The sequence below is a fragment of the Giraffa tippelskirchi genome, chromosome 4 (assembly GCF_054371585.1).
Source record: "Giraffa tippelskirchi isolate mGirTip1 chromosome 4, T2T-mGirTip1v1.2.pri, whole genome shotgun sequence".
Taxonomy (NCBI): Eukaryota; Metazoa; Chordata; class Mammalia; order Artiodactyla; family Giraffidae; genus Giraffa; species Giraffa tippelskirchi.
Window position 1 is genome coordinate 29,277,949 of NC_137278.1, and position 954,460 is coordinate 30,232,408.

Sequence of the window (954,460 nt, forward strand, 5' to 3'; positions counted from 1 at the left end):
TTTCCCCCCCTTACATTATAATTATTGCTGCACACACAGGCTTTTTCCAGGAATTCACAATGGCTTGTACCTCGGTACATAGGATCTCAACATCATGTTTTTCAAAATTGGGAGCAACAAGCCCAAGTACAACATATACCATGAAAAATCAGAGCACTTCATGATACGCCTTCTTTCCTTTGGAAAAAAACTGTTCTTTGAACCTAACATATGGAATTTACTTATAGTTTGATTTCCTGCGTATAGATATAATGCATATAAAACATCCTGGTTTATGTGAAGTTTAACAATTTCCAAATTGAATTTGGATGATTTTATTATTTATGGAATGAAGTCATTACTGGAATTTATCCTGTAAGATATTTGATAATTTACCCTCTCTCGGACACAGCAACATTTTATCACATTCCATAATTAAATGTTACGTGAAGCCTATTCATAGCTTTCTCCCTCCTACACCCTTTCTCTGGCTCTGTCCCCTTTTGCCCACAAGAAACCTTTCTTACAAGCCTCTGTGTCATCTTTCTACAAATCAGACTACTGGAAATTTGTGTCTGCGGTGCTATCTGTAAACAAATCACTGTATTTTCAAATCCATGTAATTCCCAAAGCATTTTCACAAACATTATTTTATTTGGTATTCAAATAGCACTTGAGATAGGAGTAGGAAAAGTTATCATTTCTTCTTTGCAAACAAAGAAATGGAAAGAGGGGGTTAAATCAGTGACCTAGATATCAATATCAGGGTTGAATCCAGGTCGTCTGACTCCCGGGTGAGGGCTTTTTCTACAGGACCATGTTAGTCGAGGCAGAAGGTCAGGTCATCTTCATCAGTATTGCCCTTCTCCCATTATTCCTTCAGTGGTAGTCTCTGGCCATGTGGCTGATTAGATTGGCCTTGTTATTGATAATGTGTCATCTATCTATTTCCTCCAATATCAGGCATCTATTTTAAGATACAACAGGGAAGTTAAAGATTTCTAGAAGTCAGTTACCACAGAGCCAAAGACAAGCACATGTCTGTAAAGGTCGGACTGTGTTTCAGATGCAAATCTCTAAGATGCTGATGCCAGAATCATCAACTTCCATTTGGTGAACTCTGAAATAGGATGTGGGATCAGAAAAAAATGGTTGAGTTTGATAAGCTGCTTTTTATTATGGTACTTTAGTTGTTCTGAAACATGCAATCATTTTATAACACATTGTCCTGTTGGAAGTATGACTAAAAAAATTTCACCAACACCAGGTAAGCGAGGAGACCACAAAAATCTGGTCCTCCCATGGACTAGAAGTCATGAACAGAAGACATGCATTTTTCTCTTCTCCCCGGGCTGTCTGTCAACACTAAATTCTGTTCTGCAATAGAACATTGAGTCTCTGCCAAATTGAAAGAGTCCTCACAGCCTCATCTGATTGAATTCATTTCTATCACTTCTAAAGAAAGCTTATTCAAAAATATAACTGATCTCCAGGCACATATGTTATTTTATTTTTTTCCTTCAACTCTTCCAGCTTTGTCCTTTAATACCCCCACAATTCATATTTGGGATAGGGATTTTGCAAATTAAGAAGCTGGAAAATATTTCATGTCTGCAAAGTTTCAAGGCATATGCTTCGCTCCTTGTTACTGGAAACACTGTCCTCGAGAAAGTGTATACAACTGGCAGATAATCCCTCAATGTCATTGACAGCTTGTCACTAGTGTATGCTGATGGCTATATGACATCAGGTTCATCCGACCACAGTGCCATAACACAGAGCAAGCACCAAAGTAAAGATTCTGAAAAAGCTACCAAATCTACGGTATTGGCTGTTTTGAGGTGGCTCACTTGCAGGTCTGTAGCATGGTTTGGACATATCATTTGCAAGATAACCATCCAGACAGGGGACTGAATGAAAGGAATACAGCTTTGGATGTTTTATCTGATGGAGAGTGAGAAAGAGAATATGTTTTATGGTATTGTTCAATGAAAGCTAGTCACCAATTACCTGCATCCAGCCTCGTACAATTCTAAGTGGAATTCCAGACCCAGAGGAAAAGATTTAAGGGAAACAATGTGGGGAAGACAGTGTAAGAAGAAGCCAGACTGTATGATAAAAGAAATGAGATGGTAGTAACTAGAATTAATTAAAATTAAATAAAATTAAAGGTTTAATTCTTCAGTCATATAAGCCACATTTCAAGTACTCAAGAGCTATACTAGTCTAGTGGTTACTATGTAGGTGAGCACAGTTGTAGAGTTCCTTCATCACAGAAAGGTCTATGGGACAGCCTTATTACAATGAGTTAAACATTTCTATGTGATCCTTCCAACCATCTGAAGACTCCCTTCATTGAATGGATGATTTTCAAGAGAAGCATAAAACAGGTAAGAGAGCTTTGGTGTACAAACTCTAGATCTGACTCCCCCAACTCCCACTCCCAAGGCTTACTCACAGTTTTTTGTCTAGTAAATCAGAGACCACAGGGACAGAGACAGTATGGAGCTGTTTCTGGAAGAAACAAGCCTAAGGTGTTATCCAGCCTTCAAGTGCTCAGTAAGTGGTTTAATTATACTAATCATCATGCTCAGTAGATTGTGTCTATAAATTTCATTCTGCAAAGCAATTGTCAAATCATCTTTTCTCTCATTATGTTAGGGAAGTGTATCTACTTTTATATTTGAGGTTTCAAACAGCAATCACGATCACAAAAATGAACGCTGACTGATTTTTTAATCTGAGCCAGGAACATACATGTCCAGATTCAGGTTCTGTTATTACTATCTACTTCCCAGTGAGCTGTGTACCCTTGGATACCTTTCCTCACTAGCCTTAATTTTCCTAATAAGTAAACTGAAGAAGATAGTGGTCTTTGTGAGAACTAAATCAATGCTGTATATAAAGCTCTTAGGTCAGTGGCTAACACAGGGTAAGTGTGAAAGTGTTAGTCACTCAGTCATGTCCTACTCTTTGCAACCCCATGGACTATAGCCTGCCAGGCTCCTCTGTGATGGAATTCTCCAGGCAAGAATACTGGAGTGGGTAGCCATTCCCTTTTCCAGGGGATCTTCCTGATCCAGGGATCAAAATCGAGTCTTTTGCATTGCAGGCAGATTTTTTACCCTCTGAGCCACCAGGGAAGCCCTAACACAGGGTAAGTACTTATTAAATGTTAGCCATTTTAATTACCATTTTCTAGACATTTTAATAAATACTATGCATCTATTATCTTATGCTGATTCTTATGATAGCCCTAATATATACATTGTGTGTATGTATATATATATATAAAACCATTAGCAATATTTAACAGATGGAAAACTGAGAGGTTAAGGGATTTTACCAATTTCACTCATGAGACAAGAGGTGGAGCCAGGATTTGAATCAGGCACCCTACCCTCAGAGCCTGAGCAACCAGCCTTGACAATGGCATCAATCTTGTAGGCTTATGATGGGGATTTTAAGAGGTAAGGAAGATAAAGAATTTAGTGCATATTTTTCAAAAATTATTTTTATGCTAAAGCTCATTAAGTAATGCTTTGCAGTGCGACAGTAACTTTAGTGTTTTGTCATGAGAAGGTTGTTATCATGTTATCAGAATGGAAGCACTATCCAGCGTTCAATTTACACAAGTTTTGAGCCATCTAATAATGCATCTTTTATGGTGATATACCATTCGTTCTCTTAAATTTCATTCTGCTTTGATAATAACAAATACAACAATAGGAAGAGGAGGAGGAGGGAGAAACAGAAGAAGCAGCAGGAAGACAGGAGGAGTAGGGGGAGGAGGAGGAGGTGGAGAAGGAAAGAGGAAAGAGGGGAAGAAGAGAAAGAGGAAGAAGGAATTGGACTCAAGCAAACCACTAAGCAAGTGCTACCTAAAACAAGGGCAAGGACAATACATTTCCTTGGAAACCATAATCTGTTCTTCATGGAAGAGTCTTAAATGAAATGGAAGGTAATACCTATGTACAGGGAGCTGTCCCCAGACATAGATGCAAAGAGTTCTGAACTTGGCTAACTACACCCATCCAAGGTTGTGCATACTCCCTGCCAATTCGCCATGGAGTAACATCAAAGGAAATGCACTGCAGACCACAATTTTCCAGCATGTTGTTCCAGCCTGAAGCAGCCTGTTAATATTAGCATAAAGCAACATAAGTCACTTTGGAAGGCACAGTGGGGGAGACAGTATTTTTTTATTCCTCCTTTTCAGAAATGTGTTAAACTATAATTCTGGATGCTTAAGCTGACTATGTCTGTACCAAATAACACCTGACCTATGATTAAGGCAAAGTCTTTGCATATCCTGTACTTTTCTTTCATTCATTAATGAATATATATTTCTGTGGTTTCCAAGGCTATGCTACTTTGCATAGTGGAGGAAGGACCATTTGAATGCTTGTCTTTCCAAAAGATGGTTATAGTGAAGAAGGATAAATGGCCTTTCTGAAATATGTAACATATTTCCTATACCAAAAAGAGTGGGTGAACCTAAATTCTCAATCTTCCCGTGCAGTATAGCATGATATTAGAAAACAACAACAACACATGAATATTCTGAAGAATTTAGATAGTGGTTACCTAAAGCCTGAGACAATGGCAACCCACTCCAGTACTCTTGCCTGGAAAATCCCATGGACAGAGGAGCCTGGTAGGCTGCAGTCCATGGGTCGCTAAGAGTTGGACACGACTGAGTGACTTCCCTTTCACTTTTCCCTTTCATGCATTGGAGAAGGAAATGGCAACCCACTCCAGTGTTCTTGCCTGGAGAATCCCAGGAATGGCGGAGCCTGGGGGGCTGCTGTCTATGGGGTCGCACAGAGTCGGACACGACTGAAGCGACATAGCAGTAGCAGTAGCAAAGCCTGAGAAGAGTCACTAATACATGTGATGATATTATTAAGATCTAAGAAAAACGTGCTTGGTTAAAATAATAGGTAAAAACAAACTGGCTGATTTTTTAAAAATGAAGCTGATCCCACAGAGGGATTTCAAATTTCAATTCCCCAAATTCCTTTGGGAGATGTGACTTAATAAGAACTGATACAGAAAAGGAAACAGAGACTTAGATGCCCATAATAGTGCACTGCTACATGACAAAATTTACTGTAATGTTGGGTTGCATTACAAGAGGTAGACTATCCAGGTGATGGGAGGTGATAGTTAGAACAATATGTTCTGTGTTGGAGAGAGATGATCCAGAGTTTAGACAGCTTATACAGCGATGGTAGAAAATATTAGGATGATGGGAAGGTGCATGCCTCTAAAAGATGTGTGAGCAAGATGCTGAAACTCGGAAAACATGAACTGTGCAAGAGATGCGTGAGAGCAAAGGAAAAGACATTATATCAATTTGATAACAAACATCATATGTATGGATACTTTTTATTATATTATTGCCTTTTCAAGCATGCCCTGCCTCACTGTCTGATACATCTTCTGCCTCTGAAATTGTGCAATCTAGCTGAGCTTGACTCCTTTCGGGGCTGTATATTTTTTCACCTCGTATTTTTTATAATCAGTCTCCTCAAGTCTCCTGTGAACTTCCCCAGGCCAGGGGTTCTGTCTTGTTTAGCTCTCTGTTTCCCACAGCAAGGCAAACAGGACTGACTACAGGAGGCCCTCGGGTGACTATTTGTTGATTTCCTCCAACACACCCTTTTTTGCTTGCTATTAGGTTAAATACTGTTCACAATCTGAACGAGACATCTACTTCAACTTAGCTGTTTCTCCTGATCTTCCATATGGACCATCATGATGTGTTATCATTAGCAGCCTCTTAAATGCCTTAATTGGAGAAGTTAGGCATTTGGTATCAAGAGGGCACAGAATTCAACTGAGCATAGATACTCCAGTATCTACCTTTCAAAATCTGAGAGAGGAAATAAAAAGGCTTTGGGGTAGCAAGAGCTATAACATAATTGGTAACACCTGCAGAGAGCAGGTGATAAATGTATGAGGAGGATAAGGGATTATCTTCAATTTTTTTCCTGTTGTCATTCCCCATACACACATCCCTGTTGAGTAGTATACCTCTAACGGAGTCAAACCTGTTCAGGAAAAGAAAAAAAATATCAAATAGTAAAAGATATTCTAATATGAACAGCACTTTCAGAAATGCAGTGGAAATTCTTAATAAAAACTATTTCATCTCTTTTCTTTCTTCCCATCACAATCTGAGTTATTGAGGGTAAAAATTCAAATGAACATATCTTACCAAAATATTTATTCAAATAGGAATGTTAGTGATTTTCAGATGCTTGCCGGCAGAGTGGAAACAGAAAGATAAACGACTTTCTCACCCTATTCGGGAGTTATTGTTATCATCCAGCCTGTGATGTTCCCTCATTATCGAGGGGTACACAAATCCAGGCAGTGCATAATTTGGGAACCAAAAGTAAAATAGTAAAACATTTCTCAAGATGCCTTCACCATTTCACCATTTTTTAAAAGAATTTAAATGCAGGAAAAGAAGTATAACTCACAGTGGCTCTTCCCCCGGCATTAAAATTCTAAGCACAAAGCTCTGTGCATCGCTTCTCTACAGGATGCGACGAACATTTTGCAAAAAGTGGGCTGAAACCCCAGTCCATGTAAGTCCTGGGCCTTCTGGAGCAACACCAGTGTTGACAAAATTCAAGTCATCACATTTTACAGATTGTCAGACTGAGGTCTAAGGGAGGGAGGCAGCCCTGACTTTTCTCATACTCATCCAGCAACACTTAGGAAATGAATGTCTTCCAGTCTTCTTACCAATAGACAAAATAATCACTTGCGCTGTTTACTTCCATTTTAATCAGTCAGCCAATCAAGTCTGAAATGAGAGCTTGCTTAATTATGCTTTCAACCCTGTGCTTAGCTCTGCTGTAAAGAACTGAGAAAGCAAATGCAGATTTGCCCTCTAGGAAACCTGACTTAGACACACCTGAAACAATTAGAGAACAATACAGGAGGAGATGCAATTAAGTGAGAAATGTTAAGCAGAGTGATTATAAGTGCTTTGAAGGGCTCCAAGGTGTGGCTCCAGCAAGGGGAGAATGTCGATAAAGACAGGGTCCTTTCTCTTTCAGCTTCTTTGTCACCCTTCCCACCTCTTCCTGGTTGCACCATTTAAGATGAACAGAAGAAGCTGCTTCCAACATGGTGCCCTCTGCACAGCTGCCAGTCTCCTCCCCTGTTCTCCCTCTCACTTTCTGGCTCTGTTTAGGCTGATGCTCTTGTTACTTCCTGAAATCCTCTTCCATCAGTTCAGTTCAGTTCAGTTGCTTAGTTGTGTCCGATTCTTTGCGACCCCATGGACTGCAGCACACCAGGACTCCCTGTCAATTGTCCATCACCAACTCCGGGAGTTTACTCAGACTCATGTCAATTGAGTCGGTGATGCCACCCAACCATCTTATCCCCTTCTCCTCCTGCTTTCAATCTTTCCCAGCATCAGGGTCTTTTCAAATGAGTCAGTTCTTCATATCAGTCCTCTTCCATCAGCCTATTTCAAACTGCCCTCTCAACTGTGTAAACATCTCCCCCAGGTAACTCTCTCTCATCACTCTTCCCTTGTCAATCAATGGTTTCCTTCTCTGGCATTTCTCAGAGTCCATCTTATTCCAAAATAGTGACAGACAGGTCTTTGCTCTTTTCTTAACCAGTCTGTGGGGGTCCCCAGAGGAACACACAGACCCATAGCAACAGCAGATGTTTAAAAATGAAAGAATATTTTAGTGGTCCCAAGGTTGGTCTCAGGGGTATGCTATGACAAACTTCTCTGATAGTACTAAATAAAGCACTGGGAGATGAGGTCAGTAGCCTCAGAGGATAATGGCTTATTTTGGTATATATAGAAAATTTGAACTTTTAGTTCCAAACTGACTCTTGTTTGGGCCATGTATCAGCCAATGGCCTTCACACCATCCTCACTGTTACAGAGCCCGGAATGCAAAGTTCTTTCAAAAAAGAGCTTTTACAAAGAGGAAATAAAGATAATAGTTATTTAAACCTGACACCTTTTTATACCTTTATTTTTTCCAAACTAATATGTCAAACTAATTCAACTTATCATGTCCATTTTTCTCCAAAAGATGACAGGGATCTGAAGTAAATGAATATGCTCCAGATAATATGGAAGGCAATGCAAATACATAGTCAAACTTAGAGCATCTCAGGACTATAATATAACCAGAGATAGAAAATTTTAATTTGAAAGTTAATGATTCATATATCACTTGTTATCTTCACCTGTCAACACTGCTGACAGCCTGTGTTAATATTTGGTATTTTCTATACTTTATCTTGTAAAAAGAATTTTATCCTTTCTTACTGTATTCCTCAACACGGATAAAAAAAGAGGTCAGACTAGCGTTTTAAATTTTATGCATGGAGGATGATAACAATGGTGTCTAGTGACAAAAAAAGACCCCTATCTTCATAGGAAAAGGACTAATTTCTCTTCAGCCATAGCAGCAGGTAATTGCTAGAACCAAGTCTATATCCATCCTAATTGATCAATGACAGCCTCACATCAGGAATCATGCTTTTGAAGGCCAGCCAGTTGGTGACAACTCAACATTTCTGAAAGTCAGCCAATGAATAACAAAGATTTTTGAGGAACCATGCTTACACAGCTAAAGATCCACCAATATCTAAACACTCTTGTTTTTAGAATTCTACCAATCCCTGAACTCCATAATTCCTGATTCCCTACACAAGGCCACTTCTCTGCTTTTTCAGGGAGGGCTCAAAACCAAGTCCTCCCTCAATTAGCAAGGAAAAAGTTCATGTCTCTGTATATAGAATGATGGCTGCTTTCATGTAATCTAATTTGCTATCTCACCAGTATATTATATTTGAAGATCTATTCTCTTGCTTATTTATTTATACCTCCATTTATTTCAAATAGAATATAAGGTACTTAAACACTATAAAAGCCAGTTAACAGCCCAAGCTGTAATATGCAAAAGGTTGGTCTAGGATGAAATGAGCCGATAAAATTGTTTATACTTGTTGATTTATTCAAATGTGACATCTCCATCAGTTATTCACATTTCTGTATCCTTATCCAGTGGCTACTAAGATCCAAGCTTCAAGCATATTATCAACAGTGAGGAAGAGGTTATAGAATATTCCACTATTGTAACATAGTGGACAAAGTCAGGCCCTTCGGTGTTCGCCTTCATCTTAGATTGAAAGAGGTTCCCAATATTTATCCAATTTTTTCAATATAAAAAGTATGAGGACAAGAGTGAGTAATTGCCCTCCTGTATATTTGAGGTATTTGAAATAATAAAATCTCTTTTAAATAGCAATTATTTTCTAAGAAACAAAAGACATCAATGGGACTGTGCATAAGCAATTATGTATCATTTTAAAGTAGAATTATATATTTGTCAGAGGATCTCCAATAAGAAAGCTTCCCTGGTGGCTCAGAGGGTAAAGCGTCTACCTGCAATTTGGGAGACCTGGGTTCGATTCCCTGGGTCGGAAAGATCCCCTGGAGGAGAAAATGGCAACCCACTCCAGTACTCTTGCCTGGAGAATCCCATGGATGGAGAATCCTGGTGCAGGCACAGTCCATGGGTGGCAAAGAGTCGGACACAACTGAGCGACTTCACTTGCACTTTCTCCAATAAGAACGCCATATACATAATTGTAAACACCACTGTCCTCTTTCTTAAAGTTATTTTAAACATCATTTATAGACTGTTCTACCCAAGTTTATCACCGTTTAATGCACAAAAACTTGTTGAAGACCCCATATAATGGAGAGTGACTTGCATATGATATACTATGATAGCATGTCCTCTGTAAGAATTATTATATCCAAAAAGAATTCATTGGCTATTTAATAAATGAAAATCAAGTACCCTAGAATCCTGTGTTTAGCTAGGGGTGATATGATAAATATCACAACTCTCCAAGATCCTTTATATCCTCTGAGCAAGCTTGCCTGCCATCTGCCGCAAACCTGCCTGCCTGGCCTCCATGGTCTCTCTGGTTCCTATCTCAATGCTTCTGCCCAGGCTCTTTTCCCAAATACATACTGTTATTTTCTCCCTTCAGCTCCACCCACCCAAACTCATTCTTCCTCTCCAGTTCCATATCCAACAGGAAGGTATATATTATCACTTCATGAGATACTCATCTCCCTCCGCAGAGCTCACATACACTCTTCTAGTCAATGCCTTCATTTATTCATTTACTCAAAAATGTTACATTTTACCTCTTTGGGAAATATGTGGATGTTTGGTAATTACCAACTGTTGCCTTGTATTATAGTTTTCTGCATCCCCTCTTATCTTCCCTTATTAGCTCTTACACCTTGCTGCTGCTGCTAAATCACTTCAGTCATGTCCGACTCTGTGCGACCCCATAGACGGAAACCCACCAGGCTCCACCGTCTGTGAGATTCTCCAGGCAAGAGAATAGGTGGGTTGCCATTGCCTTCTTCAATGCATGAAAGTGAAAAGTGAAAGTGAAGTCGCTCACTCGTGTCTGACTCTTCGCGACCCCATGGACTGCAGCCTACCAGGCCCCTCCGTCCATGGGATTTTCTTACACTTTACTTGAGTGCAAAGGATGTGCATTTTTGGTCACATGGCATAACACATGCTAGGTGGATGAACAAGTTTGCCTTTGGCATGGCAGGAGGGCTCACAGCAGGTGAAGCATGTAAGCAACATGTGATTCAGTTATCAAACAAGTGTCTAATCTAGTCAGGTGTATTTTGTTCACCAGATTTCCCTTGAACAATTTTTTTTTAAATGTGCTTTCTGCAGAGGATGAATCATGGGCCCTCTAAGAAATAGCACTTGAAGCAGTATATTCACAGAGTGCATAAAATAAGTTTTCAAACCTCCAGCTATTGGTAATTGTCAATCATTTTTAAAAGTCTATCAATTTAGCTCACATGCTGCTAGAACTCTGTGTGCTTGAATATCCCTAAGGACACCATATATTCCTGAGATTATTGTGTTTATGGATCTCTCAAAGCATGGAAGAGACCTCACAGAGGCTTGTTAAGATAACTAACAGTAACCAATATCAGACGAGGAAGGGTAATGGCACTAGACCATTTGTCTTTCAGTTTGGAGGGCAAAGAGATTGATGGTGCTTTCCCATGATCACGACAGGCTGCAACGCCTATCTTAAGAACTGGGATGTTTTATCCATCCACCACCTGTGGTTGTTTAAGAAGCAGAACCTTGTGCCAGAGAATGAGAAAACAGATGCGGGCATGACAGAACCTGTGTCCTCAAGGTGCTCATGGTGTTTGGGGTGGGCTTCCTCCTGGTATCGGTCCCTCTCCTGACACAGGTCTGTGCAGAACAGGGCTCCCTGAGGCTTGTCCTCACTCAGCCCCAGCTGGCAGGTGGTTGCCAACCTCCCTCCGTCTGTGGAGGTGTCTCCCAAGACTGTGGATCCTCTTCCTTCCCCTCTCCACCTGTCTTCTCTGAGAGCTCATCTGTTTGCAGTGCTTCTTCTCTCACCAGGATGTAAATGACTCCCAAATCTATTTCTCTACTTTGCATGTCTATCTCTCTACATCACAGGGTACTTACTGCATGCTGTTGGCAGGCAATCATTACTCAGTAAATACTTGCTGCCTGATTGTAGAGTAAGATGGAAGTAATCTTCTTTCGGGTAAATGAATAAAGGGTTTTCTGGGTCAAGATGGCCTTGCCCTTCCAAAATTCAAAACTAGAGAGAAAAGGAGGAAATTACTATAGGTAAACTCCTTAGAGGAAAGGACTGTATAATTTTTGTTCAATATCTGCTGTTTTATCAGCTGAGCATTGCCTTCTTGTTCTGGAATTGCTCCCTCTCCCTCCATTTAACATTCAGAAGAGCCATGTTACCCTGTGACCCTGTACCATACCTGCTAACTGGGCATTTGACCCAAACTAGGTTAAGGGCCCCCTAACCTGGGGTTTTTTAACTTGGAACTAAGAGGCATTCTCTCTGTTTGATGTCTAAAACTGGTAAATATGAAACTCCAGGGATGTTTTCCTTCATCAAGTCAGTAACTTAGGAAATGTTTGCTAAGCATTTACTATGTGCTAAACACCTTGTAGTGAAGAACCAGAACAGAAGTCTGACTGTTAGTAAAGAAACACAGAAGATAAACAAGCATGCAGTAAGTAGTCATATGGGCTTCCCTGGTGGCTCAGTGGTAAAGAATTTGCCTGCAGTGCAGGAGACGTGGGTTCAATCCCTGGGTCGGGAAGATCCCCTGGAGAAGGAAATGGCAACCCACTTCAGTATTCCTGCCTGGGAAATACCATGAACAGAGGAGCCTGGTGAGCTACAGTCTGTGGGGTCACAAAGAGTCGGACACGACTTAGCAACTGAGCACATACAAGTAGGCATATGATTTCAGATGTGATAAGCCAGAAATCCACTGTCTAAAGAAATCACTGCATGATTACCTACATAATTTTCACTCAGATTAGGCAGGAAAGAAAACAAAGCAAGAATAGAATGCTCATTGTGATACATGCCTATTTCTCCTTATCTTTGCTGTGGTTTTTTAACATGAAAATAACAGTAGTAAAAGTAACTATAGTAATGACTCCAACACAGTGAAGTGGTTCAAGGTGTCCAGCAAGTCATTCAATACAGTCAGTATCTCACTTAATCTGTACACCTGCCCTTTGTGATCAACACTGAAAATTAGCCTGATTTTATAGATGAAGAAATCGATTCATAGAGAAGTTCAGTATGCAGTCAGGGAACAGAGTGAACAGTAGAATCCCACACTAGAACCCAGGCTGCCTCCCACCAGCATCCTGGCTTTTACCCAGGGTCTGGGGAGCCTGGTGGGCTGCCGTCTATGCGGTCGCACAGAGTCGGACACAACTGAGGCGTCTTAGCAGCAGCAGCAGCAGCAGTCCCATACTGATCCTGAGCAGCCTCCACGTCCAGAAACCATGGTGAATAAAGGACATCTTGCCTCAAGGAGCTCACAACCCAACCAGGGAGCAAAGCCATCAGGGGACAAGTGTGATACAGTAGCTGTTATCACACAGACATAATTTTGTGGGACTATAGAAAAAAAACTGCATGGGGGCTTCCCTGGTGGCTCAGTGGAAAACAATTTGCCTGCTGTTCAGGAGACGCAAGTTCAATCCCTGATCAGGGAAGATCCCACATGCAGCAGAACAATGAAGCCTATGCACCACAGCTGTTGAGCCTGTGCTCTCGAGCTCAAGGACCTGCAACTACTTTAGACCGTATGCCCTAGAGGCTGTGTGCCACAAAAGAAGCCACCACAATGCAAAGCACCACAACTAGAGAGTAGCCCCTATTCACAGCAACTAGAGAAAACCTGTGTGCGGCAACAAAGACCCAGCACAGCAAAAAATAGATCGTTGGGTTTTTTTGTTTTTTTTGTTTTTTTTTTTTAAGAAAACTGTGTGTGGACTGTTGGTCTCAGCTCCACTGAACCCTCTGGAGTCATCCGAAGGCCAAGCTCACCTACCTGCACGCAGATCAGCTCTGACCTAGTCGTGTCTGCTGCTTCTTCAAAAGGCAGGATGTTGGTGAAGGCCCTTCTGGGTGAAGTGTGGATGTGGCGGTTCATTTCTGTCCTTATGTCTGGAACAAGTTGTCCTTGGTGTCTGCTGAAAGTGCAAGGGATAAAGAAGCATGACTTCTGTCCACGTGTCTGCTGCTTTTTCAAAAGACAGGATGTTGGTGAAGGCCCTTCTGGGTGAAGTGTGGATATGACGGTTCATTTCTGCCCTTATGTCTGGAACAAGTTGTCCTTGGTGTCTGCTGAAAGTGCAAGGGATAAAGAAGCATGACTTCTGTCCACCTTCCAATCTAACTCATCTTTACAACTTACTTAAAAGAGGGCACTTGGGAATGTTCTCAGGACTTCCTCCAGGCAAATGTGCTGGTATAGCCAGTGCTGAAAAATGCATCAATCCAAATATGAATTCAGTATCAAATGGAAAAGTGCTTCTTAACTCTCCAGTCCATGCAAAATTATATTCCAAACTCCATGAACCTTCCTGGGATTTTTCATTTCTTTTTTCTTTCTTTCACTTGAACACATTTCCACTAAATTGACTGCCAGTGAATTAAAGAGAGGATGGCCAGAAAGGATAGTCTCTCCTTCGGTCATTCATCTCATTCTCACATTTCTCAACCCTCCATTTTGGCCTTCCTACTAGAAAAAACCCAGGTCAGGGTCCGGAGCGGAATGAACTGCTTCTTGAAGAATCCACGGCCTGTGGCCTGAGCAGCAGCCTGCAGGGCAAAGGGTGGGGGCAGGAAGAGGGGCTGGGAAATGTAGCAGGAAAGTGGGTTAGGAAGGCGTCTTTAGAGTTCTCTTAGAAGCTAAAGTGCTGGAAATTGAATGTCAGAGCCCAGCCAGATTTTCCTTCCCCAAGGGCACCTTTTCTCATCTGGAGAAATATTAAGTTCATTTCGACAGTGCTCTCCTGGAATTCACAATTGATATCAGTTCAGGGAACAGTACAAACCCAGCATAGACCCCTCCTCTTCAGGGTCTTCCCAGGCCCCTCTCCAGGCAGGGTGCATCCTGCTCTGTCCCCCTAGCACACACTCTCACACATTCCTGAGCCCTCAAGGTGCCTCTACATTCCACCCTACCTTTCCATGCTCGGCTGTGCCTCTGGCTGAATTACAGAAGTCTGCTCACAAGAATATATATAGTCAGTAATGCGGTGATACCTTTGTATGGGGACAGATGGTAACTAGACTTATCGTGGTGATCATTTCGTAGTGTATAGAGGTATCAAATCACTATATTGTGCACCAAGATCTAACATAGTGTTATAGGTCAATTACACTGTAAAAGAAACAGCCAAACAAACTCACAGAAAAAGAGATCATGTTTTATGGTTATCAGAGGCAGGGGTTGGGGGCACAGGGAATTAGATAAAGGTCTTCAAAAGGTACAAACTTCCGCATTATGAGACAAACAAATACTAGGGATGTCATGTACAATATGATTAATATAATTAACACTGCTGGATGTTATACATGAAAATTGTTAAGAGAGTAAAGGCTAAGAGTTCTTATAACAGGGAAATGTTTTTGTTTTTCTTTTTTTGTCTATATGAGATGATAGATGTTCATCAAACTTACTGTGGTCATCATTTCATTATTCATGTGAGTCAAATCATTATGCTGTGTGTGCCTTAAACTTACACAGTGTTATATGCTAATTATCTCTCAGTAAAACTGAGGCACAGGGGAGAGAAAGAACCCTGTCTCATTCCTCTAGAATCCTCTGGAATTTGAAGAGCATGAAGACCATAGATTTGAGGTTAAGTACATGTAATTTAAACTCTGGCACTTATATCCAATAGGTGAGGACTGACTTGGGCTTTTTAATCCCCTCAGGGACTCCATTTCCTGATGGCAACCCACTCCAGTATTCTTGCCTGGGGAATCCCATGGACAGAGGAGCCTGGCAGGCTACAGTCCACAGGATCACAAGAGACAGATATGACTTAGTGACTAAACCACCACCACCACCACAAGGAGAGAGAGTGATACATGCCTAACCAAGGTGCTCTGATCATTAACAGAAAAATTAAAGTAACTCACATATTTTGAAAGGTTGCTATGGGATGAGCACTGTTCTAAGACACGAGCAAGCATTATTTTCTTTAATCTTTGTAACACACTGTAATCACAGTCTGAGCTCTATTATATAGATACAGAAATTGATGTTTAAAGAAGTTAAATAACTTGCCTAAGGTGCTTAACCTGGAAGACACATGACAGTCATAATAACAACAATAGCTATACTTTGGAAAACTCAGCAGTGGCCACAGGACTGGAAAAAGTCAGTTTTCATTCCAATCCCTAAGAAAGGCAATGTCAAAGAATGCTCAAACTACCACAATTGCACTCATCTCACACGCTAGTAAAGTAATGCTCAAAATTCTCCAAGTCAGGCTTCAACAATACATGAACTGTGAACTTTCAGATCTTCAAGCTGATTTTAGAAAAGGCAGAGGAACCAGAGATCAAATTGCCAACATCTGTGGGATCATCAAAAAAGCAAGAGAGTTCCAGAAAAACATCTATTTCTGCTTTATTGACTATGCCAAAGCTTTTGACTGTGTGGACCACACAACTGTGGAAAATTCTGAAAGAGATGAGAATACCAGACTACCTGACCTGTCTCTTGAGAAACCTGTATGCAGGTCAGGAAGCAACAGTTAGAACTGGACATGGAACAACAGACTGGTTCCAAATAGGGAAAGGAGTGTATCAAGTGTGTATATTGTCACCATGCTTTTTTAACTTAATACAGAGAACATCATGAGAAATGCTGGGCTGGATGAAGCACAAGCTGGAATCAAGATTCCCGGGAGAAATATCAATAACCTCAGATCTGCAGACAACACTACCCCTATGAGAAAGTGAAGAAGAACTAAAGAGTCGCTTGATGAAAGTGAAAGAGGAGAGTGAAAAAGTTGGCTTAAAGCTCAAAAATTCAGAAAACTAAGATCATGGCATCCGGTCCCATCAGTTCATGGCAAATAGATGGGGAAACAGTGGAAACAGCAGCAGCTTTATTTTGGGGGACTCCAAAATCACTGCAGATGGTGATTGCAGCCATGAAATTAAAAGACGCTTGCTCCTTGGAAGGAAAGTTATGACCAACTTAGACAGCGTATTAAAAAGCAGAGACATTACTTTGCCAACAATGGTCTGTCTAGTCAAGGCTACGTTTTTTCCAGTAGTCATGTATGGATGTGAGAGTTGGACTGTAAGGAAGGCTGAACACAGAAGAATTGATGCTTCTGAACTGTGGTGTTGGAGAAGACTCCTGAGAGTCCTTTGGACTGCAAGGAGATCCAGCCAGTCAATCCTAAAGGAGATCAGTCTTGAGTGTTCATTGGAAGGACTGATGTTGAAGCTGAAACTCAATACTTTGGCCACCTGATGTGAAGAACTGACTCACTGGAAAAGACCCCTGATGCTGGGAAAGATTGAAGGCAGGAGAAGGGGATGACAGAGGATGAGATGGTTGAATGGCTTCACCAACTCAATGGACATGAGTTTGGGTAAACTCTGGGACTTAATGATGAACATGGAGGCCTGGCATGCTGTAGTACATGGGGTCACAAAGAGTCGGACAGGACTGAATTGAACTGAACTGATGGTTGACTCTATGCCAGAGGAGTGCTGACAATTTTACCTCTGTTGTCTCATGTGTTCCATATAGGAAACTGTATCTTATGAAGTAACTTTCTGTGGCTATTTAATCATTATGTAACAGAGAAGAGATGTGACTCCATATCTCTGAGTCAAATCCTCTGAGCTTAACCATTATCAACTGCCTAGATATCAACTGTCTATAACCATTCTCTATAGAGTAGCCAGAGAAGGCAATGGCACCCCACTCCAGTACTCTTGCCTAGAAAATCCCACGGACGGAGGAGCCTGGTAGGCTCCAGTCCATGGAGTTGTTAAGAGTCGAACGACTGAGCGACTTCACTTTCACTTTTCCCTTTTATGCATTGGAGAAGGAAATGGCTACCCACTCCATTATTCTTGCCTGGAGAATCCCAGGGATGGCGGAGCCTGGTGGGCTGCCGTCTATGGGGTCACACAGAGTCAGACACGACTGGAGCGACTTAGCAGCAGCATAGAGTAGCCCCATTCAACCACAATAGAGTTATTAGGGAGAGAATATAGGTTTCAAATCTTGTTAATACTAGGTCTGATTTTCTTTTTAGTTTCTTAATGGAGAGGGGCATAAAAGAGAGAACAGTGAGGAAGATTTGGGTGTGTGTAGAAGTTGGTCTCAATTGTACAGATCTTGAAATAAAGGCTAGTTCATAACCTCCTTAATTTGGGAACCAATATCCACAATATTCATTGCAGGCTCCCAAGGTGTTAGAATCCAGAGTAACATCTAAAAAAAAAAAAAAAAATGGATTCAAAGAAATTTTTTCCACCAGCTTCATTGCCAAAACAATGGTAAGGATACAAACAACTAGTAAGGGAGAGTTAAGTTGTCATTGTTGTTGTTCAGTTGCTGTGTCATGTCTGACTCTTTATGACCCCATGGACTGCAGCACAACAGGCTTCCCTGTCCTTTACTGTCTCCCGGAGTTTGCTCAAACTCATGTCCATAGAGTCGGTGATGCCATCCAATCATCTCATCCTCTGCCATCCCCTTGTCCTCCTGCCCTTGATCTTTCCCATCATCAAAGTCTTTTCCAATGAGTCGGCTCTTCACACCAGGTGGCCAAATGTGATCTATTAACTTGATACAGCATCATACAACCATGAAAACAGTAATTACAAAGACTAGGAAAAGGCACAGGAGAATGCTTGGAATTTTACCATATAATGTTATCTGATAAAATACAATGTCATGCACCTTATAATGACATCTGCTTAAAATACAAATATGTATGAAAGTGAAAAGCAGAAGTTAATGTAAAATGAGTTAAATATTTGTGCTCTGTGTGATGGTAGGATTCTGGGTGATATTCCATAGATTTAAAAAAAGTCCTATTATTTTGACTGTCAAATGTCAGAATTAAATGTCCAAATACATTCTGGACACTGTCCCGGGGGAGTTCCACGGAAGAAAAGGCAATGACTAAGCACATGTATTTTTCCTCACCATTATTTCCCTGCTCCATAGACACAAGGAAGACTAACAAAGAAAATTAGCACATGTAGCATTCAGAATAGGTTGCTCTGTTGCCCACATGACATATCTATATATTACGTTTATCAGATGCTTTCATAAGGCAGGTACGTGCTACATGTATCCTCACAATACTACTTTTCAAGACAAATGTAGAAGACACAGGAGATGTGGGTTCAATTCCTGGGTTTGGAAGATCCCCTGGAGTAGGAAATGGCAATCTATTCCATGGACAGAGGAGCCTGGCAGGCTACAGTCCATAGGGTCACAAAGAGTTGGACACGACTAAGCACACCCACACACAGAATAGGAATCTCTTGTTCACTGGGACAGGAAGGTAAAATGATGGGTCCCTGACTTGAACCAGACTCTTCACAGCTAGCCCAGAGTTCTTCTCACTGTACCAGGCACTCTCTATACCCTGATGATAGCAAATACCAGCTTGTGCAATTGAAGCTATGACAAACCTAGACAACGTATGAAAAAGCAGAGACATTGCTTTGACTACAAAGGTCTGTATAGTCAAAGCTAGGGTTTTTCCAGTACTCTTGTATAAATGTGAGAGTTGGACTATAAAGAAAGCTGAGCACTGAAAAACTGATGTTTTGGAGCCGTGGTGTTGGAGAAAACTTTTGAGAGTCCCTTGGACTGCAAGGATATCAAGCCAGTCAATCCTAAAGAAATCAATCCTGAATATTCATTGGAAGGACTGATGCTGAAGCTGAAACTCCAATACTTTGGCCATCTGATGTGAAGAGTCAACTCATTGGAAAAGCCCCTGATGGTGGGAAAGATCGAAGGCAGGAAGAGAAGGGGGTGACAGAGGATAAGATGGTTGGATGACATTGTTGACTTGGTGGACATGAGCTTGAGCAAGCTCCGGGAAGTAGTGAAGGACAGGGAAATCTGGAGTGCCGCTGTTCATGGGATCGCAAAGAGTCAGACACGATTTAGCGACTGAATAACAACAGTCTGAAAAAAAAGATGCCATTGGGGGACTTCTCTAGTAGTCCAGTGGCTAAGACCCTGTGCTCCCAATGCAGGGGGCCCAGGTTCAATCCCTGGTCAGGGAACTAGATCCCACATGCTGCAAGTGACGATCCCATATGCCACAGAATATTGAAGATCCTGTGAGTAACAACTAAGGTCCAGTGAAGCGAAATAAATAATTTAAAAAAAAAAAAAAGATGCTATCAGAAATGAGGAGGCATTTAGGGCCGAAATTATTTCCTTATTTACTGAGAACTTTTTTTACCAAAACCACTTCTCAGCTGGCCCCAGCAAAGCCAAAGAGGATGCCCAGTTGTCACTTCCCTTCCTTTCTGCTGCGCCTGCATCTACAGCCACCCTCTGTTCCTTTAAGCCCTTTCCCTTTTTCCAGTGTCTCTCCTATTCCTCCGTCAGCCTCCTCTTTCTGAGCTAGGGAGATTGGTCCTGATGCTCTCTCCCAGGCTGACTCAGATCTTTAGCCCTGATCTCTCTACAAAATTAAAGGCTTAAACTTCTGCATCAGAAAGTAGGACTGGGAAAAAAACATTTGGGAAATCATAAATTTACACACTTCTGTTCAACAGCCAAGACATCACTGCTCTCACCCTTACTATCTGTGTACTTCTGGTCCTCAGAAGCAAAGGACCACAAGAGGGTGAGTGGGACACCTGATTTGGCACAGCCCTGGGACAGACAGCCCTGAGAGGGAGGCTCTCTGCTTGATGTCTTCATAGCTTCACTGAGAGTACAATAGATGTCCTATGTGATGTGGCCAACAGTGCATGCTACATGCTTCTTCCTGCCAGTACTGTATGCAAGATGGGGTGTGTGTGTGTGTGTGTGTGTGTGTGTGTGAGTGAGAGAGAGAATAATTCTGGGAAGTCCAGTTTGGGCCTTTTGAAATGTATCAAACATCTATGTCTACAGTAACCTGGGATTTAATTTCCTGCCCCAGCCTCTCTGTTTAACAAAGGAAGAGGCTGCCTATCTCGCAGCACTTTTCCTTTTATTCAAGTTAAGCCTTCCCTCCTGCCATGGTTGTAGGTCATGACCTTGGTTGCTCCCTGCAGATTGAAAAGGTTGACTCCTAGATCTATACGTGACCAGCTTAATTCTAGAGAGACTGTCTGAAGTACTTCACTGTGGTTGAGTTTCCACGTCATTTATCACTGACATCGTCTCATGCATGAAAGTGCAAGGAGATTTAAGGAGCTGGCATTTGCTCATAAGGTCTTCTTTACAGGAATGGTCCCTAACATGCTACTTTACTCACTTTGTCACTGAAACATAACTCCTCTCCCCAGCATTTCTGTCTTCCCACTGAATAGCAAAACCCTGAGTAAGTGGGGAGCTTTACTGAGAACTCGTAAGTCTTATTGTACTAAAATGTGCATGACCCCAAGGGGCAAGGTCACCACCTGTCTTTGCACTCTAAATCCCATGCCTCAAAAACAGCCAGAAAGAGCTTGGTGTTGTAAGAGTATGTTGCCTGAATAACCAAGAAGCCCTCTGACACCACCTAGAAGATTAATCAAGAAAACATTACTTTTCTGAGTTTGAGGAGAACTGGGTTTTGTTTTGATCTCATCTGGAGTTTTGTTTCTTTGATTTATTTTCATTTTTCAAACCCACACCTTATTTTACTCTATTAAAACTGAAAAAAAATTAAAATCAAGATAAAATCTTGATGAGTCTATAACTAATTTTATGGGATTCTTCATTTTAGTACTTTGGCCACTTGATGTGAAGAGCAGACTCATTGGAGAAGACCTCAATGATGGGAAGGATTGAGGGCAGGAGGCGAAGGGGGTGACAGAGTTTGAGATGGTTGAATGGCATCATTGACTCAATAGACATGAGTTTGAGTAAACTCCAGGAGATAGAGAGGGACAGGGAAGCCTGGTGTGTTGCAGTCTTGTGGTCACAAAGAGTCAGACATGACTTAGTGACTAAACAACAACATTTTAGAAATAGAATTTCTAGTTTCACTAAAACAAGGGACTATAATAGAAGAAGCATTCTCTTGTAAAGGAGTCAATATTTAGGATTGTACAAGTGCAAGGAGTCAAACTGAGCTTCCAAAATCAGAAGTCACTCAGAATCGACATTTTTCTCCAGAAAAACAGACACTACATTCTGAAATATTAATACTCTATACAGTTAACAGAATATCCTCTCACAGGTTCTGTACTCAGAGTTTGAAAGATCTGATATAGATCTACCCTGTTATATAGGCACTCCAAGGACTAGTCCCAACACACACACATCCACACACACCCACACACACACAGAGGCACACACACACACAGAGATGTTTTCTGACATATGGTCCTACATTGCCTCAGTTGAAGACATTTATTTATTTGAAAATTAGTATACTGTGAAGTTTCAATTAGTCCTTGAGAATGAGCCCCTCTCTGGAAGGACATGTATTAAACTAGTAAGAGGACTTATACCCTAGAGATAAAGCTTCTGTGACATTTATGTATTAGACTTACTGGATTATTTTAAAACTTCTTGATGATTATAAGTGAAGATACATCCCATTTAATCTATTTGTATCTTAGCTACAGAGAACTAATGAGTCATTATTCAATTTTGCCATACACTTAGATTTGTATTGCTGTCTGTTTCACTGTGGATCTGCTCATTTTGGTCAATGTATAGTAGTAATATTGGTGAATGTATAATGAGTGCTTACTAAGTTCTAGGTTCTTCACAAGAACTACATCATTTAATAGCAATGCTTTATTTTCCTCATTCACAGATGAGGAAGTAAAACAAAGAGAGCCTAGGTTACCTGCCCAGGTGATATAGAGTCCGGGAGGCCTGGCTCTGGATTCTCCAGACTTCACTAGTCTACCTTGCTGCCTTGCTGTTGGTATGGGAGCTAGCTAACCGAGCCTTGCCCTCAATGTCTGACCTTAAAGCAAATCCTCCTGCAAATGTACAGAAGGTGAGCCACAGGGAGGGACATCCTGTGCAGTTCCCTCCTCTTGAGTGCAGGCAGAACCTGAGATGGCTTCTAGATGATAGAATATAGCAAAGGTGATGGGCTAGTCCTCCTTGGTGATACTATGTTATATGTGATTCTGTTATATAGTGAGCTGCCACGTTAAGAGAGGGCCCGTGAGAAGGCCATGAGGTAAGGACTGTAGGCAGCCTCTTAAACTGAAAACTATCCCCAGGAGACAGCCAGTAAGACAACGGGGACCTTGGTCTGAATTCTGATCTGAATCCTGCCAATAACCACATTGGACAAGAACTCTGAGCTTTGGATGAGAACACAGCCTGGCCAATACCTTGATTTCAGCTTATGAGTTGCAGAGCAAGGGGCCCAGCTAAAGCCTTGCCCAGGCTCCTGACTCATGTTTTAAGTCACTGAATAAGGTAACTTGTTGACATTCCTGTTGTCTTGGCCAGTGATCTGTTTCTCACTTACTGCAAAAAAAACTCCTTAGGGCTCATTGTGTCTCTAGTTCTGGTTTCCTCCAAATTTGCCTGCTTTTTGGATAGCTTTTGACAATGTGTAACTTGATATGTAATTCTTCACTATCAGCTGTAGTATTAGCATCTAAAAATCTACAGAATGAAGTCATGGGATACTGTAAAAAGCCTTCCCTGGTTTGGTTCCAAATTACATATGTTCTAATCTCTTGCCACCCACTTCATGCACTATTCATTAATCTGTTTTTTCAATCAATCCACAGTTACATGCTGCCTACCTCTTATCAGAAAGTGTTCTATACACTGCGAATATGAAACCTAAATAACATTTCTTCCAAAATAGGCCTCTAATATAGTTGAAGAAACAGACAACTTAATCAACTATCCATTCGACACAAAAAGGCCATATCTTGAATAAATCAAATGGTATAACTCCAACTCTATCTCTTAGTATTGATAAGAATTTGGAGAAGTCAATGTTTGTCTCTGAACTTCAGTGTTTTCACTTGCAAATATTGGAAATAACACCTAACATCCCACAGCAAAATGGAGAAGAATAAAACTTGATGATACCAATAAAGCTATTAGCATAAAACTGAATACAGAGAGAAGATCTAATAGGTATTTATTAAATTTTGATATTCAGTTTTGTTGTATTTGTTGTCACTTATCTTTCACACGAAGTGGAGTAGGCCAAGGATCAGGGCCAGGAGGTGGGAGAGGCAGGATGCTCAAAGGAAGCAAGCCTTGGGGTGAGTCTAGAAGGATGGAAGACTTACCCCAAACAAGGAAACTTTGCAAGTTGGGAGTACAACATGTGTGTGAAGACACAGACGCCTTAAACAGCAAGATGTGTTCCAGGCGCAGTAGTTGGGCTTGTCTGAGAAAAAGATGCATGTAGGAGAATTAATTTATAACCTCTCTCATTTATTTTTCCCAGTACCCATCTTTACTCCCTCACAAAACAAAAAGAAGAAAAATATATCTGGCACTCATGACACACCAGACGTTGCTCTAAGGACTTTATACTTAAGAAGCCCTTTTCTCTTCTGCACAATATGTTGTGTAACTAGTAAATCATAGATCTGGGATCTGAACCCAAGGATAGGTGGTTCTGCACTCCAGTATGTATATATCTCCAAAGTCCACCAAAACTAACAGAAGCAAGGAAGCAAAATAAGGAAAACAACTGGGTAAATCAAATCATTAAAGCTTACCCAGTTTACTGTCTTTAGCACAAATGAGAAAAAAGAAACTCAGGAGGCTAAGTGACTCTTCCTTCAATATTGAATGCAGTAAATGTAAGTTATAATGTTAGAATCTATATACCTTCAGCAACATAAAATTCCTACCATGTCTGTGAATGCATATCATGCATATATACATATGTTTGTTACATAGATTTATATGTATGTATGTATGCATGTATGTTGGGAGTATCTGTTTAGTAGAGTGAGTAATTTAATGGCCTTTGCTCCATGAACTGTGTACTTTGTGTTTAAAATCAATCAAATATTGACTGATTGACCTTCCAGTTGAAAACAGCAGTGAGAAAGCAGCCTTTCATACCACTTTAGAACATGCACAAGTAATATCAGATACAGAATTTCTTACAAATATCTTGAAGTCTTTCTGGGGAAGGGGATATTTCAGATGAATAAAATAGAAACTCCTAATTTATAAAAAAAAAACTACTCTTTTTAGAATGTGCTGTGATCAGTCGCTTTAATCGCATCCAGCTCTTTGCAACAGTATGGCCTGTAGCCGACCAGGCTTCTCAGTCCATGGGATTCTCCAGGCAAGAAAACTGGAATGGATTGCCATGCCCCCTCCAGGGGATCTTCCCCACCCTGGTATCGAACCCATACCTCTTATGTCTCCTGCATTGGCAGGCGGGTTCTTTACCACTAGCACCACCTGGGAAGCCCTTTTAGAATATAGGTAATTCATTCAAAAGACCCAAGGTCACCAAACAATTTGTTCCTAAAACACACTTCTAAATGTATCTATAGTTTTTGCACATAATTTCATCAATTCATTTAACAAATTTTCTTGAATGCTTACTTAAGTGATATACTATTCCTGGGCACCTGGGATACAAAACAGACATGATCCCAGCCCCGGTGAAACTCTGCTACAGCAGAGGAAAACAAACAATACAGAAGATATTTAACAAAATCTATATAATATGTGATATAGCGGTAAATTCCAGGGGAAAAGAGAATACAGATTCAGGTAAAGGAGAGCTAGAGGTAAGGGCTACAGTATTAAATACAGGAGGCAGGTTAACCCTTTTAAAAAGATGACAATGGAAAAAACTTAAAGATGGTGAGAGAAGGCAGTTAGATATCTGGAGAAGAGCTTTCCAGGCTGAGGAAACAACAAGAGCAAAGGCCCTGAGGCAGGAGTGTGTCTGGCTTAAGAAATACCAGGGAGTCCTGCTGCTGCTGCTGCTGCTGCTAAGTTGCTTCAGACATGTCCGACTCTGTGCGACCTTCTAGACAGCAGCCTACCAGGCTCCTCCGTCCATGGGATTTTCCAGGCAAGAGTACTGGAGTGGGGTGCTATTTCCTTCTTCAACCAGGGAGTCCAGTGGGATTCAAACAGCATGACTAGGGGGTAGGACATAACAGAAGAGGTAACGGAGCCAGACCGTGAGGAGAGTCCACTCTGCAATGGAAACCCACAAGGGATTTGGGCTGACACTCTCACTGTCTGACAAACGTTTAAAATGTTTCTTAGGGAGACTGTATAAAAATGCCTTAGTTATCCAAATGAGAATGCTGGTGACAGACTGTACAATGTTTCTGTCTCAGGGAACTTCCAACACAGCACCATCAAGCAATATGTTTCCTATAGATTGTTTGAAACCTAGTGACCTAACAATAGAGTCTATTATTTTTCATTTTAACTGTAAATTTCATTCCTAATCCCCTAAGTTATTGTCAAAATCATGTGTAAAGTTTATAATATGCCACTTTTGACTCAGGATTAATTGTCTTTAGTTTATATAAATATAATGAATTACACTAACTGGTTTTCAAATGTTAAAATAATTTTGCATGCCTATGGGAAATCCTCATGAAGTTTTCTTTCTCTGATGCTTGGTTACTTCTGATAGGTGCTGAGTTTTTTCATTAAAAAAATTATTTGTGGTAATTATTTCAGTCCTATAACAAACCTTTTTTCAAAGAAATTCTATGTTTGCTTGCCAACATTTGATATTGCCAAATTTCTGATTTTTTTGACATTAATATAGTTTCTAATAATGAGGTGGCCTCATGTTATTGACATAAAATCTATTTTGTCATAGTTTGTTATTAATTAGGATACAACTGAGGTCTATTTCTTGGCATTTATTTCAGATTTTTGGATCTATAATGAGAAGTGAAATTAGTCTATTTTTTTTTTTTGTACTAGCCTTTCCTTGTTTTGATATAAAGGTTACAAAATTCTCATAGTTATGTGAATTTTTCTTTTTTAATTTTCTTAAATAAATTACATATTTATCATAGGAAACTTTTAAATTGAGTCATCATTTCTCTGTTTTATTTTTCCTGATTTCTATCGGACTAATAAAGATTTACATAATCCATTTTTTCTACTGATACGAAGCCATAAATTGTATTATTAATCTTCAAATACTTTACTCAAATTTACCAACACATTTTTCTACTAAAGCTAAAGTTATTCAATGCTTTTTCCTGCCTTGCAAAACTTATCAAAAATCTTAGCATGCCTTAAAAATTCATAGCATTCCCATTCTGTTATTGCTGTCTGTATTTTTAGATTTACCTTTATAAATACAAAAAATTATTTTTACTTACAGACATAATTTTATTTTTTCTGTGTTCACTTGTTTCTCCTTTCCATGCTCTGAATTCATATCTCCTCTACCTGAAAAGCATGCTGTAATAAATCTTTTGATATTATTCTGTAAATGGTTTAACAGTTTTTATGTAACTGAAAAATGTCTGTACTTTACCCTCACTCAGGAATGGAGATTTAGCTGAGTGTAAAAGTCTAGGTTAACAGTGAGTTTCCCTCAGGATTTTGAATATATGATTCGATTGTCTTCTGGAAATGCTTTTGGGTGATATCTGTTCTCAGTCAAATTACAATTTATGTGTGTGTAGGTAATCTATATTTTCTCTCTGCTAGCTTTTTAAGATTTTTCACCTTCTCTTTAATGTTTTTCAATTTCACTCTTGCATGTCACAGTGTGAATTTGTTTTTGTTCTCCCAATATGGCATTTGTTGCATATTTTCTGAATGAGGAATCAGAATTTTTTGAAATCTGAAAAATCTCATTGCTTCTCTACCATCCCACCTATCTTTTCTTCCAGACTTTGTGCTGGATGTATGGTGGGTCTTATCCATCTACCATTCACTTAATGATTTTCCAGTTCTCACTTTTCCTTGTCACTGCTTAATTCTGGGTTAATTCTGCAATACAATCTTCTAATGGCTCTTGTTTCTTTGGGTCCATTCCACACATCCTCTAATCTATTATTGCACTGGAGAAGGAAATGGCAACCCACTCCAGTATTCTTGCCTGGAGAATCCTAGGGACGGCGGAGCCTGGTGGGCTGCCATCTGTAGGGTCGCACAGAGTCGGACACCACTGAAGCGACTTAGCAGCAGCAGCTATCTATTATACTCTTTAAGTTCAACTTTCATAAATTCCAAGATTTCAATTGGACTTTATTTTTTTTTCAGTTTACTTTTTCATAATCTCTTCAATGTAATGGGTATTATCAAGTTATTTACCATTTGAAATCCTAAACATATTTGTATTAATTATTTAAAATAATATTAAATCACTTCACAAGAGTGAATTGACATTGGAACAAATAGTCACGTTAGCCTTATTTCTTAACACATGATTCTTCATGTCCTTGAGAATGGTATTTGCAGTCTCATTTGAAGTACAGGGACCCTCTCCCCTGTACTCAGTTTTCTCAATGTAGAAAGTCCGACTTTGTCTCTTTCCAGGCCCCAGATCTAGGTTTTGAGTGGTATGCCTGGGCTTTGCCTCAATGATTCTTGAGAGTATTACAGATTGAGCTGGTTTTCTTGTCATGAAGTTCTTTCTGTTTTCCCCTCTTACCTCTAGCTCATAGCGTCCTCTAAAACCATGGATCAAGCAGATTTTCTGCAGAATATTTTTATCCTCCCTTCACTGGCTGTGAAGGAGATACTGAGCCTGCCTTCTGTCTCTAATCTAACATGGAACACTTTTCTCCATGGTTAGTCCTCTGAACTGAACTTCCATCTATCACACCTTGCTTTCTCATCAGCTTGGAGGACTAAGGCCTCAAGCTATGAAAGGCTCATATTCTGATCAAGAACAATTAGGAATAGCTAGATAAAAATTTTAAAACTTTGTTTGAGGCTTTGGAGGTATAAGGGGGCTGCTTGGACTTGAGGAACCTGATCCTACAGGAAAGGAAGCACATAGAAGTGGTCACAATGTTCTAGAAGCCTTGTTTACCCCTGGGGATTTGCCTATTCTTGGGATAGGAGGTGAAGCTGAGATGCTTGGCAGAGACTAACTACTACAAGACAGAAAACTAGCAAAGCTATTTAATACCTCCTGAGGCTGAGGATTAAAAACAAACAAACAAAAAAAATAGGAAGTTTTGCAGCTGCCAAGGCAATCACGTCTGGAGGAAATATGATCTATGAGAGATGAGAGAGAGGGAAGTAAACTGGACACTCAGTGCTTTAGATCAGGGTTTCTCAACACACTATTGATGTGTTGGGTGAGATAATTCTTTATGGTGGAAGGCTGTCCTGTGCATTACAGAATGTTTAGCATCATTCCTAGCCCCTACCCTCAAGACGTTAGTAGGAACCCACCCCCTACCCCCACCTCTAGAGTTGTGAACCTAAAATTTCTTCAAATATGGTCCAATATCTGCTGAGGAGAAAAATCATCCTGATTGACAATTAAGAGTTTAGACTCTTCAAATATTTGCCAAATCCTTAAATTGCATAGAGTAAGAGGTTAAGAAACCAAGCAGAAAAAAATCTGAATAACAGAGCAAAATGTTCACATCACAACGTACAGAGATTAAAAATTAGAATTTATTTAGGGGGAGGGATCCTATCAAATGGTCCTACATTGCAGCTTGGATGGTACATACTAGTCTGAACTTGACAACAATGGTGACTCAGCCCTTAATAAGCTCAGTTCCTGATTAGAGATGATCTGTTCTATGATAGGTGTCTGACAGACAACAAGGGAATCATCACTGGAAGAAGATAATATCAATGAGAAACCCTATAATTTTTTAACACACAATGCCTTGTGCTCAATCAAAACTTTCCATGCATAACAAGAAGTAGGGTCAGCCAATAGAAAATGAAACAGGTAATAAAGTGGATCCATAAGTGAGCAAGGTATTTGGGTTAGCAAGTGTGGATTTTGAATATTATTCAATAATCTAATATTATAAGGTCAAAAAGTAGATGAAAAGATCAAACACATAAAGTTTAAATCTTCAAATAAATTTCTAAATGTAACTTTTAGAACTAAAATATATAATTATTAAAGAGAAATTAAAACAGGGCTTAATAACAGATACAATATATCTTGGCATGTGACATTTCATCACTTTTACTACTGCTTTCCTTGTTGCATCTTCTTTGTCTCTCATACTTATAAATACCCTACTGAGAACACCAGGCCCATGAAGGATACACTTCTATCTCAAGCTTTTTAATCTAATCATATCTGCAAAATTCAACAAGATTTTTTTAATTAAAGAAAAAAAAGTGCAAAACTATACATTGAAAACTACAAAATGTCACTGAGAGAAATTAAAGGCTTCCAAAAATGGAGAGATATACCATGTTCATGGATCAGATGACTCAATATCTTTAAGACGTCAATTCTCCCTAAATTGGTCTAGAGCTTTTTGGCTTTTGCTTGACTGTTTTACTTTTGTGTGTGTGGAAATTGACATGTGGATTCTAACGCTTCCATAGAAATGCAAAGAACCTAGAATGGCCAAAACAATTTTGAAAAATGACAAGTTTGGAGGACCTAATTGGATTTAAAAATTTTACATATAGCTAATATAATCAAGAGAGTATTATACTGGTGTGATTATATGCATATAATCTCTGGAAGAGAATAGAGTCCAGAAATGAAGTGATACATATACGGTTGATTAGTTTTTAACAAAGGTACTAAGTTAACTATATGTGGGAAATAATTCTGACACTATGAAATATGCAAAAAAAATGAACCTTGATTCTTATTTCACTTAATATATAAATATTAGGCTGAATGTGGACTATAGAACTATAAGAACTAAAAATATAACATTCTAGAGAACACATAAGAGAAAATCTTTGTAACCTTGTTAGGCAAAGTTTCCTTAGATAGCAAACAAAAGGAAAAACACACACACATGAATGATAAATTGGACGTTATCAAGATGAAAAACTTTCGCTGTTCAAAAGATATTTTTAAGAAAATAAAAAGACAAGTCAAAGATTAGAAGAAAATATTTCAAAACATAGGCCTCACTTAGTATTGTATACAGAATATATCAAAAATTATTTCAACTCAATAATAAAAATCCAAATAATTCAATTTTTAAGTAAGCAAAATATTTGAACAGAAACTTTACCAAAGATATATGAGTGATAAATAAGCACTTATATAGATATATAATGTCATTAGTCACCAAGAAGACACAAATTCAAAACCACAATGAGCTACTACTACACATATATTAATATAGATAAAATTGTAAAGACTAACAATAGTAAATATCTGGGGAAACTATACTCTCATGTACTGCTGATGGGGATGCAAAGAAAACAATCACATTGGAAAGTAGTTCAGCAATTCTTAACTATTTAAGCATACTTTAACCATTTGACTCAGCACATTTACCAGTCGGTACTTAAACAAGTATATATGCCCACACAAAGATTTTTACTAGAATGCTTATAGCAGGTTGTTTCTGAATAACCAAAAATTGGAAACAACCTATACATGTGCATCTACTGGTGAAATAAGAAATTGTGTCAGGTGCTTACAATTGAATGCATATGTGATTAAAAGGAACAAATTATTAATACATGTGACAATTGGGATGAATCAACCACAAAATAACATACTAAGTAAAAGGCATCAGATACTAATAATCACTTACTGTCAATATTAATGACATTCTAGAAAAGCTAAAAGTATAGAAGCAGGAACCATGCTTGCCTGGGGTCCTGTGGGTAGTTTTGACTAGACAGGGTCACAAGGGTGATATCAGGTCACAAGGGTGACTTCCCAGTGGCTCAGTGATAAAGAATCTGCCTGAAATGCAGGAGACACAGGAAAAATGGGTTCCATCCCTGGGTCGAGAAGATCCCCTCGAGGAGGAAATGGCAACCCACTTCAGTATGCTTGACTGGGAAATCCCATGGACAGAGAAGTCTGATAGGCTACAGTCTGTGGGGTCACAAAGAGACAGACATGACTGACCAACTGAGCACATGTATGCATGTATATATACTGATTGCGACTATTACATGGTTACATACCATTATAAAATTAACCAAATTGTATGTTTTAATATAGTAAGTTTTATTATATAAAAATTGTTCAGTTGAGTTCGGTTCAGTCTCTTGGTCGTGTCCGACTCTTTGTGACCCCATGGACTGCAGCACGCCAGGCCTCCCTGCCCATCACCAACTCCCAGAGCTTCCACAAACTCATGTCCATCGAGTCAGTGATGCCATCCAACCGTCTCATCCTCTGTTGTCCCCTTCTCCTCCTGCCTTCATTCTGGCCCAGCATCAGGGTCTTGTCTAATGAGTCAGTTCTTCGAATCAGGTGGCCAAAGTATTGGAGTTTCAGCTTCAGCATCAGTACTTCCAATGAATACTCAGGACTGATTCCCTCCAGGATGGACTTGTTGGATCTCCTTGCAGTCCAAGGGACTCTCAAGAGTCTTCTCCAACACCACAGTTCAAAAGCATCAATTCTTTGGCACTCAGCTTTATTTACAGGCCAACACTCACATGCATATGTGACTACTGGAAAAACCATAGCTTTGACTAGATGGACTTTTGTTGGCAAAATAATGTCTCTGCTCTTTAATATGCTGTCTAGGTTGGTCATAGCTTTTCTTCCAAGGAGCAAGCGTCTTTGAATTTCATGGCTGCAGTCACCATCTGCAGTGATTTTGGAGCCCAAAAAAATAAGTGTGTTAGTCACTTAGTCGTGCCTGACTCTTGGCGACCCCATGGACTCCAGCCTACCAGGCTCCTCTGTCCATGAGATTTTCCAGGCAAGGATACTGGAATGGGTTGGCATTTCCTTTTCCAGGGGATCTTCCCAACCTAGGGATTGCACCCCGGTCTCCTGCACTGCAGGCAGATTCGTTACCGACTGAGCTACAAGGGAAGTCCACAAAAAAAAAAATAAAGTCTGTCACTATTTGCACTGTTTCCCCATCTATTTGCCATGAATTGATGGGACCAGATGCCATGATCTTAGTTTTCTGAATGTTGAGCTTTAAGCCAACTTCTTCACTCTCCTCTTTCACTTTCATCAAGAGGCTCTTTAGTTCTTGTTCACTTTCTGCCATAAGGGTGGTGTCATCTGCATATCTGAGGTTATTGATATTTCTCCCGGCAATCTTGATTCCAGCTTGTGCTTTATCCAGCCCAGTGTTTCTCATGATGTACTCTGCATATAAGTTAAATAAGCAGGGTGACAATATACAGCCTCGACGTGCTCCTTTTCCTATTTGGAACCAGTCTGTTGTTCCATGTCCAGTTCTAACTGTTGCTTTCTGACCTGCATACAGATTTCTCAAGAGGCAGGTCAGGTAGTCTGGTATTCCCAGCTCTTTAAGAATCTTCCACTGTTTGTTGTGATCCACACAGTTAAAGGCTTTGGCCTAGTCAATAAAGCAGAAGTAGATGTTTTTCTGGAACTCTCTTGTTTTTTCGATGATCCAACAGATGTTGACAATTTGATCTCTGGTTCCTCTGCCTTTTCTGAAACCAGCTTGAATATCTGGAAATTCACGGTTCATGTACTGTTGGAGCCTGGCCTGGAGAATTTTTAGCATTACTTTGCTAGCGTGTGAGGTGAATGTAATTGTGTGGTAGTTTGAGCATTCTTTGGCATCACCTTTCTTTGGGATTGGAAAGAAAACTAACCTTTTCCAGTCCTGTGGCCGCTGCTGAGTTTTCCAAATTTGCTGATGTTTTATTATATATAAATTGTACCTAATTTTTTTTAATGGAGAGGAAGTAGGTAGGTATTCATATGGTAGTGCCCAGTGCTATTCTTAAAATGCAGACAGATGAGCTTGAACTTAGTGCTATGAATAATAACCATGCAAGATTAATACATTTCTGTGTCATAAATAGATGATTTTTCTGAAATTTACAAAGAATTTGGATAGCTTTCTATACAAATCCTTTTTTTCTCTTCTATTTGTAAGAAGTCCTAGGTAATTCCTTAGCAAAGGGAGCTATAAAAAGATACTTATTCTACTTATATAGTAAAACTCTGGTTGGTAGCACCAAGGGATGGAAGCAGGTGGAGGTAATTTTCCAAGGCTCATCGTGAGTTAATAGATTCCCTTAAAGGTGAAGTAAACTGTCTAAATTTTTTCATCTGACACTCAACAGGAGTAAAAGGAAAATAAACCAGCAAATATAATAGATATTCTCTGATCTAGTAGTCTGAAACAAATATTAGGTGAAAAATTTCAGCCTTGTACATTACCCTTAAGAGAATCTACTTATAGTAGAATAATGAGGGTTCTGATCATGCCAGATCAGATGCAAGCACAATTTGCAGGTGTGCAGCTTCTCTTCTGAAAGAAGTTGTTAAACCATGAAGGGCATGTCAGAATCACTATCCTGCTTTTCAGAACACCATGGAGTTCACCAGGAGGAAAGCAGCACATGCATATCGTATTAGCCCAACCCAGAACACAATTTCATCAAATATTCAGCTTCATGAGGAACTCCTTGTTTTACATATAGGATTTGATTCCCTTTGGGATACTGAGGTGGTGTGAAATCTTTGTTACATAGCACAGTTGGGGATTGGAAGGCCCTGGCTAATTCTTGTTGACACAGAAGTACCTTGCAAGGGACACATGAATTGGCAATTATAAAGAACTTAGATTACCCAGTGGATCTTTATAAGAATTTTATCCAAAATCCTACTAAGTGATTGGGAGAAATTATTTACTGCATATACAATAGATGCAGGGTTAAAAATCTTTAATATAGCATGAAACAACTATGAATAAATAATCAGCACAAAGAAATTCCAAGAAATAATATGTATAAAATTATATTCTAGCTCACTGGTTATCTTATAAATAAAAATAAAAAAGTTTTTAATCCATAAAAGTGACCCAGAAGAAAAATTGAGATTGAAAATGTCCTATGTTGCCAATGGTAAGGGAAATGTCTATGATTATGGAAGGCATTCTGGCAGGATCTATCAAAAGTTTAAAGCACATTTGCTTGGATCCATCGATTCTTCTTCTAAGAATTAGTTCTACATAAATATTGACTCGTGTGCAAAGATATTTTTGAGCTAGTCTTTTAAAAGGAAAATATTGGAAACCATTTTAATATCAATTGACAGAAAGGTGAAAATTTAATTTATGCTCCACCCACACTACAGAATGCTTTGCTGCTTTGGAAAAATAAATAGATCTATTGCATGACACCTCACATATATTTTAAAGTAGAAAGACCAGAATATAATCCCATTTTTCTAAATTTTAATCCTGTATAATTCTGTTGATTATTTTATAATAATCATTCTTTTTGCTTTTATATTGTTTTAAATCCAAAGAAAAAAAAAGCCAGGAAAAATTACTCACCATGATTTGACCAAAAGATGATTTTCTCGCTTTTTCTCTTTTCTTCTGTTTCTTAGTCCTTTTACCTCTATTACTCTCCCTCTCTTCTTTCAGATTTTATTGGGTGGCTTTTCTAAACAAGTCGTTGTTCCAGGCAGTGAAGACATATATGTTTAGCTCATATTAGAAATACACAAAAACAAATAAACAATAACAGTAGGTTATTATAGTGCCATAGTAGAGATATGCTCCAAACCAAGTAGAGACTGGTTCCAAATCAAGAAAGGAGTACATCAAGCCTGTATATTGTCACCCTGTTTATTTAACTTATATGCAGAGTTCAGTTCAGTTCAGTTCAGTCGCTCAGTCATGTCAAACTCTTTGCGACCCCATGAACAGCAGCATGCCAGGCCCCCCTGTCCATCACGAACTCCCGGAGATTACCCAAACTCATGTCCATTGAGCCAGTGATGCCATCCAACCATGTCATCTTCTGTCGTCCTCTTCTCCTTCTGCCTTCATTCTTTCCCAGCATCACAGTCTTTTCAAATGAGTCAGCTCTTCACATCAGGTGACCAAAGTATTGGAGTTTCAGCTTCAACATCAGTAATTTCAATGAATATTCAGGACTGATCTCCTTTAGGATGGGCTGGTTGGATCTCCTTGCAGTCCAAGGGACTCTCGAGAGTCTTCTCCAATACCACAGTTCAAAAGCATCAGTTCTTCAGTGCTCAGCTTTCTTTATAGTCCAACTCTCACATCCATACATGACCACTGGAAAAACCATAGCTTTGACTAGATGGACCTTTTCAGCAAAGTAATGTCTTTGCTTTTTAATATGCTATCTAGGCTGGTCATAGCTTTCCTTCCAAGGAGTAAGCGTCTTTGAATTTCATGGCTGCAATCATCATCTGCAGTAATTTTAGAGCCCCCCAAAATAAAGTCTGACACTGTTTCCACTGTTTCCCCAACCATTTGCCATGAAATGATGGGATCGGATGCCATGATCTTTGTTTTCTGAACATTGAGCTTTAAGTCAACTTTTTCACTCTCCTCTTTCACTTTCATCAAGAGGCTCTTTAGTTCTTCTTCACTTTCTGCCATAAGGGTGGTATCATCTGCATATCTGAGGTTATTGCTATTTCTCCCAGCAATCTTAATTCCATCTTGTGCTTCATCCAGCCCAGCGTTTCTCATGATGTATTCTGCATATAAGTTAAATAAGCAGGGTGACAATATACAGCCTTGACGTACTCCTTTTCCTATTTGGAACCAGTCTGTTGTTCCATGTCCAGTTCCAACTGTTGCTTTCTGACCTGCATACAGGTTTCTCAAGAGGTAGGTCAGGTGGTCTGGTATTCCCATCTCTTTCAGAATTTTCCACAGTTTATTGTGATCCACACAGTCAAAGGCTTTGGCATAGTCAATAAAGCAGAAATAGATGTTTTTGTGGAACCCTCTAGCTTTTTTGATGATCCATCAGATGTTGGCAATTTGATCTCTGGTTCCTCTGCCTTTTCTAAACCAGCTTGAACATATGGAAGTTCACGATTCACGTATTGCTGAAGCCTGGCTTGGAGAATTTTGAGCATTACTTTACTAGCATGTGATGTAGAGCACATCATGGAAAATGCTGGGCTGGATGAAGCACAAGCTGGAATTAAGTTGGCCAGGAGAAATATCAATAACCACAGATATGCAGATGACACCACCTTTAGGGCAGAAAGCAAAGAGGAACTAAAGAGCATCTTGATGACAGTGAAAGAGAAGAGTGAAAAAGTTGGCTTAAAGCTCAACATTCAGAAAACTAAGATCATGGCATCTGGTCCCATCACTTCATGGCAAATAGATGGGGAAACAATGGAAACAATGACAGACTATTTTTGGGGACTCCAAAATCACTGCAGATGGTGACTGCAGCCATGAAATTAAAAGACACTTGCTCCTTGGAAGGAAAGCTATGACCAACCTAGAGAGCATATTAAAAAGCAGAGACATTACTTTGCCAACGAAGGTCTGTCTAGTCAAACTATGGTTTTTCCAGTAGTCATGTATGGATGTGACAGCTGGACCATAAAGAAAGCTGAGCACTGAAGAATTAATGGTTTTGAACTGTGGTGTTGGAGAAGACTCTTGAAAGTCCCTTGTTCTGCAAGGAGATCCAACAAGTCCATCCTGGAGGAAATCAGTCCTGAGCATTCATTGGAAGGACTAATGCTGAAGCTGAAACTCCAATACTTTGGCCACCTGATGCGAAAAACTGACTCACTAGAAAAGATCTTGATCCTGGGCCAGATTGAAGGCAGGAGGAGAAGGGGACAACAGAAGATGAGATGGTTGGATGGCATCATCAACTCGATAGACATGAGTCTGAGGAAGCTCTGGGTGTTGATGATGGACAGGGAGGCCTGGCGTGCTGCAGTCCATGGGGTCATAAAGAGTCAGACATGATTGAGCAACTGAACTGAACTGAGTAGAGACATACAAAAAGTCTGATATGAGCCAGAAATAAATACTTCAGTTTGACTGAGCAGGAAAGGAAAGGAAATGGATCAGAGAGAAGGCAATGAGATGAAAAGGGAAATAGAAGTTTTACCAATAAATAATTAGAAAAACAGTGCTTTGTGCAGAGAAAACTAGTACCAAACAATCAAGTCTTCTTGATACTATTTGAGAAGAGGTTAAAGAGGAAGAAAATAATTCTCTATAAATTCAGATGAATGCCATCAGAACTCAATACGTAAAGTTCTACAAATCTGACCCCACAACTGGCAAGCATGCGAATCTTTAAATCATCAGTTTCCTACTGTGACTATCCTAAACATTCAAAGTGTTTTCTTTTCCCCCAAAGTAACACAGGTGCCTCAAGATGTGCTTTTATCTATATCCGTTTGTGAAATTTTTCACAGAACTTTTACAATTTATAGGCCATCATGAGTCCCACGGCTTAATAAGGTGGCCATCAAATATTCAGTTCAGTTCAGTCTCTCAGTCGTGTCCGACTTTTTTTGACCCCATGAACAGCAGCATGCCAGGCCTCCCTGTCCATCACCAACTTCCAGAGTCCACCCAAACTCATGTCCATTGAGTCAGTGATGCCATCCAACCATTTCATCCTCTGTCGTCCCCTTCTCCTCCTGCCCTCAATCTTTCCCAGCATCACGGTCTTTTCAAATGAGTCAGCTCTTCGCATCAGGTGGCCAAAGTATTGCAGTTTCAGCTTCAACATCAGTCCTTCCAATGAACACCCAGGACTGATCTCCTTTAGGATGGACTGGTTGGATCTCCTTGCAGTCCAAGGGATTCTCAAGAGTCTTCTCCAACACACAGTTCAAAACTAATTCATAATACAGGCTGGTCACAGCCACAGCATGATCTCAAAAGAGCAGAAGTCTGTGAAGAAGATGCTACTTTCCCCACTTACAGATGAGAAAAAGGAGACATCATAAGTGGTTCGTCCAACATGAAACCATTCATGGTCTGAACTGAACTATTACATGTGTGCCCGTGTGCTTTTTTGCCATCCCTGCATGACCAGGAGTTCTTTAAAGATCAAGGTGGTGTCTTTTTCTGTTGTGAGGACAGGATCCATGTCCAAGACGTTTAACAGCACAAAGGAGAAAAATAATTCTTTACTGAATAAATTGACAAGATATCATAGTGGCAATGACCAGTTGTCACCAGTTAAGCTTACAATTATATTGGAATGGTTTTAAAATCATTTCTCTGCTCAAATGTTGATGCAGTCTTTATGTTTAAAATGATTTTAATAGGCAAGCATAAATAAGAGAAATGAAAACATTTCCCTTTACCTTAAGAAAGAATGAAATATTAATTACCCTCCTCCATAATATATTTTAAGTATCACCCTTTTGGCATTTGACATAATCAACTTTATTCTTACTTTTGTACTGTTTCTTGTTATATAGTCCGATAACTACTTATATCACTAACTTCATATTACTTAGAATCATGCCTTATTGTATCTACAATAATAACTTATAGAGTGAATTAGTGGAGGGTTACATATCAAGGAATTTAACAAGCTAGACTTTCATACTAGATGTAAGGCAGGCTTTGAGGAACTCAGACGTGCTTATTGACTTCTGAAGAAAATTATGTTTTTATGTAATTAAATAAACACAATATTCATCTGTAATATCAAACTAAGTCTACATCAAAGGGACATGGAAAAACCTGGGGCAGTACAAGAACACAGACACACAATTATCTCAAGAAAAGAGAAAAGGATGGAAAAGTATTTGATACCCAGGGGGGGAAAAAATGAGGAGCTACTCTGAGCAAAATATTTTAACATATGTTAAGTATTTATTTTGTAGTTAAAAACATGAAAAATCATAGTTCAAAATATTTTAAGACAATTGGCATCCCTCTCTGAAATCTTGTACAGTTACTGAACTTGCAGGGAAATCTCTTGCACGGAGAATAAAAAGCTGACGCAGAAGGACAAAGAGGTAATGAATGGATGTGGATCCAGCTTAACCTTGCTAGATACTGAGACAGACAACCTGGAGGAAGGAGCTCTAGAAAAAGAGTGAGGAAGCAGAATCAGAATTCTGGATCCATTTTCACTTATCCCTCGCCAGATGGGGCTCCTGCCTGTAGAACCAAGGTAGGGGATGAACCAGGAGTGGTGCTGGCATTTCGAATGTTATGTCTGTAGGTCACTGGATCACAATCTGCCCAAGAATAGGTTGCCAGGAAGATGACACTGCCATTTGACATCCCAATAATTTCCTTGGTAACATATGCAATCAGTTCACAAACCCAGCCCAGCACAGTTGGCCAGGGTTGGGGAAATGGGTGGAGACTTATTGGCACTCCCAGGAAGACAGGTGGAAAAACTGAGGATTAAGCTGTTCGCTCAGCCAACAAAGAGAGACAAGTGTCAGAAGCTTCCGCAGCCCTTCTTACACTGACCTAGATATATTACTTATTAAAGAGCCCGATCCAACTACAGAATAATGATCATTGTTTCACCTCTGTCTTTATTCTACCAAAGAGGAAACTTCTTGAAGGGAGAAAATCAATTTATTTTTATCTCCCTCCAATGAAGCTTTCTGAGCTCTAGATGTGTGAATAATAGAATGTGGCAACTATACTCCAATAAAAAATTTTTTAAATGAAAATAGAATTTAAATAACTATATATTACAAATAATAGAATGCTATTTAAATGTTTTTGTTTGATTAGAAAGAAATTAAACTAAGGGAGAAAAAATACAAGTTTTAAATTTAAAAAATTTAAAAAGGGAATTTCAGAATATCAATGTCATGTCCCAGAAGTAAAGTTTTATACTCCATGATCATTCTTAATACCCTCATGTTTTTCTGAGTACTCTCTTTTGCCATTTTTTTAAATAAAAATTAAGTACGCATTAGTATTCTTGAGTCCTCTTGGGAACATATCTAGAATACAAGAGCCATCATCAGGAGATCATGAAAATCTGAAATGGAAGAAAACGAATAGTTCATTGTAATTATCATGAATGAATCCCAACATGTGGGAAGGCTCACAGCATACTTCATAAGCACAGGGTTAAAAGGATCCCACTCAGCTTTACGGAACTGCAAATCCATCAGAGTGATTTAGGTTCCCGCAGAACAGAAGTGTGGAACAAAGCCAGCGGACCCAGGCTGGGTGAAGCACTTACATCTGCTTCTGTTAGAAAGTAAAGAAGGAGCTAGACTTATCAGGACATACCCAGGATTTAGTATACCTTCTAACTGGTCCAAGAAAACACCTACAGGCAAAGAATTATTGGATGTTCTCCTTCTCCCAGACAGAGGGCTAGAATTGAGAAAGGGAATTGCACCCAGAACTGGACAGGGGGGAAGAAATAGATACTATAAGATTAATTTAGCAAGCAGGGCCTGGCAGGCCAGGAGCTGGCAAGGCTCTGGCAGCCTCTCTGGACAGATTATTTGCTAAAAAGAAAAGACAGAAGCAGAGAAGATGGGAGGTGGGAAAGAACAAAGGATGAGAAAGAAATACTAGGAAAACTGTAAATAGATACTAAGATCTGATACTAAGATCTAACAAGTATTCCTCGGAGTTGAGCTTTATTGGCCTGGGTTCGTAATCTAGGAAATAAGCATGAAGAGGCTTCTAAACTGACCTAGGAACCTGCGATCAAAACAAAAGCTCCTCACAAATATGTGAGAGAGAAAGAGAGAGAGAAAGAACCACTTGCAAGGTACCTGCCAGGAGGAAGAACAGGGAAGCTGGAATCCATTGATGCTGTAGGAAAAGAACTTGGGATGTGAATACGGCAGAAATAGACTGTTTCAGAAGCTGAGAAAGCAGGCTTCAGAGAAGAAGAGTTAGAAGATGCTAAGCCTTCACTGAGGACTCAGCGGAGTGTACACACAACAATAGGAATAAGAATATTTTTAATAATAACAGCTAGTGAATTTTGCTTATATACCAGTCACTGCACTAAGTGCTTTTCATAATGTGTTTAATCTTCACCACAAAGCTAGGAGACGGATGCTACTCTCATTTCCATTTTATCAACAAAGATACCGAGGCTAAGGGAAGTTTAGTCACTTATATCTTGAACCAGGACTCAGCTTGGGACTGTCTATCATCAAATTCACTTCCTTTTTCTTTATAGTACAATGTAGCTTTGGGCCTGAGAAGAGAAGAGGACATCTGGAAGTCATGAGACTATCTCGCTGTGTGTAAGATTTTGAGGAGCTAGAGAAGTTTAAAACATTTGCAATAACTGATTTTGGCTTTCCTAAGAGAATCATCATAACATACATCCAAATTCAACTGACTTTTCCACCTCCATTATTTCTGCCTGATGTAAGCTGTGATCATCTGGCTCCTAGGTTATTGCAATAGTCTCCCAGCTTCCTGCCTTACCCTTATTTGGTCTATTCTTATCTCAGTAGCTACAGTGATTCTTTTAAAATGAAACTCAGATTATGTCACCCTTTGTCTTAAAACCCATCCAGGGGCTTCATACATCACTTGCTGTAAAAGCTCAAGCCCTCATAATGGTGCACAAGATCCTACATGATCTAGCTTCCTACCTGGCCTCACCTCCAACCTTGCTCTCCCTTGTTCATACGCTGCAGCCACGCTAACCTCCTACCTGTTCTCAGGCCCCTTGTATTTGCTGTTCCTTCTGCCAGGGACACTCTTCCCCCAGACCCCTCTCACCTCCTTCAAGTTCCTGCTCAAGTGTCATAAGTGAACTCATTCTAGATCATTCAAAATAAAATGTCACCTCCTCCCAGAACCTCCTTCCCTCTGTCCCTATATTATTCTTTCCTAGAGCACTTATCACAGTCTGACCCTCTAATTGTTTATATTTGTTACCTGAACCCACCCCAGGAATATGAGCTTCACAAAAGCTTTTTCCATCACTGATTTATTCCCATTGCCTGTAACAGTGCCTAGTGTGGGTTCAATAAACATTTGTTTAATGAATCAATGCAAAACGGGTTCCGCTTTAGTGCTGGCATATCCTTGATAGTTTATTATGAATAATGAAAAGCCTAACTAATGACTGTGAGAGAAGGAAGCAGGACCTCTGGTGGGAAAAGCAGAGAAGAGGATTCTAAGTTAGGAAACTAAAGGACAGCAGCAGACGGAGCGGGTTGATAAGCAACAAAGGAGATGCTAAAATCATTTTGTTTCATCATGAGAAGCTGAAAGCATAACTCTCAGGAAAAAGAGAGAAGCTGAAAGTATAACTCTTAGGCCTCTTAGGGGTCTCTTCCATCGGCTACTGACGTATGGAAGCCTAGAGACATACTTGCTGAGAAAAATCATATAACTCATCACTGTTCAATCAACTGGACCTTTGAGTAGAGGGAGGTGATAAAGAATCTGAACAATCCTGGGTTAGAAGTTATCCAATGATATTGCCAGGCACTGGGAAAAGGCATGATGGCCGGGCACAGGCACTTATGTTAATGAATCTCATCATTTCTAGGTGTGTACTGGGAACATACACTTTTAGAAAATTGCTGCGTTACTTCTGAGAATTTAACCATTTTGTCAAATCTCCTTCAGTGAACCATATCAGCACGTGCTATCTGACATAAGTTTTCACAAAGGTACTTCTCACAACTTCGAGGTGATTTTCAGGTTAAATATAACACGGTTAAATATTGAAGTCCAATTTAAATCCATCAAAAAAGCATCTTTTTTTCAAGAATATCAGGTGTGCTTTTTATGGTATTCATTGTACTAGAAGCCCCTGCTATTTTGGGGGAATTTCATTTTAGAGGTGTTGATTGTTTGCAGATGCTCAAAGTGAGACAACAGAGAAAAGTTTTTAGAAGTATTTTCAAAAAAAGAAGCACTAGTTTAAAAAAGTTTTTAAAGTATGAATAAAGAATTCAGGGACTTTCCTGGTGGCTCAGTGGTAGAGAACCCGCCTGTCAATGCAGCAGACACAGGTTCAATCCCTGGGCCAGGAAGATCCCACATGTTGCATAGCAATTGAGCCCATGCACCACAACTACTGAGCCTGTGCTCTAGAGTCTGGGAATTGTAACTACTGAGCCTACATGCCACAGCTATTGGAGCCTGTCTGCCTCAGAGCCTGTACTGTGCAAAAGAGAAGCCACCACAATGAGAAGCCTACACACCACAAACAGAGAGTAGCCCCTGCTTGCAGCAACTAGTGAAAACGCTGTGCAGCAACAAAGACCCAGCACAGCCAAAAATAAATAAAATTATTCTAAAAAAGAATCCAAAGCTACATAAGGACACAAAGTCTTATAAAGTCTGGATGTGTTTAAGAAAATGGGATTCTGGATTCAAAATTCAAAAGCTTATTCAGTTCACTTCAGTCCAGTGGCTCAGTCGTGTCTGACTCTTTGTGACCCCATGGACTGCAGCATGCCAGGCCTCCCTGTCCATCACCAACTCTCAGAGTTTACTCAAACTCATGTCCATTGAGTCTGTGATGCCATCCAACCATCTCATGCTCTGTCGTCCCCTTCTCCTCCTGCCTTCTATCTTTCCCCTTCTCTTTTCAGTCTTTTCAAATGAGTCAGTTCTTCAAATCGGGTGGCCAAAATATTGGAGTTTCAGCTTCAGCATTAGTCCTTCCAATGAATATTCAGGACTGATTTCCTTTAGGATTGACTTGTTGGAACTCCTTGCAGTCCAAGGGACTTTCAAGAGTCTTCTCCAATACCACAGCTCAAAAGCTTATTGTGCAACATCATCTGGGGCAAATGATCCATCTCTTCAAGCTTCCACTTCTTCATCTTTGAAGATGAGAAGTGACTCCCCAACGTAGAGACAATTTATAAGCAGAGAATAAGATGGCTCATGAAAGGCAAGGCCATACATTGGCAAACACTCCATAGATGTTAATACCCATCACCTGTTCCTTCTGCCACTGCATATTTCCCCTAGTCATCTCTCTGGCTTCTTCAGCTTTGCCAAAACTTAGAAGGAAATGGCAACCCACTCCAGTATTCTTACCTGGGAAATCCCATGGACAAAGGTGGCTGGCAGGCTACAGTCCCTGGGATGGCAAACGAGTTGGACACAATTTAGTGACTAAAAAACAATAGTAACAGGACTCATGCATCACTCATTTGCTATCAACCACCCTGTACTCCTGGCCAATGCAGTGGGCTGAACTTTTGGGCTTCCCAGGTGGCCCTGCTGGTAAAGAACCCATCTGCCAACACAAGAAACATAAGAGACGTGAGTTCGATCCCTGGGTGGGGAAGATCTCCTGGAGAAGGGCATGACAACCCACTCCAGTATACTTGCCTGGAGAATCCCATGGACAGAGGAGCCTGGCGGGGTATAGTCCATAGGGCCACAAACAATCGGACAGGACTGAAGCGACTTTGAGCACACACACCCAATAAAAGGAATCTTTAGACCTTGGTTATCCAGTTTGGTTCTTTACTTATAAAAGGCATCAATTCCTTTAAAAATTGAGTGAATTATTTTAATATTTTAAAGTTCTTTCTTCACAGTCTTCATGATCCCAAGGACCTGGCATCTCTATGCCAAGTTCCCCCTACAATGACTGTCTACATAAGCAAGCAACTGTAGGCTCCCTCCAAAACAATTCCAATTTTTTGTTTTTAATTTGTTCCTGGTGTCTAATACGGCTTCTGAATACACACTACCTTCTCCAGTTTAAATAAAACAAGTGGTGAAACCATGTAGCCTGGAAGGAAAAAGAAAAAAAATTCTAGAACCATTTAATAGCATTTTTAATTTGATAAAACTTAACATATTAATGATATGTAATTTAACTTATGCAAACTGGGCCACTAGATAATCATATCTTGAATAATCCTTCTCCTTTATTAAAAAAAATTAATAAAGTGAGAGTGTTATGAAGCCTAAAGCCTTCTTTTTCCCCTCCCAAATTATAACTGTGCTGCAAGTGAAACATGTTTGGAAATAAAATCAATCCAACTCAGCTTTATCAAGGACAAATTGTACCTCTCAGAGGACTGATGTCGGCACACTGGCAGAGGGTAGACAGCCCAAGCCTGACCCACAGAGAGCTTGTCTTTAGCAATCCTGACTGCAGAGGTCAGAGGCTCAGAGAAATGGAACAGTTGGCTTCTCATTGCCTCCCCAGTGTTTTCTCATCTTAGCTTATTTCATTTTCTTGGCAAATGTTAGTAGCATATCACTAAGTCTTTTTAACACTTCTTCATTCCTTATTATTTCAGTTTCAAGATCATTAATAAAACAGCAGCTTGAGAAGGCAGCACCCCAGGCAATCCACAGTGAGAGCAGGTAGGGTGGCTGCCTGATTTTCACAGCCATTAGCATAGATGAAGTTGAATTTCATAAATAGGGTATAAACTTCATGGAAGGATAACTAAGGATAAACACTATCCTTTGCCCATGTTCAATGCCAAACCAAAAATGAATTTATAAAAATTCCAGTTTCTTCTATTTTCATTAGTTTACTTTCCTGTTATCAAAGCAATTCTACTCATGTCAGAAAAAATGGGAAAATATGGAAATTGTAGAGAAGAGATTATAACATTACCTAGCTCACTGTTTCCTTTACTGACATTTTTATATATGGACTTTTTAAACTTTTCTTTTCTTGCTTAATGTCTTATATTTAAAATAATTTTGGATTCTGTTTTTCTCAATGCTTCTGTATTTTCCCCTTTTGCTTTTTGCCCAACCTGACTATTTGGCTAGTGATATTTTTGTGACACAGAGTAAGTCCTCCAATGGTCAAATTAATCACTGAATTTCTTCCCAAAACAGATAACTCAGTGACAATCAGAATTTGTTTTCATTAGTCATCCTTAAGTTTTCTTGAGCTGACGGGAATCCTCTCCTGTGAACTGCCTCCAGAAACAGCCCCCATTGGAGGTACCTAATGTTATCAGAATTCACAGTCCATCTGGGACACCAGCCCCAGATGGTGGGTATGAGACAACTCTTTTCATCTCTGCTGAAACTGAAGCATGTTTGGGAATTCAGTCAATCAATCCAAACTTTGTCAAGGATCAGGCATACCTTCCTGGAGTAAGTGAAAGTCGCTCAGTCATGTCTGACTCATTGTGACCCCATGGACTATGCAGTCCATGGAGTTCTCCAGGCCAGAATATGGAGTAGGTAGCCGTTCCTTCTCCAGGGGATCTTCCCAACCCAGGGATCGAACCCAGGTCTCCCACATTACAGGCAGATTCTTTACCAGCTGAGCCACAAGGGAAGCCCCTTTGGAAATGAAGCTAAATGCTCAGACTTTTCAGCCATTCTCATGTCATTTCCAGATACAAATATCTGGTTTCATTTTAGCCAGCACAAATGCTTCCAAGGCACTGATGTTATTTTCAAATGCTGGAAATCATTGCTTAATAATATATAGAAAATTCCAAAGCCTTTTAGTTGTAGTGATAAGGGATATCAGATATTAGTCTATTTGATATTAACTTTTAACCTTGCTTTTAACTTATTTTGTATTAATTAGGTTAGGTATTAATTGGTATTGATCAGTCTTTGAACCTCTCCTCTTCCGTCTCCACTTTTTTTTGGGACTCATTTAGTCTCAAGACTCTAAATGCTTCCCTTAGGCTGACCATTCTGAAATATCCTAATCTAGTCCTGAACTCCAGATTACTAATAGTTAGCTGCTGAACTGAAAATTCAACTTTTTTTTTTTTAGGGTCCAACCTTATTCTCAATGTCTTTATTTGAATATCTAACTAATTTTTTAATTCACCTGCTCCAACTTCTGACTAAAAGTCCAAGAGGCTTGTTCTCACTTTCTCCATGTTGTTAATACAGTTGTTAATTTACCAGAAAGGTCTTCCCACTAAGGAGTAACTATTTCCTTAACCCACAAATCCTCTGCCCTTACCCTGGTCTGTTGTTCTATGTAGGTCTTTTCATTATTTGATGTATTGTATAGTCACTTGTTTATTTGATATTGTTCTCCTGGAACACAACTCTAGGAACAGGCACCATGTCAGGTCTGTTTATTGCTGCATCCTGGTCCCTTGAGCAGCACCTGGTCCATGTAGGCATGAATTAATGAATGAATGTGAGACAGTCCTATAGCGGCTATTTACACACATATTCCAACTCTGTCCCAGTTAGGCCAGCATGACTTAAGCTGCTTTTCTTTCTGTCACACTCTGGATCATTCTTCATGAAATTGTTTAAAGTCAAGCAGAGACAGACCATGGTCTCCCCTGGCAGCTCAGTGGTAGAGAATCTGCCTGTCAATGTAGGAGACACCTGGGTTGGGAAGCTCCCCTGGAGAAGGAAGTGGCAACCCACTCCAGTATTCTTGCCTAGGAAGTCCCATGGACAGAGGAGCCTGGCGGGCTACAGTCTGTAGGGTCACAAAAGAGTCAGACATGACTTAGTACCTAAAACAACAACAACAAAACAACAAACATAGACCAACTTGAACCCCATAGACAAAGAACCCCATAGACTTGAACCCCATAGACAAAGCTTGAACCCCAATCACCAGCACTTTAGTCCACTAACATCATGGTTTTATACTCTAAGGAGAAGGCACCATGGAAAATGAATCCAGGCATCTATGTGGTGGTATGGGTTTTACTTCTTAGTTCAAATGGGAAACTTTAAAAAGAAATCTAAGAAAAGTTCTAAAAAGTCTTAATGTATTTCTTTTATTCATTCATTCTTTCTTAGGAATGTCACAAGCACCTTCTACCTTCAAAGCTCCATAGCTGTGATCTTACTGAAGCAGGTTAAACATTAAACAAACTTGTCCAAACTCAAAAATACTGATTTCAGGACAAGAACCCAGATTGTCTATCTCCTGTGTCCTTTATCTCTGGTTTCTTTCCAACAGTACTAATATTTTCTTCATAGCTTCAGTCTTGACAGTTGTCTACCTATGCCAGGCACCATGCTCACCCCTGGGTCCTGTGTGAATCTAAGACATGGTTCCTATTCTCAAAGAATCACAGTTTTACTAGAGAAGTAAAAATAACAGGAGTGAAAGAAATTGAGTTTTCCCCCTTTGAAGGTATAGGAGGTTTTAGAAATTGGAGGGCTGGGACAGGAAGAGGATTCCTGGGAACAAGTGAGGTGCTTCTTACCTATTCTTGTCTCACAGTCCCATCCTATATTTTCAGTATTTGATTTCCTTGCTAGAAATCACTCTGCGAGTGTATACTGCTCTTTTGCAATCATCAGCTGCAAGATAATGAAGACACCAGGAAAGGTTGAACCAGCTGGAGAAAGGGTTGCCCACAGGTCAAGTCTTGGACACTTCTGAGTACAGTATGAACTATTTTGCAAACCTGGACCCTTGTTTCCTAAATAGGGTTCCCTCTGGGTTCTTTTTGGGAGAAGGAAATGGCAACCCACTCCAGTACTCTTGCCTGGAGAGTCCCGTGGGCAGAGGAACCTGGTGGGCTGCTGTCCATGGGGTCGCACAGAATCAGACACGACTGAAGCGACTTAGCATGCATGCATGCACTGGAGAAGGAAATGGCAACCCACTCCAGTCCTCTTGCCTGGAGAATATCAGGGACAGAGGCGTATGGTGGGCTGCCATCTATGGGGTCACACAGAGTCGGACACGACTGACATGACTTAGCAGCAGCACCTGGGTTCTTTTCGGGCTTCCCCTGTGGCTCAGCTGGTAAAGAATCAGCCTGCAATTCAATAGACCTGGGTTCAATCCTTGGGTTGGGAAGATCCCCTGGAGAAGGGAAAGGCTACCCACTCCTGTATTCTAGCCTAGAGAATTCCATGGACTGTATAGTCCATGGGGTCGCAAAGAGTCAGACACAACTGAGAGACTTTCACTTTCACTTTCACTGGGTTCTTTTCAAGCCTAGAGTTATATTCATTGTCTAAGAATCAATATGTATGAAAGAAAGGCTTAAGAGACACCTTTCTGAAATTTGTAAGGTCACTGTTTCTTTAATGTACTGGCAAATATAAAAGCAATCCTTTCCCATAGCCTGATAACCACCCAGTTCATGAAATTACATTTGCCATATTGTCAGTTTTAATATTGCCAGTTTCTGAATACCCTAAAGCAAGATGAGTCATTGAACTAAGAGAAGGAATAATAATAATAGACAATTTTATTAAGCACTTACTATGTATGAGGTACATTTGCAGATACTTCATATGTTTTAAATCATCTAATCTTCCAATATATTAGAGCAGACTTGTCTGGAGCTTGCAAGTTTGAGTCTATATGAAAAACTCTTTTAACCCTCCCTAAAGTCTCATTCATTGTAGGCTGTCTTCCAAACACACTGACATCTAAGAATTTTAGGGAAAATTTCTAACATTCTAATTGTCAAGAATATTTTGGACCACACTTAACAGAAGAATGCCTCCAGTCAGCCATTAATTATTTCAAATGCACTAATTTTTAAACCAGCTGTGATCCCAAAGTACAACATGTAAACTGAAATTTCTGTATCTCTTTTCAACAACTAGGGTGTGCTCCTGGGAGAAAACATTTACTGTTGAGTGCATTTAGATGAAAACTGACATTTCTTATGGGAGTACGTTAGCCTGGGCTAGTATGGTGTGAAGCAAGACCACAAATTCATAATTTAACAGTTCTGTTTTCAGGAGAGGTGGCGACATAAACACTGGATGTTCATACTCAAAATCATTTCCAGCTCCATAAAGAGTTGCCTGAGATGGAGAATAGATTATTTCAGAAGGAATAATGACAAGGGAATATAGCTTTGAAGAGGAGAAAAGAAAAATTAGAACTGAATAAAAGAAAAAAAAAAAAACAGCCATGTCTGTTCTTTAGAATAAGCATCTCTTTAATAGACAATGTTTCAAGCACATAACAACTCTAATTTTATGCAGATTATGTATTTACATGCTAATAAAATGGAAACTAGCTTGGTAAGGACATCTAGTGCCTATGACAGAATTATTAATCAATATGTCTGTCTAAAGCTGTCACATCAATTACTTAAAGTCATGTAGGAAGTCAGATTTGCCCATTGTCATCCAAATTCTCTTCAGGACTATATTTTACAATCAAAAAATGAATGCAGTAGAGCCAAACCCAGTAGTCAAGAAGGAAGGGAAGAAGGAAGAAGGAAAAAGAGAGAAGAAAGAATTCTCTGCATTTCTTCACAGAGTAGATACAAAAACACATGTCCCTGGAACTCTTATCTGTCCACAGTATTGAGAGGGCAGCCTGCCTCAGAGTTGAACCGTTTTCGAGGGCTGGTTTGACTTGTCATCAAAGACAGTGCCCCCAGCAGGCAAATTTGGAGCGGCATTTTCTTACACCCTGATTGATTTTGATCAATCAAAGCCCAGTTCTGACCTTTCTTTTTTCTGTTAGCATAAGACAGATCACCAAAAAGAAGCAGGATGTCTACTCTGTGTGTGTGCTCAGTTATTCAGTTGTGCCCTACACTTTGTGACCCCATGGACTACAGGCCACCAGGCTCCCCTGTTTATGGGATTTTCTAGACAAGAATACTGAAGCAGGTTGCCATTTCCTACTCCAGGGGATCTTCCTGACCCAAGGATTGAACCCAAGCCTCTGGCATCTCCTGCACTGGCAGGTGGATTCTTTGCACTGTGCCACCTGGGAAGCCCTCAGGATGTCTATTACACCTTAACAAATTTTAAAACTAATTTGGCTTTGAAGATTTGTCTATGACACCACTGTCAGGACGTATAAGTTGCTACCAAGCCCCTCCTCCCACTTCACACCTTTCTTGGGCTTTTCTTTTTTTTTTCTTAAGACTTTATCTATACATTTAGGTAAAAGGAGGAAAGAATTGACCTCTAAATATTCTTGAAACTCTCAGACTTGGAATCAAGTTCTCTTTAGTTCATCTTCACAGAAGCTAGAATTTCCCTGTCTTGCACAGGAACTTGACCCTTTTTACACATGAGATGTGGTACCTTCATTACCAATTTCTCTCAGATATACCTTTTCTCCATGCCCCAACCCTAATAAGAAAAGACAAATCTCAAAGGAAGCTTAAAATATTTAATGACTTTGACTTTTAAACATAACCCAGATTAGATAATAATGTCAAGTGATAATTCAATACACCATAATATATGATGGAACAAAAACTTACTCTTTTAGAAAGTTTAACTCTAGTAAACTCACAGATTTAGGACATTCACTGTGAGAATGGAAAACAGACTGTACAATTTGAGATTATGTTCAAACAAATACAATGCATAACGGCAATTCCACCAAGTGAAATTTAATAAAAATGAATTCGTTTAAAACTATATTAAATATTTAAGAATGCTTATCATGTAAATGGATAAAAACAACGTGTGTGGAAGAATTGACCTAAATTATATAAATTGACCAAAATGGTCAGGAGATCATTTTTTAAAACAATCTTTTAAAAATTTTTCTGAGCTAAATTAAGAGAGTAGATAGGGCAAAAGTCAAGCCATAGGAAAAGTATGGTTAGTATCCCACTGACTGACACCAGTACCCTTCTCTTGCTGATACTGGATGTCACCACCACACAAATGAATTCTAAACAGCCATTGTATCTCTGTGTCTTTGGGGCAAGGGCAGCCAACTGGTAAAAGTGTTAGTCTTGTCTGACTCTGTGACCTCATGGTCTGTAGCCCACCAGTCTCTATCTATGGAATTCTCCAGGTAAGAATACTGGAGTGGTTAGCCATTCCCTTCCCCAGGGGATCTTCCTGACCCAGGGATCGAACCTGGGTCTCTGACATTGCAGGCAGATTCTTTACCATCTGAGCCACCAGGGAAGTTCCAGCCAACTGGCAAAGCCTAGGACTTAGGATTGCACATTTTCAGCAGAGGGAAGGGGGAAATGGAGCCTCTAGTTGCCTTTAAATTCCAGCCTTCTATTAAGATTCACAAAAGTGAAATACTCTCCAAAAAGGAAGGGTTTGAGATATTTAGGCAGACTAAATCTAACAAATGCTCCTACTTGAAATGAGCTTAAGCACTCAGTGTGAAATTTTAGATTATTTAGAAGAGAAATTTCAATATATTCAAGTGGAGACAACTCATGAAAAGAGTCGCCTAGCAGAAATTTACTTGAAGTTGCTTTAAGGAATACGAAAGATACACCTACTTGGCATACGCAGATAATTTAGTCTAAGTCCTTGAAATTCATCTTGCCTTAGTCTGTTTCGGGTTCACACTAATCTAATTGTGATACTAGATTTGTAAGACAAACTTTCAAGACTTGTACAAAGGAAAATACAAACAAGTTAAGATGAAATTACTTACTGTAGATTTTAGGGATCTATGTTGTGTGTGTATACATGTATATGAGAGAGAGATGCAGGGAAGAATAGCTTTCATTTGAGAATGAATGGGGGTGGTTAACTAGTCATGCCTACATCAATGAATGTACTTGTAAGGCAACTAACTTTACATGCTTTTGTTAGAATGTTTTAAGAATTATCCCCAATACCAGACACTTTATTTTCTGCTTTCTTTTTGATGGCTATAACTTCTGAATCTTGATTCAACCCAATACCTTACTTGATTTGATCTAAATGTTAATGACAATCCTTAAATCAAGGATAGGTACTATATACAATATCTGAATAGAGTCAGAATCTCCATCTTCAAGGGTACTAGGGTTGGGGGGGTAAAGAAATAAGAGAGAATTAGGATCATTTTATTTTTTATATTTATAATATTTTCAATAAAAAATTTATTTTTACTTTTTCCCAAAGTAATTTTAAAATTATAACTGACATTAGAGGCACATGGATTGATGTGTGTTGCAGGAATCATGTATGTTTTAATATAGAGATGCTATCAGAAGCCAACTGGTCTTTACCACAGGTGGGACTCAAAGTAGAAATTTGAGCAAAGATTCACACCTGGACAGCAATCAACAGGACAGAAATAATTTGAAAGCAACAAGTTGTTTCTTCTTTTCTCAAGGGAAACTTTTCCCCTGAAAATTCCAGTAGCTCCCAATACCAAATAGCTTCCCTGCCTTATCACAAAGGCTCCAGGAGGCCCTTCTCCCTCATATTTAATCCACATACCTGCTTGCAAAGGAGCAGGTCCATCCCTAACCCCCTGGCCCTTCAGATAGCAAGCTATGCCTTTGCATTTGTACTTGAGTCTCACTTGTCTTTCCTGTAAGTAGACCTCAAATCCTATTCTCAAAACAATCCTGGGCACCAAACTGAGCTCATCTTTTGGAAATTAATTGTGACAATTATGTAAAGCATCTTGATGCTGCCTCACATAAAGAAAGGAAACCGTCAAAGGTCCCACTCATTGGTGGAAGATGTAGAATTTCTGGTCACTGTACTTTAACAACAGGTTACTTAGCCATAGTCTCATCAGCAAATAAGCTGATGCTCATTGATACAACACTCATGTCCATTAATTGGAGAAACTTACTCCACCAAAAGAAACTGAGAATTACTAAAATCTAGGTGCTGATCGATTTGTATTTATTTATTATTTTTTTTCATGTGGAAGCAAAACTCCTTATGTATTCTTGGCCTAACTGCTGAGTTCTAGTTGGTAAATACTGGGGATGTATGTGTAGAATCAATATGCCTATAAAGGCATGAAATACGATTTAAGGAAGGTCAGTAGACAGAATGATTCTAAGGGAAAAATCCTTCCTTCATAGGTGTAACAACATTTAGTCATATATTCTCTTGAAATAACAGATTCCATAGCTGTCCCTCTAGGAAATGAGTTTATGTAAACTAGAGCATTCTGCTTTGTGCTGTTGAAGTCACAGAGTATACCAGATGTTCACCATCGCAAAGCTCAGCTGCATAATGTTGGTGAGTATTTCATAAACCCTGATACTGGAAGGACTCAGCACCTACTGTTTTCTTTTCTTCCTCTGGGAAAAAAATTTATATATTTCATTGTACCAATTCCACTTAAAAAATGTAGCTGCCTTTATTTAAATGCCACAATTCATCTTATAATGGTATTTAAGGGGCTTTTGTGGCACTGTGCCAGATTTATATTATTAGAACCTAGGTGTTTGCAAATGAACCTCTTTCAATTAGTGTTTCAGGAAGCAATTAAACTGTCTAAAGTGTATTAATGAATACACTGGAATTGGGAAGCCGATCCTCCTAATACCCCCATTATTAATGCACCATCTGCTTTGCTGCCTTAGGAGCATCCAGGATCTCTAACCTCAGGTCCACAAAAACCAATCATTTATTCAGAAAGGTCACAGAAGCATAAGTTTGTATTCAGGCTCAATATTCTATACAATATATAATATTATGTTAAGTACTTATATTTTTCTTGGATTTTTTTATGGATGTATATGTGTTCTTTTTTTTTTTCTTTTTATTCTGCGTTATGTGTCAGAACACAAATAGCTCTGTGAATAAAATCCTGGATCTGCTATTCCTGCTCAAAGCATGATTGTGTATGTACCCTCTATGATTTTTAAGTATATCATTAGGATTTCTGATGAGGTAGTCTTTTTTTCATTAATGAAGGATGTTGAGACTTGCTACCTGCTACTGTGTTGCAGCCTTTTTCACAGGAGGTGGTCCAGATGTGGAGACATTTGTTGGTGCCTCTTTCCAAGGCTCTCCTCAGAGTCCCTGCTGCAGGACAAGGTTCTGGAGGAGCTCTGCTTTCTGAGATACTTCCTGTTGGCTTTATGACCACAAGAAACCCAGGGCTACAGGAGATAGACTAGTGAGAGGACAGAAGTGCGGGCAGGGAAGGCTGGTGTTTGGCACCACTCTGCTCCATGCTGGAAAGGCACCAAGTCACCAATTCCAAAAAGCATGCTGGCTTTGATGATTAATTGCTGTGGAGGCAGTCAAAAGTGAAGGAGAAGACACATTCTCAGCTTTTTCATAATTTAGAATTGAGTAGAGGAAAGAGAACACAGGCCCAAGGAAGGCTCGAGGGCTGAAGCAGGAAGGTTGCGGTGGAATGGAGGAGTCTGGAAGGAGTCTGGGGAGGAGAAGGACCCTAAGGAATATGTAGGATTTAGGAAAGGAGAGAGAAAAGAGAACCTTCCCACAGCACCTTGGACTTCTCCTACCTTGATTTTCATTTAGCACTGTTATGGGCAAAAGTGTGTCCCCTCAAATTGATATGTTGAAGTCCTAAGCCCCAGTACTTCAGAATGTGCCATTTGGAAAAAGGGTTGTGCAGATATAGTCGAATTAAAATGAGGTCATACTGGAGTAAGTGGGCCCCTGATCCAATATGACTGATGTCCTTATAAAATGGGGGAAATTTAGAGGTGCATACACACAGGGAGAATCTTGTATGAGGATGAAGGCAGAGATGGGGTGATGCAGCAGAAGTCAAGGGACAGCAAAGACTGCAGCAGCCACCAGAAGCTAGGTGAGAGCCATGGAACAGATCCTTCCTTAACACTATCAGAGGAACATGGCCCTTGACAACACCTGGACCCCACCCTTACAGCCTGCAGAATTGTGAGTCACATTTCTGTTGCTTACACCACTCCATTTGTGGTATTTTGTTCCAGCTGCCCTAGAAATTAATGTAAGTGCTTTCACATATGTGTGTGTGTGTGTGCACGTGTGTGCACGCTCAGTCATGTCTGTGCTCTTTGCGACCCCATAGACTGTAGTCCACTAGGCTCCTCTGTCCCTGGAATTTTCCAGGCAAGAATACTGGAGTGAGGTGCCATTTCCTACTCCAGGGGAATCTTCCTGACCCAGGGATTGAACTCGCTTCTGTTGTGTCTCCTGCATTTACAGGCGGGTTCTTTACCAGCTGAGCCACCAGGGAAGCCCCAAGTGCTATCACGATAAGTTATAAAATGTCTGAAGCGCCTCTTGGATGGAGGAGCTCCTCATAAGCTCCTCTTATAGGCTCCTCTTATGAGCTCTTTGAAAATAAGAACAATGTTGGTTTTGTTTATATTTTTATTGCAAGTACCTTATATAATACATCACTGGGTTTATAATGGGTTCAATAATTCTAGTTGAATGACTGAATTAGGATGAGCAAGTCATGGGCAAATTTGGAAAGTTTGTGGCAGAGAGAAACAGCCAGAGACAGAAGGGCAATCCTAACAACTCCCTGGATGGGAGTGAAGGGCCTTTAGAAGTGTCTGTGGAATCTTGAAACTCTGTATTGGCTTCTTCAGTAGGGAAGAGGGAGGAAATAGGAAGGAAATGATCTGGTCACAGATTGCCATCTACGTCCTCTGATGACCCTGTGGTCATGCTACTCCTCCCCCAAGGCAGGCTCTACAAGACCTCATTCATGGGACATAGCAAGCACAATCTCTCTCTCACACACACACACACATTCAGGTCCAGCTCTGCTAACCCGTAAATATAATCATGTGCCTCTGACATTTCTTCGCCCACCGATGGCTCTTCCACGCAAGGTCAAGGGAGTTCCCTTAATACAAGAGATCTGCTTCCTTATTCACTTGTTCTTTCAGAACTGCACATTTCCAAGATAGAAATGTGCAGTTCCACTTCCAAGAGGGGGCGAGAATGATGAAGTGAGAAAGCAGGTAAGAAGAAAAGCTCATTTACTAAGCTGAAATCCTATTACGTGTTGGGCTCTGTGCTGGGAACTGCAACTCCATAAACTCACCTGAGTGGATATCATAAACCCCAGTTTATAAAGGAGAGAGGGAGGCTCAGAGAGGTACAATTATCTGCTCCAAGCCGTGCATCTAATAAGTAAGATGGCAGAGGTTTCACCCAGGTCTATTTGATTCCAAAGCCTCTGTTCCCTTTCTACTTCATTAAATTGCCTCTTTTTTCTGGAAGAGGTATAAAATCAACACTCCTTTCTGTGCTCATGCATGTTCTTCTTTTATTCTTGTCTGTGCCAGACTGGCCCTTTATTTTATTTTATTTTTAATAAATTTATTTATTTTAGTTGTGGGCTAATTACTTTACAATATTGTAGTGGTTTTTGCCATACATTGACATGAATCAGCCATGGGTTTACATGTGTTCCCCATCCTGAGACTGGCCCTTTAAATGAGCTGGCCCATTCTTCCTCTGCCGAGCAGCCAGCACACACACACAAAAATGCTGGCTTCAGCCAATAGTGGCTTGCCAAGCAATTTCCCAGGTTATTTCTGTCTTGTGTATTATCTATTAATCTGATTACTGTTCCCTGGTCCCTCAGATTTTTGGCTGCGGTCCCTCAGCTCAACCCTATTCGAACTGGTTTACTGACCATGGGCTCCCCACATCCCCTTGCCCTCCACTTGCTCTTCTAGATTTTGTGTTCCCTGCAGTCACAGAATGGAGGTCCCCTTCTTCAACTCCATTCCTAGTTTCAGTGAATAATCCATCTCCATCCTCAACAACTAAACCTATTGTCTTCCCTTGAATGGATGAAGGGCATTCAAAGGGTACCCATCAATACTATGGCGTGTGAGAGGAGAAGGGTCCTAGAACATGACCCAGGTGAACTCACAGTTAATACTGGCCTTATCACCAACCAGATATGTAGTGTGGAGGAAAGCACCAGTTTTCTGCTATAAAATGAGGGTATTACACAAAGGACTTATGAGGTTCCTTCTGGAGTTAACAATCTAAAAGTCTGTTAAAATAAAGATAAAAACAAGGATCTTTTTAACACCGTAACAGTTGTGTTTGCACTTGGTCATCATTTTTTTAAAAGACATTGGTGACTTACAAAAGAAAAGCATCTCTTTTATATACTTGTTTGAACATTTAAAAATCAACTTTAGGGAAATAAATCATACTGCTCTGATAATTACAAGCCTGTACATTAGGAAATACCGTCTATCTTGGAAGCATTAAAGAGAAGAACAGGTAGTATAGTACTGATGCAATTCCTTGGAGAAGGAAACGGGAACCTACTCCAGTATTCTTACCTGGAAGATCCCATGGACAGAGGAGCCTGGTGGGCTGTAGTCCATGGGGTCGCAAAAAGTCAGACACTACTGAGGACACACACATATTTGTTCATGTGCAAATAAATATCTCATTTCTTAAAAGTCAGATAGCTAATTAGTTATATAATATTTGTCTTATAGGTTTATAGTATTTTTGCAGAAAATGTTTATTCTTTTTTAATAGTACTGGTCTGGAGAAAAGGTAGATAAAGAGTAAGTAAAATATATTACACTTCTTCAACTTTGGTAAAACCAATTCTCCAGTCATCAGTTTAGAAATTCCCCAAACAGCCTGATATAACAATTCAGTCATTGTCTGTGGAAGGCCTTGGGAAAAGTACACACAACCGCTTTGGGGTTATATCCTAATAGTTTCTCATCAATAGACTTGAACGGATTAATGTCCCTGGTAATCTGCCTGGCAACTTGTATCACATCGTTTTCCCAATTCAATGTTGTTCTCAATTATTTCTTATCTCTTAAAAAATCATTGAAATTCTACTTCTTCCATGAGACTTTTCCTGAATAATGGGAAAAAAAGTGACTTCCCTTCCATGTGAGGTGAACAACCATCTTGCTTTGCCAGGACCTTCCCAATGTTATCACTAAAAGCCCATGTTCTGGGAAACTTTTCGGTCTTGGGAACTGTTCATCACTGATAGGGACTGAATTGTGTCCCCACCAAATCCTTATGTTGAAGCTGAACTCCCAACGTGATGATATTTGGAGATGGGGACTTAGGAGGTAATTAGGGTTAGAAGAGGTCGTGAGGGTAGGGCTCTCCCAATGGGATTAATGTTCCTTATGCAGAGAGACACCAGAGAGTGCTCGTGCCCTCGTGGATGGACGCATGCTCTCTCTCTCTCTTTGCTAAGTGAGGACACAGCAGGGTGTCTGAAAACCAAGAAAAGATCCTTCATCAGAATCTGACCTTGCTTGCACACTGATCTTAGATTTCCAGCTTTGAGAACTGGAAGACATACATTTCAGGGGTTCAAGCTGCCCAGTCCATGGTACTGTGTTATGGCCTCTGAGCTGACTAATGTAGTTACCCTACCTCCATGTCCTCCCTATGAACATAAAACTTCTAAGAAATATTCTTTTTACATGAATTTTTATTACCACAAATACACTTGGCATCATATGTATAGGAGTGTATCCTGAAGGCTGGAAAGGGGATTAGTTTTTTGCCTGCTCCTCTAAACAGTTTTAGATCCCAGGGTCACTTGTCCTTTGGTTATGTTGGCCAGAGCACTTCTGACACACTCTGTACATTTTGCTAATCCAGAGACAGGTTCTTATATTGGGTGGACCCAAGTGGAAGTGAAAGTCACTCAGTCCTGTTCCACTATTTGGACCCCTTGTACAGTCCATAGAATTCTCCAGGCCAGAATGCTGGAGTGGGTAGCTGTTCCCTGCTCCAGGGAATCTTCCCAGCTCAGGGATTGAACCCAGTCTCCTGCACTGCAGGTGGATTATTTACCAACTGAGCTATCAGAGAAGCCCTGATGAACCCAAGAATGAGGCTTATTTCACAGCTAGAGATTAGAAAAATGTAAAATCATCAACATTTACTAATTCTCAGACATTTAATTTATCTGGCATCAATGAACAAACAAGTATTTACTGCGATCTCCTTTGGTTGGCTTTTATAGGCAGGAGCTCAGAATGAATATTTTTTTAAAGAATGGTTTCTAATCCAGCTTTGGCACTTCCTAGGTGTCTGAACTGAATATTTGCTTAATCCCTCTGAGTTTCAGTTTCTTTATCTCTAAAATGGATATAATCATATCTTCATTACAGGAAAGCTATAAAAATTAAACATAGACTGGTGATTAGTGCATAGTGTCTTGTAAATATTAACTAAAGTATTACAAAATAATAAACATTGTAGAAGTAGCTATAGACAAGCATAGTATCTTGAAAATACTCATTAAACTTGATGAATGAAAGGCTTGTGCTCAGTATAATGAAGGACACAGAAGGAGAATAGAAACCTCAAGGTCTAGTTAGACCTATAAACATTTCACCCTCCTTCCTAGGCATTGTTACCCACATCTGGATTCAGTTACCTTCTGCACATCTAAGCTTCCAACATAGATAACTCTGGTCTAGATCACGCCTTGAAAAGTCCTGACCCATATGTTGAACTCCACTTGCATGAGTGAAAAATCTCAGCTGGTAAAGAATCCGCCTGCAATCCAGGAGACCTGGGTTCAATTCCTGAATTGAGAAGATCCCCTGGAGAAGGGAAAGGCTACCCACTCCAGTATTATGGCCTAGAGAATTCCATGGACTCTGTAGTCCACGGGGTCGCAAAGAGTTAGAAATGACTGAGCTACTTTCACTTTCACTTGCAACAGTATCAAGACCAAATACATTACCCTTCCTCTCCAATATGGTTCTCTTTCAGTCTCTTCAGTGAATAACATCTCCTTCCAACTTGCTGCTGCTGCTGCTGTCACTTCAGTCGTGTCTGACTCTGTGTGACCCCATAGACAGCAGCCCACCAGGCTCCTCTGTCCCTGGGATTCTCCAGGGAAGAACACTGAAGTGGGTTGCCATTTCCTTCTCCAATGCATGGATGCATGCTAAGTCGCTTCAGTCGTGTCCAACTCTGTGCGACCCTATGGATCGCAGCTCACCACGCTCCTCTGTCCAGGGGATTCTCCAGGCAAGAATACTGGAATGGGTTGCCATTTCTTTCTCCAACCTTCCAACTTGTGTGTATGCAAAACACCTTGGAGCCACCCTCACCTTACTCTCCTTAACCCCCATAGCCATGCTATGACAGTCTTACTTATCTCACCTCCTACATCATTCCACCCCCTCCAACTCCACTAGCTGTCAACATTTCTTCCCTGGACTACCACAATAACTTTCTAAATGGTTTTTATCCTTCAATTTGTTAATGTGGTGTATCACATTGATTGATTTGCGAATATTGAAGAATCCTTGCATCCCTGGGATAAAGCCCACTTGGTCATGATGTATGATCTTTTTAATATGTTGTTAGATTCTATTTGTTAGAATTTTGTGGAGGATTTTTGCACCTATGTTCATCAGTGATATTGGCCTGTAGTTTTCTCTTTTTGTGGCACCTTTGTCTTGTTTTGCAGAGAAAGCCTTTGACAAAATTCAACACCCGTTTATGATAAAAACTTTCCAGAAAGCAGGCATAGAAGGAACACACCTCAACATAATAAGAGCCATATATGATAAACCCACAGCAAACATCCTCAGTGGTGAAAATTTGAAAGCATTTCCCCTAAAGTCAGGAAAAAGACAAGGGTGCCCACTCTCACCACCACTATTCAACATAGTTTTGGAAATTTTAGCCATAGCAATCAGAGAAGAAAAAGAAATAAAAGGAATCCAGATTGGAAAAGAAGAAGTAAAACTCTCACTGTTTGCAGATGACATGATCCTCCATAGAAAACCCTAAATACACCACCAGAAAATAACTAGAGCTAATCAATGAATATAGTAAAGTGGCAGGATATAAAATTAACACACAGAAATCCCTTGCATTCCTATACACTAACAATGAGAAAACAGAAAGAGAAATTAAGGAAACAATCCCATTCACCATTATGATGAAAAGAATAAAATACTTAGGAATAAATCTACCTAAAGAAACAAAAGACCTGTATATAGGAAACTATAAAACACTGATAAAAGAAATCAAAGATGACACAAATAGATGGAGAAAAATGCCATGTTCATGGATAGAAAGACTCAATATAGCGAAAATGAGTATACTACCCAAAGCAATCTATAGATTCAATGCAACCCCTATCAAGCTACCAACAGTATTTTTCACAGAACTAGGACAAATAATTTCACAATTTGTATGGAAATACAAAAAAACCCTCAAATAGCCAAAGCAATCTTGAGGAAGAAGAATGGAACTGGAGGAATCAAGCTGCTTGACTTCAGACTATACTACAAAGCTACAGTCATCAAGAGTATGGTACTGACACAAAGACAGAAATATAGATCAATGGAACAAGATAGAAAGCCCAGAGATAAATCCACGCACCTATGGGCACCTTATCTTTGACAAAGCAGGCAAAAATATACAATGGAGAAAAGACAATCTCTTTAACAATTGGTGCTGGGAAAACTGGTCAATCACCTGTAAAAGAATTAAACTAGAATCCTTTCTAACACCATACACAAAAATAAACTCAAAATAGATTAAAGATGTAAATGTAAGAGCAGAAACTATAAAACTCCTAGAGGAAAACATAGACAAAACACTCTCTGACATAAATCACAGCAAGATCCTCTATGACCCACCTCCCAGAGTAGTGGAAATAAAAGCAAAAATAAACAAATGGAATCTAATTAAACTTAAAAGCTTTTGCACAATGAAGGAAACTATAAGCAAGGTGAAAACACAGCCTTTAGAGTGGAAGAAAATAATAGCAAAAGAAGCAACTGATGAAGAATTAATTTCAAAAATATACAAACAGCTCATGCAACTCAATACCAGAAAAAGAAATAGCCCAATCAAAAATTGGGCCAAAGAACTAAACAGACATTTCTCCAAAGAATTCATACAGATGGCTAACAAACACATGAAAAAATGCTCAAAATCACTCATTATCACAGAAATGCAAATCAAAACCACAATGAGGTACCATCTCACACTGGTCAGAATGGCTGCTATCAAAAAGTCTACAAACAATTAATGCTGGAGAAGGTGTGGAGAAAAGGGAAAACTTTTACATTGTTGGTGTAAATGCAAACTAGTACAGCCACTATGGAGAACAGTGTGGAGATTCCTTTAAAGATTGAAAATAGAAGAAGAGCCATATGACCCAGCAATCCCACTGCTGGCCATACACACTGAGGAAACCAGAGTTGAAAGAGACATGTGTACCCCAATGTTTATCACAGCACTGTTTACAATAGCTAGGACATGGAAGCAACCTAGATGTCCATCAGCAGACGAATGGATAAGAAAGTTGTGGTACATACACACAATGAAATATTACTCAGCTATTAAAAAGAACACATTTGAATCAGTTCTAATGAGGTGGATGAAACTGGAGCCTATTATACAGAGTGAAGTAAGTCAAAAAGAAAAACACCAATACAGTATATTAACTCATATATATGGAACTTAGAAAGATGGTAACAACAACCCTATATGCAAGATAGCAAAAGAGACACAGATATAAAGAACAGACTTTTGGACTCTGTGGGAGAAGGCGAGGGTGGGATGATTTGAGAGAACAGCATTGAAACATGTATATTACCACATGTGAAATAGATCACCAGCCCAAGTTCAATGCATGGAACAGGGCACTCAAAGCTGGTGCACTGGGACAACCCAGAGGGATGGGATGGGGAAGGAGGTGGGAGGGGGGTTTGGAATGGGAGACATATGCACACTCATGGCTGATTCATGTCAACATATGGCAACACCCACCACAATATACTAAAGTTATTAGCCTCCAATTAAAATAAATAAATTATTTTTTTCTAATTTAAAAAAGAAAATAAAAATAGCTTTCTAAACGACCTTCCTAAACTCTTCTAAAAAGTCCTGCTCTCATCTGATCTTTTCTCAGATAGCCCCTGAGTGACATTTGCAAAATAAAACTAAGACCAAGGGCTTGCCTGCTACAAAGCCTTCAATGGTTTCCTGTTGCTCATAGACTAAAGACCAAAATTGCTCACTCAGTCAACAAAACATGACCTGCTTGAGCCCTGCCATCTTTGCAGGCTTGTCTCACAGCTGCTCACACCCTATTCTCCAAATCACATCGATCTTCTGGTTTCCATCATGAAACTTCATGTGTTTGCTGCTCCCCATGGTAAGAATATTCTACCTCTCCTCTACCCTTTCCTAAATAATTCTTGATCATCCTTTCAATTTCAACTCAAAAATTACTTTGTCAGGAAAAATAATCCTATAAGTGCTTGAAATAGTCATCATTTATCCTTGGAAAAGCATTTAAAATAGTTTTCGATTTTATACCACTTTCAATCACATATATCAGTGTCCTTCGCTGGACCATAAGTTCTATGAGGGCAAGTGAACATTTGTTTTTGCTTCACTTTGTGACATGGACCCTATTCCAATCTATGACACATAGTAGGTGTTCAATAATGATCTTTTGATGAGAGAGTGAACAGATGAGTGAGTGAACAAACAAAATAAAGATTACAGCCAGATCATCACTAAGTGTCCAAGTACCTGGCAAAGAAGAATAAGAAGAAGAAAGCTATGGAGAGTGAAAGTATTTTCCAGAAAGTCAATGATTAGAGGAGGAAATGATGGGGAGGGTGGGATCAGAAACAGAATTGAGATAATTAAAGAAGTGTGGATGGGGAGAATGTTTTCAAAGGTCAAAAGTCTGGGAGGCTGGAATAACCATTTCATATACAGAGAAGAGTGAAGAGATCCATAGCCAACCACAGGAGATGGAGTGTGTGTAGTTAAAGGGACCAGAGAACAGGCAGGGTGCCCATTTCAAAGTCTGAGGAATGCACATCATTTGTCTTTATTTCCAGCTATGATTGGTATTTCAAATGGATGGTTTAAATTAAAGCAAAAATTGAAAGTTTTCTGGATAGACAGGAATGAGCAAAAGTTTTTTTGCAGGGAAAAACTGTCATCTGTTTGTTTGGGTTGATATGGGCTTTTGTCTCACTCTATGGAGACAAATGACTCCATGTCTTTCCGCCAGTTACATTATTAACTGTACTGGCATTTTATTTCTAAGTCAAGGGATAATCTGAGACCAAACAAAGAGGAAGCACTGAGAAGAGGCCTTGCCACGGTTGCTGACTACCTGACATTTCGGAATGAAGAATCATTGCCTTGGAAATATTCCGAGCGCTTCTTCTATAACCCAATCAGGGAACTGTTATAGTGAGACTCAAGGGTAAGTTTGTTCAATCTCTTATCTCACCACAGGCTTAAGGAATTATATCCAACATCTAAAATAATTAAAACCTACCCCTCTCGTGATCACTGACAAAGATGCTCTGGTACATGGATGGACATCAAAATAGTATCTTGCGCTGCTTTCCAAATGAATGGCAGGGGCTACATTTTAAGCTATGAAGAGCACTATGAACTGAGGAGGAGGAAAGGTTATGGGGGAAACAGTCATGGCTAGAAATCATAAGACATCAAAGACAAGATGCAGAAGTTTTAACACCAACATGGTCCACAGCACAAATTGCCAATAAAGAAAAAGGCCCAATTAATTGAGGAGGATGAGAATGATGGATCATAGGCTATGGTGAGACTGATGGGGAGCACGTGACACGTTCAAAAGGGGGAAATTAGGAGGTTGCTTTACACCAGTTTTAGTGACATTTGAAGTTCTCAGTGTAAGTAAAATTCCCATGCGCTGGAGGCCTGAATCTGAGAAGAAAGTATGAATTCAGTCAACAGGATTGCTTGGGTCATAAATGTTACTGTAAACACACATGCCTTTGTCCCAGAGTATGACAGGACTCAATATCTTTATTCTCTGTTCAATATCTACACTGATGATTGAGATGAAGGAATCGGCAATGTGCTCATCAAATTTGCAGACTATACTAAGTTGGGCATATCTGCTAATACTTCCAAAGACAGGAATAAAATTCAAACTGATCTTAGCAAAATGGAGCGACTCTACAGAGGATCACTGTGGGGCAAGGAAAAACAAACAAGGGTTCCAAGATGCCCACAAGCTAAATACAAACATCCCAGGCTCAGAAGTCACATTCCTCTCACCCTTTCTCTTTTCCAGAACTTCTTGAAAGCTCTAGATTACACTTTGAACGCAAAATCTTAAAAGGGATGTGAGTAAACCAGAAATGTTTAGAAAAGCACATTATCCATTTAATCAAAGAGAAATGACAAGTTACAGCCAAGCATACAGAAGGTGCTTAGTAATTGTGTTCAATGAATGGAGAAGAAGGAAGAAGGAAGTGAAGGGAGGAGGGGGAAGGAAAGAAAGAAGAAATAGTAGCACGGAAGAGAACAGTTGAGATTGCTACAGGTAAAAATCTCTGTAACCTTGAAAAGAAGAATCATTACTGGGCATTGGAAAGAGTAGATATTCATCAGATGAAAGGAGGAACCGCACCAACTGTTGTCTCTGAGTCCTTCTCAGCCTAGAAATGTTTATGATGCCTGACTTTAGAGCTGGCTTTGGTGCCACTGGGTATATATAGAATTGCACTCAGGATAGGCAGCCCCAGTTAAGGAAAATCATGAAGATCAGGTTTCTCCTCCTCTCCCTGTGCTCCCCACATATGCCTCTCCACTCCTACACTGCATTTCTCAACCTTTCTTCCCACAATTTCACAAGCTGCCCACACCTTCCCCACATTCTGAACATTACTTCAGAGTTAAGAAAAACACAAATAAGAAGTCAAAAGGCTCACCTATGATCTGACTCAGAACTGAGGGCAGCCAATGTTCCATTGACGGCATTGGTTTCCAACCTTGGCTGCATAATATACTCATCTGCAAAGGCTGGAAACTTCCCTAAGACCAGACCAGAAATAAGACCATGGATTACCAGGCAGTGGGTCCTCTGTGGTGGCTCTGTGCCTTCCAAATTCTGGTTTTCCTGGCTAAAACCAGGCTTTTCCATTGATGATGTCCAACTCCCTCAAAAGATACCAAAACAAGACTGAGAATGTCATAGTAAAATTATATAACCCAACTCTCAAAGAGGAAACTGTCATACATACTATTAGGGGATTATTTAATTATAATTACACAGTTATACTCAATAAATAGCAGTTACTGCAATTTTTTCCCATTGTTGTTGTTGCTGTGAGTTAGATGTTTTGGCCTCCAGGTTAAAATGTTTGTGGTGAGGATGTGAGTGCTGACAGATGAACCACACAGAGTGGCTTATGGTCTTGGCAACCCCTCAGCATTCCCCTTGGTCATGAGAAGGCTTCTTGATGACACCTGGCTGAAGCCAATCGGAATGAAGACTCATAATACTGTCAGCAGTGTTTATTTGTCATTCATCACAGCATAAGTCATCAGAGAATCAGGATCCAAGAATTGGTCAGAAGGGGCTCATGCAGAAGAAATCATTGTCCCAGGCTGCCAATGAGACTAGCTGGCCTCAGCGGCTTTATTTCTCAGGCGCCAGAGAGGAACACACCGTTTGTGATGTCTCGATTATTAATCACACAGCATGGGGAGCCTGTGCAACATGTAATGAGTTTAGTAACTGAGATTTGTGGTGACGACCCTAAACTAAAGCAGAAAATATCAAAGGCGGGTCAATAGTATAGATTTCTCCCTTTTTAACATTGTCTTAATGATCACAAAGAGGGCTGTTCTATTTTGATTTTTTTTGTTGTTACATTCCAGTTGGTATTTCATGTTGACCTCAAAACAATTTATTTAATAGGAACATCCCTAGAAGTACAGATAATAAGTACAAGGGCTGATGTTCTCACAGGCTATTTCCAAAGGAGATGGAGGGGGTGTGTAAAGAAGTGACGGCCTCTCATCTTTTTCAGAAAAACAAACCATTGATTCTTGTCCTGAGTCAAATCAACATAATTCTGTCGCAAAATGCTCTTGAAAATGTTTCATAGCCACTCAGAAAAGAGAACAAATGCTTCTTTGTTCCAACTTTGGAATGCAAGCTGTGTACTTAGGCACCACTGCACCCTGGGGTGTATAAACACAAGAGGCTTCAGCTGGCTTTTCCACTTTAAGTATTTGGTCTAAACTGAATGAAGTATGGTGGGTTCCTGGGAAGGAACTTAGAATGGGGAGGTCAAAGGTCATGCCAAAGTCATCTTGTGTCCTTTTCGAGAAATGTAACCAGGAAGTTGTAAAGAATTCCCAATCTATCTCATCTTCCCCCAAGCCACTGCCCCCACCCCTTGCAGCAAAATGCAGTTAGGAGAGGACTGGGGATCCAAGGGCCATCGCCTCACTGTTTACCACATGCTTAATTATGAGGCTCTTATTTTGTTGTGCAATCAGGGAAAGCAAAACATCATTGACAAGAGACGCTACCCCAAAAGGTCATCCCCGAGAAGTGATTGATGCTTTCCCATGAGAAGAAGACTCTCATTCCAAGCCTGTGGTTGATAAACACACTTATCTCACTCCAGAAATCTGGTGGAAACACACAGATTTATGGAGTCAGAGAAGTAGCACAAACCAGGAGTGGGCTCCCCTGAGGCCGGGGCAAGGCCAGTGGCACTGAGCAGAAGCCAAGCCTCCAGGTAGGACTGCAGCCATTGCATCACAGGCCCATTAGGAAACTCGTCACTTCTGTCACAGGGTGAGTGTCCCCAGAGGGACTGACACTCTCAGTCACAGCCCCACACACAGACACACACCCAGGGACACCAGGCCAGAGGTGACAGAGCAGTGGAAGCACCAGGAAACTTCAGACCACCTTCTAGATTCAAGGAGTCATCTGTGCACTGAGGAGCTGATGGGAAAAACAGGGCTTCTGGCCCCTTCAGTTCTGTTTACAGAGTTTGAAATGCTCTCATCTCTGCAAAATTCCTTGGCAAGATCAGAACCCAGCAGAATTATAATAAGGATAAACCACCTCAGGCGGCTCTCTCTCCTCTGTGCCTGGGTCCCTGGTACTTGCAATTCCAAACTACAGGCTATGCAGCAGGAGGACTGAGCAGTCTGCTCAGTCAGTCTCCTTCTTTGCTGCGAACCCTTTAATGACTCCATGTAAGGGAAGTTTCTCAGGCTTGAGATTTTTAGTGTAACTGAACACAGCAACCCCAAAAACATTAAAAAGGCAACCACCTAACTCACAATAAGCTGAGTATCTACCCTGAGAGCCTATATTTGCTTATCTATGTGTTAGTAGCTCATTCATGTCTGACTCTGTGCGACTCCATGGACTGTAGCCAGTCAGGCTCCTCTATCCATGGGATTCTCCAGGCAAGAATACTGGAGTCGGTTGCCATTCCCTTCTCCAGGGGATCTTCCTGACCCAGAGATTGAACCCACAACTCTTGTGTCTCCTGAATTGAAAGCAGATCCTTTACCATCTGAACCATCTCCTATATTGAGAGATAAAAAGAGGGTAGGAGAAAGACTATTCCAAAGTGTGGTCCAGCATCTCACACTCTAAAATGCAACATGACAGTTTAGTCAATGAAATAATTTGCCCACTGATTCCCCACTGGCTCCCACAGACATCATATCCTGTATGACCTCAATAATTCAATAAACATTTGTTAGGCACCAAGTAGTCAAATCAGAATAAAACAAACATTCTTCATCTACTAGTCAGGGCTCTTGGTTAATGATAACAGAAGTGATGGCTTATTAGAATACTAGGCAATCTGAATATGTAGATGAAGAGCCACCCAAGATGGACAGGTCATGGTGGAGAGGTCTGACAGAATGTGGTCGACTGAGGAAGGGAATGGCAAACCATTTCAGTATTCTTGCCTTGAGAACCCCATGAACAGTATGAAAAGGCAAAAAGATAGGACACTGAAAGAAGAACTCCCCAGGTCGGTAGGTGCCCAATGTGCTACTGGGGATCAGTGGAGAAATAACTCCAGAAAGAATGAAAGGATGGAGCCAAAGCAAAAACACCACCAAGTTGTGGATGGGACTGGTGATAGAAGCAAAGTCCGATGCTGTAAAGAGCAATATTGCATAGGAACCTGGAATGTTAGGTCCATGAATCAAGGCAAATTGGAAGTGGTCAAACAGGAGATGGCAAGAGTGAATGTCGACATTCTAGGAATCAGCGAACTAAGATGGACTGGAACAGGTTCTAAATAGGAAAAGGAGTACGTCAAGGCTGTATATTGTCATCCTGATTATTTAACTTACATGCAGAGTACATCATGAGAAACGCTGGGTTGGATGAAGCACAAGATGGAATCAAGATTGCTGGGAGAAATATCAATAACCTCAGATATGCAGATGACACTATCCTTATGGCAGAAAGTGAAGAAGATCTAAAGAACCTCTTGATAAAAGTGAAAGAGGAGAGCGAAAAATTTGGCTTAAAGCTCAACATTCAGAAAACTACGATCATGGCATCCAGTCCCATCACTTCATGGCCAATAAATGGGGAAACAGTGGAAACAGTGGCTGACTTTATTTTGGGGGGCTCCAAAATCACTGCAGATGGTGATTGCAGCCATGAAATTAAAAGACACTTACTCCTTGGAAGGAAAGTTATGACCAACCTAGACAGCATATTGAAGAGCAGAGACATTACTTTGCCAACAAAGGTCCATCTAGTCAAGGCTATGGTTTTTCCAGTGGTCATGTATGGATGTGAGAGTTGGACTATAAAGAAAGCTGAGTGCCGAAGAATTGATGCTTTTAAACTGTGGTGTTGGAGAAGACTCTTGAGAGTCCCTTGGACTGCAAGGAGATCCAACCAGTCAATCCTAAAGGAAATCAGTCCTGAATATTCATTGCAAGGACTAATGCTGAACTTTAAACTCCAATACTTTGGCCACCTGATGGGAAGAGCTGACTCATTTGAAAAGACCCTGATGCTGGGAAAGATTGATGCAGGAAGAGAAGGAGATGACAGAGGATGAGATGGTTAGATGGCATCACCGACTCAATGGACATGGGTTTGGGTGGACTGTGGGAGTTGGTGATGGACAGGGAGGCCTGGTGTGCTGTGGTTCATGGGGTTGCAAAGAGTCAGACATGACTGAATGACTGAACTGAACTGAAATGAAGTATTAGAATATAAAATAAAACTTTGTTGGGGAGAAGTGAGGATGAGTAGACAGATACTTTGTCTATAGGATGAGAGCTTCTGCCATCTTAACTTTTCAGTAAATCAATAGTCTTTCCAAAACAGAACAGATTTACTTGATACTCAGGAAAAGTGATATTCATCACCAGGGCAAAAATAGAACAGGAAAAGTTATGCCTCATCAGGTTCATCTTAACTCCATTCATATCACAAACAGGACGTTAATAGAGGGGGTATACCTAGCCTCTTTGCTTTGCAACACACTAGGCACTTGTTTTGTCACCAGGAATAAACACAGATTGAACCAAACGCAAAAATGTTGACTCATGACTGAGTTTGGTTTCTAGGATCTTGAACGGGTTGAGAAACTGCATACAATCAATTAAGTTGGAGTAATTAATCAATTTCACTAGGGCTGAAGGAAGATCTATTATAGAACTTTTCTGTGAGGGAAAGAAACTCTTTCCATAATGTGCCAAAATGCATAACATGGCCATCAGCACTGGCATCTAATTGATTTGTTTTCCTCACATTTCTGTCTATAACTACTGTTAGAATTTTACTTACGAGAAGGGAACTGAAAATTCAAATTCAAGGCCAGGAATTTTTTTACATAGAAATGTAAGAATTCCCCTGTCCTTGTCTAAAAGAGGGTGACCTAATGGCAAAAAGTCTAAAACAGTAGGCACAACAAATATGTGAGGAACAGTATATGAAGAGTGATATTACAAGGGCTAGAAGCTATGACTCAAGGGGAACATGGAATTTTTTTCAAATAGCTGATGGATTATAAGATAAAACTGGCAAAAATTAAAGTAATCCAGTAATGGATTCAGCTATAAATAAGAAGAATTGGGACCATTCAAGCAGAATTTGGATAATGATCTGTTGTTATGGTGATGACTACTGAAGGTCTTCAAATTTCAAAGCTGAAATGACCAGAGGGGATGGCTACATGTCGATTTGTCTAAATCTAAAGGTCATCACAAGAACATTGAAGAAAATAACTACTAGTTTACTAAATGAATGGATGACTCCTGTATAAAGAGCAGCTGAAAAGAGAGCAAAATCTGAGCTTCTTCTGATTAAACCATAGTTGCAAAAGTGTTTGTTGTCCTTGTTTAGTTGCTAAGTCATGTCCCACTCTGCAACCCCATGGACTGTAGCCCACCAAGTTCATCTGTCCATGGGATTTCCCAGGCAAGAATACTGGAGTGAGTTGCCATTTCCTTCTCCATGAGATCTTCCTGACCCAGGGATTGAACCTGTGTCTCATGCATTGGCAGGCATATTCTTTACCACTGAGCCACCAGGGTCAAGGACCTAAAAGATCCTATGCTTTTGAAGTCATCTAATTATTCCTAGAGATCAAAATAAAGTCATTTCTGTAAACATTTTCTGAAGAATAAAGTGTTCTTTGGGTAAACAATTCTTCCATGAAGATCAGATACATATGTATCAAGATCTTTGTTCCCCTGACTGTTATCTAAGTTGCAGTAACTGTCCTCACTCCTCTCCTCTCTCATCTGCTCTTCTGCCTGCCCAGCCCTCAGTCACTCTTTCATAGTCACCTCAGCCTCTGAAGATAAGTCGGGTACCATATTGCCTCAGTACTTTTGTACTGGATGTTCCCTTTGACAAGAATTTCTCCCCCAGAGAAGAATCCCTTTTCTTCTAATCTCACCTTCTTGGGATGGCTTTCTCTGATCACTCTATTTAAAACTCCCCACCACAATACTCAACACATACACACACCTCCCACACCTCCCACACACCTCCCGAATATAATACACAGCAGAAACCGATCTCCTTAGCCTGCTTCTTAATTTACATATACTTCCCACCTTTTACTTTTACAAATTACAAATTACATTGACTACTTCTCTCCCCAGTCTAGAATATAAGCTAATATAATTGAATATATTAAGAGTTTCTCTGGTTTATACATTAATGAAACCCTCACCTCCAAAAGAGTACCTTGGACACAGTAAACCTCAATAAATAATCATTGAATAAATTGACACATACAGATTTGATGATAATTTGCTGAAGTGAGGATTTGATATCAGCATGATACCTGTAAAACACACTTGGGGTAGCATGCATTAAAAGAATTATAATGAAAAGTAGACATGAGAAGTCAAAAATTGAAAGAAAGAAACTACTTGTTAAACATAAAAGGAAAAGCTAGCCCAGTGTTTAGAGGGAAGTGTATATCCTTAGATTAGACAAGAGGAAAGGCTGAAAATGAATAGTCTAAATATTCATCTCAAGAAAGAAGATTAACATATTACAATAAGCTCAAATAACTTAGAAAGGAAATAATAGAAATAGAATTAGTCAAAACGGAAGATGAATATAGAAAGTTTTAGCAACGTTAAAATTGGTTCAATGAAAACACTAAATGTAATTTTTAAAGAAAAAAGAGAAGTCTTTATTAAAAGTGATCAAGAAACCAAGGGAGAAGATACTAAAAATCAATATTCAATGAGGAGTACAGAATTCAGTATGAAAGATGAAAAAGAGGAATACTAAATAAGCCCAGTCTAAAATCAAAGTTAGAAAAAATAACTATTTCCTTGAAAATATTATAAGAAATAGGGGCTAAAAATATGAACAACATAGACCAAAATTAAAAGATAAAATATAAGTGAAGGTGAAGAAAGGAAATAAAATAAATTCAAAATAGAAAAGCAGAATTGAAATCCACCCAGAAGGCAGTAAAGAGCAGGACTGATTTTGTAAAAAATCAAATCAGACATTTAGAACCTGAGAATTTCCCTGACAATGAAGAGAAAAATAGAAAGGAGATGGAAAATAATGAAGGAATTGGTAGAAATACAGATTCACTATGACAAAATACGCATCCTAACTTAAAAAAGAATGTATTATAATGAATTCATAATTAAGGGAATTTTTTTTTTAAGTCTTGAGTTGAAACTGATGATGTGTATTGATTAACAGGGCTCAGACTAAATTCTTGGTAAAAATCAATGAAAGGAAAGAGCCACATCTAGTAACCTGCTGGTAATTATCTTAAACTGTCAGTAAAAAAAAATTTTTTAAACAAATATGTAGGAAAATGTATGTTACAAAGGGAGGTAAATCTGTTGATCTCTAACATCTTTTTTATGCTATGTCAAAAATATAAAATACCTCAAGTTTTCAGGAAAAAATATTGAAACATAATGATTACATGCTAAGTTGTCTTTCATGTCTTAAAGCAATAGAGAGGCAAATATTTGAGAGATTCAAATATACAGCACTGATGGGCCTAATCCCTTGGAAACAATTATTTAAAGACATACCACGTGACTCAAGGAAAAATCTAAATGAGTAAATCTCAATTGAGTGTGTACCTGTGTGCTCAGTCGTGTCCGACTCTTTGTGACCCCCTTGGACTGTAGCCAACCAGGCTCCTCAGTCCATGTGATTTCCCAGGCAAGAATACTGGAGTGGGTTGCCATATCCTTCTCCAAGGGATCTTCTTGACTCAGGGATCAAACCGGCGTCTCTTGCAGTCAGGTTCTTTACCAGCTGAGCCACCAGGGAAGCTCCAAAACTAGGAAGGTTATAATATTTTTCAAAATGGCCACTTTTTGTTGCTTAGTTGGATCTCCATTTCAGAATCAGTTTATTTATGTGTCTAAATTTAGATTTTGTATCCCATGTACAAAGCTGAACTTGCTTTGCTTCATGGAGCTACTCCTCAGCAGATTTCGTTCTTTTCCAAGAACCAGGTAATTTTCTGGAGACATACCCTTTCTAATGGTGAAAAAGACCACTAACAACGGTTATGGTACTTATGTTTTTCATCTACTACCAAGATAATTACAAGTTTTTCTCTTCCATCCGCAAAATCTTCCAACTACAAACTCAGAGAAGCACTTTTAATATCAAGATAATTAAATAACTGATTTTTATAATTTAAACTCCAGTTTAATAGCTAAAGTAATTTTTTTTAATATTATGACAGAGCAATAAAAACTAACCAGCAGTAAATATTATACCAAGGTTCTCTTCATTTCCCCTTTGTTCTATAAATTATAACTGATCTGTATTCACTATGCTTTAAAATCACCACATAGTGTAAAGTACAAGCTATATCAAACTCCAAAGAAAGAAAGATTTTTAAGAAAACACAAAAAAAATTTCCAAGCTTGTCTTTAAGTAATAGAACTTTTGATTTTGTTGTCCTTTGCATTTTCTACATTCCAAATTTCTTTCTTTTTATATAAGAAATATTAATGTTTTAAAATATCACAAGGAGACTAAAATTATTCAAATGAAAGAGTGGATATATGTATAAATGATTTACTTTACTATACACCAGAAACTAACACAACACTGTAAATCAACTATAATCCAATAAAAGTACCTTAAAAAAATTCTTTTACAACTCATCAAAATGTTCCAGCAACTATTTAGTAGCACTATGATTAAGGATGAACATTTTTCTTCCTTCAAGACTTTGTAATTCCTAAATTTCTGTGAATAATGTGTTCCATAAATTTATTTTCATAATGTGCAATTAATTTAATATTTATTTTAATAACAAAAGAATAATTATATTTATGTGAGGAAGAGTCCCTGAAGGAAATAAAGGACACTCTCAAAATGATTTACCTGAAAAACCTATCTTTTTACGAAGAAAAGTGAAAAGTGAAAGTCACTTAGGCGCATCTGACTCTTTTCGATCTGTATGTAGTCCATGGACTGCTCCAGACCAGAATACTGGAGTGGATAGCCTTTCCCTTCTCCAGGGGATCTTCCCAACCCAGGGACCAAACCCAGGTCTCCCACATTGCAGGCGGATTCTTTACCAGCTGAGCCACAAGGGCAGCCCAAGAATATGGAGTGGGTAGCCTATCCCTTCTCTAGTGAATCTTTCCCCCCAGGAATAGAACCAGATCTCCTGCATTGCAGGCAGACTCTTTACCAACTGAGCTATTATAGGTTTATCTAAAAAGGGCTTTTTTTATAGGGATTATTTAAAGAGGTTTGGGCAGGTTTAGGAGCTAACATGGTAAAAATAGATGAAGGAACCACATCTAGTAACCTGCTGGAAATTACATTAAATTATCAGTAAAAAAAAAAAAAAAAACCCAAATTTTAGCAAATATGCAGGAAAATATGCGTTACTCATCAAGGGACAAGAATCTGCTGATCTCTAACATCTTTTTTATGCTATGTCTAAAATATAAGATACCTAAAGTTTTGAAGAAAAAAGAATATTGAAACCTAATGATTACAATGAATGCTGAGATACCCAGAGGTGGGGAACACAAGAAAGCTGTTCAAGCTCATAATTCTGAGGGAGCAAGGAGAAGAAACAGTGTTTCTTAAGCCCAGGGAGAGCTGAAACCAGGTAGTAAAGACAATTTGACATGTGCCATGGATGGAGCAAAGTCACCACTAGATGTGTAGTGGGGACAGGGAGTGAAAAGACTCTGCCTTTCCTCTCTTCACTTTGAGATCCTGCCCATGTTTCCCATTGCTTGAACCCAAACAAAACAATGGGCAAGAGAGCCTACAAGATGCAAAGCATAGAAGTCAGGCTTCTGGAGTGCAAAGCAGGACACAGAGAGTGGAGAATGAACCTGGATGGGCAGGTGAGCAGAGGGATCAAAATAACTAGTACTATCTTCTGTGTCTACAACACACCCACTGAGAGCATCTTGAACTTTTCACCTCATCCTCAGACCCCTAACTCAAAAACTAAATTAACTTTTGGACTCTAATCTCTTTTATCTCTGTTGCACACAGACCTAGCTATTCTCTGCTGTTCAAAGAATAAACTGCACTACAGTTATCCAGATTCAAGCTAATGGCTTGACCAGAACGGCAGCAGTGGCATGGGTGAGAAGTAAACCAGTCCTGCATCTATTTCAGAAGTAGAGCCCAAAGGGTTTACTAATGGATAGATGAAGACTACGAAACAGGAATGAGTCAAGGATGACAGCAAGCTCTGATGACCTAAGCCATAGGAAAAACAGCCCCAGCACTAATGGAGAGGAAGAAAAGATCACAAGCTTAGTCTTGAACATACTGAGATTTCTATTAGACATCCAAGTGGAAATATTGAGTAGTCAGATGGCTATTTACATATACAAGTGTGGAACTCAGGGAGAAGGTCTGTGCTTGGAGTATAAATTTGGAAGTCACATTTTGTACTTGGTGTGTGAAAAAATGGAGTTGAATAAGATCATGAAGAAATTAAGCGAAAGACTGCCAAACCCTGCAACATTCTAACGTTAAGAAGTCAGGGAGAGGGACTTCCCTGGTGGTCTAGTGGTTAAGAATTCACTTTCCAATGCAAGGATGCAGGTTTGATCCCTGGTCAGAGAACTAAGATCCCGCATGTCTCCACACAACCAAGACCATGCGCCACAACTACTGAGTCACTTGCTCTGGAGCCCGCATGCCACAGTGAAGATCCTGCATGCCACAGCTAAGATCTGATACAGCCAATAAATAAACATTAGAAGAAAAAAAAGAAGAAGAAGGCAGAGAGATAAGAACCAACAGTAAAGACTGAAAAGGAGCAGCTTGTGAGACTGGAGGAAAACTGGGAGGATGTGTTTTACGTGGAAGCCATTTTAAGAAAGGAATTATCCAGATCCAGGAGGAAGAGGTAAATAACTGTAGATGTTGTTTTAAGTTCAGCAGGCTGAAGACTAGGAAGTAATTGTTGGATATATTAAACAGGAGTTCTTCCTGAGCTTGTCAAGATCATTTTCATTGGATTGATGAATGTGGGCTCAAAGGAGAACAAGAGAAAAATTTGGGGTAGTGTATATTACAGACAGTTCTTTTGAGATTTGCTTTAAAAGGCAGTTGATATGGAAAGTGGGGGTCAAGGTTTACATGTTTATTTGTTTTAAAGATGGAAAAAATAATGAGATGTTGGTCTATGGTTGGAAAATACCCCATTCTCTAGAGTGGGATATTCCCCAGGGTATCTGATATCTGACAGCATTTTCTGTGGAAAAATATGTATACATACACATATTTATTCATAAATTCCCTTAAGATTTTGAGAGCTGGTCTCTAAGGAGCTGATTTTAATCTTTGCCATCTACAAATTAGACCTTAGAGAGTAGAGAGATAAATAATGTCTCTGATGTCTTGCAGCATCAATTGATGTTGGCCAGCACTGACAGTTCCTAGTAATTGAAGAACCCATGATTGACTTACTTCTGCCTCCTCTAACACTCTGTTTCTGAAACATGAGGGACTCCTGGAGCGAAGGAGGCTGAGGAGAGAGAGATGGGAGCGGAGGCCAAACATGACTTCCAGATAATTCCTACTTCAATGTCAAGTTGACTGCATTTTTATGCTTTTGATGTGATCACTTTCCTACTTCCCAGTGAACATCTCCACTTTGTCTTCGTGCAATGAGAATAAGAGGAAATGCAGTAAATCACGGTGGCTTTGTTTTCTCTCTATTTTTCTGAATTGTTTCATCACTGTCTGGGGATCAGGGGAAAAAAAAATCTTCCATGCTTTCTGTCAGAGCTCCAGCTCCCTGTTCTGGACTGTGCTGCCCCTTTTTGACACTCCTCTCTCTGAACAGATCCCCTCCATTTGTCTACACAGCTACATTTCCTGGCAAAACACTAACTGAATCAGAAGTGAAATTGCAAGGAAGACATGGAGCTCAGTTTGGACAATGATTAAACTCAGATGTAATAACCAAGGAACCATGTAAGCCACGGGCAGGGAAACGAGGAGTTGATTAGTGTGGTCCCAGGGTTAACAACGAGGGAAAATGAGAAAAATGATTAACAACAAGAAATCCTTGAGCAGTGCCATTCCCTGCTGGGTCCTGCCGGTCAACTAGCCCAGGAGTCTTCCCAGACTCCACTTTTCTCTGCTTCCTGCTTTCAGCCTGCCTCCAAGTGCTGAAGCCGACAACCTCTGACTTTCCTTGAAACAGGTTTCTTTGGTATTTCTGCTGTCTTAGGTAAGCTGAGGACCTTTGAGGACCTTAAAGCCTGTCTTTGCCTGGTGTCTGACTCTCACTCTCCAGATGACCCCCATCAAAGAAGTCTCTGCACTGCAGCAAGAATGAGCATTTGTCATTTACTCTATTTCCAATGCTTCCAAAATCAAATTCAGAGTTCTGGTCTTACAGCTTTTGGGTTTTCTATCATTCCTTGTCATTGTCATCAAGTTCCCTTTTAGAACCCTCTCTCCTAACCCATGCCTTGATCCCTACACTTCCTCTCTTTTGGGGCTCCCACCTCAATGCTGACTATCTATACTGTGTTCTTAGAGATCAAGTTCTTTTTCAACTTCAGTTTATATGATTCTGTGATCATTTGATAATAACTCCATAAATGCTGAACACACTAAGAAGACAGCAACCACTTCAGGAAAAAACATAATCCATAAGGTTTATCATTACAGCAAATTAATGGGTGGAACACATTAGACATGACTCACCCACACAGGAGTGTGTCTTTATAAACCTTAGCACATCAGCATGCTGGGTTAAAGAGCTCAGTCTTAAGGAAAGAAATCTTAATCCCCTCTGCATAATAAGAGAACAGCACTTGCCTTGGCTCAGTGAGAAAATTCATAGAATGTCTGGGGGAGAATGAGTTGATGTGTTTTATAAGATGTGCTTAATCAAACACTCATTCTCTTGGCTGCATTTGCAGCAACTTTACAACATGGTGGAGGATTCCCTCCCCAGCCTGTCTCCTGATTATCTCTCCAGCCTCCCCCCAGTCAGAGCTCCCCCACACTCAAACCAGCTCCCCAGGTTCTATGATCCTTCTAAATTGGTCATATAGTTCTCTGTGCCTTGTTTTCCTTTAGACTCCTTTTCACTTGGTAAACATCTATACCACTTTCAAGTTTAAACTCAAATGTCCCTTCTGACTGCACATCTCTTAGCAAAGTAGCAAGTACCCACAATAGGCATTGAGTAGAGACTTACTAATTGACTGATTATATTTTAGACTTTGTTCCACTTATTTTTTTCCTAGGCCTCCAAGCTATAAAGGATTTTTTTTTTTTCAGAATTTATTTGAAACCAACTCCAAAATCAAAGTCCCAATCTAAATATATAGCAACAACTTTGACAATGTTTTGTGCAGGTATAAGAACAACTCAAACCCATCACTGTGCACATAGACCTGGGTATTAGAACAAAAATCCAACTGCTAACTTGTGTTCTAATATTATTATGTAGGCATATTTCAAATTGTGCAATAGCTGTATTTCTGAAACTGGAGCCCATTATACAGAGTGAAGTAAGCCAGAAAGAAAAACAACAATACAGTATACTAATGCATATATATGGAATTTGAAAGATGGTAATGATAACCCTTTATGCGAGACAGAATAAGAGACACAGATGCATGGAACAATTTTATGGACTCTGAGGGAGAAGGTGAGGGTGGGACGTTCTGGGAGAATAGCACTGAAACATGTATATTATCATATGTGAAACAGAACACCATTCCATGTTCGATGCATGAGACAAGGGCTCAGGGCCAGGGCAATGGGATGACCCAGAGGGATGGGATGGGGAGGGAGGTGGATGGGGGTCCAGGAAGGGGAACTCATGTAAACCCATGGCTGATTCATGTCAATGTATGGCAAAAACTATTACAATATTGTAAAGTAATTAGCCCCCAACTAAAAAAATAAATAAATAATAAAATAAAATAAATAAAAAAAATAAAATAAAAAAAATAAAACATCAAATCATGCTTTAAATTCACTGCTGTTTGCCCCTACCAGTTTAAGAAAGTCAAATAAAAAAAAAACAGTTTTATAAAATAAAACACTTCTTAATATGAACAATTATTCTCAAATATATCTAGTTAGCAAATTTAAAGTTTGACAAATCCACCTTCTCCATGTTAGGATCAACCATCATTATTCCTTATCATTCAAAACAGAAATCTAAGTGTGCAAATTTACAAAAGATTAGAAAATAGGATAATCTGTAAGAAGATGTAGAACTTGGCAAAATATCCCTAGTCATTCTCATTTTTTTCCCTTAAAAACAAGAAAGCAAGAAAACATACATACAATTAAAGTATTAAAGCCCTCTCATATCATGTACTACATAAATACTACAAATAAGCAAGGAAATTTTTACAATTACAACTATTTCATAAATGCAAAAGGTAGAGTCCAGAGAGAGGCAAAACAAAAATATCCCAGGTTATATTGTGTCTAAGCTAAAATTAAGTCAGGCCTGGGTACTTCCAGTCCTGTGCTCTTTGGAACTCTTCTATAGAGAAAAAAAGCCAAGTCCTATAGTATAGCTAAAACATTTACAATTTGAGTTGGTTTCTGAAGTCTTCATCACAATGAGTTTCAGCATGTAGAAGTTTAATCTGTTAGTGGGAGAGAACTGTTTACCTGGGGAACCTCGATAAGAACATTATTGTGAAAAGTGAAAGTAAAGTTGCTTGGTCGTGTCCGCCTCTCTGTGACCACATGGACTATACAGTTCATGGAATTCTCCAGGCCAGAATACTGGAGTAGGTAGCCTTTCTCTTCTCCAGGGGATCTTCCCAACCCAGGGATCAAACCCAGGTCTCCTGCATTGCGGGAGGATTATTTACCAGCTGAATCACAAGGGAAGCCCAATTTTATTGTAAGTCATTGTAAATATGTAGACTTCACTAAAAAAAAAAACAAAACTCATGGAACATGCAAAATAGGATATTTTTTCACATAATTATAATTCTAGATTTTTAAAAAAAATTGATATATGCCAGAAACTGTGTCCTTATTTCAACCTTCATCACAACTTACACAGAGAGTAGTATCATTCATATTTTAAAGACGAGAAATTGAGGCTGAGAGAAGTTACTAAATTATCCAGATTGCCATAGAAAATTCACCAGTGTTGTCTCCCTCATACTTGGCATTATGCCTGGGACAGGGAATGCTTTAGATAAATATTTTTGAATGAATGAATGGCTGAAAAAATGAACAAATGAAGCGATAAAGCCATGGTGTAATTCAGATGTGTCTTCATCTGAAGGTCAAACTTTCTTCCCTGCGGCACATTCTTCACTTTATAAATAAATGTATTGCTGGGTCCTTTAAAAGAGAGAATGTCACATAAAAATTTTCAGATGATCTGCTATGTGGAGTCAGGGAGACCTGGATGATAAGACGCACTCTATACCGGCAGCATTGAGACCTGCCAGGTCTGAGTTCCACTCCTGCCTTTAATCACTTGGTTGGCTCATCTAGTTATGGATAAAACTTGGTTGGTAAGTTGGTAAGGCTGGTTGGTAAGTGATTCACTCTAGCCCCTTCTTTCCTTCAGCTCCCCAGACTCCATCACACTCTCCAGAGCTCTACTTAACATTCAAATTAATGCACATGAGGACACCCTGTCTATAGGCATCTCTGAAAGGAACACAGGCAGCTTCAACCAGATGGCTATTTCCACAAGGAGTGGTGGCCAGTGACAGATGAATGCAACTTCTTCTATCACATGAAGGACTAAAGATGTTTACTTGTCATGAATGGAACAAAGAAGGAAATGAAAAGTCTTTTCCAAATCCTGAATTCCCAAAAGCAGATCGAGAGGTAAGGTTAAAGAGCAGCCTGCCTTTTTTGTACACAAAAAAGATAAACAACCAGGACCTACTGTGTAGCACAGGGATCTATATTCAGTATCTTGCAATAACTATAATGGAAAAGAATCTGAAAAAGAATATACACATATATATATATTAATACATATACAACTGAATCTTGTTGCGATACATCTGAAACTAACATAACAATTTGAATTAACTATATTTCAATTTTTAAAAAATATCCAGCTATAGATTTTTCAAAGTTTTTCTTGAGTCACAATATACACATGCTGTCAGGGTACAGCTCAATGAGTTTTCACAAACTAAAAGCACTTATGCAATCAGCACCCAGGTCAAGAAAGAGAACCCGACTTGCATTCTAGCTCTCCGGAGTGTGCCTTCCAGTCACTATTTATCACCCCAGTCCCTCAATCATTATCCTTATTTCTAACAATAAAGGTTAGATTGTCTTGTTTCTATACTTTATAAAAATGGAATCGTGCAGTAAAATAAATATGTGATAAAGTCAGGAAATTTTCTTCCACATCCCTGGTCCCTTTGTTACAAATTCTCAGTAAGAAATCAAAGACAAGTCCACAAACCAAGAGAAAATGGTGAGGGTGGCTGGAGACCACTGAAACATGTCAACATGGACCCTCATAGGGACAGTTTGCCCTCCTGCCAGCCTGTCCAGCAGGTAACCCTGCCTCCTCCCCATTTTCAGCAAGACTTTTCAAGTCTATTATTGTAAAGTGCTCTCTGACTCTGCCTCCGAATCACACCTGCTGTCAGAAGACAAAGAACCCCATGTGTTGGAAAGGCTCAGTTGAGGGAGCACAGTTAAAAAAGACCAAGACAGGCACGTGGGGACACAGGGCAAGGCTAAAGAGGTAAAGAGAAGAGACATTCTGGCGGAACAGCAGCTCAGTTGAAGACACACCAGAGACGACAGGTCATGAGTAGATAAAGTCACAGCATACAACTGCATCCCCTAAGCCTTTTGGCTTCATATTCTTGCTGCAAAGCTTTTGCACCATAGACCATCTCTGACAGCCTGAAAGCACAGCCTATCCCATCACCATCATGACTTGAGTTTTCTCCAGAAAGAAGGCTGTAGCCATGCAATCTGGTGTTTGTACAGAAAATACAACAGCAGAGGAAATGGGAGTCACACCACAGAACATCTGCTCAGAGACACTGCAGGGGAAACAGTGGAGTGCTCGCAGGATGGAAACATCTGTACACAGCTCCACATTCCACGAGCCTTGAGTTGCAGGAGAGTGTGATCTAGAGAGAGGATCTGGGAGAACAGAGACTCCAACAAAAAGGAAGTCAGAAATTATTAATAAATGATTCAGATAACACGGAGGCATAGGTTGAGAATAAAGACACAGAGGGTGGGGACGGAGAAGTGTCTCTGGACACAGGATTGGTAGTCTTCCAGGAAAAAAGATGAATACGTCTTCTAAAGAGAAAGAGACATGACCCAGTGCCCTACAGAGCAACCATAAGGAGTACCGAGACCCACAGTTTTCTTGCTAAATGGTTAGATAACTTTCCCAAAGTCATAGGTTGTAAGTAGTGTGTGAATGCTAAGTTGCTTCAGTCATGTCCAACTCTTCACAAAGTAGAAACTAGGGTACATCCAGGTATCTCGGACCTAGAAACCAACACTTGAGCTCTTTGTAGCATTTACGGTAATTTTCTAATCCCTGAAAAGTTCTTCTCCATTGACCTCCAGGGCTCCTCTCTCTCTGGGTTCTCTTAGTACACCTCTAACCAATTCTCCTCAGCATCCTTCTCCATCTCTTCTTTATCCCTTAGGTATTCCCTGGTGGCACCTGCCTGTAACGCAGGAGACCCAGGTTCGATCCCTGGGTTGGGAAGATCTCCTGGAGAAGGAAATGGCAACCCACTCCAATATTCTTGCCTGGAGAATTCCATGGACAGAGGAGCCTGGTGGGCTGCAGTCCGTGGGGTTGCAAGAGTTGGATATGGCTTAGAGACTAAATCACCACCACCACCACATACTCCCTAGTTCTCTATACTTCCAATTTTTCCCTCATGTATATGAGTCAGAGAGTTAATATTCTCACTTGATGATATATCTCATCCACTTCTGCTTATACCTCCATGCCAATAGCTCCTAAACTCCTCTATGAGATCAAACCTTTTCTTAGCCCTCGATCTATATAACCAACATCATTTCCAACTTCCTCACAGGAATTACAATCAGTATTTCCCAAACTAAGACTGGTTGGTCTACATCTCCAGAGGCACCACTTCCCATTTTACTCAAGCTGCATGAAATGCACCATTGTGTTCCCATAATTTCCAAAGCATCACATTGTTAGAGTTCTCATCACAGAACATTTTAGCTGTGTATTTACCACTCTTCCCAAAAGACTTGAGCTGTTCAAGACTTGGAACTGTCTCATTCATATGGATCTAAATATCAAGTAGGCGGTTAATGCCTCTTGAATGAATAAACACAGAGTCCAGAGACACCGCTAGAGCAAGTTGCACAAGAAGTCATTCTAAGTGCCTCCTTCTCTCTTACTCTGATATTCAGGTGACCATGGTGTCCATTTACTTGCCTTCTGTTAATACATAACTTGTGAACAATTTTTTCATTTCCATTTCTAACCAGTCTCTCCTCAACCCTACCCATCCTTTCAGTAATCCTCGCCCTCTTCCAACTCTGCAAGATCTAGAGGCAGTTAGTGAGTGGAAAAAGTGAATTAAAAATAATAATTGTAAAATATATAAAACCTCTCTTTCTATACAAGCCAACAGCCCAGAAAAGTCCCAATGATGACAAGTCATTCAGTTGTGTCTGACTGTTTGTGACTCCATGGACTGTAACATACCAGGCTCCTCTGTCCATGTAATTTTCCAGGCAAGAGTACTGGGTGGGTTGCCATTTCCTTCTCCAATACAAGCCAACAGCCCAGAAAAGTCCCAAAGCAAGGGAGAAAAGAACTATTAACTTTAAGTGTTGACCTTTTTATGGTGACAAACTTTTTAAATTGAAGTATAGTTGATGTACAGTATTATATAAGCTGTTGTTGTTGTTCAGTCACTAAGTCATATCCGACTCTTTGAGACCCCATGAACTGTAGCCCACCAGGCTCCTCTGTCCATGTGATTTCCCAGGCAAGAATACTGGGATGGGTTGCCATTTCTTTCTCTAGGGGGTCTTCCCAATCCAGGAATTGAACCCACATCTCCTGCATTTGTAAGCAAATTCTTTACTGCTGAGTCACCAGGGAAACCCACAGGTGTACAATATAGTGATTCACATTTTTTTAAGGTTTTACCCTATTTATAGTTATTATAAAATATTATCTATATTCCTTGTGTTGTACAATATATTCTTGAAGCTTATTTTATATCTAACAGCTTGTACCTCTTAACCTCCTACCCCTATATTACTCCTTCTCACTTTCCTCTCCCCACTGGTAACCAGTCATTTTCTTCTCTATATGAATTTGCTTCTTTTCTGTTATATTCACTAGTTTGTTGTATTTTTTAGATTATACATATAAGTGATATCAAATTATATTTGCCTTTCCCTAGTTGATTTATTTCACTTGCATAATGCCCTGCAGGCCCATCCAGGTGGCTAAAAATGACAAACTTTCTTTTTATGGCTGAGTAGTATTTCATTGTGTGCGTACACACACACATAATATATATGTTTATGTGTGTGTGTGTATGTACACACAGCACACACATATACACATACCATCTTCTTTATCTATTCATCTATTGATGGACACATATGCTGGTTCCATATCTTGGCAACTGCAAATAATGCTGCTAAGAATTTGGGGGGCATATTTTTTTCAAATTAGTATTTTTGTGTAAATATACACTCAGGTGTGGAACTGTGGGGTCATATGGTAGTTCTGTTCTTACTTTGAGGGGAACTTCAATACTGTTTTCCACAGGGGCTGCACCAATTTACATTCCCACCAACAGTGTTCAAGGGTTTTCTTTTCTCTACATCCTCACCAACATTTGTGTGTTCTTTTCAATGACAACCATCTGGCAGGTGTGAGGTGACATCTCATCCTTGTTTTGAGTTGCATTTCCCTGATAATTAGCAATGTTGAGCATCTTTTCTTGTACCTGTTGGCCAGCTGCAATTCCTCTTTGGGTAAAATCTCTATTCAGTTCTTTCACCAATTTTTTATTGTGTTGTTTGTATTTTGATGTTGAGTTGTGTGAGCTGTACATATATGTTGGATATTATCAGTTATATCAACTGCATATAGTTTCTCCTATTTCATAGGTTTCCTTTTCATTTTGTCAATAGTTTCTTTCACTGTGCAAAACCTTTTAAGTTTAATTAGGTCCCATTTGTTTAACTTTTCTTTTATTTCCTCTGTTTTAAAAGACAGATCAAAAAAATGCTACAATTTATGTCAAAAAGTGATTCTTCCATGTTTCCTTCTAGGAGTTTTATGATGTATGAGCCTTACCAAGGCAGTCTAGAGATTCAAAGCAATTACTATCACAATACCAGCGGCATTTTTCATAGAACTAGAGCAAATAATTTTAAAATTTATATGAAAAAATTAAAGACCCTGAATAGCAAAAACATTCTTGAGAAAAAACAGAGATGAAGGAATCAGGTGCCCTGACTTCAGACTACATCACAATGCTACAATAATCCTGACAGTATTGTACTGGCACAAAAACAGACACACAGATCAGCGGAACAGAATGGAGAGCCCAGAAATACACTCACACACTTATGGTCAATTATTCTATGACAAAGGAGGGAAGAATATACAGTAGAGAAAAGACAATCTCTTCATTAAGTGGTGCTGGGAAAATGGGAAGCTACATGGAACAGAATATAATTAGAACATTCTCTAACACCATACATGAAAATACAGAATTAGTAATAGAACTGGGCATTCTAGTTATTGAACAAAGACTGTTAGGGGGACTAGACCAACCATAAGAACTTTAGTTCCTAAACAATGACTAGAGAAGTCATAGGATTTTCCTCATATTGATACTTTTTTATATAAAGAGAAAGAGAAAGAACTAGCCCACAGAACAGATTTGAAGGGAGAGGGGGAGCCTAAAGGCACCTTATTGTTGTGTTCTACAAGTTCTGCTTATTTGACACAACATTTCTCCAATTTGTATGAAATTATTTTAGAGTTTATTTGAGCTGCAGTTAACATAATTCCATGGTTTATAGGCATTTAATTAAAATAATTTTTATTTTGACTTGGCCATTTTCCAACTGTTAAGCCAAGGTGTCTCCTCTCCCATGTCTCACCCAATTTGAGGACCTTTGTGTAGCTCATGAGCCCTACCTATCATGCCTGCAGAGTCTGAACAATAAAGCTGCACTGACTCACTATACTCACTCAAGTGAAAGTGCACTTTTAAAACTGTAAATTGGATCATGTATTTCCTCTATCTACAATCCTTCCATTAATCCTAATCATCTACAGGACAAAGTCAAAATTCCGCAGTGGGCCAGTATGACCTCCACAGCCTGACCTCAGTTTCCTGTCCAGCCTCATCTATTGCCACTGCCTGCCACCATGTTTCACCATTGTGGAAATTTATGAAAATGCACGCATGAGGCTACTTTGTACATGATTTACACTGTCTGAAATATTCTTTTCTGTATCATGCATCAAGTTCAAGTCTTTACCATTTTTTAAGACTTTAAGAATACCAGAAACTCTCTGAAACCTCCCTGAATCTCCTTCCTCAGACCTTTTCATAGCTTATCAGCCAACCTTAGTCATAGCTTATCAACTATTCTCCTATTATGGTTTTTATCACATGTACCTGGCTAAATACCTGTTACATGTCTGCCTTAACATCTGGACTGGGGAGCAGAGGCTAAATTTTATCCAAGCTTGTTTCTCAAGGTTTAAACCTAAAATTTGACACATTAGTTACGTAAAAACTTTTCTTGAACTAGTACATCAAACAATGTAGTAACATTGTAAATTATAATTATTTGGAATCTATAAAGAAAAAACACATTAAAAGAAGGAAGCTTAGCCCAAATTAGGTAAAGAGACTAAGAAAAAAGGGACTTCAAAAATGTGATTATGTTATATATTTGTTAACATAAGGAGAACATGAAGGAGACACAGAAAAATCATAGAAAGCAAATATTACTTCAGGTTAAAGAGGAGTAAGACTGATCCTGGAATCTAGAGATGGCTTGTCTTGACATCAACTCAAGATTCCATAAACTATTATTGAATTGATTATATGCAATTCAATTAAATCTACAGAGGAAACATTACTATAAGCCAGTACTCCTCTTCTAGAAAAAGAATCATGTCTAAAATCATTATTTTTGCTTTCTCAAAGTTATTAGTCTGATAATTCAGGACAATGATGTAGTTATAAATTTAAAAAATTGTCTAAAAATTTATTTGAATCATTACAGTATTTTCTTAAATAAGAAAAGTACAAAAATATGAGTTAATGCAAGTGCTTTCACATAAGACCCATTCAATATCACAAATCTAACTTCAAGCAATAAGCATTCTACCACCTGGGCAAGATAAGGAGAGAGATACCCCTGTGTAATGTGCTCATATTAAGACCACTGAAAGCTGAAGGCTGAACAGGAACACTGAGAGAAAAAAAATCTTTCAACACTGTTTTCTACCCAAAATACACAAAAAAGCAACTCATCACCAGATGATTTAAAAGGTTCCATTATACCAGAGGTAACTATAGTAAGAATAACTGCCAAAAACAAAACTTCAGTTGAAATATTACCAGACTGATTCAGTCTTTTACACTAATGGCCTAACAGAAGATGTGCCCATTTCCTTCAGTAAATAATATTTACTTTAGTTACTTCTGTTCTTCCATATACCATCTCTGATACTTAATCAAAAATGATGAGGCAATGACCCAGCAATCCCACTCCTAGACATATACCCTGAGGAAACCAAAATTGAAAAAGACACATGTATCCCATTGTTCATTGCAGCACTATTTACAATAGCTAGAACATGGAAGCAACCTAGATGTCCATCAACAGATGAATGGATAAAGAAGTTGTGGTATATATATACAATGGAATATTACTCAGCCATAAAAGGAACACATTTGAGTCAGTTCTGATGAGATGGATGAACCTAGAACCTATTATACTGAGTGAAGTGAGTCAGAAACAGAAAGATAAATATCATATTCTAATGCACATATATGGAATCTAGAAAAATGGTACTGAAAAATCTATGTACAGGGCAGCAATAGAGAAACAGGCATACAGAATAGACTTATGGACATGGGGAGAGGGAAGGAGAGGGTGAGAGGTATGGAAAGAGAAACGTGGAAACTTACATTACCGTATGCAAAATAGATAGCCAATGGAAATTCGCTGTATGGCTCAGAAAACTCAAACAGGGGCTCTGTATCAACCTAGAGGGGTGGGATGGGGAGGGAGGTGGGAGGGAGGTTCAAAAGGGAGGGGATATATGTATACCTATGGCTGATTCATGTTGAGGTTTGACAGAAAACAACAAAATTCTGTAAAACAATTGTCCTTAAATAAAAAAATAAATTAAAAATAAAAAAAATGATGAAACAAACAAAAAAAGCAAGGTAAAGAACTCATTGTCAATTGATAAAGCAGTCAATATAAGCAGATTTAGGGATGACCAGAACTATCAGATAGGTATATTAAAATAACTATAATTAATACTTCAAATAATCTAGAGCAGGGGTCAGCAAAGCCTGGCCTTCAGGAAAAATTCAGCTTCTTCTTACCTTTGTAAAAAAAATTCTAATGAACACAACTACATTCATTTACAATTATTGAGGGATAATTTTACACTAAAATGGCAGAGCTGAATAGTTGTGAGAGAGATTGTAGACCCCACAAAGCTTAAAATATTTACTTTCTGCCCTTTGACAAAAATAAATAAATCAAATTTGCTGATCTTGAGCCTAACAGAAAAAAGTTGATGATAAGCATAAACAAATACAGAATATCAACAGAGAGATGAAAACTATAAAAGTCAAATAGAAATTCTGCCAATAGAAACTACATCAGAGATGAAGAATTTCTCTAATAGGCTCATCAGTAGGGTGAAAACAGCATAGCAATAAATTAGCTACTTGACAATATGTCAGTGCCAACAGGAATTATCCCAGTTGAGACACAGAAAGATGAAAAAGGGAAGAAAAAAAATGAACAGAAAATATAAGAGGAGTGGGACATATCAAATATTCAGTGGAAATGTAGTTGAAGTCACAGAAAGAGATAGAACAGAATAGAGGAAATATCTGAAGTGATAATCAAGAAGAATTTACCAAGCACTGTCACCTAAACCTGTGGTTGGTTAAATGACCAGTAATCTGGAGAATTAAATTATGTTCTGACATAACTTGGACTTCCTGGTGACTCAGATAGTAAAGAACCCACCTGCAGTGCAGGAGACTTGGGTTCAATTCCTCAGTCAGGAAGACCTCCTAGAGAAGAGAACGGCTACCCACTCCAATATTCTTGCCTGGAAAATTCCATGGACAGAGGAGCCTGGTGGGCTATAGTCCATGGGTCTTAAAGAGTCAGGCATGACTGAGCAACATGGACAGAAGAAATTTATAATATAAAACATAGTTCTAACCTTCATCCTGTACTTTATATATTTCTAGTGATGATTATGTGAAAATACATGTTTAGTACTCAAATTTTGGATGACATTGATTTAAGACACAAAACAAATAAAAGTGGAAGAAGAGGAATTAATACCATCCAGATTAGCTTACTTATACAAGGGCTAAACTATAAATATAACTACAAACTTCAAATACATAATATTACAAACCAGTAAAACAGAAGATGAAAGAGGCTTGGCTTAATTGCATATCCAAGGTATAAATGGATATACTTGAAAGTGAGTCCTGTACAAACCAGTATCTGTGTTTGATGGGACTCCTCAACAAATGGACATACTCTTCCAAATGGTATTAGCAGAGATACAGATTTTAATGTGACCAAAGAAAGAACCAGACATGGAACAACAGACTGGTTCCAAATTGGGAAAGGAGTATTTTGTCACCTTGCTTATTTATACATACATAATGTATTTATATCATTATTTATACAAAATATATCAAGGCTGTATTTTCTCACCTTGCTTATTTAACTTATATGCAGAGTACATCATGCGAAATGCTGAGCTGGATGAAGCACAAGCTGGAATCAAGAGTGTCTGGAGAAATATCAATAATCTCAGCTACACAGATGATACAACCCTTATGGCAGAAAGCAAAGAAGAACTAAAGAGCCTCTTGATGAAAGTGAAATAGGAAAATGAAAAAGCTGTCTTAAAACTCAACATTCAAAAAACTAAGATCATGGCATCTGGTCGCATCACTTCATGGAAAATAGATGGTGGAAGAATGGAAACAGTGACAGACTTCATTTTGGGGGGCTCCAAAATCACTGCAGATGGTGACTGCAGCCATGAAATTAAAAGACACTTGCTCCTTGGAAGAAAAACTGTGACAAACCTAGACAGCACATTAAAAAGCACAGACATTACTTTGCCTACCAAGGGCCATCTAGTCAAAGCTATAGTTTTTCTAGTAGTCACATATACAAGTGAGAGTTGGACTACAAAGAAAGCTGAGCAGGAGAGAATTGATGCTTTTGAACTTTGGTGTTTCAGAAGACTCTTGAGAGTCCCTTGGACTGCAAGGTGATCCAACCAGTCCATCCTAAAGGAAATCAGTCCTGAATATTCATTGGAAGGACTGATGCTGAAGCTGAAACTCCAATACTCTGGCCACCTGATGCAAAGTACTGACTCATTGGAAAAGACCTTGATGCTGGAAAAGATTGAAGGCAGGAGGAGACAGGGATGACAGAGGATGAGATGGTTGGATGGCATCATCGACTCAATGGACATGAGTTTGAGTAGGCTCCAGGAGTTGGTGATAGACAGAGAAGCCTGGCATGCTGCAGTCCATGGGTTTGCAAAGAGTTGGACATGACTGAGCAACTGAACTGAACTAAACTAAAAGAAAGAACCCCTTTCCAGAAGTCTTCAGCTAGCCTATTGAAATCAGTGGACCATTTGACAACTACATTATTAATAAGTAGAAAAACTATACTGTATTCAAATGTAAGTGGCAAGAATGATTGAGAAGACTTGAAACCACAGCCCCTGAACAAGAAATGTTTAACTTGAGAAAAGTCAATGCAGTCAAGACATGAAACAGTTCTCACAAGTAGAAAGGGAATTAAACTTGTTTTGTATGGCTTCAGGAGACAGAAATAAAACATGATTAGAAATTCTGAGAAATCCAATTGTAGTGTGATATATTGGGAAACTTTCTAACAGAGCTGTCTACAATGAAATACGCTGCCTTATAAGGAAATGAGCTTCCCCTCACTGCAGATGCCCACATAGAAATTTTATAATGCAGAGAAGACTTAACCATAGGATTGGTGGTGATGTGTAATACCTGGTCTTCCCACCTGGACATTCTACATGTCTATAACGCTAGAAGAAGAAAGTCATATGGAGAAAAGAAAAGGGAAGTGTCACTAAAACAGGATTGGATTTAGGAGGAAAAATAAATCTCACCTTTCATGTTGCTTTTGAAGCACTTGTCAGATAACCTTGGGAAATGTTAAGTTAGAAATTAGTTAGATGGTCTGGAGTTTAAAGAAATCTGAGCTGGAGATAAGTTTGGGTATGTTCATTGCACACCAGTGGACAGAAATATAAAATGAAACTTTTTAAATAGTATATTTTGCTTAATACAATGTATTCAAATATTACCATTTTAGCAAGGATCAATATAAAAAATTATTAATGAGATGAAAATATTGTTTCGTTGTTTGTAATAAGTCTCTGAAATCTGTTGTGTGTTTTACACTTTTATTGCATCTTAATTCAGATACCCACATTCCAAATGCTCAGTAGCCACACCTGGTTAGTGGTCATTTACCATACTGGACGATATAGACAGGGATTATCATTAAATTCTTTAAAATCGATAAATACAGGGAAAAATGGCTGCAGTCACCAGCCATGAAATTAAGTGACTGCAGCCATGAAATTAAAAGACGCTTGCTTCTTGGAAGAAAAGCTATGACAAACCTAGACAGCATATTAAAAAGAAGAGACATTATTTTACCAACAAAGGTCCATCTAGTCAAAGCTATGGTTTTTCCAATAGTCATGTGTGGATGTAAGAGCTGGACTATAAAGAAAACTGAGCGCTGAAGAATTGATGCTTTTGAACTTTGGTGTTGGAGAAGACCTTTGAGAGTCCCTTGGACTGCAGGGAGATCCAACCAGTCAATTCTAAAGCAAAACAGTCCTGAATATTCATTGGAAGGACAGATGCTGAAGCTGAAACTCCAATACTTTGGCCACATGATGAGAAGAACTGACTCATTGGAAAAGACCCTGATGCTGGGAAGGATTGAAGGCAGGAGGAGAAGGGGACGACAGAGGATGAGATGGTTGGATGGCATCACCGACTCAATGAACATGAGTTTGAGTAGGCTCTGGGAGTTGGTGATGGACAGGAAGACTGGTGTGCTTCAGTCCATGGAGTCACAAAGAGTTGGACACAACTGAGTGACTGAACTGAGGGAAAAATGCTTTAGAATTAAGCATTGAGAAAACCCAACAAAAGAAAGTAAGATATAGCCAACAGAGAGGAAAAATATGAGAAAGTTTATTGATACGAGAGCCGTGAGAAGAAGGTGAAGGTGTGTGGGATCAGTTATACTAAATTCTGCTGCAAATTCAGAAATTAAAAAAAAAATGTTAGATTTAGATTATGTAGCAGAACTGGGTGTCATTAGTGTCTTACAGACAGGGCTTAGAGCAGCTATATGGCAGTGGATTGAATAAGGACAATTTGAACCCAGCTATTCTCAGAATAACTAGTAATGTGCTCAGACATTGTGGTTCTCTGCCCAGTCAGCCAAGGGTTTTAGCTCTCTGTTGGTTGATCCATTAAAGGAAAAGAACAATGGGCATGCTTCAGGGTACCATCTCAGGAGACTCCTGTGCAAGGCACAAAAATGAAACAGCTGCAATACCTCCCTTCTGTGCATATCACCTCCTTTTGTAGTGGATTCTTTTAGAAGATGCAAGCTTTCTTCCTATTCTTCAGTCACAGTCTGGGATAACAATTGCTCAAAGCAAAAAATAAGGCATTTCCTACTTTAAAGGAAGGATTCCCTGGATATCTTCGGGTGAGGAAGGGATGGGGAACATCTTTACGCACGGAGCTGAGATATTGATGGTAACTTCAGAACTGACAGGTAGGCACCAGGTGAGTGAGGCCCTTGTGGTGGCCACCAGGGAACAAAGCCATGTGTTTATATGACATGGTCTCAGCTCCATTCAGGCAGATCTGCTCTAAGCCCTGTCTATAAGGTGCTATTAAATAAACTGTACCTGCATGCTCTGCCAACTACAGCAAGGACAAACCTAGGTCCCACAATACCCTCACTTAGAGGGCAAATCCAACATTCTTTATCATTGCTATCTACAGAGCTGCCTCCATTGGCCAGAGACCCCCAAACTACCACTATTACAAGTGAGCATATTCCCTGGAAAAGAAATGGGACAGTTAATCAGTTACACTCCAATACAAAATAAAAAGATTTTTCTTAAAAAAAAAAAGAAAGAAAGAAAGAAAAGGGATGGAAAAGAATGATATTTTCAGAGACAACATGTCTTAGACCCAGATGCAGTCTCAATCCTGAAGCATTAGACTCTATGAACAAAACTTCATGTTCAGGGCGATGGGTTCAAACAAAGAACACATAAAGGTTCTATTATATGGCCTGTTTGCCTTCAGTTGACACATGGCAAGTCTATGCTCATTCATTTACTTGTACATCATGGTACAGGAATAAAAGAGGGCTGAGTTTTAGCTCTGTGTGATGTTGAGCAAAGCCAGTCCCTTTTCTGAGCCTCAGTCATTTTATCCTTTTTGGTTCCGACATGATATGATCCTACCTCCATCCGTTCAATGCTCTCAGGTTTCTCTGCTACCCCAGGTCCCCCTAGAATCTCTGTTCTCTTGAAAGCTGTTTTCTCCTGCCTGCTCACTCAGAGGATTCATGATGACTGTGGTTGCCATAGGAATGATTCATCTATCATAAAGGTGGCTGCATGAGATCACAAATACTCAAAAGAGAGATAGAAGGAGGGAAAGTGATATTCAGAACCAGGAAATAGATCCACACTGAATGTGGATGACAGCTTAATGAGAGGGGGAGATACAGTTCGTGCATCTTCTATAACTCTCTTGTGTGTTTGAACTTCTCTGAGAGCATAAGTGCAGATCCACTGTCTCCCATGACCCCTCCCACGCCCACTTGAGACACTTCCTCCACAAAAATAGAATAAAGTATGTAAGCTGCAAAGAGGCAGCCCCCACCTCTCACCAGCCACCTGATGAAAAGGGAAGCTCAGGATAGCCTGGGGTGATGCTGGACACCATGCCCTGGGCATCCACTGCTGGCTGCTTGTTTATGATCATTCACTTGTTATTTACAAGGAAGGGCTGAAGATAATTTTGAAAAGATTTAGTTTTCTACATAGACTGTGTAATATTTGAACTCATTATTCTTGAGGTGGACCATTTGTATTACAATATAATCCAACTGCCAGGGCTTCAGTGGTCATTTCCTTCTTAACTCTCCTTAATAAGACTTCGCAACAGCCTACACTCTAATTCCCACCCCAAAATGAGTATTGAAACTCAGTTGTGAATTGAACATCCCCTTAGTCCTTGTCATCGACTGAGCCCCCTATTCCAGCCACAGAAAGCTATCCTTCCAAGCCTAGCCATGGACAGACCCCTCATTCAGGCCACAGACAATCCTATGGGGGGCCAGGGAGTGGACACATTTAACTCGAGCCAGTTATCTCATCATGACCCTGGAAGGGAGCAGAGGAGAGGAGAGGGGAGTGGTCAGTGCTGGCCAGTTCCACACGGGGCCACACCTGATTGTGCATGTCTCACCAAGGATGGGTTACAGGCATCTTTATTATGAAGTACGACACATTCATTTTATAGTTTCCTAGCAACAGGATACCAATCAGGCGACTGTAATTCAAGGGTTCAAGGTCCTTGGTAGGAAGGAGCTGGGAGAAGCAGGGTAGGGTGGGAGGACTTTCCAGCAGGAGAAACAACTGACAGTGCAGTTTCGGGATGAGGAAACCAAGCCTGCAGAAGAAGGAACCTCAGAGAGATTGCCTTTCTTCCTTCAGACTCTTTGAAGCAGGAATTTGTCCTACTGCTTCTGTTGCTGGCTTCTCACTTCTGCATTAATCACTAATATTGATGCATCCAATTCCAAATCATGAGGCATGTTCTTGAATTACACACAGAGCTTGCTCCACACACAAAACACTGGCAGTAGACAAATCAGAAGAGGAACAATAAACTTTCTCAGGCTACGTCCCCTAGCAAGTTGGCTAAGCTTTGGAAATGCTGCAGTCACCGAGTCAGGTGGTTAGGTCCTCAAACATTATCCTGTGGTTCATACCCACTCTTTTTAGCACCTGCAAATTTATTACATAAGATATTATTTTGTACTCAATTTAATTAGTTATAACTATTTGTAGTCATTTGAAATACACTCCATGTTGATTAAAATAATTAGTGTAGGGCTACTAAATATTTACCTAAGATATGAATCCAAGGGGAATTTGATAAATTTAATTAGCAAGAACTAATTATTGTTATGATAGGAGTTAGGGTTTAATAAATATAATTACAGAGTACAAATGATGGTTTCTTAATTAATAGATACTAGTTGCAAACACAAGAGCCATTATCATATTTTCATGCAGGACATGCTATTCAGCACACCTTCCAGATGTCAACTCTAGCAGCCATGGTGACTTACAATAAAAGGAGCTAACACTTGTAAAGTGCTTCTATTGTCAGGCACAGTTCTAAGAGCTGTTAGCCCATGAGTTCATTTCATCCTTAAAACAACCCTACTGTTGTCCATACTTTACAAGAATAGAAACTGAGGCACAGAAAATTTAAGCAACTTGCCTAAGATTGCATAGCTAGGAGGTGGCAGGGCTGGCACTGTATCCCATGCAGTTTAGCTCTAGGGTTCATGCTGATTTCTAGTGACAGTACCTAAGCCAACCAAACAACAAAAATAAAAATAGAAAGTGTGAACGTTCAAAAGACCAAGAACCAAAATCCTCAAGTCCGCTTCGCTAGTCAAATATGACAGATGTGTGCTCTTTGCTGATATCATTTACACAATAGTGGAGACTCTAAAGAGACCCTGAAGGCACCTGGCCTTGGGTCGTTTATGATTTTGCTGAGGCTCAGATGTGGAATGGCTGAGGTGCTAAAATTGATGAAAATAAGTGAGCCGAGCTGCATGTTCAGAGCTGCATTCCAAGAATACTCTGTGGTGCTTCTTTGGCTCACTTAGCACATGCATTCTATTGGGAAACTTTCTACCATCATGGCATTTGCAAGTTTGGAGAATTCAGATGGTATCAGGGATCTGCTGTTGTTCATTCTTGTTCAGTCTTTAATTGTGTCCAACTCTTTGCAACCCCATGTGCAGCAACACACCAGGTTTCCCTGTCTTTCATTATCTCCCAGAGTTTGCTCAAATTCATGTCCATGGAGTTGGTTATGCTATCTAACCATCTCATCCTCTGCCGCCTTCTTCTTTTGCCTTCAATCTTTCCCATCATCAGTCAGCCAGTCAGTTCAGTCAGGCAGTCAGTCAGTCAGTTCAGTTGCTCAGTCCTGTCCAACTCTTTGCGACCCCATGAATCGCAGCACGCCAGGCCTCTCTGTCCAACACCAACTCCCGGAGTTTACCCAAACTCATGTCCATTGAGTTTGTGATGCCATCCAGCCATCTCATCCTCTGTCATCTCCTTCTCCTCCTGCCTCCAATCCTTCCCAGCATCAGGGTCTTTTCCAACAAGTCAACTCTTCACATGAGGTGGCCAAAGTATTGGAGTTTCAGCTTTAGCATCAGTCCTTCCAATGAACACCCAGGACTGATCTCCTTTAGGATGGACTGGTTGGATCTCCTTGCAGTCCAAGGGACTCTCAAGAGTCTTCTCCAACACCACAGGTCAAAAGCATCAATTCTATGGCACTCAGCTTTCTTTATAGTCCAACTCTCACATCCATACATGACTACTGGAAAAACCATAGCCTTGACTAGATGGACCTTTGTTGGCAAAGTAATGTCTCTTCTTTTTAATATGCTGTCTAGTTTGGTCATAACTTTCCTTCCAAGGAGCAAACGTCTTTTAATTTCATGGCTGCAGTCACTGTCTAGAGTGATTTTGGAGCGCCAAAAAATAAAGTCTGACACTGTTTCCACTGTTTCCCCATCCATTTCCCATGAAGTGATAGGACCAGATGCCATGATCTTAGTTTTCTGAACATTGAGCTTTAAGCCAACTTTTTCACTCTCCTCTCTCACTTTCATCACGAGGCTCTTTAGTTCTCCTTCACTTTCTGCCATAAGTGTGGTGTCATCTGCATATCTGAGGTTATTGATATTTCTCCCGGCAATCTTGACTCGAGCTTGTGCTTCTTCCAGCCCAGCATTTCTCATGATGTACTCTGCATATACGTTAAATAAGCAGGGTGACAATATACAGCCTTGGCGTACTCCTTTTCCTATTTGGAACCAGTCTGTTGTTCCATATCCAGTTCTAACTGTTGCTTCCTGACCTGCATACAGGTTTCTCAAAAGGCAGGTCAGGTGGTCTGATATTCCCATCTTTTTCAGAATTTTCCACAGTTTATTGTGATCCACACAGTCAAAGGCTTTGTCATAGTCAACAAAGCAGAATTAGATGTTTTTCTGGAACTCTCTTGCTTTTTCAATGATCCATTAGATGTTGGCAATTTGATCTCTGATTCCTCTGCCTTTTCTAAAACCAGCTTGAACATCTGGAAGTTCATAGTTCACATATTGCTGAAGCCTGGCTTGGAGAATTTTGAGTATTACTTTACTAGCGTGTGAGATGAGTACAATTGTGTAGTAGTTTGAGCATTCTTTGGCATTGCCTTTCTTTGGGCTTGGGATGAAAACTGACCTTTTCCAGTCCTGTGGCCACTGCTGAGTTTTCCAAATTTGCTGGTATATTGAGTGCAGCACTTTCACAGCATCATCTTTGAGGATTTGAAATAGCTCAACTGGAATACTATCACCTCCACTAGCTTTGTTCATAGCGATGCTTTCTAAGGCCCACTTGACTTCACATTCCAGGATGTCTGGCTCTAAGTGAGTGATCACACCATCGTGATTATCTGGGTTGTGAAGATCTTTTTTGTACAGTTCTTCTGTGTATTCTTGCCACCTCTTCTTAATATCTTCTGCTTCTGTTAGGTCCCTACCATTTCTGTCTTTTACTGAGCCCATCTTTGCATGAAATGTTCCCTTGGTATCTCTAATTTTCTTGAAGAGATCTCTAGTCTTTCCCATTCTGTTGTTTTCCTCTATTTCTTTGCATTGATCACTGAGGAAGGCTTTTTTTATCTTCCCAGCATTAGTCTTTTCCAATGAGTCGACTCTTCACATGAGGTGGCCAAAGTATTGAAGCTTCAGCTTCAGCATCAGTCCTTCCAATGAATATTCAGGGTTGATTTCCTTTAGGATTGACTGATTTGATCTCCCTGTAGTCCAAGGAATTCTCACGAGTGTTTTCCAGGACCATAGTTCGAAAGCATCAATTCTTTGGCACTCAGCCTTCTTTATGGTCCAACTCTCACATCTGTACATGATTACTGGAAAAACCATAGCTTTGACTTTAGGGACCTTTGTTGGCAAAGTCTCTGCTTTTTAATACTATGTAATAACTTTGTACTCCAACAACTCATGAATGTGCACCTCATTCAGTTGAGGATATTTAAAGTCAAGAGTCATTTAGTTAAGGGCTTGGTTTATTAATTTTTGTTGGAGTACAGTTGCTTCTTTACACTGTTGTGTTAGTTTTTGCTGTGCAACAAAGTGAATCATCCATATGCATACATAGACTTCATCAGATAAAGGGGAATGTGTGATAGACAGCTAAAGAAGTATAATGAGTCAAAAAAGAGATTCTACCAAATGCTCTTTTGCATGATAGCTAAATCATGTGATACCTGGTGGGACATAAAAATAAAAGTTCTTTTTGCTGCTAGATGATAAAAACTTTTAAAAATTTTAAATAAAGTCAAGAGCCCTTTCACAGTTATCAAAATGGTCCTGAGTTTCTGCTGCCTATATAACCACAGAGATGGCAGGTTCCACAGGATCAGGCCCTGAGCATTTATACTCCCTATCAGGAAATGCCTTTCTTCAAGAGGGTCTGGCCTATCAGTAATATGATATCAGCATAGGACTCTGGTAACGTCCCTGTTGATGAATTCACAGAGAAAGTACAGACCCATTATACTCCCCTTGGTGCCAAGGATATTCTGTAAGGACAATGACTTTTACCTGGGGACAATTACATAAGGTAATCCATGTCAATGAGCTCATTATAGCCCTTGAGCTGTATCCAGTATTGGTTGTATATTTTCCTTTATTTGTAAGAGATGAAAAAGTGAAGACTTTCAGAGTTAGTATCCAGGATCCCATTATAATAGATGAGTGTTTCAGGAAACCCAGAGGAACAGGCTAGCATGTGCTTATCCTTACCTATGGTTGGATGAGCTCCAAGTGAGCTAGATATGAAAATTATTGATCGTCGATCCCAGATGAAAGCCGTGGCAGGAGGAAATACAGAGCAGGGATTCCTCCCCGGCACATGCTCTGTGTGAGGAGCTGAAACTCATTGCTATGTCCACCTGTCTCTCCGTATTTCAGAGTGCTGCCGAGGACCCCTTGACTTGGCCTGTAAGGAAAGTCCTTGCTTTGCTCTTGAGACCAGGGACCTGACACAGTGTACATATCACTTGGGCCTCCGAGGATAGCCTGGCTTGCAGAGATCAGTTTCCTAAGTAGATTTGTTGACAGCAAAGTATATGGAGAGGAAGGCAAACAAGCAATGTTTGCCAGGTAGAGACATCGCCTGCAAGTTTCATGCACTGTACCTGTGTCCCCTGCTCTGTCCAGATCAGAAATCTGCCCTTCTGCCCCCTGATTTGGTAGCAGCCTTCTGAGTCAATAGCTCCCTCAGAAGGCAGACCACATTTAGGGATAGGTTGCACCCCAAATGAATCCCTCAGAAATATCCAGGCTACATCTGTAGCTCACCTTACTTGCAGTTGAGAGACATGGCTATAAACTCCCCCTTGGTTCTGTGCTGAGTCATACAGCAGTGACGTTTTCCCTTGGTCACATGCTTCTGGGGCTTCTCTGGTGGTGATGGCTCAGTGGTAAAAAATTTGCTTGCCAATGCAGGTGATGCAGAAGGTGTGGGCTTGATCCCTGGAGCAGGAAGGTCCCCTGGAGAAGGAAATAGCACACATCCCAGTATTCTAGCCTGGGAAATCCCATGGACAGAGGAGCCTGGTGGGCTACAGTCCATGGGGTCGTAGAGTCGGACGTGACTTAGTGACTAAACAACAGCAACATGCTTCTGGATTCTGTCCACTGTTCAGTGAGAGCTCTACTTATGGAATGAGATCCTAGTGTGTCCCAGAATCAAGCTCATCACATTTTAATGGATAACTCTTCCTGCCCTTCATACTTGTTTACATAACAGGTGACAAGCCAGTGCCTTCTTCTGTGCCCCACTACACAGATATTTTAGCCATCAAATATGACCCAAGAGTTTATCAAAATTAGTCATTTTGTTGTAATCAGAGAAATCACTGGGTATCAATAAAGTGAAGACCAAGTGAGATCTGCGTTGGGAAGTAAATTGTAAACTTGACACTAACAGAGGCAGGCCTAGAGCTCAAGTCTTCTGATCTTGGTTCAGTGCCCTTTGCACTGTGTGCAAAATGATGCAGAATGTCACTCTAAGAACTCCTGTCCTATAGGCCTCACTAACTGCCATGTTGAAATCTGGACAGTGTTTGAAATGCAAGGTCTAACTTCTTCCCAAATGATTGAGTTAGTCACATTAGCAACATGAAGCAAGACCATTAGACTCAACAAGTGCTTCTGAGAGCTTTTCTCTAGGAAGAAGACTTACTGGCTACTATCATAGGCACCAATCCCCAGATCCCAGCTCATATTCTCGCCCAGCATCCATCCCATCAAGAATTCTTTCACCTATGCCTTTGGGACACTGGAGAGTGTCAGGGCTTCATTCACGGGGTAAATGGGTAATTGTTATCAATAATGCAAAAGGATGGCATTAAGAGGGGGTTGTAAAAAACCCAGATTGTCTAAGGCCCAGGGCTTTCTATTCACAATGGAGCTCTGGAAGGTTTGGGTTGGTGCCAAAGAGCAAAACCAGCCTGGATATCACCTCTCTTGGGCTCAGCTTTGTTTTGAAGAAATGGCACTTCTCCCTCTGGTCAATCCTGAAACACAGTTTAATCTAAGGGGAGCAACACGGGAGAGGGGAAAACAAGAAGATGAGAAAAACCAATAAATAGTAATAACAGGAAGCAGGAAAAGACAGGCCTGGATGTGCAATTCTTTTTGTGCCTGTTAAATGAACTCTGGTGGGGATGAGGAGAGAGAATTATCCTATTTATATATTGAAAAGAATTTTAAATATGCATAGGCAGGGAGAGAGGATCCACAGAGATTGAAATGCAAAACACGGTGTGATCGGTGCATCTCTCCTTCTATCTCCTGGTACCACTAGCAAGTTCCTTACACCAATTTCTGGAAAGCTCCTTCTAAAACTCAGAGCCATCCTTCTGCTTATTCAGCATTTCTGTCTTAGAAAAGCAATTCTATTTTTATAAAGAAATGGGCCTTCACTTGCAAAAGACCCTGCAAAGGAATTCAGACAGGAAAGGAGCTCAAAATTACACACTGATGCACACAGGTCCAAGCAACCCATTCACACACAGAGACACAAGTACGCAAACATATATAATGCACATACACATCTCCTTCTGCACCACAATCTCCTGGCTACTTGGCACTAGGGTTTTAGACATTGTGGGTTCGTAACATGCACATGAAAAAAAACTTTTTTGCCATCATGCAAGGAAACACAGTGGAGCATGGATTAAAGGGCAGGCAAATGTCACTATTCAACTGAACACAGTCATTTGGGGAACATGTAAGACAGAAAACTGGCCATAGTTCCTCATTAATATACTTTATCCACATTGAAAATGCAATCCTTTGACCCACACAAATCTCTCCTACCTTACGAAATCTCCCCACTCACCATCCCCACCAAGCACAAGCTACCTCTCCTAAAATAGCAGGAGCTACTGTCCTCAGAGGTAAATAAATCCTAGAGTAGCTGCTTCTGGCTTCACTTCCATGGACCGACACACCCTAAGTCCCAAACCAAAGCCCTTAAAGAAAGAGGAATGGCTAAATGAAAACCAGACCTTTGTCAACCATCTTACTGTTTCCCCACCCACAATCTCTCCCTTCCTCTCTGTATCTCACAAGTTCATACAACATCTCTGGCTGGCCCTCTTCAGGTTTGTAGACTTACAGAATTTATTCACTGACCTGGGTATTACTTTGGGAAAGTTACCACTCTCTGGTTGCTTAGGACAGAATATTTTAAAACTAGGAAGTTTGCTGACAGAAAGTCAAGACCTTCAAGTTTTTGTAATAGGCTTCCAATCAATAATTAAAATACAGAGAAGAAAGGGAAGAGAAAGAGGATGAATTGTGACAGCACATTCAACACCCCAGTGTTGGTGCTCTGTTGGTTCTGCATGGATTCTTCCAGTAGGAGGACATCGAACAATTAGCCATGTAGCTTGACCATCCACCCGAGACCCAGGAAGGAGCCCTTTACCAAATGCCTGACCTACTTGCAGACCCAATCACATTCTGCAGAGTTTGCCTGGCTAATATCTCTACCCTTTACATTTAGCATCACTTTCTGTAGAAATCTGTCTCAGAATGCTTCCCCTTTGACGTCTGAATCATTGCAGTTTGGAGAGAGAGTGCTGTGAGGATAGGAAAGATGACTAATCCATACTCAGGTACTGAGACCTCAGGATTTTGTGATTTCTATGGAGAGGCTGAGTGGTGAGAGGCAGTGAACAGCTGGCTTACTGGGCCTGGATATCAGAGCAGAAGATTGGTTCCAGAAGCAACCGGGAAGCACCCAGCATATGAATTGTCCTGAAGGCCTTGGTGTGAGGGGAGTCCCCAAGGGTAGCCAAGGCTTGAGGCCTCCCCAGGCAGCCACCATGCAGAATGGAGATGTCAAACTCAGAGGAAAGAGATGAAGTCAGAGCTCTATGTGAAGAGTTTTCTGTAGGCCTAGATTCGTGATACCTGGGCCATATGAATCATCATTGCTGTAATTACATTAATGTAACATTTCTCACTGAAAATCCAGGAAAGTGCTTACATCTATATTAAGCTTTCAGGCAATCAAAAACCAGATTTTTTTTTTTTAAAGCCTGAAAATGGTATTAACGTGTGAAAAACACTTAAAAAAAAAAAATAACCCACCAATATCTTAAGAACAACTGGGAAGAATGTTTCACCAGGCTGTCTACAATTCACAGCTCCAGCCTGAGCCCAGGCTTGTAAAGACAGATAACAAAGGTGCCTCCCTGAGGAATTAGCACCTGAGCATCCACTGCCTTCAAGCATGGCACCTACATAGAAGCAGCTCACCCTTTGATTGCCATTAAAGGCCAGCATTTCTTAGTGTTGATTTGCAAGTGAGAGGCTAAGGGAACCCAGAACCAGGTCTCCCATTAGGCCTCATTATCACTAAGGGTGGATGAATGAAAACTACAACAGCCATCCCTCTGGGTGCCTTGATGCCTGTATCTTCCACCTTCCCTGTAGCCTTCCCTAAAGTGATCCAGGCTGAGGTCGTGGTGCTAGGGGATCTCTTCTCCAATGGAAACAGAACTAGTATTTGGCCAAACATAAAACCATAGATGGCCCAGTTAGAGGGAGGGAAACTATGTAGGCCTTAAGCCTCTTCCCCCTAATTCCCACCATAATGACATTTGTAGAGCCTTGCAGGCATCTGCTTCTGAGTTTTTGTGTCTGATGGTACTACCATAACCTTCTTGTACCTTTTATATGCTGTCGGCCTACCTGGGGCTTTCCATCCTGCTCATTTTCCATGGTACAGATTAAGGACTACCTCTCCTGTGATAGCTGACAATGTCAGTGAACTAGCACCACCTGGACATGAATGGGACTCTGCCTAGACTCTTCCCATGGCCTCACATCCAGGTACCATGTATGTCCTAGAGGATACCACCCTGGACACATCACTATAACCCACCCCACCCTAGCTCAGAGCACTATCCTTTCTTATCAGAATATGAAATTTCTTTGCCTTAGTTAATTCTCCCTTCAGTCCTTCTCACATACAGAAAACAGAAGGAGCTTTCTATAATAAGCATCAGACTTCTCCATTCCTCTGTTAAAAACTCTTTCACCCCATCACTGGCTTCCCATGCATACAGGATCAAGTCCAAACTCCTGCCCATGGCCGGCAAGGCCCCCGCTATCTAGCCCCTCCCTTTCTTGCCAGATGTAACCCTGTGCAGGACGAAGTGTGCCAGACGACGAAGGAGGTGATTTTATTCAGGCGTCACAATAGGAAGAATGAATGAGAAACATATCAAAGAATAGGAAGGGACCTTGAATCTGATAATAGACACAGATAAACCAGGGAGTCATGGGTAAGGCCGACAGAAGTCATGAAGAAGAACTGAGACGGCCCTATCTAGGCATACGAGAGATCAGGGTAGTGGTTTTTGTAGTTAAATTTTATTGGAACACAGAAGGGTGGGAAGATCTCTTAACAGTTACTACCTCCAGGAGCAGAGTGCTCAGGTAAATTGCATGTCTTCCCATTTCACTCCACCATGATGACCTCCAGCATAGACACACTCACCTGAGCTATGGTCACACACCTGGGACAGAGTTCAATTTGCCCTCTGTGGATGGAAAGTCTTTCTCTATCTTCTATGCCTGACCAGTTTTCAAGGTTCAGTTCAAGATTCAGTTACCTTCTACATAAAATTTTAATCAGAACCCACTTTACTGTGGTAAGGATTAAATAGCGTGTTGTAAGTGAAGTCCTCTGCACGGGGGACCCAGTGAGCCCTGAAATACAGACTTCTTAACATCTTTCCTGGCTGGGCCCTTCAGGTGGGGTTGCTTCCGCTGTACCCCACTCAACTCATCTGTCTTCACACCTGAGACTCCAGGACCCAGTGGCTGCCATGAGCTCCTTCTCACGCTTTCAACAAACATTTATTAATCCTCACTGGGTGAGCAAGACAGCCCTGCCACCAGATCACAGCCCCTGCGGCTACAATGAGTAAGTGAACAACTGCAGTGCAAAGGAGTGTGCAGGCACTAAAAAACTACTAGGTACTCACGCTCTGGGGGATAAAAGTAGATAGTTGACCCAGATCGGGGTTGGATGCAGGTGGGTTTCTGGGAGGAAGTGATCGGTAAGCTTAGATGAGGGAAGGACTTCAAAACATAATTTGTAAAATATCTAGACTCAGGAAGGGGAGAAGGAGCAAAGAGGGGGAAAATGCTTCACTTAGGACAAGAGAACATGTCACAGCTTTCTTTACCGTCCTAATCTACATACACACACAAATAGACACACACTTTCATACACAGGTACACGCGGACACTTTTTAAACATCAGGGTGTGAAGAATGAACCTTTTATCTGACATTTTGGATGGATTGTCTGTGTCTGAATTTTTCTGTTTCAGTGCTGATAGTAATCTAAGTCATTAACCCCGATAAGCACCCTTTAATTTTTTTTCCCTTAGAAGGTAAATGGGACCAGAACTTTACTCAGAGGAAGAGCAGGGGAAGAGAGGAAGAAGGTCACATAATAAGCACTCCATAAACATCTCCTTTCCTCGTTCCTGAGCCAAACCTTTCCAGCAGCAAGTATGATGAAGCCTGTGCACTGTGTGTATCGTGGCACTAGATATTGCCTCAAAGAAACCAATGTTTTAGAAAGCTTCTTCCAGGCAGCACACATGAGGATCCACTCCTGGGACTCTCAAGTGCTGGGAGAAGGGCTACTGGTAGGTAAGTGGGGGTGGAGACCAGAGCCAAAGAAGCGGGTGGGGCAGTCAGTACCGGCCCAAATTGCCTCTCTTGGAGAACTGAATTCATTAACTTCAACTTCGAGTCCTCATTTGTTTCCTGCATGGAGGGATTGCTGTAGATGGACCCCTTAGTGACAGCACCTACAGCACCTGAGGCAGGCTGGGGACACGGCTGTTGCCAAGAGCCAGTTGCACTTTGCCTGAGACACCGCCCTGAGCCACTGCAAGCTCTCCGTGAGCTCTGCCTCACTAGCCATCCACCATCAGCCCCTGCAGACACACCATGGACCCTCATCACCAGCCAGAAACTCCCCTCTCTATGAGCTCAGTTCAATCCATTGCTCCATCACCCCTGCAGAAGGCAGTTCCAAGGCCAAGAACGCCCAGAGAATTGTCAAGGATCTATAAAGGAGCTGAGAAAAAAATGCAGTGTCACAACAAGAAGAGCCCTTGGGAGACAAGATCAGCTTTATTTTGCAGAGTGAAAAATGAAAACATGTGGCTCCTTGTTCAAAAATTATTAGCAATTTCAAGGTGGCAACAGCAGAACATGAAACCAAACCTCAGACACTTCTGATCCCAGGGCCCTGTTTGACTGCACAGGTTGGACAAACAAAGTCAGCCCTGCTGAGAGGTCACATCATTCAAACCCCTTATTATATGGGTGAGAAAATTAAAGCCTAGAAGCAGAAACCCTTCTCTTGTTCCAGTCCCATGTCATTTTCATGCGGTAGAAGGCCTCCACACTGGCGTTCCTTAGTCATGAATTGTTCATTTACAAATTGTGCAAGCCCAGGCAAGTTATGTAATCTCTTTCTCTCTCAGGATTCTCATCGGTAAAATGGGGGTAATAATAGTATCAACCTCAAAGATTATTCCATAGAATTAAACACAATAAGACGCAGAGAATTTAGAAGAGTATATGACCTATGTGTGTGCTCAGTTGCCTCAGTCGTGTCCAGCTCTTTGCAACACTGTGGACTGTAGCCCACCAGGCTTCTCTGTCCACGGGATTCTCCAGGCAAGAATACTGGAGTGGGTTGCCGTGCCCTCCTCCAGGGTATCGACCTGACCCAGAGATTGAACTCACGTCTGTTATATCTCCTGCATTGGCAGGCGGGTTCTTTACTGCTAGCACTACCTGGGAAACCCCTATACATTAAATGTCTACAACCTTTTATGTATCAATCTTACCTCAATAAAGTGGCTTTAAAAAGTAAAGTTCTTAGTAGATTAAAAGAAAAAAATATAAGGCTGAGCTGCATAAAGGCAGGGTTTCTCAAGCTGGCTGCATCTACATACCAGCAGAATGTCCGGGTGTGCTTGCCAAAAGATCACATTTCTAGATTCCAACTTGGACCCCATAAACCAAAATCTCCCAGGCTGGGATCCCGGAACCCAATCTAACAAGAACCTGTAGAAATTCTTATTTCACACCCAAGAGTGAGAACCACTGGCCAAGGCCAGCTACAGGTGCACAGTCACCCACAGAACCTCCAGGGTGCAGTGCCTACATCAGGCGTGGCGTCCCCCTGGCTGCTTTGGGCTGTCTGTCCCCGTGGTGATATTGCACAGGCAGGGCACCCAGCAGGCACCAATTAGAGCATGTGGGTTGGCTGTCAGATGGTTCACTGAACACATCTCACATCTAACACACAAGAAAGGTGACCGCTGTGCCAGCTGGTCAGGCTGTTCCATCTGGGCCTGGTCCAGGGGGAGTCTGGCTGGGGTCCTGAGAGTGACCCAGAGAGGCCGAGCATGTCGCTGCACACAGTGTCTTGCTCTTTGCAGCCTCCAACTGTGGGACATCTCACCCAATTCCGGAATATCCTCAAGCCTCACAGCTTGCTGCTAAAGCTCTTAAGCTATATAAAAAAAGAACAAGGGCCATTTTAAGCCTCCCTTGAAACAGACTTCAAAAGGATAAGGAGGTCAAAAGTTACAAACTTCCAATTACAAGATAAATAAGTTCAGGGGATGGAATTACAGCATGGTAACTGTAGTTAACAATAATATTTTGTATATTTGAATGTTGCTGAAATAGTAGACCTTAAAAGTTCTCAACACACACGCAAAAGTGTAATTAGCTGATATGTTAACTAGATTTATTGTGGTGTTTATTTATTGCTACATGAATATATAGGGCTTCCTTGGTGACTCAGCCAGTAAAGAATCTGTCTGCAACCAGGTTCGATCTCTGGGTTGGGAAGATCCCCTGGAAAAGAGAATGGCTATCTGGCTATCCACTCCAGTATTCTTGCCTGGAGAATTCCATGAACAGAGAAACCTGGCGGGCTACTGTCTATGGGATTGCAAAGCGTCAGACATGACTGAACATGTCTGACAAACACACACACACGCACATATCAAGTCATAATGCTATGCATGCACGTTAACTCATACAATGTTATATGTCAATTATAGCCCAATAAAATTGAAAAAAAAAGTCTGCCACCTGACGCAAAAGGTCTTAAATAGCTTTAATATGGTAAGTTATCTATCATACCAACTATACCAAGCAAATGGTAAACATGCCTCACTGCTCAAGATACCCTGCCTGGCCCTCTCTGTAGTCACTCAGGAAAAGAGAGAGAAATCCATTTGAAACCAGGCTCTGGTCATCATGGGGATACCAGGGGATTGCTTTATCATCCTGCATTCAGTTTTCCTTCTCCAGCACCCAAATTTACCTTCTTTCAAAGCACATAATTTGCACTTTTAGTTTATACCTCTTTGTCAGAAATTAAAGCCGACTTGCTCACTGTTTTGACTAGAAACTTTATGACCCCAAACACTGCTCATGGGGTGCTGCCTTTACCAGGAAAGCACAGGAGAAGCTCAAGGATGTCCCAGTACACCCAGGAGGAGCCCACCCTGCAGGAAAGGGAGAAGGGCTCTGAGCCAGTGAGATGTGTGCCCCCGGGGGACCCTCACAGGGCCCTAGATGCCTAGGCGCCTGCATCAGGGCACACTTGAGAGTTGATATCTATTCAGCAAGCCTCTCTAAGAGCAGATCCTAGCTTGTGCCCATCACCCATCACCAAGACAGCCCCCCACTGTGGTTCAGAGCCACTTCTATAAGCCCATGTACTAACCTACCAGCACCATATCTCCCCTACAGACCCTGGAGGCAGCCAACAAACACACTGATGAAAACAAGCACAGTACAAGAAAAGAAAAACCATAGGCCCACCTTCCCCAAAGCTGTATTTTTAATTATTTTGGTTCATAGCGCTTCTTAACAGATGTTGTTTTATATTTCTGTTTCTTTTATATTTTTAACTATTGGCTTATACTGTCACTAAGCTCCATGAAGAAAGGACTGTGTTTTTTTTGTTGTTCACAATTTAAGAACTATAAAACATATAGGTACTTAAAATGTGGTTATTAAGCAAAAGAATGAAGGAATGAGCTCACTTAACCTAACAGTCATGATGGACATCCCTCCCCTAGAGTGATATCATACGCTATCTAGTTGATATATATACTTAACAAAGAGTTGGGGAATATGGAAGTTTGTTGAAATTATTTTTTTAAAAAAAGTCAAAATATCCATAAGCCCATTCTTCAATTGTTTGTTCCATCTAAGAGACAGGCAAGAGTCTAAAATAAAGTAAACATAACAACAAAAATAAATAAGCATAACAACAACAAAATATACTAGAAGAAACATACACACACAAGAATACAACGCAGTCATGAAAAAGAAGGAAATCATATTATTTGCAACAACACATGTGGACCTTGAGGACATTATGCTAAGTGAAATAAGTCTACAGAGAAAGACAAATACCACACAATCTCATGTGTAAAATCTAAAACAAACATGGGACTTCCCTGGTGGTCCAGTGGTTAAGACTTCAGTTTCCAGTGCCGGGCATGTGGGTTCAATCCCTGGTCGGGGAGTTAAGATCTCACGTGTCTTGCAGCCAAAACTGCAAAGAATGTAAAACAGAAATCATATTGTAACAAATTCAGTAAAGATTTTAAAAATGGTCCACATCAAAAAGATCTTCATTTTTTTTTTTAATTTTAAAAATAAATAAAAAACCACACATGAGGGACAAGTGGCAATGCTCAGAGGAAGAAGACACAGGGTCAAGGGAAAAGTGCTGAATGTGGATGGACTTGGAAGGAGGACAGCTCCTAAGTCATTCATTGAGAAGAAGCTATCCTCTCTCCTAAGACTTCCTGACCTCATAGGTTGGGTGTCCACATAGCCTCAAAGACCATGTCGATCATGGCACTTGCCACCAGATATTATAATACCTGTGTACTTGTCCATGCACTTTTGAAAGACTACATTTTATTTGTCTCCAAATCCTTGGGCTCTAGCACCAGTAGGTTTTCATTAAATGTTGGCTGAACAAATGAATTGGCAGACTTTTCTAGGTGGAAAGAATGGATTGAACAAAATCTTGTGGAAAGGGATGGTTTGAAAGTGTTAGATGCTCAGTCATGTCTGATTTCTTGCGATTCCATGGACTGTAGACCGTCAGGCCCCTCTGTCCATGGAATTCTCCAGGCAAGAATATTGGAGTGGGTTGCCATTCCCTTCTCCAGGGGATCTTCCTGACCCTGGGATTGAACCTGGGTCTCCTGCATAGCAGGCAGATCCTTTACTGTCTGAGCCACCAGGGAAGCCCATAAGTAGAACAGGAGTACATGTTTGTTGCTAAAATACTGGAGCTCTGGACAATTCAAAGTTACAGGAACAAATACACTGAAATCAGTGGTCTAAGCAAAAAGCTGCATTTAGAAACCATGCCTTCCAGCCTGAAGGTATCTTTGTTTCTGCACCCAGATCTTTAAGTCATACAGGCATTACTGTTTCCTCAGTGGTTTTGTAGGAAAAAAAAATGAGTACCCAATGTCTCCATCTCCCTCCCTGGGGCTTTCTCTACAGGTTGGAAAAAAAGAGGGTTTCAGCTACGGGGGGTGGGGGAGAAGGATCCCACTTCAGATAATGAGATTCTTAGATGCATGTACACACCATGTGTGTGTGTGTGTGTGTGTTAGTTGTTCAGTCCTGCCCAACTCTTTGTGACCCCATGGGATGTAGCCCACCAGGCTCCTCTGCCCATGGGATTTTCCAGGCAAGAATACTGGAGTGGGTTGCCATTTCCTTCTCCAGGGGATCTTCCCAACCCAGGGATTGAACCCAGGTCTCCTGCATTGCAGGCAGACTCTTTACCGTCTGAGCTACCAGGGAAGAGAATTACTACCAGCATGTCAGGTCAGGGATCAGGTGCTCATGGCACCTGCCCTTCCTCCTGCTCGCTCTTCCTCATAGGATTTCCAGAAGCATCGGACTCTTGTGCTTTCTAACAATAATCTAAACCAGAAGCATCTGCTTTCATCTTTCTCAGCTGAAAGGCCTTTTAAGCTCCCCACTGTTTGTTTTGGTTTATTACTGAAAGGCTAAAATCATAAAAAAAAATTATTGTTGTGGGTATTTTCCAGTTGAGATGAAATATTTAACAAGGGCGAGGTGGGGAGGAGGAAGTTTGCTGAAAATACCATTTTTTAAAGGTCAAAAAATGCATAAACCCATTACTTTAATATTGTTTTTTCCCACGAGAGACAAAGTGTTTGCAGCCCTCCCCGCTTCCTCCCCCCAGACTTCTGTGCAGAAATGCACACACATTTCAGGTCCGTCCTCCAAAAGCACAGCTATGATCCTCTTACAGCTCTGCTTAGAATCTTCCTTGGCTCCACCCAGCCAAGCAAATGAGATGTAGTCTCCTAGTCCAGCACAATAATCCTACCACCATCTAGCTTGACCTAGTTGTGGATGCTCACGGCACACAGGGTCCTCGCAGCCTCTCCCCATTACAGCCTGTCAAAAAGATACATCTTTGCACATACTTTCAATGTATGGTTTTACCTCTCTGTGTCATCGAATCATGCCAGTCTCCAAAATAATATCCACGCCTCTCCGTTCTCATCCATGGTGACACATCAAAACCCGACCCACGCTTTCCATACTTAGCCCAACTTCGTCTCCTCCAAGATGTCTCCCCATCGCCCCAGTTAGAGCCCTCGTGGAGGTACGTGGCCATGCTGAGCATCTTCCCAGGCTCATCTCCCCTTTCGAGTTGTGAGTTTCCCGAGAACAGGAGCCAGGGTCCGTGCAACTTTGCGTCCCCCACCACACACAATTCCGCCACATATCCAGTGCTCTGTATGTCTTTTTTGAGTGACTGAATACATGAAGAAAGGAGCCAGCCCCTTCCTCTCTGCAGCATTTGCTCCACTATTTGTGCAAAAATTAAATTCTTAGAACATGCCAAAGCACTCTACATAATGGATGCATCTTCTGATTGGATTATAATTAAAGTAAGATTTTTTTTTTTTTTTGGTAATAACATAGTTACCTCGATTGGCAGAAGGGAGATGGCAGATGTAATGGATAATTGATGAACAGTTTGAATGTTGCCATAATGTATATCCTATTATGTTTCCTGTTTCAAAAGAGAGCTTTAGAGGAGCATCCTGAGAACCTGCTGTTGAATTAACATCCTCAAGTATAACCGGATTATATAGCATGAGAAAGCTGGAGGATTGAAAAGAGCTGACGGAGGAGGAGGGCACAGAACAGGAAGACCCCAGGACCAAAAGGATGCGCAGTTCACTAGGAGGCTGCAAAGTGGCATGAAGGTTGTTCCTAAGCATCCTGAGAGGCAGGAGCTAAATTCTAGACCAGCCTCGTCCAACACAGCAGCCATCAAGCACCTGAAACGTGGGTGGACTGAACTAAGATGTAAGTGCAATAAAACCCATGCCTGTGTGCATGCTAAGTCGCTTCAGTTGTGTCCGACTCTTTGCGACCCATGGACTGTAGCCCACCAGGCTCCTCTGTCCATGGGATTCTCCAGGCAAGAATACTGGAGTGGGTTGCCAGGGAATAAAACCCATACTGAATCTTAAAAGATTTAATATGAAAAAAAGTGGAAACTATTTCATTAATGAATTTTATATTGATTGCATATTGAAGTGATAAGACAGCAGATATATTGGGCTACATAAAATATATTATTAATATTAAATTCAGCAGTTTCTTTTTACTTTTCAATGTGGCTACTAGAATATTTAAAATTACATATGGGGTAAGGAAATCAGTCCTGAATATTCATTGGAAGGACTGATGCAGAAGCTGAAACTCCAATACTTTGGCCACCTGATGCAAAGAAATGACTCATTTGAAAAGACCCTGATGCTGGCAAAGGTTGAAGGTGGGAGGAGAAGGGTATGACAGAGGGTGAGATGGTTGGATGGCATCACCGACTCAATGGACATGAGTTTGAGTAAACTCCAGGAGCTGGTGATGGACAGGGAGGCCTGGCGTGATGCAGTCCATGGGGTCCCAAAGAGTTGGACACAACTGAGTGGCTGAACTGAACTGAACTGATGGTGTGAGGGTTTGTGGCTTGGATATTTTTAATGGACAGCACAATTCTAGACTGTTTTCTAGACTAAGTAGGATGTCAGTCTCCTCACCTCCAAGACAGAGAAAGAGCATCATTGATACTTAGGAAAAAAAGAAACAAAAAAAGAAAAAGCAGGCACCAGGATCAGCTAGCTTTGTGAGAGCAGGAGAGTCATTTTCTGTCCAGATGTCCCTACAAATTTTTCCAGAGCTCCAAGGCCTGGGAATGCCATCTGAGTTTAAAGAGTAATAAATTAACAGTATGATTATTACCACAGCCTCAGGATAGCTAACCATTCTAAGCCCTAAGCAGGAAAACTGCCAAGAAGTATTTATTATATTTGGATGTGGGAACAAAAAGAAGAGGTTCTTTAAAAAGGAGCTGTTATGCTTTCACTTGTATTTATTTCTTTAGTTGGAGGGCTCATTCATATTAGTGGCTTATTTAACTTGATGTTCCTAAATGGGATGGTAAGTGTGGCTTAGCTGATTCTTTATCAGCTTTGGGTACCATTCACAGTAATGAAGTATAAAGTGCAAGTCGTTCAGTCGTGTCTGACTCTTTCCAACTCCATGGACTGTAGCCTGCCAGGCTCCTCTGATTATGGGATTTTCTAAGCAAGAATACTGAAGTAGGTAGCCATTCCTTTCTCCAGGTGATCTTCCTGACCCAGGGATCAAACCCAGGTCTCCTGAACTGCAGCCAGATTCTTTACCATCTGAGCCACAAGGGGAGCCCATTCACTGTAATAATTAGGCCTAATTTCTTACCAAAAAAACAGGTTTAAAATTAATGTATAACCAAAGGAGTCTTTGAAATCAATAACTTTAACCATTACTTTATCTCTTCAACCTCAGTAAACTAAGATGTGGCATAACAAACTGTCAGGGGCCATGTACAACCCTGGACAGGTGAGGATGGAATGGGAAAAGAGGACAATAGTTTGAATGTGAATATTTCTAGTGTCAACAGAAATCTCTTTGCTGTCATTGGCTTAGTCCCCAGCTGAAGTTATGCTTATCCAAAATCTTAGATGATATGTTAGTTACCTACTGATGTGCAACAGGTCTTCCCTGGTAGTTCTGCTGGTAAATAATCTGCCTGCAATGCAGGAGACCCTGGTTCAATTCCTGGGTCAGGAAGATCCCCTGGAGAAGAGATAGTCTATCCACTCCAGTATTCTTGGGCTTCCCTGGTGGCTCAGATGGTAAAAAATCCATCTGCAATGCAGGAGATCAGGGTTCAATCCCTGGGTTGGGAAGACCCCCTGGAGGAGAGCATGGCAACCCACTCCACTACAGTCCATAGGGTCACAAAGAGTCAGACACAGCTAAAGCAAGTTAGTGCACACGCACACATTCATAGACAAATGACTTACCCTGCATTCATACCTGCCCAACACTCCTCTACCTTCACTCCCTGCTCCCACCCCCACCCCACATAGGACTTTAATCAAGGACAAATTTATTTCACAAAAGGCTGTTAGCAGCTTATCTAGAACCAATCTCCCAGGATCATATATAAGTTTTACCAAAAATGGCTACAATGCAATTCTTTGTGAGTTTTCACTTGCAATTGTAATAACAGATTAAAGACTAAAGAGGGAAAAGTCCCTTGCACAGCAGAATGCCAATGGCTTCTCAAAACTAAGCCATCCGTCTCTCAACAAACAGGTGTCCACCTTTTTGCCAACCAATTCATCTCGCCCGAGAGACCACCTGAAGAGTAACTGGCCTGAACGCGACGTTGCAGCTTTTCAAATAACAAGGAAAGGCAAAGCCTCTTGGACAGGATGTGTTTTATCTTCCCCATGTTTTCTGTTTGTTGAGACTCATCCATCCCCCACCTACACCAGCCAATGGACTGTGGGGATGCGGCAGGGAAACCGTGGTGAGGAAAACAAACAATGGCGGCAGCGCCATTCAGGGCATACCTTCTGCAGCTCGGCCCCTCACCTGGCAGGATCCACAAGAGGCAGCAGGGCTGCTCACAGAGGTCTGGGACCCCAGCATATGTGGTAGTCTTCCTCCTGTCCCCCCGCCTCCATTCTGGCCCCTTCGTCCAATCATGAGGGGACTCTAGTCAACATTTTCACTCCGCTGACAATGGCATCACAACGGAGTTTTACTGCAAACTTCTTTTATATCCTGATGATTTCCAAAACCGACCTATTAGGTCTCCACTTAATTAAACAGCAGACCTGACCACCACATGTAACTTTTTAACTGATGACTCAGATAGCAGGGCTTCCCTGATAGCTCAGCTGGTAAAGAATCCGCCTGCAATGCAGGAGAGCCCGCTTCCATTCCTGGGTCGGGAAGATCCGCTGGAGAAGGGATAGGCTACCCACTCCAGTCTTCTTGGGTTTCCCTTATGGCTCAGCTGGTAAATAATCCACCTGCAATAAGGGACACCTGGGTTGGGAAGATCCCCTGGAGAAAGGAAAGGCTACCCACTCCAGTATTCTGGCCTAGAGAATTCCATGGACTATATAGTGCATGGGGTCGCAAAGAGTTGGACACGATTAAGTGACTTTCACTCTCACGGATATCACATGCCAAGGACATCAGACCGCTGAGTGCATCTGCTTTTTCTCGGTCAAAATGACCCCAAATCTTTGTGCCTTTAAGTTCATATTTCCTATAGATTCACTCTCTCTCTTCCCTCAGAACTTGGCTTTGATAGTCATTTTTACGTATGGTTAACCTGCCTGGCTGGAACTCTCCCCTGTGCATAAGTCAGAGCTCACCCTTATATACTCCTATTCCCCTCTAATGCAGGGTTTCTCATCCTGCGTGGGCCGGGTGAGAAAAACACAAGACAAAAAAATAGGATCTATTTGTTTTCTGTAGGAAGAGAATGAGAAAGGAGGAAAATGTAAAGAGGGATGCATAACATTTTTTTTTATACGTTGTTGGATTGGGTCACTTGTTACAATGGGCACGTGTTCATCTCAAAATTTTAAAAAATGATTAAAAATGTTTAAATGACAAAAAAAAATTACACCTATGCAAAATGAGTTAACTGGGTTCTGAGATCAGTGCATCATTTTTACCTTTATTATTAGTTTGCATAGATCCAGTTTAACAGCTTTGTTCCTAATAGCTGCAAAGAACTGTGAACTCTGGGTAGATGATTACAGTTCAATTTATCCCTTAACTTTTATATATATGTAATAGAAGTTGGTGTGTGTGTGTATGCATTATGTTTCCCCTGCATGTCACCCACTCCATCATCTGGTGTAGGAATAATGACGATATTATTGATGCATCATTCTTCTTTACTCCTCACATCTGATCAGTGACCAAGGCCTTATAATTCCACTTAAAATACTTCACAAATCCATCTGCTCTCATGCATTCCATTGGCTATTGCTATGTGTAACAGTTTGCTAGGGTTGCTGTGATGACTGATTCTACATGTCAACATGACTGTGCCATGAGATGCCCACATATTTTGGGCAAACATTATTCTGAGGGTATCTGTGAGAGTGTTTCTGGATGAGACTAACCTGAATCAGTAGACAGAGTAAAATGAATTTCCCTCCTTAAGGTGGGATACCCACACCCAATCAGTGGAAGGCCCAAATAGAACAGAAAGCCTGGCCCTTTATCAAGTAAGAAGAAACTCATACCTGACAGCTTGAGCTGGGACATCAGTCTTTTTCTGCCTTTGATTTTGAACAAAAACACTGGTTCTTCTTGGGTCTCAAGCATGCCAGTTTTAGGACTGGAACTTATACCTGATCCTCTGGCCTCCGGACACAGAGTGGGACTATATCGAGGTCCCTCCTGGGTCTCCAGCTTGACAACTATAAGGACTTCTTAGTTTCCATAATTATCTGAGCCAATTCCTTACAATAAATTGATAGATAAACAGGCAGATAGACATACCTGTTGGTTCTGTTTCTTGGGAAACTCTAATACAGTTGCCATAGTCCACAGATTGGGTAGCTTAACCAGCAGAAATTTATTCTCTCATAGCTCTGGAGGCTGGAAGCCCAAGATCAAGGTGTCAGCAAGTATGGTTTCTCCTGGGGCCTCTTTCTTTGATTCACAGATGGCTACCTTCTCTCTGTGTCCTCACATGTCCTTTTCTCTGTGCAGGAACATCCCTGGTGTTTATCTTGTGTCCCGATCTCCTCTTTTTCTAAAGACACAAGTCAGACTGGATTGAACCCCACCCTAACAGCCTTGTTTTAACTTAATTACCTATTTAGAGGTTGTATCTCTAAATTCAGTCACATTCTGAGGTGCTAGGAGATAGGGCTTTAGGATAAGAACTTTTAGGAGACACAGTTAAGTCCCTAACACTACGGCCATTGCCTTAGCTTATGGAAATATTCTTCTATCATTTTTCTCCTTCCTACACTATTGCCACTTTCCATTCCATTGATGACTGTTAAAGGAATTTTTCTAAAATCCAAATATGATCAGGCATTATCTATTTCATTTGGCCTCTTAAGTTCTCAATGCTTCATTGCTTATAGGGCACAACTGATATTCTAGCCAGAAAATATCCAGATATTCTGGGTGTCACCCTTACCTATCCGTCTCTAGCTTCCTCTCTCATCATTCTTTCTCATTTGCCCAACACCCTATTTGTAGCCGTTCCAGACAACTCTCTGCAGAGATCATCCATATTTTTGTTCAATTCAGAGGCTTTCTCAACTATATCCTTCGAGCTGTGCAGCCTCTTCTGAACACATACCTTCTGGCCATGGCTGCATAATTATGAGTGAGTGGATCTGCATCTTCCTTTCCAGACAGACTAAAACTTCAGAATTGCTTTGTATCCAAATAAAAAGTTAATTAGTTAACCCATTAAATATTTTCTGGGTACCTGCTTTAGATCCAGTCCTTTCTTAGGGATCAAACTTCCCAGTCTGTGTTGGGAGGCGAGAAATGTACATGACGTAAAAGAACTAACAATCTAATCCATATTCTCTTGGCCTTCTCCCAAAGATGGCCAACAGAGATAATTCATCTGCATCTATTGCTGAGGATTTGGTAGAATGAATGGTTTAAAATAAATTGAAACACATTGTCTAACAGAATAGCAACTCTTCTTCTGGCATAACATATACAACAAACCAGTAATAGCCTGCTCCTGCACTCCAAGATTTGCCACCTAGAAATAGTCATATCCAGAAATAACATAAATGTGACAGTCTAGACTCAGACCATCTATCAGGACAGTGATTTCAAAAGCTTAGTGTAGGTGGATTTATAAGACCAATAAGCCATGACTGCCATAATCTGTAATAAAGTAATATAGACCCCAAGGAAGCCTGGGTAGCTGAGGACATTGCATGCATGTGGTTGTGTAGGTAGGGTTGATGTGGTTGGGGCTACCCATTAGCTGAAGTCTACACACTGAAACTTACAGTACAACTTCAATACCTTAAGTTAAACTAGGCAGTTAAATGCCATCAGTCAATTTCTCCTTCCCTGTCAAAACAACAAGCCCCAGTACCACTGTTGTTAGTTGTCCGAACAAGCTGCTTACATGAAGAAATCACACCATCAAAAAAGTGATCCACGATGCCTTCCTTAGATTCCCAATTTTAATTTTTTTAAGATGTTAAGGTCAGGTGAGTAACATGTCATCAAAAAGAAACAGTCTTTTCTGGGTGTTAACTAACCTAAATAGAGCAAGCAAGCACAGGAAAGGGGAATCTATAGGGAGAAAATATGCAAGAAGATTTGAAGAGGTGCTATTGGTTGGTTAAACACTGAATCGGCCTGCAAATGAGGGAGACCTGGATTCAATCCCTGCGTTGGGAAGATCCCCTGGAGAAGGGAACAGAGCTACCCACTCCATTTTTCTGGCCTGGAGAATTCCATGGACAGAGGAGCCTGGCAGGCTATACTCAATGGGGTCGCAAAGAGTCAGACACAACTGAGCGACTTTCACTTATAAGGTGCAGAGAAGTGATGAAGTAATGAGAGGAAAAAAATCATAATAATAATTCCCAAGCTGTCAGCACAGAGCCCATAACTACCATATACAGAGAAAGTATGCAGACATGATGTATTAATTTCTAGGCGAATGACCAGATCACATAGCTCTGTGTCCTAAAATGTGAAGGCAGTTGTTGTCACAGCATTCTTGAAGTGGTAAGTCATGTAATGTTGCTCTGCTCAGGTGACGTTAGTGGTGGCTAAAATGGGAATAATATCTCCAGAAAGTCCCCCATGGTCCGAATGATGGCAGCACCTGTGACTTTTTCTGGTCTCTGGCTCAGTTATGGGGTCATTGTATTGAACCTTCTGTTTTGAATGCATCCAGCCTTGAATATGAAATGATGGATCTCCTTAGATTCTAAGCCCCTAACACTCTATTCTATTAATAAATATTCATTTTCCTTTCCTCCCTCCAGTAGCATTTTCTCATCAATCATGACTGAAGTTGTAGCTCTGAAAGCCCTTTATCCATTACTGCACGTCTCTACATGATGCCGTGCATCCTTACAAAATTATGAAATTATTGAAGATTGAGCCTGAACCTTTTGTTTGGTGTTGTTTTTAATCGTTGCCGCATCTGTGTTTATTCCCCGAATGAAACCACTTTGTTATTTTTTTTTCTTCATTTTCTTCTAGTACATGTATAAATCACTCCATTGGCTTCTACTGTCTTGTAAAAATAAAAACGATCCCCAGATGTTCAAGAATTACTCAGGGACTATTCAGTGTTCAATATGTCAAAGCAGCCAAGACAGACAGTCAGGAAGAAGATTAGAATCAATGAAGAAAAATCCATCCTGGGCACAAGTTGTCCTGCTGCCAGCACTGTCGGGGAAGGCCTGCTCACTCTGCACTCTCATTACTGGGAGAAAAAGTCTTCAAACATGAGACCAGGGAGGAGGCTGCAATCTTTGCTGCCTGAGTTCTCAGGACAAATCTACAGTTTGCCAAAATGGATACTCCTATGGAGTGGCTGTCTGCTTTAAAGATCTCCTGTACCCCCTTTGCTGCCTCCAGACAGAGAACAGTTAGCAGGGTCACAGCAAGGGGCTCAGGATAACCCCAAAAGCTGGGGTGCTGTGATCTCCACTTATTTCCTGCTGATCCACCAACATTAGAAGCTTTCTGCCTGGGGAAGGCTTTCTGCTTAGTTCAGCCACGCTTCTCATCCTTCCATCCAGAGCTGAATATCATCCTGTCTCCTCCAAACTCATTCCCAATTGGGGGACTTTAAAAGGTTTGACATCTGCCTGGATTTCAAATATGAAAAGTGCCCCAGGTGTTGATAGAGTTAATAATAATAGATGATGATGGCAAAAAGGGGATCGATGAGCACCTCACAAACTAATAGTCTGGGAGCACCTTCTGTGGGCCTGGCTCCACACTGGGCTGAACATTTGCAAAAGCATCTCTGAAAACCACTGGGTGCCTACAAACATTGAAGGCAAGAAAGAAGAGAGGCAAAGAAACTGAGGCAAATGACCCAACTTCATTCCTTTTTATGGAAAGATTGAAGGTAAAAGGAGAAAGGGGGAGCAGATGATGAGATGGTTGAACAGCATCACCAACTCAATGGACATGAATTTGAACAAACTCCAGGAGATAATGGAAGACAGAGGAGCCTGGGGTGCTGCTGCCCATGGGATCACAAAGAGTCAGACATGACTTAGCGACTGAACAACAACCAAGTATTCCATTATATAAGTGCAGCACAACTTCTTTACTCATTCTTCTGTCCGAGGACATCTAGGCTGCTTCCATGTCCTGGCTATTGTAAACAGTGCTGCAGTGAACATTAGGGTGCTTGTGTCTTTTTGAATTATGGTTTTCTCACGGTATATACCAAGTAGTGGGATTGCTGGGTCATATGGTAGCTCTATTTTTAGGCTTTTAAGGAACCTCTATACTGTTCTCTTAGTGATTGTATCAATTTACATTCCCATTAACAATGCAAGAGGGTTCTGTGGATAGATCTAGAGTTTGACACACAGAGTGAAACCAGTCAGAAAAAGAAAAAATTTTTCATATATTAAAGCACATGTATAGAACCTAAAACAATGATACAGATAAACCTATTTGCAGGTCAGGGATGGAAATGCAGACACAGAGAATGGACGTGTGGACACGGTGAGGGGAACGGGGGGTGGGATGAATTGGGAGATTAGGATTGACATATACACACTGCTACGTGTAAAATAGCTAGCTAGTAGGAAGCTTCAGTATAGCATAGGGAGCTCAGCTTGGTGTTCTGCGATGACCTAGAGGGATGGGGTGGGGGTGTTGGGGGGGGAACCATGAGGGAGGGTATATATATATATATATATATATATATATATATATATACATGTACATATAGCTAATTCACTTCGTTGCATAGCAGAAACTAACACAACATTGTAAAGTAACTATCACCCAATAAATAAAAAAGAGAAGTTGGGCAGACTGACTCTGACAACAGTGAACACCTGGAGCAAACAGGCTTTGTCCTTCTCTTCCATGGAAGATCTAGGAATATGCTGGAAGAGATGTCTACTAATGCATGGCTAGACTCACACAGTTGTAAAAGGAATCCCAGCCTTGGCATCTGTCTACATTTTCTCTAGATGCCCTTCCAAACCACTGATGCTGAGACCTTCTGGTCTGGAAGGGAAGTAAATTCAGTTCTTCAGGATGGAATATGCAGTCTGCTTGAACTCCCAACCCCAATCACAAACAGCAAACTCTTTAGAGCTGAGTGAAAAGGGAAATGTATCAAGTCAACCTCCTCGTTCATATTAGGAAACCTGTGGCCCAGACATGAGAAACTGGCCCAAAATCATGCATTCAGGTGGACATGTGACCAGGGCTGGAAGCCATGCCTAAGGGTTTCCATGTCTAGACTCTTCCTTCACACACCTTAAGTGGGGGTGATATGGGTAGTGGGTTCTTCCTTTCTACTGAAAGCTGAATGTTGAGTATAGCTTCCATCACCTTGAGAAATAGAGTCAAGATGGTCTTAGGACCCAATTAGAAGACCCTGGGGCATACAGTCACTGAAGCACAAGGCTTTCAACAAAGATCTCTACAGCAGTGTCTCAGGAAGTATCATCAATATCTACTATAGTTTTGACTATCTGACTGGCAATCTTACCCTGGTTTCTTCATTTGTAAAATAATACAGAGACCCTCTGCTCTTGCAAAGATGTTGGAAGATCAAATTAATGATTAATTATGAGCACGTAGAATTTCACAGAAATTACTTTTCAATTTCACATTATGATTTTCAACAAAACTGTTGTTATAATCACATGTCCAATGAATAAGACTAAATATTGGGAGAGTTTTTTTTAAAGATGACAAATGCAATATGAATAAAACAATTTAATACAGTAAAAGTTCATAAAGCATTCCACAATTATGTTTGACATGCACAAATCTCCAATACCAGATGCCCTCTGTGACAAATTTCTGACATGCTTCCAGTCCACTATATCATGGCCAACAAATACAGGGAGTTGGCACCCTCCCCAACCAATTATGAAGATGCCAGAAGAAGAAAAAAAAGGAAGCTTGCATATTTATGAGAGGTGCTCAAAAGCTAAGCAAAATGTGTGTGAAATTTCTGGAGAGAGAAAAACAGTGATGGCTAAGTTTGGGCTGTGGCCTAAAGTGGGGAGACCAGGGTTCATTTGAGAGGTAGCTGGTATAACACTCTGAGTTCCAATACGTCCCCAACATATTATTTTCTGGCTTGCTTTAACCAAGGGCAGGAATGCAACTGTTTACATCTCCCCAACCACCCTATTTCCATTATCATAGAGGGGAATACACGGGAAGGGAGTATTGGGAAAATCGCTGGAAAAGGTATAAAAAATGCTTGAGCATTAATATCAACACCAGCATTTCCATATCACCAAGAGGAAAAATCCAGGATCTAAGCTTTGCTTCTCTATTCTGATGGAACTAATTAGCCAAGACAGCTGGTTGTCTGTAGGGTATAAAAGGGAATCTCACAGGGAAAAGTGAAGCACCTAAAGTCAATGTGGGCTATTTAACAAAAAAAAAAAAAGAGAGAGAGAAATGAAATATAGACAGAGGACAGACTATATACCAAAAGGAAGACAGTTAGGTCTTCAATCTGTTTAGAGTTTATTTTCTTAAAATATAAAAATGAGCCAATTTGTCTCAAAACTTGATTAATGGTCTATTCCTTCTACCCCTGATTTGTGATCTTGTGTCTGTCATATACAAAATTCAGATATATTAAAAAGAAACAGATTGTGAAAGGCAATACTATTAACAGAGGAAATATGGACACATATCTACCTTATAGTGAGAAAGACTTTATTAAACAAAATTCAAAATATATAAATCATGAGAGAAAAAAATGAAACCACAAAAGATTCCTATGCCTCAAATGCCACTCACTGTGAAGGCAATAATAATAACAGCCTGGAAAATATTAATAAGGAATTGCTACCTGGCTGTATGAAGCATTTCTGTAAATCATCTAGAAAAGATGAGAAACCCAATACAATATAGATAAAGGATAAGAAAGGCTAACTCAGAGGGGATCCAAAAGGCTAATAATAGATGCTCAGAGTTAGTAATCATTATTGTCATCATCTGGTAAGCAAAATTAGAAAGTAGGCAAAACTAATGTTGGAAATAGAAGTAGTCATAACTGCAGGGACCTTTCTGGGAAGAATCTGGTAAAACTTAGTGAAATTAAACATACACATAGACCATGATTCCCAATCATCCCATTCATTAGAAAAGCCCCTCTCCTGGGTCCATAAGGAGACATTTGTGAGGGTTTCTACATCCACATTATTGTGACAGCACGAAGCTGGACCCAACCTAGTTGCCCACACCTACAAAATAGAAACACAAAATGTGCTATAAGCCTAACACGAAACATCCTGCAGCAATTAGAAATCATCAACCAGTTTTGCATAGAATAACATGAGACTGTAAAGAGAGAAAGATTTAATCACCCGCTGAATTGAAAGGACATCCTTTATAGACACTGGTGAGAGTACCTAGGCAAGAAAGGAAATAGGGATTGCAGTTCAAAAGGGAAATAACTAAAATTAAATGAAACAAAAGAGGCACCTTGCATGAATAATGATATTACATATTCATTTCTGCATGCATTCACTTATTCATCTGGTAAATATATGTTGAGTGCCTGGTAAGCACACTAGGATTACCAAGGTAAATTCCTGCCCTCAGACAACTTCATAAGAGTGAACTGAGAACAGAACTGATGGTTGTGAGTAAATCAAATCTGGATTTCTATGATTCTAACAGAAATTGGAAATCTCCTTGGAAGAAAAGCTATGACAAACCTAGATAGCATATTAAAAAGCAGAGATATTATGTTGCCAGCAAAGTTCCATCTAATCAAAGCGATGGCTTTTCCAGTAGTCATGTATGGATGTGAGAGTTGGACCACAAAGAAGGCTGAGCGCCGAAATTGATGCTTTTGAACTGTGGTGTTGGAGAAGACTTTTGAGAGTCCCTTGGACTACAAGGAGATCCAACCAGTCAATCCTAAAGGAAATCAGTCCTGAATATTCATTGGAAGGACTGATGCTGAAGCTGAAATGCCAATACTTTGGCCACCTGATGCGAAGAACTGACTCATTGGAAAAACCCTGATGCTGGGAAAGACTGAAGGCCAGAGGAGAAAGGGATGACAGAGGATGAGATGGTTGGATGGCATCACTGACTTGATGGACATGAGTTTGAGCAAGCTCCAGGAGCTGGTGATGGACAGGGAAGCCTGGCGTGCTGCAGTCCATGGGGTCGCAAAGAGTCGAACACAACTGAGCAACTGAACTGAACTGAACAGAAATTGAAATGGCAGTGAAAATTATGACTTGATGGTACCGACATTATATTTGAAGAGGCATAGCCTAAGTTTAATAATTCCCAAACTTCACTAGCATATACATTTAAAGGAAGTGAATTTAGGCAAACTGTATTTTGGTGCTTGGTATTTCTTCTGGAAGGCATTTGAAACTGCCTGGGCTTCCCAGGTGGCTCAGAGGTAAAGAATCTGCCTGCCAATACAGGAGACACAAAAGATGCAGATTTGATCCTAGGTCGGGAAGATCCCCTGGAGGAGAAAATGGCAACCCACACCAGTACTCTTGCCTGGAGAATCCCATGGACAGAGGAGCCTGGTGGGCTGCAATCTGGGGTCACAGAGTCAGACATGACTGAGCAACTGAGCACACACATGTGCATCATAACAAACAAATTCCCCGTGGGAGGACCTCAAGTTATCTGGTGCCCAGCAGCATTTCTCATGCCCTGCTCTGTCCCCTAGATGCACAAAGCACTCATATGGCAGATATAGAAAAGAAACAAAACACCATCTGATTAGTCCTATTTTCTTAGTTTACCACTCATTGGGTTTTTCTCCTGGAGCCTAAATACAGCCCCGCCTCCAGTGCTGTACTGGATTCTGTTTCCTGTGAGGGGATCTGCCTCTAATCCAGGCGGCCAAAGGCAAAAAGCTGATTCCTTCTGAAAAGCGAGAGTGCTGGTGGGTGCAAAATGGGTGCTTCGCCCAAGTTCTTTCTACCCTGGGTCCTTCCTTCAAAGTTAATCAGAAGAAATGAGTTTTGATGAAATCTTATCATGCAATCTGCATTTTCAGGACAAAGCAATAGCTTTGCAACCTCAGAAAGTAGCACAGAACTGTGGTGTGTGTGCTTAACAGGCAGTGGAGGTGGTGGGGTTGAGGGATAAAGAGGAAATTGTGATATCCCCCAGAGACAGCACCTAACCTCAAGTTCAGGGCTCAGATATTTCAGCCTTAAAGATCCTTCTCAGAAATTCAATTTTTCATGAAAGGTACTTATTTCCTTTAAGACTGTGCCGCTTGCCATTTCTTAAACACTAAACATTCTAGATCCCTCATTCATCTCAGGCTCTTTCACTTTCTTCTCCCAGCACATCTTTCTGCTTCATCTGGATAGGAGACACAATCAAATTCACTCAAATTATGGATGACAGCTGAGGCTGAAGGGAGGGAGAAATTTCCAGAACAAGACATGGACACTTTCTCAGGGTCAGTGCACAGGCACTTAAAAACCTTCAGACACAAGGTTTTTGCAACATCATAGTACTCTCCAGTGTTGGCAAAGGTATAAGGAAGTGAGCCCTGTCACAGTGCTTGGCAATGCATTTCAAGGACTTTCTATATGTCCATAAACTCTGACCAGTAATTGTTCTTCTGGGAATTTATACATAGGGAATTATCAGAAATATGGGCAAAGACTGACATTTAGGAATACTTAATGCAACATTTTGCTTCTGACCCACATTGTAGGCCTTTCTGTCTTCTGAAAATTAAATAAAATTATCCTAAAACTCTGTCTCATATGCTATGGAAATTCCAATGTCTTCCTCAAGATTTCTGAGAATTTTCAGGGCTTAAGTTTTAAGCTCCTATGATGAGTGAACCCTAAATCTTCCCAATATTAATCTAAATTCAGAGTTTTATGCCAACTAAGTTTGGGGATTCAGGTTTTTTTTTTTTTTTTTTTTTTTTACTTTCAAAAACAAACGTGGAATTTGTACATGTTTCAGTGTTTAGACAGAAATCAGGAAAATTGAGAGAATACAGACACAGGAATACAAAGACTTTAAGTCTGAAAATTTTAAAAATTTAAATTCTCAAAAAGTTCCTTCAGCCTTCCAGACTTTTGATTCAATGCCACCCCTTGCAATGTTGCTCACCTCACTATCTTTTCTTGTTTTAATCATTGTATCTCTCTTATTTCTCTACTTGCCCCAAGCCCAAATTTTATCTAATACCATAAACAGAGCAATGTAGTCTCTCTATTTTGCCATCTTCAGATAGATTGTGTTCTCATGACCACACCAAAAGGGTTATTGAGATATTTCCTAAAGAGAGCCAGTTACGAAGAATTTGTTTCTTAATAAGGACATGCAGAGAGTAAGCTCCCCTCTTTGTCAGCTGATAACATCATGTTTTCATGTGATGTCTGGAACCATGGCAGTCATTTTGTAGCCATGAGGAGAAAATACAAGGGCCACAGTGGAAGAGTGGGAAGGGTCTGGGGCTCTAATAATATTACTGAGCTGCAAAATTAGCCCTCAAAGGAATTACCACCAAAATCTTCTTGCAAGAAATAGTAAACATTCATTTCTTATCATTGAAAAGATTTTTACACAAGTGTGTCAACTCAATTTTGACACTATTCACCCAAAGATAGTTTCAGATCCCACAATCTAAGGACTCAGCCCCACAAGACTGCTCCCACTACGCCAGCACGGCCACTTCAGACACCAGTTTCAATCCCTGGTTATCACCCGTGCTTTTGACCAACTGGCTACAGATAGAAGGTTCCAACCACCTCATCCTTCAGTTCGATTAATTTGCTAGAACAGCTCCAAGAACTTAGAGGAACACTTCAACTTAGGAGCTCTCCAAAACCCCTACTATGTCACAGAAAGCAAAGAGGAACTAAAGAGCCTCTCGATGAAACTGTAAGAGGAGAGTGAAAAAGCTGGTTTAAAACTCAGCATTCAAAAAACTAAGATCATGGCATCCAGTCCCATCAATTTATGGCAAATAGATGGGGAAACAATGGAAACAGTGACAGACTTTATTTTCTTGGGCTCCAAAATCACTGTAGCCGTGAAATTAAAAGGTTCTTGCTCCTTGAAAGAAAAGCTGTGACAAACCTAGACAGCATATTAAAAAGCAGAGAAATTACTTTGCCAACAAAGGTCCATCTAGTCAAAGCTATGGTTTTTCCAGTAGTCATGTATGGATGTGAGATTTGGAGTATAAAGAAAGCTGAGCACCAAAGAATTAATGCTTTTGAACTGTGGTGTTGAAGACTCTTGAGAGTCCCTTGGACTGAAAGGTGATCAAACCAGTCCATCCTAAAGGAAATCAGTCCTGAATATCCCTTAGAAGGACTGACACTGAAGTTGAAGCTCCAATATTTTGGCCACCTGCTGCAAAGAACTGGCTCATTAGAAAAGACCCTGATGCTGAGAAAGATTGAAGGCAGGAGGAGAGGGGGACAACAGAGGATGAGATGGTTGGATGGCATCACCGACTTGATGGACATGCAAGCTCCAGCAGTTGGTGATGGACAGGGAAGCCTGGCGTGCTGCAGTCCATGGGGTTGCAAAGAGTCAGACATGACTGAGTAACTGAACTGAACTGATAGGCTTACTCATATAGGCATGATCAATTTTAACTCCACCTGCAGCCCCTCCACTCTCTCTGGATAAGCTGGGAGTGAGGCTACAGCTAAAACCCTGGGGCAGATACATATATATATTACATATTTCCTATTATCTCTCAACAAGTATGTTTTCACTTGCAGCCAAAGTCATCTTTAACACATAGTACATCAAACTCTTAGCATCTCTGTACCTCAGTTTTCCCATCTTTACTACTGATATATAACAATAGCAATTTATTATATTGGATTCTTGTAGAGATATAATAATCTAGTGCATACATATAGCAAATAATTATACATGTTATATATAACTATATATATACATATATATGTATATTCATTCTTCCCTGAAAAATGATTAGGTGTCTAGTAAAAGAAATTCTGAAATGGAAAATATAGGTTTAAGTTTCTCTTTGTCTAGCAGTCTTTAAAAATCTGGCCTTATCATCCATAGTTTGTGTCAAATCCCACCTACAGCCTTTGCTCTGGATCCACTGTATTTACATTGTATTCATATGTTATTTGCCTAGGAGGCTATTCTCCTTCCAGACTGTATTTGCTGTTTCTTCTGCCCTACCGCTTCCTCCCATGCTCAGGACCTAGAGAACTCATCTTTTCCTGATTTACCTACTTGCAGAATATATTGATCATTTTGTTTTCCTCTGTGACCCATAAAATGTGTGTGTGTGCTTCCATTGGCATGTTTTTTGAATACTGATGGAAATTTGATGATATCAAGGCAAGAATCCAAAAAAGAAAAAATTGAATCCTACTAATCAATGCTTCTCCCTGATGAGATTCTGATGAATCTAGTCTCAAGGAACAGTAGCCAAATGGGATACACATTACTATTCTGCTTTTAGTTCCAAGACTGTACCAATGCTGAACCCTCCTAAAAATTGGGTGAGAGAAGTAGATATGGCTCAGGGTCTAAATAGGGCCTCCTAATTCCTCCCTCCCACTGTTCATGAAGTCTAAAATTGGCCTTTCACCACCATCTTAGTGGCCACATAAAAAAAGGCAGACCAGAGAAAGGAGAAAAAGGGATAGTCAGGAACAAAAGGAGTCCTCTTGGAGTGCCGATTCTATCAAACACCGCAGAATATTTACCGAGGTGTGTGTGCTTAGTCGATTCTGACTCTTTGAAACCCTATGGACTGTAGCTTGTCAGGCTCCTCTGTCCATGGAATTCTCCAGACAAGAATACTAGAGGGGTTTCCATCTCCTCCTCCAGGGGATTTTCCCAACCCAGGGATTGAACCGGAATCTCCTGTGTCTCCCATATTGGCAGGCAGACTCCCTCACCACTGAGCCACCTGAGAAGTCCATATACAGAGGGGCATGAACTAACTCTTTCCTAAGGGCAAGCACTATCCAGGTCTGTCTACCTCAGGGCAGCAGGAAGTGCCAAAGAGCACAATTAGTGCCTTAAACAACAATTAGTCATATTAGCAAGCTTTTCTTGGGACATTTCTAATGAAGGGAGCTGAGACTAAAATGTCCTTTCCCAGTGGTATGTGTACGATAAACTTCACATATTATGTGATAAACTACACTACTACCCAACACACCCCCAACTACTACACCCTGCCCCTATACCTTCCCACTTTCCTGTTTGTGACCCGGTGACTCTCTGGCCAATGAAGTACACATTTCTACCCAGGTGACAACACTTGTCATCAGAAGCTTTAGGAGAAAACCCCTTCTTCACCATCTCTATTAACTCACTGCCCAGGTAGCCACCAAATTTCCAGGAAGTAGCTGCTCTATCATCCTGGGTCCCGGGATGAGAAAGGGGTGACTCAGAGGAGAGCCCCCTGCCAACCATCAGCAGGTGAGTGGGGCATGTGAGTAATAAAACGTGTGCTTTTGAAGTGACTGAGATGTTCCAGGTGTTTGTTACAGCAGCAGAGCCTGGTCTAATCCTGATGATCCTGGGAGTTCCTCTAGGAATGGATCCTTCCCTATATCATCAGTCTTATACAGAGTCCAGCACAAACGCATGCTCAACAGATCTGCAAAAGAAACTGATGAATGTTTGTAATCAAAGCTATCACTTTCTTCACTGAGAGGCAATGTGGTTTAGCAAAATAAATTAGACTTTGGAGTCACAGAGACCCATTTAAGGGGTTTCCCTGGTAGCTCAGCTGGTAAAGAGTCCACCTGCCATGCAGGAGACCCCAGTTTGATTTCTGGGTCAGGAAGATCTGCTGGAGAAGGGATAGCCTACCCACTCCAGTATTCTTGGGCTTCCCTACTGGCTCAGCTAGTAAAGAATCTGCCTGGGTTTGATCCCTGGGTTGGGAAAATCCCCTGGAGAATGGGATGACTACCTACTCTAGAATTCTGTCCTGGAAAATCCCATGAACAGAGGAACCTGGGGGTCACAGTTCATGGTGTCGCAAAGAATCAGACACGGCTGAGTGACTTTAACTTTCAGACCCATCTAAATACCATTTTGCCACTTACTGATTGTGAATTTTAGGAAGTTCCAGTTTCTAAGACTCAGTCACCTGATTTAAGACAAATTTTGCTTGAAATGCCGTCCTTAGGAGGGTTCTTGTTAGTGTTAAACGAGAAAACATCTACAAAGAACTTCTATGTTGTCAGAATTTGTAGACACTTAATCCGTTGAGTTTATTGTTAACAACATTGGCCACTTTTTTGTTTTATCCAAAAAAACTGCACTCATACACTAGAGGTAAAGAAAAGGAGCAATATATTACAGATATTTATGCAGTATAATCAATAGTACTGAATAATTGATTGGTTGAGCAGGATGGAGGGAAAAGAGGGAAACAGTAAAGTGAAAGTGTTACTCAGTCGTGTCTGACTCTTTGCAACCCCATGGACTGTAGCCCACCAGGCTCCTGTGTTCATGGAATTTCCCAGGCAAGAATACTGGAGTGGGCTGCCATTTCCTTCTCCAGGGAATTTTCCTGACTCTGGGATTAGAACCTGGGTCTCCTGCGTGGCAGGCAGATTCTTCACCATCTGAGCCACTAGGGAAGCCCCAGGAAGTAGAGGAAAAAGTAAAGTAGAGGATAATTACCAAGACTTATGAAGGAGATGGTGTGAGCACTGATATTTGGTCCACACTGAGCAGACGGAACAGGTGTTGCTTAACATGGTTGGACAGGGTTATGGGACAGTTTTAGGTATCTTGAGTCCCAGGGGATTATGGGTCATCCACATGGGATTTTTGAGTTGATAATGAATGTATATGTCTGAAAATTAGGAAAGATCTATGTCTGTACATAAAAATGTGTATTGACTAAATGAATAGTTAAATTCAAGTCAAGAGAGGTAAGTTAACACTTGAGGTTTTGGTAAGCATATTTCATGTGTACATTTTTGCATAACCACCGATTGCCTACAGATAAAGGAATTAGCCTACTTTGACCCTTATTTGTATATATCCTATTCTGATGCAAAAATTTTGTAACTATTTTGAAATTTTAAATTTACATTAAGGAGAACCAGGTTTATTTATGGGCTTCCCTAGTGGCTCATCTGGTAAAGAATCTGCCTGCAATGTGGGAGATCTGGGTTTCATCCCTGGGTCTGGAAGATCCTCTGGAGAAGGGAATGGCAACTCACTTCAATATTCTTGCCAGGAGAACCCCATGGACAGACGAGCCTGGCAGGCTACAGTCCATGGGATCTCAAAGAGTCAGACACGACTGAGAGACTAACACTTTCACGTTTCATGTTTATTTAACCAAATATAAAGATAGTCACCAAAGATTAAAACATTTGGAAAGTATAAAAATAACTAACCTCATTAAGCAAAATCTTCAGAAAGCTTGCCATTTAGCACCAATTTTTGTGTCTCAAAAGTTTAGTCATTATTCTCTTAATTAGTACTAGTTTTTAGGCTGAGACGGTAAAGCGTCTGCCTACAATGTGGGAGACCTGGTTTCAATCCCTGGGTTGGGAAGATCCCCTGGAGAAGGAAATGGCAACCCACTGCAGTACCCTTGTCTGGAAAATCCCATCGAGGAGGAGCCTGGTAGGCTACAGTCCATGGGGTCGCAAAGAGTCAGACGTGACTGAGAGACTTCGCTTTCACTTTCATTAACCACAGGTAGAGATGGTAGTTTGAAGAAGATGGAGTGACTTTCCCCAAATCACTATTTTAAAAACTTGTTTTCTTTTTTTAAAAGCACAAACTCTGAGAAAGGTACTGCTCTGGGCATATTGTGAGACGATAAATTAAAATCACAAGAGACCACAGCTTTAGACAAGGCAATGGTGAAAGGATTTGGCAGGGGGATGCCCAGGTTAGGTGCCATGGATGGTGGACGGGGGAGTGATTACTTCCATCTGAGGAGGTCAGGTGAGTTTGTGGGGAGTCTGTGATTTTTGAGATACATCTTAAAAATTAAGCAGACTATATAGATGTGGGGTAAACGGTTTGAGGACAGCACTGTAAAGAGGAGAATCATGCGAGTAAAGGTATCGAGGTAGGAAAGTGTTGGGTACATCTGAGTAAAACTTCAGTTTGATTATAACTGAATATTTATAAAGTGGTGAGCAACAGGACTGAAAATGTAGATTAGGGCCAGGCCATGAGGGATACTGAATATGGGGCTAAGGAATGGGATCTTTATTCTGTAATCGATCCTAGGACTCCATTGAAAGAACTTAAGCAGAAGAGAGATTGACTCTTATAGGGAATTTCAAAAGAATGATATTTGGAGGCTTTCCTGGGGATAAATTTTCTCATTATAAAGGCAGGGAAATAATATTTACTGCACAAGGATGGTTTTAAATGAGATAACCTCTATAATGCCTTGGCTGGTAATAGGTTCCCTTCCCAGCCTCTTCCTGAAAGTGACCTGATAATATCCACCTGCTCCTCATTAAGACCCCAAGGGCAGCAACTGCAACAATGAGGAGATATTAACATGGGCAGGTGCTATAAAGGCAGCTGGAGACCCACAAGCAGGGATTTAGCAGATAAAGTAAAGGCAAGCAATAAAAAGAGAAAGGGGGAAGAAATGTTTGCCAAGGGCTGTTGAAAAGAAATAAATTGGAAACCTGTTATGCATGTATCTGGGACACCGCTGTTAACTCAGGAAGGGAGGGAGGGCTCACAGAGGGTGCTCCAGTGGGTCCTAGAGCGCCAAGGAAACCAGACCCTCGGGCTGTGTGTGTGTGTGTGTGTGTGTGTGTGTGTGTATGTCTGTGTGTGTGTAGATACCACAGCCCATCCCAGCTGTACTGGCTGGCAGAAGGGAGCTGGAGCTAATCACCAGAATTGTTTCAGTTAGGAAAATTGCTCTCATCAAGTCACAATTGTGACACCACAGTAGTGTCTGCAGGCAAACTGACACATGCAAAGTTCCAGCAGGAAAATCTACAGGGTAGGGAGTGACAGTCCTCAGGGCACCACTAGGAACTAAACATACAGAGTGGAAAGAGCTGAAGATGGGCCTCACTGCTGCTGGGGTTAAGTTCTTACCTGTACTGCAAGCCCTAAAGGGAAACTCAGGGTGTGATCCAACCACGGATGTCTGGCCAGCCATTTAAGTATCAAGAAGTCGTCAGCGCCCTTGAAACAATGTGTTCACTGTTGAAGAATAGGAAGGGAGAGACTGCACTTGATGCTCTCCGAGGAGGAGTCGAGGCAGAAACAATATGCCTTCTATGAACTACAAAGCCCTCCAGGCCGCCGTGAAATGTGCAGACAAGATACTAAGGGACAGAGATGCTCAGAGAGGCCATATATAGTCTGCTATAATCAAGGAGTATTCTGGAAGAGGGGCACGTGAGGTGAAGCTTGAAGAATGAGTAACAGGGAAACACAAGGGAAGTTAGCCAGGGTTGACCACACAGGGTAAACAACAAGGGGTGGGTAGTTGGTAATGGCAAAACTAACTCAAAGACACAATGCCTGTCCCTTCTGCTCAGTGCTTTCACACGTATTTGGCTGCGACCTACAAAACGTCTATAGACAAGATTTAAAATGTCATGAATTACTGCCCTTCCTCCTAACACACCTCCTCCAGAGCAAACACTGACAGCCGCCCTTCTGGAAGATCCTGGGGGGCAAACCTCCACCTGCCTCTGCGAAGAGTTTACAGCTTAGGTTGTGTCCTAAGCAGCCACAAATCACCGCAGCTCCATACCTGCGACCCCAGGCAAAGACTCGTTAGTTCTTCTCTCCTACAGGGTCCTGTGTAAGAATGCAGGCTCCATAGGGCAGGAATATTATTGAATCAATAAATGAGTGAACAAACAGGATAGGTAAATCATCCAAAAGAACTTCAAGGGAGGGCTTCATACATATCCTAGAAAGAAGGGTTGGCAGACTGTTTACACATATAAATATCTGTTGAATTACTGAATTAAATAATGCAAGAATCAGTGAATAAATGGATATGCTACTTTAGAAGTGATCCAGAGTTTTGATCCCTGAGAGAAGTCTTCCCCAAAGGTGTGCTCTGGGCAAGCTTTATGACATGTACACAGCATCCTTCACCACAGCAGCAGAAATGAAGTTTCTAGTTCCCCCCACTCCAGGACCCTACAGGACACCAACCCCCAAGCATACCCCACCCCAACTGCCCATGTACACGGAGCCCACCTTGTACAATGTCAGAAGTTCCTGTGACCACAAAACCTAGTGTGTTAGCTAGTGAGCCCTTAGAGATGACAAACCAGCGCACATTTTAGGTGAGAAAAACAATATACTGATCCAGACAGCCTGAGCTGCAATAATTTTGGGGTCCTGTGATTTGGCAGGGGTGTGTGTCCTTCCCTGGTTAGATGACTCGTGCCAAGACAGGGAGCAGTTTCAGTGTTACCATTCCCACCATCACTGGCAAAGCCCACAAACAATTCCCAGAAAACCAGAATAGAATCTGGGTAATAAAATAAAGTCAAACCTTTTTTTTTTCTTCTTCCATTGTGCTAGTCTTGTTTTACTGGCTCACAGCATGCCGCGTGCAGAGGACTTGTATCCTGCAGTCTTGGGATCAGAGTTTCCAGGGGCCAAATGGCTGCTCCTGACACTTAGGCTCACCACCCAACCACGTGCAGAACCACTTCTCTTTATGCCACGATTCTGCTGTGTGCCGGCTGTGCTGGGATACCCTGCACTGCCCAGTCGCCTTGCCTTCAACTCACCAGAGCTGCACCAGCCCCAAGAACTCTGCCCCTCCCCAGACAGAACCCTGTAAAGCAGTCCCGCCCTTGGAGAGCACTGGTATTTGAATCTAGGCTCACACCACTCTAGTCTTTGGTCAAAAGGGTAACACTTTCGCTTCTGAACCAAATTCTATTTCATTCTATCGGCCTGAGTAGCACCAGGCAGAAGGATCCTTGTTGAGAACTTGGAAGGGTCAGTAATACTACTACCTCTTGGCTTAGATCACTTGTGATCTCCTTTCTAGATAGACCTAAGATGCTTTATTCTTACCCTCATAGGTCACCAAGTCCTCCGTGTTTATACTTGGCATCAAAGTGCCATGGCTTCCAGTCTATGCATGCTCTGTGCACTTCATGTTGTTGTTGTTTAGTTGCTAAGTCGTGTCTGACTCCTTGCAATCCCATGGACTGTAGCCTGCCAGGCTCCTCTGTCCATGGGATTCTCCAGGCAAGAATACTGGAGTGGGTTGCCATTTTCTTCTCCAGGGGATCTTCCCAAATCCTCGTCTCCTGCATTGGCAGGCAGATTCTTTACCACTGAACCATCACAGTATACTTGACAGACTTCAGCCATGTGCTCGGAAGCAGAGTTCTCAGAGGGTGGCGATCATTTATTAAATTTTCTTTATAAACCTTCGTATCCTAAGAACACACAAGTGGCTCCCAAAAGACACAATTTGTAGACAGAGGCTCCTATGAGAGCTTCAGTTATGAGACCCTCGGCAGATGGCAACTCTGTGCCCATCACCAAAATGTTAATGGATTTCTCCACAGTGACCCTGCCCAAATTCCCAGGGAATGACTTTTAGCTCAAACAACCAGCTCACCAGCAACATGGACAAGCTCAAGCTCTTTGTGGCATTTTGTTTATTTAAGCTACATAAATTACTCGCTTTGATTTGGCTCCCAGCTGGTAGCTAGCTATCCTCCTTCACTCATAAACCAGTATTTAAAATGCTGAGGACTCACACTGCCTTCAGTGTCCTTAAGTTCCTGGCTGAATTGAGAGTTTTGTTTCGCGCAAAAATCTCGAGCCTTTTAGTCTTTGTCTTTTGAATATGGGTAGACTCTTTACCAGTGGAAACCTGTAGCTCTCTGAGAAATAAGCACAGATCCATGCTAGGGAGTCATAAAAAAAAATCTCATCCCAGCAGAGAAAGACATTCCCGTGAAATGTTCTCCTCAGGCTTGGTGGCAGGCAGAGCTGGCAGCAAGCAGGATACCAACTGCTATTGAAGGGAATGATGAGACAGGATGGTCGTGACCAGAAGGTAATTTGGGTGAGGCAGTGGGTACCAGTAGGGCTGGGAGGTGGGCTGGCTGCCTGGAGCACTCAAGCATAATTCCCTCTACCTTCATGCTGTCATTCTCAGCCCTTTATGCAGCACCAGTGTCATGCCACATCAGCTGCACCTATGCCCGTGTGATGACTTTCAGACTCAGATAAATACCATCAACGGATGTCGGGATGATGGGCACCACGGAACATGTCGGTGATTGATCTGTTTGTTTCCATCCCAGGGCTGTGGGTCTATTAAATAAACACTGGTATTTTGAAGGAAAAGCAGGAGAAATGACGCTGAAGAGTGGCCTTTAAATTTCTTGTTTGTTTTGGATGTTGTTGTTTGCTCTTCAGATATTTTTTTTTGGTGGGAAGAATTTTTTATTTTTTTTTGGATAAATAGATCTGGACACAAGCAGCAGGACTTCATTTGCCAGTCTCAGTTCCTCACTGAATACACTCCACAGCTAGCAAGTTATCAGTGATGAGCTGATTTCCCTGCTCTCTTGCAAACTTCTGTCCTATGGCCAGATTAGACACAAGAAATAGAGGGGCTTTGTGATATTTCCCGGAGGCCTCATCCCCTGAATACTCCCAAGCCCAGTCCTCTTACTTCAGGCTGGGAGACAGAATCTATGTGACACAACAGACTCTTTTTCTCATTTTTCACAAAGCAAGTTCGGTTGTAAGGGCAATATTCCACCTGTCTGGGGGCATAATCCACTGCATTTCTGGACCCTCTGTCCCTGGAATCCTCGAGGCAAGAATACTGGAGTAAGTTGTTATTCCCATCTCCAGGGGATCTTCCTGATCCAGGGATCGAACCCCAGTCTCCTGCACTGCAATAGATTCTTTACCACCTGAGCCACCTGGGAAGCCCATATTTAATTTTAAGGAGAAATTATTTATAAGAAAAATATTTACAATTGGAATTGTTAAGAAATTCTAGGTCATGAAAAGTGACCCTCCTCCAAACTTTGAAACTTATTTTGTTTTCCAGTTTTTTAAATCCTGGGAAAAAATATTCAAAATTTATATTTCCTTTCTTATCTGTTTACCCAAGAGACTCCTTTACTTAGTATGCTACCATTTCTTTACCTGTAAAATTCAGATGATATCACTGAGAATTTCATAAGTAGAATGATGTAAAGCTATTTTGAGTCACTTTGTTCCTTATACCCTCCTGGGCGGATAATCAATCTTAAAGAATCAGGATATCAGTATTAGGCACCTAAGAACTTGGAATACTGCAAGTTAACTCTGTCTGCATTTAGGGTCCTGAACTGGATGATCCTGGAACAATGTGAAAGGAGCCTGCATGTCCTTGTGGAAGCAGGTAGATGCAAAGAGGTAAGGTGATGTCTCCCAGTCTTCACTCCTTAGCGCTCCCATATCAACCTGGAATGAAAAAATAAGAAGATGGGAGGGTGGGATGAATTGAGAGGGCAGCATTGATATATATATATATATATATACTACCATGTATAAAGTAGACGGCTAGTGGGAAGTGGCTGTTTTAGCACAGGGAGCTCAGCTTGGTGCTCTGTGATGACATAGATGGGTCAGATGGGGCTGGAAAGGTGTGAGAGGGAAGCTCAAGATGGAGGGGATACATGTATACATATAGCTGATTTACTTCATTGTACAGCGGAAACTAACACAACACTGGAAAGCAATTATACTCCAATTAAAAAGAAATTTAAAAAAATTAGAAGATAGAACATAAGACAGTCATTTTGTGAAAAGATTCCTTCCTAATTTCTATTTTTTTTGAGAAATATGTGAAGAAGAGCAACTGACAACATGATATCCTCTTATACTACTTCTCTATAGTTGTGTTACTCAAAGTGTTGTCTGTGGTCCAGGGCTAGATGGTGCACTATTTGTCAGTAATCGGCAGTGAGATGAACAGAGACATTAAAAGCAAATATGTCAGGACTTCCCTGGTGGTCCAGTGGTTAAGACTCTGTTTTCCCAATGCAGGTGGCCAGGGTTTGATCCTGCGTCAGGAAACTAGATCCCACATGCCACAACTAAGACCCAATGCAACCAAATAAATATTTTTTTTAAGAAAAGCAAACATGTCAATGCTTGGATAGCAATTTGACATTCCACAACTTCCATCCAGTAACCTGTGGACTCAGCTTTTTTGAACAGCATACAAACTAGTCTGGGTATTATCAGACTTGCTGATAAATCACAATGGCTCAAACTGTACTTAGTCATATGAATAGGATATATCTGACAGATGAGAAATCAAAAATGCTAGATAGGTGACTCATAGATGGGAAGAACAAACAGGTCCTTTGCCACAGACAGTGAGAAGCACAGTATTATTTTAATCACCAAACTCATAAACTACCTACTCATTGTCCATCCTACTAGGTTGAACGTAAGTTCCATGAGGGCAGGAACTGTGTCTACCTTCTTCAGTGCTCTGTTACCAAAACCTAATACTACAATCCCTGGTTTGTTGAATGAATGAATGAGGGGTGTTTAGGGTCCCACCTTCCTCTCAGGTTTGGCAGCCATAAGATATCACAGCAGCTACATTTCTATGTCAAGTCTAGAAAGGATTACTCAAACCTCTCACTCTCCTTACCTATCCACTACTTAATGTCAAGGCAATGAGACAGAAGATTCCGGAATACATCTCCAAATGCATAAGTCAGGTCTCTAGATAAATAGGATTTCCTCCGTAGAATTCATTTTAACACCACCTTTTCAGGGTCACTGCTATTCCAAAAACACAGTGCAACTGATATTTCTTATTATAAGTACTTACTGTTTGGAAGTCATTAGTGTCTCATAAACATGCCATGGTTCCTAATAAAATTTAGAGAGTAAACAAGGCTAAAGTTTCAGGGGTCCTGACATTACCAAAAAAACCCACAGAAGTCATGGCCTTGTTCCCATAGAGGATGTAGGAAAGACAGACAACACTCACCATCATCAAAAATATCATAATATTTTGACTTAAAATATATTTTGCTGAAGAAATACATTTTTGTAGTAGAAAGTGAAAAGCATTAGGCCAGAGTCCACAGCAGCTCCCACTTGAGGGTGCTACAGCCCCTCAGCCGGACCTGGAAAGGTATGGATGTTCCCATTATCACTGTATATAGTCTCACCAAGTGGAAATGGCATAAAACCACCACCATTTTATTATGCTCAAAGATTGTGCAGGTCAAAAATTCAGAAGGAGTACAGTTTTTGTCTGTATTCCACAACATCGAGGATCTCCACTAGGAAGATTCAAATAGCTGAGTTCTCAAATATCCATGGGCTGGAATCATGTGGCAACTTCTTCATTCATGTGTTTGGTATCTGGGCCAAAAGTACTCAAAGGTTGGGCTTAGCTGGGACTGTTGACCAACCCAACTATATCTATATCTATATCTATATCTATATCTAAATCTATATATACCGCTTCTCTATAAATTGATTGGGTCTCACCTCACAGCACCCTTGGGGAAGTTACATGTTGTCTCAAGCCTCCAAGATGAAGATTTCCTGCAAACAAGGGGGAAGCTACATGGCCTTTTAGGACCACACCTCAGAAGTCACACAGTATCACTTTTCCTGTACTATATTTGTCAAATTGGGCACAGGTACACCCAGATTCAAGGGGAGGTAACATATGCCTCACCTCTTGTTAGGAGAGGTGTGAAAAAATGAACAGCCATATCTTAAAACCTCTCCAGTGCAGAAAACTTCTGGGGCCAGGGATGCTAAGGATCATACAAAGCATCTGAGAACTTTTCACCTCTACAAACTGTCCTTCTGAAGATGCCAGCAGTACCCCTGTCTATAAACACCAGATCCTTGGATTCAGAGAAGCCAGAAAGAAGTCATTTAGCCCAAGAACAAGATCATCTATTTAAAAAAAGGAGGGGGGGTGTGAATATCAAGGTGTGGATTTGAAGGGCTGAAATTAGACTCCAGATCTCTTTCTTCCAAGGTAGATAGTCCTAAGCACCTTCTTATGACAACATGCTTTCTTCAAGTAAATCTGTGCTAAAATTCCTAGTATGTAAAAATTTAACAACAGATGTTAAAAGTGGTAACAAAAAGTATGATGAGTAACAGAATACTGACATGGTCCCTTAGTCTCTGCCCACACATTTACTAATTAATAGAGAAAAAGTATAACCTTATATTGGAAAACCTTGATGGATAACACCTTTATCCAATGATCCAAGTGACAAATGGGTATCACTAGACTCCTGATATAAGGCACTGAGAAGGCACAGCAACACTTTTATGACATTCCTGCTCAAATATATTACATAACCTGAATCAAATCACAGTTTAGGAACATCCTGTAAATAACTGGGCTATGTTTTTCCCAAAAGTGCAAAATCATAAAAGATAGTATCCTTACTCTCAAATAATTCAGATAAAAAGATGATATTCATAGACACACAAATATTAGAGGAGAATGAGAAAATAAATGGACACAGCAGTCAGTAAATCTGAAAAGGGGGGTTGCAGAAGTTCCTGTACTACTCTTGTGACTTCTTTATAAGTTTTGTATAATTTTTAAATTATATCAAAATCAAAAGTTACACAATCAGCCACAATAACGAAACATTTAAGGGTGAATTTGTTGATGGTGTGTTCTCCCAGCTACTGCAATGAAGTCCATTTCTTAACTTTCCAAGGAGTCATAGTTTAAACAGACCACAAGGTCTTGAGCTCTGCTCTCATGCAGCTCTGTCTAGTCTTCAGGGAGTAGATCGAGGCTTTGTGGGGAGATGTCCACCAGAACATTTCAGGGCACAAATTGGTCTTTTAGTTAGTTTATAGAAAAGCTGGTATAACAAAGAGACCCAAAATCCAGAAGTTTCAGTAAAAGAGAATTTCATTTCTCTCCCATCCAACAGTCCAGGGAGTTAAAGTAACTCTGCCATCCTCAATCAGAAGCTTCCATTTCTGGGTTCAAAGGAGCAGCTTTGATGGCCACTTCCTAATCAGATGGGAGGGGGAAAGAAGGGGAGAAAAGGACAGTTTCATTATAAAACTCAGTTTGGAAGTTTGCCTACATCACTTCTATCATCATCACTGTCTTCATCAAAATTTAATCACAGGCCACAGCTAGACCATAGGAAGGCTGAGTAATCAAGCTGTCTCTGTAGATGTGGACATACTCCCAGCTAAAACTCAGAGTAGGGTAATGTTCTATTACTAAGAAGCAGAGAGTGAGAAGGGATCATGGTAGGTAATTTGATCCCCTGCCCAGGGAACAGAGACTGGGGGCTTCTACAGGACCAGGAGAATATCTCAGTCATGTTTCCAACAGGGGTATGAGTTTCAGGAGTAGGTAGGAAACTCATAGACGAAATTGGTCTCCTAAAATAGAGATTGTCCAGCTTGGTGTCCATTTGAGAAAAGTATTTGAGTAGCTGTTATATTTCCAGACTCAGGATGCTTTATTCTAGAGACAAAGACCAACATTTTTCTAGCCATAGAGAGAATTGTCTTGTCAAATTTATTTTCAGTTCAGTTCAGTCACTCAGTCGTGTCCGACTCTTTGCGACCTCATGAATTGCAGCACGCCAGGCCTCTCTGTCCATCACCAACTCCCGAAGTCTACCCAAACTCATGTCCATCGAGTTGGTGATGCCATCAAACCATCTCATCCTCTGTCGTCCCCTTCTCCTCCCACCCCCAATCCTACCCAGCATTAGGGTCTTTTCCAATGAGTCAACCCTTCGCATGAGGTGGCCAAAGTATTGGAGTTTCAGCTTCAACATCAGACCTTCCAATGAACACTCAGGATTGATCTCTTTTAGGATGGGTTGATTGGATCTCCTTGCAGTCCAAGGGACTCTCAAGAGTCTTCTCCAACACCACAGGTCAAAAGCATCAATTCTGCGGTGCTCAGCTTTCTTCACCGTCCAACTCTCACATCCATACATGACCACTGGAAAAACCATAGCCTTGACTAGACGGACCTTTGTTGGCAAAGTAATGTCTCTGCTTTTAAATAGGCTATCTAGGTTGGCCATAATCTTCCTTCCAAGGAGTAAGCGTCTTTTAATTTCATGGCTGCAATCACCATCTACAGTGATTTTGGAGCCCAAAAAAATAAAGTCTGACACTGTTTCCACTGTTTCCCCATCTATTTGCCATGAAGTGATGGGACCAGATGCCATGATCTTAGTTTTCTGAACGTTGAGCTTTAAGCCAACTTTTTCACTCTCCTCTTTCACCTTCATCAAGAGGCTCTTTAGTTCTTCTTCACTTTCTGCCATAAGGGTGGTGTCATCTGCATATCTGAGGTTATTGATATTTCTCCCGGCAATCTTGATACCAGCTTGTGTTTCTTCCAGCCCAGCATTTCTCATGATGTACTCTGCATATAAGTTAAATAAGCAGGGTGACAATATACAGCCTTGACGTACTCCTTTTCCTATTTGGAACCAGTCTGTTGTTCCATGTCCAGTTCTAACTGTTGCTTCCTGACCTGCATACAGGTTTCTCAAGAGACAGGTCAGATGGTCTGGCATTCCCATCTCTTTCAGAATTTTCCACAGTTTATTGTGATCCACACAGTCAAAGGCTTTGGCATAGTCAATAAAGTAGAAATAGATGTTTTTCTGGAACTCTCTTGCTTTTTCGATGATCCAGCGGATATTGGCAATTTGATCTCTGGTTCCTCTGCCTTTTCTAAAACCAGCTTGAACATCTGGAAGTTCACGGTTCACGTATTGCTGAAGCCTGGCTTGGAGAATTTTGAGCATTACTTTACTAGCATGTGAGATGAGTGCAATTGTGCAGTAGTTTGAGCATTCTTTGGCATTGCCTTTCTTTGGGACTGGAATGAAAACTGACCTCTTCCAGTCCTGTGGCCACTGCTGAGTTTTCCAAATTTGCTGGCATATTGAGTGCAGCACTTTCACAGCATCACCTTTGAGGATTTGAAATAGCTCAACTGGAATTCCATCACCTCCACTAGCTTTGTTCGTAGTGATGCTTTCTAAGGCCCACTTGACTTCACATTCCAGGATGTCTGGCTCTAGGTGAGTGATCACACCATCGTGATTATCTGTGTCATGAAGATCTTTTTTGTACAGTTCTTCTGTGTATTCTTGCCACCTCTTCTTAATATCTTCTGCTTCTGTTAGGTCCATTCCATTTCTGTCCTTTATCGAGCCCATCTTTGCATGAAATGTTCCTTTGGTATCTCTAATTTTCTTGAAGAGATCTCTAGTCTTTCCCATTCTGTTGTTTTCCTCTATTTCTTTGCATTGATTGCTGAGGAAGGCTTTCTTATCTCTCCTTGCTATTCTTTGGAACTCTGCATTCAGATGGGAATATCTTTCCTTTTCTCCTTTGCTTTTCACTTCTCTTCTCTTCCAAGCTATCTGTAAGGCCTCCTCAGACAGCCATTTTGCTTTTTTGCATTTCTTTTCCATGGGGATTTTCTTGATCCCTGTCTCCTGTACAATGTCACGAACCTCTGTCCATAGTTCATCAGGCACTCTGTCTATCAGGTCTAGACCCTTAAATCTATTTGTCACTTCCACAGTATACTCATAAGGGATTTGATCTAGGTCATACCTGAATGGTCTAGTGGTTTTCCCTACTTTCTTCAATTTAAGTCTGAATTTGGCAATAAACAGTTCATGATCCGAGCCACAGTCTGCTCCCGGTCTTGTTTTTGCTGACGGTATAGAGCTTCTCCATCTTTGGCTGCAAAGAATATAATCAATCTGATTTCGGTGTTGACCATCTGGTGATGTCCACGTGTAGAGTCTTCTCTTGTGTTGTTGGAATAGTGTTATTTTCATTCTGTGGACAAAATAAAATATTTTTATACAAAGTGGACTTCATCCATGCCCACATTCATATCCCCATGCACACGCGCACACACACACACACACACACACACACACACACACAGATACACTTGCAGACATGGTATATGAAGTTATTCTGGAGTGCTCCCTGAGTCCTCTCTTAGTGACTCCATTGATTAGGAATGTGAGGTATATTTACACTGTCGACTCTTACTTACATTTTATGGTCACTAAATGGCTGTTATAAAATAACAGGCAAATTATCCAACATTGCTTTTGAAGGGACCATGTCTTGGCTTGTCAAATTTATCAGTGGCTGAACTGCTTTAGGGGTGTCTGAAAAAATAACTTATCTCAGAACAGGCAAGCTAACACATCTGTATTCTAGTTGATTAAAGCTCTATTTAATTTTGGAGGGTTTTCCCTCAAAATAGCATTCAAAATGTCACTTCCTCTTCCCTCCTTTCCTCTCACATCTCTGTCGGATACAGATATGTACATGGGCAGACTGCAGTGTGCTCTGCTTTTTCTGTTCGGCTTCACTGTACCCCTAGGGAGGCAGAGAGGAAGTTAACAAAGGTGTAGGAGGATACCATCTGATTTATTAGAACAGCCAGTTTGCCATGTTAACCCCAAGTTCTGAAGATATGAGGACCACCAAGGAACATTAGGCATTTATCATCATCACAAAGCCTGAAGACAGGAACACGCATGCACCAGGAAACCACAGATCCTAAAACTCCCAAAGTGCCACAAAGAGGTCTTGAAATTCACCCTGGTTTCCCAAGAACCTCCCTCCTGGCCCTGCCTGTGCCCCAGATCTGGAGGAACTGACCCCTCCTCCCTGCTGGTGACTCATCCAGATGCCCAGCTAGGATCTCCTTGGCTCCCATTACAGCCTCTTCAGCCATCCCTTCCACACTTTCTTGGTCACAGCTCCAGACCAAAGACTCTCAGAAAGGCTGCCAACCTTGGCTCATTGGCAAACCTCTCAATACCAAGAGCAGGGGCATTCTCAGACTTTATTGCAACTCCACTGATTTAATAACCCACAGTCACTCTGCTTTTCAATCCCCCATCCCCAACCAGGGACTGTCACTGAAAGCAATATCCAGGGACTTGCCTGATGGTCCATTGGTTAAGACCTCGCCTTCCAACGCAGGGATGTGGGTTCGATTCCTGATCGGGGAGCTAAGATCCCACATTCCTCCTGGCCAAAGCAACAAGACATAAAAAAAGAAACAATATTGTGACAAGTACAATAAAGACTTTAAAAAATGGTCCCACATCAAAAATAAATAGATAAATAAAAATAAATATAAAAAGAAAATAGTATCCACATTGAGAGGGTCTCATCTAAATGTCATAGATAGCTCAACTTGATGACTACAGTGTACATTTGAGTATGAGTTCCTAGGTTTGCGTCTTATCTCTGTTGCTTATAAACTTTGACCCAGGCAAGGGACACCTCTCTCTGCTGCAGTTTCCATACAGTTTCCATCAGTGTCGACCTGATCGATACTACTACCTACATCACAGGATAAAGTGAGTTAATACATGTAAATCACTTAGAAACATGCCTGACATAATGAAGGCTCAATAAACATTAGATATTCCCATCACTATTATTGTTACTATTATAGAATCTGACAATTACAAGATCATTACTGGCCTTGTCCAAAGTAATTTCAGTAAACCAACGAAGATACATAAACCAGTGTGATGGGGAAAGATGAGTGAATGGGGTGGAGAGAAAGTGGAAACATAGGATTTTTGTCAAGAGAAGGAGAAGAGATATGAGGATATGAGGTGGCAACTAAGAAAGATCGTAAGGTCAATAAAAAATCAATTCATCCTTTAACTATAAAATACCTTGGCAGAAAAATTGTTATAAAGCTTTGGTAATTCTGATAAATTGGTACAAATTACAGTCAATCTATTAACAATAGTGAAACAAGCAAAGTACTTAAAGGTTTACCAAGTATTCTATGTTTATCTCACTTGGTTCTTGAGTCTGAGAATACAGAGGCCACCCATGACCCCATTTTATACAAGAAGATTCAAGTCTCAGGTGAAATACCTTGTCCCAAGCCACACATCCATTCTGGCCACCCTTGTCTCTCATCTCTAAATTCTTAATATTTTAGAAATGCTATTTATTATCCCTATTCTCATGAAGCCCAGAGAATCTCTATTAATGAGACCAAGTATATTTTCTTAGCTCAAAATTAGAGAACTGCTATAAACTGCTGAGAGCCTGCTTGCTCAAGCTTCTCACTCAGGATAAGCCTTATAACAGAATCTTCTGCATTATTCCTTTTGGTCAACCAGGGGTCACTTGAGCAAGTGTACGTGCTGACACTCGGACACCTGTCCAGAACCCCAAACATCTTCCTCTTCTACTGATCTCCTTCCTTAACACAGGGCCACCAACATACACATGCACACACATACTCACACACACACACACACACGCCTGAGCCGAGGGTGAAAGTCCCTCCTTTAACTCCAAAACACTAACCACCAGGGCCCTCACTCAGGACTAAATTGCCACCACTGGTAAGTTGTTACTCTGCACACATATCTCATCACTCGTATATTTTGAGTTGAGGATAGTCCCACCTCTTTACAGTCCTCAACAGGCCTTGCACCTGCCGTGGGATGTTTTGCTCCCTCCTGCTGGTTCCTCTGCTGGTTTGCATAAAGCCCCAGTGACTTAATAGTGCATGTTCTCTTTATGTGTGTATGCTCAGTCATGTCTGACTCCTTGTGACCCCATGAGCTGTAGCCTACCAGGTTCCTCTGTCCATGGGATTTCCCAGGCAAAAATTCTGGATGGGTTGCTATTTCCTACTCCAGAGGATCTCCCAGACCCAGGATCAAACTCAGATCTCCTGTATTGGCAGGCAGATTCTTTACCATTAGGTCCACCTGGGAAACCTGTGTTCTTTTGGGTGTTGCTTTTCCTTGAAACTCCCTGGGGTCTCACTGTCTAAATGGAAGAGGTTCTGTGCTGATAGACAACACTGACCAAGATAAACTTGGCAGTGACCGGTGTTTGCAAGGTCACTCTGGGGACCAATCTGGCTGAGCACAGCAGGGGATGCCAGCTGCCCTAGACGCCCTCCCATTTCCAAACGGGGCCTGACACTTGCTCACCCAGGACTCCGGCTCATCAATCGTGGCACATCACAGAGCACTTCATGCCCCATACTCTTTCTCCATCCATGACAGAGCTGCTGTTTCAAAGTTCTCCTTGGATAGTTAAAGCATTTCAAACATTTTGTTGCAAAGAGGTTTGGCCCTTTATTTTACATTCCTCTAGTCACAAGCAGCAGCTTTCAGACTGCTTTTAAACACAGTGGGGAGTGGGAAGGTTTGTAAAATATGGAGCTTACATTAAACAAATCCTGTAAATGTAATTTCCTTTATTAGGAAAGGGGAAGATGTCACAGGGGTAAGAAGGCAGATGTAGCAGTCACCTATGCTTCTGTAACAAAGAATGACAAATGTAGCAAATTAAAAAAAATGCAAACCAGGGACTTCCCTGGTGATCCAGTGGTTACAAGTTCACCTTCCAATGCAGGGAGTGTGGGTTCAATCCCTGGTCAGGGAGCTAAGATCACACATGCCTCACGGCCAAGGAACCAAAATATAAAACAGAGGCAATACTGTAATAAATTCAATAAAGACTTTAAAAAGGATCCACATCAAAAAAAAAAAAAAAAAACTTTAAAAGAACCACACAAATTTATTATCTTACAGTTTGGAGGTCAGAAGTCTGAAGCATGTCTCTCAAGGCTAAAATCAAGGTGGAGGCAGGACTGCATTCCTTTATGGGGAGAATTCCTTTTTCTTGCCTTTCCCAGCTTCTAGAGGGTACTCACAGTTCTTCACTTATGGTCCTTTCCATCCTCAGAGCTGACAATGGCAGGTTGAATCCTTCTGATTGGATTATTCTGAGCTTCTCTAGGTTCACAACTCCTTTCAACTCACTCTCTCCCATTTTTAAGGACTCTTCTGGTTGCATCAGGCCCACCAGGATAATCTTCCTATTTTTAAGATACAGTGATGAGCAACATTAATTTCATCTGCAACCTTAATTTCCCTTTGTAACCTAATATATTCACAAGTTCTAAGGATTAGGATACGGACATTTATAGGGGAGGGGAGGCATTAGTAAACCCGCCACAACAGATATCACTGGAGCTATGCTCAGCTTACAGTTTAGTGATGCTGGTATTGAACTCTGAAATTTGGAAGACAATTTCAGGGTAATCTGAACCATCCCCACAACCTGCCAGCCTCCCATATCCAAAATGAATCTGCCAAGGTGCTAGCCACATACAGGCTAATTAAGACTCAGGTCCCTGGGATGTGAGCAGTGTCCTCTGTGATGCAGAGTTCTGATGACTCATCTTTGTAGAATTCATGGAAGTGCAAGCTCTCTGAGCTGCTCTCCCTTAACCAACTGTTTAATAAATCCCCTCCATGTCTTTGGTGAATCATACTGACTGATGACACAGCCTACTGAAGCTCTCTGCTAGTTGGCTAATTTCTGATATATGTTAACACTGTCACTTCCAACAATTGAGTGGGATGTGCAGCCATGTCAGCTGTGATTGTGCCCCAACCATTCATGCCTGTATGTATGCTCTTGTAATGATGTAGTTTAATTAAGTGTCACATAAACCAATGGAAGACAAACATGGAAAGAGAGTTTTTTTTTTTTTATGTACACCAAGTAGAATGCCTTATAAAGACTGGATAAAGAGGAGCCATTTCAAAAAAAGAATAGACAGGCAATTAGATGGTAAAACAACTGTAAGAGAGAGGAAATATAATCACAAAAATCAAGGATTTTGCCAAAAAGCAGAAGTGGAGTCAAAAGTGAGAATTAGCTACAGTCTTATAAGAAGAAGGCAGACGTGGAACATGGTGGAAACAAGGCGGGGGAAATCCTTGCTGATTAAAAAAGCACTGTTAAGTGAAGCAGACCTCACTGGTACCGGCTGAAGTGTGGGTGAGTTAGGGGAAGCACACTGACTGAAACCGCCCACCCTGGCCAGGCATCATAGTAACCACGTGCATGAGTTCTTTTACAACAGGAGGTCCTGGTAAGGAACATGGAACTAATAAGCCACCACCAACCAGAAGAGTTTGGGAAAGGTAAAAAGGAGACTCCACACGTCCAACCACCTCTCAGAATCCTTCTTGCTGGCATCCGTCTTGGCTGAGCAATGTGTGCGCCACCAGGAAGGACTCTGTGTCAGAGTGATTGGCCAAAGACAACCCAGAAACTAATCCCATCATCATAAAATACCCGAGACTGCAAGTCACGTGGCAGAGTAGCTCTCCTGGGTTCCCTTACCCTACTGGTCTCTGCTCAGGCACCCTTTGCAATTAAATCTCTTGTTTGGTCAGCCTCTGTGTCTCCTCGGACAATTCATTTCCGAGTGTTAGACAGTAACCTAATCTCGGTTCCTGGAAGAGGTCCCCCTTCCTGCAATAGGTGGGTTAGGTCTGACTAATGTGAACGTCCTGTGTCATCCACCTGAGGAAGGATTTGAGGATGGTTTGAGAAGTGTTGTACAGATATGAGGATTACTTATATAAGGGTGAGGAGGACAGCAGCTTCTTCATTACAACAGTTGCTGTTTCCCCAAATCCTCCCTGCCTTTCTGCCCAGAACTAGTAGGAGTATAGGAAAACCATTCTGTCTGAAAAAAATCTGTCAACCTGTGTGTGATCCCAGGCTGACAGATCAAGCCATTGAAACAATGCTTCTCTGATAAACTACTTCCAGCAAGTCCCAGCCCTTTGCTTGGTGACCTTACCCTTTGGAAGACAGTTATTAATTGGGGGAATATTGAAGTGCATCTGATGACAGATCTTCTGACCTCATCCTCTGTCTTGCTCTTGAGCACATCTAAAGAAGAGGATAAACAATTTCTTTAGTCACCATCTTAAAGCCTCCATGGGCCTTGTTCTTATACATGCAAATCTGGGTCTTAAATGGATTCAAGACAGTGGAAGGAGACAATCCAGGAGCCCTGGCTACACATTTCTTCTGCCTTTCCTTTTCTGTGGGTTTTCTACCAGTTAGAATGCAGAGTCTGCTTTCGGTGACACTAGGGTCCATGGCTGCTCTAAAAGGAAGAGTTGAGTCATGGAATGAGCAAGAAACCTGATACATGTATGCACATGCCACACAAAACATATGGAATCTAGGTTCCTAACCCTTGGTCACACTTAGCCCTCAAGGAGCAAGACAATGTAATTGTATGTAGATGGGTCAAGTAGCAGATATTTATGGTAACGACGACCCTATACGCGAGACAGCAAAAGAGACACAGATAAAAAGAACAGACTTTTGGACTCTGTGGGAGAAGGCAAGGGTGGGATGATTTGAGAGAATAGCTTTGAAACATGCATATTACCATATGTGAAATAGACGGCCAGTCCAAGTTCAATGCATGAAACAGGGCACTCAAAGCCGGTGTACTGGGACAACCCAGACGAATGGGATGGGGAGGGTGGTGGGAGGGGGATTCGGGATGGGGGACACATGCATACCCATGGCTGATTCATGTCAATGTATGGCAAAAACCATCACAATATTATAACGTAATTAGCCACCAAATAAAATAAATAAAATTTTTTAAAAAGAAACAGATATTTAATATAGTTTCAAAACAAGAAAATAAACCAAGAGGCAAAACTAAAATAAGGTAATTGGAGATTGAAGGGAAAAGGAAGTTGTGTGACAAAAATATACCATATACTAAGCAAATCAACAAATAGTATTTTAAGATGATAAATAATACTTGAATTATTAATACTATTAGAAGTATTAAAAAATGAAACAGTTAAAAGAAGGTGTGGGACAGGGAAAGAATTGTTTCTTTCCATTGGATACTACGTTGGATACCTTGCAGAAAGTGAAGAAGAACTAAAGAGCCTCTTGATGAAAGTGAAAGAGAAGAGTGAAAAAGTTGGCTTTAAACTCAACATTCAGAAAACTAAGATCATGGCATCCAGTCCCATCACTTCATGACAAATAGATGAGGAAACAATGGAAACAGTGACAGACTATTTTGGGGGGCTCCAAAATCACTGCAGATGGTGACTGCAGCCATGAAATTCAAAGATGCTTGCTCCTTGGAAGAAAAGCTATGACCAACCTAGACAGCATATTAAAAAGCAGACACATTACTTTGCCAACAAAGGTCCATCTAGTCAAAGCTATGGTTTTTCCAGTAGTCATGTATGGATGTGAGAGTTGGACTATAAAGAAAGCTGAATGCTGAAGAATTGATGTTTTTGAACTGTGGTGTTGGAGAAGACTCTTGAGAGTCCCTTGGACTGCAAGGAGATCCAACCAGTCAATCCTATAGTACATGAGCCCTGAATAGTCATTGGAAGGACTGATGCTGAACCTGAAACTTCAATACTTTGGCCATTTGATGCAAAGAACTGACTCATTGGAAAAGACCCTGATGCTGGGAAAGATTGAAGGCGGGAGGAGAAGGGGATGAGATGGTTGGATAGCATCACCAACTCAATGGACATAAGTTTGAGTAGGCTCTGGGAGTTGGTGATGGACAGGAAAGCCTGGTGTGCTTCAGTCCATGGGGTCACAAAGAGATGGACACAACTAAGCAACTGAACTGAACTGAATTGATTGGATACTCTCTCGTACTGTTTGAATATGTATGTAAATAGTAAAAGATCTAGAAAAATGTACCATTAAACTTTTTAAAATGTGTTCATTTAGAGAAGTAGAAAGTGAGAAGAGAATCCATTTACTTTTCAACCTCTGCTGCTGCTGCTAAGTCATGTCCGACTCTGTGCGACCCCATAGACGGCAGCTCACCAGGCTCCCCCGTCCCTAGGATTCCCCAGGCAAGAACAATGGAGTGGGTTGCCATTTCCTTCTCCAATGCACGGAAGTGGAAAGTGAAAGTGAAGTCTCTCAGTCATGTCCGACTCTTAGCAACCCCATCGACTGCAGCCCACCAGTCTCCTCTGTCCATGAGATTTTCCAGGCAAGAGTACTGGAGTGGGGTGCCATTGCCTTCTCTGACTTTTCAACCTTGTGTTTGTATTATTCCCAATGAATATGCATTCCCATTGAAATCTGAAACTTGACAGTGAGTGATTATATATTTGTAAACTGGGATATTATGAAACTATTTAAAATATCATTGTTGTGGAAGACACATGGCAAGGAAAATTGTTCATAATATATGACCAATCTGTTAAGAGTCTTAAATGCTATTCCCATGTGACCAAAATGATCTGACCACATTCAGAGCTTGTTTGATTTAGAGCTTAAAATATGTTTTAGATTGCTTGTTCTGTCAGCTATAAAAATTTCAACAACTTGCTAGCAATAATTAAGATAATAAAAGTACAAAAATTACAGCAAAATATTCATGGTGTCTATTCCCTAGAGATAACATTCTAGTGTAGAGTCTTTTGGATTTTTTTCTATGAATTTAGATATTTCTACTCTGTAGATATATACCTATAGACACATACACACATATGATTTCATTAAACAAAATGGGATAACTCCTACTGTTCTACTAAAGTAATACAGAAGGTTAAAAAAATAAGTGTATCATTAATGAATAGCCCCATGTTAAATTAGTAATATGTTTGTTCTTTCACAAATAAATTTTCTCTGGAACAAAAAAAACATGTGTATCATTCTTACACAAGGGCCTCATTAGTTTTTTTCTGTATCCTTCTACATTTATAGTATGAACTGCTACAATGAGGATAGTGTTTAAAATATTATCAAAATTATAAAGACTTCTGAATTTAAAATGAGTTCAAAGACAATTAGCTTAAAAAGCCCAAAAGGCTTTATTGAGTTAACAGTACATTTAAAAAATGAAATTAATTTTAAAGCATTGATTTTTTTCTAAAAGAGGGAGACATTTAAATTGTTTTTTAATTCAGTGTTTCAACTCAAGAAATTGAAATTAACTCAATTTAGCTTTTCTATAGCGTTTGCAAATAGGTCTTAGTATTCATATGGTCTAAATATCACTGCATGCCAACTTCTGGTAATTTGCTGTTTCCCAGAAAGCTGGATTCAGCAGTCAGCAGGCTTGCCTTGAACAGCACTGCTTGGAAAATGGAGCTGGGGGAAGCACCATTTAGTTCTAGAGGCTGTCAGAGTATCATTAAATGCGATGGTTCTATGCATGCAGTCTATAAAACAACGGCATTGAAGTTTTAGGCTAACCCTTGTGCTAGGGAAATCTAGTTTGGGAAAAGCTTCATTCACCAACTGTTGTCATTCTCTGGAAAGCTGCCCCCCTGACCTTCATATCTGCTACCTTTTTCTTATTGCTTCCTCTTCAAACCGTACTACATGTCTGTAATCCCTGTGAGGAAGGCAAAAGGAAAGACTGCCTTCATTGAAAACTGGAGTAAGAAGGCACTCCTTGAATCCAGTGCCCTCTCTGGCACACCAACACATCATGGTCTTATATGACAAGAGGAAGGGCCACACGCCTAAATGAGGCCACAGAGTGGGGAACTCAGGCTTCAGACTGGGTAGTGTGATTCATGGAAGAATTTATTAAACCTCCCTTATGTGTAAGGTAATGCACTGGGAGCACATCCATCAGCAAATCAGATTTTTGTGTCCTAAACCTAGGGGCCCTCTAGGAAATAATTAGATGAACTTGGGTAAATGATCTAACCTTAATGTGACCCAGTTTCCTAAATGTAAAATGGGGACAATAAATAATATGTCTGTAAATTAGCTTTTAAGCACTTTCTTGCCCCAATTTTGAGGACCTGACTAGAGGCCAGTCAGTTCCCCTTCTTGAGTAGCCAAATAAGTCCACACTCCCAACCACCTCCCTTATCAAACTCTCATACTTCAGGCCTCTATAAACCCATCTCAATCCTAGGGCCAAGTAACAGAATTCTTGACAGCCCTTATGGGACAGAGTCTACTAAGATTCTCCAAGTTAGCCAGTTCTGAGTCCGTTGGCCCTGCCTTGCTCTTTCCTTCCCGCAGAAATCCCAGTGAAGGTGCTTACCCACAGTGTTCTTCCCTTTGCTTCATTATCAACCCTGATGCTTCCCCTAGTGGCCCTGCATGGCATGTTGCATTTTCTCCAGGGAACTGTGAGAATAACAAAACTGTATCTTTCTGTTTTCTTGCTCTTGATCTGTGTTTGGCCTCACAATATCTATCAAGTTAAAATGACCTGCCCTGTACCACACACAGATTGATTTGGAGACATATTAAGATATGGATATGAAAGCCCTTCGAACAGTTTGGAGGGATTACAGACATGCGATATGGTCAGAAGCATCCTGTTCAGTATCGGAGAGAAGCGAAATACCAGGTGACAGACCCACACTGTGCTAGACATCACTGCATGCGTGCTCAGTCACTCAGTCACATCCAGCTCTTTGTGACCCCATGGACTGTAGCCTGTCAGGATGATAGTCTACAATAATATATTTGCAATACATACATCTGAAAAATGACTTCTATCTAGAATGTACACTGTAACTCCTATAACTCAACAATGTGCAGACACAACCCTGGAGGGGGTCAAGGAAACCCACTCCAGTATTCTTGCCTGGAGAATCCCTTGGACAGAGGAGCCTGGTGGGCTACAGTCCATGAGGACTCAAACAGTAGGACATGACTGCAGCAACTTAGCACACATGAAAAGTGAAAGTGAAAGCTAGTCACTCAGTCGTGTCTGACTCTGTATGAAGCTATGGACTACAGCCCACCAGGCTCCTCTATTCATGGAATTCTCCAGGCAAAAATACTGGAGTGGATTGCCATTCCCTTCTCCAGGGGATCTTCCTGACCCAGAGGTCAAACTTGGGTCTCCTGCATTGCAGGCACATTTTTTACCATCTGAGCCACCAGGGAAGCCTTAGCACACATGCTAAGACACAGTCCAGTTTTCCAAGTGGATAGAATATTTAAAATGAAATATCAAAAAAGTTATATAAGCTCCTGAAAATATGCTTCAATAAATATCATCAGGAAATGCAAATAAAAATGACTGCACACACTGGGATGGCCAATATTTAAAAAAACTGGCAATACTAAAAGTTGGTCAGATTAGAGAGAAACTGGAGCTCCACACAGGAGTGTATGAGAGTTGCTGGTAAGAATATGCCACTTTGCCAAATAGTTGATTAGTTTCCTATAAGTTAGACATACCTTTATCATATTAACCAGCAATCCTACTTTGAAATATTTACTCAAGAGAAATCAAAGCACCTATAACAAAAATATATATTGAAAATATTTGCAATAGGTTTATTCATAATAGCCCCAGGAAAAAACCCACCTCAATATCCACCAACAGGAGAATAGATAAATTGTGTTCATGTATATACAATATATACCACCCTCCTATACAAAGAACCATGTATGATGGACACATGCATCAAAAAAGGTGTGTCTTGATGAATGGATAAAGAAGATGTTTTATATATATATATATGATAGATAGCTAGGAATGTTACTCAGCCATAAAAAGAATAGAATGCTGCCAATTGTAGCAACATAGAAGGACCTAGAGAATATTCTGCTTAATGAAATAAATCAGACAGGGAAAGACAAATACTGTATGCTATCACTTATATGTGGAATCTAAAAAAAAAATACAAATACAAATGAATGTATGCAAAACAGAAGCAGACACAGATATAGATTACAAACCTGTGATTACCAAAGGGGCGAGAGAAAGGGGGAGGGACAAATTAGGATTATGGAATTAAAAGATATAATGCAAACTACCATGTATATAATAGATAAGCAAAAAGAGTTCATTGTATAGCATGGGGAATTACAGCCATTATCTTGTAGTAACTTATAATGGAGTATAAAATGCAAAAATATTGAATCACTATGCTGCACACTTGAAACTAATATAATATTAAAAATCAACTATACTTCACTTTTTAATAGGTAGAGTCTCAAAAATATTATTCTGAGAAGAAAAAAAGGAGCACAAAGAGTATTGTATGATTTCATTATATGAAGTTCTTAACACGCAAATCTACTCTACAGTCACATAAAGAAGATGACTTGTCATGAGCTAAATATGTAGTTATAGGGATGGACTATATACAGATTGGAAGGAACTTTCTGGAATGATGGAAATTGCTATCTTTGTTCCAGATTGGGAAAGGAGTATGTCAAAGTTGTACATTGTTACCCTGCTTATTAACTTATATGCAGAGTACATCATGCAAAATGCTAGGTTGGATGAAGCACAAGCTGGAATCAAGATTGCCAGGAGAAATATCAATAACCTCAAATATGCAAATAATACCACCCTTATGGCTGAAAGCCAAAAAGAACTAAACAGCCTCTTGATGAAAGTGAAAGAAGAGAATGAAAAAGCTGGCGTAAAACTCAACATTCAAAAACAAAGATCATGGCATCTGGTCCCAATGCTTCATGGCAAATAGATGGGAAACAATGGAAACAGTGACAGACTTTATTTTCGGGGGCTCCAAAATCACTGCAGATGGTGATTGCAGCCATAAAATGAAAAGACACTTGCTCCTTAAAAGAACAGCTATGACAAACCTAGACAGCACGTTAAAAAGCAGAGACCTTACTTTGCTGACAAAGGTCTGTATAGTCCAAGCTATGGTTTTTCCATTAGTCATGTATGGATGTGAGAGTTGGACCATAAAGAAGGCTGAGTGCCAAAGAACTGATGCTTTTGAACTGTGGTGTTGGAGAAAACTCTTGAGAGTCCCTTGGACTGCAAGGAGATCCAACCAGTCAATCTTAAATGAAATCAGTCCTGAATATTCACTGGAAGGACTGATGCAGAAGCTGAAACTCCAATACTTTGGCCACTTGATGCGAAGAACTGACTCATTTGAAAAGACCCTGATGCTGGGAAAGATTGAAGGCAGGAGGAGAAGGGGATGACAGAGGATGAGATGGTTGGATGGCATCACCGACTCGAGGGACATGAGTTTGAGCAAGCTCCAGGAGCTGGTGATGGACAGGGAAGCCTGGCGTGCTGCAGTCCATGGGGTTGCAAAGAGTTAGACACAACAGAGCAACTAAACAACAACAACTGTTTTTGTGGTTACAGGGTGTGCATATTAACCCAAACTCAATAAATTGTACAGTTATAATGGGTTCATTTAAGCGTATGTCAATTACATCTCAATAAAGTTTGTTTAATTTTTTAAGAAGGTAAATCAGTGAAAGGTCAAGAAGATTTGGCAGTACGAAAACAAGCAGGACCCGAAACGCGTTTTAAATTTCTATTTCATGGTAGAAATACAGAGATAAAAGGATTCTAATCATGTTCAGATGCCTGTATCCATCTCTGAGTACTATGTGTATAGAACGAAGTTAGTGTGTATGCCCTAGCCATCGCTTTAAAAGAATCATCTGAAATAGGAATTTCAAAGACATCTATGAAACAAAAGCTTGAGCATCTTCTTTTACCTAATCAACACAGACTTTCTGGAAGCAACAAAGAACTTGAAGAAGTTCTTTCACTGGCACCACCCAACTCCTTCAATAAAAAACAAACAGAAGAAATCAAAAGATGAGAATAGAGAGGTTTGTGTTTGAGACCCAGCTTTTCTACTTACCAGCCTTGTGATTTTGGCAAGGTACTTAATGCAGACTTGCTTTTCTTATCTGTTAAATGAGGACAGAAAATATAACTCACAAATTCTTCGTAAATATTAATAGAATACTATATGGAAATGCTTAGCAAGGCTTGAAATATAATACACTTTCAGTAAATAATGGCTAGGGAAAAAAAAAAGGTAGCTCTTGTTACACGAAGTTTTTGTCATATATTCCTTTTTATTTTTTATCAGCATATGTTCCCCAGAATTCTTGGGGCTTCAATAGCCTTTAAAGCACCAAAAATTCCACAGTTAGAATATATTCAAATTCCTTAGGAATAAGATAATATGTAAATGTTTTATATATTGTGTTATCATTTTTCTGTTTATTGTTTGTTTCTTCTATAGGAAAATTTATGGAAATGCAAAAGGAATGTACAGATGACTAATTTCAGAAACTTAGGGAAATCAGAGGGGACAAATATGGCAGTTAAAATGTAGTCTGAATTTATTCTGCAAAGCATGGAAGGAAATGATGTCATCACTTGGAGTGTGGGAAAGTAGGAAATTCTTATCTGACATGTGAATGAGGAGACATCTCAAAGTCATAAATGTCATGGCTGACTATCCTCAATGCTTAAATCTTACCCATCTTTCAGGCTTATTCAACTATTTATTTACAATTTCTAAATTATTGAAATCTGTTCAACTGTTTTCAGGCAACAAACAGATGGAGTTTAGGATTGGTGAATTCAAATCATCAGGCTCACAGAGAGAATGGACTCAGTCTAAGAACAGACTGCATTGTTGAAGATAAAATGAAAAGGTAACCTTTACACACCAGCATTTAACTGCTGGGAAGTTCCAAACACTGATGAAAACAGTTGGCTGTCCATCTGGAAGAGATACTTAAAATTAAGTTAAACACAGAGTGCTGTTTTAAGGTAACAATTGCTTCCTATAGATTCCCATTCTATTAAAGCCTCAAAGTCATAAAATATAACCTTGGAATCTGTTAAAGTATAAACCAAGGTATATTAAAATGTTTTCGAGCAAGTAATGCCAAACCAGAAGTTATTCACCTAAAGCACAGATTTTTATGGAGTAAAGGCAGAAGCAAAGTAAAGAAATCATTGATTGGCTTGAGTTTAAATTCTAGTTGGATGTTTGCAATTGGTTGCCCTTAGGGTTCAATTTTGCAACCTTGAGTCATGCTGACCTAAGGTTAGATTTGGGTTGGCTTACATAGGTCACCATGACTTTACAGCAATATTGGTCTAATGATCTCCTTGTTTAATTAACTTAAATGTTAGAGGGCATCACCAACTCAATGGACATGAGTCTGTGCACACTCCAGGAGATAGTAAGAGACAGGGGAGCCTGACGTGCTACAGTTCTTGGGATTGAGAAGAGTTAGACACAACTTAGCAACTGAACAACAACAACAAAAATCTCAACGCTGGGATATCATCAGGAACTCTAAAAGTTACCATTGAATTACTTTAGTTTTCTATGTTTATTTATTTGGCTGTGCCACGTCTTTTCATCTTCATTGCGGTAGGTAGGATTGGTAGAGGAATCTTTAGTTGCAGCAATACGGGATCCAGTTCTCTAATGAGGGAACCAACCCGGGCCCCTTGCACTGGAAGCACAGAGTCCAAGCCACTGGATCACCAGGGAGGTGTCTGAATCACTTTAAAATTGGGAAAGGTTGAAGGTAGTAACTAATGTCAGTAATTTACAATGAATTCAAACTCTGAAAATGCCAGATGTTAGGTTATAAGATATATATGATTGTATTTAAAAAATTTTTCTATTCACACAGTGATTCAAGGATTTTAATAAAGTGCTATTTTAATCAATAGCAAGATGCCTGACCAAAGCTATTAGCCTCAGCATTAGAAGGCTAAAAGGTAATGCTGTCCCAACTGTATCATAGCTACCGAGATAGTATGGCAGCAATTAGCCTGGAAATACGGTTAAATTACTTAAGTGTTACCCAGAATAAATCAGAGAGCAGATACACCACTTTTCAGAATTAAAATCACAGTGGACCCACACAGCAGGTCTACAGATAGTTGGTAAGTTCCTTGGGGAATCTCGTTCTGACCCCAGCTATGCAAGTTCATAATCCTGGCCACAGGCTTACATGTCATTGGAGCAGCATCACAGTAGTCTACTCTCTTGCCCGACTATAAGGCTCCCCTGTGTATTCATTAGTTGCTACTAACTTTATGAAAGGTGAGACAGACACAGACTCACCAAGACATCTATGGACTCCTCCACAGGTCACAGCCTCCCTTGCCATTGGGTAGAAGCCATGAAACGGGTTCTGAATAATGGAAAAGAGTGGCAGTGATAAACCTTTTGGTGGTCTCACTATTAAAAACATTTCATCATGGGATCCAGTCCTTTCTTCCCCTTCTATGGCAATGCAAGAAGTCACAGAAGCAGCCCAGGACTCAGAACTCACTGTGTGGTATACAGACACAGGAGAAAAGCCCAAGACACAATAGGCCTTACCTCAGGACGATATGAACATCCTCTTTTCTGCTACTGTTATTAAGCCAGTGGGATTCCTGGGTTTCTTTGTTATTGCATCATAGCCAACCCTATGCTGACTAATATAAAGCGACAAAAAGAATCTTTCTGTTTTGACTATAACACGGAAGAAAATACCTTTGATTCCTCTTATGCCTCATAGGTTCCTGAGAGATTTCTGTTACAAAAGATAGCTTTGTTTGATAATGAACCAATAAGAAGGCTTAGATGTATAAAACAGTAATTTCAGCCACTTTCCAAAATTAAGAATCATATAACCTTCCATTTGTACAGCAACAGAAACTTTTTTCATAATGCTTTCATGCACACATCTTCACAACAGCCCTAGAACTTTTTTAAGTGTATAAAATCTCAACTTTACAATTGAACAAAGTGAGTAATAGCAGGATTTTAAGTGAGATGTCCAGGAACTCAGTTAGTGAGAGCACAGATGAGATAGGCTGCCACCTTTGGTCCTTCTGTAATCAAGAAAGGCTCCAAGCTTTCAGCCTTGTCGCAGATTTTTACAAGCTCTTCTTTTAATAACCTTTCTCCATTGTGTTCCTGACTTATTACCTCCCTGGCTCCCAGCACTCTTATTTATATGCAGACTCGTTCCAGCTGAACATCCCAGTGTTTATGCTGTGTTTACTGTGCTGTTTCCTAACTAGAGTCCATTATCTGCTGAAACAAGAAGGATGTTCACAAATAAAACACAGCTTGCCTATGGCTGCCAGACCAGCCAAGTCCATCACAGGGGGCAAGGATGTATCTTTGCTGATGGGGAGAAACCTGCTGTTTTCATATGAGCTTCCCCTTGGGTGGTTCCAACAAGAGGAGAAGGACTAGAGAGCTGAGAGCATGTGACTTACTTCAGGGAATCAAGCCAAGTGCCATTTCAAAGTCTCACTTCCAGGCAAGCTTTGCCCTCTGACTGGGAACCAGGTTGCAGGGTAGACGGGCCACAGTCAGAGCTGCTAATGGACTCGAGGTCAGATAGGTGGCATCTGCAGTCAAATGGACTTAGAAGAAAGAAAGGCTATAGGAAGGTGGCTGGGAAATACTTGACCTAAATTGACTACTTGCAGTAGTGAACATAAACTCAAAGCCAGCTTCAAGAGCTGTTTCTATGCCTTTTGTCTGGATCACCCATTTGGCCTGTATAGAGAACTAATAATTAGAGGTGCCTAGCTTAGGTGGCGTGGGGAGGCCTGGGGGCAGTGGCTGAGCACTCTTACCAAGTGCCACAGGCCCCTGACTCCTCCCTTCTGCCTGGTACTAATGGCCATTGTGGCAGGTGGTAAAATGTAGACTAATGCAGGTGCAATGTACAGCCTGCTGGCTTTGAAGTCAGACCATTATATTTTCAAAATCTGGCTCAGCCCTTAAGAGCTGGGTGACTTTGGTCAAGTGATTTAACCTGTCTGTGCCTTGGTTTTCTCATACATAAAATAGGAAGAAAGAATAGCTACCTTTGTTGAGTTGTAAAGATTGGGAATTATATATATACAAACATTCATATACACATATAATGTTTGGTGCGGCCATAAGCTTTGGCATATGATCAGCCCTCAGTAAATGGTAGCTTTTGTGTTGCTTTCATAATTGTGATTATTAAATGCAAAACTGCTTATTTGTGCTCTTGCTCTGATCTACCTCTCACCACCTCTACGAAAACCATCTGTGTCATATCAACCCCTAAAAGCAAACAAGCCCCTTTTGTATGGAAGAGAAACCTGGCACAATGCCCAACACTTAGTAGATACTCAATATACACTTCTTGAATTGAACTGAATTGTGCCCCAAATTTTATATCCATAGGCAGTTTCCTTGGTTTGCTTTATTGGCTTCAATATTCCTCTAAAAATGAAGCTTGGCTTATTCCTGCCTGGAGCCTCTGAGTGTTTTGGCTGAAGTCAAGAAATATGTATGACTTTTTGTGTATGAAGAGCTTTATAGCTGATCATGTGCTTTCACATAGTTACATTAATACTCTGGTGCAATTAAAAAAAAAAAGAACAAAACTGATGGATCACATTTCTATCTGTATATCACCTATTTTGAACTGGTCTTCTAAAAAATGTAGAAGAGACCTATAAAAAGACTTTAGAATTATGGCTAGGGATGAGAGTTTAATATTGCAGAATATTAGTGTCATGGCTTCTAAGGCTGTGGCAGGGTCTTAAGATTAGAAGGGAATTTAGAGGTCATCTAGTCCTACCCCCACACCAGGCAACGTCTGCCAGCTCATATCTTGGAAACTGTGAACAGCACTGGCTCCACAGGCCCTGGCACCAACCCCAATTCACACTGCCAGGCCCTGGGGCACCAGATGCCCACAGCTAAGAAGGGGCTAATAGGCCTATGAGGATTGTGTTGACCATTGTATATCAAGGATTCTTGACTAGTGGTCTCCATCTTATGAAATTAAACAGGAATATGCAAGGTTTATTGAATCAAATATCCTTTGAAGGCATAGAGCTTTAGAGTGTCAGTGTGTTCATATGGGCACATATGCACATATGCACATTTCAAGATCTAGATGTAGTTAATACTCAAGATGAGGACATATAGTGGACACACAGGACAATGTGGTTCACACACAACCTTTTACTCCTGGAGGTCACATATTACTTCGTAAAGAACTTCTGATTTGCTTATTAACCGAGATTTCATTTAGTGCACACTTCCTTCATAAAAATGTATCTTAGGGTTTTCATTTGTAGTGCTTCCTTTATATCCCTGGGAGACAGGGGTGGAGGTAGAGTCTCAACCTGCAAATTTAGGTAAAGACCAGCCCATCAGTAACATTTTTCCATTTTTCTAGATTCCATATATATGCATTAATATACATCATTTTTCTCTTTGACTTTCTTTACTCTGTATAACAGGCAGGAGTAGAGACACAGATATAGGGAATGGACTTGTGGACACAGCAGGGGAAAGAAAGGATGGGAAGAAATGAGACAGTAGCATTGACATATATATACTATCATGTGCAAAACAGATAGCTAGTGGAAAGCTGCTGTATAGCAAAGGGAGCTCAGCCTGGAGGGGTGGAATGTGGGAAGGAGGCTCAAAAGATCAGGGATGTGTGTGTGTGTGTGTGTGTGTGTGTGTGTGTACACACACACGCACTCACACTTATGGCTGATTCACATTGTTGTATGGCAGAAACCAACACAACATTGTAAAGCAATTATTATCCAATTAAAAAAAGATGAAAGTGAAAGTGGCTCATTCTTGTCAAACTCTTTGTGACTCCATGGACTATGCAGTCCATGGAATTCTCTGGGCCAGAATACTGGAGTGGGTAGCCTTTCCCTTTTCCAGAGGATCTTCCCAACCCAGGGATCGAACCCAAGTCTCCCACATTGCAGGTGGATTTTTTACTAGCAGAGCCACAGACAATACCAAAAAGATTCAGTCCAGGCAGTACCCAGATGAGCTCATGAACCCCCCTCCTGTCCCTGCAAGGGCTAAGGTTCTACTGAGCTAGGCTTGGGTGGAGTAGGCTGGTCCCTTATCTGCATGCCCAAAGATCTATTTACATTTTAAATCACTGCTGTGTCCTTGGGTTACATTTTGATGGCTGCCAAGTAGTTAAGTTCAGAATTTTCCCTCAGAACAGTAAACAGTTTACTTTTCAAATAGCATCATGTTTGAAGTTTTTATTCCTCACCATCACTATGTTAAGAAAGCTGTCAAGTTTTGGAATTTCATGGAGAAATGTGAAGTGGCCTTTGTAAGTGCCAGATGAACCCTCTGAGGCCTGACATTCTCAATGTGATGGCTCTATTTACATATATATTGTCCTTCCTAGGAAATGCTAGAGGTTTGGATTTGGGATTACTATATCTAGACCGTTCTGCCTGCCATAGGGGCCTCATCTTTCTTATTTCATGTATGCATTCATTCATTCATTCATTCACTCACTCATTTATTTATTCATTCAAAAAGAATTTATCATTTCATCTTGAATATCTGGGGAAGTCTAGGCTCTTGCTCTGCCATTAAGAAGGATGACAGGAGTCAGTAATCATGCCCCTAGGGTAGAGAACCAAACACTCAGATCAATCCTTAGCATTGTTTATCTTGCCCAAGTAATTTTCAGTCAAATAAAGAAACTGTATTGCTGTTCATCTATGGTTCATTTGACTTCAACTATGAGTATCTGAGATCCTTCTAGAGGCCTTCTTAAGGAAATCAACTTGTATTTATCCTTTCATTAGACTGGTTTTCCCTTTGCTTCCCCTCTCTTTGACTTGAGGTTTCTGGAATTGGCTCATTAAGTCTTGCTGAGAAAGCAAATAAAGCTCCAGGCAGATTGCTCTTGCCCTTCAAAAATGGTTAAGGAAGGAGCAGAATTTCAGGGAGTACCACTCCTGTGAAGAAAAATTTATACCAGCTCCAGTACCTACCACGGTTGCTAATAACTCTTGCAAGACCAGCAGCCATGGTATTAAATGCAATGAATGAACTGAGCTGAGCTGTAATGACACTGCAGGCCCTAGGCTAAGAGCACACACATCCCAGTCCTCCAGTGGGATGCTCACAACCACCCTGAGAAGCAGACTCAGTGTCTCCTATTTGCACATGGTAAAACCAAGAGATCGCAAAGGTCACACAGGCTACTGAAGTCCCTCCTCTGTTATCAGGGGGCTGGGCTGGGATTCAAAGCAATCAATGTGCTAACACTGCCTCCCTCAGCCAGGTACCATACTAAGGAGGCAAAGAACAGAATGGCAGACATGGCTGGGCTTCCCTGGTGGCTCAGATGGTAAAGAATCCGCCTGCAGTTCACGAGACCTGGGTTCAATCCCCCTGGGTTAGGAAGATCCCCTGGAGGAGGGAATGACAACCCACTCCAGTAATCTTGCCTGGAGAATCCCCATGGACAGAGGAGCTTGGCGGGCTATCGTCCATGGGGTCGTAAAGAATCGGACATGAGTGAGCGACTAAGCACAGCATGGCACATAATATCTCCATGTTTATTATCTGTTTCCTCATTTCTCCTGTAGTGATAATCAGTAAGAGTCAAATGGTGTGGGAGAGATCATGATTCTCACATTGAAGAACTGAAGAATTCCCGGAGATATCGGGGGAGGGAGGGGGTTGATAAAAATGATTTATTCAGAGGAATAAAAGCTAAACACATGTGTGTCAGGCATGGGGGACACAGGCAGTGGCTGAAATCTCTTTAAGGCCATATATTATCCTGGGTGACCAAAGAGTAAGCACCCATCTTTGGCTTGGCAATGTAGTTCTCACACAAAGGAGTGGAGAAGGCCAGAATACCTCCACATTCTGGGAGGAAGAGCTAGGGAGAGATGCTCAGAGCTGGCACCTCTCCCTGACAATGAGAAAGCAACATGGAAGGCCAGCTCCAGACGAGCCACAGGTCCACAGATGTGGAAAGATGGAAATTCACACAACAGTAAGGTTATACATGTACTGGGCAATTGTGCTAACCTTTACATTTATGTTCTCATTTTAAACAGCATAGAGTGACAATGGACAGGTGAGGTCTGGCAAAGGGTCAATAGGGTGGTGATTGTTATTGTTGTTTCATCTCTAAGTCATGTCCAACTCTTTGCAACCCCATGGACTGCAGCCTGCCAGGGTCCTCTGTCCATGGGATTTCCCAGGCAAGAATACTGGAGTGGGTTGCCATTTTCTTCTCCAGGGAATCTTCCTGACCCAGGGATTGAACCCATGTTTCCTGCATTGGCAGGTGGATTCTTCACTCCTGAGCCACCAGAGCTTCCCAGGGTGATAATACTTAATATTAATATTAAAGGCTGGAAAAGAGTACATCAAGGGAAAAGGAAAAGCAGGGAATTCCAAATGGATGAAACAGTGTTTGCAAAGGTGAGGGAGAGCAAGGTGATTTGTCCTCCTGACAACGAGGGATGGGCCTTCCTTCCACTTAGGGTCACTACAGAGAAAGAAAGATTCCAGCAGGAGTTGGTAACTTAAGGTATGTCCCCCACAGTAATAGAGACAATAAAAGGCACATTATTTTTCTTTTGCATAGGATTTTACCCCAACCATCTAGTCCCCAAAGGTGGAATTTAGACCAGTTATTCTTTAAATATTTATGGATCACATAAATGAGCCCTATGTCCATAAATATTGATGTAAGAGGGTAAAAATCTGGATGGGGCTGACAAAACTAATGTTATACTTTATAAGGCATCAAGTTAATGGTCCAGTAATATAGGCAGAAGGCACTCATATTTCTGAAAACACGGCAGCAGCTAACAGATGTGAAGAGGTTAAAACAAGCCAGGTCCTTGAAGAGAGCAGACCTTGAAGGAGGAGGATGCAGTCATTCTTTGCCAAATGAACTGAATGGCTGGCAGGCAAGGAAGAGGTTATTGGGCATCCCAGGAACAGAGCATTATTATGTAGCAAAGCAAAGAGCCACAAGTGTGGTGTAAATTGGGGAATGATAAAAATTAAGTATATGTTAGGGACTCCCAGAAAAGAAAAAATTAGAGTCAGATTCTAGAGAGCCTTAAAAGCCAGACTAACCTGAACTTTTAGTGGACAATGGGGGACCCTTGAATTTTCCGAATCAAGACAATGACTTAAGAAGATAAATCTCTTGTGGAGCATGGGATAACTGGTGTCCAAGGAGCAGAGAGTGGAGAAGGAAATGGCAATATACTCCAGTATTCTTGCCTGGGAAATCCCATGGACAGAGAAGCCTGGTGGGCTATAGTCCATGGGGTCACAAAGAGTCAGACACGACTTAGCGACTAAACAACAACAAGGAGAAGAGAGACAGAATGTCCAGTTGAATCCCCATCATCTGAGTGTGAACTGATAAGAACTGGAACAGAGATCTGCTGGTTGACATGGAGACAAGGGAAACAAATGGAGAGATGATTAGAGATGGTGATTTACACTGTGCTTGAAACATTGAATCAAATAAAATGTGTGAAGAAAGGCATAATGTTATGGAGAAGGTGCTGAGGTGTAACAAGGAAAACGATACTCCTGACAATGGCTCACAATACTAAACATGCTTTAAAAGAGTTATGGAGAATGCGATTTTAGAAGCACTGGGAAAACCACTCAGAAGTACACACACAGCAACCCCAATACAACCACCACAAGGTGGCCACTGCTTTTCTACCAGGACACTTGCCACTTCCTCTTTCCTGAGCCTGTCCATTCATCTTCTTTCCTACATACCTCCCAAGCCAGAAGGCAAAAAATAAAAAGCTAAACATGGGCATTCCCTGGTGGCAATGTGGTTAAGAATCCATCTGCCAATGCAGGCAGACATGGGTTAGATCCCTGGTCTGGGAAGATTCCACATGCCCGCGGGGTAACTAAGCCTGTGTGCCACAACTATTAAGCCTGCTTGCTTAGAGCCAGTGATCTGCAACAACAGAACCCACCCACCACAATGAGAAGCCTGCACACCACAACAAAGAGTAGCCCCTGCTCGCTGCAACTAGAGAAAGCCCACACAGCAACAAAGACCCAGCACAGCCATGCAAAAATAAATAGAAGAGCTAAGCAATCAGTAGGATGTTTTCCATGAATAGCTTATTTGGGGTGGCCAGGAGAGTATGAGATGATATACTAGCTCATCCCAAACCTGCCCCTGAACTGGAAGAAAGGAAAAAACTCTCAAGCTATCCAGGGTTCTGTGTGAAAGCAGGTAGGAAATACTTTGAGAAGTGAGGAATGGAGGGTAGGGGGTTGAAGTGTTAACCTCACACCTGCTTCCTGGTGATTCATCTTCCTTATCATGGCTCTTTGGAGCCCTACTGAGGACCACAGGGTTGGCCAAGGAGCCAGTGCTGCAGACAGAGTGCTCTGGGGAACCAGAGCAGATTTATGTGGTTCTGTTCTTTCTAAGAAAAGTAGGTACCATCATTCATCACCCTTCCCCTGCCTCCTTTCCAAAGGCTAACCCCCCAAAAAAATAATAGCCCACAGGAAGACTACAGGAGAACTTGCCCCTTTGAAGTGAGTTCATCTCCTTGTGCTGAGCCAGCCACATGCTTGGAGTTAAACTCTGGTAACTATTTTCAGCGGGAGCAGCATGCATCTGCCTTGCAGAGACCTAGTCCACTGCAATCCACCGCAGGAAGCTCTCAGCAGCCTCCTCACTCCTTGTCAGGGAGACTTATTGACTTGAGGAGGATTCCTTCAAGATATTCTGAAGTCAATGAACCTGAGGACTTAAATAGTCAAATAATAGAGAAGGTTTTGTAAGTGGTTCTTTCCTGGGTCTCTCAAGTGATAATAAGACATCAGTCTTCAAATTGTTTCTCCATTACCTGGTGTGGTATATCTGCAGAGTCTTCATTGTAAATAGGTGGTTGCCTCTCTGAAGACCAGACTAGGAAGCAAAGGTTAAGAAGATCACATCAGGAGCCACACATTCTTGGAGGCTGATGCTTCTCTATGGACTATTGATATTTAAATCCCACAAAGTCTGTGCCCTATTTTACCTGAACCACCCCAGTTAATGAGTGCAATTGTTCATTTATTTAGGAGGTGGTTTTCTTTAAACAATGACATTCAATTTCCCCTGAGGTGCACTATTCCAAAATCAATGAAGACCTGTGACATATTTATATGCAATTCAGTAGGAGAGAGATTTTTGAATCTTTGTGGTCATGGATGTAATACTAGGTACCTTTAAGTCATTAATTAGTTGTTTGCATTAAATCAATGTTTATTATCTGCAGTAATCTAATTGAAATGCCATGGAATTAAAATACATATTACTACTAGTTGATAAGTATTAATAATTTATTAACATTAATAATATTATTTATACATTATATATATATATATATATACACACACACACACACACAACCAATCTTTAAGAGGAGTAGATAAGCCTGCAATCTTGCAGGAGATAAGGATTAGGCAAGGAAAGAAGAACTGACTCAACAACAATAGGAGAGGAGAATTTGAAGTCATGCTAATAATAGCAATAATAACAATAAAATGTAGAAACAGCATACAGCATAAGTCAAGCACTCTTCTAAGCATTTTGGATATCATAATTCAACTAATCATCATTGAAATTGAATGTCATTGTTTAAAGAAAACCACCTCCTAAATAAATGAACAGTTGCACTCATTAACTGGGGTGGTTCAGGTAAAATAGGGCACAGACTTTGTGGGATTTAAATATCAATAGTCCATAGAGAAGCATCAGCCTCCAAAAATGTGTGGCTCCTGATGTGATCTTCTTAACCTTTGCTTCCTAGTCTGGTCTTCAGAGAGGCAACCACTAACAGTACAACAGTACTGTAAGGTAGGTGCAATATTTATCTCCATTTTACAGATAAGAAAACTTAGCTTATGGAAGTTAAGTAACTAACTTAAGGTGATAAAGCTAGTAAGTGTCAGGGCTGGGTTTGGAACCAGGTTTATACAGTTTAATCCCAAATGCCATGCTCTGAGACACTGAGTTATTGGAGTATGCTGCAGAATATCCAGGAAGGCTTACTGTGGGAACCAGGTTGTAAGTTAGTCTTGAAAGATGAGCTAGGATTTAGAAATGTGAAGAAGAGGAAAAACAACATTCCAGAGAGTACAAACCATCTGGGGCTAGTTTTGGGTGCAGGGGTAACAGCACAGTGATTAAGTATGTGGTCCCTGGAACCAGACTTTGCAACTTCAAATCCTGGTGCCACCACTTACTAGCTCTGTGTGACTTTGGACAAGTTCCCTAACCTCTCTGTTGTCCTACATTTCTTATTGTAAAATACTTATAAAAAAACAGAGCGTGTGCTCAGTCAGCTGGTCATATCCAACTTTTTGCAACCCCATGGACTGTAGCCCGCCAGGCTCCTCTATCCATGGAATTTCCCAGGCAAGAATACTGGAGTGGGTTGTCATTTCCTTCTCCGGGGGATCTTCTCGACCCAGGGATCGAACCTGCCTCTTCTGCATCTCCTGCAGGTGGATTCTTTACCACTGAGCCACTGGGGAAGCCTAGTACAGAATGGTAAATTAGTACAGAATGCTAAGTTGGTAAACATTTAGAAACCACTCAGAAACATCCTTCATGCATAGTAAGTCTCGTATCAGGCTTTTTTGAGTGGGTAAATGTAAATCTGGGGCACTGAGAGACAGACCTGGCTAAAAAGTTAAATGATATTCAACTGCCTGTTGCTATGTGTCTTTCTTCATTTCCCTCATTTTCAAGGACCATTTCCTTGGCATCCCAGCATAATTTTTTGCTTGGGGATAGGATTAGAGAAAGCTCTTGGCCAAAACCTGTGATAAAGGACACCAGTGCACATGACATCAAAATAACCACAAACGTTTACCCAGAGCCTACGTGTGTAAAGCACTTTTAGGTGCAGTTGGTAATTTAAAAAAAGAAAGAAAGAAGAAATTGCAGTTTGCATGTCTCCAGGTGGAACCAGTTGCATGGAAAGCCATGGCTGTATCAGTCCCATGGCTGACTGCAGTACAGAGCTGATGTGGCGAGTTCCAATGCTCAGAGCAGCCCCAGGAGTGAGAGGCTGAGTCAAGGGGGTCAGCAGCCCTTACTAGCTCATTAGTGCTATCTGGATTTAAAAGAGAGATCCCCAAATCCCAGGAGGTGGCTCACTGCTTGGAACAAAACCCAGTGCATTAACATCGTCGTATTCCAAAATGATCCCCGAAGCCCTGCAGTTATGCTGATAGAATATGATTTATACCAAAGCAAGTGATGCCAAGGCCCAGACTAGGGAGGCAGCTGAGCAAAGGAATAATTGAGAATCTATAAATTTCTCTATTTGTGAATGTTCCAGTTAAATAGAAGAGGTACATTTCAGGAGTCCTGGGCCCCCAGCCCTAGACCCTGCTGGCCTCTCTGCCACCACGTGCCTGTGGGCTGCAGACCTAGTCAGTCACCACGGATTTCTGCATCTCAGCTGAGCTCTGGGCAGCCCAGAAGGGTTTGCGAAGTGCCACAGAGGCCATCTCTAAAAGCCTACTCTCTTTGAGTTTGCTGCCTTCAGTCCAATGGTTACCCAGGAGATGATCCGAGATCCAGCCCCAAGGCTGTTTCCATTTCTTTAGGGAAGATAGAGGATGAGATGGGAACATGCTGGTGAAATAAGGAGGGACACAATTTACACAATGCAACGAAAATGCCTGTATGCACGTTTGATAAGTTTTCTCAAGCTTAGGAATAGCACAAGTTAGGTTTTCTCTTACACTCTTGCATAGCACCTGATGGTTAACACTGCAGCCCAGCCAGAGAATGTTCAAGAAGAAACAGATTGGGAGCATACTCTCTGGAGTCAGACAGGCCACGGTTTGCATGCATAACTCTACTGTATTAGAAAATTTTCCACATATGTTCACGAGCTCCTATCTGAGGCCATGTTCAATTAGAGATCAAATGACTATTATTTTCAACTTTGAGAGTCAGTGTATTAGTCTAGAAAGGTAATTGTTGTAACAAACAACTTCCAGTTCTCAGTGACTTCACCACAATACAAGTTTATTTCTTACTCTTCTCACTGTTTAATGCAGTAGGGGGCGGAGGGGGCTCTGCTCCACGTACTCACTAAGGGATCCAGGCTTTTCAGATAGAGCAGATTCCACTATCTCCCAGGACCTTGGCATCTTACACTGCTTTCTCCCTCTCCCACTGACAGGCAAAAAGTGAAGGCGTTAGAAACCAAGTTTGGAAGTGAAATACATCACTCCCACCCACATTCTATTGTCACATGGACCACATTGCCACAAAGGGGAGGTAGGAAAATATAGTCTATCTCTATATGCAGGAGGAAAGGGAATTAATAGGGCTTAGTGAACACTTCCATTGTCTGAAATCAGGGAGGCTTCCTGGAGGGAGCAAGACCTAAGAGTTCTGAGGAGGAACATCCTTCCACCCTGTCTCTCAGGTTGGAAGTGACCACAGAGGTCATTGCAGTCGCTATCTCACCGTTCAGCAAAGTGTGGAGCTGAGTGCAAAGTAATTGCTTGGACAACATTCAGTGTTTGATCTTAAATGGGATCTAAAGGAAAAGGCAGCAGACAGAGGGGCTGAGGGTGGAAGCTGGACCCAGGATTCAGAGCTTGGCTGTTGATACGGCCTGAGTGGTAGTCAGAAAAATGTTAGGAGGATCCCTGGAAATTAACTCTGCAAATGGTGGGCAGGAGGGTGGACGAGGGAACCTGTGTGATGCTTTGCAGCTGTTGTACATATTAGAACTCTCTCCTCTGCAGTGAAAATATCTTGACAATTTCTGCTGAACATCGTGTATATTTGACAGTCACCTGATTTGGTTTCACTGAACAGTATTTGGAATATATAATCCGAGACAGGTAAATGCTCATTTATAATTAGCCCATTTTTGCTCCTCTCTCTGGAAGTAAAAGATTTCTAATCTTGTAGTTTAAAAATCCCACTAAAACACATTCAATGACAAATCACTCTGTGCGTTCTCCCTATAGGTAGAGTCCTATGGCTACAAAGGTCATCAGTGGTCCTTTTACCACCTTCCTGGAAAGACCCCAACTAATGATAGGAATATGTCTTATCTTCAGGACCTCGGAACAGGATAAAGCACAGACTATCAGTGTGTGAAGAGCCCAGGGCTGTGCCATTTTGCTGAGACTCACAGATAGAGGCTACATGCCCCTCTGGAGTTGGCAACAAGAATATAAGCCCCCTTTGCTTGGGCAATGCCCAAACTCTTTCTGCTCTTCCCTGGTTTGAGACTTCTAGCTCTGTATTCCTCTTCTCAGACTGTCATAACAAAATATCACAGACTGGGTGCCCTGAATGACAGAAATTTATTTTCTTACAGTTCTGGAGGCTAAAAACCCAACACCAAGTGCCAGCAGCTTTCGCATGATGCTAAACTTCTTGGCTTTCTTACGATGTCTTGTGTCCACACAGGGCCTCTTCTCTGGGTGCATGTGCGGAGAGAGAACTCTGGTGTCACTTTCCTTACTCATAAAGACACTAGCCCAATCAGATTAGAGCCCCATCCTTATGACTTCATTTAACCTTAATTACCTCTTTAAAGGACTTATCTCCAAATACAGGTTCAAGCTTCAGCGTATGACATTCAGAGAGGTGCAGTCCAGCCCATGACAGCCACACACTCGTGAGCATCACCTCAAATCCTGATGCCGGCGTGCAGAGTCAGGTGGAGCTAAGCATCACAGGTGGGAGGAATCACATCCAGGCCCTGCCTGAGATCCTCAGGTTGTTTCTCAGTGGTCATCATCCCCTCAGTTAGTCCTGGATCCCTTCCTCTCTCCTCCGGAACTAATTGTAATCCCCTGAATGTCCAAAGGCGGTCTTACATGAGGAATCGATACATTTCTGTTCTAGACATTCTCAATGGCAGCCTGCTTCCTTGCCTTCTCCCCGACTACAGGCTCTGGCCCAGGAAAACAGGGCTGCAGCTCCCAGCTTCAGGCCACTTCAGGATTCTCACTGATGCTCAGTGCTCCCTGGAGCAAACATCATCCATGGTCAGGTGGAATGCCATGAATTAGAGACTGCTGAGTCCTGATCTTCTTCACCACCTGGCAGAGGTTGTTTATTCCTCAACAGATTTTGGCTGTTACTGATGGAACCCCCAGCTTGCGTCAGTGGCATGGCTCCTGCTTTTGCTGTGGGCAGAGACGGGAGGGGAAGACAAGGCTCTGATCTTCCAGAGGAGTGTAAAGCCACTTCATAGGAGATGAAGGAATTGAAGATGCTTAGAGATCAACCCAGGACTGTGGAATGAGGAACAAAGGAAAAAGGAGCTTGGATCAGGAGGCCAGGCTTCTGTTACCTGCTCCATCAGTTATTCTGTGTGACTAGGTAACCAGCAGCCCCTGTCTGAGCCTCAGTCCCCTGAATGGTTGACCAGGAGCCTGAAGGTGCTAGTAGTAAAGAGTCCACCTGCCAATGCAGCAGATAGATGCAAGAGGCCAGGGTTCGATCCCTGGGTTGGAAAGATCCCCTGGAGAAGGAAATGACAACCCACTCCAATATCCTTGCCTAGAAAAATCCCACGGGCAGTGGAGCCTGGTGGGCTACAGTCCATGGGGTTGCAGAGAGTTGGACATGACTGACCACTAGTCAGCAGCAGCCGGTCCCCTCAGATGCGGCATGCCCTGCTGTTGCAACCTGCTCTCAGGTCCTCTGTCCTTTGCTTCCTGGCCTGAGACACCCAGGAGGATCTATCCTGGAGGGTTTCGTGGACTCCATGCAGATTCCTTGGGCCTCTCCTAATCAGACTCAGGGGCCTAGATTTCCCTGGATGGAACTGCAGCCCACCTGCTTCATGTCAAGGGCCTGTCTCATTTTCCAGGTCCAAGAAGATGAATGCTCAGTGTTTTCACCAAGACAATGGAGTATTTCTTCCAAGAAGTTAATAAGATTGTATATTTTAGCCTTGGGGCACCAGAGAAGGGAAAAGAAAAATTCCCTGAAACAACATGTCTCTTGTTTAATAAAGTTTTATTTTTATTATTATATATGAGTGTGTGAGAACGAGAAATCTATATCTGTTCTTCGCCACCACAGCTTTATTGGTTCTGAGCTTAAAAAAATCAGTTTGGTGAATAACAAAATAAAGAACTGACTGACCAGCGATTTTTAATATTTGGCTCTTCCAAGAAGCAATCTAATAGAGCAAGAGCTTATTGGAAAGTGTAGATGATGTGGGAATGAGCTGCGCAGAAGGGTGGACTGTCCTGGCTTACACCTGGGGAAGGCCAGGTGGACATGACAGCTGACAGGGCCTCTTTGGTTGCTGGCTCTGCTAGCTCAGGGCAACACCTCTGTTTGGGGGAGTAAAATCAAGCTGAGAGTTTAGTTTTTCTCTGACTCTTATTGCCCTTGGTTGTTATTGTTTTGTTTTGTTTTAGTAAAATAAGTAAAATATTTATCAGGCTTCCCAAGTGGCGCTAGTGGTAAAGAACCTGCCTGCCAACGCAGGAGATGTAATGAGACTCAGGTTTGATCCCTGGGTTGGGAAGATCCAGCTCCATCCAGGAGGGCATGGCAATCCACTCCAGTATTCTTGTCTGGAGAATTCCATGGACAGAGAAGCTTGGCAGGCTATAGTCCACAGGGTCGCAAAGAGTTGGACACAACTGAGTGACTGAGCATGTGCACAGAAAGTATTTATTAAGAGGAAAAAGAGTATAGGATTTTTGGATAGACACATGGGCAGGCTCAGAGAAAGAGAGCGGCTGAGTCACACCCTCGTGGCAGTTTGAATTACTTTTAGGGGGCATTTCTTCCAGGTTTCCTTGGGCCAATTATTTTGATTTTCCTAATCCTGAGGCTGTGTTTGGTATATCTCAGGAACTGAGCACGTACATGCTCATCCCTTAGCCAAGACAGATTCTAGTGAAGAGGCCTCTGGGTAGTTGCATCACATATTATGAGGTGACACCTCCTCCCTTTTTGACTTCCAAGGAGTCTTTCTGCACATGTTTAGTCAGGGAGGTCTCCTTAACTTCAAGAATGAACTGTATGTGGTCTTTTATCTCTTATCTGGGCAGCACCCAGCTGCCTCCATCATTCTGCTTTTATGAACCCTCCTTCCATGGAGAGAATTTTTCTCCCCTGGGAAGCCCTTTCGTTCAGACAGGTTTCAATCTTCCACCATTGTGTGTGTGTGTGTATGTGTGTGTGTACCTGCATTGAGCCTCTGTGCCCATCCACTAGGCCTTACCATCTCAGTCTGGACTTTCCCTGGGGGATAGTATACCTTGCTTCCTATTGGGTCAACTAAACCTGGGCCATCCTCAGAACTCGAGAGTTCCTTATATTATATCCCAGGTCTAGACTGAGGTTCTTCCCTGGCCTAAGAATGGGGGTAAATGACTCTTTAAGAAACATCAAAAGCTGTTTGTTTTCCATAGTGGCTGCACCAGTTTACATTCCCACCAACAGTGTACTAGGCCTCCCTTTTCTCCACATCCTCACCAACATTTATTATTGGTAGTTTGTTTTTTTTTTTCCCCATATGATCCAGCAGTTCCTCTGCTGAGTATATTCAAAAAAAAAAAAAAGGAAACATTAATTCAAAACTATATATACGCCCCAGTGTTCATAGCTACATTGTTTATAATAACCAAAATATGGAAGCAAGCTAAGTGCCCATCAACAGATAAATGTATAAAGAAGATGTATATATACACAATAGAATATTACCCAGCCATAAAAAAGAATGAAATTCTGTCATTTGCAACAACATGGATGGACAGAGAGAGTATGCTTAGTGAAATATGTCAGAGAAATACAAATACTGCATTTTATCACTTTCATGTGGAATCTAAATATAAAACAAAAGAATGAATATAATAAAACAGGAATAGATTTACAGATACAGAGAACAAACTAGTGGTTACCAGTGGAGAGAGGAAAGGAGGAGGGACATGATAGGAGTAGGAGATTACACCATACATACTACTATGTACGCAATGCAGGGGACACAGGTTCAATCCCTGGTCAGGGAACTAAGATCCCACCTGCTGTTGAGCAACTAAGCCCCGGTTCCACAGCTACTGAGCCCCTACACCACAGCTAGAGAATCTATGCACCACAACAAAAGATCCTACATGACGAAATGAAGATCCTGCATGACGAAGATCTGGCATGCCACAACTAAGATCTGATGCAGCCAAATAATTAAATAAATATTTTACATAAATAAATAAGCTACAAGTACATATTGTTCAGCACTGGGAAATACACCTATTATTTTATAATAACTTTAAATGAAGTATAAGTTATAAAAATATTGAATCACTATGTGCTACGCCTGAAGCTAATATGATACTGTAAATCAAGTATAGTTCCATGAAAAAAAAAGCAAAATGTAAAAAAAAAAAAAAAAAAAACCTGTTTCTGGAGCCTCCACTCTGGGGTCAGCCACTCTTCCCTTAACTTCTTGAGAGTCCTTGTTACTAGTCACAGCAATTGACTTTTAAATGCCTGAACTAGATAAAACCTAATATATTTTAAGTTTGGCTTTTCTGAGTAGAACAGCAGATATGATTTTTTTTAGATGTTAAAGTAGTAAGTACTCTGAGGTCAGGTGGCATATGGTAAACCAAACTCAGTGAACTTACTCCCCCCCGGAGACCATGATACCATTTGCCTGGGTTGCTGGGGGACGTGGACTGGGCAGAAGTGAGATTCTGCATAGCATATTAGTCTGCTAGTGCCGTGATAACAAAGTACCCCAGACTGGTGGTTTAAGCAACAAAAGTGTGTTTTCTATCGGCTCTGGAGACTAGAAGTCTGAGATCAAGGTGTAGGCAGGGTGGACTCTTTTAAAGCCTCTCTCCTCAGCTTGCAGATGGCCATCTTCTCCCTGTGTCTTCTCATGGTCTTCCTTCAGTACACATTCATGTCCTAATCGCCTCTTCTCCTGAGGACTCTACTCAGATGGAAGTAAGGTTCATCCTAATGACCTAATTTTAACTTCAGTACTGCTCCAAAGATGATCTCCAAGAACAATCAGATTCCGCATCACTGGGGCGTAGGACTTCACCCCGTGAATTTGGAGGGACACAATTCAGTTCATAACACACGGGGTAAAGGCATGGAACCTGAGTGAGACACGCACAAGAAACCGAGAAGTAAACTGTGTCTGCTGTCGTCAGCATTCCTCTTGCACTGCGGGCTGCCTTCCCAGTTCTTAGTACCAAGGGTTCCCATCACCCCTAGAACCCCTCCCTCTGTACATCTTTTCCCAGCACATGAACAGTGCCATGATTGTTGAGTCATATAGAGGTGAGCCCAGCCAGGCTCCAGGAGAATAAGCCTCTAGCTCATATGTACTGTGTGCTGTGCTTAGTCACTCAGTCGTGTCCGACTCTTTGAACATGAGGAAATTATAAATACTAACCACAGAAAATAAACATGTTTTTTATAAAGATGTTACCTGAGATCATGCACCAGAAGCAGAAGTAGCCACTCTCCCCACCTCAGCCTAAGATCCAGATGATAAGACATATTTGGTTCCTGAATATCTGAACCAGTTACTGATGACCTCATAGTCTTTTTCTCTCCAGCAGAAGAGAGTGAGAAACTAGCACTCCAAAAGCACAGAGGTGCTAAGTGGAGTCAACGTAGGGCTGTTTAGACTCAGTGGCTCTCTTTCCTGCCTGGATATCAGAGACCAAAGTTTCACCTCCCAGAGAAAGTGAGTGTCCAGCTAGTGACATTCTGGGAGGGGCACCAAAAGCTATCAAGGAAATGCAAACCTGGATTTCTTTGGGGAAGGACATGCAAGAATGCATCACAGTGACTGTCTCCAGTCTCAGAGCTATTCTGCTCAGTAGAGGGTTTAGGTAACAGGGTGAACTGACCCTCTCAAGGGGAAGGGGCCCTCCTTCCATCAAGAGCCTTTATCCCTCCAGAAGCTCTTCTACCTTCCAGGGTGAGTTTCCTGCAGGGACACCCATTAAGTAGGACAACAAAGCAGCAGAGGGGGCCTCATCCATCTTTTCTCCCTCTGTTTTAGAATTGGCATGTCCTGAGGATAACTGTGAAAAGCTCCAACTCTTCTAATTTTTTCCACTGAGTTTTCATTACACTTTAAACATTGCCATGGATGGAATTAATGAGCAGAAACCTACTGGATATGCAGCCAGAATTCTCAGAACCCCAGCAGTCTTGACTCTGAGAGCTCAGGACCACTTGGCACTTAAATGATTGCTAATTTTGTTTCTGATTAGTACCAAGTAGTACCTCAGTTACTCTGTGGACTCTTTCACCTTCTGCTCAGCCAGGAGCATGTTTGACTCACTCTGCTCTTTGTCCCCTGGACATGGTTCAGGCCCAGAGGGTCCCTCAGAGGTGGGAGTCGATGATTCCCAAGGACATGAGCTGCTGAGAAGATCACTCTTTTTACAGGGCTACCTTCACACAAAGAAAAGCCCAGATGGTCTCTGCATGGATAACCAGAAACCTCCTCTGGCCCCTAAAATTTTCCTCCTGTGTTCTCAGTGTCTAGAATTGTATTACCAGAACTCGACTCCCTTAGGATTACAAGGCATTTTGGTCCTTTAAAGTCCTTTATAAAAATGCAAAGACATCTAGGAAGGATGAAAACTTGTAATATCAACAAGAATTTGAAGACATTGAGGACAAAAAAGATGACTTAAGTGCCTTTCTTTATCTATTAGAGTCTTAGCTGCCCAGGACTCTCAGAAGGTTAAGTCATTCCATATAAACAAGGTGCTCGGCTTACTGAAGATTTACCTCTTATATGTATAATTTAAGGAATACGAAGTGTCTAGGATAGAGATCTGATCGAAAATGTTCCATGCTACCCTAACTTCTTAAATGCAGCCTACCAAATGCAAGGAAACATTTTCCTGATAATTCAAGGTCATCATTATGAACTCCCATTACTGCCCTCTGCATGGATTATCTACAGCAGGCTGGCTTGTTTGTACTTGCATGGCAGTTCTTACATTTCTTTTTAAGCTTTCTGCCTTTTCCCTCTCATGTAAGCTACTTTCACTGCTTGCTCATGCCGAAGTGTTTGCCTTAGGCATTCTTTCTCTTTCTAACCTATCCTTTTAATCACCTGTGGGTAGGAAATAAGATACCCAAGCTTTTGGGGGTCTGTGAGTAAAAGAAGAGAAGACAGGCTTTGAATAAGAATGTTTCCCATAGACAAAGGCAAGAATTTTATTATAGGACCCACTAATTTTTACTACACACATTTTTTTTTTTTTTTTGCTTTTTCTCTGAGCCTCAGCTATTACTTGCATAAGTGAGGTGACCAAGATATCCTGTTGCATGATAGGACAGGTGAGTTTCTTTATAAAGTTAGGGACAGAGGCGCCTGTTCTGTAGTGTAAGGGAAAGGGCAGGAGTTGGTCATCTCATTGCTCAAATTTGCCTCAGTCTCATCAACAATCCCTGTCTAGTCTGACAGATTTCCCCAAAGTTAATTATTTTCCAAAGTGGGACACTTTTGAGAATGAAAGGATGCAATATCAATAGTTACCTCAAGACAATGGGCATACAGCAGGACTGTCCTGGGCAAATCAAGACCGAGGGTGTCCCTATTTCTAGGAAACTCTGCAGCCACAACAGCTGGTGCAAAGGACTGAAGATGCTGTGGACTACAAGGACAACAAAGGACTGCTGCAAAGTTGGATGTTCATCATGGAAGCGAGCATAGACTCTTCTTGGGCAAGCTCTCCATTTGGGTTTATGCTTACAAGTCTTGGGCTCTGACAAAGAGCTAAGACTCACATCTTAGCAAGGCTAAAGCCAAGATTTTATTATCACTCTCATATTTTATGGGCTTCCCTGGTGGCTCAGTGGTAAAGAATCTGCCTGCAATACAGGAGATGTGGGTTTGATCCCTGGGTCAGGAAGATCCCCTGGAGAAGGAAATGGCAACCCGCACCCATATTCTTGCCTGGGAAACTCCATAGACAGAGGAGCCTGGTGGGCTACAGGCCATAGGGTCGAAGAGTCAGACATGACTTAGTAACTGAGCACAGACGCATAGTTTCTGTGATTGCCTTCTGCTTCCACTAAGGTTCTTGGGTTGGCAAATAAAATCTGGTTCTGGATTAGTTTTCTTAAAGTATCTGCTCTAATGAGTATATGACTTCAGCTGAATCTGAAGCATTACAATCACTGAATCACGTAATGTATCTAAAGGACTTAATCTAATACCTGGAATATAGTAAAGGCTCAATTAATACTAGTCAAAGCACATGTGCATGTGTGAGTGTATACACACACACATATAACTCTGCTTTTCAACTAAAGCACAATCTGGCAACAGGTATCAATATTTAAAATATTCCTTCACCTAGATATCCAACTTCTAAGAATTTGTCCTAAAGGAGAAGTGCATTTATCACAATGTTGTTTATAATATTGAAAAATTAGAATAATCCAAATCTATCAGTAGGACATTGGCTAAAATAATAATAGAGCATCTATACAACAGAATATGACATACAGTGCTCAAAAATAATGAAGTAGAATTTTATTTATGATATGAAAAATTCAATAACATACTATCAAATGAAAATGCAAACCAAAGTATACATTTAAAAAAAATTAGTCATTTTCTCTGAATTATGGGATAATTGTTAATTTAGTTTTTTCCAAGGGGAGAGAGAAAGCCATCATTTTTATTTCTGTCGGCCTATTTGCTTATAATTAGAAAGGTAGGAGGAAGCCTAACATTTTTCTAGTTACCACTGAATGAATACCTGTGATGCATTAGATCAAAATTCCCCAAACACCCACCTCCAGGCATCATATATTACTGTGTCCTGTATGCTAAGTCACTACAGTTGTGTCCCACTCTTTGCAACCCTATGGACTTTAGCCCACCAGGCTCCTCTGTCCATGGGATTCTCCAGGCAAGGATACTAGAGTGGATTACCATGCCCTCCTCCAGGGATCTTCCTGACACAGGGATGGAATCCATGTCTCATGTTTCCTGCCTTGGCAGGAGGGTTCTTTACCACTAGCGCCACCTGAGAAGCTCCATGTTACTACAGCTTTGCTAATTTACACAGGGTAAATCAAGGAAAAAAAGAATAGGCTTTGTGTTTAGTGGCTTAGTCATGTCCGACTCTTGGTAACCCCATGGACTGTAGCCCGCTGGCCTCCTCTGTCCATGGGAATTCTCCAGGCAAGAATACTGGAATGGGTTATCATGTCCTCCTCCAGAGGAATCTTCCCAACCCAAGAATCGAATCCAGGTCTCCCACATTGTAGGCAGATTCTTTACCACCTGAGCCACCAGGGAAGCCAAGATTTACACAGGGTAAATGAAGGAAAAAAAAAATAGTGATGAGAAATTCCTCAATTTATGGGACAACTGTTAACCTTTACTTTCTATTTTGACCATTCTGAATTTTGTTTCATACAAATGTATTTTGCAATTACATATAAATAATATATCCCATACATACATATATATGTATACAACTTTCATAACCAGAATAAAGTAATACAATTATTTAAAAATAACTCTCAGCTCAGATCCCAGGCCCTCTGAGAGGTGTTCATTAGCTCGCTGGTCAGTGTTCAAAGATGCTGCTCCTTTGTGCTCTTAATTCCCAGCACATGTAAGTTATTTGCATTTATTTCTCTGGACTATAGTTTTCCTATAATATATCAGTCTCATCGACAAAACCATGTGAATCTGAGGGCAATCCCTTGACCTGATTCAACTTTGATTTTCTGTTAGATGCCACCTGGCTTATAGTTTATGCTCAGTCAATGTTTGTTGGATGAATAAATGCATAAATCAATAGGTCTCCTGGCTTCTAGAACTAAGGCAGTCTTCAAAGTTGAGTGAGAAAGCCAACACAGAAGAGATACCCAACCTGCCCTTTGTCATCTGGCTGCAGCACACAAGACCCACAGTCTTGGATCCCCTGAAGTTGTTCCCTTGCATACACAGCATGTGCTTGATATTTTGGTTGAAAGGAAGAATAAAGAATTGAATGGACAACGAACAGAAGAGATTATAACAGAACCAGGTCTGGCCGAAGCAGAAGATCTAATAAGGACTGGCACCAAGATCTGAAAATCACTCTGAAATTCAAAGTCAGAGAACTAAAAGAATCTTAGGGACCAAATAGGGACCAAATAATCCATCTTCCTCATTTCACAGGTGAAGACAATGGCCCAGAGGAGAGATGATGTCCCAGAGACACAGGTTCCCACAGAACCTAGGCGGGACCCAGGGCTCTCACCCCTCCCTGCAAAGCTGCCTCTATCTTCAACCAGCGCCTGAGATTTCTGTATATTTCAGCAGGCTCTGCTTTTCCAGCTGGACAAACAGAAGGCAAAATCAGGATGTTCCCTATTCATCTCTGTTTGTCTCTTTTTCCTTCTTCCATCCACTCTGTATGCTGTTTGAACCAAACCCCTTCGCAGAGCAACTAGCCCTCTGTAGGCAATCTGCATACATCCGGAGACCTAGCTGCCCTACGGGGTGAATCTCACCTACCAGGGTTTTGTTCTGTTGAATAAAAGCAAATCCTGCATCAGGCAACAAATACTTTCCGATTCTTGAATAATTGAAAGGCTGGGCCCCAAGCCACAGCAGGCGAGGAACTGATTAGAAATGGAGAACAGGAGAACCAGCAGCCAGCATCACCTGGGTGAGTTTGGGCACTCCACAGGGACACTGCCTCCCTCAGGGCCTGCTGCTGGGGCTCAGGCCTGTTTGTGGGACAGCAGGAAGAACTTTGCAAACATTAGTATCTTCATAATTCCATACCAACCCTCTGTTTCTGCTACCAAATTAATCTATATGGTGAGAGCAAGAAAGCAGGGATCACTTAATGTACCGCATCGCCATGCCTATGAAAACTGATCAAAGGAATTGAAAGTATGACTCAAACCCATTTCTCAGCTCACATATGAGTACTGAGACAATGCAGGCCTTCTCCTCATTTCGAGGCTCTCCTTTCCCAGGTCAGATGAAGAATATAAAACACACTTCACATTAACAGCATTTTGCAGCTGCCCTATAACCACGGCACCAGGCTTCACTGGTGGCTCAGTGGTAAAGAATCCACCTGTGATGCAGGAGATGCAGGTTCAGTCCCTGGGTTGAGAAGACCCCCTTGGGTTGGGAGAAGGAAATGGTAACCCACTCCATTATTCTTGCCTGGGAAATCCCATGGACCGAGAAGCCTGGCGGTCTACAGTTCAAGGGGTCACAAAGAGTCAGACCCAGCTTGCAGCTAAACACAAACACAAAAGCATGGCACCTCTTAAATACACTTAATGAGGCAGACAGAATGGGGATTGGACCCAGGTGCTGCAGCCTATGTTTGTGTTACCCTCTGGGACCAGCTGTCTCCAGTCTTATATGCTTCCTGCCTACACTACATGGAACCACAGCCCTTCCACAAACCTCAACTATGACCAGATTATTTTTCTATTTACTTCTAACTTTTTCAATAATTTCCCATCACCCTCAAGAGACCCAAGTGGTATCTTGACCCAGGCTGTCTTCTTCCAGGTTCTCAGCATGCACTGTGCTCTACTGCAATGGGCATGCCCCCAACCACAGCCACTTTGTCCCTCCTTCTATCCTCAGAAGTGCCAGAGTCTTGGCTCTGGTCCTTCATGTGTGTGTCTGCCAGGCCTGGAACATTCCTCACCCCCAAAGACTTTGACTCCTGAGGATAGCTAATCCCTAATCAGGGGAAAGTAGAAAGTGGTAAAGTCGCTTAGTCATGTCTGACTCTTAACAACCCCATGAACTGTAGCCCACCAGGCTCCTCCGTCCGTGGAATTTTCCAGGCAAGAATACTGGATTGGGATGCCATTTCCTTCTCCAGGGGATCTTCCCGACCCAGGGATCAAACCTAGGTCTCCTGCACTGCAAGCAGATGCTTTACTATCTGAGCCACCAGGGAAGCAGGGGAAGTCCCTGTGTAATACATCTGTACAGCTCCCTCTCCTCCCCTTTCATTCCCTTCATGATTCCCACTCCAGGGCCCTCTTTCGCATCAGACTGCGCACCCCATATGATACTACAGGATCATGACTGTCTGGGCCACATCTACAGAACAGCACCTATTGCAACGCTTGGTTCAAAGCAGGGTTTAGTCAACATTTGCTTAATAGACAATATTTTTAAGGCTAAATAAAAAGCAAAAACCAAAACAGAATCAAAATTAGGCTACTAAAAAGTCCTTACTGAGTATCTTTTCATTCTTTTTTGGTAATTGTTTAATGAATATTTATTTAGTATCTGCCATGTGGCAGGAACTGTTCTAGGCACAGAGAAGGCAAAACTGAAGAACACAGGCAAAAATCCTTGCACTCATGGGGTGGCTTTTGTTAAAGGAGGCAAATAATGAAGAAAATAAACAAAAGGTATAGTTTCCTAAATGGTGCTTATAACCATTGGAGAGGTGATACCAGAGGAAAAAGGGGATGTATAAACACAGGTGCTGACCACAGGTAGCTAAAGCTAATTCTCAAGCTACCTAAGAGATCCCCCAAGTCTGTATTCCACTAAATTTCTTTTCCTTTTTATCCAATTCCCCTAATGGTGTACATTTAATTAGCTTTCTATTTTAATGCTATTTTAGCTCATTCTGGGATGATATATGGGTCAGGCATCATTTTTTCTCCCATAAAATTATTTCCTTTGGATAAATTCCTAAATGGAGAATTATTTAATCAAATGTACATTTTTCAGATCTCGCAATGTACTTCCATTTTGTTACCACAAATAATTTCAGAAATGTCTAAGGCCATGTGAGCAAAAATTGATGTACCACTTTCTTCTTAGCATCAGCCAGACTGAGAACTACTATTGTCTGTTTACTGTTGTTGCTTTAGTAGATGTGGAAATGCTGTTTAAAGGTTCTTTTCATTTTTCTTCTTTGATTCTCTTATTTTTCCTTTTAAAATCTGATTGCCCAAACATTGCGTTGGCCAAAAAATTCTTTTGGGTTTTTCCACAAGATGTTACAGAAAAACCTGAACAGACCTTCTCATCAGCACAATACAAAGCAGGGTTTCTCTACCTTTGCACAAACATGACTTTGTTTTCTAAACTCAAGATCTTTTCATTTTCAACGAGAGAACAGAGACATCGTGAAAGGCCAAGACAGAAAAAGAGATTCCATAGAAAGACCAGGCTTTTCCACTAGATCATGAAAACTACTAGAAATGAAATATGACAAAGGTTGATAGGGCTCTGAGAGAAAACCTACCATGTTTTCACTGTGTCAACTATTTATGTATCAAATACTTTAGGCAAATAAGCTATAACCATATACAATATCAAGAACTGAAGTAGTGATGGGTCCCCAGGTTCACAGAGCATCTACTCCTTTTGACCAGTTAAAGAATAGCTTTCAAAGGTAATGTTTTTTGGTCTCTACTTGCCTTTTGTTGAGGAAAGATTATCCAGTTTTCATCCTGGAGGCTTGTTTATTCAGATCATTTCTGTATAGCCAAATAAATAAGTAAGTTAAGGCTTTTACGACTAATGATTTCATTTGAAAGTAAATAGCTATGTAGATCACTCATTGCTCTATTTCTTTCTTAGGTTAGCATTAATATGTAGTTTTCAAAATTGTACACAGACTCTAACCAATCAGATGTTTGGTTCATTTTCACTTTCAAAGGTAGTAACTGGACATTTCAACTGCTAATTTAAGTTTACTGTCAAATAGAAGATTCTGAGGACAATTTGAGTTTTTCTTATTGTCTGGCATATTTTATTTTTGACATCAACTAGTTTCATGTCTTTTGACTTCAACCAGTTTTTATGTATTTATATTCCTTTTTAACGTGGCATACCTTACATATAACATTGGCCATTTATGATGTGCAATTCTAAGAGTTTGACACATAGATTACAACATAACAGCTACCAGGGTCAAGATGTACATCTGTTCCATCTCCTTTGAAAAATGTCCTTATGCCCCTTGGCAACCAAGCTCTCCCTCTACTTTTAGCCCCTGGCAGTGACTGATCTGTTTTTGCATTTTTCAGATTATTATATAAATAGAATCATAAAGTATGCAGCCTTTTGAACTGGCTTCTTTCATTTGGCAGAATGCATTCAAGATTCATCCAGGGTATTACATGCATCAGTGCTTTTCACTGCAGAATACCATTCCTTTACATGGATGTACCACAGTTTGTTTATCCAGTTACTAAAGTGCATTTTGAGTTGTTTTCAGTTTAGAGAAACTGTGAATAAAGCTGCTACTGACATCCAGGCAAAGGCTTTTATGTGATTATATTTTCATTTCTGTTGGGTACATATACAGGAGTAGCATTTCTGGACTCGACAGTGATTTGTTAATTTATTACTTTTGCATTCCCACCAGCAGTAAATGAGAATTCCAGTAATTTCACATGCTTATCATCTGTTGATATTGTCTGATATTTTTATTTAGCATTTGTATTAGGTATGTGGGCTTCCAAGTTGACTCAGAGGTAAAGAATCTACCTGCAGTACAGGAGATACAAGATATACAAGTTTGATCCCTGGGTCCAGAAGATCCCCCATAGAATGGCATGGCAACCCACTCCAGTATGCTTGCCTGGAGAATCCCATGGACAGAGGAATTTGGCAGGCTATAGTCCATAGGGTCTCAAAGAGTTGGACACAACTGAAGTGACTAAGCATTAGGTGTGTAGTGGTATCTCATTGTAGTTTTAATTTGCGTTTTTCTGATGACTAATGAAGATGAGCAACTTCACCTGAACTTATTTGTTATCCATATTTTTTGGTTAAGTGTCTTCAAATATTTTTCCATTGGTTGGATGTTAACCTATTAATGAATTTGGAGAGCATCTGGATACAAGTCGTTTCTATTTCACTATTATTTACTCTTAGTCCATGGCTTGCCATTTCATTTTCTTGCAAGTGTCTTTTGCCAGACAGAAGTTTTAAATTGTGAAGAATTCCAATTTACATTTCTTTTAAACAATGTGTGTGTGATTTTATCCTACCCCTTTTTCTCCTTGTACCACCATCAGTGATCATTGTACAATAGCTCTGTTTTGGTCTATCTCACAAAGCAGATGCAGTTGCCACTTTCTGTGCTTAGCATAAAGGGAACAAGTATGAGGACATGGGATGACAAGTGAACTGAGTGTCAGGATGTCTAGATTCCTGTTTTGTCATTGGTTTGCTATCAACTGTGAGTTTATTATTTAAATTCCTTTAGATTTCCATTTTTTCATCTCATATTAGAAATAAAACTCTACTCACTTAATTTCAGGAATGATGAGAATAAAATGAGATGAAAGGTACAGAAGTACCTATAAAGTGCTGGAAGGATGCTACATGCATTATATTTTCCTCTTCTAAGAACCTCCCATCAACTTTGACAGTCATGCTGGACTTCACATTACAAAGGTACTTCTGTAACTATAAATACAAAGCTCTAATAGATTTTGTGTATCTAGTACTTCTCTCTTTCCCTCTAGAATATCCTTCGGCAACTTCAAATTTTCTTTTCATGTGCTTATATCAATTTTTAAAATTCTATATATTTAATACTGAATAATCTTCAGATTTCATTTCAGAAACTTGTAATTTTTAATTTTTTCAAAAAGAAATGCTCAGAAATAGGATTGAGTAAGATTCCTTCCCTTGGACATTTGGCTGAAACATCTTCTTTCATGAAATAGTGGTGTTATTCAACAATGGAGCATGATTTTTTTCCTTCTCCCTTTCAAGGGAGGAAATTGAAACATAGCAGAAGATTAAACATTCTCTAGGACATATATAGTCCCTTTTCCAGTAAAACTAGATAAAGGAAAGGATATTTCTATGGACAGGAATATTTGTGGTTAGGAATTATAGCTCTAAGCTTCTTTTTAGAAGTATCTAGGAAAAGAATAAATTTGTTTAAAAGGTTTAGTCTATATAACCATAGAGAATTGAAAGTTTGTAATATATTTATTTAACATTTTGAATTTAAAAAATTAAAAAAGTTTCTTTATTAATTATGTAGCTACTCTTGGTAAAATTGTTACTAGTCGATTTTTTGGAAACAGGTAAATCTTACACTGAACTTGTAATAACCAAAAAGGGCAGATCCAGGAAAAGCGCTTTAAAATGAAGGTCAAATTATGTCACCACTCTGGTCAATGGCTTTGCTATCTTACTCAGTTGTTGTTCTTCAGTCATTAAGCCACATCCAACTCTCTGCAACCCCTTAGACTGCAGCACGCCAGGCTTCCCTGCCCTTCACTATCTCCTGTATTTTGCTCAAACTCATGTCCACTGAGTTGGTATTGCCGTCTAACCAGCCTATCCTCTGCTGCCACCTTCTCCTTTTGCCTTTAATCTTTCCCAGCATCAGGTTTTTTTCCAGTGAGTCAGCTCTTTGCATCAGGTGGCCAAAGTATTGGAGCTTCAGCATCAGCCCTTCCAATGAATATTCAGGGTTGATTTCCTTTAGGATTATTCAGAGTGACAGCCAAGTCCTTCCAAGGGTCCACCCTTCCCCACCTCCCTGATGTCAGCTTCTGTCACTCTCCCCTCTTGCCTGCCCCACCCCAGTTGACTGGCCTTCTGTTCCTTGTTCGTTTCAGTTGCTGTGTTCTCACTGGGTCCTCTGCCTGAAGTGCTCTTCTCCCAACTATCACATGGCTCATTCCTAGTCCAGAACCAGCTACATAATTTGTCGGGCCCAGTATAAAATGAAAATCTATTATGTTAAAAATTATTAAGAATCTCAAGACGGCAACAGCAGAACATTAAATTAAGTGTGGCTATATAGGTAAGTACATCCATCAAGCTGATCCTGCCTGGCTCCTTGATTCCTTCATATCTCTGTTTCAAAGTTGTCTTGTATTAGAGAAGTTGCCCCTCTGTCCATTCCTTCCTTGGCCCTTTGACTTTGATTTTATTTATTGATTAATTGACTAACTACCTTTTCCTAGTGGGCTACAAAGTACTTACATGCTATATCACCCACAGCATAAAACATGCCCAGCAACCACTCAAATATTTGTCAATTGAATAAAGGAGTAAATGAAAAATAAGAATAATCCAAAGCCATATGAATAAAAAATCAAGAGATACATCAGATTTTAAAATATTAAATACAGAAACTATGTTTGCATGAGTGAGGAGAGGCTCAGATTTGGAAATTCAAATTTAGGAATAAGGAGAATGGATTCTGCCTCAGCTCTTACACTGACTGGCTCTGTGAGTTTGGAAAGGTCTCTTGATTCCTCTGAATTCTAGGTTGTCACATGGGCAGTAAGGGTCTTTCAACACTTCATTCTGTGACCTTATGGAATAGTCTCAGATGTGACACTGTGATATAGTAATCTAATTAGTTGATATTTTCTATACATTTGGGTTTATAGAAACAAAACTGGGGTGCTCTTTGGATTACTGGTCTGGAATGTATCTAGTCCGCTCCTTCAATGTGACAGTCTACTTACAGATATATATGGTATACAATATACACATATAGTCTATGATATATCATGGCCTCACAGAACCATTATTTCGAGGAAAAAATAGCTCTGCTTTGAGAAGTAGCTAGAATTCTTATAAGTAGCTTATTATGCATCAGTGTTTGACTGCCTTGACCATTTAAACTCTACAGTTGGTCATACTCATGTGCTATTTGAACCCACAGACTGTCATATGTTAGTTCTTTTTTAAAAAAGATGGAAATCTAAGTGTGGAGACCCCTGAATCCCCACAATTTTCCTCGCTGCTCTTTTGGGATATCCTAGGGTATCTTGCTGAATCCATTGTGGGAAATAGAATCTTTATTTAATATGCCAAGCTCCTTTTTGATATTATTAATTTCAAAAATCATGAAGAAATGTTGTGATCATAAATTCTCTTGGCATAGATGATAAAAAAAAAAACTCGCAAAACATTAAAATGCCTTCTGGCTCTGTATGTGTCTGTGCTGAAAAATATTTGTTTTCCAAATCTCAGCCTCTTTCCTTTTTGGTCAATAATTGTGCACAGTACTTGCTTTGCAGTTTGTTTTTCATGTCCATTTTGCTTGAGATAATGTCCTGTGTCTTTTTTATTCTTCTGATTCATTTTTCCTCTACTTACTGTGCTTTCTGAGTAAAGAAACAAACTGATTTCTTCCCCCAGAATCCACATTAATCCTTCCCACTGAAAGATTTCTGATGTGCTTTTATCACTGTTTTTAAATAATCCCCATATTCTATCTGATAGAATGAGAGCAAGATGGACCCCCATCACATAAGAATAGACAGAAGCAAAATGAACCAAAAGTGAAAGGCAATACAGATGCTGAGAGCACAGCTGTAAACTTGGTCGATTGAGTAAGGAAGAGCTTAAGAGTTCTATAACTCTCAGTACAAGGTTAGGATAGAACTTACTACCAGGCTCCACTGACACTGAAGCCTTGATATCCTCTTGATTATGAATACTATATCTAGGGGCAAGGATTACAGCTCCTTATTGGGCAGCTCAAGTTATAACAGTTAGGGACATATGAATACAGGAAATTTGCTTCATCACCAGGAAGGCAGGTTAGGCAGAGAAGAGCTAAATGAATTAAATATAAGTTATGATTGAATACCTTGTTGCTCAGATAGTAAGGACAAAGTAAGAATAAAAAGCACTGTACGTACATATGATTCCCAGTTGTGCTACTAGCATGCAAGAAGCATCTGAGAAGCATGGAAGTCTGGAACACCCCATGGAGATCCCATGAATGAAACTACACATATAGGTTCAGGGGTATCAGGTATGATTTGCTTTCTATGACAGAAAACTCCTCCTTCTCTTCTACCTAAAGGTTTGGATAAAAGTATAAGAAATTTTCCCACAACTAAAAATTAAAAGATGAATCTGGCCACCTGAGATAATAGAAAAGACCTCTGTGGTAGGAACTGGAAGATCTGTTTCCAGTCCCAACCATTTAACTAACCAGCATGGGTAAGTTTCCCTCCATACCAACCTTTCTGTCAGCTAAATACCATGGGTGGGACTGACCCAGGTGACATTATGTGGAAGAGAAGACTCACTCAGCTGAGCTCTTCTCAAATTTGTGAAGCATAACACTGTTTCAAAAGTATACAATGATATATTCTATAATTATATATAAAAAGAGTTGCTGTTTGAAGCTACAAAATTTTGGAGTGACCTGTTACACAGTAATAGGTAACTGAAACTGAATTTTATACTGGAAGCAGGTGCTATGAGAACACAATCATAAAGCATGTGGCACTGGTTTTGGAGTGGAGAAGTGGATGAGAGGTAGAAGAGCTTGGAGGAGATTGATGATAACAAGTGTCAAGGGACAAAGGGAGAAATGTTTCCATAACCTGGAGGAAAGAGGTAGTGGTAGAAATTTAGTGAAACTATTGCCTATAGTAATGTAGAAAATAGAAAAAAAAAAAAAAAACATATATACATATATACATATATATCTAACAAACTGTTAGATAAGGCTAAAGAGATTTCCAGACAACATCAAAATTAGCAACGGGTCTACTTCGACTTTGTGTGATAAAAATGCCCATAGAGAGAAATCAGATTAAATGAGAAAATACACAATTTTCCAACAGATTTTAGAGGACATACAAAGAGGCCAAGACTTCCTGTTTTCAAAACAAAAATGTTTCCCAGTCCCAGAATCTCTGGATGGTAAAATAATCTCAAAGTAAGAAAGGGTAAAGATTTTAAGGGTATTGCTCTAAGACCTCTGTTGTGACTCAGAAAGATTTAAGGGTGTGCCTAGAAGGACTGATAAAAATCTTAAGGGATGCCTAGTGGATTCTCTTTGGTAGGAAAGGAGCCTTTAAGAATCTAAGGATAAAATGTAAAATCTCTCACTAGATAAAAGGGCTTCAGGAATCTTGCAGGCTTTGTCCCATAGCATTTCTGTGTCACCCGTAAGTCAGAGAGGAGCTTACCTGGGAGATAATTTTGAGTGTGATTTTTATCTAATGGAATTAACCCCCAAAAAGAGGCCTGCAAAAACACAGTAAGTTTTAAGAGAATTGTTCCATGGAAGCAGTTAGCTGAACAGTGACAGCCCAGAATGAAAAGAGACCTTTGTACCCATAAAGGAAGCAGATTGAGAGAGCCACTCAGCAGCAAGCATAGGCCATTTGTTACAGAAAAGAAAAGGACTCAGAGGGTAAAAACCCAGAGCCCGAAGCAGACAGACAGGAGCCAAGGAGAGTCATTCCCAGGGAGGAAGACCGGGCCTAATCAAGGAAGTGGCAACAGGTGCCCAGGTCTATTTTATATGTAGTTGGAGTTCTGAATTGGTGTGGACCAGTGACGGCTATCTGCCTCCTATTTCCACCTGTTTGGATGAGAATGTCTGTTATATTTATCCTCTTCCTATAACACCATTGTCTGTTGGCTGTGAAGGGGCAGATAACACGTCTCTTTATTCAACATACCAAACACAATCAACTTCTAGACTTACTTATATAATAAGATTCTTAACCTCAGCTTGAGCCTGAAGTGAGAATGAGGTGAGCATTTTGCAGGTCTTGGGAGATGGTAAATGTTTTTGTGTGTGGAAGAAATATAAATGGTTTGTGGCCCAAAGGTGGACTGTGATAAATGAAAGACGGTCACAATTTCTTTGATACTCCGGAAGGGTAGGGTCTAATATCCCTCCCTTCTAATCTGAGACAGCCTCCTTGACTTGTTTAATAGCATGCAGCAGAAGTGACATTCTGGGATTTTTGAGACTAGATCATAAAAAGTTTTGAAGCTTTCATCTGGGTGGCCTCTTGGGACACTTCCTGGGAACCACCAGGCTGGAAAGGACACATGTAGGCCCCCAGATGACCCCTCCACTCAGCACAGTCCCCCATCTTCACACATCAAGGATCAGATGTAGTATGGAGCTCTCTTGGACCTGTGGACCAGTTTATCCATCAACTGTGCGTTACAGAGTGACCTCAGTCAGTGCTGTGTAGAGTAGAAGAATCACCCAGCTAAGCCTTATTTGAATGTCTGATGCACAAAATTGTGAGAAAAAATAAAAATATTTTTAAATTTAAGCTGTTATGTTGCGGGGGCAGGGGGGATGTTTTGCAGCAGTAGATAAGAGAACAAGTTCTTTTTCTACTTCTGGGTCTTGGTTTCCTCACCAACAAAATGTGAGATTTGAATCAGATCTCTAAGTTTCTTCAAATTTTAAGAAAAATAGCAAAATAACACACAATAATTTTATTAAAATTCTGTGATTTCACTTATAAAATCGTTTACAGATAGTAAGCATTACAAATTACGTCACTTCTGACTAAAATATCAGAGCTGGAGTTAAAACACTGGGAAATTATTGTCAATACATACGAAACACCATTCTAGCTGAAGATAGATTAGCAAAGTTAATGTTTTCATAGAGAGACAAACTGATTTCTTTTCAATGACTCTCCACAGGGGCTAGCTAAATGCACCCAAATTATTTAATATCTAAAACAGTTAAGTCTTTCAAACAAAATTTCCTTTGAACAAGACATACGAAAATTATCTAGAAAATTAATTCCTATGTGCAAACATATTGGTGACTATGAATATATGGGTAAATGCATATACTTCTGTCTATCTATTTAGCACAGGAAGTCTTAACTCAGAGTCTACGTACCCTCGAGGAGTCCATGGATAGAGTTCAGGTGGTTCATATACTTTCATGGGAAAAAATATAGGTATTTATTTTCTCTGACCTTTAACTGAATTTAGCATTAACTTCAATTATGCATGCAGATAGAAAGCCAGAGAAGTATTAGCAGGATCTGTGATTTTTGTCACTAGTAGCAATCACCATTATTTTCATATCACATAACAGTTGTTTCAGATTTCTCAAATTACCATCTACATTCATCACAACTTTGAATGTAGGGTTATCAGTCCCATGGAGAGAGTCATTATTTAATGCATTAATAAGAAACTAACACAACTATATGCCAATAAAAAAAAGCACTATATTCCAATAAAAATTAATAAAATAAATAAACGTTTATTTAAAGAAAAAATATATATGCTGTTAATATACAAATCCTACTATATTAAAATTCACTTTTGATATTTTGATAATATTTTATCATAATTGGTTTCCTTTTTAATGCTATATTTTTAAATTCATGTATTTTTAAGAAAACTATTCTGAAAAAGGATCCATAGCCTTCTCTAAATTTAGAAAAGGGGTCCATGGCACCAAAAGGTTGCAAACCCCTCCCTAGACTCTCCAGCCAGCCAACACACACCAAGTCTCTGCCACAGGCCCAATGTGGTCTCAGAATTCAACATGCTAATACATTAGTTCTCTCTCACACTCTGCTTCCTCTTCCTGTCTCCTACGTTAATTGCTCTCATATCAGCCCCTCACATAGGCCCCCAATCTCGCTTCTGAGCTCTTTGATCGCAGATGATTCTGCCGCACACTTCCTTACAGAGAAGCTGGAACTTCCTCCTTTTATCTGTGTCCAAAGATTCTACAGCTACCTATGTGCTGTTCTCCCTCAAATGCATACATTTACAAATCTCATGCCACTTTTGAAATGGAAAGTCTCAAATTTCCAACCGCCTCCTCATCCTGAACATCCTCCACACACTTCAAATTAAACAGGATCGTTCTTTCCCTGTTCCTGCCGTCAGCTGCTCTGACTCACTAACACCAAGGCGTGCACGGTGACAGCACTTTTGCGTGTCGGAATCTTTGGTGCCTCGTCTGGATTTAACTCCCTCTAGCTCATCCCCAAATTGTCATATTTACATTGCCCTTTTAAATATTTCTGAAATCCATTTCTCTTACTTGACTCAGGGTCTGCTCAATTCTTGTCATGACCATGTGAATAATCTTTTAGAGAATCTCCTGGTTTCTAGCATCTCATTGTCTTCAACTAGAATTATCCTTCTAGAACTCAAATTAGACCTTCTCACTTTCCACCTGAGAAGCTATAGTGACTAGACCAATGAGCCTCCCCTGGGTGATTTATTAAAGCACAGATTGCTGGGCCTCCCTCTCAGAGTATCTGATTCAGGAAGTCTGTAGAGGGGCCTGGAAGTTTGCATTTTTAACCTGTTCCCAGGCGATGCTGATGCTGGTCAGGATATCACACTTGAAAATTCTTGGCCTAGATCACTAGTCTAGTCTACTTTTTAAACTTTTTATACATTAAAAAAAATTTTGGCTGTGCTGGGTCTTCGTTGCTTTTGTTCGGGCTTTGTCTTGTTGCAGTGAGTGGGGGCTACTCTTTATTGTGGTGCACGGACTTCTCGTTGAAGTGGCTTCTCTTGTTGCAGAGCACAGGCTCTAGGCACACGAGTTTCATTAGTTGTGGCACTCAGGCTCAGTAGTTGTGACTCACAGGCTTAGTTGCTCCGAGACATGTGGAGTACTCCTGGACCAGGGATCGAACTCCTGCTCCCTGCATCGGCAGGCAGATTCTTATCCACTACACCACCAGGGAAGTCCTAGACCACTAGCCTTTAAATCTGCTTGATTTGTATCTCTTCCAGGAAAAATATTTCAGTGCAACTCCCTGAAATATGTATGCCTATTTATTTATGATATATTAATACATGTTCTAATGTACTAACATAGTGGGTACATCATGAAACATACTAAAAATCATAAAAAGATGAGATAAAAATGAACAGAAAGTTCAGGACTATTCTTCCTGCATCCAAGTGGACTATGATGTATACCTTGCATTAGAGGACTCTGGGAGAGACAAAGATTAAGAAAGAGTGCATTACTTAAGATATAAAGTCCTACTGTAATTTTCTAGTCAATTACAGCCAGGCTGTGTGCCCTCTAATCGTGGCTCAGGGCCATAGGTTACAACCTTAAGAAATTTCCTTAACTTCTCTAAATTTTCTTAACCTCTCTATGTCTTCCTTTTCCTCCGGAAAGTGAAGATAACATTAGTAACTACCTCATGGGATTGTTCTTAGGATTAAATAAATTCATATGCATAAAAAAGTCCCTAGCATATAATAAATGTTTGATTAATGCTGACTATTATGATTGCTCCCTGTTAGACATCTTATGCCATAACCGTGCTGATCAAATTCACTGTTCCCTGAGTAAACATCTACAACTCAATGTCTCTGCTCATGTTGTATTCTCTACCTGGAACATACTTTCTTTGCCTCCAGTTGATAATATCCTTCTCATCTTTCACAGCCCAGCTGAAAATGTTATGTCCCCTGTGACGACTTACCCGAACCTCCTGGCATAATTAATTGCTCTCTCCTCTGTGTTCCTTTAGCACTTTTACAAGCTTCTGAATGTGGCTCTCTTCAATGTATCATGTACAGTTGCTTGCAAGCCATTACCTCCAATATTGTGAGGTCCTTGGTAATATGAACACCGTCTGGCTTCCCTCTGTATCCATCATGCCACCCCCAGAAAGTGCTTGGCACATGGCAGATGGTAGATACTGATTGTGAAGGAGGGTGAAGACATGAGGGTGACAATCCTATTCTAGCACATCCCTGCCTGTGACCTTGTGTTCAGATGCAGATGGTATTTTCCCCAAGTGCCTCCCCACTTCAGCCTTACTTCTCCTGCTCCCTAGGCTAATGAGGCTATGATATAACAAAAATGAATATGTGATCTTCCAGCTTCCTGGCACACATCTCCTAAAACCCTCAAAACCTTCAGAGTGATGACTGTCTTCTGAGTACTAATGAGATGACTGGTTCTAGGGGTTCCTGGGCAGCTTCAGAATGGAGATTGTTCATTAGAAAGACAAACTCCTAATTAGAAACTTGGAACTTTTAGTCCCTTCCCCTACCTTCTCAAGAGGGGAGAAGGGCTGGAGGTTGAGTCCAGTCACCAACGGCCAATGACTTAACCATCCATGCATGCCTAGGGCAACTTTCATGAAAACCCCTGAACAGTAGGGTTGAAAGGGATTCTGGATTGACAGATGCATTCATATTCTAGGAAAATAGTGCACCCCAATTCCACAGGACAGAAGTTCCTGCACTCGGGACCCTTCTGGATCTCACCCTATGTACCTCTTCATTTGGCCACTCATTTCTATCTTTTATAATACTCTTTCAGATAAATCAGACAACATAATAAGGCTTTTAAACTGTTATGGCTACTAATCAAATCTGAGGAGAGAGTTGCGGGAATCTCAGATTTATAGGCAGTTGGTTAGAAGCACAGCTGTCAATCTGGGCTTGCAACTGGCAAGCAGGCAGTCTTATGAGTGCGTGTATATGCTTAGTTGCTGAGTTGTGTTCAACTCTTGGCACCCCCATGGACTGTAGACCACCAGGCTCCTCTGTCCATAGAATGTTCCAGGCAAGAATACTGCAACAGGTTGCTATTTCCTCCTCCAGGAGATCTTCCTGATCCAGGAATCAAACTTGCATCTCTTGAGTCTCCTGCATTGGCAGGCAGATTCTTTACCACTAGTGCCACCTGGGAAGCTTTATGGGGCTATACCCTTAATCTGGGTTGTTCGTGTCAGATTGAATTGAATTGTAGGCTACCCAGTTGATGTACAGAGAGTTGAAGAATTTCTTGGTGTGGGAAAAAATACAAAAAACACCCATTTGGTGGAGTGTGAGTAAAACCAGTTCAGAGAGGCCAATTAGGTTCATACGGAAATCTGCAGCCATCTACTAGAAATATGCTAGCTAAGAGGTACCATACATCAAACTATACCCTCACCAGTCTTGCATCCCATCCATCTGAACAGTATGTCCACAAAATGATGACAGAAAAAACCTATTCAAATTAACACCTCAGTTCTTCTCCCTGGTTTCTATAATTTCACAGTCTCGGATATAAAAAACTGAATGCTTGTCCTCCCCAAATCCATTAATAAGGAAGTTCTAAAGATTCTGGATTATGTTTCCCTTGACTCAACATTGGACCCTCTGTTACAGCATGTCCCAGTGCAGAGCCATATCCATTTGAACTGCAGGTCAAAAGTGTTAGAGGCTGTATTCCATGCTTATCAACATTTCCCTGGTTGTCTGCAGGGCTTGTCTTCAGTTCTTTCAGAATTGCTGCATGGTTCTCTGAGTAGACTTGCTCTTTGTAAATCCCTGTTGCCCACTCCATGAAAAACAAGGAATTAAATTACACTAACATTTTAATAAACCATTCAAAGCCCATCTGCCGTGCCATGCTAAGTCACTTCAGTTGTGTCTGATTCTTTGCGACTCTATGGACTGTAGTCCACCAGGCTCCTCTGTCCATGGTTTCTTCAAGCAAGAATACTGGAGTGGGCTCCGGGAGTTGGTAATGGACAGGGAGGCCTGGCGTGCTGCAGTCCATGGGGTCACAAAGAGTTGGACACGACTGAGCAACTGAACTGAACCGAAGTGCCGCCTAGGCAGCCCCCAAAGCCTACCTACTACCTGTTAATTAGGGTAACATTGTCACCTTCCCTCTGCCCAGGTACAATGGAGCTCCGTTTACATGTAGCCCTGATATTGGGCTATTTTATTGTGAAAGAAAAGCTAGCTTCATGTCCCATAAAATACATTTTTAAACCACAGCACACAGCATAAGAGAGCCAGATATGTCCCTGTCAACCCTAATGAAAAAAGAATATCAGACCCATTAAAAGGCTAAAAAGTCCAATCACCCTTCAGTGATTTTTCTTCTCATCAGCAAAAATGCTCGTTAATTCTAATATCTTTGCTTTCAGGCATGAACTATGAGATCTGAACAGAAATTTCATTTGTAATGAATACATTTTGACAGAAGTAGAATTATGATGATTCTACGGATGATAATAATAATAAACATATCACAGGAACCAGAGGATTCTCTGAGCTGGCAGGGGACCTGTGAGACCTCCCTGTCTGTGACACAGTCTTCTGATGCTCCAGAAGCATCTGTATAAATAGTGTGACTATAAAATCATGAGGCTGATTCTTCTAGCCAGTAGACCAGAATGTGTAGGTCCAGACAGTAACCATCCATTACTGACTTAATCAACCATTGAGGATATGGACTGCTCTTTTTGAAAAATCCTGAAAGCCTATTTGTTAGTCTGGATTTGGTGAATCTACAGGGATGCCTTTTCTGGGGTGGGAGATTATTACAAGGATACTTGTATGTAGAAGGCCACAGGGTCACCTTGGAACCGAGACATTCCAAGTCTGGATTTTCCTAAAAGAGGAATACTCATTCTGTATGATTTCGACATCAATGAAATAAGATCTTCTTACTTGACCTAGTAGGTATATTTCCCATCATAAAAAAATATCATTCTGCATACAGCAGGTACTTACAAATATTTGTTCAATGAGTAAGTGAATAGGTTCATATCTGCCACTATCCACCACTGTCCAGTTACTTCCTTAGTCTTTAAGGAATAAGGTTGTCCAATCCTATAACCTAATCCCACAACCTCACCCAACAACTACACTGAAGGCAGGGGAAAAGCCTCATGGAACTACTCTAGCAGTCCTAGGTTCCTCCCCTCCAACATAATTTAACATAAAAAAAGAAAAAAATAGAAAAAATAGAATATTACATTTTTAAGCTCCTGTATTTGGATTTCTGCTACCAATGGCCAAATGGAGTTTCTAATCCATCCCAACATAATCTGCTGCTCCCATTTCGTAGGTAAGCAAACCAGTTCAAAGAGATTAAGATTCTTGCACCAAACGACACAGCTAGAAAGCATGAAGCCAGGCTTTTAAACCGTGGTGTCTTATAGCAAAATCTTGTTCTTCCTAATGTGCCCACCACTGTAGTGGCCATGAATCAATAGAGCAATTAGAATTGTTATGTCTATTGTAATATGGAGTCAGAAAAAGGATTTGGTTTCAATAGATCAAAGAGAAAAGAAATTAGAAAGAGAGCCTGTGGGGAAATGTGTATGTGGAGAGTTGCCAGAAGAGAGGCCAGCCAAAAAAGGATTTAACACAATTGCTTATCAAATGGGCAAAGGACAGGACACGGAATTCATGAGTGAGGACACATAATTAGAAGACAAATGGGGAAAACATTTAATTTCTGTAGATATCAAGGAAAGGCAAATTAAAACAACAGCTTTATGCCTCCTAAAATAACAAAGAATGGTGGTGCTCAACGTTACCCATGTGATGTGAAGGCCATACACAAACGGACCCTGGTGAAAATATAAAACACCTATTTGAAATGAATTTACCTGTAATTGCCAAGAGTCATGCAGCTGTTTATGCCCTTTATCTTAAAGAAAAATATCTGAGAGAAAGAAATGTATTTATATAGCTAAAGGTATAAACCATAGCAACATTCAAAACAGCAATAGTTTAAAATTAAGTAAATGCCCATAAACAAGAGGATGTTTGTGTTACATGGTAGATGGAATACTATAGCACTAGCTCAGTCTATCCCCTCTGGCCTGGACCACTGCAATAGACTTGTTCCTTGCCACCAGCGTTGTCTTCTCCAATCCAGGCTCCACTCTGCCACCAGATGGGTCTTCTGAGTATGGCACTCCCATCACCAACCTGGTGAATCTCCAGGTTCTGATATAGTCCCCTGGGGCCTCTGCATGCTTTGTTCCACCTGCCTGTCCAACTGCATTTCTTGCACCTACCCCACCTGCAGGTTTGTGTTCCTAGAGTATTCAATACAATATAAACACATTCATTTCCTGAATAAATATCTATAATCCAATGGCCTTGCTTATGCTGTAGCCTCTACCCTGGAATATCCTTCCTTTCATTTCCACTTGGTAAAATCCCTCACATGCTTCACAACCCAGCCAAGAATGTTAGCTGGGCTTTGCTCACATGTCTTTAGAATGAGTAGGGCTATATCTGTGCAGTAATGCAACTTGGCCTTCAAGACTTGGTGACAACTAACTGCCTCTTTGAAAATAATTTCTTAATTTTCTATACCTTCATTGCCAGGTGAAATCAACCATGTTTTCCTTGGGACCTCAATGGATGGTTTGTCATGATTATATGGATGTTTATCATGGCATCTCTTGTTCCTCATTGCATGTATTTTTATATATGTCTCTCTCTATTAAATTCCTTCAGGACATGGCACACCTAGTCAATCAGATCAACATCTTACTCATCAGCATTTACTTAATGCTTGTTAATGCCAAGAACTGTGACATGCATTTTGCGTTTTATCTCCATATCTCATTAAAATTTTACAACTCTGATAAAGTATGTTGTTTATTAGTGTCAGTTCAAAATATTAATAATGGAAACTGAGGCTCAAAGAAGTTGAGTAACTTGCCAATGCACAGAATGAGCACAGCCAAGACCTGAACTCTGGTCTAATATATTCCACCCACCATACTGTCTCATTCTCTTTTTTAATATGGTGAGTGAAAGTCACTCAGTCGTGTCTGACTCATTGAAACCCATGGACTATACAGTCCATGGAATTCTCTAGGCCAGAATACTGGAGTGGGTAGCCTTTCCTTTCTCCAGGGGATCTTCCCAACCCAGGGATCGAACCCAGGTCTCCTGCATTGCAGGCGTAGCTGACACAGAATAGCTACTCAATGATTGTTATAAAAATAAAATTGCATGGTAGCTGGATAAATGTTTACAACAGATAGACTAGAGTTAGAATATAAAAATGGATCTACTCACTGATTACAATCCAATAAAAACTGTATGTGCATATTTGACAAAGACTTGTGAACCTGATAACAGCAAAGGTCAATTTATTAGAGAAATAGAATTCTGGCAATTTTAAAATTGATTTTTCCTTTGCATGGTATTTTTAAATTGCTTACCAAGACTTTTGTTCATGAAAGACTAGCTTCATCACTGTTCCACCATCAGACCTCCGGAAAACACAAAGGTATCAACTGACTAGTACACAGAAACTGGGGGTCTTAACTGGTTAGTTACTGAATATTTCTGGTATAAACTGTACACACATCGGCAGGCGGGAAAAATGGATATACAAAAAGGGAGAAGAAATGCAAATTTCCTTTTGCTGAGCTGCCAAACATAAAAAAAAGACTTGCACAAAACCTTGATTTTGCCTGGGAAGTAAATAAAACCAGAAGTTGCCAGCATCATTTCGTAGAAATGAATTCCAGAGATGGATCTTTAAGTAAGTGCTCCACTTTATGCAAAGACTGCATTGAAAGGGTAGGAGAGAAAGGGAAGAGAAAGGAGAAAAGGAAGGAAAGTGAGAGTCGAAGAAACAACATGAAATTTGACAAAGGGGAAAAAGAGGCAATTAAAACTCAAATACATCCACATACTGGTTCTCTTAAAAATCCTTCCCCGAATTCTTGCATTTCACTATGTGTTGTTGTTGAATTTCATCCAAGGAACAGAAAAAAACGAGGGTGCCAGTAACAGAAATGGGGAATCACAAGAAGGAGAGGCTTTGGGAAGGAGCAGAATCCTGTAAAGAGAACTCAATAAATGTTTGCATGCAGGCCATTAAATGAAAGCGTCTTATTCGTTGTGTTTCAGTTTCCAATAGGACATCTTTCGCGGCCTGCCAAAATAGGAACACCTCCTCTCAGGGGGCAAGACTACATTTCAGTTAATTTTCTATTTCCATAAGATAGAAACTGCAAGTCAGCAAGAAAGAGAGACAGGCAGCATCATTCCCTTGGTCTTGTATTCCCAATCACATGCAGGGCCCAGAAATAACCAGGATGGGCCTCATCACTCTTCTCTTTGCCTGAAAGTGACTAAAGATGAGGGTAAGCTGGGTGGTGGTGGTGGACCAAGGGCAGGTGGGGCTACCCTGGGATTGAGGACCCCCTGAGGGCTGACAACACACACTCCTTTGCAGGGAGTGTAAGGGAACAGCATAGCCATTTCTTCCAATCAGAGACTGACACTGAACCCATCCCTCAGCAAACACCACCTCTGCTCTTTCCTCCCTCTATAAGTCAACAGGAAAAATTACATTCCCCAAACAAGAGATTTGTTTCTCATCAAAATAGAACCTTCTTTTATGTAGCTGCACAGAAGCTTCCTTACTGAAGCACCAAATTCAAAAGCAGCTATAAGTAAAAAGAATTTGCTCTTATCATAAATAAAAGATTGTATATGCGAACTTATTTGCAGTAAAATCTTACTATAAAAAATATAATTTATACCCTAGTTTCTCCTGTGTATTTTATGTAATATCCTAGTAAAATATTTCCATTTTACAACATGTACCTATTAAAACCATTCCTTATAAAACTGTCGGCATAAAATAAAATACAAAAACTGGAAGGAAAAGCAGAGGAAAAGAAAATATATCAAAAAGAGGTGATGAAAGGAACAGAAAGATGCTTGTGGAAACCCTCCCAGCAAGACATAAATAACAGTAATATGGAGGCAGTGGAAGGCGCTAATAATTAAGTAGGATCTTTTAAGGTGAGAAATACTTAAATCCTCTTTGAATCCCATTCATTTCTCTGTGCTAACAAGGAATTCTCTCACTCTAGAATCTGGAGACAGGACCTAAATAGTGAGATAGAATGAGTCTACAAAATAAGTCAATTAAAAAGAAAGTGTCCTGGAAGGGGCAAATATTGTCTGTGAAAACGCAGCCCAATATGTGACTGAAGTTTACACTCAATTCAACAGATATGCCTCCCATCTATACAGGTGGACTTGCTGTCTGTGAGCCAAAGAATCCTTAAAATCAACTAATCAGATCTGTCAGTCTTTGGGCGGTTGTCAGCACTTAGTTTGAAATCGTTTCAAATATACAGAAAACTTGCAAGAATAATAGAAAGAATTGCAGATTCCTTTTTCTAGATTTTCTACAGCTGTTACATTTTTATTACTTTTTCATTATATCTATATATATAAATTATATACATTCAAATTCCATATATAATCAAATATATACATGTATTTGATCATTTGAGAGTAAGTTGCTGATTTATGACACACATTCACTCCTGAAACATCAGTGTATATTATTTGGGGGCACTCTTTCACAAAATAGGGGAACATAAAATCAGGAAAATAATGTTTAATATTATCTAATTTATAGATCTTATTCAAATTGATTCAACTGCCCCAACAACAGCCCTTATATGTTTAAAAAATGAGATAGCTAAAAAAGGAAGAGGAATCAAAAGAAAATTTTGAGAAGAGAAGAGAAGGAAGAGAAATCAAAAGAAAATTTTAGTCCAGGGTGCAAGTCAGGATCACACATTTTATTCAGCTGTCATATCTCTTTGGTCTCCCTTAATCTGGAAGAGAACCTCTGTCTTTGTTCTCTTCTGACCTTCACTTTTTGAAAACAAGCCAGTATTTTTTAGAGTAGCTTAGTTTTGTCTATATTTCCTCATGATTATGTTCAGATTGCACATTTTTGGCAGGAATGCCATGGAGGTGATGTGTCTCGGTATCAGGAGCATATGCTCATTTGTCTCATAAATGGTGATAATAACTTTGATCATCTCACTAAAGTGGCATCCATTGTAAAGTTACTATTTTTCCCTTTGTAATTCATAAGTGGAGATACTTTGAGATTAACCAAACATCCTCTTCCTCACCAAATTTTCACTCAACAGTTTCAACATCTGTTGATGACTCTTGTCTAAATTATTATTGCAATGGTTCCAAATGAGAAGGGATTCGTGATCTATAGAAGGGGTGACTAGCAGCATCTCTGGGCAGTCAGATGGTTTAAGTTGTAACTTAGAAAAGAAAACAGTACCTAGTTTTACTACAATCTCCCAGGTGGTCCAAGTGGTAAAGAACCCGCCTGCCAATGCATGAGACTTAAGAGACGTGGGTTGGATCCCTGAGTTGAAAAGATCCCCTAGAGGAGGGCACAGGAACCCACATCAGTATTCTTGCCTGGAGAATTCCATTGACAGAGGACCCTGGTGGGCTACAGTCCATAGTGTAGCACAGAGTCAGACACGACTGAAGCAACTTAGCATGCACCCATAGAAAGTAAAGATCACAAAATCTTCCAAGTTGGTGGTGCTATGGACAACATAGCACCCATTTTCTGTGCATCAATAATTCACAACAGAAGGCTGAGATTGCTATTGCTATCAAACAGGTCACAGGTTTAGAAAAGTTGAAAAATACTGTACTAGATGCTCTTCTTTCAAGAGAAATTAACCTCCAATTTAGAAAATAGAATGGCTGTTTTCCCCCTAAGTCATTTTTTATTTTTTATGGAAAGACATTTTGAATTATGTAACCAACCAAGTTTTTCCTTTTGACAATACCTGCTAGAAAACTTAGAACTTAAATGGTGTGTAGTTCATGGTGATTAGCCTTCTAAGTTTGCATTTTGGAGTCTCATTTACTGTTTCCAACTTGTTTTGCTTTCTTCTTTCACTCCAATTTCTTATCTATGCATCTTATTTTATTAGGTATTTTTTGTAGCTAAATTGAAACTCTGTGGACTGAGATAGGCATACAGACTAATTAATAAAATTGTCTATACTTTCTTTTTTCATCAAGCACTCTGTCTCAAATCTCCAGCTCAAAGTTCTTATCAACTGGGGCTATCTTACTTTGTTCCACTTGGCATATGTTGGAGGAGGAGAGTTGGTGAAAGAACCCATGAAAAACTTTAATTCAGTGTTATCAGTTAATTCAGTGACTTTTTTCTTTCCAGGGCCCTAGAGATTGGTTACTGCTTGTCACATGAAATGGATCCTTCTCAGTGCGGGGAAAAGAGCAATGAACGAGGCATCAGAAGGCCCATCCATGGGTATAATTCCATCTCTGCCATAGATGTGATCTGACCTTGAATAAATCAATTCTGATCTCTGAAGTTCAGCATCCTTGGGAAATAACTAGGAATAAAAGCACCTAAACTGCCTATCCCACCAAATTGTTGGAAAATCCCATAGGAAAGGGCTTCAAGAACTGCAAGATCCAAGAATTCCGTATCATCCTACCATCTGGTAAGAGCATCAGACTACAAACAGGTGAACAAATGTACAAATAATTTCAGATAAAGGTAAAATGCTATGAAAACAAAATAGAAGAAAAGATTCAAGAAAGAAGGTGGGGAGGGTGATTTGAGATCAGATGGCTAAAGGGAGCTCCTGTAAGGAATGGATATTTAATCAGAGATTTGAATAAGGGGAAACAGTTATGCAGAGAAGACAAGAGCATTTAAAGCAGGGATAAAAACTTGAAGACAAGAAGCCACTCGGTGGGCTCTAGTAACTACAAGAAACCAGTGTGTAGGGAGGAGTTCCACAGGGTGGGTGTGGCAGAGGAGAGATTAAAGATAGAGGTGCAGACTTTGTAAACCAATCTCTCTGCAGCCTCAACGTTAAAAGCATGGGCTCTGCAAACCCACAAATCTGGGTGCACCTCCTGGGTCTGACTCTCACCATTGTGATGGAGGTCCTTAACCTCTCTGCCACAGTTTTCTTTGTATGAGGTGCTTAGTTGTTCAGTCACGTCCGACTCTTCGACTCCATGGACTGCAGCCCATCAAGGTCCTCCATCTATGGGTTTACCCAGGCAAGAATACTGAAGTGGGTAGCAATTCCCTTCTCCAGGGGATTTTTCCGACCCAAGGGTTGAACCCAGGTGTCCTGCATTGCAGGCAGATTCTTTACCATCTTAGCCACCAGGGAAGCCCTTCTTTGTATATAAAACAGAGATTATAGTAGCAGCTCCTTTATAAAATGGCGTGAGAATCAAATGGGCTGATGCTTAGCACCATGTTTAGTACAGGTGAGCTCTTAGGAAGTTTCAGCTGTTAGTTTCCAGTCCACTCCATTAATGGAATATCCATGGCCTTACAGAAAAAAAATCGCACAATTCAGGGTTCAAGGATACTGGATAAAACTTTTGTGTTAAGACAAGTAGTAAACATCTCAAGGACAGAGAGCCTGTCTGCTTCAGCTCCTCAGCACCTGGCACAGAGCTGTGTGCAGTAGGTGCTCAATAAGATATCTACCCTGAGTAAATATTTGTGAAAGGTAATTCCTGACAGTAGTAGCAAGCCAGCCATGAAACACAGGCAGCAAATCATGCTCCTCTGTGCCCAGTTCTGTACAAAATTCACAACAGGCACAACTTGTTTTTAAACTCAAGTTATGTGGACTGTTTTTAGATCATCTTAACATATTTGGAGGCATGCTCACCTTAAGTAATGGGTTGTCTCAGGTGTGAGTCTCTGGCTCGGCCATACTAGCTGATTCCTATCAACAATTAGAAAAAGAGGCATTTGTCTGAGTACTCAGCCAATTTCTGAACAAATGGCTCCTTAGCCCACCATTGCGAATACATCCCACCACCACCAGCATTTCCAGGTTCAGATTTCTCATTCTGATCATGCTAGGGATGTAATCAAGTCCCTCTGTGGAGATAAGTTAATTATCTCCTCAGGCTGTGAACAAACACATGGGTTTGGTTTCTGACCATGTTGCCTAATGAGAGGGCACCCCCATAAGGAGCCAGAGGGCTTGTCGGCTGCCACCCCAGGGCCGTTGATGGCATCTGGGAGTCCTGGTTCAAAATGATCTGGCCTTTGTTCCCCGGGTCCCCCATCACACCTGCTTCTAGCAACACAGCACTGAGCACAGAAATTGGCTCTCTCCAGTCTCTTCCGGCCAGCCCGGCCGTGCCCTGATGGCTAAGGGCTGGGCTTCCAGAGCTCCCCCGGCACCTCCTGCAGCCCAGCACACCCCTCAGCTCAGGTTGTCCCCCTGGAAAGCTGATCCGGCTTCGCTGAGCCTCCTGAGATAGATAAGGGAGCAAATCAGCTTTTCTGTCCTCCATCATTGGGCTGCCAGGGACAGCAGGACCCAAAGACTCAAACATAAATCACCTGCCTATCTCCATGTTTTAAACTTCAGCTTTAATCCAGCTCAGAGTGGGATTAGCTGCCTCAGAGACTGCTAATTGCCAGATGGCCGCTGATAGCCGACCAGGGAAACGTGTGTGTCAGAGCCTGCCATGAAGCCCTAGGAAGTCAGAACTGGAAGGGATCTTAGGGAGGCCAGCCAATCCTTCACTTCTTCACCATCGCGATGGGGACACAGGCAAGGCGGCTCGTCCTGGATGCACAGTGAGTTAACAGCACGTGTGGGGACCTTCCTCTGGGTTCTGTCTGAATTAAAGGGAGAAAGAGAGACAAGAACTAAGAGACAGCAGTGTATCACTAGCTGATTATGTCCTGCTGCTCCTAGGCAGGGGCAGAAGCAAGAGGAAGGAAAATCACATTACTGAATACCTCTTGTATTCCAGTTGTGATGTCAGCTGTCTTCATGTATAACACCTGGGTTCTAATCCCTGGTCCGCCACTGACCCTACATGGGATCTTGGGTAAATCACTCTCCCTCTGGGGGAGTCTTAGTACCTCAAGTGCAGGCTGAGAAAGGTAGAGGGGATTATCTTTAAGACAGTGGTTCCCTTTCTTTAATGTCCCCTGGGGGACTTGTTAAAACACAGATTGCTGGGTGCCACCCTCAGTTTCTGATTCAGGGCACTTGAGAATATGCATGTCAAACGAGCTCCCCAGTGGTGCTGATGCTGCTCGTCTGTGGACCATACCTAAAAGTGCATTGCTCTAAAATGCAGCCGCCAACTCTAAGTTAAATAGCAGGCATGAGTTCATGAAAAAGAAATGCCATGCATACACACACACACACACATACACACACACACACTCTCTCTCTCTTAGCACAAAGAGTAAAAATGAAGGACCCCAAGCTAGTAAATCAATCTCAATGGATCCAAACCTATAAGTTTTCTTAAATTCTTGAAAACAACTCAAACATTAACATGTAGTGAGCCAAATCTGAACTCAAGTTTATGTCCTGTGGCTCAAGTCCTTTCTCTGGAGAAAAATAAAGTGCTGCCTTACCCTCCAAGAAGCCTTCAAGACTGAATGAGAGGAGTTCATCAACACAGTCACACTCGGATGGAGGCCCGGATGGCATCCCTTGGAAGCATCTGAATGTCTTTAGTATCTGGTACATCCATACGTTTGCTGGGTCCTCTACAAGGACTGCAACCAGCAGGGTTACCACTGGGATGGAGACAATGTAGGATGTTGGCTATCACTTCTGTGTCCACAGCTCTGAAATCCCTACCCAGAGCATTGCCAACCTCCCATCTGCAGATTGTTTCTGGGAAATTTCTCAAACATGTATCAACCCTATGAAAGGTGGGAAAGATACCTGAATGCTCCCAGGAAAATGTTTGACCTTTGACAAACTACACCCATAGGCCAAATACGTAAGACCAAAGCTACATTGGAAGGGTATTATGGTTTGTATAGAACAACAACAAAAAAGGGCAGGAAGGAAACCTAGAGCAAGAGAGCCAGAGAACTTCCATGGGGCTCTGCCTCTCAGAAAAGATGTCTGATGTGGCTAAAATCCAGGAAAGCCATCCAATATTGGTATCATTTTTGACCTCTGGTCCTATAGGCAGGTCCATTATCATTGCAGACAGAATAAGTAAAGTGGTCAAGGATGGGGGATGAGATGAAAGAAGAAATTGTTCCCAAGTCCCCAGTGAGCACCCAACAGGCTTAACCGTGGGCTGAAGCCGGGTCTCTCACCCAAAATATCATCTAATGTTTTCTCACCAGCCCTTTCCTTCCTGCCTTTCAACTGGAGGCACTAAAAGCATTTACACTAAAAAGCAAATCTATATAATGAGTTACTTTTACAAATGTGGTCACAAAACAATGCAAATGTCATAGTTAATCCTTCCAGTAGAATATACATAATGTTAAAAAATATCAATTTAACTATAAGAAATTCAGTCAAAAGTAAGTTTATCAGCACAAGCCCAGAGTGGGGATAGAAGGCCAGGTGCAGGGGAAACAGAAGAGAGGAGGGTAGTGTTAAAAATAAGCATCTCTCTTCATCTTAGACAACAGAGAGACATTCATAGATACACCTGGCACTGATAATAAGTGACATATAAGCTATTTAATGTAACCACGAATAGAATGTAAAAGGCTTTATAGCTCACAGAAACTGCCAAGAGGAAATAAGAAAGCAAACCACATGGAAGAAGCAAGAAAATAGCAAACAACAACAACAACAACAAACCAACAACACCCCTTCAAAAAGGAGGGGAAAAAAGAGAAAATAGAAAATAAGAGAGGAGAATTAAGACACACCCTGTGTTCCTAAGGGGTTCCCTGGTGGCTCAGACAGTAAAGAATCTGCCTGCAATGCAGGAGACCCAGGTTCGATCCCTGGGTTGGGAAGATCCCCTGGAGAAGGGAATGGCAACCCACTCCAGTAATCTTGCCAGGAGAATTCCATAGACAGAAGAGCCTGGTGGCCTACAGTCCAAGGGGTCACAAAGAGTCAGACACAACTGAGCCACTAACACACACATGCTTTCCTAGAAGACAAACCAAATGGAAAACACCCACTTCTTCTGATGATTGTGTGATGCATTATGCCCACTCCCTCTGGGCCCTAGGTTCCTTCATTTCTTCACCTCATCCTCTTCATCTCACTGACTTCTCTCCACTTCAGCTACCACGGCCACTGTCACTCATTAGACCCTGTGATCCCTGCAGGCGTCCCACCTTCAGGAGCAACCAAACCAATCACTGTGCGCACATCTCCTGACATTTCAGCTGCAAAGGTAGGGAGGACAGGTTCAAGAGAAGGCTTTGGCTTCTTTGGGCTTTTAATAGGAGAGAATGAGATTCTGTTACTTTTGTTTAAAAGAAAAGGCCAATGGAAAGAGTCACAAAGGAAGAGGATGAATGAATAGGAAAGAAAAGGGAAATCAATAGTGGCAAGTTTTGAGGAGGGCAGTTTTGAGGGAGAGACAGGAGAAGGCAATGGCAACCCACTCCAGTACTCTTGCCTGGAAAAGCCTGTGGGCCTGGTGGGCGGCCGTCTATGAGGTCGCACAGAGTCAGACACGACTGAAGCGACTTAGCAGCAGCAGCAGCAGCAGCAGCAGGATCAGGAAAGCATGGAGCCACTGGCCTCAGAGTTAATCAAGCCTGCTTCCTCAGCTACATACCAAAGGATGGAAGGAGACTGAAGCAGCACACAGAGAAAAACTCTGCGATTCAATTTACTTGCTTCATAAAGAAATAAAATAGAGAAACTAAGCATCTACCTCAAGGTGTCAGAAAGAGAACATAATAATAGGAGGAAAGGTTGTAAAAGAATGTGATAAAGATAATATTACAAATTATGTTTTTTAGAAAGAAAACTACAACAAGGAGTAAATTATTCCAAGTACTGACTTAAAAGAAGCACAAAAATATATAGCGGATATAATTAAGTGGAAAATGGTTAAGAATAAAAATGTGATTTAACCATAAATATGAAGTTTACTTTTTTAAGAGCTAAATGAGTACTATGTCAGCCCTGTTAGTATATTTGAAAATCACTAGGAGGAGAGTTTCTAGAAAATCTATAAATCACCAAAATTGACTCATTAAACAAACAGCCCAAGTAGTTGAATAATTATAGGCAAACCTTAAAGCATTCAATAGACTATATATATGTGTGTGTATATATAGATTGATAGATAGATAGATTATATGTATTTATGTGAAAGTCGCTCAGTCGTGTCCGACTCTTTGCGACCCCATGGACTATACAGTCCATAGAATTCTCCAGGCCAGAACATTGGAGTGGGCAGCCTTTCCTTTCTCCAGAGGATCTTCCCAACCCAGGGAGCAAACCAGGTCTCCCACATTCAGGGCAGATTCTTTACCAGCTGTGCATATATATACACACATGCATATAAATATATAATGGCTTCTCAGGTGGCATGAGTGGTAAAGAACCCACCTGCCAATGCAGGAGACATAAGAGACATGGGTTTGACCCCTGGGTCAGGAAGATCCCCTGGAGGAGGGCATGGCAACCCACTCCAGTATTCTTCCCTGCAGAATCCCATGGACAGAGGACCCTGGTGGGCTAAAGTCCATAGGGTCGCAAAGAGTCAGACATGATTGAAGCAACTTTGCACACATGCATATATGTTTATATATTTAAACAAGCTGCATTCAGGTAAAATTTTAAAGTTCTCAGGGGAATGATACAATCCCAATGGTACCCAGACCCACAATCCCTTATTTACAGTTCTAAAATTCCAAACACTCTGTAGTGTATTTTATAAAACATCTGAGGACAAAACTTGACTGGAACTCAGTTAATGTTAAACTTGACCTGAATTCATATATCTATATATACATATATATACATGTATATAATAATCATTCCAATTACTGTTTTCATGTCATGGTATGAAGTAGACGTATACACGTGCTTTATTGTGCCCTGATATCCCAGATCCCACTGGGTGCGACATGTAATACATGGTATATGTCATTTATCACCTTTCTAAAAAGCCAAAGGTTCTGAATTCTGAAATATATCTGGTCCCAAGGGTTTCAGAGCAGGCCTTGTGCGCCTGTACAAACTAGTACACAGCATATTAAAAAAGATGAAAGTTTCTCAACTATTTGAAGATGTTTGTTAACACTGATCTAACCTTTGGCAAAGGAGAATTCACTCAAAAAGAAAACTACATTCTGATTTCATTTGACTATGGAAGCCAAAGGCTTTGATAAATGATATTTTTTATTTTTTCAACTTGGTGATTAAAAAAATATATAGTCTTGTTATATACTGATGTGTCCCTCCAAATTCATATGTTGGAACCCTCAGTACCTAAGAATTCGACTGTATTTGGACACAGGGTCTTTTAAAGTGGTAATTAAGTTAAAATAAGGTTACAAGCGTGGGCCTTGATCCAAGATGACTGGTGTCCTGATAAGTACTGGACTGGCCAAAAAGTTTATTTAGGATTTTCCATCATGTCTTATGAAAATCCCAAACGAATTTTCTGGCCAACCCAGTATAAGATGATAAAGTGTGAAACAGAGACACACAGAGTAAAGTCTGCATGAGGACACGGTGGGGAGGCAGCCAACTACAAGCCAAGGAGAGAAATCAGCTCTGCCAACACCTGGGTCTGGGACTTCTAACCTACACAACTGTAAGATAAATTTCTGTTGTTCAATCTACCCAGTCTGTGGAATTTGTTCTGACAGCCCTAGCAAACTAATACAGTCATGTTTTAATAGTCAAGTTTGAATCATGACTAAGTATTCATCCCCTCATGATAAAAATATCTCTCTTCTTTCTCTCTGGGCACTACATTCATAAAAATTCCAAGAAGCTTAAGGATACTTACTTTGTGCAAAGAGTCCTGGTTACTAGTTTTACGGAAAAAGTGCTAGGAAATCTGACCAGTCCACCCAAGGGCCAAGTGTACTGCTATTATTCTCAGATCACACAGATATAGAATTTGTTGAAAGCATGTGACCCAGAAACATAGGTTATCCTTGCCCATGGACCAGAGCTCATCAATGGTCCAGATACCAGCAGTTCTGGTATACCAGTTGGTTCATGCTCCTGGGCCACTGTCACAAGTATGGAGGTGCATGAGGCATGCACCACCCAGGCTAGTCCCCTAGGACTTCTCAGGATGCAGAGAAGGAAGGGGACACAGCTCTATCCTAGCATGATGTTTGCAGCTGTGGTTCCACGTCATTCAACACTGAGCTCCCAAGGCTGCCATTCCTTTATGTGGTGTGTTCCTCCTGCACTCGCTACTTTCCCTAAGGAACTTGCACGGGGCCCAGGTGACTGAGTCCAAGAGCCTCCAGACTCAGCCGCACACCCTACCTGGACATCCTGCCCCACATACTCAGCTTCCTGGCCCTCAGGAGAAAAAGCGGTCCTTCTCTCACTCAGTCCAAGGCCTACCTGTGCCTGTCTGTCTATTATTAGTCATTCTATTTTTCAAGGGAAAGTCTGACTTTGTGAAACACAAGATGATGATGACCTGATGAAGTAAAACCAAAGCAAACCAAATCCTGCCAAGTAAAAAAGAAGTGTGTTCCATCACTAAGTAGTGATTATTTCAGGAATGCAGAGATAGCTAAATATTAGGGGAAATTTTAAAACAGCGTATCACTAAACCAAAGGAGAAAAAATAACATAGCTTCTTAAAAAATGAGGAAGTGACTTCAATAGCATTTCTAATGTATATTACTAACCACCACAACAAAAATATTTCATAAGCTAGCAGTGGAAGATTGTTCTTGATATGATAAAAAAAAAAATCATCCCAAGCCAAACAGCAAGGTGTGTATGTGTGATGTCACTTTAGTCATGTCCAACTCTTTTCAACCCCATAGACTAGCCCACCAGGCTCCTCTGTCTGTGGGATTTTCCTGGCAAGAATACTGGAGTGGGTTGCCACGGCCTCCTCCAGGGCATCTTCCTAATTCAGGGATTGAATTCACTTCCTCTGAGTCACAGGCAGGTTCTTTACCAGTGAGCCACCAGGGAACCCCAAGCCAAATAGCAATAATAGATAGTTATAAGTAAATGATATTCCCGTTCAACAGGAAATAATAGGACAAGGCCGCTTGCAACTGTGGTCACTGTTTATCATATTCTAGAAGTTCTAGACCTATCCAAAATGACAGCCATTAGCCACATATGGTTACTGAGCACTTGAAATGGGGTTCATCTGAATTGAAGTGTTTTGTAACTATAAAATACATGCCAGAATTTGAAAACTTAGTATTTTTTAAGGAATGTAAAATATCTAATTTTTAATTTTTATATTTGTTTAGGTTGAAATTTTATTCTGGGTTGAAGAAACTGACAAGAAATTAATCTCTAAAATACAGAAATAGCTCACGCTGTTTAAGAACAACAAAAAAAACCCTAAACAGCCCAATTAAAATGGGTGGAAGATCTAAGTAGACATTTCTCCAAAGAACATACACAGATGGTTAAAAAGCACATGAGGAGATGCTAAAATCACTAATTATTAGAGAAATGCAAATCAAAACTACAATGAGGTATCACTCCATACTGGTCAGAAATGGCCATCATAAAAAATCTACTAACAATAAATGCTGGAGAGGGTGTGGAGAAAAGGGAACCCTCCTACACTGTTGGTGGAAATGTAAACCAGTACAGTCACTATGGAGAACTGTATGGAGGTGCCTTAAAAAACTAAAAATAGAACTAGCATATGATCCACAATCCCAGTCCTGGGTATATATCCAGAAAAAAACATAATTTGAAAAGATATATGCACCCCAGTGTTCACTGAAGCACTATTTACAATACAATAGCCAGGACATGAAAGCAACCTAAATGATCATCAACAGAAGAATGGATAATTAGCCATTCTTACACAATGGAATATTAGCCATAAAAAGAATGAAATAATACCATTTGCAGCAACATAGACAGACCTAGGTTGTCATACTACTTGAATGAAGTAAGTCAGAGAGAGAAAACAAGTATCATGTGACATCACTTATATGTAGAATCTGAGAAAAAGAGTACAAATGAACTTATCTAGTACAAAACAAAAACAGAGTTACAGATGTAGAAAATGAATTTATGATTATGAAGGGGTAAGAGTAAGAGGGGAGGGATAAATTGGGAGATTGGGATTGACATATACACACTAATATATGTAAATAGATCACTAATAAGGACTTAATAAGCACAGGGATCTCTACTCAATAATCTATAACAGTCTATGTTGGAAAAGAATCAAAAAAAAGTGGATGTACATGTAATAGATTCACTTTGCTGTACATCTGAAACTAATGCAACATTGTAAATCAACTATACCCCAACAAAATTTTTTTTAGAAAATAAACACTATATTATTGAAATAATTTTTCATGTTTCTGTTTACTTTCTTTTACCAAGCGTTATATTTCTATTGGGTAGTGCTCTTCTAGACAGTGTAATATGGTAAAAGAAAAGAAAAAAATCTTTAGCCACAAGAAATAAGAAGGTGCACTTATTACTGTTTGAGGATTAGATGACTGTGTAGATGAGAAGTTATTAGACATTTTTAAAAATAATTATTTAGAAATTAATGACTACTTTCTATGCCAGCATCAGACAGAGAATAAAATGGGAAAATAAATCTCAAATGTCCACAAAATATATAATATGCTCAAGAATAAATTGCACATAAAATGTAAGACATTTTTATAAACAAATAGTTTAAAGTGGTTTTAGCTTCTCCTTTGACAACCGTTTAGGGAAGAAGCAAAGATGTTCTCAGAGAACACTGGTCTGCACTGGTGCCCAGCTTGTCCCATAACTAAACAAGTTGCAGGACTCACCAGACTGCTAGTCTGCAGTCGCTGCTGAGGACCCAATATCCACATCCATCAAATATGGTAGAGCTCACAGCATACAGGTTCAGCAATGACCTTGCTTCTGGCTCCATCTTAGGTTTCCTATCCTGATGTTTCTTTGCTTAATCATCCAAGCACTGCATTCAGTTCAGTTCAGTCACTCAGTCGTGTCCGACTCTTTGCAACCTCATGGACTGCAGCATGCCAGGCCTCCCTGTCTATCACCAACTCCCGGAGTTTACTCAAACACATCTCCATTGAGTCAGTGATGCCATCCAACCATCTCATCCTCTGAGGTCCCCTTCTCTTCCTGCCCCCAATCCTTCCCAGCATCAGGGTCTTTGCCAATGAGTCAGCTCTTCGCATCAGGTGGCCAAAGGATTGGAGTTTCAGCTTCAACATCAGTCCTTCCAATGAATACCCAGGACTGATCTCCTTGCAGTCCAAGGGACTCTCAAGAGTCTTCTCCAACACCACAGTTCAAAAGCATCAATTCTGCTCTCAGCTTTCTTTATAGTCCAACTCTCACATCCATACATGACCACTGGAAAAACCATAGCCTTGACAAGATGGACATTTGTTGGCAAAGTAATGTCTCTGCTTTTTAATATGCTGTCTAGGTTGGTCATAACTTTCCTTCCAAGGAGTAAACGTCTTTTAATTTCATGGCTGCAGTCACCATCTACAGTGATTTTGGAGCCCAAAAAAATAAAGTCAGGCACTGTTTCCACTGTTTCCCCATCTATTTCCCATGAAGTGATGGGACCAGATGCCATGATCTTAGTTTTCTGAATGTTGACCTTTAAGCCAACTTTTTCACTCTCTTCTTTCACTTTTATCAAGAGGCTCTTTAGTTCTTCACTTTCTGCCATAAGGGTGGTGTCGTCTGCATATCTGAGGTTATTGATATTTCTCCCGGCAATCTTGATTCCAGCTTGTGCCTCTTCCAGCCCAGCGTTTCTCATGATGTACTCTGCATATAAGTTAAATAAGCAGGGTGACAATATACAGCCTTGACGGACTCCTTTTCCTATTTGGAACCAGTCTGTTGTTCCATGTCCAGTTCTAACTGTTGCTTCCTGACCTGCATACAGATTTCTCAAGAGGAAGGTCAGGTGGCATTATAAAACACAATACATGCATCAACTATAATTACACACTGACTTCATGATTTATTTTTTTTATTCTATATCTTTACCTTTTTAATGTAGGGCTGGTCCTTCCCCTTCTCTCAGATGACATTTCTCAGTCATCTTGTATCACTCTTGCAGGGACATGCACAGTGTCTGTTTCTGCACCTCTGCCTTTTCATATCTGAAAATATATAACCTTTTCATTAGAAGCATTTGAAAATGCAACTAGTAGGACTCTTTGTCTTGACAGATATTGCTGAGACAGAGGGACATGTTAACCTATACTTGTCAAGGATGGTTGCATCTACACTTAGACTTTGTAAGGATGTGAGAATCTTCCCTATCAAATAAATCTTTTTGTAACTTTGGATATTAACTTTAGTGTCATTTAATGTATGAGGAAATTTGTATATAGTTTCTCTGAATTCTTAATAGCTTATAGATTTAATAGACTGGAAAGGCAAGGAAGGGAGTCACATATCCCTGGCAGAGAATATAGGACTGTTTGGAGCAAACCTGAGAAAAACACTGAGAGCCTTCAGGACTCAATACCTTTTCAGTTTGTCTGGTTTATTATCCTGGCCTGGAGCTTGGGACTTTTTGGCTTCCAGGTGAAAGAATCATTTTGGCCCTGGAGACGAGGACAATGCCTCCACTGCCCACCCACACCCTCAGAAGCCCAAGGGACAATTTACAAAGGCCCAGAGATTACAGATCTTTGCAGTGTCTCTCCACCCCAGACATAAAGTTGGGACTCTGATCTGAGGGCCATCCCAAGGGAACTATTGGGAAGATGTGAGGATCTAAGGTGACGAGGGTGGTGTGCCATTTCTTAAGGCAAAAAAGCAGTGGAGAAGTAGAAAATTTGGAGGATGAAGAGTTGAGTTTGAGACATTTTTATTTTGAAGGGTAACTACCAAGTAAAGATATATGAGCAGGCATTAGGGTCTGGAATTCAGGAAGGACATCAGCTATAGACACAGATCTTAACAACTATCAACCTAAGTCCCTGTATTTGTTGTTACTCTCCAGGAAATCACCTAGTTTCTCATTTTCAAGAGCACACAGAAGTCATGTCTCAGATGACAGACAGGAGATTTTAGAGCACTGAATTGTTCTCACAATGCACGTGGCCAGGAAATTCTGAGTGTGAGGTATCCATTTTTAACAACTGCATAACAGATTATCACAAACTTGGCAACTTTAAACAGTATACATTTCTTATCTGACTACTGCTGCAGGCAAGAGTCTGGGTGTGGCTTAGCTGAGTCTTCTGCACAGGATCTCATAAGGCGGCATTTGAGGTTTTAGCCAGGCAGTGTTCTCATCCAAAAGCTTGACTGGGGAAGAACCTGGCTCCACGCTCACTCAGATTACTAGAAGAATTTCTTTCCTGTGGCTGTAGGCCTGAGAGCCCCAATTTTTGCTGGCTAATGGTTGGAGGCTGCCCTGAGCTCTTAGAGGTCACCCAGCACACAGAGAAACCCACGTGGACTTTCTCAACATGACCATTTACTTGATCAAAAGAGTGAATGAATTCACTAGTAAGACGAAGTCTGGTATAATGCAATGTCATCATAGGAATGACATTCATCACTTTTGCCATATTCAATTGGTTAGAAGCTAGTATGGTCCCCCCACACTCAAAGGGAAGGTATTATACAGGACATGAATAGGCGACAGGGACCATGGAGGGTCATTTACCTCAGAATCTGTCTGCCACATGCTGTGTGCATGGGAGAGGCATGGACACAGAGTTGAAAAGCCATCTATCTCCAAGCAGCTAACATACAGCAGAGTGGGGCACATCCACCACATATTTTGCCATGGTAAGCCACAGAAAAAAGTTCAAAAGACTACAAACTTTGCAAGTGCAGTGAGGAAAGTAAGTTTACCAGCTGCACATGTTAACCACTTATAAAATGCATTCATTGGCATAATTCTGTTATGAGGGTCCCTATCCTGTATTTCAGAAGGGTTGAGAGTGAGAGAGGGAGAAGAAAAACAGCGAGGCTGACAATAACCCTCCAGATGCATTACCTGGGATTTTCTTGGGACATCTAATCACTGAATGGTCACAGTGATTGGTCAAAGAATATTTTGGTTGATTTATTTCTCCACTTTCCCACCAGGAAGAATGGAGTTGATAAGACTCTAGAAAGAGGAAATATTTGAACACTTCCTCAAGTCAGTAATAAAAGCCCTCAAGAGGGAGGGGATACATATATACTTATAACTGATTCACACTGTTGTACAGCAGAAACTAACACAACGCTGTAAAGCAATTATACTCTAATTTTTAAAAATTAAAAAAATAATCAAAACCCACATGAAGTATCAGATATATGCTAGGTGCTAGAAATTGGATCACAGATAACCAATTTATCCACAACCTGCTGAACACATGAAGCTCTGGCCTGGGTTGTTCCTCCTGTGCTCTAAGTGACCTCCCACCCCAGCACCTTCTCTGGAAGAGCTGGCAGAGACTTTCCAAAGCTGTCAACATGAGGGGGTATGCAGTTTTATCTCCATCTTTTCTCCACAAGAAGCATGCCCATGACACTGTCATCTGCTCAGCAATACGGCATCCCAGGCACCAGGGACCCTGGTTGGGGACATGAAACTGGGTACAGGGCCATTTCCTCTGAACACCTGAGAACTCATCTCCCATCTGAAACAATATGGACAGACACGCCTGATTTATCAGGGATCCAGAGAGCATAGCTCCAAATCTTTGTTCTCAGTAATTCTGAGACTTCAAGTGTATTTGGTAGCAACTGAACCTAGTCTGCCTGAGCAACTGTTTTTGTGACACCAAACTCCGTGGGGTAGTTAATGGCGAGAAGGGATTCTTGCTTCATTGTAAACCAGCATAGGACATGCCAATTTCTGCTTGCCCCCCCACCCCAAAAAACCCAAACAGTGTGGGAAATACAGCTTACCCAAAAGAGGATATGGGCAGCTTCTCATCTGCCCCGCCCCCACAATTACCTCATCACAAACAAAGAGGACAGAAGCTACAGGAGAAAACATTCAACCAGCCAGGGCACGGGAGGTGATACATGGAGGAGAGATGGAGAAAAATTTCATTTCTGGCTTTGATGATCGACACTTTGGGTGCTCCTTGTCCCTTGGTTTTGTTTGTTTGTGGGGTTGGTTTCAGAATGCACAGGTGTTTGTGGAAGCACGATGCCATTTTTGCAAAAAAAGACAGTACGGGATTTCTGAAAAGACGGCCTAGGTCTAAATGCTAGCTTTTCCACTTACTCTCTGCCCACCTTTCAATAGAACAGTCTAATCCCCTTAAATCTGTTTCCTCATCTTCTTAGAAGGGAACATTTAAAAGGCACTTAATCTCCCTGAGTTATTGCCATGGGAACTTATTGGGACCCGGCATTACACAGAAGCATCCTACACTCTGTAGAAGCGCAGAACTGAAGCCAGCCCAGACCCATCACACCCATATTAACACTCTACACGCCTGGAAACTAAAACCCATGGTTCGATAGGGACTTAACCAAGGTCTCTCTGCCAGAAACATACCACGTGGGGTACTGCCTCCTGCCCAGCCTGCCACAGGGGAGATGGAGTTGAAAACTCAACTTCTCTGCCTTCCCTTGGGCAGGCCTGAAGAGGGTGGGGCTTAGAGCCAGTGCAGGACTGGGTGGTGAACCCCCCACCCCAATCAATGAGAGCTCCAATCTGGCCTGCAGCCACCCTAGGCCTGTTTGTGACTTCAGCCATCCCCCTGCTTCTGGGCATCCATCGTCCGAGTGGCCCATCATCTGTCTCTCAGACTCAGTTCTGAAGGAGAGAGATAGCGACAGAGCTGGCTGAGCAGCAGTTTGAGCAGCTCCCACGCAGATCGGTGGGTCTGCATCTCTGTTCTGGGACAGGCCCATCTCTCCCAGCCCCATCTCTCCATGCATCAGGAGGTTCCATGGACATATTTGTTTACTCCATTTGCCGATATGCAGTTTGCATAATATTGAATCTGGAAAGGACACTGCATCCACTGACAGGAGTTTTCCCAGCTGGAAAAATAAAAGAAAGAAAGAAACCAGCTTTACATTTTTTACATTTTGGAGTAGAAATAAAGACACTATACCATGTGCCAGGCTTCCTGATGGATGGTTCTCAGGGTGGGGAAGGCCATGTCTGTGGTCAGGCCATGCTCCCAGATCCAAAGTATTGTTGGATGGCTTTCTCGTAAACACTGTTGGCAGCTCCAGGGATGGCTCTTTTGGTAAAAAGGATGTGCTGGAACGAAACGTGGGCCTCCAGCCAAGACACATTTCTTCCTATAAAACAGAAAACATGCACGTGTCAGGATGCAAGAAGCCAAGCCTCTTCAAGAGTGGAGGCCTCCTCCTCCTCTGCATCCCGGGAGGATGGGGAGGACCAGGCTGAGCTAGGCTTTGACCTGAGATGCCTCGTATGGAGCAAAGGGCTGAGGATATACTCCAGCCCCCTATCCTGCAGCTGGGCTTTCCATCAGATGCCTTCTGCCAGTTTGCTTGTATTCTCAGATTGGTCTAAATGCCTCGCTCAGATGTGAGGTATAATGAGGCCCCTCCAGGGCTTCCCTGGTGGCTCAGAAGGTAAACAATCTGCCTGCAATGCAGACCCAGTTCGATTCCTGGGTGGGGAAGATCCCCTCAAGAAGGGAATGGTAACCCACTCCAGTATTCTTGCCTGGAGAATTACATGGACAGAGGAGCCTGGTGGATCACAGTCCAGGGTGTCACAAAGAGCTGACTGAACTACTAACACTTTCACTTTTTCCTAATTTGTAAAAGCAAAGATGGAAAGCACAAAGTCAAGGTAAGTAGATGGAGGCCCAGGAGGGGTGTTCTTCGCAGGCCCCGGGCAACCATCCTCCTGGATATTTTCTTCTTCCTGAGACCACACTTAGACCCTTCTCATCACAGATTCTTCCAGCCTCCATGGCAGGCTTTAGGGAGCTGCACAGAAGCACTGCTTGTCAAAATATCACTCCATACATGACATGACCCCCCGGACCCTCCTTCTCAGGTGGGGTCCTCCGGGCACCATCAACCTCACCAGGAGGTTAGTTAGAAATGCAGGATCTTGGGGCTTCCCGGGTGGTCAGTGGTAAAGAATCTGCCTGTCAATGCAGGATACGTGGGTTCAATCCTTGATCCAAGAGGATCCCATATGCCATGGAACAACTAAGCCTGTGCACCACAACTACTGAGGCTGTGCTCCAGAGCCGGGAACAACAACTACTGAGCCCATGTGCTGCAACTACTGAAGCCCAAGTACCTAGAGCCTGTGCTCTACAACAAGAGAAGCCACCGCAATGAGAAGTCCAGGTACTGCAAAAGCCCTTGCTTGCCACAACTAGAGAAAAGCCCACGCAATAGGGAAGATCCAGCATAGCCAATAAGTAAATAAATAGATTTTTTTTTTATAAAAAGAAAGAAAGGCAGAATCTTGATGCCCAGGTGTTTCATAGGCACATGAAAAGTTTTACAGGCACTGCCTGGAAACTTCCTGGAGCATCCTCATAATTGGACACATGTGTCTCCATGGTCCTGCCAGCAGAGAAGGATAGATGGACAATCAGTGAATTATGAACTAACAAAGGCCCTCTGTCTCACAGCAGCCCCCAGTAACAGCCTGGGTTTGGGTAAAAGGCATTTGGATTACAGATCCCACAGCACCCAGGACTCAAGTTATGCAGCCACCCAACCTCTACAGTGAGGAAACATCTTCTCATATTCTCCGTTCACCTTTTTGGAAAAGCAAAACGGTAGAGCTCGATTCCAGGATGATTTAAGACATTAAAGTGAAGTGAAAGTCACTCATTCATATCTGATTCTTTGCAACCCCACGGATTGTAAACAGGTCAGGTTCCTCTGTCCAAGGAATTCTCCAGGCCAGAATACTGGAGTGGGTAGCAGTTCCCTTCTACAGGGGGTCTTCCCAACCTAGGAATTGAACCCTAGTCTCCTGCATTGCAGGCAGATTCTTTACCATCTGAGTCACCAAGGAAGCTCAAGACATCAAATGACAGTAAATAAATAAATCAGATCTGGGTTCTTCATTGTGAATTTTTCACCCTTTAGCCAGAGTTTGGCTTTACCTGCTATAGGCACAAAGGAGCCAGGTCCCATGCAGCCTGTGTGAAGTTGGAAATTCACGGTATCTGTGTCCCTTGAGTGGACATTAGCTACACAGGCCACACCATTGGAGCACTGGCCCAGCGAGGAGCCCAGACCTGTCTCAGCACTTGGTTCTTTCAATGCTGTTGGTCTGGTCACTAATCTGGAGCCCTTATGAGCTCATTCCTGGGCAAATCACCAGGCTCTGCAGATGACTCATCACTAAAGATCCATCAGGAAGAAAGTCGCCATGCACACCATCCAGGCTCACAAACCTGGATCTCCCCACAATATCTAATGTGATGGTGACATAACCACCCAGCCCCCATGATCTCTGAGTGCAACTGCAGACCTGCAGTTCTTCTCCAGGAGAATCAGGGACTACCTTTTCCTCCTGGCTTTGTCCCCCAGGATCTGGTCCATAAATATTACAAGTGTCTCACCTTATATGATGGACTTCCCAGGTGGCTTGTGGTAAAGAATTTGCCTGTAATGCAGAAATCATGGTTGGGAAGCCCCTGGGTTGGGAAGATCCTGTAGAGAAGGAAATGGCAAGCCACTCCAGAATTCTTGCCTGGGAAATCCCATGGACAAAAGAGCTGGGTGGGCTACAGTCCATGGGGTCGCAAGAGCCGGACATGACTTGGCAACTAAACCACCAGCTGCCTTGTGTGATGTGTGTGGCACCTGGAAATGTTTGTTCTGCCACCATAGCTGGTGCTTAGTGCTTACACCATGTAAGAACAATGGGGACAGAATTATAGTTCCTATCGACATGCTACAGATGTGTGCTGCAGAGAGTTTTTGTTTGGCGTTGTACACATAGATTATAAATTGTAGTTCTGGCCCACCACATACAGTTGTCATTGGTCATGCCTGCAAACTAAAGCCCAGAGTGAGAAGGAGACTTGGCCAAGTTGACTGTCCAAGTTCTGTTTTGTTTATAAGGGCTACAGCAGTCAAAAGGTTATATAACTGTTAAAATTTTTTTCAGGTTAAAATTACTACAGCAGATTACACTGTATGAAATTGTGTGGCCTTGGTTACCATTTTCTCTGTGAGCTAAGGCAGATCCAAAGTGACTTTCTGAGAAGAATCTTGGTCTTACACACAGGTACATCCTGGCTTATCTCCAAAAGGAGATACAAGAGCTTTCTATTCAGGCAGGAGTCCTTGTAAGGTGACACAATTTTGACAAGAGTGTGTTCATCTTACTCCCACCTTGGGTGACTGTTAAAACATAAGGTTTTACACCTACCCACTTCCCTGCAACAGAGAATATTTGCACTCTTAGTAGTTGTCAGGGAACATAACCTTGAACTTGGTGTCACTCAAACATATCAATTCCTCTTGGTAGAGAGGAATTGTGTTTGGAGAGCATTTCCCAAGGAGAACTGTATTAGTTCAAATAATGCTAGCTACTCTAACAGACAAACCCAGACATCTTAGTGCCTTGACATAAGAGAAGTTGGTTCCTTGTGAAGATCACAGTCCAGGGAAGGTGTTCCAGTTGGGTGTCTTCCACCAGACCCTCAGTAGCCTGGGCTTCTTCCTTCCTGTGGCTCCATCTCCCTCTGGGCCCTTGTAGCCTTCATTTTTCAGCCAGCAGATGAGAATTATGGAAAGAATGCGTTTACTTCTCAACCCATTTCGGCTCAGAAGTGACGAACATCACTTCTGCTCAAGCTCAGTGTCAAGACCACGCCTGGCTGCAAAGAAGTCTAGGAAAAGTACTCATGCACCCAGGAGGGAAGGAAACAGTCACTGGTGAACTTTCCCCGCTGTGGAAATGTGTGGCTCTCTTTAATCTCTTAAATGGACGCAGATTAAGCAGACCATCTGAGAGCCCAGTGTCGGGAGAGCATAAGGTGGGCTCTGCAAAATGGCTTCTCTAGAAAAGCAAGAAAGTATGCCCTTAGTCTAAACAGAGACAAAAGAGCAACACTCGGATTTCATACCCATGAGTATAAGATGCCACTATCGAGGTTGGAAGCTGGGGCCTGATGAAGCCTCTTTTCAAGAATCCAGGAGGAATATCGCTCTGAGGATGTGACAGGATTTTGGTGTCACCGGTATGGTTTCCACTGTGCTCTGTCCTATGTCCTCGCATCCTTGCCCTACAGTGTGACTTTGTACCAACTCAGCTCCTGTTTGTTTTCATTTCCTGTGCTGTGATTCATGTCACTTGTTGTGCCTTCCTTTGCCTTGGCTGTTGAAAAGCTGAGACTCAGATCAATACAGCCCATCTCTAGCAAATAGGTGAGCCATTCAGGGATGTATATTTTGAACCAACCTCACACCTAGTTCCATTCATCTTTCCTATTCTTTCTTCTCCTGTGCTTCATTTTTTTTGTCATTTTTATGTCATCATGCCATAATCCAACTATCTTTGTGAACTGCGTCTAGTCCACTTGAGGAACACAATGGAATACAAGCAAATAGGTAAATAACAGGATTATCAACCCAATACAAGAGGAGCAATGACCCAGAAGCTATTAGAGAAAGTTGGAGACACTGGCTTTTCCCTTCTCTTCCTGCCAAGGTCTTGGCATTATAGGCGTGGCTGCTTCACCCATAGTGTCTATGAACGAGCAAATCCCTTGCCTGTCTCTGTGCAGCTCTGTGTGTGTCAACCTTCAGGGAGACACCTTTCCAGGTCTCAGAGCATCTGAGCATTTCTGGGAGGAACATCTTCCAATTTCTCAAGGGGATGGTAATCTCAAGTCACTCTCTTTTGTGAAAAAGGATTCATGCCATGGATGCCTCTGCCTTCCACTGAGCTTCTTCCTGGGTCCTTGCATGTCATTGCACCTTTGTCTGGAGCCACTGTTCTAACAAGTTGGATAACATCATCGATGCAATGGACTTGGCAAACTCTGGGAGATAGTGAGAGACAGGGCGACCTGGCATGCTGCAGTCCATGGGGTCGCAAAGAGTTGGACACAACTTAGTGACTGAACAACAACAACAACAACAACCTTGCTCTAACAGATCAACCTCTTAGACCCATGGGCAGATTAGCCAGGGAGAGGCACACATAGCTCTTGGTGAAAAGCAAGTCTCAGAGAAGAGCTCTCCACAGAACAGACAAACAGATTCATAGCTACAGAGGACACGCTGGTGGATGCCAGATGGAGGTGGGTGATAGGAGAAAGTAGGCAAGGGGAATTTAGAGGCACAAACCTCCCGTTATGTAAAAAGTAAGTCATGCTCAGTTGCTCGGTGATGTCCGACTCTTTGCAATCCCACAGACTGTGGCCTGCTAGGCTCCTCTGTCCATGGGATTTTCCCAGCAAGAACACTGGAGTGGGTTGCCATTTCTTTCTGCAGGGGATCTTCCCGACCCAGGGATCAAATCCACATCTCCTGCATTGGTAGGTGGATTCTTTACCACTGAGCCACCTGGGAATCCCGTAAGTCACAGGGATGTAATATACATAAGGAATGTGGTCAATGGGCTTCCCTGGTGGCTGAGATGGTAAAGAATCTGCCTGCAATGCAGGAGAACTGGGTTCAATCCCTAGGTCAGGAATATCCGCTGGAGAAGGGAATGGCTACCCACTCCAGTATTCTTGCCTGGAGAAATCCATGGACAGAGGAGCCTGTAGGCTACAGTCCATAGGGTCACAAAGAGTCGGACACAACTGAGCCACTAACATTTTCACTTTTCACTATGTGGTCAATAAAATTGTAATAACTTTGTACAGGGACAGTGGGATTACTAGAATTATTGTGCTGGTCATTATGTAATGTATGCAGACGTCAAATCATTATGCAGCATGCCTGAAACTAACATAATGTTGTGTTTCAACTACATTTTATTACAGAGAGAAAAAGAGAGAGAGAGAAGCACTATCCAGTGTGGCAGCCACTCACTACACGTGACCACAAAACACTTGAAATGAGGCAAATCTAAACTGGGATGTGCTGTAAGTATAAAATGCATACCAAATTTTGAAGACTTTGTACAAAAAAAGAATACAATATAACTAACATTCTTATTTTTTCTGGCTACGCGGTGGTCTTCGTTGCTGCAGGCAGGCTTTTCTAGTTAGAGCGAGCGGGTGCTACCCTCTAGTTGCAGTGCACAGGTTTCTCATTGCAGCGGTCTCTCTTGTGGAGCACAGGCCCATATAGTTGTAGCACACTGGTTTTAGCTGCTCTGCGGCATGTATCTTCCCAGGCCAGGGATCGAACCCTGTCCCATGCATTGGCAGTCGATTCTTAACCACTGGACTACCAGGGAAGTCACAATACTTTTTAATACGCAACAGAGATTCTCATCTATTCTCATCTCTCAGTATGAGGTCTCCAGAGGGGTGCTTGGTTGGCCTGGTATCTAGAAGAGCCTGGATTCATGTTAAAAGGTAGAGATTGGGATTCTATACCTCTGCCTACAAGTTTTAGCACCCTGTCTGATGCATTCAGCTCTGAGACTCAGCCCAGAGAACAAAGACTTCAAGGTATTATTCACCTGTATTGTGTCGGCTTTGTTTTCAAGGACAAAAACTATTAACTTAAGGGGAAAAGTCATTTTGGGATTTTTTTCTTTAGTAAAATTAAACATTACCCGGAGCAACTTATCTTTCTCAAGTACGGAAGTTCAGTGGCCCACCCCAGGTCCTCTGAATAGCAACTAAGACAGATAAAAATATTTTCCTGTTCAGAGATGATTTCAGTTATCATAGCACTGAATAGATGGCAAATGAGCAACCAGCTTACAAATGTTTGTTCATGAAGCCTGAATCTGGAAGGAGCTGTGGAGGAAGTCAATGACCTGTAGGTGAAAATAATTTAAGTACATGTGATAATGCTGAAACCTGGCTCGTGGAGAACTTATGGAAGAGTGGGACTTCAAACCATGTGATTAGGTGCATCCGAGAATTCATATGCCTGCAACACGAGTCTACGTCCTTATGCTGATGAGCTTAAGAGAGCCCCCAGTTGCCTACAGCCCAAAGAGGTAGCCTACTTTGAAGAGCCAAGATGCCCCAGCACCCACTCCCTGCACCCTGTCTAGTCTCACGTTACCTCCCTTTTGCCAATCTACCCCTTAAGCATCCAGGCTTCCCCTCTGGGAATCAGGTGGCCCTGTATCCTTCCTCAGCCATGCACACGTCCACCCTCACCCCTCTGCTCATAGCACAGGCCAACAACCCAGCGATTCTTAACGTGTACAAGTCATAGTGATGTTTCCCTTATTATCTCTGTCTTTTTGCTTCTCCAAATCCTTAGCAGCAACCCTAAGTGACACCTGACTCCAAGAAATCAATCCTTCAGTTCCCCTTCAGAAAGGGACAAAGAACTCCCACAAGCAGAGGAATTTACAGAATGTCTCAGTAGAAGTCACCAATGTTTCCATCATTTTCCTAAGAAATCCATTTATTCCTCAGCAGAAACTCATCCAAAGGCCCATGGACAGAAGTCAGAGGGTCAATGAACTCAGATGGGGAAAATGTCTGTCTTCTTTTTCACTAGCCTCTAGTTGAACTATAGAATTTCCTTCAGTGACAAACGTGGGCAGTAAACCACAGCTGTTTTAGCAATGCTATGATTTGTGAACAGGCTTCCTAGGTGGTGCTAGTGGTAAAGAATCCAAGACTCGGGTTTGATCCCTGGATCAGGAAGATCTCCTGGGGAAGGAAATGGCAACCCACTCCAGTACTCTTGCCTGGAAAATTCCATGGACAGAGGAGCCTGGCAGACTGTAATCCATGGGGTCACAAAGAGTCAGACACGGCTGAGGACACAAACACATACACATGATTTGTCAACAGTGGAAATCAGTTATTTTAGTATGATTGTTGCAGATTTCTCAAAATATTATTGATTTCTGACATGTCAGTTATTCAACCCATAAATAGATCTTGCTTTTTAATGAGTTAATAATAAAGAAGCACATATATGACTATACCACATATCTGTTTTATTTGTATTTTGATAACTGTATGTCAATATTATTAGTTTCCTTTGTAATCCTATATATTTTATTTTGTGCATTTAAAAACACTCTGAAGATGAGTCCTGTGTTAGTCTGGGTTGTTATAACAAAATACCACAGACTGAATGGCTTAAACAACAGACACATATTTCTCACAGTTCTGCAGCTTGGAAGCTCAAGATCAAGGTCAGTGTCTGGTGAGGAAATGCTTGCAGATAGCTAACTTCCTGTTTTACATTCAGGTGGCAGAGAGAGATCATCTCTCTCATATCTCTTCTTTTTAAGGCACTACCATTCATGAGGGCTCCACCCTTAGGACCTAATTACCTCTCAAAGGCCTGTCTGCAAATGCCATTACAGTGGGAATTAGGGCTAACGAATTTGGGAGACAAAAACATTCAGTCTATAGCAAGTCCATTGGCCTTACTAGATACCAAAAGAGTGTATGGAAAAAAGGGAAAAGGCGGTTAGCCAACCCCTGCAATGACCGCCATGAAGCATGCCCCCACCGTAAAGGTTCCTGTGACAATATCAGCCACAGAGTCTTCAAATACAGCCCTGCAAGCACTTTACAGACCTGAATTCTCCTAGTTCCTCAAGAGGTAATAAATATCCACATTCATGTCAAAATTGAGAAATTCATTTTTTGAATTCTATTCCTATATAGGCCACTACAGAGTACAGAGTAGAGTCCCCTGTGCTATACAGTAAGTCCTAATTAATTACCTAATTATATACAATAATATGTATACATCAATCCCAATCTCCCAATTTATCCCTCCCTCACTCCTTATACCCTGGTAACCATAAGCTTGTTTTCTACATTTTAACTCTATTTCTATTTTGTAGATAAGTTCATAAGTAGCCTTTTAAAAATGTTTAAATTTTTTTAATTGCGGTAAAAGTCACATAATATAAAACAGACTATTTTAATCATATTTGTACAGTTCAGTGAAACTAAGTACATTCAATTATTCTGCAATTCTCACCATCATCCATCGCCTGAATTATTCACCTTCCTAAACTGAAACTCTGTCCCCATTAGACACTAACTCTCCATTCCCCCTCTTTTTTAGATTCAACGTGTAAATGACATTGTATGATTATTTGTCTTTCTTGGTCAGACTTACTTCACTCAGTTGTTGTTCTTTAGTCGCTAAATTATGTCTGACTCTTTGTGACCCCATGGACTGCAGCATGCCGGGCTTCCCTGTCCTTCACTATCTCCCAGAGTTTGCTCAAACTCAAGTCCATTGAGTCAGTGATGCCAGCTCATACTCTTTCATTCCCCTCTCCTCCTGCCTTCAATCTTTACCAGCATCAACTTTACTCAGTATGAGAATCTAAAAAAGAGTGGATATATAATATTATGGGCTTCCCTGGTAGCTCAGCTGGTAAAGAATCCACCTGCAATGCAGGAGACCTGGGTTCGATCCTTGGGTTGGAAAGATCCTCTGGAGGAGGGCATGGCAACCCACTCCAGTATCCTTGCCTAGAGAATCCCCATGGATAGAGGAGCCTGCACTCTACGGGGTTGCAAAGATCTGGACATGACTGATTGACTAAGTACAGCATACAAACATATTTGTATAAGTGATTCACTTTGCTGCACACTTGAAACCAACACAACATTGTAAATCAATCCCAAAAAACATTAAAAAAAAAAAGAAGAAAAAAAAGCAAGAACTCAGAGTTTAGATGCAGCACATGGGCAGAAGGGTCTCCTCAGGGTCCATTTCTCCAGGAGAAGCACTGACTGGCCTCCTCCTGATTCTGTGATGGCCCAGCTATGCCATGTACAAAGGTAGACGTCAGGGGGATGCAGCTGTAGGACCCCCTCCTCACAGGCATAACCCAGTTCCAAATGTGTCTCCAGCCGTGAGGCACCTGCTGGTACCAGACCAACAGGGTGACTCTCTCAAGTCTCTCGGGAAAGGAAGAGGAAATTCTTTCGTGACCATAATTCCACACTGGGTGAGGGATATTGTGAGCTGCTCAATTCCCTACCCCGCACACTAATTACACAGCGCTCTGGGTTAATTAATTTGTAGGAGCGGACCATATTGCTGAATGCACATTTTTTCTGGGTTTCAACCGCTCTACTTCTCAAGTTGAAATTACTTTGCAGCAACTTTTCTTTCTTTCTCTCACCTTTAACTCTAAGTCTGTTTGCATGTTTTCCTTTTGCAGTTTGGGGGGAAAAAAATTAAAAGGGAGGAAAAAAAAAAAAGAAAGGTTATTTGATCCTTTGAAGAGAGAAATCCTGCTCATGGATTTTCTGCATTGAATTCATTGGAGAGAAAAAGAGCGATTGAGTGAACAGAATGGGAAAAAGAGGATGAGGAAGGACACAGGCAGCCTTGATCTCATCCAGGTGGAGGCAAGGCAGGAGCCCCCAATATCCCAGGGCCATCATCCCCTCACCAAGCCCTTGGAGACCCTTCTGCAGCTAGGCCACCACACCCACCTGATTGGAGAACTCTGGGCTACAGGTTCTTCAAACAATGCTGAGGAGGGGAGCACGAGACTGAGCCAGAAATGCTCAGGCTCCCCTCCTGGTGCTCACCGCCTCGGGCACTTTGATCAGAGGAAGAAAAGCTGAGAACTAAGAAATCATTCTGAGCGTGGGCTGAGAGAGGGAGAGCTGATAAACCAGGGAAATACTCTTTGTAACATGAGTATTTCTTCCCTCATCTCCAGGCACAAGGTGGAGAGGTGGACTATGTGGTCATCGATACTCAGTGACAAATGCTCAGAACTTCTGGGTCAGCTCAAGGGCTTACCCCAGTCTGAGAAAAAAAAAAAAACTCCTAACACCTAACTCAGGGCAGGCATCAAGTTGAAAACAGACTTACTGCGGCTCCCCACTGTAGAGCCCTCTGGGGTGGGCTGTCAGGTGTACAGAGTCAGGTGTATGCCTGACTCTGGGCAGATCCATGATGTCAAGGGATTGTGAGCACCACAGGGCAATCATTAGGACTCAGTTCCATTTAAAGGACAAAATTCTTAGCACTCAATAAGCACTGAGCAACATGCTAGAAAAATTTGGAGCCAAAAGCTGAATGGGAGTTGGGGTCCCCACTGTTCATCACATTAAACTGATAATAACTAATTGAGAAGGGCTATCAAAACTGCCTTCACAAGATCAAGGATAGAAAAGAGCGGCGATGATTCATCAACTGGGACAAGTGATGTCTGGGAAGGCTTCATCACAGAGGTGAGAGGCAACTTGGGTTTTAAGGAATGAGTTGGAAGAAACCATGGCATGAGAGTGATCTTCTAGACCAGAGAAAGGACTCATGCAAAGACGCAGAAAAGGTATGCTCAGCAGTCAAGGTTGGCTGGGGTCCAGTGTCTGGGGAGGCAGGGAGTCTTGATAGATGTGCCTACAGTCAGGTCACAAAAGACCTATGCCCCACAACATCTAGCTCTCCAGAGATTTTATCCTGGTAGAGTGGTTTTAAGAAAGTAACAGGATCCAGAAGGATGTGAGCGTGTGAATCTGTGGTGCACATATATCCGGCAGCAGGTGAACCAGGGGGGTGTACAATATAGCAACTTCCCTTTTGCATGTGCTGATTTTAAAGCACCTCTGGAGATACACGCAGAGAGCAGCGGGAGATGTGTTTCCATCGCTCAGGCAGGGAACCTGTGCTGAAGATGCAGATCTGTGAGCTGCCAGGAGAGCAGTGGTGGCTGAAGTCAAGAAGAGGAAGAAACAGATATGCAAGGCTGCCACCTCTGGACCCTGGTTCTGCCGAGTGGCTCCCTGCTTTAGAAATTCCTAGAACGTCAGACCTGAAGGGGTCATAGAGATGAGCCTTCACCTCCTCATTCTGCAGGTGAGGAAGCTGAAGATGGGAGACAGCTATGGCCCTAAGTGCTCTTGTCTCCAGATTCCCACCTCTGCTTCAGCATTGACCAGCTGGCCCACTGTGTCTAATACGGGCCAGAGGTAGATGGAGAAGAGGGAGATGTGAAGGATTGAGATGGTAAAGGTCAGATTTAGAGGGAATCAATCTGTGACCAAGAAGGTGTGGGGGAGACCAGGATATTAGCAATAGGATGAGAAAGGGGCTGCAGGTTCCAGCGAGGCGCCTCCCTTCTCCCCACCTAGTGACTTTCTCCCAGCTCAAAGGCTATCTCTTCCATGAAGCATCCCAACAAGCAGAGCCCAGGGTGACCCCTCCCTTCCCTCCTTGCATGGTGCACCCATATTTAGCCTTAAATCAGAACCATCCGTGGGCAGGTCTCACGTCACTCTGGACTATTATGGGTGGGTGGGTATCACTGTCTGAACCCCCAGAACTGAGCTGGGGCAGGCCTGCCACACAGTGGGGTCTCCAGAAACGGACTGGAGGAATCGAGGTTCACAGGCAGGACACGAGAGAGCAAGGCCAGCAGAACCAGATGCATGGATGAAAACCTGAGTAGATAGACAAGGAAAAGGAGAGCAGAGCTCAAGAGAAAGCAGAGGGGCTGCCAGCCTTCAGGAGGCCCGGCCCAGCCCCCATCCCTGCCTGAGTCACAGGCAGGAGAAAAGCACGTGTGATCTGACACCCATCTGGCAGAGGCAGGACGGGACGATCTAATAGATACTTTGCAGCCTTCACGCGTATTATCCCCAAACAAAATGACATGTGCTTCCCAGCAGCTCCTCTCTGGTTATGAGCACTGTAATTAAGCACAAAGTACACACCCACCTCAGTCTGCACAGAGAGGGTGGGGAAGCCAACTACAGCCCAGCGCAGCTGCTTGGCTGAGGCAGAGGAGAGTCAGCCTCAGATGGCTGGCCTTTGGTCTGGACAGTCCCATGCTGGCCTCCGTGAGCTCGTAGTTCACTTAAGACCCCAGGGAGTCAAGGAGAAGGCAGTGGGCTGGAAGACAGTGGCAGAAGTCTAGCCCCCATGCTGCATTAAATGTGGGTCACTTTTCATCTTCAGTCTCCAGTTTTCCATCTAGCCTCCCCATCACAAGAGTCTAGGTCCCTCCTTAGGGCTCTCCCAGCCAAGGTGAGTCCAGAGACCTCAGCAGCTACAACTCAAACAGCAGCCATGGCTCTAACAGGCCTGGGATGTTCCTTTAGGATTCTGGCTGTCCCTAGAGCCCCCATCACAGCCAGCCCAGTTCTGTTCAGTGGTGGCTTTGGTTATACCCATCTGGATTCTACCAGGGGCATTAAGTAAGCTTGGAATCACAAGCAATTTTCCCCTACCAGACCCAGAGTCTGGTGCAGGCTACAGGCAAAGATTCTGGGGATGGACCACCAAGACTGGGTTGAGTCTTGTACACCCCCAAATTTTAGGGGCCCCTGAAGTCTGACAGGGGCCTCTAAATTTGGGGGGTAACAGAGGCCCTAAAATTTGGGGGTAACAGGGGCCCTAAAATTTGGGGTGTACAAGGGGCTTCCTTGGTGGCTCAGTGGTAAAGAATCTGCCTGCCAAACAAGAGACACAGTTTCGATCCCTAGATTGGGAAGATCCCCTGGAGAAGAAAATGGTAACCCACTCCAGTATTCTTGCCTGGAGAATCCCATGGACAGAGCAACCTGGCGGGCTACAGTCACATGCAATTCTGGCTAGAGTCAGACACAATTGAGCAACTAAACAATAACAATAAAAAGCCAGACTGCAACAAGCCAAGGGACCCAGGCTAGTCAGATCCTTAGAGTGGTCCCTGGTGTCCTAGCCTACCCAAGCTGTACCTGTTGACTGGCAGGGACTCAGACCTGTCCTGGGGCTTCTTTGTGGCATTGTAACAAGACCCCACACATGAAGAGCCTCCAAACTCCTTTCTTGGCTGGTTTTCTAGGAATAGATCGCATGTATCTCCTCCAGCCCTGGGCTGACCCCAGATTTTCCTGCCAATGGACGCCCCCGGGTCTGCTGGATCTGAGCTGGCCAAGTGTGAGCCAGACTCAGTGAAGGTGGAAATAGAAGCAGAGACTGGGAGGTGTATATGGCAGTCAGAGCACAAGACTTGACATCTGGAGAAATCCCCTGGGCGCTCAGGTCTCTTCTCCCATCTTGGAGAGTTGCCACCTGCGCAGAGCAGTGAAACAGGATCCTGCAGGTCTCGCCAAAACCTAGACAATCAGCCTTGCCTGGAGGAAGCTGGAGCTCAGGCATCAAGTCCTGTGGTCCTTCCTCCCTCTCTGCATCCACCCCCTCTCTCCATCCCACCATCACTGTCCTAGATCATAGATGACTTCTTGCTCCAACACAACTCTCCTGTACCTGGCAGAGGGACCTTTTTATTTTTATTTATTTTTTAAGAAATGTGCAAGTAGATATAGGCATCTTTTTAAAACTTTTTATTTTGTATTGTGGTATAGCCAATTAATAATTTTGTGATAGTTTTAGGCAAACAGCAAAGGGACTCAGCCATAATATACATGTATTGATTCTCCCCCAAACTCCCCTCCCATCTAGGCTGCCATATAACATTGAGCAGGTTCCCTGTGCCATGCAATAGGTCCATGTTGCTTATCCATTTTAAATGCAGCAGTGTGTGCATGACTTTCCCAAACTCCCTAACTATTCCTTCACCTCATTCTTCCCCCTGGCAACCATATGTTTGTTCTCTAAGTCTGTGAGTCTCTTTCTGTTTTTTAAATTCATTAGTATCATTTCTTTTTAGATTCCACATATAAGGGATGTCATATGATATTTCTCCTCCTCTGTCTGACTTACTTCACTCAGTATGACAGTTTCTAGGTCCATCCATGTTTTTGCAAATGGCATTATTTCATTCTTTTTAATGGGGCAATCTAAGTAGCTCAGACAGTAAAGAATATGCTTGCGATGCAGGAGACCCAGGTTTGATCCCTGGGTCAGGAAGATCCCCTAGAGAAGGGAATGGCTACCCACTCCAGTATTCTTGCCTGAAGAATTCCATGGATAGAGGAGCCTGGTGGGCTCCAGTCCAAGGGTTCCCAAAGAGTCGGACACAACTGATCATTAACAACAAACTAAGTAGTTCTTTTTAATGGCTGAGTAATATTCCATTGTATATATGTACCCACATCTCCTGTATCTATTCAGAGGGACCTTTTTAAAGGCAGTTTCTTCCTGATATCATCCCCCAGCAGTAAACACAGGAAGCCCTCCATGCCTTGGAGACAAAGCCTGCTTAGTGGGTTCTTCATTGTCCCCCAACACTGCTTCTCAACTTCACTTTCTGTCTCATCCCTTTCTTCCTCCCTTCCCATGTGCTGCTCTCCACCCAACCAGGACCGTCTTCTTCAGCCTTCCTTCTGCCCTTCCCCCAAGGCCACATCCTCAGTGACTAGCCCAGCCTTTCCTATGTGGGGAAGCTCGCCCTGACCTTGCCAGCTCACCCCACAGCCCAGGCCGGGCCCCCAAGACCCTGCCTCTTGGGTACCTCTCACATGGTCTTGTGAACTGTGGTCCCCAGCTCCATCCTCCTTCCACTTCAAGGGGGGTGGGGTGGGGAGGAAGGCTGGTGTGAGGGGTTGGCTCCGGGGAATCTTGTCACTGATCTTACAACTGCCCAAGAGTTCCTACCACTCTCCGACCAGAGAGAGCCCACAGAGGGGCCCCTGCACCCTCCTGTCTGCATTTCTCTCCACTGCCCTTATCACTTTCTGACACAATATTTAATGTGCGCTCAATTTATGTCTCCTCCCCCTACCAAAAGAAATATAAACCAATAATAACTCTGTGAGGGGAGGTTTGTTTTTCTGGTTTTGTTCACAGCTCTATCCTTATGGCAGAAAGTGAAGAAGAACTAAAGAGCCTCTTGATGAAGGTGAAAGAGGAGAGTGAAAAAGTTGGCTTAAAACTCAACGTTCAGACAACTAAGATCATGGCATCTGGTCCCATCACTTCATGGCAAATAGATGGGGAAACAGTGTCAGACTTTATTTTTTTGGGCTCCAGAATCACTGCTCATGGTGACTGCAGCCATGAAATTAAAAGACGCTTACTCCTTGGAAGGAAGGTTATGGCGAACCTAGATAGCATATTTAAAAGCAGAGACATTACTTTGCCAACAAAAGTCTGTCTAGTCAAGGCTATGGTTTTTCCAGTGGTCATGTATGGATGTGAGAGTTGGACGGTGAAGAAAGCTGAGCGCCACAGAATTGATGCTTTTGAACTGTGGTGTTGGAGAAGACTTTTGAGAGTCCCTTGGACTGCAAGGAGATCCAATCAATCCATCCTAAAAGAGATCAATCCTGGGTGTTCATTGAAAGGTCTGATGTTGAAGCTGAAACTCCAATACTTTGGCCACCTCATGCGAAGGGTTGACTCATTGGAAAAGACCCTAATGCTGGGTAGGACTGGGGGCGGAAGGAGAAGGGGACGACAGAGGATGAGATGGTTGGATGGCATCACCGACTCGATGGACATGGGTTTGGGTAGACTCTGGGAGTTGGTGATGGACAGAGAGGCTTGGCGTGCTGCAATTCATGGGGTCGCAAAGAGTCGGACACGACTGAGCGACTGAACTGAACTGAACTATCCTGTGTCCAGAACACTCTCTGGCCCATGGAAGGCACTCTATATGTGTTGAACAAATGAATGACTGGGTGAATGAATGCTGTCATAAGTGCCAACCACAGAGCATCCCAGTGTAGGTAGATCCTTGCCATGTGAAGCCCTTGGAGAAGCCTGAGCTGAGGTGGAGGGATCCCCAGACTGGGGCTCAGGTCCCTCAAGACCCAGCGGGAGCAACTTTCCTGTCCACGACCTTGGCTTTCTCATGTGTAAAATGATAGTGCCAAGTGGTGCCCACGGCCCAGTCTGTTGCCTGGCACCTGCTGCCCACATGCTGAGATCTCTCAGACCTTCCTCAAAAACTGCCTGCAGGCCTTGCCTGGAGCCCCGCAGGCTCTAATTAAGAGCTGGTATTATCATTTTTATCATTTAATTCTCTCTGGTCAACACCACTTTAATGATGAGCCTCTCAGTCTACATTGTGAAGGGAGAAGGGAATGGCTGGTGAGGAAGGGGCTCGGTGCCCGAGAGCTGAGAGGTGCCCTGCATTCAGTGTGGCCATAGCACCACATGGAAGCCCTGCCTCTCCAGGGACACAGCAGAGCACCTCCATCCAGCCCTGACCTGTCTCCTGCCCTGGCCCTGACCCCTCGCAACACTCACTTCTCCCCATGGCTCTCTCTTCTCACCCGGACCAGAGTGCTGGCCCTTTCTTTTCTGCCCTGTTGAAGGGACTTTAAGTGAGGCCTAGGCCCCAGAGGAGCCACCTGACCTGCCTCCTGAGAAATTTGTATGCAGGTCAGGAAGCAATAGTTGGAACTGGACATGGAACAACTGACTGGTTCCAAATCAGGAAAGGAGTACGTCAAGGCTATTTATTGTCACCCTGATTATTTAACTTATATGCAGAGTACATCATGAGAAATGCTGGTCTGGATGAAGCACAAGCTAGAATCAAGATTGCCGGGAGAAATATCAATAACCTCAGATATGCAGATGACACCACCCTTATGGCAGAAAGCTAAGAAGAACTAAAGAGCCTCTTGATGAAAGTGAAAGAGGAGAGTGAAAAAGTTGGCTTAAAACTCAACATTCAGAAAACTAAGATCATGGCATCTGGTCCCATCACTTCATGGCAAACAGATGGGGAAACAATGGAAACTGACAGACTTTATTTTTTTGGGCTCCAAAATCACTGCAGATGGTGACTGCAGCCATGAAATTAAAAGACGCTTACTCTTTGGAAGGAAAGTTATGACCAACCTAGACAACATATTAAAAAGCAGAGACATTACTTTACCAACAATGGTCCATCTAGTCAAAGCTATGGTTTTTCCAGTGGCCATATATGGATGTGAGAGTTGGCCTATAAAGAAAGCTGAGCACTGAAGAATTGATGCTTTTGAACTGTGGTGCTGGAGAAGACTCTTGAGAGTCCCTTAGACAGCAAGGAGATCCAACCAGTCAATCCTAAAGGAAATCAGTCCTGAATATTCATTGGGAGGACTGATGCTGAATCTGAAGCTCCAATACTTTGGCCACTTGATATGAAGAGCTGACTCATTTGAAAAGACCCTGATGCCGGAAAAGATTGAAGGCGGGAGGAGAACGGGATGACAGAGGATGAGGTGGTTGGATGGCATCACCAATTCAATGGACATGAGTTTGAGTAAACTCCGGCAGTTGGTGATGGACAGGGAGGACTGGCGTGCTGCAGTCCATGGGGTCACAAAGAGTCGGACATGACTAAGTGACTGAACTGAACTGAGGCCCCAGAGGTGGGTTTGCCCTCACAAGGCTACAGGGAGGAGTCAAGACAGGCCCTCAGAACTTGGTGTCTCTCCAGGTCTTCTCAGGGGACACGGACATCCCACCCACTTGTGGGACTGGAACAGTTTTTTCATCTAGACTTGAGGTTTATGTTGTGATTTCTACTGTGAATTCAGAGTCCTCTCCAGATCAAACTGAATCTTATTCCCAAAGAGCACTGTCCTAGGAGGAGGTAGTCCTTCTCTCACCATCTTGGTTAGTCGGGGGGACAGGAGCCTCCACGGCCAGGAGGCAGGATCTGACTTGGCAAGAGGGAGGCTGGAGGGCACTTAGGTAGAATGAAAGGTTTGAACAAAGCTCTGGGAAAACACCTTACGGAGTTGGAAGATCCTTGACACTGAGCTGTAGCAGCCTCCTGGAAGGTCCGTACTGGTGTATAAAGGACTGGGGGAAGCAGGGGGGGGTGGGGCTGCACCCCACTTTAGGCTGGAGAAAAGGACACGGTGTCAAGGCCCAGAGGCAGCTTAGGGAGAGTGTCAGCACGAGTGTGTGTGTGTGTGTGTGTGTGTGTGTGTGTGTGTATGCATGCATGCTCAGACGTGTCCAACTCTTTGCGACCCCGTGGACTATAGCCCGCCAAGCTCCTCTGTCCATGGGATTTCCCAGGCAAGAATACTGGAGCTTGTTGCCATTTCCTTCTCCAGAGGATCTTCCTGACCCAGGGATCATACCTGTGTCTCTATGTCTCCTGCATTAGCAGGCAGATTCTTTACCACTGTGCCACCTGGGAAGCTCCATGAATAGGGATGCTCTAAACAAGACTGTATGGGTGCACACCTGGCTATCCCCTACCCACTGACTAGATGGTAGCTGAGTAGTTTCTTAATATCTTTCTCTGCACCTGAAAATGGGACTAACAAGAGCACCTCATAGGGTTGCTATGGCAATTAAACATCTGATGATGAAGAGTCTTAGGTCAGTATCTGGAACAGAATAAACACTCAATAAATGTCTGTTATTATTATCATCCTTATTATATATCCCTCCAAAGCACTATGGCCCCACTATCATCACTGGCACCACCACTCAAGACATCCCAAATTATCAACACAGAGCCTCAATTCATGGTCTCTGGTCTCTCTGAACTCCTCCTCAGTAGAAATTGTGCAGCTCCTCCTGAAGTGCCACCTTCCATTTCCCAAGGCAGCAGAGCCCCAGACTTTATCCAAGGTCCCCAATACCCTGTAGTCATGAGAAATCACAAGGCAGCCCTTCATCAAAAGGTATCAGTCCACCCCACGGAAAAGGAGTCGCCCCCTGGAGGTTACTGGTGGAAGTTACATGGTGGTTCCGGCTCCTCCAGGGCATGCAGTCCTTCCTTCCTTGGCCCTCTGGGCAGCTCAGATCATCAATTTCCTCTCCACCTCCCCCTTTGCCACACCTTCCTCCTTTCCAGAAACTGAGGTTAGAGCTTGCCCAGAGCACCAGCAGCCTGTCCAGACCAATCAAGAATCTGCCTCTTCTGGGGAAGACCGACTCCCCATTTCCAACCTCTAGTTCAGACAATGAATTCCACTGCCAAAAAAAAAAAAAAAAAAAATTCATGCAAATCGAGGCCAAATTGAAAATCTGTTCATCACTTCTTCTGGTGTCTAGGGTCTCTCGTTGGGGAATTTTTAAATGGCTCAGCTCATCTGAAGCCAAAGAAGAGAGAGGAGACAGATGGAGTCATGCATTTTTACAGAGATTCTTAAGACTTGTCCTTGTGGAAACCCCCCCTGCCCATCCACACTGCAGTGGGGAAGTCTCATTCCATGACCTACTCTTACTAAAGACATTTCTCCCTGCACCTGACAGCGCGGGCATGTTTCTGCGGGGACTCACTGCACAGAGGCCTTCAGGAGGGAGGCTTCTCACCAGCTAGCTCAGAAAAACCCAAGGCCTGCTTGCCAGAAAAAAGCAATCTTTTTGCTGCACAACAGAATGCAAGAGTGTCGGTTTTAACAAGAAAACGTCCACTGGTAGCGGAGCTTCTTGTCAATTAAAACCAACTCCGTGCAAGAAGTGAAAAAACTGGGAGTGAGCCAGGCTCCACCCAGAATCCTTGTCACATTTCTGCATGGAAGCTCCAATTTAGAGTCCCTGGGATTCCCTTTGTGTGAGCCCCTCTGGGCAGAGTCTCGTGGCCAAGGAACCTGGTTGCAGAATCTGACTAAGTATCTAGTCCTCAAATAACCAGCAAATGGAGCCTGGCTCTCCAAAACTTCCCTTGGACTGCAATCACTCCGCCAAGCCTGGCTCTGATCAGGGTGGTAGCCAGGGTGCTCCAGAGAAACAAAAGGATCTAAGTGGATATACGGAGGGAAAGATTTATTTTAAGCAATTGGCTCATGGGACTGGGGGAGGGCGGTTGGCAAGTCTGAAATTTGTAAGGCAGCCTGGTAGGCTGGTAATTAAGAGTGGGTGCTTCAGTCTTGAGTCTGAATTCTGCAGGGCAGCAGGCTGGAAACACTGGCAGGTTGTCAGTGTGATAGTCTTGAGGAGAATCCCTTCTGAAAACTTTGGTCTTTGTGCTTAAAGCCTCAGCTGATTGGGTGAGGGTCACCCACTTTATGGACAATAATCTGCTTTACCCAAAACCTACTGATTGAAATAGCATCTAAAAAAATATCTTGACAGCAGCATCTCCAGTGGTGTTTGACCAAATAATCAGGCACCGTAGCTTAGCCAGGATGACACATAAATGAACCATCACACTCAGCATACTCTGCTCTCCGACCATCGCATTTAGCCAGCCTGCCCACCTATACCTCTGGCAGTGCCTGCTCCTTCTCCTTGGGCTTACTTACTCATCATCAGCTCTGAGCTTTATCAAGCTACCCATCCACAGTGCTCTTCAAATCATCCCTACCCTAGCTTCAAATCCTTCCTTCCTACTTCAAGACCCAGTTCCAGTCCCACTTCCTTGATAGAAGTCTTCCCTAGCCTTTCTAGGCCACATATGTCTCCCTCAGGACTCTTGAATCTCCAGGCGTCCACAGCACAAACCCAACCTTGATCACATACTTATTGAACTCCTCTTTTTCCTAGCCTCATTTTTGAGTTACAAGACCAGCTCACATACCTCTGCCTCCCACATAGCGGAGGGCTGGGAAGATTGCAATGGACACAAATATCCATCTGTTGGGGATTTTTTTCTACAAAGAAGGCACAATTTAAGCATTGGATTAAAACACAGTTAAAACAGAAAAAGCTGAGAAAATGTGGAAGTCTTTCTCTTTGAAGTGAGTCAAAACCAAAAATTGAAGGGGGGGTGGGTAGGTTGAAGAAGGTGACCTGATGTCATTGTAGATAAACTATGGCTCTGGCCCCAGGCAACCTGTGAAAATGCAAGGTATTCTGGCCCTGCCAAGGAGCTGCTCCTGAGTTGCAGATGGGGTCTCTGGCAGGCATCTGGACCGCATTAAAGGAGGACTGAGTGATTCACTCTACAGGGACCTCTCCAAACAGACAAGTTCAAAGTTCTGCTTTTAATCGATTCAGTGTGTGATATCACTGGGCAGCATTTCCTCCCAAGATAAGGGCAGCATCGATTATCAGATACGAAGTACAGCAGCCTTGAACAGCCAGGAGCCCCCTGCAGGAGCAAAGGGGCTGAAACCAGCTTCAGGAGGGGGCTGCGGGCTCCTACTTTGTCTGGACGAGTACAACTCCCAGCTCAGCTCCAAGCCTGGTGGTCGGTGGGGCCCAGAGCCTCCCCACTGTGAGCCAGGCCCAAGCTTGTGAGAAGGAGAGAAGAGGAAGGGAGGCATACAGAACTGACTCTTCTGGTCGCCCCCAGCAGTTTTAACTGGGCATTTCTGAAAAGGAAAGTGTGACTAATCTCAATGTCTGCTCCATCTCACTTAATGTATTACTATCAGTTCAGTTCAGTTCAATTCAGTTGCTAAGTCTGACTCTTTGCAACCCCATGGACTGCAGCACGCCAGGCTTCCCTGTCCTTCACTATCTCCTGGAGCTTGCTCAAACTCATGTCCATTGAGTTGGTGATGCCATCCAACCATCTCATCCTCTGTCGTTCCTTCTCCGCCTGCCTTCAATCTTTCCCAGCATCAGGGTCTTTTCCAATGCCGCTGCTGCTGCTAAGTCGCTTCAGTCGTGTCTGACTCTGTGCAACCCCATAGACAGCAGCCCACCAGGCTCCCCCGTCCCTGGGATTCTCCAGGTAAATACACTGGAGTGGGTTGCCATTTCCTTCTCCAATGCATGAAAGTGAAAAGTGAAAGTGAAGTCGTTCAGTCATGTCCGACTCTTAGTGACCCCATGGACTGCAGCCTACCAGGCTCCTCCGTCCATGGGATTTTCCAGGCAAGAATACTGGATTGGGTTGCCATTGCCTTCCCTGCTTTTCCAATGAGTCAGAGCTTTACATCAGGTGGCTGCTGCTGCTGCTGCTGCTAAGTCGCTTCAGTTGTGCCCGACTCTGTGCGACCCCATAGATGGTAGCCCACCAGGCTCCCCCGTCCCTGAGATTCTCCAGGCAAGAACACTGGAGTGGGCTGCCATTTCCTTCTCCATATCAGGTGGCCAAAGTATTAAAATTATCACATCTTATGCTGGAGAAGGCAATGGCAACCCACTCCAGTCCTCTTGCCTAGAGAGTCCCAGGGACGGGGGAGCCTGGTGGGCGGCCGTCTCTGGGGTCGCACAGAGTTGGACACGACTGAAGCGACTTAGCAGCAGCAGCGTGCTGAGTGCTATGGATGTAACTGACAGCCCTGAGCCCTGCCTGTAGGGGCCGCCCATTCTAGCAGGGAAGAAAGATGACAAACAATCACTAAGAGAAATCAGACTGATCAATTTTTTAAGGGCAGAGGGACATTATGAGAGTGGAAGGTTTTTCTGGTTGGCCAGAGTTAGGGGGGTGTGAAGATTTTACCACTAATTGCTCAGCTATAAACAGGAGGCTTCCAACACTGCCTTTACTTCTTAGCCTGTCCTGTCCTAGTCAGCTTCTGGAGGTTTGGCTCAGCCTGGGGAGGGCCAGGACCCAGATGTTCGACTGGATTAGAGGTCCCTCCTATATGCACATCCTATGATTAGTGATACCTAGACAGTGTGCTAAAAAGCAGAGACATCCCTTTGCCTACAAAAGTCCATATAGTCAAAGCTATGGTTTTTCCAGTAGTCACGTATGGATGTAAGAGTTGTACCATAAAGAAGGCTGAGCACTGAAGAATTGATGCTTTCAAACTGTGGTGTTGGAGAAGACTCTTGAGAGTCCCCTGGACTGCAAGGAGATCAAACCAGTCAACCCTAAAGGAAATCAACCCTGAATATTCATTGGAAGGACTGATGCTGAATTGAAGCTCCAATACTTTGGCCACCTGATGTGAAGAGCAGACTATTGGAAAAGACCCCAGTGCTGGGAAAGACTGTGGGCACAAGAATAAGGGAATGACAAAGGATGAGATGGTTGGATGGCACCACTGAGTCAATGGACATGAGTTTGAGCAAGCTCCGGAGATGGTGAAGGACAGGGAGGCCTGGCATCTATGATGTCACAAAGCAGACATGGTGTCTATATTATGTCTATGTCACAAAGCAGACATGATTGAGTGACTGAACAATGATCAGTGATACCACCACCACCCATATTACTTCTCATGCTGTATTTTAATTATCTGTTTCACTTCCAGTCTCATCTGCTGAACACTAAGTTCCTTGCTTTCATTGGAATATTCCTTGGAAGGACTGATGCTGATGCTGAAACTCCAGTACTTTGGCCACCTGATGCAAAGAACTGACTCATTTGAAAAGACTCTGATGCTGGGAAAGATTGAAGGTGGGAGGAGAAGGGGACAACAGAGGATGAGATGATTGGATGGCATCACTGACTCAATGGACATGTGTTTGAGTAAACTCCCGGAGTTGGTGATGGACAGGGAGGCCTGGCATGCTGTAGTCCATGGGGTCACAAAGAGTCAGACATGATTGAGCAACTGAACTGAACTGAAGTTCCTTGCAGGCAGGGGCATCTCAGTTTCACTTACCATTTTACTCTTAGAGCCTACAGTTAACAGGGCACATGGCTGGCTACAGCTGTAAGCACGGCCTGCTTAACGTGCATTTACGAAAATTTTGCTAATAATTATACCTGACATTGTTTGAACAGGCATGATGTGTCAGACACTGCTAAGCACTTGGCAAACATAGGCTCATTTAGTCCTTGCAATAATCTTTTGAGTTTGGCATTATTATCTCCTTCATGCAAATAAGGGGCCTGAAACCCAGAGAAACTAAGTAATCTGCCCAAGGTCACACAGCTTGGCTAGATTCAAACTCAGAACTGTCTCTGATCCCCACGGGTGCTGGCCTGAGTTCTCCTGGAGTGGAAGTGTGTTCTCCTCTGTAAATGTACAAGGAGCAGTAAGTGCTTCTAGCCAGATGCGGAAAAGATTCACAGAGCTCTGAGTGCTTGACAGACACATCCATGAGAAAGACAGAAGGATCTGCGGTTGTCAGGATCTAAAGCTCCAGGGATGGTGCTCCTAAGCCCACAGCATCCTCTGTACGGAGGTGAAAGCGGGTACCAGACTCTATGAGGTTTCTCCCAGAAGAAGATAGAAGCCTAAGGCAGGTCCTAAGAAAGCGATGGGAGTGTTAAGCATCATTGCCCCCTGAGGTTCTTGACATCTCTCTCAGGCTCATCTGGGCTTCTCCCTGAAACTTGGGGTCTGATGCACGCAGGAAGCCTCAGAGCCAGTCTAAGACTGAGCTGGATCTGGGGTAAGAAGCAGAGGGATACAAAGAAAGCTTGTTGTCACTGTGAGGGTCAGGGCGCCAACTAACACAGACAAGAAGCGCAGGCACAACCGTGCCAAGTGATTCACCTGCTGTCACAGCACAAGCCTTAAATGGGATGCACTGAAACATCACAGACTGATCTGACTGTGGAGGTGTGCTTCTCCCCAAAGAGCTCCTTCCGCCTGCTGCTACTCCCTTGTGGAAAATTAAGAGAGGAGCCTGTCATCACCGAAGGAAAGAAAAGTAGCCTGCTCGTTTCATCACAAAACTCCTGCAAGCCTGTAGCAAATGGCCTCGATTCTTTCCTTCCACCTGATTTATACGGAAGCCATTGTTCACCCTGATGGTGCTCAATATATCACCAGAATGAATACTGTGCATCTCAGTATTTCACCCTCCAAAGCCTCATAGAAAAATGGATGCTAATGAAGAGACCCTCCATGTTTTCCTAAGAAGGCCATCACCTCTGATAATACAGAGGGCTTCAGCAGTTCAATAAAGGCAATAAATCAACACAATTTATTAAATAAAACAAGCACTTTCCCAGGCAAGTGCTCAGAAAGAGCCCAGAACAGCACATCACCAGCCCTCAGAATGGGAAAAGGTTCTGGTGGCTACTTAGTATGAACAAAGTTTCAACAAATACCTCAAGAGAGAGTTCAAGCCAGGAACAGTGACGCTGATAATCACCCCATCCCAATCTCTAGCAGAGCTCTCCCTGTGGGATCCTCATCTGTGCTCTTTAGACAGAATCCAATTTACCATCCTTTCTACAGAAACACCAAGATCAGCTCCTGGGACAGAGCTAGAAAATGTTCAAGTGAACAAGGGCAAATTCTGCTGTGCAAACGAAAGCGTGAGTGAAACAAGATCGAATGCAACGGGTCTCAAGGACACAGGAACCAATTCTTGAATCTGCCCATTGTCTTCCTAGATACAGAGCAGAGAATGGCCCCCATCCATGGCATTGAAAGGCACCCCAGAGGAGAGCCCACATCCCAAGTCTGGATATGTAGACAGAGCTGGTATAACAACCCATCAGAGCAGGCAGACCATGAGTGTCTGCTTCCTCTGTGAGCAAGAGTTCCTAAAAGGGCCCCTGCATTGATCAAGATACGATCACACTCCTCCACAGCAAAGGCAAGGCTGGGACTGCCACATCCTCACCTCAGCTCTAGTTCTGTTCTTATCTCTCCCCTCGAAGGCCATTGAGGAGAGAAAAGCCATTGCAGGGCTGCTGTGGGGTGACTGCAGGGCCTTGCCTGAGAATGGACTCCTCCCTGGGCAGGGAGACTTTGTGAAAACATTGATTCTCGACATCATCCATCCTTTCATTCATGCATTCACCCATCTACCAACTCATTCATCCACGTATTCATCTATCCATCCATCAATTTATTTACCCCCAAATGTTTGCTGAGGGCCTCACTGCACTCAGGACTCTGTGGGAATGCAGTGGGTCTCTCGAGGATTCAGGATGTATAAGAGATGATTAAATAGCTTGCTGACCAGTGACATTATAGAAACAATATGAGCTCTGCAAGCAGCTACACTTGGTCCTCATGTCATCTGTGTATTTGGGTAAATTTGACACCTCTCTGTCTCCAATGCCAAACCTAGAAGACAGGGGTTGCCATGGTACCTACCAAATAGGTTCTTTGTGAGGACTAAATGAAATAACCGATGTTTCCTAAAGAATGATAAGGCATACCATCAGGAGTAGAGGAAATTATTTTAGTTGGAGCAGGGGCAAACTTTGATCTAATATACGTATATCTTTCAGTAAAAAATAATATCAAATTCAATTTCACCAAGATACTTAAGATAAACCTTAAGTTTTATCCTTAAGGTAAACCTGAAGTTTTTCTCTTAAGATAAACCTAACATTTAAGTCTACACAGGTCACGAAAGGTATTTGCGATACATGTTACTGACAAAGGGACAAATGAGCTTATATACAGAATATATAATTTCTACAAATCAACAAAAAGATTACAAAACAGATGAAATGGCACAACCATTGGAAAGCCGATTTGATATTATCTCCTGCAGCTGAATGTCACAGTGCATAACCCAGCAATTATACTCCTAAATATATGTTCAGCATACAGGTGCTTTAATAAGTATGTACAGAGATGTTAATACTATCATTATTTGTAATAGAAATGGGAAACAACAGAAAAGGTTCATGAACAGCAGAATAAATAAATAATAACAGCAGAATAAATACATAATGGTACTGTAATCATGCAATGGGATCCTACACAGTAAGAAAAATGAAAGATCCCCAGTTGTACACAACCACAGAGCCATGCTCTCAAACACCACACTGAATTATAGAAATCAGACACACACAGGGCTTCCCTGGTGGTCCATTGGTTGAGAGTATGCTTGCCAGTGCAGGGGACACAGGTTCAATCCCTGGTCCAGGAAGATTCCACATGCCTCGAGGCAACTAAGCCCATGTGCCACAACTATTGAGCCCAAGGTCAAGAGCCTGTGGCTGCAACCGGAGAAGCTGCTGTGACAAGAAGCCCATGCACTGCAACTAGAGAGTAGCACCCGCTTGCTGCAATTAGAAAAAGCCTATAGCAACGAAGACACGGCACAGCCAAGGGAGGGGGGTTCTGGAAGGAGAAAACATGTACACCCATGGTGGATTCATGTCAGTGTATGGCAAAACAAATACAATATTGTAAAGTTAAAAAATAGATAAATAAACTAATTAAAATAAATAAATAAATAAAATAAAAAAAAAGAAATCAGACACACACAAACACAAGAACACCCTGTGATTCCATATGTGTAACGAGCAAACCAAACAAAAGAGTGTGAGAGTCAGAATAGGGGTACCTCTGGTGAAGCAGTCAGGGAGCATGAGAAGTGTGCCTGAGGCCCTTACCCTGTTCTGCTTCTTGACATTTTGTGATGATTTATTGATTTATGCATTTATGCTTTTCACACTTTTCAATATGTTATATTTATAATTTTTAAAATTTTTACACAGTCTTTAAATATCAAGTAAATACATGGGTGTATGATTCTAGCAAAATTGTGAAGATAATGATGCCTAAAGATGGGGACATACTGAGGTGACAAAACTCACTAACCTTCACAAGGTACAGATCCTGTTCTGTATGCTTCACATAAATCGTGTCACTTAGTTGTCACAGCAATCCCAGGAGGGAGGCAATACTGTTAGCCCCCATTTTACAGATGCAGGATCTAAGGCACAGGAAAGGTAAGCTACTTGCTTAAGGTCAGCCGGCTAAGTTAGCAGCAAAGCTAAGCCTCAAAGCCAGGCCATCAAGCACCGAATGATGATGGTCATGCTCTCAATTGTCTCCCCACGCTGCCCTCATGCAAAGGACCAGCACAACAACTAACACACAGTCACACTCATTCTGTATTGACTCACATTATTACAAATAACAGTCTTTCCTTTTGATTCCCTGCCGTCTGCCCAGGGAACCTTCCTGTCATCCATCATTCCTCTCCCAATTTATTCTGTGTTAAGGTTTTGACACTCTCCCCCATCCCCCAAATTTTGTGTCCATATTTCAAGAAGCTTAGTGAAACACTGCCTCTGTGGAGCCTAGGGGATATCAAAGGCATAACAACACAGCCTTCTGAAACATAAAAGCAAATAGCCAGGTGGGTATCCATGATATAATATATTCACCACAAGCACACAAAATGGGATTTAGCCTCACCTGATGATGGCTGTCTGGTGAGACCACCAAAAGCGGTCCAGCTTAAGGGCTGAGGCGTCTACGTGGGCTCTTCTTTGGGATCCTGCAGGAGTGTGGGCGCTGATGGTGGCCGATCACAGGGAAATTCTACTGTGAACAGCAGGCCTCTTCACCTCCTAGAAAGAAGTCAGAGATGGATGACGAAATGCATTCAGAAAGAAGCAGAGGGGGGGAAATGGCTCACAAATATTAGAAAAAGTAAGGAGATGCTGCCAGGGTCCCAGGGCTTGAGGATGTTGTCTGAAACAGACTCAAGATACAGCTGCTCTCAGGAAGCATCACCCTTTGAGAATGTGAGGCCATCTACGCAGGAGAAGGCACCCCTCCCCAGAGCCCCCTCCAGAGCTGGAAAGCCTGGTGGATTTGTAGTCTGAAGGCCATCATTCTGGCTCTGAATATCCACACAGTCCTTTTGGTGCTAAATTTATTTGTCATCACTGCAGCAGCCTGTTTAATTATAACTAATGGGTGTACTTATGCTAAGTGACATGCCATTGGAAATCCCCCTCCTCCAACTGGAAATATCTATGAAGATGCTGGGCCAGGAAGCAACGAAGCTTAGGGAGACCAAGCTCCTACGGTTGAGGCCCCATTCGGATGGAGAAATTTCACCCAAGAAATGTCCCCCCAGGACACCCATGTGGACAGCCCCAGCCCTTCAGGCGGTGGGGACAGGGTGTCCTATTTGTGAGCTCGATTTCTGAAAGCTCGATGACAGGGGCAGAGTCTCCCCCTCTCTTGGCCTCCTGGAGAGATGTGATTTCTCATGCACATTATTAATGAGCTTCATCCTCAAGTTATTCTGGCTGCATGTGGAGCTTAGAGGACTTGGGAGCACAGCTTGGCAGGCAAGAGAGGCTTTAAAATACAGTACTTCCCCAGCCTGTTTTTTAAAAAATGCAATATCAAAGAGGAAGTCAGAGAGTATGGGGTGGGGGTGGGGCAGTAGAAAAATGGGTTGAAAAGAGTAAAATGAGGAAAAAAACTAAAGAAGTTTTTAAAAGAAATATGTATATATATTTATATACATATATATCCAGCTCCCTTTCTGTTCTTCCCTGTTCCTCCCAGCCTTGGGGTCAGTCCTCTCTGGCCAGGAAAGCCCTCCCGCTCTTCTCTGTCTGCTCATCCCCTGCAGGTCTGGCAGGGCTACCCAATCGCCAAACATTCTTTGTTGACTTCCCCAGATCTCAGAGCACTTTTCCTCCTGGAAATTCCTTCCTAGTAGCCATTTGGCACTTCTTCCATTTAATTATTCATCAAAACAGGTATGGATGCCTTGCTGTGAAGTAATTGTGGCAGATGCTAATCTTAGGTCTTAGATAAGGCAGTTTTCCCTGTGGGTATCCTGTCTTGTTAAAGAGGCTGAGAACCAGAAAGTAGGGAGCATGGTGGGTTCATGGCCACGAAGCCCAAGGCCTGGCACATGTTGGCCCCTCAGGGAATGCCTGCTGGATAGCCAGTTGTACTCAGCATGGTGGAGAGTGGCTTTGCTTGCTCTTTTCCAGAGACCCCTGAGAGGATGCTGTCAATAGCATCTTGGCTCATCTTCCCAGAGGGCAGCTGGGAGCAAGCGCCCGGTCCCTCAAGAGGAAGGTTCTTGGATGCCAACTCAGCTTCGGCTTGTGGAAAGATAGATCCTCTGAAGCCCCAAACATCATCCTACCCTCTCAGGTTTCCTGTCTAAAGATTCGGCATGCAAACAACAGAGACAGTGATAGTGATGGGAAGTGAGGGGTGGAGCTATACGTGCGTGTGAGTGAAGTTGCTTCAGTCGTGTCCAACTGTATGAGACCCTATGAACTATATCCTGCTAGGCTCCTCTGCCCGTGAGATTCTCCAGGCAAGAATACTGGAGTGGGTTTCCATGCCCTCCTCCAAGGGATCTTCCCAACCCAGGGATCAAACCCTGGTCTCTTATGTCTCCTGCATTGGCAGAAGGGTTCTTTACCACTAGTGCCACCCAGGAAGCCCCTGAAGGCCAAAGAAAGCTGGTTGCTTCCAGAGAGGAATAGACACTTACCAGTGAACAAGTAAGGACCACAAAGACTCTGATGAATGGGGAATACGGGAAGATGGGAGGGAGGCAGAGGTAGAGACCTGGGCTCTGTCTTGTCCTCAGAAAGAAAACACATGGGAAGTAGAGCAGTGGAAGAATAATCAATTCCTGACCTCTATAGAAATGACATAGTTACCCCAACTCAAACTCAGGGAAGAGTTCTGAAACCCAGTTCCCACTTGTTCCCCAAGGAGCCTGGTCTCATACAGTCATGGTCCACCCCAAGTCCCCTCCACATGCAAAAGCATTTTCAACTAAGCCCCATCTTGAGTTATAGACACAAGAAAAAGGAAATCCTGTTAAAAGTTCACACCACCATGATTGTGATGCTTCACTTACTAAAAGATCTCACATTTGTACATATAAAAGCAATTTTCCAAGATCAGAATATTTTCCAGAAGTTTCCAGGATGCTTCAATTATTCTCCAAGCTGCAAGGAGAGGCAGGCTGAGTCAGCAGTCACTTGCCTAGAATTTAGGATGCTGACCCAGGCTCACCAGGTGCTCCAACAACAGAGGCCTCGGCCTCTGCTGCTTTTGAGTCAGTCTGAGCTCCTGGGGCTTCTCCTGGCAGAAAAGCACATCAGGAGATCTCCTTGATCAGAGTCAAGGTGACACCATTGGCAACTTAATCACAAAGGAACGAAGTAAAATACAGATACAGCCTAAATGTCTCACCACCTCAAGGAACAGGTCAGGCTTTGAGATTCTGGATGAGAAACACTCTTTCCTATAAGCTCCCTGCTGTACCCAGATTTCCACAGTACTCACTTCCCCACCTCAGGAGGGAGGGGCCAGCTAGCCATGTTCCTATGGTGAGATGTGCAAAACATCACTTTACCGGCACCAACTGGGAGACCTCAGGCCGTGGTCCTCATTCTCTCCCCAATTACTGTATGGATCTGCAAGGGATGCTTCCCTCATTGGAAGACACCTTGTTCCCAACCCCAAGACGAAGTGACTTTCTCCAACAAACTTTGCCACACACCTCACTGCAACAGGAAGTGCATCGAAATGCGAGTCACCCCAGGGTTCATCTGTCTTGAGTCAGGATCTCCTAACTACACTCAACAAATAACTTCTCTACATTTCCCCCTGAGTTGGCTTAGGTCTAGATTCTTACATCCAGCAAAAAGCACCAATCTCCCTTTTTTTGACAAAAATCTTGATGTGTGCCCAGTACCACATTGTGTGATGGAGAGGCTTGCCATTCTCTCCTGTTCTTTCCCTACATGGAGAGACAGTACAATGGCTCAGATCTGCCAACTGGTCCTGTTTTTACCTGGAAAGGTTCCAGTCGAGGTTAAATAACAAGTGATTACAAAGCAGCTTTCTCATTGAAATGAGAATTAATATTAATGCAATTATGCATTGATGGCTTCGGTGTTCTGTTGACATGGATCAACATTTAAACACTGTCACTTAACAAAAGTAAAACCATCCTACAAAGACTTCAACAGTAAAGCCAAGAGGCAGGAATGCACAAAGGACTCTACTGGGTACCATTTTTGCAGGACTTTTCTAAGAATTAGAGTAGAGGGGGGAAAAAAATCACAATTCTTCCACTTGAAAATGTTTGTTCCCATAAAAGGTAAAAGTTGATTTATTTTTATGAAATACTACAAATACGCTCTTAAAGTCACTGCGTTCCTCAGCTGCCTCACCCCAAATCATTGCTTTATGGGGCTTTTAGGGCCTTCAAAATACAGCACTGTAGCTAATAAACAGGATGTTAGAGGAAGAAAGGATTCTTTCAGAACCATGAAAACTGCTGTCCATTTCCTGCAACCCGGATGGTGTGATCTGAGGGCAGCCAAATAACATAAGCCTCTGCACTCAGAAACCCCTTTCCCCCCACCACTATCTGAGCCTCACACTTAGAATCTCTGTCAGTTCACCATGAACACTAATGGGCCACTCAAACCACAGAACTCTAGGGTAGAAGGGACCTCTGTGGCCATTCAGGTCAATACACCCACATGACAGTGGGGAAAACACAGGTCCAGAAACTCAGGCAGCATCATACAACTGGTCATCAGTAGAACTTAGACCCAAGCCTCCGCCCTCAGATGGCCAGCCTGGTGAAGCGACAAAAGTGAAAGTGTTAGTTGCTCAGTTCTATCTGACTCTTTGTTACTCCGTGGACTGTGGCCCACCAGGCTCATGGTCCATGGGATTCTCCAGGCATGAATACTGGAGCAGGTTTGCCATTCTCTTCTGCAGGGGATCTTCTTGACCCAGGGATCAAACCCTCGTCTCCTGTGTTGGCAAGCAGACTCTTTATCACTGAGCCAGGTACGTGGGTTTTATTTCACAATTTAGGTAAATCTAAACCTTGACTTCTTTAAAAGTGAAACGACACAATTTCTCTGAAAGAAATTTTTATAAATGCTAGCCTCTAAAAGGCACAACCTTGGTCAAAACCCAAGGCTAGGCCAACAACCCTGAAAGTGAAAGTGAAAGTTTCTCAGTCATGTCCAACTCTTTGCGACCCCATGAACTTTACAGTCCATGGAATTCTCCAGGCCAGAATACTGGAGGGGGTAACCTTTCCCTTCTCCAGGGATCTTCCCAACCCAGGGATCGAACCCAGGTCTCCCACATCGCAGGCAGATTCTTTATCAGCTGAGCCGCAAAGGAAGCCCAAGAATACTGGACTGGGTAGGCTATCCCTTCTCCAGTGGATCTTCCTGACCCAGGAATTGAACTGGGGTCTCCTGCATTGCAGGCGGATTCCTTCCCAACTGAGCTATTAGGGAAGCCCTAACTAGGTACTATGAGTAACTCCATTTTTGGATGAAGGCCCTCAGAGAGGTTGTGAAAACTGACAAAAAAAAACAAAACACCTAACCAATGAGTAAGCAGCAGAGTAGATTTCAAACCCAACTCATTTAGTCCCAGAGCACAAGTTCCTGAGTGGTACACAGTACACAAGGTAGTGAGTATTCCATCACCAGAAGTGTTCAAGCAGAAGTGGAGGGCCACCAGTGACAGATACTTTCTAAGGAATCCTTTCCCTTGAAGAAGAGTGAAGGTGAAGTGTTTTTTAAGGTTCCACCAGCCTTGAGCTGCCCTGATTACAATCCTATAGTTAACTGCTGGTTTGAGGATTCAAGAGAAATTTCAAAGAGGAATGAAAATAAGAATGTGAATCAGGATTAGTATAGACAGAAAGGGAATTAGTGCTTTAAGGATGGGAGTGGAAGACTTCAGTAAACAGGAAGAGATTAGGAGGAATAGCAAGGGAGGTGTTAACGAGATTCGTGTTCTAGGGCTTTCCTAGTTAGAATCTGCCCAGGGCTCCAGCCTCACCGATTTTTATGCTGCGTGTGGGATCACCAAGCCTCTCAGTTGAACCTCCATCCTGTGTGCAGCTGATTAGACTGAAGCGAACCCTTGCATCTTTAAAAGTCTCACAGTATTAAAAATGGATACACAGCTGATGTTCTGAGCTCTTCATTTATCATTATTTCCAGCCAGAAGTTAAACACATACACAGGCATAATGCTTCCACCACGCTATGAGTTAAATTCTTCTGGTGTCCAAGTGCCCAGGTAACCTAATATTACCCTTAATGTCAGCCACCTGCACGTGCAGTGGAAAGAGAGCTGGTCCCGGACCCCTCAGTTCCCAGGGCAGCTCCCAAAATTTATGCAGAGTCAGAATCACAGGCGTTTGAAGGCTGGCTTTCTCTCTCTGCCAGAGTTCAGGCAGTAGATGTGGGCTTCTGATGCAGCCATCGCAGAACATAAAACTTGCTCATTTTCAAGCTAAGTTTTTATTTTCTCTGGTTTCAACAGGTTGCTGTGCAGAAGATCCACTCAGTAGGTGACATTTTCTCAGCTTGCTTCAGAAGAGGAAAGGCAGACTCTCAAAACCCACAGAAAGGTTTCTCTAGGTCAGTGGGAGAGAAGAGTGGTTCAGAAGCCTGGCGCTGGCTCCCTGGAGGGGCTGGTAAGGGAGCCGCTTAGAGGGGGGAGAGGAGCGTCTATCTTCAGGCTGTGAGGCGTCAGTTAGGCAAGCTGGACCAGAAGAGTCTCCAAGCTGACACACAGTGTGGGTGCCCCAGAGCCAGGGGGTCAGCACTTCCGGAAAGAAGGCACATGCTTTACATCCATCCCTACAGAGAGGAGACCCTGCTTACTTCTCCCACCTTCTAGAAAATGCTCAATGCAGACTTTAGTTCTATCAACCTTCATCAGTTTGTGAGACACAGCTGTTCATTTCTGCCAAAGGGGAGAGGACTCTATGAGAGCAAAAATAAAGCCACAAGTAGAGTAACTTCAGTATCTTGCATCTTTATATAAGTGTTGCTGGTGATTGGTATTTTTAAATGCTCACTGCACCTCTTATGTAGGTGCCAGCAAACACCCACTCCCCAATCATGAAGGGCTCCTTCTGAGCATTGGATGGGGCTCTCCTCCTCTCAGGCAGCCAGGCAACTCAAAACTCTCCTCTGGTACTTCCCTGAAAAAGCTATTTTCATCCCAGGTTTCTGGTGTAGTTTTCACCCCATCACCGCCACCTATCAAATGACATTTGATCATTAATTGCCTTTTAATGACTCCATCTTGACCACATCTCATATGGTAAGCTGACTCAAATCCTCTTTGGAAATAGATGGTTATAAATAATAAGCACCATCACAAAGTATTTAAGATAAAATGAGCGGAAGGACTCAGACTTCAAGGAAAACACTTCCAGTGATTATATACGGCATTTTAGAGCAAAAAGAGAATGTCTGGCTCAATGTCTCATTCCTCCGACAGGAACACTGAGGTCAAGAAAAGGAATGAGACTTGCTCAAAGTCACACAACTCATCAGCGGACAAATGGACTGAAACAGAGGTGCCTGATAACGACTCAGTGCTACTTCCCTCCCAGTCACTGATCAGGACACATTTGGACACGTGGGGCTCTGGCCACCTCTACAGATTCTGTTGTAGCCACACCCACTGTGTCCAGCAAGACTAAGCAAGAGGAGTTTCTTTTTCCCCCTTTATTCTCTTTGTTTTCCTGCAGCCCTTGGTTAGACTGCAATGGAGTCTACTTTGCTTCTGAGAGTTACTATCTAGGGAGGGGGTATAGCATGCTCAGAGTTGGTGGGAGTTGTGCAGCCTTGGACTTGCTGTGACCTCGGCATTTTCCTCAAAAACATGCAGAATGTAATTAAGCAACAAGAGAATGCTCAGATGCCCTGCAGCAACATGCGGAATACACTGTTTGTCCCCAAAGTCCCAAATATCTCGATGTCAAGTTTCTTTCCTCCCACTCTGCAAGCAACACTTTGGGCAAAGCACAGATTTCCCTTGAGAATTTGTTGTTCTGCTTGTTCTCGGCTTGAAGTGACAATTCCTTGAGTGAAAAGCCTGCGGCTGCCGTGGAAATAAGGAGACAGAGCGCGTGCACCTGCCGACAGAGAACAAGGGCAATGAACCTTTGATGAACCGTGGCATGCCCCCGCCTGATACCCTGCAAGACTCGCCATCCCCACACCTTCAAAGGGTCAAGCTCAAACATCTTGCCTGGTCCACACGGGCTTCCCTGGTCTGCCACTGCCCAGCTCTTCAGCCTCAGCCCATCATGTTACTGCCTCCCCTTCATTCCACACCCCAGAAACCCTCTGCTGGTTGTAGCAGCTCAAATACACAGAGTCTGGACTTAACCCCAGAACTCTGCTCATGTAGCCCCTCCTCTGTTCCTCCATCCTTCTGATTTCTCCCTGATCCCCACCCTGGGCCCCAAGGGGCCACTTCCTCTCTTACCCATGTGGCTTCTTTTTTTTCCTTCTTGCAGTAGAATATTATCCCAACTATTAAGATGATCCATTTCACCCTAGACCCTTCATGTTCCCCTCAAAGTTCAGGGATCCCAGAAACCATCCAAAAGGTTGACTCTTCCCTATAGGTCATGCACTCTGGAGTCATCTCTGATTTCCAAGGTCATGCCCTTTGTGGTCCCAGCAGGGAAGCTATTTAAATCCTCCTTCAGCCTCAGGGGTGTGAGCCACTGGTCCTCTTTTTCTGCAACCACAGTGACCAGTAAAACACTTTACTTCTCTGTTGCTTAGGAAATATCCCATAATCATCAGTGCATACATCTTTCTCCTCCATCCTAGGAACTGTGGAGCCTCTTAAGGCCCTGGGGGGTCAGCTGGTCACAGCAAAACTAGAATGTGGATAAGAGGCAGAACACGGGAGCCCCAAGAGTTCCTCCAAGTGTTAAGATAAACAAACATAAGTGGGAGGACATGACCCGGACATCTCCACGGACTGAGTCAAAATTCAAGAGTTACATTTGGTTCAGATAATCTTCACATGAATCATCTGAGAAGTATTTATTAAAAAATGCTGTGGCATAACTCTTTATATAATTATAGAATCACTCCTGTTGATTGCCGCTAGGATTTGCACAAGATCTTCAATCTGCCCACCTTTTTCAGATGGGTTGACCAGGGCCAAGAGGGGAAAATTAAGGAATTCAAGTTTCTTTGCTGGGGCCAAGCCCCCTGTCCCCCAGCCCTACCTAGAGTCACCTCACCCAGGGACCTCATTCATAGGTCCATAAATTGCACACAGGGAAGGAATCTCTGGCCCTGCCACATGCTCTGAGAGCAGCTTCACATCTCCCAACTGTGGCTGCTACAGTGTATGTAGTTATGAGCAAGTGCCTGACAACATCAGTAGCGAAGTCTGCCTCTCTCCCCAAGGGACTAAGTGACTACACACGGGTGTCACATTTTCTGTAAGGCTCTTGTCCCCATTCTTTCTTTGTCTTTGAGCCCATCTCCTGAAGCCAGACGAGAGGAGAGGGTCCTAGGGATCCTTCTTCTACTGTTTCCTGGCAGACAATCTATTATAAACAGAATCTTCTTTGGGATTAAAAGTCCATTATGTATACACTGCTGCTGCTGCTAAGTCGCTTCAGTCGTGTCCGACTCTGTGCGACCCCATAGACGGCAGCCCACCAGGCTTCCCCATCCCTGGGATTCTCCAGGCAAGAACACTGGATTGGGTTGCCATTTCCTTCTCCAATGCAGGAAAGTGAAAAGTGAAAATGAAGTCGCTCAGTCATATCCGACTCTTCGTGACCCCATGGACTGCAGCCTACCAGGCTCCTCCATCCATGGGATTTTCCAGGCAAGAGTACTGGAGTGGGGTGCCATCGCCTTCTCTGTGTGTATACACTACCATATGTCAAACAGACAGCTAGTGGGAACCTGCAGTATAGCACAGGGAGCTCAGCTAGGTGCTCTGTGATGACCTAGAGGGATGGGATGGGGGTCCAAGAGGGAGGGGATATATGTACACATATAGCTGATTCACTTCATTGTACAGCAGAAACCAACACAGCATTGTAAAGTAACTATACCCCTATTTAAAAAAAAAAGAATCCATCACATACAGCGATTTGGAAGTTTTCATAATTCTACACAAGTTTCAAATTTGCTTCCCTTCATGTGTAGTTATCTCCCAGCCTTGGGTTCCTGAGACTCACTATGACTTTCCAGGGACCCAGAACATTTTTTCAAGATTTTTTAAAGAGTAATTTTAGGTTCAGAGCAAAATTGAGAGGAAGATACAGAGACTTCCCATGTCCCACTACCCTCATACATGCACAGACCCTCCATTACTAACACCCCCACCAGAGTGGTATATTTGTTACAGTCGATAAACCTACACAATATATCATCATCTAAAATTTAAGCTCCAGTATTTTGACCATCTGATGCGAACAGACTCATTGGAAAAGTCCCTGATGCTGGGAGAGACTGAGGGCAAGAGAAGAAGGTGTCAGAGAACAAGATGGCTGGATGGCATCACCATTGCAATGAACATGAACTTGGGCAAACTCCAGGAGATGGTGAGAGACAGGGAGGCCTGGCATGCTGCAGTCCATGGGCTTACAAACACTCAGACACGACTGGGCAACTGAACAACAACAACAAAATTTACATTAGGGTTCACTCGTGATGTTGTACATTCTACAGATTTGAACAAATGTGTAAGGACATGTATCCACTATTACAGTATCATAGAGAGTCTTTTCACTATCCTAAAAATCTTCCGGGCTCTGCCTGTTCATCCCTTTCTCCACCCACTCTTGGCAACCACTGATCTTTTTACCCTCTTCATAGTTTTACCTTTTCCAGAAAGTCATATAATTGGAATCATATAGCATGTAGTGTTTTTACACTGGCTTCTTTGACTTAGTAATATGTATTTTAGATTTTCCCATATCTTTCTGTGACTTGACACCTCATTTATTTTTAGTGCTGAATAATATTCAATTATCTGAATGTCCCAGTTTATTTATCCACTCATCTATAGAAGGACATGGTGATTGCTTCCAAGTTTTTGGCAATTGTGAACAAAGCTGCTATAAACATCCATGTGTAGGTTTCTGTAGGACATAAGTTTTCAACTACTTTGGGTAAAGAACAAGGAATGTAACTGCTAGATTCTATGATAAGAGTTTTTAGTTTTATAAGAAACCATCAAAGTCTTCCAAAGTAGCCCTGCCATTTTGCATTCTCATCAACAATGAATGAGAGCTACTGTTGCTCTGCATTCTCTACAGTATTTGCGGTGGTCAGTGTTCTGGATTTTGGCTATTCTAATAGGTATGTAGTGGTATCTCATTGTTGTTTTGATGCTGTTTGGTTTCTTTGTGTTTTTTTTTCTTTTTGTCTGTGAGGCATGCTAGATTCTAGTTGCCTGACCAGGGACTGAACCCATGCCCTCTGCGGTGGAAGCTCAGAGTCTTAACCACTGGACCACCATGGAAGTCCCCTCGTTGTTTTAATTTGCATTTCCCTCATGGCCTATGATATAGCATCTTTTCTTATGTTTATTTGCCATCTATACATCTTCTCTGGTGAAGTGTCTGTTAAAGCCTTTGGCCCATTCTTAAATTGGGCTGGTAGTTTTCTCATTGCTGAATTGTAAGAGTTCTTTGTGTATTTTGGGTGACAGTATTTTATCAGGTGTGTCTTTTGTGACCCAGAACTTTTGATTCTGTAACTCAGAGATAGTTAAGACCCCTGTGACAGACTGGAGCTTTAGGCTTCAGATTCCCAAAGAGGTGGGTCTGAACAAAGTGGAACCCCAGAGAGGACTCTAGTAAGAAGAGTTTGATGAGTGACTCGATTCCTATTGAGAAAAGGCAGTTCATTCTTAGGAGGCAACACCACTGAGACTTTAGGAGTCAGATATGTACAGTCCCCAGATGTCAACAGGGCACTCACTCTGTTCTAGGTACCAAATCGAACCATAGACACAGGCGTAGCTGGTAGGAACAACAGCAATATCTAATATCTTTGAGTGCCAACCAGTGCTTTCTGTGAAATATCTCATTGTATTTTCAAAATAATCTAATGAGGTATATGGTTTTGTGACTGAATAATACCTAAAATGTCCACAACATAAACCCTGGAATCTATGAATATGTTGCCATTTATGGCAAAAGGGACTTGGCAGATGTGATAAAGTTAAAGATCTTGGAATGAGGAGATAATTCTGGATTATCTGGATGGGCCTAACATCATACAAGGGTTCTTAAAGGAGGGAGGCCAGAGGGTCAGAGTCAGAGGAGATGAGATGATAGAAACAGATATCAGAGTGGTACAGAAGATGGAAGATAATAAAAATGAAAGGGGATCATGAACCAAGGAATGCAGGTACCCCCAGCAGCCAGAGACAGTAAGGAAACAGACTCTCCTAAAGCATCCAGAAGGAATGTAGCCCTGCCACCCTGGATGTTAACCAGTGAGACCCATTTCAGATTCCTGATCTCCAGAACTCTAAGATGACACATGTGTGCAATGTTAAGCCACAAAGAATGTGGTAATTGCCACAGCAACAACATGAAACTAATACAACTATCATCACTCCCCATTTTACAAATGAAAATAACAAAGATACAGAGATGTAAAATAACTTGTCCTAAATTGTACATCTATTAAATAACAACTGGCAGATCCAGGACTCGAACCCTGGTAGTTTGATTCCAGAGCCAGGATTCTTAGTACTAAACTATAATGCTAACTACTAATTGAACCATGAGTTAACAAATTAATAAATACTGAAGATACATCCTTGAGGTGAAAGAGCTTAGAGTTAAGTTAAAAGATGATGTAGAGACAAAAATAGAGAACTCAGAAGGCATCTAACACAGATAAAACATACCAAAATTTCCTTTGTAGAAGAATTCCTATGAGATAAAACGATCGAGTTTTGCTGGTGGGAATGCAAAACAGTTCAACTGTTGGGGGGAAATAATTTACTGGTTCCTCAAAAAGCTAAACATAAAACCATACAACCCAGGAGTTCTACTCCTACAATTACACCCAAAAGAAGATTAAAAAAAATTTACTGAAACAAATATTTGAGCAGATGTGTTCATGGCAGCACTGTTAACAATAGTCAAAAGTGAGAAATAATCCAAATTCCCCAGTAGATAAATGAATTGCAGTATGTACATATAATGGAAGGTTATTCAACCATAAAAAAGGAATAAAGTGCCAATACATGTAACATATATGAACTGAGAAAACATCATGCTAATTGAAAGATCATGGCATCCGATCCCATCACTTCATGGCAAATAGATGGGAAAACAATGGAAACAGTGACAGACTTTATTTTGGGGGGCTCCAAAATCACTGCAGATGGTGACTGCAGCCATGAAATTAAAAGACGCTTGCTCCTTGGAAGAAAAGTTATGATCAACCTAGACAACATATTAAAAAGCAGAGATGTTACCTTGCCAACAAAGGTCCATCTAGTCAAAGCTATGGTTTTTCCAGTAGTCATATATGGATGTGAGAGTTGAACTATAAAGAAAGCTGAGCGCCAAAGAATTGATGCTTTTGAACTGTGGTGTTGGAGAAGACTCTTGAGAGACCCTCGGACTGCGAGGAGATCCAACCTAAAGGAAATCCAAATCCTAAAGGAAAGCAGTCCTGAATATTCATTGGAAGGACTGATGCTGAAGCTGAAGCTCCAATACTTTGGCTACCTGATGTGAAGAGCTGACTCATTAGAAAAAAGCCCTGATGGTGGGAAAGATTGAAGGCAAGTGGAGGAGGGGCTGACAGAGGACAAGATGGTTGGATGGCATCACCAACTTGATGGACATGACTTTGAGTAAGCTCTGGGAGTTGGTGATGGACAGGGAAGCCTGGCATGCTGCAGTCCATAGGATCGTAAAGAGTCGGACACAACTGAGCAATTGAAGTGAACTGAATTGAAAGAAGCCAGGCATTGCATGATTCTGTTGATATGAAATAGCCAGAATAGGTAAATCCATAGATAGAGAAAGTAGATTGGTGGTTGCCAGACTGAGAGGGGCGAGTATAGATGTTAAGTCGCTTCAGTCGTGTCTGACTCATGGTGACCCTATGGACTGTAGCCTTCTGAGTTCCTCTGTCCATGGAATTCTCCAGGCAAGAATACTGGAGTGGGTTGCCATGCCATCCTCCAGGGGCTCTTCCCAATCCAGGGATCAAAATCGTGTCTCTTAGGCTCCTGCATTGGCAGTGCTAACTGGGAAGCCCCAGACTGAGAGGTAGTGGAAAGTAACTGCTCAAAGAATACACAGCTTCATTTGGGGGAGGAGTGATAAAAATGTTTTGAAACTAAATAGCAGTGACAATTGCACCACACTGTGAATCTATTAAATGCCAATAATGTTCAATTTTACATGATATAAATTTTGCCCCAATAAAAAATAAAAGAACACAGCCAAAAAAAAAAAAAAGATCAAGGAAGGCTTTCTAGAAAATGCAGAACTTAATCCAGGCCTTGAGAGATGACTGGGATTAGGCAAGCTAGGAAAAGATGGAATAGTAAGCTGAGGTGGGGGGGGAGAAGAGGTGCAGGGGGTGGAGAGAGAACTATTTCCCATTAATTCCACACAGTAGACATTCTTGTGAATCTGCAAGTTCCTGCTCAGTCTTCCCCAGGCTTAGCTCACTTAATGCTTTCAAAGATTCCACCCAGCACATGGAGATTCTGCAGGAATTACCAAGGGCACTCCACACATTTGCCGACAGTTTTATACAAATTGTGTGAAAAAGAAGCCTTACTGGAGAGCAATGTGCTAATGTCAGATAAACCAGGGTGAATTCCAAGTGATGTAGGAAGCCATAGAGCACCCCAGATTAGTCCAAAGGCTTGTGGCCAGGAGGTCTGAGAGACTGTGTATCACGTGACCCACGCTTCGACACCAGCAGCTCTGTCAGGCAGCCTACCCGCCATGACCCACTTGGCCCTTCCCCACCATTACCTGCCCCCTCCCAGGATGCCTGCTAAGGGCACAGGTCAGGTGTCCCCAAAAATCTGAAGAATAAAAAGCCCAGCTTTTCTCAGTCATCAGTCACACAGCCTAAGGGCAAAGAAAATGCCTATGGCCTCCCTGAAGGCAGAAGGCTGGATCCACCTTTCTTAGGAAGCAGAGCAGTTCAAGGACCCACACGAAGGAGGCTTGCTTTCACTGCCTGCCCCTCTAGGGGCGGATTTGAGGAACTGCTTTGAGGAACTCCAGGAAGAACCCACATCCACACCCTGTGTTCTAACTGAGCTCTAAGTCACTTCTGTGGGAGTTTCCCAACACTGTCTTTGGTCACACCATGGTCCTGTGGTTTCTCCCTTCATGCCCAGCTGTTGGTTGCAGCAGGATGGGAGGCTGGTGAGGAGGAGAAATGAGATACATTTAGTTCCAAGTGCAAATGGCTTCAGCCTTAGAAAGAGAGAGGTGCTTCTAAATATGAAGTGGTACTGCCATGCAAGGAGGATGTGTGACTGATTGTTGTTGTTCAGTTGCTAAGTCGTTTCCTACTCTTTGTGACCTCATGGACTGCAGCACACCAGGCTTCCCTGTCCTTCACTATCTCCCAAAGTTTGCTCAAATTCATGTCCATTGATTTGGTGATGCTGTCTAACCATCTCACCCTCTGCTGCCCACTTTGCCTTTTGTCTTCAATCTTTCCCAGCATCAGGGTCTTTTCTAATGAGTTGGCCGTTTGCAACAGGTGGCCAAAGTATTGGAGCTTCAGCTTCAGTATCAGTCCTCCCTATGAATTTTCAGGGTTGATTTCCTTTAGGATAGACTGGTTTGATCTTGCAGTCCAAGGGACTCTCAAGAGTCTTTTCCAGCACAATTCGAAAGCACCAATTCTTTGGCATTCAGCCTTCTTTATGGTCCAATGCTCACATCTGTACATGAGTATGGGAAAAATCATAGCTTTAAAATAGATGGCCCTTTTTTGGCAAAGTGTGACTGATAGCTTTGCCTGACACCTACTGAAGCTCAAGGCAAAGCCACTGTCTCTGCCTGAGACCCTAATTCCTCATGTGGAAACAGAGATGCTGGCCACAGAGACTCTCATCTCCAGGCAAACACATCATCCTATCCAAGCCCACAGATCTCTCCTCTGAACTCCTTCAACTCTCCCTATGTGCACACTCGCTGGGTATGGTATGTCATAGACAGCCTCATTCATTACCTTTTCATAGGTATGCCTTTCATCTAGTACCAGCCTGGCAGTTCACCCAGGGGTAGTCTTCATCCTGAACTCTCACTGATGTGTCCTGGTGCCTGTGCATATATATGCTGGCTGACCAATGTCGTGCATTTATATTCCTTCTCCTCTGTCACCTATACTGCAGACCTTTATGATCTCAAGATTTATGTAGACAAGTAGTAAAATTGTTAACATTTATCGCATGCCTATTATGTGCTAAGCACGATGGTGTGTGCTTTATACACACTCTCTCTCCACACCCTGTAACTACCTGCAAATACTCTATCCTCAGGGGACAGTTAAGGGCAATGCCATCTTGACACCCTCAACTCTTTTTCTCCCTGAGCCATGCCAACTAGTGTCCCCTCCTAGCTTCCTGCCAATCCACCAAAACTGCCTTTTCCGATGTTGCCTATGTCCCCTGTGTTGCCATACCCGATGGCTACTCTTTGGAACTCATCTTGTTGGACCTAAGCAGCATACATCCAGGCTGACCACTCCACCTGGAAACATTCTGCTCTTAGATTCTAGGCATCATGCTGCTCATTTTCCTTCTATCTCCTGATATCTCTGACTACTCTGTCTCAGGCTCCACATGGGTTAAGGGAAAAGTTCTGATGCCAGATTGCTGGGTTCCTCCCTAAACTCTTCCAATGACTAACTGTGACCTTGGACATCTCAGTCAACTTCATAGGGTTATGGTGGAAATAAAGAAATGAATCCATGCAGCATGTTTAGAACAATGCCTAGCCCACTGTAAGCCCTCCATGAATGCTAGGTCTTTGTAGGATCACTATGACAATCCATTGTTACACTGTCTCTAAATTTTGAAGTTCACAGAGCCATTCTGGGCCCCTGTCTCATCTTACTCTTGCCTAAGGCAGCCTCATTCATCTCTGTGATTTCCGATGACATCTGTATGCTGGCATCTCAAATTCGTATCTCCGACACAGATCTCACTCAAGCTCCAGACTCATTTATCCAATCACGTACTTGACACATCTATTTGGACGTCGTGTAGTCACCTCAATTGACATGTTGAAAATTCTACTTGGCCCTTCTCTTCTTTATCATCATCGTGCACCAGTGATGACTTAAGTCAGAGGCCACAGGATCATCCCTGCCACTTCTTTCTCTCACCTCCCACATCCAATTCATTGTTGCAAGCTTCCAATTTCACCTTCAAATATCTCAACTCCCTTTTCTACATTTCAATTGCCATCACCCTCCTCCAAGGTGCAAATCTCCCTGGTTTATCTCTACCAACCCAATATTCGTTTGCTCACTTGCAATAATGAAGAAGTTATTGGTGGTGGTGGTAGTGGTGGTGGTATCCTCGTAATGTTTTAATGTAAGTCAAATCATGAAGGTGCTGTATGTTTAAAACTTTCCAATTGGTTCTCATTGTCCATAAGAGAAAAGCAAATGCTTCAATGTGACCCTCAAGGCCCTTTGATCTTGTCATCTTGCCATCCTCTTCCTGGCTGACTCCACTCCTGCTACACTGGTGGTGCCTCCCTTCCCTTCCCATCTCGGAGCTTCTGCAGGCTGCTCCTGCTGCATTCTGCTATCTTAACCCTTTCATGCTCTTGACTGCTTTGGCAGCCTGGGGAAGCCTCTGGGCCCCAGCTTGGGATGTTTGTCAGTGTATAAAATAAAACACAAAGGATTACCGAGGGAGCCAATTATATCAACATATATTGATATATTATTTTAAAAACTCATAAAATAATATTTTGAAATATAAAAACTCATCTGTGACATACCACTCTGGTGAGGGATTTTGATAGTGGGGGAAGCTGTGTGTATAAGGAGGGGGTGCAGAAGATTTATGAAAAATCTAGCTTCTGCTCTGTTTAAAAGCTGTTTAAAAAAAAAACCTCTAAAAAATTCACGTGTGATGCAGTAGTAATACATGTTCTTCTTATCAAGGCATTAACTAACAAGATCCAGCAATGGGTCTAGTAACTGCCATCATTTCAACATGATAAAATAGCTGCAATTTTCACTGGTGACAAAGTCACACAAGTTACCACTAACAATGCTGTGAAATAAGGCCAAATTCCCCTGCAGTTAAGAGCTTTATTCTTTGACTGAGTAACCCCTACTCATCTTTCAGCCCCAGAATTCCCTTCCTTGAACCCCACCAAACTGAGAACCGTCTTATGTCACCTTCTCTCTATACCCCATTTTTCATTTCAAAATTATAATTTTATCTTAAATTATAATTGCATGTACACTTGTTCTCATGCTTACTACCCACGACACTAGATTGATAGCCCTGTGAGGACTGAATGATGCCTCCTCTGGTTAGTGATGGAGACACAGGAGGGAATGAATCAATGAAGGAATGGATGCATGAGTTACTCCTAACTGGTAGACAGTGGAGCAAGGATATAATAACTCCGAAGGTTTTCTTCTTTCCTTGTGCCATGTTAAAACATGTTAAGAGATGCTTTCTGCTTCACACACATGTACCTTTTTTTATCATCTTCCACTGATCTCTCCGCTCAACAGAACAGTTTCCTGTGTCAGCCTTCGGAGAGGTTCTCTTTACTGAAAATATTTGTATTTCCGATGGTAGTTTTTGCTTAGAAGACCGCCAAAAAATGGGTTTGTGATTTTAAGTTATTTTTGTGAAAATGTAAATGATTTCAGATCTATTCAGTTACTGAGAAATAGAATTGTGGTGATGATGATAATAATGAACATCTACTGAGTGTTCTAGGCACTTTTCATATATCTCTTATGTGTTCAGCCGTGTCTGACTCTTCGCAATCCCATGGACTGTAGCCCAACAGGCTCCTCTATCCATGGGGTTTTCCAGGCAAGAATACTGGAGTGTGTTCCCATTTCCTACTCCAGGGGATCTTCTTGACCTAAGGATCGAACCCATGTCTTCTGTGTCTCTTGCATTGCCAGGCAGATTCTTTACCACTGAGCCACCTGAGAAGTCCTTTCATGTATTAGCTCACTTAATCTTTACTGTATCCGACTTCACAGTTTAGAGAAGGGAGACAAAGAGACATGAGGAGCCCAAGCCAAAAACTACGCCTTGTTCCACCTCCACCACCACACGTTTAAAATTTTTCTTTCCACCCTCAAAGCCTGAGGCTTCATAACAGAGATTCTTAATGCAAATAGAGTTTGGAAGGGGTGGTACCTTAACCTAACGATCTCAACTAATACACTACCCAGGACTAGTCTATCATCAATCAAGTCAGCAAGTCTTTCACCTGGGGAATCAAAAAGCAATGACACGAGTTCAAAATTCAAGGCTCAAAACCCTGCCTGGAGGATAGAGGTCATCATATTAGAGATGCCCAGAGCAATAGATGTGCGAACGGAAGGGTAAGTGGGGGAAGGATGTGTAGGAAAACAGAATATGACATCCCCAAAATAACCACTCTGACATAAGGATTATTTTGAGCTAAAAGCAACTGAGAAAAAGTGGACACAAGATGAGCCCTTTACCATACCTGTGTCTACCTGAAATTAGATCCTAACTTCCCCCTGGGAAGGTGTTCTCTCCAATCCACTTCCTATACCAGGAAAGGAATAACAGTCTTACCACCAGGGATGAGATGTCACAAAAAATAGTCTACAAGTCTGCCCACATCTTACTAACCTGTCTTTAACTACCATCTTTTGATTTTCAGTCACTCAGTGGTGTCTGACTCTTTTCTACCCCATGGACTACAGCACACCAGGCTTCCCTATCCTTCACCATCTCTGGAGCTTGCTCAAACTCATGTCCATTGAATTGGTGATGCCAACCAACCATCTTGTCCTCTGTTATCACATTCTCCTCCCATTTTCAATCTTTCCCAGCATCAGGGTCTTTTCTAATGAGTCAGCTCTTCGCATCAGGTGGCCAAAGTATTGGAGCTTCAGCTTCAGCATCAGTCTTTCTAAAGAATATTCAGGGTTGATTTACTTTAGGATTGACTGGTTTGATACTGGTTTGATCTCCTTGCAGTCCAAGGGACTCTAGAGAGTCTTCTCCAACACCACAGTTCAAGCATCAATTCATTGGCACTCAGCCTTCTTTATGGTCCAACTCTCACATCCATACATGACTATTGGGAAAACCATAGCTTTGACTACACGGACCAGTTTCCCCACATATTTTCCTGCCTACAATTTGCTGACCCTCAAATCTCACAATCCCCTTCCTTTGTCTTATCACTTCTCTTTAAATTTATCCTCTTTTCCCCAAATGGTTTAAAAGACTTCGAGCCTAGCTTTTGCTTTGGGAGTTTTCTTTCTATGAAGCCCTCCTATGCAACATAAAACTTTTAACATCAAATACATTTGCACAGTTTTTCTCCTGCTAATCTGCCTGTTGCCAGGTTTGTTTTTGTTTTTGTTTTTTTCACAGACATAGCCAGAAAATAGAAGAGGGTAGAGGAAAATTTTTCTCCTCTACAAGTGACAGATGAAAGCGCCAAGTTTCAGCTCAGAAGAGCCAGACCTTACAACCACTTATTTTCTCACTGGGTTAGGTTTAAAATTAGTATTTGAACCTACAGTGGCAAGATTTAGTTATAGGCAATGTCTAGACCAAGGTAAGGGTTGAAGTGAAAGTGAGAGTGTTAGTCGCTCAATCCTGTCTGACTCTTTTGACCCCATGGACACTAGCCTGTTGGGTTCCTCTGTCCATGAAATTCTCCAGGCAAGAATACTGGAGTGGGTAGCCGTGCCCTTCTCCAGGCAATCTTCTTGACCCAGGGACTGAACCTGGGTCTCCTGTATTGCAGGTGGATTCTTCACTGTCTGAGCCAGCAGGTAAGGGTTAGGATCAGTCTGTATGTTAGGAGGAGAACTTTGCTTCAAGTGAAGATAGGTTCAGGCAGGGCAGAGCTTCGACCTAGACTTTAGTGTTAGGTAATGTAGTAGAAGTTGTTGAGATCTAGTTTGGAGTCTGTGTTAACAGTTTATTGTCAGAGTCCAAATCTCCACCAGGAAAAGAGCTTGGAATTAGTAGTTAGGTCTGAATTCCGATCTTCAAGGATATTATCCTTCAGGTTGCTGATAATGCCCAGAGAAAGGATGTGTAGCCAGCCTGTGTTTTGGGTAGAGATATGAGACCAGTTTTTGCGTGTTGGCAAGTGCAGATGACAGTCTGGGACTGCATCTGGTGTAGACACCTCCACAATCTAGAAGGCTTATGTTAGACATTACCACTGCCCACAGCAGCTTTGCCCCAGGGCCCTGGTGTTGCTGTCCCCGTGAACAAGAATCCTAGGGTTCCATACCTCTCCCCACTGAGAGCCACTGCCGAACTAGCCCTCTGACCCTGTCTTACTCACACTTCCTACCCTCAAAACAGCAGCCCACATCCCTCAGGGAAAGTGTGGGATGCCTAAAGCCCCACAGCACAGCCCCAGTCCCAATAGCCCCAATCATCTCTCATTCAAGCCTCTTCTCCCAGGCAGCTGAACTTGGAGCTGAACAACTCAGCCTGAAGGAAATGAGGGGGACAGTAAATAGAGAGCACTGAGTCCCCAACAAAAGCAAAGAGCACATCGGATTCACAGAAAATTCTCAAGACAGAGCTAGCCTCACCCAGATATAACAATTCTCTCCACTCCAATGGTGATGGGTGGGCTTCGTCCAGTGGAGAGACCATGGGAGCCTCATAAGTAGAACCAAACTGTGGAGGTTGATTCTGATCGTCTAGCTGCTAATAACCACCAGGGATTCGTTTCAGTCATCAGTGTAATAACAATGAGGAGACGTGGCCCCCCATTAGGAAAGGACACGAAATACAGCTACGATATGCAACACAGCTATGATACACAACACAGCAAAGAGCACAGGGAAACTCAGATCCTTTCAGGAGACTTCAAGCTTGCAGAGGCTCTTTTCCATTCCTTCCTGGGACACCAGGATCTGACTTGCACACCAATACCCACACTCTTTACAAAGCTACCCTGGGAACCATTTGAAAAAGCAATCAGAAAAGAAATCACCTTTTTCCATTGGGAAAACATTATAATCGGAGGTACGTTTCTCCCTCAAAGTCAGTACAAGATAAGAAGGAGGGTGAGGGGACCTGGGTTCTAACCTAGAAAATGCCACTCACTGGGCCACATTGAGAGACTGGCTCCTTGAGGACTTGGGCTGGCATCTGTAAAATGAGAGTTGTTCTGTGACCTCACCTCCTGGGGTATAGTGGCTACACTGGAAAGCAACAACACTCACTGAAAAAGCCAGAGAGCTCAAGCAAACACATCCGTTACCTTCCGAGACTGCACGTGTGAAATGCTCAAAGAGCAATGACCTGGGGAAATAGCAGAGTGCAAACAAATCGGCAGCATGCCCTGGTCCTGCAGAAGCAGCTCTGGAGGGGTGGGCCTCCTCCGGGGGCGGGGCTCCTTCCACTAATTGACCCCCCCAGTCACCAAGTGCTCTCACCACGTGGACTGCATGTGTTCTTCCCTAATTTGGGGCCATTTCTCCTTGTTGCTCCTACACTGATGACTGAAATTAATCCCTGGCATTTCCCAACAGCTAAATCATCATAATCAAACTCTGCAGCTGCCAGATCTGCTGACTCAAACCCCCTATGTATTCATATGATATTTGCCGGGTAATTACAGAATAGAGGTAATTATATTCATGACTCCATTACTTTCATAATTTCAGAGACCCAGAAATCACTAAAAAAAAATATTCTCACAGGACCCAGAGAAGAAATTCCTTCAATAACTACCCCAATCCAGCTCTTATCCTGTTTGTCTCCTGACAGAATTCCTTTTATAAAACCTTTCCACTCAACCACGACACCTCCTGAGCTCCTCAATGAAGAGAGGAATTAGGGAGATCACTGCAGACCAGGATAGGGTGGCCCAGGCTTGGTTCAACCAAAAAGACTTAGAGTTGACAAGATCAACGTGCATTAGTTCTAGTAACATTAGCTATTATACTAGTTAAATTCCTGAGAGTTCTCACAGGTTAACACAATGAAAATGTACTTCCTGTTCATGACACAGTCCAATTCCAGTGCTTCTTGTCAAGCACCTCAGTGACCCAGGCTCCGTCTATATTGTGGCTCTGCCCACTCTAAGTCCTTCAAAGATTTCTCCAATTAGCTGACAAATGGGGAGGACTTTTGAACTTCCTTGGTCCAGACATGACATGCAGTAACTCCGCTAACACTCCTATTGGCAACAGCTCATCACATCACTATCAAACACAAGGCTGGTGAATGTCGCCCTCACTGGGCAGCTCCTCCCAGTAACAGCTCTGTGCCATATCCTTGGTGATCAGTTGGCCACTTCTGCCAGTGATGATCTTAACAGGGCACAGGTGAGAGAGGCCAAGGTACTCGTGAAATGATGGACCTCTGCACACTGCCATGAGATGTAAATCAAAACTATGAAACAAATAACCTAAAGAGATAGCAAAGAAAATTCACTGTCTTCTCCTGTTAATGTAACTTCAGAAAACGTTCCTTTGGCGATTGTTTCCAAATGGAACCCTGCAGCCCTTTCTGGGCAGGGGATTTAGTGTCCCCTCTCCCTGGTGGTTCAGATGATAAAGAATCCACCTGCAGTGCAGGAGACGCAGGTTCGAGCCCTGGGTCAGGAAGATCCCTGGAGAAGGAAATGGCAACTGTTCCAGTATCCTTGCCTGGAGGATTCCATGGACAGAATTCTCTGGCAGGCCATAGTCTATGCAGTCACAAAGAATGGGACAGAACTAAGCAACATTCACTTTCACTTTCTCATGTCTCACTCCCCACCCTGCCTATCTTGCATACTGTCACAGATGACTTGATGGTGCAGCACCTCAACCAAGGATTCTGGTCACCACTCAAGGGGCAGGCAGGATGATCCATGGAGCCCAATGAAACTGGAGAAGGAAGCAGGTTGTGAAGGTGAAACTCAGGAGTCGGGATGCAGTCTTGTCTCATAGAGGTGCCCCAAGGCTGTCCCTGGGAACATGTGGCCCAAGTTTGACAGCAGCACAGGAGACCCAGGAGCAGAGAGACAAGAGAGCAGAGCAGGGTGACTAGGCCCTGGGTCCCAGAAAGCTGCAGGAGGGGCCCTGCAGCTGCTCACAGACTAGGAAGGGATTCCCCCAGGGCTGAGCCCGTGTGGGCAGCAGCCGTGAACTTGGCTGTGAGCAGCTTGGGGTGGGGCCAGGGGGTGCTGAAATGAAGTCAGGACTGGCAACGAGGCCAAACAAAAGAGAAGTTCATGAAAAGAGTCCATGAGAAGCCTATCACTCATGTCAGAACAGCCTGTGAGACCTGAGTCCGTTGCCCAACAGATGGGTGGTCCCCCTGCCCTCCGTGCAGACACATGGAACACTCACAGGAATTCTTTCTCCTGTTTGAAACTCTGACCTAATGACTACCCTATATTTCCTATTCTGAATTTTCCACTTCAGTAGTTTTCTTTTTGTTTGTTCCAGAAAAAGGATAGAATTAAGTTTTACTGGGCTTTTTACACTAGAAAACCTCTACTACAAATATAGCTTTTCCCCAGAATTGCTCTTGTGACTGGTCAGAGAAATCCATCAACTGGGGCACCCAGGCAGCTTTCCAACCTGACAGCACCAAGCCCTAGCTCCCAAGAGTCAAGGGTGAGCCCCTCTCCCCCACAGAGTCCTTCCACGGGTGGGCAAGAACAATGTGAGCAAGAATAAGAATCTTCTGATTAATAAGCCATCCTCCAAGGCCGTGATTTGCCCTTGTCAATTTTCTCACCTGGGAAACCCTTGGGATTTACAAAACATTGGTGGGAAACATATTGTGTGTGGTAGGTATCATAATTTTTTTAAGATGTCACATGTAGAAGCATACATTAATCAGCAATCACAAAGAATAGGTGAGTTTCCTTCTTCGTGTTTTTTTAATCCTCTTCAAGTAGAAGGAGATGGACTGTCCACCACCCTCTTTTCTCTGGAGTCTCACCCTGTATGGACCACCTGTTTCTGCACTTACATTACGTGTCTTCATCCAGAACTCAAGTGTCCTACTACCTCAGCCATTTGGAGCACAGCTGAGAAAAGAAAGGCGTTAAAAGGGCAGCTAAGCACCCAGGTGAGAGGCTCCACTATCCATGCAGACACACATGGGAGCCCCTCAGCCTCCTTGTCACACCTACATTTTAGTAGCTCCGTGAGTTTTGTTCATAGCCCGTGGCACACAGGGCAGCTAAATGGTAAGGGAACAGGAATTACCACAAAGGAGGTGGGAATATTGGGAGCATGGAGGTGAACAATCTAAAAGCAGGTGACAAAAGCCCTAAAAGCACAGGCAGCTGGATCGCTGATGCCTGAGCAAACAACCCAAGCCTTGGCAGGAGCTGGAAGGTCCTGGAGGAGGGAGTCCTGCCTGAAGGGACAGAGGCAAGCAATCCAGTCTGGCAAAAAATAAAAATAAGTGGAAGGAGCAGGTACTTGTGTTAGGAGAAAAGGCAGAGGGAAAAGGCAAGGGTGAACAGCACACCTGGAATGCAATGCATGGAATTCAGGCCCCCTTGGCCCTGCGTGGTCTAAACGGGGAGTCATCAGACCAAGTGGTGTATGTAGAAGATGCGTGTGAACCTGGGCCCGGGAATGGAGGTAGTGATGGGGGGACATACCATATGGGCCACAAAGAGAGCTTTTGGGAGATAGGAGGTGTGGGCATCCCACAAGGACCAGGGAGCAGCCTGGGTTCTTCTGAGAAGGTACATCAAGGAGAGATACCAGGTTGGCCTAGGGAGTCCAGAATGTCAGATCCATTGTCACACAGAACAGCAGAGTCAGGCAGGGGGTGCAGAACCTGACACATCATCAGATTTCCATCCCTGCTTTGCAGGCTCTGACACTAAGACATGGATGGGGATGGTAACTGGTCCACACTTTGACAGGAGACCAGTGGGACAACTGGGGCTGGTCTGAGACCCCTGCCTCTCTGCCCAGGAATCCACCTCGCCCCACCAGGTGGCCTGGAGCTCCCTCCCAGCCCCCATCCAAGCAGGGCTCCTAGTGTCTCTCCCTGTCCTGTGTTGGGGTCAGCAGGATCTCCCATTACCCTGAGCTCACCCAGAGAGCTGGCCTCAACCATTTAGCCTTGACAGAAGCTGCCAGTGGGGTGTCTGCCCAGCTAGGGAGTTGGGAAGCTTCCTTAATCATGCTTTCAGAGCACTTTGTGATACAGAGATGAAAGACATCTGAACAGAGCAAAGTACAGCCATTACCTTCTCCATCTTTCTAATTGAGGAAAATGAGGTTATTTCCAAGCCCTCGGTGATGCGATGGGAAAAGTGCTCGATAGGCCCCGCTCTGCTGGCCTCCCCGCCACAGCTCCTTGGGGCCCAGAGCACCCAGCCACCCCACTCCAAGTGAGGGCTCCACTGCGTGGATGCACCCCAGCTGCCCAGAACAACTCCTGATGCATCAGCCCAGGGAAGGGCAGCCTCTATACAACATCAAAGTCGGCGCCTTTGTGCGGCATCAAGTCCTCCTCCTCTGCACTGAGTAATTGGAACAAAACGACCCAGGTAGTCTTGCTGTAACATCAAAGCTGCGTATAATAACCTCACAGATGAATTCAAGAGTGAATACATTCACAGCCACTGCTCAAGTTTGAAGTAAGCTGTGATTTTTTTTTTTTTTTTCAGCTTCAAAACTGAGCAAGAGGAAAAGGAAAAATCACCAGCCATAGCTTTCTTTGTGAACTGGCTGCCTCCCCTTTCAGGGTGCGGTGACAGGTATGGGCTTACATGCTTTAAGGAGTGAAGAGTCAGTCCAGGAACACCGATGAGGATGGGAAGACCAAGAAGAGGACTGGAGGTCAGGGGAGAGATCCGAGGTGGTGCACAAATGCAAACCCTGGCCCACCAGCAAGGCCCCCTGTGCCACGGAGGGATGAGCAAGGTCAGAGGGGCACCGATCCAACACCTGCAATGAGTTGACCATCAAGGCCATGAAGGAGGGGCCAGACATCCTATAGCCTCCAAGGAGTCATTTCCTTTCTTTAGGCTAGTAGATTAGGGATGTTTATTTATAAATAACAGAGCAACGAAGAAAGGAATCCACACTTAGTAAACAGAGCTAACACAGGAAGCCTCAGAGGCTGAGCAGCTGAAGTCCTGGGACTTTCCAGAAGCAAGGCACATGCCTTCCCCCCATTCTGGGAGGGATCTCAGAGATCACAGCCAATGTGACCCAAGGACAGGACGATGGCATGCACCATGGCTGTAAAATAGCATGTACAACATAATGCTATGCTATGCTATGCTAAGTCGCTTCAGTCGTGTCCGACTCTGTGCGACCCCATAGACGGCAGCTCACCAGGCTCTGCCGTCTCTAGGATTCTCCAGGCAAGAATACTGGAGTGGGTTGCCATTTTTTTCTCCAGTGCATGAAAGGGAAAAGTGAAAGTGAAGTCGCTCAGTCGTGTCCGACTCTTAGCGACCCCATGGACTGTAGCCTACCAGGCTCCTCCGTCCATGGGATTTTCCAGGCAAGAGTACTGGAGTGGGGTGCCATTGCCTTCTCCGGTACAACATAATAGAAGATATATATTGGTGTCTGCCCCCAGTTCCTGGCATAGAGCTCCTGAAACCCTTGGCATTTCCCAAGAAATAAGAACTTCAGGAGTGTCTCTTGTTCTAATACAGGTTATTGACCACTTTTCCCAACACAGGGCCCCTGAAACCCTTGTAACTGGGTAATTGACCTCTGTTTCCAACATGGGGCTCCTAAAACCCTTGTAACTGACTAACAGGAGCATCTTCTATTCTAATGAGGGAATGCTGGGTGGGCCCTTAGATGAGGACTGGTCACCAGAAACAGCCAGCCATGATTAGAAGTTTGTGATTTTTAACTGCAACCCCCATTCTCTTGAGAAGGGAGAAAGAATGAAAATGGAAGGAATGATAAATCATGCCTACATAATGAAGCCTCCACAGTGTCAGAGTTGAGTTGAATTGTAGGACACCCAGCCGGTGTCAGAGATTTGTTTGGTGTGGGGAAAAAACCCACACACCAGCACTAGTTGGCATCAGAATCCAGCATCATATGTTGTTTGGTTGCTGTTGTGTCCAACTCTTTGCAACCCCATGAACTGCAGCACACCAGGCATTGTCTGGAATACAGCTGAAGGCAAGCTTATCTCCTGACTTCCTTCTGCTGCTCTCTGCCCAGTCTGAACCCCTCTATTCTGTGCCACCTCCCTTTCCTCACAGACTAACCAAATCCCCCGAGGCTTCTATGTCTTGTTGATCTTAACTCCCCACCCCTCGTTCCAGACATGGCCTGGAGCCAACATGTGCATTGCCACCCTTTTCATAACTGCCATGCTGCAGGATTACAAGACCCACTGAATGCACTATTTATTCAACCCCTTTTACAGCTGAGCAAACAAGGGGACTAAGAATAGAACCACCATCTTCAGAGAGGAAACATATGGGTGGCACATTATTGCCATAACAACTGACAAGTGCATGATTTCCAAATGTCGAGGGGTCTTTAGACCCATTATCATCCTTACACCAACTTGGTGACGCAGCATCTGGAAATTCTGATTTTACAGCTAAGGACAAGCCCTGAGTGACCCACCCAGCCCACATGCTACGGGGCTGCCCCCTAGCCCATTCCTAAAATTCATATCATCCCCAGATTTGGGGTTGACCAAAAAGTTCACTTGGGTTTTATCGTTATAACCATTAGGAAAACCCAAACAAACTTATTGGCCAACACAATACCTTATAGTCTAGGGAGCACCCTTGCCCCCTACTATGGGTTGACTTCTGTCTTCTCAGAAAGATGCTTAAGTTCTAAACCCCAGTACCTGTGAATGTGACCTTCTTGGGAACGAATCTGCAGATGATTAAGTCAAGATGAGGTCACTAGGGTGGGTCTATTCCAATATGACTGTATCCTTATGAAAACAAGAAATGTGGACACAGGGACAAATGTTGTGCACCCTGGGGGAACAGCAAGTGAAGAGTCAGAGATCCGGGTGATGCAGATACAAGCCCAGGAACAACAAAGATAACAGCATACTAGAAAATGCTGGAGATACTCAAGTAGCAGACTCTCCCTCACAGCCTGTGAAAGGAGCTAGCCCTGCCAACACCTTGATCTTGGACTTCTAGCCTCCAGAATTGAGAGGCAACATGTTTCTGCTGTTTTAATTGTACAGTTTGTGGTTCTTTGTTAGGACAGCTCTAGGAGATGAATACAACCCAATTATACCCATTTCAACCTTTGTGTTCTCATCACTGATGTGGATGCAACAGGCCTTCCAGAGCACAGGGCAGAATCAGGAGGAAAATGATAGCCTCCCTTATACTGAAAATGGGTGAGAAGTGGTCAGGTTTCCAGGACTCTCACATATGCTCTCTTATTCCAAGTCCTGCCCATCTTCCCCTGCCACCTGCCACACACACAGCAGCCTCCCCAGGCACACAGCAGAATCGAAGGGCCTAGGCCAACCTCGGCACATTGGGCAGAAGGTGGAAAGACCAAGGGGGGCGCCAACTGCTACTTGAAGCCTCCACCTCCCCTCTGCTGCTGAGCTCAGCAGCCTCCAGGACAGGGCTGGCTCACACTCCTCAATCCCCTTATCTGTCCATCAAGGTGATGAACTGTTCCTGCCTGCCAAGTCTGACCATGGCCCCAGAGCCACTGTATTGAGTGTGCCGTGCTAGCTGACCCCAGAGGGCACTGACCTTCTGGTCCTCCTATTCTTCAGAGGACCCATAGAGTATTGGCTCACACTCCTCAATCCTGTTACCTGCCCATCAAGGTGATGAACTGCTCCTGCCTGCAAAGGCTGACCATGGCCCCAGAGCCATTGTACTGAGTGCACGAAGCTAGCTGACCCCAGAGGGCACTGACCTCCTGGTCCTCCTAGTCTTCAGAGGACCCACTGAGCATTTCCTGACTCCTGGCTCCTCCCCTGGAAACTCACTACTTCCCATGCCAGTATTTTACAGAAGCTCATGGTTACTTTTAACCACAATTTTGCCTTCTCTGTACCCCAGACTTGGAGGATGCATGAGAACACCTGAGTCTCCCTCTATTCCGACCCCTCCTCTTTGCCAAGCAACACGGTGATGTCCTGACAGCTCCCAACCAAGCCCTCAGCACATCAAGTGAAGAAGCAGTCAGGATGGGGGTGGGAGTTTTCACTGGCACAGCTCAGGACGGCTAATTAGACTAACTCTGGTGACTCCCACATTGGGGCTGTCTCCCCTGGGTCCAAGCTTCCTGAACACCCTCTGCAGGGTCTTCTGGGCTCTGGGCAGAGACAGGGGTGGAGGCTGGCAAATTCAAACAATGGAAAATCGCCTTTGACATAAAGTTACGACTCAGGAAACAATCAGGCAGAATGATTTCTACAAAAGTCCCTGACTCACTATGATTTTTGACCTAGATGTTCAATTTTGGGATTTCCTTTTTGGTTCAAATATTATAACTTATTGTGAATAACATAGCTTTATTGATATGATTTTATGTCACTATTATTTTCCCCATAAGGGGTGACTTTTTTAAATGCTTGCCAGTTAGGTAGGCTGATATTCTACATAAACCATAGTTACGTTTCATTTTTCCTCTGCTAATCCATGTCTGATCTTATAGCACACTTAGTAGAAATTCCCGCATCGCTTACTCATCTTTCTGCGATGTGAAGATTGGAGTTTTATTCGCATTGTGTTCCGTCAGTTCCTGCCCCCTGCACATGGGGTGTCAACATGCACATACACAGGAATTAAGTGAAGTAAATGCAGGGGCGAATGATGGAAAAGCTCCTTCACTAGATGAAGTATTTGGAGATTTATCAGCATCTCCAGGGCACTCTGAGCCTCTCTGGGTTACCTCTGAAATGCACAGGATTTGAGAGGGATTAGGAGAAACTTGAAAATCTCTAAGAATGCAAGAAAACAATTAACAACTTGGAAAATAGGACTCCTTAAGGTAGGTTAGGAATGTGGGCATGCAGTTTGAACAAGAGCCAATTGAAGAGATAGGAATGGTTTAAGGAGCCTTTGAGTCCAGCAAGAAATCACCCACATCTAATCTACTTTTTCATTCTTTTACTATTAAAGTAAAGCAACTGCTTCTTTCCCTCTGGCCTCCTCTTCCTTGATCTCTACTCAATGACCCCCATCCCTACCTTTGTCTACTTAGTACTTATCAGCTCTGAAAGATATGTCTTCGGTAGCTTCTCAGTGGCTCTTTGATTTATTTATCATAGCAAAGTACAAGTGGGAGGAGAAAGAGTTCAGGGGAACATGACCCAGTAATCAGGTGATAACTGTCCACCCACCCACGACTCGGGCTTCCCTCATAGCTCAGTCAGTAAAGAATCTGCCTGCAATGCTGGAGACTCGGGTTCAATTTCTGGGTCGGGAAGATCCCCTGGAGAAGGAACTGGCAACCCACTCCAGTATTCTTGCCTGGAGAATCCCATGGACAGAGGAGCCTGGCAGGCTACAGTCCAGGGTGTCGCAAGAGTCAGACATGACTTAGCAACTAAACCACCATCACCACTCCCCACCACTCACTCACATTTCCACCCAGTGCCTCCAAAGTGTCATGTTCTATCATGCAGCATCTCCAACACCCTCCCCACTGCAAACCCTGCAGTCAGGTCTCACGTATCACTGCCCTTTGGCCACTCATCATAATATATACTGCGTCTGCCCCCGAGGCATTCCCTCTACCAAGGCCCCACCCCTACAAACATCCCCATCCTGTAAGGCTTTGCTCAAGTCCCTACTCTCCATGGATCCAGCCTCTTTCCCGCACACATGGAACAATCCTTCCTCTAGGAGCCTGCCCAGATAGGCAACAGGCTGGTGGCAAAGCATTTAGATGTATGTAGGAACTCATATTTTCACATGAACATACTTTATCCTCACAACTCGACTGTAGGCTTCCCAGAAGCCCATGATACATCTAGTTAACACTCAATAAGAGTTACGGCCAAGGTGGAGATTCAGCCACTAAGTAGGGTTTGACTCTTTGTGACCCCATGGACTGTAGCCTGCCAGGCTCCTCTGTCCATGGGATTGCTCAGGCAAGCATATTGGAGTGGGTTGCCATTTCCTTCTCCAAGGGATCTTCCGAACACAGGGATTGAATCCAGGTCTCCTGCATTGCAGGAGAAGTCATTAGGATGGGCCCTAATCCAATATGACTGGTGGTCTTACAAGAAGAGGGAATTTGGACACGGACACACACAGAGGGAAGACCACCTGAAGCCACAGGGAGAAGATGGCCATGGGGAAGCCAAGGAGAGAGGTCTCAGAAAAAAACCAAGCCAGCTGATGCCTGGATCTTGGACTTCCAGCCTCCATAACTGTGAGGAAATTCTGTTACTAACACTCCCCAGTCTGTGCTGCTTTCTTATGGCAGCCCCTGTCCATGAATACAAGTCCTTTTTAAGAGTCTGAGACCCCAAAAAGACTTACACTGAGTTAATGACAAGACTTCAAGGTAGATCCTGACTGCAGGAAATTGTGGAGACTTTTTTCCAGACCTAAGAGCACACAGGTATCTCTTTTTCTATCAGGAACACATTAGTTGGAGTCTCACTAGAAGGAAAAAAAAAATCGTTTCTAAGAGCCCCCAGGTCACGTACATCCCCAGGGGCCTAAGAACACTAACTCTGTCCCCAAAGGGCCTTCCAGTTCCCTCCAAAGGACCAAGCTGTCCCCGGACCTTGATCTGGTGGAGGACTGCGTTCCCTGCCTGTCAGAGCCATCCCTCTCACTCTCGGAGCTGGTTTCCCATTCAGATTGTATTCTGAAGCTCCCTGTGTGGGGCGGGAAGTGCATGAATGCTCTCAAAGGAGAGTCTTTATCCCAGAGCCTGAAGCTGTGACAAAGAGGGCATCCTCACCTGTGAATTAGCTTGATTTTTCCAGCTGTCGCTGCTGACTCCTCCATCAGAGGACCAGTCCTCTACACCAATGACGTCTCTGAAAGCTGGAGCAACGTTTTCTAGCTAATAGCAGGCTTCATTTTTTTTTTTTAACTCAGCCAGGAAATGTCGTTTTTTAGCAGGCAGCTTGAAAAACACTCTTCCAAAGAACTGAGTTGTCAGTATAAATGTCTAAATGAACCTTTATTAGAACTATTTAAAAAAGGCTGCTTAACATGTAATTGGACCATTCTTCATGCTTAAACACATTGTTAAAGTCATGTCAGTAGCCGAGTTAGAAACCCACGGTAAAAGGCAAACATTTTATCTGCAAGCTCCATTTTATAGCCTGGTAAGATGATATCACATCCATCTCTGTGCCTTTCAAGATGATAGAAAATTTGCCCAGGTACCTCTATGCCATTCAATCTTTTCTCTCAGATTTACTGAAATTAGTTAATGGAAAAGTCACTCTAACAAGCTCATTCCACCAAGGCTTCTCCAAGCAGAATGGAGAGATGAAGTCAAGTCCCCCACACGCCAATGTGGTTCCATTTCCATTTCCTTCCCTAATCCTAATGTTCATAGGGTTGTTTATTATCAACCGTTTTATAGATCTCTAGTTAATATTTGCTCAGGGCTTATGTTGATTTCTCAATACATGCAATTTTCTGGTTTCATCTTTATCTTTAAGGATTAGATTGGATCGAGCTGCCTTGTAGTAATTTAGTTTTTATCTTATGCCTTACAGTTTTATGTTCTTGTAATAGCACTTGCTTTTCCTTTTTATTTAATTAAATATATCTTCTTTCACAACTACGGCATTTTTGTTTTGAGTTTATTTATTTAACAGCTGGCAGGGTGCTGGTGTTTTGTAGAGGGAACCACTCTGGGTATTTTTAGAAATTCAGAAGTTGGGGAATGCACCAGCTGAGAAGATGGAAGGAAAATCTGAACTTGGGAGATGAATGCTTAGAGATTAAACTTGGATTGCTTTGGTTGCATGATGGAGCACCATAGATTAAGTCCTTAAAACAAAAACAGAAACAAAAACAAACAACAACAGAAATGGATTTAAAAGTTCGTTCAAGAAAAACACTCCAAGACTCTCGCCTTGTCCTTTAGAGAACAGCTGGCTCCATTCATCAGCTCAGCTGGTACAGAATACAGGCATTGCTAACACCTGAGGGCCACCTCCCTCAACCAGAGAGGGTGATAGAGATTTGCAAGGCTTTCCAGCCATATCTGTCTTCACTGACCAGCTCCCTGCAAGTCCAGTGGACAGAAAATTTGAGTCCATACAAGGCTGGGGTCAAGCAAGGTTGTACAACCCTGAGTCATACCACCTTTAATTTTGTGTTTTCCAGAAATAACATCCACGTGCTCAGTAACCATAGTGTTCTGTTGAAAGCATGCTCACAGCAGTGTTCAGAATCCTGAGAATGAGTTAACCACGAAGGAATAGTGAACTAGGTTGGAGTGGAATTACCGTATGTTGAGAGCATGCCACTGGCCAATCCTGTTGATTAATTCCCTTACAATGTCTCATTGAATACTCACCAAAAACCAAAACCAAACAAACAAAACACAAAACAAAAAAACAACCTGTGAAGGACTGATGAAAGCTGGGAGACCAGTGTGTCCAGGCCCAGAATCTCTGGGGTAGAAAGCGAAGTAGGAACAGGTATAAGAAGATGAAAAGTGAAGGAAAAAAAACATGCTTGCTCATACTATTTTGTTGTTATTGTTTAGTTGCTAAGTTATGTCCCACTCTTTTGCGACCCCAAGAAATGTAGCCCACTAGGCTCCTCTGTCCATGGGATTTCCCAGGCAAGAATATTGGAGTGGGTTGCCATTTCCTTCTCCAGGAGATTTTCCCGACCAAGAGATAGAACCTGAGTCCCCTGCACTGCAGGTGGGTTCTTTACCACTGAGCTATCAGGGAAGCCCTCACTCATAGTAAGCTCAGCCCAAAGGCCAATGTCTTCCTTCAGTGCCTTTCTAGGATACGAGCATCCAACGGCCAGTTAGGGCTCATCCTATAAATGCCTCATGCATTTCCTTTCCTTGCTGACTACTGCTGAAACAAGAAAGTCAAGGAACCCTTGTCTTTGGCCCTTGATCCAAAGACCCTGATGCACCATTTGTGCTGAGTCGGGACAAGCAGAACTAGCCTCAGAAAGAACACAGGAGGCATTAGGGCTGGTGGGATGTTGGGAGCATTGATGTTGGCAGCCCAGGTTCCCCAGCCACAGTTCTGCCCCTCACTCATCCTGTGACTTTACTTGAGGCAAAGTCCCACCTCAGGCACTGCCAGACCTCAGGGACTGGCTTCTGTTTTGCTGAGTTTGCATGTAACCAGGTCACTGAATTTAGCCTGTAAGGGCTCAAATGACGCTAGTGTCGGTGTCTGGCATACTGGTCAGGCAAATCCCCCCTGCCTCCAGGCATAATGAAGTGGTCACCTGAAGATTCACTAGCTACAGAAAAGTTGCCATTAAGCCAACGTTCATATCCCGAGCCTGGCCAGGTGCCACCATCTGCTGCCAGAGTCTCTGCTGGAGCCTGGCATGAACCCTGCATCTCGGGTCAGCGTGAGGAGGGGGCTGCTTTTGGATTTTTTGTTCTCATCATCTGAGGCTTTCAAGGGTATTTTGCCTTCCAGATTTATTTCAGCAAGTTGCTGTTAATTGTGTTTTCAATTAGTTATGCTTAAAACATCTTGAGGTTTGGGCAACTGAAATTGCAGTGCATTAATAATTATTAAACAGAGGTTCTAATCCATTATTTATTGAATAAATTTTTAATACTAATGCAGAATCCATTGTCACTGCCACCATGAGTTTGGCCATTAAGAAAAAAGCTGACGAAAGAAAACTGAAGCTCCAGGATCCTTAAACAAAGGCCCGTGGAGCAGAGCTTCCTGGAGTAAAGATTGGCAGCTGTTTCTCTTTCATGTCTGTTTAATCAAGGCTTTGTTGCCTAGAGAGAGAGCGAGTTCCCACATAGTAGGTACTCAGTAAATGTTTGCACAAGGAGCGAATGAATGAATGAGTAAATAAATGAATTTAAGAGGAATTAAACTAGGAGAGACTCTTTAAGATCTAAGATCTTTTTCTATTTTAACCATTAACAAACACTTAGAGCATTCAGTTAGGCAATGAAGTGTACATGATGGATAAGACAGTAATCTCTTCCCTTTCAGTCTGACAGATCATCATAATACAAATTTAAATACGGTGATAATAAAATGTAGTAACCCCATGTGGCACAAAAACCCACGTGGGGGATGACCTGGAGCAGTTAAAGAAGGCTTCAATAAAGAGAGGATGTGAGGCCTAGATGCTGACTTTTCCAGATGTAGAAATGAGGAAAAGATACCACAGCTAGCATACTTAGGGGTACATGCAAAGACATGGATGCGGGTGAAGTCATGAGGAGTTTTTGAGGGCACAGGAAGTGAGACTGGGGAGGGTGAAGGGGAAAATAAACCACAGTAAGAAGTTGGGTTTCACTTGCAGACAAACCTGCAGGTGGGTGTCAAGCAAGGGACTGCTTGGTCATATTTGTATTTCAGAGCAATTCACGCTCTACTGAATAATCTAAGCTCTATGCCAAGGGATCGTGGCTAAAGCTGCAGAGATGGATGAGGAGAAGGGGTGGGATAAAGAGTGACCTAGCAGCCACAAGTGTAGAACTGAGACAACCATCTCTTGGAAAGTGTGAGGGGGTCAGAGATGACCCCAGTGATTTGGCTGATTTGAGGAAGAAGGTCTAGACTGAGCATGTGTTGGGGGTGGGGGTTGACAAATACAACAGAAAGCTTCAGAAATGCTAACTTTGAAGTCTCCACAGGACATCCAGGTGGAAACTCAGCAAGTGAATGGATACAGAGGTCTGGAAATCAGCAAAAGGTATGGGTTGGACTCTAGACGGAGATTCACATATACAAGGTGGCAGTTTCAAGCATTTGTTCAGAATATACTACATCCAACACTTGGTGAGATAAACCATTTGCTGAGGAGAATCATTAAGAAGGATTATCTCTATAATGCTTTAATAAAATTAATGAAACATAGGGAGAGTCTAACATCTCTGTGTAGGGCAAAGAAAAGAAATACAACAAGAAAGCAAAGCAGTGGAATGAAAAGGAATCTTTTTCAGAATTCACGCCAGTCTTAGACTCAACTGAAAATGAATGGATCCATCAGTTAATATTACAAAGCATCACCTCTTATCTTAACCTTTAGGAATCCAGCAATATAAAGATGACATCATGCAGTCCCCTCCCACCCTCACCAAAATCCCTCAGACACTTTGAGACTCAACTTCACCTGTCTGCTCCACCTGCTTTCCAGAATCTTCTCTGACCACTGAAGACTAGAGAGCTTCAACATCTGAGCACCTTTAGCCTTGTCACCCTCTGATCCTCTTGAGCACACACTGAACCTGTACACCTAAGGCTTCTGCAAGGTCGCAACCCACCTCACCCCTACCCACAGATTCCAGCAAGACCCAGCACAGGGCCGAACATGTAACATTTTGTCCTGGTAATTTTTGGTCCCCCAGCAGCACTGCCAGCCCTACAAGGTCTCCACTCTCCCACCCCTGCCCCACCTCTAGGGTGGCTCCATTTGGTCAACCACAGAGATGAGCTCACATTAAACACCTCACGTTAGGGGGTTAGGGAGAACTTGGGTGTAATGACCCATTGGATCTGGGTCCTCACACTTCCTCAGGCAACTTCTAGCACCAGTGGGAATCTGAGCCCCTGGCTCATGCAACCTTGCCAGGTGGAGGGAAGGGAGAGATGGAGACAGAGGGAGGTGAAATGGGGTAGATCCAGTCACTGTCTGCCTTCCTTCTCACTGACAATCCTTCCTGGAAATACTTTCGAAGCCCTCAGTGCATGTCTGGTGCTCAGTCACTTCAGTTTTGTCCAGCTCTTTGCGACTCTATGGACCATAGCCCTCCAGGTTCCTCTGTCCATGGGCTTCTCCAGGCAAGAATACTGGAGTGGGCTGCCTATGATGGATCCTCCAGGGGATCTTCTCAACCCAAGGCTCAAACCTGGGTCTCCTGTACTGCAAGCAGGTTCTTTGCCACTGAGCCCCTGGGGAAGCCTGGAATTCCACAGTACCGATATCCAAAGGATATAAGACACAATTCCTGTGACAAGGAAAGTGCAAATGAGAGGTATGATGTCAGAATGTAAGAGTGGCCAAGCCCACCTTCAGATGACATGTGCACAGGCCAGCAGCCTCAGAAATGAGGTCTGTAAGAACTGCCAGGATCAGAGGTGTGGAGACAGAGCCCACGCAGGATATGGAGCAGTGAGAAGTGAGCCAAGCCCAGAAGCTATCTCCATCCTCCCAGGCAAAACCCCTGACTCCTTCCTTCATCTTCTCACATTTCTCTATCTATCTTTCGACTCATTTACCTACCCCCATCCTAGATATGAGCTCCTTGAGACCAAGAACATGAATTTCTTGCTTTTGTATTCTCTACAGTGTCTAGCAATGACTTGGCACATTGTAAACCCTCAAAAAATGGTTGATGCCTGCAGGAATAAGTGAGCCCTATTTTTAAGAAAGTTTATTTACTATGCAAGACTTGAGAATTTCATAAATGAGCTTCAGTTCCTTCTAATCCATCATCAAGTTGGCAAGAAAATATAAAACAATACAGTGTCAAACTCTACTACTACATACTGTAATGTGACTTTCTGAATACACCCTGCATATCCAAGAGGAACAGAAAGAGCAGAGAGGAGAAGTCGAAGGCCATTACATGACTGTGTGGGGTTTCAAACTGGGTCAGTGTCTTCCAGGAGGAACTGAAGATCCATTAATAACATTTGGATTTTAGGGGAAATCTTTTTAAAGGAAAATGTTGTGCCTTGCAAATATTCTGTGTCCTCAGGGAAAAGAAAGCCAAGGAAAGAAAAACTGCAGCCAGCCCACCCAGGAGGAATTGGGCTGAGGCCAGGAAATCAAAATGAGAATGAATTTAGCATTGGTGTTGCTGGAACTAATTATCAGGCAGATTCTTTATATATATATATTTTTAAGAGCAGGAGGGAAGAAGGAGCAGTACTCTTCATTAAGATGACAGCCAATAAAGGGCAGGAGTGCGATATTCCTTTTTTATCCCCTGGATGTAGTATGATCATTCTACTGAGAGAGGCAGACCACTGACACATTTGACATATAAATCCAAAGACTTTTTCAATAACAATGCAACAACATAAGCAATAAAACATATTATGATCTCAAAGATTACATGATCTAATTTGACTACATGACAACCTTCTAAATACAGCTACTATTGTCTCTGTCCACAGCTGAGAAATTGAGAGTCCCAAAGTTAACCAGTGGTAGATCTGAGACTCGAATGGATTTTTTTCTGACTTCTATCCCTATGTGCTTTTTTCCCCTCTATTTGGCTTGGAGAACTTCCCAAAAGCAAATTCCCTCTAGGTCTAGGAAATGGTGGTAGTTTTTATTCCCACATGAGAGCTGCAATGACTGAGGTCCCAGCTTACACAGAAAACTAGACCCATGGAGGCCCTGGGGTCTCTCCACCCAGTAGGACTTGAATCTCATAATTAGTAGCATGACACATCCCCTTTTCCCAGGCATGGATTTATGATGGAGCTGGCCCTGCTTAGTAGCCTCAAAAGGTTTAGTTTGAAACAGGGCTGCCTAATGGTCTCATTAGAGGGCTGTTCATAGTTGAAACCCAAGGATCAGAGCAAGAAAGACACTTCTGAAATCATGAAACCTACAAGGGGGCGGCCAGCTTCGGTGGCTTGTCCTTAGGTTACACTTCCAACCCTGAGACCCCAGCTCCCCTAGCCTGCTGCTCACCAGCACACTCACCGTGAAATAGGAATGAAAAGAGTTCACACATGAGCTTGTTGTGAGTACACACTAGAAAAAAAGAGCATGAATGAGCTCTTGTTAATATACCCCATCCTAGCTTAGTAAGAGAAGTCTAGAGATGGGCACAATCAGCCTCTTTCTCCTTACTGCTGACCTTGACCCCAAGGACAAAATGAGAGAGAAGACAGGGATTCAGGCTTCAGTATACTGGTCAGGGTTCTCCAGAGAAACAGAACCAGTAGGATTTTTATAGAGAAATATATCAGAGGAGACTGATTGTGGGGATTGGATAAGGTGGTCATAGAGGTGGAGAAGCCCTACCATCTGCCTTCTATAAGATGGAGAATTAGGAAATCCAGTGTCATTATGTGTCCAAAGCCGAAGGCCTGAGGGCCAGGAGCTCCAGTGTCTGAGGGTTGGAGAAGATAGAAGTCCCAGCTCAAAAGAAAAAAGAAGGTGGGGGAGAGAATTCACCATCCCTTTCCTTTTTTATTCTATTTGGGTCCCCAACAGATTGGATTGGTGAGTGAGTGTGCGTGGATCTTCTTTACTTCATCCAAAGAATCGAGCGCTAGTCTCTTCCAGAAACATTCTCACAAACAAACACAGAAACAACATTTTACCAGCTACCTGAGCATCCCTTAAGCTAACCAAGTTGACACATATACTTAACCATCCCATTCAGGGTACACTACAGCCTCAGAACAGAAGTCCAGCCAGCTCTGTCCCCTGAGTGTGGTTCTGAGATAGAGACGCATACCTGCTCATCGGTGCCACTGGCACGGTGTTCCAGGGCTATTGTGCCCACCCTGCCCTATGCAGACAATGAAAGCATGTCTTAAATGCAAACCCATCTCTTTTCCCTTGACCACACTAAACCTCCTAATTTCTCTTTCCCTCCTCTCCAGTTAGTAACTTAAGTCTGCTTGGAGCTAAATGACCCAGTTAATACAGCCTAGCTGGGAACATGGCTAACTGTCAAAGCACCATCCTGCCCTCACTGGGGAGGGACCCTCACAGCACAGGGGCTCGTACACGTGCCATCATTTTCTATTCCACTCCAAGCTTAAGTTTCTAGGTCGAGAACTCAAGAGGCTAGCAGGTTCTGGACCCTCCCAAAGAGAGCCAATATCACCTAAGTCTGACCTTGCCTGTCACATGGTTCATCTCCCTCCGGGTCTGGATGGATGAGCACAGGGTTTATTTTGTTTATTGAAGGCGCTATGCTTTCTCTTTTAGAGGAACACACTGAGATATTTATATAGAGGAAATGTGATTTACAAGATTTCCTTCAAAACAGTCTGAGAGGGGGGTAAAGAAGCTCCTTAAAAAAGCTTTGGGGACCTCCAAGCCAGAGGAAGTCCTGCATTCCCACTGAAGGGGTCAGATTATTCTTTCTAAGCTAAGTCACAGCAACCACGGCGAGCACTCCCACAGTCTGTCGCTGTGCACTAAACCGGCTTCATCTGCAATAGGCCAGACTCCTCATCCCCTCCAGATAATACAAAGCCACTCCAGGCTGCTGGTCTGTGGGTGTGGGACATGTACGCAATACACTGGGCACCTGACTCTTACTACACTTCCTAAGGAAGGTGAGGCCGGCATGACTACAAGAAAGAGCCAACTAGTGCATCTGAGACATGACTTGAGATCATCCCGTGCTCCTAAGGCAGCTTGATCTAAATGAGCAGGAGGTTGGACTTTTTCTCCTGACTGTAAAAACAAATTTATTGGAGAAGAGTTGCTGGAGAAATAACAACAACCTCAGATACGCAGATGATACCACCCTAATGGCAGAATGCGAAGAGGAACTAAAATGCTGACCTAATGGACGTGAGTTTAAGCAAACTCCAGGAAATAGTGAAGGACAGAGAAATCTGGCATGCTGCAGTCCATGGTGTCGCAAAGAGTTGGACATGACTTAGTGACTGAACAATAGTTGTTTTACAATGTTGTGTTACTTTCTACTGTACAGCAAAATGAATCAGCTATATGTTATACACATATCCCCTGCTTTGGATTTCATTCCCATTTAGGTCACCAGGGAGCACTGGAGTTCCCTGAGCTATACAGTAGGTTCTCATTAGTTATCCATTTTATCCATAGTATCAACAGTGTGTATATATATCAATCCCAATCTCCCAATTCACCCTACTCTCCCTTCCCCTCCTTGGTGCTCATATGTTTGTTCGCTCCATCTGTGTCTCTACTTCTGTTTTTCAAACAAGATCATCTACACCATTTTTTCCTAGATTCCACATATATGTGTTAATAACAAAACTTGTTTTTCTGACTTAGTTCACTCTGAATGACAGTCTCTAGGTCCATTCACGTCCTTGAATTTTTAGTGATATGGAGGCTGAGATTCAACAATTAAATCATTTTAAAGATTTTAAAAATAGTAGGTATTCAATAAATATTTACTTAACAAATGAAAATAATCAGACTGATACATCAGACTGCAGCTTCTTCTTTCTTCTCCTCTAAGAGTCCCAACCTATAGAGGTAAGGTAAGATCACAAAGAAATTATTTCATTGCACTGATTTCACTTGATCATAAGAGAGGTTCTGCTTTTCCAAATAAAAGACCCTGATGCTGAGAAAGATTGAAGGCAGGAGAAGGGGACGACAGAGGATGAGATGGTTGGATGGCATCACCGACTCGATGGACATGAGTTTGAGCAAGCTCCAGGAGATGGTGATGAACAGGAAACCCTGGTGTGCTGCAGTCCGTGGGGTCGCAAAGAGTCAGACATGACCGAGCAACTGAACTGAACTGAGGTTCTACTTGTTTTTGAGAACTGTCAAGTGTGTTCAGGTTGAATCATAGATAGGGTTTCCCCATTCTCAGAGCTACTGGCTGGAGATACCCCTTTAAAATTAGGATCCTAAGTTCCTAGTGGGGATGAATCCTTTCATGTTCACCTTCTTCTAATGAAGCACCAAACCAGCTACACAGGCAAGTTTTCTGCATGTTTCTCACACCTAATGGAACTGGGCTTAATAGAGAACAGACAGACAGACAGCAGCCACATCTGTTGTACTCGGAGAGGCAAACTGTAGGTGTATCGCTAAACTGGAGATTAAGTGGGGGCTTGTAAGTTACTAAAATTATTAAATTCGGCACTGATTCCAACTTAGCCCCAGCCTCACCAAGGTCTTCCCCTGTGGTGCTGAGGAGTGACCCAAGAGATGAGAAATCTGGATATTTCTGATGATCAGAATCTCAGTGTCACTTTGTGTGTCTTAGCAAGACAGCTGGAATGTCATCTCAAATGTCACACAGTGTTCTTACATTTTTTCAAGGAGCCCTTGCATTCTGTTAATAGATCCTCAAGACAACTCTGTGAGGAGGGTGGGGTAGGGATTAGTATCCTCACTGTGTACAGGGCAATATACATCATTCAGCATCATTCAATAAGTCACCTGTCATCAGACAGGAGTCACTGACAGAGTTGGGTCCAAACCCTGGGAGTGGCCTCCAACTCTCCCTACTGGTGACAGCTGTCACTCACTGTCACCATTTCTGGTACTCAGTACACTCCTCTGGGCCCTCTACACACTGAAAGATCAGAAAGATATCTATCAGAAAATATCTGTCTTTCTCAACTTTTCTCTCTTTACCATCCTTCTTCTGAACATGGTGTGGAGCTCATGGGAATGAGGCCAGGTCTGCAAACATCAGCTCTTCCTTGAACTTTCTGGGGAGAGTGCCAAATAACATATTCCTAGATTAATTCGGGGAGAGTTATTGTCATGAATGCCCTACTCATAAACACAGCACTTTTTTTCTTTTTTAAAGTCTTAAATGTTCTTTAATATAATATTTTCTACTTATATTTTATACATTCTTCATTAGATTGATCCTTATATATCCTGCAGGATTTTCTTGATATTGTGAATGGCATTTTATACTCAGTTATGTCTTCAATTTTGTTACTTCTGATGTAGAAAGACACTATATATTTTTACATCATCTTGTTTCATAACCGAACTCTCCTACTGGTTCTAACAGTTTGTTGATTCTGATGGTTTTTATAAGAAGATAGTACCAGTCTTGTATCATCTTTTTTAATCATGTGTGTGTGTTTGTGTGTGTGTCTTTTTGTGTATGTGTTACTTCATTAACCAGGACTGCCATAATTCTGTGAATTAGAGTGATTTTTGTCATTTAAGTCATCATTTTTGTCTTGGTCGGTTTAGCTAAAGATTTGTCAATTTTGTTGGTATTTTCAAAGAAACAACTTTTGCTTTTTTTATAGTCTCTATCATATTCTATATTTCACTGATTTATGCTCAAATCTTGTTTCCTTCCTTCTGTTGGCTTTTTTATTAAATAGGAAAAAACTTGATCCTGGGAAAGATTGAAGGCAGGAGAAGGGGTTGACAGAGGATGAGATGGTTGGATAGCATCACTGGCTCAATGGATATGAGTTTGATTAAACTCTGGGAGATGGTGAAGGACAGGGAAGCCTGGTGTGCTATGGTCCACAGGGTCGCAAAGAATTGGACATGACTGAGAGACTGAACAACAACAAAAAGGATAAATCCATTTCAGATTTTCACCAATTTAATTACACTGTGACATAGCAATGTTACTCCTATATAAACTTATATCTTCTTCTCCCCTGTTGTGCCGTTACTGGTATACGAATTATATGTAGATAAGCTACAAACCTCAAAATATACTCTCATCGTATGACTTTATATAATTTTATATCTGTTAAAGAAGTTTAGAGAATAGAGGAGAATTAATATTTATTTATAGAGTTTGTTATGTTTACCTTCTTATTTGCCATTTCTGGTTCTTTGTTCCTGTAAAAATTCAAGTTACCAACTAGTGTCATTTCTTTGTTCCAATACAGTTTTCTCCCACATATATCCTGGTACTTGTGTTGTCAAAAAATAGCATTTCTCTTTGTTAAAATCCCAAACAATAGAATTGTACACATATTGCTCAATAAATTAATTTTTAAATAAGTTGAGAAGAAAAAAGAGTATGCTTTTATACTACCTTTTATAATAACATAATTATCTTTTAGTCTTTCTTTTTTTAATATGGTTTAAATTACTGCTTGGAGTCATTTTTTTTTCCAATCCTGAGAATTTCCTTTAGTATTTCTTGCAGACCTGCCAGCAACAAAAGCTCTCAGATTTTGGTTATATGGGAATGTTTTTATTTTATCTTAATTTTCAAAAGACTGTTTTGCTGGATATATGAATCTTGATTTGACAAGTTTGGTTTTCTTTGTTGTTGTTGTTTATCCAGGACTTTGAGTATGTCAACCAACTGCCTCCTGGGCTCTATTGTTTTCAATAAAAATTAGTTTACAATACTATTGAGGTCTCCTTATATATTATGAGTCACATTCTCTTGCTGCTTACAGCTCTTTTAAAGTGATATGTCTGTGCATAAATCTGTTTATGGTCATCATTTGGAATTTGTTGAGCTTCCTGGTTTTGTAAATGAATGGCTTTCATCAAATTCAGAAAGCTTTCAGCCATAATTTCTTCAAATACATTTTTTTCCCTCTTTTACCTTCTCCTTATGGTATTCTCATTACACATATGTAGCCCATATTTCTCTGAGTCTGTTCATTTTTCTTCATTTTTTCTGTTATTCAGATTGCACAGTTTCTAGTTGTACCATTAAGTTCACTGATTCTTTCTTCTCCCAAATTAAACCTACAGATAAGCCCCTCTAGTAAAATTTTAATTTTGGTTATTGTACTTTTCACCTTCATGATTTCCATCTTGTTCTTTATCATTTCTATTTCTTCATTATTATTCTCTATTTTATTAGACATAGTGATTATACTTCCCTTCCTCCCTTTACTTTTTAAAGTGCAGTTTCCTGTAGTTCTTTGAATAGATTCATAATACTGGCAGACTGCACTTTTTACAAATAGAAGTCTTGTATCAACCCTGCATCAATCAAGTTCATCAGCAACATTTCTTGACAGGATTTGCTTATTTCATGTCTCTGTGTCACATTTTGGTAATTCTCACAATATTTTCCATTATTAATATTAATAACTTCTAAATTATTGTTATATTTATTGTAGTGATCATATCTGTGATCAGTGATCTTTGATGTTATTACTATAGTTGTTTTGGCATTTTTTAGCAATAAAGTATTTTTAAATTAAGATATGTATGCTTTTTAGACATAATGCTATTTCACATTTAACAGACTATAGTATAGTGTAAACATAGCTTATATACACACTGTGAAAACAAAAACTTAGTGAGTTTGTTGTGACACGTGCTTTATTGAAGCTGCTTGGAACCAAACCTGCAATATCTCTGATGTATGCCAATAGTTGGGGCTTCCCTGGTGGCTCAGTGGTAAAGAATCTGCTTGCCAATTCAAAAGACACGGGTTCAATCCTTGGGTCAGGAAGATCCCCTGGAGAGGAAATGGCAACTCTCTCCAGTATTCTTGCCCAGGAAATCCCATCAACAGAGGAGCCTGGTGGACTACAGGGCATGGGGTCGCAAAGAGTTGGACATGATTTAGCAACTTAACAACAGCAATGCCTATAATTACTTTAAAATCCCTGTCTGCTAAATCTGACATTTGATCCTTGACTGACAGTTCCTGTGGCCTGCTTTTTTCCCATTTGGGTCACCTTCTATTTCTTTGCATGTTTCATAATTATTGAAAACTGGACATTTTAGATAATGTACCTTTGTATGCTGATCTCCTCCTCCGGGGTTTGTTGTTGTTTGCTATTTATTTGATGAGCTGGCTGGATTATTTTGTAGCTTATCTCTCCCTAAGAAAGCAGCTTCTGATATCCCTGCTCAGAGGGTTCAGCCTTGGGCATGCATATTGTCACTCTGGGATGGCAGTGATTTTATTAGTGATCTTTTTGTCTCTTTTGCTGATCTCTCTGTTGTCTGCCTCCATTGATACTGTGCCCAGCTATTAGCCTCCACTAATTGCTGACTGATTATTCTATTATTTTGACAATGCCCTGGGGCATAAATTGCTCCACAGTCTGTTGCAATTAAATGTAGGTCCCTTTGCAGGGGTAATCTTTGAGGACAGTCTTGGAGGTTTGTTTTAACCCCGGGAGTGTTCTTGTTAGCAATCTCTTTCTATAGTTATCTCTGGTAAATTTCTATATGGTCTAATTTCTATATGGTTTAGCTTGTTGGTCCCATAGTACTACCAATTTCCTCTTAATTGCTTGTCACTATAATGTCCATTGGTTTGAAGAATACTCCTGGGTTTCAACTTCCTCATACCATGGTACAAATAAAGTCAGTTTTCTCAGGGATAGCTTTAGAGCGCTAATTCTTATGGCCTGCCTCTCCTCTTGAGCAGCAAATCTGTACCATTGCTCCATAGCTGGGAACAGGGACAATGACTTACTTCTCTCAGAGTCACACCCCTGATCCTTAACCTTTAACAGTATCATGGGCTAGGGCAGCAGCCTCATCTTTGCAGCTTGCATTTCCTGGAAAGGAGCCTTTGCCTTATAACCAAGCTAGGGTGTGGTGACTGGGTCCTTCTATCTCTGGCCTTCCATGCCTGAAATATATTTTCCACCTTGTAAGTGGGGACTGGGTAGAGGAAGAAAGCCCCATACCTCTCAGTTATTTTTGCCAGGAATAAAGCCTCTGAAACATAGAGATGGGAGTGCTGATAGGGTGAGACGTGCAGGTAGGGTTAGATGTGCTGGTAGGGTGAGATGTGCTGATGGCCTGTCCTTCCCTAAGAGACATCACAGCCCTTATCAGGGAACTGAGTGAAAAGGGAGACCTGAGGTCCTGGTTGCATTTTTGCCTGGAGTGGGTGTTAGGGTAGCTGGGAGAGTGAGAAGGGAGGGACATGAATTGTGGCACAAATGTTTCACACTGTTAATGCTCTTATTGAGATTCAGTAAACTATCTTGAGTAAATATTTCATTGGCAGTATATCCTGAAGACAATTTCCAGAGACTCTGAATGGAGAGGGTCCATGGAGCATCTTATACCACCATTCCACAAATTGTGTCACCACAAGTCATTTCGGGGGTGGTAAAGAACCCACCTGTCAATGCAGGAGACTAAGAGACATGAATTCGATCCCTGGGTCAGTAAGATCCCCTGGAGGAGGGCATAGCAACCCATTCCAGTATTTTTGTCTAGAGAACGCCATGGACAGAGGAGACTGGCAGGCTACAGTCCACAGGGCTGCAAAGAGTCAGACACAACTGAAGCAGCTTAGCACGCATGCACAGAAGGTAATATGCACTGTAAGATACTGGTGGCAACTTGGATCCTGGGCCAGTGAGAATGGAGACAAAGAGTAGAAGAGATAAAAAATGTAGAGTGTTGGGGAAGAGAAAGATAAAAGGTGGAAGAGATGTCAAATCATAAGTTTGATTATATTGCAAGAACAAATAAAAATGAATCTAACTTCAGCCAGCGGCAACTCTGGACACAACTTGATGTGCATACATGGTCTTTGGCAACTCTGCCTTCCATCTGTGAGCGTCTCCCCATTCTGGTAGCCTCCAGGTGAGGGGATTTGTATTCTGGACGTTTTTCTCCCTCAGATGGTCTCTTTCCAGCTCTGTGTTTAGGTTCTAGAGGAAGTTGCCAGCCCCTAATTCACACTAAAGGAGGTGTCACTGTCTGGGAACTGCTTGATGTGAGATCCTGCTATTGGAATTTGCCTTTTAACAGAGAAAAATCCTACTCATCCCAAATGCATAATCATCTAATTGGGAATTTAAGAATTCATCACTAGATCAGCCCAGGAGAGATTAGGCCAGAGAGAAAGGGGTCCTTCTGGAACATTAACTAAGGCATTTTCACACATTCCTGAGGCCTCTTGAGCCAGACATTCTGGCTGTGGAATTTCTAGCATGTCCACAAATCTGAGGAAGCACACTTTCTCAGTAAGCACAGCTGCTCTCCATTTGGTTAATGATAGCCCGTCTCAAATTTGGTGTATGCAAACAAAAGAGCTAGTAGGCCCAGCTCTATATAGCTTGCCCAGAAAGGCCTCTGTGCCTTAGGCTGCCACACAGTGTCTGGTAGAGAGAGAAGTGTCTGTGTTGTGTCTAGTGCATCAAGGCTGGACTGTGTCAGGTGAGTGCCATGGATGAACACTGGGTTATGCTGTGATCTACCCACATTCAGTATCAGACAAGGTAGTGAAGGGATTGCAGAAAGATACCAAGGGCTATGCTAGTAGCAATGACAAAAAGGAGTTTCTAAGGGTAGTAGATTCCCAAATCTACACAAAAAGAAACTGGTTCTTAGAAAGGGTATCAGCCCAAAGTCATACACTTAGTAAATATTTAAAAAGTTAGAATTCAAGTTTTGATATTTTGATTCCAAAGAACACGGTCTGTGTTTTGTGTGTGTGTGTTTTTTTTTTAACTGATTATTTTACTTTGGATGATTGTTTAGGGCAGCAAACGTGTCCTTTATGAAGTTCCTGAACTCACAGTGCACGTGTCTTTAAATAAAGTCATCCCCAAGAATTAAAAGTGGTCCCTTTGTGCCCTACTATACTTCCCCAGAGTGAGTTTTGCTCCAAACATTCCCTGAGCTAATCCCCCCTGTCCATGGTGCTGACTTTAAAGAACCACATAGTTGGCATAAAGCAAAAACAAAGTAATCTGAATCTGAGTTGTAAGGGATCTTGAATACTACTCTGAACCTGGCCATTGAAAATCATTAAAGGCTTTTCCAAATCCTCTGCTTTAGCCCACAAGTCTTTCCTCTTTTCCAAAATGTCAGGTTGAACTGGAGAGAATATGTGAGGCTTTCAATTAACAAGAATTGTTCAAACAAGTTATCTTTTCAGTTCCATAATTCCAAAGATTCTATTATCTGGGAATAAACTGATGAAAAAGGAACATGAGAAAATCTATTTCATAAACATCAACACAGATCTAACCACAGTTCAAATAAAAAGAATCAGAGACTAAAAACCATCAAGTAGGACCAAAGCCACAGCACTGAGCTAACGCAGGGTGCTGAAGCTGGTACTGAGAACAAAGGCTGGAGACAGAGTATGTCTTTATATCTGGTACAGAATTGATTTTCAAGCCATAAAAATGTTAGTTAAGGAACACTGACATGAACTAGGGCAGGGTGGGGGGAAAATGTTGGAAAATAGCAAGTGCAATTTCAGGCTTATGAGAAACGGAATTAAAGTTAAGGGAAGGAAGGCAATCTATTGTTGTCCAGAAACTGGCAAACAGCACAGCCACTGCATCATTATAGTGGCAACAACCTGCTGTGTTCATTTGTCTCTGAGCTGTCTGACCTAGGAGCTGAGTGATTTATCTACTTTCCACAGCTTCAGCTGGACCAGGCCAAGAGGATAACTTGGAGAGAGGGGTGGTAGTGGGGGTGCTGACACTCAAGCACCAAGCCAATGAACTCCATATGTCTTGTGTTAGAGAGCATGCTCATAAATCAACCAATATCACACATTTATTTCACACCTACTATAAACAAATCTCTGTGCTAGAAAGATGCTGGTCATACAAAGATTGAAAAGGGCAAAGTCATTGGCCTTGGAGAGCTTAGAATCTAGTGGCAAAGATTAAACACACAGAAAATAAATTAGTAATGTACATTAGGTCATGTCTAGAGACAACAAGAGCTATTAGAATACGGAGGAAGACTGTTCACTTTCACATCATGGAAGGCTTCTGAGAAGAGATAGCACCTGAATCAAATTTAAGGAGCAGGCAGAATATGCACAGGCAGGAAAAATGGGGATGAGAACTTGAGAATAAAGCAATTATCAAAGCCTCAGAGGCAGGAAGGAGTTGATTATATTTGGAGAAGGGCCACACTGCTCATCCAAAGACAAATTCATCACCTATAATTTAGATACAAGACAGACAGTGCCCAAGTTCTCCACATCAAGGGAGAGAGGTGAGGCAGCAGTGAATACTCAAGTCTCTGTACCTCAATACTGGGCTGAAGCACTTTGTCAAAAAGTGAATGACATCCAGCATGAAAATTAAATGTCTAGGTTTCTGGTCACAAGATATTCTGCTAAGGTATAGGAAAGCATCCAGACCAAGCATTGTTTCACCCCATGATCCTCCCCAAAAGTTATCTGCAACCAGAATAGTGTATCTTCCTCCAGCTAGTGTGCTCTTATCCTGGTAAATAACAAAACTCAGTAGTGAGGCTTAATTCTAGCAGGAAGAATAGAGAGTCCTTAAGAATTATTAGAAGTTAAACAAATAACATTACGTTCACCTGTCTTGGACTCAATGACCTCATTGCTGACTTGCAACACCAGTTAAACACATCACATCCTCATTAGAAGTTGGCTATCTCATAGAGAAGCCACCACAGCACAACAATTTAGAGAGTCAGCAAACAGATTGGAGGGAGGAAGGAAAGCTGAGGAACCCTCAAGGTACAAGGAAGAAAATGTCATTTCTAATTCTAGACATATTTCTAAAACATACCTAATTTTTAATTCTAGCCCATGGAAGGAAAGGAAAGAAAGTCAAGATGAAAATTAAGATGCCAAATCTCATAAAATAATAGTCTTTAAAATAATAGTCTTGTTTGCATTACAACAAAGGGGACCTGGGTATGTGAAGGGGGAGGCCAGAGCAAACATGTACTTTGGAGTTGCAAACAAATCTGCTACAGAGGACTCACTCTGAAGAAAGATCAAAGATATATGTCTTCAGGCAAAGAGAATTCAAACAAACAAAAGCAAATAAAAAGATATCTAGCAATTTGGTGTTATTCAACTAATGGAAATTCTACAGAAAAAAATACAAACTACATTCAGAGAGAGAAGTTCACCTGGACAACAACTGAGACCTGACCACACTGTAACACTGAGAACAGGCTCTAGAACATGCTCAGAGATCTCCCAATTGCCAACTTCTGCGCATTCATATGCATCAAGCCATCATGTAAGTCAGCTCCGTTGATGAGTTCAACTCTTGAGGCTACCTGGTCCGCTGACTTCTGTCACCAACAACTTCTTAGTTCTCCTTCAATGTTTCCTAGCAATCCAATTCCGCCTCCTTTTCAGGACACTCTTTCTCTTCTCTCCTCTGGATTGATGGTGTTCACCCTGAAATTCTTTCTTTACTTCTTTCCCATATTAAACTCAATCCCAGGAAGAGAAGGGCAGAAGGCTTAGAATTTAATCTTATGGATCTCCAATGACTAGCTTGCCAATGTTGGCCAATGTACTTCACCACTCTCAATTGGTTTCCTTACCAATAAAACACAGATAATAATACCTTCTCAGTTTATGTTTCGAAAATCACATGAGATGATAAAAGGGAGAGTGTTTTGAAGACTGTAAAGACTTTGTAAGTTGTTCACCTCTAAGATAAGACGGATGATGAAGATTGTAGTGAATTCACTCTCATCTAGACTGCTTCTCCTACAGCTCCTTCATTGTTTCTCTTCCCACTAACTTGGTTCCAAACACAACCCCCAAGTTGTGCCCCAAACATGCTGATTGCTCCGCTCCCTTCCTTCTACCTCCATTTTATCACTCTTAAGACAATCATTAAAAAAAACCCTTAGTTTAGGACATGGATTAGGGAGAGAATTGGGATCAACTTGGACAAGTCAGCAGCTGGTGTAACTGTAAAACACGTTGTTGTTCTACCAAGAAACAGTATTGTATTTAACCATGAAGGCTCTGAAGTTATATTTCCTGGGTTAAAATTCCATCTTCATCAATATGACTTGCTCTTTGACCTTAGGTAAATTGCTTGACCTTTCTCTGCCTCTAAGTCCTCAGCTATAAAACAGGGATGTTAATAGTATAAGAGTATCTACCTCATGGGGCTCTTGTAATTTTTACGTGAAATAAGACACATATACTATCTGAGACATCATAAATATGGAATAAATATTCAATCTAATTTCATATAGTTAGAGGTGGCAACAAAAACTTAATCATTCAACAAATATTCAAGGATTAATTAGAAATCTATTTGCTCCAGGAACTGAAAATACAGGGAGAACAAAGCAGAGTTCTACTCAGATTTATGAGCTTAATGTGAAATATAAACAAGTAAATAAGAAATTGAAGTAGTGATAAGTGCTGTGATAGGGAAAATATACAAGATGCTGTGAAAACACACAGAAAGGGCTTCTTAGAAGGACAGAAATGGGGAAAAAGTAATAAGGTGCTATCGGGTAAATTTTATCACCCCAAAAGTCATATGTTGAATTTCTAACTCCCAGTACTTCCCAATGTGAATGTACTGAGAAATACAGTATTTAAAGAGAAAAATTAAGGTTAAATGAAATCATTAGATCAGGCCCTAATGCAATGATGTCTTTATAGGAGGAAAAACCTAAGATGCGCACATAAAGGGCAAACCATGAAGACACAGGAGAAGATGGCCATCTATTAGCCAAAAAAGTGAGGCCTTCACAGGAATCAACCCTGACAACATCTTCATCTTGGACTTTCAGCCTCCAGAACTGTGAGGACATAAACTTCTGCCATTGAAGCCACACAGTTTGTGTACTTTGTTATGGCAGCCCTAGTGTACACAGTGTATTCTTGCCACCTCTTCTTAATATCTTCTGCTTCTGTTAGGTCCATACCGTTTCTGTCCTTTATTGTGTCCATCTTTGCCTGAAATATTCCCTTGGTATCTCTAATTTTCTTGAAGAGATCGCTAGTCTTTCCCATTCTATTGTTTTCCTCTATTTCTTTGCATTGTTCATTTAGGAAGGCTTTCTTGTCTCCCCTTGCTATTCTTTGGAACACTGTATTCAGATGGGTATATCTTTACTTCTCTCCTTTGCCTTTTGCTTCTCTTCTTTTCTCAACTATTTGTAGGGCCTCCTCAGACAACTATTTTGCCTTTTTGCTTTTCTTTTTCTTGGGGATGGTTTCGATCACCACCTCCCTGTACAAAGTTACAAACCTCCATCCATAGTTCTTCAGGCACTTTGTCTGTCAGATCTAATCTCTTTAATCTGTTTGTCACTTCCACTGTGTAAACGTAAGGAATTTGATTTAGGTCAGAACTGAATGGTCTAGTGGTTTTCCCTACTTCCCTCAACCTTCAGTCTGAATTTTGCAATGAGTTGATGATCTGAGCCACAGTCAGCTCCTGGTCTCGTTTTTGCTGACTGTATAGAGCTTCTCCTTCTTCAGCTGCAAAGAATATAATTAATCTGATTTTGGTATTGACCACCTGGTGATGTCCATGTGTAGAGTCATCTCTTGTGTTGTTGGAAGAAGGTATTTGCTATGACCAGTGCGTTCTCTTGCCCAAACTCTGTTAGCCTTTGCCCTGCTTCATTTTGTACTCCAAGGTCAAACTTGCCTGTTACTCCAGGTATCGCTTGACTTCCTACTTTTGCATTCCAGTCCCCCTATAATGAAAAGGACATCTTTTTTGAGCATTAGTTTTAGAAGGTCTTGTAGGTCTTCATAGAACCATTCAACTTTAGCTTCTTTGGCATTTGTGGTTGGGGCATAGACTTGGATTAGTGTGATATTGAATGGTTTGCCTTGGAAACGAACTGAGACAAAGGTCCAAATAGTCAAAACTATGGGTTTTTTTAGTAGTCATGTATGGATATGAGAGTTGGACCATAAAGAAGACTGAACACTGAAGAACTGATGCTTTTGAAATGTGGTGTTGGAGAAGACTCTTGAAAGTCTGTTGGACTGCAAGGAATTGAAAGCAGTCAATCCTAAAAGAAATCAATTCTAAATATTCATTGGAAGGACTAATGTTGAAGCTGAAGCTCCAATACTTTGACCACCTGATGTGAAGAGCTGACTCATTGGAAAAGACCCTGATGGTGGGAAAGATTGAAGGCAGGAGGAGGAGGGGACGACAGAGGAGGAGATGGTTGGATGGCATCACTGACTCAATGGATATGAGTTTGAGCAAGCTCCGAGAGATGGTGCAGGACAGGGAAGCCTGGCGTGCTGCAGTCCATGGGGCCACAGAGTCAGACATGACTGAGTCACTGAACAACAACAAGTGTACACAGGGTGTTTCAGTGGGATCTTCAGAGAGACATGACAACACACCTGAGACTGAGTATGAGTAGAAGAGGGCATATTTGGGCCAGGGCAGAAGACAGGGGGCCACAAGAGAAAGGTCAGTGCCACAACTGCTCATAATACAACCTTTCCTCTGTATATATACCAATGAATATATATATATATTCATATATATTCCAAGTTCTTTGGAGCATATGACTAACTTCTTTTGTCCTCACAACAGCCTGGAGGTGGTTGGACACATATGATTCATAACTGTCACTTATTTCCAGAGATCAAAACTAAGGTTCAGACAGACACATGATAAAGGCTGGCATGGGGCTGAACTTGACTCCCCCACACTAGATAAGTGCAAAACTGTAGGTCTTAGTAAAGAAATAATAACAAAGATATCTCTTCCTTGTATTTGGTACTGAATATAGTTTATCTTTATTGATGTCATGAAGCAGGAAAAAATTTAATTCCCAGTATAATCTTGTTCAGAAACAGCTAAATAATGTAAGATAATCAGTTTGGAGGCAGATAACAAGAAAACAATTTGAAAAAGAAAGAATGGTTGAAGATGGGCTTACAGATGAATTAGGCCAACAGATAAAAAGGGAAACTGAACACAACAAATGTTTTACAGGGGCTGTGGGCACTGGGTAAATTTGGTGAAATCTGTGTGTTATTCATTGAGGGAGAGGTGAATAGTGAATCAAAACTTCTCCCCTAGTCCTCACATCTTCAATAGTGATTTAAACAGTCTGCTCCTCATACCTAGCACATCTTCCTTGAGGTTAACAAACCTGAGTTTAGTGCTTTCAGATGAATCCACACTGCATGAGGACTTCTAAAAGGTAACAAAGTGGGACTTCCCTGGGGAAATAGTGGATAAGAATCCACCTGCTAATGCAAAGGATACGGGTTTACCCCACACCCCACAGAGCAACTAAAGCCTGTGCGCTCTCCATTCCGTGAACCACAACTACTGAGCCCAAGTGCTACAACTACTGAAGCTCAAGTGCCCTAGAGCCTTTGGTTTGCAAAAACAGCGAAGTCACTGCAGTGAGAAGCCCACCCACTGCAATGAAGAGTAACCCCCTGCTCACTGTAACTGGAAAGCCCACACACAACAATGAAGACCCAGCACACACAAAAAAAAAATTAATTAATTTTAAAAATAAGAAAAGTAGCAAAGGGAGGTGAACTTGGTATTTCCACTGTTCTGACACAGTCTAGTGATGGGATGTTGACTGAGTTAACTAAGAAAGCATTCTTAAATCATCCCCTCAGTTTCCTCACCTGTAAGATGCGTGCTAAGTTGTGTCTGACTCTGCGACTGTAGCCTGCCAGGCTCCTCTGTCCATGGGATTTTCCAGGAAAGAATATAGGAGTTGCCATGCCCTCCTCCAGGGTATCTTCCTAATCCAAGGATCAAACCTGCGTCTCCTGCATTTCCTGCATTGACAGGCAGTACTTTACCACTAGTGACCTGGGAATGGGGCCTCATTTAATGTGAGAGCTAAATGAAAGAATTAGAGGAGAGATCTAATGCTTGGTCTAAAGCATTGTGCCTGGCACAGAGTAACAGTGCCAGGGTAAACAGTAGGTCCTTATATAAAATTTTAGGAGAGAAAAGGAGCTGCTTCTAACTTGAGACTGCAGAATGTTTTAGATACTATTAAGCTCCTTTCCATTCTGAACTTGACACTATTATAATGTATCCATTAAGGATCAACCCTTCCATGGTCATGAGATCCCCAGAGCAGACAAACAACAACAGCTGGCAGCACCTAGCATCACCCTCCTACTTTCTGAGATGAGCGAGCTAGAGTCAAAAGAACCTCATGATGTCAAGTAAATATATTTGAGCCTGTTACCGGAAAGTTCCTAATAAGGTTTCCAGGTGATTCACTGGGTGACGGGAGACATCTGACTCACCCAGGCTGCCCTTACTCACATCCACAGATGTGATGGACACCTGGGCTCAGATAGTGCTTTTTCAGAGCAATCCAAGGTGTTCTTCACAGGACATTGAAAACACAATTACTCCCCTGAGAAATGATGAGAATCAAAAATATGAACTATATTATCTTGACCAAGGTACGAGCACTGGAAAGATGAGAATCAATATTTTCCAGGGAGAGTTGTTATTCAGTGGCTAAGTCCTGTCCGACCCTTTGTGACCCCATGAACTGCAGCACACTAGGCCTCCCTATCCTTCACTATCTCCCTGAGTTTGCTCAAACTCAGGTGCATTGAGTCAGTGATGCTATCCAACCATCTCATCTTCTGTCACCCCTTTCTCCTCTTTCCTTCAGCCTTTCCCAGCATCAGGGTCTTTTCCAATGAGTCAGCTCTTTGCATCACGTGGAAAGAGAGGTGCTCTTTTTCAATCCTATAAGGGGTCAACATGAGAACCGCCAGATTCCCCCTGGGGTTCCTGGCAGTGGGCTGCACGTATCTGTATAGTCATAGAGTGCCGTATTATAGGGAAATGTCACTAAACCAAAGGATATCTAAACAGGGTGTCCCATAAATTCTGAGCAATGAATGAGGCCTCATCTGGCTGGACTCCAAAAGCAGAGCATTTGGGAATATGGCCTTGTTACACAGAGCCTCCAGATAGTGAATTGAGGAGAGCCTGCCATCACCATTGAAAGATGCTCCTGGACAGCCCTCTGCAAGTGTGAAATCTTCTGACTATATCCTCTTTGCTTCTCTCTATTCCCACACAAGCTCCTGCATCCTTCAAGGAATTCCTGATATTGATGTGTTATTTGATTTCTGCTGAAATAATGCTTTTAACATTGTTCAAATGTTCCGCCTCCCCTCCTTAATCTTAGCTTCTTCAAGGGCAGCAGGAAGCCAGTCTCCAATTTTTCATGTTCCCTGTTCTTGCTCCAAACCCTGCCCCAGACCTCGCTCCAGCCCTAACCTCAGCACAGGCCCCACACTAATGCCTGTGCTATGACTTAAAGAACAGAACCCTGTTTTCTTCAACCTCAAAATACATAGAAATCCCAGGATACAGACTTCATATATGACATTGGTCAAGGCAACTGCCATGCATCAGCGTCATCACAGTGTTCATTCTTGCATATCAAACTCCTCCTTCATACACTAATTTTTAAGTTCCTTAAAATGGCTTGTAATTTGCTTTCTAAACTATGATATGTCTGTGAAGGTATGCAAGACATTGTGAACAGGAAAACTAGGAAAATAGAATTGGTTTTCATCAGGGCCAGGTATTGAAGATGGTCATGATGGATTGGTGCTCTCTGTACATTTCTCTTCTCACTTCACACTGACTTTGCTGAGTGCAGAAGATTACGAGACTCTGAATCGGGAGGTAGAGGGATCTTTATAAAGATGCACAGCTTCCCTATCCACAATCAGACCCTGGAAAATTGTATAGGCTCAGGCCTCTAAAAGGTTTAGAAACCAGGTTTTAAAGACCTGCTGCACCTTAAGGCTCTGATCACTGCTTCTAATGTGTTTCCAGAATAGTTCTGTCCACAGGAAACATCTTATGACCCAGGACACCCGTGTGCCCCTCCTAAGACATCCAGGAGGACCTGGAGACACATAAGAAGAAAAATGTCTTTTCTTCTCACTTGCTTTCCATCTTTTCTAGCTAATTTCTCCTTTTCAAGCTCCACATACATATTCACATTCAATGCCCAGTTGGAAAGAACGGGAAAAATCTCACCGTGACCTCATTTTTTAATTATTTGCCCAAACAAAATAGAACGCAGTAGAAACCAGAAATTTTACATGTTAACTATAAAATTAGTATCTATGAGTTAACTATGACTTAGTTAACAATGAAATTAGAAAGTACTGTTAAAAAAATTAAAACAATTCAAACTGGAAAGTAAAAGTTTCCACATATGTATGGTTTATGAAGATTACACAAATGAAAAAGTCAACATTCTTGTTAACATTTTGAGCTACAAGCTCTGATTTATCTTCTGAAAGATAGTATATGATTAGAACATTTGTAGAAAATCATACCAGAAAATGATAACTATAATTACTTCTTGGAATGGAGAAAAACTTACTTTTCATAGCCTTTTATACTGTTTGAATTTTTCACTCCAAGCATGCATTGTCTTCTAAAAGCAAAGATAAACAAATCAGACAATTAATCAATTTGCTAATTTTTAAAAGGTGTTCTTGTTAAGAAGTCATCAAACTCAGTCCCTCAAATTAAAGTTCTTTTCTGGTTTGAGGATCTGAAAATAGGAGCTTTAGTCCCAGCCCTCTCATTAATATTTCTCATGACTGTGTTTCCAGTCCACGAACACAGAATTTTTCGATTTATTGATTTTCATCTATGTCTTTCATCAGTTTTGTAGTTTTCCACATATATATCTTGTATATATTTGTTAAATTTATACCTAAGCATTTCGGCCTCTGGTGCCATTGTAATTCTTTTAATTTCAATTGCTTATTACTGGTATATAGGAAAACATTTGACTTTTGAATATTAAGCTTGTGTCCTATGACCTTGCTATGTTCACTAATTAGTTCCTTAAGAGTTGTTTGTTTCTCAATTCTTTGGGGTTTTAGACAATCATGTCATCTGTAAATTAAAAAAAAATGGTTTTTTAAAATTATTTTTTGTGTTATATGGGTGTTTTCAAAAACAGAAGTATAGTTAATCTACAACGTCTTATTAGTTTCAAGTGTACAGCAAAGTATTCATATTCATTATACACACACACACACACACACACATATATATATATATATATAGTGTTTCAGATTACTTTTTCCATTATAGGTTATCATAAGATATTGACTATAGTTCCCTATGCTATATAGTAGGTTCTTGCCATGCTATATAGTAGGTTCTTGTCATTTACCTATTTTACATATAGTAGTGTGTATACATTAATTACAAACTACTAATTTATCCCCCCATGACCACCAGCTATACCTCTTGGTAACTATGTTTATTTTCCATGACTGTGAGTCCATTTCTGCTTTGCAAATAAGTTCACTCATATCTTTTTTTCAGATTCCACACATAAGTAATATCAATATTATATATTTGTCTTTCTCAGTCTGACTTACTTCACTTAATATGATAATCTCTGTGTCCATCCATGTTGCTGTAAATGGTATTATTCCATTCTCTTTTATTGTTAGGTAATAGTCCATTGTATATACATATACATATGTGTGTGTGTGTGTGTGTGTGTGTGTGTGTGTATACCATATTTTCTTTATCCATTCATCTGTCTATGGACATTTAGGTTGCTTCCAAGTCTTGGCTATTGTAAATAGTGCTGCAATAAACACTGGGATGCATGTATCATATTGAATCAGAGTTTTCTCTGGATATATTTCCAGGAATGGGATTGCAGGATCATATGGTAACTTTATTTTTAGTTTTTCAGGAGCATCCAAACTGTACTCCATAGTGGCTGCACCAATTTCCATTCCCATCAATAGTGTAAGAGGGTCTCTTTTTCTCCACACCCTCTCCAGCATTTCTATATACTCACACTGAAACATCAGAAAGAGAAATTAAGGAAACAATCCCATTTGCCATGTATCAAAAGAATAAAATGCCTAAGAATAAATCTACCTAAGAAGGCAGAAGACCCATACTCCAAAAACTATAAGATGCTGGTGAAATAAATTGAAGATGACATAGATGGAAAAATATACTATGTTTTTGGATTGGAAGAATTAACATTGTTAAAGTGACTACACTACTCAAGTCAATATATACATTCACTGAAATCCATATCAAACTATCAGTAGTATTTTTCACAAAATAGAGCCAAAAAATTTTTAAATTTGTATGGAAGCACAGAAGACCCCTAATACCCAAAGAGCCAAAACACTCATGAGAAAGAAGAATGGAACTGGAGGAATCATGCTCCCTGCTTCAGACTATACTACAAAGCTATAGTAATAAAATCAGTATGGTAGTGGCACAAAAACAGACATATTACATGAATGAAATGAGATAGAAAGCCCAGAAATAAGTATATACACTTATGGTCAATTAATCTATGGTAAAGGAGGCAAGAATACACAATGGAAAAAAGACAGCCTCTTCAATAAGTTGTGCTGGACAGCTACATGTAAAAGAATGACATTAGAACACTTCATAACATCATACACAAAAATAAACTTAAAAAGGGTTGAAGACCCAAATGTAAGACCAGATACTATAAACCTACTAGAGAAAAACATAGGCAGAACACTCTGACGTAAATCACAGCAATATTTTTTTGGCCACCTCCTAGACTAATGGAAAGAAAAACAAAGATAAATAAATGGAACCTAACTAAACTTAAAAGCTTTTGCACAGCAAAGGAAACCATGAACAAAATAAAAAGACAATATACAGTCTAGGGAGAAAATATTTGCAAATGATGCTATCAACAAGGGATTAATTTTCAAAATATACAAATAGCTCATTCAGCTTAATATCAAAAAGCAAAAAAAAAAATATATAATCAAAAAATGAGCAGAAGACCTAAATAGACATTTATTTCTTCAAAGAAAACATACAGATGGCCAACATGAAAAGATGCTCAATATTGCTAATTACTAGAGAAATGCAAATCAAAACTGCAATGAGGTATCATCTCACACCAGTCAGAATGGCCATTATTAACAAATCTACAAATTATAAAGACAGTTTTATTTCTTCCTTCCCAATCTGTATAATTGTTTTTATTATTTTTTTGCATTAGCTGGGCTTCCAGTGTGATGGTGAATAGGAGTGACAGGAGAGAGCATCCGAGACTTGTTCCCGATCTTAAGAAGTAAGTTCCTCACCACTAAACGTAAAGTCAATTGGAGATTTTCTGTAGGTGTTCTTTATGAAGCGAAGGAACTTCCCCTCTAATCTCAGTTTCCTGAGAGTTTTTATCATGAATTGGTGCTGGACTTTGTCAAATGCCTTCTGTGTACCAATTTCTATTATCATATGACTTTTCTTTTTTACATGTTAATGTGGTGGATTATGCTGATTGATTTTCTGATGTTTAACTAGCCTTGCATACCTGGGATAAATCCTATTTGATTGTGCTGTGTAGTACTTTTGATATCATGTTTGACTCCATTAATTAATATTTTGTTGAAAACTTTTGCTTCTGTGTTGATGTAGTTTTCCCTTCTTATAATATCTATCTGATGTTTTTATCAGGTTAATGCTGGCCTCATAGAATGAATCAGGAAGTATTCTGTTTGCTTCTCTTTTTCTGGAGGAGATTGTTGAAAAGTAGTATCATTTCTTCTGTAAATACAAAGCATAATCAACCAGTGAACTATCTGGGATTGATGCTTTCTCCTTTTGAAATGTTATTAATTATTGATTTTACCTCTTTAACATATATTAAAGAGATTCATATAGGCTATTCATATAACCTATTTATCCTTGGGAGGGTTTGGCAGGTCATGTGTTTCAAGAAAGTGATCCATAAATCTAAGTTATCATTTTTTTGAGCATCAAGTTATACACTGCATTCCTTTATTATCTTTTTAATGTCCACTGACAGTGGTGACATTCTTTCTTTATGTGGAAAGTTTTGTGTCTTCTCTCTTTTTTCCTTGGTTAGCCTGACTAAATGTTTATCAATTTTATTTTTATTTTCAAAGAATGAGATTTTGGTCTTATTGACTTTCCCTATTACTTTATTTTCAGCTTCATTGATATTTGCTCTAATTTGTATTATTTTTTGACTTGCTTTGGGCTTAAATTGTACTTCTTTCTCTAGTTTCCTAAGGTGGAAGCTAGGTTATTGATTTAAGATTTTTCTTTTTTTTTCTATCATATGCATTAAACACATTAATTTCGTTCTAAGCACTGCACTTTCACTGCATTCCACAAATTTTGATGTTTTATTTTCATTTAGTCCAAAATAATGTTTAATTTCTCTTGAGATTTTTTCTTTTATTCATGTATTATTTAGAAGTGTTGTGTTTAATTTCCAAATATTTGAGTATCTTCCAGTTATCTTTTTGTTACTGATTTCCAGTTAATTTATGGTCTGAGAATATACTTAATATGATTTCTATTATTTTTAATTTGTTAAGGTGTGTTTTATGGCCCAGAATGTAGTGTATTTTTGTCACTATTCCATGTGAACTTGAGAAAAATGTATATCCTGTTGTCATGGGATGGAATATTGTACAAAATGTAAATGAGATCAAGTTGATCGATAATGCTGCTTAGATCAAGTGTATCATGTCTGATTCTGAAACTACTTGTCTCTCAATGACTGAAAAAGGTATTAAAATCTGCAACCATAGCATGGATTTTTCCATTTCTCCTTGTAGTTCTGTCAGTTTTGTCTCAGGTATTTTGGCACTCTTTTGTTAGTTTCTTGTTTATTGGTTAAGTCATGTTTGACTCTTTTGCAACCCCATGGGCTGTAGCTCACCAGGCTCTTCTGTCTATGGGATTTCCCAGGCAAGAATACAAGAGACAGTTGCCATTTTCTTCCCCAGAGGACCTTCCCAACCCAGGAATCGAACTCACATTTCCTGGATTGGCAGGCAGATTCTTTACCACTGAGCCATCAAGGAAGCCCTTTTATATCCCCAAATTTTAGGGGCCCTGTCAGACTGCAGGGACTTTTAAAATTTCAGTTCAGTTCAGTCACTCAGTCGTGTCTGACTCTTTGCGATTCCATGGACCATGCCAGGCCTCCCTGTCCATAACCAATTCCCAGAGTTGACTCAAACTCATGTCCGTTGAGTCTAAAACTTGGGGGTGTACGAGACCCAACCCAGAGCTAGGTGTTCCTATCCCAAGTGTCTTTGCCTGCAGCCTGGACAGGGCTCTGGGTCTGGGAGAAGAATCCTGCTGTGATTCCAAGCTTACTAAATGCCCCTGGTGGAATCCAGACAGGTGTAACCAAAGCTACCACTAAGCAGACCTGGGCTGGCTGTGATGTGTTAGTTATACATACATTAAGGATTGTTATGTCTTCTTGGATAATTGTGAAGTGAAAGTCGCTTAGCCGTGTCTGACTCTTTGCAACCTCATGGACTACACAATCCAAGAATTCTCTAGGCCAGAACATTGGAGTGGGAAGCCTATCCTTGGATAATTGACTCCTATGTTAATATATAATTATGACCCCAATATTATTGTATAATTTCTTTATTCCTAATAATTTTCCTTGTCCTGAAGTCTGTTTTGTCTGAAATTAATATAGTAAGTCCAGCTTTCTTTTGATTAATGTTAGCATCATATATCTTTTGCCATTTCTTTACTTTTAAAATATCTAAAACATTACATTTAAAGTGGTTTTCTTGTAGACAAAATATAGTTGGTTCTTATTCTTTATTCACTCTTACAATTTTTGTCTTTTAATTGGTATATTTGGACCATTTTCATTAAAGGGATTACTGATATAGTTGGATTAATATTTATTATATTTGTAGCTATTTCTATTCATTACACTTGTTTCTTTTCCCCATCTATTTCATGCTATCTCTGGTTTTAATTACAAGAATCCATTTTCTCTCCTCTCTTAGCATATCAATTATTCTTTAAAAAAAAAATACTGGTTGCCCTAGAGTTTGAAATATATATTTTAAATTAATCTAGGCCTAACTTCAAGTAAAAACATACTGTTTCACATTTAGCAAAAGTACCTTATAATAGAGTTTTCCCAATTCCTCTTCCCAGTCCCTTATGACATTTCTGTTAGTCATTTCACTTATCCATAAACCAAATCATACAATCACACTATACAAGTAAATTATTACTATGATTACCTCAACAGTTATCTTTTAGATGAATTAAGAGTAAGAAATGTAAAAAATAAAATTTACTTTTGTTCTCCAGATAAGAATATTTCAGTGTGACTTTTCTGTATTTACCTGTCTCTCTAGATTTCAAAGTGCTGGTTTGCTCCACATCATCATTCTCTGCTGGTCTAAGAAAAAGTTGCTGGCTTTCACTTTGCTCAGCTTTTTTCTTTTTGTAAGAATGGCAGTGATGACTTCCAAGCTCTTCAAATATAGGATTTAAAATTGAGAGTCCCTTTTGACTTGTGTTTTAATATTCTCACCTACACAATGGAAAAGACCCTGCCCTGAAGGCTTCAAGGTATTGAATCATACAAGGAGGGAGACTTTCAGGATAATCACAAGCCAGGACCTTCTGGTAGGAGTTTAGTTTTATCTTTTTATCTTTTGGCCTACTGTGTGGCAGGAGCCAGGATCTTCTATTCGATCCATCAGCCTGACTTGCATTTTATCATTGTTGATTCCTTTTTCATGCTACTCATTCAGAATCTCACAGACTTCTTGTATCTGTGCCCATAAGGATTTCTGAATTAAATCATAAAACACTAGATTATACATTCCTTTTAGACTCTGTATACCTAACATTTTGCCCTACTCTGCATTTTCACAGTATAGACTCTACCAAAAATAGAGTCAGACTCAAATTAGGAATAACAATGGAGGAACTCAGGGGAGTTATAGGTTGTGGACTTAGAGATTGCCATACTGAGTGAAAGAAGTCAGGCAGAGAAAGACAAATATCATATACCATTTATATGTGGAATCTATAAAAAGGGGTACAAATGAACTTATCTAATATAAAATAAAACTAGAGTTACAGATGTAAACTTATGGTTTGTTTTGCTGTACGCCTGAAACCAACACAACATTGTAAATCAACTATATTCCATTAAAATTTTTTAAAAATTATAATAGCCACTCTTTCTAGAATTCTAAAATACTCAATGTACAAGGAACATGAGAATTCATGTAGTTCAGTCATCCATCCACAGCAAGAACTCTCCAAGCCCACTTACATTACTAAGATAGTAGTTTTGCCCTCAGCCAAAACTCATCTTACAATTTTCTCAACTTATTGTTCAAGACTTCACCTTCTGAGGGAATTATCAGAATCCCCCAGTTGAGAACCACCTGAAGGTTTCATTAACACTAAGGATTTACTCCCCACTTTACCATGAGTGGGATAAACTGCTGTCTGTCTCCTCCTCTGCTTTGGTCTTCTGGCCACTCTTAATTCATGTGACAAGGGCCCATAGAGCCAAGGTAACCCAGCTTTGAAATAAATGATGTGAACCCTGGTGCCAAATGTGTAAGTAAAGTTCAAAGATTTATGCTATCTTTTAAAATTCGGCCAATTCCAGCGCATAAGAAAAAAAATCAATTGTTGAGCCTGCTTTGTTCTTGAAAAAAATCAATCATGGTTCTTGCCAAGGATCCCATTACCCTCTGGATCCTGGGGTCCCTCCTTCACATCCCCCATTGCGTGTTGACATCAGCTCTATTGAACTGCATTTCCATAAGGTTTCTGTCTCGGTTTAAGATTGAAACCACCTTTTATACTCCCTTCTCCTCCAAGTATCCTTAGATCCCTATTACTTTTCCCCAGAATAGCTGTAAGTGTGTGAACTAATTAGCTTAGAGAGTGCAAGCTCCCTTAATGCCTTAGGAACCCTGCCATCCCACACTGATTTCTCTATGTTCTGAGCTACAAAATAGCCCCTCACTTGGTTTTGGCTTAATTATTCTTCAAGGTCATCCCTGTGCCACTCCTGTCCATGTTCTTTTTCTTCTCTGCTTCTGTTTTTAAGAGGATTTTTAAATAGATTTGGCAGCTCAGCCATTTTTGAGTCATTACTAGCTTCAATCCCCTTTCGCACTTATGACTTGTCCTATTTTTTCTCTCGCCTCACCTCCTTCTCTGCTATATTTGCAAGAGTGTTTCTGATTCTCTCTGACCCCTTTGCAGGCTGGAATTGTTCTGTGTTTTGGTGGCCTATACTTTTCCCCTGCACTTTGAACTAATCTCATATGGCCTTGATTTGGGAATTGGCCCTTTCCCTTCCCTGTTTATAGCACAGACAGATCTTTCCCTTCATCTTTCAGTTGCTCCTTCAAGAAGAGGGACTGAATGTTCCCTCGATTGTCAGGATGCCCACAGGACAGGCAAAAGCTCTAAGACAACTTGCCCGTCCACAGTGGTTCAACAGCACCCCAGCCTTCTGGGTTTACAATCCACCTACCGATTTACATGTTCACCTTTGACAGAAACCAGAATCCTGAAGTGAGAATAATAAAAACAAATGCAACAATTATAATAATAATGCTACCTCCCACTGGAGAGCACGGAAGGCTTTTCAAACACTTTCCTACAAATTATCCCATCCAGAAGACACATTACATAAGAGACTTTTTTACTTCTTGCTTTCTTATCATTATGATTCTGATTATTTTCTATTTTCCTCTAACCTCTGATTGTAATTTCTCTTTCCCACTCACTTTGCATTATCAAGCATCACCTTAAAGAACCATAGAAGGCACTTCAGAGCTGAGTCTACATCAAGGAACTTTGAACTTTGTGAGGTAGCAGAACGCAGTTGATACTGAAGCCAGAGCTCACATCCTACAAGGAATGTGGAGGGATGATCAGAAAACCAATGATTAAAACCTCACAGCCAAGCACACCCACCATAAATGGGACAGAAGATCCAAGCATCACTCAGTAACCCCAATTGCAGGTTCTTGGCAACACCTCATTCCAGGCATCACAGATCATATTGATAGAAATGGGCTTTTAAATGAGACTGAATCTGGTTGTCAGGTGGAACTAAGTCTGCAAGCCTCTGTGGATAGAAAGTCTGGACAAGTAAGCAGAGTAGTGTGCTAGGTAGAGACAGGAGAAAAAGAGATACCCAGCAATGAAGCAAGGCAGCAAACACAAAGACCAGGAAAACAGATCTTCAGAAGTCCACTGTGATGCCCAAACTGGAGATAAGGCCTTTAAAGAGGTGGTTAAGCTAAAATGAGGAGGCCATTAGTGTGGGCCCTAATCCAATCTGACTGATGTTATCATAAAAAGAGGAGATCTGGACACACAAAGAGAAAATAGGGGTGTATACACACTGAGGGAGGACCAGGTGAGAACACAGCAAGAAGGAGACATTCTGCAGGCCAAGGAGAGAGGCTTCAAAAGACACCAAACCTACCCACACCTTGATGTTGGAATTCTAGCCTAAAAAAATAAATTTCTGTTGCCTAATGAGCCATGCAACTTGTATTCTGTTATGACAATCCAAGCAAATTAACATGGTCACCCATAGGATAAATTAAGCAGAAGACTCTCAAGTCAGATTCCTGGGTTCAGATCTCACCTGACCACTTATTAGCTATACGACCCTGGGCAAACCAATCTGTGCCTCAGTTCTTTCATCTGTTTAACAAGGACGATAATAGTACCTAACTCACAAAGTTCTCATAAGGGTTAAATAAATTAATCCTTGTGATGTGCTTGGAAAACTATCTGGCACATGCTATATAAGTATTTGTTGCTACTAGTATTATTATTGCTATTGTTATCATCATCATCTAATGTGCTAGATTTTTCATGGGTCTCCAAAAGGTAGATTGATGAGGGACTTCCTTAGTGGGCCAGTGACTAAGATTCCGTGCTCCCAATGCAGGGGTCCCGAGTTAGATCCCTGGTCAGGGAACTAGATCCCACAAGCCACAACTAAGAACCCACATGCTGCAACTAAAGATCCTGCTGCCACAACTGAAAAAAGATCCCGCATGCCATGAGTAAAGATCCCGTGTGCCACAACTAAGACTAGCACAGTCAAATACATAAATAAATATTAAAGAAAAAAAGAAAATTGAAGAGAGTAGAGAAAATATGTAAACAAATGGATTTTTGAGGCAGAAAGTTTGTGACCTCAAGCTTCTACCCGGCAAATATCAATAGCTAATTCTGGGAAGTGAAGACACTTTAAGAAGATGGAGTATGTCTCCCCTTTGATTCACACTCATTGTTGGAAGCCTGGGCTTCCCAGAGACAGGCTGAATGCTTCTTCAGAAGCATTTCAGCAGTAAACATTAGCACCAAGATTTTCATTAATATGAAGAAAAACAACACTAAAGACAAATATCATAAGTGCTTATGTGCCGGGGGGCTGACTTCATGCCACCACAGTGCAAAATCAGAGGAACAAATCTTCTGGAGTCACATCAGTTTCTGATGTTAAATTTCTGCATGTCTGAGTTTGTGCTAAGTCACTTCAGCTGTGTCCAACTCTTTGCGACCCTGTGGATTGTAGCCCACCAAGCTCTTCTGTCAATCAGATTCTCCAGGCAAGAATACTGGACTGGGTTGCCACGGCCTCCTCCAGGGAATCTTCCAGACCCAGGGATTGAACTCGCATCTCTTATGTTTCCTGCATTGGTAGGCAGGTTCTTTACCACTAGCGCCACTTGGGAAGCCCAAATTTCTGCATCCTCTTCTTTTATCTCATTGCATATGAGCAAACATGAATACCCTCTTTCCTTGATGCAAAGACCCCCCTGTGACAAAAATGAAGTGGACAAGAGATAGAGTTCAAATAGTTTGATAGTGTGTTAGAGTCTTTTTTATGAATAAGCAATAATATCCATGTTTTCAGAAGAAAAAATTGTCTGAAAAAGTAAGCACAGGCTCTGTGATGTGGTCATAACATGGAAAACTAAATATTTGGCCCTTTTGGGTTCTTTGGTCATCATTTCAGCCTGTCTAGGAAAAAGGAGATTGAAGCCACATTCCCAGAAATGTCATGCTTATCAACAGTGATAAATTTCTCAGAATCTGAGGGATTCATTTGCACTTAGCAGCAAAGACTCAGAAAATAGGCAATCGCTTCTCCAACATGAAAAAAGTATCCAAGAGTTGAGCAACTGATTGGAAAAAATGAGCCTAGACTCAAAGATGAGAACTCTGGGAGATCATCCACAATCAGAGAAAGGATCCCAAGCGTGGCTAAGAAAGGCAAGCTGACTAGTACAATGGAAGGGACTGGGTAGAGGCTGCTATTACAAACACAAGGAGTATGATTCATGGTGAAAGTGTTATTTTTTTCTATCACTTAGAAGACCGAGACCAAACTGCTTATCTCTGAGTTCTACTGGTCTACAAATCCATCTCAGAATCCCTGGTTTTAGTTTTGTTTTTCTAAGGCTCAACAAAGACCACTGTTGGTTTCAAAAGAGCTTATTTCAAACTATTTTATTCTGATCCCCTGAGAAATCAGATTTTTGAAAATATTTCAATTAGATTTGTACCCTCATGACCCTTCATCCCACAACAACATCTCTAACAATGAAGTCCAGGAGCTATAATTTCTGTGTCTGCCAAACAAGAAAGAGTGTTAATAAGACCAAATAAAGACTGAGCTCTTGATAAGGCAGGTAGGGAAGAGAATGCATAGGCCGTTCATTGGTTTAGAGAGTTTTTGAGGATGTTTGCCCTCGTAGCTGTGAATGACCCTATGAGCATCTCTATTCTACTTACCGTATGATAGATTGGCAACTTCTAATCTATACAAACCTGGCTATCTTATGTAGCTAACACAACCTCTGTAGATGTTGAGGGCTGTTGGCATTACTTTTTTCCTTATTATTATATGTTGACGTCCAAACAGATTCTCAGGCAGGTCCTGTAGACTTCAGATTTTCACAATATTACAATTTCAGCAAGCTGAATGTTAAAAAATGGAAATTGGACAGACTGTTATCAACTTTAATCGACCATTAGAGCATCAGAGCCTGAAGGCACAGTATTTAACGGTTGGAATGGGGTGGTCAAGTAAAATGCTGTCTCTTTCATTTGGAATCTGGGAATAAAGCCAACCCAGATAAAAAGGGGGGAAAAAGCCATTACTCTGACAGCTGTGGCAGAGCACAAGGATCAGTGTTGCAAAGGAGGCCAAGATGCAAATACTGCAGTACACTTGGGTAAGGTTTGTCTACGAATTCTGGTGTGCAGCTTTCATACATAATGCAGATAAATAAGCCAAGGAATGAGATACTGACCTACCAGAATGAAGGCTATTATCTAATATCAAAAATGGATCCTATGACATCATATTATATTGCCAGGCTTGGCCTCAATATGTCATCACCTTTCTGAGGAAATGGCTGTCTTCTCGGAAAGGCAAATAATTTGCTTCTGTGGTTAGGCTTCTCTGCCTCAGCCTCTGGGCATGGTACACTGTGAATGCTTCAGGAAATCAATCCAGAATTAAGGTTTTTAATTACACCTGACATTAGTGAGCTCTCACCTGTTGGCAACCATTTTCTTAAAACCACCCATGGGACAAAAGTTATTTTACTAGAAGTTAAGGTTCTTTTCTCCTTTACGCCTCTGTTGGCCATGCCAGATTCCTTCTCGACACCATTTACTCTGTTAATGTGGTTTTGCCCATTATGAACTTTCAGAATGTTAAAGTGAGCACAGTTTTCTTTTAAACAAAATATATTGTTTATGTAAAAAGTCTAATGGCCCGTAGCAATCCAATTTACATGTAAAGTACAAGATTTCATATTGAATCAGTTTTATTACTTCACATATGAAGGATATTGAGCAGTGGTAGGTATATTGTATTTGTATCAGAAAAATACAAGGGCAGATTTACTGGGCTTGTGCTTAATAATATTAGAATTGATTAACTCAATGAGAAGTAAGACATCTGTTCATTACAGGAAGAAACATCATTTCCACCTCACCTCTGTTGTCCAATGAACCCTTTGCCCTCTTCACTCAATGAAATAACCATACTTAAAGGGTTAATAAAGCTTCCCAAAGTGATAACACTGTTTCTCAGCAGCAAGGGAATATTGTTGATATCATTTAAAATTTATTAAGCATATTTGGTTTGCTGGGCATTGTACCAAACTGATAAAACATAAGATATTTGATCACTGGTTGCTTTTGTTATGATAATGACGTTGATTCCCTTGACCTCTCAAAAACTGGATTTAATTTTTCCCATATTTTCTACATTATGGAAACTCTATAACCTAGTTTTCTTTGTATTTTAACTTTTCTTCCTGTGAACTCCAATCATTAGACAATCTCTTTGCAGAGTAAACTGTACTCTCATAAACTGTAAGCTGTTCGAAATATTTTGGGAGAGAGCTAATCTTTTTTTTATTAATCTGGAAGGTTGTTCTATAAGCACTGCTGTTGAGACGGAAAAGTGAACCCTTTCGAATGTTTCTAATAAACAGATTCTCTAGATGACTCCTCTCCTTTTACCACAGTAACTTTCCATTCGATGTAATTGAAAGCCTCAATTAATATTACTTAAATCAGAAGGAATGAGAGCATATTCTTGAGTTAACAAAATCTGAAACTATCAGGCAACTAGGGACACCCAATAATTTGAAATGGAACCAATGGAATAGGAAATTTGCTCATAATGTTCTTTTGGAAGTTTTGTTATATTTTTGGATACAAGATTTTGTTGTATAAATTTTCACTTGCAAATATTTTTTTTCCCCTTTTCCATCATTTCAAGGTGGAAAGAACTTTCTTTTCCACCCCTACTTGCTTCCAGGAGTAAAAGATGGTCCTGACTGTCCATGTCTGAATTGATGTGATGTGCTTTGGGATTTAGTTAGAATGCACACATTTCCCCATGTCCCTCTAGCCTCCAGGCATGCAGCAAAGTTCAAACACAACAGTTTAAGTAAACAAAACTAAATTGAACAGCTAAAGCCTTCCTTCAAGGAAAGACATACAAATTAGTGAAGGCTAGACCACAGGGTGACTCTTGCTTATACCCCAGCAATAACTCAACCACACTCTGGAGAGAAAAAATAGTGCATCTGCTGTGTGAGTGTGTGTGTGAATCCACACACAGTTTGCACTTCCTGTGCCCTGCACAACATGGCCTGTGGTACGGATTCGATCTAAAACCATTACACTGTGGACGTCAGCGCACTAGCCCTGCCTTCCTTCAGCAGAAAAAGAACTCTTTGCCAAAATACTGGGTTTACATTTAAAAAATGTTTTCTCCACAAGAAATCTTCCCTGCAGGTTCCCAAGTCTAGACTTAGCTGCAAAATCCAGCCTTTGCCGGCAGGAGTGCTCATCAAGCCATGAGGGAGTTGAAGCAGGTGAACCTCTGTTCAGACAAGAAGCAGGCACCCAGGTGGGTCATGACTGCATGATGTCTGGGCTCCAAGGGTCACCAATAACATGCACCTATCGAATAAAGGAGCCCTCAGTTGCTCCTGTCTCCTCAGATCTCAGAGATTAGGATTCCAATGGGAGAAAACACGCATTTATTAATAATCAGCTAATAAAATTACTTTTAAGAGGCTGTCCTAATGTCTTGACAGAGAACTTCTACTTTTTATGTGTTGCAATTTCTACTCTTGACCCCTTAGCTCCACCCTGTTTCACTGATGTATACATGCACGCTAAGTCAATTCAGTCGTGTCCAACTATTTGTGACCCTACAGACCATAGCCCACCAGGCTCATCTGTCCATGGGGATTCTCCAGGCAAGAATACTGGAGGGGGCTGCCATGCTCTCCTCCAGGGGATCTTCCAGACCCAGGAATTGACCCCACCACGTCTCTTACATCTCCTGTATTGGCAGGCATGTTTTTTACCACAAGCGCCACCTGGGAAGCCCCTTTCACTGATATGCATCCCTTATCCCAGGTGGCACTAGTGGTAAAGAACCCACCTGCCAATGCAGGAGATATAAGAGATGAGGGTTCGATCCCTGGATTGGGAAGATCCCCTGGAGAAGGAAATGGCAACCCACTCCAGTATTCTTGCCTGGAGAATCCCATGGACAGAGAAGGCTAGTGGGCTACAGTCCATGGGGTTGCAAAGAGTCAGACACAACTGAAGCAACTTAGCACATTAAGCAAGCATCCATAGCACCTCACTCAACAGGAAACTGAAACAGCTGTCTTAGTCTGTTTGAACTGCTATAAGGAAATATCACAGACAGGGAAGTTTATAAACAGAAATTTGCTTCTCACAGTTCTGGAGGTTGGAAGCCCAGGATCATGCTGCCAGTACGATCAGGTGAGGGCCATCTTCTGGGCTGCAGGCTTTTTGTGGCCTCACAATGTGAAAGGGACCAGGGAGCTCCCTAGTATCTCTTTTATAAGAGCACTGATTCCATTCATGAGGACTCCACCCTCATGGCTTAACCATCTCCCTAAAGGCCCCACATTCTAATACCATCACCTTTGGGGCTATCATTTCAACATGAATTCTGGAGGAATACAGACTTTTGGACCATAGAAACTCCCAAAGGACTGGAGTATCTTGATCAGTCCAGTTCTAATCACAGCTCTACATAGGATAATGTCCAAGCCAAGTGGCCAGGTTTTGTAGGGAAGATGAAGATTTAGGAAATAAGTTCTATTCCCTTAGGAATTCATAGACTCTGGAGAGTGTCTTAGTCCATTCAGGGTACTATAAGAAAAACAGCATGAACTGAATGGCTTGATAAACAACCAGCATTTATTATTTATAGTTCCAGGGGCTGGGAAATCCAAGACCATTGCACCAGTAGATTTGCTGTCTACTGAGACCACTTTTTGGTGCATAAATTATACTATTTTGCTGTGTGCTCACACAATTCCAATTGTGAGGACTCCCCCTTGTGATCTAATCACCTCCCAAAGTATTCACCTCCTAATGCAATTATCTTGGGGGTTAAGATTTCAATATATAAATTAGGGGGGAGGGGGTAGAAACATTCAGAACATAACAGGGAGATAAGATTCTTATGTGATATAATTATGTTATATAACACAAAGAAATGTGTGATTAAAACATCAAAATGTGAGGTTGTTGAGGTTCAGAGAAACAAATATTCTGTTATTTCCACTACACTCTATTACCAAGGCAAGAAAGTAGATTAACATATTCTTGAAATATTTCCAATGGTAGTTGAAATAATGAGTTCTCCTTTCGTTGCCTACAAGCAGAGAAGTCAAGTAATCATATCACATTGCTACTCTGTCATTTCATTTACTTGGTGAAGCAAAGGAAAAGCATCAATATATGCCACTATTTTTATATAAATTGAAACGTCTTTGGTTTCTTCCTTACTTCCTTTCTTAATACAGAATGCATTTTCCCAGAGAGACAATGTAATGCATATGGCAATTAGTATTGCTTCTAGTCCAGACCTTCAAATGTACTTGCCAAGCCCATGTCAGCTGTTAGGAGAAGCCATAAAAAAGTATTCCTTCCAGAACATCTCCAGGTCCCCTCCAGCCAACCAGTTCCAATTGTTCCTATACCATAGTTCTCAACCCTCTCCCACTGTCTTTGATACAGATCTGGGCTGTCAAACTCTACCAAGTTCCGTGACTTGGCTTTATCACCCCTTTGGAACATGACATCTGCCTCTGTGCTCCACATGTAGAAAGACCCTTTATCCCCTCACTCTACCCATGCCTCACCAGAACACAGCCCTTCAAGACTTCAAGAGTGATGGTTGGTGCCAAAGGATCACCATAAGAGCCGAAAGTGTGAGTATAAAAGACTATGTGCTAAAAAGAAGCAGAGTTCTCTGTGCCTAGAGAATAGTATTATAAAATATCTATTTATTCGTATATATCCCCCACTGGTGGATGAGTTCTTCAAAGTGTGGGACAAGGACTTCCTTATCTCTTCATTCTAACACCCTGAATAGAAAAATAACACACACATGGTTTTTTAATTAATTAATTAATCCATGCTCCAAGGTTAATTAACTCCCCCAAACAAAACTTTTATTTATTCAGTAGTCTCAACTAGAGTTTGGGAGGCAAGTGATCTAATTGAATTAATACACTCTATGATATAAATTATTAAAAATACATCATTCTGATATGGGACTTGATGACAAAGGTATTTTTTAATCTCCCTAGAAGATTTTCATGAGCAGCTTGTCTTGAGAGCTACTGACATAAAATGTCCTCAGTGCTCTGGCCCCAGCTTCTGCAGTCATACACTGCCTGCAATGCCTCTCTAGCTGTACTGAAACAGATGTCCTTCTTCATGCACACCATGTATACCCAGACCCCCAGATCTCTTTCACCATACTTGGAAAAATCTCGAACCACAGATGATGCTAGTGTTTCTTCTTCCAAGATCTCCCTATCACTATTATTTGCCTCCTATGGTCTGAATGCTTATGTCCCTCTCCCACCCCAAATTCATACACTGAAATCCTAACCCCAAAAGATGATCATATAAAGAGATAGAGTCTTTGGGAGGTTCTTAAGTCATGAGGGTGGTGCACTCATGAATGGGATTAGCACCTTATAAAAGGCTCCAGAGAGATCCCTGCTCCTTCCTCCATGTGAGGACAGAGGGAGAAGGTGTACACTATGAATCAGGAAGAGATCCCTAACCAAATGCAACCACCTTGGTGCCTCCATCCTGGACTTCACATCCTCCAGAATTGTGAGACACAAATTTCTGCTGTTTATAAGATTATCAATCTGTGGTACTTTGTTGTGAAAGTTGCTCAGTTGTATCCAACTCTTTGCAACCCCATGGAATTCATACAGTCCGTGGAATTCTCCAGGCCAGAATACTGGAGTGGGTAGCTGTTCCCTTCTCCAGGGGATCTTCCTAACCCAGGGATCGAACCCAGGTCTCCTGCATTGCAGGTGGATCCTTTACCAGCTGAGCCACAAGGGAAGCCCAACAAAAATGTATTTTGTTATAGCAGCCCAAACAGACTAAGGCATTGCCTCTCAAATCAGATTGTTGTTGTTGTTGTTTTTTCCTGGAAATGGATGTCAGAACTAATGTTTCATTTTGAACAAGAGTTAAATCACCAGAGTAAGGAAACCAAATCAAAAGCTACTCTTGGGTTTGTGGGAAATTTGATGAATCTAAATGAGAAGAAAATACAGAGTGAAGATCTTTAAGATTCATCTGCAGCTGCTCATCTCCATGGTTGGACAAATTGTGTTGGCATTGGTTGTCTTCATCTTAAGAGTAAAAGCCACTGTCTAACTACAAAAGAAGATTTATTGCAGTTGCAGTTATTGCAGAGGGAATCATAATTCCTGACACCTCTTCCTATTCTTTCCTCATCCTCAGCATAAAATATCCAGACAATTTGTTTATGACTTAGTAGGTACTGATGGTAGAATTTAGGGTTTCATTTTGATGGATTGAAAACCCAACCCATCCTGCAGGTCTTCAGTAATAATAGAGAAGATCTCAGAGACCAGAGTGAGTTCAGGGTAGTTCTCAAGTACGTAAAAATGGGTGTTTCCCTTGAAGTCAACCTAGTCATATTAGGATGATGGATCTGCTACACTCATGACTCCATCTAAAATATTTAGGGCTTCTTCTTTTAAGATGATCCTGAAACACCTCCTCCAGCTTGTCTTCCACAAACACATCTTTTCTGAGCAATTTAGATGTAGCAGGAGGGAAAAAAAGGTAGGGGGATTTATCAGGATTAATTAATACACAAGAGGAAAGAGATGTATGTGATTAAACTAACCTCTCAGGTTCATTATAAATATTGTATGCACTTATGTGATTCTGAATTCTGTCTTTGTCATTTAGAAAATAGCCCTAAATATGAGACTTGAAGGCTCCTATGAGTAAAAATAAGGTGCAAGGATGCTTATACCAGTCCTGCAGTTGGAAAGACTTAAAGAGAGAGCAGTAAGACTTCTGTCAGAAGGGGTAACACTGCCTAGGAAATAGAAAGGGACACACCATCACTGCCTTCCCTGTCTAATTCTGATATGTAGGAAATACAAGACAAAGCTTTGGTGGATGAAGGACAGCTCCTAAAGAAGTAGATGACTGGGGCAAAATCCCCAAACTCTCCTTTGCACAGGCCTCTCTACTGACCTCTGGAGATGCCCTGAGCTTTCCCTCCTCAGCACCTAACTATAGTTTTCTCCACACCACCCACTAGGCCTTCTCCGTGCAATGGCCTCCCTTTACTCTTCTGTCTGCCTGGCTTTTCGTACTCAGTCCTGGAAATCAGGCCCCAGTTCATTTCCATCATGAAGGCTACCATGACATTACATGTTCAGCATGATATCCAATCCCCTAAACCGGAGGTTCTATTTCAGAGTGGGGTTGATTTCAAGAAGCAAAATTTGAACCACCCAAAGTAATTAAAAAGGAATTTCATTCTCTACTCATATTTCTCAAAAGAGGTGAGAGAGTCTCCAAAAGCATAGTTTATAGTTATATTTATTAAACTCTTTCATCATTGTCCTTGCTATCCCCAAGCTACTTCTACAGTGGTCTTCATTATGGGGGAGGAGGATTGAAGTAGAGACTATGATTTTCTTTGGTGTTCTTGGGGAAGGGTAATGACTTTGAACGTGCAGACCTCATGAATTTGTATCCCATCATATACTTATCACATATCCCTATATTTTAGACATTTTACCCTGTGTACTGATTCTTTCTTCCCAAATAAACTGTAGCTCCTTTAAGAACTATATTTTAATCACCTTTGTATTTTAATACAATGTAGGTTATCAATAATAGTTTTAGGATGAGTGAAAGAATTAAAATATATGAAAGTAGAAGATTAAATTTCATATTTCACTAATACCTTCTGCAAATATCACACACTACATACTCAATTACTACTTGCTGATGATAGTAAAATAGGCAGCAGTCCACTCAGGGGGCAGCGAGGGGGCTAAGGGCCAGCTCAACCCTGGAGTCTTTTCACCCATAATGAGCTCAGTCAACCAAACCTCCAGGGTTTCTTCATCCTGGTACCTGTTATTCAGCCTCTTCAACCACAGACTTGCCCAATTCATTATATCAATGTTTTAAAAAAAAAAAAAGAATTTGCTTTGATTTCATCTCTGCTAAAATTCATCTTATTAGATACGAATGTCCTTTCAGCTTTTTGCAACCTGTTTGGGTTTGCTACACACCATGATCTCTACTCTCTCAGGACTAACTCTCATGGCTCTAGAGTCCCCTTTTTATTTTTAGTTGTTAATCACATCATGAGAGAAACTTATCTCCACCACAAGGAACTGGAGGTTGTAATTTGAGCACCAGGTACACACATTCAGATGCATATTTACACACAACACACAGGGGAAGGTGCCCACCCCTCCCACTCTCAGCGGAGGAAAGAATTGTGTCCTTTTTCTGACAAACACCTCAATACCACGTCAAAATGGGTCCAGAGCACATGGTCGGCAGGAAGTAGTCTGCACCAGGTGCTGCCTGGTTGGAGCTGAGAACACTTGCTGGGGCCATAAAGAGAGGGGTGCAGGCCACAGTGAGGCAGGAGGAGGTATAGCTTCCCAAGGCGTGGCCTGAGCATCCTTGCCCTCAGGGAGACTCATGCACAAAAAGTTCTCAGTGGGAAAAGTAGGGCCAGTCTGCTGAGCTCCGATTAAGATTACAGGCCAGCGCCTTCAGGTGCATTTGCTCTTACTGTTACCAAATCAGTGACACAAATCTTCCACGAAAAACGTGAAATCATTAATCTGCAAAATATTGTTTCCAAAAAGGAACAGGAAATGACTTGGCAAATATTTAAACTACTGACAGGATGCTTGCTCACTATTTGCATTTAAATTTACTGGCATTTCTGGAGAGTGAAATAAGTCAAAAGAAAGAATACAAAATGAACAACAGAAACGCAACAGATAAAATGTTAATGATTTGAAGACATTTTATGTGATTATCTAGAAAATTCAACATATTCTGTGAACTCTTAGTTAATAAATGAGTTGAGCAAGGTTCTCAGATGCAAAATTATTAAACATAAAATTAAGACTCAATTCAATTAGGCAATGTGTCTGTGTTATAAAGTCAGTAAGTGCCAAAACCAGAACCAAAAGGTGATCTGATTCAGGTAGCAATTGCTGCTGCTCGGACCCAAGATTCGTGCATGTGTGCTCAGTCTTTGCAACCCTGTGGACTATAGCCTGCCAGGTTCCTCTGTCCATGGAATTTTCCAGGCAAGAAATACTGGGGTGGGTTGCCATTTCCTCCTCCAGAGATCTTCCCGACCCAGGAATGGAAATCATGTCTCTTGCACCTCCTGTGACAGCAGGTGGAGTCTTCACCACTTGCAGTACCTGAGAATAAGATACCTGCTGGTAAACCCACAACTTGCATCAACCCTGAGCTCAGCAGCGCCTCCCTGCCATGCACTGCTGCGTCCATCGAGAAGAAAGCCCGTAGCTTGTAGAAGTGTCCATGTAAGTCCTTCCTCCTCACCTAGACCACAGGACAAAGCCACTTCCCGCCCACAGTCACCTCCCACTTCCTCTCCCACAGTGACAATGCCAGGTTTCCATCCTCCTCCTTAGGAAGCCCTACCTCACCCTGTCCCCTTTTCTACCAGAGGAGGACCCAAACTTTTCACCAGCAACTTATCAATGATGTTGTGGTTACAGAGCCCAACTGAGTCCAAAGTTGGATCCTCCTACTTTCCAGTTCTATGATTTCAAGCACATTAGTTAGCCTTTCTGAGTCTCAGTTTCCTTATCTGTCAAGGAGGATAAGAGGAGTGTCTACCCACTGGGCAATCCCTGGGCAGTTTGAGCAAACTGATGAATACAAAGCAGTGAGAACAGTGCACACTGTGAGCATGAGATGCAATCTGGGCAATATATCTGTCAGCTCTGGGAGCCGTGAAGACAAGATGGGCACAGCCCCTGCTATAACCTCAACACTGGAGTCAGTGCTAAGCACATTTTGGACAAATAATTCATTAGAACTCAGATGCAAGCTCTGAAGGAAAAGAACAAAGGGCAATGAGAGCATTTACAGAGGGTCAGGCTGAGTAGGAATCAGGTAGCTCAGGGGTCTGCAAACTATGGCTGGACAGTTTTGGTAAATAGAGCTTATTGGCACACAGCCTCGCCCCTCCATGGATGGACTGTTTACGGCTACTTTTGCGCCATAGTTCTAGAGTCTAGGCAGAGACCGCATGGCCCACAATGCCGAAAATAATGACTATATGGCCCTTTAAGGGAAAAGTTTGCTGAATCCTGAGCTACCAGCTGAGGGAAAGAGAGAGATGATCCATATAAAGGATGTAGGCAGGCTAGCCTGGGGCTCAAAGAATTTAGACAATGTGAACCCCTCAGGCATGAACTCCCCCAACTTCCTAAATCACATCACCCATACCTACAAACAACTTCTGCTGTGCCTTCTTGCCTGTGGGAGAACTCTGACCTTCCCCCTACTCCCATCATTCAGGACTGCAGCTGCCAATGCTCAAGATTTCCTCTCTAAGAACCTGCCCTCTCAGGTTCATTCTTTCTTTCTCTCTCTCCTGCCACTTCCACTTTCCCCTCCCTCTCCCCTCTCCCTTCTCCCCTCAAATCCCCTCCTTTCTAACTCTAGTCATCCTACTTCCAGCCCTAATCTTTCCCACCAACCTCCCCACTCTGCCTTCAGGGTTATCAACCTAAAATGCAAATCAGATTCTGTCACTCCCCTGCTTAAAACCGACTAGGGGCTCCCAACTGTCTATGGATAGGAGTCCAGACTTTAAAACAAGACATACAAAGATCTATCTGCTCTTACCACATCTATAATTTTATCCCTGGCACACTAGGACCACCTATCTTATTGTAACCATCATCTATCTTTCTTCTATACCACCTAACACCTTGGGATGTCCTCCCAAGGTTTCACAAATCCCTCATCTCACTGGTTTTTTGAGAAGAGAATACAAACCAAACGCTCAGTTCCCAACTTCCCTTGCAGCTACGATCCATGTTACCTGAAGTCACCTCAGCTTCCCCAGTCAGAGGAATGCAAGCCAGATTCTGAATGTGAGGCCAGCAGCATGAATGAAGATGCACAGCACTGAATTCATCCTGCTAAGGGTGGGGACAGCAACATCCAGGCCGTAGGGACAGCACCCCAGTGCCCAGCACTGTGGCGTCAGTAGTGAAAGCCATTATGGCTGTGTCCAGCAAAGGGGTAAAGACATCTCTTGTACTAAATACCAGACACTGCTCTAGTTCTGGGAATAGAGCAGAGGACAAGACAGAAAAGTTCTCCATCTTTATTGGGATTATATTTTTGAAGTAGCATCTGACTTGTATTTATCTTCAAGTGCCCCTCATAGTGCTAGACACAGACAATGTACTCAGCTCATGTTTGTCTTTTATGTTTCAAGCCACTCCCCTGGTTTCAGTTCAGCCCTCTAGCTAAGACCTCCTGATGCCCATGAACTTCATTTATCCTGAAGGTTGTTACCTCACCACCAGCACCATGGCTGTGGAAGTGGGGCAGACTCCACAATGGGCTCTGATCTTGTTGGCTTTTCACAAAATCCCTGGCATAACTATCGTATTCCGTTTAAGTGGCATGAAGCCAAAAGATGGCTTGTTGCATGTTCCTATTGTTTGACCTACAGGTCACTAAAGCTTTTCTTTTTTTTCTTCCTCATGTCCCCATTAGCCTAAGTCATCCCAGGACTAGGAACACAGTAGGTGTTCAACGAATTTAAGTTGAACCTGACTGAGTTGTTAAATGTGTGTGTATATGTTCTCCCAAACAGAGCCTGTGAAGAGACTCACAGAGTCTAATTTTTGCAGGAAAAATTCAGAACAGCTTCTGATTAGTGAGTTTGGTCCATTTCCCAAGAAATCATCTTAACCTTTAAACACAGAAGGTCAGTCTCTCATCTCTCTGTTCATGCATAATTCCCCCTGCCCTCTGCTCTTGGTGCCTCGGCAACCCACCTAAGAGAGAGGCTGAGTCGGCGGGAGGGAGAATGAGGGAGCTCCGAGGCTTGGGTGGCCTCTCTGGGACCAGCTAAGCCATCAGAATACATGGCCTTACTTGCTACATTATTAATAAAATTGCAAGAAGTTTGGGAGAAAACTTTTTTCTCTCATCTAGAAAAATTAGCATTGATGCCACACGAGATGCAAACTTAGGAAGATGAACATCAATAAAACAGAAAATGTTCCCTTTGCATCTTCTTCTGGAGCTAGTGCCAATAGAGCACTTTGAAAGGGTGAAGGGACTGGGAGAGCTCAGGGTGAATAAATCAGGGTTGTCAGTTATCTGGGCACCATGGGTGGCCCCACATTCAGGCTAGAGGGAGCAGGGGAGTCCAGTTAGTCCAAAGTGTCTGTAGCATTAATCACAGATCCTGAATGGCAGCATTGGAAATGGTTGGTGGTGGGATGTCCTGCCATGGGTGATGGCTCACAAGAGCCCAGGAGATCCAGATTAACCAAAAAGAAGCCAAGGTCAGGCAGGCTGGCTTGGTGATTTTCTAAAAACCCTGGACTGACCTGAAGGGCTGATGCTGAGGCTGGAGGAAGTCACAGGATCGTAAGTAGGCAGAGGTATCCAAGCAGGTCACTCTAATTAGTGGGAATAATTAGTCATAGAACCAGGGATTTCAGTAGCTTTTTAGCAACTGTGTCAAACAGCTAACAGGCCAAGTGTTGCCTCCTTGTACAAGTCTTCCTTGCCCCTCATTTGAAACAGCACTCCATCATTCTATTTCCCATTGCTCAGCTTTATCCTTTCCTCTCACCATCCTTTGCCAGCCTGTATTATATAACCTAATTATTTGTACCTCATATTGTGTATTGTGCATTACATTTTAATACCAGAATGTAAGCCGTATGAGGATGATGTCATCTTGTTCGCTGCTGTGTCCCCAGCTCCTGGATCAGTGCCTGGTATCCAATTAATATTTATTGAACTCATAAATATCCTGAACTAAAACTCTGAAGTATTTTCACTTGAACTGCTCATTGACCAGGTTTCTCTCATCTATATTTGTACAAGTGCTAGTTTTTAATTTCAAAAATGTGGCACTTTATCTTTTTGGGTTTTGGTCCATTTATTCAGCCTTTCAAGTTTACTAAGTCTTGATTCCAACACAGTGATGGGTCCCCTCAACCTCATTTCAATGCCTCCAAAAGCCGAGCAGCATGCCATTGTCCTTCTATCCAAGTTGACATGCCAGTAGACACATCCCCTCAGCCTGGATTAATTGTTTTTCACCATTTGCACCAGGAATCATTGAGATAGAGGCTCTCTGCTCTGAAAAGGGCCTTTGGGATCAAGTGATCAGAAGCTTTGATTTTACAGACTGAGGTTCCAGGACCACATGGGGAAGTGTGTGACAAATGGACAGCCTCTCTATGACATCAGAAAAAGTACACTGATAGGTTCATAAAGCCTCAGCCACCCTGCATTGAGAAGGCACTTCCATAGCAACAAGCTCCCAGGGTGGCCTTGGACCAGCACCTGAACTCTCCTCCATCATCCATGGTAGACTGGTGGGATCCTTCCACAAAGCCTGTCTCTTCTTTATCTATTCCAATCCTGAGGGTGGTCCATGAGTGACAGCTGGAAGGACTTGGAAGCCAACCCAGGGCCCTGGCTTCTCCCCTCTTCACCCTGTCCTCCTTTCTCCCTCTTCCTGAGGTGGCAATTCTCTTCCTTTCTCTTCCTTTTCCACCCCATGTGACATTTAAACTTATTTAGATGGGGTTCAGATGCTGAGAATAAACTGATGAGCTACAGCCAACAGAAACTCAAAGACAAAAGAGAGGTTTCTTGGCACATCTGAGAGCACAAAATTCTTTGGCTCTCAGTGACTAGTGCAGCATTTAAAACAAAAATGTCCTGAGACAGTCAACAATATAAGAGTAGAGGGAAGAGCTGTAATATATATTTGTTGAATGAATGAGTAAATGAATAAATGAATGACTTCAGTATATGAAGTAATGGACATAGTAACAGAACCACTGGTGACAACCCACTCCAATATTCTTGCCTGGAGCATCCCATGGACGGAGGAGATGGCAGGTTACAGTCCAAGGGGTCGCAAAGAGTCCGACCCAACTGAGCGACTTAGCACGACATGGTATGGCGACTTCTCAGACTTACCTTGGTCTAAATGGGAAAATCACAAGGAATCAGAGCTAGTGCCCCCTGCCACTGCCCGGGAAAGGGCAGGCAAGACAAGTCCAGCACTGGGGTTCAGTGAACCCTACAGAGGTCATTGTATGCGCACCTGAGGCCACATCCTTCTTTGGCCTCTCTCCTTGCTCCATCCTTCTTCTCTCAGTCCCTGCCCCTGAGAGCCTCTCATCCATAAACCACTTTCTCAAGAATCCCCATTACAGGCTCTGCTTTGAGGAATGTATCCTAAGACATCGTATTTCTACAACACACAATGGAGTACTTTGAATTGAATCTGGCCTCTAACACACCTTTAAATTCCTCCCACCTGACCCCCTTCCCCTCATCGCTGGTCCCCAGAACTTGGTGTCACCAGACTCTCACTTCAGCAGCCAGTTCAGGCTTATGGCTGTGACATTAATGGCGCCCATCACAACACAAAGACGCTCAGCAGTAAATTGTCTAGAGCCACAGTTTTAGACATAAGGTGAGCAGTTCAGCTTGCAAAGTTTCAGAGCTGCCAAAAGGTGTCTTCAGTTATAGGAACAGAACCCGCTGTCACAGTCATTAATTATTTATGGAACAGACTTGGGGAGGAGGCAGGGGCAGGTGGTGAGGCAGGCAATACAGAAATGGAGACAGAAAGATTTGCATGTGCTTATCTTAAAAACTCCAGGGTGGGCTCCTCCCAACCTTTTACCCAGGAAAGCCGTAACTCGGGCTGCCCTCTGCCACGGCCACCTCTCATCCCTCCCTCCCTTCTGGGAGGCTGAGAAGGAAGCAGGTGCCCTGGAGGAGACAGCTCTGATCTGCCCAGCCTGCTCAGTTTTAGATTTGGAAGAACTTCAAATTACAGACCCAAGCTGGCCACGTGGTGTGGTCTGGAGGTGTCCCCTTGGTGCTGTGGCCTGTGCACAGAGACTCCCCAAGGCCACTGGAGAGGCTCCTGGCCAGCTCGCCCCTTCCCTCTCCTGGGGGCTCCTTCAAGCATCCCCCACTCACCCACCTTTTTCCCACCTTCTTCCTCCTTCTCACACGAGCTTGCCTCCGACTTCACAGGAAATGCAGGAGGCAGCAAAGTGTGAAGTACGGAACCTCTGGTTTCCACACACACACGACACAGACAACACAAAACAACACATAACACACTTACACACATAACACATAATGCACATACAGCAGACACACAACACACAATGCACACACACACACACCTGCTTCTCTACCCGCTCTTTCTTCCTGAAAGGTTAGAAGAGGCATCCTGCTCCTCACATACCCCCGATCCACTGCCTCCTCTTCTCCCCCAGACCTTCAACCCCTCTCGCTCTGCAGCCCTTTCCCATGAGCATTTACTGAGCTGCAGTTGCACTTCTTAAAAAAAAAAAAATGGGAAGAGTCATAAGCAACAGATTACCTCCCCTCCTACGTGCAGTGAAAATAGAAGCATCAGATGCGCGCCTCCCCTTCCCGCCATGTCTGCACACTTAGTGGGGGCCCCTGGGTGGCAGCCAGGCCCTCCCACCACAGGATCACCTGTGCTCCAGGCCCACCCCTTCCCGCCTTACCAGCCAAGACACCGTTCCCTGAGTTAAACCTTCTCCTGAATATCCAACTTCTTCCATTACCAGCTCCTCTCCCACTTGAAGCCCTGCTCTTCCCTGGGTCCCTTCACTTCCCAGCTTCCAGTGTCTGGGTGAGAAATGATAACTCCATATCCACATCTCCAGCCCAGTTCTCCTGCCTGGGTGGCCATAGGTGCGACAAGTTCCTAGTGGACAAGAGCCTCAAACAAAGCATGTCTAAACTTCTCAGAGCTCACCTCCCCACCCCGCCTGCCCCTTCTCTTGCTCCTTATCACTAATGTCTCATTTCAATAAAGTCAGTCAGTTGAACAAACCATTGTCCAAACCAGAAACCCGTATGTGGTCCTGGACCTTGGCCTTTAACCTCCTTCTCCCTTAACCAGTAGTCTTTCATGATTTATCCCCATGTCCCCTAAGTCCATCTCCCTTCCCTATTTCCTAACTGACCCCCTCCTATCACACCCTCTGACAATGGAAGAGCCTCTGTCCTTCACATGGCCCACCTACCCTACCTACTGCAGCCATTGCCCTAAGAGGCAGACTGGAGCTTGCCACTCTCCCTTTAAACCTTTGCCTGAATATCTGCCCTCCTTCACAGATCTCCTCCCAGGAGAAACAGACTCAGAGAAGAGAAATTGAGCAGAATATAGCAAATCCAGGGGCAGGGAAATTATTGATTTGTGCATTTGTCTGTTCATTAAATTATACCTTCAGAACCTGGACTTAGTCCTTCTGGGAGTCTCCAGGCTCAAGCATTTAGTTTTCTTGTTTATTTCCTTCATAGCACTTACCTCCATTTTGTTTTTAATTCACTATTTTTATACTTAAAAAAAAAAGCTATCTCCCCTTTAAGAATAAGTTCCTTACATAAAAGCTACTCTCAGTCTCTTTGATACAGTATCCATAGCCTCTAGGCCCAGGCAGGGCATACAGTAGTCACTTAATAAATATGTATGGGATAAATGATGGGATAAATGTATGACCACAATGACACATGGTAGTTTCTGTCTAGAGTCAGTTCCATCAACACTAGTTTGAGAACCAAATTCCCATCATCTGTCCCCAAGCCTTCACCAAGTACCTGCCATGTACAGGCGGAATGGGGTGGGCGCCAGCAGCACAGAGACAGAAAGTATGATTTCTACTCTCAGGTGCCTCGAAGGGAGGGATGAACTGGGTACAACAGGCTAACTGTCAACAATGCAGGACCAGGACTCTCCTTGCCCAGGTACTGGCCTCGCCGGGGGTGACGAACACAGACACCAGTCTTAGAGCGAGGACCATTCCAGGTGGGCCCTGGAGACTGTTCCCACTCCTCTGCCTTCTGTTTACCCAGATTCAAGACACACATTCCATGTGCTTGGTCCCCAGCAGGAGGATGAATGGGCTTTCCATTCTGGTCCCGTGGGGCCAGAGCTAGAGAAAGGTATGCAAATTCACCAAGAGAGAAGGAAGAAGAACAGGAATGGGTTTAAAAAAGAAAAGAAGAAAAAACCAGAAAATGAGAAGGAAGGAAGGGAAGGGAAAAGGAAAGAGAAAAAGCCCAATCACCTCTCGAATCTCCTCTGCACTCCTGGCCCCAGGCCCCAGCGTGCTTGCCAGAACAATGCAGTCCTGCTTACAGCCTCCCTGAACGAACACACCCACCCCAGCTTCCAGGGAAATCCAAGCTCCAGCCAGGATCTGGAGTGAGCTTTTATAAACATTAAATCAGACTGTGCAGATGTGTCATTCGCTGCTTCAAATCCTCCTTGGCTTCCCTCATGTTGAAAATAAAATCCAAATTCCATGTTCAGCCATGGAAAGCCCTGCATGATTTGGTATCTCTCCCTATAGACTGTGTCCAGCCACAAGAACCTGCTTTTTACTGCACCTGAAAACACCAGGCCTATTGCAGTTACAGGGCCTTTACCTAGCTGTTCCCTCCTCCTGAAATGCTCGGGCCCCTGATCTCCAGCAAACTGGGTCCTCGATGACATTCACCTTAAACACCACCTCAGCAAACAGATGCTCCCTTGACTCCGCCTCCCAAAGTAACGACAGGGTCCCCTCTCCATTACACATCTAGAGGTTACTCTTCTGCATAATCTTTGTTGTTGTTTAGTCGCTAAGTTGTGTCCGACTCTTTGAGACCCCATGGAGTGCAGCACGCCAAGCTCCTCTGTCCTCCACTGTCTCCTGGAGTTCGCTCAAATTCATGTTCATTGAGTTGGTGATGCCATCCAACCATCTCATCCTCTGCCACTCCCTTCTCCTTCTGCCTTCAATCTTTCCCAGTGTCCCAATGAGTCGGCCCTTCACATCAGGTGGCCAAACTATTAGAGCCTCAGCTTCAGCGTCAGTTCTTCCAATGAATATTCAGGATTGATTTCCTTTAGGATTGACTGGTTTGATCTCGCTGCAGTCTAAGGGACTCTCAAGAGTCTTCACAAACACCACAGTTCGAAAGCATCAATTCTTTGGTGGTCAGCCTTCTTTACAGTCCAACTCTCACATCCAGACATGACTACTGGAGAAACCATAGCTTTGACTATACAGAGCAAAGATGCGTATACTGATGACAAGAACTGACTCATTTGAAAAGACCTTATGCTGGGAAAGATTGAAGGCGGGAGGAGAAGAGGAAGACAGAGGATGAGATGGTTGGATGGCATCACCTACCAACTCAATGGACATGAGTTTGAGTAAGCTCTGGGAGTTGGTGATGGACAGGGAAGTGATTGAACTGAACTGACTATACGGGACCTTCGTCAGCAAAATGATGTCTCTGCTTTTTAATACGCTATCTAGGTTTGTCATAGAACAATATTTACCACTATTTGAATATTTTCCTGGACACATTTTTTTGCTGTATTCCCCCATCTATTCATCTTCTACTGCTGCTTCTATTGATGCATATTCATCTTCTACAAATTACCACAGTCTTAAAAGCATAAATCATTCCCCCCCACCATGTATTAGCTCACAGCCCTGTGGGTCTAAAGTCTAGGCACAGACCAACTGAGTTCTCTGCCCAGGGTCTCCCAAGGCTAAAATAGAGGTGTCCACCAGGCTGTGTTCTCATCAAGAGCTTGCGGTCCTTTTCCAGGCTTGGGTGGTTGTGTCAGGATTCAGGTCCTTCAGTTGTAGGCTTACGGGTTTCATTTCCTTGCTGGCCACAAGCCAAGCCCTGAGCTCCTGAAGGCTGCCCACATTCCTTGCACTGAGCCCCTCCAACTTCAAAGCTAGAAACACTCTTCCTCACATTGAGACCTCCTCACACTACAAATGTCTCCCATCAGGAAAAGCCCAGTCCCCATGAATGGCTCACTGACTGAGTCAGCTGACCATCAACTCTGCCCTATAACATAACCTAGTCCAGGGAATGACAGCCCCATCACATTCATGGTCCATATCCACACTCCAGGGGAGGGTATTCCACAGGGCAGGAACGCCAGGGCTCAGGAATTTGGGAACAAACTTAGAATCCTGCCTACCCTGCCTCACTTGAATAGGACCTTGCCTGCTTTATCTCTGCACCCCATGGCCTAGGACAGGTCTTCCAACCACACAGAGAACAACTGAGACAGTGAAAATACTGCACAGCACAATGTGGGAAAGCAGCAGCATTGCTCAGAACTTAGAGGTGCACAGCGCCCAGGAGCCCTGACCAGTCCTGGTCCTGTCCCTCTAGCCCAGGGACAAGTAAATTAGAATTCGACACCCCTGAACCAAGCCACAGCCACGAATCTGACACTGTATATAGTAGATGCTCATTAATTTGTATTTCATTTGCTAATGGACAGAACAAGACCAGGAGCTGACTGTGGCTCGGATCATGAACTCCTTATGGCCAAATTCAGACTGAAATTGAAGAAAGTGGAGAAAACCACTAGGTCATTCATGTATGACCTAAATCAAGTCCCTTTTGACTATACAGTGGAAGTGAGAAATAGATTTAAGGGACTAGATCTGATAGACAGAGTGCCTGATGAACTATGGACAGAGGTTCGTGACATTATACAGGAGAGAGGGATCAAGACCATCCCTAAGAAAAAGAAATTCAAAAGAGCAAAATGGCTGTCTGAGGAGGCCTTACAAATAGCTGTGAAAAGAAGGAAAGTGAAAAGCAAAAGAGAAAAGGAAAGATATACCCATCTGAATACAGAGTTCCAAAGAATAGCAAAGAAAGATAAGAAAGCCTTCCGCAGCGATCAATGCAAAGAAATAGAGGAAAACAACAGAATGGGAAAGACTAGAGATCTCTTAAAGAAAATTAGAGATACAAAGGGAACATTTCATGCAAAGATGGGCTCAATAAAGGATAGAAATGGTATGGACATAACAGAAGCAGAAGATATTAAGAAGAGGTGGCAAGAATACACAGAAGAACTATACAAAAAAGATCTTCAAAACCCAGATAGTCACGATGGTGTGATCACTCACCTAGAGCCAGACATCCTGGAATGTGAAGTCAAGTGGGCCTTAGGAAGCATCACGACTAACAAAGCTAGTGGAGGTGATGGAATTCCAGTTCAGCTATTTCAAATCCTGAAAGATGATGCTGTGAAAGTGCTGCACTCAATACGCCAGCAAATATGGAAAACTCAGCAGTGGCCACAGGACTGGAAAAGGTCAGTTTTCATTCCAATTCCAAAGAAAGGCAATGCCAAAGAATGCTCAAACTACCGCACAATTGCACTCATCTCACACGCTAGTAAAGTAATGCTCAAAATTCTCCAAGCCAGTCTTCAGCAATACATGAACCGTGAACTTTCAGATGTTTAAGTTGATTTTAGAAAAGGCAGAGGAACCAGAGATCAAATTGCCAACAAACGCTGGATCATCGAAAAAGCAAGAAAGTTCCAGAAAAACATCTACTGCTGCTTTATTGACTATGCCAAAGCCTTTGACTGTGTGGATCACAATAAACTGTGGAAAATTCTGAAAGAGATGGGCATACCAAGACCACTTGACCTGTCTCTTGAGAAAACTGTATGCAGGTCAGGAAGCAACAGTTAGAACTGGACATGGAACAACAGACTGGTTCCAAATAGGAAAAGGAGTACGTCAAGGCTGTATACTGTCACCCTGCTTACTTAACTTACATGCAGAGTACATCATGAGAAACACTGAGCTGGAGGAAACACAAGCTGGGATCAAGATAGCTGGGAGAAATATCAATAACCTCAGATATGCAGATGACACCACCCTTATGGCAAAAAGTGAAGAAGAACTAAAGAGCCTCTTGATGAAAGTGAAAGAGGAGAGTGAAGAAGTTGGCTTAAAGCTCAACATTCAGAAAACTAAGATCACGGCATCCGGTCCCACAACTTCATGGCACATAGATGGGGAAACAGTGGAAACAGTGGCTGACTTTATTTTTCTGGGCTCCAAAATCACTGCAGATGGTGATTGCAGCAATGAAATTAAAAGACGCTTACTCTTTGGAAGAAAAGTTATGACCAACCTAGACAGCATATTAAAAAGCAGAGACATTACTTTGCCAACAAAGGTCCGTCTAGTCAAGGCTATGGTTTTTCCAGTGGTTATGTATGGATGTGAGAGTTGGACTATAAAGAAAGCTGAGCGCTAAAGAATTGATGCTTTTGAACTGTGGTGTTGGAGAAGATTCTTGAGAGTCCCTTGGACAACAAGGAGATCCAACCAGTCCATCCTAAAGGAGATCAGTTCTGGGTGTTCATCAGAAGGACTGATGTTAAAGCTGAAACTCCAATACTTTGGCCACCTGATGTGAAGAGCTGACTCATTTGAAAAGACCCTGACACTGGGAAAGATTGAGGGCAGGAGAAGAAGGGGACGACAGAGGATGAGATGGTTAGATAGCATCACCGACTCAATGGACATGGGTTTGGGTGGACTCCGGGAGTTGGTGATGGACAGGGAGGCCTGGCATGCTGCAGTCCATGGGGTTGCAAAGAGTCGGAGACAACTGAGCAACTGAACTGAACTGAACTGAATGGACTGAAAAGAAGAGGATTCTGTCTCCTGGAAACTAGTGTTAGTCACTCAGTCATGTCCAACTCTTTGTGACCCCATGGACTGTAGCCCTTCAGGCCCCTCTGTCCATGGGATTCTCCAGGTCAGAATGCTGGAGTGAGTAGCTGTTCCCTTCTCAGGGGGATCTTCCTGACCCAGAGATTGAACCCAAGTCTCTTATACTGCAGGCAGATTCTTAACCATCTCTGCCACCAGAGAAGCCCTCTTGGAAACTAGAGATGCAAAGAACTGAAAAAACTGGGGTGGTGGGGAGCAAAGCAGAAGCCAGGAGCCAATCGAGTGCTTCCTATTTGCCTCTACTCTTGGCTTGTTCCTCACCCAGCTCACCTCCAACACCCCTCTCCCCCAGGAAGCCTTCTCTGCCCCAGCCTGATGTCCTGTGCACTGAGCACCTTCCTACTTCATTAGACCCTTTTTTGAGGGTTGTCTTTGACCCCTTCTCTCCTATTGTGGATACACAGCAGGTCAAGTCCTTTGTGCTGTTTGCAATTCACCACACCTGTGTCTCAGGTCCTTGTCTTCTCTTCACTCTCGTTGAGGAAGGTGGCCGTCTTACCCACCGTTGTTCCCACTCAGTGCAGAGGGAGCATGTTTAGGCTGTGCAGACCCCTGGGACCACCTTCAGTTCAGTTCAGTTCAGTTCAGTCACTCAGTCGTCTCTAACTCTTTGCGACCCCATGGACTGCAGCACGCCAGGCTTCCTTGGCCATCACCAACTCCTGGAGCTTACTCAAACTCATGTTCATTGAGTTGGTGATGCCATCCAACCATCTCATCCTCTGTTGTCCCCTTTTCCTCCCATCTTCAATCTTTCCCAGCATCAGGGTCTTTTCAAATGAGTCAGCTCTTCACATCAGGTGGCCAAAGGATTGGAGTTTCAGCTTTAGTATCAGTCCTTCCAGTGAATATTCAGGATTGATTTCCTTTAGGATGGACTGATTGGATCTCCTTGTAGTCCAAGGGACTCTCAAGAGTCTTCTCCAACACCACAGTTCAAAAGCATCAATTCTTCGGCTCTCAGCTTTCTTTATAATCCAACTTTCACATCCATACATGACTACTGGAAAAACCATAGCTCTGAGACCTGCTGCGAACAGGAAATAGGAGATGGCCTGGGGAGTGGCAGTTGTAAGGTGAAGCGTGCTGCATGTGGGGATGGGGGAGATCAGGCCCCAGGAACACAATGGGAGGCCCTGGCACCTGTGAAAAGGTAACAGAGGTCAGGGTGAACACAGAAAAGGAAAGGAAGGAAAGCAATCAGACCGAGAGAGCTGGTCATCATCAGATTGGTGCGAGGACCCGCATCCAACCAACGGCCGTCTCTGCGGATACAGGCTACTTATTTCTGTCTGATACACCAGAAAAGCCACAGGCACTGAGAATCATCTGCATTCTCCTTTCTCCTTGCTTCCAGTAGTGGTCAGTTTTGGTGCAAGTAAAATGATGCAGTGATGCCCGTGTTGAACATATGTGTGTGTGCATACTGTCGCTTCAGTCGTGTCCGACTCTTTGTGACCCTGTGGACAGTAGCCCACAAGACTCTCCTTTTCATGGGGATTCTCCAGGCAAGAATGCTGGAGTGGGTTGCCATGCCCTCCTCCAGGGGATCTTCCCAACTCAGAGATCGAATCTGTGTACCCTCCAGGCAGATTCTTTACTGCTGAGCTACCAGGGAAGCCCAGGTGTGATATATTTTGCCCTTAACATCCAAGGGAGTAGAGAAAAATGATCTGGTACACAGGTAGGCTGAAAGATGACCATAAGCCCTTGAGTGAGACCATCACCAGCATGCAAGCCCCATGGGGGTACATGAACAGGAAGGTAACATTCATGCCATGGGTTCAAGAAAGACTCTCGTTGGAAGTAAGATGGGTCAGAACTTATTGGACTCCAAGTCCTGGTTCCGGGCTCTTCTCCAGGGAGCCTGGCACTTAGCAAGGGATCAGAGGGCAGCCTCGGAGGTGATAAGCAGACTGGGCAGCAGGGCCTGGGAGGAAAAGAAGCTGGGATTATTTATTGGGGGAAGACAGGCAAGAGGGATTTAATACAATCTTCAGGTATCAGAAGAGTTCCTAGGCAGTGCAGGCTGAGTCTTGGCTGTGGCTACTGAGGATAGAATAAGGAGAGAAACTTAATCCCCAGCATAAGGGATTTAGGATAGCTAAGGGGGAGAATTTCCTGATGGTGAAGGTTGTTAAAAGTTGCAATGAATGGTCTGGGGAGAGACTGGGGCCTGCTCTGGAAGCTTTTACAAGTAGAAGAGATTATCCTCTGGCAGGGCAGCTTATCTCTAATCCTGCCTGAAGGCAGGGGAATGGACGCAATGACCTCAGGGTCTCCTTCAGACTTGGAAAGCAGGCCTTCCCATCAGCAGGCCAGCCAACACTGCTGAGCAGGAGATGTGCTTTAAGGGAGGCCCAGAGTGTTCCCTGAAATAAGAAGCCATGTGAGATCGCCTTCCCTTTGTCTATTTTTTAGCCACGGCTTCCTCATGGCAATGGGCAGGTACCTCTATAATCTCGGGTCTAATCAAGGGCACCTTAGACAAGAAAGCCAAGGGCAGCCACAGATCACACTGAGACAGATGACTCTCCACTCAACAGAGCACCCCAGACAGCAGAGCCTTGCTGTGGTCTTCACGGAGGGATCTGCATTTAAAAAGCCATCTGAAGGGACTTTCCTGGCAGTCCAGTGATTAAGATTTTGCCTTCTAATGCGGGGGGAGGGGGGTGGTCTGATCCCTGGTCGGGGAGCTAAGATCCCACATGCCTTATGGCCAAAAAACCAAAGCATAAAACAGAAGCAATATTGTAACAAATTCAGGAAAGACTTTAAAAATGGTCCACATCAAGGAAAAAAAAAAAAGTCATGTGAAAAGCTTGCTGGCTCCCAGGCATTCGCAACAGGGCATTCTCAGCTTGCTGCTACCAGAGGAATGACCGAAAAGGGCTGCACTAGCTCTGGCTTTCCCTAAACCACACTTTCACTTCCTGCCTGTAAATTGACAAGCCTTCTGAGAACAATGGCCTATGCCAAGGTGTTCTCCTTGGGGGCCAGGAAAGAAGAGCACAAGACCTTGGGTGCAGAGAGCCTCCATACAGGTTGAAAACAATAACAGGAACACAGAGCACAAGCCAGAATGGCCTCAGCAGACTTCTGTGCTTGGGGAAATCTCGAAGGAAGGGCAAGACTTGGGCAGAGAGGAGAACCCCAACATCTTCTGAAGTGGTTTTCCAAAGTGCCGCGTAGATAGCTGAACAACACTCAGGGCCGTAGTTGATTCAATGTTTGCTGAAACCCAGAAAGCCAAAGACAAGATGACCTTTGGCTTTCTAGAATCTGGGGGGTCTAACTCAGCCCAGTAGTCAGATAAATTTGGAAGGGGATATATATTTTATTTTCAGTTCTATTTCCCCAGTGAAGAAAGAATTATTTAGCCCTTAACCTTATACCTTCACAGAACTGGATTCTTCACTCTTGCTATTTCCTTCTCACAACTTAGCTGATGTCATTCCAGGGCTTTTTCTTTGTCCTCCATATCTCTGATCCAACTCTTTTACAGGATTTACACAGACCCCTCTCTGCTTTCCACCTCTCAACACTTGATAAGTCCACCTATCCATCCCCTCTGTGGGATGGATCCATCCTCCCCACACACAGGGCCCTGGGCCCAGTGTCTGCCCTTCAAGGACACCTTTACTTCTGGAGGAGTAAACACCAGCCTTCCAGGCACTTCTACCCAGACCTTCGGTTAGCACAGGTATGGGACTGGAACAAATGGTCCAGTATACTTAGGAGAAATAAGCATGCAAATGTATTATTCTGCCCATTGCACATGCCAGACACAGGCAGGAGCTGGTTGCAAAAAGCATATTAAGCATGCAATCAGCTGCATCCTCATGCCCAAATAAAGCTATTTTCATTTCATAAAGCAAGAGAGCAAGTCAAGTCTTTAGGGAAATAGAAATGGGGAGCTTAAACGCCTAATTGGAAGCTCTATTGCACTTGCAAAGTACCTTTGGTTTTTCTAAAAATGTAAGGGAAACACATTGAGCTTAGAATTGCAGATAGATCGATGCCACATCCATTCCTGCACTAGCACAGAAAGAACACCCCTTCCTGTGGGCTCATCCCAACCCCAGTCTCTCTATGTAAATAGCAGTGAGGACCCAGAAAGAAGCAAGGGGCTCCTAAAAGCAGGAAAAATTGAAGGGACAGTGAAAGTCCTCTTCCTGTCCATGGAGGGCAGAATTTCATGACCACAGTGCCTCTCTGGCTGCTTTAGTTTAAGTCTTCCATCTCTCAGCCACAATTTTAATGACTCTGATGTATTTCCTGGACATTTCCTATGTGCCTGGTTCAAACTGCAACTTCTCTGGAACTTCAGGGACCTCTTCTGTCAACATGCTTGTTGATTGAGCCCTGGAATTCCACAGAAGTGCCTGGAAGTCATGGAGGGGAGGGCTCAACATGGAAGATATACAGACAAGGGGAATTCTACTCCCTCACCTCCATGCTCACTTGTATCTGCTTAATATTTGGGGATTCCATAGAGGATATTAGGTTGGTCAAAAAGTTCATTCAAGATCTTTCATAAGCTAAACTGAATGAACTTTTTGGCCAACCCAATAACATTTGCTGAGGGTGGGGAAGCAGGGTTTCTGTTGCTTAAACACACACACACACACACACACACACACACACACACACACAATCCACAATTGAGAAATTCAAGATGTAGTCTCCTAATCTCACCACGCAGATGAGGGAAGTACTCATTGACCAGATGGGTAGCTAAGTTATAGAATTTAGTGGCTTGTGGATTCTCTGGAGCATGTATTCCGGGAGCTCAGAGCATAAGAAAACAAGAATCGTGTTTCCTGGGAAGATTAGGCTTGATCTGTTGGGTGATCTTGCCCATGTGGCTCCTATATTACACACTTTTTCATCTCACCTCATCTAAACCATGTCTAAACTATGTCTCTTACGGGGTGGAGAAACCAGGACACTAAGATTAACTCCGATACTCATTTGGTCCTGGAGTCTTCTTATAGATAAGGTCTTTTTATCCAGGAAGTCTCTAGCTCAGGATGATTGAGGGTGTTTATCAACACAGAACTCTTCAATCAAGAGGAGCATGCAGGATCCACAGAAACACGGGAGGAATAGCCTTCTCAAGCCAACACCATCATGTTTCTGAAAATTTCCATAGAGCCCTGAACCGCAAAGGAATAAACTCTAATGGTTGAATATTGAGTACTCTGAGTGCACATCACTTCAGTTCAGTTCAGTTCAGTCGCTCAGTCGTGTCCGACGCTTTACGACCCCATGGACTGCAGCACACCAGGCTTCCCTGGCCATCACCAACTCCCAGAGCTTACTCAAACTCATGTCCATTGTGTCAGTGATGCCATCCAATCATCTTGTCCTCTGTCACCCCCTTCTCCTCCTGTCTTCAATCTTTCCCAGCATCAGGGTCTTTACCAATGAGTCAGTTCTTCACATCAGGTGGCCAAAGGATTGGAGTTTCAGCTTCAGCATCAGTCCTTCCAATGAATATTCAGGACTGATTTCCTTTAGGATGGACTGGTTGGATCTCCTTGCAGTCCAAGGGACTCTCAAGAGTTTTCTCCCCTCTGGGACAACTAACTGCCATGTCCCTTCAAGGGGCTAGCCCTGCAAACACATAAGGACTCAGTCCTTGATGTTTTCTTCTGGTCCCTAATATAGGCTCACACTGCAGTCTGATGGGCACTTCTCCAACCCATGGAATGTCTGCTTGACACACACAGGACATGACAAGAGTTATTAGATTAGGTCATTACCTGCACTGGAAATTAAACCACAGGCATGTAACAGAGGACCTGCATCCAGGTATACCCAACCTTTCTGCGACATCACCAAGCAGGGCACCCACTTCTGTCCTTCAGCACAGTGTTCACTCGGAGCCTCACAGAGCATGAAACTCAACTGCTTTCCCAACTGAAGAAGCAGTTGGATTTTCATGGGCAGCAGGGACTATAACTACCAAACTTCTATGTTCTTCCCAGATTCTAACCCGGAAGAGAGACAGAGTGTCCCTGGAGAAATGGAAGGATGTGGAAAGAGAAAGAGGAGAGAAGTAGAAATTGCAGAGAGAGTGATGAATGGCCAGTCTGCATTGCTGAACTAGTTATTACTGAGTTGTTTGCCATTTGGCCCCATGTATTTTTAAAGCATATAGTTAAGGAGCATTTATTAAAATGTTTTCAAGTTGTCCTTCTAAAGAAGAGACCCTGACAGGCCACTCAGTATATTGCAAAGGTGGGTTAAATACTATTATCCGTGCTGCAAAGATAGGAAGACAACAGTATAATGGATTACCTTAATTTCCCAGAGACACGCGGTGCATTCATTACTGGCAGGGGGAAAAAAAAAAGAAAAAGACAATCAGATTAAAGAATCCTGAAACCTGGGCTGCCTTGCCAAGAAAACCAACTGGTTTGAGGAAAGGAGAGGCGAGCCCCACACCTCCAAGGGAGCTGCTCCAAAAACGCAGTCCTTAGAAACACAGACACCTTCACCACCTTCCGGAGCTCCGAATTAAAATGCGCAACAGAAACAAATTCGCCACGCACAGAACCGCGAGGTCTCACCAATCTGCCGTGTGAGGCAGATTGGGAGAGAAGGAAAAAATAATCCAGATCCTAATTTAGTTCGGGAGCTTGTTTTCTTACACCGACAAATCCTTCTAAAAATGATTTCCTGATTAGAGTCAAACGTTGGAGGACCAGGCTCTCGGAGATTGTTGTGTCGTCAGCATGTTAATGTGTTTCTTAGCAACTCTCTCCCTCCACTTTTAGGAAGAAACAACACCTCTGCCAGTAACTCAAAGCGGACGAAGACTCAGCACCTCTGATGATTCACAGCCGGGGAGGGAAGCACAGATACCTGAGGTCTGTGTGAGGGTGGGACTCTGGTCAGCAGCCAGACTCAGACAGCAAATGCCAACGCAGGTGCCAGGCTGTGTGGGGAAACTGCAAAAGGCGAGAAGAGGGGACCGCTGCATCTCTATGTCTCTATGTACTTGCAGCCATAGACTGCCATCTCATAACTTGAAATGTGAATCCAGTGCTTCTACAGAGCTGATATCTTTCTCTCACCAGACTTAAAGATGCAGAAAGCCCCTAAGGAGAAGTCAAGTCAGTGAAGGTTAAGGAATAGGGTTTTCTGAACTGATTTTATCTTAAACTTTGGAATTTTCATGATCAGCTTGGAAAGAAGTGAAGATCAAAACTTTATTTATCCATTGATTAAGTATTTATTACCCATTGACAGTATGCCAGCTCTTGTTCTCTGTGATTTCAAATCAGTTCTTTTGGCAATGAGTGCTATCAATGAACCCTGAAGCTAGAAGGGACCATCAACTCCAACCATCTCATTTTCCAGATGAGAAAACTGAGACCTCGTGAGGTTCTCCTCCCTGAGATATGAGTAATTTATTGACAAAGCTAGAGCATAAATACAAGTATTCCCACCATGACTACTAATTCTCAGACCAGATGCTTCAAAACTGGACTTGGATAGTCTCTGCCTGAGAAGGGGAGACGTGATATTCAATTTGCCAATATTCACAACCTTGGAGGAAGTGATATTCATCCTAAGCCAAAACATATTGGTAAATTCTCTAATTTAGTCAGATGATGTCTCACTTTACATGATAAATGTTTCTAAAAACTTGCATGCAAATCAAATTTTTGTAAATTGAATTACTTCTTTAAAAGCACAAGACAGATTGCTTTGTAAAGGAACCCTGGGCTGAAAATGAGAAATATTTCTGCAATTTAAATAATAACTACCTCCATAATTTATCTCTTCTGTAATTCATAATTTAATATTTCTTAGTTTTGTTTAGCATCACTTGCTTAAAACAAGAAAGATCTATATTTATGCAGCTACTGTCAGCAAGAAGTTTGAAGTACATTAATAATAACTAGTATTCAATACTTTCCTTCTACATACTCTTAAGAACTAATAAGGATTTGGTATTCCCATTTAGCAGATGGGAAAGAAGTCAAGGCATACAGTAAGGATAGATCTAAGATCATGGAGAAAGTCAATCAGGTGGACAGGATGTCTGCATGTTCCTGGTTATAAATCCTGTGTTTTTGTCTTCTGGGTTAGGACTGTAGGCAACTATTGTATTCAAGTTCTCCAGAGAAATAGACCCAATAGGATACATATGGATCTATAAGAGGAGTTTTACGGGAATTGGCTCATGTGATTGTGGAAACTGAGATATGCTGTGATGTACTGTTTGCACACTGGAGAACCAAGAAACCCAGTGAAATAATTCAAGTTCAATGGCCCAAAAAAGGGGGGGGGCAAAGGAAATGGAAGAGGGGCCATCGGTGTAACCCCCAGAATCTGAAGGCCAGAGAACCAGGAGCTCTGATATCCGAAAGTAAGAGAAGACAGATGTCCCAGCTGAAGATGAAACAGCAAAATGCCCATATTCCACTTTTTTCCCATTCACACCCCCAGTGCATTGAATGGATGCAATCATAAGGGAGGGTCTTCTTCACTCAGTCAACTGATTCAAACACTAATCTCTTCTGCAAACATCCTCACAGATAGACTCAGAAATAACATTTCACTAGTTATCTGGGCAATCCCTTAGCCCAGTAAGTTGAAAGATTAACCATCACAACTACTGTCTCCCAGGGAGACATTCTCCACATCTCAGATATGTGGACTCCCAATAAATTCATGAAGCATCTCAAAGATATATACTCTAGGAATCCAGGAGAGCCTCCTACCTTTCTCTCTACTCAATCACTCGACTCACCCGGGGAAACATGGAGACCAAAAAAGAGTTTCAATCAATTCATAACAATGTCTTACTGATTCCCCATCACAACACATCCCTCTGACTGTTCAAAAGAAAACTGGAGAATGAACAGGCTCTGCCCCCAAGAACACTCAGTCCACTGAAAGAGGCAAAACTCACACACAAAACTACATTCTAGTCTAAATGCACATGGGTCTCCTCCACTAAATGACAGAGCCTTAAGGAGAAGGACAATCTTTATCTTTGCCTTGTTAGCACCTTGCCTTGGAAAACATCAGTACCCAGTTGAATTTTTCATCATATTCAATTATGAAAATACAGTTTGGGAAGGATGTTATCTACAAATATAGGGAGAGATGATATAGAAGATATAAAATCAACATATTGTTTGTATCCCCAGAATGACATCACCTCTTCTGTGGGAAGAATAATAATAATGCCAGCCTCAGAGAGTGGTGGTGGCACTTGAGTGGCAAAACAGATCTAAAGCATTTAGCAAGTCTCTGGCATGCATTGAACACTTAATAAACACTGTCTATCATTTATATTGTAAGGATCACAGACGGTGGTGACAAAGGAATGGATGACAGATTGATGTAGGGAAGAATTTTCCCATAGTATCAAGGGCTGCTCACTTGTGGAAGCTGCTACATGGGTGAAGCTCCCTCTCCAAGAGGCTGGACAGTCATCTCTCAATGATGTCAAGTTAAGTCCTGCACTAGGTAAAAGTTGGCGGAAGGCACTGGTTCATTAACCTGGCCGGGAATTAGAACAATGTAGGCAGATTGCCAGGAGAAATATCAATAACCTCAGATATGCAGATGACAGATGACACCCTTATGGCAGAAAGCAAAGAAGAACTAAAGAACCTCTTGATGAAAATGAAAGAGAAGAGTAAAAAAGTTGGCTTAAAACTCAACATTCAGAAAACTAAGATCATGACATCTGGTCCTGTCATTTCATGGCAAATAGATGGAGAAACAATGGAAACAGTGACAGACTTTATTTTGGGGGGCTCCAAAATCACTGCAGATGGTAACTGCAGCCATGAAATTAAAAGACGCTTGCTCCTTGGAAGAAAAGTTATGACCAACCTAGACAACATATTAAAAAGCAGAGAAATTACTTTGCCAACAAAGATCCATCTAGTCAAGGCTATGGTTTTTCCAGTAGTTATGTATGGATGTGAGAGTTGGACTATAAAGAAAGCTGAGCACTGAAGAATTGACGCTTTTGAACCGTGGTGTTGGAGAAGACTCTTGAGAGTCCCTTGGACTGCAAGGAGATCCAACCAGTCCATCCTAAAGGAGATCAGTCCTGAATATTCATTGGAAGGACTGATGCTGAAGCTGAAACTCCAATCCTTTGGCCACCTGATGTGAAGAACTGACTCATTGGAACAGACCCTGATGCTGAGAAAGATTGAAGGCAGGAGGAAAAGGGGACAACAGAGGATGAGATGGTTGAATGGCATCACTGACTCGATGGACATGAGTTTGAGCAAGCTTCAGGAGTTGGTGATGGACAGGGAAGCCTGGCGTGCTGCAGTCCATGGGGTTGCAAACAGCCTGACACTATTGAGCGAATGAACTGAACTGACTGAGACAGTGTTTTAAATACACACGGCATTAGGCCCATCCAGACTTCTTTAACAACTGTGGGAAGACCCAGGAATTTATATTTAAATAAGCATCCAAAGTGACTTTTAGGTAGTTCATCAAGCATGAATCTAATTGTCTAAGTTTTGAGAACCACCTGTATAGAGAAAGTTTATGATCCCATCTGGATTCTGAGGCTCTAGGAGTTCCTTCATCCATCCTTGGTCTCCTCCAGGATAATGTCATGGAAAATCACACAGGTTGACAAAGTCAGAAAGGTTGGCTTCAAATCCCTGTTCTGCCATTTCCTAGCTGTATGACTTAACTCATATTCATTTTTCTCCCAAAGCCTCAATTTATTGTCTATAAAATAGAGATAAAGATGACTACCTTGCATGGATGTCCTAGGAGGGGTTTCTGGCACATAGTAAGCGCTTGATAAATGTTTTATAAGAAAAGCATCTCTCATTGTACAAAAAAAAAATAGAAAGGACATAATAAATACCAATTCCTCTTCTCACTACCATCCCAAACTTAAACATTATGTAGAGGAGATTGAGTTCACATAAACCAAGGAGAACAAAAGATGAAAAAGTGAGACTAGAACCATGCATGATGGAGATGCCAGAAGAACAGGAAAATAGCTTAGGAGATTCCAAAAGTCAAGTGGATTCTCAAAATCTGAAGTAAAGCAGGGAGAGAAAAAACACAATGGATTACATTTCAGTGGGAAAGTAAAGGAGAGTGAAAGTATCATAGATCTTTCTGGATTTTGTTGGGTGTTCTCAATCATTAAATCTGCATTTAGAAATATTTATATTTGCTGAAAGCCAAGAGCCTTGGTGTACAGGGAGAATGAAAAGAGCAAGGGACAAGGTCTAATTAATCATCAGGGGGCTGTCACATTGACAACTAGAAGAATTGGAAAGTTACAAAGTACCAGCACCAAACAGCATCAATCACCCAACGATGGTAAATAAATTAATCAAAAATCATTGGGTACCAAAAGGTCTGGGGGAAAAATAAAAGGCAGAAGAGAAAAAATGATCAGGAGCAGCTAGCAAGCAAAACAGCAGAGCCTGACCCTGTTAAAGCTAAAGCCATGTACCCTGGCAGATTGCCAGCTACTCTGCCTTCAGTGCCCTGCCCACCCCCAAGCATTGTGCCAAGCACAACTGGGTGCAAAAGCAGCTATGAATGCTGTTGTCTTTGTACCTATTACGGGCTTCCCAGGTGGCAATAGTGGTAAAGAATCTGCCTGCCAATTCAGGAGACATAAGATATGTGGGTTCGATCTCTGGGTGGGGAAGATCCCCTAGACTAGGAAATGGCAACCTGGTCCAGGATTCTTGCCTAGACAATTCCATGGACAGAAGAGCCTGGCAGGCTATACTCCATGCAGTCATAAAGAATCGGACATGACTGAGCAACTGTGCACAGTCATATCCAACTCTTTGCAACCCCAGGGACTGTTGCCCACCAGACTCCTTGACAAGTGTGTGTGTGCTCAGTGGCTTCAGTCATGTCCAAATCTTTGTGACCGCACAGACCTTAGCCCACCAGGCTCCTCTGTTCCTGGGATTTTCCAGGCAAAACACTAGAGTGGGTTGCCATGCCCTCCTCCAGGGGATCTTCCAGACCCAGGGATCAAACCCATGTCTCTTGCATTGTAGGTGGATTCTTTACCACTGAACCACCAGGGAAGCCCCCCCTTGACAAACAGGTCACCCTAAATACTGCTTTGCTCAAAGCATTCCCTGAGTCATTACTGAGCTACCATATTTGTGTGTTTGAGTCATCACAGGCCCAAGCCTTGGGAGAATTCATGACTCTCTTCTTTGGAATAATATTGTATGTATGTATGCTTAGTTGCCCAGTAGTGTCTGACTCTTTGTGACCCCATGGACTATAGCCCACCAGGCTCCTCTGTCCATGGGGATCCTCCAGGCAAGAATACTGGGATGGGTTGTCATGCCCTTCTCCAGGGGATCTTCCCAACCCAGGGATCGAACCCAGGACTTCCACATTGCAGGCAGATTTTTACCATCTGAGCCACCAAAGAATCATATTAGGGGCCCTCTTTGACCTAGAATTATATAACACCAGGCCTACCTTCCTCATCCTGGCCTCTAATCAGTTCATGTCCTCCAATCAGTTCATGTTTTTCTTTACCTGGCAAAAGAGTGATTATGGAGGATATTAACCAGATCACCAACTTTCCCATTCTTTTCTAATCAGGATGCACACATCTACTCCTCTAGGTTCACACAGTCTCAGTGGTGAATTAAGAGAATAAAACACCTAGATTTTCTATGGATCCACACAGGTCATGAAATATTTCAGTAGAATTTAACATCTGCTAGGGCCCAAGCTCAACCTTTCTTTAAAATACGTTTTTGACATGCTAGATCATACATTCTTTATTTACAATTCCCCCACAAATGATCATCTGCAATTTAATTCCACTTAACAGATATTTAGTGAGCACCCATATGGTTCTAGAGATGATATAGAAATGAGGGGAGCCATGTCTCTCTGTATTCTGAGAACTCATAGACTAGTAAGAGAGACAAAACCATCACTAATGACATGATCTAGGAACTATGACCACAGAGACATAAACCACGCACAGTAGGACTAAGGACAGAATTAATTCTCATACAAGATGATGGGAAAGACTTGCTAGGAGTAGGGAGTGCAGAAATACAGGATCTGATATGACTTGGAAGAAGGTCAAGTCCTGGATGATGGAGAAGAGAGGATACTAAGAGCAGTGACAAACTTGAGAAAGGCCTGAGAAATATGTAAATGCAAAATATAAGAGAGGAGTCATGGAGAGGCAACTTTGCTGCATAGAGACAGTAGGGTCCTGAGTGGGAGATAGTGGTGATAAGGATCAGGAAGGGTCCTAAAAGTACAGAAGCAACCCTGAACAATTCTGACTGTCTGTGTACACGATACTCTCCCTTCTCCAGACATCCAGAGACTTCACAAGGGTATCCCCTGGATCTTGGGGGCTAGAGTCTCCAAATATGACAGCAGCAGCAGTAAACAAAAGACGCTCCAAGGAACTAGTCCCCAGAAGGCGGTGCCCACATGTGAGGCTCTGTACAGGAAATAGCAAGGCTTCCCAGATGGCGCAGTGGTAAAGAAAGAATCTGCCTGCCAATGCAGGAGATGCAGGAGATGTGGGTTTGATCCCTGGGTTGGGAAGATTCCCTGGAGTAGGAAATGGCAAACCACCTCAGTATTCTTGCCTGGAAAATTCCATGGACAGAGAAGCCTGGTGGGCTACAGTCCATGGGGCCACAAACAGTTGGACACGACTGAGCAACTGAGCACACACAAAGGAAATAGCACATAAATAATGTCTGAGTACAAATAGGTTATATAGTGATCACATGCACTCAACCAAGTGATAGACAGGTAGGTATCAAATTGATAATCTGGTGGATGGATATATTTTCGGAAGTGAGACAATATACACGTGTGACTGATTCACTGAATGAACCAGACTCAATAGGTCCCAAGCCACAGGAATTGAATTTTTTTGTCGCTTTTCAACCTGTGCTATGGGATCATGACTCCCTGCTCCTAAATGAATATCCAACAGTCTCATAATGTTTTTTGTTAACTCTCAGATAAAAATCACATTAGAAAGCTCCCAGTGCTAGGGAGCTCAACTCAGTGCTCTATGATGACCTAAAGGGGTGGGCTGGGGAGGGGGTGGGCAGGAGGGAGGCTCAAGGGGATATGTGTATGCATATGACTGATTCACGTTGATGTACAGCAGAAACTAACACAACATTGTAAAGCAATTATTGTTGTTGTTGCTTAGTTATTCAGTTGTGTCCGACTCTTTGAGACCCCATGGACTGTGGCCCACCAGGCTCCTCTGCCACGGAATTTCCCAGGCCAGAATGCTGGAGTGGGGTGCCATTTCCTCCTCCAGAGGATCTTCCTGACCCAGCGATTGAACCCACGTGTCCTGCATCTCCTGCACTGCAGGTGCGTTCTTAACTGCCTCGTCACTGGAGAAGCCCAGACTCCAATAAATAAATATAAGTCCAGGGCTGTGTAATATTAAAACTGTAAAAATCTCCTCTAATTTACGATTTCCCTGGCCAGGCCCATCACAGTCATGGAGGCCTGAGGGAAGCAGAAAGAAAGAAAGTGAAGTCGCTCAGTCGCGTCCGACTCTTTGCGACCCCATGGACTGAAGCCTACCAAGCTCCTCCGTCCATGGGATTTTCCAGACAAGAATACTGGAGTGGGGTGCCATTTCTTTCTCCAGGAGATCTTGAAGCAGAGCCTGTGTCCTGTTCTTCTGCTCCCTCCTCGCCACTCCACAAACTCTGACTTGTGGCTTCCCAGGGCTGAGTAGGGGGAGGGCCTTCTGGAATGGTGTAGATACAATCCAGCACTAGCACTCTTGGAACAAAGGGAATGTCATCCAACATTAATTATTTTATTTATGGGGCGCTTTAACAAGAACCCCCATCTTGCATTTTCTTGCAAAAATGATGCTTCCTGTGGCCCACAGCCCTCGCTCAGCCCCTGGTACCTTGCAGTCCCCCACTCAAACCCCTCATCTCTCCAGAGGGTCTCATGGGCAGCTGAACCCTGAGCCGCTATCTTCCTCAGAGCATCCTCCACTCTACAAGAGGTGCACATCCTAAATAAGTCTGCCTACAGCCCAGAAGGGCAGGCTATTCCCAGGGCAGTTCTGATTCTTCCCTTTCTGCTGCAAGCTGACCAACAAAGTCCAGCCTCTGTGTCCACTAAAAGCCAGAGAACACAAGTAAGGCTTCTGAGCCGCCCCCTTGATGAGAGAGATTCCACTTCTCCTTCTGACTTGGGGTGTGGGAGGAACCTATCACCATGTGTCAACAACTTTCCCCAAAGGGATCCTTAATCCTCACCTCCTACCTTCCACCTCTTTTCCTTTATACCCTGGAAGAGGCTGATGAGCTAATGCTGACAGTACAGTATGGGGTCAATTCCTTTTCAAATACTTTACAGATGGGCTAGGCTACCAGGTTAAAATATGAGTGCACTTGGCAGGTATTTTTCTCAGACTTTGGGCATCAGCTGAAATTTCAAGCAACCAAAAAAGCTTTGTTTAACCTCTCCATACGTGACTATAAATCACAGACTTAGAGAGGTTTAAGAACCTTAGAGAAAACACAATATCCCTCACTTAATTTATACAGTAAAAAATTAACATTCTTCCCTCACCTATCCTCGTATGTCTGTCTCCTATGGAGGGGGATACTGAGGCTGGAAAAAGACTGTACTTCACCCAGCAGAAATGGCTCCTTCCATCTGCTCAGGCAACATCTCTCAAAACCTGAACAGTCTTCTTTTTCCCAAGGGAAAGAGCCAGTGAGTAGAAAAGACCACAGGGCAAGCTGAGACATGCAAGCCTATGTATTGATCAGGGTAGCTTCATCTTTGCTGCAGTAACAAATGATCCCTGAAATCTCAACAACTTAACAACACAGTGTAATTTTATCTCTAACCCACTTCAAGTTGTGTGGAGCTTGGTAGTGCTTTCAATCCACTCTCCTCCACATAGTGATTCAGGGACCCAGGCTGCTCATCTCTTTTGCTTCTCACTTATCATGAGTTTCAGATTGCCCTTCAAGGTTGTCCACAAGCTAGCAGATGGTGGAAAGGGAACATAGGAAATCACACGATTATTTAACCACCTTGGTCCATATTTCTTCTGCTCACAATTTCACTGGCTCTCAGAATTGGTTATGTAATGAATATAAATCAAAGGAGACTGAAAAAAGTAGAGAAGTCCACAGAAATTTCCATAGGACCAAATCTGTACTACCTACTGAGCATCCATTTCATTCTGGGGACAAAGATATTTCTCCTCTTTATTGTGTATTGATCTCTACACTCTTCTCATCTCATGTCTCTCAACGTTGTGATTTGATGAAGAAGAGGAATTTCACAATCAGAGGCTGAATAGCAGCAATGAGATTCAGAGCACAGACTTGAGTCAGAATGTTAAGGTTTAAATCCAAGCTCCATGACTGGCTATCTAAGTGACTTGCAGTAAGTTACTTAACTTCTGTCACCAGTACCATGCATGCATGTGCTAAGTTGTTCAGTCGTGTCTGACTCTTTGCAACACTATGGACTTTAGCCCTTCAGGTTCCTCTGTCCATGGGATTTTCCAGACAAAAATACTGGAATAGGTTGCCATGCCCTTCTCCAGGGGATCTTCCCTACCCAGGGATTGAACCTGTGTCTCTTACACCTCCTGCATTGGCAGGTGGATTCTTTTCCACTAGCGCCATCTGGGAAACCCCCACCAGTTACCACAGGGATAATAATAATATATACTTTAAAAGATTGTTCAAGAAGTTAATATATCTAAAGAACTAAAGAATGTCCCTGACTTACAGTGACCCCTATAAGAAAAAAAAGTTTGCTCTTAATCTTGTTATTTTTATCCTCAATATTTATTCCCTTTGTCCTGTTAAATTATAGTTGCTCTTGGTTAGACATAATTCCCTATTAGCAGACAACACCTCTCTGAAAGATGCCAGAGGACTGTAGCTCATTGCTTTAGAAAAGAAGAAAGTTCCCATTGTCCGCAAAGCTTCCTGGTCATTTTTTCAAATCAATTTTCTAGGACCTGGCACAGTCAAAATAAAGTCTTCACAGTCACTTTCCAGGCTAGTAGAAATGCTCCATGCTTCAGCAGCTCAATGGCCTCACACCAGCTCCCAGTGGCCTGCAGCCCTCTGAAGAAGGAAGTACGTCCTAAGGGTGAAAAGTTATTTAGTTTCCCTGCCTGACATTCTAGTTGCAGGCCTTCTAGAAACAGAGAAGCTGTTGTCATGGTGCCAGGATGTGACGAATGATGTGGAGGGAGTGTTATGATACAGCCATCCATCCACCGTCAGAGGCCAGGACCACAAGGGGACAGAAAATGAACAGGGAAATTGTTAATTGTGTTGCATTAAAGCTTCCCAAGAGAAACTTCAGAGGGAAGTATAGTTTGCCTCCGTCTAGAGAGGCTTCCCCAGTGGCTAAATGGTAAGGAATCTGCCTGCACTGCAGGAGTCACAGGAGATGTGGGTTTGATATCTGGGTCCAGAAGATCCCCTGAAGGAGGGCATGGCAACCCACTCCAGTATTCAGTATTCTTGCCTGGAGAATCTCATGGACAGAGGAGCCCGAGGGACCACAGTCCACAGGGTCTCAAAGAGTCAGACACAACTGAAGCAACTTAGCATACAGAGAGGCGTAATATGCTGAAAGGATTTAGAAGACATGCTACCAGCTAGGGAGGAGGCTAGCAGAGCTGCGGGTGGGGGGAAAGGGTAGGAAACCACCCCAGAGTCAGCAAAGAGCAAGAGAGGAACACTACAGAAAGAACCATTGCAAATGCAGCTGTCTATTATGGGGAGAGAACTAAGGTTACTTTTCACATGACCCTGGATAAGTTACTTAACATTCAGTGTTGGCAGAATTTATAAAATGAAGAAGATACAGATTTCACTTACCTTAAGGCAGGGTTCTACTCTTGAGAACCATCCAGAGTCTAAGACGGACTATGTGATTCTTTAAGCATGGGATGATGTCCTTTCATCTCTCCTATTTCTTTGCCTTTAGTATAGCATTATTTATTTGATAAGTGTAAAATGGAGGATTCCATGGCCCTACATTTAGTCTCACTTACATAAAGATATTAGTGGAATGGAGACTAAATACAATATAACAAAAACTCCATTGTACAAATCACCTTCTCTTTCTGGAGAGTGGGTTCCACCATCACATACAAGTATCTGTGAGGTTCTAGTACACGGGCTGAATCTTTCTGAAGAGAAATATGTAGTACATGTCCCACAGCCTTGATGTTTTCATTCCTCCAATCCACAACAGAGACTCTCTTGAAAGGATTACACTTTGAATCCAGCATGAAGCCTACAGAATCCACATTAAAACAACAATGTGGAATTTCTGCTTTGCCCAAGATGGAGGAAGAGGAATCAGATTTATCCTCCTGTTATTGTTCAGTCACTAAGTTGTGTCCGACTCTTTATCCTCCTACCTGAAACCAAAGAAAAACTAACACCATGTATGAAGCAATAGTTTTCAAGACTCAGTACATCAGAGAATGAAGGATGATAATGCCTGAAAGAGAAGACACAAATGAGAAGAGACTTAGCAGTGCCCCAGTTTACTGCTTTGAGAGAGTCCTCCATCCATGACCCAAGGAGAAGAAGCCTAGAAAGAGCCCAGCACATAGCCTGAGTCAAACAAGTAAAGTCAGAAGTCCGGTGCCAACTAACTTCTTGCCCAGATGAGTAAACAAAGGTCAGGGAGATCATGTGGGCAGTTTTGGGTTACTTGCTGGACCTTGCTTCTTTATTCTTACTTCCTTTGTGTTTGAGGTTTTTCTCAAGTGAAGGATTATAACATAAACAGAAAGGACAGACCTCCCAACCCCTGCCACTTGACTTGACAGAGAAAGAATCAACACAAGTTTTCCATGTTCTTCTACAGATGGTTTATGATCAAATTTCCCATCATTTGGTTAAAAATAATTCCTTCTTCACCATACTCCAATCAACTGGTTCTTTAAAAAAAAAAAAAGTCAATAGGCTGACAGCCTGAGGTAGATAAAGATATTAGCAGGAGGCCTGCTGCTTCCAACGAGCAGTAGACAAATAATGATCGATAGTTTTTATCTCCTAATGACTGGATGGCCATTGGGTAGTCTCCATCTAAGAACTTCATTGACAACTACAGTGTTGCTTCTAAGAGGGAGGGGAAACCAATTTTTATGAGACCCAAGTAGAAGCGTACCTTTCACAAACACCTGGCTCTCAGTCACCACCATCCTAGGAGTCAAGTTGAACCGGATTCTTCTATCTACATCTCATAATCATCAAGTTCCTCTCTCAGACTACCCCCACCCTCCCCCCTGCAGCCTCCACTCAGGCCAGGTTTTTGTTGTTCAAGTCATGTCCAACTCTTTGCGACTCCACAGACTGCAGCACACCAGGCTTCCCTATCTTTCACTGTCTCCCAGAGTTTGCTCAAATTCATGTCCAGTGAGTCAGTGATGCTATTCAACCGTCTCATCCTCTGTTGCCCCTTTTTCCTCCTGGCCTCAACATTTCCCAGTCTTTTCCCATAAGTCAGCTCTTCGCATCAGGTGGCCAAAGTATTGGAGCTTCAGCATCAGTTCTTCCAATGAATATTCAGGGTTGATTTCCTTTAGGACTGACCAGTTTGATCTCCTTGCAGCCCAAGGGACTCAGGCCAGGAATCATCTCAAATATATCTGACAGTGGACAAAGGGGTCTTGGTCCATGAAAATTATTTGCATCCTATTTCTTCCCTGGAGATCTTTATGGGCGTCCCTAACATCACTCATGTCTATTTCAAACTGCAGTTTGGACTGAGTGCCCTTCATTAATTGTCCTCTAAGTTATCCATCTCTGCCAGCAATCTCCCTCATGCATCAGCCAAGACATGAGCATATTTGCTTTCCACATGCCTTTTAGTCCTGAATTCCTTCCTCCTTGTCTTTGCTGAACTGCCTGCCTCTGGCTCATATGCTCTTTTCTAGTGACCCACATTAGCCATTTTCATAAAGTTTCACTCAAAACCTCTATAAGACAGCATGATGATTAACTCCACCTCATCTTAATGGTATTTTTCCTTCCTGTTCTTCACCATCTCCTGAAACAAACTGCAATGCCATCTCACTCGGGGACCACACTGCTATGGGGCTGGTGATATTCCCTGTGGAATAAATTCTCAAATTAATTCCCCGATGAGAGGCAAGAAAATGTCTCTTGGACAGCAGAGGCACATAATAGGATCTGGTACATTTGTGAGTGAAAGCAAGAAGCATATTCATGAGGATGCCACATTGCTTGGCAAAAGCACTTCCTATTGTGTGTCAAATGGAAAGCCAATTCTCCAGGATGTTAATGGGTATGGTTTTCTTTACGTGCAGTTCCATGAACAAATAAGGATGGTTGATGTTACATTAAAGCAAGTTGAAAAGACTGCTTTACTGCTGAAAGTCTCACAGTCTGCCACATGATCAGATGAAAAGTTCTCCCCAAGAGGGAGGCACATTATATATATATCACACTCAAATATATGATTATGGAGCCCTTTATCCCCAGAGCATTCCACAAAGTTACAGCATTCCATGAAGCACTCTTTGGAAATCATTTCCCTAGAACATTCAGTACACAGGTTCACTTAGTTCAGCTGAATGAGAATCTATTTTTTCCAGAGTCTCAGTTTGGCAATTCAGAGTAGCTTTTCTTTACCTAATTCTCACATGGCCCCAATGTACCATGTCAGTCTGTTCCAGAGGAAGAAGAAGAAGAAGGGGAAGGAGGAAAAGGAGGGGGGAGGAGGAGGAAATGAAAGTCAAAACTACTGCAAGCACTGAAATCAAAATTATCCCACACTAAGATTATTGCATGAAACACCTTCCAGCAATGAGCCAAAAGGCAGAAAACGGAATTATATCTAAAAATCAAGCTGCACCCCTACCACCTGTTCAGCAATCAATACGCCATTACCCTGTCTACAGAAGCGGTTTGCAAGTAACTATTCCCAGGCTACAACAGAGGCAAAAGCAGGATAGCAGATCTGCCTTGCATTGTTTACCATCCCAAGGCAGAAACTTAGGCTTCTGGACACAGACCTGGGGGAAGCCTGGGCTGCATTACCCATGCTGTAACTAAATGTAATCACAGCATCCAATTAGACCATGAAGTCAGCCACGGAGCCAACTGTATCTTGTTCACAGCTGAGGGTAGCTGGGGACCAAGAAACCAAACTAGACCCTCCTCTTGTATCTTTTGAAAATTATAGAGTTGCCGGTTCCTTTGCATAAGAGCTCTAGTCCAAATAAATGGCCAAGAAAACACACAACACTTATCAAGAGGTGGCCGTGGAATAATGAGATATCTGTGTTACAGGCAAGAGTGCTATAGCAAATAGGAGGAGTTAGCCCCGAGAAGAGAAAACCCAGAGCATAAAACTGAATGTCTTCCCACGTCTGAACAGCTATCATGTCAGAAGTATCATTTGTGTCATTATGGTGTCAGTTACAAGGAGGTCAATTTGGACTTGATAGTAAGAAAACTTTCTATCTCTGTGCAGATGTCAGCAAGGGTCATATTGCTCTTAGGATCTATAAAGATTGCCTTGGGCAACCATTCAGTGGGTTTTGAAAAATCCAATTGCCTTTCCAAGAATCACTAATGTGTATGCCCGCGTGGGAAGGGAGGCTGGATTTAGACATCTCTGAGTTTCCTTCTGAAACTAAGACTACATGTGTCAAGTATGCCCTTTGTGCTCCAACAAGAGAGGGAAATATACCGGAGAAGATTTTTACATGTGTGAAATGCACTGAGAGGCATCCATAGGCATCAGCTCACCTTGGAAAGTCTCCTGCATGGAGAGACAGGCAAGGTCTGACTTAGTCATGCCTATGGGACTCTGCTATTCAGAGAGGGCTGAAGATAAACATTCCTGAAGCTCTGACCTGAGAATATATGCCAGCAGCTTCTAGAAGTTCAGAAGTATCCTACTGACATGTGATTTCTGTTTAATGGAAGGAAGAAGCTTTCAATCAAAATAGCTCAGCAAGTTCACACTTGACAATACAGCCCTGGTAATGTCAAACATGCAGCAGTGATCTACTTAAAACAACACAAAAACAGCACTGGGCTCAGAAACAAGTAAATGTCTTCATGGATGAGAAACAACAGCAATTCCAAAACAAACAGTTCTGAAGTCACAGACCCAGACTAAGGCAATAGTAACCAGGAGTTCAGTGCCTCTGGGACAACAGGGAGCTTGAAGCAGACTCACGTTTAAAGCTAAAGAGTAGACTGCCCCCCACATTCCCTGCAACATCCCCATACCACATTCCCTGCAACACACAGGCTCATCACTTGAGAAAGGAGGCATAAATGAACTGCTCCCAAATGCTACCGGAGGCATAGTAATACACATGCAAGATCAGAAACTAAGCAAGATAGCCACTAGATTAGGAATAAGGCTAATAATTTTCCTGATTGTACAACTGGGCTGGAAATAAACATTACCCTTACAGGATCTGTTCAGGATAAGAGATTAGGCTTTGGGGATGGTAACCACATAACCACTCAGACAGGAGTGAGCATTAGCAGGAGAAAAGAGAGAGAATAACAAAGAATGAATAAGATCTCCTCTCAAAAGGAAGCTATAAATCTTGGGTAGGGAGTTGGGAGGGGGTTCAGGATGGAGGAGACACATGTATACCTATGTCCGATTCATATTTATGGATGGCAAAAACTATCACAACATTGTAAACTGATTATCCTTCAATTAAAATAAATAAATAATTTTTAAAAAAAATATCCCGACTAGGTAAAGAAATATAATACTAGAGAAGAAAACAAACTTAAGGAGCCATTGATACAAAAAAAATGACCTATACCCCTTTGTTGAAGCAAGACAATAACTATGTTTAGGTGGATTAATGAAAGAATAACACCCTTTAAATGAGCCAAAATCTACAGTAAAAGGCAAAAATGAAATGAGAAAAAGATGTGAAAATGAATGGGTGAGAAGTTTTAAAAATGAAAATTTACAGTAATGGATATAAATGAATTTTTAAAGCAATAAATGAGATAAAATCCAGCCTGAAACAGATGAAAGCAAGTTACTGAAGGAGAAGATGGTGCTGAGAGGTTATCTCAGGGCTGTGCAGAGAGAAAAAGGAGTAGGGAAGATTCATTAGGAAAGACAGAGTAAAGTAAGAGACACACACATGGGTTAAATGATTCTTCCAGAAGAAAAGATGGAGGGAATGGCTCAGCAACAATATTTGAAAGCTGAGAATTTTCCAGAATTAGAGAAAGACAGAAATCTTGAGAATAAAGTTTCCCTGCCCTCCACTTAATCAGGAGGGGAAAAATAAAAATATTGGGTTAGCCAAAATGTTCATTCGGGTTTCTTCATAACACCTTTATGGAGAAACCCAAATGAACTTATTTGTTGTTTTTCAGTCCGTCAGTTGTATCCGACTCTTTGAGACCCCACAGACTGCAGCACGCCAGGCCTCCCTGTCATTCACTATCTCTTGGAGCCTGTTCAAACTCATGTCCAAGCAGCAATTCTTTGGCGCTCAGCCTCCTTTATGGTCAAACTCTCACATTCATACATGACTACTGGAAAAACTATGGCTTGACTCTATGGACCTTTGTTGGCAAAGTAATGTCTCTGTTTTTTAATATGCTGTCTAGATTGGTCATAGCTTTTCTTCCAAGGAGCAAGTGTCTTTTAATTTTAGGGCTGCAGTCACCATCTGCAGTGATTTTGAAGCACAAGAAAATAAAGTCTGCCACTGTTTCCACCCCATCTATTTGCCATGAAGTGATGGGACCAAATACCATGACCTTAGTTTTCTGAATGTTGACTTTTAAGCCAGCTTTTTCACTCTCCTCTTTCACCTTCATCAAGAGGCTCTTTAGTTCTTCTTCACTTTCTACCATAAGGGTGGTGTCATCTGCATATCTGAGGTTATTGATATTTCTCCCCTCAATCTTGCTTCCAACTTGTGCTTCATCCAGCCTAGCATTTTGCATGATGTACTATGCATATAAGTTAAATAAGCAGGGTAATAATACATAGCCTTGATGTACTCTTTTCCCAATTTGGAACCAGTCTGCTGTTCCATGTCTGGTTTGAACTGTTGTTTCTTCACCTGCATATAGGTTTCTCAGGAGGCAGGTGAGGTAGTCTGGTATTCCTATCACTTTAAGAATTTTCCACAGTTTGTTGTGAGCCACATGTCAAAGACTTAGGCTTTAGCGTAGTCAGTGTAGCAGAAGAAGATGTACTTCTGGAATTCTCTTGCTTTTTCTATGATCCAGTGGATGTTGGCAATGTGGTCTCTGGTTCCTCTGCCTTTTCTAAATCCAGCTTTAACATCTGAAAGTTCTTCATTCATGTACTATTGAAGCCTCGCTTGAAGAATTTTGAGCATTACTTTACTAGCATGTGAAATGAGTGCAATTGTTCAGTAATTTCTCTAGCGGAGGTGATGGAATTCTAGCTGCGCTATTTCAAATCCTAAAAGATGATGCTGTTAAAGTACTGCACTCAATATACAAGCAAATCTGGAAAACTCAGCAGTGGCCACAGGACTGGAAAAGGTCAGTTTTAATTCCAATCCCAAGAATCAACTTTATGGCCAACCTAATAAGTCTGCACCTAGACATATCACAGTGAAATTGCATTAAAGCTAATAAGAAGAATTTTAAAATCTACCTTTAAAAAGACAGCATCATTTTTTTTACAACAAAAATATATTGTCCTAACTATAAGTAAATAGAGAGGTTAAAGTAAATCATCCACAATAAAATACATAACTCAATATGTAAGGGATCATGCCTATACTGGAAGACATAAAGTCATGAGATGCTCACACCCAGATCTGAAAGAATCATCATCATGAAGGTGACACCTAAAAATACAGGCTGATTCAAGTGTATTTTATTTATGACATATTCTCTGAGCGCTGTTCTTATCAGTGAGTTTGTTTTTCAAAATGGTGAGCAATTCCTGGTAAAGGTTCTGAGCAAAACAAAGTACATGTTCACTTCATTTTACAATAGAATTGCTTTCTTAGGGAAAAAAAAGCAGCAGCAATTTAAAACATGCGAAGTGCTCAGTTGCTCAGTCGTGTCTATCTTTGCCACCCATGGACTGTAACCCACTAGACTCCTCTGTCCTTGCAATTTTCCAGGCAAGAAACTGGGTTGTCATTTCCTTCTCCAGAAACATGCAAAGGCAAACACTCATATAACGCACTAACTAGAATGTTGTGGAGAAATATATAGGAAAGAATGTACAAAATAGCACTTCTTTCAATCTGTAAATGCTCAAGAGGATAACTAACTAGAAGACAGTGAAATGGCCAGATGCTTGCGTCTTTACATAGACTCACTGGGGATGAGAGAGCTTGGAGCACAGATTGTTTACAGGTGTGTTAGGGCAATTCTAATACCATGAGAGGCGTTGCCATTGGTGATAATGATTTTCCCATGATGGGAATGATGGGAACAGTTCCTGGTAAATTTTTGAACATCATAAAGTACAACTTTTTCTCAATTTACATAGGAGATATAGTCCCTGGGAAAGTCGGTACAGATCAGAGTTATGCACAAAACATTGTATAATATGGAGAACAGCTAAGATCTAGGCGCAACTAATTATCAAAAGGTTTTTATCTACATCAACATTCATTGAGATATTTACAATTCACTTAGGACATGGGACAATGGGACACATGGGACAATGACTCAGGTACAGGATCCATGCCCCCCCTTCTGTCCACGTCACTGGATCAAACAGGGGCCCTTCATTCATTTCCAAATGCCCCTCAGAGGCAGAACTTCTCCAAAGGTCAAGGGGGCTTCATTAACAACCAATTAGGTGGGAACAGAATTACGAGCATGTGGTCTATAGGTTTTTGGACCCCCTGTTCCAGGTGACGCCAAGGCTAAGGGAGGCTGGACACCTGAGCTCAGAGCATTTGCTTTAAGCCCCTTCTGCAGTGATACATCCACCACAGGCAACTGATAAAACTTTGTGAATGACTGAGCAGGTCACTGTTCTGATTTGTTGTAACAAGCAATACAGATGTTGTCTGCAAAGAGGTCGGCAGGATCAAGGAAAGCCAAGTGTAAATAAAAAAGGGAACATGCCCTTGGATGCACAGTTAGAAACAGCCAAGTGCCCCAAGTGGGGAGCAGAGCCAAGATTCAAAGTCCTCCTTGGAAGCTGCTGCAGTCACTTCTCTATTAGGCAGCTCCAACATTCTCAGGTTTGAGGGTCAGTGCCAATTTTGCTGACTTGCTGGAATGAGGTCCTCAGAACATCTCTGTTTCAGCCATAAATAAAATTAAAGGTATTACAGGATTCTCCTCAAGGCAGGAAGGGAGGTGAGGGGCAATCTTTCTGGAACTTTCCCCTAACTTAGCTGGATGGGCTTCAATGAGCACTGTAAGTGGTCACAGAGATTAGGCCCTTGGACTCAGAGTCAACAGGAACAGAAACACAGATTTGTTTGTCTTTGTCTTTTGAATTTGATGTCAAATCCTGAGTGCCTGACATAGGTGTTCAAAAATTTATCACTGTGATTATTTCTTTTATTTTCTGTTCGTGGATAAGCAAAAAATTAACAGCCTCTCAGCTATTTCCTGGGCCATAAGATTCAGTATTTACAAGGATGAACCTGGGTCTGGGGGATCCATGAGGATTATTTTCACTTGATACACATTTTACTGTCATCTTTCCACATATTTCTTACCAGATTTTTTAAATGCAGAAAACCCACAGAAAGTTAAGCAATTAAGTGCACTGAATAGAAGTAATTTCCCAAAGATAGAGCCAAACAGATTATGAGCATGAATAAAGGATCACAAACCAGGTACCCCTTCTAGATCCACCTCCATTTGGGGAAGGGGAGGTTCTTCTCTTCCTCTTCCACAACATATGGATCCATCAAAAACATAGTCCATACAGTTGGTCTCTTTTCTTTCCTATTTTTCAAATATCCTCCTCCCTCTGGGGGAGTATGAGAGCCAGTGGAAAAGGCCCCAAACTGAAGTTACTTTTGCCTGATCACCTGGTGTGACTCAACCTGAGCTGAGGTTCAGTGAGAGACCACTGCCCCTCACACCAGACAAACATGTCTTTATGAACCAATGGGTGCTAAGTACTGAGTCGCTTCAGTTGTGTCCAACTCTGTGACCCTATGGACTGTAGCCCACCAGGTTCCCCTGTCCATGGGATTCTCCAAGCAAGAATACTAGAGTGGGTTGCCATCTCCTCCTTCAAGGGATCTTCCCAACGCAGTGATCGAACCCACATCTCCCGCAGCTCCTGCATTGCAGGCAGATTCTTCATGGTTGAGCCACCAGGGAAGACCTCATGAATCAATAATCAATAACAGATTTCAATTCAGTCCTCTGAGTAAGACTCTCCTTCCTGACACCTCCCCACCTGTTAGTATCCCTGCCGGGCACAATTCTGGGTAGAGCTGGGGCCTCTTCCAGATCCCTCCAAGGGCTGGAGTCATTGGACACTGAGTACACAGATGTATTGCTTTTATTTCTGAAAAGAATGTTTATTTGCAGCAAATGCATCTCTTTTGGAGCCAAACCCCCAGAAACTCCAGGAAAACATTCAAAAGGCATTTGAAAAGGCACGTCTGGATATTGTAACACTGATGCAAAACAGATGGGCCCCCATTTTCTCCATTCCGTTCAGCTTAAGCCAGGAGTAGCTCTTGTCTTTTGAGCAGATTTCAGCTCTCAGGTAGACCAGTTAGCCTTGTGAATGAAGGCTCTAACATGAACTGAAGATTCTATCATAGCTGTAGCCAGGGGTCAGTTTTTCAGACTGACAGCCCCCTGGCCCCAGCCTAATGAGCCTCTGGGGCTGTGGGCTCCTCTCTCATGTCACTATTTTACTCTGAGGTGTGGGTGTGTCCCAGACTTAAGAGCAGGGATGTTTTAAAAAAAATCTGTCTTCCCTACCCCCACAGGTCTCCAAACAAGGAATGACACACAAAAGCAACTTAAATCATGTTAAACAAAGGAATGAATGAAATAAAGTACTTCTGGCTCCATTCCCAACCCTGGAAAACTAACTGCAAGCATATGTCCTCCCAGCACACTTGCTGAAACATCGCCATGAGTTTCAGATGCTCTCCGCTGAGCCCACAACCCTTGTGCCTCTCTCTCTCTGTACTGAACAGGAAGAAACCAGGTGTCTTCACTAATTTCCTCCAGCACCAGGAGACAAGGGGTGCAGTCTCCACAGATGTGCCCATTGACCCTGAGAGAGGGAGGAGAAACTACTGAAATAAATGCCAGTTTTGAAAAGCATTCCCACAAATGCAAAAATACTCTTATGTTACCCAGCAGGCTTGTGGGATATAGCAGGTGTCATCCACTGTAATTACTGCAGACCACACACACACACACACACACACATCCATGATGCCAGAACAAATGATGAGCCGTGATACTATGGTCCCATTAGTCAAAAATGAGTCACAAAGAGACTGGGAGACTGTATCTGGGATATGTCTTACTAAACCTATTAGCTAGAGCAGGAAGTAATCTAAACAGTGTGTTGTGGGATATTTCAGAAGGAACTATTGTGAGGAAGATACATCTGTGGCTACTTAGCATTAAACTTCCCACCAGGAAGGGCACCCCATGGCTTGACCAACAATCAGACCAAAGCCCAGGAAACACTCATAGGCACTCCTCTCCCAGTTCTCAGTTCACCACCACTTTCTTTTCTGACCACGAAAAGAAAAGTACTTGGAGCTCTAAGTGTTCAGAGGTCCCAAGAGAGGGGCATGACTCCCAGAGTCAGAGACTACAGAAAGAAATGAACAAATCTAGGGAAGAAGACAAAAAGCATTCGAGCAGTCAGCCATCAAAGAGTAGCCAGTAAACCAGGAAGGGCTTCTGTTTGACCCACCCTACCAGTCAACCATGCATGCACAACAGACTTGAATTCCATTGGTGAACACAGAGTGTGCTCTAATCCCACCACATACCATAGTGCAACACTGGCTACTGGGCACTGACCTGTAGTACTAAAACATCAGGCATTCCATAGATACAAAATCATCCAAGTATGAATTGAACTAAGACATTTGTAACAGGTGCAACTGACATTATAAGGTGCCTCAGTCACTGTTAACAATGAGCCGGCAAGTCAAGCCAACTATTGAGTTTATGCCAAATGACTGATCAGAAGTGAGATTTAAAGGGTAGAAGGTAAGGCTGGAAATGAAGTACAATGAAGCCTGAAGTCTGTATCTGTGAGAAAACACTCAGTGTTTAGCACCAACAGAACAATACTATCAAGATTGGTGTTTTGTTTTTGTGTGTTTGTGTTTTCACAAACCTGAGCAAGGCATCTTAGGAAACAAGTACCAAAGAATAGATGTGTCCTGAAGCAAACTCACTCATTACAGCTCATAGAGACCCTATGTGCTCTGAAAAGCAACTAAGCATGGGAGAGATTCAAATAGACCCTGGGAAGCCAAAGACCTGGTAAATAATGCTTGGAATTTGTATCAAACTCCAACATATAAAAGAACAACAGAAATGAAATGTAAGCATTCCATTAAAACTGCAACTAACCTGGAAGCTTCCCAGAGTTGATCAGGCTACAAGAATGACCATTATTACAACAATCCCAACACAGGAAGGGGCATACATGGGTAGATGTACAGTCATGGATAGGCAGGGTCTGTCGAGATGCATGCATGCATGAGAAACAAATGTAATTGGGACTGTGTCTGTTGCAAGTAGGAATTCCATCCTTGAGCTCTAAGTGCTGCTAGTTCTTTTCCACAGTTAGAACCACCAGATCCCCAGAAGGATTTGACAACCCCCCACAGAGATTTCTGTTGGCAAAGAAGGAAACAGTTGAGGGCAGCGCATGAAGGAAGCCCAGTGTGTACTATTTAATGAAGTGTGAACTACAGTGTCATTGCTAAATCACGTTTATCTTTTTTTAACTCTATTTTTAATTGGAGGATAATTGCTTTACAATATTGTGTTGGTTTCTGCCATACAGTAACATGAATCAGCATATGTGTAATACATATATATTATTATTTCACCACTCTAGGTCATCACAGAGCACCAGGATGAGCTCCCTGTGTGATATAGAAACTTCCCACAAGATATCTATTTTATACAGGGTAGTTTATATATAAATGACATTTATCTTAATCACCCAAGCCCTAAACACATATGTCCACCAGTGAATTGTTTTACACAGAAATTCTCCCCCCGACCCCCACCACCCAGTGCCTCCTCAGGTTAGTTCTGGATGTTTGGTTCTAAATGTTCACTTCTGTTGATTCCTGACACCCCCACCTCAAAAAATGAGCCCTCTCCCAAGACACTGATAGGTCCCACACACAAACAGATTTCTTGTTAATTGTGTCTCACCAGTCCACCACACCGCCTCAAGCATACAGAATAAACCCAAACTTCACTGGTGAGCACAGACCGGACTCAATCTACAGCTTGCCGCACAGTATTTACTAAAGCTTGCTGAGTTCAGATCCGGGGTACAAGAAGAGGGGTAGATGAATGTGTCTTGAAGCAAGTCTGGTAAGGATAATCTACAGAGCCCAGATGTGTCCAGGAGAGACATAAGGTACAACAGAAAGAAGTAGGAGAGGGGGTAGGGCCTCTGAACTGTAAGAAATTCACAGAGAAATTAGAGGGGAAAGATGCACTCATGTGACCAAAACAATTCAATGCTGAATACACAGTATAAAGAGGGGCTCTTTACCTGGGCTGTACATTAGAGTCATCGGAGAGCGTTCAGAAGGTAGTTATCCTGGCCTCACCCTCAAAGATTCTATGTCAACTGTCTGGGTGTTCTATTTCAACAGTATCATCACACAGCTCTCTGGGTGTTTCTAACATGCAGCTGTGGTTGAAATGTATTGATGTTGACTACAGAATCTGTAAGAGCTCAGATGAGAATGAGAATCCTGAGAGTAGTGGCAATCAGGAAAGCTTCCCAGAGGGATAGGTGGGGAAGGAAAAAAGAATCAGGCTTGTAGGGTAACAAGGGGTGGGGAGGTTTCAGTTCAGTTGTTCAGTCAGGTTGGGGAGGTTTGGAATGTGCCTAATTATGAAAACCTTGAACACCAAATCCAGTAGCGCTAACGTGATTTAATAGACAACAGAAAGAAGTGAGGGTCCCTAAGATGGGCTGTATATACATCCATATATACATGAAAAGCTTTCCGTTTACAGAGCATTTTTCCATCCACGGGCTTGTTTGGCCTTTCATCAACAACACAAGGTAGACAAGCAGGGAAAACATAAACATATCCATTTTACCAATGAGGAAATGGAGACTCAGAGAGTTTGAGTGACTCAGTAAGAGTAGTGTTTTCAGAAAATTAGTCCAGTGATGGCATGCAGTGTGAATTACAGTGCGGGAGAGAGAATTACAGGAGGTCCTGGAGAACACGGATGGCCTTCCCATAAATGGGAGATAATGCCAGTCCACCGTGGGACAGAAGCCTGGGGAAACACAGCAGAGAGAAGGTCTAAGAGCCGCCTTACTGCCAGACATCCTTCTATTTGGGTTTGGTGCATGGGCACTAATCTTTAACGCAGCAGGTTAAAGCGGGAACAACTGTGTCTACATTAAGAATTAGGGAAGTTGCAAAGCAGAGGCGATGGACTACACTTGAGCAGACATGGTTGAGAACTTGGCCTGCCGGCCACGGGGCATTCCTACATGAGTTGACTTTCAAGGGAAAGAAAGCTTTTTCTCCATTCCTGAAGTTTCCTTTTAAGTGGAGAGAACTCTACTGACAGAGAACTCTCTTGACAGACTTGGATCTGTCCTCCTCTTCCAAAGCATCATTCATTTGACTGGTGAGTTGGAGAAAAGTAAGTAAAGATGCTCACTCGAACTCTAACTTCACTACTTGTGAGAACCAGCCAGTCCAGCAGGGACAGGAGTTCTCCCAAAACTCTAGACTGGTCAGGCCTTTCCTGATGAAAAGCTTCATTCTGTTTAGTGCTACCTGAGCTGAGTGGGTGGGCCTGTTCCATTCTGGGGCTTAGAATTAACCAGTTCACTCAGTTAACAGAACTGTAAGTATGACCTCCAACTTAGCTATTCTCAGTGATGTGTTTGGAGCCCATTCTTACTCTTCATTCAGCTCATAACTTCTTCAGAGTCAGGAAAGACAAGAGGAGAGGAGTATTCCTCAAAGGTAGCTTGCTCAGAAATCCCAGCATTTGACAACACAACTGGAGCAAGAAAACAAAGAGATTCTCGGCATGGACCTCATGATAATGGCAGCCCCAGGGTGGGTTTTCACCCCTTAATAGCCTTGAAAAGGAAGAGACTGGTGATGACATCTCAAAGGAGCCCAGAAACTTAATTAGTCCACCCACCTGCCCGGTGGAGGAAGCTACCTTTGATTCAGTTCTTGAATCTACTCTGGGAAATACCATCAGGTCACCAGGGAGCCTAAATTTTGCAGACATCTTGTTTAGTTACAGACTGTTGCCTCCATCAAAATCCTTCATCCAAACAGCCAACCAGATGACTGACAGGCTCTATTCTCTGATTTTTACAGCACTGACAAGATGCAGAAGCCAAGACAAATATTTTAATATTCTTTACCTCGTTAAACAGCCTGACAAGCCAGCTGATTACACAGTTTACCTTTAAAGGACAAGAATGGTATAAAGGATTTTTTTTTTCCCTGAGATGAGATAATTTTGTAATTTTAGTTCCTTCAATAAGTCTAAAGTCTATAACTTTTAGGGAGCGAGAGCCAATATTCATTCTCTATTTTTATAGGTCTTAGGATTAAATGATTAAGGTTCAATTATAAATATATATGTTATTTAAAGTGCAAGCTTTTAGAAAGTCTTAGACTAAGTTGACCTTGATCATCTAAAAGCTGCAGCTACCCATTTGTGCCAGGAAATACGTCCTCTGAGTCACAAGCTTCTTTATCAATACTATCTCCTGTAAAAGGAGATTATTTCATTTTCTGCCCTGTAGAAGATGTGTAATAAGTATACATCTTCAGCCCAAAATATAGTTAACTGATGCAATAAGTAGACAAAAAAAGAAATTTGAATTTTGGGGTTTGGTGAGGTTTTTTTTTTTACGTTTGTTTCAGAATTTGCTTCCATTTACCCCAATTACATTTCTAAGACTCCATGTTGTTAGCCTACATTGGTTACATAGCTAAATAAGCCCTGCTATGATTCAAATTTATGACAATTTGTCAGTTTCAGGTCCTTCTCTCCCTTTTTACTCCTTGGGGCAGGAAGTTGGGAGGGGTCGACAGATGCAGGGTTTTGGCAGGAGACTGAAATGTGGGCAGGAATTAGTGTTTACCAGAAGTGTATTTCCAGAAGTGTGGGCCGGAACCTGAGCGACTGTCCCTGTGAAGCGAGAGAGTTCTCAAGACACTCAGTGCCAAGTAGAGGGGTTGTTGTTGTTTAGTCGCTAAGTCATGACCAACTCTTCTGCAACCCCATGGACTGTAACCCACCAGGCTCCTCTGTCCATGGGATTTCCCAGGCAAGAATACTGAAATGGGTTGTCATTTCCTTCTCCAGGGGATCTTCCCGACCCAAGGATCAAACCCAAGTCTCCTGCAACCTCTTTACCACTGAGCCACCATGGAAGCCCAAGTAGGGGGGAGCTGCTGTCAATTTCCCCCCTTCTTACATATAATGAGACCTTAGAGAGAGGATTTCTTTCATTGCAGGGAAGGTAGGAGGGAGTTATTGCCACTTTCAGGGTTCAGGTCCTTTGGCTGGTGCTTTTGCACTTAAATTCACTCCTTTCCTCTCTTTCCAAGTTTATCTCTTTGTCAATGTTATTTAAGTCTTGTCTCCTCCAGGAAGCCCTCCCTGACTACACCAGCTAAAAGCAATCACCTCTTCAAGAATAAAGTCCAGGGACTTCCCTGGTGGCCTAGGAGTTAAGAATCTGCCGGCCAATGCAGGGGACACAGGTTCTAACCCTGGTCCAGGAACTAAGATCCCACATGCTGCAGGGTGACTAAGCCACAGCTACTGAACCCACACTCTAGAGCCCAGCTCTGCAGCAACAGAAGCCACTGCAATGAAAAGCCCATGATTCACAAATAGAGAGTAACCCCTACTTGTCACAACTAGAGAAAGCCTGTATGCAGCAATGAAGAGCCTGTGTGCTGCAGTACAGACCTAGCACAGCCAAAAATAAATAAACAAATAATAATTCTAAAAAAGAATAAAGTCCAACCCAGCCAAGAAGCATTTACCACCAGTTCAGAGTCCAGAAGATCCCCTGGAGAAGGAAATGGCAATCCACTCCAGTATTCTTGCCTGGAAAATCCCATGGACAGAGGAGCCTGGCAGGCTACAGTCCATGGGGTCGCAAGAGTCGGACACAACTTAGCGACTAAACCACCCACCGTGACCATCAGCCCTATAGGTAAGCCAACATCTGATTTCGCTGTTTGGAGACCCTGTGTGTATTGGCATAAATAATACAAGATAAAGAGTATGTATATATATAAAAAGAACAAGGAGCAATGTGAGTTCAAACTGTGCTGCTTTCAGATGAAAATGAGGGACTAGATATGGCTGAGAACTGTAGAGGGACTTGCGGGTTCATCAGGGTTCGTCTAACTCTGACTAAAAAACAAAACTATTTCCAATAAACTCTAACAAGCCCCCCATACTGGTCCTACTTGAATCCTTGAAGAGGCAGAGAATACATTTCCTCTCCCTAGCTCACTGTGGCAACATCTCTGAAAAAGTTGAGATCAATCCATGTGGGTTATGGTCTATTTCCTTGTGTAATAATGGAAAGAACTTATTAAGATGGACTCTTTCATTCTTTCTTTCACACCATCTCTGTCCATTATCAGTACAGGGTACCAGTACACTGATTCTATCAATTATTTATCTATCTCTCTACCTATCTAGCACCTACTTAGTACAAATGCCCAACCGACTGGATGAAATTTCAGCAAGCTAAGTACCCTCAACACATTGCATGTAGCCCTATAACCAGACACGGAGGCTATTCATTCATTCACTCAACACTATTTGGTAATGTCTATAATACATCAGTGCCTGGAAAATCCCATGGACGGAGGAGCCTCGTAGGCTGCAGTCCATGGGGTCGCTAAGAGTCGGACACGACTGAGCGATTTCACTTTCACTTTTCACTTTCATGCATTGGAGAAGGAAATGGCAACCCACTCCCGTGTTCTTGCCTGGAGAATCCCAGGGACGGCGGAGCCTGGTGGGCTGCCGTCTATGGGGTCGCACAGAGTCGGACACGACTGAAGCGACTTAGCAGCAGCAGCAACAGCATAATACATCAGAGGTCTTCTTGGTGGCTCAGTCGTAAAGAATCTGCCTGCAGCGCAGCAGATGCAGGTTTGATCCCTTGAGTTGGGAAGATCCCCTGGAGAAGGAAATGGCAACCCACTCCAGTATTCTTGGACATGACTTCGTGACTAAACAACAACAGTACAGCAGGCACGGTTCTTAAAACTGGGTGTACAGCAGAAAACAAAACACGCGAAGTTGCCACCCTTTCAAAGAGTCTATGTTCTAATGAAGGAGATAAACTAACAAGAAATCATAACTATATGTATAAGATAATGTAGTGGTAAGTGCTATGGAGAAAAATAAAGTGGTATCAAGGGATAGATGATGACAGAGGATGTATTTTTCAGGAGATAAAAGAAAGTCTGAGGAGGTGACATTTGGGCAGAGACTTAAATAAAGTGAAGAAATGAGCTATGTTAATGTCTGAAAGAAGTTTCCATGGGGGTGGGGGAACACACAGTGCCAACACTGAGGTGGAAGGTGCATTAGATGAACAGAACCAAGGCCTGTGCTGCTGGAACCATCAGCAAGAAGGAGGTGGGGAGGACATGACGTCAAGGACTAGACAGTGTTTGATCAAGGGTGGTAAGCATGTCAACCACCACTCTTGATTCACTAGGAAGCTGTAGAAAAGTTTTGAGGAAAGTCATAGTCTGATGTAAGCCTTACAGTGTTCCTACCGGCTGCTCTTGGAGAACAGAACAGATGGTTCAGGGCCCAGAGGGGAGGCTGGGAACCCAGGCAGGAGTCCCTCTATCTTGTTCCTGCTGCTTCCCGTGTGTCGTCACCCCAGCCCAGCTGCAATCTGTTCTAGGGCAGACTGTTCTGGTCTGTCTGGAAACCCCGCTGTTTGACTCCAGGGAACCTTCCAGAGCACCAAGCAGCTCCCTACATTCCCCTCTGTGTGTTCCTTTCCTTTGCAAACCAACTAAATATGCCCATACCACTGTTTCCCAGGCATCATACTCTTTCCCCAGATGCTCAATCTGCCCACACCCACGGTCACATTCCATTTCGACAGTGCTAGCGACCAACGAATAACCTCACGTGCTGGTTCTCACTGGGGTGCAGATGGCCACGGTAATCTTCATGCAGTGTCATCCAGGTCTCATTGCATGCTCAATGTGCTCAGTTGCTCAGTCATGTCTGACTCTTGGTGACCTCATGGACTATAGCCCACAAGGTTCCTCTCTCCACGGGCTTACCCAGGCAAGAACACTGGAGTGGGTTACCATTTCCTCTTCCAGGGATCTTCCTGACCCAGGGGTCAAGCCCACATCTCCTGTGTCTTTTGCACTGGCAGGTGCATTCTTTACCACTGCGCCACCTGGGAAGTCCCTATGTCACATTACCTGGTGACGTTTAAGAAAACATGTACTTTCTCAAAAGCAGCAGAGAAAGAGGGGAAAACCTCCTTACTTGCCATTCCCTGGGATCAGGTATAGTTTGGGTGCTAGCTTTTCGAAGAACCCTGGTCACCTCCGAGAATTCTGTTCTTCCAAACAGGGCAAGAAGAGTCCTATAGTCTAAAGTCTGAGTGATGGTGACACCATGGAAGCAGCAGCTTAAATATTTCTGTGATTCCATAAGCAGAACACAAACTGCTCGATGAATGACAGGCACTGCACAGATGCCACCTATTAAATAATTAAAATAAAGTAGAAATTAAAAATAAACAGTGGGAGATGATTTAAAACACACACAAATGAAAGAAAGCAGAAAGAGTAACTTGCGAATGAAGCAGTAAGTAAAATTAGATTTGAGTAATTTCTAAATTCAATTGCAGCTAGATTAACTGGCTGTCTTTCCCCCATTGTCAGCATGAAATAAACAATACCTTAAGCTGAGAAATCCTAGAAGCAAGTGCAATACAAATGCAGTGGCCATGGTGCCTCTTTTGATGAGCAGAAATCTGCCCAGATTTTGCTGATAAGGACAGAATGTGTAGATATAAAGTGAGATTTAATGGAAATGAAATGAAAATAGAATTTGTAGTGGTCAGCAAATGCTGTGTAATGAGCATTTACAAAACATTTGTAACACGCAGAGGGAACATTTACCTTTCTCAGACTTGAGAGTCCTCTGTGAATTTGCTGATCTATGCTGATCTTGATTAGGTGGCTCTACTTCAAGCTGAAATTCAGGCTGGGGTTGGTGTACCTCAATTCAAGTTTGTTCTCTGGTCTATTCCACAGTGGTTAGTCTGCGAACCAGGTTGAAATGGCAACAGCTACCCAGAGGAAGCTTGTTTCATGACAGAAATTTCAAGAATGTAGGTGTAAACTCACAATTCCTCTGAAGCTTCAACCTGAAATTCACCACTCCTACCTATATCTCACTACCCAGTACAAGTCTTATGGTCAAAACCCATGGTCAATGAGTGAGAAAATACTCTTTCCATCCTACTAACTGATTCTGCTAAGTCATATGGGAAAAGGTGTGAATGTGGAATTCTAATGCAGGAAGTCAGGAAGAACTGGAAACAAAGGATCAGCCTACCAAGTGTTTTATTAAACAGGATATTTTTCAAAACCAGTTGTTTCTCAGGTCCTTCAAAATGATGTTTTAGACCATGGTTTGACAAACAATGGTACATAACCAAATTCAGCCTGCCATATGTTTTTGTAGGTTCTGCAAACTAAAAAATGGTTTTTATGTATTTAAATGATGGGGGAGAAATAGTCAAATAATGTTTTGGATACATTAAAATTATATGACCTTTAAATATCAGTGTCTATATATAAAGTTTTATTGTAACATTTTCACACTCATCCATATATGTATTATTGATGCTGTGTTTGCACTAAAACAGCAGAGTTGTGTAGCTGCAACAAAGACCCTGTGACCTACATGTCCTACAAAATTCATTAGCTGACCCTTTAAAGAAAATGTTTACTGACCATTGGTCTAGATCACTTTTATCCAGTAGAAAAATAACATGACCTATTATAAGTAATTTTACATTTTTCAATAGGTACATTGTGGTATTGTGATTTATAAGAACTATTTCCTCTCATCTTCCTCTCATTTCTAACACAAAGCTCCTAAAACCCTTGGAATTTCCTGTGATGAGAGCAATAAAGGTAATTTGATTTTCATAACAGACCCCTTTCAACCACATCTGAGTTTATGCTAATGAGGTGACCTCTGGAAAGAACCAAGGTGGTTAGTTGCCAGGAGAACCAGCTGTGTTATTGGAGGGCTGGAACCTTCCTTCCCACCCCCTGACCTCTGGGGAGGAGAGAGGGCTTGGAGATGGTATTTATGGCCAGTGGCCAATGATTTAATCAATTGTTCCCATGTAATGAAGCATTCACAAAAACCCAAAAGGACAGGGTTTAGAGAGCATCCAGGTTGGTGAACATATAGAGATTCTGGGAGAACATGGACGCTCCCCACCACTTCCTACATACTTTGCTGTATGAGTCTCTTCCACTTGGCTATTCCTAGGTTATACCATTTTATAATAATCTGGTAATCTATTAAGTAAAATGTTTCTCTGTTTTGTGAGTCACTGTAGCAAATTCAGTTCAGTTCAGTTCAGTTGCTCAGTGGTGTCTGACTCTTTGCGACCCCATGAATCGCAGCACGCCAGGCCTCCCTGTCCATCACCAACTCCCGGAGTTTACCCAAACTTATGTCCATCGAGTTAGTGACGCCATCCAGCCATCTCATCCTCTGTTGTCCCCTTCTCCTCCTGCCCCCAATCCTTCCCAGCATCAGGGTCTTTTCCAATGAGTCAACTCTTCGCGTGAGGTGGCCAAAGGATTGGAGTTTCAGCTTCAACATCAGTCCTTCCAATGAACACCCAGGATTGATCTCCTTTAGGATGGACTGGTTGGATCTTCTTGCAGTCCAAGGGACTCTCAAGAGTCTTCTCCAACACCACAGTTCAAAAGCATCAATTCTTCGGTGCTCAGCTTTCTTCACTGTCCAACTCTCACATCCATACATGACTACTGGAAAAACCATAGCCTTGACTAGACAGACCTTTGTTGGCAGAGTAGTGTCTCTGCTTTTCAATATGCTATCTAGGTTGGTCATAACCTTCCTTCCAAGGAGTAAGTGTCTTTTAATTTCATGGCTGCAATCACCATCAGCAGTGATTTTGAAGCCCCAAAAAATAAAGTCTGACACTGTTTCCACTGTTTCCCCATCTATTTCCCATGAAGTGATGGGACCAGATGCCATGATCTTAGTTTTCTGAATGTTGAGCTTTAAGCCAACTTTTTCACTCTCCTCTTTCACTTTCATCAAGAGGCTCTTTAGTTCTTCTTTGCTTTCTGCCATAAGGGTGGTGTCATCTGCATATCTGAGGTTATTGATATTTCTCCCGGCGATCTTGATTCCAGCTTGTGTTTCTTCCAGCCCAGCGTTTCTCATGATGTACTCTGCATATAAGTTAAATAAGCAGGGTGACAATATACAGCCTTGACGTACTCCTTTTCCTATTTGGAACCAGTCTGTTGTTCCATGTCCAGTAAATTAACTGACTCTAAAAAGGGGGTGATGGAAACCTCCAATCTACAGACGGTTGGTCAAAAGCACAAGTGACAACCTGGCCTTGTGGTAAGCATCTGAACTGGGGTCAGTCTTGTGGGACTGAGCCTTTGACCTGTGGGATCTGCCGATATCCAGATAGTGTCAGAATTGAATTAAATGTGTGGGACACCCAGCTTGTGTCAGAAACGTACACATCAAAAAGTAAAAAGAAACAGGTGAAAGTAATTATAATTTCATCTATGTAATCAAATATATCCAAAGGAGCACATTATGGAAAAGTATTAATGAGATATTTTACATTTTTTCATACTGAGTTTAATGAGATCTGATGTGCATTTTATGCTTAAGGCACATTTCATTTCAGATTAATCACAATTCAAGTGGTCAATAGCCATCTGGACTAGTGAAGATCATACAGGAAAGCAAAAATGTAGACAATTTTTATCTCTCCTTTGAAAAGCCTAATCCTGGGGTGGGGGTTGGGGAGTTGTTTTCAGATCTCTTCTTGAATCAATTTATTCTAAATAACCTCTCTTAGCTTGAATGACTATGCAGTGTGTATCTATGACTATGGAATGTGTATCTACAGAGAACATTATGTTATCCTATGCCAGGGGAAGAGCTCTGCCCACAATGGATACTCAAAAATTTTTTGCTGGATAAATAAATATGAGAGTGAATGATGTACTTGCCCATATCATGTTTCTGGAGTTATTCTCTGGCTTCTCCCTGTGTTGTATTCCTGTCCCTCTAATTAAAGAGCTTGCTTGTTAACTGTGATGACCAGGTATCTCCTATTAGAGCAGCCCTTCTGCAGATAACAACTATAAACAGTGGAGAATATTTTTAAAACAGCTACATGAAAGTGTCAAAAACAAGATGAAGCTAGAGAGGAGACCACAGTCGGAAGAAAGAAATGGCACTCAGTTAATTCTCCATTTTCACATTTTTTTTTAACCTAAAGGCAGACTTCAGTCAGCAGCAAGTGAACAGCTAAAACTTGATAGAAATCCAACTGTCTTACCAGCTTGCAGAGGCAGAGGACAGAATTCATGGCGCCTACAGTTGTTGAGAAACAGAGGGAGTAATCTAAAAGGGAATAAGCCCAGGTGGGGGAGCCCTATATTCTGCTTGTAAATTCTGTCTAAATCTCTGGCTGTCCCCTGGACAACACACGCGTGAGACAGACAAGAACCCGCCCAGCTGAGACTGAAAGAACAGAACATAGAACTTTGCTGCTCCTACAGTAATGGAGACAGAATTCAGATTTTCAGTCCAGCCAACACTTTTCTCAGGAATATAACTGAATGACCCAGAGTATCTACAAAGTGTCATTTAGAACATGCCAGATATAATGTTAAATGACTAAACACTTCATTCATGCATATTTTCCTGGAGAATTCCTTCAAGACCCAAATACCAGTTTTATTAAGAAGCTCTTCCTGCCTGCATCCTCATCACTTCCTTGTCTGCCCAATCTCTGAACCTAGGCATTCCTCTCTGTAATACTAAGCATTGCAATTTAGGATAATGTAGTCCTTTTTTAATGAACTCATTATACTATGAGCTGTACAAAGGCATAAACCTGATCTAGTTCCTCTTGGTCTCTCCAGTACCAAACCCCATAATATGGGTCCCATGAATGTGACCCACATTGGGAGAACAGAAAAATGCTTTTTTCCTGAAAATTAAAGGTCTCGGTGAGGGGGATAAATTGGGAGGTTGAGACTGACATATACGCACAATTATATATAAAATAGATGATTAATAAGAACCTACTTACTGTATAGCACAGGGAACTCTATTCAATACTCTGTAATTACCTAATGGGAACATAATCTACAAAAGAGTGGATATGTGTGTGTGTATGTGTGTGTGTGTGTGTGTGTGTATAACTGGCTGACTGTGCTGTACAGCAGAAATGAACACAACATAGCAAATCAACTATACTCCAATAAAAAATTAATTAAAAAATAAAGGTCTAAAAATTGTACAAAATCCTTTTGACTCAGATGCGAGCTTTTTGTAATCCACACAAGACTAGAGTTTTAGATAACAATAACAGCTCTTCACATTTTTATAACATTTATAATTTACACAGCACCGGACATAATCTCACTTAATCCTTCTTGACAACCTGATTATACATTAGTACTCAAATATTACAGCTAAAAAGGCCAATGATCAAAAACATTGACTTCTCCAAGATCTCTGGCATATGACTGAAAATGAAGAGAACTCTGACCCAAACTTAACTCTTTGGATTTAAGGTTTGTTTGGTTGTTTGTTTTCAAGACATACAACCCCTAAGGATAAATTAACATCCCCTCCCACCCCATCTCCTAATGCAGGTGGAGCCTTGGTCACTCCCAGGGACATGCTAGTCATCATCAGAGCTGAACACTCTACACAAGGCCAGCAGGGACGAGGATACATGTGGGGGCTTCCAGAGGTCCCATTACCACCAGCTCCTAGCCTAAATCCAAAACCCCAGGCAAAGACCAGCTACCATCTCCTGGGGCTAATACTGTCCTCAGGCTCAGCTATGCAGAGATGCCTGCTAATTTCCCTCTGACTCTTTCCACCACCCAGCCCCACACTTGATATGGTTGCAAAAGGAAGCTTCATTGAAGATAGACTGGGAGATGAGCCTTCATGGAGGGTAAAATGGATACACAGAGAGGGATGTGCAAAGTGCTTGATGCAGGAAGATTATGTAAAACAACATTGCCAAAGCAAAGACGTCTACAGTTTACTCCCAGAGTTTATAGAGATGGATATAATAGGGGCTCTCACGGGTTGAAGAAGCCCCTACCACCACTACCAACTCCACCATGGCCTCTTTCTTTCCAACCATGTCTTCCATTCACATTCAACATGAATCTGAACATGGCTTTATGTTAGGCAGACCGCTCTGGGGGACACAGTGCTGATCCAAAGTCAGAGGTGGGCTTTGAGATCACACAGTCAGTCCCCTCCCACCCTTGAGCAAGAAGCTCCCTGTCACACCTGCATATATGCCTGCTGGAGCCCCCCAGATATGATGCAGCATTTGGAAATGGCCAGCTGTTTTTGAAAATGTCTGAGCACTGGGATCTGCCTCCATCTGAACCACTGTGGGCAGCTTTTAAAAATAATTTTTCCCCAATTCTCCTATGGTAATTCTGATCCCTAGGTGTAGAATGGATCTTTAATCATGATTCTTGGACCCTATGCCAGACAATCTAAATCAAACTTACCTAGGGAAGGCTGTGGGAACTGGTTCTTTAAAAAGAAAAAAGAAAAAAAAAAAAACTTCCCAAACAGTTGTTTAAAAAATCCTTCTCAAATGATTCTATAGCAAGGCTGGTTGGGAACTGCTGAATTGGAGTATTCTAATTTCCAGCCCAAATCTCCATCTGGTCCCTCTGCCTGTCTCCCCCTGCTCTGTCCCCTGCAGCCACCAAAGCTTTCAGGGCTTCCTCCTCGAGACACCTGCTCAGTGGTTAAAATATAAAAGCCATCATCTTCCCCTAAGTCTTTTCTTTTTAAGACTAAAAAGAACATCACAGCAAGTAAAAGAGTGATTTGCCTGCTAGGAGACTCCAGAAATTAGTCTCAAAATAGTATTTGCTTCAGGGATTTTTTTATTATTATTCAGAAACAAAGTGTTGAGAATGTAGGGAAAATTTACACTGATTTGTTTCACCTATGTATCAATGTATTCAAAATGCTGAGGAATTTCTTTTCTCAGAGTCAGTTTTTTATGGCAAGTGACCATGTGGAAAATCAAAGGGAAGAATGATTCCGGCAGATCCTTGAATTGCCCCCACGTGAGGCCATCATATGAAGGACTCTGGCCACTGGCTCCTCTCAGCAGAGAAGGGACTCCATCCTTTGGAGGCAGCCTCCATGCAGAGCCCCACGCGGCAAGAAGAGATGTCCAGCTTCATCGGGGTTGGACTCTGGTCTGAGAAAGGAACATCTGTAGATTCATGGCCTGGGAACCCAACTGGAGCGGAAAGCTGAGAAGGACAGCCAGAGGCTGCAACACACAAATCTCATGCCCCCATCAGAGCCCTGGCCTGTGAGAATTAGCTGGTTCTGGGAAGGGGGGACCTAAAGGGCATAGTTGTCAGATGCAGTAGTATGACATTAAGCACAGATGCTAAAACTTTAGACTGAATTCATCTTTTCACTGGTCACACATTGGTCCAGCCAGCCCCAACTGATGGGTGGGTTTCTCCAGTGGACAACATTTTTGCATACTGACCCTGTTTCTTCATGAAAAGTTTGATGTTTAATAGGGGCTAACTACCAAATGTTGGAGAAATAAAGAAGGGTGCTGAAATGAATGCCCAAATGTAACTAATGTTGATCTATCCTTGGCAGAGACATTAGTCCAAAACTACTGGGCCTCACAACGGTGTTAATGCCTGAGATGAGGGGAAGGGATAGTTTCAGGAATCCTGCCATGGAGGTAAATATCTTTCACCTAATATTTTCACAGCCCTCAAAAGTCTTTCTCATGCTTTAATCCAGCTTCAGTGTCCAAAAGAAAAATCCAACTCGGTAAGCAATGTACCTACTATTATTCCATTTTACAGAGTAAAAAGTTGAAGTTCAAAATTTACATCACTACCAAAGGTGGAAGGGTAGAAAGTAGCAGTACTGGGACTCAGACTCTGTCTACTTCCAAGTACAATATCTTTCCAAAATATGACTTTCTACATTGGAGGCTAAAGGAACTATATACAAGGCCTAGTAGAACCCAGGAGCCTCTGCCCTCAGCACTCAAGATGCCCATTCTAAAAATATTTCCTGTTTTGGGCATGGCTTTGTTAACTAAGACATGAACTGTGAACTTCCAGATGTTCAAGCTGGTTTTAGAAAAGGCAGAGGAACCAGAGATCAAATTGCCAACATCCGATGGATCATTGAAAAAGCAAGAGAGTTCCAGAAAAACATCTATTTCTGCTTTATTGACTATGCCAAAGCCTTTGACTGTGTGGATCACAATAAACTGTGGAAAATTCTGAAAGAGATGGGAATACCAGACCATCTGACCTGCCTCTTGAGAAACCTGTATGCAGGTCAGGAAGCAACAGTTAGAACTGGACATGGAACAACAGACTGGTTCCAAATAGGAAAAGGAGTGCGTCAAGGCTGTGTATTGTCACCCTGCTTATTTAACTTATATGCTGAGTACATCATGAGAAATGCTGGGCTGGATGAAGCACAAGACGGAATCAAGATTGCCGGGAGAAATATCAATAACCTCAGATATGCAGATGACACCACCCTTATGGCAGAAAGTGAAGAAGACCTAAAGAGCCTCTTGATGAAAGTGAAAGAGGAGAGTGAAAAAGTTGTCTCAAAGCTCAACATTCAGAAAACTAAAATCATGGCATCTGGTCCTATCACTTCATGGAAAATAGATGGGGAAATAGTGGAAACAGTGTCAGACTTTATTTTTTGGGCTCCAAAATCACTGCAGAATGGTGACTGCAGCCATGAAATTAAAAAACACTTACTTCTTGGAAGGAAAGTTATGACCAGCCTAGATAGCATATTACATGCAGAGACATTACTTTGTCAATAAACTCCATCTAGGAGGCTATGGTTTTTCCAGTAATCATGTATGGATGTGAGAGTTGGACTATAAAGAAAGCTGAGTGCAGAAGAATTGATGCTTTTGAACTGTGGTGTTGGAGAAGACTCTTGAGAGTCCCTTGGACTGCAAGGAGATCCAACCAGTCCATCTTAAAGGAGATCAGTCCTGGGTGTTCATTGGAAGGACTGATGTTGAAGCTGAAACTCCAATCCTTTGGCCACCTCATGCGAAGAGGTGACTCATTGGAAAAGACCCTGATGCTGGGTAGGATTGGGGGCAGGAGGAGAAGAGGACGAGAGAGGATGAGATGTTTGGATGGCATCACTGACTCGATGGACGTAAGTTTGGGTAAACTCCGGGAGTTGGTGATGGACAGGGAGGCCTGGCGTGCTGCGATTCATGGGGTTGCAAAGAGTCGGACACGACTGAGCGACTAAACTGAACTGAACTTGTTAACTAAGAACTACCTTGAACCAGTGAGGTAGAGTCTAGGTGGGGCTTCCCTGGTGGCCTAGATGGTAAAGAATCCACCTGCAATGCAGGAGACTTGGGTTTGATCCCTGGGTTGGGAGGATCCCCTGGAGGAGGGCATGGCAACCCACTCCAGTATTCTTCCCTGGAGAATCTCCATGGACAGAGGATCCTGGCAGACTGCAGTCTATGGGGTTGTAAAGAGTCGGACACGACTGAGCGACTAAGCACAGAGCCTAGATGAATGGCAAAGTCCTAAAGAGAAAGAACTGGTGCTTCCTCTTGGTATCAGCCAATCTCCTCCAACACGTTTGGATCCACCAGCCCAGCAAGAGGACTTACACATTAAGAGGGCCACCCTCTCCTCTGCTGTCAAGGGTAAGAGCTGCTGTACTACATAAGGAAGATGTGGGAGAGGAGACTAAGGTCCTTCAACTCCAGGAATATCTGACAATCAAGACTGGATAGGCAGGTAGCAGCGCTGGCTCCAGGAAACAAAAAGAGAGGGTTCCTAGTGAAAGTTATCAAGGAAGGGGCTCAGCTCACCTAACTCAGGAAGAAAATTGAGATGGGCACATATTATAGCTACTTGGAGCTGTGTACGCACCCCCTGGCTGTTAATTTTTACCTGATTCCTGCAATTACTAAGTGCAAATCTCAGGGGTAAAATCAAGAGTAGGGGAGGAGGGAGGAGGAAAAATGCTGTGGCTGGGGACCTGGAAGGGGGGACACATGGAGGGTTGGAGAACAGATGGAGGCGGCAGAAGAGATGGAGAATCATCGACCCTTTAGTAACCAACATGGTGATCTTGCACACATTACAAAAGAAGAAAGAGATCTTGCTTTCTCAAGATGCTTTATGGCCATCTGCTGGAAAACTGGTCATAATGGTGCCATAAACTTAGGATGACTAGGAATGCGAATGGTGTTCCCCAGGGTTATACACAGGCATGTGCATAACCAAGAAAGGACCTTTACCTCTGTCCCCTGCAGGGGTAAGGCACCACTGTCTTAATAATTAAGGGGACAGCACCCAGACCTGGGGAAGCTCCCCCTTCCCCTCTGTGGTTTCCTCCAGTCCTCACTCAGATAAGGACACATGAACCACAGCAAAGAAGGGGATCCTGAGTCCTTCTCTCGTGCTGCTTTCCTTGGTTCTTGCCAACCTCTTCCTCTCTCTGGCCTGGCCTGCTGAATCAGACCCTTGCCTCTAAGTTCACATTCAGCTTCCACCACAAAGGGAGAGCACAGAGATGCTCTGAGGACCGGACACGTCATTGATAGGAGATTCCCCGGGGAACACACCATTCATTCATGCTTTCCTGGGGGCATAGTCTTCTATTCTAGAGGAATGGAAAAAACAGAGTCTCTGGGGTCCACAGAGGTAAGGAAAGTACAGAAAAGAGAGACCAGAGATGCATAAAAACATAGAAATCACGGCACCAACCTGTAGTAGAGCTGGGGGTGGTTCTGAGCTTCATCCAGCACAGCCAGGAAAGCCAGGATTAACTCAAGCCTCTTAGCTCAACCGGAGCTGCATTTCCGGGCTTCACAGTACACCAGGCAGCTCAGTTGTTCCAAGAGAGACAAAAGCTATGCTCAAAAGTTCATGGGAGCCATGAACAGGACCTGGCCAATTAAGCCTACCTGACCAGCCCTCAGGCACCTGCCCACAGACACAAGTGTCATCCTCCAAATGCTCATAAAACCCAAACAGACCGAAACCTAACTACCTGGATGCAAACAGCACGCAGGCAGGTCCACACAACACATTCACGTAGGTGAGTTAAAATAACACTAGTTCCCATTTACTGAGCTTCTTCAATGTGTCAGCCTCCACACTGGGTAATTTATATTCATTATCTCATTATCCTTCCAACAATGCCACTTGTTAACCTCACTCCGCAGAACAGAAAATGAGGCTCAGAGACACTAAGTAACTCACCAAAAATTCTACAAATGATGCCATATATAAATAGGTACACACATATTATAAACTATAGCAGGTGAATGCTAGACTAATACTACTATGCAATGTTAGTAGAGATACTGATAATAAAGATGGGTAATATTAATGATACTGTTGTTGTTCAGTCGCTCAGTCATGTCTAACTCTTTGCAACCCCATGCACTGGAGCTCACCAGGTCCCTCTGTCCCTCATCATCTCCTGAAGTTTGTCCAAGTTCATGTCCATTGCGTCAGTGATGCCATCCAGCCATCTCATCCTCTGATGCCCTCTTCTCCTGCCCTCAATCTTTCCCAGCATCAGGCTGTATAAAATTGCAACACTGTATAAAAGGACAATATTAATGGTGGTGGTAATAATAACAGCTAACTGTGTCAGGTGCTGTTCTAAAACACTCATCAGACCAAGCCCTTTCCACAAATTAGCTCTCTTCATCTTCTCAGTAACACTCTCAATTAGGTACCATTTTGTAGATGAAAAAAAGACAGCGCAGAGAAGCTGAGTAGATTTCCCGAGGCCCCCTAGCTGGTGAGCAGGAGAATATGGATGTGAAGGCAGTCTCAGGCCTTTGTGCAAGTGAGGAGGGGAGGCTGGGGCCAGGTCCAGCCTGGCCCTGGATTCAGCCCTGAGGCTGACCCCTTCATCCTCCCAGGTAGGCGCCCTTGGAAGGAACCAGTTCCATCAGCCCCCTGTCGTTGGCCCCTGCTCACCTCTGCTGAATTGGCAGCTCCGGTCAGCCAGCTTCAGGGCAGAGCTCTGGGTCTACTGGGAACAGAGCGGTGAAGGCAGGCATCGCATCAAGGCCAGCCCAGAGGCTCAGCATCCCTGGGGGAGGGAATCAGGCTGCTTGTTCAACAGCTGGGAGCGCAGGCACCCCTGAGCACCAGGGCACGAGGCCATTACCCAGGCGGCTACATCCAGGGCAGAGAGAGAGCTAGGCTACTGACCCTGCACGGCACCAGGGGGCCAGCTCTCCCTCTCGCCCACCCTCGCTCGCACCTGGTCTCCCGAGCTGTTACCACGTGCTCCCCTTTTCCTCCAGAGTCAGCCCCTCTTCTAGCCCCTCTCTTTCAGCAAATCAATCCATTCTGTAAGAGCAGAAGACTGAGGGAGAGATCAGGCTACAGAGACTGAATGCATGGCCCCGATAAGAGAGCGAAGAGCCTCCATCTGTGGCACAAGGGGCCAAGGAGGGGATAATAGCCCAGACCCTGTGTTCTGTTCGGCTGCACAATGGGCAGCTTTCAGCAAGCGCCCTCCTGGTCTCTAATCTAGCAGGAAGGGCATGTGTGCAGTCTATTAGCATTTATTTTCCCTTTCTGCATTATACTGATAACCCAGTTTCTGACCCAACCTCTCGCTTTCTTTTCATTCCACATTATAATTCTGCTTTCTTAAAATCCTATTCAGCTATATTTAAAAAAAAAAAAAAGAAAAAGAAAAACCCTCTAACTCTCTCTACTTTTCTACCATTTGAAAGCACATCAGTATTTTCTTTTCCTCTGCTGAGCCAAGGTGACTCCTACAAAGGATTTACCATTCTGGATGGTAATAATGGTTCAAGAGCTAAGGGACAGGTAGCATTCTTGAGGCTGTATTTATGAATTCACTAATAGACATCAACATAAAGGATGAACCTCAGTGGTAAAACACACAGCTGTCACAGAAACTGGACACCCAGGACAGGTAAAGTGTCCCCACTCAGCTCTGCCTTCCAAAGAGCCGGCAGTGAGACCAACTCAAGTAGACTCAGGCCGTGCTATCCTGCGATCGCCCGGTGGACAACACCCTTATTCACCCAGCTATTTCTTTTAAGCAAAATTCTCCCAAAGAAAAATTTAATCAATGGCTAGTGATTCTGAAAGCAGACATTTTGTGAAACTGTCTTGAGCTTGTCTTCTGAGAAAACTAGCAAACTGCCTGTGATCATGGAAAGTGGCATCTTTTGTAGCCAGTGCCTTTTGTTCATTACTGGGGCCTCCCTCTGAGACAGGAGTTAAACCTATTGATCATTGGAATGTCCTAAAACAACAATAGGATAAGTGGGAAGACTGCTGGGATGTGATCACCGTGAGGAATGCAGAGGTCTGAGTCGGAGGTTTATGCCACACATGTGCTAGCGTGGTGCTGTCTATTGATATATCTTCTGTGACTTAAAAATAACCCACCAACATAACAAAATGATTAGGCATTTCTAACCCAGGGGAAATCTCCTGGACTCCATGCTGATGCTGCCTGGTTGTGTAAATATTAAGAGAAATTCTGATTCACAACTTCATCTAAGGGAGTAATTTCTCACAGAAGCCTGACCTCCTGCCACCCTTGAAAAATATAAAACTCTCCAGGAAATTGGCCACATGTACGAGGGAACAAGAACATGGGATGACTGACACCCTGATTCTCACCCAGGCAGGCTCTTTCTTTTCCTGGAAGGACCACAGCTTCCTCAGTACAAGTGTGAGGAAGATGAAGGACTGGACTCCAAAGAATCTTCTGACTAACAGGAGTGCTGTGTTGTTCAAGATGAAGTGAAAGAGAACACATTCCCATCGTGGGTGACAAGAAGGGCATGACACTCAGATCAGGTCTTCTTCCAGTCAACAGATGGTATTTAGGGGGATGACCCTACAGTCCAAATTCCAGCAGGACTCAAATTCTGAGTCATTTCCAAAGGAGTAGAGTCTCTGATTGACATGAGCACTCAGCCTGTCTTCACCAAGCTTTTATGCAAATGTCTGGGAAATAGCCAGAGAACAAGGAAGATGCTGGGTGGTGGGATGACATGACCAGGTCCAAATGGGGACCGGGCACTGGCCCTTAAATCTCCTTGTGTCCATTAAGGGCTGGAGGCCAGTCCCAGGCTGGTGATAAGTGAAGGGTGCTAGGGAAGTGTCCTCACCACATGCCTGCTCAGAAGGATAGTTTGTAGAAATCCAGAGTGGACAGGCCTCAAACTCAGAGGCCTACGGAGGCCAGGCAGGTGGTGCAAATGAGGGAAATGGGCTGAGAAAGAAACTTCTGTGGCCATGGAGAGCATGCATCCTGTTTCAAGGGCAGACACTTCACAGTCCCAGTCTTATCAGTGTCTTAATGAACAGGAATGCAAGTCCTACCTCGACAGACAACCCAGACTTTCAAGACACACAGAAAATTGATTTCATTTTATGTTATCAACTAACTCAAAAATTTTATAATATTATGCTGGCCAGATCTGGACCTCAGGCCATCAGTGGGCAACCTTGTTCTAAAGAACATTGAATCCATCATTTTTATCATTACCAGGCATCTCCCCAGTATGTGTTTTTACCAAGAATTTGTTTCTCCGGTGAAATTTGATAAATAATCCTGCCTCTCTGGAGTTTGGCACCCTCTCATTGTGGAAGATATTTAATTTCTGACTGAAATTTCAGATGTTTTCTTTCAGGGTTCATTTGGGTATTCGGAGTATACTAAGCACAAAGGATACAAAAGTGACAGTCGGGATATTTGGTCTCCTGCAGCTCGCATGCTAGTTGGGAAGGTGGAAGAGAAACAACATACATGTATATACACACATGCATAGATACATGCAAATACACATATGTGCGTGCACACACGCACATGTATATACACACATACATTCACATTATAGATAGATATATGTTATAGGTAAAGGCAAGAGGATTTGCAATTATTTGAATATAGAGAATTTTAAAAAGAGAACATCAAAGATGGTGCTGAGATTTGTGGCTTTAAAAGAGGTGCATGAGGAGGATTGAGGCATGAGATTTACAGAAAAATCAAGAGTTCTGTAACTGAAGTTGTCAAATCTCAGTCGCATATTAGACACCCAGGGGCAATATCCTGTATGACTCTGCAGACTAGAGCTGTGAAAATAGAAACTTGCTTAATGGTTTCCTCAAGAACTCTCAAAAAGTCGATGGAAGGAGACTGAAATCTACAAAGCTGCTTTGTGTGATAATAACACTGACCACCACCACATCTAGTGGTAACACTGACCTAGGAGTCGGGGTCCACACTCTATATCACCAGGATCTTCATCATATTGCACAAACAGTTCCAGAACAACTATTTTCTTATAATTTTATGATAAAGTTATGAGAAATGTGCCACTTCAAGCTCTGATAAATCTGTTTAGATATCTTACTAAAGAAAGTGTTTCTATCCTTCACTAGAAACATGCCTTGGAGTTAACTTTCCCTGCTTCATCGTTACGGGCCAAACCCAAGTCACAAAGAGTGACCTTGACACTTGATGGAGCAGGAAAGTGTAAAGAGGGGCCTCTCCAGCCTGCCTGCCCCTATACGCACACGCTCCCAAGTGCATCAGGTTGTATGGTCGCCTGTGAGCGTGGAGAACCATCTTCATTAATTAAACTTATTATTACCATGCTTGGAAAAAATGGCTCATTAGCTCTGGCACTGTAACCATGCCTACAGTGTTTCCACCTGCTGGAGCCCAGGGATTTACAACAACTGCAGTACTCTGTGATTTTTAACAAAGTACACACTCACCACCTCCTCCCAATTGACTGAGCCCTTTTGCCCTCCAAGTTTCCTTGTTAGCCTCTAGTGATTTCTCAGCATTCCTTACAAGGGATGCTCTGGGATGTCAACGTACCAGGGGGAGGAGGAGAGCCCTAGACCCAAAGCAAGGCAGATTGAGCCTCTGGAAGAAATTAGACCCTGGACAGAGCAGAAGGTGTTTTTATAAGTCCAGTAGGTGGTGAATACTAGGGATCATTCAGAGCAGTCCTCCCTAATCACAGGAAAAATGAAAGCAGAGGAGGAACTGGATGGCTTGTCTACCTTGGGAGACTCCTCCTCAGCCCCCAGGCAGCAGGCCTAGATCTGGCAGAGGGCGGAAGTGGGGGGGTGGGGGTAGGAGGGGGAAGGCTCTGATCACTATTGTGCTGCAGAAGGTTGGAACCACTGCTCAAAGTCACAGAGAAAATATTTACTTTATTAAACCCCCCTAACCGAAATCAGCCCATTCAGATTAATATTGCTTCTCGATATTGCTTTCCAAATGTTAGGGGCAGTGACCTGGAAAAGTGAAAAGCTTTATTTAAGAGCATCGATGTCTGCATCTAAATGGATGGGTCTTCGGATGTCAGAAGAACAAAACAGCCATTGGTTGGAGTCTAATAATCTTTGGCTGCCAGATACGAAACTTGCTGTTGCCCCCAGTGAAGACTTGCAGAGAGCAGAGCTATAAAACATGGATGTTTGCTTTCGAAAGCAGAAAGTCACAAGGGAGTGTCGCTTCCATGTTACCCTTAGAAGAAGCCAGATAAGCTGTAAAATTATAGGTTTTAAACTCATCAGAGAGCTGACGATATCAATAAGCCTAAATGAATTAAATTCCAGAAAGCAATGAGCCCTTCCTTGGAGAGTAGAGACTCAGAGCTCCTGGCATCCTTGGTGGAGAGGTGGGAAAGGAGGAATTCAATAGAGACAAAGGTACGGAGAAACCAGCCGAACAGTTCATAAATCTCCCACGGTCTGTGTGAGCTGGTGAGATAGAAAGCCCATAGTAATCCTTCCAGAGAACAACTCAGCATCCCTTCCCCTATCTTTCCCATAGCCCTTCACTACGGGCGTGGTATATTAAAGGCTGGGGGCAAGGCAGAGACCTGATGGAGAACTTCTCTCCCACAAAGTGCAAGACAGGGACCCACTGCAAGAGAGCTGAGAAAAACTCCCTGAGATCCCATGGCTCATAGTAGGTGCCCGGGTGCAGCGCCTGAAGTCTGGGACTCGGACAGGCAGAGGAGCAGGAGCCAACCCTTCAAGGCTCTGAAAGTCTGTGCTGAGTGCACTGGAAGAGCCCTCCAAAGGCTGAGAGCAGGGGAACAAGATGGAGAGAAGCTTCCCGAGGAATAGAAAATCAGGGAAGGAGTCAGGGCATTGTTTCCTCATGTGAGATTTTAAAACAAAACAAGGTCATAAGAGGGTATGAGTTGATCTGAGTGAAAGTGAGTCTCACATATCCCCTAGGCCTCACCTACCTGGTGCAGAACCTTGGCCACCATTTCCCAAGCATCCCAAACACCTGCTGAGGTGAGGGTACACAGGGATGCGGGGGGAGAGTAGTAAAGCAGCACTGAAGAAAATAGAGAAGTCTCCAGAAAAAATCTGGCAGGTGGGCTATTAGAACAGAGCCTTCCATTGTCCAGGAAGCTATAAAGCTTAAAGATCTCTTTAATCTCACCTCTGTTCAGACCCCAGGCCCTGCTGAAGGGGCAGTCTTGAGCAAACACTCCGAATATTTAAAGCTAGAAGTGAACTGAATCTAACGCAAGCCGCCACAGAGCTCAGGCCCAGCTCAACATATTGGATTAACTCATCCTTCCGAATTACCAGCTTGACAGAAGATGGGGGCTTTTTCATTTCTAGAGGTAAAGTGTATTTACTTCTCCCACGTTAGTCCTTTTCATACATCTGATGTGGCACACAGTAAAAAAAAAAGAAAGGAAACACACAAAGAAACAAGAAAATGTGACACATGGTCAAAAGAGAAAAAGAGCAATGGAATCAGAATAAGAGAAGGTCCAAACATTGAATTTTCATACGGGGAACTTGCAGGGGGAAAAAAATGTCTATGATAAATATGCCAAAGGCAGTATGTGTGAAAAGACGAGGGATTTTATTAGAGAGTTGGAAATTACAAAAAAGAACAAAATGGAAATGCTATAAATAAGAAATACAATATCAGAAGTGAATAATTCATTTGACAGGGTTAAAGCAAACTGGACAAAGTAGAAAAGAGGATAAGTGAACTTCAAAACAGGATAATAGGAATTACTTTGAATGAGGGAAGTTTCTGGAAACATAGAGATGTTTTACATGTTGTTTCAGTGGCAATTACACAAGTGTATACAACTGTTGTGCGTGCTCAGTTGCTTAGTCTTGTGTGACTCTTTGTAACACTATGGACTGTAGCCCACCAGGCTCCTGTGTTTATGCGACTTCCCAGGCAAGAATACTGGAATGGGTTGTCATTTCCTCCTCCAGGGGATCTTCCTGACCCAGGGATCGAACCTGTGTCTCTTGCATTGGCCTGCAGATTCTTTACCACTAGCATCACCTGAGAAGCCCATACAATTGTCAAAATTCATCAAATTGAACTTCTAGGATCTATGCATTTTATGTAAATAATATCAATAAAATATGAATGGATGAAAATATGGAGGGATATTACACAGCATCTTTATTGAGCCTCTGTATGTGGTAGATCTTCAGCACTAGATGGGAATAAGATCAGATTCTCAGGGTAGCTATTGCCTTTATAGGGTTTCCAGTCCCTGAAGGAGTCAGACAGCACCTTCCCTTTCAGGGAAAAAGTCAGGGCAGTGCTTCCTCACATGAGATTTTAAAACAAAACAAGGTCATAGGAGGGTATGAGTTGACCTGAGTGACACCGCGTGGCACGTATCCCCCAGGCCTCAGCTACGTGATCAGCGGGGAAACTTGGCCACCATTTCCCCAGCATCCTAAACACCTGCTGGGGTGGGGGTGGTAGGGGATGGGAGTTGGTACAGCCTCCTGTTCACTGCCCAGGACAGAAGCCTCCAGAGCTCCAGTACCCAGCCCTAGAATAAGGAAAACACACAGGCCCTGATTCTCCGCAGCTGCCAGGAGGGGCTGCATAACCTGGCCCAGAAATTCCAGGGACACAATGCCCCATGGCATTGGCTTCGGGGTGAACCTGAAGCAATTGGAGACAGGAGCTAGGAAGAATCCATAAATGAAGTACCTCCCTTCCTCCTGCCCCCAACCCCAATCTCCAACCCCCCACTGGACTATTCGCAGGGGTAGTCATTCCATGTAGTCCCTCGGAGAAATCTGTTTTTGTGAAGATGGGGCAAACTGGAGTTCCCACAAAAGGCCCCCTGGCATTTTCTTCCCTCCTTTCCCTGCCTCATTCCTCTTTACCCCTCACTCTTGACTTGGGATTAATGCTCCCTGCTTCCCAATAGACACGACTGAAGCGACTTAGCAGCAGCAGCAGCTTCCCAATAAACCAGGAGCACAGGAGCTTGGCCCCCGTATCTATATTTTAGGTAGCAAGGCTCATACAAACACAAATGTTTCAGAAACAGAATAATACTAGTAATTTTTAATGATTACTGAGTTTTTACTATGTATATTTTTTCCTCTTTTTTAAAGTTCAGTTGATTTACAATATCGAGTTAGTTTCTGGTGTACAGCAATGTGATTCAGTTGAACATATATATGTATGTATGGGCTTTTGTGGTGGCGCAGTGGTAAAGAATCCACCTGCCAATGCAGGAGATGCAGGAGAGGTGGGTTCGATCCCTGGGCTGAGAAGACTTCTGGACGAGGAAGCGGCAACCCACTCCAATCTTCTTGCCTGGGAAATCCTAGGGACAGAGGAGTCTGGCAGGCTGCAGTCCATGGGATCACAGAGTCATACATGACTTAGTGACTAAACAACAACAATATACATATGCATACATATATTCTCTCCTTCTTTTTCATAGCATGTGTTTTTTAAGTGCTTTACTTAAATTAACCCTCTCTAATCCTCACAATAACCCTAAGCAGAAATATTTCTTATGATCCTTATATTACAGATGAGAAAACAGAAACACAGATCAGTTAGTAACTTACCCAAGGCTATGCACTAAGTGGAAGAATGGCTAGACTAATCCAAGCAACCTGGTTCACAAACCCACTTCTTAACCACCATGCTACACTTCCTCCTAATAAATGAGATCAAAACAGTGAACATGTCCGGCATACCTGTGACTGTGTGAGCTTGTTAGACTCTGAACGTGCGCTAGGAAGCCAGAAATACAAAGTTGTAGCTTGAACCAAGCCTACATATTCCAGCCAAGGGCCTGGAAGCATTTCACCTCATTTAAAGCAGCTTCATTAGACCTTGTACAGAGGTGCAGGCACATCCACAGACACTCTCGCGTGTGCAAGAGATTCAGTGAGGCACACCTGCCACGGGGGACATGGGAACACAGGACACTGGTCCTCTTCTCACTCTCTACCCCTCCCCCATCCCTGCAGTCCTGGCAAATGCTCTAAGAGACTTGTCACATGATAATGAAAAACTGAAATGTGACGGATTCAATTACAATTTATATTTTCACTTAACAATCAATTACCTTCCTGTTATTGGAGGAACATCATTAAGCCATGATACCAGGTCTGGAGAGAAAGGCTCTCAGGGAAAGGAGCCACTGCCCCAAGGAGATCTGAACAGGGCTGTTAGTCTCCCAGGAACCAAGGGAGGAGGGAGGAGAGGCCCTAAGCAGGAAGGGGGGGATGGGGAAGGGCTGGCTGGCTTCCTGGGCTGCACAGGTGTGAGCAGGGAGGCGTTCTCTGCTTGTCTGTGCTGTGAGAGTTAGATAAGGGGATGCCTTCCTTCCTCCTCCCCTGGTTCATGTGGGTGTTTCTAAAATGAACTAGAAAGATGAAGCCCCCTTTGCCTGTCACCTAGGAGCAGCTGATCTCTGAAGTTCAATGTTTGCAAAGAAAGGGATGAAGGATGTGGCTAGCAGCCAGCGCTGAGAAAGACAGACCAGCCGAGGACCCAGCCATGGTGCGTGGGGCAGGGGCACTTGTGCTGTGCAGCCTCTGCTAAGATCCTTTAAGAGGTTTGAGGCGATCGATGTGTGCTGGCTCCCCAGGTGGGCTTTGTAGAACTCAAGAGGCTCCCTGGGGTTCTGCGTCTTGGCAAGCTGCTGCGATAAGTCCTGCACAGATGCAGCGGCCTCCGAACAGCAGCCGCACAGGAGGATAAAAATTGAAATCCCAGCTTTCCTTCAGGGAGATGTAAAGAAGGGAAGGAGTCCCAATGCATCCTTCTTTCTCTTCCCCGCAGGGCTGGAACCCAGATGGGGACAGGTCTCTCTGCTTCTGGGGGTCTCCTCTTCTCAATCCCTCCCCACACTGCAGCCAGAAGGAGTTCTCCAGCACGCAGATATGAACATGTTGCTTAAGGCTTGAAACCTCTCATCGGATAAAATAAAGCCCAAATTCTCGAGAGTGGCTTTTGAAGGGGATCAGAACACGCTACCCCCAAATATGCCACTTTGGAATAAGGATTATTGTGAATGTAAGGCAGCTGAGAATCAACAGATGTAGGGAGGGTTCTCTGGCCTCCCCTTATCTGCCTAAAAACAGGGCATACATTTCCTTTTGTGAAGGTGTTTTCCTTGGTACCAGGAAGGGAAGAGAAACTCTTATCGCTGGAGACGAAAGTCAACACTAAGATGAGTTTGCATAAACAGACCTCACTATAATAATCCTTATCGTCCATGAGTTGCCTCCTGTATTTCCTAGTTACTTCCCCACAATTTATTGTTCCTCGAAGCCCAAGCCCTCTTTTTGTCACTAAAATGGTATATAAGCATCTAAGTCTAACCACTTCTTTGAGTTTAGCATCTTTCTATGAACTTCTATGCATATAAATATTAATAAAAACGATATGCCTTTTCCTCTATTAATCTGTCTTTTGTTAGTTTAATACACACACCCTCAGGAACTGAACATAAGAGGTTACATTCAAAGTCCTTCCCAATCTTGCCTCTATTTCACACACCTTCCAGCTCCCCTACCTAAATTTGGCCTGATTTCCAAACCATTATTAGCTTGTAAGTGCCTCCTAGAACTTGCACATACTCGTGCTTTTTCCCAGCCTCTCCATGTGACCCAACTTCTACGAAAACATTGAAGTTTCTTCAAATAATTTCCTCTCCTGAAGCCTTCTTTCAGCATCATGAGGCAGTGGATGGCCCATTTGTCTTGCTCTCAAAACACTTTGCCCACGCTATTAGTTAAGGAGCTTTTGTGATAATTGTGATGTAACCACAGCAAGGAGAGACAGCATGAGAGCCCCAGGGTAAAACTGCTTGGATTCAAATCACGGTCCTGCCTCTTCTTAGCTGAGGGCTCTCAGGCAAATGGTTTATCCATTTAGTTCCTCAGTTTCCTCATCTGTAAATTGGAATTTATGTGAGCTACCTCATGAATAAGGTGGTTGGAAGGATTAAGTGAATGCTGTATAAAAACCGCTGGATCAATGCATGATAGCTAGTAAGTGCTCAGTTGGGCTTCCCAAGTGGCACTAGTGGTAAAGAACCCATCTAGCAATGCAGGAGACGTAAGAGATGAGGGTTCAATCCCTAGGTTGGGAAGATCCCCCAGAAAAGGAAATGGTAACCCACTCCAATATTCGTGCCTGAGAAATCTCATGGATAGAGGAGACTGGCTAGCTATACCTCAGGGTGTCGCAGAGTTGGACATGACTGAGACTGAGCGTGCATAAACGCATGCAAGTGCTCAAAAAATGCTGGTTACATGTTAATTGATTTTTGGTAAACTAAAAGTTTTTTATGAAAGTGTCAGTTAAATCTCAATCATCTTTGTAACCAATGTCAGCAAATGCCTATCACAGAGCCTGGTGTTTCATAAATTCTAAAAAAAAGAAAAGAAAAAGTGTGCTGAATGAGCAGTCATTACACAGGGCTATTGTGAACACAGTAGCTGCTGGTATTCGAAACCATGAATACCCAGTTTTGTGAAACATTTCAACTGCTGATCCTGTCAAATGTGCTTACATGGAAGTATTGTGAAAACATTTTAAGGGCTGATACTGTCAGTGCAGTGAGGAACCACTGTGAATGTTGACACTGTCAAGTGGGGTGTCAAATATGGTTATATGAAAACAATGCAACAGCAATATATGTGACATATGGATCTATATGAAAGATATTGTACCAAGAACAAGATTAAACCAAAGCACAGTCCAAATAAAACACCAATTCCTACCTTTCAGCTCATTGTCTTAAAACCGTGATGGATCCAGAAATCCAACACATGGTAATTCTTTTAAAAACATTATGTTTAACTTCCCTTCATGGTTCAGTGATTAAGAACCCACCTGCCAATGCCAGGGACACAGGTTCCATCTCTTGTCTGGGAAGATTCCACATGCCGCAGAGCAGCTAAGTCCATGTGCCACAACTACTGAGCCTGTGAATCTAGAGCCCGTGCTCTGCAGCAAGAGAAGCCACCTCAATGAGAAGCCCTCACATCACGAGGAAGAGTAGCTCCCACTCGCCACAACTAGAGAAAGCACACTCATAGCAACAAAGACCAAATGCAGCGCCCCCCACTCAAAATTTTTTAATTAAAAAATCATTATGTTGTCCTGAGTGAGGGAGTGACACAACATGAAGAACCCCCTATGGGAAAAAGTCTCAGAAGGAGAAGCAAAAGGCATGGTCCCCACCCACAGAGAGGAAAGCCTTTCCTAAGCCAGACTTCTGCACACTCTTCTGCCTGATCTCCTGGAGCTAGGGGCAGTGTAAACCATGATATAGGTGTGGCCAAGATGCTCAGATCGCAAGCTCTTAGGTCCTAAATGTTGGAGTCTTGCATTACTCAAGCCAGCCCTGATGAGGATCAAAGATGAGATGCCCTCTGTCCCCATGGGGTCCTGACCTGGCAGGGACAGTGGGGCTCCTGTACAATGGGCTGAATGATACAGCCCAGACCCACACCTCACCCAGACCTGCACTGCAATGCCATCACACGTTCCCAGAAAACGGAACTGCCCCTTACACATCACACCACTTCTGTTTCTGAAAGATAGCCATTACCTGCAAGCTTAAAATCAAAACAAACACAAAACGATAAAAATACCCCTGTGTTTCTACTGCATTAACTTGTTTATTGTATCCTGGAGAGAGAAATCATAATTTTATTTTACATCTTCTGGTCACATCAGATCCGGAATTGAGTGTCCAGTTAAGGAAAGGGAATAATAATAGCATTACCTCAAGTTTTTCACACAGTGTCTCAAGAATCATAAAAATGGTAAATATGTTTTCATCCTTTGCTCCACTAGTTACAAATCTGGGAATTATGCACAATTTCTCACATTTTGACATTTTTGAAATTCGGATGCACCCTTGCATTTGATATACACATGTAATGAAGTGTTTCTTTTTCTCTCCCCACCAAAAGTGCTATTAAATTGATGGTGTGTCTTAAGTCAGTTGCATTCACGGGCTCAGTTGCCATAACAAAAATACCACAGACCTGGTGGCTTAAACAACAGAAATTTATTTTCTCATAGTTCTGGAAGCCAGGATTTTAAGATCAAGGTGTGAGCAAATTTGCTTTCTTCTGAGGCCTCTCTGCTTGGCTTGTTGATGGTGCCTTCTCACTGCATCCTCTCATGGCCTTTTCTCTTACACCCTTAGATCCTTGGTCACTCTTCCCCTTCTTACAAAGACACCAGTCACGTTGGATGAGGGTCCACCCCTCATGACCTCATTTAACCTTCATTGCCTCTTCAAAGGTCCTATCTCCAAAGATAGTCGCCCTGGGGCTTAGAGCTTTCACATATGGATTGGGGAGGCACACCATTTTGTCCATAACATAGTATCTTAGGATTAAGGAAATACAGTATAACCTTCAGCATGAAAAAAAACAAGAAATAAGTGTTTATTGAAGTAAACAAGAGACATTCCCATACCTTCTCTGAAAGCCGGAATGTTCTGGCAGTATGTCTGACCCATTGCTGACCACCGCAGAGGCCTGGGCTCAGCCATCATGGAGAAGACAGGCCCAGCATCCTTCTCCACCCACATGCTCATCCCCCCAATTCAGGGGTGGCTCCTGCCATGCTCTCTACTGTCTCAACGATATTTTTGCCCCTCAGGCTGACACTGACAATTCCCACGTTATCAGGGTCTCACATTTTGTGCCGACCTTAACAAGCCTTATATTATAATTTAATCTTTTCTGAGTAAATCTTTTCCTTCTTTAACTACAGAATGAAGACCTACAAGACCTTCTAGAACTAACACCAAAAAAAAGATGTTCTTTTCATCATAATGGATTGGAATGCAAAACTAGGAAGTCGGGAGATACCTGGAGTAACAGGCAAGTTTGGCCTTGGAGTACAAAATGAAGCAGAGCAAAGACTAACAGAGTTTTTGTCAAGAGAACACATTGGTCATAGCAAACACCCTTTCCCAACAACACAAGAGACAACTCTACACACAGACATCACCAGATGGTCAATACCAAAATCAGATGAATCAATCTGATTGATTATGTTCTTTACAGCGGAAGATGGAGAAACTCCATACTGTCAGCAAAAACAAGACCATGAGCTGACTGTGGCTTGGATCATGAACTCCTTATTGCCAAGTTCAGACTTAAATTGAAAAAAGTAGGCAAAACCACTAGGCCATTCAGGTATGACCTAAATCAAATCCCTTATGATTATACAGTAAAGATATACAATGAAAAGATTCAGGGGACTAGATATGCCTGAAGAAGAAGTAGACATAGTGCCTGAAGAACTATGGACCAAGGTTTATAACATTGTGCAGGAGGTAATGACCAAAACCATCCCAAAGAAAAAGAAATGCAAGAAGGCAAAGTGGTTGTCTGAGAAGGCTTTACAAATAGCTGAGGAAAGAAGAGAAGCAAAAAGCAAGAGAGAAAGGGAAAGATAGACCCAATTTAATGCAGAGTTCCAGAAAATAGCAAGGAAAGATAGGGCATTCTTCAATGAACAATGTAAAGAAGTAGAGGAAAACAATAGAATGGGAAAGACTAGAGATCTCTTCAAGAAAATTTGAGATATCAAGGGAACATTTCAAGCAAGGATGGGCATGATAAAGTACAGAAACAATAAGGAAATCACAGAAGCAGAAAGGATTAAGGAGAGGTAGCAAGAATACACAGAATAACTCTACAAAAAAAAGATCTTGATGATCCAGATAACCACAATGGTGTAGTCACTCACCTACAGCAAGACATCCTGGAGTATAAAATCAAACGGAACTTAGGAAACATTACTACAAACAAAGATAGTGGAGATGATGAAATTCCAGCTGAGCTACTTCAAATCCTAAAAGATGATGCTGTTAAAATGCTGCACTCAATATGTCAGCATATTTGTAAAACTCAGCAATGGCCACAGGACTGGAAAAAGTCAGTTTTCATTCCAATCGCAAAGTAGGGCAATGACAAAGAATGTGCAAACTATAGGACAATTGTGGTCATTTCAGACTCTCATAAAGTTATGCTCAAAATCCTTCAAGCTAGGCTTCAGCAGTATGAGAACTGGGAAATTTCAGGTGTACAAGCTAGGTTTTGAAAAGGTAGACGAACCAGAGATCAAATTGCCAACATCTGTTGGCTCATTAAAAAAGCTAGAGAATTCCAGAAAAACATCTATTTCTGCTTCATTGACTATGCTAAAGCCTTCAACTGTGTGGATGACAACAAACTGTGGAAAATTCTTAAAGAGACAGGAATACCAGATCACCTTACCAGTCTCCTGAGAAATCTGTAGGTGGGTCAAGAAGCAACAGTTAGAACTGAACATGGAACAATGACCTGGTTCAAAATTGGAAAAGGAGTACATCAAGGCTGTATATTGTCACTCTACTTATTTAAGTCATATGCAGAGTACATCATGTGAAATGCTGGGTTGTATGAAACACAAGCTGGAATCAAGGTTGCCAGGAGAAATATCAGCAACCTCAGATATGCATTTGATACCACACTAATGGCAGAAAGTGAAGAGGAACTAAAGAGCCTCTTGATGAGGGTGAAAGAGGAGAGAGAAAAAGCTGGCTTAAAACTCAACATTCAAAAAACAAAGATCATGGCATCTGGTCCCATCACTTCGTGGCAAATAGAAGGGGAACAAGTAGATGTAGTGACAGATTTTCTTTTCTTGGGCTCCAGAATCACCGTGGATAGTGACTGCAGCCATGAAATTAAAAGACGCTTGCTCCTTGAAAAGAAAGCTATGACAAACCTACAGAGCATATTAAAAAAGCAAAGACATCACTTTGCTGACAAAGGTCCATATAGTCAAAGCTATAGTTTTTCCAGTAGTCATGTATGCATGTGAGAGTCAGACCATAAAGAAAGCTGAGCACAGAAGAATTGGTTCTTTTCAACTGTGGTGTTGGAGAAGACTCTTGAGAGTGCCTTGGACTGCAAGGAGATCAAACCAGTAAATCCTAAAAAATATCAACCCTGAATATTCATTGGAAGGACAGATGCTAAAGCTCCAATACTTTCGCCACCTGATGCAAAGAGCCAACTCATTGAAAAGGACTCTGATGCTGGGAAAGATTGAAGGCAGAAGGAGAAGGGGGTGACAGAGGATGAGATAGAGTGACAGCATCACTGATTCAATGGACATGAATTTGAGCAAACTCTGGGAGATAGTGAAGGACAGGAAAGCCTGGCATGCTACAGTCCATGGGGTTGCAAAGAGTTGGACACGACTTAGTGACTGAGAAACAACAATCTCCTGTTTACCTCCCATTCCTCCTCTCTTTCACCACATGCCACATCAAGCATGGGGTAGGTGTCCCCTTCTGAGCTTTTGGTGCCACTACAAGGTTTGTCCAATTTATGCACCATCATATCACACACACATGCACAAACACACTCACACACATAGAGTGAGCCCCTGAGTGCTGGAATCTCTGTCTTAGTCAACTCTCCACCTTCATGGCCCAATACAGTCACTTACTAGCTACATGCCCTCTATGCCTGGGTTTCTATCTCTGTAATTAGGAACAGACAGCTAGGGTTGATGTGAAGGTGAATGAGATGGTGAAATGTAGACAGTGCTTGGCTCAGAGTCAGTGTTCATATGTGACTGATGATGAGGAGAAGGGTTTTCACAATAGAGCAGCACTTAGAGAATGTCGAGAGGAAGAAACGCAGCTTTGTCTGAGTCGTGGTTATGTGTTCTCCATGTTTTCTCCCCATGAGAACTAGCCATCCAAGTTTAGGCACAGGGATCACTTCTTAAACTAGATTTAAGGTGAATAAATGACTTGGGTACTATCAAACCTGGGGCCATCAGGGTTTACAGTGACAAATAGTAAGTAGGCTCTCAAGAATTTAGCCATAATAATCATGGGTATAAGGTTTGACTCTTGAGAGCCTACTTACTGTTTGTCAGACGAGATGAATGAGGCACAAAAAGTGAACTCAGTCCCTTCAATGCTCTTTATCCTGGTCCACAGGTTGCCTGCAAACATTCTAGCATTTCCTTCTCCTGTTGCAGCATGGCTCTGCTTTGAGGTGTCCCTCGTGGAGCAACCTGCTCACATCTCCAGGGAACACCCCAGTTAAACAGTGTGCCGCGTGTAAGTCAGGACCACCTAAAGGAAAACATCACCACGGGGAACAACAGCCACTCAATCTGATTCTGAAAGCCCACCTCTAGGAAGATCTCTCCAGACCATGATTCAAGAGGACAAAACTATCTGTATGAAGCTGTTCATATGCAGGAGCATATAAGACCTTAAAAATACTAATAAGCATATAAGAACCATCCAATGTGCCCATGCAGTGACAATAAAATATTCTATAGCTTTGAAGAGGAATAGTTGGAAGTCTCTGCTTAAAGAACAGACCCAAGTTCCATCTGCACTATGATTACAGCTGTGTAAAAATATATATGTTGTGGCCAAAATACAACATATGCCATGAAGAAGGCAGATATTCTGTATGGAAGGAAGGAATTGGGGGAATTATGAATGGGTTTTCCATCTGCGGAAAAAGTCCTCAGTGCTTATATAGGAAGGTTTATTCACAAGGATGCCCTTTATTAGCAAGTTCTCAGCTGTTGGGAACGCTCCCTGACTCAGGAGGATTAAGAATTCAGGCAGTCCCAGTGACTGTCATTGTTCCAAATAGTCCATAAAATTCACGATTGGGAAAAGTTGGCCAAGAACATTCTCGGTGTGGATGAGGCTTGTCTCAGATGGTGGCTGCCTGCTGCCTCTTTGGGGTTTTCTCAATTGCAAGATGTTTAGTAGAGACTTCCTTTTGTTTCCTCCTTGTTGTGTATACTTTAATTATTCATGCAATCAATTGGTGTTCACTAAATGTTTTTAAAGAGCTTCTACGCTTGTTTCTGTGACGTGGGTGGTGTTCAGTTCTTCACTTTGGCCAGAGGAACTCCAGGGGCTCCACGTAGCCCACCCAGATGAGGGAATCCAGGCATGGCTGCCACATAGGTCGTTGCAGGGGTGTGTTTGAATAACTGCTGGTGTTCGGATGTTACTTCTACTGTGATGAGATTTTTAAGTGTGTGCAACTCATTTATCGAGCAATCTCAACATGATGAGATATAAATGTGAGTTTTCTCCATTCACTGCCTTTGATCATATCTCATCCAATCTTCCATTCCCATCCCTTAACAACACCCTCCTCAAATTTCATGACCTTCTGATCATTACTGGTTATTAAAAGTCAGGTATGTTTAAAACTTCCGGGTCAAATTTAATCTCATCTGCTCCTCTCCTTACAAGCAAGACTGACAGGGACCTTGACGGCTCGCAATGGGGAGCTCTGGCCCCTTTGTCCTCCCAGCCCTTCAGGGTCTGGCTATCTGGTGCTGGAATGGGAAGAGAGTAGACAAAGAATGCAAGCATCACTACTTCACTCTGCTGGTGAAACCAGAACCCTACACCTGGACTTCTTTGAGGTTACCCCCTCCCCTGAACACTTCTCAGTTCTAGCTCTTATCTCTCATGTGTGCGAAGGACTGAATGTCTGTATCCCCCCTTAAATTCTATATGTTGAAACCCAACCCCTAATGGGAAGGTATTAGGAGATAAGCCATTGGGAGGTGATTAGGTCATAGGATGGGGCCCTCATGAATGGGATTAGTGCTTTATAAAAGACCTCCTCCCCTCCAAATCTCCTTCATCCCTGCCATCACATGAGGCCACAAGAAGAAGATAGCATCTATGGCTCTTCAGCAGATGCCAAACCTGCTGGAGGACTTGATCTTGGATTTCCCAGGCTCCAGAACTGAGAGAAATAAATGTTTGTTGTTTAAGCTGCCCAGTCCATCATGATTTTGTTATAGCAGCACTTATGGACTGAGACACTATACCACTACATACCACAGTTTCTGCTGCTGGTGGCCACCACACATCAGACAACAGGCACGACAAGCAGAGTGTGGTCAACCCAGCCCTCTCCACCCTGTCTCTAGACTCAGGAAGAACTCACACCCTCCTTGTAATACCAAGTACACACAAGCAGGCTAGTTAGTCCCTGTTTGGCTCTGTGTTCATGCTGCTCTCTCTCCCTCGTATTCTCTTCTTCTGCTTCTCCAGGTATGAGGCAATCCAAGCAGACGTGCAATCTGGAGTTAGAATATGGGCTTCATCTTCTTATTGTAAGAATCCCCTCTTTCAACTCAAGAAGTCAAGAATTCTCTTGACCTCCCCCTTGTTGGACTTGCAGATCATGTGGAAGGTGAGAGATTCACTTCTCACAGTGACCCATGTGTGACAATGACCTTAGCCATGGTTTCCTTCCTTCTCAAAGTGAGGAGATTCCCAGCCTAGAGCTGATGGCAGCAGTACTAGTGTTGATCCCAGATGTTGGTTCTCTCTTAGCAAAAACTTTATCCTTTGCTTCAGCCTTGGTCACCAATTTCTGGGTCAAGAGAAAAATCCATTCAATTTCCTATTGTGTGCACAAGTTTAGATTTGGGTCCAAACTGGGCTTCTATTTCTTTTGGACTTAACTCACAAAGGGTAGAATTGGGTTTTACTTGGTCCAGGCTTTGGTTAAAAAGTGAAGTTCAAGGGCCGGCCAAAACTACAACTGGGCAAGAGAAGGCTGTTCAGGACACAGCTGCAGAGGGCGGACCCAGCCCGAGTCCTGCGGGGAGTGAAGATAAGCACCAGGGCAATCCCCAAGCCGCTCCCCACCCCACCCACACCATCTGCAGAACCACTTGACATGTGGACATACCAGGAGACTTCCAGGGCTCCCTGAAGGCTCCATCTTTCAGACACTCCTAGCTGAGTCACAGCTAATGCTGACCTCACTCAGGCAGAGCACCAACACCATTCACTAGAACTGGAAATTACCAAGCCTTCTTCAGTTTGGGGGAGAGAGAGGAGGTCACTGCCAATGGGACACCCACTTCAGCCCTTTATATGCATTGTGGGCCAGTTAGTCACATCTTCAGGCTCCGACGTCTTCCTTACAATAGGGCAAACCGCATCGACCTCATCAGGATGGCAGGGGATTAATGAGATGATGCTGTATGTGAAGCACATAGGACACTACTTGGCACAGAGCAGGGAGAATAAATTCCCAATCTACCCACCCCTCAGTGAGACCACAGTGACCAGAAGATACACGGCCCCTCCACCTTCAGGAGGTGGATAGATCCACAATCCAGGCACTTCTCACCATGACCACTGCCCCACTCTGGTCCAAGCCATTATTGCCTCTTACCTGAGGCACTGCAGCAGCCTCTGAAGTGAACCCCTGCTCTCACCCTGTTTCCTACAGTCTATCAGAATGATCCTAATAAAAGGTAAGTGGATCATGATACTACATAAACCCCTGCAATGACTCTTGTCCTCATTAGAGTGAACGTTAGTCCCCACGGTCACCTACAAGGCCTTCCACATTCCACCCGCAGTTGCTCTCCTGGCCTATCTCCATCCCCCTGGCCGACTCCCTGTTCCTCTGACACAGATGGCCTGTTTCTGCCTCGGGGCCTTTGCACTGAAGAGGGATATTCTTCCCCTTGACAGCCACATTACTGTTCCTTTCTTTCAGGTCCTGAATCTACTGTCACTTTCTCAGTGGTCTTCTCTGACTACTCTGTTTAACATGGCATCATTCTCCCATGTGCCTCAATCAATGGCTGTCCTGTCCCACTCCCCATAGCATTTTATCTCCTAACATACCATGTAATTTACTGATTTATATTACTGTCCATTTCCCCTTCCCCCTACACACACCAGAATGTAAATACTACATATGCAAGAATTAGTGTCTGCACTGTTCATTGCTGCACCTCAGGATCTAAGACAGTGCCTAATATATGTGAGGTGCTCAGGAGTCAGTTGAATGAATGACTAAGTGACTAAAAGGATAGGAGCACTCAGGAGCAGGAAGCGTAAGACCCAGTTAACTACTCAAAACGCAGGCTGCATTCTAAGCTCAGTGTAGGGTAATGCTGAGAATGAATCAGAGGAAGGATGAAGTCAGCTCAGAAGAGGGTGTCCAGACTGAGGAAGTGGGCTCCACCCCTGCCTCATCTCATTTTGGACCTAACATTGGAAATACATTATGAAAGCATCCTCTTTAGTCATTCCAATCACTTGTTTCCTCTAAACTCCAACTTGTCTAGGGACCAAAGTCTGAAACTTTTGCAAGTAGAAGCTGTGTTAAGCAGAAAAAAAAAACCTTCAATGGCACTTTAACCATTTTGACTTCAGAGAGCAAGTGCGATGCCTCAAAGCCTCCCAGCTGCTCCCTGCAGCTCCGCTCTCCCAGGTGCCTGCGGTCTCAGACTCTCTCTGCCCAAAACGTTGATTCACACCTTGAATTGAAGGGACACGAGCCTTTCATGTGTGGGGATCTCTTCTTTTCACACAAATTGCAAGTAAAACAACAACTAGGTGTAGGACAGCTATAACTCACTGGCAAGCACTTGCTCCATCTAAAGGCATCCAGACATGAATGAATGAATGAATGAATAACACCAGTCAAGTCAAACAAAACACTTAAGATCTGCAAACTGCTAGTCTGCAGTTCCAGTCTTGACTGCAAGCTTAGCCCCTACAGCAATGCAGAAACATAGTAGGCACTCAATAAATAGCTGATGACTGATCACTGCAGATGGTAACTGCAGCCATGAAATTAAAAGACACTTGCTCCTTGGAAGAAAAGTTATGACCAACCTAGTTCAGTTCAGTCGCTCAGTCGTGTCCGACTCTTTGTGACCCCAAGGACCAGAGCATGCCAGGCCTCCCTGTCCATCACCAACTCCCAGAATTTACTCAAACTCATCTCCATTGAGTCGGTGATGCCATCCAACCATTTCATTCTCTGTCGTTCCCTTCTCCTCCTGCCTTCAATCTTCCCCAGCATCAGGGTCTTCTCAAATGAGTCAGTTCTTCGCATCAGGTGACCAAAGTATTGGAGTTTCAGCTTCAACATCAGTCCGTCCAATGAACACTCAAGACTGACCTCCTTTAGGATGGACTGGTTGGATCTCCTTGCAGTCCAAGGGACTCTCAAGAGTCTTCTCCAACACCACAGTTCAAAAGCATCAATTCTTCGGAGCTCAGCTTTCTTTATAGTCCAACTCTCACATTCACACATGACCACTGGAAAAATCATAGCTTTGACTAGATGGACCTTTGTTGTCAAAGTAATGTCTCTGCTTTTTAATTTGCTGTCTAGGTTGGTCATAACTTTCCTTCCAAGGAATAAGCATCTTTTTATTTCATGGCTGCCATCACCATCTGCAGTGATTTTGGAGCCCAAAAAAATGAAGTCAGCCACTGTTTCCACTGTTTCCTCATCTATTCGCCATGAAGTGATGGGACCGGATGCCATGATCTTAGTTTTCTGAATGTCGAGCTTTAAGCCAACTTTTTCACTCTCCTCTTTCACTTTCATCAAGAGGCTCTTTAGTTCTTCTTCACTTTCTGCCATAAGGGTGGTATCATGCACATATCTGAGGTTATTGATATTTCTCCTGGCAATCTTGATTCCAGTTTGTGCTTCATCCAGCCCAGCGTTTCTCATGATGTACTCTTCATAAAAGTTAAATAAGCAGGGTGACAATACAATATAAGACACTTCAGTAGTGTCCAACTCTTTGCGACCCTATGGACCATAGTCTGTCAGGCTCCTCTGTCCATGGGACTCTCCAGGCAAGAATACTGGAGTTGGTTTCTGTGCCTTCCTCTGGTAGATCTTCCTGACCCAGAGATCAAACTTGCATCTCTTACATCTCCTGCATTGGCAGGCAGGTTCTTTAACACTAGCACCACCTGGGAAGCCCATGTATAAAATACCAAATTCTAAGTCATAGAAAGTAACCTAGACCTGTATTAGAGAGTCTTTTTTCAGGGAGTGAGTCTCTCCTTTGGCAGAGGGAGTATATGGAGTGTTCCGTTTCACACCCCTCTCTCTCCATGGTCTCTGATCCAGAGCCAGTGTGCAGTATCAGTGGGGAGAAGCTCACACTCTCTGCACAGAGGCAATGCCAAACAACGGGGTACAGAGGAGAGAATTGCTAGTGGAGAGAGAGAATTGGGCAGGGACGAGACAGTGGTCCTTGCTCCAGTGTACCTTCTGTGACATGATGGGCTTTTAATTGGTGCTCAAAGCACTTCCACCAAGTCTGTCCAATCCATGCTTCCCACACACGTACACACACTCTCCCACTACCCTCTCTGACCAGCCTTCCCCCTTTCCTTTCCTAACTGCACTTTTGCTTAACCTACTCAGTAGCCTTTAGAAATCCTCAGGACATGTGCAGTGTTAAAACAAGTGTATCTCCATTTTATTGCACCTGTATTTCTTGTAAAGAGCAATTTCATTTTGTGTCTCCATTGTATTCAATCTGACTTTTGCACTCTGAAACTTCTTCAAACAAAGCTCTCCTTGTGAAGCAGGAAACGCAGCTGACAGCCTCCTGCTCTCCCAGTATTTTTTCAGAATGAGGAAAAAAGAAAAAAAAAGCACAGGGCTCAGCCCAGAGCATGCCAGCCCAGGAGCTGCTTCATCCCAGTGAAGAGAACAGAGAACAGCCTTCGCCAGCTGTCAGCAGAAGTTACGAAGGCGCTGCACTCCTTGCTCACTCCACCTACTCCCTACAGACCCAGGGAGGACACTTAGGAACTCGTGAATGAGTGAATATTTGCATTATTCTAATAGCCCCTTAAATTGTCTTTTGACTCTAATCTCACCTCTATCCAAATCATTTTCCACATCCTTCCAGAGTAATCTTTCATGTCACTCTTGTTGACCTTAAACAAATAGGCTGCCAGTGATTTCTCCAGCAAAAATGGGTTTACTCAGGATCAGTAAAGAACTGCATTTGGGGGACTACAGCCATGGTGAGCCATGTGCAAGTCTCATGCAACAAGGAGTGGAGAACGCTTTTATAGAGGGGTAAAAAATGTTGGGTGGCCTGCAGTTAACAAGCGCCCATTGGAGGAATGGAGAGTCTGAAGCTTTTCATTGGCTGCCCTGTGACAGTCTCTCATTGGCTGAGCCCTTCCTTGCCAGGAACTCTCCTCTTCCTGTTGGGCTCTGCCATCCTCAAAGGGCATGAGAGCTCCCCCTTCTGGCCTCCCAACTCAATTCCGATTGAGGTTTTTGTTTATTAATTTTCACACTCTCATATTTAAGACCATTCAGTGCTCTCAGGATAATCCAATCTTCCACGTGGAAGCTTTCCTGATGTGAGTGCCAACTATTTCTCCATTTGTTCTCTTACACTCACTCCCCTTAACCCTCCCCTCCAGCCAGATCCACCTTCTTTCATTTTAGGCACAGGCCACATTTTCTATCACCTTTGACCTTTTGGCCATTAGTCTCTATGCCCAGAGCACTCTTCTCTCCTTCACTCTACCTGCATTTCTGCCAGTCTTTTCGTTGGTGGAATGAAAAAATGGTGAATAAACGATGAGATCAAATGGAAATAGAGCCTAAGAGTTCAGGAGAAATATTTGGGTCTTGGATTGAGTTTGGGGAATCACCTAAGACTTTCAGCCCATAACTAAAAAGAGCAGCCTCTGCTGCTGGGTGGGGGAGATTCTGCAGGGTCCTCCAGGACCTAAAGCGTGTGTCCCAGAAAGAGAACATGGCGAGGACACACTCAAGGGGAGCAGGACTGAGGGCTAAGCACCTTCCCCCCGTATCTCCTCCCTCTCCCACCCGTCTTGTAGCCCATCCACTTGGGAATAGGCAGCCTCAATTCTCCCAACAAAGCTTATCTTCCTTTCTCTCAGTAGTCACATCCTACCTAAGTCTGGGAAGAACATTTATTCCATCTAGGGGACCACATTACTTAGAGTAAAGCTTCTACTAGCCCAATCAGCAGCAGCACTAGTTTGGCCAGAACTAGTCAAAGCATTTCATCCATGCTGGGTGTTCCACCTGCAGAGTACAGAAGATTCAGAACATTCTAATCAAAATAAAACCCACTAGAGAAGAAAACTCTGGGATCTGGGTGGGAAGCAGCTCAGATCACTAGGAAAGAAAAAGCACAGCCCCTGCCTGTGGTTTCACCCCATCCAAAGGACAAGTCCTGGGGAAGCCCTTAGGAATGGAGGATGATGTACCCAGTGGCTAGGGAGTTGCTTTCAATGACGATTAGGAGACAAGTCAGTTCAGAGGAACGAGCACATGTCCACTTCATCTGGACCAGAAGTTGCAATATGGAAAAAAATCTTACAGCAAGAAATAGAAACAACAGAGATCTCCCTTAGACAGCTTTTCTCAGTTTAAAAGCTAGTATGAACACATTTGGTTACGGGTTGAATCTCATACCCCCACAAAATTCATAAGCTGAATTCTGAACACCCAGCACCCTACCGCAGCAAAATGTGACTTTATTTCAAAGCAGGATTAATGAAGTTATAGTTAGCTGAGGTGAGGTAATCCAGGTGAGTCCTAATCCAATATGACTGGTGTCCTTATAAAAAAGAGGGAGTTGGACACCAAAAAATGTCCACAGGGAGTGTGTGTGTGTGCATGCTAAGTCACTTCAGTCACGTCCAACTCTTTGCGACCTGATGGACTATAGCCCACTAGGCTCCTCTGTCCATGGGATTCTCTAGGCAAGGATACTGGAGTGGGTTGCCGTGCCCTCCTCAGGGCATCTTCCCAACCCAGGGATTGAACCCATGTCTCGTACATCTCCTGCGTTGTCAGGCAGGTTCTTTACCGTTAGCACCTCCAGGGAAGCCCAGAGGGAGAATGCTATATAAAGGTGAAGACAGTGATCTGGGTGATACTTTTACAAGCCAAGGAAGACCAAAGATGGCCAGTAAGCCACCAGAGGCTAGGACAGAAGCCTGGAACAGAATCTGCCTCACATCACTAAGGAGGGTACACACCCCACTGACTACTCAATCTTGGACTTTGAGCCTCTGGAACCATGAAACAATAAATCTCTATTGTTTAAGCGACCCAGTTTACAGTATTTTGTTACAGCAGCTCTAGTCAATTAATACAAAAAGCAACCAATATAGCTAGACAATAATATTGGGTTGGCCAAAAACTTCATTCAGGTTTTTCACCACATCAAATGAACTTACTGACCAACCCAATATTTTTCCTATTCAATGGCTGTTTGCAAACACAGTGAACCCCCTCTGAAAGCTCTATGCCAGCGCTACCACTGCACTGGCTACTAAAGGCTTCCGATCCCTGCAGGTGCTTCACTCCTGGCCATCATGGAAACCCCTTGCCTGTCCCAGGGACAGACAGACAGTGCAAGATTGCTGTTATGAACCAGGGCTTTGAAACCAAGCCCACCTGTGTTTGGATCCCTCTCTTGCCACCTACAAGTTGTGTGGCTGGGTCACCCTTCCTTGTTGGTGGACTGAAGCTAGCAGCCCTGCCAGTTTTGAGGGGCCATTGTGAAAAGCACCTGAGATCATTAGAGGTGAATCACAGGTCCTGGCACATAGTGAGCACCCAGAAGTGGAAGCTGGTGTGATGCTCGCCAAAGAGAATGGCATTCCATTAGGGGTCATTCCTTTTATCAGCTGATTCCTTAAAGTAAAAAGAAAAGATTCCCAGATGCATCCAGTGCTGGTTCCTGACATGGCCCAGTGGACTCCTTGGCAGCGTATGCTGGCCCAGCAGAGGGTCCACTCTGAGAGCAAGGAGGAGGAAGGAGCAGATGGCAGTTATCAGCTTCAGGGCCTGGATGGAGGAAAGAACAAGAGGAGCTGGAGGTCAGAGCAGCTCGGCACGTTTGTCTGACAAGCAGCACCGAGAGGAATCGTAGCCATCATCTGAAGGTTGACCAGCTCTCTCCTGGCTGGCGGGACACAGAGTTCCTACCCTGCAGGGTGCACCGTGGCTGCCTGCTGCACACCTGTCAGAGCAGAGAGAAGAGAGACCCTTAGGTCATGCCAAAGCTGGAGAGAGGTTGCCTGGAAGTCACGGATAGGAAACATGTAAGTCACAGTACAGTCTGGGCATATCAGCATAGGGCAAAGAGAACACACTTTCTGGGGCGCCCTGTGGAGTTATGTACTGGTGAGTGTTTCACACCTGGGTGGAGTATGGTCAGTTTTCTCAATGTAAAAATTCCCACCGTAGCCAATTGGAAACTATCAGGAAGATCTCAATCAATTCACCAAATTCCTGAAAATTGAACAACTGGCCCTCACCAGCCCAGAAGCTGACTGTGGCACACTGAGGCCTAAGTGACATCAGAGCGGACCCTTAATCCTAGATCAGGTTAAGTCAAGAGGCTGCTCACTGGCTGCCTTCCACATCTTCCCTCTCATCCCCAGAAGGTCTGCAGCAGCCCCTCTCTGCTTGCTTCGGATCTGCTCCAGAACCTGGGAAGTGTTACTCTCAGTCGTGTCTGACTCTTTGCAACCCCATGGACTGTAGCCTGCCAGGCTCCTCTGCCCATGGGATTTCCCAGGCAAGAATGGGAACTATGAAGTGGGTTGCCATACCCTCCTCTAGAGGATCTTCCCAACCCAGGGAATGAACCTTGGTCTCCCACAGTGCAGGCAGATTCTTTACCATCTGAGCCACCAGGGAAGCCAGAATATGTATGTGCTGCTAAACAAGACCCCTCTGTTTACTCCAGAAGGGGACTTGGTAGCTTGGGGTAAGGGACAGAGCCATTCAGGCACAAAAGTGGGTCCCAGCTCTGCCACCCCAAGATATAGCCCTTCCCCACCAGCACCTTCTAATAGGTTGTGTACTAGGACCCTAGTGCAGCACCCCACATCCTTCAGGCCAGTTCTGAGTATGCACATGAGGATGCAATGTGTTCTTCCATTCATTTTCACACTAGACATTTGGCCCAGGGGTGGAGCAATGCCCTCCAGCTGCCCTCGTCCATCGGCCCATCCGTAGGTGCCCTAACATCATCATACAAACTATACAGGTTGGAAGGTGCTGCTCTCTGGATTCATGAGAGAGCTGCTCTCTGGATTCATGAGAGAGCCCATATTCTGGCCCCACCCCATCAGCATCAGGTCGTGCTTCATCAGACCATCCATCGGCACTTGGATTTTCCCCTCCTGGGGTAAGACCCAGCCTCATTGTACCTCTGCTGGCAGGCTGCTTAGAGGGGAATTCAAGGAATTTCCAAGAAGTGTTCTTTTCTTCTCAGGTAATTAGGTCCAGAGGAACATGTGATCACCCGCCAGCCTGCCCAGACAGCAGGTGGAGAGAGCCTTTAGCTCTGACAAGGTTAAACAACCTGTGGTTGCCTGCAACCCACCCACTGGTTAGCACTCATCAGCTGAGCAGGAGGCTGGGAGCCAGGTCAGGTACACCTTCAAGCCCTGAGTTAACTGAGGCGCTGGAGACCGTGCCAGTCAGAGGCAAACGTCCCAGGTCAGAGCTGAGAGACTGGGATCCATCTGTGTCCACCCAACTCACAGCAACCTTCATCCAGTCACCTGAATCCTCCGGGCTTCCTCTGGCACAAAGAACCCGTCTTGCCTCCCATAAAAAAAAAAAAAAAAAAATTATTAGGGAGAGCAAATGGCATGAGGGATGTAAAGGTGCATTGGAGATGATTTACAATCAGCATCGCTTAAGATGTTGTTTACAAAGGCAAAGTAACACTGGGAATTTGCTGGAGGCAAAAAATGGAGTTTTCTCTGAAATGCTTTATTGATCATCCGACCGTTGCTGACCTCAGTAAATCCCCAGCCCGTACAGATGGAGCTGAAATGTTGAAGTAGCGAAGCCTTCCCCAAGTGCATCTCTCTGCTCAGTAATACCACGAGGACTGCTACAAACGCCCCAGTGTGCCTGACACATCCCAACAGAAGCTTGGCAGTGAATAAAAGTGGGGCGTGATATAAAGTCCAAGTGAAGTCCTCCCACCCCGGCTCAGCCACTAAAGTAAAAAATGGCCACTTGGTCTTACAGGCAGGGAAACAGCTGAGCTCCACAGGAACGAAGGTTGTTTAAGAGGAGGCAGGATGCTTCACTCCTTTGATTTTAGGAATGAGCTTGGCAAGGACCAAATCCCTGCTGTCTCTGTGCTGGAAGGTGAAGAATCCAGGGAAGCTGCTGCCTGGCCTCTGTGGAAACACTGCCCAGATCCTCCCCCATGGAGGCCACTGGTCCACCCAGGGCCCTGGCTGGTATGGCCTGACCATCAGACATTTGCATAGTGGGAATACCTCCTGTGCCCACTGCCAGGGCAAGTCTCAAGCCTGTGGACAGCTAGGACTGCATGAAATAATCATGCAGTCCTAGTCCCTCCGTTCACCTGGATTTTCTATGAGCCAGGTCACACAAAAGCTTTACCTTAATAGCTTGGTCCCAGCTAGTCTCCATAAGTCAGGAGGGGAAACTGTTTTGAAGCAAAGAGTCTTTCTCTCATAATAGGGTTCAGGCAGGTGGCAATTACTTATTGTAATTAACAGTAAGAATAGATAAGCTTAGCAAGAATGTTCTATCGGCCAGACATTGTCCTAAGTGCTTTGTGTTGATTGATCTTGTTTATCCATTATCACAACCCTATGAGATAATAAGTTTTATTCTCCCCTAATCTGTAGATGAAGAAACTGATGCCAGAATGGGTTAAGTGATTTCCTAAGATTTTACAGTTAAAAAGTGATTATCTTCATTAAGAAATGCTAGCTGCTGTCATCAATAAACCTTGAAATCTTACAGCCTTGATATATTAAAAACTTGTATCTCACTCATGGGAAGTCTGGAGAAGGAAATGGCAACCTACTCCAGTATTCTTGCTTGGGAAATCCCATGAACAGAGGAGCCTGGCGGGCTACAGTCTGTGGGATCGCAGAGACACGACTTGGTGACTGAGCACACAGGCAAGTAAATGGAAAGTCTCACTGGTGGGAGAAGTGGATAGTCAGCCCCACAGTGGCATTCAGGACCCCACTGACAGAGGTGACATCTGCCATCCTCACCATGTAACATCCAGTGTTTCTCTGAACATCCACCTCCAGCCAGCAGATATGGGATGGTGGACATGGAGAGTCATGGTTGGGGTTGTTGATGGGCTATGCCCATCAACATGGGTCATATATCATCAACAAGGGTCATATATCACTTCTATCCATCTTCTAGGATCCAAGCTCAGACACATGGACCCACCTGGAGGCAAATAAAGATGGAGATATATTGACCCTGGCTGGGCAGCCACTTCTGATCATCATTCTACACTATGAGAGGGAAACACAAACCTAAGTCAGCAAGCCCCCTCTGCCATGGAGCTGAGATTCAAACCCAAGTAGTTTGGCTTCAGAATTGGTCCTCTTTATCATTATGCTACCTGATTAGGAACTTCTGAGGAGGTGATCACTGGTGGACCTGGGCTAAGATTGGAAAGGAGGTGGCAGTCATTTCTCAGGTGTCCATCACTAAACTGCCTTCCTCCAGAATCTCCTCCACACTCCTATCATAGGGTCTGAAATCCCATCATTAGCATGATGAGTCTCTGGGTCATGGGGTCATCAATATTTAGGAGTTCCTACAAAGAGGTGGGCTTCCCTGGTGGCTCAGACAGTAAAGAATCTGCCCACAATGTGGGTTGATCCCTGAGTCAGGGAGATCCCCTGGAGAAGGAAGTAGCAACCCACTCCAGTATTCTTGCCTGGAGAATTCCATGGGCAGAGGAGCCTGGCAGGCTACAGTCCATGGGGTTGCAAAGAGTCAGACACGACTGAGAGACTAACACACACACATACACGCACACGCACACACACGAAGTGGCAGATATCTCTAGGAAAGGCCACACTCCAGATCTTTTTCTTTTTTAATTTTATTTTACAAGTTCCCTGAGTGAGTTTATCAGATCTTTTCCAAAGGGGACCTCTGGGTGAGTTGACAGTTTGGTGGAAATTGGAAGTCTGGAAGATGAAGTGAAAGTACTACGGGAGAGAGGGGTGGGGGGAGCTCAAAATCTGGAAATATGACTCAAGCAGCAGTGAAATTTCAATGTATTAACACAAAAAATGATTTGTTTTTCATTCATATCACAATCCAGTGGGATCTTAGGAGGGTCTCCTTCAAGAAGTAACCCAACCTTCCAAGGCCACTTCTATCTACTGTTCTTCCATCATTGGCCTTCTCTGGTAGCAGGTGATGGAGGGAGACAAATGAGGCTCACACATGGAGATTTTATAACCAGATTTTATAATTTTATAATCTTGGAAATGCCTACATGCTATTGGCCAGAACAAGTCAAACATTTCCATCTAACTGCAAGAGAGACTAGAAAACATAATCCAACCATAAGCCAGTGAAGATGAGAAAAGTGAACATAGGTAGCACGGGCAACATCTGTTCTTTGATATAACCCTGACTTTTCCTCACTTTTAAGGCCCAATATTCAGGACCCAGACCTGGTGCAAGTCCACTGGTACAATCCCAAGAGAATCCATCATCAAAGAAACAGGCATTGCTGGGGTCACTGGCTGGTCATCAGGAAGAAGATGGAAGACAACACAGGACCCCTATCCATTATCTTTGCCTCTACAGTCAGCTCTACAGGGGGCCTCATTACTCTTTGGTTCAGGAAAATAATTGAAGACCTCACCCTCCAACCACAGACCCAAATTAGTTAAGTTCCATTTACTAAAAGAACTCTCTTATCAACCACACTTGATCACGATTTTGTATCTCAGTTCTCAATTCCACATGAAAGATATTTTAACTTTAGATATTGTTCCAAAATGAGAAGCAAATCTGAAAGTTACTCCGTAAGTCAGCCTTCTTGAGTCTCTTTTGCCCTTAGCACTGGAATATTGTGTAGTGCCTTACAACTCAGCTCAAGAGAAGGTATGTCTGAGCCCATGTGAAAGCTGAAAGCTTAGTCATTTGATTAAAAGGAGAAGCCCCAAAAGTGGGGGTTAAAGATAAAAACAGGAGTTCAACTGCACACCATTTATATACATTCCTTTGACTATATATTTCATTGAAGATTTTTTTAAGAGCCAATCCTATTTTCCCAATTTGAAATAGTCAAGTGAACACTACATTCTTGGGATCAAAATGAACGTAGATCCATTTGACATGTGCCCTAAATGGAATCAACTCACCCCAGCCCAATTCTTGCCAGCCTCTGTTCAGGAAGTTTGAGTCCTGTTTCTTTTTCTCTGTTCCTCTCAGGCCTGAGAAGTCACCCTCCCCTAGCTGTCACCCTGTGGGTGTGCTCTGTAATCCTATCGAGCATTCTGGAATGCAGTTTCCATATAAGATGCTACAGGTAATAAAGTTTATCAGAATGGCTTGTCATTATTTTTGCATCATTATACAATTACTGGAGCTTTGGAAGGTAATAAATCATTACACAGGTGACAAATTGAGAAGCTAAGAAGGACAGTTATTCTCACAGATAAAGCAACTGCTGCCACTAATGAGATGTGGTGACTTGGTGCTCAACCTTTTAAAAAATGTCCTGTGGTCCCGCAAGGTATCAGTGGGAAAGCCATCCACATCTGAAAGCAGGCCAAACCCATTGCCAAGACCACCAAAGAGCTTGACACTCCCAACAGCTCTGAAAATGAGGGTCCCAGTCTCACTTTTTGATGACCCAGAGGGAGCATCGTAAGACTGAAAACCAAACTCCTGCAAGGCTACATTTCACTGGCTCTGCTGTAAATGCCCAGACAGCCCATTCACTCATTATTCACTTTTTCTCTGAAAAAGCCTGTGTCATCATATGTGCATACGTGTGTATGAGCACATATGCTTTAAATTGTCTAAGCATTAAACTCTCTCTGCATAATTTCCTAGTACACTAAATTTTGTTTTGTTTTTCACACTTAGGTAACCAAAAAAAAACAGCAGAGCGCATTTTCCACAGACTATAAAAAGTAGGTCTCTAGATTAAAATCAAGCAGTCAACATCTGAGTCCAAGAAAAAAATATTCTAGGGGAGAATTATGATGGCTATGAGGGGTTTAGAAAAGGAGAAATGGTTCAGCCCTACTCTGATGCTGATGGCTGAGCAGGTTCAGAAGCTGCAGACCCACCAAATTTATCAGTGGGCCTGTAGAGGACAGGGAATTGCTGAGAAAAGAGCTAGAGGGACCCTCTTCCAGAAAGTTTCAGTGATGCCAACTATTTGGGACCAACCTACACTGCTAAATAAGAAAGCATCTTTGGTTTTGATGAACGATTCAGGTAATTAGTGCCTGGAAGAGGGAAAATCTGGGTACCATGATATGGTACCCAAACCAAGGGTATCATCACTTAGGAACTTATTAGAAATCCAATTTCTTGGGCCCCTACCTCAGACCTATTAACTCAGGAGCTCTAAATCACTAACCATAAATTACTAAATCAGAAAGGATGCCCAGGCTAAGGCATTCTTCTGAAGCACTGGGTCACCCTATTATTATGTATATTTCCTTCAATCAGGGCCGCCACATCTGGATGTACAAGTTGGGCACTGCACAAATTCTCCCTGATTGAGAGATAATCAGGGGCTTAAAAATGGGCCATACTTGCTCCTAAGCCATGAGTTTTAAAGTGCTACATATGCCATGAAAGGGTACTTTTCTCTAATATATATGAAGACATCATATAGGCTAACAGTTTATATTGCCTTCATCTCTTTATTCAAATAAACCTCAACCTTCAGGATGAAAAAAGATAAGCAGCAAGTGAAAATCAGAATCTTACTCTTCCAGATAGATAGATAAACAACTTAACCAAAATGGTGACTCCATTCCCCACGGTGACTTGAACTCATGAAAGCCAAGTTCTCATGTCCAATCTCAACTGAAACTAAAATGAGCTGCAAAGCAAAATCCTGAAGCTCAGAGCTTGCAAGACATTCTCTAACCTGCACTCATCCTACAGTCAAGGTTCTCCAAATAATTGAAGTAAATTTGGTTCTAATGAAACCAGCTAATTCCAGTACCAGGACCACTACAAGGATGGGAACATGTGGGGTTTACCCAGAGCCCACGTCAAAAGGTCCTTCCTCACATGGGGAAAGGCAACAGGATATATTTTATAAGCCTTTGATATAAAGCATCAATCTTTTCACTCATACAGCTTCCCAAGGTCCCAACATCTCCCAAGACAGGCAATTGTGGTTGTTCAGTTGCTAAATCATATCCAATTCTTTGTGGCCCCATGGGCTATAGCATGCCATGCTCCTCTGTCCTCTGGTATCTCCAAATTAAACCAGGTAAGTGCACACACTGGAAAGGGCCTGATCTTCCTCTGCCACCAACCCTTCCAGGGAAAAAGTCCACTGGGAGGTGGCCCAGTTTGTGCCTGTCACCTCTATGACTCCATAACATCACTGAGAAAACCCCATCAGATTAGGGAGATGGGAATAGGAGGTTACTTCACTCCTATTGTTCACCATATGCAGAAAAATGATGGTTTTGTATGTTACATGCTGGGTAATCAATTCCAGTCCCCTGGAGATTTCCTGGGTCTGCTAAGCACATTTATTCTCCTGTTTCTAATCTATTCCTGTGATTTGCACAACTTGAACATACTGTCATCATTTTAAAGGAGGAGAGAGAAGAGGAAATGAGAAAGCAAGGGCAGAGAGAGCAGGGAAGAGGGAGGGAGAAGGGACTTGATCCTGTCGTTCCTCAGCTGGAAATTCCCCTATGTCTACAGGACAAAATGCCTATGCCCCCTATTCAAGACCTCGACAGCCGAGCCCCAGAGCTTGCCTGTGTGTGTCTAGGCTAAGTTTTCAATGTTAAGTGTAATGACAATGATAATATAACAGTGTCATTATTATCAGCAGAGCTGGGCAATTCAGACTAAATACTAGAATGAGCCTGACACTCAGCTTGAAGACTCACAATAATCACATGAGGTGAGTGGCTATAACAATCATTATCTCATTAGCTAATATGTGGAAAATCTTGGATTTGGGCCCTAGCAATCTGACCCCACATCCCCAGGTTCCTGGTCACTATGCTCAATGTGAAACTTTTCCTTATGTGGGACTCCTGGGCCCTTCTGTGCCCTGTGCTCCTGGCAGCGGGAGGTCAGATGAAGCTTCAGTTCATGAATGAAATTTCCTCCTCCACGCCATGACCGGTTACCCTCTTTCTCAGAAGAGACCCTGTATGTATAGAAACTAGAAATAAACTAATCAAGAGATACACCTGTATACACAATCTCTGCTCCCAAGAATTCCCTGAATCCTGGCACCTACTGTAAAGTTTCACAAATTAATTTTTCAATAAATGACGTCTGTTGAATGAGTGTGTTCTCAAATTCATGTTCTATAAATCACTACACAATCATATGGCAGGCAATATGCAAGCTGATTTCTTGGAGTTACCTCACAGGAACTCAAGGAAGTATGTGCACCTCTGTTTTCAGATGAGAGCACTGGGCTACAGAAAGGTAAGTGGCTTCCATCTTGCCTGGAGGTTAAAACAATCTATGGGTTCATAACCAGAGGAAGGAAACAGCTTGTAAAACACAGGACCTACTGAAGGAGCCAGACTCTTGGCTGAAGTTAAGCTTATTACTTTAAATCTCAAATGTCGTTCTCTCATTACCCAAAATTCTACTTCACTGCTGAATTTCAATTCTGCAAATGGAAATAACTTAAAAGGAAACACTGCCAGGATATATATAAGATGTTTTAGTGATATTGCTGCAAAATAAAACCACCCCCTCCAAAAAAAAATTAAAGGCTTAAAATAACCATTTTATTTTACTCACCATTCCATGGGTCAGGACAGGACTTCCCAGGTGGCGCTAGTGGTAAAGAACCTGCCTGCCAATGCAGGAGACACAAGAGACGTGGATTCATTCCCTGAGTCGGGAAGATCCCCTAGAGTAGGAAATGGCAACCCATTCCATTATTCTTGCCTGGAAATCCCATGGACAGAGGAGCCTGGCAGGCTAAAGCCCATAGGATTGCAAAGAGTCAGACACGACTGAAGAAAAGATAGCAAGCAAGCCATGGGTCAGGATTTGGGAAGGGCTTTCCTGAAGGATTCTCACTTGGGATCTCTCAGAAGGTTCAAGTTTGGGGTTGTAGACAGATGTTGGTTAGGTCATCGTATGAAGGCTCACTGGACTGAACAACAACAACAACACCCAGACCTTTTACTAATGGCAAAGCCATCACATTCTCAAGACTAGATATTTGCAAACGAATAGGTATCTTCCCAGGTGGTACAGTGGTAAAGAGTCTGCCTGCCAATGCAGGAAACACTGAAGATATTTTCCATTCCTGGCTTGGGAAGATCCCCCGGAGGAGGAAATGACAACCCACTGTATTCTTGTGTGGAAAATTCCACGGACAGAGGAGCCTGGCGGGCTACAGTCCATGGGGTAGCAAAGAGACACAACTGAGCAGCAGAGTGTGCGCATATGTGCACGCGTGTGCGCAGACACACAGACACACACACACACACACACACAAGTACCCGATAGAAACAGTGCAGTGTGACCCACAACAGGAGCATCATTACGAGAGGTGTTATGAGGCCCCTGGGATCTTCCATTGGCACCTCCAGATTCACTCTCCATTCTCCTCTCCCTGGGAGGCTGACCTACATGGATTACAAGAGGGACTGCCTCACTTCTAGCTTTCTGTTGGGTTTGATCAGTGAGGGAACACCCACAGAAGATGAGAGAAGGGAGGAGAATGCAGTTCTGGTGTTTATCCTCTGGCACCGTCCCTGTGGAGTCACTACCAACAAAAGCCTGAACTCCCACTAGACAGCAGTTCACACAGCCCTCCCTTTCCAAGGGTGAGGAACCACTCCCCACCCTTTCTTTTTCAGGCCTGGGAGAGGTAAGGAGCCCTGCTGTTCCTGCCCTGGGAATCTGCATTATCCCCTGTGAGTCCCCTTCATCCTGCCTCCACCTTTGCATAGAGTCTGTTAAAGTCCCATCTGATTGTCTCACTTGAGAATCCATCCTATTCCTGCTGGGAAAGTAACAACACAGAAAGAAAGGAAAACCTCTTGGCACTGCACAACTCTTGCCATGTCCCCACTCTTGGACAGATGGACCCAGCTGGGAGCCACCAATGACACAGGCAGAGTAGCCCTGTCTCCTGCCTAATCTGGGGATACACTCCTGAGGCCATTGCCAGCTTCAGATGCCCAGAGCCCTCTGCCCTTGGCTAGACCAAGTGTGAATGGTAAGCTGGGGGCTGTAAGTGAAGATACCTCCACATGTCTGCTCTCACCAAATGAAGTCACCCCTAATTCTGAGCACTTCTCCTAAGCTTTATGCTTCTTCATAAAAGGATAGGACGTATTATAAGCAAAATAGTCTTGCTAAATATAGTCTATTCAGCCTGGGGAAGGCTAAATTATTCATAACCAGACCAGGATATACAATGCACGCTAAACAGAAATCCATTTTTGATTTTGGTATTTTTTCTGGGGCCTGTATATTCAGCGCCCCTGCATTGATCTGTAACTTCCCCCCTGATGCCTGCATTTGCTCAGGATGAAGATCTCAGCATCGGGGCCAATTACCAAGCTGTGAATAACCCCAGTCTCGCCCTCTGCAGGACAGCAGTGACCACAAGGTCATCGATTGTCCATCCTGTGCCATGGTCCTGGAGGCATGCGCATCCCGTGAAAGGATCATCAGCTCCCCGCAGAGGCCCAAGGATAAACAAACCCTAAAAGAGACATCATCGAAGCCAGCACAGCTCAGCATCCATCGCACCATGAAAGGCAAGACGGGACAGTGTGACCGTGACAATTAAAACCACCGAGTCCTCAAAAATGATCAATGCCCAGGAAACAATGCACACGTCCCCTCCAAAGCAGAAGGCTCAGGCTGGGCTCCCGCTTTTCAAATTATTTTCAACCTAAGCTCTCTTCACACAGAAGCTCCTGATTAGATTTTTCTGTGCTATAAGAATCATTGTTGAAAATACAGTTGTCGCTGAGACATTCTTCTTTTCACTAGCGGTGTTTTCCAAATAAGACAAAGTAGAACCATAAAATAAAACATAAAAATCTCAGCGTTTCTTCTGAGTGTCGCTCCAGGAGCTGAAGACTTAGGCAGCTGACCACAACCCTAGAGGCTTCCTGGGCACCTCAGAATGTTCCATGGAAAAGTCGGGGAAGATACAATGGAAAAGCTATAAGGAGGAATCCCTAGGCAACAATCTGCCAAGATATGGCATTTCTGTTCTAACAGAAAAGAGAAATCTGTCATAAACACATTATCTCTCTACTAAAATGGATACAGATTTTACGAACAGTACTTAGGAAGAAAGAGGTTTTATCTGAGGACAGAAAATGAAGTTTGGATTGTGATGAATAGTGATCTTGTAATTCATCTATTCCCAGGTACCCACCATGACGTAAGGCCCATGGAGATGGCAGTGACTTCTCCTTCCTGGATGAGGGCACAGGCTGTATAGATTTAAAGGACAAACCTGCTGCTGCTTGATTCATGGGACTGATTTGAGTGGCAGCCGTTGGTCTTCCTGAACCTGAGGTCAGGGAGATGTCACTGGTCAAGTGGCAGTGAGCAACAGCAAAACTCAGTAGGCCTCTTTGCTTTCCTGACATCACAGCTGCTACTAACTGCCCCAGAGACAGGCCCAAACTTCAGGATGTTTCACCTTGCAGATGATTGCCCAATTCCATTTCCCATGTGAGAAGAGTATGCTTTATTGATCAAAGAAAGAGCCTGGAATGAGGGATTGCAGAACTAGTGGAGCAATCAGCCCTTCTGGAAGCTAGCGAACATTTTGTTCCATCATCTGCATCAATGGATGAAGAGTTCCTTGAAGATTCAAACCAACAGAACAAATTCCATCCAAAGAGAAAGTGCTTGGAGGCACTTGTGTGTGTAGGGAAGAGGCTGGGACTCAAACCCCAAGTCCCCACTTGTCAGCAGGGGGCCTTGAGCACATCACTCAACCTCTCTATGATTAGAAATGGAACAACATCAATCCAGTCCCCTGCCTGGGAATGTTATGAAAGAATTCACGAGAAAGCATTTTGTAAAGCACTTACAGCTATAGGAGATAACTATCATTTTCATGTTGGAAGCCATCAGTCTCAAAACCATGACAGGCCCATATGATCTTTCCTTAAACCAAAGTACAGTGCCCTCACCAGCATCACCTAGAAACTTGTGATCAACTACGAATTTGATAGTGCAAATGATAGAAGACCACCGAATCAGAAATCCTGGTGGGAGGGGAGAGGAGGAAGGTGGAGAAGGCAGTGTTTAACCAGCCCTGCAGATGATTGTCAGAGAAGGCAATGGCACCCCACTCCAGTACTCTTGCCTGGAAAATCCCACGGACGGAGGAGCCTGGTGGGCTACAGTCTATGGGGTCGCTAAGAGTCGGACGACTGAGCGACTTCACTTTCACTTTTCCCTTTCATGCACTGGAGAAGGAAACGGCAACTCACTCCAGTATTCTTGCCTGGAGAATCCCAGGGACGGCGGAGCTTGGTGGGCTGCCATCTATGGGGTCGCACAGAGTTGGACACGACTGAAGCGACTTAGCAGCAGCAGCAGCAGCAGCAGATGATTGTAATGGACCCTCAAGTGGGAGAACCACTGCTCAAAGGAACTTGTAATTTGTTTGAAGTAGGTGTGTTTTTATCCCAAGATGATGGCTACTGCCTTGCTTAGCCTAGCAGGCCCTCTTTGACCTAGGACAGACAAGGGGATGGCTGAGATACAGAAAAGAGGAGAGCCCATCCCCTGTCCTGGCCTTGGGGGAGTTCAAGTTAACCAGGAGCAAGAACGGCATCCACAGACAATTTGCAAAGGGTCAGAGATGACCAGAATGTGTGACTGGCTTTCTTGGCTCAGTGACTGGCACTGTGGGGATGGGAGAGCATGCGGCAGAAAGCAGTGGGTCTCCAGGGACCTAAGCTGGATATGAAAAGACAGAGAGGAGGAAGAGCATTCCTGTGTGTTGTTGGAGTGGGCAGTGGATCATAGGGTGAGCACCCAAATGGGAAGCAGGGTAGCTGGGAGGGGGCTGGAGAAGGACCAGCTCACTTGGTCCAGGTGATTGCCTTAAGGGTCCCCCGAGCCCAAAGCTAGTTTTCCTTCTTCAGTTCAAATGAAGATTCTCTTAAATTAGTAAACCACAGGCCCTTCCAAGTTACACACTGTGCTTAATCCCCAAGCCTCTCCTAAATCTATCTTTTCCCCCCTGCCAACCACATCAGGGCTATAAATAGAGAAGCTTCATGCGAAGAAGTGGCTGAAATTACATGGTTTATTAGGATGATTACATATTATTTATGTAATAATTACATACATGATTATATAGCATTATAATCATGCCTATATTCTAGCTTTACTAACCATAAAATATCATTTTTTGCTAAAGGTTTTTTAAAAGATTTTAATTATTTGTAATTTTATTCGAATGTACCCTGAGGTTTTAGAATGAAGAATGCTACTCTAAAAATCTAACAGATAAGTAAATGTTTAGTCTCTACCATCATTTCAAGAGATTTAACCTAATATTAAAAGGTTTGGTAGTCCCAATGTGTGACTGAGAAGGATGCTGTATGGCTTGAGACCATCATGGATAAAATCATTCATTTGATCAGCAAAACCATACTGTCTCCACCATATGGCAGGCACTGTGCAAAGAGTATGTTGGGATACACTTTCTTGGTACCCACAACAGACTGGGAGGGGCTCTGGGAAATGTTTCCAGAGGAGGACCTCTGGATTTCAGAGGGGACTCTATCACCAGCTCTGTGCAGATTGTATTCTTTCTCCTCACACTAAAATAAGTGTGTTGTTAGGGTAAACTATGAGAATTTGCCCTCTTTATGAGCACTATATTGGTAACAGGTACTCTAATGTAGGTCACAAAACACAACATAGAAATAGAAACTTAGATCAAGGGATTTGCCTCCCCTGACCCCTATCTGTGCAGGGACAGAAGCCCAGCCCCAGAGTTCTAAAATTCAAGGCCAGTGACTCCACATTGGGACCATCAGTGAAATTCTCACTGTCTCCTCTGAACATTTCTCTCCCTCAAACCCCCTCCCATTTCATGCCTCACAGCCCTGATAAAAGATCTATTAGCCAGTCTAAGCCAAAATCAAGGCACTGATGAAATAGAAGCACCAAAATATATGTTCAAACAAATTTGATATTTGAAATACTTTGAAAATCATCCAAATAATCATTTGGTTGGAAATAAGAGTTTTCCTACACTTTTGTATATTAAATATTTGCTTCATGGTTAACTGCTGATGCCTATTTCATTTTTAATTATATATTGAGGGTTCTCTTATCTACTAATATTTAGCATTTAGTCTCCTAAAGGTATGGGCTTTCCAGGTGCTCAGTGGTAAAGAACCCGCCTGCCGATGCAGGAGATGCAGGAGACGTGGGTTCAGTCCCTGGATTGGGAAGATCCCTTGGAGTAGGAAATGGCAACCTGCTCCAGTATGCTTGCCTGGAAAATCCCATGGACAAAGGAGCCTGGCAGGCTACAGTCCGTGGGGTCACAAAGAGGCGGACACTACTAAGCAACCATGCGCGGGCACACACACACACACACACACACACACACACACACACACACACACACACACACACACACACACACACACACACACACACACACACACACACACACACACACACACACACACACACACACACACACACACACACACACACACACACACACACACACACACACACACACACACACACACACACACACACACACACACACACACACACACACACACACACACACACACACACACACACACACACACACACACACACACACACACACACACACACACACACACACACACACACACACACACACACACACACACACACACACACACACACACACACACACACACACACACACACACACACACACACACACACACACACACACACACACACACACACACACACACACACACACACACACACACACACACACACACACACACACACACACACACACACACACACACACACACACACACACACACACACACACACACACACACACACACACACACACACACACACACACACACACACACACACACACCTGAAGGTTGCCTTGGAAGGAGAAAAGAACACAGTAACCTAACTCACACTAAGGTGTTCATGACTTCCTATAGCTTAGACCTCTGTCAAGAACAACTCTACCTAAAACAATGCCTATATTGTGGGACTCTGGGATACTCACAGAAAACCAGTGGCAAAGATGGTCTTCATAGGAAGGTTGTCAGAATTACCCTCAAACATACCTTGGTGACAACTGCCTGTCTCATCTACCCAGGAGGCAGGAAGGGTATTTGGATCAATAATTTCTGTGCCATGAAAGAAAACTTTTCAAATCCACCCAACATGGAAGTTACTCTCCTCCCAAAATAATTCAAGGTCAACTGCACAACTTTTGTTTCTGCTGCAGCAAAACAAGAGATTCAGCAAATTAGAAGGTCAAAAGTCACTTCTAACTTATAGAGCAGACACTATGGTAGGCGTTTTACTGATCACTTACTGGAAAAAAGGAAACTCAGCTAGTGCCACCTGAACAGGGACTAGCGTCTCTAGAGCTAACCAAAAGCAGCCAATAATGACAGTCTAAATATAACCCTCGGAGAAGGCAATGGCACCCCACTCCAGTACTCTTGCCTGGAAAATCCCATGGATGGAGGAGCCGGGTAGGCTACAGTCCATGGGGTCGCTAAGAGTCGGACACGACTGAGCTACTTCACTTTCACTTTGCCCTTTCATGCACTGGAGAAGGAAATGGCAACCCACTCCAGTATTCTTGCCTGGAGAATTCCAGGGACGGCGGAGCCTGATGGGCTGCCGTCTGTGGGGTCGCACAGAGTCGGACATGACTGAAGCGACTTAGCAGCAGCAGCAGCAAATATAACCCTGATATTATCACATAACAAAGGATAACAGCAAGGGAAGAAAAATGGAAAAAAACAAGAGCAAAACAGGAAATTATTAATGAAATAGCAATAGTTTAATCCTCATCTAAATAATTATCTTACACACAAATGGATTAAACTCCCTAATCAAAAGGTTTAGAGTGGCTGAATGGATAAAAGAGCAAGTCTAATAGTTTGTTGTCCATAAATGCCCCGCTTTAGACTTAAGGACATATATAGGCTAAAAGCGAAGGGATGGAAAAGGTACTCTGTGCAAATGGTAACCAAAAGAAAGCAGGGATGGGTTTACCTATGCCAGGAAAACAAATAGACTTTAAGTCAAAAACTGTCTAGAGATGAAGAAGGTCATTAATGATAAAAGGGTCAATTCAACAGGAAGATCAAACAATTACAAATGTATACACATCCAGCATCAGAGCACCTAAATATTAAAACACATACTGACAGATCTAAAGGGAAAAATTGACAGCAATACAATAGTAGCAGGAGACATGTATATCTACTTGCAATAAAAGATAGAACATCCAGACAGAAAATCAGTAAAAAAAAAAAAAAAAAAAAAGCAGTTGACTTGAACGGCAGTACAGACCAAGTGAACCTAAAAGATACATTAAGAACTTGCCACCCAATAGCAGAATACACATTCTTCTCCAGTGCATTCAAAACATTCTCCAAGCTAAATTATAAGTTAAGTAATGAAAAAAGTCTTAACAAGTTTAAGAAGACTGAATAAGTCCAACCTTTTCAGACCCCAATGGAATAAAACTAGAAATCAATAACAGCAAGAAAATGGGAAAATTCATAAATACACAGAAACACACTCTTAAATAACCATTGAGTCAAAGAGGAAATCAAAGGTAATTTTTTAAACATCTTGAGATAAATAAAGACAAAAAGAAATAACACACCAAAACTCATGGCATGTAGTAAAAGAAGTACTAAGGAAGTTTTATACCAAAAAAATGCATCTAAAAAAAAGGAAAAGGTTTTCAATAAATGATCTAACTTTATACCTCAAGGAATTGGAAAAAGAACTACTAAGTGCAAAAAAAAAAAAAAATTAGAAAGAAGGAAGGAAATAATACAAATTAGAGCAGAAATAAATCAAATAGAAAAACAGAGAAACAATAGGGAAAAAATAAAGAAAACTGATTTCATTTTTTGAAAAAATAAAACAAAATTGAAAACCCTTAGCTAGACTGAGAAAAAAGAAAGCAGACTCATACTGAGCGAAATAAGTCAAAGACAAACATATGATATTGCTTAAATGTGGAATCTAAAAAAAAATAGTGTTACACATGAACCTATTTACAAAATAGAAATAGAGTCACAGATATAGAAAACAAACTTACAGTTACCAAGGGGGATCTGCTGTGTTGAGTCCCTCTTCGTGTCCCCATGGACTATAGCCCACCATGTTCCTTCATCCGTGGGAATTCTTCAGGCAAGAATACTGGAGCGGATTGCCATGACCTCCTCCAGAGGATCTTACCAACCCAGGAATGGAACCAGGGTCTCCTGAATTGCAGGAAGATCCTTTACCAGCTGAGCTACCAGGGAAGCCCCAAAGGGGAAAGGGAGAATAAATTGGGAGATTGAGATTGACATATACACACTACTGTAAGCAAAATAGATAACTAATAAGAACCTATTAAATAGCACTGGTCCTGGAGAAAACTCTTGAGAGTCCCTTGGACTGCAAGGAGATCAGACAAGTCAATCCTCAAGGAAATCAACCCTGAATATTCATTGGAAGGACTGTTGCTGAAGCTGAAATTCTAATACTTTAGCTACCTGATGCAAAGAGCTGACTCACTGGAAAGGACCCTGATGTGGGGAAAGATTGAGGGCAGGAGGAGAAGGCAGCAGCAGAGGATGAGATGGTTAGATAGCATCACTGACTCAGTGGACATGAATTTGAGCAAACTCCAGGAGATAGTGGAGGACAGAGAAGCCTGATGTGCTACAGTCAATGAGGTCACAAGAATCAGACACAACTTAGCTGCTGAACAGCAACAACAATTGTATAGTACAGAGAACTCTACAAAACACTACATAGTACCCTCTAAAAAGAGTGGATATATGTATATGTGTAACTGATTCACTTTGCTGTATGCCTGAAAATACCACAACATTGTAAATCAACTATACTCCAATTAAAATTAATAAGAAAAAAAGAAGACAAAGAAAATCAGAAATGAAAGAGGAGACATTACAAAAGCTGCCTTAGTAGTAAAAAGGATCATAAAACACTATAAGAACAGTTATACATCAAGTTGGATAACCTAAAAGAAAGGGATAAATATCTAGAAACAGATAACCTATCAAACTAAATCAAGAAAAAGTAGAAAGCCTGAACAAACCAACAACAAATAAGGAGATTTAATCAGTATTTTAGAATCTCCCAAAAATGAAAAACCCAGGACTAATATAATTGGCAAATTCAATGCAGTCACTATCAAAACTGCAGTATTTTTGCAAAGATTGAAGCTTCCCTGGTGGCTCTGACAGTAAAGAATCTGCCTGAATGTGGGAGGTCTGGTCTCGATCCCTGGGCAAAAGCAATCCTAAAATTCATTAAGAACCAAAAAAAGACTCTGAATAGCCAAAGCAGTCTTAAGAAAGAGAAACAAAGTTGACTGTATCACTGATTTCAAATTAACTACAGTAATCAAAATAGTATAGTACCAGCATAAAAACAGACACACAGGACAATGAAACAGGATTTAGAGCCTAGAAATAAACGCCTACACATACAGTCAACTAATCTTCAACAAAGGCATCAAAAAATAAACAATAGGAAAAGAATAGATTTTTTAATAAATAATTTGGGGAAGACTGAATGTTCACATGCAAGCAAATGAAACTGGACTCTTATCTTACACCATATACAGGGTTTAAATACTTAAATGTATGACCTGAAACTAAAAAATTCCTAGAAGAAAACAAAAGGAAAAAGTTCCTTGACATGAGTCTTGGCCATGATCTTTTTTTTTTCAATGTGACACCAAACGCACAAGCAACAAAAGCAAAACAAACAAGTGGGATTGTCTCACTTGGACTTCAGACACCAGTTGAAAGTCAAAGTTGTTACAACTATAATTCTGACCAACTCGCTGTAAATCAGAGGTTCCTAAAACTTCCTCCTCAGATTCAATTAACTTGCTAGAGCATCTCAGAAGTCAGAGAAACATTTTACTTGCTAGATTGACATTTTATTATAAAAGGATACAATTCAGGAACTGCCATCTGGAAGAGAGCCTAGGGCAAATCATGGGGAAAGGGTGAGCCACTGTCCCCAAATCTCCACATGTTAGCTAACCTGGAAGGTCTCTGGACCCTGTTCTCTTGGATTTTATTGAGGCTTCATTCCACTGTCATGACTGCTTATATCATTGGCCAAAGGCAGTTGATTCAACCTCTGGGTCCTCTTCTTTCCAGGAGGTCAGGGGGTGAGGGCTGAAATTTCCAACCCTCTGATCACAAATTTAACTTGGCAACCAGCCCTCAGCCTTAAGTGCTTTTCCAAAAGTCACCTCATTAATACAACAAAAGATATCTTTATCACTCTCAACATTTAGAAAATTCCAAAGGCTTTGGGAGCCCTGAGATAAGAACAGTGGAAGAAGATCAAATATATATAAAAAATATATTTTGGTAACCTGAATGATCACACATATGAATCTTATAAGTCACAATATCACAGGATTAATATCCAAAATTCATGTATTTTAACCCAATTGAAAAATGGGCAAAGGATCTGAATATACATTTCTCAGAAGACTTACAAACAGGCACTAAATACATAAAAAGATGCTCAACATCACTAATTATCAGGAAACTGCAAATAAAAATCATATTGAGAAATCACATCACACCTGTTGGGATGGCGTTATCAGAAAAACAAGATGTTGGCAATGAAGTGGACAAAAGAGAATCCTTGTGCGCTGTTGGCAGAAATGTAAATTGGTACAATCATTATGGAAAATAATATGGAGGTTCCTCAAAAATTAAAAATAGAACTACTATATGTTCCATTTCTGGGTATCTATCCAAAGGAAATGAAATCAGTATCTCAAAGAGACATTTGCGTCCCCATGTTCACTGCAGCATTATTCACAATATCCAAGATAAAGAACAGCCCAAGTATCCATCAACAGATGAGTAAAAAAAAAATGCATCCATTATATATATATATACACATATATACACATGTTTATATGTATATATATATATATATATATACACACATACATGTATACACTTGCAAACAGACACATACATTCACTCTCAAAAAAAAGAAGAAAACTCTGTCATTTGTGAGAGTATGCAATCCTGGAGAACACTATGCTAAGTGAAAAAAGCCAGACACAGAAAGAAACATACTGCATTATAATTCACAGAAGCAGAGAGTGGAATAGTGGTTACCAGAGGCAAGGGTAGCAGTTCGGGGAAATGGGGAGATACTGGTCAAGCAATATAAAGGTTCAGTTTTGTAGGATGAATAAGTTCTAGAGATCAAATGTATAACACAGTGACTATAGTTAATACTGTACTGTATGCTTGAAATTTGCTAGGAGAGTAGATCATGTGTTCTCATCACACCCACACAAAAAGGTAACTGTGAGATGATGAATATGCTAATGAGCTTGACTATAGAAATTATTTCACAATGTATATATAAACATCATGTATTTTTAAATATATACCATGTATACTTTTTTTATTAAAAAAAGAAAAACTTCAAGTAAAAAATTATAAACATTAAACAGGTGAAACAGAGGAGAAAGTACATGCTGACTGAAATAATATGAAGCCTACTGGTAATTACATGCAATGTAAATGCACAAATTTTTAATTACTTTTTAATGGTTATGTGATGTATTCCATAGAATTGGTAATGCATTTTTTAACATTCCTTTACTGATGAACATTTAAACTGCTTCTAATTTTCCTCATTAAAACCAATGTAGGGAGTTCCCTGGTGGTTCAGGGGTTAGGACTCAGCACTTTTACTGCCATGGCCTGAGTTCAATCCCTGGTCAGGGAACTAAGATTCCACAAGCTGTGTAGTGCAGCCAAAATTTTCTTTAAATAACTTTTTTTAAAAAAAAAAGTATCATTAGGATAAATACACAAAGAATTGTGTATAATTATAATTAACAAGTTTATAGAGTAAACAATGTAATAATGAAATATTTAATTCAAATATAATAAAATATATTAAATATTATATATAATATAACAAAATATATAATAATAAAATATCTAACTCAAGCATTTAAATTAAATATATATATATATATATATATATATATATATATATCCCTAAAATCATATTTGTTGACACCAAGAAGTTTAAAATGACTTTTCTTAAACAGACAAGCACAAAGCATGGAGGAATAAAACCATGGCAGTAAAAGACAAAGAACAAGTTGGAACCCTAAGGGAGAGATTTCCCCCCGTCAGATGTTTCCAAAAGTCATCAATTCTACCCCAAAAAGAAACTGGAAGCTGTTGTAAAATCAGGCCCCAAAGTGTACAGTGAATAGCATTACTTGTATGTGCTCAGGTTTAGGTTAACTGGCTTGTAAAATCTACCTAGTTCTATTCCACAGTGTGAGTATCCTCAATTAATCATTTTGTGGTCTTTATCTAGTTGGGGTTGAAGAACTGCTTTGGGAATTTCTGTGAAACCAGAGAAACTCAACTTGGCAACTAGTTAAAATAATGAAGCCCCAAGCCGGCAGATCAACTCAGCTTGATTCTCTCCCTGAACAGGGTCTAAAGAAGGTCCAATTCTGCCTGAAAATGTCAGCTTCATACTTACTAGCCCGAGATCTTAAAAGGGGATTGAGATTCCAAGGGAAATCTCACCTCAGTTGTTTTTAGGACAAGTTACCAAAAGATATTTATTCCCCCAAAATATGCCGCTTGCCTGCAAGGGCTCTGGCCCCATCCAGTTCCTCAGATCTGATGCCAGTTCAAGGTAATCCCCGTGTCCCGTCACCCTCACTGTTCTTAGAGGACATAGACCAGCACTGACCAATAGGAGAAGAATGCAAGCCACATACAATTTTAAATTTTCTAGTAGCCACATTGAAAAGGGGCTTCCCAAGTGCTGCTAGTGGTAAAGAACCCACCTGCCAATGCAGGAGATGTAAGAGACATGGGTTCGATCCCTGGGTTGCGAAGATCCTCTGGAGGAGGGCATGGCAACCCGCTCCCGTATTCTTGCCTGGAGGAGCCTGACAGGCTACAGTTCACAGGGTTGCAAAGAGTCTGACAGGACTGAAGCGAATTAGCATGCACATTTTAAAAAGTTACATGAAACAGGGGAAATTAACTTCAATAGTATCTTTTGTTAGGGACTTCCTTGGTGGACCCTTGGCTAGGACTCCATGCTTTCACTGCAGGGGGCACATGTTCAATCCCTGGTTGGTGAACAAAAATTTCATATGCCACAGGGTGCAATCAAAAAAATAACTTAAAAAATAGTATGTTTTTTTTAACCCAATATATTTAAAATATGATCATCTTAACATGCAATCAACATAAAAAATTATTCAAGTGACATTTCCCACTCTTTCTGTAAACTAAGTCTTAGAAATCTGGTGTGTATATTTTACACATAGCATGTCTCAATTTGGACCAACCACGGGTCATATGCTCACCAGCTACACTTGGCTCCTGACCTTCCTTTGGAACACTGCAGATGAATGATCACATTGAAAGTCCTCCATCCCCAAACATGATGATATCCAAACATCCCCAAACAGGACCAGGAATCAAGCCTGGATGCTGGTACCCATCAGGGCATGTGTCCACATGCTTTCATTCTTGAGTCTGAAATGGCCCAGAGAGAGCCAGCCTCTGTGTCCACAGGACCTGGCTGAGAGTCAGGTATCAACTCTCCCCTAATTCCAGGAAGCCAGACCTGCCTTCTTATCTAGGATCTGCTCTCTGAGCAGCCATTCTGAATTCTGATGAAACAGTTTACTCCTTTTCCAAAATTTCTGACAGGATGTTGTACCTCTTCATGTGAATTAGGAAAGGCTACTTTTAAAATCAGAGAGAACAGTCTTTAGGGGGAAGCGGATTCCTCACCAGGGACCTGTGTGTGTGCTTCACCCTTAAGGAGCACTGGCCTCCAGAAGGAAAGCTCATCACTGCTCAGGAAGGTGAGTGTCAAGCCCTCTTGCAGCCAGCTAGCCATTCCTGTGGAGAAGGCAATGGCAACCCACTCCAGTACTCTTGCCTGGAAAATCCCATGGATGGAGGAGCCTGGTAGGCTGCAGTCCATGGGGTCACGAAGAGTCGGACATGACTGAGTGACTTCACTTTCACTTTTCACTTTCACTTTTCATTATCATGCATTGGAGAAGGAAATGGCAACCCACTCCAGTGTTCTTGCCTGGAGAATCCCAGGGACTGCGGAGCCTGGTGGGCTGCCATCTATGGGGTCGCACAGAGTCGGACACAACTGAAGCGACTTAGCAGCAGCAGCAGCAGCCATCCCTGGTCAGTGGGGGAGCCACCAGAGAGCAAGGAGATGAAAGTGGACTCCTGGAGGGGAATGTGGAAAAATGTGCTAGAGACATTTCTTTAAAAATCTAATCCAAAAAAGTTAAGAATTAAAAAAAAAAAAAATCTAATCCAGAGTGTGCAGGAGGCTCAGAACCTCCCAGACCAGGAAGCAATAAGGAGGTAACACATGGAATGATTTAGTGACCCCATCACCTCATCACAGCAATGCCATTGTAGCACTTCTGCCTGACACTTCAGACACTCAGGAAAAGACAGTCGTTGTCACCCCAGAGTGAGGAAAGAACCTGGGTACAGGTCCTGAAAAAAGAAAGTCTAGAAAAGAATACAGAATGCAGACAGAGGGTGGAAGGCAAATGTCACTGACAGATGCCTTCTCAGTGCCAGGCCCAATGCTCAGGACGAGGCATTCGAGAAAGGAACAGAGGGCTAAGGCAGTGACTCAGGCACTAATTCATTTTATGGGACTCTCTGGGCTCTCGCAGGGCAGGCTACCAGCCAACATTGGCCTAACCTCTCCAGCACCCACCTCCTTAAGGCCAGCAGTGGATGCTAAGCGACACAGTGCTGATGGAGAGGTGAGCAAATCCTAGGGTTACCAATCAAGCCATGCATTCTCCTGTTCAACAGATGTGTATTAAACACCAAGGTCCCAAAAAGCTTCTTAAAAAGATCATCTCAACATGTAAACAACCCAAATGCTCATCAACAAATGATTGGCTTAAGATGTGGTAAACATATACAATGGAATATTACTCAGCCATAAAAAAGAATGAAGTAACGCCATCTGCAACTACATGGATGGGCCTAGAGAATATCATGCCAAGTGAAGTAAGTGAGACAGAGAAAGACAGATATTTTATGATATAGCTTATAATGTGTAATATACAAAATAATGCAAATGAATCTATATACAAAACAGAAACAGACATGCAGACATAGAAAATAAACTAAAGATTTATTAGAAAATAAACTAAAGGGAAGGGGAGGGCAGGAGAGATAAATTAGGAGTATGAAATTAATAGGTTAAAAGCTACATAAAATAGATAAGCATCAAGGATTTACTATATAATATAGAGAACTATATTCAATATCATGTAATAATATAATGGAAAATAACCTGAAAAAATATTGTGTGTATATATATAATAACTACACTTGCACACATCTGATTTCACATTACTTTTTTCCAGACAAGCACAAAAATAATCTTTAAATTTGACATGCCCAGAGCTTCCTAACATCCCTAAGTCTGTGAACTATCCTTACAAACAATGTAAGTGACTCCAACATTTCCCACTAACACAGCTGTAGCACTTTTAATGTTTACAATCCTGTATCACCCAGGGTCTGAGATGCTCTTCCAATTAAACCCTGGTTACACTTCTCTTTCCAAGTGCGAAAGAATCCAATTAAAGTTAATGAAAGCAATCAGTCTGCAAGTCTCAGGGTGTTTTGCCCCATTTGTGAATACAGGTAATAACACCCACTGACCCCGAGGAGGGAGAGGAGGTGCCATTGTTCTCTGCAAATGAGCCAGACCTGAGCCAGCCGGGGAAACCTGGAATTTAGGAGGTCAGCCTGCTTGGACTCCCATACAAGTTCAGGATTCCATTAAGCACTAACTGTAGGAATCTGTCCTTTAAGGAACTTCAGACTCATTTGGCTGCCATATGGCTAGGGCTTAGCAGTGCCTCCCATAAGCCTGAAATCCTGGGACACCCAACACTTATTTTCAAGAAGCTATTCACTGCATTCCTCTTGATTTTCTATCTGGCTTCCAAGAGGTAGCTCCCAATGAATAACACAGTAAGAGCAACAGAAGCCCGTGAGATGAAATCTGCTCAAGTCCTCCACCTGAGCTTGTATGACCTTCTCCAGCCACTGACTCTCAGAGCACCAGATGGACCTGCTGGGTGTCAGCTCAGAGGGTCAGCCTAGGACTCTTCAGGAAGCATCAGTGGGACCTGTATCTCATGTCAGGGAAGCTGTGAGGACATCCCTTCAGACACTGGAGACTTGTCATGGGTGTTACTTGTCACCATTCATTCCCATGGCTCTCCTTCTGTTCATGTTCAGTTGAAAAACCGCACACCCACCTAAGCTGCATTTTTTCCTCACTGTCCTGCAATTGTTTTGAAGGTCCCATGCTTCCCGTTTCCTCAGATCACTGTCCTTAGATGTGAGAATCTGACCCCAGCCCCGTCTGACACCAGTGAAGCAGCTTGTCCCTGTTCTTGGGGAGGTTCTGCTCCAGCTGGGGAAACAAAGGTGACGCTTGTGAGCAGTTGGAAAACTGAACAAGGCAGTAAATAATTAAGTGCTACTCAATTACATAATTGATTAATTATAACTAATTGCTACTTAAATGAACTGCTCTAGTCCACATTGATCTTCCTTGGCTCTGACCTTATAGGGCGGCCATGGTATGAACCGCTTACTTGGGCACTTACACACCTTCCAGAACATTCCTCCCACCCTCTCATGGATGAGTCTCCTCTGTCATGACTGGTAGTGTTCCCAAGGGCAGAACCAGGTCTTCTGAGATAAGAACAGGCCCCAGGAGACTTCCCTGGTGGTCCAATGATTAGGAGTACACTGACCAATGCAGGGGACATGGGTTCTATCCCTGGTCTGGGAAGATCCCATATGTCTCAGAGGAATTAGGCCCGTGAGACACAGCTAGTGAGTCCACATGCCACAACTACTGAAGCCTGTGAGCCTAGTGCCTATGCTCGGCAACAAGAGAAGCCACCGCAATAAGAAGCCTGCTCACCACAATGAAGAGTAGCCCCTGCTCATCACAATTAGAGAAAAGCCCACAAGCAGCAACAAAGACTCAGTACAGCCAAAAAATTAATTTTTTGAAAACTCTAAAAAAAGATTATCTATAATTAAAAAAAAAAAAGACCAGGCCCCAGTTTCTTCCTTCTGTCTCCCACAGCAGAGTCAGCCCATTCCAAGCAAGCATAAGGTTCTTTACTTAATAAACACTTGGTGATTGATGTCAAAAATGTGAACCAGTGTTCATACAACCAATGTGCCCCAGCTTCATGCACTTGTGAGTATAAACTTGGGTCACACAACCATCATCAACTTTGCTTCAGTAACTGAGCCCCCTAAGCATGTCCCTGGGAATGTGCTACCTTACATTACTCTAATCGGCCTCATGAAGCCATCAGGACAGTGCTCAGTCCCTGGCCACACCATCCTGCCGGGATCCAGCCTGTGGCCACCATTCAGATGATGCAAAGGAGCTGCCCACCTACCTCCTTCCTGTGCTCCTTCAGGGTTCCACATCCCCTACTAGGCTCTGAGCAGCTTGAGGACTCTGTGCATCACTGGGTCTCCACTACCTGGAAGAGACACAGTAATAGTCAGTGAGCACTGCTGGAACAAAATACCACAGACGGGGCTGCTTAAACAACAGAAGTATATTTTTACACAGTTCTGGAGTCTGGAAGTCCAAGATCAAGGTGTTTGAATTGGTTTGATTTCAATCTGTGGCCTCTCTTGTTGGCTAGCAGGTGACCGTCTTCTTGCATGGGTCTCCCTCTTTGCCTGTCTCTGTCCTGATCTCCTCTTCTTATAAGGATTGGATTAAAGGCCACCCATATGACCCCACTTTGCCTTAATTACTCCTTTAAAGGCCCTGTCTCCAAAGACAGCCCCATCTGAGCTAAAAGGGTTAAGACGTCCACCTGTGAGTTGTGTGGAGGAAACGATTCAGCCCCAAACAACCACTAATAACCTAAGTGCTTTATAAATGCTTTATGCTTGGTGGAACAGAGAGCGATGACAAATGGACAGATGGATGGATAGAAAACAGAAAGACTGCTCAAAAGGTGTTTGATCCTGAGCAAAATGTGAGATTAACAGGTCGAGAGAGTATCTCCTATTCCTGGGCCCTTTCTACTCCATCACATCTTTTCCTTTCTCCCAGGAAGAGATGGGCTGTCCCAGATGATAATTCCTCTGTCCCCTCCCCAACCACAGGACAGGGACTCCACACTGTCTTGATGTAAATACATTGCGGGGGGGGGGGGGGGAGGCAGTCTCTGCTGTCCCCACACACACCCTTAGAGAGCCTTCTGGCTCTCTTTTGTGAGAGAGAGCTCAGGCCATGGCTTCCCAAAGGATCTCAGAAATGCCAACTCACCACTGAAATGAAGACTCTGTAAACAACCAACATCTAAAAGGGAGACAAGACCCTGAAATCGGGGCCTTTTTCTTTACCGTTGTTGAACAGGAGCCGTGCTCCCAGAGGCGGGAGCAGTCGGATAATTACGGTGGGGCCAGGGGTGCTCAGGGTCAGCAAAACAAAGAGGAGGAAATTGCCTGCACAGATTGGCTCAAATATCAGGTTCAACGAAGAAGAAAACACAATTTGTTCATTTGGAAAATGACCCTGGGGACGTGAAGGCCCTACACGTTGCTGGAATTCAGGAGGAAAGAGGACAAGAGTGTGAAGTCAGCCCCCCTCCTCCCCCTGGAAGAAAAGACAGCTTGCCGCTTTTAGACCCCAAAACAATTTTGTGGACCAAGCAAGTGGACAGCAGGAGAGACCCTCTGTAGCATGTATGAGTTTAGATGTTCAGGTCCACATGTCAGCAGGGCTCCAAGGGTCTCTGGTCCGTGCATGGGGCCAATGTCTTGGAAGGTGCCTGGCCCGATCCCCTAGAACAGACAGCACTCTCCGGCACATCCAGGAAACAGGCCCCTCTGAAGGAGAGCTGTGGGGTGTCACCAAGGGGGCTCCCTCACCACTAAGTTGGGGCCATGGGTGTGACCGCATGGCTGCATCTGCATCCGTCAACCATTCCAGGTCCCTCTTGCAAGTTCCAATGCACAGTGTGATATTGACACCCACAGCGACCCAGTACACAGGACCTAGAGAGAGGCCGTGGATGGCAACATGCTAGGTAGCTTCTGGGTCAGGGAGCCACCCACCTAGTTTGCCCAGGACAGTCCAAGGTTACACCTCTGGTTGCAGCATAATTGTTGCAGGAATGGGGACCCCTTCAGGGCCCGAAACTGGGCTCTTGTCTACCACTTGGAAATGAATTGTCTGAGGAGACACACGTGCTGACAAAGCAAGAGATTTTATTGGGAAAGGGTGCCCAGGTGGAGAGCAGTAGAGTAAGGGAAGCCAGGAGAACTGCCCTGCCACATGACTTGCAATCTCGGGTTTTATAGTGATGGGACTAGTTTCCAGGTTGTCTTTAGCCAATCATTCTGACTCAGAGTCCTTCCTGGTGGTTCATGCCTTGTTCAGCCAAGATGGATGCCAGTGAAAAGGATTCTGGGAGGTGGCTGGATGTGTGGTGTCTCTGTTTGACCTTTCCCGAACTCTTCCAGTTGGTGGTAGCTTATTAGTTCCCTATTCCTTACCAGGACTTCCTGTCGTAAAACAACTCTTGCAAGTGGTTACTATGGTGCCTGGCCAGGGTGGGCGGTTTCAGTCAGTGTGCTTCCCCTAACATAATCATTAACATCCGAAGTGTCCTCGCTTGAATACTAAATCAAACAGATTTCCTAATGCACTGGAATTTCACAGCACCAGATCCCCACCCTTCCATGCCTTTCAGCCATGACTCTCGTGACGGGTCCAAGCTCCTCCTGGATAAGACACTCCGGATCAGAGGCCTTCACACAGTGCAAGCAGGTCCTCCCTCCAGGAATTATGAATAGAGGGCCGAGTAGGAGCTCATCATGGGTGTCAGACATCACTCAGCCTCCCATTGCTGTGCAACCAGTCATCCATACCAAGCACATCTGCCACTGTCTCCGCTGTCTGGGGTTCACTGGACTCCCAGCAACCCCTCTCCCTGCATATCAAAGCAGGGCCCAGCCAGCTTCCTGGAGATGAGCCCTGTCCCCTCTCTCCTAAGGTTCCCAAGGATTTGGGCAATTAAGTTCAACCTCAGAGGTAATCCTGACATGTCTCTGCCTTTAGATCCTGGCTGGCCTGGGACTTAACAGATCCACCCTCAGATACAGAAATAAATCATTATTTCCAAAGTAAAATTGAGTTCTTAGCATCACTGGGGGCTAGCAACCAGCAGGGGATAGGAGAAGGTTTGTGGGGTAACGTGATCTAGGTTCACTTAAAGAACAGGAAGGCTTTAGATCTATGAGATGAGCAGGGGGGAAGCCCTAGGACATGACAGTACTGATGTGGGCATGAGTGAGGAACTGGTTGTCAGCACCCAGGCAGTGGAGGACAAGAGAACAGGGGTCTCAGGCCTTACCCTGACCACACCCCCAAGGAGCCCAGGCCACCTCATGCCTGCTCTCCAGCTCCTGCAGATCCTTCTTTCTGCACTACTGCATTTAATGACACTGTCAGGCATTTAATTGACTCTTAAACATAATGCTAGCTATTGTGGACAAAGTTTAGTTGTTGCTAATTAAGTCATTGAAAATTAAAATAAAGAGCAAAGGCTTAACTGTTCACAATAACCCAGTGAAACAGAATGACTTTGTAATCTGTTTAAAAAAAAAAAAAATGGGACACCCTTAGTCTCCTCCCAGGTATTTCTAACAAACCAGGCTGGGAGATTAATGGATGCATGGGCTTTGCAGAGCCCAGCGGGGCCCATGATATCTGGTCCTGGGATCCCTCACTCATATATTTGACCTCACGGTTTCTGCTGTTTTCTCTTTGTTCAGGAACTGTGTCTTTGGGCCTTTAAAATTCCAATTTTTATTCTAATTCTCGTTTTGTTTGTGAAAGGGTGCTTGCCAGCATAAAAATGAAGTTAGCTAAAGACAGTGTTTCCTTAGCCTACTTGGAGAAAGCACTAAAAAGTGTGTAATACCTACCATTTTAGAAATAGGAAGAAAACATAAAGGATTTTTTTTTTAATCCTAGCAGCTATTTAAAAAATAAACAATAAACACAAGTGGAATTATACCAACTAACCATATTACCAGCAGTCAATTGCTGGAGAATAAACATTCTTATTTCCAGGGCGTTCTAATATATTCAAAGACATGGAGAATGGCACCAGAAGAATTTATCACTGACATTTGCCAAATTAGATATTCCCGAGGTTTGCCTATATGGATGACAACATTTTTAGCACTTCAAGGTCCTTGCAAGAAAAAGTCTCTATAAAAATTCAGGACGGTATTGTTATCATCAACACTTTAAAATTGACTATGATTGTTACAGCAGTTTTAAAATCAAAGAGACCTAAAAAGAAGGGGAAAATTATATGTGTACTCTATATTTGAATTTTTATACATGAGATTTAAAACATAATATTGTGATGTTTATTTCAGATAAATTTGTTTTCACCTAAGGTTTTTTTTTTTTATTTCTGAGCCAAAGTCAATGCAGAGTTTATCAAAGACCCACCAGCCAGGTAATAACCATCAATAACCCGCCATTAACCAGGGCGTCATGTTTGACAGTTCAGCTCTCAACCTGTTCAACTGTGCTTTTCATTTTGGCTGCTGTCCTAATTAATGAGTAATCTATAAAACAGGGATAATAAAACATACCTCATACATGCCACATACCTAATTATAAGGAGTGAATCATATCACACATGGTACCCGGCACAGTAGGTGCTTGGTAAATGTTTGAATTTTATGTTTCTTTTTACTTTTTCCTGGCATTTTGTTAACGCTTATGGTCTTTAGTCTGGGTTGCCAAGGCTATTTAGAAAGAAATAACAACAAAAGAAGAGAGATCTTTTTGTACAATACAATCTCCTGATGTGGATCTTTCCCAGAAGCCACTCAGGAGAAACAGAAGCTTTGGGTGTCAGTTTGAGGCTCTTTGGCTGAACATTCTTCAGTGGCTCAAGACCAGACTTCCATGATCACCATGGTCCAGCCATATCCCAGAGGATAATCAGATTCAAATCTAGAAATGAACTGAACTGCAAACATTTTTAAACTATTTTGCTAAACATATTTTTGTACTCCTGCATCATTTTTGCTTCTTCCCCTATTTTGGATTCTCAATATTCCACTTTAGGAAAGTTCTCAAAATGATGATGGATGCCCCTAGCCTCCCTGCAGACAGGTCTGGGCTTCCTGGTCATCTGTTCCCCACTCTTTCTCTCCCCTTCCTCCTCTAATACTCATCAGCTATACTTATCTCTCAACTGAGTCTGCTTACTGAAACTGTGCAACCTCCAGCAACCTTCAGAATTCAGAAACAATAAAGTCCTTAGGTCAAGGGCTACAGCTGGCATTTGTTTCAAATCCTCTATATGTGCTCTTAACTGCTGGTTCTCAACCAATAATCTGCGAATGGAACAGATCTTTTCTTTTATGGCAATACTGCCAGCAAACAATAACAGAGCTGAGATTTGGGGTCTAGACATGATGTTGGTGCCTCCAGTCAAGCTCACTTTCTGGAAGATGAGCCTTGTTCAGACCATCTAGCTCCAGCCACAATTGGCCCTTCCAGTGCCATATGCAAACGTGAGCCTGGGGCAGGGCATATGTAGCTTCAGGCAATGATCCAACCCTCCAGGAGTCAGGGACTGCTGTTAAGAGGGACACAGTGAAATTTGTAAACCTGCTATAAAGCTTAAATAAGACCTTCAACCTTCTTTGTGTTTGAAGTTGTTTTTTTTTTCTCCCAAATTTCATTGTATTTGCACTTACCATAAATATTTGTGTATACACATATACATGCCAACTTACATTACCTAACATTTTGTAGACAGATGGAACCAGCTTGTATATAATTTTATTCTACATAACATTTAATGTAAGGCACAGACACGGCCTTAGAACGACATGCGATAAAACATATCACTCATATCCATCAAAGCTCCATTCAGCAGGACACAGGGTAATTAGAATCATCAGTTAATGTTCTGATCTGTGGCTAATTCCTAACCACAATTTAAGTTTAACCAACCCCATAACTTCTTCAGCTTTCTCCAGCAGAAGACCCACAATGCATAAAAATAAAGTACCTCATCCTGGGTTTTCTCCTCTAGGACATCTTTTATGTGAGGAGATATTATATGCTCAGACCCATGAAAAATAGTAGAATTAGATTTCTGTGATCACTTTATGGGTTGAGGCCACAGATGCATCCTGAGAGGCCGAACTTTCTCCTGGCAAAAACCTGGGCTCTGACTGTGCTCACCACGTCGGGTTCTTGTCTTCCACCTCTTCCATCTCTCATGCTGTGATATCTCGCCACCTGCCCACCAGGCATGAATATGAAATTCTCTGTATGCTGTGGGTACTGGTCCTGAGTGCACCTTCGTAACTGTCTGTTGCAAACCAGACCTCCCAACAAAAGAGAAACCACAACCTGGCTCAGAAAGACTCCACTACTCTCAGTCTTCTTTGAAAATGAAAGTTGCTCAGTTGAGTCCAACTCTTTGCGATCCCATGGACTATACAGTCCATGGAATTCTTCAGGCCAGAATATTGGAGTGGGTAGCCTTTCCCTTCTCCAGGGGATCTTCCCAGCCCAGGGATCAAACCCAGGTCTCCTGCATTGCAAGCGGATTCTTTACCAGCTGAGCCACAAGGGAAGCCCCAGTCTCTCCTACCCTCAAGCATTTACCTGTGGTATCTTGAATCACCTGTATCATTTTTCTCTTCTGCTCATTAATCCTCATTCTAGCTGTGAACTTATTTTATATATAGTGCACAAAATAAATATGGCATTATTTTTTCCAAAAAAAAAAAAAAAGAAACCATAAATCTCAGACACCTCACCACCCAATACTTCCTTTGGATTCTCAACTCTGGTGGTAGTTTAGTAGCTAAGTCGTGTCCGACTCTTGTGACCCCATGGGTTGTAGCCTACCAGGCTCCTTTGTCCATGGGATTCTCTAGGAAAGAATACTGGAGTGAGTTGCCCTTTCCCTCTCCAGAGGACCTTCCCAACCCAGGGATCGAATCTGGGTCTCCTGAGTTGCAGGCAGATTCTTTACCAACTGAGCTACGAGGGAAGCCGTAGTTGTGGTTATTATACAAAGGCAACATGTGACTTAGCATGTCTCACCATGATGAAATCACACCAGGGGAACCAAATACTTCAATTAAGTTTTCTTGAGTCACAAACATTATGCCTAGAAGAGCCTTGGAAATCACCCAGGCAACTCCCTCACTTGACACAGAAGGACATGAAGGCATGAGTGTTTAAGAGACCTTTATGCTGTAATACTGCTCTCCGGACACCTCCCCAGCCAGTCTTACACACCCACCCCAGTGCCAGTAACCCATGTAATCGATACACGCTCAAAGCTCTAATGTGCCAAAGTGATTTTTCAACACTGAGTCTCTTTTTTGCTTTGCCCAGCTCACTTCCCACCTCTCTTGATGAGCAGACATATATTAGAATTCTATGGTGCTAACTCTTTTATAAATTAATGCCTTTGTTAGATACTTCAAAATAGATGCTGGCAATATAACCGCGAGGAACCCTCTGTATTGTGCATCGCTCTGCATTTTACAAAACGCTTTCACTGCTATTATCTCACTCGATCGAGTAAACAAACAAAAGATTTCTTTGTATAAGGGAGAGAGTAATGGAAAAGGCAGAGAGTGTTGAATGACAGAAGGCATAAAAAGAGACATGGGGCTCAGTGAAATATAGATTTTTTCCTTTTTGGAGCTGGGAGCTGAAAGCCTACTTCCTTATCATGATCTCCCATTTGAGGAGCTCAAGCCTGAGAATCTGTCTGAAATAGAAATCACCTGACCTCTAGGCGAGGCACTGACCTCATATCCATCAAAATTCCCAGTGCTGGAGTCTGCAAACCAAGTTCCCAAGAACCCTGCGACACTCCCAGTGGGGTCTGGGCAAGCAGGGTGTGTGTTTAGGCAGAAAGTGATGATTCTGATCACCAAGGCTGGAATCCAAGCAGAGGTCTGCTCTGGCCAGAAGCTAGTTCCAGCCTCTTCTCACCCAGCTGGACTGACTGCTCCCTCAGGGCTGGTTGGAGCTCATGGATATAAAGTCAAGGCATTTTTTTTTTGTCATCGATGATGAAAACATATTTATAATGTCAGGGAAAATTATGACACCAAAATTCCATTATCTAATCATATAGTTTACATTTCTCCATAATCCCCAGCCCTCCTTATCCACAAACACATTTTTTACAGCCATAAGAGGAGGTCACATAATATTGTGTATGCCCTTTTCATGGTGTTATTACCCATTTTGTATTTTTTCCAAGTTTCCACAGTTTGCATGTCACAATGGTCTTGATTTGTATGATCCAGGAGGGGGAAAGTTTAGATTATCCCTAAATTTGTAAATAAAGAGAGCTTCTGGATATAAAACTGAGTCAGTTTGCCAAGAAAGAGCTAAGCCAGCCACAAAAGGAAGCCAAGATCCTATCTGTTAGATGGAGACTAAGATGCTGCAGATCACTGACTTGACTGGGTGTAGCCTCAGGGAGCCAGGGCTATGGAATGACAGCTCAAAGATCAGGCTGTGTGTACAGCAGTGCCTGAGAGGGAGGCCTAGCATCTGGGACTTGAACATTTCGCCACCAGGGAGGTGCTCTTCTCTGTGAGCTGAGAGTGGCTCATGGGATCCCATCAGGGCCCACATCAAGTCTCCCCCTTGGCTCTAATTCCCTGGTCATACAGAAGTTTGGGGTGATATCCTTCCATAAACGCTATCCAGAGATGGGACTACCCTGAGTAATGAGCTGAAGCATTCCAGTCACCATCTAGGAATTCTCACTGTAAACACATGATTGTCTCCTCCTACACAACAGGTTCACGTGGTTAGTGTCTTCGCCTCCAAGGACCTGGCTGCCTGGTGTCTGGGCACACATAACTGAAAAGCAGTGACTACGTCATACTGTATGACACCAATAAGGCCCTAGCCAAGGGAAGGTTAGCAACCCTCCAGGGTCAAGCCTTCTCTCTCTACCAACTGGACCACACCCCCAGAGAAACTTAACCAGAGTGCGGTTATCTGGGGCTCATTGTCTTCCTTGTTCATAGCTGTATGGTCATCTAGAGAAGATTGACATAAATGCCTTTGTGCCTTTGGCTTTTGGCATCAAGGCATTGTGAGGATGGCTGAAGATAAGAGTCCCCTGTTTCAGGAGCTTTTTGCCCACAGGGCTAAAAATTTTCAGGGTGGTGATTTACAGGGTGCCAAGAGGAATCCAAGAGGGAGAGCAGAGAGAGTTCATTTTTAATTCAGAGACTCAAACCCAGTTCCTTGGACTGAGCCTATGATATCATGGCATGGTGCAGAATCCCCCCAGAATGCCATCCAGATGAACCCCCGTGTCCTATCCCCCTGCCCCCAGACATGGCTGGCCCTAGCTCACAAGAAACTTGAACTGCTGTAGTGCAAACTGTGGCAATGTCCCTCACATCTTCAAATCTCTATTCCCTGTTAAATTTGAACTTGAATTATGTATTTGCCTTGCCTCCAGATAACATTGTCTTGTGCAATATGAAATTAAATGGAGGTGACAGGAATGATTGCTGAGTTGTTTGAATTTCAATCATTAGACACACACACAAAAAGTGGTAACTCAACTAACTCTTCATTAAAAGTACTATATTTCATCCAAGATAGAACATACCAGAATAAAAGGTTCTTGGGCACGTTTTTATGGTGCATGTAAGAACTCAAATTTTCCCAGTATATGTCACCTTTTAATAATATTAAAACTAATATGGCTGATTGTCCCAAGGAAAAAGCCATTCTTTTATATATCAGAGGCCAGCAGCCCATGACCAACCTGTCAAAGGTGACTTGCATGGGGATTCAGAGAGAAGCCAGAGAATGCATGATGCATTGATTTTCCTGACTTGACTCTCAGCATTACTAAGACTTTGGCTTGCTCATTGCTCTGGCTCTCTTTCTGCTCCTGGATAACTCACAGAAGAAGCTGGAATCTCTGAGGAGCAACTGTCTGTCCAAGACTTCTGGCCCAAGGGAGGTTTGCGGCTACACGTCTTCAGTTTAATATATCAAAAATGGAATGCATAATTTCCACAATACCCTCTACACAATGCATAAATAACATGGCACACACACAAACACACACACTTATGCTAAACACACATGCACTCCTTTTCTTGTATTCTTGACTCAATGAATGGCCTCACTAGCATTCTAGATGCTTAAGCCAAAACTTGGATAATTCTTGAATCTCCTCTCCTCCATTCCCCAGTAGCCATGAACTCTAAGTACTATCTATGCTAACCCCTGAATACCTTATTCTCTACCTCATAACTAGAGTTATCATATTTCTCATCTGAACTAACAGCTCAGTATCAGGAGATGTTATAACTAAAGAGATTCCACAACACCTTGAAAATTCAGGCCATTTATCAATCACCAGGTGCATCATGAGGAGCATCACAGAAACACTCCTGACCTCAAGTCATTCACAGGCTTAGACATGTGCTGCCTGACCATGAGAAAATAAGAGAAGGAAGCAGAGTCATGATAAAGTGACAACCAAACATAATCACCCCCAAACAAGTTCCCTGGAGGGGAAAAGACTGATGGGGTAGGAGTTATCACGAAGGTTTGTTGGAAGAAGTAGGAACTTGAGTTAAGCCCCCAAGAAGGAGCAGAACTTGAATCTGGGAAGTAGAGGAACAATGAAGCAAAGCCTTGAGAGCCAGATGGGCTGCACAGAGACAGAGCAGAGTTGACTCCACAAAGAAGGTGGTCGCAAAGAATCAGACACGATTGAGGGACTAAGCAAAGCACAGGACACAGAGAGGGTAGTAAGAAACGCAAAGAGCAGGATGAGTCAAAAATAAGGAGATAGGTGCTTCTGAGCATGGGTGTTGGCAGTTACAAGAGTTGTTGTTTAGTTGCTAAGTGGTGTCCGACTCTCTTGTGACCCCATGGACAGTAGCCCCTCAGGTTCCTCTGTCCCTGGGCTTTCTCAGGCAAAAATGCTAGAGTTGGTTGCCATTTCCTCCTCCAGGGGATCTTCCTGACCCAGGGACTGAACCATGTTTCCTGTACTTACAGGCAGATTCTTTATCACTGAGACAACAAGAAGCCCAGGGATGAAAAAGCAGGGAGGCTGAAGTTCCTGGAGAAAGAGGGGGAATGAGTGTGGGCTCTCTTCCTTGCTGAGTTCCAAAAAGACAAAGTGGATGAGTGGCCATGGGACTGAAACTATTGCCTTGGTCTAAAGCCACCACTTTTTGCTTGCCCAGTCCAGGCTTCAGAACCCTTCCCTGTAAAGAGGTTATCAGACCTCCTGCACTATCACCACCACGACCACCAAGGTCTTATTCTGTCTGCTGCTCAATCTTGCCAGGGGCATGCTGCTCTATTCCCCACCAGTGGCCAGTTTCTCCCAGGACCCAGAAAAGTAGCCACTTGCACTTCTAAAATCTATAAATTCCAAGGTCAATGGCACCACATTGGACATGTGTAGGGTTAACAGTGGGGAGCTCAGACAGGAATTTCCAATGAAAAAGCTCTTTATTCATTGAAGAGAGAAAAACGTGCCTCTTGCTGCCCAGGGAAGCAGAGACCTGAGCAGGGCACAGTGTATCCCTTTCGGCTTGGAAAGCAACTAAACAGGCCCAGGACATTCCAGTTACCAGCAAGCAATGGCAGATGGAAATTAAGAATTCACTTTCTGGGGCCTGGAGAGAGTGAGCCAGTAATAGAGGCCATGTTTGTTTTTCAAAAGCAGATTCTTCTAACCCACTGGGTAGATAAGCCACGGGGAAGCACTGATGGCCTTCAGGGTCACATGTGAATCTCCAACCCAGAAAACAAGCAGCCAGAGGCAGCCAGGACAAGCTGCTGAAATCAGACAAGAGGAAGAGGGACCAGGAGAGCTCAGGCTGAAAACCCAGGTTTCAGGACTATTCCCACAGCCTTCAAAAGAGTATAATGAATCATGGCTGGCATATCTTGGGATATCTGTATTTTAACCCCTGCTCTGCTAACTTGCTAGTCGTGGTATTCGTGGAAGTTGCTTGCCCAGTCCAGGCTTCAGAACCCTTCCCTGTAAAGAGGTTATCAGACCTCCTGCACTATCACCACCACGACCACAGAAGGTATACTAAAGGGCTGACTGAGCCAGCAGCCAAGGAAGCTTACCCTGTGGTCCCATGCTCAAATGAGGGTGTGCTATCATCATGGTGTGCTCACCATGGCCCTGGGCCAGAGAAAGGGGAATAGGATCACAGAGAGTCTAGCATTGCCCTCAAGAAGTTCATAATCAGACTGGGAAGAGAGACACAACACTCAAAGACCATCATTTGACTGGTTTAAACTCCTATCCATACAGGTATGTGCTGCAGAAAAGTGGTGGTAGATATAACCAGGAAAGATTATCCCAGGAGACTTTGAACATAAATTGGACCACAAAGGACAGAATCAAACTGGAAAGATGGAAAAGATGAGAATGGGAAAGAGAAAGAAAGCTACCAACATCAGAAATGTAAGCCGAACGTCCAATTTTAGAAGTCATTCACGGCTAATGTGGCCTTCCTTGGTGACTCAGATGGTAAATAATCTGTCTGCAATACAGGGAGACCTGGGTTTGATCCCTGGGTCCGGAAGATCCCCTGGAAAAGGAAATGGTAACCCACTCTAGGATTCTTGCCTGGAGAATTCCATAGACAGAGGAGCCTGGTGGGCTACAGTCCACAGGGCAGCAGAGTCGGACATGACTGAGTGACTACACTTCCACTTTCATGGCTAATGTACATGCAAGCATCTGGGACTGCAGTCCTTTTTATTTATTTATTTATATTTCTTTATGAGCAAAAGCAAGAAATCTGAGAATTCTGAAGAAGGAAAACCAAGAAGAAAATTAAGGTTAACTGCAATTTTATAACACTGGGGATAACCAGTGTTATTTTATTATGATTCCTTAAAATCTTTTTCAAATTTTCTTCTACATGAGCACTTTTAAATGCTTGCATAAATTTTATTACAAAAATGTGAAATTGTTAGCTCACTTCCCTATTGAGAAGATTTTAAGATGTTTCCAAATCATGCAAACAATTTATTTAAGTTTGTGATTAGGGATGTGGAAGGCTAGAGTGAATGTGCCCAGGTTCAAATTTTATCTCCATCATCTATTATCTGAGTTACTTTGGGTGAATTTGGCTCACCAAATTCTGTTTCCTGTTTATCTATGGTGGTTTCAGTTTAGTCAATAAGTAGTGTCCGACTCTTGCGATCCCATGGACTGTAGCCCACTAGGCTCCTCTGTCCATGGCATTTTCCAGGTGAGAATACTGGAGAGGGTTGCCATTTCCTCCTCCAGGGGATCTTCCCAATTCAGGTATCAAACTTGCATTTCCTGCATTGCAGGCGAATTCTTTACCTCTGAGCCATCAGGGATGCTTCCCAGGTGGTGCAGTGGTAAAAAATACACCTATCCACGCAGGAGACACAAGAGACATGGGTTCCATCACTGAATCGGGAAGATCCTCCAAGACGAAGAAATGGCAACCCACCCCAGTATTCTTGCCTGGGAAATCCGAGGGGTAGAGGACCCTAGCGGGCTAGTCCATGGAGTTGCAAAGAGTCAGACACAACTGAGTGCACACACACAAACTGTTTCCTATTTTTATAAATCGGGATAAAAACAGAACTAACATGCAAAGTTTTTTAAAAATTGTGATAATATCATGTAATGGAGTGCCACTCGGCTATAAAAAGGAATTAATTATAGGCACATGCAATAACATGGATGAATCTCAAAATAATCATGTTGAATGAAAGAAGCCAGAACAAAAAAAGAGGGTACACAGGGTATGGTTCCACTTGTATAAAATTCTAGAAAATGCAACCTACATTGACAGAGAGCAGCTCAGTGGATGCCTGGGATGGGGTAGGACATGGAGGAGCAGGAGGAAAGAATTCCAAAGGGCAGGAGGACACTTTGGAGGGTGACAGGTACATTCATTATCTTGACAGTTGTGATAGTTTCTTGAGTATATACGTACATCAAATGTTTTCTAATCAGACACTTTAAATAGAGTACATCTTATGTATGCTATGCACACTGTGCTATGTGCAGTTTTCTGTGTTAATTAGGCTTCAATAAAGTTGTAAACAAAGCTTTTTAAAAAATCTGTGCTAAAATAAACCACCATCAGGAATGTACAGGCATGCCTTTTGCCTTCTCCCTTGTGAACACTGGGTATTCCTTTATTCTAAACATTTTTGCCAAACCGATCACCAAAAATAAAGGTATTTCATTATTATTTTAAACTATGTGTCTGTGATTACAAAGGGAGTATAAAATATTCACTCATCTTTACGTATTTGTGTTTCTTTTCTATGAATTACAAGTTGATGTGTTTCACTCACTTTTGTTGGTGTATTTATCCTTTTCCTTATTTATCTCTTATTGTGATTATGCAAGCATGTCTTTCCAGAGTTTTCCCATCCAAATACATAAACTTTTTTAAAACAAAAATCAGATCATACATTATATCCTTTTCTGTAACCCACTTTTTTACACTAACATAATGTGAATATCTCTCAATGTCAATAAATGGGAGGCTACATCATAGTTTTAATGGCTAGAGCAGAAATTCTTAATGCTGCTCCTTAAATCATATTTCAGTTTCAGAAAATGAAATGAGGTTCTTCCTCATTTCAAAGGGAGTTGAGAGTAACTTCACAAATCACTTTTTTATTTGCTATGGCTTCATAGCATCTACAGCAGATTCTTCAACGAATGACAACCAAGAATCCTCCTCACCCTGAAAAGGAACTTTATGAAACTGACTCTCGCTAGCTTTTTTTTTTTTAAGTTTCCCTAGAACAGTGCTGATAATGAAATTTTCAGCTAGCCGTACTTCACTTGACAAATTATGAAGAGATCAATTTGTTCCCATTAGTCCCTACTTCATTAATACCCAAGATGAAGTCCACTCTAGTAAATAGTGAACAACCTTTGGCTCAAGTAGAGATGTCTCTTTGTCAAGGTCTTAAGAGAAGCTCTTCCCTAAAGTTCAAAAGGAAATATTTTGGTTAAAATTAAAAAGCTGTTCCTCTTAAAGGTCAGACAAAAAATTGGTAACGTCCTATGAGAAATACAATTATTATTCAATGGGATACATTGCTATGACATTGGAGTTAAGAATTTAAAAGTGACACAGCTTAAGAATGAAGAGTTATGGTTTACCAGCAATAGTAATCTATCTGCTTTGCAAGTTACCTTTGAGTGACACTTAATATCCAGGTTCCGTCATCCAATGGGCTGAAAGAATTATTTAAATTGGGGTCAGTAGAACCTGACTTAAAAACCATCATTCCATTCCCTTTTGTATTGTGCTTCAAACAAGTCAACCATATAAATGAGGAAATATTCAGTCTGAAGGTTAGACTGGCTGACTGACCACACTGACTGATATTTTATGTTTTAAAACCACTGGTCAGAAACAAAGCATTATTTCTGAAGGGAGAAAACCAGGAATTGGTTTGCAGTAACCAGTCTATGGCACCCCAGGCATTTCAAAAGGGCTTTATTCTACCTGATGATTAGGAAGGCATTATTTATTAAACATTGGGGCCTTCCCTGGGCCCCACATAATTCTGAGTGCCAGTAAGAATACCATCAGGTAAGTGGATGAAGAGATAGGCAAGCAAATAGCTCACTTCCTGATGAGGCCAATGGGGCTGGGTGTAATCAGAGAGAAAAAAGTTTGCTGTGAGCATAAGAGACCAGTGACTGAGGCTGGAAGGACAGAAGAAGCCTCCCTGCAATAGAGGGCACTTCTTTAAGAAAAAAAAATCTTCTAATTTTACATTGGCATATAGCCAATTAAGGGCTTCCCTGGTGGCTCAGACAGTAAGAAATCTGCCTGCAATGCAGGAGACCCGGGTTCGATCCCTAGGTCGGGACAATCCCCTGGAGAAAAGAATGGCAACCCACTCTAGTACTCTTGCCTAGAGAATTCCATGGATGGAGTAGCCTGGTGGGCTACAGTCCATAGGGTCACAAAGAGTCGGAGATAACTGAGTGACTGACACTAACTAATTATAGCTGATTAAACAATGTTGTGATAATTCAGGCGCATAGCAAAGGGCTTCAGCCATACATACACATGTATCCATTCTCTTCCAAACTCCCCTCCCATCCAGGCTGGCACATAACACTGAGCCGAGTTCCCTATGCTATACAGTAGGCCCTTGTTTGTTATCCATTTTAAATATAGCAGTGTGTACATGACCATCTCAAACTCCCTAACTATCCCTTCCTCCTTTCCATCCCCCTGACAACTGTAAGTTCATTCAAGAGAGGGTATTTCGACCTGAGGAGGGAAGAAAATATGACTTTCCAAGCCCACCCATCCTACTACCTTTGGGTGCATAAAACCAACGCTGGCACTAACAATTGCCATTTCAAAATCTCAATGATCCTTAAAATAAATGGAAGGAGGAAAACTATATTGCAAGTAACCAACCTAACGAGCACTTTTTCCATAAAGGTGACAAAAGCAATTACACCTTAACAGAAAAGCTCTCTGTCAGAGGGTGTTTCCTCTCTCAATACAACACTTTACCAAGTTTCATACAAATATTAGGTGTTTCCAATAAATTGGAAACTTACAGCTCATTTGCAAGTGGCAGAACTCTTCCGCAGAGCATTAGCCTCCTAAAAGGAAACACCCTGATGAGTGAGGAACCAGGCGCCCTTCAGAGCAGGTGCCAAGGTGCATGGACAGGTAGGGAACAGAGCAGCACTCCTGGAGGCTCCCACCTTGGATGACAAGGACAGGTGCTTCCCAGGAATCAAGGCCACAGGGGTTGAGATTGGAGATGCGAGACAAATAGACTGCGAGGAATTGGGACGATGAGCAAGTTTGACCATCCAACCAACACATGGGCGTAGTCAGTGGGTCCAGGAAAACCCCTCAACTCCCCACAGCTTGGTCTGAGGTCTGTAAACACAGGGAAGTTTGGGACCCAAGAAACTAGAAGTGCAGCTTGGGGAAAGGGGGGCTTGGTGGTCAATGTGCTCAGTCGCTCAGTTGTGTCCAACTCTTTGTGACCCCATAGACTGTAGCCCACCAGCCTCCTCTGTCCATGGGATTTTTCCCAGCAAGCATACCAGATCCTTTTCTGAGATATGAGTTGGCATGAAAGAGGACAGATCTACAAGAAAAAGGAGCTGAAATGAAGGGCTAAGGGACAAAGGAAAACCTGGCCAAACCCAGAGTGTATTGCTGCTGGGAAGCAGAGACTGAGCTGGTTCCTAGGAGCAGGGGCAGAGGTCCTGCCACAGATATGGTGATGCCCAAGCAGGATCTGATGCTTCTGCAGATCATTCTGGTCTGCAAGGCCTCCTATCAGAGGCCCTAGAGCTCACACTAGAGAGACAGGCAGAGAGCTGGTGCCTGGGTACTTTGGATAAATGCATTAAAATAATTGCAAGATAATAGACATCTTCTAGTGATGACAATAAACAAAGGACAGTTGGTATCCTTGAAGTAGAGACACAACATAGTGGCATAAAATAAATGAAAAATATAACAGGTGGGGGGAAACTTTCCCTTACATGAAGGAAGAACTAAATCTCCATAATTAAAAACACATTCCAAGTAGACCATGTTGTAGGAAATATGAGAGAGAATGAGCACTACCAAAATCAATGCTGGTAAATTACTGAACATTAAAAAAAAAATTGAGAAAATTCATTAGGCATCTATCTGAAAAGAGGAAACAAATTTTTTTTTTTTTTTTTACTTAAAAGGCTGATAAATAAGGCTAGCCTCATGTTTCTATATAGCAACATTAAAATACAGGGGAAAAAGGGAACAGCATATGTAAGCTTCTGAAGGAAAAAAGTGCGATCCAAAAATTGTAGGCCCAACAAAATGGTGTTCAAGTGTAAAGGTGTCAGACAGACATTCACAGATTCATAAGAACTCAGGAAATACAGCACCCAGTAATCCCCTAGGAGAAAATATCTGATGACAAGATCTACTCATATAAGAATGAATGGAGAAGTTGTGGTAAAAAAAAGGCCTATACTAAGCAGTGAATCTCTACATCTAAATGGAAGCTAAACAATTTTATATATACATATCTTTACATATACACACGCATACATACGTTATAAATTGGAGAAGTACTATAAAGGAAATAAATAATGTGATGCATATGGTTAACAGTGGGTATCTCTGAAGGTAAAAGCAGTCAAAGGAGACAGGGAGAAGCACTTTTATCTCATTTTTTTCTCCCATACTCTGTTTTTAATTGAAGCATAATTTACATGTAATAAAATGCATACATTCTAATTGTAAAATTTGACCAATTTTGACAACCGTGTAAGCCCACATAATCACTACTCCAATCAAAAAAAAAAAAAGTTTAACATTTTCTCCACCCGCTGGTAGCTCAGCTGGTAAAGAATCCACCTGCAATGCAGGAGACCCCAGTTCGATCCCTGGATTGGGAAGATGGCCTGGAGAAGTGAATGGCTACCCACTCCAATATTCTGGCCTGGAGAATTCCATGGACTGTATAGTCCAAGGGGTCGCAAAGAGTCAGACATGACTGAGCGACTTTCACTTCACTTCACACCACCCCCAGAAAGTTCCCTCAGGTCTCTCTCAGCCAACTAACTCTCCAGACCCCAGAGGCAACCACCATTCTGATTTCCATCGCCTGTTCTAGAACTTTATGTAAGTGGAGTCATACGTGTTTGGTTTCTTTCACTCACATCTTTTTAAGATTCATCCATGTTGTTGCATATATGAATAGTTTACACTTTATTGTCGAGTAATATTCCATGACTATTCCATGGTGTGGGCTTCCCTGGTGGTTCAGATGATAAAGACTCTGCCTGCAATGCGGCAGACCCAGGTTCAATCCTTGGGTTGGGAAGAACCCCTGGAGAAGGGAATGGCAACCCACTCCAGTATTCCCGCCTGGAGAATTCCATAGGTAGAGGAGCCTGGCGGGCTACGGTCCATAGGGTCGCAAAGAGTCGGACACAACTGAGCAACTAAGACACATACACACACACACACACACACACACACACACACACACATATATACCATGATGCACTTCTACATTCTCCTGTTGAAGGATATTCGAGTTGTCTCCAGTTTTTGTCTATTATAAGCAAAGCCACTATGCTGGACTTCCCTGGTGTCACAGTGGTTAAGAATCCGCCTGCCAATGCAAGGGACGTTGGTTCAACCCCTGGACCAGGAAGATTCCACATGCCTCAGAGCAGCTAATCTCCCACGCCACAACTACTGAGCTGAGTGTCGCAACTACTGAAACCCCTGTGCCTAGAGTTTTTTCTCTGCAACAAGAGAAGCCACTAAAATGAGAAGCCCAAGCATCACAATGTAGAGTAGCCCCCATTCACTGCAACTAGAGAAAGCCCACATACAGCAACAAAGACCCAAACAAATAAATAATAAATAAATTATTTTTTAAAAAACCAAAGCCACTATACACATTTTTAGATATAGTATTGTCATTCCTCTTGCATAAATACCTAGTAATGGATTAGCTGAGATATAATGCAGTTGAATAAATAACTCTATAATAAATGGCCTAACAGCTTTGAAAGTGACATATCATTTTACTGCCGAGTGCCAGATGTTCTACATCCCCTCCAACATTGTTAGACTTTTCATTTTAACCATCTAAGTGGGTGTAAGGTGGTATCTCTTTGTGGTTTTAATGAATGCTTATCCGATTACTCTGATGCTAAGCTTTTCAAAATGTGTCATTAGCATTTCATATAGGTTTCTTTGGAAAGGGTCTGTTCAAAATTGTTTTTGCAGATATTTTCACCAAGCTTACATTTTGACTTTGAACTTTCTGAAGAGTGCCTTTTGAAGAGCAAATGTTTTTTCACTTTCATAAAGTCCAATTTATCAATTTTTTCTCTCTTAGAGGCAGTGATTTTTAATATCCTTTAAACAAATTTTGCTTACTGGTCAAGAAGATATTCTCCAGCATTTTCTTCTAGAAGCTCGATAGTTTTACCTTGTATATTTAGGTACGTACAGCTCCTGAAGAATTTTTGTGCATAGTATAAATTAGAATTTAAAATTTATGGAGTTTTTTAAATATATAGATATCTAATTGTCCCAATAGTTTATTAAAAATATTTTCTCTCCCCATTAAATCATACCATCATTATTGTTGAAAATAAGTTCACTGTATTTGTGTAGATTTGAGATTTTCAAATCTATCCCACTGATCCATTTGTCTACCCTAAAGAACTAACACATAGTTTTGATTACTATACCCCTATAATGTCTTAAAATCAAGTAGATGTCTTTCAACTTTCTTCTTTTTTTTCATAAAGTTTTGACTAGTTTAGATCCTTGTGTTAGTCTCTCAGTCATGTCCAACTCTTTGTAACCCCAAGAACTGTAGCCTGCCAGTCTCCTCTATCCATGCAATTCTCCAGACAAGAATACTGGAGTGGGTAGCCATTTCCTTCTCCAGGGGATCTTCCTAATCCAGGGATCTAACCTGGGGCTTCTGCATTGAAGGCAGATTCTTAACTGTCTGAGCCCCCAGGGAAGCCCTTAGCATTTCCTTACAATTTTTTAGAATCAGCTTCTCAACGTCCTTAAAAAAAATGTTAGTGTGATTTTGATTGGGTTTATGATGAATCTACAGGCCAAGATAGTAAGCATGAATATCTTAATAATACTGAGCCTTTCAATGTATTAACATGGCATATCTCTCCATTTATTAGGTCTTCCTTAATTTCTGTTTCATATTTTATAGTAGTCAAAGAGCTAGGACATCTGATATTAAATATATTCTCATGTATTTTATGCTTTTAATTTAATTTTATGTAAATGATATTTTCATCCCACTTCATTTTTCACTGTTTGTTGCTAAAATACACAAGTACAACTAATTTCTGCCTATTAAATATTGATCTGCAAAATTGCTAAATTCACTTATTTGCCCTAGTAGGGCTTTTTTTTCCCAGTAGATTTCTTAGGATTTTCAACATATATTATCATGCCATGTGAAAAGAAAATTTTACTTCTTCCTTTCCAACTTTTCTATTGTTTTCTTACTTTATTGTACAGGCTAGAACCTCTGGCATAATGTAGACTTAAAATGTTAAGGGTAGATATATTTAACTTGGTTCCTGGAGGTAAGTAAGTATTTAATGTTTCACTGTATAATGTCTAAAATTTTGTGTAGAATGTTTGCTATAGGTTTTACATAGATTTCTTTTATCATACTGACAAAATGCTCTTTAATTTCTATTTTTCAGTGGTTTTTATGATGAAATGGGTGCTGTTGATTCTCTGAATCATTGAGATGATCCTGTGGAGTTCTTTTACTCTGATGACATCGTGACCAATATTGGTTAATTTTCTAATGTTAAAGAACCTTTGCATTCTCTAAATAAAGCACAACTGGCTCTTTTTAGTACTGTTAGCTTTGATTCACTGATAACTTGCTGATGATTTTTGTGTCCCTGTATACAAGGACATTGCAATTTTCTCTTCTCATATACTTGCTGGGTTTTAGCTCTTTGGATACTCTTTATTATTTGTTTTTTGTTTGGTTGATTTCTGCTTTTATCTTTTTTATGTTCTTTCTTCAAAGTTTGATTTAAATTTAGTCTTCATTTTCTGGTTTCTTTAGATGGAAGCTTATATAATTGATTTCAAACATTTCTTCTTTTCTAATGTGTGTGTGTTCAGTCGCCAAGTCATGCCCAACTCTTTGCATTCTATTTTGTTAGGTTTTATTTCCTTGGTGATTTTGTTTGATATACTTGCTTATTTTTCCTGTGATTTCTCTTTTGATTCCTTGGTCATTTACAAATGCAGTTTTATTTCCAAAAAATAGGGGATTTTCTATATATTTACTTTCAATCCTTTGAAATTTTTCTGAAATTTACTGAAAACAAGGAAGAAAAGTTATGACCAACCTAGACAGCATATTAAAAAGCAGAGACATTGTGTTGCCAACAAAGGTCCATCTAGTCAAAGCTATGGTTTTTCCAGTAGTCATGTATGGATGTGAGAGTTGGACTATAAAGAAAGCTGAGCTCTGAAGAATTGATGCTTTTGAACTGTGGTATTGGAGAAGACTCTTGAGAGTCCCTTGGACTGCAAGGAGATACAACCAGTTCATCCTAATGGAAATTGGTCGTGAATATTCATTGGAAGGGCTAATGTTGAAGCTGAAACTCCAATACTTTGGCCACCTGATGCGAAGAACTGACTCATTTGGAAAGACCCTGATGCTGGGAAAGATTGAAGGCAGGAGGAGAAGGGGATGACAGAGAATGAGATGGTTGGATGGCATCACTGACTCAATGAACATGAGTTTGAATAAGCTCCAGGAGTTGGCGATGGACAGGGAGGCCTGGCATGCTGCAGTCCATGGGGTCACAAAGAGTCGGACATGACTGAGCAACTGATTTGAACTGAAAACAAAAAAATTTTACTGAATTACTGAAATTTACTGAAAACAAAACAAAATTTTGTTTTATGGTCCAGAATCCTGTCTGTCTTAGTGAATATTCTATGTGTTCTCAAAGAAGATGAAAGTATTTTTCTATGACCATCAAATAGCTTAATTTGGATGATGTTGTTCAAGCATCCTATGCACTTACTGATTTTTTGTCTCTTTGTTCTATCAATGACTAAGTTATGGATGTTAAAATCTCAATTTATAACTGTTGATTTGTCTATTTCACTCTTTAATTTTATCAGTTTTGGCTCAGATATTTTGTTTTCAGTTTGCCAATAGTAACTTGCTTTCTTTACATTTCTTTTACGGTATAACCAAAGTACAGTAAGCAGGATGTATTTAACGTGTACAATCTTATAACTTTTGACAAATGTGTACACATGGGAAACAATTACCAAAATCAATATAATGAATATATCTATCATCCCCAAAAGTTTCTTCATATTCTTTTGTAACCCAGGCTTGCCTCATCCTCTCCCAATCTCAAGTTATCTATTGATCCCCTATCACTATAAATTTGGAGAAGGTAATGGCACCCCACTCCAGTACTCTTGCCTGGAAAATCCCATGGAGGGAGGAGCCTGGTAGGCTGCAGACCATGGGGTTACTAAGAGTCGGACACAACTGAGTGACTTCATTTTCACTTTTCACTTCCATTCATTGGAGAAGGAAATGGCAACCTGCTCCAGTATTCTTGCCTGGAGAATCCCAGGGATGGGGGAGCCTAGTGGGCTGCCATCTATGGGGTCGCACAGAGTTGGACACGACTGAAGCGACTTAGCAGCAGCAGCACTATAAATTTTCTAGGAGCTGATATACATGAGAACAAATAGAATGTATCCATTCTATCTTGATTCTTTTGCTCTGGAAAATTATTTTGAGGTTCATTGATATTTTTACATGTATCAGTAGTTTATTCCTTTCTATTACTGATTATATTCTACTATGTGGATATACAACAATTTAGTTATTCACGTGGTAATGGACATTTCCTGGAGGAGGAAATGGCAACCCACTTCAGTATTCTTGCCTGGAGAATCCCATGGACAGGGGAGACTGGAAGGCTACAGCCCAAGGGGTTACAAAGAGTCAGACACAACTTAGCAACTACACAAAGGACATTTGGCTTGTTTCTAGGTTTGAGTTATAACACATAAAGCTTCTGGAGACTTTTCTTATAAGTCTATGTGGATATATGCTTTCATTTCTCTTGAGAAAATACCTACGAATAGAATGACTGGGTTGCATAATAGCTGTACACTTAATAAAAAATGGCTAATTTTTTGCAAGTGATTGTACTAGCAGTTTATGAGAATTCCAGTTGCTCCACATCTTTGACGACAATTAGCAGTCAGTCTTTCTATCTTTAGCCATTGTTCTGTGTCTTGTGATTGTCATGTGGTTCTACTTGCATTTTCCTGATGACCAGTGATGTTAAGCATCTTTTCATGTATTTATTTGTCATCCATAAATCATCTTTGGTGAAGACTACATGCAAAATTTTGCCCCTTTCTTAAAATGGGTCATTTACCTTTTTACAATTGAATGGGAGGGGGTTTTATACATTCTTCATAAAAGTCCTTTGTAAGATACATGCTATGCAAATATCTTCTTACAGTCTATGGCTTGCCTTTTATTTTGAAGAATAAAAGTTTTTAGTTTTGGTGGTTTTTCATTATTGAACTTTTACGTTGATAGTTTGTTCTTTTTTGGACAAAAAGATTTATAAAATCTTTGCCAAGCCCAAATGCACTAAGATTTTCTCCTATGTTTTCACCTAAAAGTTTTGTGGTTAACTCTTGCACTTAGGTCTATGATCCATTTCAAGTTAATTTTTGAATATGATGTAAGCTAAGGGTCTTCCTTGTTGGCTCAGATGGTAAAGAATATGCCTGCAATGCAGGAGACCCAGGTTTGGTCCCTGGGTCAGGAAATTCCCCTGGAGAAGGGAATAGCTACCCACTCCTGTATTCTTGCCTAGAAAATCCCATGGACAGAGGAGCATGGCAGGCTACAGTCCATGGCGCTGAAAAGAGTTGGACACCACTGAGCAACTAACAAGTTAAGGGTCAAGATCCATTTTTCTGCATATTGTAATTGCTCCAACAAAACTGGTTGAAAAAGTCATTTCAACATTAAATTGCATTGAGCTTTTTAGAAAATCAATAGGTCAAATAAAGATGCATCTATATCTTCAGTCTCTATTCTGTTCCATTAAACTACATACATATATGTACGTCAATATTACATTTCCTTCATTACTGTCACTTCAAAGCTTTGAAATCAAATTCTTGTCCTTTCTTTCAAAGTTGTTTTGGTTATTCTAGATCCTATACATTCCCATATAAACTTAATAATCTGTTTATAAATTTACAGAAAAAGAAGACTGCTCAGATTTAATTGAAATCTATGCATCAATTTGGAGAGAACTGACTTCTTGACATTATTGTACTTTTACATCCACAAACATAGCTTACATCTTCAGTTATCTTTAATGCTTTCAACAAAGCTCTTTAGTTTTCAGAGTACAGCCTATACACGTATTGTCAGATTTATCCCAATGTATTTCACATTTACCTGTTATTAACACAGTTGTTTTTTAAATTTTCATTCTCTGGTTGCTATTGTTGTATATACCAATGTATAGAGTACACAAAACTGATTTTTGTGTCAATCATCAATCAAACTCCACAACTTTGCTAAGTTCACTAATTAGTTCTTATGGTTTTTTGTTCTGCAAATTCCTTAGAATTTTTTACAAATTTTTTACATGACAGGATGATCGTGTCACCTTATAAAGTACACTTATTTCCAGTTTGGGTGTTTTTTAACTTTTTCTTGCATTAATGCAGTTGTTAGCTCCACCCTTTCAATGTGGAATAGAACTGGGCAAAGCAGACATTCTTGCTTTCTTTCTGATCCTAGATGGAAAGCATTCATCCTTTCAGGATTAAGAACACTATTTGTTAGAGGTTATTCTTAGGTGCACTCTATTAGGTTAAGAAAATCTAATTCTATTTATAGTTTGCTGTAACTTTTTATCACAAATATCACATGCTTTTGCTGCATCAACTGAGGTGAGCAAGAAGGTTTTTTTAGCCTGTTGATATGGTTTTTCAAACGGTGAACCAGTCTTGCATTTGGGAGTTTAGCCTTTTTGGTCGTGATTCTTTTTTTGTGGTGTTAAATGTAATTAGCTAAAACTCAAATTTTTTCATCTATTTTTTATAAAGAACACTGGCCTGTCAATATTTTTCTTGTAATACCTATCCCTCATTTCGGTATCAGAGTAATTCTGGCTGCATAGAATGAGTTGGTTTTTTAAATTTCATTCTCTGATTTTCTGGAAGAGTGTGCAGAATTGGTATCATTTTTTTAAGTATTTCTAGAAGTCACTAGTGAAGTCATTTGAACCTAGAGTTTATTTTGGAGAATTTCTTTCACCTATGAATTCAATTTCTTTAATAGCCATAGGGATTTTCAGGTTATCTATTTCTTTTAGAATAAACTTTAGTAGTTTGTGTCTTTTGAAGAGCCTGTCCATTTTATCTAAATTATCAAACTTGCAGTCATAAAATTGTTCATAATATTTCTGTATTATATTTTCATGCTTTTAGGATCTTCGGTGATATTTCCTCTCCTATTTCTGATATTGGCAATTTGTTTTTATTTCCTACTCTGTATGACTTGGGTTATCAATTTTACTGATCTTCTCAAGGCACCATATATTAGTTTCATTGATTATTCTCATTGTTTTTATTTTTTCTTGTTCATTGATTTCTACTCTATTATTTCCTTTCTTATGTTTACTTTATGTTTCATTTGTTCTTTTTCAGTTTCTTAAGTGGAAACTTAGATCAATGGCCAGCAAAATTTTTTCATAAAGACTCAGAGAATAATTATTTAGGTTTTTGAGACTCATGTGACCTCTCTTGCAACCAATCAATTCTACTGTTATTGCATGAAAGAAGCCATAGATGATATGTAAGAGAATAAACATGTCAGTTTTGCCCACCTGCCATAATTTGACAATTCTTGGATTAAATTATCCATGTGAGACCTTTCATCTTTCTAATATAGGCACTTGGTGTTATAAAGTCCCAAGCACTATTTTAGATGCATTTCACAAATTTGATTTGTTATATTTTTATTGGAAAATGGAGAATGTTTTGATTTCTGACTATGAATCTGGACTTTACTATTCTCAACCACCACCACCATTGTGGGCTCAGAGTGACTCCTTCCTATAATGTCACTGAATGCAGGCTGGGCATGAAACCTCCACCATTGCTGTTGAAGCTTCTGTACCCTCCTTTCTCTGGGCCCTGCATGTGATGCAGTGTCAGTTTCTAAAATTTTCAAAGATGCCCAAACCCTAGACCCCTTTCCAGTCTCCCTTCTCCAATTATTGCTCCTTCACCTCTTGAATAGAATGGCTTGATCTCTCACACCAACATCTCTTGGTTCCATTATCATAAAACACAAAGATTGCAAGTTTACTTACTCCTGTGTATGGATAGATTGGGGAAGGGACTGCATTCATTTAGGTCCCTGAGAAGGGGACATCAAAACAGGAGTAGACATTCAAGAGATTGGTTAGAGAAGGAAGAGGGGAATGGAGGGAGCATCTTCATATTATGGTGCAGAGCTGACATTTCTGAAAGGAGAGAAGGAAGGCAGGAGGACTTGGGGGGAAGCACCTTGAACTGCAGCACAGTTTCAAGACAGATTCTGCGGTGCCACTGCAAATACTCAAGCCAGGGACCTCCATAGTGGTCCAGTGGTTAAGACTCTGCACTCTCAATGCAGCAGACAAAGGTTCGATCCCTGGTCAGGGAACTAAGATTCTGCATGGCACACAGCTCAGCCAAAAAAATAAATAAATAAATACTCAAGCCAAATTCACCTGCTGGGGCCATCCTGCATCTCGCTGAAATGGTTCTGTCTTGGTACCTGTGCTATGCGTAGTCACTGGTTAGAAGCAGCCTTCACGAAGTATGACCTTCAGGTGAATACAGTGGTGGATTCCATAAAGACTTTGGAAAGAACTTCCAAGTTATCTATAGCATCTGAACTCTATCTCCTGTCAATAAAGGAAGTGGATGGAGAAAAGCTGATGCCTTTATCTCTCATTGGTTTAGGACTGCTGCAGCCATTGAGATCTCAGTCCTCTCACCATGAGTCACTGAGGGAACCACACATCATTGAAAGGCCTTCTGTACACTGACAATACTTGCCCTCCATAGCCATGACACCTGTCAAGACAACACTTGCCAGATATAGCTTGCCTTCTTCTGAGCTGCATGAACCACAGAAAAATAAACCTGCTCCCACAAAAGAGTCCAATGTTATTACGAAGGCCACTAAATGTACTTCTGGGCACTTTATCAGCAGAATGTACCAACATCATTGTGTACTCTTACGTGCATCATGCCGATGAATTTCTTGACTATAGCCCAATGGTAAGAACCACTGAAGCATTTGAGGATGTGACCCACGCAGTGATGGGTGGGCATAAATTCTGTGACTGTATAGATGGCAACAGAGATTAGGTGATGTGTCTTTGAAAGGAAAGCAGATTCAGCCCAGTGGGCCCTTGAGTCTGCACTAAAGGATTAGTGAAGCCAGAGCGGCAGAGACTAAACCAGCCAGAACACGGGAAACCTTGTGCAACTTCTTCAGGAGCAATTTTCTCATACGCTACGGCCAATCTCCTAGAGTCCCACAGGCAAAATGCCCCACTGGGTAAACAGAGGCAGAGAAGTAAAACCAAAACTTAGCACCACACTCCCAACACCCCCTCCCTGTCATGTACAAGTTATTGGGCCCTATCACTTTCTCTTTCAGCAGAGCTGTTATTATCTAGCTATGGCCTGCAATATTCTTTGAAGACCTAATGGATTTTCATTTCTGGAAATAAACATTGCCCCTTGGTCATTCCAATGCCTCAGAAACAGCTTACAGTGAAGGCTCTATAGTTCCCCTGCTGTGCACCTGCTCCCTGAAGTTGGGCTCTCTGAAGGTGAAGGGCGAGGCAGAACCTGTTCACACAGAAGATCAACCTCGGGCTCTGACCAGCTTCTGGCAGAGGCCAGACTGCAGAACTAATTGAATAATTCCCAGGGCTATTATCAATGATATCCCAGGAAGGCAGGCTTCCTTGGTGGCTCAGAGAGCAAATAATCTGCCTGCAGTACAGGAGACTTGGGTTCAATCCCTGGGTCAGGAAGGTTCTCTGGAGAAAGGAATGGCTATCCACTCCAGTATTCTTGCCTGGAGAATTTCATGGACAGAGGAGCCTAGCGAGCTATGGCCCCTGGGGTCACAAAGAGTCGAACACGATTGAGCGACTAACACATTCACATTCGTTCCTGGAAGGCACTTTACCAAAGCACTCTAACCTGCAGAACTGACGGCATGCTATGTTAAAGACTGTTTTTCATATTTATTTAATTCCTTCATTTATTCATCATATTTTAATATCTACTGAGGTCCTGCTCTATGAAAACCCTCTTCTAGGCACCTAGGATTCAAGGACCAACAAGGGACTATGGAAATTGTCCAAAGAAGAAGTGTGGTCCTGGATGAAGGTCATGGAAGCTGAAAGGAAGAGATGTGGGTGGATTTGAGAGATACTGAAGAAGGGCAAGACCGAACCAAACCTGAGCACCTATCAGAGACAGGCATACAGTTTGTCTTCAGCAAAATACAGTTTGCAGGGCTCATTGCAACATGAAAATACAGGAAACACAGGGCCACTTGTTCTGAAAGCAGGAAAAGCTGTTCCCTTCTTCCTTACTCTCTCCATCTCTCTAGACTGAAGCATCCTTCTAGAAGTTCAGCAAAGCTAGTGGAAGGCCTCAAGCCAAAACTTTGTATGGGAGAAGACCTGCATCTTAGTGGCATGAGCCTGCCTTAGAGATACTCCCAGGGCAAGTGCAGTCCATCACAGGTCCTGCTCTGTGACTCAGTGCCACACCCTTGCCCAGGTCCCTTCTGGGAGCAGAGGGTGGCCGAGATTGCTAGTCAAGGCAGAGGAGTGAGCAGCTAAGAACCTGTCCTAGGGATGTGGTGTGGGTGTGGGACCCCCAGCGCATCTCCGTTGTTCCGCAGGACTTCACTTACAAAACACAAGCTCAAAGACAATATTGTTAAGACTAATCCTTAAATATTCTGTGTCTGACTCTTTGCAACCCCATGCAACCCTGCCAGGCTCCTCTGTCCATGAGGATCCTCCAGGCAAGAATACTGGAGTGGGTTGCCATGTCCTCCTCCTGAGGAATCTTCCAACTAAGGGTTTGAACCCATGCCTCTTGTGTCTCCTGCACTGGCAAGTCGATTCTTTACCATTGTGCCACCTGGGAAACTGTAGCTCAGAGTAAATGGAAATGGAGTGAGGGAAATGAGATTGGAGGGGTAAATGGGTAAGGGATCATGAAAAAGTTGTTCAGAATGATTTTTTAATTTATCCTAAAGGCAAGGGGAAACAGCCTAAAGTGTTTTAAGTTGAGACATGATCTAATTTGTATCTGTGCTTCAGAAATAATTCTCTGGAGGTTAAATTGGAGCAGGCTAGGTCTAGGAGTGAGGAATCTATCTCAGGTTAGGTGTATGATGCCAGGTGTGGCAACAGTCCAGGTGAGAGAAGTCATGGTAGCCTGGAGTAGTTGGGTAGTGAAAACTGAATAGGAACTATATCAATGCAGCACACTATGGTAATTCCACACAGGAGAAAGCATAGAGTGTCACGAAGGCTGAGAAGAGGGATCCCGGGTTGGAAGGTCAGGAAGCCAAGTCTACCTTGCCTCACAAGAAATGAGTTGATGTTTGTCAGGAAATGGGACTAGGCCAGATAAAGGGCTTCAGGCAAAGAAAACTGTAGAGGTGGGGAGATAAGCACAGGCTGTCTTCTGAGGTCTAAGCATCCATGTGGCTAGAAGGGAGAGTGAAAGCAAGACTGGCCAGAGATGAGGATGGAGAAGTCTCTAGCAGTAAGACAATGACTCAAGATCAGTCTCTGTGCTGAAGACAATGGGAAGCAAAAGTTTAAGCAAATTTCACTATGGAAAGGTCACTGCGTCATAGGAATGGGGTTGGGCAAGACTGGAGGTAAGGAGCTCAGTTAGGAAGTGGGTAACATAATCCAAGTCAAACATCCCAGTAGCCTGAACTAGCAAAGTGGTAGCAAGATTGGAGAAAGATCAAGAGAGCAACCGTATAAGAGCTGCTGGACAACTGAATGTAATATGTGAGAGAGAAGAGGGGGTCCCAGAGGATGCCCACATTTCTGGAGACTGTGTGGACAGTGTGGATTGTGGTCCCCTGACCCAGAAACCATTGTGGGAGAAGCAATCCAGGAAGGAAGAAGAGCTCAGTTTTTCCCATGTTCTGCTGGAGCTGCTCATTAGCTGTTCAGGTTAGATGTTTAGTAGATATTGAGACATAGGGATCTAGCATCCGGTAAGGATTCTGGGCTTGACCATGGGGTTGTTTTCAGCATATCTTTGGTAATGAAACCATGGGTGGATGTGATACCTTTGCTACAATTCTAATTCCTAACAGAGGGAACAGCTGCCTCTCTGGATAAGAAGCACCATCACTCATGCTTTCAAGAAAGCACTGGGATCACGTGGCTGAGGGGAGGCTGGAATGCAAGAAGTCAAAAATTCCTTCAGTTGAGCCATTGAGTTACCAGCCTTTTCTAGCATCTAACATTTATTTTCCCTTTCACATCATAAGAAAGTTCAAATTAACTTTAGAGTCAGACTCACTAATGCTCAGACATCAAATTACGTTTCCTAGAAGACTGTGTGCTATCTCCTGCTATCTTCCAGGCTTCTCCTCCTCTTGCGAACACCTCCCCCCCTTAGGACTTTTCTCATTTTCTTTGCACCCCCAAACCCTGATCTTCTAGCTTCTTCTATCTCCCTTCCCTACTAGCCTGCCTGTCCTCTCTCCCGCCTGCCCTGGTAATTCCCATCATATATCTCTGTGACTGATGAATAGGAAGTTAATCAGAGTGCAGTCAGCTGTACCTTTGAATCATGGACTCATTTTGAGTTGTCTTAATTGAACCATCTCTCTGGGAAAGATGAACTGTAGATAACAATCAGGAAGGCTTGTGCAAAGGGTAAAGAGACGAGTCTTCTAAAATGAATATATGTCAAAGTCAGATGATAAGAACCTTAGGTTCACCTAAAATCATTCAGTCAGCTAGTCATCACTCAGTAGGTGTTTACCATGTACCCCACACCCTGTTGGGATCTCCAGGAATTCGGGTTCGTGGCTGCCTCTGCCCTCAAGCTGTTTCTCAGCCTTTGCCTAGAGACAGCTGAAGATTATTCAGGAAAGGATGTGCTTGAAGGTCAGCTTCCTTGAGATGCCAAGTAAAGAGATGATGAGCTGACGAAGTGCCCCAGGTGTGAAAATCCTCTTAGTATGGGCTGATTTTCATCTACTAGAAAGAAGCAAAAGGGATTTCAGCAGACATTGGCTAGTTATTTTCCAAACTATTTCTCTTCTTTTGCCAGACAGAGCTGCCAGGCTACATTTCCCACCCTCCCTTGCAGTTGGATACATGAGAGTTCAGGCCACTTGGTTCCACTGGTGCCAGTATATTCAGGCCAATCCTCCTCCAGTTAGGATCATGTGACTGACTCAGCACTCTAGCCAGTGTCTCCCTCTTATTGGCAGAAGCAGAGTCCAAGTGAAGCCAAACTGATCTGCAAATTCCATTCCCAACTGTTTCAAGGAGTGAATGAGCCCATTCCACTTCCTAGATAAAGGAAAGTTAAAAAGCAGAGTCTTCAGGCAGTATAGCCAGGACACGTCTTAGCTTTTCTCTCAAAGTACTGCTCAGAACTCGGATTATTCAAAATCAGAAATGACAGAGGCCAAATTCAACTGAAACTAAATTCCAGTCAGTGACTGCATGCAGGAAGAATAATTAGCAAAGACAATCAGGCACTGTTTATCCTTCTATTGCAAGGAAAAATCATTGGTTACCTTCAGCAAGTCTATGTATCACCATTCCAGATGTCAGTTCCAAAGAATACTAATTTAGCTTGGGCCCCTGCTATGAAATGCAGCCCAGCTGATATTCAAACATGCATAAACATCATCATTTGCTAATAGTGGCTAATGGCTTTAATCACAGAATAAAACAAATCAATAATTAACCTTAGCAGTAGAAGTGCAAGTTGGATTCAAAAGTAATGAATCCACTAATGGTTCTTGCTGCTATTAGTACATACACATCAAGGTAAATACGCAGAAATGTGCCCATTTCCAAGTAGCTAATATAGTCATAAATGTTCAGATTATGACACCAATTTGGACATGAAAGTAGGCAATAAATAATACATCCACCAAGTTTCCTCTAATTTATTAAGAAAGCTATAAGCTTACATGTCAAACCATTTATTTATACCACCCCTACCCCCATTATATACCAGGTCTGGGCCAGAAGCAGGTAGTAGAGAACAGTAGAGAGATACTAAAAGAAAATTAATGCCAGTCCTTCTCAAACTCTTTCCAAAAAAAAAAAAAAAACTGAAGAGATAGGAACACTCCAAAAATTCATTTCATAAGCCTATCATTACCCTGATAACAAAGCCAGATAAGGACATTACATTAGCCAAATCCCTGATGAATACAGATGCAAAAACTCTCAACAAAACACTAGCAAACTAAATTCAACAGCACATTAAAAGGATCACACATCATGATCAGATGGGGTTTATCACTGGGATGCAAGAATGCTTCAGCATATACAAATCAATAAATGGGCTACACCACATTAACAGAATAAAAGAAAAGTCATGATCATCTCAACAAATGCAGAAAAAGCATTTAATGAAATTCATTATTCTTTCATGATGAAAACTCCCATCAAATTGGGTATAAAAAGGAGCATATTTCAACATAATAAAGGCTGTGTGACATGTCCAGAGCTAACGCTATACTCAACAGTGAAAGGCTGAAAACTTTTTCTCTAAGATCAAGAACAAGACAGCGGCGTCCACTCTCACCAGTACTATTCACAATAGTATTTGAAGTCCTAGCCAGAGTAATCAGGCAAGAAAAAGAAATAAAAAGCATCCAAATAGGAAAGGAAGGATTAAAATCATCTCTGTTTGCAGATGACATGTGTGTGTACATACATATATATATATATGTCACATATAGAACATATATATATAACATATATAAATATATTTCTATATTATATATATAGAAAAGACTAAACAATTCTATTAAAAAACTGTTAGAACTAATAAATAAATTCAGTAAAGTTGCAGAATAGAAAATCAACATAAAATAATCAGTTGTGTTTCTACATAGTAACAACAAACCATCTGAAATTGAAATAAAGAAAATAATGTCATTTATAATACCATAATAAACAATAAAATACTTAAGAATAAGTTCATCCAAGGAGGTTAAAAATCTGTACATTGAAAACTATAAAACATTAATAAAAGAAACTGAATAAAACACAAATCAATGGAAGGATATTCTGTGTTCACAGATTATAAGAATTAAAATTATTAAAATGTCCACACTACCCAAAGCCAACTATAGATTCAATGCAATCACGATCAAAACTCCAAAAGCATTTTTCACAGGAATAGAAAAAAAAAAATCCTAAAATTCACATGGAGTCACAAAATAGCCTGAAGAGCCAAAGCAATCCTATGAAAGAAGAAAGCTGGAGGTATCATATCTCCTTATTTCAAACTATGTATAATAAAAACCCATATTAATCAAGATGGTATGATACTGACATACTAACAAACACACAGAACAATGGAACAAAATAAAGAGCCCAGAAACAAACTCATATAAATATAGCTAACTACTATTTGATGAGGAAACCAAGAATACTCAATGAAGAAAAGATAGTCTCTTCAATAAATGGTGCCGGGAAAACTAGATTTTCACAAGCACAAGAAGAAAATTGGCTCCCTATCTTACTTTACTTAAAACATTAACTCAACAGAGATTTAAAAATTAAGTGTAAGACTCAAAAAATCTGTAAAACATAAGCCGAAAGCTCCTTGGCATTAATCTTGGCAATCACCTTTTTGGATATGACACCGAAGCACAAGCAACAAAAGCAAAAATAAACAAGTGGAACAACATCACACTAAAAATCTTCTGCATAGTAAAAGAAATAATCAACAAAATGAAAAGTCAGTCTACGAAATGGGACAACATATTTGCAAATCATTTGTCTGATAAGGGGTTGATATCCAAAACTCATGCAACTCAATAGGAAAAAAAAAAAAGTAATCCAATTTACAAATGGGCAAAGGATCTGATAAATATTATTTCAAAGAAGACTTACAAATGACCAACAGATACATGAAGAGGTACTCAATACACTAATCATCTAGGAAATGCAAAGCAAAACCACAATGAGATACTAATCACCCCACAGCTGTGAAAATGACTATTCTCAAAAAGACATCTCAAAAAGACACGAGAGAATAGGTCCTGGCAAGGATGCTGAGAAAAGGAAACCTTTATGCCTTTTCGATGGGAATGTATATTGCTACAACAGCTACAGAAAACATTATGAAGATTGCTAAAAAAAAAATTGCATGATTGAATAAAGAAAATGCAGAGTGTGTGTGTGTGTGTGTGTGTGTGTGTGTGTGTATACAATGAAATATTATTCAATAACAAAAAAGTAGGAAATTCTACCACTTGTAACAACGAGGATGGACCTTGAGGGCATGAAGATAAGCGAAGTAAGTCAGATAAAGAAAGATAAGTACTGGATAATCTCACTTAAATGTGAAATCTTAAAAAAACCAAACTCATAAAATTAGAAAATAGACTGTTGGTTACCATAGGCTGTAAGGTGGGGAAAAAATGGGGAAATATTAGACATAAGGTACAAATTTCCAATTATAATATAAATAAGTTCCTGGAATCAAATGATAACTATAGATAACTTAACGACAACTATAGACAACAATACTGTATTGTATACTTGAAAGCTGCTAACAAAGTAGCAATGTTCTCACCACAAAATTACAAACAAACAAACAAAAACAATTACTATGTAAAGTGATAGATGTGTTAATAAACCTTTCAGTGGTAATCACTTTGCAAGATATACGTATATCAAATCATCACATTGGACATCTTAAATTAAACAGCACCGAAGAATTGATGCTTTTAAACTGTGGTGCTGGAGAAGACTCTTGAGAGTCCCTTGGACTGCAAGGAAATCAAACCAGTCAATCCTAAAGGAAATCAATCCTGAATATTCATTAGAAGGATTGAGGCTGAAGCTGAAGTTCCAGTGCTTTGGCCACATGATGGGAAAACCCAATTCATGAGAAAAGCCCCTGATGCTGGAAAAGATTGAAGGCAGGAGGAGAAGGGGACACAGGAGATGAGATGGTTAGAAGGCATCACTGACTCAATGAACATGAGTTTGAGCAAGTTCTGGGAGATGATGAAGAACAGGGAAGCCTGGCATGCTGCAGTCCATGGGGTCAAAAAGAGTTGAACACGACTGAGCAACTGAACAAAAACAAAAACCTAGGGAAAAATTGGTTGGAACCAAATCCTGGAGAACCTAGAATGAGAGTATGAGAATTTATTGTATTTGGAAAATATGAAGTACATTTACCTATTTAGATCTTAGGAAAATGGCTGACATTATCAATCTGTGTCAGAGTGATCTGTCTGATGTAGAGCTGAGAACGGATTAACTAGGAGTCAGGGAGTTCAGAACCATAGCTGTAACAGAAGCAGTGGGAATGGAAAGAAGGGGTCAGGCTAGAAGACATTTAGGAAGCGATGTCATAGGAGTTGGTGACTCACTGGTTATAGGCAGTGAGAAGGGGAGGTACTCCTTTCTATATATGATAAAAAGTGAAGTCGCTCAGTCGTGTCCGACTCTTTGTGACCCCATGGACTGTAGCCTACCAGGCTCCTCTGTCCGTGGGATTTTCCAGGCAAGAACTAGAGTGGATTGCCATTTCCTTCTCCAGGGGATCTTCCTGACCCAGGGATCGAACCCAGGCCTCCCGCATTGTAGGCAGATGATTTTCTGTCTGAGCCACAAGACGGTGGCTCTCTATATGATAAGCCTATATATATAACAGGTATGCCAGGTCACCATAACCGACATTCACTGACATCATGATGGAAAAAGACTATAATGACATCTTGACAGACAGGTATTTCACGTCATATGACAGGTACCATCTATTATGGTGACACACAAGTATACCAATTATTATGTCACAGACACCATGTCATAGTGACAGATATGACATTTTTTGCACTGTCTTTATAGACAACCTGGGGCTCCCCTGGTGGCTCAGATGGTAAAGAATCTGCCTACAATGCAGGAGACTCAGGTTCAATGCTTGGGTTAGGAAGATCCCCTGGAGAAGGGCATTGCTACCTACTCCAGTATTCTTGCCTGTACATGGACAGAGGAGCCTGGAGGGCTGCAGTCCATGAAGTCAGCAAAGACTCAGACACGATTGAGAAACTAACCCTAGTTAGATAACTTACCATGGCATGGCCATGACACACATATATCATGTCTTCATCACATAGGGATATTGATACAATGGGTCAACATGAGAGAGAGAAATAGGCTGTTGTATGCAAATAATATCAGAACAACTAGAAGACACATAAAAGTGGTGTGAAAAACTTACTGTACTACTGTTACAAGTAAGCTTAATAGCTGCCACTCTTGATGGAAGTGATACTATTTGTTAGTACTCAGTATAACTGTGTACTACTCATGTACACAGTTATAAAGCTAATTGATGGTTCTGATTGATGGAGAAGTTTTGCATTTTGCTCAAAAACTCTTTGTAATAAATGCTGAGAATTCTTTACTGAGAAGTTACCATCTTCAGTTTCCACCTCTCCACAGAGGTGGCACCCAGAAGGGAAACTAAGCTTCTCTAGAATGGACACCAAGTATTTTTCACTACTTCATTTACTCTTCTTGTTTTTTGGACATTATGTGGCATTTACTATGTGCAAAGCACCATTTTAAGTGCTTTTACATTCTAACTTGATTCTTATAACAATCTTGAGAAGAAGAAATATTATATGCATTTTACTGATAAAGAAAATGAGGCATGATGAGACTATTGAAGCTACTGGGTGGTAAAATTGAGATTCAAACCAAAACACCTGGTTCAAGCTCTTTTTTTATTTCAGAATCTGAGCTCTTAACCTCTACAATCAGGGGTCCCCAACATCCAGGCCACAGAATGGTACCTCCTGTCAGATCAGTGGCAGCAATAAATTGGAAGGAAAGTGCACAGTAAATGTAATGTGTTTGAATCTTCCTTAAATCATCCCCCTTCCCCCATCTGTGGAAAAATTATCTTCCATGGAACCGGTCCCTAGTGCCAAAAAGGCTGGGGACCGCTGCCTGCTTCTGCATCTGTTAGGATGCTTTTAGCTGTAAGTAACAGAACTCATCTCAGACTGGCTTGAACATTAAAAGGGATTTATTGGCCCCCATAACTGAATTAGGTGTGGCTTCAGGCAAAATTTTATTCAAAGGCTCAAGGGATGTGACCAGGTCCAGAGCTCTAACTCTCAAAAGCTCAACTAAAGTTTTTTGGCCTTGGCTCTAGCATCAGCAGGCTCTCCCTGATCATTACCATATGGCTACTCACACTCTCTTCATGTGCTTCCAGGTTCTTATACTGAGGAAGAGAGAGGTCCATATAAGTGATATCTCAAGCAACAGTTTTTGGGTTGACTCCTGATGACCTTCGATAACCGTATAAAGTTGAGGAACCCTCATCAAATTAATCACTGTGACTAGCTGCTGAGAGGATGGTGTGGTGTCAATGTGGTTCACTGATACAGTTAATCTGAGTTATACCTATACTTGGAGATGGGCAATCCCTTTTAAACTACTTCCATGGAAAATTTCTTTTTGGCAGAAGAAATGAGGGTATTAAATCCTGAGGAGGAAACCAGTAAGTGTCCATTATATCATCTTCTCCCCACCACCTAGATTCAGTTCAGTCGCTCAGTCGTGTCCGACTCTTTGCGACCCCATGAACTGCAGCACGCCAGGCTTCCCTGCCCATCACCAACTCCCGGAGTCTACCCAAACCCATGTCCATCGAGTCAGTGATGCCATCCAACCATCTCATCCTCTGTCGCCCCCTTCTCCTCCTGCCCCCAATCCAACCCAGCATTAGGGTCTTTTCCAATGAGTCAACCCTTCGCATGAGGTGGCCAAAGTATTGGAGTTTCAGCTTCAACATCAGCCCTTCCAATGAAATTCCACCTAGATTAGCACATGGCATGGAATAAGTGTTCAGGGTATGTTTGCTACTTGATGGAAGGGGTAGATGGATGGATGGAATAAATGGATGGATGGGATAAATGGATGGATGGATGAATAGAGGGATGGATAGAGGGGTAGATGGATGAACTGATGGATGGAAAAACTCATGATTAGGACAGAAACGTTATACTGCAAGCTCCAAATCAGTTACCAGGAAGAGTTACATGGATCATGGAACCAGAGGGCACAAGGGCTGAGACATGTTTTCCTCTCAGAAGTCACAACTTTCCCAGTGTCTCTTCTGCTATTATGATGAGGCTATTGACTTGGGTGACCTTATTTTTACTCTTGAACTTAAGAAAGAAAGATTTATTCACATCCCTTTGAGGTTCTTAGTAAGTCCAACTCTTCTGGGTTTCATGGATTATAATGTAAGTCTCAACTGTCTTTACCCTTGAGCAATCCTGGCCCTCAAGTGCAGTCTATGGAGAAACTATTGCATTCCAACTCTACTTGAAAATCTCCTGGATCTGGTTTAAGTGTGTTTTAAATGATTCATTCTGGAACACTCGGCATTTCACTGAGGAAGGAAAACATACTGCTCATTAAAGGAAAATGGCAGATTTCCTCATTTCTAGCAAGGAATGTGAAAGGTCAGGACTCACCCCATTTTCCATCCTGAACGAAATCAGCCCACATGTGCAAATTGAGCCTAGAAGTAATTAAAGATCCCTGCAGGTTTGGGCACTATAGTGGCCCTGCCTCCTTAGTGTCCCTCTCCCATGCCCCAGCCCCACAAGGTACTGCCATGGTTTCCTTGGAGCTAACTGACAGACAACACATTTAGACTTAAATGGCAGCTTTGGCTCCAACACCCCCTACAAGAGACAACTTACCATATTGACACTTCCATTTCCGCTCCCACTCTAGACTTAGAGGGACCTGAGATCTTGTCTCTGTCAACAACTAACCCTTGCCATATCAGGAGAGGCCAATAAGATAGGGAGAAAGATCCTTAGGATCATAGAAAGCCCCTGAAGATTGTGCTGTTGAACACCTAATAGTACAGTTGAGAAATATAAGAGGCAAAAGGGAAAAGCACTTGCTCAGAGCCACACCAGGATAAAAACCAGGACCAGAACTGAAGCCTCCCAATCTCCCAGCCAGGGCTTTGTCACAACACTGCATTGACTTTACAGACCTGATTTTGCAAAATGGCCATCACACTACTTAAATTATGTGCTTCTGGACCAAATGTGTCTGGGTGTGTATCTAAGCGTGTACACAGACATACAGGAGTAAGGCATGGTAAAAAGATAAGACATGAGGACTTTCAAAGGACATGTACAGGAGCATAGCACCCACATCCCTTCCACCTGGCAATTTCCCACAGCAAAACTATTCATGGGGAGAACCGAAAATATGACAGCTCACTTCTGTGACAGGTGGTAGTGGTTTAGTCGCTAAGTCATGTCTGATTCTTTGAGATCCCATGGAAGGTAGCCTGCCAGGCTCCTCTGTCCATGGGATTCTCCAGGCAAAAATACTGGAGTGGGTTGCCATTCCCTTCTCCAGGGAATCTTCCCGACCCAGGGATCAAACCCGGGTCTCCTTCATTGCAGGTAGATTCTTTACCAACTGTGCTATAAGGGAAGCCCTCTATGACAGGGACACATAGCTATTCCTACTGAAAACTAAAGAAATTCAAAGGGGGCAGGTGGGGGTGGGGAAGGGATGGAGTGGGAGTTTGGGATTAGAAGGTGCAAATGTTTATATATAGACTGGATAAACAGCAAGGTCCTACTGTATAGCACAAGGAACTGTATTTAGTATTCTGTAATAAACCATAACAGAAAGGAATATGAAAAAAAATTTATATGTATACCTGAAATCACTTTGCTGTATAGCAGAAATTAATACAACATTGTAAATCAACTATTTCAACAACAACAATAAAAAAACTAAAGAAAGTCACACTCAAAATGCAGATTCCTAAAGTCTTGTCCCCTCTTGCTACAGACAGTGCCTCCCTGTGCCTCCAGCAGTACTCCAGAGATCAGGCAAGGAAGGACCCATGGTTAATGGCTAGGGAGATAAGGTGAAAATCTGCCATGCCCTTTTCTCTAGTGTCTCTGCACTTATTTAAAAGCCATTTCATTAAATGCAAAGCCCGAGACACTTGTAACTATATTGAAAAATCAAAGTCACTTAGGAACCTGGAAAATGGAAATGGCTAGAATCTGGTTTGGAGAAAGATACAAGGATGGAAAATGGTCTCCAAAGCTAAGGTGATTCTCAGTTTTTCCTGGTTGTTCCAGCTAGGTGCGGCTGGAAATGGAGATGCAAATCTTTCTGGAAGTATCATCATTTCCAGGGGTCATTTGCCCACTGTGATGTGGGAGGGACAGATGACGGGCTAATTGGACAGTGCCAGCCAGCCACAGCTCACAGTCTCAGGATTCATAGTGCCCTGCATGCACCTCCTCCCCTTCAATTGACTTTAAGTTTCTTAAAGCTGGAGACACCTTCCTCTGTCTACCTTGGGCTCTGCAGAAGCTTTACCTAGTTAGTGCCCAGGATACATTGTATATCGTGTCTGTCTCATTCCCAGCCATACTTCCTCCTCTTTCTCATGAACCCAGACACTTTGCTTGTGATAACTCACAGTTAAATCCTGTTGGGAAATAACTTTGCTGTGAATATGCACATTTTATTTCACCTTCAGTCTAAACCCCTAAAAGGTAGACTATCTGTTTTTATTACCCACTTACTTTCTACTGCAGTGCTAGGACATAGGACACCCAAAAAATGAATGAACAAATGAAACTTATGTCTAAATCTAGGCTCCACTTTATGGGCAGTGGTCTTGGCAGACCACTTTTGAGTATCTTCCATAAGGCAGTTATCTAATGAATGTCTCTCTATGAAAATGTTGGACCAGCCTTTTCTTTGAGAAACTCACCTAATGGATCAATGCACTTCCTTGCTCAGAGGCATATAGTTTGTCTATGGAAATCCAGGGCAGGGATGAGCAAAGGCAATATGAAGCCCCTTGTCTGTAAGAGTCTCAGTCTATGTTTCCACATGCAAGGAAAAGGAAGCAGTAATGTCTGGTCAATTCTAAAGTAACAGCAGGCAATTAAACTAAGGGAACTGCGTGTAAGGTCAGAAGTCAGCAAAGCTGAATTTCCAAACAGAATTGGAATACATTTGAAGAAGTGCTTCAAATCTCCCAAGATGAAAATAGCTGAAGAATGATGTTTCAGGAACTCAGATTTAACTAAGCAAGTGACAGTTCAGCAAGATGAGATGTGAGCTGGGCAGTGAGACAAGGGGGTGAGCTCATGCTCTGGCCACCCACAGTCTGACCCAACCTGCTGCGGGCAAGTGAGGTGCAGGCTCAGGCCGGCTTTTTAAACAGTGGAGAGAAATGGATGTGACTTGCCTGACCCCAGGGTCCAGAGCAAAGGCTTACTTGGACATCTAATGCGGCTGGTTCCGGATAAGACATGGCTCTGAGATGAGGGGGAGGAAGCCAAAGAGGAAGGATAGAAATGCAATTCGTAAAATCTTTGTATTGTGATAAAAATCCAATACAGTTGGACTGAGTGAGGGCTTGAAATTGCATCAGTTCTATGAACCATCTCCCAAGTGCAAGGAAGGGTCTGGGTTTTACCATGTCAAAAAGTCAGCAATGAAAGAACTGTCCTGCAGTCCAGGCAGAGCCAAGCTGACATTTCAGCCCAACTTGCATTCCTTTTAAGGGCCAGGATTTTAAAGAATGTGCTTTTCAGCCGCTCCCACGAGCTTACACAGGCAAAGCCAAGGCAGAAGGAGCTGTGTGCGCAGTGAGACATGTTTTTCTCATTACCCTTAGATGCCTTTCAAGCCTTGCTCACCGACTCCTCCCTCCTGGCACTTTTCCCAGGCAGTCAGGGCTTGGGTGGAGGGCTGTCCAGGAGAACACACTTTGGAAGGAAGGAGAAAGGAAATGTTTTCAGGTCTAGCTATCCTAAGGACTCACTGAATATCTCTGATCAGTTTTATGATGAGTGTGTACCTCAAGGGGAGGGTGCTGTCCTGCCTCAGAAATCCACAGATCTACCTTCTGATGTATAAGAAGCTCAAGTCTGAATGTCGCTTGCCATGACCTGGCATGCACGCATGCATTCATTCATTTGCCAAATTCACTTAAATAGTTCTCGAAAAACTTCTCTTTACCCAAATGCACACAAAGGAAATAGTGTCAGTCCTAAAGCCACATCTCAATCACAGAATAATCACTTGTGATATTTTCCTGGTCATGGGCTGCAATGCTTTGCTAAATTCTGCAATACAATCTCTTCGTGGAGTAAAAGAAGCAGACCGGGCATTTGGAAGACTACAGATGACCCTGTGCATATTTTAGTGCGCTCAGCCAATCAATCAGTCAATAGAATTGAACACTGCGTATGAATCTATTAATCAGAATATATTTCTGGTTAAACTGGAAACATGGGTTAGGGAAATGAGACTTTACTTTATAGACAAGTTGGACTGGTGTGTCCCAATGCAGAATACTTACTGGTCATCAAAAAGCCAAATCCATTTCAAACCATCTGGGCACAATAGAATCTTCAGAATGAGTTTATTAGTGAACATTTATGTTTATTGCTCAGTTAAAACTGAACTTTTGCAGTATAACATAGGGGTCCACTTTATTTCAAGCATTACAATATTCAACCATGGAGATGAAAAAATCTCCAGGTAATTTGACAAGTGATTTCTGCATAGATACCAAAAGTACATACCAAAGTAAAGCCTACTAAAGCATTGCAGCTAGCCAGAATGTCTTAGAAGCTCTTAATCTACTCAGCAGAAGTTCTCAAGAAGTACAGCGTCCCAAGTATATGCATTTTTCCAGTATTTAAGTTATTTCATAAACATCATTTGGGGTGCAACAACAGTTGATACTAATACAGTAGTCATTCTCACTCAAGTTATATGGCATTTGAGGCAGATGGTATACGTTCTTTTGGCCTTTATGAAGAGAATTTTGGATACTGAAAGATATAAATCATGCTTATGAACACATGTATTTACTCACATGCAACAAAAAACATCAGTTCTTCATGAGAACTCTGAGCAGAAACTCACATTATTAGAAAGAATATCCAATGCCCACTGTTTTCAAAAAAGCTCCCACCCAAATCAAGCATGAGTTGTTTTCTAAGCTATACTGTGAAGATATTAAGAAGTAGGAGATATTAATAGGTGTTAAGATATTAAAAGATATTCTGCCACAGAAAGGTTCAATGGCCAACTAACTTTAGAAAAATGGTGGATTAAACCAAATAAGTTGGCATTCTGTTTGTTGCTTGTTCATTTATTTGTGTTTACTACTGATCTTGAAGGAACTTTAATATGCTAATACACACCATGAATTCCAAGATGTGAATGGAGTATGAACCATTTTCTAAACTTAATTAACCAAAGAACCCTTTTTTAAGGGATACCAGTCTTCTGCAGGAAATACTTCTATAGAGGACAATTACCTCTGTCTTGGCTGTAAATATTTTAAGAATCATCTTGGCCCTGAGGGATTTTCTTTGATCCACCCATGGAGAGATGAGCACTCGCTCGTGCCCCCACAGCACTCTGAATAAAGTACAGTGAATCCGAAACACTCTTCTATCTTACACAAGCCTTTACATGTTTATCTACCCAAAGACTAATTATGCATTATTCATCCACGTGTGGGGCTTCCCTCATAGCTCAGTTGGTAAAGAATCCGCCCACAATTCAGAGATCCCGGTTTGATTCTTGGGTCGGGGAAATCCTCTTGACAAGGGATAGGCTACGCAATCCCTTGTGGCTCAGTAAATAACGAATCTGCCTGCGATGCGGGAGACCTGGGTTCAATCCCTAGGTTGGAAAGATCCCCTGGAGAGGGGAAAGGTTACCCACTCCAGTATTCTGGCCTAGAGAATTCCTTGGACTGTATAGCCCATGAGATCTCAAAGAGTCAGACATGACAAGCGACGTTCACTTCACTTCATCCCATGTCCTCAGTGCCTGGTCCACAGTGACTGTATTAGTCTTAGTAGAATCTTTGAACAAATAAATAAATGTTACTATTAAAAATAGCCTCCTTGAACAGGTGTATCAGTTTCTCTATTTGGGTAATCTTATCAGCTACATTGGTAATACTGATCAATTCATTTTGCCACATAAATTGTCATCTATGACTCAATATGCAGTACACATAGGTGCTTTGAAATTGTCTTTGAATAGTCTTTGTTGGGTTCTGTGCTGCCCAGTAAGCTTCCTCCTGGTGGTACCCCATGCCCTGGCATCAGCCCCTCGCTCATGCTCCGACTTCCCACTGCTCCCTGTCCCATAGCCTCCACTTCAGGTCAAACAGGAAAACTCCATCATCTCTAAACCTGGCTGATCTTGCCTGTCCCACCCTCTCCATCTTCAGTCTTTTGACAAATGTTCAGCCAAAGTCTACTGAGACCTAGGCACTGCTCTTGGCACTGGGTTACAAAGAGGAATAGGTACAGGTGCTGCTCTCAAAGGGGTCACAGCAGATACAAAGACGTGTTGTGGCAGAGACCAGCACAAGGTACCATGTTAGACAGAAAGAGGATTGGCTAAGGCTCCAGAAGCAGGAGCTAGTCAAGCTAGATCATTCCTTGAACTACATATTACCAATGGGTCCTCAATGGCAAGAATCTATGATTCACCCTCTCTTTGACTTCTCATTTCCATGGAATGAACTCACATGGCATGGCCATGTATGATATCGGGCATCCTCATCCACTCGTTGTATTGGGTGAGTTGTATACTGGAGGCTGTCCTACAAATAAAGGCTGAGATTCAGCAGGAAGGAAGAAGAAAGAACTTGCCAGGCAGCCCTCATGATGTTGGTGGTGGCATCTTATAATTACTGCTGAATAAGGTGGAGATGGTGGCATTGTCACATGAGCATACTCAGCTACTGTTCTGGTGGCCGTGTTCACATAATTGCAAAACTTAGCCTTTCAGTCAACAAACCACTTAAGGACCCCTGGATTCTTACCTCTGCTAAGATGAAGGGAGCACTAGCTCTATAACTTGTAAATAGACATCTGGGTTAGAAAACATCAGATCAATAAGGTAGTGCTCTGGGATAGAAAAGCTCATCATCACTGCTCTCAGTGTGAGGGAGGGCGACATAGGGAACCACGGACAGCAGCAACCCTAAGTCAGAGAGTCATTCGGAAGCGCCCATCTTCTGAGACAGGTTAGGAATACTGCAGCCAATGCATTCTGCTTATATTTTCCTTTTGCTGTACACACTTAAGCCTTAAAGAGCTCTTTCAACAAGTATAAAATTACAATTCTAAGTCATCAAGCAATGTGGCCATAGTTTAATTTAGCAGCACTTTTTCTCCTCAGAGGTACATAAAATAATGGTGCATTTTACAATCAGTAGTATCTTAGATACTTCGAAATAGAGAGGCTACTTGTTTATCCAGTTAACCCACTGAATCCTAACTGTAATCAAGTTTTCCCTTTATGTATCGCTCCAGTTGAATTGAAAGCTTCTCCAGTCCATTAGCTATCCACCTGAGCTCCGGAAAACATGTCCATGTTCTTTGTGTCCTCTGGAAGAGAGCAGCAGAATGTGAAAAACTTTAATATTTAATACTGGCCTGTTATCCTCATTTTTGGTTTCAGGAATTGGATGGGGATGACTTCATAGCTCTGCAGGCAGCTATATTGATGGAATGGGCCCCATTCTGTGCAACAGATGTGCTCCTGGAGAAGATGAGCTTAATTTAGATTTTTTTAAATTCGATTGTGCTCCCACAGAAAAACAGTTTGCTTAAGACATCTTTCACACACACACACACACACACACACACACACACACACACACACACGCACAATTTCACTTGAAAATCCTACAAACAAGGATCACAAGACTAGTTAGGAGCAGAGTCCAGGTCTGCGAGCCAAGTTTTCTGACCCTGGTGGCTGCTCCCACTCTTTTGAAGGATAATTATCTCTGTAGATTTACAAACCCAGAAAAAATTGAAAACGCTTTCCACATTACTTCTTAAACATGGGGCAACACGGTGTTACTAACAGGTATGTAATTCATATATCTACACGCCTTTGCTATAGGCTTTTGTGTCAAAAAAAAAGAAAAAATAGGAAAGTTAAAAGACAGATGCTCAGCCTCGAGGAAGGGATTGCAATTGATGGGATTTTCAAAACGAGAAAATGGTCCAGGTCCAGCGAAATGGTGTTCGGTCACAGTATCCGAAGAGTGTTCACTGGAAGGATTTTCTCCTCCTGTCATTCTGAAAATCTTAATGGGTTTGAATGGATTCACTGAGCCATGCTGCTGAAAAAGAAGGGTCGTGTCAAGCTTTCATGTCTCCAGTCATGCTTTTGAGGGGCCAGCCCAAAAGGCACCTCAGACTTCCTAGGTCCAAATGTGTTTTCATCAAGGAAAAAAAAAAATCACTGGATGTCTTCCCAAGCACCTACTGCATTCTCTGTCTTTCCCTGGGTCCCTTCCCCTGGTTCTCACTCTCAGGCAGTTGATGTGGGGATGGGGGGTCGGCCCCATACCTAAGAATAGGAGAGAGTCACCTAAGCCGCTTTACTTTTCCAAGGGGCCCGGTTGTAGGTGCCATGGGATGAATGTGTCAGGCCATCACACCACAGTCTACACCACAGTGGGGAGATGGAATCAAACTGTAGGAAAAATGTGGCCAGAGGCTGGCAGTGGTAAGAGTGCTCCCATTCCCTCTTGCAGAAGTGAAGACTTCCTTCCAGCAGCTCAGACTGGCACCTGGAGGTTATAGGAGAGACATCACCACCACCCTAAGAGCTCTCTGCTGCCTGACAGCTACCACCCGGGCGCTCTCACTTCACTACACAAATCGCCACCATTCTGGAGGTCTCTGAGTGCCACCAGGTCTCTCTGGTCGATCCCAGTAAGAACCAGAAGCAGGGACAAAGTGGGTAGGGAAGGGTCCTGCTCTACAAGATGAATTATCATCTCACTGAGAACTCACAACAGCCCTGTGGGCAATACAAAATGGTCTCATGATGTGCTCTGGAACTAAAGCCAATGGGCCATCAGTTAAATTATGTACCTCAATATAAAACCAGAGGAGGAACACTCTTCTCATCCATTCTGTCTACAACTCCAAGAGCCTCCCTTCTTTCTCCTTATGGAAGGTTTTGTCTAAATAACTACAAGGATCTCAATACAGGGAGGAAAATGTGCCTTTAAGGAGAGGAAAAATGCTAGTGATTTGGTGGGGTAGGGACCATGTGTGTGTGGGTGGTGGGGGGTGTGGAAAGCAGTGAGGCATTCTTCCAAGGACTGGGAACCATGAGCTCAAGTTCCCACCAATTAAAAAGGATGTCACTTTCCCATCTGCCCTAGAACAGGAGTGGAGCCCACACAGCTGAGCCTCACTTGCACCAGCCCCACCTTCCCAAGAAGAAATCAGGAAAGGAGAGAATACTGAGCACACAGGTATCAAATCCTGACCCTCTCCAACATTTCTGAACACAGCTGTACAGGCCACCCCTGCAAGTCCACAGCTGCTTTCCTCACCTCTGATGAACCCCAGGGAAGTGCCTTGTTTAAGCTACTCAGGTTTCAGAGTAGCATAGCCAGGCTGAGAGCTCAGCTCTGAACGTGCCCCTGAAGTACACAGATCTCTAAGCCAGAGATGCTCCTATTCAATGCTGGCAGATGAAAAAGTGGGGATCATCTCACTTTTCTGATTTATAAGTTGCCCAGGGAGTGTCCCAAAGTTGGGAGGCTGAGTTCTATTAATTGGTTCCTTGGTCTGAGGCCAAACTACTAGGCAATGCTTCCTGCTAACATGTTGGGTTCTTCAACATAGAATTACTTATTCATGAAGTTATTTAGACCTAAATACAATTTAAGCTTTTTATTCCCTTAGTTCCTCTAATAATCTATCACTGGAATTATGCATCTGATTCTCAATTATAAGCTAAGACTTACCTCCATGGCCCTGATATTGTCTTAGAAAATGCAGAGTTGAACCCAAAACAAGGCCAATAAAGAAGGCATCTAAAATTCCTTGGCACCACCATGCAGTTTGAGTCTTATTTAAAAGACTCAAAGTCTTATTTAAAAACTATTCATTTTAATGACTGTTCAAGTTTATTTTCATAAAAATGTGTTTTACATAAGCCCCAAAGTTTCTCATACAATTAATTCCCTGCACAAAGAAACTGTGTTTCAAACCCAAAATGGTCATGCTGGTCTCCATGACCATGGAGCTTGTTTCTTTAAATTGCAGTTGCCTTTTTAACACTGTAATTAAGCTTAGGGAAAAAAATCATAATGCAAACTAAATAAACCTGCCCTTCATACAATTATTATGGTATGTGGCAAGGGGAAAAAAATGATCTAGGCTTTGTTCATCTTAAAATACACTTGGCAGCCACTTCACTTAATAAGCTCCTTTCTCTTTCTGAGAACAAGAAAGTCGTGAAATCCAAGCAGTAAGTGTGGAATGCTGGCACCTCAGGAGGGGACAACTTGCAGGAGAGACCTGCTTCCAGGGGCTCCTAATGCTGTTCTGATCTGGCTTCTTCAGGATTATGAGTTCGTCTTTAAGTCTGTCTCTCTGGGTTTTACTTTTCTTATTGATTCTGCTTTTGGTAGAACCGATTTTTTTTTTTTAATTCAAACGCTATATTTTATCTTGGAGTGTAGTCGATTAACAATGTTGTAATAGTTTCAGGTGGACAGTGAAGGGACTCAGCCATACATATACACGTATCCATCCTCCCCCAAACTCCCCTCCCATCCAGGTTGCCACATAACATTGAGCAGAGTTCCATGTGCTATACAGTAAGTCCTTATTGGCTATCCATTTTAAATCTAGCTGTGTGTACATCATCCCAAACTCTCTAACTATCTCTTTCCCCCCTCTTTTCCTCCCCTCACTGGTAATAGTAAGTTCGATGGTAGAACCTAATTTTTATATGATGAGACAAGGCCCAACAGAGCAGGCTTCTAAGCCCTGGTGTTCCTACAAGACCCACTGGCCTCACTGAGCACCAGCCCACCTGCTCCAGTCTCTTCTTCTCTCACCAACCCTTCCATTCCTCAATCACACAGGACGTAGCCTGAGATCCTACCCTCGGGAACCTCACACCTCTGTCCCCCTGGGGCCTGCTTTCCATAGCCATGAGCTTCCTCTGCATCTACCTTGGTCAGATCCCATCATGAGTAAGCGGTCCCCTGACTTTTCTTCCTGTGTTCACAGGACTTAGAGCACTGCTGGAGTGACCCCTGGAATCTACCCACTTATCTACTCTTGCTTCCAATGCTGATAATCAGAACTTCTACCATGGACTAGTCCAAAGCTACCCAATATTTCTACTGTCTCCAAGCTCTATGCTCTGCAACCCAGACAGTGATTATTCTAAAATACCCAGGACACACCATGGCAAACCATTCCAGTATTCTTGCCTGGAGAACCCCATGGGCAGAGGAGCCTGGAGGGCTACAGGCCATAGGAGTCGCAAACAGCTGCACATGACTGAAGTGACTTACTATGCACACACCCAGTACTTCTACTATCTCCAAGCTCTGCGCCCGGCAACCCAGGCAGTGATTATTCTAAAATGCCTAGGACATAACACCTGCTTAACAACATTGTTTGTTTGGTTTTTTTTCTTTTTTAAACATTTTTATTTTATGTTGGAGCATAGTTGATTAGCAATGTCACGTTAGTTTCAGGTGTACAGCAAAGTGATTCAGTTATACACATACATGTATCCTTTTTCAAATTCTTTTCCCATTTAGGTTGTTACAGTGTATTGAGCAGCATTCTCTGTACTATACAATAGATCTTTGTTGGTTAATCTGTTTTAAATATCTGCTTAGCAACTCCCATCAGCACTTTGTTGATCAAAGTGTGGACAGACCCTCACACTAATCATCAAGAGTCTGGATCCCACTTCTTAATCAAAGTTGATTTTTCCAGCATCTTTTTTTAAATTATTTTTTTTAATTGAAGGATAATGGCTTTACAGAATTTTGTTGTTTTCTGTCAAATCTCAACATCAATCAGCCATAGGTATAAATATATCCCATCCCTTTTGAACCTCCCTCCCATCTCTCTCCCTATCCCACCCCTCTAGGTTGATACAGAGCCCCTGTTTGAGTTTCCTGAAACATATATTCCTGTTGGCTATTTATTTTACATATGGTAATGTAAGTTTCCATGCTACTCTCTCCATACATCTCACCCTCTTCTCCCCTCTCCCCATGTCCATAAGTCTATTCTCTATGTCTGTTTCTCCACTGCTGCCCTGTAAATAAATTATTCAGTACCACTTTTCTAGATTCCATATATATGCGTTAGAATACGATATTTATCTTTCCCTTTCTGACTCACTTCACTCTGTATAATAGACTCAAGATTCATCCACCTCATCAGAACTGACTCAGATGCATTCCTTTTTATGGCTGAGTAATATTCCATTGTGTATACATACCACAACTTCTTTATCCATTCATCTGTCAATGGACATCCGGGTTGCTTCCATGTTCTAGCTATTGTAAATAGTGCTACAATGAACAGTGGGATACATGTGTCTTTTTCAATTTTGGTTTCCTCAGGGTATGTGCCTAGGAGTGGGAATGCTGGTTCATATGGTGGTTTCCAGTATCTTTACCCTCAAATATTATATAGGACACACTGGACTATTTGCTGATCCCTGCAAACATCCATCCTTTGATTACCTGCCCTGTGCCTTTATTGATGGCTATTTCTTTCACTTGGAAGGCTTAGGGCACCATCTGTTTCTATCCTATGCTCTATTCAAGGCTTGGCTCAAATATCACCTCTTCCTCTTTACAATAAGTTTCTTCTTCTCCACGTGAACCCCATAAAACCCTCACGTAGCTTAATTAGAGCTCTTACTTTGTTTCAACAACAAGTAACAAACATTCCAGACCCCAACATGCATGTCCGCTGTCTATGAGGATGTCTTAGTCGGCATCCGATCTGAATCCTCCTGGAAGGCTGAAGCCCCATCCGATTAATCTTCCTAATTCTCCCGCCTGGTAAAGTGGCTTGCATTGCTGCTGCTGCTGCTAAGTCGCTTCAGTCGTGTCCGACTCTGTGCGACCCCATAGACGGCAGCTCACCGGGCTCCGCCGTCCCTGGGATTCCCCAGGCAAGAATACTGGAGTGGGTTGCCATTTCCTTCTCCAGTGCATAAAAGGGTAAAGCGAAAGTGAAGTCGCTCAGTCGTGTCCGACTCTTAGCGACCCCATGGACTGTAGCCTACTAGGCTCCTCCGTCCATGGGATTTTCCAGGCAAGAGTACTGGAGTGGAGTGCCATTGCCTTCTCTGGCTTGCATTGAATAGGCATTTAATATATGTTCGTTGACAGAATAACTGAATGAAACACTTCCCAGGAGTTTTATATTATTAAAAAAAAAAAAGAAGCTTAGAGAAGGAAGGAGAGAAGTAAATTTGTTTAATTTGTTCTTGACTCCATTTGGCACTTTATCACATCAAGGGAAGTAGCAATCCTTTAAGTCTCAGATTAAATGTTACTTCCTACATGATGTGATGCCTTCCACTGCCCTGTACTGGGTTAGGTTCCTTTTGTGTGCAATGTCTCACACTCACACATATACACACACACCCCTCCTGTGAATGACAGTGCAGAGCAGAGGTAGACAGGGGAGGAACTTCTTCCCAACTCCTGATCTCTTCCTCCATATGAGGTGTGCTTGCACCAACACCACAGTCCCAGCATCTCTCCCCACCCCTCACTCATGATGCTGAATTTACACTGATTCCTCTAAAGAAGAAGGGGAAAAGGACCCTGAGCCTGGGGAACCCAGCCCTCCACCTCCCCCTGCCTCTCAGAAGCACATCCCCTGCCCACTGCTCCTACCAGAGTGGACTTCAGCTGGATGCCCTGACCCTGGCCCAGGCTGCTTCTGCCTAGAGGCCATGCTGGGCAAACTCTGTAACTCAGTATCAGGCAGCCCACATGCCTGAAGAGATGACCTCCATTTGCCAACAGCAATTTCCCCGTGAATTTCAGTATTATTTTGCTTTCCCACCTGCCTTAACCTTTCCTCTTATTTCTCAGTTGGCCCAGAAATTGGGTGAGAAAAAGGAGAGTTATTCACTGGACCTCTGTCTTGTAACAATTACTCGTTTAATCATCAGTGTTCCACTCTCAGCTCTGTGAGCATCGCCTCTTCTTTTTCAGTATGTCCCTGGGTACCCAGTGTGTGTTGAATGCCAGACCCTAATATAGGTTAGTTTAAAGAAGTCAGTAATTATTAATGCTATGGAGAAAAATTAGGAGAAGAAACGAATGAAAGGGGGAGAGAAAAAAGGGAGAAAAGAAAGAGGAAAGGGAAGGGGTTTTTATAAGAAAGAGACTAGAGAGGAAGAGAAAGAGGAGGAAACAGAGAAATGATGAAATAAGGACAGAAGAAAAGAAAGGGGGTAGTTGAGAAGGGACAAGAGAGAGAGAGAGAAAAATAAAGCACCAAGGCCAGGACCCCCACACCACAGCCAGAATGCCCGCTGGGAACCAGAGATTGACCTTGGCCAAGTCCTTACCCCTCGGCTGTCCTCCACCCAAATCAGGGGGCTTCCAGTCCCTACTTCTGGCTTCACTTTCCCACTCCCCTGCCTACTTCCAGCTCCAGCTGCTTCACCTGACATGGGAGCATTCACTTTGCTGCCTCTGTCCCCAGGGCGCCTGGGAGGAGGTGCTAGGAAGGGTACAGGAGACTGTGCCTCAGAAGGGAGAAGCCTCACCAGAGAGACTGGTGATGAGTGTTGAGAAGGTGTCTCCAGGACACCCCAATGCTGCAGAAGTCACGCCCCACCCAGGAATTGGAGAGTGGTCTCCTCAGACGCCCCCCCCATCACACTAGGGCACCCTGCTTTCTTCCCTCCTACCCTCCCCCTTACTGTTCAATTCTCATTATCCTTCTGCTAATCGAGTAGAGCTGGGCACTTGATCAAAACTATTGGTTCTGTAACTCACCCAGACGCATCATGAGCTGAGACATTTATGACTGTCCTGGGGTATATATCTCCGTGATAGATCTCCTCCTCCGTGAGCTCTCTGGCTGCCCCTGGAGTCTAGAAACATCTCATTGCAAAGGATGAGACAGGGGCTGTTATAGTGCTTCCTGCCTGCACTTTCAGCCTTGCCCCCATAGCTGGGGGCAAGGGGCCGGGGCCTTTCTCAGAAGATAAGCGGGTAAATTAAGGTTAACTATTTTGTATTTATCTGATCTGTAGATGAACTAGTATCACTAGGCAGCACTCACAACTGAATACTCCCTGTAACTGGTCACAGCAGAGATTTTTAAAAGAAATCCTGCTCTATTGATAAAAAATATATTACTCCATTTATACTCAAGCTTCAGATGACTTGAATAACACCCTGGGTCAGTCAGTTAGGGCTGCCATAACAACGTCCCACAGACTAAGTCGCTTAAACAACAGAAATTTGTTTTCTCACAGTCATGAATTCTGAACATCTGAGTTTAAGGTATCAGCAAGTTTGGTTTCTTCCAAGGCCTCTCTCCTTGGCAGGTAGATGGTCATTTTCTCCCTGTATATTGACCCAGTCTTCCCTTTACGTGTCTCTTCTTATACCGGTCACACAGGATTAGGGTCCACCCTAATGACCTCATTTTAATTTCACGGCTTCTTGAAATTCTCCAAGTACAGATACATTCTGAGGTCCTGAGTGTTGGGGCTTGAACACATGAATCTGGAAGGGGATACAATTCAGGCCATAACACACCCTGCCCAAATTTCTTTCCTCAAGTCAAACCAGACTGACCAAGACAGAAAAATAAAGACCCAGCTTCCATCTCTCCCAGGAACAGGGAAATTGATCACATATATCTCAGGGGCACCCCAATGCCACAACTACAACCCTTTAGGGCAACAGAATTGGAACCAACTGTCCACCTAAATACAAGGATGCCCAGTTTCAAGACACTGAAAAGGAATAAACAGCCACCACCAGAGACACGAGCTCAGCTGTCCAGGGCATGTGAAGCAATGTGTTAGATCTTTAAGCTTCCAAAAGGAAAAGTTAACCCCGGAGGAAATGGCTGTAGAACCTCAGCCTCACTAGTTAATGTCCCTGACCCTACATCTCTTCAACTGTACATAGAAGAAAGAATTGGATCTACTTCATTTAATGTATGGAGATTAAATGAGAATATCCGTGTTCCTCTTAACACAGTGCCTGCCACATAGTGAGTGCTCGAAACATCCAAACATACTAGCCAGAGCAGCAGTGGAAGCAGAGCTGGGAATCAGGGGTCGGATTTTGTCATCCCCCAATCAGCTCATGCATTCCCACTTCCATGACTTTCCTTGTGCATGCTGCAATCCCTCCTCTTCTGCATCGTCAGTCTAGGGCCAGCTCCAGCCCCACGTGCTTGCAGATGGTTTTCCAGAACTCTCTAGCATGGAGTCTCTCCACCTGGGAGCTCCAGTAGCTCAATCCAGCAGGGTTCTCATTCAGCCCCGAACACAGTCTTGTGCTTTGCTTAACTCCCATGAAACCCCCTCTGGCATGAAGGTCCCACAGCTTCACCTCTTTGTATTCTCCTTGGGGACGTCCCTCTAACACACCCTGCATTTCCAGCCCTCTGTGTCTTTGCTCATATGATGCTTCCAAGGGCACCTCTACAGTGCAACCCACTCTGTGAGCCTGGCTAAAGCCCTCCTTGATGTCAGGAACAGGAAGGGAGCTCTTCAGCTTCCGTCCACACACGGCAACAAACACGTGACCCTTACGTCCTTTTGTAATCATCACCGCTACCCACTGAATGTCCCCACATGCCTGTCACCATACCAGGGTCTTCCCCCATGCCGGCTCTTACCCTCACCACACCACGAGATAAGTGCTATGACCCCCTCCCCCCATTCTGCAAGTGAGGAAACCCAGGCTCCGGGAGAACTGACTTGCTCTGTATCACGTGAAAATCAAGAAAGGAAGTTGTGACTTTCAAAGTCTATCTGGCTCCAAGGGCCGCCCTTGTCTATGACACCAGAGATTCTCAAACGAGGAGAAGGGACACATAAACCATGTGGGGGTCACATGATGGAATACTATCCAACAATAAACAAGAATAAGCCACTGCCACATGCACCAACATGGAATATAAGCAAAGCAGCCAGATACGAATCCCAATTGTAGGACTCATTTATATGAAGTTCAAGAACAAGCAAAGCTAATCTACACTGATAAAAGTGAAAGGAGTGATGACTTCTGGGTGAGTGGGGTGGAGGGACTGACGTGGAAGGGGCCTGAGGGAGCTTCTTGAAGTGCTGGAAACAACTACGTCTGTCTGGGTGGTATTCATACCAATGCATATGTATGTAAAAATTCATGTGCTACACTATATACGCATGTTATACCTCAATAAAAAATTTTTTGAAAAACATCTCAGGGAGGACATGTGTAGTTTTTTAAATATATTCAATATTATAATTTCATATTTGGAAACCAAAAAAAAAAAAAAAACCCTACTCTATTGCTTTTGAAACACAAACTTTAGAGGAATTTTCAAGATTTATATGTTTCTCCACAGGAGACATATGTTGAAAAGGCTGAAACACACTGCACTACACTGTTCACATTCTGCCTCAGTTCCCTGCATGCCTCCAGCTCCCCCACTAGATTCAGGGCACCCTCCAGGGAAGGCATTGTCTTAGTACATGGACAAAAAAACAGTGCAGGGTTTGCTCCAGCACATTGGAGGGGGTTTAATAAGAGATTGTCCCCCTACTGGCCATAGTGGGTCCCCAAAACTGGCTGGCTGGCCATCCCTGCCCTCAGAACCCATAATGTGCTGAAGCATTGGAGAATTCAAGTCCCAGACTGCTCTTCCCCACTCTGGCCACCATTCAGCTACATTTTGCAATTCAGAAAAAAAAAAAGAGAGAGAGAGAGAAGAAAACAAACACTGTAGATAGCCTTGCTCTCAACCAAGGGGTGGCTGCTTGGCAGGCCTGGCAGGGCGCTGAGCTGCTGAGGGTCTGACTCCACCCCACTAATCATATGAAATTTCCCTGACCAATGTCTCTGCCTCCTGTGGGCAGTTTGCTCTGCATGCAGACTCCGGGCACAGAGTCTGCTGGAAGTTGCTCTTGGAGGCAACGGCCTGTGCTGTTCTTAGAACAAAGCCTTTAATTTGTGTGGCGAGAAGCTTAGTGTATTTCATGCTGCCATTCTCATCAAGAACTCCCAGGGAGGAGGGTCAGTGTGAACCTTCCTGTATTGAACACTGGGTACATCAAGCCCTTAGCATGGGTCCTAGAATGTGGTGGGCACATACAGGTAAATTTACTGCCCCCTTCCCTGGGTGTAGCTCATGCTGCTAAGTCACCTGTTGTGTCTGACTCTGTGCGACCCCATAGATGGCAGCGCACCAGGCTCCCCCGTCCCTGGGATTCTCCAGGCAAGAACACTGGTGGGTTGCCATTTCCTTCTCCAATGCATGAAAGTGAAAAGTGAAAGTGAAGTCAGTCAGTCATGTCCGACTCTTAGCGACCCCATAGACTGCAACCCTCCAGGCTCATCCGTCCATGGGATTTTCCAGGCAAGAGGACTGGAGTGGGGTGCCATTGCCTTCTCCGGTGTGGCTCATGAGAAGGATAGAATTCAGGAAGGTTGCTGTTATCAGCCAACCAAGGCACAAATGTTTCTCGAGGACCTACCCTATGCCATGTGGTTGTCAAGAGTGTGAAGTATCTTTGATGGTTGACAATGCCCCTTGAACAGCTAGGCCATGCTGACCACTGGAAAGAGAAGTGTGGAAGTTATTTTGTTCTCTATTAATGGGACACCTTCTTATAGTCCTTACTCTGTATCAGATCTCATAAAGTTCCTAGAAATTCCCTGCTTGGCTGTCAGTTTTGGATTACAGGTAGATGACAAAGCATCCCTGGGTTTAATGAGGCCCCAGACAGCACAGGCTCTTGCCTTCACTGCAGAGATACCTCCTTATCTTTGTCAGATTCTGGAACAACCTCAAGTTTCCACTCCTTTGTGTTACCCCTTTGGAAAAGTTAGAGAAACTTTAGAAACTGCTTATAGATCCATGAACGTCCAGCCTCTTGGTCTTTCTTCATTGGGATCAAGTGGACAGACTAATCTGATCCTCTCTGAATACCCAAGAGGTGACAAACACAATCAATGGATCAAGTAATGAGAGGAAAGGGAGATGAGAGACAAGGTCCTGTCTGGAAAGACTTCAGAGACTGCTGGAGTGGAACATCACTCAGAGATCTTCTAGTCCATTTCTTCTTTCCTGGTGTCTGTAGATATCCCAGAGAAGGACCATGGCCAAAATCATCCTCTGGGAAATCTCATGGGGGGAGGGGGCCTTGGGCTGGGTCAGGTCTTACTCCCAGGCCAAGTCATCTTGGTAACCAAAGTCAGGAGCTTCTCTCTTTTGCAGTGAAGCTACAGGATTGTTTGCCCAACTAAGTCTCTCACTCCTTCTCAGCTTCCCGAGTTTTCAAAATAAGTTCTGTGGCCACCCAGCACAGGGCCCACTCCCACCCTAGGATTCACAGACACTCTACAGTATGTGACCCCTCTGCCACCTCTGGGGCAACCAGGTAGCAGAGACAATTCTCATAATTCTTGACCATTTTTATATCGATGTAGATGAAAATCTCTTTCACATTTGTTCATGACCATGTGGGGTATCACTAGTGCATGAGGTACACTGAGAGTCACAGAGGTGAATCAGACATGGTCTCTGCCTTCAGAAGTTCTTAGTCTGAGAGAAGGAACTTGTTTTCAATAACAGAATACAAGGTAACCCCTAGAAGGTCCCATGGCTCTATGGGGCCATAGAGGAAGGCGATTCCTCCTAGTTGAAGGAAACAAGAAGAAGGAATCAGAGAAGAGAAGAAATGAAAGAGAGACATCTGGATATATGAGAAAATGGGAAGAAACTAGCCTGCCAGGGAGAGAGGACCAAAAAAGGGGAAGATGAGAAAATGCAGGGCATATTCAGAAAACAGCAAGTAGATGAATTTCACTAGGCAGTGTATGTGAAAAAGAGGAGTGAGAAGTAAGATCATTTAGGACATGGTCTAATTTAAGAAAAGTCTAAGTCTCAGAGGACTCCGAGTGCCCTTTTGGAAGTTTGGAATGTTTCATTAGGCAACAGGAAGTTATTGAAGAACATGATCAGGGCCAAGGTCAGAGAGGGGAGATTGGAAATAGCTTGAGTGAACTTTGCCGTCAGATGAAAGATATGAAGAATCCAAGGCAGAAAACACAGAATCCCCATTCCAGAGGGAAAGAAGTTCTGCTCCTTTGTCAAGCTCTCTACAATCTCTGTTCACAATGTTCCCATCTCCATTTATATATTCAGATTCCCCTCTCTTCTAGGTCTTTCTTCATAGATCACAAAATGTCAAGCCTAACTCTTATGTTAAGAATATCAAATCTATGCAAACTCACCCCTCCTCAGCCTTTTCTTTACAGGCAAGCATTTAAAGTGATAGCAAGCTTCTTAAAATTGATACTTCTGTGTACACTCCATTTTTAAAGCCACGTGGTATTCACAAAATGACCTATATAGGAAGTAAGAGTAAAATGTTATCATCTTAACTTTTATTTATCTTATTTAAAATTATGTAAGTAAACTATGTTTTTTTTTTTACTAATTCAGTGGAACTCCACCATAATTCACTGAGACAAGAAATTTGTTCAAGCATGTAAAACTAAGGGTAATGCTCTTGGAAGGTTAATAAAAATAGCATTTGGGGGTCAGTTTATACTGTCATGAGACAGTGACAGATGAAAAGTTTATATTATCTGCAAAGAATATCAGGAAATATATTAATAATTCCAATAGAAGGCAGAAGACAATAGAATATTATTTTCAAAGACCTAAGAAAAAAGTAATGTTCCACTTATAATTTTTATACCCTGCTAAGTTATCACTGAAGAATAAAAATAAAGACTGAAAGTATTTACCTTTAACAGACTTTTGCTGAGAGAATAATTTTCCTTCTCCATTTATAAAGGATGAAAATTAGGAAGATGGAAATGGAAACTAGAGAAGCAAGATGTAAAAAGAAATGTTGAGCAAGAAATGAATAAGCTTGTGTATAACCTAAAAAATAACAATATAAATGATAAAAAATCATAGTTAACTTGGGGATCATAAAAATCAAGTTGCAAATAGTGAACAAAAGAAATGTAACATGGTAGGTTATGATCAGAATTAAAACTTTTTAAATTCTTTGTATTTCTTCAGAGGATGATAGAGCCATTAATTAACTTTATTAGGTAAAGTATACATAAAATCATTGTTAAAGTGACCATTAAAAGTGAGAAATGGATATATAACTTTCAAATGAGTAGAAGGGATAAGAATAAAGAAAATTCTGTCTATCCAAAGAACATAGGAAAGAAGAGAAAAAAATTATCACAAAGAAAAACAGTAGAGTAAATCCAAATAAATAAGTAATAATAAGAAGTTAAATGATAAGCTTAGCCATTAAAACTCTGATTGTCAGACTGGATAGAAAAACTAAATCTAGTTACCTGCTGTTTGCAAGAAACATGCTTAAAACAAAAGACAGTTACTGCCTGTAAAAAGATAGAGAAAAGATACACCAGACAAATACTAATCAAAAGAAGCGGGACAAAATGGAGTTTAGGGGAGAAGCATTATTACAGACAAAGATGTTCACTAACTGCTGATTTAAAACAATTTCCCCGGAAGATATCTCAATACTAACACTGGACACACCTAAGAATATAACTGCAAAATATACAAAGCAAAGATTGACAGAACTGGCATGTGAAACTGACAAATCAGCAATCATAATGGGAGCTGTTAGCACCTGTCTCAATAATTAATGCATTAAGGGGAGCAAAAATTAGCAAACATATAGATATGAATATAGATCTGAATTAAACACCTGATCTAATGAACATCTATAGAGAGCTCTCAAGATATTCTCTGTCTACATTTCCTCGCCTCCCATACTTCCCATCCATTCTTCAACCAAGTGCTTCTTCTCCCAGCCCTCCTCTGAAACAGTGGCCCCAAGAGTACCCTTCAGCCTCCCAATTACCAACTTCTTATGCTTCTGCTTTTAAAACCATTGGTTACACTCTCCTTGAAACTGATAACCATCCTTTCACAACACCAAATTCTCGTTTCTCCTTCTGCTTATTTGCTGTTTTATGTGTTTGACTTCATCTGTTGATTTTCCCAAGGTTCTGTCCTCATCTCTTCTCATTCCACTCCACACAATCTCCCTGACAATCTTACTTCACACCATGGGTTTATGTCAGAAATGTGAATTTAGGAGGAAAGCATTTAGTGCAGGAGCCAGTTTGGATGCGGGCACAGCCCACAGGGATCCTTGGTGAGAACCCTGGTGAATGCCAGGGCATGGCGGTAGATGAAGGCTGGGAGGCCTGGAAGAGTGACAGTCTCCTTCTAAATTCAGAGCAGGGACCAGGTATATCCTATCACCTCTCCACCTAGCTCGGGGCCTAGCCCCTAACAGACATTTGATAAAAGTGTATTACTTGGTGGAGCACACACTGAACTTTGCACATTCTCTAGAGAGCTCCAGAAATACAGTCTGTTGAGGGATGGAAAGTTATCATCAATCTCCAAGCTTCCTCAAGGGCTCTGACTCAGGCCAGGAGCTCTAGCCCAAACAATAGCCAAGATCACAGTCAAGAGATCAATCTAAGCCAATTCCCAGTGAGGTCACTTCTTAGATGTTTGTACATATTGCTTCATAAAGTCAGACCACTGTCTTAAATCATAAAACCCGTATCCCTGCTCATTTCTTCCTGTCCCTCTTTTATCTCCTTTCCGATAGAGAACATCCCTCCCTCCACCACCCACACAGCTGTGAATATGCCCACAGTCCCTGAGAGAGACATGACAAGGGGCACCCTTTGTATTGATGCCTATGGACCAGGGAAAGAGACTTATGGCAAAGCAAAGTGGCCATTTTCACAGACTTTCCCTAAGCACATAAGTAAGCCCCAAGCTGCTGAAAAATCGGTCTCCTGTCCTTTCACATTTTTGCAGCAATAGAAGTTCATTTTCTCATCATATGCTGTAAATTACAGGCTGAAAAGGTGGGTTGCACCTGACTCCAGCCTATAAATAGCCGATCTTCCTTTGCCTCCTCGCAGGGGCCATTCTCAACAGTGGCTCAGCTCAGTGCATCCCCAGCAGAGGGACAAAAACACAGGAACCAGGAATCAAATCACCCTCCAGTGAACCCAGAGTAGAACCTGGACTTCCTCACACCTCGGAATCAGAGAAGACCCTACCCAGCACACACATATTTTTCTATGAGGTAACATCAAGGTAAATCCACTCCCAGTCTCTCTTCATCTCTCTTACGCACCCCTTCTGCAAACAGCTCCCAGCACTGCCCCAGCATCTTGTAAAATAAAAATCAAAGCTGAGCAAATAATTTAAGACTCATGTTTAAACCTTTCCCAGGTTCCTGAATTCATTGCCTCTTAAAGTGGAAGTGCCTTTGCTACAGGCTCCTGAAGCTGTTCCAGATGACAGCATACCCCCATCCCCACTGAAGAAATATTTTATTTAGCATTTAAGGAACTCCTCACAGGGCACATGGAAGGCAGTTTTTAATCCAGAGACAACATTATTTATCACCAGCTGCCAGCCTGGCATGAAATAGATGCAAAGGTGAATGAAAAACATGAGTTTCATCCTTAAGGAGCACATAGTCAAGTGGAAGAGACACACAACACTCTGAAACAACAGAGAAAAGGAGAACATTGGGATTCAGTGTTCAGTCGAGTGGGCTAGATGGAAAGCATGTTAGGAGTGCAAGGAGAGTGGTTTGTGAGGACCAAAGTCTTCCCGGTGGAGGTGAGGACTGAGCTGGAGGTTTTGGAGACACTGAGAAGATTAAGGGAAGAAACTTAAGATGGAAGAACAATGTGAACAAAGGCAAAAAAAGCCAAATAAAAGTCTCATTTGGAGACACATGACCTGCATGTGTCAAATCAGAAACAGTATGTTTTATGGGCTGAACTTGTCCCCCACCTCTAACATTTGCATGTTGAAGTCCTAGTCACTAAGATCTCAGAATGTAACTGTATTTGGAAATAAACTTTAAAGAGGTACTTAAGGTAAAATGAAGTCACATAAGTGGGCCAGCGTCTAACAGGACTGATGTCATGATAAGAAGAGGAGATTAGGACAGACAGGTGCAGGGGGAGAACCAGGTGAGGACATAGTGAGGGGCAGCCATCTGCCAGCCAAGACAAGAGACCTTAGAAAAAACCAACTCTGCCAAGCCCTTAATCTGGGACTCCCAGGCTCCAGAACTGTGAGAAAATTGATTTCTGTTGGTAAAGCCCCCCAGTCTGTGGTACAGATTTGTTATAGCACCCCAGCAGCCTGATACAGTCAGTTCTCTTGGCAAGAGCTCTCCAGAAGCAGCTGGAGGCTGTCCCAAGAGTCCAAGCACAAGGCCATCTTGGCGTGATCCAAGGCAGAGGCAGTGAGAATGGATGTAAGGAATTAGAAGGAAATAGAAACCAACCTTGGCCACTGGCTGCATGCAGAGATGAAGGATGCCTTTAACATCTGAGGAAGAAGGACCCCCAAGGAAGCAAGCTGCCATTTTGGTTCTCAAAGGTGACCCTCTCTATAGAAACCCAGTGTCCTCGCCCTGGTCTCTCTCAATTCTGGTCTCTATGTGGCAGAAGACCCCTTTAGGGTGCAGGATGCTAAGGAGAGAAACCTCCTCAACATTCAGTGCTTCATGCTGACTCAAGCTTGAAGCAACTTGGCAGGAAAAAACTTTAAATCCTAACTTACATCCTTTTCAGTAGTCATGTACGGATGTGAAAATTGGACCATAATGAAGGCTGAACACCAAAGAATTGATGCTTTCAAATTGTGGTGCTAGAAAAGACTCTTGAGAGTCCCTTGAGCAGCAAGGAGATCAAACCAGTCAATCCTAAAGGAAATCAGTCCTGAATATCCATTGGAAGGACTGATGCTGAAGCTGAAGCGTCAATACTTTGGCCACCTGACTAGAAGAGTCGACTCATTAGAAAAGATCCTGATGCTGGAAAGATTGAAGGCAAAAGAAGAGAGCAGCAGGGGATGAGATGGTTGGACGGCATCACCAATTCAATGGACATGAGCTTCGGCAAACTCCAGGAGATGGTGAGGAACAGGGAGGCCTGGCGTGCTGCAGTTCATGGGATCACAAAGGTCAGACACAACTGAGCAACTGAATGACAACAACAATACCCTCTCCAGAACTCCCCTGCCCAGCTGTTAGCTGGAACCAGGTAGGTAGTCAGGAACAAAATCTCCCCGGGGTGGGGGTGGGGGTGGGGCACCAATATTAAGAAACTCTAGAGAGCAAAGTGTCTGTGTTATCACTCAGTCACTGGGGATCCCAGACTCCTCGATCACTCAATTCTGAGAAGCTCAGCTCCCATCACTGACAACCTCAAACCAAAGACACCACAACTCCTTATGGAAGAAGGGAATCAGGAAATGTGCACCATGACTCCTCGGGGACAACCTTAACCTCACGACACCTAATGAGCTTGGGTCCATGATGGCTCCTGCTCACTCTGCACCGATACCAAGGGCCTTTCATACATTGACATATATAATTGTGTAAAATGTACCCCTAGTGCAGCACCACTATGTACCCACCAGAAGACCTACTGTGAAAATCATGAGTGTGGATGTGGACACAGAACAGCTGAAAATCCCCATTACTCCTGGTTGTACAGCCACTGTGGCAAGCTGCTAAATAGGGTCTACCAACGGTGAATATACATACACCTCATGGTCCAGCCCGGAGAAGGCAATGGCAACCCACTCCAGTCCTCTTTCCTGGAAAATCCCATGGACGGAGGAGTCTGGTAGGCTGCAGTCCATGGGGTCGCGAAGAGTCAGACATGACTGAGTGACTTCACTTTCACTTTTCACTTTCATGCATTGGAGAAGGAAATGGCAACCCACTCCAATATTCTTGCCTGGAGAATCCCAGGGACGGCGGAGCCTGGGGGGCTGCCGTCTATGGGGTTGCACAGAGTCGGACATGACTGAAGCGACTTAGCAGCAGCAGCAGCATGGTCCAGCCATTCCATTCTTAGGTACAGAAATTGTGAGGTTCCCTGGTGGCTCAGTGGTAAAGAATCCACCTGCCAATGCAGGAGACATGGGTTCCATCCTTGATCTGGGAAGATTCATATGTGCAAAGCAGCTAAGTCCATGCGCCACAACTATTGAGCCTGTGCTCTGCCACAAGAGAAGCCACCACAATGAGAAGCCCGTGCACCACCATGAAGAGTTGCCCCTGCTAGCCACAACTAGAGAAAAGTCCATGCAGCAACAAAGACCCAGCGCAGCCAAAAATAAATCAATAAAATTACTCTTAAAAATAGAAATTGTGAATATGTGTACCAACGATGTGTACAATCACAGCACTACTGTACCAGAACCCACTCCACCCAAACTGAATGGGGATGAATAAGTACAATGACACACAATACCATGAAGGAGTCTCAGAAACATATTAAGAAAAGGAAACAGCACAAAATACCACCTATTGTATGATTCAATCCATCCAAAGTTCACAAACAGGCACAACTCACCAACCTGTGGAGTCAGAAGTCAGATCAATGGTTATCCTCTCCTGCTCTAAGGAAGCACAAGGAAGGTTTCCAAGGTGTGGGTGACATTCAATTTCTTGAACTTGATGCTGCTTTTATGAGTATCTTTGCTCCATGAAAATTCAATCTGCCATACACTTCATGCAACTTTTTGTATGTATGTTATATTTCAATTAAAAGTTTTTAAAAATTAAAGCCCCATATGGTAGGAAAATGACACTTTGCATTGAGGAAAACAAGGCACAGAGGACATAAGTAACTCTCTCAGGGACAGATGGCCACCACGAGTCAGAGCCAGGACTTGAAGCCAAGTCGTCTGGCTCTAGAGTGAGATGCTCCATCACTCCTCCACATCTCCTCTTAGGAGAAGAGGGGGTCTTAGCCCATGTCCTGAATTGACTGCCTGTGTAAACCCTGTAGAACCTTAAGCACAGTGCTTGGTACTTAACGGGTGGTCAGTATATGTCTTACGTGGATATAAATTGACCCTACCAGAAAATTGCAGTGGGTAACATGACTTGCACAAGCCACAGTATGGCCACTCTGTATGAGCCAGACATACAGCCTGTCTGTATAGGACAGACAACTAAAGTTTTCTTCACACCATGGACAACAGAAATGAGCCTTTAGACCTGGAGCCATTTCTCACCAACTGCCCCCCATCCTTCCTAAAGACCTCATAGGAGGAACTGGTCCAAGCTTGGGTTTCTTCTGGGTTGAACACTTTGGGCAAAAATTGATGGTGAACTCTCCCTCCAGGCATCTTTGAAAACCTATTTGATTCTGGCATTTAGAGAGATATCTCAGAGCTTCAATGATCAACTCACAGATCAAGAGGCTACTCAAGGATTTAAAATGCAGAACATGAGATGCAAAACCAGTGTAGATCAAACTGGATGATTTTTTCTCTAGAGAAGTGTTGGCGCTTGACTTCGGTCCCTTCACTCATACACTCATTCATTCAACAGGTAAGCTCTTCTGCCTGAAAACCATCCTCTCCTGCACCAGCCCCTCGCTTCAGGCCTCACACTTGCTTACCCCACAGGAGACAAGGGAAGCCAGGCCTAAGGATATTCAGGACACCTCTGTGCAGACAGTCAAGGTTCCAGCTCTTGAGATTCAATGCACTACTCCTCAGAGAGTGCTGCCCCCTGACCTCACTGCCACTATCCACATGCTCATCTCACATCACCACGCAGAGCCTGCCACTCCCGCTGCCTGCTCTTCCCACCCCTTTCCTCTCACAATTACTGTGACTTTGCAGAGTCAGACTTGGATTTCAACTGAGAGGCTGATGCTGACCACCCCATGGCCCTGAGAACCCAACTCTGCCTCCAACTCACTCTCCCATCATCCCTTCCTAGGAGCCCAGCCCTAGCTCTTGGGGTTCCCCAAGGTCTGAGGCTGGCTTCTCAGAAGCCTCCCTGAGCCCCAGCAAGGCTTCACACCAGGGCATAACACCGAGCAAAAGCAGAACATCTGGGGAGACTGTCTCCCCACTCCTGACATCCTAGGGGAGAAAAAAACAATGGTGCCTGTCAGAAATGTGATAGAACTGTCAAAAGTACATCAAAACAGCTATATACATTGCGATCTCTAAGTCACAGTTCCATTTGTTCTGTGACAGTGTAAAAATAACAAAATTTCCATCAAGATGGAAAATAAAATGAAGGAACCACTTCAATGGTATGTGAAAACAATGTCTAAACAAAAGTCCCTTTTTTCCCTCTCAGTGGTGGCCTCTATTTAGTGACATCTGTATCCCTCCCATTCTCCCTCTCAGCACACCCCTTCCTCCTTGGCTTATCTGTTTCTCTCTCTTCTACCTGGACTTTTCCCCACACCTGGCTCAGACAGGGAGCAGGAGATTACAACTGTCAGGACAGGTCCAGACAGTGTCCCAGAGTCACTCCCAAATCAGTTCTGCCAGCTCACATTCCTAGGACACCAACCCAGGAGGATACCTGGACCCTCCAACTACAGGATTTCATATTTAAGTCGGCCTGAATGAAGACTGGAGCTGGAGTGGCGGCTGTGCAGCACTGGAGCGATTGTGAGGAGATACCCTACGTCCAAGGGCAAACGAGAAGCCCCAGCAAGATGGTAGGAGGGGCGAAATCATGTTTAGAATCAAACCCCATACCCACCAGAGATGCTCAGAGGGCTCAAACAAACCTTGTGCGCACCAGGAGCCAAAGACCCCACAGAGACTGAGATAGAACTGTGTTTGAGTGTCTCCTGCGGAGGTATGGGTCAGCAGTGGACTGCTGCAGGAGCAGGGGCTCTGGGTGCAGCAGACTTGGGTATGGTATAAGCCCTCTTGGAGGAGGTCGCCATTAATCCCACCATAGAGCCACCAGAACTTACACAGGACTGGGGATACAGATTCTTGGAGGGCACAAACAGAACCTTGTGCACACCAGGACCCAGGAGAAAGGAGCACTGACTCCACAAGAGACTGACCCAGACTTGCCTGTGAGTGTCCAGGAGTCTCCAGCAGAGGCGTGTGCTGGTGGTGGCCTGCTGCAGGGTTGGGGGCACTGACTGTAGCAGTGCGTGCATGGGACCTTTTGAAGGAGGTAGCCATTATCTTCATTACCTCAACCATAGTTGGCCCCAGGTGAATAAGAGAGAGGGAACACAGCCCCACCGATCAACAGAATATTGGATTAAAGATTTACCTAGCATGGCCCTGCACATCCGAACAAGACTCAGTTTCACCCTCAGTCCCTCTCTCCCATCAGGAAGCCTCCATAAGCCTCTTATCCTTTTACATCAGAGAGCAGATAGACTGAAAACCACAATCACAGAAAACTAACCAATCTGATCACATGGACCATAGCCTTGTCAAACTCAATGAAACTATGAGCCATGCCATGTAGGGTCACTCAAGATGGATGGATCATGGTGGAGAGTTCTGAAAAAACATGGTCCACTGGAGAAGGGAATGGCAAACCACTTCAGTACTCTTGCCTTGAGAACCCCATGAACTGTATGAAAAGGCAAAAAGATATGACACTGAAAGATGAGCTCCCCAGGTCAGTATGTGCCCAATATGCTACTGGAGATCAGTGGAGAAATAACTCCAGAAACAATGAAGAGACAGACCCAGAGCAACAATAACACCCAGTTGTGGATGTGACTGGTGATGAATGTCAAGTCTGATGCTGTAAAGAGCAGTATTGTATAGGAACGTGGAATGTTAGGTCCATGAATCAAGGCAAATTGGAAGTGGTCAAACATGAGATGGCAAGAGTGAACATCAACATTTTAGAAATCAGGGAACTAAAATGGACTGCAATGGGCAGATTTAACTCAGCTGACCATTATATCTACTACTGTGGCCAAGAATCCCTTAGAAGAAATGGAGTAACCATCATAGTCAAAAAAAGAGTCTGAAATGCAGTACTTGAAGGCAATCTCAAAAAAGATGGAATGATCTCTGTTCGTTTCCAAGACAAGACATTCAACATTACAGTAATCCAAGTCTATGCTCTGACCAGTAATGCTGAAAAAGCTAAAGTTGAACGGTTCTGTGAAGACCTACAAGGCCTTCTAGAACTAACACCTAAAAAAGATTTCCTTTTCATTATAGGGGACTGGGATGCAAAAGTAGGAAGTCAAGCAACATCTGGGGTAACAAGCAAATTTGGGCTTGGAGTACAGAATGTCAAGTGGGTCTTAAGAAGCATCACTATGAACAAAGCTAGTGGAGGTGATGGAATTCCAGTTGAGCTATTTCAAATCCTGAAAGATGATGCTGTGAAAGTGCTGCACTCAATATGCCAGCAAGGAAAACTCAGCAGTGGCCACAGGACTGGAAAAGATCAGTTTTCATTCCAGTCCCCAAAATAGGCAATGTCAAAGAATGTTCAAACTACCACACAATTGCACTCATGTCACATGCTAGCAAACTAATGCTCAAAATTCTCCAAGCCAGTCTTCAATAGTACATGAACTGAGTACTTCCAGATGTTCAAGTTGGATTTAGAAAAGGCAGAGGAACCAGAGATCAAATTGCCAACATCTGTTGGATCATCAAAAAAGCAAGAGAGTTCCAGAAAAACATCTACTGCTGCCTTATTGGCTATGCCAAAGGGTTTGACTGTGTGGGTCACAACAAACTGTGGAAAATTCTTCAAGAGATGGGAATACCAGACCACCTGACCTTCCTCCTGAGAAATCTGTATGCAGGTCAGAAAGAAATAGTTAGAACTGGAAATGGAACAACAGACTGGTTCCAAATAGGAAAAGGAGTACATCGAGGCTGTCTATATGCAGAGTACCTCATGAGAAATGCTGGGCTGGAGGAAGCACAAGCTGGAATCAAGATTGCCAGAAGAAATATCAATAACCTCAGATATGCAGATGACATCACCCTTATGGCAGAAAGTGAAGAAGGACTAAAGAGCCTCTTGATGAAAGTGAAAAAGGAGAGTGAAAAAAGTTGGCTTAAAACTTAACATTCAGAAAACTAAGCTCATGGCATCTGGTCCCATCACTTCATGGCAAATAGATAGAGAAACAATGGAAACAGTGACAGACTTTATTTTGGGGGGCTCCAAAGTCACTGCAGATGGTGATGGCAGCCATGAAATTAAAAGACACTTGCTCCTGGGAAGAAAAGGTATGATCAACCTAGATAGCATATTAAAAAGCAGAGACATTACTTTGCCAACAAAGGTCTGTCTAGTCAAAGCTATGGTTTTTCCAGTAGTCATGTATGGATGTGAGAGTTTGACTCTAAAGAATGCTGAGCGCTGAAGAATTGATTCTTTTGAACTGCAGTGTTGGAGAAGACTCTTGAGAGTCCCTTGGACTGCAAGGAGATCCAACCAGTCCATCCTAAAGGAAATCAGTCCTGAATATTCATTGGAAGGACTGATGCTGAAGCTGAAACTCCAATACTTTGGCCACCTGATTCGAAGAACTGACTCATTGGGAAAGACCCTGATGCTGGGAAAGATTGAAGGTGGGAGGAGAAGGGAACAACAGAGGATGAGATGGTTGGATGGCATTACTGATGTGACAGACATGAGTTTGAGTAAACTCCAGGAATTGGTGATGGATAGGGAGGCCTGGCGTGCTGCAGTGCATGGGGTCACAAACAGTTGGACACAACTGAACGACTGAACTGAACAGAACTGAATGAAGACTGAGGATGTGGTAATCTTCTAGAAAGCACCAAGGGAAAACTTCCCAGAGCTGCTTGCTCCATTCTCAGCACTGAGCATCCTGGGTTGTCTGTTCTGCAGTTAAGCCTCAACCTCTATGAAGGCAAGAGATGACAATCCTTTGCCTTCCCCCCATCCCCCAGCCCCAGCCCAATTTTTGCCTCAGAGGAGGAAAGAGTTGAAGAAATATTTACTGAATGACTGAACAAATGAATAAAGGCTGGACCTGAATGCATGAATAAATGAATGTCTAGATCATAGGGAAAAGTGATTATAATATTTTTAATTATGCTTGTTTGTATCCAAATAATACATGCACATGGTCTATATAAAATTCACTATAGAACGAACACTTAAAAGGGTGATAGAAATCTCCTTCTCCATCTCTGCTAATCCACCAGTCCTGATGTCAAGAGACAGCACTCTCATGTCTTTTACCTCTTTGTTCTGATAGGTACCTTCATATATCTTGATTGTTAGAGAGGAGGGAAAAGATACCACGGGATGTTAACACACACTCCAACAGGGAAATTCCAGTGTAGTGCCTGGAGTTCTGGAGCAAGGCCACCCTCATCTAGAGTGGAGAACTATACACCACTTAAAAAAGGAGCTTCTGGTAGAATACTGGGCCCTGGCAGCGACAAAATCTGATCCTGAAGCATCAGAAGACCATGTGGGCAGAACCACTCACCATAGACTGGTTCTTGTCAGACTCATCAAGTCACAAGATCAGGTGAGCCCAGCAGCAATCCATCATAAGATCAAAGTGGTACATTTGGGACAGGGCACAAGCAGAGATATAGGGCCCAAATAAGCTGCATGAGCTCAAATCGTGTCACCCACTACTGTTGCATGGGCACCTCTCCGTCAGCCCACATCCATCCCTTATGGCCTGCTGATGGAAGAAGAACAAACCTGAGCCCTGTTTATAGTCTGGTAAAAACATCTATTTCTGCTTTATTGACTATGCCAAAGCCTTTGACTGTGTGGATCACAATAAACTGTGGAAAATTCTGAAAGAGATGGGAATACCAGACCATCTGACCTGTCTCTTGAGAAACCTGTATGCAGGTCAGGAAGCAACAGTTCGAACTGGACATGAAACAACAGACTGGTTCCAAATAGGAAAAGGAGTACGTCAAGGCTGTATATTGTCAACCTGCTTATTTAACTTATATGCAGAGTATATCATGAGAAACGCTGGGCTGGAAGAAACACAAGCTGGAATCAAGATTGCTGGGAGAAATATCAATAACCTCAGATATGCAGATGACACTACCCTTATGGCAGAAAGTGAAGAAGAACTAAAGAGCCTCTTGATGAAAGTGAAAGAGGAGAGTGAAAAAGTTGGCTTAAAGCTCAACGTTCAGAAAACTAAGATCATGGCATCTGGTCCCATCACTTCATGACAAATAGATGGGGAAACAGTGGAAACAGTGCCAGACTTTATTTTTTTGGGCTCCAAAATCACTGCTGATGGTGATTGCAGCCATGAAATTAAAAGACGCTTACTCCTTGGAAGGAAGGTTATGGCCAACCTAGATAGCATATTTAAAAGCAGAGACATTACTTTGCCAACAAAAGTACTTTGCCAACAATAATCACTTGCCAACCTAGTCAAGGTTATGGTTTTTCCAGTGGTCATGTATGGATGTGAGAGTTGGACGGTGAAGAAAGCTGAGCGCCGAAGAATTGATGCTTTTGAACTGTGGTGTTGGAGAAGACTCTTGAGAGTCCCTTGGACTGCAAGGAGATCCAATCAATCCATCCTAAAAGAGATCAATCCTGGGTGTTCATTGGAAGGTCTGATGTTGAAGCTGAAACTCCAATACTTTGGTCACCTCATGCGAAGCGTTGACTCATTGGAAAAGACCCTAATGCTGGGTAGGATTGGGGGCGGGAGGAGAAGGGGACGACAGAGGATGAGATGGTTGGATGGCATCACCGATTCGATGGACATGGGTTTGGGTAGACTCCGGGAGTTGGTGATGGACAGAGAGGCCTGACGTGCTGCAATTCATGGGGTCGCAAAGAGTCGGACACGACTGAGCGACTGAACTGAACTGATCTTGATATGTGGGTGCCAACTGAAAACAGATTACAGCTGCACTAGGTCTTCACTCAGGGCCATGGTCACCCAGAACCTACTTCCCTCTGGCTCCATAAATGTTAGATGATGGAAAACAAGTACAATTATTTAATTGTGGTAAAATACATAAAACATAAAATGTCCAGGTATGACTATTTTTAAGTATATAGTTCAGTGGCATTAAGTACATTTTACACTGCTGTGGAGTCATCACCATGCAGTCCATCTATCTTCTGAAAAATTTTCATCTTGTCAGACTGAAACCCTGTACTCAGTTAACACAAACTCCCCATTTCCTCCTCCCCCAGCCCCTGGCAACCACCATCCTACTTTCTATCTCTATTAATCTGATAACTCTAGATATCTCACATTACTAGAAATTACAGCGTATTTTTCCTTTTGCGATTGGCTTATGTCACTTAGCATAATGTCTTCAAAGTTCGTCGGTGGTGAACCACATTTCAGACCACTCCTCTATCTAGTGTGCTAAGTCACTTCAGTCGTGTCAAACTCGTCACAACCCAGGCTCCTCTGTCCATGGGATTCTCCAGGCAAGAATACTGGAGTGGGTTGCCATCTCCTCCTCCAGGGGATCTTCCCGACCCAGGGATCAAACCCACATCTCTTACGTCTCCTGCATTGGCAGGTGGGTTCTTTACCACTAGTGCCACCTGGGAAGCCCTCCATTGTAGATACCAGTTTAATTTCCACCAGTAGTGCACAAGGGTACCAATTCTTCACACCCTCATCAACACTTGTTTTTATAATAGGTACCCTGGTGTGTCTGACATGATATCTCACTGTGGTTTTGTTTTTTGTTTGGTTGGTTGGCTTTGGAGTTTGGGTTTTTTTGCCACACCATGGTGAATGAAATCTTAGTTCCCCAACCAGTGACCTGGGCCACTGTAGTGAAAGCACTGAGTCATAAACACTGGACAGCTAGGGAACTCCCTATATGGTGTGGTTTGGATTTGCATTTCCTGGATGATTAGCCCCATGGAACATCTTTTCATGTATTTATGAGCCAAATATCTTTTCAGTTACCAGAAAGACTCAAGGTTACCAACTGATAACCAAATAGCCCTGTTTTCATTGCAGAGTGCTCCATACAAGTAGCCATAATGCACTCACTTTGGAAAATAAACAAGGATGTCTTTTATTAACCATTAATTCAAAGTATCAAGAAGAAAAGGTTTTTCCATTCTCAATCATAGGAGGGCTTGATCAGTGAATGCTGATTCAATAGTGCAATGATATGAGAAAACACAAGCTCAGCGAGGATGGCCTAACTCTGTAATTGAACCTTCTAAAAAAAAAAAAAAAATGGAGTTTGGATAGTGCACGGCAACACTAATTTACCCAAAAGAAAGGGCAAATCTTAACCTTACACATGTTGCAGGTAAAGCAAGCCCAGCAAAACCTTAGAACCTATCTTTACATTCTCACAGCCTTGAGAACACCATTTGGCAGGCTCAAAATGTCAGTGTGTGAAACCCCAATTTCTCACAATGCGAAGAAAATAGAAATGGGGTCAGAGGAGAGACATAGGCAAGGATTTATATACAACAGACATTTTGATCTCCTTTCCACTCCAGGAAAAAACAGTCCTCTCCCTTCTTCCCAGGAGCTTGGCACAAAAACGTCCTCCCTCTTCATCACACTCAGCATCGAATTACTCCCACAGGCCAGTGGACTACACTTTTGACACACACTCTCCCCCCTTTCTGTTCCCTCTACCTTGCCCCTCTCCCCCCACATCACATGAAAAGGGAAAACCGTCATGATTCCAAAGAAGAAATTGGCTAAATGCTCATTAATCTCATTTCTCCTTCCTAAACCCATGGGAAAACTATACATCCCAGACTTCCTTGCAATCGCATTGGGGCCAGGCAATGTGGGTTGGGGCAGATGTTACATACTGGACTTTCAGATTTGACTTTAAAAATCCTGAATAATTATGCACACTGTCTCATCCCCTTCCCTGGCAACCATGGAGGCCATGGATTGAAAATGGCAACATGGGAAGATGGAAGAAGTCTGGATGCTTCAGTCATTGCCTCTCAACCCACATCAGAAACTGACATGACAGAAAAATAAACCTGTTTTAGGTCAAGTCACTGACAGTTGAGGGCTGGTCGTCACCATAGCATAGCACAGCCTATCCTGACCAATACAGACTTTCCCATCTTTCCATAATGTTCACTTCAGTTCAGTCTCTCAGTCATGTCTCTTCGTGACCTCCAGCACTGCAGCGCATCAGGCTTCCCTGTTCATCACCAACTCTCGGAGTTTACTCAAACTCATGTCCATCAAGTTGGCGAAGCCATCCAGCCATCTGTTGTCCCCTTCTCCTCCCACGTTCAAACTTTCCCAGCATCAGGGTCTTTTCAAATGAGTCAGTTCTACATATCAGATGGCCAAAGTATTGGAGTCTCAGCTTCAGCATCAGTCCTTCCAATGAATATTCAGGACTGATTTCCTTTAGGATGGACTGGTTGGATCTCCTTGCAGTCCAAGGGACTCTCAAGAGTCTTCTCTAACACCACAGTTCAAAACCATCAATTCTTCAGCGCTCAGCTTTCTTTAGAGTCAAACTCTCACATCCATACATGACTACTGGAAAAACCATAGCTTTGACTAGACAGAGCTGTGTTAACAAAGTAATGTCTCTGCTTTTGAAAGTCTCTCACTCTTTCCATTGTTTCCCCATCTATTTGCAATGAAGTGATGGGGCCATATGCCATAACCTTAGTTTTCTAAGTATCGAGTTTTAAGCCAGCTTTTTCACTCTTTACTTTCATTTTCATCCAAGGCTATTTGGTTCTTCTTCACTTTCTGCCATAAGGGTGGTGTCATCTGCATATCTGAGGTTATTGATATTTCTCCTGGCAATCTTGATTCCAACTTGTGCTTCATCCAGCCTGGCATTTTGCATGATGTATTCTAAATATAAGTTAAATAAGGAGGGTGACAATATACAGCCTTGACGTACTCCTTTTCCTATTTGGAACCAGGCTGTTGTTCCATGTCCAGTTCTAACTGTTGCTTCTTGACCTGCATACAGATTTCTCAGGAGGCAGGTCATGTGGTCTGACATTCCCATCTGTTTAACAATTTTCCACAGTTTGTTGTGATCCACACAGTCAAACGCTTTGGTGCAGTCAAGAAAGCAGAAGCAGATGTTTTCCTGGAATTCTCCTGCTTTTTCGATGATCTAACGGATGTTGGCAATTTGATCTCTGGTTCCTCTGCCTTTTCTAAATCCAGCTTGAACATCTGGAAGTTCATGGTTCACATACTGTTGAAGCCTGGCTTAGAGAATTTTGAGCATTACTTTGCTAACTTGTGAGATGAGTGCAATTGTGCGGTAGTTGGAACAGTCTTTGGCATTGCCTTTTTTTGGGATTCGAATGAAAACTGACCTTTTCCAGTCCTGTGGCCACTGCTGAGTTTTCCAAATGTGCTGGCATATTGAGTGCAGCACTTTCACAGCAGCATCTTTTAGGATTTGAAATAGCTCAACAGGGATTCCATCACCTCCACTAGCTTTGTTAGTAGTGATGCTTCCTAAGGCCCACGTGACTTCACATTCCAGAATGTCTGGCTCTAGGTGAGTGATCACACCATCATGATTATCTGGGTCATGAAGATCTTTTGTGTACAGTTCTTCTGTGTATTCTTGCTACCTCTTCTTAATATGTTCACCTTCTGTTAGGTCCATACCATTTCTGTCCTTTATTATGCCCATCTTTGCATGAAATGTCCCCTTAGTATCTCTAATTTTCTTGAAGAGATCTCTAGTATTTCCCATTCTACTGTTTTCCTCTATTTCTTTGCACTGATCACTGAGGAAGGCTTTCTTATCTCTCCCTGCTATTCTCTGGAACTGTGCATTCAAATGGGTATATCTTTCCTTTTCTCCTTTGCCTTTCACTTCTTGTCTTTTCACAGCTATTTGTAAGGCCTCCTCAGACATTTTGCCTTTTTGCATTTCTTTTTCTTGGGGATGGTCTTGATCCCTGTCTCCTGTACAATGTCACGAACCGCTGTCCATAGTTCTTCAGGCACTCTGTCTATCAGATCTAGTCCCTTAAATCTATTTCTCACTTCCACTGTATAATTGTAAGGGATATGATTTAGGTCATACCTGAATGGTCTAGCAGCTTTCCCTACTTTCTTCAATTCCAGTCTGAATTTGGAAATAAGGAGTTCATGATCTGAGCCACAGTCAGCTCCCGGTCTTGTTTTTGCTGACTGCACAGAGCTTCTCCATCTTTGGCTGCAAAGAATATAATCAATATGATTTCGGTGATGTCCATGTGTAGAGTCTTCTCTTGTGTTGTTGGAAGAGGGTGTTTGCTATGACCAGTGAATTTTCTTGGCAAAACTCTGTTAGCCTTTACCCTGCTTCATTTTGTACTCCAAGGCCAAATTTGCCTGTTACTCCAGGTATCTCTTGACTTCCTACTTTGGCTTCCATATAATGAATCAAATGAAAAGGACATCTTTTTCTGAGTGTTAGTTCTAGAAGGTCTTGTAGATCCATGAACCATTCAACTTCAGCTTCTTCAGCAGTACTGGTTGGGGCATAGACTTAGATTACTGTGATATTGAATGGTTTGCCTCGGAAACAAACAGAGATCATTCTGTCGTTTTTTGCGATTGCATCCAAGTACTGCATTTCAGACTCTTTTGTTGACCATGAAGGCTACTCCATTTCTTCCAAGGGATTCCTGCCCACAGTAGTAGATATAATGGTCATCTGAGTTAAATTCACCTATTCCAGTCCATTTTAGTTCCCTGATTCCTAAAATGTTGATATTCACTCTTGCCATCTCCTGTTTGACCACTTCCAATTTACCTTGATTCATGGACCTAACATACCAGGTTCCTATGCAATACTGTTCTTTATAGCATTGGACTTTAGTTCCATCACCAGTCACATCCACAACTGGGCGTTTTTTTCCATAATTTTAGTTACCAACAAAAATTCCATCTCAGCTGACTCTGGACATTGGCTGGCTAAATCAAGTAGGACTCCAAGAGCATAAGAAGTACTGCCATAAAGCTAGACTTCCCTAAACACCCTCCTGGTGAGAGGGAAGGCTAGGGGTCTCCAAAGGGAGGAAATAGGCTGCAAGTGTCAGGCGTTTTTTATCTCTCTCTTAAGAGGCAGGAGGAAACAAGTGTTAGATTTTTTTCCCCTTCTCTATACAAATTTAAAAAGAGTTTTCTCTTAAAATTCTGTGTTGTCGTAATGACACCTGATTCCACCTGAACTTAACTTTTCTCAAACCTCGAGCTAACCAATGCATTTTTCTCATGGAAAAGTTTGTCTTATTCTATGTTAATGTACTATGTATTTACCCTAGACTCTGTCTTCAAGTGGGTTCTGCCTAAAGGCTCAGAACAGACTTGACAGTATGTTATACTCATACATTATTCTCCTAATCTATGTTAATGAAACTATATATTTGTTTGGAAATCTGCCTTTCTTCAAGATTCATGGCAATTGTTTCATGGCCCAGGATGACTCACCTGGTGCCAATGTTATCTCAATGCGTGTTTTGGGTGAGGGGCCTGGTGCCATTCTCTGAGTTTTGAGACATTTCCTTTCCTAATTAGCAGACTGCTAGTAGCTAAAGACTAGCAGGGGGGCACTTTTTATGCCCCCTTCTGATGTCTATGTCAGAAGCTTTCTCCATCTCTTGTATACTTTAATAAAACTTTATTACACAAAAGCTCTAAGCAATCAAGCCTTGTCACTGGCCCCAGATTGAATTCTTCTCCTCTGGAGGCCAAGAATCCTGGCATCTTTCATGTTTCAGCAACAACCTTTCACTGGCTTGACTATAAAGTAAGAACACTGAAAAGTGAACCCACAGAAGCAGAAAGCAGAGTCCCAGTTGCCGGAGCCCGTGGGGTGAGAAAAGGAGAAAGGCTGAGCAAAGGGAAGTGACATTCGGTTACAAGAGGAATAAGTTTTGAGGGAGCTAAGGCACAGCCTGGTGCCATATATCAAAACATCAAAACCTTCAATATATGTAATTAATCAAAAGAGGTCCACAAAAATCACCCCATATCAACATTTTATGTTCAGTGGCATTCTATCTCTTGATGTGGACATGCTCAATAATTTACCTAGAAAAAAATTAATATTATTGTGTCTTACTTAACAAAGATAATGTGCCCCCTTGATTTCACCAGAAGAATGGTTGCTATAACCTGTCCCTTTATGAATGTGTCTCTCTGACTGATGTTAAAATTAATCAATCTCCTTGGAAATTCAACCAGTCAGAATTGGGCAGTCGTGAACCACTCACATTCAGAGTCTTCGTCCACCCTTATTTTCAGAATGCAATAGCTTGGCTATAGTGTTAATTAACGACACACTTTGTAAGCAGCAAAAATCAATTGAAAAATTACCCATAATTTGTGGCTGATAATCAAATGAAACTCATCACAAAAATGCCAAGAGCATTTGAAAAATCACAGTGAGCCCAGAAACATGCGTTCAGATAGAGGAGTCATGGGAGGGAGAGATGAGTGTGGTCCAGAGTGGTCAGGGAGTGGTCATGGAGAAAGCCAACTGAGATGGCACTGAGTCAGACAGCAGAACAAGCGTGCCACAAAAACAAAGAGATATTAAGCGCTGTATGTGTCATCCTCTTAATGGTGGGGCAGCAGATGGTAAAGCTGTAGATATCAGAGGCTGGAAAGATGAAATATGAAGACCCATGATATGCAATGGCAAAACATTCAAAATTGTCACCTGCCATTTCTTGGGAAGCAGACCAAGTGCCTACTAAGCTATGGCTTAGAGGAAATGGCTGGGAAGAGAAAGCGTGTTACTATGTGTCGGTCATTCCTCCCTGCATTCTACAAGGTATAACAAAAAGATATGCACTCAGGAGAAATATTGGCTGGTTTACAAGTAAAAAATGAAAGGGAATACAGAGAAGCTAGATAATAGGGCCCACCTGCTACACCTCAAAGTGTAAAAGAGAAGACTGGAAAATTCACTGGGCTGCTAAACCCGTTAACATTTCTCAGTTAAGCAGGAGGACTCAATCCTGTAGCAAAGAGTAAATTAAGGATTCCCACCCAAGCCAATTGATTGAGATGGTCTCAAGATAGCTGCCATCACGCTGAGAGACTGATGGATGAAGAAAACTAAGAAAATTAATAAGGATGGCTTAATAATTATATCTAAAAAAGAGTTTTGGATGAAGTTAGTGTTGACACACGCAACTGTAAAAAGCAAATCAGTCAGAAGTCTATCAAGTTTTTGACAAGACTGTATTGTCAAAGAAACTATCAATGTAATCCTGGACTTTTACAAAAAGCTTGTGTTTAATAAACAATCCTCAAGCCCCTTCATCTTGCACCAGGAAGAAGCAAGCAAGGAGGGAACACTCTCTGAGTGTCCACTTCAGATGTGTTCAGATAGAGGATGGTAGACGGGGAAATAGCTTCCAGGGAATGGAGCTAGCAACCGTGGGAAGAGCAGATAAGAGTTCCTCCACGGGAGCGGAATTGGGGCTCATCACGGGACCTCCCCACAGCCGGGCAGGAGTTCTCACCATGGACCCGTGTCTGCTGTGTCTTCCATTCCTCCCTCTTGTGAACGGGAGAGGTTATCATGCTGCCTCACCCCGCACAAGCGTAGGTAGAAGCAGGGGGCAGATGGCGTGTCTTTTTGTTTAGGTCACAATAAGCCATATACACTCCCAATGGTTTAAATTCCAGGAATTTGAGCCGGGTGCATGGATTTAACTTTGGGGACCAGTGAGAACAGTTGAAATGTGAGAATAAGGCTGTGCACAGGCTTTTGGATCCAGGCACAGCCAGTGGCAATGACAGCTACTCATACTGCCCACCCCCACCCCCACCCGCCTCCGCCATACCCGCTCTCTCCCCTCCCATCCCCCGGTATGTGGACCTCTCTGGGAGGCTGCTGTGGAGTCAGGGGCTGCATTTCTCAGTTCCTGCCTTGCATTTAGATGTGTTCCCATTCTTCCCAAAGAATGTGCATAGAAGAGAGGTATATCACTTTCAAGCTGGGGGCAGGTTTCCCCTTCACTCTTCTTTCCTTTTCTGGAGCTGGGAGCAGAAGACTCAGATCTTAGACCACGGTGGAGTCTAAAGATGGAAAATATCTGGATCCCTGAAGCACCGTTTGGAGAAACATCACCTGCCAACCAGGAGCATTCAACGTAGACTGTTACAGGAGGGAGGAAATCGCCTTTCTTGTGTTAAGCCTTCGACATTTTAACAGTATATGTCAAGAGCTAGAGTTAGCCTAACTAATATATTAGCAGACTATTTAAAGCAGTATTCTCTAACTTCTCCATTTATGGCACACTTTCAAATGTTAGAATTTTTGCCAGTGCACTTGAAGGGACTACATTCTGTACAAATTTTCACTCTACTCACTTTGGTACTGTGTCACTGCCTAAGTAGATCGATTTACTTCCTCTTTTCCATGTAAAGGAGGCAAAGCACTTGCAGTTTGCAGTGAAAATGTGATAGCCCTGTGGCACAGAAGAGTCCTGATGCTATCATTCTTCAATGTAGTCTATCATCTATTCTATTGTCTCTATGCTTTGTCACCATTCCATTCAGCTCAACACTCCATTCTGAGTGGGTTGTTACAGAAGTTCGTTTTATGCGCTGCTCAATACTCTTCGCTACTCACCTATGCATGTCTGCGTGCTCAGTTGATTCAGTTGTGTCCAACTCTTTGCGATCCCATGGACTGTAGCCCACCAGGTTTCTCTGTCCATGGAATCCTCCAAGCAAGAATACTGGAGGGGGCTGCCATGCCCTCCTCCAGGAGATCTTCCTGACCCAGGCATCAAACCCACATCTCCTGCATTGCAGACAGATTCTTTTACCACTGAGCGACCAGGGAAGCCCCTACTCACCTATAAGGGTCCATAATTCCCTCTAAGGTACCAGGGCACACTGGTTCAAAAGTTGGAAATACTCACACACAAGATGCTTCAGTACGAGCATCCCTTGTGAGTTTCTCCAAGTCCAGAGACAGGATCTCAAGAAATAGTTTCAGCTTGGGTAACTCCAGCTTTCATTCACACACAGAAGTATTTCTGTGAAAGTCAAATTTGACTTTACAGTTCAAGGTCAAAAGGGGCTTAAATTTGTTTCTGTTTCAAAGTGTTTGGTATCTTTCAGGTGGGTAAGGGGAGTGCACTGCTATGCTGACAGCTATTATGAAACCTACTATAGTCTATGGTGATGCAAGTACAAAACCCATAAACATCTAAAGATGAATAAAAACTGACTACTGCATAAATAACTAGATGCATGCATGCTAAGAATCAAACCATCTACATGATTCCACCCACATTAACATGACTTCACTTCTCCAGGAGAATCTTGCTCAGGCAGGTAAAAGTTGTTCAAACCAGGAACTTTCTGAAAGATTCAACTCTTGAACAGAAAGCATCAAATGGCAGTTTATCTCCCAAGACCCTTTGAACTTGTCTCTCAAACTCCTCACCTTGGTGTGTTCATCAGTCCTAAACCACCAAATCATGATTCTTACCTGCTTCTCACCAAGCTTCCGAATTGAAAGATCCACCTTAAACCAGACTTGAAATTCTCAGTAAACATTCCAACTTTGCTCTTGCCCCAGTGAGACGCAACTAGACTCCGTCAAGCTGAGTCTCTCATATGGTAGGCAATAAACTCCACTTTGCTTGTCTACAGGTTGTCATGGTGATATTTTTGGATTCAGCATTCAGCAACACACTCATAGGTACATTCTAGTCTTGTTTCTATAACTCATTCACTGGGTGTCTCAGGGCAAGTATCTTAACCTCTCTGTTTACTCACAATAAATCTGGAGATGCCAGATAAACACATCTGCCTAGTTATTTTAGCCAAGGCTAAGCATGACCTACTGTGGCCAGAGGCAGGAAAAAAAAAAAAAAAAGAACCCTTCAACAACACAGGTACTTGTATCATTGAGACCAGTCATTAAATCCTTTGAGGATTCTTGTAAACATTGTTACAAAACAGACACATGCATTCAGGTTGAGCAAGGAGGAAACAAAAGTCATTTAAACAGAGAAAATCAAAATTGGGAAGAGGACTGGAGAAAAGGCAATGAAAAATCAAGAATTATACTAAGACAAGAAATCCAGAATGGAGAGAGCTAGAGCAGAAAACATTTTTTCCACAGCTTTGTAAACTGAGCAATCATTTTTTTCCCCATGGTCAACATACTGAAGCTAATGGTAAAAGCGTTAATTTATCATGAGAGTTTAAAGATCTCTCTTGTCAGTAATGAAATAAACACGTGACAGGGTAGCCAGAGAGTTATTGTTTATAGGAAAGTTATTATAATAATTAAGATTAATAGCAATTACTTGTTGTGTTTGTGTATTTTTTTTTTCCTTGGGAAAGAACTGGAGCCATATTAAATAACTAATTAACACATCCTCATGTCAGGTTACGAATGCATGGATTCACAAGGTTTCCCATATTCTTCAGCCAGCCATAACCACCTAAATAAATAAACAAGCACGGAGACTTCAGAATTGTACCCATCACCAGATTGGTGATAGTGTCTAAAATAGAAACCCAGGCTTTCTCCAAGTCACACGCCAGAGACCCTCATGGAGCCCACTGATGGCTGACAAAATGTAGATTCTGGATCTCGCTGCCTTTTTGTGTGTTTCTATGTAGGTACATACATAAATATATCTCTTGAGTGTTATATATTTTATATAATAACATGAATAATTTTATCTTTATACAAAATGGGATTTTTCACTCTTCAGTCACAGCCCTATAAGAAAATCTTAGGCCTTAAGTATTAAAGCCTTAAAGCTATTTTGATTGAACATTTTCCAGAGTAGCATGAAAATGGATAGGAATGTTTTCTCATATGCGAATGCTTTTTTTTTTTAAGGGGGAGGGGTTGCCATTTATATGGCTCAGTACTGAGGGAGGGAGGAGGGTCAAGGAAATCACTTCTCCTCGCCTGGAGAACTCTTACAGCCTGTCACCACTCAGAAGCAAAGCATATTTGTAAACAAAGACAGACTTGGTGGGAAGGGAGAGAAGTGTCTGCTCCCTCCCAAAGCAACCTTCTTCCCCATGGCAGCCCAGCACTCACAGCTGAGTCAGGATCACAGACCAGAAATGCAGACCCAAGTTGAGGGCTGGGATGTGTCTGAAGGAGAAAGACAAACTGGAGGGTGAAGATTGCTGTGGTCCAGGGCAGCTTTGCTCCTCTCATCCCTAAAATGCCTCTTTTCTACCCTATGTAGAAACACACACAGACGGACACACACATGCACACACACAAACGTGCTCACATACCAACACACAGGCAGACAGTCACCAACTGCAAAAATACAGAGACTTCCAAGTCTCCCTGAACCTTCATTTTGAAACTGGTAAATGATATTCATCCCACAATAATGATGTGGGTTTGTAGTGGGAGGAGGAAGGAAAGATGGGAAGAAAAGAAGACGTATTCACTGGATCTGCCCTGAGAGAGGACCAGTGCTCGGGCTCTGGACTCAGTTAAGATGACAAGGACTCAGCTCCAGATCTTCAGGAGCCCACCTCGATCCTGCTGTAAGGGAGACACCATCTTTGGAATATTGATACAACCCCTAGCACTTTGTGAATTCTTCTCCCAGAAAGGATCTTGGGAGTGGGTTGGTGTGAGATATCTGGACCACTCACCACCTCTACCTTCCTCTGGGATTCCTGGCTCTGGACACACATCTCCCGGCACCAAAAAACTACAGGTGTCACCAGAGCAGCAAAGGCAAATGATGTCTCCAGGCAGAGATAAAAGAAAGGATAGCATGTAAGGGAGAGATGAGGGATGAACAGAGAGTTGGTGGTAGAAATGCAAGCAATGTTAACAACGAAGGAGGAAATTCATGCATGCTGGATACATCACAAGAGGAGCAAAGATGAGGCATCTTCTAAAACCAGAGTAGGTTTGTCGTAAAGCAAAATACTGATTCCTCTAGGGTGGCTTACAGGTGTGGATCCTGCATCCCTGTCAGCAAGGTTCCACAAGACGGTGGGCCAGGTAAATGCACAGCTGGGTACCAAAACTGGTGCACTCAGAGCAAAGTCTGGGCAGGAGATGGTGTGCTGCATGTCAACAGCACACAGATGGTCATTGTGGCTGTGAAATTGGATGAGATTGCCAGGGAGAGTGTGCAGAATAAGAACATGATTAATCAGAGGGCGGGCTTCCCTTGTAGCTCAGCTGGTAAAGATCATCTCACCTGCAATGCGGGAGACCTGGATTTGATACCTGGGTTGGAAAAATCCCCTGGAAAAGGGAAAGGCTACCCACTCAAGTATTCTGGCCTGGAGAATTCCATGGACAGTCCATGGGGTCGCAAAGAGTCGGACACAACTGAACGACTTTCACTTCAATCACAGGGCAGAATCCTGGAGAACACTAATTCATAAAAGGCAGGCTAAACAGGTGAAGGGGACAAGGAGTCTGAGTGATAGAAGGGGGAAAACAGCAGGCAGAGCAGTTCAAAGACTAAGAAAGGAGAAAGCTCAAGGCAAGAATGTCACCCGGTTCTTAGCTGGTTCCAGTGCCCCCTCCATCCATCCCCCAATCCACCATCACGTTAATCCTCAGAAAGTGCATTTGTGGCCAGGACCTCTGCCTACTCTGAGTGCAGCAAAGATGCTACCATCTTATACTGGTAAGGTTCTCCGTGAAGAGGTTCTTGCAAAACTCTCCACCCGCATCCCGTAGTTGCTCCCAGATATCCAGGACTTAGCTAAATCATTTCCTTGCTATTTATTTCCCCTACTGTTTTGCCACCATGTCTTTTTTCATGCTGTTCCACCTTCTGGAATGCCTTCCTGCCTGGACCATCTTGCCTGCCAGCGAAGTTAGTGAACATCCTCCCTAAGTCTGTCTTGTGACTCCATCAATAAGAAGTCACTCTTATGGGAAGGAAGTCCTTAAAGGGAGGGGATATATTTATATGTGTGTGTGTATATGGCTGGTTGACTTTGCTATACAGTAGAAATTAACACAACATTCTATAGCAACTATACTCCAATAAGAATTCATTTTAAAAATCAATAAATAAACAACGGGACCGAATCAGACTTACAGACTTCTGCGCAGCTAAGGAAACTGTGAAAAATAAATAAATAAGTCACCCAGAAGCTAACACATGTGTACATGAAGCCATGCTGTGGACAGGCAGAGCCAGGTGAACCTGTCTTTCCTCCATCACTGTGGGTAGACATTGGCCAGCTAATGGTCAATAGCCACAGTGTGCAATAGCTCACCTACCTGGACACTGAAATATGTGGGTGAGTGTGAGTTCATGCCTACCAACCAAGGTAATCTGTGACTCCCCTCCAGCCCCTGAACAATGGTCCCCCAGCAGCTATTAAAAACCCAGTTGGCCTCTCTCTGGGTCTCCATTGCCTCTCTGGATAGAAGATGCCTATTTGGCATTTGCGAGAGCTGGCTCCTGGGTCTCCCAGCTCTCACCTGGAGAAACCAGAGCACTCCTACAGAGCGCCCGGAGATCTCCCAAGACGAGGCCCAGTCTCCAAAGTAATAAAGAACAAGTACGACAGTGTTGCTACAGCTCTGACACTGCCTGAGAATCCTTATCAAACAAACCCTAGCGTGGGAAGAGAGGTCACTGTGGATATTCCAGTGCTAACAGTTGAATGTTAATAACTTTACCGTGTAGATTAATTTTAAATGTCAGACCACGTTGCTGGGTAAAGCTAAGGAGCCTGGGAAAACCATACACTTTTAGGCTTCCTGATGCCACCAGCACATTCTGTGTTTGATCACAAGTAAGGTGGGCAGGATCAGAGAAGAGGCTGTTTCTTTAACAGTTGCTGCCCCTGCAATGCAAACGCAGCAAATAAATGGCATTTGAATGCATCCGCGGCCTAGTTTCTCAACCAGGAAAACGGCCGGAATGACAGTAATGAGATTTCACACACAACCATGAGGCTGTGCAAGGGCCGAGACCCAGTCCAGGATGCCAGGTTCCAAGGCCAAACAAATGTGCATAACTTGGTTAAGAGCCCCTGGAAAATAGCATCTGTAAAGGAAACAGTGGTGCACTGGCTGCTGATTCCGCCCGGGGCAGCAGGCAGAGCTGGGTCAGGGCTGCTGGGCTGCTGGGTGGCAGGAATGGGAGTCAAGGGGCAGCCCCACTCCAAGAAAAAGCTTGAAAGGAAAAGGGATGCAAAGCAGAAACTGCAGGAGAAGCATGGAGGAAGGAACAGATGCTACACACAAAACCCACCCAGGGCTGCCAGGATTGCAATTAAAAATTCACTTATTTTGGACTGAAATTCTCATATTTTAAGAGAACTTGGGCAAAACTCCTCCTCCCACCAATATTAGCAATGCAAAACCAGCAGTCAAGACAGATTCAAATTATCATCCATTTTACAAAAAGGATGAAAATTGTAGAGCGCGGAGTCCAAAATTCTTCAGCAAAAACAATCATTAGAACACACCTGGCAGCCTTGGTCCCACCCCCAACCCCAGGCCTCGGAACAGAGTCTCCGCCTTCTCCCCCCACAGAGCCCTGGGCTCCAGATCTGGGCCAGTCACAGCGGCCCCCAGTCGCCAGGGTCCTCAGGATTCTCACACAGTTTGAGAGGCCACCTTTATGGGGATCGATGTGCATGCTGAAGTCAAGAGGCGCCAATACTAGAGTAGGAGAAAAAGCAAGGGCAAACATAGAGCACACCAGAAGTTCCAACACAAACATGGCCCCAGGCCTGGTGCCCCTGGATTGGGCTTCTAAGGTCTAAGCCAACAAATGGGATGGGAGAGAAGGAATGAGGGGGCCAGGGTGGAAATGCAGATTCTTAGAAGCCCAAGTCAGGTGAAATCCTCAATGAGCAGGGTCCTGCATGGAGCTAAGCAAATGACAGTCGCTAAGTTTCTAGCTAAAACTTTTGGGGTTCTCAGCTAGTAGGTACCAGTGGCAGGGGTGAGGGAGCAATATAGGGGTCAGGGAGTGAGAGATACAAACTACCAGCTGTAATATAGGCTCAGGGATGTATTGTACAACACAGGGAATACAGCCAATATTTTGTAAAAAGTGTAAGTGGAAAGTAACGTTTAAGATTGTATTTAAAAATGTAAAAAATAAGTAGACATTGTGTATAAAATAGATCTGGAGAAGGGCATGGCAATCCACTCCAGTATTCTTGCCTGGAGAATACCACAGAGATGCCTGGCAGGCTACAACCCATAGAGTCGCAAAGAATCGGACACAACTGAAGTGACTTAGCAGCAATGTAAGTAGCAGCATAAAACAGATAACTAATGAGAACATACTGTATAGCACAAGGAACTCTACTTAATGCACTGTGTTTACCTGAATGGGAAGGAAATCCAAAAGGGATGAGATATGTGTATATGTAGATCTTCCCTGGTGGCTCAGATGATAAAGAATCTACCTGCAATGCAGGAGACAGGGTTTGATCCCTGCGTCAGGAAGATCCCTGGAGAAGAGAATGGCAACCCACTCCAGCATTTTTGCCTGGAGAATTCCATGGACAGAGGAGCCTGGCAGGCTACAGTCCATGGGATCGCAAAGAGTGGGACACAACTGGGCAACTAACACTTTCACTTTCAGAGCTGATCTACTTTGCTGTACAGCAGAAACTAACACAACATTGTAAAGCAACTATACTCCAATGAAAATTAGTTTTAAAAAATCAAAAAAGAAAAAAGAATACATGCAACTATTAGAGGAAACAAAGTTAAATGAAATTAAAATTAAATCTTTGAGGTTCTACCTCCAAAATGAATCTCAAATACATCTCCTGTCTTCTTCCCCATGTTTACCCACCCTATTCCAAACTTCTTCCACACATGTTGCCTCCAGGAACATTCCATAAACACCTATCTCATTATGTCAAGTAGCCACCACTGCAAACAGGACCAATTTTCACCCTAGCAAGGCTCTCTGGGGGCTGGCCCAAGGTGGCAGTCCACACCTGGCAGGCTAGAACACAAAAGGCAGAATAGCAAGAGGCATGACTGGGGGCAGGGGGCAGTCTTACCAAACAGCAAAAGTGTTTATACCTATAAATATTATGTTTATTAAGGGGCTATAAACAGAAGTATAATATAAATGTCAGTACATTCTGAACTCCAGCAGCATGTTGTAAGGCTAACAAGAGTCTCCACCCACTGGGCTGGACCTTTGCTGTGTCCATGGACCTGACACAGGAAGCAGGAGTTGCTTGAATAGCATCAAGATTGGCAGCAACCCTCTCTTACTAATTAGCAGGTCTCCCCAGGATGGCTGAGGAGTGGAGAGCAGAGCGCTTCAGAGGATTGGCTCTAAACTCATACATCTCAGGTTCAAACCCGGTCCCTGGTTTCCCAGTCATAAGAACTTAGACAAGTCATGTAATATTTCTGAGCCTGTTTTCTCACTTGGTCTGATGCTAGCATGTCGTTCATAGGTTTGTTGGGAGATTTCAATGAGATGCTTCATCTAATGCATTTAGCCCACAGCACCATGACTCAATAAAAGTTCTTTGTTGTTTTTAGCATTAGGAGACCAAGGAAGAGTAAAATTCTACCCAGGTTCACACAGTGAGCTGGCGGCAGAACTAGAACCACACTCTGGCCTCCTGATGCCCCATCCTGGCTCCTTGACACCAGCCTCCTTTCCTTTGTTTCCGAGTCTGCAGCATAAACATTACATCTGGAGCCAGAAGATAATCAACCTAATTGGGTCATTAGGACCAGTCACTTCCCTCTACATTGAGCCTTTGGGAGATGTTATGGGTGATCAATATAATAAATAATGTTGCATAGTCTGGGGCACTTCTCAAGGGAGCATCTTGGAAACCAAGAGGGGAAAGAGATCAAAATCATCACAGGAGATTCAGAGAGAAAGCAGGATCTCCGAGTATCATGGAGCTTCTCTCTTGCCTACATTGCCTTGTTCTGTGCCAGCCGCAAGGGGAGGAGGTGGTGGTGGTGGTTTAGTTGCTCAATCATGTCTGACTCTTTGCAACCCTATGGACGGTAGCCTCCAGGCTCCTCTGTCCATTGTATTTTCCAGGCAATGATACTGGAGTGGGTTGCCATTTGCCAGGGTAACTTGCTGACCCAGGGATCAAACCCGGGTCTCCTGCATTGCAGGCACTCTCCTGCATTGCAAGTTGATTCTTTACTGACTGAGCCACTAGGGAAGCCCAAGGAGGCAGGGGGCGGGGCGGGGGGGGGGGGAATGCCAGAGACAGGCAACCCAGGTGCTTCATTCAGGTTTTGTGGTTCCAGGCGTTTGTTATGCATCACCCAGTCATGTCATCGATTCATAGATATGGATCCCAGGTGAGAGTGGTGAGGCTTTGGTGATCTTGGCCATAAACAGAAGCTTTCTTCTCCCTCCATAGAACCTTATATGCCTGAGAAGATCTCACAGAGCCCAGGCATAACTTCAGTGGCAGCCCTCACCCCCAAGGGCATTCACCAGCTCACTGACATTTAGAATCATGTAAAAACATCTGTCCTGGATAAATGTTTCTCTGGTTCCTTAGGATATCACCATGTTCAAAGGGCACAATTTAGACTTATAGAACCAGTATGAAGAGAAGTATCTTTGGGGGATCCCTAGCAAATCAAAGACTTGACCAATGTCCCAGAAAATCAGAAGCGTCCATACCCTTCCAGTGAATTTCACTGCAAGTCATGGCCATGATCGAAGGATATGTAAGGGGGTTTCTGAGAAGCTGGTCCACAGATAAACCCCAGTGGACCTGCAGCCCAGGTGGTACTGGGAAGGAAGTGACTGGCCAGACCAGAAATCTTTGTGTGTTGGATGCTAGTGAAGACATCCAGTATTTATACAACAATTGCTACAGTGACCCTGTCTGCCAAAGGAGGAATGTTGTATAAGCTTAAACTTCCATCAACAGCTTACTTGAATGTAGACATTTATTCAGTGATCACAGAGCCTTCAGGTGTGAGGTGCTGCAATATCAAACTACCAGGCAAAGAAGCCATTGTCTAGTCCTGGACAAGGCAGATCACAGTCCCCCGTGGAGGGTATTCAAGGGATGCACAGCTCCTCAGCAAGGTAACGACAAAGATGCAGTCCCTTCAAGACCTCTGAGCAAGTGCAGAAGTAGGGACAGAAAATTCTCTCCAGGTCAGGGATCTTAAAACCAGAGCTGCTGGTCACAGCAAGAGACACCCAGGAGCAATGTAGAATCTTAACTGAACCAGAGCAGAGATGATTATCTAAGTGAGAAGGAATTACAAACTAGTAACAACCCACCGTATTATTTGTTGTACTAAGCAGGCTTATATTCCTGTCTGGCCATCATTTCTAGATCTTTCTGATTATATTCTGCTCAACTCACCCCTATTAACATTGTCATTGAGATAACTCCTCCACACACACTGTTGACAGACGTGTGGTTTGAGTGAGGCCTGACATCCCTTCTGGACACTGTTCCCAGACTGAGCAAAGCCAGGGACGGGGCCTCCTTCGAAAAGCCACTTGAGCACGGTGGCTTTTCGTCTGAGAGCTCTCCTCCACCCACTCACTGGGAGCCTGCTCACACACACAAGAGCGCCAACAGCACCGAGAACCACAGACAAAACTCCTCCCCACCACGTCTCACCTGGGCCCCCATCCCTCCAAAGAGTGCCTGCCACCCCGATCCTGTGATCGCTTGTCTCTGAAATCTCCACGCCTCCACACCTGCTGGAGTAAACTTAACGGCCTCCTGGGGGTCGAATGAAGCCAGGGAGCTGGGAACAAGAGGCAGACCTGAAAGTACTAGGTTTCCTTTGTTATCCTCCAGAATAGAAAAAGATTCATTCCTCTGAAATACCAGCTCCCAACAGCATCAGGCAAGGAAGGTCCAGGGCAGTTTGGTTTCTGTGTCTGAGATGGCATCCGTGTGTGTCTGCCTCTGAGGCTTTGTTCTTGCTGTTTTTCCAGGCCTGTGAGCAGTCAGCCAAACCTCCATCCATGCTCTGAACCTTGCCTGTGCCTCCGGGCCAGGACTATCCAAGACTGATGATATCTGTGATCCTTCCTGTGATTTCCCAGGTCCAGAGCTACTACGTCTGTGCATAATGGTTTTCTGTTCCTAGAATTAGGGTTATTTGAGTATACTTGTAGTTGTTCTGATTGTAACTGTCTTGGTGATTGTTTCCTGCCATTGTGATTACACTTGATTATGGGGGTGATATCGTTCCTTGGAAGAAAAGCTATGACAAACCTAGACAGCATATTAAAAAAGTAGAGACATTACTTTGCCAACAAAGGTCTGTGTAGTCAAAGCTATGGTTTTTCCAATAGTCATGTGCAGATGTGAGAGGTGGACCATAAAGAAGGCTGAGCACCGAAAACTGATGCTTTTGAACTGTGGTGCTGAAGAAGACTCTTGACAGTCCCTTGGACTGCAAGGAGATCAAACCTGTCAATCCTAAAGGAACTCAATCCTGAATATTCATTGGAAGGACTGATGTTGAAGCTGAAGCTCCAATACTTTGGCCACCTGATGCAAAGAGCCAACTCATTAGAAAAAAACCCTGATGATGGGAAAGATTGAAGGCAAGAGGAAAAGGAGATGACAGAGGATAAGATGGTTGGATGGCATCACTGACCCGACGGACATGAGTTTGAGCAAGCTCCATGAGATGGTGAAAGACAGGGAAGCCTGGCGTGCTGCAGTCCATGGGGTCGCAAAGGGTCGGACACGACTGAGCAACTAAACAACAATACTCAGAATATTCAGACTTCCCTGCTGGCTCAGGCAGTAAAGAACCTGCCTGCAATGCAGGAGACCTGGGTTTGATCCCTTGGTCAGGAAGATCCCCTGGAGAAGGGAATGAGAACCCACTCCAGTATTCTTGCCTGGAGAATTCTATGGACAAAAGAGCCTGGCGGGCTACAGTCCATGGGGTCACAAAGAGTCAGACACAACTGAGCAACGAACACACACACACACACAACACCAACCAGTTAGGATAGATGTCCTCCACAAACAACCAGTATTGCTATGTCAAGGCATTTCAGCCAGACTATACACAGTTAATTGAGCAGTCTCGATTTGGTGATGTGTAATCACAAAAGTGCTTTATTTGTTCCATCGCTATCTTCAGTCACGCTCTGTCAAAACCCTCCCCCATCACGTAAAGACATCTTGAGTGGATCCCACTGCTCCCTGGTCACTCTCAGTTATTGGAAGTATGGTCTAGCCCTCAGAGTATGTCTGGTTTAAACCCAGAGAAGACAGGATGCCAGAACTAGGAGGTGAGAGAGCATGGCCTCTCTCTCCCTCCTCCTCTCATCCCTTGTCTGGAGACAGAAGTCAGGAGGGCAGATGGCAGGTGCCCCTTCACAGGACTGGTCTCCTGGGGGGCTTGGGGGGTGCAGGGTTCCTGACTTTGCCCTGGCTCCATCTGGTTTCACTGGTCACTGGTTGTGGCTGTAGTATGTGTCGGGTAGATGTGCCCGCGGCGTTCCAGGGTGTGTGACCAGTGTCCCCACTGCTCCCTTTGGCCCCATCTGCAAACTCCAGCCCAACAGCCCCTCAGAGGGGATCAACCAGCTCTGAAGTGCTGCACACTCACCCTCATCCTTCTTCCCAGGGAGCTATGGGAACCCCTGGGGCCTCCCTTCTTGTTTCCAGGAAACCCAAAGCCAAGAGCCCCCCATCTCATCATCTTCCTCAAAGTCACTCCCTCCCTAGTTCCCTTCTTAGAACTTGCTGATTCCAGAAATCTTCAGGGGATAAGCAAGCATCAGCTACCATGGTCAGGTAGACCCTGAAACTCGAAGGGTCAGGCTCTCCCAGGACCTCTCCTATACCCTCTGTAGGAGGTCTGATGACCAAGACATCAGTGTCTCCAAGCCACCCTGTGGAGGACTCTCACATGGTGCTGGGTGGGGTCGGGGGGAGTGGAGGGGCGACAGAAGAGAAACCTTCTTGTCACAAACCCTGCACTGCTGTCAACTTAGGCAAGGGACCCTCTCTCCTGATCTGTCCTCTTTCACGGAAAAGGAACCTGGAGGCAGAGGGTCAGGTGAGAGTGCTGCCTGCCAGCATCAGGGCTCTGGGATAGATGTCTGGTCCCCATTGTTGGCAAACTCCACCTTTAGAAAGTGAGGTACTCGGCCCCTCTTCCTCTACTTTGGACTAAGCTGACAATTCAGGGACAACAGAGAAAAGCCCATTCCCATCGAATTCCTGATGTCTTTGTCCCTCTGCCTGGATGGCTTTTGAGAGTTGTATCTGTTGCTTGTTGCTAGCTCCAGGCTCCCTCTGTGATCACACACCCAGGATTCTGTCTCAGTCTTCACATCATGTGTCTATGACCATCTCTGTCTGTCTCTCTATGGGATGAGGGACTCTCTTTGTGCCTGCAACCGTGGCTCAGGGACCACCCACCATACCGTGTCTGTGACCATGTCTTAGTGACAGCATTGCGGTGTCCAGGCCTGCACCTAGCCTGGCTGGGGGGCTCCGTCTCTGTGCCACCTTCTTGGGTCTGTGACTCAGCCTCCGAGCCTATGTTTTCTGCTTTACAGACAGCGTCCCTGTGTCTGGGCTTGAGCAGCATGACTCCCAGCTGTCATTCTTGCCGCCGTGTTGTCTGTCTGTGTTGCGGCAGTGGCCAGCCTCTGAGGTCATGCGGAGTTGTTAAAGAGTTAAGCAAATGAGAGATGAGAGATGCCTCAGAACAGATGCTTCAAAGAGATACTTTGATGATGATTGAAGTAGGGAGGCCAGGCACAGATGGTGTTGGTCTGAACCAGAGCAGTGGAAGGATGGGCTGGGGGAGGAATCAGAGCCCAGACCCCAGCATGGAGCCGCACCCCCTTATGGAGCCGCACCCCCTTATGGACTGAAGTTCTCCCCTCAGTGACCTGCCTCATTCCCATCCACCTCTGCACGTTTCCCCTTTGCACGTCCCTCACCTGTAACGTCCTCCCTTCTTTATTGCCTTTATTAAGCCCTTCCTATCTTTCAAAGTTGACTTCAGGAGCAGCCTTTTCTGACTGATGTATGTGTTCTGGCCACTATTCTCTGAACTCAGCCCCTTAGACTAAAAACTTTAGACCCCAAAGATGTCCTAGTTTCCCTTCCAACCTAGGATTTCATGATTTTGGGGGGAGTGCATATGCGTTCATATGTATAGATGTATATGTTTGTGTGGGCTTCCCTGGTGGCTCAGTGGTAAAGAATCCACCTGCGGTGCAGGAGACATGGGTTAGATCCCTGGGTCAGGAAGATCCCTTGGAGAAGGAAATGACAACCCACTCCAGTACACACGCCTGAAAAGTTCCATGGACAGAGGAGCCTGGCGGACTACAGTCCACGGGGTCACAAAAGAGTCAGACACAACTTAGCAACTAAAAAACAACATGTGCTTGTATAGAGGCACATGTTTACGGAGCCTTCCTGTAAGTTCTTGGTGGGCAGGGGTCCTGTCGGTGTTCCGTTGGAACCCATTGTGTGTGCATACCCTGCAGATACTTTGTCAATGCTTGTCAATACACAGGATCTAAACTGACTCTGTAACAGTGGCCCTAGTCATCTCAGTCCTTTGTCAGGGCCAGGTCATGTGGACACAGGAAGGGACGGCAGTAGGCTGTAGGCCACTCTGTGCACCAGTGACCAGGTCAGGGCAGGGGTAAAAGGCAGCCCTCCAACCCACCAGCACAGCAGGTGCTTTTCTCCCACTTCTCTTTCTTGTTTCTAACTGCAAAGACCAAAAGGAAAGCTTTAAAAAAATCAGGTCAATATAAGTAGATTTTCCACCCTTTCACCGCTCCCCTTTTTTTTTTAAGAACAGATAATATGACCCTTCCTTTCCTTTAGTTTACAGAGATTTTATTCCTAAATGAATTATGAATAATTAAAACTCCATTCCATTTGTTCTATATTGTTGTTAATTGAAAAAATTAAAGATGCATGTGCTGCAATGGCCAGGTGGCCCTGGGAGAAGCTGGTGGACAGCTCACTGGGGAGATGAACCAGCTCCCTGCAGGCTTGCTGCCTGTGCTGCCTCCAGAGGGGCATCTGATTGACTGCAGCGAGCACTCCCCTTGCCTGTTCTCACCACTTCCCACCAAGCACACCAAGGGTAGAATGTCATTTCTCTCCTTGTCCACGTTTCTCTTTGCCAGTGCCAAAGCCAGGAGGTGAAAGGACTGTATTTAACATTCAACACATGGGGAAGCCACACTCATTTCTCTCCAGCGACTTTCAGGGTGATCCAGGCCCCAGGTGGCAGGGTGACCTGCTGGGTGTGGGATATGACATCTTCCAAGGGCACTGTATAAAGTCTGAAGTCTGATGGCCAAGCTAAACACACCACCTGCCTCTGCCCATAGCCCCCAGATGACAAGTACAGACTTGGAGCTGAATACAGCAAGGTTAATGTTTTTTCCCTGGGACCTCAGCTGGGTGTGTGCTAAGCCAGCTTGATGGGTTTCAGCCCTGTGCTTTTACTCTGCAGTTATCTCTGTTTCTGTCCACTTAGGGTCATCAGGCCACCGCCACTGCCTGCTTAGCCCACAGGTGATGCTCAAAAAGTGTTTGTGGGCTGAATGAGTCCTGTCCCTGAGCTGGGCTAATGCTCGCAAAGTCAGAAGCAGAGTTAGGTATCGTTATCAAGCAGGACATGCTAACTGTTCTCCCAAACAACCCCAAATACAGTGGCTTCATGCAGTAAAACTTTGTCTCCCATCACCCCTCATGCAGCATTGCTCTCCAGGGAGCTCTCCTCAAGCAGACTCAGAGATCCAGGGCCCCTCTTTCCAGCATCGAAGCCTACTCCGTGCAAGCTCCCTGGAGTGTTCTCCACTTGGCAGCGGATGAGGAAAGAAAATGGCAGATTCCCTCCAAACCTTGCCATCACTCCTGCCCTCTCCTCCCTTGAGAAGTGAAGTGAAGTCACTCAGTTGTGTCCGACTCTTAGAGACCCCATAGACTGTAGCCTACCACGCTTCTCCGTCCATGAGATTTTCCAAGCAAGAGTACTGGAGTGGGTTGCCATTTCCTTCCCCAAAGGATCTTCCTGACCCAGGGATTGAAGAGAGGTCCTCGGTAAGACTCCAGGGACTCCTTCCTCCAGGTCTTTACCACCTAGTCTTCCCCAGGTAAATTAGCATGAGCTCCTGGTCTTCTGGGAGTCCTCAAGGACAATCTCCTATGATTCCAGGCCCACTGGAAGGAGGGCCTCTCCTACATGCTCCACCTTAATTAAGTTCCCCTTGACACAAGATGAGCTGCTGGGGTTGAAACAAGACCCCAGGCTAGCAGGAGAGAAACTGGCTGGGGTGCCAGTCCTCTTGGCTAGTGCCCCTTTACTTGGTGGGCAGAATCTCCCACCACCAAGGCCAAACTGAAGTGACACTGCCCAGGGGAGCAACCTCTTCCCAGGCAGACACATACCAGGTGAGGCCAATAAACTTGGCTGGTTCCATAGGACCGTTACCCAGTTGGAGCTCTGCTTCCCTTTAGGCAGTCCTGTGGGAGCAGGAGGGGAGACGCACACCCAGGAGACCCGCGGAGAGCCACCTTCTAAGGAGTCGCTTTCCTCCTTGGTTTGTGAGCGCTGCTGGCTCAAAGCCACGCCTTGCTGTGAGCTCTGCTTTCGGTACGTCGCTCCCCCACCTTTAATGTTCCCCTGATCCAATTTCCTTTGTGATAAATAAAGTATTTTCGCTGAATACAAACCTACTCACTGCAAGGGATTTGGGTGGCACAGAAACTATGAAAGGTTCTCTCTCTTCGTTAAAGCAGTCAGTCCTTAATCTCCACACTTCCTTCTTTCCCACAGTCTGCCTTGATCACACGGAAGTAAAACCACAGCCTCCTCTCCTTCGGGAGCGTGTTCATTCCCAGGGGAACGAGCACTAATAAACCCTAGCGCCAGTGGATCTCACAGGCATCAGGCATCGCAAGCATTAAGAGCCAGCCCGGGGGCCCAGAGAATAAAAGGCGGGGTGGGTCAGGTAGCTTCCTCCTGGAGTCTGGTTTTCTGTGTGTCTTGGCAGCCCAGGAAGTCAGCTGGGTGATGTTCCACTGGGGAGCACGCTGCCGTGTAAAAGGGGCAGGAAGCAGACACCTCTAATTACGGGAATATATCAGCGGGCCCTCGGCCCCCTGCACCGGCTCGCAGTGAGAGTCCTTGTGGCCCCGAGGTGCTGCTGTGAGCATGCGCCACACTGGCCCCGCCCCCAGAGTGCCTTACCCAAGCTCTCAGCACCGCCCATCTGACTCCTGGGAGGGCGCTGCTGCCTCCAGAAGTCCTCCCCTGGCTCGCAGACTGGCAGGGCCATCACTCACTGCCAGGCTGATTCGTGCATGGATGCCGCGGCTCTGAATGCAACACTCTTCAGAACAGCACTGGCACTGTCCCCTACCCTCCCCCCAACCCCTTTCAGGGGACTGAGACCTACCTGTGTGCCCTTTCAGGACCATGTGGGGAGAGAAGAGGCAAAGAAAAGAAGAAAGTGAAGTCACGCAGTCGTGTCTGGCTCTGGGACCCCGTGGACTGTAGTCTATAATCACTGTCCCATTCTGTGCAAATCCACCAAGCTTGGTTAATCAAAGTTGAATAGGAACTACCTGCACATTTTCTTTACAACAATTGCATACGGAGAGGGTGTTTTCTTATTGCTTTGACTCAGTCAGCCCCGCTGCTCAGTCCGAATGGCACACAGTGAGAACAGTGGGCTGGGGATGGAGATGAAGACTGCCCTGCCCTCCAAGAGCTCCATCTAGTTGAGTCAACCCGAGACACAGACCTGAAAAATGAGATTAAGTACAGTTCAGTTGCTCAGTCGTGTCCGACTCTTTGCGACCCCATGAACCACAGAACGCCAGGCCTCCCTGTCCATCACCAACTCCCGGAGTCCACTCAAACCCATGCCCATCGAGTCGATGATGCCATCCAGCCATCTCATCCTCTGTCGTCCCCTTCTTCTACTGTCCTCAATCTTTCCCAGCATCAGGGTCTTTTCCAATGAGTCAGCTCTTCACATCAGGTGGCCAAAGTATTGGAGTTTCAGCTTCAACATCAGTCCTTCCAATGAACACCCAGGACTGATCTCCTTTAGGATGGACTGGTTGGATCTCCTTGCAGTCCAAGGGACTCTCAAGAGTCTTCTCCAACACCACAGTTCAAAAGCATCAATTCTGCGGCACTCAGCTTTCTTCACAGTCCAACTCTCACATCCATACATGACCACTGGAAAAACCATAGCCTTGACGAGACGGACCTTTGTTGGCAAAGTAATGTCTCTGCTTTTAAATGTGATATCTAGGTTGGTCATAACTTTCCTTCCAAGGAGTAAGTGTCTTTTAATTTCATGGCTGCAGTCACCATCTGCAGTGATTTTGGAGCCCAGAAAAATCAAGTCAGCCACTGTTTCCACTGTTTCCCCATCTATTTCTCATGAAGTGATGGGACCAGATGCCATGATCTTAGTTTTCTGAACGTTGAGCTTTAAGCCAACTTTTTCACTCTCCTCTTTCACTTTCATCAAGAGGCTCTTTAGGTCTTCTTCACTTTCTGCCATAAGGGTGGTGTCATCTGCATATCTGAGGTTATTATTTCTCCCAGCAATCTTGATTCCAGTTTGTGCTTCATCCAGCCTAGTGTTTCTCATGATGTACTCTGCATATAAAAGTTAAATAAGCAGGGTGACAATATACAGCCTTGACGTACTCCTTTTCCTATTTGGAACCAGTCTGTTGTTCCATGTCCAGTTCTAACTGTTACTTCCTGACCTGCATACAGGTTTCTCAAGGGACAGGTCAGGTGGTATGGTATTCCCATCTCTTTCAGGATTTTCCACAGTTTATTGTGATCCACACAGTCAAAAGCTTTGGCAAAGTCAATAAAGCAGAAATAGATGTTTTTCTGGTACTCTCTTGCTTTTTCGATGATCCATCGGATGTTGGCAATTTGATCTCTGGTTCCTCTGCCTTTTCTAATTCCAGCTTGAACATCTGGAAGTTCACGGTTCAGGTATTGCTGAAGCCTGGCTTGGAGAATTTTAAGGATTACTTTCCTAGCGTGTGAGATGAGTGCAATTGTGTGATAGTTTGAGCATTCTTTGGCATTGTCTTTCTTTGGGATTGGAATGAAAAATGACCTTTTCCAGTCCTGTGGCCACTGCTGAGTTTTCCATATTTGCTGGCGTATTAAGTGCAGCACTTTCACAGTGTCATCTTTCAGGATTTGAAATAGCTCAACTGGAATTCCATCACCTCCACTAGCTTTGTTCGTAGTGATGCTTCCTAAGGCCCACTTGACTTCACATTCCAGGCTGTCTGCCTCTAGGTGAGTGATCACACCATCATGATTGTCTGGGTCATGAAGGACTTTTCTGTACAGTTCTTCTGTGTATTCTTGCCACCTCTTCTTACTATCTTCTGCTTCTGTTAGGTCCCTACCATTTCTGTCCTTTATTGAGCCCATCTTTGCATGAAATGTGCCCTTGGTATCTTTAATTTGCTTGAAAAGATCTCTAGTCTTTCCCATTCTATCGTTTTCCTCTATTTCTTTGCATTGATCACTGAGGAAGGCTTTCTTATCTCTCCTTGCTATTCTTTGGAACTCTGCATTCATATAGGTATATCTTTCCTTTTCTCCTTTACTTTTTGCTTCCCGTCTTTTCACAGCCATTTGTAAGACCTCCTCAGACAGCCATTTTGCTTTTTTGCATTTCTTTTTCTTGGGGATGGTCTTGATTCCTGTCTCCTGTACAATGTCATGAACCTCCATCCATAGTTCATCAGGTATTCTGTCTACCAGATCTAGTCCTTTAAATCTATTTCTCACTTCTACTGTATAGTCATAAGGGATTTGATTTAGGTCATACCTGAATGGTCTAGTGGTTTTCTCCACTTTCTTCAATTTCAGTCTGAATTTGGCAATAAGGAGTTCATGATCTGATCCACAGTCAGCTCCCAGTCTTGTTTCTGCTGACTGTATAGAGCTTCTCCATCTTTGGCTGCAAAGAATATAATCAATCTGATTTTGGTGTTGACCATCTGGTGATGTCCATGTGTAGTCTTCTCTTGTGTTGTTGGAAAAGGGTGTTAGCTATGACCAGTGCGTTCTCTTGGCAGAACTCTATTAGCCTTTGCCCTGCTTCATTCTGTACTCCAAGGCCAAATTTGCCTGTTATTCCAGGTGTTTCTTGACTTCCTACTTTTGCATTCTAGTTCCCTATAATGAAAAGGGCATCATTTTTGGGTGTTAGTTCTAGAAGGTCTTGTAGGACTTCATAGAACTGTTCAACTTCAGCTTCTTCAGTGTTACTGGTCAGGGCATAGACTTGGATTACGGTGATATTGAATGGTTTGCCTTGGAAATGAACAGAGATCATTCTGTCATTTTTGAGATTGCATCCAAGTACGGCGTTTCAGACTCCTTTGTTGACTATGATGGCTACTCCATTTCTTCTAAGGGATTCCTGCCCACAGTAGTAGATATAATGGTCATCTGAGTTAAATTTACCCATTCCAGTCCATCTTACTTCACTGATTCCTAGAATGTCAATGTTCACTCATGTCATCTCCTGTTTGACCACTTCCAATTTGCCCTGATTCATGGCAGGTTCCTAACATTCCAGGTTCCTATGCAATATTGCTCTTTACAGCATCGAATTTTACTTCTATCACCAGTCCCATTCACAACTGGGTGTTGTTTTTGCTTTGGCTCCATCCCTTCATTCTTTCTGTAGTTATTTCTCCACTGGTCTCCAGTAGCATATTGGGCACCTACCAACCTGGGGAGTTCATCTTTCAGTGTCCTATCTTTTTGCCTTTTCATACTGTTCATGGGGTTCTCAAGGCAAGAATACTGACGTGGTTTGCCATTCCCTTCTCCAGTGGACCACATTCTGTCAGACCTCTCCACCATGACCTGTCTGTCTTGGGTGGCCCCACACGGCAGGGCTTAGTTTCATTGAGTTAGACAAGGCTGTGGTCCATGTGATCAGATTGGCTAGTTGTCAATGACTGTAGTTTCAGCCTGTCTGCCCCCTGATCCCCTCTCTCAGTGCCCACCGTCTTACTTGGGTTTCTCTTACCTTGGACGCAGGTTCTCTCTTCACAGCTGCTCCAACAAAAGATTAAGTAAGAGCAATTTAAGGCCAAATGAGACTGTTAAAGAGAGGTAGAAAGTAAAATTACAAGATCTACTATTCTCAGAACGCACACCCACTCTGTGCTTCAAAGATCTTTAATCTTCACAACAATTTACTGAAATAAGTATTATTATTAGCACTGGTTGGCAACGTGAAAACTCATGCATAGAGAGGTTAAGTGATCTTCCTGAGGTCACACAGCCAGTAAATGAAACAGGAAATTTAAGCTCCACTCTATTAATTCCTAGAAGCCTGTAGTTCTACTCACCATGCAATCCCAGAGGACACAAGCCAGTGGAGAGAAGACCCCCAGGTAGAGCTCAGCTCAACATAAAGAAGATATTACTACTAACCTAGTGATGGGATAGGCTGTGATGAGTAAATGAGCCTCTTGCCCACTGGAGGTTCATAGGCCAGAGGGTCTCCTGGCAAGTAAAGTAGAATCTGGGCCTCAAAGGAGATTGGATAAATACATTTCAGATGGGAGATGCTATAACTGTTGGGGAAGTGGGATTTGGAAGGGCTAGGATTTAAGAGAAACATCAGGATGGTGGTAAAACTGTCAGCCAAGATGCAGAGGTAGAGCTGGAGGGCTGTGAAGAAAAGGGAACCCTCTTGCACTGTTGATGGGAATGTAAATTGATATAGCCACTATGAAAACGGTACGGAGGATCCTTAAAAAACTAAACATAGAACTAGCATATGACCCAGCAGTCCCACTACTGGGCATATATCCTGAGAAAACCATAATACAAAAAGACACATGTACCCCAGTGTTCACTGCAGCACTGTTTCCAGGACATTGAAGCAACCTAGATGTCCATTGACAGATGAATGAATAAAGAAGATGTGGTACATATGTACAACTCTGTCATAAAAAAGAATGAAATTGAATCACTTGCTGTGATGTGGATGAATCTAGAGTCTGTCATACAGAGTGAAGAAAGTCAGAGAAGAACAAACATCATATTTTAACATATATATGGAATCTAGAAATATGGCACCAATGGACCTATTTACAGGGTAGGAATAATAGAGATACAGATGTAGGGAACTGACTTGTGGACCCAGTGAGGGAAGGAGAGGGTAGGACAAACTGAGAGAGTAGCATTGACATATACACACTATCATGTGTAAAATAGATAGCTAGTGGAAAGTTGCTGTATAGGGCAGGGAGCTCAGCTTGGTGCTCTGTGATGACCTAGATGGGTGGGATGGGGGTAGATGGGAGGGAGACTCAAGAGCTATATATATGTATATATATAGCTGATTCATGGTTTTGTACAGCAGAAATTAACAACATTGTAAAGCAATTATGCTCCAAGTTAAATAAATAAATGAAAAGGTGCTAAGGTAGGGATCACAGGTGTGTCTGGGGGTAGTAAGTGAAGCTGACTGGCTGAAGCAAAGACCCTCTGTTGGCCAAATCTCCCCTTGCCATGGGCAAGGCCTAGCAAGGTGCTAGCATTGGGTTAAGAGGACCGATGACTAGAAGTAGTCAGGGAGATCTGAGGAGGTGGGAGAGCTGGGGAAAAATGAGTGCCACATTCTCAGTAGAGTCATGGCACAAAGATAGAAAACTCAGTTTCTGCCTTCAGGAGCCAGGAGCTGACTATTTGCATCCAGAGACAAGAGATCAGGCCACCATGGGATCAGTAACTGGAAGCAAAAGCCAAGCTGGGGGTCCTTGGAAATGCTTCTGGCTGCAGTGCCCAGACCTGGCTTTGATCCCTGGGTCGGGAAGATCCCCTGGAAAAGGGAATAGCAACCCACTTCAGTAATCTTGCCTGAGAAATCGCATGGACAGAGGAGCCTGGAGGGCTACAGTCCATGGGGTCACCAAGAGTCAGACATGACTGAGCGACTAAGTATATACACAGTGCCCATGTCACAAGTGGCCATCCTGCAGCCACATGGGTGAACAGTGCTGGGGGTTGGGGACAAATGGTGTTGAGAGGGGTGGACCCACTCCTACCCATTGGGGCTAGCTAGCCTCACAGCCACAGGTGACCTACTCACCCCCAAGGGGCCCCCACCAGTGGTACTTCAGAGGCCTCAGGGATGAATGGAAAATCAGCCCCTGAGACCAGAACAGCCCTTTCAGTCCAGAGCATGGTGACATGGCGCCTGGCCCAGAACGTCCATCTGGACAGCAGCAAGGAAATTGCAGGTCTGAATTTGCTCTTGGCCATTTTCTAGAAATGGCTTCACTGGTTTCACTTGTTGTTTTTTATGTTTTTTTTATTAAAAAAAAAAAAAAGGAAGGAAAGGAAGGAATATGGCCAATTCTGAGGGCTAATTGCCTTTGCTCTCAACAAGAGCCCATGCTTTTTCCGGCAAACATGCTCTCCTGTTGCCGTGCCGTCAGGCCCACTCTCCGTTTCCAATCAGCCCTGAAAATAGCCCTTGATAGAGATAATAGGAAGAACAAAGAGAAATTTAGAGGAGCAGAGAGAGGAAACGAAAGTCCTGCCTAACTGGCAGCCCTGAAGTTGTTTTCATAAAGAGCCCTTCAGTCAGTCCTTGGTTTGTCTCCAAACAGTGAGGTGTTCGATAAATCCCAAGAAACAGACTTGGACCAAGCCCAAGGGTTCTTTGACTTTTTTAGGTCATGGACTCCTTTGAGACTCTGGTAAGGCACAGACCCTCTCTCTCACCAGGAAAATGCACATCAACACATATGCCATATATTAATTCAGGGGCTCAGAGACTCCACTGGAAGCTCCAACCACAGACCCTGCAGACCCTAATTAAGAACCTATGATATAGGCCATCTATATTTTAAAGACGTTCCTACTTATTTCCATCTCTCTCCCTCCATCCCCCCCTCTCTCTCTGCTTCTCTCTCTCTCTCTCCAAATATGTGTCTGTTTATAAGGAAAAGGTTGAGCAACATTTCTTCAGGCACAGTCTAAGGGATTTTTAAAAATTCCTCCATTTGAAATTTGGAAGCCTTTGTGCTAATGAGCGAGTGTAGGGTCCAGAGTGGTGCAGGGTGGGGAGGCGTGACGGGGGTTCTCTGTGAGCCAATCTCAGCAAAGACATCACTGAGGAGGTCAACAGTCAGCCCTGGGACTCTCCCCTGCAGGCCTCAGCAAGGACAGGTATATCACCTAAAAGGCTGATAATGACCACGGGCTCTGGAGGGGTTATGGAAGCCTGGAGCCTCACACCTGGGGAGAATGGGCTATGCCAGGGCTTTCCAAACTTGACTGTGGATCCAAATCACCTGGAAGCCTTGTCAAAATGCAGATTCTGAGTCAGCAGGCCTGGGATGGGACAGAGACCCTCATGTCTAACACATCAGGTAATGTTGATGCTGTTTTGAATAATGTGAGTTTATACAATGACTGATTCCATGCTGGGCCTAGGAGCAGGGGCAGAAGAGGGGCTGAGGGATATGAAGGAACTAGAACATCAAAGAAAGAAGAACTCTTAGAAACATTATAGTTCAATCCTACTGTTTTACAGATGGGGACACTGAGGCCCAGAAAGACTTGTTCAAGATTGAACAGCTGGTTGACAGCACAGCCAGAATGAAAGTACAGGACTTCTGATCTCCTGCCCATCTCCACCTTGTCCTGGGGTATAGTGAGAACTGGGTAGGCTTCCTCTCTGGATTCCCAGGTCATCCTGGGCAGTCCTCTGCTTCAGGCCTGCCCTCCAGGAGGCCCATGCACAGCCTGGCATGGTCCCAGGCACATGCAGGTGTTGGGAGGCATCTGTGATTGGTCCACAAGGGACAGAGAGCGGCTTACCTGGGAGCAGCACTAAGTCAGGGCCGCTCCCAACCCACTACAGCCTGTCAGCCTAATAGGCCTGCACGAGCGCCTGGGGGAAAGTCAGTTGCAATCAGGCCGTGCTCTGTGGCCGCAGACAAATGCAGGGTGAAGGCGGGAGAGCTGGCCTCTGCAGGAAGCCAGCCTGGCCCTGCTGCTCTCTCAAAGAGAACTCACTCTTGGAGAAGGGGGAGATGAAAACCAGACTTTCCCACTGCCAGCATCAGGCCCCTCTTCTATCCTTGTGTCCAAAAACACCATTAAAAAAGATACTGCATGTCCGTGGAGAGCCTGAGCTGCAGATGCGCAGAGCACTGGCAGTCCGTAGCCAATGTGGCCCAGCCTTGAACTCCTGGCCTCCGGTCTGTGGTCACAGCCTCAGAGTAAATCTGGCAGGTCCCTGCTGAAGAAAGAATCTCTCCCCACCCCTGCTGATTCCAGGTCACAAACATCCATTTAAAAGCATCACATGAGAGATTGTGGAGGCCACGCCATGCCCGAGAACATGGGGGAGCCACGTTGTCCTTAGAAACACACACACAAGGAGGCAGGTGTGCATCCCTAAGCAAGGACTCAAATTAATTCCATAGACAAGTAAGCACCTACTGTGTGCTGCTCTGCACTCTTTGCAGGTTCAGGGCAGAGGCAGCTGGCCTGAGCTGTCTCATCTCACATAAAATGAAACCACAACTTCTCTGGTCCATCTTCTGTATCCAAAACCCATGGCAGGGGTTTGGGGGTGATGTGGCCAAATGTAAAAGCAAATGCCTTCAACAGCCTTTCAGAAAACATGCAAGAATCATTTGGAACTCTTCAGTTTCCTCTGTCCCCCTGGAGACTATCCTTTCCACCTCTGGTTGCTCCCAACCATGGAAAAAGACAAAAAACATCAGCATCAAGGCCACACTTCACAGTATCAGACCTCCGTGCCCTCTTCCCTGAGGTGCACGCAGGAGTGATGAAATCCCCTCTGAGTCCTCAAGGAGCCTCAGTTCCCTCTAATGTTGCTAGTATCTACTGCTTAGGATTGATGTGAAAGCCACGAGATCATTCAGGTAACGTACTCAGCACAGGGCTGGCACACAGTAGGCTCTCAATAAATGGCAGCTATTATGGCTGGGATCCTGATGGAGGGAGTAGAAGGCAAATGCAAGGACCCAAGAGCCACCATTGTTTCTGAACTCTGCCAACCCCATATGGCCCACGGAGACAGGCTATATTGGTGAACCACCCACTGTAGGAGGCCTGGAGACAGGGCATGAGTGATGCCATTCGGCTGCAAAGGCTGCTGGTGTGGATGGTGTGCTCTGGTTCATTAAGGCACAATAGAAATTACTTTGTCAATCATCCCTGAGGGAGGGGGTCTGGCAGAAGCTTAAGACTTCATTGGTGCTGCCACTGGAGCTTCATCTTTTGTACAGACTATTTTTAGCATAAATAATGTACACTCTGTTATATTGTCAAAACTGACAGATGAGCATTCTCGTGGCACCCACAGACCACGCATTCAATTGGGAAAATGTTAAAAAATGTTAGATGAGCTTCTCCCAACCGTGGCACAAAAGAACTGCTACATAGCACGCACCATGGCCACTGATCTTCATGAGAGCTGCCTCTGCCCTCTGCCCTCTCTCTTAGGTGTCTTGACCGCTGAACTCTGCAGCCGAGATTCCGACTTGATTCCACAGTGGGCACCTCTTAGCTGAAGACTCAGCCAGGAGTAACTAAATCCAGGGAGTCCATTGTGGCAAGCATTTGCAAAAAAGTATCCTACAATTAAGTCTCCTGCATATGAACAAGTTCCATTCCGAGAGCATGTTTTTAAGTCCAATTTGTTCGTTAAGTCTAACAAAGTTAGCTTAGGTATCCAATTAACACAATCGGCTATAAACCCCATGAACAGTATGAAAAGGCAAAAAGAACACTGAAAGATAAACTCGCCAGGTTGGTAGGTGCCCAATATGCTACTGGAGATCAGTGGAGAAATAACGCCAGAAAGAATGAAGAGACAGAGCCAAAGAAAAAACAACACCCAGTTGTGGATATGACTGGTAATGGAAGTCAAGTCCAATGCTATAAAGAGCAACATTGCATAGGAACCTGGAATGTTAGGTCCATGAATCAGGGCAAATTGGAAGTGGTCAAACAGGAGATGGCAAGAGTGATCAAGGACATTTTAGGAATCAGGGAACTAAAATGGACTGGAATAGGTGAATTTAACTCAGATGACCATTATATCTACTACTGTGGGCAGGAATCCCTTAGAAGAAATGGAGTAGCCGTCATAGTCAACAAAAGAGTCCGAAATGCAGTACTTGGATGAATCACAAAAACGACAGAATAATCTCTGTTCACTTCGAAGGCAAACCACTCAATATCACAGTAATCCAAGTCTATGCCCCGACCAGTAAGGCTGAAGAAGCTGAAGTTGAATGGTTCTATGAAGACCTATAAGACGTTCTAGAACTAACACCCAAAAAAGATTCCCTTTTCATTATAGGGGACTGGAATGGAAAGGTACGAAATCAAGAAATACCTGGAGTAATAGGCAAATTTAGCCTTGGAGTACAGAATGAAGCAGGACAAAGGCTAATAGATTTTTGCCAAAAGAACACACTGTTACAGCAAACACCCTCTTTCAACAACAGAAGAGAAGATTCTACACATGGACATCACCAGATGGTCAGTACCAAAATCAGACTGATTATATTCTTTGCAGCCAAAGATGGAGAAGCTCTATACAGTCAACAAAAACAAGACTGGGAGCTGACTGTGGCTCAGATCATGAACTGCTTATTGCCAAATTCAGACGTAATTGAAGAAAGTAGGGAAAAGCACTAGACCATCCAGGTGTGACCTAAATCAAACCCCTTATGATTATTCAGTGGAAGTGAGAAATAGATTTAAGGGACTACATCTGATAGATAGAGTGCCTGAAGAACTATGGACAGAGGTTCATGACACTGTACAGGAGGCAGGGGGGGATTAAGACCATCCCCAAGAAAAAGAAATGCAAAAACCAAAATGGTTGTCTGAGGAGGCCTTACAAATAGCTGTGAAAAGAAGAGAAGTGAAAGGCAAAGGAGAAAAGGAAAGATATACCCATTTGAATGCACAGTTCCAGAGAATAGCAAGGAGAGATAAGAAAGCCTTCCTCAGTGATCAGTGGAAAGACATAGAGGAAAACAATAGAATGGGAAATACTAGAGATCTCGTCAAGAAAATTAGAGATACCAAGGGAACATTTCATACAAAGATGGGCACAATAAAGGAAAGAAATGATATGGACCTAACCGAAGCTGAAGATGTTAAGAAGTGGCAAGAATACACAGAGGAACTGTACACAAAAGATCTTCATGACCCAGATAATCACGATGGTGTGATCACTCACCTAGAGCCAGACAGCCTGGAATGCAAAGTCAAGTGGGCCTTAGAGAGCATCACTATGAACAAAGCTAGTGGAGGTGATGAAATACCAGTTGAGCTATTTCAAATCCTGAAAGATGACACTGTCAAAGTGCTGCACTTAATATGCCAGCAAATATGGAAAACTCAGCAGTGGCCACAAGACTGGTAAAAGTCAGTTTTCATTCCAATCCCAAAGAAAGGCAATGCCAAAGAATGCTCAAACTACCACACAATTGCACACATCTCACACACTAGCAAAATAATATTCAAAATTCTCCAAGCCAGGCTTCAACACTACATGAACTGTGAAATTCCACATGTTCAAGCTGGAATTAGAAAAGGCAGAGGAACCAGAGATCAAATTGCCAACATCTGTTGGATCATCGAAAAAGCAAGAGAGTACCAGAAAAACATCTACTGATGCTTTATTGACTATGCCAAAGCCTTTGACTGTGTGGATCACAACAAACTGTGGAAAATTCTTCAAGAGATGGGAATACCAGACCACCTGACCTGCCTCCTGAGAAATCTGTATGCAGGTCAGGAAGCAACAGTTAGAACTGGACATGGAACAACAGAACCAACAGCTATTGGTTCCAAATAGGAAAAGGAGTATGTCAAGGCTGTATATTGTCACCTTGCTTAATTAACTTATATGCAGAGTACATCATGAGAAACGCTGGGCTGGATGAAGCACAAGCTGGAATCAAGATTGCCGGGAGAAATATCAATAACCTCAGATATGCAGATGACACCACCCTTATGGCAGAAAGTGAAGAAGAACTAAAGAGCCTCTGAAAGTGAAAGAGGAGAGTGAAAAAGTTGGCTTAAAACCCAACATTTAGAAAACTAAGATCATGGCATCTGGTCCCATCACTTCATGGTAAATAGATGGAGAAACAATGGAAACAGTGAGAGACTATTTTTTTGGGTTCCAAAAACACTGCAAATGGTGACTGAAGCCAAGAAATTAAAAGACACTTAGTTCTTGGAGGAAAAGTTATGACCAACCTAGATGGCATATTAAAAAGCAGAGACAAAATAGACTTTAAAATAAAGGATGTGAAAAGGGACAAAGAAGGACACTACATAAAGATCAAAGGATCAATTCAAGAAGAAGATGTAACAATCATAAATATATATGCACCCAACATAGGAGCACCACAATATATAAGGCAAATACTAACAAGTATGAAAGGGGAAATTAACAATAACACAATAATAGTGGGAGACTTTAATACTCCACTCACGCATATGGATAGATCAACTAAACAGAAAATTAACAAGGAAACACAAACTTTAAATGATACAATAGACAAATTAGATTTAATTGATATTTACAGGAGTTTCCACCCCAAAACAATCAATTTTACCTTTTTCTCAAGTGCACATGGAACTTTCTCCAGGATAGATCACATCCTGGGCCATAAATCTAGCCTTGGTAAATTCAAAAAAATTGAAATCATCCCAGCCATCTTCTCTGACCACAATGCAGTAAGATTAGACCTCAATTACAGGAAAAAAACTATTAAAAGTTCCAACATATGGAGGCTAAACAACACGCTTCTGAATAACCAACAAATCACAGAAGAAATCAAAAAAGAAATAAAATTATGCATAGAAACGAATGAAAATGAAAACACAACAACCCAAAACCTATGGGACACTGTAAAAGCAATACTAAGGGGAAGGTTCATAGCAATACAGGCGTACCTCAAGAAACAAGAAAAAAATCAAATAAATCAACTAACTCTACACCTAAAGCAACTAGAGAAGGAAGAAATGAAAAACCCCAGGGTCAGTAGAAGGAAAGAAATCTTAAAAATTAGGGCAGAAATAAATGCAAAAGAAACAAAAGAGACCATAGCAAAAATCAACAAAACTAAAAGCTGGTTTTTCGAGAAGATAAACAAAATTGATAAGCCATTAGCCAGACTCATCAAGAAACAAAGGGAGAAGAATCAGATCAACAAAATTAGAAATGAAAATGGAGAGATCACAACAGACTCCACAGAAATACAAAGGATCATAAGAGACTACTACCAACAGCTATATGCCAATAAAATGGACAACTTGGAAGAAATGGACAAATTCTTAGAAAAGTATAACTTTCCAAAACTGAACCATGAAGAAATAGAAGATCTTAACAGACCCATCACAAGCACGGAAATCGAAACTGTAATCAGAAATCTTCCAGCAAACAAAAGCCCAGGACCAGACGGCTTCACAGCGGAATTCTACCAAAAATTTAGAGAAGAGCTAACACCTATCCTACTCAAACTCTTCCAGAAAATTGCAGAAGATGGTAAACTTCCAAACTCATTCTATGAGGCCACCATCACCCTAATTCCAAAACCAGACAAAGATGTCACAAAAAAGGAAAACTACAGGCCAATATCACTGATGAACATAGATGCAAAAATCCTTAATAAAATTCTAGCAAACAGAATCCAGCATCATATTAAAAAGATCACACATCATGACCAAGTGGGCTTTATCCCAGGAATGCAAGGTTTTTTTAACATCCGCAAATCAATCAATGTAATACACCACATTAACAAATTGAAAGAAAAAAACCATATGGTTATCTCAATAGATGCAGAAAAAGCCTTTGACAAAATTCAGCATCCATTTATGATTAAAACCCTCCAGAAAGCAGGAATAGAAGGAACATATCTCAACATAATAAAAGCTATATATGACAAACCCACAGCAAACATTATCCTCAATGGTGAAAAATTGAAAGCATTTCCCCTAAAGTCAGGAACAAGGCAAGGATGCCCACTTTCACCACTACTATTCAACATAGTTTTGGAAGTTTTGGCCACAGCAATCAGAGCTGAAAAAGAAATAAAAGGAATACAGATAGGAAAAGAAGAAGTAAAACTCTCACTGTTTGCAGATGACATGATCCTCTACATAGAAAACCCTAAAGACTCTACTAGAAAATTACTAGAGTTGATCAATGAATATAGTAAAGTTGCAGGATATAAAATTAACACACAGAAATCCCTTGCATTCCTATACTCCAATATTGAGAAAACAGAAAGAGAAATTAAGGAAACAATACCATTCACCATTGCATCAAAAAGAATAAAATACTTAGGAATATATCTACCTAAAGAAACAAAAGACTTATATATAGAAAACTATAAAACACTGATGAAAGAAATCAAAGAGGACACAAACAGATGGAGAAATATACCGTGTTCATGGATTGGAAGAATTAATATAGTGAAAATGAGTATACTACCCAAAGCAATCTATAGATTCAATGCAATCCCTATCAAGCTACCAATGGTATTTTTCACAGAACTAGAACAAATCATCTCACAATTTGTATGGAAATATAAGAAACCTCGAATGGCCAAAGCAATCTTGAGGAAGAAGAATGGAACTGGAGGAATCAACCTGCCTGACTTCAGGCTCTACTACAAAGCCACAGTCATCAAGACAGTATGGTACTGGCACAAAGATAGAAATATAGATCAATGGAACAAAATAGAAAGCCCAGAGATAAACCCACGCACATATGGACACCTTATCTTCGACAAAGGAGGCAAGAATATACAATGGAGAAAAGACAATCTCTTTAACAAGTGGTGCTGGGAAAACTGGTCAACCACTTGTAAAAGAATGAAACTAGAACACTTCCTAACACCGTACACAAAAATAAACTCAAAATGGATTAAAGATCTAAACGTAAGACCAGAAACAATAAAACTCCTAGAGGAAAACATAGGCAAAACACTCTCCGACATAAATCACAGCAGGATCCTCCATGACCCACCTCCCAGAATATTGGAAATAAAAGCAAAAATAAACAAATGGGACCTAATTAAAATTAAAAGCTTTTGCACAACAAAGGAAACTATAAACAAGGTGAAAAGACAGCCTTCAGAATGGGAGAAAATAATAGCAAATGAAGCAACAGACAAACAATTAATCTCAAAAATATACAAGCAACTTCTGCAGCTGAATTCCCGAAAAATAAACGACCCAATCAAAAAATGGGCCAAAGAACTAAACAGACATTTCTCCAAAGAAGACATACAGATGGCTAACAAACACATGAAAAGATGCTCAACATCACTCATTATTAGAGAAATGCAAATCAAAACCACAATGAGGTATCATTTCACACCAGTCAGAATGGCTGCTATCCAAAAGTCTACAAGCAATAAATGCTGGAGAGGGTGTGGAGAAAAGGGAACCCTCTTACACTGTTGGTGGGAATGCAAACTAGTACAGCCACTATGGAGAACAGTGTGGAGATTCCTTAAAAAACTGGGAATAGAACTGCCATATGACCCAGCAATCCCACTACTGGGCATATACACCGAGGAAACCAGAATTGAAAGAGACGCGTGTACCCCAATGTTCATCGCAACACTGTTTACAATAGCCAGGACATGGAAGCAACCTAGATGTCCATCAGCAGACGAATGGATAAGAAAGCTGTGGTACATATACACAATGGAATATTACTCAGCCATTAAAAAAATACATTTGAATCGGTTCTACTGAGATGGATGAAACTGGAGCCCATTATACAGAGTGAAGTAAGCCAGAAAGAAAAACAACAATACAGTATACTAATGCATATATATGGAATTTGAAAGATGGTAACGATAACCCTATATGCGAGACAGAATAAGAGACACAGATGCATGGAACAATTTTATGGACTCTGAGGGAGAAGGTGAGGGTGGGACGTTCTGGGAGAATAGCATTGAAACATGTATATTATCATATGTGAAACAGAACACCATTCCATGTTCGATGCATGTGACAAGGGCTCAGGGCCGGGGCAATGGGATGATCCAGAAGGATGGGATGGGGAGGGAGGTGGGTGGGGGGTCCAGGAAGGGGAACACATGTAAACCCATGGCTGATTCATGTCAATGTATGGCAAAAACTATTACAATATTGTAAAGTAATTAGCCCCCAACTAAAATAAATAAATTTATAAAAAAAAAAATAAAAAAAATAAAAAGCAGAGACATTACTTTCCCAAAAAAGTTCTGTCTAGTCAAAGCTATGGTTTTTCCAGTAGTCATGTATGAAGTTGAGAGTTGGACTATAAAGAGAGCTGAGCACTGAAGAATTGATACTTTTGAACTGTGGTGTTGGAGAAGACTCTAGAGAGTCTCTTGGATTGCAAGGAGATCCAACCAGTTCCCCCTAAAGGAAATCAGTCCTGAATATTCATTGGAAGGACTGATGCTGAAGCTGAAATTCCAATATTTTGGCCACTTGATAGGAAGAACTGACTCATTCGAAAAGACCCTGATGCTGGAAAAGATTGAAGGCAAGAGGAGAAGGGGATGACAGGGGATGACATGGTTGGATGGCATCACCGACTCAATGACATGAGTTTGAGTAAACTCCAGGAGTTGGTGATGGACAGAGAGGCCTGGAATGCCACAGTCCATGGAGTCGCATAGAGTCAGACACGACTGAGCAACTGAACTGATAATAGGTTTATAATATTTTTCACACAAATAATACAGAAAAAAACAAACCCCCAAAATAAGAAAACATTTTTAATCTTATAGTACAGTAACTTGAACAGTACCACAGCTGGCATACAGTGGCACATTCGCATCTTTGAAAGTTTCCAACTTGAAGGATCATATGCAAGGGACTTCCTATTCAGGTAAGAGATGTATACTGTAGGTAAGATGGGTGGGCAGTGGAACTCTGTAGTCCCTGGGGGCTTGGCCAATGACTTGTGATTTCCCATCATCCAGTCTCACAGTCCTGACCACCCACCCCACTCCACCCCACCCTGGCCTTGGTCTCACCCCATAGGAGCCACCATACAAGGCAAGAAACTCAGTTTATCTATCAAACAAGAAGATCTGAATCAGCCCATTTCTCAGATCCTCTTGACGCAAAGGTATTCTTTATTTGGTTAATTGTCTTGACATTTTCATTTTTGTTTTCTATCCTTCTCCACTCACTATGTTCCTGTGACAAATCCTGGCATTAACGTTGCATTTTGCCCAAAATGCTTTTTCCCTTCTCAGCACCCAGTAAGTTCTACTCACTCTCCAGAGCTCTGCAGGAATGTCATTTCCACAGCCAGACTATCTCTGGCCACACAGCTGAAGAGGCTCACTTTCAGAGGCTCTTTAGTTCTTCTTCACTTTCTGCCATAAGGGTGGTGTCAACTGCATATCTGAGGTTATTGATATTTCTCCCGGCAATCTTGATTCCAGCTTGTGCTTCATCCAGCCCAGCGTTTCTCATGATGTACTCTGCATATAAGTTAATTAAGCAAGGTGACAATATACAGCCTTGACATACTCCTTTTCCTATTTGGAACCAATAGCTGTTGGTTCTGTTGTTCCATGTCCAGGTCTAACTGTTGCTTCCTGACCTGCATACAGATTTCTCAGGAGGCAGGTCAGGTGGTCTGGTATTCCCATCTCTTGAAGAATTTTCCACAGTTTGTTGTGATCCACACAGTCAAAGGCTTTGGCATAGTCAATAAAGCATCAGTAGATGTTTTTCTGGTACTCTCTTGCTTTTTCGATGATCCAACAGATGTTGGCAATTTGATCTCTGGTTCCTCTGCCTTTTCTAATTCCAGCTTGAACATGAAGAGAGTCCTCATAGGATTCACACTCAGAGAGCACTGCACTTTTCCTGCAGGTATGGCTTATTTGTCTCCCTTGTTAGCTTGCAAGTTCCCTGAGAGTGGGGACATGCCTCTTCTCTTTGCTTCTGCTTACAGTACAAGGCCTACCACAGAGTCTAGCATAGAGATTTATTAAGCGGTGATCACTGAGTCAGATGTATGAAGGAAGGATGGCTGGATGGATGAATGCATAATGAATACTTAGAGGGGCCCAAAGATGATCTGTAAGAGACGTAGGTTCGATCCCTGGGTCGGGAAGATCCCCTGGAGGAGGGAATGGCTACCCACTCCAGTATTCTTGCCTGGAGAATCCCATGGACAGAGGAGCCTGGCGGGCTACAGTCCAAAGGATTGCAAAGGGTCACACATGACTGAAGTGACTTAGCACCCACAGAAGGATGATTTGGTTTTCCCTGGTGACTCAGCAGTAGAGTCTATCTGCAATGCCCGAGACACAGGAGATGAGGGTTCAATCCCTGGGTCAGGAAGATCCCCTGGAGGAGGAAAGGGCAACCCACTCCAGTATTCTTGCCTGGAGAAACCCATGGGCAGAGGAACCTGTCCATAAGATTGCAGAGTTGGACAGGACTGAGCAACTGAAGAAGGGCAAGTGAGGCCGGTCTAGGCTCAAGCCTCCAAAATTCTTCACATTCCTTAATCCATTCCTTTCTTCCTTAAAGAGAAAGAATCTTTTATCATTTAAAACAGGTGAAATGCATGCCTATTTGTGTGTGGGGGGGCGGGATGAATAAATGCAATCATCTGCCCTTTGGAATGACTTAAAAAGGGCCCAGAGAAGGGGAGAACCCCAAAATATCTTTTCAGACACTGAGGGGGTACAAGCCAATCCACGAGAGGCCACCTTAAGTCTTGACAACCTAACTCCTAGGATTGGCGGTCTGCTCCTGACAAACGACAAATGCTGAGGGCTGGGTGGGCCCAGCACGAGCCTCCCTCTCCTGGGCTCCTGTCACATGTCAGGTGACTGTCACAGAGGGGACCTTCCCTTGCTTTTCCTCCTCACTGCCCTGCGAGGTGAGCCCCCAGCTCTCTCTAGCATGACCCTAACCAGATCCATGACTGGGCATCCTCAGTCAAGGCTCCTCAGTGTTTTTCTTGGCCATGGATTATAGGGATAGTATTTTTCAACAAGAGGGCAGATTAAGAAAGGTACCATCACATCACATAGTGAGAAGAATAAAGATGTGAGGAAAAACAGAGGAGAAATAGTGAGGGACAGCGCCAGCTCCCTGCTGCAGACGGCTTTGGACCTGGGCCCATTTATTTGTTCATTTGCGTCACTCTGCCTCCCCAAAGGGACCAGGCACAGTGATTGGTACTGGCTGGGGGAGGAGGAGAGCTGTGTTGAGGATGCACAGAGTAAGCAGGCCCAGACCTGGCTGACACTCTAAGGCAGGCTCTCATGTTACTGCAACCTCTGGTCAGCTGGTCTCACACTTGAAGCTCTCCAGCAAGTCTACTCTCAGGTCTGGCATCCCTGGGACATTCTTCTCTCTCTGAGATGGGGAAACTGCTAAACAAGAGTGCAGTCAGGCATGCTGGCAAGTGGACCATCAAGGACTGGATTAGAAGGAAGAGAAGAAGCACCAGGCCACACCTGTATGAGAACAAAATAGGGAAGCGAAGGGAGGCGGGAGGGTGGGGGGGTGGGCAAAGGTCCAGAAACCTTGACACAAACTGCTCCTTGTAGAGCAGAGGACATCAGAACTTGCTAGAACCCAGAGATCCATCCCCAGGGAAAGGGGTGGAGGGGGATAAAACCCCCAGTTATCTCACGAGTCCACGAGATGCAGAAAATCCTTACAGGAGAAGGTGAGGGGAGGCCAGGAAACAAAGCAGCAGAGAGAACAGAGGCAGAGAGAGTTCAACGAGCAAAAGCTGCCACGCAGGTCATTATCAGGATGATACTGGCCTCCTCCGAGTGGACGCAGCCTTGCTCCAGCCCTGGACAGTCACCAGTCTCCTCCTGTGAAGCGTTCACTACCAAGAGCTGTAGAAGGTCCCAGATTTTATCCTCTTGCAAACTCACAAGTTAGCCACAGTTTTACAGATGTGGGTAGGAGACTCTTGGGCCAGAAACAAAACTCTTTATCCCTCACCGTCATCACGCAGGCAGCATCAGTATCGCATTTGCATTGGTGCCTCTGGTCCACCCAAAGGGACAATGTGGGGTGGGGGGGGTGTCCAGGGAATATGGCGCACACAGTGGGTTTGCTTCACACCTGATGGAATCTAAGCTTAGGAAACCTGAACCTTCTAAAACAGGCATAAACTTACCTGAGGGAGATATTATCTCTACTGGAGGTAAAAATACCTGCCATCTGCTCCTTACCCCAGGGGGAGACACTGTCTGCTTCTTTCAGAGCTGCCTGCTATATGAAAATCCCCTAAGACAGGATCTAGAACAAAGGCTGTCAGTGCCTCTGCTGACAAGACTTGCAGGAATGCAAGCAACTTCCCAGAGAATGGCCCCTCCACACTCACAAATTGCAGAGACAGAGTCCTAACCCTCCCAGGATAGCTCTCATCTCATCCCTAGAGAGAGAAGAGGCTGGAGCAGGCAGGGATGACTCAGGAAAGGGAAGTCCTTGAGCCTGGTCTTGAGGGATGCCTGATTCCATTCTCTGAGGTGGCTTGTCCTGGAGAAAGCCTCCTCCGGATTCCACTCTAAAACATGGGTCGGCCAGGGTCCAGAGAAGCAAGGAACCATGGGTGAGCAAATAGAATTCCCCCTGTCCTCCCCCAGAGCAAGAGATGTTCTGCATGCTCAGTCATGTCTGACTCTTTTGCGACCCCGTGAACTGTAGCCCACCCGACTTCTCTGTCTATGGGATTCTTCAGGCAAGAATACTGGAGTGGGTTGTCATGTGCTCCTGTAGGGGATCTTTCCGACCCAGGGATCAAACCCATGTCTCCTGTGTCTCCTGCATTGGCAGGCAGATTCTTTACCACTAGCGCCACCTGGGAAGCCCAAGAGATGCTCCAGTTTTTTTTAACTTTTTAATTTTATATTGGTGTATAGCTGATAAACAATGTTGTGATAGTTTCAGGTAGATAGCAAAGGGACTCAGCCATACATATACACGTATCCATTCTCCCCCAAACCCCCCTCCCTCCAGGCTGCCACATGACATTGAGTCTGTTCCCTGTGTTACAAAGTGGGTCCTTGCTGGTTATCCATTTTAAATATAGCAGTGTGTACATGTCCATCCCAAACTCCCTAACTATCCCTTCCCCCCAACCTCCCCCACCCCTTGGCAATCATAGGATTGCCTAGAATCTGAATCACATTCGAGGCCATTCTCTCGCCACTGAATGAACACCCCTTTCAGCTCCCGATCTCCTTCCACTCTGTCTGTGGCATACGGCACTCCACCCCCAAGGAACAGCCTCTCCAGAGTTCTCCAAATACAGCCCAGAGGCTCCTGCTCTCCATGTTCACCCACAGAAGGAGAAAGAGGGGGAAGGGGGCCTGCAAATGTGTCTTTCTCTTCACCACAGGCAAGTGGTGAGATGTTTAGAACTGGGTCACCTGGCTTACCTTCTGCCCTCACTGAGATTAATTCACAAACGTCGCATTCAGAAGGCAGGCCAGATGCCATTTCAGTGCCTCCTTGGATCACTTTGCCTTTTCCTTAAGGGGCCCACCCAGCAGCCGAGTCCCTCACAGTCACTCTTCTGAATTATAAGTAAGTCACAGCTCATCGCACCACCTGCCCTTTCTCCCCGAATTCAGAGCAGGGGTGCACAGGCCATGGCACAGGATCCCCATCTGACCTGCCTGCTCCTAGGAGCTCTCTCGAGGTTTCCACAAGCCCCTAATCTTCTGTCCCTCACTCCAGGATCTCTTAAACAAATGTTATATGAGCAATTATTTCATTGGCCTATTTAGTTGATTTATATGCACTTTTAAAAGCTTTACACTGCGCAGGGAAACACATCCATCATAATCCTTGACTGAACTGGAAAAAGGAGAAGGGAGAGAGGGAATTAAAACTTATTGAGCGCTTATTATGTGCCAGGTAATACACAAGCTACTTTGCATACATTACTGAGTTTAATCCTCACAACTGCCTTGTGAAGTGAGTATTGGTTTTTTTTCCTACTCAGTAGATGAGGAGACTGAGATCTGCAGCGGTGAAAACACCTGCCCATAGTTACAGAGCATCAGCTGGAAGAAGCGGGATTCAACTGCAGTTCTGATTCCAAGCCAATATCTACTTCAGGATTTAAATATCAAACATTTCTATAAAAAGTTATGAATAAGAAATTTCACCCATTATTGTAGCATTGTTTCATTGAGGAAATAAGATCCAGTTGGCATTGCTTCCCTGAACCACATCTTTTACTACAACTGAAGGTGCCCAAGTGCACCATTTCACACCAGTGCAGGGAGGGGAGGCAGGAGGAAGGGATAAGGTAGGGTGTTTACAAAGCCTGAGGGCTTTCTCTCTAAACATTAACACATTATAGAAAAGTCTTCAACTATTTCTACTCAATGCCATTGTGAAAGGGTAGAGAGAACATTCGTTCACCCAATAAGGGTTTATAGACAGTAAGTCACTGTGTGTAGGCACAGGGAAACAGCAAAGAACCAGCCGCTCACGGTCCCTCAGAGCCTGTATTCTAGAAGCTAAAGAGGTGCTCAAAGCCTGAAACAGCCAATTAGGCACCGCCTTGAGCTGGTGGAACAGACACAAGTGCTGGTGTCTGGGCAGGGTCCAGGGGAAGGGACAGCCGACCTGAGGCCTGAGTGATGAGAGGAGAATCCCTTTACCTTCTTTCCTTGACACAGGTGAGCATCGTCAGTCCAATCAGGTGGAGCCCCAAGACCAAAGTAAGGCTTGGTCTATTAGTCTGGGTTCTCCAGAGAAGCAGGACCAACAGGATGAGATGATACATAGACAGACAGACAGATAGACAGATAGGTAGGATATATATACAGAGAGGGGTTAAAAGGAATTATAAGGAATTGCTTAGTGAAATTATAGAGGCTGTCAAGGCCCAAGAACTACAAATTCCCCTGGAGATCCAGGGGAAAGCAACAGTAAAGTTCCACTTCAAGTTCAAAGGCCCAAGAAGCAGAAGGGCCAGTGGTGTAAATTCCAGTCTGAGTCTGAGTCCAAAGGCAAGAGAAGGCCAATGTCCTGATCCAAAGGCAGGCAGGAAGAAAGGCATCCCTTCTTATTCACAGGGAGGTCAGCCTTTTTGTTCTATTCAGACCGTCAACTGATTGGATGAGGCCCACTCACATCAGGGAGGGCAATCTGCTTTACTCAGTCCATCAGCTCAAACGTTAATCTCATCCAAAACACCTTCACATACCCAGAACACATCCAGAATATGGTCTGACTGAATATCTAAGCATCCCATGGTCCATCAAGTTGACACATAAAATTAAACATCACACGTGGGAAAGTATTTACCTCTTTACTAAGTAGAATCGAACTGCTGAGTTTTTTGACTTCTGCATCTATTTTGTAGTTTTTCTGTCTCTTATTACCAGACTGTCACTACTGATACCCACTGCCCTAGCCCATAGAAGGACCTCTCCTCACTTCTAATTCACTCTGGGTTTGAAAACAAGAGTGCTGCTCTAGTTGGAATTTAAGAACTTGAAGGAATACACAGACTTAGAGGTAAAATGCTTGCGATGTAGAGCAAATATTTTGTGACATCTCTTTTATCTTCTCAAAGGGAACTTTTTTCCCGGTCTATTCTGATTCTTAAAGCTGTGATCTAGATAAGGCAAGTTACCAGATAATATGAAGACTTTCTGTATGAGGATTGAAATAATAATAGAGGGCAAGTCATAGATAGCAATGTTTGACAACTTCAGGGGGCAATTTGGTATTCAGGAATCACAAAACACAACAAATGTGAAAACAGGCAGCTAAACAGAACTGATCCTCCCAGCTTTTTTTTGGTCTCTTTAAATTATCCTAGGAAGAATAATTTCTTCCAAAGCCAACAGAATGAATCTTCACTGTGACTTCTCAGGCAATAAGCTAGTCAGGTCCTAACCAAAGAGTTTCTGGAAACAATGGGTTTTTACTCTTAAAAATAATCAGAATATTCAGTACTTAACACACATACAAGAAGTAACAACCATTCAGCTTGGCACCATTTTATCAAGTGTGAGTGTCAAATTTTTATAGCTTCAAATTAACAACAAGGAGCTGTAATTTTTGTGTTTGTTTGTTTAAAAGACCAGCGGAGATTTTTCTTTTTGCTTGTTTAAGCTTCATTTAATTCAAGCTCCAATCTGCCCCTCTTTGATTGTATTTCCAAATCCTAAATAAAAGTGATAACTCTTTCTGCCAATTGTAACAAACTGCTGGTGCCAGTTATTGCTTTTTGAAGAAAAAAAAAGGCAAAAGCAAAAAAAAGAAAAAAATCTCTTAATACTTAGCTGACAGCTTTATCCAAAAGGGGGGAGAAAACCCTGGCCTTTCAAAGCCACCCGATATATTTGTAACAACCTCTTTAGTGAGTTCATGTATCTTCTTTATTGTTCTTCATAAACAGGCTATTGGATCTCTCTAGCTTGCAATGTGAAAAATGAAAGAATTTCCTCCCATCCATGCCTCTCTCATCTCATAATTGTTTTGTTCTGAGAGGTAGGGGAGACCGGTATAAATGTCTCTGCTATTTTATTTGTCCTCTCCAAACCCATTCATGCTTTTCTCCAGGGCTTTTGACTCCTGCTCTGTTTCTGCCTGAACCTCTATCTGCTTACTGTTCTCCGCATCAAACCCCTCTAAAGTGTTTGAGATTTCATTTCAGAGGGTGATGTAAGAGAGATAAGAGTCAAAGACATTTGAAAAGCCACTTTCCAACGTGTCTGTGCTGGGTAGGTTGGAGGGGGGAGCACAGCTCACCTGACATCACAGAGAACATCCCGGCTCAGGTCTGCAGCATCCACTTCTCTTCTCTGTTCTTTCCGGAGGGCCTTGCGGCTGTGCCTTCTGCTCCTGCTGCTGCAGCTTCAGAGGCTTCTCCATCTCTCTGAGCTCCAGCCTCATGGGCTGTCCCCGTGGAACTGAGGTCCGCCCATGACAAGAACAGCTCTTGTCAGAAACAGGCAGGTCTGAGAGCCTGTGGAGTGGCTTGTTGGGGAAAAGGCAAAATTTTTCAATGTGGTACATTGTCCTGTAAATGTAGGAGATGCCCACTCCAGGAAGAGGTCATGGAAAGGAGTCTGGAGTGGGTGGAAGCTGTTCACTAAACTTTGATTCCTCAATGATATGCATCAGAGTCAGCATCTCAGACTTGAGTACTGGAACAGTTCTATGTAAAGAAGAAAAAAAAAAAAAACATGAATATTCATTAGTCAGGCTTGGCTGTGATACTGCTGTGTAACAAATAATCCCCAAATCTCAGTGGCTTACAACAGACATTTCTTTCTTTTCACCCTCGGGTCCATAGGTTAGCTAGACTCGGCTGGGCTTGGATTAGGTCTGCTCCATGTAGGTCTCCATCATGGAACTATGAATTACACAGGATATATGGATCTCATGGTGCAGGCAGGAGAAGCAGAGGGCAAACCCAAACATTCAAGCCTGGGCATACCCCCACTTCTGTACACTGGTTACATGGCCTCGCTGGAAGTGAGTGAGGCAAATATACAAATACACACCATCCTAAGGAGGAAGAGAAAGGGATACTGAGTGATGATTTGTTCAACAACAATCCTCTCACCACAAATACACACACATACACATAGGGTCAGAGAGAACTTCTTTCCAGGGAGGCAATAAATCCCGTAAAACAGAAGTTGCTTGCTCTTCCTACCTACCCCTGGCTATTAGGAGCAGCTCAACAAAGATATTTTTGGATGTAACTGAAAGTAACTTTCAATGCCACTTAGTCTTACATCTTCACCAAGGGAAGTTTTTAGTAACAGCTCCCATCATGGGAGGCCACATCCTCCAAAGAAACCCATTCCAAGCACACAAAATGAGCCTTCTACTGTACAGCAATGCCTCAGATGTTAGCGGCCAGCTCTTAGGGTATCACCTAAGCCTTTCCTTTTCCAAGTGAAAAGCCCTGGGTGTCTTTCCCTCAAAGCCCATGGTTTGGAGTCAGTCTCCTCCAGGTACGTGCTCTTTGTTAATGCATTTCTTATATTGAGAACCCAGCCCAGAACTCCAGAACCACAACATTTGTGTTAGCAGAGTGGGGTGATCCTTTTCCCCTACCCAGAGAGGGACCACTCAGATTGAGCTTAAAATCATCTCAAGACAAGACACCCTTACAAGTGTTGCTAAACCACTCATTGGTCAACTACGTATGGAGTGCTCATGACACGGCCTGCATTCTGCAAGGTGCTGGGGACAGAGCGGTCAACAAAGTTGACATACATGGTTCTGGCTCTCATGGAGGCTATTTGGACAGACAGAGAAGAAATAAGTAAAGAGACAAAAAAAATAGAAAATGGAATAGACAGTGGGAAGAAGGAAGAGGGAAAGCTGTGTGAGATAGAGTGGCAGGGAAAGGCCCCTCCAAAAGGGGAATCCTGAAGCCTGGGGAGAGGGCCAACAGGAAGAGGGCAAAGAGGACCCCTGGAAGCTGCCTGGGCAGGAGGCAGCCCTTGGGGATGAAGGATGGAGATGTGAAGGCAGCTGAAGGCAGGCTATGTGGCAGGGCCTGGTGAACAGGGGAGAGGCACAAAGAACAGGTGAGCGTCAGCGGGTGTGTTTGGCCATGAAGGCAGCAGAGGTAATTCTGAGAGATTGATGCTTTAAGCGGCAAAGGGCATAATGCAACATGGATCTTGAACGAGGTCCCTGCCATTCCGAGTGTGTGCATCTGAGTGTGTGTATCTGTGCGCGTGGATCTGAGCAGTCCTTGGTGGAAAGAAGGCCCAGCTGGAGAACTTGATGCCGTCCCAACTGAGTTTCTCTTTGTAAATACGTGTCCCGTGATCCAGCCTGTTGGCCAATAGCCAGCTTTTTCTTGCAGCTCTGTGCCTCCATCATGGGTCAGGCCAGGAGGAAATGTGCCTCAGGTGAGCAGCAGAGACCCTCAGGCACATCACCTGAGATAGAAAAAGTACAAAACTCTGACAGAAGAACTTTAAAGCAGAACCTTCAGCAGCCATGATTTTCAGGAACAAATGGTTTGCTTCTTCCTAAACAGCCAGCCCAATGTCGAGGAACATATCCTGGGTGATGAGCAACAGGAGTACAAACCACACCCTCAGGAAACAGAAATGCAAAGCACTATCCTAACCAGAAGAGCTGGAGCCCACCTGCAGTTACCATACACCCTGGGGTCTTGTCCAACAAGGAGGCGGAGGGCTCTGTGCTGTGTTTCTGCCAGACTCTGCATGTGACTCCCGCTTGGTGGGCTGGTGCTCTGCCCGCTGGGGTGGCCCTGCTTCCGCCTTCTCCACCAGCCATCACCATGGGCCACTGCACAGGTCTGGACCACGGGGACAGGACGGGAGGAGACCAGAGGACTAGTGAGGAAGTATGGGACCCTTTAAGCAGAGCCCAGGGTACAAGGACACTTAAGAATCTGACCCATGGGGATAAAGGAGTAGCTGTCAGCACAGATGAGACAGGCAGAGGAAGTGCTATGGAAAATCAGAGGCTGAAAGTTACAAGGGACTCTCCTGAGCCCACGTGTGAGAGGGTTCTTATATACGGAGGAGATACCTGCTGATCTGCTAGGAGCCCAGGAAGACCTGGCAAGGCTCACATGACTAAAAAAAATATATACATATATAGATAGATATAGATATCAATATATATAGATATACAGATAGAGATATTGATACAAGTGTATTTTCCCCAGCAAGCACCTGTTTTTTCAGTGAGTGACCTTCCCCAAGGATAAAGGTACTCTGGAAAAGGGGGTAATGACTGAGACCCACACCTGGGGGTAGGCACAGCTTTTGTGGAGAACAGAGGTAAGTTCAGTTCAGTTTAGTCGCTCAGTCGTGTCCAACTCTTTGTGACCCCATGGACCGCAGCATGCCAGGCTTCCCTGTCCATCACTAACTCCCAGAGCTTGCTCAAACTCATGTCCATCGAGTCGGTGATGCCATCCAACCATCTCACCCTCTGTATCCCCTTCTCCTCCTGCTCTCAATCTTTCCCAGCATCAGTGTCTTTTTCCAATGAGTCAGTTCTTCGCATCAGGTGGCCAAAGTATTGGAGTTTCAGCTTCAGCATCAGTCCTTCCAATGAATATCCAGGGTTGATTTCCATTAGGATTGATTGGTTTGATCTCCCTGCAGTCCAAGGGACTCTCAAGAATATTCTCCAGCATCACAGAGGTAAAGAGAGGACCAAAGGATGCTCTGTCTTACCCCTTGCTTTTCTCTGCCTTTTCCCCCAGCCAGCCTCAGGAAGATTCTGCCTTCATCATGTCATGTCCTTCTTCCTTACTTCAGCCTCCTGATCTAGCCTGAGTGATACAAAGACTTCAAGGGTCAAACCCAAGTGATCAAGAAGGAGGTATTTCAAACTTATCCTCATTACACTTTTCAGAGAGAAAACAGGTTTTAAATCAATATGTATAGTATAATCCTATCTTTAAAAATATATTATTTATTACTAAAATGGGAAGAGCATTTCTACGTGCTTATATAGAGAAGGGGAGAAAAGTCTTATAGAAAACAGAGGCTTTTTAGGGCAGTGAAACTCTGTATGGCACTATAAGAGTGTGGGTGTGTCATTATGTTGTTATTTAGCCACTCAGTCATGTCTGATGCTTTGTGATCCCAGGCTCCTGCCAGGCTCCTCCATCCATGGGATTTCCCAGGCAAGAATATTAGAGTGTCTCCTTCTCCAGAGGATCTTCCCCACCCAGGGATTGAACCCAAGTCTCCTGCATGGCAGGTGGATTCTTTACCACTGAGTCACCAGGAAAGCCCCGCATGTCATTATGCATGTTTCCAAATCCATAGAGTGTACACCAGAAGTGAACCCTAGTATAAACCATGGCCTTTGAGTGATAATGATGCATCAGTATAGGTTCATCAACAGTAACACCTGTCCCCTCGGGGAGGTTGATCGTGAGGGATGCTGTGCATGTGGGGGGAGGGGGGCACAGAATATATGGGAACTCTCCATTTAAGATGAACCGAAAATCACATTAGTTTTTTTCTTAAAAATATAATCTTTTATATGGAATCAAGAAAAATGTTACTGATGGACCTATTTGCAGGGCAGGAATAGAGAATGCAAATGTGGACTTGGGGGGTGGGGAAAGGAGAGTAGGATGAATGGAGAGAATAGCATTGATATACATACACTACCATATATAGCTAGTGGGGAAATGCTGTATAGTTCAGGGAGCCCAGCTCGTTGCTCTTTGATGACCTAGATGGGTGGGATGGGGGGGGCGGGGGTGGCCAAAGGCACACTCACGAGGAAGGGGATATGTGTGTGTGAAAGTTGTTCAGTCGTGTCCGACTTTTTGTGATCCCATGGATTATACAATCCATGGAATTCTCTAGGCCAGAATGCTGGAGTGGGTAGCTGTTCCCTTCTCCAGGGGATCTTCCCAACCCAGGGATCGAACCCAGGTCTCCCACATTACAGGCAGATTCTTTACCAGCTAAGCCACCAGGGAAGCCCCAGATATATGTATACATATAGCTGATTCACTTAGCTGCACAACAGAAACTAACACAACATTGTAAAGCAATTATCCAATAAAAAATAAAAATTACCTTATATATTTAATATATATATATATATACATAATTTTATATTTGTAGAAGTTTAGCAGATATTTATCAGACACATCACAGTCTTCTGAGTTCATTCACTCCCTTGGCTATTTACAGGGACCTCCTATGAGAGGCACTTTACCAAAACTGAGCATTAGAATTTAATTAATTTAATATAAGTGATTTTCTTTCTTCATTCTCTCTTTTTTGCTTATCTCCATTTTCTCATTTTTTAAGTCAACATGTAGTGCTAATGAAAGTGAAAGTGTTAGTCACTCCATGGTGTCCAACTCTTTGTGACCCCATGGACTGTAGCCCGCCAGGCTCCTCTGTCCATGGGATTCTCCAGGCAAGAATACTGGAGCAGGTTGCCATTTCCTCCTCCAGGGGATCTTTCCAACCCAGGGATCGAACCCGGGTCTCCTAGCATTGCAGGCAGAGTCTTTACCATCTGAGCCACCAGGGAAGCCCCATAGTGATAATGAACCAAAGCAAAAGAGCTTCAGAGTGGTTCTCCTCCACCCTCTGCTCCTGCTTCCTTCTCCAGCTCTCATAGCCCAGGCTAGGCACCTGGTGGAGAGGCCTCAGACTTCTGCTATAATGTTTGGACAGGAAGTCCCTGCTCCGCTCTTGGCCCTAGAATCCCCCTGGAGCTCAGAGAAAGCCCCACTCATCCTCCCCAGCCCCCTCCAGGAACACCAAGGGCTAAGATTTGAGTGGCTGTGCAGAGCCCTGTCATCTCACCACAGTAATATGGTTCTCAGTTCATGCAGCACTGGAGAGGCAACAAAGGAGATAAATGGAATTTCTGCTCAGTGAGTTGATGATAATAATAAATAAGGCCTTTTCTCCAAAGGCTTGAAATCTGTTGGCTCATTTCAATGCACAAAATTATTCATTTAAAAAATCCTCCCCACAGACTTGAAGTAGGTGGGGGATTAGTAATCATTAACCCCATTTTGCAGATGGAGAAATCAGGACCCAGCAGGAGCCGGAGCTCATAACCACCGGCAGAGCAGGTGTCCTGCCTCCCCAGCGAGCACCCTATGTGGAGAGGGGGTGATCGCAGCCTCGATCTGGCACTGGAACCCAGGCCCAGAAAGTGATCCTTGCACCTCCAAGAGTCCAGGCTGCATTCTCCACCTCGCCCTCTAAAGGTATCCCTCCTCGGACCCAGAGCTCCCAGAGGACCTAAAAACCATCTCTTCCCATCTCTCTGTCCTCCCAAGACTGAACAGACAGAGGGCAGAGTCAACACACCCCTTCTGCCACCCTGACGCTGACTGTGCTCGGGACTGGGCCCCCAAAAGCTCCCGATGCTTGGTGATGGATGCTGCATGGATCAGCTGAACCGTAGCAGAATATCTTCTCTGGTCCTGGCTCTTATATTTGACAGGAGGACACCGCCCAGGGAGGCCGAGGCCATCATATGGCTCTGAGCAGGGAGAGGACATCCTTCTCCAGCTCTGCCTTTGCCTGTCAGAGCTTCCAGCCTCAGGTAACCACGGTAATCACCAGTATTAACCACGGCAGAGGCAGGAGCCTCAGCAGGCCGGCTCTGACCTGCTCCTGCAGCAGACGGTGCGCCGGCTTCCGGCAGCACGTCGGGTCCCCGATCGCTCCTCTGCTGCCGGGGGGCAGTCCAGGGACTGCGAAGGACGGTCTGTCTACTAAACCCAGGAGTCAGTGTTGAAGGGATAGAACAGGCCCTAAACTTCTCCCACCGCCAGCAGAGCCTGAGTCAGCCAAAGGTCGAGGATGTGGCCCAAGGATGCAGCCATGATGGTGGTCCCCAGGTCTCTGACACGAGCTGCTACTCATCCTACCAGCTCAGCCTCAGTTTTTTCCTAAACCTGCTCTTCATCCCTCCTTCCTATGAAGCACTAAACTACCCCCCCACCCCACCCCCAGGTAGCAGAGAGTTGAGAATCTGCCCAGAACAAGGGGCCTGTCCCTTGCAGCTCCGAGGGCCAGAGGAAGCTCCCCGCGGGGGACACAGGAGGCCTTTGCCGGTCCTCAGACACGGGGAGCAAAGGACAGCTGCTAGGAGCCGCCAGAATCCCCGCTGCTGCTCCCAACTCCCCCTCCACCACCACCAGGGTTTGCAACAGGCCTGAGGCCGCATCCCGAACTCAAGGGCTCTGCAAATTCTCGACAAACAACACTGAGGATGCTTGAGTCCAGCTGCTTCTGAGAAATCTTTACATGGGAAAGGTCCAAGGAGCGCGTTTCCCAAGAAACCCCAAGCCCCGGCGGCCGCCAGGTCCGGTTGCAGCTGGGAGCCCAGCGCGGTGGCTGAGAACGACGCGGCGCTCCCTCTAGCGGCGAGCATCCCGCATTGCGCCCGGGGCTCGCCGGCGAGCCTTCCCGCGAACAGACGCTCCCGCCTGGACCGCGCGCCTCGCCCGAGGGGAAGTGGTGACCTGCTCACTTCTGGGGAGCAGGGCCACCGCACCCGGGCGAGGGGAAAACCCGTGCCTCAGCGGAGGAGCCCCTCCGGCCTCAAGCCGCTCCCAGCCAGAAGTTCGCAGCAGATCCCCTTCCCCGGGGGTGGAGTGGGACGCAGCCAAGCTGCCTTGGGGGGGCCAGGAAGGCTGTGTGGCCCACCCCAAACTGAGCCCTCTGCAAGGTCTCTGGGCAGCTCTGCCAAGCCAAGCAGTCTCATCTTTCCGGCACTGACTGCGTAGGAAGCCACTCAGGACCACCACCCCACAACCCTGCCCCTATTCGCAGCAGCCCACTCCCAGCGCCTACCACAGTTGGGTCACATGTCCCACCCACCCCTTGGGCGCACACTCTCTTATTCTTCTCCGATTCCTGAGTACCACGCACTGTGACTGTTGAATTGGCATACCAATGAAGAACTAGACCGGCGTTTGCTCTGACCAAACGTGCGGCTCCTCACAAAGAGGATCTCTCTTGCCAGAATCCCCAGGACACTCAATCGGTGCCCAGGAAGTTAGGTTCAGTCTTGACTGCGCTCACCATTTCCGTATCTTCCTTCCACCCTGCTCTAACCCCCAAACAAAGCTCTTTGAGGATGAAGGGTCTGTCTTCCTTATCTCTGGGTTGGGGGTGTCTAGAAGAATGCTGAGAAAAGAGTTAAGTGAAGAAGGGAAGGAGGAAGGGATGAAGAGAGAGATGGAGGACTTTTCATTCACGTAGAGCCAAAGCTAGCCCTTTATTCACACCCACTCTGAATGGCCTGTTCAGTCATGCCACCATCAGAGAGCCAGGGGCACTCTCACTCTCCTTTAACTAATCAATGTTCATAGCTTTATTGAAATGTAATTCACATTCCATACAATTCACCCATTTAAAGTGCATTCAGTGATTTTTTCCTATATTCAAAGACTTGTACATCCATCACCACCACCGTTTTCTGACCCCACAGAGAAACTCCACCGCCATTCACAATCACTCATTCCCTCCCAATCCCCCAACCCTCAGCAACAATCAAGCTACTTTCCCCCTCCATGGATTTGCCCATGCTGGACATTTCATGTAAAAGCAATCATACAATCTGTGGTCTTGAGTGACTGGCTTCTTTCCCTTAGCATCGTGCTCTCAAGGTTCATTGATGTTGTAGCATGTGTCAATACTTAATTTCTTTTTATAATAATATTCCATGGTATGGATATATACATTTTATCTATTTATCAGTTGATGGACATATGCACTCTTTCCACTTTGGGCTGTGGTGAATAATTTTATTTTTATAGTAAAAAAACAGAACAAAACTGCTTGATGTTTTCCCTGCCTCCAAAGAAGATAGGAAGTAGTTTATTCTGAAAAATGGCAAAGATACAATCAAATCCAAGACGATTCACATATGACTGTTTAATTTTGAGCTTCTTCCATGTTTCAGGCAGGGTGCTAGGTACTTTCACAAAACATTATCTGTGTTTAACAGAACATTTTGAGCTAATTTTTGCATGACAATAGTCCCAATTTAGCTGTAAGGTTCTTCACAGCCAAGGCAAAGAGGAATATATATTATATTGCTGTCCTACTGCCATCACTGTTGGGTTGGAACCAGCTCTCAGATTCACTCTTCTCCTAGAATTAGAAGAGCAAAGCAGCCCTTTGGTTTTCCATCAAGCATAGAGCCTTATTCCTTCACCTCATGCTTGTTATCCATGTGCTCAGTTAACCATTGATATCACCCATGCCGCTATTCAGTTTGCCCAGATCACTTTCATACCCATGATCTCTTTCAACCCAGTGGGGCAGGGCCTGAGCGGTGTTACTACTAGCCCTGTTCTGCATGTCTTCAGTGTTTCTTCAGCAAATGTTTGTTTTAAGTTGAGTACTGTGGGTCCAGGTGAACAAGATAGATACAGCATTGCCTCCCAGAACTCAGCCCAGAGAGGAAACCAGACACTAAACAAGGAGACAACTAAGTAATCCCCAAAACTAAAGTGCTGGGAATAAAACTAAGAGGGGGCAGTGATGGAGGATATCCAAGTGGGCAAAGAATAAACTCACCTGAATAGTCAGGAGCATCCTCCCTAAGATGGAATTTTCAGCTGCAGTTCTAAGAAGGAGCCAAGCCATGTGGTCAGAGGGAGTCTGTTCCCTGCAGAGGGAGTGGCCTGAGCAAGGACTTTGGGAAGGAAGAGGCTGGTATGGTCCAGGAAGGGGCAGTGGAGGGGGAAGAGGAGCCACTGTGGCTGGAATGCAGAGATGGGGAAGGGGTACCAGACAGGACTGCAGAGTCACCCAGGGGCAGATCAGGAAGGGCCTAACCAACAAAGATAAAGAGTTTGGGTTTTATTTTCAGTGCAATTAAATTCAGTGAAAAGTTTTAGAAAGGAGAGTGGCGGGATCCAATTTAAGTTTTAAAAAGCCTGCAGTGTGGAGGATGAACTGCAGAGCACGCGAAGAGGCAGGAAACTCTATTGGGAGGCTCTCAGGGGGTCTGGGAGGAGATGCCCGTCATGGACAAGGTAAAGAGAGTCACTTTGCATAGACGATATAAAGGAGAGGACTACATCACAGGTGGCTCCTAGATTTGGATTTGTGTAACTAGGGAAAGGACAGTGCCATCTACTGAGGTGGAAGGGTGGAGAAGAAATGGGTTAGGAGAAATGTCAAGAGCTCTGTTAGAGACACAGTTGGTTTAAGATGCTTGTGTAACCCCCACCTGGAAAGGTCAAACCAGCAACTGGATAGGAGCCTGGAGCTCTGAGAAGAGGCCTTCCTAAGATGCAAATTAGGGACTGTCAGCATGGAGGTGGCATTTAAAAGTATGGGTATGTATGAGATCACCTGGGGAAATCTCTGAAGCTTTTGAAGCTTTTCTCTATATCTGTGCCTCCCAAGTGTCAAAACAACAAGCCAATTCTGCCAGTTTAGAGAGGGAAAAAACTCACAGATGATTCTAGCCATTTGGTCCCATGTAAATAAAACTTTGATTAAGCAACTCTTCTTATAGTCAGCCACGGGTTTGATTCTGTGTGTGCAGATACACAAACCTGAGTGTATCCCACTGATCAGGTGAGAGCAAAGGAAACTGGGGCAGCAGGCCAGACTCAGGACAGCAAGTGGGCTCACCCCTAAAACAGGGAAACATCCTCCTATCAGGCAGTCAGACTGCACATCGCTAGGTCACCGCTGCAGCAGAAATGTTGTTACAACACAGCCATCACTGACCAGCAACAAGACTGGGATGATGCTCTCAGGGTTAAAAACAAGAAACAGAAGCTCCATGTGTCCACACTCAGGTACAAAGGGGAAGGAACATGTCCAGCCAGTTTGGACCATCCACATACACCCCCATCACCATCTTCACCATCATCACTCTGCTGATAGAAGAGACGTCTTTTGTCCAGTATATATCTGCAGGGAAAAAAAGTCCCCAGGTCTTATTTTTCTGCAAAAAATTAGCCCTTACTAAAAAAATTTGCTCTGGGCCCATTAACAAAAGATGGTATATTTCTGTATTTCTGAGAAACAGTACATTGTTTTCATGATTTTTTCAAGAAAAGCTGGGTGAAAATAAAAGGCTTCTCAAGAATCCCTTCCCAGAGGCCAAGGCAACTCTAACTTTCACTGTTTATGAATGAGGTGACTCAGGCTCTTGTGTCTGCCACAGGCCCCGCCATGGCGTCTGTGGGTGGCTGATAATCTAAGTTAGGAAGGCAAGAATTAGCATGGGTTTGTTCAGTTTGTTCACTTTGCTCAGAAGCAGATTTGTCCTGTCATTCCTGAATGATAAGGGTGAATCAGATATAAATGAACTAGTGTCAGAAGGAAAAGAAAAATGTCACCAATCACCCAGTCATCCGTTCTTGATTGTGACGAGGGGCCAAGACCCAAGGTGGATGACGCCAGAGAGAGGAAAGGAAAATCCAGCCCCAGGCCACCTGATGCAAAGAGCAGACTCGTTGGAAAAGACCCTGATGCTGGGAAAGATTGAAGGCAGGAGGAGAAGGGGACGACAGAGGATGAGATTGTTGGATGGCATCACTGACTCAATGGACATGAGTTTGAGTAAACTCCGGGAGTTGGTGATGGACAGGGAGGCCTAGTGTGCTACAGTCCATAGGGTTGCAAAGAGTCCGACACGACTGAGTGACTGAACAAAGTCTCAGGAAAACCAAAGACAAGGGCACAGGCAAAGTTCACAGGAAAGCCAGTCTGTGTGCATCAAAGGCCAGATAACTCAGAACTCAACCTTGCAGGAGCTCATGGGGAGACAGCGCTGTGCAGAAGCGGTGGGGGCAAGCACAGAGAGGAGGAGACCTTGAGCTGGGAGGGTCCCAGAGGATTCAGAGAGGACAGAGAGTACAATGGAGAAAGAGCACGAGCGCAGCTCCAAGGCTGGCAGGGAGGATGTGTTTGGCATCGGGGAGACCAGTGTAGATAAGATGCAGAGAAGAGTGGCAACTCAGTGGGCAGACCGATGGGTAAGCACTGGAAGGGGCCAGCAGGAGCAAAGGCTCTGTCTTCAGGCAGAATCTCACCTGACCTGAGTCATATGTGGACATCTGTCCACCCCATGATTCCACCTGAAACCCTGAACAAGATCCACTGAACTCTGTCCTGACTCCACGTTCATTGCAAACACGTGGACCAATCAGCTTAAAATCGTAACACCATTTATCAGAATGCATGCCTTGCCCTCCTATGCCAAGCTTCAAACCATGTAGATATTTGGGGATGATGAGAGAACAGCTTTACAAATCGTCCAAAATAAAGCATAAGCCCCCCTTTTCCCCCTGCCAGTTTCCCAGGCTAACTGATTCTCATAAAGCTGTGGCATTTACTGCCCACTCCTCATCTTTATTTTAAAAGATCATAAGGGGCGCAAAATTGCAGGGTACAGACTGCCTCTGGCTCTGTCTGTTTAGTAAAAGGTTAGTCCCTGAATTAACAAAAATGTGTTATTTTATTTAAAAGCCTATCTGGAGGGTGAACTTTTCCTGGTTTGAGAGCATACAAAGAGAGACACAGAAATCAAGATGGTAAACCTTATCCACTTGCTGAAATTCGATTCAGAGTACTTGCCCGCCCAATTTTTGGCAAGTCAGCCTGTTTTAAGTAGGCTGGGCCTATAAGGAAACCTGAGAATGGGAAAGTGCCTGTGGATCAGTCATGCTGAGGCCTTGTGAAGAGAGGATAGGGCCTGGCCGAGTGGGGCTGGACTGTAGGAACCTGACTCAAAGGAGGTGACTGAATCACAGTGTCCAAAGGGCTCGGCAATCCATGGCGACATTGGTATTATGAAGCACCGAAATTTTTTGGAAGTCACTCCCAGTGTAATTTCATGGATCTGATTATTTTCTTTTACCAGGCTAGACAATCAAGTTTGTCGTCCAGTGAAGCGGGAAGAAGGCTTCAAAGAAAGTCACAGAACAGAGAGGCAGGGTGTGACATAAAGATGTCCCCATCTACCTGAAAACTCAAGTATTTAGAACGCCCTTCACAGCTAAAGGAGAAGCCCACATAGAGAGGACAAGTACAGAGATGAGGTCACTGGCTCCCTCTAGTGGCTGAAATTTCTGGGGGCAGGAGAGAAATTGGTAGGGTCTCCAGATAGGACCGGAGAAGGCAATGGCACCCCACTCCAGTACTCTTGCCTGGAAAATCCCATGGACGGAGGAGCCTGGTAGGCTGCAGTCCATGGGGTCGCTAAGAGTTGGACACGACTGAGCGACTTCACTTTCACTTTTCCCTTTCATGCACTGGAGAAGGAAATGGCAACCCACTCCAGTATTCTTGCCTGGAGAATCCCAGAGACGGTGGAGACTGGTGGGCTGCCGTCTATGGGGTTGCACAGAGTTGGACACGACTGAAGCGACTTAGCAGCAGTAGCAGCAGCCAGATAGGACTAAAGAGCTTCTTGATGAAGGTGAAAGAGGAGAGTGAAAAAGTTGGCTTAAAGCTCAATGTTCAGAAAACTAAGATCATGGCATCTGGCCCCATCACTTCATGGCAAAGAGATGGGGAAACAGTGGAAACAGTGTCAGGCTTTATTTTTTTGGGCTCCAAAATCACTGCAGATGGTGATTGCAGCCATGAAATTAAAAGACGCTTACTCCTTGGAAGGAAGGTTATGGCCAACCTAGATAGCATATTAAAAAGCAGAGACATTACTTTGCCAACAAAGGTCCATCTAGTCAAGGCTATGGTTTTTCCAGTGGTCATGTATGGATGTGAGAGTTGGACGGTGAAGAAAGCTGAGCGCCGAAGAACTGATGCTTTTGAACTGTGGTGTTGGAGAAGACTCTTGAGAGTCCCTTGGACTGCAAGTAGATCCAACCAGTCCATCCTAAAGGAGACCAGGCTTGGGTATTCATTGGAAAGACTGATGTTGAAGCTGAAACTCCAATACTTTGGCCACCTCATGCGAAGAGTTGACTCATTGGAAAAGACCCTAATTCTGGGAAGGATTGGGGGCAGGAGGAGAAAGGGACGACAGAGAATGAGGTGGTTGGATGGCATCACCGACTCAATGGACATGGGTTTGGGTAAACTCCGGGAGTTGGTGATGGACAGGGAGGCCTGGCGTGCTGCGATTCATGGGTCGCAGAGTCGGACACAACTGAGCGACTGAACTGAACTGAACTGATTCTCCTAGGAAAGTGAACAGGAGAAGGAAAGGGGAAAAAAAGCCTTCTTTAGGGAAGTCACAGACCTGAAGGAGAATGTGACTTTAATTGATTTATTTACTGGGGTGGAGGGGCACTCTTTCAACCAGAAAAAAAATAACGCTACCTTCTTTGTCAAGGTTAAAGATGGCTTTTGGTGGTGTTGGTGTTTGTGGTGGGGGAGCTTCCTCGATGGATCAGTGGTAAAGAATCCACCTGCCAACACAGGAGACACGGGTTCGATCCCTGGGTCGGGAAGACCCCCTGGAGGAGGAAATGCTAACCCACTCGAGTATTCTTGCCTGGGAAATTACATGGACAGAGGAGCCTGGCGGGCTACAGTCCATAGGGTCGCGAAGAGTTGGACACGACAGAGCAACTGAGCATATAGCACGGTGGTAGTGGCAATATTTGTATTTTTCTGACTGCTGTCTTCCCTGCCATCATCAAGAAAGCAAGATGAGACTAGTTCTGGAAACATTTTTAAAGCTACATTTTCCTGCACATACTACCACTTGCCAGTTACATTTCAGCCCCTCCACAGGTCACAGGAGGCATGAGGAATCTGGGGACTGTGGTGCTTGACAAAGTCCAACCAGGGGCAACAACTCTGTCCCCATGGGGGTCCAGCTTTGTTGAAGGAGGAATCTACCCACAGCTATAGGCACAAGGTCAGAGCCCAGATGTCAGGGGCCAGAAAGCATGCCCAGTATACCCAGCCAATCATTCAACTCAAAGACAAATGAAGCCCCAGGGAGGACAACTTGAACAGATTCCAGGTTATGGTCTGGAGAGAAACAGCTGTTTCCTTGGGGAAACAGCAAGTCAGAGGGGGTCACCCTAGACCGGACTTTCAGAGCAAGAATAACTTCAGCACCCACCCACCCAATGCAATAGCACCCGCCCACCTGCCAGGCTGGACTCCGAGGGAAACAAAGGCTGCTAATTTCCCAAGGATGCCAGCTCTCCTGCTCCCACTCCCCAGTCTCCCACAGACACACCGAGATGAGATAATGGATTCAAAAGCACGTCGTCAACTGCAAAGTGCTGTACAAAAGCTGGCATAATTATTAATATTAGCAGTGGGATTTTTTTTCTTTTCAAGAGAGATGCCAGAATCTGTGCATTCATAAATCATAAAACACTTCCTGCCTGAGCCTTCTTCCAACTTCTTTCTCTTTGCCTTATCAAACTTCCCACTCCTACCAAATGAGTCCTTAGGATGGAGAGATCATTCATGATAGTGGACCAGGAGTTCACGGCTGTCTCAGCACCGGGGCCACGGGAAGGCTTTGTCAACACACCTGCCTGTACTGAATGGAACTGGAAGAGAAGCCAACCATGGGCCGATGTGGAAAAGATGGGTGAGCAGCAGGACCACGGCAAGCACTGAAGGACACTGCATCTCATCATTTACGTGCAAACCTCATCCCTGGAGGCTTCAGGTTTCCAGAGGGCAGGGCCCCTTCCATTCTGCCATCTCTCAAACCTGCCAGTGTCCATCCTGAGGCCGCAGAGTTGCTGAGTGAAGGAATGCTCGGCTGAAGAGCTAGTGATCACTCAACTGATGACACACTTGTCAAAATTCATAAATCAATGCCTGAAACCCAAGCCGAGATCTTGCAGGGGAGATGTCAAACTAAGGGGCAGAGGGCCTGGGTTCTGGTTCTTAGTGGCCTCACGTCTTATGCACAGCTCTGAAAAAGTCCTTTCCCTTCTTTGGACTTAATTGTCTTCATCTGTTAAATTTAGGAACGTGGGTGAAAAATTTTTGGAGTGTGTAAACCCACACTCTATGACTCCATCTATGCCTCTGCTCTCCTGGGCAGCACAAACAAAACAAAACCAGACAAAATAATCATCAACAATTTAGCGAAAAGAGCAGCCCTATCCTTAATGAGATCCCAATGAGGTTAAGACTGGTTTTTATTAGATTTTGCAATTATTTAATGCTATTAGGATGTTGTTCGTAGAATGCTTAAAAATTGCGAGTAAAATGTAAGTAAGTGATTCACTTAAATCTGAATCTAAAGAGATGATCGAGCCACAAGGAGGACTGAGAGCAGGTCAAGCAGGGGAGCCAAGAGAGAAGCAGGAAAAATGGGTCCAGAGCTGCAGAGACTTGCCACGTGCAGCCTCAAGGATGAGAAAAAAGTAACAAAGCCAGGCCCTTTGAATTCTGACTACAGCCAACACCTGTGTGCCTCTAACTGGTATGGCATCTAAATTTTTAAAAACTCACAATACAGTTACTTCTGGAACCATATTCAGCCTAGTTTAACTGTGAATCTTTGATGATTTGACATCCTCAAATTTAAATTATTGTGGCAGATGAAGATTTACATACACACATACATAGTCAAAGCTATGGTTTTTCCAGTAGTCATGTACAGGTGTGAAAGTTGGATCATAAAGAAGGCTAAGCACCGAAGAATTGATGTTTTTGAACTGTGGTGTTGGAGAAGACTCTTGAGAGTCCCTTGGACTGCAAGGAGATCAAACCATTCAATCCTAAAGGAAATCAACCCCGAACATTCATTGGAAGGACTGATGCTAAAACTGAATTTCCAATACTTTGGCCACCTGATGTGAAGAGCCGACTCATTGGAAAAGACCCTGATGCTGGGAAAGACTGAGGGCAGGAGGAAAAGAGGGCAACGGAGAATGAGATGGCTGGATGGCATCACCAACTCAACGAACATGAGTTTTAGCAAACTCCAAGAGACAGTGAAGGACAGGGAAGCCTGGCGTGCTGCAGTCCATGGGGTCACAAATGGTTGGACATGACTGAGCAACTGAACAACAACAACACACACCTTTCTTCCCCCTCTGGAAACCACTGGAGGTTTCAGTCTTAATGATGAGGAGAAATAACAAAAACACTGGAATTGACCCAGACTCTGCCATGAGAAGCCATAGCATAACATCTGGAACACAGAGGGTGCTCCATTCAACAAACGTCAGTTGTGGTGCAACGATGGTGATAAAGACAATGAGGGTGGCCATGATCACAACAATGACAGGAAAAGCACAGAGAGACCCAGCCCAGACTAGAAGTCAGTGAGCCCTTCTTGGAGGTAGTGACATCTCGGTCAAGCAGAGAGGTAAAAAGGAACTCACTTTCAGGTGCATGCAGACCACTGCAGCTCTGGCTTGGCTGCCAGCAGAAATCGCCAAGGACATAATTCCAACCTTATGACTCGGTGCCCCTCCCAGCAATTGTCTTTATCCAAGCTTTGGATTTTATGCCTCCTTGTCTCATTTCTAGCCTCATCTCACCTTTCTGACCTCTCAGCAGTGCTGAATGTATGCTCCATGGAAGCTGCTTTTAAAAATAAACCTTGATGTAAGTTTGCTTGCTGGGCCTCTGTCTCTTTCTCTAAAAGCAACCCATCTCATCACAAACAATCCTGTGAAATTAGTAGCATCAGTGTCATCACTGAACACGTCAAGTGATTGTGAACTGAATAACTGAGTGCCCTTTTAAAAAGGAAACTGGGATGTAGGGAGTCCCTTGTCTGTGTCATGGAGCCTAGAGTTGAGGTCTGAGCCCAATTCTGTTTGTCTCCTAAGTCTGCACATTACAATAGTGTCTCATTCTCAACACACTCTGTTCTAAGGATTCGAGACTGTCTTGCCCACAAAGTTATGAGTGCTTCAAGGCCAGAGACACTGTCTGCTTTGTTCACAGCTGTATCCCTGAGCAGAATCCTTGGCTAGGTATTGAGGAGTGTCCCAGTAAATATTTATTGAGGAATGAATAAATGTATTCTGTCTGTCTTAGGAGGTGATCAAGGAAATGAAAGTGAATGTGTTTCAGTGGCGCTTAAATTAGATACATAGGCAAGAAAAAGATGCTTGAGGACAGTTTCAGCAACTCAGTTGGTAGTGGTAGTTTAGTTGCTAAGTCATGTGGGACTCTTGTGACCCCATGGAGTACAGCTCACCAGCCTTCTCTGTCCATGGGATTTCCTAGGGAAGAATACTGGAATGGGTTGCCATTTCCTTCTCCAGGGGATCTTCCTGACCCAGGGATCAAACCTGGGTCTTCTGCATTGCAGGCAGTCTCCTGCATTGCAGGCAGATTCTTTACCAGCTGAGCCACCAGGGTTTCCCTTAACAACTCAATTAGTTGGGATCTAAACAGGAAAGCTGCAGGTCCTCCTAGTATTCACACACTGGGGATTTGATGACACATATTAGTATTCCACGTGAGAAAAGAGAACAGGAAGACAACAGGGGGTGGTAAGGGACCCTTGAGATGAATGCAGTGGAAACTACAGCCTCTCTTCAGCTGGAGGGATAAAGAAAAGCCACGGAGCCACTGAGCCGGGAGCTGGGGTCCCCCAGTAGATGCTGAAAACCACACTGAGCCTATGCATGAAGAACTAGGGATATGGAACTTGCAGCTTTCACCAAGGACATGATCAACCCAAGGCACAGAGAAAAGGAGAGAAATATGCCTGCTTCTCCCTTCTTCTTGCCCTCAGTTTCCCTCCAGGGCTTCTCATTGGCCAGAACCAGCCAGGAGCCTGCCGACAGGGGAGCCTGGAAGAGCAGCCATCATCACTGTTCCATGCACTGAACAGGAGAAGGAAGGAAATGGGCTCAGGTGCAGCCCAGGGACTGATTCTAAAGTAAAGATTCTTAAACTATTATTAGGCAATGGAGAGGTCAGTCTTTTTCATACATTTCTTACAAAACAGCATATTCAGAAAGAACAGGGTAAGGAACATTATGAACAAGCTTGAGAAGCAATCACATATAGATTTGAAATTCCTGGTTGAGATGACTGAATGATGCAGGGCTCGGGGAGGGAAGTGGGGTGCAACATGAGATATTGTCTCTCATTCTGGCATTTACACAGGGGTGCAGCTCCCGGGGAGGCCCACTGCCCAGCCCAGTCCATTCAGCCCCCATGTCCCAGAGGGGCCAGCCCCACAGTCACGAGACTGGCTGACTTGGGCAGTGAGTTCTCTGGTCCAAGTGAGGATCCATATCACTCAGAGCAGTCTAAGTGTCTGATTGTTCCACCAAAGATTCCTCAAAACAAGGCAGAAAAGACAGATTGACCATCAGAGCCAGAAGGACCCTGTGACCTTGCCTGGTCCACCCCATTCCCCATCCTGACTCACATTCCAAATGAAGAAGCTCAGGACCAGGGGTTGAAAGAGGCCTGGCCATAGGCACATGGCACCGTAACAGCAGGCTCAGAATATCAGCTCTGGTTAAGGTTTCCAGAGGGGGGGGAAGAGAAATGGTGTGTGTGTGTATGTGTGTGTGTGGTTATAAACTGAAAGATGGGAAACTTTATTTCGTAGAGAATCAGCATTATGGTAAACTGAGTGATCTGGTTGAGAAAGATGATGCTTGACATATTAATCTCAACTTCAAAATACTTACAAAATAGTTAATAATTATAACATGTATTAAATAGAACTTAATAATTTATTATCAATGGTGTTGAAGATGCCAAAAGACCTTGCCAGTCCTCAGCTGGGAATGCTTCAAAGTAAAGCAGGAGACAGAGTTAAATGTGCAGTGGCCTCAGGACATGTCCTGGAAACCACTTTTAAAAATAAATACCTGGAGATGTTGGCTTCTGTCTTTGACAGAGTAGCTTGTATCAGGTTAACCATCCTGCTGAGAGCAACTATAAAAGCTAAATATATTGCAGAAAACAGCTGTTTGGAGTCATAGGAGAGTAACAAAAGCAGCCAAGACTTTAGAGGCCAAGATTCTGGAGAAAAGGGAAACGCAGTGAGTAAACCCTAAATGTCCCCCATGCTTTCCCTTCAGGGCATTTGCCAGTTCTCAAGGGGCATCGGTGAGACAGAGAAAAAAATATAAGTCTAGAACCACAGCAGCCTTGCTGGTCTGAGAAGACAAAAATTGGAATTCAATGCTACCTAGGAAGCCAGAACATAGAGAACTTTTTTCCTGGAGAAAGAGCCCATATAGAAATGTCAGGCATTCCGCATTTGAATTCTCCTCAAGGAATTTTCTCCTTCTTGAGCTTTCCATGAGATAGGCAAGAGGCCAAGAAACTAAGCAGTAAACAGCTTCTAAAAGGCTGGGAAACCCGTCAGAGTTTGAGCAACCTCAAAGAGTTAGAAAGAAAAAATATTGACATTCAGGGCCCACCAAGGAGGAAAGGTTTTGGTAAACAACCTAGATTTTCATTGAGACAGCTCAAGGATTAAACACGAAGAGAAAAGACAAAGCAGAGAGGGACTAGCCCTCACAAAGCCCAAAATCCAGCCTCAGTTTCTGACAGGATCAAGGTAAATTTCCCACTCTTTAACTACCTGCTAGGGAAAAAAGAAAAATCCTCTCTAAAGGAAAGTAACATCATTCAGACCTGCAACAGTTTTTCATTCACAATATCTAGTATTTAATTAAAAATTATCCAGCATTCCAGGACACAGAAAATAAAGCCAACATTTAAAAAAAGACAAAGACTTTAATACATATAAGTGACCAAGATACTATAATTATCTAAGATTTTATCAAACTAGGATTAATATGTTCAAACAAATACATGAAAAGATAGAAAACTACAATCTATTTCAAAAGAAACAAATGAAATTCTAGAACTGAAAAACAGAATAACAAAAATTAAATATTCAATAAATAGGTTATCAGTTAGTTAGTTCTAGCACAGTCCTTGAGTTTGTGACTCTTTGTGACCCCATGGACCATAGCACACCAGGCTTCCCTGTCCATCACCAACTCCCAGAGCATGCTCAAACTCATGTCCATTAAGTCAGTGATGCAATCCAACCATCTCATCCTCTGTCATCCCCTTCTCCTCCTGCCTTCAATCCTTCCCAGCATCAGGGCCCCTTCCAATGAGTCAGTTCTTCGCATCAGGTGGCCAAAGTATTGGAGCTTCAGCTTCAGCATCAGTCCTTCCAATGAATATTCAGGACTGATCTCCTTCAGGATTGACTGGTTGGATCTCCTTGCAGTCCAAGAGACTCTCAAGAGTCTTCTCCAACACCACAGTTCAAAAGCATCAATTTTCAGTGCTCAGCTTTCTTTATGGTCCAACTCTCACATCCATACATGACTACTGGAAAAACCATGGCTTTAAATATGTTTAATAGTGGGACCTCCTTGGTGGCTCAGATGGTAAGGAATCTGCCTGTGGTGTGGGAGAACCAGGTTCAATCCCTGGGTTGGGAAGATCCCTTGGAGAAGGGAATGGTTACTCACTCCAGTATTACTGCCTGGAGAATTTTATGGACCGAGAAGCAGATGAGACACAGCAGAAAAGAGAATTTCTATGTTAGAAAACAACCAAATTGATGCAGAAAAAGAAAAGATTACACACACACATAGATATACATACTTACACAAAGAGATAGAGAAAGAGAGAAAAGAACATAAGAGACACGGTGAAAATAACCACGGTGAAATCTGAATCCCAGAGACAGGGAAGAAAAGAAGTGGGGAAAACTGCGTATTTGAAGAAATCAAGACCAAGAATGACATCAGTATACAGACTCAAGGAACTCTAACAAAATCCAACACATAAAAACAAAGAAAACTACATAAAAACACATCATAGTAGAGCTTCAAGAAGCAAAAGACAAAAAGCAAATTCCTAAAACAGCCAGAGGAGGAAAAGGCATCCATTAGGAGCAACAATAAGACCCACTCAACACAAACAACAGAAGCCAGAAAACTAGAATGACAAAGCTAAAATGCTGAGAGAAGTTGAGGGTGGGGGGAAATATTAGTCTAGAATTGTTAGTCTATCCAGTAGAAATATCCTTTAAAATAAACATGTTAAGCAAATACAAATTAAGAAAATGGATCATCAACAGATACATACTCTAAAAGAAATAGTAAAGGAAGTTATTCAGACAAAATAATCCAAATTGGAAGAACAGTAATGCAAAATGCAATAAAGAGCACCAGAAATGGTAAGTTTAAGAGTAATCAAAATGAATTATTGGCCATGTAAAACAGTAAAAATAACAGTGTCTTGTGGGATTTTAAAGACATCGAGAAGTAAAATACATGCTCAACGTAGCATAAAAGGAAGAAGAAAAGTGGGTAAATGGAATTAAAGTGTTGGAAAGCCCATTTATTGTACAGGAATTTGTAAAATTATTAATTGAAGAGTAGATTGTGTTGAAGGCCTGGAATAAATCTTGAGCAGAGTTTGGTAAACTATCCACTCATGTCCAAATCTGTTCCACAGCCTGTTTTGTCCAGCTGAGGCACTAAGAATGGTTTTGCATTTTTAAAGAATAGTTGAGGAGAAGGAAAAGAAGGAGGAGGAAAAAGAGGAGGACAAGGGGGAGAGGGAACAGGTTGGGGAGAGGAGGGGAGTCAGAGACACGTACGTGGCCTTCAACAGCTAAAACATTTACTATCTGTCCTTTCACAGAAAAAGTATGCCAGCTCCTACCCTAGGCTAACAATAAAGAAACAATAAAAGAATTTAAAACTAAAATCTATAAAGGGAGGAAATAGACTAACAAAAAAAACTCTATTTAAGTAAAGAAGGAGAGAAAAAGAGAACAAAACTCAGGTAGACCTAATATAAAACAAATAACAAGATGACAGAATTAACATCAAAAAATCAGAAATTTGTTAAATGTAAGCAGACTCCATAACCCAATCAAAATTAAAAAACTGTCAGCCTGGGAAAACAATACAAAACAAGACCTAACTCTGTGTTCCTTATAAAAGATAGACACAAAAAGGGTATAACATCAGTTCAGTAGTTCAGTTCAGTTGCTCAGTCATGTCTGACTCTTTGCAACCCCATGGACTGCAACACGCCAGGCCTCCCTGTCCATCACCAGCTCCCGGAGTTCACTCAAACTCATGTTCATTGAGTCGGTGATGCCATCCAACCATCTCATCCTCTGTCAACCCCTTCTCCTCCCGCCTTCAATCTTTCCCAGCATCAGAGTCTTTTCAAATGAGTCAGTTCTTCTCATCAGGTGGCCAAAGTATTGAAAGTATAAAACATAAAAGAGTATAAAACAATATGCTCTGAAGACACCAACCAAAAAAATATTGGCTTAGCCATATTGATATCAAACAACGCAAGACTTAAGGCAAGAAGTATTCCTATAGATAAAGTGAAACATTTCACAACGGCAAAATTTCAATTCACAATGGCAAAAATTCAATTCAGCAGGAATATCTAATAATCTGAAACTTGTATGCATCTAAAACAAAAACCTGAAACATGCAGAGAAAAAAAAACAGAACTAAAGGAAAAAACAAATCCAGTACGATAGTTGAAAATTTCAAATACATCTTTCAGCAACTGATAGAGCAATCAGACAATAAATCAGTTAAGATAAAGAAGTTTTAAATAACATGATAAACAAACTTGACCTTGTCAACATATACAGAACACTGAACCCAACAACAGTCGGATTACATTATTTTCAACAATGCATGGGACATTAAACAAAATAAACCATATTCTGAAACATCCAGTAGATTTTAACAAATTGCAAAGGGTTGAAATTAAACAGATACATCCTCTTACTAGAGTGGGAAAATCCTGGAAATCAATAGGAAATACTTCTAAAATACTAAAATGTTTGGAAATTACTAAGTAACATTTCTAAGTAATCTGTGATTAAAAACACAATTCAGAACTTAGAAATCTGCATGGGAATTAGAAAATACTCTCAACTGAGGAACAATAAAAAACCAACATGTTAAAAACTTGTAGCACAGAGCTTAAACTAGGCTTAAGAGGAAAATGTATAGCCTTAAATGTATATTTCAGAAAAAAAGAATAACAGAAAATCAGTGATCCAAAGACTATGTCAAGGAATTGGTAAAGAACATCACATTTAAAGCAAAGGAAGAAATAATAAAAATAGAAGAAAAAATAGAAGAACTACAGAATAGAAAAATATCCATTAAGCCAAATATTGGTTCTTTGAAAAGACTAATAAAATTTACAGATGCCTATGAAGATTGCTGAAGAAAAAAAAAGGAACTACTAATATTAGTGATTTATTAAAAACAAAAAGGTGCAATCATAGAATTCACACAAACATCAAAGGGGCAATGAGAAGATGTTATGACAATAAATTTGACAATTTAGATGAAATACACAAATCCTTTTATTTAAAAAAATCACAATCTGGAAATATTGACACAAGAAGAATTAGAAAAGTCTTAATTATTTTATCTACTAAAGCTAAACACTGCATTCCCATGAACCAGCAATTCTACTCTAATAGAAATACCTATCTAGGTGCACGGAAAGATAAGGAATGTTCATAAAGACACTATTTCTAACAGGTAAACACTAGAAGCTACCAAATGTCCATCAATAGTAGGAAAGCTGACCATGTCATGGTACAGTCATGCAATAGAATATTATATCAGTTTAGTCACTCAGTCATGTCCAACTCTTTCCGACCCCATGGACTACAGCACACCAGGTTTCCCTGTCCATCACCAACTCCTGGCGCTTGCTCAAACTCATGTCCATCGAGTTGATGATGCCATCCAACCGTCTCATCCTCTGGCGTGCCCTTCTCCTCCTGCCTTCAATCCTTCCCAGCATTAGGGTCTTTTTCCAATGAGTCAGTTCTTCGCATCAGGTGGCCAAAGTACTGGAGTTTCCACCTCAGCATCAGTACTTCCAATGAGTATTCAGGACTGATTTCCTTTAGGATGGACTGGTTGGATCTCCTTGTAGTCCAAGGGACTCTCAAGAGTCTTCTCCAACACCACAACTCAAAAGCATCAATTCTTTAGCACTCAGCTTTCTTTTAGTCCAACTCTCACATCCATACATGACTACTGGAAAAACCATACCTTTGACTAGATGGACCTTTGTCAGCAAAGCAATGTCTCTGCTTTTTAACATGCTGTCTAGATTGGTCATAGCTTTTCTTCCAAGGAGCAAGTGTCTTTTAATTTTATGGCTGTAGTCACCATCTGCAGTGAATTTGGAGCCCAAGAAAATAAGGTCTGTCACTATTTCCATTGTTTCCCCATCTATTTTCCATGAAGTGATGGGACCAGAAAAGCTGACCATGTCGTGGTATAGCCATGCAATAGAATATTATATACAACAATGTAAAAGCTGAACTCCTGCCATAGGCAACAACATGGATGAATTTCATAGACACTAATGTTGAGTGAAAAATTCAGATACAAAAAATATATATACTATGTTATCCCATTCATATGGCATCAAAGACAGATGTTGATTACTTTGTGGAGGTAAGGACTGGGAGGTTGTACAGGAGATCCTGGGGTTGTGGGCAGTGTTCTCTATCCTGGTTAGAGTATGCTCACTATGTAAAATTTATCAAAATTCTTGAGATCATGCACTTCACTTAATGTAAGATGACTTAATTTTTCCAACTTAAAAACAAATACTAAATAAATTCCTAATACAAGTTTGTTCCCAGGCACCTGTCTCTTTCTCATAAATAGTAGATAGCAATACAATCAGCTCAGTTCAGTTGCTCAGTTGTGTACGACTCTTTGCAGACTCTTACAAGGGTTTCTCCAGGTGGCGCTAGTGGTAAAGAACCTGCCTGCCAATGCAGGAGACATAGGAGATATGGGTTCAATCCCTGGGTAAAGAACCCGCGTGCCAGTGCAGGAGACATAAGAAATGCAGATTCAATCCCTGGGCAGGGAAGATCTCCTGGAGGAGGGCATGGCAAAATCCACTCCAGTATTCTTGCCTAGAGAATTCCACGGACAGAGAAGCCTGGCAGGCTACAGTCCATAGGTTCACAGAGTTGGACACGACTGAAGCGACTTAGCATGCACGCATGCAGGCCTACTCTTACAAATAGAACTGGAGGGTATTTTAAGGGCTTTCAACCTAGGATCAAGCTTTTCTTATATCTTTTTTTTTATTTTTGTGGGCTTAATTTTTGGACATGCCATGCAGCATGTGGGATCTTACATCCCAAACAAGGGGTCAAATCCATGCTCTCAACACTGGACCACCAGGGATATCTTTTTTTTTTTTTGGAAGAATGATTCCCCTTCTGCTTGGGAATAAACGATTCTCTGTATTTGATGGATCTACAGCATAAGGAGGATGGAATGCAACATGAGAAGGAATGGGTGTGGACCCCACCGATGAGCCCTATCAGAGGGACCAGCCCACATAAGCAATGGCATAACTAACAGAGGAGCCAGCAACAGCTTCTGAATGCTCTATCGGCTATTCTCCAGTGGGTATTTACGACAGAAATCATTTGAGCATCCGTTATTCAGTGCACTCCACCCTCAATGGTAGGTACCTTTCTTGCCAGAGAGTGGCCACTTTTGCAGAAGGATGGGATTCCCTAGACAAGCCCTTCCACCAATCAGGGAGTTCTGGAGAAGAAAGAAAACCTGACTGGAAACGAATTAGAAAGGTAAAAAGGTAACACTGTTTTTGCCATGGTAACTAAGGTTTGCCCATACCTAGATTTATTTCGTTGACTGAAGTGGTTTTGTGGGTGTAAGTGATTTTTGAAGAGCAAATTAAAAAGGCTTTTTATAAGTCCCAGTAGACAACAATGTAGTATTAGCTAATGGCAGTTGCCATCTCTAAAATAATTACTTTTATAATAATCTGTTTATTAATGAAGTGATCTGCAAAATGGATAATGGTTTCTTAAGATTTAAAGCACAGGGGTTCTTCCTTCCACTTCATTTTGCTTTTATTTTTTTGCAAAAGTATACTGCAAAGTGACTCAAAATTTGCTGACAGATTTTACATACAATAATTTCAGAAATGCATGCTCAAGTGGGTTTAATAAACCCATATTTCTTGTATTGTGCCCTTAAATTATTCCCTCTGGTAAGAAAAATGTTCTAAAATTGATTGTGGTGAGGCTTGCACCTCTCTGTAAATTTACTAAAATCACACACTTAACATGGGTAAATGTTTTGGTCTGTAAATTATAACTCAATAAAATTGTTTCGGAAAAAAAGACAAAAAATAAAATCGATTGAACACTTAAAAAATTATTTTCTGTGTTTTCCTGATCTTGTCACAGAAATGCTAAGTGTTGAAAAGGGAAATGGTGACAACTGCACAAAAGCGAGATGCCAGCATGGGGAAACGACGATCCAAGAGTCCTAGTGGACCACAGACTGAACGAGGAACACAAGTTAGCAACGCAATGTTATTTTTAAGGAATCAAGACCCTATTGAGAAACGTTCTAGAAGCAGCACCTCTTTTGCCTTAACACCAGATTTCTGGCAGGAGAACAGAGCCTAGGGACTCCCCAACCCAGCACTTTCTAACTTACCACCCCTGCTACTTCCTCTCATATTCATTAATTACCACTTTGTTCAGTCCTTGCATTGACTAGTAAAGGTTAGTAGCCACAGACCTGTGGACTTTGACCTCCCCAAGGGCAAGAATTGTGTTGCATTCTCCTTGTACCCAGAATCAGTGAAAAACCCTGTGACTAGCAGAAAATAAATGCATAGTAACGGCAGTCACGCAGAGGCGTGGCGGCTGCGACGGTCTGCACAGAAGCGCACTGGCTGTGACGGTCCGCGCAGAAGCGTGGCCGAGAGGAGCTACCCCATGGCCGAGGCGGGGGGCGGCGGCCGAGAGGAGTTACCCCAGGTCCAAGGAGCTGTGGCTGCGTGGGCACAGGAGGGCCGAGAGGAGTTACTCCACATTCAAGGTCAAGAGGGGCCATCATGAGTAGATACCCCTTGTCCAAGGTAAGGAGCAACGGCTGAACTTTGCTGGAGCAGCCACGAAGAGATACTCCACATCCAAGGTAAGAGAAACCCAAGTAAGACGGTAGGTGTTGCCAGAGGGCATCAGAGGGCAGACATACTGAAACTATAATCACAGAAAACTAGCTAGTCTGATCACACGGACCACAGCCTTGTCTATCTCAATGAAACTAAGCCATGCCGTGTGGGGCCAGCCAAGACGGACGGGTCATGGTGGAGAGGTCTGATAGAATGTTGTCCACTGGAAAAGGGCATGGCAAACCACTTCAGTATTCTTGCTTTGAGAACCCCATCAACAGTACGAAAAGGCAAAAAGATAGGACACTGAAAGATGAACTCCCCAGGTCGGTAGGTGCCCAATATACTACTGGAGATTAGTGGAGAAATAACTCCAGAAAGAATGATGGGATGGAGCCAAAGCAAAAACAATACCCAGCTGTGGATGTGACTGGTGATAGAAGCAAAGTCTGATGTTGTAAAGAGCAATATTGCATAGAAACCTGGAATGTTAGGTCCATGAATCAAGGCAAATTGGAAGTGGTCAAACAGGAGATGGCAAGAGTGAACGTCGACATTCTAGGAATCAGCGAACTAAGATGGACTGGAATGGGTGAATTTAACTCAGATGACCATTATATCTACCACTGTGGGCAGGAATCCCTTAGAAGAAATGGAGTAGCCATCATGGTCAACAAAAGAGTCCGAAATGCAGTACTTGGATGCAATCTCAAAAACGACAGAATGATCTCTGTTCATTTCCAAGGCAAACCATTCAATATCACGGTAATCTAAGTCTATGCCCTGACCAGTAACGCTGAAGAAGCTGAACTTGAACAGTTCTATGAAGACCTACAAGACCTTTTAGAACTAACACCCAAAAAAGATGTCCTTTTCATTATAGGGGACTGGAATGCAAAAGTAGGCAGTCAGGAAACACCTGGCGTAACAGGCAAATTTGGCCTTGGAGTACAGAATGAAGCAGGGCAAAAGCTGATAGAGTTTTGCCAAGAGAACACACTGGTCATAGCAAACACCCTCTTCCAACAACACAAGAGAAGATTCTACACATGGACATCACCAGATGGTCAACACCGAAATCAGATTGACTATATTCTTTGCAGGCAAAGATGGAGAAGCTCTATACAGTCAGCAAAAACACTGCCCTTACTATGCATTTATTTTCTGCTAGTCACAGGGTTTTTCACTGATTCTGGGTACAAGGAGAATGCAACACAATTCTTGCCCTTGGGGAGGTCAAAGTCCACAGGTCTGTGGCTACTAACCTTTACTAGTCAATGCAAGGACTGAACAAAGTGGTAATTAATGAATATGAGAGGAAGTAGCAGGGGTGGTAAGTTAGAAAGTGCTGGGTTGGGGAGTCCCTAGGCTCTGTTCTCCTGCCAGAAATCTGGTGTTAAGGCAAAAGAGGTGCTGCTTCTAGAACGTTTCTCAATAGGGTCTTGATTCCTTATAAAACTAAGATCATGGCATCTGGTCCCACCACTTCATGGGAAATAGATGGGGAAACAATGGAAACAGTGTCAGGCTTTATTTTTTGGGGCTCCAAAATCACTGCTGATGGTGATTGCAGCCATGAAATTAAAAGACGCTTACTCCTTGGAAGGAAGGTTATGGCCAACCTAGATAGCATGAATGAACTCCTTATTGCCAAATTCAGACTTAAATTGAAGAAAGTAGGGAAAACCACTAGACCATTCAGGTATGACCTAAATCAAATCCCTTATGATTATACAGTGGAAGTGACAAATAGATTTAAGGGACTAGATCTGATAGACAGAGTGCCTGATGAACTATGGACAGAGGTTCGTGACATTGTACAGGAGACAGGGATCAAGACCATCCTCATGGAAAAGAAATGCAAAAAAAGCAAAATGGCTGCCTGAGGAGGCCTTACAAATAGCTGGGAAAAGAAGAAAAGCAAAAAGCAAAGGAGAAAAGGAAAGATATTCCCATCTGAATGCAGAGTTCCAAAGAATGGCAAGGAGAGATAAGAAAGCCTTCCTCAGTGATCAGTGCAAACAAATAGAGGAAAACAACAAAATGGGAAAGACTAGAGATCTCTTCAAGAAAATTAGAGATACTAAGGGGACATTTCATGCAAAGATGGGCTCGATAAAGGACAGAAATGGTATGGACCTAACAGAAGCAGAAGATATTAAGAAGAGGTGGCAAGAATACACAGAAGAACTGTACAAAAATGATCTTCATGACCCAGATAATCACGATGGTGTGATCACTCACCTAGAGCCAGACATCCTGGAATGTGAAGTCACGTGGGCCTTAGAAAGCATCACTACGAACAAAGCTAGTGGAGGTGATGGAATTCCAGTTGAGCTATTTCAAATCCTCAAAGATGATGCTGTGAAAGTGCTGCACTCGATATGTCGGCAAATATGGAAAACTCAGCAGTGGCCACAGGACTGGTAAAGGTCAGTTTTCATTCCAATCCCAAAGAAAGGCAATGCCAAAGAATGCTCAAACTACTGCACAATTGCACTCATCTCACACGCTAGGAAAGTAATGCTCAAAATTCTCCAAGCCAGGCTTCAGCAATACATGAACCGTGAACTTCCAGATGTTCAAGCTGGGTTTAGAAAAGGCAGAGGAACCAGAGATCAAATTGCCAATATCCGCTGGATCATCAAAAAAGCAAGAGAGTTCCAGAAAAACATCTATTTCTGCTTTAATGACTATGCCAAAGCCTTTGACTGTGTGGATCACAATAAACTGTGGAAAATTCTTCAAGAAATGGGAATACCAGACCATCTGACCTGTCTCTTGAGAAACCTGTATGCAGGTCAGGAAGTAACAGTTAGAACTGGACATGGAACAACAGACTGGTGACAAATAGGAAAAGGAGTATGTCAAGGCTGTATACTGTTACCCTGCTTATTCTTCTTATATGCAGAGTACATCATGAGAAACGCTGGGCTGGAAGAAACACAAGCTGGAATCAAGATTGTTGGGAGAAATATCAATAACCTCAGATGTGCAGATGACACCACCCTTATGGCAGAAAGTGAAGAAGACCTAAAGAGCCTCTTGATGAAAGTGAAGGAGGAGAGTGAAAAAGTTGGCTTAAAGCTCAACATTCAGAAAACTAAGATCATGGCATCTGGTCCCATCACTTCATGGCAAAGAGATGGGGAAACAGTGGAAACAGTGCCAGACTTTATTTTTTTGGGCTCCAAAATCACTGCTGATGGTGATTGCAGCCACAAAATTAAAAGACGCTTACTCCTTGGAAGGAAGGTTATGATCAACCTAGACAGCATATTTAAAAGCAGAGACATTACTTTGCCAACAAAGGTCCGTCTAGTCAAGGCTATGGTTTTTCCAGTGGTCATGTATGGATGTGCGAGTTGGACAGTGAAGAAAGCTGAGCGCCGAAGAATTGATGCTTTTGAACTGTGGTGTTGGAGAAGACTCTTGAGAGTCCCTTGGACTGCAAGGAGATCCAACCAGTCCATCCTAAAGGAAATCAGTCCTGGGTGTTCATTGGAAGGACTGATGTTGAAGCTGAAACTCCAATACTTTGGCCACCTCATGCGAAGAGTTGACTCATTGGAAAAGACCCTAATGCTGGGAAGGATTGGGGGCAGGAGGAGAAGGGGACGACAGAGGATGAGATGGTTGGATGGCATCACTGACTCAATGGACATGGGTTTGGGTAGACTCCGGGAGTTGGTGATGGACAGGGAGGCCTGGCGTGCTGTGATTCATGGGGTCACAAAGAGTCGGACACGACTGAGAGACTGAACTGAACTGAACTGAACTGACTGAAGGGCAGTCACTGCCATTAGCTGAGTATCTGGCATAAACAAGGTGTTCAAATGATAGTTTCCTACCTTCTAGACTCTCAGGTGCTCAATCAATTCTGACCTTATAACATAGGCTTGGTGAAAGCTGCTATGGTACTGCTGTATGAACCATCTAGAAACCACCTGCCAGGAGGGTGAACCAGGTCCTAGCAATTGAAACATGCACTGAACCCAGTAGAACCAAGGCCCTTCCCCTCCACTCCTACCATCCAGCCACTGCTCAGCATCACAGTCAGATCATAGACTCCACTCCCAGCCAAGCCCCTCCTGTGCCCTGTGGACTCTCTTACTGGCGACTACATCCTGGTGTCACCAGTGATCACTGCCCTCCGCCGCGCCCCACCAACATGTGCTCCAGACTTCTCTCCACCCAGGCTGTGCTCAACCCACGTCCAGCTCTGCTCTGACCCAGAGCCCAGCCCGGCACAGCTAAGCATGGTGAGAACTGGGCTGCAAGAGGGCAGACAATTCTGACATACTGTGGTTCCAAATGGTCAAGGTAGAACACACTGGAAGGATGACCAGAGAAAAGACATGACATGTTCATTGTCATGCTCATGGTTCCACTGCAGCAGTGAATGGCAGAGCAAAGACTGAAACCTAGGGCCCTTGACTTTGGGCCCAGTCTCTGCCATGAGTTGGTCATTTGACCTTGAGCACAGCTCTGAGCCTCAGGGTTGCCATCTGTAAAATGGGGCACTGGCTTGTCTCTCGCTCAGCTTTACAGATGCTGGAAGCAATGTTCCAGCACAGAGGGTCTGGGCAAGAGACTCCTCCACTGCCCACCTCAGCAGGGCCTGAACTCCAGTCTTTGGGATGTGGGCATCAGCGGGATGCTTTCTGCCCTGGGACCCAAATGCCACTGTCATCATGGTGCTCCTGTTGTCTCACTGAATTGCTAGGTTCTTAGCCTGCCTTTCTGGGATCTTTTTATACACTCTGCCTGACAACTCTGTTACTTTGGGTTAAAAACAAACTTATACAGCTGTGTAACCTTTGGTCTACAAAGATTGTCAGATCTGAATTCAGAAAATAATACTGTTCCAAACTCCTGTTGCTGAGAAGGTGCAAGGTGACAAAATCCAGGAGGGGCAAAAGCTGTGAGATAAGGATGCTAAAGATGATAGCAGGCGGAGGCCACTTAAATTTCATAGGTAACCAGAAATGTCTGACTCGTATGACATATTAGAAAAAACAAGCTGCAATAATGTCACCACTAAATTAACACCATTGAAGAAAAGCAATTATTAGTGCTTAGAATCATGGGCTCTAAGAATAATAATAAACATGCACAATACAGCATCAGAGTGGTGAAAGTCCCAGTTCTTAGAGTCAGAACCCAGTTTGATCCCAGCCTCACCATTTTTCCTGGTGGTGTAGGTGTTTCATAATTGTTCCACGGCTCCAATTCTCCATTTGTTAAGTGGAAATAATGCCCAACTCTTCAAGACAGTGAGGGATCAAATTAAATGAGGCAAAAGGGCTTGTAGTAGACAGAATAACAACATCATCTTAGTCCTCAAAGCCTGTGAATATGATAACCTTACATGGCAAAAGGAACTTTGCAGGTGTGATAAAACTAAGGACCCTGCAATGGGGAGATGAATCTAGATGGTCGAACCGAGTGTAATCACAAGAGTCCTTCTGAGAGGGAAGTCATGGGATCAGGGGAGGAGGAGATGTGATAACAGAAGCAGAGAGAAAGAGAGAAGACAGACTTAAGATGTTACATCGCTAACCTGGAAGACAAAGGTAGGGATCAAAAGCCAAGGAATGCAGGCAGCCTCTTGAAACTGAAAAAGGATATTCTGCTAGAGCTTCCAGAAGGAATATAGGCCTGCAGACCCCTTGATTTTACACTTGTGGGCCCCAGAACAGTAAGAAAATAACTTTGTATTGAATTATGTCACTAATTTTATAGTAATTTGTGTTGTCGTTCAGTCATGAAGTCATGTACGACTCTTTGTGACCCCATGAACTGTAGCACACCAGGCTTCCCTGTCCTTCATTATCTCTTGGAGTTTGCTCAAACTCATGTCCATTGAGTCAGTGATGCCATCCAACCATCTCATCCTCTGTCGCCCCCTTCTCCTCTTGCCCTCAATCTTTCCCAGCAACAGGGTCTTTTCCAATGAGCAGGCTCTTCACATCAGGTGGCCAAAGTATTGGAGCTTCAGCTGCAGCTTCCAATGAATATTCAGGGTTGATTTCCTTTAGGATTGACTGGTTTGATCTCCTTGCTGCCCAAGGGACTCTCAAGAGTCTTCTCTAATACCACAGTTCAAAACCATCAATCCTTCAGCGATCAGCCTTCTTTATGGTCCAACTCTCACATCTGTACATGACTACTGGAAAAACCATAGCTTTGACTATTGGGACCTTTGTCAGCAAAGTGATGTCTCTGCTTTTTAATACGCTGTCTAGGTTTTCCATAGCTTTTCTTCTAAGTAATTTGTGACAGCAGCCAAAAAGCTAATATAGGACTTTGGAGCCCACTTTAACACTATGCCCGGCACCTATGAAATTATCACTAAATGGTGCCCAGTCATATAGCTACAAATACTTGGAGGGACTGTAGTGGTTTCTTTGTGGCCAAATACCCATTCAGATGTCTTCACCTTTTTCTTGAAGTCCTGATGAGGGATCTTCTGTCTCCACTTGGTCATGTTAGTTGATAGGTGCTCTGATCTCTAAGCAGCCTATCGTCTTGGGAAGCTCTGAAATGGCTGAAGGAAGTTCATTTTTATGTAAACCTGACATCTTTCCATCTGGCCCTTTGAAATCTGCCGGGATCCCTCTGCTCCTGAGATGCCTTCAGACAACTGCATATAGGTCTCGGTTAACCCCAAGGCTTCACAGCTAACCTCAGAGTTCATATAGGGCTTTGGGCAACTGAACAACACCTTTGATGTCCTGTTCCTTCATTTTTCTCTCAGAGCACAGCTAATGCCTCTTAGCCCTGGATTTTTACAGGGGTGTGCGGGGTAGGGCGCACTGTTTGAACCCACCTGCTCAATCCTATTGTTTGTCTGTTTCATTTCACATCATCACATTTAGATTAATATTTGAGCCTTTTCTTTGGGCCTTGTTATGCCAGTCAATGTACTCTCTACACATCATCTCAAGATTTCAGGATTAACTAAGTCATTTATGTCTGCCTTACTAATAAAAATATCAGATGGAACTATGATTGTGGCCTTTCACTAGAAATGTACTTTCATGCTGACAGTGATTAGGATCTTTGGGTATGTATTACCCAAATACTAGTCTGCAGTTGAAATTACTTTATCTTGCACACAAATTTATCATGAGATTCCTTGACAAATACCAACCTGACGTATGCTTTGCTTCTACACAGCTAACACAATTCCCTGACATAATAATCTAGCAAGCCTATCACAAAACTGGGAATACAGTTTCCTTGTTGTGGCTTGCTCTTAAAAGAAGTCACACAGGCTTCTAGAGAATTCTCCATTTTTCATATGCTCACAAATCAGCCTTCAATAATCAATTTCATGAGGGTGAATAGGATATCCCCATTTTTGTAGCCTGCAGAATCTTTTCCCTTCTTTATTAATAAAAACTGTATTTTCCCATCTCTTGTGTTCCATTTTCTTTCCCACTCTCCATGCTCCTTAAAGATTATCAGCAGAGACTCTACAGCTCCGGTGGTAAGTTCCCTCTACTCCCTGGGGTGTAATTTGTCCTGGCCAAGAGACTTGAGCTCATTTACAGCAGGTTGGTGCTTATTATAATCTCTTTATTCATCTTGAACTTCAATTTTCTCTTACCACAGTTTTCCTTTTCTTTTTAGTCAGTAGATTGTTCTCTGTGGCAAAGAAAAAGGAGGTAAAAGTCTGCTTTCTTGCTGTCATTCTAAAATACAATAGCATCACATTACTTGGTCTACTCTAAACCCATGAGTGACTGGTTCCCCTTTGACTCCAGCAGTGATTCTCAAACTCCTCTAAGGTGCTTGTTAAAAATGCAGATTCTCCAGAGAATTCACCTCTTAGAGGCTCAGTTGATTGCTATATTAGTTAGGGTAACATTAATCACAAAAACAAACAAACCAAAAATAATAAAACAGCTCAAATATAATAGAATTTTATTTCCTGTTTCTTAAAGTCCCAAAATGGGTGTTCCAGATCAGTGAGTGGCCCCTTCCAAACAATAAGTTAGAGACCCAGAGTTTCCTGGGTTTTGTTTCACTGTCATCTTTAATTTGCAGCTTCCAAGATCTCCGTGTTTGCCTGCATCAACATGGAGAGAAGGAAAAGAGCATGGAAAGTACAAGGGCAGATTTTAATGGGTCAGGTCTGGAAATGGCATGTACTACTCCCATGCATATTTCATCAACATGAGTGCATCTAACTAAAAAGGAAACTAGGCAATATAGCCTAACTCCAAAGGAGGCTGGGAGATACAGTCCAATTACAGGGGTGCTAGCACCCCTGCAGATGTAATCTAGCCCAGGAAAAAGATTAAAAGGTTATGGTGAACAATCTGCTGATGTGGATGTTGTTATTATTGTTCAGTCTATAAGTCATGTCTGATTCTTTGCTACCCCATGAACTGCAGTATGCCAGGCTTCCCTGTCCTTCAGTATCTCTGGGAGTTTGCTCAAACTGGCATCCATTGAGTCCCCTGAGTCCATGGTGATGCCATCCAACTATCTTATGCTCTGTTGTCCCATTCTCCTGCATTCAAATTTCCGGGCATGGAGGTCTTTTCCAATGAGTCAGTTCTTCACATCAGGTAGCCATAGTATTGGAGCTTCAGCTTCAGCATCAGTCCTTCCAGTGAATATTCAGGACTGATTTCCTTTAGGATTGACTGGTTTGATCTCCTTATAGTCCAAGGGACTCTCAAGAGTCTTCTCCAACACCACAATTTGAAGGCACCAATTCTTCGGCACACTCAACCTTTTTGGTCCAGCTCTCACATCCATACATGACTACTTGAAAAACCATAGCTTTGACTATATAGACTTTTGTTGGCAAAGTGATGTCTTTGCTTTTTCAGACACTATCTAGATGTGTCATACCTTTTCTTCCAAGGAGCAAGCATCTTTTAATTTCATGGCTGTAGTCACTCTTGACAGTGATTTTAGAGCCCAAGAAAATAAAATCTGCCACTGCTTTCACTTTTTCCCCATCTATTTGCCATGAAGTGATGGGACCAGATGCCATGATCTTAGTGTTTTAAACGATGAGTTTTAAGCCAGCTTTTTCACTCTCCTCTTTCAAACCTTCATCAAGCCGCTCTTTAGTTTCTCTTCAACTTCTGCCATTAGGGTGTTATCATCTGCATATCTGAGGCTGTTGATATTTCTCCCAGCAATCTTGATTCCAGCTGGTGTTTCATCCAGCCCAGCATTTCGCATGATGTATTATGCATATAAATTAAATAAGAAAGGTGATAGTATACAGCCTTGTCATACCTCTTTCCCAATTTTGAACCAGTCCATTGTTCCATGTCCTGTTCTAACTGTTGCTTCTTGACCTGCATACAGGTTTCCCAGGAGACAGGTAAGGTGGTCGGGCATTCCCATCTCTGTAAGAATTTTCCACAGTTTGTTGTGATCCACAGAGTCAAAGGCTTTACCGTAGTCAATGAAGCAAAAGTAGATGTTTTCCTGGAATCCGTTTGTTTTTCCTATGATCCAGTGAAAGTTGGCAATTTGATTTCTGGTTTCTCTGCCTTTTCTACTCCCACCTTGTACATCTGAAAGTTCTCAGTTCACATACTGTTGAAGCCTAGCTTGAAAGATTTTGAGCATAACCTTACTAGCATGCAAAATCAACACAACTGTATGGTAGTCTGAACATTTTTTGGTGTTGCCTTTCTTTGGGACTGGAATGAAAACTGACCTTTTCCAGTCATGAGGCCACTAAGTTTTCCAAATTTTCTGGTGTATTGAGTGCAGCACTTTAACAGCATCATCTTTTAGTATTTGAAATAGCTCAGCTAGAATTCCATCACCTCCACTAGCTTTGTTCATAGTAATGTTTTCTAAGGCCCACTTGACTTCACACTCCAGGATGTCTGCCTCTAAGTGAGTGACCACACCACCGTGGTTATCCAAGTTACTAAGACCTTTTTTGTCCATTTCTTCTGTGTATTCTTGCCACCTCTTCTTAATCTCTTCTGCTTGTTAGGTCCTCACTGTTTCTTCCCTTTATCATGTCCATCTTTGCATGAAATGTTCCATTGATATCTCTAATTTTCCTGAACAGATCTCTAGTCTAGCATTCTAATCCTAAGTTCTGGTTATTTTCAATAAAATTTTACATTAGCCAAAATGCTGGCTAATTTTGAAATTGACCTGAAACTATACTAAAATTATCAAGGGTTTAGAATTAAGCTAGCAGACACCCACCTGTTGCTTTCTAGGAAAATTCACAGCAACCTAAATGAAATGTGACCAATTTGCCACCCTTTTCCTGAATTGGCAATAAGTAAACTTATAAAGAACTGAAAAATTTTAATGAAATCATCTGGTAAATATTTTTCAAAGGTTTAGACATAGTGAAAAATGTTAACATAAAAACCTGCAGTGTTACACTTGTCAAGGATTAGCATTTGTCTGCAAAGTCTAAAGGAGAAATCTTTTATCTCAATAATACTACATTCTTCCATTTGTAATAGCCTCTGATTTTTTAAACAGTTTCTATTCGAGACATATTTAATGACCTGATACAAATGCGCCTTTCTTTATTCAATCAGGTAACCTGGCACATTTGCCCTGCTTTCCCTTAGAGATCCTATCTGAAGAACCCATTCATCTTGTGTGCTTAATGCCTCTAACCCAGCTCCTCCCTTTGGGTTCTGTCTGTTCTATTTCATTCCTAAATGTCTCCTTTTGCCCCATGTTTTAACCTGTAAATTGCTCGAGACATCTTGAAAGCAGGCAGGTCACAAGCCTTAAATAAATAAAAATAAATTAATGTGTTTCTGCCTAGTTGTATATGAATGGAATGTCTAATAAATCAGCCACAGATTAAATATCAAAGGGGAAAGCTTCACTTATGGGCAGTTCATGCATCCTTTTGTAATGTAAACTAGAAAATCCTTCTGTTTTATCATTTTGAATTTTCACGTATCATATTTTCTTATAGTAAGAGATGGACCAGATGGTGACTTTTATCACAGACTCAGGCAATTATTAAGACCCTTAGTAAATATCTAGTAAGTACCCTGAGTTCAGGCTCTACTGCTTTCTCTTTCTTGTCGCCTCTGATTCCGTGCGGACAGGGCCTCTGGGGCCAGTGTGTTGACAGTCGTGTTTCCCCGTAGCATGACCTCACAAATTCTTCCTCCCAGACCCACCACACAGAAAGTTCATGCAGTTGCACAAATTCAAGTAGGGATAAGCATTGAAGATGAAATACAGGGATACATATTCCAAAGGACCCAAAATAGCTGAAATAATTAGATACTTCATCTGCAAACTCAGATTTATCTCAGAATCTGAGAGTGCCTGAAGCTTGATTCCCAACACCTCTGTCTTTGGGGAGAATAGTGAACTTGTTCCATTGGAGGAGGGGCTGCCTTTTGCTTGTGAACATGACAGGTAGCCTCAATTTGGGGACTTGAAATAAATGGGCTTTCCTGGTTGCTCAGATTAAGGAATCTGCCTGCAATGCAGGAGACCCGGGTTGGATCCTTGGATCAGAAAGATCCCCTGGAAAAGGAAATGGCAACCCACTCCAGTGTTCTTGCCTGGAAAATCCCATGGACAGAGGAGTCTGGTGGGCTATAGTCCATTGGGTCACAGAGAGTTAGACACGACTTAGCAACTAACACATACATGGAAACAAATCATAACTCCTGAGACAGAGCTCTGGACCTGGCCATCTTCATGAAACAGCTGATACAAATGAGATTTGTGGCCAACGGCTCTACATGGTGGCCCCTCTGCCTCCCATGGTGTTCCCCCCCACTGCCCATGTGGACTGCCACACACACTCTCGGGCAGCCTGAGTTCAGACAGAAGGCAGAGAGCACAAGGGTCTCTGTCGTAGAGACAGACCAGGCAGTCACCTGCCCTGGATGGTCTTTGTTCCACTTCCGGTCCAATACAGGGCTTCAAAATGACCACACTCGTGACATAGTTTTGGCCTCAAGTCCTACTGAAATCTCAGAGGGAAAGGAAAGACACCAATACCAGTGGATTCTGGAGTCAAACAGGGAACTGGCAGGACTGTAACCTCTTTATTCTTAAAAACAGCTTAAAAAATATGTATGCAAAGAACTACGAGGATTCAATCTTCTCTCAAAAGTCTCTTGAATTTTCCCTTTCATGAAAGCCTGCTTCCGTGATCGAAAGACTGCTCTCACACTCCAATAAAATGTTCCTTACAACTATCCTCCCAATCATTTGAGTCTTCTTTTTACACCATCTCATAGAAAAGCATCAGGCCCTTCTTAAACACCAAAGAAGTAAAATGAAATTTTGGTCACCGTGAACAATTCAACACCCAATAAATATGTATTGAGCAACCAGGAAACCCACTCCTTTGACCACCGTGTTTGAAGAATCATTTTATCAGCGGGGAAAGAAGAATCTGCTCTCTTAAAATGCCCAAGCAGTGTTTCCTGTCGGTTTGGGAGTCAGAACCATCCAGGAAAATTGCTAGTGGCTCTGTCTAATTAGCACTCCTGCCACCTGCAAACAACTGGTACTAAAAAAAGGTGCTGAATTCCTGCCATTGAAAATGCCAAAAAAGACACCATCGCTTTCACTCTGAATCTTAGAATCTAATAGTTCACTGATTTGGGCAAAGAAAGAAAATATATTTTCATTTTCATCCAAAGGAAATGACTGTTACAATAAGCTGTGTCCCAGAAACTAGCACATCTGGATGAGTTTCCCAATCCAAGGATTCAGCATCCTCTGTCCTCCTGGCCCAAGGCTCCTCTGCTTCCCATGGAAACCTCCTCCCTCCTCAGGTCCAGCCTGAGACCTGTCTCCTCCAGGAAGCCCTCCTGACCAGCCCAGCTCTTACAGATCATCCCCTGGACCCCACAACACTTGGAGTCTTTTCCCCACATCTGAGCACTAAGTTATGTTTCTTGATAACAACTGTTTTTACCTTAGCCTCTGTCAAGAACAAGAACCAAGTACAGTAGTCCCATCTTATCTGCAGGGAATACCTCCCAAGACCCCCAGTGGATGCATGAAACCGGATAGTACCAGACCCTACAGGCATTGTATTTTTTCCTGTACTAACAGGCAGGTGGTGGATATGCTGGACAAAGAGCTGATTCACATCATGGGCTTCCCTGAAGGCTCAGACGGTAGAGAATCTGCCTGCAATGCAAGAGACCTGGATTTAATCCTTGGGTCAGGAAGATCCCCTGGAGAAGGGACTGGCTACCCACTCCAGTATTCTTGCCAAGAGAATTCCATGGACAGGAAGGCTGTAGTCTTCCTATAGTCTTCCTTTGGAGTTGCAAAGAGTTGGACACAACTGAACAATTAACACTTTCACTTTTAATGGGCAGGTGGTGGATACACGGGACAAAGAGGTGATTCACACCCTGGGCAGGATAGCATGAGATTTCATCACGCTACTCAGAATGGCATGCAACTGAAAACCTATGAATTGTTTATTTCTGGAATTTTCCATTTAATATTTCAGACAGAGGTTGACCACAAGTAACTGAAACTGCAGATAAGGGTGGGGTGTGGGGGGGAAATCCTATATTGCATTTGGATGCCCCCGCCCCTTTTCAGAAACAGGCAGGGTGAAGCTGAACAGAGTGTGAAGCACCTTGCACCTTCCCTGTATTCCTGAGAGCACCCACCAAAAGGCTGGGCAGAAGGCCCTCCGCAGACCGCTGACTGTGGGACTAGCATGTGTCTTCACCACAGAGCAGGGTGGCCACAGCAAAAATACAGCAGCTGTGACTTCTTACTTCCTGCTCTAATCAACACCATGAGGCTGAAATGCAGGACACACAGTAGGTGCTAAATAGATTTTTATGGATTGATTAACCACTGGAGGGACAGTGTCTTATGTAGGATTTATTCGTGCTTTTGATGCCAAATGAGGGCAATTTTAGCGGAGCAGAATGTTAGAAAAACAAAACAGCAAACACAAAACCTGCCCAGCAGCGAGGCTGGCTCCTGCTCTATTTATACCCACTGCGCTCCTGGAAACAGATGTCCTCTCAGACCTGAGGGTTTCTGATGAGGGGTCCACTCTTCCTAGTGACCTGTGCATTCAGTAATCAGAGACATGGCTTTCCTCTTCCACACCAGCTTTCTGTGTGGCCAAATCATCCTCCACTGTGTCTTCTCCAAGGAAAAAGACCTGGGTTAATGACAAACGAAACTACAATTGCGTGCTGAGTATGATGAAAAGGACAAAGGCCTTGGAAACAACAAACCAGACTCCATTTCCAGCTCTGCCACTCACTGGCTGTGTGATTTCAGGAGATCACCCACCCTCTCTGGGCTTCCTTGATAGCTCAGTTGATAAAAAAAAAAAATCCGCCTGCAATGCAGGAGACCCCAGTTGATTCCTGGGTCCGGAAGATCCGCTGGAGAAGGGATAGGCTACCCTCTCCAGTATTCTTGGGCTTCCCTTGTGGCTCAGCTGGTAAAGAATCTGCCTGCAATGTGGGAGACCTGGGTTTGATCCCTGAGTTGGGAAAATCCCCTGGAGAAGGGAAAGGTTACCCACTCCAGCATTCTGGCCTGGAGAATTCCATGGACTATACAGTCCATGGGGTCGCAAAGAGTCAGACATGACTGAGTGACTTTCACTTTCACTCACCCTCTCTGGGACTCAGCGCTTGGGGCCGAGAAAACTAATTCCACAGTTTGCTATGATCATTGACCAGATATCGTGGGTAGAATATCTGATACAGTGCTTGGCATACTGCAACCACTGAGCAAATGAATGTTTTGTTGTGGTTATGATTATAAACACAAACAAGGAGAGAAGCCCATCTCAGCCACAGTCGGCACTCCCAGACAGTCCTGCTGTGGCTTCTTTGGGTGCTCCTTCGGGTGATGGCAGTAGCTTTTCCAGCACAAAGTCCTCATCTGACAGACTGCACAAAGGATGGTCTATGCTCTGAGCCAGGAATGCATGTTCTGGTTTATTCCAGTCTACCTCTCTGGGGACCACAAGTCCACTCCTTCACAATCCAGCCACCTGGAGCATAGTCCTGACCTCAGAGCTCAGCTTGGGGCATCTCTGTCAGGACAGGCAGGGCTGGCTTTTGAAGCTTACTCCACAGAGCTCCATCCTGTGTTTCATGGAGAAATCTTTAACCGGAGCTGAAGCTCTCGCGTCTAACACCCAACAAATCCTATTTACCACGAAGAGAGATCCATGCTAACCATGGAGCTTATCCCAAAACCCACAGAGTAGGGCCCTGAATAACCCAGAACAGATCCCAGCTGCCGGCAAAGTCTACGCAGAAAGACAGATCTCTTGCACAACACAAACCAGATCCGGTCACCGAGACCCTGGGGAAACAGGGACAGATGACACGAACAACAGCACTCCAGCTGAAGTGGGAGTTCATGTCTAGACCAGAAGGGACCCTTCCTGAGTCCAAACCAAACAGTCCCTAGCTGGATGGAGCCCCACTGCAGGGGAAGATCTGGGCTTCAGACTCTGGAAATTCTTATTTGCCTGCAGGCTCTGGGGATGAGAGAAGGGTGGGGTGAGGACAGGGGAGAGGAGCCCACTGTGATTCTAATTCACACAGCTTTTCTCATTCTCCTGACAAGCTGGCACCCTCGGTGAGCTGTTATCAAGATCCAATCCTGAAGGCTTTGCAACACTTCAGCATAGGCACCCTGGGCATCACCTGGGTGGATGCAGATTCAGCAGAGCCTCTCTTCTCTGATAACACCCTCAGGGAAACTGGGAGAATCCTTACACCTTCACCCAGAGATGTAACTGAAGAAGGATTCTTAGAGTGCTTATTTCCTGCTTTCATTTGGGGATGACTGAAAATGATTTGTCAGCCGTTATGATCACCTCAAATGGCCAGATCTTAACCTATCCCTTAGCCTGCAAACCTCAGCCACATTTCCATAATGTCTACACCTGTCCTGTGTAGCCTGGTGGATCCCACAGCTCACAGCAGGTGAACCCACATAGATCATTTCAGAGGACAGCTTCCTACCACATGAATGAACACTAACTCACCTGTGCCTTCCTTCTCCTCTTCGCTCTCAGTGCTTGAGGTATTAATTGAGTCCTTCTTAAAAATCCCAAGTAATCCTTTCTCCTTTCTCCTCTCTACATTACCCTTCAATCACTTTGCATGTACCATGTTAAGAACTTAGCATTCAGACCACACCTCGCATTCCCCTTCAGGTTGTTGGAGGAGCTTTCTTGCACGGGCTCCCACCTGCTCCCCCTCCAAGGCACCCCTCCCTGTCGCCCTCTCTTAAAGACACCCCCCTTTTCCTGGCTGATCCCCACCATCAAGAGTGGACTCCTTTACTCTGTGTCCTCTCCCCTCCCCTAGGCTTCACACACCAAAACTTCATCCGATTTTCTTTTTCTTCTTGTTCTTTTCAGAAATGCAGTTACTCTAACACCAATGGGGCCATTTCCCCAGTATTCTCACTCCCTTTCACTGACAGTCCTCCGGCTACCCTCAGTAGATTATTATTATTTATTATTTATCAGCCGCCACACCGTACTCTGCTTCCCACAAGATATTAAAAAAGACACAATCCCTGAACTGAGTTCACAGCCGAGGAGAGCAGAGGCCTGGATTCAGACATCACAGGAGTGAGCTGAGCGAGAGAGATTTACCAATCACCCCTCCCCCGGCCCCGGCAGCGGGGGGGGGCGGGACCTGCAGAGCCCGCCCGGGGCTGACTCCTCCCAGTTTCAGCCAAAGAACAAGCAGGCCCCCTACCTTCCCCACCCCCTCCCCAATTTCCACCCAGGCCTCAGGCCTCAGCGGCTTCGCCCTGGGGAGTGGGGGGCAAAGGCTATAGCCCAACAAGACGTTACATTCAGGCTGGAGATGGGGGATTTGGGGGGGGGGGGAGATACATTTCCTCTGAAATCAAAACCAAATGAAAGGGTAAGGTAGGGGAGGGGAAGAGGTCAGGGAATAAAAAACAGATCTAGATCTACCAAGAAAGGGGAGACTGGTGCTGAAATTAAATGTTCTGACACAGTGGGTAAGCCCGCAAAGGGGCTGCCACGGGCATCTAGCCAAACCTCTCCTATGAAGGTGGAAGTTAGGATCCGTGGAGACCGCACGTGGAGACAGAGAAGTGATGGAACTAAGAAAGTCTGTATAGACAGAACGGGAGTCAGTGAAGACATGGAAGGCTGGGGTAGCCAGGGCAGGGGCTGTCGAAATAGAGGGGGGTCCTGCGGACTCAAGAGGGTCGGTGTAGACAGGAAAGTCCGTGGACACCGAGGGGAGTCCAGCCTGCAAGGTCTAGAGAGGGTCGGTGGTCTGGATTTACGGGGCCGGCCGAGGTTCTTCAGGGACCTGGACAATTCCTGCTCCTTACCGTGGCTGGAGTGTCATACGGAGGGCGGAAGCTGAAAGACGATTAGACTTTTCGTTCTCAAACTTTTCCGCCAGTTTCCTCAGGTGTTGAGCGCGGCCGGGGAGCTCGCCTCGGTCCCGTCCGCCAACCCGGGGCCGGCGGGGCCGGGAGGCCCGGGGCGCAGGAGGCCGGGACCAAGAGCCGCGCATCTGCCGGGCGCGGCCGCCGAGCTGGGCAAGCCGGGAGCCACCGCAGGGGGCGGGCGGGGGCGGCGGACGGACGGATGGACACACCCGCGAGCACTCGGCCCCGGGCCCCGGCGCGCGGCTGCCCGGGATCCCTCGGGCCCGCGGAGCAGCGCCGGGTGCCCGGCCGGGGGCGCCCCGCCTCCCCCACCCTCTGCCCCCGCCCACTCGGGCGCCCGTGATTGGCTCCGCCCGCCCCTGGCTGCGCGCCGAAGCCCGCCTCCCTCGCAGCTAAAGCAGACGGTACCCGGAGCGGAGCGAGCCAGAAGGGAGCATGGTCCCCGCGCCGCGGCCGCGCCAGCCCCCGCCGCCGCCGCCGCTGCCGCCGCCGCGGATCTAGCTGCAGCCCCGGCCCCGGCTCCGCAGGGCCCGCCCGCAGTCCCCGCGGCCGCCGCGCCTGAGCGCAGCCCCCGCCCGGAGTCCGAGCCCGGAGCCCGGAGCCAACCCCAGCCCCGCGGCCGCCGCGGCTGCGGGGAGAGCCGGGGGGGTGGGGGGAGCGATGCTGCCGGAGCCGCCGCCGCCGCCTCGGTGAGAGCTGCGCCGCGCCGCGCGTAGCCGCACAGGCTGACAGGCAGAAGGACTGACTTCCCTCTCCCGGGCATCCTCCCTGGGCTGCCGGGAGGCGGCGGCGGAGGAGGAGAAGGAAAAGGGGGGAGAAAGCGGAGAGCAGGAACGCGAGGAGGAGGTGGACCTGGATCCGTTTCTCCCGGCCAGGACCCGAGCGGCCCCAGCCACCGCTGCCCGCCGGCGCCGTCCCCTATCCATCAGCCCTCCTGCGCCCACTCGCGACCCCAGACTCTCTGCGCGTCGGGCCGGGGCCAGAGCCGCGCTGCCGGAGGTAAGATGAGGGCTAGGGCGCCAAGGATGCGGCGCCGGGGACCTAGGGTGCTGGAGGCTGCCTGGGGCCGGGCCGGGCTTGGGAGCGGGGCCGGAGAACCTGGAACGCTGGGCTCGGCTCCCGTGGCGGCGGCGGCGGCTGGAGCCTCCCGCGTCTGGACTCGCAAGGCTGCAGGAGCCCTTGCGCCTGCGCTGCTCCAGGGGGAAAAAAGGGGGGAAAAAAACTTCCTGCCCCCGGGTGTGTATGCCCTCGGGCTGCCCGGGGCCAATGTTGCGGTGGTAGTGGGTGCTGGAAGCGAGTATGACCACCCCCCCAACCCCACCCCCGCCGAAGCAGCCCCTCAGCTGGGCCCGAGAGCTTGCGTCCCTCTCCAAGCCACCTCCCTGGAGCGGCCCAGGGCCCGGGCCGGGCTGGGGGCCAGAAGGAGGCACCGGAGGGTAGGACTCTGGGGGAGGCCACGCGCCCGACCCTTTGAGGAGGTGCGCGCCTCTGTGCGGCGGGAAGCCAGGTTGGGGTTTCTGCCCCCTCCCGTCCTCAGACCCCGCATTTGGGGACCGGGTCTCTTCACTCAATCCCAAGTAACTTTCGAGGCAGAGGAACGTGAAAACCACGGGGAGGAAACCCGCACAGACCTTCTGTGACCCCCTCCCCTTCCCTTAGCACCTTGTGGGTGCCGGCGTGTTTGGGGGGCGCGGAAACGAGAGCGTACTGGAATGGTGGGGCGGCGAGGATGTGGGGTTGGGTGGGGAGGGGTTGTTTATGTGCGGGATAGTGTGGACGGGGAGATGTGTGGTGTGGGAGTGTGGGCTTGCGCCCTGACTGCCGCGGGAGGTGCCGGCTGGCAGAGGGCTCACGTCCGGGTCTCTGTGGCCTGGAGCGGGCCGAGAGCGCGAGGTTCATTTGCGATCGCGGCGCGGATGCGGGCTCTAGGCAGTGCGGGCCCCGGGCCCCGAGGGAGGGGAGCGCTCGCCCGGGGTCGAGAGAGCAGAATCGAGATCCCTGATAGGTCCAAGGCAGCTCCCAGGTCCGAGGCAGCTCCCGGGCAGGTCAGGTCTGCGTCGGCCGGGGAAGGCGGGGACGCGCCGCCTTGCCTGCTTGCCTGCCTGCAGCCAACGGTGATGGGGCCAAAGCGCTAGTCTCGGATGCCTGGGTCCGCCAGCGGAGAAGCCAGTTGTGGTTCCTGGGCTCTGAAACCCAATGGCAGACACGGGTCAGTTGGCGGGTCCTGCCGCGGGTCCCTAGGGATGCTGATGGGTGAGGAGCCGCCGCCTTTGCCATCCCTGCCGCTCTGCAAACGCTCTCCTGGCTCCCTGCGGTGCTTGCGCCGCCGCTAGCCCAGGGCGAATCGTGGCCGCAGGTATTTATGTAGCATTAGGGGAGACCTCAGCGCTGGAGGGACCGGACCGCTGAGAACGCCCAGCTGCAGCTGCCCGAGAAACTTCCACTTCTTCGGCTCAGGGACAGTCAGGCTCCACTATTGCAGGCGCCAGCCTTTCACCAGCCGAGCTTCGCTGGGATTCGGACTCCTCTTGCGGTGATAAATCTGTCCTGGTTGCAGCTGTATTTACCCTAATTTCAGTCGCTTTAAAGTCATCTGTCTAGTCACTACAGAGTTCCTTTTCTTGTTGTGTGGTCTTATCTCCAACTCAGCCCTGGGAGGGCAGATTTAAGGAATTATTTCGGTTTAGGATGAATGACAGCAGATTTAATTAGCCCTGCTCAATCGTGATGTTTTTTAAAAATTACAATGGAAAGTGCAAAGCTACTCTTCTGGAGTGGGCATGATGAACAACTTTATCGATTGTTCCTCCCAACTCTAGGCCAAAACGTTGTTGGATAATTCACAGGTGACTACTTTAAAGGCTGGCTGGCTTGCCTGTGTTTGAGTAGTCACATATTTCAGGCATTTATACAAGTATGAAGCTATGTGCCACTGATGAATATGGTCTCCATCCTGTACACTCTTCTGAGTGCACTCGATTTATCATCCTGCTAAAATCAGAGAATTACTAGCATATGTGCCCTTAAACTCTATATAAATTTAATGGCATTTAAATTGGTTTATGGGCTGATGCATTTAACCAATTTTAATAACTTTTCTGCACAAGCATCTTATAAACCATATTCGTCCATGATTAAGAAAAACATTTTCTTCTGTTCAATCTCTCCATTTGTAGCACAGTTAACAAAAATTTATAGGTCTCCAACTTTCATTTGCAAGCAACAATCCAAAGGAAACACCTAGAGTTGTACCGAAATAAAATACCCTATGGTAGCCATGGTAACAAATAGATTAAGGGTTATTGGTTTTCATCTGTATGTGATGGGAGGGAGGAATCTAGGTTGTGTCTTTTTAATTATGCTTCTAATGAGTGGTGGTCATACTTCAAGTACTCAGTGCAGGAGATAAGCCAAACTGAGAATTCAGTTCTGTGAGAGGTTTATTGGAACAAAGACTAGTAGAGCCCTGGAGAATGACTTCTGCTAACTAACTGCAGCTCCTCATATCCAGGAAACAAATAGGTAAAACCTTTTTTATTTTTCAAGTAGATAGATGAGAATTGAGTTAGTCCCTTTAAGATTAGAAAATTTATTTTCCTTATGAGCTCTTACCAAAGGAACCTTTCAATCTGGCCCATGTTTTCTAGGAATAAACATGTTAGAAGTGTGGATGTTGGTGTGGCTTGAGTGTCACAGTTGTTATCAACACCTGTCAGTCTAAGTGAGGCATATCATTAGTCTATTCAAATCTTGCTTATTTCAATATTCATTCATTTCCATGGTGATCCATTCCATTTTTGTTTACTTAGTCAACCTTATAAATCTTTGGCATCAATTTCAGTTGTACCATCTTTTTTTCTTTCATTTATCAATTGATTTGGCTGCAAATCATTCCCATTTTAAAATGTTTCTTTTTTTCCCCCTTCTGCTAGTTCCTAAAAGTTTACACTATTGCTGATTGCATACATATAAAATAACACCACTGATGCTAATGTAGTTTTTTGCATCTCATTTGATATGTGTGTATGCATGGGTTTTTTCTTCTTTTCTTTTTTCTTCTTCCAGGAGGCTTACCTTAAAGCTTTCTCACTCTATGGCCTGGAGATGTCAATCCAACCCAGAAGAATTGACTAAAGGTTTCCCTCCCTTCTTCTTTCCTTCCCTCCTTCCTTCTTTCCTTTCTACCTTTCTTCCCCTCCTATCCTATTATGGTTCAGGGATTCTTTATGTCTTCAGCTATATCTGGCTCAAACAGACTTTTGGACTTTGTATATTGAAACAAGCCCATTGTCCTAGGATCTTGTCTCATTCAGTAGTAGCCAAAGACAAATAGTTCTGGAGCATCAGATTATTTTTCCAAATACAGTATATGTTTACTCACAGCGTATAGTATCTCTGGGATCATGTAACATTGTAAGTTCACTGCACAGGCAGCTTTGCTTAAATGCAAGTGATGATTTTGCTCACCCACTTTCAACTTTGCTTTCTAATGATGCAGTCCCATGTTAATCACACCCTGTATATTTCAGAAATATCAAGGCAAGCATTAGCACGCCACTGACTTATTAGGATCAGGAGAAATAATTGGAGCACTTAAGTTCAAAGTCAGATGGAGAAACGGAATTATAACCAATCTTGTGATTCTATAATCGGTCAACTAAGTGCTTACTTGGGGGTAGGGGCAGGAATAAACACCATAAATAAGAAATCCAGCCTTTGGTTGCAGTGGGTGAGGCTAAACCACGGCAGAAATCATGTAGGTTTACTAGAGAATAAGAGATCTGTTTGTGGGGAATTCCCTGGTGATCCAATGGTTAGAACTTGGTGCTCTGACTGCCAAGGGCCCAGGGTTTGATCCTGGTTGGGGAATTACAATCCCACAAGCAGCGCAGCAAAAAAAAAAGGAGAAAGAAAGAAAAGAAATCTCTTTGTGGACAGATAAATCACATATAGAGCCAAATGTTTAGAAACTGGGAGAATGTAGTTTGTGCACATGATCTTTTGTTATTACTTAGGAAATCAGGATTTATCTCCTAATATGCTAAAAAAAAAAAAAAAGTCTTAAATTTGGTTAAGAAGAAAAAGTGTGTCAGAATTCTTTACCTGCCTTCTGAGATCAGGATCACTCTGAAAGCAAACTGATTCTTCCTACAACAGCTACCAGCTTACTTTCCTGAAGTCCTAGGTCAGAAAGGAAATCACTTGAAAATAGGGAAATTGAAACCGCAGAAAAAGATGAGGTATGTTGATCATTGGAAGGAGCAATACGATTAATTATTTGTGAAGTGAACTTTACAGCTTGGGGCATCTCCACCTTTAGGGAGGGAAAGGGAAGATTTCTCATTTCCCACCAGAGAGGATATTTGCATGAAATTCACTCTGGACTCCAGCAGTTGATGATGATTCAGAAGCTAGAACAGGAATGATAGAGCGTTGTATACGGGATCAGGTTTGGGCTAAGAGGTCAGCTCCCCAAACATTTAAAGGCTGCCATTGGCCCCACCGGCATCAATTTTTATAATTCTTTTCTAGAGTTTTGACATATTAAAATCACTGACTCTTTTAACAATATATTAATATATGTGTGTGTATAGGCTTTCCTGGTGGCTCAGCGGTAAAGAACCTGCCTGCAATGCAAGAGATGTGGGTTCAATCCCTGGGTCCGGAAGATCCCCTGGAGATGGGAATGGTAACCTACTCCAGTATTCTTGCCTGGGAAATTCTATGGACAGAGGAGCCTGGTGTGCTATGGCTGCAGAAGTCAGACACGACTTAGCAACTGAACGATAACAACAATGTTTGTGTATATATATATAAATATATACACATACATATATACAAATATATATTGTATAAAATGTGTATATATATATACACATATACAAGTAAATATTCTACTACTTTCCTTTTTAAAATAGTGGTAAAAGGAAACACATAACATAAACTGTATCATCTTTACCATTTTTAAGTGTACAGTTCATTAGTGTTAATATTAATATTGTTGTACAATGGATATCCAGAACTTTTTCATCATGCAAAACTAACACGCTATACCCATGAAGCATCAACTGCCCACTCTCCCTCCCCTACTTTCTATTCCTATACATTTGACTACTTTGATGGCTCATATAAGGAGAAATCCTACAGTGCATGTCTGTGAACATGGGTGGGCACACATCTCTTCACGATCCAGCTTTCAATCCTTTGGCGTATATACCCAGACAAGGGAGTGGTGGATTCTTCCACTTTTTTCACAGATGTGTTACACTGATCCTCTGTTGAAGAGAGATGGTGAAAATGCGGTCCACAGAAGACAGACAGAGGAAGAATGTAGTAGATCTGTTCTTCCCTTTCTGTGTGTACATTTCCTCATAAGTCTCTCCAATCTCTTTTCTGTTTTGCTTTTAGGGCTTGTGTGAGTTGTAGCCATATGGCATAGTGGCTAAAGGAATGGTCTTAGTGTCAGAGTTGAAGTCTAGTGCCTGGTGCCTACTAGCTGTGTGACCTTGGAAAAATCCTTTATCTCAGTAAACCTCCGTTTTCTTTTATGAAACTGGAGAGAATCATCGTGGCCAAGATAACTGCTAAAACCTGCCTCACAGTGTCTCACCTCGAGAAGTACTCTAGAAAGGAGAGCTTCGGCGACAGAGGCAGTCATGACAGAGAAGGCAGCAGCAACCCCTGGAGCTCTCAGAAACCATAGACAGCTCTCCTGTTAAATTTGATCATAAACATTTTCTTAATATGCCAGGGTATATGTAAATATATTATATTCTGTGAGTCTCACTACCAGAACTTATTCTGAAAAGAGATTTGCATCACAATTACAATCGTTAAAAATATCCTTGAGTGGATTTGATATGCGAACTTTTAATTCCATTTTTAGTATCATAATTTTAGAGTTGATGTAGATTTTAGAGGTCAACTAATCTGCCTATTATTCAATCATCAAACCTGTATCAAGCCCCAATAATATAATAATAACAGCTTCCAGTTATGGCTGCCCACTGTATTTTAGTACTTTACATACATTACCTCTAATCCTCATATCAATGCTGCAAGATAGGGATTATCCACATTTTTACAAGTGAAGATGAGGCTCAGAAAGGTAATCAACTGGCCCAAGGCCATGAATCCTAGCCACACTGTACCTCCAAGTTTGAGCCTAGATCTGTCAACTACCAATCTATCTTGTCTTTTCTTTTCAAGATGTGTGTGTGTGTGTGTGTGTGTGTGTGTGTGTGTGTTTGAGACTCCAGACTGTGTCTCGATGCATTCGCACCACTGTGTGCATGCTAAGTTGCTTCAGTCATGTCCAGCTCTTTGTGACTCTATGGACTCTAGCCTGCCAGGCTCCTCTGTCCGTGGGATTCTCCAGGCAAGAATACTGTAGTGGGTTGCCATTTCTTCTTCCAGGAGATCTTCCCTATCCAGGGATCAAACTCACATCTCTTATGTCTCTTACATTGGCTGGTGGGTCCTTTATCATTAGTGCCACCTGGAAAGGTCATTTGCACCACAGCACACTGCCTATTATGTACCAGGTACCACGTTGTTTGTGCCAATTAGCATTTTAAATGAAATAATTCTACTAGAGGGATTGTGAGCTTTAATAAGAATATTGACCAGGTCCAACATTCACAGTACTTTGGGATTTGCCTACCTGCTTTCATTTACTCTTACTCCTAGAACGCTGAGAAAAACTTTTGGATGCTTTTGAATGGCATCTGTTTCCATGCTGATCCCGTGTAATAAATAGCAAATTGAGGAGCAGAAACAATGTAGAAAGGATTAAGGATACATTTAGGACCACCAAAGATTGATCTGGGCATGTTTGTTTTGAGTCCCAGTACCGAATACAGTGCCTGGCACAAAACTTGATAGAAAAGCTATTTGCCTGGATCAGTTTATGCCCAGAGAAGGTGTCAGGTAATAGACATCAAAGGCTGCTTTTTGGATTACCTTTCACTCAGTCACTGTGTAGGTGTATCTCCACAGTTTTACATTGTGTGGATCGATGCTATATTTGGGCATCTATCTATTGAATATGTTTGTTGATGAATTATAACTAATCTAAATGGAATCTTTAAGGATTTATGACTTGAGACTTTGAAGACTAATTTTCTTGGAGCTTCTTTCCAGTGCTAACTTGAATTTATTTGGCACTTGTGAGAATAGATGCAGAGTCCGTCCTAGTCTGTCCTTCATGATACACTTACTTGTGAGGTGTTGTCCTCACTAAGATTTTTAATTTGTGGCATTTCATTAAAGTGTTGTTTTAAGGAAAAACAAAATGACTCACAATCATAGAGACCACTGTAAAAGGGCGAAAACACTGTATTTTCCAAATTTTTCTGTCCTATTTTAATTCTTTATTTTAGTGGGGGCGGGGGTGGAGGATTTTGTGTGTTTGTTTGTTTTGGAGATGGATAAGAGAATATGAATACAACCTGGGCATATACCACAAAAGTGTGTTTTCTCCCTGTTTGAACTCTTCTAACCCCCACCCAGGCGAGGAGTGACTTCTCCAATTTGAGATTCACTGTGAGAAGGCATGACTACCATGTCCCTAATCAAACCTGTAACTGAGGGATCAAGCAGGAAATGATGCTGGATGAGGAAGAAGCAGCAGGGGCTCTGGGGTGGCTGGGTACCAGCCTGGTCAGCTCCACCACCTCCCCCTGACTCACTCCCGGGCTTGTTTCTACCCTCAAGGAAAAATCAGGCAGGAGGCTTTCTTTTTCTTCAGGCATCCCTGCAAAGCTCTTCAAAGCAGGGTCAGAAATGGGGACAATGAGGCAAGAGCAAACAGAAGGGCTCTCTCTGTCTTGCGAATAGCAAAAGCTAGTCAAAGACTTAGACCAAACAGTTGCCAGATCATCCATGTTTTCCTTTTGGGTATTTATAAACATTTTGAGAAGTGGTGGGAAAAGGTGAAACATGAATTTCAAAACAAAACAAAAACTTAACTTTCTCTTTTATCTCCTCTTTTCATATTTCCAGCTTTAAGCATACGCTTTTGGATCAAAACTTCAGCTGAACTTAGCTTCCTAAGGAATTTTAATGATACATTCATTTTTCTGAAGCTTCTAAATGAGCACAGACTCGGTCTATTTACTGAGCAAGTATGATGGAGAGAACCATGCCTTTCACACGGCATCTCATTTGTTGCTCACCTTGTGATGTAGGTAGCATTATTCCCATTCTGCAGATTAGTTCTGGAGAGACAAAGCATTTGCCTAATGGGTACAAACATGAGTGGCTGGATGGGTTACATCGATGCACAAGCCTAGCCTCCAGGTGACTGCCAACCTCTGAAGAAGGGAAAGAGCCTGTGTTCCCTTTCATACAGAATATAAACTGATTATTAAAATAACAGAATATACACACACTTAGCCACATTACTCATACTATTATACCACAGTTGATGTAATAAGGTGAGGTCCAGCTAATTTTATTTTAAGGCTTGAAATAAACTTGGAAATGAGACCCATTAGTACGATTTCAGATTCCTTCACACTTAACCTCACTGCCATCATCATTTGTAAAACTCAACAAACGTTTGATTCTGAGTTTATCTTCAAGGCTTAGGTCTCACTGACTACTTTTCTATGTGGTCAAAGGCTTCTTAGAGTCCCCCTGACTTACATGGATAAGAATCAAATATGTGAGGATTCAATGGCTTCCTGTTTACAGTGCTCAGAACAATATCAAGCACATCGTAACTGTAGTCCGTGTGAACATGTGGGTTGGTTTCTGCTCCAGATCATGTGAACAAGTGGCTCTTTCTGGATTCACTTGGGAATCACGACCTCCTTTTGGCTTTGAACTTGGCACATGTTGGGTTCTCACTGTTTGGATGCCCTGAGACATGGCCCAACCATAAGTTCCCAGTCTAACTCAGAAGCCTGTGGCATGTGGAGAGCAGGTAGAGAAAGTCCAATGAGGGGACAGTCCAGCATTTCTTTCAGAACAGAGAAATTCTGAAAGACCACAGGGGAAGAACCTGATCATGAATGCTGCCGCAGGCATCCACAACATGATTCCACGCAGCCACTTAGATTGGTTGCCTCTGCCACTGTCCAGGCTAGTAGTAAATGATGCTCCAGGTCTGGTGCTCTGATCGGTGCCAGGTCACAGATTGGTTACCAGTCTGAGACAAGATAAAATGGGAAGAAGCATTTAGAAACTTCTCTTGCACTTGGCACTCCCTTGACAGCATAGCCTTCGGCTTCTCTCCCTGAAGGTGTGGACCAGTCTGGGGCCACATCAGACTCCCTCGTGTGTTGCCAAGAGAGCAGCGTGTGGTGAGAGCTGTGGGTAACCATTACATGCTAAGACTGCCTTTCAGTGCTTAACAGATTGGCGATACAAATAAAACCCGAAAATCTGGGATCTTGCACCACAGATAGGGGTAGAGGGCAACATGAGAGCTTAGATGCAGTTGTCCTGCCAACCCACAGGCAGTGATTTTTTTCTGAAGCTACCATCTAGAATCCCTCATCAGTGAGGCCAGCCTTGCCTCCTTTGGGGCAACAGGCAGACTGAATTGTGGCCAGTCTGGCCGTGCTCACCATAGCAGGGACAGCTGCCTGGTCTGTTCTGTCCTGCCCAGGAAACGATTGCCATGTCAGGAGGGTGCTGTGACGAGGGGCTCCTCCTCTAGGTTTATGTTCATCTCTCATCAGCTCCCTGATGCTGAGTGAGAGCTTGAGGGTCTTAGCACAAGAACCTCATCCACACATTCATATGAGGCCCTTTTGTTGCAGTTCTGCACTATTCTGACTCCTTGAGCTGTGCATAGGTGATTTTGCCATTGAGTTCAGTGATTTGGCTGCAGTAGGCCATTGAACTCACTTGTTTGGTTGGTCTGAAGAAGTATAAGATGACCATGCTCTGATTCTGGCTCTCCAAACCAAAAGGTCAGGGCCACGGCATTTGGGAAGTGTAAGTGTTACATTTTGGAAGCCGTGTTAGTGAGACCCGGAGGCTGCAGGCAGCCTGTGTGTCTAGCTGATCTTGCTAGCGAAGAGCCTGCTGTACGCAGAGTACTGTAATCTATTCGGTTCATGCTGCTCCAGCCAGCTTTAATCATCAAAACTTGAATAATATTCAAACAGTGAAAGGAACTTTTTTCTTGTTGAAACCTGGGAGTGCCAAGTAGAAGCTCCGAAGCTTCTCAACTTACCGATCTATGGCAACACACTGCAGGAAAAGAAAAAAAAAAAAAAGAGCACCGAGGTGGCTCGGGAAAAAAATGTGGGAAAAAAATGCCTTTCTCCACAATTAAATGGTACTAGGATCTAAAATTTCCTCCTTTACCCCCAAGGAGAAAAAAAATGATTTTTATGGAAACCATGGTTCATGGAAGTCCCTTTTTCCCTCTCCACAAAGTCACCACCTCTCTTTTTCGCCGGCCCCAGGTCTCTATGAGGGTCTGCTCTGGGACCCCTGGGGTAGAAGTCAGGTCATGCAGAAGCCAACAGGGTTTTCAGGAAGGAAGGGACATGGGTGGTGTGACATGCTGGAAGACACCAGTGACTGGGACGAGAGGGAAGGTCACCAGCAGCAGTGGAGAGACTAATAAGAAAGCAGCTGGCGCTACTGACTTGCTGAGATAAAGCCACACGAACCATCCTCTGGTGGCAAGAGTTACAGCCCTGGGTTTCCAGATGGGCTGTGGTGACAGCCCTTGCCTCTCCCTTGCTCTCTCCTTCACATCCCCAAGTGAAAAGGGCATTCCGGAGCTACAGCCCTGCTCAGGCTCCTACCTCAGAATTTAAAACTTCTCTCCCAGATTCTGCAGAAACCACAAAAAGCCCTCTTTGTTGGGGAAGGCTCCTGGGGAGGCTGCGGGGGAGGGGTGGGCACTCACTGGACTGTGAAATCGCAATTGGAGAGCTGTAGCTGTCAGCTGTTTTTATTCTAGGTGAGCCTCCCTGGACGTCTGATCTTCAGAAGCATTTTTTGATATCTGGAAGAGACACCTAGGCCAGATGTGGTCTCCTTGGTCCTAGGAAAAGGGTCCTAGGAAATGCAGTTTGCCTGTCTGACCCTTGGCTCCTGTCCTGTGTTACCTAGGGGCCACTGGGGACAGGGACAGGGACATGCGATTGACCTCTGGGGACTGAGCACGTGACAGGGGAGGACGCGACTGGATTCTCAGTGCTGCGTGCGTGTGTGCTGGGTCGCTTCAGCCACGTCCGAATCTTTGAGACCCCATGAACTGTAGCCCGCCAGGCTCCTCTGTCCATGGGATTCTCCAGGCAAGAATATTGGAGCGAGTTGCCATGCCCTCCTCGCTCAGTCCTGCACACAGTTACAAATAAAACTTATTTACTCTCTTTTTTTTTTATTTCTTTAATCAGTTTTTCCTGACCCAGGAATCAAACCCGTGTCTCTTAATCTCTTCTTTTTTTTGTTGTTTTTGTTTTGTTTTGTTTTTGTTTTATTTATTTATTTATTTATTTTAAATTTTTATTTATTTATCTATTTTTTTTACTTTACAATATTGTGTTAGTTTTGCCATACATTGACATGAATCCATCATGGGTGTACATGTGTTCCCCTTCCAGAACCCCCCTCCCACCTCCCTCCCCATCCCATCCCTCTGGGTCATCCCAGGCCACCAGCCCTGAGCACCCTGTATCATGCATCGAACCTGGACTGGCGATTCGTTTACTCAACAACAAGCGAACGGCTTGATTTTAAAAATGGGCAAGGAACTTGAACAGACATTTCTCCAAAGAAGATATACCAATAGCCAACCAGCCCATGAAAAGATGCTCGATATCACTAATCATTAGGAAAATGCAAATCAAAACCATCATGAGATACCATCTCACACCCATTAAGATAACTATAATTCTTTAAAAAATAGAAAATAAAAAGTATTGGTGAGAATGTGGAGAAATCAGAAGGCTTACACTTTGCTTGTAGCAATATAATGGTGTGACCACCAAGGAAAACAGAATAAGAGGTTCCTCAAAAAATTAAACATACAGTTATCATACAATTCTGTAATTCTGCTTCTGGGTAAATACCCAAAAGAAGTGAAACCAAGGACTCAGATATTTGTACACCCACACTCATAGCAGCATTACTCAGAGTAGCCAAAAGGCAGAAGCAACCCAAGTATTCATCAGTGGATGAATGGATAAATAAAACGTGTTATACAATGGAGTGTTAATCAGCCTTAAAAAGGAAGAAAAGTCTGACACTTGCTATGACATGGTTGAACCTTGAAGGCATTATGCCAAGTGAAATAAGCCAGTCATAAAAATATAAATCAATCTGATTTCAGTGTTGACCATCTGGTGATGTCCATGTATAGAGTCTTCTCTTGTGTTCTTGGAAGAGGGTGTTTGCTGTGACCAGTGCGTTCTCTTGGCAGAACTCTATTAGCCTTTGCCCTTCTTCATTCTGTACTCCAAGGCCAAATTTACCTGTTACTCCAAGTGTTTCTTGACTTCCAACTTTTGCATTCCAGTCCCCTATAATGAAAAGGACATCTTTTTTGGGTGTTAGTTCTGAAAGGTCTTGTAGGTCTTCATAGAACTATTCAAGTTCAGCTTCTTCAGCATTACTGGTCAGGGCATAGGCTTGGATTACCGTGATATTGAATGGTTTGCCTTAGAAATGAACAGAGATTGTCTATTGTTTTTGAGATTGCATCCAAGTACTGCATTTCAGACTCTTTTGTTGACCATGATGGCTACTCCATTTCTTCTAAGGGATTCCTGCCCACAGTGGTAGATATAATGGTCATCTGAGTTAAATTCACCCATTCCAGTCCATCTTAGTTCGCTGATTCCTAGAATGTCGACGTTCACTCTTGCCATATCCTGTTTGATCACTTCCAATTTGCCTTGATTCATGGACCTAACATTCCAGGTTCCTATGCAATATTGCTCTTTACGTCAAGGCTGTATATTGTCACCCTGCTTATTTAACTTATATTCAGAGTACATCATGAGAAACACTGGACTGGAAGAAGCACAAGCTGGAATCAAGATTGCTGGGAGAAATATCAATAACCTCAGATATGCAGATGACACTTCCCTTATGGCAGAAAGTGAAGAGGAACTAAAAAGCCTCTTGATGAAAGTGAAAGAGGAGAGTGAAAAAGTTGATTTAAAGCTCAACATTCAGAAAACTAAGATCATGGCATCTTGTCCCATCACTTCACAGGAAATAGATGGGGAAACAGTGGAAACAGTGTTAGACTTTATTTTTTTGGGCTCCAAAATCACTGCAGATGGTGATTGCAGCCATGAAATTAAAAGACACTTACTCCTTGGAAGGCAAGTTATGACCAACCTAGATAGCATATTAAAAAGCAGAGACATTACTTTGCCAACAAAGGTCCGTCTAGTCAAGGCTATGGGTTTTCCAGTAGTCATGTATGGATGTGAGAGTTGGACGGTGAAGAAAGCTGAACGCTGAAGAATTGATGCTTTTAAACTGTGGTGTTGGAGAAGACTCTTGAGAGTCCCTTGGACTGCAAGAAGATCCAACCAGTCCATCCTAAAGGAGATCAGTCCTGGGTGTTCATTGGAAAGACTGATGTTGAAGCTGAAACTCCAATACTTGGCCATCTCATGCGAAGAGTTGACTCATTGGAAAGGACCCTAATGCTGGGAAGGATTGGGGGTGGGAGGAGAAGGGGATGACAGAGGATGAGATGGCTGGATGGCATCACCGATTTGATGGACATGAGTTTGGGTAAACTCTGGGAGTTGGTGATGGACAGGGAGGCCTGGCATGCTGCGATTCATGGGGTCGCAAAGAGTTGGACACGACTGAATGACTGAACTGAACTGAAAAATATAAATTTTGTTTGAGGATGAGATGGTTAGATAGCATCACTGACTCAATGGACATGCTGCTGCTGCTGCTAAGTCGCTCAGTCGTGTCCGACTCTGTGCGACCCCATGGACTGTAGCCTACCAGGCTCCTCCGTCTGTGGGATTTTCCAGGCAAGAGTACTGGAGTGGGGTGCCATTGCCTTCTCCGTCAATGGACATAAACTTTAGCAAATTCCAAGTGATAGTGGAGGATAGGGAAAGCCTGGCGTGCTGCAGTCCATGGGGTTGCAAAAAGTCGGACACAGCTTAGTGACTTCACAGCAAATTGTATGATTCTACATATATGAGGTACTTAGTAGTCAGATTTATAAAGACAGGACAGAGAATGGTGGTTGCCAGAGGTTGGGGGAGAGGGGAATGAGGAGCTGTTGTTTGGTGGGCACAGTTTTAGTTTGGGAAGATGACAAAACTCTGGAAATGGATGGTGATAATATTTGTACAACAGTGTGACTGTATTTAATGCTGCCGAACTGTACACCTTACTGGTTAAAATGGTAAATTTTATGTTATATTTTTTACCACAATAAAAAGAAGACATTCTAAACTGGCTCTCCTAATAAATTCTTTAAATCATTTGCTTAGAGGCAAAAAGTCACTCACTTTAACAGTTCAACAGTTTGAGCACTTGCTGTATACCTTAGTCTTGCTGGGCATTGTATGTATTATTATATATATATGTGTTTTATTTGAGGTGTGATAGTTGAGGCAGTACAATAAAATCCACAGACCCTACGTGTTCAGTTCACTGAGTTTTGATAACTGTATAAACCTCTGGAGCCACCATCCAAAGGAAAATGTAAAACATTTTCATCACCCCAAAAAGTTCCCAAGTGCCTCCTCTAAGCAAGCCCCCCTCTTCTCCTGACCATTTTCTGACGTCAGTCACCAGAGATGAGTTCCGACTGCTGTGTGACTCTGTGTGAATGGAAGCATGTAGTGTATACCCTGGTACCCACAGGTTTCATTCAACCCACCCCAGGTGCCATTTATACATGTTGACATGCACCCCAGTAGTTCTTTCTTTATTGCTCAATAGGGTTCCATGGCATGTACCAGAGTTGGTGTGTCCACTCTCCTGTGGACGGACATTGAGTGTTGCAGTGTCTGGGGACAGCTGGCAGCAAGTGAGGATGTTAGCTGACCAACTGGGAGTATCCTCACGGGTTGGGTTTGTCACACAAGCTCTCCATGCAGGGGGTTTTCTGCAGGACTGGCAGCTTCCCCAGAGTTGAACTGTCTCCAGGTCGTGGCGTTTGGGTGATTTACGCTGAAAGCGTGGCACCCGGTAGACCAGATGCTCCTGTGGCTACTGGACAAATTTCTCCCTTAAAGACACATCATGCAGGAAGTTGAGTATCAGGAGACTGTGTGGTGACTCTGCTGTGAAGACAGGAGGCTGGTGGCTGGCCTTAAAGGTCAGTGTCTTTGAGCCATGGTTGTACCTTCCCAGCCCAAGCAGCCACCTGTAGAATTGACCGGATGCCAGGGGTAGGGACTGGGGATAGGGCTGGGCTGATCGGTCCCCAGCTTGGCCCCTTCCTCTCTGGTTTGCAGCCTCAGGGCTGGTTAACATGTTCTTTCTGCCACCGTGTGAAGGCCTTTAGTCTGAGAATTCTGTCCTTAGGGTGACCTTGCCCTCTCTGCTGTGACCCATTCTCAAGTGAGTGTGCAGTCTGACTCTGAGATTAGTGTCGTCCCCCACGTCCACATTTCTGGGCAGCATCTCGGCTCCTGAAGTAGTAGTGAGACCTTGTGCTTGAGAGCCATGGCCTTCACTTCCATGTGGGTCTGAGCTCAGCGTCTTAGCAGGGCCACCTAGGAATGATGAAATCTTGGGCAGGTTACTTCATCTCTTGGAACAGAGCCACCTCATATAATGACACTAATAATAGCTTTGCTGCTCTACGTACCGCCTCTAATAGGCCAGTAAGTGGGGGGCGGGGTCATTCCTGCCTTGCAGGAATTCAGACAAAGTTCATCTGTGTGAAAGCTGAGTTCATTTGTCTCCCCTACATCCACATTCCTGCGCAGTGCCTCGTTGCATGATGTAGACAATGTAAGGATGGTGTGTAGGTGGCAACTGGGGCTGTTGCCTCCAGGAAAGAACTGTGGCGACCTAGGGCTGATAAAGGTGAGTGTGGTCACTGGGAAGCACCGCCCCACTCCCCCGCCCCTCCCCTCCCAAGCAGGCAGCTGGAGGACCTCCCAGGGCAGCTCAGCCTCCCTCTGTTCAAGAGCCTCCCTCTGAACACCCAGGACCCCCATCCCCAATCTACCAGCTTACAAGCCCAATACAGCTAATGAATCTGCTCTCCCCTGTGAGGAGTAAGCCTGGATGGCCAGCCTAGGTCTGCACTGTGATTTTTAAAGGATGCATTGCTCTGAATTCACCCCTGAGAGATATTGCTGGCAGAGCTGTGGGGTGCTTGGGCACTGTGACGGTGTGGTCGGCTCACTGGCCAGAACCCACAGGGTTATGCTCCAGGGACAAGGGAATGGGGCCTGGAGCCTATCTCAGCAAGTCAAGGACTGATGAGTTGTGCCTGCCTACCCGTGGGTGCAGGGAACTGGGTCTCTCACGTGGCTGGGGAGTAGGAAGATGCATTGGGGACAGAGGGACTGTCAGCTGGCTCTGAGAAGCCACTCTGCCAGCCTGAGGCTGCCCTTGGCTCCCCACACCCCTCTTCCATCTCTGGAAGGTTTGCCCATCTCTGCCCAGTTCAGATCCTGCCTGTCCTTCACGGCTTCCTCTAGGAGGAGCCTGTGACCCAGTTTCTCCATATAACCCCGTCTTAAGGGTCTCCAGCTGACTGTGTGCTCCTGGGGGATTGAGCACCTCCCCTTTTGTTTATATCCCTCTGTTGATTTTCCTCTAAGAGTGTAGGGCAGTGCTGGACACATGTCACAGTTTGATTGAGTGAGGACCAGAGAAGAGGAGTGCCGTCTAAGACATGCCATTGAGAGGCAGAGCTGGGACTGGAACCCCAAATCCTATAGCATGGAAACAGCAATCACGAGTGTAGGAGGAGGCGTGGGAGCCTCGGGTCTGGGCGGGGATCCCCTCCTGTGCATCCCGTGCTGCTTCAAGCCATGCTGGGTGAGAGAGTGCAAACCCCGGGGCATTTTCTGTCTTGGTTTTTGTTGCAAGCAAGCAGAAATGACTTCCTAAAACATGTGACTAGATAAGGGATCCCTTCTCTGGGATGTGAAATGACTGTGCATTTAAATCAGAGCCACAAAAGATGATCTTCGCTCCCGTTTTTCTGCACACCACCCACAGACCTTCCCGGGATGCTAACTCACGTGCTCGTCTTGAGGCCTCGGGCCTTGGAGTCACTGGTGAAAGCCAGCATTTGCGGGCTGTTGCCGTGCACCCCCGCCCCACCCTCTTTCTTCTCCCCCGACCCGGGTTTGTGTCTCCCTTCTGCCCAACGATGAACCCAGATAGCCTGATTTGTCTCAGGGAATATCTGTCTTCACAGTACATGTTTGAGTGCTGGGGTGGGGTTGGCAAAGAGATGGCATGAAAAACATTCCTTGTGTTCAGATCAGGAGACAAGGGGAAATACAGAACACTTCTTTGGGCATTGAGAACAAAATTCTTTAAGCGACTCATCATGAATTTGTTTAGCGTGAAAATCCTTTTTTAAAAGGAAACATTGTTAATGAAAAGAAACCAAGGACATATCATATATATATATATATATATATATATATATATATATACACTATGATGTCAAGTATGTTAAAAAAAAAAGAACATAGAACAAATGACTGAAAAGGTGCCATAATGTTAACAGTAGTCATCTTTCTACTTTTAAAATTCTACTTAAAATTTTTCCCATTTAAAAATAGATTTTTAAAAAACCTGTCAGCATATTTATCATAAAATAAAAGCTTATTTAACAGGGGAAAGAAATTTAACTATACAAATAAGTTTAATTTTTGCCACCTGCGACTGTGAGCAATGTGTTTGTGTACATGCCCACACAAATACTGATGAAAACAGGAAAAGGACAGGCCGCAATGTGCAAGAGATTTTTAAACAACCGGTTTTTTTTAAAGGGAGGAAGGACCAAAATAATTTCATATAATTCCATATGTAATAATCTTCACAGTGAATCTCAGACTCATCTTAAATGAACAATTCTCTCAAGGTTCTATTCCATCTTGGGGCTCCGGCAGGACCCAGGATTGGGGGTCTCTCTTCTCAGAGATAGCTAAGCTAAAGCAGATGCTAAACCCAAAAAGCCTGTCTTGTTGCCTGCAAGCCGAGTGCCAGCCTTCTCAAATAACTGTGCCCCCAAGTGGTCACTTGTACCTGTAAATTACATCCAGCAAAAGGGTTGCAATTAACCAGATCCTGGACCACAGGGTTTATGATTTAATAATAACGATGATGTCAGTAACACAGGACTAAAAGGAGTGAAAAGGGAAGAAGAACCCCAGAAAGAGAGAGAGAGTGTGTGCGTGCGTGTAGAGTAAAAGACAGGGAATGATTTTCTGAATGTTTACCTATCGCACATCCTTCCAGAAAGAGGTGTGTGCGGGAGTGAGTGTGTGTGTGAGCACGTGTGTGTGTCCACTAGCAGAGAAGCCTGGCCAGAGGGGTGAGAGCGGCTGTGGGTGGAACCCTCCAAGAATTCGGGAGACTGCCCGTTTCTTAGGATGCTCCTCTAGGCCTTTGACGGCCTGCTTCTCTGCAGCAGTGGTTCCCTGATCGTCTCCTTGGCAGTCTGCCAGAAGCTCTAAGTGTACTGAGAATTGTGTTTTAATAGAAGGCTTTACCTCTGATACAGATTTAAAATGAGGAAGAAACTTTCTGTTCCTCAGCCAGAGCGAAATGCATTTTGCTGCTTGTGAAATGCTGGTGATTACAAGCTCATCTTACGTAATTTTATTATTTTCAATTGCTGCCTGTCAATCTCAGGTGATGGTTTCCTGGGAGCAGAAAGGAGGCAGATTCTGGGCGATGATAAAAAAAAAAAAAAAAGCCACCCAGTCATTAGCAGATCGCACAGAAGTTTAGAAAGGAAAATAATTATCTTTGTGATGATGTTGTTCAAGATAATCAGAACCTGCATTGCTAAGTTAGACATGCAGAAGTGAGTCGAGTACTGTTTAATGGCCTTTTAGAAAATGCATTTTCACTTTAACAAAGGGTTCATGTTTGGAATTTTTTTAAAAAAATCTTTAAGTCTAATGAAGGAGTTCTCTTCAACAATCACATTTTCAGAGACTATCGAGGTGGTCCACTGTCACGCCCACAAGAGGGCATTTTCTCATCAACTACAGTAAAAAAATGATTTGTTTTTGAAGAGAAGCTGCGAGGCCTTGGGGAAGGAGAGTGTTAATCAGAAACTGGGGATGGAGAGCTGCTTGCAATTGAGTTGTATGTATGTTTCCACTAAATACGTCCTGCCAGTGCTACCGGCCAGGAATCCTGCTCAGTGTATTTACTCTAATTTAATGTCTTATTCCCAGAATGACTGGGCACCAGAGGAAACCTTTATAAGAGGTTTCTCCAGATACAAGATAACCACATGCTAGTATATAGCTAGTATGTAGCTAGAACTAATTCCAGAACTGGTATTTTACCCATCAATAACTCTAATACTAAATTTGATTTTCTAATATTTTAAAACTCTGATCAAAGTCCTCCTCCACCATTTCCTGCTCCAAGGTTCTTCCTTTATTTGTTTAACAAATATTTATTGCGCACCTACTACCTGCGTCAACAGTAAACCAGGCTAAGACCTTGTCTTCATGAGACATACATTCTCCATAGTGGGACAGCATAAAAAAAAGCAAATGAATACTGGAATATAATCTAGATAATTAAATAATGATATGAGGGAAAATAATTGGGAAAAGGAAAGCTATATGAGAGTGGGTAATTAGGAATCCTTCTCTAAAGGGCAACAAATAATATTCTAGTTCTGCTCAATGGATGCCAGCACTGTTTAGATTACAAATGTAATAAAAATAAACTCCCTTCTTCAAAAAAGTTAGTTGCAATGTTTAGTATCTTATGGACTGTGAAATGTGATGAAAATAGGGGAAGCAACGTGAAGTTGCCAGTTATGAGATTGTTAAATAAGGTTTTACAATTACCATCTACTCTTCACCACATCTTTTCAAAGAAATGATGCATGTTTTACCACTGAAGAGTAGGAAGGCTATAATCCCATAAGATGGGAGAGTTGAATAAACTTAGTGTTTTAGAAAATTCACTCTTGAGTTTTCTCATTTTGCATGGACTGTGAGGACTTCATCATAGACTAGTCCTGCCCATGGTAATTGTCTACTCTGTCCCAGACCGGCCCAGGCTACAGAAGGTACAGTAATGGCAGCTCTGTTGGCACCAGTGAACATGTGTAAGACTCAGGAACAGAAGATAGTGATGTGCTTCCCACCCAGGGATTCTAGAATATTTGATAGGGAATTCAGCTCAAGACCTATGATGCCCCAAGAGACCGATGTGACAATTTCTAAAGCCAGGAGTCAAAGATCTACTTTGAAGACTGTTTGAAAAGATCAGAGCAGAATGGACTGGGCAAGTCAAGGAGGGCTTCATGGGGAAGGTGAGCCTTCAACTTGGCCTTAGTGGGTAGATCGGTATGAGGAAATGAGTCATAATGGGTGGCATGTTCTTTTGTTGTTGTTCAGTTAATATGGAACATTTTTGGTAGTAAAAGCGACACCCATTATGTAATATTTTCAGGTATGATGAAGTAGGTTGTTGTGCAATGGCTAAGTCGTGTACAACTCTTTGTAACCCCATGGACTGCAGCACAACAGGCTTCACTGTCCTTCACTGTCTCCTGGAGTTTGCTCAAACTCATGTCCATTGGATGAAGTAGGTAATAATCTCTAAAACCCTATTGTCTAGAGATAGCTATTGTTAATATTTTATCATATTTTCTTCAAATCTCCCTTTTGTTTTGAATTTTTACCATAGCTGGGGCTGTATTGCCAATGAATTTTGCATCTTGCATTTTTAAACTTTATAGAGCATCTTTCCATGTCATAAAAAGTGATTCCCTAACATCACGTTGTAATCCCTACGTGGTATTCTGTCATGTCTGCATACTGGTTTACACAGCCATTCCACCCAGCAGGTGTACTTTTTTCCTATTATAACCCTCTGTGTATCATCAAGTTGATACATAATTTTGGTGTCAGATAGATCTGACAAAGCCCAGAGTAACATTAGGCTCATCACGTTATTCACCCCGGCCTCTGTCTCTCACTTGTCACATGGAGATAATAGTATCAAGCTCATGGTGTGGTTGTGAGAGTTACATGAGAGAATGTTTTGGGTATAGTTCTAAAAATAGAATTACTGAGGTTTGATCTTTTAAAATTATATAATGTTTTAATTAAAAGAATAATGTTCTTTATGGAAATTTTTAGTTAAAAGAAAAGCCATGCCTAATCTCTTCACTAAAAGATAAAAACAATTAACATTGTAGAATCCATTATTTATCACTTTGAGTAGAATTTGGATTGTACTATATATATATATATAACTTTCTAATTAAAAGAATAATATATATGTATATACACACACACACACACGCATACATGCTAAGTCACTTCAGTTGTGTTTAACTCTTTGTGACCCCACAGACTGTAGCCTGCCAGGCTCCTCTGTCCATGGGATTTTCCAAGCAAGAATACTAGAGTGGGTTCCCATGCACTCCTCCAGAGGATCTCGACCCAGAGATCGAACCCTCATCATTTATGTCTCCTGCATAGACAAGCGGGTTCTTTACCACTAGCGCCACCTGGGAAGCCTATATTTATATTTATACTTATTTATTTCCTGCTTGTTCCCATCTTAACCTTGTATTGATTTTCCATCATCATTACATATTCAGAAACATCTTAAAAGGCTGCATTTCATTATGTTCCATTATATTAATGTGCCATATTTTATTTAACTAATTTCCAATCGTTGGATATTTAGATAATGATTTGCTATTATAAATAACATAAAAATCAGCTGTTGTTAAACATAAATATCTGCAGATGTTTTGAATTATTTCCTTAAGATTAATTCCTAGAACAGGTCAGATCAGAGGTAGGAACATACAGAAGACATTGATCTGCACGGCCACATCGCCCCCACAAAGCCCGTGCTATTTACTCTCCCATAAACAGCACATGAGCACCTATTTTACTCCACGCTTACCTATTACAATTTTTAAAACTATCTCAGTCTCTTGGAGCTGTGAGTGATGGTATCTCGTGGTCTCAATTTGCACTCCCTTGATTACCTGTGGGCTGGAGCATTTGTTTCTGTGTTTATTGACATTCCTGTCCTTTGCCTGTTCTTCTATTTATATTCATCTTTTTCTTATTGATTTGTAAGAGCTCTTTATGCATAAGAGGATATTAACCTTTTGGTGTCATGTTAGAAATATTTTTCCCAGTTCGTCATTTGTCTTTTAAATTCATTTATGGTTTCTTGATTGTATAGAAGCCTTTAATTTGTTTGTTGTCCTATTTGTCAGCCTTTTTTACTTTGATGTTTCCTCTCATTTTTTATGCTTGAAAAATCCTTTCCTCTCCCAGCTTTAGATATCTATTCATTCACATTTTTCTCTACCTGTGTCATGATTTCATTTTATAGATTCAAATTTTATCCGGTTCTAAGTTATCTGCTTTTGTTGTAAGATATAAGGTAGGAATTTAACTTTTTTCTTAATAGTTGTGTAATCCTTTCAGTTCTGTTTATTGAATGAGCTTTCTTTTCTCCCAGTTTGAAATGCTATTTCTCTAAAAGACTAAATTCTTATATTAGCGAGGGCATGTTTCCAGGCTGTTTATTCTGTTCTGTTCTCTCTCTGACCTAGAACTATATACCACGTTGTTATAATTACAGCTGCTTTTATATTATGTTTTAAAATCTGGTATACATATCAACTACATTATTATTATTTTCCAAAATATTTTTAGCTACTATCTAAAACACATCTAGTAGCCCAGGTAAACTTTAGAATCATTTTTAACACGCTAAAAAATCTCCTGTTGACTCTTTTTACATGATACCAAAAGAATTAGATGTTGTCTATAAGTTGATTTATAAAGAATTGACATCCTGACTGCAATATTGAGTCTGCTCATTCAAAAACGTGCTATTCCATTTACTTTCTCTCTTTCTGTTTATTTAAGTTTACTTTCATATCTCTCTATAAACATTTGTGGTTTTCTTCATATGAGCTCTGCCCTGTTCTTTAAAACTTCATTTTTAGAGGCTACATACAGAGTGAGATCTTTCTATATTTTTCTAATGAGTTATTTATTGCTGAGAAAGCTGTTAATTTTTATGTATTTATTTTGTGTCTTGCCAGGTTATTGCACTTTTTTTAAGGCTTTCCAAACATGCTTATCATTTTACCAAAAGATTTTATCTACCACCAGTAGTGTCTGGCAGAACTTATATTATCACATTTAGGAATCTGTATTAATCTGGAGGAAAATGGCATCTTATTGTGTCCTATCTCCCATTTCAATGAAATTTCTTTTTGATACTGAGTCTGAGTCCACAACAGAATTTGTTTGGGGTGTACCATCTCAGCATGCAATGCTTGTAGGCCTCTCCTGAAGGATGGACAGCTTTAGTCACTCGGATGTACTGAAGAGCTCAATGTTCAGCTGGGAGTTTTGGGTTCACGGCCCTGCCTTGTGGGGAGGGTGGGAAGGGCTTGCCATAAAGAACAATGTAGGAACCAGCCATGGACATATGTCTCAGACCAATTGGGTAGCGTCTGCTGTTATTGATGTTAGGTTTAATTTCACCCAGGTGTATGCTCACAGCCAGACAAACTGGAGTGAAAGAAACAATCAGCCACTACTTGCCCCATTGTTGAGCCCTGAAGGACACTCAAGATCTCCATTCACAGCACACAGATAGCCCCTCCAAGTGAGCAAAAACAGAAGGCCGACCGGAAACATAACCATCACATCCAGGCACTTGGTTCTCAGCAGCCCGACTGAACTTAACATTATCATCTTCTCCAAATTAAGGCTTTCTGTCAGCTATGGGCAAGGAAAGGGTTTCTCCTCCCTGGCTTCTCCCGAGCATATGGCCGGGGGTGGGGGCGGAATCTCCCCACATCCCCATACAGACGGCTTGTGAATGTTCTGATGGTGTGCGTTTCCTCCGTTGGACAACTCTTCTTTTACTCTTTGATTTCTATGCCAGTTCCACAAGGTTGTTTTTCTCCCACTTGAAAATCTCCCTCTGAAGGAATATGTTGCCATGAACGAGTCCTATATGTTGTAACTGTCTCCTGTGAAGCCAGACTGTAAAGCTTCCACAATAAACCCAGACCCATTGTTTGTGCTGCAGCATATATCTGAGTGCTTTCTGCATGCCGGGCACTGTACTTGGTGTTGGAACTCAACGGGGAGCAAAAACAGCCCCGAATCTTCCCCTCAAAGAGCTTCCAGTCCAGTAGGGGAGCCCGACATTTACCGGTAGTTCAGACAGAAGGCACACTGGGCTGTTACAGCAAGCCTCGCTGCAATTTGGGTTCAGGGAACCAGTGATGACTGAGCTGAGATTTACAGGGATGGTTGACCTCAGGATTTAAAGGGCAGTTGAGCTAGGAGATGGGGGAAGAGGCATTGCAGGCAGAGGAGACAGGTAGAATGTAGCCAGAAGAGGTGAGAGTATGACACTTTCCAGGAAAAATAGGAAAGTCAGAGAGGCCGGAGCTGAGACAGCAAGAGGAAGTGTGGTCCAGGAGGAGCCCAGAGAATAAGACAGGGAGAGAGCAGGCTGGGTCTTGCTGGTCATATATGAATCTCTGTCTTTATTGCAAGAGCACTGCCTGACTTTGGTGGCTCTTAAGCAAGAGAATGGCATTTTCTAAACAATGGCCCTGCTGCCATGCAGGAACCTGCTGAAGAGTGCTGAGGAAGAATATGAGGTTCAGATTGGGGATGGTTGCCAGAGTCCAAGTGAGAACTGGTGGTGCAGGTGGACAGAAGTGAATTAGTCTGAGACACTTAAAAGGCGGAGGTGGGTGACCTCGGTGGTAAGTGGGATGTGGGAAAATAAAGGAGGGATGTCTTAAGGGTGACACCGAAATTTCTGTTCCTCAGGTTATATTGATGGCATTGGGAACACTGGGAGAGGGCAGGTGTATTGGAGAAGATTGAGGGTTTTTTTTTTTTTTTTTTTAAGTGTGAGGGCTGCTGAGACATGGCAATGGTGGCAAGTAGGCAATTAAACATGTGGGTCCGGCTTTTGCTCAGAGGAGAGATCAGGTTCAGAGATGTCCATTTGTAGGGATGATGCGAATTAGATTCAGGAAGAAAAATCTTAGACCTAAGGGACAAGCCTGTGGTCAGACCCAGTCCTCTTGGGCCATCCTGCCACTCCCATGCTCTGGCTTGCAGAGACGGTGCTTTCCCGGGTATGGAGATTTCCTGTGTATCCTCCACCATGTGTTGGCTGAGTCAACACTGGAGATACTAAAAGGAGATAAATACAGAGAATCCACACATCTCCACAATCTGTGAACTTCCTTGCCTTCCAGGCTGATCGGTCCCACCTTGCAGGGTGAGTTTCTGCATAACAGGACGGAACCAGGGTCTCTCCCACCCCTTCCCATTTTTGTCCTGAGCCTTCCTTTCCTCCCTGAAGTCCCTCCTGTCTGAATGATGAGCTTTAAAATACCTTGCCCGATCATGTTACTGCATGAGCCAAGAAGAACATTAAGTTTGCTTCAATTTAAGGTCACTTATGTAATCATACGTTCAATAAATATTTATGAAACACCTACTACTGGCATCCTCAGAGATACATCGGGTTCAATTCCAGACCATCACAATAAAGAGAAATTGTAATAGAGTGAATCACACAAATTCTTTGGTTTTTCCAGCGCAAATAAAAGTTTTATGCTACGTTTTACTGTAGTCTATTAAGCATTTTGTCTAAAAAGACAATGCACATATCTTCATGACAAAATACTTGATTGTTAAAAAACATCAGAACGATTTTAATAGTCACATCAAAAATCACTGATCACAGGTCACCAAAACATATATAATAATAAGGCAAAATTTTGAGATATTGTAAGAATTACCAAAACATGACACAGGGACTGAAAGTAAGCAAATAATGTTGGCGAAATGATTCTGAGAGACTTGCTGGTCTCAGGGTTGCCACACAAACCTTCATTTTCTGAAAAATAAAACAGGAAAAGCAAAAGACAACAAAAACCCCAGCATCTGTGAAGCACAATAAAGAAAAGTGCAATAAACGAGGTATGCCTGTGTGTGCCAGGTACAGTAGCATAAATAAAAATGGTGAATAAAACACAGTCATACCCCTCCGAAGGAACTTTTAGTCTTAGGGAGGTGAGAAAGACAGAAGAGATGGGAATATCAAGTTGATGTAACAAATGCTCAGATAGAAGGATGTCCCACATCTCATATGCAGCCAGGAAAGGGAGGAGTCTATTCCATGAAGCCAGAAAAGGACTGGGGTGAGTGTAACAGGTAGCCAAGGGCAGGGGCCGGGCAGTATTTGGAGCCAGAGGAGGTATTTGGGGAACATGAAATGGTTTCCTCGATTCGAACATGCCATATATGTGTTAGGGGTGTGTGTGTGATTCGGGTGTTTGGGCCCAGGGAGTGGGTGTAGGTCCCAGGAGATGTGGTGTGATGACTAAGCTGTCCAGGTAAGCAGCATCCAGGTAACAGAGACCCTGGGGAGGAGAGTGGTGAGGTCGGCTGGATTTCCTTTTGTTGTGTGTGGCAGAAGAGTTTTCTCAGCTTCATCTGTTCCTGCTGTCAGGAGATGAGACAAAAATATCCTTATTCTTCTCGCACTGGGAAATGAAAGCCTGCACTGGAATCTTAGCAGGTACTGCTGGTTCTGCCTCCTCTACATCCCGGATGTGAAAATGGCAGCTCCCAGCATCCCCAGCATTGAGTGGTTTGTTCTTAGGGTCTCCTTGGGCTTTTTTTTTTTTTTTTGGCAGATTTGAGAAAGTGAAGTTCCTGTCTGAGTCACTTAGGCCCTGCATACGGGCCCGATCTAATAACAAATAACCTTCCAGAGGCACCAAAATTTAAGTCATGAATGTTTTCTGACTCACGTTCTCATCAGAATGACCTTTAGTTCCCATTAGGCGTGTCTCACTTCCAGGCTCCTTAGGAAATGTCAGAGGGCCCTGACCTAAGGCAGCTCAGGCTGGACTTCCTCCAGCACCTCTGAACGTATCCCAGGGATCAAGATGTCGCAGGGTCATGGAGCAGGCTGACTCACACACAGATCCGCTCAGAGCTTGTCAATAGCTGAGGAATTTCAGAGAAGGGATAGAAACAAATCCCTGCCATTGCTCTGACTTCAGGTCCCAAGCAGTATTTATGATTCTTGGACCAGGCTCTCATCTGCTGTCTATTGAGGACCCAGCCCAGTTGGTCGTGGACACCACGGGGCAAAGGAAGGTGAGGACAGAAGTCAAGAGGCTTGCTGGAGATAAGGCAGATGGGGTCAGCATCACCGGCCCATGGACTGCAGAGCCCAAAGCTTGACCAGCATATATAAATGTGGCTGCGTGGACTGAATCTGAATTGCGCTCCAAGGCTGGACAAAGGCTGTAGGACAGGAAGATCATTGTCTTGAGGGAAAGAGGGCCTGCAACCCATAGAGCCGGGGACAGCCCTGTGAGAATCAGAAGGGGTGGAGATTATGGTGAAATAGAAGCTCTTTTGAGCACCTGGGACTGAATGAAAGGATTTCACAGCTTCTTTCAGAAGACGAGCATCCTGCATTTGGTAGAGAGAGAAGATAGTGGGTAAACAGCCCTGGGCCACTGCATAAGCACCTGCCCAGGTGTCTTCTGCTCAGAGGTCAAAGGCAATGCTGCAGAACTCTTCTGCCAGGTCTGATGGGGCTGAGTGGGTGCATGTATTGCTCCAAGGATTACTGATCTCCCACTCAAGAAGCTGGAAGCTTCAATGCCCTTTCACAAATGGGAAAATGGGCAGGTGTTGGGCCTGTCGAGGGAGATGGCTGGTTCGGACTGGTCCAGGCATCTTTCTCCCTCCACTTCTGACTGTATGACTGTTTCTGAGTCACCTTTAATGCTGTAAACCACTGCTTGTCACCTTGCCAAATTCCTGTGCTCGCTCTTAAACGTGATTCATGCACTGGATGTTTTTGACATTTGAAGATTACTTGGTTCTTTGGGCAATTTTCTTGTTTGCCTTCAAGAAAATGCCTGCAGTTCTCTATTTCATTTGGGGAAAGGTGAGACCCAGGATGCATGTAATGAAGTTTCTGAACTGCCAGGTGTCAGGCCCGGTGAACTTGCTCTAAGGCTTTCGTTCCTAAACAGGTGAAGGCAACTCCTCAACCCTGGGTGAAGGATCATTTGTGAGTAAAAATTATTCATCTGCAGAATCACTTTTACGCTGAGTTGGCCATAGAGGCCATCTCCGTGCAGAAGCCAACCATGGGACCAGCCTGTGGGTGGGGGAGGCACTTGGGTGGCACTCAGCCTGCTGCTTCTCTCATAACAATGCCCTCATGCTGTGTGATCTTTCCCTCAGTGGCAAGGACCGGTCACTCCAGACCCATGGACATGGTGGTTGCAATATTGTCTTTCCACTTCACTGAGCTAGAACTGCCATTACTGGGGAGAGGTTACTAATCTGATTTCATGTAATTATCCACTTCCTTATTAAGATCCACCTTCCTCCCCCACAAAAGATAGCACTCTCTTTCCAATGCCAAAACTGAGTTTATACCACTGAGGGAGACAGAATTAAGAACAGCCTGGTCCCCACCTTGAAAGAAACCATTGGCCTACCAGGGGAAAGCACACGTTCATGGTCATGTGCCACTACTTGACCCTGGATGCTTGCTAATTTCCCCATAGTTCCTCATTTAAATTACCCATTGCCCTCCACCAAAACCCCTTGCTCTGAACCTGGTGTTCAAGGCCCTCAGTTTGTCCTGTCGAGCCTCCCACCCTTTATGTGGCTTCCCACTTTCCCACCCTTCCTCGTGGGTTCCAGGCGAGGATTGGATGCTCTGCTGTAGCGTAGGATGGCATCGGCCAAAGAAATAAGTAATGGAGACTGTAAATGGCCAGGTGAGTTCACTTTGCAAGTGATCTGAGAAGAGGCTGCTGCTCTCATAGATGCCTACAACCCCACATCTGAGCCCTGCAGCCCTCCCAGCTGTGGTGGTCCTCAGATGGACTCCACTCCATTAAAGCACCAGAAAACAGGGCTCTTGAAAATGGGGTAAAGGATTAGGGATAATTTCATTTCGGAAGAAAGAGGCTGAGGAGGGACTTAATTGTCTTTGAAGGATGCTCCTGAGGAGCACAGAGATGAGTTTATTCTCCATCTTGCCAAGAGAGAGAAGACAAAGTGGATCTCAAAGGAACGAGCAGAGTTGCCAGGTGCCCCCCCCCAGCCTGGAGGATGCAGGGAGACACTGCGCTGGAGGGTGGGCAGCTCTGGAGGGGATGCTGTGGGAGAAGGCAATGTCCCAGCCCTCTCTTTGAAAGAAAATCTTAAAAAGCAAGAAATTAACAGAGACGGTGAAACTGTAAGACCGTGGGAGGAGGAAAGATCTCCAAGGGCTGGGAAGCTGGGCTGCAGGAGGGCTGGAAAGATGAGCAGAACTTTTAAAAGCAGAAAACGAAGGGTGGGGAACAGATTGCAGTATGAGTAGAGTTGAGAAGTGGGGATATGCTGACTGTATCCTGCGGGCTGGGTGGAAACCATCTCAGCATCTCTGGAGAGAGAGCAGGAGTGGGGGAGATGGGGCTGGAGAGGTCAGTTGTGACCTTTACCTGTGGGCAGTGGGGACACACTGGTGATGCCTCAACCAGAGAGTGACCATTATAGGGCTCCTGGTTCTCATGTATGACCCCTTAAGGAAGGGTGGGGACACAGAATAGTGCAGTCTAGAGGTCCCTGTTGCCCATCACAGACTGGTCTGCAGCAGAATGAGAACACAGACACTGTGTACTGAGCCTTTCATGGAGCTAAATGCACTCCATTTAAAATGTTGTCCTTTATTCTAAGATTATGTTCTCTTAGTCAAGAGTCCAAGTAGAGGGAGAAATGAGAAGTTTGGGATTGGCTTCCCTGGTGGCTCAGGCAGTAACTGGGCTTCCCTTGTGGCTCAGCTGGTAAAGAATCCGCCAGCAATGCAGAAGACCTGGGTTTGATCCCTGGGTTGGGAAGATCCCCTGGAGAAGGGAAAGCTACCCACTCCAGTATTCTGGCCTGGAGAATTCCATGGGCTGTATAGTCCATGCGGTCACAAAGACTCAGACACGACTGAGGGACTTTCACTTTCACTTTTCACTTTCCCTGGTGGCTCAGACAGTAAAGAGTCTGCCTGTAATGCAGGAGACCTGGGTTCAATCCCCAGGTTGGGAAGATCCCCTGGAGAAGGACATGGCAACCCAGTATTCCTACCTGAGCCTGGTGGGCTACAGTCCATGAGGTGGCCAAGAGTTGGACGTGACATAATGACTAACACTTTCACTTTTCACTTTCTTGGGATTACATATACACATTCCTATGTACAAAATGGGGCTTCCCTGGTGGCTCAGCAGTAAAGAATCCGCCTGCAATTTAGGAGACTCTGGTTGGATCCCTGGGTCAGGAAGATCCCTTGGAGGAAGAAACGGCAACACACTCAATATTCTTGCCTGAAAAATTCTATGGACAGAGAAGCCTGGTGGGCTATAGTCCATGGGGTCACAAAGTGTCGTACACGACTGAAGCAACTGAGCACACATGCATAGATAAAATAGATAATCAACAAGGACCTACTATATAGCACAGGGAATTATACTCGATATTTTGTAGTAAACTATAAGGGAAGAGAATATGAAAAAGTATATATGTGTGTGTGTGTGTGGTGTGTGTGTGTGTCCCCTGGTGGCTCAGATGGTAAAGAATCTGCCTGCAGCAGGAATCCCAGGTTCAATCCTTGGTCGGAAAGATCCCCTGGAGAAGCAAATGACAACCTACTCCAGTGTTCTTGCCTGGAGAATTCCATGAACAGAGGAGCCTCCTGGGCTACAGTCCATGGGGTCGCTAAGAGCAGGACAAGACTGAGCGACTTTCACTTTCATATATTTGTATATGTACATATAATTGAATCACTTTCCTGTATACCTGAAACTAACACAACATTGTAAATCAGCTATACATCAGTAAAAAAAATAATATTAACTTTTAAATGGATTAGAGACTTAAATGTAAGACGCTAAACCATGAAACTGCTAGAAGAAAACAAAGGCAGTGTGCTCTTTGACATCTTGCTTGTGACTAGTTGTCTGTGTGATCTTTTCATGAAAAATTTGAAAACAATATTTCAGAAGTGTCAAGAGTAAAATCCTTAATTTCAAAAAAGTCCAAGCAGCAAGCAACAGATACCAACTCTGGCTAATTGAAGCAGAAAAGGAATTTTTTAAAAGGATATTAGGCAGCCGAATCTCCAGGAGGGTGGAGAACCCAGTTCAGAGGCCACACGACCAGGAATGACAACCACCCATGCCCAGATCTGACCCAGTAAGGATCCCAGCTTCAGATCAGACCTCCAGCTGATGCCCCCAGTACTGCCAGCTCCGAATGATGAGCGGGGCTACTGCCCTAATTCTGCACCACCCCCACTTCTTTGCCTCACTGGCTTCTGGTTAAAAGTGGATATCGTTGAGAGTCTGACTGCTGGACAAAGAGAGGTCAGTGTGCTCACCATTTTCAGCTTCGTCAGTGGGAGGTGAGTTTTGTCTCCTTAGGAAGGGGTTCAAGTTGAGCACCAGACAGAGTGACGGGAGTGTCTCCTGTGTCTCTTCCCTCCTTGAGTGTGTGTGCCTGTCTGCTCATGCATACGTTTGGTAAAACTGGTCTTTCTTTTGTGAGGGGAAGGTGATTCGTTTGTTTGCTATTTAAAGTATTGTTAATTGGCTCGATATGAAGTTAGCAACCTATTATTTGTTTTCAAATGTTTTGGAAGCTCAATAGCTCATGAAACCCGAAAGACTGGGAACTATGGGTTTAGATGAAGCACTTGGGCGCCAGACAGCCTGGGTCCAAATCCCAGGGCTCATGTGAGTGGCATCAGATTTCTCAGGCCCCACTTTCTTATATGTACAATAAAAGATCATAATCCTCACTTCGAAGGATTGTGGCGAGCAGCGAATAAGAAAACATGGATAGAGTGCATAGCTGGCCACCAACAAGGAACTGGTAAATACTGTTGGGTTGAAAGTGACCAGAACAGCTTTCTAGAGAAAGATCCAAAGTAACCCAGGACCCTTGAGAATCTGTGTGCCTGTTAGAGGTTCACCGTCACAATAAAAGGTGCCTGGGGACATCCTTAACCCTCATTTCTTTCTTCTCTGCTAACACCTGTAGGCTGGAAGGAAGCTGTTATGTTCCAAACACAGAAGGAGCCCAGGTTCGGAAGCCCTAACCCCACAGAGTCCCACCACTGGCAACACAGCCAGAGCAACCCAACCCCCCCCTGACCCGGGGATTTGGTGTCTTGGGACTATGAGCATTCACTCCCTTTTTCTCCTTCTCTCTCCTTCTCTAGTCCTTGCCAGGATAATGGACAGGACAGGTTGTGTTGTCCTCTCCAGGTACGTGCCTCCATTTCCTCGTTTGGCAGAAAGGCAAAGGGCCAGCCAAGATTACCTGGCCAGTGAGTTGGAGGCAGAGCCCAGGAGGAAGTCCAGGCTCTATTCTTGCAAATAAAAGGGATTCTGCATAGAGTTACAGTTCTGGGTTGGAGGGACTACAGTCCTCTGCTGCCTGTGAGGTTCATGGCCCTGTGTCCTTTGGGGTGTCCTAATCTCTCCATCAGTAATGCTGCAAAGAGCCATCCATTTACTGAAACTCTTCCTGGAGAGGCTGCTGTTTCATCCACTGTGGCCTCTTAGGAGTCATGATTGTCTCAGTCCACGGCCAGCCATGCACACGGTGACCCTCCCTGCCGGGTTCACTCCCCCAACCTTTCAAGGGCTCTATCTTTGTTCTTTTCCCCACGCTGCATGATCTTCTTGAGTCATATTCTAAACTGCCAAACACAATGGTTCCTAAATCCACATCTTCAGTACAGATCCCACAGCTGACCATAAGGTCTATAAAATCAGCTCACTGGGAATCGTCTGCCCTGGACCTCTCACACTGCCACCTTCTGAAATGGACCCCAGCCTCTCTCCCCAACTCCACTCTGAAATCTCTTCCCTCTGGGTCTCCGTGGCCTTCCACCCTGTATGGGATGGAATGGGCACGGGCTCTTGGGAGGATGTGTCCCAAGGCTGGTGCTCCCTGGTCGGGTCCAGGGGCACATCCCGTCTCCCTCCTGCCCTTCCAGCCAACCTGTGGCCTGCAGGGGGACAATGCAGGAAGCAGATGAAATGCCGTGGTTTGGAAATGTTAGCCTTCAGCATGATTTAGTGCCCTGGCATTTCTGAGCTAGTTTACAGTAATCAGGCATTTGTTAATGTTCACATTCTCCTCCACAGACTGTTGCTGACACAGGAACTTTCTTTGTTGACTAGATTTCAGCCTGTGCTAAACAGTAACCAGTGTGGGGTGGTGGGTGAAGCTGGGCTTCAGAAGCTGCAGTTCCATCATGGACACCTTCACTGTCGCTCATTAACTTTGTTAGCAACTTCACCCTCCGCTTCTCTGCTATTTCAGCTGTGAGGCGGGATAACCATACCTTCCCCTTAGGGGTTATTGTGAGGATTCAAAGAGAAAGAATGTAACACACTGGGCTTGACTCATGATATGAGTTTAATAAATATTTATCCCCTTTGGATTGTCCTTAGTACCGTGTGACGTCTGACTTGTTGTAACATTGGCTCCCAAAGGTGCCTGATGATACTTTTCAGTGTAAAGAAATAGTTGTGTCATGAATAGGCTTTCTTCTCTCCTACTAAGGCGTTTCTGTCTTTGCCTCCTGCTATGTTATATCCCCCAGCAATATTTCTTAGAGTCTAAAGCTGTAGTCGTACTGGTTCTACCGGGCTTCCCTGATGGCTCAAGTGGTAAAGAGAAGATACCACTGCAATGCAGAAGATACAGGAGATGTGGGTCCAATCCCTAGTTCAGGAAGATCTCCTAGAGGAGGAAATGGCAACCCACTCTGGTATTCTGGCCTGGAAAATCACATGGACAGAGGAGCCTTGTGGGCTACAGTCCATGGGATCACAAAGAGTCAAACATGACTGAGCACACGTGCGCCAGCACCAGCAGTTCTATGAGAAGTGAACTGTCCCACTGACTAAATTAAAATGGGTCGAGTCAGAAGAAATGAAGCTTCTAGATTCCCAGGCCAGTATTGTTCACCCCCAAAGAAGAGAAGAAGTTGAATTTGTGACTTGAAGTGTTGAACCCTGCTGATACTGGCTGGACCTTCCAGCCAGCTCAGAACCATCTCACCCTTTTTCTTCTCCATTTCTCTCCCATCACTTTTTGCCGTGTCTGGGGTCAGTGAACGTAGAGGCCGGGTGAAGAGCCCTGCCCTTCTAGGTGCTCCCAGGGCCTGGTGGGACCTGGTTGGGGTGGGAACCACCACAGCATGAACTGCTGAGTGGTCTGTTCCCCCGCGCTTTCTGGGGAAAACTGGCTGGATCTTTGCCACCAGTGTGACCACGTGACCTTATGGTAGTAGGCCCCCATCCCCGACCCTCGCTCACTGTGCCAGCTCTGGGCATGAGTGTGAGGAGGCTGGCAGTGTCCCCGGGGGACCCCAGGGCCATCCTTCCTGCAGATCCAGGGAATGGCCGATTAGAAGGACTCAGAGCAGGGCAGCTGATTTATCGCCTTTTAATCACTGGATTCGGACGGTTTATGTTATTTTCAGGGCATCTTCTCAATTTCATTCTAAAATTATGTCTTCCTTCTATTCAGAATAGATTTTTAATTGCCCTTTCCCTTGAAAATGATGAGCAGAATTAGTCTTTGGGACACCCAGGGCTTTAATGAGGAGTCTGGTTTTCACTTGGCACCTGAGGCCGCACCTTTGGGCAGGGTCAAGGCGGCTCCCAGAAAGGACTTGGGGCCAGTCTGTCATCCCAGGACTGGGCTCCCGTCCCAGTGGCTCTGGACCGGCTGGGTGACAGCATGGCTTGCCTTCTCTTCTCTGAGCCTCAGGGGCATCCCCCTTAACACATCACAGAGGCGAGGTCAGCACTCCCCTATGTGTTCACCCATGGAACACGGGCGGAACAAGAAGTTCAGGCCACCGGTGGTGACCCGCCAGGGATGAGGGCCTGTCTGGAAGCACGTGGTAGCCGTCGCCTCCATGGGGCCGTTCTCCCTGGTCCACCACTGGGACTAGCTGGGCCAGTCACCTCAAGAAGGCCACCAGCTCTGATCAGCTCTCCCCCTACCATCCACCATGCCTGTTGACCCTCGTGGACTGCCCTCATCTGTCAAACAGCCACTATCTCCTCAGCTGTCGAGGCTGTCCCCAACGTTTTGCTCGCCTCTCCATCCCCATTCTCCTCGCCTTCTTTGCTGCCCTGAAACTGACTGTGTTGTCATTGCCTCTCACCCTTCTGGCTACAAGGGTTGGAGGCTCCCTGCAGGGAGGCAGAACCCCACGGGAACTGAAGGCCGCTGGCTCCAAGGACCAGGTGGCTCTGCTGTGTGCTCCCCACCGGCGAGGGTGTCCATACGTTTTCATCTCAGCTCTGCCCCTGGTGATGGCTGTCCGCTCAGGCCTGGGCTTTTCCCTCCTGTCTTTCTTCTGTCCCTCCCTGCAATCAGCTGGTGCATCGTGCTGGCTTTCTGGTGAGAATTCCAAAGGAATGACATTCCAGCAGGCTTAGCTAATTGGCATTGCCCCTTTGGGCTGTCTCCACAGAGCACCTGCTGGACTGAGTGTGGACTACCTTTGGGCAAGGGCCCACCTCTAGTCCCAACTGTGTCACTATTCTGCCAGGAATGGCCCTGCTGAGGTCACATCCCTCAGAGGAGCTCTGGGCAGGAGAGCGTTGTGAAAGAGCATCCTGGGGACCTGAGGGCATGTGTAGACACATTTGTTGTTGTTGTTCTTTAGTCACTGAGTCATGTCTGCCTCTTTGCAACCCCATGGACTGTAGCCCGCCAGGCTCCTCTGTCCATGGGATTTCCCAGGCAAGAATACTGGAGTGGGTTGCCAGTCCTCCTACTGAAGTCCTCCCTACCCAACCTTCACGTCCCAGCACAGACCCCAGGCCCTGCAAGAGGCCCCTCTGGGTCCCTCCTTCTCTTCTCCAGTTGACAGAGACCCTGCAGAGGCAGGGCCAATCCTGATGCTTTCAGCGACACTCCCTCCCTTAGCTCACTGCTCATCACAGCCTTCTGGGAGATGCCTTCCCCTTTACAGACAGAAACTGAGGCCCTGAAAGCTGCGGTGATGCAGCCCAGGCTCAACTCCACCCCGTGACCCCTGTCCCACTTCCTTCCATCCTGAGCCCTCGCCTCTGAGGGCCGATGGTTGGAGCCCACCTTGTGGCATCTCTGGGTGCCCATGTTGTGGTCATCTCTGGTTAGTCCACTGCCTACAATGTGTCTGCTCCTCCCCAGGTTAAACGGTTGGGTCAGCACTGAAAAGGCAGGGTGGGGCACTGTCTAGGCTCACATGTGGAATGTGCTGAACAGAAGTTGTGTTCCTGGCAGTCTCGGCCTCTCCTTGTCCCTGGCCTGACATCTTCTCCTTGAGGGAGGAAGCTCAGAGTTTCCAGTGCAAAATCTCTTCTGCTTGTCCTAATGTCAGGAAGAAAGTTTTACCTGAGTGTGTGTGTGTGTCTGAGTACATGAGTGTGAGTGTGTCTGTATATGTGTGTCTCTCTGTGTTTTGGTGGGTCTGTGTATGTCTCTCTGTGTGTTAGTGTCTCTGTGAATGTGTCTGTGTGTGAATATGTCTCTATGAGTGTGTCTGTGTTTCTCTGTATGAGTATGTATGTCTCTGGGTATGTGTGTCTCTGTGTGTCTGAGTGCAGGAGTATATATCTCTGTGTATAAGCATGTGTGTCTGTGTTTGACGTGGGAGTGTGTGTCTCTCTGTGTGTGAGTGTGTCTGTGTGTGTCTCTGTGTGTTGGTGTTTCTGTGAATGTGTCTATGTGTGAGTGTGTCTCATGAGTGTGTCTGTGTGTTTCTCTGTATGAGGGTGTGCCTCTGTGTGTCTGAGTGCATGAGTGTATATCTCTGTGTATAAGCATGTGTGTCTGTGTTTGACGTGGGAGTGTGTGTCTCTCTTTGTGTGAGTGTGTCTGTGTGTGTCTCTGTGTGTTGGTGTTTCTGTGAATGTGTCTGTGTGTGAGTGTGTCTCATGAGTGTGTCTGTGTGTTTCTCTGTATGAGGGTGTGCCTCTGTGTGTCTGAGTGCATGAGTGTATATCTCTGTGTATGAGCATGTGTGTTTGGTGTATGAGTGTGTGTCTCTCTGTATGAGTGTGTCTGCGTGTGTCTCTTTCTCTGTGTTGGTGTCTCTGTGACTGTGTGTCTCTGGGAGTGTGTCTGTGTGTGAGTGTGTCTCTGTTTCTGTATGTTTCTCTGTATGACTGTGTGTGTCTCTGTGAGTGTGTCTGTGTGTCTCTCTGTATGAGTGTGTGTGTCTCTGTGCATGTGTGCCTCTGTGTGTCTGAGTACAGGAGTGTATCTCTGTGTTTGAGCATGTGTGTCTGTGTGTCTGTGTTTGGTGTGGGAGTGTGTATGTCTCTGTGTGTGTCTGTGTCCATCTGTGTGTCTGGATGTGAGAGAGTGTGTGCGCACACAAAGGCAGATGACGCGGCCCTCCCTCTCAGAGCCTCCGATTTCCCCTTCAGCACCGAGTCTGAGGGATCCAGTCACTCGCCCACACCTCTGTCGGTAAAATGCCAACAAGCCGTTTATGTCCCTGTTTCTTAGAAAATGAAAAACTCGAGTCATTCAAGCGAAGCAGCCTATGAATGGGCCTGGTAGAGTCACCTCTTGGGACCCAGGAGCTGGCCTCTGACACCCAGAGACTCTGCCAGAGCCCTGGCTGGGGCCCAGCGAGGCCACAGGAGCACGGTGGTCCTGCAGACTCACCCGGGAGTGTGGACCTTTGATGAGCGTTGCCCTTCCCCGTGCCCGGCTGGTGGTGCCTGTGCCAAGGGCCGGGCAGGGACCTGGAGAGGACTCAAGAAGGCTCCACCCTGAGCTGGACTAGTCCTGCCGATGGAAAGATGTGCAGGAAACCGGTGAGAACGTCCCTTGGAGGTGTGTTTGGGAGTCATGAGCGACCCTTCTTGGGGTGATACTGAACATTGTTCTGGCATCCTCCAGGGCAGGGGGTCTCGAGGTGTATGTAGAGGGCTGGGGCTCCATCACCCCCTAGGCCCAGGGCTGCTGACCCTGGCTGAGCTACTGGGTTGACTGGAGTCCTCAAGTGGTCCCCAGAGAAGCTGCTTACATCCTGGGAAGTGGTTTTTGCCCACCTGCTTCTTGTTTCTCTTCTCTGTAGGGGTATAAAATCCTGTGAGTCTCCTAAAATGCCATTCAGGCTGCGGTGGGAGGGCCTCTTTCAGGGCCTGCTGCCCAAGTGGTGTTTGTCCGTGTGGTCACCTCACTGATGGGCTCCCCTGGCTACAGCTCCCCAAGCCGGGAGTCACTTCCCTTCACAGAAGGGGCTCCTTCTGCCCTCCTGGAGGCCCTCCAGGGGTCTGCCGGCCCTTGCATACAAACCCTCCTTGAGAATTTCTCAAGCAACTGCAGAGTCAATGCTTTTGCCTCTCAAATTTCCCAACAACCTGAAGAAGAACTCTGGACCCCCATTCCCCTTGTAGAGAAACGGCTTCCATGGCTTCTGGAATGTTTGATTCCCCCGTGGCCTGGTGGGTCTGTCAGAGTTTCTTATCCCCCCGGGCCATGGCTTGTGCTCAGGGCCACCTTCTGAGCTCCTGTTTCAATCTGGACTGTCCTAGGCAGGTAGACCAAGTATAGCTATGCCCACCCCTGCCCGTGGCCCAGGCTCCAGGGGTGATGTGTGTGTGTGTGTGTGTGTGTGTGTGTGTGTGAAACCATAGCAGTGTCTTTCTCTCTGAAGAATAATGCCGAGATTTCTTACAAGTTTCCTCTAAATCTCTGCATGGCATCCCGTGTTCACACTCCCAAGGTACCTTCTCCAGATCCTGTTTGGAGCCTCCAACCTCCTGGAAGTTTCCCAACCAGACCACTGCTCAGACTCTCCCATCCCCACCACTGCACCTCGTGTCTTTACTGACAGGCCCTTTCTCCTCACTCACCTGCCTCCCAGCCATCCACCTTCACCCCAAGGGCCTGACTTGCTGTCCCCTTCACACACAGCTCCCCACAGGATAGTCCTTGTCACTCTGGCTACTTTTTTTTTTTAATTGGGGTATAATTGCTTTACAATGTTGTGTTAGTTCCTACTATACAACAAAGTGAGTCAGCTATAAGTATACATATATCCCCTCTCTATTGAACCTCCCTCCCACCCCCATCCCATTCCTCTAGGTCATCACAGAGGACCAGGCTGGGCTCCCCGTGTTATATAGCAGCTTACCACTAGCTAGCTATTTTATACATGTATGCATGTGTGTTAAGTCGCTTCAGTCATGCTTGACTCTTTGTGACCCCATGGACTGTAGCCCACCAGGCTCCTCTCTGACCATAGGATTCTCCAGGCAAGACTACTGGAGTAGGTTGCCATGCCCTCCTCAGGGGGTCTTCCCAACCCAGGGATTGGACTTGCATCTCTTATGTCTCCTTCATTGGCAGGTGGATTCTTTAACCACTAGTGCCACCTGGGAAGCCCATTTTACACAAAGTGGTGCATAAAGTAGTGTACCCTCCCAATTCATCCCACCCTCTCCATCCCCCTCTGCATCCACATGTCTGTCCCCTACATGTGCAATCTCTATTCCTGCCCTGCAAATAGATTCCTCTGTACCATTTTTCTTTTTTTGTCTTTGCTTTTTATTTATTTATTTATTTATTTATTTATTTATTTATTTATTTATTTATTTATTTATTTTAGTTGGGGGCTAATTACTTTACAATATTGTAGTGGTTTTTGCCATACATTGACATGAATCAGCCATGGGTTTACATGTGTTCCCCATCCTGAACTCCCTTCCTACCTCCCTCCCCATCCCATCCCTCTGGGTCATCCCATTGCCCCAGCCCTGAGCATCTGTACCATTTTTCTGTATTCCACATATATGCATTAATATACAATGTTTTTTCTTGTGATAAAGCACCACCTCTACTCCTCCAACTAAGGCTGGGTAGAGCCAATACTCCTAGAGCAAGTGCTAGAGCAGGGGTTTGCTGTCACTGAAATGGTAAACGCATCTATTTCAAATCATATATTTTTTAAAAAATCTGTAAATGACTACTTACATAATTTTCCCTGAAATAGACCTTTGGGGACCTCTGAATGTGTGTGTGCCTGTGTGTACATGCATGTTTGCCTGTGTGTGTATCATGTGAGAATGATCATGCTCATTTCTCTCAGTCACCAAATGGCTTATCACTTTGGATCAATTTGACTGCTGTATGCTTTTTAGTAATTTTTTTTGACACCAAAAGCATTTTGTATTGGGGTATAGCCGATTGACAACGTTGTGGTAGTTTCAGGTGAACAGCAAAGAGACTCAGCCATACAAATACATGTATCCATTCTTCCCTAAATCCCCCTAAGTTGTTTCTTTATTTGTCATATATGATTTTATCTATAACCAAAGCGTGGCTATAAAAAGTGGCAAAGACAGAAAACATAAAGAACATTTATATTAAGCCACCCCCAAGCTGATGAGAAGCCTAAGAACGATAGTTCTGCAAATTTGCCTCGGTCATTTTTTCCAGTTTCACAAGCTGTGATCATCTGATCCAAGTCCTTAAATAGGTCTTCTGAATGTCATTAGTATGTCAAATGAAGGGGCAGAAAAGGATGGGGGTCCATAGAATATACAGAGAAAATTTAACTAGCTTGTCTTGTTATTGACTGGAAAAAATATTACCTGCAATGTGTTATTTTGAAGAACTTATCAATCTCTCTCTGAATCCTGCTTTATCTTGTCATTTAGATAACATGTGAACATTGCAAAAATAATGCAGTTGATTTTTCTTAAGCTCAAAAGGCAAGAATCCTAAAGATCAGGTCACAGTACACAAGTTTTTTATCTATTTTTGAAGCTAGTGCATATAATTAAGTTTCAATTATGTTTCAAATATGTGTTGGTCTCAGAACCAAAATGTTGTGTTTTATTTGTCAACAAATCAGTCTTTCCTTGCACAACTAATTTAAAAGAACTGAAATGTTGGGTATAAATTGTTAAATGGAAAAACGTTAAAATGTGTCCTTAGATATAATGAACATTATTAAAAATTGTCTTTTAATGCTCATTTAATATAATCTTTGAATAATATACTCATATAAAATATTTAACTAAAAATTTTTTTTACCATAAGCCATGCAAAAATGATAAAATGATTTTTTTTAATTGGAGGGGGTTTGTGAAATTATAGATTACCACAAATGGAGTTCATTAGTCAAAAACGGGATTACAAATGCCAATCTAAAGACACAAACCCCAGGCAAAGACCCCTGTCACCTTCCACCCACCAGTGACCATGCCCACTGCAAATTCCAAAGCCTAGTCAGAGGCGAGGACACTTATCAATGTTACCTTGGCCTCTTTTTTCCTGAGACTAAGTCACAATGAAAAGTACATCCTTCAAAGATCGAAACCCCAGGAGGCAGCAGGACCCAACCCTGTTCCCACAGACACTGAGGAAGTGCATATCTCCCAAAACAGCAGCCCTGGAAGGCGCACCCCGAGGCTAATCCCCAGCTAAGCTGCTTTGCCAGCCGGTAGATTAGACTGGGTGGACAGGGTGCAGGTGACATCATTTCCAAGAACCTGCTGTCAGGTGACTTGGCAGGAGGATAGCAGGGAGGCAGGATTCCATGCCCTGCACCATTTGCGAGAGCTGGAAGGACCACAGGACGCTGGCCCTGCAAACCAGTTCTCTTTCTGTAGAGGGGCCACATCGAGTCCCAGAGATGGGAGGAGGCTGACACACAGCTTCCTGGTGGCCCAGGAGGGTCTCATGAGTGTATTTTTCCAGGGAATCTTCAAGAGTGATCTAGTTCGAGAGGATGTGCCATTTCAAAGGTGCTGATCACAGGAGGACTGCGCCCTCTCTGCACCCTGGGAGATGGCCTCAGGGTCATGGGGAAAGGCTCTCCTGCAGGAGGACAGCAGGGTTCCAGAAGGCAGCACCCACTGGGAAGAAGGCATATGTTTTGGGACAGATGATTACCTCAAGCAACGAAGAAACCATCTACTGTGGTCGGGCCTCCGTAGGTATTTTGTGACCCATCCTGCGGGAACATTTATTTGTATCTATTCCAGTTGGTTGACCTGCCACAGCCTATCTTCAAACGTATCAATCCCAGGTACTGTTATTTATAGAATCACTGACTCAAGAGCTCCCTGAGGGCTCCCCTGCGGAGTGACTTTCCAGTCACTGCTGGTCTCCTCCCAGGGGCAGGAGTGTGCTGCCCACATGGCTGTCCATCCCTCTGGGCACAGCCTGGCAGAGCAAAGGCCCTGCTCCTCAAGCTCTTTTCCTCCACCTCCAGTTCTTTCTGCCCCTTGGGGTCACCCAAAGGGCACCTGGCTCACCGGCCACAAGACAGGTGCAGATGGTGACCACACCCTCCCTGTGGCTGCAGATAAACACCAGGGCAGCAGTAACGTCTCCATCTCTTGCTCTTCACAGGAACGTTTCACACCCTCTTAGCATCATGCTCACGCATCTCTAAATGGGCTGCAGTTTGTCCACATCCATGAAAAGCACAGCCCGAGAACCAAATGCAGCGCTTGGAGCGATGACCAGGCAGCAAAGGGCAGGGCTGCCAGCTCTTTGTGCCAAGATCTCATTGAGCAGCTGGGCCTAGTTACAGCTGACAGCTCTTCTGGAAGCTTCTGTGTTCTAGTAGGGGCCATGCAGTTTGGCACGGGGGTGAGGCACGCAGGAGGGGCAGTGGAATTTCACCTCTATCTACAAGGACCACATGTGTCATTCAGAAAGCACGTCTCTTTCCAAGCTCTTTTTCTGTTCTACAGAGAAGTACTGTCACTCTTTCACAGAGTGATACAGACTTGAGATGTTCAGCGATTCACTTAATGATGCCCAGGCCTCTTGACCTGGCTTTTCACAAGCCAGGTGACCACCAGAGGCACCTCTTGATGTCTCTACTCTCTTTCCTGAGGACCTCATTGGAGCTCAAGGTCCCCCAAAACTTCCCAAGAAATGTGTGTGCTAAGTCACTTCAGTCATGTCTGACTCTTTGTGACCCTATGAACTGTAGCCCGCCAGGCTCTTCTGTTCATGGAATTTTTCAGGCAAGAACATTGGAGTGGGTTGCCATGTCCTCCTCCTGACCCAGGGATTGAACCCATATCTTTTATGTCTCCTGCACTGGCAGGCAGGTTCTTTACCACTAGCGCCAGAAATTTCCCAAGAAAGCCCCAGCTAATCACACAACAGGATAATCGTGCAAGAGCCTCTTCTAAGAAAATGGTACATTCAGTTGATTCTAGGCTGAGTATTTTTACAACGTTCTATGTTTACATGAAAATGGAGATGCACTTCACAATATGGCCATGGTCACAGGAAATGAATGAATGTGTCAGAAATCACTCTTTACTGAATGACTTCTTTAACCTGAGTTGCCAGCCAAGTCTATTGCAGTGGGAAGTCATGCTCTGAATGAAGTGTCCTGAAGAAAAATTGATATTGGTGGAAATAACATTTTTAAACATCCTAGGTATTAACAGTAACTTTGGGTTCTGCATTAGGCGCAGAGGGTGGCAGTTTCTGCATGTCCGCACGCATGTTTATGAGTTTGTAACCTTCAGCTGCGGCATTCCACCATCACAGCAAAATTGCGACCCTTCAGTGCCTGCAGGCTGTCACGTTACAATGGCTTTGAAGAGAGATGGCTCATGCGGTCACGCATTTTGGTGTCACACTCAATTGGCTGAACATAGTCATTTGGGGTTCTATTATTGACTAATTTAGGTAATTCACCTACTGGGAAGTATTTAAAGATAAAAATGTAAAATCCTGTTGGTTCATGAGCAAGGTCCTTGATGTCAGTTCTGTGACATATTTTTAAACACAGGAAGCTCTTCAGAAGGAATATTCTAGCATGTTGTAGTTAGGTAAAGCGGTGTTGGGAGCCCATCGGCTGACTGTCTGCCCATCTTCCTAGGCTCATGGAGGTTCCTACCTGGGCAGCTATTTTATACCTGGGTGGCTCTAGTTTAATAGAGAATGCCATTAACAAGAGTGCCAGACTGTATCCCCGTCTGGAGCTTTGATGAGCCATCAGCATGCTCACAAGTTCGTCTCTTGATTGGTGTTGAAATATGTCACACCCTGATGGAGCATTGCAGGCTGTTGCTGCTGATGGATTAATGACAGAACACCTGTCTCACCCACCACGAGCCATGTAGAGGGAACAGGGTTGGGGCTTTGGCTACAAGAGGCGATGCCTCCCTGGGCAGCCTGTAGAACCCTGCATGGGCACAAGTGGAGGGGAGCAGTGACTCCTGGACAGGTCCCTGTGTCTGTCCCCTGCATGTGAGGTTTGGGAGTCTGAGGCCCACGCTCCCCTAGAAATGTTTCTGAGATGCTTAGGGTCTGACATGGGCTTAGGGTTTTACTAGTTTAGCCAACTTGCATTCCTCATTCTCTGCGTTCTGTAATCACTTTAACCTGTCTGACATTATGAGGGTGTCTGTGTCTCGTCTCTTACCTGCCCGCGCCAACAGTAAGCACACACCCACTGTTTGCAGCCATGGTGGCCAGGGTGCATCTGGGTTATATTATCTTGGGGTCAAGAAGGGGAACCCATTCTGCCCCCAGGCCCCTCATGTGTATCATGTTGCGTCACCTGGGCTGACTTGGGGTTGATTCTCAGTGTAAGTGACCGAAACGTGTCAAACAGGAACACAGGGCTGAGTTGTGAAGAAGTGCCTTCCTCTCGTGTCTAAACCCCAGGGGCATAATCGCTGCTCAGCACACTTTGAGATTTCACAAGATGGAAGGAGGGATCTGACGGCTTTAGCTCCCCCAACAGAACCATCTGGGCCTCCAAATACTTCTCTGATATTCGCTGTCCAAATGCCGTACTCTTTTCTCTTTAAGGCACCTTCCTAGACAACCCCTGGAAAGTTCTGGGCTCCCTATCTCAGCCCAGGCTGAAGCGAGGCTGGGCTCTGGGCTCCCTTCCTGACTCCTGCTAACTCAGGGTGTAACCTCAGCTGAGCAAGTGCCTTCTCTTCTCTGGGCCTCAGCTTCCCCACGTGCCCAAGGCGGGGGCTTGGAACGAATGACCAGCTCTGAGTTCTGATTATAAACATTTGCTTCTCACCAACACAAGCCTGCACTTGGACATGTGCACACATGAACACATGTGTGCATATGTGTTCAACTGGGTCCTGATCCCTCACCAATGAGCTCAAGGTCTGTCCTCTCCATGTGAGTCCCTTCTGTGAAGCAGTGGTTGCTGGTGGGGGGAAGGGCAAGGGGCTGGGCAGCCATGTGTCCAGGGAGGGACACATGCAGCTGCCTCGTGCTCCTTGCCATGTCAACCATGTCAACCACGGTTCAACCCCGAAGGATAGAGTAGTGCTCCCATTGTGGGTTGTCACTGTGCTGTATAAATATTTCTCTTTGGCTTTATAACTCACATAACTGCCCTACCAAAAGTTTAGAGACTGGAGATGAGGACACGGGAAGTCACCTACACACCACTTCCCCAACAGCCACCACTATCATTTTGTAAATTTCCTTCTTAATTTTTCAGATGTATATATTTTTTCATGCAGGCGCTGAACTGGGACTTTACATATATCAATGAGTTGAATCTTCGCAGAACTCCTGCTGGTTAGGGGTTAATGGACCCCACTTTATGGCAGAAAAATTGACTGGAGCTTGAATGGGTTGCTGAAGGTATTTAGCTGCTGGGCTGGGATTTGAACCCCTCCCTGTCTGTGACCCCAGAACCTCCCCCCACCCTTCCCCGAGCACAATGGTCCTCATATGTCACCTGTATAAAAATCACCAGCTTACTGGGCCCAGCTCCAGAGTTCCTGATTCAGTAGGTCTGGACCTCAGAGTCTGCATTTGTAATAAATTCCCAGGTGTTGCTGATGCTGCTGGCCTGGGAACCACACTTTGAGAACCACCCTGCTGGTCTATACTACCTCCCTATACAGACCTGTTTCTGTGTCCCGATTGCCCTCCTCATTCTGAGAGCATTCCCCTATGTTGCCATTCGACTTCACAAACATCACTTTCAGCTGCTACATGCTATCGTGCATGTTCTTTAAAAGAAATCTACAGATTATTTGGTGCTTTGGAATTCACAGACTATGTCTTCAGTTTTGAGCCCAGGAAAACCACCCACAGTTACATCCCTTCCTGAGAAGGATTCTTTGTGCCCTCCAGCTGGTCCAGAAGAGACAGTACCTTGGATCATTGCATCAGTCCCAATACTGTTTCCAGGGGTTACTTAAATCTGTTCCATTCTTTAAGGTATGATTCAGCCTTTACCTCCACCAGGAAGACCACCCAGCCTGCACCTCCTTCGGTATCTCTTCTATGCTGAGCACAGTAACATGGGTATTACTGTGGTTGATTGTCTCGTTTAGAACTGGGAATGAATTTTGTCTCTTCTAGAAAGTGATCCTCAGAGCACAGACTGTCAGCCCTGCAACGCCCAAGGACACTTGGGCCAGCCCCTTTGGTATATAAATGATGAAACTAAGGCCAGAGATGAAGAGACATGTCCCAAGCCACACAGAGCACTGTCCCTATAAACTCCATTTTGAATTAATTCATGACAACAATAGATTTATTTTTGACCTTCTAGCTGATTTACATTTACTGTTTTAAATGACTTCCCAGATATCCCTACACTGAGAGCATACAGACTTGAGACAGATGGGGTACAGCAGCTGTCCCCACCTCACCCCCACTCCACACTTCCCCCTGTTGTGTAGCCTGGGGACTGCCTCGGGGGCTATTGCCTCCGTCTTGCCCGAGGGCCCTCCAGCACCTGTGTGGGTAGCCTCTGGAGAAAACGCCAGATCCTGGATCCTATTCCAGAATTTTTACAAGGGGTCCACTGGAGCCCAGGCACCCTCAGCTCCTCTGACTCCCCAGGGGCTTGGGCTGAGTTTACAGGAGCCCAGAGTTTGCAGCTGGGCCCTTCATCTGAAAGTATAACCTGTGTGCCGAGTTCAGGATGGAGTGAATAATGTGGAAGGGAGCCACAGCTGCTCTTTCTCTGTGGGAAGGAAATATGCCTGGAGGCTTATGTTTTTATTATCTAACAAGTATATTTTCTCTGAAGCAGACTCAAAATGGGTCAAGAATAATTATTCCCTGCAGTCCCACCTCCACCTTCTCCTCTCTGGGGACCGTGTGACAGGCCCTTGGCTGGCTCTACATCCCTGGTCCCTTCGCCTGGATGGCAGAAGGCTATTCTTCATTTCAAATTCGCTCTTATATTTTTCTTGTTACAGAAGCAATATGTATGCTCATTATTTAAAAATCAGAAAATATGAGCCAAAAAAGAAATGAATGGAAATACTTCATAATACCAGCCACCCCAAAGATAAACACAGTATAAAACTGTGGGTATCAATTCCAGATCATCCTTCCTTTCTTCATTCTTTCATGTAAGATTTTTATGTAGCTATAAACATGCTATTTGGGCTTCCCAGGGGGGTCAGTGGTAAAGAATTCACCTGCCAGTGCAGGAGACACAGGAGGCATGGATTCAATCCCTGGGTCGGGATGATACTCTGGAGGAGGAAATGGCAATCCACTCCAGTATTCTTACCTGGACAATTCCATGGACAGAGAAGCCTAATAGGCTACAGTTCATGGGGCTGCAAAGAGTTGGACATGACTGAGCGACTAAGCAAGCAAGAAAACATGCTATTTAGTATTATAGAGCTTTTTTTTTCACTATAAATAAAATCATGATTACATATACTGTAACATGCTTTCTTCACTTAGAGCATCTTGGACACCTTTGCATGTCAGTGCTTAAAGATCCAATTCACCCTGGTTAAATGGGTGCTAGTCACTTAGTCGTGTCCGACTCTTTGCAACCCCATGAATTATAGCCTGCCAGGCTCCTTTGTCCATGGAATTCTCCAGGCAAGAATACTAGAGTGGGTTAGTGTTCAATAATTAATAATGCCGAAGCACTGATTTACTCCGTCCTCTATTGTTGGCTATTTAAATTATTTTCAAACTTTGCCTATGAACAATGCACACATCTTTATGTACTGCCCAGTTACCGCCAGTTAATTCACTGGACATTTTTAAATTTTTTTTTCCATTGGGCATTTTTTAATGGTGAAGCTTATTTATTCATTCATTCCAGCAGGTATTTACCATGCTCCTGCTGTATGCCAGCATTGTGTCACAGGCAAGGGCTGAGATAGCACCCAAGATCCCTATCCTAGAATTCTAGAAAGGGGACACGGTTCATAAAGAAAAAGTAAATTTACAAAGTCACAGCAGATTGGGAGATGGACTCTGAAATCAACATGTGATGTGATGGAGAGAGAGAAGGAGAAGGTGGGTACATGGGAGGTCACAGGAGACCTCGCTGATCAGGTGTGTTTGAGTTGAGACCTGCAAGAGAAGAAACCGGGCTGAGGAAGATGAATGGGGGTTGAGGCAGGAGGGGCTGCAGTGGCTGAGGAAGGGAGAGGAGGCTGGGCGGAGGAAGCAGAGGACCCCTGATCCAAGAAAAGGCTGGAGTTGTCGGAGGGGTCAGAGTGCTTGGGAACCAAAGTCTGCAGACACTATGTAGATTTCCTTCTGGGGCCAATGTGACAGGGCAGTGGCAGAGGGATGGAGAGGAAGGAAAGGAATTGAGATTTATTTTGGAGTTGGAACCTACAGGACACGCTGATGCATCCTGGAAAGAGGATCAGGGAGAGAAATCAAAGGAAACTTCCAGTCCATGGGGTCGCAAAGAGCTGGGCATGACTGAGCACACACACACAATCTTCATCCATGAGGAGCCTAATACCGCCTCCTCTCTGATTTCCAGAGTCAGTGCCCTGGGTTGTCTAGACGATGCCAAGGGAAAGTCTCCTGAACTGGCCAGCTCCCTTGCTGGGGTTTCAGAGCACCCTCTAGCCCACCAGGCTTTGCCCTCCTGTTGGTCTCTCTAGCCCCTCGCAGGAAGGATGTCAGTGCAGGGCCTGAGTCTCCACCAGCAGAAGAGTTCGGAAACCTATGAAGCACATACTGAAATCTCTTTACAGAGTTACTAGGGCACCTGAATTACGGAAGCAAGAGACCTACTAGGATGTTGCTCAGATCCTGTTTTTCTTGGACTATGTGCAGGGCTGTCCCCAGGAGCGAGTGTGGGGTCAGCTTGGGGTAGGGGTGGCCACTGGCTCACACTTCACTATGCGGTGCTGTTCAGGTGTCCTGGCACATGTGGGACCAGGAAGAAATGGCACCCACTGCAACCCTGGGAAGATGCTGGTAGGAGGCCCATCACATAGGTGAACAGATCCCCGATGAGACTTCACAGAGCAGTAACAATATCTTTCTAAAAGATGAAAACTGCAGTCTTTAAAGTGCAGTAAGTTTTCTCCCTCTTTGAGGGTGTGTTGTGTAGTGGGGTGTGTGAGAGTGTGTGGTCTTTTTAAAAAGCCAGGCCCATGGGGTATGGTCCAAAGCCAGGAACTCTACGCTTTGACAAAGAGCAGAACCATGGTTTTGTTTTCTCTGTGGGAGAGAAAGGCCTTGCCGAACCCCCCATCGGGTGAAGGCACCAGTCAAGAATGCAATCCTAATTAAAACTTTAGGCAGTCAATAAATTACCCTTGCAGAGTAGACTGACGTTCTCCTGATTTCATGCCTGGGCCTTTGAGAAGGGAAGGAAGAAAGAAAGAAACAGAAGAGATTAAGATTCCTTCCCCCAGGCTATTTCTGGTGAACCAGTTCCTGGGGTTTTATATACATTTTCAACAAAAGGACAGATATGTGGGACAGATGAAGTGGCTTTGCAGGGGGGCTGGGTCTGACATGCTGGAAGTGGTTGTCCTTAATGGAGCAAGACTGGCTGCACTGAGCCATTTCCAGGATGGAATCCTCCTCTTCCTCCGGGCCCATCAGCTGTGAGTCCAGCTGTGAGCAGGACACAAGCATTCTGCCACTGTGGTCTGGGCAGCCTGTGCTGGTCATGGAAGGACTGGGCATGGGGAGTAGGGAGAGATTGAGTGACCTAAGAATTGGGCTGTCTTCCCACCTGCCTGAGGGTGGATCTGGGAAATGGGGAGAAGGGAGGGGCTGGAGCTGGCTGAGGTGTTGCCGTAAAGAAGACTTCACAGAGCTGATGGAAACATCATTCCATACTACAGTGCAGCCAGGTAAGGGGCTAGTATGAGGCACAGACTGGGTGTGATGGTGGAGTGAATTGATTCACTGGGGTACCCACCCTAATGGGGACAGCCTTTGAATGTGGATTGAGGCGTCTCAGCAGCTTTGGCAGAATGGTGAGGTTCATCCAGGGATGTGTGAACCGCATGACAAAAGGCATAGACATGAAAATGTACGGTGCGTGTCAGAGACACAAGGTGGGGTGTTGGAGTATGATACTGGGGAGGCAGACTGGGTCGGCTTCTGAGCGTTCCTGCAGGCTGTCCTGAGGTCTGTCTTCTTCTGTGTGTGTGAGTGACGACTTCATCAGAAAGATGGGTCAGTCAGGGAGGTCAAAGCCAGGCTGGATGGGAAAGAAGCTCCAGGCCACCGGGAGCCACACTGCCCCGGTGGACATGGCAGTGCTGAACAGGACGGTCCCGGTGGCCTTGGCACAGGATCAGCAGGCCCTGGGAATCAGTTTGGGTGGCAAGGTCAAGGAGACATCAAGCTCAACTCCCAAGTTTGGGAAATGAGCTGCTGCCACACGTAAATCAATTTTCTACTCCACTAAGTTTCTTCATTTAAGCGCCCAAACTTACATTAAGTCTTTTTGAAAGAAGACTCTCTAAACAGTGACCACTGAACACTACCCTCTGCTTTTTTCAGCAAAGAAGTAGAACTCCCCAAAGAGGGGAGTGTTTCTATGAGTAGTTGTAACTGACCTCATTGTCACAGGCCCTCCTTGCCTGTTGAGGTGTTTGGGACCCTTTGCCCCAGCACCCAGTGGCCCCAGGCTAGTGTCCTTAGCTAGCTCTGGGTCTTACCCTCTAAAGGGGGTGGGGGGGAATCCATTGTTTCCTCCCCATTTTTTCTTTCTGTCTTTGCTCCCAGGTGTCATTTCTCAGTTGTAAAGCTTTTGAGACTCTCACGCTCCTACTTCTAATCTGTCCCCAGCTTTTCAAATCTACAAATCTTCATACAATAAAGTATATGGCCACTCTGATGGCTGTTTCCCTTGTTCACTGGCTGGTTCCCTCCAGTTCCTTCCACCTCCATAGCTTGACTGGGGATGATGAGCCAAGTACACGGGGATGGTTTTGTAGTCCTTTGATGTGACCTGCTGTGCCTGGTACTGTGCTGAACACATTGTCCATGCTCAGTAAACACTGATGGATTTAAGAGAGGTGGGTAGGCATCTATTTTTCCATCATCAGAAGAGTTTACCTTTTGGTCTCTGGTAGACCAGTGTTCCAAAGCCACACTGCAGAGCCAGTTTCTCCTCCCTTCCGTGTCATGTTACTTGTGTGGCAATTGCCCGTAGCCCTGCGGACACCTGCGCTTCTGGAAGAGAATCACCCTGCGTTCTGCGTTCCCTCATTGTCTGTGGATCTCGGCACCCAGTGATGCCCAGAGAAAAGCGGATGAGTCACAGGTGTGGATCTGCTGGGCAGCTCCAGTCGTTAGCGAGACAAAGCCACAGGTGTGCCCTCGGCGCTAGGAAGCAGGAATAGGAGTCTTGATGATTTTCCAGGTCTCGGGTCAAGTTAGTTATGTGCAGACTTGAAAATGTTTTGGAGATATAGCCAGACTTCCGCAGCCATGGAGCAAATGAGAATGATTTCTGCTGTTTGTTGTGCAGGGGGGTGGGGGGGCACCATTTAAGCCCATGCTAGGGCTAGCTCTTGCCTTGCTAGGTCAACGTTTTCATGCCCAGAGCTATAAATTAAAAAAATACCTTAGGCTTGGGTACCATCTCTCTGATGAAAAGCTGGGTCTGTTTATTCTTTCGCGGTTGCTAGGAGCGTTACAGACTAGAAGGAAGGGGATGGAGGATGAATGATTTTTAAGCGTATCTTCCAAGAGGAATAAAACTGCAAACACAAATTCCCGCAATCCGGACAGTAACTGGTTTCCACCCAGTGTAGCAAAAGCTCATCGCAAGATCAAGACTCTGAAAAATCAATCCCCTGCGCTATGGTTTAGCTGGGTCACTGGCTTGATTGAAAGCCCTAGTTCAGCGGAATGTGAGGGCATGGTGTAGTAAGTAGGCCAAGTCTATGCGAACCAGCCTGTGAATCAGTTACGTGAAACAACAGACTTGAGTGGCATCAACAATCATCCTAATCTAGTTCAACCGGGAGCAGCAGTTTATCTCAGAATCTCATTTAATGCCACAAGATGAAGGTTGTTTTCTTGATACGTTGGGTTGCAATTGCAAAAATCCTGCAGCATTCTGGTATTCTTGCCCTCTTTCATTTCGACATGGTCCTTAATGACTTAATCCCACTTCCGGATGGTGTGCAGGCTTCACTTCTGCTAGAGATAACTAGGATGAAAGGCCTGATCGTTTACGTGGATGACAAGGCTTTGCTTTCACAGATCCAGAAAGAATCTGATAGAGGACAGGCTCTGCTAATTATTATCTTAAAGACAGCTGCTGAATAATTATTCTAAACCCAAAGTCAACACTTTTGGTATAAGTTCTTCAGTGTTTCACTGGCTTAGAGCAAACATCCTGTCTCAGTTTATATACAATGCTGAGCAAAAATCCGCCCCAAAACTTGGCTTAAAAGATCAACAGTCATTAATTTGTCCAGGATACTGCAGTTCAATAAGACTCAGTTCATCTCTGCCTTTCCTGATGGCAGCTAGGACCAAGGCCGGAAGTTGCATTTCCAAGATGGCGCATGGAACTGGCTGCTGGATGGGAGCTCAACTGGGCTATTGACAAGAGCCTCAGGTGTGGTCTCTCCAGGTGGCTAGGGTGGGTTTTTCACAGCATGGTGGTTAGGTTCTGAGAGGAAGTATCTTAAAAGTAAAAGTTTCCAGAGGACAAGCCCCACGGAGCAAGTACCTCTCAAGCTTCTGCTCATATCATGCTTGCTTGTATCTCACTGGCCAAAACCAGTCACATGGTATGGTAGGCACTATAATGACCATCCCTCCCCAAAACGTTCACATCCTAATCCCTAAAAATTGTGAATGTTATCTTGTACATGCCAATAGCGTTTTGCAGATGTGATTAAGGATCTTGAGATGGAGAGGCTGTTGTTATTCAGTTGCTAAGTCGTGTCTGACTCTTTGCGACCCCATGGACTGCAGCACGCCAGGCTTCCCTGTCCTTCACTGTCTCCCAGAGTTTGCTCAAATCCATGTCCATTGAGTCAGTGATGCCATCCAACCATCTCATCTTCTGTTGCCCTCTTCTCCTCCTGCCTTTAATCTTTCCCAGCATCAGGGTCTTTTCCAATGAGTCAGTTCTTCACATCAGGTGGCCAAAATATTGGAGCTTCAGCTTAAGCATCAGTCCTACCAATGAATATTCAGGGTTGATTTCCTTTAGGATGGACTGGCTTGATCTTGCAGCCCAAGGGACTCTCAAGAATCTTCTCCAGCACCACAATTCAAAAGCATCAGTTCTTTGGCACTCAGCCTTTTTTTCTTTCTTCTTTCTGGAGAGGTTATCCTGGATTATATGAACATCCCAATCTAACCACAAGGGTCCTTTCAAGTGAAAGAGGGAGGCAGGAGAGTCAGTGTCAGAAAAGAAGATGTGAGGAGAGAAGCAGAATCTGAAGTAACGCAGAGGTCAGCTTTGAAGACAGAGGAAGTGGCCACAGGCAAAGGCTTGCAGGAAGCTTCTCAAAGCTGAAAAAGCAAGGAAACGGTTTCTTACCTAGACCCTCCAGAAGCCCTTGCTGATACCTTCATTTTAGCCCAGTGAGATTCATATCAGACTTCTGACTTCCAGAACCATAAGATAACAAATTTGTGTTTTTTTTAAGCCACTAAGTTTGTGGTAATTTGTCACAACAACAATAGGAAGCTACTGCCAAGCCCAGAGTCAGTGTGGGAGGGAAGTACAAAGAGCGCATATGGGAGCCTTGGTTCACTAGGGGTTCATCAAGGGAACAGTCTACCCTTAAATCAAGCTACATTTTACAAACCAGAATATCCTTGGGTTTTCATCATGTAGTTATCTTGCTCAAAGTTAAGTATTTTTGTGGGTGTGTATATGCTCAGTTGCTAAGTCATGTCTGACTCTTTGCAACTCCATGGACTGTAGCCTGCCAGGCTTCTCTGTCCATGGGTTTTTCCAGGCAAGAATACTGGAGTGGGTTACCATTTCCTTGTCTAGAGGATCTTCCCAACCCAGGGATTGAACCTACATCTCCCAAGTCTCTGGCATCTCCCACATTGGCAAGTGGATTCTTTACCACTGTAGGTGCCTTATCAATTTTCCTGGTCAAGATGCGCAGTTCGTTATCTATATTCTATAGTTGCTTCAAGCTAAAATTGTCATTGCCATGCTGAATGGGACAGCACTTTTAGACCTTAACTTATTTTGGAATTAATGTAATATTCTTTTTCCTTTCCCCAATTTTTATTATGAAAAATTTAAGCATAGAGAAAAGTTAAAAAATCTAATACAATGAATTTCTGGATACCTACCACCTAGATTCAATCATTGTTAATATTCTGCCATATTTCCTTGATTTATATTTGTGTGCATATTTATCTATCTGTAGATATATTGAAATAGATAGGTAGACAGATAGTAGATAGGGAGAGATGTGTGGGTTTTTTATGTGAAAGTTTCAAACATCCCAACCCTTTATCCCTAAATACTTTAGCATATGTGTCCTAACTGTAAGGACATTCTCTGATATTACCACATTGCTATTATCACAGATAAGAAAATTATTAATTCCCCACTATCATCTAATATTTGGTATACATTCAAATTTCCCCAGTGGCTAAAGCATATGTTGTTTTAATAGCTTTTTAAGAATCCATTCATACAGATCATTTACTTAATGTCTCTGTAGTCTCTTACTCTAAAACAACCCTACACCTTTTTTCTCTTTTCAGGACACTGACTTTTTGAAGAGACCAGGCTGCTTGGGTTGGGAATGTCCCACATCCAAGTTTTGCCTAGTTATTTCTTTCTAATGTTGTCTGACTTGTCCTCAATCCACTGTATTTCCTGTAAATTGGAAGTTGGGTTTCAAGGTTTGATTGGCTTTGTTGACATTTTTGTCAAGAAAACTTCATAGATGATGCTGTGTCCTTCACGTGTCCTCATACCCAGAGGTATATAATGTCAGGTGTCCCCTATTGGTGAAGTTATGTTTAATCACTGGGTTAGACTGGGTTAGAAGTGATGACCGTCAGGTCACATCATTGCTAAAGTAAGTTTTTCCTCTGTGCGTGCATGCATACGCAGTCTTGTCCAATTCTTTGTGACCCCATGGACTGTAGCCCACCAGGCTCCTCTATCCATGGGATTTTCCAGGCAAGAATAACGGAGTGGGTTGCCATTTCCTTCTCCAGGAGATCTTCCAGACCTCAGGATTGAATCCATGTCTCCTGCGTTTCCTACACTGGCAGGTGGATTCTTTACCACTGAGCCCCCTGTGAAGCCTTTTTCCTCTGTAGTTGCAAATAATCTTTGGGGTGATATTTTGGCACTGGGCAAATGTGCTGTTTCCAATAACTTTTCACCTAGTGGCTTTTGCATACCTCGAGAATCCTTACCCAAGCCAATTATTTCAGGTATAGAATAGTGATTTTTCTAATTCTATCATTCTTTCTATGTTTATTAGCTGAAATCGGCCCCTTCCTGGTTTTAGGCACAATATGTCCCAGACAGATCTCATATTTTCCTTGTTCCAGACCTAAAATCAGCCATTTTCCTGAGGCACCCTGGTTCTTTTTAGTGTGAAATTTAAAACTAACATCTAGGCCCTAGGGATGCTCATTCTAAGGCCATTTAGTGGATAGAGCCAGGAAATTTATTTATTTAACAAGTTAAGTGTTCACATTTGTATTTCCGATTCAAATACTCAGGCTTTTTCTTCTTCGTTTTATTTTTTGTATCTCCTCAAATGGAAATTTTCAATCCATTTTCAAAACATCAACATATTTACTTTTTTGTACTAACACACACGTGAAATAGTTTTCAACTTACAAGACCCATATTGTTACTAACAATAAAACTGCTGAGTGAAGTTTCTCTTTACACTTCTTTTGACTTTATTTTTTATTTTATTTTTTTTAATAAATTTATTTATTTTAGTTGGGGGCTAATTACTTTACAATATTGTAGTAGTTTTTGCCATACATTGACATGAATCAGCCATGGGTTTACATGTGTTCTTTTGACTTTAGAATATATCCTATTATGAAAGCACAGTCAGAGTACTGTGTTCAAAAGTCATTCTTCATGTAATTGTGTAATCAATTTGATAACCAGCTTCATTTGTTGACATTTGTCTTGGATTATAGGGTTTAAATTAAACTGTTGTTGTTTAGTTGCTTAGTCATGTCTGACTCTTTTGCGACCCCATGGACTGTAGCCCACCAGGCTCCTCTGTCCATGGAATTTTCCAGGCAAGAATACTGGAGTGGGTTGCCATTTCTTTCTCCAGAGGATCTTCCCAACTTAGGAATCGAGCTCATGTCTCCTGCATTGGCAGGTGGATTCTTTACCACTGAGCCACCAGGGAAGTCCATAAATTAAATTAATCCTTAAATTAATTTTTTGGGGAAATGCGAAGCATTTACATGGTTTAAAAGTTAAATTGAATACTGGAGTGACAGCCATTTCCTTCTCCAAGGGATCTTTCCAACCCAGGAATCAAACTTGTATCTCCTGCATTGGCAGGTGGATTCTTAAGCACTGAGCCTCCAGGGAAGCCCATTTAATAAGGTAACCTCAGAGAAATGATGATTCCATATCCGTCTTCTCCATCACATCCCTCGACATAGGAAACGCTTTTGATAGCTTTTGGTTTCTCTTTTTTGTATTCACTCTCATCTCCCCAGCTTTCTTAGACCGCAGTAGCGGAGTGTCTGTGTTCTTCCTCTCCTGCTTTGTCCACTTTTCAGTACAGCCTGGAAGTCCCTCCACATCAGCCCACCCTCCTCCTCCCTAGTTGTGCTGCCCATCCTCATCTCAGTGGATTCAGCCAGTTTCTATCCATGGGTTGTTTCTGAGCTTTTCTTTTACCAGCAATGCTGTAATCAGTCATCTCTAGCATATGCTTTCTCACACATGAGAAGATATATACCTTCAAGTGGGATTAATGGGTCAAAAGATAAAAAACATATGTAATTTTGCCAGGTATCTCTGAATTCTCCTCTCTGGGAGTTGTACCATTCTGTATTCTCCCAGTGATATACGAGAAGGCCTGGGTCTCCACAGCCTTAACCACAAAATGCTTGCCACACTTTTGGATATTTGCCAATATGAGTAAGAGATTGAATTCCAGTTTAGTTTTCATTTATATTTATCTTATTAATGGGCTGCTGTCTATGGGGTCGCACAGAGTCGGACACGACTGAAGCGACTTAGCAGCAGCAGCAGCATCATTGTGAATAAGGTTGAGCATTTTTTCAGGTCTAAAGGCCATTTCCCTTTCTTTCTCTCTGAACTGTGTATACATTTTGTTTTTCTGTCAGGCATTTGGCCTTTTTCGTCTCAATTTTAAGAGCCTTTCCTAATATTATCAGAGATAAAGGTATCTCTGATAAGAGTGGCAGATGTCTTCCTTTCTGAGTTTTATCATGTCTTTTGGCTCCACTTGTACTTTTGCCATCCATTTGTCTTATTTTTATGTAGACAAATTTATCAATCTTATATTGCCTCTGGACTTTGAGTCATAAACTAGAAAGGTTTCTCCTCTACCAGGCTATCAAGGAATTCATCCATGTCATCTTCTAGTTCTAGTGTAATTCCATTGTTTGCTTAGATCATTCAATCCATTTAGAGTTTATTCCAGTAAATGGTATGCGATAATGGATTCAAATTTAGGTTTTTCCAAAAGCCCATGCATCTTTCCTCCGCAGGTTTGAGATGCTACCTTTATCACATACCAAATTTCCACATATATTTGGGTCTTGTTGCCCATTTTCTGTTCTGTGCATGGATCTATCAGACCTGAGATTCATGTAGATCATCTTGACCCACCTTTGGGAGGAAAGACCATGTGTCTCTGTCATGTCTTTCCATTGTCCAGGGTCAGCCCAACCCAGAGGATGAAAGCTCATGACTGATCACTTAACCTCAGCATGGAGTAGCTGTGGTCCATACAATCAGACTGTGATGGACATCACAGCAGACTCTCAGCAACCCAAATTGTACCAACAGCTTTGCTAAGGGCAACAGTACTTAGAGAGAGGGTCTAGGGAATGGTCAGTGCATCTAGTCTTCAGGAGTAGATGCTCTAAGAGCTCTTCCTGGGTCATGCTGGACACTTAGGTAATGTGTACTAGTCTATACTGGGCTTCCCAGGTGACGCAGTGGTAAAGAATCTGCCTGCCAATACAGGAGATATGGATTTGATCCCTGGGTTGGGAAGATCCCCTGGAGTAGGAAATGGCAACTCACTCCAGTATTCTTGCCTGGAAAATTCCATGGACAGAGGAGCATGGTGGGCTACAGCCCGTGGATTTCCAAAGAGTCAGACATGACTGAGCACACACACATACACACACACCCGGTCTATACTATGTTGGCTCCCTGTGGAACTGCTTTTGGTAAACAATCCTCTGTTGACTCATATGGTCCTGTATTGAGAGCTGTGTTAAGGAAAAAAACCGTGTGAATCTCAAGGGTATTGTTGAGCATTTACTATACCATTCTCTCCCTTCTGGTTTTATCTTATTTTGGGGGGTATTTATCCTGATTTCTTGATTTTTTTTAATTTTACTTGTATATTTTTTCAGTGCACTTTTGCAGACTGTTTTGAAGTAGAGGGATATATTTTCAAAGGAAAAGGGAAGGAAGGAAACCACAAGAAGGATGGTTTGGCTCTGCTAAAATATGTAAACAATATACCGTCCTTGATTTCAGGCTAGATTTACTGCACTTTTCAAAGGAACTTCTCTTTGACAGGTTTACCTAATGCAGAAAAACACCTTTGCTTCCAGGTCAAGCAGCTTTCATCCTTTAAATCTTACCGTTTTAGAACAGAGAGGAAAAAATGCAGATGGATTTTAAAGGCTGATATAGGTTCAGACAAGTGTTTTAGTGACTAAAGTCAGCTTGAGGCATTCGTGTTTGACTTGATTGAACACATCTGCACCCTGACTCATCTTTGCCATTGGTGGTCCACCCCAGGGTAAAAGCTGCATTGCCAGGTGAACCAAACGCAGACCTTTCTGTTGGCCTTCATCACCATGCAGTCACTGTCTCCCTCACTTCCTGGTCCTCCTCATTTGGTCCAACAGCCCTTTGAACCTGTGTGGAGACCACACTACAGCTAGGAATTCTTGGCTGCCTCATTCCCTTTAAATTCCTTTACTCTAGTCTCCCCAGCTCTGGGATCAGCTTGCATCTTAGGTGACAAAATTGACCTTTCCTGCTTCATAAATTCATTCACCTTTCTTGCAAGTGTGCCCGGAATCCCAGTATTAGGACGGCCCTCCCTGAGTAGCCTGTAATATCAGTCCTGTGGGGAGGAGGCTGGGTGGGTAGGACATGTCCTTGACCTTCAATGGTGCTGAGAGAGATGGCCTGGGCACCAGCACTCATGGTGCAGGCTCTGCAGGAGGCACAGTGAGGGGGCTGTGTCTTGAGACTGTTCCATGGGGAGGCCCAGGGCCATAGGTAAAATAAACCTCAGAGAAAAACATGGTCTGAAAGGATACATGCACTCCAGTGTTCATTGCAGCACTGTTTACAATAGCCAAGACATGGAAGTGTCCATCAACAGAGGAATGAATAAAGAAGATGTGGTACATATATGCAGTGGAATATTACTCAGCCATAAAAAAGAACAAAACAATGACATTTGCAGCAACATGGATAGACCTAGACAGTGTCATACTGAGCGAAATAAGTCAGGCCAAGAAAGTCAAATGTTGTATGTATAGCTAATATGCAAAATCTAAAAAAATTATACAAATGAAGTTATTTACAAAACAGACTCACAGACTTAGAGGACAAACTCATGGTTACCAGAAGGGAAGGGGGAGGGATAGTTAGGGAGTTTGAGATTGACATGTACACACTACTATATTTAGAGTGGCTAACCAACAAGGATCTACTGCACAGAGAACTCTGCTCAACATTATATAGCAACCTAAATGGGAAAGAATTTGAAAAAGAATAGATACGTGTATATGGATAGCTGAATCACTTTGCTGTGCACCTGAAACTAACACAACATTGTTAATCAACTATACTCCAGTATAAAATAAGAAGTTAAAAAGTAAATAAACATCAGAATGGAACTCCTGCCACCTAACTGGTTTCTGAACACTGGGGACTGCTAGTTCAAAGCATGTGACTTCCTCCGGTATTCTGCTACACTCTTCATCTTTTTCCCAAAGTGATGGTACTGCCCTCTGCTCCCCCAGATGCATCTTCCTTTGGTGTCTTGTCTTCCTGTTCTTTTAAATGTTTGAAAAGAGAAAATAGCTTTTCTGAAATCATTGCTTGGGAGGTGCCTGTATTTGTTGCATTCAGTCAAACATCTTTGCAAATATTAAAAAAAATCACACAGCAGCCTGCCATGTCTTCTGAACATTAACAGCTGCCTTGGCTCAGACCCCGCTGACCCTTTGTGGCCGGCCATGCACCCCTCAGTCTCAGCGCTTAGGCCATTGTCATGTCATTATTCCTTATGCAAAAGCCCATCTTTCTTATCTGAAAATCTGAAATAGGGAAAGCTCTGGAAACAAGAAATCATTTGACAGCAAGTTAAGTTCAGTTTAGCCGCTCAGTCGTGTCCGACTCTTTGCGACCCCATGGACTGCGGCACGCCAGGCTTCCCTGTCCATCACCAACTCCCGGAGTTCACTCAAACTCATGTTCATTGAGTCAGTGATGCCATCCAACCATCTCATCCTCTGTCATCCCCCTCTCCTCCTGCCTTCAATCTTTCCCAGCATCAGGGTCTTTTCCAATGAGTCAGTTCTTCACATCAGGTGGCCAAAGTATTGGGGTTTCAGCTTCAGCATCAGTCCTTCCAGTGAATATTCAGGACTGATTTCCTTCAGGATTTGACAGCAAAACCTGACCTAAACTGACATGAGGCCACTTGGAGTCCTTATTTATCCCAGTAAATATAAACAGTCTTACCTTTTACTATAGAAATGTTAATATACCTGATTCTGGGGTACTGTTTCAGAACCTCCTGGAAGTATCATGAGGTATGACATTCATATTCTGAACTCCAAAACAGATCTGGTCGCAGGGACTTGGGATAAGGGACTGTGACCTGCATAAAACCAGAGACTTGAAATGCCTATAATTTCACTCCATGTGACTGACAAAGTAATTCATGGAGACAAGTGACCCACACCAGAAAGAGTAAAAGTATATGATATCCAAGACTTTGAAAATATCCAAATGCAATCAGTATACTAAGAGCTTCTTCACCCCTGGAATGTACACAAGACATGCATAAGGTTTAGAAAAATGTCCCCAAATCAGATGTAACTAGATGTCACACAGTCCCCATAATTTCTTGATGCTGGGTTCCCTGACACCAGCAAGTTTCTAGAAATCTAATGGTAATAATATTTTAGATGCTTTCCATATGCCGGCACTGTTCTAATTGCCTGATATGGATTAGCTAACCAAATTCTTTTCACAACCCTTTGAAGCATAAACTATCTCTCTCTCCCTTTACAGATGAGGAAACTGAGATCCAGAGAGATGAAATGTATCCACTGCAGTTCAGAAGCCAGAAAACAGAAACTCTCTGGCTATTTAAGCAAAGGTTACTAGAGAGGATTAGGAGTTTCCAGGATCATTAGAAGGCAGGATCTAGGCTTAATCTCCAGGAATACTCACACTATAGACTGGGCTACCAGGCCTGCTACTTCCACAAGTGGGAAGGTTGGGAATCAGGACCCCATTATGAGAATTAGCCACCTCAGAAACACCCACCTTCACTGCCACCCAGGGACCAGGAAGGGTCATCGAGGCTGTTGCTTCAGTGTTCTATCTGCTCCGTGGGTAGTCTGCTTGCCAACACACCCACAAAGCCAGTGACTGGTCTCCTCACCCCTACCTGGCAGGAGAACAGCAGAATCTATGATCATACGGCCCCACCTCATTTCCTTGCCCTCTCAGATCATATTCAAGCACATCTGCTTGGTAGAACCGAAAACACATCTCAATCCCTGGAGGTTCAAAGGAGTAGGCCATTTTAGCGTTCTTGCCTTTGAAATATAGGAGGAAGCTTGAATGAATGTCAGCTGAGCCAATCTATGGTTTCACGCATTAACTAACTTCTTAAAGATGACACAGGAGTGGTGCAACCAGGATTTGAAGCCAAACTGTCTGGTTCCAGAGTTTAAGTTCTGTAAATTCTACCACCTCTCCAGGAGCTCATTCCTGGCTTGACTGGCCCCCCCCCCATGACGTATCTTCTCCTTGCTCTCTTCCTTCAGCAGGTCTACAACTGGTCCAGGTGTCTGTATGGTTCACAGGGGGCCTCCAACCCTAGACTCTGAATTTGGGGGGCTGAGATTGACGATCTCCATCTACCCTGGATTATCCCCATCTGCCCTATATTGGCTGGCTGAATCAGTTCCCTAGTGACCCAACAGTACCATGCAACAAACCACCCCAAACCTCAGTGACTGAAGACAATAAATACCTAGTGTTGCTCATCTAGTCTGTAGAATAACATTCTTCTGGTTTTAGCTGGGTTCATTCATGCCTCTCGGTCAGCTGCAGGTCACTCAGGTAGCTCCGTTATCTTGGCTGGCCTCTCTCAGGCTTGAGTTGGGCTGACTTATCTCTGGCTGGGTAGGCTGATCTCTCATCCTCCAGCATGGTCTTATAGTGGCTGTTGAGAAGTGAGAGAGGAAGTGGGAAAGCACATGTACTTTTCCAAACCAAACCCCATGGCCATGCTCAGGGTCATGGCGGAAAGGGTACTATGGATACAAAGTTCCAGAGCAAAGGGTGTGGATACAGGGAGGCCATTATGTCAACCTTAGACACAACATCTAACCTCTCAAATGAGCCCATTCACCTGGTGCCACAGAAAACACTGCTTAGAGGCTTTCTAGGGGAGGCATGGAGGCCCAAGGCTTCTGGAACCCCACCGCATCCAATCCAATGCAGAGCTCAGCCCCCAGGGGCTATCTGGCAAGATCCTGCATAAACTGAATCGCCGGTTCTTTTGGCTGCTTCCGTTCTGTGCTCAGGCCAGACTGGCAGCTGACTCAGAGACACAGCCCTCGACTCAGAGCTTCCGCTTAACAGAGCCACTGCTCAACAAAACAGTCTCTTGACATCTCAAGCGGCGTGTCTGCTCGCTCGCCAATTAAAAGGCTCATGTCCTCAATGTGACAAATGCCAGGGAAAACAACTCTGCAATTCAGAACACAAGTGGGGAGAACACGAGCGAGGTAATCATGAACCAAGCGCCAGCCTCATCCTCGGCGTTCATCTGGCTTCTCAGCGAGACAGCACAACTCTCCCAAGATTCCCTGTGTCACGACAGCTACTGTGCCCGCACTGCAGGATCATGTGAAGGGTCAGAGTTGTTTTTCCGTAGCTTAGATTTCGGCAGGCAGATCTTACATTTTCTTAATCCATATTTAATAGCCTGACAGTGCTGCCGGGTGGCTGTGCTATGAGAACCAAGTGGAGATGAGGTCCCTGTGCAGCTAAGCCCTTCTCTGCCCATCAGGACAGGCTGCCCCAGGCCCGGGTCTGAGGGTCAGAGAGCAGCTCTGTTATTGGAAGACTGCAAGGAAAACAGGTGTTCCTCCCAGTTTTTCCTCTGGATCAGTTGTCGCCCCAGGTCCCCCAGTGAAAGCAGAGGTGTATATTCCTTGGTTTATATCCAGGGTCCTCAGTCCATGGGATTCTCCAGGCAACAATACTGGAGTGGGTTGCCATTTCCTACTCCAGGGGATCTTTCCAACCCAGGGATTGAACCCAGGTCTCCTGTATTGCAGGCAGACTCTTTACCATCTGAGCCACAAGGGAAGATTTAAGTTAAAAAAAAAAAAGTAACAGCTTTATTGAGACATAACTCACCTCCCATGCAATTCACCCATTTAAGGTGTACAATTCAATGTTTTTTTAAATATATTCACAGATATAAGCATCCATCACCATGGTCAATATGTTCATCACCTCGAAAAGAAACCCATACCCATTAGCAGTCACTCCTCATTCACCCCTCCCCACAGCCCCGTGGGAACCACGAATCTACTTTCTGTCTCTATAGGTTTCCTTTTTCCAGACATATCAAATGAATGGCGTCATATAATATGTGGTCTTTTGTTACTGGATTCTTTCACCTAGCTTTAACCAAATACATCTTTTCAAGTTTCATCTTTGAAGGCAGATAAGTAGGTTTGGATCCTGGCTCCACTGCCAATTGGCTGTGTGGGATTAGGCAAATGGCTTGACCTCTCTGAGCTTCAGTTTCTCCATCTTAATATGGGAAGCATTCCAGTATTAACACACATAAAAGGCTTTGAGCTGTGCCTGAAATACAGGCTTTGGTCAGTGGGAGTTTTTAACCATCTTTCTCATCCTGGTTGTTCCTAAACTCTGTTTGGGGGGCCCCACCTCTCTGTCTTCATTCCCTCAACAAACAATTTCTGCAGTCTGCACCACTTTCCCCACAGGGGCTACACCTGAGCCCCAAGGACTGGGTCACCCTGCGTATGCCTTTCAAGTCCTCACAAATGTGCAGAGCCTCCTGCACACCACTCCTCTTCCCAAGGCAGTCTCATGGCCCCTCTTTGGGCTCCGATGTTCACAATAGTTCAGGGAACATCACCTGGAGGGCCTCCGCTTTGGATCCTCAATCTTCCTACTCCGCAACTGGGAGAGGGTGTCATTATAGCCCTGGTGGAAAGGAACCTCCCTCCCTTCGCTCCTACTTGTCCATGTGCCATGATACATTAATGTTAATATTATAAACCATAAAGTGACACAGACACCTTTAGAAAGGTCACAGGGTAAAAGAAAAGGAAATCTATCCCTCCAGCCTGAACATGTACTGACTTCCTTCTGGAGTCTTTCCATCTCCAGGCGGGTAGAATTTTATGAGACCAGTGAACTCCACTTGGGGGACTCTGAGAAGACAGAGTTCCCCCATCCCAGGGAATTCCCTGGCAGTCCAGTGGTTAGGACTCTGTGCTTTCACTGCTGAGCATGTGGGTTCAATCCCTGGTTGGGGAACAAAGATCCCACAAGCTGCATGGCCAAAAAAAAATTTCTTTTTAAGATTTCTCCACCCCAGAGCACTAGAGCAGCATTTCTGTGTCATCACCCCATTTATATTGGGACTGTGGTTTCTTTGTGTGTTTTTATATCTTTTCCATGTCTGAGTTTGTCTCCCCTGAGAGCCTGTAAACTTCTAAAGAACAAGAACTGTGTTGTCTTTTATAGGAGTCTGTGTTTCACAAGAAAAATAAGTAAAAGAAAAAAAAATTTAAGGTTTCTTATCTATGCACACAACCTTCTCTTATTGACGTAAGGATCCAGTGTCTCTAGAAATTGTCTTGCAAACACTTCCCCCCACCCCATGGCTTAGTCCTCATGTCCACTCAGTGATGCCTTCTGCCCCCAGAACCATGTCTGTGCTGTATAAGATGACAGGAAAATTCATCAAGGGCCAGTGCAGGGTCAAGAGGTAGGATGTCTCTGAAGCTTTAGGATTTTGTTTGCTTATACTGCATATCCCAAACTGAGACTTTTCAGAAATACTATTGAAAATAAAAGTTTCCTTCCTGCCATACGGGAACTCTGGGAAAGAACTCACCCTCTATTCTGGGCATTTGCTTTATTTCAGACACTCGGAGGATGAAGAAGGAAGCTTTTGGTGTAGGAACCAAGGCATCGTCATGGCCTGAGACAAGGCTGTAATAAAGATTATAATCAAGTGGCTCACTTTTACTGCATGCCTACTGATGCCAGTCCCTTTTCTAAACATCATGTTCTCTCCTCCCACCTTTACAAAACTCTGTAAAGAAGAGTTGCTCATTTGCCAGTAGGGAAACTGGGGCATCGACAAGAAACAACCTCAAAGCCCCACCACTACTCACCATGGATCCAGGATTCCTGCCATACCAGCCACACCTGAAAGCACAGAGTAACGACCTCAAAGTTCAGTCCTTCTGGTTTCAGCCACCCTCCATGATGCGCAAAGCATGTGGCCCCATTTTCCCACCAGAGTCTCATAAACATCCTTGTGAGGTCAGGAGCAGCGTGTGCTCATGTGTGTGTGCCACCCCATGGACTGTAGCCCACCAGGCTCCTCTGTCCATGGGATTTCCCATGCAAGAATACTGGAGTGGGTTGCCATTTCCTTCTGCAGGGGATCTTCCCAAATCAAGGATCGAACCGGTGCATTTGCAGACAGATTCTTTACCACTGAGCCACCAGGGAAGCCCCAGGAGCAGGTCACAGGGCCCAGACCTCCAGGGGGTATAGGTCCAGGCCTTGGGTGCACCTACTCCTAATCTCTTGCATCAGTTGCTTCTTTCTTAACAGACAAAAATAAAGGGAAGGAACCTATTAAATCTGCACAACAGTCCTATGGAGTTCAAGTGTTAACGTCCCCAGAAAGGTTAAGAGATGCTCCAGATTAAATCAGGCTGGGAAGCAGCGTCCCTACCTCAGAGCATTGCAGGGCACATTTGTTGTTTTCCATACTTGGTCTAGCACAGGACATCTGTGGTGTGAATAGGGGAATATGTGGCTTTATTTTCCCAGTGAAAGCTGGCGCTCCCTTTAATTCATAAACGTAGGCGACAAACCACAGTAGTATGTGGCTCTGTCACCCGTAGGAATCACAGATATTTTCCTCCTTATTGCACATGTCTCAAAGTATCATTTATATTCACCACTACTTGGAAGTTACAGTAGTTTTAAACACTACTCTTAAGACTCCCCTGGCGGTCTAGTGGTTAAGACTTCACGCTTTGTGGCAGCGGGTGGGGGGTGGCCTGTGTTCCATCCCTGGTTAGGGAACTGAGATCCTACATGCTGTGCGGTGTGGTCAAAAAATCCAATTTAAAAAAAAATGACTCTAGGCTTTATTATTTAATGCATTGATATAGAAGGATATTTACTACATTAACATTTCGTTGTTAACATTTTGATAACTATGTTTAAATGTAACAGGTTTCTTGAATCATCCTATGCAATTTATTTTATGTATTTAAAAGCATTATTCTGAAAAGGAATCTACATGCTTTTCACTAGGATGCCAAAGGTGTCCATGGCACCTGGCTACCCTCTACTCGCAGTACCCAGAAAAGCACTTTGGAAGGACTGAAGGTGGGAAATTCAGGGGGAGTGCCTTACACACACACACACTATCCTTGATCCTCACTGACACTGAGGTGGGCCTTTGCCCTGGAACCAGAGCCCCTGCCAGCTCCTGGCAGCCCAGTTCTCTGAGCATCTCCAGGAATGGAAACCATTCCTGACTCGCAGCAAAACACCGCTTCATTTAAGCCACGATTTATTACCAGCATGTTTTCAGTTTCAGGCGATGCCTTGAAAAGGTCAGCTTATATGAATATTTAGAAAAAGCAGATCATAAAATAAGAGAGACTTGGTATTTGGGTTTTTTTTTTCCCTTTGATGAAGAAAATTCAGGCTTGCTCTTATCCTGGGCAAGCTCCTGTACTCGTTACTCGACCTGCATTTACTCTTTAAGGAGGAAGATGTCCTAGGACGGCATTTAGGGGAAAGATGTGTGTCGTGGGAATTGTACAGGACTTGAAACTGGGGCAGCAAGCCCTGAACATGGGACCTACTTGTCATCTACTGTCCGTGAAGACGGCAAGTGAGGAGAACATGTCTGCTCTGAGGGGCCTGTTCAGTGCCTAATTGTTTTGTATTTGTTTCAGCTGATGGCCACTCTTTTCATTAGGGGCTTTTAACCGGTGAGTCATCTTTTGAAAATACAAATTTGATGGGGCCAGTTCTTCTTTTAAAATCTCTTGGCTCCCCCTTGCCGGAGGAGAAAGTACAAAATCCTTAACCTCGCCGCCAGGCCTTCCATGCTCTGACTGCAGCTTTCTTGTTAGCCTCATGCATGACTCTCCTCTCCCTTCCTCCCATCCCTTCCCCTCCCATCCTCTCCCATTCACACAGTGGTGATTTACTGGATTATATTGTACAGTGAGCTTTGTAAAAAGTAAGCTAGTATTTTTATTCTTTATTTCATGTAGTAACTGTTTTAAAAATAACTTTATTTTTATGCTTAGTAGGATAGATTTTCTTTAAACCCTCAAGTTTTCAATCAGTCTCTAAAATGTATAGTCTTGATGTTTTGTATAACCTTGATAATCATTCTTTACAAAATTCTGGGTTTATTTTTGAAAAGATGCAGATTATACATTTTAAAGTAGTTATTTGTTCAGCTTTTTCTGCTCCTTTTTCTAATTGTGTCAGACAACTGAATAATGATTTACTTAGCTCATTTGCAGTCTCTGATGATGGTTAGGAGGCTCAGCTCCTAGTGTCCCTGATTTTTGCTATCCCTCGATTCTTGCTTTTTTCTAGTCTTCCCTCTTTCCCAGATCTCATCCACAGTGATTATGCTCTTCAGATTCCATACGAGCACTATTTCTTGGTTCCCTACTGCCCACCAGACTCTATGCTGAGTGCCAAGTGTAGAATGTGGAAAAAACAGCCAGGCTGCCTCTCCCTTGACATCTCATTCCACAGAGCCTGACACTTAAAAAGAATGGAGGCTTTTATGCAGAGTTTGACAACTTGTAGAAACAGAAGGTGGGGCACATTTATTTATTTTCTCATGTCCATACCCCCACGTGCAATCAGTTTGTAGTCTCTGGAGAAAACTCACTGTGAATTTAATAAGACCTCCCTTTGATGCCTCCAACATAGACACTTCTCAGGTCTGGCTCCTTTTGGTAGTGTTTGCCTTTAGCCTCTTAATAACCAGTAATAGCATTTTGTTTCACCTCTAAAATTAGACCACTTCTATAAAGTTTGGCCTTTTATGATTGATTTACAGCACTCTGTAGAAGGGTTAGCTAAATGTATATTTTATAAATGCCATGTAATTCAGAGTTACAGTTCAGGGTAAAACAAAGCTTGTCAACCTATTTTAACTTAAAAGTGTTTGTAGCTTTGCTTGGTTGGTTGGTTATGAGCTGATCTACTATTATTCTCATCATTGTCATCATCACCAGTTTAATTCACGTTTTCAGTGAAGGCTTTTGTTAAAGTCAAACAAATAAGTAGAAATCTAGTGAATGTAAGGCATTTTTGGATATGAATTGTATTCATCTTTCTGCTCAAGAACTTCCGGAGAGGGCAGATAAGTTTGCCATTGCGTGAAGCATCCAAGGAGGAATGGTGTCCCATTTTTCTTAATTCTATCATGACATAGTCAAGCATGTTCTTTAGCTCATTATTAGCCACAGTCATACACTGAACTGTGTCTCCCCAAAATTGATATGTCAAAGCCCTAACCCCGAAACCTCTGAATGTGTCTGTATTTGAAGACAGAGCTTTTAAAGATGCCATTAAAATTAAGTAAGGTCATATGGGTGGACCCTAATCCAATCTGACCGGTGTTCTTAGAAAAAGAGAAACTTTAGACTCACAAAGACACACCAGGGGTGTGTGTGCACACAGAGGAAAGACTGTGTGAGGACACTGCGAGAAGGCTGCCATCTGCAAGCCAGGACGAGCAGCCTCAGGAGAAACGGAAGCTGCCGCACCTTGACCTTGGACTTCCAGCCTCCAGAACCGCGAGAAAACGAATTTCTCCTGTTTGAGCCTCCCTATCTGTGGTATTTTATCTTGGCGGCCCCAGCAGACTGAGACAGCCACCAAGCCTATATCAAAGGATCCCACTTCAGAGCAGAGTCCTGTGAGATGACACGAGCCGGCATCCTCTCTGTCTTTGTCAGTGGGGAAGTCAAGGCAAAGGAGACTCCAGGCTCTTGATGCAGTGGGGCAGCGGCAGGGCTGAGGGGAGCCACCTCTCCTGGATCCCCTAGCAGGGTCCCCACCTGGTGGCCCAGTGCACCTCGAGCTGTGCCAGGGACCCAGGAGGATTCAGGGAGGAGGGCCTTCTAGAATCCTCGGAGCAGTGATCTGGGCTTCACCCAGGAGTGTTCCTTCTCTTTCCCCTGATCTTAACAAAACATCTGAGCACTAAATCTGAAACTCTTTCTCTAGTAGAGCCACGTGGTGCCTGCGTCTAGCACCCATGAGTGAGGAGCCGGAAACGTTCTCCCACGCCAGCTCTGCGGGTTGCTGGCTACTTGTGCTTGGGTGTAAATGCTCACATTGCGTCTTCTGTTCCTGCCACATTTAACGCTTCAGCCTGGATGCAGCTTTATCTCTGCTTTGGGAATTTTCTACATCTTATTTACGAGTATTAAAATTCTGGTGTCTACCCCCACTGGGATGACAGCACCAGAAGAAGCCTGCATGGAGTCCAGGAACCTCCAGGCTGGCCGCTGGAGGCACCTCGGCTGGTCTGAAATGTGCTGACAGGGCCCAGCTGAGCCAGCGTTGGATGGAGGCAGGTGGGAGGCAGGAGGCACGGTTACTCTAGGTCATGCAAGACACAGAAGAAGCAGGCCTGGGCAGGAGGGAGCTGGGCGCTGGCCATCAGCATCTCAGGTGTCGCGGGTGGTGCAGCTGGGACCCAGGGTGTTCTGAGGCCCTTCCACCTTTCCTAGGTGTTTGCAAGACCCTCCTGTGCGCTTTGTGCTGTGCGTTCCTGACCCAGGGGTTGGAGCTGGGAGGGGTGGTGACAGAGATGGGAGAGGGTAAAGCACTGCTGCTCTGCAATGGTGCAGAGTAGAGAGGAAGGAAGGGCCCTCATGCAAATACAGTGAGCAGCATAGGATGATGTTGGATGAAAGGCTAAACTCAAAGTGAGCTCTGAATGAGAAATGGCCAGGTCTCCGGGGGCTGGAGTAGGGAAGGTACTCTTTTACTCTGGATGGAGGCTGCAGGCTCCTGGATGCCTTGGCAAAGAGGCAGGAGGAACAGCCAGGGGTGACCAGGTCTGTCCTTGAGTCTGTCACATTAGGGGTTTGGGGCTTCTGGGCTCCTTCCCCACCTAAGACCCCACTGTGTAGTTGAGACCTCTCATGGAGTCCCCATAGTGTCCCTAAAGTTGAGGGGTGGGCCGGGGAGGCACTCTGAAATTCCCTCTTCCTTCTTTAGGGCTGTCACAGGATTGTGACAGGGTCAGGAAGATATGGGATGGCCAGGGAGAGTTCCCCTGGCTCAGAAGCAGCCAGGAGCAGGGGCCGCCATCATCAAATCAAAGACCCCTTCCTTACCCATGGTGACTTGTTGGCTGGGAACCCAAAGAAAACTCAAGGATCCCCACTCCTGGGCAGAAGAGTAGGGGTCGGCATGTCGGTAACAGCCTCATGCAGGCCTACAGCGGCCAGCCCTGTCCTAGAGAGGGCTCATTTGAGCCACTCAGCAGACAGCAAGGCATCTATTAGAAACTCATTTATTCCTTGCCCGTTTACGCTCCACTTAGTGAATTTGTTTGGAATGTCTGCTTTCTGTTAGACACTAGTGCTCCAGCCTAGAGCAGGGGGTGGCAGCCTTTTTCTTTTAAAGTATGGAACACTTCACATCTTTGTGTGTCATCCTTGTGCAGGGGCCATGCTAATCTGCTCTGTGTTGTTCCAGAGTGTATATGTGCTGGAACATGTACTGCCAAAGAGAGCACAGGCTTTTTCTATAGATTAAATATTTGGGGGATTCCCAGGTGACTCAGGGGTAAAGAATCCGCCTGCCAATTAAGAAAACTCAGGAGATGTGGGTTTGATCCCTGAGTTAGGAAGATCCTCTGGAGAAGGAAATGGCAACCCACTCCAGTATTCTTGTCTGGGAAATCCCAGGGACAGAGGAGCCTGGCTGGCTACAGTCCATGGAGTTGCAAAGAGTCAGACACAACTTAGCAACTAAAGAATAACAGCAAAAATACTTTAGCTTTGAGGGCCATGTTGTCTCTGTTGTTGTACTGTCCTCTTATGCAGCAGAAGCCACCACAGACAATACACAAGGGCATGGGTGTAGCTTTGTTCCAGTAAAACTTGATGGACAGGCACCGGCCTGGATTTGGCCCAGAGACCACAGTTAGCTGCCCTCCCTGGACTGGAAACATAGAAGTAAACAAAAGTAAACATAGACTCTGTCTCTATGAAGCTTACACTCTAGGCAAGGAAGACAGGAGTTAATCCTATAATTACAAGTATAAATTATAATTATGAACCCAGGTACTTGAAAGGAGAGAGACCCTCTCTATAAATAGGAGGGTGATACAGCCTCAGGTCAAGGCAGGCTTCCCTTGGGAGTTGATATTTGACTTGGGCTCTGAATCAGCATTAACAGGTGAAGAGAGAGGAAACAGTGCACAGAAAGGCCCTGTGGCAGAAGTATGGGATATTCTGGAAACTGAAACACGGCCAGTGTGCAGGAGCATACAAGAGGACCAGGAGCAGGGGGATGAGGCAGGATGGAAAGTAGTCACCAGTCCAGGCACAGCCTGGAGCGGGGAGGCTTAAAGCAGGGGAGAAAGAGGATCAGATGTGCATTTTGAGAAAAGTCTCTCTGGCTGCACCAGAGAAAAGCAAGTGAGAACTGTTGCAAGAGAGGGAGGTGGCTACGGAGGTAAAGAGAATTGGATGGAGATAAAGATTTCAAAAGGAGTGTTAGTGGGGTGGCGATGGAGGGAGAGGCTCCTAGGTGTCAGGTTTGTACAGTCGATGGTTAGTGGTACTGTCTACCAGAGGCCTGGGGAAGTCCCTGATGCTTTGCCTTGTTTGGATCAGAGGAAGAGGTGTGGTACATTGAGTTGCCTTTGAGACATCAGGTTAGAGGTGGTGGATAAGCAGTGAGATGGACAGATCTGGAATGCAGAGGAAAGGTAAGGGCTGAAATCATGTGTTTTCAGGAGCCATCAGCATATGGAAGGTAAGAAATGCCCTGAGCATAGATCATGTAGGGAAAGGAGTAGAGTTTAAAAAAAAAAAGAGAGCCTAGAGAAAATCCTCAAGGAACTCTGATATTTAATAGCCAGAGAGAGAGAAGTGTTCCTGCAAAATAGAATGAAACAGCAACCAAGGGAATAGGGGGGAATGTATGAGATTGGGAAGGAAGTTTTTAAGCAAGCTTTGGGTTCAGCTTGTACACACAGACTGACCACTGATGCCCAGAGACTATTCTGACAGGTCAGTGCATCCACATAGCCAGTGCCTGTGCCATCCCAGTAGTTTATATCATGGTTGTCATCCTTGCTTTTAAGGAATGATCATCAGTATGGAAATCTTCTGGGATGGCAAACAGGATGAAAAGTAGAAACCTTCCAATGCATTCAGCACAAGTAGTATATATTGGTGGGGGCGTCCCTGGTGGCTCTAGGAAAGTCCCCGCCTGCCAGTGCAGGAGACATAAGAGACACAGGTTCGATCCCTGGGTCAAGGAAGATCCTCTGCAGGAGGGTATGGCAACCCACTCTGGTATTCTTTCCTGGAGAAACTCATGGACAGAGGAGCGTGGCGGGCTGTGGCCCATAGGTTTGCAAAAAGTCAGACACAATTATAGTGACTCAGCATGCAAACACATATCATTGGTGATCTTAATAGGAGAACCTGAGGGGCAGTGATGGACTGAGGAGTGAGCTGAAGAAGGAATGGGAGGTGAGCTACTAGACAGGAGGCCCAGGAAACCCCTGAAGAATTTTCACTGGGATGCAGGGAAGCTGAGCAGGACAGGTAGAGGAGAATCCAGAAGGGGATGGAGGTGGGAAGCTGAAATTTTTTTATAAGATGATAAATGATGAGATGGACTTATTGGTTCAACACACCTTCTGTGTACTTAGTCACTAACCAAACTTGTATCTATCTCATTTGTTGATTCATTATTTGATCCAACATTCTCATCTCATCCTTAGTGGAGATATTTACTATGTCACGAGCACCAAATTCATTTTATTTCCTTCTTTGCTTTTCCACAGGCATTTGTTGAGCACTTACTATCTGTCAAGTACGGGACAAGGTCCACTGATAGAGAGATGAGTAAGTTAGAGTATGTGTGTTCAAGAGCCTTATAGTTTCGTGCAGTTGTTATCAACCAAGGATAATTTTATCCCTTCCCTTGCCTGAGGGACACTGAGCAATGTCTGGAGATATATTTTGTTGTCATAAATTGGGGTGGGCATGTGAGAGGAAATCTAGGAATGCTACCAGCACCTGGTGGGTGGGGCCAAGGATGCTGCTAAATGTCCTCTAGTGCACAGGACAGTCCCCCGTCCCTCAAATTAGTATCCAGCCCAAAATGTGAATAGAGTGAAAAGCACCTCAGTAAATGGTAACTGCAGGAGCTCAGAGGATAGGTTCGTAGGCACCACCGTGGAGCTGGCAAGGCAGGAGGTGAGGGACAGACATGAGGGGGCAAGGTTCCTGCTTGGAAACTTCCAGTAATGCAGTATGGGGGCACCATGGCCAGAAAGGCTGAAGTCAATAGAGTAGGGCTGAGGCCACAGTTACCTTACCGAGGATTTTGGGGGTTTTGTCTATTCAGTAGGAAACCTCTAAAGGGTTTTCAATGAGAGGAAACCAGATTTGGGTCTTAGGAAGATCATTTGGGGGACAGACAAGAGCAAACAATAAGTGCTAACATTTATTAAGAACCTACTGTGTGTCAGTAGGCTTCTGAGTACTTTTTTGAACACTTCGTTTAATCTCCCAGCAGCCCTATGGGTAGCTGCTTGTGTACCCATTATACAGCTGAGGAGACTGAGGCAGAAGGTCAAAACGCTGATGAATGGGGAGGCATTCCTTGACTGAGACTGAGCTTGTGCACAAGCCTGAGACAGCCTGTGGTTTTTCCCACCTCCCACTTTGTGTCTGGGCTCTCCAACCAGATTGGAGCGTCCACAGGGTCTCAGTTCATAATTCATATGTTCCAGCTCTCCCTGCAGCTGCACCAAAAGTTCCACACCTGCAGCTTTGAGGAGTGTGGAATCAAAGTAGCCAGTTTAATTCTTCCTGAATAGGAGTTTTCATGGAGCTGTTCATTTTTTAGCGACTGTGGCTAAAATGCCCCCATGGAAAGAGAAACACTTGCTTCTGGAAAATTGTATTCACTCTTTGCTGCCTGAGACCTCTAAGTGGACCCCAGTGACCTCATGTAGCTTCCCTATTAGGACACCCTGCCTCACTATCAAATTCACCTTTTCTCCTCTATTTTTGCTGGGGGTAGGGAGGGGGAAAGTGGATTTGCATGACTTATAAAATTTAAAGTACGTCTCAGGACCCAAAGCCACATCACTAGCCAGCACAGATCTTGCTTTCCTGGGTTTTAATTACAGTGGCTCCTCCTCCCATTATCTGGGCTTCCCTGGTGGTTCAGATGGTAAAGGGTCTGCCTGCAATGAGGGAGACCTAGGTTCGACCGCTGGGTCAGAAAGATCCCCTGGAGAAGGAAATGGCAACCCACTCCAGTACTCTTGCCTGGAGAATCCCATGGACGGAGAACCCTGGTAGGCTACCATCCATGGGGTCGCAAAGAGTCGGACACGACTGAGTGACTTCACTTTCCTTTCCTTTTCCTCCTCCCACTAGGAGGGATGATCTAATGTAACAGCCCCTGGCCCAGGACTGACAGAAAGAGCTGGAGGCTGGGTTTGCCAGCCAGGGGGCAGGGAGTGCTCCCAGACAGAGGTGGGACCAGAGCACTCCCACCTGGCACCTGTCAGCAGGGCTCTTCCCATCTGGAAAGAAGACTGGAGGTGGATTTTCATGTTTACATGCGCTTTTCAATAAAAGTGTCTTCATTTTTTTAAAGCAATGGCAGCGTTCTGGCAGGGCTGAAGAAAAGCAAACTAGCCTGGGATCCAGAAGGAATACCCGCCAGAAGAGTGGGCAGGGGTCAGTGTAGAGAAATAACCTGCTACCAGGGGATTCTTGAGGTTGGCTCTGACCGGTGAGTTCACAGCCCCAAATTATCCCCAGCTGACAGATGCAAAGTCTAGGCCGTCCGCTGTCGCATGGTGTGTTCATGCGAGCAGCCCTGTTCTCCTCCTGCACTGTTGGTGGGAATGTTAAACTGGCTAAACCACTATGGAAAACAGTATGGAGGTTCCTTAAAAAGCTAAAAATATAGCCACATATGATCCAACAATCCTACTCCTGGGCATGTTTCTGGAAAAGACAAAAACTCTAATTCGAAAAGATACATGCATCCCAATGTTCAAAGCAGCGTTACTTACAACAGCCAAGACTTGGAAGCAACCTAAGTATCCATCAACAGATGAATGGATAAAGAAGATGTGGTGTGTATATATATATGCGTGTGTGTGTGGGGGGTGAGTGTGGGTCTGTATGTATATATGTGTGTATATAGATATGTATATTCCATTACACACAACGGAATACTATTCAGCCATAAAAAAGAATGAAATGTTGCCATTTGCAGCAACATGGATGCTGCTGCTGCTGCTAAGTCGCTTCAGTCGTGTCCGACTCTGCGACCCCACAGACGGCAGCCCAACATGGATAGACCTAGAGATTTCATACTGAGCAAAGTAAGCCAGACAGAGAAAGGCAAATGTTTATGGTATCACGTATATGTGGAATCTAAAAAGTACTATTTACAAAACAACAGATTCATAGACATAGAAAACAAACTTATGGTTACCAAAGGAGAGGGAGAAGAGGGATAAATTAAGAGCATAGGATGAACAGATATACACTATTACATATAAAATAGACAAGCAACAAGGATTTACTGTATAGCACAGGAAACTATATTCCACATCTTGTAAAAACCTATAATGATAAATCTGAAAATATATATATATATTACTGAGTCATTTTATTGTATACCTGAAACTAACACAATATTATAAATCAACTAACTTCAGTTTTTAAAAAGCCATGTTCTTATTTTCAGGCCTCCTTCTATGTTTCACTTCTTCCTTTAAGGATTCTGTGGTAGGACAGAAAATTCTCTAGGCTTCAGATTTCCCATCCAGTGAAAGGGTTGTTGCAAGAAAGACCTGCTCATGTCTCTAAGTGGGTTTGCGTTGTAGAGTAAACCATGGCTTTGCCAGTAGGACAACTGTACACCTATGGTGCTAAGGAAACTAACTTTGCACCCAAATGTAACACAGTTCCCCACATTCCCAAACAAAAGGGCTCCAAAAAAAATTTTAGTCGACCTGAATATATGGATATTTTTGGAATACAGTATAAATGAAACAACAAACTGTTTACTTATAATATGTAATTAATTACTTTAGTTACACATCTTTAAAATCACAAAATAAGTAAACTGTTAATTTTTAAATACTACTTTCTCCCACTTTTATTAGATGAGTCATTCTCCAAACCTGTCAGGTGCAGTTTCCACTGCAGAGTATCTTCTGTTCCCAGTGTATTTTGTTTATCCCTAGCCTAGAGTAGCTTTTCAAGTCCTCTGACAGTTTTCCAGAGCTCATGAGCCTCACTTACATCTACATTTTTAAGACAGCACTTTTATAATCAATGGATTATGCCTTCCTTCAAAATTTTATCCAAGTCACAGATCCCAATTCCCATAAGTTGAGGCAGTTTGCTTTTTTCTTTTTCATTTACCTTATAGGTGACTATTCATGATCTCTTGCAGCAATTAACCATTGTTGGGTTTCTGTTTAAAGTGACTTTTAAAAGTCTTGTTTGAAACAACATCCAAACACTAAAATTATGAAGTCAAAATCCCAAGAATAATTACCACATCTGTGTTAACTAAATCAGGTGGGAGAGTACATCTGAGAGATGAGAGTTTTTACAGATACAGAATCCATCAAATTGTATATTGGATATATTGAATTTAATATATGTAATACATATATTGAATTAAATTCAGTAATATTGAATTTAGAATATTTAATAATTTAATATATGATACCACACCCTTTTATTGAAGTGCAGTTGATTTACAGTGTTGTGTTAATTTCTGCTGTACAACAAAGTGACTGTACATATATACATATTATTTTTATATTCTTTTCCATTATGACTTACCCTTTTTTCTGAGGGATAATGGGAGATTCAAGGGAAAAGCGGTCATATATTTGGGCGTAGACAAAATGTTTTAACTTCTAAATTCTCCTCTAACACTCATCAGCTTATTACATTGCACACAGGAGGGTTTCTTTACTGGCTGTTGAGTAGTTAATGTCTGTCCACGTAGGTGGACACGTGCAATGAATCCAGAGCACAGAAAATGGTGCTGAGTCCACTCGGCCCCCCCAAGAACTCTGGCCACCATCTTTCCCCACTTCCCAAACACCGGTAACTGCAAGCCCCTTCTGGCCACCTTTCTGCCGACCTGCCGCTGGGCTTTTGTGTGGTTTAATGAACATAGAGTCGTTTGGAAATATGCACTGTGTTCCACAAAAGGAAATAGTAATATAATCAGAAATCATTATATTCCAGCACTTCAGCACTATTGCTACTATTAATGTCCATTATCAGTATATTACCTGAAATGTGTTTAACAGTCACAGGCACTAATCAAGTTGCCTGTCCTAGAGAATGTATATTCTCTCCGTCTGGATCACACTATGTATTGTGCTGTGACTGTTTTAAACTTTTTTTTTTTTCAGATAATTGGAACCTGCTACTTCATATTCTGAAAAGTAATGTAGTGGGTGAAGCCCTGAGAGGTTCAAAGCCTAGGCTTCCATCAGGGAAATAATGCAATTTCCATGAAGAATGATTATAATATTATTCAGTGATTACATGAAAGTGGGGGGGGGTCTGTTTTTGTTAGACTTTTGAAAGTGGCAAATTGAATTCCATCCAAGTAATCAGAGGTTATGAGTTTCCAGCACAGTATGTTTGCACATGTTGGAGGCTTATTTTCCCAGAGTCCTCCCTAGCCTGCTGCCCCCAGAGCCTTAGCTGGCCTAGAGGGACCGCCCTGAAGTGCCTGGGAGTGAATTCGCTGACAAGAGCTCTCAGCCGATGAGAACTTCGGGTTGGCTGCAGAAGCTCCAGCTTCCTCATACCCCAGGTGGGGTAACTCTGAGAAGTGTCCTTCTCCTTCCTCCCAGAGGTCCCCAGAGACACTGGCCCAGTGGCATGCTGCTTATCTAGGGCAACCTCTGTTGGTTTCCTTCACTTACCTGTCTCAGTTCCCCACTCACCGGCCTGAGCTTTCTCACCTCACTCTCCAAGTAAACCACTTGCCTCAAAGCACTATCTGAGTTCTACTTCCCAAGAGAGGCACACCTAGGCCCCCTGGCCCTCCGCCTTCCCATTTGCAGAGCATCCAGAGCGCTCTCCGGCTTCCCCAGTGACTCAGTGGTAAAGACTGCCTGTAAATGCAGGAGACACAGGTTTGATCCCTGGGTTGGGAAGATCCCCTGGAGAAGGAAATGGAAACCCACTCCAGTATTCTTGCCTGAAAAATTCCACGGACAGAGGAGCCTGGCGGGCCACAGTCGATGGGGGTCACACTGAGTCATACACGACTGTGTGACTGAACACACAGATGCCTCGCTGGATCTCTCTGTCCATTAAGCTGGCAGCACCCAGAAGTCTTCATGTTTCAAAGCATCACCCTCCTGAAAAATGAAAATTCTGAACTTTTTTTTTTAATCAGGAAAGTGATGGATATAATTTATTTCTCCCTCTTCTCTTAATTATTATTACCCCATTCAAGTGAGACACGATGATTTCATCCAAGTTGTATTTTAAATGCCCATAATCGATGTCCTCATTCATGTCCTCATAGCATGAATCTATGTGCTCTTAGATAATTTATGTATAATTTTAATAGATTTGTCAACGGCAGCCCTTCCTCGTCTAAACAGGCTGCTTGCAGACAGATCACTTAATTTGCTCCTCGATGCTATTTTTCATACATGGTTGCTGCGCAGCCGACAGATAGCAGATGATCCCATTACAAACACATTTGACAGGGCATGGGCTGTAGGGATGAGCAAACTCAAGGTCTCCTATGGTGGCGAACAATGTGTGTCTCCCTCTCACTCAGAAGGAGAAGTCCCAGGGCCCAAGGCAAGGTGCTGGGGCTGCGGTCACCCACAGCCCTCAGGAGCTGATGAGCACTCCCACTTACTTGCCCTAAGAGAGGGTGTTGGTGCCCAGCGCATTCCCCACCCTGGGGATCATCTGTTGACAGTTCCTGCTTCCTTCCTCTCTCTGGGTGGGGGTGCACAGCCCATTCATGGGGCAGGCTGGAAGTCTTCGGGGATTGATGTCTCAAAGGCGCTTGTCAATACTACTCAGCTATTAAAAAGAACGCTTTTGAATCAGTTCTAATGAGGTGGATGAAATTGGAGCCTATTATACAGGGTGAAGTAAGTCAGAAAGAAAAACACCAATACAGTATATTAATGCATATATATGGAATTTAGAAAGATAGTAACAGTGACCCTATATGTGAGAGAGCGAAAGAGACACAGATGTAAAGAACAGACTTTTGGACTCTGTGGGAGATGGCAAGGGTGGGGTGATTTGAGAGAATAGCATTGAAACCTGTGTATTACCATATGTGGAACAGATCACCAGCCCAGATTTGATGCATGAAACAAGGCACTCAAAGCCGGTGCACTGGACAACCCTGAGGGATGGGATGGAGAAGGAGGTGGGAGGGGGGTTCAAGATGGGGGACACATGTGCACCTGTGGCTGATTCATGTTGATGTATGGCAAAAAACCACCACAATAAAGTAATTAGCCTCCAATTAAAATAAATAAATTAATTTTTTTAAAGAAAGCACTTGTCAGCCAATGAGAGGTGGGAGATGATGAATAAACACCACAGCTTCCTCCTTTGTCTCTTGGGAGGACAACTTTAAGATGGGTTCTCCCCAGCCTCTTGGAGCATCCTCAGTAGGAATGAGCCCTAGCTGCCCAGGCGGAACCCACTGGTTGATGCTTCCTCGACTGACTTTTCCCTATCTCCTACCTCACATCCCTACTTCCTTGTGGTGATTCCTTGGATCAACTCAAAAAAAAACCTACTTGCATCCAAGCTGCTGTTTCAAGGGCCGCTTTGGAGGGGAACTCAAACTAAGATGCTTGTCATTCTGAATGTCTTCAGGTTGATCTTTTAGGTGTGCTTATCCTTCAGGATCTAGATTAGGGCCTGGCAAGGAGCTTCCTGTACCCCAAGAAGTCTCCCTCCTCTGACCACCTTCAGCCCCACCAGCAGAGTTAACTTAGCCCTCACTGTCTGCAGCCCCGGAACCGCCCCTGTTTCTGCATGTGAGTGAGTGGTGGAGTAGACACCGAGTCTGCCAGCTCCTTGCTGACCTGAGTGTCTGTCTGAGAGGTGATGGTGCTCTAACCACATCCTCAGTCAGGAGTAAAGACCAGAGATGCCCAGCAGGGCAGAAGATGGGGTAGCCAGACAATGCTGAGAGTGCACCTTTTAGGGGAAAAAAAGTACAGAAACCCTTCCTTCCAAAGACTGATGTGACCCCTGATGGATTATTTGCACCATTTCTGTCTGCTGGAAGGACTGATGCTGAAGCTGAGACTCCAATACTTTCGCCACCTGATGCGAAGAGCTGACTCATTGGAAAAGACCCTGATGCTGGGAAAGATTGAGGGCAGGAGGAGAAGGGGAAGACAGAGGATGAGATGGCTGGGTGGCATCACTGACTCGATGGGCATGGGTTTGGGTGGACTTAGGGTGTTGGTGATGGACAGGGAGGCCTGGCGTGCTGCGGTTCATGGGATCACAAAGAGTTGGACATGACTGAACAACTGAACTGAACTGAACTGTCTGCTGGGGTAATTGCAAGGTGAGTATGTTGTGTTCCAAGGGAAAAGTGTTCCCTAGACAAGGTAATCCTTGCCATGCCAGCTTGTGACAGAGAACCACATCAATTTGTAAATTTTCTCAATGGAGTGAGATGTGTGTAATGTGGAATAAAATATAAACAGTCTTAAGAAGCATCTATGTGTTTCTTTTTATCAACCTTTAGATGCATTAAAGCCAACCACAATTTTCTATGAATTCTAGATGATATGCAGTATTTTTATTTGCTACTTCATTGCTAAATGTTTCATATAAAACTGAAGAGAAAAAAAAAAAAATACACAGTCCCACATATAAAAGAAGCAGCAGATGGCTAAATGTGACCGTGGGAGAAAAGCAGTGAATGGAGTGGGTTCAGAACAGAGGCTCCCCCATTGGGTACAGGCCCAAGATGGGGTGGAGGGAAATTCAGGTATGAGGTTATCTGTGCTCATTAGCCATTCGCTTCCACTGTGTTTTAAGTAGCCCATTAGTATTTAGAAAAATCTACAGGTATCTTTGTTACATTTTTTTTTTATCTTTTAAATGTACATATAAATGAGTATATATTATTTATAGATGTCTTTGGATTTAGAAACATCAAGCTTGAAAAATAATGCAGCAGGGAATGTTTGATTTACTGCTCGCTGGAAAGCGAGGACAGGGGTTGGGGGTGGGGGGACTTTCTGCAGGAAGGAAGACTGGGTTGGGATAAGTTGTTTAACCTTTCTAGGGGACTTTCCTGGCAGCTTCAGTTACAGTTAAACTGTGGAGAGATGACTGAGTGGGGAAAAAAAGAGCAGTGGCCGGGGAGTTTAGAAGCAAATGTTGTTGTCCCAGCTCTCCTGCTAATCAGCTGTGTAACCTTGAGCTTGTCACACACCGGCTCTTACCTTTGGTTTCCTTCCCGTATCTGGACAGCAAGCCATGCCAGGCTGTGGCCCAGTGATTTGGTGCATTTGTATTGATGGCTGTGGGCTCTGGCCGGACTCATCGGTTGCTGGGTTCATTTGCAGAAGTGCCATGAGTTTGGTGAGCCGTGATTCCTTGTTTTTTCAGATGGAACATGAAACTCTGGTGCGATCAACCCACTTGCCTGTACACTTTGGTAGAGACCAGGAAAACAGAATTAGCTTCTAATTCTATTTTCAGTTCCTAGGCTGTTTCTATATTGGCCAAGAAAAGCAGAGAACTTACAGAAATTCCTGGTAATGACTGCTTTTGCCTGGGTATGGAGAAACTTGCCTGTCTGTGGTTTATTTTTAAATGGATAACTCATCATATCTGGGTAAAAAGTACTGTAATCTCCAAAGACTTTTCTTTCACAATTTTTTTTTCCTCTCTGAGAGTAGAGAAACAAGGCTCAGGTCTACTCAAATAAAATCATTTTCTGCTGGGTGAGGAAGTGACGCCTCTCAGATCCACTTGGGGCTGGGAAGGGGTTTTCAGCCGCTGGCCCTATGGCTTGGATTCAGAGAAAAGGTGGAACAAGTAGGGGTTGAAGTCATGAACGCGTCTGTCCTCAGGCCTGGCATCTAGTAGTTGCTGGGGAGGAGGATGAGGGGCTGCTAAGGGCTGAAAGTGTCCTCCTGGAGGAAATTCAGGGAGATGCAGTGAAGGGAGCGGGAAGTGGTAGCTGACCAGCATCAGATACACCCAGGAAAACTACATACGTGGTCAGCCCATTGGTCCACTAGCTCCCAAGGAAGATCCCTCCCCATCCATTTGTCCTCTGCGTGCTCACCTCCACGGAGAGGTGATGGGAAAAAATGCACCACCTCCCCCAGCAATACCTGTTCTGTGCTTCAGTTGGCAGGCATGGTAATAACAATGTTAGAGCCACCAGTTAATGTGTGCCATGGGCTATGCCAAGTGCCTTTCTTACACCCAAATATTTAACTCTCAGAACAACCATGGATGTTCAATAACGGCATCCCCTTTGGACAGGGAGGAGATTGGGGCAGAGGGTGGGAGTGTGGTGGAGAGTCTGCCATTTAGACCCAGGTCTAATTAGAGATTTAGATCCAGGTCTCTCAAACTATAAATATCCCATGCTCTCGACCACCCCACAGGCTGAGCCAACCCTGAACCAGGTGTGTCGGGGTCTAAGATGAAAATCCAAGGTGAGGCTCGGATTGTGCCGTGTAGGCCATGAGTGAGGCTGCAGGGTTCAATCTCAGGAGAAGGGGCTCCAGAACCTCTCTGCAACTCCACCAGAAAATCAAAACCCACCGAGTCTGAAAGCTTACCTTGTCTTACTCTGTGAAGCTGCTTTTCCCCATCCCTTCTCTCTAAAGCTGTCAAGAGGCCAAGATCCAAAGGTTCAGCAGATGCTGAGTGACCTTGACCCTGGCAGCTGTGGTGTCAGCCAGGACAGGCTCAGTCCAAACCCTGGCAGTGAGCAGACACTGGACCCATGAACCTCCTTGGTAGTTGTGTCTCCTGTCCCCATGGCTGTCTCCACCTCCCGATGTGTACAGCTGTGGGCCTGATAGAGGGCTGATGTGGTAGCTACTTGAGTGCCTTGAACACAGGTCAAAGGCTCCCCTGAAGCATTGAAGCAGACAGCCCCAGAGTCTGCCACCATGAAAGGGACAAGCCTCAGAGAAGAAACTGGAACAGAGAAGGTGGGAGGGAAGGGGGAAATCCCAGTCTCTCTGGGCTCTATTGTGGGTCCAGACTTGAGGTGGGCTCTTCCTTGGGTGTGAATTTCAGTGTGGTTGGTGCTAAGATGGGGGTCACCCCACATAGCCAGGATGGACCCTCCTGGAGAACAGCTGGGGGGGGTGGTGGCCAGCTTATCAGGACAAATTCTACTTCCTCTTTCCCCTGCTCTCAACCCCCTCCTGGCCTATGATTCTGTTTTACTCCCCAAGACTCAAGATAAGTCTTGTTCAAATGTTACAGCCTGGCCCTGGGAGTGCAGGGGGAACCAAGGGAAGAGCCTTGTTCACATGTGAGTCAGAGTTCTCAGATGGGCAGCGTGGCCATGCAGGTGGAGCCTCCACAGATGACCCACCCACCTGGCCACCCGGACGGAGCTGGCAAGGAGAGGACCCCATCTCTCAGCGCCAGGAAGGAGGGGAACACCCATTCGCACTGCGATCCAGCTCAGCAACACCAGCAGCTGGCCTTCCTGTCTCTGAATTAGGATGCCAGCCCCTGCCCTGCCTCCCCTGGGGTCTGCGTGGCCGTCTAATGAGGGAGAGAAGATGCAGAGAACACTCCACCGAGCCCACGGCACCAGGCAAATGTGAAGCGTCATCATGAAAAGCTTCAATTTATGGGTCTGAAGGAGAAGCAACATCTGGGAAGGAATTATTGCAATTTAAAGGGAGGATGCAGGCCTGGTTTACAAGAGTGAAATCTGGAAGCCACGTCTGATTATTTTCTCAAACTGGTTTGTATTCCAGTCATGAAGCTGTGGTGTGAATGTCCAGATGTTCGAAGCAAAATTGTAGAAAATGAGTCAAGTCTTGGAGGCGTTCTCCCTCCTTCAGCAGAGCCTTACTGAGCATCTACTACGTGCCAGGTGCCACACGTTTTGGCCGCAGCTTCCCGCCGCGGCAGGTGAGTCGGTGGAACAGGTTTGCTGGCACCTCTGCCCTTCTCTCCAGCTTGCAGCCCTCCAGAAATGCATGGTCATCCTGGTCCTGGATCCAGGCACAGGAAAACCTCTATTAACTTGTGGGGCGCTCTGAGTGGTGAGGCTGACTTAGGGAGTCCTAGTTAATTGAAGCGGGTCAGCCATGCAACGAGAAAGTAGTTCATGTGGGAGCAGTTGATTTGCCACTTTCTTTTTCTGAAACGTTTCAGTCTGGGTTTCTGGCAGAGCCCTGTTGTGGCAAGTGCCTGGGCTCCCCGTTGTCCCCATCTCCCCATCCTCCTTGCCCAAGCCAGCCAAGCAGGACAGAAGAGGGGCTGTTGAGAAGCCTCCATTGGTGACACCGAGTTCTTATCTAACTTTCCCAGTAATTCACCCCAGGAGGGTCTGTTCTCCAGAGAGTGCAGAAGACCTACTGGAGAGTTTTCAGGAGAAGGGGTGAATGAAGGCAGGAGGAGGAGGGCCAGGAAGGAGGAGCAGATGTGGTTCTGGTCACAGTGGTGGAGGAGAGCTGGTGCCATCGAGGACATGAGGCTGGACACAGCAGGACACTGGGAGGAATCCAGACTGGCCTGGGTTCTCCAGGGCCCCTGCCATGGAGGGCCGCTGCCTGGGGAGGAGTGTGACCTGTTTGAGGTTGAGCACAGTCCCTCTGGCGACAGAGCCGTGTCGCGGGGGGGGGGGGTGCTGTTGTTATGATCCAGGTGTGAGAAGGGGAGGCCTCACCCCAGGTAGCCATGATGGAGACTGGAGAGAACTGTTCTGAGCAGAGACAGGGCAGGTGGCAGTGCTGGGCCCTGAGATGAGGGTCTGGCAGTAGCAGGTGTGGGGGTCGGTGCAGTATCAGATGGGCTGGTGGCGGGGCGGGGGTGGGAGTGGGGGTCGACTGCTGGAGTGGAAGCTGCAAGAAAACCTCAGTGCAGTGGTTGTGAGCCACCAAACGCCACCCTGCCCAACAGCATTCGCCTCCTTAGAATGGAATTTCTCTCATAGGAAAGAATTTAAATTTCCTCTTTGGGATGGGGGAGGGTGACAATGAAAAAGGTTAACTGAGTTAATAGTAGCAAGAATCCAGGTGAGCTACCTTCCTATTGACTGGGGTTGGAGGCGAGGGGGTGAGGGGGTGGGGGGACGCGTCTGTGATTTCTCTGCTGTGGGAAGGGTCTGTGCAGGGTGAGGGGGGTCACTTGAGAAACTGACCCCCTCGGAGCATCTGGGGTTGGCCGACAAGCTGGCAACGGGGGTCGGGGGAGAGGCCAGTCGGGTCATGGGGTTGGTTTGGGCTCACCAGGACCTGATTGGAATGTGATGTCCATTGACACCTGTGCTTTTATTCAGCCCAGGGTGATGACTCCAGAGAAAACACAAAACAACTTTAGGCTCCTCATTGATTGGGGTCCCAGGAACAAGTGGGCTGAAATTCAGAACAAAGACATGGGATGGGAGGACAAACCTAGAGCTCCAGTTCTAGCTCCCTCCTGCTTCCACTCGCTATGTGACTTTAGAGGATTCTTATTTTCCATGAGCCTCAGTTTCCTCTTGTATAAAATGGGAATACTAATAGTAACATATTCATAAGCTTGTTAAAACGTACACAATAAAATGTGAACAGCTAGACACTGTAAACATCAAATGTTATGAAAATATTGTTATTATCCTTCAGTGAGGAGTCATGGCCTCTGAAGATCCTGTCTTTCTTTGAAGGACACGTGCCCACAGAATAACTCGCCAGGCAATGCATCCCCATCGTGGAGAATACGTAATGGGTCTCGTCAGTGGCCAATTCTGGCTCCTTAATGGAAACAAGAAGCCTCCGCATTGTGCTGCATCTTTGCATCTTAATCCTCTCCTTGAAAAAGCAGTGCCTTCCAGACCCCTCAGTCCATGAACTGTCGAGAACCTGACAGATAAACACTCAGAGAGAGTGTTTATTTGGGGATTGGCAGCATGCCTGCAAGCTTTGGTGAACCATGGTTGATATTATTAATGGATGGCCTGTTTTTCTCTCTTCTCAAATGAAGGAGAATGTGAATGAGTGTTCCCCTTGCAGGATACATTCAGAGCAGCCATCCAAGCCTGTGCCAGGGGTGCCCGAGGGTCCTTCTCCAGGACTGATGGGAGGGTGGGTGTGGGAGCTGGTTTTCTTGCTCTAGTTTACAGCCTCCAGTTACTTTGTTCTTTTCCTTCCAAGGAAGAATCCTCGTTTCCCGGTTGGCTGAGGGGTAGTGAACTGCCCGGACGCTGGAGTCGTAATTGGGTAGCGTGGTCAAGACCCAGGCAGAGCTGCTCTCTGATCCTGCATCAAATGGGAGCCTCCCTAATTGGTTTCTCCTCTCTTAAGGCAGCTTCTCTCCAAAAAATTGGTATCTTTTATAGGGAAGTAAAAATGAAATCCTAGGGCCTTTGTTTATTATTCTCTTGGCTATCAATTTTGTTCATGTCAGGAACCATCTTATTTATAGACCTAGAGTTAGAATGGGTCTCAAAAATATCTCTGAGTTTAATTTTGAGGATCTCCCAGCGTTTAGACAGTTATGTAACCCAAACAGCCCATCCATGGGTCTTGGTTTTATATTGGCCTTTATGCTCTGTCAAACTCAATTAGCATCTCGTAAGGGCCTTGAGAAGGTGAAGGACTTAAGACCAATTTCACAGACATTGAGTTATTACTTATTTTTAAAACTTAAGTAAAAAAAAGTCCCTCATCCTTTGGCTTTTTAAATTTTCTTTTCCATAGGCCTGGAAGCTATCCTTTGAGGATGAGATTTGTGGGAGAGAAAAGGTTGGTTTGACCAGAGAGGTCAGAAGTCAAGTCCAGAGGGTAAACCTTCATCTCCCTTGGGGATGAAAATTTGTACCTAGTTCCATGGAATTCCTGGTTTCTTTCCTGAGATTCATTTTCCCAGGCCATGATCTTTGGAAACTGAAGATTTTACAGTGTTATCTTGGGAATTAAATTGTTACTAGAAATCAGTTTTCTAGTCATTTATTTTATTTTGGAGAAGGCAATGGCAACCCACCCCAGTACTCTTGCGTGGAAAATCCCATGGACGGAGGAGCCTGGTAGGCTGCAGTCCATGGGGTCACTAAGAGTCAGATACGACTGAGGGATTTCACTTTCACTTTTCACTTTCATGCATTGGAGAAGGAAATGGCAACCCACTCCAGTATTCTTGCCTGGAGAATCCCAGGGACGGCGGAGCCTGGTGGGCTGCTGTCTATGGGGTTGCACAGAGTCGGACACGACTGAAGTGACTTAGCAGCAGCAGCAGTCATTTATTTTAAAATCATTTTAAGTACCATGCATCTCATTAGAGTACAATATGTTTAGGTAGTTGGATGGAACTTACAGGCTTTCTAAGAAGAAAACATAGTGAATAATGAAGGGTCTATACACACCCCCGTGTGATGGGTGCTGCGGGCCAGAGATTCAGACATTAAGATAATGTCTGTTCTCAGGATACTCAGGATGCAAGGATTTGTGGTTGGGTGGGAGAAAGAAGAGCAAGAAGAGGAAAGAGATGAAATTACTGAGACATCAACTAATGCTAAATATGAGCTGAGAACAGCTAGAAACCCCTCAAGGGAGGGGCCTCTGGTCGGGGTGGGCAGAGATGTCATGACAGAGGTGTGACTTGCCCCGGGACTGTGAGCAGGTGATGGCAATAGCAAGATGCTGATGCTTTTGCTGTGGATGATAATTATGTACCAGTTTCTCTGATACATTAATAAAGAGAAACGAGAGTTCATAGAAATTAAATAATTTAGCTGGTGTCACAAAACTAAGGGCCATGTTAGAATTCTAATTCAGATGTCTGATTTCCACAGTCCTGCTTCTAACCAACTCTGAGAATGTATTCATTAGGGTCTTGACAGGAAACAGACACATCCAAATGTGTAATCTGAAGAGAGTTCAATGAAAGGGCTATTCACAAAGGTGTAGACACAGTAGGAAGAGAGTCTGCAACAGGGCAATACCCCAGGGCTCATAATCAGGGCAAGGGGAGGGAGCTGTTACTGGAAGGCAGAGAGAGACCTGTGTCCTCCTCAATACTGGCCAGAGCCATGACCTTCAGCAGAAGATCCCAGCCATCTCATGAAGACTCTGCAAGAAAGAAGGAGAGAGGGGAAATAAACACCCAGCCCCACCCCAATCCTGGGTCTCCTGCTGGTGTCTGCATTGGCTGAACATAACCGGAAGTCCCAGGGTCTCAGAGCTGGAATGATGCTCTCCATGCTAACTGGGTGAGCCTCTCAGGACACCAAAATGGATGGAGAGAGAACAGAAGATACCCAGCACAGCCTGTGATATCTCACACGTCAGCTCGTGTTAGGATCTTTTCATAAGCACATTAGGGAACAGTCCCAGAGAACTCCGCTTTGCATGTGGTTTATTTTTGTTCAGAACTTTGTTTCAGTTATCTCCTCTAGAAGTTGGCCTCCAGGGACCACAAAGGAGGAAGGAAGAGGCCATTGTCATCAGAACAGTGTAGACAGCACTGCTGGCTCACTCCCTGAACTGCCCCTCGGCTCCTGTCTGGGCTGCTGTATCCGTCTGGCACAGCCCAGAGAGTCAAGCCATCTGAGATGGAGAGAAGGGAAGCCAATTAAGCTGACATTGGCAACCAAGAGTTTGTCTCGAGAGTGAGAGCTGTTTCTAAAGCTTGGTGGTCAGGGTCTTGGGCTCTCGGTTAGTTAGTAGGCTTTACAGTGACTCAGCGGTAAAGAATCCACTTGCCAATGCAGGAGATGTGAGTTCAGTCCCTGGGTAGGGAAGATCCTCTGGAGAAGAAAATGGCAACCCGTTCCAATATTCTTGAAATCCCATGGACAGATGATCCTGGCAGGTTACAGTCCATGGGGTCGCAAGAGTCGGACACAACTTAGCAACTAAACCACCCCCACCCTTTCAGTGGCCTGCAAGGCCCCACACAAACCGAATTCTCACCTCTCCAGCTGAATGTCCTATGTGGCTGTCCCATGTCCAGCCACAGCGGAGGGTCCTTGCAGATCCAGGAACACGAGTCGCTGACTCTTCCTCTGCTGTGAATGCTCCCCTCCCCTGGACACCTGCAGAGCCCAGACCTGCGTCACTTTCCAGAGTGCTCCAATGTCATATCCTCACGGGGCCTGTTACCCCAACCACCCTCTCTAATCTGTACCACACCCCACACTCATCTGCTCCGCTTCTCCTCTCACAAACCGTCCTGACTGCCTTCTAGTCTACTGTACAATTTGCACTTATTTCTCAAGTTTATTGTTTATTCTGTGTTTCCATCCACTGGAAGACGAGCTCCAGGAGGGCAGGATTTTTTTTCTTCTGTTTTGTTTACTCGTATTCCCAGTGCCTAGACACTGCCTGACACATAACAGGGACTCCATTAACATGTACTGAATGAATGGGTAAATAAATGAATGAGAACTTCAAGGATCTTAAAACGGACTGACCGCTGTCCCTAGTCCTCTCTCTTCCCCAACACATATCTGCCAATGATCTTTCCCAGAAATACATTGATCGTTTGTTGTCACCAGTACTGTCGATACTTTGTGGCCAAAGGGTTCGATTTAACCGTGTGCTTCGCGGAAGCTTGGTAGAGGAAATGTGCTCACGACTTTGGCTCCATGTCAGACTTAAATGATGACCTTGGCTTACTTTGCTTCCCTACAGAGGTTATTTCTTAATCCTAAAGGGAACACACTATCCTTAGAAAAATATACTATTATTCTATATACTAATATTCTATATAATATACTAATATTCTATAATATAGAAAAAATACTATTTTTGTCACTTTTAGCTTTAAAATGACTATTTGATATGGCCCACGTGTCTGTCCACAGCAGCTGAAAAAGCTTAAGGTGAGAGGCTCAGAGAAAGACCCATTGTGTCATCTGAGCGAAGCACATCATAAGATGGAATTAGTTTACAATAACTTATTTACCTGTCCACATCCTTTGTATCATATTAAAGCTTTCCCCAGCTAGCCGGGACTCTGGAGTGCTAAGAGGAAAAGGGAAAATCAATTGATAATGATATATTCAATTTAGAAAAATATATTGATCCCCAGGTAATGACAGTCATGCATTTATTGCAGTGGAAGGTGACGTTGCCTGTCGTGAAGATGGAATTCACATATATTATATTTGAAAGAGGAAACTAGGAATAACCCTGCCTCCCCTTAATGGATAGTCTCTTTCTATGAGGTATTAATCTATATATTTCATAAAAAACCTTCTCTCCAGGGAACCCATCATTTGCCTCCTCAAGGTCTTCTGGTCCATTGTCTAAAAGTAATGATTTGTTTTGGTGGTCCTCAAGTTTGTGTCCTGTTCTCTTTTCAGCGTTCGATTAAAGATGTACATTTTTTATTTTTTCCCATCTCTGGAATTTCTTGGTTTGGATTAAATGGAAAGGAATGCCATGATTCTCGTTCTTATTAAGTGATTATGGCTTTGCTGTGGGGATTAGAGCTTTGTGCGTTGAGAGTGGGGAACTGAGATCTCATATCTGCTGCCCCTTGGGGTTCTCTGCTACCCACTCAGACCCCCTTATCTTGGCGGCCAGGGCAGAGTTTGGGCATGGCCTGTGCGTGGTCATCCACACCAGGAAGTCCAAGGTAGGGACAAGCTTCCATTTAGGGTGGGGACCACCGAAGATGCTGGAATTCCAAAAAGAGCTTTTGGAAAAAGATGATATCCTTTCCCCACCCCACCCTCACTCCTCTCTTGTTCCTTGTAGACAGCCTGGCCTCCTGGTGATGCTCACGTCGTGCTAAGCGTTGGTGGCCATCGAGGGTTTTGCATCCTGGGGACGAATCCTGAGCTTGCCAGAGACGGACGGTGCAAGGTATGTCAGCTCGCCTGGAAGTCAGAAAGGCATTTTCTTTAACATTGATTACCTCGGGGAAGTGAGGTATAATAGATGTAGCTGGTCCTCTCGCCATATTGTTCGTGAGATTTTTACCATAGACCTGAGATTCACTGGTACCCAGAGCCCAGCTTAGCCCCCTGGGCCCCCACCCTTCTGGAATCAAAGCACAAGCATGACTGGCACGCTCGATCACTCACCTGGGGCTCTGGCCCCATAGGAATTTGGGTCTGGGGGCAGCCAGCAGCTACGTGACTCTTAAGCTCCTCAAAAATTGTAATTCTTCCTTTCTAATTTGGCTTTCTCTTGTTATTAAAATAGTATTGTTAAATGTCATTAAAATATTATTGATATTGTTAATATTAAAATAAATAATAATATAGTATTTGTTCATTGTAAAAATATTTTGAAAGATAGCACCTAAAATCATATAAATTATTTATAACCATAGTCCTGAGAAATAACCATCTCAGTGTCCCTTTCCTGGCTGTTTTCCTTTACATAGAGGGTACACGGGCACATGTACACACACAGATGAGGTCACATGGTGTGTACTACTTGGTAATTCATTATGTCGACTTCACAGTCTGTCCCAGGTACCTTTTCAAGCCACTAAATATAATTCTATACCATCTTCTTTTTTGGGGCCACACCCCGAGGCATGTGGGATTCTAGTTCCCTGACCAGGGATCAAATCTGCACCCCTGCACTGGAAGCATGGAGTTCCAACCCCTGGGCCACCAGGGAAGTCCCTCTACAGCATTTCTAAAGGCTTCATATCATATGGCTATAATAAGCTATAAAGTTTACTTGTATGTGTGTTAGATGCTCAGTAGTGTCCAACTCTTTGTGACCCCATGGGTTGTAGTCCGCCAGGCTTCTCTGTCCATGGGATTCTCCAGGCAGGAAAACTGGAGTGGGTAGCCATTCCCTTCTCCAACGCATCTTTCCAGGGATCAAACCAGGGTCTCCCACATTACAAGCAGATTCTTCACCATCTTCACCTCCTGGAGTTTGCTCAAACTCATGTCCATTGAGTTGGTGATACCATCCAACTATCTCATCCTCTGTTGTCCCCTTCTCCTAGATTAGGCGAAACAAAATTCCTGTGTGATGTTGTGTAATTTATCTGCTCTTTCAGCTACTCTAAAATCTACCCCCTGGGTCCAGGTTTCTGAAAGCTGGGTACCTTGGCTATGACACATCAGCCCTATTCATCTTGCCCCACCCCAAAACGCTTTAATGAACCCTACAGGCAGACTTTCCTGGTGGCTCAGATGGTAAAGAATTTGCCTGCGACGCAGGAGACCCGCATTCAATCCCTGGGTTGGGAAGAGCCCCTGGAGGAGGGCATGGCTTCCCACTCCAGTAGTCTTGTCTGAAGAATTCCGTGGACAGAGGAGCCTGGTGGGCTACAGTCCATAGAGTCACAAATAGTTGGACACAACTAAGTGACTAATACACACAGGCTGTCGCAAGATCTTTTTTCCTATGGGGCATATGGATATGCCCACATTTAGGATTTTGTGGCAGTCAATGTCCATCCTGTCACCCTGACTCCTTGGCTGGGACCCTTGGGAGAAGTGCCTCTGATTTCAGTGCAGACATAGTCTACTGAGTCTTCACCATAGTATCTCATACTGGATCATGTCATAACAGATCAGCTCCTTGTTTGCCTTTTTCAGGTCTAAACAGTGGCTCTCAAATGCAGTTGCATATTAAAATCATCTAGGGAAAGATTTTTTACAGGTCCAATATCCAGGCAACACAACAGGTCAATTAGACCAAAATTTCTCGGGCTGAGACCCAGGCGTTCATATTTTGTGACACACCCCAGCCCATTCCAGTAGGAAGCCAAGGTCAGAGGCACCACCAAGCACGGAGCCAAATCTGTGACCCACTTGTAGCAAAGGCATGGGACTTCCTACGTGTGGTTTCATGGAGGCAGCGTGCCTTGCGCCATTGCCTGCCCCTACACTTGTTTGTCTTACAGTATCCTTGTAAGTCACCTTCGATCCTTTCTGAACTCAGTGAGGTGAAAACAAGCAGAATAGAAAGCTTCCTGCTTTTCCCTGACTGCGCCCTGGGCACAGCTCCTGCCCCATTGGACCTCCCAGGAGAGAGCGTTGCAGACGCCCTCCCCTATCCACAAGCACCAGGCTAGAACGTTTGGTGCCGGTGATCCCATAGTGGGGAATTGCAGCCAGTCTTACTAGAGCTCTTCCTAGAGCTCTCCAGGGACTGACGGGGTCATCCACCAGAGCAGCTCTGTGACCAGGTTGGTGGCTGCACCCTCCTTGTCTGCCCTCCTTGGCCTGTGAGACTTGGCCCTATGCTGAACAAACGACTATCATCAGCCAAAGGCAGACGATGCCCCAGGGGTGGAAGCCCTGTTTCTGGAGCTGTTGTTGAGGAATAGAATGCGCACAGTGGGTGCAGTTACCCTTAGCTAATAGAGATGGGGCGGGGCGCACACAGCAGTTTCTCCAGCTGCAAAACCTCGTTTAGCACCTGGACCAGAAATAGCTTATCTGTAAACCTCAGAGTTTATTTTTGGGGCCAAGTTTGACTTTCCAGGTGACCTGTCTCCTTCCTTACACTGCACCTGCCCCAGAGACCAGGGCTGATGACTCACAGTTGTGAGTCTGTGCCCTATGGGAAGGCACCTGGCCCGGGGGGTGTGGGAGTTGACACCCAGCCTGCACTCTGCCAGCTTCGTTGTGTACTGTGAGGGCTCAGAGGGAGGGCACCTCTTATTGATTTGCAGGAAAATGCCAAATAGACTGGTAGTAGGCCCTGCCAGAGTCCTGCTATGGGAAAGAACCATGCAAATGTTTGTCCAGTAACCATGGAAGGATGCTCCTGAATTTGTGGCTTCTGTCTCTTATTGATTGTCTTGTATATTCACAGATCACTCAGAACTTTTTAGCTTTTATCTTCTAATCGTAAATTCTGTGTGTCTGTGTGAGTGTGTCTTGCAACATGACAGACAGAGCCAGAAGCATTGAGGCTGTAGGAGGAATACCCAGCCTGTGGTAAAACAAATGTGTATCCCAACATTCATTCATTCATTCATTCACTTAAGCACTCACTGGCAGCCACACTATATATTGGTCTAGGTACAAGGTCCAGCGAGGTCAGATGAAAACCTGTCCTCAAGGAGCTGGCTGTCCAGTGGGGAGACCAGCAAGTAAATACCTTCATATAATAAGATGTGATAAATACAACAATAGGAATGCAGACAGGAACTTACACAGTGTGCTATGGAAGAACTCATTCAGTCAACAAATATTTCTTGAGAGTGCCTGCTCTATGCCAGGTATCATTGCAGCATGGGGGATACAGCAGTGACCATATGAGACCAAGTCCGTGACCCAGAGCTCACTTTTGAGGCCATGAGAGTACTCAGCTGCTAACTTAGTTTGATCAAACCACTGGCTTCCAAGAAGAGGAAGCTTCATGCTGGAAATGCGTGAGTGTGTGTGTGTGTGTGTGTGTGTGTGTGTGTGTGTGAGTGCAGGCAGCATTTCAGGCAATAGGAACAGCTTGTGCAAAGACCTGAAGGTATAAAAGGACAGGAGAGCCCAGAGCATAAGTGCTAAAGGTGACCTAAGAGGTGGGAGATGTGGCTGGAAAGGTAATTGGATCTCTGCCGTGATGGGCATTGAGTGCCATGCTAAGCCCCCAGGAGCCACCCTCTCAGATAATGGAAACACAGCTGAAGGCTCACAGAACACTGGTTAGAGACCACTGTCACAGCCAAGCCTCCTGTGCCCTCCCTGACCCCAGGACTTTTTAGCAGCCCTGTGCCCTGGGCAGCCACTACCCAGCCTCCCTTCATTAGAATATCCAAGGCTAAGGTCATATGACTTACTCTACTCTTCCTACGACCCAGTGCCTTCAGTTTGCAAAGTGTTTTCACATAATTTCATCTACTTGGTCATAAGGGAGACCCTAGGAGGTAGACAGAGAGTGATGATTGTTGCCATTGTTTATGCCGAGCAGCAGGCTGAGGCTCAGAGAGGGTCGGTGTCTTGCCCAAGGTCACACAGCCAATCTGGAGTCCTTGTCTCTTGATTCCTAATCCAGAGCTCTTCTTATTTCCACGTGAACTGCTTGCTACTCCATAGATTGAAACCTAAGAGCACTGAGCAAGTGTCAATCTGCACCTGCCTGTCTTCCACAAACATTACTTGACCACCTACTGTGTGTCAAGCCCAGCATCAAATAACCATCCTCTGGGCCTCAATGTAGTCCCACCCGTGGTGACCCAAGAGGCCCAAAGACTACCATCCAGGGTCCAGGCATCCCACCTTCATCAAGTTGAACAGCGAACGGAATTACCCCTGCAGGCTGGAGACTGCTCCACTCACTCACCACGTCCTCTCATCCACACCACTCGGAGGCGTGTTCGTTACAGCTGCTGATGCATGTTTTTGCCCTTCCTTGTAAGGGAGCTGGATGCTAAAAGAATAGGGGAGACTAAAGCCTCATTCACAGAGCAGGAGCTTCCCTGTGTAAGACAGATGCAGCCTAGCAACCTTCATGGGCCGTCTTTTGATTTGTAGCAACTCATTTAGATAAAAGCATCTGGTCCGTGAGGTAGCAACAGCAACAAAAAATCATTAAAAGCATATTTCTGCTTTTACAAAGTAACCTAGTAACTGTGCAGGAGGTAACAATTAACCTGGCTTGCCTCCTCCAGGTACACAGGCAGGTGCAGAAAATGGGAAATAAAAGTCAGGACAGGGAGAGGGTGTATCCAGGATCCCTTCTCAGATCAATGCCCACGCTCACAGGTGTGACCGAGGCAGCCCCCGCCAGCCCGCTAGAGAGCCTTGTCCTCCCATTAGCACATACAGGAGCCATCCTGCTTCTCCAACCCAGAATAAACAGTGTGATTATTTATTTAGCACCAGTTCAGGGTTTTCTAAAATGCATTCAAAATGCTCTGCACCTTGCACAGGTGAGCACAGAACTGCATGCACTATTGGCTTTGGGAATCAGATAAAGGAAGTCTGAACCTGTACCAGATAGCCAAGCTCGCCTCCCATGACATCCACCCCAGAACCCACGTACATGCACACACAGCCTCTGCTCCCATCCAGACAGACCTTGTGCTCCTAACTGACCCCGCTTCTGTGCACCGCATCTCCAGACACTTGTCCTGCTAAGCCTGCATCTCCCAGCAGAGCTTCTCCCATCCCTACCTGCTGCTGCTGCTAAGTCGCTTCAGTCGTGTCCAACTCTGTGCGACCCCATAGACGGCAGCCCACCAGGCTCCGCCATCCCTGGGATTCTCCAGGCAAGAATACTGGAGTGGGTTGCCATTTCCTTCTCCAATGCATGCAAGTGAAAAGTGAAAATGAAGTCTCTCAGTCGTGTCCGACTCTTAGCGACCCCATGGACTGTAGCCTACCAGGCTCCTCTGTCCATGGGATTTTCCAGGCAAGAGTACTGGAGTGGGGTGCCATTGCCTTCTCCCCATCCCTACCTACCTCCCAGCAAAGTGTCCCAGGCCACCCACTCCTGGTGAAAATTTTCTCTTCTCCTCTGATTTCCTGATGCTATTCGTCTCCCCGGCACCCATTTGGTTCTTCTTGGATCAAGGGCAATCCTTTCGCTGTCCAGTGTGCTCAAGGCTCACCCCCAGACTGTGAGCTCAGAGCTGACCACATGCTAACACTGTAAAAGGACTGATCACAAGAGGTCAACTCACACAGCCTCTGGGGTCCCTCAACCCCTCTGTCTCCCTTCTGTCACAGAACCCTCTCACCTGGCACCTGACTATTTTTTTGTCTGCTCTGGGAGACAGCTGGGAGTCCCCTGGGGCCAGGGGACTGGGTCTTAGACCCTGGGTCCCTCCTCAAAGCCTGACCCAAAGAAAGCTCTGGAACATTTATAGGGTGAGTGAGTGGCATGTGTGCCTCACTCGGAAGCATCTTTTAACTGGCTCACCTGCTCAGGATCCTGCCACGCCCATCAGAGCAGCTCCCATCACCCACCTCTGAGCAGTGAAGGCCATGCACTGACCAGCCCTTCCAAGGCCACTGTCCCTGGGGACACCATGCAAACCACCCCTCTAGACCAGAGCTCATCTTTCTGCTGTTTCAAGCACAGTCCCCAGTCCAAGAGAAAGACAGGTTCCTCGGACCCTGCTGAAACACAGGGTCTCAGTATTCTCAATTCAACGTTTAAAACATTTTTGGAAAAGTGTGTCCCATATTCAAAACGACATCACAGCATTCATTCGTTCATTCATTCATTCATTTAGGGATAGCTCAGTTGGTAAAGAATCCACCCGCAATGCAGGAGACCCCAGTTTGATTCCTGGGTTGGGAAGATTCACTGGAGAAGGGATGGGTTACCCTCTCCAGTATTCTTGGGCTTCCCTTGTGGTTCAGCTGGTAAAGAATCCACCTGCAATCTGTCCTGTCCATGGGATGACACAGGCAAGAATACTGGAGTGAGTTGCCATTTCCTACTCCAGAGGTCTTCCCGAACCAGGGATCAAACTTGGGTCTCTGCACTGGCAGGTGGATTCTTTACCCCTGAGCCATCAGGAAAATCACCTGCCTCACAGGGTTCATTTAATAGCTAATAGCTGATTAAACAGTTAATATAATACAACACCTAGACTAATGCATGGGGAGAAGGAAATGGCAACCCACTCCAGTGTTCTTGCCTGAACAATCCCAGGGACGGCGGAGCCTGGTGGGCTGCTGTCTATGGGGTCTCACAGAGTCGGATCTACGGGGTCTCACAGAGTCGGACACAGCTGAAGCGACTTAGCAGCAGCAGCAGCAGCAGACTAACGCATGAAACATAGTTTAATGCAAGGACTTGCTATTATTAACGTAAGAGCCAGGACCCTGGCCGAGTCATGGACTTAATTCATACTCTCTTCAGGACCAAATGCACCTTCAGGGAAGGTGTTGCTATGTCCACCCCTGCTCCCACCCCCGTGCTGGTCACTCTGTGGCCTTTGCTTGCTGAATACACCCAGTCAGCATGGGACTTCTGCTCCCAGGGAGGTGGCTCTCCTTAGCCCACAGTGATCCCTGTCAGCCACTAGAGGTATAAACCGATTCTCCACGGCAACATCAGACGTCCTGGGGTCCCTCCTCCCACTGCTGGTGGGGGATCCCCCAGCCCCCATCACAGAGGACTTGAACTCCTGCTCAGCCCACAGCAGCCCCAGCGGACCAAACCCGGACAGTGGACGCCTGACCATTAGGCGCTAGGGCCTGCCCCACCCAGCGCTGCCACTGGCCGGCTTCGGAACCAGGAAGCACGTCCCTGCCCTCTGTGGATCTCAGTTTCTTTATCTGTGTCATGAGGGGGGTGGATTCAAAATCAATCCCCGAGGGCCGATCAGGCAACATCCCTAGGAATGACACTGTGAATGCAGCCACATGGGGGCTTCAGGGACTCCACAATTAGCACTTGTGTCAGCTTGTCCTTGGGGCATCTGTCATTAACAATTATGAAGTCATTATCTGGTAAATAATTCATAACCCGAGAGATGGGATAAGCCGCCCATAAACAATAATCCATTTAGAACCAAGCTTGGCAGGGGCACATGCGGACGTGGAGACACGGCTCCCTCTCATTGCCCATGTCCTACTGAGGAGCCCTCCCCCTCATCCCCTCCCCTGGCTCATCAGGGTTTAGTCTCTGGAATAACAAGGACAAGTATCAAGTGTTGACCAAAGGCCAACACTATTTCTCCTCAAATCCTCCCAACAACCCTGTGGACAGATGTGGATACTGTTATTGTCCCCCTTTCCAGAGAGGTAAACTGAGTCTCAAAGGCCAAGGTGGGCAAATGGGGTGGTACAGCTGCCATCCTGGGCATAGTGATACTCTGGTGGACCTCCCCGTCGGTCCCCACAGGCCTCAGAGAACTCTTGGCAGAACTGGCTGCAATTCCCCACTGTGGTGTCACCAGAACCAAGGGTGCTGGCCCGGCTTCTGTGGGTGGGGAGGGGAGCCTGCAACCCTCTTCTGGGAGGTCCGGTGGGGTAGGAGCTGTGCCCAGGGCCCAGCCAGAGAAAAGCAGGAAGCTTTCTGTTTGTTTTCACCTCAGTGAGTTCAGAAAGGATAGATGGTGGCTTAGAGGGATACTGTAAGACAAACAAGTGTGGGGGCAGGAAATGGTGCAAGACACGCTACCTCCATGAAACCACACCTAGGAAGTCCCACGGGTTTGCTACAAGTGGGTCACAGATTCGCCTCCGTGCTTGGTGGTGCCTCTGACCTTGGCTTCCTATTGGAATCACCAGGGGATCCCGGTGACTGATGTTAAGACATCTCCCTTTTGCTCATCCCCAAAACAGGAGTGCTTCCCTTGCGTCCAGGCCCTTGTTCTGTGTGGCTGGTACTTCCTCTCTCTCTGGCAGCTCCAACTTGAGACCTGCTGTGCCAGGGAGGTCCCAGAAGCCCCCTCTTCCCGGCCAGCTCCCCCACCCCATCAGGATGAGACTTTTCGTGCAGGTTGTGGACCGAGTGACAGAAAACAGAGCTATCGCTTAAGAAGGGGGAGCAGGAGTTCTCAGCCCGGGCATCAAAGGAGTGAGAGAACTCGGCTCTTGTCACAAGGCAGAAAGCGTGGCATTTCCGTGGGCTCTGACAGATAGCCAGGGACAACCTCTGACAGTTCTCAAGAAATAATGCTCTGTTAGTTGTGTGCTCACATGTAATTGGTCCTCTTGTTCTTGGTGAGTGGGTGCTTCGGGGCTGCTAAGAGATGTGCACAAAGGAGGAAGAGCCAGGGGACCTGCCAGATGTGCCCAGGTCCTTCTGCCCATCCTCCAGTGAGCCCTAGGGATGGCTCAGCCCCCACACGAAAGCCTGCCCCCAGGTCTCCAGGGCAGGAAATTCCATCAGCTCCCAGAGTCCCTGCTCTGGTGGCTCCTACAGGCCTATTTTTTATCTGACCTAAATCTCACTTGCTGCACCTGAAGCCCGTTTTCCTTTGTTTGGTTTTGAGTGGAAACGGAGAACAGCTAGAGCCCAAATGCCTCCTCAGCTGGATAAATCAGAAGTCCTTCAAACCTCCTGTCACAAGGAAGTGTTCTCAGAACCCTGCCCTGTTGAATCCCCCCGCTAAGTCTTGAGAGAACTGCTTGCACAGTGATGCACAAGACGAGGCTCCATCCCCGGGAGCCGGGGGCTTGGTGGTGGCAGAGGCCCCCTCCTTCGGCACAACAGAGGGGGCCCCTGAGGCTGCTGAGTGAACTGAGTGAACGGGGGTGAGGGAGAGAAGCAGAGGGGAGATGGGTGAGCAAGCAAATGGATCAGCCCCACTCAGTGAATATTGCAAGGATGGAATCTGGCCAGGGAACTGGGGAAGCTTCCAGAAGGAGGTGATACCCACCCACATTACATGCTGAAGGAGAGAGGGAGTCTGCTGGGAAGGAAGGGTCTGGCTTTCAGGCAGGTTCTCCTGCCCTCCAGGTCCCTGGTTGGGGGTTAAAAGTGTAGTTCCCTTAGTTACATTCCTCTTTACATTGGTCACACAAAGCTTCCCTGGTGGCTCAGATGGTAAAGCGTCTGCCTGCAATGTGGGAGACCCATGTTTGATCCCTGGGTTGGGAAGATCCCCTGCAGAAGGAAATGGCAACCTACTCCGGTACCTTTGCCTGGAAAATCCCATGGACAGAGGAGCCTGGTAGGCTGCAGTCCATGGGGTTGTAAGAGTTGGACAAGACTGAACAACTTGACTTTCTTTCTTACTCCAGAGCTTAAGCAGATTTCTCCAGCCTGCCTCAGCTGGTAGTGAGTCCAGATCCTCACACAGTCCTTCACTTTTCAGTGAACTTGCAGGTTGGGGATAAGGGCAGGCCCCCTGGACGCAGACATCCATGCAGACATACATGTTCTGGAGCGGTTCTGTTGGCCTTGGCATCTCCTAGGCCTCTAGATTTCTGTCTCATTTTTGTGCCTTTTTACCTCTGGGAACAAACCACCCCTATTTGTTCAGCTATTTTTCAGGCCACTGAAGCCAGTTCCTGGAAGAGTTGGGTTCCTAATTAAAACAAACAAACAAACAAACAAATTTGATTGGAAAGCAGTGGATCGCAGCTCAGTTCTGAGTTTAAAAACAGTGATGCTGAGTGTCCCTGACAGCACTCGGGCAGGGTGCGGTGAATGCAAGAGAAGAATTTTTATTTTTCCTAGGCCAGTGGAATTAAAACCTTCCTACTCTGTCAGATGAATGGAGAGAAACTGAATCCCTTTTTCCTAAGCAGTTATCTAACTGTGATCCTGAGATGTGAGCCAGGTCATTTGACTTTTTTTTCCCCCTAAAAGCCCCCTAGAAACTATTCCCCCTCAATACAAAGAGACAAAAAAAAAAAAAAAAAAATGCATTGATTGCATTTAAACAATGGAATTCCCATTAATATCTTCCCTAAAAGATGATTGATTCTGACTTGGATTTATGGGAAGTTAGGGCTTGTAAAAGTAAACAGAGTGGTAGTCATTCAATATTAATGTACTGCCATCCCACCTTCATGTTGGTTAAGTGGATGGGCTCCTGGCCAAACCACCCCCATGCCAGCAGCTGGGTCATGGGGACCTCTGGAGGGTGGGAAGGTTGCCTGGGCCCAGTCCAGTTCCCAGTTGAGCCCCCTAGGAAGCCAGGCTGCACCCTTCCTGCCTTCCTTCACGTTAGATTCTAAGGAGACGATCTCTGCCTTTTTTGTCAAGAAGCTGTGGGTGAGACCAGCCACTCTCTGCATTGCTCTGCAAAACCCACTGCTCCTAATAGAACTGAGGACCCCCTGAGGGCCCAGAAAGTCCCTCCCTCCCTGTCCCTGTACTCCCAAGAGCTCCCACCCTTCTGCAGACACACTCCCAGCCCCTTGCAGGTGGAGGGGGGGGATGGTTTATGAGCCACTGCAGCCTCCAGCTCTGCCATTCTCGGGCCCAGAGCTCAAGACCTTTAAGCACAGGGACTTGTGGGCTGGCGGTGTCAGAGGAGCTGCTCCAGTGACTCTTTGCTCCTGCTCAGGAGTAAAGGTGGAGGGGAGGCCCAGGTCCTCCAGGAAAGTGGTGGCAGGGTCCCATGGAGCCTTGTTTGGAAGGACAGGTGATCGAAGGTGATGGGGTATCAGCTGCATCACGATGCTGATGGCTCCCACTGGTGCCAGCATCCCACCTAGCCAGGCCATCAGCGCCCTTCTAATCCTCTCACTCTGCCTCTTTCATCCCCATCCACGCAGTTTGAAACCCTTATCACCGTCCTCCAGCCCTCAAGGTGCTATTGATCTCCTGTCCCTTGGCTATAAACTGGCATCTCCCAGACATGTCCCCAGAGTCTGTATCCCATGTCCCCCTGCCTTCCCGAGGATTGACCTCAGGTGCCACAATACCTCACAGCAATCGTCTTTCCTCCAGCCCACTCCCCTTTCTGTGTTCCCCACCTCTGGGAATGACCACACTATCTACCCAGTCCCCAAGTCAGAAGTGTGGGTGTACCCTCTCTCCATCACTCCCCACCCCCAAGCCTAGGTGCTCAGCTCTGTCTCCTAACCCCTCCCCACCCATCCTTCCCTCCAACCCTGCTGCTTTTGACTTAGTTCAGCAGGTCCTCACCACTTCCAACCTGCAGGACCCCATGATTTCCTGCCTCATTCTTGCCCCTCCCTCCTTTTTTGCCCCCTTCCGGTTCCTGCACACTGGCCTCCAGCATGATCCTCCAGGGTGTAAACTGCACCACCAGTCTCCCCAGTCCGTGTAGGATGAGACCCAGACATCTGCCTTTGGAGCCCCCACCCCCATGCTAACACCACCACCATGATCACACTCTGGACTTTATACCACAGTGCCTTTTCCATGCCATTCCTTCCACCTAGAATGCTGTTCCCATCGCCCTGTCTGGACTTGCCCACCTAGACCTCCTCCCAAGGCAGAATCAGCCACTCTCTTCCTATGCTCACATGACATGCTGTTTGTACCTTAAGTGCAGGAAAGGGAATGAACATTTAAAGGCCTTCTGTATCATACATATTAGGGGCTGCCTGCCTTGCCCATCCCACTTTCTGGAAACATCTGTACCCACCCACAATCCCTCCTACTGATAGCAGGTCATGCAACCCCAACCCTCCAGCCGCAGTTTACTGGATGAGGGGCGGAGTTCTGAGTTCAAGAGTATCCTTCCATTAGCTGTCCAGGACTGACTGTTCCTGACTTTTAAAAATTCACTAGACTAATAGAATCTCTCTCCAAAGAACCAGAGAGAGCTCCATTTGCAGCTGGGCACTTCAGCCAAATGATAATTTCAATGCAACACAAGAGCAATTCTTCCAGAGCTCTGTGTATGACAAAGTTCAGTCTCAAAGGCAGGGTGGGGTTGGAGGGTGGGAGGCAGGAAAAAGGAGACGATGGCCCAGGAGAAGCGGAACCTTGAGCAAGGGACAGCTCATTTTGGCTGTCCTCTGAAGCTCTCCCTGTTTTTGCCCACCTGTTGGCTCCCACAAAACCTCACATAATCTCACAGGAGTCCTGCCTTTCACATGAGCTGGTGTGGGTGGCTTCTCTTTTGTCCTAGAATGTCTATTTTGGAGGTCCTTGTCATAATCCTGCCAAGTAGATATTATTATGATTGTTGTTTCTCCAGATGAGTGCATGGAGGCTCAAACATTTTAGGTAATGTACTCAGTCAGGGTCAGGGTGAGGAAGCGAGAGAGCTGAGATGAGGGCCAGTCTTTCTCACGTATGGTAGCACCCCTTCCTCAGCACTGGCCACCCCCTTGTCTCCCACTCAAGGCTATCTGTCAGCTCCTAGAAGTTAGGGGCTGGATCTCATTCGCCAGGGTGCCCTCATGCCCACCATGGGCTCCAGCACCATGCAGGCATCAAGAGTCTGGGGGGTATAATTTAATATCTGTACTGCCCAGGAGAAAAGCACAGGACTCTGAGCCTAAAAGCCAGAATTCAGGTCCTGCCTCCCTCCATGATGGTTGTGTGATCTTGGGCAGATCACTTTCCTCTCTCCAGTGCCTGCAACAGTGAAAACAGTCTAAGGTGAACAGACAGACCTCGTGTTGTTGTGCTTTGCTCTATTGAGCTTTCCAGACACTGCATTTTTAACAAATTGAAGGTTTGTGGCAACCTCGTGTCGAGCAAGGCGATAACAGCACCATTTGTTCAAACAGCATTTGCTTGCTTCATGCTTCTGTGTAATGTTTTGGTCATTATCTCAATGTTTCACACTTTATCATATTTATTATATTTGTTATGGTGATCTGTCACCCCTGATCTTTGACATGACTGTTACCAGAAGATTATGACTTGCTGAATATTCAGATATCGATTAGCATTTTTTAGCAATAAAGCATTTTTTTACAAAATTTTATTGGAGTATAGCTGCTTTACAATATAGTGCTCGTTTTTGCCGTACAGCACAGTGAATCAACTCCCTTTTGTAATTAAGGTATGCGCCTTGGGGTTTTTTTTTTTTTTGATGTAATGCTATTGCACACTTAATAGACTACAATGTAATTCGAGCATAATTTTTATATTTGCCGGGAAACCAAAGAATCTGTGTGACTTGCTATATTGAGATATTCACATTATTGTAGTGGTCTGGAACCAAACCTGAAATATCTCCAAGGTATTCCTATAATGGGACAGTTGGATGATTCTGGATGATTTCTTTTTTAAAAATTTATTTTTGGCTGTGTCCAGCTGTAGTCCTCTGGATCTTTTGTTCCAGCATACGGACTTCTCTCTAGTTGTGGCGCACAGGCTCAGTTCCTCCTCAGCAAGTGGGATCTTCCCGGACCAGGGATTGAACCTGAGTCCCCTGCATTGGCAGGCAGATACTTAACCAGTGGACTACCAGGGAAGTCCTTCTGGATGATTTCTGAGGGCCTTTCCTGCTCTGAAATCCATGGCCGTGTCATCTCTGCCCCTCCTACCTCACAGGAATGACGTAAAGTAGAACACTCTACACACCTGGCCAGCTGGCTGTTCGCCCCAACCTGTTCTTGCAAATAGCGCTGCCCTTTTCCACTCCATCCCCTAGAGGCCCCTCGCCTTTTCTTTCATTGCTTGCTGTTTGCAAGGGATTTGTGCTGTGGCCACGTGGACCACAATTTTCATGAACCCCTGATAGCAGCTTTATCTAATGAGGATGAGATGCTTATACATATTTTCATTCTTTAAAAAAAAAATCGACTATTAATTTGTCAGAATTATTCATATTTTACTGATGATATTTTCCATGTATCTAATCAGGGAGCTCATGAATAGAAATGAAACTATTTAAATACAGAGATGGTGTACATTGTAAGAGCTTGTTTTCTCAAGCTGTTTCATAATGCAGTGAATACATTTATTTCTTCTAAAAACAGATTTTGCAACCATCAAAAGAAAAGTTTTTTAAATCTTTGATGAAATATGACTCTATTCATATTTATATGAAAAAATATGCTCAGTCGGTGTGAGTGGCGTACGTATGAGTGTGTTTGCACACACGTATGTGTCTGAGATGTGTGCTCATTAAAAGTGTGTTTCCTGGTTTTCACCATGGGAATGGAAGACAGTTTTCAGTGAGAAAAATGGAAAAACACATTTGGATCAAATCTTTAGGATGGATGGTTGATGGCGAAAGTGCAAATTGAAACGGGGCTGAATAATATTTGAGATAATTATTTGTACCATGTAGACTTTTAAACTGCTCAAAATTCCAGGAGCACTTACCTACATTGAAAGAGGCTTAGAATCATTAAACAAAGCCAGATATTAAATATACTACTGCTATCTCTCGAAACATTAGCAAGTAATGTAAAACACATGGCATCTACTCAATGGAAAATCTGAGAATACAAATTATAATAGTTGTCTTATAAGACCTCTGGGAAACTTGAACTAAATTGCTTAATTCCATTAATAACAAACTATTACTCTAGCTATTAAAGTAACATAAGGTAATAGAGATCATGTCAGGAGATTGCACTGAAGCTCTTTCTTCACCTAGCACAAATTTATTCAGGGGCATTGATAGATTTTAATTGACTATGGCAACTGAATAGCAACAAAAGAAATTGAATGTCTTTTGAAAAGCTCCACATTTTGTAGAAGCAAATAGTAACACCTAAGTGAGGATTTGGGGTTGCTGGGAGAGGCGAGAAGCACATCAGGGAACATCTGTACCAGAAATACTTGCCTGTGATCACCAGAAGTTTCTCCGGAACAGACATGTTACCAGCCAGAGCATCTTTTCAGCTCCTGCAGTCCAAATTGAAACAAAACCAATCCACACTGCTGTAATCCACATGCTTTGTCATGGGGCACTCTTCTAAGATATAAGACTGGAGGGGCTGAAGGCCGCTGAGTCTTCTCTGGAGAGTTCTGAGCACAGAGTTAGTTTCAGCCTAGGGGACTGGCAATGGTGTGAGTGACCCCTGATGCTGGGCCAGCAATGTTGTGACTGACCTGTCGCCATGACCCTGAATGTGAGGACCACAAAAGACTCTCTCAGTTCCTATCAGGTCCAGGATGGATTCTGGTGATCTGTCACCTACTTTTCTCTTCCACTTTTTACTTCTCATTGCCATTAGGGTATCACTCCTGCATCTCATACAGGCCTTGCTTTGCATGAAGTTATTTTCTGTTATGGTTCAGCTCTGGATGCCATAATGGAATACCACAGGCAGAGTACAACAGAAACTTTGTTTCTCACAGTTCTGGAGGCTGGAAGTCCAAAATCAGAGTGTGTGCATAGTCAAGGTCTGGTGAGGGCTCTCTTCCTGGCTTGCAGAAGGCCACCTTCTTGCCGTGTCCTTATATGGCATAGAGAGGGACAGAGAAGACTCAGGCTTTCGCTAGTGTCTCTTCTTGTAAGGACACTAATCCTAATGGATCAGGGCCCCACCCTTATGACTTCATTTAACCTTAATTCCATAAAGCCTCTATTTCCAAATACAGTCACATTAAGGGATAGGGCTTTAACATACGGATTTGAGAGGGACACAATTCAGTCCATAGCATCTTGTTTCCTCATTTCATCTTGTTGGGCTAACCTCTTCTTCTCCACTCACCCCCAGCCCCAGATACTGTTTTAGTGCTACCTCAGTTCTCTGTTTGAAGGAAAACACATTTTTAAAGGAAATTGTAAAATGATGTGAGGGGCTACTGGCAGCATCCTTGTGTTGGCATTCTAGGAGGTGGTAGAAAGGCCTAAGAGCAGTAGAGGACTTGTCAGCAAGGTCCCAGAGTGCCCCCCCAGTCACCCCCTCATCATGCTTTTTTTAAACTGAAGTGTAATTGATGTTCTAAGATCATGGCATCCAGTCCCATCACTTCATGGCAAATAGATGGGGAAACAATGGAAACAGGCTCCAAAATCACTGCAGATGGTGACTGCAGCCATGAAATTAAAAGACGCTTGCTCCTTGGAAGAAACGTTATGACCAACCTAGACAGCATATTAAAAAGCAGAGACATTACTTTACCAACAAAGGTCAATCTAATCAAAGCTATGGTTTTTCCAAGAGTCATGTATGGATGTGAGAGTTGGACTATAAAGAAAACTGAGTGACAAAGAATTGATGCTTTTGAACTGTGGTGTTGGAGAAGACTCTTGAGAGTCCCTTGGACTGCAAGGAGATCTAACCAGTCCATCCTAATGGAAATCAGTCCTGAATATTCACTGGAAGGACTGATGCTTAAGCTGAAACTCCAGTACTATGGCCACCTTATGAGAAGAACCAACTCATTGGAAAAGACCCTGATGCTGGGAAAGATTGAAGGTGGGAGGAGAAGGGGACGACAGAGGAGATGGTTGGATGGCATCACCAACGTGATGGACATGAGTTTGAGTAAATTCTGGGAGTTGGTGATGGACAGGGAAGCCTGGCATGCTGCAGTCCATGGAGTAACAAAGAGTCGGACATGACTAAGTGACTGAACTGAACTGATAATTGATTTACACTAATATTAAAGTTACATGTGTACAATATAGTGATTCATGATTTTAAAAGGTTATTCTCCATTTATGTGAAGTGAAAGTCGCTCAATTGTGTCTGACTCTTTGCGACCCCAATGGACTATAGAGTCCATGGAATTCTCTAGGTGAGAATACTGGGGTGGGTAGCCTTTCCCCTCTCCAGGGAATCTTCCCCACCCAGGGATCAAACCCAGGTCTCCCGTATTGTAGGTGGATTATTTACAAGCTGAGCCACAGGGGACACCCAAGAATACTGGAATGGGTAACCTATCCCTTCTTCAGCAGATCTTCCTGACCCAGGAATCAAACTAGGGTCTCCTGCATTGCAGGTGGATTCTTTACCACCTGAGCTATCAGGGAAGCCCATTCTCCATTTATAGTTATTATGAAATATTGGCCACATTCCCCATGTTGTACAATACATCTTTGTTGCTTATTGTAAGCCTAATAGTTTGTAGCTCTTAACCCCTACCCCCAAGTAGCCCCTCTCCTCTATCCCCTCACCATGTTTTTGCTGAATTGCGTCCAGATCATTACGCCACCTGGCCTGGGGCACATGATAATATCATTCCACAGGTGTTTGAAGCTGTGCCTTTTGATGTCTGGGCTCTCCCCAGGTTTTTGTGTATGTCCTGAACCTCACCCCACTTCAGCCTGTAGGATGCTCATAATCTTCTTAGTGGCAGCAAGTGTAATGGTCAGCCCTGCTGCATCCACTTGGATCAGGGACATTCTCTCTCCCACTGCCCATTGGTCCCAGCTTCTTTCCAGGGCATCACAGAGGAGCGCTGGGGACTGACATGCTTCACAGTATTCACTCTGTGCTTACAGCGCCAGTGAGGGGACTGGCCCTTCTCGGGTCCTGTCAGAGCCAAGCTCTGGGTGTGGTGCCCAGGAATGGGCACCAGTCCTGGCTACGGGCGCCTGGCTCTCTGGCGCGGGGAGGATCTAATCCCGCCGCAACTGCAGCACATGCTTCTGTTTGAAAACCTCCTTGGCAGGCAGGACCTCCTAATTTTTTCCACTTCTTGTGATTAGCGTTGCAGACTAATCCTAGCACCAGACTCAACACCAGCTGTTCTTCCCCCACTGCTTGTTTTCACTTATAAACCAAATCCTGGAGCCGCTGTCACATCGGCTGGCCCTGCTCCTCCTTCAGTCCAAGCTGCAGCCGGTCACCTGCGGCATAACCTCAGGTGCGTTACCTTTCTATCTGGCCTCCTGGGTCCTTCCCACAGCCTGGGCAGCACTGCCAGGTCTCAGAGGGCCAGCGAGGCCCACGCTCAGTCCCAGAGAGGCTTTTGTTCACCTGCCAAGATGGTTTGATAGCAGCGGTTCCCAGAGTCAGGCTCATCTTAGAGATTTCATTTGGCATCCAGAGACATTAGACATCCCTGGGTACCACATACGATGTTTGATGCGATCAGATAGATTCAAAATAGTACTTGCAACATTTCGATAAGTTTTATGACCTGACAGTAAAATGAACATACATGATCATCCCACCTCTGAATGTAAGAACTAAGATAGTGCCAGTCTATTGAGATGACCTGTTTTTCTCATACAGTTCTCTCTAGCACCCCTTAAATTTAGAAAAGTATCTTCAGGGAGAGCACCTCTCTCCTCCTCACCACCACCTTGTTGCCATCCAGAGGACAGGGACTTCACCCCAGGGAACCCTCAATCTGTGGCAGTAGCATTTTCATCCTTCAGCAGGGACCTGAGCGGGAAGCAAGGACCCAGTGACTTCCAGCCCAGCAGCAGTGACCAGAGCTGTCCTGTAGAGTCCAGGGAGGGTGAGAGGGCAGGATCTTACTCAGCTTTGCAGATCTCTCTGGCAACTCCCCTTCTGATGACTTCCATGGCCATGTCTGGGGAAGGTTATTTACAGCAGGCAGACACAGGAGCTCAGACTTGTGCCTCCATAGACGCCATCAATTTGCATTTCTATGAGAGTTTCTCCTGTACCTAGAAGGACCTAAAGACAAATCAGAGAGTGTGGCATATGGGACATTTGCCCCCAAAACACTCTAGCATCAAAAAGAATTGTGATTGTCAGAAATATCATATTCCTATCGAAAGCCCATGAAATCAGCTCTGTAAATTGGGAAACATAAGTCACAGTTCTATTTGTTCTGCTGCTGTATAAGAATCACGAGTTCTCCTAGGGTAGGAACCAAAACAAAACAAAACCATGAGCCCTTTTAGAATGACTTAATATCCAATCATAGCCACCTCTACGCAGCCGGGTTGTTTCTCTTGGTATGAAATTTCTGACTCCCTTCAGTCCTCACATATTTGGGGCGGGTTGGCTTTTTTTCTTGGCAATTGAAATTTACTTGAAAACAGGAGTAAAGTAAATCACTCATTTTTCCTCCCTGGCAATCTCTCCATGGTTTTCCCTCTCGAGTGGCTGCCATCCATTCACATCTCTCTCCTTCCTCTTTTCTCTTCATTTCTCCTTCTGATGATTTCCTGGGATAGAGCCATGCTCAGCACCTCAGGCAGTACACATGTACACATGCTCCCCCTAGTCTAGCTCCCCAAACATTTTAGTTACACAGACCTGTTGGGGGAAGTGCAATGCAGCAATAGCTTAGCCAGGATGAGCAGAGGTGGCAGAAACAGACCAAAACTCACTTGTGCCCAGAGAGATAGGTCCAGGCAGAAAGGTATCGTAGGGATCTCAGAGCAGGGAAGCGGACAGCTGGAGGAGTCAGGGGAGGTTTGTTAGCCCCGAGCATCTTCCACTGTTTCCTAAAACAATAGAGCCTTGAGGTCAATGGAGAAGAGCAGAAATGCCAGCTGAGTAGACAGAGAAGGCTGAGCCAAGCCTGGTGAGTGTGTGCATCTGACCTGAGCCTGACTGTGGTCAGGAGTACAGGCCAGGGGCTGTTTTCCTCAGCACTGTAGAAAACCAGCCACGTGGATGCCATTCAGAAAATGAAGTCTGTTATATGAGCACTGAGCAGAGAATGTCCAGGGAGACAAAGATGGTCTGGGGCAGGGCTCTCCAACCTCTGGGATCTAATGCCTGATGATCTGAGGTAGAGCTGATGTAATAATAAGAGAAATAAAGTGCACAGTCCGTGTAATGTGCCTGAATCATCCTGAAACCAACCCCCTCACCCCCAACCCGGTCTTTGGAAAAATCATCTTCCACGAAACCAGTTCCTGGTGCCAAAAAAGGTTGGGGACCACTTGACTGGGGGAATAGTTAACTCCAGATTTCAGGCAAGAATCCTAGGATTTTATACACTGGCAGTGAAAACAAGATCCTGTGAGCGCTCAAACTCAAATGCTGGGCATGAGAGTGTCTTGTTGCCGTGGTTGTTTCTTTGAACGGAAAGTCATCGTCTGGAGAGCGGGCAAGGATTCCACTGACAATCTGGAAGTCTAAGGGTTTGCGCAGCAGTAAATCTCCTTTCTCTGAGATCACCCCCCACCCCACCCCCCGCCAATAAGCTCCATTCTTCCACCTCGACCTTGGCCTCAATGCCAGATGGGCTGGGGGCTGGAGTGCCAGTGAGGTGTCCTGACATCCAGGTGGATGTGGCAAATCAGAGCAGATGCTCAGCCAGGCAGGAGGGCTACTGCCTGGGGCCTCAGTGTGCTCTGCAGAGCAGGGAGCTCCAGGCCTCTGGGTGGGAGAAGCCCCTCTGGGCAGGGTCAGGAAGGGCTGGGGGTGGGGGCTGGGGAGAGGAGAACAAGCAGACTAGCAGGAGAACTTGATCCTGCTGTGGCCATCACCCAGCCACACCACTGCCCTCTTGCCCTCTTGCCTCCATCGGGAAATAGAGCAAGGTCAGGGCAGCGACTCCCTAGAACAGTACTGCCCACTGCCCAGAACTTTCTATAGCCGAAGAGATAGTCTATACTGTGCTATCTTGTGCTTTTGAGCACTGAGAGCATGGTTCATATGACTGAATTTTTTAATCTATTCAAGTAAAATATTTTAAATGAAACAACTGCATTAACTAGTAGCCACAGAATTAGCAACACGACCCTAGAAGACCCAAGGCAGAGCCTGGGTGAGGTTGCCCCATACCTCCCAAGACTCTAGAAGATCTTTGATATTTTTTAAATTTTTTTAAAATTTATGTATGTCTTAATTGAAGGATAATTGCTTTACAGAATTGTGCTGGTTTCTGCCAAACATTAACATGAATCAACCGTAGGTATACACATGTCCCCTCCCTCTTGAACCTCCCTCCTGAACCTCCCTTCTACCTCCCCCAGCCATCCCACCCCTCTTGGTTATTACACAGCAGAAGATCTTTGATTTTGTCCCTTTCTATTCCTCAAAGTGGCAGAGCAAACAGAGCTCTCAGAGAGAAATCACCCTGAAAATCTGAACGGGCAGAACACTTACAGAGGTCCCTGTGACTGAGGTTTCCTTTCGTGGTTAAAATTGTATTAGGCGCAGGAGAAGATCCTATAGGTTTCCCAAAGCCATGTCTTTCTTGCTGCATGAACTTTCCTCTGTCAAAGGAGATGGTTTTGCAAGACTTCATTATTTTTGGATTTGGGGCATATTCACTGAAGTCATACCCAGGTTCCCACTTACCATTGGATTTCTGGCTGCCGGGCATTCTCTCCTACCCATGGTGGTGGGGACCAGTTAGAGTTGCCCCCACTCCTCGCTTCTTTGGGGGGTGATTACAGAGGGAGTCGAGAGGCTGGCTGCCACCACTTACAGAAAATGGGCAGATGGGATCAATTTGATAAACATTCCACTGGAAATGCCTGCCTTCTTTGGGTGTAAGTTAGGAATGCCTAGACAGATATTTATTTTCTTGCTCTAAAACTGTCAGGCCCAAGTAGTGGCTAGATTTTTGGTGATTTGGTGAAGTGCCCTGGCTCTGGGGTAACTGATTGAGTTGTCATAATCCCTGCCAGATTTCAGCAATCTTACTTCCCAGAATTGGGGCTTACCTTATAGCTCAGTTGGTAAAGAATCTGCCTGCAATGCAGGAGACCAGGGTTCGATCCATGGGTCAGAAAGATCCCCTGGAGAAGGAAGTGGCAATGCACTCCAGTATTCTTGCCTAGAGAATTCCTGGCAGGCTACAGTCCATGGGGTCGCAAGAGTTGAACATGACTTAGTCACTAAACCACCACCAGCACTTCCCAAAGCTGGGTAAGGATGCTAAGGATAAAAGGCATAGCTGGAGCAGGTCAGAGGTGATACATGGAGGCAGCCCCCGGTCTGTGCCAACCCCTTTCCCAGAAGAAGTAAATCTTGGGGGAGGAGTGGGTTGAGTGGAACAGGACTTGAAGATCCAGAATTTCCAGATCCATGGTGTGGTCTCAGGAAATAACAGAGACGTGAGGAAAATAGCTCAGCAACCTTGTGTTTGTCTTGTCTTTTCTCCCTGGACTGTTTAGGATTCTAAAAACTTACTCTATGAGGTTCATTTGCTAGAAATAGAGGCTTGTCCACTGGCTGAGTGGCTCAACTGGTAAAGAATCTGCCTGCAATGTGGGAGACCTGGGTTCGATTCCTGGGTTGGGAAGATCCCCTGGAGAAGGGAAAGGCTACCCACTCCAGTATTCTGGCCTGGAGAATTCCATGAACTGTATAGTCCATAAGATCACAAAGAGTCAGATGACTGACCGACTTTTACTTTCACCACTGGCTGAGAAGTGTGGAAACAGATGGTTGCTCCTCCCAAGGTGGTAGGCTTCATGGTTTAAGGGCACTTGCTTTGGGTTTAATACTGTAAAAGTAATTAATTTATATGGGACTCTCCTTTTACCCACAAATATGTATTGATGCAACTGTACGGCAGGCCCTGTGCTGTCCCCCAGCAAGGGAACACTGAATGAGACCATTTCTGCCCTAAAGCAGAGGTTCCTTCCAGCATGGTCTAGAGGAGGAGGAGCAGGATATTCAGATAGTGTTAGGAAAGACTCAGGGTGATGTGATCATGCCAGACACTGGTATGCAGAAAACAGCAAATCCAGGAGGACTGCCTGGCAAGGGGAGAAACTTGAGCTGAGTCTTGAAATGAATAGCAGACTTCAAATGTCTGGAAAGAGTGCAGGGGGTTCTTCAGTAGTTGTAACAAAAATGTGGTGGTGGGAAAAAAAAAACAGGTTAAGTGATGAAAGCCACAGAAAAAATTGTATTATTATTATTTTCAATTCTTTGGGTATATAGTAACACTTGCTCTGTTTAAATTTTGAATTTACAAGTCACCTGGTATTTTTTTATTATATCCTGGTTTGTGATTCTAGCTGTTGGGACCAATGTTAGGGGAAAACTCTGCCCTTACTGCCTAGAAATGCCCCCTGGCCATCACATGCCTCCTCCCAGGCCAGAAAGGTGTGGAAACAGACAGGAGTCTGATTGCAGTGACATCATGTCACTGTGATGTCAGCGTGACAATGTTTTATGTGATGGTCAATCAGCTGTGACTCTGAAGCCACTTTGAACACATTTTCTCTGATTTAAAAACCTATTTGGAGCTTTGGAAGTTGATCTCTAGGTTTGTAAAATAACTAATCTATTTCGAGTTTAGAAACATAACTATTTCCTAGAAAAGAGTTTTAAAATCTGATTACTTTCCCCATCTCCACACCTCCTTGAGGCTATTAAAAAATCAGATTTCAAATCATGCGCCTGGAATGAGTCGCTTTTTCGAGTTCAGTTGACGAGCCTGCACTTTGACATGCTTTTCAAGATTTGAATATTTTTATAAATCATGATTATGCTACTGTTTAATGAGAACAAAAGTAGAAAGAGCATCTGCTTGTCTGCGGCGGAGCGCCTCCCGGCCTGTGTGTGCTGTCTGGAAAAGTGGAGGCCCAGTCTAGAGAGCTGATGAGCGCCTTGATTAGCTCAAATTGCTTCCTGCGGTAGTTTGGGGGTGTCAGTGTTGTGATGAACTGGGTCATTTCAGGGATCTGGGATGTAGTGCTGCTCTGAGACTGAGAATGGCTGGCTGACCAGAGGCAAGTCTGAAATCCCCAACTCTTCCCAGCATGGATACATAGCCAGCTTCCCTTCCGATGCAGATTGGGATCTTGGGGTCCATCCTTTGCGAGACCGTGAACTTCTCCAGGGCAGGGCCAGGGGCTAAGACAAGTTGAACTGAACTAATTGAGAGGCATGGTAGTGACTACTGGCTGTGGGGAAGGAGGTTACAGGCACGGGAGACTGACATGAAGATATGGTGGCCACAGCACTGCTATGTGGACAGGAGGGTAGCTGCAGGGCCAAACACTGAGTTCCATTTTCATTCAGCCCCATCATTGGTGTTCAGGTTGAAGAGCTTGTGTCAACAGGAGTTTAAATAATTTGGTGTCCTTTGTTTTCTAAGTTTTAGAACTTTGCAGCATGCTCGCTTTCTTTCCAAATTGAGAAACTAAAAATATCTTGTATTTTTAAATTGTGACCATTTTTATCTGGAAAAGTCATTGATCTGGAGTTCCTTACCACTACCACCCCAGAAGTTTCTCTCTAAATAATGGTTTAATGCAACTCTATACAAGGAAATGCCTAGATCTTGGGTGTACAGTCCAATGGGTTATGTACTGACCGACAAATGCAGATGTCCAGGTAACGCACATCTCTGTCAACAAAAAGAACGTTTCCACCAGAAAGTTCTTTGTACCCCTTCCCAGTCAAGCTCCTTACTCCAGGAGCAGCCACTGAATGGCTTGTTTTTAACGTGTATTCTCACTTGATGTTTTAATTTAAAACATTACTGCATTTGGAAACTGGAAAGGGCTCTTTCTTTGGAGGAAGGTGGGTTGCTGGCTCCTGGGCACACAGTGTATGTACCAGTAGGTAACCAGGCCAGGGGGACACATTCTTCAGAGATCACAGTGTCCCAGGCTCAGAGGGTGTCTGCAGTCTCTTCTCAACCCCACACCTGGAATCTCAGACATTCGCAATACCTGGAGAACAATGGATGGCAAGCATATTCATTCTGTGCTTTTTCCAGGATCGCTTGCATGCAATTGTGCCTGCTGAGCAGGAAGACTCCAGATTAGAGGGAGAGAGAGAGAGGCCCACTCATCGGCTGCATAATCAGCAGCGAACAGATTTCTGCCCCAACAAAGAAAACAGTGTGTTCCTGAGACATTGCTGTGAGGCTCCTCGCTCGCTGGTGGGCGGCTCTCCTGGAAGGGAGTCGGGTATTTCAGTAGCTCCCCCGACGCCCACCACCCCTCCCTTCTTTGGCCCCAGACTTTCTGGCTCCTGAGCAGGGGTGACTTCCATGGGACCTGGCAGAGGCTAGAGGTGGCTCTGGCTTCTGTTCCCCTTCCTCCCTCTGGCCCTCAGGAAATACGACTCCCGCAAACTCACCTGTCTGCCAGGTGGGTTTCCCGTCTGTGTTCAGCCCTCCCGGCTCTGGTCACTAGTCTCCATTCTGGCCACATTGGTGCCTCTTTAGATGCAGTGCGTGTCTCATTCCCGTGATGCTGATATGGCCACTCCACATTCTTATGGGGGCTGTGCTGGGCTCCCCGAACACTCCCCCTCCTGTGTCACTCTTCCGGTGAGCTGTCATCGGGCTCTGCGAGGCACATTGGACACTTCTAGATAGAAACAATCAGGCTGCCGACTTGCAAGACACCAATGAACAAATAGCCGGGCTGTGATGTTCAGCTCAAGCCCTTCAAGGTCAGGATTCTCTCCTACTCTCCTCTGCGGTGGAACCCATTGGTTCATTAAAACCCCATCAGGAATCAGGTCTTTCTGGGGTGACCAAGCCCGGATAAATTCTTCCTTGCCTTCTTCCTTTTTTTTTTTTTTTGTTTTCTTCTCTTACCTATAATTGTATTTTCCTCTTTAATCATAAGGATTCAAATCAGGAGACCTAACCTGAGAATGGATGTGGTTTGTTTGAATGTCTCAGTTATGCCCTTTGTGAAATGACCCCAAGGCCTGAGAATTAAAGATGTGAATAATTAAGGTGCATAGGACTGCAGCAGGTGAAGGCACAGCGTAACTGGAGGTGCTCCCTTGAGGGGGACCTCAGGGCACAGCCCTGGACTGGGGTGCAGATGCTCTGGCCTTGTCCTCACTCCGCTTCTGTTGTCACTCTGACCTTGACCAATCATTTCCTGGCCCGGGGATCAGAGGCCCCACTTGAGTGAGGGTTGGATTAAAAGGCCACTTCCAACATGACCCCCTGAGGCTCTGTAATTTCTTTGATATCAGTGGTCACTTACATGTTTGCCGTGATCACTGCCAATTAGACACGTGAATGTTTAGCAGGTCCTAGAGAGTCAGACCAGAAAATACAGAGGAGGTTATAGAAGGTAGCACTATCCTATCGATGGCCATGGTTCATGCAAACTCTTCCTACATCACCACCACCACTCAGCAGCCCCCACCAGCCACGCTCAGACAGTGCGGCCTTGGAAAGCCCATGCCTCCCAATTGAAGGCCCATGGCCACAAGGCCCCTTCACTTTGTTTTGTAGGAGCTGACCCCAACCACACAAGGACATGGGTGAGAAATGAGGGCCCCAACCCCACGAAGCAGCCCCTGCCAATGAAGGAGGAAGAATAAGCAGACAGGAGATTTTGGAGCATCGCAATCTTCAGTTCAGTCGCTCATTTGTGTCTGACCCTTTGCGACCCCATGGACTGCAGCATGCCAGGCTTCGCTGTCCATCGCCAACTCCTGAAGCTTGCTCAAACTCATGTCCATCGAGTCAGTGATGCCATCCAGCCATCTCATCCTCTGTCATCCTCTTCTCTTCCTGCCTTCAATCTTTCCCAGCATCAGGGTCTTTTCTAATGAGTCAGTTCTTCCCATCAGGTGGCCAAAGTATTGGAGCTTCAGCTTCAGCATCAATCCTTCCAGTGAATATTCAGGACTGATTTCCTTTAGGATTAGAAATTAGGATTAGTTCTAATTTCCAACTGGAAATCAGGATTAGTCCTGCACATGTTGCTTTCTTTGTTTAAAGGAAGAAGGAGCCAGCCTTTGAGGCCATGTGAATTATAAACAATTTTGTGTGCCCAAATCCTCCCCCCTCCTCTCCTGGGAGCCTCCTGTTCCAGCCCAAACGAGTCTACCGAGCTGGGAGCATCTCAGAACAGCACCCTCTGAACCAGCCAGGGAGGTTCCCGAGAGCAGGACCAAGCTGTGCTCCTGTGGACTATCCCTTAGGGTCTTAAGGCCAGACCTTAAGGGGTATGGGGAGGAGAAGGGTATGGGGAGACCCAGGGAGCTTCATCCGGTGACAGCTCAGGCCAGCAATGTGTCTTCCGGACAACAATTCCAGGTCGTGGAGGGAAAAGCATGTCATATTCCATGTAGTCTGTCCAGGGCCAGACAAGTTTATAATACATGTCACAAGTGTGTTTTATTTTTCAACCTTTTTAAAATTAATATTTGGTGCTCAAAGGGACAAATGTCATTTCTTTGTAAAATTCACTCAATTGGAAAAAGTTCAGACAGAGAGTGATGCTTTGACAGCCCACCAGCCTGAACTTCTGGAGCAGGGCCCTCTGAGGGGGGCTGCAGGTGAATGAGGCAGCCGGCGTGGGGCATCCACATGGGTGCTTCCACTGCTCGCTGAGGGCAGAGGCTGCTTCTTCAGTCCTCCTCCAGCCCCAGGGGTAAAAGGCCTGTAGCTGTAGGCAAGGACTCAAAGGCAAATTTGGCCAGCTGTGGCCTCGGGAGCCCCAGGGGCAATTCCTAGGATTTCCGTCTGGGGGCCGCCAGGTCGAGCAGGAGAAGACTAGAGGCAGAGGCCCAGCTTTCCCAGAACCAGGCTCAGGGACCTCCCTGAAAGCGGCACAACTTAGGCAGGCCCTATTTGGGTCACAACAAGGGACTCGGCTCTGAATTTCTTCTATCTCTAGCGCAGGCTGGGCTCGGATTCAGCCTGTAGTTCTGTGCTCCCTGAGCAAAGACTGCCCTTGGGTCAGCATGTGCCCTTGGGCCAGTGGGCAGCTGTGTTCCTGGGAGTCCCGGCCTGTGGCCTGAAACTCTGGCCTGTGGGTGTTCCCCAGCCCTCCCCCCAAGCCCCACAGCACCCCCTGATGGTCTCGGTGACCTCATCTCCACCAAGGCAGCTAGCTCAAACTTCCAGGAGCACAGGGTGGCTTTGAGCTGCTGATCTATCCCTAAAAGGTGGTCATTTTCAGAAGGCCCTTTTGCCTTTAATCTTCCCACAGGGAACAAACACCCTGCAACCTGAAACAGGCTCTTGAAATCCCAGCTTGGATTTCCCTGGTGGTCCTGTGGTTAAGAATCCACCTGCCAAGGCTGGGGACATGAGTTCAATCCCTGGTCCAGGAAGATCCCACATGCTGAGGAGTCACTGAGCCCATGGGCCACAGCTACTGAAGCCTGCACACCATTAGAGACCACATGCCGCAACTAGAGAGTAGCCCCTACTCACCGCAACTAGAGAAAGCCCACGCACAGCAATGAAGACCCAGCATAGCCAAAAATAAATAAGTTTTTTTGAAAAATGAAAAAAAAAGAAAAAAACCCAGCTTGGGTCTGTTAACAGGGCTCTGTCATCCGCAAAGCAATTTTCCCCAAAACAGTGTTCTCCCAACCCCAACCTACCAGAGAGATCTCTCCTACAGAGAGACCCAGAGGACAGGCAGCCTGGGTGATGAGGAGACTTTTCAAGGGTAGCACACGTGCCCATCTAGAAATCTGCAGGTCTGTGAGTGCACACACCATGTGTCTAAGACGAAAGGGAGGCTGGGCACTGGGGCTGGTTACGAGCACCTCTTCAGCCTTTCCCTGGAGGCTGGGCATCTGAGCACTCCTGACCCAGTTTGAGAATGGCCTCTCAGCCCTGGGGTCTCTGAAAAGGACATTCCATCTGTCACTGCCAAGGCCAGGCCGCTGCCAGCCAAGCTAATTAGGTCGCCTCCCCCTCCCCACGCAGCCCAGCCAGGCGGCGACCGTGGGTCCGGCTCAGGGATGAAACGGCTTCATTACTCAGCCTCGCCCGGCCCTCGAAAGCCACGGGAGCCCTCTGCATCCTTTCATCTCCTCTTTCGAGAAAATGATGAGAAAACAGAGAAAATGATGAGAAAACAGGCAGGTTTCCCTGGGAGCAGTGGGCATTGTCCAGACGTATTCCAGATGGGCGTGATTCAGAGTCTTTTCCCGCCTCTGGTGGTTCGTTTTCCAACAGGCTGGGCAGCTGGCCTTGTTAACAGGTTGTTTGTTAGAAGACAGAGCTACTTGTGCACTGGAAGGACTGGGGAGGTGCCCGTCCTGACCTTCCAGCCACATGTTCAAGGTAGACCTACCATCCCAGGTGCCTTTGTCATGAGATTCCACCTCCCTTAGTAAAATAAGCCACAAACTCTCCAACTGGAGGCTGGAGAGAGTCCCTGCAGGGAGGCAAGGTAGGACCCCACAGCTCCACTTGCATCCCCGAGTCCTCTATCCCAGGAGCATCTCTATCAGTGTTTATTGTTCCACCCCCTTGTCAGGAACGGACCCCAGGTACTTAACACCCTTTGTGCAACCCTGACCTGAATGTGGCTGTTCAGGGCCATTCTCTTCTTCTCTGTGGCCCCTGCAATTGTGCCAGAACCGGGGCCCTCACCTGGAGCCATGGGAGAGCAACCAGGGAGCAAGACAAAGAGTATCACCTCACTGGACCATCTGGCCCCCCTCCCCAGCATCTGCCACTCCTCCAAGAACCACCAGCAGCTCCTTTCCTGGGTCTAGCCAAATAGCAGACACGATCATCTCATGAGAGGTCAAACAGGAGCAGTCCTTCTCAAAGGATCCCCAGGAGTAGGCGAGACGGAGGCAAAGCTCCCTGGAGGTCCACTCTCTGCATCTGGTCCCCATGTGCACTGCACACACCCCCAGCCCCTGCAGGAAGGCTGCTGAAGGATCTTCAAGAACTGCACGGGAGCCCTGGAGTGGGATTCAGGGAAGGGAGGCTTCTGAGTTCATGTCAGAGAAGCTTCCACACTCAAGTCTTCTAGGTTCTTTGTATACAGTGCAGAAAAGTCGTGACCGGAGCCAGAATGGGCCAACCCTGGGGTTCCGAACCAAGCAGTGAAAGTGTCCTTTCTGGGTGGGTCTGCACAGGTAGGCCAGCTGTCTGCACACACAAGTGTTCCTGCACATAGGGCCCCAGGCTTCTTGGTTCAGGATCCAGGCCCGTGAGCACTCTTGAGTGTCAGGATCCTATGACATAAGGGGCAGCAAAATAACCAAGACTCACAGACACTTACCGTGAGGAAGAAATAACCTGTGAGGGAAAAGTACATCTCTCAGAGGCCTGATTGCATGCTCTGACCCGCTGGATAACAGGATTGCACATCCCTTATCTCCGCTGTGACTGACTCAGGGCCAGCCCAGGTCCAGAGCAGTGAGACAGCAGGACTCACAGCCTTCCTTTCCTGCTCCCCACCCTGAACAGCAGCAATAGGAGCAAATAGGATCCATTTTGGGGATCTGATGTCACCAGGGATTCAGCTTTCTGACTTGGTAGAGCCCCTGGAAAGAGTTTACGTTTTTAAGCCTAAGATTTTAGCATTTGCTCTGCATGTGAATTCACTCATCTATTTTTTTATTTACATTTAAACTTCACTAGGAGTTCAATTCTATACTAGCCTTATGTTCAGATTGTTGAAGTGAAGATTAAAAATGGACAAAGCTTTAAGAGTGCAATGTATTGAACACTGCACAATATATTAGCTAGACAAGCAGGGGATGGTGTAACTATGTATCTAGGAGTACAAGTATAGGGACAAGCCCTGGAATTGGATGAAAAACCCACTATTCAGGACTGAACAGAGGTCCTTGGTTGCTGACAGACTCTCCCCTTGACTTCAAACTTGAAACAAACCAAGGGAGTCTGTCAGTGGACACAAACCATTGAATTCAGGACCAACAGCAACAGGAAAGGCCAGATCCAGTTCTGACTGTGGGACCAGCCTGAAGCAAACAGGGGTGGCCAGAGGCTGGAAATGCTGCAACTGAAGTCCAGGATCCATAGCCGTGAGCAGCTGTCTTCTAAAAATCGTTGATTTCAACCCTAAGCTGGTTTTCCCAAACAGGGTCACCCATCCACCGATTCGAGAAACCAGACTGAGGACCCAGGCTGAACATCTCTGTGGGCAGTTCAGAGAAGCCACCCCACTCAGGCCTGGCCTTTGGAAATTCACTCAGAGTAGCGCGTTTGCTCCTGTGGTGCTGTCTGTCCATCTGTCCACCAGTCAGTCCATCCGGCCCCTACCCTCAGCTCCCCAGCAAGGCTCTGGACCAATCCCATGTGGCCTGATGCTGAGCACAGGAGGGAGCAGGGAATGGCAGGGACCAGGGAGACTGGGTGACCTGGTACCTGTTCCGGCCACTGTTGCCAGGTAACTGCTCCCATTCCTCAAGGTGTAAACAGGAGTCTTGTCATGTTCACAGAGTCTGTGGGTCAGGGCTTCAGACAGGGCACAACAGTGAGAGTGTGTCTCTACAATGCCTAGAACCTTGGGTGGGAACACTCAGGCTGAGCGAGTCTACTGTGGGCCCTGGAATCAGCCAGCGACATCTCTCCGGTGGCTGGCGTGGAGGCTGGCTGCCCACAAACTCTACTGGGCTATCTGCTGCAGCCTTTGTGTGTGACCTCTCCTCTCATGGTGTGGTGGCCCAGGAGGGTGCATTTCTTACATGGAAGGTCAGGGCTGGGGGAAAGGAGTTAATCCCTTTGATGACTTAGCCTCAGAAAGCACACCTTGTCACTTCTGCTCCATTCTCCCGGTTACCAGGGAATTACAAAGTCGGCCTGGATTCCAGAGGAGGAAACGAGGGAGGCTTTTAATGGGGGAGGCTCCAGGTTCTAGAAGGGCTTGAGATTACAATCTGCCACAGCCTCTCTGCTGCAGGTCCCTCCATGTGGCAGATGGAAACCCACAGCCTTGACAAGGTTCTCATGCATCTGTTCTGAGCAGATTCCTTGAGCCTGACCACATTTGGGATTTCCACCCTGGGCTCCCCGTGGCCTGTGGTTTAGTACAAGCAACTCTGCAAGCCAGTTCCCAGTGACAATGGCTTTTTTGTGGGGCCATTTAACATAAATCACAGCCTAGCACAGTAAAAGGCAGCTTCCGTGTAGTGGTAAAAGCAGAGACTCAAACTAGATTGCTGGTTCCAGGACTGGCCCTGTCACTTACTGTGTGACCTTGGGCAAATTACTTAAGCTCTCTGAGCCTTTGTTCCCTTATCTATGAAATAGGGACAATAAAAAGCGGTACTTTCTGTGTTAGCTGAGGCTGCCATAACAAAATACTATAGACTGAGTGGTTAAACAAGAGAAATGTATTTTCTCACAGTTCCAGAGGCTGGAAGTCCAAAATTGCGGTGTCCCCTGGTCAGTTTCTGGTGAGACCTCTCTTCTAGGCTTAGAGCTGGCAGCCTTTTCCCTTTGTCCTTGCATTGTAGCCTCATGTGGCTGTCTGGCGTCTCTTCTTACAAGGAGACTAATCACATCATCTCACTCCGGATCTTCCCAACCCAGGGATCAAACCCACGTCTCCCTCGTTGCAGGCGGATTCTTTACCAGCTGAGCCACAAGGGAAGCCCAAGAATAGCGGAGTGGGTAGCCTATCCCTTCTCCAGCGGATCTTCCCAACCCAGGAATCAAACCGGGGTCTCCTGCATTGCAGGTGGATTCTTTACCAACTGAGCTATGAGGGAAGAAGCCTCATCTCACTCCAGGAGGCTCTAATCTCATGACCTTATCTAAACCTAACCAAAGGCCCCACCTCTGAACATATCACCTTGGGAGTTAGGGCTTCAGCTCATGAATTTGAGGATACACTGTAGGCACCTCCTTGTAGGGCTTCCATGAGAATTAAAGGAGCCACTGGGACATGTCTAGAATGGTATTTGGCCTGTGGTGGTGGTTGTTCAGTCGCTAAGTCATGTCAGACACTTCGACCCCATGGACTGCAGCACGCCAGGCTTCCCTGTCCTTCACCATCTCCTTGAGTTTTCTCAGATTCTTGTCTATCGAGTCGGTGATGCCATCCAACCGTCTCATCCTCTGTCATCCCCTTCTCCTCCTGCCTTCTGTGTTTCCCAGCATGAGGGTCTTTTCCAGTGAGTCAATTCTTCACATCAGGGAGCCTCAGCTTCAGCATCAGTCCTCCCAGTGAATATTCAGGGTTGATTTCCTTTAGGATTGAATGGTTTGATCTCCTTGCAGTCCAAGGGACCCTCAAGAGTCTTCTCCAACACCACAATTCGAAAGCATCAATTCTTTGGCCTGTGGTAGCCACTACAAAATGCAATGAAAATGATCAGGAGAGGAGTCCAGGGCAGGAAGCCATTGCTCTGAGTGGCTGGAAAGACTGTGGCTTGTGGAGTCTAGGGACACAGGGCAGTTTCTATCTCTGCATTGCAAGGACTCACATCTTTGATGAGAAAGCTGAATCATACCCACGTGGGCTGGGGAGTGCATTGCGGGGCGATGGGCCGGCCGCCAAGCCCAAGGTCTTGCATTGAACTTCAGTGTGGAGATTTCACCTTTCTTCATCTTTGCGTGCATGTGGCTTTCTTTTTTTTGTGCAAGTTCATAACTTATTCTTGTCCATGGTTTTGGGAGAGAGTGGGGGAGAGGAACCAAAGATGTCTTTAATTAAATATCGCCACTCCCTCCTCCTTAAGGTCATTCACAGTCAATAAGGGGGAGGAGAAATATCTTTTCAGAAGACCTTGCAAATGGAAAATAAAAATGAATGAATGCAAAAATATTCCTATCTAGCCCACATCCTTCCTTCGGTTGTGATTTAGAATGTGCAGAGGGATGTATAGAAATACAAAGCAGCTTGGGAAAAAGTCTCAGCCCTGAGAATCTTACAGTATTAAAACTCAAGTAATTCTGCACGAGAGAAAAATATAGCAAAGCCTGTGCTTGGCCCCTGCCAATGGGTGGGCTCCACCCTCTCTGACCCGGGGGGGTGTCGGAGGTCCCGGGAGAGCCCAGCGCAGGCTGCTTTTGACAGCTGAATTTTATTAACTGTTTTTTCATTACTCCTGATGGGCCTGGCAATGAACTCTTATCAGTGTATTGTGGCGAGTACAAGTCAATTAATTTCTTTTAAATAACTTCAACTGAAATCCTATTTGATTTATATTCCAAAAATGATTTCCATTCCATTCCTTCCTGAGATTATCGTCCCGGCTGAGTTAATCACACTGGCTGCACAGTCACCCATACCCCAGGGAGAAAACAGGATCAGGGAGGGAAGGAAATGAGAAGAGGGTGGATCTGAGAGCATTCTAAAGACCCTTTATTCAGTGTGAGGCCATGTGCTCCGTGACAGGAGAGCTCATTTAAATCTTGCCTGCAGAAAGGCTTATTTCTAGTGTTGTGGCAAGGCGTGAATTGAGAAGCACACAAGACGTCCAGAAAGGGGAGGAGTTTTAACCAAGAAGCAGAACTGGTGGCCCACTGTGGCTGCCAAGGTTTGGGGGTGTGCCACACCCCCCAGCAGGCAGAGTTTACCGTAGTTCCCGGGGCCGGTGTCCCAGGGCCCCGCCCCTGTTGTGAGCATCCAAGCTCTGTATGGGCTGCTCTGTGGGACCACCCCAGACATGGTGTGGCTGACAGTGAGCAGAGCTTCCACAGGCCTTGCTGTCTCCCAGACAGAGGCTGGCACGAGCTGACGCGCCACCTTTCTGAGGGTCTGCCCACATGCTCCGGTCTGTCACCAGCCAATCTCCTCAGGTGACAACTCCGGGCTTTTCTGAGTGGCGGGGAGGATAGTCACACCCTCTCAGAAGAAGTGGCATTGAGCTAGGTGGCATCTGGCCCCAGAGAGCAGAGCTTAGCAAGCATCTGTTGTGACAGTGACAAGAGGAGCTCTGTGGGAGGGTAACTCCCGCGTTCTGGGAGAGGTACTGTGGCTCAGTCCCAAGGCTGGGCGGGCATGGGGTGGGTGAGAGATGCCTTCTCAAGCCGTGTCCTGCCCCAATGCCAGGATGCTGAGTCGGGCCTGGCGGATGGTCAGGCGACAGCAGGTCGCTGCCCTGGGGTAGGAATAGCTGGTGAAGAACTCAGGGCAGTTCAAAAGTTTAACAGAGATGAGTTTGGGCCCCCCGAAAAATGTATCTGCAAAATATGTGCTATGAAAGTGAAAGTCAGTTGCTCATTCATGTCCGACTCTTGGCCACCCCATGAACTGTAGCCCGCCAGGCTCCTCTGTCCTACGGAGTTTCCCAGGCAAGAATACTGGAGTGGGTTTCCTCCTCAAGGGGATCTTTCCTATGGATCCTATATTACTAGTTTGCCGGGCTGCCCTAACAAAGTACCACAGACTGGGCAGCTTATAGAACAGAAATTTATTTTCTCATAATTCTGGAGGCTGAAGTCCAAGATCAAGGTGCCTGAAGGTTTGGTTCCTACTGAGGACTCTGAGCAAAGGCTCTGTTCCAACCCTCTCTCCTCTGCTTGTAGACAGCCACATTTACACACCCTCGCGTCTTCACACCCTCTTCCCTCCATGTCTGTCTGTGTCCAGATTTCCTCTTCCGATAAGAACACTCATCTGTTAGATTAGAGCCCACCCTGATGGCCTCATTTTAATTGAATTACCTTTGTGTAATCCCTGTCTCTAAATAGGTCCCCTTCTGAGTCACTGAGGGGCTAGAACCTCACCATGTTCTTTTGGGGAGGACACAGTTTAGCCCGTATAGGTGCTGTCCTGAGGTAGCGAGATAGCCACATTCCCCAAACTGTGAACTTGCCGGCCAACTTCAGAAGCATCTAGGGCACTGGCTTAAAATGTGAGTTACAAGCCAGAGTCACTGAATCAAACTCTCTAGGGGTGTGTCTCAGGATTCAACATTAAAATAGGCTCCGTTAACTTTCCAGTTGATTCTGGTCCCCTCTGAAGTTGGTGTGTGCGCGCGCACGTGTGCGCACACGTGTGTGTGTGTGTAGGCAGGAAGGAGAGAGTGGCCGTGAGGATAACACAGCTCAGCCTTCAAGGAGCTCCCTCGTCAAAGAAACAAGTTCTATATGAAATAATCAGAGAAAATAGGCTGCAATATACTTAAATCATTGACCAATTGAACAGCACAAATTGCCCTGGTGACGAGAAGGAAGGCGGTTCCCCAAAGCGGGGCATGTCAGGGAAGGAGTCGCAGAGGTGATGTTTGTCACGTCTTCCTGTGCACAGAAGCAATTCAAAGCCAAGGACTAGAATATGAAAGGACAGGGATGCTGGAAGATGTGAGGATATGTAGAAAGATGCACCTCTCTGTTAAGCATACGTTTGAGCTGTATCGCTTTTGTCTTTATCAAAAAGCAAATTTGGGTTTTTTTCTGGAATTCCTGTTTGCTTTCTTGTGGATTGTGATTGTCCATGTCTGACAGATGGACGCTCAGCAGAGGGCTGCCGACTTCAAGGTTCGGGATGTTCTGTGTGGTTTGTGGCCTGATGGCTTCATCTCTGGAGCATGGCTGGTGGGGTGACTCAGCTGGTGAACAAGGATGGTTTGGTGTTTCTGACTCCAGCAGGTGGGTATGGATGTTGTTGCTCTAAGTGACATTCATCCCACCTGTCTTCCTGTCCCTGGTCCACGAACTCATGACAGGAAACCACACGGAAAGAAATATGTCAGGCCTGGAAAACAAGGAAGCACAAAGAGTCCTGCAGTCTTGAGGCTGTGTTCATGCTTCCTGGCTGGGTTACCCTGCAAGTCACCCTCCTTCCTGGGTCTAGGATCCCTCATCTGTACCATAGGGAGAATAATAATACCTCTGGCATAGTTCTGTGGTCAGCATTAAGTAGGTTAATTATGAAAGGACTTTCCAATAGTGCCTGGAATATAAGGATGCAATAAATGGTAGCAATCAATATATATATTTTTTCCACCTGGGTGAGTGATGTTCTGCGATTTACTTCAAACAAGATATCAGGGTTGTTCTCTGGGGACTGGCTAGTCACTAACAAATCCATTTCCTTATCATGATCTACATAGCTCAGTGATTTTTCTGCTCTCTGCTCCAAGCTGAGGCAAGAGAACTTCGCCCCCTGGACTGAAATGAAGCATCAGCCATCTGTGCAGGTCTCAGCCTTCCTGCAAGAGGCTGGCCGTGGACTGTGTGCATGCATGTGTGTGTGTGCACATGTATATATGTGTGCACGTGTGTGTGCACATGAGTGCACATACATCTTTAATCCCAAGGTCACTGTGTGTTGGTTAATCTTCCAGTTGCTGGAGATTCTGGGAACGAACAGCCTGCTCAGATGACTTACCTGTTCCTGCAGTAGGAGCTCTGCTTCCTGTGAGGCAGTGGCCCTGATACACACTACCGGCTCTGCCTCATCTACCTTTAGAACCAAGCCCCAGAGCATGGGCTGTGGGCACAGCCCAGGCGGCTCACTGCAGGCCACTGCCACTCACCCTTGGCAAGCTCCATGTGTGATGGACCCCGCTGCTCCTCCTGGGAGCACAGTACTCCTCAAACATCTCCCTGTGACACTGGAGCAAGTTCTTCCCTGTGCCTGCACTTTAAACTCATGATGAAATGTTGAATTTGAGGAGGAGGGGAAGGTCCAAGTGTCAGAACTCCTTGGCTCTTATTTGTGGATTAATTCTCAGTTGCTCAGTTGTGTCCGACTCTTTGTGACCCTATGGACTATAGTCCACTAGGCTCCCCTGTCCTTGGGATTTTTCAGGCAGAAATACTGGAGTGGGTTGCCATTTCCTCCTCCAGGGGATCTTTCTGACCCAAGGATCGGACCTGTATCTCTTGCATCTCCTCCATTAGCAGGTGGATTCTTTACCATCCAGCCAGTTGGGAAGTCCCTTGTAGATTAATTCTCTAATACGATTTTTTCGTGTGCAAACAATCTTAGGGAAACCCACTAGAGAGGACTAATAAAAGCAGAGCTCCCTGGTTAAGGTGGGGCTGCCCTCCTTTCAGATCCTCTGAAATTCCCACTCAGAATCCTAGGATGTCTCCTAACCTCCTGATCCTGCTCTGATCTGGGCATCCTCCTTGCCTTCTGCCCTGGTCCCCTGCCACTGGTCTCCCGACAATATCCTCAGCCCCTTCCCTGCAGAACGGACAGGACAGTGTCCAGATGAAAAGGGAACACTCCCGCCAGAACAGGGCCAGTGTCCTTTTGGATAATCCTTAACAGACCTCTCAGCTCAAATGCGCTGTTTGAACCTGACTTTTCTGCACTCTCCCAGTATCAGACTACCAGAGCTAACTGGAGACCTTGAGCTGGGAAATTGAACATGTGTTTATCCAGACTGTTCTTTGTCCCACTCTGGTTACTCGTCTCCTCCTCCCTCCCACGTCACTCAGAGGACAGGAGGACAGCGGGAGGAATCGGAAGTGCTGGGCATCTGGAAGTGAGAAGGCAGGACCCACGGAGGATGCGTGGGCTCTAGTGGGGGAGCCTGCAAGGCCCAAATGGCCCTGTCTTCAGACTTTCACATCAGCCTACAGCCACCCTGATTTTTCTATTATTATTATTTGAACACCGCCTTGGCCCTATTTTTAAAATCTGCTGCGCTTGAGCAATTTTTTCTGACGTCAGCTGGCTGCCGGCAACTCTGCTTGAAAACAAGAATAACCAAATCTTCTAAGGAGTAATGCTGAACCTGCTTCAAACGCAATAAATCACAAAAACCATTGTTTACGATAAGTGGTATCTGATTGCTGTTAGAACCTGTGTTTATTGCTTTTGTGCATTATGGTCTCTTGTAATTTGGACAGCCAGAAATTGTATTCCTTTATGCAGCATGTAGGCAGGGTTTGTAAGGAGGGAGGCATCTGTAATTATGCTGCCAGGGAGTGGGTTTGGAGAGCCTCGGAGGAGTGTGAAATGCAATCACCTGTTTTTCATCTGAGGACCAGTGGGTGCACCAGGCTTCCCACTTCCCCTGGCCTTTGAACCCTCCAGACTCCTTCAGAGACCAGAGCGGAGGACAACAACCATCAGGGGCCTCGGAGCCACGGTGCCCCGGACTAGAGAGCCTGAAAGTGGCCTCCAGGAGCCGAGAGAGGGGTGGGCGGGTGGCTGCAGCCCCACAGGAAGCTGGGCAGATGGTTTTCCCTGGAAATTGCCTCAGACGCCCCGGCAGATTTCTTCCCTCAGTCTCACCCATCCTGACAAGTGCCCACTCGGCGTCATCACTGGGGCCTGACAGCGGGGGTCCAGGGACAGATGCTGGCAGAATTCTTGGTGCCTCTGTCTGCAAAATTAGAAAAGAAGCTACTTGGCCGTGAAGCCTGGATCTCGACACGCAAGACACGCAGCAAATCAGTTAATCAGTGGATCACTGATGTGTCTTGATTTCTTTGAGACTCTGTTGGGGAGAGAGGCCTTGTCTGGGGCATGGTGGGTGGTCTCTCGTCCTCATGACTCCAACATCTGGACTCCGGGAAGAGGGTCGAGTTTCTCCTTGGTTGGGATGGACCACGCTCCATCTGTCCACACCGTGTTCAGTCTGTTGGCTCCCCCATCTGGAAGGCTCCATCCTGCTCACCTCATCTGAGTACAACCCGCCTAGCAAGCTTGACGTACCTCGGCTTGCATCAAAGTCATCCTCGAACTGGTTCCTCCTCCAATGTTCTCAATCTCAGTAGAATTTCACCACCATCCCCGTCTTTCCAACCTAAAAACTAGGATTCATCCCAGACACCAAGCCCCCCTCCATCCCAGCAGTAGCTCAGCACACAGAGCACTCTCGTGAATGAACTCAACAGCCAGCCAATTGCAAAGTCTTACCAAAATCTCACTCTATTTCTCCACTTTCTCCCTCTTCCCCAGCTCGACCGTCATTGCCCTTAGCTGTTCTCAGCAGGAGCCCCTGCCAGTCCCCGGGTACTCTAGGACCCAGTTGGTGTTTGGGGGCCATGTCTAGGTTTCCATCTCCCGCCTCACCTCCTCCCCAACCCTTGTCTGTTTTGCACCATTTACCCCAAGCCTGTCTCCATTCTCAACACACTAAGCAGCTTCTTGACTCTGTTTGCATAACTAAGGTAGTTTTCTCTGCGTAAAACATCCACCTCCCCCTGGCTTCCCCGAATTGGAGATAGCTCAGACACCATCTCCCCTGGAAGACTTTCTCCAGCTATGCCCATGGGCCTTGGGGTTCCTCATGGCTCCCCGTGTTTTCCCCTAGAATAACTCTTATCACAGTTACAATAAACTATGATTGTCCCCACTTAAAGGGAGAAACACTGAATTGTCTAACATCCCCGGCACAACGTCTGGCCCATAGCAAGGGTGGTTCTACATCGAACTTGCACTAAAGCTCAAAGAGTATGTGAAGGGCAGAGAGCTCAAGTTAAGCCCTGATTGTACATGACTGCAGTTAGAGCAAGTTCATAGATGGCTCCTCGATGAAGCCGCACCCCTTGCACAGCCCAGGCATAAGGTGTCTGTCCAGCCTATTTCCCCAGGACCTGAGCACTCACATGGGACTAGGACTCCAGCCCCAGCGGGATCTGAACACAAAGCAGGTGTTCTCATGGAGGCTCCAAGTGAGCCAGCTCAGAAGAGGCCTGGCCTCATGTTAAGGACTGATATTTATCCCCCACAAGCATGCTTCCTTGAAGAGGTAAACGATCAGTTGCAAGCCTCAAACTATAAGCTCTGGTCTGACTGCCGAAGCCCTGGCCTTAACAGACACAGAGCTGAACAACACGGAGCTGGTCCCCCGTCACCTTTAGTACTTATATTCTTAAAATTATTAATGAAGTATAGTTGTTGTACAGTATTATATATTATAGGTGTACAATATAGTGATTCACAGTGTTTAAAGGTATACTCCACTTATGGCTATGAAATATTGGCTATATCCTCCATGCTGTACAATATATTCTTACGGCTGATTTATACGTAATAGTTTGTGTCTCTTAATCCCTTACCCCTCTTGCCCTGCCACCTCCTCTCTTCTCACTGGTAACCACTGGTTTGTTCTCTATATCTGTGAGTCTGCTTCTTTTTTGTTATATTCAGTAGTTTGTGGCATTGTTTTGGATTCCCCACGTAAGTGATATCATACAGTATTTGTCTGACTTATTTCTGACTTATTTCTCTGACTTATTTCCTTTATTATGGGTGTGGTTTTGTTGAGCACCATCTATGAACTTCCTCTAACATGCAGTCATGTCAACCAGGGCTTAAATGAGCTCTCTGCCCTCCACGTGCTCTTTATTTTGTTATAATTTTATTTCTTTGTGTATTTTTGACTGGGCTGGGTCTTCACCGCCGTGCAGGCTTTTCTCTAGTTGCAGCGAATGGGAGCTAAGCTCTAGTTGTGGTGTGCGGGCTTCTCTTGAGGTGGCTTCTCTTGTTGAGGAGAAGGGCCTCTAGAGCACACACTCAATAGTTGTGGTGGGCTTAGGTGCTCTGTGGCCTGTGGGGTCTTCCCAGATCCGGGGAAGAACGTGCATCTCCGGCATTGGCAGGTGGATTCTTTACCACTGAGCCATCAGGGAAGCCCCCCAAGTGCTGTTTAGATCCATGTTTATTTCACTTAGCATAACTCCAAGGCTCCTGGACCTGGGATTCAAGGTAACATATGGATCCCCCCTGTCCTGTCCAGCCTGGCCAATGGAGCAGTAGAGGAAGTGGGCAGAGAAGCCAAGGCAGGGTCCCCCTTCTTGGAGACCCTTGCTTCTAGGGCCATGGGCAGCTACTGGCTGACTGGGAGCAACTGGTCCCACGGCACCCCCTGCGTGCAGCCTGGCAATTGCACTTATCAAGGCCAAGTGTCACTGTTTTCAGATTTGTTGATTTCAACAAGTCTACCTTTAGTTCACTTACACACACACGCATACGAATGCAAAATTGGCCAAACTCATTACCAGCACCCAGAAACAAGGGGGACCTCTTCCCTCTCTTCTTCCTCCCACCCAGACTGCCCACCCCCTCCCCCGGGGCAGACCTGGGCTTTGATTCCCTCAGTGAGCTAGATTATGATCTCGGCCTCCCTGGTGGAGCCAGACAGCCTATGACCACGGACATCTTTGACTCTGCAGACAAGTACAATGTGAGTTACCAACTGTAGATCCCCAGTGGACTTTTTAGGACTCAAGCTGTTTACAAGCCAGGGCCTGGGAAGTGGGTAGACTCTGGGCCAGCTGGCCAATCAGCAAATCCAACAGGACCCTGGTCGGGGCCTGGCTTGGGCCCTGGAGAAGCTGGGGAGGAATTAGTGCACAGAACCCCTGCTTCCCAGGTCTTCACGGTCTGGTCTCAGGTGAGGCAGCAGGACCTGGGGGCTGAACCAGGTCTCCTGACCTATGAGCTTCCACACCCATGGCTCAGAGTGTAGTGGATGGTAGGGCTTTAGGGAGCAAGAGGCAGAGTAGGCTGGGGGTCTGGGGACTGCCGTGCCTCTGTCTGTCCCAGTTCAGCTGCCTCGTGGATCTGAGGCCACAAGGCCCGCAGGGAGGAGGCGTGCAGAGTATGCTGGGCATGTCTCCTGTGCTCTGGTGTCCGAGGGCCAGGGCAAGTAGCACCCTTTCTTAGCTTCTCTCTTCTGGTCCAGGGGCCTGCCATCTGCAGACTTCTTTTTTCTTCAAACTTAGCAAGAGGAGCAGATTGACAGAAATTTTTAAAAAGAACTCAATATATAGAAAATTTGAAATTATCAGCCTTTCCAAGTTCTTCTCGCATCTCTTTCACATGCAGACAGAGTGGATACGAGACTCGTGGTTTCCATTTCCCTCCTAACGGGACTCTACTGCCTCTGTGCGTCTCGTCCATCCCTGGGTGGGCTCCTCCCAGACCCAGCCCCCAGCTCAGCCCTCCTGCAGTGCTGTGCCCTGCACCTTGGCACCCTCTGGGCCTGCACTGGAGGCTGGAAAACCTCTTAGCCCCCACCAGGCACTGTCTGTGCCCTGCTCTCACATCCAGCCAGAAATGCCCACCCAACCCGTGGCTGTGGTCCTGGGCCCTGGGAACAGACCGCCCTCTGAAGTCACTCCCAGCTCAGTCCCACCCCACCCACAGCTGTTCCCCTCCCTTCTCCTGCCCCTAGATCCTGAATCCAGTGACTGTGCCCCAAGAGAGTGACCCTGGGAGGTGTGTGGAGCTGAGATGCTAAGAGCAGGTCAGAAATCAGTCAAAGTGTCCCATCCCCTTCAGCTCCTAGAGCCACGTTTTCTTTGACTAGTGGCTCCTGGGTGCAGGGGGAGGCCTGGCCTGTGAGCCCAGTGAGGGCCAGCTCCAGCAGGCAGCAAGTGAACTGGGAGCTCATCTAGGCGGTCCTGCGCATAGGGCCCTGAGATGGGTTTTCAGGGCCCAGGGCTGTTTAGAGGCTCCAAGCATCCTGTGCGCAGAGGCTCTGGGGGGAGCTACAGTTCCTACAGTTCCCCAGGGGGACAGATGGACCCCCACCCTGGGTCAGCCGACCTTACGCCCTACTCCTGCCCTGCCTTCAGGCTTCTTCCGTCCATCCCCAAAGCCCCATCTAGGACCTTGTTTGTAGCAAGCTCCTGCTCACACCTCTTCAGTCTTTGAGATCCTCAGGGCCCCTGTCCGCTGACCTCCCCCCAAACCTCCCCCTCCCCCTCCTCCCAGCCTACGGCATTCCCACCTGCTAGCTGAGCCCCCAAAAATGCCTTCTGTTAACTCCCTGATGACAAGTGGGCCACAGCCTCTGGACAGCTTCTCAGCACCCAGCCAGCCCAGGCCAGCCCCATGACAGGACCAGGGTGTCACCCTGCCTGAGGGCTATCAGCAGAGGGGATTGTCAGCATCACATCACCTTTCAAGAAACTTCCCTGCTGGTCCAGTGGTTAAGACTCTGAGCTTCCAGTGCAAGATGGACGGGTTCGATCCCTGGTCAGGGAACTAAGATCCCACATACCACAGCCAAGAAGGAAAAATTAATAAATAAATTTTAAAAACCACCTCTCAATATCTCCCACCTGGGAGAAAAACCAGGTAAGGGAGATGCAGGATGGAGCTGAAGGCCTCTACATCCCATTAAAGGGGATCAGCGGCCACTCCAGGGGAGGGCGAAGCTCTCCATCAAACACACTTCAGCCCAGGGAGAGCCAGATTCCGCCCCCTCCCTCGGAATTGGGTACTGGGTGAGGGTGTGCGTTGTGGTAATTTTCTCAAGCTTGGCCTCTGCAGTTCATGGCATCTAGGCCAAGTGCCTGTGCCTCCCAGGACCTCAGAGTCCTAACCTGTGAAATGGAAAGGCTGGAGGGAGAGAAGCCAGCAAGGGCCTTTCAGCCTGCCCTTCTTTGATTCAGTGACCACATAAAGCCAATTAAAGCCTTGGATGTGGGTGATGGGGAGAGGACAAACATGCCTGTTGGCATGTGCTAGAATCCGAAGAGTGCACTCTCCAGCGTACCCTCCACCCCTTGCTGGTGGTCAAGGCCAAGTCACTTGCCTGACTTCTGTTCCCTGGATCCTGAGGAGACTGTGAGACCATCAAGAGTGCACTGGGAAGCATAGATGCTGGTCATTAATTACACATCTTTTCTTTCAGTGAGCTATTTACATACCTCCACTCTTGCTGCTGCTAAGTCGCATCAGTCGTGTCCGACTCTGTGCGACCCCATAGACGGCAGCCCAACAGGCTCCCCCGTCCCTGGGATTCTCCAGGCAAGAACACTGGAGTGGGTTGCCATTTCCTTCTCCAATGCATGAAAGTGAGAAGTGAAAGTGAAGTCGCTCAGTCATGTCTGACTCTTAGCGATCCCATGGACTGCAGCCTACCAGGCTCCTCCGTCCATGGGATTTTCCAGGCAAGAGTACTGGAGTGGGTCGCCAGTGCCTCCACTCTTAAAAGGAAACAAACTTCTGTATTACAGCATATAAAAGTTTTCCCATGCTAGTAAGGTCAATTTTTCACACATTTTTTTCCTTAGGACAACACAAATCCTCATTATAGAGATTTCCATATTTCAGCAAAAGGAATGGGACTCATAGAAATGAGATCCCCTAATAAAGTTCAGTTCATTTTCATCTCTCTTTCCTCCCCAAATTATTGCTGGAAATGTTACATTATCATAAACTAGAGTTCAGGCTGTATATAGGTTTTCACAATTGTCATTTTTCTCTGGATACAAATTCTGATCACTGCCAGCATTTTACAAAGGTTTCTCTCCCTCATGCCAGCATTTTCTTTGTAGGTGTGTTTCTTTGCTGGGTACACAATCCAGGTGATGAGAATTAGAAGAGTTTATGATGGAGGATTCCGTCTGTCCTCTTCCCTGTCAGCCATCTGGGTCAAGGATCCTGGGGCTGGGGTGTGTAGTGGAGGAGGGGGCTAATGCAGAGGGCTCCCCCAGAGGACCCTCCTTTCTGCAACCCAGAAGGACCCCTGGAGAAGGCTGTGGGCCCGAGACCTCCTGTGTGGCCCTACCTGCAGGAGGAAAAGAAAGGGCTTTTATAGAGCAGCCTTGGAGGTAAGAGGTTCATGTGTTGGAAGTTTCCAGGTGGACTTGCTTTCCCCTCAAACATGTCACAGGACTTCCCTGGTGATCCAGTGGTTAGGAATCCACCTGACAATGCAGGGGATACCAGTTCGATCCCTGCTCCAGGAAGATTCCACCTGCCACTGGGTAACTATAAGGGAAGCCACTGCAATGAGCAGCCCGCACACCGGAACTAAAGAAAGAGAAAGCCATCGTGCAGCAACAAAGACCCAGTGCAACCAAAAGTAATTAATTAATTAATTTTACAAAAAGGTCACAAACCTCAGGCAGGACTGACACTCAGACTTCACAGGAGTTTTGGGATCAGGCCTTCTCCCTGGTGCACTGCAACTATCCATGCCGCCTGCCCTTGTCGCCTGTTTGCTAGGCTCAGGGCCAGCTGGGTGGTGGACTCGGGCCCAGCGGCTGCTCCTCTCTGCCTCTGCCTCCTCCCAGGTGTCTGTAAATGCCTTCTGCCCCACCGTGGGCTTTCTGTGAAGCTCAGCATCCACCCACCCCACTTCCTCCCTGTGCCTGGTAGGGGTTGAGAAACTGGCTTTGCACTCAGATAAATCTGTATTTGAATCCCACTGACCCAGCTTCCTAAGTTAGGAAAGTGTCTTCACTCCTGTATGAGTTCCTTCATCTGTAAAGTGGAGTTTCGTAAGCGGTACAGCCCAGGTGGGAGGATGGTATCCGGTCACACGTCAAGCACCTTATGCAGGGCCTGGTACCCATAAGGGATGGGAAGCGGGTGCCTGTCTTCATGCCTACCCATGCTTCCTCTTGCTCTCCTCTGGGGCTTCTCTTCGCCACTTTCACTCCCAGTGAAACCCTAACTTTCTTTTTATCTTAACCACGTTGGGTAAATCCTTCTGAAGGGCAGGCTCATGCACTCCCCTCTTCCCAGGCCTGTTGGACACATTCTCTGCACGGCCCACGCAGGGTCCTCAAAACACCTGACAGCAGTCACCTCCCCACAGCTGAGAGTGGGTGCTCCCACTGCTTAGGAGGAGACCGAGGCTCCAAGAGCTCAAGCCAACTGCTCAAGGACACATAGACGATAAATGTCAGAGTCAGGACACAGGCTCTGTTGAATTCCAAACACTGTGGCTTTAAGAATATCATTTAGTCTGCCCTGATGCCATGATGCTCTGGGGTCCAGCCCATGGAAGCAGTTAGGAGATTTGTGCCTGAACTGAAGGCCCCGAGGCTGCTGTGCCTGCCTAGGTTGTGCCCCTGTTCTCCACGTTTCTGCCTCTTTTCTCATTCTGACCCATTAAACTTGCTCTGGTCCCTGTCTTACCTGAGGCAGCAGCACCCCCTCACCTGCTGAGGATCTGCTTGTTCGAACTGTGTGCAGAGGAAGCATTCATAGACTACAAACAAGGATGCTGGGATTGTCCTGTGACCAGGGAACTTCTGCACTACAAAGCCATCCACTTTGCTTGTTCTAAGGTTCTTGACTTGTGGCTATGTTGGAGATAAAGGAAGGACGGCTCTTCCTCATTTCTGGGTGGACTGGAATTTTCACCGTTTTGAAATCTGATTTAAAAAAATGATTTTTTGCAGAAAAAAAATATGCTTTTTTGCAGGCTTGGATAGTCAACCTAGTGGGTGGTATGCGAAGGTGAGACAAGCCTTTCAGGTCCCCCTGCAGAGTGGGCTGGCTGCTTCCAGGGGATCCAAGGTCCTGGAGTGCAAAAGGAGGAGCCTGAAGCCCAGGGGTCTGGTCTCCTCCAACCCTAGCCTTAAGTCTGGACCCCCAGCTTCTATTTCTGACTCCAGTGTCAGCTCTCTCTAGGTAGTACAAGCTACCATCTCTAAGCACCAGGCTGCACACCTGTTAAAGGTGTGTGTGGCTCTGCCCCCACCACCCCCCAGAGGCAGCAAGTGCCACGTGGATGTGAGGACTTGTGGTATGGCCTTGACTTTGTCACTGTCCTGATCACAGTCCTTAAAGAGCTGACCCCATGGCAGGCATTAGAGCTGTCTCTGAGAGCCTAGTGTTAGAACCTGTGTACTTGCCCCTCAGGGGTTGTTATGGACACTTGGTGGGAAAGGAGAATGGTTTCCCAAGCCTAGGGCAGGGGAGAGAGGGCAGAGGCACTTTGAACTGCCTGGCATTCTAACTTCCACTGGTTCCCTCCCCAGCCCCAATGTACATTTCATTCCACAAACTCCAAACTGGGAAAGCTTGTCACCTGGATCCAGAGCTCAGTGCATCTGGGGAGGATCAGGGGCAGAGGACCCGCATCCCACTGGGAGAGCAAAAAGGGTACATACAGTTATTCTCCAGAGCAAGTTTTCAAATCCCTCCTGTGATCCTTCCTCCATTCTAAAGCAGAGGACAGAAATGCTAAACTATGGTTCTTGCCAGTGCTGATAAGGAAAACCAGTGAATGCAGGAGTCTCATTAAGAAAATCCTAAATTTTAGTCTTATCACTGCTGCAACATAATACAGTAAGTATGTTAATTCCACCCTTCCCCTGCTCCCCTACCCCCCGAAATCCCTTTCAGCTATTAGGCTGCAGAATGAACGGCCCCGCCCGCTACAGCCTCAAGTCCTGTCTGATTTTGGATTTTTCCCTTGCCTCGTGTTACTGAGTCTCCAGTTTGAATGGACAGGGCTTCGCCCTCTCACACTTCCAGCTGCCTCTGCAGTAATCAGCTTGACCAGCGTTGTCTGAATCCCTACTGTGTGCAGGGTGCATAGTGGGAACTGTGAAACGTCAGAGTCTAGCTGAGTCCATCTCTCTGCGAGGGCCAATGAGCTGAGCAGGGAGTGCTGATTTTCGGGCCAAGCTGCCAGCCAAACCTTGTGCCCAGCAAAGACGCATTTCAACAGGCTTCTCTCATCCAAGTGATTATTTGCTCTTTGTTCTGCTTGGACTTGGCAAGGATCCTGCGATTCCTGTTAGCAAAGAGGGAGCAGGAACCTTGAAGTAAGTACTCATCTCGTAAAGAAAGGATTCGCTGCCCCTTGAGGGAGCTGGCCTGGACACCTTCAGCCCTGCTCTGTAACGATAATGAACTTTTTGACTAGCACTCTTCCAAATTTCTTCCCCAGCTGGCATTTCTTTGGCTCCCAGCAACACTTCTGTGAGGTAGGTAGAGTGGCTCCAATTCTTCCCATTTTGCAGAGAAGGAAGCAATGCCAGCGAGTGGGGGAAGTGACTTGTGACCTGCTCCCCATCTCATGTGTATGTCAGGGAGTGGCAGCTCCCGCCCAAACCCAGTGCCCGGCTCCTCAGTGCCTGGGTCCTCATCTACATCTCTCTCCACTCTGCCAAGCCCCGAGCCGGCCAGGAGGGCAGATGACACCGTGGTGGCATGGGTGCCAGCTGGGTCCGCCTGGGCTCCGTGCAGAAATGGGTGCTCAGAGGGGCTGAGGAAGCAGGAGACGCTACACTGCCCGGGATGCATAAGAGGTGCCAAGGGGCACAGAGGGGCGGCAGCTACCGAGTCATGGTGATAGATGTTCACAACTCACGCGTGGGGGCTCACAGGGCCCTGGTTCGAGGGAGGCCGTGCGGCTGGCAGGTTGGTGGGCCAAGCATCACATTTCAGCAATATGATCTCGGTACGGAGAGTGAGGGGAAGCGTGCTTGCGGTCTTCAGCCAGGAGAGGGAGCGGTTAGGGTCAAAAGGGACTGGGGGCTAAGAGGGGCTGGGGCCATCAGGAGGACAGGCGGTTTCGGGAATCCCTCTGGTTCTATCTGCTCCATTCCTTTGCTGGCCTTGCCAATATTTTCAGAATAAGCAATGCTCTGTGTCCCTCCCAAGACCCGGTAAGAAAATCGTACTTAAAAGTCAGAGTCTCCGAAGGACTTCACAGGGAGAGGAGCAACTTGGTATGAAAATGTTCCAGGAAACCATAGGCCTCCCAGTTTCCTTGTCTCTCACTAAAAGGATTAGAAAGGTGGTGTTCCAACTGTGTGGAGTCAGTGAGGGGGACAGTTTATATTCGTCAGGGATCTTTCTTGGAAGTAATTTTAGTCCCTATAATGTTTCATGTTAACCTTCTCAGACTGGTTCTCAGCTGGGTGACTTAGTGATCACCAAAATGTGCTGGCATTCTGGCCTCTGAGAATCCACACTGTGCCTTTTAATGAGTGGGATTCTTTTTAATTAATTTTTATTGGAATATAGTTGATTTACAACGTTGTGTTAGTTTCTGCTGTACAGCAAAGTGGACCAGTTATCCATATACATCTACTCACTGTTTTTTTAGATTCTTTGGTGGGATTTGTTTTTAAAAGATTTCCCTGAGCCAGCAGAGCACCCAGGTGTGGCCGCAGTGCTGGCCTTGGGGACCAGAGGCCGATGCACGACTTAAGGCTGCCAGGAATATTCCGTCTAGACATGGAGGAGGGAGGAGGGACCAGAGGAAATGGGGCTGGGGAACTGCAGAAGGCACAGCCTGCCCCCGAAAGAAAAGAGTGCTCCCTTTGTTCTGCTGGCCACCACTTGCCCCTCTGCCTGGCCCCACAGAGGAGACCTTTGGGGCTCAGCCCAGAGAATTCCTCTCTTCTTTTCTTGCTTCCTCCTACGCCACGTGGCTTCAGACCATGACATTTCTGTTCGATGCTGTCAGCGCCTTGGTTTGAGGAGAATGTCTCTGTACCCGGGTCGCTTGGCCAAGAAGAAACGGTGCCCAGAGCCCGCTGGCATCTGCCCTGGCCGGTCCGCCTTCGTCCTTCCCCAGGCGGTGGGGCAGGGTTATGCATGAGGTGATGGGCAGGTCCAGGACTCCAGGGCCAAGCTTGTGTGTCTGGCTTCAGCCTGGCGGGGAGGGCAAGGTATAGAACCAGCTGAGACTTGCCTCGCTTCTCTGAAGTTTAGTGATCAAATAGCCACCAGCATCTGCCCCTGCCCCTACCCAGAGGCGAGCCTGCAGAGCCAGGGCCCACCGCCTATTTTTAGAAAGCTATCAGGTGTGCAGGACACCCAGTTGCCTTTTTCCACCTGTTTGGGGTCATTATAGGGATCCAGTGTCTCTGCCACAAGGCCCTGCCTGTTCTGCCACGAGAGTCTCACTGCGGCTGGGGAAGCCACTAAGCTCCCTCCCTGTGGAACCCAGCCATCTCTCCAGCCTTGCCCGGCTGTGGCAAGTGAGTCTTTGCGCCCGTAGCCATTTTGTCGTTGGAAGCACAGATATTGGACACTAAAGCTTGGCCTCCTCTACCTCCTTGAGGGGGAGTTTTCAAAGGTCAGAGACCAAAGTCAGGGCAGGAAGAACCTTCAATCGGGAGCCCACCATGAGGAGTGCGGATCCACTGAGCAGCAGCAAGCCCAGAGTCCTTGCTCCACCAGGAAGATGCACAGTGAGTGCCATCAGGCAGGGGAATGCTGGGTGCACTCGGGGTTCACTGCCAACAGATGCAGGCAGCTGGGGGTGATCAGAGGAAGAACTCAGGCAGGGTTTGATCAGGGAGTGCAGCGGCGGGGAGGTATGCTAGGCAGAGGGAACCTGTGAGCAGGATCATCCCAGGTGGGACTGGGAACCATGAGGAGACAGTGAGGCTGGCTCGGGGGCTTTGTGGGGACAGAGGGACAAGAGCCTGGAGTGCACGCTGAAGTGGTACCTGGTGCAAAAAGCCTTGGACGCCAGGTGAGGTTCTTGGACGTGATCTGATGGATCAAAGTCACTGGAGATCAGAGTAGGGAGAGATGGGGAGCAGCAGTGTGTTGGCCAGTTCTGCTCCTTGCTGCATGATGGTGTGGGGTCTTTCTGGTCACAGAACAGCAGCAGCAGCCTTGGAGCAGTATCTTTGTGGCCCCACCCTCCACACCCCATCCAGTCTGGTGGGTGTGATGAGCTCCGGCAGGCTTGGTGACCCCCAAGAGCCCAGCCCTCCATTCAGTGACATCCTGTTGGTAGCTTGAAATTGAAGTAGGAATGTTTATACAACAGAGACTCACAAACGCTAGGAACCAGGGTCTAGCTGGTTCTGTTGTTTTGTCCCCCACTGCTGCCAGAGCTGGAAGTTAAACCTTAACCAGCACAGCCCTGAGTAATGGCGAGACCCTGAAGGGGTTTACACCGAGGAATGAGTGTGGGGTCAGCAGTCACCACACTGAACTGGGAGAGTGTGTTGGTGGAAGTGAGTTGTGCCCCCTTCTTTGTTGAGGAGGCTGGAGTCTGGGCTTGGGGACAGCCCTGTGCCAGGAGAGTTGAGCTGTCTTCACCCTCCGTTGGCCGATTCTGAAACCAAACTCCTTGGTGTGGACTAGGGAATATTGGACTCTCCTCACCCAGAGGAAACTGCTTCCTCACCGGAATAAGCTCTGTACTGGCCACAGTAAACTGCTTTCAGCATCTCAAAGGCAGACAGTTTCTCCTCCATCCACACCTGGCACTGAGGGTGCACTCAGTAAATGCCGGCCTGTTCATAGATCTCCTGCTGCACGCTGGCCGAGCATGCGGGCTGGGATGTGGTGGGGACCCAGGAAAAGCCACCTGGCTTTTCCAGGTGGATGGAGGAGCTTGCTGGCAGAGAAAGCATGTGAGTGGGGCTTTCTTTCTTAATGGTGGGTCAGATTAGTCCCAGCTACATGGTAGAAAGCAGCAGGATTTGTTCAATGCTTTAGAGTCACAAAGCTCTTTGTCCAGAGGATCCTCCTAACAAGTCTGTAAGATGTAAATTTAAAAAATATAAAATCCCATCTTAGAGATGAGGAAACTGAGGGCCAACTGGTCAACCCCAGGCCTCCACCCTGACTCCTGAGACCCTCTGTCCTGAGCTGGATCTCTGATCCAGGGTCTCCGAATGATTCATCCCAAGTGATCTCCTGTGTTAGGAGCAGCCCAGCCTCCTCCAGGAGATCAAGTCCAAGGCCTGACCCCAGAGACAGGTCTGCAGACTCCATCACCACTACCCCTCAAGGACTTGCCTCTTAAAAATGGGCATTAGTGCTTACAGTGAATGCACTGTTGCTTTTGTTGCTCTTTTGGGAAAAAGAAAAACCTGGCTTCTTAGAGCTGTTGTATTTTATTTTTCTGTGAAGAGGAAATTAATTTTAGTCTTTCTTTTTGGTTTAAAATGTTGTTCTTTGCTTTTTCCGCCCTACAATTTAAAAGGAAACATTTGTCTGTTGAGAAAAGAAATGATAATTATAGACTAAAAATTGTTTCTATTCTGATTTGAAAAAGTGACAAAAAAAAAAAATTCCATTGCACAGATGGGGCCCTGCTGACGGGGGGTGTTTAACAATGAAGCCCCAGGCCGGCTGGGGGCTCAGAATGGCATTCGAGGTGGATTTGGACTCCAGTGTTGCCTGGGAGAGGGGCTTTCTCTGAGGCTGGTCTCCACTTCTGATGCTGGGTTGTAGTCTCTCTGGGATTTGGACACGTCGATCCTCCACGTGGTCCAGCAGTGGAGAGCAGTTTACCTGTGGATGACATGGCCTCTGTTAGGTCAGCTGTGTGCCAAGGCACTCCCTTGTGTGGCCCCGCGAGCTTGAGAGCCTCCTAGCTTTATTCCCTCAGCCAAGAGTTTTACAAAATTGCAATTGCTCCAAGTCCTCCGATCAATAATGCAGGAAACTGATTAGACTGTGAAATTAAACTAATAATGTCATGCTATTAACCCTCGATCAATGAGGAAAGAGCTCAGAGTGAAGGCTATTTCCTCAACCCATATTGCAAATAGCCATACATGTATTTACTTTTCGGAAGAACTCCTAGGCACACGTGCATTCCCGGGACCCCTCTCTTTCCCACAGACCCAGCATGATCCCCCATGCAATGTCCCATTTAAGGGAAGAACAAACTGAGGCTGAGCAATTAATGCTGCATGGTCTCGCAGCTAAAGAACAGATGAGCCTGGCTCTGGAGCCCCGGTCCAGAGACCTCTGGTATCTTGAGTCCTCTCCCTGGGGCTACTCTGGAATTAGTGAGTCTATGTCCTCCTGTGGCCTTGCCACCGAGAGGAGGAGCTCTCACGCCCTTCCCGTTGTACCTCCCACGGCTGGTCCTCCACCGGGACCTGTCAGTTCCATCACGGTGGAATGTTGCCAGGGATCAGACCCTCTCTCTAAAAGTGGTGATGGTATTTAATAACTAATTACTCTAATGATCCTACAGAAATTCTGGAGACCTGTTTTAGGAGAGACGTCAATTAGAGCCATCTGCACGGTGAATAAAGGAACCCTACCCCAGCTGTACTGTTGAAACATGTTAGCGTGTTCCTACCAGCAGCCATATGGTACTTAACGAAAGTGAATTGTTCACACTGCACAACCCGCTCCTCCTGATGAATACCAGCATTTTGTTTTGGAAAATAGTTCCTCAATCGTGTGGAATATTTGTCAATGCAATAAGTAGCAAGTTGGAAGCCGGCAAGCCCTTGAATGCAAAAAGAATTGCCTCACCTCAAGATGTTCTTCCTCCATCCTGGCCCATCCCCGGCCCCTGCCAATAGCCAAGCCCCACTCCACCCCGGTCCCACATCCCACCTGGGCCCAGTCCTCAGCATCTGCTTCCAAATCTGCTCGGGAGAGCCGAGGACACGCAGGGTGCTGGCCCCACCCCACCTTGGCCTCTCTTTTCATGGGAAAAATAGCAGCATTATGTCTGAAGCTATGCAGACTGGGAGCATGGGACCTCCAGCTAGAAAGCCACAAAGCATGGGGCAGAAGTCACTCAGGAGTTGAGGAGTGCATACAGGACACTTAACTGGGTGCGTAGCTTCAGGGAAAGGTTAGCTCTCTATTTGCAGTCTGTTTCTTTCAAGAGGTACAAAGCTCAGGTTGGTACCTGGATACTCACAGAGGTGGAGGAGGATGGTTTCTGGGGCTCAGCAGAAGCCTGCCTGAAGCCCCTTCCTTGTCACCAGCACGCCAGGGCCTGTAATCGGTAGTGACCTCAAGTTATTGCCACCTGGTGGCCACTCCTGACCTGCGCCCAGACAGCCAGGTCTGGGGTACAGCCACCCTGTGAGTTCTGTTACCCACAGGCAGGTTTCCAAAGACCAGAGCCAGGACCAGACTGGTGAGGCGTTCTGAGAGTTTCACCCCCACAACCCACCCGCTAACATGTGCTGGGCTAGGGGACCCCCACACACCGCCTTTAGGGGCTTTTTGCCCCCGATGAGCTGAAGGTCCTGCTGCCAGGGCCATAGGAGGAAGTTGTTTTATTGCTGTTGGCTCTGAGACCAACAAGATTTCACTTGCCAGCAACGTCTATCTCAGAATTTTCCCTAGAACCAAAGTCACTTATTAACACTTAATAAAAGACAAAATTGGCTGCGGTTCATGATACAGAAGACCTGCTGCAAATCCTGAAATCCGAGATGTTCTTTACAAAACCGTGGTCCCTTCAGTCTCATTTATTTCCAGCTCAGCAGCAACAGATCCCCAGTTACAACAGTGATCCGAAGTCCAGCCGAACACATCCTTGAAGGAAACACTTCTGGGTGAAAAATAGCAGAAATAAGCTCCCATCTGTCCTGTCCAGCAGACTTCACCATTTGCTTTCCACATCTGTCCCCTGCATGTGGCCCCATTCTCCTGACACCTGCCCCATCACAGACGTGGGTCTGAAAAAACTACGTCACAGTGACAACCAGGTAGCCACCTCAGCCCGGTGACTAAGGCCTAGGGCAGCCTCAATCATGCTCGACCATGAAAGGTGCCCAGAGCATCTCAGATAAGTCACTAGCCTTTCCATGGGCTAATTCCAGAATGACCCTGGCAGACCAGAACCCACCCTGCTGCCTTTCTACCCACCCCATCTGGGAACAGTGCCTGGCAGTTTCCCTAAAGAGTTAACCTTTCCTCATTGGGGGAGGGGGGAGACAGGGGGCGGTGGAAAGGGTAGAGGAAAGCTCGGGCCAGTTTGACATATGTTGCCTGGTCTGAACATGAATGCTGTGCTCAGATGCTGAATTTGATGAATTGCGTTATAAAATTTAAAAACAAATTTAAAACTCTATTAACTCCCCGTAATGGTCTCCTCCTGGAATACACAGACAGCAACGGCTCACTGACAAGGAGAAAAAATACTCTCGTTTGCAATGTGCTTCGCTTGCAGCAGAATGGAGGCGGGAGGGAGACGGAGGCCACACACCCGCTGCACCCTGCCAGCTTCCTGCTCCTGGGTCAAGAGTGAGGCCCCGGTGAGCAGGCCATCAGGGGATCCACACAGCCAAGGCTAGACTTCATCTGGCTCCTGTGTCAAAAGCCACATTGCGCTTGCTTTTGAGGCTAAAACATTTCTTTCAAGACTGAACCGTGACAATGATGAGCTTCCAAGATGTGGGGCAGACTGGGGGGGGTGGATTGGGGAGCCTGTGGTTTGGGGGTCGGAATGTGATGTGGGGCTGGAGGAGGTGTGTCCCCAGGGTCACTCAACCCATCCTCTGCCCCGGGAGAAGGGGCAAGGCAGAGAGGTTGTTTGTTGGTCGCTGCGGGCCTCTGCAAATCCAGGAGCATTCAGGGCGAAGGGCCTGGCTCCAGACTCTCAACTGCAGAGAGATGGACTTTTTTCGAGAAAGGAGGCAGCCTCGCAGCCGCAGCCGTGTGTGCTCGTGAGCCGAGGGAGGAGCATAGCTGGCAGGGAGAAGTCCCAGGTCCCAGGGGAGAGCTCCCTCTGTGTCTCTGCAACTCAGAGACCCCAAGCTCAGAGAGGAGGGTGAAGGGCAGTGCTGCCTGGTCTTTGAGGAGCTTAAGAGGCGTTCTGCCAACTGGGGGCTTCTCCATGTGACGGCAGCTCTGTCCCTCCGTGCACTTCAAGGGGTTTGGAGATATTTGGGGAGAATGAAACATTGTGTGCACATATGACAGCCCTGGGTGTCCAGAGGCAGTGAAGAAACCGTGTGTGTACATGTGTGTAGGTTGAGGGTATGTGTGCACACACATACAGACCTGTATGTGTGCAAGAAGGCTGTGCCTTGTGACGTGGCTGCCCTGGGGCTGCAGACTGTGCATCAGGGACCGTGCGTTTCTGGGAGCTTCCTTCAAGACAGTAGGGAAACAAGACTCACTTAAGAAGCCTGAGTCTCCCCTGCCCTCCAAGACTGCTGTTCCACCCGCTTTGGGGCTGGACTGGGGCACTGAGGGGACTCGGCCGGACTCTGGACCCACAGCCTCTCCCGGGAGCTCATCATTTGATGCAATGCAAGATCTCTAGGTCGTGGCTACAGCTTCTGTGTGGTGTGGCTTCTCAGGAAGTCTTGACAAGGATAAAAGCCAGGTAGACCCAGGAGTTCCAGGAAACCTGCCCCCGTGGCAGCTCCAGATGGGGTGGGGCATTTAGGGTAAAGAGAAGGGAGATGACGTTTGTAATACTTTGAGAAACCCCCTCTCTCTAAGGACTAACAGTATAAGCAAGAATGGAGGCTTCACCATAATGAAGAGAGCAGAAATTCCTCCTGCCGTCATACTCTCTAGAAGCCTGCTCCTGGACAGTCGTGTTAATTACAGGCCAACTGTGCCTGCAACCTTTGTGGGCCTGCTTTGGGCCATTTTGTATAAATAAGACTGTTTATTGGGAAAAACTAATATTGCGAATTAGCCTCCATTGTTTTAAGTAAATGAGATTTTCCTACAGCATTAAAAGAAAACAGAGATGTGTATGGACAGAGTTTACAGAGCTCTCTCTGTGACTGTAGTATTGCTCCTGCCGTCTCAGTTCAAATCTAAACCAAGGGAGGAACCACCCAAGTTCCCAGTCTTTGGAACACCATTCAGAGCAACACTGGTTCCTTTCTTGTTTCCCCTCTGTGCATGCGGCAGCCTGTGCTTCCATTTTTGTGTGTTTCTTCCCACACTACAGTAAACAGCAGAACAATATGGCTTCAGAAACATCCAGACTCAGGTTGAGTCCAGATGCAATGCTTTGTGAACCTGGGCAATGACTCAGCCATCTTGCACCTGATAGAACTTTGCTCATTAGGTACTCCTCATCGTTATTCTTTTATTTTTGTTAAACAAAATCCTGAATGTGAAACACCGAGCCCAGTGGTTTGTCCATAATAATAAATTACATCATGCATGTGTGCATGCTAAGTCACTTGAGTCGTGTTCGACTCTGTGCAACCCATGGACTGTAGCCCACCACGTTCCTCTGTCCATGGGTTTCTCCAGGCAAGAATACTGGAGTGGATTGCCATACCCTCCTCCAGGGGATCTTCCCCACCCAGGGGTCAAACCCACGTCTCCTCCATCTCCTGGCATTGGCAGGTGGGTTCTTTACCACTAGCACCACCTGAGAAGCCCAAATTACATCACAAATGATATTTTTTATGTCTCAGTGCCCTTATTAATACATGATATCCTCCTAGCCTGGAATTTTCTTCTCTTTTGTGCCTTCTATTGAAAAGCTGTTCATCCTTGAAAAGGCTGGCCTGAACGCCCCTGCTTCTAAGAAGTCTTCCTGGTGGTCCCCCACCAGAATGACACGTCTCTGTGAAATCCCAAGACACAAACCTTGTGTTTCCACCCAGATGTCTTTCTTTCCATCCTGTTCAGTGTCTCTGCGTCTGCCTGTCTCCCCATTCCTACCCCTGACCTGCCATGGCCACATCCAGCCCCAGGCCTGGCCAAAAGTGTGTGCTCAGGACACACTTGTAGAATGAATGGGGTTTGAATTGTTGAGTGAACCCAAGGAAACACAGTGTGCTTAGGGCTCCTGTGGTTCAGAATTTCCTTTGCCAGACTACTGGGGGAGTCTTTAGGCTGCAAAATTAGAAAGGAAAATAAGTGCCTTTTGTGGTGACTCAGCGCCAAGGACATCTGGGGTTTCTCAGCCTAGAACGGCCAAGCCCAACCCCTCCCCCAAGACTTTTTCTAAGTCCCCTAACCCTGTTGATGCTGCAGCAATTTGGCTCTGAAAGAAGCTGCTAACTTGCAGTTTGGCACGAAGGAACTTTCTGGGCTGATGGAAACAGTCTGTATCTTGATTGGGGTGGTGGTTATGTGGATGTATACATTTGTCAGAACTTGTCAAACTGCACCCGTAACATCGGAGCTGTTGCTTTACGGAAATTATACCTCCATTGAATTAATTTTTTTTAAAATGCAACCCAACCAGACAGACCAGGTGGAAAGTCCTATTCTTTGTGCCTTCCCCTCCCACGGTGGGTGAGGAGGCTTTGATACTTGTGCCTAAAGCCGGGATGTCCAAGGATTGCTCTGGGAGGAAAGGAACAGAACAGCCTCTGCCGCTGTGAGACTGTCATCCTTTCAGTCCGGAGCTCAGCCTCAGTGCATGGGTACCTCCCCACCCTCTCCCCTGGACCTCACCCCAGTCTGCCTGCCACCAAAGAACTGCCAAGCACTACCTCTCAGCTTTGCAGTCTCGCTCAATCCCAAACTGGAGTCTCCCACCTCCCATCAGAGGAAGAAGAGTTAACATTATTGTGAATCCAAAGGCACCTCCAATGGATATTCCCACACCCATGTTTGTAGCTGCATTGTTCACAATAGCCAAAAAGTGGAACCAACCCAAATGTCCATGGATGGATAAATGGATACACAAAATGTGGTATGTACACACAGAGGAATAGTATTCAACCTTTAATGAGAAGGAATTACTATATTCATGGATCTATGCTATAACATAGGTTTCCCAGATAGCTCAGTGGTAAAGAATCTGCCTGCCAATGCAGGAGACAAGGGTTCCATCCTTGGGTCGACAAGATCCCCTGGAGAAGGAAATGGCCACCCACTCCAACATTCTTGCCTGGAAAATCCCATGGACAGAGGAGCCTGGCAGGCTACGGTCTGTGGGGTCACAAAAGAGTTGTACACAACTCAGTGACTTAACAACAATACTACAACAAAGGGTGAACCTTGAAGGCATAATGCTAAATGAAATAAACCAGACCTCAAATGACAAATATTAAAGGATTTCACTTATAGGAAGGACCTAGAGTAGCTAAATTCATAGAGACAGAAAGTAGGAAGGGTGGTTACAAGAGGTTGGGGGGGTGGGAAATGGGGAGTTAGAGTTTAATGGGTGCAGAGTTCTAGTTGGAGTAGATGAAAATGTTCTGGAGATGGATGGTGGTGATGGTTACATAACAGGGTGAAAGTACATAATACCATTGAGGTACACACTTAAAATGGTCAATTTTATCCTGTATATTCTACCATGATAAAGAAAATCTTTTAAGAACAACAACAATCCAAGGCCTACACCTGCCTTCTGAACCCCACAAATTTCGATATCTGAGATTTCAGAGGGAATGCTTGGCTGATGACTGGGTTTCTGATCCTGAAAACGAAGCAGCAGGAAACAGGCCATCTGACGCCTACCCCTTTCTTAAAACCCAGGCGCATGCCCTCTCAGAGTGACAGGCCGGGGTGCCTTTGTTGAGACGACATGCTCACACCACTGGGTTAACTTGATTTCCTCTTGTTCACTCTCAGGCAACACCCGGCCCCAACCTGACAGCTGAGGGGTGAATTTTCCTTTATCACTCCAGAAACCCCCAGCTCCGTAATTGAGGTGACCTGGTCCTCGAAACCCAGGGGGCCCCCAGCTGCAGAAATTAGAACACACTCCATGGAAGGAGCCTGGCTGTCAGGGCAGTTGGGTCCTGGCCTGTAATGTGAAGTGACACTCAGCACTTGTCACAGCAGGGAGCCGGGCCGCAGACCCGCCACCAGCTGAGGACTTCAGGAGGCCAGCTTCCCGCCTCTGCCTGGGGGGCCAGATTGGAGTTGTCCCGCGACTGTCATAACCCTGCAGCCATCACCACCTCAAACTCGGTCAGAGCTCACACTTTGCAGGCTTCCAGGAGAGACCGGCTCCTCACAGCGGCCTCCTGCACGGGCTGCTGACCTCTTTGTTTGCAAAACTCACCCGGAATGTGGAACCCTGATCCCTCTTGTCAGGCCTTGAGGGGAACAAAGGGAGGATTTGTCCAAAATGCCTGAGCCCCCTGGGTGGAAAAAAGCCGTATACTGTTTACTCCAGATCGATATAAATAAATACCCACTACAAGTGGCAAACAAGGATGGCAACACTGAGACAAAACTTCGAGTCTCTCCTCCTGCCTGATGATTTAGCGGAAACTGAAACACTCCACACACAGATACCCACATACACACTCACAGACACACACACATTCACATACATACACAGACACACTGACACACTCACAGACACACACACATGCTGACACACTCTCTCACATACACACAGACACACACATATACACATGCTCATAAACATACACACTGACACACACTCTCTCACATTCGCACAGACACACACACTCACAGACACATTCACACAGACACACATACACTCTCTCACATACACACACACAGACACATACACTCACACACACACAGACACACCCACACACACACCCTTCTCCAAAGACGGTGGGAAGGACTGTATGGATCTGCCTGGCCTCCCCTTTTGTCTGTTAGGCACCTGTTCTCTGCAAAGCCTGGAGAAGTATGTGTCTCTCCCCGATCCACACCAGCCTCACCCTGTGATCACTTTTCTACAATCTGCTTCTGCATTTGTTCTGAGGGCCCTGTGGATGCCATCCATCCGTAATCCATCCATCCATGGATGCTGTTGCCCATCCATGGGCACTTGGACCCGTGGGCAGCCTGCAGCCTCAGTGAACACTCAGTGGACTCGAGAGGAGGGTGGGGTGGTCTGCTTTCCCTCCTTTACCCCCTCCATCATGCCTCTGAGAAGGGAAGGGCATTTAAAGTCCTTTAGGAAAGAAGAGTCACTTCTCAGTTGGCTTTGAGCTTTAGATTCCTGCAGTGGGCAGAAACATGGACTCTATGATACTTTATGTGGAACACAATTAAACACACACACACTCACCTATAGCAGATCAAGAGGAGGCATCCTGTTAAACCACTCATAACCAGTATTATGTCAGCTGCATGAGTGCTTGGAATGCAGAGTTGTTTTAACTATAAAACATACCAGGATTCATTTGTTGACAGAGTTCAGAGCACAGAACTACAGGGATTGAAGGAAGCAGGATACCCCATCTGGGTATTTGGGAAGGGACGATCCATGGCCTCTTTGTTGGGATTCTGGGTGTTTGGGGATTGGCCACCTCCAGGAAACTGCACGTTGAGGGGGAGCTGGAGTGGAAGGTGTCAAGCCAGCCCAGCCCCTACATACACCCCTGATCCGGTAGAAGGGATGAACTCTAATGATGCTGGCTCGGTTCAGGGACTGATGGAAGCTTTGGGATGTGTCTGGAGGATGTCAGAATTTATGCCATAGCCTTTGTGACAGTAAGAAATGCTTCCCAAACCCCATGATGACATATCCATGAGGCAGAAGGAGGCCCTGGTCTGTAAATCAAAGTGCCTCTGTGACACAAAGCATACCTACAGATCTTGCTTTGATGTTAGAACACAAGTGTGATGCTGAGCCCATTGGGCTGGACCCCAAATAGCATTTGGGAAAACAGAGACCAGAAAGGAGAAAGGACTTGTGCAAAGTTACACCGCCCATAAGTGGCAGAACTAGGTCTGGGACCCAGGTTTCTCCTGACTTCCTGTTCAGTTCTTTGACCACCTAAATGGATTCTGGGCTGGGTAAAGCAGCACTCTCAGGATGCAGCCAGTACTCCTGAGGACTTGTTAAAAGGCAGATTCTGATTCAGTAGGCTGCGGTCCTCACTGCATTCTGCATTACTAGCAAGTGATGCTGGTGCTGTTGGTCCTAGGACCACACTTGGGGAGATAAAGATACTTGAGGTCAGCTCACCTGGCAAGGAGGCTAGTGGTTGGGTGTGCCAAGCTGGAGTTCCTAATTCTGCATCCTATCTGCTTGGCTCCATTCTTATTCCATATTATCTTTGTTTTCTACCAAGAGGTCTAAAACCTTTTGGCTAAGACCCCCAACATGTAGGTTATGCATCACCCTTGGTCAGCTCCTTGCTACCCAGATCCCTGGTGCTCTCTGGCCCACAGGAAGCTGGAGTCACACCTGAAAGGTACATCCCAGACACTGGGAAGAGAATGTACATGGCTTTGTGGGACTGAGGTGAGAAATGATCTCTGGTTTGTGGGGGGAGGGAGGGGACACTTTGTGAGATACATCACTTTGTGAGGTGCCTGGGCTGCAGCTTGACCAGCTCGACTGTGCAGTGTCTGTCCTCCACATTTGTGACGATGTGACAGTGTGCACCACTGTTCTCTATCAGAACAAGAGGTCCTCGGTGGCAAGATTGTCAGGGCTTCAGCTTTTTCCACCAATTCTCTCTTATCAGGAAGCCTCCTGCCCAGAGCCTAGATTGAGAAAAAGCCAGAAAGCTGCTCTGAAGGGTTGACAAAGCAAGTAGGGATCAACAAATGTGTGCACGCAAATCTTTTTCTTTTGTTCTTCATCCATCCCTAGGGGTTTAATTCAAATTGTTCTTTAAAAAAATATAAACTGATTATAAGATTGATTATTTGGATTCAAATTTCAAAGCAAATGTTGCAAACTCCCAATCTGGCAAGAGTAAGGAAGAGGGGTTGGAAAGATAACAGAAGCAAGAAATGTTTGCTAGAAGCTAATCAGAGATGTGTGCTCAATCATTTCCAACTCTTTGCAATGCTATGGACTGTGTAGCCCGCCAGGCTTCTCTGTCCATGGGATTTTCCAGGCAAGAATTCTGGAGTGGGTTGCCATTTCCTTCTCCAGGGGATCTTTCCCAACCCAGGGATTGAACCCAGGTCTCTTGTGTCTCCTGCATTGGCAGGCAGATTCTTTACCACTGTGCCATCAGAGAAGCCCAATCAGAGATGAAGCAACTGAAAAATTCTGGAATTCCATGGGCACACTTAAGGAAATATTACAGTATGGACCCATCAGTGTGAGAGCACTGGGTCCCATGGCAGTCTTTTAGTCCTAGGCATGATGCTGTTGAATAGTCTGGTGTCTCTGTTACGTCCAGTTCTGTTCAGCTTATTGGGAAGTATGCAGTGTATTTCAGAATATTTTTTCCTTACAATGGCTGAAGTATTTTATTCTTGTTCAAGATTGAAAGGACTCAATTTCAGTTATTTCAAAATGTGTCTGGACATCAGAGAAGTAAGACTTTCACCAGTAATCCCAGTGAATGTGGATGATGCTATACCACCCTTATTCTACCTCCTGCTGGTTATTTCCTAAATCTCTTCCTTTTTCTCTCTTTCTTCTGACCTCTTAATGAGCATATTCTCCATAGTTCTAGCCGTCTATATTTTTAATCTTTCTACAATTTAACCAGTTGCTCCCTAAACCCTAATGACTCCAAAAACATGTCTCCAACCTCCAACTTCCTGTTAAACGACCCTCAGCATGATGTCTTCCCACCTAAAGTCCATAGATCCCAAGCCAAATCCTCACTTCCCTGGAAAACCTCCATCCTCTTCTGCATTCCTCACTTCAGTGAAGGGTCTCACCATCCCCCAGTCCTGGACACCGGCTCTGGTGTCTTCCCCACTTTGTAACTTCTCACTTCTGGCACCTCCCTGACTCCTCTGCCAAAGCTTAGCCTCTCATCATCTCATGGGTCCTCCCCTGGGCTGGGTTTGCATGCCCGTTTCTAGTTTTCCACCTCCAATCTGTTCTCCCTCATATCTACCTCCAGTCCCTCAGAGCTGCTTCCTCTTCCTCATACTTCCTCCCCAGAGACCACAGCTGTGCTGTCCCATACAATAGCCACTAGCAATACATTCTTTAAATTAAAGTTAAATAAAATTTAAGATAACTTCCCTGGTGGTTAAGAATTCACCTTGTGATTGTAGGGGATGTGGGTTTGATCCCTGATCAGTTCAGTTCAGTTCAGTCACTCAGTCATGTCCGACTCTTTGCAAACCCATGGACTGCAGCATGCCAGGCCTCCCTGCCCATCACCAACTCCTGCAGCTTACTCAAACTCATGTCCATCGAGTCAGTGATGCCATCCAACCATCTCATCCTCTGCCATTCCCTAATCCTCCTGCCTTCAATCTTTCCCAGCATCAGGGTCTTTTCTAGTGAGTCAATTTTTCACACTAGGTGGCCAAAGTATTGGAGTTTCAGCTTCAGCATCAGTCCTTCCAGTGAATATTCAGAACTGATTTCCTTTAGGATAGACTAGTTGGATCTTCTTGCAGTTCAAGGGACGCTCAAGAGTCTTCTCCAACACCACAGTTCAAAAGCATCAATTCTTCGGTGCTCAGCTTTCTTTATAGTCCAACTCTCACATCCGTACATGACTACTGGAAAAACAATAGCTTTGACTAGATGGACCTTTGTTGGCAAAGTAATGTCTCTGCTTTTTAATATGTTGTCTAGGTTGGTCATAGCTTTTCTTCCAAGGAGCAAGTGTCTTAATTTCATGGCTGCAGTCACCATCTGCAGTGATTTTGGAGCCCATAAGAGAAATAAAGTCTCTCACTGTTTTCATTGTTTCCCCATCTATTTGCCATGAAGTGATGGGACCAGATGCCATGATCTTAGTTTTCTGAATGTTGAATTTTAAGCCAACTTTTTCACTCTCCTCTTTCACTTTCATCAAGAGGTTCTTTAGTCCTTCTTCACTTTCTGCCATAAGGGTGGTGTCATCTGCATATCTGAGGTTATTGATCCCTGATGGAGGAACTAAGATCTCACATGCTGTGGAGCATCTAAGCCCATGAGCCACAACCAGAGAGCCCACATGCCACAACTACTGAGGCCTCAGCTACTGAGCCCTGGTGCCACAACTAGAGAATCCATGTGCCACAATAAAAGACCCCACATGACACAGCAAAGATACTGAGTGCCACAACTAAGACCTGATGCAGCCAAATGAATTTTTTTTTAATTTTCAAATCAGGTCCTCAGTCACAATAGCCAGTTTTCAAGTACTCAGTAGCCATGCTTGGCTAGTGGTTGCCATATTGGATAACACAGATCATAGAACATTTCCATCACTGCAGAAAATTCTGTTGGACAGTGCTGGTCTACACTATTCTTTCATCTTGAGCATCTTTATTTCCCTCTCCTTCCCTCTGAATCCTCCCAAAGATCCTCACAAAAAATTTTCCTTACACCCCAAACCTCACCTGGAGCAGCCCAGAGCTTAGTTCTACTGAGAACGTATAAGGACACATTAGAACCCCTTTGACTGCAGCAGACAGGTACCCAACTCAAACGAATCTAAGCAAAACTGGGAATGTGTCAGCTCTTATAACTGAAAGTTTCAGCACCAGGTCCCATCACAGCGAGACCCAGAAGTTCACATAATATCAGAACTCTCGTCAGGCTCTCATCTCTGCTTCTCTCTGTGGCTGGCTTCACTCTCCGCTGTGCACACCGCTTCCTCCCCATGACGGGGAGAGGTGGCCAGGAGCTGTCCCAGCTTACAACCACCGTACTCTCCAGGATTCCGAGGAAAGAGAGGACCCAGGTTTCTGAGTTCACACAGCAGATCTAAGATATTTGGGGCTGTTTGGGCAGATGGACCCTGAGTCAGCAATCGTGGCCGGGAGGATAGAATACACTGGCCTGGTCATGTGCTCACCCCAGTGGTGGGTCAGAACACCCAAACCATATCTAGTGGGCTCCACGTGGGAAATCTATTATCTCCTGAAGGTGGGAAATGGATATCAGACAACAACAGAATTCACTACTGAACTCTGCTCAGAACCTATCTCCCCTTCTCCACTTGACAGTCATCTTTCTGATGCCTGGCAAACATCTAAACAGACACTCGACAAAGAGTTGATGTGTTAATGGATAGATAAAGAAATCGAAGGATGGAGGGGTGGATGAGTGAAGGGATGGATGGATGGATACATACATGATCAGCTAACACTGTGTGAAAGGCCGGGGGAGAGCACCAGGTCCTGGAACTCAACAGGTTTCACACTCATGCCCAGCAGAAGCACCATTCTCTGTCTGCTGGTCTAAGATCCCCTTGAGAACTGGTCCAGCCCCTCCAGATGGGGGTTTCTTGGGAGCATCTCTGTACCCCTCACAGCCCCTGGAAGAGTGCTGAGTGCCAGCCAGGGCTGGCTGAGGGGCTGTAAGTCTGACAGCCATCTGCACATCTTCTATTTTAGAGGGAGAATAAGACAGGAGCTGGCCAGTCATGCAGGGTTATTCCGGTGTCTGAGGCAGCAACTCTCCCCAAAATCCTGGTCTCAGATGCTGTGCGTTCACCTTTCTTACACAAGAAGGTGTTTATTGGTCTCTGCCCCCAGTTCCTGGCACAGAGCTCCTGAAACCCTTGGAATTTCCTAAGAGATAAGAACACTAGGAGCATCTCTTGTTCTAATACAGGTCATTGACCTCTGTTCCCAACACAGGGCTCCTGAAACCCTTGTAATTTCCTGGGTGATAGGAGTGTCTTTTGTTCTAGAGGGCAACTCTGGGTGGGCTCCTAGATGAGGACTGGTCAGTGGAAAGATTGAGCCATATGGATAGAAGCTTGGAATTTTCAGCCCTACCCCTCATTCCCTTGAGAAGGAAGAGGAGATAATAATTGATCATGCTTATATGATGAAGCCTCCATAAAACCCCAATAATACAGGGTTTGGGGAGCTTTCAGGTGGGTAAACATATCCCCACCTGAAGGGTACTGCACCCCAGCTCCATGGGGAGCTTCCCAGACCTCCCCCTGTATATCTCTTCATGTGGCTGTTCATCTATAGCCTTTATCATGTCCTTGAATAAACTGGTGAGTGGAAGTGTTTCCCTAAATTCAGTGGGCTGCTCTAGAAAATTAATCAAGCCCGAGGAGAAGGTCATGGGAAACTCCATCCATTGCTGGTCAGTCAGAAGCACAGGTGATGACCTGTACTTGCAGCTGGCATCTGAACTGGAGGTGGGAGGTCAGTCTTGTAGGGCTAAACTCTTAACCTATGAGATTTAAGTCTATCTCAAGGTAGACAGTGTCAGAATTGAGTTGAACAATAAGACAGCTGGCTGCTGTTGGAGACTTGTTGTGGGGGGGGAACCCACACATTTGGTGACCAGCAGTGTCAGAAGTAAGTACTCTATGTAAAAGTACAGGAGACCCACAGGATAAAGACCCATGGTAGGGAAGAACTGGGTTTACCTCTACCTGGAAAAAAAAATCAGAGTTTTTCCTATACAATGTGTTTTTCTAAGAAAGTCCTAGCCAAAAAAAATTCACATAATTGGTGCTCCCAGCAGACAGCAGCAGAGCTGGTGGTTTTTTTCCTTGTGCAAAAGGAGGTGTGGGTTTTGGCCCAAAGTCCAGCTCCTGGGAAACAGTAGGTGTACCTTCCATCCAGAGCTCTTGTTTCTGGCACAGCTGCGGGAACTGTCTAGTAAACTGAAGAATTAATCCTGGCAAGTAATTAGCACCCCTGGGAGTGGTTGGGTTGTGGGCCGTGTGTTGTCAATAATGTCGCCATGCTGGTGGCCTTGGGCAGCAGCACTAAGGAGCCTGAAAAGCTCAACCAGGGCCAGGCAGTATTCTGCTTTGCTCTGTTTTAATTTCCATCCCTTTAATCTCTGGTTTAAAAAAGCCTCTCTGAATTCAGCAATCACACTTCTTCCCTGGTCAGTTAGTCCTTCTTCCATCCTTCAGTTGCATCTTTTTCTGTGCACATATTTGGCAATCCCCTCCAGTATTCTTGCCTGGAGAATCCCATGAACAGAGGAGACTGGCAGGCTACAGTCCATAGTGTTGCAAAGAGTCGGAGATGACTGAAACAACTTAGCATACACCACGTTCATTAAGGAACAAAAATTTAATGGGCATCTAGGAGACATATTTCAGCCTCAATAGAGCCACTTGTCTGGAGGCATGCACACCCAGGGGTGCTCCTGCAGACGGTAGGGCCCGTCAGCTATAACCAGGTCTGCAGGGGAGGCACTCCGACTCTACCGACGTGATCCCCTTCTGTTTCCATGAGGGAACTGTGCTCTGATGGGGAGACCTATTCTCAGGGTTTGGCTATTTGGAGATTTGCCACGTCTTGCTTTCTGGAGCTGACCTTTCCTACAAAGCATATGCCGTGCACAGGGCTTGCCGGCATTTGGAAGAAGATGGTCCTGGGGAAGCCAGGGTGCAGCCTGTTTCCTTCCTGCCTTCCCTCCCCAGGATGGAGGCAGGGTAGGGACCATCTCCCAGGGACAGTCTCCTGCCAGGATCCTCAGGGATTCCACCTCAGAACTGGGAGTTGAACCTGAAAGGTGGGCTCAGAGAAGCTGCCTAGGCCTCTCACCAGGGATACCTAGGGGAGGAACCAGGTCAAGTTAGTGTTAACTAGACTCGTTAACAGGCTTCCCCAGTAGCTCAGCGGTAGGGACTCCACCTGCAATGCAGGAGACACGGGTTTGATCCCTGGGTCAGGAAGATCCCCTGGAGGAGGGCATGGCAACCCACTCCAGTATTCTTGTCTGGAGACTCCCATGGACAGAGGAACCTGGTGGGCTACAGTCCACGGGGTCTCAAAGAGTTGGACATGACTGAAGTGACTGAGCGCGCACGCACCAGACTAATTAACAGCTCCTGCTTGGCCAGATCCAGGCTCTTGGGAATCTGAGGCAAGTCTCTTTCAATTCTCTGAGCCTTTGTTTCCTCACCTGTAAAGTTAAGATTGCATTAGGGCAGGCTGACGACTGACACAGCCCACAAATCGTAGTGGCTTAATCCCATAGAAGCTTCTTTCTCTCTTGGTCACAGTCAGATTGGGTCTCCAGGAAGAAGCTCTGCTTGGTGACCCCAACAGGAACCCAGGCTCCTTCCACGGTGCGTCTCTGATGCTGGGTCCTTATCCTGCCCTGACAAGGACGGGGACGAGGGGAGAAGAAGGCAGTCCAGCTCATAACCACGTAGTTCTGGGGGGACCCAAATCACTCCGAAAGCCTCAAGTAGAATCATGCAGGACCAGGGGGTGTTGTCCCACTCTGAACCCCAAGAAAGAGGGGCTCACAGACATGGGGCGCACCAGTGGCCTCTGCCAGAGAGACAGCAGTAAGGTGTTTCTCCTGGGGCTGCCCACAAGGGTTAAACGTGAGAAGTCGCGGCTCTCCAAGCACAGGACCTGGCCCAGGAGACGCAGAGATCTTGTTATTTTCCTTCTCTTTCCTCTACAGTTTATTCCCTTGAGGCTTATGCAAATAGCAGACCCAGGCAAGAAATTAAGTGTGTGTCCCTCACCTCTGCAGCTGCTTATTTCCTTGTTTCCTTGTGGTGTAACATTTCATTAGACCTTCCAGATGGGGAAAGAGCAGGCAGATTAAAAGTCAGACAGTGCCTAGAAGCCTGCTTCCTCGGTTTCGAGGATGGGTGGTGCTTCAAAGCTATTTGGTATTTCCACTGCCGAAAGGCCTCCTTGGGAGCAGTTGTGTTTTAATAAATGGCTGCCTGAGTAATTTTCCTCGAAGGAATTTCTTCGTGGATGTGTCTGCCCCGGGGGAGCTCTGGCTGTTCCTGACCAGTGCTCCTAGAGCCGGTGCCTTATGACGGGATGCTAGGGGCTAGGAGCCCCTCCAGTAGACCCACACCACTGTCAGGATGGAAACCCCCCCAGGCCCCACCAGTAGGCTCTCCAGGGACCAGTGGAGGGCACCGGACAGGGGACAGGCATGGGACCCAATCTGTGCCACGTGCAGGTCTTGACCACAGATCTGAGGAAGAGGGTTTTCCAACCAGCCTGACTTGTTCCTTCCTGGTAGCCATGGGCAGAAGGGCGCACCCTTAAGATCAGGGCAGATTTGTTCCCTTCACTGACCTTGACCACCATAGCCCCCATCGGGGGTGGGAACCGGGTGGGTGGGGCAGCGTAGGAGGGGACAACAGGGGTCCCCCATTCAGGATCTCTTTGCCCGTGGGAGCCACTCCTTCAAGGAATTGCAGTGTTCATTCATTCATGGACTCATTCTTAACAAAGCACCTACAAAGAGGCTAGGGCAACATCTGAGCCAAGACCCAGCAGTGAATAGACTTGGTTGGAGTGGCTTGGTGGCTGAGTCACACTGCCTGGGTTTGAATCCTGCCTCTGCAACTTCCCAGCTGGGTGACTGGGTACATTGCTTGTCCTGTCTGTGTCTCTGCTTCCTCACTTGGAAAAAGGTGATGGCCATCGTTATAACTGATTGCTATGTGGATTAAATCAATCGACGTTTGTCAGTTCTGGTGAGGTGAAAGAATGAACCTAGAACCTGTTATACAGAGTGAAGTCGGTCAGAAAGAGAAAACAAATAGCGTATACATGTATATGGAATCTAGAGAAATGGTGCTGATGAACTTATTCACAAGGCAGGAATAGAGAACAGACTTCTGGACACAGAGGGAAAAGGAGAGGGTGGGACCAATTGAGAGAGTAGCATTGAACCATACACACTACCATAGGTAAAATAGATAGCAAGTGGGAAATTACTGTATAACACAGGGAGCTCAACCAGTGTTCTGTGACAACCTTGAGGGATGGGATGGGGTGGGAGGTGGGAGGGAGGGGACTTATGTATACTTATGGCTGATTCACATTGGTGTGCAGCAGAAACTAACACAACATTGTAAAGCAATTATCCTCCAATTAAAAATAAATTTTTTAAAAAATGAATTGACATTTGTAAGGTACTGCCTTTATAGAACTTATATTCCAACATGGAAGAGACAAAGAAATCTAAGTAAATTATGTAGTCTAAAAGAAATCAATAAGAGCTATCGAAAAATAAAACAGGGAAAGAGCTTGGTGAATTAAAATGAGATGCTTAGAGAAAGTCTCACAGAGAAGGTAATATTTAAGAAGAGACCAGAAGGGAAGCAGAGCCCCAACAATGGGGCTAGTGGGCAAGAGGTAGCAAGTGCAAAGATCCTGGGGCAGGAGGGGGCTAAGGTGCTGGAAGAGCAGAAAGGAGGCCAGAGCCCTGGAGCAGAGCCATCAGGGGTACGGTGGGGAGGAAGATAAAGTAAAAGAAGGAAGTGGACCCCAGGCTTCACAGACCTTGTAAGGATCTGACTTTTTCTCAGGGTAAGATGCAGGCCATTGAAGGAACTTGAGCAGAAGAGAAAGATGGTCTGACTTGGGTTTCATCAAGATCACTCCGGCTGCTGTGTGGAGTATACGCTGAATGAAGCAAGAGGCAAAGGAGACAGTTGAGCTAGGAGGGTCGGGCATAAACCCAGGTGAAAGACGATGGTGGCTCAGCCCAGGGCAGCCAGGTGGAGATAGGAAGAAGTGGGTGGGGTCAGGGGTGGCCCATGGCTGTCAATCAAGGGAGCTGGACATAGAAGAAGCATTGTGAGTTTGAGGCAGAGGATCTGCAGGGCCAGGCTGGCAGGGAAAGTGAGTCCAGAAGTGAGGGGATGTGGAGAGAGCACCTGCCTCAAAGCCAAATACAAGAACCTTTATCTTGGCATCGCTTCCTCCCTTTGTGGCCCTGAGCAAACCACCTAATACTGGAGTCTGTTTCTGCCTCCATAAAACAAAGGCAGTGCTAGGACTCGGCTAAAGTGGCTTGGAGAGTGACAGGCATGCTACAGGAGCTCAGTCAATGCTCCTTGTCACTCCACCCTGCTGTCTCCTTGCAGGGGGGTGAGGAAGGCTCAGCAGCAGAGAGGGGTCCTCAGGTCAAGAGGTCCCCAGCAGAGGCTCAGAGGTGTAGAGAGTGATCCCCAGGAAAGAACCAGGGGTGTTGCCATCTGTCTCTGCTTCATGGTGTGAGTTACCAAGCACTTCCAGTGGGTGCCAGCCTCAGGTGAACACACTTCTGGGCGTTAGGTCATTTTCTGGGCAGCCAGGGAGTAGGTGCCAGGTCAGTCCTTTTTGCTGGCATGAGCAATACTGAGCTGCTTTTATTCTAGCCCCAGAAGTCCATTCTGATGGTGCCAGGCTGGTATCTGACACCAGAGTTCCCCCAACCTCAGGCAAAAAAATCTCCCCGCCCCCACCCCTTCCCCATCCAAGCCCAGACCTCTGCAGCATCCTTTGTTGAACTCCAGACAGTAGAGTATCTGCCCCACCCTGGGTGCTGCTGCAGCCAGCCCTCTGTAAATAGACTACTTGTGCCTGCAGACTGGGCTGGGCAGAGCCAGGGCCAGATGGTCGTCTCACCCCCTCTCCTGGGGCCGCTGCAGCTGAGATCTGGCCCGCAGACAGCTCCATTCAGTGGCCCTGACCATGTCGTCCCCAATTGTCCTCAGGATGCCCACTCTTTTGCCCTCAGTAAACCCTGGGACTGAGCCCCATGCAGCTGGATTCTGCGTGGAAGTGACTGACAGCAAAGGACGTGACTGATGGGTGTACGTAGGGCTTCCACCCAGGCTGCTGATGGGATGTGGCCAATAACTAAGTTTCCAGAGCTCAATATGTTGACCAGGTACAGGGGATCCTGCAGAACGAGGGTTGGAAGGAAGCAAGACCAAAGTGTGAGCCCTCAGACAAACCTGGCGTCATGAGGAAGGCTTCCTTTTGGAGACAAGAACTGAGCTGGAGAAGAACTGAGTCAGTTATCGCAGGATGTTCGATTTGACAGTTCCTTTTGTCTTGGAGTCTCAGATGAGGCACAAAGCTGAGCATGAAAGGTATTCAGGACCACACATTGAAAGAGTAGTTGGGTAGCCCCAGGATCACCTCCACCTCCCCCAGCCCAGAAGTTAGAAAAGCCTTGTGATGACTTTTCTCAGGAAGGGAACATCCTTGCCAAGAAGGGTGTTATCCAAGGGAGAAGTGATGAAGATGTTCCTCCACTCCTGGGGAGACATCCCCACCAGCCATCAGCCCAAGCCTTTCCTTCATGTGACCTGGCACCGCCATGAGCCTGGGGTGTTTGGGAGAATGTGACCATGCATCAGCACCGTGCCTGACTCTGCAAGACCAGAGGTGGCCGGTCAAGGTAATCTCATGGTCACACTCTCTAGGTGGACCCTGCATGAGGGATTCAGGCTTGAGCCGTCCTGGGAGAGCCCACCCATGAGGATAGCCCAGCAGAGGGTGAGCCAGCAGAGCTCTTCAGGGAGCACACTGAGTACAGTCAGATCATCCAGTCTACTCTGGCCAAAGAACGCACAACAGTGCCCACTGGGTCTCTGCCCCCCAAGAAGCTGCCTCCGCAGGCTTGCCATGCTCTGGCTACACCATGCCTTTGTCTCAGCCTTTGTCCTGGGCACTCTGGGGAAGCTAGGAACGGCAGTTAGTGAGTGACAAAGAGGCAGTACCTGGAGAGTGTCACATGCCCCCCGCTCCTATTACTGAATCCTGAGACTGGGTGAGTAGGGACTAGGCCCAGGGGAGAAACTTGGAACTGGGTATGAGATCAAAGTTCCAATAAGAGATCAAACTTGGCAAAGGAGACGTTTCTGTTGTTGTTCAATCACTAAATCATCTCCAACTCTTTGTGACCCCATGGACTACTGCACGCCAGGCTTCCCTGTCCTTCACCATCTCTTGGGGTTTGCTCAAGCTTACGTCCATTGAGTTGGTGATGCCATCCTACCATCTCATCCTCTGTGGTCCCCTTTCTCCTCCAGCCTTCAACCTTTCCCAGCATCAGGGTCTTTTCCAATGAGTCGACTCTTTGCATTAGGTGGCCAAGAAGAAGATAAGGATAAGATTGTTTTTAGAGCTGACCTTGCCAATGACTAGGTCTGTGACCACACACGCTACTTGAAACTCTCCATGCTTCAGTTTATTAAATGTACCCTCCTCAGAGGTTTAAGAGAGCTGATGCACGCAGCCCTGATGCTCAGTAAGCAACAGCTCTCAGTAGTAGAAGTATCTGCAGCAATAGTAATAATAATAGAAGTAGCTCCCAAAAGTGATCAAAAAAGAAAAAAAAAGCTGTTTGGGTTCAACAGGGTAGATTTGAAGGGAAGTAGTGGGAGAAAAAAAAATCTGTTTGCTGCTGATATCCCACTGAGTTTAGCCTGTTTAGTCAGCCTTTTACACGACTATCATTTCTCAAAATCTGTAATAAGAGCAGTGCTGAGTGTAGGGTGAATCCCATAGCACTATCCATGCCACCTAAATGATCCAGGAAGTCTTATGGGAAGAGGTGGCACAGAGTAAGGCCTCATGCCATGCAGTGAGGATACACCATCGGAAGAAGAAAGTGTCTCAGGACCCTTGTCAATGTCAAGTCCTCTTTGCTCAGAACACAACCCTCGAGACAGTTCAGCCCAGTAAACATCAGTAAGTCCTTCTGTTGCATCCAGCCCATGGGGAGGGTGCCTAGGTCAGTAAGATGAGGAGGAGGCCAGCTTTGCACTCAGGGAGCTGCCAATCTCCTGAGATGGGAAGACAAAAATCGTAGCGTGTGAAGCAAATGGGGCTGCTGGTAAGATGGAGGGATTCAGGGATGCTGCAGGGTTCAGAGGAGGAAAATTTAGCTTAGCCCAGGTACTCTATAAGCGCGCACGCGAGCGCGCGCGCACACACACACACACACACACACACACTTCCTTGGCTGTCTTTCCCTCAAAACCATTTCTTCTACTAGGCACATAGTAAAATTGCACTCCTCTACCTGCTTAAAGTTAGACATGGCCATGTGGCTTGCTTTGCCCAATAACATGAGAGCAGGAAGGACATGTGTCCCTTCTGAGGGACAGCTTTAAGAACCAGTGTGTGTGATTCCCCAAACCCTCTTTTGCTCTGCAACCACGGCCAGCAGTGCCCAGGTAAGGGGCAGCACTCCACCTGTGTCTTGAAGAAGAAAGACATGGAGCAAGGTCCCCAAGTGACCAGTGGTGAACAGGTAGTATGAATGAAAAGCACGTAATTGTAGTTAAACCACTGAGACTGGCTGTTAAGTACATTCAAGTCTTGTCCGATTCTTTGTGACCCCATGGACTATAGCCTACCAGGCTCTTCTGTCCATGGAATTCTCCAGGCAAGAATAGTGGAGTGGGTTACCATTTCCTTCTCCAGGGGATCTTCCTGACCCAGGGATTGAACCTGGGTCTCCCACAATGCAGGGAGACTCTTTACTGACTGAGCCACCAGGGAAGACCACAAACCACTGAGACTGGGGGCTGTTTATCATCGTAGCCTAACTCACCTAGCCAGGTGGATGCAAGCATCATTTTTTCTAAGTAGCCCAAATAGAAAACTAAACCCTGAGAGACTCTTCAGAGACTCCTCTCTGAGTCCTGTAACCCTTCCCTCGTTGGAGCCACCTTGCCCAGGGAATGGCAGGACTGGATCCCCGTTCCATCTCTGCCCTGACACTCTATCCTCAGATACACCATTGTCCAAGGGGATGGCTGACCCAGAGTGACTATAAGAGTCCAACATTGTAGGGATACAGTCTTCAGGGACCCAGGGGTTAAGGAACAGCCAACCGACAGCCTGCATCCATCAGCTTCTCAGCCTTGTGCCCTGAGGGTCACTGTGAAGGTCAAACCCAGAGTTAGACACAGGACAAACCCAAGGGAGGGGGAGGGAACATGGTGGTCTTTGCTGCTGGGGGGCATGGGGCCAAGGGTCCCAGGCTGCCCGACGGGGTTCAAGTGACAGCCTAGAAGCCAAGTGTCCCTGCTTGGTTAATCTAAAAATAAACAGAAAGGCAACAAAAAAATCCATGTTTCAATTACTGCACACAAGCTGTTCAAACAGCCAGCTCTGCACTGGAGATGTGAACTTGTCAACAGAGCCTGCCTCATTTGCATGCTCGGGTGGTGATAAAACACACAACCTCGCAACAGGCTGCCCTCTGGTCTGGGTAGGTTTTTTTCTTTTTAATTAAATTAAATTAAAAATACAGACATAGAATATAGAGTGAAAATCTGAAGCAGGTGCATCAGGATAGAAGTGCTCAGTCATGTCTGACTCTGCAGCCCCATGGACTGTAGCCCACCAGGCTCCTCTATCCATGGGATTCTCTAGGCAAGAAGACTGGAGTGGGTTGTCATGCCCTCCTCCAGGGGATCTTCCCGACCTAGGGATCGAACCCCTGTCTCTTATGTCTCCTGCACTGGCAGGCAGGTTCTTTATCACTAGGACCCCCTGGGAAGCCCACATGTAGGACAGCAGCTCCCAAAACAGAGGTAGAGGAGGCTCTGAGGGCTAAGGTAAGCCAAGCCCTTGGGAGAGAGGTGAGTAGGAGAGTGGCTAACACAAAGGGTCAGTGGTAGGACCAGGGGACAAAAGTCTCTTCCAAGTGACCCAAAACACTTCTCCCCTCCCCTATGCTGAGCATGGAGAAAACCCCAGTGAGCAGTGTGGGCCTTCAGCTCCCAAAGCCGAGGCAAAGACTGTTTAAGGACCTCTCTCCGTTGGGGAGAGGGTGTTACAGCCCACCTCTTGGGGTGAGCTTAGCAGGCCAGATGCATGGCGGGCAGAGCTGCGACTCCATCCTTGGCATTTCTTTCCTCTCCCACATACCCTTCCTCACTGTCCTCGTTCAAACACAGTCTGTCCTCTGAAATGAATGAAGCCCCAGGAAGCTGGGCTCCCCTGGGCTCCAGGGCCACCCTGACCCACCCTGCCAGCTCCAGCCCAGACCAACCACTGCCTCCCCTGAGCCCAGGGATGCTTGTGTCTCTCTATTGGGTTAGCCGTAAAGTTTCGTCAGTTCAGTTCAGTTCAGTCGCTCAGTCGTGTCCAATTCTTTGAGACCCCATGGACTGCAGCACGCCAGACTCCCTGTCCATCAACAACTCCCAGAGTTTACTCAACTCAGGTCCATTGAGTTGGTGATGCCATCCAACCATCTCATCCTCTGTCGTCCCCTTCTCCTCCCACCTTCAATCTTTCCCAGCATCAGGGTCTTTTCAAATGAGTCAGCTCTTCACATCAGGTGGCCAAAGTATTGGAGTTTCAGCTTCAGCATCTGTCCTTCCAGTGAATATTCAGGACTGATTTCCTTTAGGATGGACTGGTTGTATCTCCTTGCAGTCCAAGGGACTCTCAAGAGTTCGTTCAGGGGCTCCATAAGATCTTACAAGAAGCCCAAACAAACACTTTGACTATTGTAATATATCCTTACTGTGTGCTTTTCTCTTGCCAGCACTACTTTCCCCAAAAGCCAGAACCTTGCCCCATCCTCGCCTGCTTTCAGGATCTTGCACCAAGTCATGCCTTATGGTGCAAGAGGCAGTTAGCACTTTTGATATGACCTGACAAGGAAAGGGCAGGACATGTGTTCATCCAGGACATGCCCAGGGGGTTGCTTGGGAGGGAAACGGGGGTGCAGAGCCCTGAGCCATGATGGTGGAGCCCCAGAAGAGGAAGCCGGCTGCCTCTTAATTTCCCAAGGAGGCTGCTATTGCTGCTAAGTTGCTTTAGTCGTGTCCGACTCTGTGCGACCCCATAGCAGGCAGCCCACCAGCCTCCCCTGTCCCTGGGATTCTCTAAGCAAGAGTACTGGAGTGGGTTGCCATTTCCTTCTCCATTCCCAGGGAGGGGTTCTGGATAAAGAAGAGCCCTCCCCCGGAGGTGGAGACAAGAGAGCAGCGGGCTCACATCAACGCCGGTGAAGGCGCCACAAATCCTGCCGCTGAAGTGGCTGTTGGTTGTGCATTCACTCTGGACAGGGATTGTAACGTCCCCAGCCCTCGGAGCAATTCTGCAGCCATCAGCCCAGACACTACTTACTCAGTGAAATGAAAAAACAGTCAAGTCTCTCCCAAGGAAGATAATATCCTGTCACAGGCAGTATGATCTGCCGGCCATGTGACGGCCGTTCCCTAATGTTTCCAAATAGACTTTTGAATAGACTCTTGTCTAGAAGAAAGCAAATTGCAAGAGCATTTTTGGCAGCCAAATAGAGAGCGCGTATTCGTCTTTCTTCTGTGCAACTCTAGCTGCTGGTCTGGCTCCAGGCACCGAGGAGGATTCATCCATCAACTTGGGTCACTGATGAACACCATTTGCTGTGAAGAGAGATCTCGTCGAATTAGTCAGTTCTGCAAGATTCGGAATAATGAGGCGTGCCAGAGGCAGTCTGCGAGAGAGCGGGAGGCCCGCTTGGAGAAGGGAGGTAACTGTGAAGTCTAGCTCCCAAGTCTGCGAGCGTGTGTCTGCAGGACGGTGGGAAAGCAGGCTCCAGACTGTAGTGTCGCCATTCTTGGTGGAGCCACCCAGCGCAGGGAGTCAGAAGGAACCAAAGATGGTTACTTGTCCCAATTACTCTGGGTAATGGTCCTCCATGACATCAAACCGTACCCGCTGCCACAGCTTCCTTGTCAATCCTGATGTTTACGAGCCCCTAACTTATACACGCCTCCCTTCTTCCCTCCGTTTATGCTGATATTATGCTGCCAACTGTCATTTCCAATATCTTTTTTATTTTTCATTATCACCATTATAATGATTTACACCAAGAGCAATAGCACAAATGCCTAGTCAGTTAGTCCTGTGAGAAAACTCTCTGAATCATGTGTGCCTTTTCGAAAAAAAAAAAAAATATTACTACATCAAAACAGCCAAAATGTCTCAAAGCAAAGGTGCACATGAGCAGGGACAGAAATAGGAGCCTTGTTCTTTTAATATCGTTTATCGTTCCTCTAACGCATATGCTAGATACCACCTTTCCGAGGGAGGGAGATTGCTTTTTGCACCAGAAATTGTGCCCAGAAAAGGAATCAGTGGCATTTGTCTGGAAACCTATCATCAGAAAAGCATTTTGGGACATTTGTCTTTTTAGGTCGTGTATTAAGCTTCCCAGGTGGCACTCGCAGTAAATAATCTGCCTGCCAATGCAGGCAACTAAGAGACATGAGTTTGATCCCTGGGTCCAGAAGACCCCTGGAGGAGGAAATGGCAACCCACTCCAGTATTCTTGCCTGGAGAATCCCAGGGACAGAGGAGCCTGGCAGGCTACTGTCATGGGGTTGCAAAGAGTTGGACATGACTGAAGCAGCTTAGCATGCAAGAAGCCCTGTAATTATGGGATATGGATTTTCTCCAAACACCTTTGCCCCCCCAAGGCCATCCAGGGCGATCACAGTGCACTGGCAAGCACTGTAGGAGCATCAGAATGCTGGGGTCCTCAGGCCGACTGATCCTGCTAACAGCCAATCTTAGGCTGACATGTCTCAAGCTCTACCTGCATTCAAGTCCTCCTGAGGGATCTTATGAAAACAGTAGGTTCTAACTCAGTGGTGCTGGGGTGGGGCCTGGGATTCTGCAGTCTACAAGCCCCAAGGTAGGGCCAACACCGCAGACATACAAGCTGCCCTTGGGTAGGGGGTGCTTAGGCCACCACCCAAGCCCTCATCTCCATCCTCTTCTTTTCACTTTCTCCACTTATAAAATCCAATGTCAACACATCCGCAGTAAACACTGCAGCCCTAGAAAGCCACGCTATTGTTTCTGTGACCACCACTGGACCTTTAATGCAGGGACTCCCTCGCTGCCCTGCTCTGAGCCAGTCCACCCACTGGTCTGGAATCTGCCAGAATGTGTCTCCCTCAAAGTTTTTGGATGAGCTAAGACCTAGGAAAAGCAGGCAGGTTTAACTGGCAGTGGAAAAAAGTCCCTGTCTTCCTTTAGAGATAAAGATGACACCCTCAAGCCTTCTGTTACAGAGATTGATGCCCCCTAGGGTCAGATGTCACTGCCTTGGTTTCTAATCTGAGCTGTCGCATCCCTGACACCCCTCTCCCCCCAGCCTCGAGGGTCTGATAGAGGCTGCTCGGTTGGGTCCAGACCTTGGAGCTGCCAGCATCTAAGCAACAGTGCTGGGACAAGCCACCCCGACCCTGGCACCGGGGCTGGGCAGTCATCACACTTGCCTTGCTGAGTGACCAGTGATGGCTGGGAGCAGGGGGTATAAATAGGAAGGCAGTGATCCCTCCTGGCTGGACAAGGCAGGTGGAAGGAAAATTCCCTTTCAGAGCAGGGGTGAAACATAACAGCAATGTCTGTGCTCAGTTCTCTGGGGCCTTGGTGTTTGAAAGGAAAGGACCTAATCATAAAACCATACCCAGGTCAGTCCTGTGGCTGAGAACAGGGAGAGGCTGGCATTAGCCTGGGGATGTTCCAGAAATTGCTTGGCTTTTGAGCAGGTCAAAGGATTTGAAACAGGGCCCTGGATCTGGTCTGACCCCACAACTGGCACATCTTATGTCCACTTGAAGTGCTAAACACCCAACCCTGCAGAGGAATACCGCACCCCCAGGAGCAGGGCGTGGGCTGGAAAAGACATGAGGAGGCCATGCTTTCAGGACCAGACCTGAGATGGTGGCCTCCTCACGTTTCTCCCCCTGGGCACCTGTCTGGCCTCAGAGTGTGTTCAGAGCTGGAAAAGGCTTGCCACCTTGATCTGGGAGTGTTTTCTGTGCTCTATCTCTGGGTGCCCAGCCTGCAGGGGGGTGGCCAGGATTCAAATGCAAACTTCTTGACTCCCCACCAGGGATGAGTCCTGGAGCAATCACCAGAAGCTGAGCTGGCAGAGCAGAGGAGGGCCAGGCCCAGCACTCAGACCCAGGCAGCTGTGCCCAGTCAGCTCCATGGAGGAAACAGAGGGGCCCCTGTCTTTAGGGAGCGCACCCTCATAGGAGCGGCATTCACGGGGGAGTAGAACATGCCAGCCCATTCCTGGGTCATCAGCCAGCCTCTGTGAGCTCAGAAGGGAGGGCTGGTCAGAGGAGGCCTCCTGCAGGAGGGCTAGTTTGGGCCCAGACCCCTAGACTCAGCCAGAACCAAGTCGTCTGAGTCGGTGGGGTCTTGGTGCAGACAGGGGATCCTGGGAGCTGAGGCAACCCCAGGGAGGCGTTTCCCAGGGGCATCCCCAGCTCCTGCTGACATCGGTGCCAAGTCACAGGACCAGGCCAGGTTCCCCAGAAGCACCAGGAGAATTCCTTTGTGCTGCATTTGCCAAGATGGTGTTCCGGCTGCCGTTTATTATTTTGCTCCAGAAGAAATACTAAAGATGCAGAGAGGGAAACGAAAATAAGAAAGATGGGCAGGGACTGTTCCAACCGACTTGGCAGCACGTCTCCCCCAAACGAGGCAATCATACATTTTCCAACCGGGCTGGACGGGCCACGGCTCATTCCTCAGCTCCCTGTCTGGAGGCAGCGCGGGCTCCCCACCGTCCTGTGGATTAATCGTGCCTTCGGGCCCTCACAGCAGGCGCCCACTCCTCCGTGTGCCTTAATGATAGGAAGGAGGGAAGGGTCATTAGTCACCTGTGATCTTGGGGACAGCGTGCACACGGGGCATGTCAATAGTTGGGGACACAGAGCACATCCCAGGACATGGGGCGCCACTGTCCTGCAGAGAGTTTGGGGGTGCACAGAGCTCAGGTTGGCGAGCACAGGCATCTCAGGGGCCAGTGCCGTGGGCTCCTTGACGGTGGCCCCTGGGGGCCAGTCCTGCATGGACAACACAAAGCAAAGGACTGTGACATTCACAATGATTGATTATTTATTCATGAATTATTCATGTCGAGGCAAGTCTGTGGGACAAGACGCTGCTCTGGTATCCAGCAAGCAGACATGACACCGAATTACAGAGACATGGCCTGGCCAGCAGAGCTGAGCCTGGTATCCACTGGTCCCCTCCTCCAGGCCACCCCTCGGCCCTGGACCTGGGTCTGTCATGGCACCCATGAGCTGCAGCAGAAGCCTGTCCATCAGGGCAGGCTCTGGGGTTTGTGACAGGAGATCCCCTTGGGCACAGATGTTCTGCTGAAAATGACCTTCCTTCCACTACAGTGTATTGTCCCCAGTGGCCCTGAGTGACAGAGCACCCCGCAAGGTCCCAGCCACCCAGCACAGGGGGTCTCAGGGAGCCCGTGAGACCCAGACCCACACAGCTTCCTAGTTTACAGCTGCCTCCTTCGTCATCATCCCAGAAACCTGCCTGCTTCCTGTTGACCTTGGAGTTGCAGGCCTATCCTTGTCTTCCCTGTAACTCAGATCTGATCGTTACCCAGGGATGGGGCTCTTTCCCGTGCACAGAGGGCTCACAAGGTTTACAATTTGGTCCTCACAGTGGCCCTGGGGGCAGGCAGAGCTGTCCATTGCTGCTTTCCTGATGAATAACCCACAGCATCCCCGAGTTCCTGGGGCTCATGAGGGGTGGTGAAGTGAAAGTGAAAGTTGTTCAGTCATATCTGACTTGCAACCCCACGGACTATACAGTCCACAGAATTCTCCAGGCCAGGATACTGGAGTGGGTAGCCTTTCCCTTCTCCAGGGGATCTTCCCAACCCAGGGATCAAACCCAGGTCTCCCACATTGCAGGCAGATTCTTTACCAGCTGAGCCACAAGGGAAGCCCGAGAATATTGGAATGGGTAGGCTATCCCTTCTCCAGCAGATCTTCCTGACTCAAGAATCAAACCAGGGTCTCCTGCATTGCAGGTGGATTCTTAACCAACTGAGCTATCAGGAAAGCCCAAGAAGTGTTGCTGGGGTTCAAATACAACCCTCTTGACACCTCACCCGGCTCTCTTTCCATTGTCCAGGGGCCCCAGGATGAGTCCTGGAGTGGTCACCAGGGGCTGAGCTGGCAGAGCAAAGGGGAGACAGGGCCAGCGTTCAAACTCAGGCAGCTAGTGGGGTGTGGCTTCTCCAAACAGAACAAGGAGTGTGGACCCTTTGCAGAAAGACCCTGGAACCCAGCAGCTTGATGGCGAGTTGGCGAGGTAGGGTCCTGGAAGTGCCAAACACCTGGGGCCTGCCCAGCTCCTGGGGTCTGACTGGAGCGTTGAGCATGAAATGGTCCAGCTCTGCGCATGTTTTCGAGGGTCTGAACCAGACCTTAAACCAGGTACTGACTGGGATGGAGCCCATATTTCCAGTGGGGAAGGATGGGTAGGTTCTGTAGTACCAGACTGGTTCTTATACAACTCTAAAGTAAAGACATTCCCTTTTCTATCATTATATAGGTAATCTAACCACAACAGGGGCTTCCCAGGTGGCGCTAGTGGTAAAGAACCCTCCTGCCAATGCAGAAGACATAAGAGATGCGGGTTCAATCCCTGGGTCAGGAAGATCCCCTGGTGGAGGGCAGCAGTTTGACCCTCCAACCCATTCCAGTATTCTTGCCTGGAGAATCCCATGGACAGAGGAGCCTTGGTGGGCTACAGTCCAAAGAGTCAGACATGACTGAAGGCACTTAGCATGCATGCACGCAACCAAGTCATAGAAAATGTGAAAATAAAATAAACAACACCTAAAACTTTGGGTCAAATTCCAGACAGGCAGAATCACTTCTTTCAGTGGCTGCAAAACTAAGACAAGAGAGGTTGGTGCAGAGTGAAGGCCCAAGGTACACTTGCCATTTGGGCATCAGAAGCGCAGAGAAGGAGAGAGGCTGGGAGATGAGGGTTCTAGGGACAGTCAAGGGGCAGATGTTTGGGGCAGGAGCTGGAAGTCAGGGGCTGGGGCAGATGCATCATTTTGTTTTCATCCCAGTTAGCAGCCCGCCTCTGACTCCCGCAAGGGAAGAGAAAGAGACCCAGGACAAGGTGGTGTCGCCTGCATCCCGGCACGCTTGGTGCTCAGTGGCGATGACCAGAATGAGGACTTGACCCCAGTGCCCAGTAGGCAGGGAAGCCGACCTCTGACTTCCACTCACCTCAGGTGAAGGGGAGCCCAAGAGTGGGGCGTGTGTGTGGAGGTTCCGGGCCCGGGCCCCTCCTGGGGGAGCCACACCCTTTCTGGTGAGAAACTGAGTCATCATGGGAGCTGGCACCTCATCCCTCAGGAGTTGGGGGATGGCAGGAACAGAGCCTCCTGTCTCTCTTGGGGAGGAGCCCTGGACGAGGAAGTAGGTCTTCCTCACAGGGGGCCTTGGATGCTCCGGGAACACCAGGGTGGCCTCTGTAACACTTCTGAGGGATCATCTCAGCCCTGAGTTAGTTGGGCTGGAGGGTCATTGTTCTCCCTGGAGCAGGTCAGTGTGGCCCTCCTCCCCTTCTAGGGTGCTGGGGGGCTCTGTCCTTAGGCTTGGCATCTACCTCTGTGTACTGAGCTCCAGTCTGTGTGGCTCTAAACGGGGAGGTAGGGGCAGGGCGTGGGGGAGGGCTGGTGCAGGGCCAATGGTTGTGCATCCACAGCAGCACTTGGGCCCTTCAGAAGTATCCCAGGGTGACATGCTCACCCCATTCTTCCCCTCCACTGCAATTCTGTGAGCAGGGCTTCCCCTCCCCTCACTCTCCCCAGGGGAGGAGAGGCATGTCCAGAGAGAAGGGGCTGGGAACCAGGGTCAGGGACCAGCTTCCCCCGTGGTGTGCCTGGCCCAGACTCTCTGGATCTAGGTCTGGTTCTGGAAGAGTGGAAACCCAGTGTCTGCACGTGGGGCCGCCATGCAAGCTGGTGGAGGTGCATGCCTTTTGGGAACTGGGAGGTGTGAGGCTTCAGGCAAGCAAATATGGGCTTCCACCCGCCCCAGTTGGGGGGCCCCCATCCCCCTCCCATCGTCTCTGCCAACCCAGCATCCCTGGGATAGTGCAGAGGTCGGGACTTCTGATGAAGGAGTGGTCCCCCCAGCACCCCAGCAGCCAGAACCAAGCCTCCCACTTAAAACCCCCGCCTCTGGGAGGCTCTTCAGACTGAACCTTCACACTGAAGCTCTTCAGACTGGGACCTGCCCCTTAAGGTCCCCTGGAGGAGGGCATGGCAACACACTCCAGTATCCTTGCCTGGAGAATCCCATGGACAGAGGAGCCTGGTGGGATACAGTCCATGGGATTGCAAAGAGTCGGACAAGATTGAGTGATTAACATTCCTGGGAGACTCTTCAGATTGAACCCAGGACCTCCCCCTAACCATCTCTACCCTGGACCTCAGGCTAACCTGTCTCCACCCACACATTAAGACTTTTTAGACCCTAGAGCTCTTTCTTCACACTTGAGTGTAATTTAAAAGGTGCTGGCCACACACTCACCCCACTCAGGGGTGAATCCGCTCCCTGGTTAACAGCCCCGGACCTGGGAATGGTTGTGGCCAGACACCCTCCTCTCACCCATGCCTGGGCCCCAAGCCAGGCTCTGCCCATTCACAAGCTGCCTGCCAGCTGTGCACCTTGACAAGGAAGTGTTTCTTCGTGTTTTGTCTGTAATTGCTTGACCAGGCTCGTCTGAGATGCCTCGTGTGCTAAGGGCCTCCTCCCGCCCTGGCGAGCGCTTCCTCCAGCCCCAGATGCACGTGAGGGCCCACGGGCCACAACCCAGCAGGAAATACTGACATGGCCACCTCTGGCACTGGCCCTCTGCCGTCTCACCCGGGTACACCGGGCAGCATGCGCCTTTCATTCCGTTTTGAAAGGGGAAATTAAACTGAGGGATAAATTCGAACCCAAACCTGCCATGCAAACAGCTGAACTTTGTTTTGAATACACTTAACGAGGCTGAGACCAGACTGTGTGGCCCCCAGCTGTCTGAGTGTCCGTCTCCTCTCTAGTGTTTTCAGGAGACTCGCAGGGATGCACAGCAGGGTGGGGATGGGCAGAGGCACAGCTGCTGGGCTGGCTTTTCTGCCATGCACCAGGGCTATGAGGAGGAAAGAGCCACAGTGTGGTCCAGTGGGCCCCTCTCCTCCAAGGTAGCAAGCTGAGAGGTGTGATCGGCATCAGAGGTGTTGTTGGGGCCCAGGAGGCCCCTGTGACAGGATCCCAAACATGCTGTGCCAGCTCTGGGCTTGTCTCAGGGTCACAGGCCACCTGAACGCCAGCCCTCCTGATCTCCATCCTCAGCAGCTGGAAGGAGATGGTTCCTTGACAATACAGGAGGTTGTGTTGTTCTGTAGGAATGTAGGGACTGATTTAGTGCCAATCAGGCCAGGCTAGACTTAGGTAACAAATAAACTGCCAATCTCAGGGCCTTAACATGATAAAGATTTATGTATCAATTGTGCCAAGTCTGGCACTGGTGTTGAGGTGGGGGGCAACCCTCTTCCATCAGATAATGGCACCGGCTGGGAGATGTGGCCTCTGAGGTCACCAGGCCAAGCATAGGGTCACACCAGATGTTTTTAAAGATAGAGTTCTGGAAATGGCCTTCATCCCTTCCCCACTCATTTTGTCTGCCTGAATTCAGATGCATAATCCCAAGTTAACTACGAGGGAGGATGCAGGGGTCTTCCTGGATGGGCAGAAAGGGGACATTGTGTTTTAAACTTGGAGCATCATGTCTGCCCCACTTAGGATCCGGCCTAGGGAGGCAGTCACCCCAAGGGCACTGGTAATTAGCAAGAGCCCTGCCCTGACAGGTGAACCTCAGGAGACCAGAGCCTAGGCTCTGGGTTTCAGCCGCCCCTGGACATGTAGATCCTCCTTTCAGAGCTGTCCTCAGAGACTCCAGGTCTGATTTCCTAGAAAGGACAGTTCCTAACTCCAGTGTCTTCAGGGAATTTCCAGCTGGAAGACTCAAGGTTTTATGTCTAAGGTTCTCCTTTTGCACAAATGTGTTTGTCCCTTCCCTAAACATTGAGCAATTAAGAAGAAATAAACATGTGTTTATTTATCCAGCAAATATCTCCTGAACACTCTTCTAAGCCAGGCACTGCTAGGTGCTGGGATTATAGAAACAATAAAGCCTGGAGTTTACTCTCAAGGGTAACAAATGTACAACAGCCATCCACGGATGCTGGAATGGTGGTGGGTGCAGATGTTCAGGGGGATAGAGGAGCCCTCTCACCTGATCTTGGGAAAGGAGTGGTTAATACAACCTCTGAGAAGAGTCAATAGCTGAGTTGGATCATAACAGACACACAGGACTTAGCCAGATTCAGGGGAAGCCAGTTCTGATAGAGGAACAGGGTGGGCTTGTCTGCAGGCAGAGAGAGGGCAAGATACCTTCAGATACTGTAATGTGTTTGGAATGACAGAGCCTCATCTCTGGGATGGGAAGAATGAGAAGTGAAAATGAAAGTCGCTCAGTCTTTGTGACCACTATACAGTCCATGGAATTCTCCAGGCCAGAATACTTGAGTGTATAGCCTATCCCTTCTCCAGCAGATCTTCCCTACCCAGGAATCGAAACGGGATCTCCTGCATTGCAGGTGGATTCTTTACCAACTGAGCTATCAGGGAAGCCCATTAATGAATGAATGATGATGAATGATGATGCTAAAAAAGAGAGCCAGCCCAGATGCTCAAGGGTCCCCTGACCACCCTAAGGAGTCTGGATCGTTATCAGAAGGATAGTATTTAAAGCAGGAGAGGAAAGGATGGTGACCAGACCTGTGCTTTAAAAAACCATGAGGGAGGGACTTCTCTGGCAGTCCAGGTTGAGACTGCACACCACCAATGCAGGGGGCTTGGTTTCAATCCCTGGTTGGGGAACTAAGATCCCACACCCTACAAGGCACAGCCAAAACATTCAAAAGGCAGCAATAATAAAATAAATAAAGTTTTAGGGAAAAAAAGCCACAAGGGCTGTTGGTGGAGGATGAACAAGAGGGATGAAGCTGGGGGCAGAGGACCGGTTGAGATAATGTATGTGGGAGGCATGATTTGGGGTGGATGTGCAGATGGAGGGAGGCAGATTTGAGAAACAACTAGAGCAACAGATGCAAAAGCCCTGCTGTGAAGTACGGGAACGGACATGGGGACAGGCAGATGGCTTTCTCTGAGAGAGGGAATTCCTGAGAATGCCTGTCTGGGCAAAAGAACAATGAGTTGATTTAAGGATGTACCATGTTTAGGTACCTTCAGGCAGCAGGATGGTGGGCGTGGTGCAAGGCAGGGGAGGCAGCAGGAAACGTGGCTGAATGAGGTCATCCAGGGACAGTGTGGAGGGTGGGAAATGAAGAGGAAACAGGGGCCCTTGAAAATGAGCCGAGAAAGAGGAGCCTGCAGCGCAGACAGGAAGAGGGATGGCAGAGGAAGGAGGAAAAGTGAGAGAAGGTGATGTCACTGAGACTGCACAGAGGAGCTTTCCAGAAGGTCAGCTGTGCCAAGGAGGGTGGGAGTGGAGGGTTAAGGAAGACTTGGGCATAAACCTCCCATTGGATGGAACAAATGGGTCCTTCTTGACCTCAGTGAGAATGACCCCAGAGGAGTGACCAGAGCCACACGTGAGCAGGTGACAGAGCAGGAGCGGGGACCGTGACCGGAGCCAAGCGTAGCCAGCTCTCCTGAGAACATCAGTTGGAAAAGTTTGTGAGGGTGATCAAAGGGAGGTTCATTTTTATTTTGATGATGTTACTACTGAATAGATGAAAAAACAACTTTTGTTACTATTGAATACAGTTTTTGTGGCATGGTGTAAGCTATGAAGCATAGTGATGAAATTAACAGGGAGCCCACCATCCAACTTAACAGGGACAGTCGTCTCTGCTTCAGGTGGACCTGCGGGCTTAGCTCAGGCTGTGGGGGGTCGAGTGTCCAACAGAGGGGACAGTGCCAAGGTAGGGGACAGTTGCTGCCAGGGTCCTGTCCATCACAACCTGGATTGGGTTGGCTCAGGCTCTGGCTCTGTGGCACTAGAAGTTGACACCTAGGTCTGGATGTGCAAGGACCAGAGTGGTATCAGGCTTTATATAAGTTTGTAAAATAAAGTGGTCTGTTTACAAGCCAGCAATTCCAGAGCCCCCAGCCCGAGCTGAGCTGGACTGGCAGGTTAGGAAAGTGAGCCAGGAGCTGTCCTTGACCTCCACGAGCTCACACCCTAGACAGAAAGTGTGTGGAGAAAGGAAAAGAATCAAAAAGAACCACGTCGTGCCTGAGCCAGGAACAGAGCTGGGGATGTGATGTGCAGGGAGACATCACCTCAATCTACCGCTGGTGCCCTAGCACTAACTTCTCCCCTCTGCCTGTGCCTCATGAAGGCCTCGCCCACTGGGACAGCATTTCCTGTATCTTTACATCCTTCCTGACTGAGGGTGGCTGGTGCAGAGCCAGGCAAGTCATGGTCGTGCTGAGCAAAATTCGATCCCTGATGACAGAGGAGGCCCTCGGGGTATCTGGTGTGTCTAGGTCTCCATGACAACACGGAGGTCCTTATGTTCGGATATTCAGGAAAGCTGCATGGAGATGGTCTGGTTTACAGAGGCTGGGGAGCCCGGGGAACTCTGGTGCCAGCATCTGAGTTGCAGGTTATAAAAGAAAACTTTCAACTACCTAAAGCTTAACACCTCAGACTTGAGTCCTACACTGAGTCACGGTCTGGAGGCCGGAGATCCTGGCCACATTCTCACCTTCTAGTTTTTGGACCTTGAGGGAATCACTTATTGTTAATGAGTTCCCTAGCCCATAAAGTGAGGATGACCTTGCCAACTCACAGGCCACTCTAAGGATCAAACGAGATCTGTTGTCAAGGTCCTCGTTCACCACAAAGTGAGTCTCCCGACGTGGCTGTTTCACCCTACCATAGGGTTGAGGATAACGGGGCCTGAGGGGTCCACAGGATCTTGTTTTCACAGCAGGGATGGGGGGACAAGGTCCTAGTCGTAATTAGCAGGCACACATCTGCATCGTCCAGGGCAATGTGATGCTACCAAACAGAAAGCATCACTTTAAACCATGACTGGGTTCAAATCTAATTGACTACACTTCTGCCATGTGATCCTGGACAAATCATTTATTCCTCATCTGTGATGGGGCTAATGATCCATGCTTTGTGGGCTTGCTGTGAATATGAAATGAGCTAACGGTTTTGCGCCCAGAGAAGACATTTAACGGGTGCTGACAGCCGTGGCTGTCCTCGAATCCCGGCGGGGCTGCCCTTTGTTTAAACTGCCCTCCTCTCCACTCTGTGCCAGCAGGTCCGGCCTCTGTTTCCCTGTGAGGAGCAGCCGCGGCCCAGCAAGATGTCCCGGCACCACAGCCGCTTCGAAAGAGATTACCGGGTGGGCTGGGACCGCCGCGAGTGGAGTGCCAACGGGACGCATGGGACCACCAGCATCTGCAGCGCCACTGCTGGGGCGGGGGGCAGCTCCGCCAGCAGCCTCAGCGCCCGGCCCGGCCTCCTGCCGCTGCCCGTGGTGCCCTCCCGACTGCCCACACCTGCCACGGCCCCAACGCCCTGCACCACTGGCAGTGGCGAGGCCATCACCAGCCTCGTGGCCAGCTCCACCCCCGCCACCACCACCAAGGTAAGACCCCTCTGGTGTCTGCTGCAAGCAGGAGCCAGGCAGGGGGGCCCTGATTCCCCACAGTCCCCGGCCGTACTTTTCCTTCTCCAGAGTATGTGTGCCCCTGGGGCCACGCCAGGCAACTGTTAAAGTTCACGTGGTTTTAGTTTCCATAAAGCCTCTCTCACTGTGACTAACTTGTGGGAAGATAAGCAGGATGCTGAGGCCATGTGTTGTCCTCTGCCACGTGGACAAAAGGCATTTAACCAGCAAAAGGGCCGTGAAACTCTGAGGTGGTGATACAGGGTCTCTAAGTAGGTGACTGTAGATGGGTAAGCCCCCTGGGGGCTCCGATGACAAGTTTGCAAAAGATTCTTCCCAGCAGTTGGTCCTAAATGGTCATAAAACTGCTGTGTATCAACCAGCATTAGTATCAAGCGTGCGCACACCCAGAGTCCCCTCCAAGCCCCGGACAACCCCGTGACATCAGTACTTTTGTCCAGTCAAGGATAGGAAGGAACCAAGTCTATGGGAGAGGTCAGAGCAGGGACTTTCCTGGAGGAACCCAAGCCTCAGGGGTGTCAGTTTCAGGTCATTTTCCCTCTTCTGGAAGTGGCTCCAGCCCCCAGAAGCAACAGCAGAAAACAGTCTGGGTTACCAACCACGACCATGGAAGTGAAAATGTCGCCAAGGCTCCTGCCTGGCTTCCAGCCCAGCTGGTGCCCCTCAGGCCACTCAGAGTCCCTGGAGGGATGGGACCCAGGCTGGTGGCAGGAAGCCCATTCACGGTCATCCTGTGTCCTGGGCGAGCAGGCGCTCTGCAGGCCCCTTCACCTCTGCCAGGCATTCAGAGCTGCCTCCTAGGAGCCGTCTCAGGGCCAGCGTGTGTGTGTGTGTGTGTGTGTGTGTGTGTGTGTGTGTGTGTGTGTGTCTAGTCTTTTGTGCTTTCATAAAAGTTGCAGGAGAAGTTAAAGGCAGGGGAGCCCCAGCCCCAGCCATTGTGAGGTGGTGTTGGTGTTGGAAAGTGGCGCTCCAGGTGTGCTGAGCCTTTGTCTCGGCGATTTTCAAAGCTCCCTTTCAGCCCTGCTTCCCATTAATAACTGTGAGTGCTGCCGGCGCAGTGCCCGGCAGAGGCCCGAGACAATGGAGCCATTGGAGGCCAGCTTGGAGTGCACTGACATCTTCAGCAGTGCCTTATTGATTTTATTTCCCTGTTGTGAAAACACCGCCCCACTGAGGTGGAAAGGGAAGGAATGTTGGACAGGGGAGAGGAGACGGAGGCTTAATGTGGGCACGAGGCCCCTGGACCAGCCAAACACATTCCTCTCCAGGTGCCGGCCCCCAGGACGGCTCCGGAGGCGGTGACCTCAGCCCAGGGGACTCAGCCGGCTGCCCCGCCGGCCGCATCTGGCAGCCACTCAGCTAGGCCAGCTGTTGGCCATGTGGAGGATGGCAGCGTCTGGAGCTGACAGCCAGGGCTCCAGGTGGGGAGGGAGGAGCTGGGCCCGGGAGCCCTCTTGATGGTTTCCACCCTCTCAGGGATGGAGGCCTTTTTAGGGACAGCGTCAGGCTGGGCCTCAGGCCGGGGTTTGGGCTCTACCAAGCCAGGGAATTGGAGGGGAAACTCGGGGAGGGCCTGCCCTGCCCACATGGCTCCTGCTTTGCTCTCAAGCAGCTTGATATTCTTCATCTGTAACTGGCTGGGCCCCAAACCACAGCATACAGAGGAAAGGAACTCGGCCTCAGACAGAAAACAACAGCTGGGCAAGATAAAGCTGGGCGGCTGGGAGGGGAGAGGAGCCAAAAGTTCATGCCCGTGTGGACAGCCAGCTCCTTGGCACTCCTTCCCCCGTAACCATCTCCAGCCCCGTTTCATACCTGCAGAGGCTTGTCCAGACAAGCAAAGGTGCCTGATTGCACCCTGGATTCCTGGGGTGCTCAGGAGAATGGGGCAAGGGGAGTGGGGGCGAGCAGGGAAGAGAGAATACAGCAGTGGCTTCCATCCAGAGGCCTTGTGGCTGAACTTGGGCTCTGGTTCCGTTCTGCCTTTCTGACCTAACTGCCGACCCCCCAGACTCCTGTCCCCAGCCTATTTGTCTAACCCAAGACGGGACCACATCAAGTGACAGGCAAGCCAGTAGGAGGTATCTGTGGTTTCCCTGGTCGACCAGTTGTGTCTGCACTGAGCAGCCAAGGGCTAGCTCTTGCCCTCAGGGAATTCATGGGCCAGGATACAACAAATGTGTGGCCTGGATGGTGCAACCGACTGACCCGAGCATGTCTCTCCTATTGAGGCTGTTGGCAGAGGCCACTTTGTGGAGAGGAGGAAGACAGACTCTGGAGCCAGACTGCCTGGATTTGAATTCCATTCTCTATCATGCTGACTGAGTGACCCTGGGCCAGTTGCATAACCTCTCTGGGCCTCACTTCTATAACACAGGAATAAGTAGTCGTACCTGCCTGTTAGAGTTGTGAGGATTGTGTGAGTTAAAACTCATGTAAAGAGTCCAGAATCACGTCAAGTCCGGCACACAGGACATGTCCTAGAGAGCACTATGGTCATCGCCATTGTCCCCGTCTCCCAGGGGAGGTCTACAGGAAAAAGCCACACCCCTGTAAGGAAAGGTGATCATTTTCTGGCTTCACCAAGAGAAAAAGGTAAGGCTTCAGATAAGAAAACAGAAGCTAGGCCCCAAGCAGGCAGGGAAAGGAACTGAGTTCGTGAGTGGTTAAGCCTCAAGCTGGGGCTCCCCAGCTGGCAGTAAAGAACCCGCCTGTCAATGCAGGAGACATAAGAGATGCAGGTTCAATCCCTGGGTCAGGAAAATCCCCTGGAGGAGGGTATGGCAACCCACTCCAGTGTTATTGCCTGGAGAAGCCCTTGGACGGGGAGCCTGGCGGGCTACAGTCCATAGGGTCGCAAAGAGTCGGGCACGACTGAAGCGACTTAGCATGCACGCAGGCCTCAAGCTGACCTTGTGAAATGACCATGGTGACATGTCAGCAAGACGGGCTGGAGGGAAGGGGACATCCAATGGGCCTCAAACTGAAACTGAGTCAGCACCACCTAGTAATGGTGATGGTGAGGAGCACCTTAAAGCTTTTGTCAGCCATGGGCCCTTTCCTCCAAGAGAGCCCAGTGACTTTTTTTTTTTTAATTTATTTGGCTGCATCTGGTCTTCGCTGTGTCATAAGGGATCTTTCATTGTGATGCATGGACTCTTTGGTTGTGGTGTGCAGGCTCAGTAGTTGTGGCACACCTGTGTAGTTGCTCCATGCTATGGGGGGGGGAACTTAGTTCTCAGGGATTGCACTTAGGGATTGAACCCAAGTGCCCCGAATTGGAAGGTGGATTCTTAACCACTAGACCCCCAGGGAGGTCCTGAAAACCCCTTGTCTACACAGGGCAGAGGCCTCTGTACACAGGGCAGAGGCCCCCACTGGTGGAAGACTGGAGGAGGCAGGTAGCTGCATGGAAGCCAGAAGCAGAGCTGTGGGTTTCACTTCCTTTTGTGTATTCCTACCACCCCACCCCAAGTGTGGCTCAGACAGTAAAGAATCTGCCTGCAGTGCAGGAGACCTGGGTTCGATCCCTGGGTCAGGAAGATCCCCTGAAGAAGGAAAAGGCAACCCACTCCAGTATTCTTGCCTGGGACATTCTGTGGACAGAGGAGCCTGGTGGGCTACAGTCCACGGGGTTGCAAAGAGTCAGACACAACTGAGCAGCTAACACTTTCACCACTCCACTTTCACTTTCGCCACCCCATATTGGTAAATGCTGCTTGAATGTCCTGGCCTGGCTTCCTCAGTAGAGGGTCTAGTGCTGCGTGAGCCAGAACCACCCCTGAGATGACAAATGTCGGCACCGTCAGGCCTTAGCATCTGCAGTGGGCTGGACCTGGAGCAGGGTGAGCGTCACACAGTCTGCAGGCTCTACAGGCACCCCCATATCCCAGGCCATCACCACCCATATACAGATGGCAGCCCCCTCATCTGCCCTGCCCAGTGAGGGGCTGCTTCTGCCCAGCTTTAGGGGCAGTCCTGGCTCTCCAGGGCAGGGAAGGCTGGCTATGCTCCCAATGGCTGCTCAGGGAAGTAATGACAATTTTTTCTGTCACTGCTGCCTCCAGGCCTGAGTTGATCTTTCGGTTTCTTCCTTTTTCCAGGGCCTGAAGATTTCTTGCATGTTTTAGACGCAAGGCCGAAAGGCCAGTTGGACAAACACTTCTCCTGGGTCCCTGAAGCATGGGGAAGGCCTAGCCAGATACACACCACACACAACACACACACACTCAAACACACTCACACCACACACACACACTCACACACACACACTCACTCACACACACTCACTCACACACACAGTCTAACATACACACACATACACTCCTTGCTCAGACCAATAAACTGCTTTCCTGGGGCACAGGTCAGATCTTAATCCTCTAGGACACAAGTTCCCAGAGCCCAAGAGAAGTAAGATTGCAACCCCACCCCTATATTTTGCAGGTCAGAAGAGTGAGACTCTGAGAAAACAAGACTTGCTGAGGTCACCTAGGGAGTGAGAAACAGAACCTGCCTGGGCTGGCTCCTTCCCCAGCCCAGGCTGCCTGGCACAATGCGTTCACCATGGTAACCAACATTGCAGCATTATTATGAAAACTTTTCCCATCCCCTCATCCACCTAGCAGACAGCAGACACTGAATTTTGGCAAGAAAATGGGTATGTTTACCTCTTGTGTTATAGGTGGAAAAAATCTAGGCGGAAGATTGTGTCAACTCAACATTGCACAGCTGGCCAGAGCTTCAAGCCCTTGAGTCAAACAGAAATGGGTTTGAATCCTGTGTCCACTGCATAGGAGCCGAGGACCTCTCCAAGCTTCAGTTTCTTTGTCTGTAAAATGGGAATGATAGTGATATGTTTCTCATGGAAGTGTTGTGAAAATTGGTTAAACTAGTATGTGCAGAAAAGCACAGACTAGTACCTGCCACTTGTTAAACACTCGATAAAAGTTCATTTTGAAAAGGTAAATGAGAAACTGAGTCCGACAAAGTATTCATATGTTTGGGGGAGACCAATCTCCCTGTTGTTTGGAGCCAGTACTCCGGCTCTAGGCTCCAGGTAGTCAAGGGCCCAGGGGGAGAGTGCCACTGAGAAGCAGAAAGGCTGCCAGGCCTGTTTATGGGATAGAAAGGAAGCTCCACGGCCCTGCAGTTGCTGCTGCATGAAATTTAAATTATTCTCAGCAAACTTGCTTGACAGATGAAACAGAAAAGGGACGGCTTCATAAAATGCAATTTTGTTCTTGAAAGAATGGACTTTGCAGGATCCTCGCTGATGTCTGTGAAATGTATCGGGGGCTTTTTCTTCACATGGTCAGGAGCACTCAGGCTGAAACATTCCCATTATTCCTCAGAGCCAAACCCTTGAAAATAAATCTAGGCCGGGGAGAGAGAGACTTCCCCTGTGTCCCAGGCCCAGGGAAAACCAAAAGGGGCCATGGAATCTGCAGGCTCTGTCGTCAGAGCACCAAAAACCCAGATTTTTTGACATTTATGGGCATTTGAGGATTTCAAGGGGGACCTAATGACCCCAGAGACAATATCTTCCTCACGTGACCTAAATTCTTTGGAGAAATGTTCCTCTTGGCAGGGGGATGATCTGGGGTTTCTATGGGGAATCATGAGAATGACCATAAGACTGCTGGCAGAGGGGGCCCCCTCTCCTATGGTTCTGGGGGTCCAAGAATGGATAGAAAGGCAGCTTTTGCACAGTTGCAGAATGAGAAGTAGCCGTCGTCTCTCTCCTCCTGTTTCCACGTTGAAAACCAAGGGCTACGGAGTGGGCTCAGTAAGTTGGGAGAACCACTCAAGCCCCTTTTGTGGCACATTTCCAGACTGTGCGTGCTTCTCCAGAAGGCCGTTTCTTGCCCCATGAACAAGGATTTGTGATCTCCCTTGTGATGCATTACCAGGCACTGATAATGCATCATGAGGCAACTTGTGCCTGCTCGCGTCCAGCTAATGGGTTTCGCCTGCACTTTAAGTGGCAGCCACAGGTCGGGTTGTATCCTCATTGACTTAAAATCCATCCATCAGTCACGAAGTGTGTGCAAAATTGGAAAATGTCATGATTGCCCAAACATCCGTTCCAAACCTAGAGTTCGGGGAGGGTAGATTTGAGTGGCTTGATTTCTTAGACTTTTGATGAAAGGGGCAAAGAGAAGGGAGAAGGTTATATGTACTACCATATTTGTAAGGGATGAACCGTATCTATATAGAAGGCAGCTGTGGATTCTGAAGGAAGGTTGTGAGATGGGCTTGACTGGAGCCAGTTGTGTACAGAAGTTAGCTTTTGCTTCGTAACAACCATCCCAATATTTAGTGGCATAAACCATCCCAGTTCTGTGGGTTTGTTGTCAGTTCTGGACTGGGTTCGCTCATTTGCCTGTGGTCAGCTGCACGGTGGCTACTTGCTGGTGGCTCATTCTAGGATGGCCTCACTCACACATCTGTGCTTAGTGGACTGTCGGCCAAGGCATCTCAGTTCTTCGTGTGGCCTGTCATCCTCTGTGCAGCTATTGCAAGCTTGCATACTCAAAGGTCTCAGACTTCCAGGAGCAGCAAGAAGCCAAGGCCCAGGGCACAAGTGCCTCTGCTTGAGAAACTTTTGCTAAACTCCTGTTGGTCAAAGCAGTCACAAGGCCAAGTCAAATTCAAGTGGGAAAAAGGTCCTGCCTCTGGTTAGAAAGTGCTTCACCACATTGCAAAGGGGCAGACACGAAAGGACAGGAAGGCTTTGTGTTAATTTTTGCAATACGCTCCCCCAGTGCTGCCAGCATACTTGCTTAAACACGGTTATTCACTCTCTAGCTTCTGGCCAACGCTTGCATTCCTCAAACAGAAAGAATAGGACCAATCCGATAAACCAATCTATATGGCCTGGTAGACAAAATCAACAGGGGACCGGCGTGACTTATACACACCTAGGTGACACCCAAGCCATCCACACCAAGAGCTGCCTCGGGAGATCTGAAAGGAGACCGCCGGTGAGGATGGCGTTGCCATGGAAAAGGCCATTCAGCTGGCCCCCAGGGAACCTTGCCCAATGCAGTTACCTTGAGAATGTACCACTGGCAGGTCTTGGACCTCAGTCTTCAAGGCTCCAATGCTTAATCCCATCACTGCCTTAGAGCTGGTAAAACTGCTCTTCCCAGGATATTCTCAAAGACAGATGCTAACCTGATTCAGAATCAAAAATTCACCCCCAAGGAGACCACCTTCGTGGACTTTGCCCAGTGAGAATCCACATAAGAAAACAAATTTAGACCAGAAGACTTTCTGAGGAGCCTAAAATCAGGAAAGGAAGCCAGTTACATGATGCAAATATACAATAACTGCGGATCAGACAGAGTCCAGGCTCTTTCTCCCTGATAGGATAAATCCCACGCCATTCCCAAAAAAGCCCTTGGAAAGACCTCTTCTTAAATTAAATTAGGTTTTCTGCAAACAGCATCATTCAAAATGAACATAAATCTACTTCTTATTCAGTTTTAATGGTTTTCCCTGTTTCATTTAATTACTCATGTTGCAATTAAACAATTTTTTTTCATTGTAGAAGGACAGTATTTTAGCTACATTATGGGTTAGATAGGCTTTGGAGAACTAGCCTGGGAATCTCATCACCATTTATAACATTGTTTTTTTATAGGGAAAGTATGTTCCAAAATCTAAACAGCCAAATTACAAATGAACTTTCAGAACCCAGCCCATTTGTTAACTGGAAACTGTCTGTAATGCTAAAAATAACTCAGGGAAACAAGCATAAAAAGGAGAGCTGAATGCCCCCTTGGTCTCATTTGTTCACCATCAGCATCTATGGATTCAGTTTTGTTTCAGTGAGGAGAATTTCCTCCAAACTCAGACAGACCCTACCCCTGCTTTACTCACTGTTGTGACACAGGTGGCCACATTGGCTTGAGTCCTCCTAGAGCTTCATGCCACCGTGAAGGGTCATTGTGGAGTCCTTGCAGAGTGACACTGATGTAACTTAGCAGATTGTCCATTTCAACACCGTATTCGCTGCCCTAAAATGAAGGCTTAGGAGAACTCTCTGTGCAGCTCTGCTGCCATGTCCAGTGGTCCAGGCACATTCACTTGTACTGGGAATCTGTACCTCTAGAACTCGTAGGCAGGAAACCTCATTTTCCTCTGGCAAATAAAGAGCCATGACTGGGACTTCCCTGCTGGTCCAGTGATTGACTGTACGCTTCCACTGCAGGGAGCACAGGTTTGATCCCTGGTTGGGGAACTAAGATCCCAGCATGTCTTGCAGCACAGCCATAAATAAATAAATATAAAAAATAAAGAACTGTGAGAACCTCACAGAGTATCAGTCTACATTCAGAGAAGCCTGCCACACACATTTCTTGATGATCGGGGTAGGGGTCCTGCCTTCCCAGCCTCCCCTCTCCTGATGAGATGATGAACAGGTGTTTTGCACTCCCTAGCACCATAACAGGAGTCCTGGGAGCCGGGAAGGAAGCAAGGTACCCACTCCAATCACAGAAGGCCAGTCATCAGCCCCTCTCTAACTTAAACTGCTAGCTGATGACTACTGCAGTCCCTTAAGGAGAGCACTCTCTGTCACCACATGACCCCTTCCTTGCCAGACCTGCTCCGAGGCCCAAGCAGCTTGGTTAAGCTTGCTGTCCTCTTTTGTTTCTAGAAGGCCACAGGTGTTTCCCCATGCCCCCACCCTGTGGGGCTGCCAGCAAGCAGAGTGCTCTATGCCCTGCCCAACTCAGCACCAGACTGGCATCAAATAAGAACCAGATTCTTGACCTGCTCCTTAAAGAACTCTTTCACCAGGTGAGAAGTGGCCCTAAAGCCAGCAGGCTAGAGGATAGGAGGTAAAAATAGGGAAGTAGAATGGCCAAGCCTGTGAGTGGGTTGGCTGGCCCTTGCTGTAAGGATGCAGAAGGTGTAGAACCACACCAGACTTGACAAAGTGACCTTTGAGGTCCGTGGTGGGGGTTGCTGTCTGTCTATCCAGCCTCAGTTTTGTTCAGGCAGCCACCACTTTCCACGCTTTGGGAAAGCAAGCCCTGGTCCCCACTGGGATTATGGTGGTTCAAAACCAGGCGTGGCAAACCCATTTCCCTTCTCCATCATTGGTTCAGGAAGGGTCATGGACCCAGTGCTGGCCAGCGGAACATGAGGGTAATCCTATCTGGGGGCTTTGGGAAAGGTTTTCTTGCCTCTATGGAAGAGTCACAGAAAAAAGAAATCCTTCTTCCTCTGGACATGGTCATGTCTGGACATGATGCCTAGAACTGCTATAATCATCATGCTACAAGCCCGAGGGTGAAGCCAACACACAAGGAAGGGAAAAACAAGAGAATTCCAGAAATCTGGCACCAGAGCCCAAATGCTGCAGCCCTGCTTGCCTCTGGGCTTTTGTTACCTGAACTAATACCTATGCTGGTTATATTTTAAAAATAAATTATTTTTAAAACTGTCTCCACAGCACAGACAGTTCCCAAGCAACAGTATAGATGTCTTCTTCCACCTCCCAGACCTCACCTGACACACTGGCTGCTAAAAATGACTGCAGTGGCCTTTGTGATGCTCTCTGCCTATTATTCATTGACTTCAGCTCTCTGCTGTGTACAGGGCTTCTGCTGTCTGCTGCTTCCCCGAATGCCAACACCAGGGCACAGCTTTCAGTCCCTGTACTTCATGGGGACATGTTTCTGTCTGAGTGGAATCCAACACTTTTGGTGCCTGAGCCGTGGGGTCATTTGAGAGCATCACCCCTTCCACCCACTTCAGCCACACGAGAGGACCTCTCAGGCTCCAGAGCCTCTGCAACTTGCCACTTCTTCTTACCAGAATTTTCATTTCCTCTCTTGCCTGCCCAGAAACACTCTGTTCATCCTACAACTGACACCCTAAATGTTAACATCTCTGTGGTGAAAAAAATGCTATGATTTCTTTTTTCCCATGACACTTTTGTTTACCTCCCTATAAATACCTATAATATATGGTACCTATCCATTTATTAATTTGTCTCCTCACTAGGCAGTGAACTCCACTGGAGCAAGGTCCACATGATACCCAGTATATAAAGGTTTTCAATAAATGTTTGAAGACAGAATGAATTTAGGCATATGAATATTTGTCCTTTTTGTTGTTCAGCCACTAAGTCATGTCTGATTATTTGCAACCCCATGGACTGCAGCATGTCAGGCTTCCCTGTCCTTCATTATCTCTCAGAGTTTGCTCAAACTCATGTCCATTGAGTCAGTGATGCCATCCAACCACCTCATCCTTTGTCGCCCCCTTCTCCTCCTGTCCTCAATCTTTCCCAGCAACAGGGTCTTTTCCAATGAGCAGGCTCTTCGCATCAGGTGGCCAAAGTATTGGAGCTTCAGCTGCAGCTCCCAATGAATAGTCAGAGTTGATTTTCTTTAGGATTGACTTGTTTGATCTCTTTGCTGTCCAAGGGACTTTCAAGAGTTTTCTCCAGCACCACAGTTCGAAGGCATCAATTCTTTGGCACTCACCCTTTTTTATTGTCCAACTCTTACATCCATACATGACTACTGGAAAAACCATAGCTTTGACTATTCTAACCTTTGTCAGCAAAGTGATGTCTCTGCTTCTTAATATGCTGTCTAGGTTTGTCATATCTTTTCTTCCAAGGAACAAGCATCTTTTAATTTTATGGCTGTAGTCACCATCCACAGTGATTTTAGAGTGATTTATTCTTTTATTTAACACCTATTGTGGGGGTAGTAGGAATACATGCCTTTGATCTCATCTTTACCCACATCTATCTACATGGTGGATGAGTCTTCAAAGAGGAGTAATTTCAGTGTCTGCCTGTGATGAGGATGAAGATGAGACCTGCATGTGAGCCAGACTGAGGGCCCTGTGGGCTCACTGTCGGTGCTGTAACTAACAAAGCCATGCTGCCCGTACAGATTCTATGCATCAAGGTCTTCACCCTGGGTTCCACACCTCTTCCCTTCTCTCCCAAATCATTTGGAGTCCTGGGATCACAACCTCTTCTCTCAAGTATTCATACCTCCTTGAGATTTTTCTCCTATTTACCTCTAATTCCCTGCAGTTTGCATTTGTTTCATTTAAAGCATTTGTGCAGTCATTATTTTGTTTCAGGCAATGCTCAACATTAACTTTTAATTAATTAATTTATTTATTTATTTGGCCAAGTCGGGCCTTAGTTGCGGCATGCAGGATCATCACTGCATCATGCAAGATCTTTCGTTGCAGCACACAGACTCTCTAGTTGTGGCTCAGGGGCTGCAGAGGGGGCGATCTCAGTAGTTTCAGCACACAGGCTTAGTTGCCCCAGGGCGCATGGGATCTTAATTCTCTGGCCAGGGATCAAATTCACATCCCCTGAATTGCAAGTCAGATTCTTAACCCCTGGACCACCAGGGAAGTCCCCAACAGGAATTTTGTAAATCCTCATCGCAGGCCTCTGAGGTCATTATGATGACCATCGCTTAGAATGAGAAAGACCAGGGGACTTGTCCAAGATCAGCAGAGCTGGGACTCAGCCCTGGGCAGTCCGGCTCCAGGGTCCAGGCATCTAGCTCTATATGGGCCCCCTTCGCACAGTCCTCAGTGAAATCTGTTAACGTGAGTAACTGGCTGAACATCTCTCCATGAACGTCTCCCCCAGAGTCGGCAGCATCTCCTAAAGAGATAGCACAGGCTCCCCACTGAAGCAGGTAAGCTCATCAACAGCTTGAAACAACACAGATGTCAGGACCGAAGCACGTGTAGGACTGTATAGTCCAGTCTCACACCTCCCAAGGGTGACGAGCTAAGCTGAACCAAGCTATGTGGGAGGTGTAGACACAGCTTAGATGCAGGGTCCTGGGGAACACTGAGCCTCGAGGCCACATCTTCTCATTCTCAGGGTTTCTGTGTTGGTCCATGACATTGTGCACAGCTGGTGTCCACATTCGTGGCTGCGTTCAGACTGCTCTGGCCTGTTCCGTCCCAGAAAGCTAGTCTAGATCATCAAAACTACCCACAGATATTGCCAGGTAGGCTTGGAGCAATACCAGCAATACCCAAGCTCAAGGGGGCGCTCTCTCTTGGTGCCTCAGCTGTTCCCATGGATTTAAACATGGGCTGGGCCCTGGAGATGCCACAGAATCCTGGCCTTTAACTTTAGATGGGATTGAAGCAGCTGTGATTTATGACTGCCTTCCCTGTAGGGTCAGCACTGCTTTGGGGGAACAGAAAAAATGAACAGGAAAAGGTAACTGTTACCATCTCCCTTCTGGGAGGCATTCTTCCCAGGAATGGGGGGAAGACCCCAGGTCAAGGGGAGGAGATTGGGTTCAAGGCCCAAGGCTATGTTTCACTGGATGAGTGACCTCAAGGCAGGACACTTAAGCTCTCCAAGACTCAGTTTTCTTACCTAGAAGGTGGACACAACAGTGCCCACTTCACTGGACTGTTGTGAGCTCCACAAGAAAGAGCAAAGCAAAAACACTATAAAAATAAATGCCCTCATTCATAGAGACAGAAAGGAGCTCAGTGGAGGATGGAGAGTTACTGTTTAATGGGTACACTTTCTGTTTAGTGTCGTGAAAAAGGATTAGAATAGCGGCGACGGTTGCATGGCATTGTGAATGTAATGACTGCCACTAATTGTATACTTTAAAAATGGTGAAAATGGCCAATTCTATATCATACATATGTGACCACAGCGAAAAAAATTAGAAATAAATAAGTGCCCGGCCATCAAAAAAGAGAGGAAATATCTGTGTAAATCCAGGCAGAGCTGACTAATCATGGAATTTCCTTTAAGCAGAGAAACGAGAGCACCAGTCACAGGGTCTAGAATGGTGAACAATGGAACGAAGGCGCCTGACACAGACCGACGCAGGCTTGATTGACATGTGGGGAAGAACCCCTGAGGAATGGGCGGGAGGGCGGCCGGGCCTCCAGGAAGGTGGCCTGGGTGACAGCAGGGTCGGTGTCACAGAGGAGTCCTGTCCTGACTCACAAGGTGGCCTCACTGCCTTGGGAGGATGCTCAGCCTTCCCACTCTCACCAGCTGACTGCCAAGCACGGTGGGGAGCCACACCCTGAGGAAGGAGGGTCCTGGGGGATGATGGAGCCCCTGGAAGGTGTATTTGTGATCATTTTCTCCAGCACCTCAAGACCTGAGGCTGCAGGTGAAGCCTCAGCTGTGTCGCATTCAACAGCAATTATAAATCTCGCCAGCTCTGTGTTCTGGACATGACACATGACCTCCCTGGCACAAGTATGCACTTTCCTCGTGAACTCAGAAGCCATCCTAGGATGCAATTCAGGACTGCCGGTCAGCCAGGGCCCCACACATGTCCTTGAGGTTGCTAATGTTTGTTGAATGGTCTCCACTAGGGCCGGCCAGCGTTCTAAGAGTGTTCATCCACTGCCTCCCACAATGACTGTACAAGGCGGGCGCCCTGCTCACCCTTACCATATAACCCAGCCGGGTTGTGCAGTGCCCAGGCCCACATTGTGAGCACACTTCCAGCCAGCTTCCTGCCTCCTCCTGTTGCTGCCATGATGTGGAGACATGGGCCTGCCGTGGGGCAGGAACAACCTGGATCTGACTGTGCCTGGGATCTCAAGAGGAGAGCAGAGGCTGGGGAAGCCTCAAGCCCCACAGCTGACTCACCTTGACTGAGCTTGGGGGCCGGGGGACGCCCCCCCCCCAGCTCTGGCACCTCCACCCCAGCAGGAGCAGACAGAGTCTCTGCCGCCATCACCTCGTGAGTCAAGAATATGCTGAATGTATGATTTTTTATTCGCCCACAATATTAGGCTGAGGAGAGGATATTGGGCAAAATATATTGTACCCATAATTCATATTAATGGGAATTCAATAGTGGCAACTTGTCACGTGCTGAGATGAGAAGAGAATATTGTGAATACTGTGTTACAAAGGCATTAAAGAGGCATTATGAATTAGATTCCATTCCACCACATCGTGTTCCTTGTAAATAATTGAGGAAGACACTGGTGCTTGGAATTTGGGTGCATCTATTTCTGAGATCCTGGCGGTTCCCTCCCCAGGCTGACGGGGCCCCTTGATCTGACAGCTCACACGACTGTGGGGAAAGCCTGTGCGCAGCGAGTCCAAAGATTCCATAAAATTAGCATCAGGCTTCCAAGAAAACCCTCCCTCCCAGCAGAAATCAGGAACTGCCGCATCCAACACCAGATGCTGGGTTTTTCTAGCAAACTCCCCCAGAGTCTGGATATTCTATGTTGCTTTCCTCTAGTCCGTGGAACCCTGGCTTCGCAGCCAGGACCAGGTGGGCTCTGCCTGGCATCATGGGGTCAGCAGCAGCCTTCCTACTACTTCTCACGCTGGCCTCTGCGTGTCTTAGGGGCAGAGACTTAAACACCCATACATCCATGGTGCAGGAGCTGGTCAAGGATCAGCTGCTTTGGCCCTGGTGAAGCAAGCCCTGGCTGGTGACACCCATCTCCAGTGGGTCTCTTGGTCCTGCTCTGTGGTCCCAAAAAATCTATTACCTGCTGGCTGTGCCACCCACCCAGTGTCTCCACATGGCCCTGGCTAATGCCGGGTTCCATCTTTTGTCTTCGAAGTCAAGAACTTGGCTTGGAGCAGTGGACTGGCTGCCCCCAAGAAAAATCTGAAAGGAGAGTATGAGAGGGAGCCCCGAGCCTTTGTCCCAAGTGCAGAGCTGGACAAAGCAGGTGGACACTCAGCCCATGCCTCTGGCCTTGTTCAGAAGCTCCTCCATCTAGGGACTCCAGGTGCTGAAGAAATTTTCCTGTGACCACTGCTAAATTTGTGGGGAGTTCCAAAGCAGCTGGTCACTGGTAAGTGAGTGATTCCCCTTTATCATTAGAGAGGTTGTTCCTGGATTGCAACTCTGACATCTACTGGATGGAGCTCCCAGGTTGACTAGAGAGAGGAGGCGGGTGAACAGTGTAAGAGGTGGTCAGGGTCAGAAGGTTTTTCATGTGGACTGTAGGATGATCAGTAGGTTAGCCGACCACATTCATTCACCCTAGCAGGGACACCCGATGTGTAAGCACACCCTCTATGAAGTACCAGCTTGCCTCCACGCCAGCAGAGTGATGGGTCGAGGAGCCCTGACTTCAGTGTCAGACTAACTGCATTTAAACCCTGATGCTTCAACTCTCTGCATGTTAAGTCCCTTCAGTCATGTCCGACTCTTTGCGACCCCACGGACTGTAGCCTGCCAGGCTCCTCTGCTCATGGGGTTCTCCAGGTAAGAATACTGGAGTGGGTTGCTATTCCCTCCTCCAGTTCAGCTTTCTAGCTGTGTGATTTTTAACAAGTTGCTTAGCCTCTCAGAGCCTGGTTTCCTCTTCTATTAAAGGGGATAATAATATAATCTACTCTATTGGGTTGTGAGGGCAATTAAATGAATTAGTAATGAGAGTGTCTGGTGTCTACTACACACTCTGTAGGTGTGATCTGTTATGATGGCCACAGCCTTCAAAGCGTGGCCTCCCTTCTGTTCCTCTTTCCCTCTAGAATGTGGGTCCTTGAGACAAAAGATTCTGTCTTCTTAGGTTTGCATTGCTAGCATCTCACACTGGCTTGCTATGTGCTCAGTAAGTATGTGTTGAATTATTAAACTGAAGTGTTAGAAGAAGGTGGAAATTCACTCGCTTTACAATAAAAAAATAGTTGTGCACTTTTGAAAATCATATTCCACCTTTCCGTGGTCATATATTCTCATTTCAGGGAAGTGCTATAACTGCCTCTAGTTCTTCGTGTGCATCTCTGTGATTGTAGTCAATAGCTACAAATAAATTCAATACGTTTTGAAATACACTAGTTCCTCACTGATTCAAGGAGTCCCAAAGTAGGGCATTTTGCAAAGTAATTACTGTGCTTCCATGAAATGAAAAATCATCTCCTGCATTTGATGATCTCAAATCCAGGACTTGTGCCCTGAACAGTCAGTCCTGGGCTCAAACCCACCTTCTGCTTGTGAGTGGTTGTGATGATAGTTGTGTTTTTGCTATTGTTTTGCTTTTTAAACCATTTATGGAGACCCAGGCACTATGCCAAGAGCTTTCTATGTTCTGTCTCAGTTCTTACAACAACCTCATGTGAGCTCATGATTAACCCTATTTCACACATGAGGAGACAGAGTTTCAGAGCCTGGGCAACTTGTTCCTAAGTGCTAGAAATGGGACTTGAACTCAGACCTTTCTTACTCCAAAGCCCATGCCTCTGAATCCCAATTCTTTTGCTTGGATGTCTCCCCTTAGATATCTGCCAGGACTCTTGAATAGAAAATGCCCAGAATTAAACCTTGCCGCCTCAGTCTCAAACTGCTTCCTCCTTCTGGAACTCCTGGCTCAGGGCCAGCTCCACCACCCACACAGCTGTGTAAGGAACCGGGACTCTCCTTCTCCATCTTCATCCCATCACCTCTCCTCAGCACCCCCATCACTGCCCGTCAGGTCCACCTTCAGATGTTTCTCAAGTCCACTCATTTCCCTCAGTTTCTACTTCACTACCATGGTCCAGACCACATCACCTGGGGAACAGAGGAAGCCTCCCTGACCATCTCCCTGCCTCCAGTCTGCCTACTCCATCTCATCCATTCTCCCCATCACTGCAAAACTGATCTTGCCACACCTGCTTTTAAAAGTGCAATTACTCCAAACTGGCCCTGAACATAAAGTGGCTTAGGGCCCTCGGCGATCCCATCTCCACTCACCTCGTGTCCCACACTTCAGCCCAACTTTAGCTCCAAGCCCCAACTCTGACACAGGTGAGCTCGGCCAGGTCGTATGTGTGAGCCCATGGTACCACGTGAGGCAGAATAAGAATTGGGAAGGACACAGGTCTTAAAGACAGATAGCCTTGGGCTCACATCATTGGTAAGTTGCTTAACTGTTCCATAGCCTCATTTTCCTCATCTGTAAAATGGAAGCAATAACAATACTACCTTACAGGGACTGTGTATGAATTTTGGAAATTCTGGGTAAAAAAATCTTGCCCATCCCTGGGCAAACAAGAAGTGCTCAGTAATGCTGGAGGTGGTAGGGTCAACGTGTAAAATATGGGTTTAGTTGTTTTTTAATTTAATCTTTTCTACTGAAGTATGGTTGATTTACAGTGTTGTGTCCATCTCTGCTGTACAGCAAAGTGACTCAGCTATACACAGAGACATTATTTTTTTGTATTCTCTTCCATGATGGTTTACCACAGGATGTTGAACGTAGTTGCCTGCACTCTATTGTTTATCCATTCTGTATATAATAGTCTGCATCTACTGATCCCGAACTCCCAGTCTTTCTTTCCCTCACCCCCTGCCCCTTGGCAAGCAAGCAAGAAAATCTGTTCTCCATGTCTGTGAGTTTGATAATATGGATTTAGTTTTATAGAGAAATTCCCTGGGGGGAAATTTTTTTTTCAGATAAATGGACTCTCATCAGAGAAAACGCAAAGTGTGAGCATTTAAACACTTCCTGGTTTCTCCCATGTTCTTCAGATACCTCTTGCCTCGTGGGACAGCTCGAGTGAAACTCTGGCCTTTTAGTGTATGTGCTTGGTCCTCTCCTGGCCCCCACCATCCTGCCTGCCTGCCCTTCCAGCATGGGGCACATTGCTGGAATTCTCTATCGTTTAGTCATTCTGCAAATGTACTCACTTTGTTTACTGAGAAGTTTCTCTGGCCCATCCGTTTGGTGTGGATTTTTTTCTTTTTTTCAATTTTTGGCTGTGCTGGGTCTTTGCTGCCTGCAGGCTTTCTCTAACTGCAATGAGTGGGAGCTACTCTCTAGTTGTGGTGCCTGGGCTTCTCATTGCGGTGGCTTCTCTTGTTGCAGAGCACAGGCTCTCAAGTGTGGCTCACAGGCTTAGTTGCCCCAAGGCACGTGGGATCCTCCCAGACCAGGGATGGAACCCGTGTCCCCAACATCAGCAGGCAGATTCTTAACCACTGGACCATCAGGGAAGTCCCACTATGGACTTTTGTGAAGGCAGTTTCCCTCCCCATCGTAGGCATCTCATTTGTGGTGAAGGACAAGCAGTCACAAGCAGTGACCACACATCAACCTCACTCTGCAGCCACCCCCGCCTAGCTCAGCGCTGCGGAGCCAACAGCATCGCTGTGTTTAAGCACTGGGGTTCACCTTTGGCCCTCCCAAGACAAAAGCACTCATTAAGTGGGTTGTGTTCTGATGACCTGAACAGTAGCTTGTCCTAAGCCTCCTCCATCCAAGTCCAGCCCTTTGGCCACTGCACCGGCCTCACTTCCCTCAGATGCCCGGTCAGAGTCAGGGAACTGGAGGTCCCACTCAGAGGTTAACCCCGCTGCTCTGGGCTCCCACCTCCCGTAGTCTGCTCACCAGGGTGGGCCACAAAACAAGGAAGAAAAATCTTTTGCGACTGGAAAAATGGGGCTGCTGCTGTTTTATGGTGGTGTGGTTTATGGTTTTCAAACATTTTAATTAGTTTCATTTTTTAATATAAATGCACCCTGATGTTTTGTGCAGGAAGGGCACAGTTCTTAAAATCTCAGGAATAAAGTAGGAAAATGACAGATTGGCTATTAAAGCGTCACACTCAGACATGTTATTATTATTATTGTTATTTAACATTTCTAAGCACCAACCCAGAGCCGGGAATGGTGGTGGAGGGTGGAGGGCGAGAAGGCCTGGTGGCGTCTCAGGGCCGTGATTTGGGGGGGTTTCCCGGGAATGGCAGCAGCTTTCACAGCTGCCTGAATGGCCCTGCCTCACAAGGGACTTCTTGGGGTGCCAGGCAGCCATCTGCTTTGTAGTCTGAGAACACAGCTGGGGGATCTGGGCTTCGTGCCTCAAACCTGTCCTCTGCTCACTTGAGACCTTGTCAAAATTTCCCAACCCCACCAGCCACACAAGCCTCACCAGCCCCACCAGGTAGGAATCTCATCTGTATTTTAAGAAGGAGCTCTGTGATGATCTAGACGGGTGGGATGGGGGTTGGGATGCAATGAGAGGCACAAGAAGGAGGGGATGGATATGTATATATACATATAGCTGATTCACTTTGTTGTACAGCAGAAACTAACACAACATTGTAAAGCAATTATACTAAAAAAAAAAAAAAAAGACTTCCCTGGGGGCACAGTGGATAAGAATCTGCCTGCCAGTACAGGGGACATGAGTTTGATCCCTGGTCCAGGAAGATTCCACATGCCAAGGAGTGAATAAACCCATGGGCCACAACTATTGAGCTCATGCTGTTGGGCCCACCAGCCAAAACTAATAAGCCTATGAGCTGCAACTACTGAAGCCCGTGTGCCTGGAGCCTGTGCTCCGCAACAAGAGAAGCCACTGCAATGAGAAACCTGTGCTCCCCAGCTAGAGAGTAACCCCTGCTCTCTGAAACTAGAGGAAGCCTGCTTGCACAGCAACAAAAATCCAGACCCAACACACAGCTAAATAAATAAATTTTTAAAAAACAAAGTGATCAAACGTTAAAAAAAGAAAAAAGGAAAGAGTGGGCCTCCTCCGAAAATGCCCATCTCATCTTTAAAACATATAAATTAATAAGAAAGCAGAGTTAGGATTTAACGTCAGGGCCCTGTCCATGAAGTGGGTTGAACAGTAATCCTCCAAACTGAGTGTCCACCCAGAAACTCTGAATGTGACCTTACTTGGAAATAGGGTCTTTGCAGATGTAGTTAAAGTGAGGTTCTCAAAGTAAGATCATCCTGGATCAGAGTGGGCCGTAAAACTAGCGGGAGCATCGTTTTGAAAGAACGGAAAGGGAGATTTGACACTCAGAGAGGATGGCCATACGAAGACTGGAGAATGGAGTGATGCTGCCACAACCCAAGGAACGCCTGGGGCCAACAAAAGTTGGGAGAGATGACACAGCATTCTCCCTAGGGCCTCCAGAGAGTGTGTGGCCAGCTGACCCCTTGACTTTGGACTTTCAGCCTCCAAAACTGAGGAAGAATACATTTCTACCATGTAAGCCCCTTGGCTTGTGGCGATTTGCCAAGGCCACCCTAGGAAACTACTACACTGCAGGCAAATCCCTCTTCCCTGGATCTCCTTAAAGAAGGCCCACCCAAGCAGGAGCTGGGTGTTTGGGCCGTTGATGCTCAGAGTTTAATCCCAGGGCCGGAAGGCCTGCTGACCTCCTCTCGGCCAGGGTGAGATGAAACACCATCACACCTTTTTCCTCCATGTCAAAAAATGTTTCCAAAAGCTTTCTACTGACCATCTGCCTGCTTCCTGTAACACATGTGCTCCAATTTAGAAAACTTTCAAAGGACAATTAGAGCGAGTTTCTCCAGCCCTCCCACACCCTTCTCACAACGTATGGCAGCAGGCGCAGAAGCTCATGGACGTGTGTTGTTGTCTGAAAAGAGAGGTATGGATTTATGAGCGCTGGGCGAGCCTCGCACTGTGTTGTTATTAGTCACTCAGTCATGTCCGACTCTTTGTAACCCCATGAACTGTAACCCACCAGGTTCCTCTGTCCATGGAATTTTCCAGGCAGGAATACTGGAGTGGGTTGCCATTACCTTCTCCAGGGGATCTTCCCGACCCAGGGATTGAACTTGGATCGCCTGCGTTGCAGGCAGATTCTTTACCAGCTGAGCCACCACTGTGGCCTCTGTGTAAAGTGAACCTGTGTCAGATCTCTTGTTTAGCTGGAGTAAGAAAATGGGAACAGACAGGTCCTGTTGGTTATTCCTCTGCAGAAGCCTCTTGATCAAACTCAGAGAGCCATCAAGTAAATTCTTTAAATCAGAAAACTGCACAAGTCAAATAAAAGCTCCAAGCACCAACCACTTCCCTCTTCTCAGCAACTTTGACTCAGAAGAAAATTCTCTTTGCCTCCTCTGCCCTTATTTATCTTATTGTAATTGAAAGGAGAATTTGCCAGAGCCATGGTCTCAGCCACTCCTCATATTCAAAGGTGGCACTTGGACCATGTTATTGCTAGCAGATTGGTTTACAGAACTACAGGAATGTGCTGGCCCTAAGGATCCAAGGTTGGCCCTCCTTGGGCGGAAGGCCTCTCCAAACCCACATACCTGCCTAGACCCAAATGTGAGCCAGGGTTTATGGGCCTATCTCAGAAGGCAAAAGATCCCCAGGTCAGCTCCATCAGCCTGTTCAGTGTTTTTTCCCAGCTGTTCCCGTGAGTCTGGGAGTGAAATTGGTTTGCAGCCCAGTTGTTTACCCAGCTGTTGCCAGCAGCCCAAAGTCCGTAGTGGGGCAGGCATCAGTACTGCTTCGTGAATATTTATTCTTCAGTCCCTTCAGGGTTGGAAGCAGAGCGGTGCACGGTGATCCTGGACAAAGGCTACTTCCTCCTGGATTCGCCCTCTGGGAATTGGGGCAGTGGGAACTCTGGGAGTAGAGAACTGAGGTTTGGAGAGCATTGGCTCTGCCCAGTGGCGTACGCACTGGTTGCTTATGTCTGGGAAGTGATTTCATGGCATCGGGTTTAATTTATCTGGAGGAACATCTGCGTCGTTTAGGCTAATCATGTCCATCCAAGCCTTTGGCAATTGAAGCAGTTTCAATCTGGCAGTGCTGGAGGCACAGAGACTGGGGGATGACCGTGGGGGACAGAGAAAGTCAGGGGCAATACCACTTGGAATGGAAAATCATGTGCACGCATACGTGCTCCATTGCCTCAGTTGTGTCTGACTCTTTTTGACCCCGTGGACTGTAGGTGAGCAGGCTCCTGTGTTGATGGGATTCTCCAGGCAAGAATACTGGAGTGGGCTGCCATGCCCTCCTCCAGGGGATCTTCCTGACCCAGGGATCGAACCCATATCTCCTGCATGGCAGGTGGATTCTTTATTATATTTGGCCTCAAACAAAGAGATTAAGTGGAAGATGCAGACGGTGATTCCAGACCCCACCAGAGGAAATGGCCATCAGTGGGCACAGATGAGCAAGGCGATCTCAGGGGTCCTCAGGAAGGCCAAATAAATGAATAGATGGGCTCCATTGGCCTCGTCTGCCAGAGACTGCTGTGAAAAACAGGGCTGTTAAAGGTCAGGGTGTTTCTCCCAAGCCTTCAGCAACATGGCAGCTGAAATCCATATAAGAAAGGAGATAGGAGGTGGAATCCGTTACTGAAAGATTCTTGGAGTCTGGTGGTGGCTGCAGCTCACTGCTAACTGAGAGATTTATGTGACAAGATTATCAATGGTATTAAGCACATTTAGAAGAGAGGATTATACCTACTTCTGGGTCAGTTCCGGGTCACCAGGTCCCGGTCTGGCCAGCATATTAACAGATGGACTGCTGGCTGCACGAAGGTGAAGTAAATATTTGCAGTCACAGGAGGAGGGGAGGCTCGGATGATGAGTTCAATGCTGGGTGGTTAGTTCAAACCCAAGAGAAGCATCTGCATGGTGGAGGCGGGGGGGGGGGGGTGTCTCTGTCAAACCTGAGGAAGCTCCATTCCGACCTTCTCCCATTTATTCCCCCACCTCTGGTGGTCTCCCCAGATCTATGCCTCAGCAAACTCCCTCACCAAGAGGAAAGGACCACTTATAACTGGAAACAGGAGGCCGGAGTCGGGAGGCATCTCAGGGTAACAGGAAGGAGGCTGTACCCAGTCCACCATACATGTTCCAAGAAGTGAACTTGTACACACTGGCCAACTCCTCTTGAAGGAGGAAGACCACTTTACTGGCTCTGCCACAGGAGAGATCACAGTTAGACCAGGCAAAACTCCAGGGAAGATGGTGCTGGGAGCAGCTTCTCGGTGGCCTTTCAGAGGGAGGCTGTGATGTGGTGTGACGGGTTCCTGCCGTTGCGGATGCCAGGAGCCAGGATCGTGCCACATGCTGGTGAGACTTAAGCCTCTGGGATGGCATCACTGTCTCGGGGTTCCCCCCACTTCTTTCGGGATACCCCTCCACGCACCATCTCATGAGTTGTTCAGTAACCCTTGAAGTTGTAAGCAGAACTTAAGTTGAATTTGACCTCAGAAAGCATTGCTGTTTAAAAATTGTGCTAAAATATCCATAAGCATAAAATTCATCATTTTCAGGTGCACACAATTCAGCAGCGTTCAGAGCAGTCACGAGGCTTTGCAACCGTCACCTCTTCCAGATCCAGAACATTCTCATCACCCTTCTGGAAACCCAGGTCCAGTGGGTGGGCACTCCCACCTCCCAGTGGGTGGGCACTCCCACCCCCCATTCCCTGAATCCGTTAACTTTTTTAAAGTTAAGGTAGTAGTGTGGCCTCTTGGAAGGTGCACTATACCGATGTGGTAGGTAGAAAAAGTCCTACTTGGGTGCCCCACTGCCTTCACTCACACCATATTTCAGTGGTCGACACGCTCTCCTGCCCCCTCCAACTCAGCTAGCATCTCTTTCCTCTCTGTGACCCCAGTGCCTGGCATAGCAGCTGGCACATAGCAAGGCTCGGCAACATTTGTTGAACAGAAGGATATAAAAACCAGTCATTCAGTAGCCAATACGCTGCTTTTTACTGTTTGGGGACATAATTCTTTGTCCTCAAGTTGTCAGACTTTTGAACCCTGCACAGAAAGAAGCGACACCCAGAGTAAGAAGAAAAGGCCTCTGTGTTGCTCCTTTTAATTAGACGCCCTGTTAAATTGCAGCAATTTTGCACTGTGGTTCCTGCTCAGCGTGTCTGAAGAAGCCCTTAACCAAGGAAGCCAGGAGTTCATTTTGTTCTTTTCTCTCGTTATTTTCTTTCCAAGGCCAATTACTTTTTTTTAGACATCTTGCCTTTTGCCTATGCCATGCGTTGAGATCTGTGTCTTTAACAATGCTCCTATCACAAAGGAGGTTAGTGTGGTATAGTGAAATCCCCAGGGTCCCCCACTAATCACTTTTGATGGAGTAAGGCCTGGAGAATCAATTATTTTGCCTCATAGTCTGAAGAAATGCACTGTTCTCTCGCCCTCTTACAAGGAAATACAAGCCACCGGGAGAGAGCTCGGCTCCGGCCCCCTCCTCCACGGCCTCCCTGGGCCGCCCAATCTCCCCCTCTGCTCTCTGGCGGGACCTGGAAAGATCAAAGGGACAGATGACAGTGCTTGGCGCCCATTTGTCACTCCATTGGAGGGAACCAGTTGCAGTGTTAACAGTCAGGCCTGGTCCCGTGTTTCATGAATATTTTAGACTGTTTGCTGGCAGAATTCTAACTGTGCCGTGTCCTCCTCCGTGTACGTGTCACCCATATTCCAGCCTTTAATCGGAGCTTAGGGGAAGGAAGCACCACTTCCCCATCCATCGCCCTTATTATCCTAAAACTCGCCGGCTAAGCCGATCCATGTCCAGGGTCTAAAGTCTGGTCTCTGGCGCCACGCTGAATCCAGACATGAGGGCAGGGAAAGTGCTTTTGGTTTTCTGGACCGAGGATTTAGGGGCTAGAGAAGGAGCAGCCGGTGTGCTGGCCATGTTAACATTCTTCTCAGGCATCTTCCTGCCTGTCTTTCTGTGGTGGCTGTTTCTGAAACACCGTCTCCCCCCAACCCCACCCATCCTCCCACCCCACCTGCTGCCCACCCCTCCGGTCAAGCTGCCCAGAGATTTCAAACGATTCTAGTCCCCTCTGTGGGGACCCAGTGGCCGGGCCTGCTCCTCCTTCAGGCAGATGTGATCATCACAGAGCTGTTTTTTAGGAGCGATGGAGCCATGGACTCTCTCTCCTTTGCTGGCGGTCATGCAGACTCCTGCTTGCAAACAAAATGATACCATGAGGATCTCCACGACACTGAAATGGAGAAACACTCTGAATCTCAAATTCCTGATTGGCTTCCGTGAAAGAGGCTCCCCCTGGCACTCTTCTGCCTCATGCCAGGCACACTGAGTGTGAGACCAGTCACCACTCACAGGGCCTGCGGGGTGCGGGCAGCCTGGGACCCAGTCCTTAGTGGGACTCTGTGCTGGGCATCTCGGGGGTGCATCCAACATGGACCCTGCCCATTGCTGTTGCTATTCAGTCTCTAAAAGTCATGTCCGACTCTTTGCAACCCCATGGACTGCATCACGCCAGGCTTCCCTGTCTTTCACTACCTCCTGGAGTTTGCTCAAACTCATGTCAATTGAGCCGACGATTGCTATTAGTGGAGCCCAGATGGGAGTCAGCACAGGACAGTCGGCCAGCAGGTTTAACAACATACAGAAGTAAGAGAGCAAGTGGGAGAAGAGGGTTGGGTTGTATTCCTATCTTTGGGGCATGTGGAATTTGGATGCTTCTTGGACCCAGGATGCTGAAAGACACATACACACAACCTACAACCATACACGCTTTCCCATACTCAGGCTCCATTGACACTGAGGTCTATTAAGTGCAGAGCTAGGAAAGATCCCCCAGGAGGAGCATCAGAGACATTTCCTGGGAGCCAGGGCTGGACATGTAGATTTGTGGTGGAGAGATAAGCCCTGGAGGCCAGGCAGCCTGGGGTCAGCTGGGCACCCCTTGTCACCCTGAGAGACTCTTTCTGCAACACCTCATTCCCCAAATGCTGGCTGACCCCAGGCCGTGTGTGTTGGGGTTGGTGGGGAGTGACGGGAGCTGAGACGGAGATGAACACCCCAGCCCCTGCCCACAGAGCCCAAGGCCAGTCCCCAAGGTGCCTGTCTACCAGGCAGATTCCCAGACACCATCCCGCCCTCAACCAAAGGTTATCAGTGCTGCGTCTCTGGGGCTGCGGCCTCCATTTGCATTTTTAACAAGCTCTCCATGGACATTTTACGCACGGAGGGTGGAGGCTGAGGTTATTCCTGGCTGTCCTGGCAGGTGCAAGGGAGGATACGGAGAGGGGACAGAGAGAAATTGAGCTCCTCCATCCCCAGGAGGGGCCACCTCACCCCAAGCTCTCCCGTCAGGCCCAGTAAGGACTCGGGGGGCTGCCTCCACAAGGACCTCAGAGTTAATCTCTCCATGCTCAGCTTGTACACCCTGGGGGGCCCACCCTATCCAGTTCACCTCTTGGCTGATACCAACTGTGCACCACGATGGTTGGGTTCAGACACTGGTTCTCTCTGGCCCACTTACACATCCACCATAACTCTCCATACAGGGGTCTCTGGCCTTCAGTACGCTCACTCCTCCCAGCGCCGGTCCCTCTCATTCTTCCTTCTCACCCTTCTTCGCCCAGCAGGGTTTGACATGTTGAAGGTGCTCCTTAAATGTCTGTTAATTGAATGTAATCAAATCGCTGAATTGAGGCAGACAGGGGCCTGGCAGCCTGTGTGCCCCTTTCCTTGGACCCAGCAGCGGAAACAGAGAGAGGCCCTGACCTGCCATCGGAAGACCCTCCACCTCCCCCAGTGAAGGAAGTATTGATTCTGCTGTTTGTTTTGCAAGAAAGCCGTCCCCACTGGGACAGCCAACCCAGTGCCAGTGAGACGGAAACTCGAAAGGAGCAGAGCGCTAGCAGCTGGGCTATTAATAGGGCAGCCCGGGCATGTCCAGGCTTAGGAGAGGCCCCGTTCCTGTTGGGGGACATGGTCCTAGAGCTGCGAGGCCTTGGGGATCACTCTGGAATCCCGCCAACCCACCTCCCTCTGCTCTGCACTGCTGAGTTGACCCAGGTCGCTTGAAGTGGGAGCCCAGTTCTGAGCAGCCCTGGTGCAGGACTCTAGTGAAGAACTTCTAAAGCCCCACCTGGATGCAGCTCAAGGGTTAGCAGACAGAAGGCATATTTGAGAGGGAAACAAGCTTTTCCTTTTTCCTTCAGAGGAAAATTTGACTTAAGGAAAGCAGGGCCTGCCCAGCAGCCATCTGGATGCTACATAGCTCAGAAGCTAAATCCAGTACTCCCGTTTCCCAGAGCAGTTCTCAGAGGAGCCTTCCCAAGTGTTGGGCCTTGATGGACTTTAAAAAGGGTGCTCATGTCTGCAGTTCAGGACAGATGAACCTGCCGTATACAGCTGCACAGGCTGTGCACTGAACAACTGTGGACTTCCATTCTGGGTCTTGCCATATTGTGATAACTTACAAGGGAACACAGCTGGCATTCTGGGATAGCCCAGCTGGCTGTTTTGAAGAAGGCTGCTAGAACACCAAGAAATGGAACAGCTAGCAGAGCCAGAAGGCCCACTGTTCAAACCTCTCACTTTATACACAAAAACAGAGGCCTAGGGAGGGAAGGGACTTGACCAAGGTGGCACAGCATCTATAGAAGAGGTAACGGTATGGCTGCACTTCCTGGCCCCCAGGCCCCTCCTGCCTCTTGTCACCTTTTCTGTTTGATTCCTCTTAAAATTCACCTTCATTAGTACCAGTGAGGGATGCAGCCTTGAGGAGAAAAGGTCACATTCTGGAGTTTTCTGCCTTCCCAAGCAGCGTTCTAAACTGTGATTTTTCTCGAAGGCCTAGGCTGGGCTGGCCCTTCTGTCTGCTCTGTTTATTCAGGCTTTTTGGCCCATATGTTTTGTCCATTTCATGCTCCCCCTCCTGCTTTTCCCAGATTGTTTCCTGTAGGTTTGGAGTTTTATTTTTTGCATCTGCCCCCGCCAAAGTATGTGTGTTGATGTGCAAGATCTGAAAACTCTGGGAGCAATAAATTCCATCCAACTCCAGGCGCCCTGCCCAGGCTCTGCATTCTTCTTCAGACCAATGTGAGGCCCAAGGGTGGCCAAGCACGCGCTAAGATCACCACCCACAGGCGGCCACTTTCCTTCTGACTCTGCAGAGCAGCATCTGAAGTCCAGGAAGGTCCTGAGTAGCCCTTCTAGACCCTGAGCCTTCAATTCCCAGTCCTGGAGCAAGGCTAGGAAGGGCACAGTGCTGAGTTAGCAGCAAATCAAGGTGCCGCAGATTCAGGGGTGGTGGGAGTGAGGCCAACCAGAGGAGACTAATTTATTCATCCATTCATAAGTATTTATTTAGCACCTACTGTGTGCCTAATCAAAGCAAACATTCTTGCCTTTATGGAGCTTGCCCGGTGGGCGGGGAGCCAGGGAGGGGACAGGGGTGTGGGGGAGGGGGTCAAGAACATTCCAGGCAGAGGGATGAAAATGTGGAGGTGCCCCTGGTCTGTGCAGGGAACCCATGAGAGACCCCAACTCGTGGGGCATTTGGACTGGACCCCTCTGGTCACCTCGTGAGGGAAGAGACCGAAAGGACCAGGGCAGAGCCAGTATCCAGCTCTAAGGCTCCGTGTGTCCTCCTGTCTCCAAGCCAGCCCTATCTCTGGGTTCCCAGTCCACACAACCAGCTAATCTCTGGACCAAGCCTTGGGTGCCATGGGCATCTCAGCGTCACTTCATGCAGCCTTTCGGCCCTCAGCCCCCTCAGTTGGGCTTCGGGACTCAGACCCCCACGTCTAGCCCAGTGTCATCCCTGACTCTTCCCTCACCCTTTCCCCCACAGCCCATGGCTAATCACCATCAACCTCCTCATTAAATTATCCCCATCATCCATCCCCAAGCCCACAGTGCCAATCTAGGCCCTCACCCAGATTCCCCTGATCACAGGCCTCCGAATGGTCTCCCAGCATCGCGCCCTGCCCTCCAGCCTTCCCCTGGCCCTCATCCAGGTTAGAAATGCCCCCTTGGGGCTCCAGCCAGGCCTGCTGAGCTTCACCTTCCACCCCACCTGCTGGGCAGCCGCACCGGAGGGAAACAGTGGGCTCTCAGTGGAGGCTCATCCCAGCCTTTGCCACCACGCCTTCTTCCCGCAGGGCCCCCATCTCCCCTCCCACCTGGGGAACATTGCTGCTGCTGCTGCTGCTGCTGCTAAGTCGCTTCAGTCGTGTCCGACTCTGTGCGACCCCATAGACGGCAGCCCACCAGGCTCCGCCGTCCCTGGGATTCTCCAGGCAAGAATACTGGAGTGGGTTGCCATTTCCTTCTCCCGTGCATGAAAGGGAAAAGTGAAAGTGAAGTCGCTCAGGCGTGTCCGACTCTTAGCGACCCCATGGGCTGCAGCCTACCAAGCTCCTCTGTCCATGGGATTTTCTAGGCAAGAGTACTGGAGTGGGGTGCCATTGCCTTCTCCAGGGGAACATTGATCATCTCCCAAAACCCAGTCCTGTCGTTCCTCCCCGAGCTCTTTCTGGCCAACCTCTCCCACCCCTGAAAGAGGATTAACTTTCCCCTCCTCTCTCTGTCTTGCGTCTGACGCACCGAGGTCCTCAGTAAGGGTCGAATGGAGAAATGAGGACCCTTGACTGCCCCCCACCAACTTCCTCCTTCAGCACCTGGCCGCACGAGCCTCAGAGCCGTCCTGAGCCCACTGGACTGGGTGCATGGCAGGTTTGCAGAAACCGTGGGGTGGGTGAGGGGGCGTCTCGTAAGCACCTTGCTCACTGCTGTGGAAGGAGAGAGGTTTGAGTAGCCTCTAGGGACTGGGTCCCCTCCTCAATAGGGACAGTGACACCAGTTGGTCAGCGGCAGCTGTGGCTTCACAAAAGGGAGATGGCCAGGAGGTCAGGAGGGTGTTAGAAGCCCATAGATTGCATGATGGAAGAGCTATGGGGATGGAGTGGGGGAAGAATGTGGGGGAGGTGATCCCCACATTGAATTCCATGCCGCCCACCCAAAGACCCAGAAGTCTTGGAAGCTGAGCCCAATCATCTCTGAAGTCAGCGCCCGGGAGTTATCATGGACATCGCAGGGCAGCTGCACAGGCACACTCTGACCTGGGCAAGCAGGGCAGAGGCTGGTAGGTGAGCCCCCAGGGAGGGGCTCAGGTTCTACATGGTGACAGGTCCAAGGCCTCATAAGGAGCTCACAGCCCTGCCAGGCCAGCTGCAGCCCGGCGCACCCCAATGTCAGCCTGTGCTTTGGGGTCACACAGACATTTTAGCAGGAATAATCCATTCCCTGTCCAGAGTGAACATGCCAAGGAAGTAGCTTATCTGCCCAGAAAACAAGGGACAGAGAGCTCGAGGTGACGTTGCTGTGTCAAGGTGCTGTGACACCTCTTCGCTGTCAGGGACAGCCAAGAACAGATGATTCTTCACGAATCTGTTGGGAGAAGGGGATTGTCTTCTGGCCCCCAAAGAGTTTTGTGTGGGAGCCACCCTGACCCCTGCAGGTAAGCCCTCAGCCCCACCCACCTGGCACGCTGGTCCAGGACTTTATACCTGACTTGGAAGCCGTGTTAAGGAAATAGTCACCATTTGATTTTCTAAGTTGCTTTTTTAAACTATTTTCCCCCACTATCCCACTGGTCCCCTCAGGGTCCTCAGCTTGAGTGCTATGCTTTCTTTGTCTTTGTGCCCATCATGGAGTCAGATAGGAATTAGCAGGCAGGATCAGGAGGGGATCTTGAAAGCCCTGGTTGAGCTGGGGTGGGCCACTCATGTTCAGCGGGTGGGAGGCCTTCCCCAAGCCCCAGGGGGTAAACCTCTCAGTTATCAGGGTACCTGGTCTGGTGGCTTGTTGACAGTTTAGTGATTTCTAATGAGATTCAAACGTGGGGGGAAATCTGTCCTTATGCCAGTGCTTTGATTACAAAGCCTGGATGTTTGGAGACATTCAGACACTGAAGGGCTTGGGTTGGACTTTTCCCTCCTTTTCTACCAGGATGAGTGTGTCGTATCAGAAGAGTGAACGGTTGTGGGGGGCGGTCTGCATTGTATAGCTCCACAGGGCTTTCACTCTCCCCCAGGCCCCATCTTCTCAGGATGCTGATGATTCTGGGTCTCTCTTTCCCGTGGGACAGCCTCTCCATCACTCTTTTGGGACAGCAGTGATCCCTCAGGGGACATGGAGTCAGGACCAGGGTCCTGCTGACAGGGCAGGTCCAGAGAGCCTTCCTTTCTATCTCCTCCCTCCCCTAGGGAGGCCCCCCAGCTACACAGGAGCACCATCCTAGGGCAAGATTCTGCCCCTTGCCCTGTCGCCACTTCTTCTGAGCTCTGGTGCCTCACTTTCCCTGCCTGCACTGATGCAAAGAGCTGACACCCTGAAAAAGACCCTGATGGTGGGAAACACTGAAGGCAGAAGGAGAAAGGGGCAGTAAAGGATGAGCTGGTTAGATAGCATCACTGACTCAATGGACATGAGTTTGAGTAAACTCCAGGGGATCGTGAAGGACAGGGAAGCCTGGCATCTGCAGTCCATGGGGTCACAAAGAGTTGGACACAACTTAACAGCTGAGCCACAACACTCTGAATAACCATTGCTGCCCGCCCACCTCACTAGGTAGTTAGGAGCCTGAAATGACAGGCTGCATGTGGCAGGTCTTAGACATGTGATAAAATGAAAAGGGTGTTTCTACACTTCTTACACAGCAGTGGTTGGAAGTTTCTGCCTGGCACGTTGCCCTGCAGCTTCCTGGGCTGGCCATATTTGGAGAGCCCGGGGAACCATAGGCTTCATGGACCGAGCAGCAATTTCACGGTAAAGTCAGGCGCTGGGCTGTTGGGGGGCGGGGGGTGCACCATCTGGAACTGATCGGTGTTTTCCTGAAGTCAGAGGCCATCCACACACTTCCTGCCCAGCTTCTCCAGGCCCTGGAATGGTTCCCACCTGGAGCAGGAGCAGCGGCGTTTTATTCACCCTAGAAGACGTGTGCCCCCAAACCCTTGGGCACACAGCACCCCCAGGCAGCCCCAGCACCGCTCTGTGCCAACCCCTTTTCATCGTCTTTCTGTAAACACGTTAAAAATTGCCTTTCTGAAATTCTGTTTTCCACCCCTCCTGCAATTTTCTGGCCTCCCCTGATTTCAGCCTCCAGGATTGAAATTCTTTCTCCCAGTCTCCACGAGGAATTGGTGAAACAGAAAAAGCAGGAAATTAATGTCCCAGCCTCAAGGCTCCACACAGCATTAGATGGAATTAAAGGAGAATAATGAGTCGATACACACACAACTCTGTTGTTCTTTGATTTTCCTTTCAAAATTCATGTAGTGAATGCTTCCTCCATCCCACACCATCTTAGACTGGTAGACTCGCTAGCGTCCTGAATGAATTTACATACCAAATGGGTTTTAATTTTATATTTTCGCTTAAGGTCAGGACATTTATTTATTATCATTATTTATTACTGAAGCACGAGTGGTTTTAATTATTTTAGTGTTCCTCCTACAAAGCCGGATTGCTGCTAGCTACAGAACGTTTTCCGTTTCCGCTCACATAAATAATATAGTTTTTAATTTCATGAAGATTTAGTATTCGTCTGCTTTGTAAATTAAAGTCATCGTTTACCACAACAGAGACGGAGTGTTTGGAACATCCTGATGGACTTTCTTGGCGGCGTCTCCTTTGGCGACTGCTTTACCCAGTTTTGGTCATCTGGGGCAGGTGCCCAGAAAGGGGGACCCGCCACGGGGCCAGGAGGAAAGAAGGTAGTGAAGCGTGGAAGGAGAAGAATGGGAGGAAGGGGAAATGAACCCCCCTCTCTCACGCAGCATCACTTGAGTTTACATGGATCACCCCATTGGGCCCCCCTAAACCCTTCCCAAGCCCATGTATGTGTCTACTACACCGGTCAGGAAACTGAGGTTCTAACTTACCTGATACCACTCAAATCCACGCCACAGGTTCAGATCCACACCTGTCTGACTCCAAGGCTGAGCCCCTCTCCCTCCCTCCTATGAAGACATGCACCAGGACGCAGGCCGGGGCAGAGGCTGGCGGAGGCTGTGGCCAGCATGGGTGGGAGCAGAAGCACAGAGGAGGAAGACGCAGGCAGGACAGGTGGAGGGTGGCAGCCACCGGCCGGGCCGTGAGGGTGAATGTGTGTATCCTCGTGGAGCAGAAGCATCCTGACTGTCTTGGGGGAGGGACAGAGGCCCCTCGTCTTGTGTAGAGGCAGTGTCCCCAACACACAGCCAGGATAATCCCTCTGGATACTCCAGAACCACTGAATCTTGTGGGACCCCTCCTCAGAGTCTCTTCCATCCCCACCACCATTTCTTTCCACCTGGATCCTCTCCCTTTCAAGGATGCTATGTGTCAGTAAATTATGAGTTTCCCAGTGCAGGGAGCATCCCCCATCCATAACCCACGATGCCTTGTCTGTAAATCACTCTCCCTGGCCTCTCTGAGGCCATCTCTGGCCATCCCTGGGCTGGCTTCATTCCTGGAAGCCTTCCCAGAAGGCAGCCGATGGTCAATCAGGAACCATTTTCACATTGCCTGTCACGAGGACACCATTCCATGGCACCAGGTCCACTTTTGCTGCCAGCATAGCCTCTGGAATGAATAGGTTGTTTGGGGTTGCCATGGAGAAGCTGGGCCCTTTGGTGGTTTGAGCTGTGCTACATGTTAACAGGAGGCCTTCACCCAACAGCAGGGGCCAGGCAGGGCAGCAGCCTCACACCCTGGTGCCCTCCCCAGGCAGTCAATGCCCCCCATTCGGACCCAGCCAGCCAGCTGCATCCCCATCCCTTAGGGCTATTAGCAGGTTAAAAACATATTAAATTTAGATGGCAACAGCTTCATTCTGTATGAGGTTTCTTGAGTTCTCATCCAGGCTCCAGCTACAAATCAGCCTCTTCGAGACTCCGTCTCCAGGCAGAGGTCTTCGTGTCCTGGTGGCTGTGTCCCCGGGGAGAGCAAGGAGCCCATTTAGTAACCGCACTCATGTCGGCCCAGAACAAACAGAGTCGCTCGGACGCGCCATGATTAATCAGGGGCCGTGCCACACTGTCCTTGCGCACAACGTGGCTTAGATCTGAGCAGAAAATAGAGCTCACACTGAGTCATCCTTCTCCATAACAGAAGATGAAATTGCGTTAGCTACTTAGCTAGTGGGGATGCGGTCCGTTAGGGAAAGTCCCGGAGCAGGAATATCCCTCTTTAGCACATCTTTAATCCCTCCCCTGTGAGCATCTCCCTCTAAATGGGTGAGATAGGAAGACTTCCGTCCCAGGACAAAGCCATCTCCTACCTAGAATGGCAAAATGCTTTCCTCCATCTCAGACACAGGAGGACATAAATAAACAAGAGATGCCTGGTGTGTATGTCACCCATTTTTCAGATTTTCTTCTCTCTTACTCATGGCACTAACGTAAGTGGTACTTCTGGGTTGGTACCAGCCAGATAGGTGCCTGGGGACTCAGGAAGTCTCGGAGCCGTGTTTAGACTCAAACAGAGCTAATGGCCAAGCCTCTCCCCACCAAAAAGGAAAATAAAATAGCTTTCAGAGCCAGATTGCTCACTGCTGTATACCAGGGCCAGGGGCAGGAGTTTTGTTTTCATTAGATGGGCTTCCCCTGAAATACAGGCCCTCACATGAAAAAGACATTTGAGGGGAGGCTTTCTTTTAAAAATGTGTAATTAGATATTTGTTTAGCATTTCCTCAATTTTATAGAGGAAGAGGTGGAAGCTTGGAGACTGAGGAGCCTGCCCGAGGTCACGCAGCCTTTGAGGGAGGTATTGTTAGTCCTCTCAGCTCAGCGCTTGGCCTCAGGAACCCTCATTCTGCCCGCACAGGCAGAATGAGGCAAAGAGGAGGTCAGAAAACAAGATAAGGGCCATTTGTAATTATGGCGGCCGTCCTGTAGGAGGTGGGGCATGATGGCTTTGGGTGGCAGGACCTGGAAGGACCGGATGAGGGGCAGCAGGAAGGCTCAGAAGAAACCAGCCTGGCAGGAGCAGACAGGACCCAGCAGAGGATGGGGAAAATGAGTCTGCATAAGGGAACGGGGGAAGGAACTGGGACTCAGATGCCCGGATGAGAGTTGGGCTTGATCTGAGGGATGGAAGCAGTGCTGGAAATGAGGTTCAAAGCCCTGCACCTCGTCCAGGCTGTGCTGCAAGCCTGCTGTGTGCCCCTCCAGTCGTGTCCAACTCTTTGCGACCCCATGGACTGTAGCCCGCCAGGCTCCTCTGTCCATGGGATTCTCCAGGCAAGAATACTGGAGTGGGTTACCATGCCCTCCTCCAGGGGATCCTCCCAACCCAGGGATCAAACCCATGTCTCCTAAGTCTCCTGCATTGACAGGTGGGTTCTTTACCACTAGCGCCACCTGGGATCCTCCAGGCTGTGCTGCAAACCTGCTGTGTGCCTTGTCCAAAGCAGGACATGGGGAGCCAGTAAGGTTCTTCTAAAGAGAAGATTCAGGGGCTTCCGTGGAGGTAGGTCCCCTGGGTCCTTTCCCACCCTGCCCTGGAGTCCTGGGCCTTCGAACTGAGAGAACAGCTCCTTCCCTGGGTGCTGGGGATGGCCCCGGGCTCCTTTCCAATCTGGGGATTACTTGGTTCTGCAGGACTTAAGAGGCATCAGAAAGGCATCTGGGCAGCTCCGCAGGGTGTGGGGGACATGGCGACACTTCAAGAGGACAATAATAACCAGACTGAGTGCACGCGAGGTTAGTGACAAAAACAATGGTGATGGTGGTTGGCATGTATTGAATCTTTACTGCCTGCCAGGTGTAAGTGCCTTGCACACACTTTGCATCACACTCTGTAGGGCATCATCCCCACTTTACAATAATTAAAAACTGAAGTGCAGGGAATTTCATTTGCCAAGGTTATTTGCAAAGTAAGTAACCTTCCAAGATTCTGACCTCAGGATCATCTGACTCCAGGACAGTGTGTAAGAGTTTATCTTCCCAGTATTTGCCTCAAGCAAAAAGTCAGAATTCTGGCGGCATTCATTGTACTGCTTGCAGACACACGTGCACACGTGCACGTGGGTTGTGCATGGGCACACCCAGCCCAGTCCTGGTTGCACCCAGGATCCCTGATGCCAGCTCTCCCTGCAGCCACGGATGGCTGCATGAGAGCCATCACTACCCAGCCACAGGGAGAAATGATCGCCCCTCTCCAAGGACAGATCACTAACTCACAGCAGGGTCTGCAACAGAGAAAACTCCCAGCGTGCCAGCCTGTGACTGTGGAGGCCCCGAGAAAGGGAGGCTCCAGCAGAGCCTGGGGCTGCAGTGTGCTTTGCCTGTGATGGGGAGTCTTCGCTATGCTGGGTCCCTGGGCTGTCCTCCTGCCTGCAGTGCCAAGGGGAGCCTGGCAGCTAAAAGGGGCCATGTTGAAATGAGGCTTGAGAATACAGAACTGCAGGGTCTCTGCCTGCTGGATCCCAGGCGACCATCCTCAGACCCAGAAGGCCAAGGGAGAGGGATGGGGCCAGGGAAAGCCAGGCCTGGTGCGGAGCCTTGTAGGAGCTGCCCATGCACTGGCCAGCTGGCCTGGGGAAAGGTCACAGGAAACCCCCGCATTCCTCTCCCAGCATTCTTTCCTATTTAAGGGGCATTTATGACATAAGCAGCTACAGTGGGGCAGGCAGGGGCAAGAAAAGTAGAGAATGTTTCAGTTTCTCAAGGTCAGACAACAGGGAGGAGAAAAGCGCCTCGTGCAGAATCGTCCAAGGTTGGTGGTGAGGACTCTGGCTGAGCTTCAAGCTCTCGGTTCAAGGCCCAGATGTGCCCCTGGCCTTGCCTAAGTCTCTTAGCTTGTCTTGGTGCTGTTCACTTACCTGTTAAGGGGGGGAAATACAACACCCCTGAATCCCTCCTAGGTAGCTGTAGAGGAGTCAGGGCTTTCCCCATCAGTAATAACAAAACATTGAAGGTAATGTTGGTTTCTTTAGTTACCTTTTCAATTATCATCAACTCCTACAGTAGTGAAATATCTTTAAATATCTGCATATATATTGAACACATATCACACAAGATCTTATATACACTTAATATAGAAAATATTTTTAGATTTACACATAGAAATATTTATATTCTCACACGTGTATACATGTAAATATACACGTATGTATTTTGGAAAAGTGGTCTTCCACAGCGGCTCAGCAGTAAAGAGTCAGCCTGCAATGCAGAAGACATGGGTTCTATCCCTGGGTTGGGAAGAGCCCCTGGAGAAGAAAATGGCAACCTGCTCCAGTATTCTTGCCTGGGAAAACCCATGGACAGAGAAGCCTGAAGGGCTATGGTCCATGGGGTCACGAAACAGTCAGATATGACTTAGCGACTAAACAAACAACATTGTGGAAAAGTAAGAGTGTAAAGCATTCTAAATGAGGAAACTGGTACTCACCCTTAATAGTATACACGATATTTTTTCCTCTAGCATTTTCTGTTGTGTGGACAGAGAATGTGTGTATTGCTGTTGGTAATTTTAAAACAAAGGGGAAGGACTTCCCTAGCAGTCCAGTGGTCAAGATTTTACCTTTCAATATGGGAGGTGCATGTTCGACCCCTGGTTGGGGAGTTAAGATTTCACATGTTTCATGGCCAAAAAAATAAAATATAAAGCAGAAGCAATATTGTAACAAATTTGATAAAAACTTTAAAAATGGTCTACATTAAAAAAAAATTAAAATTAAAAAAAAATGGGTGGCAGAGGCAGGGAATGAGCCCAGCCTCTTTGCAAGGTGTTACAAGGTGCTAGGTCCCTCCTCTGTGCTTCCTTCCATGTACTGATTACATAGTGATACCCTGGGTTCAGCCACAGCCTTCCACTGCCTTCCTCAGGGTGTCCCCCTGAGGTCCCAGCCCTCCCTCACATTCTGCAGGGAGTAGATATATATATATATACCTCCACTTGAGGGGATCTGCCACATTATCCACAAGTTTTCAAGCATGGGGCCGGGGTAAGAGCAAAGAGGAAATTCGTTCCCGCATATTAGCTGGAACACAGCCCAAGCTGGAGGTTGGTGACACCAAAATAATTGGAGGTAAGAGCTGTGAGGCCATTAAGATAAATTTTTGACATAAAAATGTAGGCTGGTTCATAAAAGGTTGCAGTGACAATAGGTTATAGTGACAGTTTTTCAACAACTGTATAAGTCTCCAGATGGAAAGAGATTCAACATTAATGAATTATGGGCAGTCTGGACAACACAGCATCCTTCTATAGGTGTAGATCTGAAGGAAGAAAAAAGTTATTCAGACGGGCCCATATTAAATAGCATTATTGTTAAAACATGGAGCGGAGAAAGAGTGAAAGCGTTAGAGGCTTAAAGACTCAGCTACTGAGGCAGCAAGTCCTTGGTCTTCCAACCTGGGCACTGGGTGTGTGTGGTCCAGTCTCTTGTCTAATGAGAATCTGTGTCCCAGGATCCCGAGCTGACATCCACACTTACCTGGCAGGGCTCCCGGGACTTCCTGTGTAGGGAGCCTTGTCCCTCCACTGGCTCTGCTTTTACAGTTTTGTCGTTTTGATTTCATCGCCTCCACCGACTCCTGGATAAGACCTTCTTAAATGGAATGTCCTTCTTAAATGGAAGGGGGAGTCCTAGAGACTTACACAGTTGTTGAAAAGCTGTCACTATAACCTACTGTCACTGCAACCTTTTATGAGCTCAAGAAAGAGTGGGATCCATCAGGCTGGGAGATGGGGAAAGACCTGGCTCACACCGCACCCTCCCTGCCAGAGTCTCCTCAGGGCCACTGATCAAGTTCTTGTCTCTGAGTCAGAGAGCAGAAGAGGCCACCTTTGACCCTGTCCACCTGTATTTAGCTAAAAATAACAATGGCCACAATGATAAACATCATCACTGCATGCTTGCAGTGTGTCTGATGCTGCACTGAGCACACTGCATTGTCTTATTTAAGGCTCAAACAACCCTATGACATAAGTACATTATTCCCAGTTTACAGATAATAAAACAAAGTCCTAGGGAAGTTAATCTGAGGTTAGCTAATGTTCAAACTGCTTGGGATTTAAATCTGTTTTGTCTGACCCCCAAGGCTGGACCCCTGACCACTCAACGATACTGTTGTTGCTGTGTTAGTCTCTCAGTTGTGTCCGACTCTTTTGCAACCCCATGGACTGTAGCCCTCCAGGCTCCTCTGTCCATGGGATTTCCCAGGCAAGAATACTGGGGTTGGGCTGCCATTTCCTTCTCCAGGAGATCTTCCCAACCCTGGGATCGAACCCTAGTCTCCTGCACTGCAGGCAGATTCTTTACTGCTGAGCCACCAGGGAAGCCTCCCACCGTACTATACCAATCCAGGAATACTCATGTGCTCAAAAACTAGACAAAAAGCCTCATTAAAAAGGGAAAGGGGCTTGTAAATGCCTGCAAGGGCTATTGAGAGGCTCAGCAAGCAGGGATGCAAGATTTGCTGGGCTGCTGAAATTCACACAACTTTAAATGGGCTTTGGTTGGAAGGAAAGCATCCTTGATAGTAAAATGTCTGAGTTCAGTGATTTCACTCTGGGTGTGTGAATTTAGATTAATAATTTGCTAATGGCAGTTAAATGAGATGAAGTAATTTATGTGGCTGTAAGGGAGCAAAACTCCACACTGGAACAAGCATCTATTTTCAAGTCTCCACTCTGGGTGGTTTGCCAGAGGAAAGCACTGGCAGGTCTGCGTCTTATTAAACCACACTGTGCTTATGAATGATGCCCTCAGATGAGGACAGACCCTTTAGGGACCACCTCAGTCCCCAGAGTGGGAATGTAGGACCAAACGAGGCTCTACGAGAACTAAGCTGTGTTCTGCATCTCATTGTGACTTCCTTCCAGCTTCCACAGTTCTAGACAAAGAACAGATTCCTTCAGGCAAAAGCACTGGAGTTGGGGGGAGAGGGATGCTCCAAGATGCCCAGTGAAAAACAAGAGTGCACCTTTGTCTCAGTTCTCGTTACTATAACAAATACACCAACAGACTGGGTGGCTTATAAACAAGAGAAGTTTATTTCTCATAGTTCTGGGAACTGAAGGTCCAAGGTCAGGGTGCCAGCTTGGTCAGGTTCTGACAAGGGCTGTCTTCCAGCTTACAGCCTGCCCACTTCTTATTGTATCTTCACATGGCAGGGAGAGGGCTAGAGAACTCTCTGGGATCTCTTCTATGAGGGCACAAATCCCATTTGTGAGGGTCCCACCCTCATCATCTAATTACCTCCCAAATACACTACCTTCTAATACCATCACATTGGGGGTTAAGATTTCGACATATGAATTTTGGGGGGACACAAACATTCAGTCCATAGCAACCTCCCCACTAAATAGAGCGTTTTTGGTCTTTAGACTCTCAGGCTAGCCCACAACACTGCCCAGATAGCTCTTGCCTGATGACTTTTTTATGATGTCAGGGATTTCTACCCATAATCCTAGCAGGTCATTTGTTTGTGGCCCAGCCTCTCATGGGACACACCAGATAATTACCTGAGCCTCTTCGATATCAGGCACATGTGGGGCTCAGTTAACAGTTGCTGCTTCAAGCTCACCCAGAGAGGGAAGCCCTTGGGGCTCTGGGTCCAGAGAAGGGTGAATGGCCAGGCTGAGACAGGGGCAATGAGCAGAGTCCAGTGGCCATGGCAGTTACAGCCCTGTTGACACCTGCTCACCCAGGGGTGGGGGACATCTGTAAGGGAGCCCGAGTGTGTCCCTGGTCCTCAACACCTTTGACAAGCACAGGATAGCCCCTCTGGGGGGCCCCTCTGACCATGCCTAGTTTCTGCAGGATTTGGAGACAACCAGAGCACAGGGCTTCTTCCCCCTAACCAACAAGGGGGATGGCGTGCAGGACAGTTAGACGTGACACTGACCCTGAGCCCCCTGGAGCAGCCCCTGAGTGATCTGCCCCTCCTTCCACCCCAGGCCTGTGTGGGGCAGGCGTGTTGGGTTACCCTTTCTCCTTGGGCTTTTCTTAGTAACAGCGCTGGCTGCAGCGGCTGCACAGAAGGCTCCTGGAGACATTCTGTCCTGGTCAGCCCCCAGGCTGACCCTGAGTCAGCACATCCACCCCCCACACACACACACACACACCGCCCCAGGAAGCCTCCTCCCCACCTGCTCCGGGTCCTGGGTGAGGTCAGTGGAGCACTTTGAGAGCCACCAGGGGGGGTCAGGAAAGCCGCGATCGTGGCCTACAAGTAACTGACTGTCCCTCCCAGCCAAGGAACAGCTCTAGGCAGCTGTTCTGACAGAAAATGCCTGTTTAAATTCAGGTCCTGTCTCCAGAGAGTCTGATTCCAGGTGGTGTGTGAGGCTGGATCACGAGTGCTAATTCAGCCTGGGCCCAGGGGACTGCACCCTGCTGGCTCAGAGAGGTCAGGGCACAGAAGGGTCTGCCATCCCAGGCCAGCTTGGATTGGCCAGCGATTCTGTGGCCCGTCGACCCTTGATTTCTCGGGAAATGACATCATGACTCCCGTCCATTGGCAGATGAGATCCTGGATATGGAGTGAGCGGCCCTCTGAGCCCCACCTGGTGGTGAGCAATCTGGGGTGAGGTCATAGGTCAGGACAGTGCCTCACCTCAGTGTAGGCCAGTTTCAGGGCAGTGTGTTCATTGGCTTTCCTTGACCCTAGCACCAGAGAGAGGGCATCCTTCCCTGGCTGCGCCTCACCCGGCAGCCTCTTTCAGAAAACCAACCACGGGTTACTCTTCTTCCATGTACCCCAGGGCCTTTGAAAGGGCCTGGGCTTAAAACCCACCTGTAAAGTGAGTGGCTGGGTGGGAGACCTTGAGGCTTCTTGAACTCTGCAATCCCAGATTTTCGATCTGAGACGATCAGATTTGGGGGCCATCCAGAGATCAACCCTGGGGAGCAGCCGCCTGATTGTAGAGCCCCCAGTGGAATCATTACCAGAGGCCCTGATGCAGCTGCAATTAGGGGCCAGAGGGAAGAGGAGTCTGCACTCAGTTCACCATGGAGCTCAGGGTAGGAAAGCATCATCGGGAGGGGGGGTGATCATCCAGCCCTGTACCCACGTCCTCCAAAGAGGCTCTGCCCAGAGGAGGGGCCTAGAATTGCCGTGAGGAGGCCATAGCACCAAGCAGTCACTTCCGCGGACTCAGGCTTCTGGGCCTGGTGGACAGACGGACAGACCTATTGTGCTTCTGGTCCTCAGTGCCCAGGGCTGGGAAAGGCCCGGTGGGACCCTGTTGCTATCCAGCATGAGGCTTCTGGACCCAGGACTGTTGGACGGTTGGAAGAGCACTGTCCCCTCCATAACTGAAGCAGCTGCTGCTGGTTACAAGGCCTGCTGATAAGTGGTCCCACTGGGACGCAGGTGTCACCAGAGGAAAGAATTGACAGTGATAAAAGTGGCAGATTTCCTGGGAGACAGCGTCCCTTCCAGGCAGCAGCAGGAGCCCTGGAGGTGGACATCGAGAACTTTTCCTTCTGGTTCTGACAGTGGACGTGCCCTGAGGACTCAGGCCCCTGGAGCACTGAGTGCGCCTCTGAAAAATGGAAAGACCATGTCACTTTGGGTCATTTGAGTTCATCAGAGAGAAAGAGAGGAATGAGAGCAGCTATGAGAACAGAACTTTAAAATATGCATGGAGGGACTTCCTTGGTGGTCAAGTGGCTAAGACCCTGTGCTCCCAATGCAGGGGGCCTGGGGCTCAATCCCTGGTCAGGGAACTAGATCGTGCATGCCGCAACAAGAGATTCCACATGCCACAATGAAAATCAAAGATCTCGTGTGCCACAACTAAGAGACGGCATAGCCAAATAAATAAATAAAAACAAATTTAAAATACAATAAAATAAGCATGGGTGCCATGGAACCAGTGTTGGCACTCTTCTGAAATGGGAGAGAATCCCATCCTTGAGGCTGCCTCCCTCCACCCCTCTCCCACACCTCTTCTTCTGTCCCCTTGGCTGGCTGGGGACAAAGGTCCATCCTGACTCAGTTCCCTGCCCTCACCCATGGCTGCACTCAAGGCTCAGAGGCAGCTAGATGTCTTCTTAACCTTTTTCAGAACCCAGGGCCAGGCCCCTCTGATGGTGAAGCAGGAAGGTCCTTATGGAGGGTCAATCGAGAGTTCTGCCCTGCCTGCTGGAGTCAGGCCTGATCCAGCCTGACCTGACCTCCTTACTCTGTAAGACCCTGCATCAGTCCTCAACCCCCTAGAGGACAATATGGCCCTGTTTCTCACTGGTGACTGCGATGCTGCCCTGTGTCCCTGCGGGAGGAGGCCCCCCAGGGACCATCAGGCCCTCCATAGAACATGGTCCTTGGCTTGAAAGGAACAACAGCCTGTGAGCGACATGGAGGAAGCCCTCACCCCCATCTTCTCTTCACTTTGTTGAGATAGAAGGCAAATTCTGATCCTATTTCCAGAACATGTAAATCCTTGCTGATGTAAGTGTCCATGCAAACTGATGCATATCCTAGCCTCTGGGTCTGAAAGACAGAGGGATTCTAATGAAAGCAAGAAAGTTATCCAGAACCTTCCTTTTTCTTCTTCTACCAGATCTTCAGGAACTTCAGGGAAAACTCCTTGAAGGACAAGTTAGAGTATATAGAGGGTAAGGGTCTGGGTCAACTTTTGAGTGTATGTGTGAGTGTTGAGGGGGAGGGGTGGAGGGAGGAGAGATTTCTAGAACATCCTTTAGGTATTCAGGGAGGTGGTGTAAGCAGAAGCTGTACAGTCAGCTGCAAACCTGGGGCTTGTGCACAGTGGGTACTCAGAAAGGTGAAGCAGCCTGTTCCTCTGGCAGGCTCTGCTGTGAGGTATGGGGGTCTCCGCGAACTCATTGGTTCAGGATCCCCTTGTGGGGCTGCCTTTCCCATGACTTCCACTCTCATTAGCAGATTTTTGATTCCATCCAGCTGCGAGATCTAAATGCACCATGTTAGGCATTGCCTGACAGATTCTTAAGGGATCTGCCCAAAATTCTGTGTTCAGCCTGACCAATTTAACAATGAAAGGTTCACTTTATGAAATTCCTCTTCTTATGAAATGCAATTAGCAGTTTTAACCTCTTGAGGGAACAAATCATTCACTGCTTGGAGTGAGTAGATTTTATCAGACTTTTTTCCTCCCAAAGCTAAACAGAAGAGGGGAGGGGAAGAGGAAAGTCCCTCCCCAGGGGTTTGAGCACCCAGAGAGTGGGCACTTGTGGGCACATCAGGGAAGGAAGGAGGCAGCCGGAGACTTGCTGAGCCTCCACTAAATGGCAGACAGTCTTCTGGGACACATACCCTCAAAAGTTGACCCAGTGGTCTACTGGTAGCTCACATGGTAAAGAGTCTGCCTGGAGTGCAGGACATCCAAGTTTGATCCCTGGGTGAAGTAGATCCCCTGGAGAATGAAAGGGCAATCCACTCTAGTATTGTTATCTGCAAAATCCCATGGACAGAGGAGCCTGGTGGGGTACAGTCCATGGGGTCACAAAGAGTCGGACATGACTGAGCAACTAGAACATCTTGGGAGTTTAGCCACTCAACGAGTAGTTAGGGTGCTGCCACTGGTGTCCTGCAGGCAGGAGATGTGACCCAGAGAGGACCAGCCAATGGCTCGGAATGCACAGGGAACAGAGATTGGTGGGGGGCTTGGAAGGGGGTCCACTGACAACAGATAAGAATCTTTTCCCCCTGCTCTATGCTAGACATCCCTAGAAGGATGAAAGGAGATGGGGAAACGATTGCAAAACACCAGGGGATGGAGAAAAGGAGGTGGGAGACCACCAGTGAGGCACTTTGGTTTTTTTCATCTTAAACCAAATGAGAAAGATGGGTTTTTAACATTCATTTACTTATTCTTGGCTGTGCTGGGTCTTCACTGATGCGCATGGGCTTTCTCTAGTTTCAGAGAGCGGGGACTACTCTCTAGTTGCGGTGTGCAGGCTTCTCATTGCAGTGGCTTCTCTTGTTGCGAAGCACGGGCTCTAGGGCACGTAGGCTTCAGTAGTTGCAGAGCATGGGCTCAGTAGGTGCAGCTCGCAGGTTCCAGAGCACAGGCTGAGTAGTTGTGGCTCACAGACTTAGTTGCTCCATGGCATGTGGGATCTTCCCTGACCAGGGATCAAACCAGTGCCCCTTGCATTGCAAGGTGGATCTTAACCCAGGAAAGCTGTTTTTAACTGAATATCTGAAATTGAATTATATCTGATTATATATAGACTTCATACCTCATTCTTTGTTTCTTTGATGAACAAGGCTCTGTCGCAATATGAACTGCCATTCTCCCAATTTATAATTTAGTCAGTTTAAATTCTCACACACCCCTCTTTCCCAGGGCCCTTGAATTGACCCAGAGGGGCTGAAAGACTCCATCTTGGAGGTTATCAGTAATTGACCCAAAATGTCACCTTTTAGTGTCCACACAAGAATAGTGATATTCAGCTCTGTTCCTGGTTTGATGAGAGAGGAAAAGGCAATGCCCAGAAATAATTTGCAAGATGTTACCACATACAGAAGGGAGTAAAACTGGGTCTATAAACATGAAAATGGCAGTATCCACTTAGCGAAGTTTCAGTCTTTTACCTTGTTTTCTCTTGAACATATCTCTAGCTTACCTTCTGTACCAGGAACTCTCACACACCATATGATGATCACTCACCTATTGCTCCAAATCTCATTGAATGTTTTGGTTCTGTCTGCATCCTTCTCCCCAGCAAGACTGCAGTCTCCTTGGAGGCAGAGCTCAGCCTTTTTCCTCTTTGTCTGATCTTCAATGCGTGGGATATCATAGGAGCTCAGAAAATGTTTGTTGTTTTGTGTTTATTCAAAGTTAGAGCTATAATTCACAAAATACACACCTCACATGTACTCTGGTAAATTCTTCCTTTAATTGAAATGCATTCATTTGAGAAAGCGATGCTGATAGGAAGCAGATAACTGGAGAACTGATGGTTTTCTAAGTGACACGGGCCCCTTGAGATGTAAATTACAATATGGAGTATTTAGATACCAAACCCGTTGGGGGGAGGTACTGAGGATTATCCATTTCTCGCACAGAACATTCAATACAAACCCCAACTCATATTAATTAAAAATTCTAAATCACACAATTGTTTTTTTCTGGAAATACTTTTATGCTGTTTTATTTGTCACTGTTAATAATAACAATAATGATAATAATAACAATAAAACTACTATGTGATTAAGGTGCAGATAAGCAATTAGGAAGCAAAATATTTACAGGTTTTTAGCAAGCCTTGCACTAGGAACAGGAAGAGAATAATTACAAGGAGGTTTGTATGAGAGCTGGTTTCAGAAGATTCTTCAACTAGGAATTGAGGTAGGTCACAGGGCTCTCTTTTGTCTGTGATTCTGTTAACCTGTTCCTCTGATCGGCTAGTCACTCATTCATTTGACAAAATTTTATTTAGTGTATGCCAGGCAGAGTGCTAGATCCTGGGGATGCAATGCTAACTAGAAGAGATCCCACTCTCAAAGCCTGGAGTTAGCTGCAGACAACTGTAGCTACTACAACAATAGATACAACTGTACTGTGTCTATTACTGTTAAGTGTGGTATGGCCTTCCCAGGTGGCGCTAGTGGTAAAGAACCCATCTGCCAGTGGAGACGTAAGAGGTGTGGGTTCAATCCATGGGTCAGGAAGATCCCCTGGAGAAGGGCATGGCAACCCACTCCAGTATTCTTGCCTGGAGAATCCCATGGACAGAGGAGCCTGATGGGCTATAGTCCATGGGGTCGCAAAGAATCAAACATGATTGAAGCAACTTAGCACACAGCATGTGGTATGGCCGGCAATGGTGATGGTAGGTATTGCAGGCTCTGGGGGAGCCTTCCTGTGGGTATTTTGTCTAAGCTGAGACCTGTGAAATGAGTTGGAGCTATCCAGGGGAAAGCTGGCCAATGGGGAAGAGAGAGCTCCTTGGAGAGTCCCAGTGACCAAAATCAGCTTGGTAATTCAGAGGACTGAACATGGTTCAATGGACAGAAGTAGCAGTCAGACCTGAGTTGCCAAGGTCAGTTTGGACCATATCCTGAAGGTAGTGGGGAGCCACTGAAGGGTTTATCAAAACAGTGATCAGGTGTGCACTTCAGAAAGTTCACACTGGCTGCATTGTGGGGTGATAAGACAGGAAGCAGGACTACCAAGGTGGAGTCAGATACAGAAATTCATGATGATGGTGGCCCAGGTATGGGTAATAACAGTGGGGACAAGAAAAATGGGTGGGTTTGAGAAATTCAGAACAGGTAATAAAAATAACAATGATGAGCATTCAATTGGCTCTTACTCTACTCTTACTTTACTTTTCCCCAGAGCCTATAGTAAATGCTTTACATGTTGATTTGATATAAGCTTTAAACAAAACCTATGAGGTAGTGTTTATTATCTCCATTTTATAGGTGAGGAAGCTGAAACACAAAGAAGTTAAATAATTGGCCCAAGACAGTGCATACCAGTAATCTAAGTGTCATTGGTGAACCAGACTCCTGTTTGGACTTGAACACAGACCCCTGTTTAATTTTAGAGCTTGTGGTTCCAGCTACTAGTTGCATAGCAATGGGCGGTCCTTCACTCAGGTAAGAAAGAGGAGCTGAGCAGAGGAGTAGTAGTGTGACAAAAACATCAGACCACCCTTTGGGACTCACTTGATGCCAGAAGCAGTGGAGAACCCTTGGTGGCTGGACAAGGAGACACATGAAGACAATATGAACAAAAATCAGTAGAAACAACAAAAAAGAAACGGAGACTCATAGGGCCTCCAGATATATTAGAGTTTACAGATGCAGACACAAACTTTAAAATAACTATATCTTATCATGATCAAGGTGTCAACAGGCAAAATTGGAGTTTTCAGAAGAGAATGAGAAAAAAATATATATATATATATATTTTAAAGAAACAAATGTGAATAAATGCATAATACCCAAAATTAAGAACTCAATAATGAATTTAACAGATACAACCAAAAGGAAGAATATGAACTAAAAGATTGGTTAGAAAAGATATCCAGCTCTAAGTACAGAGAGACAGAGTAAAAAATACCCCAAGAAAGTAAAAAGGTGAGAGACGTTGAGGTTCCAGTGAAAAAGTCTAACACATGGGTACTTGAAATTCCAAAGAAAGTTCAGAGGAAATGAACCAGAGGCAGTATTTCAAGAGATAAGGGCAAAGAACATTCCTAAACTTTCAAAAGACATCAAGTCACAGATTTAAGAAGCATTACAAATTCCAAGCAGAATAAACAAAAAGTTTGCACTGTGGCATTCATAGTAAAACTGCTGAAAACTAATGACAGAGACAAATCCAAAAAGCAGGGGAAGAAAGGATTACTTCCAAAGGTATAATAATTAAACACAAAATTTTGGAAGTCAGAAGACAATGGGAATATCTATAAAGTGCTGAAATAAACTGTCAGCTTAGAATTTTATACCCAGTGACAATACCCTTCAAGAACAAAAATGAGTTTTTTTAATGTGCAGACAAACCAAAGCTGAGATAATTTATCACCAGAAAACCCACACTAAAGGAAATACCAAAGTATATTCCTCAGGCAGAAGGAAATTAATTCAAGATGAAAGGTTGGAGTTTGGGGAAGGAATGTAAGCAATAAAAACTGTAAAAATGTATGTCTAAGTGGATATTAACTTATAAAACAATAAAAATACTTGCATATGGAGCTTAACACAGACAGAAAAAAAATAGATGTAAAAATGGCATAGGGAGGAGAGGGGATGGTAAATGGGGTTTAATTATTTCAAGGTCCTTGAATTTACAAGGAAGAGAGGATAAATATCAATAAATTTTAGACGTCAATAAGTCAAGGATACAGGTAGTAATGTCTAAGGCTATTACAATGAAATAATGCAAAATATTTAATCTGAAAGAAAGAAAAGGAAAAAAGAGAAAGAGGAATCTAGAATACCTGAGACCAATAGAAAGCACTTCATAAAGTGATAAGTTTATACCTAAGTACATTAGTAAGTTCATCAAATGGATATGTTCTGACTAAAAGAGAAAGTTTTTCAAACTGAATTTAAAAATTCTGACTCTATGCTGTCTATAAAAACACATTCAAGGATAAAAGATATAGAAATATTAAAAGTAAAAAGATGAGGAAAAAAGAGTCCATGTGAAAATCAAGTGTAGCTACATTAATATCAAACTAAGTAGACTTTAAGACAAAAAGCAGTATTTTTTGAGTTAATAACAGAGTTAAAGGACATCTACTAATTATTAAAAAGCAAATCTTCATTTCACTAGGAAGATACAATAATTGCATACACAAAAGAATATAGCTCCAAGATGTATGAAGCAAAAATTGATAGAATTACAAGGAAAAAAGTAGAAAAATCCACAATCACAGTGGGAGATTTTTAGCACATCCTCTAAACAACCAATAGAAACAAAAGTGAGAGTGTAGAAAATCTGAGAATGCAATTAGCATTCATAATGGGCAAGTATAGAATACCATGCACAAAAACTGGGGAATATACATTCTTTTGAATCAGACAATATGCTATAAGCACCATGGAGAAAAATAAGTACAGAGTGTTGGGTGTGTTATTTTAAATAATGGGTTCAGGAAAGACCTCACTGAAGTGGCATTTCAACAGAGACCTAAAGGACTTAAGAGCATAAGTGACTCAGACACCCAAGGGAAGAACAGGCTTGGGGTGAAGATGCACATGCTATCGGGTCAGGAAGCAGCTGGGCTGGAGCAGAGGGAGCCGGGAGTGGGGAGAAGATAGCGCCCAGCCAGATGCGGCTGCCAGGAGTCAGGCACTGCTTCTTCTCACAGAGCCGGACCATCTCTACCTCCATCAACACAAGGTTCCCCCAGAATTCTATTCTAGACATCAAGTCACTTCTTCCTGTGCTTGTCTGCTTAACCCTCCAGTCTCCCATCATCTCTGGATCTTTACCCCCTTTCACAGCTCAGCCTTCCTCTGTGTCTTGTCAGCCATCTTTTAGGGGAAGGCACTCACCCCAGTGTTTATGGAAAACACACTGTAGACCTGGGCAGTTTTTTGAGGAACATCCATACTTTTCTCCACAGTGGCTGCACCAGTTTATTGATACATTCCCACCAGCAGTGTAGGAGGGTTCAGGGAGAGTCTTTTAAAACACAAATCTGATTTTGTCATTACCCTGCTCAAAAGCTTCCAATGGTTCCCTATGTCACTCAGGGAAAAAAAAAAAAACAAGAGTTGCCGTATGATCCTGCAATCCAATTCTTGGGCATATATCTGGACAAAACTATACTTCAAAATGGTACATGCACCCCTGTGTTCATTGCAGCACTGTCTGCAACAGCTAAGACATGGAAGCTTCCATGTCTTAGCTATTGCAAGCTTCCATGTCTTAGCTATTGCAAATAGTGCTGCAGTGAACACAGAGGTGAATGTTGGTGGCACAGTGGTAAAGAACCGCCTGCCAGTGCAGGAGATGCAAGAGACCTGGGTTCAATCCCTGGGTCAGGAAGATCCCCTGGAGGAGGAAATGGCAACCCACTCTAGTATTTTTGCCTGAAGAATTCTGTGGACAGAGGAGCCTGGCAGGCTATAGTCCATGGGGTCGCAAAGAGTCAAGCACAACTGAGCAACTAAGCACACAAAAGACATGGAAACAATATCAGTGCTGGCTCTCCCCACATTCCTGAGTTTGCACAAAAGTTGAGCATGGTTTGAAATCCTGTTATGCTTAATAAAATTAGCAGAACAGTCCAAATATTTTTCTTGATCCTTTGTACTTGCAGCTGGTATGTTTTCAGCACCCTGATAGTCCATGATTGGAGACGACACCGACCCCTTCCCCTGACCCTGCCTTTGATTTCAGAGCCACTGGGACATTGTAGAAAGGTCCTTGCATGCTTGCTTGTGGCTCGAGACCGGGAGCCCGTGTGCCCAGAAGCCTCTCTCTACTGTGTTCCATGTTGAGAGCTACCTTGCTGAAAGTGGCATCGTTCCAGGGAGGAGGTCCTGGGCTCTTTGGAACCAGGCTTCGTCCCAGGGCGAGCAAGTGTGGGCTGAGTGCCTCCACACAGGTGCAGAGGGCTTGGCGGGAAGGAATGGTGCTGACATAGCACATTGCGTGACCCTTACCTGGGAGAAAACGCATTATTCCAGTCTAGGTGGCTTCATACCCATAGACACTGGCACGCTCACTTTTGCAACCGGATGATTACACGCTCTGGGGGTCACTGCATAGACGTGGCTGGCGTTGAGGGTTATGTTTTTAAATGAAGTGGCCGAGTCAGTCGGGTTGGGCTTCCCTGGCCTTCAGCAGAGTGACAGCACCATCGCCCTTGTTCAGCACAAGCTCATTTTTGTCCCCTATCAGCAAATATTCCCACCCCATGCCTGCTCCCAGGCCCACAGGACCCACGTCTGCTTCTCTTTTGGGGAGCCAGTTCACTGTGGCCTCTGGTCTACCGGGCCTGGTGGCCTTGCTTCTTTCTCATGAGGGATTCCAGAGTCCATCCCCTCGGGACTCATGAGAATGACCTCTCTAGGGACTGTGGGTCCCAGCAGGGAGTGTGGCCCCCTGTGCTCCTGCCCATGTGTCCCCACGTGGCAGCATGTCCAGGGTTTATACCTCCCTCCCTCCCATCCCCCCAGGCTCTCCCACTGATACTCCACCCCAGGCAGCCCCTCAGAGCCTTTCTCTTCCGACCCGGCTTCTCTCTTCCTACTGAGCCCTGCATAGAGCTCACACTTAGCTTTCATCAGATTCCTTAATTCTGTGACAGGAAGGCTACGGAAGTGGGCGGAGCCTCATGACTCTCATTTTACCTAAACTAACCTTTCTTAAATTGGGGGAAAGAGGGAACGATGAAAGGAGGAGAAACAAGACACAGCAATGAATGCCAGAGTGAGAGATTTGCCAAGTATCGCAATATTGCCGCACTCCCTGTTCTGCTAAATAAAGAAACAAGAGATGCCTTCGGGTCTTTTTTAAATCAAGATTTTATTAAAAAGAGACGTAGCTTCAATCACCAAGCAAACAATTCACAGAGACATTTTCTAGAATAATGAGAATAATAAAAGCTCTCATTTTGGAGGAGCTGAATCCATGCCAGGCCCTGGGCTGTGGGTTTGCCATCCATCATTCCCGCCCACCCCATGAACTGTAAGATTGATACCATCCCCTTTTTACAGATCAGGAAACAGGCTTGGAGGAGCCTGGAGACCCATCCAGAACACAGAGCATGTGAGAGGTGGTTCTGGGGTTCTTACCCAATCTGACGACTCCGGCCCTGTCCCCATTGTCCATCACGACGGAGCCCCACTCAGAGCAGGGCAGACGGCCAGAGGTCACACCAGAGGTCCTCTGGCCAGAACTGTTCTGACTCCCAAAGCTGAGGGAGCAGCACCGGGGAGGAGAATCCCTCTGTTTGGTTTCTACTTCCCATTTCAGAGCTTTCTCTCCAGTCTAGGGCTGTGACCATGTCACAGTATGTTTGCCCAGCCCAGTTTGAATTGTAAGCTGGTGAAACAGAAATATCCTTGGGAAAACAGGAACACGCTTTTATTTACCAAAGGTAAACGAAACCTTTCAGTGGTCTGAAGGGTTTTCATGTTTCTGCCTTCCGTCTTCCCCTCGCAGTTTGCTTTGATTGCCCATAACATTAACCTTCAGAAAAAAAAAAAAAAAGAAAGTAAACAAGATGGCAGATCCACGTATCCGATTTCCCGCCTGCATCCTCAGAAGACCGGGAGGCGGGACCTGTCGAGAACCCCCTCAGGAGTTACCAGGCAGGAAGGCCTCTCTGGGGCTCACATCCACCCCATATCTGCCCCTCAGGCTGTCAAAGGAAGGGAGTTCCTTGCTGGCTTTTAGTCCTTGTGAAGCTCGCATACATAACAATCCATTTAGCTTTCCCTCCTTCCAGCTGGTCTTGACAAGGCTCAGCCGCAGCTCTGTCTTCATGGCTCTGTGCCGCTGGGCTGTGCTTAGTCGGACTCTGTAAGGCGAGGGGGAAAAAAGGAAGGAAAATGCGTTCCATGCAGGACTTGTTTTTGCTGTAGAAATGGTCAGTCTTTTACTTTCAGGCATGTTGTGTTAATAGGGGAAGGTTTTTTCTTGGAAAATATCACCTTCAAATACTGTGAGTCTTTTTCAGGTTATATAAAAGGGCATCAGGCAGACACTTGGAAATTCTGCATTTTCCTTTCTCGGGAGTACAAACGGTGGGTGGGTGGCCGGCTACAATGCACTTCTAGCAGCAGCCACGCGGCATAAGAATAGGCAGCAGTTACCTTCCTGATCAGCCTTCCGTCTGGATAGTATCAGCAATACTAAAGGTTACTGCTTTTCTGTGATATATTGCTTCTTCAGAGAGTATTAAAGATGTTTTGAATCTATTTTTTAGGAATCTTGAAACCACCAGTGGAACATTTTTGATGTTGTGGGTAATGCATAAAGCAGCAGCTTGGGAAGGCTGGGCAGGAAAGGGTACCCAAGGGTGTTGGAAGCACAAAAGTCACTGCCCATTACAGTTTCAACAGTTCAGAAGCAAGCAAGGTGGGGCTGAGATGTGGGGAGCAGAGGGGCTGGGAAGTGGTGTTATTTCCTTTATTTGCTGGGAGATAGAGAAGAGGCAGACTGACCCTGCCTCTCTCCTGGGAGTGGGCAGTATTTATTGGGAAGGAAGAGCCGGAGGAAAAATTCCGTAATTATGAAAGGAATTGCGCTGCTTCGCATTCTTATTGTTTTGACTTTTTTTTTTTGCTGCCTAGACTCTCCCTACCCAGAGGACAGATTCGTATAAAAATTGCAACAAAAAGTGACAATATTGTGGAAGTTGTAGTAGACGGTAAATTTTATGTGTCAACTTGACTTGGCCAAGGCAGAGCCGGCGAGATATTTAGCCAAATGTTATTCTGGGTGTGTCTGTGAGAGTGTTTCTGGGTGAAATTAACATTTGCTTTTTGTTGTTGTTGTTGTTGTTTTTCCTAGTGCTGGTCACACTTTTCTTGTTTTTATTTTGCCCATATAAAAAATGGTGTTTATACATGTACTATACATATTTTATGTATATATTTTACATATATATTTTACGGGCATTGTTTGACTTCTACAAATGTTTCTTGATTTTTTTACATGTCTTTTGCAGAATGTATACCTGTATGTCTTAAAAAAAAACACTTTAAACTTTTTATTTTGTATTGGGGTATAGTCAATTAACAATGTTGTGGTAGTTTCACGTGAACAACAAAGGGACTCAACCATACGTATACATGAGTCCATCCTCCTCCAAACCCCCTTGCCATCCAGGCTGGCACATAACGTTGAGTAGAGTTCCATGTGCTATGCAATAGGTCCTTGTTGGTCATCCATTTTGAATATAGCGGCATGTATATCTCCTTCCCAAACTCCCTAACTATCCTGTCCCCCTGGCAACCATAAGTTTTCCAAGCTGTGAGTCTCTTTCTGTTTTGTTAGTTCATTTGTATCATTTATTTTTAGATTCCACATATAAAGGATGTCGTACGATATGAAATCAACATTTGAATCAGTGGAGTGAGTGAAGCAGATGACCCTCCCTAAGGCCTCATCTAGTAGTTACGTATCTGGACAGAAAGTCTGACCCTCCCACAAATAAGTGGGAACTCTTTCTGCCTGACTGCTTGAGCTGCAACACAGGTTTTTTCCCTACCTCCGGACTCTAACTGAACCATCTGCTCTTCTTAGACCTTGAGCCTGCCAGCTTTTGGATCAGAACTTACAGCTTTGGTTCTCTTGGGTCTCCAGCTTGCCAACTGCAGGTCTTGGGGCTTCTAGGCCCCCCTAATCACATAAGCCAATTCCCTATAGTTAATTAATTAGTTAAATAATCTCCTATTGGCTCTGGTTTTCTGGAGAACACTGATTGACTGATACACATGGCATTAATAAAGCAGAGACTGAAATATTACAATCTTTCCTAAATCCATAACCTGACCAGATCAGCTATGTCCTCCATGAGAGGAAAGGGTCAATGAATCCCCAAAGTGTTCAGTATGTGGCCAGTGGCTTCAGAAAGCTGTCGGGCTATACCACTCTGCTGAAAAAATCAGAAGCCGTGAATGGAAATGAGGAGAAGGTGACATGAGGGAGAGTGAAGCAGGCATAGCCCCATCCTCACCTGTCTCACCTAACATCTCCTGGCTCCTCTCACCTAGAATGCCCCTTAGAAAAGCAAAGGACTCATGCCAAGTTGACCTCATACCCAAGCCCAGTTCTGCGTTCCCCACTCTCAGCCTGCCTGGCCTCCTAGGGTTAGGTATGGTCTTGCTGAGCTCCGGAAGGGGACACTGTGTCGGGGGACTGGCTCTGGGACCGAGCACACAGCCAAGAAAGCAGGTCTGTGCTGGAGAAGAAGACACTGGAAATCCAATGCTGAGTTGGAGGAGCAGGAGGACCATCAAAGTGGAGGTGTGCAGGAGGCATTTGAATATGTGGGGTCTTGGATTTAAAGGTGGCAAAGATTTGGCAACAAGGTGAAAATGAGAAGGACATTCTAGAATGCTGAGAAACACCAGCAGTTAAGAGAGGCCAAGTCCACAAAGATGGACGTAGAAGCCAATGTACACCGTGCATAAAGAGAACTACCCTGTGGGTGAGCCCGGTCCTGACCATGGGACCAGCATTCAGGGAGCTACCGCAACACTTTTTTTTTTTTTAATGTTCATGATTATGTATTTTTTTATTTTTTTAAATTTATTTTAATTGGAGGCAGTTACTTTACAATATTGTGGTGGTTTTTGCCATACATTCACATGAATTAGCCATGGGTGTACATGTGTCCCCCATCCTGACACTCCCTCCCACCTCCCTCCCCACCCCATCCCTCAGGGTCATCCCAGTGCACCATCCCTGAGCACCCTGTCTCATGCATTGAACCTGGACTGGTGATCTATTTCACATATGATAATATACATGTTTCAATGCTATTCTCTCAAATCATCCCACCCTCACCTTCTCCCACAGAGTCCAACAGTCTGTTCTTTGAGCTACCGCAACACTGTCTTAATGGTGCTCAGCCTGCCAGCCCTAGGAACCCACAACTGCTGCAAGACAGCCTTGGAGGAGGGACCAGAGTGCTCCAAGCCCCAGTCCCCAGCATTTGCCTGCGATGGAGGCTGGCCCTGCAAAGCGTCCAGTGCAGGGGTCTCAGGCCTCCCCCAGCAGCAGCAGCAGCTGAGGCACTGGCTCAGCAACCCAGAGCCCCAGCCCCCTACCCAGCCCATCGGAGTGAGGGAGCCCTGGTGAGAGAATGGAAAAGGACTCCAGGCTAAGATGTACTGCTATTTTCCAACTGCCCATTTTTCAAATGAGACCTAGAGGGAAGAATGGTCTTGTCCAGGTTTCCCAGACCCCAGCCTCCCACCCCACGCCCCCCAGGCTCCTGCCTTCCTGGGCCTGGGTCTGGAGCATCTAGGAGGAGAGAAGTGTGTCGGGCCCTGATACGGATGGGAGAGACTCCTCCAGGCAGAGAAATGGGCAGCCTGGAAAAAATGTGAGAATCCTGAGCCCCCAGGAGGACAAAGGGAGCATGGATATATTGATATTTTAAATTAGAAGGAGCCGCCACCAAAATGTGCAGCAGGAAGTTGCCCCCTGCATTTGGGGAGTGCTCACCCAATATGCTGGCTGACACACACCTTTGAGGAACAGGCCCTGGAGGGGGCAAGGAGGGGGTAAGTCTACTCTCCTCCCCTTCATCTTGAAGCTTCCGCAGCCTCACACCTGATGCTCAGAAGGAGCCCAGAATGATGAAGTGAGGGGGTTAATTAAATACAGCTTTGGCATCCAGGGCCCTGGTGCAGGGGCAGCCACCATACATCCCCAGAGACTAGGGCTCAGCGAGTCAGGGTGTGCTGCTGGGGGAGGTGGGAGCACGTGTAGGGCATCAGTGCATGCCAGCTGCTGTCTCTTTGTACCCTGGAGTGTGAACCGTGGGAGGCGCGTGTGTGTGTGTCTTAGCTCAGACGGCCCTATTGAAAGACCGTAACCTGGGCGGCTTATAAACAACAGGTATTTATTGCTCGCGGTTCTGCAGGCTGGAAGGCTGAGATCAGGAGGCCAGCACAATCAGGCTCTGGTGAGAAACTTCCTAGGAGGTGCCATCCGCTGACTCCCCCGTGGGTCCTCTCGGCAAAGAACAGAGGGAGGAGATGGGGTCTCTCACCTTCTTCTAAGGACACCTGGGCCTCTCATGAGGACTCCACCTTCATGACCTAACCCTCTCCCAAACGCCCACCTCATAACACCATCACCTGGGTGTTAGGAACTGAACTCTGGGGGGACGCACACATTCATTCCCCAGCCACGTGTGGGGAGTGTGGTTACAGCTGTGCTGGGGGTGTTCACGCCACTCCTGTGACCTGTGTGCACAAATGAGGCCAAAGCAGCAGCCCCCTGCAATCAGCACCTTGCTGTATAGGAGCCCCCCGGGCACTTTTCATGCATGTTCTGATACAGATCTCTTCTCAGGTCTGGGAAGGCAGAGACTGTCATTCTCCTTGCAGGTGGAGAAACTGAGACTCAGAGCCACTCCACCCTTGCCAGGGGGACTTCATCAATGAAAGAACAGGAACCCAAACCCTCACTCGGCATGCCCTCATGTTCTGACCCCAAGTGCATCATGTTCCCTGTGCCCAGAATGGCACATCACCCCCTGCTTTCAACCCCACCATACCCCTCTCCTGAGGCTCAGGACTCAGCCCCCCTCCTCCAGGCAGCTTTCCTGGATCCACACAGCTGGGGCAGATGCTGCCCCCCTTCCCCATCACAGCATGTGATCTTTCCAGGTTGCACCTTTTTCCTTGTCTGTCTCTCCACCTACCTGATCAGCTGGAGGGTAGCATCCTTGTTATACTTGAACCATAAAGGATGGACAAACAGTGGTCGCAGGGGATGGAGGTCGGTGGATTCCAGCTCAGGACCGTGGACCTGGCCATCTGACCCCGGGCACTCAGGCACCAAACTCCGACACGGGCTTATCCTCTCATCCCTAACCTCAGTGCATGGCTTGCCCTGCCTGGGGTGTGCCCCACCTTTTAGGACCCAGCTTCTGGCCCACCTCCTCATCCCTCCCTTGGCAGCCCCTTCCCAGGCTATCTGGGTGCCAGACAAGAAGCTGGCTGTCTGCACGAGTGATGACAACAAGACAGCATCTACACACAGCACTCCTGTGTGCTGAGCAGGCTTCTAAGTATTTTGCACTTATTAATTCATAATCCCATGGTGAAGGTTTACACTTATCTCTATTTGAGGGGTGAGAAAAGGAGGGCAGGGCACAGAGAGGTCCATTAACTTGCCACCATCTCACCCCACTTGGAAGTGGCAAGACTTGCATTTGAACCCAGACACCCAGCTCTACCTACCACCCAGCAGGAGGAGCCCCGTCCTGCCCCAAGGAGCTCATAGACTGGTAGGAGAGACAGTGCCCACTGTACAAGGGAGGGAGCCACCCCACACAGACCTTGGGCCTCAGACAGGGCATCAGAGGTAATGAGGTAGCCTGGAATGTGCTGGAATGTCTAGCCCTTCTTCACTGGAGAACCGGCCACCAGGTTATAATGAGCCTGCCCTGTGGGGCCTGGAGGCCTTCGTGCCCCTCGCCCCATCCCCGGTACTGGCCTGTGCCCTGCAGTGGCAATGGGCCCTGGAGCCCTGTGTCCAGGTCTCCCCAGCAGTGGCCTGGGGACGGCACACTGTCTGGGACCAGTCTGTTTGCCTGCCCCTTGTAGAGGGAACGGGCTGTTTTCTCCCTCCTGTAATTGTTACCATCTGTTTCCCTTCATCGTGTTTGTTGATGTTTTCTTGTTTTAAAACTGAAATGAGTCAGATTGGAAACTTATTTAGGAAAAAGTGTCTGGGAGGGAAGCTCAAAGTGGCCATGGGGGACTCTGTGCTTCAGAGCCATCAGAGAGAAAAGATTCTGTGGGGCAGGCAAAGGGTGTCTGCCAGCATCACCTGCCCTGTGGGGGCTGGAGTCCCCTGGCTGCCAGAGCAGGTCTGTGCTGGCATGTGGAAGGCGTGGGGGGGGAGGTGCGGACTTGGTGTGTAGGTAGGCAAGTGCATGTGTGTACACACTTGTGCACCCACGTGAGCATCCAGCTGCTATTCTGTCCAGGATGTTAAGTCAGTGTCTGTGCCTCTCCCTTCCTGTTCTCATCACCAGCCACCCTAGGCTCTTGGCTCCTCACTGCTGTTACATAAGCTAAAGAAAGGTGCCCAGGGACTCTGCCCTTGGCTCCCTGGGCAAGCCCAGCACAGCTCTGAGACCTTGACCTGCAATCCAGACCAGTTGCCACCAGAGCTTGGAATACCGTGGCTTTGGTTTTATGGCCAAATAGCTAGGCTTTGGTAGATGTGGCGTGAGACTCACAATCCAGCCGGCTTTGCTTCTTTCTGTCCTTTTTTGATAATCCATAGCTTGTAGAGGATTCTCTAGCTCCAGCAACCGAGGGGAAAATGGATAGAAGAAAGACTGCCTTGAGCATCCTTCTTGCAGGCTTGGGTTCCCGAAATAGTAATAGTAGCTGCCCTTGCTGCACCCTGCTTTGCCCCAGCTTCTGTGATGAGCCCTGAAAATGGGGAATTTCTACTCCTCACTGATATCAGCCTTTGGAAGAATCTTTTAAATGTATTTATTTACTTTATTTTTGGCTCCGCTGGCTCTTTGTTGCTGCACCCAGGTTTTCTCTAATTGCAGGGAGCAGGGGCTACTCTCTAGTTGCGATGCACAGGCTTCTCATTGCGGTTGCCTTTCTTGTGGCAGAGCATGGACTCTAGGGTACGCGGGCTTCAGTCGTTGTGGCACGTGGGCTCTAAAGTGCAGGCTCAGTAGTTGGGGGCCCACAGGCTTAGTTGCTCCGCAGCATGTCGGATCTTCCTGGACCAGTGATTGAACCCATATCCCCTGCATTGGCAGGCAGATTCTTAACCACTGAACCACCAAGAAAGTCCTGGAAGGATCATCAGGGCTGTTTTCTAGATGAAAAGGCAGGGGCTCTGAGAGGTAAGTTGACTTGTGCAAGGGCACAAGGCAAGCTAGCGTTGGTGCCGGCCTGGAGCCCAGACCTCCCAGTTGCAGGGCCAGAGCTCTGCATTATGGAGATGGGAGGCACTGCAGGAGACCCTGTGCTGTGAGCTGGACGATGCCACAGGGAGCCACCCAGGCTGGCCAGGTTTCCACCAGAAATTCTCAGATCCTGCTTCCATCCTGGTACCTCTGATTCCAAGCTCCTCCTTCCTGGGAAGCCACCTGGCGTGTGCACAGCCTCACTGCACAAGGCGGGGCGTGCATCTCACTCCACTTACTCTGATGTTTAGGAGCAAGCATAGGAAACTTCTCGTGTCTGCATATTTAAGCGCTTTTATTAAGTGGAACAAGCTATTTCTGAAAACGAGAGTGGCCAACAGCCTTAGAGGAAATTAAAATGAACCATGACAATGGAAAATTGCACAGGGGCACGGCGGATTCTCCGGAGATAAATACAACAAGGCTTTCAACAGCATTCTGGAAAGACTAGAGATCATGAGATTATGTTGTGAGAGAAAAAAGCAAACCACCGGAAAATCAGAGCTCAGGCTGGTGGGAGGACCAAGCGAATGCTGGTCAGGCCTGTGGGTGGCCGGCCCTCCATTAAACACCCCGGGGGTCTGGTGGACAAAGTGAGGCAGAGAAACGACAGGCAGACAGAGCTCAAGCTCAATATGGCAAGCCTTTCCTCGGTACCCACGGTGTGCATGCTATGTGGGTGCAAGGGACTGAATTGTGTTCCCCCCAAATTCCTAGAGTTGAATTCCTAGCCCCCACTGAGGTGGTATTTAATGATGGAGTTTTGGAGGGACTTCTCTTGTGGACCAGTTATGAAGACTCTGTGCTTCCACTGCAGGAGGCGAGGGTTCAATCTCTGGTCTGGGAACTAAGGTCTCACATGCTGTGTGGTATGGCCAAAAACAAAGCAAAAAAAAGACCAAAAAGAAAGAAAGAAATAAAGATGGGGCCTTTGGGAGATTATTTGGTTTAGATGGAATCATGAGGATGGAGGCCCCCACGATGAGATTTATGTTCTTATGAGACCAGGAAGAGACTAGAACTTTCTCTCTGATGCAGCTAGAAGGTGGCCATCTGCAAGCCAGGAACAGAGTCTTCAGCAGGACCCTCCCATGCTGGCCCCCAGACCTGTGAGGATTTCTGTTGTTTTGTCACCCAATCTATGGTGTTTCATTATGGTGACCCAAGCTGACTCATACAGTGAAGAACGGAAGTGGACACACTGATCTTGACCTCAAAGAACTCTTGGGCCTTGAGGGTTGTAAACGGGCACATCCAAGGGTTTGACAGATATTACCTGTTATAATTGTGATTTTTCCTATAGCTCCCTAGGCTGGAGACTATTTGTCATGGTCTTGAGCACACGATGGCTTCTCAGTAAAAGTGGGGTGAATGAATGAGTGAATGAATGATGCACCTGAGGCCATGGGCCCCAGCACAGAACCGATGGAGCTGTGGTGTCCAGGCAGCATTGCGAAGAGTGAAAGGAGGGGAGCGAGGGCCCAGGCAGTCTGCTAAGGAGGGAGTGTCGGTGGAGGGGCTTTGTCTGGGACCCTCTCCCTCACCCAGGATCTACAGAAGGAGCCACAGGCAGAAAGCCTCTCCGGCCGTCTCCAGGGTGGGTCAGGCCCGAGGGCTCAGGGATTGGGACAGTGCCTACCCCATCTTCTTGCAGGGCAGGGCCAGGCCCCTTCCCTGTGCTGGTCACCAGAACCCCACTCCTCTTCCCAGGTCATCCCACTGGAGAAGTGCATCTGTCTGTCCACCCTAAGAGGGCCTCCTTCCCTGTCTCTCCTGCCCCACCACTTCTGAAGGATTTTTACCACTTTCCCTTTTGCACCTGGACCTCCAGTGAATTTAAATAGAATCTGTCTGTCCCAGCAAGTTTTCTGAAGCCTGAAAAGATGGACTAGAGCTGAATGATGCCATTTCCTTTAAAAAAAAAAAAAAGAAAGGAAAGGAAAGAAAAAAGTCACTCGAACCGTCTCAATTCTGAACTAATACAGCAGAGCTGGGCTGCCACAGGAGGGCACACCGCACCCCACCCCACTCCACCCCACCCCCAGGACCCTTCCTGGAGGCACACTGCTCTGTCAAAAAGAGCCCAGGCAGGAGACAGCAAAGAGAAAACACCAGGTGGCGGGAGGATGTCAACTGAGTCCCAGGCCGTGCATTCTGGAAGATTCCACCACAGACCTGGTCCACCCACCGGGCTCCCAACCCCACACTGCGTCAGAACCCAGGCTCTGGTCCCGAGACGCACACTCAGGCCCTGACTTGCTTCAGTGAGTCTTGAAGTCCCGGCACTAAAATGACTTGAGCTCCCTCAGCTGCGCCGCCCCGTCTGAAGAGTCGCCTCTATTTGTGCGATGTTGTTTGTTTCTTTGTCCTGCCTGGCCTCGGGGTGACCCTAGCACAATCCTCTCTCTTATTAGACCTCTAATGAGGTCGCTGAAGATGTCTGTGTCAGACCCGTCTTATCAGGCACGAGAGTCGAGTTCTCAGTCGACTTCTGCCCGGAGGGTCAGGTCAGGCAGGCGGCGGAGGGCTCAGAACTGTTCCCTCTCCTGGGCGAGCCTTTGTCTGCGACAACAAATAAAGAACGCTCCATCCAGGCCCACGACTCAGAAGGTGGACAGTGGGTTTGAATAGGAGTGTCGGGTGTTCACTGAAGGAAGGACCCCAGAGGAGCTGCAGGCAGCCGGCCAGTGAATGTTCTTGGGGTTCTTTCTGGCTCCGGTGGCTCCTCCATACGAGGAAATCACAGTTGGTCCTAGAGTCCTGTCTGCAGAAGGGCTGGGAGGCCCTTGCAGGTCCAAGGGGCCTGGCCAGCCCCTGGCCAAGCTGTTCTTGAGAGCCTGCTGCTTCCCCAGCCTGGGGTGCTTCAGAGGCAACTCTGGGAAGGCCTGGTTCCAAATTAATATTGGGCGCTCAGAGCACAGGGGTCTGAGCGCCAGGCCGAGTCAGCCAGAGACCCCAGACATGTCCCTGCACCCACTCTCAGCTCAGCTGCCCTGCACAGAGGACTTTTCTTCACCAGATTCGCTGAGGATTTCCAGTCTGAAGATAACAAAAGGCTCCCGGCCACTGGCCGTCGTGTGATGTGCGTCTGTGAATCCGGAGCCGACCAGAGGAGGGCGGGCGGGTCACAGGCTCTGAGGCTGGGAGGTCGAGGGGTGGTCCCCTAGTCACCACCTGCAGGGCCGGCCGTTTGGGAAATGTCTGTAAAGATCAAAGCGGGGCTGCCCCGGCCTCGCCTACCTTCCCGCCCACTCTGGGGACAAGAATGAAGATGGGTCACTGTGCTCCAGAGGGAGCTACGCTGTCACCAGTGCAGAGATGAGTGGGAACAGGCAGGGCCGCCGGGCCTCTGAGCCGGCAGGGCCGGTTACAAGGAACGCGGCTGTCGGGGGGAGCCTCGAGGGCCAATTGAAGGGGGCGGTGAAGGGCCCGGCCCAGCGCTGCGAGCAGGTGCCCCTCACGCTCCTCCTTGTCCCCCGTCCATCGTCGTCGGTCTGGGCCACTGGCTTGCTTCACATCACAGGCATCTGCTGAGGGCCAGGTTGCCCTGCACCTTTCAGCAGAATGAAAGGGAACTGATATCAGAGGGGTGCTGAAGCTCAGGAAAGGCCTCTTTCTTTTCAAAGACTTTCGTTTGTGATGGGCTTTTTTTTTTTTTCCAGGTGATCTTATTTCAAAGCCCCTTTGAAAATTTTGTGGGTTTTTGTAATGGATGAAAAGTTACTTGGAAATGGGACTAAGAAGTTTCCCGTTGAAAGTTGTTAGAGGAAAGTTGAAAGCTCTGAGTTGTAATGTTCTGCCAGATTTATCCTTTCTTTTGTCCACAAGGCCCATCCGTTGGGAGGGGGTCTGGGGGAAGGGTCTGGGGGGGCCTGGACAGGGCACTGGAGGGAGCAGGATGCAAAAACCAGCCCCCGCCGCCGCTGCTGTACATGTGCAAGGGAGGCCATCTGAGCCAAGCCTTCAGCAAAAGTGTTTCCACAGTATAGACTTTGATGTTGGAAAAGGGGAAAGCAAATATACTTCTACCATACTATAGGAGGCTGGATTCTGCCAGAGACAATGGCTATCGCACAGACGTTGCACATCAGAAAAATAACTATGAAAGAGGATAGTGCCCAAACGGACCTGAGAGAAGGAAGAGGCCAGAGCAACACCGAGTGTGAGCTCTCAAGTGCATCCTCCGTGGAGAACTGGCAAGAGAAGGGGTCAGTGAGCAACAAGACAACCAGGAAAAGCACTGCTACAGGAAACCCAAGGGAAGTGGTTCCAGACGGAAGGAGGAGGAAGCTGGTGTTAGGGATCAGACAGAGAACACGAGGAGATGCTACTGGGCTTGGCATCAGGAGGTGACTGTCCATTGAAAGGGGATGGTTTCAGGACCTCCCTGGTGGTCTAGTCGTTAAGAATCCACCTTCCAATGCAGGGGACATGGGTTCAATCCCTGGTTGGGGAACTAAGATCCCACATGCCGCAGGGCAATGAAGCCTGTGTGCTGCAACTACTGAGCCTTCTGGCTGCAACTAGAGAGAAGTCTGCGATCCCACAGGCTGCAACTAAGACCCAATGCAGCCAAATAAATATTTTTTAAAAGGGGAGGGAATGATTTCACTGAAGTGCAGGGCTAGAAAGAGGTAAGGGAGTGAAAACTGAGGGGTAACTGGAGTGAGTACCAGGTGTCCTGAATCCCAAGGAGGGGGTAACCACAAAAGGGGATGGAGAAGGCAGATGGATGCTGAAATGGCAGGTGAGGTGGTAAATAAGAATTTTTCAGTGCTTGTGATGGAAAGCCAAGGGGAAGGGGCTGATGGAAAGGGAGGGAGAGGGGGTGTAGATGCTGAAGCAAGAGGGGATATGAAGGGAAGCTGTGCATTGACAGATTTGGAGAAGGGTGGAGGCGTCAGTTTGTGCTGCCCTGGTCTGAGACGGAAAAACCAGCCCCATTGGAGGGGCCAGGACCTCACTGGCAGGTTTTGGCAGAACACACTGGTGGTGGGTTAGAGTCTAGGGGGTCTGACTGAGTGGGAGAGGTGACGGAAGGCTAGCTTCTGATACAGAAGGACTAGGGCAGGGGATCCCAAAATGTGGCTCTTTAACAAGCCTACCAGCTGATGCAGTCCACAGACCTCACTTTGGGAGGGCAAGGACAGTCCTGATATTCAAGTTCACTGGCTCCCTGGCCCCAGGGTGTCGTCAGAGCAGGAGGCCCACTTGGGCTAGACACAGTAGCTGAAGGAGAAGCCACGGCTGGCATACCTGCAGACACCAGAGGAGGGATCCTAAGGGCAACCCCAACAGGGTAGTGTGGACACGGCCTTGATATGACAGCTCCTATGATATGGAGCTGTCAACCACAGCAGCGGCGGTCTGGAGAGAGGTTACCGAAGAGGCCATCACACAGCACTGCTGAGGGACTTAGGACAGAACAGACCTGGGTTTGTGCCCAAGCCTGGCAGGCTCTGCTATCCCTGGAGTTCTCTGGACCTTCTTACTCTCATCTATAAAGTGAACGTGAGAACACAGATTTCATCAGGAAAGAAGTCACATCATGTCCATGCCTGGCACGTAGGAGTGTGTGTTAGTGTTAGTTGCTCAGTGATGTTCGACTCTTTGCAATCCCATGGACTGTAGCCCATCAGGCTCCTCTGTCCAGGAGATTCTCCAGGCAGGAATACTGGAGTGGGTTCCCATTTCCTCCTGCAGGAGATCTTCCTGACCCCAGGGATTGAACCCAGGTCTCCTGCATTGCAGACAGATTAGGCAGATTCCTTACCATCTGAGCCACCAGGAGGCACTCAATAAATGTGATCTAAGCCTTTATGGTTGATTGGATCCTCAGAGTGGTCCAGCAAGAGACAGAGGGCACAGGAAGCAGCTGATGGTTTCAACGTAAAGTGTTTTCCTGGGGTCACAAGGCCAGGTTAGAGTCTGACCACTGGCCTCTGCAGTTCTGTCTCCACCCCAGCACAAGGATGCCCTCACCCCAGTGCCCCCAGGGTGGCAACCTCCTCTCTCAGCTCCCTTCCCCCTTCCCCCATGACGTCCTCTGCCCCCACCCAGCTCCTGGCAGCAACGCTTGCCCTCCAGAGACATCATCATATTCAGTAATATGATTGGAATCTGAATATATATTTAAAATGACAAGTTTGAAATTAAAATTTAAATAAAGAATTACTTTTCTGTAAGTTGCTCCGAAAGCAGTAATTTAGCACCAAATTGATAGAGAAAGGTAAGCACTGGTCCTTTAAACCATCGTGCAGTTTCTGGCATGCAAGCCAGAAGTGTCTCAATTTAACACATCATTGGTTAGTATTATTAGAAATTTCATCGGGCCCCAGAGCGCATTATGCCACTACTCTGAGGGGGGGTGCTGAGGGCACAGCCCAGGTTCAGGGGGCCCGAGAGGGCAACCTGGTTAATGAGGGCAGGAGGGGCTCAGAAGAGCCTCCTCTGGCCCCAAGAGGGGATTTAACTGTCATTATTTTCTTGTTTGTAGTGTGGTATCAATCTTGAAATGAGAACTGAGAGACTCATAAGTGTCATTTGCTCTTCCCAGAGATCACCAGCTTATAGCATTTATATCTGCCAATGCATTTTTCTGACCCCTTGAAACCTAGGCTGTGAACAGCAATCCATAAAAATAGTGTCACCTGTCTGGCTCCCATGAGCCACATAAGCAAGACCCCAAAACCTATCCCAATTGTGACCTGCCCAGAGGCCCCAGCCCCTAAGTTCCCCACACTGGGGCCTAGGGGTCTGGGAACTTGAACATCAAGACTGCTGTTGCCTCCACCAGAGTGAGGCTGACAGACTGCATCACCTGGCAGGCTTATTAGGGAGCCACATTTGGGGGTCCTTCAGCCCAGACCTACGGAATCAGAAGCTCTGAAGGTGGGATCTAGAGGCCTGCATTCTCAACCCCACCACATGCAGGATCTTCCTACATGCACTCTCATAAGTCAGAGGGCCCCTGCCATCGAAGTGGTCAATGCTCTACCTGTCTGATCTTAGAAGCGGTGCTCTCATAAATAATCTGCAAGTCCTAGAAAGCCAACCATCTAGGTCTAAACCCCTGAGCTATAATCTGAAAAATTCAGACACTAAATTATCTCTCCCCTACCCCCAGCCTGAATTTCCACCATTAAGTAAGGATTATCTTCCTGGGCACCTTTATACTGCAAGGGCCCCTGGGAAGTTCCCAACACCCCAGTCTGAATAAGTTTACCAAAAACCAGTCTCCATCAGTCCCCACAGGTGGATCTGGGCACCATGAAGCCCCTTAATGCCTTGCAGCGGGAGGGATGCTGAAAAGGAGGTGAAATGTCCACTCTGTGCAGGGAGCAGGCTGCCCAGCTATGCTGGGTTCTAGAGCTGGCAGTCGGTGGGAAGTGATTCCAAGGACAACCTGGGCGTGGTGCTCAGAGATGCCTGAGCATTCACATCTGCTAGCAGCCTGTGGGAACCCACAAGAGGAGCCTGAGGACCCTCCAGAGGAAGAAGGAGAAGGAAATGAGAGCATTCGTCACTGATGCTGGGCCCAGGACACCAGACCCATGTGTGCTCCCAGACTCGTGTGCCTCTGCCACCACCACTGCAGAGCGTGAACTCGGAGCTGGGCTGGCTTTCTCATACCTCCCAGTACCCCCAGACCGAAACCACACCCCAGGGTGTCTGAGCAGCCGGGCACAAGCCTGTGCTCCAGCCCCAAAGGAAGGTGGCAGAGCATGTGTTCTGGCTTCCACCTCAAGATGGGGGCAGGATAGGGGTGTTCAAAAGGCAGTCAGGAAAAGAAAAAAAAAAAACGAGTCAAAGGCCCACTGCAGGGCTCAGGCCACATCAGCAGTCCCTTGTCAGAAGGGGCCCTAGAATTCAGAACCAGGGGTTGTGTGGATGTCTTACCAAAGACTCTCTTTCCCAAATTAGGTGAGAATTATGGGGAGCCATGAGATAAAAGGGCTTCCCAGGTGGCGCTAGTGGTAAAGAACCCACCTGCCAATGCAGGAGACATAAGAGAGGCAGGTTGGATCCCTGAACAAACCTGGAAGATCAGGAAGACCCAGGAAGATCCTGACCCTGGAAGAAGGTCAGGAAGATCCCTTGGAGGTGGAAACGGCAACTCACTCCAGTATTCGTGCCTGGAGAATCCCATGGACAGAGGAGCCTGGTGGGTTACAGTCCACGGGGTCGCAAAGAGTCCGACATGACTGAAGCGACTTAGCATGTGAGATAAAAACGCGGCTGTGGGTGAAGCTCAGAGTGTGGCCAGCCGTGGGCTTCCCACTGCTGTCTGCCCTGCCGCTTCTGTTTTCACTAAGGCCATTTCCCACCCCCAGCTCCGGCCCGGTGGGGGTGCACCTTGGTGTCCAGTGGTGCTTCAGGCCCAGAAGGAGCACTGGAGTGTTGTCTGAGGGATTAAAGCGAGGTGAGGGCTGCAGGATTCTGGGCTCCCCTGGGGGAACAGTCTCTCTGCTGTGAAGATGGGACGGCTGTTCTCAGGGACGCTCAGCAGATGGCAGTCCCTGCCCGCGCTGTCACAACACACAAGCAACAAGAGCATTGAGACTCGCAGGTTCCAGTCTGTGGAGGCAGGTTCATGGATAGGAGAAGGACTTGGACACTGGTACTGTCATTTCTCTGGGAGGAAGCCCACATGAGCCCCAGAAGTGGTCCCTGGAGCTCTGTCCACTGTATCTAGACTGGAAATGCACCCACAGCTCTGGGCTCCTTTGGTGGCAAATTTAGCCAAAATCATCCGCCTTGTTGAATCCCGCCTAGTTTCCGTGGTCCAACATCAGCTCTCCCTAACTTCTGGGCTTCACTGGTTCACCCTCTCCTAATGTCCTTGGGTGAACAGTGGGAAAAGCTGAGTTCTGGCTGCTCCCCCAGCCCTATGGAGGCAGGAATCAACCTCAGCCCCCACATCTCCTGTTATACTCAGGCATTGGGCCAGGAGGTCAGCAGATTGGGGCATTAGACTTTCCAAGCAGCAGCCAGGGCAAGTGTTGGGGTCATAGCACATGAGGCCCCCACAGTCTGGAAACAACATCTCCCCAGTGAAATCTCCCAGTGTCTCCTACTCTAAGCCATTCCATGTTGCTTTTCTGTTACTCCCATTCCCTCTCCCGAAGTGTAGGCCAGGCCATACCTACGTGCACTTGTGAACTAACAGTGATGAACACTCCTACTGTTGGCCAACACTGTAGCTCAGAGACCCTGCCCTCCCTGGGCACTACACCAGGCTGGCAGGAGCTGGGCCAGGCACTGTGTGGATCCCTTCCATCCTGGAGCCTACCTGCCAGTGCAGATCAGTACGGGCCCTGAAGGGCAGCATTTGAAGCTGTGACTATCATGTGCACAGTGAGGCATGGCAAGGCCCCAGGGAGTCCCATTCCATCATCTTGACCACCTTGGCCTCTATGACACCTTTGGGCAAAGCAGAAAAAAGGGCCCCCTTTGGATGGACAGATCAACAGAGGCAGCCCATCGAGGCTGTTGCAGGTTCATGAGTATGCAGCCTGGTGAGCAAATGATGTTCCTAGAAGGAAAGGCATGGCTACCCCTCCAGCGGGGTCAGCCCCTCGCCCACCCTTGCTGCTAGGCATCTTCACCACCTGCGGCCCTAAGTGGAGCAAGGGCCCCAGGGCAGTTCTGTAGGCAATGTGTAACTGGTTCTCCCCAAGCTGGAAGAGCACAACCCAGGGGCCTCGGGGTAGGGGGGGCGGGTGGGCTTGTTGCAGGTGGAGGTTCCCAGCTGCCCAACCAGCGGGTGCCTCAGCCCTCGACGCCCCTCACAGAGAGCTGCATCCATAAAGGATGGGGGTCCTCAGTGTTCTTCAGCCACTGAAAGAAGCAGGATGCTGTCAGCCGTGGTAAAAATGTGACCTTTGAAAATTTACAAACGCTCAGGGTTTAAAAGCTGCTGCGTTAATGATGCATCCCATTAGCATCTCATTAAAGAGAAGCAGGGAAAAGCCTGCTCGGCCAATGATGGGCAGAGAGGGCCATGTGGAGGCGCCAGGCAGGAGCAGGGCTCTCCTCGCCTGCCTCTGTGCAGAGGGCCATCATGTCACGGAAGCAAGGCCAGGAACACTGGGGAGAGGTCGGCGATGTCCTCGGTGATGGCAGTGGGAGGGGGAGAGGGGAGGATCCCTCACCCTACCTTCCTCTCCCGCGACCCTCACCCAGGCTGTTCTCCTGGCTGTGTCTGTGCCTTCTTGGGGTGGAGCCCCCTGACGAGGAGAAGTGAAACTCAAGGAGACCTGGCCTTTGGACTGGGAGTGGCCCGGAGAGCCTTTGGCGGGGTTGTGGACCTTTGCATGGAGAGGCTTAGTAAGAGCCGAGTTCAGAGCTGGAGGTGCAGACCCGAACATGGTCCCCCAGAAACCTCCAAAGCCTGGGGACCTCGAGTCTACCGTGGGCCTGGAGCCCTACTGCAGGAGGACGGGGCTCCAGTCAGCCAAGCTGACGCACATCACCAGCTGCCGCATTCTTCATCACCTGGGCATCCAGCGGCCTCCACAAGGAGCACAACCCGTGTGTATTTTTCTGGAGGGAGTGAAGGAGGGAATGTTCATTTATTCAATAAAATAAATAAAAAGTCCTGAACTGCACATTGCTCATAGCTTCAGAAGTTGCTAGTGCCAAGCAGAATGAGTGTCCTTATTTATCTTTCCTAACGAAAAGAAAAAAAAATAGGCTGTTTTTCTTCTCCAGCACAACCTCTTTCTTGTATGTAAGAACTCGCTTGTGAGAGTCATGAAAGACACAGGCAGACAGCAGGCCTATTGTAGCCACAGCTCAATTGTGCCAGTGCCCTGGGCCCGCCCCTGCACCCCCAGCTTCCTTCTGCAGTGCGTCTTGGGTCACAGATTGTGTAGCGGGGAGCAGACCCCCGAGGGCAGGGCTGAGTCTCAGCCACTGTATGTCCCCGGTGCCTTGGGCAGGGCCGACCACAGAGCAGGGGCCCAGTTAACTGAAGAGCAAACCAAATGATAGCAAAAGCACAAGCGACCAGCAGGAACTCCTGGAGTTTTACAGTCTGGTTGCCCACTCCCTGGTGGCTCAGATGGTAAAGAATCTGCCTGCAATGCAGGAGAACCAGGTTTGATCCCTGGCTTGGGAAGATCCCTTGGAGAAGGGAATAGCAACCCATTGCAGTATTCTTGCCTGGAGAATTCCAAGGACAGAGGACCCAGGAGGGCTATAGTCCATGGGGTCACAAAGAACTGACTGAGTGACTTTCACTTTTTCACTTACCCACCCTCAAGGAGGAGACCCCAGCCACCCCTCCTGGCAGCAGTGGCAGCCTCTAAGGACCAGGCCCGGGGCTCCAGGTCCACAAAGCCCTTCCCCATCCCATCGAGTTACCAGGCTGGGGCCATAGATACTGATTCATTGGAGGACAAAGGGCGACTGCAGGAGGACCTGGAAAACCAAACCTGCCTCTAGCCTGGGAGGCCTCCAGGAATTCCAGGCCTCACAGAGGGGCTGTGGCGCCCCCTACTGGCAGAAAGGGTTGTATTGCCAGTGAAGGAGGGGACTGGTGAGAAGGCCAGGGGACTCCACATTCAAACCTCAACCCAAAAACAGGGCCCCGAACGGGACATCACACTGGCTCCTTCCCCCCGCCCCGGTCCAGATGCCTCTTTTTATGGGGGAAGCAACCTCTGCACCTCTGAGCCCTCGGCACCCTCAGAGCCTGGAAATAGACGGGATGCTGCAGACAAGACACGCGGGAAAGCCGTCTATATAAAGACGCTGCAGATGCCAAGCTATTGTTCCCTAAATTCCCTGAGACTATTGGTGAGGGCGGCTAAATCCCCAAGCCCCTCGCCTACCCTAAGCTCCCATCTGTCCCACAGACAGAAATGGGGCAGAGGCCTCCCTCTGATAAGGAAGCTTGTCCGCAGAATTGTTCCTCCCTCGGGAGATTCACTCTTTTCCTTTTGTTTCCTGCGCTGTTCACAGAAGCGAAGCATCTGAAATGCAGCCCAGAGATAAAGTGCTGCCTAATGCAATTAGCTCAGCGCAGCCTACGGTCCTAATAGGATGCGCTCCGCTCTTCCCAGCAGGCCCTGATGCAGGCGCTGTTTGTCATCTGCATTAGGCATCAGAGCCCGCTAAGCCCGTCCACTCTCCCACCTGCCGGGACTCTTCCCGGCTTCCTGGCAAGGAGAGTCCCGCTGCTCAGAGATGCCCAGAAGGGGGCGCTGCCTCCCTCCACCCCGCCAGCTGGGTCACTGAGGCAGCTTCCAGCGGGAGCCCAGAGCACTGCGGCCTCACTGAGAGAGACCTGCAGGTCCCCCTGGAGGCCCCTTTGGCCTTCTGTGACTGTCCCCAGTGGGTGACTGTCTACCACCCCAACTCAACGCCCAACCTGGCTGGGTTCTGGCTACCCTCGAAAAAGCTCTGGTCAGTCCTCCTGGAACCATCTCTGTTGAGACTCACCCCTCAAGTCCCAGTACGGGGCTCTCCAACGTGTCTTTCGGATTTTTTTTTTTTTTTTTGCTTATTATAAATATTATAATATTATAAATACTGGGAATGGTCATAGTAGAAAAGTTGGCAAATACAGAGGTGTAGACAAAAGAATCAGAGAAGGCAATGGCACCCCACTCCAGCACTCTTGCCTGGAAACTCCCATGGACCGAGGAGCCTGGCAGGCTGCAGTCCATGGGGTCACTAAGAGTCGGACACGACTGAGCGACTTCACTTTCACTTTTCACTTTCATGCATTGGAGAAGGAAATGGCAACCCACCCCAGCGTTTTTGCCTGGAGAATCCCAGGGACGGTGGAGCCTAGTAGGCTGCTGTCTATGGGGTCGCACAGAGTCGGACACGACTGAAGCAACTTAGCAGCAGCAGCAGCAGCAGACAAAAGAATAAAAGTGTCCTTTAATCCCTTCACCCAAGAATGACACTCCTGAGACTATTTTTCCATATTAATCCATTCCTGGATTTTTCCTTCCTGCACGTATTATTTTACCCAGTGAGGTTATACATGTGTCATTTATATCCTACTTTTCTCATTCAGCATTATAGTGTAAACATTTTGCCATCTCCTTAGGGAGTAAGCATGATTTTTATTGACTATATAATATTCCATGGTAAAGTGTTAGCTCAGGGAGACCAATGCTGTCCTAGCGTTTGCTTCTGCCCTGAGGTTGGTTTTCTCATTAAATACGTGAATTAGTAAATGAGATCCTGGGGCAGAGAGCCTGCCTGCTTCACATAGGGAGGAGCTGAGGGTCCCAGAGAAGATGCTCCCTGCCTTCTGGCCTGGTGTCAGGGCCTGTGCTGTCCTCCCAGGGGCCCCAGTCCCCACCTTTCCATGCTTCCTCTGTGGAGTGGGATGCTGGGGGCCTTGGAGGCTGGCGTGGAGGCATGATGGGGCCTGGCGGTAATGCCTCAGAGAGTCGTCCTCTCACAAGTCAGAGGCTAGGCACATGGTGCTCCTGCGCCTGGACTGAGTATACAGTTGGTGCTCAATACCTGCCCATCCATGGTTGATGCGGTTTATTAATGACCCAAGGACTGGGTGAACTTTACTTCTCACAGTACAAGGCTCTCCTTCCTTTCTGATAGCTCAGGTCATGGGGGAGGCACCAGGTTAGGTTGGGTGTTCCTGGAGGCCAGGAGCTTAGCTGAGGCCACGGCTGCTGCTAATGAACCAAGACGCCCTGCGCTTCCCTTGAGGGACTGGATGCAGGGCCAGGTCTCTGCCTCTGGAGACTGCTGGGGGTTGGGCACCAGGGCAGGACTCTTGCCAGGCAGTGGGTGCTCACCCTCCTGCTCTGCTTCTTTCCAGGCCCCTGGCATCTCCAAAGCAGACAATCAGTCCCAGGGACTCACGACCAGCATCCGGTGGGGGCAGACGCCCATCAATCAGTCCACGCCTTGGGACACTGATGAGCCGCCCTCCAAACAGATGAGGGAGAGCGACAATCCAGGTGTGTACTTCAGGGTGGACGGAGACACCTACCCTCCGGCTGGGGCAGGGGGTGGTGTCCGAGACCTCCTGGGTGGCCCAGCTCTTCAGCGGGTCCTGACCCATGGCCTGCAGCAGCCCAGACCTCAGGTCGCATCCAGGGCAGGGAGGAGGGGCAGGGGGTGTGTGACTGTGTGTAATTCCCTGGGCTGTGTCTCCATCCCTTTCTCTGTTGCTCAAGAAAATACTGGAAAGAACAAGGGAGAGAGAATGACATAGGAGTGACTCTGAATCTGCTTTGAGTTATTTTGGTTAGTCATTCCCAAACCTCAGTACTCTGATTCATAAATTTCCAAAGTCATCCATCCAGTGAGGTCTTGCTTTGCCAACAGTTACATGAGAACTGAGAGGTTCCACCCGCTGGGGACTGGGGGTTTACCACCTCCTGTAGCATCTCAGGCTTTCTTTGGATGGCTCCAACCATAACAAAAACCTTCCCTGTTATCTCCCATTGATCCCAGGCCTCCCCTTGGGACACACAAAACATGTGAGCTTAGCCATTCACACCACAGCCCTCCAGATATCTAAAGACCCCTATTCATCCCCTTCCAAGTCTTCTGCAAAAGGAACACCCTGAATCCTTCAGCCATGCCCTCAAGCCCAATCCCTTCACCTTCCTGGGCATTGTTCCTCTCTTTGCATCCCTCAGAATCCAACACACAGAACCCGTGAGTGGTCTGTAGCACCTTCTTCACTCAACCCCTCTACCTTGATGAGTGCAGCCTCATCTCACTTCTGCTCTACTGGTAACCACATCACATGCTCTCTCAACAGTAAGACCCCAAGGCTGTCCAGGTGGTTACTCTGCCCATTTCCTCACAATCTGGCTTAAGCACTTGGGTTGGGGGGACCCAAGAGCAAGACCATGTCCATATCTTCCTGTATAACTCTTAGCATCTTTTCCTGCTTTTATTGCTGACCTGTGCTTAACCCTCCCAACATGATGTCACCTGCAGACTTGGTCATATGTCTTCCATTCCATCATCCAAATCACTGATAGAAATGGTGAGCACATCACTAGAGACCTCCCTTTATGCCTCCAGCATCCTCTGGGCCATTTGCCGGCTCGTGAGTCAATCACTTCTGTGGCTCTGCCTCTCTTTATATTCACCATGGAGTTATCTAAGGTCTCACCAACTGTGCTCTGAAGTTCTGATGTGTTTTTCCAGGCTCCCTTACTAGTCCTGCAGAGGACTGAGTGTCAGATGGCATGTCTTATCCTTAAGACACCAGATTAGCTCACAGAGACACCACCTCCTATTCTACAGGCTTGGAGACAAGCCCCCTTAGCAGCCCATTCTAGAGTTTTGCTGGCACTGCTTCACAGACACTTGTCAGCTTCTAGTTTTCTCCAGCCTCTCTCATTATCAAAATTGGGTGCCTCATTCTGTGTGTCATCTCATTGCTCACAGCAACTCTGTGAAGTTGGCAGATGAGGAATCTACTCACAGAAGGCTTTGCCTAAGATCACTCAGCTAGTGAGGGCAGACCCAGTGGGGCTTCATCTAATCACGGATTCTTAGTCTGTGAGCTCCTAGGACACAGGCTCCTTGTTCACCTCTGTAACCCTGTGACCCCAGCACTCGGCCCAGGGCTGGAGGCAGTCGGTTGGTGTTTGCTGAGTGAATGTGTAACCGGCAGATGACATCTCTTCCATTTCCCTTGCAGGCACAGGGCCGTGGGTGACCACGGTGGCCGCCGGGAGCCAGCCTGCCCTGATTGCACACTCCTATGGAGTGGCCCAGCCTCCCACCTTCAGCCCGGCGGTGAACGTCCAGGCCCCAGTCATTGGGGTGACCCCCTCACTGCCTCCCCACGTGGGGCCCCAGCTCCCGCTGATGCCAGGCCACTACTCACTCCCACAGCCGCCCTCCCAGCCACTGAGCAGCGTGGTGGTCAACATGCCCGCCCAGGCCCTGTACGCCAGCCCACAGCCCCTGGCTGTCTCCACACTGCCCGGCGTCGGGCAGGTGGCCCGCCTGGGACCCACTGCTGTGGGCAACGGCCACATGGCAGGGCCCCTGCTGCCTCCACCGCCACCAGCCCAGCCGTCTGCCACTCTCCCCAGCGGTGCCCCAGCCACCAACGGGCCCCCCACGTCAGACTCGGCCCACGGGCTGCAGATGCTGCGGACCATTGGCGTGGGGAAGTATGAGTTCACGGACCCCGGGCACCCCAAAGGTAAGTCCCGCTGCCCACATGCTCCCGTGTGCCCACACCTGTGCCCCCATGTGTGGTCACCACCACAGCGGGCACAGGAGCCTGGTTCCTGGTGCCCAGCTCCCCAGCAGTCCTTCACTGCTTCGATCCAGGCTGCAGTGGGGCCTCCCTGCCTGGGACAGTTGGGTCTTAGACCGGGGAGGCAGAGGAGAAGGTGGAGGGCAGGACAAGGAAGGCAGGAAAACGTGGGTGGGCAAGCAGAGGAGGGAGGGGAGAGCCTGCCAAGTCCGGGGCTTCCGCCTTCAGCCTGAGCCCTGGCCCGTTCTCCCATCTGACCCAAGGCCAGGCCACAGGCAGCATGAGCAGGAATCCTCCTCTTACGACCCCCTAGAACAGTTCCTTTGGGGGCCTTCTCCATTTTCCACTCATACGGACATCAGAACATGAATTGGTTGGATGCCCATCCCCCACCCCCCCCAGAAAAGCACCCATTGCTGTGTGTTGGATGAGAGCAGCTCAGGGGTGTGAAGTAAGGCCCAGAAGACACACCCCTCCCCACCTCCCCGGCCCATCCTGAGGCAGCTGAATGTTTGGTTTCGAGAACCCATGGGTGGTTCTGTGAGACCCCAAGAAAGAGCACCTCCAGCCTTGGCCTTCATTTCACCCCCTTCCCCAGGACCCGTTTTCATTCCAGATCCTTGAGAACAGAGCCAGGGGTCGGAGGACACCGGGATATGGTTCTAGGCTGGGCCCCAGCCCAAGGCTTAGAGCAGAGGGCATCAGCAAACCACCCTCACTCTTGACCAGTCTAAAGGGTCTGGCAGCCGGGATGCAGAGTAGCTGGGAGGACCTGGGGCTGCAGCTGAGTCGGGCGGTGGTTGGGGGGGTGGAGCTTACATACCCTTAGACTCTCCCATCCCCTCAAGGTCCACTCCGCTGGGCCTCTGCTCCTGCTGAGTGGAAAGGCAGGGCAGCCAGGACTGGACCGAGGTGTGGACAAGAGCATGCATAATGGGTGGTCTGCCCTGCTGGGCTTCCAGGCTCCCTCTGAAAGAGGAGTAGATGGTCTAGGAAGTGTGAACCTCGGGCAAGATGCCTGCCTCAGCCTCCCTACTTACAAACCCTGAGATGGGAGGGGGGCTGCAGACCAGAGTCTTAGCAGAGTAAGGGCTCCAACCAGCCATTCTTGTCCAGCCTGCTTTCCTGAATCTCTATCTTTATCCCCGTGAGCAATTTCCAGGCCTTGTCAAGCGTCCCAACAACAAAGCCGTGTCTAGATCTCTGTAGGGTTTAATTCCCGATGTGATTGAGCCCTGACTGCCTTTGTTTTGGAAATCAGCACTAGTTTTAAATGAGAAAATTGCGTCTAAATTTTGGTAAACTTTTGTTTTGTTTAAGATCTTTTTTAAAAAATTGACTACATTGTTCTTTGGTGTTTTTTTTTTTTTTTTGGTTTGAATTGTTTTGGTTAACCTCCCTCTCCCTTTGAAAAAAAAAAAAACTTACCCACAGTTTATATGCCACCAACTGTGACACACTTGGTACTGGGTGTCCGGCTACTCCCAAGGCTGTGCCAAGGCCTGAGACACTGGGAAGGTTTCCATCTTCTCACCATCAGGTTGGGGGAGGAGTGTGTGTCCACCCCACCTCACCCCATCCCAGGGAAGCTCCTAGGACCGATGAAGTTCTTGCTGCCTTGCCAATTTCAGGCACACACCCCGCCCCGCCCAGGAAAAGGTGTTGGTTCTGTGCAAAAAGGTAACTGGCCCAGACAGAACTGGTTCCTGGTTTAGGGCTTAATATGGAGCTGGGATCCACCCCATACCCCGCCCCCTGAAGCTGCCAGGCAGTGGCACATCTGATCACCATTAGGCATCTGAGTTTATAAGATCACGAAGATGTAGGTGGTCAAGGCAGGTCCCTGCTGAGCTCCTGTTCACACTGGGCCTGCAGAGCCACACCTGTAACATCATGTGGGGTCAGACAGCGTGAACCATCCTCTATCATGGTCCTGAGCCCACAGACAGGAGGGAGGAAAGAGGGCCCCCGGTGGGGTTTGCTCCTCCAGCCACTATGGCGTGAATCCCGTGCCAGGCCTGGGGATGCTGTGGGCCTAGGAAGTGTTCACAGCCCCGCCTTCTGGGGAGCCGACTAGATTCCCCCAGCTTCAGCTGGTGACCTGGTGACCTGTCCATCACACCAACTTCCATAGTTCTCCAGTGAGCTGGCTGTTTCCCCAGAAATTACATTGAACTCACTTCTCTATTTACGGCCCTCATCAGCTGATTTCTCCCCCTGGCATTTGCAGGAAGAAAGACAATGAAGCCTGCACGCACAAATGCCTCCCAACTCAAGCCTGGGTGGGTTTTTTCTTTCTTTCTTTTTTTTAAGGTAATTTCTCCTTTCATTTCTAATCTTAAAAGCCTTTATTGCTAAAGCTATAATTTATCTGTCAGATCTAATGTCAAACAACTGCATATTTTTTAAAATAAGAAACCCGAATTTTGAAACCAAATCTTTGAAACTTGCTATGTGAGAATCATCTTCCTGACAAGCCCACGTGGGTTTGGATTTGGGTCACTTTTAATTTTGCCCCTAGGGATTTTACATCTCCAAAGTCCAATTGATTTCACACTCCTAAATGACAGGCAGCTCCGAGCAGGAACCAAGAGGCCCCACATGAGAGCATCAACACTAGTCAGAACTCTACTTAAAAAAAAAAAACTTTCCTTTTCTCCTGTTCTCTGTCTGAAATCTTGCCGGGCATTATAATAAGATCCACCATAGAACTCCTTGAGATCTAGCTCATTAAAGTCCCGCGATTTTTCCTACTATTGTTTGACGTGACAACCTGGTCTCTCGCGGGGCTGAGTAATTACGAAAAGATCCCCTCCGTGAAGAACAGGTCTTGCCAGCCAAAAGGATGGGCCACTGGTATTTTTAGACTTCATTAGTGCCCTGATTTTAAATTTCACATTTTGTTTCTTATAATTATCTTCCCATCAACTGAATTGAAATTTCAGTTGGGGCTCTGTTAGTGTGCCTTCCCAGAAAGGGCATTGGGGCTTTCATTTAAAACTTAACCAGTTGAAAAATACAGGTGGTGTGGAAATGCTTTTTGATTTGCAATAGGTCAAGCGATTGTCTCTCATCTCTGACTAGAGAAGCCGGTTTGCATGCAGCTCCCTGTAATGAATGTTATTTCAATACATTGTGTGCCTACAGATTTTTTCTTAAGAAATTTGAGATAAACCTCCTTTCTTTCGTGAAGAACAATTTGGGGTGGGAGCAATCTGTAGGATTTCTTTTCTTTTTTTTTAAGATTATATATTGAAAGCTAATTAAATTTTATGTGTGCAAAGTGATAAGGGGGGAATGAAGATTTGGTTCTACCGGAATCCTGTTAGAAAATACCTGAGCCATTTGTTGGTCTGGTTGAATTGCACCCCTGAGCTGATCCACGGGCAGAGGTGGTGACCAGCATCAGACCGTGTGAACCCACAATATCACTGCACCCGGTAACACATGAACCCAGCTACGTGTGTGTCACCACAGAGGTGCAGGCTACTGCTGTCATTCTTTCTAGCCCCTACCTTCTTCTATGAAGGACTTCTGGTGGCCAGAAGGGTGACCAGAGACCCCTGAAAACCCCAGACACTGGACCTAGTGGTGAGCTGCAGAAAGGCTATTGTATTTTCATCTGCATGTCTGGGGAGAGAGAAGCCAGACTGCAACTGTCCCCTCTGGCTTCTGGACCAAAAAGCAAAGTCCAAGTTGACCAGAAGTGAAGAGCCTTATCTCTTTTGACTTTAGATTTCATAGGCCCCGGGTGAAGGGCCATGAGGGTTCTCAGGGCTGGGGAGTCCTGTAGTAGGTGTGTGGGCAGCCCCTTCCTATGGGTTTTGCATCTCCTCCTGTTTCTCTCTTGCCCCCAAACCTCCACACCATGGAGCTCTGTCTATTGTCCACCACCTTCTATTTGGACAGCAGTTGCCCCCGCCTCCACAAGGGGCAAAGACAGGATCCAGGAAAGGGACTTTCAGGCAGAGTGGACAGCTGTGTGACCGCAGCAAGACTTCTAACCTCCCTGAGCCTTCCTTGCCTCATCTTGAAAATGGGATGACGGTACCACAATCATCAGGCAGAGAGGAGAAGTGAATGAAATCACAGGCTTGACCGTACAGAGCACTGTGCCCACTTATCACCAACCCAGTTGCTCCTGCTAACATAGGCCCCAGGTTTGGGGATTTTAGCAGAGAGAGAAGCTGGCAAAGACACAGAAAGCAGCGCCCCTGCCCCAGTGCAGAGGAGATGGAAGAAGCCCAAGCTTGTTCACAGGGCTGCCAGCCCCTGGTCAAGCTGCTTAACAGGAATGCTGCATCCCCATCCCTAAAAGGGAGTGGGATGAGTCACCTTCCTCGCCCCCAGCCCTGGCGTTCAGCATCGATCTCATCTCTCCCTGCGCCAGCCTCTGACACACCAGGGCAACCCACTCCCTTAATACAGATTCTAGAAGAAGCCAGGGATGCAGGATAAAGCTGTCTGCCCACACACGGTTAGCCCAGAGGCACAAATGTCCCAACTGACATCACCTTGCCACAGACCTGCTCTTCCTATCTCTGTCTCAGAAATGATACCTTGAATCCATGCAGGAGTTCAGAGTCCAAACCCATGGTCTTCCTTGTGCCTTTATGCACTGAGTCTGGAAACTCCTTCGATTCTGCCTCCTCTAAATTGGTCCTCTCCTCTCGGTCTCCACGCCCTCCTTTCAGGCCAACATCACTCCAGGCCTGCATCAATGGCCTCAACAGTACAACCTCTCCCGTCCAGGGTCCATGCTGCAGCCAGAGTGATCATTTCAAAACACAGGTCTGATTCTGTTACTCCCTGCCGAATGCCTCCAACGGCCCCACTGCTCTCAGGACAGAGCCCAACCCTTGACACGGTGATCCAGCGTCCAGCTCCTGCCTGCCTGCCTCCCAGCTTCATCTCTTACTGTCTCTCATTGCTCTGCTAGCAGGCTGCCCTGTAGTCATCCCACGGTCTGGGTTCTCTCCTGTCCAGCTCTGCTCTGGGCCTTGGCTGAGCACTTATGATACAGGTTGCCTGTTCCTGGGTCATTCTCCCAACTAGACTGTGAGGTCCTGGGTTGGGGGCCGGCACAGACTCCACCCCATTCCACCCCAGTTTCCAAGCCAGCACCTGGCACTAAATGATGAAGAGTTAGAGGGACGAAGGCACAGAGCACTGGGATGGGAATTATCCAGCGAGGTTCTGTGACTTCTCTGCAGCCGCCTCCTCCCTTTGTACGGTGAAAACAGGTTAGTACTTGAGGGTCAAGGCATGCAGGGAAGTCTATGTGAGACTTCGTTCTGTAGCTTCCTGGTCCCCTCCCCATACTTGCCCTGTGCTTCTGGGAACAGAAGTCCATCTATTTCAAAGCTCCTCCTGTAGCCAAGCACCTCCACCAAAATATTAATCCTTACCCCAGAGCATATGGGAGCTGAAACTCTGCCTCAGCTTCTTCATCTGTAAAAGGGGGATAAAAAAATAGAATCTGTTTCTTACGGTTGTGAGGATTAAGCTATTTATTTTACATAAAGCCCTTAGGATAGTGCCCAGCCCTTTGTAATTACATATAAAAGTGTTTGCTATGATTCTCTTCACTCCTGGTACAGGACCATCCTTCAGTGTCCATGGCCTTTTAGGAACCCAGGGGAATGTGATAAAGTAAAGACCAGTTTGCCTTCCAGAGTCTTAGGAGATTACATTAACATCATGATGTTCGAAGCACCTAGTTCCCAGAGGTCCACTTTGTACAAGAGAAAATTACCTTCTCTCATTGTAACATTTTACAATCCCCTACCATCACCATAACAACCAGAAGGAACCAGCCCATTGCTGGGAACCTCCTCCTAATTCCAGGAGCTATTTGTCTTGGGAGGACTCCTCCTAATGACCCACAGGGGCTCTCAGTGCCCTTTGACATTCAGCTTGATATTGAGGATGCCCAAGGCACTGCAGGGGTCCTCCCCCATGGCCATATCAATAGATGGGACAAATAGAATTATGTCACTCCTGCAGACAAAACAACTAAGGCTGTAGGTGAAGGGGGGTGAGGAGCATGTGTCTGGCAGCATGGAAGGTGGCCAGGAGCCCAGGTCCTGCACCAGACTGCTTGGGTGGAATTCAAATTCCACTACCCACTAACCCAGTGAACTTGGCTAGAAACCTGACATCTCTAAGCCTCTAAGTTATCTGTAACACAGAGATAATAATAGTGTCATCTTCTTAGACCTGCTTTAAGGATTTAACAATGTATGTAGACATGTATGTAAACATGGTGCCTGGCACATAGTATGCTTACAATAATGTTAGCTGTTGTTACTACTACCACTACTATAAATTCTAAAGAATGCTGGGCGGTGGGGCAGGGAATACTATCTGAAGCACCTTTGGCTCAGGATCTCTGTTATTTTTAAAGCAAGGTTTTCCAAAATAATCTCCCAGCTCTGACTGACACAACACTCAACACAGGCCTGGAACCAAACCCACAGTCCTGCCATCATGATAACTTTCCCCTTTCCAGCCCCCACCCCAACACACATGCTCCCCCAGGAAATAAGTGTCTCACAGCCTATGGAATCTGAAAGTCCATCTCATCTCCATGAGGTCTTTCCTCCTCTCCTGCCCCCAGCCTGCCACAGAAGGCCTTCCTGCCTTCACAGAGCTCTGTTCTCAAGGGGTTTGTGCATCATTAATTGGAGGATTGTCCAGGGTTTAACGGTTTTGTTAACAGATCATTTGACAATAAATGAACCAGGCAAGTGGAAAATGCAGCACAGCGGTCAGACCACCCAGCGATGGGGTCATGCTTGGAGCAGGAGGTGGGCCCTGAGCCCCAGCTGCATTTGTCTCTCTCGGGACCCCACTGCTCAACAGAGCACAGGCAGAGCGATGTTCCCTGGGACCCTCCTCAGTGAGCCAGGAGTGGTACATGGGCTTTCAGCCCCAAATCTCCACTGAGCATCTTCTGGTTCAGAAATCCCACTCTGGCCCTAACTGTCTGACAGGCAGGGCCAGAGGAGTCCAGACAGTGACTGGAATGGGGTGGTGGGGGAAGCTCTTCAAGTGGGAGCAAAGGGAAGAAACAATTCCATTCCTGGGATTTCAGAAAATGATGGTGATCCACAGCAGGAAGCCAGCTGCCAGGGTCCCGGGTCCTGTCTTCTCTTTGAAGCTGTGACCCAAGCAGACACCAGCAGGAATGACCACTAGGTTCTAACCACTGACACTCAGAAGCCACTGACATGTTCAAGCCATGTCACCTCCCTCCCTATTGCACCACTAGGTGTTTATTGAGCAACTAGTGGGCTTCCCTGGTGGCTCAGTGGTAAAGAATCCACCTGCCAGTGCAGGAGACTCGGATTCGATCCCTGGGTCGGAAAGATCCCCTGGAGAAGGAAATGGCAACCCTCTCCAGAATTCTGGGGAATGCCATGGACAGAGAAGTCTGGCGGACTACAGTCCATGGGGTTGCAAAAGAGTCGGACAGGACTTAGCGACTGGACAACAACAAGGTGTGTGTAGTATTAAGTACCTACTGTGTACAGAGTCCACACTTGGCTTCTCCCAGACACAAGAGGCATGCCCCGTGCAGGTCTCAGCTCCTGCTGAGCCTGAGGTCCTGTGATCATGTCCACAAGGCTCCAGATACCATGTTGGGTGCTGGGAGGGATGGAAGTCTCCCTGGAAGAGCCTGAATTCCCCTTACGGGGCGGGGGGCGGGGTGCAGTAATAAGAGCTAAGGGGCTGGAAAAGAGAGGTCAGTGTGGACTGAGCCTTTAAAGGCAGTTGAAATGATTCAGAGGAGGCAAGCGGAAGGCAGGTAGTTCCACAGACACCAGCTCTTAGGAAGAAGGCCTGAGATAAGCGCCAGGGACCCGGAATCATGACTTCAGTTCCACAGAGTTACACACACACACACACACACACACACACACACACACACACATCTACCCAAATGGTCCTTAGCACCCATCCTAATCAGGGACAGGTTCAACTAGTGGTTTATGCTGATTTATGCCCATGAAATTCATTCTCTGAACCCTTGACAAATAAGGTCCATAAAGCCTGAGCTTTGCTTGGGCTTCCCAGCAGTTCTCTTTACCTCTCTCCAACAGTGATGACACAGTAAGGGTCCATGATCTTGGGCAAGTTCAATTCCTCAGTCCCCATGGCCATTCTAGTCTTACAAGATGAAGACCTCTTGGTCTTCAGGGGCTTTCATCTGGGAAGGAAGTTCTTAGGGGGTCTGCTGCTGCTGCTGCTGCTAAGTCGCTTCAGTCGTGTCCGACTCTGTGCGACCCCGTGGACTGCAGCCTATCAGGCTTCTCCGTCCATGGGATTTTCCAGGCGAGAGTACTGGAGTGGGGTGCCATTGCCTTCTCCGTCTTAGGGGGTCATTAGCTCCCAATTGGGAAACTGATAAACACTCGGGATCCTGGAAGTCTCGGTAAACCTTTCTCTCTCCTATCATAACAGACATTAATGGCAAGTTCCCTGTTGCCTGATCACTCTTCAAACAGCCAACATGTGCTGTCTTGCTAGGAAAGGCGTGTCCTGTCGGGCTGACCCCTAGGGCTTTTTAGTTTAGTTTTCAAGGTTAGAAATGAGTTTCAAGAGGGGGAGAGCTGGGCAGATCTGGCATGCTTGCTGCCTCTTCCCCTGGGATGGGGAGGTAGCAGTACCCCAAACCGTGAGACTGTGGCACAAACCACAACAAAAAATGATTCAGTTACAACTACATTCCATTCAGGAGCATGCTTACTATTCTAGAAATCAAAAATGTGAAAATAATACAAGCATAGTAGGTTAGGAACACAAAACATCGTGTCAATTGCTTTAAGAAAACAATGGCCAAAAGGTTGCCATCTATTGAAACTGTTGTCCTTGCCTGATTTCTTAGTGTAACTCTCTTTAAAAATATGCATCTTAGAGGGAAGCCCAAGCGTTTTCAGTGCAGCACCAGGAGAATGTTCTTTGCCTTCTAGCTCTCCCTGCAGCCTTTTGGATGACCAAGTACAGCACCGTTGACTGTTTGGTTTTGCCCACTGGCTTCTCACTGCCTTTTCCTCTCCTCTTGCCAGTGACCACTCAAGGCTCTCATGGCTCAGGGTCTCAGACCCAGGCCTACATACATCCCAGGCAAACACCTATTAGTTTTTTACCACTTTCTGCAGGACCAGTGTCATGGGCTATGTGTTAGTCAGGTCAGGATGGCATTACAGAATACTACAGACTGACTCAACAGAAGTTAATTTTCCCACAGTTCTGAAGGTTGAAAATCCAAAATCAGGGTGCCCACAGGTTTTTCTAGCGAAACCTCTCTCCTTGGCTTGCAGACGGCATCTTCTTAGTGTCCACACGTGGCCTTTCCTCTGTGCATGGGCTCCTGGAACCTCTTATTATAAAGTCATATTGGATTAGAGCCCTATCCTATGCCCTCACTTAACCTTAATTACCTCCTCAAAGGCCCTATCTCTAAATATAGTCACACTGAGGGTTAGGGTTTCAACATAACAATTTGGGGAAGAGGGGCCTTCCCAGGTGGCACTAGTGGTAAAGACATAAGAGACTAGGGTTCAATCCCTGAGTCAGGAAGAGCCCCTGGAGGAGAACATGGCAACCCACTCCAGTATTCTTACCTGGAGAATGCCATGGACAGAGGAGCCTGGCAGGCTACAGTCCATAGGGTTGCATGGAGTTGGATATGACTGAAGCAACCTGGCAGCAGCAGGACACGATTCAGTCTGTAACAGGCTATATATATATATATCAGTTGAGCTGGCAAATGGAAAGGGTAGCCCCTCACCACAGCAAAGTTACTTGACAGTTACAATGTAACTGCATGTATTTTCAACGCTTGATACTTATTTGAACTTTTTCATCCATTTACTGTTATCATTTTTACCAGTTTAACTTTAAGCCACTCACTTTATTCCTTATCAGCTGAGCACTGTCTGTATTTTCCACTGTTAGAATCATCCATATTTGGGGTTAGTTTTTTATTTCTGTAGAACCTTCATGCTGGGAGGGATCTCAGAGCCATCCAGCAGAAGCAAGAATCTGCCCTCCGCCACTGGGGACTAAGCCACAGCCACTCACAGTTAGATGGTTTATGATGTTAAATGATCAAGAGCTGTCTTCTTGTAACTTCCATGGTCTGCCCTCTGGGCCCATCAGAGCAAAGCTGGCCCCTGTTCTCCATGACAGCCCTTCAGATTTGTGATGGTGGCAGAATTTCCTTTCCTACAAATATCTCCAGTGACCTCAGCAGTTCATCCTATGGGTCCTTTAGTCCTTTACCATGCTGGGGTCCTCCCTGATCATGCTCCAGCTTGTCGAAGCACCTTTTAAAGGGACACCGGGCAATGGGAGTCAGTCACCCCCTTGGTCCTGAGCATCACACTGCACAGAGTCTAATTTTTCTATAACAATCATGATTTACTTGTATAAAACACACACTCATACACACCCAGGCACACACACACACTCCAACTTCCAAGTTAAGAGAAAAGAAAAAATAACCTCACAAAAATCCTCCTGTCCACTCCACCAAATCTTTAAGGTCTCTTTCCTCCTCTTTCTCATCAGGGTTGGGATTATAGATCATTCCTCTTTATAGAGCTCCCCTTTCCTATACCCTTTTGCCCCCAGTCTTAGCTGTAGCAGCAAGCTGACCTTTCCACTGAGTTTTCAAAATTATTTCCTCTGGAGACTAGGGGTTAGATGTATCTCAGCCCAGCCTCCCCACCCCCACCTCACAGCTGTGCTCTCCCCCCAAGCGCTCATCACCTGCCCCTCCTTTAGTGGGAATTTACTCCCAAGCAACACTCTATCCCCCTCCCTTACACCCTCTGCCCCTCCCCCACCAGGATAGTGAATGTCAGCATAGGATGTAATCTTAAAGGTCATTTAGAGACCCACCACCCCTTCAGTTACAGGTGGGGAAACTGAGATTCAGAAGTCTCACCAAGATATGGCAAGGAACCGCCTCTAGCAAATTCCCTGTGACCAACCCCAGCCCCTAGGAACTTCTGCTGCTAGGAGTTCTCTCTAGAAGCTTCTCTCTCCCTGCAGACTGAACACGACTTAGAGTCAGGCCCAGCGTCTGCCTTGCTGCACTGGGCTTGATCACTGTGCCTCTCCACGCCCCACCCAGGGGAGTATACATTGCCTGGTACACACAGCCCACAGGAGCACTGTGCTGGCTGGCAGATCCACCAGGCCTGAATGAGAGGAAGAGGAGGGACAAGATGCCCACACACTTAAAGGGGGGCCAAATCATAATGCCAGCATGTGGGCAAGGTCTGCGGTGGCCCTACGAATGTGGACTGACGGGGAAGAGACATTGACCAACAAGGAGAGGGGCAAATTCTGTAATGTGGGCTCCAGGGCCCTCATCCCATCACTCCCGTGGCTGGGGCTTGTCCTAGAAGTGCCTGCTTAATGCTCCCCTAAGCAGAGCTCCATCCTCCAGGTCTCTACAAATATTGGGTGGTTTGGGGCTTTGCTTTTAACTTGGGGGCTTTCAAAACTGCTGTTATATTGTGGTTATTTCAGTAAGTTGAGGCCCATTTAAAGAGCGCAGCTCCCTCCTAGAAGCATGAACACCTTTAGTGGTCAGCCATTCTGGTCCATTAGAGTCCAGAGAATCTTTGAGAACCAAAACAGTAGCCCAGTGCACACATCCAGGATGCCTTTCTCTTGCTCAAACCCCAGGACCTGTTGCCAAGGACCTCACAGGCCCCTACATTTAGGAACTACCAACTGGTGATTCTGAAGGCTCTCAGACCATCTGGCCATTTGAACAGGCAGCTTTCAGAAATTCTGACTGATGCAAAAATAAATCCTGTCTTTTCAGTCTTCCTTCTATATGGAGATATTCATTACTTTCCTAGACCCACCAACAGTTATTTACGAGGTGAGGTTTTTTTGGTGTGAGCAGGGACTTCAGAATTCCTAATTTAATGTCAATCATCCCAGAAGGCAGAGAAGTAGACATGTGACCTCCCTCTGGGTGTTTGCAGTAATGACACCAACCCAGGCTATAAATCTGGACCTGCTGGGTGGTCTCGGGCTGTGTGTCAGGGACCACCATTCTGGGGGGCTGGTGGGCAGTGCTGGTAGATGTACCCTTGTCTTCCAGAAGGGCACAGAGTGAGGAGCTAACATTTTATTATCTATTCACTCTGTGTTTATGTAATCCTTGCAGCAGTCCTGTGAAGTAGATCATAGGTGGAAAATCAAAGTCTGGGTGTATAATCAAGACCCAAGCATAAGTGGTAGAACAGGAAGGAAGTCAATCAAAACTACCCGCCTCTGACGCCCACCCCTTTCCAACACACCACACCTTGAAGCTTCCGGTTGCAACCTGTACTGTCACTAGGTATGTTTGGAGTAAGGGTGGGCAAGTCCCACAGAGGCTGTCTTATGTCTCTAAGAGTCATGCGTCTGATATTTCTCAATACAAATTGATGATTCTTGGGTTCTTTCCTCATCTCCAAAAGTGTCATGTAATGGATGGGTGACTGGACAGGTGGACTTAATTCCCAAAGTTAATCCTTGCAACACATGGGCATTTTAGGGAAGCCACAGACAGGGCATTTGCTGATCACCATTGAAGCCACTGTAGCTTGGGAGTCAGGCAGACTTTCCTGTCACTGCATCTCCCACACCTTATACAAAGTATTGCCAATGCAATAAAGTTAATGGAGCCCATCATCCTATGAAAGAACCAATTCTGGCCAGAGATGATACATCTTTGAAGTTAACAAGGTCTATTAATTGAGCTTATACCCTTTTAAATGAGCAAAATTTTTGAAATCTACTAAATAGCAGCATATCCATCTAGACGTAGTTACTGACACCTCATATCTCTATCCCTGGTGGCTCAGACAGTAAAGAATCTACCTGCACTGCAGGAGACCTGGGTTCAATCCCTGGGTTGGGAAGACCCCCTGGAGAAGGGAATGGCAACCCATTCCAGTATTCTTCACTGGAGAATTCCATGGACAGAGGAGCATTGTGGGTTACAGTCTATGGCGTTGCAAAGAGTTGGACACGACTGAGTGGCTAACACTTTTCATATCTCTGTCACTGATGGACAAGGAGCCGCCAGGGAAGAGCTCTGGGAACTGGCTTCCAGCTGACATCTAGCACAGCCATCAGCTCCTTGGGAGCTCAACAGATATGTCTGACCAGCCATTCTGGCCTGAATCAGACAACCAAGGGGACCAGACAACCATGTGGTAAATCGCTCAAAGGAAAAAGCGATCAAACTGAAGCATGCTCTCTTGAAGAGCACCCACCCCAGCCCACAGCCTTTGAACCCTTTAGTCCTAGCCTCAGGTGGGAGAGCTGCACAGGACACAGCTAGTCAGCCAGCCCTTCAAAAACAGCCACCGCACAGGTGGATCTAGGGCTGCATGGTCCTCGGGCTCAGGGAAGGGGAGCAGACACCGTTCCCAGGAAGTTGAGACCTGGAACTGGCCAAGCAGAAGGACGAGGTCCAGACCGAAGAGGGCCCATCACACCAGGAACCCTAGGCCCCTGAACACACACCAACACTCTGCCCAATTTCAGGCTCCCCCGAGCTATAACCACTCACAGTTGCTGAAGAGCACAAAGTGATACTTGTTGTGCCCACAGAACATCTGCTGAAGGCAAAACTTGTGTTTATAGTTCTTCACTTCAAAAGACTGGCCATGTTATAAAAAGAAAGGAACCATCTGTCCTGCTTCTGGACCCCAGCGCCTCTTGGAAAAGATTTCTGTGCAAGAAGACAGTGAGAAGTCAACACTGACTTCAGGGAACTATTTTGAGGCCGGAAAAGAATGGTGCCTCCCCGCAGAGGGGAAGTTGAGGCGACAGATGAAAGCTGGCTTTGTGGAGGTCCGGACATGGCAGGCAGCGCGGGAGGAGGCGGGCAGTGGCTCCGCTGGCACTGCCCAGATGTGCTGGCTACGCTGAGGGCCAGCTGGGAGGACAGCGGGGTGTGAGGAGTGGGCCAGGGGCCCTGGGGCCCCAGGGGAAGGCAAGAAAAAGTCAACACCAGTTGGCAGTTACACGAAATCCGAAACCGTCCATCTGCATCTATTCACCCTGGCTTGTCCAGCCTTTCTTACCCAAAACGCCCTTTAGGACAGCATCCCTTTCTGCATCTTGGGGACCACCTTAGGCTCAATGATTCCCTTCCAGAGGTTGGTAACTGAGGCGTTCTTCCAGAGTGCATAAGGGTCCAATCCATCTGTGAGGCCTGCTGGGTACTTGTCTGCCTTAAGTTCTTGGGCACCAGTACGGAAAAGTCACAAAAGAGGCCAGGAAAGGTGGAGCAGGCACTGAGGCAAGCATGAGGTAGGACTTGAGACGAGGGGTCCTCAGCCTCCCAGTCACACTCTCCCAAGCTGGGGCCCCTCCAACCACAGCTCCCCAGCAAGGCTCTTCCCTCCCTGTCTCATTGGCTCAAGTCTCAGCTCATTGGCTCTGAAATAGCTCCTTCTCCCTCCCTCCTCCCCACCCCAGGAAAAAGTTGGGTTTCTACCAGATTTCAATCTGATTCCAGAAAGCCTTGGTTTGTGCACCTCCAGCTTGAGGCTTCTTTTATTTCAGATCAAAACCTGTTTTCCTTCTGAGGGTCTGTCCCTGGGGTGGACATGGGGAGAGAGGAGCTGGAGGTCAGAAGTGGGGTCCTCTGAGGATACTCCTTGTTCCCTTCCTGCTTGTCTCTGACAGAGCACCCCCACCGGCTCATCAGGGTAAATGAATTGAGAGCTTCGCCTCCAAGCTAGAGAAGATTCACAAGTTCTCATCCACGGCCTCAAAGTTACTGAATTCCCCCCCCCCCAACCCCTCACTTGGGCGCACGCATTTAGATTCCAAGGACGAAGGCAGTTCCTGGAATAGCATATTCAGGGCTCCCAGAATCCTGAAAGGTCACCCTCCTTTTATTCTTGCCTCCTTTTACTTCTTTTCTGTTCTTATTGATTTCTTCGGGCACATAAGAAAACACAGTAGGCAGAAGCCTGCTACTTCCATTGAAATAAAGTATTCTGCAGTCAGACCACACACCATAAAGAAATAATTGCAGTCTGTATATATTGCTAATGGACATCTCTCAGCAATTCTCTGTCTCATAAGATTTAAACACAGACATTAGTATAAATATGCAGAAATCCCCACTCGGGCAAATTACTCTGCATTTCTGAACAGAGGGAAGATTAACCATGTGCTGATATCTTTGAAGGAGCTCAGCACAGCCGGAAAAATTCTCTGGCCCTCTCTGGGAGGGAGTTTGGAACTCTGTGAAGCCTCGAGGACAGAGCTGCAGGCCGGGCTGGCCTCTCCTTTCCCCGCGCCCCCTACCCCCAAGCCCGGGGCTCCCCCGGAGCACTGAGGAAGGGGTGGGCCCCAGCCAGAACAGCCTCTCCTGAGCTAGTCGGTCACCTGCTTCTGGAGTGAGAGGCTGAAGATGCATTTTTCTCTCCTGGCCTCTCAGCTGCCTGACAGAAGCCCTCAGGGATCATCAGGCCTCTGAGGTAAAAGGCCTGTGAGGAGCCCTGAAGAGGTTTATAGAAGCAGCATCAACCCTGGAATAGGGCCTACAGTCCCCCTTTCTCTGGCCCTTCACACTTGGCTCCTCCTACTCAGCTGACTCTCCCTGAGGGTCCCACACTGCCCCCACAAAGGCCAGCACAGGGGCGAGGGTCTCTGTCTTCCAGGGCTCCACAGCCTGTGCCACCAGAGCTGCACCCCAGCTCAGCCTCAAGGGTCTGTGAGGAAAGCCCACTCCTCTTTCAGAAATCACCCCCACCCCTGCTCATGAGAGTGGGGAAGATGCCCCCTGTCAGCACAAGAAGATGCTATGTCTGGGGGTGAGGGGGTCAGCTGAGGGCTGATTAGAGAAGGCAACAGAGGTCAGGGAGGGCCGCACCGCCCCCACCCCACCCCAGGGAGGGCCACACACCCCCCACACCCCCACACACACCGTGTTCTCAGCACAGGGCATGGATCCTCTCTACAGAGAGGCTAGGGGCTCGGTTTTCCCTGGGCTGGGATCAGGGGAGGTGGGCCAGGCGGGAGGGCCACCTGAGGGTCTGTGGGAGGTGAATTATGAGCTAGTCAGGAATCACCGCAGAGCCAGGGGAGCCCAGTGCACAGAGGTCTTCTGGTTATTTATTTTGCGTTCGCCTGCCTTTGCCACAGCAGAATTGAATGCGTTGGGAGAGGAATATTTATGATTCTGAGGCAGAGGAGAGGGAGTTGGGCCTCTCAGAGCTGGAGCCACAGCCCCATGGCCTCGCCTGTGGCAGGAACGTCTGGACAGGACATTCGGTCAGAGAGCCTGGGAATAAGGCCATCCGCAGCCCCAGGCCTCCCATGAAGCTGGGGTTCCTATAACACCTGGTCTTTGAGGCACCAGGGTCTGAGGCACCAGCCTCAGCGAGAAGCAGGGGAGCTCGGGACCAACAGATCCTCTCCTCAGCCGACTCCCATGCATGGCATACTTCACTCACCCAGCTCACCAGCAAGCATCTTGATGGTCTATTTTCAAGTCTGTCTCCCCCACTCGACTGCGAATGACTTTAGAACACCCCCGCCAGAGGCCGATTTAGCAACTTTATGTGAAATTTTTAAAGATACCCTTTTCTCAAGACCCTTGCCTGCCACCTACCAGAAAACTGTCACAATAACTAAAAAAAAATCTATGATAATGCCAGATGCATGGCGCCCCCCTGGAGGTGTGCCATGTGCACTCGTGAGAGGCCTGTTAGGAACTTGCAGAGGGTGTTACCTCCCCTCACCTTTAGAAGGTGCTCTTCTGAGCACATTTCTCCTGTTGACAGCTTATTCTCACAACAACCTATGATGTGGTTGCCGTTATGACTTCCACTTCACAGACGAGGAAACCCAGGTTCAGAAACATGAAGTAACTTCCTCGTGCTTACCCAGCTGCTCAGGGACAGAGTTGGGATGAAAATCCAGTCTGGTCCCCAGAGCCTTGCCCTTCACCCTATATGCACTGTTACATCCTTGGCACCGAGTCTGGGTCAAGCCACAAGGATGCCCAGCAAGTGTGTGTTTTCTGGAACAACACAAAAGGGGCCTGGCTTCCGGTCCAGTTCAGCCTCTCCCCATTCCCCACACACAACCCTGAATCTCTGCCTGACTGTAAAGTTTCAGAGGTTCTGGGACACTGAGTCCCTACAGAGGCTGAGACAGGTTGCCCTACAGAGGCTGAGACAGCCAGACTGAAGGAGGTGTCCAGACATGCACCCAAGCTAGGAAGGACTGGGGAGCCCCAAATCTCCAGAAAGACCTTGGGCCTGTGAGCTCTTCTTCACCAGGGCCTTTCAGCCTCAGCCCACCTGACCCTCCACACCCCCTCCCTCATCCAGGCCCTCCTGCCCACCCAGTCAGCCCCCACGTGGTCTTTCTACCTTCCACCCTCTGCTCTGCCTTCCGTCCCTCAGGGCTCCCTGGGTGGCCATGCAGCCTCCCCATCTCCTCCTGGCCCCTGGCCTGCCCCTTCTTTCCCACTCTCCAGTCCACACTTAGAGCATCTCTAAAGTGCTCATCTGACCAGGTCCTGCCCTATTCAAAATCCTTCAGTGGGCCTCACTTCTCACTAGGCACCCTCACCTGTCTCTGGAGGCTGCTGCCCCCTCCAGCCACCCTAGCTAGGTGTGACTCTGGTCAGTACCAGCTCCTGCCACCTCCTCCCTCAAATGATGCTGACCTCTGTCTCTTCTGATTCATGCAGGTGCCTCCACCTGAGTTGAGGCAACTGGTGCTCCTTGAGGAGAGTCAGGGGTGGCCTCATCAGGGTTTCCTAGCCACCATCTTCAGACACCCCCACACCCTGCCCCATGGCTGCCAACCAGAAACCAGAGAGCCCTCCTGAGGAACTATAGAGACAGAGTGTGTCTGTGCCTACCTGAGAGTTCCCAAAGGGTAGAGAATTCCAGGAAAGAGGAGCACCCACCCTAACAAGAGCTGGTTCTTGCAGCCAAAAATGGGGGAGAGGGACTCAGGTTACTGAGTATGACTTCTGCCTTAAAGACGCACTAACTCTGGAGCCATCTCGAGCCCTTGCTCCCCAGCCCCAACCCTTGAGGCTCTAGCCCCCTCAGAATCCAGATCCTTTCCTGTGGGGCAGGGAATATTAGGGCAGAATGAGAGCTGGGGGTTGATCAGGAACATCCAGCCAGGTCAGTAGGAAGAAGAGAAGCCCAAGCTCTGAATGTGGTGGTATACATCCAGAAGAAGGCCCCACCTGTCCAGACACACCTGCACATGGCTTACACTGCATTCATCACAGGGCCAGTCCTCCGCCCTGCCAGGCTCTACTTGGGACTAGGCTTGGAACCCACCTGGCACTGGAGCAGGGGGAGAGGAGAACATGGATGTATAATCCCCATTCCAGGACTAGGTGATTTATCTGGAAGGATATGGTCTTATCCACCTAGGAGTAGAGACTCCCCCTGTCCCCACAACATACACACTGATTTTTGGCCTGAAAAGGATCTCCAAAACAAAAAAAAAATTAACAACCTCCCCAGCCGACTAGGAAGAAGGGCAGAGAGATGATGAGTCAGTGCAGCTTGAGGCTCTGAAAAGCCATTTGCTGGGAGCTCTGGGACCAACTGCCGCCAAACGCATGAGTGAGGATGTTTCTCTGCATGACTGTGCTGCCCAGTCCTCATGAGCCCGCTGAACCACACCTGCCCTTGAGAAGAGGGGACAAAGAGGCCAACAAACATCCTCCAGGATCTGTGTTCCATAGGGAGGGCTTTGGGTCTGTTTCATTCACTGCTGCACCCCAGTGCCTGGAACATCGTAGGTGCTCAGTAAATATTTGCTGCATGTAAATATTCACATACGAGGAGTTCACTCATACATAAGTGGATGAGTGAATGAGCATAGCTGAAAGTGATCAATTCTGCCCACAGTGCTGAAGCATAAACCTTACCCCAGTGCTGTGGACACAAGGTGAGAATCCGGCGGGGATGAGACTAGACATGGGGTAAGAATCCAGGGGAAGGGGACAGCTTGAGCAAGGGCTCGAGACGGCTCCAGAGTTAGTGCGTCTTTAAGGCAGAAGTCATTAGTTGTCCTCTTTCAGTCATCTTCTATTTTATATAACTTAATTCAAATATTCTGTCTTTTGTCATATTTTCTCTTGTCCAGACACTTTTGCAGGGTTTAACCTTATTATTTTATTGTTGCCCACTGACCATAGGTAACTCACGCTCTGATGGATCCTTGCCGTGGGCAGGACCACGTCACACTCCTGGGCAATAAGCAGAGAGCCTCTTTCTCCTAAGGGGTAGTTGTGATCTTAGGGGCTTTGACCATGTAAGTCCTTGGCCATCTGAGGCATTGGCCGTTACTTGGGTCACCTGGGGGTAGTAAAGCTTCTGGTCTATGGCCACTGAGTTCACTAGAACCACCTGCTGTCCCAGCCCCTCCCCATGGGTCCAGTCTGCCTTCCTTCCCATCCTGAAGGCCTGAGGTCCCCTCACCACCTCAAGTCCAGAGCCCTGGCCCCCAGCTGACTCCAGATCCAAGGCCTGTGCTTAGCCTTGGCTTCTCCCATCCCGTCCCCAGGGACCCTTCCCAAGGACCTCACCCATCAGGCCCCACCACTCAGCCCTCCAGCTTACCTCCCTAGTCAGCCCTACCCAGCCCCACCACCCACATCCTCCTTTCTCTGTCTACATTGTGACTGTTTATGGTGTTTCTTGGACCCTGAGCCTCACCAAATGACCCCTAAATCTCTCTAGACCCCTGGGCCAACCCTGCCCTGCCCTGAAGAAGGCAGTGAGGGCAGGTAGGAAGCAGCGAACTATAGCAGCAGAAAATTATAAAAGCAAGGTTTTGAGTTAAAGAGAGCTTGATTCAAATCTTGCTCTGACACTCTGTGGCTGGGGATTCTCTCTGAGCCTCATTTTCCTTATATGTGAAATGGGGACCTTCGATCATAAAGTTTGCAGGACAATAAAAAAGAGATAATGTAACCTGTGGATCTCAGCGGGATGGCAGAAAACACCGCACCTTGGGGCCTTTTCAAAGTATGGCTGCATCCTCTTATCCTCCCAACCCGAAGGCGGGGTCCAGGGTTGGCCATTGGGCATATATGACAAGGAGTCAGAAAGACGGAAATGGCAACCCACTCCAGTCCTCTTGCCTGGAAAATCCCATGGACGGAGGAGCCTGGTAGGGTTAGGGTTAGGGGTCTCAAAGAGTCGGACACGACTGAGCAACTTCACTTCACTCATTTCACTCACTTCTTCCTTTATCACTGGAGAAGGAAATGGCAGCCCGCTCCAGTATTCTTGCCTGGAGAATCCCATGGACAGAGGAGCCTGGCGGGCCATGGTCCTTAGGGTCGCAGAGGGTCGGACACGACTGCAGTGACTAAGCAGCAGAAAGATGGCTGGGGCAGCCAATGTTAAGTGCCCCTGGCCCAGCACCTGACACGTGATAAACAACCCAGAAAGGCACTAGTTTGTTCCGTACGTTGGGTTTTAAGGCTGGGTTCCGACTCCTCGCCGGCCTTAAAGCGCATCACAGCACCCAGACCTAGCAAGTCCCTCTAGTTGCGGTGCCGATGCCCGTGCCGGCGCGGGGTTGGGCGTGCGGTCCCCAGGAGACGGGAGGCCCCGCCCCCAGTGACGTAGCCTGGGCCCGCCCCCCGCACGTGCTGGCGGGGAGGGAGGGACCACGGGAGGTTCCCAGCGCGCCGGGCGGTGGCGCGTCTGCAAACGCTTATTTGCATATGCTCAGGATGGATATTTATAACCCTCTCTTCAGCTAGTTCCAAGTTATTGATGTCTTAAAGTGACTTTAATCTGAGCCTTCTTTTCCTCAAATGGGCTTTTGATTTCCGGAGTGATATTATACATGGCTGTAAGCTATTGACTGAGCGATCGCCGTTGTGTTCTCAATGTGCTGATGCTGAAAATCTGCGATATAAATAAACTTCCTCTGGTAGAATCATTATAAAGCACAAGCAGCAGAAATTTATGGAAAGAACAGATTAAATGCTTAGACTTAAATTCTTCAGTGTGCTGCTTGCCCTAAACTGCTGTGTCTGGAGTTTGGGCTGCTGATTCAGGTGGAAAAAATCAAACGGACACATCGCTTGTCGGTGCATTTTTACTATGATCTATTGTGTTGCCAAAAGAGAAAGCTCAAAAGCTGCCATTGATAATCCTGGTTAAAACTTGGAGCATAAATTATTAAGACGTGTAGTTTCTTTTTGGAGTGGTTGGGGACTGGGGCGTGCAGCACCATAAAGAAATATAACATCAATATGTGCTTATGCATTGTAATGTGGGACATTTTTATGCCCATAATAAAACATTCTGCCTACAACTATGTTTATGAAAGCAACAGATAGGAAGATCCATAATGCCACTTAATAGAGTTAATCACCTCCCCTCTGAATGGTTTAAAAGGCTTTTTATTGCTCATTGAAAGGCTCTAACCATAATTAATACCCCACACACTGTCAGGTGCCAATCGGAGGGCCAGAGGCAGCGAAGGGAGCTTTCTAGCACACTTGTGCTGGGAAGGCTCTCAGAACTGGGTCCAGTTGTCTGAACTTCAGGGGGTTTTTTTAAACATGGACTTAGTCGCTCTACGGCATGTGGGATCTTCCCGGATCAGGGATTGAACCTGTGTCTCCTTCACTGGCAGGTGGATTCTTTACCACTGAGCCACCAGAGAAGTCCTAAACTTCAGATTTTTAAACCAGAAATCTAGCCTCTATATCAAACATTGGGCTTTGATTGGGGTTTGAGGTTCTAAATTTTAAGCTCTGGGCTCTACATGCGAATTCTAAGTTTGTTCTAGATCCTGGGCTCTGGACTAGCTCTACCCTCTCAACTATAGGCTTTGGGTGACCCATTCTGGGCCCCTAGGTCCTGAGTGAGATGGTCCCACGCACATCTGTACCCAGAGCTGAGAGAAGGGAATGGATTCTTTCCATCAGTCTTGGTTTAATTTGCTGTCAGCTTGGTGGATCAGGTTGAGCACAGAAATTTATGCTGTTTGCCCTCCCTTCACCTCTGACCAATGCAGCCAGTTTTCAACAAAGAGGAGGGGAGCTATGGCTGGCCTGCCCCAGGGTCAGCATATGGGTGAAGGCTGGCCCGTATAGACAACAGCCTGCCCTGGAACAGACCCAGATTCATCGACCAGGTCCATAGTCAACCAACCATGGAGGCTCCCAGGCTAATCTCTCCCCCCTTCCTCCAAAGGAGATGGCTTTATCTCCTTTGTCCCTTATCACACAGTCACTGAGGGCCTGGAGCCACAGGGAATCTCCCAAACAGCCCAGAAAAGCTGAGGAGGTGAAGGGTTAGCCTGAAATAATTAAAGAATAGAATCGCCCTGTAGAAGCTCGGTTCAAGCCAGCAAGCATGAGGCAGGTGGCAGGGAGATAGTGCTCTCAGGATGGGGCGGGGAGTAGGAGTGGCTGGCTCTCTCAGGGCCTGGCAGCCATTGTGTGGAGGCTAGTAGCTTAGCTGAGGTGAATACAGCCGGTACTCTAGCCAAGATTTTCCTGGGTGAAAGCTCTTTTTCCTCTTGGAGAGTTGGGCCAACTAGAACTAAGAGTGCCCCCCGAGGGCAGCGAGTGGAGGGAAGAAGGAGAGGGCTGTGTGTTCTCTCCCAACACCACGTGGCTGACTTCACTGGACTGGACTCCTGGAGCACATGAGGGCTTGGCTGGGTGGGTTGTCACCAAGGGCTCAGAGATTTTTGTATTTGCTGGGGAGGCTGTTGTAAGAGCTCTTTGTTAAGACAAAATCACACCTGAATTGACTTCGGGCAGGGCTTCCCAGATGGCTCACTGGTAAAGAATCCACCTGCCAATGCAGGAGATACGGGTTCAATCCCTGGGTTGGGAAGATGCCCTGGAAAAGGAAATGGCAACCCACTCTGGTATTCTTGCCTGGGAAATCCCATGGACAGAAGAACTGGCGGGATCACAAAAGAGTCAGACATGACTTAGCAACTAAACAACAGCCCACCTGGAGCCCCAGTCCTTGGGTTTCTTCCATGGCCTAAAAGAATTTATACCCCTCTGCTACCTCCCCACCACCAGCACCACCCAAAATGAGAGCCGAAGTCAGGTGAGCTGGCCTTTCAACTCAGGAGAGCTTTCCTGACCTGATCCGTGCACTGGGTCCACAAGGGATACAGTCTACAGCGGCCCTCCCAGAAGTGGGCACCCCCCGGGGGACAGGCCACAGCTCCCCCATCCCAGATAGTACACATGTCATAAGGACAACTGGGAAGATCGTGTCATGCATGAGTGTTGCAGGGGAAAGGCTCATTTGTTTCCTCAGCCAACAAAAATGTAGTGAGCACCTGCCATGAATAACCAACAGAACTGTCTGCCCTCACAGAGCTCACATTCTGGCTCCCCAAATCCTCCCACTCTCTAGATTTGGCAGTGAGAGAAACATGACCTTTCCAGGGTTGTGGCAGCAGGCTGAGCTGAGATGCCAAAGGCCCGGTTCTCAGGTGGATCTTCAGGCTCACGTCCCAGGCCCCCTTGGGAAACTCCCTGCACCCCAGGCAGCCACTGGGGAAGCGTGCCCAGCTTAGGGAGGGCACCCTGGTGAGTGTTAGCTTGCAAGAAGGAAGCACTGAGGTTTCAGTCTCTCTCAGTCCTTCTCAGGGAACAGAGCCAGCAGCCAGCAGGCTGTAGAACCAGCTCATCCTTGAGGCAGCAGACAAGGAGACTGAAGTTACAGTGGCCATGACGATCTGACAAGTCCTGGGAAAAGGGGCGGCAAACCAGTGCTGGGGGCAGTTAGCATTCGTTGAGGGGAGGTGAGTGGGGATGCCAGTCTCTCATCTTGACCCAGCAAGTTGTCTTCCGAAGTCCAGCGTCTCCCACTGGGCTTATGTGAAGCTGTGGGACCTAGTCTGGCAAACAGCACACACACGGGGCACACATTGACAGGGCAGGGCTGAGTGCTCAGCCACAAGCCAGCCCTCCTAGGCTGGCACAGTCCCCCTAGACCAGCCAGGCCCTTGACTGTTCTCCAGTCGCTCTCGGGCCCCCAGTCTCTCTGCCCACAGCCCTGGTGGCCTTGAAGTTCCCACCCAACAGCTGTTCCTGGTCCCTTCCGGTCTGTGGCCTTAAGGGAACCCTGATGTCTGAGCAAGTAGGGGAGGGGGTTTTGGTGCATAGAGCTGGGCTCGGTGAGAGGTTCCCTGGGGGACTTCTGGGATGAGTTTGCTAATAGAGATATATCTTCTGGGAGGTCGTGATGCCACCTGTCATTAACGGGAGCACCCTGCACGGGTTCTCACTAAGAAATCACAGGCAGCTGTTTGCAGGCGGGTGAGTGATTCACAAGGACCACGAGAATATTTGCATAAACATATATATGGAAGTGTGTGTTTATTTGCATTCATTTGCATAAATTGCTGGCTCTTAGAACTGTCATTCCTTAATGATATATATTTTTTTTCGTTGAATTTCTTTGAGCTCTGAGCACAGATCTGGACATTTCAGGAATGAGAACAAAAAGCCAAAAACAACAACAGCACTGGGGCTGGAGACCAGAGGTTCTCAAACTTTGTTGCACATTAAAATTTCCTGGGGAGCAGCTTAAAATCCTAGTGCCTAGATCACCACCCACCCCACCCCCATACTACCGAATAGAAACTCTGGGGCTGGGGCCCAGGGAATCAGCATTTTTTTTTAGCTTCCGGATGAGTTTGAGGCACAGAAGAAGTTTGAGAACTGATGTCTTAGGCAGGGCAGCCCCAGGTCAGATCAAACCAGTCTCAGCCTCCAGTTGGAGACACTGGACACTCACCTCATGTAAGACATTCAAGACCCTCAAGAGCAGTGAAGTGTGTGAAGGGCCATGTCAGCACACATGGGCTCTCAGTAAAAGGTCACCATGGCCTTCATCACCATCTCGGTGCAATGTCATCACTGCAAAAGCAAAGCATCTGGGGAGTGGGCTGCTCCTCCTGGCCCCGCCACCCAGGTCACCCTGGACTCCACCTGGGCCTCCAATCAGCCCCTAGGAGTAGTGAGTGCTCCAGGTTAGGTGTGGGTCTCTTCCAGCTGAAGTCCTTTGTTCTTCGAGGTGACTTTCAGCCTGGTGGTCCCATCACTGCCCAGACGCCTGGGGATTGGGTGCTTGCAAGGGAGACAGTGTGTTCCTGAGCGAGCCCGTGCAGCCCAGCTGGCCTCCCTCTGTTCCTCTCTCCAGGCTGGGAGAGAGCCAAGTGCTGGGGATCGCAGGGTTTTTCTTTCCCTGGTGGGTGCTCCCTGGCGAAGGGGAATGCTGGCTATCTGGCAACGCCGACTGTACTCAGGATGGTTGTTCCTGGGGTTCTGTAGCTTCTCACTCTCCCGTCCACCTGGCCCACTGCCTCCATGGAGTCTTTGCTCCCTCCATGTGATTTTCTGCCTTTGCTTATGCCATGCACACACTCTGGGGGCAGCCCTTCCTCCATGGAAGGACTCTCAGGATTGGTTGGCTCAGATCCTATCCATTCAAGACCCATTCAGTGCCTCCTGTTCCTTGACACCTTTTCCAATTCAGCAACCATTCATTCATTCCCACCGTCACTCATTCAAACGTTTACCTGAAACCTGGTCCAGGCCAGAAGCTATGCCAGGTATGGGGGTACAGAAACAAGTCAGATCCAGGCTCTGCTTTTGAGAGCTCTTCTGAGCAGTGAGAGCTTTTCCGAGGTGTGATCAAAGACCATTGAGTTCTCCTCTGCAGTACCTACCAGAGAGACGGAAGCTCCTGTCTCCTGCTGTGTAGACGTTCCATGTTAGCAGATGCCGCTCAGGGTGGACAACATAGGTCTTGCTCATAGGGGACAGGCACGGCCGTACCTTGGCCTGCAGAGGCCAAGGAAGGAGGGAAGGGTTGGTTTCAGAGCCTCCAGGAAGCAGGTGGGAGCTGAGAGAGCAGCTTCTTGTGGCAGCCAGCTCACTCTTCTCCTGGACACATGAGGTCACTCCTGGGGCCTCAGGGAACTCTGTAGCTTGACTTGCAGACCTTCCCAAGTCCAGGTCAGCTGTGCTGGGGAAAGCCTTCTTCCCACGCTGCCCCGGGAGCCTGGATGCTTCCTCCTGGGGTTGGAGCTGTAGCTACCCACTCAGACCTTCTTATTCCATGGAGCCCCTCTCACCCCCACCCACCCAAGGCAACACTCACCCCAAGAGGGAGCTAGCCCAGATCATCACAGGAGAGTTACAGAAGCTCCAGACCCACAGGTGGCTAAGGTGGCTCCCAGGGCAGGCCCAGCATCATCCCTGGGCCCATACTGGAGGCTGTGGCTGGAGCCAAGGAGGACTGTCCATCAGACTTGGTGTCACAGCTGGGGAGCCCTCCAGGTCAGGAACCCTCCATGTGGCCAGCCTGCAGAGTCTCAACATCAAATTCCAGAGGATTCTCCTTTCTTTCCTTCTGCTTTTGGTCAAAGCCATTCACTCCATCAGCAAACACCCTCCCTGCCCCTCCTGACTCCCCACACCGGGGTCCTGTCTGTGGATACTCAGTCCAAGGGCCTAAGAGATGAGGAAATAACCTTAGCTCTGTGGTGAGCCCAGTGCGGTGGGATAGGAGGTGGAATTTGAACCTGGTCTCATGGGACAGGTAGACGAGTCCTGCAGGATGAAGGGGAGGGCATCCCAGATGAAGGGAAGGGCCGGCCTGTCCACAGAGGGCTAGGAGCTGCCTCCACATCCACACCACGTCCTTCATGTTCCGTCACAGCCATCATCCCCCACAGTGAGTGTACAGTGGCACCTCGTGGCAAGAAGGCTCAAGAGGGCAGAAAGTAGGATAGTGGGGTCCCCTTGGTCTCCTTCCCAGCTGCACACAGTGACACCCCATTCCTGTAGGCTGACTTCTTCTGGACTTGGACTCTAGGGCAGACTGGGCTGGGGCTGGGCTTCTCAACCTTTGAGCCATGCAGAGGGTGGAACTGCCCCACATGCCCACCCCTAGTCAGCCTCTGAGCATAGTGGCAGGTGCCCGGCATGCCCACCCCTGGCATCCAGCACACCCAGAGCAGGGGAACACCAGAACCCAGGGCTATAGCCCAGACACAGGCCCGGCCCCGACCAGAGCAGGACAGTTTCTCTTGGGCTGTTGTTGTTTAGTCGCTAAGTCATGTCCAACTCTTTTGCAACCCCGTGGATTGTAGCCCACCAGGCGCCTCTGTCCATAGGATTTCCCAGGCAAGAATACTGGAGTGGGTTGCCACTTTCTTCTCCAGGGGATCTTTCCAACCCAGGGATCCAACCCGCATCTCCTGCATTGGCAGGCGAATTCTTTACCCCTGAGCCACCAGGGAAGCCCTCCTCTTGGGTAATTACTTCCAATAAGAGCTTGTAAAAACAGTACTCTGGCTTTATTATAGAGCCTAATAGGTTCCACTTCTCAAGAAAAATAGACTGTCAGGCCAAATACCTGTGGAGAAGTGACGGGGCAGAAAAGGGTATCATTAAAGTTGGCAGCTCCCATATGACCCAGCAATCCCACTGCTGGGCATACACACCAGGGAAACCAGAATTGAAAGAGACACATGTACCCCAGTGTTCATCGCAGCACTGTTTATAATAGCCAGGACATGGAAGCAACCTAGATGTCCATCAGCAGACGAATGGATAAGAAAGCTGTGATACATATACACAATGGAATATTACTCAGCCGTTGAAAAGAATACATTTGAATAAGTTCTAATGAGGTGGATGAAACTGGAGCCTATTATACTTGAAAAACACCAATACAGTATACTAATGCATATATATGGAGTTTAGAAAGATGGTAACGATAACCCTATATGCAAGACAGCAAAAGAGACACACATGTATAGAACAGCTTTTGGACTCTGTGGGAGAAGGCGAGGGTGGGATGATTTGAGAGAATAGCATTGAAATATGTATATTATCATATGTGAAACAGATCACCAGTCCAAGTTCGATGCATGAGACAAGGTGCTCGCGGCTGGTGCACTGGGATGACCCTGAGAGATGGGGTGGGGAGGGAGGTGGGAGGGAGGTTCAGGATGGGGAACACATGTACACCCAAGGCTGATTCATGTCAATGTATGGCAAAAACCACTACAATATTTTTAACTAATTAGCCTCCAATTAAAATAAATAAATTTAAAAAATAAATAAATTTAAAAAATAAATAAATAAAATACTTAACAAAATAAAATAAAATAAAGTTGGCAGCTCTGTTGAGACAATGAGAATGGTGCAAAAGGTCCCATGTCAGGGAAATCCACCCAGAAGGTCAAGGAGCATGGCCCGCATGCATGCCCAGACAGGCCTGTCCTTCCTGCAATAGGGTCTTGGCCATCAAGCCTGGAGTAGCCCCAGGAAGCAGTCCTGTGGGTTCCAGAGGCTACTCCAGGCCCTGGGAAGTCAGGGAATGAAAGGCCGCATCTCTACCCCACCAGAGCTCACAGTCTAACCAGAGACAGACTTCAGCGGGCAAAGATCACTACAGAAGAGGGAGGGACTAGCGGGGGAGAAGCCTGAGCTGGCAAGAAGGAAGTGGGGTCAAAGGGGGTGTCAGGAGGGCCCACCTGGAGACCCTTCTGGGGACCCTATGGGCTGGGGTGCACCCAGGACCCCGCCGGCCAGTGTGAGGGACAGGTGTGCAGGACACGTGGCTGGTAGACAGGGCACCGAGAGTGGGCCCACCTGAGGCAGGACCAGGAGCTCTCTCCTCCCAGTGGCCATAGTGTCTCCCAGGTGTGACACCTGGGCTAGCTCAGCCACCCTAAGGCAGACCTGACCCTCTGGCCCTGCAACTGGCACCTGCTCACCTGGAGGGCACTGCCCCACTTTCTTCTTTTAGGTTTATTTCCTAATTTTCCTAGAATGATGGTGACAATTAAAGACCATTTGCAATAGGAGAAACTGAACTATGGCTTAGGCTTTCACCTCCCCTGAGATGACAGGGTTGAGCTGTTGCCCCAGACCTGATCCTGGCCAGGCCCTCGGGACAGGTGAGCACAGATGAAGACCAGGGGCAGATAGCCACAGAGGGACACCCCTGCAACAAAATTGTACAGGACACACTTGGGGCAGAGAGGGGTCCCCATCCCCCTACACACACACACACACACACACACACACACACACACACACGTGCATGCACACTCACTCCTCCCCTGCCTCCTCACCCCAAGTCCTCCATGGCTGTGAATTCTCTTCTCCTGTGATGTGATTCACAGAGCTCTGAGCTGCCATTAGCCCCTGGCATCTGGGGTTTCCATTTCATTTCCTTCTTCACCTGGGTAACTGAACTGATTGTGCTCCCAGCTCCGGTTCACTAATTCTCGCAAATCCTTTTAAACTATTGATTTATTTGCTGGGACCGTGGCTCTCAGAATTCTTGGGAAGTACTGGCTTTTGCTAAAGCTTGTGAGGGAGGGCTGTGTGTCCCTTTCTCCTGACTGGTGCCCCTTCCTCCCCACTACCTCCTCCCACCCCTTCTCTGTGCCATCCTGTCCCTTCCTCGGGCAGGTGGCTGACTATCCCAAGCCCAAGCTGGCTGGACCTTCCTGAGGAATCGCCTCCAGGAAGCTTACAGCCAAGTGAGTTTCTCTGGGATGTCCCCACACATGATAATGTAGGCCTTGGGACTGTTGTCTGCTTGTTGGGCTCTACATTCCTTATCTGAGATCTCATCTCCTCACTTGGGTCCACTCTTCTGTTTGCAAATCATGCCCTACCCTGGGGTCTGTGGTGTTGGGCGCAGAAGCTCTGGGGTCCCCTCACTCGCCTCTCCCCCATCCAGCTCCTTTGCTCACCCACACTAACAGCTGTCTTACCCAGGCTTCCCTGGAGCCTGGTGGCAGGCAGGTCAGTGAGATCTCTGGGTAAAAGAAGATGGGGCCGTCATGGTGGCCAGTCAAGGTGAAGAGGTGAGGCCCCTCTGAGAGTCCAGGGCAGTGAAAGAGGGAAGCAGGGCTCCCTGTAGGCCCTCCTGCCCTGGGTTGCCTGCTGGCCAGGAATGGAGGGTCGGCAGCACTCCTCACTTTTGCCCCAGATGAGAAAATCTGGTGTGCATGGTGGTGTATTTTTCAGACTGGCACCTGGAGTTGCATCTTCTTTGCTGGAGGCTGGTCTGTGTTGGAGGGTGTGGTGGCTGCTGCCGTCAGCTTCCCGGGTGCCTTAGTTGAGCTCTGAGTTCATATTTACCTGGGGGCATGTTCAGTATTGATATCTTTTTATTCAAATTCTCTGGCATGGCCCTGCTCTACGTTCTCACGTGTATTCAGAAAGCTGACATCTTGCCCCTAAAATAATGAATGGTAAATCAGAAAGCTGTAAGATGGTAACAGAGCCCAGAAGAGAGCACAGGCTGGTGACTCCTCATCAGAAGAGAGTCTCTGTCCTCGGAGCCCCAGAGGCAAGGCCTGGGGACCAACTGTTTGAGGGGTTGGTCCAACGATGCAGAAGGAATGGAAGCAGCAGCCAGCACCTGGTTTCTGAATGTCATGTCCCAGGCCTCACCCTGAGGTAGGGGACCCTAGAGCACCAAAGGCAGGGACTGTACTCAGAAATCCTCTCCTGGGCCCCAGCCCTCCAAGGACTCTCCAAGTTCTGTGATTCTGCTTTCCCTGCAGACCTCAGAGTCTCTCCACCGTCCTCCAGGCTCTAGGCTGGGTGTCACCCTCCACTCACCTGCCCACAGCAGCATGCCTCAGGGCAGGGTCTCCAGTCATTTTTCCCCTTCCATCTCAACCCTCTGTGCCCCAGGTGACTGGGGTCACTTTTTGAAATTTCCCTCCCAGGCCCACAGTCTACAGGTTCTAAGCACAGTTTATCAAGCCTGTCATGGGTCCTGTGGCTGTGCTCCAGCCTCCATTCTGCCTGTCCCCAACCCCTGCTCCAGCCCTACTCAACTGCCCCTGCCGTGCGCTAATACAGGTCTCTGGGCCTCTGCACAGACAGACCCCCTCCCCGCTAGAACCCCATGCTCCCCATACACCCCAGGGAGCTCAGCAGAAAGAGCGTTCACCACACAGTGTAACATGGGTGCGTTCATGTCTGTCCCACCCGGGGTCCTGGGACGCCAGCCACAGACTGCAGCTCTGATGGAGTTCAGCAGAGCAGGGATTTATTCAAGGCTGAGCAGTCATCCCATCCCCCAAAGGCCACTCTGCTTGGAACTCTGCACTGACACCATCTCGCCTACCCCCGGTGCTCGAGTGCCATTGACCCACCAGCCCAAACAGTCACTGCCACCACTATAGTCATTGCTGGCTGGCCCTACAGTCCTTGCTGGAACCGCCAAGTCCAGGGCACGAGCCTCAGACTGGCCAAGCCCAGGACTCATGGCGACATGCCGGCTGCCAGGGAGCCACCTCCTCTCCACTCCCATGAGGACAAGGTCCAGTTCCCCACCAAGCGTGGGGCTCTCCCCAGTAGAAAGGGGGTTCTGATGCCAAGCAACCAGATTGACGTATGTCCACTGCAGCATCTCTCTCCCCCATCAGACTGTGAGTCCAGGGCCTGGCACATAATAGGTCCTCAGCAAATGTGTGTTAGACTGTGAGCTAGTAGATTAAGAGTAATACCCACCCTCGTGCACCTTTGGTTCTCCACAATGACATAGCCAGCCATCACCCGACACCCCCTGTTCTGTCTGGTCATCCCCGTGCCACCCATCTCTCCCTCCTCAGTCAGCCTTCAGCACCACAGCTGAGTGTGTATGTAGCTCTTCTCCAGTTCCTCACCATGGGTGCCTGTGTCCCCACTGAGCCACACTCTCCCCAAGACAGGGATAGTCTGGCTCAGCTACTGCCTCACCCGCTCAGCTACTGCCGCTCCGACCCCCGACCCTAGCTCTGCACCCCCGACCCTAGTGCCCTGCACCTTGAAGGTACCTGACAAATGTGCTTCGGCCGGTTGACTATGTGCCTGGGGAAATTCGGGGGAAGGGCATCAGAAAATGTTGGAAGAGCAGAGTGGCTATCAGGAAGAAGGGAAAGGCTGCCGGTGGGCCAAAGGCTAGGGGTGATGGGGGAGGGCACAGTGTGAAGCAGGTGGGCCCAAAGGTGAGGGTTGATTCTGAGCAGCCTTTTTAAATGTAGGAGACAAGACTGATTCTCTCATTCCCTCTTGTAAAACCCACCCATGGCATCCAGACTTCTCTGGGATAAAGACCTGGGGAGGCTTTGTTTCTTTCACAGCCTGGTACAGACCTGCCTGCTTCTCACACTGCATACTCAAACATATACATTCACACACACACATATGCTCGTACACAAACAGGCATGCTCATACACACATCACATGCTCACACACCATACGTTCATGCCCACATACTTAACACACTTAAACACACACATACATATCCCTGTGGTTCACACCTTGCCCCTGCCGCCCACCTGGTCAGCTCCTTCACCATCACCAGCCCCACGGAAGCCTCTCTGCTCTCCATGGAGCAGAGTCAGCCCCCTCCCATGTGCCCCCTGCCCAGTGCTTGCCCCTCTAAACCTTCTCACCCAGCATCACAGTTATTTAGTGTGTCCCCTGTTACAGTGAACTCCCCAGATCTGCAAACATGTGCGTTCACATGTGTCCTGGGGACACCACCAAGTGATAAACAACACCTGTTTAATGGATAAATAAGTGGGCCGAACAGACACAATGTATCTGAAGTTCCCAGAGTCTGCCTCCGAAACGGACATCCATGTCTCAGCCTCATTCAACTATGGACCCAGTCTCCTGCTCCAGGGTGCCCCTAAACTCTCTAAAGCCCTGCCCATTACTGCCTGGACCCCGGGGCACTTGGAGCTCTCCAAGGTGCTGAACTTGGTTCACTCACTTGGTCCCAACTATTGGTCCTGGCTTCTTGACTCTAGTTTCTGTAGCGGAGAACCACCCCCACCTTCTAGGAATCTAATCTCTGATGGAAAAGAAGCCATCTTTAAATACACTATAGGCAGAACCCAGTTCGCAGGGGCACAGGACACTATGAGAGCATAGAGAGAGGAGAGTGCTCCCCATCCCCAGCCCCAGACATCTGTTTCAACTGTGTCCCTGCTGCTAGACTCAGTCTTGTCCTCCCCTAGTCCCGAGGACCAAGGCTCCTCCCATTGCCCACCTCCATAAGGGAATTCTAACCAAGTTCTAGCTCCTTGAGGGGGCCACTTCCCTCCAAAACACCTGACCCCTGGCTGCTTCCAGATCATCTGCCTTGGGCTCCCACCAGGCCCTTGGGAACCCCACTTTCAGCATCCTGACTTGACTCACCTGGATCTTAATTCACTGCACATCGGCCCTCCCTGCTCCAGCTCCCGGCCAAGCTCTCTACACTCTGCTCTTGACCTCATTTCTCACCCAACTCTCCTAAGCCCTGGCCTCCTTCCAAGATCTCTCTGACTCCTCCCTCCTTCCATGACCTTTTCATCCTCTCCTGCTCAGAGTATTCCCATCGCCCCCTTGGCTTCCTTGAAGCAGGGGAAGGAGCCTGGTAGCCTTAAAGCAGGTAGAACTTTCTTTAGTGGGGCAGGAAGGACTAACAGCTGCCAGTGTCGACCTAACCAGGCACCTTCCTCCAACTGCAGCCTCAGGGTTTGCCCAGTGGCCTTCCCTGCTCAGCCAAAGCTCTGCCCCCATTTCTGCAGCCTTCTGGAAAGGCTCCTCAATCTGGTGCTGGGATTCTAACACTCTGCTCCCCACCCCATCCTCCTTCATCCCTCCCTAAACAAAATGCCATTCCCTTTGACTCTTACCCCCAGGTCACAGGCCAGAGAGGTTAGTGAAGTTATTGGCCTACATGTGGGCAGATCTTACCAACCAGGCAGCTGGAACCCTGGAATGTTGAGAGGACCTCCTCTCTCTGGCCACTGTGTGTGAAATCCCCTGTTCTGAAGAGTTGCCTGAGGGTTCCAGGCTGCACCTGTGTTCAACAGAGCTGGTGGGCTAGTCAGTCTTTCCCAGGAGGGCCTTTAATGCTCTTCAAAGCCATAGGAGCTAGACAGAAGAAATAAACCTTTCCCTGAGGAGGACCTAGTGAATGCAGTCATGCTTGAGCAGCCAGAGATGCCATACAAAGTGTGGGGTCATCACCATTATTATTAACGCTAGTGTCTCCTGAAGTTAGAAGGGGCTTAATGTTCACATTCTTTCCCTTTGATTCCATAGAAGTGTGACATTTCAAATAGTTCTTTTGGATCATGTTTTGGGGAAGCTATTCTTACCACCCAGAACATGTCTGCATCTGGTCTGTAACACACCCTGAATTCCAATAAGAAAGGAACTTTTTGTGCAAAACATGGTATCAGGTGTTCAGGGGGTATAGGGGCTGCAGAGAAACAAGCCCTCTGGAAGATCACACCCTAGAAAGGAGACAGACAGGTAAACATTCCTCTGAAATTAGGCAGCCAGGAATCTCTACTCCAATTGAGTCACCAACAAAGTCTCATGGGACCACTGGAGAGGTCTGTGAGGGAACTGGGTTAGAATTCTTAAGGAATAGAATTTAATCTGAGGCTTAAGGGGTGGATGAGACCTTAAGAAAACAAGTGTTGGGGGATACTTGGCCAAAGGGGCAGAAAGAAACAACCAAAGTGAAGGAACAGGACATAGTGGGCATGAACTCAGAGAGAAAGTTGAGGGGTGTGGGGACATAAATAAAAGAGAGTGAAGCTATAAACAAAGATTAAGAACAGGTCCTAGAAGGCTCTGAGAGTCACTGGGAGGAGTTTAGCAATGAGGGGTCAGGCATTCCTTGCCTAGGTGGGTCTCTAGATGAGGAAAGAGCCCTTCCTCAAGGTCACAAGGAAGTTGTGGTGATTCCGTGGCTTGACCTAAGTCTCCCAGTCATGCTTCCCCCACAGCCAGGCTGGCAGCTGCCTCTGGTCAGTCCTCAAATCTAAGAGACAGAGGAAGAGAAGGGGATGTCCTTGTCAGCTTTAGGAGGGCTTACAGAAATTTTAAGGAGAAAAGTTTTGATGATTTTTATATCTTCTTGGAGGCCATGAGGATGTTCCAACTGGAAGGTAATCTTCGTTCTGCCCAGCAAATGCTTAACCAGCACCCAGTGGTGCGCAGCCCTGGGGCAGGGCCATAGGGACAGAAAGGACCTTGGGTGCCAAATGTCACTGCTTGAGAAATAGATCTGTCACCCAGGGTTGGACAACGTGGAAAAGGCAGGCTGCTGGGAGGCGGTGACTGCTCTTAGGGCTTTTGTTCCCTTTCAGGTAAATGGCAGGAATTTCCATTTGGACAACCAGACAACCTGACTAAAACACTGAGTCAGGCAGGAAGCCTTCTCTAGAGAACCCCGTTTCCTGGGAGGGTTTGCCCTGGGGATGGTGGGGCTAAGACAGGCGTGACTTCCCAGGAAAAGGCCTATCCTTCCGACTCAGCCTAGGCATGCAGCCCACAGGTTTTATTCCACCTTACCAGGAAGCTGGAGCCCAGCTGGCTCTCAAGACTGATTCTGAGCCCAGTTCTTCTTTGTAAAAGGAGAAGGCAGAGATGTGTATATGTGTCGGTGGGGGAGGAAGGAAGTGAAAGAGCAGTGTTCCACTTGGCAGCCCAGCCACTCCCTGACTGCCTGTGAAAGAAGCAGCAGGAGGCTGTGTTTGTGTAAAGCCACCATTTGTCCCCACAGTGTCGACATTCCTCAGGCTCCTGCTCCCGAATAAATTATCCGCTGAGTGTGCATGACACAGCCTTTGCTGGGCTTTCTCAGTATATTTCACAACTGCTCTGAGTTTATAATTGTTTCAGATCCTTTATCAAATATGTGTCATAAAGACCAATGGAATCGGGTGCATTTATCACCTAGCTGGGTTCTTACTTGAGCTCTGAAAAAAATTATTTGGCTGCACAACCTTTCTTGGGGCTCTGAGTTAATGGACTTCTCTGCTGCAAAGCCACTGAAATTCGTTGCCTTTTAATATTTGACATCTCTCCCTCTTTATTACCACCTCAGACAGCCCTTCCAGTCCAGCTGGAACGAGCCCATTAGTCTCTGACAAATAACTTGTGTTGTTTGGTGAAAAATATGCAGAAGTTTGGCTGCAACTTCATCTCTAGTCTTGGTTCTGTTTGTGGCTTCTCTCTCCTCTAAGCAAAGCATCCAGGGAATTCCCTGGTGATCCAGTGGCTAGGACTCCAAGCTCTCACTGCTGAGGGCCTGAGTTCAATCCTTGGTCAGGGAACTAAGATCCCACAAGTCGTGCAGTGCAACAAATAAATAAAATAAATAAATAAAACCCCCTTCATTAAAAACACACACACATACACACACAAACAAGCAAAGCCTCCAGCCCCAGGCAGACCCTTCCCAGGGTCTGCAGTCTTCTTTCTCTCTGATGCCACTGGCTGCTGGATTCATAGAGCTGGGTTACCCTAATCAAGTTAAATGGAGTTTGAGACAAGGAATTTAGAGATGTCCATGACTAGGTATCTTAGATTAATTAATTAATTAATTTTTTTAAAGTTTAAAAATAAATAAACGCTTCAAAAAAAAAAAGAATTAGCCTCACAGCAGTACTTTTCACAGCAGCTCAAAGAAAGAAGCAACCCAGGTGTCCACTGACAGATGAATGGATAAGCAAAAGGTGCTCAGTACATACAATGATTCAATACCTGGTTGGGGAACTAAGATCCCACAAGCCAAGAGGCACAGTCAAAAAAAAAAATTTTTTTTAAGGAAGAAAAGAAGCCTATCTGTTCTTCCCATAGAAAGGAAGGACATTTTCACACATGCAGCAACATGCATGAGCTCTGAGGACACAGTGCCAAGTGAAATAAGTCAGTCACAAAAAGACAGATACTGCACGATTCCATTTATATGAGATACCTAGAATAGTCAAGTTTATAGAGACAGAAAGAAGTGGAAAGAGGAGAATAGGAAGTTGTTGTTTAAGGGGTACAGAATTTCAGTTTAGCAAGAAGAAAAATGCACAGCAGTAAAGTGTATAATATACAACAGTTAAAAGTATAATGTAGAGTAATAAAATGTATTTAACACGGCTGAAATTAAAAATGGTTAGGATGGTAATTTTACAACAACAGTGGAAAGAATGAACTTCAAACCAAACCAGCAAAGGAGAAACAGACACAAAGGAAGTTCTCTGAGCATTTGAGTTCATCATCTATTCACACCTTCGTTATTAGTTAGGTGTTGCTGCATGACAAATAATTCTAAGATTTAGTGGCTTAAAACAACAACCACTTCCCTGGTGGCTCAGACAGTAAAGAATTCGCGAGACCTGGGTTTGATCCCTGGGTTGGGAAGATCCCCCGGAGGAGGGCAGGGCAACAACCCACCCCAGTATTCTTGCCTAGAGAACTCCCATGGACAGAGGAGCCTGGCGAGCTACCATCCATGGAGTCGCAGAGTCAAACATGACTGAGCGACTAAGCACAATAAGCACAGCACTGTTTGGGTTGAGCTCAGGTGTCCCGGGTCAGACTCAGCTGATCTTGGCAGGGGCTGGCTGGTCTAAATGGCTCATCTGTGAGGGCTCACCTCTGCTGCACGTGTTCTCTCATCCTCCAACAGAAGTAGCCCAGGAGTGATCAAATGGTGGTGGGGGCATGAATTCCCAAAAAAATAAGCAAAAGCAAGCAAAGCCCCTTGAGGCTGTGGCTCACGCTCACAGAGCGTCCTTTCAACCAAGTTTTCAGGTCTGAAACAAGTCACAAGTCCAGTCAAGATTCAAAGGATGGGGCAAATAACTCTACCCTTTGAGGGAAGGAAGGGGCCGCAAAGAATTTTTGCAATCTAGCACACTGGCTATATACATACGTCAGGCTGTGTGTTGAAGATAAGATAAAATCCTGTGCAGGAGACATCCATGTAAATAAATAATTATAACACATAGTGTGCTCTAAAGAAGTAAGCACAGGATGCCAAGGACAGTGGAAGGCCAAGAAATCTGGAGGGAGTAGGGGAAAGAGGCAATGAGGCCTGGGACAAAAATAATACCTTAACTGGTATTGCAAGATAAAATGATGATTAGTCCAAAGAAGCAGGGAGGAAGAAAGACCTGAGCAGAGAGGCAGAGACAAGTGAAGGATGGAGGGGGGCCTGCCTGGGATGCAGTGAGGCTTTGCTGGGGAGTGAAGGGCTCACCGGGAGGGGAGGAGCTGGGTGTGCGGCAAGGAGACATCACAGAGGATCGGCTCCCACGGCTGAGCCATGAAAATTTTACTTAAGCAGAGGCTGATCGTCAGGCTGCTGTGGGAGGGGGGGAGCTTGGAGGCGGAACAGGTCAGAAAAGAGCAGACAGACTTGGAGGCTATTGCAGGGATTCAGGTAAGAGAGGATGGCAGCTCTGATAGGACGCTGATGTGAACGGGACCAGAAGTGAATCGGTGCAGAGATTTCTAGGGGGTAAAAGAGGCAGGACTGGGTGGGAGGGGAAGGGAGGAGTCAAGGAGAAGCCTAGTGAACATGTGGGCCTATGCTTTCTTCCAGGTGGTCTGAGCTGAGGGAGTTTCCCAAGGAGGGGCAAGGTGGAGGGCACAGGGGAGCCACTTGGGTGGTCAAGGCAAGGGCATGGGGTCCCCAGTCAAAGCCAGGAAGGCCAGGAAACAATTTCCTGATGCCAGCCTTGAACCTTGAGGTCAAGGCCTGTCCTCCTTCATAAATCAAGGCATCTTCTGCTTGCAGTTGGAATCCAATTTGAAGACATACCGCCTGCCGGGCTCTGCCCTGAGGCCTGCAGACACCCAAGCTGTGGCTGGCCTGAAGGCTTCCCCAGGAACTCACAGCTCCTCAGACATGAAGGGGTTTCCTTTACCAAGACAGGGTGGGCAGGGGGGCAGCTTGTGCCCAGAGCCCATGCTGGCTTCCTCCCATGGATCCTTAGTCACCATGTCCCCAGATGCCCGCTCTCCAGCTGGGCACTCAGCCAGCAGCAGTAAGCACGTACCGACTGATCAATTCTTCCAATGCACTCGGGGCCCTGCTGTGAGAAGGACTCCCCTGGTGAGCCCTTTCATAAATTGAAAGATTCTTCTGAAACTGAGTAATCTTGCCCAGATATTAAAATCAGATTTCTGCAAAGCGAGGGTAGGAAGCGCCCACAGTTCCAAGGACCTGGCTCTCCAAGCACCTCCCAGATCCAGCCTGGGGAGCAGGCATCGCTGCTGGGGCTGGAGCTACAGATGGAACCATCCCTGGGAACTTGGTTTGAAGGAAAATTTTCCAAAACAATCAGAATGCTTTGGGACCAGAAGGCATGGCATTCTTTGTAGCTAGCCCTGCATTCTCCCCCGTCGCTGAGCACGGTTAACTCAGCAGGCGTCTGGGGCCATATCGGTCTCTCGATGCAGTGACCACTGGGGCCACCAGAGCATGTGCCCATGGTGCTTGGGGGAACTGAGTGCAGAAAGCTGGAGAAACTTGCCCAGGGTCACCCAGCCAATTAGTGGTAAAGCTGGAACAAGAACTGGAAATTCCAGCCCAGAGCTCTTTCTCTCCCCGCCACCCCACCCCCCATCTCCCCATGGAATTTCACTCTAAAAGGTGACTTCATCCATCTGGCTCACAGTTTGGGAATGAATTCAGCTGGGGCTCCTTTATGGAGCTGATGTGCGATGTGAACATAGCAGTTCAGCCTCAACCCAGCCCAACCTTGCACGCTTTCCCTGAGTCAGGTCCACCCCAGCAGGCCATGTGCTTCAGGTCCCCACTGCCGACTCTCCCCAGGTGTCCCACGGCCCTAACCATAGGCCTGCAGCTGAATTCATCACCCTCTCCCTTCCTGAGGTCCTCCCAGAAGCGAGAAGTGGTCTTCACACACCCCAACCCCGTTATGGTTCCTGCAGAACTCATGGCCGTGGTTGTTGTTGTTCAGTCGCCCATGGCCAGGCTTCCCTGTCCCTCACCATCTCCTGGAGTTTGCCCAAGTTCGTGTTCATTGCATTGATGATGCTGTCCAACCATCTCATCCTCTGATGCCCTCTTCTCCTTCTGCCCTCGATCTTTCCCAGCATCAGGAACTTTTCCAATGAGTCGTCTGTTCTCATCAGATGACCAAAATACCGGAGCCATGGTACCCACGGCCTAAATACTTGTTTTTTTTCCGGTCCTTTTGTCACCATTGTAGCTCAGGCCTTTGTCACTTCTCAGTTGGATTGCAGAGTGATCACCACCATCAACAAAAACATCGAACTTACCACCATTGTGTGTTTAGCCTGTGCTGAGCACAGGGCTAACAGCTGACCACAGGATAGTGCCATTAATCCTCACCAGAAGGGGACATGGAAGCTTTGGGGAGTCTGGGTAACTTTCCCAAGGTCACACACCGATAGGAGAGTTCAGGGTCTCCCCCAGTCCTGGCTCCGAGGCCCAACTCTCTCTCCACACGGTGCTTTCCTGCCCTGCACCCTGCCTCTGCCATGACTGCTGGAATCCACCCTGGCCACACCCTGCACAGAACCCCTGCTGACTTTCTTTTGCCTAGAACATTAAGCTAGCTCACAAGGTTTTGAGATCTGACCCTCTCCTGTCCTCCCATCACATCTCTGTCTCTCCCCCAGTCCTTGTGTCTGTCCCCTGCATCCGCCCCACGGTGTCCTCCTTGCCCTCCACCTGGGGCTTTGCGCCCTGCTGGTCTCCCTTGCTCCGGGTTGGAGCACACCCATGGGAGCCTTTAGAGTCCCCAGCAAACAAACACCCTCTCCCAACACATACACACTCTTGTAGGTGCCCTGGGGCAACCCCAGCTCAGCGTGATGTTGGTTTGGTGAGGAAAAGTTATTTGTCATTGCCCGAGCACCTCGGTACCCACCCCGTGAGATCCCAGTGTGTCCTCTCGAAGGGTCTGGCTGACCTCAAAGCCCACAAGCTCTTGCCCATCCCTGATTGTGAGCATCTGATCTTCACCAAGTTCTGTGAATAGAACAGAGGGAGCCTCCATCCCTTTTTACAGACAGAGAAACAGAGGCTCAGGAAGCACAGGGCCTTGGCCACAGACATAAGTGTCAGAGGCGGAGCTGGGCTCAGCAGTTATCTTGGCAGGCACTTGATGATGGCCCAGGAGGACAGAAATGAGTGGTCAGGCTGGAGCAGGGCCCACTGGAGGGTAATTCCAGAACACCAGTCAGGGTGCTACAAAGACCTACCCAGGGGTCTCGAGGTTCCAGTGGGGGACTTAGAGCATGGGGCTCAGTTCTGCAGACCACCCTCTCCCATTCAGCTGCTGAATAGTCTAAGTCATTCTAGCCCAAGAATCTGGACCTCTGATGTCCAGCTACCAGGAAAGCTAAAGGCAGGCTCTATCCAGGAGGAGATCGGGTCGGGGGGCAGGCAGGCCGGGCAAGGCTGGTGGGAGTGTTGCTCCTCTGAAGGCTTTAACTTTGCAAATGAGAGTGTTTATATAAACTAAGCTGGATAGTGGTCAGGCTCTCCTCCTTCCCTCCTCTGAGCCTTGAAGTGGGTCTGGGAGAAGCTTCTGACATGCCCACGTTCGGAGCCCAAGCACCTGGGCCACTCTCTGTGCCGGCCCCAGGTGGCCAAGACACCAGGCAAAGGTAGGTGTGCGTCAGGCTGGAAGGCCACTTCTTGGAACCTCCTGGGGCTGCAAGCCAGGCTCTCCTGTGCTGAAGACCCAGGTGAGGGGAGGGGGTCCTGAGAGGATGACTCAGGAAGTGGGAGGAGGTATAGGCTATCCTTGCTCCTGGCTTGCTTCCCCACCCCCATCCCCAAACCCCCACATCAGTCCTGGAAGTGTGAAAGGGAGGTGCTCATCAGGCCCCCACTCCACCCCTCCTTTCTTGGGGGCCCCTCCCCAAGAAGCTCGCCCCAGCCATGGCTGTGAGTATCTAACGTAAGGGACGCTGTTTTTGCAGGTTTTGTGGTTTTTATTCCTTTGAATCATATCCAGCCCATCTTACATCACAATGCCATGCTTTATTGGTATCAGATACATCGGCACTCACTGGCATTTGGAGAACCTGTTCTGTAGTTAAATTCCAGTTTTTAGTTGTCTATGATGATGTATTCGCTGTGTTTCCAATTGTCGGTATGGGAATCTTTTCTCCCAGCCTTTCAATTCTGGGTTTGGTTTTTGTAGTTTCTGGGGTTTTTTGTTGTTGTTTTGTGTTTGGGTTTTGGGGTTGTTTTTTTTTTTTTTGCTTTTGAAAGTCGTTATTCCTTTGATTATGTAACCCCTCCCAGTTGCTGCTTGTTTACGCATTGTTTGTGACTTCTTTTGACTGTCAGTGTTTGAGCCAGTCTTGCCAAGAAACAGTATCAAGTATTTTCCTATTTCTCTACTTCTTGAAAAAAAAAATTAATTAAAAAAAAAAAAACTCTTAATGGGAACCTGGCCCTGTCTGTCTTCTCTGTTCTGCAGAAATGTTGAAGGAATTGAACCAGCAGCGCAGAGCGAAAGCGTTTACAGACCTGAAAATTGTTGTTGAAGGCAGAGAGTTTGAAGTCCACCAAAATGTTCTAGCTTCCTGCAGCTTGTATTTCAAGGACCTGATTCAAAGGTTTGCCTTCCTTCCAGCTGTGGTCGGGTCTGTTCCTTTGTAGGACGCTTTTGTGTCGCTTTTCTCCTCCCCTCTCTTACAGGTTCCTGAAGCGTGACTCCCTGTCACAGAGCCAGTAGCCATCTCTCCTCCCCCTCCTCCTCCCAGTGCCCTCTCACACGCAGCCTCAGAGCAGCCACTGTCCCCAGCCCATCCCACACAGCTTTCTTTGCTGGTCCCTGGGGTGGGGGGGCCTCTGCCAGCAGTAGGCAACATTCCACCCCACCCTCGAGGATCCTGCATTCTCAGTGGCTCACAAGCCCTCCCTGAGATTAGGAGGATTGCAGACTCCACTCTAAGGGACCACTGCACACTGCCCTCACTGGGCCAGCACAGGTCCCCAGCACCATCACCACTGCTGTCGATGGTGAACTTAATGCCAGAACAGCACATGGACCAGACTGTCCCCCACCGAGGAGCACGAGGCACCCACGGGGCCGCTTTTCCAACAGCCCAAGTCAGGGAGAACTGACTTGTAGCCAAAGCCTCATTCACGCTGCATGTCTTAATACTTGTACACTGAGCCTAAGCCAGCCCTTCTGAGCACAGACCAGGTGTGTCCTAAACACGGTCTCTCTCAGCCTTTGCTTCCCTCCCCTCCTATCCTCTGCCCCGGCTATTTCTACCTGAATGAGTCTTAATGGTGCATGAGCATCTTTTTTTTTTTTTCCATTATGTTGATTTTTTTTTTTTTTTTTTTTTACTTTGTCTGCTTCATACCCTTGCAAAGAAGTCAGGGGCCACCTTCTAGCGCCTTAGTGAGGGAGAGCAGACAAGGGGGCCGGCCCAGGGTAACGCTCCTGTTTCTCTCACCCATCAGCAGATTAATGCCCCTGCTCATTTTGCCTTGCAGCCTCTCCGGGGCGGACGCTGAGCCGGGACTGTGCTCAGAGTGGGAGAACAGACCTCTGCTTGCTTCCCACTGCTGTGTTTGGACTTGCCAACTAACCCCAGAGTGACTGTGTTTTGTTCCAGGATGGCACACACTGGCCGGCATCTCCTTTCCAATCTGTTGTGTCCTTTCACTTCGAGCTGAGCTGCCCGGCGTGCAAGCCCTGCGCAGCTGCGCTGGCCCCAGCCATGCAGGAACGGGCAGGCTCTTTGTGACTTCCAGTCCCATGGATAGCTCGGCTCTCCCGCCCCCGGTGCTTGGGTTCTCTCTGACCGAGCACAGGAGTCGGGGCACGAGCTCTGGGGTGAAGGGGCATGGCCAGTGGCCAGGCTCTTTGTGACTTCCAGTCCCATGGATAGCTCGGCTCTCCCGCCCCCGGTGCTTGGGTTCTCTCTGACCGAGCACAGGAGTCGGGGCACGAGCTCTGGGGTGAAGGGGCATGGCCAGTGGCTTCTTCAGGCCAAAGGAGGTCTTTGTGCTGTCACTCTTGGCAAATTCTCAACTGACAGTGATTGGCACCTGGCCGCTGGGTTGCAGAACCAGCATCCTTGGCCTTGGTCCCAGCTCCAGATCACTGGAGAGCACATGGGGGCAGGATACAGGGGCAGCTTGGTACTGAGCGACAGCCCAGCCCTGGGCTAGAAAGATGTGGGCAAGGGGAGTGCAGGAGCTCTTTGAGTATTGTCAGAGACCGTACATGTAAAGCCAGAAGCTCACACACAACAGAGAAGAGACACGGCTAGGTGGGAACCCAAAGTAGTGAAGGCTTCTTGGACAGATCGAAAAGAAGGAGGAAGAACATTTCAGGCAAAGGATGGGTTGCTTGGAATGTTCTGGAATGCAAAGAATGTTCTACAATGTTTTAAAATGTTTCAGGCAAAGGATGGTTTGCCTGGAATAACAAGTTGAAGACAGAGACAGTCATGAGCAGTGGGGATGAGGAGATGGCCCTCCCAGAGAGAAGTGTGAGCTAGGGTGGGACGGCATGGCAGGCCCTGACCTCCAGGCCAGGGCCCTGGGCTCGGTCTGAGGATGTGGAGCCCGTCAGGTTAAGTGGAGCCTCGCCCACCCTCAGATGGGAGAACTGCAGGATGGGCCTCAGTGACCCTAACCAGAAAGTCTGGGTTCAGGGGCTGAGCGAAGCTGGGAGCCGGGAGACTTGGGTTCTACCCCTGACTCTGTCCTATGACCCCAGTCAGGTCACATCCTCTCCCTCAGGCCTCGGGGTTTTCTCATCTGTAAAACAGGAGGTTGGTTCAAATAATGTTCAGATTTCCTTCCTGCTCTCACAGGGTGATGGTGAGGGGATGGGCAGGGCTTCCCGAGTGCGAGCACAGACAGGTAGGTCCATGGACCAAGGTCAGGGGCGAGCTGGGGGAGGTGATGCGTTGAGTGTTTAGCCTGTCAAGTTTCAGCAGCCTGAAGATACCCAAGTAGAGATGACTGGTAGGCAGCCAGAGGTCTGAGGTCTGGGGAGACAGGGCTGGGTCTTCAGCATACACGAGGGTCGCATAGCAGGAGAGGAGGCCACAGCAGAACCCAGAGATGCCCTTGCAGTTCAAAATCACAATGCCAGAAAATTCTAAGGCCGTCTGACTCAGGCGGTAAAGAATCTGTCTGTAAAGTGGGAGACCTGGGTTCTTCGATCCCTGGGTCGGGAAGATCCCCTGGAGAAAGGAATGGCAATCTGCTCCAGTATTCTTGCCTGGAGAATTCCATGGGCAGAGGCTATAGTCCAAGGAGTTGCAAAGAGTCAAACACGACTAATCAAGTCAAACACGACTAAGCAACGAACACCTTCACTTTCTAGTGGTTAAGACTTGCCACTTTTACTGCAGGGACCCAGGTTCAACCCCTGGTGGGGGAACTAAGAACCTGCAAGAGGCAAGATACAATCAAGAAAAAAAAAAAAATCACATTGTTAATTTGCAGGCATTTAAAATTTTACTTCTCTCGTCCTAACCATGGGCACATGTCACTATTTCTGCCCACAGAGGCCAGGAGACACCTCCATGGGGAGGAAAGCGGACTCTATAGAAAGCTGATTTCCTTCCCGGCCGTGTAAAATCCTCAAGTATTTCACGTTCTTAGTGGTCAGGGAGCAGCTGCTGTTGCCATGTCATGTCTGCCTCCTCGAGTCTGTGACCCCGAGACTTAGTGTGCGGTAGACAGAATGACCCAGCAGGAGAGCAGGGCCCTGCCCACCAAACCCCACGCAGGGTCTTTCCTCTCAGGCAGCTGCACTAACATAAGCAGAGGCGTGGGGACCATCTGTGGGCCATGACACCCTGGCCCTGCCCTTCCTCAGGGCCTAGGAAGCCCTGTCAGGGACAGAGGCCCTCCCTCTGTTGTCTGGGACCCCCAGACCTGGGGGCTCTGGCTGGCCTCCTTCCGGCCTCTAGCCTGGCACAGGTGATGCGGTCCTCGCTCTGAACCCATTGAGGACATGTCCCAGCATCAGCCCCAACCCCAGTATGACACCCTCACCTGGAGCCACAGACCAGACATGGGGAGCCCAGTCATTCCCTACTCTTCACCCAGCAAGCAAGCAGGAGTCCCTCCTGGGTACAGGGAACCACTGGATGAGATGGGCGCTGGCCCTCGGAGAGACCACGGTCTGGAGAGGAAGAAACTGTAAAATGTGACTGGGAGTGCAGGGCGAAGGCAGCAGAGGAGGGTTGGTGGCTCCCAGGCCACGTGCCTGACTCCACAAGGGAGGGGAGTTTGGAGACGGCCCCTGGGATAGGGGTGGCATCTGGCCTGGGTTTTGAACCCCTAGATGAATTGGCCAGGCAGACAAGCTCAGGGCCTCAGGATGGCAAGGGGTGATGGCAGCACAGGTGAGCTGCAACACCAAGCGCAAGGTGAAGAAGGAGGGGATGAGGCGGTGCGGAAGGCAGGAGCCAGCTCACAGGGCTTTGTTCTAAACCTGGGGGTGTCATGTTCAGGCTTGCAGTTTATGAAGATGACAATTGGACCAGGAGTGGAAGAGCCAGGTATCAGAGAGTCCTCTGGACAAGCCTCTTCAGCTCAGAGTCCCACCAGTGCCCCCCTAGCAGCCCCCAGCCCAGAGCCCCATTCTCCAGCCTCCAGGCTGGGTCCACCTGTTCCTCCTTCACCTGGGTTTATACCTTTGCTGAGGCTGCAGCAGCCTTTTGCCCTTCATCTCCCCTTATTTAGTTTCAAACTCTAGTCTTCTTCCTTGGACGAGGGCGAGACCCAGCCCACAGGGAGACCTGCTGAGATGTTTGTTACTCTGCAAACCCCACCCCACTGAACCTGACAAGCAGGTGCCCCCATTTTACAGATGAAGGGGTTGAGGCAAGGGAATTCTAAGTAACCAGTAGATCTGGGATTTGAAATGAGGCCCTCATGCTCTTACCATCACCCATTTGCTGACCCAGGGAAGAACAAAACCATCCTTTCTACTCCTCCACAAGGTTTGTAAGGAAGGAGGAAGTAAAATCTCAGGGTTGACAGGGTAGAAGTATGCAAGAAAAGGGGATGCAGAGCTTGTGTGTATGTGTGCACATATATTAGAAATGCTTGTAAACTGGCTACAGAATCTGCCCAAGAAAAGACATAACCCCTGTCCCCATGAGACAAGCCCTCTCCCCCGTACCCAGGAGGGGCTGTGTCCACTAGAGTGAGGGCTGGAGGAGGCTCAGAGAGGCTTGGAGAAGAGCACATGAGGCCATGGGGAAGTTCAGCACAAAGTCCAGGATGAGATGGCAGGGCTGTCGCATCATCCTTCTGTGCCCACTCTGAGTCCTCGTGACAATCAGGTGAAAGCCCGGCAGGAAAAGGAGCTGCAGCCCTGTCTTTGGATAACATGAAGCCTAGTGCTGCGTAACAACCAGGCCCCACCTGCACCCAGGCTGGAGGGTGAACACCAGCAGGACTGAGTGGAGAGGAGGACAGTGGGCTGAGCCCCAGGTGTCAGGAAGGAAGGAGGATGTTTTGAGCAGACTAGACCTAGATATAAACTTGGTCAAACTCTGGGAGATGGTGAGGGACAGGGAAGCTTGGTGTCCTGCAGTCCATGGAGTCACAAAGAGTCGGACATGACTTGGCGACTGAACAAGACCTAGTGGGGTCCTGGGGAGGCAGCCTCCTGAGTCAAGAGTCACTTCTCAATCCCAGTGAGCAGGACTGAGTTCTGCCTTTCATGAAGAAGTCCCTTCACTTGTCCCCCAGGAGCCAAGGAGTTCTGGGGGACCATTGATGCCGGTAGGTACACTGGCTTCACTCACTGGCCCAGTGGGCTACAGGCCCCATCAGAGGGGACCAGTCTGTTCTTCTTTAGAGACAGCGGGGGCCCTGCCTCCCCACCATAAATGTGGGAAACAACGCCCAGCCCCAAAAGAGCGTTGCCCCCATGTCTCACCAGATGGGACGGAGACATGGCATTCTACCTTCTCTCTCCTCTCACTAAGCCTGCCGAAGCCACCAGCACATTTGAACTCTATCCTCTTTTCACAGTAAATGAAAACATGGACAAATTTTGTGCAGGTTGATTTTCACAAGCCCCATGTGTAGACGCTGGGCTTCTCACTCCAGCCCCCTCTCCAGGGGGAAGCTAAAAGGATCTCTTTTAGCTGGCATGTAGGGGAGCCCAGTAGAGTTAACGCAGTAGTCTAGCCATGTGCCTTTACCCCTCCTTCCCTGAGAAGGTGGGCATTTGTGGGTGGCAGGCTAACCCTTTCCTGGGAGAACAGAGCAGTGTGACTAGAAGAGCAGAGAGGCAGAGAATCACACATCCCGAGTCCTGGGTGGGGTCACCCTCCTGAGAGGAGCAGGGTGCCATCCACATTCATCTCTGCTCCATGTTTACCCCCACTCCCCACTGCCCCAACAGTTCCAGATCCAGCTTGCAGAATGAATGTATCTGATCTCTGAGGTGTGTGGGGGTGGATGAGATTCTGTCCTGAATTCTGAAGAGGGCGGTTCTTATTCCATAAGAGTGAATTCCTAACGGTGAGGTCACAAAAATCCTAATATTTGGGGTAAGCCATTCCCAGCACATCTGCCAAGATCTGCCAGATCTGCCAAGCAGAGCCTGTTTCCCATACCTGGGGACATACCCCTGATTGGGAGAAGGTGACCCCAGGACATTTTTAGTCTTCTGAGAGAACCTGTGGGCCCTGCGTGCACTGGACATCTCCAGCCTGCCCCTCACGCCCATGCTCCTGTCCCCAGTGTCAGGTCCACAGCCCCACCCTGCCAAGGCTGTCATCCCTGCCCTGCTGCCCCTCTCTCCAAGGTCACGTTGTGACCCCGATTGTCCAGAAGCTCCCCAGATACTCCGTAGGGCTGAGGGGAATGGGATGCTCAGAGCTCATGAGCCAGCTTAGAACAGGGACAGAATGGTCATCTAGGGAGGACACAGCTCCCCACTGGTGATCAGGGCCACCCTTCAAGGGTAATGCCTCCCAGGGGATCCTTGCTCAGAGGGAAGAGGCCGACAGAGCACAGAAGTCCTGTCCCAAGATAGTCTGATGGTCAGGGAAGGAGAGTGTCCACTGGCCTCCCTCTGCCCCCACAGCTGCCTGGGCCACCCAGGAATGCCAGTGTGGACTATGAACCTGCTGTGCAAGGGAGCTGCAGGAGGCCTCACTGTCAGGGGCCTTGCCTTCTCCAGATCTGAACTCCACCACCCGAAAAAGTCTCCGTGACATCCCCATGTGCTCTTCTGTGGCCACGGAGAATGGCTGTTCAGCTCACAATGTCTGGCATCTGGCCCCAGGGACCTCCAGCCACTCCCCATAGATCCTTTGCTCAGTGGCCAACTCCCCTCCACAGGTGGCCCCCATGGCAGGGGAGGGGGATGTGGGGGAACAGAGCCCCAGCCGAGCATCACAGAAGCAGCAGTCCTTGGACAGCCCCTTCCATGGTAGACATCCCCCTACACCCCCCTGGGCAACCCTTGGCCATGAGGCAGCACCATGTCCCCAGGACCCTTTCCTTGGTTCAGACTCTGGGCAAGACAAGCATCTCCCCACAAGTTTAACCACACACAGGTCCCACCAGACCCATCATTTGGGTCTTCCACTGGCCTTCCATCTGCCCAACACCCCTCCCCACAGGGTGACTCCATGGTCCTCAGGGTCACGTGTCACATGCATTTCAGTGCATGTGTGTGCATGCGTGAGTGTGTACATCCTAAAGTCCCACCTCAGCTCCTCTCTGATTTTGTGCTGAGAGTTTATAGGGAGACAGGAGAGCTGGCCAGATGGGGGGAGGAGGTAGCAGGGGCTGGGAGCCTCGGGAGAAGGGGAGTGGCCCTACTTTGGCCTCATGAGCCCTGCCCTGACTGTGGCCCAGTGTGACCTCCCCAGAGCATGAAGGGCAGTGTTGGGGGTGGAGGGGGGCAGAGAGTGTCAGGTAGGAATGAAAGCAGAGTAGAGTAAGAGGTTGACCAGATGGCTCCTGAGGCCTGGGGTATTCAGAATGTCTGTGGTTTCAAGTGATTCCATAATAAACCATTTTTATACATAACAAAGTCACCCAAGCATGGAAATCCATCCTGACAGCGGAAGACTAGGTGTGTTAAGATACTTTAAAACTCACACAAACTGTGTGTGTCTATGGGCTTGAGAAGGGGCTCTGCTCAGACACTCTGTCTAGCCTACAACTTCCCACTTAGCTTTCGGGGTCTGCCCAGGACTTGTGGCAGAATAGACCCTTCAGGCCCCTGGTTGGATGAGCCATTCTGGAGGGGGACCAGCGTTGTACCCTGGGAGGGGTGTCCTGGATGCAGATTCACAGCTTCATCTGTTCCCCGCCGGGTCATATTTGTGTTGTAAAGGCCCTGCCAGGCCAGTGCCTAACCAGAGAGAATGCTGTGCTAATGGTGGCATTTCAGCTTCTGTCATGTAGAGCAGAGTCTCTTGGGAAGGCATTTTCCAGCCTCTGTCACAGAAACACTCCACAGGACTCTAGACCTCATCTAGTCCAGTCTTCTTGTTTTGCAGAAGAGGAGCCTGAGGGCCAGAGAAGCCAAGGCTGCCCAGCTGTGGGTGGCAGAGCTGGGGCACCCAGGTCCCCTTACACCCAGTTCACACAGGAGTCGGCCTCTCTGGGGCCAGCCTGCTTGCTTGCCTGATACCTCCACACCCCCACTGCCAGCCACAGGGACACCCAAGGGACCAGTCACAAGAGTCTTGGCCCCTGGCCTCCTCAGGGTGGGGTGAGGGACAGGGAAAACAAGCGGTCATTTCCCAGTCATGTGGCTGAACGCAGCCCCAGGCAGGACCAGGCTCAGTGTGGGAAACAGGACAGGTCAGAGCAGCCAAGACCGGGTGCCAAGCCGATCCACCTCTGATAACCCTGCCTCCTGACTCTTAACATTCTGGGTGTTTCTCCTCCTGGTCACTTCTCAATTGGTGTTATTTTTGCTTCATCTTATCTGTTTCCTTTCAGGTCCAGCTTTAGGGCGCGGCTGCCAAGCCTTAGGAGCCTTTGCAATGGTTTTGTATTTCTGTAGACACCAAATATAAACATATTTATATATTTGTGTCCCTCCCCTGCTCCCCCCCAGTTCACAAGCCCGATGCACACTCTACACGCAGGCCACTCTGACCTCTGACCCCGTGTTCCATGTGGCAGGAGGGCCCCGCCCCGGGCCAGGTCCTAGGTCATGGCTGCTGGCTGTCTGTGGCGGAAGTCCTTGGTTGTTCCCTTCCCCTCCTCCCGGCTCTAACCATTCTGTCCGTCTATCTTGTCTCGTCCTCAGTTTCAAAGCAATGTCATGAAGGGCTTCCTTTCCATGCCTAAAAGGAAACAATATGCTTTTTGGGAAAGAGGTGGGGCTGGAGTCAGGGTTCCGGGGAGGCTTGGGGCCCTCAGTCTTCGGGGTGATCAAGGGGTCGACTGTGATCACGGCCGGTCAGGAGCCTCAGTCACTCTGGAGACTCTCCCATCTGAGGAGACAAGGCCCCCAGGGCCCCGGGCCTGCTGGCCGTGTTTGGCGGATACGCTGGGGCCAGCAGCAGAGCCAACCATATTGTTTCCCTTTGAGGCCAGTCCTAGTCCTCGTCCCCATCCACAGCTCATGCTTTTTGATTTGCATCTTTTTTTTGCATGGACATGCCGAGTAGTGATAAGCAGGGTTTTCTGTTCTTCTGGGCGTCTCTGGTCAGACTCTTCTCTTTCAGATCCCGTGTCAGGTGGCTAGGTTCAGGTGTGTCATTGGCCGTGTCCCTTGAGTCCTAAAACGAAGGGCTGTGAGCGAGGTGTGCAGGGAGACCCAGCCCTGTGAGGAGGCGGCGCCGTGGCCGCGGGCCAGCAGGTAAGGACACCCTGGTCTCTGTGCCTAGGTCGGTGCAAGATGGCAGCCAATGCGGCCGGGAGAAGCTGGAACTGGTCCTGTCCAACCTGCAGGCCGACGTCCTGGAGCTGCTGCTGGAGTTTGTGTACACGGGCTCCCTGGTCATCGACTCGGCCAACGCCAAGACGCTGCTGGAGGCGGCCAGCAAGTTCCAGTTCCACACCTTCTGCAAAGTCTGTGTGTCCTTTCTCGGTGAGCCGCGGGGAGCAGCACCAATGAACAAAACATTCAAGGACTGAGTGGGGAGGGCCGTGCATGCCCAGCCAGGTCGACTGGGGCTGCAGCTGGATTTCCCAGCAGATTTAAGATGATCATTCGGGTAACTGTGGGCAGAGGCCTTTGCTCACCGGTGGACAGAGGGGTTCTCTGCCTTGTTCCCTTGGGGGTCAGAGATGCCACACTGGCCCCCCAGGCAGTCTTGTGAGAACAAATGGGCTGAGAGGCCCATGTGAATGGTCTTTTCATGGGAGCCCTGGCCTCACAGCCCTGTTGTCTAAACACTAAACCGAGTCGCTTCCATCAAGGCCTCAACCCAGAGAACGTGCTCACTTTACACTTCGGAGCTGCCCAGTTTGGGTGAGAGCAGGGAGAGGGAAGGGCAGAGATGGGAGTCACCAGAACCGGCCTGGGGGTGGAGTGAGAGAGATGGGGGTGGGGGCAGGTCAGGGGATGGCCAGGGGCCTAAGATGTGACTTTGGGGCAATGGACCATCTAGAAGAGTCAGCAACTATGACTCTAGAGTTAAGTCCACAAAGGTGAAGGGCCTCCTAGGACCCAGCCATGTCTAGATTAGAATCACCATTAGTCAGATCTCAGGAGCCCTGGCCAGACTGACCCCAGGTCTGGAGGTCAGGTTGGGTGAGGCTGAGTCCCTTTGGGAGATGGTGGATGGGCTTAGGAGGGGTGTTCCTGCTGTCATGATGCTGAAGTAGAAGTCCGTGACCCCAGATTTGTCTGTCACAGTTACAGAAGACGCCCTAAGCCTCGGTGTGACCCCTACCCCCAGCCCAGGCCTCCTTCATGCCCCAGCAGTGAGGAAGCTCTAAGCCTGGTGCTGACACCCCATACCTCAGTCTCAGTCATTCTGCTGAGGGAGGCCTCAGGGAAGTCAGTTTGAGACGGGGCAGAGGAAAACCCAGAAAATGGGTGTGAAGTTCCAGGGACACAGGAAATGGGCTTATGGGGACTCTGGATGCTGAAGGCCGGTCACAAGGACATGGGCTCAGAGAGGGGTCCGGAGAGACAGGTGATGAGAATGGGCGGGGACCCTTCCCCTGCAGTCAGCGGTGCTGTCCTGTGCTCTTGCCCCCAGAGAAGCAGCTGACGGCCAGCAACTGCCTGGGGGTGCTGGCCATGGCCGAGGCCATGCAGTGCAGCGAGCTCTACCACATGGCCAAGGCCTTCGCTCTGCAGATCTTCCCCGAGGTGGCAGCCCAGGAGGAGATCCTCAGCATCTCCAAGGATGACTTCATTGCCTACATCTCCAATGACAGCCTCAACACCAAGGCTGAGGAGCTAGTGTACGAGACCGTCATCAAGTGGATCAAGAAGGACCCCGTGTCCCGCGCGCAGGTAGGGCTCACCCCACCTGCCCTGGCTTGCACCCCTCTCCCTCTTGGTGAGGGAGGGCGTCTGGAGCAGGGAGTTGGGGCCACCTGGTCTAATCAGCAGTGGGAGCATGTGAGAGCCAGCGGGCCTTGCAGAGGGAGGCCAGACCAGCTCACATGGTGCAGAGGGGTGAAGGGGGATGAGAGAAGAGAAATCAGGCACTAAAGGATTCTCAAGGGCAGGCATTGCACCTACAGGAAACCCAAGCCGACCGAGAGTCCTCAGGGTCAAGCAGGCATTACCAGGGCCCTGTGGAGAGAAGGGTGTGCCTGAGTCAGGTGCCCTGGGCTCCCTCAAACCTCCTATCCCGGCTCTGGCAGTTGAGAGGGGAGGGAGCACCTGAACTGAATGGAAACCAGGCTGGAGACAGGGAACCACCGCTCGCCTGTCAGGAGGGAGGGCAAGTCCCTTGGAAAGGACAGCTAGAGAAATGAGAGCCAGAGACGAGCAGAAGGGCAGGGCAGGATCCCCAGGAGAGCCCTTGAGTTACAGGAGGTCAAGCACGGCCCAGGGATCTCCAGCTGACTAGGGAATTCCTTCATGGGGGTTTTAAACAGAGAAACCACAGGAACAAATGTTCCTAGGAAGATCAGCACGCTACAGGGATGGGAATGAATTTGGAATCCTTGCTTTGAGCGGGACTGCCTGGGTTCTAACATGAGAGGAGCCCCCCACAATTAGTGCAGACATGCAGGTGGCTCTTAGAAGAGCTCAGAGTCCACCCAGAAAGCACGGATGGGAAAATGGGGCAGGGAAATGGGAGCCCAGCAAGAGCTGAGGCAGCTCAGAGACAGGTGACAGGGCAACTTTGTTGCACATGGAGCAAGAAGAGGCACAAGGGAAGAAGGGATGGGGCGGGGACTGGATCCACAGCATCCAGTGCACACAGGACGCAGAGATGGCTCTCCATGCCTGCCCCAGTCACTGGGCCAGGAGAAGGCGATCCTCTGACCCACCAGGCAGGGGTGGAGCAAGATTCATTTTCAGAGGAAGGAAGTCAAGTTAGGCAGATGTAATAGTGACCACCACCATCTACCACGACCCCCAGATCTGCCTCCAGCCCAGACCTCTGCCTTTGATTGTCTACAGGACCCCTCCAGCCAGTGTCTCCCAAGCCCCTCTCATTCATAAACCCCCAGACCTACCCATCTTCTTGGGTTCCCTATCGCAGTTCTGCCCACTAACCACGGCAGAAGCTGAATCCTCCCACGCCTTCCACCTCCATGTGGCCACACATTGCTGCCATGACTGCCTCCTCTTACGAGGGCCAAGTTCTCTCTCTTCATTCCGGGCCCCCTGATCTCACCAGGATGACCGCAGTTGTCTCCTGAGAGGGTTCCCTGCCTTCAGTCTCCTCCTTCCAAATTCATTTCCATCCCTGCAGCCTGCTGGTCTTCCTAGGAACATGTTTGGTCCCGTGGTTTCTCTGTTTAAAACCCCCATGAGGGAGTTCCCTAGTGATCCAGCAGTTGGGACTCCACGTTTCCACTGCAGGAGATGCAGGGCCATCCCTCGTCTGCGAACTAAGATCCCACATGCCAAGCAGTGTGGCCAAAAAAAAATTTTAATAAAATTTTTTAAAATTTAAAAAATTAAACTCCTCATGAGCGCCCTCATCCGCTCTTCAGGAAGCACTACACAGCCCTTTAGCAAGCCACGCCTGAGCTCAGCAGAGGCCAGAACCCAGCTGACCTCTCCAGTCTCATTTCTCCCTGTCTGCCACCCAACCCCTCAACGGAAGCCTTCTGCATCCAACAAGAATAAACTCCATGTGTGTGCTGAGTCGCTTCAGTCACGTCTGACTCTGCTAGACACATATGGACTGTAGCCAGGCTCCTCTGTCCATGGGATTTTCCAGGCAAGAATACTGGAGTGGTTTGCCATGTCCTCCTCCAGGGGATCTTCCTGACCCAGGGATCAAACTCACATGTCCTGCATTGCAGGTGGATTCTTTACTGCTGAGGCACCAGAGGAGTCCCAATAAGCTCCATAGGTCCCTCTAGATGCACCACCATGCTCTCTCAGACTCCAGTGCCTCTGTGTGTGCTTTGAATGGCTTCCCTCTCCTTCATCTTAGGCCTGGAGAAGTCAGCAATCCTTCCACAGCAGGCTCAGATGCCATCCACTCTGGGGAGCCCCCTCTCCCTCATCCCCACCACCCCTCACTAGACTCTTCTTTGAGAAGAGTCCTTTGATGTGATTGATCCTCTCCCCGCCATGAAACCATGTATACCTGGAGGTCAGAGACTGGATCATACTGGCCTTTGTACCCCCCAAAACAAACTCAGTGCATGGCATAGACTAATACTTGTTTGTTGAAACTACAGCGATGAGCAAAGAGTATGCCAGACAAGAGGGGGATTCAAATCAATCAGTGAAAAGCCTTCAGTTCAGGGGTGGGGTCCAATGGGATGCCACTCCAGGGGTTTGCTGGTGAGGGGGAGAGGCACAGGTTGGAATGGTCATGACTTGCAAGCTTGATGATCACCATCAGCTCTCCCGGGCCCTCCCACCCGTTCCTGAGTTCCTACCCCCACGCACACCTTTTCGAGGATTAGAATCCTCATTTTGGTCCCCTACAGCCTGGTACGAAACAGGGGGCCATGACCTGAGAAGAGGTAGCAGGAGGGAGGTGCTCAAGAGACCAATGGGTGGTCCACCTCAAGGTCAGCCCCAGTGCAGAGTCCTCCCCCTGGGTTCCCTTCTCTCCTCCAGCTGCTGGGAGCTCCCACCATCTCTATCTCGGCTGGGGTGAGCAGGGTCGGCACTCCCAAGCCAAATGCGGATGAGAATTATCCCTGTGCTCTTTCCCACATCCCTCCTTTCCCCCTTCTCAATACGACTCACATGAGGTGGTGCCACCTTATGATCTAAGAAGATCTCGTGTCTCCTTGACCCTGCAGTATGCGGCAGAGCTGCTGGCGGTGGTCCGCCTCCCGTTCATCCACCCCAGCTACCTGCTCAACGTGGTGGACAATGAGGAGCTGATCAAGTCGTCGGAAGCGTGTCGGGACCTGGTCAACGAGGCCAAACGCTACCACATGCTGCCCCACGCCCGCCAGGAGATGCAGACGCCCCGAACGCGGCCCCGCCTCTCTGCAGGTATGGTGGGACCTGCCCCAAACCCCCCCAAGGCAGGTGCCCTGTCGTCAGCCCGACTCTGGGTGGGCCCCCCAGGAGGCAACAGGCACAGATGCTGACACCGCGTCAGGCTGTCCCAAGGGTGCCCCTCCGTGTCCCTGCAGGTGTGGCCGAGGTCATCGTTTTGGTGGGGGGCCGTCAGATGGTGGGGATGACCCAGCGCTCGCTGGTGGCTGTCACCTGCTGGAACCCACAGAACAACAAGTGGTACCCGCTGGCCTCACTGCCTTTCTATGACCGCGAGTTCTTCAGTGTAGTGAGTGCCGGGGACAACATCTACCTCTCAGGTGAGGCCCCCTCAGGGCTGGGCTGGGCACAGGGCACAGAATTCCCAGGGGGTCCTCTCCCCACACCATGGCTAAGGAAGACACAAGGCCCAGAAGTGTCTACTTTGCACGTGAAGCCTCCTCCTGCCCCCGGGGCTGGGCCTCCTGGCTGTGGGCCTTTCCTCACTCCCTGCCCACTCTCTGGACCTCCCTCCCATACTGCCCACAGGTGGGATGGAATCAGGGGTGACGCTGGCCGATGTCTGGTGCTACATGTCCCTGCTCGATAACTGGAACCTCGTCTCCAGGATGACGGTCCCCCGCTGTCGGCACAACAGCCTTGTATACGACGGGAAGATTTACACCCTTGGGGGACTCGGTGTGGCAGGCAATGTGGACCACGTGGAGAGGTAATAAGGCCACAGTCGCGACAGGGGCACCCTGTGATGTCCTCCAAGAGTTAAAAAGCACATCGCTTCTCCTCCTCCTCCCACCCAATTAAGACCCACTGGAGGCCGGACATTTAAAGGCCATAGTCTAGGCTCTTCCTGCCCAGCAGAGGGAGAGGAATCGGGATGGTGGGGTGGAAGCAGGAAGAGTGACAAGCTGCCCAGTCACCGAGATGGGGCACTCTTGTCTCAATCAGGGGGACAGACAAGCTGGAGGCATGAGATCCAGTGGTGAAAAAGCTCAGGATGGGCCTGCTGCTGTCCTGACCAGGCAGTTAGGGAGTTTACTAGGACTGAAAGCAGCAGCCCAGAGATGTGCTGGGATGTCGGGCTAAGCGAGGGGTTTCCCAGGTGGCTCAGCGGGTAAAGAATCCGCCTGCAGTGCAGGAGACGCAGGCAGATGCGAGTTCAGTCTCCAGATCAGGAAGATCCCCTGGAGGAGGGCATGACAAGCCACTCCAGTGTTCTTGCCTGGAGAATGCTATGGACAGAGGAGCCTGGTGGGCTACAGTCCATAGGGTCACAAACAGTCAGACATGACTGAGCATGCATGCAGGGCTAAGCTGGAACCATCATCCAAATGTGACCGCCATGTCCCTACCAAGTGGAGGTGACACCCCAGGGATACTCCCTCCCTCTCTCTATCCCACACACCCCGGGAAATCTGCTTGTAGTAATAACATAGGAAGGGGTCACTGCACACAGGCCTGGCCAATTCTCCAGAACTCTCTATGGAAGTCGTGTGTATAAAGCCTGCCCTCTGCTGGAAGTCCTGGCTGGCTTCCTCATGACAGTCCTCAAATCTGGCCTCACCTGGAATAGGGATCTGGTACAGGCAGGAGGACCAGAGGCTGGAGGAGGGCACTTCTCCAGGTAGAAATAGTCTTTGCCTTTGAGCAACAGATAACTTGGAGAGAAGCCGCAGGAAGAGCTCCAACAGCTTTGTGAGTCAGCAGCAGTCAGCGGTGCAGACCTGCTTTCCCAGGAACTAGTGCACCAGAGAGTGGCAAGCTAGTCTGAGCTGGCCTCCAGTTTCAACCCAGGGGGGTCACAGCTAAGATTACGGAGTCCTTTTCCCATGTTCTTCCCACACCCTAGGGGCTTATAAAATGGCTCAGCAGGTAAAGAATCTGTCTGCAATGCAAGAGCCTCAGGAGACTTGGGTTTGATCCCTTAGTCAGGAAGATCCCCTGGAGGAGAGCGTGGAAACCCACTCCAGTATTCTTGCTTGGAGAATCCCATGGGCAGAGGAGCCTAAGGCCTACAGTCCAAAGGGTTGCAAAGAGTTGGATACGACTGAGCACACTCACAGGATCCCACAGCCTAGCCCACCTTCCTGGCCTACAACATCGACTCCCACGGAAAGCACATCTGCCCCCCTGTGTCAGCTTATTGCTTGTGGAGTCACACAAACCCCTCAATTTGTCTTTTTCCCTCGGTGGCTAATTGGACATCTGATAAATGTTACAGCAGAGACAGATTCAGAGTGACACAGGCTCTGGATGTTCACTGTGGGCTTTTAACTCCCCCAAGTAGAGCCCAGAGATGGCTCAGTAACATTTAATTGTCATATTGATTTGGAGATAATGGGGAATCCCCGTGTGATTATGAAGCTATTAATACTGCTGTTGAACCTGGGGCAGTCCTGGTGCTGACAGCCTTTGGTGGGACCCACTGCACGCCTGTCAAGCCCCAAACTTTCCACAAGCACCAGCTTCCAGTCATTTGTCATCCACTATAAACACATGAAAAGGAGACATTTTCTATGTAGGAGTAAACTGAGCTAGATCTGTCATCCTGTCTTGCTTTTGTCAGCTATTTTTAATCTCCTAAGACACTGATTACTCATTTTGCAAACTTATACTTGTTGATAAATACAGGGATTTGTTCAAGGATCAAATGCACCAACAGGGGGGACAGGCTCCACTCCCATTGGGCCCAGGAGCAGTGCTCCAATGCTTGGGAGCAGCCGATACCAGACCGCCTTGGTGGCTGGCTCAGCCTTTGTTCTGCTATGAAACATCAGCTGGGGCACAGAAGGAGCAAGACCCCCCTGACACCCCCGGAGATCAAGGAGCAGTCCAGGGCACGGTGCCCTGAGCCCTCCCCCAGCCCACTGGTATCCGTCAACTATCCTTGTAGGGACAGGACACAGACCTGAAGACCCCTGGGTGGAGGGAGCATGGAGGGATGCCCACGGCTTCCCAGGGAACAGAGCTGGATCTCCTTTGGTCAATCTCTGTGCCACACAGTGGCAATGATGAAAACTTCTGCGTGACAGGAGGGTCAGGGGAACAGGGACAGACACGAGGATGCTTTGTTCCCCAGGAAGCACTAATGGTACAAATCGCTCTTATATCGATAATGAATGAGATGTATGTTGCATGATAACTATATTACACTACAGCATTACAGGACTCGAGCAAGATTATATAATTATAGATTAAAACAACAGTGTCATAGACAAACCTGTATTATATCATTATATGAATAACCGGGTCTAATACTTTATGGCCGTATATTGCGGTAGCTGTGGTTACTGGATAAATGACAACAGAGCGCCTCACTCCACGGGGTCATTTGCATGTCATTAGCATATCCTTCCCAAGCAGGAAGCTGACAGATTGAGCTGATGGAGGGCTGGTGGCTTGGCAATCAGCCACCTGGAATAACGAGAACATTGCGTTTGGCGGAAGGTGCCATTGTACCGAAAGCCTGAAGACTAACAGCCACATAATCTTCCACTGTCTCCCAGCTCCTTGTGCAGGAGCCCTTTGGATCTCTGCCACATTGACTTAAAAAACAGATATCCAAACTTCTGACACTGTCCCAAAAGGCATATCTCCTATTTACTCCATCTCCTATTAGCCACATATCGTTCGTTTGGGGATTCGTTGAATCAGCTCCTGCTGCCCTTCAAGGTGCTGGAGCCTCTTCTCAAATCCCAAAGTCTGTGCAAGCTGGATGTCTCCACAGCCAGGGCACCTGCGAGGAAAGACCGTCTTCCTGGGTCACCGAGCTGTGACTGTGCGATGACTCATGCCCCCAGGAGGCTCACAAGGAAAAGTGTGCTTCCCAGGAAAGGTGTGCTGGGGGAATCCCATGTGGTGGTGCAGCAAGCCCACGATGGAGGTCCCGCCTTGGGTCCAGAGCCCTCGAAAGCACAGTGAACAGCATGGTGAGCTGTGAATGAAAGATCCAGAGAATGCTTGTGAGAGTGGCCCTAAGGAAACAACGGACAGACACAGCTGCCCCAGGAAGAAAGACATCACCGATCCCATTTCAGTGGCCAGTCTGCTCAACACCAGGTCTACTCCTGCCGTCAGCTGCTACCTGTTCTCATGGTTTCCCCCGTCCTGCCTGGAACTCACATTCCAACACGTCTCCATCTCTGACTTTCCCACTTTGTCCTGCACCACACATCCTGCAGATCTGTTCAGTCCAACCGTTTACCATCTCCACACCTGCCCCCTAGGGCTGATTGCATGAGAAAATCCCATGATCTTGGAGACTGGCTCCACTATGTATTGAAATCTTCCAATCTCTACTGGATCTTCACGGTACAGGTCATCTTTTCAAGTTTCCCTTGTCAACCACTTCTCCCACTCTCGAGAGCATGTGTCTCCCACCTTTATTTCTCTCCTCAAGGCTCTTACCCTCAGACTCCTTCAATACTTTACTCCTGCTTCACAGAGAAATTGGAGCCATCAATCATGAACTCTATCCTCTTCCTGCCATCACTCTTACATCTACCTTTACACTCATGCCATCCTTGCCTTCCTCTCTCATGACTAAATGGCCACCGCTTTCCTTTCCACTCTGGATCCAATCTGCATCCAGGTACCAGGAGCCCCTGATCACCAGCTCTCCCCTTTCTCTCATATATAACTCATCTTTCATTATCCACTTGGCTCCTTCCTATTAGCATGTAGACACAATTAAACTTTCCCCTCCGAAAGTAAAACAAAACCCATGCTGTACTGGGGCTGTACTCGATACTGGTTCATGGAAGCCCAGGCTTAAATCTTCAGGAACTCTGCATGTCAATTGTTAGCTACCAGTATTATTAAAAATTAAGTCATATAGGGAATTCCCTGGTGGTCCAGTTGTTAGGACTCCATGCTTTCACTGCTAAGGGCACAGATTCAATCCCTGGTCAGGGAACTAAGATCCCGCAAACCCACAAGCCATGTGGCAAATAAATAAAATAAAAAAATAAAACTTGTCTTATAAACTTAGAATTAATTTAAAAACAAAAGCAATTCATACTCAAAACTCATCACTGTCTAATTTTACCACCGCCTCTACTCTATGTGTCCACTGCATCTCTACGTGAAGGAGATTCTATGTCCTGGGGTGTTTCTGGGTCTCTCTTCCCAGCCTCACAGTCAGTGATGTCCTATTGGTAGCCTGAAATCAGTCATGAATTTACATCACAGAAATCAGCAAAGGCTACACACCAGGACTTTCTTCCCTGGAAAACTGGTTTTTACAATTTATCAGCATATCACGGACAATACCTCTTAGTAGTCCCTTCTAAGTCCCACATTCCTGGCTCATCTTCCTAACGAAGTTTCACCCAAGAGATATCTCCACCAGCCATTTCCACTGCCTGGCTTCCTGCTCCCTCCTCTATACACAAATAACCCTGCACTTCCTGTTTCACATAATGTGCCCTTGACACACCACCAGTGACCTGCTCAGACTTCCTGACCTCCCATCACATCCTCCATGCTGCAGCTTTGTCTCTGGTCACACCACCACTCCTCTCAGACCCCTCTCAGCTCCCCTCTCTAGGCCAGCATCACCCCAGTGTCCTCAGCCCATCTTCACCCCACGTATTCCCTGTGAACCCCCTTGCCTTCAGTTTCCATCTACATGTTGATGATCCCAAAGCTGAATATTTCATCCAGACCAAAATACCAACTGCCCCTGCACATCCCCAAATTGCTACCCACAGATACTTTAAATTCCTCAGGAATAAAAGCCAAACTCATCCTCCTTCCCAAACCTTCCCAACTTTCATTCCCATGAGTAGTGCCCCCTCTGCCCAGACACCCTGAGGCATCCTAGGCAACTCCCCAAACTAAGACAGCGATTCATGCTGCACCATCTCAGTTCACCTCTCCTTCTGTTCCCACCTCCTTCTTTGGGCCAGGCCACTATTTCCCCAGTTTTCAGTCCATGGGTAGGTATATTTAAGTCCATGGGAGATGCCCAGTGCAGGACTGGGGAATAAAAGAGCAGGACTGAGCTGGACAGATAGGGCTGCGGGCCTGGAAGCTGGGGAGCCCAGTGTGAGTAAAGGAAGGAAGACAAAAGTCTGCACAGAGGTTTTGACAGACAGACAAGAGCTCCCTGAGGTTTAGGAGGAAGGCAGACAGGGCTGGGTTGGACAAAATCCTGAGTGGTCTTGAGTGACTCATCCCAAGTGCCCCTAACTATGTGATCTCCAGTTACACCCAGGGCAGGAAGAAGACAGTGGGGCTTCCCCATGTCTGCTGCCTTGGTTGGGGCCCCTACCCTGCAGAAAGCCCATCTCTGATTCTGGGCACCTATTCTCCTCTCTCAACAGGTATGACACCATCACCAACCAATGGGAGGCAGTAGCCCCTCTGCCCAAGGCAGTGCACTCGGCAGCAGCCACCGTGTGTGGTGGGAAGATCTATGTGTTTGGGGGCGTGAATGAGGCAGGGCGAGCTGCGGGTGTCCTCCAATCTTATGTCCCACAGACCAACACGTGGAGTTTCATCGAATCCCCGATGATCGGTGAGAACCAGTTGTCTCCTCAGCCCAGGACCAGGGCAGCAGCCCCACTCCATTGATTTATTCAGTCTCAATATCCCAAGCCAAAATGGCCAGCTGAGCCCAGGGGTTCTGCAGACCCAAGTCTGGGCTGGGGGGCAGGAAGGTAATGTGGGGAGGTGAACCCCCAGCCTAGGTGCAGCTTCAGCTCCCACTACCCAGACAAAGGGCTGGTTGGTCTGTGCCAGGTGCCTCCTGGCCCCAGCCCAGTCCTCAGGCTACTCAGTGATGCTGGAGGTCTCTGCAGGCCCAGCAGAGGACCCTGACCTGTCCCTTGCCCTGCTCTCCCGGCAGACAACAAGTACGCTCCGGCCGTCACCCTCAACGGCTTCGTTTTCATCCTGGGTGGGGCTTATGCCAGAGCCACCACCATCTACGATCCAGACAAAGGGAACATCAAGGCCGGCCCCAACATGAATCACTCTCGCCAGTTCTGCAGGTGAGGAGGTGGGAAGGAAAGAAGTCAGGGGGAGGGACAGCAGGAGGGGTTGGCTCAGATGACGGACCACCATCCTGTGACCAAGGCGGTGCCCAGGCCAGAGCAGCACCGCGGGTGTGGGTGTTCATGCAGAGCAGAGCGGGAAGTGCCCCAGGGCAGCCCCTGGCCCAGAAGCCCAACCTGTGGGCTCCAGCAGAGCCCCCCGCCAAAGCTGCACAGGAAAGGCTTCCAACAGCCCTGGGTCCTTAAGGCCTCACCTTCTCTCAGAGAAAGGAGAGGGTGATGGTGTGAGGTTTGCCCTCCCCCAGGCCTGCCTGCTGGGTCACAGACGAGAGGTAGTGCCCAGCCCGAGCTATGGATACCCTGCATGGGATGACGGTGGTTTATGCCCTGACGACATGCATAATCCTGATGGATCTTCGGAGCTGGACCCAGTGAGGCACAAGGCACGGCTGCTCTGGAGCTCCGAAGCTGCCTGGGCAGAAACACACCCAGATCAGACCACCCCGCAGGAAGAGAGAGGTAGAGGTCAGAGTGTGACCTGGTTCCTAGGATGCTCTGGTCCCAAAACTTAACCATTCTGGGCAGTGAGGTGCACACTGTGCTCTTTCAGCTCCATCCCTTCTCGGACTAAGAGGAATAAGGAAAACAATGGGGCAGAGACTCCATTTGCAGCCTTTCCATACAAAGCCTTCCTAAAGACTCCCAGAGGTGACCCCAGGTCTTCAGTGTGGGAACGGCATTTACTGAGTGCCCGCTGTCTGTGAGGCACGGCCAGGAAAGTGACAATCCACCACTAACATGTTATGTGACCTCAGGGAAACAACGTCCTCTCTCTGGGGAAGTTCTAGCTGTAAATGGGCCCTTGGACCAGATGAGTGCCAAGTTCCTGTTAGTATGACGATGTCACAGTTCTTGAGCCCTGCTTTCACGTTCTACACGGTGGCCATGTCCATGATAGCTCTGACAATATTGTTCTATGATCAAGACAACCAGAGTGTGGGGACCGCTTGTGGGCAGGGGGGAATCCCATGTCTCACCTGAGAGTAAAAGTGGGTGTGGAGGGATGATGCCTGAGGGGAGATTTAAGCTGAGTCTTGCACCAGAAGCAAGGAAAGGATATGCCACAGTGGGGAGAAGCTTGAGGGGCCCAGACAGCACGGAGCTGTGAAAGAGAAGGCTGGGAGCTTCAGGGTCTGGGAAGAAATCTAGACACACAAGTTGTGTCAAGGCTCAGGCTTTCAGAAATGGGTGATGTCCTAGGAAGCGCATCTGCTCTATGTCAGGAGATGGCCAAGAGAAACAGCCATTAGTTGAGATGAAAGAACTCAGACTGGAAGCACAGGTGTAGCCATCTGTGTGAAGGGCTCAGTGCAGAGGAGCAGGGAGCCGCTCAAGATGGCAGGACCCAGCCAGCGAGTGTGGCACAGGGTAGGCACCCGGGCCACCATGGTGATGCTGGGAGCACACTGGGCCCTGGCGGCCACGTGCAGGCAGCAGCACAAGGTCACACGTGTGAAGAAGTCACAGCAGCAAGCTCACTCTGAGCCCCTCGGCCAGGGTGAAATTCCCACTCAAGTAGCCCATACTCAGTACGGCTTAGCTCCTTACACCGTGTCCACTACCATTCTGGTGAGTCATGTTTCCAGCTGGATTTGGGTGGTAGGAAGGCTCTGTCCTGGCAACATCAACAAGATGCTGTGTAGAGACCCATGACCTGAGCCGAGCACCTGTACATAGAGTCTCCCAGCTGATCTGAGTCAGATGCGCGGGCCCCGGGCCACCCTGTGGGCATCAGTGTCACCCACAGCCGGAGGGTAGTATAGCGTGGCATCCTGTTTCGTCCTGGAGGAGAGGTGTTTTTCTTACACCAGCTGAGGTCAGAGGGCAAAGAAGAGCAGCAAGTTCCCATAGGACTTTTTTCTTCTTAAAATTTATTTATTTTTACTTATTTATTTACTTGGCTGCACCAGGTCTTACTTGCAGCATGCAAGGATCTTCAACCTTCCTTGCAGCATGCAGGGTCTTCAGTTACAGCATGTGGAATCTAGTTCCCTAGCCAGGGATTGAAACTGGGTCCCCCACATTTGGAAGCATGGAGCCTTAGCCACTGGACCACCAGGGAAGTCCCCAAGATCCCATAGGACTTTTGCACAAGGGAAGAGGCAGCCAGCAACAGGACAGGGCTCTGTCTCCTGGTCCCAGGGGGGATCCCCAGTGGCTAAGTCTCTCCCCTTTCTCTGACAGTGCTGTGGTGCTCGACGGCAAGATTTACGCAACCGGAGGCATTGTTAGCAGTGAGGGGCCAGCCCTGGGCAACATGGAAGCCTACGAGCCTGCAACCAACACGTGGACCCTCCTCCCCCACATGCCCTGCCCCGTGTTCAGACACGGCTGTGTTGTGATAAAGAAATATATCCAAAGCGGCTGACATCAGCGGAAAGCCCACACTGAGACTGCGGACACATCTGGTGAGGCAAATGCTACTCACAAAGATCGACTTTCAGCAACACCGGTAAGAGGCCAACCAACCCAATCAAGGAACTTACTGCGCTCGACATTTTGAATACCCTCTACATTGAATGTAGGAAATCATCCTCGCCTTTGGGGGGACAAGAAGGAGTGGCCTCCAGGCAGCAGGAACCACAACCCTCCCAGCGAGCAAGCTGGGCCTCGGCGCTCCTGCAGGGGCACTTGCTCTGAATGGAGGTGCTCGCTCGGCCCCGTGCAATGGAGTATCACATAACTTTCCAGCTGGGAGAGAGCTGCTGTCTTTTCCTTCCTGCAGAGCAAGCTTGACCCCCAGCCAACCGTAGATCAGTCATCCTCTGACAATATTAGACGTCAGGCTCTTTTGGAATAAGATCAAAGTGTCCTTACCACTTTGATTCCTACTTTTGTTTTTAACCAATCTACACTTTCAGTGGCTGAGGGAAAACAAGGGACAAGACTACACTATGGGGACACGAGGCCAAGGGGGCCGCCGGTCCCCACTGGGTCGAGAAGTCCAGCCACCACACGGAGCCCGATGTGACTGGGGCAGGGCCGCTGTGGGGAGAGCTGGGGACAGCCGTCTGTCCCTTCACAGGGTTTTCTACCGTGTTTTTGCTGGAGAAGGACAAGGTGATTGTGCTAGCTTTCTCTTATCCAATATGAATTATTTAGATTTCCAAGGCATTTTCTTGATAAACAAAAAGGCTATTTTTAAGTACCAAGAGAAGGAGGCGGCCTCAAGAGGGATAATGTGGGAATTCCCAAAGCTCTTTGTAGGTAGTGCCAGAGTGGAGCATTTGCTCCAATTTTTCTATGTGCAGAATAGAGGATCTCTCCTGGGGGGCTGGGGTGGTGAAAGCCCCTGTTTTATTTTTAGAAAAAGTAACTCCCAGACAGGCCTGTAAAAGCCGTGCCTCATGGAGGCATTGTCAAGGAAAGACGACTGTTCCAGAAGGTAACCGGTTCTGGCTCTCAACACCAGGCCAGCTCCCTCCATGAGGTAAAGCTGAGGACCCGGGCCAGGCTGGAAGGGAAGGAGGGAGAATACATGTCTACAAAGCACAGGAGACTATTTTTGATATTTATAGCTATATATTAAGGCACCTGCCACAAAGAGCTCTCAGGATGGGGACAGCCTTCTCAGACGAGCCATGACAGGCAAAGCCTGACGGGTAAGAGCAGAACCACTCTTCTAGGAGCATCTTAACCTGAGCAAGGGGAGCCCTGAGGGGAGGCCACCCCGTGGCTCACAGAGAAAGGCCTTCCCGCTAGTCCTCAGACCCTCAAACCTCACACGGTGACCAGTTTCCATTCCAGGGCACGAAGGATGCGGCCGCCACTGCTGCGCTGTTGAGTCGAAGTTGGTTCCAAATACACATTTACCATTTTTATACCTGGGAAGTCGACTTGCCGTCATCTCATCGTGAAAACCATTTCTAAGGAGAAAAGGACAGGACACGCGTTCCATCTTTCAGTATTTGATGACACAAGGTCCCAGTGTCGGGCATCAACTTCTCGCACTACAAGTGTGGCTCCCACTTGGACAAGATACCGAGCTTCGTTATGCAGTTTTTAATATTATTTATTCTTTTAAAAAAGTAATAAGCACAAAACTACATACGTTGTATGTCATTTAAAGTATTTATGTCAAACAGGGTGCAAGTGTGAACCCAAGGACTGGAGCACAAGTGTCTAACTGCCTGGGGCAGGGCGGGTGTCAGCATTGGTGTGCGTCTGCCTCCAAAGGAGGTGCTAGTGGTCAGCGAGACTCAACACAGGTGACATTGAAATCCCGTTTCTCTCCTCATCTATCACACTGGAGCAAAACTGGCTATTTCTGTGAATGATATAAAACAGGGTTCTCCGTAATGGTATTGTACATAGTATATGTTTATTGTTAAGTTCTTGTTATATTATAATAAATATATTTATAGATCTAGACTCAGAAGCCAATGGAATGCCTCTGTGTGCCACCGTCCTTGACCCCAAGATGAGCAACCCTGTGCAGGCCTGCGTTGCCTCTCCTATCAGCTGTCTGGGCTCTGCCACAGACTCAAATGCAGATCTTGGTGATCAGAAAGGATAGGATTCCTTAGCGAGGGAATGTATAGAGCTGAAAGTCAAGAATCAAGGACAATTAAAGTCAAAGTTAAAAGGGACTTGCAAACACTCTGGCATTGACTCTCAGGATCTCCCTTCAGTTTAAATCCCTTTTTTTTTTTTTTTTGGCTGTATTGCATGTGGGGTCCTTAATTTCCTGACCAGAGATTGAACCCATGGCCTCTGCACTGAGAGCAGGGTATCTTAACCACTGGATCACCAGAGAAGTCCCCAGTTTAAGTGCTCTTATTATACCTGTGCAACTGAAAGCTTCAAGGTTAGCTTTGCCCTGGTCTGACTCCTGTGCCCAAGACCCTTTTGGAGGACTGTGCCAAACCCACATGGCAACTCCACTTCATCAGCCTGAGATACAACACACCTCCTCCAGGAAGAACAAGCTGTGCCTTCCATCCTAAAATTCAGTCAGGGTGGCCTCCCTGCCTTCTTCAGTCCTATCATAGGCTGTTCTCTAATCTGTTGAATAGACTGACTTTGCTCTACTAAGGACACCCACACAAAGCCCAGGGTGAAAGTGTAGAGCACCAGACAGGATTGCTCCCTCTCTTACAGGGAAAACATTTAGATTTAATGGATTAGTAGGAGAAGGCAGATTTACCAGCATTTCACCCACATGAAGAACCCCACACCCTTCATCCCCAAATCTCACAAAGACTTAGTGTCTCCTTGCAAGAAAAAAAAAATTGGAAGAAAGTGGGCTGGGATAGGGGATCTGGGAATCCTCAGAGAACTCAGCTGACAGCTTATGATGAGTGGACCATACAGTTGCCAAAAATACCAGCCCTGGTCCCTCAGCAACATCAGTCCTAGAGGAAAGGATGGAGAATATCTGGCAGATTCCAATCATGAAGAGCTGAAATGATAATCTGTTATAAAAACCAAGCAATAGTTTGTTACCTCCTTCCTTCTCTACTCTATTTGCCTAAATCAAAGGAAATATTTCCTCTGGGTCTATGAAGAGTCTGTGTACTTACCATGAAAGACATGTGTATCTGCTGTATCAGGCATCCATGTAACCATGGGGAGAGTCTCTTACCATCAGACCTTGCATGGATGGTGAGGAAATTTATTGTGACAGCCACAGACAGGAAATGGATCACTCTGTGTGTGTGTGTGTGTGTGTGTGTGTGTGTGAACTTTAAAAAATTCAAAGCTGAAATAAGAAAACAGGAAAAATATTTGCAGTCCATATGACAAAGGATTAACATCTTTATTAAAAAACCCGTGTGATTCAATTAGAAACTGTTAAGTGATTCCAACTGTTAAATAGGTCATGATAGACCTTGCAAAAAGAAAACATAATAAAAAAGTTCAACATTGGTAATTATTAAATAACAAAACTTAAGTAATGAGGTCACATCTTTACTTACTAAATTAGCTTCCCAAACCTTAAAAAAAAGGCAGGGGTGAGGGGGGCTGGTGAAGAGCAGTGAAACTCCTGGGTAGCACCAAGGGCTTCGTAAACTAAAATGGCTCTTAGAAAGTAGCATGGCTGATGACATGTATCAAGAGCCTAAAGAGTATATGACCCATAAAATCCATTTCTGGGCATCCATCAGGAAATAATGTGAACCATGGAAAAGGTCATGTAACAACTAGCTTTCATTTATTGATGCTAACTATATGCCAGACACCATACTGAGCACTTAAAGCACCAAATCCTCATAATTCTACTAGACAGTAGCTGCAATATAGAAAACATTAGAAGGGGGGGAACATGAAAGTGACAGTTACTCAGTCATGTCCAACTCTTTGCGACTCCATGGACTTTACAATCCATGATATCCTCCAGGTCAGAATACTGGAGTGGGTAGCCTTTCCCTTCTCCAAGGGTCTTCCCAACCCAGGGATTGAACTCAGGTCTCCCTCATTGCAGGCGGATTCTCTACCAGCTGAGCCACAAGGGAAGCCCAAGAATACTGGAGTGGGTAGCCTATCCCTTCTTCAGCAGATCTTCCCAACCCAGGAATCGAACCGGGGTCTCCTGCATTGCAGGCGGATGCTTTACCAACTGAGCTATGAGGGAAGCCCTACAGAAGGGGGGGAGCGAGATTCATATTTGTATATGACTATCATTATATAAGATATGTATATAATAATATATAAGCTATATACATATACACAAAAATATGTAAAATATGTATATTAAAATGACCAGATGTATAGTCATAAAACTACTATTCATTGAGCTGATGGAATTGTGGACAATTTTCTTTCTCTTTTCCAAAATGTATATAAAGTGATGACCTTATTTTTATGATAAAGATATAGATATACATGTATATTTTTAATGAGGAATGAAGGACAGAAAATAATCTTTCCCCTATATTTAGCCTGAGAAATTCTCAAAGATCATTCCTATCTTGGATACCATAAACAATGGAGAAGTTAGAAAGGGTTCAGAACAATGTAACAAAGAATTATAAATAAGAAAATAGATTTCCAGTAATAATCAAGACTGTTTTATTTTTTTTTAACCTAAAGGCTAGAGGTGAATGGATTGTATCTTTCAGTACGTGAAGATTTTCATAAAACTAATGAACACCAACACTTCTCTATGTTCTTGGAAGGTCAAGGAAGAAGAAAAAGACAATAATAAAGAAGAAAAAATTCTAGTTCAACAAAAGAAAACATCTATTTGTGCAAAACTCTGGAAGAGGTTACCAAGGTCCTTGTGAAGATCTTCTCTAATTATATATTTTATAACATAATTGTGTCCATTATCTCATTTTATCCTCTCAATTACCCAAAAAGGCATAGGGCTTCATCTTCACTCTTTAAGAGGAAACAGTCTCAAAAAAGTTGAGTAACTTGTGCAGTAACAGCTAGGCCCCAGGTGTTCTCCAAACACTATTATATTTGACACTCATCACAGTCCTACAGAGGATGGTTATCCTTGCTGACAGTGAGACCACAGGTTCCAGACATGATGCTGAGTCAGTCTAAGGCACGTCAGTATTCAAACCCTGCTCAGAAGGCCTCCAGAGAGGTTGTGCTACATCACACTGCCTCCTCAAGGCTGTCTGGAACTGTGTGGCTCTTATGGCTCCAAGACTAAGGCTCCTTCCTCCTTCCCAAGCTACCTCAGAAACCTGTGTTAAGAAAACAGAGAATTCTGTGAATATGATAGACATTTAGCTCTGTGCTGGATCCAGTCCTCTTTAGAAGCAATTTTTTTTTTTTTAAATGGCTGGTAAGATTCTCGTAACACACTGGCTTCCTCCACAGAAGACTATGGTGTCACACAGGAAACTTGAGTTTAGGGGAAGAAAAAAGGTCACTGACTAAGATACTCTTGCTGCTCATTTGGAACTCCTCTTGTGAGCCTTCCCTCTGTGTGAACTCTTAAGGAGTTGCAACCCCAATGAGGGAGCGTAAAGCAAAGTGGAGAGGAGTGCTAGCACTGGCTGCACCATCCTCCACCCCAGAGGGCACACCATGACCTTGTCACCCAAGGAGTAGATGGTCAAACTGCTAAATGAGGACCTGAGGACCTAAAATGAGGACCAAGAAGCCTGCCTTTTCCCTATGATAGCAAAAATTAGACAACCCAAAAATCTATTGTCATCTTCTCAAATTTACAATCCACGTGCTCTGCTGCCTTCTAGGTAACACTTGGCAAGTCCCTTGGGCATCTTTCCTCATGAAGGGTGAGCACAGCCTTTGAGTGGATCACACCAGGTCAATAACACTATGTTCTCTACAGGCAGGGACCATGTCCTCCTATTTCCCCTACAGGGCACATAACCTTGATGAGTAGTGGCAGCAGATTCTATTGGCAGCATGAAAAATGTTTTGAGTTATGAAAAGTATAAAGGCAAGGCCACAATTTTATGCCCCGCTTTATCTATCCCTGTTTACAGGTGACTGAAGAAGCAATAGTTTTGTTAAAAGGTTTTTACTTACTATGTATATAGAATTCCATCACTCTTGGAGAAGCTAGACACTGCTGGTGCAAACCTAGACACCACAGAATCCATCAGCCCTGTCCCCTTAGGGTTTAAGCCCTGGGGACTTTGCATTCCTGGCAGTAAAAATCAGTCTTTCAAGCCCTTCAGTTCAACCCCTACATTCCCTGGTGAAAGTGTTAGTCGCTCAGTTGTGTCTGACTATTTGTAACCCCATGGACTGCAGCTCGCCAGGCCCCTCTGTCCATAGAATTCTCCAGGCAAGAATACTGGAGTGGGTTGCCATTCCTTTCTTCAGGGGATCTTCCCAACCCAGGAATCCAACTCTGATCTCCCACATTGCAGGCAGATTCTTTACCATCTGAGCCACCAGGGAAGCCCTACCTCTCTATTACTACTACTGCCCTATTTTAAGCCTTTACTTCTTAGTTGTTGCTATTATAGCCTCTTTTATGGTTACTTTTTAAAATAACAGCTTTATTGACATGTAATCCACATGTGAAAAAATTCACCGTTTTAAAGTATACAATTCAGTGGTTTTTGGAATATTCACAGAGTTAAGCAACCATCACCACTATCTATTTGCAGAACATTTTCATCATCTCAAAAAGAAGCCTGGGAGTTTTGGGTTTGGGGTCATAAGCCACCTGTTTCCTTGCGTGGTCCTGCAATAAATCTTTCTCTGTACCCCACTGCCAAAACACTGTATCCATTAGCAATCACTCTCTGTTACCCCCCACCCCCAGCACATGGCAACTACAAACCTACCTTCTGTTTCTATGGATTTGCCTATTATGGACATTTCATATAAATCAAATCACACAATACATGGTCTTTTATTTCTGGCTTCTTTCACTTACCATTGAGTTATCAAGATTCACCCATGTTGTGGTAGGTATTAGTACTTCATTCCTTTTTATGGCCAAATAATATTCCAAATAATGAATATAAAAATGGGTATACTTTGTTTAACCATTTATCAATTGATGAGCATTTGGTTTCCTTCCTCATTTTAACCATTAATAATGCAGCTATAAACAAACATATTCAAGGTTCTAAGATTAAATAAATTTGGAAAATGCTGGATTTAACAAAGTTAAACAGGTTTCTTTATGACAGAACTTCTGTGTCAAGAACACAGGGACAGTCATTATAATTTTACTGAGGTGGATACATGTAGTAGTGGTTTTCAAGCTTATTTGGCCACAAATTGCCCCCTACTACACAAATCTGGAAAACTTTTTCTCTACTAAACTATGACAAAAGCTCAAATAGTTACACGGGATGTTGAGGTCAATACATTCTGCCTCTCATCTTTGAGAGAAGCACATCAGAAAGCAAAGGAATTATTATGAAAAATTCTAAAGCAAATTCTAGTTTAGAACTCTCAAAATATTTAAGAAAAATTTATATACCTTTATATGGTAGTAGAAAGAGTGAGATCAGTATTCTTTGAAATCAACAAAATCCTTTTTCTGAATACAGCAAAATGTTTTACTGTAATTTTCTAAGTTCCAAAAAGACTTTCGCATCTCTTACACTGCACTGTAAAAACACTGAAAAAATGAAAATAATTTCACAATAATCATTCTACACAACTAAAATACCCAACCCTCATATCCAGTGACAGTTGTAAAAACGTGATCTGACAATTTCTGGGAAATACTCTTGGGTATTTTGTACTTTATTAATCTTAAACAATTTGACAATCTTCTCAAGCAGTGAGCTACAGCAGAGAATAAAGAGATCCATTATTTGTCCCATCAACATTTAAAATTCGAAACTTTTGCCTTAATTCTAGTATTCTCATTAGATTATATTAAAACATAAAAATATTCTATTTAATATCTGTTTAGATTAATATTTGTGTTACTAGTGAGACAAGTTTCATCCAATTCTAGTTATAAAATCTTAAACATATCTGGGAGAATAAAAGAGCTTTTTGAAGATCTTTTGCTTTTTGTTTCTGTGGATATATATTTAAGTTCAAATAATGTGGAAATTATTTGTAAAGAAACATTCCAAAGATGTGAAACTGATTTTTCACAATGTGATAGGCAATTATTTCTTTCTTTGCTACAAACTCCATTTAAAACAAGCTTATTAAAGAAATGTCTTTATTAAACCATGGTAAACTACAGAACTGACAGCTTACTGATGTTTCCTCTAAATATATGAAGTAATTTGAGACTTCCCACCACAAATAACCTTTATTTCATAACATTTTAAGTATAATATTACTTGTGGATTGTCACATCTCCTTTTAAAAGAACATTCTGTTTGCAAAGTCCTGTTAAAATACTTTGCACTTATTAAAATGCTAAAATAGAAATTTATAACTATTTCCAATACTTTCCTAAGGAAATTTAAGCTATAAACAAAGTAACTATACACAACATTTAGAAATAATGCTATTTCATAACAAAATTAATTTTGCTTTGTTGCCATAATGAGAACATTAGAAAGTTCTATATAGATAGCCACAGACATATGATTCAGGCTATTCATGTGTTTTGTTTTGTTTTGTTTTTATTAATAGTTCCAGAGTCTCTTAAGCCTGTGGTTTTACTGGTGGCTCTTAAGCTACTATGACAACATATGATTTTTGGAGTAATGTTACTGATTTGCCATTGTTTAAGAAGTTGGAAATTTAAGAGCATAGCCTGTCAGGCTCCTCTGTCCCAGGGATTCTCCAGGCAAGAATACTGGAGTGGGTTGCCATTTCCTCCTCCAGGGGATCTTCCCGACCCAGGAATCGAACCCGTGTCTCTTCTGTCTCCTACACTGGCAGGAGGGTTCTTTACCACTAGGGCCGCCTGGGAAGCCCAACAACTTATTAGGGATCAAATATATTAAACCGCACCTGACATTAGACCTTTTTTAAAACACCTATTCTACCTAAGAAATCTTAAAGCCTGTGCTCTGATAAAAGTCTCCCTTAAGTACATTCACATGGCTCCTCCCACTGTATTTCTCTTTAGATTCATTACAGACATTAAGTCTCTAGATCCTTTCCATCGTCTCCCGATTTAGTAACCTCACTCTGGTTTCATTTGCATTCATACCCAGGAATGGAATTCCTCTCCCCGAAGGTATCTCAGCCCCCTAATATTCTGGTCCTTCAGTTGGACAAACAAGCCTAATTACAGTCTTCATCCCACCATCAGCCTCCTCTGAGGCTTCATCTGGTGTGACAGCTACAAGCTGGGGAAAACCCACACTCACATAGGCTGGCACCACTGCTAAGACATGGCCCCCGGCCTCACTTGTGCCCTCACCTTACTCTCACCGGCTCCTGAAGAGCTCCCTTTCCTCTTTTCATCAGCGACTTCTAAACCTTCACTTCTCTCCCTCAAATTTCTTATTTAGAACTCCTCATTCTTATCAGAAGAGTGTATAACTTTATATCATAGTAACTAACACAGAGGATAGTGGCAAGTGACAGCACAGTTTTATAAATCTTCCTGAATTGAACATTAAAAACAGAGAAGCCAGGGTGAAACATTCAAAGACTGGTGGATAACATCTAAAACAAAACCAAGTAACAAAGAATCTCCAGAACTCCAAATCCCAAGTGAGTAGGATCAAACCCCTAACAGCTATGAGACTGTGGTGCATGCGTGAGGATGAAAGGAGAGTAAAAATCCCCACGAGTGCTCACTAAAAGAAAAGCTCAGTGGTGGTGTGGGACTGGGAGGAGGCACGGGCATGGAGGGGAGCACCTGACACTAAGAGGAGTCTGGCATCATGTAGTTCTCACCTGAGTGCAAGGGATCTGAGCCTTGCGAAAATTCTCAAAATGAATCAGCCAATGCCCCATTTCAGGACCAAGCCCCATACTAAGACAAAGCTGTTAGGGATAGAATCTAAATTGAACAGCATAGGGACAAAACAGAAATCCAGATAAAAGTAGGAGAGAGGAACAAAGTAAGGGGAATTCACAAAGGAACCAGTCATATACTTAAACACTTCACAAAAATAATGGAAGAGAGAGCACTAGAACTGTAAAATTCAGGCTTCTCTGTAAAAATTCAAGAAAAGTAAAAAAAAAAAATAATAATAATAATAATAAAAAAAGAAAAGTAACTTTATATATTAAAAAAAACAAAGAACAAAAGGATTGAGGAAAAATCTCACATAAATACATTCCAGGAAAAAAAAACAAACTTTAAAACAAGAAAGCTATTCCTACAGCCAATAAAAGCCCTCCACCAAAACATGCCTACAAATTACATGAAAACTCTAACTTACTATTTCAAAACAAGCCAGAGGACAAAAACAATAATAGAAGAATGAAAGAACAATATAGACCAAAATCAGAAAAACTCACAAAGGATGTGAAATAACTCAGAAAGAGGGGGGATAGCATGTTAGAAATGTACACTAAAGCAGAGAGAACATAAGAGTTAATAATAATAAAAAAAAAAGATAATGCCTTCAGATAAACAGAAAGGGGAAAAAAGGCAGGGAGTTTTTAAGGTAAAAAAGAAATGAAGAAACTCCTGGTTCTGGTTAAGACTGAGTAAGTATATTCCACTTCATCTCTCCCACTGATCACAACTAAAAGTCCTGAACAACAGATATAAAAAAAATAGAACAATATAATTAATCACTAAAGGTTCTGAAAAAACAAATAAAGCATGTGAACTCAGTAGGAAATTCAAACCTGAAACACTGACCCACATAGTGGTGAGTGCCCTGGTTTGCCTTTTATCACCTATATTCCCCAGCCTACATTCTAGGGTAGTCAGAATCTGAGAAGAAAAATGCTCTCTGTACACCCTCCAGACCCAAATCCAGATGAGTCTCAGTAATGAATCAGCCTCCTCATGGCAGCGGTAGCAGTGAAAAGAGGTGTAACCCTAAATATTTTTTTCTCTTTCTAGGCAGACAACCAGAAGAGGAGGCTAGATTACAAACAGTAGGGAGTAGAAAATTTAAATTACTGTATGAAATCCAGAGCTGCACGTGTATAGAACTGACCAGGATCAGCCGAGCAAAGGCTGTACAACTATGGTGGAGAACACCCCAAGGTCCTGCTAGACTGGCCTCTGGGTGGTACACATAGTTCAGTTCAGTTGCTCAGTCGTGTCTGACTCTTTGCAATCCCACGGACTGCAGCACGCCAGGCCTCCCTGTCCATCACTAACTCATGGAACTTGCTCAAACTCATGTCCATTGAGTTGGTGATGCCATCCAACCATCTCATCCTCTGTCATCCCCTTCTCCTCCTGCCTTTAATCTTTCCCAGCATCAGAGTCTTTTCCAATGAGTCAGTTCTTCACATCAGGTGGCCAAAGTATTGGAGCTTCAGCTTCAGCATCAGTCCTGCCAATGAATATTTAGGACTGATTTCTTTTAGGATGGACTGGTTGGATCTCCTTGCAGTCCAAGGGATTCTCAAGAGTCTTCTCCAACACCACAGTTCAAAAGCATCAGTTCTTTGGCATTAAGCTTTCTTTATGTTCCAACTCTCACATCCATACATGACTACTGGAAAAATTGTAGCTTTGACTAGATGGACCTTTGTTGCAAAGTAATATCTCTACTTTTTAATATGCTGTCTAGGTTGGTCATAACTTTTCTTCCAAGGAGCAAGTGTCTTTTAATTTCATGGCTGCAGTCACCATCTGCAGTGATTTTGGAGCCCCAAAAAATAAAGTCTCATTGTTTCCATTGTTTCCCCATCTATTTGCCATGGTACACATAGGGAGCTGCATCATTTTCCTATCACTGCTATTAAAAATTACTACAGGTTAAAAAAAAAATTACTACAGGTTAAGTGGCTTAGGACAATGCAAATCTGTTGTTTTTCAGTTCTGGAGATCAGAAGTCTAAACGGATCTTATGAGCCAAAACTGAGGTGTGAATAGATCTATGTTCATTCCTGGAGCTTTGTGAAAAAATATGTTTTCCTTGTCTTTTCCAGCTTCTAGAAACTGCTTGCATTCCTTGGCTCAGGGACCCATCCTCCATTTTCATAGCTATCACTCCAAATATCAGCAGTTGTCAGGGCAGAGCGCAGGGAATGAACAGGTAGAGCACAAGAGACTTTTAGGGCAGTGAAGTTAGTCTTAATGATATTGCAATTATGGATACATGTCATTATATACGTCTCAAAACTCATAGAAAGTGCAATGCCAAGAGTTAGCTCTAATGTAAACTATGAGCTTTAGCTAATAATATCAATATTTGCCCATAAATTGTAACAAATGTACCACAGTAATGTAAAATGTTAATAATGGGAAAATGGTGAAGTGGTGGGGAGGTAAGGGGGTGTAAGGGAACTCTGCACTACACACTAAACTTTTCTATAAACCTAAAATTCACAAAAGAGTGCGAAATTCAGTACTTGGATGCAATCTCAAAAATGACAGAATGATCTCTGTTCGTTTCCAAGGCAAACCATTCAATATCACGGTAATCCAAGTCTATGCCCCTGACAGGTAACGCTGAAGAAGCTCAAGTTGAACAGTTCTTTGAAGACCTACAAGACCTTTTAGAACTAACACCCAAAAAAGATGTCCTTTTCATTATAGGGGACTGGAATGCAAAAGTAGGAACTCAAGAAACACCTAGAGTAACAGGCAAATTTGGCCTTGGAGTACAGAATGAAGCAGGGCAAAGACTAATACAGTTTTGCCAAGAGAACACACTGCTCATAGCAAACACCCTCTTCCAACAACACAAGAGAATATTCTACACATGGACATCACCAGATGGCCAATACAAAAATAGATTGATTATATTCTTTGCAGCCAAAGATGGAGAAACTCTATACAATCAGTAAACACAAGACCAGGAGCAGACTGTGGCTCAGATCATGAACTCCTTATTGATAAATTCACATTAAAATTGAAGAAAGTGGGAGAAACCACTAGACCATGCAGGTATGACCTGAATAAAATCTCTTATGCTTATACAGTGGAAATGAGAAATAGATTTAAGGGACTAGATCTGATAGACAGAGTGCCTGATGAACTATGGATGGAGGTTCATGACATTGTACAGGAGACAGTGATCACAACCATCCCCAAGAAAAAGAAATGCAAAAAGGCAAAATGGCTGTCTGAGGAGGCCTTAGAAATAGCTGAGAAAAGAAGAGAAGCAAAAGGCAAAGGAGAAAAGGAAAGATATATCCATTTGAATGCAGAGTTCCAAAGAATAGCAAGGAGACACGAGAAAGCCTTCCTAAGTGAACAATGCAAAGAAATAGAGGAAAACAATAGAATGGGAAAGACTAGAGACCTCTTCAAGAAAATTAGAGATACCAAGGGAACATTTCATGCAAAGATGGGCTCAATAAAGGACAGAAATTGTATGGACCTAACAGAAGCAGATGATATGAAGAAGAGGTGGCAAGAATACACAGAACTGTACAAAAAAGATCTTCATGACCCAGATAATCATAATGGTGTGATCACTCACTCACCTAGAGCCAGACATCCTGGAATGTGAAGTCAAGTGGGCTTTAGGAAGCATCACTACAAACAAAGCTAGTGGAGGTGGTGGAATTCCAGTTGAGCTATTTCAAATCCTAAAGGATGATGCTGTGAGAGAGCTGCACTCAATACGCCAGCAAATTTGGAAAACTCAGCAGTGGCCACAGGACTGGAAAAGGTCAGTTTTCATTCCAATCCCAAAGAAAGGCAATGCCAAAGAATGCTCAAACTACCTCACAGTTGCACTCATCTCACACGCTAGCAAAGTAATGCTCAAAATTCTCTAAGTCAGGCTGAAGCAATACATGAACAGTGAATTTCCAGATGTTGAAGCTGGATTTAGAAAAGGCAGAGGAACCAGAGATCAAATTGCCAACATCTGCTCGATCATCAAAAAGCAAGAGAGTTCCAGAAAAACATCTATTTCTGCTTTATTGACTATGCCAAAGCCTTTGACTGTGTGGATCACAACAAACTGTGGAAAATTCTGAAAGAGATGGGAATACCAGACCATCTGACCTACCTCTTGAGAAGCCTGTATGTAGGTCAGGAAGCAACAGTTAGAACTGGACATGGAACAACAGATTGGTTCCAAATAGGAAAAGGAATACGTCAAGGCTGTATACTGTCACCCTGCTTATTTAACTTATATGCAGAGTACATCATGAGAAATGCTGGGCTGGAGGAAACACAAGCTGGAATCAAGATTGCCGGGAGAAGTATCAGTCACCTCAGATATGCAGATGACACCACCCTTATGGCAGAAAGTGAAGAAGAACTGAAGAGCTTCTTGATGAAAGTGAAAGAGGAGAGTGAAAAAGTTGGCTTAAAGCTCAACATTCAGAAAACTAAGATCATGGCATCTGTTCCCATCACTTCATGGCAAATAGATGGAGAAACAGTGGAAACAGTGGTAGACTTTGATGTTTTGGGCTCCAAAATCACTGCTGATGGTGATTGCAGCCATGAAACTAAAAGACGCTTATTCCTTGGAAGGAAAGTTTTGACCAACCTAGACAGCATGGTAAAAAGCAGAGACATTACTTTGTCAACAAAGGTCTATCTAGTCAAGGCTATGGTTTTTCCAGTGGTCATGTATGGATGTGAGAGTTGGACTATAAAGAAAGCTGAGTGCCGAAGAATTGATGCTTTTGAACTGTAGTGTTGGAAAACACTCTTGAGAGTCCCTTGGACTGCAAGGAGATCCAACCAGTCCATCCTAAAGGAGATCAGTCCTGAGTGTTCATTGGAAGGACTCATGTTGAAGCTGAAGCTCCAATACTTTGGCCACTTGATGTGAAGAGCTGACCCATTTGAAAAGACCCTGATGCTTGGAAAGATGGAGGGCAGGAGGAGAAGGGGATGACAGAGGATGAGATGGTTGGACGGCATCACTGACTCAATGAACATGAGTTTGGGTAAACTTGGGGAGTTGGTGATGGACAGGGAGGCCTGGCATGCTGCAGTCCATGGGGTTGAAAGAGTCAGACACAACTGAGTAACTGAACTGA

At 45.1% G+C, this 954,460-nt stretch overlaps 1 protein-coding gene, 8 long non-coding RNA genes and 1 other non-coding gene across 14 annotated transcripts; 3 read left to right on the forward strand and 7 right to left on the reverse strand.

Moving 5' to 3' along the window:
• Positions 1 to 628: 628 nt before the first annotated feature.
• LOC145546563 (uncharacterized) lies at positions 629 to 95,658 on the reverse strand. 2 transcript variants are annotated; one of them, XR_014083032.1, is made up of 4 exons: positions 95,541 to 95,658; positions 13,457 to 13,752; positions 11,538 to 11,676; positions 629 to 1,099 (listed from the first exon to the last, which is right to left on the reverse strand). It is a non-coding gene; the product is annotated as an uncharacterized LOC145546563 (long non-coding RNA). The 2 variants fall into 2 exon arrangements; XR_014083033.1 differs by lacking the exons at positions 629 to 1,099; positions 11,538 to 11,676; positions 13,457 to 13,752 and adding exons at positions 44,825 to 45,109; positions 48,501 to 48,597 and having other exon boundaries at positions 95,541 to 95,653.
• A 47,583-nt stretch (positions 95,659 to 143,241) lies between these two features.
• On the reverse strand, positions 143,242 to 162,500 carry LOC145544530 (uncharacterized). Its single transcript, XR_014081467.1, has 7 exons — positions 162,426 to 162,500; positions 160,182 to 160,230; positions 152,384 to 152,475; positions 150,434 to 150,598; positions 147,670 to 147,756; positions 146,308 to 146,538; positions 143,242 to 143,710 (listed from the first exon to the last, which is right to left on the reverse strand). It is a non-coding gene; the product is annotated as an uncharacterized LOC145544530 (long non-coding RNA).
• A 57,910-nt stretch (positions 162,501 to 220,410) lies between these two features.
• LOC145544529 (uncharacterized) lies at positions 220,411 to 614,246 on the reverse strand. Its single transcript, XR_014081466.1, has 9 exons — positions 613,873 to 614,246; positions 568,901 to 569,309; positions 446,532 to 446,618; positions 311,616 to 311,669; positions 308,854 to 309,009; positions 258,600 to 260,696; positions 253,191 to 253,345; positions 224,481 to 224,673; positions 220,411 to 220,553 (listed from the first exon to the last, which is right to left on the reverse strand). It is a non-coding gene; the product is annotated as an uncharacterized LOC145544529 (long non-coding RNA).
• Positions 614,247 to 614,355: 109 nt separating this feature from the next.
• KLHL29 (kelch like family member 29) lies at positions 614,356 to 941,419 on the forward strand. Of its 3 annotated transcripts, XM_081592608.1 has the most exons (15): positions 614,356 to 614,934; positions 700,466 to 700,622; positions 707,396 to 707,503; positions 797,380 to 797,709; positions 871,119 to 871,260; positions 872,967 to 873,479; positions 915,882 to 916,020; positions 925,270 to 925,472; positions 926,593 to 926,852; positions 929,792 to 929,990; positions 930,134 to 930,316; positions 930,525 to 930,705; positions 936,320 to 936,513; positions 936,844 to 936,988; positions 939,236 to 941,419. In XM_081592608.1, exons 4-15 carry the CDS (start codon positions 797,425 to 797,427, stop codon positions 939,417 to 939,419), a joined length of 2,628 nt encoding a protein of 875 aa, XP_081448734.1. In that variant the 5' UTR covers positions 614,356 to 614,934; positions 700,466 to 700,622; positions 707,396 to 707,503; positions 797,380 to 797,424; the 3' UTR covers positions 939,420 to 941,419. The 3 variants fall into 3 exon arrangements, with proteins under 3 accessions (XP_081448734.1, XP_081448733.1, XP_081448735.1); XM_081592607.1 differs by lacking the exons at positions 614,356 to 614,934; positions 700,466 to 700,622; positions 707,396 to 707,503 and adding an exon at positions 757,877 to 758,188; XM_081592609.1 differs by lacking the exons at positions 614,356 to 614,934; positions 700,466 to 700,622; positions 707,396 to 707,503; positions 915,882 to 916,020 and adding an exon at positions 757,877 to 758,188 and having other exon boundaries at positions 926,694 to 926,852.
• LOC145546257 (uncharacterized) lies at positions 663,217 to 681,430 on the reverse strand. Its single transcript, XR_014082700.1, has 5 exons — positions 681,315 to 681,430; positions 677,894 to 678,085; positions 666,101 to 668,924; positions 665,353 to 665,743; positions 663,217 to 664,779 (listed from the first exon to the last, which is right to left on the reverse strand). It is a non-coding gene; the product is annotated as an uncharacterized LOC145546257 (long non-coding RNA).
• LOC145504035 (U6 spliceosomal RNA) lies at positions 686,846 to 686,947 on the reverse strand. The gene has a single exon (XR_014052027.1). It is a non-coding gene; the product is annotated as a U6 spliceosomal RNA (small nuclear RNA).
• Positions 706,729 to 708,607, reverse strand: LOC145546261 (uncharacterized). The gene is made up of 2 exons (XR_014082705.1): positions 708,335 to 708,607; positions 706,729 to 707,517 (listed from the first exon to the last, which is right to left on the reverse strand). It is a non-coding gene; the product is annotated as an uncharacterized LOC145546261 (long non-coding RNA).
• Positions 725,928 to 733,073, reverse strand: LOC145546259 (uncharacterized). Of its 2 annotated transcripts, none has more exons than XR_014082702.1 (4): positions 732,802 to 733,073; positions 728,857 to 728,966; positions 726,301 to 726,462; positions 725,928 to 726,204 (listed from the first exon to the last, which is right to left on the reverse strand). It is a non-coding gene; the product is annotated as an uncharacterized LOC145546259 (long non-coding RNA). The 2 variants fall into 2 exon arrangements; XR_014082703.1 differs by lacking the exon at positions 732,802 to 733,073 and adding an exon at positions 729,052 to 729,328.
• Positions 800,937 to 805,239, forward strand: LOC145546258 (uncharacterized). Its single transcript, XR_014082701.1, has 2 exons — positions 800,937 to 801,596; positions 802,195 to 805,239. It is a non-coding gene; the product is annotated as an uncharacterized LOC145546258 (long non-coding RNA).
• On the forward strand, positions 833,908 to 844,978 carry LOC145546260 (uncharacterized). Its single transcript, XR_014082704.1, has 2 exons — positions 833,908 to 833,985; positions 844,638 to 844,978. It is a non-coding gene; the product is annotated as an uncharacterized LOC145546260 (long non-coding RNA).
• Positions 941,420 to 954,460: the final 13,041 nt, after the last annotated feature.

Coding starts and splice junctions, on each gene's coding strand:
- KLHL29 (XM_081592607.1), top strand. CDS start 758,123: ATGAGGAGTGCGGATCCACTGAGCAGCAGCAAGCCCAGAGTCCTTGCT. Junction 758,189..797,379: donor CTCCACCAGGAAGATGCACA/GTGAGTGCCATC, acceptor CTGTGCCAGCAG/GTCCGGCCTCTGTTTCCCTG. Junction 871,261..872,966: donor GAGGGAGAGCGACAATCCAG/GTGTGTACTTCA, acceptor TTTCCCTTGCAG/GCACAGGGCCGTGGGTGACC.